Source organism: Grampus griseus (assembly GCF_964374135.1).
Source record: "Grampus griseus genome assembly, chromosome: 16".
Lineage (NCBI taxonomy): Eukaryota > Metazoa > Chordata > Mammalia > Artiodactyla > Delphinidae > Grampus > Grampus griseus.
Window position 1 is genome coordinate 63,851,413 of NC_139010.1, and position 1,153,433 is coordinate 65,004,845.

The 1,153,433-nt window shown below is 39.3% G+C and overlaps 1 protein-coding gene and 1 pseudogene across 5 annotated transcripts; one reads left to right on the forward strand and one right to left on the reverse strand.

Annotated features, from left to right (window-relative positions):
- Positions 1–331,488: 331,488 nt before the first annotated feature.
- Positions 331,489–332,205, forward strand: LOC309834746 (WASH complex subunit 3-like; annotated as a pseudogene). The gene has a single exon. The product of its transcript is annotated as a WASH complex subunit 3-like (transcript).
- Positions 332,206–338,935: 6,730 nt separating this feature from the next.
- SORCS1 (sortilin related VPS10 domain containing receptor 1) lies at positions 338,936–897,720 on the reverse strand (the record flags this gene model as incomplete). 4 transcript variants are annotated; one of them, XM_082674065.1, is made up of 27 exons in its annotated part: positions 338,936–339,104; positions 343,904–344,064; positions 344,187–344,292; positions 359,664–359,763; positions 368,817–368,948; positions 373,672–373,784; positions 380,038–380,161; positions 388,852–388,985; positions 396,927–397,113; positions 420,425–420,596; positions 439,737–439,850; positions 442,971–443,101; positions 444,610–444,727; positions 446,402–446,509; positions 447,788–447,879; positions 449,752–449,828; positions 450,094–450,196; positions 457,929–458,075; positions 468,304–468,483; positions 475,890–475,979; positions 478,518–478,636; positions 501,226–501,290; positions 534,716–534,789; positions 557,305–557,463; positions 602,539–602,638; positions 708,299–708,366; positions 897,169–897,720. In XM_082674065.1, the coding sequence occupies 27 exons, from the start codon at positions 897,718–897,720 to the stop codon at positions 339,037–339,039; spliced, it is 3,594 nt and encodes a 1,197-aa protein (XP_082530191.1). The 4 variants fall into 4 exon arrangements, with proteins under 4 accessions (XP_082530191.1, XP_082530190.1, XP_082530192.1 ...); XM_082674064.1 differs by lacking the exon at positions 338,936–339,104 and adding an exon at positions 342,046–342,156; XM_082674066.1 differs by lacking the exons at positions 338,936–339,104; positions 343,904–344,064 and adding an exon at positions 342,063–342,421.
- Positions 897,721–1,153,433: the final 255,713 nt, after the last annotated feature.

A 1,153,433-nucleotide genomic window follows, 5' to 3' on the forward strand; every position in this document is an offset into this window, starting at 1 on the left:
CCGGACGTGCAGGCTCAGCAGCCGTGGCTCACAGGCCCAGCTGCTCCGCAGCATGTGGGATATTCCCGGACCAGGGCACGAACCCGTGTCCCCTGCATTGGCAGGTGGACTCTCAACCACTGCACCACCAGGGAAGCCCCTGTTTCTCAATTTTTAAGGAGTAAAATTTTGTTCCCTTTTACTGTTATTAGGAATTTGTGTTTATTTCTTTGTTACATAGTCTTATTGGACTATGATCAAAGAATTTGGCCTATAAAGTATATAATATTTGAAAATTTATATTTTCTTTATTACAAATTAGCAAATTTTTCTACAAATGTTCCATTGATTTAAGAAAAATATGTGTATATATGTGATTTCTTAGGAAATACTTGATTATATTATTCATATTTTTGTTTGATTTTTGCATACTGGATTTATCAAATTCTCTGAAAGACATATAAATACCTCCCTTTACACATTTTGCTGCTATAAATTCGGTACAATCCAGTAATGACTAGTATATTACTATAGATTGTTTCTTTTAGGGTAGATAGATATTCTTTTTCTTTAACTTAATGTAGTTAGTATTGAATAAGACACTGATATTAATAAAGCCAATTTCTTTTTTGCGCTTACATTATATAGATATATTAAGTACAAAATACATATTATAAATGTGTATGTTTGTATGTGAGTGTCTATGTGTTCATTTTAGGTAGACTTTTTTCAATAACTTTACTGAGCTATAATTGATAAGCAAAGAAGTGCAGCATTTAACATATACAATTTGATGAGTTATGATATGGGCAGTCTGATAACATCCCCACAATCAAAATAATAGACATACATAACACCTTCCAGAGTTTCCTTCTCTCTTTCATTTTTTGCTTTTGTGTGTGTGTGTGTGTGTGTGTGTGTGTGTGTGTGTGTGTGTGGTAAGAACACAACATGAGATCTGCTCTCAGAAATTTTCAAGGGCACAATACCATATTGTTCATTACAGGCACTATGTGGTACAGCAGATCTCTAGAATTTACCTCATCTAAGCATAAATGAAGCTTTATACCGTTTGAATAAAAACGTCCCAATTCCCCCACTACCCAGTTCCTGCTAATGTCTATTGTATTCTCTTCTTCTACGAGTCTGACTATTTGAGATACCTCCTGTAAGTGGCAAAGGACTTGACAAACGTTTCTCCAAAGAATACATACAAATGGCCAACAAGCATACAAAAAAATGCTCAACATAAGTAAACTTTTCATCAAAATGTAATATTCATAAAGGTCAAAAATCCAAAGTCCACAGCTTGCTACATTATTTTGAAATGACTATACTTCTGTTGCACCAATAAAATTACAAACTACAGTATTTCCAGTACCCAAAAGGCCACCTTTGTTTCTGATTCCAGTAACTTCTCCTTAAATAAATACTGTTGTAATGAGTACCTGGGCAGAGAGAGGTGGTGCTTCTGCCACTTCTCCTCCCAAACTTCCACCCAGTGAACACTGCCTTCTTGTGTTCCCCTCTCTGGATAATCCCATCCTACTGAGTGTGAATGGAACCTGTGACTTGCTTCTAAACAAAAGAAATGGTGACGGTGATAAGATGTCTACTCTGCGCTTGTTATGTTGTTTACAACTTCGTCTTGTTAGTAAATTGGCTTTAGAGACTCATTACTACCTTGGCAAAGTAAGTGACTATGCTGGGAAAACCCACGTAGTCAGAAACTGAGGGCAGCTTCTAGGAGCTGCCTGAAGCCTCTAGGACAGGAAGGCAACTTTCAGTTGACAGCCAGACAGAAACTGGGTCTCTCGTTTTTACAACCACAAGGAAATACATTCTGCCAACAAACTGAATGAGTTTGAAAGCAGATTCTTCCCTAGCCAAGCCTCAAGACGACAACGTAACAGAGCAGATACCCTGATTGCTTCTTTGGGATACCTTAAGCAGAGGACCCAAAGAAATTGTGAAATGATAAAGGTGTGGTGTTTTAAGCCTCTAACTTTGTATTACTTTGTTATGCAGTGATACATGATGAACACACGCCACTCTGAATTCTATCACCATTGTTTTGCCTGTTTAGTATTTTATATCAATAGACACCTTTAGTGTGTGGTCATTTGTGGCTGGCCTTTAAAACTCAGTATCATGTTGCTTCTGCAGCTCTTTGATGCCTTAGTGTATAAAAATTTTTTAATTTATCTGCTTTTTCCCTTTGTTTTTATGGGAGTATCAGCCTGTATATCTGGTTCTCTCCTAGGCATCTACAGTCAATCCTAGTTACTTTACGAGTTAGAGTGCCAAGCAGGTGACAAAAAGTGCACATGAATGTAACTGGCCATCTTCCCTGACTCCCCTCCATTTTATTTTATTACTAAATTGTGCCAAATAAGAAATTATACCTTTTATTTGTTTATGTTTGAAATTATGCAGACAAATTTATCTTTGATTCAACTCACAATTTTAATATTTTCCCAAGTTATTTTGGATGAATGCTACTTAGAAATTCCCGGTTATCAAAGAGTTTAATTTTGCCACTAGCTTATATGGAGTGTTCTCATAGAGCTGTAAATGAGCTCAATATTCATTATGCAAATGAATAGACCCAGACAAAATTAAAAGGGTTTGGCTTTGTGGCATCATTTCAGGGATCTAATTTGGGGGTTTCAGGCCTTTTGGCTAAGAGAGCTAAGGGACTCACATTAAGTTGCTCTTGATAAATAATAAAACATTTCAAACAGATATTGCACTGAAAGGGGTGTGGCCTAAAGAAAGGAAGGGTTACAGGGAGATGACACTAGGAACTGATGGTAACTTCATCTTACACTGCTCCATGCCTGAAGGTGACTTTAACAGTCCATTTCATCTTATTTGGTTCTGTGATCAACTCAGCCCTCAGTTTTTAAGGACCAATCATCTGTTCTTACCGGCTTCTTTCTAATAAACTAGGAGATACATATTCTTATCTATTTAAATTTTTGAGAGATGAATCAAACAAGGGAATTTTCCTAATGTGTTTAGCACAAAACCAAATCTAGATACTATTGTTTTTCTGGTTCTGCCACCAAAAAAAATGCTGTATATCTTTGAATAGATAACTTCAGCTTTCATGGTCTTAATTTCTTCCTTGATTAAACAGTAGTAGTAATAATAATAATAATAATGAGAGGTGAGATGGATGGGCCAGATGATCTGATAGACAACTAAAACCTTAGACATTAAGATGGAAAGAATATTAAAGACCATCTAATTCTCAGTCCTTATCTGCTTCAGGGTGAGCTGATGCTAGGCAAAATAAAGTAACATCTCATGGGACCTAGTTAGTGACTAGGTTCCAGTTTTCTCGAATTCAATTTCCGATTTTTCTTTTACTATGACACTCTAATTTCTAAGTGTGTTTATTTAAGTTTCAAAAATATATACGTGATTCCACATTCTTTTCTAGACAACATAAAAACATCCAAAAGTATTTGCAAGATAATTGGCAGCTACATTAGAAAATACACCTGGAACTCTTTTTCTGAGCCAAATAAGTTAATCAAAGAATAAACATTTCTGTTTAATGGACAATATGTGAAGAATTCTATATTTTCTGTTTTTTTATTAGTGTTTAACTGTTAAGAGAGATATTAACTCCCTACAGGAAAGAAATATGTAAGGATACATTGTAACAATATGACCCTGAATATGGTTTAACAAAGGTGAAAGGTTTTACAGTGAGGAGTGACTCCTGGCCGATTTCTAATTTAAGAAATAAGTGAATGGATAAAAAAATAATAAATTCAACTTATTTTATGGTTATGAAAATGCTTTGTATATGTAATATTGTTTGATTTTCTACCAATCAACCCATGAGAAGTAGATATTGTTGTTGCTATTATTATTATTATTATTGCTGCCAGTCATAAAATTCATCTGCATTTCTTCAGTGGGAATTTTGTCTCTATTTTTGTAGTATCACCAAGAAAAATAGGGGACCTCCTATAATCGGCTCACAACACCTAAGTAAGCCCAACTCTTTAGAGAGAGCTGTAATTACTTTGATAGGGTTGTCTAAACATCCAGCCATCCTGTCTCTGTAGGATTAAGTGCAAAAGAAGCAGTTACTTCTCGAATGCTTTCCGCTAATCTCAAGGCAGTGTTTTCAACTGAGAAGGAAAAGGTCATCATTTTTCTTACAACCTGTTTTAAAAGTATTATTATAAAAATAATTGCAATTTCAAACTAATCAAAAATGGGTTTGGTAGAACTAGCAAATGCTCAAGGCTAGCATTACGCTGGGGTGCTCACAGAATTTTGCATGCATATTATACTTTCCATCATTAGCTTCACGTGCCTAGTTCCCCCATATCCAGCTGGAAAAAAAAATCTCCTTTTTTTCTATTGGGTGTTGAGACCTTGAGATAAAACCAAAGTCAACTGCTGGCATAAGCCATTGGCAGGTCCCTGAGGAAGTCTGCATCTGTCAGGCAAAGCCTGATAGCACTTCTGCAGATCTCACTCCTGGGATTATTCTAACAAATAGCCATTTTCACTACGCCATGCCTTATATGTCACCTGCAGCAACACGTGTCATATAAGGCATATAAGGTGTTTGAACCTATGTGTCACAGCCATAAGACAGCAGAATGGTTTTAATGAGATCTTTTCCCCCAGCCTTAATGACTATTTTCAACTACTTTTTACAAGGATCCTGCACAGTTGTTTTGAAAATTAAACCACAGAAAGTGAAGTTACCATAAATCAGGGTAGATTTTGGTGAGACGTTAGGAAGAATGTCTTACTTGCCTGGAATAAATAACAGAAATGAGTGACCGATGAAAGCTGAAAGTCTTCAAGAATGAAAGAGACAATATCCATTTCAGAGTAAGCCTGAAGGCAGGGCTTACATGAAATAGTCTCTTCAAATTTTAATCTGAGAAGTTATAGCTCACTTCAGGTATTAATTCTCAGCATGTAGGCAAGGAAACAGGCTCAAAGAAGAGCCTACTTAGAGGACTGTTTATTTTGTATACTAGAGAGTCACCTTCACTGCTTTTACAGAGTTTATGATCTTGGTCTTAAATGTATCCCCCAAATTTAGTCTATCCCATGCATTCAAAACACATTAGTTGAAGAAAGTTATAAAGGAATTAAGCATTGTGCTTTATTTTATGGTAGAGGTATCTCAGTTCTAAAAAGATGAATGATCTATCCAAGGTCATACAGCAAACCCTGAAGCTCTCTCCTGTGAAGGAGAAGGAGAAGGAGAAGAAGAAGGGGGGAGGGGGAGGAGGAAGAGGAAGAAGAAAATAATGATCATGTTAAAGCAGAACAGTGCATGGAGAAGGCCTACCAGGGGGTTTCTAAGTCAAACCCCCTATAATACAGGCCTGGGACTTGAAGATCAACTCTCCTCCCTCTACTCTTTACTCAGTTACTTTCTAACATAGCCGTGCAGCAAATCCTGATATTGGCAATAATTCCTTCCTGAATCTTCCTTTACCAAGACCAACATCTCGAGACCCATTAGCCTATCAAGTTAGTAGCTCACCTTCACTGATTAAAGTGTTTTCCCCTTTTCCCCTAAAGAAGTAACAGCCAGCTCCTTATTTACACTTCTTGTGAAAAAGCTTTTGCTTAGACACCAGCTTGCTGTATGTGAAGTGTATGTATTTTTGAACCTAAGAGCTATTAATCACCCAGTTATCCTCTTAGGCGTTACTTAAGAACTTTGTTTTTCTTGTTTTCTGTGCACCTGATGTATCATGAAGCACTGGTTTGTGTAAGGGAATCAAGTAGGCTGTTGGCAAATATTTATCAAGATAATGATATTATCCAAACGGACCTAAGTGAAAGATACAAAACAGGTAGGTCCTTAAGAGATTAAGAAAATAGATGAATCTTTGGACCTCTTGAGCCATCAAGTCCCAGGATGGAGAGAGACTCTAAGGGTCATCTTGTCCCTCTGTAATATCCCCAGTCTCTTGATTACTCTATGCTTGAAAACACCAATTTCCAGTCTCTACTGTCCATTGTAGGTCTCCCCCACTCTTGGTCAGCACTTCAACTGATCCTAATGGCTTAGCTGGGGGGATGATTCAGGCACTTATCACTGATATATCTGTGCCTTAAATTGTTTGACTCTTTTAAAGTCAAGGTTCTTCAGACGTTCATCCACTCTTGTTGCTGACATCAGAAGTACAAGGTGCCAAGGTGAACCCCCGAGATTTAAGACATTCCTTCTGTCACCTACTATGTAGAATCAACCCTAGCTCACCATGATAATCAGGGTCTGTTACTCTCATCAATATAGTAACTTTTTTTTATGCCTGTTCTTCTGGCATAAAAAGCCCAAAGCAACCAGAAAAAAGTTAAAACTTAAAATTCAACAAAACTCTTAGTGTCTCTAAGATCTATGATTACTGACTTGGCAAAGCCTGAGGTCAGGGTCACGGAAAACACTAATTCCACGAGCAACTCAATAAGAGTAAACTGAGAAGAGCCAATCCTACTTCCACTGCTTGGTTCCCACACTCATATGCACTAGCTGTTATGGACACTGTTGGCTCATCAAAAAGACTACATTCTGGGGGTCAGTGCCCCGATCCCCACAATATTGCTCCCAAACTGCCTCGTTAGCTGAAGCTTTACAAATACATTCTACTGCTCTGTCTGCATGATGGGTTTATGGTAAGATCAATGTATCTACAATCCCACAGTCATTGCCATAGCTCCTTTGCTGTAAAAGGGCCCCATGTTCTGAAACGATCTTGTGTGCGCTACCTTGACAATGCATCAGGCATTTTGTTAAGTTCTCAAGTGATGATGGTGGATGCACTGCTGATAGAGAAGGAAAATCCATCTATGTAGTAGGTGTCAATTCTTTCTCTTTCTTGGTGGAAGGAGTTCAACTTCATTGACCTGCTACCACGTGGATAGCTGGTTTCTGGAGGAATTATGCGATATGGTAGGATCATCCTTACAGTGAACCTAATGTTCACTGCAGTCTGGTTGTGGCTTCACAAGATGAAAATCTTCTTTAACAGCTGCCCCAGAGGCTCTCTGGCTTTAGTGTGCTTTGAGATAACCATCGGCTGCCCTGAACCCATTATCTCCTGATTTCAAGTTCTCCAATAAAGAATCAAACAATCCTTATAATAATTTCCCGCACATCATTCAAGCCTCAGCCACTGCATAGTCAATGCCTTACCTTCCACCTGCCCTTCCTTCTGATTATTCACAAGTGAAAGCCTCAATGATAATGACCACCCCACTAGGATCCTTATCGTCATCAGGTCAGAGAGTAATCCAGCTCCAAATTCCCATCTTCTTTCTAGAGTCACCCCCAATGCCACTGTCTTAGTTTGCCTTCCTGTACAAGGCAGGATATAACATACAGATGTTTAAGTTATCCTTTATCAGGAATGCTGTCTCAAGGACCAGATTGAGGGAAAGGAAATTGAGGTAGGAATCAAGGAAGAAACAATGTGAGGTTGTTTCTTGAAGTGTATCTCATTCAACTGTCCCCTACAAACCATATCAATTCTATATCTTGATAGACCACACAGAAGGGAATAGAGGAAAACATTTATACACTGGGTTTCATCCATCTCCCACTGATCACAGGTTTGCACCACAGTCCATGAATTCCCATATTTTTCTGGGTTTCACAAATGTGATCACAAAGTGCAGTCAGTGGCATCCAAATGGCCCCTTGTCACACAGAAGACCCAGGATGGGAGGCACAAACATGAGGCAGAGCACTGTCGGGTCAATCCAGGGTGAAGTTAGTTTACGTCCATTCTGACAGAGGATGAGTGCATCACTGTCAGCCTGTACTGGACTAAGTATCAAGTAAGACCAAGAAGCTCTGAAGGTGTGCACAATCAGTGCCTGATGCAGTGAATAAGATTGGGAACAGGTAAATGCATCTATGACATATTGTGGCCTCACTGGCTCCCCTGAAACCATTCATCTTAGATATTCACCCACCCTATTTTATAATACTGCCCTTAATCAAAGGACTGAATTTTTCCCCAACTTGTTGTGAATTAGAAAGGCCATGAAGTCTTCTGAAAGCCATTATACCCCCATATGGTAGGTGGGATTTCTTCTCTGATCTGATTTGTATATATAGCCATCCCTCCTGTTTATTGCCCAACCAGAAGTGCAAACACAGCAGAGAAACATAACGAACAATCTTATTTTGATTGTCCAAGCTGAGAGTAATGAAAAAAGCAAACAGACAGAAAGGAGGAAATATAAATCCAACTGACAAAATTCTGCCACAGTTAGTAAAACAAGGTGTAACATCGGTTGCAGAACGAAAAGACTGCTATTTTATTGTCATTTTTATTGCACATGATTTTGACATGGACAACATTCTTTTAAATGTGCTCCTTATGTGAACATTCTAGTCAATGTTTAAATTTAAGAAGCTGTAGAAACAAAGATCACAGCACTCCATGACCGGTAAACTGTCACTAAACTACATTATATATTGGGTTGGCCAAAAAGCTTGTTCAGGTTTTTCCATAAAATGTTATGGAACAGTACATATCAAATGATATTATAAAACAAAGAACTTCAGAGGCCAAAGGTTTACATCATACTGAAGACTGTACATCCAACCTTCACGCTTACCCATTGTAAACAGACAAAAATGCCCACTCACATGGCAATTACACTCTAGATGTGGAAATATATACTAGGCATGTAAGTAAAATAGAGTATATAGTATGCCAGTTAATGATAAATGCTTTGGATAAAATAAAGTAGGGACTGTCAATAGGAATGAAGGGGGGATAATTGCAATTTGTAAAAATGGAGGTCAAGGTGCTACTAAGAAAACAATGTTTAAAAAAAGTGAAAACAGGCAACAAGAGCAAAAACTGACAAGTGAGACTATATCAAACTTAAAAGTTCTGGCACAGCAAAAGAAACAATCAACAAAATAAAAAGACAACCCATGGAATGGAAAAAATTTGCAAATTATATAACTGACAGGGGATTAATAGAAAAAATATAAGGAACTCCTACAACTTAATAGCCAAAAAAAAGAACCTGATTTCAAAATGGGCAAAGGACTTAAATAGACATTTCTATAAAGGAGATACACAAATGGCCCAGCTGGTATATGGAAAGGTGTTTAACACCAATTATCAGGGAAATACAAAGTAAATCACAAGGAGATATCACCTCATACCTGTTAGGATGGCTTTATCAAAACAAACAAAAGCTAATCAATATTGGTAAGAATATGGAGAAATTAAAACCCTTGTACACTGTTGATAGGAATGTAAATTGGTGCAGTCACTATGGAAAACAATACAGAGGTTCCTCAAAAAACTAAAAGTGGAACTAACATATGAACGAGCAATACCACTCAGGGTATATATCCGAAAGAACTGAAGTCGGGATCTTCACTGCTGTGTTACTCACGATCCCATCTTCATTGCAGCATTGCTCACAATAGCTAAGATACAGAAACAATCTAAATGTCCATCAGTGGATAAGTGGATAAAGAAAATGTGGTATATGCATAAAATTGAATATTATCCAGCCTTAAAAAAGAAGGAAATCCTGCCATTTGTGACAACATGGATGAACCTGCAAGACATGCTAAGGGAGATAAGCCAATCACAGAAGGACAAATGTTGCATAATTCCACATATATTAAGTACCTAAAATAATCGAATTCATCGAAACAAAGAGTAGAATCATGGTTACCATGGGTTGGGCGGGGGGCAGGGGAAGAGGGAGTGGATTGCTTTTCATTGGGTATAAAGTTTTAGTTATGTAAGATGAATAGGTTCTAGAGATCTGCTATACAGCAATGTGACTATAGTTAACAATACTATACTGTATACATGGAATTTGCTAAGGGGGTTTACCGTAAGTATTCTCACCACTCAATGAATAAATAAATAAGAAAATTGTAACTATCTGATATCTTAATCAGCTTGATCAGGGCGATTCCCTCACAGTGTATATGTATATCAAAACATCAAGTGTACATCTTAAATATATACACTTTTTGTCAATTATATCTCAATAAAGCTGAAAAAAAATAAAAATAAATTTGTAAAAATTGATTTGGAGTGGGAAGTTAGAGACAGGGGGAGAGGAGAGCTATTCAGCTACTTAAGGGGAGACTGTTCCAAAGAGAAGAAAGAGCAAGAGCAGAGGCCCTCAGGTAACATTTGGATTGATGTGTTCCAGGTCCAGCAGAAAACCTGGTATGGTTAAAACAGAGTGAGTGAGAGAAAAGGTAGCTAGAAAAGAGGTCATGGAAGAAATAGGCACCCTGTCTGTTCTGCAAATCACAATGTGGCCTATCATAAGAACATTGATTTTCATTCTGAATAAAATAGTCTTTGGAAGACTTTAATAAGAGGTATAAAATTCTGACCTAGTGTCACTGAAAAACAGAACAGATCAAGTTCAGCATTCATTGAACATTTAAATGTCCACAGAATAATCTTAAGATTACACTTCTCCAGGACCTTATTAAAGCCTCAAGGTCACAAAAAACACATAGTCTGAGGACCAGCTCACCAAAGAGCTGATAGATTGATAGAAAGATTTCCTGGGCATTAAATAAAACAGAGATGACCCCAATTCTATCACGTACTTTTCTAGAAAAGTCTCTTTTCCCCACTTCCATCTATAATAGTGTAAGTCAGGCACAGTCAGGTTTTTATAACATAATTCTGCCTCTTGATCATAATTGTAGGATTCATATTTGAGTTCTTTACCTGTAGTGCAACAATTGACACTTGTTCAAAACCTCTCTTTCACTCCATTTTCCTATATGTATTTTAATACAAAAAAAAATTGTCTATTGTTAGAAGAATTCAGCAGAAGCTCAGAGTGCAATGAAAACAAAAGATGGAGAGAGAGGCATACTGCTTCCTCTCAACTATCTCTGCCCTGATTCCAAACTGTCCCTAAAGGCCAGAGGCTATGAGATAGCCACTTTACTGTCCATACATTATTTTGTTTTATCGCTTAAGCTAGCGTTAATGAGACCAATACAAGAGGAAAAACAGCCCTAAGCAACTACTCACTACTCACGGCTAAAGTTTGTCTCCCAGAAAACTCCAGACCTGGGCCCTCTAATGGATGTTGATGAGAGAGTAAAAGTGAAGTTAGGCGTTTGAAACTATTTTATGCACCTTTTTCAGAGGGAGCTTGTTTCCATTCTGCATAGTGTGGGACAGATTTTAAGTTGAACTCCATGAGCCCTGCCTTTGTGAAATCTCACCTTGAGTGGGAGTGGGACCTGGAACTTGTTTCTAATCAATGGAATGTGGCAAAGGTTAGGGGTGATTATATAAATATCTAGTACCTGTCTTGCTAGAGCATCTAGCTCTCCCTTGTTTGGCCTTGAAAAAGCAAGCTGCCATGTTGTAAGAGGGTCTAAGGTGAGGATAATATGACAAAGAACTGCACGTGACTTATAGCAGCTGAAAGCAGCCCCCTTCCAAAAGCCAGCAAGAAGCCTTGGACATACGTCCTTCAGCCACAAGGAGGTGAACTCTGCCAGCAACATGACTAGGCTTGGAGACAATTTCTTCTCCAGTCTAGCCTCCAGATGAGAACACATCCTGAGTACACCTTGATACAGCCTTGTGAGACCCTGAGCAGAGAACCTAACTAACCTATGCACAGACCCCTAACCCACAGAACTGTGAGTTAATTAACGTGTTGTAATAAGCTTCTAAGTGTGTGAGAATTTGTTACACAGCAGTGGAAAAGAAATACACATGAGGAATAGACTAAGCATTCAGACCACAGTATCAGAATATGACTGTGACCCGAGTCATGGCACAGAGATATGGTAAAATGTACTAAGGTCAGGAGCCTGACTTACTACGTTTCCTTGAGTCACTCCTTACGGCTATTTCTAGGTGTCATCTTTTCAAGTTGGAGATTCAGAGCCACAACAAATTTCCTAAAGAAGAAGATATTTGCTCCTCATAACCCTGAAGCCTTTCTTCCTGTTTACTCCCCTGAACAAGTATGATATTAAAGATAAAACAAAAGAAAAGCAAAAAAACTTGTTCTTTCTAGAGTGTGAATCAATAACTAATTTGAAAACTAAATCACCAAGCCTGGTTTGTAAATAACAGCAGTGAATAAGGACTGCCCAGGTAGTCTGCTCACTCAATTGATTCCAGTGGTGTCACTTTTGATTTGTCAGAAGTGGAAGTTTTCCAGGAGACACACCTTAAACCTTTATGACTTAAACTGAGCACAATGAAAATAGCAGCTGATTTTTGTTCTAGGGGACTTCATTGGATGAAATGATACAACTGCAGAGCCTTTGTGCTCTTTTTTTTTTTTTTTTTTTTTTTTTTTTTTTTTTTGCGTTATGTGGGCCTCTCACTGTCGTGGCCTCTCTCATTGCGGAGCACAGGCTCCGGACATGCTGGCTCAGCGGCCATGGCTTATGGGCCTAGCCGCTCTGCGGCATGTGGGATCTTCCTGGACCAGGGCACGAACCCGTGTCCCCTGCATCGGCAGGTGGACTCTCAACCACTGCGCCACCAGGGAAGCCCCGTGCACTTCTTATTAGAAGTGTTGTTGGAGTCAACAACAACTTGATGTAGGCTTCAATTCCAGCTTTGTCCTTTATTAATTCTGGGAAACTGGGTGAGCCATATAATTTCTTGAAACACTTAACACACCTATGTAGTGGCAGCAATTCTTAAATCATGATCTGTGACAAAGCTTGAAAGTGAGAATATACTGTATTGGTTTGGAGTAGGACTTTTGACATCAGACAATCCTGCATTTGATTTAAAGCTCTAAAGTTTGTGAGTTTGTGTCCATGAATGACTGCATTAACACGCTAAGCCTCAACTTGTTATGTGTAACATGGGCCTTTTAATTCCTACCTGATAAAATGGATATGAAGATCAAAGGACAATGTACAGAAGCATTTGGTCTAGGGTCTTATATATAATAAATGTTCAGTAAATGTTATCCAGCATACCTAGATAATATACTAGCTAGCATATCATGCTCTCAATACTTAGTTCCTCTTTCCATATACTGTTATCACCCTTTCCTCTGTCTCACTCCCACCCTAACATTCAGAGATAATTCTTCCAGTAGGTCCTGGGATACTATAAAGTTGTAGGAGATTAAACAGAAAAAGATGTTCAATCAAACATTCTCTGAAAATGTAGCCCTACTAAAATATAAAAGAAAGGTGTATTTGAATCTTCAAGCTGTTTGGAGAAATGGAGTATTTAAATTTCTCCTTCGACTTTGGACACTATAAATAGCTATATTCCAAGCCATAATACATGCCTGTGATGTGTATGTCACTCTCCTAAGTACCATGTGTAATTAAAAAAAAAATGGAAGTTGTTTCCTGCCATTATTTTATTTGTAATTTAGTTACAGAAAATATTTAATTATTACCACAGGGGAATTTATAAATGCTTAATAATATTATAGGCAGAGAGAATAAGTATTATATTTTGAGTTTTTAAGGCAAACTTTGTTTGCCTTAAAAATTTCAGAACTCTGAAAAACAAAGCCTTGACAAACATGTAGATCTGCTACTACTTTTTAGATATCTGGGCAAAATGGAGGATAGAGAACAGTAAATCAATGTGATATTAATGTAGAAATTGAAAAACTGCAATTGTATTTTAAAGATTGCTGATGAGGATAGTGGAAATGTGCTTTACTGTATCGACTGAGAATAGAATAAAATGCCAATATTCCAGATAGATAAGATGGTGAATTGTGAACACTTGATTAGGAAGTATATCACCACCAACCTCCTCCCGGCATTTGAGAAGAAAAATAATGTGAATCATGTAACAAAGGCAAGTTTTGAACACCTCATAGAACATCTGTGGCTAAACATTTTTCATCGAAATGTAAGATGAAAGTACCTTAAAAAAGAATTTTTCATTAGAAAATCTTAGAATGTTTTTCATATATTTGAAATTTATGGCATTTCAAAACAAAGTAGTAAATTAAATTGTCATTATTTCTTTGATAGTTGAGGAGGAAGAAAATAAAAGAAGAAGGCAAGCAAAGAATCTATCAGATCAGTAGGTATCTAGCTAGCTTTATTGACAATGATAACATCTTTTTTTTTTTTTTTTTTAACTTGTGCAACATGTTTTCCCTCTCTGTTCATCTGGTAACTTATATAATACTTTTGATCTCATAGGTTGTCAGGTGAGCCATTTCTGTAGAATCATAGTACCTAATTTTCCTGGTAACAGTGATTAAGATATGCGATAGTTATTCAAATCCAGGGGAATCTATCAGAGTTCATCCCCTGGGTTGATATATGAACCCTAAGGAAAAGAAACTCATTCTGTTGGAGTTGTTAAACTGGAGCTGACCATGGTCATCCATCCCATAATGTTAGGGAAGTATTTCTCTAAGTAAAAGAGAATGACACCAACACATAGAGAAATTGGGAAAAACAGAGATGAAATGTGGGTGGAGTCAGAGAGACAGAGAAAGATCCTTTCTGCAATGGTGTCACAGATTTAAACGCTAGTTCCTACAGAACCTTCTTCATCCTGCTGATCCTCCAGTATCTTTCCTAACTTCATGAGCCAATAAACTCTTTTTTCATTAAGCTAGTATGAATTGGGTTTCTGTTACTTGCAACAGAAAAAGTCTTGACTGCTACAAGGATATAGTTTAAAAACGCATTCCAATAAGCTTTCTGACAGAGAATAATTTCACTCTACTCCAGAATAGTGTAAACCTGACTTCACTGTGATTTTCAGTATAAAAGAAGTTAGAAATTTTGAAAATCATTCTGATAAATGTCTGAACTCTTGCACGTCACCTCTATCCCACTATACTATTCCTCAGCGTATGTTTTTTTCTCTCTGTCTAATCAAAAGAGTAGAAACCTCAATATAATTATATTTAGAAGTTTGGAATGATGGTTCAAAAGGCTAAGAATAAGACAGAATTATCTTTCTTAAAATAGTTACTGATTCAGAAAATGTACCTGTTCTATTCACAAGAAAACTCCCTCAACTGGTAATTTACACCCTAAGGCAAATGACAAGAATGACAGTAGTTCCACGGCTGCTATGGTTCTCAAATTAAACTATTTGAAGATGTAAAAATGGGAGCCAAGGAAGGGGAAGAAAATCTCCAGAAAGAGAGCCATGTTCTGTGTCTTGGTTTCTGTCCATGGAGCAATGAGAAAGCTATTCCTTGGGTAGTATACTATAGTGATTCAGAAATAGTTTGTATGGAGAGACTCTGGGTTCATATCTTGACTCTCCTGTTCATGAGATGCATGACCCATATGCGAATCACATGAATCAGTTCCCTCACCCATAAAAAAGTGCTAATACTAGCTATCGACAAGATGTGGTCATTGTGAGGATTAAATCAGTTCTCTTCAGGACCACTTTGTGCTACATAGTTTTCACTCACTTCACTCTTCTCCCCTGACCTTGGTGCCTGGGAGGCAGACCTTGTTATGCTGAAGCAGCCAGCTTCCTCCTCTGACTTGCAATTAGTTTTGTCGAATACAAGACTCATCTGCAGGACATGGGAGGGCACCAGGAAAGTGAGGACTGTATACTTTTTCCCATATCAGCTCCCTGCCAGGACGCAGATGGGCTGTGCTGCCATCTTCTACCAAAAGCCAAGTTGGTATTGAGAGGGATTCTTCCACAACTACAGTTTTGCCAAGTTCTGGTACCCTCTCCCACCTCTTGCTCTTTCTAGCTTAGGAGGAGTAGCAGCTTCTCTCTGTTGTTAACCCTGGAGTCCTTCACTATCCCCTGTTGTTTTCCCTTAATCCTGCTCATATTGTTGTAAATAGTCCCTTCATTAAACTCTCTAATAATTGCTTTGGAGTACAACTCTTTCCAGCTGGGTCCCTGAACAACATACACTTAAAGACTGTCAGCCATGCAGTAAATATTAAATAAATGTTATGTATTAGAGAAACTGTAGAGGTGAAAGTGGTTCCTTTTCTGATAAGTACACACACTCATAAGAACAAACAGGCATAAACTATTCTGGAACAAGATTATAATTCAAAGATTTAAGAGGACCAGTATAACTACTTTTTTCTAGAAGCAATGCCTAGGAAGATTACTGCTTGTAAAAAGCAAGACAAGCAACAAGGATTAAGATATGCATTAAATGAGAATATCTGAGTGAAAAAAAATTAGTACTCTGTTATACCTAGAATTTTTAAATACTACATTCTCTTATGCTAATAAAACAAAATACATGAGGAACAAAAAAATAGAATAAACTAAGAATTGTTTTGAAAAACAACATGCTAACTTATTTTAGAAAACAGGCACACTGGGGTAGGGTTAGTTCTTTTAACTTTCTTTTACTACACTAACAGACAAACCTGCTATATAACTTTGCAGTAATCTTAGGGGAAATAAGCAAATATAGAGTAGGCTTGAAATCTGGTCTGACCACATGGTGACAATATTATGCCAGCTTATTTTATAGAACATATCAAGAGAAAAGATTATGGAAACAAGTAGTTGCAGAGATTTGCATCTTTCTTATTTAAGGACCAGGGGGAAGGAAGCACAATGGATAACAACAACATTGTTATCTGTTGAGGACAAAACAAGTGATCATGAAAAATACAAATAATATGGATCAATGAATTCATCTTATATGCCATATATTTAAATGAGTAAACCATAACCCATGACTGTATAAATATTGAAATTTTAACTTATTAGGATTTTTATTTCCTTATAAGCAAATAAGATTCAAGACCTTTAAAAGTCTTGCCATCTATTTTAAAAAGTTGGATTGAATATTATCAGCAACTTACTTAAGAGAGAATTCCTATAAGTAGAAATAAGTGCCAGACAAAACATTGCTGCGAGTTTGTTCCTGCAAGTCTGCCAAAAGGATTACATATTTACAAAGAAAATATATTCTATTATTAGTTTTTTTAGTATTACTGCAAAACTGCAATGATTTTCCATTTAATAGGGAAAAAATTCCCATTCCTAGAGAATTGTTTCTTCAGGGAAAAAGAAGAAGAAAGAAGAAGAAGAAGAAGAAGAAAGAAGAAGGAAGAAGAAAGAAGGAGAAGGAAGAAGAAGAAGAAGAAGGAGAAGGAGGAGGAGGAGGAGGAGAGGGAGGGGAGGAGGGGGAGGGGGAAGGGAGGAGGGGGAGGGGGAAGGGAGGAGGGGGAGGGGGAAGGGAGGAGGGGGAGGGGGAAGGGAGGACGGGGAGGGGGAAGGGGAAGGGGAGAAGGAGATGAAGGAGGAGAAGGAGAGAAGATAAAGGAGGAGAAGAAGAAGAAGAAGGAAGAAGAAAGAAGAAAGAAGGAGAAGGAAGAAGAAGAAGGAGGAGGAGGAGGAGGGGGAGGGGGCAGGGGAGGGGGAGGGGAGGAGAAGGAGGAGGAGAAGGAGAGAAGAAAAAGGAGAAGAAGGAGGAGGAGGAGGAGAAGAAGGGGAAAAAAAGACTGTGCTGTTCTCAGCAGAAATCACTGCGAAGGTAATATATTTCATCTTCCAGTCTATTACATTTTTGAAGGTTTTATTTATTTTTTTCCTTCTTCACGCTTCTTTTTTCCAGCTGCCCATTGTCTCACCAGCCCTTTTGCATTGATCATATGTCATTCTTTTTATTTTCTCCTGTTAAAGGTGAGGGATATTTCTAGGATATTTGCTTTGCTATTTATGTTTTGGAAAAGAAAATACAAGTAGCTTCTCTTTAATCAAATCAAGCTTAACGTAAAATAGGGACCAGGTTCTACGTGCATAGGCAATTGGGGATACGCAGAATGGGATAGATAGAAGGCAGCATGTAAACTTACAGAGACTGGCTTTTATTAGAGCTGTTCAATGAACTGGTAAGCCATTTGTGTGCTAAGAATCCTATGAACTAAAGTAGCCTTTTCCTATTATGCACAAGTGGAGAGAGAATCTATATATTCAATGCTAACTATATAAAATAACCTAAGAGAATCTTCCTCTACAAAGTCCTAGAATAACATACTGGGTGCTGATGGAAAAAAAATCTAGAGCTATTACAAGTCATCCTGCTATTTTAATAAAACAGGAGGAAGGGCTTTTAGCAGGATATTGGTTTGAGAAACCATGTTTGCACATAGAGGCCTGGCTAATTCTACTCCATGACCAATCTCAATTCTATTAGATTCAGATCATTCTCTGTGTTTGATACTGAAACTGAGCTTAGGCTCAGGGTAATGAAGTAAAGGAAGAGATGAACTTCAAGTCTTCCTCCTTGAAACCTGGATAGTATATTCTATGTAAACACTTGCATTGAAGACTGACAAGTAACATCATGCTGGTATTAGAATCAGCAGGTTTTAGTTTGCACAACTTGCAGGAACTGAGGGAGATAAAGGTTTGATAACAGACTGAAGGCATCTCAAAATAGGGAAAGCAGTGATTAGAAATTCTAGTTGGCACATTACTTCCCTGTGTTGTCAGCATGTGAAGTAAAGTAGCTGTGAATTACACCGGTGGTAGTTTAGTGGTTTATACCATTCAAGACTGAATTTCAATGTCATTGGGCTGTGGAGACTTCCCTATATTTGAGGGAAGTCCCTCAATGAAGTCCCTTCATTCCCACAATATCTCCCTCTCACCCCTTCAGGGAAGAGGGGATTGCCTTTTGTTGAAACCTCAGTGCAATAAAAGACCTTCAAAACCAGCCAACATCTTATCTCTCATAAGGTCACTTTATAAAAAACACACCATTTTTCTTTTATAAACACCAATCCTTCCTCGTATAGCTTGAAAACAGGCAAAGGCCTGTAAGTCCTTCAGACTGAGTGGAATTAAAGCTATTGATGGAGATCTCAATTTGCAGGGCATTGGACTGGTCATGGAATCCCTCAATGTTTGCCCATTGAATTAAACTTCCAACATAGAAAATCTAATTCCAGAGGAAATACAACTGCCCCTGTAAGGAGAATTTCTTAATTTTGTAAGAGCTTTTAGTTCATTGGAGCAGATATTTAAAAGCATGCAGCATGAGGCAGGAAATGGGTGGAGAGTTGGTGAAAAGGAGATGGGAAACAGGAAACAGAAGAGAAACATTCACGCATTCATCATTTGATATACACACACACCACCTTCCATACACAGCTCATGCATCAGACACTCCACTGGACACAGAGATAGAGAATGAACAGTCAACAAGATAGGCCCCTGCCCTCATGCATTTTTCATTTTAGTGAGAAGAGATGAACAATAAACAAACAGTAAATAAATAAGACAATGGGCAGATAGTGATAAATGCTGAGAAAGGAATGAGAGTCACTACTGTAGAATGTCTTGGGGGTGGCGGACAAGGGCAGATACTCTAGATGGAATGATCAGACATATCCTCTCTGATGAGGGGACCTTTGAACTGAAACTTGTAGGAAAAGAGGGAACCAGTCTTGAAAACTACCAGAGAAAGAAAGTTCCAGATAGACAAACTTCAAGTACAGGGAACTTAATGACTATTTTTAATCCCTACAAATTGAGAATGTCAAAGTAATACAAGTCCACGTGGATGGAATTAAAGGTTATTGATGGTGATCTCAAATTGAGGGACATTGGACTAGTCATGATATCCCTCAAATCCCTCAATTAAACAACAGAAATGTTTTTCTCACAGTTTTGGATACTGAAAGTCCAAGATCAAGGTGCCAGCAGGTTTGATTTCTAGTGAGACCTCCCTTCCAGGCTTCTCAATGGCCCCCTTCTCAATTTGTCCTCACACGGCCTTTCTTTTATGCGAACAAACTCCGGGTATGGCTTCCGCTTCTTAAAAGGATACTAGTTTTTATCAGATTAGAGCTCTACCCTATGACCTCACTTAACTTTACCTCCTTAAAAGTCTTATCTTCAGATATAGTAACTTTGGGGATTACGGTTTCAACATATTAATTTGGGGTGGGGGAAATACAATTAAGTTCATAACAGAGGAGCTGAGTGATATAGTCTTATACTTACGAAATATCCCTCTGGCTGCCATGTAGAACTTGGATGGGGGAAGGGGTCATAGCAATACAGAGCTAAACACAATCTTCCTTTTCTTGTACTAATACTAATAACTAATTAGTTATAGTTAGTTATGTTAATAACTCCCAAAGACTCACCATTGTTAGAAGCAGGTAAACAAACAAAAAAACTTTTTAGCTGTTCATGTTTGACATGAAGGTCAGCGTTCAATCCAAAGAAAAGAATCTCGGATACACTCAAACAAAACCCACAAAATTCATGTGTCAGTTTAGCTTCCTCCTGTTTTAAGGGTTACAAGGCCATGTTTTTTCCTTCTATAAATTTCAAGAAAGGTACTGTTGGATCATCATCAGCCATATGAACAGTGTAAATGCCTCCAAGACGAGAAAGGTCCTACCTCCCGCACAAGGCAGTGTGCTGTTGTCCTCCTATCGGCCCAGAAGCAATGATTTGTTGCCTGTGCCCTGTTTACCATGGCCCTTTCAGAGCTGGCATGATGGTTTCTAGACATATTGAAACAGGGAATTCCTTTCCCCCACCACGCCCAACTGGAGCAGAATGCAAAAGGAATAGGATAGTAATAACAGCTATAATTGTTGAGCCTTTAATATATGCCAGCTACGTGCTTTAAAACATATCATTGAATCCTGAGACCAAACCTCTGAGGTAGCTATTATTAACCCAATTTTAGAAATGAAGAAAATGAGACTCAGAGGGATGAAACAACTTGTCCAAAGACACAAGATGAGTAAGTACAGAGCTACATTCTGACTCTGAAATATCTCAAAACCCTGGATTCTAAGCCAAGTGCAATGGTACATAACTGCACACCGTTGGGGCTTCACTTCTGAAGTTACCCAACACAGCAAACATCAGCAAAGTTCTCCTCGGCTTGAAATAACCAAGAAACACAGCCACATGTTAAACAAATTGTCTATTCTGATCAAAAATATATAATCTTTTATGTGTGTATATTGCTTTATAGCTTATGAGGTACTTTGACATATACAGACACGTTTGACTCTCAAAACAGTTCTGAGCATGCTGAATATATCTTGTTCTAGTTTACATCTAAGAGATTAGAGGCTCTAGAAGTCTAAGTGACTAGTACATGGTCATAAGGCTGGCAAATATCAGGGTGTGAACAGGACCAGGATCTTCTCTTACTTCTAAGGTCAGTATGTTTTCCACTAATCTCATTGTTCATCCTATAGCTCCTCCTCCCTCCCTTTGAGCCTGCTAAGTTTGGACCACATACAGCTTGTCAAAACTGAGCAGTACAGAAGAGTGAAGGCTATGGACTAAGACAGTATTATTTGAATCCCTCCTTCCCCAATGACCTCTTTTGTAACCTTGGGTCAAATTGACTTTATTATAAAAGTCTCATACATCAGAAAAGTTCTGCCTTCCATAGAAAATGGCTTGTCATTTTTGCTCTATTAGACCAGAAAAAGTCATTTGTTGGCTGTACCAATTTATCTGGCTTTTAGTGATATACTGGAACCAGGAAGTTCAGGCTGTGTAAATGAGAATAACAAAAGCACTTACCTTATAATTGGTTATGTATTGACATGTAAGTATGCACATGGTATATTGAGAATAGGAGGCACGACATGACCCTAATTCTGTTTTTTAAAAAAGGGTGTGTGTGTAATCTCATAGACTGATTACATCTAGGTGCAATAAGAAAATATTGCATTCTTCCCTTCCCCCTTCCCATATGAACCCTGTCTGTGAGGCTGGTTATACCTCTACTTCGTATTAAAATATTGAGCAGTCTCCATATGTTATTCAATCACACTCAGAGAAGATAATATTTTCCTACTGGTAGAAAAACCTCATTTAAGTAATTAAAATGTTCATGTTCATGTGGTAATTCCATGTGGTGATCAAAACTTTGAAATGTATTTAAGTTGATACCTCGCCCTTCTGCAAATGTAACTAGCCCCATGAGGAAGCCTGCACTGGGAAATGCTGGCATAGGCATTATCTTCTCACTTTACAGGAAGCTGCTTTTCTATTCTACCTTCACTTCTAGAAGAAGGAATGAAAGCAAGAGTGTAGGTAGGACAAGCAAAGCTCTTACTGCCCAGTATGAATGCCATTTGCCATTTGTTTTCTCTGAACCAGGTACATATCTAAAGCCAACTCTCCTCTCTGGAATTCTTTGTAGGTTCTACAGAAACACCTACCCCTGAAGATGTCTAGCTCTGTTGACTCATGGGAACATAACTCCACCAGTGGAGTTGTGGCATTTGGTGGCACACCCCCAATTCTTCCAGCTGAGGGTTCCTTGCTCCTCCAGGTGACTCTGTCAGACATTGCCCAGCCTGCTCTCTCTCACACATAGTTCATATCTGGCCAAGAGAAGACTTGTACATTTGTCCTGCCGTCTATAAGAATGGGCTTCTCAAATGGGCTTCTCATCAATAAGAGAGGGCTTCTCAAACATAGCCCTCTCCTCTGCTACTCCAGAAATCTTCGTAGGAGACACATTTGACTTTCTCCTTAGGAGAAGACTTGAAATGAGAGAGTATCAACCCCTCCAACCTTCAAGCCTTGAATGGAAAGAACTCACAGAGCCAACAATTCTCTCCAAAGAACTCCCTTCTCTAAATTCCAGAATCTTCTCTCTTGACTTCTACAAAGTCTTAGAGGATGGAGATGGGTGGTCAATTGCCAATAACAGCATATCACAGAACATAAACCTAGAGAAAGTGGGAGTGACCCACTGAAATAATCCCTTTGCTTTAAAACAATAAAGATTTATGTTGCTTGTCCATTAATAAGCCCTGTGAAGATAAAGACAGTGACTGTCTTGTTGACTATTTTACCCCCAGAACTTAGAAAATAATCTGACACTAATTAAAGATTCAATAAAAGTGCCTGAACGAATGAATGAATGGGTGGTTGATCTCAATATTTATAGTGGCTAAATGCTTGAGTTCTGGAATCTAACTGACCTATATATGAATCCTGACTTTCCAAATTTATTGGATGTGTGGCCTTGAGCAAACAGATTTAACACTTAGAGGTAATGGCTAACTCAGGGAATGATGGATTCTCTGAAGGATGGTCTCCCAGAGCAGGAGTTGATCCTCTACTGAGCAGTACCATTGGAGAATTAAAAACTATTTCATGGAAACTGGTCACTGCTAGGAGCTTTAGGCAATTTATTATGGTTACAGCTCTGAGGAAGTAAATCATACTAGAGCCACTCAGCCATATAATATTGAGAAAGGAATTGGGCCTCCTACCAAGAATCAGAGGCAGGAGAACCAACCACACAGCTGCAACCAATGCATGGACTCCTGCTCCTAGTTATGCCAGGGGAGGAGCCAGTGCTCTACCAACCCTGAACACTGAGGTGCAAGAACAGGGCTTAGAGGCCATTGATCTACCACATTATAACAAGTCAACCTCATCCTTATCATACAGTTGAAAAACTCCATAACCTGGAACCATGGTTCCTCTCTGTATCTGACATCTGATCCTACCTAGACTCCTATGTGCTGCCCAGAACACAATGGGCAGTAGGTGATCACACATCTCTGTCTGCCTCTGAATGTGTTTCCCAACAAACACTATTCCAAACCCAGAGGGTCAGGTCATATTCAAACCTGTCATGTCATTTACCCTCTTTCTGCTCTTTACTACTTACTGCTTATCAGTAAATTATGTATAGAAATAATATCAATTTTGAGAACCCAAATAAAAAAATAAGATATGAAAAAGGAGAAATCTCAACTGATACCACAGGAATCCAAAAAACATAAGTGAATACTATGAACAATTATATGCCAACAAATTTCACAACCTAGAATAAATAGACAACTTTCTAGAAACATACAGCCCACCAAAATTGAATCAAGCAGAAACAGATAATTTGAACAGACCAATTACTAGAAGTGAAATAGAAACTGTAATAATAATTTTAAAAAAAACTCTCTACAAACAAAAGTCCAGGCCAGATGGCTTCACAGGAGAATTCTACCAAACATACAAAGAAGAACTTATACCAATTTTTCTCAAACTCTTCCAAAAGATTGAAGAGGAGGAACATTCCCAAAGACATTCTATGAAGCCACCATCACCCTTATACCAAAACCAGACAAAGATGCCACCAAAAAAGAAAATTACAGGCCAATATCTTTCATGAATATAGATGCAAAAGTTCTCAACAAAATATTAGCAAACTGAATCCAACAACACATAAAAAAGATGATACACCATGACCAACTCACAAGGACGTTTCAACATACACAAATCAATGTAGTATACCATACTAACAAAAGAAAAGTCAAAAACCACAAGATCATCTCAATAGATGCAGAAAACGCATGTGAAAAAATTCAACATCCATTCATGATAAAAAAAAACTTACCAAAGTGGGTATAAAGGTACCATATCTCAACATAATAAAAGATATTTATGACAAAACCACAGCCAATATAATACTCAACAGTAAAAAGCTGAAAGCCTTCCTGATAAAATCTGGAACAAGACAAGGATGCCCACTCTCATCACTTTTCTTCCAAATAATATTAGAATTCCTAGCCACAGCAATCAGACAAGAAAAAGAAATAAAATGTATCCGATTTGGAAGGGAAGAGGTAAAACTGTCACTCTATGCAAATGACATGATACTATATACAGAAAACCCTAAGGACTCCACACAAAAACTACTAGATCTAATAAACGAATTCAACAAAGTAGCAGGATACGAGATTAACATTCAGAAATCAGTTGCATTTCTTTACACTAACAATGAAATATCAGAAAGGGAATGTAAAAAAATAATACCTTTTAAAATTGCACCAAAAAATAAATAAAATACCCAGGAATAAACCTGGCCAAGGAGGTGAATGAGTCATATGCTGAGAACTATAAAACATTAATAAAGGAAATTAAAGAGGACTCAAAGAAATGGAAAGATATCCCATGCTCTTGGATTGGAAGAATTAATATTGTTAAAATGGCAATACTACCCAAAGCAATCTACAGATTAATGTGATCCCTATCAAATTACCCATGACATTTTTCACAGAACTAGAATAAATTTATATAGAACCATAAAAGACCCAGAATTGCAAAAGCAAACCTGAGCAACAAAAACAAAGCAGGAGGCATAACCCTCCCAGATTTCAGACAATACTAAAAAGCTAGAGTAATCAAAACAGTATGGTATTGGTACAAATACAGACATACGAATCAATGGAACAGAATAGAGAGACCAGAAATAAATCTGCACACCTACAGTCAATTCATCTTCAACAAAGGAGGCAAGAATATAAAATGGGAAAAAGTCTCTTCAGCAAGTGGTGCTGGAAAAGTTGGACAGCTGAATGTAAATCAGTGAAGTTAGAACACACCCTCACACTATGCACAAAAATAAACTCAAAATGGCTTAAAGACTTAAACATAAGACATGACACCATAAAGCTCCAAGAAGAGATCATAGGCAAAACATCCTCTGACATAAATCATACCAACGTTTTCTTAGGTCAGACTACCATGGCAATAGAAATAAAAACAAAAGTAAACAAATTGGTCCTAATTAAACTTACAAGCTTTTGCACAACAAAGGAAACCTAAAAAAATGAAAAGACAACCTATGGAAGGGAAGAAAATATTTTTAAACCATGCGAATGACAAGGGCTTAATGTCCAAAATATACAAACAGCTCATACAACTCAACAACAAAAAAACAAACAACCCAACTGAAAAATGGGCAGAACACCTTAATAGACATTTCTCCAAAGAAGGCATACAGATGGCCAGTAGGCATATGAAAAGACGCTCAACATCACTAATTATTAGAGAAATGCAAATTGAAACTACAATGAGGTACCACCTCACACCAGTCAGAATGGACATCATTAAAAAGTCTACAAATAACAGATGCTGGAGAGGGTGTGGAGAAAAGGGAACCCTCCTACACTGTTGGTGGGAATATGAATTGATACAGCCACTATGGAGAACAGTACGGAAGTTCCTCAGAAAACTAAAAATAGAATTACCATATGATCCAGCAATCCCACTCCCGGGCATATACCCAGACAAAACTATAATTCAAAAAGATACATGCACACCAGTGTTCATAGCAGCACTATTCACAATAGGCAAAACATGGAAACAACCTAAATGTCCATCAACAGATGAATGGATAAAGAAGATGTGGTACATATATACAATGGAATACTATTCAGCCATAAAAAAGGGCAAAATAATGCCATTTGCAGCAACATGGATGCAACTAGAGATTATCATACTAAGTGAAGTCAGTCAGAAAGAGAAAGACAAATGCCGTATGATATCACTTATATGTCTAATCTAAAATATGGCACAAATGAACCTATCTACAAAACAGAAACAAACTCACAGACATAGAGATCAGACTTGTGGTGGCCAAGGGGGAGGGGTGGAGGGAGAGGGATGGACTGGGAGTTTGGGGTTGGTAGATGCAAACTATTACATTTAGAATGGATAAAAAACAAGGTCCTACTGTATAGCACAGGGAAGTATATCCAATCTCCTGGGATAAACCATAATAGAAAATACTATTTTAAAAAGAATACACTTCCCATTTATTTGCTGCTATAGGCTTTCAATGATATAAGCAGTTATATGCATGGGATAAAATAGTGTTGGGCCATTGTAAATTGAGGTGAAGTAACCAGATCATCTCTTCTCCATGGTCTAGACACTGCTTCCATGTCTAAATGTCCTATGTAAGTAGGCTTTAATAAGGTACTTAGAGTGAATTTCTACATGGACTTATTAACTCATTGATTTAAGAATTTCACTGTTTTTTAAATAGCACTAAGTCTCATAACTCTGCATCAATCATCTTATGTATCTATGTGTAAAACTGAGTCACTTTGCTGTACAGCAGAGATTTGTACACCATTGTAAATCAACTATACTTCAATAAAGAAAAAGAAATGAGTGTAACTTATTAGCAAAAATAATATAGTAATACCTGGAAAATTAGAAGTAAGTAGATTGGTTCAAATTTTTCCTGTAGTCAGTTTCACTGGGAAATTTTTTTAAATGTTTTTGTTTGCTGAATAAAGGCTTATAAAACAACAACAAAAAACACAATTTTATATGGTTGTTTGGATATTAAACCAGACAATGTAGGTGGAGAGTTTAGCATCCTATAATTGACCTTGTCTTTATTTAATATTTTGATACTTTTTCAAAATGGGATTTTTCTATTAATTTTGATTTTTAAAATACTGCTTTAAAATATTATCTATCTTGGTGGCTGAGTTTTTTGGTCTCTCCTTAAATTTCACTTCTGAAGTGAGTTACACACTTGCCTCACCCTAGTCTCAGTCCTGCCTTACCTGACATATTTAGGACACTAAATAAATATTATGCGTTATTTTTTTTTGGCTGTGGTTACATTATATTACTAGGTTCTCTCTCTCTATTTCTCTATGTTTTGATCCATCTCTCTCTGTTTCTCTTTCCCCTCCTTCATATACACACATGCATACACATACACCCAAAAAGCTACTACTACAGTTGCACAGTTGTTTCTTGAAATAGAGCTTAGTTTCTGGGAAAAAAAAAAAAAAGAACATTCATCATACATAGCCTTTTCATTTTTAATTACTCCCTATCACAACACCCAGCACATGTTGGCGTATAAAGGATCCAGTGCTGGAATTGCTGTGTAATGAGGCTTTACCTGTCACTAACATGTGCTGTTGCTATAAGCAACATTTCCATCTAATCTGGTCAGCTATTTCAACAATACTAGGATCGGGCCTCAGGAAACAGGGACAGATTTAGAGCTCTGCATTATCCCCTATAATGCCCAGCATGAGAAAGTAGCCAAGGAAAGCTTTCTCCAACTCTGTTGGCACTCTTGAAGGACACTGACAAGATTACGGGGGATATGCTTTAGGAAAGGAGCTATAAACAACATCCCTCTGCATCGAACAAATGTACTGACAGTTAAGCGAATGGCTGTCTACTTATTATCATGGATTTTCACTAATTTTTCCTACACGTTTTAAAAAATCTTAATAATTAATAGCAATACATTATTTCAGCAGCTATGAGGTTTAACCTTCATTCTCCATGACAATTGCATGCTAATGTTTTCGACATGTGCCATACCTAACTCTTGCCAAGTACAGTCATTACAAAGAAGACAGAGAGGTTGGGAAATGGGAGGAGAAAGCAAGAGGAGAGGGACGGGGAGGAAAAAGAGAGGCATGTGGAGGCAGAAGTAGGTGCTTATAAATAACAGAGCATGTGAAAATCAATTTTGGTCTTACAGAGAACAAATCTAAAATAAATCTGGAAGCATTATAGTCAAGACTGTAACAAAAATTAGATGTGAAAGCCACACCAATTCAGGTGATCATCCCTGGATTTTTCATACTTCCAGCCAACAAAAGGCTGTTCACTGATTAATCACACAATCTGAATCCTGCTTGAGATCTGATATTAAAAAAAAAAAAAAGTCTGGGAAGAATTAGGATTAAGGCAAACAAAAGACATGTGGAATCACTTTCAGTAAACGACCTTCTGTAGAGCAAGAATCAGGAACTGTGTATATGCTGGCAAAACACCCTAATCATCTTAATCTAGGTACTGTCTTGAGAGTGGAAGGAGTTTATGAAGTCCCACACTGGATGCTGTAAAGACATCTCTATTATCAGGTTCTATAGAATTGGAGAGTACCAGTGGGAAGAGGCGGGGAGTCTTTCATGAACAATTAAACATTCAAAGGAAATAAAATGAAAATGAGCTGCCAGCAAACCCAGGACAGTCATATTATGGGAACAATAAAATCAACTTGACATAAAATCCTTAGAACTAGTTGCCAGATAAGCAGGGGGAAGAATTAATGCAATTGTTTCAGTTACTGACTTTCTCTAGACTTTGCATATGGGCAGTCTCCCTTAGGACCATTCTCTCCACAGTCTATTCAGAATGGAACTCTCTTGTTCAGGGTACTCTGAGTCTCTCTAAAATGAATGAGATTTCAGATTTCACTGGTGAAGGGAATAGTTCCAGTTTCATCCTAAACACTAGGTTGATTTTAACTTACAGGAGGCGGGCCAAAGGGAAATTTGTTGTGGCTAGAGAGTTATGTTTTAATTTTATATTTGCCATCCATAATTTGTATTTATCTTCCCTGACCACAAAGTGACATACTGTCCTCTATTTACAAGCTAATAACAAACCCATTACAGGCATCCTGTGTTCTAGCAGACTGTTAGTATAAAATAATTGTCTATAGATAGAATAAAATCTTAGATATGCATTTTAACAGAAAATTAATTCTAACAATTTGAGTTTTGGATAGTCTTAACATACACAGCATTTTTAGATTGAATGTTCTAATAAAAGAAACAACTGGCCAAAGTTACGATAGGTTGAGTTTTTTAATATTGAGAGGTATTACATTTTACAGTAAATTAAGCTTTTATATAGTCTACATTCTTGGGATATTTTGTTACTAATGCTTATGAAATTTAGAACTTCTCCAAACTTACCAGTAAATAATCTTGAAGGAAATATTCAAGCATACCCCACCTCTTGGTTATTGGTTAACATTTAATAGAAAGAGAACCATTAATGGCTCATTTTTAGGCTTCCAATAAAAAGTATCTAATTAGATAGTCACTGAATCTAGTGCCCAGCTATCAGTAAGACAATTAGGAACCACCTCTGCATTTGTCATTTGAGAAAGAATGAACATTACTTTGTATGTTCATTTTTTTTTGTTTGGTTTTGAGTGAACTCAGAGTTCTATTTAGAAATTTAGTGGAAGATGTAAGTTGATTCTTTTTAATATTTACAAAAAAAGCAGTCAGTGCAGCAACAATACAAACTTCAGGATTAGACACAAAATACTGTGGGTCTGATATCAGGAAGTAATTCCCCAGCCATCTGGAGAGCGAATAATTCTGAGACCTGTTGTAAACTGTACTCCACTGCTTGCAGAGACAGACGCTGACTGTACAACAGTTCTTCTTGATCTGGGTTCACAAACATGTTCTTGGGGATCAAAGGCATCGTTTCCCTTTTAAAAGGTATTCAGAGTCCACTGGCATTTGGATAGCACTGTGATGGAATAATTCCAGAAAGACACAAAAATTAAGACCTGTTATTATTTGTTTTCCTGTATTCTCTGAGATCTTCCAATGAAAGGGAAACTGGATAGTTAAAACAATATCCCCATATTCATTCTTGGAACCATTGGCTCAGATCCCAGAGGGTTTTTTTTTAAATCAAAAGAGAGAGCCTGTGTTTTGCTGGAATGGGCTCGAGGGTAGGGAGGAAGGCAACATGCAAGGAGGTTAGAGTATTTTCTTACGTCTATCTAAGAGGCTGTGTCTGAGCTGCTCTGCTCCACAGACCCACCCTCATCAAGGTTATACACAGAGAGCAATGCAGTAACACAGGAAGCAATGTTTATCAGAGCTTACTTACATGTGGAACTGTGTGTCATGGCTTAACTAAAGGAACAAAGTAGCCTGAAACTCTGTAGGACATACTGGAACACTGGGTCTAACATATCTTAGAAGATGGGGGCTGGGGAGAGAACAAAAAATGAACCAATAGGATTAGACAACAAAGGCCAACCTAGAAAATGAGCCAGGAACCATTTTAAATTTTCTTCCCCCAAATTTCAGGGTCCTTGGTGCTGTCAACCAAGAACTTCAGTCAGACCCTCAGAATGGGAGAAAATATTTGCAAATGTAGCAACTGACAAAGGATTAATCTCCAAAATATACAAGCAGCTCATGCCGCTCAATATCAAATCAACAAACAACCCAATCCAAAAATGGGCAAAAGACCTAAATGGATATTTCTCCAAAGAAGATATACAGATTGTCAACAAACACATGAAAGGATGCTCAACATCACTAATCATTAGAGAAATGCAAATCGAAACTACAATGAGGTACCACCTCACACGAGTCAGAATGGACATCATTAAAAAGTCTACAAATAACAGATGCTGGAGAGGGTGTGGAGAAAAGGGAACCCTCTTGCCCTGTTAGTGGGAATGTAAATTGATACAGCCACTATGGAGAACAGTATGGAGGTTCCTTAAAAAACTACAAATAGAACTACCATACGACTCAGCAATCCCACTACTGGGCATATACCCTGAGAAAACCATAACTCAAAAACAGTCACGTACCACAATGTCCATTGCAGCACTATTTACAATAGCCAAGACATGGAAGCAACCTAAGTGTCCAGCAACAGATGAATGGATAAAGAAGATGTGGCACATACATACAATGGAATATTACTCAGCCATAAAAAGAAATGAAATTGAGTTATTTGTAGTGAGGTGGATGGACCTCAGGTCTGTCGTACAGGGTGAAGTAAGTCAGAAAGAGAAAAACAAATACCGTATGCTAAAACATATATATGCAATCTAAAAAAAAAAAAAAAGGTTCTGAAGGACCAAGGAGGGGCAGGACAGGAATAAAGACGCAGATGTAGAGAATGGACTTGGGGACACAGGGAGGGGGAAGGGTAAGCTGGAATGAAGTGAGAAAGTGGCATTGACATATATACACTACCAAACGTAAAATAGATAGCTAGTGGGAAGCAGCCGCATAGCACAGGGAGATCAGCTCGGTGCTCTGTGACCACCTAGAGGGGTGGGATAGGGAAGGTGGGAGGGAGACTCAAGAGGGAGGAGATATGGGGATATATGTATATGTATACCTGATTCACTTTGTTATACAGCAGAAACTAACACACAATTGTAAAGCAATTATACTCCAATAAAGATGTTAAAAAAATTTTTTAATTAAAAAAAAAGAACTTCAGGCAATTTGAAAGTGATGGGAAATTAATCTTTCCAAAACACAATTCAGAATACATCACTGCTTTGCTCAGAAACCTTTAATGCTGTACCCTCTGTCATTTGGCTATTAGTCTAAAATATTTACTTGGCCTGGTATTCAAAGCCTTGAACAAACTGTTTCAAACTACATTTCCACTCTTATTTTTCATCTCTTTACCTACATTATAAGTTTCAGTCTTACTATCCTTTTTGCAGTCTTCAGTTTTTCACTCTGTTTCTTTATCTATATTGCATTTTTTGCCTATAATATCCAATTCTGCTCTTCCTTGTCATATGTCCTAACCAGACCCAGCCTAAATGCCACCTCTTCCACATAACTCCACAAAAATTCCCCCCAGCAGGAAGTGCTTTCTCCTCCTTTGCTGCTTCTCTTTTCTTTATACATTCAAGGAGAGTCCACATGATGAGAAAGATCACACATAGGCTTTAAAGTGAACTGGGGTGGAGCAGACTTCACAGGGTGCTAAGTGTGTAATCTTTGACATTTTCATCTTGCTTCACTTCAGTTTCCTCATCTCTACAATGGAAACAAGGGGAAATTCCAAACTTACAAAGTTATTGTGAGGACTGAGGGCAGTAACATGGTAGCGTGACAGCCTAGTGCTTTCCCTGCATTCATTCACTTTTCCCTTCCCATGTAAACCCTCCTTCTGGAAGAGAGCCGACAAAGCCTTTCCCCTATGGATTCAGCTCCTCTCCGTGTTAAATCTCTGTCTCTAGCCCTTGTTCCAAGCCAGGATTCTCCAAAGCCTGGTCCTAAATCAGATCCATGACCCCTCCATTGCCTTCCTCCAAATCTATGTATCATCTTGCACGCCCTGTTTCCCAGGGTTGTGACAAAAATAGAATCACAGATTATTAGTCAACTGACAGATAAGGAAATTGAGGCCCAGAGAGGAAAAGTAACCTGTCGAAGAACATACAGTAGTACAATCGTAAACCACTGATATTCACTCCTTGAAATCAAAGACCTCGTTTTTCTTATCGAGGACTACATCTTTCAGAGCTGGCACACTGCCTAGTGCATTTCAGGAACTAAATACATGTTTCTAAATAAATGAATGGGGGGAGGAAGGAGTTCAGATGCCTTGGCTTATAATTTGGTATAGTTAATATCGCATTACGCCATTAGACTTCTCAATCGTTTTTCCTGATTGTATTATTTTCTCTGGGCTTCTCTGGAGAGACGAGGGCCGGGGTTGGCACCATTGTTAAGACAGCCTTTCAGTCATGAAGTCTGCTCTCTTGGAGCACCTCCGCACAATACCAGCATTCTGACATGCTTACATTTTTATTGGTCATACATCAGTGGGTTTAATTAACTTTTCAAAATGGCATTAAATTCTGCTTCCCCAGGACTGGGTGTAGAGGCTGGTGGTCCACCGCAAAATCAATGTCTGTGTCTGGGTATTTTACAAAATATACAGCCCTTAACTTTGTCTTTCAGTGAGTGATGCAAATGACTTCCTTTAGGTCTTTAATCATCTCAGGCTGATAGCACCTCTAAATCTAGCCATTTCTGAAGCTCTCCTAACTAAAGAAACTGATTAAGCAAAGAATGTTTCCCCACGGGGAAGAGGCAAAATCTTTACATTAAAAAGACAAAACACAGTAGCTGTATATGGATGGCATACCCACTATTTAGTGGAAATTACACACCAAATGTTTTGTTATCAATGTTTCAAATTTGTAATGCAAAAATTTATTATCTTGATAGCACCTTTTCTCCCAAGCAAGGTGGGACACCTCCCCAAAGTATTTCCTAGCCATATGTGGGGATCCAGAAGAGGATGCTTTCAATGTCCCTATAAATCTTTCTGTTGTCTCCAGTCACCACGAGGAATCTGCCCTTCTGTCCTTCCTCCCATCTTCAAAATTCGAATTGCTTATGTGGCTGTTTGGAGAGGTCTCACAGCTGCTTCTACTAATCATGAGAAAACCAATATCTGTGCCAATATAAGAAAGAATCACATGCCAGCATGTGGCGTGGAATCCAACAGGCAGCATTCTTCCAGAAAGCATGTGGCCTCGAACAACATGGTCCGCAGCAACAACCATGCCAGACTGGAGGGTAGACTTGCTGGATTTTCCTAGAGGCACGTGAACCTTCCACGAACGACTGGGAGAGAATTCCCTACCCATGTTCTCTTGCATGCTTGAGTTTGGGAACTAAGTCACATCTACCACATACGTTTCTCTAATAAAAGTAAATATTGATTTGCAGCTCTGTAAAAGAGAAAAACGTATCTACAAAGGGAACTGTTTGGACCTGGAAACAAGGAAAATAGAATCGTGCTGACAGATTTATCTCCAGCTGTTGCCCAGCAGTGTACCCTGAACCTGGCCACTTCAGGAAGCATCTCATTTTATCTCTGACCAGTTGTCAGACATCATTTCGTTTCCACAAAAAAAACATAAACTTTTATCTGCTACTGTAAAGTTTCCCTGAAGCCATTCTGCTTTAATCAGAACCATAGAATAGGGAGAGATGTCAGAGGATGATTTGAATCTATGTAGTTCAGCCTGCCCAATGCACAGAGGCATGATTTGAAGTAACAATCCCGTTTCAGAAGTGTGTAAACAGTTCTGAATCACTGACATGAAAAGTTTTTTTAAAATTCTGTTGGATTTTTGACATTTTCCTCTGAAAGTACAATACTCCAGAAACATACTATGTGCCGTTTACTCCCCAGTTTAAAAAAGTAAAAGTCACCTTATAAATCTCACACTATGAGGTGGTTTCTGAATTCATTTTCTCCATCAAAGGACTGTCTGGGGAATGCATATTAGATTGAAGAGACATCAAACAGTATTAGTTTTGATAACTATAAATTCCTGTGACTTTTGAAAGAAAAGGAATTTTGAAAGGAAACAAATACATTTAAGATAAATTACTAATCATTACTTCCAATTGTAAATGTTGAATATTTTTAATGAGGTTTAATAAACCTGTTGAAGACTACTTTGAAAACAACATAGCAACTAGCTCCACCAATCAGCCCAATTTTTCAATTTAATTTTAGACGTATTTAAAAAAAAAATTGTCCTAACTTCTCATGATTTAGTACCATGTCTCAGACTATAAATTTTAGGGGCAGCCTCGATGATAGATTCAAAAATAACTTAGAGAAAGAAAAATATTTACAGAAATAATAATTTATCTCAAATATTTTAGAGAAAAATAACAGTGGTATATTCCAGGTAAACGTGTTAGAAGACCCAAAAAGTAACTTCAATCGTAATGAAAACAGGAATGGCAAAGATGATTTAAAGAATTCAAATAATGCTGTTTTATGGCATGTGTGAAAAGGGTAATTATGTTATTTTAAACACACATTGGTAACTGAATTAATTAGTAAATAGACATCTCTTTTATGTACAACTAGAAGACTTTAAATATTAGAGCTTGCAAACAAAAGAAAGACTTTTTAAAGCATATGCTCCACTGTGGAAAACCTTTCACTTGATGTTATTTTACATGTACAGTTGTTGAATTTCTGATTCAAGGCGGTTTTCCTATCCTCGAATGCTTGTTTGAGCGTATTTAATTCTGTTTGGACTTTTATTGATATTTGCAGTTTTCTTCTGCTTCCTGTTTTTTCTGGAGAATTATCTGCAGTTGATGTGTTTGGAATTCGGTTTTCTGAATTTTTCAATAGATCCGTACGGTTTTGTTAATGTTGTGAATTTTTGTGGTGTTGTATTTTCTAAGATTCTTAAAGATACTTTATTCCATCTGTGTAGACACTGGAATAGATCTTCCTGTTGTTCTGGCGGTGGGGGTGGAGTTAAGTCCTTACATTTCTGTGGCTTGCAGACCCGCAATTTTATTTTGAAACCCTATATGTTGTCTTTTTGCTTATCTTCCCCTTCCCCCAGTTGTCAAAAGGTGTTTATTTTGGCCCTTTTCCTCCTTCAGAAGCTACGCCTATCAAACTGCCCTTTAAATCATGCGTATTTTTAGGTCTCTTCGTGTAGTCCATGCTCTGATCTACCAAGAAACGCTTTTAGGATTTTTATACTAATAGTGGTGGTTTCAGAGTAAGCTTAAGCTTTCTCTTCTCCACTGTTATTCTCCATATGTCTTTGCTTGTCACAAAGCTTCAAGCGGGGGCAGGAGTAGAGTGGGAGGATGAGCAATTACCGCTGGAATCTGGCTATTTTCTTCTTCTTACTTATTGTGAAAATCAGACATTCTTACCTTTAAATTACGTAGAGGGCATGATGTATATACCATGCTATATATAAATGATATATCATGAGATATGTGTACAGATATATATGTATATCTACATCTGTATCTGTTCTCAATGGTCTGTATTGCTTGATAGGAAATACTGAGACAGAAGGGCAGGTAGGTAACTGCCTTTGTCTTCAGCTGTCTAGACAGTTTTTTTTTTTTTAAGTATTTGTTATCTTTCTTTCCCTTTACCTTCTTTCTAATCTTTGTCTCTTTCTTCTTCCTAACTTCCTCCTACACTCTGTATTATGAAATTAAAATATAAGCCTTCATGTTTATGACAGAACTCTTTATCCTTGGATTCTTCTTTTCAAAACAGCTGAACAAAGCAATTTTGCCATGAAAAAGAACAGTAGTGTTTCATAGCCATGTGGCCTTCATTTTCTACCCTCAAGACAGAAGAGACATAGCCATGTGGCCTTGAAACAGAAGAGAATAGAAATCAGCCCAATGTATGATTTAACTTTTTTTTTAATGAAGAAGGAACATCATGGCCCCAATTCTTATTTAACTTCTTTAAATACGGAAGTATGTGTTTAATTGTGTACTTTGAATCAAAGAACACAAGGTAATCAGATATGTTGTATTTTTACATGTTTTTTCACTTGTTTAGATTATTTGCATTATATAGTCAAAACATCAAGCCATTTAATGGAATTATTTTTCTCACCTCACTTCAATATGCAGTTCATGTCTTTTAGAGTGTTTATAGTTCCCATAAGTTTTTCAAAAATTTCTAGTCAGAAATAAAAGAAAATATTTAGACATTTTACAAATTATAAACTTCACTTTTTCAGTCTATCTTTATTGTATAGTATCATTCTTGCAAATGGTGTCTGTTTTGTGGTTCATTGTCTCTTGACTTTTCCATGTTTATCTGACACATAATAAATCCAACTGTCATATCAGCGTATGATTGGGGACAATTCCTAAGCCACTGTAATCATCAGGGTGACACCGGTATTGAAGGACCCATGCACAAAAATTGTAAGGAGTGGCCTCAGCAAAGAAGTGTTCAGAGTTCCCAAGTGATGAGGCTAGAATTTAGGCAAACACAGCTAAGGAAGGATAGAAAGCAAGTCAGGAGATGGGGATGGACAGACAGGAGAGTTGCTTGGAGGCAAGAATGATCGAGATTCCTCAAGGAGATCATAAATTCACATGGCCGCCAGTCTAGCCCAAAGATTTTTTTGTTTCCAATAGAACCCTATTTTTAGACAAAGTTGGCAAATATGTTTCAAGTTTCATGCTAACTCTAATCAATGGAACTTTTATGAGTGGAGAGACAATACATCCCGTGTTGCCTAGGATGCTCTCATTTCATACTTTTACTCAACCATTTTTAATAGCTCTCATTGTGACTCTCAGAAGAGCCCTAGCTTCAACAAGCAAATATGCTGTCACCTCACCTGTGAGAAAGCCCCTAAGTCTTCCTGAAGCTCTGTAAGAATGTTTTTGATTGATTTGTGATGTCTCCCCAGGGTTAAGAGTAGTTTAAAAAGCCGGGAGGGTTGGCAGCATAGCATATGTACCTCGTGTTCGCCATGTCTAAGTTAATGGATGAGCCCGACGCAAATACCTTTGTTTAACCAAAAAAATAAGAAGAATAAAGGAAGTCAACAAATGGGAGTGTACAACTTGACAACATATTCTATATGGGCACATGTAAAAAATATAAAAGGGAATGGTGGTGTTAGTAAGAATAAGTGCTTATTAAAATTTTAATATCATTTTCTGATTTCATCAGTTGGTAGATAAACATTGTCCACATTGTATCATAGTTGAAATCAAGAACCATCTTACAATTGAAGAACTATTGTCATTTAATTACCAGCACATTTTTTCTTAGTGCTACATAAAATAGTCGCACATTGTACCTTCCCTGATTTACTTGCTCTTTCAAAGGCCACCACCCTCTTCTTAAGAGCTGTGCCCTCCAGTTGCAAGTACCTAGGAATTTACTTCTCCCTGGAGTGACCCATATGGAATAATTCTTAAGTGAATCTACACTCCTGAGTTTCTCTGCAGGCCTTTTTCTGAGATCACACCCTTACTAGGTTTTCTCCCTGTAGTGGGCAGAATAATAACCCCTCAAAATATTCATATCCTCATACCCAGAATAAACTGTGAATATGTCACATGAAAAAGGGAAATTAAGGTTGTAGATGGGCATAAGGTTGTTACATTGTTAATGAAATGATCTTAAATAGGGAGATTATAGTAGATGACCAGACTAGGCCTATTATAATCACAAGCATTATAATCACAGCTTATAATCACAAGCTGGAAAGTGAAGAAAATGCATTCTTTTCTACAGCCTCCAGACAGGAACACAGTCCTACCAACACTGATTTCATGTTAGTGAGACCTGCGTTGTGATTCTGAAAATGAAAACTGGCAGACTAAAAAAAATTGTGTTGTGTTAAGCCACTAAGTTGGCAGTAATTTATTACAACAGCAATAGAAAATGAACACACTCTTCTTTCCTGTACTGCTTAAAACCTTTCGGTGGTTTATTACACTTAGGCAAAATCTAACATTCTCAGTTTGGCTGAGAAGGTTCTGCACAATCTACCCTGTGCCCACATCTGTCAGCTTCCCCTGTCCCGCCTTTGCTCTGGCCTTCCTCAGATGCTCAGGAAAATCAATCTCCTTTCTATTCACAACTTTTGCATCTGCTTTATCCTCTCCCTGGGACACTTTCCTCCTTTTCTCTCGGCCACCTTCTACTCATCATTCAAGTCCTAGTTTAATATTCTTTTTTCCTTAGGGAAGACTAACATGTTTTCCAGACTTATAAGCATTTCACTAAACTTGGTAAAAATTTAAGTAAATAATCATTCTATGTGATTTATTCTTTCAAGTCTCTCTCCCCTGCTAAATGGTAAATTCCACGAGAGCACAAACATGTTCCTTGTTTGTTCCCAGGCCTATTACAAAAACTGGCACAAAAATATTTCCTGATTGAATGATAACTTCTGTGAGGCAGACACAGATGAGACAAACTTGAGGATCAAAGAAGATAATAACTTGCCCCCAAATCACACAGCTGGTAAGGGGCAGATCTAGGATTCAAAGTAAGGGTTTTTTTTGTTATTGTTGTCAAAGTATGAATGTTGACCAGAAAATACTCTATTATATTGCCTCTCATAGACTTAAGAAAAAACAACTTCTGAGTATAATAAATATAGGCTCAGAAGTATATAAAGTATTCGGTAGGGCCAGGTATCTAGAAGACATTTAATATGCAAGCAGTGAATGCACAAAAAGGTAGCTGGAAAGAACATGTGCTAATAAGAGAAAATATATGAGTAAAGTAGCCATGAGAAAATGGCACTCTGTCCTCATCCGAAAGGCCTTTTAATCAAGTAGAAGCAACTGCTAATTCAACTTCTGATGGTTTCTCTGATTTGAAGATATTTTCTCAATATAAACAGTCACATCAACCATAGGTTGACCTGATTTTGCAGGCCCCATGCCCTACTGTGGTTTTATTAAATGCTAGTGAAAAAGTTAATTTCCCTCAATAAGTCAAGTTCAACTCCAGTCCCTGAAAACAAAGTTATCCCTCCTAACCATTAATAAATTGGCTGAATGTTAAATCGCACCTTGATTTTGTTTCATTAATGTTCATTAAACAACGAAAAAAGGAAAGAAGTTGATTATGTCAGGCTCACAATTTTAAATTAAAATGGAAAGAAGCAGGAGTTTCTAATTTGCAAACACAGAGCTTCAGACAGCAAACAGGTAAAGTTGACCGTGCATGCCGTGGGAAGAAAAAAATTAGTGATTAAAACTTTAGTCATTTAAAATGTCTCTACTGCAAACACAAATTGCTACTTTGCATCTTCCCATAAATCTCCAAACTCTATGAAATGTTTCATACGAAGAATCTTAAATATTGATGATGCATCTTGTTTTTGTGCTTTGAATCATGTGCACTTGAACACTTTATAGAGGAAGGACAATAGTGGAAGAAGTACCAGCTGGGGATCAAAAACTGTGGTTCTACTTCTGGCTTGTCTTTTTCCTCATTCATGGTGTGATTGGGAATACTATGTCACTAAATATTCCTGTGCCTCAGTTTCTAGTAAAATGAAATAATACTTGATCTTGAAAAAGCTGTTGTGTGTTTTTTATTATTTGATTTACCTTTATTTTCTTATTTATACATATTGGCAATAGGGGCTTGGGGCTGTGTTAGAACAGGGTCCTCATTCAAGCCAATTCAACACCAAGAAAGAATATTCATAGACTAATTCACTTTGTTAGCCTGACCCTTAAAAATTTGATTCTGATTCAAGGTGGCAGTCGGTCAACCAAACGGCTATCTAAAAACCACAGACATCCTTTCATCCTTACTATCTGAACAGACAAAGGAAATATGCCAACTTTTCAATCCTCCAGCCAAGGAAAGATGGAAAAGTTATGATTCCCTGAAAAGTAACCACTTTTCAGAGCATGACAAGTGAAAACACTTTTTTCCATGTGTTCATGGGAAAAAAAATGGTATAAAATTTGAATCCTATTTTAAATGCATTTGGAGAACTTACTATTTAAGAAAGCCTTGCAGAGAACACATAAAAATACAAGAATTTTGTACATATATCACATAACTGATTTTACTTTTATCTTTTATCTGTACCTTATTTATGCCCTATTTCATTGTATTATTTTCCTTCATTTCTCATCACTACTGCTGTTGCCCTCCTTCTGAAAGGTGTTCACACTAGTGTTTTTAATCTATGTCTCTCCAATTTCCCTTCTGTGTACCTCTTTAGATACATGTGTATCCTTGAAAAATATATGGTATTAACATGTGTTTTTAATTTGCATAAATGGTGCTATAAATCTTACTCTTGCTCCCTTTTCTTATTAACATGTTTCCAAGATGTAGCCTAATTGCAATAAATCTAGTTCTTTGCTTCTGACTCTGCATCATATTTTATTTTGTGCATATACCATATTTATTTAATCATTCCCCTGGGAATGGGCATGTAGGTTGCTTCTTACTAGTGACAGCCACCATCAAAAAATAAAGGTTGTTATGAAAAATTTGTGCATGTCCTTTTACAAATTTATGCAGACTTTTTTGTTGGATATAAATCTTGGAATAAAATTTCTTGGTCTTAATGACATAAAAATATATCCTATATCCTAGGCATTGACACTCTGTTCATCACAATGAACAGTTTAATCACCCACCAGCAATGGATAAGGCTTTCTCAGCAGTATGTTAATATATGCCAACTTTGTAACTTTGTGATTCTTTAATTAAGTTAAGAAAGTTATCTTTTGTTCAAAGTTGACTATTTTTATTATAAAATCATGTAGAACACTGTCATATTTCTGCACGTTTTGAGCTATCTATGAGCATCTCTTCCCTATATTCCATTACTAACTACAATTATATTTTTCTAGTGTTAAAACATGATTACATTTCTGGAATAGACTCATTATTTCATGATGTATTTTTTAACATACTATTTGCTTCTGTTAGATTCATTTAATTCAGATTTTTTACATCTATATTTAATACTGAAATTGACCTATGATTTCTCTTCTTGTACTACCTTTAACTTGTTTGGGTATCAATAATAATTAATTTTATTAAAGTGACTGAATAACTTCCTTCATTATTCCATTTTGTTTTACTTTTTATAACCTCTTATATAAGATTTGGATTATCTGTTTCTTGAAAAATTAGCAGAACTCACTTTTAAACCAGACTTGAGCTTTTTGATGGAAATGGAGTTAGAATTTTCATTACTAATTTAAGTTTTGGTTGCTGTTATTGTGTTATTCTTTTTTGTTTCATTTTTAGCCAATTTTGGCATTTTATGTTTCTCAAAATGTATCAATTTTATCTAGATTTTCATGTTTATTGACATGTAAATTGCTAAAAGTATTCAAAAATCTATAAGGCATATAATTATTTAAGAACAGAAGAAAAATGCAAATAAATAGAAAAGAAGAAAATAATGAGTAAATGTATATTCCATCTTTGTTGATTATAAAGTTATAGCTAGTACACGATATTCAAATTTCCTATATATTTGTTTATTTGTGTTTGCTTGAATTCTTAATTTCAATAACGGATATTTTAAATTATTGACTATAATTATTCATTTATTTTTTCTGTTAACTTTTAATTATGGATTTTAAAATGATATTATTAAACACATATTCATTAATCATCATTTTTATCCTTCTGATGCAATTTCCCTTTCATCTACTCTTATATTAAGCTTGGTTTGACATTAAAAGTCCTAACCTGGATTTCTTTGGGCTTATACATTATTCTCAGACAAATCAAAAGTGATTGTTTTAAATAAAAATGTGTATAACAATACTAATGTATCTTGATTTTTTCTCACTCTGACAGGCTATCATTTGGTCAGTGAATTGAGCCTATTTATATATATTGTAATTACTGGTGTATCTAGATTTATTTCTGAATCTTATTTTGTGTTTTCTACTTGCTGTATTTTTTTTATATTTTTCTACTTTGCCCCATTTCTGCCTTTTCAAATAGATGTGGATTTCCTTCTGCCAATGTAAAAGTTACTGTTTAATTTTTATTCTTTGGGTGGGTCCCTTTTTACATACAGGTCCCAGTAAAAAGGTTCCCTATTAACCTCCTAAGCTCCAGAATATTTCTGCCTCCAAATTGTAATCAGACATGAACCTAACATACTCTTTTCTCTGATTTCTTCATCCCTAATATCCTCTCCCCACAACATCATGTAGGGAGCTTTAGAGAAATGTCTGTTATAGGTTGAATTGTGTCCCTTCAATTAGGCATGGCTCTACCAATTATTAGGCATGTGACTTTGGACAAGAAAATAAAATGCTCCAAGCTGAATAACCTCATTTGTAAAGAGTAACGTTTTACGGACACATCTACCTCACACGACTTTTTCGTGAATCATACAATGCCAAGGAAGGGTAGGGGATTCATGCTCCGTGATACACCACGTGCATGGAATGCTTGATGTCCAGAGTCATATATTAGGCCATAATGTGATTTGTAAAAGAAGAGAGCAGGCACTCAACCACACACAGCAAAGATAGGTTTGATCATTGTGCTTGTTGCTTTAACCCTAGGACACTGCCTAAGAAAGGAAGGGTTGGAGTGTCCTGTCATGGTTGAGGAAAGCAATGTGGCACTCTGCATTTGGGCAGCACTAAAAACCTCTACCTAGTTCATGTATTTCTATAATCAGCATACAGTTTCTCATTACACTTTAAACACATCATTAAAACAAAATCATGATAACTGAGAAACTCTGAGCCTTTGTAGACTTACAATACTTTATGATATCAGGTAGTTCCAGACTGCTTCTGATATTATTTGGGGGGTGGGGCAGGGCTTAGGAACAAGAGTATAAATAAATGGCTCTCACCCTCCTCCACTCCCTACCAGATCTGACTGGTATGTATATGGACACCTATCTTCAAGTCCAGGCTCCATCCCCACCCACTCTAGGATGAGCAGAGATATTTCTGGATCCCAGGTACCTGAAACATGGTCTAGAAGGGAACATACATGCATTTACCCTTGGTAAACATATCCTATTAGCTCCATGGACTTCTCATCCCAGAGAAGGTGATGGGGTACAGCTGCAGAAGGGCAAGAGGAGACCCTTATCATCAAGAGATTATCAAGAGATTATCATATTAAGTGAAGTAACTCACATAGAGAAAGACACATATCATATGATATCCCTTATATGTAGAATCTAAAAAAAAGTGATACAAATGAACTTATTTACAAAACAGAAATAGACTCACAGGCTTCGAAAACAAATTTATGGTTACCAAAAGGGATAATGGGGAGGGGGGAAAATAAATTAGGAGTTTGGGATTAATTTATATACACTACTATATATAAAATAGGTAAGCAACAGGAACCTACAAGGAACTATACTCAATAACTTGTGATAATGGGTAATGGAAAAGAATCTGAAAAAGAATATATATATATATATATATATGTATAACTGAATCACTTTGCTGTACACTTGAAACTAACACAACATTGTAAATTAACTATACTTCAATGAAAAAAGAGTAGTGTAACATAAAAAAGAAACGTAGTATACTTCATAGAACTTAGCACTTCATCAGAATATTAAAAGTTATAAATTATAAGGAGCTTTATAATGATATACAGGTTTAAAAAAAGCCTTTGAGTTAAGCTGTTAGTGAGATACACTAAAAAGACAAAAGAATATTGAACCAAAGTTTAGAAGAATCAAACTATCGAGATTCTAGTAAAAATAAACAACCACTAACTACTGGCTTTTCTGGGTAGCTCAACTGACTTTCCGGACCAAGTTCCCTCTGTGAAATGAGGGGTTTTAATTAGATAATAATTAAGTTTTCCTTTTATTCCTAAAATTTATAAAATGAACAAAAGTCTGCAATTCCGTATTAAATAAAGTTAAGTGCCCTTTCTTAAGCCATTCTTCCAATTACCAGGATCCCAGTGTAGGTTTTGGCAAAAAATAAAATGGCCTTCACCTTAAAATAGTCCACCTGATGGGACTGAATAGGAGGATTATTGCTTGGTGGCTCTCAACAAATGAATCTCAAAGGTGGGAAAAAGTCTAACCATATTTCATGTGTTCTGTCAACCAACTCAATTATATGTTTAAAGTCAATGGATACAGAGAATCACAGATGTAAGAATTTATCATGTTCTCCCACTCCAGAGCCTTCTATTTAGAATTCCATTCGAATTTTCAATTGAACTTTGGGTTTTACAAGGGAAGATGGCGTGGTGAAAGGTACACCTGTGAATCAGGAGGCTTCACATCCACCCTGTTTTTCGATGCTTGGTGTTCAAAGGAAGTTACCTCTCTGTCTAGACTTCTGCATCCTCATATGTTGAAGACAATAAAAGCCATCATATTAGAAAGAAAAGAGGTTCTCAGGCAAGACAGAATGAGAAATAAATGTGAAAGAGTTTTAAATTAGTTTTAAAAGCTGTAGACATTTATGCACTAATGATGCTGTTGTGAAACCTGGAGAGAGTGGCACTTTAACCCATCCAGTGCTCTCTGGGCTAGGTCAGGCTGGCATATGTGTCTGTAGCGAAAGGGAATTGGAAAAAGAAGACAGAGAAGCAATACAAGGGTGCTCATTATAGTCACCAGGCTGACAGCAGAGAGAAGGAGTCACTGTGATAAAAGAATAGAGGCATGAGATAGTGAATTGGCTGATTTTAAACTTTTCTAAGACACTGATTTTTTTTTTACCTTTCAATCATTAAACTTGATGCTTGCAGTCTTATTATTTCTATAAAGTTATACTCTAACAGAGTGCTAATGCATATGTAAAGCAAAAGGATTCATGTTGTTATGCATTTCCAAACAACATTAACCAGTCATATATATGACTGATATATTCATATTTATTTTTATTCATATGCCATAACACACAGCACATGAAAGCAGTTGAATATGCAAGTGAGATTCTGACAACCAAGAAGAAAATTAGAGGGGTAGAATAGGCATGTGTTTCAAATACAAATGTGATGTGAGGATAGAGGAAAAAAAAAACATTTATTACTATTGGGTAATCATTAAATCACTATGCCTGGCATATTTTATACATTATCTCATTTTATTCTGCCAACAAATATGTATTTATAGATGATGATTCTGAGATATGCTTAAGGTCACAGAACTATTCTAGTAAATGATACTAGAACTAAGATTTGAACCTAGGTTGATCCTGCTAAGCTGCAGTCCAAAAGGTACATCAGTTATCTTCAGTTGTTTATGTCCGTGTGGCTTCCCTTTGCCTTTTTCCCAACCATCTCTAAGAAGAAGGAAAGGGTAATGAGGAAGGGTTCTATCTACTCAAGTTAATTCCTTTTACACACATTTTGATCTTTATCCTTTAATTCACCATGATGCTTATCATCACAGACAATGTTTCTGCTTCTTGTCATCCTAAGTAGAAAATTTTTGTGAAAACTAGGACACATAACCTCTGAACTCTCATTTCCTATGAATCATACATTAATTAGTGCCAGACTGGATACGGATGGTCGTCATACCCAGATGAATCGCACAGATACCAAGGCTAATCAACACCTTATTTTGCTTTCAATCTGCTGAACAACGAGGTTAGCCATGTTCCATCAAAACTTACTAGACTGAAAAATGTACCAATCTAATGTAGCTATTGAACCTGTCATCATGTGCTCTAAAGAAAGGCATTCGTACTTGCTCATGATTTCCAAAACAACATTTATGCCTCAATCAAACTAGCAATAAGGGCATCCCCTCTTTCCCTTAAATATCAGACATAATTCATGAAGTTATCTTTCACCGCTCTGGATATTTTTTTGAAGGAATCCCTGTTCTGATGATTATGAGTATATAGACCAAGGGCTCTAGTTTTATTATATACCAGGGCCATTAGGTAATGAAGTATTTCTGGGATTATGAAAACAGTGAAAAAATATACTTCACCAACAGTTATAAAACAATCTTTTTTAACAAAAGTAGAAAATAGTATAACTCTCCAAACATGATATTCTTTATCTTGTTCTCAATAAACTAATGAATTCAAATAATTGATTTTTCATTTAAGTTATATACATTTTACCCCATATATCAAATTATTCTAAAGAAATAGATATGCAGCAAACAACCATAAACAATTATGAGATTCCCTCAAAATTAAGTCTCTAAGTTGGGGACACATATTAGATATGGATTGCAGGGATTTTAATTGGAAGCAATGGGATGGGATTGACTTAGATTAGAAAGAATATCTTATAATGCAGATTTAGAGAAAAACGTTCCACTACTTCGCCTGTCAAAACAGAATGGCAGTCTGGGATAGCCATTTCACACATTTTCACATTTGGGGTGACAGCTGATTTTATGTACAGATGGTAACACTTTCTTCATGTACAAAGTCATCAGCCACTCCAGCTAGAAAGCAGGCACCTGCCATCTTTTCCACTAGCATCTAACTTCTCCACATGCTGCAGAAAGTAATTCAGACTTTCTTCACGTGACCCAATGGCTCTCGTGCCAGATGAAGAGAGGGAAGTTAAGCCGCTGAAGCTGTCCCCACACAAAGGTGATAACATCATGAGAAGTACTGGCAGTGAGAAGCAGCGGAGCCAATGGAATCGTTGCAGGCATTAAGTGACAAGAGTTATCTTTTTTATCCTACTCACACATTCCCTACATTTATCAAAATGTACATTTATCCTAACATTTATCAAAATGTACTTTACAAATTACAGTTCCGGAAGATACTCAGTTAGAGAAGGGTTCAATTAATATGCAGGTTTGGGAAACACTCTACAGCTCTCTTGTACATTCATGTGGCCCTCTAGACTATTAATGGTATGAAGAATTCCAGTTTTGAAAAATCTAATGTTTGTCAGCATTTATTAAATGCATTTGAACAAAGAACTTTTAAAAATTTTCTATAAAATTATTTTCCTTCAAAGATATTTTAAGAAATATTGCCTTATACAATCCAAGAATTATGAATTTTTCCTACATACAAACCTCAGGTTATTCATGCAAAAGGATTTGATCCCTCCTTCCCTTTAATTAAATAAAGAAACATTGTTTCAGATAAGCTCCATGAGAACTGGGATTTTTGTTAATGTTTTCCCCTCACTGTTCACTGTATCTCCAATGCCTAACAGAGTTGTCAACACATAGAAGGAACATCACAAATATGTACTGAACGAAGTATAAGGTCTTCTACTGTCATTGGCTCCTTGTCTCTCCTCATCTCTTATCTTCCTCTCCAACATCTATAGCTCTCTTGGTCCATGTCAATTAGCCTGACTGTTAGCTCTCTCACTTTGCCCGAGTCTGATTTTTGGATCTTCTAACTGCATCCTGACCCACTGTTTCTCATGACTCTATTCTGAGTCTGCCTTACCTGACTCATGCTCTACTCTGACCTCTGAAACCTGGGTGATTTCTCTGCATTCTGCTTCTTATTTTCCAATTGTGACTTCTCTCCTGATACCAACAATCAGTTGTGAATACACAAAACAATGTAAGAATCAATACAGGAATAAAGCCCATCCAAAGAAGACAGGCCAGTTGGACTTGGAGAAACATCCAGAATTGCTGTGAATCAGAAGTTTTCTGAACAGTCTGAAGTCTGGAAGTACCAATAAGGGCGTATGAAGCAGTGGGTCAAGCACCAGAAGTAAACTAGTGCCAATGTGCAAGTTAAGGAAGCTGGACTTAGGATAAAATTAAAATAAGAAATCAGTATATCTGAGGAAAGGACTTGATTTCAACTCACACAGAAACTAGGTTTTATCTATCATGTGCAAAAGTGTCAGTAGGGCCTCCGTGAGGAGCAAAGGAGCACCGATATAAATTATGACTTAAGATTGAAAGTGTCTTAAATGCTTACTCCCCTCTAGAATAGAACAATCTGTTACCACACAGCAATTTGCTGGCCTTGATGTACAGTTACAGTACCTTAATTATATCAATTAGAGAAACCTGACAGTTATGCATTTTTGTCCTTTTAATTTCCTGATTTTCTTTCAGAATAAGAAAATCCATGTACCAGAAATCCAGAGTGGCAAGACTCTACTCTCATCACACCCACAGAGACTCCCAGTGTGAGCCATTGCCAATGAGACTGCAGACAATAGTCAGCGTACAAGAGAATGCTGGACACTGCTATGGGAAGGACATGCAGTCAGGGTGGGTCAGAGCACTGAAAGCTTTTCTGTCCTTCTCTAATTCTGGCAAACTAGATGGTGAAACGTAATTAAGGCTCAGCCTCATTTCTGTTCCCTCACAGAACCAAGCGATAATAAGAGACAAAGAAGCAAGAATAGAAAGGATGACTGGTACCCTGAGGTGGCAAGAATATAATGGATTAATTTCCCCACAGCATTCTTATGACTAAACGTGCTGTGCTGAATGTGGTGAGTCTGAGAACAAATGCCAGTCGTTCCATGGCTGTCCCAGCTCTTTCATTATGTTTAAAATAGAGTAACTCCCATGTGCACAAAGACATATGTAGAAGGATGTTAATTGCTTCATTGGTTTAAGTAGCAAAGGATCACAGACAACCTAAATTGCATGTCCTTAGGACATGGGATAAATAAACAATGCTACATAAATGGAATACTCTGCAGTATTAAAAATCATTGAGTATATCTGTGATATACAGTTAGTGGGAGAAAAAAGGCATAGAAAATTCTGCAAAATATTTTAGTGTAAATATTTTAGTATATGTGTACGTGTATAGTATATATTACATGTATGAAACACATGTTTATGTATGCATAGTGTATCTCCTGGCCAATACAAAAGAAACTGACAATAGTTGTAACCTCTGATAGAGAGAAGACTTTCACTGTATAACCTTTTGCACCATTAGTAGTTTTTACCACATGCATGTTTTAAGAAAAATAACCCATCCTATTTAGACACCAACACCTATATCCTCTCTCAAACAAAGAGAAAGAGGAGAAAGGAGATAGAGGCCACACGTCACGCTTCCACTTCAGAATGTCTAATGTATGCTATCATTATGATTAATCCATTCTATAATCGACCAAGTAGGAGTCCTCAGCCTGGAGTCCAAGCCCTGAGGGGATACATGAAAATTGAATGAAAAATTTTTAGTGTATCTGCTCATATCCATTATTTCGCAGGAGAAAATTCATAGCTTTCACCAAATTCTCAAAAGAATCTAAGAAATAAAAAATGTTTAGAAATACTGTTCAGCTTAGGCAGATTTTATAAAAGGCTTTTGTCAAATTTTGTCAGTTCTTTAGATCACGTATGATATTATTTGATAAAATGGTCATGTGACATGTTTGCTTGGCAGGGTGATAAATATTCATCTTTTTTAGTGAATACTATGGTTTGTAATCTGATCCCAAAGTTCTGTGACATAAGTTTATACCAATAATATATCACCCTGTGCTTTTTAAATGAGAAAACACAGACCCCCATGGTACTTGCCAGATGCCTAGAAATTCCCTGAACCACAGAACAAACAGAACGCACCTTTGGCAGCATCGATTCTACCCAGGAATTGCAAAATTTCATTTTATAGTAGAAGAGTTAGATTGATTATGCATTACTTAAACTTATTTTTGAGCTAACAGTTGAGATTAAAAACATTCTGTGCTCCAGGAAAGCTATAGCCTCAGCACTCCCAGAATTTCCATTCCTCTCTGCAATAGTTTGATGGAAGCATTTTAAAATGTCTGTCTTATATTTATTAATGCTTTACCATTTACAATGCACTTATATTCCTTTGTTCTTTCATTATTCAACCCTTGAGTAGATGCTAGGCACAAACATACAAAGTTCTTGCCCTCTTAGAGCTAATATTCTAATCCAGACACATCATTTACTTAGAACAACCATACGAGGTATATTAATGTAAATCTTTAGTTAAATCACTTACCTCACCTGAACAGTAGTTGACGATAATCAAAAGACAAAACCTGGGCAATTTTTACCGCTGTGCAGCCACATATGGCCTGAGACCTGCTATTCCTCACACTCACTGGAATCTATCATTTCTTAATTTGTGTTCTTTTGGTTGTCCATTCCTCTGCCCTCATAGAGTAAGCTATATGTCATACTCCAGTCCAGCCTCTAAGAGCTTGGAAGTTACCACTCCATCCTCCTAACAAGTAAATAGGTGAATAAACATAAGAATCAACAACTCTTCTTAGATCCACTAGAGAAGTGAGGTCACAGGGTGTACTACTGCCCCCCAAATTGGGGAGACAGATAGGTGGACACAGAACACTACAACTTAATCATGACAGAAATCCACATGTAGGAATCTTTGTGGGAATCAGTGCTGACGAAGGCAAATTTGAACTATAATTGGCGAATTAGAGACTCAGTGTGGACAGCTCTGAGGGTTAAAAACTCCATGTGAACCCAGTCATAGGGGGACTCCAACACTTTTGTCAGGTTTACTTCCAGGAGCTCTCCCAGGTCCTCACAGTGAATGTCAGACAAAAATGTCCTTATGCTTCTGACAAGGGGAGGGGAACAGGAACCATTTTGTAACATGCCAAGAGCACTGTGTTCATCTAACTAGGTTTGTCCTCAGGAAAAACTATTTCACCGGGTCTTAACCAGGGGAGGGGAATGGTCAGGAATATCCAACTCCCGCTCCCTCTAGGCTTCTACACTAGAGAAGGAAATATACAACTCCAGCCCCTCTGACAATCCTGTCCCATCTGAGGGGAGAAAAATCCTGAAAAACAATGGTGAAATTTACAGTCCAGGGGAGCAGGTGCATCAAAAGACCCAGACCTAATCATAGGACTATAAAAGGTTTCCCCTCCATCCATATCTCACCACCACTAAAGGCCTATTTACCTCAGTTCCTTTTCCCAGTACATTGTGTTCACTTTTCAACAAAAATTGCAAGGCATATTAAAAGGCAAAAGTCTCTTATATAAATGATAATTGATATGCTAAGAAAGGAGAGAAAATGGAATCACAAAAAATACTCAATTCACACTACAAAATCCAGAAGAAGTATAGGAGACAAAAATATGAACAAAAAGCAAGGGCAACAAACAGAAGACAGCAACAATGACCAATATTAATCTTTCGATGGTAATCTTAAACATCAATGAACTAAATATACAATTCAAAGATCATCAGAGTGAATCAAAAAATGAGGTACAACTATATTTTGTCTACAAGAAACTCACTTTAAATATATAAAAATATATAGATTAAAAATAAAAAGATGGAGAAAGACATACCATGCTAACACTAATCAAAAGAAAGCTGGAGTAGCTATAATGATTTCAGATAGAAGATTTCAGAACAAGGAAATTATCAGGGATAAAAAGGAGCATTACATAATGACAAAGTGGTCAATATTCCAAGGTACGCTATAACAAACCTTAATATGTACGCATCTAAAAAAAAGAGTGTCAAAACATATGAGGCAAAAACAGAACTGCAAGGAGAAATAGATGAATTCACTGTTATACTTGGAGACTAACATTGCTCTATCATGAATAGACAGATCTGGCATGCAGAAAATTATAAGGTGATAATTGAACTCAGAAGCACCATCAATCAACTAGGTATTATATATATACATATATATATTTGGTCTATCCTATCTGACAACAGTAGATCACATATTCTTCTCAATGCCACAAGGAACATTCACCAACACAGGCCAAATTCTACATGATAAAACACATCTTAACAAATTTAAAAGAATGGAAACCATACAATATCTGCTCTCAGAGCACAATGGTATTAAACTAGAACCCAGTAACAAAAAGATAACTGGAAAATTACAAAATACTTGGAGATTAAACAGCACACTTCTAAATAATTCATGAGTCAAAGAAGAAACCTCAGGAAAAAACTTTTTAAAACATTTGAACTAAATTAAAAAGAACATATAACATCAAAATTTGTGAAGTACGGTGAAAGCAGTGTTTAGAGGAAAACTTATAGCATTGAATGCCTATATTGGGGAAAATGATCTAAAATCTACCATTTAAGTGTTCATCTTAGGAAACTAAAAAAAACAAGAACAAATAAAACACAAAGCAAGAGAAAAGAAACAATAAGAATTGGAAGACAAATCAAAGAAATTGAAAACAGGAAATCAATAGAGAAAAAAAGGAAGCTAAAATCTGGTTCTTTAAAAAGATCAGAAAAATTGATAAGCCTCTAGCAAGGCTAACTAAGAAAAAAGAGAGGATACAAATTACTAATATCAGAAATTAAAGAGAGGTACTGCAGATTCCATAGACACTAAAAGGATAATAAATGAATACAATGAACAACTCTATGCCCACAAATTTGATAACGTAGATGAAGTGGACCAATTACTTGAAAGATACAATCTGTCAAAATTCACTCAAGAAGAATAGGCTCATATCCACTAAAGAAATTGAATCAATAATTAATAACCTTCAAAAAAGAAACCACCAAGGCTAAATGAGTTCACTGGTGAATTCTACTTAATTTCTTCTTTAGAAGAAATTACTTCTTCTTTAGAAGAAATTACAGGAACTCTCTACAATCTCTTCCAGGAGATAGAAACAGAGTGAATACATAATAACTCTTTCTATGGGGCCAGCATTACCCTAATATCAAAACTAGATAAATACATTAAAACAAAGTTACAGACCAATATCTCCCATAAACCTAGATGCAATAATCCTCAACAAAATATTAGCAAATTGAATCCAACACAGTATAAAAGTGATTACATGTGACAAACTAATGGGATTAATCCCAGGTATGCAAAACAGGTTCAACAAACAAAAACTGATTAATCGATCATATCACATTAACAGGCTAAAGAAGAAAATTTCTTCTTTAAATACACAGATTAAATTAAATACACAGATGCTAAAAAAAATTTGACAAAATCTAACACCTATCTTTGATAGAAAAAAAAAACTCTCTGCAAACTGAGAAAGAATGCCTCAACTTGATAAAGAACATCTACAAAAAACTTACAGCTAACATCATACTTAATCATAAGAAACACAAAGCTCTCCCACTAGGATCAGGAACAGGGCAAGGATGCCCCTCTCACCACTGCTTTTCAACATTGTACTGGAGGTTCTAGCTAATGCAATAAAGCAAGAAAAGAAAATAAAAGGTATACAGATTGGAAAGGAAAAAACAACTGTTTTTGTTCACAGATGACATGATTGTATATGTATAGAAAATCTGAAGGAATCAACAAAAATTTCCTGGAACTAATGAATAATTATACCTGGGATACAGAATATGAGGTTAGTATACAAAAATCAATCACTTTCCTACAAACCAGCAATGAACAAGTGGAATTTGAAATTAAAAACCCATTATCATTTACATTAGCAGCCAAAAAAATGAAATACTTAGACATAAATCTAATACTTATATGAAGGAAACAAAATCTATGTGAAGGAAACTATAAAACTCTGGTGAATGAAATCAAAGAAGAACTAAATGAATGGAGATGTACTTCATGTTCATGATTAGGAAGACTCAATATTGTCAAGATGTCAGTCCTTCCCAGCTTGATCTATAGATTCAATGCAACCCTAATCAAAATCTCAGCAAGTGATTTTGCACAAATCAACAAACTGAGACCAAAGTTCACATGGAGAAGCAAAAGATCTAGAATAGCTAACTCGATATTAAAGAAGGACAAAGTCCAGGGACTGACACTACTCAACTTCAAGACTTATTATAAAGCTACAATAATCAAGATAGTGTAGCATTAATGAAAGAATAGACAAAGACCAATGGAATAGAATAGAGACCCCAGAGCCCCACAGAAATAGAGTCCACTGATCTTTGACAAAGGAGCAAAGGTAACATAATAGGAACAACTGAACATATGTATGCAAGAAAAGTGAACTTTCACTCACATCTTATGCCCTTAACTAAAAATGGATCAAAGACCTAAATGTAAAACAGAAAACTATACAACTCCTAGAAGATAACATAGGAGTAAACCTAGATGACCTTGTGTATGACAATGACTTTTTATATATACAAGCAAAGGCATGATTCATAAAATAAAATTTGATAAGCTGCACTTCATGAAAATTTAAAACTTCTGCTCTGTGAAAGACAACGTTAAGAGAATAAGACAAGCCACAGACTAGGTGAAAATATTTGCAAAGATATATTTGATTAGGGATCATTACCCAAAATTTACAAAGAATTCTTATAAATCAAAAATAAGAAAATGAACTACCCAATTTATAAAATGAACAACAGACCTGAACAGATACCTCATCAAAAGAGATATATAGATAGCAAATAAGTATGTAGAAAGATGTTCAACATCATGTGTCATTAGGGAATTGCAAATTAAAATAACAAGATACCACTACATACCTGTTTGGAATGGCCAAAATCCAAAACACTAACAACCTCAAATACTGGCAGGGATGTGGAGCAATGGAAACTCTCATTCATTGCTGGTGGAAATACAAAATGGTACAGCCCTTTGAAAAACAGTCTGGCTCTTTCTTACAAAATTAAACATACTCAAAATATGATCCAGCAATTTATAGCAGTTCTATTCATAGTTGTTCAAACTTGGAAGCAACCAAACTTTCCTTCACTAGGTAAACTAAATGAGGGTACATCCAGGCAATGGAATATTATTCAGTGCAAAAAGCCTTGAAAATAATGAAGAAAACTTAAATGAATATTACTAAGTGGAAGAAGTCAATCTGAAAATATTATATACTGTAAGATTCCAATTATGTGACATATTGGAAAAGATAAAACTGTGGATACAGTAAAAAGATCGCCAGGAGTTAGGGGAGAGGGAGGGATGAATAGGCAGAGGAAAGAATATTTTAAGGCAGTGCAGCTTTTCTGTATGATACTACCATGGTGGATACATGTCATTATATATGTGTCCAAACCCACAGGATGTACACCATTAAGAGTGAACTCTAATTTAAACTATTTAGGGTGATAATAAACCATCAATGTAGGTTCATCAATTACAACAAGTGTATAACAAAACTTTGATGGGGGATGTTGATAGCGAGGGAAATTGCGTTTGTGTGGGAACGGGAGGTAACGGCAATTTTACATTTTTTAATCAATTTTGCTGTGAACCTAAAACTACTTTTTTAAAAAGTTTCTTCATTTGAAAAGGAGAAATATGAAATTTGCTCTCAAGAAAGATTCCAGTTTTTATATGGTTATGTCTGATTTTAATTCATAGAAAAATGAGCCCTTTTTCTCATTCAGAGAGTTCTCATGGAACAAAAGCATTTGCTTGACCATATAGAACTTGGTGAAAAGAACATCTACTGGTACAAAGCTTTTTTACTGCTTGCTATAAACAAAAAGAATCTAGTTAATTATATGCAAATAAGCCTCACTAACACCTAAATAACTCAGCCTTGTCTTCATTAAGCTAGAAGATATAGTACATTTCTCAGGGAATTAGACAAGGAATATTAATCAAAGATCCTTGTAAGTCCTGATGAATTTATTGATTGTTGACCTTGATGCTACCACCAGCGGCAGAAACCCAGATGACAAGAGTTGAGTAAGCAAATGCTGATCTTCAAAATTTAGAATAAAATTGCTTGTTCATTTTTTAAAGATATCCTGCCCAAACCATTTTTTTTCTCTGTATTTAATGTTGCTCCTATTGTCTGCTGTGCACCAAGATTCATGAGCAATTTCTATTTTGCAGCAATCAGGAGATTTGTAGCTGGGAGAGCTGGAAGTTACTCTGTGAGCTAAGGGCAGAGAGAAAGGGCGGGCAGCAAATAAAAGGCAAAAGATTGAGAAACAAAACTGAATGTCTTCATTACTAACAGTTGACCGGGAAGGTGATTTTTCCCCTTACTCTTTATTCTCGGATTTCAATAACTTCTTTTCACTTCCCCTTGGCTAAAGTGGCTGGAGAGCACGTCCTGTCACCAATTGGGCTGAACGTCAGCTAAGTGCTTTCAAGACCATCGGCAACTCATGAAACATGGTTGGCCTTTCTGTACAGCAGTTGCTTGGTTACTTTTCTGTAATAAAACACTCTCTAAGGGATGACGACTCGATCGAAAGTTTTAAAGTGTAATTTGGCCCTTGTTACTTTCCATTTTAAACCTCTCCAATTGGGCCTTTATCCCACTCCTTGATACCACTGATTTATTTCAATTAAGATTCTCCGTGTTCAAGCACCACAATTAGCCACTGTCACCATGGATTCCCATCTACTCCCACTATTGATTCCCATCCCCCCGGGATTTGTACATGGTTTCAAAGTTGACCACTGACAGTTAAGCACTAGGCCATTAGGGCTGAAGGAAAAGTGAAGGTAGCAAGAATCTTCTAGCAAAGAACTTCCTTACAATATTGATGATAATAGCAACTTCCTTACAATATTGATAATAACAGCAACTATGGACAAAGTGCTTATTATGCAGAAGACGTTATTCTATAAACTATATATACATATACGTACAGTTTTAACTCTCACGACATGCCAATAAGATGGTACTCTTTTTTTTTTTTGGTACGCGGGCCTCTCACTGTTGTGGCCTCTCCCGTCGCGGAGCACAGGCTCCAGACGCGCAGGCTCAGCGGCCATGGCTCACGGGCCCAGCGGCTACGCGACATGTGGGATTTTCCCGGACCGGGGCACGAATCCGCATCCCCTGCATCGGCAGGCGGACTCTCAACCACTGCGCCACCAGGGAAGCCCAAGATGGTACTCTTATTATCCTCATTTTCCTGGTGAGAAAACTGTGAAGCAAAAAGGTTAACTGCCCAATTCACGGACATAGTAAGTGATGGATCCAGAATGCAAACCGAAGTAATCTGGCTTCAGAATCTTCTTCCTTCATCAGCACAAGTGACATTCCTCTGCAGCTGATACTAAATGAGTGAAACTACTGCTATTAATAATGGCTGCCTGATCTGATAAAATAAGTTTCTTTCATCAGTACAATATCTCTTGTCTCTACCATTCTATGGTTCTCTGTTCCAAGCTTTGAAATTGAACTGACTATATCTAGCTAATGGGAGAATCAGAACCAGAATTCAGGTTCTCTGTGTGCTTTACTCAATGTTCTTTCCTCTATAACATTCTCACTGGGCATGTGGAGGAGAAATCCTTGTGATATTTGACCATTTTTATCTCCACAAGAGTAAATTTCTTATGGTTCAATCTCATGCGTGGGAATGACAGTAGCTCTTTTCTACCCATAAAGAGATAGTATTCTCTTTTAATAAAATAAAGATAACCAATTTGGGATAAATGTTCCTTTGTTTGAGTAGTTAACATTTTTGGCAAAGCAAACCTCCTCATCGCCAAACGTCTCACAAATCGTGTTGCCTACAGTGTGTGAATGCCAGGACCTTTGTATCTGAACCTGCTCGTGCAGTTCAAACCTGGAGCACACCTGTCCAAAGGCAAAGGTAGGTCACTGAAGTCTTATCTTTTTGAGTTCTTGATTTTTTAAATAATATCCTCTCTTGGGGACTAACTGATCGCCAGGTAGTTGCATGCATTTCATTCTGATAGTTGCCAACACATATAAAGAAGCTATGTCATGTGTATGTAGGCCACAGCTCAACCAATTCTTAAACATGGATATAGGATACAGCTTAATGTAGGCAACTCTAACCTTCTCCTCAACTAGTGACAGTTGTTCCTCTGATTTTTCTTAGTATCATCTTTTACCACGACCTCCCACCATGTAATGCTTTCCAAATTTTTTATTCTACCTACACAGTTTTCCTACCTTCCTTTTCCTGTGCGCTTAGAGCAGCCTTCTAACTGTCCTCTGTGCTCCTCCCTCTTGAATTCATCCATCATGTTGCCTGACACATGCTCGGTTTGTATTATTTTTATATTCAAAAACAATCAGTGATTCTCCATTGATTACCAATGAAAATGTGCTGCCTGACATTCAAGGTTGTCTATTCTCCAGTCATGACATACTTTCCACTTCTGTTTCTCCTACTCTCCTATATGGGTCATATTTCTCTCTGTAACTGAGTTATGCCTATGCTTTCCCACCTCTATGCTTTTGCTTAAGTTCTTGCCACCCAAGGGCTATCAACATTATACTTATTTTTGTACTAATATTGTACTTACTTTTTGCAGCCTCAGTCAAGCGCCATTTGCTAAAGCAAAAAGGAAGCTATTCCCTTGACCTCTTACTTGGGAATCATGACCCCCTCCTCTGAAATCCATGCGCTCTACCCCTTTCTTAAGGCGCTTCCCGCTTCTTTACATCCTCAACACATCTGCAAGTTTCTTAAAAAGAGCAGCTCTGTCATTACTCTTTAAGTCCCCAACATGTAGCTTACACACAGTTAGCAACAATACAATACATAATACAAGAGTGAGGGAGTGAAAATATATCACCTCAGTACATGTTCAAGTTCCTTTATGAGCACCTATGCTATGGTCCTTTCTTTCTGAATTTCCCAAAGTTCTCATATTAGATACTATAACAAGTGGGATTCAGCTGTGCTCACGATATTACAAAGAGAAACCCACGGTAATGGAATGTTCACATTAGAGACTGGGCCCCTAAACAAAATAACTGTTTTTAGTTTATACTATAATACCTTCGGCTTTCATTTATTTTACATAATACCTACTTGCATTCTCTGAAAAATCTGACTACATCTGTCTTTTTTGTCTGCTCATTAGCCCTGCTTCCCAGAATGTCTTTTCTCAACCTGACCCACTGAGCGAATTTCAAAACACAGCTGCAACTTCTTTTCTATGGTCTCTTCCCTGAAATCCACTCTGGGGCAAACTGACTTCTATGTTCCTTATTGTTTTCCCTTTGTTTGTCCCTTCATTGTTACTTATATTACATGACATTACAGTAGAATTGTTTTAATGTCTTTCTTTCCCATCAGACTATGATTGTTTTGAGAGTAAAGGACAGATTCATTTCTCTGTCTCTACTACCAACCCTGAAAAAGTTTTCCATAAATACACATACTGCTGAATCTTTTAGTACCAAAGTGAAATTCAAGGTGGAGGATAAGTAGGACACTGACCAGTCTTGTCCTCAGAGCAAGTTCCTGAGCCATGCAAAAAAGGAATGCGGGGGCAGGGTGATGTGGAAATTTTTTTTTTACCTGGATTAAATGCAACTGGGATTTGTCATAACAAAACATGACAGGAAACCCATGGTATCTGTCCAAAATATTGAAAGGAAGATTCAATAGAACATAGCTAAGCAAAATGCTGGGAATACTGTTGCTTCAAGTTTGCACTTAAGTTCAGATGTTTTTCATATATTGACTATACTAAGATCCTGTGATCAAACATGGCCAAACAGTTACAATCTCTGAGAAGTATTAACACGATTAGTTTATTAACTAACAAAATATAAGCCTATATCCCAACACACTTAAGAACAACTGTGAGCATCTTTCTCACAGCACAAACAGAATATTTTTGTGTTTTTCCCAATTCATACTTTAACTTGTGAATGAGGGCTGAAAGCATAACTGCTCCTTCAAAGTCTATGCAAATGAATAATAATTTACAAAACCACTTGGCAGCAGTGTTACTAGGTAGGTTTTTATAAAACCCTATTTTTAAACCTATACTCTTTTTTTGTGTGTGCTTTTTGTATCTGATAAAATGTCTGCAATAACTACCTTTAGTCTTCTGTTTGCAATATAAGTGCTTGCTATTGAGAAGGTAAAAAAAATATAGTGGCATTTGAAACTGTTTTGTACAAAAACCTTCTTTTAGAGGTTTGCGCATGTTTCGTGTTTATTCTTTTGTTTCTTTGTGCTCCTTCATCATGTCCAATAAAAATAAAAAGCTCTTTTAAATTTAGGTCAAAGCCTATTGGTAAGTACAGGCCTGAGAGAGAGCAGAGTCACCTATATGCTGGTTCTTCAAAAGAATGAATAACAAACTGCTATCATATTCCCTTTACCAGGTCATCATCCATCATACATGATACAGAGAGGTAAGGAATTGTAGGGGTAAATTTGCCAGTTATCATCTCTTAATCAGAAATCTCAAGCTATATTTATTATTCTTTAAACGTTTAGAAGTTCAAAAAGAAACTGAGAATTTTTACTACTTTGAACTTGGCTATAATTTTTCTGATTTTCATAAATTACACATAGGATAGATTCAAGAGTCAAACCGTGAGAACAAAAATCAGGACTATGTCTCCTGTTTTGGTGAATAGAATACAGTGTAGTGGTTAGAAGGACAGGCCCCAGGGTCAGATTAAACCTAGGTTCAAGTGTTACTCATCAGCCTTAATTAGCTGAGAGACTTTGAGCAGATCACCTAAATCTCCGAAGCCTCCATAAAACCACAATAATAACAGTATCTACCTCAAGGTGGCCATAAGCCAGTACAGAATGGCACGGCCCACCTCAGTCATAGGATTGCAGATCCCCTTCTAACTCCATCCAGTAAGAAGGCTGGAATCCTAACGTCAAAATATCCATGATTCCCACAGAGTACACAGCTCCAGAAACAAACAAAAAATTCAATCTAACACTCGTTCAACTCAAAGACATGCTATGTGATATTTGGCCTCTTGAAATCTAACACTGAACTAAACTAACATCTAATTATGATAGGATTTCACCATATGATGCATTTTATTTCTACCTTATCCAATGTGAAGTTAAATAACCATAGCCAAACTTGGATGCTCTCCATGGGATCATGATAGGGAAGTCAGTTGAAATTCCAAGCAAACTTGCCCTTTGAGTCTACCTAAAATTTCCAAAGATGGCCATGTCAGAGGCAGCTGGCTACCTACAGAACAGGGAGCAAAAGAAGCCATCTCTGGGAGCTGCAATACCAAAACCCTCCAATCCTTCTATAGCCAACAATGCTTGTTAGTGAGAAGGAGTGAGCTGGTGGTCATATGTCCACTTGGTGTTTGCAGTGTCCTTGTGAAGAGTTTTGAAAAGTAAAGGCTTAAATCGTTTTACATGAAACAGGGTGGGGGGTTTTCTGTGTGTGGCTACTTGTCCATTTTGGGTAACTCAAGAAACTGAGTCTGGCACACGGTTGAACAAACTGTCACTGTTAGGAAAAGGCAGCTATTTTATGAAGACATCCTACTGTTAGGTATGCTGCTATGTTGATGATTGAGGGGAAGTATACGAAAAACTGAAGAGGGAATTTCTGTACCAACGTTGAAATACAGTGCATTCTCAGGTAGCAAATTAGAAGACTGGCTGTCAGGCCGCCTGTAACCTGGGGTGATGCACACAGGAGTCCAGGGGCACACAGGCAAGGGAATGTCTTACAAGTAGAGACCACTGGTACTCCCCATGCTGGGCCTGCAGGGAGTTCTCACACACGGCTCCAGCGGTAAAATGGTGAAGGTTTCCTACTGCTATGGCTCTGTGACTGGCCTCTTTGCAGATGGGGTGGATAAAGTGGGTCTTTTCTTAGGAGAGAGATCACTGCTGTGTATACTCAGCCTGAAAGGCAGAGCCTAAGGGGCCTGGATGCTTTGAACCTGGTCTCCTTTCTGCTTGGGAACATTGACTGAGTCCTGATGGGGGGAAACTCCTCCACTGTGGCGTGAAACAAGATGCTGAGTCCCCTCATGGAGATATTTGACAACCTAAGAGAGAGAGAGTCCAGGATATGAGAGGCTTTGCATCAGCCATTAGGTAGCAAACACAGTATGGCAGGAGGCAAGGAGAACCGTCCTGAGCCTAGTCACAAAAGTCCTCCTAAGATGTAGACTTTTGCTCTTAGATAAGAGGTTATATATAAAGCCATTAAAATTTTATAGAGGGTTTCCCTGGTGGCGCAGTGGTTGCGAGTCCGCCTGCCGATGCAGAGGGACACGGGTTCGTGCCCCGGTCCGGGAAGATCCCACATGCCGTGGAGCGGCTGGGCCCGTGAGCCATGGCCGCTGAACCTGTGTGTCCGGAGCCTGTGCTCTGCAGCGGGAGAGGCCACAGCAGTGAGAGGCCCGCGTAACACACACACACACACAAAAAATATTTATAGAAAGTGTCAATTTGTTAAATGGAAAATTTAAAGTGTCAATATATTAAACAGAAAATTTAAAAATATCCCAATTTGCATAAACTTTTCTCATTTGACAATATAACTGGAGACTCAGAAATGGAATGGAAGTCTGCACCTTGGTTTCTCTTGACCCTGAGAGATGCAGATTATGAGATGAGTAGAATATCTTTTAGAAATTTGTTTCAGTTCTGTTTGTATGTTCTATCAAACCTTGTCTCCATTGTTAATTATCTTTCTTTTTTTTTTAATGTCAAGGCCTCAGTCCCTTTTCCAAAGAGAACTGGCTAAAGATTCCCATGCAGAATTAGACTAGGGAGGTGGGCCTGGTGCTGGTGAGAGGCAGAGCTGAAAACAGCAAGGGCAGGCAGAAGTGAGGCTGTGTGGCAGCCGATGCGATCACGTGCAGGGACACTCCTAACAGCGCTTCTGCCCACTCAGATTTAGGTTACATTGCATGTCAGTTTTCATGAGGAAGGCTGCTACTGTATAGCACACTTCATCCTCCGAGGGCCCCGCTTGGATGAGATTAAATCCAGCTGTTCCACTTGACAGAGATATGACTGTATCTAAGGCCTCTCTGCCTCTGAGTGACCACAGGAAGCTCAAACCTGGGTTACACCCTGCTCTGTGCTTCTGTGGCTGCCTTGCAATTAGCTAACATAAGAATCTCATCACTCAACTCGCAGGCAAGCAGGAGAAATAGTTAATTTCCTCTCTTCCTTCTTTTGGCCTGTCACAGAACCATGACACGAGAAAAGACCAAATCTGCATAATATTACACAAATAATTTGGTACTTTCAGAGAAAGTCTGGAGCTAGCAATAGATTCCATTGCTAGCTCTGTTGCAAAAGCATTTCTTTTAGAGAACCACTAAAAGGTACATGCTAATTGAAACCTTGAGGATGGGGGCTGGGCATCGGTAAAGAGATGCAGTCTGCCTTTGGGGAGGCATTTGTCACAGACAACACCACTGGAAACAAAGCTTAGGCACTGATCCTGCAACAAGCTGAGCACGGAGAAGCCCCTATCTTCCCACGTACACCACGGAATAGCTTTCAGCCTGAAGCACTGGGCCTCTGCTACCGCAGGATAAAGCAGATCCAATGCTAATGCTGCTTGTCTGTGTACAATGCCTCGGAACACGTCCTCATAGAAGGGAGGCAGCTTTCAGCTCAGAGAAATCTGGCTTTATCTGCTGGGCTAGAGTGTCATTTAATGAGTGCCTTTGTTGAGGGTACAAAGGAGGGAGGGTGAGGAGAGGGTACAGAAGGAGATGCAAACTGATGAATAAAAACTGAGCTTTCAGACTCTACACAGCACCTGCCTGTGGTCAGATGAGGCTTTTTTTTTTCTTCCTTGCGGCACGCGGGCCCCTCACTGTTGTGGCCTCTCCCGCCGCGGAGCACAGGCTCCGGACGCACAGGCTCAGCGGCCATGGCTCACGGGCCCAGCCGCTCCACGGCATGTGATATCTTCCCGGACCAGGGCACGAACCCGCGTCTCCTGCATCGGCAGGTGGACTCTCAACCACTGCGCCACGAGGGAAGCCCCAGATGAGGTTTTAAAAGTAGGTAAGATAAGCAGCTGCCCACTGGGATGAGTTCCTTAGCAGGGAAGACATAAGGTACCTTATTCACTTCTTCACCCGCAAGCCATCAGTGACAGCTAAAAGGGCCTCCAACATATATTTGAAAGGATCTGAACTAAACTCTTTTGTGTTTGCGGAGGGACTGCAGGGATTCCTCAATTCAGTTGCCTTTAAAATCATATGCATATATTGGAAATGCATGTCCCTAAAGGAACATCTCCACCAGGATCACCTGGACCCCGATTCAGCTATAATAGATCAGTATCTCTGGAGAGAAGCCCTTAAGTAACCTCCACACACACACTCAAACCTCCAGGCCCAGGTGAATATTATACATGTTAAGGTTTGAGCCATTGCCTGTGAACTTCCGGGGCAGGGGTGTTGATTCTTTTCCTTGGGAAACAATCTGTACTACCCTCAGCTGAATTTTCCCATTCATTCTCTGCAGATTTTTTTCCCCAGTTCTTTATCATCTGGTAGTGTTTTCATGATTCCTATATCTTGAAATTGTTTGTTTACATATGGGTGTGTTCTATTCCTCCTGACATGTTTTTCACCCTGTGATTCTGATTGTGTCTCTAACTATAGGATTAGCCCATGAGTTTCAGGTATATCCTCCCACTGCCCAGGCTACACTCCATAGGAGCTCCTAACAGGGGCATCTTCACAGCATGCCTCAACTTTGCGCTACTATTTCTTTAAGCCTTAGAAGAGGTTTCAGTGTTAAAGTGTACCTCCCCCTCCATTAGAAACACATTCTTATTAATGGTAAGCAATTGAACAAAGTTTATTAAACAAGATTTTTAACTCTATTTATCCAGTAAATAATCAGTGATATACACTAAGATAGATAGATAGATGAAAGATAAATAGGTATTCACTATGGCATTCAATCTATATTGGTAACAATTCGGAAGCAACTTAAATGTCAGTTAAATAAATTGTATACTTCAAATGAAGGAATGTTATTAATATTAGACTATCTTTTCCGTGTAATAGGAAAGACAATTTTTTGAACAGTGTTAAATCTGGTCATTCAATTTGGGCTCTACAGCTTTTATCACCAAAGCTACCTGTGCCATTAAAAAGACAGCTTAGAAAAACAGGAAAAGGAAAACAAAGGAATGAAGGAAGAGAGAAAAAGAAGGAAGGGAGGAAAAGAAAGGAGAATTTTAGAATGGGCTAGATGAGGGAGAAAAGAGAGCAAGAGGGTAAATAAAATTATTAAAAGGTAAAATGGGTAGGATATGATTCCGAAAGGTTCATTATGTGGGTTAGAACCCAGCCTCAGCCACCTGGCCCCATGATGTTCTCACCTAGGTGTAACTCATTAGCGACTCAGTGAAATCACTGGCTTAGCTGCTGAAAATGACAAGAGCTCTAAAACTGTATTACCAAAGGCAGTGAAATTTTGGAAAAGGAACGCCTCCAGATAAGGAAAAAGGTAAATGCAGTGTGTTGGTTCTTGCCATGTAACAGCAGCCTTTCCCCTGGCCAAACACTCTAGTGTGATCATCACTGTAGGGGACAAAGTAGAAAAATAACGGAGAAAATTCAAACTAGCAGAATGAATCTTAGACCACGAATTAAGAACTTCAAGAAACAGAATAGTCTTTAATTTTCTGTATTGCAACTAAATTTCTGTTTCAAGCCCCTTTTCTGCCAAGCTATAGGAATACTCAATCTATTTCATTTTATCTGCCCTTCACAGCTTTTCTCTCTACATTGACTCTGAATACCAAGTCATGAGGACTCATCAAGCTGTTAGTTTACCTTGTCATTGTTAAGTCATTCTTTGTGCCCATCCACAAAGCCCCTTTATATTAACCAGCTCTTTCCGTTAACTCTGTGCCATTTATGGGTACAAAGGGATCTCCTGATACTTCTGTGCCTTGCTGTGGCCCTGGAAACATCTGCAAGGCTGTCTCAGGCCCCATTTGTCTAGGCATATTACATCGTCATTTCCCTCTTATGAGGTCTTACCACCCTTCCACAAACTCTTCCCTTTTCTGTATCCATCAGTTTGCAGTGTGCCTTTGCCTCTCAATCCCTTGACTCTGGACTTGTAAATTGTTTTAACCAACATGCATGTAGCAAATGTGTATAAGCAGAGAATCTAGAAGTACTTGTGCCTCAGGCCTTGTGTCCACGGCAGTACTATTCTTACCAATATGCCAGCAATATTTTATTTAAAAATTTAAAACTTAAATTATATATGAAAATCCAAAGGATCTAGATAGCTAGGATTTACACTGCCTGATTTCACAACTCATTATTTCAGAGGACATCAGCACGATGGCAGAATAGGAGGTTTCAGCTCTCCTATCCCTGAAATAAACACTGATTTTAACAACCACCATGGGCAGGAATAACTTTATGGGAGCCCAGACTAAATCTGAGAGATCCCAGCAACTCAGTGGTGCAAAAAGTCTGAGAATAGATGCATTGAAGATGGTAAGAAGAACAGTTTCACTTTATCCCCATCACCCCTCTCCTAAGGTGGCACAGTTCAGGGCCGGCAGAGAACCACTTGGCCCACAATTTCTCTAAAGGCAAAGTGCTTGTCTGCCTTCCCCAGACTTGTGGGACATTACCCAAGAGGCCCCCTTCTCATTTGCCCTACCCAGAACACTGAGGGAATTGGCACAGCTGAGTAGTCTGGGAACAGCTAGGAACAGAGAAAAGAGACAGGGACCCACTGCTAACAGCACATGAAACTCAACAGTCAGTCTCAGGTCCTACTCAGTGTTCCACAGTCTCCACTGAGAGCCCTGCCCACAAACCCCAGAGGACTCCACCTACCAGGCACCCCCAGCTGTCCTACCTGTGCTCCCAGTACTCCACACACCAGCCATGGTGGTGACCTATCGTCCCCCTCAGACTGTGTGAAAGTGCATCTCTGCAGATGGTGTGTGCCAGGCCTCACAGATGGCATACACGAGCTCCTGCAGATAATATCCAAATAAATATCAACAGACATCTCAGTTCTGCCAAACTGGGAAAAGGTGCACAACCTTAAGCACTTCAGGGCACTACCTTAGGAAAAGCAAACAGGAAGCTCTATGCAGCAGCCAGTTCAGGCTGGCTTTTCAGGATCAAGGGAAGGCACTCAATCCTAAAACTTCACCCTCAAGACAGCATAAGAGGAGTGGAGCAGGTGCACCCATAGAAAAGGCCTGAGAGACCCATATCTCTAGGTGAGCTAGCTAGTGAAGGCCTGTCTCCCCCAAAGCCAGTTAGTAAGGACTAGAGTGAAATAGGCTTCAAAGAAGGCAAGAATGAAGGAATAAAACAATGCTCCAGTGTCTGACACCAAAGGGAAAACATATCTATGTTTACCAAACAGAGAATCCAAAGTCAGTATCTCAAAGAAGTTTAGTGAGCTATAAGAGAATACTAATACTAATAGTGAGCTATAAGAGAATACTATAAGAGCTATAAGAGAATACTAATACTAATAGTGAGCTATACGAGAATACTAATAGTGAGCTATAAGAGAATACTATAAATAGACAGCTAAACAAAATCAGTAACACAATACATGGGCAAAATGAGAATTTTAACAAAAAGAGAATGACCATAAAAAAGAACCATAGATAGGCTGCAGCTGTAGAATACAATGACTGAACTAACAAATTCAAAAGAGAGATTCAACAGCAAACTTGATCAAGCAGAAGAAAGAATCAGCAAACTCAAAGATTAGTTGAAATGAAATTACATTTAATTCTTTGTCATGGCAGCCTAAGGTATTGTTTTTTCATTGTTTTTGGATGTGGCTATGCAATTGTTCTACCATCTTTTATTGAAAAGACCATTCATTGAATTCCCTCAACACTCTTTGTCGAGTATCAGTTCACTATAAAAGTCACAGTTTACTTCCGGGTATGTTCTATTCAGTTCCGTTGATTTATTTGTCTGCACTCATACCCAAAACCACATTGTCTTGATATAAGTTTTTCATTTCTTAAACCACTTTATATATAAAAGTATAATTGGCATGTAAAAAGCTGTATATATTTAATGTATTCAATTTGATGAGTTTGGGGATAAGTACACCCCTGTGAAACCATGACCACCATCAAAACCATATCCATCACCTCCCAATATTTCCTTCCATATCCATCAACATCATCATTATTTGTGGTAAGAACATTTAACATAAGATCTATCCACTCAGCTAATTTTAAGTATACAATACAGTATTGTTAACTACAGGCACTATGCTGTATAGTGGATCACCAAACGTTTTTTATCTTGGATAACTGAAACTTTGTACTGTTTGACAATCACTTCCCCATTGACTTGTCTTCCCAGCCTTTGGCCACTACCATTCTACTTTCTGTTTCTATGAGTATGACTATCTTAGATTCCATGCAGTATTTGTCTTTCTGTGTGTAGCTTATTTCACTTAACATAATGTTCTACAGATCCATCAAAGTTAATGCAAATGGAAGAATTTCCTTCATTTTAAGGCTGAATAATATACCATTACATGTACAAACCATATTTTCCTTATTTATTTATAGGTTGGTGGACATTTAGGTCATTCATATATCTTGGATATTGTGAATAATGCTGCAATGACCATGGGAGTGCAGTTCCTTTTTTGAGATTCTGATTTTAATTTCTTCGGATAAATACCCAGAAGTGAAGTTTCTGGACCATACAGTAGTTCTATTTTTAATTTTTTGTAGAAACTCCATACTCTTTTCCATAACGGCTGTACCTATTTACATTCTCACCAACAGTATACTGGGGTTTCCTTTTCTTCACATCCTTGCCAATACTTTTCATTCCTTGTCTTTTTGATAGTAGCCATCCTAATAGGTGTGAGGTGATATTGCGTGGTTTTATTTGCATTTCTCTGGTGATTGGTGATGCTGAGCATGTTTTCATACACCTGTTGACCATTTGTATACCTTTGCAGAAATGTCTATTCAAGTCCCTTTTCTATTTTCTAGTTGGTTTATTTGTTGTTGTTTTCTATTGAGTAGCATGTATTTCTTATATATTTAAAATATTAATCCCTCAACAGATATTTGGTTTGCAAATATTTTCTCCCATTCATAGGTTGTCTTTTCACTTTGTTGATTGTTTCCTTACTGTGCAGAAGCTTTTCAGGTTGATGTAATCACTCTTCTTTTTTAATTTTGTTGCCTGTGCTTTTGGTGTCATATGCAAAACAAAAAAAATAAAAACAAAAAAAACCTATGCCAAAAGTATGTCATGGAGTTTTCTCTAGGTTTTCTTCTAGTACTTTTACAAGTTTCAGGCCTTTTATTTAAGTCTTTCATCATTTTGAGTTGGTTTTGGTGTATGGTATATTTCTGGGCTCCTTGTTTTGTTCTATTGGTCTATGTGTCTGTTTTTATGTTAGTACTATACTGTTTAGATTACTATCACTTTGTAATATAACTTGAACTCAGGAAGTGTGATGTCTTCAGCTTTGTTCTTCTGGTTCAAGATTGCTTTGGCTATTCAGAGTCTTTGGGGGTTCTATATAAATTTCAGAATTTTTTTTCTATTTCTCTAAAAGAACCATTGAAATTTTGATAGGGATTGCATTGAATCTGTAGATCACTTTGGGTAGCATGGATATTTTTACAATATTTGTTCTTCCAATCTGTGAACATGATGTACCTTTCTCTTTGTGTCCTCTTCAATTTTTATCAACATTTCAACAGTATGTTTGCAATGTACAGTTCTTTTATCTGCTTATTTAAAATTATGCCTAAGCATTTTTTATTTGATGCTATCAGAAATAGCAATGTTTTATTTTGCATATAATCTATTGTTAGAGGATAGGAATGTAATTGATTTTTGTACATTGACTTTATAACCTGCAACTTTATTGTATCTTTTTATGAGTTCTATGAGTTTTGGGTGTAGTCTTTAGGGTTTTTTATACATAAGATTACGTCATCTGCAAATAGAGTCAATTTTACCTCTTCCTTTCCGATCTGGATGCTTTAATTTATTTTTCTCACCTAACTGCTCTGGCTAGGAATTCTACTACTCTGTTGAGTAGAAGTTGCAAGAGTGGGCATATTTATCTTGCCCCTGATCTTAGAAAACAAGCTTCCAGCTTTTCACCATTTAGTATGATGTTAGTTGTGCGCTTGTCATTTATGAACTACATTATGTTGAAGTACATTTCTTGTATACCTAATTCTTTGAGAGTTTTTTTATCATAAACAGATCTTGATTTTTAATCAAATATTTTTCTGCATCTATTGATCATATGATTTTCATACTTCATTCTGTTAATGTGGTGAACTGCATTGACCAATTGGCATATGTTGAAACATCTTTGTATTCCAAGGATAAATCCCATTAGATCATGGTGCATGATCCCTTTAATGTTTTGTTAAATTTAGTTTGCTAAAATTTGGTTGAGGATTTTTCTTCCATGTTCATTAGGGATACTGACCTATAATTGTCTTTACTTGTAGCATACTGTCTTTTGCAGGCAGCAAATAGTTGAATCCTGTTTTTTTGTTTTTTGTTTTCCATTCAGCCCCTCTATGTCTTTTGATTGGATACTTTAATCCAAAACATAAAAGTTAAACAAGAAAACAGAGAACAAATTTTCATGACCTTGGGTTTAGAAGTAAGTTTTTATATACAACACCAAAAGCTTGTGTAAGGTCCGTTGGCCCGGGTGAAAGGAGGCCCGGGGGGGTAAGAGAAAACATCGACCAGTATGAGGTAGGAGAGGCATCGGGACATAACGACCTCACCTGTTCTGGGAATCAACAAGAGACTCTAACTTCCTGCCCAGAAAACAATGGGGCTGACGGGAAGGGAAAATGGGCTTACGCCCCACAACAGACCAACCAACACCTGGCCCTGCTGTATCCTCACCAAATAAGGAATTACCCTGTATAGCAAACCACCCCCTCCCCTTGCAAGCCGCCTTCTGCTTTTACCCCAATAAAAATCCCCCTCATCCAGTAATGGACGCGACTTCTCTGGCCCCTTTCACTCGGACCAGTGAACCTCGCCCGGGAGCGCTCCCTAATAAAGCTCACTTGAAGCTTTCCTCTGTTTCGCGGTGCCGTTTGTTAAGATCCGACCTTACAGCATGGCCCATAAAAGAAAAAAAGAGGAAAAGGTAAACTGGAGTTAATTAAGATTTTTAAAATATGCTCTTTAAAAACTATTTGAAATGAGAAGATAAGCCATAGACTAGGAGAACAGTTTTGCAGATCATATATTGATTATTAGCCTCATATCTAGATTATATCAAAAGCACATAACTCTATGATAAAACTAAAACCCAGTTTAAAAAATATTTACGTAAGATTTAATTTCACCACATAAGACATTTCACCAAAGATGAAATACAAATGGCTAATAAGCACATGAAGAAAAGCTCAACATCAATAGTCATTAGGAAAATACAAATTAAAATGATAATGAGATACTACTAGCCTGGTGGCTGAGTAATGGTAGCTCATTGTGGTTTTAATTTGCATTTCAAAGGGACTGACAGTACTGTCAGTGAGAGCATGTTAAAGCAAAACTCTTACATTGGGCTTCCCTGGTGGCACAGTGGTTGAGAGTCTGCCTGCCGATGCAGATCCCACATGCCACGGAGCGGCTGGGCCCGTGAGCCATGGCCGCTGAGCCTGCGCGTCCGGAGCCTCTGCTCCGCAGCGGGAGAGGCCACAACGGTGAGACGCCCGCGTACCGGGAAAAAAAAAAAAAAAACTCTTACATTGCTAGTGGAAATGTACAGCTATTTTGGAAAAACACTTTGGCAGTTCTTGAAAACAAATTAACATGGACTTCCAATACCATATGACCCAGCAATCCCACGCCTATGTCTCTTTCCAAAGAAATAAAGACATATGTCTACACAAATGTTCATGGCAGCATTATTCATAATAGCCAAAAACCTTAAAAAACGGAAATGGTTTTCAATTAATGGATAAATAACTAAAATTTAGTGTGGCAATTCAATGGAAAATACTTAACAATGAAGAACTATTTTTACAAGAAACAAGAATGTATCTTCAAAAATGGTATGTTACATGAAAGAAGCCAGACACAATAGACTACCTGGTGCAAGATTCTATTTATATGAAATTTCTTTTTTGAAAAAAGCAAAATTATAGAAGGATAAAGCACATTAGTTGTTTTTTAGGGCTAAGAGTGGGTGAGGAACTGACTTGTAATATACCAAAGGGAGCTCTTGTATGATAAAAATGTTCAAAAACTAGACTGAAATGATGGTTGTACAATGATATAATTTCACTGAAAATAAACTCTCTGTAAATAAACATACAATAAACATACAAATTATAAACATACAAATAATCTAGATGAAATGGACACATTCTTAGAAAGATCCAAACCACTAAAATGAGTGGCACTGAAGGAAATAGAAAATCTGGACAGACTTTTAACAAATTAAGTGCCTGAGTTAGTAAACAAAACTTTCCTACAGAGAAAAACCCAGACAGCGTCACTGGCAAATCTTACCAAATGTGTATGAAAGAATTAATGCCAATAATTCACAAACTCTTCCATAAAGCATAATATGAATCCTTCCTAACTCATTCTCTTAGGCCAAGTATTACTCTGATATAAAATCCAGGCAAAGATATCACAAGAAAATAAAGCAAACCAATATCCCTGTAATGATTAATCTCATGTGTCAACTTGGCCAAGCTATGTTACCTAGATATCTGGTCAAATATTATTCTCGGTGTTTTTGTGAAAGTATTTAGACAAGATTTAAATCAGCAGACTTTGAATAAAGCAAATTGCCCTCCATAATGTGTATGGGCCTATTTAATCAGTTGAAGTTGTACTCTGAAGAAGAAGAAATACTGCCAGCTGACTACCTTCCGACTTAAACTGGAATATCAACCCTTCCCTGTGTCTCCAGCCTCTGGCCTACCCTGCAGAGTTTGGACTTGCCAACCTCCACGGTCATGTGAGCCAAATCCTTAAGTCAATCTCTTTTTCTCTCTCTCATACATGCAATATCACAATAGGATATATATATTTTATATATATATATATATACACACACACACACACGCACAATAGGATATATATAAAGATATAGAATAGGAGATATATATACGTATATACACACACTATATGTGTGTGTGTGTATATATATATATATATATATATAAAAACAGGGTAGATACATATGTGTGTACTGTGTGTATTTATCCTATTGTTTCTCTTTTTCTGGAGAACTTTAATACAATTCCTTATGTATGTGGATGCAAAACTCCGCAGGTACTAGTGAAATAGATACAGCTGTACATAACATGATTATATAGCATGACCAAGTAGGATTTATCTTAGGAATGTAAGGCTGGTTCAATATATGGAAATAAAGCAATGTAATATACCATGTTAATATAATAAAGGAGAAAAACTGACAGTCCTCTCAATAATGTAGAAAAAATCATTTCACAAAAATCAACACTCTTTCATTATAACTATACTCAATAGATTAGGAATAGGAGAGAACTTCCTCAGCATGATAAAGAACAGCTATGAAAAAATCCATAGCTAACATCATATTTAGTGGTAAAAGACAAAGCTCTTCCTCTAAGATTGGGGACAAGACAAGAATGTCAGCCCTCACCATTTATATTCAACATTTTAGTGGAATGCTAGTGGCATCCAGATAGAAAAGAAAGAACTAAAACTATTCATAGAGGACATAATATTTCATATAAAAAATTCTCAAGAATCCACACACAAAAGAAACTATTATAGTTAATAAGATTAGCTAGGTTACAGGATAGAAGATAGATATAAAAATAAAATCAATACACTAGCAATTAAAAATCTGAACATAAAACTAAGAAATTTCATAATATCTTATTCTATTTACAATACAGGCATACCACATTATATTCTGCTTTGCTTTACTGCAACTCACAAATACTGTGTTTTTTTTACAAATTGAAGGTTTGTGGCAACCCTGCATCAAGCAAGTCTATTGTCATGTTTCTGACAGCATTTGCTCACTTTGTGTACCTTTGTCACATTTTGCTAATTCTCACATTTCAAACTTTTTTATTATTATATTTGTTATGATGATCTGTGATGAGTGATCTTTGATGTTACTATTGCAAGTGTTTTAAGGCACCACAGAAGGTGCCCATATAAGATGGTGAACTTAATCAATTAATGTTGTATATGTTCTAACTATTCCACTAACTGGCAGTTCCCTCATCTTTCTCCCTTTCCTTGGGACTCCTTATTGCCTGAAACACAAATATTGAAATTACGCCAACTAATAACCCAACAATGGCCTCAAAGTGTTCAAGTGAAGAGTCACAAGTCTCTCACCGAAAATGATAAGGTAGAAATAATTAAGCCTAGTGAAGAAGGCATGTTGAAAGCAGAGGTAGGCTGAAATCTAGGCCTCTTGTGCCACTTAGCCAAGTTATAAATGCAAGAAAAATTCTCGAAGGAAATTAAAAAGTGCTACTCCAGTGAACACACAAGTAAGAAAGTGAAACAGGCTTATTGCTAATATGAAGAAAGATTTAGTGGTCTGAAGAGATGATCAAACCAACCACAACATCCCCTTATGCCAAAGCCTAATCCAGAGCAAGGCCTTAGCTCTCTTTAATTCAGTGAAGGCTGAGAGAGGTGAGGAAGCACAGAAAAACAGTTTGAAGCTAGCAGAGGTTGGTTCCTGAAGTGTTTTTGTTTGTTTGTTTGTTTGTTCTTTGGCCACACCACCCACGGGATCCTAGTTCCCCAACCAGGGATCAAACCTGTACCCTCCGAAATGGAAGCACAGAGTCCCAACCACTGGACTGCCAGGGATATCCAGTTCATGAGGTTTAAGAAAAGAAGTCATCTCCATAACATAAAAGTACAAGGTGAAGCAGCAGGTGCTGATGTAGAAGCTGCAGCAAGCTACTTGGAAGATCTAGCTAAGAGAATTAATGAAAGTGGCTGCGTTAAACAACAGATTCTTAATGTAGATGAAACAGCCTTCTGTTGGAAGAAGATGCCATGTAGGACTTTCATAGCTAGAGAGAAGTCAATGTCTGCCTTCAGAGCTTCAAAGAACAGGCTGGCTCTAGAGAGATAGGGACTAATATATTTGGTGACTTTCATTTGAAGCCGATGCTCACTTACCATTCTGAAAATCCTAGGGCCCTTAAGAATTATGCTAAATTGACTTGTCCTGTGCTCTATAAATTGAATAACAAAGCCTGGATGACAGCATATCTGTTTACAACAGATATGAATTTATCTGTTTATTGAATATTTTAAACCCATTGTTGAGAAGTACTACTCAGAAAAAAAATACTTCTTTCAAAATAGTACTGCTCATTAACAATGCACCTGGTCACCTAAGAGCTAGGATGGAACTGTACAACAAGATCAGTGTTGTTTTACATGTCTGCTAACACAACATCCATTCTGCAGCCCATGAACCAAGGAGCAATTTCGGTTTTCAAGTCTCAGTTTTAAGAAATATTTTGTAGGGCTATAGCCACCATAGATAGTGATTCCTCAGATGAATTTGGGAAAAGTCAATTGAAAACCATTAGGAAATGACTCACCACTCTAGATGCCAGTAGGAACATTTGTGATTCATGGGAAGAGGTCAAAATATCAACATTAACAGAAGTTTGGAAGAAGTTGATTCCAGCCCTCATGGATGACTTGGAGGGGTTCAAAAACTTCAGTGGAGGAAGTAACTACACATTTGATGGAAATAGCAAGAGAACTAGAATTGGAGACTGAACATGGGACGGAATTGCTGCAATCTCATGATAAAATTTTAAAGAATGAGGAGCTGCTGCTTATGGATGAGCCAAAAAGAATAGTTTCTTGAGATGGAAACTACTCCTCCTGGTGAAGGTGTTATGAAATTGTTGAAATGACCACGAAAAATTTAGAACAGTACATAAACTTAGTTGATAAAGCATCAGGGTTTGAGAAGACTGACTCCAACTTAGAAGTTCTACTCTGGGTAAAATGCTACAGAATAGCACTGCAAGCTACAGCGAAATTGTTCACGAAAGGAAGAGTCAATTGACGCAGCCAGTGATGTTGTTATCTTATTTTAGGAAATTGCCACAGCCTTCCCAGCCTTCAGTAGTCACCATCCTAGTCAGTAGCCATCAACATCGAGGCAAGACCCTCCAACACCAAAAAATATTATGACTTGCTAAAGACTCAGATGATGGTTAGCAATTTTTAGCATTAATGCATTTTTAATTGCACACTTAATAGACTACAGTATAGTGCAAACATTTCATATGCCCTGAGAAATTTTTTTTTTAATTGTGTGACTCAGTTTTTTGTGATATTTACTTCATTGCAGTTGTCTGGACTTGAACCTGCAATATCTCTGAGATATGCCTGTAGCATTAGAAAGTAAAATCCTTAGGAATAAATTCAATAAAATAAGTATAGGACTTGTACACTGATAGCTACAAAATACTGTCAGAGGAAAATTGAAAGACCTAAATAAATTGAAGTATCTCATGTTTATAGATTGGAAGACAATATTGCTAAGGTGTAGTACTCCCCAAATTGACCCCCAACTGAAGGCAATCTCTATCAAAATCTCAATTACCCTTTTTTTTTTGTCGAAATGGACAAGATGATCCTGAAATTCACATAGAGATGCAGGAGACCCAAAATAGCAAAAATAATTCCGTAAAAGAACAAAGTTGGTGGACTCACACTTCCCAACTGCAGCTTATTACGAAGCTACAGTAAACAAGAGGGCATGATCCTGGCATAAGGACAGACACACCAATCAATGACATGGAAATTAGAGTCTACAACTTAACCCACATGTTGATGGTCAACTGATTTTTAACAAGGGTGCCAAGACCATTTAATACGGAAAGAAGATTCCTTTCAACAAATGGTCCTGGGGTAAGTGGATATCCATTTGCAAAGGAATAAACTTGGACATCTACTTCATACCAAATTAAAAAAATTAATTCTAAATGGATCAAAGACCTAAACTCATGAGCTAAAAATTACACAACTGTTAGAAGAAAAAATTTATGATCTTACATTAGACAATAGTTTCCTAGATATGACATATAAAGCACAAACAACAAAAGGAAAAACAGATAAATTAGACGTCACTAAAAGGGAAAAAAAAATGTGTGTTTTCTAAGAACACTATCAAGAACATGAAAAGATAATCTATAAATGGGAGAAAGTTTTTTCAAATAATACACCTGAAAAGTATCAGTATCCAGAATATATAATGTTACAACGCAACAGTAAAAAATAAAGGTAACAATTCAATTTTTAAAAATCCCAATATTTTTAAACTATCCCAATTAAAAAACGGTCAAAGCATTTAAGTAGACCTTCTCCAAAGAAGATAAACAAATGATCAATAAGCACATGTAAAAAATGCTTAACATAATTAGTCATTAGGGGAATGCAAATAAGAACCACAATAAGATACCACTAAGATAGCTATAAACAATAAGAAAAAAAATCTCTCAAAGTAGAAAATGTTGGCGAAGATATATTTAAAAAAAGATACACTTAAAAATCCATCTAGGTGTAGAAACAGAGCATTTTAAACCTCTAATCATGACTGAAGCAAACAAGGATATGAAAATTGGTTCTTTCCAAATAATTTACCAAAGAAAGATGGGTATGTTCTAATGATACCCTCTTCCTGAGACTGGTTGAAATAACAAATCACAGTGCCTATGACATTGCATGGATGAGTGATTTATCAAGGAGAGAGCTATGGAAACACCTTGCTTCTTACTACATGGTATACTATAGCCAAAAGAACATATAGAGTTCCAAAGATTATGTTTAAATGCAGAACCTATTGATTTTTAATAAAGCACACTATATTGGGCCTTAAGAAATGCATCTGGGGCCATCATAGTTACAAAACTGCCTTGGATTTTGTAGGAGAGTCTGAGTATTGATGATCCTGGTCAGCAGTTCCTTCATTGAAAAAGACTGAGCTTTACTTCGCCATTTTTTTAAGAGTCTATGCCCTTGCATTTGGGTAATGCAAAAGGAACAAACTGGGCATAAGCAGGGCTTTGGAGCAAAATATCTCTGATGTGCTTAATGCAGTCTACGAAATTTAACAGGACCTAGGTAATTGAGCTGTGAAGTCCTAACATCTCCCCACCTCTTCTACCTAACACATTCGTTTTCAAATGTCAGTATTAATACTTTTCCACCTGAACTTGCTAAAATGGTGCAGAAGGATTATAGCCCTATTCATAAAGTCAGAAAGAAAACAATGCACAGCAACATTTAATTTTCAAATCCCATGAATTTCTATTGATTTGGGAGTACATAGCCAGGAATACTGAGAAAGTAATCTGCAATTTGTATCAAGGATGCCTATTTCAAATGCCTTTGTGTTCCAAAGTGGTTACATTGCAAAAAAATAAGTAACCCTGCTGATGGGAACACTCATGAGAATCTTCCTAGATATTATCAGTTTTAATGTGAGAATCAGTTTTAAATGTGAGAATCAGAGGTAGTGATAACCTAGTAAAGCTGTGAATGTATATACTTTAAAAAAAATTTTTAAGTGAATCTGTGAAAAGGGAAAAAAGATCATATTCCAAAAGACCTTTCAAGAAAATGTACGTAAGGGAGGAAGGTTTTCTTGTCATTTTACCTTAGAATTTACCCTTTGGGCTTAACGATGTCCAATTATTAGAATCATAAAGACAAGAAAAAAATAAACTATTGCAAAAAGAATGTTGCCTACGGACATGGCACTGAATATTTCCATGTGTGTCTGATTTTTCAACTTGAGCTAGAATAAAAGTAGATGAGTATACTTAGAGAATCAAGCAAGTAATGATTATTGCAGGTAGTTGCTTCAAACATGGTGTTTGCTTAGTTTCCTCTGCAATATCTGATTTGGGCTCTTTTACTTCCAGATCAAGGGTAAAGTGGAATGAAGAGCAGAAGCAAATGAATAGTGATGCTTTCTTACTCAACAGATTCACACAAGTATAAGAATACACAGGCAGCCAAAACATGGTCTCTGCAGCAGAGAACTTACCCTGTACTTGCAGAGAAAAAAAAAAAAAAAAAAAAAAAAAAAATATATATATATATATATATATATATATATATATATATATATATATATATATATATATATAAAATGGTACATACAGAAATCTAAAAGTTGTTCATGAGAGTACTTGTAGATCAACACTGCCCAGGGTACATTGGAGGAGGCTACAGTGCAGAAGGGAGGTTGCCTTAAATGAGTGAAACACATGATCTAAAGAGGTAAGTTTTGAGGGTAAGAATTTGGACAAATCAGAACCAGACAATGAAAACCTCAAGTACACAGGAAGTATCACTGTTTTTGCTTGAACACCAGGTGTGTCTCAAATTACACATTGGTATGCCTGTATTTGACAAAATGGAAACATTTTCTCATTGATTTAGTAAGTCATTTTGAAAATGCATTTTTTTTTCCATTTCAGTTGCCAGATCATACTAAGAGAACTGAAATTTCTCTGTAGTCTTCCCTTTTTAAAAAAGTAATAATACCTATGAATTTTTTGTTATTAAAGTCGTTTTGCTTTTAGAGTTCTTTGACCTCTAAAATGCAAAAACACACATCCAAAATTAATTTTGCATACAATTCCAGGTAGTTATGGACTTCCTAACTCACTCTTGGACCTATACACGGGTTAAAAGTTCCTATATTGCTGCTTTGTAGTGCATGTTTTTCATAAAAATAAAAAAACAGATATGCACAATGAAATGCACAAAATTATCTCTCTGGGAATTAACACATTAGGTTTTATGAAGGAAGATACACAGTAATTATTATTTTTCTTCCAGTATTTTTCAATTTTTTTTAATGAAGAATGTGAAACAGATAAATAAATAGATATAGTATCTATGTACTCTCATATACCGATCAGCCAGCTTCAACAATTATGAACTCATGGTGAATCATGTTGAATCTATGCCCCATCTACTATCTCTTCCTTATTTTGGAGCAAATCTCATCTACCTTATAATTTCATTCATAAGTATTTCAGTACACATCTCTAAAAGATAAGGACCTTTAGATATAAGGAAAAGACCACTGTCACACCAAAAATAGTCTAACAATTATTTCTTAGTATAACCAAGTTTACAACTAGTGTTCAAATTTCCAGTTGTCTTACAGAAGTCTTGCTTATATTTACCATTTATTGGAATCAGGATTCAAATAATGCCCATACACTGGGATGGGTTGGTATGTGTCTTAAGTCTTCTTTACTCCATATGTTCTCTCTTTCCCTCTTTCCTCTAGCTCTCTCCTAAAGTTTATTATTCAAATAAATTGGATCCTTTTTCTTGTGGAGTATTAGAAAATTAAGATTTTTTTGACTGAACTCCCATGAAATAGTTTAACATCCTCCTCTGCCCTCTGTATTTCCTGTAAATTGGAAATTGGTTCTAGAAGCTTGATCAGATTCAGATCATATTTTAACTCTTTTTAAAGACTATTTCATAAGTGATGTGTTTTTCCATCAGGTGGTAGAAAATATCCGGTTGTTTCTGGGTTTTTTTGATGTAGGCAGTCTTTGATGTTAAATGCCTAGACTTGGTTCTTGATTAGAGATTGAAAATGGTGGCATTTTAACATTAACATTTCTTTTTATTCATTACTTCTCCTCATCTATTTGGTTACTTAATGATATAATTGGTATATATAAAGCAGGATAAATACTAGCTCCTTCTCTTTATTTAGCAGTTTCCAAATAATGAACTGGTTGCTACTATCCTTTTAATAATATTTTTTTCTTATTAAAATCTCAGGTGTAACCATATTTGATGTGCTATAACTGATTCCTGTTATTGTATTTATAGATGATTAAATGTGCACATCATTCGACAGTGGGAGCCTCTTTAAGGTGACACTCGGCGGATTGTGACTTGACTCTTGCTATTTAGTCTGAGAACTAAGTAGCAAGTATTTTTCACATAATAGAAACCTAATGAATAAACAAAGAAAGGAAAACTAGTCATCAGTCAATAGTCACTGACTGAGCACCTACTACTTGTAAGCTTGAATTTAAGGACATTAAGGACTTACTAACTTGTAAGCTTGAATTTAAGGAGAATACAAAGACATATTCCTTGCCGCTCTGAGCGGAAAATAATTGTGGAAACGAGACATGCATACATGGATTATATAAAAGATGATGTCTTATTGAACTGAAAGATCAGTATCCAATGAGAGGCACAGATAATAGGTACCATGAGTTCAGATGAAGAGGTTTCCAAAGCACTAGAGTGATAAGTTGCTGCTGTTTTCTTTCAAATTACATCCCCCAAAGTCAAGGAGCTCCACTGACAGGGTAGTAAGTCTGAGGTTCAGTTTTTGCTTGGAACTTCTGCTCTACCTGGTCAAACTCCAACTCACCCTGAGCACAATTCCTGTGATCAAAATATGTAAAACATTCAAGAGTTCCTTCCTATTCTGTCTCATTTGCTACAAGGTCTTGTTTACCTGTATATGCTCCCTGAATCTATATCTTTATATGATATCTAGTAATTAACAATGCTTCAATCTCTCCTCCAATAATAGATTCCATTTCTGATTAGGCACTGCTCATTCCAGAAAGACTCTTTAGTCATTATTTAATGTTGTAAACTCACATAAGAGCAGAAATATGACAGTACAGGGGAGAGAATTACTGATTTTATATTATTAAATAATGTACTTTTTAATGCAGCAGAAATTTAAAATAAGACTTTGTCTCATCTTTGGCTGATTCCCCGAAGGCCAAGACTAATGCAATAAGTGTTAATCATCCTCATGTCGAGAAATAAGGTGCCAGACCTGCTAGTCAGGACTTGCAAAGAGATTGGAAAACTGTCCAGACTGCCTTAACCTAACATCCACCTCAGGAGTATAAAAGACTTCAGGTGAGAAGGCGAGAAGGAAGAGGATAGTTTTGAAGAAAGCTGTTAATTTGCTGTGTGTTCTCTCTTTCTATAGCGGAAAGAATTGGTGGGCTTTTCAATCAGCCCATGTCGGACAAGACAGGCTTCAAAGGTACTCTTCAGAGAGTAAGCTACATTTCCGCTGGATTTTGAGGAGCGGTGGCTTGGTTTCTGATGCACTCCTGAGAAATCTGTAAAGAAAAGCCTGGCCAAGACTGACAGAACAAAGAGACAGAGGATTTATTTGGAGAGAGCAGTCCCTGTGCTACTTATATTCCCAATCATGGGCAAAGGTAGAGGCAGGCTTCCTCCTCAATTCAAATCAAGGGAGAAGAATTTCAGGGGACCATTCAGTGAGCCTGAAAGGTATCCTCTGGAATAGAAGGGCCACAGTGACTAGTGTTTAACTCAACCTTGAGTATCCAAGGTGAGAATCTATAGCTGCAGTTGCCCCTTTCTGAACCTTGGAGTATGAAGGGCTATGTGGAGAGTGAAGTTGCATTTTCCTTCACCTTTTACAGGAAAAAATTTTTTGCATTATTTTCTGGAAATTTGATGTGGATCCTCAGAAAGTGAAGTGGACTGAGGTCTTATTTCAAAGTCCTGCGGAAGAAGACCACAGAGAGGGATGAAGTGTCTCCAATATAAAAAGTGGAAAGTGAATCACAATTGGACAGCAAAGGAGAGGCTTTACCCAGGACGAGAGAACTGAAGCCTAGAAGATATCTGCAGGACCTGCAAAAGGTCCCTGAAGAAGAGTCATCTTTGGTCAAGTGATGCCTAGAGGGCACTGATGCCAGTGCATCTGTATTAGCCATGTGAAGCTTTGCCCTTTTCCTCCTAAACTTTTCTCCACAGGGTCCAACCCTGGAAGGGTAAGAATAAGCAGCTAGCTAATGGAAGAGGTGGAGCATAAAAAGAGGAAAGAAGCCAGCCAAGACCCCTTTTTCTACTGCAGTCTCCCAACCTTGAAGCACACTGGATCGTAGGAAGGGAAAAAATGTTAACTTTGAAAGATTTTAAGAGTTGTTACGTCACATAACGAATGCTTGAACAAGAACAAAGTTCCTTTTTACTGCCTAAAAATGACTGAGGAAGCCAAGGGGCCTGACTGAGATTAATCCAGAAAAGGGGATTCATAGGCAAGATTAGTGGGAAAAGGTGAGAAAAAACATTGCTTTCATAACTGCACTCTACTAAGTTCTGCTCTTTTCAAAACCTGGATATATTCAATTATTGGATCCAAAAGGTATGGAATAAAGGAAGAGCCCTGAGAAAGCATAGTGCCTGGTTGATGGCACTAACTATCCCCAGGGTATTTGACAGAAATTCCTAATTTACGCCACTCATGGCAATAACGCTGTAGCTTATTTTATTAGACTCATAATCATTCAAACTTTAATCACCTACTATACACCAGGCACTGTTTTGAGTTCTGGGGATATGACGATAAAGAAGACACAGAGGTGTCTGTTTTAATAAATCTCTCTGAGGTGGTGATATATGAGCTGAAATTTGGATATTAAGAAGGCCATACATTAAAAATCTGGAGGATGGGTACTCTAGGTAGAAAGAAGGTCAGATATAAAAGGCCCTGAGTCAGAGAAAAGGCAGGTATGTTCAAGGAGTTGAAAAGAAACCAATATGGCAGAGGAAGTTGGAGGGACAGTGAAATAAAATTGGGAGAGGCAAAAATACATAAGGTCTAGGAGACCACAGTAATGCTGTGCTAAGTATTTTTGGCTTGTCAGAGTTAGGGAGTCATTGTGCAGACCAGTTATGGAGATTAACAGACATGACTATTTAAGTTCACAAGATGGTACCATACATGTGGTACCATACATGTGGTACCATAAATAAAGCATGAAACATGCCCTTGTAAATTTGAGAATAAGTAAAATAACTGCTTGCTGCACTAGGCACCATGTGCCCCTTGAAATGTTCCCAGTTTTGTGCAATAATTACCAATGAACACAACTCAAAGCATATCAGCATGTATCTACATGTCATGGGCCTGTTGAGGCATGAACTCCAATTAGAAAGAACCACCTATCTCAGATGTACTTTCCCTTCATATCGTACAAGTTATTTCTTGACCTTAGTGGTAAGGAGATGAGTTCCCAAAGTAGCTCAGACTACTGGATATAGCTGTCGGGACAATGATAGCTGATGAACTCCTGAAGCATTCAAAATAGCCTCTTCATTTAAACATGATAGCTGATTTATTTAAAAGCTTTTCCTCCCTAGCAGAGCTCTTTGCTGGGGCTTTGTTGCTTTAGAATTACCGTTCATGGCAGGATACAATGTTAGTATATTTTCCATAACCCCAGATTCTATGCATCGTAGTTAGAAAGTAAACAATTAAAAAGAAAAAAATCAAAACTTTCTGTAACATTCTAAATCTGTCTCTCATATAAATATATACAAAAGAATAAATATATTATTTTTATGTACATTCTTCTATAAATTGTCTTCCTTACATTCTTTTAGACATTTTGATATAAATATACAAAATATGTTCACATATTTCTATTCTTTTTTTGCCCTTGCACAATTACAAAATTCTCTGACAAGCTCATTATGGGAGAGAATAAATATCTACCTTGCTATGTCTTGTCTTAGGCAGACATATATGATCTTCTCTATTCCCCAAATTCCTATGGAAGGATGAAATGCAAAAACACCACATGGGATTAGCTGTGATTGGCAATGCACCTTTTAAGAAAGAAAGATTAACGCTTAAACTAACACCAGGAAGAATGCAAGATTCTCCTAAAGCCCAGACTGGTGTCTTACAGGGTTAGTACTTAGAAAAGCCTCTGGACTTATTCTATTGTTATATTTCACATGGAATTAGCCTGCAGAGATCTAGAAATCTCTATTGTAACATCTGAGGCTCCTTGAAAAAGTTTTAACTTAATCCCCCGTTCCTCACCAAAGTCCCAGTAAATCTCCCAGGGCTGTCAGCCAGAAAAAAAATCTCCTAGAGTGTATACTTCTTTAATACCAGAGCCCCTCTTCCCAGAATTCTCAAATTCTACTTGTTGGTACATAATAACCCCAGGAATGTATAGAACCTAATGCCATGAATTCCTCTATGGGGGAAAGGTGACTGATCATTGCAAGTTTACTGTGTTTGAAGTCTGTGTGTGAATTTATCAGGGTTTTTTGTTTGTTTTTAACATCTTGATTCTTTGATTTCTTTCTGGCATTCACTAAAATCCCATCGGTGCTAGAGACTGTGGGGATATTTGCATAGCCAGCTGGTGGTCAGTGGGTGCTTTACAGTAGCCAGTGAAGCTGTTCCTACTATTGTTTTCCCAGCAAGTTAACTGAACCCAGTGTCCTCTAGGACCAGGGTCATGCCTGAGTGCATTCAGAATCATGTTGGTTCTGTCACTGATATTTTCTGTGACCTTATCCTTGGTTTTCTTCTGTGTGAAATAAGGAGGGCATAGAGTAGATGCTCAATAAAAGTTAGTCTCCACCCCCTTTCCTAACTGAGATCTTTCTACTTCTGGGAGTCTCTAATTAGAATGCTGAGAAGTACACTAGTGAACCAATATTGATGGCTACATTTACAACCAGAGCACAAAGAGTCACTTTGTACAGTGTCTGCTACATGGTACTTACTCAATCATTACCCATTAAGGAATTAAGGAATGAATTTTTGCTCCAGTGGCACTGTTTGCTTACTGTTCTATATTCCCATGTTTTGCACTCGTTGCTTTTCTTGTCTTCCTCCCTCACTAAACTCTGTGGTCACTAAAGACACAGCTGTCTTTCACTTTACTTCTAACCCCTAACATTGCACCAGCCAATAGGAGGCTCCCAATAAATTTCTTGATTGAATTTGATAACAAATGAATTGGAATTCAATGCTAATAATTAGAAGGGTTGATATTGGATTATACCAGACTGAAAGATAATTTTTCATGTTAGCATACTTTCATTCTTGCTTTTGGCTACAACATCCATTCAATAAATGACCTTAGCTTCTCTGAGACCTTAGTTTCCAGTCTGTAAAATGATAATAGGTATTACTGACTTTCTATATTACACAGAAATCAGATGAGACAACAAATGAAAGAATATATATATGAGGGTTAATTAGTTTTTCCATCCACTATGTTTCTAGAACTTTGTTTCCTTGTTTTATTCTCCATAGCAATTTTCACAAATGTAGTAATGACTTACAAATATTAAAATCAGAATCAAAAAACAACTCAATCAAAAAATGGGCAGAAAATCTGAACAGACATTTTCCCAAAGAAGACAGATGGCCAACAGGCACATTAAACGATGCTCAACATTATTAGTTATTAAAGAAGTGTGAATCAAAACAACGAGATATTACCTCACACCTGTCAGAATAGCTATCATCAAAAACTCTACCAGTAACAAATGTTGGAGAGGATATGATAAAAAGGGAACTCCTGTACACTGACTGTTGGTGGGAATGTAAATTAGTGCAGCCACTATGGAGAACAGTATGGAGGGTCATCAAAAAGCTAAAAAATAGAACTACCATAGGATCCAGCAATTCCACTCTTGGGTATATATCCAGAAACAACCAAAACACTAACTCAAAAAGATACATGCACCCCAATATTCACAACAGCACTATTTATAATAGCTAAGATATGGAAGCAATCTAAGTGAAATAATTCAGACACAGAAGGATAAATACTGTATGATACCACTTATACATGGAGTCTAAAAAATAATGCAAATGAATATATATGCAAAAGAGAAACAAACTCACAGACATAGAAAACAAACTAGTAGTAACCAAAGGGGAGAGGGAAGCGGGGAGAGGAAAATTAGTGGTATGGGATTAAGAGATACAAACTACTATGTATAAAATAGATAAGCAACAAGGATATATTGTACAGAACAGGGAATTAAAGTCCTTATTTTGTAAATTTTTTTTTTTTTTTCCCCTGTACACGGGCCTCCCACTGCCATGGCCTAACCCGTTGCGGAGCACAGGCTCTGGGTGCACAGGCTCAGTGGCCATGGCTCACGGGCCCAGCCGCTCCGCGGCATGTGGGATCTTCCCGGACCGGGGCACAAACGCGTGTCCCCTGCATCGGCAGGCGGACTCTCAACCACTGCGCCACCAGGGAAGCCCTTTGTAATAATTTTTAATGGAGCATAATCTGTAAAACATACTGAATCACTATGCTGTACATCAGAAACCAATGTAATATTGTAAATCAACTGTACTTCAATTTAAAATTTTCATTTAAAAAAATCAGAGAAGCCTGGAGAAAATTATTTTTTTCTTAATTTTGTCTTTCAGCCCCCTACCAATTTTGTACTTTGTTAACATGGTCAGAATACCTTCGATTTTCTTACAACTTCGGAAAATATTAATGCTAAAAACTCCAGCAGCTGAGCTTTCCTTCCATCAACATCTGTTCAACCAAAACTACAAACTAATAATCATTACTTCTTTGTCTCACCAGAATTTTGCATAGGGTTTTTCTTCACAAATAAAGTATTTGGTTTGCAAGGAAGACTAACCATGCTAATCCCTGCTGCATTGTCAGACTTTAAGAAACAAGGGTCCCTTATCAAGGCAACTAGTTATTTTTGCTTTTGGAGAAAAATATTTTGTTCATGTTTGTTTGGGGCTATAACGAGATCCATAAAACCCTGATGCAGCTTGAATTCGATGGACTTGATGAAAGTAGTTTTAATGTTAAAGCTATTCCAAATGGGACAGAAAAAAAAAAAGAAAAAAGAAGGTATATTCATGTGAAGAACAACAGCAATACAGAAATTAGAGTTACCTTTTAAAATAACCTCATTTGATTTTTTGGCATGACCTAAGATTATTTTAGCTAATAGTTTTTCCTATTATATTTGACAACCTTCAGTTACAGATCCTTTGCTTATCCTTGGTAATTAAATTATTTAGATGACCAGTCAGGAAATCACATTCTATGAGTCAACTAATGACGGCACAGAAACCATAGAATAAAACAAGAAAATATGCCTTCTATGGTATTAGTTTATTTCGGTTATTTCAAAAATAACTTTTCCTGTTTGCTTAGATTTTAACCACTCTTCACATTTAGGAACTAACCACCTTTTTATCTTGTTTGGCCAGCTGAAAATTATGCCTCAACAATCTTCTACCCCTATGTTTTTCCTCTTTCAAATGATCACCCTGCTGTGGTGATGGTAATTATCAAACACTCTCTGGAATCAGGGAAAAATTGGTCAAATACACATAGTAGAGCAAAATTATTATTTATCAGGAAAGAGACCAGGTTGGAGATCCTGTATAGCCTTAAAAAAGGATGACAAAGTTGTCCTGAGTGTATTGACCATTAGGTAAATAGCTCTGAAGATCTAAGGGCTTTTGTTCCACAGAACCTTTACTCACTAAAGACAAAAGGTTCTAGCTCAGACAAAGAATCTTTATAAACTTCAATGACAACATCAACCTTTGCTTGGTTGGATTTGCAGCACGGGAGATGAGGGTTAGGCTCACAAACTCAGAGAACCGAAATGTGTACAAGCTCCAAAATCCTTTCTGACATTTCACAGCAGAGATGGAGAGACGAAAAGAAAGAGACAGGAACGATTTCAAAGCCATCCATTCGAAAGCAGATTTAATCTCCACCACTCAGATATTTTATGCCAACCACTATAATTTCTTTGATATTATCTTACGAGCAGGGGTAGGGGTGGGTGGTAGATACTCTGGGCTTCAGGAACTGAGGCCCTTCCTCCCTGAAGAGCAATGTCTGAGCGCTTACACTGAACAAAGACTTGCACAATCTGGGCAGACTCATCCAAAATGAAAGACTCAGTCCCTAGCCTCATAACCCATATAAACATTTGGAGAATGCATGTATACGCATTTCAGACATTTTTAAACCTCTACTATGCTAAAGGCAAAAATCAATTCACAGACAAGCTGCTTTACACAGTCATCCCTCCAGCAACAGCAGGGGATTTGGTTCCAGGACCCCCAGAAGATACCAAAATTCACAGATGCTCAAGTTCCTCATACAAAATGCCATGGTCGTTGGCCTTCCACGTCCATGGATTCAACATCCTCGGATTCAACCAACTGGATCGAATTCAATCCTCATGCAGAACCCGCAGAAAAAGCAGCCTTACTGTATTTAAATTATGTTTATTAAATTGTGGTGAAGGCGGGGGAAATCTCTACTTTTTCAGCCAACTGAGTCACCAGCTATAATAGGTGCTAATGCCAAATTTGGGATGCAAACTGGCTTTGAGATATATTGACAAGATTGAGGTCCCTAGGGTCTTGATTCTAGTCTTGGCACCCTTTTAAAAAAGCTTTGTAACCTTGAACCAAGGCATTTCTCCTCCCCTGGACTAAGATTGTCACCTAGGGGAACATAGATTTCACTTTTACATTCTTTGAATTCTAAAAGTCTGTGATTCATGGTGCCAGACCACAATGAGTATCAGGCAATATGCAGACTACCACATTCCATTAAGGTCCTTTCATGTCATTGATGTGCTACAAACCCAAATTAGGACTGCTCGTGGGAAGTGGACTATTCCTTCACAATCCAGATGCAGTTTAGGATCCCCTGTATTCCATAATATTCTCAGGTGATTAAATTTTAATTTAAGCTAATAGATAAAATTCCAGAACTCAGAGTAACTGGACAACTATATCTGAACTTAGTCCTCATTAATTCTTCAGGGGAAGCATAGATAAGGAGTCCCAAAGAGAGAGCTGAACTTCATCTCTGCAGATACAGCATTTCAATATTTTGAATAGCCCCAAAATGCAAGCAGGAAGAGTGTTTTTATCTTCTATTACTATGTGTGAAAGCAGACACCTCTTTAAATAGAAAAACTGCTTTGGAATTCTGTTTGGGGTTGCGGTTGCTGATTAGCGCTCTGTGGAAGAATTTCTGTTTCAAGTATAATGTAAGGAAAACAAAATGCTTATAGTTACTAATGAGAACTCCCATATGGGAATGATAAAGATTCCTGTTATATTCAGTCCACAAGCTACCCAGAGCTTCGGCTGTGTCCTCTGAAGTCTGAGTTTGAGATTGCGGGCTGAAGCCTGTGATAATTTAGACAAAGTGTTGGAAATGATCTCAGCCACGCTAAGACAAATCAGTTTAATTGAAACATTTGGTTATAGGGCAAGAGCAAAATCAAATATTGTGAGATGTTTCAATTATAGCAATTGGTTCTCTTGAAAGAAAGGTTTCACACGCAATCATTTCATCCAATGTTTCATTTGCTTCTCTGAGCTCTTAGGAAAGCCAATTCAATGTCAGGTTTCCTTGCTATCATGAAAGGTAATTAAATCTTCCTATGGTATAGATGACATGCACCATTTTACGGAAGCAAATGATTACCTGAGTTATGCGTGGAGACAATGACTCCAATTTTATCTCTCTAGCAGTCTTCAACGTGGGTTGCACAAGATAATTCACTGGGATAAAGAAAGAAAATATTAGGATTAATTTATTTGTATTTATTTTTATCAAAAAATTAAAAAGTAAGCTTTACTCATCCTTACATTGCTTTTGTGGCTGCTGCTTTGGATATTGTTGTTGTAGATACTCATCATATGCAATGAGAAATGTCCTGATAGAAGAGGTGACTTTAAAAGTCATTGGGTTTAATAAAGGCAACGTAAAATTTTTACTTTCGGTATTTTGCAACGTAATGAATCTGTTTGTCCAGTTAAGAAAATAGAAAATTTAGCTAATTTTACTAACCCTCAGAAAATGTCTGTGGCTTAAAAAAATTGTAGAAAGACATCATAGATTCAAAAAAAATTCATAATATAAGCACAAGCAGACAAGAAAATGGCAAATATCTTATATTTAGTGTGAGTCCTTCCTTTTTGTCCTTGGATCTAAAGTCTGAAAAAATTCACCTTATTCTCTATATTCCAAATCGAAATTTTCTCTGATGCCTACTTCAAGTGCCATCTGGTCCGTGATGACTGAACTTCGATTACAGACTTCCATGGATTGACATCACCTTAGCTAAAATCATCATTCGCATTCCTTTGGCAGTTAAACATTCATGACCTTATGAAAGCTCTTCTACTATCATTTAACCTTAAGTATTTATGCCTTCTTCCTCCAACTATACCACGGAGGATATGAGTTTTATGTTCAATAGAGAACTTTCTGTCCAGTAGAACTTTCTGCAGTGAGGAAATATTTTAACTCTACACTTTCCTACATGGCGACCACCGGCTGCAGGTGGCTTATTGAGCACTTGAAAAACCACTAGTGCAATTGAGCTTTTATTATATTTATTATTAAATAACTTAAATGTAAATAGGTTCATGTGCCTAGTAGCTATCATATTAGACAGCCCAGCTCTAAAATATTTGACATAGTCTCCTAAATATAGTAAATGTTCATTTTTCCTCTTTTGCTCCAAAGACAAAATAGATTCTTCCAGTTACCCTCCATGTCTCAATAGCCCCTGATTGAAACTCTGCTATCACTTATCAGTGAATTCATTTCCTTCCTTGAAAGATGCTTTGTGACCAAATCACTGAGCAATTTAGGAATAAGGAGTCTTACTTTGTCATAAATATTCTACCACATTCAGCTCTAAATTTTTCACTTTATGATCTAGGGGGAGATGTTTAATTCTAAGCTCTTTTCACTCTTAATCCTAATCTCCCTTTTTTATATGTTGAACTTGCAAAAACATTTTAATATCTACTTCATTAGAAATGCTTAATTGGAAATAAAAATGGAGCAGCTACACACACACACATTTACATGCAGAATATATATTTTTATGAAGGCATGACAGTTCAGAATATCTGTGCCTTTTTCAGGACAAGAACAATTAGTTCATTAGTATTCCCACACCAGTTGACCGTTAACAAAACAAGTTCATGTACCAGTGAAATTAGAAGAGAGAAAGGGCCCTAAGCAAGGGAGGGTAAAAAGAAATTTAATATTTTATCATTTTAATTTTTCAAAAGTAAAAACACAGATGCATATAATGACATGGGAAAAATGTAGATGTATATAAATGAAAATGTTAACAGTAGTTTTATCTAGAGGGTGACATTTCTAGTGTTTTTTTAAAAATACATTCATGCATTTTAAGTGTACTCATTTATAAAAATTTAATATATTTTGCATATGTAATAAAACATAAAATAATGCGTATATTTTACAATTTGGTATTTTGATTACATACCAAATACTAGGAATTTAGATAATCTGATACTGTGCATTTCACTTAAGATCTGATTTCAAAGATAACAAGCTTAGTGCTCAGTAAAGCTAAGTGAAGCTCACATACATGGCCTTTGATTTGAGTATACTGCTGAAGTATAAACGTCTATCATTGGTTCTGCTGTATCACAGTTTCACCATTTTTTGAACTCTTCACCCAAGTTTCAAGTCTAGCAAGTCTCTGAATTTCAAATAGTTTCATTTGTCTTGAGCAGTTTTCCTACAGTTGTGCCTCACACTCAATCATTCCCCCCCAAAGTGTAAACTGTCTGACTTTCTATTGTCCTTCATCTTACTCTCATGACCACTTCCTAAATTTGCAAGGAGGATTGAAAGAGGATCACAACCCAAGTGAAATTTTGTCGACAGTGAACTGAAACAAGGAAAAATAGAAGGAATTAGAGAGTCTGAGTGCTGGTACCAGCTATGCCATTAACAAATTCATTCATCAGTTTATTCACTAGGTGAACATATATGAAGCACATATTACGTACCAGGCATATGCTAGGTACCTGTCGGATGGTGGTAAGAGGGAAAGACAGTCTCTGCCCTGTTGTTTGACACTGGATAAGCCATTTCATTTCTCTCAACTTTAACACTCTCTTCTGTTATCTAAAGGGGGTGGGAGGTTCCCAAATGTCCTCTTTAGCACTACATGCTGTGGATTCACAGCTTCTTTTCTCTCCATTAACTCAGAAACAGAAGACTATGCCTGTGCGCCTCCCACCCTAAAATAAACAAATAACATTTTGAAGAAAAGAGCAGGAGAAGAGGAATGTGGACAACTGAGAAGTTTTCAGCACTGCTGTGTGCCCTGCAAGAGTCCTCTCTCATCTCTAGGAATAAATGCAGCAATGGTAGTCACATTTCTCTTAATAACCTCATAAATGTTTTTACAACCTTTTCTTGAAATCCTAGACATTACTGGGTCAAGTTAAAAAAGCAGAAGGAGAGGAGGAGGAGGAAAATAAGACGAAGATGACAGGAAAGTACCATATGCTATTTGGTGCCTGGCTAGGAAAATGGCCAGTGCTATTTGGGTATGGGACCACTTACCATGGTATTACTTTTGTTTAACCTTCCTGTGTACAATGGCTTCAAGTCCACACAGAAATAACTAAAACTATGCATCTTTTTACCACACACACAGATACAAACTTCAATTTGTATTGCTCAGAATATAGATATGATCGAAAGTATAGGTTCCACACAGGTCATTAAATGAATTTCTTCTTTGCTGAGGACATAATTAACAGAGATGGCCTGTGTTGCAGTGTTAAGGTTCATGGTCATAGACACATATCTCAATGGATCAAGTTAATGGTCTGAGATGTCAGGACATTGAGCAAAGTGGAGATTTAGGGGATAGAATCCCCCCCAAATAAGGGAAATATTGTGTGGTCATGTCATCTGCTTCCATTAAAAAGAAACTATAGTAAGTACACAATCATGAAATTTAAAAAGAAATGCAATGACAAAGATCTTCCCATGCCTCATTCATAGTTAATGGTGCTATTTTCGTGCAATGTTGAAAGTATTAAGGGACCTGCCATCTCTAAAGAGTGTGATAAGTGGAGCCTGATATGAGATTAGGGACTTTAGTTAGCAGAGTTGTGCCTTACAAGGCAGCTGTTTCATGATGGACATAACTTTGGGGACGTCACTGAGTAGAAAGAATTTTCAGGACAGTTTGCTGTGTGCTGTGTTGTGTAGTTTCCCTTTGAAGTCCCCTTAAGGAAAACTTCAGTAAAGATGTACATGATTTTTTCAAAATCTTGGAATTATTATGTGGCCATTTGTTTGTATCGCTGTGCTGGAGACCAGGCCATTTCTACGGTGAGAGCAAAATGAGCCAGTTTTACTTAGATTACCCATTAACATTGGTGAGGTGGAACAATGAAGTAGAAATTGCAGTACTGACTTTTAAGTCTAATACACAAAACTTACAAAATATCTTTCCTATTGCCCTCAGAACAGTAATGATTTCTAATCTGAAATTATATGCAACCAGTTTGGAAGACTGATTTTATCATTACCATCTGTTCCTGGCGTGTATTGGAGATTGCTTCTGTGCCCCAAATCCAGTGATTTCAAATCATTCCTGCCCAACTTACGTCCTTCTCTTTACCCCAGTCCGTGGAGGGTTTTGGAGTGTTTATTATTTGGATACATGGAGTATTTCCTTCTTCTTCTTCTTGTTAGTATTACTTTTATTATTAATTTTAATAGCATGAAATTAAATAGTATGAAAGAATACAAATTAAGGACATTTAATTTCAAGGGAAAGCAAATCCAACTGCATTTCAATTTCGGCAAAATAGCTTAAGCACCTGATGTTATTCAACCTGTTCAGAGGATCCCAAAGATACTTCACCACTTTGCCATTTTGGACTTTCCTTCTCTGTTAAGGACACCATTACTTTTGGCAGTGATTTAGCTGGTTCACTAAAAATGGATTTTTGATTATTTTTGGAAGTGACTGGCTATATTGTCCTTTTCATCAAATGTCTTAAAACGGTCTGGAAAATTCTGACAGACTCTCCATCAAAACTTTTGTATTAGGAAGACATGATACAGTGGAGTGGAAAGTGGCTTTTGGAACTTTGTAGACTTGAGTTCAAGTTTTGAGTTTAATTTTAAAATATGTCTAACTACCTTTTTAACTATGAGAATCAAGGTATGTTGCTTAATTTCTCTGAGTCCTACTTTCCTTACCTAAAAACAATTTTTAGGAGTATTTAGTAGATATACATGTCAATAGAGATATATCTCAAGAATACATACATATATATAGTGTGTTTGCTTCTAAGATCAAATTTTTAAAATTCCAAGTACTTCTTTCTGTTTACAGAAAATAAAATGTTGATTTGGTCTTTATCTGATTTTTTGACAGTATGACTATAGTGAAATCATCTCCTTTAGAATTTGGATAACATTTTTCTCTCAGTTAAGACTTTGGGAGGATTATTTTCCCTTTTGCTTAAAAAAAAAAAAAAAATCATTCTTCTCCCAAAATGGAGATCACACAGATGTCTGATAATCCTGTGCTTTATGTTGGCCAAAATCCTCTATTCTGAATTACTGGCTGAGCTACGTTTTATTTTTACTTAGCTAGAGTTGAAGTTGCCTACAGTTTTGTGGGGCCACTTTCCATAGCAAAATAAAAATATATATTCACTAACTGTATGCACTTGAGGCTCTGAGCATATGCTTAATCTTCCCATGGGACATTTTATAATTGTGTTGCCTAACTGATTCACAGCCTACATGTACCAGGGTCAGTAAATGAGATGAGGATACAAATGTCTGTTTCCCCTTTTCATACAACGTAGGGGTTTCTAGTCTGTACTAATCTGGGTCTGAGTAACCAATCACCCAAGTTCGAATGGGGTAGAAGGAGCAAGCCAAGAGTTCAGCCATGAGGGTAAGAAAATGAAGGTAACCGATGATATGTTATAAGGTAAATAACAGTGAAAAGCAAGGGCTGGAAGAAATGGAGAATTGAATAAACTTCCTGAAGCAAACGGTCGCATATTTACAATGGCTTTTATTTCATAGATGTCTGTAATTTTGGAGTGAACCTTGTGGGAAAATTTAAAGAACCTTCACTGTTCATACATATATTGAAACCGTGCAGGACCCTGTGGGACTTCTGGGCACAAAAGTCTTTCTGTGTCCTCTGTTTTCCTGTTAGCTGTAAATAGGCTTTGTTCAGCTTCCATGACCTTCCCTGAATTCCAACAGGCAGGTTCAAACAGTTGCTAATTAGGGAAGGGCAGAGAACAGTCAAGAAACAATAGTGCAGCCTTGGGGCAGGGTTCTGGTTCCCCCCTCAAGGGATATATGTAACAATATCTTTGAGCTATTTTGCAGATACTGAAATCCCCACCAGGTGGGAGAAGTTAATGGTACGCTGCCCACAAGCACGCAGACCCCAGACCTGTTGGAACCGGAAGGTTGATGATGCTAACTCCCAATTACCTCACCACCGACCAATCAGAAGAATGTCCACAAGTTAATCACACCCTCTTTAACCATTACTATAAAACTCCTCATTACCCTCTTCAGGTCAGGACACACAGGGTTTTTTTTGTTTTTTTGCAGTACGCGGGCCTCTCACTGCAGTGTCCTCTCCCGTTGCGAGGCACAGGCTCCGGACGCGCAGGCTCAGCGGTCATGGCTCACGGGCCCAGCCGCTCCGCGGCACGTGGGATCTTCCCGGACCGGGACACGAACCCGTGTGTCCTGCATCGGCAGGCAGACTCTCAACCACTGCGCCACCAGGGAAGCCCCAGGACACACAGTTTTGAGGGCATTAGCCTGCTGTGCCCCCCTTTTCCTGGCAAAGCAATAAAGCTATTCTTTTCTTCTTCACCCAAAACTCTGTCTCTGAGATTTCATTTGGTTTTAGGGTACAGAAGCTGGGTTAGCTTCAATATTATGGAAAGTCTGCCAAAGGGCCCCTCCCAGCTCTTCATGATACTCACCCAAGCATTATTTCAGGGTCTACTTAATGCACATAGCTACAGATCTCTGCTCTTAGCAAAGCCACTTTTACAACCATCTTATCAACGTTTGAAGGGAAACCATTAACTGTTTTGAAGAAACCATACCACACTTCTACTGAGATTATAATAAAACCATCTCTCTTCAAAACACAGGGTGCAAAAATGTAGTTCAGCTACTGAATCTTCTTTCATATGACTCAGTTAAAATAGGTTTCCTACATCTTTTGGGTAAAGATGACAGATGATGTAGCTCAGTTGTAGGACACGTAATAGGGATGCCTCAGATCATTCCAGGGCATAATCTTAAAGTCAGCAAAAGATACGTCAATCAGATCTTCAATCCTGGTTTACCCAGAAACAACCTTATGAGTACCTTCTTGAAAAGTCTCAAACTGCTTCCTCTACTATCTTTTCATAATAATCTCTGCAATAAAAAAGTCTTATGTATTTTCTCAAACACTTTGTGTCTACATAGACTCAACTGTAGCAATTATTCCTCTTGCTTCTGGAGGGCTTAAGGCAGAGAGTTTTAGAAAGCAAATCATCAAACATAAAAGTATAGTTTTATGTCTGCAACAAGATAGTGGTGCTCATTTTACAAATTACAGAAAGTAAAACTTAACAAAATCTGTGTAGCTAGAGGGAGAGGCAGAGTTTCTGTTTTTCCCTAGTAGATGGTAGATGATCATATCATAATCTGGAGGAAAGGAGAGTTCTTCCTATGGTTGAGATAAACTGGATTAATCAAAGAATCCTGTTAGAAGGTAAAGAGCAAGAGAAGAAGGTTTGCTTGCAGTTTAGTAATGCCGTGGGAAACCTGCAAGGCTCAAAAAAGCACAAATATTTCTCTTGTGAAGATATAGTCTCTGGGCCCTACCATTGCATTAAAACCATACTCAGGGCATCACCTGTACCACTATTCTTGTGATGCTTTACATAATTGGTTGACAGTTCTTTGTCCCATAAATAAATCACCCCTATTAAGAAAAGAGCTGGAGGTAAATTTTTAGATGGCCAAAAAGTAATTTTTAGTCACCACAGATATTTAGCTTTAGCATTTAGAAGCTCCTTAAATTCACTGCACTGATATACTTGGGCTTCTTAGGATCAAAGATCTTGATGGACCATGCATGCGCTTTGGAGTCTCTTACACCTGGCTTTAAATTATACCTCTCCACTATTCCAATGATTACCAGATAACTAAAGACTTTAACCTGGAAACTGTGCTCAGACTTCTATTACCTTATCATTTTCCTATGAAATGAAGATAACACCTTCCTCAGAAAAATATAATCACACACATGATAACAACTGTAACGTCGTCCATCCAGAAAATCACCTGACACACTCTAGCAACTCAGTGATGTGCTCCCTAGTATTGCGTTTTAGACAGTTCTTGTAACCTAAAAATATTTTAATTGGTTTTAAGAATACCTATATAGACTAGAGACACTAACAATTGAAGATATAGGAAAAATCTTTACCTGGGAAAACCAATGATTGCGGTTTTTTATTATTTTCTGTTGACTTTTTTAAGCTCCCAGGAAAAAGAACAAAATAAAAGCTTTCTTGCGTTTTTATGACAATGACAATAAACTTGGAAAAGATTCTATTTGTGATAAGTTTTGGAGAAAGAGAATTCATTTGGGGAATGGCCAGGGGAGCTGCAATAGAAATTAGAAGAAGGAAGAATCAGAAAAATAGAAACTGAACAATTTCATTTTTAAAAAGGGGTAGAGGGAGAAGAACAACAGAATAACAATATATGGCATAGTTAAAAAATAGTTTTTATCAAATATTAAAGGATTACCTATGAGTTGAAACAATAACAAATATTCATCTAAATTTCTGGGAGTCTTTTCAAGCGTCTCTAAAATTCAGCATTTGTGGAATTATGCTCATTACAGTGTTTTAATAAGTCATTAGTAATGAAAATAATATTATTTTTAAATCTCAAAACGAATCATTTAGAATTAGTTCTCCAAAAATAGGTTCAACTGCCTCACATTAAACAAACTGACAGTTATTATTTTGAAAAGCTACGTATGCCCTTGTACTGACTATTGTTATAGAAAAAAGTATTTAAATTTATGGTATAAAGTTTATTTGGGGTTTTTGTTATTTTGGAACTAGGTGCTTTGAGTATAAAAAGAAAACCAGTGTCTAATGCTGCCTTGAGAATTACAGAAGAGAAACATGGGATGTTAGTTTAAAAGGAATCTTGGTCACCTATGTTTTCCAGATGAGGTCACGGAGGCCCAAAGAGAGAAACTGTCTTCCAGTATGGGTGCTCAGGAAAAAAGAGAGTAGCAAAATAATCGTTAATCAGGTTCAAGAAAACAAATTTGAATCAAAGACAAAGCTAAGAATAGAAGGAAACTTTGTCAGCATTATTAACACAAACAGCCTTTAGAAGAGAGAACCATATCTATGCAAATATGTGTCTAAGTAGGGGTGATGGGCATTATAGATTGAGTGGAAACATTAGCTTCTCTGCATGGCTCTGAGCAGAAATAAAAGACACATTTTTCTCCATAAATGTAGAAAATGTTTGACTAATCTGTGCTATTTTGCCCCCACGGTCTTGCCTATTATTAGGCTTCCTGGCAAATCAGATTCTTTCATTTGCAGTGGCTATAATCATATGAATTACAGGTTTCATTTAGACTCATCTCACCTCACCCAGTGGGAAGTATTCTGTCATTTTCACTAGAGAAAAATAACATTTGCCAATATGAATGAGGAATCAAAGATGCTCAATTACATAGCTGATCTCTGTCATCCATGGATATCTGAGAACCCTATCTGCCTTGTCCAGAATTTTGTCCTGATTTGGAAAAAATGCATTGTGAATGTTTAATTTCCACAATGTCCTTCTGGGTGATCTGCACGCTAATAGTTATCAAGACCTGTGATAACCTGCATTCTGTCTGTTATCAGAAGCTATACATTCACCTCCGCAGGCAATTAATCTTCATGAGACCTCAGAAATTCTGAACAGTATTCAGACTTGAAAACAGACTATTAGTTTTATAAGACATTTCATTTCCAGTTTATTTTGACATTTCCATTTCAATCCTGTATTCTAAATGTCTAAGCAGGAAGCTTAAGGAAAACACTTTTAGCATCTAGCCAGAACAGTTGGACAGACATGTACAGATATGGGCCATATATATAAAATTGCTGTGAGAGGGCTTCCCTGGTGGCGCAGTGGTTGAGAATCTGCCTGCTAATGCAGGGGACACGGGTTCGAGTCCTGGTCTGGGAGGGTCTCACATGCCACGGAGCAACTGGGCCCGTGAGCAACAACTACTGAGCCTGCGCGTCTGGAGCCTGTGCTCCGCAACGAGAGGCCGCGATAGTGAGAGGCCCCCGCTCGCCGCAACTAGAGAAAGCCCTCGCACAGAAACGAAGACCCAACACAGCAAAAATTAATTAATTAATTCATTAATAAACTCCTACCACCAACATCTTCTTTAAAAAAAATTGCTATGCTCTGTACAGTATATGTCCAGGTGGAACTCATTAACTCCATTTAAACAGATGAAGGCTTGTTCAGTCATTTAAGTGACTTGTTTGCAGCCCTGCAAATTATGACCCAGACTAGACATCATCTCCTCCAAAAAGCTTTCCCAAATACTTTATACCCACAGGCTTCAAACTAGGTTAGGTGCTTCTACTGTCACCTGCTTTTTTCTAACAACAATAATAGTAATAAAATTATTATAATGGAAAAGAAAAGAGTTCATCTTTCAGGACTTACTCTATGATGAGATCTATAATGAGCACATTTCATCCAGCATTTTATTTATTCCTCAGAGCACACTATAAAAGTTGTGTTTTTTAATCAATTTACAGATGAGGAAGCTGAGGTGCTGAGAAGTTAAATAATATACCCGAGACTACAAAACTAGTAACTGTCTGAATTTGGAATTCATACTCCAACAATTTTAGTCCAGAGCACATCCTCTTCTTTTGTCCTCTCCGACCACTGCATTACATGTTCTTTAAAAGCAGAGCCCTCCTGCCATTTATTCTGTATTATTCAGAGCCTGCAAAATGACTGGGCCATATCATATGCTTAATAAATGTTTGTTTTCCATATCACACACCTCCTAAAACATAGGTTTTAAAGTATACTTTCAAAAGGGTAAAGTTCTATTTAAGTATATGTAATTAGTTGAAGCTAGAACACATGGGTAAAGTGATGCTTCTGAGTCAGGCTATATCTGAATCTTTCCCTTTCTGTATCACATTAGGGAGTACGTTAAGAGATTGAATTTAAATAATAATTAAAAGGACAGAAATCCAAGAATGGCTGCTCCATATGCAGGAGTTTAGACAGAGAGAAAGATTTAGAGGAGGATTGTGATGGAAGGGAAAGTATCACGGAAAATAAATGACACTTTAGAAAATAGGAAGGAGGTGGCTGCTTTTCCTACTGCTTGTTACATTAAACGCGTGTTCTACAATATGAAGTAGCTCACAAAAGGTTTTAAGTAGCCCAAGGATTCAAACGTTTAATGATAGAGAATTGTTAACTTAAGCAATAATCTAAAACCAAAGAGAATGGTTCCTTTCACTTCTAAGGATTTGGAATCAGTGAGCGCTGAACCCTACAAGAAAGTAATGAAGTTCACCTTTTGTGCCTGCATTTTTACACATATCCTTAAGGTATAAGAATTTATCCTTTCACCAGAGACTATAATTAATATTTTACAGTAGAATTAGACGTTTTCACCAAAGATGGAACAGAAGATCCCAAGGAAAACATTGTTAAGAGAAGGGTATAAAAAAGACAAGATATTGCCTAAAAATGTACCTTAAAAGAAGTGTGGAAAGCTTCCACTAGGAAAAAAAAAATGCTACCAACGTTTTCCTAAGAAAGTGTAATAGAGATTCCTGTCTAGGTCCTTCTGCCTGAAATGAATATTTAAAATCTAGATACAGTGTATCCCTTTTGGAGATAGACTGTCAAATCACTTGGGAGTCTTTGAATATAAAACACAGAACCAAACAAACCCAAAGAATAATTTAAAAGGCATTCTTCCCCTGCAGCCGTTAGTCTTCCCAGATCTCCAACTCAACCTAATTCCCCAGTCCACCAAAAACAAATCAGAAATCTAAATACCGATTCATAAGGGGAAAATCAGTCCTCCTCCCCAACTCCACACTGTAGACATTTGGTTCCTGAATGGTGTTCTAATATTTAAGAACCATTTCAGAAATAGCTTCAGATAGAGAAAGATCCAGTTAGAACCACGGTATCTAAGGATAACTCCCTCATGTAAAATTGATTGTACTGAAACTAACGTAACTCTTATTTAAGCTCTTTTCATTGACATCAGTGTGTTTAAGCTATCTGAGCTCGTGCTACATTTGTAAATGACCTGGGCAAACTATGACCCATGGGCCATATCTGACATGAGGACTACTTCTGCATGACCCATGAACTAAGAATGGTTTTTATGCATTTTTTATATAGTTGAAAAACTTTCAAAAGAAGAGTAATATTTCACAACATGTAAACATGATGGGAAATTCAAATGTCAGTGTACCTAAATAAAGTATGTTGGAACACAGCCATGCTTATTCATTCACATATCATTCATGAGTGCTCTCACCCTGTGACAGCCAAGCTGAGCAGTTATAAGAAAGAATGTAAGGCCCAAGAAACCTGGAATATTTACTAGCTGACCCTTACAGAAAAGTTTGCAGCCCCTTGATAACAACTGATTTTCTGGGACAGAGTTCATTTCAAATATTATTTTCTATTGTGAATATGTATCCTAATTGCTTGGCAAAACATGTGTTAACTACAAATCTCCATCTGAATAGTATACAACGACTTACTTCTCAAAATAATGAAGTTCTTGGCATTCAATGGGCACTCGGAATAGGAATTCGTTATTCACTGAGTCCTGGTTTCTCATTCACAACCCAGTGACGAATCCAGTTTTGACCCCCACTTACTTTACAGTGAATAACCAGAAGATCATTTAGAGCAAAACACCTTTAAGGATGACATGTGAGTCAATTTACTCAATAATTTATTTATTGAATAAATTTATTTATTGAATTATTTATTTATTTATTGAATTATTTATTCAATAATTTTTTACCTGGTATGAGCCAGTAGCTATACTTGGGAAGTTACACAGGTTCTTCAAGTGCAGGGCTTTGGTAATCCAAAAAAGAATGAGATACAGTCTCTACCTCAAAACACTTTCAACATATAGAAGAACACCAGCTAAGGTGGGAAATCACCTTATGTGTTTGGGGAATAAATTTGTTCTATGGTTTCTATGCCAGTATGGGAGCTCTTTAGAGGCTGTTGGTAAAATGAGGGAAATAAGCACACGATTGTTAGTGTTTTATAAAGACAAACTGGTTCATTTTAAAATCAATTATTTATTCCAAATTTGTCATCTTTATGATTTTTTTTAGTTAAAAGTCTTTACGAAAAATGATGACAGAATTATAGTAGATGGCATTCTTAACTATTGTTACTTTTTAATCTTATCTGTTAAATCTTATCTGTTAAGGATATTTCCACAGTCCCAAATCAAAATAATAGTAATATAAAAATCCATGAAGTCCCAAAATCTGGAAACTACTGGTCTGGTTGACAAAACATAGAGTCCATGTGAGGTTGGTGTGTTCAAATTATTCAGAATCATGATGGCCAAGTGGAAAACTTCAAATTTAATTTATGAGTCAAAGGGGAGCCATTAAAAGTTTTTGAGCTAGAGAATGACATATTTAGAGCTGTGCTTCAGGAAGATTAATTTGGCAGCACGAAGGATTGGCTGAGGAAGAGACTGGAAGCAGGGAGACTGTTCAAGACAAGACTGCTATTGTCCAAATGAGATGTCCTGAAACTGATAGTGATCATGGGAATAGAAAGGAAAGAACAGATGGGTGACACATGTGGAGGCAGACTTGACAGGACCTTGTGACTAACTGGATATAAGGGATGAAAGAACAGAGTCAAAGACGATACCACGGCTTAGTGCTAGGCAACTGGATAGACTTGGGTGCCATCATGAGGAACAGCAAATGTTAAAGGAGAAACAGATTTGGGATGGTTGCAAGTGCGATATTAACTTTACAGTGAAGAGCAACAGCTAATCTAGATTTAAGGGGATGGTCACTGAAAATATGAATTTGACTAAGCAAATGTAATACTGGCATGACCTCTTCATTTTAATGCTTAGAGATATGCCTGCCTAGGACCTGTTGGAACAGAAGTCTACAGTACTATACTTTCAGGGCATGTTACAATTTTAAGTGAACCAATACAATGAGGGCTATCCTTCCTTAAGTGAAAAAGCACCTCAGGGGAAAAGTAGATCATAAAAGTCTAACACTTTTACAGATTCCTTAGATTACAGACAGGAAAATAGCTACTCAAACTCCAAGAAATCTGCATTTTCTATGTATTTGCTGGCTGGATCCATCAGCCACCTATTTGGCTCAGGGAAACAGCCAGTGCATTGTGATGTAAAATTATCACTCCAACTGCCTGAGTTCCCAGTACCTAGGACCATAGATCATAAATAATTCTACCAATTCTAAACTTCAAGAATGTAATAAATTATGAGCTCTTCATCAGAAGACATCAGGATCAATAGAAGCAGAGGGTTTCTAGATAAGCACATTCCATAATTACTGCTTAGGACTGAATAAATCAATTTAATACCACACTTCAGAAAAGTTTTCAAAACGTATTTTCCCCCAGATTTATTAGAGTAATGGTGTCTTGGTTCATGGTTCCATCCCCTCTCCTTCTTAATATAACCTTTTAAGGAAATTCAATTTCTACTTCAAAAGGAATTACATAAAACATCAATTCTCTGTAATTGGACTTGACACATTTATGTTTTATTTTTTTGGCCCTGGAGATGAATCAATCATTCAGTCACTTCTCAATTTATCTTTTTTCAGTGTGCAAGTAATTTAAATTTATCAGACTTCTTTAGCAATTAGATAATAAATAGGTATTTAAATGTTCTTTGCTTGCAATCTAATAGTCCAGGTAATGAGGCTGAAATAGACTGCATGATGCATGCCAAGCTGGTCACTTCTTTCAAATTTAATAAACCTTTTGCAGAATAATTGAAAAATGAACACTTGCTGATCACCTTAACAGTCTACAAAACTGTAAATAATTGAATACTTTAATGCTCAGTGACATTAACTGTAAAAAGAAATTCATTTGGGTTATTATTTCTGTTGTAAGAAGTATATTAAAGGTTAACTTGAGCCATAGTACAAATGTCTATATTTGTTTTGTGGCATGTGTGTCTGTATTGCAATATAGATATATAATTAAAAACCCACTGGTCTTCTAAAGAGAATTGTTTGCAGTACATAAAAGAGGATTGTTTTATAGCTGAACACTGCAAATACTGCAAAGATGAAATAAATGATGATTTTTATAAAGCAAAGAAAGAATCTTGATAAAAACTAACGTCATCTAAATCTCCAAGGCTTTCTTACTGTTCTTGTCAATTGAGTACTGCATTAATGAGTTTTAAGTATGTATGGGTTCTGTTAAATATTCCGTAAGAAAATAAAATGAGAGATCCCTGAGTATACAAAGGGGAAAAGATCAAGGTAAATATCAGGAAGCTCTTGCAGAAGAAGGAATATTAGATGTTAAAAAAAAAAAAAGTTACCAACAATGCCCACAGAAATTCTTTCGCTACTGAATTAGGAATTTGCAATCTATAAGCCTAAGAAGGCCAAGAACTAAGTGAAAGGGAAAATAATAGACTTTGGTGGTCATGAAAACTCTTTCTCACCCAAGGACTTGAAAAGGAAGGAGAGGCAAGGTAAGGAAACCTTTGCCTTCCTTTCTCAACTGAAAGGGCCCCAGAGTGGCACATCCTTCCTGACCTAGGATCCTGAGGCCACACCGTTATAACTCAAACCCAGGAGAAATCAGGATATTTGAAAATGAATGGTAGATTTTGGGGGGGGGGGCGGAATCAATAATAGTTATAGAAACATCATTTTTAGAATTCATTTTCAATCAGGCAAGGATATTTTTTAAATGAGATGTTGAAAGGAATGTTTTTAGAGATTGCTATAGCCCTTTATATCATGTAATTTTTTTGTCCCTGGCATTGTGTAAATCAGTTTCCCAGTCTTCAATTTCTTTAAAATTCTGACAAGCAATTTTTTGAAGACAATGATTTTATTTAATTACTGGGGCTTTAAAAAAATCTTTTCTTTTTAATCATATACTGAATAAAGTAGGACCCTGAAAATGGAATAGTGATTCTTCATCATTCGTGAAATATTTCTAATAAATAGAGAGCTTGATATCAAGAACAGGTCCTTGAGCAAACAAAGTTACAGAATGCAAATGTGGTATAACCTTGGGAGTATTAGCCAACATTGTAAATTCTTGTTTGATTTAAAAAGACAGGCTGGTCTCCCAGAGCACTGTAATTTGACTTTAGAAATTAAGAACGTACATTAAATTATTAGTAAGTGACAGACATTCTAACCACAAAGTAGCATATACATACATTCCAGTATTCATTCTCCTTAATATTGAATACTGGATGTGTTGATTGTATTAATTCCTGATAATGGCACTTAGCAAAGCAACTGAAGCCAACCAAATAGAGAAAGATGGCTCTGAGTTATCAATGTCTCAGTGATTAAGGTTGTAACTGGAGTTAACAACAAGTTCCTATCTTGAAACACTTACTAAAATTATTTGCTTGCCTTGAAAATGCCTCTAAGCATGAATTAAAACTGGAGGTGTCCTTTTCAGGTACTTGGTTGAAATACTGAATTTCCCATCCCTTGTCTGAGCCCTTCTACCAATAGTATAGTTATTTCAGAGTGACTTTTCTGCCAATGTTACAAGTGTAACTAATCCTACCAAAGGGAAGATCTGTGTTAAACTTTTACATTAAATCAAGCTTTTCTGCCTAGAACATCCTTCTCAGCTACAGTAAACAATAATCCCAGGGAGAGGGAGGGCAGAGATAGAAAGAGGAAGATCTTAGCGGATGGTTCCTGCACTCCTGCCACCCTGATCCCTTCTTCCATGGTTGCTTTGGCTGTGCGCTTTAAGCCCTCTGGAGGAGCCATGATGCAAGCGTCTAGCTCAGTACACAGCCAATCCAGCTCAGTAAATTAAACGCTTTGTAAATAGTAAACATGAAAACTTTCTAAGTAGCAAACATAGAAGGAGACAAGCAGGAAGATGATAAATTCTGAACTTCAGACACCATGAAGAATTTGCCTGTAGTAGATTAAGTGTAGAATCGTGCCCCTTTAGGGAACAGGATTTATAACAAGAATAACCATCGTTTGGTAGGTACATGTCCAGCAGCCCTAGTCATGAAGGATGGATGGATGGATGGAATGAAGGAAAGAAGAAAGGAAGGAAAAGAGGGAGGAAGGAAAGGAAAGAGGGAGGGGATTCTAAAGAAGGTACACTGGTCAAAAAAACTGCAACTGATTAACACACAGAATATCTTTCTTTTTTTTTTTTCCAGTGGGCTTTAGGACACTCTCAATGGAAAGTTCCAATCTGCCCATTATAACTCCCAAATATGTTTCATCTGGTGCTCAACATGTAATTGAAACTCAAGTTCTGCAAAGAAACAAAAGTTAAAATGAGTCCAGATATTTATAGGTCACTCCATCCAAAAACAACAGAATACACATTTTTCTCAAGTGCTCATGGAACATTCTCCAGGATAGATCATATCTTGGGTCACAAATCAAGCCTTGGTAAATTTAAGAAAATTGAAATTGTATCAAGTATCTTTTCTGATCACAACGCCATGAAACTAGATATCAATTACAGGAAAATATCTGTAAAAAATACAAACACATGGAGGCTAAACAATACACTAATTAATAATGAAGTGATCACTGAAGAAATCAAACAGGAAATCAAAAAATACCTAGAAACAAATGACAATGGAGACACAACGACCCAAAACCTATGGGATGCAGCAAAAGCAGTTCTAAGGGGGAAGTTTATAGCAATACAAGCCCACCTTAAGAAGCAGGAAACATCTCGAATAAACAACCTAACCTTGCACCTCAAGCAATTAGAGAAAGAAGAACAAAAAAACCCCAAAGCTAGCAGAAGGAAAGAAATCATAAAAATCAGATCAGAAATAAATGAAAAAGAAATGAAGGAAACAATAGCAAAGATCAATAAAACTAAAAGCTGGTTCTTTGAGAAGATAAACAAAATAAATAAACCATTAGCCAGACTCATCAAGAAAAAAAGGGAGAAGACTCAAATCAATAGAATTAGAAATGAAAAAGGAGAAGTAACAACTGACACTGCAGAAATAAAAAAGATCATGAGAGATTACTACAAGCAACTCTATGCCAATAAAACGGACAGTCTGGAAGAAATGGACAAATTCTTAGAAATGCACAACCTGCCAAGACTGAATCAGGAAGAAATAGAAAATATGAACAGACCAATCACAAGCACTGAAATTGAAACTGTGATTAAAAATCTTCCAACAGACAAAAGCCCAGGACCAGATGGCTTCACAGGCGAATTCTATCAAACATTTAGAGAAGAGCTAACACCTATCCTTCTCAAACTCTTCCAAAATATAGCAGAGGGAGGAACACTCCCAAATTCCTTCTACAAGGCCACCATCACCTTGATACCAAAACCAGACAAGGATGTCACAAAGAAAGAAAACTACAGGCCAATATCACTGATGAACATAGATGCAAAAATCCTCAACAAAATACTAGCAAACAGAATCCAACAGCACATTACAAGGATCATACACCATGATCAAGTGGGGTTTATTCCAGGAATGCAAGGATTCTTCAATATACACAAATCTATCAATGTGATAAACCATATTAACAAATTGAAGGAGAAAAACCATATGATCAACTCAATAGATGCAGAGAAAGCTTTTGACAAAATTCAACACCCAATTATGATAAAAACCCTGCAGAAAGTAGGCATAGAGGGAACTTTCCTCAACATAATAAAGGCCATATATGACAAGCCCACAGCCAACATCATCCTCAATGGTGAAAAACTGAAAGCATTTCCACTAAGATCAGGAACAAGACAAGGTTGCCCACTCTCACCACTCTTATTCAACATAGTTTTGAAAGTTTTATCCACAGCAATCAGAAAAGAAAAGGAAATAAAAGGAATCCATATCGGAAAAGAAGAAGTAAAGCTGTCACTGTTTGCAGATGACATGATATTATACATAGAGAATCCTAAAGATGCTACCAGAAAACTACTAGAGCTAATCAATGAATTTGGTAAAGTAGCAGGATACAAAATTAATGCACAGAAATCTCTGGCATTCCTATATACTAATGATGAAAAATCTGAAATTGAAATCAAGAAAACACTCCCATTTACCACTGTGACAAAAAGAATAAAATATCTAGGAATAAACCTACCTAAGGAGACAAAAGACCTGTATGCAGAAAATTATAAGACACTGATGAAAGAAATTAAAGATGATACAAATAGATGGAGAGATATACCATGTTCTTGGATTGGAAGAATCAACATTGTGAAAATGACTCTACTACCCAAAGCAATCTACAGATTCAATGCAATCCCTATCAAACTACCACTGGCATTTTTCACAGAAACAGAACAAAAAATTTCACAATTTGTATGGAAACACAAAAGACCCCGAAGAGCCAAAGCAATCTTGAGAACGAAAAAAGGAGCTGGAGGAATCAGGCTCCCTGACTTCAGACTATACTACAAAGCTACAATAATCAAGACAGTATGGTACTGGCACAAAAACAGAAAGATAGATCAATGGAACAGGATAGAAAGCCCAGAGATAAATCCACGCACATATGGACAATTTATCTTTGATAAAGGTGGCAGGAATGTACAGTGGAGAAAGGACAGCCTCTTCAATAAGTGGTTCTGGGAAAACTGGACAGATACATGCAAAAGTATGAGATTAGATCACTCCCTAACACCATACACAAAAATAAACTCAAAATGGATTAAAGACCTAAATGTAAGGCCAGAAACTATCAAACTCTTAGAGGAAAACCTAGGCAGAACACTCTGTGACATAAATCACAGCAAGATCCTTTCTGACCCACCTCCTAGAGTAATGGAAATAAAAACAAAAATAAACAAATGGGACGTAATAAAACTTCAAAGCTTTTGCACAGCAAAGGAAACCATAAACAAGACCAAAAGACAACCCTCAGAATGGGAGAAAATATTTGCAAATGAAACAACTGACAAAGGATTAATCTCCAAAATTTACAAGCAGCTCATTAGCTCAATAACAAAAAAACAAACAACCCAATCCAAAAATGGGCAGAAGACCTAAACAGACATTTCTCCAAAGAAGATATACAGACTGCCAACAAACACATGAAAGAATGCTCAACATCATTAATCATTAGAGAAATGCAAATCAAAACTACAATGAGATATCATCTCACACCAGTCAGAATGGCCATCATCAAAAAATCTAGAAACAATAAATGCTGCAGAGGGTGTGGAGAAAAGGGAACACTCTTGCACTGCTGGTGGGAATGTGAATTGGTTCAGCCACTATGGAGAACAGTATGGAGGTTCCTTAAAAAACTACAAATAGAACTACCATACGACCCAGCAATCCCACTACTGGGCATATACCCTGAGAAAACCAAAATTCAAAAAGAGTCATGTACCAAAATGTTCATTGCAGCTCTATTTACAATAGCCTGGAGATGGAAACAACCTAAGTGCCCATCATCGGATGAATGGATAAAGAAGATGTGGCACATATATACAATGGAATATTACTCAGCCATAAAAAGAAATGAAATTGAGCTATTTGTAATGAGGTGGATAGACCTAGAGTCTGTCATACAGAGTGAAGTAAGTCAGAAAGAAAAAGACAAATACCGTATGCTAACACATATATATGGAATTTAAGGGAAAAAAATGTCATGAAGAACCTAGGGGTAAGACAGGAATAAAGACACAGACCTACTGGAGAACGGACTTGAGGATATGGGGAGGGGGAAGGGTGAGCTGTGACAGGGCGAGAGAGAGTCATGGACACATACACACTAACAAACGTAAGGTAGATAGCTAGTGGGAAGCAGCCGCATGGCACAGGGATATCGGCTCGGTGCTTTGTGACCACCTGGAGGGGTGGGAGGGAGGGAGACGCAAGAGCGAAGAGATATGGGAACATATGTATATGTATAACTGATTCACTTTGTTATAAAGCAGAAACTAACACTCCATTGTAAAGCAAATATACCCCGATTAAAAAAAAATGAGTCCAAATTGTTCTAAGTATTTTATAGAAAAAAGTATCATTTCTATGATATTTTGTGTCATCTATAAGGTCAAATATATAGTAATATCCTTTGTTCCTTTTCTACATAGTCTTACCACTATTTTAATAAGGAAGGAAAGTGCAGTAATTAGAAGTATTGGCTTGAAAGTCAGAAGAGCATCAGTTAGATGCTCAAATTACCTATTTCTAGCTGTGTGATCTTAGGGAGCAAATCTGGCTTTTTTATATCTTAGTCTTCTCATCTGTAAAATGATAATATTTATCTAAAAGAGTTGTATTTAGTGAGATAACGTAGATAGTTCCTGAAATGGATGTGTCCAATATTACTCATAATTCTTATTATTATAGTGTTGATAGCAGGATCTTTATCACTGTTGTTGAAAATTGTTTGCATTACCCACAAGAAGCTGATTCTTCTCCCTTGAGTAAGAATATGGAACTATTTAAAGAAAATAGAGGGACTTCCCTGGTGGTGCAGTAGTTAAGAATCCGCCTGCCAATGCAGGGGACACGGGTTTGAGCGCTGGTCTGGGAAGATCCCATACGCCACGGAGCAACAAAGCCCGTGTGCCACAACTACTGAGCCTGCTCTCTAGAGCCCGTGAGCCACAACTACTGAGCCCACGTGCCACAACTACTGAAGCCCGCGTGCCTAGAGCCCATGCTCCGCAACAAGAGAAGCCACCGCAATGAGAAGCCCGCGCACCGCAACGAAGAGTAGCCCCCGCTAACTGCAACTAGAGAAACCCCGTGTGCAGCAACGGAGACCAAACACAGCCAAAAATAAAAATAAATAAATAAACAGATCTTTAAAAAAAAAAAAGAAAGAAAGAAAATAGAGACATTCTCAGCTTCAGGCTTACATGCTACAACTACCTTAATATGTTTCCCTTCCATCTTAGTGAGAAAAGAGAACATTCATATTGGGGGAGAGAATTTCTGTACTATGACTGCCTTTCCTTATCTGCATCAGAGCACTTTTAATTATCTCTTGCAGTGAAATGGAAGAATAAAATGAGGAATATACAAATCAAATTCATCAGAGACAGGATTAGTGAAAAACAGTCAGACCAAATGATATAGACTACAAACATGGGGGTGGCAACTTGACCTTCCTGAGATGAGGAACATTGAGGAAAAAAACCCAAAACGTTCTTTTAAAAAAAAAAGTGCTGTGAGGCCTCGTTAAGTAGTTTCTTTAGAAACTTGGTGCATTATTGCAAGTACTCCAAAGAATATTTTATTTTTAATGCAAAAATACCACAGAAATCAAAAGTCCTCAAGCTTGAGGTTTCTTGTACAACCTTGAAAGGACGTTCAGAATCAATCAATGCCTCTTGTTGCAATTTTATTTAAATTGCAAATTCAAATCTCTCTTCACTATTGTGTTTTTCTTCTATTTGTTAACGTTATCCTTGTTCTAGAAGGAGAATTCATGAATCAAAATGCCCCACCTGCCAGGAAGACAGACCTCCCCAGAGGTTACTTGCTACACAGCACAGAATAAATCTGGAAACGATCCATTCATGGAAAAGATCTGAAGAAACATCTAAAGATTTAGTGTCTGCATGATCAAATTCAGACCACTTCCATATCACAGCTTGCACCTCATGGGCAGTGTGGCCACATCTAAACATTTTCATTTCAGGAAAGGATAAGTCACCATGAGGAATCCACCAAAACTGCAGTTACTATTAATGCCACAGAACTGGAGGCCTGCATCAGGTTGTAGCAGTACATCCTGAGTGTTGTGGAAGAGACCCCTACATTACCACCCTTTAGTTCAGCCAGTCAAGTCCACACTGAGAGGCAAAAGAATCTGTAGCCCATCACAGACCCTGAGAGCCTTAATTTCTCACCAACTTCATTTAATAGATTAGGTAACAGCAGAGAGAGATGAACCACAAAGGACTTCTTAATAATATGCAGCAAGAGTAATTGAAATACAGTCATTCAGTCATTCCTCCAAACCATCTGATGTTTATTGAAGATACGACATGTATGGCACCCACAGTTTATAATCTACTAAAGGACAGGCTTGTATACGTCTAATCATAATATAATAAACACTTTTAAAGTATGGTGATTGATTGTTGCCTAGGGCTATGGTTACAGCTTTTAATAAGAAAAAAATCACATTCAAATTAAAACCAGAAACAGCAAAAAATAAGGTACCTAGAAATAAATCTAACCAGAAATGCATAAGCCTTTACAGAGAAAATAGCAAAATATCAAAGTTACCAATGATTTCCTAATTGAATTATTGAATTAAATCAATGTGAATTATATTAAAATCCAAATAGGGCATTTTGTGGAATTTAATTAACTTATCTATTTTGCTATCTATTTATCTATCTGGCTAGCTATCTAGTACCACAAGACCAAGAATAATAAGACTATTTTGAAGAATAAAATTGGAGGGAGAAAACTCACCCTATTTATATATCAAAATTTACAACATAATTGTAATTAAAATTGTTAGCACAGAGATAGACAAATTGACCAGTAACCAGACTTGCAATCACAGAAAAAAAGACTCACGAATATATTAAAACTTGATATTATTTAATAAATAATATTACATTATTTATTATTTAGAGGTGGCATTATTCAATAAATAATATTGAAATAATTACTCATATGGATCAGTACTTTAAATAGTTCACAAAAATAATTTCCAGACTATTTCCAGATATTAAACATCTAAATGTAAAAAGCAAACTTTAAAAAAAAATTCAAAAGAAAATAAGAACATATTTAATAACCAGAATATTGAGAATGTATTAGCAAGATAGACAAAGTATGAACTGTAAGAGCAGAGTGACGCATTACAGATGATTACGTAAAGCTGAAACTTTTATATAATAAAGACCTCAAACCATGTTAAAAGAGGTGATATTAACAATGCACTAAAATGACAATGTCTGGTGTTCAGAATACACAAATCTCTCTCTCCCTCATATCCCATGAATCAATAATAAATAAATACAATGAATAGACCAAGATCTGAATAGACAATCCACAGAAGAAAAAAGACAAATAGCCCATGAAAAATTAACATGGGATCCATTTCACTAGAAGTCTGAGAAATAAAAATATAAACAGTAATATATAATACATCATGACCATAAGTCTTTTAAGTTTAAATATGCCAAGTGTTGACAAAAATGCAGAGGAACTAGAATTCTCATACCCTATGGAGGGGAATGTAATTTGGTCTATTATTAAAAGTATTATGGCAATATTATGTACAGTAGAAGATGTATAACTTCCATTTATCAAGTAATTCCCCTCTTAAGTACATACTCCTGAAAAACTTTAAGGAATATTCAGGGAGACATAGCAAAGAATATTTTTTATATCATTGTGTGCTATAGTGAAAAATTAGAAACAGCCCAAATGTCCACCACAGAAGAATGAATAAATACATTGTGGTAAAGCCATATAACGGATTACCATAAGCATCAATGCCAATAACCTGGAGCTACATCTATATCTACACCTGTATCATTACCTATTGGCCTAGATAAATCTCAAAAAAGTTATGTTAAATAAATAAAGCTGCAGATTGAAAATATATTGTGATACTATTCATATGAAATGTAACAACATAGAGAACATATTACTCTACTATATATTTTGTACAATGCACATGTAAAATGAATACATATAGTTTGTAGTTGCATATATATTATTGATAAGTGATAAAAAATGTTTATAAGGATGGTAAACAAATCCAAAATAGTGATTACCTTTAAAGTAAAAAGGAAAATGATACCGGACGAACATACAAAGGCAGAACCAGCTGTAGCTGGGAACGGAGAGCAAGGATAAGAACCAAAGTGCAATTTAAACTTAAAATGGCAAAATAAAAGATTTGTTATAATTAGGTGGTAGACATGGGTGTCCATAATATTCTGCATACTTTGCCTTGTATTTTTGAAATAATTCACTGAAATTATTTAATTTGATGACTCAAATTATTAAGAATGTCTAAGCTAAACTGTTGGAGCTTCAACAACTTAATGGGAAGTCCTTGAAGGGTTTTAAATCATAGACAAATAAAGACCTCACTTTCCTCAGGTTAGCAGAAAAAAGGCTTCATTTGTTGTAAATAAATATGATGGGCGCCAACCTATTTTTCAAACTCACATATATGGCTGTCTTTACATCTCCACTTAAATGTTTTATTCTAAATGTACCAAATAGGATTCCCGAACTTCCGTCTAAAGTGTGCTGCTCCTGTTGCCTTTGCATTCTCAGATAATGGCAACTCCATCCTCCGAGTTGCTTTAAAAACTTTGGAATCGTGCATGATAGTTTTGTTCATTTGCCCTGTCTCCAAATCCTGCTCTCTCTACATCAAAATGCGTCCAGGTTCTTAATATTTCTTATCATTTCTATTACTAGTATATCATCCAATCCATCATCTCTCTTGCCTTGATTATTGAAATAACCTCTAAAGGGATCGCTCTATTTTTATTCTTTATACTGCCTAGAATGATGTTTATGAGACAAGTAAGATAATTTCAACACTGCTTGAAAATTCCCAATACCTCACTGAAGTGAATGTTATGGCGTGTCATTCAGAAGATCTATCTTCAGGAAAAGGACTCTTATTTCCCCAGCTGCTGGGAGTATGGGCTGCTAATAATGTACAGGTGAGTCTCTTTGCAGCAATTACCCTTGGCAAAAAGAAGTAGGCTCATCCAAAGTTGGACTCCCTTCCCAGAGACAGCTCTCATCCAACGACTGGCTAATGCAGAAGTGCAAGGGTCCGGGCTCCTTGCCTCAGTTGGAACAACTCTAAAGGATCAACTTAGCTCTCATATGATTTTCTGAATTTCTGTTGCAATTCCATCTTGGTTCAACTTTTCCCTTTGCTAAATTCCATTTCCTTCACTTCCTTACAGGTTTTGTTACTGAGATCCCTCCCAGATCAACCTCCTCCAAATCTCTGCCTGTAATTCCCTACAAAATTTGATTTCCTTCTGCCCAATTATACTTTTTACTCTCCCCTCACTCCCCCTGTTCCACATCACTGGGCTCCTGTCTGTTTACGGGAGAGACCAGGCACACTCCCACCTCAGAGCATTTCCTTCTACCCTGACCAGGAATATTTCAGAGATAGACTACTCCTTCCTCACATTTCTCAGCTCTCCATATTCAAAGCCTACCCTTTTCTAAATACCTAATTTAAAATAGTGACCCTCATTCCACTGCCCGACTCCCATATTCTGTGCCCTCAAGTTTGCTTGATTTCTTTTCCCATATTGTATCATCACCATCTTATACCAATGTATCTTATTTTATTAATGACTATATTCTCCAACTAGAACATGAACTTCAAGAGCACATGGGCCTTTTTAACATGTTTATTGGAGTATAATTGCTTTACAATGTTCTGTTAGTTTCTGCTGTACAACAAAGTGAGTCAGCCATATGTATACATATATCCCCATATCCCCTCCCTCTTGAGCCTCCCTCCCGCCCTCCCTATCCCACCCCTATAGGTGGTCACAAAGCACCACGCTGATCTCCCTGTGCAATGCAGCTGCTTCCCACTAGCTATCTATTTTAAACGTGGTAGTATATACATGTCAATGCTACTCTTTCACTTCGTCCCAGCTTCCCCTTCCCCTTCCCCGTGTCCTCAAGTCCATGGGCCTAGAACGTGACTTGAGACAATGAAAGTGCATTCAAGACAGAATTAGAGAGAACAATTTGCATTCAAAGAAACTTCTATGGGATTCTATTTCCTACCCCCAAATGTTTCCTTCTGTCCTCAAGTAAGTGGCTCTCTGCAGTAATATCCTTACCCCAAGTTGAACCACTAATACTCCTGAGAAGGTAAGAATTGGCACCCACCTGGGCAAATGGAAGTAAATTTTCAGTAATCATAGATCCCTAAATGGCATTTTCTGTTTAGTTAAGCTGAATGTTTATAATAAATAAGAATACTACACTTACTTCCCCAGATTTGGGGGGGGGGCGGGGGTAGGGGTAGGGTTGATTTTGAAAGAAGTTCCAGATTACAGCCTTGGGGACAGAAGTTTCGAGGTTATAAAAGTGTAAATAAAGCAAAAATCCAACCTTTGAACAGAATCTCCTTACTAATGTATTGTTTATAGATCACAAGGTCATCCAAACTTATATTGCTGGCTCAGCACTGATTTATATATTTCTTACAAGTAAGAAATACAAAAAAGTACCACCCAGAGTTTCTTTGATGACATATTAATATTCTGCATTTTGAATACATTTAATGCATATCTAAACTGATTTCATAGCCATCATCTCATGTGATAATGAGATACACAAAGCCACTAGTGAAATCAATACGACCAGCCTTACTCTCATATGGCATGAAAAGGACAAACACAAAAACTTTGTTAAATGCCTGCAATCACACTAAATTCATCAAGGACTTTGAATCTTTCTAAGAAACATACCGCTTTCTACTGTTTCCTGTAAGAAACTGCTGTGCTGTGAAAAGGGGACTAAGAAAATTCCATGGATAATTATGAATCTGAGATCAAAAGATGTTTTCAAGTTGGTGTCAGAAAAGATTTGTTAAGAAAATACAAACTGTAAAAACATTAGGGCTTCCCTGGTGACTCAGTGGTTGAGAGTCCGCCTGCCGATGCAGGGAACACGGGTTCGTGCCCCGGTCCCGGAGGATCCCACATGCCGCGGAGCAGCTGGGCCCGTGAGCCTGCGCGCGCGTCCGGAGCCTGTGCTCCGCAACGGGAGAGGCCACAACCACAAAAAAAAAAACAAAAACAAACAAACAAACAAACAAAAACATTAAAGTACCACCTAGGAAAAAACATGAGCTCCTGATAGGTAGAAAAAAAAAAAAAGCCTCTCTTGAAAGGAGATAATTTAGTATAATTGTAGTTCATTGTACGTTGAAAAATCATTTTCCCTTTGTTTCCCTTCTAAGATACAAGTAATATCAATCACTCAGGCGAAGGACAGAATATTTTAAATACTGTAAATTTAATAAAGTCCTTAATTGGCATAATTCAGAGTACCCTCTCCTTAGATTTCTTAAAATCTTGTTTTACAATAATTGAAATTTAACCAATATGCAGTTCTGATTGCATATCTCCATGAACAAGTTATTAAGAGGGTGCGTACACGATGCCATACCTGCCAGTTGATTAAGTGAAGAGGAAAAAAAATAAGACAGACTTAGAGTTAGTGCTCTAGAGAAGAAATAACAGTGGATTGACTAAACTTCATTTTTAATGATCGTGTAGGTAGTGTTCAAGTCATTTCTCAATTACATTCACTCATCTGCTTAAGAAAGGAAAGCTACAATTTCTTTGCCACAAAGGCACTTCACCAGGTGAGTTTAAGTTTGCAAAATACAATACTCTACAGCATGAGCCAGGCTGAAAAAGATACCAAGTACCTCACCCAATAGTCTGTGATTATTATGGTTATAATTAGGATTGTATGCATGTACAGCAAATGCTTAAGTTTTTGAATACGTGAATTAATTGGTTTAAAAAATTAAGGAACACTGCTTACAGTCTACCCTGGGTATACAGAGACATTCTGTGTAAAGATAGAACAAACACGGTAAAGAGAGAAGAGAAACCTATGTTGAACAAGGAAAGGCCAGATTTTAGCTGTGTTATTGTGGTTTTTAAACACAGACCACCACATTCTTGGCCAATTAGAAAATTAGTATGCCAACAGGTCCCTGATTTCTATCTCAAGTCTAGACCAGCATTCCTCAAACTACTTATAGTAAAGAAAAATTGTTCTTTGTTTTCCCTTTCAAATCCACTACAGATAGTTATTTTTATAAAATACAGTAAGGATGGATTTCCAAAAAATGAAAATAAAAAAAAACCCAAAAGCATATAAAACAAAAGCCCTTTTTATTATCACATTCAATTGGCATAAAATTACACTAGCAAATTGCTATAAAATTACTTAAATGCTTTTTCTCAATTTCGGTACTTATTTCATCATGGGCTAGTAATAGTTTGCAGACTGACAACCATCGGAGGAACACCTACCAAGCCCCGCTAATATTATAATGCTCACAGGTCATGAGGAGGATGTTAATAACAATGGTTAAGGGTTATGGAATGCTCACTATATGTGAGGTACTGTGCTAAATTATTTTTATGTATTATCTTGTTTAATCCCCACAACATTCCTCTGAAGTCTTTATAAATTTTAGCCCCACTGAACAGATGAAGAAACTAAGACCTAGTCTTTTTTGAATTTTATTTTTTTTTACATCAGGTTCCTATTAGTTATCCATTTTATACATATTAGTGTATATATGTCAATCCCTATCTCCCAATTCAGAGTATTAACAAGAATCCTGCTAAGTCAATTTAGTGAGAATCCCCCTACCTTTGATATCTGATACCCTTAGTATATGATCGAGTTCTTCATCCTCAACATTTGATGTTAAGCCCTTGGCCTGCCTGTAGCAAAATCCTATTGGGTCAGTTTAGCAAGAATCCCCCTGCCTTTGATGCCTCTTAGTAATTTTCCATCCACTGATCTCTCACCCTGTTCCTTGGCTATCAATCACTACCTGTCTTTGCTACAGTCAAAGTTGAGCCTGGTTTCTCTTCTGTATTGCAATACCACTATTTCAGTAGTCTTGAAGATGTCCTTACCATTTTGACAAGTGTTCAGTTACAGTGCTGTGATTCAGACAGGATCCGGTTCATCAGTGGACCCCTGGACCTCCCACCCAAAACTCCAGGTGTGCATCTTTGAAGCCTGTGTCTTTGCTCATGACTGATTAATAAGGGATCCACTGTTAAGTCCAACCCCTAGCCAGTGCTCTGGATGACAGCCTGTTGAAGCACAGTAAAGTCAAATTTTGATTCTTAAGATTCTGAGTATACTGTGGAGGCTGGGTTAGAGTGGGTCCCAGACTTCTCTATTCGCAAGGTACAGTTAGTTAAGAACATGGGAGCTTCTCGGTAGACTGAAACGATCCACTTCACAAACTTCTGACAACGCTATGCTCTGCCACTAAGGCACTAACTCTGTCCACTTCCTTTCTTGTTGGTATGATTTTACTAAGGGTAATTTGAAACTTGAATGTGTTCCCCAAACTGGCTTCTCTAAGACCTCTTCTTGTTCATTGCTTCTGCTTCTCCCTCCTCCTTTTATTACCTTTGACCATCCCTTCAGCTGCCATGAACGCTTTGATATGTCCCGCTTCAAACTTCTACCTCCTGCATGCTTCTGTCCACCCTGCCAGGCCTTTCCTTTCCCACTCTGGCCCTCAACTCCCTACCGTCACTTGAATTTTAGGTGCCTGTCCCTACCAGGAGCTCTCAGGGGACTCAGGGATACCTAAAGTGACTACATATCAGAGAAAAGAAAAATATGAACTCCCCTCCACAAATATTGGTAAAAACCTTTAGCCCTAACATCGAGCAGGCAACCTTAACTTGTTCCACCTCTCAGAAACACAATTTTGATGAAAACAGGACTTGGGGCAAAGATGAGAGCCAACAATTGTTTTTTACTTTATTTATATTTTATTATTTTACCAGTGAGTTTTATATTATTGTGCTTACCTGACTCATGGCTAAAATTTTACAATAAAAACTATTAGATCTTGGCCTTCCCTGGTGGTTCAGTGGTTAGGAATCCACCTGCCAATGCAGGGGACATGGGTTTGAGCCCTGGCCCGGGAAGATCCCACATGCCATGGAGCAACTAAGCCCATGCACCACAATTTCTGAGCCTGTGATCTAGAGCCTGCAAGCCACAACTACTGAGCCTACGTGCCACAACTACTGAAGCCTGCGCGCCTAGAGCCCGTGCTCTGCAACAACAGAAGCCGCAAAAATGAGAAGTCCACGCACCTCAACGAAGAGCAGCTCCCGCTCACTGCAACTAGAGAAAGCCTGCTTGCAGCAACGAACACCCAATGCAGCCAAAAATAAATTAAAAAAAAAAAATAAGCTATTAGATCTCTATTTGTATCTGTATGTATATTTGTGTATGTATGTTTATATGTTGTGTATATGTGACATGTGTCTACCTTTGGATGGTAATACTACATTAATTTATAAAATCCTGTAAATGAGTACTATTCTGATTGGCTTGGAGATAAATATGCACTTACATAAATTATATATTCTTAAGACCACAAGAAATATAGAAACTAACCCAAATGCTTTTCAAGTTTATGTAATTTGAATAAATCTTTGGCAAATAAGACTAGTTTAATATTGTTAGTTTAATAAAACTATGACAGGTTCTCAGGGTACAAGCTTCTGATGGAATTGCTTACTAACTTTGAGACCATATCATTGACTAAGAATTTTCAAAACTCTAGTAGGGAAGCTGATGGTTTCATGAAACTGCTAAACCAATATAAACCAGAAAAAAATTAATTATATGGGACTTAATAAACTTATAAAAATGGCTATGATTTCTTTATGGCTCTTGGTTGGAACATTACTGGTTCTTTACTGTTTTATTTTCTCTATATAAGTAATCCCTTTCTCATTTCTCTTAACTACCTATAGTTCACAAAAATGACATTATATTTTTTGTAGAAAGAAATTAAACTTTTTCCCCCCTGCTTGATCCTTCAGAATCCAGAAATTCTTATTGAGTGTTCTCATTTTCATGGCAATGTAATGATTTGCATAAGTTCAATAAGAGTATGTCCTCCTTGTAACAGAACATAATTGGAAAGATTGGTTATATAACCAAGGCTTTGACTGGAATGCCATATTTGAGAATGATGATTCACAATCAAATATGACCAGCCACTTCTAAGGAGTTAAGGCTGATTTTGTGGTCAGTGCTACAAACCCTCTTAGCAAAACTGCTTAGAGTCTGGCTTATAGGGTTCCCAGCTTTACAAGTGAGCAAAGAAAATCACTTTCTGATTAGACCCAGGAAACTTAGGATACTTTAGGGACCTCTAGAAGAGAGAAACTCACCAAAATCCATAGCTACTGCAGGGGAAATCTGCCTTTTTCTTCCTAGACTCCAGAGGCTTTTAAGTTTAATCTGAGATTCTTTATGAAAAGTTCCAACAAAGCAAACTTAGTCTATGTGGTCAAGGTCAATTATCTTTCTTAACTGCACTTATGTATTAATCCATATCTAATGAGGTCTGTATGATCAGACCACATCACATGAGACCAGACTTATCTTGTAAATAAAAATCATCTTTGTTTGATTACCTTTGGTCAAAAAGGGGGTGTCTGTAGAGATGTATTTCATGTTTCAATAGAAAACTACAGCACATTTTTGCAGGTTATTAGTTTTTACTCCTCATAATTGTCTTTGAGCTATTTTCACCTCTTGGTAAACTACATTGTCCTTTTTACTGGTTATCTACCTGTAAATTGGGCTGGTCCTAGCATCTTGCATACTTTGTCAGTCATTAATAAATTCTCAATTCTTCTAGTTTCCTTTAATATCTGGTTACAACTCTTCAAATTAACATTTTCAATTTTTCTCCCACTTTCCTGACTTGGCATCAATGAGAACTAAAACCTAACTTCCTATATCCTTACTGGGACTCTCACTTGTAGCTGATATTCCTCCCAAGATCTAAATAAGCCCTGCGAGCTAAAGCTGAACAACTAGCTGGAAACTTCAAAGAACTCATTACCACAACGATCAAGTATGGGCAAACTTCCTGCTTGCTACTGTACTGGATGGATCACTAAAGAAATCCACTGGAACACCTGCATCTTCCACGCTCTGCTCCAGGGAAGAAAACATGACTGTGACAATGATGTCTATGCCGTCACCAAAGACATTCAAACTGCAAACCAGGAAATCAATCTTATTGATGCTTTTGTCCTCATTCCACCATCTAAAGACACTTCCAACCCAACATCTAGAAATCTTCTCAACTGGCTGCCCTACAGACTCAGAAACTGGGTTTATAGTCTTTTCCAGTCATTAATCTTTGTTTTTATTTTGTTTTCATAGAAATCCTAATTAAATGCCTAATGGGTCACACCATCCAGCAAATATCCTCCAGTACCAAGTCTCAACAGATGTTTCAGCTGATCCGTAGTAAACAAAAGACGACTCAACATGATATGGACATTTCAGAGGAAAGAAAAATATCTCTTCTTTTATTAAACAAAAGGAGGGACTCACAAAGACTCTCTCTTTGACCAAAACTTTCCTTGGGCTCCTCTGAGCACTCTTCTCCACTCGGCCTTATCCTTGGCCTGCCTAGGTCAGTCATAGCAAGAATCCTACTAAGTCAGTTTAACAAGATCCCACTCCATCCTTAATAACAGATCAAGCTCCTCATTCCTTACCTTTGATGTCTAAGTTCTTGGCCTACTTTTAGTAAGAACCCTGTTAGTTTGGTTTAGCAAAAATCCCTTAACCTTGTCTCCTCTTAGTAGTTTTCCATCCATGGACCCTCTCACACTGCTCCTCAGCTATAAATCCCCAGATGCCTTTGCTGTGTTTGGAGTGAGTATGATCTCTTGACCCTATTGCAATAGTTTTGAAGAAAGTCTGCCTTCTTGTTTGAACAAGTATCAGAATAATTTTTTCTTTCATAAAGGCAAGCCCTCCTTAACCACAAAACTCACAAACAACCTTGCTAGAAAGAATAAGAAAGGTAGAATGTGTATTTTAGGTAAACCACAGAAGAGACCATTTAAATAGCCTACATAATTGTTTCTCACATAATTGTTTAAATATCCTACATAATAGTTCCCATAATTGCAATCAGGGACTATTTTCCTAATTTTGTCATAAGTAATATATGATAGTGGTTTATGAGCATAAGCAATGGAGACAAACCGTTTGAATCCTGGCCACTTACTAGCTCTAGGACTCTGAGCAATTATACAGCACCACTATTCTTCATTCATCCATAAAATGGAAGTGTAATACTCATCTCAGAAGATTGTTACATGTATTAGACGTTAACATGTGTGAAGAATGTACAAAATTGCCTGTCACAGAGTAAATGTTTAAGTGTTAGTTATTTTTATTCTTGTCTTACTCCTATTCCACTAAGGGTTTTAAATATTGGATAAGAAATTTTATACTCTTAAAAAGTATCTTTATTGCTGTGTACAATCTTGCTTAATCCCACATGGATTAGGTTAACAATTGAGTTGGTTAACCCAATTGGACTGGGATAAGATAGGATATGTTTTTTTGGGACTGGTATCCAGCACCCTATGCTTGGTATAGTGCAAGAAAGGAGCTTTTTAGAGTCTCATGATAACATGAAGTCCTCCAAGGCAGCTCAAAATATCTTCTATTTCTCATCACCCATGAACATTACTGATGAGTTCTCAGGTGCTCTGATGATCGTCAATGATGTTTTATCCTTCTGCTGGATCATTTTTTAGGGCTTGGCTAAGGAAAGTATTTTTAAACAATTCTTGATTTTTACTTTGTATAAACACAGACATTTTCCCATTTGCAGTGAATATTCCCATAAAGAAAACCAAGTTTCAGAAAAGAAAGCTTGGTTTGAATCATTCTATTAAGATGATGGTCTTTTAAACATTTCATAGTACATTTTAGCTTTTGGTAACATTGCTTAATTTGCTAACTAGAGGTGCAATATGCAAACTTCAACATCCCTGTCAGTTATGGGTGAGAGGAAAATATGTCCACATAATTACCACTGACCATGAAATAACTTAATTCACACAAAAATAGGTATCTTTTATGTATTTTTCTTCCTTCTCATTACAGAGTTACATGAATAATAAAGTTGTAAAGGTCAAGAAGAAAACTGTCTTTACCCACAAACTTCCCAGATATTATCTGAGATTCTACCTACCCTGTTAAGGGAAAAAGAGGAAGTCAGGCAGTCTGTCAAGCTTCTGTGCTGCTTAACCAAATGAATGCATGACACGTTCTATCATTTTGGTGGCCAGAGACATCTCATGATGTCCTATGTAATGAGAAGTATTTCAAGTACACTTGGTACCTTTTGTGAGAAGGAAGTGAAGCCCTATTTTCCATGGCAACTGTTCCTACTTAAGGTATTTCTGACAAAAGGAAGAAATTGGCTTCACATTTTAAAATTCTTTGTGAACTAGTACCACGAGTTCATATAGGTAGCCTTATGCTTTCTGATTCATATTCCAACAGACAGATGAATTTTTCTACCTCTAGTAAAGAACTGATCAGGGGAGACCTTATTTCAGAATTAGTTGTGTCTTTTCTGTTTTCCAACCTGATACTAATCTCCTGGGTGGCAGAAACCACCTTTCCTTTATCTTTGTATCACCCACATTATCAAAGCCTTTTGCTTTGTGCCCAGAGGCATTCAATATTTGTTTTTAATTTACTTGATTATTGTTTATCTCTAAGACCAGAAATAGTGTGTTTATTTAGGGGAAATAGGGCTTTAATGACTTAAAATCTTTAGATAAAATATAAGTTATTTTGCCATTCTAATCATCATGGATCTGAGACTAGAGCTACACAGAGATGACTTTAACATAATTAAACAAAAGAAATAATGTTTCCTCAACCCCAAATGCCAACATTTTGCAAATTGTGTCCCAAAACTCACCATAGAAACATGTTTTCTTTTTCCTAAGGCCAATTTAAAGGAGGAAGAATACTGTTCAGCTTCAATAATGAAAATGGATAGAATTTGTCCTAAAAAGTCAAGCTGAAATTGTTTGTAAGGTTTGTATGGCCGTAATTACCCTGTGGCTGAATGTTTTCGATGTAGTCTATAAAACATAAAAGGAAATAAAATAACGCCCCCCTTAAATGACTGTGCCTTCTGACTATGGGGGGGAGGCATCATTTTAAAAAATCATTTCCTCTTTAGATTACTAAACAGAACAGCTCATTGGAAGGACTTCTCCTAAAAAGAAATATGGCATATTCTGATGGCTTCCTAATTAAATTAAAAAACTGAAAATAGTTCAGTGGATTTTTTTAATCCACTGAAGGAGAAGGAGAATTGAAATATCTAGTTTCTAATGTGTTCTCTGTGATATTAAAGATTTAACCCACATCAAAATGACTTCCTTTGGTTAAGGCTTTATGCAGGTATATATGTACCATAAACCATCAACAATAAAGCTTGTCTTTGTGCTACAGACTATATGATAGAAACCACAGATTTTTCTGAGTTAGCCCAGTAGCCTACCAATTCCTAATCTCTGCCTTAAGAGACCATTTTCATGAGTCTGAGTAACCCTGGCACACTCAAAATTGGGCTGGTTTCTGGTTATACTTTCTGGTTACACTACTGTAACACACAAGTAGGCTACACCACAGATACCTATGGAAATAAAGAGGCCCTTGTCCCCTTCAATAAAGAAATAAGAAACCAGAGTCTACAATACCAGCAGTGGATTAGGATGTACTAGACCCACTTCACCCAAAGATCTTGGAAATATCATCACATGTTGGTAAGAGGGCAGAATTATTGGCACAGTAAGAAAAGGAAATGGAGTTTTTGTTTTTGTTTTATTATATCTATCTGTGTAGGCAGCTAATAAGGTAATATTTTCCTTTAGTACAAAACTTTGATTTCCTTGGCAATGAACTTGCCCCCTGAGCTGATCTTCATCAAGTCAGTAGTATACAAGGTATTACAAATGCCATGCCAGTAGTAAAGGTTCTAAAATCTATTGCCCAAGGCCACTTAGCCAAAATTTGTAGTCCTGCCCATACACTCCTGTAGAATAATGTATCAAAGTTCTCTCTACTATATTCAATCCTCATTTTATAAATATTTATTGAGCACCTACTCTATAGCAGACACTATGTGAAACACAGAGAATGAAATGCTCTTTACTTTTTAGTTGCTCAGAACCTCCTGGTAACACACCTAAGAAAAATTAATAACTGTGGTAATAGAAAACTGTCATAATAGAAGCACATATTAGGGAGTAGTCAATTCTTGGCTGGAAATCCATGGAAGACTTCAACAGCAGGAAGCTTCTCTGGGACTACAAATGGGAAAAAAAAATTGCAAGTATGTACAAGTTGAAGAAGAGATGAGAGGAGGGTCCAAGAAGCCTAATAATTTAACTCTGCAGCTTACAGCCATCCATGGCTCCCTATTGCGATTAAGATAAACTTTAAATTCTTTATTAATAAGGTCTTCATGGTGTGTATTATTTGACATCAAATGAACTATCCAGCACCATCACTGAATTTTATCCACTAGATTTTTAGAATATGCACTTAATAAGGATTTATTATGCTTCCACCATGAACCAAGCATTGTGTTAGGCCCTAGGAGCACAACTGTGAATCAGAGAGCCATACTCACTACCATCATGGCATTTAAAGTCTAGTGGGGGAGAAAGATAATAAGTGAACTAATAACCAAATAAAATTATGGCATTTAGTAGGCATTATGAAATAAAGAAAGACGGTGTGGTAACAAAATAATGAAGCAGGTGTTAGTATAGGGATGAAGATATAGCTCACTGAGAACATCCTTTTGCTTAATAAGACTTTTGATACACTGTGCAATCATTTCTTCTAAATTTCAATGAGAACATAGCAAATTATAATAGGATCTGATGCAATCCGAGAGAATGAACTCAAGTTTGAGGAAGGAACCTACCTGTCTCCTTTAGAATTACCAAAGTCTAATTCATTACTTTTTGCACTCAGTATTTTTAAATCAATTCTATTTTTGTCTTGCTTTACCCCATCCCTTTGGTAAAATATCTTTTTTAGTTTCATAGTATGAAACAAATGACCAATTTTGCATTAAGACATTGAAGGACACTACTGATGAAGATAAAATTATAGTGAACACTCAGTCCCTCTCTCCTTTGTGAAGATGACTGTTTTTTAATTAATGGGGTCACTGATATATAGAGTGTAATGTACAGGATGCATGTTACCATCTAATGGTATACTTCTAAGTCACGGCACTTGTTACCAATGGGAAAGCGGCTATTGCTGCTGGCATTGTCAAGGATATGCTTAACACACTCCACAAGGAATTTCTTGGCTACAAGAGGACTTGTCATAGGGCCAGTTTCCAGTAATAATCGGTGAGCAGAAGCATCATCCTCTCTCAATACAGATAACTCCAGTTGTTCAAAGGAAAAACGAGCCAGTTACCATGAGTAATGACTAATTAGGAAAATTTTGACAAGGGTATAATTTCTATTGGAGATTCTTCAGCACTGAGATAATTTCAGGCTTTGTGAAAATCATTTGGTGAAAAGTTAATTCAAATCTAAACTTTATTTTTGTAGGAAACAAGTAAAATTGATTTGACATTGGCTAATGGTTTTATAAGAAGCAATCAAGATGAGAGCCTTTAAGGCAAATTTTTTAATTCCCTCTTTTTTGCTAAGTGATGGTAGCATCAGAAACACTTTAGCAGCTATAGATATATATTAAAATATATATAACTAATCTCTGCTATGTGGTGGGTGTGTGAAAAAGAAACCTGCACATTTAACCATATACACTGTTTCATAAGCAAAACACCTGTAAACTTATGTATGTAACATGTATTTTAACATTTCAATTTGCCACATTTAAGACGGTCTTTGAAATTTTTAAATGTGAGATAGATGGACCTTGACAAAATTTTGCATCCAAAGTAACATCAAATTTTATACAAATTCACCACTTCTTGAGACCCTTAAATGGAATTGTATTTTTTAAAACTGATCTGGAGAATGTAATTCTTCTCTCTTTTGCAGTAACTATTTCTCAATAGAAAACACATCTTTTTAAATCCTTTAATGCAATAAGAATTTTGATGTATACTAAAAAAAAAAATTCACAATTCTACAATGTGATTCATTTCCTATGTTGTAAAATATCCAGTAAGGAGTAATCAACTAAGTAAACAAAGGTTATAAGATCAGTTCATGTACTGATGGAGCATGAGTCAGAAAATATTTTCTGTAAAGGGTTAGATAGTAAATACTTTTGTCTCTGTGGGCCATACGGTCTCCATCATAACTATTCAACACTGCTGTTACAGTTCAAAAGCAGCTATAGATAGTATGTAAAGTAAAGGGGTGTGTCTGTGTTCCAGTAAAAATTTATCTACAAAAACATGACATGAGATGACTTTGGCCCATGGGCTATGTTTTGCTTACTTCTGCTATACAGAAATAAGAAGTTCATATTAAATGCGTTTTAAATACAATTTTTATCATCATATTGAAACCATCAGCTTTTATTCAAGCTTTAGAAAGCCAGATATTAAATGATATTCCATAGCAAGATTTCATATAGTATACACACATACATGAAAATAGGTGTCAAGGGAATTAGTAACATAGTGTAGCCATTTACAGTAACCCTCAGCAAAAGTATTGCTTTCAAAGTATTCCAGATTTGAGAAATTTAATAATTTAGATTGTTTCTTATGCACAACAACACAAATGGACAGCCAAGTCCCATACATTCTACTTCCTCAGTCTTTCTATTCATTCCTCTCTATCCCCACACCTGGTCATGCCGCCAGCATCATCTCCTTTCTTGACCAGAGCAATAGCTTCCTCACTTGTATCTCTAAGTCAATCCTCCACCTCATCCCACAAGCCCCCATCCCAACCTCCATTCGGTTGCCAGAATCATCTGTGATAAATGAACATCTAATCATATTTTCTTTTCTCTCCTGTTTAAAGCTTCCAAAGCTTCCAGATATGCTTAGGATAAAATCAAAGTTAAGGCCTCCTGCAAAGTCTTAGCTTGATTTTGCCTGTCCACTTTGGTACCACTACTCTCCTCTCTTTTAAGTCATCACGTTCCTTTCGCTTAAGGACATTTGCACATACGGTTTACTTTGCTTGGGATTCTGTGCTTAATAATTGTCTCCCCATCAGGTTCAATGAAGGGAGGAGGAAAAGTGTATTTCAGCACTTAATCCGAAGTTGACATACAGTAGATGATTGATGTAATAAGTGATCAATAAGTATACATGACACATGAAAGACTTAATTAATTAATGAGCTCTTACAAGGTATATTTACACATGTGATCCAGTGATGGAAACGGGGCAAAACCATTCATATTGCTTTATTAAGACTTTATGTATATTATTGTTTCTTAGTCTATAACTTTTTCTATAAAACCTCTAAGAGCCCTTTTCCCTCTTCCTGCCCATGTAGTATTTCAATCAACTCTCATTGAATCCAATTGATTAGGTAACATTTTTTTCAGATCACTAATACTAACTACCAATTAGGACTTTTATTAGCCTTAAACACTCCTAATCTAAGACCCTAGCAGGGATTTCAGAATAATGGAGAGCTGAAAACATTCCCAGGTTTTAGATTCAACCTGCTGACAGTTCATGGTTATAAACTATTCAGAGCAGCAAAGCTGTTAGATCAGTTTGTCTTATAGAAGTTCTAAGACAGTGTCTTGCACACACTTTTTTTCTGGTATGTTCAGCAGTCTACAGATCTTTTGCTGAGCTGATGAAAGACATGACTTCCCAGATGTTAAAACAGCTGTCATGTTTAGCTCTAAGGGATTACAGCAATTGCTAAAGTTTTCATTTGTTGCCTTCTGGATGAAATTTGCAAAACGTTTGAAAACTTTGCGCTGTGAGAGCTGATCTTCAGCATTCAGTGTTGCTACAAAACCTCCTGTATGTTTGTAAGTTGTGTAAGTACAGGGAAACTGGAGAACTGGAGAAAAGTCATAAATGAATTCAGGATAGGATTTCTAGGGGAGAATGTTATTTCTTCCTTTTTTCCTTCTAACCTATTTGTATCTTTAAAGTGTGTTTCTTTTTTATGTATAATTTTAAAAGGTTATACTCCATTTACAGTTATTACAAAATACTGGCTATATTCCCTGTGTTATACAATACAACCTTATAGACAATTTACACCCAGTAGTATTTACACCCAATGGAATAGAAGCTTTCAAGAAATTTTATAAAAAAGACAAATAATTATACATATTTAAAGAACAATCACATATTTTTTCAGAAGGTAAGATTTTTGTGCTGAACCAGAGTAAACAAATTCCAAAATAAAAGCCCTGGGACTATTTGCTCCAAGTAATATTTTATCTTAAAGTGCAGTTTTAGCCATCCCTGCCTTCTGGTCTCCTGAAATTAAGACAGGTATTTAGAGTAAACCATCAAGGTAGTTCTGAAAGCCCATATCTCTTTGTTTACATACATAAAGCAAGCAAAAACCACCCCCCTTGGACTGTGAACGAAGAACATTATTTTCTTTTAAAGGCATACAGTGACATAAATGTAATTTAGCAAGTTTCATCTACATAAAGGAAGAAGTCTTTAACATAAGTGGAGGTGATTGATATAATCCCTGCTGTTAGCAATTGTGGTAATAATAACATTAGTACTATCGGCAATAGTAGCTTCAATTTTTCCATTTTGCCCTAAACAGAAAGAAGCTTCACTATACCTACTTGTTATATGGCTCCTGCACAATGAAGCAACTAAAGAGGTTCCTTGACTTAAAGGATGAAACGGTTTATACTTTTCCCACAATTATACAGTTACCTACTGATTCAAATCCTGATCCAAAAGAAGTCATCTATAGATAAGACATTAACTTATGAGATTTCCTGGGATAAGAACTCAGTCCACAAGGCATTCAACATCGCATACCGAACATTTAACTCAACCTCATCAGATGTTCTGTTTTAGGGTATATGACGGCAAGATTGCACATTGCACACAACATGCATCACATAGTACCTGGTACAAAGTGAGTACTAGTAAATAAAACTAGTATTAGGTGTTGCTGTAGAAGCAGTCCATGTGCACAACGACAAGCTGAGTCACGATAATGACATGTTGTTAGAATGGCTTTCAAGTTACAGGGGTATTCTGGGTAAATGTTGTTTCTCAATAAGAAATCACTAGTGAGTTACTGAGGTAGCTTCCAAGCATCCTGACTTCCTTTTGTTTCCTCAAAATTAACCACATCCCCTAAGTCAGTCTCTGTCCTCACCACCTGAAAGAGCCTAACTCTATAGAACTGGCTACAAATTAGGCACTTTGAGTATCTTATCATATGTAATAAAAGATATTTAATATTCTTGGCAGAGGGAATAGTCTTATACCATTACACTTTCTGTCCCTTAACCTGTTGTGAATATGTTATTCACTTTGATAGAACAGAAACAAATAGATTTCTCTTCATAAATTTATAATACACAGCCTCCCTTATTTAAGGAGACTAAATAACCTCATGCACCTGAGACTCTTCCCATGTGTCTGAATCACCAAGGAATATCTTGAGAGAAAACTAAAAACCTGAGATAGACTTACAAAAACTCAAAACTCAAGAATTGACGGGTCTTTTAAGGATGTACTTGGTAATGACTGCTGCATTGTTCCTCTTTTCTTTCACTATTTGTGGACAAAGCTGAAAGCAATTATTAGTTATATCAACACATCAACTATGCCAATAGTTTCTGTAGTTGAGAAAAGCTGTGGACAATGCCATTTGAAGGCAGTACCATATTGTAAAATATATCCAAACTGCAGAATGTCATCAAAGTATCAGATAAGAGCACCACATTATAATTCTTGCCTCTGATAACAGTGATGACGACAGCAGTATATCTGGTTTGTTCTTCCCTTGAAAAAGTGAGAGGTGAACTAGAAAAGATCCAGGAAAGTAAAGCAATCCATAAATTTAGATCAGCACTTAAAATGAAGAGGTTTCAAATAGAAATTCTGAGGAGAGAGATGAGCTAGTACAGACTTAATTAAGCGATTTAACCTTGTGAAGGGCATATACCAAAATGATCTCTGTGTATGCTTCCTCTCCCTCCCTAGGATTCTACAAAAACATGAACTAAAAATTACTTTCTCAAATTAAAGGCTAACACCCTGGGAAGTTGAAATGAAGAGTTTCTGTAAGAAGTATGCATTTTAGAGTTGATTTTGGTAGGTGACCTTGGGGATACGGTAGATATTCACTATTTCCTGATTTGTAATGCTTAATTTCAGAACCTGAAGCGGCTTTAGATAATTATCATTTATTGAGCACATAGGATGAGCCAGAGATTTTATTTAGGTTATCATTTTATCTTCACATCAACCCCCAAGTACAGACTATTATTATCTCTATTTTAAGTACAAGATAAATGAGGCTTAGCGAGGTCACATGGCTTACTCACGGGAAGACCTATCTAACTGGTGGAGTTGAACTCCACATTTAGGCTGGAAAGCCTGCATTTTAGCCTTTGCCTTTAGGTATCACTTATTCTAACCCCCATTCTTTCCACAAGGGAAAAAGAAAAAAAAAGGAAAAGTTACTTTTTTTTTCCCCCAAAAAACTAAGGGTTTGAAAGATTAAGTAACTTGACTAAAGTCATATGACACATTCATGAGAGCTGAACCTGCAAATTAGTCTCGATGCTATTAGTTCAGAGCACTGTCCTTCCTGCCAATCTGTATGATTTATTTTTAGTTTAAAGGATACTGGCCTGAAACTCATGTGGCATAAGTCTACCACCTGGCAGGTGGTAAGTCACTGCATCTTTCTGTGTTCCCTTTATATCATGTTTAATATGAGGATGTTACACTCTGAACCAAGACTTTTTCCATTTCTAAAATGTGACACTTCTATATTCTTGCGGCCTGTGATGCTGTTGTCAATCTATTTAGCAAACACCTAAGTTACAATCCTACCTTTTGATCAAGAGGGTCAATATAGTCTCATTTCCAGCACTGTCATCATGGTCTAAAGAGTTAGAAAACCTAGGTTCAAAACCCAGCATCATTTCCTAGTTATAAAAACTCCGGGAATGTACTTCATAGTTCTGAATCTCAGATGTCTCATTTGTAAAATGAAATTAAAAAGTGTCCCTACCCTAACTGGTAAAGATTAAATGAGACGCCTCACATAAATTCTGAAGACTTGGCAGGGTGAAGCACTCAACAAGTGGCATACGACGTCGATCATGATGGTGGTCACAATACTGGGATACGTCCTATGATTACAAGGCTTATAAGTCTGTTTCGGAGATGTTAAGTACAACATAAATGTATTCCCATTGTGGATATAATCTTTGATAATGATGCTTCACAAAGATTTAAATAGGAAAAACATATATACAGAGGGAGATGAAGATGAATGACTGAAGTTATAATTAGGGCTGATAAAGCCAGAAGTCATATGATTAATATGACTAGGCTTGCTCTCTTGCTTTCCCCTACTCTCATTTTTTCTCCTATATCCTTTCCACCCTTTACTTTTCCCTCCATGTCCCTTCTCTTTTCTACATCCCTCTCTTCTTTATTGCCTTAATAAATCTGATTTAAATGAATGATTTCTCTGACAAGACAATAATAATGGATTTAAGATATAAAATTCTGCATTGGGTATGATGTCAAATTGTTAGAAAATATATAATATATGTAAATTATATGCTTATACCTATATACATGAATATATAAATCTATACAAATGAGTATATATGCATGTGTTTGTATGAAAATCTCCCCAATGTTAACATATCTGGACTGTGGAATTATTGGTGATTTTAACTTTTCTCTTCATAAATTTCTGCCTTTTAGAAATAAATGTGCTCTATTTCTAGTTTAAGAGGGAGACTCTTAAGTCAATAAAAGTCATAGCAAAAAGACTGTAAGGAATCATAGTCCTTCAGAAACTTAACAATGGTTATTGCTAGGCGATGGGATTAAAGGTGGTGTTCATTTTACTCTTTATCAGCTAGTGTTCTCCATAGTTTCTAGTTGAGCATGCATTGTTTTAAAATTATTTTTAAAGTGTTTGAAACCACATATAAATACTCTTAGAAGAATATGGTAGAGAGCTTTCCACCCACTATTCAACCATTCGATTTATGGACTTAAACAGCTTCCCCTGAGAGACGGATACATCCTCACACTTCAGAAGGTCTCAAATTTCTTGACATTAAGCAAGTTACTTAACTTATACCTCACTTTCCCCTTCTAGATAATGTAAGATAAATATTTCTCTTGTAGGGTTATCACGAGGATTAAGTAGGAAAATGTACATGGCACTTAACCCAAATCACCATCAGTCCAAATCCAACATTCTCTCTTCTCCCTGCTAATGTCTGCAGAACGATGAAGGTGGCTTCCTAGGAAACAAATTCCTGCAGAACTCAACCTTCCCTCAAGTCTCCAGCACATATCTGCATCCCCATCCCACTATAATCTGTTAAGAGTTCTGCAAACTATCATAACCATTGGGATGACACCACATAAGGGAAGAATTACTGCCTTATTTAACAAAGCTGGAGTGACTGTCTTCCAAAGGAATAAACAGTGAGTCGAATTATGATCCTGAAGCAAAGAATTATTTACCAGAGTCCTTGTTTTCAGGTTTAAGTGCAGGACAATTTGGCTACACAGAGTGGTCTCAAGGCACAGTTGATCTCATCAAGACTGGCACCCTTCTCCAATGATGCGGCTGTGAATGGAATTGCTTTGGATAAATGTCACTTCTATTCACTGTGCATTTGAATCTCATGATGTTCAAAGTCTCTGCCACACAAATGGTACAACTCCTTGTTTACTGACAAATCAAAAGAGTGGGATAAAACTTGGAGGAGATGCTTGGACCTAACTCCTCAATGAGGAAATCCTGAGATTTGGTGATTGTTTACCATCTCATCATGTATGCAAAGGTATGTCTGTCTGATCTGAGAAGATGCAAGTTGGATCACAAACTGCTTGCTAGATAGTATTATTCAATCAGGAACTGCAGTAATTATTTTGCTTGGCCAAAGGCAAAGCAGGCATTTTTTTCCCCAAGGCTGGCTATCATGGGCTATGTCAGAGGTTCTGACGCATAGTAGACACTTAATAAATATTAATTTGAATAAATGTTAAACAAACATATAATTAATATTAACTTGTCCTTTGTATTTTAGTTTCTTAAATAGTGTTCCTAAGTATCACCAGCAGTCTGCTTTATTGAATGTCCAAGCTTGCTATTTTTAAACCCAACGGGTTTTTTTGTTTTTGTTTCTTAAGATGAAAGAGATAAACTTTTTTTTTGAACCGATAGTTTCTATTTGGGTGGCAGTGAGGCTAGGTGTGTGTGTGCTACAGAGAAGGGGTAAAAGGTTCTGTTTCATTGTGACAGAACCCAGTCACAATGAAAAAAATCAGAATTAAAGACATATTTTCAGGAATTATAGCATTAACAGCTACAAGTTATTGCTTATTACAGATTAGGCCTTCTGGTATTTTATATATTCTTATTTCATTTAGTCCTTCCAACACAGCTGGATCACATTTACTATGATGATTTCCATACTGCAGATGATGTTCCAGTTTTGTTATTGTTGTTGCTAAACAAACTACCCCCAAACTGAGTGACTTAAAACTGTAACCACTTTATGATTCATTTTATATTTTGTTATTTATGGGGATTTTCTTGGTTCCACCATGTCTGGGATCTCTTCTGGGAAGGTCTGATGGCTGGGATGACTCAAGGACTGGAGGATGGAATGACCTGGGATCTTCTTCCTTCACTTGTCAGGCCCCAAGATGACTTGAAAACCAAAAGTGCCAAGTGGTGTGGCTTCCTCACAGTATGTTGACCTCCGAGTTGGCAGACTTCTTACCTGGTGGCTCAGGGCTCAAGTGCAAGTGTTGCAGACCCCAGGTCAGAAGCTGCATCGTCTTTTATGACTGAGCTTCATGAGTTACACAGACCATCTCTTTGGGTTGAGGAGTCACAAGCCACCCAGAGTCAAAGGGAAGGCGCACAGTCCCCACTATTTGATGGGAGGAGGGTCAAAGAACTGGGGGGCTATGAGAGTTCAAGAGATCGAGAGCTTGACAAAGTTTCAGACCTGGAATTGGAAACTGGCTCTTTTGAATCCAAACCACCAGTCATTCTGTCTCTAATTCAAACGGCAAACTAAGGCTTTTATAGAGATTCTTTGCTATCTGTTTCAACAATGAACAGAAAAAGTGGGTGTGTTGGGGGAGAACATGGTGATCAACTGCTTAATTTATAATTCAAGAGGGTTCAGTTTGTAAGGCAAAATATTTCCCTGTAACTTTTCATTATGTACATCACCAACAAACCCTTAAAGGAAGAAAAAAGGCAATAATGGTATATTGCAGCCCAGTCTGCCTGAATTATAACAAATAAACTTAATGAAGTCTGAACTAATCAAGTCAATAATTGTGCAGCCCCAGGGAGAGAAAGAACAAGGGTTATTTAGACTGTGTTTTGCTTTGGAAGAAGAGACTATGGCTTTCAATTTGCTAAGTGACTGTGCACGGGCAAACCTCTCAATCCAGTGTTTTTTGTCAGGAATACAAATGTGTCATATTTCGCAAGACTTTCACTGATGAATTGCATGGTAGACAACAGCTCTAATTAATACGAGAATATACTCTTAGACTTCTGGGTTGTTTTAACTCACTTGAGAAATCCAGTCCAGAGTAGGTACATTTTTTCTCTAAGGGATGGATAGTAAATATTTTCAATCTCTGTTGCTACTACATTACCCTACTGTGGTAACACAAAAGCAGCTATAGACATACTGAAACAAACAGGCATGACTGTATGTAGTAACACTTTATCTACAAACACTTTCAACAAGCTAAATTCATTCCCTGGACTATAGTTTTCTGACCCCTGTCCAAACCTTTCATTTTACAAGTGAGAAAACTGAGACCCGGTAAATAGTACAGTATACTTTTCCTTGAGAACACCAAAACAATGGATGAAACTGTCTAGATTTTTTTTTTAATTGGGGTATAGTTTTTTACAATGTTGTGTTAGTTTCCACTGTACAACGAAGTGGAGCTCCCTGTGCTATACATCTGGTTCTTATTACTTATCTATTTTATACATATTAGTGTATATATGTCAATCCCAATCTCCCAATTCATCCCACCCTCTACCCGCTCTTTCCCACCTTGGTGTTCATACATTTGTTCTCTACATCTGCGTCTGTATTTCTGCCTTGCAAACCGGTTCATCTGTACCATTTTTTCTAGATTCCACATATATGCGTTAATATATGATATTTGTTTTTCTCTTTCTGACTTACTTCATTCTGTATGACAGTCTCTAGGTCCATCCACGTCTCTACAAATGACCCAGTTTCATTCTTTTTTATGGCTAATATTCCACTGTATATATGTACCACATTGTCTTTATCCATTTGTCTGTTGATGGGCATTTAGGTATTTCCATGACCTAGCTATTGTAAATAGTACTGCAATGAACATTGGGGTGCATGTGTCTTTTTAAATTATGTTTTCTTCTGGGTATACGCCCAGTAGTGGGATTGCTGGGTCATACGGTAATTCTATTTTTAATTTTTTAAGGAACCTCCATACTGTTCTCCATAGTGGCTGTATCAATTTACATTCCCACCAACAGTGCAAAAGGGTTCCCTTTTCTCCACACCCTCTCCAGAATTTGTTTGTAGATTTTCTGATGATGCCCATTCTAACCGGTGTGAAGTGATACCTCATTGTAGTTTTGCTTTGCATTTCTCTAATAATTAGTAATGTTGAGCAGCTTTTCATGTGCCTCTTGCCCATCTGTATATCTTCTTTGGAGAAATGTCTACTCAGACCTTCTGCCCATTTTTGGATTGGGTTGTTTGCTTTTTTAATATTGAGCTGCATGAGCTGTTTATATATTTTGGAGATTAATCCTTTGTCTGTTAATTCATTTGCAAATATTTTGTCCCATTCTAAGAGTTGTCTTTTCATCTTGTTTGTAGTGTCCTTTGCTTTGCAAAAGCTTTTAAGTTTCATTAGGTCCCATTTGTTTATTTTTGTTCTCATTTCCATTACTCTAGGAGGTGGGTCAAAAAAGATCTTGCTGTGATTTATGTCAAAGAGTGTTCTTCCTATGTTTTCCTCTAAGAGTTTTATACTATCTCGTCTTACATTTAGATCTTTAATCCATTTTGAGTTTATTTTTGTGGATGGTGTTAGGGAGTGTTCTAACTTCATTCTTTTACATGTAGCTATCCAGTTTTCCCAGCACCACTTATTGAAGAGACTGTCTTTTCTCCATTGTATAGCCTTTCCTCCTTTGTCATAGATTAGCTGACCAAAGGTGCATGGGTTTATCTCTGGGCTTTCTATCCTGTTCCATTGATCTTATTTCTGTTTTTGTGCTAGTACCATACTGTCCTGATTACTGTAGCTTAATAGTATAGTCTGAAGTCAGGGAGTCTGATTCCTCCAGCTCTGTTTTTTTCCTGTCAAGACTGCTTTGGCCATTTGGGGTCTTTTGTGTCTTCATAAAAATTTTAAGATTTTTGGTCTTCCCTGGTGGTGCAGTGGTTAAGAATCTGCCTGCCACGGGTTCAAGCCCTGGCCTGGAAGATCCCACATGCCGCGGAGCAACTAAGCCCATGTGCCACAACTACTGAGCCTGCGCTCTAGAGCCCGCAAGCCACAACTACTGAGCCCATGTGCCACAACTACTGAAGCCCGCATGCCTAGAGCCCATGCTCTGCAAGAAGAGGAGCCACAACAATGAGAAGTCTGCACACTGCAACGAAGAGTAGCTCCTGCTTGCCTCAACTAGAGAAAGCCTGCACAAAGAAAAGACCCAACACAGCCAAAAATAAAAATAAATTAATTTTTTTTAAAACTTTTAAAATTTTTTATTCTAGCCCTGTAAAAAATGTCATTGGTAATTTGGTAAGGATTTCACTTCCATTCTGTATGTATCCCTAGGTCTGAAGTGCGTCTCTTACAGACAGCATATATACAGGTATTGTTTTTGTATCCATTCAGCCAGTCTGTGTCTCTTGGTTGGAGCATTTAATCCATTCACATTTACGGTAATTATTGGTATGTATGCTCCTATTACCATTTTCTTAATTGTTTTGGGTTTGTTTTTGTAGGTCCTTTTCTTGTGTTTCCTGCTTAGAGAAGTTCCTTTAGCATTTGTTGTAGAGCTGGTTTGGTGGTGCTCAGTTCTCTTAGCTTTTGTTTGTCTGTAAAGCTTTTGATTTCTCTGTCAAATCTGAATGAGATCTTTGCTGGGCAAGGTATTCTTGATTGTAGGTTCTTCCCTTTCTTCACTTTAAGTATATCATACCACTCCCTTCTGGCTTGCAGTTTCTGCTGAGAAATCAGCTGTTAACCTTATGGTAATTCCCTTGTATGTTATTTGTCATTTTCCCCTTGTTGCTTTTAATAATTTTTCTTTGTCTTTAAGTTTTGTCAGTTTGATTGCTATGTATCTCAGCACGTTTCTCCTTGGGTTTATCCTGCCTGGGACTCTGCATTTCCTGGATTTGGTTGGCTATTTCCTTTTCCATGTTAGGGAAGTTTTCGACTATAATCTTGTACTGTTTTGTCTTTTTTCTTGCCAAAGCTATTCAAATCCTCTAGCTTTGTCAGCTTTCAGTACCCAAGTTTGAAAGTGTTTAATTTGCTTTTATTGAATTTTCTAAATATTCTTTACGCCTCTAGTTAATGGCAGTCAAGAATTTTCTACTCTTATCAAGCATCAAAAATCTCTGTCTGAGCATCTTTCAGGTAGAGATGTAGGCACTGACCGTGGAACAACCGTCTTTTTCTCTGACCTACATCTGATCTCCTGAGAATCAAGATCTGGAAACACAACAACTTCCAGGTTCACTGAGGTGCTCCTCTCAGATAAACCAGATAGTATTGGGGATGAAGTGTGGGTTTGCTCTTTAGTGATTCATTGTATCAAATAATAAGGAAATATTTATATTGCAGCTAATTTGTGAAGAATAATAGACATAAAATAATGTGGAACTTAGAATAGCCCATCTTTTCCATTATTGGGGTATATTCGCTCTCTCAAAGGCAGTTTGGGATGCATAGAGGAAGATTTTGTTTGTCTTTAAATAAGATGTAATTGAATAAGTAGCTGAATTGTATTATGCAGTCTCAGGAGCCAAAGAGAACTTACATGTCAGCAGATTAATTGCTGTTACTTCTTATAACCTATTTATGCCCCATCTGTTGAAGACAGGAAAGGACCAAAACTCTTTAGCATGTCACTGAAGGTACCAAACATGCTTACCTCAGTCTTCTTTTTTGGCCTTATTGTCCAGAATTTTCCTTTATCAAATCTACATTCATCATAAACTTTCCCCAAACAGTTTTTTATGACTCACCCTTCAATGCCTCATTTTTCTTGCCTTTCATTCTCTTCCTTCTTACCCAATACCCATAAACTTCTACCCCTTCCTTGAGGATCATCCAAGTACCTGTTTTATCATGAAGACTCTGTTGATTCATCCAGCTCATTTGACACATCCATCTAATTTCTCCCAATTATGTTACTGTGACCTTTGGTATGACATTTAATGTATACTATTTTGTATTATAATTCTTTATACATGACTTTCCTTTTTTTTGTTTGTTTTACTCACTTCCACATCTTAATCAAACACAAATGTCCATTGTGGACATTTACTAATTTTTTAAGGATGAGAGGATAGTTGGGTGAATATATTATAAATTTTGTTGCAGTGATTCAAATTTTGCATCATTAAACTTTGTAATGACATTGAGAACATTTTAATAGAGCCTATATAGTATACTACATGTTGGTATACTACATGTTGGAAAGAGATGTGAAATTTAATTAAGATATAGTTTTTTAAATGCTTGAACTGTGTCATTTGAGAACAAAATGAGACCACCTCTCTCAGAGAATGAGTTATGTCCTGAAGCACCTGCATAATGAAAGAATTTATACATATTCCAAAACCTTCTAACTTAATCCTAAGGTATATTTTCTAGTCTGTAAAAACATGCTCAGTCACACCTAATGAGTAAAAATTCATAGAAATTAAATTTTGATGAATTTTATCTCTCTTCTTTCATGCAACATACCATCTCATTTATCCCTTTTTTTTTTAATAAAATACACTGTCCTCGAGAAATTGGCTAATTTTTAATAATAAGTGATACTGCTTCTCTCGCTATTTAGGAACAACGTTCTAAAGAGAGAATACTTCAAACTTTGACCTAATAGATCAAATAATGGACTTTTATTAAAGCCAACCAAATACTGTCCACACTGGCTAGGTTCAGATTTCAATGGCTACATCACCACATAATATTTCCTCCTTACCTTGACTGAGGTTAAGCCCTTGTCCTTATCACCTTGGGACAGTCTCAAATGTCAGAAGGAAATTTAATTGTGATACCCACAACTTTTAAGTTATTCTGACTCCATTGACTTCCACTGAGGAAGTTCAGAATAAGAGCCTGTTGTTGTTTGTTCATGTATTATTAATCAAGAGAGAGTTAAGTAAGAATGTCAGAGAATAAAAATAATAGGTCTATTAGGTTGAGGACAACTGGAAAAGTTCAAAAGCAAGAGGAGAAGCCAAATGCAACGAACCTTGGATTCAGAATTCTTGCTAAAGAATATTCCATCCCGGCTATGTTTTATCTGGATGATACACAGGATATTAGCTGACTGTTGACTACTAAGTGGAGAACACCCTTTCTTTGTACTGGATAACTGATGGTAAATAGACCAATTCTCAGATTACCTGCCAGAGCCACAGCCCCCTTCTGTGTAAACTGTCTTACCCGTAGCCTGTTTGTTTTTCATAAAGCTCTGTGAAGACTCTGTGACCCTGTCTTATCCCCAGATGGAATTCTAGGACAATGATACCCCAAATGGTACACTTTCAGGTGTGTCAGCCATAGGTGAGATATTAAAGCCTAAAAGTGGGAGTTGGGTCAAATATAGTTTCAGGAATTCAAGCCAAACACACACACACACACACACACACACACACACACACACACACACTCACTCCATATCAAATTAGGTCACTGGCAGGAGGATGGTCAAAGGGTGCCTTGAAACAGAATTTGATCCACGACAGGTCCTGCATGTCAAAGCTATGAGTAAACTAAAATTATGGGAAAGAAGAAGCATAAAGTAAAAGATCAATAGTATAGAAAGGGAAACATATCAAAAAAAGAAGAAAACTAAAACATTTCAGAGGCAGTGGCATTACTAGTTTTCCTTCCCTTCTGTTGGTCTGGCTTGCCACTTACATCACATGTTTACTCAGAATTTAGATTCTACAGTGAATTTAGATTCAGAGAATCTAATTTAAATTCAAAGAATTTAGATTCCTCAGACATAAGACAAAAATTCAAGACAGTTATAATTTCCTTGAAAATCCTTTGAGAGAGTACCACTATAGAGACTGAAATATTTTTTTTTTCTTCTAGCTTTGGAGCAAATCATGGTTTCTTTCATTGAGTACTAGATGAAGCAGATGTCTTGTTTTTGGAAGAAATTTTGTGTGAAAAGTATGCTTCTTTAAACACTGGTATTACCCAAGGTTTCATGTGATCTTCTCACCACAAAAGAAAATGACCAGAGAAACAGAAAATGCCCATCTTCCAGTTTACGCTCACTCCTGGGTACATGTTTATTAAATGTAATTGTCACAGGAATGTCCCATTCCTCTCCTCTCTCAGAAAAGCCAGTAAAATGGAATTTGCATGAATTAACTTTGCCTATCTCAACATGTGCCCTGGAATATTGTACCCGTGTATTCTCCTAAATAATCACTGATGCTTTAAATATAGTAAGAAAGCCTCAGTCCCTTGCAACCAGAAGAACCTAACAGAATGAGGAAATCACGTGTTTTATCACTTTATCTTCATACAGAGAAATAGACAATCAAAAATTTAAAATTAGCCCAGTTCAAAAATTATCAAGAAGAGGGACTTCCCTGGTGTTGCAGTCGTTAAGAATCCTCCTGCCATGCAGGGGACACAGGTTTGAGCCCTGGTCTGAGAAGATCCCACATGCCACAGAGCAACTAAGCCCGTACGCCACAACTACTGAGCCTGCGCTTTAGAGCTCGCGAGCCACAACTACTGAGTCCATGTGCCACAACCAGTGAAGCCCACACACCTAGACCCCATGCTCTGCAACAAGAGAAGCCACCACAATGAGAAGTCCACGTACCACAATGAAGAGTAGCCCCCGCTCGCTGCAACTAGAGAAAGCCCACGTGCAGCAACGAGACCCAACGCAGCCAAAAAATAAATTAATTTTAAAAAATTATCAAGGAGAATTGTAGTGCATGTAGCCTACAAAATTTTTCTACTCCTGAGTTGAAAAATCAATAAGCTGCCTCATGATTTTATTAAAAATAACCCCTTCTTTCCAAGAAGGATTTGCCCATCATTGGATAATTATCTCCTGTTTCAGTTAGCATTCTCTACTGAACACACCCCAATCACCATCCTTTTGGCCCACCTTGTATTCCAACCATTGCTGCAGCAACCAGCTTCGCACAGGTGTAACTGCAAAGCATCTCACCCCAGGGGCACCACTGCTCTGGCTTTCTGCCCCTTCACCTCTGGCTTTGAAGTGGTGGTATTATGAGAGCTTCTGGAAACCAGCACTCACAGGCTTGCAAACCAGAAGTGAGAAAGAGTTAACGTGCCAGTTGGATGAGGTGGAGGAAAGTGCCCATAGATAAATTCTCCTCACTTCTTTTCCTCTTGTGAGTAATCCTGAGGCACGTTCAATATGCTCCTCAGACAACTTTTACAGCTGGTCACTGTAAAAGCAGACCCTAGAGCACATCCTTACATAAGCTTTCCCTCTTCAGACCCCCACTCCTGTTACCTGAGATCAATTCCCAAAATAAACTACCTGTATGCGAGCTTGTGGATGAAGTGCTGTTATCCAAGAACATGCAAATTAAGACAAACCCCAGAGTACAGGAAAGGATCATGAAGGCACCTAATATTTATCGAATATATACTACATACCTGGCGTTTAGTGTGTGTTACCTCACTTAATCTTTCTCTCAGTTTTATTGATTGGCTATTAAGACATCCCTGTTCCACATGAGATAGCTGAGATTCTTAATGAAATTTACAAAGGTCATATAGTTAATCAGAGATAAAATAAAGGCTTAAATCCTGATCTCTCTGATTCCAAACTCACCTTTTTTCACCATACAACAAAGTCTTCCTGTTATATAAATGAACCAAGGTCAGCCCCCATATATTCACTCCTAAGTTGTTTGTTTCTTCACTGCAAGCTGAGACTCAATAGTTCAAAAGCCAGCTGGCACCAAACTCAAATTTAAGCACATCCAGTTGTTTTAAACAAAGCATAACCCAAATAAGCGATTTTTTTAGTCATTTAGAGCCTGCCTGCTTTGCATACCCCATGAAAAGTTGCCCTACATATTCTAGCCATAGATAAGATATGCCCTGGGGCCATGCACATCCCAAATCTCTGCTGTCCTTCGGAGCTCTCTGACCCAGACTTCCCACCATGCTGCTGAGCGACATCACCTAGACGTTAATCCTCCTCTCTGCTCCATCTTCCCCTGGGAGTTCTTTGCCCTCCTTCCCTTCTGTATGGTACCCCAGTTCCTGTAACCTCTAGCCTCCTGTTGTGAGGCATTCAGAGGGTCTCCCAAATAAAACTTCTGTGTACTACTGCCACCTAGTGGGCATTTCCTTTCCCTTGATGGGTCTCCGAATCCCTCCAACCCTCTACACTCCTGCTCTAGCCTTACTACTCTTCTAGCTTGTCTGGCTAGTAGGACAAAAATTTCCCTTAAAAGTGAAGAGTAGGGCTTCCCTGGTGGCGCAGTGGTTGAGAGTCCGCCTGCTGATGCAGGGGACATGGGCTCGTGCCCCGGTCCGGGAAGATTCCACATGCTGCGGAGCGGCTGGGCCCGTGAGCCATGGCTGCTGAGCCTGCGCGTCCGGAGCCTGTGCTCCGCGACGGGAGAGGCCACAACAGTGAGAGGCCCGCGTACCGCAAAAAAAAAAAAAAAAAACGTGAAGAGTAAAATTGTGGACTAATGACAGCAAGACTTGTCTGAGAGAACAAGGAATAAATCTACACAGGCATACCTCGTTTTATTGGGCTTCACTTTATGGAGCTGTGCAGATTGTGGGGTTTTTTTGTTTGTTTGTTTTTTGTTTTTTACAAACTGAAGGTTTATGACAACTCCATGACAAGCAAGTCTATTGGTGCCATTTTTTCAAAAGCATTTGCTCACTTTATGTCTCTGTGTCACATTTTGGTAATTCTCGCCATTTTTAGAAACTTTTTTATTATTATTATATTTGCTATGGTGATCTGTAATCAGTAATCTTTGATGTTACTATTGTAATTGCCTTGGGGTGCCACAAACTGTGCCCATATCAGACGGTGAACTTAATCAGTAAATGTTGTGTGTGTTCTGACCACTCTACCTACCAGCCATCCCTACCCGCCCCCCCACCTCTCTCCCTCTTCTTGGACTTCCCTATTCCCTGAGACACAACAATATTGAAATTAGGCCAATAAACAACCCTAAGTGTTCAAGTGAAAGGAAGAGTTGCACATCTCTCACTTTAAATTAGAAGCTAGAAATGATGAAGCTTAGTGAGGAAGGCATGTCAAAAGCCAAGATGGGCCAAAAGCTAGGCTTCTTGTGCCAGTTAGCCAAGTTGTGAATGCAAAGGAAAAGTCTTTGAAGGATATCAAAAGAGCTACTCCAGTGAATACACACATGATGAGAAAGTGAAATAGCCTTACTGCTGGTACGGAAAATGTTTAGTGATCCGGATAGAAGATCAAACCAGCCACAACATTCCCTTAAGCTGAAGCCTATTCCAGAGCAAGACCCTAACTCTCTTCAATTCTTTGAAGGCTGAAAGAGGTGAGGAAGCTGCAGAAGAGAAGTCTGAAGCTAGAATGAGGCTTAAGGAAAGAAACTGTCTCTATAACATAAAAGTGTAAGGTGAAGCAGCAAGTGCTGATGTAGAAACCACAGCAAGTTATCCAGAAGATCCAGCTATGATAATCCGTGAAGGTGGCTACACTAAACAACAGACTCTTAATGTAGGGGAAACAACTTTATATTGGAAGAAGATGCCATCTAGGACTTTCATAGCTAGAGAGGAGAAGTCAGTGCCTGGCTTCAAAGCTTCAAAGGATAGGCTGACTCTCTTATTAGGGGCTAATGCAGCTGGTGACTTTCAGTTGAAGCCGATGTCCATTTACCATTCTGAAAACCCTAAGTCCCTTAAGAATTATACCGAATTTACTCAGCCTCTGCTCTATGGATGGAACAACAAAGCCTGGACAGCACATCTGTTTACAACATGGTTTACTGAATATTTTATGCCCTCTCGAGAACTACAGTTCAGAGAAAAAGATTCCTTTCAAAACATGACTGCTCGGGCCTCCCTGGTGGCGCAGTGGTTGAGAGTCCGCCTGCCAATGCAGGGGACACGGGTTCGTGCCCTGGTTGAGGAAGATTCCACAGGCTGCAGAGCGGCTGAGCCCGTGAGCCATGGCTGCTGAGCCTGCGCGTCCAGAGCCTGTGCTCCACAACGGGAGAGGCCACAACAGTGAGAGGCCTGCGTACGAAAAAAAAAAAAACCCAAAAAAATCGACCATGACTGCTCATTGACAATGCATCTGGTCACCCAAGCCCTCGGATGGAGATGTACAATGAGATTAACATTGTTTGCATGCCTGCCAACACAACATCCATTCTGCAGCCCATGGATCAAGGAATAATTTCAACTTTCAAGTCCTATTATTTAAGAAATACACTTTATACGGCTATAGCTGCCATAGATAGTGATTCCTCTGATGGATCTGAGCAAAGTCAATTGAAAACCTTCTGTAGAGGATTCACCATTCTAGATGCCATTGAGAACATTTTTGATTCATGGGAAGAGGTCAAAGTGTCTACATCAACAGGAGTTTGGAAGAAGTTGATTCCAACCCTCATGGATGACTTGGAGGGTGTTCAAGACTTCAGTGGAGGAAGTAATTGAAAATGTAGCAGAAATAGCAAGAGAACTAGAATTAGGGGAATGGAGCCTGAATTGAATTCTTGCAAACTTAGGATAAAACTTTTAATGAATAATGAGTTGTTTCTTATTGCTGAGCAAAGAAAGTGGTTTATTAAATTGGAATCTACTCCTGGTGAAAGGACTGTGAAGGTTATTGAAATGACAACACAGAATTTAGAATATTATATAAACTTAGATGATAAAGCAGTGGCAGGGTTTGAGAGGATTGACTCCAGTTTTGAAAGAAGTTCTACTGTGGGTGTAATGCTCAAACACCATTGCATGGTACAGATAAATCATCTGTGAAAGGAAGAGTCAATCCATGCAGCAAAATTCATTACTGTCTTATCTTAAGAACGGCCACGGCCACCCCAGCCTTCAGCGACCATCACTCTAATCAGGCGGCAGCCACCAACATCCAGGCGAGACCCTCCACCAGCAAAAAGATTAGGACTCACTAAAGGCTCAGATGACGGTTAGCAATTTTTAGCAATAAAGTATTTTAAATTAAGGTTTAAACATTGGTTTTTAGACATATGCAATCGCATTATTAACAGACTATAGTATAGTATAGTTATGTAAACATAACTTTTATATGTCCTGTTAAAAAAAATGTATGTGACTCACTTTATTGTGATATTCGCTTTGTGTGGTGGCCTGGAACTGAACCTGCAATATTTCCGAGGTACTCCTGGATATCTCTGAGGTATGTGTTACCACAAGAGGTGACCCAGGTTGAACATACCAATTCATGCCAGAAAATTCAGATAAATTCAAAGATGACAAGGCCACACTGGCTTATCAGGACTATGGTTGTCATATGCCCTTAATCTGTGAGATGAGGGTAAAGGAAGTTAAGAAGTTGAAAGGAGGGGCTGTTGTGTGTGTGTATGTGTGTGTGTGTGTGTGTGTTTCCAATTGTATAGATATCCTCCATTTCCACCTCACACAATTCTTAGTACAAGAGAAATACCTAATGGATGCTCATTAAAAGGAAAGCAATGATTTTTTCATAGTTTGTCTCTCAGTATTATACCAGAGAAACATTTTGAGGCTGTTAGGTACACAAGGCGGAATCGGGGTGGGGGTGATTTTAAGATTGGGGGGAGCAGTTTCAGCCTAAATCTAAAGTATTTGACTCTATTCTATATAATGTGTTTTTTAAATTATTAATTAATTTTATTTTGTTTTTGGCTGCATTGGGTCTTCATTGCTGTGCATGGGCTTTCACTAGTTGCGGCGAGCGGGGGCTACTCTTTGTTGCGGTGCGCGGGCTTCTCATTGCTGCGGCTTCTCTTGCTGCAGAGCACGGGCTCTAGGCATGCGGGCTTCAGTAGTTGTGGCACGTGGGCTCAGTAGTTGTGGCTCACGGGCTCTAGAGCACAGGCTCAGTAGTTGTGGCACATGGGCTTAGGTGCTCTGCAGCATGTGAGATCTTCCCAGACCAGGGCTTGAACCCGTGTCCCCTGCATTGGCAGATGGATTCTTAACCATTGCACCACCGGGGAAGACCTATAATGTATTTTAATTTTTACAAAGCTCATGTGCTATCCAAGATAAGATCCATTTGATTCAAGGCCATGAGTTTGGAAATTTAAGCTCTGTATTTTATTGATCTTCAACACTTCTCTTATCATTAATTAAAATTTCCAAAATATTCTGAAATATTCTAAAATTTTGCAGCTTGACTTGAATGACAATAACCCTCAAATTACAAAATTACAAGTTAGAACAATTAATGTATGGATTTAGAATAAAGGGGTATTAGGGAAATCTGGAAATTAAGAAAATGTCTTATTGTCTTGGGTTATCACAATGAATGGGAGTTAGGACTGGGATCTAGTAATCGGGCACCAGAGATGGTAAATTGCAATGCATGACAGTTTCATCCAATAAATAACTTTTCCACATCCTATATGACTTTGGGATACATCTTGTTTGCAAAGACTTTATGCTTCCTAATTTCTCCACCTCTAGATTTTACAATTTATCCTAGCATGTTTTCCCTATTCCACATAAGCATTATCTTTCTTCTTGTACTGTATTCAAATAAATCTAGCTGGCTAGTACTTAATTTCTGACATTTTTTTATTGTGGCATCTCCTCATCTAAAATATCTTTTAATTTCCTGAGTTTCTGGTATGGAAAGGCTTCTGATCTTTTACAACTAAATTCATTAATTATAAGTGGGTGCTACCATCAATATTTAGTATTATAATCTAGTATAATCCTGTATAAGTATTTACATATATACACATGATATTTTATTGTTTTACTGTTACTCCTCTTTCCTTTTAGTTTTCCTTTATACTACAGAGTTCTGTATAGTTTTATGATGTTTTTAAATAGGTCATATTATTTATAACTATCATTTTGCGATAGTAAATGAGATATAAAAATACTTATAACAGGAAAAGGGAGCTCTTAGGTCTGATAGGTCTGAAAACACTTTTTAGACTCCGTTAGAAAAGACCATCTTACCTCTTACTGGCTGTGTTGCTTCTGAATATTATGTTTGATCTCTTACCGTTAGATCTTTCCTGTGTAAAAACAGAAGCATAATACCTGCCTCTTAGGAACAGATTTAGGCTGAAATTAAATAATTCATGTCAGAATGCCTGGCCCATATAGATCATCCTTCCTACAACATAATTTGAAATTATACATTCGAAACAGATGTTCACTCCAAAATAAGAACACAAACAACCCAATGTCTTAAACGAGCAAGAGATCAAAACATGCACCTTCCCAAAGAAGATACACAGATAGGAAATACGCGTATGAGAAGATGGTCAACATCGCTTGTCATTAGGGAAATAAAAATTAAAACCATGAGACATCACTGTACACCTATTAGAATGGCTCAAGTCCAAAAACCTGACAACACCAACTGCTAATGAGGATGCAGAGTAACATGCTCCCTCATTAACTGCTGAGAATGCAAAATGGTACGTCAACTTTAGAGGACAGCTTACCAGTTTCTTACAAAGCTAAACATAGTCTTACCGTATCATCCAGAAATTGTACTTCTAGTTATTTACATAGTTAATCTGAAAACTTGTGTCTACACAAAAGCCTGAACATGAATATATACAGCAGCTTTATTTAAAATCACTCAAAACAGGAAGCAACCAATGTGTCAACAGGTGAATGGATAAACAAATGATGGTACAATCCATCCAACAGAATATTATTCAGTGATAAAAAGGATTAAGCTCTCAAGCCACCAAACACACGGATGAATTCCCAATGCATATTGCTTAGTAGAAGAAGCTGGCTTCAAAGGACTACATACTGTTTGATTCCATTTAGATGACATTTTGGAAAAGGTAAAACTATAGAGATGATAAACAGATAAGTGGTGGACAGAAGTTGGGAGAGAAAAGTTTGAAAAGGTGAGGCACAGGTTACTATTTGAGGCAGTGAAACTCTTCTGGATGACACCATAATGGTAGACACGTAACATTATGCTTTCAACAAGACCCATAGAACTCTACGTCACAAAGAATGAACCTTAATGTATGTATGCAAAATCTAAACAATTATGTAAGAGGTTAGGGTATCTGACTACGGAATGCAGAATATGAAAAAATAATCTTACTCTATTAAAAATGTATAAAACCAAGACAGAAACAGATTCATCGATACAGAGAACAAGCTGGTGGTTGCCAGACAGGAGGCAGGTTGGAGGGGTGGGAGAAATAGGTGAAAGGGATCAAGTGGCAAAAACTTGCAGTTTGATTGGAGTTACACTGCCACAGACTAATGAATATCTGAGGTTATTAAAAGCTGGAAGGGCAAGGAAGAATGTTCCCCTAGAGACTTTGGAGAGAGCATGATCTTATCAACACATGGATGTCAGACTTATAGCAACAACCACAACAAACATAAACTAGTATTGGATATAACCCAAAGTGTAAAATAAATATCCATAAGTAATACTGATATAAATAAGTAAATGGTTTAAATATAAATAAGTAAATCTCCTATGCAGGAGAATTCCAAAAACGTATCTAGATAATAATTATTCAAATATGGATAAATAATGTATCCAAGTAATGTATCAGTCCTTAAGGAGGTGGGGCATAACTCCCCACTCCGTAAGTGTGGGCTGTCATAGAGATATTAAAGAAAGCCTTAGGAAATCTGAAAAGAAGTACTGAATTAATAAACCAGTACTGAAACATTATTATTAATAGTGACAAATGCAACATACCAATGTAAGATGTTAAAAATAGGGAAATCTGGGTGTGGGGGAATATGGAAATCTATTATATATTATAAAATAAAAGGTATACTGAAAAAATAAACCAAATGTTTAAGCCTGTCTGCGTTTGAACCTTGTGCCATTCCTTCTTTATATGTGATTGGCAAGAGTTCAGTCTCTTAACTTTAAAGTGGGGATGATCCTTTGTCCAGAAGAACCACTGTGAGGATTAAATAAAATGACATATAAAGGGTCTACATGCTAGATTCTAACATAATGCTCTGGAGATTCTGGATCTTACTAAATGTTGGTTTTCTTCTGTCCTTGTGAATACATTTTCAGATCTATAGAAGCCAATTAATTAATAGGATAAGAGGATAATATAAAAACAGTGAGCAATTATTTGAATGCCGGGCTTCTCAAACTGTATTTCAGTTCGATGTGGATGTAACAAAATATAAATTTCTTATTGGTGAAAGTGAGAGATTGGTTGGAAGTTGAATTTTTCTTGGATAAAGCACAAAGTCAAGCTGCCTCATACACTGTCGCTACTGACTCCCCCTTCTCAAGATCTGCGGATTAACGTGATGATATCGTGAGGACTACAGATGAAATGAAAATGCCCGCTCGTGAGACATACATTCCAATTAGTTACGAGTAAAGATGGAATTGTACTTCATTTCAAAACTTACTGAAGTGCTGTTACCGAGTAAAATGGTATTAGTAATCAATATTTCTTACACAGAACCTCTTACACATCCTTCATAAATAACATCAGTGCAATAGAGTAGGCTTTATTGGTTAAACCAGCCAGCCCATTTTGATATTTGAGCAGACAAGTTTCAATTAATCTGTGAGAAATTTTGTCATTTACCTTCACCCTGCCTACCCACACAGGTAATCAGAATAGCATTAGTTCAATTTGAAAGACTTGTATAATATGAAAAAAAGCCAAAAAGCCATTTTAAGTCTGTGTACTTCTGTTGCTAATGCCAGCTGGCCGAGCTCTAACATTTTAAAACTTGGGAGTCTCCAAAACATACATGATCATCAACGTCTTTAAAGATATAACAATGATGTTGTAACCAGACAAAACTAGTAACGTACGAGTGCCACAAGCTATCTCTCTCCCTTTGCCCAGGAAGAAGAACTTGGGCGTGGCTCTCTCAATATCCTTCTCCCTCACCCAGTCTCTTACATTTCAAGGACTGGGGTAAAAAGGAAGACAGGAGACTCCCAGGAGGGGCTTTAGGAAATTACTGTTGCAACATACACATTTTCCCTTGCAGTATTCCAAAATCCAAGGAAAGAATGTGAGTCATGTTCATGTTATCCTTGGTTTCTAAAATGTTTGATTTTCAAAATGCATTGCCTCGCCGAGAAGGGGTGAAGTAGACCTTTAGGGGTTGGCAGAACCAATAATTTTCACTTCTCACTACATTAAAGATTCATGGTCAGCTCAGCTTGCAATGTACCTGCCTATGTTTGATTCCCACTACCTAGATTTAATCCCAATTCTCTGACCCTTGCTTAAATTGCTTAATCTCTCATTACCTCACATTCCTCATCTGTAAAATCGAGATAATACTCGTACATGCCTGATAGGGTTAGTTGCAAGGAATAAACTCTATAACCTGCGTAGAAACAACAGAATAGAGACTTGCACATAGTAAGTACCCAATAAGTGTTAGCCGAGGTTACATTTTTCTTTCTCCGTATCTGAATCTTGTTTTGTAGAAGCTTTCTACCACTAAGGGAATAAGAAATTTACATTAAATAGAGATGTATTTCTTTTGTGATTAGTTCCCATTTATTGGGGCAGCTAAGTCTTGAAAATATAGTTAAGACGTTTAACCCAGTAATTGTGTGATAATGTTGTTTTCTGCTCCTGACCGGCTATACAAGTGATGCACTTTGTATTCAGTGAATGTGAAATCTAAAATAACCAATTTTCTAAGTCCCATAATTTTAAGGGATAATTCTTAATTTAAATAAAGTGCTTTCCAATTCTCTTTGCTTTCATAAAAGTTGAACTTTTGTTTATAATGCTAAGTCCTTCCCCATGTGGGTTGGTCACTGACACAAAGAGAAAATCCGCCAAAATGGCGATAATCACAGATGGTTCACCCAGACAGCAAGGATACTTTATGAGCTGAAAAATCAGCCAGTAGGGAAAACACACAACAACAATAAAAAGGTCTCTCATAATTCACATTTTCTTTTTCAAACAGGAGCAGCTTAACCACATTTTGCACCCAGTTGCTGACATTTTTTTCCCTAATCATATTGAGAATACTTTCTCCCCATGATCTGCTTTTGCATCTTAATGCTTTTGGGAACCAGTGGACTAAGAACAATATTATTTATGTTAATTGTGCTGTGAACTGCATTAATAGAGTTTAAGAAACATTTGTGATATTATGCATTTAAATTCTGTCTATATCTTCACCCTTCGGTGACAGCAGCATTTGCACAAATAGTAAAGAATTGAAAATAAATTCATTTTTTCTGACGAGCTTGCAAATGTGAAGCTGAATATTAATGGCAAGATGTGAACAAATGGAACATACTGAATTTTCACAAAAGAAAATTTCCGCTGGTACTGCCCCCAAGAACAGAGTTTAAGAGTAAGCAGCTAAAATGAAGGGCCACAAATGAGTTACTAAAGACATTAACAACCAGTCTCTTCTTAAAGAGAGAAAATCAAGAACTGTAACTGAAGAATCTAAGTTGGATATATAATTAATGGTAGGTCACAGAGAATAGAGGAGAACTCTATATTAATACTTCCACTTAAATAGCTAACATTTTACAGCTGTCATTTCTTTCATGTACTATATGTGAAAGTATTATACAATAACAAACCTAATAATTATTTAATTTAAATGATCTCAGTATAATCTTACAATAATCCTTCACATAAGTAGGACACATATTCTCTTTCTAGAGATGAGAAAACTAAACCAGGGAAATTGTGATTTGCCCAAGTTAATAGGCAGCTACTCTTTTGCATTCATACAACTGATTTTTTTTTTTTTTAGAACTCTTTCAGAGAAATGCATAGATATTCCTAAATCAAGTTTCTCAGGTTGAATTCAGTCTTCCATACATCTACTGGCCAGTAACACTTTATCTGCTGAATGGCCATCCTTTCTGCCATATACAGTATGGTTTTGTCCTCATCGTCGTATTAGTTATCCACTGCTGCATAACAATATTACCACAAACTTAGCAGCTTAAAACAACACACATTCTCACAGTGTCTGTAGGTCAAGAATCTAAACGTGGCTAAACTGAATCTTCTCATTAGGGCTTTGCAAAGGTGCGATAAAGGCTAATTGAAATGGGGTTGCAGTCTTATCTGAGGCTCGACTGAGGAAGTTTTTGCTTTCCAAGCTCACTCATGCTGTTGGCAGAATTGAGTCTCTTGCAGTTGCAGAACTGAGGGCTTCTGTTTTTTGCTGACTATTGAGTGGAGGCCAGTGTCAGCTCCTAGAGGTCACCCACAGTTCCTTGCAATGTAGGATTCTCCAACATGGCCACTTGCTTCCTCAAAGTGAGCAAGGGAGGGAGAGACTCTAGCAAGAGGAGCACTACAATCTTATGTAACTGAATCATATAATCACACATAATCATACCCATCCTATCATTTTTGCCATACTTTTTTTGTTAGAAGGAAATCAGAGGTGTTATCCACACTCTGGCATCGGGGATCACATAATAGCATGAATACCAGGAAACAGGGATTTTTAGGGCTACCTTATGAGTCTATTTGCCACTATCAATGTATGCAACGATATGAATAATTCACTGTACTTTGTCCTTCCTATGAAAAGGTCAAAAAATAAAATGAATGTGCTGATGTTACTTATAATAACTTTAGGTTTATCAATTCAATACAAAGCTAGACATTGTTACATGAATATTTAGTCTCTGTCAAATGCTATTAAAATTAAAATTGAAATGAAGAAAAAAGGAAATGAAATAACAGGTACAAAATTACAAACATATTGGCATAGACAGTATCAAAAATAAAATTGGGAAATTTATAATTTATTCTATCTCAGAACTCTTCTTATAACCTGTAAGGGCACAGTTCAGATTTTGCACAAATTTCACACAACAACACATACATTCACTGCGTATGAAAGTAAGACTTGTCTATAGTTAATAAGTGGCCAAGAACTCAAAAGTAGATTCTGTAATACTTAGAGTTTTTACCTCAAAGTTTAAAGAGCAAAGCTTAGATCTAATTATGGTAACGTCTGCTGAAAATTGTCCAAAGGCTTTCTACTGCACATAAAGTCAAAATCCTTAACATGGCCTGCAAAGCAATGTAATCTGATTTCTGCTCATTCTTCTCATCAGTCTCCCCACACTCTCATCTCAGCCACTGCTAACTTTTCCTACAACCCATATACTCTTTTGTACATACTACTCTGGGAGCAACCAATGTTATTTCATCACTCTCTTCCTTATTTATTTATCACTTACTAATATCTCAAGTATACTTTTCTCTGGAAAGCCAAGTTCTTTTGTAAGTACCTTTTTGAAAAGTGGTGTTTCCTTCCTTTGTAGAATTTATCTCAGTTCATAATTATCTATGCATTTGAAAATAAATTATTGTTTAATGACTGTCTTTCTAATCCATCAGACCAGAAGTTGGTAAAGGCAAGGACTGAACAAGTCTAATAATGTGCACTAGTGTATCCTAAGGGCTTGGCATCTTGCTTGTGACAGGTGTTCAAAAAATATATTCCTAGATGAATCAATCAACCAATTGACCAATCAATCAATGATTACCAATATTTTCACACAGGAACCTCAACCTCCCACCACTTAATTCAATTTTTCTTTTTTGCCCTGTTTAATTTATTGACTGCTCTATATACTTGTGGCCTCTCCTGTTGAGGAGCACAGGCTCCATCATCCATTTTTAACAGAGTTAAATCGGATGTCTTTTTTCTATAATTTGGAGGACAAAGGACATAATTGAAACAGAGAAAGGTTTTTTTGCTGTATTTTTCATGAAGATAATGGCCTTAAGCTTCTAGAAGGAGTGAAGACTTTTAGTATTGATTTTATCATAGGCAAGTGGGGCCCAATCGTCCGTAAATTGAAACAAAGAGAATGGTTGGAATAAGGGGATGATTACTGTTAAAGTCTTTATATTCTTTTAAATGTTTTTTTTTTTTAATTTATTGATCTATTTATTGGCTGTGTTTGGTCTTCCCCGCTGCACGCGGGCTCTCTCCAGTTGCAGCGAGCGGGGGGCCACTCCTCGTTGCGTTTTGTAGGCTTCTCATTGTGGTGGCCTCTCCCACCACAGAGCACGGCCTCCAGACATGCAGGCCTCAGCAGCTGTGGCACGTGGGCTCAGCAGTTGCGGCTCACGGGCTCCAGAGCGCAGGCTCAGCAGTCGTGGCACACGGGCCCAGTCGCTCCGCGCATGTGGGATCTTCCCGGACCAGGGCCCGAACCCGCGTCCCCCGCATCGGCAGGCGGGCTCCCAACCACTGCGCCACCAGGGAAGCCCTCTTTTAAATGTTTTGATTTGCAATGAAGTAGTAAAATATTTTTTTAAAAATAAGAGAAATTTTCTGAAAACTAACTGTAGGAAGCAGTCCTCATGGAAGTTAGATAACCAAAGAGAATCCATTCTTACGTTAAAAGTGGAAAGCTAAAAGAAAACTAAAAATTTTGTACTGTGGTCTCAGATTTAATCAACAATTACATTCAAAGTCAGCAAGAAGAAATTCACAGTGATTCTGAGAAGGGTCTGCCTGATGTATTTATTGTTATTTGTTGCCAGTCTAGACATAGAGTTAATCTCCTGGAATTCTGTTCAAATTAATAAATGCCAGTTGTAAACAGATCTTGGGTGACCTCTCTTTCCCTCCTACATTCTACAACAATTTCAGCTAAGAGGTTTCCCATTTGCTGGCTCTATAAGTGAACTCCAAGGACTCTGCCATTGCAAGTTGTTTTATTGACCAGTCTTAAGCAAATGTCTATTAAAATCAAATGGGGATATCACAATAGGTCTTTTTGAATATCCCCTTTAATGTCTAAGGTCTCAGGACCTGCTGCAGAGAAAACTTGGTTAAAATATCTCCATTAGCCCCAGGGTGGATGTCACAATCATCACAAAGAGTAATCTGCTATATAAAAGGAGGCAGTGGCATCTAGAATTAGTCACACTTTCTCTACTTCTTCTGCACAGAAAACTAGAGCAAGACACACTTTCCTACAAAGCATTAATGGCACTCTTAATCCAAAGAAAGAAAGCTCTTAAAATTTCAAGTCACATTGATTAAAACATTATTTCCTCTACACATAGCATCTCTGGTAATTTTTCCCCATTGTGACAAGACATTTGAGTCCCCAAACCGTTTCTTGTATAGCTGTTCAAATATTAAATTATCAGTATTACTTGCAGCGAATGTCTTAACTTTAATGGGAAATATTACAATTATGGTTGAGGTTCATAATATCGTTGTAAGTAGGCTGAACTTCATAGCAATCTGGACACTTTTCATAAGGAGACATAGGCTTTACTTTCAGAGATATCAATATGGCAGAGATTTTATGCTGCCTCTATTTATAAAACAGAAAGCAGTGTGAGGCCATTTAACCAGAGCATTCATTCTGGGTCAACCAAGCCCCAAGCACCTGTTTTCTCTACGAGTGCACACATTGCCTGAATGACCCCAATTATTGTCTCAATTCTTCCTTTCACCTTGCCTGTGGGGACAGTCTGCCAACATTTAGGGCCTCAACCAAGAATGACAAGAACCCACAGGAGGCTCCCCATGGCTCTTGCTAGCCCAGCAGAGAACTGGAGCAGAAATACAAGCTACTCCTTAGACTCCCGGTTGATTTCAGCCTTTATCTGTCCTTCTAAAAATATCTGTAGGTATTTTTCATATGTGCATCATAGATCAAATCATATCATACACTTCAACTGCCCTCTAAGGGTGCTATTTTTAATTGCACCCAAATTTGCAAGTAAATGAGGATTTGCTGAATCAAAGTTCCCAAGTCTATCCATAAGGTGTTGTCAGTTTTATCCATAAGGTAAAATATCACCAAAGCCTTAACTTGACATGCATCATCTGATAGGTTTTGCTAGATCCCCCCCCCCAAAAAAAAGTGAGTTACCTTCCTGAGGAATATTGGGCTGAAAACTACACAGTTCAACAACATCACTTTCACGTATACATTCAAGTAGCTAAGGAGAGACTACTCTATACAAGGCATAGAGCAAGGCACTGTTGGATTTAAGGACAGGCTATAGAGACAAAATTTTTTTTATTTTTGCCCTTGCCTCTCCCTCCACCCTAGGAATATACAATTTAATTAGGAAAGAAAGGGCTCATATACAATTGCTAAGTAAAGGATTAAGTAAAAAGAAATCTTAAAATGAGGTCAAAGAGAGTGGTGTATATTTCAAAGGAAGAGGAGAAACTATTTCTGCCCGTGTCATGGGGCAAAGTAAGAAATCAGGAGGCTATTGGGGAAAGAGCATGCACTTGAAGAACAAATTAGAAAGGAAAGGAAATGGGACAAATCATGAGCAAGGTCTTCAAAAATTTTGCAGTGCCTTTGAACATGATGATCTTTGTTAAGTTAAAGTAAACCAAATAATTTTTTTTAAAAAAAGATTTTCTCAAGCAATACAGGGCATTTGGCATTCCTAAAGGATGCTATCCAATGTCAACAAAACAAGGGTCTATGCACAAGAAGAGAGTGACTAACAGACCATAAAAGATGGAGGTAGACTAAGTACAAGAAAGATAAGAAAAAACTAATGCCCAAACTCCCAAGAACTGGAGTACTAGTTTCCATATGCTGTATAAGAAGTTGTTACAAATCTAGTAGTTTCAACCAACACAATTATCTTCTCAGTGTCAGGATTCTGGGTTCAGTGTAAATGGGATCTCTACTCAGGGTCTTACAAGGCTGCAGTCAAGGTGTCAGATAATCTGTGATCTTTTTTGGAGCTGGAGGTCATCTTCCAAGCTTATGTAGTTAATGGCAAAATTTATTTCCTTGCAGTTGTAAGAATGAGACCCTCACAAGGGCTTACCCAGTTCCTTGCCGTGTGGCCCTCTCTTTAGGCAATTCACAGCACAGCAGCTTGCTTCCTCAAGATTGGCAGAAGAGTCTCTCTCTTCAGCCTCCCAAGACTGTCTTATGTAAGCATTCCATCATCTTAGCCATATAACAGAACCAGTGACATATAATCACCTTTGAAATATTCTATTGGTGAGAAGTAAATTACAGATCTCATCCATATTCGAGGAGAGGGAATTATACAAAAGTGTGGTCATTCGGGTCACCTTAGGGCATCCCTCCCACAAATGGAAACAATTAAATACAGCGATGGGACTGGTATGATATTGATCAACAAGTACAAACTGGGCACTTGTCTTTGTCCAAGTATGAATTATCACAATTCTTTCCCTTTTTCTTATGTTTACAAAGGATTAACATTTACATACAGTACAACCTTAGACTTAGGCAACTGAGTCACTGTCCTGGGCCTTATACTGTAGAGGTTCCTACTATGGTACTCTTCTAGCTGTGTCCCTCCATACAGGAAGAGGGGTCTGTGGGGCCAAAGGAATAATCCCAACCGGAGCCCACATACCTCCTCTTTCCTGCTGTACTCTGGATACTTAAGTCTTCAGAACTCCCTGCCCAAATAGTCCAAGCCTGTTTCCTTCCTTTCCTTCAGTCTGTCCTCCTAAAGGCAAACCATGCTACTCATGTAGTACAGAACTTTAAGTCCTAGGAGTTATTCAAGGGGTTGTTCTTTTCAAGAAGTCATTGTCTGGCAGAACTGGGACTTATGTTCTGAGATGTCCACAAACATTTTCTTGGTTCTCCACAGCACAGATTGGAACCAGGGAAGGGAATTGAAGAGGTGGACATTAGATGGAATACTCCCCATCTGTCCTTTTTCCCCAGGCCTTACAAATGTTAGAGGTAGGTCTGTTTACATATAGAAAATAGAAATCCCATTCTGAGCAGATAATTTCATTCATGCCCATGGGGTTAAGTGACAACCCACTGAAATATTTTTTTCTCTTTGCTGAGTGAAGAACATTCTCTAAGGAAGTTGGAATAGAAAATGCTACCTCATCAATAAAAAGCAAGCAAATAAAAACATCTTACAACCATTCAGGGGGAATAAAATGGTTCTCTGTAGGGTAATTGTAACCTAAGATACCTGAGACACTTAAATGTTTCAAACTATACATTTTTAAAGGGAATCAAAGGATTGTGATACTCAGTTTGGACACTCACATAAGGTATGAGAGATACAATAAAATGTTGAATGTAAAACTCAAAAAAGACACAGGAGAAAGAAAAGGAAAAAAATTCTCACAAAAGCACATTAATTGGAAATATTGTTCAGAGATTTTAAAAAAAGACATCTCTGACTTGAGGTGTTAGTGCTGAGCACAAGCACTTTTATGCATTCTCCATTACTAGAAAATCATAAGGGAATCAGGTATTCATTTTACCCACTGGAGGGTGTCCTGCCTGTTTACAGTATGGTATTAGCAAGGGTTTAAAACTCAACAGCTTTCTTCCAAGTTTTCATTTCCCAACCCCATGGCCATTCCAGAGAAACATCTGTGCTTCATATTGTGTGCTGGGCACATTGCTACTGATCTGACATCAAATGTCTTTTCCTCCATCTGTTGCTGATTCATTTTTTTAAAAAAGCATTTCAGTCAGGGAAGGGCGGTTCAAGATGTTAGCGTAGGAAGACTGTGAAAACACACATCCTCCCATGAGCACAATAAAACTACAGCTTCGTATGGAACAACTCACTCTGAAAAAGACCTAAAAACTAGCTGAACAGCTACTCTAGAGCAAAGGATAAAAGCACCACATGGAGTCGGGTAGGAGAGGCTGAGACAAGGTCTCACCGAATAACCCAAACCTGGCAGGGTGATCCACAATCGGGTGGAGTCAAATACCAACATGGAGCTTATCCCTGAGGAGCAACAGATTTGTGCCACACATCAGGCACCCCAACCCTTGGGACCAGCACCAGAGAGACAAGCTCCCAAAATATCTGGCTTTGAAAACGAATGGGGTTTATGCCTAGGCAAACTATAGGCCTACAGGTAACAGAGATTCCACCCTTAAAGAGCTCACATGGAGACTCACTCATCCCAGGACCCAGCACAAAAGCAGCAGGTTGACAAAAGCTTAGGTAATATGTGAAGAAGATACACTGGCTAATCTTAAAGCATCTGCAGTTGGGGCAGGAGTCTGCTGGGACTCTCTCTGGAAATGGAGGCTCTGGCAGGCACCATTGTTGCATTCTTACTCTACCTTGCTAGCACCAGCACTGGTGGGCATCATCTTTGCACTCTCCCTCTAACCTGCTAACACCAGTGAGCACACAGTGCCACCCTGTCTCTCCTGTGGCTTGGGGCACACACAGGCGATGCCCCTTAAGCACCTGGCTCTGGTGCGTGGCAGGCTTACATTTCTGAGGCGTATGGATCTGAAACATTCAGAATGTAATTGCAGTCCCACAGGATTATGTATATTTGCATATCTTAAAAGCTGCTGGCTGAGGTTCTAGCTTCCAATCAGCCTGAAACTAGGGGTTGACTGAGATCACTTCCTCTGGAACACTCACAGATCTTGGCCTACTCTCAACAGGAAGGACCTATCAAAAAACAAAAATGAGATTGCTTAAACAACCACAAAAGTTTGAGAGACAACCAAGAGCTAGGGCAAGATTAAATAATAAGTTTTATCTCCTATACAAAGCCATTCCTCCAAGACTGGGAAAGATAGCCGTTTCACCTCATACATAGAAAAAACACAGAGTCAAGCAAAATAAGGAAACAGAGGAATATGTTCCAAATAAAAAAACAAAACAAAGTCCCAAGGGTGAAAAATTAATGAAACAGAGATACATAATTTACCTGAGTTGCTTTAAAATAACTATGATGAGTTCAAATTAATGGTCATAAAGATGCTCACCAAAATCAAGAGAAGAATGGATGGACCCAGTGAGGACTTCATTAAAGAGAGAAATTATAAAAAAGGACCAAAGAGAAGTCACAAAGCTGAAGAATAATTGATCTGAAAAATACACTAGAGGGGTTCAACAGCAATGTAGATAAAGTAAAATAAATGATCACTGATCTGGAAGGCAGGGAAGTGGAACTCACACAGAGCAGCAAAAAGAAAAAAGAATTTTATAAAGTGAAGATAACTTAAGGAACCAATGGAAAAACAACAAAATAGTAACATTTGCATTATAGGGATCCCAGAAGGATAAGAGACAGAGAAAGGGGTAGAAAACTTAGTTGAAGAAATAATGGCTGAAAAGTTTCCTAGCCTAGAGAAGGAAACAGACATCCTGATCCAGGAAGCACAGAGAATTTCTAAAAAGATAAACCCAAAGAGTCTCACATCAAGACACAATGCACTTAAAACGTCAAAAGTTAAAGAGACAATCTTAAGAGCAGCAAGAGAAAAGTAACTTATGTTTAAGAAAACCCCAATAAAACTCTCAGCATATTTCTAAGAAGAAACATTGCAAGCTGTCAGAGAGTGGCATGATATACAAATTCTGAAAAGAATAAAAACTTCCAACAAAGAATACTCTACCCAGCAAGGTTATAATTCATAATCAAAAGAGAAATAGTTTTCCAGACAAGCAAAACTAAAGGAGTTCAAAACCACTAAACTGGCCTTATAAGAAATATTAAAGGGACTTTGTTAAGCTGAAAAGAAAGAGCACTAATTAGTGACAAGAAAACATGTAAAATCTCTCTGGTAAAGGCAAATATACAGTGAAATCAGTGAATCAACCACTTTAAAGCAGGTATAAAGGTTACTAGACAAAAGTAGTAAAATTAACTATAGCTAAAACAATTAGTTAAGGAATACACAAAATAAAAGATCTGAAATGTGACATCAAAAACATAAAACCTAGAGGGGAGAGAAAAAAATGGAGAGTGTTAGAATACATTCAAGCTTAACTTGCTATCAGTGTGTGTGTGTGTGTGTGTGTGTGTGTGTGTGTGTGTGTGTGTGTGTGTGTGTGTGTGTGTGTGTGTGTGTGTGTATCATAAACACTGTATATGATATATAATACAAATCATGATATATACATATTATGATATATACATACTATGTATTATATATCATATATAGTATATATGATCCATGGTAAACACAAAAAACCTAAGTAGATACACACAAGATAATACAAAAGAAATTTATGCATAACAATGTAGAAAGTCATTAAACCACAATCAAGAAAGCAAAAAAAGGAACAAAGAACTAAAAAAACCACCAAAAAACAATTAACAAAATGGCAATACATACATACCTATTTATAATTACTTTAAATGTAAATGGACTAAATTTTCCAATCAAAGACTTGGAGTGGCTGAATAAATTAAAAAAAGAAAAAAAAAGTCCCATCTATGTGCTGCCTACAAGAGACTCACTTCAGTTGTAAGTATGCAGCCATACTGAAAATGAAGGAATAGAAAAATCTGTTTCATGCAAATAAAGGCCAAAAGAAAGCTAGGGTAGCTATACTTATACTAGATAAAATACTTTTTAAAAAAAGACTAATAAAATAAAACTACAGGCATTACATAATGATAAAGGGGTCAATCCAGCAAGAAGATGTAATGTTTGTAAATATTTATGCACCCAAAATAGGAGCACCTAAATACATAAAGCAAATACTAAAAGACCTAAATGGAGAAATGGACTGTAATACAATAATAGTAGGGGACATTTATATTCCACTTACATCAATGGATAGATCATCCAGACAGAACATCGTTAAGAAAATCTTAGCTTCAAAGGACATGTTAGATCAGATGGAGTTAATAGGTATATATAGAACATTGTATACAAAAGCAGCTGAGTATACATTCTTCTAAGGGGAAATGAAACATTCTCCGGATATATCATGCATTAGGCTACAAAACAAATCTCAATAAATTTAAGAAGATTGATCATATCAAGAATTTTTTTCACCAAAATGGTATGAAACTAGAACTCTATTACAGAGAGGAAACTGGAAAAAAAAAATCACAAATGAGTAGAGAATAAACAACTTGCTACTGAACAACCAATGGGTCAACAAAGAAATCGAAGGAGAAATTAAGAAATACCTTGAAAAAAAATGAAAATAAAAACATACCACAGGGCTCCCCTGATGGCGCAGTGGTTAAGAATCCGCCTGCCAATGCAGGAGACATGGGTTCAAGCCCTGGTCTGGGAAGACCCCACATGCCGCAGAGCAACTAAGCCCATGCGCCACATCTACTGAGCCTGTGCTCTAGAGCTCACAAGCCACAGCTACTGAGCCCGTGTGCCACAACTATTGAAGCTCACATGCCTAGAGTCCATGCTCTGCAACGAGAAGCCACCACAATGAGAAGCCCATGTGCCACAACAAAGAGTAGCCTCCACTCACTGCAACTAGAGAAAGCCGACACATAGCAATGAAGACCCAATGCAGCCAAAAATAAAATAAACTTATTTTTAAAAATACCATAATCTATGAGATGCAGCAAAAGCAGTTCTAAGAGGGAAGTTTATAGTGATACAGGCCTACCTCACAAATAAGAAAAATCTCAAATAAACAAGTTAAATTTACTCCTAAAGAAACTAAAAAAGAAAAACAAAGGAAGTGCAAAGTTAGTAGAAGGAGGAAATAATAAAGCTTAGAGCAGAAATAAATGAAATAGAGACAAAAGAAACAATGTAAAAGATCAATTAAACTAAGAGTTGGTTCTTTGAAAATATAAACAAAACTGACAAACTTTAGCTAGACTCACTAATAAAAAAAGAAGGGGGGCTTCCCTGGTGGCACAGTGGTTGAGAGTCTGCCTGCTGATGCAGGGGACACGGGTTCATGCCCCAGTCCAGGAAGATCCCACATGCCACAGAGCGGCTGGGCCCGTGAGCCATGGCCACTGAGCCTGTGCATCCGGAGCCTGTGCTCCGCAATGGGAGAGGCCACAACAGTTAGAGGCCCGCGTACTGGAAAAAAAAAAAAAAAAAAAAGAGGGGGCTCAAATAATAAAATCAGAAATGAAAGAGGAGAAATTATAACCGATACCAAAGAAATACAAAGGATTCTAAAAAATTACTATGAAAAATTATACCTGAACAAATTGGGCAACCTAGAGAAAAATGAATAAATTGCTACATTCAATCTTCTGAGAGTGAATCGTGAGGAAATAGAAAATCTGAATAGACTGATTATTAGAAAGAAGATTGAATAATCAAAAACAAAAATCTAGAACCAGATGGCTTCCCTGGTCAATTCTACCGAATGTTCAAAGATTTAACACCTATCCTTCTCAAACTCTTCAAAAACTTGAAGACAATGGAATGCTTCCAAACTGATCTTTCAAGGCCAGGATAACCCTGATAACCAAACCAGACAAGGACATCACTAAAAATGGGAAATTACAAGCCAATATCTGTGATGAATATAGATAAAAGAAATTCAACAAAATATTAGCAAACCAAGTTTAACAATATATTAAAAGATTCATACATAATGATGAAGTAGAATTTATTCTTGGGATTCAAGGATGGTTTGACATAGGCAAATCAATCAACATGGTACACCACATTAATAAAATGAAGGAAAAATCATATGATTATCTCAATAAATGCAGAAAAAGCATTTGACAAAATTCAACACCATTAAAATCTCCCAACCAAGTAGGCAATAAAAGAATGCACCTCACCATAATAAGACCCATAAATGACAAGCCCATAGCTAACATTATATCTAATGGTGAAAAGTTGAAAGCTTTTCTTTCAAGATCAGGAAGAAGACAAGGATGCCCACTTTCGCCACTTTTATTTAACACAGTATTGGAAGTCCATAGTAATTAGGTAGGAAAAATAAATTGGAAGTCCAGAGTAATTAGGTAAGAAAAATAAATAAAAGCATCCAAACTGAAAAGGAATATGTAAAACTGTCACTATTTGTGGATATGATTTTATATGTAGAAAACCCTACAGACTCCACCAAAAAATATATATAATCTTAAATTATACACAAAAATTAATTCAAAATGGATTAAAGACTTGAATGTAATACATGAAACCATAAAAATCCTAGAAGAAAACATAGGTGATAAACTTGACATTAGTCCTAAAGATGATTTTTTTGGATCTGAATCCAAAGGCAAGTCAACAAAAGCATAAACAAATAGGACTACATTAAACTAAAAAGCTTCTGTACATTGAAGCAAATTATTAACACAATGAAAAGGTAACCTACTGAATGAGAGAAGATATTTGCAAATTATCTCTCTGATAAGGGGTTAATATCCAAAACATATCTAAAGAACTCATACAACTCAATAACAAAAATGTTTTAAATGGCCAGAGGATCAGAATAAACATTTTTCCAAAGATGACAGACACGTGGTCAACAGGCACATGAAAATATGCTCAATATCACTAATAATCAGGGAGATGCATATCAAAACCACAATGAGATATCACCTCACACCTGTCAGAGTTGCTGTTCTCAAAATGGCAACAAATAAGGAGTGTTGGCAAGGATGTGGAGAAGCAGAATCCTCAAGCACTTTTGATGGAATGTAAATTAGAGCAGTTTGGAGGTTCCTCAAAAAATCAAAAATAGAACTTCCATATGATCCAGCAATTCCACTTTCAGCTATTTAATTAACTGAAGAAAATGAAAACATTAATTTGAGAGATATATGCACCCTTATGTTTATTGTATTATTTACAATAGCCAACATACAGAAACAACCTAAATGTCTATCAATGGATGAACTGATAGAAGACATAGTATATATACACCTTGGAATACTCTTCAGCCATAGAAAAAAAAAGAATGAAATCTTGCCATTTATGACAACATGAATGGACCTAGAGGATATTATGCTAAGTGATATAAATCAGAGAAAGACAAATACCACATGATTTCATTTATATGTGAAATCAAAAAAAAAAGAAAACTTATAGATACAGAGAACAGACTGATGGAGGGATGGAAAAAATGGGTGAAGGGAACCCATCAGGAGCTACAAACTTTCAATTATAAAATAAATAAGTTATGGGGATATAATTTACGGAAAGCTGACTACAGTCTATAATATTGCATTGCATATTTGAATGTGCTAATAGAATAAATATTAAAAGCTCTTATCACAAGAAAAAAATTTTGTAACTTTGTACAGTGACAGACAGCAACTAGATTTATTGTGGTGATCCAACTGCAATGTGTACAAATATCAAATTATTATGTTGTACACCTGAAACTAATATATGTCGATTATACTTCAATAGAAATTTTTTTTAAAAGCTGTTCACTCAAGCCTTAACTTCCACCACATTTGAACGCTAACAGGAAAAAAAATCTGGGAAAGAACTCATTTAACATTAATAGGCTCAAAATTCATAGCAGCAGTATTTACAATAGCCAAGACATGGAAGCAACCTAAATGTCCATGGACAGAGGCATAGATAAAGAAGATGGAATATTGCTCAACCATAAAAAAAGAATGAAATGATGCCATTTGTAGCAACGTTGATGGACCTAGAAATTACCCTATTAAGTGAAGTAATTAAGACAGAGAAAGACAAATATCATATGATAGCACTTATATGTGTAATCTTAAAAAATGATACAAGTGAACTTTTTTACAAAACAGAAATAAACTCATGGACATAGAAATCAAACTTACGTTTACCAAAGGGGATAGCGAGGGTGGGGGAGAGAGATAAATTAGGAGTTTGTGATTAATACATACATACTACAATATATAAATCAGATGAACAACAAGGATAGGGAACTATATTCGGTATCTTATAATAACCTATAATGGAAAGGAATCTGAAAAAGGATAGAGATGTGTAAATGCATAACTGAATCACTTTGCTGCACACTTGAAATATTCTTCCTGGTTGAGTTATTCTTCAAATATTAGAAGTACATAATTGATCAAAACCACATGAATATTGTAACAAATTTGGATAAACAAGAAGCACATTAAAAGTGAAATTTTATTGAAAAAAGCGTTTCTAAAAGGGATAAAAAAACAAATAGCAAAATGCATTTGTAAAGGTTAGACTTTTTGTAAGTTATAATTTAAGTACCTTGGGAAGTATATGTGTCATAATTGGCCATGGGTTTTGCTTAGTATATGCATAATCATGCCTGAAACCTTAGATGCTCAAAGTATATTTGATATAAGGCCATGGTAGCATGGATGTGTGTGGAGGATGTTACAGTTATAAACTCTCCTTGGCCTCGACCCTTTATTTTTTTCCAGGAGCATCCTATAATACGCCTGGGTCACACCTAAAGTACAACAATGGTCAAGAAGATAAAGTCAGATGAGGCTGAACTTTCCACTTTAGTCCCGTCAACACTGACGTAACTGCCAATTCAGTTTGCTGAACAGTTTTTTTTTAAATAATAGGATAAAAATTGACAGTAATTTCCCTCATGAGCCTTATGTCTTGAAAGATAAGTCAACCGACTAAATGGCATCTACTAATTCTTAACATGACTATTGTTTATTATAAAGATATGTAATTGCTAATCAACATGATTCATTTGTGTGAAATCATCACTGGTTACTGGAGTAAGTTAATCTATATCAAGGCAGAGCAAAAGCAAAAGAATTGCTTTTTCAGTTATCTGCGTCTAAGGATTTGAAATATGTAAGTCTGTCAACCCTTGTCAATCTTGGGCCACATATTAGGAAGGGCTTACTGCTGTAAGAGTTGAAGTTATTAACAGATCACTGTGAAATAAGGAAAATTAAACAATGCACTGTTTTTCATTATATCAAGAATGTTCATTTTAGTGTGTTTTTTATTGTGAGATATGTTCTTTCCACTTCTGTTAACACCATTTTCCCCTTCTGAAATAATGTTGATAGCAAGTCTTTCTTCTTTCATCTTCTCCATCTTTTTTCTTCCTTCTTTTTCTCCCCCCCCCTTTTCCCACTTCCCCTCCTCCTCCTACTCCACTACTGCCTGACTCTGGTCTTTATTCTCAGGTCAAATTCTTAATAAGTAATTCAATTAACTGACCTATGAATGGATGTCAACCCCAAGTCAGCTGTCCATCCACATTCCAGTCAACAGTGACCACTGAGAATAGGATCACATGTTGCAAACATGTCTCCTGTATGCGATTACATTTTTTTAAAGCAAGTGACAAAAACAATACATGTTTAGAATGCAAATCAGTATGGATATAATGATCACTGCTTTGTAAATAAATAAAACTGTAGAAATCATTAGGACAGAAAGAAGCCTCACCCCCACCACTCCCACAAAGGAGGTAGCTTCATATCTCTTTAAGCCTGGTCCCAGAGGTTTTATGAGTTAGTAGAGAAAAGAAAAAGTGATTAGCATTTGAAAATCTCATGACATTTGCAGACACTGCTTTTGCCATGTGGCAGGATACAGTCACAGCCCTGCAGTATTCTGACACTACTCATTTCTCATGGTTCCAGCTCTGCAGAAGTGTGCGTGGTGAATGAATCAGCAGGGAAAATCAAGCATGAGAAGAGCCAAAAGGACAATATTTGTCCTCTAGGCATTGGAAGGCTAAATTTATAAGCTGATTTGTATAAAAAGAAAGAGTTTTATGTTAATCCATCATCAGAGAAATGACCAGTCATACATTCAAAAATAATCAAACACAAGATATTTTAAGTATAAATACGAAATATGTAATAAATTATCTGGCACAAAAATTACACCATGTTTTCAATGTGGGCAACATTGTGATCAAGAGGGTGAAAATTGCTTCTTGAGGGGTAAAGCAAATGTAGAACTTACAATGGATTGTGGCCCTGCAAACTGTCGGAATACATTATCAGATGCACAGTATATCTGTGGTATTAAAATTTCATGCTGGGATGCCAATTAGAAAAATACATCTAAAAATTTTCCTTAGAAGGGAACAATAGTGAAAAATAAGGTTGAGAAACACTGGATTATCTCCAACACAGAGCAATTGTGGTGGTGGTCATTGTGATGGTGATGATGGCTATAAGAATAGGTAAAGCAATCATTGGACAGCTAGATGAAGAGAAAGAGCACATCAAACATTCTCCAAGTAAATGGAATACGCTAAATGCTAGTGAGCTTGTGGATGTATTAAGACAAAGTGTTGAAGATACAACATGTTTGGTTATTTAATATAGGAGAAAAGTAAAAGGAATAGAGAAGATTTCCTCCAAGAAAGTAAAGATTAGATGCATAGGCCTTTTAGCAGGCCTCTACATGACCATTCCCTGTGTAATCAACTTAGAAGAAATTGGAGAATTTCTTCAAATAGTGTTGGAACAAGACCAAAGGAAGATATCAAGAGTGCATTCGCATGCAGTCTTTCTGGAAAGAAATCCAAAGTTGGTAAAATATATGGAAAAGGATCATACAACACCCACAAATACACTCTAATTTAGAAGGGAGAAGCAAAAGTGGAGGGTAGCCATGGCTGAGACAGCAGACACACACGTAGAAGCGCACTTAGTGTGACTGATTACTAAACATCCCTTATAAGAATCTTGTGGAATTATGGAGGGCTACCAAGGTTGCATAAACTAAAAAGCCAGCAGGGGTCTAGATGTATCCTGATCAAGCAGGAATCTAGTCTAGAATATATGGTAGAAGAGATGAGACAGAGTCACATAATATGCAAAGAATGGGCATCAGATATATTGAGTTCACTAACCCAGGGTTTAGTGTGGTCTCTTGATATAAGGGGCCATAACTGCAGCTTGCTCCTCCTCTCTAACCACCTGCACCTCTAAATGACTGAGTAAATAGTAAACCATCAATTCTCCATTTATCCCCACCAGCACAAATTTGGACAATAAGCTAAATCAATGAAAATATAAAAAACTTGACTTTGGGCAAATTAAAAGACCTCATAAACCTCTACTCAAACTGATGAATCATCAGCAGGAAACATGTGATACCAGTGTATGGAGCATTCTGCAACATAAAAACAAAAACGAGGCACTTAGAATCCAAGGGAAGAGGCACTTTGAAATAAAGATGTATCACAAGAATCAAAAAACAATTAAGAAAAAAAGTTATATTAGAGTCAATGAGAATGCTTTAAGGTGATTTTATATGATAATTATATGGTAATAGTTTTCATATCTGATTTCAGTAATTTGTTTAAAATGTATATACACACACACAGGAAAAATGTCATTTATCAATACTAAATCACCTATATAAAATAACTGGGAACAAATTTTAAAAATAAATGTACAGGGCCTTTGAAATAGTGTATTTATCAAAATCCATATGGAAAACTAAGTATTTAGGCTAAAGAAGGCTGTTTTGAAATAGAAGAGTTGTGAAAAGTTTATTATGCTTTCTAATACTAAAGAAAAAATAGATAGTGTTAAACAGATCAGTGAAAGATAATTGAAATTTCTCAGGGAGGAATAAAGCATATTAAAAAATGGTATTTTTAAATGTATGGAAAGGAAGGTTGTTTGTATTAAGTTTTCCTAGGACAGTTTGTTAATTTGAGAAAAATAAAATCAATTTCTCTACTTCACACCATACAGAAACAAAGATCAATTAAAAATAGTAAATGAAATCAATAAAACAGAAATGATTGGAGAACACATAGATGTACATTCATCTATCTCATTTTCCAATGGATACAGGTGCTCTAAAGACAAAACTGAAAAAGACAAAAATCTAGCTACATAAAAGTGTAGCACATTTTTCTACTTAACAACAACAACAACAAAAAGGTAATATCAAAAGACTAATTACTAGCTGGAGAATGTATTTGTAACAGAAGAAGCTAAAGGACGTTATTGTTTTTTTGAAGAACACTTACATGTGGTAACAGAGAAGGGAAAACAGCTTTCCAATGTTTTTTCTCTTTTTTGGTTACACAGGTAAACTACGTTTCCCAGAACGTTAGCATCTAGTTGAGGTACACTACTAGTTCTCATTAATGTCATCAAGGAGATTCTTCACTTCCACTCCTTTAGCTACTCAGTAAGGATAGATTTTCTGGTAACACATTTTCTTAGCTGTCCTTTGTGTGAGAATACCTTTATTTCTTTTTATTCCTGGTAGTTTCAATGGATATGGAATGCATGATTGATAATTCTTTCTTTTTTATACTACCTTATTGAAATATGACAGGCAGAAAGCTATACATATTTAATGTATGCAACTCAATGAGTTTAGGGTAAGTATATAACTGAAACCATCACCATCATCAAGGCCATAGACATATCCATCACTTCCCAAATTTTCTTCCCCACTTTGTTAAGTGTGTGTGTGTGTGTGTGTGTGTGTGTGTGTGTGTGTGTGTGTGTGAGAGAGAGAGAGAGAGAGAGAGAGAGCGAGAGAGAGCGAGAGAGAGCGAGAGAGAGCGAGAGAGAGCGAGAGAGAGCGAGAAAGAGAAGGAGGCAGGGAGGGAGAGAACACTTAGAAGATCTACCATCTTAAATTTTGAGTGTACAATACAGTATTGTTAGCCAGGCTCATTTTGCACTAGTGATATTCAGGTGTCCAATCTGTCTTTATAAAATTCCAGAATGATCTGTAAAGCAATGCCATTGAGGTCAACAGATTGCATGTTATAGATGATAGAAACAATCACTCCTTGCTCCTGGGGGGAAGACTGTTGTTTATAGTGTCCATCCATTTCTTCAGGAAGGACTAACCGGGCATTGCTGGCACCTAGAGTACCGCCAGTGTGTGAGGCAACACTCATGTGGTTGGCAGAATTTAGTGCCTTGCAGCTTTAGAAAGAGGGCTTCAGGTTCTTGCTAGCTGTTCAGCAAGAACAGACAGCTCTCAGTTCTAAGGACTGCTCACTGGTCCTTGCCACGTAAGGTTTCCCAAAAATGGCCACTTGCTTTCTCACAGTCAGGGTGAAAGAAATCCCAGCAAGATGGACACTAGTATTTTATGAGACATAATCACATACACAATCATCTGCATCCCATCACCTTTGCAATATTCTATAGTTAGAAGCAAGTTACAGTGTAAGCAGCCTCCTGGCCTTAGAATCTAGTTACACTTTAAACTCTAATCTCTACATTAACTAAATTCCAGGACCCTCAGTCTTCTGCATAGTTTCCAAAGCCTTTGTTCTTGTTCTTCTTAACATGTTGATTCTTTTCTTAGATTGAAGGAAGGGAAAATGGTGAACAGGTGATTAAAAGGATAACCAGAACTTTCCCCAGCATTTTGTTAATTAGATGCTGTGACCAAGATAGCATCAGAAGAGGAGAACAATGGAGCTGGCCAGTCTGCACACAGTGGAAAATGATGGAGATTCTAACCCCCTTCTCAAATGATTAACTGCAATTAGCATCCCTTTCCTCCCTTTAAAAACTTTCATGGTCGGGCAGAATCACTGGAATTGGTTCTTGGACACGAGTCCACTTTCTCCCCAGGTTGCCAGCCTCCTGAATAAAGCAATCTTTCCTTTTCTAGCTACACATGTCTCTTTAGTATTGGCTTTTGAGCAGTGAGCAGCCGAACTTGAGTTCAGTAACAACAGGTTCTGCCCACATTCAAGCCAAAGGGATCATATAATGTCATGAACACCAGCCAGTGAATATCACAGGGGCCATGTTAATATCTGTCTGCCACACAGGGGCAGAGTATATATTTGTTGAATAAGGAGCGTCAGTGGTTCCCTAAAGAACTCTGCCATTACCAAGTACTCCTCAAATGCAAAACCAAATGGAGTAAGAAGTATTCTAGCCATTACAAGCAAAGTTAGGGGAGGGGCAGAAGATAGAGGGATTAAAAAACATGTAATGAGACTTAGGTTTGATGGATTTTTCTAAAATTATATTTCCTCATGGATTTATCTACATTAGTTATATTGTCTCATCCGAAGTGGGAAAAAATGGGAAATGGAAAGCTGAATAACTGAGGTAGTTTTTAGGGATTTCTGAAGATCTGCTTCAGTTTCCATTATCTCTGAGCACATCTATCAAAGTTCCTGATTCCTTTCAGATGAGGTAGAAAGACCTCTGACATTTCAAATGCATCACCCTAATCAACTCCCCATTCTCCAGGATGATTTCAGAGAATTCATTAAAGGCCTAAGGAAAGTCTTGAAGGCCTAATATTCTAAGCACAATAGACCCACTTGCAAAAACAGGTAAGGAGGAGACCAGAAGGTGAAGAGTTTTAGATCAGGTAGCTTTACACATTCCTCATGATGAAGGCAGGGAATTGTCATACGCTATGGAGCAAATGTAAGCACACATCTAGCTAGGCATATAATACCAACTCTTCGAGTGACAAGTTTTAGTTATTGCTATTTGTAATGCCAAGCCCAAAATTATCTGGGGCAAAGGAGACCTTTCGTGCATGAAACTTTCATTGTCCAGAAGTTACGTGCCAAGGGTCCTCCTAGACTCCAAACTGTCATACCCCAGTGATTAGACTGCAGATACTTAGGCTGAGGACTTCTAGGCCATTAAATGGGACTTTGGGGGAAATGTCTTAACTCTTTTAGACCCCAGTTTCACTCAGTGAAATGAGGGTCCATGTCTGTCATTTCCACAGTCAGCCCACTGATCTGGGTCAGGCTCTTTAAAGACATTGTTTGGGGATCTTGTTTGAAAGTACAGATTTCCTGATTGTTCTCCTTGGAGATTCTGCTATAGAGGTTGCACTGGTCTGAGAACACATATTTAATTTTTTCCCTAGGGGATTACAATGCAGGTTTGAAAACTTCTGATCGTCAAGTATACTTTGTATTCAATGCTCTATGATTCTCCTATCAGCAGAGTGCCAGGTCTTGGAGGGAAACGCTAGTCATGAGAGCTTGAGCCTTAGATTAACTTGATTTGGAAAAGTAAATTGTTGGCTCTTCTGCAAGAGGCAGAATATGAGAGGATTTCCGGCTGAGGCAAATACTGCCTCAATTTTAAACTCTGTTAATTACTATGTGTTGGGATTGTTCTACTTTCTGTACCCATGCCACAGACTGAATGCATTTCCCAAAACTCATATGTTGAAAGCTAATCCCCAGTGTAATGTTATTTGGAGGTGTGGTCTTTGGGAAGTGCTTAGGTCAGAAGGTTAGAACCCTTATGAATGGATTCGATTAGTACATTTATAAAAGAGAGGCCAGCGAGCTCCCTCACTGCTTCCTCCATGCGAGGACACAGCATAAAAGATGGCTGTCTATGAACTAGGAAGTGGGTACTCACCAGACACCAATCTGCTGGTGCCATGATCTTGGACATCAAAGCCTTCAGAACTATGAGAAATTTCTGTTATGTAATAAGTCACCAGTCTATGGTTTTCTATTTTAGCAGCCTTAAAGAACTAAGACAAACCACTTCACTGCCCTAACCTCTAGTCAGTCATCATCATTTTTATGGTGGAATGTTTCATCTGATCTTCTTGCTTTATTCCATGGCTACACATTCCTTGTGACTTAAAGCTAACAGTTTTGCACCAGGCCTGCTTTATTTGCCTTCCACCTTGATTCACAGCACATCAATAAAGAGGATGTCAAAACTCCCATTACATAATTTGGCACTTGGATCCTAGTTGCATTGGAACTAGCAGCCTAGGTGCTGAATGGTAGCCTTAGGTACTGAAGGATCAAGTAGATGACACAGAAATATTAGAACAAATGGACAAATAGAAATAAACTTGAAGTCTACTAAACTGATGAAAACACACCTTCTTGTGTGTGATGAGGATCTGAGTTTCTTTATGAAACTTGATCCACTTCAATGGCTCCTCCTTCTCTACAGACTTAAGGCAATCCCTTTGAGCAATCATTCAAGGCTCTCTGCATTTAGCCAGTTTATCTGTGGTAGGTAGAATAATACCCCTCCTACAAAGATGCTCTCATCATAATTCTAGAACCTGTACATACATTACTTAATATGGCAAAAAGGACTTTGTAGATGTGACTAGGTTAAGGACCCTGGGATAGATTGTCCTCAGTTATTTGAGTATGTCCAATATAATCACATGGGTCCTTAAAAATGGAGTATTTTTGCTGGAAACACAGAACCAGAGAGATGGCAGAATAAAAAGGACATCACCTATTGTTGTTGGCTTTGAAAATGAAGCAAGGGGTCATAAGTCAAGGGATGCAACTGGCCGCTGGAAGCTGGAAAAGGCAATGAAACAGATCCTCCCCTAGAGCTGCAAGGAAGAACTCAGACCTACCAAAGGCTTGATTTTAACCTAGTGAGAACTTCTAAGCTACAGAATTGTTCAAAACATAAATTTGTATCATTTTAATCCTCTAAGTTTGTGGTAATTTGTTATAGCTGCTAAAGAAAACTAAAACACCACCCAATAAAATGTTTATTATTTCCCTTGAAAATTTTTCTCCAGCTGCTGGTAAACAGACTATGCACACCTCCAACCAAATATTTTTCTTTCCGGAGTTTTGTGCTTTTTCTCATGGTTTTAGCATTTGTGACTTTCCTGCTCTCTCTGCCTTTCCATTTGATCCTTCATTTAGGGTCCAAAGTCCTACCTTCTTTATTAACTTTGTTCATATCACACAAAGAATATATGTGTGTTATTCAGACCTTCATAACACTGTATTTACCATTCATTTAACCTTTACTTATAAACCCATATTGTTAATATTGTTTTTCAGTATATAACGCTTCAAAAAACACATTTTTAAAAGGCAAATACCATCTTATAACACTTTAAAATTCTAATTATGCCCTGAAGGGAGATAGAGTGGCTGTGCATTTAAATAACATGTACATGTGCTACAAAGCCTATTCACCAGAGGGCAGAAGTCTAATTTAAAAAGATATTTAAAGATAAAAAAATGAGAGGAAAATAACATTTTATGACAGTTATTTGTCCAGAAGGGGGAAACGATGATGAATTTCCACTGTACCTCATGCTCTAATCAGAGAGGAGAAGAATAGTGGTTAGAAGATTTGCTTGAGAAATGACAGAGGAAATACAAGATCTTGACTGGATATTTCATCTCCTAGACAGCAAAGGAATCTAGTAGGGCAGTGGTTCTCAATCAGGGTAACTTAACTACTAACAAGACAGTTGACAATATCTGGAGACATTATCATAATTGGGGAAGGTGCTACTAGCTTACAGTAGATAGAAACCAAGGATGCTGATCACCATCCTACAATGCACAGGACAGCACCTCACAGCAAAGAATTATCCTGCCCCAAATTTGATGATGTTGAAGTTGAGGAACTTTAATGTATGAAAACTGTGACTTCAGCCTAAGATAGATAGATAGATAGATAGATAGATAGATAGATAGATAGATAGATAGGGATGGATGAAATAAAAGTGACAGAATTTTTAATGGATTTTGAAATGACAGTTAATTGTGAATAAAATTAACAATTTTACTTATGATGCTCTAGTACATAAGGATATAAAGTCTGTTATCAAATGACCAGCATGAATTTTTAAGTAGGCAATTTTTAAAATATTTAGGTCATAGGAATGATTCCATGGCATTTCACTCTGGAAGGAAGATGGCTTGAGAAGATAGCAGGGCTCTAAGAAATATTATTCTGAGCATGCCATTGTAAAGTACCTCAGTGAGGTAGAAAAGAGAAACCAGGGTGGTTGTGTAACATGATCTTTGATGAGCTCAAATGAATGATATAAAGAAGGAAATCATGATAAACCATAATGATCATTGTTAAGCAAAACTAAAGCTAATTGTAAACAGTACTGAGAAAATGAGAGCTTCAGAAAAAAATCAATTATTTTAATGCTGGTTGTTGACAAGGTAAACTTGAACTATACAACTCTTACATTTTCTCTTTTCTCTGTTGAAGAAAACTATATGCAAGTAATTATGGTAAATGGTTACAGAAGTCTAATGTAGGTGAAGAGACTGAAAGAGACTGTAACAAGTCCAGGCTCAGCTTTAGAAGAACTGCATCCTGAGGTACTGAGGGAAATATGTGTTACCTGAGCTACATCCAGATTCTTGGAAGAAACAGACAGAATGGGAATGATGCAAAGAAACTGGAGATGGGCAATATCTTTTTTAAGACTCAAAATGAACTGGGCAGATTTTACAACCTTCCAACTGCCAAGCCCTATGTAATTTCCAGGAAGACTTCTAGAGTGATATTATAATAGAGTAGTTTGTGGCTATTAAGAAGCAGAAATGACTGGGTTTGTTAAAGGCATGACTAATTGAAAGTGAGCAATATCAAACTAATCACATTCCACTTTTTATAGAGTTAAAAGATGGCTAAGTCAGACATCAATGTATACATGGTATAGCTGGATTGCAGTAAAGCATTTGAAAGTCCTCTCTTTCTATCTGTATGTAAAGGATAAAAATGTTTGAAATTGGTAAAACTTAGTAGATTCACAATTGATTGAAGTAGCATACCCAAAGAGTAGCAACTAACCAATCAATTCCCTACAGGGCTTGGTTCCCAGCCTATCCCAAACGACATTTTTTTCAATGACTTTGCTAAGGTGTTAGAGGCCATTTTTATCAAATTTGCATTGACATAAACCTGAGAGTGTTGTGAATACAACACATAAAAGAATCAAGATCTGGGAATTCACTGGCAGTCCAGTGGTTAAGATTAGGTGCTTTCACTGCAGTGGTAAGGGTTCAATCCCTGGCTGGCGAACTAAGATCCCACAAGCTGTGTGGTGCAGCAAAAAAAAAAAAAAAAAAAATCAAGGTCTTAAATTAACTAGTTAGGATTACAGAAAAAAACATAACAAATATTCATAGATCTATAATGTATCAAAGTTTGAGAAAATTTTAGTCGAAATCTCCATTTTATAGGCAAGGACACTAGGGCACAGAAAGGTAACTTTATGGTTCAATAGTTCATATATGCATTTACAAGAAGATAGAAAACCTATGGGTTTGTAGGAAGATAAATATGAAGGGTTGATTCATCAAAAAAAAGAGAAAGAAACAGGGTTGATTGTCTCAAGCAGCTATTTAAACTTCAGTAAGTTGTAGCACTAGTAAATATAGCAGAAATAAAAATGATTATCAAATATCAAAAAACATCCTGCCATTCCATTCTGCATGAATAAAGCTGTAGTTAGTGATGACAAAAAATTAACCAGTTCCAGATTTCTTTGCCTTACTTGCAGTGCATTTTAAAGGTATAATACAGCTAATTATAGACACTGAAAAGAGAAATCAGTTTCTCTGTATGCTGAGGTTTTGTCTCTGAAAAATGATCCATATGGGACTGATTCAAGATATAAAGAATGCCTTTATAAGGTAAACAGATGTGCTAGGTTAAAAAAATAAAAGAAAAATAAATAAACTTTACTTTTAGCAATGTTTATTATAAAAATGAAAATACACTGTGAAATTCTAGGTTCCTGGGTAATGTCAATCAACCTATGCAGTGGCATAAGAACTTGCTGTTAGTACCAAATGAAGTCAGATCAGATGAGGGTGTAAATTTATTTAAGTCAACGAGTGTCAGTCTGCTCTTAAATGAAAACAAAAAAAGGCATATATTGTCATCACAAGAACAAGAGAAAGTATTGGTGATAGCCTGACTCAAAGGAAATGACTTACACTTTTATGGCTATTTCGGAGAATCTCAAACTAAAGGAAACTCAATCTGTGAACCCACAAGAATGGAAAAGGAAAGCTCCTATCACCAGCTCACAGGACTAGGACTGGAAGGAACTGAACATTAAGGACAACAGTGGTTATATCTGCTGATATAATTAAATATTTATTTCAATTTCACGGTTATAAGTCTTGATGAAATTAAATAACTCATTTAGATGTTTCCGTCCTCATTCAACACATTTCAGTGCATGTTTACCACATGAGAGGCACAGTGATATGTGCTAGAGATACAAAGATAAATGAAGTTCAGCTCTCACACCCAAGGATTTACTGTCTTTTAGGAGACATATAAATCTCCAAAAATATTTTGCAACGAAGTATAATATATCCTATCAGAATCGAATCTACGAGATAAATGGTGATCTAATGGAGGGAGATTATAAACAGATTAATGGAGTAAGGAAAGGGTTTCCTAAGGGAGAGCCAGAACAAAACCAGCCATTAATAATCTCAGAAACCTGTTCTGGAGTTTTATAGAAATGTTTGCTTAGAACAAAAGAGCTAAGTTGACATTTGTCATGATACTGGGGTATTACTTGTTAATCTTACCTGAGTTTTATTAGGTAGAACCATAACCATAAAATCTAGAAATACCCAAGTCCTGTCCCAACACGCATCTCCACTCTCAGCTTTCTAAAGACAGCTAAATACAAGAAGAAACAGCAGTATCTTGTATGTATATCTATATACAAGAAACAAGAAACAGTGGTATCACAAAGTAGAATAGCAATGTATTATAATAACCAAATTCCAAGTCTATCTCCAACCCTGTGTAAGAGGGCTCCTTCCCCCATTGAGCTAAAACATGCATCTCAGGTATTGCTATACTCCAGCCAAACACTTGGAGTGAGACAATGGAATGATGGTCAGATCCTCACCGGGGCTGGATCCTCTCAGCACTCAGCAATACAGAGCCTGAGAGAGCTAGCTACATCTACGCACAACAATCACAGCCATGCAAAAATCAGACCAATTCACAGCAAGCCCTCCTTGTATAGCCTATGCGAGAATGAGGATAAGCGTGAACCTATCCGAGGTATTTTTGGAATCCCTTCCCTCAAGGAGAACGTTGACCAACAGAAGGATGGCACTCTATCTAAGTTGTCAATTGACAATGCAACTTGGAAGCACATTCCCCAAACCCTTTGTCCTACAATGTATTGATACTTGCATGTTTTAGTCTAGAGTGGAAATATAAAGAATTCCCCATTCATTTTTATATTTCTGATAATCTAGGACAGCATCCTGTAAAACAGCACATTTTTGGTCTTTTGCTATTTATAGAACACACTTTTAAAATAATTTGAATGGTGCCCAAATGAAGTCATCTGCTTTTAAATAGTTTTCAGCTAGGGGCATTAATAAATAAACAAACAAACAAGCAGCAACAACATCCCCTACGAAGTACCAACATGATATGCCACAAAAATAATAATTTTAAAACCAAAAAAGTAGGAAAGGAAAATCTTAAAGAACAATGTTTCAAATGAATGATAATAGCATTAAGAAGGATTGACAACATCCTCATTTTGTTTACAGACCAGTGAAAGCAGCACCACAGACTTATGGCCTGAAGATGTGTATCTGGGGAAAACTGCTCTGTAAGCTTCATACTTTCTTACTCTTAAACATACTGTCTCGAACAAGTATCTTAAGAATTTTGGAAGTTGTCATATCCTAATGCTTAAACACAGGAAACTATAGCACCCCATTTTTACTTTGACAGAGGGAACTGTTCATTAAAACTCACTACTGTCACTCAAATTGTGTATATTGGAGACAATTCTTGAATCGATAGATTTACATCCCTTCATACAAATCTTCCAAATCTCTTCAAACCTTACCTTCTCAGGCCTCAACCTGGGTGACGTGGTTGGCAGGCAAGGACAATGACTTAGTGTCTGAGGAGACTTGTAAGAGTGTGCCTGCCTTCAAAACCCCTTAGAACCATTTCAACCATTAGAGATTATTTTGCTTTTGTCAACGTCAAAATATCTTCCATGGTAAGAGAATGGTGAGTGCCACATTAGCTACAAAATTAGGGGGCTTGCCCAGAATAATGAACCTCGAAACTGTTTTAAAGTCAGAAGAAGGAAGTATTATAAGTATATGGCAAAGAGCTGTTTTAAGAATAATTCCTGAAAAAACAAAGTTGTTTTAAGAAAGATTTATAGCAAATTTCATCATTCAGAACAAGGCTCTCAAGATCCACTGTTCCCAATGAAAGTATTAGCTTTTAAGGGTTCTAGTCAGAGCAACAGTGGGGAATTCACTTCATCAGGATGACTTTACGTGTAATTAAAACAAAAGAGCTTATGAGCAACCACTTAAAGAAAGGGACTGACAATCCTTTGCTACATTAAGGGCCTCTACCTGGAAGGAACTGCCTATGTTCATTAGATCTTGAAGCCATTGCAAAGCTGGTATTCAGGCAGAATTCTGCAGAGAAGATTTCCTAAATATTCCCCTCTTAAGAAACAGATGGGGGCTTCCCTGGTGGCGCAGTGGTTGAGAGTCCGCCTGCCGATGCAGGGGACACGGGTTTGTGCCCTGGTCCGGGAAGATCCCACATGCCACGAAGCGGCTGGGCCCGTGAGCCATGGCCGCTGAGCCTGCGCGTCCGGAGCCTGTGCTCCGCAACGGGAGAGGCCACAACAGTGTGAGGCCCGCGTACCGCATTAAAAAAAAAAAAAAAAAGATGGGCTTCCCTGGTGGTGCAGTGGTTAAGAATCTACCTGCCAGTGCAGGGGACATGGATTCAATCCCTGGTCCGGGAAGATCCCATATTCCACGGAGCAACTAAGCACATGCGCCACAACTACTGAGCCTACACGCCACAGCTACTGATGCCCGCATGCCCTAGAGCCTGTGCTCTGTAACAAGAGAAGCCACTACAATGAGAGGCCCATGCACGGCGACGAGGAGTAGCCCCTGCTCCCGCAACTAGAGAAAGCCCGCGTGCAGCAAGAAAGACCCAACACAGCCAAAATAATTAATTAATTAATTTTTAAAAAATAGAGGAGTCTCCCCGGAGAAGTTATTGTCATACATCATTCTCTTCAAGCTAAGTTCTAAATACACTTGCTATCTGCAAAAAGGGACCAATAGGATTTTAGCCACTGAGCTGGACATTACGGCCCTAGTTACACAACACCAACTTGGCTAAAAAAAAAAAAGTCAACTAAGGCTTAGCTTATTTGGATTTAAAACTTGAAATTACTGTCCATCACTTGAAATTCAATAAGGCTTTATTGAATTATACATTATTGTCCCATTTTTTATGCTCAGTATGTGTCTATTAATAAGCCATCTTTCTTTATAATATAACTTCTGTATCATTTGCCACTTTTTTAATATACAGGTGTATTCTACAATCTGTTAAGGTCTAAATAGCTACCTTGCATGACTATGAATTGTTATCCCAATTCTGCATTTAATTTATGTGGCACCTTTTATTTCCCTCAAAACTCTCATTATTACTTCATTGCCATCTGCTAGAGTCATTAACTAGTCATCATTAAACCCACATCTCGTACGCAAATCAATTAAAAACTTGTCCTCACCATAAAACAGAAAATTCCTTTGAACCTCTGACCCTGAAGTGAAGACCCCATACTTCTTTTCTGAAAGTAAGGTCTTTTCAAGCATATATAATGCCTCTATGATCAGTACTGCTCCTTTCACATGCGTCCTATATAGTCTGATAGAATGAGCTGTTTTTCCTGCATCATTCCAATCCATCCTATTTTAGAGACATCAGCATAGACTTCTTTGAATCCCTGATGCAGACTATACCATACTGGGCTTGAAGGAGTAAAGAACAATAACAATTCTGCCAAGATGTATCTATTTAATGGTGTTACACAAGTAACAGCTAACTGCTGGAAAATTGCAAAATGGGAACTCTGTTTTAGTCAAAATCCCAAACATGAACTGACTCTTCCCTTGAAATAGTCCAGAAGGAAATTCTCCCATTGGTAAATACTGGCATCATTGGTAGAGGCCACATGGCAGCAGTGCTCCAAGTTCAGTTCTATCAGAACAGGAATAGACACCTAGATGTAATAAATTCTACTTGCATGAAAGAAGAATGACACAAAAGAATATAAAGTATATGATTACATGGACATAAAGTTAAAAAATAAGTAAACTGATTTGTGGTACCAGAAATCAAGATGGTGGGTGCCTTTGGGGGGGAGCTAGAAAATTATGATTGACAGAGGACCCTAGAATACCAGTAACGTTCTGTCTCTTGATCTGCATGGTGGTTACAGGGGTGTGTCCATTTTATGATAATTCATTGAGATTATAATTTGTGAATTTATTTTTGTGCATGTTAGGTTTCATGTAAAAGCTTTAGAAAATATACACAAGTGCCTACACCCACTTCTAACCAATTAAATCACAATCTGTAGAGCTGTAGCCCAAGCATTGGTATTTTTTCCCAAAGATCAGAGTGTCGACTATGCATCTTTTGCTTCCCCACCCCCTGCCATTCTCTGATTTATACTCTGGGAGGCTGACAACTAAAAACTACATCCCCCCAGCTCCCTGACCCTGTGCCCTCCCACCGGGTTGAGCCAGTGGGGGTGGGGGAATTAGTAGAAGAAGGGAAAGGATACTGGAGGGTTTGCTCCTCCCGCCATGCTCTCTCCCTGCACAACTGTGGTTGTAAGTATGGCAGTGTTTCCCACGGTGGCCACGGCAATGACTTTCACTGACCTCAAATTGCATCATTCTCCTTTTTGCCTCTTTTGCTCTGGAGTACTAATGGTGCCTGAAGAGTCTGGGTCCTGGTTAAAAATCCACGTGCAATATTTCAGGCCTGACCATAGACAATTACAGAGGCTTTACCTGACAGGCCTCGCAGGGGGAAGCAACCCTCCCTCCACTAGACTCAGTGCACACACAATGCATTGCAGTCCCTGAAGGGAGTTGCAATCAAGGACTCAGGTCCCTCTGGGCAGTCTCACTCTTGTACATTTGCATTTCTAGCCCTGGCACCTTTATTCCTAGGTCTCTCTTTATCCGAGGCCTTGGGCAGATGTCTTCTTCAGTTGTATCTGTGAAGACCTCTTTACAAAGGAAGGACAGGAAAACCTTGAAGACACTTCCTCAGCTCTATCTCAATACCCAACACTTTTTCACCGCTAGCCCTTCCCCCTCACCATCCTTTCCCCCTAACATCCATTCTAGATCCATTCATCCTAGATCCATTCAACATCCATCCTAGATCCATCCATCCTAGATCCATTCAACTGCCAGAGCCTTAGGTCTGGACTCTCTCAGCAGTGGGACACCCTCCCCCGAACCTGTGCTGCTGCACTGACCCTTGACCAGCTCCCATACCATGGGGACAAACAGAACAGCAGGAGTCTGCACCTTCTCCAGCTTTACACTCTCTTACTTTCACCTTGCAGTAAGTGATTGAAGTCTTGACTCTCATTTTTGGCCTGTTGCTTTACTTGGCTACTCCAACACCTGGCAGCTCAGCACTCCCTCTCCCAGATCGTGAGAGTGTCCTGCTGCAGGTAGAGCTGATGCTTCACCACCCCTTGGTGGTTTCCTTCACCTTGCCCGTGCCTCTCTAAAGAGTAACTTTATCAAATTCTCTTTAGTTATTTTCAGTGAGTATGCCATGTGTCCTAAGAAGCTGAACGATGCACACCCTGCATGGTTCTAATATGCAGGCAGGGTTGAACAATCTGATATAAACATTGTGTGGTATTAGACCGAATAAGCCCTTGATCTTCGTATTAGTTTCGCAAGTCTGACATAACAAAGTGCCACAAAATGGGTGGCTTCAGCAACATACATCTTCTGTGTCACATTTCTGAAAGCTAGAAGTCCACAATCAAGATGCTGGCAGAGTCGTGCTCCCTCTGATGGTGCTAGAGAAGGATCTAACGCAGGCCTCTCTCCTACCTTCTGATAACTCCTTGCCGGGTGGCAGTATAACTCCAATTTTCACATCATGTCTCACTGTGCCTGTGTCTGTGTTCAAACTTTCCGTTTTATAAGGATACCAGTCATATGGGATGAGAGGCTCGTCCTACTCCCAATATGGCCTCAACTAAACTAATTATATCTGCAATGACACTGTTTCCAGGTAAGGTCACGTTCTGAGTTATGCAGGACAGCAGCAGAGAGTAGAGGGTGAGAACTTCAACAAATGAATTTGGGGGGAGGTGAAATTCAACACACAACCTTGTAGAGGAATGATTTCATAATAAACTTTTGTTCCTTTTTTGTTTTTGTTGTTATTTTACATTTCTTCCTTTGGGAAAATGAACTTAGCAGATGTGGTTCACATGGTACTGTTGTCCCTCATGGGCTCCAGGTGGAACCTATAGCCCAAATCTGGTTAGTCAGAATACTCCTGAGAGAGCAGAAGCAAGAAAAACTACAATCCTGCAGACTGTGGAACAAAAACCACATTCACAGAAAGATAGACAAGATGAAAAGGCAGAGGGCTATGTACCAGATGAAGGAACAAGATAAAACTCCAGAAAAAACAACTAAATTAAGTGGAGATAGGCAACCTTCCAGAAAAAGAATTCAGAATAATGATAGCGACGATGATCCAGGACCTCGGAATAAGAATGGAGGCAAAGATCAAGAAGATGCAAGAAATGTTTAACAAAGACCTAGAAGAATTAAAGAACAAACAAATAGATAAACAATACAATAACTGAAATGAAAACTACACTAGAAGGAATCAAGAGCAGAATAAATGAGGCAGAAGAACGGATAAGTGACCTGGAAGACACAATGGTGGAATTCACTGCTGTGGAACAGAATAAAGAAAAAAGGGTGAAAAGAAACAAAGACAGTCTAAGAGACCTCTGGGACAACATTAAATGTAACAGCATTCACATTATAGGGGTCCCAGAAGGAGAAGAGAGAGAGAAAGGACCAGAGAAAATACTTGACGAGATTATAGTCGAAAACTTCCCTAACATGGGAAAGGAAATAGCCACCCAAGTCCAGGAAGCACAGTGAGTCCCATACAGGATAAACCCAAGGAGAAACACACCGAGACATAGAGTAATCAAACTGGCAAAAATCAAAGACAAAGAAAAATTACTGAAAGCAGCAAGGGAAAAACGACAAATAACATACAAGGGAACTCCCATAAGGTTAACAGCTGATTTCTCAGCAGAAACTCTACAAGCCAGAAGGGAGTGATATACGGGTTCTCCCCTTTCATCACTTTAAGTATATCATGTCAGTATGATATACTTAAAGTGATGAAAGCGAAGAACCTACAACCAAGATTACTCTACCTGGCAAGGATCTCATTCAGATTCAATGGAGAAATCAAAAGCTTTACGGACAAGCAAAAGCTAAGAGAATTCAGCACCACCAAACCAGTTCTACAACAAATGCTAAACGAACTGCTCTAAGTGGGAAACACAAGAGAAGAAAAGGACCTACAAAAACAACCCCAAAACAAGAAAATGTTCATAGGAACATATATATCAATAATTACCTTAAACGTGAATGGATTAAATGCCCAAACCAAAAGACACAGGTCTGCTGAATGGATACAAAAACAAGACCCATCTATATGCTGTCTACAAGAGACCTACTTCAGACCCAGGGTCACATACAGACTGCAAGTGAGGGGATGGAAAAAGATATTCCATGCAAATGGAAATCAAAAGAAAGCTGGAATAGCAATTCTTATATCAGAAACAACAGACTTTAAAATAAAGACTATTAGAAGAGACAAAAAGGACACTACATAATGATCAAGGGATCAATCCAAGAAGAAGATATAACAATTGTAAATATTTATGCACGCAACATAGGAGCACCTCAATACATAAGGCAAATGCTAACAGCTATAAAAGAGGAAATCGACAGTACCACAATAATAGTGGGAGAGTTTAACACCTCACTTACACCAATGGACAGATCACTCAAAATGAAAATAAATACGGAAACAGAAGCTTTAAATGACACAATAGACCAGATACATTTAATTGATATTTACAGGACATTCCATCCAGAAACAGCAGATTACACTTTCTTCTCAAGTGCACAGGGAACATTCTCCAGGATAGATCACATCTTGGGTCACAAATCAAGCTACAGTAAAGTTAAGAAAATTGAAATCATTCCAAGTATCTTTTCTGACCACAACACTATGAGATTAGAAATGAATTACAGGGAAAAAAACCGTAAAATACACAAACACATGGAGGCTAAACAATATGTTACTAAATAACCAAGAGATCACTGAATAAATCAAAGTGGAAATCAAAAATACCTAGAGACAAATGACAATGAAAACACAACGATACAAAACCTATGGGATGCAGCAAAAGCAGTTCTAAGAGAGAGGTTTATAGCTATACAAGCCTACCTCAAGAAACAAGAAAAATCTCAAATAAACAATCTAACTTTACACCTAAAGGAACTAGAGAAAGAAGAACAAACAAAACCCAAAGTTAGCAGAAGAAATCATAAAGATCAGAGCAGAAATAAATGAAATAGAAAAAAGAAAACAATAGCAAGGATCAATAAAACTAAAGTCTGGTTCTTTGAGAAGATAAACAAAATTGATAAACCATTAGCCAGACTTATCAAGAAAGAGAGGGAGAGGACTCAAATCAATAAAATTAGAAATGAAAAAGGAGAAGTTACAACAGACACTGCAGAAATAGAAAGCATCCTAAGAGACTACTACAAGCAACTCTATGCCAATGCCAATAAAATGGACAACCTGGAAGAAATGGACAGATTCTTAGAAAGGTATAACCTTCCAAGACTGAACCAGGAAAAAATAGAAAATATGAACAGACCAATCACAAGTAATGATATTGAAACTGTGATTAAAAATCTTCCAACAAACAAAAGTCCAGGACCAGATGGCTTCACAGGTGAATTCTATCAAACATTTTGAGAAGAGCTAACACTCATCCTTCTCAAACTCTTCCAAAAAATTGTGGAGACAGGAACACTCTCAAACTCATTCTATGAAGCCACCATCACCCTGATAGCAAAACCACCCAAAGATACCACAAAAAAAGAAAATTACAGACCAATATCACTGATGAATATAGATGCAAAAATCCTCAACAAAATACTAGCAAACAGAATCCAACAACACATTAAAAGGATCATACACAATGATCAAGTGGGATTTATCCCAGAGATGCAAGGATTCTTCAATATATGTAAATCAATGTGATAAACCATATTAACAAATTGAATAAAAACCATATGATCATCTTCATAGTTACAGAAAAAGCTTTTGACAAAATGCAACAACTATTTATGATAAAAACTCTCCAGAAAGTGGGCATGGAGGGAAACTACCTCAAAATAATAAAGGCCATATATGACAAACCCACAGCAAACATCATTCTCAATCGTGAAAAACTGAAAGCATTTCCTCTAAGATCAGGAACAAGACAAGGATGTCCACTCTCACCACTATTATTCAACATAGTTTTGCAAGTCCTAGCCACAGCAATCAAAGAAAAAGAAATAAAAGGAATACAAATTGGAAAAGAAGTAAAACTGTTACTCTTTGCAGATGACATGATACTATACATAGAGAATCCTAAAGATGCCACCAGAAGACTTCTAGAGCTAATCAATGAATTTGGTAAAGTTGCAGGATACAAAATGAATGCACAGAAATCTCTTGCATTCCTATACACTAATGATGAAAAATCTGAAAGAGAAATTAAGGAAACACTCCCATTTACCATTGCAACAAAAAGAATAAAATACCAGGAATAAACCTACCTAGGGAGACAAAAGACCTGTATGCAGAAAACTGTAAGACACAGATGAAGGAAATTAAAGATGATACCAACAGATGGAGAAATATACCATGTTCTTGGATTGGAAGAAGCAATATTGTGAAAATGACTATACTACCCAAAGCAATCTACAGATTCAATGCAATCACTATCAAATTACCAATGGCATTTTTTACAGAACTATAACAAAAAAATCTTAAAATTTGTTTGGAGACACAAAAGACCCCATATAGCCAAAGCAGTCTTGAGGGGAAAAAATGGAGCTGGAGGAATCAGACTCCCTGACTTCAGACTATACTACAAAGCTACAGTAATCAAGACAATATGGTACTGGCATGAAAACAGAAACATAGATCAATGGAACAAGATAGAAAGCCCAGAGATAAACCCACGCACCTATGGTCAACTAATCTATGACAAAGGAGGCAAGGATATGCAATGGAGAAAAGATAGTCTCTTCAATAAGTGGTGCTGGGAAAAGTGGGCATCTACATGTAAAAGAATGAAATTAGAACACTCCCTAACACCATACACAAAAATAAACTCAAAATGGATTAGAGACCTAAATGTAAGACCAGATACTATAAAACTGTTAGAGGAAAACATAGGAAGAACACTCTTTGACATAAATCACAGCAAGATCTTTTCTGATCCACTTCCTAGAGTAATGGAAATAATAACAAAAATAAACAAATGGGACTTAATGAAACTTCAAAGCTTTTGCACAGCAAAGGAAACCATAAACAAGACAAAAAGAAAACCCTCAGAATGGGAGAAAATATTTGCAAACGAATCAACAAAGGATTAATCTCCAAAATATATAAACAGCTCATGCAGCTCAATATTAAAGAAACAAACTCAATCCAAAAATGGGCAGAAGACCTAAATAGAGATTTCTCCAAATAAGACGTACAGATGGCCAAGAAGCACATGACAAACTGCTCAACATCACTAATTATTAGAGAAATGCAAATCAAAACTACAATGAGGTATCACCTCACTCCAGTTAGAATGGGCATCATCTGAAAATCTAGAAACAATAAATGCTGGACAGGGTGTGGGGAAAAGGGAACCCTCTTGCACTGTTGGTGGGAATGTAAATTGATACAGCCACTATGGAGAACAGTATGGAGGTTCCCTCAAAAACTAAAAATTGAATTAGCATATGATCCAGCAATCCCGCTACTGGGCATATACCCAGAGAAAAACATAATTCAAAAAGACACATGCACCCCAGTGTTCATTGCACCACTATTTACAAAAGCCAGTTCATGGAAGCCACCTAAATGTCCAACTACAAACAAACGGATAAAGGAGATGTGGTACATATATACAGTGGAATATTACTCAGCTATTAAAAAGGAATGAAATTGGTTCATTTGTAGAGACGTGGATGGATCTAGAGACTTTCATACAGAGTGAAGTAAGTCAGAAAAAGAAAAACAAATACCATATGTTAGCGCATATATGTGGAACCTATAAAAATGGTACAGATGAACCGATTTGCAGGGCAGAGATTGAGACACAGATGTAGAGAAGAAACATATGGACACCAAGGGGGGAAAGCGGTGGGGGGGTGGGGGTGACGAACTGGGAGATTGGGATTGACATGTATACACTGATGCATATAAAACTGATGACTAATAAGGACCTGCTGTATAAAAAAATACATAAAATTTAAAAATATTTTTAAATTAAAAAAAAAATTTCCTTCCACACAAAAAAGAATACTCCACCTAACGGGCCACATTGATCATTAGTTCAGGGATGGGCAAGTGGCCCAGGAGAGGCCAATGACTGTAATCCCCAGGTACTTTAACTGAAGCTGTCAGAAATAAGGTCCATGGGAATTATGTAAGCCTAGAGCTGTCAGTGCCCCTCTTTACATGTAAAGAACCTGCCTATAAAGGAAACAACCTTGAGGAGAACAGACCCAAAATCTGGAAACTACACTATGTTGATAACATTTGAATTCTAGTTTAGTGAGCTGTACCTTTTGACTTTACAGGCATGGGAGCCAATACAAATCCTCTTGGTTTAAACTTGAGTTCCTGACACATGCAAACAACATAGTCCTGATATATACACCCAGTAAACACAAATAAGTCTAGATTTAGGGCACTGGTTTTCAAACCTTAGTTGCATCAGAATCACCCGGAAGCCTTGATAAAACACTAAGTCCTGGCCATCAGAATTTCTAATTCAATAGATTTAGGGTCAATCTTGAGAATTTCATTCCTATCAAGTTCACAGGTGACACGAAAGCATTCGATGCTGATGCTCTGAGAACTACACTTTGAGAAGTACTGTTTTAGAGAGATTATTTAGGTGGCAGCTTGGTGATGGAATAATACAGCAGAACTGAGAAGTAAAATACTTTCACTGTTCTTATCAGTTTTAAAATTACAATTGATTCAATGAAAATGTTAGTTGACATCTGGCATCTTATAAGCACTTCTCTTTTTAGATGACGTCCAAAACAAAACCAAGTCCCAAGCTCTAGGGCTTCATCTAATTTTCATGCAAATGACTAGATCTGTGGGTTGTTTTCTCAATATCAGAAATCATTTGCACACCTCTTTTAGAGTAGTACTTCATCGCTACTAGACTGATGAAATTTTCCATGACATAACTCAAGCCACAACAAATCCCTTGAGGCTAAAGGGATTTATTATTACCTAGCATCAACAAGGACCAAAAAAAATGTAGTCACATGCTGCCTGTTCATGTATGATGGATCAGTTTTGACGCCAGGCACTCACCTATGACCTCCCTAATGTGAAATAATTCCTACAGGGGTATTCATTTGGATGGCAACCTCCCTTGAACCTGAATAAGGTCCAAGTGTTTGGTCAATAACTGAATGCATTTCCAAATTCAAAGTGTTCAGGCTGTCAGGGAAGACAGGACAGAATGTAAATGGCAGAGACTCCAAATTCAAATAGCTCTAATACTCAGTGGCATGACCTCAAGAGACTAAGGTCTAGGGGCATAATACTAGCCTAGGTTTCAGTAATGGTTTTGGCAACACGGGGATGAATTACCTTGGAAAGTTATTTAGCTAATCTGAAAAGATAATAAATTTAACTACTTGAATTCTACATTTGATTTTATCTTTTTGTCTTCTGCTCATGTATAGTTTTTTAAATTAAAATTTTTTTATTGAAGTATAGTTGATTTACAACATTGTGTTAGTTTCAGGTGTATAACATAGTGATTCAATTTGTTTTTAATGCAGATTATATTCCATTATAGGCTATTACAAGATTTTGGGTATAATTCCCTGTGAAACAAAAATAGACTCACAGACATAGGAAACAAATGTATGGTTACCAAAAGGGAGACAAAGTGGGGGAAGGACAAATTAGGTATATGGGATTAACAGATATAAACTACTATACATAAAATAGATATGCTCATGTATTCCAACCGGGGAGGTGACATTCCAACTGGGGAGGTGACATTCTGACTTGGAATTCCATTACATAAAAGGCAAGCAGGGTAAGAGCTCAGGAAAAAATCCAAATCAACTTTGGATTCAGACACAATTGGCTATGAATCCTGGCTCTGCCACAAAGTAACTGTATAACCCCAGACAGATTTACTAAATGACTCTGAGTTGTAAATTCCTCATCAGTAAAATTGAAGTAAAAATCCTTACCTTGAGAGTTCTTATGAGATTAGAGATGATATATGCAAAGAACCATGCATCAGTTCTCAATCAAGGGTGGTAGAAATCACTTGGTATCTTAAAGAATTACTGGAAGTAGAAGCTTTTGAATGTGGAACAGATGAAAATAGCAAGTGAAAATATAATCCCGCAGCATCAGGGCCTGGCCCAGCAGAATTCTGTCTCAGGGCTCTTTCTTTCCTCCTGATAAAATATCTGATGCATGCTGGGTTTTGATCCACAACTGCTTTCTAGCTTTGCCCTGAATCATTTTTATTCTTCAGCTCTGGCTTGACCTTGGCTTTATTCCTGCTTGCCTGAAATGGCTATCACCCGGCTCTACTCTACTCTTTCCAGATTTGGACTCCTTCAAATGAGTATTTTGATGTCAGCTTCTGGTGTATGACATGGTCGCTCTATCCCCGAATTCTGTTTCTGCTTTAATGCGAGTAAGTTTATCCTGATAAGGGTTTATGTAATCAGTATTCCTAATAAAAATGAACTAAAATGAAACATTGTGTTTGCAGCTTACTGATTCCTTGGCACCACTATGAATGTAAAAGAGCAAAAGTGCTGTTACAACAGCAGCAACAGATAATGGAAATAATCAGAACAATCAAAGCAAGGCCGAAAGGGAGTTTTAAAGGCAAAGGCACTGGTACCATAATCGGACAGCAATGTGGGCAATTCTCCATTTCTAAATTTAATGGTGGGAGACAGAGACATATATCTCAGGGGAAAAAATTAACTCCTACAATAAATAACAAGAGGCTGGCATTCTCACACCCTGGTAACCAAACCAAGGACAGATTCTGCAAAATAACGCTAAAGCTGGTAGGACGCTGAACATCTGAATGTAGCAGTCACCCTGGAATCACCAAAACTAATGTTGCATTTCCGATAGCTATAAACAAATTAAATTTATTCAGAGGGGCATTCCGAATGTCTGAGCCACTCCTAAATTGGCCTAGAGGTAGGAGGATGATCTTAATGAGGTATGACAAGACTTGCATTACAAAATGATTTCAATTACTGGACACATTAAAAAGCCACTTTGCAGCTGTTAGAAAAATTTACAAATAGACTTTAAATACATCTAATGAAAAACAGCCGTTAATCTTCCTGTTTCAATTCTAGTTTTACTCTAACCTGTGGAAACAAGCTAGGGAACAGATCCAGGGATGCTCTGGGGGAAACTGGGATGAAATAAAGCAAGGAAAGCCTTCTTCCAACTAGAAGATACTTCCTTATCGGAGTGGCATCATGGACCCAAATGAAGATGCCTTATTACAAATTGCACTAAAATCCTGATTCGACTTTAAAACCTCACTATATGAGCAACTAGAACATTCCTTAAAGACCCAAGATCCCTCCAGAGAATTCTCACCAGGCTCCTCAGACTGGTATTGGAGACTCTCTCTGAGCTGGCTCCACTCTGCCTGTGCAACCTTCAAAAGCACATGCTCTGCAGTAAGACATGTCACTTATTACTCTGCCACCTATAAGTTGGGCAAGTTACACAGCTAAACAAATCATTAATTTTCTGCACCATAAACTGGAAATAAGGCCTAATGTAGGTTGGTTTTGATATTTGACAAAACTACATTCTTCAAATGACTAACTTGGTGCTTTCTGATATGAATAGCTCATATTATTAAGGGGCACCTTCTGCTCCAATCACATTGGCTTCATTTTTCTCCAAAGGCACCAAGGTTTTGCTGTTTGCCCCTCACCAAAAAGTCTCTTGAAACTTCTCCAACTATACCTAGCTTACCTAACCTTTAAGATCTTTCAAGTCTCCAATCCTCCACAAATTCTTCTCTGCACACCCCAAACCATATTCATCTATCTCTTTTTTGAACCATCAAATTCAGTGGTACCTCTCATTTTGACAACAAAGCTGTTACCCCCAGTCAACTGCTTCCCATAAGCAATCCTATCTTCCCAACCAGAAATGAAAGCCTCGGATGACAAGACCTGGTTTTTAAACTTCTTTGTTATGTTCTTCAAGATCTAATGTCATGATATCCACAAAGTAGTATAAAAAGATAATTCACAATAATGTATCCATACTCAATAAGTATTTTCTCTCTACTCAGTACTCTCAAAAGTATAGTGTGACACAGCCACATTACCATAAACACAACTACAAATACAATTGGAAATCAATACAAGTTCATATATATTGTGACATCAAAATGAGCAGGACAGGGGCTTCCCTGGTGGTGCACTAGTTGAGAGTCCGCCTGCAGATGCAGGGGACACAGGTTCGTGCCCTGGTCCGGGAGGATTCCACATGCCGCGGAGCGGCTGGGCCCATGAGCCATGGCCACTGAGCCTGCGCATCCAGAGCCTGTGCTCCGCAACGGGAGAGGCCACAACAGTGAGAGGCCCGCGTACCGCAAAAAAAAAAAAGAGCAGGACATTAAATGTTTTCCTTGAGTCCAAAGTACAAGGGAAGGCAGAGAAGATGACAACAAAAATATCAGGAAACAGGAAAATGAACCCTAAGTTGAATATTTCAAGAGAAGCACTTTCGATACCAGAATCAAAATGGAAACTTACTAGTCTCTGTAATGAACAGGGCCAGGAATGGGGCCAGCTGGATATCACGACATGATCTCTCTCTATCCACTGAGCCTGTTCAACTGCACACTCACTCTTTGGGGTGGCAGATCCAGCCCCCATTCTGTCATGACAAAGACGAGAAAAACAGAAAGAGTGCTTCTCTCTCAGCAATCCCAATAAAAGTCCCATTTCAATTTGACTCTGATTATCTGCATAGCATCGAACCTACTACTATAGTCATGAGTGTGTGATATTCTGACTGGCCACAAAAAGAAACCCACTAACTCTCTAGCTGGCAACTTAGCTGACTCCACAGAACACCTGTAACCTGAAAGTGGGATAACAGGGTGGTTGCCCGGGAGAGAGCTGAAATATTATCGGAAGAAAAGTGAATAGTTTCTGGGCAACATAAACAACATGTCTCTGCTACAGCTGGAAATAACTAGTTGGTTGATATTTAAATCTATAGATATGGAAATAATCTAATTCTCCCACATTATACACATATTTTTTAATTCTTGAAAGAAGCAGCCATGAGCACATTGTGTAAAAGAACGAACAGCTCTTTGGAGGACCATAGTTCACGGTCTGAGTTTCCCATGTGGCCTGCTGACTTCCCTAGATCATTTGGTGTTATGACTGGAACTCCCAAAGTCCACCTGTCTGGGCTACTATTAGGGCCAGACATGAGACAAAAGAACAAAATACCAGTCTGGTTTCAATCTTCCCACAAAGAACATAGCACAGAGCTTTGGAAGTTGGTGGAGTGTAAAACAATAATCTTCCAATATAAAAAAATGTTATTTTCAATAAGATGTAAAAACAGGACCCTGAGAACTACAATCATTATGGAGTCTCATCCCTACCCCATTTTCTCAAAAACACATTTATTCCACTTTGGTTAAGTACATGCTGTCTCTGAAAATATTCAGTTTAGCATTGTCTTCTGTTTGCTTTATTTTCAGTTGTACTTCTCTATTGTGTCTTAATTACTATAATTTAAATCAAATTGGATGTTGCTCTTTATTTCTTTAAAAAACAAACTAAACAAATCCATGGCCTACAAAAAGTCAGTAGCGTTGTGCAAAAATAGCAACAACAAATATTTATTGAGCATATACCATAAAACAAATGCTGTTTCAGTCTCAAAAGATAAGTGATGTGCAGGTGATGAAAATAGAGCAACATGTTAGAAAGGGACTGGATGGTCAAAGGAGGCTTTTTTCAGAAGGCAATAGTAATGTAGAAATCTAAATGACAAGAAAGGTATCTAAGCATGTATAAAGCGGAAGAGCATTCCAGAACACCTAGTGCAAAGACCCTGCTATGGCCTGAATGTTTGTGTCCTCCCAAAATTCACATGTTGAAGCCCTAGTCCCCAAAGTGATGATATTTAGAGGTGAGACCTTTGGAAGGTAATTAGGTCATGAGGGTGGGCTCTCATGAATGAGATGAGTGCCCTTGTAAGAAGAGGCCAAAGAGGATGTGAGGATGCGATAAGAAGTCAGCTATGCTCAAGCCAGGAAGTGGGCTCTCACCAGACACCATGCCTACTGTCACCTTGATCCTGGACTTTCCTGCCTCCAGAACTGTAAGAAATCATTATTGTTTAAGCTACCCAGTCTGTATTTTTTTTAATAGAAGGTGTAACTGACTAAGACCAGAAATGTGAGCAAGGTTGATGTGTTGAAAACAGAAAGAAAACATTGTGTGTGTGTGTGTGTGTTTTGTTTTTCTTGACTGCACAATAAACTTGGGGAAGACTGGTAGGAAATAATTTCAGAGATTTGGTCAGAGGCTTAGTCATGCAGAACTTTGTAAATCAGAGTAATGGGTTAGGTTAAACTTCAAATTTCCACTGGAGGGTTTTATTTTCAGAAGAGGGAGTCAAGTTATGTGTAAGTTTTTTAAAAAGACAACATGGAAAGTACATACACAAAAGATTTGTACTAAAAAAAAATTGAAAGACAAGTACTTATTAAAGATGTCCAGGCAAGACAGGATGGTGACGTGGATGAGAACTATAGCAATAGACAGGGAAGTGGGTGCATACTTGATTAACTGTTTCAAAAGTATAGTCAAAACAATTGGGGAGTGGCTATGGTAAGAAGAGTGAAATACAAGGCTAAACATTGCTCTTAGACTATTGGCATAAGCCACCAAGTGGGTGTTTTTAATATTTATTTGTGTGGGCTAGACTACAGGATGAGGAGAGGGAAGATGGGCAGCAATCAGGAATTCTAGTTCCTATCTCTTCTGTTTGAGATGTCTTTTAGAAATCTCAGTAGTACAGTAAGTAAGTAGTTACATACACCGGTGTAGGGCAGTGGGAAGAGCTCACTCTGTAAGTAATGAATTTGAAGGTGAAGGGCATATAGATGGTTCATAGGCAAAAAGTTCACCCAGAAAGAATGAGTAGTTAGGGAAGAGAAGGGGGTCCAGGACTGAGCCAGGGATCAATGCAACATTGAAAAGTTGAGCAGAGGAGGATCAGTTAGCTAAGGAGGGCAGGAACAAGGAACCATCAAAGTAAGAGAAAAGACAGGAGAGTTTTCTGTCACAGAAGCCAAAATAAGAATGTTCAAATAACCATGGAATAATCAGCCATATTTAGTGCTTTTGAGAGCTTAAGAACAGAGAAATAATCATTCAATTAGCAATATGGATGTCATTGATAACTTTGACAAAATGGTCTCGGTGGAGTGGGAGGGACAGAAACACAATTGTGGGTTGATAAAAAAAATGCAAGGTAGTAAGTGGGAACAGCAACTATACACCACACTTTTAAGAATCTCTTAACAAAGGAAATAGAAAAATATGTTATTGGCAAGAGGAAGTTCGGCAGAGTCCACAGAAAGCATTTTAAGATAGGAAAAATTTGCTACTCGATGCTCTGTGGTGACCTAAATGGGAAGGAAATCCAAAAAAGAGGGGATATATGTATATGTATAGCTGATTCACTTTGCTATACAGTAGAAACTAAGACAACATTGTAAGGCAACTATACTCCAATAAAAATTAATTTAAAAAATAAACAAACAGAAAAAGATAGGAAAAATTTGGACAGACTTTTACTGTGATAGGGGAATTATCCAACAGAGAGGGAGAAACTGATGATGATGGAGAGAGTGTGTATAAAGCAGAAGAGAGGCTTTTGAGCAGAAGGGAGAGATTCAGGAGTCCAAATGGAAGTGCAAAACTTATCCAAGATCAATACCACATCCAGCCATTTTAAGATAAGGCCATTCAGAATGAGTAGAAATGTGGATGGGTTGATAACTATGATATTGGAAAGATGAGGAAGTACCTACTGATTATTTCTATTAGCTCAATAACTTATGAGGTGAGTTATCAGCTGAAGGTAAGGGGCTGCTGGAATGGAGAAGGCTTGAGGAGAGTCAACTAGGCTGTATATAGTCTTTGGAGAATGGGAAAATATACATAATTAACATGTGTAGTAGGATTGCTGGAGAGAGCTATATCTCCTTTTGAGATAGGAAATAAACATAGTAAACAACCTCACTGTGTTTGTTTATTCTCCATCAATCCTTGGCATTTGCCTGTAAGCAGGGGGGGAAAAATATTCATGTGAAGTAAGTCCATTATTTGTGTAACAGAGAGATACTGTCCACGAACAACCAAAGAACGTTTGTTCAACAAAAGACACAAGCGATGTAAATATTGACCATGCAGAACCCGAAGATACAGATAAGGGAACACTGAACATTCAGAGCAGAGAGAAAGGTAGGAAGCTGGATTGTACACATAGAGCAAAGCCTTTCCGCATAAGTACACAGTGACATGCAGGACTAAATATTAATATATTGCAGGACAGCAAAGCCTCCTTGCAAATCTACTGATACTTTTACCAGCAGGGGCACTTTCTGCAGTGTCTGCCTGGCCTCCAAATTCCCTCCTGTGAACCTTTCCTCTGCTCAGCCTAAGCAATGGGCTATAGGCCATTTGCTCTATGGTCTTCTCCCCGTGGTCGTTGCTGATTCATGCAGAGATGGCTATCTCATCCAAGTGGTTTGATCCACTTTGCCTTGTTTATTTAAATCAGGATCGATTGCTGCCAATTTGTCTCTGCTGGTCATTTGAGCTAAATCAGTAAAATCAGGAGTTGAAGAATGAAGGAGAAATGCTGAAAAAAAGCTGTGATATAATTGTTTGTCTAGAAAGACAGACCTTTCTTTAAATCTGCTTTGATTCTTGAGAGCTTTACAGCCTCAGATATTAGATCTCCCCGAGACTTGATTCCACTCCCTAAACAGGCCTCTTGAAGAAAGCAAAGTCTGTTCTGTGGCCTAAGCATTTTGCGCAAATTTTTGTAGTTTGTAAATAAAGACATTCCCAAGGCTAACAGTGAACTTAAGTATATGATTAAGCAATGGCAAGAATCTTCTGAAAATCATAAGATAACATGAGGAAGTAAATGCTCAGTGTGGACTGCCATGTGCTTAGTCATAGGCCATGAGGAAGAAATGAAGCAGAAATTCAGGTTCTATCAAAACAGGGACTCTTTCCTCAGCTATTCCCAGCTAAGAAATTTCATCAGCTACTGAATTTGGAGGAATAAAAAAGTAGTATCCCTCTGTAAAACACGCAGAGTTGCCATATTTAATCACGCTAACATAAATTATGTAGCACAGTATATTTATTCAATAGTGTGGATTCATTTAATTCAATCTTTCTGTTATTTTCATGAAGTTCTAAACCTCAGATCCCTTCCAGATAGGGTTAAAGATAAATAACTCAATGACACTGGTACACCCTACCTGGCTATTTTTAGACATAGTTCTTGTGGTCAGAGGGGGTAAAACAAGGTAAGCAATATATATGTGTGTGTGTAACTGATATATATATAAGAAAAAAATGTTGCTTTAACAGCACCAATGTAGTAGGTGCATTACAATTACATTATAATTAAATATTATGATGAACCCTGGCACCTTGGAAGAGACACGGGGAAAAAAGGACTCAAGTTGTATTGCTGCCAAGATCTACTGTTAATTGAAACTTGCCCTGTGATGTCAGGGTGGATGCCTTGAGGAATGCATAAGGATACACAGTATCCTCATTACCAGGCTCCCCTCCCCCCCCAGCATGCTGCCTTTCCAGGAACAAGAGACAAGACAGACTCATGGAAAAACTTCAAAACATGTATGAATGAAACAATTTTTTATTTCAACATTGCCAACACTTCATCTTTTTGGCCTTAGTCCACTAAGAGTCTGTAAGGACTTTGGGAATTCTGTTAGCTTTTCGTAGCTGCAATTTATCTCTAATTGGATTTAGCTAATCTCTAGTATTCACTGCTTTTACAGTTTATGATATTAAACTCAATGTAGATTTTCAATTTCCATAACTCAAAATTGGCAATAAAAATAGTTCCTTGGTACTGACCTCAAAGTGTTGCTACGTATGTAAGCTACCAGGGTGACTCTTCCCAGCAAGGATTTGAATTAAACCAAAAGCTGTATTTCTTTTTTAAACTATTTTAACTCTTTGTATGCACCTGCAAAGATGGATTATTTAATCTTTTAATCAGTTTAAAAATCAATACAAGCAAATGAGTAATGAATGTGAAGGGCTCTATATTGATTCAATTCAATCTGACAAACATTTATTGAAGAATTATTATATGCTGATCCCTTCAATAGGTACAGACTGGGACATGGTCCCAGATCTTGAAGTATTTACAATCTTGAAAGGAGAGTTTTTATAAGAAAAACATACACAGAAAATATACTGAGTAATTCAAATAATAAATTAGTATCTGAATATGTGTGTGTTTACATGGGTATATGGTATATGCATGTAAAGCTTCAGGTGAAGATAAAGAACGGTAACAAGCAGATGGGTAACGAGCAGAAGAGGTGGCTATTCTGCCTATGTTAGTCAGATTAAGGATTCTCTGAGGAGCTAACATTTTAAAAAGTTGTCAATGAAGGGAGGGGGTGAGCCACATGAAGATGGAGTGGAATAGTGTTCAAGGCAGGAAAATAGCTCAGGTGAAGACAAGATTGGCTTGCTCAGGAAACCATGAGATGGCCAGTGTGTCTGAAGCAACATGAATGGGGGAGAGGAAGGGAGATGTGGTCGAGGAAGGAATCCATGACCGCTAAGAGTCTTGTCCAGTCATGGAAAGAATTCTATTCTAAATGTGATGGAAACCATTAAACAGTTTTGAGCAGGTAAGTGACATGATCTGATTTATTTTTTAAATGTTATCCTGATGGCTACATGGAGAACTGACATGTGGAAGGCCAAGGAAGAAACAGAGACCAGCTTAGAGACCAACATGGTCATCCAGGTCAGGGAGAATGTCAGCTTGGATTAGGCTGGTTAACAGTAGAAGTGGGCAGACTAGGAATATGTTTTAAAAATAAAGCTTGTGGAACTTGGTGATTGGAAATGTGAAGAATCAAGGACATACTGGTTTTTTATTTGAATGAATCATTGAAAAGTGGTGCTTGAAATTTTACAGAAAGAGGAAGTTTGTAAAAAAAAAAAATGGTGAGATATGTTTGTCAGGATTGTATCAGTTCTGTTTGAGACATGTTACGGTCACGATGGATATTAAACACTGAATACAAGACGTCAAGTATGCAACTTGGATTTTCACATATGGAGTTCAAGGGAGAGGTCAGAGCTAGAAATTCAACTGGGAAGTCATCAGCACATAGATGGTATTTAAAGCCATGAGACTGAATGAATCACCTTGGGAATGAGTGTAGAATGAAAATAAAAAATAATGAGTAATGCCGATTAAATGACATATGTATAAAGCAGAGCTAGTAAAAGCTCAAAGATGACTTTAGGAATGTTGGCATAGACAAAGTTATGACCTAAGAGTTTTAATAACATTATAAATGATGGAAGATACACGCACACACACATACAGATATACACACCAAAAATTCCCTGTAACCTCACCAGTACAAAATAGTTAATATTAACTATTTTTATATTGTCTTTTGTTCTTTGTACATTTGTCTTTATTTTTTGCAGAATTATAATGATACTTTATATGACCTTGTATTACTCAAGTATATATCATAAGCACATTATAGGCAACTGTAAATGTGACCTATATTGAATGAAGGATACAAGAAGGGGATCACTCAAGACTAAAATACTCAAGACTGAAATAGTGAATGAATAGATATCTTCCATGCCCAGTCTGTGAGTCAGAAATTACTGTATTTATGGATCACTAAGGCAAAAGAGGTCAGAATTGCCCCTACATTTATTCAAGCTCCTTAGGAGTATTATTGGGATGGTATTTCCTCTTTTTTTGGAGAGAATGTGCCACAGAGTCATACAAGGGCAGGAAGGCTGTGCATTTTCCTACTAGGTTCCCATGACCCACTTCATTTCAATAATAGCATAGCACTGTAATGGAACTTCACCAATATTTTAAGGCTTTACACTTAATATTCAAAAATTAGTTCCAGTGTCAACTAGCCATAAATGATGAGAATGGGTTTTGTTTCATTGTTATTTTCAAAAGCATCTTTCTATTAAAAAATAATAAACTGGAGGGACTGAAGGGGAAAGGATGGGGCTTACTCATTCATGTTAATGGTAGTTTACCCACCAGCTAATTCCGTTTTTCTTATCTCTGTGGAAAAATAGAGCTACACTTCACACTAGGGTTTTTCTTACTATAACTGGACAACCCAACAGAAACTCCCTTCAATACTAATAACATAATGGTAGATGCCATTTAACAAAGATCTACATGCTAGGTTTATAGCAGGCTTAATATAGTATCCCATGTAATCCTCATGGCAATTCTATAATATAGATTTATATGTAATATATAACATGTGTATGTGTAGGCATATGCATGCTTATATACACACACCCGAAGTCATAAAAGTTATAGGTAACAGAGCTGGTACTTGAACTACAGTCTGTCTGATGCCAAAGTTGCAATCTTAAGCACTATGCTACACAGAAGTTCCCAGAGGTTTCCCACAGTGGCCCCTGGGAGACACAGTGATATAGTGTAAGATGCATGAATTGCAGAATTAAATGCTCCTTAATTGAAATACCACATATTAAACCTCTCTCAGCCTCTCATTGCTCATGTGTAAAAACTGAGATAATAATTTGTTTTTTTCAAGACTGTTATGAGGATTAAGTGAGAAAATTTATGCTAAGTCACATAGTATTATATTTGGTATTACTGGACTCCAATTCCCTTGAAAATCTGTCTTTATTTTTATTCCAAACTTCTAGCCCCGTATCTGTGAAAAAAAACTAAATGCACAAATGTTGAATGAATTGCACATAGTAGGCAACCTATGAAATATCTAGCTGCCTCATTTGCCTCGGGCATCCTCAAAACAGTCCATGGATTGTCTCTTTACTTTGGATAAAAGAGGGAATTAAGAAAGGTAAGAGTTTACTACTTAAACTCTGAAAGAACAGCCTCCTATTTCAGATATTTTTCTTTGAACCTGTATCACTGGGTGCCCTCTACAGAGATCACAAGTGTCCCAGAGTAGTGGAGATCAGCCCATTTTAGGCTGAAACATTTTCCAGGTAACAGATTAACATACTCAGCACACAGCCTCACTGACATTGCTTCCGGTAAGTTGCTTTTACTAGAGAAAATTAAATAGGGCTCTCCTGGGGGCACTATTTTAGACAAGGATGTCCCCTGAGCCATGAGGACACAGAGAAATCCATAGTGCTGATGTCATTCCATTTTGATAACAGATCATTTTCTCAGGTAACCCAGAGTAGAAAGACTCGTGTGTGTGTGTGTGTGTGTGTGTGTGTGTGTGTGTGTAGAACAGCTGACACAAACCAAAAGAATGAGAATCAAACACAGCAATAACAAGACCCAACTACCTTCCCAGTTTGGTGGAACCTCAGGTCTGACAGCAAAATAAGGGAGTCCTAGGGACACCCAGTGAGCATAGCTAAATGCACAATGAATCAGGACAACAGGGAACATAATGAAAGAGACATGCCAAACATAACATATAGTGGGAGAGGTGCTATACACAGAGGAGAGGACACAAAAAGTCCCCAAAGAGCCAGCGGGTAGAGGCCAAATTTTCAGCAGAGACTTAGTAGTTTAGATCAGGGGCATCAGACAGACTTGGGTGTGAGCCCAGCTCTGTCATGTACTAGCTGAGTGACCTTGGGCAACCAATTTCTATTCTAAGCTTCTGTTTGCTCATCTAAAAGGGGAACAGTAACAGTACCTAGTTTATGGGCCTGTTAGAAGGTTTACAGTGAGAATGTAGCACAATTCCTGACATTTATTAAAAACCCAATAAATGTTGGTGGAAGTAGTGGTAGCATTCAGTGCTCCATAAACGCTCGTTACTACAGTCTAGGAACTTGGCTAACTGCACTTAATCCTCCTAATAACCCAATGAAGTGAGTGCAGTTATTTTCCTCCTGTAACAAATGAAAAGACTGAGGCATAGAAGACTAAGGAACTTGACTACGCCATACAGCTGATTCGCGAGATAGCGAAAACTGAAACCAAGGCAGGATGGCTCTAAAGTTGGGGCCCTTAACAGGGCAGTGGGGATGGAGGTGGGAGTAGCAAAATTGTAGAAATGCAGTAGTTTATTGAAAGGCACTAATGTCATCCATCTTTAATAAGGCACTGAATAATTCATTTATTTATTCATAAAAAAGAAATGAGTATTTGCTTCCTGTCAGATGTTCTGTGAGATTTAGAAAGCAGTGACTAGCTTCATGGGAGCCTGAAGAAATGCATGTAACACACACACTCTGGGATTTGAATTCAAGCCCTGCTGGTGCTGGGTGACGTGGGGACTGCTACTTAACGCGCCCAGCTTCAATTTCCTCTTTGGTGAAACTTCATGTGACTGCTATGAAGATGAAATTAAAGAGAATAATCATATAATGCACCTAGCATATCATAGAGCATTTGATAAACGTTAACTAAACCTGTCGTCTCTCTTTGCTTTAAACTATTTGGGTAGATTTTCATTTACATATGAAAAGTTAAACCCAAAAATGAAAGTTCAGCGACACCTAACACAACGTGTAATATCAAATTCCTTTCTTCCTTCTGTCTTTCCCTCTGTGCATCTTCCTTCCTTCCTATGTTCCTTCCGTCCATCATGCACCATGTACTGTATGTCTACTGCATGCCAGGCCATATGCATAGCACTAGGGATACAACAAAACCAGACAGTAAATATATGATCAAGTGCCATCCTCGGTGTTCCAGAGCGATCACTCTGTAATGAAGTGACCAGAGACAGTCTTGCACATAAGATAAAACTGAAGTTAGCCCTTAAGGGCAGAGAACCTGGACAGGGAGCAATCATCTAAGAGCAGGGAAGGGATAGAAGCAAAATGTAAGAAGTCCTAATGTGTGAGATCTTTGCTCATCAGTAACGGGTATCATTTGGCTAAATAAACTAATCATAGACAACAGCCATTATAATTAATTTCCCCAACTCCCCTTTGGAAACTTTTCCTTAATAATAACCTTGCAATGAAACCCAATGTATAAACCAGAAAACACTGAAGTATTCTGACTGAAGCTGGGAAAAGAAGTCCAGAGACCTTTCCAGGAACATGCCTTTTGCTCCAGGGCATCTACGGAGATCCCACAGAACTTCTGGAATGAAACGTAAAGCAAAAAAAAACCCCACAAAATCTCTCTTCAGAGAGTCGTGAAAGTTTAAACATTCATCTGGGAACAGCCTAAGGAGAATGTTGAGTACAAGTCTGAGTAAGCCTATACCTAAAGAAATTGAATGAAGAATTTGATCAGGAAAATGATATAAGGAAAGTATGCTGAGGAAAAATCATCTTAGATAAATAGTCTGATTTGGAGGACTAAAATAATACCTGCAAGGTGATTAAATGGGTATTACTACAGTTTAATTTTAATGCACTCCCAAGATTCTTGTAGAGAAATCAATATGGTCTGAGTTGTAATAAGGATCTAACCACACGTTTACATATAACTCTGAGTACCTCCTTTAAAAAAGAAGGAAGCGGAACCCCACTATTTTTAGAAGTGTAAACACTTTTGTGTATGAAATAAAATGCATAAATATACTTCTGACCTTCAGAACTGTAAGGTAATACATTTGTGTTGTTTTAAGTCGCCAAGAGTGTGGTAGTTTGTTACAGCAGCAACAGGAAACTAATACAAAACAGTCTCAATAACTTGAAAGATAGAGAACTATACAGAATATTTTGAAGGTCAAAGAGATTCATTGATCCATTCCTAGAGTTAATTCTCAGAACATCTCTTTCTGGCCACTTTGCTTTTCCTTAAAATTTCCTAGCGATTATCTAGGCCCTCAAGGTTTCAAATCATCTTGAAAACAATACAAGAGGATTATATCACTTCCACAGTGATTTCCTCCATGTAGATCCATGACAACGTGAATCTGCATCAGTAGCTTACATTTTTATCTATAATCCAGAATCCCAAGCAAGGGTAAAATTGCACTCAGTAAATTAGCATTTGATCTTTACTCAAAACACGTCTCATTGAACAAATTTAACATTATGTTACTTTGGATTAAGGGTGCTCGTGGACTTACTTCTTGAGGGATGTCAAACAAAGCATCTAAGATGTTTCCCTAACCTCTTTCTATTCTTTATATGGACCATGTAGTAAGTAGAACAATGATCCTCCCCAAAGATACCCATGTTTTAATCCCTGGAACCTGTGACTATGTGAACTTACAGAACAAAAGGGATTGTTTAGTTGTTGTTTAGCCAAAAATCTTGAGGTGGGAGATTATTCTGGATTATCTGAGTGGGCCCAGTGCAATCAGAACAGTCCTTCTAAGTTAAAGAGGGAAGAAGAGTCAGAGGAAGAGATGTTATGAAGGAAGCTAGAGTCAGAGCTACATTGAGATCAACTGGCTATTGCTGTTTTTGAAGATGGAAAGGAGGTCAAGAGCCAAAGAATGTGGGTGACCTCTAGAAGCTGGAAAAGACAAGGCAACAGATTCTCTTCTAGAGTCTCCAGAAGGAACACAGCCCTGTCAACACTTAAATTTTAGCCTAGTGAAACCCATTTGTTCTTCTGACCTTCAGAACTGCAAGGTAACACATTTGTGTTGTTTTAAGTCACCAAGAGTATGAGTTTGTTATAGCAGCAACAGGAAACTAATACAAAACAGTCTCAATAACTTGAAAGATAGAGAACTATACAGAGTATTCTGAAGGTCAAAGAGATTCATTGACCCATTCCTAGAGTTAATTCTTAGAACATCTTTTTTCTGGCCACTTTGCTTTTCCTTAAAATTTCCTAGCAATTATCTAGGCCCTCAAGGTTTCAAATCATCTTGAAAACATTACTCTAAGTCACTAATCAGTTGGGTATTCATGGAATGTTAATAATCCTCTTTATGTCTCAGTTTCAATCTATTTAAAACAAGATCAATGAAAGCACCTAATCATAAATTTGGGGGAAGGGAAGGGGGACTGAAAATTAAACAAGAATTGTATAGCTTAGTATGTTCACTCATTTAAGAAAATCTGTTTGCAGGAATCGTAACTACTCTGTACTAGGCATTTTATTAAACTCTACAAACATAGCTTCTACCTTCAAGGAGCTTACAGTCTTATATACTGCAGGCACTCTATAAGTATTGACTCTACCCTGTTGGCATATATAGTAAGTGCTCATAATGATGACATTTAGTTGTTATGATGTTGGCATACAGTAAATGTCAGTTTGTCAATATGTTTATCTATAAAGACATAGTGGGCCATTCAATACTTCTGAACAGTGCTAAGTATCTCATACACATGCAAGGATGATATGTAAATACACAAAAATTTTTCCATAACTATACACAATTCATCCAACTGATTATTGGAAATTTGCTACAAGATGGCCTGTGTCATGCGCTAGTTGATAGTAAATCCTACCATTATAGTTATTCTGTGCTTAAACCCCTGTGGAAGAACTCCTTTGTAGTTGTGGTATACTATGAATTGTCTTTTCTGGTCCATGATGTTATGGAGAGGTATGAATGTATAATCAATGCACTAATGCTCTAATGAGCTGTGACAGCGTGTCTTATATGTCAAACTGACACAGGACATTTAGCAAATGCAAGGAAGTTTCCAAGAAAAAAGACTCCTGAATTTTTCCAATGCCCCCATCTCCCACAACAGCAACGTGCATTCCTTAGGAGTTGCCAAATGAAAACAGAAATACAGATAGAGTGGTACACTGTCACTTAAGTAAATCACACCAGCCTTGAAGCCTGGGGAAGGTGGCAGGCCAACTTGGACTTTCTTGAAGACAAGATTAAAGTACACCTCAGGCAAAAGTCACTGAAATGAATACTTTCATATTCGAAGACAACACATATTTACAGAAAATGAAATCTTGGTTAAAATGTTTTTGAATCATGTGTAAGTGTTCACTATAAACTAGAAAGATTTTGCTGATTTACTTTGTTCAATTTCTAGGCTTTTTCCCTTTCTGTGCTAATGGCAAGGTATCAATCATCAAAGCTGTAATCAGATTTTGCAGAAGGCCACTGGCAGCCTGCCTCCCTTCTTTATGAATCAAAGAGAGTAATGTGAAAGGAATTTTTTTAATGCATTTTAGAAAACTTAGCAAATTATGATTGTTCTTTAATTCCTAGCTGACCATTTCACCAGGCATTATGCATAGTGGCTCCTAACAGCTTTATTGCTCAGAGGAAGACAAATGGTGAAGGCATCCTGTACTTAACACTGGAGTGGCTCTTTGGACAGATAATGTATATATTCAAAGTAGAAAGCTTTAGATAAAAGTGCTTTCATAGTTATACCTTTTATCCCCCAAGTTATTTTCCTGAATAAATATCTCCTAAAGTAGGCTATGGTCAACCAGCAATAAAAAAAATTATGTAAATTTTGTTTTCAAGCTGGTCAACTTTTGAAATTCTTCATAGTTCCTTCAGGTGCAAGATTTTTGCTTCAATTTAGACAAGGACATTTTTAGATTTTCAACCACGAAATTCTTTTGAAAACTTTTTCCAGTCCATTAAAATCAGATTTATTATGCTTCCTGTTTATATAAACACCACATACTCATTTTTAAATGACACATGGAAGAATAAAGTATAGCAGATAAAGTAAAAATGACCTAAAATCCCATCAGCCTGAGGTAGCAACCATTCATTTTAAGACAATTCTTACATACGTGTAGATTTAACACCTTCATTTTTCTTTCTCACCCTTCTCTTTCTCTCATTCTTTCTTTTGCTTTTATCTTCTCCCTTTTTGCCTCACACTACAACACCCTTAGTCTCTCTGTAATTCCTCCTCAAAAGCACAGCACTAAATGTAAAATGCAAAACTATAAAACTTACAGGAGATAACAATGGAGAAAACCTACATGACCTTGGGTATGGCAAAGATTTTTTAAATACAACACCAAAGGTACAATCCATGAAAGAAATAATTGAATAATTGGATTTCATTCCAATGAAAAAATTCTCTCTGTGAAAGACAATGTCAAAAGAACAACAACACAACCACTGAATGGGAGAAAATATTTGCAAGAGACACATCTGAGAAAGGACGGTTATCTAAAATAGACAATGAACCCTTAAAATTCAATAGTAAGGAAGCAAACAGCCAGAGTAAAAAATGGGTCAAAGATATTAACTGACACCTTGCCAAAGATATACAGATGACAAGTATATGTAAAGATGCTCCAAATCCTATGTCATCAGGGAAATGCAAATTCAAATAACAATGAGGTACCACTACACACCTGTTAGATTGGCCAAAATCTGCAACCCTGACAATACCAAACGCTGGCGAGGATTTGGAGCAACAGGAATTCTCACTCGTCATTGGTGGGAATATAAACACGGTACAGACACTTTGGAAGACAGTTTGGCAGTTTCTTACAAAACTAAACATACTCTTACTATATGAATCAGCAGTCATGCTCCTTGGTGTTTACCCAAAGGAACTGATAACTTATGTCTCCACAAAAACCTGCACACTGAAGTTTATAGCAGCTTTATCTATAGTTGTCAAAACTTGGAAGCAACCAAGATGTCCTTCAGTAGGTAAATGGATAAATTGTGGTACATCCAGACAATGGAATATTATTCAGTACTAAAAACAAATGAACCGTAAACCATTAAAAGACTTAAATGCATTTTACTAAGTGGAAGAAGGCAATCTGAAAAGGCTACATACTGTCTGATTCAGCTATATGACATTTTGGATCACTTAAAATTACGGAGAGTTGCACAGAGGGAGAAAATGTGAAGCCACTTAAAAAAAAAAAAAGCCAGTGGATTAGAGACTCTTATCAGTGCAAACGCCTTGTCAAATTGGTAGTGACATTGGTACTCTTATCTGCTCTCTCCTCTTTCCTCTTTTCCAAGCAAAAACTTCTCTGATGTTTTTCTAGCAAAAGTCTCTCTGGAGCTTTTTACCTGTTGTAATTGACATTGGTTTTAGGTTAATTTTCTTTCATTTTTATGTACTGATTGATTTGCACAGTAAAGAAAGAAAAACAAAACAACATAATAGCTAATTTGGTGAAACCTTGACAACTGGCTTTCAGTGTGAAACAGACTTTAACGTTTTATCCATCTGGTGCTACTAATCTAGAAGTTCACCATTCCTCACCATCAAGGATCAGATTTCTTTCCCTCCAATCCCACTTTTAGAAAGTGTGTGTGTGTGTGTGTGTGTGTGTGTGTGTGTGTGTGTAGAATTCGTTCATTTAGTCAAAAACAGTGTCTGTCATCTGCTTAGTAATAATGACGGTGGGTAAGAAGTAGCAAGCAGTGTCACTTTTTTTTTTTTTTTGAAGGATATTCATTTCAGAAATACAGAGAGGGCTTTATCTCCTAAAATGATAGCACAAAACATTTGCCCGGCTAAGTCCCATGGATTGTCTTAACTCTTACGCCTGCATCTATGCTACAACCCCCCTCTGCTCCTTCTCTAGATGTATCTTGTCCTTCCAAGTCCAGTTCATACCCCATCTACCTCAAGAAACTTTTATTGTTTTACATTTTCTCCCCTATGATCATCTCATCAGCACCATACATTCATTCAAACACCCAGTTTCATTTCACTCATTTTGCTTTGTCTTCCAATCATTTTTCCTGTTCCTTGAGGCTGGGAATCACGCAGCATGGTACGCACAGGAAAACCATGATGCTGAGCACATAGCAAGAGATTAAAGGATAGTAACTGGATTTTTATTCATTCAGAAAATAATCACTGAGCATCTATTATATCATAGATGTACCAAGTGTACAGCTGTCAACAAGACTCTCATAATATGGTAGAAAAAGAAAACATTAAATTAAAAATTATTTGCAAAATTGTATTTACAATTACCATGTGTATTAGGAAGAAGAAATGAGACTGTATGAATAGCTATACCTGGAGAAGCCATTCTAGTCCTCCCTGGTTAATACTTAAGCTTCCTAGGGGCAGAGATATTGGAGTGTAGTCTATGAAGCAAGTTAGGAGACTAGGAGATAAAGAGTAGTCTGCTCTTATGGAATTTGGCAAGTGGGACTATTCTAACTGGTTGTGGGACGAGACTGTCCCAGAGAATGGCAACTATCCAGGGACCACAGTTCGTTGAAGACCACAAACTAAACAGGGCTGGTACCTACCATGGATTCATACCCTAGCAGTTCCCTGGTATAAGTAGCCTATTGCAGGCATTCTGAAAAAGTCTTTTCAGCATTCTTAATTGAATGTCAAGTTTAGGTAGTTATCTCCTTTTGAGTGTTTGTAACAAATCATCATTTTTCACCTCTTGTGCAGTGTTATGGGCTCAAATGTGCCACTTACACAAAATTAATCTGTTGAGGCCCTAACCCCCAGTACCTCAGAATGTGACTGTATTTGGAAGTAGGGTCTTTAAAGACCTGATTATGTTAAATTAAAATGAGGCCATTATGCTGGGGCCTGATCCAATATGAATGTTCTCATAAGAAGAGGTAGAGACACCAGGGAGGCACCTGACAGAGGAAAGGTCATGTGAAGATACAGCAAGAAGGTGGCCATCTGCAAGCCGGGGATAGAGACCTCAGAAGAAACCAACCTGCCAACACCTTGATCTCGGATTTGTGATCTCCAGAACTGTAAGAAAATAAATGTCTCTTGTTTAAAACACCAAGTCAGTGGTATTCCGTATGGGGCATTCTGGAGACAGACTCCTCCCCATATCCTCTGCTTTAGCGAGTCTCTGAAAAACCTAGGTAACAGGATCAGCACATTTCCTGAGCTGTTTTACAGATGCTAAAACCCCAACCAAATGGAAGGCTTTGGTTAACTACTTGATGACCTTGAGCACATAGGCCTACTAGAGCCTGAGGACTGATAATGTTAACCCCCGTGACACTGCCCTGTTACCTCACCATCAACCAATCAGAACTATACACAAGCTGATCACAGACCATGCACTTCCCCCCCCTCACCTTGCCTTTAAAAATGCCTTCCTGGGCTTCCCTGGTGGCACAGTGGTTGAGAGTCCGCCTGCCGATGCAGGGGACACGGGTTCGTGCCCCGGTCCGGGAAGATCCCACATGCCGCAGAGCGGCTGGGCCCATAAGCCATGGCCGCTGAGCCTGTGCGTCCGGAGCCTGTGCTCCGCAATGGGAGAGGCCACAAGAGTGAGAGGCCCACATACTGCAAGAAAAAAATGCCTTCCTGAGACCCAGCAATCCCACTACTGGGCATTTACCCTGAGAAAACCATAATTCAAAAAGAGTCATGTACCAAAATGTTCACTGCAGCTCTATTTACAATAGCCAGGACATGGAAGCAACCTAAGTGTCCATCAACAGATGAATGGATAAAGAAGATGTGGCACATATATACAATGGAGTATTACTCAGCCATAAAAAGGAATGAAATTAAGTTATTTGTAGTGAGGTGGATGGACCTAGAGACTGTCATACAGAGTGAAGTAAGTCAGAAAGAGAAAAACAAATACCATATGCTAACACATAGATATGGTATCTAAAGAAAATGGTGAGAAGAACCTAGGGACAAGACAGGAATAAAGATGCAGACCTACTAAAGAATGGACTTGAGGATACGGGGAGGGGGAAGGGTAAGCTGGGACAAAGTGAGAGAGTGGCAAGGACATATATACACTACCAAAATAGAGAGCTAGTGGGAAGCAGCCGCATAGCACAGGGAGATCAGCTCAGTGCTTTGTGACCACCTAGAGGGGTGGGATAGGGAGGGTGGGAGGGAGGGAGATGCAAGAGGGAAGAGATATGGGAACATATGTATATGTATAACTGATTTACTTTGTTATAAAGCAGAAACTGACATACCGTTGTAAGGTAATTATACTCTAATAAAGATGTTAAAACAAAACAAACAAAAACTAAATAAAAATGTCTTCCTGAAACCCATGATAGTTAGGGCTTTTTGAACACTAGCTATCCCTGATTCCTTCTCTGGCACCTTATAATAAACCCTGCACTTTCTTTCATCACATCCTGGTGTCAGTATATTGGCTTTACTGTGCGCTGGCAAGTGGACCCACTTTGGTTCGGTAAAAATGGCAGCCCCAGCAAACTAATACATAAAGTTACTCGGCCTTTCTGTTTCTGTAAGTTCCCATCCTAACTAATCAAAGTTTCTGCCTCTGATGAGTAGAGTCCTTACCTCTTCCTCACAACCCACCAAAACATAATTCTCTTTTTTCCTTAACATTAAGATGGTATGTTATTCTGTCTGGCACCTGCCACAGAAGAAGTTCAAGTCTAACTAAATGCTATTCACATTGAACCTGATGAGTCCAGGTGTGGATGGTATTGCAGACACAGAAAATTCATTTGTTACTACCAATGACCTGCTCTCTCTCTTAATTTATTCTGCCATCCCTAAGTTGCCAGGATACAGAACTCCTTTCCTCAGTCAATACCTCCTCAAAAAAACTTTTTTATATAAAGTGGAAAATGCATAACCCTCACTCATATTTTAGCCAGCTAGATCCTAGTCTGTACCTGACTTCCTTGACTTATATCCTCCCTATATTTGCAGAGCTCGCCTTTGAAATACTACTTCTTGAGTATCATGACGTGAGTTGGCAAAATTTCTGCAGAGCAGCTAGATAAACTTTCTATACTTGAGGGTCTTGGATTTATTATTTTTCTAGTTTCAAGGGGCTTCTCACAGGCCATTTTAAATTGGGTATTAGAATTAAGGGTGCCTTTGGAAAAGTCACTTTTATACACAGATATATCTTCTGTCCTTGTTCTGAAGCAATATTGTGTAAGCATAAAATAATCCTCATCGAATTCTCTTAGCCCATATGACACTCTGGAAAACTGAAAAGACTCTTTCCCGGAATTAGATATGGAACACTGCAGAACATTCCTGGCTCTCTTTGGTTGCAGGGGTACCTTATGTGCTAGGGCCAACACTTTCAACGCTCAGGAAAGTCATGATCTGAATCATCTGGAGTTAGTTGTTTAAACATTTCAGAGGAGAAATAAATTGAGGGCAAAACATGGTACAGAAGTTAGTACTCAGGGGCTTATCTAAGACATTGATAGTCTCCAATGCTCATTGGTTTTAAAGATACATCTAATATTTTACAAATTGAAATCCAGTGCTTTTAACAGAGTAGATGCTGCCAATGTAATAACTAAGTGGAACAAACCACCTTCAATAAATTCATCAGTCAATGGTCATTATTCTTTCCTTTTATCATTATATTCCCAGAAATATAGTTGAATTTAATTCATGGAACTTCAGGAATCTGTTGTTAACAGAACAAGAGCAGCAAGAACCTGATTTTACAAGGTACGTTATTCACTGTTAAAAAAAACTGAATTATTCAATACTCAAACACTGAATTTCACCTCAAAACTAGGCACTTGATGAAACTATAAAGAAAAAAATTATATCTTTCTCTTTGTTCACATATTTACTTTTCTAATAAGAAAAAGAAAATATTGGCAATAATTTAAAAATGCTGTTTGGGGTGGATTTTTTAGTTGGAGAGTTTATTTTGAAGGCTAGAATCTAGTTGGATTCATGCAGAAATTTTACTTTCTCCTTAATCTGGAGAAGTCATCCAGAAAGGAGAGGATTTTAGGGGGACATCAGAGGTCACATGCGGTAGAAGCAGGGATTTTTCTACCACGTCCACTCTGACAAATTGCCACCTTCTCTACTATTACTAAGGATAAGCTAGTAACCCCCGACAGGTGGAGCTCCTTCCCTCAAAACTTCCTCCTCAAATGAAAGTTAATCCAAACAGCACTATTCTTTTGAAATACGAGTTAATCAGAGGGTCAACTCTTTCATAATTTCATCAGGCTTGTGATGAGCTACCATCCCAAATGGGCCCTCAGTGTCATTTATCCAACCCCACTGTTTTGCTCATAAAAAACTTGAAGCCCACGGGTATTTGAAAAGTCACACAGTTCGTGATCTAACTGGAATGGAACACTTGGTTCCCCTCTTGGACCAAGACTCTCTCCAACCCAGCACACGTCTTTCCAGCTTGAGCTAGACCAGATAAAAAAAATCCCATGCTAAGCCTCCTTTTACACATTGCCCATCCTCAAATTTGATCTGGTCTTGAGAAACTATGCTGTTTAGAGAGATATTCATGGGCAAAAAAGATAGAAACAGATTAACTAGCTCTGCCTTACTGTCATACATGGCATTTCTCCTAAAGATTGTTCTTTATATCACCATTAGATTCAAATACAGCTCAGAAATAATTTTCAGAAATTACTTGTTTGCAGATCATCTGGGTCCAGTCAATGAACTGGGATTCTGAAGACTCAGGAGGAATAATTCATTTCAGGTAGCCTCATCCCTCAGAGCATCATACTTTGGAAAAAAAAGGATAATTATGAATTTTCCAATATACTGAAGAATAGCTACTCACTCTGTGTTACTTGTCAACATATCTTGGGGGGTATTGGGATGGAATCAAATACGTCATACCATGACATTTAAATATTCACAAACCTAAGTGATATTCTTGGAAAAAATGTACTTTACCATTCTTATTCATTTTCACGCAATGTTTAATTATACCAGAGACAGAAGAAAGTATAATGTGAGAGGAAGGCATCATCCATGCAGTACTCTTGAGAGAATGAAACTTATGGAAGATTTTTATTATAATAACAATGAGATGGCATGAACATTCCTGCTCTGTAAAAGCAACAAAGTTCTCTTTGACCTCTCTGAAACTAAAGTAGAATGTATAATTTCTTCTTCCCTTTGTCATTAAGAGAAGACTACTGTCTAAATATTGAGTCCAAGGCCACAATTTGGAAATATGTAGATGTGGCTCTCACTTTAACAGGAAGAAATTTAATTCAAAAACAGAGGTATCCCAAACGGCTGCACTTTATTCTTCAACCTTAAAAGACAGACATATCCTCACCACTCTACTACAGATCTGTTGGCTCTGGCTGATTCATTCATTAAAGTCAACAAATATGTACTGAGTCTCCACCATGGCCCAGGCATTGTTCTTCCCATATTCTAGTGGGAAAAGACAAAAAAATATGGAACAAATAAATCATGTCAGATCATGGTACATGGGAAGCAAAGTGAAGAAGGGAAATGGACATGGAGAGTAAGGCATCACATGGTTGCTATTTTATATAAAGTCATGGGGAGAAAAGTCTCTAATAAGGTGATATTTGGGTCGAGACTGCAAGGAAATGAGGCATGAGTCATGGGTATGCCTGGAAGAAGAGCATTCTAGGAAAGGGAAAGGCAGGTGCAAAGGCCCTGAGGCGGGACTGTACTTAGCATGCTAGAGGAAAAACAAAGGAGGCCAGAGGAGGAGAGGAATGATTGAGAGGGCAAGCTATAGTGGATGAGGTAGGAAAGGTGGTGGGGGTTAGGTCATAACGGACTTTGGCTTTTACTCTTTATGAGATAGAAAAACATCTCACTGGTTTTGGAAGGTTTTGAGCACATAGTTAATAAACATTGCCTGATATATGGAGAAGAGACAATAAGGGGATAAAAGTGGAAACAGGGAAAACCAGTCAGGAGTCTACTGTAATGATCCCTATGAGAAATATGACAGCTCAGACCACGTAATAGCTGATGAACATGTGGTTTCTTCTTTCTCAGTTCCTGGGCATATTTAATGGGCCTTCCCTAACCTAGTAGACCCTACCTGCTCAGAAACCTTCCCTCTGCTGAATCTACCATCAGGAATGTCTGGAGCCTGCCATATTCTCTTCCTACCCTCTAGCCTAGGCTGTCACCACTACTGGGATGAGTGTGATGAGCATCAAAGCAGATCTACTGGCTCTCAAATCTGTATTCAAATATATGGAGGCCTAGGGAGGCTCATGAGTGCCAACTATTAAATCCAGTCTTCTCACTATGCAATACCCCTCCCCACCTTAGCTCTGCTTGGGTCTCACATTATTAGGTGGAGAAGCTATGCAGAATAGTTTCTCCCTGAGTGTTGAAGAAAGCACCTGTGTTTCCCTCCACTCATACCTAAAGAGGCAGACAGGATTCATGTGGGAGCATCTCTCTTCCTAATGCTTTCTTCTCCCCTCCTTCATTTTAATCCCTTCTGGGATAAAAAGGATTAACTTTTCTTTAATGCCCTTGTGGCATATTATCTAGTCTTTAGTAAGAAGATTTTGCCTAGCTATCCTAGGTAAAGGGATAAGTCTTTTCTAAGATAAGAGAAATGTGAAAACAGTCTGGGCTTTGTTCTTTACTGACAAAAGTAATTTGGAAATGTCTGTCTGGTTGTCTTACCAAGGACACCGATTGTTTTGCTAAAGAAGGCAAATACCTACTTTCTCCTTATTTGGGGTAAAAGACCTGATAGTTAGGCCTCTAAGATGGAAAGCTACAAGAGATCATGATTTATGATTAAAATATACTAGTTTGCCACTTGCTAAATATTACCCCTGGAAGAGTCATGATAAATGCCAAATATCAAATAAGTAAAATGATGAATTATTCAGTAGATAGTGTGTATTAGTTTCCTACTGCTTTTTAAACAAATAACCATAAATTTCATGGCTTAAAAGAACACAAATTTATTTTCTTACAGTTCTGGATGTTAGAAGCCCACAATCAGTCTCAGTAGGCTGAAATCAAGCTGTCTGCAGGGTAATGTGCCTCCTGAAGGCTCTAGGGATCCGTTTGTTATCCTTTTACAGTTTCTAGATTGTTCCTGCATTACTTAGCTCATGGCCCATACTTCCATCTTTTAAGTGTATTTCTCCAACCTGTGTTTCTGTCATCGTATTACCATCTCTGGTTGACCCTTTTGCCTCCCTTTTATCTGGTCTTTTGTGATTACCTTGGACCCATCTTTATAATCCCCATTTCAAGATCCTTAACAACAGCGTATGTGAAACATTCTTTTTGCCATGTAAGATACCATATTCACTAGTTCAGGAGATTAGTATATGAACATCATTGGGTGGCATTTATTCTGTTTACTAGAGAAATTGCCTAACCATTTAAAAATATAAAATTATATCTAAGCCTAACATTATCCACCTTAGTAAATTACACACAGATTAAAAATATAAATGTTAATCATGAGAGCAGTACTTAAAAAATCTTGGTTCAGAGAAGGGATCTTACTATGCATGACAGAAAAGTCAGGAACAATACAGACATCAATGAAAGCTAATTTTACTTGTCAACTTGCTTGGGCCATAGTGTCCAGATGAGTGCTCAGACATGCTGGATGTTTCTGGGATGGTGTTTTTTGGATGAGATTACCATTTAAATCAGTGGACTTTGAGTAAAGCAGATTGCCCTTCATCATGTTGGGTGAGTCTCATCCCAATAGTTGAAAGTTTGAACAGAACAAAAGACTGACATCCCTTGAGATACAGGGAATTCTGCCAGCAGATGGCCTTCAGACTTGAACTTCAACATCAGATATTCCTGGGTGTCCAGCTTGCCAGCCCACCCTACAGATTTTCCATAGTCACATAAGCCTCCATAGTCACATGAGCCAATTCCTTAAAATAAATATCTTACTATATATCTACACATATTCTATTGGTTCTATTTCTCTGGAGAACCCCAAACTAATACACAATTTTAATAGCCAAACAAACTACAACATATAAAGCAAAAAGGTTAAATATCCTAAATATATAAAAAGTTCTTGCAAATCGATAGAAAAAAAACAACCACTAACAAACACAAAAATAATGGGGAGAAACAAACATTAAAAAAAATAAAAAACAAGTTCATGTGCTCTAGTTTTTAAAGAGAAGCTCTTTAAATGAGAATAAAAAGACTGGCAAAGATCAAAGGTAATGCTAAGACCCAGTAACCTACTGCTTGAAATGCAAATTGTTAAGTTATATCCTAGAAATTTAGTTATATGTATCAAAAGTCTAATAAAAGGCACTTGGATCCATTAATTCCAGCTCTGTGAATTTGTCACTAAAAATAAATGATCAAATAAGAAAAAATATATTTAGCTCATTTATTGTCATGATGTTAATGGTAGGGTTTAATTTAAGCAGTCTAATATCAAAATATTTATTCTTTAAATTATAGTTGGCAGTCTAAATGAGTAAGAGAGAACCATTAAAAATGGAAACATACATCCCATATAGAATATACTTTAAATTTTAAGCAGTAATAATAAGGTACAGTATAATGTATTTTGACAAATATTTCTTTATACATATTAATATATTTAACATATCTGCATGTTATTTACATGAGGAAATCTGGAAATAAATAACAAAGTTTTAGAAGTGATTATTTCTTCATGGTAAAATCTAAGTTAGTTTAATTTTTTCCCTTTATATATCTATTTTTTTCTTTCTATCTATCCATTTATTATTTATGACTTGTATATTTTAAATTTCCAAAAATAGGTTAACCTGTAACAACAACTTTTTTAAAAAGCTCTTGCATAAGAAAGGTAATGTTGTTTGGTTGGTTAGCTAGGTTAAGTAAATTGTTAATAAATAAACAATGGAGAGGGATTATGGGAGTAAAGTGGAAGTTACCTGCTTCAGGAGTAGAGGCAGAAAAGAACACTAATGAGGCTCTCTGAAATAAGATGCCATTTGTAGTTAGCACTTTATCTCCCTCAGTGTGTAAATAAAAGGAGAGCAATTGAAGTTCCATTTGCAGTTCAGACCTCTTGGTTAGGTTGGTTTCTCTCTTTCTAAGATCATTTAACCAAATACTGAGATACAGACAGCCTAAGAGATGTTTTGACATTGTCACAAACTAAAAATAAAGAGTTCACAAATGTCATTCAAGAGTTTACGGGAAGGTAGTATACCCACACAAACTTCTCTCACTCTCTATCTCAAAATTATCATCTCTAGACTAAACTATCATTATTTAATACGTTTGTGGAAAAATCATAATCAGCTTGTGAAAGCTTAAATGAAAAGCTCCATTTAATGGTGCAAATGTCAGCAAAACTGGTAGAGTAAGGACCAAATTCAAACCAAATTATCTCCTCCATAAAAGCAAAAAGAACGTTGGCAAAAATAGTCAGAATCAAAACTCTTAGGACTGTGGAAATTAACCAAAGGTTTGCAGCAATCTGGGGAATGTTTATTCAGGAAAAACAGCTGATTATCAGTAAGGACTCCAAGATTTGTGACAATTTAACTTGCGCACTATTCCCAGGTTCCCCCCTCCTTGGATCTGCAGTATCCTTGAAAACTGATAGTCCACAGTCAGTTAAAACAAAAAAACAAAAAAACACCTAGAAGAGGCAGAACTGGGTTAGAGCTCCCTCAAAGCCCAACCTCCAGGGAATTCTCACTATTTGACCTGTCTGTTAGCTCCCTAAAAGTCCCCGTTAACAAGGCTGATGTGATTTGACTTGACTCAGCACACACAGTACAGAAAGTCTCTTCCCCAAGGCATTTATTGAAAACCAGAGATGACTGCCAAACACTGTAGCTGCCTGAAGTGTTGTATAACAGGTCAAATAATAGGCTAACCAAAAAGCTTAATAAGAAAACTGGGGAATGAGATATTCATAAGTGGATTTGAAAAGTTCAAAAACATTTCTGGGAAACTAGAAGTTCATGCATAGGGCAGTGCATATGCTCAGGAAAGACCTGCAAAGGCCCTAACCTCTTAACTTCTGGCTAACCTTGAGTCTCTGTGCAAGCAGAAATTGAAGGCTAACATGGAGTTGTAGACCGCCTGGCTGAGTGGTGAAAATACCAAACACCGCATGAAGCCTTCAACAAAGACTGGGAAACTTACAGAGTCCACGGATCAAAAGAAATGTCTGTCCAATTCTTAACTGACTGCTAAGCTAACTGAGCATAGAATTAGTGGCCACATGGGAAAGAGTCCAGAATTTACATAATTAATTCAGAAAACTCACTAAACAAACAATAACAACAAACAACAACAAACACTGGAAAATGGGAAGAATCTTATTTCTACAGTTGTCACATTATTTAAAATGTCCATTTTTCAAAAACTGTACATCATGTACAGAAATAAAAATGTATGATCCATAAAGAAAAAAATAAAGCAATCAATAGAAACTGAACTTGCAGAAGCCCAGACACTGGATTCACTAGACAAAAACTTTATATCAGGTATATCAAACATGTTGAAAGCCCTAAATGAAACCACGTCTAAAGAACTAAAGGGAAATATGAAAATAACATCTAACCAAATACAGAATGTGAAAATAGTCAGAAATTATTTTTAAAAGAACCAAATGTAAATTATGGAGTTAAAATATCAGATGAATAACATTAATCTACAAGCCAAAAAGTTCAACAAATTCCAAGTAGGGTAACTCAAAGATATCCACACCTAGACACATCATAATCAAACTGTCAAAGAGAAAGAAATAATCTTGAAGGCAGCAAAAGACAGGCATCTTCTCGTTTATAAGGGCTTGTCAGTAAGATTAACAACTGATTTAGTATTGGAAGTCATGGAGACCAGTGAGTTGACATAGTCAAACTGCTAAAAAATAAAAATTGAAAGGAAGATTGTTAACCAAGAATTCTGTATCAAGCATAACTATCCTTTAAATATGAAAGTCAAATTAAGATATTCTCGGGCTTCCCTGGTGGCGCAGTGGTTGAGAGTCCATGTGCCGTTGCAGGGGACACGGGTTCGTGCCCCGGTCCAGGAAGATCCCACATGCCGCGGGGCAGCTGGGCCCGTGAGCCACGGCCGCTGAGCCTGCGTGTCCGGAGCCTGTGCTCTGCAACAGGAGAGGCCACAACAGTGAGAGGCCCGTGTACCGCAAAAAAAAAAAAAAAAAGATATTCTCAAATAAACAAATCTAAGAAGACTTGTCCATAATAGATCTGCCACAACAAAATGTCTAAGGGACCTCTTAAGGCTGAAATACGAGACATTAAAATAAGCTCACATAAAGAATTAAAGAGCACCATTAAAAATAATTATATGGGTAAATATAAAAGACCAATAATAAATATATTTTTGATTGTAACAATTTCTTCTCCTATTAAAGACAGCTGCATAAAGTACTAATTATGAATCTGGACTGATGCACATGCAATGTATAAATATGTAATTTGTAAGGCAATAACAGCAGAAAGGAGGGAAGAGGGAATAAGGCTATAGAGGAATAAAGTTTTGACATATTATTGTAATTATGTTGGTATTAATCCAAAGTAGATTGTTAAAATTATGATGTTGATTATAAATCCTAGAACAACCACTAAAAATTAATTTTTAAAATATAGTAAAAGAAATGAAAAAGGAATTAAAATGGTACACTAGAACATATTTCTTTAATACAAAATAAGGCATTAATGGAGAAAAAGGCTAATAAAATATTTATGACAAGTAGAAAACAACCAATGGCATATGTAACTCTTACCTTATAGGTATTTATTACACTTAAATGAATTAAATATCATAATTAAAATTAAAAGATAAATAGAAACAATTTTGATGATTTAACTATATACTGATTCAAAGACACACACAAATAGCTTGAAAGTTAGAGCATGAAAACTACATATACCATGAAACAGTAACAAAAGAAAACCCAGAGTGGGCATTCTAATATTAGACAAATAGAGTTTAAGAAAATACTGTTTACCAGAGACAAAGAACAGCATTTTATAATGATAAATCTAGCAATCTGTTAAGAAGATATAACAAATATAAACATATAAGCCTCTAACAATAGAGTCCCAAAATACATGAAGCAAAAACAGGTAGAAATACAGAACTGAAGTGAGAATTGAGTGATTCAATAACAATAGTTGAAGACTTGAGTACTACAATTCAATAATATATTGAACAGTAAGGCAGAAGATTGGCAAGGAAAGAGAGGACTTTAAGAATATAAACCAACTAGACCTAACGGATATCTATAGAATAGGCCACTCAAAAGCAGAATACAAATTGTTCCCAAGTGTATATATAGCATTTTACAGGATAGAGTAGATATTTGTCCATAAAGCAAGTCTCAATATATTTAAAAGATCTGAAATTATACAAAGTATGTTCTCTGACAATGGAATGAAATAAAATGAATAACAAAAGGAAATGTGGGATAGTTGCAAAAATATGGAAATTAAACAATATACTCATAACTAATGGTTAAAAAAGAAATCACCATGAAATTAAAAAATACTTTGAGATGAATGAAAACAAAAACACAAAATACTCAAACTTATTGGATGCAACAAAAGCAGTCTTCAAGGAAAAATTATAAATACCACATCAGAAAAAAAGAAAAATCTTAAATCATACCTAGTTCTCCACCTAAGGGAACTAGCAAAAGAGCAGACTAACGCCAAAGCAAGCAGAGGTAGGAATTGATATTATAGAGGAAATAAATTCTAGAGAAAAATCAACAAATCAAAGACTTTTTAAAAAATATTAACAAAATTGAAAAACTTCTGGCTATATTATCCAGGCAAAGAGAAAGACTTAACTTACTAAAATCAGGCATAAAAAGGGGACAGTAAGAAATAAAAAAGGATTTTATGTAATTACTATGAACAATTACATATCAATAAATAACTTAGATAAAACAAAATTTCTAGAAATACACAAAACTATTAAAACTGATTTTTAAAAATCAAACTTCTAGTGAGACATATAATATAGTTTATAATTAAAAATATATATATATATAAAAATATATGTGTATAAGATACATTTATTCTCACAGGAAAAGTCTAGTACCAGGTAGCCAAATTGGTGAATTCTATCATGCATTTAAAAATGAATTAACACCAATCCCTCGCAAACACTGCCAAAAATTAGACAAGGAGAAAATACTTCCCAGCTCATGCTATGGTGCCAGTATTACCCTGATAACAACACTAGGCAAAACATTAAAAGGAAAACAAAACTGTAAAACTAAAGACCAATATTTCTCATGAATACTTCCACAAAATCCTCAACAAAATAAGATGCTAAATCCAGAAACGTATGAAAACTATCATACACCATGACCATGTGGAACTTACTTTAGGAATCCCAGGTTGATTCAACATATGAATATCAGTATAATACACTATATTAATAGACTAGGAAAAACTACACATTTAACAGAATAAAGAACAAAATCTAATCTCAGTAGATACAGAAAAATCACTTTACAAAGTCCAACATACTTTCATCAGAAAATCACTCAACAAACTAGGAATAGAAAAGAACTTCCTCAAAATGATAGTTATCTATGAAAATGCACAGGAACTTCATACTAAAGAATGACAGACTGAAATCTTTCCCTCTAAGATCAAGAACAAGCCATGGACATCCATGTTCATAACTTGTGCTCAGCACTGTACTGCAGGCCAGGAAATTAGGCAAGAAAAAAAAAAAGAAACGTATCCATTTTAAAAGTAAAATGGAGGGCTTCCCTGGTGGTGCAGTGGTTGAGAGTCTGCCTGCCGATGCAGGGGACACGGGTTCGTGCCCTGGTCAAGGAAGATTCCACATGCCGCGGAGCGGCTGGGCCCGTGAGCCATGACCGCTGAGCCTGTGTGTCTGGAGCCTGTGCTCCGGAACGGGAGAGGCCACAGCAGTGAGAGGCCCGCGTACTGCAAAAAAAAAACGTAAAATGGAAATTATCTCTATTTGCAAATGATGTGAACTTGGACATAGAAAATCCTAAGATATCCATTAAAAAAACGTATTAAATGAGTTTAGCAAGTTGAAGGATAAAAGATGCATACACAAAATTCAGTTGCATTTCTAAGCACCAGTGAACAATCTGCCAATAAAATTAACAAAACAACCTCAACTGAAATAGTATCAGCAATAATAAAATACTTAGGAATAAATTCTTGCAAGAGAAGTGTAAGACTTGCACACTGAAAACCACAAAACATTGTTGAAAGAAAATAATGAAGGCCTTGATAAACAGAGACATCCTGTCTGCATGAATCACAAGACAATGTTACAGCTTAGATAGCCTCATCCACCAGAGAGCAGACAGCAGAAGAAGAACTACAATCATGCAGCCTGTGGAACAAAAACCACATTCACAGAAAGATAGACAAGATAAAAAGGCAGAGGGCTATATACCAGTTGAAGGAAAAAGATAAAACTCCAGAAAAACTAAATGAAGTGGAGACAGGCAAAATCCAGAAAAAGAATTCAGAATAATGATAGTGAAGATGATCCAGGACCTGAGAAAAAGAATGGAGGCAAAGATGGAGAACATGCAAGAAATGTTTAACAAAGACCTAGAAGAATTAAAGAACAAACAAACAGAGATGAACAATGCAATAATTGAAATGAAAACTACACTAGAAGGAATCATTAGCAGAATAACTGAGGCAGAAGAACGGATAAGTGACCTGGAAGACAGGACAGTGGAATTCACTGCTGTGGAACAGAATAAAGAAAGAAAGAATGAAAAGAAATGAAGACAGCCTAAGAGACCTCTGGGACAACATTAAACGCAACAACATTCACAATATAGGGGATCCCAGAAGAAGAGAGAGAGAAAGGACCTGAGAAAATACTTGAAGAGATTATAGTCAAAAACTTCCTTAACATGGGAAAGGAAAGAGCCACCCAAGTCCAGGAAGGGCAGCAAGTCCCATACAGGATAAACCCAAGGAGAAACATGCTGAGACACACAGTAACCAATTTTCAAAAATGAAAGACAAAGAAAAATTATTGAAAGCAGAAAGGGAAAAATGACAAATAGCATACAAGGGAACTCCCATAAGGTTAACAGCTGATTTCTCAGCAGAAACTGTACAAGACAGAAGGGAGTGGCATGATATACTTAAAGTGATGAAAGGGAAGAACCTACAACCAAGATTACTCTACCGGGCAAGGATCTCATTCAGATTCGATGGAGAAATCAAAAGCTTTACAGACAAGCAAAAGCTAAGAGAATTCAGCACCACCAAACCAGCTCTACCACAAATGCTAAAGGAACTGCTCTAAGTGGGAAACACAAGAGAAGAAAAGGACCTACAAAAACAAACCCAAAACAATTAAGAAAATGGTCAGAGATACACACATATCTATAATTACCTAAAATGTGAATGGACTAAATACTCCAACCAAAAGACACAGGCTTCCTGAACGGATACAAACACAAGACCCATATATATACTGTCTACAAGAGACCCACTTCAGACTTAGGTACATATACACACTGAAATTGAGGGGATGGAAAAAGATATTCCATGCCAATGGAAATCAAGAGAAAGCTGGAGTAGCTATACTCATATCAGATAAAATAGACTTTAAAATAAAGAATGTTACAAGAGACAAGGAAGGACATTACATCATGATCAAGGGATCAATCCAAGAAGAAGATATAACAATTATATATGCACACACATAGGAACACCTCAATACATAAGGCCACTTCTAACAGCTATATAAGAGGAAATGAACAGTAACACAATAATAGTGGGGGACTTTAACACCTCACTTACACCAATGGACAGATCATCCAAAATGAAAATAAATAAGGAAACAGAAGCTTTAAATAACACAATAGATCAGATAGCTTTAATTGATATTTATAGGACATTCCATCCAGAAACAGCAGATTACACTTTCTTCTCCAGTGCACACAGAACATTCTCCAGAATAGATCACATCTTGGGTCACAAATCAAGCCACAGTAATGTTAAGAAAATTGAAATCATTTCAAGCATCTTTTCTGACCACAACACTATGTGATTAGAAATGCATTACAGGGAAAAAAACTGTAAAAAACACAAACACATGGAGGCTAAACAATACATTACTAAATAACCAAGAGATCACTGAAGAAATCAAAGAGGAAATCAAAAATACCTACAGACAAACGACAATGAAAACACGACGATCCAAAACCTATGGGATGCAGCAAAAGCAGTTCTAAGAGGGACATTTATAGCTATACAAGCCTACCTCAAGAAACAAGAAAAATCTCAAGTAAACAACCTAACCTTACACTTAAAGGAACTAGAGAAAGAAGAACAAACAATATCCAAAGTTAGCAGAAGGAAAGAAATCATAAAGATCAGAGCTGAAATAAATGAAATAGAAACAAAGAAGATGATAGCAAAGATCAATAAAACTAAAAGCTGGTTCTTTGAGAAGATAAACAAAATTGATAAACCATTAGCCAGACTCATCAAGAGGGAGAGGACTCAAATCAAAAAAATTAGAAATGAAAAAGGAAAAGTTACAACAGACACTGCAGAAATACAAAGGATCATGAGAGATTACTACAAGCAACTCTATGCCAATAAAATGGACAATCTGGAAGAAATGGACAAATTCTTAGAAAGTTATAACCTCCCAAGAATGAACCAGGAAGAAACAGAAAATATGAACAGCCGAATCACAAGTAATGAAATTGAAACCGTGATTAAAAATCTCCCAACAAACAAAAGTCCAGGACCAGATGGCTTCACAGGTGAATCCTATCAAACATTTAGAGAAGAGCTAACACCCATCTTTCTCAAACTCTTCCAAAAAATTGCAGATGGAACCCTCCAAAACTCATTCTATGAGGCCACCATCACCCTGATACCAAAACCAGACGAAGATACCACAAAAAAAGAAAATTACAGACCAATATCACTGATGAATATAGATGCAAAAATCCTCAACAAAATACTAGCAAACAGAATCCAACAACATTAAAGGATCACACACCACGATCAAGTGGGATTTATCCCACGATGCAAGGATTCTTCAATATATGCAAATCAATGTGATACACCATATTAACAAATTGAATAATAAAAACCATATGATACTCTCAATAGATGCATAAAAAGCTTCTGACAAAATTCAACACCAATTTATGATAAAAACCCTGCAGAAAGTGGGCACAGAGGGAACCTACCTCAACATAATAAAGGCCATATATGACAAACCCACAGCAAACATCATTCTCAATGGTGAAAAACTGAAAGCATTTCCGCTAAGATCAGGAACAAGACAAGGATGTCCACTCTCACCACTATTATTCAACATAGTTTTGCAAGTCCTAGCCACAGCAATCATAGAAGAAAAAGAAATAAAAGGAATACACATTGGAAAAGAAGAAGTAAAACTGTCACTGTTTGCAGATGACATGATACTATACATAGAGAATCCTAAAGATGCTACCAGAAAACTACTAGAGCTAATCAATGAATTTGGTAATGTTGCAGGATACAAAATTAATGCACAGAAATCTCTTGCATTCCTATACACTAATGATGAAAAATCTGAAACCGATATTATGGAAACACTCCCATTTACCACTGCAACAAAAAGAATAAAATACCTAGGAATAAACCTACCTAGTGAGACAAAAGACCTGTATGCAGAAAACTATACGACACTGATAAAAGAAATTAAAGATGATACCAACAGATGGAGAGCTATACCATGTTCTTGGATTGGAAGACTCAATACTGTGAACATGACTATAGTACCCAAAGCAATCTACAGATTCAATGCAATCCCTATCAAATTACCAATAGCATTTTTTACAGAACTAGAACAAATCATCTTAAAATTTGTATGGAGACACAAGACCCCGAATAGCCAAAGCAGTCTTGAGGGGAAAAAACGGAGCTGGAGGAATCAGACTCCCTGACTTCAGACTATATTACAAAGGTACAGTAATCAAGGCAGTATGGTACTGGCACAAAAACAGAAACATAGATCAATGGAACAAGATAGAAAGCCCAGAGATAAACCCACACACCTATGGTCAACTAATCTATGACAAAGGAAGCAAAGATATACAATGGAGAAAAGACAGTCTCTTCAATAAATGGTGCTGGGAAAACTGGACAGCTACATGTAAATGAATGAAATTAGAACACTCCCTAACACCATACACAAAAATAAACTCAAAATGGATTAGAGACCTAAATGTAAGACAAGATACTATAAAACTCTTAGAGGAAAACATAGGAAGAACACTCTGACATAAATCACAGCAAGATCTTTTCTGATCCACTTCCTAGAGTAATGGAAATAAATACAAAAATAAACAAATGGGACCTAATGAAACTTCACAGCTTTTGCACAGCAAAGGAAACCATAAACAAGACCAAAAGACAATCTTAAGAATGGGAGAAAATATTTGCAAACAAATCAACAGACAAAGGATTAATCTCCAAAATATATAAACAGCTCATGCAGCTCAATATTAAAGAAACAAACAACCCAATCCAAAAATGGTCAGAAGACCTTAATAGACATTTCTCCAAAGAAGACATACAGATGGCCAAGAAGCACATGAAAAACTGCTCAACATCACTAATTATTAGAGAAATGCAAATCAAAACTACAATGAGGTATCACCTCACACCGGTTAGAATGGGCATCATCAGAAAATCTACAAACAATAAATTCTGGAGAGGGTGTGGAGAAAAGGGAACCCTCTTGCACTGCTGGTGGGAATGTAAATTGATACAGCCACTATGAAGAACAGTATGGAGTTTCCTTAAAAAACTAAAAATAGAATTACCATATGACCTAGCAATCCCACTACTGGGTATATACCTAGAGAAAACCATAAATCAAAAAGACACATGCACCCCAATGTTCATTGCAGCACTATTTACAACAGCCCAGGTCATGGAAGCCACCTAAATGTCCATCTACAGACAAATGGATAAAGGAGATGTGGTACATATATACAATGGAATATTACTCAGCCATAAAAAGGAACGAAATTGAGTCATTTGTTGAGACGTGGATGGATCTAGAGACTGTCACACAGTGTGAAGTAAGTCAAAAAGAGAAAAACAAATATCGTATATTAACGCATGTGTGTGGAACCTAGAAAAATGGTACAGATGAACCATTTCATCTGTAGATGAAGCTGAGGGCAGAAGTTGAGACACAGAAGTAGAGAACAAATGTATGGACACCAAGAGAGGAAAACCGCGGTGGGGTGGGGATGGTGGTGTGCTGAATTGGGCGATTGGGCTTGACATGTATACACTGATGTGTATAAAATTGATGACGGATAAGAACCTGCAGTACAAAAAAAAAACAAAGCAACAAAAAAACAACTAGTACTAAACTTTCTTTGGGTTATTTGTATGGAAATATGTTAATATAAATGTTTCAGACACTACATGAAATTTCTAAAAATCTTATATGTTCTGGTATAATGTTGTAAGTCATAATTCTAGTTATTATTTTAAAATGTATGTCTCAGAAATAAAAAAAAAAAGAAGACAATGTTACAAAAAGGGCAGTACTCCCTAAATTGATTATTAAAATTCCAACTGCCTTTTTTGCAGAAACTGACTAGCTGGTTCTAAAATTCATTTGGAAGTACAAAGGAATAGCCAGAACTTTATAAAGAACAAAGCTAGAGGAATCTCTTCCCAATTTCAAAAGTTACTACTGATATAAAACTATAGTAATTTATAAAGCAGTAGTACCAGCATAAGGAGAGATGTATAGATCAACAGAATATAACTGAGAGTTTAGATAGATAGATGCATACATACACACACAGATACATAGTTTGATAGATATACACAGATCCATTATCTCATACATATATGTATATATCTGTGTCTATATATGCTAGTAATATGTAGCATGGTCAGTTTTTTACGATATTTTTACTTCTGAAAATAGATTTAGGCTATGACTGAAGAACAATGGTCACCTGATGGAAGAATAGCTAAATTTCAATATTAGTCATTTTATATAAAAGGGAAGCAGCCCTACAAAAGGATATAAGTGCTTCTATGCACTTGGTAAAAAGCAACCTAGATGTTGGTCCAACTAGAATTGTTTGTGAAACTACATTTTTTTTTAGTATAATCTGACAGTTTTAAATGTTTTATTAACTTTTCTGCAATAATATACCAGATGATTATAAAAAATAAAATTAGTACTATCCTGGTAAATATATAGAGAAAGAGTAAATTACATTTTTAAGAATGGCAAAACAGAAAAATACGATTGGGCAGAGAAAGTAATGATGTAATGTCTTTCTAACAACTGGGCAATTTACTTCTAAATGCAATAATGCAGACCTTCTTCTTTCCCAACCAACGTGCCTAACTGAATTATACATTATGTGGGCTGCAAACTTCCCTCTAGCCACTGATTGGAAATGTATTATATCATTGTCCTCTTTTAAAGATCAAGTCACCTGTCTTGAACTAGTATAACAATTGAACAGTGACTAACAAGGCAAATTATCAAGCCCCAGAAGCCAAGCTACTTTAAAAAAAAAAAAAAAAAAAAGTCCTTTGTTACTTTTCAAAAATGACCCTTGGGAAATGCCAAATGGGAAAAAATACTTTCATTGGGGAGAAATAAAGATTATTCTCTGTTCCCTATGATTAAAATTTATGAGAATAGCAAAAAGGAATCACATAATACCAATGTGTTACAGTGAGAACAGGTAAGAACATAACAGAAAAACTGTTTTTACTGAAAGCTTGGTGTCTGATAGAAATGAGTGAAAGTTCTCCACTTTAATGATGGTCACTTTCAATTCAGAAGATAATGATGTTGTGGATTAAAAATGTCATTTCTTCATTACATGGTTCAGGTAAGTAAATGCCAGCTAGGATATTTTATTAGCTTAAAAGCCCCGAGGGGACACTTTGTATATTACTCTTCAATTGCTGCCTAATCAATTACTACAGTTTTAGTAATTTGTAGTAATTTATTACTACACATTTATTCTTTTTCACAGTTTCTATAGGTCAGAAGTCTGGACATGGCTTAGCTCAGGCCTCTGCTTTGGGTCTCACAAGGCTACAATCAACAGGTCAGACGGGCTGCATTCAAGGCTTGCTTGGGGAAGAATCAACTTCAAACTCATTTAGTCTGTTGGAAAATTCATTTCATTATGGTTGTATGCCTGATGGGTCTAAGCTTTTTGCTGATTGTCAGCTGGAAGCCACCCTCAAGTTCCGGAGGCCACTCACAGTTCCTAAAGGCCCCCTGAAGTTCCTTGCCACCTGGGCTTTTCCAACACAGCCACTTACTTCATGAAACCTAGAGCTCAATATGCTGAAATGAAGTCTCACATGACAATGTGAAAGGCGAGTAACATCCCATCATTTTTGCCATAGTCTATTGGTTAGAAGAAAGCCAGAGTTCCTGCCTACACTCAGGGGGAGGGGATCACACAAGGGCGTGTACACCAGAAGGCGGGGATGGTTGGGTGTGACCCTAGGGTCTGTCCACCACACCACTCTTCGGCTATTTACAAGTTCAAAAATTCATTCTAAATGTCTGAAAGTTTAAAAACGTATATAAAAAGGAGATATCAAAATAAACCTCAAAATAAGGGAGACATTTTCTGGGACACGTTTTGTGCTGCAATAACTAATATGTATTTCTCCTTCAGGAATATCACTGCAATAACAACCAGTTAGCTGGTGCCAACATGCTGAAACTAATTTCCTTACCAGCATCCCGTTGGTCATATCCATGACCTTTGCACCAAAAGCCCCTGCAACAGGAATACAAATGTGACCCACAATTTGCTAGAGCAACCGCAAGCTGCACTGTAATCTCACATGGATGGATGCTGTATGCATCCTTATGCTTTTGTATTCTGGGCATAACTTTCTACTGCTTCTAAAACGAGGAGGCTCAGCCCTTGGAACCTTGAAGACCCAATTAATTGAAGGCCAACGTAGAACATTCTGTCTCCCTTTCTTTTTTTTCAACTGCAGTTATCTGAGGCTGAAAACACAAGTACCTGTGCTTTACTGGGGATGAGTGGAATCATACCTGTCAACCGTACATATCTGTAAGGAGGCAAAGGTCCAGAAATGCCCCTAGGTACCTGGATCACTTAAAAAATAATAGATATACTAGTATACTTTATTCTCTTTCATCTTGAAAGGTTAAATTATGCATAACTCTTATGTCTCAAATTGATGGCAAAATGATTCAAAAGCAAATAGTTGTTGCTGCTTTTGACCTAGCATTGAAACATTTCTAAAGCCAAATCTCAATTCTGGCAAAAGTGATAAATTCTTAGGAAAGAAAGCATGAAGATCTCAGGTGGAAAAAAAGGCATTTGTATAAATAGACTGAGGGGGCAAGACACCTTGGGTTGCCAATAAACAGGCAACATGACCCATAAGTATTTGTTTCCTGTTTTGATTCTCAAAACTACTTTCTACGCTGACCTACTTGAGACGTGAACAAAGAAATAGTTCTTACTACTATTTAAGCACAGTTAGTTATCTTAGTAATAAAAATCTTTTTAAAATGCTTTTTATTAAGCACCTTTGCTCATTATGAAGACAGAGAAGGTGCTGTAAAAACCTCACAATCCACTTCCCTCCCCCCCGCAGGCAGCCTTCAGAGGTAACTCATTCTACTAGGCATTTTCATCAAATGCAAATTCTTAAAAACTAACTGGGGGAAAAAATAACTCCATCTAAGAAGAATCTGATGGTTTGGGTGGGAGGTGGAGTGGGATAAGAGAAAGGAAGGAAAACGCATGGGAAATGAAATTAGAGGGCAGAGTGGTACATTTCAAGTGGTTTTGATGAATGGAATTTAAAAAGGATGTCCGTTCAGTGGTTTCCAATACTGGCTACACATTAGATCTCCCCAGGGAGCTTCTGAAGATGCTAATACCAGGGCCTAATCCAATTACACCCACATCTCTAGAGGTGACGCCCCAGCATGGGCTTAATTTGAAAACATCCCAGGTGATTGCCATGTGTAGCTATGGTAGAAATCCTCTGTCTAAAGCCAGAAAAGAGCCATTTTATATGAACACAAATGCCTTCCTCAGTTCTAACCCTCTTGGGCTATACTTGTGAATTCTGGGACACAACCATAAATCAGAATCAGACCCTCTGGGGTGGTGCTCTGAATATTTTAAACTCTCAAAATGATTCTGATGCAACCCTCTCGGCTGATCCATGATTCATTGGCTTTTAGAAACAACTGCTCTAGGCTGATGATTTTGCTTCTTTTTTTCTTGTTGCTAACAAACCAGTTGGGGTTTAAGATGCAACATTGTGTCTTGGGGGAAAAAATGTCTATTGTTTACTAGACTCACAAACATTTATATCAGATCTACTTTGGGCTTCTGTATACAAAGATACATTATACTCGGTTCTTGTCCACATATTGCCAGCAGTCTGAAAAGCCTCATATTTATTGGTGTGAGATACATGAGGGATTCAGAAAGAATTAGTCACGGGAAGTTTGTGAAGGCAGAAAAATCTTTCCTAAGGTGTACCCACATAAGGAGTAGCTCTAAGGGGTACCCCAAAGGGGTAGCTAGGATCAGAACTACTAATGAAAGAAGGGAGTATGGAGGGAGGTATTTATAGAACTGACATAAACAAAGGAATAAAAGGTTAAGACATATTTGAAAGATACTGAACAAACTTTATGCTGAGGAATGGTATTAACTGATACTGAAAATGTAGGCCGAGAGAACTGAATGCCAGCATTTAGTGTTTCATCCTAGAGGCAACAGATCGTGGTGTTAGATCACAAATTTATGAAGACATTTTCATGTTTATTAAGGTATACAACAGCAATAACTCTCAACACAAATAGGTGTATTTTATGACCAATTGCTGATGGGGCTATTAGCCAAAGGTGAAATGATATCTATAGATTCAGTGTGAGTAAACTTGACATTTATCCAGTGGCCAGGTTTTGTCTATTTGTTAGCATTTCCCGTCCTCCTCTACTGTCATATTTTTGCAAAGCAAATACACACACACATAAATGTGAACACGCATATACAGGAACACACATGCTCATTGTGAAGTGAAAAAACCGTCTTTCTATATGTTGCTTGTTCTCTACAGAGGATCATGCTAAGAGGGTACAACAAAGATATTCAAAGCTCAATAGAGACATTGAGATTTAGGGGAAAGATGACTGGGATTTTAGTTTCTTTTTGCTACTAATTAGCAATGTGACCTTGGTAAAATTGCTTCCAACCCAAGGAGCAAATTTCTACAGAGATAGAGATAGAGGTGATAGAGATAGAGATATTATACACATACATACATACATACAGAGAGAATTAATTAGGTCCTTAATATTTGCAGAATTATATAGCACAAGTCATGTTTTTATACATTAGATGTAGTTGGACATTTTTCAATGAATAAACCTTACCTTCTGCCAACAGTAAGAAGTATTTATTTTCAAGTGAGTTATTAGAATATATCTGACATCAATCGGCTAACATCAATGACAACTTGCAGTTTGCCAAAAATTCAGCCTTTCCTCTCACCATGGTCATATCCTCCCTAACACTCTGCAAAGCATCTCAGTTGCAAAAAAAAGAGACAAAAAGAAAAAAATACCAACTAGTCATAATTTGTCATAGCACATTCCCTACGGCAGTCACACCCTATTTCCAAATTAAGACAAAGCCACTGTCATAACATTAAGGGCTTTTATATATAAATATATCTTTTCTATAAATTTACCCTGGGTTTAAGCAGCTGTCACTACTCTCTTTCAAAAATTGCATAGAGCAATTTTTAAATAATTGTCTACCACAGGAAATTCTCAGAGAAAAGGGCTTTTATTCCATATACAGACATGTATATACACAAATATAGTTAAACACAGATGAATAAGGAAGAAAGTTAAAAGATCCACCCTTCCCCAACCAAACTGATGTCTGATTTTCAAAACATAACTTAAGGCTCATAAGACAAAATCTTTTATTACATCCATTTTCATGAACTTTTTCAATGGATTATGAGTCAGTTGGTAGACCAGTGCTATGGATGTTTGAGACAAAAATGCTTCTGATGAAATGGTTCAAAACTAATCAAATCAAACATTTACCAGAGACTAACCTTCCCTTTGCCCTCAGAAATCATCTTAAATGTGAGCAGTGTATTTCTTTCTACACATCTAAAACCATTTAGGACATAAACTTCCATAACATCAGAGTTAAGAATGAAGCTCAGAGTATATTTGCACAACACTCCCTGAAATCCATGGCAGTGACTTTTCAAGTTCCCCTAATTCTTCCATTTTCTTTCATATGTTTCTTAAGCTTAAAAAAAAAAACTTTTCTTCTAAAACGTGTAAAATATATACAGAATTAGAGACGATAGTGTAATAAACTCCCCAAATCCATCACCTACTTTTACAATTATTAACACGTGGTCAGTCCTGGTTTATGCAAACTTCCTATCTCCCCCTTCCTCCCTCCAAACTGGGTTATCATATCATTTCTTCTGTGACCATTTCTGCATAAAGTTCTTAAAAGTGGAATTTGATTTTTACTAATAAAATTCAAAATAACTCTGCAATATCAAATATCCAGTCACTATTTAAATTTCCCTTTTATTTTTATTTTTTTCATACAGTTGGTTTCTTTACATCACAGTCCAGAGAGGTACCACATATTTAGTATAAATATCTTTGACTGCCTTTAAAAATTTTTTAGGAAACTTTATTTTTGAACAGTTTTAGATGTATAGAAAATTTGAGGAAATAGTACAAATATTCCCATGTATGTCACACCCAGTTTCCACTATCATTAACATTCTGCATTGCTATGGTACATTTGCTATAATTAATAAACCAATATTGATATATTATTATTAGCTAGAGTGCATACTTTACTTAGATTTCGTTTGTTTGTTCCTAATGTCTCTTTCTGTCCCAGGATCCCATGTGAAATACCACATTACATTTAGTCATCAGGTCTTCTTTGACTCTTCTTGGCTATGACAGTCCTTCACTTCCCTTGTTATTGATGACCTTGACAGTTTTGAGGAGTACTAGTCAGGCATTTTGTAGAATGTCCCTCTACTGGGACTTGTCTGATAGTTTCTCATGATTAAATGTGGTTATGAGTTTGAGGGAGAAGATCACAGAGATAAGGTGCCATTCTCATCCCATCATACCAAAGGTTTATACTATCTCCATGGCTTATCACTGTTAATGTTGACTTTTATCACCTTGCTGAGGTAGTGTTTGTCAGGTTTCTCCACTATGAAGTTATTCTCCCCTTGCCCCCAGCTTTTTCCATACAGCACTATTTGGAAGGGAAGCACTTACGTGCAGCCCACACTTAAGGACTGGGCAATTATTCTCCATCTTCTTGAGGGCAGAATATCCACATAACTATTTGGAATTCTTTTGCATGGTACAGGTTTCATTTCTCCTCCATTTATGTATGCATTCAATTGTTTATTTATACAAGTATGAACTCATGAACGTTTTGTTCTGTGTTTATAATTCAATACAACTTCATTTTGTTGCTCAAAGTTTTTTAGGTATAGCCCTTGGCGTAGCTCTTTCAACAGCCTTCTGTGTTCCTGTGACATGCCCTCATTAGTGTAATTTATTTATAAGATTTTTAAGTACTTACTTTCAGGCAATGTAAGTTCTCTAGCCTTATCATGTATATTTCTTACTGCAGTCCTAAAATCAGCAATTCTTTAAGGATCTTGGTTCCTTTTATTGGAGAATGTTATTAGAAACCAAAATCTGGGTACTAGGTGTGCTCACTGTAACTGGGATATCATTTTTTTTTTCACATCTTTATTGGAGTATAATTGCTTTACAATGGTATGTTAGTTTCTGCTTTATAACAAAGTGAATCAGTTATAAATATACATGTTCCCATATCTCTTCTCTCTTGCGTCTCCCTCCCTCCCACCCTCCCTATACCACCCCTCTAGGTGGTCACAAAGCACCGAGCTGATCTCCCTGTGCTATGCGGCTGCTTCCCACTGGCTATCTATTTTACGTTTGGTAGTGTATATATGTCCATGCCACTCTCTCACTTTGTCACAGCTTACCCTTTCCCCTCCCCATATCCTCAAGTCCATTCTCTAGTAGGTCTGTGTCTTTATTCCCGTCTTACCCCTAGGTTCTTCATGACATTTTTTCCCTTAAATTCCATATATATGTGTTAGCATACAGTATTTGTCTTTCTCTTTCTGACTTACTTCACTCTGTATGACAGACTCTAGGTCCATCCACCTCATTACAAATAGCTCAATTTCGTTTCATTTTATGGCTGAGTAATATTCCATTGTATATATGTGCCACATCTTCTTTATCCATTCATCCGATGATGGACACTTAGGTTGCGTCCATCTCCTGGCTATTGTAAATAGAGCTGCAATGAACATTTTGGTACATGACTCTCTTTGAATTATGGTTTTCTCAGGGTATATGTCTAGTAGTGGGATTGCTGGGTCATATGGTAGCTCAATTTTTAGTTTTTTAAGGAACCTCCATACTGTTGTCCATAGTGGCTGTACCAATTCACATTCCCACCAGCAGTGCAAGAGGGTTCCCTTTTCTCCACACCCTCTGCAGCATTTATTGTTTCTAGATTTTTTGATGATGGCCATTCAGACTGGTGTGAGATGATATCTCATTGTAGTTTCGATTTGCATTTCTCTAGTGTTTAATGATGTTGAGCATTCTTTCATGTGTTTGTTGGCAGCCTGTATATCTTCTTTGGAGAAATGTCTATTTAGGTCTTCTGCCAATTTTTGGATTGGGTTGTTTACTTTTTTGATATTGAGCTGCATGAGCTGCTTGTAAATTTTTGAGATTAATCCTTTGTCAGTTGCTTCATTTGCAAATATTTTCTCCCATTCTGAGGGTTGCCTTTTGGCCTTGTTTTAAGCCTTCTCAGCTGACAGAGCAAAGAAAACATACTTGTGTATATTACTCGTGTACATTCACATATCTATTTATCTATCATATTTTCTCTGTAAACATTTTTATCTATACTAAGCTAAATATAAGTTCATATTGATGTCTCCAACTCTAATTCATTACCACATGAATCATTCTAGCCATCTCCCTTATCTGTAAACTCACTCCAGCAGCGAGAAACCTGGCTCACTTTATCTGCCAGCCATTTATTTAATTATTCATTTCCAGTGTACACGTATTGGAGTATAAGATTTGTTAACCTGTATCCCTATGGGAAACAACTTTATCAACTGGCATATAGTTCTACAGTATGGGCTTTTCTTGCTTTGTTTTTACAAACTCCATTAATTTCAAAAGTTACTTATGTTAGCATCTTTTTTTCCCTACCCTCTTCAGTGAGTTGTTCATACATTTGTAATAAAGTTAGATTGGTCTGTCACATCTTGCATTTCATCATGGAATTCTCCCACTCCTTAAATGATTTGCTTAATTTGTGTACATTAAAATTTATTCTTTGTGACACAAAGTTCAATGAGATTTGACAAATGCATACTGTCATAGGTCTGTATATGGTATCATACAGAACATTTAACCAACCTAAAAAGTCCTCAGCGTTTCACCTATTGTCTTCCTTCCTCCTCCCAAATTCCTGACAACCACTGATTGTTTTTAAACTGTATACACAGTTTTGTCTTTTCCAGGATGTCAGATAATTATAATCATATGGTATGTAATTTTACACTGCCTTCTTTCATTTAGAAATATGCATCTAATATTCATCCATGTCACTACAAAAATAAATGAGCTATTAAGTTATATCACTGAAAACTTCATTGTATCGATGTACCAAAGTTTGTTTATGCATTCAACTACTGAAAGGCATCTTAATTAACTTCAGTTTTTGGCAATCACAACTAAAGCTATTATTAACATTGCATGCAGTTTTATGTGTGCAGTTATTTTCAAATCAGTTGGGTAAATACCTGTTAGCACAATTATTGCATAATATAATAAGACTTTACTTAGCTTTGTAAGAAAATGACAAGCTGTCTTCCAAAATGGACATAACATTTTGAATTCCACCAACAATTAATGAAGAGTTCCTGTTGCTTCACATTCTAAACAGCAATTAGCATTTTCCCTCTAAGTTGTCTTTTAATCAACATGTTTCTCTTCCTGTTTTTTATTTCCTTGCAATTGATATATTAAAGAAGCTGGAATTTTGTTCGTTATTTTGTGGATTTTTCTTATTTGCATCCCCATGTTCCTTTGTTTCCTATATTGCTTGGAACTGAACGTTAAATCTAGAAGCATGATCAGATTCAAGTTTGATTTTTTTGGCAAGAACACTTCATAGGTGGTTAAGTATGTTACCTATTACATTTCAACCAGTGACACATAATTTCTGATTGACTCTTTTTTTGTGCCCTTAAGCCTGATAAATAGCCTTAAGTATACTGAGGCATCATTTATAATGAGGCATTATAATCAGTCTGAGGCATCATTTATAATGGTCCCTATCAGGTTATCTTCTAATGAATTTAGCATCCATTGCTTTGATCCATTATTAAGAACCATCTCCCATTTTTAATTTGTGCCCCAATGAAAATTACTGATTTCTGTATTTTCACACCTGTTCTTAGGATTTCTCCAGTTTCTCTTGCTATTACAAAACAAAAGCTTTGCTGACAAGTATTAATTTTAAAATACCAAATATTTGTTGTTTTTGGCCCTCATTAGAATCAGATATGAGTCCACAGTGGAATTTTTTTTATGTTTCACTATCCTGTTATAATTCAGTACCTTCCACCCATTTTACCTGCTCTATACACTTTAAATAATTGTGTCATTTTCTGTCCTTACTTTATCTCTTCTTGACCACATTTATGCCTGACAGAAGTCTCTATAAACTCTGTCTCACATCATAAATCAGTACCTGAAGCTCGTTAATCATTCTCCTCTTTTCTAAACTGTCTTTGATTTATTCATTTGGCGTCTTTCAATCAATGTGTTATCCAAGACCCAAAGCCATATTGCAAAGGGACAATTAGAACTGACAACTATCTCAAAAGATTGTTTTAAAGATTAAAGGAAATAATGTACGTAAAGCTCCTATCACATGCTACTTAAAAATTGCATGCTCTTAACTCCCCCAGTTTTATGTCCTATTCCAAGGAAACTTTATTGGTACACATAAAATTATGTTTTCTCAGAAGGTTGATTAATGCCATATTGCATTTTTATTGTGGAAAATTTGAAAAAGTCAGCACACACACAAAATAGAGATCATTAATAGTTCTAACACACAATAATGATAATTTTAAGTTACTTCCTGAACATTTTTCTGCATACTGTTTACATAGCTAAGTACATGCTATATACAAAACTTTCATTTCCATTTTTAGTTAATTTATCTTATAATTTTATAATGTCTTTTAAAATACATGGTAAATACTATTCTTAATGCTATACTATCTTTTATGCAATACTTTTGACACAATTCTTTCTCAATTCTAATTCTTCAGGTCTTTGATCCTATTTCATTTTTCTTCTATCCAAATCCTTAATTCACAACAGTATATTTCATATCTTTTCAAACTTAAAAAACTCATTCCTCTCTGTTGGATAAAATAGTCCCAAGGGAACCACTCTTAAGAATCAAACACCCTAAAATAAGGAAATACCTTTTAAAAATATCTCTTTTTTAAAAGGAAGGAAAACAAACATCAGCCTCTTAGACTGAATATAGTATTCAGAGCTGAATTGAAGCCCAAGTTCAAATCATGTGTCTTATTACCTTTAGATACTAGATCACTTTACTTTCAAATTCTATCACCTTCCTACTTTTCTTTAAATTAAAAAAAAAATAATAAAAGGAAAAATTGCCATTGTTTGCTGGTCTCATTGGTATGCATACATGTGTTACATGTCTCTTGGAGATCTCAAATGAGTTATTAAAATTCATCTTCACTTTAAACCCAAATGGATCAGAATATCCTACTCATTCCCAAACTAGAGACTTTGTTGTTGATTTTTTACTGTTTGAGACTTTAAGTAGTTTTCAACCCACAAGGCACTACTCATTTTCCAGAAAATATGGATTGATATAAATTTCACTAGAGACTATCACATATAATAAAATTAAAACATTACCATCACTTCCTTTCCATAGTCTATTAATTTGGTAATCCTATCAAAAAGCTGTTAAATCCCATCTGTCACAGTTTTTTCCCTTATAAACCAATTCTATTTATTGTTCATGATTTTGTTACCTTTGAGAGGTTTTTTACAGGTTCTTTTTTAATAGTTGTCCCATTATTGAAGGATTTAAGTTACATTCACTGAACCATAATTACCATGATAGTGATTCTTTCTGTCCTGGAAAATTGATGCAACGTTGGCATTCAATTCTGTCATTTCCCAGGTCTCAGTAAATTTTCATAAATAACCATCAGCAGTGGTTCAATAAGTTTTTCAACAAACTCCATTAACACCTTAGACAGTTGATCATTCAGACTTTGAACATTTATTTTACCCGTGTACCCGTACCTGTTTTTAATCAACAGCTATTTTTGAAAGTATTATGTTACATTGAAATCCTAGAGTGAAAATAATGATTTTGTGTAAAGTAATTTCTTTGCATGAAATATAATTCCCATATTCTCTCTGTACCATAAGAGTGGCAATATTCTGAGGAAATACACATAGGAGCTGATAACACACAGTGTGAGGTCTGTGTTTAGAGAGCATATCTTCCCTACTATGAATGCTCCATCTTGTACCTTTCCCCCTTGGTTGTATGGAAGACATCCTGTTCTCGTCCCAGGACTTCTCCTATAGCTTCTTAATGTGAAAATGAATCACCTAAATATTAATAACCTAGATGTAAATAACCAAATATATGATGCACATTGAATGAGTTGAACAGTGACCCCTCTGAAAGTTATGCCCACATCCTAACCTCCAAAATCTACAAATGCAATTTTGTTTGGAAAAAGTATCTTTGCAGATGTTATTATGTTAAGGATCTTGGGTTGAGATCATCCTCATTTACGTGTCTTTATAAAAGAAAGGCAGGGCTTCCTTGGTGGCACAGTGGTTAAGAATCGCCTGCCAATGCAGGGGACATGGGTTCGACCCCTTGTCCAGGAAGATCCCACATGCCGCGGTGCAACCAAACCCGTGAGCCACAACTACTGAGCCCACATGCCACAACTACTGAAGCCCGCATGCCACAACTACTGAAGCCCGCCTGACACAACTACTGAAGCCCGCCTGACACAACTACTGAAGCCCGCACGCCTAGAGCCTATGCTCTGCAACAAGCGACTGCAATGAGAAGCCCATGCACCCCAACAAAGAGTAGCCCCCCGCCGCAACTAGAGAAAGCCTGCGAGCAGCAACAAAGACCCAATGCAGCCAAAAATAAATAATTTTTTTTAAAGTAAAAAAATAATAAAAAAAGAAAGGCAGAGGGAAACTTGAGACAGGGATATACCAAGGGCAAGGTCATGTGAAGATAGAGGCAGAAGTTATGCTGTTACACCACAAGGAATACCAAGGATTGCTGGCCACCAGCATAGGATACAGGCATGGAATAGACAGTCCTTCAGAGACTCCAGAAAGAACCAATCCTTCTGATACATTGATTCTGGACTTCTGGCCTCAAAAACTTTGAGATAATAAATTTCTGTTGTTTTTAAGCTCTCCATTTTGTGGTAAATTCTTTCAGCAGCCATAGGAAACAAATACAGACACTTTGAGGAGAAATGGTAAAACTGTGGTCAATAATATTTAAATACACTAATTCTCTATTTTTTATCCATTTGTATTCAAGTAAAATAAAAGTGTGAGATTGTTTAACTAGGATCTTTACAAAGCTGGTATTCTGTGTGATGATAGGTTTTAATTTCTAATTTCTTTCTTTCACAGTCTTATATTTACAGTCCAACAGATTCACCTAGAGGGTGAGTTGGAAAGGTGGATCTTTCCCTGAAATAGGGTAACCTTATTGGTGTTCAGAGTCAATTATGTTAACCATTGGAAAGTTTCTGGGATTTATGAGTTTAGCTATTTGTTCCCCTGGCTAAATACTGGTACAATTCTGATCCCTAGCCCATAGACTTTAATAGGGTTTGAGTACAAATGAAAAAAATACTTGTAAAACTTAAAAAGTAAGTTGATGGGGAAAAAAATAAAGGCCTCAGTTGAATGTAATTGCCCTATGAAGAAGCTAAAATATTCGTAGGTCACAAGTTGCACGTGTTTTACTGCAAAGTAATAAAGTAACTCATGCAAAACTACTCTTCTAGGTCTTCACAACACGAGGGATACAATTCCTTCTAAGCTGTGTCCTTGATTTATCACAGTTCATTTGTAGCGCTGTGACAGGGAAAGTCATCTAACTGGCTTCAAAGTCAAGGCACTTCCTCTGAGCAAACTCTTCCTCTTCTCACTTATGAGTGAGGAATCTGGGAAACCATGTTAAACTAGTATAGACTATCAAATGAGCCAAAATTACAGTAGTCTATGACAAAGGCAAAGGCCCAAGTAGAGAATGGAGGAGATGAAAAGGGAGCTGCCAAAGCTCAATGAGAGAACAAAGAATATATTTTAAATGATTTGTGACGAAGAGCTAATTGTTATGGATGATAAGACATAATACCACCATTCATAAATAAGTGAAGGAAACAGAGGGAAGCGATAACAGGTACCTATAAAAATTGCAGACAAATTCATGAAGTTAACGGTAGTGATGCCTATCACCACATATCAAATATACTAAAATTAAGACATAGAAAAACAAATGAGTGTAAGTATATAATTGGAATTAGGTCAGGTAGATAAAAAAAACCTAAAACCATCGTACTTTAAGTAAAATAACAGTCTATTACGTTTAAAAACTTATAGTTTGTCAATCCAAGCCTGGTATGTGATTTTGTTTCAAAAAGTTTTCAGGGACCCACATTTCCTCTGGTTTTCTACTCCACTATCATAAAAGAGTGACTTTAATTCTCACAATCCAAGATGGGATTCCAGCAATCTTATGTATATTCCAAGCTGTAAAATGGAAAAACTGAGGAAAACAAATCAGCAATGACTGACATCTCTCTCTCTGTAGAAAGTTCCTAGAAGTTGGTAGATGACCTGCTTACATCCTATTGGCCAGAACTTCATCATATAGCTGCATGGAGGCTAAACATATTTTTCTTTTTTCTAAGAAGCCCTGGGCCTGTCAAAAAGTTCTATTATAAAAACAGGGGAAAATGGGGGACTTCCCTGGTGGCACAGTGGTTGAGAGTCTGCCTGCCGATGCAGGGGACACGGGTTCGTGCCCCGGTCCGGGAAGATCCCACATGCTGCAGAGCGGCTGGGCCCGTGAGCCATGGCCGCTGAGCCTGCGCGTCCGGAGCCTGTGCTCCGCAGCGGGAGAGGCCCGTGTAGGGCAAAAAAAAAAAAAAAAAAAAGGGGGGGGGGGGAATGGACAAATAGTAGCTTCTGCTAAATATATAAATACTGATAAGAAAATATTGTTTCAAATATCTGTGAAACATGTACTAAAATTGACCACACAGTTTTCAAAAAATAAAACATTAACAGATTTTCTAAAATAGAAATAGAAATGGCATTCTCAAAATAATATTCAATATAATTAAAACTGAATATTGAATGATAGAAAAACAAAATTTCTAATTTTAATAAATAAAAACTAATTGCAATAATGAAAACACAATGTCTCTGAACAGTTAAAGCAGAAATCAATGAAAGAAACATAGCCTTAAATATTTACATTATAAATAGTAAATGAGAAAAATAAACGGTAAACTTTAAAGGAGACAGCTAGAGTGGCTATATTAATATCAGACAAGGTAGGTTTTAGAACAAAGGAAATTAAATGGGACAAAGAGAAACACTGCATAATAATAAAAATGTTGGTTCTCCAAAAAGACAACGTCACCTAATAAGAGTTTCAAAAATTGAAAGAACTGAAGGGAAAAATAGACAAATCTATAATTATAGTTGGGAGACTTCAACACTTCTCTCCCAATAATCAATAGAACTAATAAATAGAAAGTCAGCACACATATGGGACTTCCCTGGTGGTGCAGTGGTTAAGAATCTGCCACCAGTGCAGGGGACACAGGTTCGATCCCTGGTCAGGAAGATCCCACATGCCGTGGAGCAACTAAGCACGCGAGCCACAACTGCTGAGCCTGCGTGCCACAACTACTGAAGCCCACGCACCTAGAGTCCACAACCACAAGAGAAGCCACTGCAATTAGAAACCCCCACTCACAGCAACTAGAGAAAGCCCGTGTGCAGCAACAAAGACCTAATGCAGCCAAAAATTAAAAAAACAAAAGTCAGCAAACATAGAACTGAGCAACATCAAACAACTGGATCGAATCGGTATTTATGGAACACTCCAACCAATGATGGTAGAATATACATTGTTTCCAAGTGCACATGAAACATTCACCAAAATAGACTATATTCTGGTCCATAAAATAAAACTTAACAAGTGTAAAACACTTGAAATTATACAAAATACATTTTCTGACTATAACAGAATTCATCTAGTCATCAGAAAATAAAAGGAAAATCTGAAAACATTTGCAAATTAAGCAACATACATCTCAAAAACCCATAGGTCAATGAGAAAATCAAGGCATATTAGAAAATAGTTTTAACTGAACAAATAGGAAAGCACAACACAAAATTTTGTGGGATGCTGCTAAAGCAGTGCACTGGAGAAATTTATAGCAATAAAGTTTATATTTAAATAGAGGTGGGGGAAATGGGGAGGTGTAGGCCAAAGCGTACAAAGTTTTGGTTACACAAGATGAAGGAGTTATAGGGTACTAATGTGCAGCATGGTGACTATAGTTAATAATGTATTGTATAATTGAAATTTGACAAGAGTGTAAATCTTAAGTGTTCTCAACACACACAAAAAAGGCAACTATTTGAGGTGATGGATATGTTAACTAGTTTAATTATGGTGACTATTTCACAATGTATACATATATCAAAACATCAGGTTGTGCAACTTGAATAAATACAATTTCTATTTGTTAATTATACCCCAGTAAAGCTAGGGGAACCAAAAACTGTTTTTGTTTTTGTGGTACGCGGGCCTCTCACTGTTGTGGCCTCTCCCGCTGCGGAGCACAGGCTCTGGACGCGCAGGCTCAGTGGCCATGGCTCACGGACCTAGCCGCTCCGCAGCATGTGGCCTCTTCCCGGACCGGGGCACAAACCCGTGTCCCCTGCATCGGCAGGCAGACTCTCAACCACTGGGCCACCAGGGAAGCCCCCAAAAACTGTTTTGAAAGAAAAGCCTCAGATTCCACTTTAAGAAATAAGAAAAACAAAAGAGCAAAATAAACCCAAAACAAGCAGAAGAAAATAAATGATAAAGAGTAGAAACTAATCAAATTGAAAATTGAAAAATAATAGAGATTCTTGAAAAAGCCAACAAAATTGGTAAACCTCAAGCAAGACTGACCAAGGGGAAAAAATATATAAAAATTACTCTGGATTGAAAGGGTGACTATTACTACAGACCCTGTAAGTATTAAAACCATAATGAGGGAATACTACAATAACTCTATGTACATATAGTTGACAATTTAGATCCAATGCCTTGAAAATCACAAACTGCCCTCTCAAACACAATAAAATAACCTGAATAGTCCTTTAATTATTAAATATACTGAATTCACAGTTAAAATCCTTCTGAAATAGAAATCTTCAGGCCCAGATTGTTTAACTGGTGAATTCTACCAATCACTAAATAAGAAATTACATCTATTCTACATAAACTCTTCCAGAAAATCTAAAAGGAACAATTCCCCACTCGTATAATGAGGCCATAATTAATGATACTAAAACCAGACAAAACAGGACAAGAAAATAAAAATACAGGAAAATATATTTAATGAAAATAGATGCCAAAGTCCTCAATCAAACATAAGTGAATCAAATTTAGCAACGTATAAAAATAATAATACATGACAACCAAGGAGGTTTTATCCAAAAATGCAAGACTTATTCAACATTTGAAAAATCAATGTAATCCATATTAATGAGTTAAAGGAGAAAAACCACATGACCATGTCAACTGATTCATAAAAAGCATTCAACAAAATTCAATATCTGCGATAAAAATTTTCAGCAAACTATAAATCAAATTCCTAAAAAAATGAAAAAGGGCATCTGTGCAAAAATGAAACTTATAGCTAACATCATACTTGACTCTTAATGCTTTTTCTTTAGGATCAATATCAAGGCAAGAATGTCTCCTCTCACTATTCCTAATCAACTTCATATTAGAAATTCTAGCTTAACAATAAGTCAAGAAAAATAAATAAAACTATATACAATATAGTATTGTTTAATGTAAATTAACAAAAAAATACAAATTGGAAAGGAAGAAATGTGTCTCTATTCACAGATGACATTATTCCCTACCTAGAAAATCCCAATAAATCTACCAAAAAGAAATTCCTCAAACTAATAAGTAAGATTAGCAAGGTCAGAAGTTGCAAGGTCAACATACAAAATCAATCACATCTCTACATACTATCACTGCATGATTATATACTTATATTTAATAAACGATATCAGTTAAAATAGCTTTAAAATATTGTTATATATCTAAGAAAACATATACAGAACTAGTATGCTAAAAACTATAAAATTTTGATAAAATAAAAAAATCAAAGATGATCAAAATAAAAGCATATACTGTGCTCATGGATTTGAAGATTCAACATAGTACAAAATCTCGCCAAATTCTTTAAATAATAGTCCTGTAAACAGTATCAGATGTATGATACTATTTCTCATACTCTTTCTGCCTTTAGTCCAAACTCAAGTCCTGGTCATCCAAAGAAGGCAAGAGAAAACAGAGTCAGCTGGAGTGAAATATTCTAAACTGCATGTGATTACTGACAAATGTGAAATGGTCGGCCTTGGCTGGAGAAGGTCAAGTTAAGAGCTCTGGAAGCAATTGTGAAACAAGAAAATCGATAGTTTTATGTATTTAATGGCTCCTCTGCAAGCAAAGTCACAGAAGAAAAACAACACCACTTTGTGTGTAGTGTTCTACAGGAGATAAATCCTTTCAAATGATCTGAGTTGGAGGTATATATTATCTGAAAATTGGCAATTTAGCGCAAGCTGATAAATCCTTTCACTTGACCTAAAAACACGTAGAGAAGATGTGATAAAATGGCATCCAATGCACACTTTCTTGACAGGCATATTTTACATGGATGACTGATGGCTTTTTTCATTCCTTCTCTGTAACATCAATTTAATGTACTGTTTCAGATATGGGAAGCAGTTTTTTTCTTATTCACAATTCAACCACATTGAAAATCTTAAATGTCAACAAGTTTTGTTGTTGTTTTGTTAACAATAGTGCATTTCCAGTGTGGTAGTTCCACACCCAAGTAAAATGTCCATGCACATCCATGCACATTCACTCCAAGACTTAATTTAACATGCAAGTAGAGATCTAAATTATTTATGTAAATAAATACAATTTACAAATCTTATTTAGTCTCCCTTCCCAATATAACTCACATTTACATTCCAACCCTCAGTATCTTAACTCAGGCCCTTCATGCTCCTTTCTTATCCTAATACTAGCCCCTTAAGGGGTATTCCTAGTCTATTTTTCCCAACTCCAGGGCAATTTATATACAAATACCAGATTCTTCTTTATTTAGTTTTTTTCCTCTTAAAACCCTGTTCTATTAACAGTCTTCCTTCTTCAAAATCAATTAATGATTCTCTCTTATTTTTTTTAATCCATCATGAACACCAACACCAGCATTTAAATCCTTCTGTAATCTGGTCCATGCCTATCCTATACATACGTATACTCTAAATCCAGCCACAGTATCACTTCCTGAACATACAGGGCACATTTTCATAAATTTCTACTTATCTATAAAATTCTTTCCCTTCTACTTTAACCCCTATCTACTTAGATCCTTCCCGTCATTAAGGCAAATTCCAAACGCAGCCTTTGCCTTGAAGCCTTTTCCCATCATTTTTGCAGCTAAAGGGGATCTTCTAAGTCTTAATACTTCCATAATTCTCACCATTTAAGTTTTGTGATAACCACTGGCCAAATACCAAACAGAATCTGAGTCTTGCCGATTTTCTCTATCCCTTAGTAATTACAAAGGGCACAGTCTTCTTTCTAGAATTATAGAGTGCTTAGTCCATACCTGGTACACAGAAAATATTTAATAAAAACATGCTGAATGATGGAATAGAAGGTCAGCCATGGTCTAACCCAGATTAATAGCACATATGATTTCTTTCCTATAACACCTAAAATACTTACATTTAATAATTATATCTTTGTTTTAACAAATTTTCTCACAGAAAACCCATTTCAAAGTAGATATCTCTGAGAGAATTAAGTTTCTGCTATTTTATACTCATAAGACTCCTCTCTTTTTGATAAAAATTGAGAGCTAGAGCGCTCTAGAGGTGTGTGACCAGAAGTGACACAAAGTGAAGGGCAGTCCCTGAATGCCTCCTGACTTCGATACTAATGAGAGGTGTGGTGAACAGTAACATTCCATCCCTCCCTTGTTGTCCCCACTCAGTTTATGTAATGTCTGTTGATTAATCTATGAAGGTAGTAGCGGAAGTAAGCCTTAAATTCTAAGGATGGCGGCTTCCCTGGTGACGCAGTGGTTGAGAGTCTGCCTGCCGATGCAGGGGACACAGGTTCGTGCCCCGGTCCGGGAAGATCCCACGTGTCACGGAGCGGCTGGGCCCGTGAGCCATGGCCACTGAGCCTGCGCATCCAGAGCCTGTGCTCCGCAATGGGAGAGGCCACAGCAGTGAGAGGCCCATGTACCGCAAAAAAAAAAAAAAAAAAAAAAAAAATTCTAAGGATGGTCCATAAAGGGAGCATCATGTTAAAAATACCATTGAGCCCTTGAAACAAATCATCTTCCCCAGTGATAGTAGGAAATGGAAATTTAAAGAGAGCTAACGTTTACCAAGTTTCACCATGAGTTATGCACTTACATTCAGTATTTTATTTGAGCCCCATGGAAGATAGATATCACCACCCTCCTTGGATAGAGACAATCAGTGAAGTTTATGTACTTCTAAAAACACATGTAGTTATAAAGGATGTAACAAGGAGTTGAAGCCAGATCTGTTTGATATTATTCCTGTACTCATTTTATTACATCATATTCTTCCAGCAGAGGTTATTTTCCCACAGTAGCTTACTTTAGGCATGACCAAAATTTCACACATTACATAGTTACCCCCTCCTAATCCTAGAGTAGTTGATCATAGTACTCTTTGAGACCAGATTCTGCATCAGCATCCTTCTCAACACAGTGATCTGAGAGGCCACTAGAAATCAGATTTTCTTCATATAAGTTAAACTTTTTAGACCTTACTAATACTGGCAACTTTTCTAGCAATAGTGAAGTGAGCAGTATGACCTCTGAGACTCTTTCTGGCTTAGAGATTCTGTCAACAGTAACAACAATGAGCTAACCAAACAAAAATTCAAACTCTTTAATTCCTAAATGTCAATTTTTAATAGAGACATCTAGAGATATATAGTATTGGAAGCAAAGGTTTTTTTTCCTTACATACACACTTCAAAACTATCAAAAATTCAGCACACTCTAAGTACTGAGCCCTGTCCAGAATTTTAAAACATATTGTCCCTAACAAAATTGAGAAAGTCTGATTACAATGTTTGCCACTCCCTAATTTCCAGATCACCAAAGTTCCTTTGACAGATCATTCTGACCTCAAAAGCATTTCCCTTCTCTCCAGTTTGTCTGTTTTCTTCCAAATCTGTACAATTGGTTGAAGAAGAGGACCTTCCCCAAAGGAGAATAGTTCTTTGGTCAAAGCTGCATGCTGTCCACTGGAAATTCCCATATAGGTTCTTTAAGTCCATTTGTAAGAACTCAAACTAGCAGCCCATGGCAGCCTGTACAGGTCCTGGAAGCAACTATGACCCCATCCCAGAATAGTTGTTTGGCAACTACAGAATATACGGCAACTAAAAATTGAGCCCATTACTTGCCTAATCACTCTCTCCTTTATCTTTCTTTTCTTTGACACATAAATCAGATTTATCAATTCACATTGCTTAAAATCTTTCAATGGATTCCTAGTTCTCTTAGAATATCTAAAATACAGAATGCTTTCCTGGTCTAGCCTCAGCCAACTTCTTCTATCTTATCTGCACCACTATCCCTATCGCTCACACCATCCTCATTTTATTATTAAATCTCTGCTGCCATCCCATTCACTATGTGTCTTCACTTATTCTCTCTGCCTAGAATACTGTTTCATCAGTGCTTCTCATTGCTGTCTTATTCTTCCCTTTTAGGTCTCAGATCAAATGACAGCAGCCCTGCCTGTCAACTACTCTCATCACCCTGCTTAGCACCTTCAGAGACTGTATCATAACATACCTTTTGTGGGTTTTTTTAAACTAGCTTATTGTATTTCTCACACTACCAACATATTGTGTTTCTCTCACAATAGAATTATCTTTCTTCCTTTCATTATGTCATTAAATATTTATTGAGCACCTATTATGTGTCAGGCACTGCTCTAAGCACTGGCTATATAATAGTGAACATTAAGTTCTTGTTCTCATAAGTTTATGTTTTATTGGAGAAATAAAAAAATAGAAAAACAAAATGCAATCAATTCTCATTATCACAGTAGTTATGTTTTATAAAGTCACCACTTTATAAACACTGAATTAGTGAATCCAGAACCACTGATCCTGAAGGAAATAGAGGTTAGGTACCTGCAAGCCTCTGGTCACAACATCTTCATCAAACAAGTAATACGCAGCGTTGCTTTATGTGTGTTTCTATTTAAAGGCACCTTATTTAACATATATTGCTAATTCATTAACACTGAACTCAGGGCCAACACTTTAACTTACACCTGAACAAAGTTTACCTAATACAGGTATTTCCTCTGTAAAGCATATCACAGCCTTCTCGCACTTAGGAACCCTAAGACCCACTTAAGCTGGTTTACACAGTAAAATCAGTAACAAAAAGAAAATGAGAAAATACATGGCCCTAACAGACTGCAAAAAGGACGTGTACATCACATGAGAGCTGAACAAAGAGGGCAGAACATCACCTTGTTCGACCTCAGGGAGGAATGTCTGCATCGGGCTTTCTCACCACTTTGCACAAGTCTGTGAATGGCCGTGAAAGTGCTCCAAGCATTGATTCTGGGGTCACAAATACATTTTAGCAAGTAGGAGAATTTACAAATACTGAATGCTGGAATAATGGAGGATCAACAGTGATTACAGATGATTAGAAGTATGAGAAATGCTAGAAAAAAAAAATTAAAAAAAAGATTTAAAAGCAGAGTACGGAGGGAGAATGTGTTGTTCTTGAGAGCTGGGTCAGGGAAGGCCACTCTGACAAAGTGAAATTTAAAGAGTTAAATAAAATGAAAGAAGGGTTATGCAAGTGTCTGTGGGGGAAGAACATACCAATCAAATGAAGACCAAATGCAAAATCTGGAGGAGAAAAGAATGGAAGGATGTGGACAGCAAACAAAATGTTATGATAGAGTTAGGGGGTGGGGATATGGGCAGGCCATGTAGGTCATTATTAGGGCTTTGATTTTTAACCTAGAATGAGACAGATAATCACTAAAGGGTTTTGAGCAGGACAGTATCAAGATCTAACATTTTTTAAATGTCCCATCTGGCTGCTCTATGGAAAATATAAAGATCAACATTGGAAGCTGAGACCGATTGGTAGTGATTACAATCTTCCGGAAAAGGAAACTTGCTGGCTTAGTATAGCCTAATAGTAGAGATGATACTTAGAAGCCATGGAACCAGGAATATATTTCAGGGTTATCATTATAGAATATGTTGTAGAGTGGATATAAGTAAATTCGAGAGAGCGAAAGAGAGAGAATAAATAAATTGTTACAGATGACTACAAGCTTTTTAGCAAGATCAACCAGAAGAATGAAGTTAGCATTTTGTGGCTGAAGAAAAGAGGAAGAATTGATTGACAGAGACATTGGTGGTAAGAGAAGAACAAAAGTTCCATTTTAGAGAGTTTGAGGTACCAAATAATCATTCCAGTAAAGCTGTCAATCAGGGAGTTAGATACATGAATCTAAAGTCCAAGGGACAGGTCCAGACTAAAGACATTTTGGGAGTCAATACTTTATACTTGATATTAAAGCCTTGAGACTGATGAGACTGACTAGGGAGTAACTAGAGGGGGAGATGTGAAGAGATTTGATGTTAGTGGATGTAAGTTTCAAGGGTGCAGGGATCATATCTCTCTTGTTGACCCTTATTAACCTATCACCATTTTCAGTGTCTACTCCAAAATATCCTCAGTAAATAATGTTGAATTATTTTTGAGAATATATTAATATTTTTATACTGATGAAAAGATGTACTTTATTTTGCTTTTTCAAACAATTTTTAATATGTCTTTAGTATGTGTCTATGGAGCCAGAAAGAATAATTTTGCAGTAGCTAAATACTCTGAATTAGTTTTGCTTTTTTATTTTAACAGAGTTCATATTTTTTGGACCTCGTTTATGATTTTTCAGAGAGATATTTTTGTGTAAATCTAGGCTGATAAGGGTAAGAATTGCCTCCAAAACGTCAATCAAAAAGAGGAAGTTCATTCTCCTGTTTGACTTTCCACACCCACACAGAGACTAACAGCTTTCTGAAATACCATGATAATTACTGTTTTTGTTACCAATATTGTGAGCTGGTACTGAGGCAATACTTAAATTCCTGTGTTGGCTCATCAGCATTCCATATTTCTTTTTCAAAGGTTATCATATCCTCCTAATTGAACAGCCTTCTCAGGAGAATGAGCCCATCTGATTCATCTTTACAATACAGTCTCAGAGACAATAAAAGGAAAACTAAAAGAGACAAAGGCGGCACATGGTTCTGTTTTCCCTACTGCATTGTCCATATCAGAGATCTAGATTTTCAAACATAAAAGTGTGTGTTGTCTTGAAGATTTTGAACCAAACTGAGATTATAAATCTTCCTGCCCGGGTCTCTGCCTTGGTTGGGCAGCTGGGGACTTTTCAACACAATGCAGACTTTCATCTAATAACTGCATTTTCCATTCAGATCTGACATCACTGAATTACTTCTCCAGACCCACTCGCTTTGAAGAAAGGTCCTCACTCAGTGCCTGAAACTTAGTCGAAAGGTCTACTCGTTTATATATGGCAGTAGCAATGCAGCTTTTTCAGTCGTGTGTAGTTATTGCTGTATTATGTGAAGGCTCACTTATAAGCTCTTACTGAACACTTCTATCTCTAAGTCTTACATCACAACCCTCCTAAAATGTTTGTGGAATGGATGTATTCTCAAACTGCCCATGTCATAGTATCACTTTGACACTTCTGATTTCTCAGAGAGAGAGTAGCCTGGTTACCACGCCAATACGTTCTATTTAATCTATCGTCTCTGAAGAGAGCACAAGAAGCTAACAATTTGAGATAACTTATTTCAATGAGTTCATGAAATAGCACCTTGACAAAGTCACTTTTCCTGATGGCAGATGGAAGATCTGGGTTAAGAGATCACATTCGGCTTTCTAGATATCAATGTCAGCATCCCAAGACACGAGTGTCTCTGAATCACTCACAATGACTGTATTTCTTCATTGATTCTTCAACAAAATCAATTATGCAGCATGTTCATGCTTGGGATGGTATCTGTGCAAGGGCTTTGTCATAGGCATTATTATTTCACACTGAAGGTCTCTCTAACCTGTGGCACTATGATTAGAAAGTGTGCAGCAGACGTCCCTCACTGTGTACAGGGGATAGAGTGTCAGCTGATCTCAGTTATTAATACATCTTTTATACTCAGCTAAGAATGAGGGCATCCCTTTGACTAGGAAACTAAAATGGAGCTGAAGGACTCCAAGTGCACAATAAAGTTGAAAGTAAATAAATGTTTATGCTCAAATGAGTTAGAGGTATAATGAACAACTGACAGACTTTTAGGTGCAGGAAATAAGCTGTGAGCTGTCTCCCAGGGAAATTTACTCGGAGAGAAAGAATTCCAAGAATGACCTCGTAAAACTGTTCTAAGTCTGAAGCCTAGATTGTATGTACTTATGGTAGCAGCAGGCCCTTTTGCTGCGTAAGCTTAACTAATTGTAAGAGTCTTTTTTTTTTTTTTATGCCTTTTCTGTTGTTGCTTGGTATTTAAAAGAATTCTTTTTGAAAATGCCAGCCTCTCTTGGGTGTGCTAGTAGAAGGATAGCAAAGGGTATAGTGATGGGGAATAAAAATTCAGGGGAGGAAAACCCTGTACCTGCCTGGGTGGCTTGTTACAAATTCATCTTCCTGGACCTCCCTCCACCTACTAAATCAGAATTCATGGAGGAGAGAACCCAGAAATCATTATTTTTAAAGTGTCCCAAGTGATTGTTCAGGTCAACAAAGCTTAATCCTTATGCCCAAGTGGAAGTTAAAACTCAAGAGTGGGCTTCTCTGGTGGCGCAAGGGGCTTCCCTCGTTGTGCAGTGGTTGAGAGTCCGCCTGCCGATGCAGGGGACGTGGGTTCGTGTCCCGGTCCGGGAAGATCCCACATGCCGCGGAGCGGCTGGGCCCATGAGCCATGGCCGCTGAGTCTGTGCGTCCGGAGCCTGTGCTCCGCAACGGGAGAGGCCACAACAGTGAGAGGCCCACGTACCGCAAAAAAAAAAAAAAAAAAAAAAAACACAACAAATGTTGGTTGAAAACAAACATTCATGCATGAATAAATGCATGAAAATATGATTCTGAGAGGCGCACTGAACTAAGCAAGCCTGAAGCTGCAATTTCAGCAACTAGTTTCACTTTCTAGTTGACACTTAAAGACATAGACTCATCTGGTAAACAGTTCAGGTTATCTGAGTTGTACAACCTTGAGAAAATAAAAAATCTAATAGTTATCTTGCCACAGCATCTATTTCCCAAAGCAACTAAAGGGAGAAATCAAACCCATTATTCTTTGCTCTGGTTCGAAGGTAACTAATGCCTTGAGTGTTTCACCAACAACTGATAGATGTTTTTACACTAAAATGGGTTTCCTATTTGCTATGCAATGTGCAGGTTGGAAAATACAATTAACCAACTAAAAACTAGAGCACAATAAAAGAAGAACCCAAGGAACCAGGGAAAGAGAATTATTATTCTTCCACAGGATTCCTGTGCTTTTAGAGTATGGTGTCTTGCCAAGATAGAGAGATTTTTCCCATCAAAGTGAAGATGTCGTAGCCACACCCATATCTACTGCAGCAGCACATTTAACTCTACACAGCATAGACATTTAAGAAAAAAAAGTATTTTCCCCAGTGTTAAGGGGTTTTGTTTGCTTTTACAGGTCATGGTGTTAGATGGTACTATGAGAGCAAGTTTTCTATGGAGGGCAATTTTCTCAACTCATTTCCAATAGATGGCCTCAGAATCACCAGCTCAACCACTGATGAGTTCTATCTAGTTGCTTTCCCAAAAATTACCAATTAAGGGTAGCCTTGTGTTGGTCTAGGTACAGCAGAAGAAAACAAAACAGGTTTCCTAGCACCAGTCTGCTGAAACTAAGTGGGATATAGATTGACTCACAGTCGCTCCTTGAATAAATCCATATATAAAGGGTGTCTGGGCTTCCCTGGTGGCGCAGTGGTTGAGAGTCCGCCTGCCGATGCAGGGGACACGGGTTCGTGCCCCAGTCTGGGAAGATCCCACATGCCGCGGAGCGGCTGGGCCCGTAAGCCATGGCCGCAGAGCCTGTGCTCCGCGACGGAAGAGGTCACAACAGTGAGAGGCCCGCGTACCGCAAAAAAAAAAAAGGGTCAAGATGAGAACAGCCAAAGGTAGCCACCTGGTGAAGGATTGCCCTTTTAAGACTCATTTTTCTGCTCTAATTTGACACTAGAAAAAAAAAACAGAACTTTATCCAGTGCATAAATTAAACACTTTCAAACTATCCATAATGATTCTGGTTTTGCTAGATGGTTTCTTAATGGCAACAAACCAAGTCTTTAGAGAATCTGCCTTCTTTTAACATTCTAGTTTAGAGGACAAAAAAAATCACTTGTAAACTTCTAGCTCCAACGCATGCGTTCCTCTTCTGGGATTTCCCCCTTAAATTGAAAACTTCTACCCAAACATGGATCGGGATCACAGCTCCACATAGGAGACTTCTGTCAACCATGGAGACAGGAAACCTCTTGTTAGTGGAGAATCTCAGGAGCACCTAGAGACCCAATTCTCTAATATCTTTCTAACCTGATAGCATGAAAATGGGTGCTCTTGCAGAACTGGATTCAACCCACCATGTATCAAAAATATTTTTTTTTAATTTTCCAGAAAATTCCCCAAAACAAAACTATTTACATAGCATTTACATTGTATTAGGTATTCTAAGTGATCTAGACGGTATTAAAGTATGTGCAAAGATGTGCAGAGGTTATGTGCCAATACTATGCCATTTTATGTATGGGACTTGAGCACACCTGGATTTTGGCATCCACGGGGGGTCCTGAGCCCAATCCTCTGTGGATACTGAAGGGCAACTGTGATAATAATCATGATGCTCTGGAGGGCCAGGTGCAACATTAACATATGCATATGTGTATATCTCATTTAATATTCTCTACCTACAGGACAGGAGCTATTCTCACCCTCATTTTTTTTCTTTTAATTTTGTTTTTAATTTTAAAATATATGAAAATGATAAAATTTCAAATGGAATAAAGAGGACTATGGTAAAATGTGACCCTTCCGGTTTATGGTGTCTCAGATGACTCCCATAGAGGAAACATTATAACCAATTTCTTCATCATTCTTGCAGAAATAATCTACATCGATAAAAATGTTCAATAAAATGCATTATTTTTTCATGCAATGAACAGATACTGTGAACTATCTTCTACAGTTTTTTATACTTACCCGTTGATATTGGACCTCCTGCCTTATTGGCACATGAAGCTCTACTAGATTCTTTTTAACAACATCATAGGTTAGATGTACCACAATTTATTTAATCGTCTCATCTTGATGGATGACAGCACAGTAATAATACAGTAATAAAAACAATGTGTTTTGCATATTAGATAATTTAACCTCCGTAAGAACTCAAGGAGATAGGTGCTATTATTAATTTCATTGTGTAGATGAGGAAGCAGAGTCTTAAGAGAGGTTAATAATTTGTCCAAAGTCATAGAGCTAGTGTATAGAAACTGGGTCCTGAATCCCAATGCCTGTCTAGTCTTTCGTTTTTCTATTTATTTTCTCTGTCTGTCCCCTTCTTACTTGCTCTTTTCATCACTTCTCCCCACTCCCCCCTCTACACACACATATCCTACTTATTTTCTCTTCCTTCTCCCTTTTACAATTGGTCAGGTGCACGGACAGAGCCCTGTTAAGTCCAGAGTGAGTGGGCTCACAAACCTCAAAGCAAGAGCCCCTCCGTGAGAAGTAACTGCACTGATAAAGGTTCCATCACACCTTTCTGAGAAATTCTGCTCAAATGCCTTATTCACAGTAGGAGAAAGAGTCACCACTTATACAGGGCTGGTCTCCGAACTCACTCCTCTTTCTTTCTCCTCCTCTTCTCCCCTTTTTCCTATTCTCTTTTTCTTCTTGTTGTAACTCTCTTTAGTTATGGTCACTCCTATATAATTAGTAGATACTTTTAATTCAGGAGAAATAAAAATATACACCCACCATGTAAGTAGACATTTTTCTTAACGTTATATGCTCAATTTCCCCTTCCTCCATAATCAAATCATTAAGTTGTTTTGGTTTTCGTATTTGAGTTTTACTTGTTGATTAGTTTGCATTTTCTGAAGATGCCATGCCTAGTGTGTTCATCTCTGAAGCCCCTGCTCTTCTCTGCTGGCCTGCCATGTCACTGTTCCAACCCTACATTGGACTGGTCAATAGTGGTTCCATTCTTCCAGAATTGCTCTGCCTATACTTTTAGTTATGAGGTATCTGCCATCACATATTGCACAGAACTTCTGGTTTTCCAGCCCTTGACTCATAGAACAAGGCCCACTCAAATAAACAATGTTGGACAAGGCAGAATCTGAGTCGAAAGCCAGGACTGTGACAAAACAGTGTTAACAACAATAAGAAAACCTAGTAATTGTAGAGAATTTACTATGTACCAGGGAGTTTATGTGTATGGGTCAGTTTGCTAGGGTTGTTGTAACAAAATGCCACAAACTAGATGGTTAAACAACATAAACATACTATCTCACAGTTCTGGAGAGTAAGATCAAGTCTAAGATCAAGTCTAAGGTCAAGGTGTCAGCAAGGTTTGTTCCCTCTGAGGGAGAATCTGTTTCTTTCCTCTCCCTTAGCTTCTAGTGGTTTGAGAGAAACCTTCAGTGTTCCTTGGCTTGAAGACACTTCACCCCAATCTCTGCCTACATTCATAGGTTGTTCTCCCTCGTGTGTCTGTCTCTGTGTCCAAATCTCCCCCTTTCTATAGGACACTAGTCATAGTAGATTAAGGGCCACCCTAATGAACTCATTTGGACTTGATTACCTCCGTAAAAACTCTATTTCCAAATAAGGTCATATTCTAAGGTGATACATTCTGAGAAGGTTAAGGCTTCAATATATCTTTTGGGGGGAGGGTGGGTGGCACAATTCAACTCATCATAGCATATTATGTCATTTAATTCTCAGTACTATTAGAGAAGCAGGTGTATTCTCATCCACACTTTTAAAACAAATCAAGGCTTAGAGACATCAAGTCATTTACAAAAGGTCACACAGAACATGGCAGGGCTCAGATTTAACCCTGGGCATCTGACTCCATATTCTAAAGTCCCTAACCATCATGCTCTACTGTCTTTATATAGAACAGGTTCCTTTAAGCTATAGACTGGGCTGTGCTGGTAGACATCATTAGTGCATACTATGATGTCTCTACACCAATTGCATGAAGCTTCAGCTAAGGTAAATACCACCCATTAATGTTACCCTTTTGTTTCCGAGTCGAGATTGTGAGTGATTACTGCAAAAAGCGGGTTAGCTCTTATCTACTGCAACAGGAGGAAAAATTACGTCTTGTTCCCTCAACAGCAAACTGAGTTGAAGGGCAAAATGCTCAACCACTTGATACCATTACATGGTAATTATGTGCCATCTCTGATATGAGTGTGTCTAACAAAAAGCCTCTTGTCAAACTTCTAAAGGCCAAGGTCCTAAACATAACACCCAAAGTTTTGCTTCTTTCTCTAGACTCATTTCCAGCATCACTTAATATTTATTATCTCCAAAAATATCACTTTGTCAGAAATGACTTTCCCCTATACTGTTTTCCCCCTGTTCTAGATAAAGGCTGTTCATCATTTCAGTATCACCTGTAACGTTATCTCCTTTATTTTTTTTTGTAATTGTAGTTGATTTACAGAATTGTGTTAGTTTTAGGTGTACAGCATAGTGATTCAGTATTTTTGCAGATTATCCTCCATTATAGGTTATTACAAGATAATGGGTATAATTCCCTGTGCAATGTATCCTCATCACATATCTATTTTATATAGAGTAGCTTGTATCTGTTCATCTTCATACCCCTAATTTGCCCCTCCCCTCAGTCCCTCTCCCCTTTGGTAACCACAAGTTTGTTTTCTCTGTGAGTCTGTTTCTGTTCTGCATATACGTTTGTTTGTTTTTTTTTTTTAGATTCCACATAATTTGTATCATACAGTATTTGTCTTTCTCTGTCTGACTTATTTCACTAAGCATAGTATTCTCTAGGCCCATCCATGTTGCTGCAAGTAGCAGTATTTCAGTGTTATGGCTGAGTAATATTCCACAGTATATATATACCACATCTTCTTAATCCAACCATATGTTGATAGGCACTTGGACTGCTTCCCTTTCTTGGCTATTATAAATAGTGCTTCCAAAAAATGCATGCACCCCAATGTTATCTCCTTTAGAATGTAATTCCTGACCCTCCCCACATCCCTAAAGTTAGGCTACATGTCCTTCCTCAAGGCCTCCTATAAGCACTTCTCACAGTTTACTGATCACTCTCAGGTATCTGTTGCATGTCTGTGTCTTTTACTTGACCGAGAGCATACTGAGGGCAGCTTCCGTGTCCTGGACCTTGGGACCAGACATTCTATAGCTGGCAGAAGGTCACTACTAAATAAATGTTATAATGACTAGACTGGCCTTAAGTTCCTATTGACCTCAGCAGCTCTAAATATTTAAGAATTTATTTTCAAAAGGGTAAATAATATTGCAAGTAGTGAGAGATCTGTATGTAGAAAACTGTAAGACATTGATTAAAGAAATTGAAGAACACAAGATAAATGGAAAGATAACACCTGTGCATGGACTGGAAAAAATAATGTCGTTAAAATGTCCATACTACCTAATGCAATCTACAGATTCAATGCACTCCCTATTGAAATTCCAATGATATTTTTCACAGAAATAGAAAAGACAATCCTAAAATTTGTATGGAACCACAAAAGACCCCTGGTAGCCAAAGCACTCTTGAGGCAGAAGAACAAAACTGGAGGCATCACATCTCTTAATTTCAAACTGTGCAAGAAAGTGACAGTAATCAAAACGGTACGGTATTTGAATAAAAACAGACACACAGACCAATGGAACAGAATAGAGGGCCCAGAAATAGACCCACACATACACAGTCAACTAATCTTTGACAAAGGTGCCAGAAATATACAATTAGGAAAGGAGAGTCTCTTCAATAAATGGTGCTGGGAAAACTGGAAATCCATATGCAAAAAAATAAAAGTGGACCCCTACCTTATACCACTTACAGAAATTAATTTGAAATAGATTAAATACTTAAATATAAGACTTGAAACTAAAACTCTTAAAAGAAAACACAGGGAAAAACTCATTGGCATTGATCTTAGAGATGATTTTTTTTGGATATGATACCACAAGAGAAAAAATCAAAATAAATAAGTGCGACTACATCAAACTAAAAAGCTTCTGTACAGCAAAGGAAACAATTAACAAAATGAAAGGCAACCTACGGAATAGGAGAAAGTATTTGCAAACAAAATATTTGATAAATATCCAAAATATATTAAAAACTCATACAACTCAAACAAAAACAAAATAGTACAATTTTTAAAATGGACCAAGGACTTGAATTAAACTTTTCCAAAGATGATATACAAATGATCAAGAGGTACATTAAAAGGTGTTCAATATGACTAACCATCAGGGAAATGCAAAACTATAGCAAGATATCACCTCAAACTTTTTAAGATGGCATTTATTAAAAAAAAAAGACAACTGGTAAAAAGTGTTGGTGAGGATGTGGAGAAAAGGGAACCCTTGTGCACTGTTTGATGGGAATGGAAATTGGTACAGCCATTAGGGAAAACAGTATGGAGATTCCTCAAAGAAATTAAAAATAAAACTAATATGTGATCCAGTCATTTCACTTCTGGGTATATATCTAAGGAATTTATTAAAATAAATTTCAAAATTTATTTGAAAACAAATAACCAATGAGATCAATAGTTCCCGCAACCCTGGTAATTAAAAATCAAGGGGGAGCGCTGGATACATGGGAGGAAGGGGGAACCCCCCCTTCTGCCTCTCCCAGGGCCACCCAGTATGTGGCACAGGTTTAGCAAGAGGTTGGGGCGGGCAGCGACCTCAGGCAGAGAATGTGGACAGGCCTGGAGAAAATCTAACCATGGTGAAAAAGGAAACAAGAAGGGGGAGGGAGGGGAAACTTGAAGAGATATCTGTACTCTCACGTCCACTGCAACATTATTCACAACAGCCAAGATGTGGAAACAATCTACATGTCCAATAGATGAATGCATAAAGAAGATGTGGTATACATATAATGGAGTATTTTTCAGTCAGTAGAAAGAAATCCTGCCCTTTGCAACAACATGGATGAATTTGTAAGACACTGCACTAAGTGAAATAAGCCAGACAGAGAATAATACTGTATGATCTCACTTATACGTGGAATCTAAAAAAGGGGGAAAAGAATCCAACTTGTAGAAACAATAGAATGGTGGTTACCAGGAGCTGAGGAGTGGAAGAAATGGAGAGACGCTGGTCAAAGGGTACAAGCCTTCAGTTTTAACATGAAGAATTTCTGGGGCGCAACTGTACAACATGGTGACTGTAGTCAATGTCGTACTGAATACTTTACATTTTCTAAAACAGTAGAACTTAAGCATTCTCACCACACACATACACACATAACTGTGTGAGGTGATGAATGATTTAATTAACCTGATTGTAGTAATCCTTTCACCATGTATATTAAGTCATCCCTCACTTTGTACGCCTTAAATATATAAAATTTTATTCGTCAATTTTATCTCAATAAAGTTTGAGGGATAAAAAAGACAGAAATGGGAGGTGACCTGGCTCCAGTTAGAGATTTTGTAAAGGCAAACTCAGTAACAAGAAAAAATGGGAGATATGCCAGGGGGGATACTTTATGCCAGTTTATCTCAAACCTCATTGTGCATAAAATTCAGATTCATTTAGTAGCTCTTACATGGGACAAAGAAACTTGCCATTTCAATCAGCATCAGGAGTGATTCTTACGAACACCAAAATCTGGGAATTTCTGTAGGTCTTACAATAGAATCAGCAACATTTTTCAGAAAAAAGCTATACAACTACAAGCCATTTTTTTTTACCCCTTTTCAAAGCATAATATTATAATTTAAAACAAGAGTAAATTTCTTAGTCATTCTATCTGCATGATTTGCTCCTTGTTACACATCTTCACTTTTCTTCGTGCAAAGCTTGGTTAAGTCATTTCTCCTACCTCTAATTCGATACAAAACCCTTCCTAAAAATCTAAGTTTCGTTACTTAATTACATGTCATGAGGGCTCTGATTGAGAAATTCAAAGACATTTATTAAGTCTTCTTGAGATAAAGAAGAGCTGCAGCTGAAGACATGAAGTTTGTGAAAAATCAGGTAATTGATGTCAGCTGATACCTCCCATGTCTAAATAGCTGTGTAAAAGTAGCTTTCTTGATGATGACTATAGTCAGAATTGTTTTTACGTAAATTTACTCTTGGCCTCAATAGAAAAGAACTGGAAGTAAAAATATAAGAGCATTTGTTCAAATAGTACCATCTCAAAAAAAGAAATCTGACCTTCTGTTGGCCAAACTACCCAAGTTTTCATACCTCAACTATCCTACAAATTCTCTATCTTGAAAATGTACTAAAATAATCAAATCTATTCCCTGGATGAAAGATACTGCCATAAAAAGAAAGTGCTGTGAAAACTCACAGGCCCCAAAGGGCTATCCCGTCTCCCGTGGTTTACTAGTTTTATCATGTTAACAAATCACTTAGTACTTATTCCAGATCAGTGATATTATCTGGAAGGAATTTCACATCCAGAGAATTGAAGAGAATTAAGGAGCTATAGCAACCTCTCTAGCTAGATGTCCAAAGTAAAATGAGTAATCTTTCAGGAACTGAAAATGTCTTTAGGAATAAATATAACCCTGATGAAAGATGAAAGTCTATCCAAGAACACGCTGGCTCCACACCCAAAGGCTTCACAACTACTTCAAGAACTTTTGCCAACTCTATGCAGCAAGCTGGCTCTTCTCACTCTCAAGAGGTATATTTATCTCTTGATAGAGAATGCTGGAGAACCCTCCAGGGTGGACTTGTGGACTCCTACCCACTTAAGACTGAAATGTCATCAAGATTGCTAAAACTTATATCTTGATGATTTAAGTAGTTCTAAAGTGAATGTTACCTATACAAAGAAATCAAAGAGAAAAATATGACTTAGCTGAATATAGCAAGCAAAGGGACTTCTTAGTAATAAACTAAATTGAAAGAGCTGTTTAATGATACTGAGTATTTATTATGTTCCAGGGACTATTCTTTGTATGTATTAACTCTTAGCCCTCATAACTACTCTAGGAAGTGGCATTATCAGAAGTCTCCTTTTGCTCCAAAATGGAGAGGGGTTCATACTACCAGTAGCAGCACTACTGGAATTCAACCCTGGGTAGCCTGGCTTTAAAGTCCAAATACCTAACTTCTGTGTTTACTGCCTCTACCTACCTCTGATGGGTGCCCCCTCTCTCCATCTCCTTCACAGTAAATAATAATAATAATGAAAAAATAGGCTTTATAATAAGAGTTTTGATAGAAGTTGCAGACTCTAAATTTAAAGGACGCTGAATGAATTGAGTTAGGAATAAAAAAATCACACACACACACACCCTCCTGTGCCAAAGTCAACGCGAGCTATTTTGAGCTTTCAAATCATTTTCATTCTTGAAGCTTTCCCTCGCCTCCTATCTTCAGAGCAGTATTTGTAGTTCTGAGTTTTGACAGAAACCCAATGAGCCAAAATCCTGTTGGAGCAGCTGGTCTTGAGGCATTTCTAAAGCGACTCAATCCATGAGACACTGAACACACCCTATTCATAAGTGGTGAAAATGGAGGCTGTTGGTTGTTTAAAATCAGTGAGTTTGTTAAAATATAGCAGCGTGATACATGTGGACGACATTTTTCTAGGCTTTTAAATTTGTTTCCCTGAATTAAAATTCACCCAGAGGCCATCCCAAATACAAAGAGTAGCTAGTGAATTTTTAATACAATAAATACAACACACAAAAAATAGTGACTATGTGTCATAATCATCCTGTGAGCCAAAAGAGTACTCACACTCTATTTTTTCAGATCTTCACCGATGGCTGCATTTATAAAACTATAACTGTCTCCTTTGAAAATCTAGTATGGGCGCTTTAACTATAGAGTTGAAAGGTTTTTCTGGCCATTCTGATAGTGGGTAAATGAAACCCCAAGCTTACTGATACTGCAACAGTTTTTCAAATTATCATCTTAAGATATCTTAAATTCACGTGACTATTTTATAATTATTTGAATGAACTTAACTTTTTTCCATTGTAGTCCTTTCGTGAATTCCTTGCTCACTAACATTAAAGTGCTATTAAATTCATGTTTAGCCTACTATTTGTAGCAAACATTTCTTCCTACCTACCAGATTTTCTCAGAATTAAAAACTTCAGCATTGCATCTTGGTTTAGGTGTTCTGAGGGAGATTCCAGATTTAAAGGCATATGAACCTTTCCCTACAATATATTTGGGTAGAGCAAATCAGAATTTTAAAGCTTAAAGAAACAGGAAAACATTCGGTTCAGAGGTTTCCAAACCTGTATCAGTGGGATTCTGGTTTTTGTGGAGTGGCCTCAAGTACAAAGCCAACTTCCCAAGGAATGCAGAATAAAATTATGGGAAGAACCTGAATCTTTAATGATGTCTTGGAACCTGCCCTAGGACCATCCTATCTCTCCATTTCTTGTCCATTTTGAATTGTGTCTTCTGTGATCCCATCAAAAGCATCTTAATTAATATTCTCTCTAAACCTACACTGTCCATTATGGTAGCCACAACACCTAGATGTGAATAAAATGTATTGGCCAAAGCTGAAGACCTACTTTACCCTAAACCAAGAGCTTCACTTTTCCCTGACGTGCAGCAGCACAACCAAACACATGCACGTGTAGGCGTGTCTACACACACACACACACACACACACATCACAAATTCGACCCCCTTACTCCTTGCCTTCAACAAAGAATTAGGTAAACTTATAAAGGGAAAGAGCCTATCATCTGAGTTCTAAACCTCAATATAAGGCCTGCCAAATTTAAAAAGAATAAGTAAGTTGAAGAAATGTAAATATTTCCCCAAACATGTGTTAGGCTGATAAAAGGATTGGTTATTAGTTCTCTTAACTTACACCTTGAGATCAATGCTATACTGTAATCTGGTTGTCCTTTCTTTTCCCTTCATCTGTAATATGTGGTTTCTTTTTGTGGTGTTTCAACATAAATCTGGTGGAAGCAAGTGCTTTACATATGCATTCTCTACTGACTTTATGTCCAAGAACACATTATCTCCTGACTCCTCAGTGAAGCCTTAGAAGTTTAGCGGAAGTATAGCTGCTTTGCAATTATATTTTAACCAGTATTTATATCAAATCATCTGGTTCAGCTTTGCATCAATAAATGGCACGTCTTTTTATGACAATTTCCAATTTACACTATTCGTTCAGGTGAAAGCGATCTTCAGAAAGATTAATTAGTTCTCTAAGTGTGTGCTAAACTACATTTTACTCCAATTAAGCATGTGAGAAGCTCATGCTAAGAGCTCTTGTTTCTGGTCAAAGTACAATTCAATGAATTGGTTGAAACTGCACAAACCTAAAAGTTTTATTATTCGCTGTTTTGAGTTACGCACACTCATTCTACCCTGGCCCCTTTGCTGAGAACTCCATACCCAGAGCCTTTCTCTTTGAAACTACGACAGTGATCAAGATCCTGCTTGATTCAATCCCTGACATGTGATTTGAATAATACCAATTATGGTCCTACTGTGCTTTAGTTATCAAAGAGTTTTTCTCTATACTTCCTCATTTTCAAATTGGACCTGAGAAGTATGTCATTAAGAAGTGACAGGACTTTTTTCCTCTGCTTTTAGTTCTCTACAAATGCAGAATGTTATTCTCTGGACCTGTGCTGAAATGGTCCCATGGCCTAGGCTTTCAGATTTTCTGCCTCTTCCATCCTACTGACTCTTTAAGCACATTCTATGGTCTTCTTGGAGAGACTGGGAAGGCAGATGATCAGTTCATACATTTTTGATAAGACAAAATCCAACTCAGAATGTCCTTAACAATTAAGCAAAATAAGTCCTAAGAAATTCCAAGGTAGAGCAACTCCAAAATGGTTCATTCATCAGCTCAAGAACCTCAAGGACACATGTACCATTCCTCTTTTCCCTTAGCCATTTTCCACTTGATGGTTTTGCCCTGAGGGCCACCAAATGGTTTCCACAATTCTAAAGCTAATTTTCAGATATAAAAATTTCCAACAGAAGAAGAGAGACAATTTCTTCCTTTTGTCTCTTATTACAAGTAGTACAAGCTTTCCCAGAAGTGTCTTTGGCCAGAATTGTATCACACACCTATTCCCAAACCACTCACAGGGAGAGAAGAATGAGATTCCTGGGACTGGCTTCCTGAGACATATGGCCATGCTTTAGAGAGTGGGTAACACAAACAGAAGCACGGTTTTGTTAGAATCTACTAGATAGGCAACTGGCCATGTCTGTATGTCTGCTGCAGTCTGGGGGAATAAAGTTGGGTACTGTGCTTTCACTCAACAGCACAGAATTCATGTTTGATTGCAAACCCCAGTGAAAAACAACACCAGAGATTCATATAGACAATTCTATGATAAAAATATATGTTCACATTAGGCACAAATAAGAATCTGGATATTTTCCCCACTACATTCAGTACCAAAGCTCTTCAATTTTTACTTTTGTTCAGAAGCATTTTGTTCAGGAACATGTTTGAGGGTGGGTGGGTGGTACTTCAGAGCTTTGTACAATTGGGAAGGGGACTTGAGTGCTTTCTCATTGGTCAGTAGTAATCAATTAAGAATCACTTTGTTTTTTTCTTCTCTTTACATCAGAAACATTTGACAAACATTAACCTGTGACATGTCAGAAACATGACACTCCATTTTGAAAATGTTCTTTTCTGGGAAGGATTACTAGTTCTCTCAGACAGCTAAGACAAGGCTTTTTAGGAAAACCTCTGTCCCCTAAAAATCCAAGGAAAAGCAATCTTTAATTTCTGTTTCCTCACCGTTGCCTGAATTACCTAGGTATTTTTGAAACCAAAAGACATTTCCTTATTAGCAACTCTCAGATGGAAATATTTAGTAGTTTTCTGCAAATGAAGGGCACAATTAAAAACACAGCTACGGGGCTTCCCTGGTGGCACAGTGGTTGAGAGTCCACCTGCCGATGCAGGGGACACGGGTTTGTGCCCCGGTCCGGGAGGATCCCGCATGCCGCGGAGCGGCTGCGCCCGTGAGCCATGGCCGCTGGGCCTGCGCATCCGGAGCACAAAACACAGCTGCGTATGTTTTTCAGAGTCTTGAGGTCATAATGCAGATGAGATTTTTCTCCATCTGTTAGAAGAAACTGGTTTCTGGTAAACTCCTAATGTCTGCCAGAGATATGAATTAACTAATCTTTCTTCAGGTTACATCACTGTCCATCACTTCCTTCCTGAAATTCTCTCACATTCACATTTGGTGGCAGCAGAATTTCCTTACATCTCCTCTATGATTGGGACCACTGACTCTCCAACTGTGAATGAGAGCGTCAAGTCGGTGACCTTTTGACATCACAGGGCCAATAACTCCACCCTCAGAACATGTAACTCCATCATTTTTTGAACATGCAACCCTTGAAGAAGCATGTAGCTTAGTTGCACCTGAGCAGAATGCCAATTATCTCAATTTTCTTAACTCCAATGACTTTTCCCCATGCCCCAGACCACCCTGCCTCTTCATCCCAATAATATCCCTAAACCCTATCTTTGTGGAGGCAGATTTGAGATTTGTTCTCCCATCCCCTCGATTGGCTGCTGTTGTGAATAAACTTTTTCTCTGCTGCCAACCTGAGTCTCAGCACACACTTGCCTACACTTCAACGGAGCATTCAGTTCACTTACGCAAAGGAACCTGGTTCACCAACAGCAACAGAAATTAAAGACACCACCCCATTTACACACCGCCTTCTTTTCCCAGCATTTTCCACTTTCTGAACTGGGATACCGTTTTGTTCCCGGTCTTAGTCTTTCCATAGTGATGCCACTGGTTAGCGATGCCTGGGGCCACTCACCTGGGCCCAAGGCAAGTGAGCCCCCGCAAACATTTCCCTTTTTGGAGCTCATGTTCTAGCTTGACCAGCCCTTGTGGTTCTTATTATAATGTCAAGACATACCTCAGCCACATAACCATCAAGAAACTGAAAAAAACAAAAACAAAAAATGTATTACTCACAGCCCTGGAGGGTACACGGCACGCCTGGGGCCACACGGCAAGGTCCGGGGAGACGAAGTTAGTGCGCAGGCCTGGGGTTCTGCCTTTATCGGGGTCCAGGGTAGGGTGTCTAGGGTTTCATAGGATCACTCTTTCTTCAGAATTTAAAACTTAAGAGCGAGAAAGGAAAAACTGGCGAACAGTCAGCTACTAAGTCAACCAGAGAGCACTAAAAAAAAAAAAAAAAAAAAGGAACTTCCGGGGTGGGGCGGCTTGGCTCCTTATATAGCCCTGTGTCTGGCAACGTGTTGATTTGAAACAGCTGTCTTTGAAGAGGATGGCGCAGCAATCAGAAGCTTAATGTCAGGCACTTGAGTTACCATGAAAAACAACTACAGGTGCTGAAACTACAGGTCCTTTCTCGATCCTTCCCTCGCCTCTCCATGATCTGCTCAAAGCCTACCTTTCCTTTAAGGATATTGCTGTCACTTTCAGAAAGTCTTTGTAAACCTGAGGCCTCTCACCTCCACTGTGACCCCTGTCCCCCAGAATACTGTATACTTCTTTCAAGACACTTATTCTAGTTACTGAAGAGTATACTTAAACACAAACCGTAATTTCCCCTCTAGGATAAAATTTATATGAGGGCAACCTTAATTTCTTTATCAGTCCGCATTCGCTGTGTGGCAAAAGACTCCGATATCTTAGTGGCTTATAACAAGAAGCATTTATTCTCCTGCTCTTATCTGCCGGTTAAAAACAAATTAGCGCATCTAGTCGGAGCTCTGCTAGGGAGTTGTGCTTCAGGTTAGTGGGATTCAGCTGTACTCAGAGGCACCCTAGTGTTGGGCTTGGATCTGGCTCCGTGCATGTTCCTTCTCTGGTCTGGGGAGAAGGGGAAATACTTAAGCGACCTGCTTTACATAGCAGATCAAAAGACACAGGAGAACTCCAGAGATCACATGTCAAGCTTCTGCTCCCATTGCATCTATTAACAACTCATTTGCCAAGTCACATGGCCAAGACCAAAGTGAAGGGAAGGTACATCCACCCACCGCATACCATTATACCAATATAGATGTATAAGTCTATTATAGGAGAGTGAAAAATTGGAAGCTTTCATTCAACTGTCCTAGGTATTCCTCCTGATGATATCCTTATCCTTCCCCCATCCAGTATAAGAAAAATGGTTAGCACATAGCCTTCTGTGTATTAGGTGGTCAGGAGAGAATTGACTTAATCTCTCTTCTTCACCATACTTCCTTCCCCGGGATAGTTGTCCACATCCTTATTATTCAAAACACCTATTCCCTTTATCATCCACATACACACACTTACCTATGCTTCAATTTAGCTTTCAGTTCATTTGTGATTTTTAAAAGTTATCTCCAGCATATACATTTTACTTCCCCCAGAGAAGTCATGAATTCCTAAAAGAACACTCTGCTTCATTTACTTGTTCCAAGACTCCCACGTAGTGTCTAGCTGAGGGCTGAATAAAGTGGATACCCAATAAGTACCCAATGACTGCTATTTCCCATTAAAAAGCATGGCTCTTCTTCTCTGGGAATTTTCTGAATGTGTTTCCTGTCTTACTATACAGAAAACATCAATAGTGCTCATCTCATTACAAGCCTGAGTGTCAGCTTTAGCTGTATTTTATTTAAAGGTGAATAACGATACATAAAACCTTCCACAGTGCCTTGAGAAGCTGATGGGTGACATTTCCTGTCAATCTGAGCTTGTTCTGTCAGAGTAACTGACACTGTTCTTGAAATTCCTGCTGATAGAAAGCATACCTGTGCTGTTGGGGAATTAAAGGAGTCCTTCCTTTCTTGTAACAAGCCATTGGTGATAATCTAATGCTACTATTTTTTTGGTTGTTGGACACTGGTATTGAGTTGTTGAGTGGATGCAAGGCAGCAAGGAAGCTTGGGGGTGGGAAGTGTGCTACCACTGCACTTGGTTACATTCTATAGGGTGAAATTGAGGGCAGAAAAAGCTCTCCAACACACTCAGCTGCAAGGTACTATCATCTCCTTGACTTCATTATTACTTATAGATATGCCTCTGACAGGTTAATAAACATTGCAAACAGCTTTGGCATTGTAGTTCATGCAATTAAGAAGCATGACACTAGAAATTACTCTGAACAGGTTTCTTAAAGATCTCCTGCTGGTTTCATCCCATAGCAGGTGACTGAGTCATGCTCTGGCTTCATCATCCGATCACGTGACCCCAAACGTATTGCCAAAATCATCACTTTGGCATGTATATGAAAATACGTGGCACGCCATAAGCCAGAGGAAAAGAATCAGATGGGTGCAATGCTCTCAGCAATAAATCAAGGTCTCCTGCCCAAAATGACTTAAGTAGACTATAATACAATAATGTTATATAATCCTATGATTACCATGGAATCAGAGAGAGAGAGAGATTTAATGAATGAGTTTCTGCTCACTAACTTCAAAGCTTCAACAGGACAAACTCTATAAGCATCTTTACGTTTAGGGGGATTCTAGAAATCATGGTAGAAACTATACAGGACTTTGTGCCACAAACTTTGTGTTTAAGTCATGGTGATACTGGGGCAAGACAATTAATCTCTCTGGGCCTCTATTATCTCATCCATTAAACGGAAAATAATCTCACCTGCTTCCTCCTAGTGTTGTTGTGAGGGTTACATGATGTCATATTTTGAAGTGATCCTGCAAACTAGAAATAATCACATAGAGACCAATGGTTAAAATGCTACATTTTATAGGAGAGGCAACTCAGGTTCAGAGAAACTGATTTTCCCAAAGCAAACAATTATTGTTATCTGTAGGTCCTTATGGAATAACTGTACTAAAAATATCTAACACTTAGTTGAAATTTACTATGTGACACATACATATTCTTTTTTTTTTTTTTTTTTTTTTGCAGTACACAGGCCTCTCACTGCTGTGACCTCTCGTGTTGAGGAGCACAGGCTCCGGACGCGCAGGCCCAGCGGCCATGGCTCACGGGCCCAGCCACTCCGCGGCATGTGGGATCCTCCCGGACTGGGGCACGAACCCATGTCCCCTGCATCGGCAGGCAGACTCTCAACCACTGCACCACCAGGGAAGCCCAACACATATTCTTAAGCATTCTATGACATATTAATATATCTAATTTCCTCAGAAACAAACTATGAGGTAGCTACTGCGGTCCCCATTTTCCAGGTATAAATCTCAGAGAATTTCAGTAATTTGAGGTAATACAATTAGCAAATGGTAGAGCCAGTATTTAAACCAAGAAGTCTAGTTTCAAAGTAATATTGCTTTTGCAGATATGCCATATCTGCTTTAATCAATTTGCAAGAGTTTACTGAGTCTCTATTATGAATGTTAAAGTAGTCCTTTCCACTTTCTAGAAGCCCTAATTGTTCTTTCTCTTTTAGATCTTCCCATAGAGATTTGGTGGAGGTACTAGTTTGTTTTGTTGTTTTGTTTTGTTTTCCTCACGACTCTATCCGTTTGATGAGTATTATATCTGAACAATGAATCCAGCTGATTCATGACCCAGCGGCCTTCTATCAGCTGAATCTGAGCTGATTCATACAGCCTGTGAACCATTCAAACTGAACCCTGACTTCTCCTGCCATAAGGCACCTTAGAAATGAAGGACACTTACCTTGCCACTTTCATTTGAGTCCTGACATGAAATTAACTAGCAGGTTCAGCTCAGTAACAGCTCTAGCAACTGCCCTACATTACAAATATGTATGTGATTTCTAAGTAAGTCTTAGTGACGATCTGCCCCTGGTAAAAAATCACTGTTAGTCTTTTTAAAATGAAGAACTTTCTCGTGTGTGCTCTTTCTAACTTCCTCTCCCTAACTCTCATACATACAGAGGAAATTTCTTGAAGTGTCTTGCTTTTGGACTAACAGAACTAGGCTTCATCCTACAGATGAACTCTAACTTCGTCTGAAATATATTTGCAATATAACCTGCCTTTTGGTGGGGGAAAAGCTCTCATCATTTAGCCCATGCCTGTACATTGCTAAAATAAATGAGTGAAAATATAAGGCCAGAGAGAAATAGTTCTGCGCTTTTGCTTATGAAGCTGAAGATTGTCAGGAAATCTTTCAGGACATTGTATCTCTATCTCTTTTATGCAGACACATGGATTACACATTGGTTACAAAAAGTCAAATGCATAGTTATAACCTCCCCTGCTACTACTGCAGCATAGGCTAGGCTTCTGAGAGATAAGCATACAGAGAACATTATATAATTGTTATAATTTTATTTGCTTGACAAAGAATGGAAATGTAGATATCAAAGTGGCACCAAGTGGCTACTTTTCAGATTAGCCGTGACATTTTGGCATAGAGTCACCCGTATGTGGATACCCCAAGCTGTTAATTCCTTCATACACCGTATTTGTGTTTTTGTCGAAAATCTAAATGTGCCAAGCTTCCCAGGTAAGGCCCATACCTGTAGTGAATTTCTGTTGTCTTTACCTAGCCAAAGTTTTCATCCTTTTTTGGAACAAGATCACAGCTTTTATATGAGGAATCACCTTTTCCTCCACTGTATATGGTATTGGTGGGACTTTCAATCAGAGAGCCCTGTGTGCCCTTTGGGGACCCAAGTCAGGCAAGACTAACTCCCTGTCCCTGGAATTTGTCTCTTGAGAGGAATACAAGGGCAAGACATGTACAGAGGTGATCAGTCCCAACTATGGATATCTAAACAACTCTCCTCCAAGATTAATTATCTCTACTGAGATTTTGTCCATTCTAAGAGCCATTTACTCAGTTAACTACTTTATGTCCTTGAGCTGCTTTGAGTCTTCTTTTGACTTTATTTACATTGTTTGTGCCAAGTTTAAAAAAAAATTCAGACTTACTAAGGAGGGGCTTTATTCAAAACGATTATTGCAACGGATAGAGAGGTACTATTACAATAAGGAGAGTGCTCAGGCCTTAAGATATGCAAGTGTTCTCAAAGCTTGGACAGAGTTCTTCTGTAGGGAGAGGAATAAACAAGTTTAGAAAAAAAACTGTTGTAGAAAAGTGGGGTGAAAGTGTGGTTTGATGGATTGTAGATCAGAGAATGTTTTACTCTGAGACCAGCCTGTTCCCTGAGAGCTGTTAAGGAGAAGTTGTTTGTAGGCTCCAGCTGAGGGTGAGTCAAAGTTCAGGGGCCTGGGGGAAGGAAAGAAATTTAACCAAATTTGATTAAAGAGCATGTTGTTCCAATTGATCACTGGGGACAAGCATTTGAGTGAATCATTCAGGAGACAAAAAGAGTGGGAATTTGGAGGGTCTGTATCTGGTCTTGTCATAAGTAAACTAGAAGGGCATCCATGAGTCTATTTAAGTCATATGGGGAAGGATAGTTCTTTGTAGTAAGCTGTTTCCCAGGACATAAAAGAGTTAGAGGGTTTCTTAAACTTCAGCCTTTTCCAGAATCCCAGGGCTCCAGTAAAGTTGAACATTGTTAGTTTCTATTGCCTGTAACAAAAGAATTCAAAATCATGTAGTACTTCAATTCCCAGACTATTTGATCTAGAGTGCCTTTAATTTCTTATGTCATCTGATGCCTGATGCAGGCAGGCAGGCAGGAAGGAAGGAAAGAAGGAAGGAAAAAAAGAGAAAGGGAGAGAGGAAGGAAGGACGATGGAAGGCAGAAAAGAAGGGAGGGAGGGAGGAAGACAAGAATGTTTACCCTAACCATGTGATGAAAGCTGGAGAGAATGATGATTCCACCCTGGGCTCATATGAGAAAAGGGTGTACTACTCACAACCTATAAATATTTAAACCTGCAAAGGCAAACAGAGACTCATATTACTATTTACATGTTTTATCCAGCCTGTGAAACCTTTGGGGACATTCTGACCACCTATCTCTTCAGTGCATCTCAGAGAGAGCTGCCAGAAGTCTGCCTTGCACATTCATTCTGCTGCAAGAACTGCACACACAGGATATAATGAATTTTCCCAAATGCCTCATCCTCCAAAATAAGAAAAGAAAGTACATGAAGTGTGAGCTACATTGATAATAAAAAGAGCTTCTCTCTTGACTTCATTTCCTAGTTTCTGCTGCTAAGCCTTGCACAGAGGCTACTGGAAACTTCTAGGTATCATTCCAAATATGATTGTGTGCTAAGATAACCCCTAAGAAAACCTGATGGACCCACTGAAAAAAGGTCCATAATCACTCTAGGAACAAAATTAAGACCATTGAACACATTTCCTTCCTTGAAATAAAGTATAACACAGTTCAATACCTTCGTTGAAAAAGACAAGAATATAAAAATCTCATCCCCTTCACTTTGACCATCACTTTGGATATCTTTATTACAGAAATTAATCAGCAAAGAAAATTTGGAAAGAATATTCAAAGAACCACATAAAGTTAATATGTTTTTAAAGGAAAGGAAAATAATCACACTTGGCTTGAAATACCTAAGAATTCCTCATTAAGATCTTGAAAGTACATTATAAATTCCCACTTTTCCCCTAGGACATGACTCGGTTGTTACAGGCTTATAACTGTTCATCACCTCTTTATGCCTATTTTAACATCTTTATGTCTGTTTTAGGGAGTCCCATCATGAACAACAATCTACTTCTCTTAATAGTACCTTCTTTACAGAGCACATCACTTCCATTCACCTGCTCTTGGACCATGTGTTAAATCCAACTAAATCAATTTTAACAAGCCCCATCTTCAATTGTGAAGAAGCAGTTAGCACTCAGTGATGTCACCCAAATTCCAGTAATTGTGAAGCAAATGTCTTCCATCTTTCCTCACAGGTTTTAAAATTCTGACAACTTGGCATTGTTACTGATCCATTCGCAAATGGAATTTAATTTGTCTTTTTAAAAAGTCACATTTTTCCTAAGTTGTTTGAGTTATATAAGAAAAAAAAATACCCTGACACTCAGAAAAATCTATGAAATATCTTGGCTCTTATGAAACTCCTGCCAGAGGCATTCTGTAATGAGGATGGGGGCCAATTCTAAGAGAATGTGATGTCTGATTGACAGGAATTCTCTCTCTTTTCTTTCACATTCTACCCTGATCTGTCTTGCCTAGGTAAAGGATCTTTTCACTACTCTCTTTTCAGTTTTCTGTTTCCTTAATTCTGATCTCTGTTACATTATGCAAATCCTCACCTTGCTGAATTTGTTGCCTATTGGACCACATGCTGAAATAATCAAAACCCCTCCATGTTTCAGTGTCAGAGTCTTTTTATCTTCTTCTTTACTGAATCCCTCCAATGTCACTTCAAGACACAGATCTTTCCTATGACTGGAAGTCTCCCCTCTCATTCCAGCCTCTCCGATATAAAATGTCGTCAGAATGACGGTGAGCTCTGAAAATTTGATGTCTTTCATTATTTAAGAGACCTGTTCAAAAAGTTCCTATTATTATGAAGAGGAGATAAATTTGGTTTCAATTTGGGGATGGATTTCAAGTTGTCTCAACTCCACATCTAGGGAAAATGGCCCAGGTTATAAAAGCAGATCCCTATGTTTGTATATACTTTCATTGGAGGATTCCATGTTGTATCATGGATAAATGCAACCATGACTTTCTATTTTTAGGAGGAGGAAAAGAAAAGCCGTGCTTTCTTTTGTTTGAAAGACAGTAGAAAAAACACTTTTTAATGTGTTGACCCTTAGAAGGGAAGTAGGGAAAATGCATTACACATTTGAAGATTATTGGGTGTTGAATACTTATTGTCAGGGAGAGACTAGAAAATGGAGGGAAGGGTAAAGAAACACAAAGGTGACTTAAAAGTCTCAACTTCAATGGCAGTAACATTCCAGTAGGAGAAAATAAAGAAAATTTTAGAAGTAAAATAGAGGTTCTCTTGAAAATTCTTAAAATTTTTAGAGACTCTTTGGGTGAAGTAAAGAAAGACAAGGACAAGGTCTCCTGAGAAATGTTTGTCTGTATATTTTCTAGGTCTCCAAGTCTTAAAATATCTTCCCTCCTCACTTATCCTGAAACCATCTGAAATTCCATTAATTAAATATACTTTGGATTAGTTTTTGAAAAACAGAAGTGCCTTTGTAGCAGCACTATTTACAATAGCCACAGCATGGAAACAACCTAAATGTCCATCAACAGATGAATGGATAATGAAGATGTGGCATATATACATATATATATATATATATATATATATACACACACAATGGAATACTATTCGGCCATTAAAAAGAATGAAATAATGCCATTTGCAGCAACATCGATAAACATAGAGATTATCATACTAAGTGAAGTCAGAAAGAGAAAAACAAATACCATATATCACTTATATGTGAAATCTAAAATATGCCACAGATGAACTTATCTACAAAACAGAAACAGGCTCAGAAATATAGAGATCAGACTTGTGGTTGCCAAGGGGGAGGGAGGGATTGGGGAGGGAAGAATTGGGAATTTGGGATTAGCAGATGCAAACGATCATATATAGGGTGGAAAAACAACAAGGTCCTACTGTACAGCACAAGGAACTATAGTCAATATTCTGTGATAAACCACAATGGAAAAGTATATATATTTGTATAACTGAGTCACTTTGCTGTACAGCAGAAATTAAACACAGCATTGTAAATTAACTATACTTCAATAAAAATTTTTTAAAAACCAGAAATGCCTTGGAAGAGTTCTCATTTTATCAATAGTGCTGAATTTAGCATCAGTTTATTTTTCTTTAATAAATAGGTTAGACCAGAAGTACCAAGGAGATAGAAGGTGGGAGGGGTATAAATTCCTGGAGCAGAAAGTATGTTAGGATGGAAGGGAGGCAAGGGTGGGAGTCACAGTGGAAGGTTTAGGGACATATCAAGCCTGGGGAGAACAGTAGAAGGTGAGAGACCCATAGAGACACCGGATGCTTCCGGGACAACACTTCTTGTTCAGTTTGCCTGGAGTCGGTTATCTGCTCTGGAAGTGGGGAGAAACCGTACTCTCTGCCTTTAGGTGTTTTCTCTTTATTTGCTTTGCATCTTCCTTCTCCTTCACTTTCACCTTGGCCTCTCCTCTTACTCTTTCTCTTCTTTTCACTGCCTCAATTCCTTGATTCAAATACTCAACCAACCAACCAGTACTCTATCAACTCAGTTGCATTGTAACTGAGTAACCCAGTTCTGGGTCCTGGCCTGAGGAAGAAACTTGATTCAAAGACTCAAAGACTCAACCACCCAACCAGTACTCTATCAACTCAGTTGCATTGTAACATTGTAACCCAGTTCTGGGTCCTGGCCTGAGGAAGAAACTATCATTCTGAAGAAAATGTATTAAGAATTAGCAATACCCAAGTTACAACCACATTTTGGAACAAAAACAGAGTGTAAATTGGGTCCTGAATCCTTCTGCACTCGAAGGCACCGGTTATGCATCTTCCGGCTACACTGATCCTGACAGAATGATTTTCCCAAACACAGCTGACTCCGGATGGTGCGGGCCTCCCTGGTGCCTCAGCTCCAGGACAAACATGATGGAAAATGATTGACACATAAGAGAGAAAATACACTTTGTTCCTTTCCCTAATTACCACAGCTTTGACTGTATTTCTGTTGATTATACCCATTCAGAAGTAATCATGTTAGTATCACTGTATCACAGATACATCCCTGTTTTCATTTTACTGAATCCACTTGGACTTCATCCAAAATACTTTCTATTCTTGATCACTTCATTAAAACCACAAAAGAGCATGTTCAGGACTTAAATCCTCTGCCCTTAAAGTTTGTGCATGAATATGATGGCCCCATAGACTGCCCAGAGCCCTTACCCTTACCCTTACAGAGAAGCAAATCAGTGGAATAGAGTTTTTCCTTTCTAAACATGGTTTTTCCTTTTCCACATGGTGTTCGTTACTCTGTGGGTGTGTGGCTGTTCTTGAGTTTACCATGTGATGGTGGTTAAATAATAACTGACGACTTATCAAGGTTCAAATACCTGTCATTTAAATCACACTATAGATACAAAGATATAAAACGCCCCAAACTCTAGAACTACAGTTATGTTCTACATACATATATATATATAAGTGGAATATTACTCAGCTACTAAAAAGAATGAAATAGTGCCATTTGCAGCAACATGGATGACCTAGAGATTATCATACTAGGTGAAGTAAGTTATAGAAAGACAAATATCATGTAATATCACTTATATGTGGAACCTAAAAAAAAAAAAAAAGGATACAAATGAACTTATTTGTAAAACAGACTCACAGACGTAGAAAACAAACTTATGGTTACCAAAGGAGAAAGCTTGCCAGGGAGGGATAAATTAGGAATTGGGGAGTAACATATACACACTACTACATATAAAATACATAAATAACAAGTACCTACTGTATAGCACAGGGAATTATACTCAATATTTTGTAATAAGCTATATAGGAAAAGAATCTGAAAAAGAATATATATATTTGCTGTACACCTGAAACTAACACAATGTTGTAAATCAACTATATTTCAATTAAAAAGAAAAGAACAGTTCCCAAATAATGACTGGTGGAAGTTGGTGTATAAATAGTCTAATTTCCCTACCTCTAGGTTGGGATAACTCTGAGGCCATGGTCTTCACTGTTTCCAGAGTTCCCCAGAAGGAGAAAACTCAATCTTGGGAAACAATTAATTATATGTCCTTTACTCACTTCCTTCCCTTTTCCTTCTCACTTCCCTCATTTACCTGCTAAACTAATTGCTCACTAATCTTTGTTTCAGGCTCTGCCTCTGTGAGACTACAGAATAAGATAGATCCTTTTAACCAGCTCCATTGGTGGAGTTTAAGGATACCAAATAAAATCTCCTCCATTTCTGCTTCTCCTCTCAATGGGTTTCTTATTTCTATGTGGAATTTCATATCTTGCAGCATCCTGTAAATAAAGATTAAATGAATTCCACCCTATAAAAAAAAAAAAAAAGGACTTCCCTCGTGGTACAGAGCTTAAGAATCCGCCTACCAAGGCAGGGGGCACAGGTTCAAGCCCTGGTCTGGGAAGATCCCCCATGCGGCAGAGCAACTAAGCCCGTGCGCCACAACTACCGAGCCTGCGCTCTAGAGCCTGCGAGCCACAACTACTGGGCCCATGTGCCACAACTACTGAAGCCTGCGTACCTACAGCCCATGCTCTGCAACGAGAGAGGCCACTGCAGTGAGAAGCCTGCGCACCACAACAAAGCGTAGCTCCCACTTGCTGCAACAATAGAAAGCCTGTGCGCAGCAACGAAGACCCAACGCTGCCAAAAATAAATAAATAAATAAATTTATTTAAAAAAAAGTTCTGAAAGCAATTGTTGTTATAAGAGAAACAATCATATAGAGGCCATAAATATTTTTATTGCTGATAAATCTGATCACCAACTGTGGGCAAGTGCCCCCTCTGGAATTTTTTAAAACCTGCTTTTTTCCTATTCACATAAAGAAAACATATCTGTGCTAGAAAAATAGGAGATGAAGAAATCTCACCTATATTCACCTTCAGACAGATTTGACTATAGGTATTTTAGCTTATATCACTACCTACCTATTTAGCTGAGGTCTTTTCAGCCATCTCAAACTTCACAATATATTTTTCCCTTTGACTTCTTGTGTTTCACACTTTTCAATGTGCCATATATTAACCAAGCATTCATATAACGGCTCTGAAGAGTACAGAAGAATATTAGGTAAGATATGGCATTTCAGTACAGTCAACTAGACATGATATAGAAACTCATAAACTGGCATTAAAATGGCATAAAGGATGTTATTAATTAACACATTTCATAGACAGGCATCTATAAAGACCAGGGTGCTTAAGAAAGACTTCATGGAGGAGATGAAATTGTTTCCCTTATTGACTGAATTAATAAAATTTTAGAAAATATCTTTAGAAAATAAAGAGTAAAATTAAAAACCACTGGAACAGTCTTCTCAGAGAAAGAAAACTTGGACTTGCTAAAAGATAAGAAAGGGCAATGGTTTGAATACATAAGAACCAACTATGAAAGCATTTGTAAATGTTTATTGAGCCTCTACTGTGGAGGCACTGGTGAAGTTTATGTAAGGTGGCTAAAAGCTAATTTTCTCTGCCTTCAAAAATCTTACGTCTCTATGGGAGAGAAAGACGCCTAAGGAAATAGTAATGCCAATGATAATTATGTGACAATGGGGCTTCCTTGGTGGTGCAATGGTTAAGAATCCGCCTGCCAACGCAGGGGACATGGGTTCGAGCCCTGGTCTGTGACGATCTCACATGCCGCGGAGCACCTAAGCCCTTGCACCACAACTACTGAGCCTGCACTCTAGAGCCCACGAGCCACAGCTACCAAGCCTGCCTGCCACAACTACTGAAGCCCGCATGCCTAGAACACGTGCTCTGCAACAAGAGAAGCCACTGCAGTGAGAAGCCCGCGTACTGCAACGAAGAGTAGCCCCCCGCTCGCCGCAACTAGAGAAAGCCCACGTGCAGCAATGAAGACCCAATGCAGCCAAAATTAAATAAATTTATATAAAAAAAATATGTGACAGTGTAAGAAAGGCTATGGTCAAAACACCTTTGAGTGCTATGAAAATGCCAGGAGGTGAGGGACTTGCTCTGCCCAAGGAATGAAAGGGGCTTTCTTCACAAAGGAGGTCAAGGAAAGCCACTAGTTAAAACATTTCAAAAGCTGGTAGCATTACTTCTTTGTGTGGGTTTGGCGTCCATTCATCCACAGACCAATACCCGCACCCTGATTTTCTAATAGAAAACCATCCTTCTTGTACTTTCATCCCAAGTTTGACAACGACCTGTGCCTGGTCAATTAGACACACTCCGTGTCATTCAGTTGGAGTAACTGATTCAGTTATGGGCCTGACATCTTTTGATGAAATGAAGGTGTGGGAATTACTGGCAATGCTCAGCTGATAAGATAAAATCCTGGGGCTGGCTGCATGCACCCTGGCAGAGTGGGAGCCTGCCTAAGAAAACAGGATAAGAGGAGGACAGAACTGATACGTGGAGAGAAATAGACTAACCTCAATGATTCCTTGAGGTCTTGAATGTAGCTGTGAATAAAGAAAACCCCAATCCTGGGCTTTTCAGTGACATGATTTTGAAAAGGAAAGGTGTGCAAGAAATTCCCTTTTGTTTAAGCCCCTTTGAGTTGGGTTGCATTCAATTAAGAGTAGGAAATGCTTTGTTATAAGGAATTGACGTTTGTGTTATTCTCGATGAGATAACATTAGCCCCAAGTGAACAAAGAAAGACGTTTTCTAAGAGAGAACCTATATTTTTAACAGACTGTGATCAGCAACACCTGGCACGTGGCAGTATATTCTGCTTTTATAGCACACCTACAAAGAACAAGACCCTTTTCATTTCTAATTCTGTGAGTCATCATCGCTAAGCTGATATTGTTTATGCTGATAAAAACACTCTTAGGGACCCTGTATGCTTCATTTGTTTCAGGCACAGGATTTGTTTTTGCGCCTGTAATTTCCCTTATTTTCATTAACACGCCAGCAGTGTTAGAGATGGATTGGTGTGATACCATTTATTGGTACCTTCTGAAATGAAAGCTGCCACCTAATAATTACTGGTGAGAAGGTGCCTGCTTGTGGAATTGCTAGTTGCAGCAAAATAGAGATGGGTTTTACTTAATCTCCCTCTTCAGGAGGCTGTTAGTTTCATCACAGAAGGTGGAAGCTACTTTTTTTTTTTTTTTAAGGGGACAGGATAAATATATAACTAAGAAAGGATCTGCATGTTTTACGTGATAGTAGAACTGAAAATTGTTACTGAACCAGAAACCTACCAAGTACTAATAATACTGGTTAAAAAAAAAAATGAGTGAAGATAATAGAAAGTATTTATTACTATCAAACAGAAAGGGTTGTTTTTGTTTTTGTTTTTTGCGGTACGCAGGCCTCTCCCGTTGCGGAGCACAGGCTCCGGACGCGCAGGCCCAGCGGCCATGGCTCACGGGCCCAGCTGCTCCGTGGCATGTGGGATCTTCCCGGACCAGGGCAGGAACCCGTGTCCCCTGCATCGGCAGGTGGACTCTCAACCACTGCGCCACCAGGGAAGCCCTAGAAAGGTTTTTTACCCTGATAATAAATCCTGCTTGGGAAGCGTAAAAGTGCCTTAAGCTACCAACACCATCTGGTTAGTTCAATTAAACAATTGGTTATTTTAAGAGTAACTAGATCAACAGCTGCTATTAAAGGCACACTGGTATAAACTGGTTGTAGTAGGTTGTGGGGAGAAAGATTCTGACATTATTCACTTGAAGGATGATTTTTCAAGAGGGCTAGAGAATGAAGCCCAACTGAGTATAACTGTATAAAAAACTGATTATACCAGCACCAGCTTCATTATCATAATCCGGGAATGTGCTCACTGTAAACAGGGCTACAAAATAAATTAGAGGTCAAAAACGCTAAGTAACAATACCCATTGGATTTATTCCCACTGATTACTAACTAGTTGTGTAAAACTGGTTGCATAGGAATTCATGAGTTCAACTGCTTCTTTTGTGTGTGTTTGCTTTGTTTTGGTCTCTTTTTTGGAAGGGAAGCGTTGTGGCATTGCAGCCACAGACAATGGAGAATTTAGTCACGCCAAAAATAAAGGTCATGATAAGGAGCACAATTTTACAATTAATATAACCATAATCTATTGTCAATAACCATTACAATTGCTAGGCTACTTGTGGCTGTACGACAAATCTTAACCAAAAAAAAATGCAGTTTTCCAAACAACAACAACAAAAACACATTTTTCAATGAAACAGGAAAGGAAAATGCAGAGGGTTGACCCTTACAGGTATTTTGAGAAGGGAGCAAAGCCTGTGCTTTGCTGCAATGAATTAGGCCTCATGCACAATCAAGTGTATCCTTTATCATCTGCCTTTTCCTGACCAAATCTTGAGCCAACAGTAAAGGAAGAGGTAGTAGTTATTCTCTGCTCATCATTGTCAGAGTTGTCCTATTTATGGAATTACAGAGTTCCTATTTGGTTTTGGTTTTGATTAATTCCCACATTTCCAACTGCCTGCAAGACAGCTCTGCTCTGAATACCTCCAACAGAGCATGGTCAGATTGAATCCACCACACATCAAGCACAATTTCACCACAAATCATCTCCTCCATGAGACCTCCCTAGTGTTCCTCATGACCCCCCTATTTAGGAAACATGAATCTAGACTTTCTTATTCCTTCCCATTCAATCAACCTCTGTTTCTTAACAGTGAAGTAGACTCACCAAAACTGCTGAATCTGTATTCTCCTTTACACTTCTGCTCCCACCACGATAATTAAGATTCTCAGAATTTCATAGCTAGAAAGCTTAAGTGAGCTGATTTCCTCTCTCTTTTTCCAATCCATTGAACGTTCCACTGCTGCACTTCTGGGCACATGTGTACTGCCCTTGCTCAAAGCCTCCTGTGGCTCCATTTGCAAAGGTATTAGGTCTAGAATAAATAATCTGGGGAAAGGCTGGTTAGTGCACCAGTATGACATTGACAGGCTTCTCACCACCTTTTTTGCCTTCTGTCCAAGTTTTGACATCGTTTTCTTAAAATCAGTAAAGAATGTTTAAGATGCATGTACATCTATAATTCCCTTCTAGAGCTATGTTAAACTAGACACATCGAAAATAAACAAACAAATAAATAAATAAATAAGAAAAAGGCTGGATAATCCTTCCATATTATTTATGGGACAATAATAATTCCTACCAATTACAGTACTTACTCTTTGCCAGATAACACTCCAAGAGCTTTACTTATATTAACTCATTTAATCATTACAGCTCTATGTAATGAGTGTAATAAAGGAACAATAACGCAGTTCCCTCCCTCCATTGTGAGATTAATCTCTCTAAATCAAAGCCCAAAGTATAGCTCTCACCTCTGAAAACCTTAACTATCTCTCTATTGATTTACATTAAGTTCCACTACCTAACCTGGGAATGATAGCCCTGCATGTTCTGAATCTAATCTAACTTTCCTACCTTAGAAACTTCTACTCCATTAGTACAATTCCAGCCATAGGCCTCCATCCCTAAACACACCCCACGCTTTCCCACTTCCACACCTTTTTTTTTTTTTTGCCCACACTCTTCCTTCTGCTCTCCCAGATCTGCAAAAAGAAATTACACCCAGCCTTCAGCTACCAGGATTTGCTACCAGTCGCTTTTCTGAAGAGTTTAATTAACCCAGCTACATGTGGTCTCTCCATCCCAGCTACATGTGGTCTCTCCATCCTCAGTACCTAACATGCTGCTGCAAATCTTTTAACAGGTACTACTCTACAACACTCCCTCTTGAAATGTAGCAACTTAGGAATATATTTTTTTCTCCATTGTGGTGAAAATTCACTGACGACACGTCTGTGCCATTTTCATCTTTCTTTTTCCGAGGGGAATAAGTTGATGAATATAAAATGATTAGAACAGTGCCTGCTACATGGTAAATACTCAATAAATGTGAGGTATTATTAGCTAGGAAAACTACTGAATTTTCATGAGAAATCCAGCAGCGCCATAGTGCCTTGAGTTAAGTATTGCTATTCCTATTTTCTAAGTGAAGAAGCTGCAGCTCAACAGGCTAAACGACATTCCCATATTTTTATAGAGCAAGTAGTGGTGGTGCGAGCAAGGTTGGGAACCCAGATTTTTTTACTCTAAAGCTAATGCTCGCTTTATTTCCCTGTCAGTCAACACACAGTTCTGGGTGCTCATTTATTAAATTAATTACTGGATTCTGAGGCTAAAATCAGGATTAATAGTTGCTAATCCAAATCTTTAAGGTCAGGCCAAATTTGGCTTGCTGCTTCTGGTTACTGTAAGGGTTATGGGACCCAATTACAACGTGCATGTATGTTGAGGGGAGGCACCTGATCCAAGCAATTTTCAGCAATGCCCACTGGGGGTCCTACAACTTAATCCTGACACTATCTGCCTGGAGGTAGCATCAGATTCTACAGGTTAAGAGCTCAGTCCCAGAAGACTGTCCCCCCCACCCCCATAAGACAGAGCCAAAATCCCAGGTTGTTACCTGTGCTTCTAACCACCGCTCCACAAGACAGAAGACAGTTGTTACCTGTGCTTCTAACCAACTGGCTACAGATGGGAGGTTCCAAGGATATCCTCCCTGGATTCGATTATTTTGCTACACCAGTTCACAGAACTCAGAGAAATGTTTTAGTTACTAGATTACCAGTTTATTATGAAAGGATATGACTCAGGAACAGTCAGATTGAAAGAGATGCATAGGCTGAGGTGTGGGAAAAGGGGACACAACTCCCACACACTCTCTAAGTGTGGCACTTTCCCCAAATCTCCATGTTTTACCAACCCAGAAACTCTCCCAGGCCCGTCCTTGTGATTTCTATGGAAGGTTCATTACTTAGGCATGATTGATTAAATCATCGGCCATTGGAGATTGATTCAACCTCCAGCCCTTCTCCCCTCCCCGGAAATCAGGGGGGTGGGACTGAAAGTTCCTACCCTCTAATCCCTTGGTTGGTTCTCCTGGAAACCAGCCTGATCCTTGGATGTGATCCAACTTCATTAACATAACAAAAGACACCTTTGCACTCTCCACACTTAAGCAATTCCAAGGGTTTTAGGAGCTCTTAGTCAGAAACAAAACCAAGACTAAATATATATCTCTTATTATAAATCACAATGTCATAGTTATAAATAGAATTTTACTGGGATAGAGCACTATTTGTTTACATATTGTCTATGGCTGCTTTCATAGCAGAGCTGCATACTTCTAACAGAGTCCAGCAGTTGTGACACAGCCTATGCCATTTCCCACCTGGCCCTCTACAGAAAAATATTGCTGACCTTTGGTCTCTGTCAGTGATTCCCAAATCTGGTGCATATCAGAACCACCTACCATGGGGTCCTTCATCTAGAGATTCTCATCATGTTGTTCTGGAATAGAAACTTGGGCCTTTGTGGGTTTTAAAAGCCTCGCAGGTGATTCTAATATGCAGTCAGGCTTAAGAATCACTGGCTGGGGAATGCTTTTACAAACTGTGATGACCGTCAAAACCACTGGATACAAAATTAGAAAACACGACCAAGTCGCAATTCAGAATTTTATAATATGCCTGGTTGGTAAAGATACTGGCATGATTTACTCAGTGATTGCATGAAGCTCACAGTGTATAAGCACTAGTTTTCTGGCTCTGATGACAAAACCATTGGAAAGAGGAGACAGAAGCCTCATGGTAAAGGCTAGGACGATTCTAACACTTACTTGACTTCCCTAAACAAAACTACATTTTATTCCAGAGGATCAGACAAAGATGGTTAATTAGAAGATCATTTGTGCCTTGATTAGAAGCCTCTTTGTGAGAAATACAGAATGCCACTTCCATTAAACACAACTGAAGCAAATGGAAAACAACTTTAGTGCACTTGTGTTGTCAATTATCTACCTAATCGGCTTACAATTGTAGCTGCTGTTGTCACATGTATCTCATAGCAAAGAATGATTCTTGCATAGCCCCCTTCCATGCACACACAACCTCTAGTCCACAGTTATGGAGAAAGGTGTATAAATCGTGCACTCACAATCATTTGGCTGTGTGTGTGTGTATAAAAAAGAGAGAGAGAGAGACTACCGAAACACTACTAAGATAAAATTCTGTAGCTTGTATTCTTCTAATTGTGTAGCAATGTGATGGTATATGTGAATTATGAAAAGAGATCCAAAGAGAGATTGATCTGTGAAGAGGACTCCTCTAGAGTTTTCATACTCACCCAGCTCATCAAACTTACTTTCACCCAATCCTTCCTACAGGGTTTCAGGAGTACCTGAGGAGACAGACTACTAGAAGGAATGTCCAGAGTATGGAACAACCAGGGTCTAGCGTTCATTGTCCGGTGTCATTAGAATGGGTTATGGTAGCCAGAGAGAAAACATGCTAAAAGCTAACAGAGAGTTGAATCCTGTGTCATTGAAAAGAGAGGGGAGACCACAAAGACAATGGAGAAAGTCATGTTAAAGAAATCATGTCCTTCCCCCAATTCCTGCCAACCTGTATATGAGGAAATTTTGTTGCTCAGAGGCAACGGGGAGAAAGAATCTACCCCTTCTTTCTTCTCTTAGTTGCTGCTCCCCACTGGGTGGAATAATTTATTTAATTGGCCAAACCACTCAAGTTCTACAGCCATTGGTCATTATTTCTCTTGTAGGCAAAACTGATATGTTAAAGGCTGAATGTACCACTTGAATCTTGGAATGTAGGCCTTGCACGTGTTAGGAAACCTAGTCTAAGTTACATGCCTGCTATGTTCTTAAATCAAGGCAGGCAGAAGTGAAGCTGGCTCCATTGATTTGGAATTTGGAGGGGAAATGAATGGGATTAACTAGCAGCTTCAAACCCCCAACAATACTGTTTTTGTCTTAATTACCATTCTTTCTATGATTCTCAGCATGGGCCCTTCATAGTAACCCTGTGAAGTCACTGAAATAAGTATTTATTTCAAGCCTCTGGCTATGCCTTCCTATTGTGCTCATATGTCTGTTAAAGAATCTACTGCAATTTATTTCTTCTGTTGTCCATCCTTCCACCATACCTCCACCAAATGTGTCTCTTTGACAATGCACAGAACTACCCCAAACTTTGGTGTTCTGTCTCCAACAAGTTCCACCAAGCAGTATGGTTATCACTCCTAAGAAGTTTCCAGTCCCTTAACTAAGCATGAGGAGGCACACACTGGTCGTATGAGCACACCTAGAGGGTAGAGAGTGGAAGAGGTGGGACTGCCAGTCTCATTCCAACATAAATGCATTTTGTTGTACATCCTACCGTGTGCTAGGCACCAGAGATACAAAAGCAAAACATCAATGGTCTCTACTTGCAGAGACATCACAGTCTAATGGCTAAAGTTCAGTGGTACATTAGTTTGACCAACCACTGGATCCTGTACAAGCCCCATTTGTGTGCTTTTTTCTCCCAACATCTGGTGCTACCGCAGAATGGCACATGGGGTACTACGGGAAGGACATGCTCATAACAGTACAGCTACAGAAAAGAAATGCAAGAGCAAAAGCCATGTGGGCAATGATCATCAGAGGATCTATTTCTCACTCCTATTCTTCTTGGCCTTATTTTAAACAAGAAGATGAAAAGGATTTTGTGAAATCTGATCCTCTTCTTTCCCAAACCACAGAACAGAAAACTACTCACATCCTATAGAACAAAGTAGCTCATTTGTCTTCATGGCAACTAATGATAAAAACAGAAAAATATATAACTTCAAGTAGGAATAGAGTAGTAGAAATAAACTTTTAAAAGTAAAAATTGTGTCTGCATTTAACTGTCTTATGGAAAAATTACAAAAAATAAAGAATAAAGGATATGACAAGAATGGATGCAGTAGATAGCCAGAATTGGTTCAAAATACTACTGAATATTCTTTTTTATGGATGGGCCTGAAGCACCAAAGTCTCTTTTAAATGCAGCAATCATATAAACACACTTTGCACAACATTCTGCATTATTATTATTTCAGTAATGAGAAGCACTCTTCAGAGATTGGTTCTATATTAACATACTGGAAGGCAGATGGTCATCCTAATTTTAAGAACATCACAAGTTAATATTGGCCTTGGCATTCTTCAGAAGTTACAAATCACACAACTTTAAAACCTGCCAGTTTGGGCTTCCCTGGTGGTGCAGTGGTTGAGAATCCGGCTGCCAACTCAGGGGACACGGGTTCAAGCCCTGGTCCGGGAAGATCCCACATGCCACAGAGCAACTAAGCCTGTGCGCCACTACTACTGAGCCTGCGCTCTACAGCCCACGTGAACCACAGTTACTGAAGCCCGCGTGCCTAGAGCCCGTGCTCCGCAACAGGAAAAGCCACTGCAGTGAGAGGCCTGCATACTGCTGCGAGGAGTAGCCCCCGCTTGCCGCAACTACAGAAAGCCTGCGCGCAGCAACAGAGACCCAACGCAGCCAAAAATAAATAAATTAAATAAATTAATTAAGAAAAAAACCTGCCAGTTTGAGTGAAAATTGTATACTTTTATGTTCTTTTTTCAATTAAAAAAAAAAGCCCCCCAATTTTCTTCTTAAAAGGATTCATCAATCTCTTATGGTTTGGAGAGATAGCAGGGAATCTGGAAGTCTGCTCAGTTTGTATTTTAGATAATTGCAATGAATATTGCAATCTTTACTAACTTAGTCATAATCACTGATCTGATTTTTGAAATGAACTGGAAGAAAACCATCATGCTATGTAGGTTTACATTATGTTGGCATTTTAACAATATGTTACTACAATTTTTATATTCTGTGTGTTTTTTTCCTGTCTATAACTTTTATTATGATACTCTTCCTATATTTTTTGACATTTTTATTGGAGTATAATTGCTTTACAGTGTTGTGTTAGTTTCTGCTGTATAACAAAGTGAATCAGCTATATGTATACTTATATCCCCATATCCCCTCCCTCTTATATCTCCCTCCCTCCCTTCCTATCCTATCCCTCTAGGTGGTCACAAAGCACCGAGCTGATCTCCCTGTGCTATGCGGCTGCTTCCCACTAGCTATCTATTTTACATCTGGTAGTGTATACATGTCAATGCTACTCTCTCACTTCATCCCAGTTTACCCTTCCCCCTTCCTGTGTCCTCAAGTCCATTCTCTATGTCTGTGTCTTTATTCCTGTCCTGCCCCTAGGTTCATCAAAACCTTTTTTTTTTTTAAGATTCCATATATATGTGTTAGCATACGGTATTGGTTTTTCTCTTTCTGACTTACTTCACTCTTTATGACAGACTCTAGGTTCATCCACTTCACTACAAATAACTCAATTTCATTTCTTTTTATGGCTGAGTAATATTCCATTGTATATATGTGCCACATCTTCTTTATCCATTCAACCAATGATGGGCACTTAGGTTGCTTCCATCACCTGGCTATTGTAAATAGTGATGCAATGAACACTGTGGTACATGACTCTTTTTGAATTATGGTTTTCTCTGGGTATACGCCCAGTAGTGGGATTGCTGGGTCATATGGTAGTTCTAGTTTTAGTTTTTTAAGTAACCTCCATACTGTTCTCCATAGTGGCTGTAACAATTTACATTCCCACCGACAGGGCAAGAGGTTTCCCTTTTCTCCACACCCTCTCCAACACTTACTGTTTGTAGATATTTTGGTGATGGCCATTCTAACCGGTGTGAGATGATACCTCGTTGTACTTTTGATTTGCATTTCTCTAATGATTAGTGATGTTGAGCATTCTTTCATATGTTTGTTGGCCATCTGTATATCTTCTTTGGAGAAATGTCTATTTAGGTCTCTGCCCATTTTTGGATTGGGTTGTTTGTTTTTTTGATATTGAGCTGCTTGTATATTTTGGAGATTAATCATTTGTCAGCTGCTTTGTTTGCAAATATGTTCTCCCATTCTGAGGGTTGTCTTTTCATCTTGCTTATGGTTTCTTTGCTGTGCAAAAGCTTTTAAGTTTCATTAGGTCCCTGTTTATTTGTGTTTTTATTTCCATTTCTCTAGGAGGTGGGTCAAAAGGATCTTGCTGTGATTTATGTCAAAGAGTTTCCTATAGTTTTTAAAAATCAAGGTCTGAAATCACTGATGCTCCTTCCCTTAAGAACAGGTTAAAAAGGAAAGAGAATCCAGTTGAAATCCTAACCTTGCTATTTCTCAGTTGAATGTCACTGGAAAAGTTACTTAACATCTCAGAAGATTTCTCATCTATAAAATACAGATGATACTGCTTACCTTAAAGGTTAACAGAAAGGAATACATTAATTTTACAATATTTGTTTTCATCTCTGCAAGCAACCCACATCAACAAAATCCTAGCAATGATTCACATATTCATCATTTTCCCAATTGCTCTTCTCTGATATGTGTATCAGTCCTTATGTTAAAAAAGTAGTTTTGCTGAAAGGTATTTGGACCCCGAGAAAAATGATAGAAGCAAAATTTGTCATGGTTCTCCCGCTGAGTTCAGGTTTTAGACTTGAGATGTGACTGGTGTGGGAAGAGTTAATAGCTGTCAAAAAGCGCTGCTGGCCCCTAAATAGACTCTCATTTGCCTCTGTGAATTATCTCCTCATGTTTGTTCAGAAAACAGTGCTTACCTTAAATGCTGCAGTATCATAAAATCATTCTTCAATAACAAATTCTGGGTGAAGGGAGGATATATCAGTCAGAAAAGATTCTCAGGCCCTGAGGTTTAAGTAATCAAGTCAAGTAATCAATGGATTTTATACAGCTTATAACGGATGAATTCATCTTTCACTTAAATAACCTGAGTAGCTAAAAGCTTCTGGTAATTTTCTCATTATAAAATTCAGTTGTTTAAAGACAAACTGTTTTCTACCATCGGCCAAGCATATTCTGTAAATCACAGTTCTGGCACCTTGTTCTTACAACCCCATATAAATACCTCCCTTTTTGAAGTAGATTTTGGATTCATAGAATATTCATTTATGTGCCTGGACACTCCATCAAACAAAAAAAAAATCTTGCATGATTAAACAGAATATATTATTCCGGCTCTGTATTTGCATAATAAATCAGGCCTACGCTGTGGGTCATTGAGTGCTAGCTACGGCATCTAACAAATTGTGCCTTTAACCTCACTCTCAATTTTCAAATTAAAATCATTTTAAAGGGATACAAAGTTTCACAATTTTGAAGTTGCAAATATTCAAGAATATGTGGACTATTTTAATATGAACATTGCAGCTATGTGATGCCAAAGCAAATAATTCTATCAATTAGGGAGTTTGGGGTTTGACCTACTATGGAATGGCTGATACACCTATTTTGAGATTCAACACTATATTAGGATATTAGAGATACAAAGTTCTCTCACAGTCTCTGAAAGGTCTCTGGTTATATCACTCTGTGTTCTCTCTATTCCCTGTTTAGGTAATAAGATATTGACTCTAGTTTCCTCAGTGGAAGTATATACCAAGATAATTAGACTCAAGTCATAAAAACACTCATCATTAAATATTTAAATTATTAAAATATTAAAATAGAAAATAACACTGATCCAAATTTGATCTTCATTCTGTTTCAAATTACTCATTAAATGCATACTATGTTAAAAAATGTTATTCAGGGCCTCTGTGACAAAATTGCAATGGAAATTTATTCTATATGCGGATACTTGTACACAGTGAAAAAACATTTTGAATGTAAAATACATGAACTAATAATAGTGCACCTCTAACAGTGGGTGTTTCCAAGTTGGAAGCTAAATTACATCTTTTCAAGGTTTCAGACATATCTGATCATGTCTGAAGATGGGTGAGGCAGGTCCTCCAGAAGCCTTTTGAGAAATAACTTATCTCAAGAGAAAAGAGAGCTGAGGAGAACTAGGTTGGTCCAAGAAAAATAGAATGATACTAAAGAGGAAGAGACATCTTGAGTAGAGAAAAATATTGATCACTTACAGTTTATAGCCCAGTCTTCATGAATTTATATCTGACAGCCGAGTAGATTGGTTAGAATTCTTAAAATCAGTAAAAAATCAAAGAGCTGTGTTACTGAACTTTGTGAAAGCACTGAGGAAATGAGGCAGTTCTACTTTGTAACCTGGGTAACGGAATAAACCACAAGTAGCGAGGTAAAATATCATCTCTCCTGGTCTTAAGTATTGGAGAACGTGGACTATGGAAGTTAGTGTGAGCAAAAACATGGACCAAAGAAAGGAGAGGACAGAGCCTATCAACAAGTGTTTGGTGGCCTCAGCTGAAACAGAGTAGAAACAAAAACAGAACAAACAAACAAAAACATATGCATGAATTCAGGAGCATGTAGGATGCCCCCTGAGACTCTGACAACTATTTAAATTGAATGACATTTTTATAATATTTTTCCTGATTTTATAAGTAATATATAAACTGTATAGGAAAAAAAATAGAAAAGGCACAAATTAAGGCAAATATAATTTACTCGTGACCTCATCAAAATCAGGAAGAGTTAGCGGAAAGTGGAGTTGTTGTAGGTGAACACAACAAACAACAATAACCACTGCAAAATTCTATCACATCTATTGTCATCCCTTGTTTACTCCTAACTGGGATAGTCTTGTTAATTTTATATGTCCACAACAGCATGCCATAGATACCCTACATCTTATGATTTATTCCTTAAATAGTCAGCTTTTCCTGTTACGTTTACATTTGCAAACCTAGGCAACGGCATCCCTAGAAGCACGGAGTCAAAAGGCCAACAAAATACCTCAGATGTATTTGTTCTTCTCTTGCTTGTGTGCTCATGACTCTAGGCTTACTTTCTTTTTCCTTGAATTTCTTTAATGTATACTATAGCAGTCTGCCTCCTCCAAAAGAAATCAACCTAGTGATTAATACTGACCTTTGGGATATAGTTTCATGTCATTAGCAGAGTGAAACCAACAGCAGTAGCAAAATGATGCATATTTTAAGCTTCTCTGCTCAGCCCTATTTCTGCAGTTTTTAATATGCAATTACAACAGAAGTTGTGTCATTTTTCTCAGAAAATTGAATGTCTAGGATGATACGGGCTCCATTTTTTATGGCTTTAGTAAACATTCATGTCTACAATGCCATCAGACAGAACCCCCAAAATTGTGCCATGACAGTATAACACAACTGAGTTTGGTGCCATGGTTAAAAGGCATAATCAATTGTAAGACATCATAAAAGGAAGTGTCCTTTGTTCAAATGTTTCATAGATAAAATTAATTAGAGATTTGAGTTGAACCTTTTTTGAGGCAGAGTGCTTCAGCTCCATATCCTTAGTCAGTTTCTGAACTTTTGAATCCCCAGAAATTGCATATCCTCTGACATATGACAGAGGTTCGAGAAATGTGAAATTTCAATTTCTTGAATAAATTTATTCAATTTCACAAATTTCACATTTATTCAAGAAATTGAATAAATGAATGAATGGATCCTCCAGTTTTGAGAATGCAGTAGAGTTGCAAATATCTACTTTCATCACACTCACTAGTCTTTGTAGGATGGACCATGGATAGCGGAATCAGATTACTGGAAGTTGTTGTGTCACTGCTCTGTTGCTGAACCAGTCTCATGGGATCTGTCCAGTCAGTTTTCCTGTTCATTCTGTGACTCTCTGTCCAACTCTCATGGTTGGTCGTTGTCTCCACCATCTCTCTCCGCTGCCCAAAGCTCTTCATTCCCTACTGCAATACCTGTGAATTTCAACTTCTTATCCTGACTTTCAACGATTCCCATGATCTGTGGCCCATGAGCCTCATTGTCCATCATTCTCTTTCGCATGACTTTATCCTTTTCTTGCTTTGGGGCTCATGCCTTACTGATCCATAACCATTCAACAATCATTCCTATCTCTATGATTTATGTCATCCAGTTCTCCATGCTACAGATACTCTTTGCTCCCTTCTGTCTTTCCAAATACCATTCAGCCTTCAATACTTAGACTCAGGACCTCTGTGAAGTCTTTTCAAACGATTGATCTCTCATTGATTTCTCGTTCATTCACTGTTAACTTACTCTGGGCTGAGATACAAAGTTACCAGCTGCCAGGGATGCAAATATTAGTAAAATGAAGGTCCAACTTCTAAAATTATTATATTCTAATGGAAAGATCAACAAGTAAACAAATAATTAACAATGCAGAGAACCCAAGTCTTTTGACTGAATGCTTAGGGCTTTTTTAGTACTGAGCAGACAGTAAGCTCTCTGCTGTTTTGTTTTACAATATAGCCACATACCTCTAACACAGTCATAGAATAAATGTGTGTGGAAGAAATGGGTGAATGAATAGAATAAATAGAAACACTATAATGCTTCTCCAGAATGTTAAGCATCATGTGCTTGTTTGTTTAAATACATTCTAGTTTTTCAACTTAAAACGTGTCCACAGAACTGAACACAGTGCTAAATTTCAGTTGATTGTAAAACAACGGGTTAAATCTTATGAGTTCAATGGCCTTTCAGCTTTATGCGTCCCCTACTGCACATGTATTCTCACTTTACCCAGTAAATGAATTCATGTTCCTAATCCGTAGATCTCCAAGGACCTTAATATTTATGAAAAATGCATCATTTTACTATAAGTATAAAAAGTCATTAAAAACTTATTTTTCAAAGAGATATAGCATTATAGGAGCTTGCACCCTAGAACAGGCTCATAGATTGATATAAGGAAAGAATACATATTTCTTCTATCTAATCTCATTCCATACTGATTTCCCCTTGGCTTTTGGTTTGACTTTCTCTGTGTGTAGAAGATGACCTAGAACTGTGGATAGACCTGGGGCTTCATTTGGTTCCAGCCTTACCTCTACCATAAACTTTGCAAGTGGTCTTAACAAGCCATGTGATCATTCACAATCTCTATTTCTTCCCTTTAGAAAGAGACTCATTATATCTATCTTGTTGAATTTGGTGAAAATCATATGTGATTTTTCTATGTGGTAACACATGCATAGTGCGTGGCACATAGTGAACATTTATTAAGCAAAAACTATTGTTTTTAATACTACATTGTACTTTTTACATCTGTAATTTTTTTTATTCTCTAGTAACTTAGTTTTTCTTGTTAATCATGTCTTCCTGAATCGTCTCTAAGAGACTGGAGAACAAGAAAAAGAACAAATTATTTCTTTATTATTTTTGCTCTGCAGATTTCTGAATGTACACGAATTAATACTAAATATATGTTAAGTTAATGACTATATATATACTATACATGCATACTTTTGTGTGTGTGTATATATATATATATATACACACACAGAGTTTGCTGTGAACTCTGCATAAAGAAATGATGAATAGGTAACACTGAGCCTCAAAAATCGTATGAGTTGGTGGCCCTAAAACAATAGATTTTGACTTACTATTACTATGACAACTTGTATAGAAAGCCCTAAGAAAATAATTCATTTTTTTCCATTAAAGCTAAAACAGGAATAAATAAGCAAAACAATATGAAGGATTTGCTCAACCTGCAAAGACTAAGGACTTCTTGAGGTGAGAGTCAAGGAGGTTAGTCAGTATAACCTCTCATGAAATATTGGATAGAAAACTATCAGATTTAGTCAAGGTATTTGAAATGAAGTCTGGTGTGGAAATGAGGAAGTAATCTAGATAAGTCTTCTCTCATTTTATGCTAGAAGAATAAAAAGTATTTTTATCAAAAGTATCCTTTGATGCTGATGCCAGTTCAATTGCTCTCCCAAAGCAGAAGTTCAGTGCAGAGCCCAGAAGTTTTTATTTCCCATTCAATTATCCCCAAGGAATATATATGAAGTATATATTTGCATTAGTCTGAAGCACCAGCCTAAGGGAAAGAAACTGAAGCCTATCTGCTTGTGAGCAATGGGCTTCATTTCATGCTTTGTTCTAGGGGGCAATGGACTCTATTCAATCACTGAAGAACAGTAGCTAATTCTCCATTCTAGTCCCCAGGGCACAATTGGTATTAAATGAAAACAGTAAACTGGTATTTCGAAAGCATTCAATAAATGGGGGATAACGTTTATCTAACCTTTGGATCAGTAATATTGAAGTAGACTTTATTATTCTCATTTTGCAGATAATGAAATGGAGTATCAGATACATTATATAAATTTGGCATCCAACAAATCTGGATTTGAATCATGGCTTTGCCACTTTCTAACCCTGTACCCTTGGGCAAACTCTGTCCTCTTTCCACTACACCCTAATATATCCATTTTCCTCTCCAAGAGCCAGCCAGCTGCAATGGAACTCCTATTTCGTGGACCTTCCACATCTATCACCTGATCTTTACTTTGAACTGTGCAGCACGGACACAGATCAGCACTGAGCTCTCTGCAGATTTACTGCTGTCACATCAGGAGGCACACTGTTGTTCCTACATGGTTAGTGCCAAGGGAATTTAGAGCTTATTCTGCTTATGCAAAGCTTAAACTCATGAGCTAGGGAAGTGTTCCAACTTTTCAAAAAGACTTGTCTTTTTGATAAAATTTCATCTGATAATTCATAAAAGATGAGGGAAAGCTATCACTCCAGGGCACCCTGGGTAGATCAGAGCCCAATATCACAGAAACTTGCCCCAGTCTTTTCAGATCATCAAGCTAAATATTGAATCTGAAGTTTCCTGATCTTTCCCATCATGAAGTTTAAATTAGATGCGGTCTCCCCTGGGTGCCATTCAAGAGTCTAATGACAGCATAAAAATATTGAAAGGAGGTAAACGAGATTCTTTTATTTAAATATGCATAACTATATATGTACTAACTTCACTTCATTGAAATGAAAAGGAAAGAGCTAACTTCAATGTTAATATCATTCTCTCATTGCTTGACTTTATATACAAATGCCAATAATTCTGAGGTTTTATAAGATGGATATTTATAATTACTACAGATTTCATTAGTTAAAAAGCCAGCATTAGAAGGTAAAAATTAGATATTAATGAACAATTCCTTGGAAGGATGTCATGAATAGGTATCTGGAGGAATAATCATGACTTAAAAATCAAGCAGATTTAAATGAGTCCAGGACAGGATTAGATAGAATAAGGATTAAAATAACTTTAAAGACAGGTCCCTCTTGAAACACTTTTCCCACCCCCCAGGGAAAATAACAAAGTAAAAAAAGAAATAAGAAAGAATAAGAAATGTGTGTTTTAAAAATGTAATTTGTGTTGTAATGCTTTATATTTGACGGGGAAAATTTGGGTTGACAATTTTTACAGTTGTGATTTAACACAGCAGATTAAAGGCTTTGGCAGCAAATCAATAGAGTCACAGTGATTGGTGCTGAAATTCAATGGCCTTCCACAGGGTACTGTCTAAATGCTGCCCTGTCAGACTTCATGAATCCAGAACCATCTTGGGAAAGGTTAATGACCAAGATAAATTTACAGTATGGGTTTTCCAATGCAGCCTGGAAGGAGGTCTGCTGCTGCTGCTGACAGAAATAATAACAAGTAACATTCTTACCATAGCCAAACGCACAGAGCCATTTTCTCTGCCGTGCACTGTGCTGAACACTCCGTATACATAAAACATGCTTACTTTAAGAGATGAGTTAGCAAGGAGATTTAAGAGCCAAAATGAAAGAGAAACTTGCCTCACAGTCTTGGTTTATTTCTGTTAAGTATTGTTTATTGGGTCATAATAGCTTCACGTCAGACTTGAAATTGCCTTTATATTTTAAAAATAATAATTTTTTAAACATAAGAAAAAGGAAAAGAACTACCTCTATCTACTTAGTGGTAATCATTAGGCATGAACACTTTATGTGAGAAGTTAACACTTACTGATAAGAAGTTTTGAAGTTACCATGGCCACCTAACAGCAGTGCTGTGCTCGCAATACATTGCACTGAGCTTGTGTCACTTTTGCAGTGGTGAGAGAATTATAATTCAGTCTCAGTAGTGGTCCAGGAATTCTCAGCTCACACTCATGCCATTTATAATCTCCTTCCCTTTTGCTAAAATATATCTTTCCTTCAATGGTCTCAATCTGAAATAGCCCCATCTCCTATGATATATATTTATAAATGAAGCAAGGAAAGGAGATTTTTTATGGCTCTTGTCTTTGATGTCTTTGTCATAATTCTGCTATGAGGCATTAGTGGTGAATCATTTTAAAAACTGACCCTGCTGAATTATTTGAGGTACTTTGGCCCTTCTGGAAACTTCATGTTAGTTTCTTGTTGTTATTGCTTTGTTTTGTTTTGTTTTGTGTGTGTGTGTGTTTGTGTGTGTGTGTGTGTGTGTGTGTGTGTGTGTGTGTGTGTGTGTGTGATTAGGGCATGAATTCGTAGTTACAACAGGGAGAAAACAATGTCAACACATCCGTCTGGCTTTCTGTCTCAGGCAAGTTCTCAATCAACCTTAAATGAGCAAACAGTCCCATTCTAAGAGAAACAAATATCCAAGTATATTCATGCTACTATTGTTCCTTGGAAAAGATCCAGAGCCTAAATAAGGAAATGCATAAAGTATTTTAATATCCTAATTATTTTGATTTAACTTCCTCTAATAGTTTAAATCGATACTGAATTTATTTAGAACCCATCAGAGTTTTTTTTCAACAGATCATAAACACAGACTGAACTTAATCCCAAGACAAAATTAATAATTCATGCTTCAAATTGCAGATACACTTTTCCAATAACCTGCCACCCTCTTCTACACTCAGGCTTTTTAGGAAAGTAATCACTAGCAATGTATATGTCATTCTGAAGGGCAGCGAGGCCTTCTTCTCACTGATCTGAACACAAAACAGACACTCAGAGCTACAAAGAGAGAAGTTGGTAGGTGTCATCATTTCAGTATCACCATCCCGACCTCCCATCCCCTTGAAGCTGAGCTATCAGGGGAAAAGGACGCAAAGTTACAAGAATCATCTCTCCTTCATTAATAACGGGACAATCATTAAATGACCTCATACACACTACAGAAAACTCAAGGTTGTGTATTTAATGAACACAGTGCATTTTTGTATAAGTTAACACTCACCTTTTAGCTATTTTGCTGAATTCAGCTGGCTGTGTTCAAGGGAAGTAGGCTTTTGACTCAATGGAAACATTAAATATTCAAACTTGTTAGTAACCAACTAGGGCAATACAAGACTTTTTGACTCTTATTTTCTTAAACATGAGAAGGGTTAGATAATAATATCAATTAATTAAAAACCTACCGATGCCACAAATGGTGTTAAGTATTTCACATGCATTAATCCATTTCAATTCTCAGAGAATCTTGTGAGATTAGGTTCTTTTAGTACCTCCATTTTACAAATTTTAAAAAAATTCTAAAAATTTGAAAAGTGAAGCCATTTGCCCTAAATTCTATAAATGGTAAATAACAGACTTAGGTCTGTGTGCCTTTCAACCCTAAATATGATTGACTATATCCCGCTACCCCTTTGCTTCAGTGGCACACATAACATTTAGTTATTCATTCAACTCCTAAAGCAGGACACATCCTTGCATAGGACCCTGGTGTGTGCTGGAGGCTGTGAAAAATATTAAGATGGTTAAGACATGGTCCCAATGCTCAAGAAACGCCTAACGTAAGAAGACAGAAATACTTAACAAATATACATTTTGATTGTAAAGAATGGAAGTGGTAATTTTGAAGAAAACTTCTTTTTCTTTAAGATAAGAGACACCCAATAATGTAAAGGGAAGAAAATTAATAGCAAGAGCCCACACCATCTAGTTTGATCAGACAGAATCCAGAAAACCCCTAGTCCAGCTTATTTTTGACACTAACATCCTCATCACCTTGGCAAAATCTTTGACTCTCTTGACCCAGATTCCTCATCTTTGTAGAGGGGGCTAGATTACTAGATCAAATTTTAAAATAAAACATCTCCAACACCACTTAGAAAAAGAGAGCACTATTCACTTGTAAGATGATATTTTCTCTATTTTCAGCTATGTGACTCACTTCATCTCTGTCTTCCACTGTACAGCGCAAGAATTACTCTTAAAAACCTGCAACACTGATTTGCTTTGTGTTGCTTTTTGATGAAGAGTATCTTTTTGGAGGAAAGATCTAATTTTTTTCCTTTTTTTCTTTTCACGCTGATTTTCCTTAGGTGGACAGGGTCTGATCAGTGATATTACCCAGAATCCAGGGCAGAGGAATAAAAAACAAATAACATAACGATTCAACAGGCTTGTCTCTCTTTTGTTCTAATTGAAATAGCAATAGAGAGTAACTCTGTAAGTCATCTGTCTTGATGTGGGACACAATCTATTTCCGTGCATCCAGTCCAGTTCATACTATTCGAAACCACCACCCTGTTGGGCCCTGCTGCAGTATACGATCAGCATGCCAATTATATGATCCCAATAGATGTGATCTGGGCATAAATCCCAAGCTTCCTCAACCATGGAGTTCTCTGCCCCTTCTTACTCCCTTCAGTGATTTGCCCTTCTCTCTCATCCTCATCGACTCAAATCTCAAACAATCTTTGTTTCACTGTTACGCCTTCCATGCAGCCTTCCTTTATCAGACTTTGGTTGTTCATTAAAATCCCTGGAGTTGACGCCTGGCTCCAATAATTCACAGTTGTGTGAGTTTGGGCTGGTTAGTAAAAACTTACCAAGGCTTAGTACCCTCATCCTTAAAAGGGGCAATATAGAGTCCACTGTAAGGATTTAAATAAGCACATGCACGTGCTTGACACACAATAAAGTGAACAAGAAATGTCAATTAGTGTTGCAACTTGTCATAACCAAAGTCCTAATAAACTCTTTCACGATGTGGAAATCATACAACATTTTTTACCTGGGCCTCTCATTTGGTTCTTAGCATTAACTTTTTCTATTTGTGACAGCTCCTCTTCTGGAATTTCTTAGGTGAGGCTTTCTAATTCAATTTATAGGATAAGAATATAGGGGCTACTTATTTTTACATTCTCCATAGCATCTAGTAGAGTGCATTCATAAAAAGGTGGTCAATAATATGTGTTGGAAAAATAAATGAATAAATAGGTGACTTACTTGGCTCCTGCGGTGTGGCCTCTGGCTAAGCTTCCTCTGAATATTTCACTTGTTAGAACTTCTGCCCCCACGAGAGTCTGATATTTGCATCATCTCCCAGCCTGTGGACAGCTCCTTCCCTTTTTATATTCTGCTGCATGCACTAGGCAGCCAGGATTCAGCTCTCACTCCACTGTGGCCCATTAAGACGGGACAATCTCACACTGGCAGTGCTGAAGGCAGTTAGGCTCAGGGCACAGAAGCAGAACAGGAGTCTGGAAATTTGGTTGATTGACAAGAAAACGTATTAAAATTTCAAGAGTAGCTCTGAAGCCAAATGCACTCACCAAACACTCAAGAAATTCTTTCTAGAGGGAACAGACCAGAGTCTTCTCTGGAATGCAGACCCCACCCCTGCTATAGGAGATAGGAGTGTCATGGAAAATAGCCCGGCCTGAGAGCGAAACCAGGAAGAACCAGAATTCCTAACAGTCACTGTGTATGTGAATTTGGGGAAACGACTTCTCTGTGAACCTCAGACAAAAGGGGGTAGACCGATGCCCCCTCAGATTCTTCCAAAATGTACACTTATGTGAACAGAAAATGAACAATACATATAATAGTGCAGAGCAAAATGAACCAGCTCTGCATGAAGAAGGGGATGGTTAAAAATAGAAGTATTTTGACACCCACTGTAGAAAAATAAAAGCCTCATTTTGATGGATCAAGTTTATACAATTCAGTCCAGATTTGACATCAAACAAACATTTGATTTGGCGTCAGAATGTGGGGGACAGAGGAAAAGAAGTGACACAAATCAGCCGATTTCAGAATAGTGCTCAACATAAACGAAAAGCAAAAGTTAACTTATTTCTTGATTTTTAAGTTTAAAGAGTTAAAAAAAAATTTTAACTGAGAGAAACACTGTGCCATGTTGTTCTTACATGTTCTTGGATACAGGAGGTTATGAAGACAGGCTGATTTTTTTAAAATAGTTTCTGTCCCAAGGAATGTGAATTCAAACATAGGGATCCGAGTTTAAGCAGCTCCTATTGTTTAAAATCTGGGACCCAAGAATGCTTCATGTGACATGCAAATTACAAACAATCTAACAATTTCCTACAGTCACCCCAGGTCCTTTTGGTATCTATCATCATCCCCGCCTCCTCCAACCCACACACAGATCAGGACCCATACCTCCCAGAGGAGATGGTAGAGGGGAGGGGGGAGGAGAGGAGGAGAGGGTGGCGAAGGAAGCTGTTTGCCACTTGGAACTATTTCCCAACAACCTGCAAATGGTCCAAGTTCCTGGGCAGCGTGCTACGCATCAAACTAAATCTGAAATGCTAATTTGGTACAATTTTTTTATTCAGAACATCAATTCTCAACATTAATTTTGACATGTTCTTTTTCTGTTAAGATTTCCAACTGGAACTGAAACATTACCTGGCAAGAGGAGTACTTGGTGCGAAATAAGATGAAACCCCCCGCTTCTGGCCATAGGTGAGCTGCGATCCCCGTCCCTCCTAGGGAGGTGAGAGCTATTTCCTTAATAGGCCTCGGAGCCCTCTCTTCCTCCAGCTCTGCCACTGACTCCAAAGAGCTGATAAATTGCACTTATTTCCTACTCATGACCTAGTTTGTAAGCTCATAAATCACCCCAAACACCCTGAAACCCATTTCCTGGGGCCTCCTCTTGATAGGCCGCAGAGTTTGGTACCTAGAAGAGGTCAGGGGATCAGCTGCGAGATCTGGGCTCCAGGAGTGGATCCCATTAGGTTCAGGTGTAAGTCGTTTCAGTCATTAAAACACTGGCTAGCTGGAAGATCTACCATTAGAAATGGATGTGTGTGCGTGTCTGTGGTCGTAGCCAATGCGCTGGGGGTTGTTTGTGTTTGTAAGGGGGAGGGGTGGATGGAGGTACAGAGGATGGCTAAGTAATATAACACTAAAAATCAGAGTGCTTAAGTCAGGGTAATCAATCATCCCAGTGTGTGTCTGAAAGTACTATCTCTCACCCACAAAATCCAAGCATTTCCATATCACCTTGATGACTTTTGCTATATCTGTATTCCCCATATATTAATTAAAACTTTTACTTACACCTCTATTTTCAACCGGTATCCATCTCAAGCCTTGTCTTTACAAATATCACCTGTGAAAATATAAGATTTATGTTCTGCTTATATATATTATAATGCCTACTAAAATAAATACAGAACTATGAAGGTTTTAAAAAGTGATCTATGTAACATCTGATACTGTGCATTCATCATTGGTAAATACGCTGTATACACCTTGGAAAATTGCTGTGGAAGATTCACCATCAGCGATATTAAAGGTCAGAGAACTAGTATGAAAAAGCTAAGTTCTTGATGAGAAAGTTTTTGCCTATTATGCTTCTAAGACCGAATGGAGCTCTGCTGGGGGATATGCTGCAGAATTCAGACTTGCAAGGGGCCTCCGGGAACTTAAAATCCAGCTGGGAAATACATTAATACATGAGACAACTGTAACGGAGCAGGACCCTTCCCAGAATAGGCTCCCACCCATGTCTTCCACCTGCCTTTTGTGTGTAGAAAAACGTTAGTCAAAGAATAAATTTAATCAGAGAAGTGAGAAAATGCAGAAAGAAAGGAAAAGAGTCAAGCAAGACGAAATAATAATAATTTAGCCATTAAACGAAGTCAAGGATCTTTCATTCTTCCTCAAGGACTATAGATAATATTCTAAGCCATGTCCTTTGAGCTGTTTTGCAGATACTGAAATCCCCACCAGGTGGAAGAAGGTAACTGTATGCTGCTCACCAGCGCGTAGACTCCAGACTGGTTGGAACCAGAAGGTTGATGATGCTGACTCCTGATTACCCTACCACCCAGTCAGAAGAATGTGCATGACCACACCCTGCTCCTTGAACACTATAAGACTCCTCACTACCCCCTCCAGGGCCAGACACACAGTCTTGAGGGCATTAGCCTGCTGTGGCCCTGTTTGCCTAGCAAAGCAATAAAGCTCTTTCTTTCTACTTCACCCCAAACTCTATCTCCCAGATTTAATCCGGCGCTGATGTACCGAGGCCAGATTTCGGCAACATAACTAGTGTACATTAGTTAATTGGAAAGAAAATACTTTACAATCGCAAAGGCAATATACCAACACAGAGCAATATTATCAATGAATGGTTTTAGAATATTAAGAGAATTTAGCTCAGTGGAAGTTCTTTTCCCTTTGGGAGAGAGAGACTGAAAGTTAACAACAGTGTTGCAAACAAGTCTTGGACCAAAATTGGGCTGTGATGGACTTTCTAAGCCACACGATATTGACTTCATTTCATTAACTGCATCACTTTCTTCGATTTTTCACGGTGGAAAAGGCTTGGCTTACTGGTACAGATCTTGTTCAGAGTTAAAGCTTCAGTGGAAAGGATCAAGGCCTGACCTTATACTTGGGTATCATGCTTTGGGTACTCTGGCTCTCTAGGTCTCTAGGAGCTCCTGAACTCTAGCCATTTACCCTGCTAATTGTACTGACCTTGGAGGGAGACCAAAGTCCTGGACAGGCAGGTGAGTAGCTTGATCAGGCTCCATCAGCCCATGTCATGACTAGCCCTATGCAAATGGGAACTCTATGCCATAAGCAGAGCAGAGATCAGGCTCCATCAGCCCATGTCATGACTAGCCCTATGCAAATGGGAACTCTATGCTGTAAGCAGAGCAGAGGGGGAATAGATGGTTCAGTTCAATTTAGCTTTACGCCTGGGAAAAGTCAGTACTCTTTCTCTAGGATCAGAGAGGAAACAGAAAAATCTTATTCTTTAAAGTACTAGAGACCACTAAGCCATATAACCCCAATTTTACTGCAAAGACTTGGATGAGCTTTGGCTGCATGGAAGCAGAATATCTTTGAACATAACTTTTTTTTTAATCTGGATTTTGTTTTGTTTTGATTTTTAAAATCAACTTTACTATTTAAAATTTAATGAAATATATCATATATATTATAATGTAATATACATAATGTAACATAAATTACATGCAATGAAATGCACCCATTTTGTACTTGCACCCATTTATACTTTCACAAGGTATATACTTGTGAAACTAACATCACAATCAGGATCAAAAATGTATCATTCACACCAGGTTCCTCTCGCTATGAAAACTTACCTGTGTATTTCTATTTTAAATGGTTTTCTTGTAGACAGTATACAGTTGGTATTGCCTTCCTTCCAGTCTGGAAAAATCTCTGACTTTTAACTGGGATATCTACATCATTGAAATTCATGATCTTCAAATATGAATAGGTTTAAAGCTCCAGTTTTGTTTTTTCCTACTTACCATATCTGTGTTTGCTTTTTTCCCCCTTTTAACGTGAATTTTATTGGGTTAATTTATTCTATTTGATCTCATCTATGGGTTTAGTGGTTGCTTAGTGTTTGCAATATGCCTCCTCGATGTAAAAATGTATAAGCCTGACAATAGTGTTCTTTCATTTTCCTCCTTTCATTTGTCCTTCATGCTATTTTTGTTGTATATTATTCTCTATGTATTAATAAACCCCATAATAAATTGATATTGTTTTAAACAGTTACGTTTCTTTTAAAGACACTTAAAGTTGTGGGAAAATTTATCATTCGTGATGATCTTCATTTATTTACGTAAATCTAGGTGTCCCTCTGTGTTAACTTGAAGAACTTTTTAAACATTCCCCATAGTATTAATCTGCTGGCATAAAATTCTTTCAGCATTTGTTGTCTGAAAATTTTTCATCTCACCTTAATTTTTGAAGAATTTTTTTGCTGGATATAGAATTCTAGGTTATCAGATTTTCCTCACAACTACTTTACAATTATGCTCCATTATCTTCTGACTTGCATAATTTATGATAAGATGTCTTCAATAATTCTTATTCTTGTTTTGCGTTTGATGTGTCCTTTTTCTTGTGGTAATTCTAATCTTTCTTCCTCAGTATTTCGTATCTTTTAATCTTCTGGTCCTTTTACATTATTTTTCCTTTGTCCCTGTTATTTTTAATCCATTTAATTATGATGTCCCTTGATGTGGTTTTCTATAATCCGTGGATTTATAGTTTTCATCACATTTGGAAAAATTTGGCCATTATTTCTTCAAATAGTTTTCTGCCCCTTGCCTTTTTCTTCTATGACACAAACTATATGTATCTTGTACATTGGTATTATTCCATAGGTCACTGAGGCAATGTTCTTTTTAGCTCTCTATTCTGTTCCATTGATCTATTTGCCAGTTCTTTTACCAATATCACACTGGCTTGATTATTATAGCTTTACAGTAAGTCTTGAAGTCAGGTAGTGTCAGTGCTCCAACTTTTTCCTTCTCCTTCAATATTATGTTGGCTATTTTGGGTCTTTTGCCTGTATATACAAACTTTAGAATAATTTTGTCAGTATCCACTAAATAACTTGATGAGATTTTTATTGGGATTGCTTTGAATCTATAGATCAAGTTGAGAAGAACTGACATCTTGATAATAATGAGTCTTCTTATCCATGAACATGGAATATCTCTCCATTTATTTACTTCTTTGTTGATGGATCTGTTTTTAGTGACTGATCTTTCTCCTAGTTATGGAATGCATTTATCTGTCTTTGGCATGTCTAGTTATAATTTGATTTTGTGAATGTTACATTGAAGAGTGTCTAGATTGGCTTGTCTTCCATTAAAGAGCTTTGTTCTGTCAGGCAGTTAGATTGTTTGTGGATTCATATGATCCCTTCATGGTGTGATTTAAACATTTTTTTAAGAGAGTACAGAGCTAGAATAGCCTTCTTTCTAGGATTGTTCAGCCTTGCTTCTACAGTATGAAATTTGGGGCATCAAAATGAAGTATCCATTCTGGCTGGTTGAAGCTTGAACGTCTCTTTACCCACTGTGAGATTTGAGTCTACTTCACCTGTGATTCTTATTTGTTCATCCTTGTAGTTTCACCCTCTATAAGGGTTGCTTATTACTCAGCGATAACTCCAGAGCGTACTTATGCAGATTTCTAGATTTTTATTTCTCTACATTGCTCTCTTTTCCGGAGTTCTACATGCACTTCCAGATGCCTCTGTCTCCTTGAATTTTGGTCTCTATCTCCTCCATTCAGCAAGATCACTAGGCCCTGTTTATTTGCCCTTCTCTGCACCCATAGTTCAAAAACTGTCCCTATGCATTTAGCCAAGGAAGTTGTAGCACTTATTTCATTTATTTCCCTTCTCTCATGTATCACATTCCAGGATTTCCTAGTGTTCAATGTATAAATACAGTCTGTTAATATTTTTGCCTAGCTGTATAGTTGTTTATGGTGGTTCTTTATACTGTGTTATGGCCAGGAATGGAATAAAGCCCCTTAGCTCCCCCCACCCTTTTTTTTTGGCCATGCCACGTGGCTTTGCAGGATCTTAGTTTCCTGACCAGGGGTTGAACCTGGGCCCTGGCGTGAAAGCACTGAGTTCTAACCACAGGACTGCCGGAGAATTCCCTGTATTTTAAATTTTGGTAAAGCATACTATGGTTGAATATGTTCACGAGACAGTTTGAATTTTCAACTTTCTAGATCTCATATAAAACACTGAATTTTGCATTTATGTCATGTCAGATAGCTAATAACCTATAGTCTTTATCTTTCCCAAAGCCACACAGAAATTTCATCCTTAGAAGAGAATAAAGGGGACATTTCAGTTAATCCTTGTATGGTGCCTGACGACCTTTTATGAAATTCTTTTGTTTTATTAACAGCTTATATTTGAACGTCTGTAGCAATGTGGAACTCTGTCCTCCCAAAGGAATCTTATCCCATGATAAGACAGTTCTGTTACAAAAAACCTTCTTATGTTGGCCTAAATTCTTTCTTCTTGTACTTTCCAATATCTGATTCGTATGCCAGCCACTGAGAGGAGGAATAATCCAGAATTTATTTATTTTTTTAAATCATTCATATCCCACCTGCTTCCAAATCAGATTTGAGGCAGTCTATTCAGAAGACATGCATGTCAAATGTTTGATGCATAAGAACATCTCTCAAGTCCCCTAGGCATACCCTATTCTAAATTAAGCATTCCTGGTCCCTCAATTATTTCTCATATGATTAGGGATTAGTTCCCTTATAAGAAAAGACACAAGAAAGTAGAATGGTGGTTTCCTGAGCCTGGGGGAAGGGGGAAAAGGGGAGTTGTTGTTCAATGTTTATAGAGTTTCACTTTTGCAAGATGAAAAAGTTTTTGAGAACAGTTATACTGCTATACTGTTCCCTTAAAAATAGTTAAGATGTAAACATTATATGTTTTTCACAAAAATGTTTTTAAATGACAATAGATGCATGTAATAAAGGCAGTTGAAATAGTAAGCAAAAATGGAGGTCTCTTCCTGATCTTATAACAATGTTTTCATTCTTTTGGCTTCATTGTTAGATCTTCTCATCAATGAATACATCAAATCCAACCTTGTTTCAGAGCTCTGTTGAGTGGGATACTGGGGGAAGAAAAGGAATTTGGACTATAGTAGGGGCTCCAAGAATGAAGTTATAGTTTAGTCATCAGTCTGAGAGAACAAGGTCTGCAGAACCAGAAATGCAAACCCCACTGTTGCTACTATAGTGGCCAGGGATTTAGAGGTTTTTACATTGGATTAAAAACACCTTGACTTGAACTTGGAAGTGTAAAATCTGAAGTGTGGGCCAGCTGGCTGGAGACCTAAGGAGAGCTGATGGTTCAATTCCAGTCTGAACAAAGGCAGCTTGGAGACCCAGGAAAGTTGGTGATGTAATTTCTCTCCAAAGGCAGTCTGCTGGAGAAGTCTCTCTTGCTTAATTGTATTTTTGCCTGTGTGTGTGTGTGTGTGTGTGTGTGTGTGTGTGTGTGTGTGTGTGTGTTTATACAATTATTAAAGGTTACTTTACATTTATAGTTATTACAAAATATTGGCTAAATTCCCTGTGTTGTATAATACACCCTTGAGCCTATCTTATACCCAATAGTTTGTACCTCCCATTCCCCCCACATATTGTCCCCCAACCCCAAACCGGTAACTACTAGTCTGTTCTCTATATCTGTGAGTCTGCTTCTTTTTTGTTTTACTCACTAGTTTGTTGTATTTTTTAGATTCCACATGTAAGTGATATCATATGGTATTTTTCTTTCTCTGTCTGACTTTTTTCACTTAGCATAGTGCCCTCCAAGTCCATCCATGTTGCAGCAAATGGCAAAATTTTATTCTTTTTTATGGATGAGTAGTTTTCCATTTTACATATATATATATATATATATATATATATATATATATATATATATATACACACCATTCTTTATCCATTCATCTGTTGATGGACACTTAGGTGGTTTCCACATCTTGGCAATTGTAAATAATGCTGCTATGAACAATGGAGTATGTGTATCTTTTTGAATTAGTGTTTTGGGGTTTTTTTTCAGATATTTACCCAGGAGTGGACTTGGTGGGTTATATGGTAGTTCTACTTTTAGTTTTCTGAGAAATCTCCATATTGTTTTCCACAGTGGCAGCATCAATTTACATTCCCACCAACAGTGTAGGAGGGTTACCTTTTCTCCACATCCTCACCAACATTTGCTATTTGTATTCTTTTCGATTATAGCCATTCTGACAGGTGGGACGTGATATCTCATTGTGGTTTTGATTTGCATTTCCCTGATGATTAGCGATGTTGAGCATCTTTTCATATGCCTATTGGCTATCTGCATGTCCTCTTTGGAAAAATATCTATTCAGTTCTTCTGCCCATTTTTAAATTGGGTTCTGTGTTTTTTGATGTTGAGTTGCATGAGCTCTTTATATATGTTGGATATTAATCCCTTATTGGTCATATCATTTGCAAATATTTTCTCCCATTCAGTAGGTTGTCTTTTCATCAATCTTTTTATTCTACTCAGGCCTTCAGCTTATTGGAAGTGGCCCACCCATATTATGGAGGGTAATCTGCTTATTCAGAATTCAGCAATTTCAATGTTAATCTCCTCCCAAAACACCCTCCAAATTAACACATAAAATTAATCATCACAGATGTTTACCAGAGACACAGCAAGGGCTAGCAGTAGTGAAGTGTCAAAACTTCAAAAGACTCCATTGAGATTTAAGTGAAAGGACAAGTCCTGTAGAAAACTAGGGGAAGAACATTCCAAGAAGAGAAAGCGGTGAGTACAGAGGGCTATGGTTAGGAGAGTATTTCTCTAAGGAACAGGGGAGACCAGCGTGGCTGGGGCAGCAAGGGCAGAGGAGAGAGGAGCAGGAGCTGAGGCCAGAGCAGCAACGCGAAGTCAGATGCAGACCATTGAAGGCACGTGGGGTCTTAAGCTGGATGACACAGCAGCCATTCCATGGTACGAGCAGAGGAATAACATGAGCTAATTTTAGAATATGCTTTTATTGATACTATTTCGATTCAATAGGCCTAAATGGTAGAAAGGCAGGCACTATTTCAGACATGTCTCAGATGTCATTTGAACTGGAGTTCAAAGCATTTAAGTGAATGAATGAAAGTCACAAAGCTGGCAAGTGACAGAGCCAGATCTGATTCTCTTTTCCCTCATGTGATATGCTGACCTCCAGGTCACTCTGCCCTTCCTATGGCCTACAGGGTCTCCAGGTCACTATTTGGTGATTTAGAGTCATGATTATTGAAGCCACAATTTAGCCTTCTCAGAAAGAAGAGTCACATTAATCCAAAGATGAAAAGATCCAATTCCTCTTGTCTTTCTTGTGAACTCAGGACTAGGATTTGTCCTGCAGTGACAGAAGCCATTCCCACCTTCTACTAATGCTTTTGCTTCAGAATGTCAGCTTATTCATTCTCCCAGATTTCAATCTACTCAGTGATATAAGGAAACATGTTTTTTTTCCCTTTCCTCCAGTCAGGAAGCTAAGAGATATTTCCCTGCATGATGCTTTTATAATATTCAACAGCAGCTCCCTGGAGAGAAAGGATCTTAAACAAGATATTCAATTTGAGATTAGTTAAGTGGTTATTTGGCTGAAAGGGATTTGACAAACAAGAAGTACTTCTGTATCGTCAGGTGAAGGAAATATTCAGTTGGATTTAATTAGCAGTGGGATTTTTCTGGCACCTCTCCATTACGAACCTTCAAGCATTGAAAGGGTAATTAAAATTTCTGCAGGTTAATAATCACAATAAAGTTTCATTTAAAAATGAGAATTCTAAGCTCAAATACAAAACACTGGTATAGGATTCCCAAGAGTATTTCCTCCAAGATCATAGTTAATATACAGACTGTAGTCATGCATCTTATTAACATTTGTGGTCTTGATCAATTTGCTTTAAAATCACACAGCTTTCAAATCTGGTAACTTTAGGCTCGGAAGAACATACATTGTGAATAAATGTTGGCACTGAGTTTCTTCAAAACTCTCCAGTAAGCACATTATCCTCTGGCACAGAAGAAATGCTTACAGATTAGAAGAGAGACCTTGTATTGTCTTTGTTGGTGTTTTTCGCTGGAGGGGTGGCAGCTCAGGATCAAGGGCACTGCTGACCCAAATCACAATGATAGTGAGAGATATGAGGGTTCTGGCAGAGGGAGGTAGTGGTTAGCTAGTATTTTACTCTGAAGTCTCATTTTACATATGCTAAGTGTGGGAGGACCTGATTCTCCTCCTTCCTTTGTCCCTTTATTCCTCACTGGGCTTATCCCTGGTGTGGAAGATGGCTTTAAGCAGGACATACCAAAATTCTACTACAAGAGGTGACAGATGTTAGAAAATAAGAAGTTTGCTTATATTTTTATGTACTTCATCCATGAAGATGTGAGTGTTAAAGGCAAAAGATTTGTAATGGAAAAATGTAGCTGCTGTGAGGTCCTAGAGGATGAGGAAGGAGGGAGAAGACTAAGGGAAAGTGCACTCCAGGTGGCCCTGTGCACTCCAGGTGCCCATGGAACACTCACGGAATGTGGCACAAAGGGTGAAGCCAAAGAAGATTTCCTCTGGCCTCTGGATACGATGAGGATTTCTGAAAGCTTTCTGAGAGGATGTCTTCCCTTCCTACGTTTGTGGAGCATAAGTGTAAGTTACCATGCCTGTTTCCAAAAATGTTCCAAAAAATGCCTTATATACCTATTCATCTTTCAGTCCCTCCAGTGATGTCCTGCAACCAGCGCATACAGACTCATGAGAACAAATTATTAAATTTTTAGGAATGTTGGGGGCAACTGTTAAATCACTGATAGTTTGTAAATGGCTATGATGAAAGTATTTACACCACGAAATGCAGCAGTGCTACAAATCAGTCCCCACCCCAGACAGCCAGGTTTTAAACCTTTTTCAGCACACCACTGAAGTTTTCTACTCACTACTCAACACCATACCATGTGATTTTTGCTTCACTTTCCATCCCACTTATTACCATTAGAGGTCACAGATGGCATCCTTTCCAAATACAGTTATCCCCACAATCCACATTCTTCCTGACCTCTCAGCATTTGACAGTGTCAGTGGAGTCCACCTTCCCTTTCCTCCCACAATACTGCTATCTCATGGGTCCCAGGAGATTTCAAACTCTCTTCTAGGTCAGTTTCAACAGTTCTGTTTCTTCCCTCCTTCCCTCAATGTCACTATTTCTCCTGAGTTGGAACTGAGCCTTCTTCACTCTTTCTCCCTCGGCCAACCCATTCACTGTCTGCTTTATCATACTGTGCAGTGCAGACGAGGGCCATGCCAACCCCTACTTCCCAGACTCATGGTTCAGTTCCAGGTTAGTATTTTACCAGCCTGCTAGTGTTAGCACGTGGTAGGCCCCATAGTATCATAAACTCATCCTTTCCAAAAGCAAACTCATTATCTCTCCATCTTTCCTCAGCTCTTGCTCTGACTTCCTTATGTTTGCCAGTGACATCATTAGAACAGTTCTCTCTACCCTGTCTGATGATCACAGGGAATTTATAAATAAGAAATTTTAAAAGAATCTTTGTTTTTCCTTCCTTATTGTTTACTTCTAGTTTACAGCACATCTTCCTAAAATACTTCTTCCTAATGTATCTCACATATGTTGCCCCTAAGAGTCATCTTTTCATCACACCGCTTTAGCTAAAATCTGCTTGTTTGATCCTCTTCACCATTGCACTAGACTTCTAATTTGTTGTCCCCAATACCTATTGATATGGGAGGTACCAGGTGAAAAGCAGAAAATCCCAAAAACGTTCAGATGCTAATCTAGGTTGGTTTTACTTAAATTCTTTGCCATCTCTCCCTTCAAGAAGTGGAGACTAATTACCCTCCCCTTGAGTGTAGGCTGGACTTAGCTGACCCAATTCTAATAAATAGAATAGAGCAGAAGTGACAGTGTGAGCCTTCAGAAGCTAAGTCATTAAAAGCACCAGGCTTCCTCCTCTCTCCCTTGCCTTTGGATCATTCACTCCAGGGGAAGCCAGCCGCGATGCCATGAGGATGTCAGGCAGCCCTGTAGAGACGAATATGTGCTGAGAATCTAAGGATTTCTGCGAGTGCCACGAGACCGAGCTATCTTCGTGGGTCCTCCAGCCCACTCCTGTGATTACAGTCCTGGTCAACGGCTTGACCGCCACCCGCTACGGAACCCTGAATCAGAATCATCTCGCTAACTTACTCCCGGATACTTGCCCCTTGGAAACTGTGTGATAAAAAATGTTCAGGGCTTCCCTGGTGGCGCAGTGGTTGAGAGTCCGCCTGCTGATGCAGGGGACACGGGTTCGTGCCCCGGTCCAGGAAGATCCCACATGCCGCGGAGCAGCTGGGCCCGTGAGCCATGGCCGCTGGGCCTGTGCGTCCGGAGCCTGTGCTCCGCGGTGGGAGAGGCCACAACAGTGAGAGGCCTGCATACCGCAAAATAAATAAATAAATAAATAAATAAAATTTAAAATGTTCATTGTTTTAAACTGGTAAGTTTTGGGGTCATGTCTTAGGCAGCAACAGATAACCAATATACCATCTTTCACCTTGCTCCAAGGTCAGCTTTAAAGGGAGAGTTCTGATGATGCCATGTCAGTGCTAAAAATTTCCAAAGGCTTTGGAAATAAACTCTCCACTAGATAAAGTCCTGTCTTTTTAGTCTGGTATTCAAGGCACTCTACAATATATCACCAGGCATCACTTCAGCTTTATACCCCAGAACACTATCTATTACAGTTTATGTGCAGTTTATGTTGAGCCAGTTGAGAATGTTATCCATTCTCTGTATAATATGCTGTGCTTTCTATCCCATTCCTATTCTTAGAAAGGAATGTTGTGGCTTTGTTATGGTGAGCACAGAGACTTTTAGCTTTGCCATCTTTTCAAACCCTCTTCCTTAAAGAAATCCAGACATTAATGCTTCTCTTAAGTATAGCAGAAGGAAGATGAGGATTAGAATATACTTCAGGTCACCTGGTTTTTCTGCAGTTAAAGACGGTTTTGTTTGGTCAGGGGTGTGACTCTGTCCTCTTTTCTCTGCTCTTAGCCTCTGTTGCCTTTGGCTTGGGCCCAGTCCCTGCAGGATTGCTGCTTTCTGGAGCTCCCTGTCTGAATTTTTACCCCTCTGCCTCCTGCTAGCTCATGACATTTATTCCAATCTCCTTAATATTAGAGAATTGCTCTATTCCCAGTTTGATCATAGATATGAGTATCTTTTGTCTTCAGTTAGCCATTTTCTAATTCTATGGTTCCTCCACTTAGCCTTATAATTAAATTCATTTCAGCATCTTGGTTTCTTAGAAAGCAAAATACCAAACACACACCCCCCTCCTTCTCAGAGGGTCTCCCAGCCATCTCCACCCTGTCTGGAGGTCCATGAAGCAGTAGTAGGTGGCCCCTCCAGCCCTCTGAATGTTTCTTACCATATGTGGAGCTATACCTTTGTGGAGTTGATGACAGGATGATTTCATGCATCATGTGCCCAGAAAAATTTCTCTCTACTCCTTTTCTTTCTCTTTTCTTCTCTTTTTCCTTGTTCTTCCTTTCAATTTTGTCATCTTTATTCTCTGTCTTTTCCTTTTCTCTACACTTAAGTGCTATTCTTCATGCTTTCACCCTGTGGATAATGTGCTTGTGTGAAAACGGTCAATCTTTTAAATTTTAGTGAAAAAAAACAAACAAACTCTAGTTCAGTCCTCATGTATCAGCAGCTGCTATAGGAAGGGCAGACTTTTGATTTCTCCTGCCTGATGCCTCTGAGTTCACAATGGGGGTATCTCAAGTCCTGATGCACACTGTCCATTTAAATTATCTTAATTTATTTATATGAATGAATTAAAGTCTATTTTTGCTCAACTGTCCCATGAGAACAGAGTTGTCAGGCATGAGTCAGCCATCTGATATGCCCTTAAAGTGGGCAGTGACTTGTAAATACTTCTAACCTCCTTAGGTGCTAAATTGCACTAGTTTTATATCTGGAAGAACGAAAAAAAAAGGTCACATTTGCTTCTTCAAGACTGTCATATATTTGTCATATATTTCTTAGACAGACAGTGACCATCTACCAACATTCTTACATGGAGATGTCCCACTGGCCATCTAGAAAGGGATATGAGAAATTGGAAGGACAATATCTTCTACAGGATAAATCTGAGTCTCAAAGAAATAAATGACTTGACCAGGACACTAAGAGAGAAAGAAGAATCAAAGGGACAGGTCAGTAACCTAACTGTCACCAGGACACTAAGAGAGAAAGAAGAATCAAAGGGACAGGACAGTAAGCTAACAGTCAGACTACCGCATATTCTGGGGAGTTACACTGATGCCAAGTAGTAATTAATGACTGTCCGTTTGGCTATAGTGCCCAGTTGTTTGGCCAAACACAGTCTCAAAGTCTCTGTGAAAATATTTTTTAGATGTGATGAATATTTAAATCGGTAGACTGTGAGTACAGCAGATTATAATGCCATAATGTGGGTGCTCTTCATCTGATAAATCGAAAGCATTTAGAAAAGAGATTGAGCTTCCCAGTGAAGGAAGGAATTGTGCCTCCAGATTGCCTTATGAATCAAGATTGTAACATCTACTCATGAGAATTTCCAGCCTGCTGGTCTGTTCTGTGGATTTCAGACTTGCCAGCTGCCATTACCACGAGTCATTTAAAATAAATCTATGAATCTATCCTATTTGTTCTGTTTCTCTGGAACCTTAACTAATATGTGATGATACTGCAATTAAGCCATGCTTATCAGCTGATACCTTAAATAACCAGATACAGGAACATTTGTACCATTGTACTGTACTAGTATTTCTAACTGCTGCTAGAATTCCTGGCTAGCATTTACTGAGTTCTTAGTACACATCAGACTCTGCACTAAGTATTTTCCATAGATCATGGTTTTAAGCTATACATTAACCATGTGATGTTGCTGTATATTTTATTTTATGCAGCTGGATTTAAGGAGAAAAAGGGTAAAGAAAATAGAGGAGTGGGAAAGCAAGGAAAGAAAGGTTAACACTTGTCCATGCCCACACAATCAGTAAGAGGAAAATCCAGGACATTGACCCAGATCTAGCTCCAAAACTCACATTCATACCAGTACACTGATCTTAAGTACAGGAAAATCCACTAGTAACTTGTGAATTGAGGCTCTGGTATTAGGGGCTCCAAGTTCACCAACAGAAACAGTTTAGTAATCCTATTCACCAGCATTACTAGGGCAGTTTCTAAGTAGCTGACCCTGCTGAGAAATGGGTTAAACCTGAACTTAAAAACTAAGGATGATCAGTCATTATCAAAAGACAATCTATAAATAAACCTCCAGATTTGCCGGTTTCTTTAGAATAATTGAAATATAGAAGGTTTACACTCCATTTAGTTTATTTATATGGCATCATTGGGCATTAGGAATACACATAAGTGAGGTTTTCTTATTTTCATTTTAAAGTAAGAGAACCATACCTCTTTAAATGCCAAATTCTTTTAAAATAATTATCAATGAATTTTTCTAAAATATACTACATTTGCCACCCCCTTCCCTCAAAAAAGAGACTGAACGTAACTCAAAGGCATCTTCTGACATAGGATGACCATTACTACCATACCTTTTTGTTCATAGAAACACCTTCCAGACCTAGTGATGGATGAAGCATTTTTTTTTTCCTGCACTAAAGAGAACTGGATGTCTGGGATTTTATATTCTTGTCTACTTCTTATAATGTTTCAATTTCCTTATACCATCTGCTGGGACCCCTCACCACTGCCTTCAGTGGGTCTTTATTGCCTCTTGTATGCAAGGTATCTAGATCTGAAATCATTATCTTTGCCAAGACCCTCTTTTTCAAATAGCATTCAGGCCCTAAACTTCATATTAATGTTTAACTTCTCTTTATCTCTTGTTTCTCATGTTTAACTTATTGCAGAATTAGATTGAATCTACTTCCTCCTATGAATTCTTAGGTGACTTACTAATACACATAATTCTCAGACAAGATTTATTCAAGTGTAAGTGTTCTCCTCCCTTTCTCTAAACTGTCTTTTAAATGAGATATTGTGGAATGCAGAATCAAGTGAAGGGACAGAGATGTGGTCAGAGATTGGATTTAAGCTTCAATCTAAGTTGATTTTCATAATAAAGACCCCTGGGTGTTGGGTACCTGCAGGAATGGAGAATAAAGAAAAAGTAAAAGAGTTGCTAGTGGCTGTAAGAAAAATTGGGACATGTAAGAAGGGTTGCTAGGGTTACAATTCACATGCCCAATAATATTCTTTGAAAAATGAAAATAAAGGCTAGAATTTCTTTTTTTTTTTTTAATTACTAGTTGATGACTAGACTGCTTCTTCAAAGTTACCCACCTCAGAGACTGTCCTGTGACGTGGTAGCTATTCAGATTGTGTTTGTTGAATAAATGACTGAGTAAATGACTAAACACATGCTTTTTCATGGATTGAGGTCCATTCTATACCCTCAAATCTTGGGTTTGTGGCAGTCATTTTTCTCATTTCTCCTACATTCTTTTTTATTCATTTCAAGGGTCTTGTCTGTGTTCTTCAAGGGTGCGGATGAGGGAAGTTATCACAGATAAAAGAACAGAGGCTAACAATGTGGTACAGAAAAGAGGATTTAATCTGGATGCAGACGTCTTTGCTCTGCTCTAACTTGCTAGGTGTCCATGAGAAAATACCTCAGTCAAAGGAGGTGATTGGCTAAGTCAACACTCTAGCATGAGGCCCAGTACCTAATCAGCGCTTAAGAAATACTCAGAATGATTTCTTATTCCCCCCCCACACACACCCTCAGCTTTAAAATTCTGAGTCTATAATTCTAGGAAAGCAGTTTTGGCAGATTTGATTCTTAATAGAGACATCCCCTGAGCACAGAAAATTTGGACTCAGGCCGAGATACTTTCTGCCTCTGCTTCCCTCGAGAGGATGGGTGGCAGTCCCATTTGTAATGCCTATAAAATCATGCAGAGTGGACCACTATAATATACCTAATAAACCATCTGGCATTGCTTTTGTTTTTCCCAGAAACTGCCTACCACACATTATACCAAAAAGAGTGCGTCTGCATATATACAGAGCACACAAACCTGCTTGTTCACTGAAAAGTTTTCCCTGCAAAAGAGGTCAAGGTGAGTTGGTTACATGTACACTGGCTTTATTTGTTGCCTCCTAAAACTATACAGAGCTGGGACCTGTATCAGTGCTGATGCCAAAGGAACAGAAATAGTGTGGAGAAAGTGGGGTGAAAGAAAGTGCAGACAAAATCTATTTGAGTCCGATAACTAATGGGCAGTTACTCTCAATTGGCTCTTTCTTCCTGTCACTTTCTAAGAGACTGTCCAAGAAGCTCTGAGATGATCAGATAATCCATTCCCAGAGGAATGGGAAGTGGAACCCACATTGTCCTAGAACCAGTGTTTCCAGGATTGAAGGCTATATTAGGAGTCACCAGCTCACTTCCTCAGTCTGGGAGAAGTTGGGATGCTTTTAATTGTGGGTCCAATGTGCTTGGGAGTATTGTACTAAGTCCCAGTTATTCTCTTCTCTCCATCATATGGCTCAGACCTAGGTGTTTGGCCTTTTCTTCAGTTTTTTGCATGGATTCCAGATCGCTACTCTGTTCTGCTAACAGTCCACTTAAACTGAAGCCAGATGCCCTGATTTGTTTCCACCATCCCCTGTCCTGCAGGGTCAGCCCTTGCTGACCTCCCAACCCCAGGAGCCTCAGGGGAGTCTTATTCATAAGAAACTGATACTGATGATTGAGGACATCCAGGGGCTGCCTGGAGTATGGACACAAGACTGACTTCTGGGGGAGTTGAGGAAGATGGCGGAAGAGTAAGATGCGGAGATCATCTTCCTCCCCACAGATACATCAGAAATACATCTAACACGTGGAACTGCTCCTACAGAGCACCCACTGAACATTGGCAGAAGACCTCAGACCTTCCAAAAGGCAAGAAACTCCCCACCTACCTGGGTAGGGCAAAAGAAAAAAGAAAAAACAGAGACAAAAGAATAGGGACAGGACCTGCACCTGTACACCAGGGAGCTGCACAGGAGGAAACGTTTCCACACACTAGGAAGCCCCTTCGCGGGCGGAGACTGCGGGTGGCGGAGGGGGGAAGCTTCGGGGCCGCGGAGGAGAGCACAGCAACAGGGGTGCGGAGGGCAAAGCGGAGAGATTCCCGCACAGAGGGTCGGTGCCGACCAGCACTCACCGGCCCGAGAGGCTTGTCTGCTCACCCGCCGGGGCGGGCGGGGCTGCGAGCTGAGGCTTGGGCGTCGGTCGGAGCTCCGGGAAAGGACTTAGGTTGGTGGCGTGAACATAGCCGGAAGGGGCTAGTGCGCCACGGCTGGCCAGGAGGGAGTCCGGGAAAAAGGCTGGAGCTGCCGAAGAGGCAAGAGACTTTTTCTTGACTCTTTGTTTCCTGGTGCACGAGGAAAGGAGATTAAGAGCGCTGCTTAAAGGAGCTCCAGAGACGGGTGCGAGCCGCGGCTAAAAGCGCGGACCCCAGAGACGGGCATAAAGCGCTAAGGCTGCTGCTGCAGCCACCAGGAAGCCTGTGTGCGAGCACAGGTCACTATCCACACCACCCTTCCGGGAAGCCTGTGCAGCCCGCCACGGCCAGGGTCCCGGGATCCAGGGACAACTTCCCCGGGAGAACGTACAGCGCGCCTCAGGCTGGTGCAACGTCACGCCGCCTCTGACGCAGGCCCGCCCCACATCCGTGCCCCTCCCTCCCGCCTGAGTGAGCCAGAGGCCCCGAAGCAGCAGCTCCTTTAACACCGTCCTGTCTGCTCGAAGAACAGACGCCCTCAGGCGACCTACATGCAGAGGCGGGTCAAAATCCAAAGCTGAACCCCCGGAGCTGTGCGAACAAAGAAGAAAAAAGGAAATTTCTCTCAGCAGCCTCAGGAGCAGCGGATTAAATCTCCACAATCAACTTGATGTACCCTGCGTCTGTGGAATACCTGAATAGACAACGAATCATCCCAAATTGAGGACGTGGACTTTGGGAGCAAGATAGATTATTTTTTCCCCTTTTCCTGTTTTTGTGAGTGTGTATGTGTATGCGTCTGTGTGAGATTTCGTCTGTATAGCTTTGCTTTCACCATTTGTCCTAGAGTTCTATCCGTCCGTATTTTTTTTTTAACTTAAAAAAAATTTTTTTTCTTAATTATTTTTTATATTTTATTTGAATAACTATTTTATCTTACTTTATTTTATTTTCTTTTATCCTCTTTCGTTCTTTCTTTCTATTTTTTCTCCCTTTTATTCTGAGCCGTGTGGATGAAAGGCTCTTGGTGCTCCAGCCAGGAGTCAGTGCTGTGCCTCTGAGGTGGGAGAGCCAACTTCAGGACACTGGTCCACAAGAGACCTCCCAGCTCCACGTAATATCAAACGGCGAAAATCTCCCGGAGATCTCCATCTCAACACCAAGATCCAGCTTCACTCAACGACCAGCAAGTTACAGTGCTGGACACCCTATGCCAAACAACTAGCAAGACAGGAACACAACACATCCATTAGCAGAGAGGCTGCCTAAAATCATAATTGGGACACAGACACCCCGAAACACACCACCAGACGTGGACCCGCCCACCAGAAAGACAAGATACAGCCTCATCCACCAGAACACAGGCACTAGTCCCATCGACCAGGAAGCCTACACAACCCACTGAACCAACCTTAGCCACTGCGGACAGACACCAAAAACAACGGGAACTACGAACCTGCAGCCTGCAAAAAGGAGACCCCAAACACAGTAAGATAAGCAAAATGAGAAGACAGAAAAACACAGCAGATGAAGGAGCAAGGTAAAAACCCACCAGACCTAACAAATGAAGAGGAAAGAGGCAGTCTACCTGAAAAAGAATTCAGAATAATGATAGTAAAGATGATCCAAAATCTTGAAAATAGAATAGACAAAATGCAAGAAACATTTAACAAAGACCTAGAAGAACTAAAGATGAAACAAACAACGATGAACAACACAATAAATTGAATTAAAAATACTCTACAAGGGATCAATACCAGAATAACTGAGGCAGAAGAATGGATAAGTGACATGGAAGATAAAATAGTGGAAATAACTACTGCAGAGCAGAATAAAGAAAAAAAAATGAAAAGAACTGAGGACAGTCTCAGAGACCTCTGTGAGAACATTAAATGCAACAACATTCGAATTATAGGGGTCCCAGAAGAAGAAGAGATAAAGAAAGGAACTGAGAAAATATTTGAAGAGATTATAGTTGAAAACTTCCCTAATATGGGAAAGGAAATAGTTAATCAAGTCCAGGAAGCACAGAGAGTCCCATACAGGGTAAATTCAAGGAGAAACACGGCAAGACACATATTAATCAAACTATCAAAAATTAAATACAAAGAAAACATACTAAAAGCAGCAAGGGAAAAACAACAAATAACACACAAGGGAATCCCGATAAGGTTAACAGCTGATCTTTCAACAGAAACTCTGCAAGCCAGAAGGGGGTGGCAGGACATATTTAAAGTGATGAAGGAGAAAAACCTACAACCAAGATTACTCTACCCAGCAAGGATCTCATTCAGATTTGATGGAGAAATTAAAACGTTTACAGACAACCAAAAGCTGAGAGAGTTCAGCACCACCAAACCAGCTTTACAACAACTGGTAAAGGAACTTCTCTAGGCAAGAAACACAAAAGAAGGAAAAGAACTACAATAACAAACCCAAAACAATTAAGAAAATGGGAATAGGAACATACATATTGATAATTACCTTAAATGTAAATGGATTAAATGCTCCCACCAAAAGACGCAGACTGGCTCAATGAATACAAAAAGAAGACCCATATACATGCTGTCTACAAGAGACCCACTTCAGACCTTGGGACACATACAGATTGAAAGTGAGGGGATGGAAAAAGATATTCCATGCAAATGGAAATCAAAAGAAAGCTGGAATAGCAAGAGACAAAAAGGACACTACATAATGATCAAGGGATCAATCCAAGAAGAAGATATAACAATAGTAAATATTTATGCACGCAACATAGGAGCACCGAAATACATAAGGCAAATACTAACAACCATAAAAGGGGAAATCGACAGTAGCACAATCATAGTAGGGGACTTTAACACCCCACTTTCACCAATGGACAGATCATCCAAAATGAAAATAAATAAGGAAACACAAGCTTTAAATGTTACATTAAGTAAGATGGACTTAATTGACATTTATAGGACATTCTATCCAAAAACAACAGAATACACATTTTTCTCAAGTGTTCATGGAACATTCTCCAGGATAGATCATATCTTGGGTCACAAATCAGGCCTTGGTAAATTTAAGAAAATTGAAATCGTATCAAGTATCTTTTCTGACCACAATGCCATGAGACTAGATATCAATTACAGGAAAAGATCTGTAAAAAATACAAACACATGGAGGCTAAACAATACACTACTTAATTACGAAGTGATCACTGAAGAAATCAAAGAGGAAATCAAAAAATACCGAGAAACGATGACAATGGAGACACGACAACCCAAAACCTATGGGATGCAGCAAAAACAGTTCTAAGAGGGAAAATTATAGCAATACAATCCTACCTTAAGAAACAGGAAACATCTCAAATAAACAACCTAACCTTGCACCTAAAGCAATTAGAGAAAGAAGAACAAAAAAAAACCCTAAGTTAGCAGAAGGAAATAAATCATAAAGATCAGATCAGAAATAAATGAAAAAGAAATGAAGGAAACAATAGCAAAGATCAATAAAACTAAAAGCTGGTTCTTTGAGAAGATAAAATTGATAAACCATTAGCCAGACTCATCAAGAAAAAAGGGAGAAGACTCAAATCAATAGAATTAGAAATGAAAAAGGAGAAGTAACAACTGACACTGCAGAAATACAAAGGATCATGAGAGATTACTACAAGCAACTCTATGCCAATAAAATGGACAACCTGGAAGAAATGGACAAATTCTTAGAAATGCACCACCTGCCGAGACTGAACCAGGAAGAAATAGAAAATATGAACAGACCAATCACAAGCACTGAAATTGAAACTGCGATTAAAAATCTTCCAACAAACAAAAGCCCAGGACCAGATGGTTTCACAGGTGAATTCTATCAAACATTTAGAGAAGAGCTAACACCTATCCTTCTCAAACTCTTCCAAAATATAGCAGAGGGAGGAACACTTCCAAACTCATTCTACGAGGTCACCATCACCCTGATACCAAAACCAGACAAAGACGTCACAAAGAAAGAAAACTACAGGCCAATATCACTGATGAACATAGATGCAAAAATCCTCAACAAAATACTAGCAAACAGAATCCAACAGCACATTACAAGGATCATACACCATGATCAAGTGGGGTTTATCCCAGGAATGCAAGGATTCTTCGATATACGCAAATCAATCAGTGTGATACACTATATTAACAAATTGAAGGAGAAAAACCATATGATCATCTCAATAGATGCAGAGAAAGCTTTCGACAAAATTCAACACCCACTTATGATAAAAACCCTGCAGAAAGTAGGCATAGAGGGAACTTTCCTCAACATAATAAAGGCCATATATGACAAACCCAAAGCCAACATCATACTCAATGGTGAAAAACTGAAACCATTTCCACTAAGATCAGGAACAAGACAAGGTTGCTCTCTCTCACCACTATTAAACATAGTTTTTGAAGTTTTAGCCACAGCAATCAGAGAAGAAAAAGAAATAAAAGGAATCGAAATCAGAAAAGAAGTAAAGCTGTCACTGTTTGCAGATGACATGATACTATACATAGAGAATCCTAAAGATGCTACCAGAAAACTACTAGAGCTAATCAATGAATTTGGTAAAGTAGCAGGATACAAAATTAATGCACAGCAATCTCTGGCATTCCTATACACTAATGATGAAAAATCTGAAAATGAAATTAAGCGAACACTCCCATTTACCACTGCAACAAAAAGAATAAAATATCTAGGAATAAACCTACCTAAGGAGACAAAAGACCTGTATGCAGAAAATTATAAGACACTGATGAAAGAAATTAAAGATGATACAAATAGATGGAGAGATATACCATGTTCTTGGATTGGAAGAATCAAGATTGTGAAAATGACTCTACTATCCAAAGCAATCTACAGATTCAATGCAATCCCTATCAAACTACTACTGGCATATTTCACAGAACTAGAACAAAAAATTTCACAATTTGTATGGAAACACAAAATATCCCGAACAGCAAAAGCAATCTTGAGAACGAAAAATGGAGCTGGAGGAATCAGGCTCCCTGACTTCAGACTATACTACAAAGCTACAGTAATCAAGACAGTATGGTACTGGCACAAAAACAGAAATATAGATCAATGGAACAGGATAGAAAGCCCAGAGATAATCTCATGCACATATGGTCACCTTATCTTTGATAAAGGAGGAAAGAATATACAATGGAGAAAAAACAGCCTCTTCAATAAGTGGAGGAAAACATAGGCAGAACCCTCTATGACATAAATCACAGCAAGATTTTTGACCCACCTGCCAGAGAAAGGGAAATAAAAACAAAAATAAACAAATAGGACCTAATGAAACGTAAAAGCTTTTGCACAGCAAAGGAAACCATAAACAAGACCAAAAGACAACCCTCAGAATGGGAGAAAATATTTGCAAATGAAGCAACTGACAAAGGATTAATCTCCAAGATTTACAAGCAGCTCATGCAGCTCAATAACAAAAAAACAAACAACCTAATCCAAAAATGGGCAGAAGACCTGAATAGACATTTCTCCAAAGAAGATATACAGATTGCCAACAAACACATGAAAGAATGCTCAACATCATTAATCATTAGAGAAATGCAAATCAAAACTACAATGAGGTATCATCTCACACCAGTCAGAATGGCCATCATCAAAAAATCTTGAAACAATAAATGCTGGAGAGGGTGTGGAGAAAAGGGAACCCTCTTGTACTGTTGGTGGGAATGTAAATTGATACAGCCACTATGGAGAACAGTATGGAGGTTCCTTAAAAAACTACAAATAGAACTACCATACAACCCAGCAATCCCACTACTGGGCATATACCCTGAGAAAACCATAATTCAAAAAGAGTCATGTACCAAAATGTTCATTGCAGCTCTATTTACAATAGCCAGGACATGGAAGCAACCTAAGTGTCCATCGAGAGATGAATGGATAAAGAAGATGTGGCACATATATAAAATGGAATATTACTCAGCCATAAAAAGAAACAAAACTGAGATATTTGTAGTGAGGTGGATGGACCTAGAGTCTGTCATACAGAGTGAAGTAAGTCAGAAAGAGAAAAACAAATACTGTATGCCAACACATATATATGGAATCTAAGAAGAAAAAAAAAGATCATGAAGAATCTATGGGTAAGATGGGAATAAAGACACAGACTTACTAGAGAATGGACTTGAGGATATGCGGAGGGGGAAGGGTAAGCTGGGACAAAGTGAGAGAGTGGCATGGACATATATACACTACCTAACGTAAAACAGATAGGTAGTGGGAAGCAGCCGCATAGCACAGGGAGATCAGCTGGGTGGTTTTTGACCACCTAGCGGGGTGGGATAGGGAGGGTGAGAGAGAGGGAGACACAAGAGGGAAGAGATTTGGGAACATACGTAAATGTATAACTGATTCACTTTGTTATAAAGCAGAAACTAACACACCATTGTAAAGTAATTATACTCCAATAAAGATGTTTAAAAAAAAAAAAAAAAAAGCACTAGGATGCTATTACCGGGTTGGGCGGGCCCGGTCGGGGAGAGGTTTTTGGGTGAGCCTTGGGTCCCCCGCCCGCTGAGGAGATGGATGAGGATGGGCTTCCTCTCACGGGGTCAGACATAGACCTGACTAAGTGGCCAATTATTCAACAGAAAAGAACGGTGGCATTTCTAAACCAATTATTGGTGTACACTGTACAGTTCCTCAACCCCTTTTCTACAGTTTGTGAGGAGAAACTGCAGACCTTTCTCTTCGTATCCAGCAAATTGAAACAACTCTCAATATTTTAGATGCAAAGTTGTCATCTATCCCTGGGCTAGATGATGTCATATTTGAAGTATCGCCTATAAGTGTCACTAGGATCACAAATGAAACACATTCTGAAACCACTTCAGAGCAATCACAGAACAGTTTACAAGACTCTGGACCACGGGAAAGTGAAGTAACACCAGAAAAATATCTTAACTGTAGCCAAGGACATAAGATACACCAGATATCTCAAAATGGTTCAAGTGGGTGTTCCAGTGATGGCAATAAGAAACAAAATGATATCGGAAGGACTAGACCCAGATCTTCCTGAGAGGCCAGATGCCCCAGTGCCTGATATAGAAGGTGAAAAAAATACAGAAGAAAGTTCAGACAGCGAATCTTCTTTTAGTGACTAAGCTTAATTTTTATAACAATTACATATACATGTGTTGGTACACATTTACATTCTATAAGAAAGAGAGCCTGAACTTTAACTCTTAGTCATAAAAGCATCAAATAGCTACATATCCACCACCAAGCTTCCTCTGTGAAAAAATAAATAAATAAAGCATTTATAATTAAAAACAATAAAAAGACTGACTTGTGATATAATCACTGATTGGAATCTTTAGCTTACACATTTCACCTATGGGATTGGACCAAACACAATCTAGATTTTTTATGCCTCTTTAGATACTACATTAAATTCAAGAAGCAGCCACTCACCTGTGTCAGTCCTGCCTCACCAGTCCTTTCCAGGCTTGCTTTCTTCTTCCTTCCCACTTAAGTCTCATGATGCATCATGACTGAGCGGGACATCCCAAACCAAGCAGTTTTTTTCCTATTTGCAATAATACTGTGGACTCTCATCAGTTAAAAACAAAAACAAAAACACGCTTGGTCAAGTGTGCTTGTATATAACAGAACCACAAGGCTTCATTCTGTGTTATTACTTTTCACACCATGGGCCAAAGTGAGGATGGAAGATCTTGCCCTGCAATGAGGGCACTGGGAAGAAACTTCATTCAGAGGCATGAGTATCAGTAAGGAAGCTAATCTCCAATGGACTGAGCCATGTCTGTATCTACAGTTTTCCTGCAGCCCTCTGGGTGCTGTATGAGCTGCTGGGTTTCAGATTACTCCGTGCTGGTATTTGGAAAACACTTCCTCTATATCCACTTGTTTAACAAAGTTAGTAGCAAATATCAGTTCTTTCCTCTGGGAGGGCTTAGGTGGCCTAACTTCCCCATGTACCACGTCAAGTACGGTGAAAATAGTAGGTTACACTATTTGTGTAACTCAGTAGTAAGGGCTGAGGCAGGATTTGTTGTGTGCTTTCAAAAGAATAACTCTTTTCCTTGTGTAAACTCTTTCCCACAACTATATTTGCAGTAGGGAACTGCAGGAACGTGCAATTTTTCTGTTTTAAACCATCTCCTATTTGTGGCTTACCCGGAGGAGGGCTGGAGGGGAGGGTGGTAGAGTGGAAAGAGGAGTGGTCATATCCATTAGGAGTCCTGGGTTGGAATTCTGACTTTACTACCCTACTGGCTATGTGACCTCGGACATGGGACTTAACCTTCCCAGACCAAGGTTTCTGCATGATTTAAATGAACATGCTACCTTGAAGTATTTACATGTTTTAAATCATTTATTCCTTATAACACAGCAAATGTACCATCCATCACCACCTGTGTCTCCTCTCCTTTTGTAGCTCACTGTCCCCTACTTGTATCAAATGCTTCCCATCTTCTTATCCTACAGCCCGAACTCCCTTGTAACATGTTGCATACAATTAAGAGGCTAAAAAGAAGAAACAATACTTACAATACATTTGAAAATACATCTAGCAATTGGGAATGCTATAGTAGGTAGACCAAATTACGTTCTGATTGTTTCTCTGCCATATTAAAAAAAAAAAAAAAAAAAAAAAGATTTCAGTAGTTACCTATGTGCACACATCTGAATAATGAACATATTTATATTATATTTATACTGTAAAATTTTATTAATCATGTTCATGTGTATGTGTATGTGTATATACTTGTACAATACATATAAACACAGTTAGCAAAGTTATACAGTTTAAAAATTTTAAACAGTTGAAATTTCGTGAATTAAATTGCAGGTACCATAATAGCAAAATGTTTTCATCTCAATATAAATATAAATTGATAAAAATGAGATGAAAATTGTCTTGCTCTAGAAAAGCTATCTTTAATTTACTAAAGATATTTAAGTATATACCATCAACAATTTTGAACTTTTCTATGAACTTTACATATTATATTAAACATAGAACTATTCATAATTATATAATTAGCATAATAAACAAATATATTTTAGATTTACTCCATATTTCTTGTAAGTTTTATTTAAAATAGCATTTTTTCTGACCATATATGTTCATTTTAGAAAAAATATAGAAAATATCCAAAGATATGAGAATTTTTAAAAACCTGACATTTTACAAGCTAGAAATAACCAGTGTTACTATATTTTAATCTCTCAGTCTGTCCCTATTTATTTTCTGTACGAGTTATTTTCATACCATGTGAAGTCTTAAATTCTGCTTTCTCTTGGCATCACATGAGACTTTTCTCAGGCCATTAAATATTCCTTAGAAAAATAGTTTTACTGGAAGCATTCTACTTTATCACATAGATAAATATAGATATATTATGATTTATTAATAAATTTATAAATACTGTTTACTGAATTCTTTTCAATGTTTACATTGGCAAGAAGCTTTTATCAAGATATCTATACATGCATCTATTGAAATATCTTAGTATTGTTCATAGAGTGGCTTCATTATCTAGATAACTTAAGCTTATTTTAAATATTTTAAAGCTTTCTTTACTGGTTCACTTTTCATGGAATACCTTATAAATACCTTTCATACCTTTTCATACTGTCATCTTCTTTAACAAAGAGTTTTGGCCACAGTTGAACATTCTTTGGGCCAAAGTCGTATTTCTAAATGTCATTGGTGTGGTTGATGGAAATTGAATGATGCTCTAAGGTTTGTAGAGTGAGGCGGCTACCAGTCTCTGCTGCAGAAGTCCTCAGGCTAATCATGATGGTGAGGAAGGGGAGGATTGGTACTATTTTCTTATCTTTTATCTCTGCTATCAAGTGAGACTTCTTTCTTCTACCAGTATATCCAAACTACTTGGGCTCACGGGCCCAGCCGCTCCGCGGCATGTGGGATCCTCCCGGACCGGGGCACGAACCCATGTCTCCTGCATCGGCAGGCGGACTCTCAACCACTGCGCCAGCAGGGAAGCCCTCAAAGTACTTTTAAACTAACATTTGAATTACTGTCAGTTCTGCTATAAAACTTTTTTTGAAGATGTAAATATTTTTTCTAATGTGATTGATATATTAGGAAAAGATTTCAGGATAATGCAAATTTTGTGTTTGCTTATGTGTGATTTTGCCAATGAGAAACATTAGGTGAACACAGAAAACTATACCCAAATGAATTTAGCTGTGTAAAAATACACAGAACACGCACGCACGCACACACACACACACACACACACACACACACACACACCACGTAAACATCCACCAGTGATCTCCATTTGCCTCTGTGTTAAGAGCCACACCATCCAGTTAGTAGCACAACCTTCTGCCAGATTTCAGATCACTCCTTCTACCCCTTTAAAATAACCACAAGCTGTAAGTAGTCAGGGCTCACTTTCACAAGAAAATGTCAGGTCCTCTTCAAGATAAGTATTTTATTTGTGTATTTCTTAACCAATGAACAGTGTATATGTCTCTGAATGGCTGGTTCCTTTTCAGCTTTTGCAACCCAGCAGGACCCTATGGGGCTTTCCCAGAATAGACCCCCTCTTCCCATGTCTTCTACTTGCCTTTGTGTGTAGAAAAACTTTAGTCAAAGAATAAGTTTAATTTCTCACGTCAGAGACGTGAGAAAATGCAGAAAGAAAGGGAAACTGTGAAGCAAGACAAAATAGTAACAGTTCAGCCATTAAACAAAGTCAAGGACTTTTAGTGCCTTCTCAAGGGCTATAGATATTCTGAGCCACGTCCTTTGAGCTGTTTCGCAGATAATGAAACCTCCACCAGGTGGAAGAATTTAACTGTATGCTGCCCACAAGCACGTAGACCCCAGACCCATCAACCAGAAAGTTGATGATGTTGACTCCCGATTACCTCACCACCAACCAATCAGAAGAATGTCCACGAGCTGATCACATACCCCACAACCACCCTCCCTCACCCTGTTTTTAAAAACATTTACCTGAAAGCCTTCAGGGAGTTCAGGCCTTTTAGGCACTAGCTGCCTGGACTCCTTGCTTAGAGCCCTGCAATAAACACTGCACCTTCCTTCACAAGCTGGTGTCAGTAGATTAGCTTTACTGCACGCGGGCAAGTGGACCCAAGTTTGGTTCGGTAACATTTTCAGATCTCAGAGAAGCCAGGGACCAACTCTCCCCTGTCCCATCCCCAGTTACTCTGCTCCCTATTATGTCTTTTTTTTTTTTTTTTAACCTGTAAATATCCTAAAATATTTATTTAAGTAGGATACCATTGTATATGTTATCTTAAATTTTATTATTTGCCCCTATTAGAATATATGCCCATGAAGGCAGATATCAGCCTTGTTCACCGTTGTATTATCATCACCTAAAATGTTTGTACCACATATGGATTAATACTTATTTGTATTTTATAAACCAAAGATCCCTTCTCATGTATTTAACATGGAAACTATAACAGTTATTTCTTTATATATGTCCATCTGGAATTAATTTGGGATTCCCCCATTCTGAAAGTGTGAGCCTAACATGCATTTTCAAAATACTCTTAACCTCTAAGAAATAGGAAAACAAATTACATCATGATTCAGAAACCAAACTTAGGCCTTTGTTTTTCATGCTACTTGCTAGCCAGTTTTATTTTTTTTCTAAACTGCAATTATTTCACTTAAATTAATATCTAAGAATAGCTCCCTGAATACAGCAGCTTGAGTGGCAACAGAGAGGAAGGGCAAGGACATGCTGATTCTTGACAAACGACCAACTGAACATGTAATTAGAGGTGCTAGCTAGGTAAGGGGAGTCGGACCAAGAGGCCACCTCAGAGGTCTTTGCTAAATGAAGTGGACTTGCTCACCACACTAAATTGAAAATCACACTAAACTGAAAAGGGCTGAGTTTCAGCAAACATTTATCTAGTGCCTCCTAATGGTGATGTCCAGTGCTGTCAGCTGGAGGCTGAAGGAGTGAAATGAAAAACAGAAGAGCATAGAATTCGGTGAGAAAGGTGTAAAAGGACATACGTAAACGTAATGCCACATTTTATTTATTTTTTAACATCTTTATTGGAGTATAATTGCTTTACAATGCTGTGTTAGTTTCTGCTTTATAACAAAGTGAATCAGCTATACATATACATATGTCCCCATATCTCTTCCCTCTTGCGTCTCCCTCCCTCCCACCCTCCCTATCCCACCCCTCTGGGTGGTCACAAAGCACCGAGCTGATCTCCCTGTGCTATGCGGCTGCTTCCCACTAGCTATCTATTTTACAGTTAATGCCCCATTTTAAATGTGCGTTGTTTAAAGGGGGATACGTGAAAGAATGGCACCAAGAAAGGAACGCCGACTATTTAATAAGTGCCTTTGGGTTGAAGGAGATTTGTTGGGCTTGACGTGGGCAGACCTTGAGAGAGGTGCTGTGCCAGTCACCCGTCTGTGTTCTCAAGTCCACTTCCCACTCCTCTCCCACTCCTCCTTGTTCTACTTAGTAATTCAGAAAACTACATTTCCCAGGCTCCACTGCCCACTGGCTTGGGCTGGGAAACATTGGCTGGAGATGGGAGGCCTGGAGCAAGCTCCCCTTCCCCCTCTTCTCTGCTTGGGCAGCACTGCTGGCAATGGCCATGTCTCCTCTGTGGCTCCAGCTTCTGCCAGAAACATCCTCCCTGTCTTCAGTTTCCATCTGGTGGTCCTGAGTCCTGGGCTCTAGGGATCCCTTTGTCCTTCCAGCCCAGGGAAGATAGAGCCTTCCTCTTGATGCTCATCTTGGAGTCACTTCACCTTCCCCTATTTGGCATCTTGGCTCTTCAGTTACTCAAGCAACAAATTGCCTGAATTAAATGCCCTCTGTCTGAAATCCCTAGGAATGACTTTTGTTTGACTGCCTGTACCGTCAGTGACACAGGAGATAAGCTGCTCTTGATGGAGAAAAGCAATATAGGCTCTGGCCTGGAAAATAATGATGCGTTGGAAGGAAGACTTAGTCTGTGGGAAAGGAAAGGTGAAAGGCCACCTAAAAAACAACAGAAATTCCAATTGCGTGCTGAGACCGCCCTAATGAGGCAATGCCATTCCAAGCCTGGCAGGTCTTTGAAAAGGTTAAGGAGGGTTTTGTGCCTGCACGAACGTTTCAGCCAAATACAAGGACAAAATGTTGACCAAGAAAAGATACCACAAGGCCAAAAGGATTTGGATCCAGTCCACCTCTTTATTTTCCACCAAGTTTAAATCAGCTATTTGGGACTCTTGGGAATGACTCACCCACTCAGAATACCAGAGCTGGAAGGTGTCCTTTTCCTTATAATTGTATGCATGAGGACACTAAAGCTTTGCTCAAGGTCACACAGCTGGTAGAGCTGGAAGGAGAACTCCGGTGTCCTGATTCCAGTATCAAAGACATTATCACTCTAGCACTTGAGCTCTTTCCACTCCCCAAGTTTCAGTTCATTACATGCAGGTTTGGTCCTTCAGTAACTACAAGCTTCTGAACAAATTTGAATGTGTTTGTTCCATATCAATAATTTCTCATTTTGAATGAACAATAGTGAGAATGTTACTCATTCCAATGTAAACAGCTTGGAGTGATTTTTTAAAATATTATAGAATAAAGTAACAGTAAAGCAACAGATATTAAACAGTCACCTGAAATGCAGGTTAGAATTTAGGTAGTAGAATATATATCCTACGTTGATAACAAAAAACCCAAAACTCCCCAAAAACCAAACCCCTCAAACCTGTAGCGTTTACTAAATTCTCATGCAATTAGTCTTTATGAAACCCTATAGATGCATCGCTTCTATATCTGGACTGAACACCGAAGTTTGGAATAAAATAAACACCTTGAGGCATAGACTTCAGAGACATTATCTGTTTAATAAATATGACTGTAAAAGCAATAAACAAGAGCAATTATACATTACACTACATAGTATTTAACAAAAAATACATCAAAAAAGTCATTTTAAAATTAGAAGTAGTTCAATACTATAAGAAAACTTTTTTTTTTTTTTTTTAAATTGGCTTCCTATAAAAATAAGTTGGCAAATGGGGGAATTTCAATGCTCAGTTGGAATCCTGGAAAACACAGCTGCCAAGCACCCCATTCCTCTCAAAGTTGCTGTTTGGAACTTCTGAAAAAAAGCAAAGCAAACCTCTGCATTTTGGACAGTGAATCCAATCAAAAATAAGGCAAAGGAGAAAACGTTGGTTGGGTCGTTCAGGGTAGAGCACGCAGTTTGCCTTCTGGGATTTTGGAAAACATTGCAATATCAGATTTGTAGCTTGCCCTGAATCTTACCTTCCCCATCCATCCCTCCCCACCCATTCCTCTGGCCTCAAGCCTACCAAACTCCTCATTGTGTCTGCACCTGCTGTTGTTGAGTAGGTAGGCACTTGGGTCCCTCCCACTGGCAGCTCCTCATTACTACCTTCTCTTCAGGATTGAGCTGGCATGGCCTAGCACAGTGGTTCTCAAACTTTAGTGTATTTCACAATCACCCAAAGAGCTTGTAAAAACAGATTGCTGGGCCCCAACCCTGGAGTTTCTAATTCAGTAGGTCTGGGGTCAGTGGGACCCAAAATCTGTGTTTCTAACAAGTCCGAGGTGATGCTGATACTGCTGGTCTGGGTACCACGCTTTGAGAAACGAGCTAGATCATAAGAATAATAAGGTCCCCTCTGAGCAGTACTTGGCCTCACTAGTCTCCTGCAGGTGGGAGGGAGCTCTGAGGAGAGGCACATGAGGACCCTGGAGATGCTGAAGGTAGAACCAGCCATCTCTGATCACCTTCCAAAACGCCAGGCATCTCATGTCCACCTCTATTTTAGGTTAGGACTTACAAGCCCTTCTTCGCTATGTCTTCTCATGTATTCATTCATTTCTTCTTTCAACAAACAACTTTCTTAATACCTACTCTAGGCAAGGCACTGTGTTAGATTGAGTGTTATTCCCTTTTTCATAGTTTAACAATGAAAATGATTGAACTGTAACTCTGAGGACTCCCTGTACTGTCGTGAATGAGCCTCTTTTGGTTTCCAAACACTCTGTTTTCCAGATAAAATTTGGGAGGCTCCAACTGAAGAGATTCAATGAGGATGTTTCCCATGGGATAGGAAGCCTGGCAGGTTGAGGATCATTTGAGTTCTACAAAGAGACGGCTGCCTTAGGCAGAATCCGTCTCCCAGATTCATACCGAGCATCTCCAGCCATAAAATCTTCTGCTTGATTAACTTCTGACTGAAGTGTTGCCACTCTTCCCCTACTTGAGCTACACAAGGGCAGTGGTTGTCAGGATCTTTAGGGCACCCCCATTGTCCCCAGGGCCCTGCGATACCCTGACGCTGGCCTGGGGACATGGCCAAGTAGGAGGCTACACTCTGAGAGGTCTTTTGAAACCACTTTCTCCTACATTTTAGAGTGGGCTTTATCCAATCCATAATACTCCAAGGGCTCCTGCTTCACATACTTTTGTTTCCCTCTTTCTCTGGACCTTCTTTCATGATGGCCCTGGGAGAACTGGGATTTCTTCATGCTTTGAGCCCACCTGCTTGAGTCTGATAACTCCTCCCCTTTATGCTTATTAAATTTTCCTTTGCTGATACTATGCTCAGAGATCAGAAAGCACACATGTAAGAAGTCTAGGGTCATCTTACAATAATCACAATCCCATCCTAATATAAGACAAGACCTCCGTATAATCTCAAGACTTTTTGACACTCAAACATCAAATCCATTAACCTGCTTCTTCTTCTGCTTAACATTGGTTTCATTTTACAAATATTTTCACTCTACTGTGAGAGGGGAAATACTGGGTAATAGCAACCATCACAGGAGGAAATTGCCCTGCCACATAGTAACACGTTCAAAACATTTCTCACAAGAATCTTCTGGAATCTGACTGCAGGAGATTTCTGTTAAGGTGTGACAAAACCACTATTCATCTGTATGTTTTCTTTTCTAAGGTACATGGGCCAGGTTTGAATTGCTTTGCATATCTCAACTCTTTCACACACATTATATGTTTCCAGGGGGGAAAGGCAAGGATATTTGGAAGAGGCAGGCCTACAGGAGGATACAAAAAAAAAAAATACATGAAGCTAAACCCTGCAGGGCAGGATGCTGCTTGGTCAGTGTGTATGTAGGCTGCATGCATGGGCGTGTGCAAAGTTGACAGAGAGATCATTAGCTTTGGGTGGTGGAGGCAGGGTTGCCAGAGGCGAGGCTAGTATTTAAAGAACATCAGGATGAATGCCCAGAATCTGGCAACATGTTTGGGAAGAAAAGGCAGGAGCAGTTGAAGGATAACTTGGGGACTGGAAGGAAGAGACACAAAGACATTGACAGATCACGACCGCACGTGGAGAGCAAACAAATGGGAAGGTAAGAATGCGGGTAACTGGGATTCTGTTTTCTACACAGGGCAGGAGTAGGAAAAGCTACAAGGGGAAGCTGTCGTGATGGGAAGGGGGGAACAGGAAACACAGGTCCACTTTTGACACTCCTGCCCGACTGCCTTCCTTCTTTCCCTATTCTGCCTGCATCCATGGAACTTGAACTTGCTTCTTTGTCCCTGTGGCCGTACAGAATGGAGAAGGCAACCTGTGGCCCCTGCCGGCCAACAGAGCTCCCGAAGATAACTTAGAAGGGGAAAATGGCAACAAGTAAAGTGGAACAGAGAAACAGCCCAGGGTTTCAAACTCCTGTGCATGTCTTTGTGTCTTGTGAAAAGGGCTGGGGTAGCTAATCTACCCATCAGCCTGTAGAGCTAAAATAGCTGTTAAGTCTAGAGCCAAGAATATTTCCAAAAATACATGCAGATTTCCTTGGCTTATATATGTTAGGAATTTTCTACAAACACAACCAATCAGAAAAAGGAGAGAGGAGAAGAAAGGGGGAGGGGAGTGTTTTTTCCATTAAAATAGAGCACCTGTACACTGCCCCTCCAAGAATGTTCTCAAGGTACTGTCCACATGCACAGGCTTAAAGCTAAAAACCCTTGTTGTCTGTGTCTGAAGAATTAAAAAGTCCCGATGCAGTGAGTGTTTGTTTGTTTGTTTGTTTAGATTTTGATTGTTTTTATTTTATTTGTTTGTTTTTGTTTTTACTGGCGTCCTCCAGTCAAACATTTACATAGGTAGGGATTTCTTTTGTGCTTTGATTCTCAGCAACTATGGAAATACTTCCTGGCAAAATAGGAAACAGAACAACAAAGAAAAAAAACACAAAGTTAGTGGTCATGGAGAAGGATGCACTTGACAAGAGCGAAATTCTTTCCTGATCAGCAGGTCGCCTGTAGCCTTTGGGGGTTTTCCTTAAATGGCAAATTGAGCCCCAGCAGATCCCCGCTTTGGCGTTGAAGGTGGAGTGGCGTGTCTTGCTCTTTGCAATCGGAGAGATGAGTCACCAGGTTGAGTAGAAGGGGAGGAAGGGGAGGGTAAAGCTACTCTCCTAAGAGAAAACGTGTAACACTTACTCATTTAATGACACTGGCAATGGAAAGGTGTCAGAGACGGTGTAACGTGCTGGGAGCTCTTCCTGGCGAAGGACGGATTGCTACTTTAATCAAGCAAACAGCAGCTGCACTTCATACCCCATGGAAATGGGACTGAAAACCGAATGACCCACAAAAATGCCCTTAGAAGCTTTAGAAGTAAATAGGGCAAACGCTTCTCTGGACTTGGAGACGGAAAAGCCTTTTTCTTTTTAACCCAAAGCAATTACGCATTTCTCACCGTCTCCCCAAATAAGAGGAAGCACACTGTGAAAACTGGACACCAGATGCGGGGCTATTGTTATTATTGCCTCTGATATGAGCCTGGCAGCACATTTAAATTTCGCCTTAATACAGCCACAGAACGTTCCCATGTTCATTTAAAGAGAGGGCTCTGTCTCCCTTTAAGAACTCATTTTTCCCCCAGGTACCAGATTAACAGTCATAGGACGTTCTAGGTGATTTGGTATTATCACATCAGAGTGAAGCATGAATGCTTATATAATAATTTATCCATCAGGGTCAGCAATGCAGGGTCTAGATGGGAACATTTACAGCTTCAAGTCCTAGGGTCATCAGACAGGAGGAGACAAGGAGAGAAATGGATCACAATGGTGGTCCCATGGGTTTATCTAAGTTCCTGGGAAATGCCCTCCACAATAAACAGCAGAACTTAGCAATGACCCTGAGACTCTCTATACCTAGCTGTTGGCTTCCCATGCTTCCTCCCCAGACAGAGAGTGAGCCCTACTGAATTACGCTGAAATCCAGTTTTAAGACTCCTGGTAGGGCACAGGTGAAAAGGAGGAAGAAATCTGCCCATCTGCTCTGTGACAGTCTAACCCTCCAGCACTCTCTCTCAGGAAACCCCACTCCTGAGATAAGTTCTGCCAACTTCATGGCTCTTGAATTCTCAGGTTCCGTGTTTCCCGGGGGGCAGTTTTTGATTACTGCTAGATTTAAAACAATCCCAGGGTGATCGGTCTGTCTTTCTTCCACGCATGTTCTGGAGCCGTGTGCCCTCCTTAGAGCTGTCTCCAGGTGGGGCTGCCACAGCTCGCTCTGGTCGTTAGACACCCTCAGACCATGCCCAGCCCTCCAGACCAGCAGGTCCAGCCTCTGAGGCCTGCCCTTCTTGTATATTGTTAGAACAAACACTTTGCTCTTTGACCATGAACACTTGAAGCCCAATGTTTCAGCAAGGGTTTTTGAAAAAAAGAGGAATAAACTCATAAGAGAAAAAAAAAAACATAGGAGCAAGAAAGGTTTTTTTTTTTCTCTTTCTAATGGAAAGAAGCAGGGAAAGAGGCATTTTAGCTGTTTCTTTCAGGGGTGTTAGAGCAGAAAAAGTGGTTACGTCAAGCCAGGAAGGGGTTAGAGAGAGAGCCAGCCATTGACTACTCAGGCCGAACAGCTGAGGGCTGCCAGGAATCATTTACCTATGAGCTGGGACTCCACCTTCTCATCTATCAGCTGGCCAGGCCGCCTGAGCTCGGTCTGAGGGATACAGGGCCTGCTTTCAGGGTGACTGACTTGACTGACCATCTCTTGTTCTTTCTCATTCTGCATCTGGGCATAAACATTAATCCCCGGGATCTTCCTAAAACATTAACAGAAACCATCACTGCTGTGCACGGGACACGGACATCGCTGCGACAAATGCTTCTGAACCTGTCATGGGAGAAGGGGGAAGGGGGGAGACACGGACGGAGGGACACGCACCTTTTGAACTTGTAGATGACGAACACCGCCAGCCCCACAAACACCACGGACAGCAGCATCAGCATGGCGGAGCCACTATGGGTTGGAGTGAGGTCCACCAGCGGGGCTAGGGGAGAAAGCAAGGCATGGTCATGGTCACGAGCAGGCAGGTGGGTGGGCGTGACTCTGCGACAGGCTTGCACTGTTCACACAGAGGTACGGTGAGTCCCGGAAAACCACGTGGGACGTACACACAAGACGCATGTCACACGGCTTGACATGCAGATGCATCTGAGCCTGTCCCAGCCCCCAGAAGGCTCCAGCAGGCCTGTTCAAGAAGCACAGTGGAAAATTTAAAGCACAGACTCTGGAGCCAGACTGCTTGGATTCAAGGCCTGCTCTATCATGTGCTGGCTGTGAGCTCCTGGGCAAATTACTTCACCTTCATGTGGCTGATAGGGTGACATGAGAATAAAAGTGCATATCTCATTAGGTGTTTGTGAGGATCAAATGAATTGATGTGTGTAAAGCACTGGCCACAGTGCTAGGCACATAGTAAGACCTTTATATAAATCTTAGCTTTTATTGCTACTGCTATTATTACTTTGAATCAATATTTATAATAATATAAGTATTAAATTTTCCTACACTCTGAATGAAAGCTTTTCCCACTAAGCAATGCAGAAAACCAGAAAAAAACATCAACAGGAATATTTTAATGAATGATCCAACCCCTCTAACGCCTATCCCGGCAACTGCCATATGAGAGAAAGGACTGGTCGCTTACAGTTTTTGCACTTGGAAACTGATGGCTAAGTGACTATTTTACAAGGGCAGCTGCTCTGATGCTGGAGGAGGAATGTGCAGTCCAGGGTCGTCTCCATAACTTGCCCAAGTCCTGACAGCTCGCGCCAGGAGGTGGCAGCCTCTCAGAGGCAGTGAGTTCTCCACTTGGGCCAAACAGATGCCTTGGCAGCCATAAAAGATTCTCCCTCCTTAACTCTGCTTGTAGCGTGCAGCTCTGGGGAACACGTCTCTCTGCCTCCAAACCCTGCTCCTCTATCTCAGGGTCAAGCCTGCTCTCCTTTAATGACTTTGTTTGCAATTAATTTTTACCCTCTAGAAAAGTGATATTTTGCAAACATAGCATAGCTCCAGCATAAAAGGCAAAGCCACACGTACCCCTTAGAAGCCTGGATGCGGACCTTTACCTTCCATCAATCTAAGCAAAGCCTGATACCCAGAAATTCAGGTGACCTTTAAGCACCATTTTCCGTGGCTTTTCTCTGTTGAAAGCCAAGAGCGCAACATTCTGGTCACCCAGGTAAAAAATTCAAGAATAAGTGACTGTAATGTTGATGATTTCAGACAAGACCCGAGACTGCTTCTGCTCTGTCTGGTTGTTGAAGACTTACTTCCCAGCCATGCAGTAACCACTACTGGGAAGCCTGTCCCATGTACCAGTTTGGGTGAAAAACACAAGTGAAGCCCTTTTTCTCAGAACACGGGCTTAGTTATTATAGTCGAATCAGCTTTTAGGAAGCACTAAAATGAAGCAAGCTCTGTGATTCTCTCTCCTCTGTGAGTCAAGCAGAGCTTAAGCTGTGAGGTATGAGTGTGTGACGAGACAGGAGTGGTTCACTGAATGGAACACCCAAGGCAAATGTGCTTCCAGCTCGAAATCGAAAAATTAAGGTCTCTTTCATTTACTTAGGCAAACACAGTGCAAAGGAGTCCAGAAATGCTTCAGAACTCATACCACTATTGGCAGGAAGTCAGGAGGGAAAGAACACCTTCCATTTATCAGACATTATTGCAACTGACTTTCACCAATGGAAGGTGGGGCGGTGATCGTCACTGAGCAGACACGAACAGTGAGGGCCTCACTGGTTAGTGTCATTCCAAAGGACTCAGAAATAGTGAATGGAAGAACTATGACTTAAACCAAGTCTCTCTCTCTCTCTCTCTCTCTCACACACACACACACACACACACACATACACACACACACACACACACACACACACACACACACACATACACACAATTTTCTATATACTTCAATCCTGGGCTAATTTCAGCAGGAGATACCTGAAATTTAAAAAGATATTTCTGAGAATGGGGATGAAGGGCAAAAGTAGAGCACAAGAAGCAACTTAACAAGTGACAAAGTCAAAATATTATTAAGTTTTCAAAGGACCAATTAGAATCCTAGGTCATTCACTTTTCAACATGGATGACATGAATACGCACATCTATATGCATATGTGTGTATTTATGGGTGGTAGTTGTGCATAGAGAAATGGAGCCTCATGCACCCACCACCCTTCAACAACCATCAACCCACAGATAATGTTATTTCTACCCGCGTCCAGTGCCCACAAACCCCAACACTGGATTATGTTGAAGCAAATCTCAGTGATCGTACAATTTCACCTGTAAGTCTAAAAGATAAGGTCTCTCTCACTCTCTTTCTCTGGACATTATCACAATACCGTCATCATACTTATGGAAATAATACTGGAAAGCTATTTTAAAGGTCATCTTCTAATGCAAACCCCTAATGTGACAGGGAACAAAGGGAGGCTCAGGGAGGAGCTCCAGACTGTAAGGACGGTTAGAGGCAGGTTAGCTTGATTAGCTGAGCTTCTGATTCCCAGCCAAACACTCTTGCAGAAGACACAGAAGAATATCGTGTTACGGAGCAACCAGGAAGAATACCGAGGCTGCTTGAAAGGGTTGGCATTTGAAATGAACGGAAAACTAAAGGGAGGAGATTGCCCTAGCCAGGCTCTCACTGACACAGAAAGCAAACACGCAAATGGACACTATTTCCCTTCTCTTCCCTTCCCCCTCCTGTCTCTACCCATCACAAGCTGAGCTCTTTCAATTCTGAACCACTCCCACTCAAATCATCATTCATAAACAGGTGGCGTTAACAGTGTTAAATAATTAGCATATTACTTTGGGAAAATGAGCTTCTGTATCCTGAGTTCTAACATGTGTGCTCTCCGCTCCCAGCCCCACCCCTATCTCTGCATCACTTAGTCACTGCTTAGCGGCAAGAAGCAGGCAAGCAGGCAGCAGCGGTGAGAAGTTGAGTAGCACTGGCCTCTGGGTCCCGGGGGTGGCTTCTGCTGGCTGATCTGTGCCTGAGTATAAACCGGACTGCCATTACTCCACACAGCCTCAGATGCATGGCTTAATTTGCCCAGCACTAGTAGGTGGGTTTGTGTGTGTTTTGCTGGGGAATGAAAACTTGTGATAAATGGGTTTTAGCTTGCTGTGTGCAATAAGCATAAATTAATCCCTCTCCAACTGCAGCCTAAACAAGGTAGAAGGGGCAAGTGCTGAGTGGTTTATTTGCCACTGTTCACAAACACAGTAAAGCACGGTCATGGGGTACAGCACGTGACTTAACGATTCTAAGTCTGGGGCTGGCACACGTCGTTTCTACAATCCTGCAGAAATGCACTGCGTTATTATATTCTATTCAAGAGGACCCAGACTGATTATAATAATAGTGCTGCTTACAGGAATAACAAGTCTTCTTGTGAAAAGTGATCGATACACAGTGAGTGCTAAATACAAGGGCACAGCTAACGTGTATGAGAGAAGAGTGAACTTAAAACGCCATGTTTGGGGTGAGGTAACTGATATGGTCCCTTTTTGAAATCAGATTCTTACCTGGCCGCTTGCTGACAAGCTAAATGACTTAAACTGAACCTCAGTTTTCTCGTCTGCAGAATGGAGATAAAATTAGTGCCTGTTTTAGCAAGTTGTGAGGATAAAATAAGATGAAATTTATAAAGCAGTGACAGGGTGTCTGGCACACGCCCAGTAGTTTTAAAACTGTCGTATCATTGTTATCATATTTCTGAAAGTGTATTCTATAGAGAACAAGCCCTGAAAAATGACTAGAGTCCATGGTCAGATAATTTTGGGAAATGGTATATGTGGCATTCCCCATCTTGAAGATTCAGTATATGAAAGCTGATAGCAGTCCTTCAGGAAAGAAACTCTATGGTAAGACTCCACTATAGAGTTTCACAAAGTCATTAGAGTACAGACCCTTTACAGACTTAGGTCCCACACAACACACTTAAGGAAATGCCTCACCTGGAGCATCACTAAGCCCTTTTGCTGCAGCCTTGCCCCTTTGGGTTATTTCTAAGTTTTAAAGTCAACAATATGGGAGCATCACCTGGTGAAGCCCCACAAATACCCTTACTGCTGTCTGTATTGACTCTCATTCTAGCAAAGGGACTTTCTTGGAGGACTTCTACCTGCTCTATGACCTTGGAACTTTGAACTCGTACTGCATTTCTATTCCAGAAGTTAGTGCTGTCAAGAAGTTACAAAAGCAAGTTCAACTTTTGTCATAACTTGCTTTTATTTTTCCTCTCCTGTCTCCAAAGCAGACCCAAGCCAGCCTTTACTTACATGCCTTGAATATCATAAAATCCATGTGGCTGAAATCTCTTCTTCAGAAATTAAGGTTATATGGGAATGGCACGGAGAACGTTTATCTAGATCATAGAAAGGGTTGACAGGCCTTTATGACAGAGCGCCCTCACTTGTCTAATAGCCCTTCCTTCCAGTTCAAGTCCAAACCCAATCATAACAGTCTTAAGGATTGCTATAGCCTCTTGATCATAAAGCCATGATCTTGCAGGTCAGACTGGATGGGAATTCCCAGGGAAGGCTCTAATGACTAGTGAAGCATGGCTACTAGTTTTAAACTGAAGATGAGTCTTCAGGAACACCTAGTCACCTCAGGTTGAGGTCACTTGGCCAAATAATGACAACCGTGGATACCTCAAAGACCAAACTTATCACTGTAATTGACAGGAAGAGAAGGATGCCTTTTGGTTTCCAAGGGTGCAAGTCAGTGAGGTATCCTGTTTACTACGTAAAGCGTTTCTCAAAGTATAATTTCCTGACCACGTGAATCAGAATCACCTGGAGAACTTGTGAAAATGCAGTTTCCTAGGCTTCACTTGAGAAAAAATATATCAGTCTCTGAGAGTGAGTCCCAGAAATCTACGTGTGGAACAAGCTACACAGGTCATTATTATGCATACCAGCTTGAGAGTACTGTGTGGTAAGCCCCTCCTACTGTCACTCATAAAACACCCAGTTCTTATCTTTAGAGTGTGCCTGACCTTTATACACCCTGGGTCACTAAAACAAACAAAACAAAACAAAACAAAACAAAACAACACATCCCTTGATTGCTAATAGTACTTCAATCCCATTACGACTTCAGGAGAATTTTCTAAACTACCTAAAAGGCATCTCAAATCTCCCCTAAGAGACCGCTCAGCCCCATCTAGATTAATTGCGTTACTGGATCAATTCTCTACTTCTTTCTGCGCCCATGCCTCGAGCACCTTGAATTTGAAGCTTCTCCTACCAAGAGGTGAAATCTGTTTCCTCACCCCCCTGAATCTGGGCTAGCACGGCGACTTGATTTGGCGATGGCATGCACACAAGGGACGGTGCTCCAGTTGTGAGCTTCAAGGCCTTGTGCACCTTTGCTCTCTCTCTTGGAATCCTATCATGGCCATGTGTGAGCAAGCCCAGGGAAGCCCACTGAAGGAGATGAGAGACCATGTGGAGCAGAGCTTAACTATACCAACGGAGGCTGTTCTAGAGCCAGCCTACAGCCAGCTGACCCCCAACACGGGGACAGCTCAGTCGAGATCAGCAGAGCTCCCTACCCAAGAATCCACGGCTGACTGCAGACACACAAGGAGCACAGATAAATCCAGAAGAACCACTGAGCTGATCCACAGACTCATACACAATAATAAAGGCTTACTGTGAAGCCACTGAATTTCGGGGTGGTTTGTTACATAGCAATAGCTTATTAACATCTTCTCTCTTCAAAACTCTTCTATTCCAACTGATTAAACACCAAACTAGTAATTCTTACTATTGGGCTCTATATTATCAAATTCTTGGTATGGACGTCTGTCCCCACTGGCAGGGTGCCAGGGCGTAAGTAACATGACCATAAATGTTCTTTTCCAAACCAGGACACTTTAAGAATGAAAGGAAATGCTATGAAAACTGATGTAGACACAACAGATATGGCCTGACCGTCTTGGTCACTGTAGGTGTAAGAAACTTGGTGTCTAAAAGATAGCTTGTCCTAGATTCTGGTATCTTCTCTGTATTATGTATGTGTTCTCCTGCCTTCATTTTCTCCTGCCAATTTCTCTGGACTATCTGCCTTGCCTTTCCCATGGGGAACGGTACCTCCTGCATCCTAACTACTGCTTCTTTCCAATCTGATGCATGCTTGTACCCCGTTTCTGAACTGTTCATCTGATCACTCTTTCCTGACCATTCTCTGCCCAAGAGATTCTAGGTGCATCCTCAGGCCAATTACCCTATAGTCATTTCATGCCTTTTTATGGGCCCAGGAAATCTTAGAAAAAAATGGTGAAGAAAGAATCTTTAGAATATAAAGAGCAACTTCATTGCTGATATATTTATGAAAGTATCACATTTGGTTTAGTCACATTGGATGTCACGTTTAACATCTCAGCACCTGTTATTAGTTATCATAATACCATAAAAGCTTAATAACTGTTAAAAACCACTGGGTACACGTGTCTGTGAAACAGCTTAATTATTTGTAGAGGAAAAAAATGATTTGGGGGGAAAAACAGAAGGAAGGAAAAATATTACTAGCATGACTTTACTCGCAAAAGACTTGTAAGTGATAACTGTGTAGGTAATAAGGCAACCAGAGACTAAAGAGACAGAAAAATGTATTTGGCTGTGGAAGAATTCCACTAGTACTAATTTCATCCCTAAATGGCAAATGTTATCGCAACAATTTATTTTACTTTACAGTTCCAAGCTCCACAACTCTACGGTTTGGCATCTGCATCTATAATGATGTGGCTTAGATTATAGTGAATTTTCTAAAGCTTCTGGACTCATGCTAATTCTGCCTTCAAGTGGAAGGGGTTTCTCAATGTAAACTGTCGGGCAGAATTCGTGACGTATCTTGACCTAGACTGAAATTCTGAGTACCTTATCCCCTCTCACGTTGACTCATAACATATCCAGAGGCAGCAACTGAAGCTGGGAAATATTAATTCTCTAATATGTCTGTGATAATATCTTTTTATTACACCTGAAAAAGAAATTGAACCAGCCAGCAGCAACCACGGAGGCCAAGATAATACAAGATAACGGTTTTATTAAAAACCCACACATACCCTTGACAAAGGACAGTTTTCCTAAACATAATAGCTTCAACAAGGCAACTGCTAGACACACACGAGGGGTTGAGAGCAGTTACTGGGTGTTAAAAATTTTTTAAATTCAACCTGAGATTTGAGGCTCTTCCTTTGAGAAGTATTAACCTTTCAAATTTTTTATCATCAGTATCCAAAACTCCAGAAGAGCAGTGACCCCACTGGAAAGCTAAGAGTAGAAGAGCACCCCGATTCTCTAATATGTGCAGAAATAACAGTGAGATGCGGATGTATCATTTTCTGCTCACTGTAGCACATTAATAACATCGAGATAATATCATTTGTTTAACTTCCATAGAACTCATGGCTATTCAATTACATCTGCCACTAACATTCTGGTTCACACTTTAATCATTTTTCAACTGCTTCACGGCCACAGCTCTTGGCTGGCCTTTGCCATTCATCTCGATTGTGGATACAGTATATCCCACATTCAGAGACAGGCTTCATTTTTTCCCTACTCCCACTGTCATCCACCCATTCTGCCAATTAAGTAAGCTCCAAATATCGGAGGAATTAGATTTTAATGTTTATTACTAATTTCCTCCTACACTAAGTATCAAGGGTTCTTCCCTTTTAGTGCATGTCTCTGTTTTAGCGGATGCCCTGAGTTGTAAATCAGATTTATTGCTGGAGATAGCTCAGCACCTTTCCTTGTTATGCAGATGGATTTCTGTCTGTGGAATGCTCTTTAAGAGCAGTGGCTGAGACTGGTGAAAGCCCTGGCTGCATAAGCATCCCTTGGGGAACTTGTTACAAACACAGATTCGTGGATATCTCTCCCTGGGATTCTGATTCCAGGGATGTGCAGTGAGGCCTGAAGAATCTCTACTTTTATGAAGTTTCCTCGGTAATTTGATGTACAGTCAAATTTAAGAACAACTGCTTTATAGCAGGGATTGCCTACCCTGGGTTATAAAGAGATTTTCCAACCACAGAACAGGCTGACATTTATCCCAAATATTTTGAGGGAACCAGTCAGCACCAGCTCTTCCAGTCTCTGTGTAGAAGTCTCAGCAGCCAAGTTTTGGTTGATTTACCCAATAAATAAGCCCTGAGAAATGCAAAAAATCTCGAAGTGCTGTTGTTTGTCATTTAGTATGAATCCACCTAGGTAGCGTCTGTGTCCTCAAATAAGATGTAGTGTTGTCCCTTGCTTGCTCAGTCTTTAATTTCTATTCTTATTGCCATCATCTATTCTACCAAAGAAGAATCAACACATTTTTGTGTGTGTGTGCAGTACGCAGGCCTCTCACTGCTGTGGCCTCTCCCGCTGCGGAGCACAGGCTCCGGACGCGCAGGCTCAGCGGCCATGGCTCACGGGCCCGGCCGCTCCGCGGCATGTGGGATCTTCCCGGACCGGGGAACGAACCCGTGTCCCCTGCATCGGCAGGTGGACCTGCAACCACTGCGCCACCAGGGGAGCCTGAACCAACACATTTTTTAAGCTGCTTCCTCCCCAGCCCCCTTCCCCCTGTCCCCACACCCCCACTCCAAAGTATAATCACTGAATTTACTCCTGATCATGCGTGCTCATAGGAACAAAGATACAGAGTTTGATGTAGCTTGAAAGATTTGTTTCAGCAATTAGGTCTTTAATTTATTACCTGTCAGCAGATTCCCTTCACCTGGCAATCTACTAAAAGATGATAAAATAAAGCTCGCAGTTTAAAGCAGTCTGGCGTCCTGGTCTCCTCGCCTGAGTGTCAATCCCCTATTCCCAGCTTCCTCTTAAGGTTTTTCACTTGTATGTTTTACGGCACCCAACCCGACATGGCCATGAAACTTAGCTTCTTTGGCAACTAAAAAAGAGATTCCACCTCCTGGGATTCCAACTCTATCAAATAAATTACCATCTCTTGTTACCTGGGTTGAAAAATTCTTATAAAATGAGTAAATACTTTGTGAAAAGAGAAAGGATTACTGACTGTTGTCCAAACCTATTGTCTTTGAAAATCCTTTCATCTGCCCCTTCTTTCCTTTTCCATGTGTATCCTACTTTGCAATATTAAACATGCATTAATGAGAGTTTTCTCACATCATGCATGGATGAGGAACAAAGTGCGTGATATAAATGACATATCAAGTAATGGCATATTTGATTTCCCTGAATTTCATCCTTCTCTCTTTCCTCTGCTCATAATTTTACTTTCAGTTAATATACCAATTAGGAATATTTTAGGGTATGTGTCTAGATGCCCAAACCAAGTATAAACCATACGATGTCACTTTGCTGTGCTTCTGCTCAGCACCGCCCCTCAACCTGGCAGCCTTATTTCCTCTCATTTGGGTGAATTCCTATTCAATATGAATAGTTCATTTATTGAACTTTCTGCATGGAATGTTTTTCATCCTCTTCATTTAGAATTGGGGCCACTAGGGGCCTCAGGTCTAGCCAGTGTGCACTGAATGAGGGTCCTAGTTCATTTCATATCCCTGGACAAACCATAGCTTTAAAGGAATCACTGCAAAATGAGGCACAGAGTCACGTGAGAAGTAAGATGATACATGTGAAATGGACTGTGCCCTTGAGTAAATTCCAGGTTACCGGGGCAATGAGAAAACTAGTGGCATTTTAGGGATATTTTCTTAAGGGCTCAGGTTTGTTCTGCTGTAAGTACCTACACAGATCAAATGCTCTGCAAAGAGATTCTGAACCTTCCTGTGAGCCTTGCAGGAAAAACTCTCCCTAAGTCATCCCTATATCACAGCTCTTAAAATACAGGAGAAAATAAATAAATAAATAAAGGCAGGCCAGGGTAAAAGCATGCATAAGACAGAACTCAAGGGAGACGTTACAAATGATGTGAAGAAGGTCTGGTTTGTTTGATCGGGTAAAGCATAGTGTAATCTAAGGCGTGAGACCCTGAGCTCTGTTATGAAGTGAGGCTGCTCTGGAAACGGTATCAGAGATCAGAGAAGTGAAATAAGGGCCAATAAGTTAAACTTGCTTCCCTCTCTTTCAGGAACATTCCTCTTGCCAGTCCGTCTCCCATTGTCCTTAGGACCTCTCGTTCTGGGACACAGAGTTCTAATTTTCCTTCCACCCACCCATTTCCCACAATGTGTATATCAACGACTATCCTACATCTTAAGAGGATACCTGACATAAAGAAAGCACAGAGATGGGTTTTCCTTGTATGCTTACTGGATAAATGAGTGCAAGGCTCCACTCACTCATGGTAAGAAGTAACATGACATGGAGACAGGTTCACAGTTGAACACACTGACTCCAAAGGTTAACCGGCGGGGGGGGGGGGAATGGAATTTTTAATGCATCTCTACAGGTTATAAATTAATTATATATCTAATTATTTATGAAAGCAGTATTTATTGAGCACATGCTATGGGCAAGTTCTCTTCTAGGTACAATGACGGAGACGCTATAAAGATATGGTGAACTGTATCCTCGGGAAATTAAATAGGAGAGGTGATGATGATGATCAGACAGATACAGCTTAAAAAAGTCCACGTGAGTTCTGACAAGGGATAGATGGTATCCAGGTAAAGATCTCCAGAAAGATGCTATATGCAAATGTTGGCACTGAGCTGAGCCTTAAATACAGAGACACAAGAGATGGAGAAAAGTAGAGAAGGGGGAGAAATATTCCAATTGGGAATACCACGAGCAAAGGTACACTTCAGTCAAAACACCAGCATTTCCAGTCCAGCCCCCAGCTTGATTGAGCGCTTCTCCCTTTGTCTGCTCAACATAGCGCCAGCTGCCACGAGGTCCTAAAAGCCAAAGAGAGCCACTCAGGGTATGGCCCTCCCTCAAATTTCTTGATAACAGCTCTTCGTCCTCTCCTTATTCCCATACAGTCTGAAATCTTTCCTTTCTACAAGAGAGTTTTAGAAACCTAGCTGTCAGGAGTGATTAGGCCCTCAAGACGAATTGCACAGAAACTGAGAAGCAAAGGAATAGCTAAAAACAAAACAAGGACTGCGTTCAATGTTTAGCTCCACTTAGGCACCAAGTTAATGAATTCCCTAATAGAACATGTGGGGGAAACAAATGAAATCCAGTCTCTAATGCCATCCAGGTACCTGGAAATGCTTACCTTGTGTTCCCATAAAAGCAAACAGGGAACTGAGTTTGAAAAACAAAAGAAGGCTAGTAAATTCCTGAAAGGAGACAGTTCTTTTTCCTTGGAGATGAACCAAATTATGCATTGCCTCTCCCACCAGCAACATACTCTGGCTCAAATATTTTTAAAAGAAGGCTGCTGAACATCTGCTAAGCAATTAATGGAATGCAGCAGTGTGCTGGAATGGTCCCTGGAAAGGTATTAGCAATCCTGCTTATGAGACATGAAATGTTGCAAGCAGTGGTCCTTTTTTCCTTTTTTAAATTGTAGTTTATTTTTATTTTCTGCCAGGGGGGTTGAGAGGAAGGGAAAGGAAGCTGAGGTGGAAGTTCTGCATCAAATTCTCTTCCTCACTGTGTCTTTTTTCCCCCAGGTATCTTTCTCCTTCTCTTCTAGCCATCCCAATATGAATGTGTTAATTTCAACTTAATCAAAGAAACTGCAGCAATTGTCTCAATCCAACTGATCCCCTACCCAATGTGCCAAGTTTTCTATGAGTGAAAGGAGAATTCCCTCATAGTCTACCACCCTGTCCTAATAGTTAAAAAAAAAAAAATTGGGCAGTTAGAGCTATAACCTAGGAACAATCGCCAATGGGAAACTGATCCCTCCTATATTTTACTCCTCATCACAGTCATTGAAGAGTGCCAGCCTTAACACAAGCCTTGCCTCTTGCATATGAAAGTCTGGCTGACAGTGACTTTGTACCCTTAGATTCTGCCAGTCCTAACACTATTATGACAAATATGGCTAAAATCAATACAGAGAAAGTTTCCAAGGCTCAGTTATTGTGTCAGCCCTTGGCATTCTCTTCCTTTACTCTTCCAACTGGAGTTGATTATCCACATATAAGTCTACATTTACTCCAGTCACCTAGCCAGGCATCCTAGGAAGCTCAATAATGCCAGGTGATCAGGTTTCGAATTACACTGCCAAAAGATGTAGGAGAGATACTATCAGATCTAACAGGGAAGAATCAGGGACAGCCCGAATGGTTGGGAGCCAAAGAATTTTCTCACTCTCTCCAAATTGGCCCAGTCTAAGTCTGGGCTTTTGCCTCAAACTGCAGTTTTGTTTTGTTCCCTTGGTAACTTTGCATAGTATCTATCTATGCTGCAGAGGTCTCTCCTTCAAATCTCAGTGTGTTCCCAGTAACACACTCCCTTTTGCCAGCCCTTCCTCCCAGGGATCTGCGTACTGCTCCCCAAATTCCCAGCTGTGAAATGAAGTATGAACATTAATTGGATAAATTTTCCAGATCTTCCCAACCTTGCATTTGTCCTTGCCACCTGGAACTTACACTGGTGGGGTTAATTTTTTGTGGTTATCAGGAATGGCCTTTCTTTCCCACATGGAACGACGGATTCATGGATGCCTTTGCTATATAAGTTTCCCTGACCAAGCCTCTGGCCAAATCAGTTTCAGCTAATTAGCCACTTTTTTTATCCTTATTTTTCAGCTGGATCCCAGCTCTAAACCAGATGTCATCACAGGAAGGCATCCTTAAGTACCACTTAAAATAAGATTCAAATTCAGGAAGCTAATCTGAACCACCTTTGGCGTGTGATGTGACAATCAGTTAAATAAAAAAACAGGCATATTAAATAACTGTTGGAAGAGAGAGAGGTATGGGGAAGAAAAGGTATGAAATGCAAGTTGCCTCCAGAATTTGCGAGTGGGGTTAGTTCTCTGGCTATCTTGGTCTATGATGCTCCCCTTTCTAACAAAGTCCCTGGGGAGTGTTTTCTAATAAATCAGGCTACACTACAGCAAAATATGCTGCCTGAAGATAGCATTCCTTTAGAAGCAGAGTATACTGTAAAGGGATGAACTAGTTGGCCACATCCCTTCAAACCCAGAGGTCAGTATGGAGTGTCAGGCATAGCTGTTCTTAACCTCTAAATTCAAAGGGAACAAGTCACTTTAGCTGTCGTAGGAGAAGATGATGAAGTTCAGGATGCCAACCAACAGGCTGGACCGTGTAGTTCGATGAAATCATCAGTAAACTTATTTCAACCAATTTCAAGTAGTTACTTTCTGCTCATTTGACAACATCTGTCAGTGGCTTGGCCATCAGCATGACTACAAGGGATGTTTCTGGACTTTGTTTTCCAGTTCAACCAGCTAATGTGTAACTGCCACGTGTCACCACCATTCACCGAAGACCAAAGGCCAACCTTCTTGGTAGGAAAGAGCCAGTCTTGATCATCAAATGCTCTGAGATAAGTTGGCAGCCTTCGTTCAGGTCTCAGGCTTAAGGGATGCTAGATGCTTCATAGTTTGCTTTTCTCTTACACTTTCTTATTTTCTTCAGGACCTTTTCATCATTCGGAAGGTGGCATTTGTTAACGCACTTCCTCCCTGGCTTTCCCCAATGATGGAAGCTTCATGAAGGCAGAGACTTTATCCCATGCTGAGAACACTTCTTGGCTCAGAGTAGCCAGGAACTCGGTAAATGTCTGTTCGACAGATGAATTAGGAGGACAAGCTGCAGAATAGCTAATCGGCCCTACTCAATCCTTTCTCTTAAGAGTCACCTTTCTCAAGTGACACTGAATCCATCACACCTCTGCTCCTAGGTCTCCACGGCTTCCCAGAGCCCACCAAAGGAAGTACAAACGGCTCAGCCTGGCATATTTCCACCCTCCCACCTCCGTATCCTATGCTCCGGACACTGACTTTCAAATATCTGTTTTTTTTTAAGCAGTGCTTATTTTTTTTTTTAAGAAAAAAACATTTTATGAAACCCTAATAAAGAAAAAAGATGGAATCCAAGCAGAAAAGAGGCCAATGGCCAACCTGTTTGGCCATCCTCTAGACCTAGGCACACCTCCAGGAAACCAGAGAATGGACTTGGAAACACCTGATCTTTGTTCCCACTTATTCAGCATCCCAAAGCCCTCAAGGCTTTCGTGTTCCTTCCTTGGTGCTTCAGTACTTGCAATAATCTCCTGAGTTCAGTCCTTTCCATCTTTCAAGGTCCTTCCCAAAGATTACCTCCTCCATGAAGCTTCCCTGGGTCATTTTGACTGGGTACAATTTATCCCTGCTTTAAATTTCTTATAAAACTCTGATTGTTAGGAATAAAAAGAAAAATAATACCTTACTATGCACCAGGCACTTCTCTAAGTGCATTACCTAAATTAACTCAATCCTCACGCAATCCCATTGTCATAGATGCGACAGAGAAGTTAGTTAAGTCTCCTCTCAAAGTCCATATAGTAAGCAAGTGATGGAGCAAGACTGAAACCAATAGTCTGGCTACACAACTACAAAGTCCAAGAGCTTAGAAACGTTCTATTGTCTCTCTATAAAGGCATTTATGCATTTTACTTGTTCAGAGATCCCAGCATTGCCCACTTCCCCCACCCCACAGTACTGCCACCACTGCTACCACCAAACTTTGAAACACTACAACCAGATGATATGTTTTTTGAGGGCAAAGACCATCTCCTACTGGCCTTTATGCAGCGTCAATACAGTACTCTGCAAAAATAAGGACTCAATAAATAGTGTTAATTTATTATTAATATAAAACAATAACATCTATTTCTATATACTTGGGATAACCTGAATTATTATTGACACTTCTATATAGCTTTAGGAAGAAGGTTTTCCCCATCATCTCTTACAGGTGAAGAGACAGAAGTTCAATGATATTAATTCATTTGTAAGATCCTGACCAACGTGGGGTTCAGCTTCTGGCTATGACCCTGGACAGCTCCTAAGTCCCAGCTATTTCTATTGTATGATTTTATCCCAAGACTGAAAGCAAGAAAATTCTTTGTAACATGAATGATTTAAAAATAAAGTTTTGCAGAAAGACCAGAAAAAAGTTATTTGTAAGGTTAACTTTATTTTCAAGATTTCTGTAAGATGAAGTATGCTATCATTTGAGGGGTCTTTTAGTGATTCACTGATGGTTTTTGCCAGGGACTAAGTGGGAAAATCCCCTTATTCTGTTGCCTTTTGGGTCCCCATTAAGGCAAAAATGCCCGGCAAGGGAACCTCCAAAGACTGATGCCCTATTTCTGATTAGCAGTGGCACCATTTAGACTTGTTTTGCTGAAACAACAAATTGGGATCCCCTCTGCTAGAGCCACTAGCCAGAACCCAGGGACAGGAACACTGACCTGCTGTTAAGTGAGCTGCGTGGACAAGGACTTGGACTCCAGGCTTCAGCTCAAAGTGCACGGAGTTCAGGTTGAGCTTGTGAATCAGCAGCTCTGATATCTGAAAGAAGAAGTGTCAGAGTGAGTGCTACCCAAACTGTCACACCAACTATATACAAGCGTGCTGAGCAATATTCACTGCACTGGCCAAGGCATCCCAATATGATATGTGAATGACATGAGTTTATATGATTTTGAGTTTTTAGTCCACAATTTGCTGACAGAATTATTTTCTAAGCATGACTTGACTTTACATCCGAATTGTTACAAAATAGGACAAACTATTCGTAAATCAGATATTTCTACTCTTATAAAATTATCCTGTTACCAGCTTGGAGAAATCACCCCTGGTTTTCTGAGAGGGCATTTGTTAGACACAAGGATTTAAAAGAAGTAAATATATACAATTTACAAATTCTGGTGAGATTCATATCCCTTTATTTCCTCCTTGATAGTGGCCTCTACCTTATTCCTTTCTTTGCTTCCCTTCTCTCCCACAAAACATACCATGTGGCTTTCCCAGAATGGCTATTTCATGGATATTTATAGATGATAAATATTGTTCTGCTAAAATAGTAAATTATACATTTGCAACAAAGTGTAAGTCACAACTTAATGCATTGGCTGACTCCTGTTTCGTGCTTATGAACCTAAAACCACTCCTTAGGCTGACACATGTGTACTGGGTAGACGGATGGAATTCTGGGCCATGAAATAACCCCAACAAGGGACAAAGGACCTTGTTTTGGGTAGTAACAGCATAAGGTGAGGTTTTCTAGACAAGGTAAAATGCTGTTCACGTGTTTAAAGTAGAAAACCAGCTCAATTTGCTCTGTTTCATTCACCCTTTCGAGTCATTTGTGGAAAGCTATCAGACAAAACCACACTCCTATTATCTGGTCTCCTTGCCTCATTTTTAACATTCTAATCACAGTGTAGTATTTTATTCATATGCAATTTAAGTCTGGTTAGATGCTTTCTGAACATCTAGTTAAATTCTTAAATTATTTTTCCTTTTATATTTATTAAGTTTCACTTAGTCTACTGAGTTGCCAAAATGACAGCTTTGGTCCTTTAATCAATTAAGCAGGGCCTGATGGCTTTGTTTTCAAGCACAGAGTCTCCTGCAGAGGCCCCTGTCCAGTAATGGAACCGAACTGCCCTGCAGATGAACTTCCTTGCTTAACAGGAACTTGGGATGTCTGTCAGTGACCCGTGGATGAGCACCCGGGATCCAGTTCAAGTTCAGCCTCTCAAATGTTTCCACTTGGCAAACCACGCAGAAGAACAAGGTTGTGATAAACTTATTTTGAAAACAACTTTATTCTCTCTCTATAAGCTACTCTTTCTCCTGGGTACTGAGAAACTTCCAAAATGTTCCAGGTTTACAGGAAGAGTGGATTTCTAACACGGACTGTGTAGAATGGTTTTCCTTTGTGTCCTGTAAAGTATTACAATGTACAAGTTCCTATTCTATCTTATTCTTATCATTCAATTGGCAAGGCCTTTCTAAGAATCTGACAGTGGATTTTTTTTTTTTTTTTTTGCGGTACGCGGGCCTCTCACTGTTGTGGCCTCTCCCGTTGTGGAGCACAGGCTCCGGACACGCAGGCCCAGCGGCCATGGCTCACGGGCCCAGCCGCTCCGCAGCATGTGGGATCTTCCCGGACCGGGACACGAACCCGCGTCCCCTGCATCGGCAGGCGGACTCTCAACCACTGCGCCACCAGGGAAGCCTGACAGTGGATTTTTTAGTAGAGGTTATCAGAAAGGTTTTGGCTATGAAATAAACATATACACACAGAAATGTGTGTATATATGTGTGAAATATATATAATTAAGTATGCATGAAATTCATATGTTTATATACATACGCATACATGTGTGCACATACATACATACTTATATTTGGAGAAAAAAATATTTTAACTCAAATAGGAAAAACTTAGCAGAAGTAATTAAGGAACTATCCTGGTTTGCAGAGTCCATCACGTAGACAGAAGGGGACTATGTATTTGCATGAGAAAGGCTTCTTTCTTTCAACCAGCTGAAGTGATATTTTTCTTCTCCCTGAGGATGTTTCTTCAATACTTTGTGGGAAAGAACTTATGCACAGAAACAAAACTAAATAAAATTTACACTGCTTACAAGAATAATCTCAGTTAGAACCATATATTTCTCTACTCAAATGAGTATGAAACTGTTGACAGATTTTGACATTACTTTAAATGTTTTCCACCCCATCTGCAGAAATGTTTATTCTGTATTGTTTTCATCAGTTCATGAGTTGTTATATACGTTTGTACATATATTATCTATGCATTGAACACTCTGTATGGGCAAAGTTGCATATTTCTTACTATTTTTTTCTAACACAACACATCTCAGGTGTTAGTGTTGCTATCTCCACTGAAAGGAACATGGAGCTTAGAGGACATTGCTAAGTTTACCCAGTTAATATTTGAAGAATTGAGATGAGAATTCAGTTTTGCTCGATTCCTAATCTTAGGACATTTCCATGAAAAACATTTTCCTTGAGCCAGCTGACAAAGACGCAAAAGATATTTGGAAGGAGGTCCAGCTGAGCAGATTTAGGAGATAAAAAATTGCAGCATTGCATTAATTATGCTTCTATCTCTCATCCAACTGTGAAGCGCACAACTTAAAACACCAGTCCCGTGTCAGTTGACCAATATGAGCTACAGGTAATTCCTAACCTCAGCCTCAGGAATGCCACACTCTGTTCACCAGTTAATACAATTTATAATGTTTAGGAGAGTCTTTGGCTATGAAAGGAGCAGAATAAACTGCGACTATAGAACAGTGTGGTGACAGCCTAAATGGAAAGCACGCAAGTTTGCATGATAAAGACTCAAGTGAAATAATGTGTAATTGCTGGGAGATCGGTCCTCCTAAAGCAAGTTGAATCTATTCATTTTTCTTTTTCTGTCCAAAGTGTGTAGTCTTAGCAAATTTCATTTATCCTTTGTACTAGCATCCCTCTTCTGCTGCTCTCCATTTTCTGTTCTCTAATCATGACCAAAGAAACAACATATTATTCTTAGTATCTGCCTATTTGGTGGAATATGCCTATGATTCAAATGCAACCCACTCTTCGTTTAAACTACCACTTAAAAAGACAGTGGGAACTCAATAAAAATACTTGGAAAGACACCATCAAAAGGGTGTAGTGGAAGGGACCTGGTAGAGGGAAAATACCAATTCTCTTCCTCATCTTCTTCACGAAGTATGATGTTTAAGGGTGGTAATCAGAATAGGTTAGGTCAGGCTGAGGTAACAATGCTAAAATTTTGGGGACTTGAAACAAAGGAAGTATATTTCTTGCTTACACTCCATATCCACTGCAGGTAGGCAATGATGCTGGGCTCATTATAGTCACACAGAGACAAAGGCTGGTAGATCAGCCCCCTCAACTGTACACAACACCGTAGGAGGGAAAAAGCATTCTTAAGGTTCTGTAACTGGCATTTGAATACTTCAGCTTGGAAGTGACACTTATCACTTCTGCTCCCACCTCATTGGCCAGAATTAGTCACATGGTTCTGTCTACAGAAGAGACTCACGGGTACAACCCTACTGGTACCCACAAGTGGTGAGCTAGAGATGTTTAGTCAACAGAAGGGATGGTTACCATGCAAAGAACACATTCAACATCTAAACAATGTTTAATGAGACCAGTAGAGGAAAACAGACTCTCAGATCATTAGAATGGAGTGTCAAACATTGAAACACAAAGAAAGAGAAGTTTAAGGACAACACAGCAGTTGGTAATTTATGAAACAGGAAACCCAAAGAAGTGGTACAAAGTGAAACTACAGATTCAAAATGGGCTTTGGCAGACTTATCCATGGCAAAGCTACATTGGGCCAAACAACGAATGCTTATCTCTGAAGTTGGGAGGAGGGATGCAAACCCTACTGAACATAAGTAGCATTCTGGTGCCATGTTTAGAGGGAGACTTGCTTGGGATGACCTTGCAACTGACCCAGTCAGCCAATCCTGATCATGTTAAGTTATGAAGGCCCCCTCAAAGAGTAGCTGAATGATATTACTTTTGGAATCAACAGAGAAAGATCTTTCTCAATTCATATAGCATGACTTCTGGAATAAAACTTGGAGTAAGCAATGGAGCCAAACATGAATTCTATTTAAAAATTCTCTGTTTTGTTAGCACGACAGAATCAGTTTGATTAAAGTGCCTAAGAAGTTCTTCCTGGATGACATAATGAAGAAATAATTCGTCCATATTCACTCCTTTCCCTTGGACTCTCCAACACCAGCTCTAAGCTTCTCTTTTTGTCCTTTTGCCATATTCCTTTGGCTCAACTCTTACCTACTCTTTCAATTACAGTTTCCTGTTTTAGTGACCTTGTGAACTCCAAAATATTTCTTCAATTCCTCGCTTTAAAAAATCTGAACAGGGCAGACTGAGTATAAAGAAAATAGTCTGAGATGATTTATTACATCTCATAATGAATCTTTAATTTCTAAAAATGTTGCCAATAGACTGCTCCATTCCCAGAGGCACCTTTCCTTTCCCTGTCTTTTGGATTCTGCATCTGTCAGATGTACATGGTAACACAAACAACCGAAGAGGAAATTCCTTGTTGGTGGTTGACATTTTGTCCTTAGTCTTTTTGTTCCTTTTAAATGCGCTCACGCCCTTTAAGGATTCAGCAAGACAACACCACGTAGGCTCCCTATCTCCTCAGCACAGCATCACACCCAGAGCATGATGGTCCTTCCTCCTTCCAGGAGAGGCAGATACAAATCTGAGGACTCAGAGAGATGCCTGGGAGTACAGTGGTGGAGGGGGTATGGTTTGCTCCACACCTGAGCAGCTGGCTTCAGGGTAGCCCTATCCCTGATGAGGCCAGCTAAGGGCAAGTGAGACTTTTCTCACTCTCTGGAGATGTAAAGTAAAGAGTGATGGAACCCTCCCAGACAGGTCACTTGATTAACCCAGCCCAATGTTATCCGGATAACAAGGTCAAGTACTTCTCACTGTGAGGAATTTTCAATTTATTTCACAGACAAGCTGGCTCCAACTAAGCCAGCATCTCTCCTCGCCTGGGAACATTATTAGAGGAAGCTGAGGGAGGAGAGCCCAGAGCCCTTTGCTGGGGCCCTGCCCTCACAGTCTTCAGGGTCCATCTGGTCAGGGTGCCACTCATTCCCCTGCTGGGAGTTCTGTGCAGTATCTTTACAAGAAAGGGGCCCGAGTATTAACAGGGGGGATAAAGTCAGCTCTTCCCAAGTTCCATCTGGGATTCAGAGTGCAGCCTTTAAAGGAGTGGGGTCCTTTCTGTTGTTTGGTTTTATTTTGCATTCAGTTGAAATTTCTATGTAATTTATGACAGAGGAAGTCCGTTGCTTTTGCCTGCCTCCCGTTCCTTCTCCTTCCCCCACATTTTTCTTTAAGGAACCATATCCTTATTTATTCTTTGCCCATTTGGTTTAGGAAGGGCTCCCTAAACTCCTGATCCAGGGAGGGTATAAAACATTGAGTTGTCACTAATGGAGCTCTAGTCTTCTGATTACCAGGCTAGTTAAGACATGCTCACTTCAGCCAAGTTGAGTCAGTGAGAATTATCACCCTGGGCTCTTGGGGTGCACTCAGGGGAGAGGCAATGTCTTTTGAATGGGACTGATAAGATGACTAAATAAAAGACTGGGGCTTCCTGTGGCCATTCTTGTCTTCCTATGTGTTGGCTTCATTCTCAGGCAGACTTCCCATGTGGTAGCAACGAAAAGAGATGGAGAAAGAGGGAGAGAGGAAGACAGGGGAGTAATCTGGTGACGCTTCCTCTCTGAGTTCATCCACGCCTGAACTGTATCCTTGGACTTCCCAACTAAAGAAGCTCATGACTTCGCCTCTTCCCCTTAAATTTGTTTGAATAGAATATATGTTCACTGCATCAGGAAAAAAACCCTGCAAAAACCCAAAGCAAAACATTTCTTGTTCATTTCCGGGTACAATAGGCTTGGTATCTTGGGGGGCCCGCAGAAGTCAAGTGGTACCCAAAGACACATCTGCAGCGTGGCAGAGCAAGGGGACTGCTAGGCTTGAGAGTTAGTTGCAGAAACAGAACCAGAAACTCATTTTCCTTGAAGAGTTGTGTCTCCTCAGGCAATTCACAGCTCCCTGTTGGGGCCTGAAGTTCTTCATTTTAGAGTGACTGAGTCAGAGAGAAAGATTAAAGGACCCCTCTTAGGACAAAACCTGTAGGATTCCTGTGGGCAGCCCCTATTTTGTTGGTTCTCGACACAAGGCTTAATTTGTATGTTGATTTCATAACTGCACTTATTAATCGGGGTAGTGATACTCTCCACAAGACACTGATTTCTTATGTACTTGGTTTGGCATTTGTTTGGTCACTGTATTTAGTTTGAGTTCTGGGTAAGGCTGCTACACTGGCAATTCCCTTAACCAGAGTTACAATCTCTCACTTGGTACTCTGTTTTCCCTTAATGCCATCCATCGGCATGATAACTTAGATGAGTCATCCTCCCTCGAGTTTACTCATTCATGCATGTTCTTTCTGTTTCCTGTTGTCCTTGTTCTCTTGTGCAATTTCATTCATTAATCTTTTTCTCCTTATTGTCACTATCCTCTTTCTTCCAATACATGTCCTGGACAATACTAGTTTTTAATACTCTTACTTTTCTTTCTTTTTTTTTTTTTTTTGCATTTCTCATATACTCTCCTCCTATCACAAAATGTCCATAAATCTATCACAAAATGTCCAACACAAAATGTCCAACACAAAATGTCCTATCACAAAATGTCCAACATCTATTTACCACTTACTGAGTATCTACTATAGGTCAAGGGCTTTGCTGTATCATTTCTTTAATGACCTCTCAAACACCTTCTGAGATGGGTATTATAGATTATGTGATTTGGGCTGAATTACTTAACTTTTCTGAATATTTGTCCTCTATAGGATATACACAATGAATACAAGAGCTGAAGCTAGAAACCTGGTTTATGTTTCTCCAAACCTGTGGTCTTTCTAATAAAATGTCTGCACTCCCTACATGTGTACCAAATGTTAAGTCCCACAGCTTTCACACAAGCCAAGCCAGCTGCCTTTAGATCTCCAATTAAATGGCTCATCAATACCTGATACCAGGCTGCCTCAGGGACAATTACTCAGGTCTCCGAGAGTGTTCCTGGAGGAGCCACTCAGACAAGACCGAATAAAGAGAAAGAAGAACTCTAGGGAAAATAGACAGTCAAAGCAAGATACACAAGTAAACCAAGTTTCAGAGAACACACCCCTCTTCTTCCCACATTTCCTCTCAAGGAAACATCTAGAAAATGTATTTTAGAGAAAAAATGAAAAGTATGAGAAATAGGGATGCACAGATGATGTGGTAACTGGGAAATTAGCTGCTTTAAAACTGGACTCTTCCATATCGAGAAGACTATATTCTGGATTTCATGCACAATCCGTAAGATTTCCAGGGGAGGAATAATTATAAGCATCCCTACGTACATGCCTTGGATAGCGATCTACCTCCCCTCTAGGTCTCATGAGCAGTGTGGTGATAAGAAATAATCCATTCTTCCTCCCACTGAATTGCAGGTGCAGAGAATAATTTGTCAAATACAGTGGGAAGTCTAGAGCTAGGGCTGAGCAAAGTCAGATGTAGGTCTGATGGGTTCCCTGCTGCCCGACCCCTAACTACTGTTCACTAGGAGATGGGGTTCAGTGGGGCTTTCCTTGACAGCCCAGTTATTCAATTACTTGCACATGGAAAACAATAAAGAGGTGAGTCTTTTGCCAAGTGAAAAAGCGGCAGTTAAAAGGCGGGTGTGCCCACAGGTAGGCCAGCCTATAATTTGGGGTTGTTAATAAGGCTATTATAGGAGGTTCTCAAACCATCTTGGAGACTAGAGATCGTGGGACTAGATTATAGATTTATTCTAAGTAAATTGAAAAGCTCCAAGTACTGGAAGGGAGAAAGCCAATATTTACTTAGTGTCTGAGAGGAATCCTATTTTTTTTTTTTTTTTTTCTTGTGGCGGTACGCAGGCCTCGCACTGTTGTGGCCTCTCCCGTTGCGGAGCACAGGCTCCGGACGCGCAGGCTCGGCGGCCATGGCTCACGGATCCAGCCGCTCCACGGCATGTGGGATTTTCCCGGACCGGGGCACGAACCCGTGTCCCCTGCATAGGCAGGTGGACTCTTAACCACTGTGCCACCAGGGAAGCCCCAGGAATCCTATTTTTAATCTATCTGCCAGAAAGAATTGAGAAACCAAAATCATGTAGTTTTTAACAGGAGAACCAGACCAAGACTGATCATTTTAACTGAATGGGTGAAGAATAAGAACAACAATAACATCATCGTAGTAATAATCTTCACTATAGACATTGGATAATCTTTTGAAGTTAAAAGGAAGGAAGGGAGGAAAAAAGACCTAAGGGAGCAGAAGAGAGAGAAACAGACACACACACACACACAAACGCACACACACACACAGACACCCTAATACTTCAGAGGTGGTGGAGATGAGGAGAGAGTAGACCCCACGTAGCCAGGAGAGGTGCTTGGAGCCAATATCACTCATTTATTATAAGCTCAAATCAGGTCATCTTAGTATGGTGGGGATTCATGATTTGTATGAAAGTTGAACCTTTTTAAAAAGATACGTCATTTGATTCTGATGGTACTCCTATGATGTAAGTGTGTGAGGTAAGATATAAATGGATTTGACTTCTATGTCTTGTGTAGCCTCTTGCTTTTTCCCCCCACCTAATATCTTGGCCAGTTTGTCACATCAGTACACAAAGATTTATCTCATTCATCGTAGACACTGTAGAGTATCCCACAGCGTGGGATAGACTCTGAGTGATTTAGCCACTGATGACAATACACACTCTTGCACATATTTTTTGGTGAAGCTGTAGTTAAATCACCAGATTATGTTCCTCAGCAGAGGACAGGAAAGTGGAAGACTCCACAAACAGCTGGCACCCTCGCTCCCACGTGGAGATTCCCCAGAACTGCTGTCGTGGTCAGACACTAGCAGGGTTGTGGCTCAGACTGCTGGGAGAAGCTGAAATGTCACCTGAGGACTCACCTGCTCCAGGTCCTCGGCTGACCTTTTGTTTTCTCCTGTGGGATCCTGATAGGGCAAGACAAAGAGCTCGGCAGCGGTGGGTAAGCCAGGGAGCACCGCCACCAAGATGTGCTGGCCCGGAACCGCGGTGGCCTGAGGGAGAGACACAGAGGCGCATGTGAGTCCTGCAGGAAAGCTGATGAGAAGGGACCAAGTGTTCAGCAGAGAGTTGGGGGGGGGAAGAAGACACAAAGGTGTGGAGGTAGGGTGGGAAAGTAGGGTCCCGGGTGCACCAGTTGGGGAGGGATGTGAGAGACACCACTGGGTACAAGTCAGACTCTGAGGTCTGGTCCTAGCTCCATCCCCGTGAGACCTGAAACACTTTGCATCTCCTCAAGTTAAAAAGTGGGAATAATAGCAGTACCTGTCTTGTATAAGTAAGTGGACCTTGCCAGTGAGAAGGCCGTCACTTACTGAGCTTTATCTTCTGCCCCTCATGCCTTAACACTTTCTAACCTAGCTTCCTTCTTCCGCAAAGCATTAGAGCTATTCTCCAGACTGACCAGGCATACCTCCAACACCTAACCTAACCCCAGACCACAGCCCCCAGGCGTCTGCTGAGTTCTCCACAGCGTCAGACCCTGATGACCATCCCGTTCCAGGAAGCACTCTCAGCCCTTCACTCTGCTGCACGGAATCTTCTATTAAAATCATAGATATCACTCACTCAAGAACTTCCTCTTTCCTGAGCCCACTCTCTAGATGGTTCTAGAATCCACGGCTAAAATCCCGGCTTCTCTCTCCAGGGGCCAAGTCAGAACGTCATTTGGTTGTTTTATGAGAACTTCTCATATTCACCCCGGAAATCTTCATTCTGCACGTGGATGACCGGAGCCACTCCTTTCCCAGATACCCTAGCTGGGAGCCTTATCTCGTGTCCAGCACCACACTCTCCTTTCCAAGTCCTATCTAATCAGTCTATGAGACCTTGACAAGTCACCCTCCACACGAACGATCCTACTGGTTCCTTCCTGTTTAAATGCCCCCCCGTTAATATAATTCAGCCTTTACACTTTCTCCCTTCAAGTTTTACAACAGCCTTCGCATCTCCAGGAGACAGGCTACTACTTCCAGATTTATCTTCCTACAGTCCAAAGCAGATTGTGTTTCCATGTCCAAATTCATGCACAAATTTCCACTGCCAACTGGGTTAAATATCTATTCAAAGCCTGCAATATGGTCCCACCTTTCCTTCCTACACTAATTACCCACAACTCATAATGTCATCTTACGCTTAGCCAAATAGACTCACGTACAATTTCTCAGTATTCCAGCCTTTTCTTGCAAATGTTTTTGCGCATGCCATCTCCCCCAGAATGTCTTTTCTATACATTTGCTGCTAGAACATTACTTCTCCTTCATGAGCCCTCGTAAAGTTCACTTATTTCAGAGTATTTTTCATGATTTCCCAATTAGATGATTGTTGGTTTCTGAAACCTACATTTATATTTTTTTCAAAGTAGCAGGAAATTCCATTTATTGGGTCCTTACCATGTGTCTGGCATTGTGCTAAGCAACTTCTTAATATAATGTAATGCGACACCCCACAGCGACTCTTTGGAGCAAGTGTTATTATGCCTCTCTGTACAGGTGAAGACAGATCACGGGTTGGGAGTCTTCAGGAAGCTGGCTCTGAGTTTAGTGCGTAGGGTGTTTATTAGGGGACATTCTTGGAATCAACATCTATGGGAGTGAAGGCCAGGAAGCAGGAATGGACAGAGGGAGAAGCTGAGCTGTGAAAAAGGCCAACAACAGCCTCAGAAGATCCTGTAAGGAGTGAGAATGGCCCTTCAGATTTGTCTGAGGTTGAGCTGAGTGGCCAGGCCGTTATACAACCGCGTCATTGGACATGAGCCACTCCAAAAGGGACATGACATGGGGAAGGCCGCTGAAGCCTCTGCCCACAGCACTCCCAGCAGCTAAGATAACAGTCTTTCCCTGAATGGGGATCTGGGAGGGGCATCCCTATTTCTGCTACAGGACAGACAGTAGATGGAGGAAAGTTCAACACTGGCTCAGGGTCATCTAGGTAGTGAGTGGTGACACTTAGTTTGAAACCTTGGTCGGACCATAATGCCTCTGTCCTGAACCAGTGCTCTCCTGCCTTCCTTCTCCTGACACTTATCACAAAGCAGCTCCTATCCCGGCTGATACCATACTGTTTTACGGCCGTCCTAGATTTTTTTTTTTTTTTTTGTGTGTGTGTGTGTTACGCGGGCCTCTCACTGTTGTGGCCTCTCCCGTTGTGGAGCACAGGCTCAGTGGCCATGGCTCACGGGTCCAGCCACTCCGCGGCATGTGGGGTCTTCCCGGACCGGGGCACGAACCCGTGTCTCCTGCATCGGCAAGCGGACTCTCAACCACTGCGCCACCAGGGAAGCCCCATCCTAGATTTTAAACTCAAAGCTTATGTCTAAACCATCCTCGTTATCAACAAAACTGTTTACTGAATGACATTCAATTAAAGATTCCATTGCAAAATGTCAAAAGAAAAATCCCAACCGATGAGGAAAATGCAGTCGATTTTATATCAAATTCTGTTACAGAATGAATAGGAAGAAAACTATAAATAAGTTGACTGCCGGCTGCACCTCTTATAGAGCTTATTAGGGGACACTTGGCAATAGGGTACTTCAGAACTTAAAGAAGTGGCCAAGTGTAATTACTGATCTCAAAGATAGGGTGGGGCGCTGGGAACCAGGGCTGGCTCAGCTGCCTCTTAGGAGTGGGTAACAAAGGAGCCTTTAAAGCTCCCTCCACCCCATCACCCCTTATCCTGAGGGATGTTGAGCCAACCTGTCTGTTCTCCATTTAGCTGATTATGCTATGCAGTGGCCTAGAAATATTAATGAGCAGTCATTTCTAGCCTACTGGACAGCTGGTGGAAAGGTGGAGGCCCAGGGCATCTGATCCCTAGACAATTACTGGGAAGAGAAATCAGCCTGGAAAACATCACTGCTGAGCTAATGCCTGGTTGATAAACCACCTGGGGGTGTTGGATAGCTGCCTCGGAGACCTACAGGGACACGGATCTCTAGAATGCCGTAGACTGAAGGAGGTGAGCTGTGGGTTCACTGAAGGGTGTAAGTCATCTCTCTCGGCCAGCAGAGGAGAGAAACCAGTTGTCACACCAGGGACAAACAGCTCCAAAGGAAAAAGGGCCTGTTCCAGTTGGGCCTGTGGTCTGGTAGCTGCAGCCCCTTGTGGCCATAATGTTTAGCCACCAATAACGTCATGGATGCTGAGTCATTAAGAAAGATAAAGGTGAGATGGCATTTACCCAGAGGCACAGAAGACAACTCTTCTCCACCCCACTATTCCACTTATTCCTGTCTCTCTAAGTAACAAGACAAAGGATAGCAGCAGAGTGGAGCGGTAATCAAGATTCAAACCTTGATGGTCTGACTCCAGAGCCTGATTTTAAACTATACAGCATCGGGCAAGTTATCTGCCTCTAAATTCAGTTTTCTCACTTGTAAAGTGGGAATAATTATTCTATCTACATCATAAGCTAGGGGTTTTGTGATTAAATGTGTTTAAAAATGCAAAACACTGAGGAGAGTTTCTGGAATACTGTAAGTGCTAAATAAATATCAACAAAGATAATGGTATGAATACGGAGAAGGCCAGCTCTTTGCCAAAAGGCTGGATGCGAGATCTGTTTTCTGAGCAGGGGTTACCTGAATGCCTTTGTCTCTCCTTATCCCTTTGGGTCAGGAGACACCATGTGTTGGGTGCAGGAAAGAATGTATAACTAATCCTAAATTGACTTTTCTTTCGTGCTAAGAATAGACTTTAGGGAAAAGTCATCTCTGATTTTCTGGGTTTGTGCAATAAATCGGAGCAGCTCCGCGAGCAGATATCCCATTCCTCTGACTGTTCGTGGAAGTGGAGTATGCAGGGGGCAATGTGCCTAGGAAGGGGTCTGGTCAAATTGTAGGTGACCTTTGCTCAGAGAGGGATGAACCACACCACCTTGTTACTCTCCCAGGAACCGGATGAGGCTACGCTTCACATGTGAAAACCCAGACACGGGATTCATATCCTTCACTTCAGTTTTGTAGCTCTGACACTTATTAGCTGTGAGGCTTTAGACAAGTTATTTAACTTCTCTGAACCTCAACTGCCTGATCTGCAAATGAAGACAATAATACTTTCTCTTTTTTTAAGCATCTTTTAGGTCCCCCCCACTTTTTTTTTTTTGGCCATGCTACGTGGCTTGCAGGATCTCAGTTCCCCAACCAGGAAACGAACCTGGGCCCTGTAAGTGAAAGAGCTGAATCCTAACCATTAGACCACCAGGGAACTCCCAATAATACCTTCCTCTTGGGGCTGTCGTGGGAGAGAAATGCCATTAAAAGAACTGGGACACAGTAAGATGGCTACCCTCCTGTGCTGAGGGTTCACTGTGCTGTTGTGCTGGACATTCGTGAAGCTGGAACCCAGGCTGCTCTTACCAGCTGTATCCGTGCTGTGCCAGTACGGTGCACGGGAGCTGTTTTTACATGTGCCAATGGCTAATCATGAACTCTGCCACGTGACTGTCACATATTTCCAGGGTCGTCGTCTCTAAGCAGAACAAGCGTTTCACAAGGGGTAAGGACCCCCTGATTACTCAATTTAATTTCCCCCCATAGCACCTGTGACGTGTCTGCACACATGGGGCTCAGCTTTGCAGGTATCAGACAGATGATACCCACTTCCCCTGGCCTCCGGCTCTTTCCTGCCATTTATTTGAGCAAGGGTCCCCTCTCCATGAAGCTCGGTAAAGACAGAGAGGGAAAGGGTCTGGGCCAGAGGTGTTGTTTGCACTCACCTCCACCAGGGACTTTTTGATGACTCGGCTGATGTCTCTCCTCCACTCAGGGATGTCCGGGTTGTAGTCGTCCAGGTTTGGAGAAAAGGACAGGCGAAGAGATCGGAATTCCTCTGGAAGTACAACAGTAGGGGGATTACTGTAAGTCAGATAGGTCTCTCAAGAAGTCTGTGGTACTTCATATTTTATGCAAAGCCCTAATGGAGGGTCCTTTTCCTTCATACTCAACAGAGAGACCTTACTACAAGGCAAGTTCAATATCCCATCCCTCTTACCTCTCAGCTCCTCTTCCAGACCAGAGCCCTGGTCTGTGGCCCATGCTTAGCTCCACAGCCTTGTGCATTTGTTCCCAGTTCTAGCCCCTGCACTCCTGGACACTAATTGTGCACACCTGAAGTGCCCTGACAGCATCGCAGGTTTATGTCTCTGGGCCTTTTTGCACACGCTGCCCCTTGCCTAGAATGCCCCATCCTTCTCACCTTCTATGCACACAACATTCAAGCTCTAGTTCAAGCATTTACTGACTGAATAATCTCCCCCACCATATTTTGATTTTCTTTCTTCTGGTACAACTGTGTTGGGCACATACCTTCATTATCATTACATCATAATAATTATTATATGATTATATAATTATAGTCATCATTGTAGTCATTCTACTGCTAAATTCTGTTTGTATGGAAGTTTCATTTAAAGGAATTTTCAGGTCTTTAATTCAAGGGTTTTGTTAGTTGGCACAGTAGCCCCTGAGTTAACCTTGGGCATCCAGGAAGTAGATGGAATTATAAAAGCAAGGATTTTGTGCAGAAATAAAAGAATTCTCTTGTCTGTAAGAGAATATGGGGACAAGTCAGAGGAGCTTGAAGCACCGCCAGACCGTGATGCATACATAACACTTAGTGCAAGAGCGGGAGGAAGGTTCAGCGAGGCTGATGGGAAGTCCACGAGCCAAGGTCAGCCAGAGGAGCCCCACGTCCCAGGAGTGGGTTTGCCCTAGTATTCCTGCCGCACTCAGTCACTGGCTGGCTGGCATGGCCTTGGCCCTAGCATGATGATGAGTTTCAGAGCACAGCCCTGGGGGGTCTTAGCACAGGGTATACTCAGATCACATCGCTCCCCTGAAATCTGCTGGAGGCTCCACATTGCATTTTGAATAAGATTCCGATTCATATCATGGCCTTCATAGTCTCACACAATCCACTGCCAACCTTCCCTCCTGTCTTATGTCCCTTAGGCTGCCCTGCACTCCACGACCCCGTCCTTCCCTGTGTTCCTCAATATGCCGTGTTCCTTCCCATGTTAGCACACCTCCAAGTCCCAGATGACAGCCTTCTCGACTCCTTTTCAGCCTTCAGTCTCTCCTGGGAGAAACCCCTCCCCCCAGCAATCTCAGGTATCCTCCCTTTCACCAGCTCTAACACCTTTCACCATATGACCCTATTTGTCTTCTTTATTCTTCTTGCCTTTAAAATTATTTTGTTTTGGGGGGTAAGTGGGGGAGGGACAAATTGGGAGATTGGGATTGACCTACACAAACTACTATATATACAACAGATAATTAATAAGGACCTACTGTCTGGCACAGGGAACTTTACTCAATATTCTGTAATGACCGATATGGGAAAAGAATCTAAAAAAGAGTGGAGATATATATATATATATATATATATAAAATTGATTCACTTTGCTGTACACCTGAAACTAACACAACACTGTAAATCAACTCTACTCCAATAAAAATATAAATAAATAAATAATTTGGTTTTTTTACTGTCTGTCTCCCACAAAAGAATATTAGTTCAATGAGGACGAGGGCACTGTGTTCCTGGCCCTTTGGGACAGTGCCCAGTTCATGTTAGATCTTCAATGACTAGGAGTCATTTAATTAATAAGTTTGTTGAATAAATAAATGCATAAATATCAGTGGAGGCTCTCTGTAATTTATGCATTTTATTATTCAACAAACATTTCTTTCTTGTTTTAGGCATGTTATGGTGTTTCACGAGGGGTTTAGCAACATCGGCAATGCCGATGACACGTTCAGGAAACACAAAAACCCACTCGTGCGTTTCCTAACACTGCTAAAGATTTATTAGGCGCAGGCACTGAAGACTCTTACATGATCAGGCCTGTACTTATGGCAGTCAGCTTACTCCAAACATGTATTTTTCAAAGTTTGACTATTTTATGAGTCACTGGCCACCTAGGTGAATATCCCCATTTCAGTTCTGATGGAGAAGAATGAAATGCATACTAATTAGTAGTACGGTAAATGGCAGCCCAAGGAATCACCCACTGAGTCCTAACTTTTCACTTTGAAGATGTATGTGTATGTCATTTTCACTTTCCCCAAGCCTCTTAACCAAACTGTGGAGACTTCACCTCAAAAGAAGATATTTATCTTAATAAAAAGACACAAATGAGAAAAATGGTGCAGTTCCCTTTGTAATCCCTTAGCATGCTAAACAGCAGTGCAGAGAAATGTTATGCCTAAGTTTATTCAACAAATAGGGGATGCGTATGGGAGGACTGAAAAGGGTAAACACCAGTAATATATGTATTTTTTGCAGCTGCTGAGAGATGAAGTCTGTACATTTACATTTTATTTTTTGTATTGAAAGGCAAACCTGAGCCCTGAAGCAAATTAAGGAAAACCATGCAAACTAAATTTTCTCGTCTCCAGTCTCTTGTGTGGCTTTGGGCAGACAATCTTTCCTCTGTCGACTTCCCAAATATGATACCTCCTTCAGTCTGACCATAATGGTCTTAACTTTCCCCTCAGCTTATTTAAACTTTAGACAGGTTTCTTCAGGAATTCAGGCCCTGACCTCCCTTTTCTTAGGGCATCTACTTTAGAAACTTGCAGTTGTAAATTCTTCCTCTGCACCTTTGAGATGTAAATCTTCTGCAATCCAGGAATGCCTTTCTCAAGGACCTGGAAGCCCTCTCTGAAATGACATACAGATTGCCAACAAACACAAGAAAAGATGCTCAACATCACTAATTAACAGAGAAATGCAAATCAAAACCACAATGAGGTATCACCTCACACTGGTCAGAATGACCACCATCAAAAAATCTACAAACAATAAATGCTGCAGAGGGTATGGAGAAAAGGGAGCCCTCCTGCACTGTTGGTGGGAATGTAAATTAATACAGCCACTATGGAGAACAGTAAGGAGGTTCCTTAAAAAACTAAAAATAGAACTACCATACAAGCCAGCAATCCCACTACTGGGTATATACCCTGAGAAAACTATAACTCTAAAAGATAGGGGCTTCCCTGGTGGCGCAGTGGTTGAGAGTCCGTCTGCCAATGCAGGGGACATGGGTTCCTGCCCGGTCCAGGAAGATCCCACATGCTGTGGAGCGGCTGGGCCTGTGAGCCATGGAGGCTGAGCGTGCGCGTCCGGAGCCTGTGCTCCGCAACGGGAGAGGCCACAACAGTGACAGGCCCGCGTACCGCAAAAAAAAAAAAAGATACATGTACCACAATGTTCATTGCAGCACTATTTACAATCGCCAGGACGTGGAAGAAACCTAAATGTCCATCGACAGATGAACCAACAAAGAAGATGTGGAATATTACTCAGCCATAAAAAGGAATGAAATTCAGTTATTTGTAATGAGGTGGATGGACCTAGAGTCTGTCATACCGAGTGAAGAGTCAGAAAGAGAAAAACAAATACCAGATGCTACCGCACATATGTGGAATCTATAAATACGGTACTAATGAACCTTTATTCCTACAGGGCAGGAATAAAGATGCAGATGTAGAGAATGGACTTGAGGACACAGGGTGGGAAGGGGAAGCTGGGACAAAGTGAGAGAGTAGCATTGACATCTATATACACTACCAAATACAAAATGGATGGCCAGTGGGAAGCTGCTGCGTAGCACAGGGAGATCAGCTCGATGCTTTGTGACCACCTAGAGGGGTGGGATAGGGAGGGTGGGAGGGACACATAAGAGGGAGGGGATATGGGGATCTATGTATACATATAGCTGATTCACTTTGTTGTACTACAGAAACTAACACAACATTGTAAAGTAATTATATTCCAATAAAGATATATATATATATATATATATATATATATATAAAGAAAGGAAAGATAGCACCCCTGCCTCTGGGAGGGTAGGAGCCTAAGTTCCCTAAGCACCAATTAGCAAACACCTGTGGCTTAACCACACTGATAATCCCCTCCCCGCAGAGTCCTTTAGCTTATCCCAGAGTTTAAAACTATTCCTGCCATTTGTTTCTGTTGAATTCAATCTTGCCTGTTTAACACCCTGTGATGCAATTTTCCTTTAATAGGTCATGCCTGTCCTTAGAATTTTCTAGTTATATATATGAAACTCTGGACAACCCACCTGACTGAAGATGAATTAAGGATGTTGGATGGCTCAGGAATTTGGTTAGAGGAGGGAGAGACCACTCTCCCTGCTCAAACTTTTAGTTAAGAAATGCTTTTTAATGAAGAGAACCCATATGATGGAGAATGACCCACTCTCGATGATGCCTTTAGAAGGATTTTAGGAAGAGGAAGAACTAAGCACAGCAAGGGATAGAAGGTTTCCATGAAACTAGATTCAGAGTTATACTTACCAGATTATTCAGATTATATTTATCCCCATATTTTGTCACTTGTATAACAGGGGTAATCATAGCATATTTCTCATAAGTCTGTTCAGAGGATTCAATAAAACAGATCATATATATCAAATGCTTAGAACAGATGCTGATAAAGGATCCATCAACATTAATTTCTACCACTACCATCATCATCATTATTATTATCATTAGATCTGTTACTGAATAGCAGAATGACTTTAAGCCAGTAGTTTCCCATTTTGGGGCCACAATTTCCTAACTGTGAAATAATGGATTGGACTAGGTAAGTCCAAAGACCTTCTAGATTTAAAGTTCTGTCTGTGGTTCGAATGAGGAGATAGCTGTTGGACTAATGGGTCAGTGTCCATTAGTGACACTGGTGAAATCCAGGAGGGAGAGACGAAAGAGAGCATCCGATGGAAAAGACATGAGAGCCAAACATGTAGGGTAATTTCGGAGCATGGGCCCTGGGTCTAGAAGGGGTGGGCTGGAAGCTCAGCTCCACCCCTTACTAGCTGGGGCAAGTTATTTACCTCTCTGAAAAAAATGAGAGTAATAATATTGGCTACCCTGCACTACGATTGTTATGAGAATTAAATGCATTTCCAGAGCGTAGAAAGGAGATGGAGAGGAAAGAGAAACAAAAGCTCTCCTCCATTAGGGCCACCTGGCTAAGAGGTCGCCTCACGGATGGGACCTTGTAGGAAAACCACAGCCCTGGTTTACTTTCACTTACTGTTGGGGCTTATCAAGTCTCTTCAGGAAGGGGAGAGGGAGGAAACATTACGTAATCTAACAGGTAGCCATGCAAGAGGAAGAGTGTCCTCAGACACATTCAAAGTTGCTTACAAATTACTTTCTGAATTTGAAGGTCAAGTTAGCAAGATGAGAAACGAAAAACAGAACCTGCATCAGAATCAATTAACTCTGGAACTGGAACAATTGATATTGTTTGGACCACGAGCTAGTGTGTGTCTCTGTCTCTGTCTCTCCATCCCTCTCAACCTCTGTCTCACCTTCCCTCCCTCCCTCCCCTGAGCCTCTCTCTTGCCCTCTCTCTGCACAGCATTTATTTCCCCATCTATCTCCTTTTAAATTCCTGCTTTTTAAATTTTAATTTTCCGGGATGCATTAGTACCGCTTTCATATTAACAACAAAAGTTCATATTTTTACCATCTACTAAAGCACCTAGTGCAGATCCATCTGACTATCTTTCTATGCAGAAAAAAATTAGCAAAATGAGATCAATTTGTATAAACTGTTTTCCACCAAGGTTTCCACCTTTTCCATTTCAGTAAATTTTCACTCCATGTAACACCTTGACCACATTCAATTTCCCCAATTGGTTACCACATTGTTCTGTACAGCTGTTTGTTCAAACTAATATCTAGTCTACAATGATGCACATGTGCTTGTTATGACCCTTTCTTCACTTTTAGACTAGCAGAGTGTTTTATAAACTCACTCTTCTCTACCTAAGGGAGGTGGGCGTACAGTCGTTCTATGGGCACCAAAGCCAGTTTGAAAAAAAAAGCAATAAACCCTCTTGCGGTTTTGTGACCACTATGTTGCTGGTGAACCGTATCTTCCCCAGAGGAGGAGATGAGCCTTGACTCAGCTCTTTCTCAACCACTACCCTCTGTTCCATGGGAAGATTCATAGCGAGGATGGCTTCCGGCACCAAGGTACCAAAGCACCTCATCTGAGGGATGGATGAGGGCAGTGATGGATCAGCAGACAGACCACTCACCGTACACTGCGATGGTCTTCGTGTCCTGCAGGATGGCATTCCCAGCTGAGACTTGCACTGTGATGGTGTTCATCCCTTCAGAAGTAAACTTGAATGATATGCTTCCCTCCAAGGTGATCAGGGGCTAAAACAAATGAGGCCACAGAGTGAAGGGACAGCTGTTCAATTACAGATGAGATAGGCACCAGCTCTGAGCCACTGACAAGCTCTTTAAATCAGCGGAAGCTCTTTCTGGGGCATTCCATGTGACTAACTCCACCTATGCCTCCCCATCACCTCAAGTTCAGGCCAGAAAGGGACTATTAGAGACATGATGCCAAGAAACTCTACTCATTCTTTGTGAATTTGACACCTCCTTTATGCTATCATCCTGATTCAGGGCTGGGGAGATCCATAGGTCTTACTTGCTGGTGGGACATATCTCTCTTTGTTGATAACCTACTTGTATCAAGCAAATCCCTTAATCTGAGGCAATATTAAAGAGGGGGTTCATATTAATCCAGATTTAAGCAGTAGTCACTGAAAGTCTACAAGGTGCCAGTGCTCCTCTAAAGGGTGTACTATGTATATAAAATTACAGTGGAACACAGCAACTACAGACACCAAACTACACTAGTTAGACAGATGTGGCCTTGTGCGGCTCGGCTTCCTCTGAGAAGCCGTATCAGCAGTTTCCTGGAAGGAGCTGCTATGGAAACATGTACTAATTGGACAGTGGTTTGCGGACTCAAAAAAGAAAAAGAAAGACTTGGAGCAGTGCCTGTAATGCAATTAGATACCGGGGTCCTAGAGGAAAAAGATTATTAGCCTACTGACCTCCCTCGACTAACTCCCCACAAACATTTCATTCCTGTCTTTCCTTAATTAATTTACAAATCAAAATTCATTTAACTCCCTGTGTAGCAGAGGGTAGACTAAAGCCCAGCATAAAAATTCTACTTGAGTCTGGGCTCTATATCCAATGCAACCCAACTACAGGCAGTTTCAGAACCCAGGCAAGGGGGAAAACACATGCTCAAAGTCTGAAAGTTCTTAACATACAAGCTATGCATGGAAGATTGGAGTGAACTTACCCACCACCTTCAGAGGCAGTGAAAAAGCAGTGACTCAAGGGGCCATGTATATGGCTGAAAGAAGTTGGAAACTTCTGTCTGAGGAAAGGAAAACCCTTAGAAATCTGAGCCATGTGGCTGACAGGGTCTTGGGGTTCTGGCCGGGTGTCAGGCCTGAGCCTCGGAGGTGGGAGAGCCGAGCTCAGGACACTGGACCACCAGAGACCTCCTGGCTCCACGTAACATCAGTTGGTGAGAGCTCTCCAAGAGATCTCTGTCTCACTGCTAAGACCCAGCTCCACTCAATGACCAGCAAGCTCCAGTGCTGGACATCCCATACTAAACAACTAGCTAGACAGGAACACAACCCCATCCATTAGCAGAGAGGCTGTCTAAAATCATACTAAGTTCACAGACACCGCAAAACACACCACCAGATGTAGTCCTGCCCACCAGAAAGACAAGATCCAGCCTCATCCACCAGAACACAGGCACCAGTCCCCTCCACCAGGAAGCCTACACAACCCACTGAACCAAGCTTAGCCACTGGGGGCAGACACCAAAAACAACGGGAAATATGAACCTGAAGCCTGAGAAAAGGAGACCCCAAACACAGTAAGTTACGCAAAATGAATAAACAGAAAAACGCAGCAGATAAAGGAGCAAAGTAAAAACCCACTAGAACAAACAAATGAAGAGGAAATAGGCAGTCTACCTGAAAAAGAAGTCAGAGTAATGATAGTAAACATGATCCAAAATCTTGGAAAAGAATGGAGAAAATAAAAGAAACGTTTAACAAGGACCAAGAAGAACTAAAGAGCAAACAAACAATGATGAATAACACAATAAATGAAATTAAAAATTGTCTAGAAGGAATCAATAGCAGAATAACTGAGGCAGAACAGATAAGTGACCTGGAGGATAAAATCGTGGAAATAACTACTGCGGAGCAGAATAAAGAAAAAGAATGAAAAGATTGAGGACAGTCTCAGAGACCTCTGGGACAACACTAAATGCACCAACATTCGAATTATAGGGGTTCCAGAAGAAGAAGAGGAAAAAAAGGGTATGAGAAAGTATTTGAAGAGATTATAGTCGAAAACGTCCCTAATATGGGAAAGAAAATAGTCGATCAACTCCAGAAGTACAGAGAGTCCTATATAGAATAAATCCAAGGAGAAACACGCCAAGACACATATTAATCAAACTATCAAAAATTAAATACAAAGAAAAAATACTGAAAGCAGCAAGGGAAGAGCAACATAAAACATACAAGGGAATCACCATAAGGTTAACAGCTGACCTTTCAGCAGAAACTCTGCAAGCCAGAAGGGAGTGGCAGGACATATTTAAAGTGATGAAAGGTAAAAACCTACAAACAACATTACTCTACCCAGTAAGGATGTCATTCAGATTCGAGAGAGAAATTAAAACCTTTACAGACAAGCAAAAGCTAAGAGAATTCAGCACCAACAAACCAGCTTTACAACAAATGCTAAAGGAACTTCTCTGGGAAGGAAACACAAGAGAAGGAAAAAACCTATAATAACAAACCCAAAACAATTAAGAAAATGATAATAGGAACATACATATCGATAATTACCTAACATGTAAATGGTTTAAATGCTCCAACCAAAAGACACAGACTGGCTGAATGGATACAAAAACAAAACCCATATATAGGCTGTCCACAACAGACCCACTTCAGACCTAGGGACACATACAGACTGAAAGTGAGGGGATGGAAAAAGATATTCCATGTAAATGGAAATCAAAAGAAAGCTGGAGTAGCAATTCTCATATCAGACAAAATAGACTTTAAAATAAAGACTATTACAAGAGACAAAGAAGGACACTACATAATGATCAAGGGATCAATCCAAGAAGAAGATATAACAATTGTAAATATTTATGCACGCAACATGAGCACCTCAGTATATAAGGCAAATGCTAAGAGCCATAAAAGGGGAAATTGAGTAACACAATAATAGTAGGGGACTTTAACACCCCACTTTCACCAATGGACAGATCATCCAAATGAAAATAAATAAGGAAACACAAGCTTTAAATCATACATTAAACAAGATGGACTTAATTGATATTTATAGGACATTCCATCCAAAAACAACAGAATACACTTTCTTCTCAAATGCTCATGGAAAATTCTCCAGGATATATCATATCTCGGGTCACAAATCAAGTCTTGATAAATTAAGAAAACTAAAATTGCATCAAGTATCTTTTCCGACCACAACATTATGAGACTAGATATCAATTACAGGAATATATCTGTAAAAAATACAAACACATGTAGGCTAAACAATAAACTACTAAATAACCAAGAGATCACTGAAGAAATCAAAGAGGAAATCAAAAAATACCTAGAAACAAATGACAATGAAAACACGACGACCCAAAACCTATGGCATGCAGCAAAAGCAGTTCTAAGAGGGAAGTTTGTAGCAGTACAATCCTACCTCAAGAAACAAGAAACATTTCTAATAAACAACCTAACCTTACACCTAAAGCAATTAGAGAAAGGAGAACAAAAATACCCCAAAGTTAGCAGAAGGAAAGAAGTCATAAATATCAGATCAGAAATAAATGAAAAAGAAATGAAGGAAATGATAGCAAGGATCAATTAAACTAAAAGCTGGTTCTTTGAGAAGATAAACAAAATCAATAAACCATTAGCCAGACTCATCAAGAAAAAAAGGGACAAGACTCAAGTCAATAGAATTAGAAATGAAAAAGGAGAAGTAACAACTGACACTGCAGAAATACGAAGGATCATGAGAGATTACTACAGGCAACTATATGCCAATAAAATGGACAACCTGGAAGAAATGGACAAATTCTTAGAAAAGTATAATCTTCTGAGACTGAACCAGGAAGAAATAGAAAATATAAACAGACCAATCACAGCACTGAAATTGAAACTGTGATTAAAAATCGCCCAAAAAACAAAAGCCAGGGACCAGATGGCTTAACAGGTGAATTCTATCTAACATTTAGAGAAGAGCTAACACCTATCCTTCTCAAAATCTTCCAAAATATAGTAGAGGGAGGAACACTCCCAAACTCATTGTACAAGGCCACCATCACCCTGATGCCAAAACCAAACAAAGATGTTACAAAGAAAGAAAAATAGAGGCCAATATCACTGATGAACGTAGATGTAAAAATCCTCAACAAAATACTAGCAAACAGAATCCAAGAGCACATTAAAAGGATCATACACCATGATCAAGTGGGGTTTATCTCAGGAATGCAAGGAATCTTTGATATATGGAAATCAATCAATATGATACCCTATATTAACAAATTGAAGGATAAAAACCATATGATAATCTCAACAGATGCAGAAAAAGCTTTTGACAAAATTCATCACCAATTTATGATAAAAACTCTCCAGAAAGTAAGCATAGAGGGAACTTATCTCAACATAATAGAGGCCATATATTACAAACCCACAGCCAACATCATTCTCAATGGTGAAAAGCTGAAACCATTTCCACTAAGACGAGGAACAAGACAAGGCTGCCCACTCTCACCACTATCATTCAACAGCAATCAGAGAAGAAAAATAAATAAAAGGAATCCAAATCAGAAAAGAAGACATAAAACTGTCACTGTTTGCAGATGACATGGTACTATACATAGAGAATCCTAAAGATGCTACCAGAAAACTACTAGAGCTAATCAATGAATTTGGTAAAGTAGCAGGATACAAAATGAATGCACAGAAATCTCTTGCATTCCTGTACACTAATGATGAGAAATCTGAAAGACAAATTAAGGAAACACTCCCATTTACCACTGCAACAAAAAGAATAAAATACCTAGGAATAAACCTACCTAAGGAGACGAAGACCTGTATGCAGAAAACTATAAGACACTGATGAAAGAAATTACAGATGACAGAACAGACGGAGAGATGTACCATGTTCTTGGATTGGAAGAATCAACATTGTGAAAATGACTATACTTCCCAAAGCAATCTATAGGTTCAATGCAATCCCTATCAAACTGCCAATGGCATTTTTCACAGAACTAGAGCAAAAAATTTCACAATTTGTATGGAAACACAAAAGAGCCCGAATAATCAAAGCAATCTTGAGAAAGAAAAATGAAGCTGGAGGGTCTTCCCTAGTGGTGCAGTGGTTGAGAATCTGCCTGCCAATGCAGGGGACACGGGTGCGAACCCTGGCCTGGGAAGATCCCACATGCCGCGGATCAACTAGGCCCGTGAGCCACAACTACTGAGCCTGTGCGTCTGGAGCCTATGCTCCACAACAAGAGAGGCCACGATAGTGAGAGGTCCGCACACCATGATGAAGAGTGGCCCCGCTTGCCGCAACTAGAGAAAGCCCTCGCACAGAAATGAAGACCCAACACAGACAAAAATAAAAATAAATAAATAAAAAATTTTAAAAAATGAAGCTGGAGGAATCAGACTCCCTGACTTCAGACTATACTACAGTATAGTAATCAAGACAGTATGGTATTGGCACAAAAACAGAAAGATAGATCAATGGAACAGGATAGAAAGCTCAAAGATAAACGCACACACATATGGTCACCTTATCTTTGATAAAGGAGGCAAGAATATACAATGAAGAAAAGACAGCCTCTTCAAATAAGTGGTGCTGGGAAAACCGGACAGCTACATGTTAAAGAATGAAATTAGAACATTCCCTAACACCATACACAAAAATAAACTCAAAATGGATTAAAGACCTAAATGTAAGGCCAGACACTATAAAACTCTCAGAGGAAAACATAGGCAGAACGCTCTATGACATAAATCACAGCAAGATACTTTTAGACCCACCTCCTAGAGAAATGGAAATAAAAACAAAAATAAACAAATGGGACCTAATGAAATTTGAAAGCTTTTGCACAGCAAAGGAAACCATAAACAAGATGAAAAGACAGCTCTCAGAATGGGAGAAAATATTTGCAAATGAAGCAACTGACAAAGGATTAATCTCCAAAATTTACAAGCAGCTCATGCAGCTCAAAAAAACAAACCCAGGGCTTCCCTGGTGGCGCAGTGGTTGAGAGTCCGCCTGCCAATGCAGGGGACACGGGTTCGTGCCCCGGTCCAGGAGGATCCCACATGCCACGGAGCAGCTGGGCCCATGAGCCATGGCCGCTGAGCCTGCGCGTCCGGAGCCTGTGCTCCGCAACGGGAGAGGCCACAACAGTGAGAGGCCCGTGTACCGCAAAAAAAAAAAACAATCTAAGAATGGGCAGAAGACCTAAATAGACATTTCTCCAAAGAAGATATACAGATTGCCAACAAACACATGAAAGGATGCTCAACATCACTAATCATTAGAGAAATGCAAATCAAAACTGCAATGAGATATCATCTCACACCGGTCAGAATGGCCATCATCAAAAAATCTAGAAACAATAAATGCTGAAGAGGGTGTGGAGAAAAGGGAACCCTCTTGCACTGTTGGGGGGAATGTAAATTGATACAGCCACTATGGAGAACAGTATGGAGGTTCCTTAAAAAACTACAAATAGAACTACCATATGACCCAGCAATCCCACTACTGGGCATATACCCTGAGAAAACCATAATTCGAAAAGAGTCATGTACCACAGTGTTCATTGCAGCTCTATTTACAATATCCAGGACATGGACGCAACCTAAGTGTCCATCAACAGATGAATGGATAAAGAAGAAGTGGCACATATATACAATGGAATATTACTCAGCCATAAAAAGAAACGAAATTGAGTTATCTGTAGTGAGGTGGATGGACCTAGAGACTGTCCTACAGTGTGAAGTAAGTCAGAAAGAGAAAAACAAATACCGTATGCTAACACATATACATGGAATCTAAACAAAAAAAACAAAGTGGTTCTGAAGAACCTAGAGGCAGGACAGGAATGAAGACGCAGACGTAGAGAATGGATTTGAGGACACAGGGAGGGGGAAGGGTAAGCGGAGACGAAGTGAGAGAGTGACATTGACATATATACATCATCAAATGTAAAATAGCTAGTGGGAAGCAGCTGCATAGCACAGGGAGATCAGCTCGGTGCTTTGTGACCACCTAGAGGGGTGGGATAGGGAGGGTGGGAGGGAGACGCGAGAGGGAGGGGATATGGGGATATATGTATATGTATAGCTGATTCACTTTGTAAATACAGCAGCAAGTATCACAACAATGAAAAGCAATTATACTCCAATAAAGATGTTTAAAAAATTGAAAAAAAGAAGCCTTCTGAACATAATCTGTTGAGAATTTGGTTTTCTTCTAAAAGCTTAAGAAAAAACAAAAAAAAAAGAAGTTGTTTAGTACTGTCAGCTTCTAGTACTAGCTTTCAGGCAAATAAATAGATTTCTCTTCTATTGGGCCCAATTTACATGCATGGTTTCATAAGAAATAAAAAAGGGTTTCTTTTCAGTTGATTTATGTCAGCAGTAGAGGTGAGAGATTCCTTTGACTGTCAGGCATGCAGCAGGTCGGGTGTCAGGAGAGGTTTCCTCCCTAGGCTTGTGCAAAAGTATGGCTCCAGTTAAAGCCAACACTCAGCTCTGAAGTAGAAGATTTGTATTCACATAAGATGCATTGCATTTGAAGAGCAAAGTCACAAGCGAAAGCAACTCTGCTGGAAGGAGATGACGCTTTCCAGTCCAGAGTAGTTGGTCCCAGGGCCCTCTGGGAAGGGAGGCTTCGGGGCCTGAGTTCTACTGCCTTTAACTAACATTTGCAAGCAAATTTTAATTTCTGAGAATGGAGTGAATTCCAAACTGAAACAGAGCATGAAGCCTGGTGTGAGGGGAAGAAAAACCCAGGCAGGCCCGAGAAGGTCTTGGATCTGCGTGAAGCAGCTGAATGAAACTGGAGGAAGCCACTTCACCTGTCCTCACTTTCTCATCTGTAAAATGAAGGACAGAGTAAATGAGGTCTAAGGTTTCTACTGGTGTTGAAACTGCTGCCCACTTTGGATCACAGGGAATATTTGGGGGAAACAGAAAGCTGAGCTAAAGAAGGGGCTGTGTCTGATCCAGGGTGAGGGGGTCACGGCGGGGAGCTGGGTTGCACAGACATCTGTGGCTCTTGCCTGTCTGGTGTCCACTGGCCTCTTTTCCTTTCGAGGGCCATTCCCTCCCTTCTCTTGGTCTAGATGGATCTAGGGAGGCTGACTTCAGCAGCTCTGTTTCTGTCCCCAGCACCGTGGTCAAGGCCTGGCCGACATTACTCCGTTCTGGGACTTCTGTTAGAACTTTGGGGAAAGACGGCTTGTTTTCTCTGAAAGCTCAGGCTCCTGCTAAGGGTCACCGCAGAGCAAAGCCCAGCTGGAGGAGAAGGCTAACTCAGAGGAAGGCAGAGATAACGCATGCACAGTACTATATATAAAACAGATAACTAGTAAGGACCTACTGTATAGCACAGGGAATTCTATTCGATACTCTGTAATGGCCTATATGGGAAAAGAATCTAAAAAAGAGTGGACGTACGTATAACTGACTCACTTTGCTGTACACCTGAAACTAATACAACATTGTAAATCCACTATACTCTGATAGAAATTAAAAAAAAAAAAAAAGAGGTAGGGGCACAGTGGTGAGAGAGACAGAGACTGACGAGATGACTGGGGCACTCGGAGCCCACCGTCCCCGGAGCTGCGACAACCTCTAGTCTCTTGAGTCACATAAGCCATGACTTTCTTTCCCTTTTGCACTTTGGCCAGTTTGCGTGGAGCCGCACAAAGCCCGCGTGGAAGGCCGACCCACCTCGGTGTTATTTCCGTACCACCACACGTAAGTGAGCGTGCCCACTTGGCTGGGCCACAACACCGCAGTCGCGTTGACCTCTTTGTTCTTCGTGGTGACGAAGGGAAGAGACAGGTGTACATGCTCCAGGGGACCTGAGGCACAAGAAGAGAGGGGAGGCTTGGAGAGGGAAGAGCTCTCTCTGCTTCACCTGCCTTCCCTGATATGAAGAGAATACGCATTCCTTCTGGAAGCCTCCCAACCATCAGTAGGGTTCCCTGGAGGACGTGCTCGGGTGCTGTCCCTACTCTGGGGAAAAGGATATGTTGTGAACAGTTGTGTCTCAACATTTTCCATTTACCAATCTTTCTTCCAGGCCTAAAACTTGAGTTATTTACGTGTAAAAGTTTAAAAACTTACAAGTAATTGAAGAAGTCCTTAAAGGAACAGGCGTAACATGAGATTTCACAGGGAGATGCAAAGTGTTTCCAGGAAGTTATATTCTTGGTGGTAAACCAGGATTGTGAAAACCTCCGAGAATCCACGTGGGGTGGGGGTTAGGGGTTGTTGGTGGTTCTTATACGAATCCCCAAACCATTCTACATGTAATTATTCTTTACTGGATTTGAAATGTGTGTGTGAGTGTCTGTAAATGTGCATGTTTGTATGTAACTGTGAGTGTGTGTGTGTGTGAGTGCGTGTAAAGCCACCCGGTTAGGTAAGCGTGGTGTTGAGTTGAGCTTGTCCAGGACAAAGGCAGGCAGGAGGGGGCAGAGAGAGTTCTGTGGTCCTCAGGTTCTCAGGATGCGCTCAGCTGAAAAAGAGGATGATTCTACCTATGGAGGCCCATTAGACCAGAAACCTTCATCAGATGTACAAACCCACAAAGATACAAATATCCCCTCCCTAGAGACCTATCCTATGACCCCTGACCTTCTCTTTGAGTTACTTTTACCAGACAAAATGCATTTTCTTTTGAGGTGAACATGACAAAAATCCATCATCCCCATCTTTATCCCATGAGGTGGAGAAGGATGTGGTACCTCAGGCCTTTGCACCTGGTTTAATTACTTCCTCCTCTTCTGCTTGACCATTTAATGTGTCGCCTAGGGTACTGTCTTCGGCCTTTCTCTCCCTCCATCTACTCTTCTGCTGAGTAATACCATCCACACCCTGACCTTAAACTGTGAACTATATGCTTAGGGCTCCAAAACCACCTTCTTGACGCCAGACTCAATTAGCAGCCAAAGGTTCCCTAGAAATCCACTGTTTCCCCCCAATCTGTATTCTCCAATCTTGATCAGTGACCAATGTTTATCCAGGGGAACCCAGAAGCAGACAGTCAATCCCAATTCCTTATTTCTCTGCCATCCATATCCATTGAGGAAACCATTGATTTGGTTTCATAAATTCTCTCTCAGGTAGAGCTCTTCTCACCCTGCCCTGGTTCATACACTAAACACCTGTCTCACGTGGACTGGTACAAACTCTCCTACAGGTTTTCCAGCCTCTAACCTTTCCCCACTCTAATCTGTCCTCCTGCTCTATGCATTCAACGCCTGCCTCCCTCCATAATACATAAGTTGGACCAAGTGCCAGGTGGCCCCATCGCTTAGATATGCTCCAGGGCGAGGGCAGAGCAAGTACAAAGACCTTGAGGAGGAGGTGGCTCTCCATGTTTAAAGAATAGCAAGAAATAGAGAAATAAATGGAGAAAAAGAGTGGAAGCAGATGCGATCTCAGGGGTATTCAGGACATAGAGCACGTTGGCCTTGTTGGCCCTGAAATATGTATATGTGTGTTTGCATAACTTCATTCTGTATAACGTGTATATATATATATATATATATATATATATACATTCATACAATGTATAGCGATGACTATGTACCTTCTTACCCTTCAAATTGTTGTGAGGGTGATTTTTCTAGAAAGCCATGCTACTCACTTGATCAAGATGAAAATTCCCATTACCTAATTATAATAATAATGAGAGCTAACATGTACAGATCTAAATTTGTGATACAGAGAACACAGGCTGCAAACTTTTGGAGGGCGAGAGTCCTTCATATTATCTTTACGTGTAAGGATGTGCACAGTTCTTGAGACGTAGCAGGTACTGGAACATTGGCTGTGTGAGTGAACAGAAACATATACTTTCCTATTTCTGCTTTTGTCCATGTTTTTCTTTCTTTATAGATTAGAGGCTTGGTGACCAGCAAACAGAGTAGAATTGATTTTCTGGTTTATAAGCCATATGATAAGAAGTAGTTGATCTTAAGTCAGAATGGTTCAATGAGATAATAAAAGGGCATCATTTATGGACCAATGACCGTGTGCCACATATTCTGTGAATGACTTCTTATTCTCATTTAATCTTCACAACAACCTTGTGAAGTAGGCACTACTGTTAGCTCCATGCAGAGATGAACAGAGGAAGGTGACCATCCTCAGTTCCAGGGTGTGAACCAAAGCAGTTCAAGTTCAGAGCCTGGGCCAGCTGACAAACGCTCGAGAAGACTCATGTTAACAAAACAGCTATTAAGAGTCACTACTTCCTGATGACTCAGACATGTTGCAGGCATTGGGCAACGCTCGCTACACAGGCTCTTGTTTACTGCGTGGCTCTTGCTGTCCCTCCCCCATCACATGATGTGCTCCAGCAGGTGCCCTGTCCCACCCGAGGACTCTGCTTACACACCTTTCTTATGGCACCTGTCATCTCCAAATCTCAGTTCCAGGGCCCCCTCCTCTGTGACACTCCTCCTGACTCCGCAGTTAGAGTTACATGGATCAGCTAGGATGCAAGAACTAGATAAGCTCTGGAAGACATGCCAGTTCCATCCTAAAAGGGTTCATCTTGGTCTCTCACATACGAGCATCCAACAATCTTTCTTTTAAAGTCGAGAGGTCAAAGGATGATGTCTGTGTGTCCTGTTAATGACAAAAGTTGAGTCTTGCTCCTGAAGTATGGCCGCTCCTTCACCCAGTGGGTTTTGAGTGCTATTACGTGTTGGGCATGATTCTCGGTGCTGGGACACCTGGCCCTTGGTGGAGCTTAGGTATCATTGAGAGGCAGCCCTGCAAGGAGAGGGGGTGGGTGAGAGCCTGCTCTTTTTGATAGGGTGGTCAAGCAAAGGCTCTTGGAAGCAAGGACATTTGAGCAGCGACCTGAATAACGTGCAGAAGTGCACCGTGTATCTACTGGGCAAGCTCCAGGGTGAGTGTGGGGCAAAGACCTTGAGGAGGAGGTGCCTTGTCAGGTGCCAGGATGGCAGGGAATAGCAGCAGTAAAGAGATGGAGGGAAGGAGCCGAAGCCAATATATATATATATACATATTGCCAATATATATAGCCTATATATATATATATATATACATATTGCCAATATATATAGCCAATATATATATATTGTTCAGGACAATATATATTGTTCAGGACACTCAGCAGATCACTTTAGGCCCTGAAGAATGTCCGTGTGTGTTTATATAAGTTCCTTCTTGCATGCATATATACCATCCACTCATACAAACGTGTGGAATTTCGCTTTCAGATTGCCAAGTCCTCTTGGGCTCATTTACTTTTTATGTGTTCAATAGACCTGGTTCCTGTTGCCCCAAAGCCTATCTTTCAAGCCTTGCTTTTCTGCACAGAGGGTGTGATCTGCCCTAATAGAGCCTTCGAAGTGAAACTCCAGACCCTGGAGGCCCCTAGCTGGCTGGCCGCACTCAGCTGAGAGTGGAACAAGCTTGCAGGTACTGCTTCTTCGGACAGGTGCCTTTAATGAGCAAAACGGACAGCAGGTGGCGCTGCATTACTCTTTATGAATCTTCACAAGGCGGCTGAGAGAAGGGGAGAAATTACTTGTGTGAATTGTTCCCCTTCTCTTGCTTGGTCTTCCTGGGCTGCAGGGAACAAGTGCTGTTTGTGTGACTGAACACTGTGTGTGTGTGTGTGTGTGTGTGTGTGTGTGTGTGTGTGTGTGTGTGTGTGTGTGTGTGTGTGTGTGTGTGTGTGTGTGTGTGTGTGTGTGTGTGTGTGTGTGTGTGTGTGTGTGTGTGTGTGTGTGTGTGTGTGTGTGTGTGTGTGTCTCTGTGCGTGCTGATCAGTGACCTGCCTCTGCCATTTGCTCTGAAGACCTCCTCTGACCATCTAATTAAATATTGTGCATGTACCATATTGCTGTTTGTCTGAAAGGTTAAAAAAAAATCTACCAGAAGAAATAAAAGAAATTCAAAGTGTGAAGATGAGATCCTACAACAGAGTCCCTCAAACTTCAGTGGGCATGAGAATCACACTCATCTGTTCAAGGTAGATTATGATGTCACACTGCCAGAAATTCTAATTCAATAGGTCTGGAAAGGGGCCCAGGACACTGTATTTTTACCATGTAATTCTGGGGCAGGTGGCTCATTAACCACATTTTACAAAACCCAGGTCTGACATTCACTGGCCAATATAATCGTCGTGTGAATAGTTACAAAGCTACACAGGTTTTCAAGACACTGATCACCTTACCCTAAGATGGGGACAGAAAGACATCTGCAAAGGGCTCCTACGTAATGGGGTAGTTGAGAAGAGAGGTTCAGGAAGTATCGGAAAATCCACCTCATCTTTTTTATCACCTCCTATTCTGCAAGTTTGCACAATCTTCAGTGATTTTTTTTTTTCTTCTTCCTGCAAGACTGGCTGAGATAGGGCAGATTTCTGAGCAGAAATCTACATGTCCTTTAAATTCTCTGCTCCATCCACTTGAAGGCAACCCTGGCTGCACCCCGTGTCTAATTAGTGCAAACTAGCAGAGCACAGTGAATATTCCTCAAGGAATTCTCAACTGTCAGGCTACAAGAGATTACTCAGCTGCCCCGAGAGAGCCTCCCCATCCTGGAAACATTACAGCAGGAACATCATCTCCATTTGCTTCTGATGACCTTTGCGAACCAGTATTTAAGAACTTCTGATTTAGAATCAAAGCACCTTTTTGAACTGGAAAGTGGAGGAAGTATGTGTTCAAGACAGGCCGTGGGGTTTTCTGGAAGAGCCCTGGGTAGGGGGAGGGGGGTTGGATGAGAGGGGCAGAGGGCAGGCTTTGGTAAGTTGAGCTTGAGCTGAGTTGCTACTCAGAACCCACTAAATACAAATGCACAGGCTGCATCGTGATGATGGAAAATCACGCTTGGCCAGTTGACAGGGCACAGCATGAGTTGCTTGATAGAACCTTTGAGAAACAAGACATGCATGCCTCACATGATGGAGGAGAAAAACTAGTTTCAGAAACATGCAGTAACTCACCTAGGAGTTCAGGCCAGCATCTGGACCTAACAACTCCCAACTCAGTCCAGTGCTCGTTTTTGTTTTTCCTACAAAGCCATATATCCCTTCACTATCCTGCCACCATGGCACTAAAAACTGCCATGTTACTCTCCGTATTTGAGAGCAGGGGGAACGGAAGTCAGTTATGATTTTACCATGACTTCCTCTTAGTGTAAAATAGTGTCAAATCATAGTACTTCTCTAATCCTTGCTTTCCCCATATGAAAGGAAGGCCAAATGTTGCCCATCATGGTAGAGGTGTGAGAATAAGCAAAGAAGTTCATATGCACGGTAAAGCACGATGGGCCCTGCAGGAGAGAAGCCCTAGCAAACATGTCAGAACCTGCTGGCACTGCCCATGCCAAGGCCTTTATATGTATGTGAATTAATGAAAACTTTAAAAATAATCCTGCTTTCATATAGTTAGTATAAAAAGCTAATTCTCGTCCCCAAGACCAGGCTTAGCAAGGGGTCCCATGATATGAGGCCTGCTTATCCAACCGCTTAACCCAAGAGGAGTCTGACAAAATTAAAATCAGAACACAAAACTTTCCATTACAAATCACCTGCTACTGAGGTCAAGGTCAAATCACTTAAGCCGTTCAATCAGGCTAATGAGATGAAAAAAATTGCAAGTGTACAAAGCAGCTCATTTCTTTCAGAAGTCATGGCTTCAGTGACCCTTAATCTGAAGCAGGGGCAAACTCTGTGCTGTTTTCCTTCCCAGGATTCAGTAAGCCCACGAGAGAACCAGGATACGCAAGTTTCCCTCATGGGATATGATTATATGTAAGGTGAAGAAGAGTCCACAGGGCAACCAGGAGGGGGAACTACGGATGACTCTATGGGAAACCCTGAGAAATGGAGACGAAAAGCTGCTGCTGAATTTTAAATCAGTATTGACACATGCTTAGAGTCCAGGGATGTTTAACACATATATGGGATGTGGAATATAATAACTGTAATTCTTCAGGAGAGTAGATCTTTAACAGAAATCCGCCTTATAGAATAAGCTGTGCAGAATGATAAGCCGCCAGCCATTCTCAGCAAATGTACTGCCATTTATGTTGGCATTTATTTCTGTTACTAATACCCAAGGTTTGTGATGTAGCTTTTAAATATTTTAGGATTAGTCTTAGGATATTATCACTTTTGTCCTTGTACATAGTGATATATAGAGAGGGATTATCTTTTAGTAAGAGGCAACTCCAGGAAGTCTATCTAGGACAGCCGAAAAGCGGCAGTCAGCCGGAAGAGAGCCTGGGAAATGCGTCTGGAACCCATGTAGCTGTACAGCCAGTACACTGCCTCTAACCTAAATGTTCACATTCCTTTGGGATGATGTGCAAAGATGTGGAGGTGAGTAAGGGCTGACTTGGATCCTCTAACCCCAAGCCAGCACAGGCACCGATAATAACCTAGTGGCCAAGTGCTGGGATTCTGGAGGCAGGGAGACCTGAGTCTGAAGCCTGGCTCTGCCAGGTCTGCAACTTCAAATGGGTGATTTAAGCTTTCTGAACCTCACTGTTCTTTGTAAGGTAGTGTTTCTAATAGTGCCTACTTCATAGGGTTGTTTTGAAAAGGAAGATCATATACATAAAGAACATGTTTAGCACAAAGCCTGGCACACAGTAAGAGCTTAACAAACGTTAGCTGAAAAGGGGGATGTGGGGTTGGCATATTGGGAATCTTGCAGAACTCTGTTTAAACTCAAAGAAGGATGGGTGTGTTTCTTTGAAGCACTTGGGTCCTGAGTGTACAGGAGATAAGGATCAAGAATGACTGACAGGGCAGGAAACCTCAGTAAGGAACAATCTCTTGGGGACCCCTAAATAGTCTTATCCACCCACTGGATCACAGCAGCTTAACAAAAGAGATTCTACTTGGTACTTTCTGTGCTCAGTTTGGTTCAATGCATAAAAGTCAGGTGAGAGGCATGGAATACTGCCTAGCCTTAATACTCCTGGCCTAGAACTTGGAATCTGAACGTGACCATTCCTATAAAGGGGCTAACTTTCATTGAAAAGTAAGCCATTTATCCAGCAATCTAAACAAGTCCTATGCCTGTCTGGGGACACCCATACACCAAGCATAAGAGGCATTCATGGCAAACATTTTTACCAAACACAGCTTAGGAAATAGCACTGTCTCATTAGGACACCTTTGAACTCCTCAATGGGGGAAAAGCTTTAATACTTTTTGAAACTATTTCTAAATGGAGCTTCCTTAACATTGTTTACCCTCTTTCCCTCTATGCCACCTTCTGGGACCAAATCATCACAAAGTCCAGGAAACATATTCTTTTTTTAAAAAAGGAACAAAAGTCTAAAAGAATTATTAATAATGAGATATAACATGGGAAGAGAAAAAAAATCAGATGGGGAGAAATTCCACTACTTGTGCTAATGGGGATTGTTCTCAAACATTTCCGACCAAAAAAAAAAAGAACCCCCCCCCCCACCACCACCAACAAATTCATATTCAATCAACCAGCCCAGCAAGCTGCTCAGGCCCAGCACAGACACAGGTATCCTCTCTCAGAAGCATTTGGAAGAGGCGGAGTCAGTGCAAGAGAACAATGTGAAGCAAACCAGAGTCCAGGTCACTCAAAACTAAACCCTGGTTTCTTCTTGCTTTCTCCTCACTTGGTTCTCTCACGCTCCTTTCCCCTCCTGCTAAAAGGTGACTAGCGAGCTTCTTCTAGATAAGGAATTTTGGATTATATCTTTAAAAGGACACAATATCTAAAATATGTCATAAACCAACAACAGTAATAACATACAAGTTACATGTAAGTACAGGACGGCGCTGTCAGACCCCAGACTGTTGTCCACCTGCACGGTCACTCGGAAAATGCCCACATTGTGATAGACGTGTTTGATCCCATCTTCCATGGAGCTGAGGTTGACATAAGACACTGCGATGCCATCCCCGAAGTCCACTTGGATGAATGTCCTCTGGACGTCACCCTGAAAGACAACATCAGAGGAAGAGGAGTCGGAGGTGCTTCGCTGCTGCTTCTCCAGGGGTTGGGGCTTGTCTGAGGCCCGGGCACAAAAGGCAGCCCTGGTTCCCTCCTATAGCTGGGAGCATCTGTCTGTGTGACAGGATCCCTGTGACATTCCTTGGCAGACAGGAGTTTACTAAGATGGATGCTCTCCAAATCTGAAGGGTACCAACTCCCCAAAGTTTCAAGATTTGGAAAATTAAGTGTTTGATTATCAGCTCCAATTTGATATTCAGTTTCTCTGAAGGCTTTGTTGACAGTCTGATCATACACATGAATAAAAGACTTACACACACAGTTTAAAACCTTCAGCCTCCCTGACATAATCAAGGACCACTTCCCATGTGTCCTGGACCCCCAAATCCCCTTCTTTATATCTGGTTCCCTAACTGTGCTGGAGAAAGGACAGGAGACACCTTGCCTTACACATGATATGACACTGGACTCAGCCCTATTATTGTTTAAGACAATGATGGTTATTTTGTTTACATTTCAGCATTTTGTACTATCAAAATGATCTCATTTTCTTCTTCACAGGATCTCGGTCTAGAGAAAAGTGGGCAACGTTTGTTCATTTTACAGATGAGGAAGCTGAAGTGAAGAAAGTTTTAACCATTTGCTCAGGGTTACCACAGCTAGTTAGCAGCAGTCTTGGGATTTGAACTCATCGCTCTGGACTTGGGTTTCATTCATTATAGGTGGGTAAAGCATTGACAGCTCCTCCCAGCTCTAATCCTGTTGTCCCATTAACCGGCTGGATGACTTCATGCAAGTCATTCAGTCTCCTTTGGTCTCAGTTACCTAATCTGTGAAATGGGCATATTAATATCTTACCATCTTAACTCAAAGGTTGTTATAGAAGACATGTGAGTAATCAGTAAAATTTGATACCAAAATGAATGACTGTAAAAACAATGCAGCTGTAAAGGACTTGCTATATCCCTTTTAAAGCTTGACTGGAATCATATGATTCTAAATTTCCCACTAGTGAGCAGGAGAAGATAAAGTCTGCTTTATAAAATCCCAAACCTGTAAAAAAAAAAAAAAAAATAGCCTGTGGAATTAGTTGAGATTCTTAAGGAATAAAGTTTCTTAGAAAAACTGACAAAACCCAGCATCCCGCACAGACAGCCCATCCTTTAACAAGTTTCTTTGCTTGTTTTGTTAGTTTTTCCCATTTTGGGGGTGGGAAAGAAAACAAAAAAAACTTTGAAATAGAAATGTATTTTCAATTAAGTAAGGTTCATATGGTATCATATTTTGTGAAAAGGGCAAGTTCAAAATGCTGACATTTAAAAGATTAATTCATAGGGAAAGGAAAAGCAATTCAAATCTTATGAATCTATGTGACCTACTCTTCTGATCTGTGCCCAGCCAAGCATTGTGTGAGGGGGTACACAGCAGCTAACCTTCAGTAAGGACTTGGGCAAAAATTCTCCCCTAGGGTGGGAAAAAGAAACTCCATTCAAAATTATGAAACAAACATCCACAAGCCCAGACATTGTGCAATTACTTGAATTCCCTTTACTAGTAAATATACATGTCAGCCATTCTTGCTGACTTGTCCTTCATCTGGACAACCAAACTGGACTGATCAATTTCTCCTTCTGTTTTTGGTCAGTTTCCTGCCATGTTTTCTGTATTTTCAACAGAGTTGCTGCCAGAGAATCCTGGGTTTGGGCATGGAGGAAGAACCCATCTTAAAATCTATTCACGTTATTTGGGACAAGTGTCTCAGGGAAATACCAGGAGTAGCTAGGCTCAACCAGGTTATCTATGGAATGAAACAAGCACCATAGTTTCTGAGAAACAGGTTGAGAGACAGAGAGAGAGGGAAAGAGAGGTATAGGGTTCTTTGTGGAGACAGAGTGGACATCAGGTAGGGTCACCATTTGCAAGAAGAAAGAAGGGAGATTAGCCTCTCAGCTGATTCTACTCCGGCCTCCACAGAGAGAGGGCAGCTACTACCCCCGTGACTGGGGTAAGTACAGCTTTGGCTGCCACTGCTTGAGTCTACCTTGCGTTGCTCTTTCTGTCTGGTATTCACCACTCTCCTTGTGTGGCCCTGGACTTAGACCTCTTGTCAGTTACTTGAAACTCCTCCCAAGTTCTGTCTGGATGTCCACTGTCTGTTGGCCTGATAGCATTCCTAATTCTCCACGGTGGACAATGTTCTCTGTGTACATCACAGGTGAAAGGAGGGAGCCTCACGGCATTTGGACTAGTGCATCAGTAGGGCTGCCAATAGAGTGGAGGAGTCAGGCTTTTACAATATTAGGTCAGGTACAGGGATGGAGATATAGATATACAGATATATGTATATCAGGTTTACCACACATCTGAGAGCCCCAGTGGGTAAAGACATGGAATCCCCCAACCAAATGTGAGATCCCCAAGGCCTCCTGATGTGGGCACAGGCCTCTGGGCTTGGTGTTCTGCACAGGAGAAGAGAGCACCAGGGGCCAAGTATCTGACAGCTGAAGGTGGCAGATTCACCCCTGCTTGTTGCAGCTTTGCCCACTCAAGTGGAATACACTGGATCTCGTGCGTTTGCCGTCAAGGGCTCTCAGGTGCTTGAAAAACCTAACACAGTTGTAGCTGCATCACTTTGGGGCTCACCTACATCAACCTCTGACTTCCTTGGGCTGCAATTACCATCTCAGGCAGGGATACCAACTGTTTTACGGAATAAGAAACAGGACAAAGGGAAGAATTCCTAAGTCCTAGGTCACCATTTGATTAGGTATGTCTGCCCCGCTTTAATGGGGTCATTCTTTCTTTCTTCTGGTCATTCATTAATTCGACCAATGACAGATATTTATTAGGTGTCTATCTTCTGTCAGGTACTAAATGGAGAAAATGCTGTTCAGTAAATTATAACCAACCAAACAAAACAGATGTGGTCTGTGCTTTCTTGAGCAAAAAAACTACTGATGAGACAGATGGACTTTAATAATCACAAAAATAAATAAAAATCTATTCTAGGGGATGATGTCAGAGGTCCATGGCATTGTAAGCTTGCACAGCAGGGAGAAGTAGAGTGCTGAAAATCTAACCCGATTGAGAACTTCAAGAAAGGCTTCAAGGGGCTTCCCTGGTGGTGCAGTGGTTAAGAATCCACCTGCCAATGCAGGGGACACGGATGGGTTCAAGCCCTAGTCCGGGAAGATCCCACATGCGACGGAGCAACTAAGCCCGTGCACCACAACTGCTGTGGCCATGAGCCACAACTACTGAGCCAGTGCACCTAGAGACCATGCTCTGCAACAAGAGAAGCCACCACAGTGAGAAGCCCGTGCACTGCAATGAAGAGTAGCTCGCCGCAACTAGAGAAAGCCTGCACACAGCAACGAAGACCCAACGCAGCCAAAAATAAATAAATAAAACAAATTTAAAAAAAAAAAAGAAAGAAAGGCTTCAGGAAGACGTGATATCTGAGCTGAGAAGGCCTGAAGGAAAGAATTTAACCAAACAAAGGACATGAGCAAAAGAGATGGAGGTGAGGAGTTCAGGCAATGAGGACAACAGGAACCAGGCGTGCAAGGGCCCTGTGGCAGAAGGGGGTGATACAGTTAAAGGAAGCTAACAATACAGGCACAGTAGGAACATGTGAAATTAGACTGGAGGGGAGACGATGACATTTTAGGATTTGGCGGCCAAGTTTCTGACTTCGATCTTTCTCCTAAGAGCTATGGGAAGACATCGGTGTTTGAAGCAGGGGTGTGGGGGAAGATGGCATGATAATATTTTTAATTCAAAAAGATCACTCTGGCTACAATATGGAGGATGCACTGGAAGGAGGCCCAAATATTCTGGGAAGCCAATTAGGCGATAGTTCAGGATAGATGATAGGTAGATTGATATATGAGTTGCAACAGGAAATTACATTCACCTTCCTGCTAAATTAATTCCCATAGTTTATTGGTTTTGAAATCAATGAATCTCAGCCTTTGATATCAAAATCTCTTATAGAAACTAAACGAAAAAAAAAAGCTGATGTCCAGTTATCATCCAAGACCCACCTCCTGGTTCGGGACCTCTGGGGAGGATGCTTGGTCCTGCTGTGGCCTGAAGAAGGTCCACAGCTGATGCTGGGCTGCACCAAAGGTTGAGGCCCACTGGTTCAGACTGTCGAACGTTAGGTTTTCTTGTGACCGAACTCATCTAAAGATGAATACAGTACAACACAAGCTGATGCCATTCCTATTCCACCTTGGCACAATGGTGAAAGTTTTCCCAGGATGCTTTAGGATTCTAAGTGCTAAGGATGTATGAATAGAGCCAGGAATGGAAGAACTAAGCTCACTGTTAGTGGCTGGTGCACAATCACAAAAGTTCCACGACACACTCGGTCAAGGTCAGTTCTCTAGGAAAACGAGTTGCTGGATAATATGAAGGTAGTTTGTATACAGGGCTGAGATGTACCCTTAAGGCCTGCATCTTCAGTACCTAACACAGTGCTTGCAGATGATTCTTTTCTGTTCAATACATTTTGAAAATTTAAGAAAGAAAAAATAAATTTTGAATATTGTGCATTTCTACCATGCTTGTTCATTAAAGTGCTTTCTTATATATTATCTCATCTGGCTGTTAGGACCTTTGGGAGACACCAAGGGAAGATGTTATTTCTATTTGCTATACCAGGAGAACTGGAGCACAAACAGGTTAAACAAGATGCCAAAAGTCCCATAGCGGGTGAGAGGCTTAAAAACAGTCTAAGATGATTTGTGGTTTCGCTTTATCCTTGCAGCTCAGTCCTTGTTGAGTTCCTTTCATTGGAATTCACTTGCAATGCCTTTTAGAGTGAGAGAAAGGTGATAACAAAGGCAAGCCTCACTTTCTTTTCTTGTTTAGACTCTATTCCTGGCTTTGACCGTTTCCCCGCCCCTGACAATATTTTTGCTTGTAAGTGGAAAGATGGGTTGTTGTGAACTCCATACACCACCCTAATGTCTTCCCTCTGGTGAAGCAGTGTCATGTTCAAGCCATACATAAGTTAGAGAATATGGGAAATGATAGGCACTCATACTCAGTAATCAGGAAAATCTTGTGTATCAAGAGGTACTTCAACCTAATGACAAGTCATTCCCGAAACACAACCTACGCTGGGAAATATCTAGACTGTCGCATACAATTCTTTAGACCTAATGCCATTTAGCCACATGCCCTCATATAGACACAGAACCGAGAGTACTAGCTCAGAAGAAGTGCCCAAGAAAGGCACAAAAGCCGCGTGAAATCTACACAGGGATTCTCCAAGGGCAGCACTGGCTTCTGTAATAGAGAAACAAATATATCAAATGGCCACAATGAAGCCAAGAAATGTAGCCTGAGAAATGAAAGGTGTGTGAACCTAACCTATCAGGTCCTGTAACAGGGCTTCAGAGAAAAATGGGGAAACAAATGCTACAGTAACTCAACACTGACAGCCTCAGTCCAGAAATGAGACTCCACGACCCACCTGAAGGCATTAGGGACCCAATGCAGATAGAAACTGGACTCGTTTGTCAGAGGCTGGTCCTTGCAAAGCTCGAGGGTGAGCCTGACTCAGGTTTTACTGAAGTTCAGTCCTGGAAGGTGCCTTACAGTTTATGCAGCGAAAACTACATTGAAGTGAAACACCTATAGTATACTAGTTTTAAATGCATAAAATAACGCAAGTACTGTAAGTCTGTATGTGTTTGCATGAGCATAAATGTGCTGGTTAAAACAACCCAGCCTGTTAACACTGATTACCCCAGGGGTGAAGTGAAGTGAGGGGCAGAGGAAGATCAGCAGGGTTAAAAGAGAGGAGTAAAGGAGGGGCAATAAAGATTTCACCAAATTTAAAAGAAGCGGTGGAGTAGGGGATAACATAAGAAACATCACAAAACACAACACTTTATCCCTACTGTTACTATAAACTGTTACTATTCCTACTGTTACTATTTAAATATTAAGTATATAGGAAATAACCAGGAGGTAACACAGACATTGGTTAGATTGATCATGAGATACAGCCGACTTTGGTCTTGGATTTCTACTATTATTTTAATGTTTTTTGACCACAGTATTTGAACAAAGGTATCACTAGGGGCATTAAATGCCAGAAACAAAAATCAGACATTTCAGTCTTTCTTCTTATGGCTAAAGGTACTTGGGCAGGATGGGGAGTGTGAAATCAAAATAATCCACATTTTGGGAAGGTAAATCGGTGCAGCCACTATGGAAAACAGTATAGAGGTTCAACAAACTAAAAATAGAGCTGCCATATGATGCAGCAATCCTACTCCTGGGCATACATGTGGACAAAGCTATAATTCAAGACACATGCACCCCTACGTTCAGAGCAGCACTATTCACAATAGCCAAGACATGGAAACAACAAATGTCCATCGACAGAGGAATGGATAAAGCAGATGTGGTACATATATGCAATGGAATACTACTCAGCCATAAAAAAGAATGAAATAATACCATTTGCAGCCACATGGATGGACCTAGAGATTATCATACTAAGTGAAGTAGGTCAGAAAGAGAAAGACAAATTCCATGTATCAGTTATATGTAGAATCTAAAATATAACACAGATGAACTTATCTATGAAACAGAAACAGATTCACAGACATAGAGAACAGACTTATGGTTGCCAAGGGGGTGGGGGCTGGGGGAGTTTGGGAATAGCAGATGCAAGCTATTATATTGAATGGATAAACAATAAGGTCCTACTGTATAGTATGGGGAACTATATTTAACATCCTGTGATAAACCATAATGAAAGAGAATATGAAAAAGAATGTATATACATGTATAACTGAATCATTTTGCTGTACATCAGAAATTAACATAACTGTAAATCAACTATACTTCAATAAAATAAATTAGAAAAACAAAAAATAATCCACCTTTGCCTTGCATGTCCTATTCCAGGGTATGCGACTCAGGTTAGCAACTTTAGACTTAGACTGGCAAGGTTTTTTATGGCTGAGTCTCAAGAAGAAACAGAAAAGGAGATAACTATGGTATAATGTTGCTCTGGCCTCCAAAGAAGAGATTTTGTCAGCAGGTGGAAAGGAGTTCATGGAAAGAAGCGCTATCCCCCTTGTGCTATTCAATAAGACTGACCTCTGGCATGTGACTTATTACGTGAACTGTGCTAGCTAAGATTGTTCTAGAACATCCCCTGATGGTCACTAAGGGAAAAGAAAGAGAACATTTCTCAAAAGTTTTCTGTCCCAGAAATCATAACAGCATTTCTCTCTATAGTTTCTCATTGAATCTTTTCTAAATTTTTTTTAATATTTTTGTTATATATAGCTTTTTATTTTTTAAACGTCTTTATTGGAGTATAATTGCTTTACAATGGTGTGTTAGTTTCTGCTTTATAACAAAGTGAATCAGCTATACATATACACATATCCCCATATATCCTCCCTCTTGCGTCTCCCTCCCACCCTCCCTATCCCGCCCCTCTAGGTGGTCACAAAGCACCAATCTGATTGCCCTGTGGTATGTGACTGCTTCGGACTAGATATTTTACATTTGGTAGTGTATATATGAACATGCCACTCTCTCACTTCATCTCAGCTTACCTTTACCCCTCCCCATGTCCTCAACTCCATTCTCTACATCTGTGTCTTTATTCCTTTCCTGCCCCTAGGTTCTTCAGAACCATTTTTTTTTAATTTTTTGCTTTTTAGATTCCATATATATGTGTAAGCATACGGTATTTGTTTTCCTCTTTCTGACTTACTTCACTCTGTATGACAGTCTCTAGGTCCATCCACCTCATTACAAATAGCTCAATTTCGTTTCATTTTATGGCTGAGTAATATTCCATTGTATATATGTGCCACATCTTCTTTATCCATTCATCTGTCGATGGACACTTAGGTTGCTTCCATGTCCTTGCTATTGTAAATAGAGCTGCAGTGAACACTGTGGTACATGTCTCTTTTTGAATTATGGTTTTCTCAGGGTATATGCCCAGCAGTGGGATCGCTGGGTCATATGGTAGTTCTATTTGTAGTTTTATAAGGAATCTCCATACTGTTCTCCCTAGTGGCTGTATTAATTTACATTCCCACCAACAGTGCAAGAGGGTTCCCTTTTCTCTACACCCTCTCCAGCATTTATTGTTTCTAGATTTTTTGATGATGGCCATTCTGACTAGTGTGAGGTGATACCTCATTGTAGTTTTTCATTTCTCTAATGATTAGTGATGTTGAGCATCCTTTCATGTGTTTGTTGGCTATATCTTCTTTGGAGAAACGACTATTTAGGTCTTCTACCCATTTTTGGATTGGGTTGTTTGTTTTTTTGATATTGAGCTGCATGAGTTGCTTACAAATTTTGGAGATTAATCCTTTGTCAGCTGCTTCATTTGCAAATATTTTCTCCCATTGTGAGGGCTGTCTTTTCGTCTTGTTTATGGTTTCCTTTGCTGTGCAAAAGCTTTTAAGTTACATTAGGTCTCATTTGTTTATTTTTTTTTAATTTCCATTTCTCTAGGAGGTGGGTCAAAAAGGATCTTGCTGTGATTTATGTCATAGACTGTCCTGCCTGTGTTTTCCCCTAAGAGTTTTATAGCACCTGGCCTTACATTTAGGTCTTTAATCCATTTTGAGTTTATTTTTGTGTATGGTGTTAGGGAATGTTCTAATTTCATTGTTTTACATGTAGCTGTCTAGTTTTCCCAGCACCACTTATTGAAGAGGCTGTCTTTCCTCCATTGTATATTCTTGCCTCATTTATCAAAGATAAGATGACCATATGTGTGTGGATTTATCTCTGAGCTTTGTATCCTGTTCCATTGATCTATATTTCTGTTTTTGTGCCAGTACCGTACTGTCTTGATTACTGTAGCTTTGTAGTACAGTCCAAAGTCAGGGAGCCTGATTCCTCCAGCTCTGTTTTTCTTTCTCAAGATTGCTTTGGCTATTCGGGGTCTTTTGTGTTTCCATACAAATTGTAAAAATTTTTTGTTCTAGTTCTGTGAAAAATGCCATTGATAGTTTGATAGGGACTGCACTGAATCTGTAGTTTGCTTTGGGTAGTAGAGTCATTTTCACAATGTTGATTCTTCTAATCCAAGAACATCGTATCTCTATCTGTTTGTATCATCTTTAATTTCTTTCATCAGTTTCTTATGGTTTTCTGCATACAGGTCTTTTGTTTCCTGGGTAGGCTTATTCCTAGGTATTTTATTCTTTTTGTTGCAATGGTAAATGGGGGTGTTTCCTTAATTTCTCTTTCAGATTTTTCATCATTAATGTATAGGGATGCAAGAGATTTCTGTGCATTCATTTTGTATCCTGCTACTTTATCAAATTCATTGATTAGCTCTTGTAGTTTTCTGGTAACATCTTTAGGATTCTCTATGTATAGTATCATATCATCTTCAAACAGTGACAGCTTTACTTCTTCTTTTCTGATTTGGATTCCTTTTATTTCTTTTTATTCTCTGACTGCTGTGGCTAAAACTTCCAAAACTTCCAATAATAGTGGTGACTGTGGACAACCTTGTCTTGTTCCTGATCTTAGAGGAAATGGCTTCAGTTTTTCACGATTGAGAACGATATTGGCTGTGGGTTTGTCATATATGGCCTTTATTATGTTCAGGTAAGTTCCCTGTATGCCTACTTTCTAGAGGGTTTTTATCATAAATGGGTGTTGAATTTTGTCAAAAGCTTTTTCTGCATCTATTGAGATGATCATATGTTTTTTCTCCTTCAGTTTGTTGATATGGTGTATCACATTGATTGATTTGCATATACTGAAGAATCCTTGCATTCCTGGCATAAATCCCACTTGGTCATGGTGTACGATCCTTTTAATGTACTGTTAGGTTCTGTTTGCTAGTGTTCTGTTGAGGATTTTTGCATCTATGTTCATCACTGATATTGGTCTGTAGTTTTCTTTCTTTGTGACATCTTTGTCTGGTTTTGGTATCAGGGTGATGGTGGCCTCGTAGAATGAGTTTGGGAGTGTTCCTCCCTCTGCTATATTTTGGAAGAGTTTGAGAAGGAGAGGTGTTAGCTATTCTCTAAAAGTTCGATAGAATTCACCTGTTAAGCCGTCTGGTCCTGGGCTTTTGTCTGTTGGAAGATTTTTAATCACCGTCTCAATTTCAGTGCTTGTGATTGGTCTGTTTATATTTTCTATTTTTTCCTAGTTCAGTCTCGGAAGGTTGTGCTTTACCTAGAATTTGTCCACTTCTTCCAGGTTGTCCGTTTTATTGGCATATAGTTGCTTGTAGTAATCTCTCATGATCCTTTGTATTTCTGCAGCGTCAGTTGTTACTTCTCCGTTTTCACTTCTAATTCTATTGATTTGAGTCTTCACCCTTTTTTTCTTGATGAGTCTGGCTAATGGTTTATCTACCTTGTTTATCTTCTCAAAGAACCCGCTTTTAGTTTTATTGATCTTTGCTATCGTTTCTTTCATTTCTTTTTCATTTATTTCTGATCTGATCTTTATGATTTCTTTCCTTCTGCTAACTTTGGGGTTTTTTTGTTCTTCTTTCTCTAATTGCTTTAGGTGTAAGGTTAGGTTGTTTTTTAGAGATGTTTCTTGTTTCTTGAGGTAGGATTGTACTGCTACAAACTTCCCTCTTAGAACTGCTTTTGCTGCATCCCATAGGTTTTGGGTCGTCGTGTTTTCATTGTCATTTGTTTCTCGGTATTTTTTATTTCCTCTTTGATTTCTTCAGTGATCTCTTGGTCATTTAGTAGTGTATTGTTTAGCCTCCATGTGTTTGTATTTTTTATAGATTTTTTCCTGTAAGTGATATCTAGTCTCATAATGTTGTGGTCGGAAAAGATACTTGATGCAATTTCAATTTTCTTAAATTTACCAAGGCTTGAGTTGTGACCCGAGATATGATCTATCCTGGAGAATGTTCCATGAGCACTTGTGAAGAAAGTGTATTCTGTTGTTTTTGGATGGAATTGTCCTATAAATATCAATTAAGTCCATCTTGTTTAATGTATGATTTAAAGCTTGTGTTTCCTTATTTATTTTCATTTCAGACGATCTGCCCATTGGTGAAAGTGTGTTGTTAAAGTCTGCTACTATGATTGTGTTACTGTCGATTTCCCCTTTTATGGCTTCTAGCAGTTGCCGTATGTATTGAGGTGCTCCTATGTTGGATGCATAAATATTTACAATTGTTAAATCTTCTTCTTGGATTGTTCCCTTGATCATTATGTAGTGTCCTTCTTTGTCTCTTGTAATAGTCTTTATTTTAAAGTCTATTCTGTCTCTTATGAGAATTGCTACTGCAGCTTTTTTTGATTTCCATTTGCATAGAATATCTTTTCCATCCCCTCACTTTCAGTCTGTATGTGTCCCTAGGCCTGAAGTGGGTCTGCTGTAGACAGCATATATATGGGTTTTGTTTTTGTATCCATTCAGCCAGTCTATGTCTTTTGGTTGCAGCATTTAATCCATTTACATTTAAGGTAGTTATTGATATGTATGTTCCTATTATCATTTTCTTAATTGTTTTGGGTGTCCTTTTTTTTTTTTTTTTTTTTTTGCGGTATGTGGGCCTCTCACTGTTGTGGCCTCTCCTGTTGCATAGCACAGACCCCAGATGCACAGGCTCAGCAGCCATGGCTCATGGGCCCAGCCGCTCCACGGCATGTGGGATCCTCCGGGACCAGGGCACGAACCCGTGTCCCCTGCATCGGCAGGCAGACTCTCAACCACCACACCACCAGGGAAGCCCTGTTTTGGGTTTCTTATTGTAGGTCTTCTCCTTCTCTTGTGTTTCCTGCCTAGGAAGTTCCTTCAGCATTTTTTGTAAAGCTGGTTTGGTGGTGCTGAATTCTCTTAGCTTTTGCTCTCTTAGCTTTTGCTTGTCTGAACGAGATCCTTGTTGGGTAGAGTAATCTTGTTTGTAGGTTTTTCCCTTTCATCACTTTCAATATATCCTGCCACTCCGTTCTGGCTTGCAGAGTGTGCTGAAAGATCAGCTGATAACTTTATGGGGATTCCCTTGTATGTTATTTGTTGTTTTTCCTTTGCTGCTTTTAATATTTTTTCTTTGTATTTAATTTTTGATAGTTTGCTCAATATGTGTCTTGGCGTGTTTCTCCTTGGATTTATCCTGTATGAGACTCTCTGTGCTTCCTGAACTTGAATGACTGTTCCCTGTCCCATATTAGGGAAGTTTTCAACTATAATGTCTTCAACTATTTTCTCATTCCCTTTTTTTTTCTCTTCTTTTTCTGGGACCCCTATAATTCGAATGTTGGTGCGTTTAATGTTGTCCCAGAGGTCTCTGAGACTGTCCTCAATTCTTTTCATTGTTTTCTCTTTATTCTGCTCTGTGGTAGTTATTTGCACGATTTTATCTTCCGGGTCACTTATCCATTCTTCTGTCTCAGTTATTCTGCTATTGATTCCTTCTAGACAATTTTTAATTTCATTTATTGTGTTGTTCATCACTGTTTGTTTGCTCTTTAGTTCTTCTAGGTCCTTTTTAAACGTTTCTTGTATTTTCTCCATTCCATTTCCAAGACTTTGGATCATCTTTACTATCATTACTCTGACTTCGTTTTCAGGTAGACTGCCTATTTCCTCTTCATTTGTTTGGTCTGGTGGGCTTTTACTTTGCTCCTTCATCTGCTGTGTGTTTCTCTGTCTTCTCATTTTGCTTAACTTACTGTTTTGGGGGTCTCCTTTTCACAGCCTGCATTTTTGTAGTTCCTGTTGTTTTTCATGTCTGTCCCCAGTGGCTCAGGTTGGTTCAGTGGGTTGTGTAGGCTTCCTGGTGGAGGAGACTGGTGCCTGTGTTCTGGTGGATGAGGCTGGATCTTGTCTTTCTGGTGGGCAGGACCACATCTGGTGGTGTTTTGGCGTGTCTGTGAACTTAGTATGATTTTGGACAGCCTCTCTGCTAATGGATGGGGTTGTGTTCCTGTCTTGCTAGTTGTTTGGCATAGGGTGTCCAGCACTGTAGCTTGCTGGTCATTGAGTGGAGCTGGGTCTTAGTGTTGAGATAGAGATCTTTGGGAGAACTTTCACTGTTTGATACTACGTGGAGCCGGGAGGTCTCTGGTGGACTAATGTCCTGAACTCGGCTCTCCCATCTCAGAGGCACAGACCTGACACCTGGCCTGAGCACCAAGACCCTGTCAGTCACATGGCCAGGTATATGGGGAGTTTCTTGACTTTTGGGAAGTCTGAGGTCTTCTGCCAGGATTCAGTAGGTGTTCTGTAGGAGTTGTTCCACATGTAGATGTATTTCTGATGTATTTGTGGGGAGGAAGGTGATCTCCACGTCTTACTCCTCCACCATCTTGAAGGTCTCTCCCTCATTGAATCTTCATCCCTAAAAGACTCAGACCTAAAAGACTGTTAAAATTTGCCTAGAGTCACAAGATTAGTTTGAACCAAGCTCTTCTTAACTCCACGTTCATCACTACTACCTCTTGTTCAGAGGACACTCAAAGTATTCCATGTGCTCATGCCCAGATGGATGCTGAAGAATGGATTGACTGATATGTAAAACCAGAGAGCGTTTGTAAGCCTCAGTAACTAAAACCCATTAGAGGAATGCCAGCACAGATCAAATTCTTCATTAAACAGTGATGTGAGAGGAGCCCGGTGTAATACTCCACACTCTAGAAAACACCATGGAAGCTACAAAGTGCATTTATGAAGACCTCTGATGATATGAGTGTTTGACAAAGAGTGAGATGGCTGTAAACAGGAATCCACTGCTGACACTATGTTGGAACTGCCATTTTATAGTGGTCAACCGAGTCCTTCCAGCACAGGACAACACCAGTCTATGATAAAAGGCAGTTGCACATGCCCCATCTTCTGCTCCTAGCTCTCCTAGCATCCTTTCCAAGAGGTACTACTATTGCTGAATGCTGAGGCTGCTGCACCAGATCAGCTGGGAGTGTTTCCTGGCTGTCTGGTTTGAAGCATTCCCTATGTGCTTCTATTCAGTTTCAAAACTGTGCTCTGGACATAATCCCAAGATATCTAGATATCGGCACAATTGCAAAAGATAGACTCAACCTCCTTCCCTTGCCTATTCAGAGATGCTTTTCAATAGCACAGGCATCTCTCCAGATATGCAGACCTCGGGCTTCTCTGGGAGCAAAGGCAACAGTAAACTTGGATGCTTTGACCTGAAGGGAGAACATTTACAACAGTAAGGAGGGTAATCAATGGGGTTTTATGATTTCACCAGAAAACTCAGGTCTGACAAGGCCAGTGATGCCAGGAAGACCAGGCTATGGACCCACCAAATAATTTGATTGGATACGTATTTCGCCTTCGCTCTGATGAAATACAGATGGCTTGACCCTTCTTTGAGGATTATGATCCTTGGAACTTGCCTAACTAAATATCCAAATACTTCTGGATCTAATGCTTAGACCAAGAATTTCCTATTAGAACATCACAAAATGGTTTAATCCTTCACTTACAAATAAGCTGTAGCACCATGTGTTTAAATGAACAGCAAATTTCCAAATTTCATTTTTATGTCTTCTGTACTTGTCTGGCTTAGCATGGAACAGAACACCACGAGTCAGGAGGAATACTTGGCTTGTGTAAGTAGACAAATGACCATAAGCAAAGGCCTCCTTACTCCATCTGGACGTTGTGGTACTGAGAGGTCAGAACCTTGATCCACTGTGCTTTCAAAACCCTTTTTAGGTGGTAAAGGGCGTTGCTATACTGTTACCGCTATATGGTGTCTTCAGGAATCACCCCAGCAGCCTTTGGCGGGAAAACTATGGGGCTGCCCAATGGCCTAAATTGTATAAATGTTTTTGAATGACTTAAAAAAAAATCACTCTCAAAGTAAACATTCAGGTATGTCATAAGAACAAGTTACATTTTGAAAGAAAGAGTAGTAGGAAGATTCCTTTAGGAATAAACCTACAATGAGTTTCTCCTATTACTAAAATATGTAATAGAAATATGTTGACCTTATTAGAAGAAAGAAAAACAAAGAGAGAAAAGCCATGATGAATTCTTCGAGAAAACTGTAGAACATGCATAAAATTTGGAGAAGAAAATTCAAATTGCTCATAATCGTACCAACCAGAGATCACATTGCTACACTGGTGAATACCATATTAACCAATGATAATGTGTGTGCGTGTGCACACGCGTGCACACACACACACACACACACACACACACACACACAATAACAACGGCAATACTGAAATTATTACACTGTTTTATGCTCTGCTGTCAACATTTTAAATAGCTTTCAGAATTTTTATACCCAGCATCACTTGGTGGACTTAATTGAGTCATGAGATCCTGTCTATGAAATGGATATTTGATTTCTTGCCCTGGATGTCACTTCATCACTTTTCCAAGTTATTAAGTTGTTATGAGATGTAAGTGACTTCACAGAGATCTATAGAAATCCACATCTCTATATGTGGGAGAGGTGCCCTAAAGAAGGCAGGTGGTGACCTGAGAGTTAGAAGACCTGGTTGAATGCCCCTTGAAATGCATTTTACAATTGGACCTCAATTTCTTTAGCAATAAAGATGGGCAGATGATGATGATCCTAGTTGTCATTTCTAGGCCAGGTAAACTGTCGTTTTCATAATTCTATTATTCCTGTAATTGGCATTATTGGACATCCACACATATTCCAACATTCCTCCAGGCTGCTGAAATAATCTCCGCTCTTTGGCGGAGATGCAGAACTTATCCAAGTGCTGTTGTCACGTGATGGAGACTTCCCATTGCACGTGAAAGGTGGGTTACACAGTGGAATGAGCTGGTAAGACAGAGAGCCATGGAATAATGAATGGCAAAGTGCAAAGCCAGAAACCTGAGGAAGTTACACACTTGGGCAAGAACTGTGTGGTTTGGTGAAGCCCTGATTCAAGGGGTGGTGGACACCAGTGTTGGAGGGCCTGAAGCAGACAGGTTGAAAGATTGAAAATCCAAACTGAAGACCATTTCATGACTCCTGCCCTTGGGATATTCACTGTACTGGATCTCTCAGTAACGAGCCAAGTATCTCTCTTTGCTTGTCAAGGCAGACTGAAGTTCTTTGCAAACATCTATTCTCTGAAACCCTAAAGAATAGAAATACACCAACGCATGTGGACCAGTGTTGAGGAGAGAGAACAGTAGAGCCTTAGAGAGAGCTGCTAACCTGAATACAACCTGAACTTCAGGCATCAGCCCTCTTAAAGACAACCTACATTGCCTGCCTCATTTCCTTCTTTCCTTTTTAATCCGGAGCAACAAGGGGGAAGAAATGAAGGGCTCAATTACCTTGCTAGAGTCAAAGAGAATAAAGCTGAACAGAGTAAGGAATTATATATGCATGAGAAAGGCTCTTAAATCTCCATGGCTCACTGAAATCAGCTCCCATTCCTTTGTGTGGAAGAAGAAAACAGCTGAACCTTCTGAGTTGGATCTGGGCTGGAAAGTGACACCTGCCTGGACTTAACACTTCCTGCTAACTCTTTATACCAACTCTTTCTGCAGATGAAAAAGTAGATCAGATTCCTTTATCAATTCAACAGATAAGTGTCTCTCGCAGACACAAAAAAATTATCAAAAGTCAACTTCTCTATCATCCGATGGCTGGCAGCATCCTGCAGTATTTATGAAGTGCTATTACATTGTGGTTACTTTTATGTGGCCATAAGTCTTTCAATGTATGTGAAATTACAGCTCATTGAAATCCATTTAATGAGGACACAGCCTTCACATTTCAGAGTTAAATCCCACAGAAGAAGTTATAATCATAAATTTTCCTTATTAAGTTCCAGTCTTTGTATGTAAATTGAAGTATTAAAACAATGACATACGGATCAAAGTTTTTAATTTTAGTCCCTTGCTTCAGATTTAATTTAAAAGTCTTAAATTATGCAGCGAATTGCATCTCTTTATTCTTACAGCTATTTAAAACAGATTTAATTATTTCCCATAATATGCAGACACTACTTCTGCCTAGCAGTCCTCTCAAATGAATGCCTTCCAAATCAGTTTTGTTGAGTTCTTAAGACTGATTAGGCCCTTTGCCATCCATCCTGTGCCTTCAGGTTCTCGCGTTGGATTTCTCTAGAAAGCCGAGTTATCACATTGAAAGTCAGACTCACTAGGTGCTCATTAGTGGTCCAGAGGACATCCATCTTAAGCAAATCTTCAGACAGAGATGCTACCTCTCATTTCTGGGGTCTCACTGCAAAACACCGTCGACTGGTTTCCTAAAATTCAGGTGTCGTAAATGTAAAATGTTCGGCTTCCTAAACACAACTTCATGGATTCCTCCTCTCCCTTCTCGGTTGGTTCCTGGATCAATGTTCTTTGTCCTTAAGAAAACAGGATGCATAAATGCATAGTGTGAGTGTGAGTGTGTGTGTGCATGTGTGTGTGTTCTTGGATCTGCCATAATGAGTGAGTCTGGGATGGAAGCAAGACTGGCTCCTTTGCCTTGTTGCTTCTCATGAAGATTCTTTTATTATGGTAAATTTGGAGAGAATCCTCAAAGCAGTAGGGATGGGGTTCCCGACACGGGAGCTTTTCATCAGCTTCAATAGAATTATGCGGTTCTCTGAGTAACCAAGCTGTAGGATTTTGAAGGACTTGTGTTATGATGTCATTGTGTCACCTAGATGTGGGGGTGGGCTCACATGCTATTTACAAAAAGGGATTCCATTTCCTGCATTTGTCAAATCTGCAAAATTTTGGCTCACGCACATCCTATCGTACATGGAGTTACAAGTTGGCATCAGTGTACTTAGCCTTTGATTATCTTCAGTCAATAAGAAGTTCTCTTCTTTGCTCTGGTTTTAGCAAGGTTTTCATTGATATTCTTATGTCAGAATTAGGACATGCACTAGAACAGACTAAAGGAAGGGATCTGGATTTCAGATGAAGACTTTAACATGTTTGGGATGTTATTCAAATTTTAAGAGCCTTTTTCCTTTTAAGTTTAGACTTTATCTCTACACTCCTTGGGGAAGCCTATCCAAATCCACACACATTTATTGAGTTCCTATCACTATTGTAGGCATGGTAAGCAGAGATGCTAGAGCTGCAACCAGGCAGGATATGATTCCTATCTTAATAATATTGATCATTTATTGAGATGCCAAAAAAGGATGACTGCTATTATAGATCAGTAATATAGATATCTATGATAATCTAATGTAGATCATTATTATAATTTAATTAAGTAAATTAATTTTCTTTTTTTTTTTTGAATGAATACAAAATATTTAGTATTTTCCATTTTGTGTGTTTAGATTTTTACTTAAAACTTGATACAGCAGAGGTCCTAGTTAACCCAAAAACATGTAGTTCCACAAGCTGAAATATGTCCACTCATAAATGAAAAGTACATGACATAAAATTGGAACTCAGTAAAATATTTGTTGAAGAACAAATAAACACACATATCTAACTAGTTGGTGGAACGGTTCAGTCCTCAGGTCTCTAATGCTTTAGTTGATACGCATAGGAGATGGAGCCTACCTGGAGGGGTTTTTATGTAAGTAACTGGGGACAAAGAAAGGCGGGGGGGTTGCATCAGTCCCCAGTCCAACCTAGCCTCGCAGACAGAAGATAAGTCTAGAGGAGAAACTTGAACGAGGAATAAACCATGAGACACAGGACGATAACATATTATACTGGCTTGGAGAGTCTTCTGCCCACATCTCATTAATCACACTACGGTGTCATATCAAAATGTAGCAGGGACTTCTTGGTCCCTTTGGCACCTGGAGGACTTGCTGCTTTAGGGGAATCAGAAGCATGGTATTAATATCCCTATAGTTATAAGGAACTGGCACTAGGTATGGGGGTAAATCAGATACTCTATTCAAAGTAAATTCAGGAGCAACAAATTCAAATGAGAAGTGAACTCATAGAAATTTTAAGGAGGATGTAGAGAACCCATGTATTACCAGTAGCACATGTCAGGAGTTTTTGTTTGTTTGGGTTTTAAATTGAATTTAGCAATATTATAACCTAATTCATAACCTAAGACTCAGGAGAAGTTTGGTATACATGGATGTTAAAGTCCTTGAGTACTGCGTTCATATCCTATGTTTTCCAACATTCTTTAGAGTGGATAAAACAGCACTAGATACACTGTAGCCATTCAATAAATTGCAAAGAGGAGGATTTGGCTTCTCTCTTTGCTGAAATGGTTTTCAACAAGCTGATCTCAAGCCATGAATATTCTCAGAAAATCCAGGAGGAAACTCGATTTACATGTTGACGAGTGTCTAAGAATACAGCAGCAGCCACAGCGCCGACTGGCTTGGGTGTAGGTAATTTTGCCTGTTCTTTCTACCCCTTGATCTTTGTTACTCCTGCCAAGCGTCTCTAGAGAGCCTTAGGAAATACATGAAGTTCTTTGCCAGAAAATGGTTGTTTCCGCCATAGAGAAGCAGTAGAAAGGCAGGAGAACATAGATCCTGGATTTGACTCCTGGCTCCATGACTTAGTAGCTGTGTGATCTTAGGTGAGCCATCTATAAAATGATAATGATAATATCAATACTTACTCGCATAGGGCTGCAGTGGGATCTAAATGAGACAATCCATGAACCACTCATAGACTGGACCATAGTTAGTGCTCAGTCAATGTTGGACATCTGAACCATTATCATGTCAAGTTTCAGTGCTCCTCAGCTTCTCTGAGACACTCTGTTGTCCTGTATTCTGCACTGTTTATCACACACCTCAGCCATGCCTACGTATATAATCCAGAGATTAATAGAGAAACTGAGGTTGTTTCTGTAAGGCGAGCTTGTGACTCATTAGCACAGGATCTCACAATCAGATGTGACGTCTCCAGGGCCTCTTGACATGGGGACAGTCCTTAGGGCTTGGTGCTTTATACTAGGAGGCAAGAGCATCAAGGGGCCAATTCTGACAGGTGCAGGCAGCAGACTCATCCCTGCTGCTGTAGCTTTGCCCATTCGCGTGGAATGAACTCACTCGTTATTTTTTCCCCCTTTTTGTGCCCAGAAGGCATGAATTTACACATCTTAGAACCAGATTCCCCAATCTGTTCCCACATCACCCAGCCAAGTTTGAGACGCCTGATCATCTTGGTTACATGGAAAGCAACACTGAACAGATGAGAGCCTGGCCTCTGTCCCTGGAGGCTGTACAGAGGTTGGAGTTGACCAGGCCTGATTGCTTGTTTCAGATCTTGCTCTACTGTATTCTTCAAAATGAAATAAAAATCTAAATTCTGAATCCTGCTCCAGCATTGACATCTGCTGCTTCAAAAGATGATGTTCTTCTGAGTATCATAATGAGGTTCCTCATGTCTCTGGGAAAGGTACCTTCACCTTCATCATAGGATACAGGATTGGCCTGGAAAATGAATCCCTCCCTAACAGTTTTCTTTTTCCTTCTTGTTTAATGACCTAAATACTAAGTGTTTTATTTGAATTTCTAAAGTGATTTTTAAGTAAGCTTTTTGTGGAACATAGTACACATAAAAATATGCATATTGTTAAATACACAACTTGAATTTTACAAAGTGAATGTATTTATTAATCACCAAGAAATTGAAAATTGCTAATACCCCCAAAATGCTCCCTTCCACTCCCCCTTCAAAGGTGATAATTATTCTCATTTCTATCACCATCAATCAGTTTTGCCTATTTTTTGCAGATTAATTAAGTAGGCTCACATAATATGCATGTTTTTCAGTCTGATTTCTTTAGCTCAATATCAGCTGTGAGATTCATTCACATTTCTGTGTGTAGCAGTAGCTTATCGTTGGACGGTATTCCATTTTCTATGTGTACTGGCACTTCTTCATGCTGATGTTGATCAACATCAGTAATGATATCTTTATTTTCTATAACTTCCAAATGCTTACTGCCTCCTATTGATGACTGCTGTGGGGTTAAATTTTATATCTTATCCCATATTCATAAACATATTAATCATATCCAGGCAACTGTTCTTTCCTCTGTTGCTTTTTTCCTGTTCTTGGTCCTGTTTCTTGATATATCTGTAATTATTTAAACACCCCAACTTTTATATGCAAAAAACAAGGAAGGCCTCTGATGTGTTATTTTCCTGAAGAGGATTTGTTATAGCTTCTGACAGACATTTAAAATGGGGGGAAATCACTCTAGCCCTTCAAATGTCAGTTGTGATTTCAGGGTGTAGAGTCTGGTCTACTTCTGTTTTGTCCTTACTCCTAGCATAGAGCTCTCCAGAAGTCTCCAGAACCTAGTCTGGGATCGTTCACCAGGGCTTTCCTCTTGATAGTCCCTAACCTCAAACTTTTTATCTCCCCCAAAATGTAATACTTCTAAAACCTATGTTTGACTTCACATCCTCTTAACTGCCTACTTTCTATTTTGTCTGTATCCCTCAGATATTGTCAAATAACTCAAGGGAACAAAAGACACAGAATATTCTATGACTTCTCTATGCTTTCCTTCTCTCTGTGTTTTGACATCATCAGTCCCAGCTGACTTGGTAACCCTGAAGTCCAACCTCTATCTTCCCAGGCTTGTAGGTCCACCAACAGATGTTCAGCCAACACTTTTCACCTCACCTTCTGAAAGAAAGGTGAGAATCTGAAATCTGAAATCTGGAATCTGAAAATCTGACCTCTTATGCAGTATGATGTATGAATTGGCAAGGTTCTTGAGGGGAGATACAGCATAAAATGTTAGACTCATGACAATGAATTTTCCATCTCTCAAGAAAAGAACTGTAGCTTCTCAAATCCTCTTTCTCCTTCTGTGTGTATGTCTGCCTCTCTCTTTCCCACTCTCTCTCTCACTCTTGCTCTAAATAATACATGTATATCTGGTTTGCAGCAAGCTAGTCTGTCATAGCCTCAGGCAGAAGTCCCCATAGATTTATTTCTGTGAAATGCAAGCAACTCCAATTGGTCTAAATTGGCCCATCTCTTTCTAGTTCCAACTGAAGAACTTTGGGGAACATTAGTATTTAGAAAACTGAGTATGGTTAAAAGGCACTTATTAAGGGGATAGTAGAAAAGAGTATTAGGTTAGAGTAGTGGTTTTCTAAGTGGTCCTTGAACTAAAAGCAACAGCATCATCAGAGCCAGGGTTGCAAACTCATTTAGCTCACAGTTTTTTCTACAGGAATTAAAATACTAAGTATTTTGAGTAAACCTGACAATGTAATCCTAACTGCTTCATCTTTTCCCCTTCAAGTCACACTCTAGAACCTCTCAGACTGGTCTATCCCTCTTGATGTTGCCCTTGTTTCCTTCTTTTTTTTTCTTTTCTTGAAGCATGATACATAACCTACCACCTTGTTAGAAATGCATACTCCTGGGTCCTGCCTCAACCTACTGCATCAGAATCTTTGGCGATGGAGCCCAGGAAACTGTTTTAACATGCCCACCAGGTAATTCCTATGCATATTAAAGGCTGAGAGCCACTGGGCTATCAGAAGAGGATGGGGTAAGTCACTGTTGTATATCTTCATCCTGGTGTCATTATGAACTTTTAAAATCTCATTGTATTCACAAGGCCTAGCACAGTGTTGGCCATATTTTAGGTATTCAGAAAACATGGTTGAAGGTAGCATATCTGATTTAATAATTGAGATAATTTTATGAAAGTGTTTATCCTTTAGAGATCATCTTCCTCATTTACAAGATGACAAACACACCTGTGTACATTCTAAAATATATAACATAAATGTCATCTTATCCTACCATCTAAATACTCACAAATTTCAGACAATCATAATTTGGCAAATAATAATTGACGCTTATAATATCCCTGAGGTGTTATTAAAAAATAAACCTATTAATTGTCAAAGAAATTATACTCAATTATGTTAGATTGGCCTTGATGCTATGTGTATGACCAGCATGTTGCCTTTAGAAAGAAAAGCCAAGACTTCAGGTTAAGAGAAGAAGACAGCATTAGCAGCTTCTAGGTTAGTTCAGTATGTATGTGTGTTAAGTTATTACAGGAATATCATTGATGTATTCTGAGAAAACATTTTGCTAAAAGTGCCAACAAGGCAAGGTTAAATCCAAAGAGAATCCCCAGCAAGTGAGAGATTCAGTAAGAGAGAGAACAACTTACAATGAAATTAAAATAATTGAAGAAATGTGTCAGAGAAAGTGAAATGATAACAACAACATAAACTAAGGAACTAAAAGTAGAATAAAAATTTTAAACAAGATTTAAAATTAAAAAAAATATATATATATATGTAAACCAAGACAAAAAGACATGTAAAGGGAGCCATGACTCCTTAGGAAAAATCACTGCCTCTAGAAGGTAGAGGGGAGACGGGCCTCAGTCCTACCTCTTCCAGCTGCACCACGAGAGTAACATTGTGCCCTTGTTCCGCTGTCAGCTTTCCATCAGCGGTGACGATCCGGAGCCCCCGCGGGGCCTTCCCTGGGCACTTCTGTGGTTTGGCCGTGTACTGTTCTCTCACCCCATCAGTGCAGTTATTGGAAACCACCTTTCTATACCTAAATGGAAAAAAAGAAGGTCAAATTGTAATCCCGCTCATGATAATTTGGATCACTCCCAACTTTTTAAATAAATTTTTATTTATTTATTTTTGGCTGTGTTGGGTCTTCGTTTCTGTGCGAGGACTTTCTCTAGTTGCGGCGAGCGGGGGCCACTCTTCATTGCGGTGCGCGGGCCTCTCACTGTCGTGGCCTCTCTTGTTGCGGAGCACAGGCTCCAGACGCGCAGGCTCGGCAGTTGTGGCTCACGGGCCCAGGTGCTCCGCGGCATGTGGGATCTTCCCAGACCAGGGTTCGAACCTGTGTCCTCTGCATTGGCAGGCAGATTCTCAACCACTGCACCACCAGGGAAGCCCCACTCCCAACTTTTGAAGCTGAACCTTCTGCTTAGCCTTGAGGGCTATCAATAACTACCTTTCCTGTTGCTCTGAAGATTACAGTTTATTCATAGAAAGTACCCAACAGAGAGCCAAATCGTCATACGAACACACTGTATCTATTATTAACATTTTAATTTTCTGCTTTTATTTATTTAGTTAATTGATGAATCAAATCAATTCACTTTGGAGCTGTGGGAAATGCATAGCAGCAGTAGAAGACATGGTCCTTCCTTGCCCTCAATAAATTTATAATCTAGCTGAAAAGATATACATGGATAATCTAGGAGATACTTCAAAGGCTATATAATTAAGGGTTAGAATGAGTAATAGATATTGCAAAGGAATGTGTAGTTCGGAGAAAGAATAGATTCTTACGCATTATATGCCTCAACAGTAGATACCATACAAGATGCTGTACTAATGGTACAGTGCAGAAAGTTGGCTAAATTTGATAGTTTTTAGTCAATATCTCATGAGGGGTTATACTGCCGAAACAGTTGAAACCTCACATTAAGGAGACTTCAGTCTACAGATAAGTAAATCCTTCCAACTGTTTTGCTTTTCTCTTCTTGTTTTAGCTTTAATAAGAAGAAAAAAGAAAAAGAATTATCCTACAAATTTATCCTATACAATTGATCAGATTCAGAGTAAATTAGAATCTGTGGGTTTTAAACAACTAACCTTTAAGACTTCTGAGGTTCAGTGTTATCTATTCATGATCTTTTTTGTGTGTGGAGTCCACAGCAACAGCTTTGTGTATTCATATATTTGATTTCTCAAGTCTACCTGCTTGAAGTTATTGGTAGAGCTCACAATGGAAGCAATCAAAGTCCAAGGTCTTTCCATTCTTCTAGACCAGGAGTTGACAAAACTTTTTACATAAAAGGGAGTAAATGTTTTAGCTTTGTAGGTTATATAGTTTTTATCACAAGTATTTAGCTCTTTGGTTGTAAAACAAAAGTGGACATAGTGCACGAAAGAATGATTGCATCTGGATTCTAATAAAACTTTATTTACAAAATCTGGTAGTGTGCAGGCCTGCAGACTATTATTTTCCAACCCCTTCAAATCTAGCCAAAGTCCTTTCTCTGTCCCTAAATCTCAAGAATGACCACCTAAAAGCAAGGTTGAGAAAATAAAATTAAATACTGTCTGGGAAAGTGCTTTGAACACTGTGGATCACTGCGAGGCCAGTTATTAATATTAAGCTCACCTCACAGGGCAGTTCTAAGGATGAAATGGATTCATGTACACAGAACACTTAAAACGCCCCTGACAATTAGCAAGTGCTTATGAAATGCTGTCAATTATTTTTATTTAACATTATTATTTATCCTACCTATTCACAACCTTCATGGATTCCACTTTCTTTAGGACACGTCAAAAATCCTCTGATCTTGCGAAAGAAGCCTTTGTTTTACTTTTCTGGACTCTTTCTTCCCAACTAGCTCATTCTGCCAAACTTCTCTTTTCCACCCTCTTGAAAGTACTTCCTTTCTTTTGTTCTTTCTGCTTCCATGTCCTCCTGTATGCCTTATCAGCTGCCTAAAACTTACCCACACTTTATTTTATTTTTTGAATTTTATTTTATTTTTTTATACAGCAGGTTCTTATTAGTTATCCATTTTACATATATTAGTGTATATATGTCAATCTCAATCTCCCAATTCATCACACCACTACTCACTCCCCCTGCTGCTTTCCCCCTTGGTGTCCATACGTTTGCTCTCTACATCTGTGTCTCAATTTCTGCCCTGAAAACCGGTTCATCTGTACCATTTTTCTAGGTTCCACATATATGCGTTAATGTACGATATTTGTTTTTCTCTTTCTGACTTACTTCACTCTGTATGACAGTCTCTAGATTCATCCATGTCTCTACAAATGACACAATTTCGTTCCTTTTTATGGCTGAGTAATATTCCATTGTATATATGTACCACATCTTCTTTATCCATTCGTCCTTCAATTGGCATTTAGGTTGCTTCCATGACCTGGCTATTGTAAATAGTGCTGCAAGGAACATTGGGGTGCATGTCTCTTTTTGAATTATGGTTTCCTCTGGGTATATGCCCAGTAGTGGGATTGCTGGGTCATATGGTAATTCAATTTTTAGTTTTTTTTTTTTTTTTTTTTTTGGGTACACGGGTCTCTCACTGTTGTGGCGTCTCCCGTTGCGGACCACAGGCTAGGGACGCGCAGGCTCAGCGGCCATGTCTCACAGGCCTAGCCGCTCCACGGCATGTGGGATCTTCCCAGACAGGGGCACGAACCCGCGTCCCCTGCATCGGCAGGCGGACTCTCAACCACTGCGCCACCAGGGAAGCCCCAATTTTTAGTTTTTTAAGGAACCTCCATACTGTTCTCCATAGCGGCTGTATCAATTTACATTCCCACCAACAGTGCAAGAGGGTTCCCTTTTCCCCACACCCTCTCCAGCATTTGTTGTTTGTAGATTTTCTGATGATGGCCATTCTAACTGGTGTAAGGTGATACCTCATTGTAGTTTTGATTTGCATTTCTCTAATAATTAGTGATGTTGAGCAGCTTTTCATGTGCTTCTTGGTCATCTGTATGTCTTCTTTGGAGAAATGTCTGTTTAGGTCTTCTGCCTATTTTTGGATTGGGTTGCTTGTTTTTTTTAATATTGAGCTGCATGAGCTGTTTATATACTTGGGAGATTAATCCTTTGTCTGCTGATTCATTTGCAAATATTTTCTCCCATTCTGAGGATTGTCTTTTCATATTGTTTGCAGTTTCCTTTGCTGTGTAAAAGCTTTTAAGTTTCATTAGGTCCTATTTGTTTATTTTTGTTCTCATTATCATTACTCTAGGAGGTGGGTCAAAAAAGATCTTGCTGTGATTTATGTCAAAGAGTGTTCTTCCTATGTTTTCCTCTAACAGTTTTATAGTGTCCGGTCTTACATTTAGGTCTCTAATCCATTCTGAGCTTATTTTTGTGTATGGTGTTAAGGAGTGTTCTAATTTCATTCTTTTACATGTAGCTATCCAGTTTTCCCAGCACCACTTATTGAAGAGACTGTCTCTTCTCCATTGTATACCCTTGCCTCCTTTGTCATAGACGAGTTGACCATAGGTGCATGGGTTTATCTCTGGGCTTTCTATCATGTTCCATTGAGCTATATTTGTTTTTATGCCAGTAACATACTGTCTTGATTACTGTAGCTTTGTAGTATAGTCTGAAGTCAGGGAGTCTGATTCTTCCAGCTCTATTTTTTTCCCTCAAGACTGCTTTGGCTATTTGGTGTCTTCTGTGTCTCCATACAAATTTTAAGATTTTTTGTTCTAGTTCTGTAAAAAATGCTATTGGTAATTTGATAGGGATTGCAATGAATCTGTAGATTGCTTTGGGTAGTAGAGTCATTTTCACAATATTGATTCTTCCAATCCAAGAACATGGTATATCTCTCCATCTATTTGTATCATCTTTAATTTCTTTCATCAGTGTCTTATAGTTTTCTGCATGCGGTTCTTTAGTCTCCCTAGGTAGGTTTATTCTTAGGTATTTTATTATTTTGGTTACAATGGTAAATGGGAGTGTTTCCTTAATTTTTCTTTCAGATTTATCATCATTAGTGTATAGAAATGCAAGAGACTTCTGTGCAATAATTTTGTATCCTGCAACTTTATTGAATTCATTGGTTAGCTCTAGTAGTTTTCTGGTGGCATCTTTAGGATTCTCTATGTATAGTATCATGTCATCTGCAAACAGTGACAGGTTTACTTCTTCTTTTACAATTTGTATTTTTAAATTTCTTTTTCTTCTCTGATTACCATGGCTAGGACTTCCAGAACTACGTTGAATAATAGTGGTGAGAGTGGACATCCTTGTCTTGTTCCTGATCTTAGAGGAAATGCTTTCAGTTTTTCACCATTGAGAATGATGTTTGCTGTGCGTTTGTCACATATGGCCTTTATTATGTTGAGGTAGGTTCCCTCTATGCCCATTTTCTGGAGAGTTTGTATCATAAGTGGGTGTTGAATTTTGTTGAAAGCTTTTTCTGCATCTATTGAGATGATCATATGGTTTTTATTCTTCAGTTTGTTAATATGGTGTATCACATTGATTGATTTGCGTATATTGAAGAATCCTTGCATCCCTGGGATAAATCTCACTTGATCATGCGGTATGATCCTTTTAATGTGTTGTTGGATTCTGTTTGCTAGCATTTCGTTGAGGATTTTTGCAACTATGTTCATCAGTGATATTGGTCTGTAGTTTTCTTTCTTTGTGACCTCTTTGTCTGGCTTTGGTATCAGGGTGATGGTGGCCTCATAGAATGAGTCTGGGAGTGTTCCTCCCTCTGCTATATTTTGGAAGAGTTTGAGAAGGAGAGGTGTTAATTCTTCTCTAAATGTTTGAGAGAATTCGCCTGTGAAGCCATCTGGTCCTGGGCTTTTGTCTGTTGGAAGATTTTTAATCATCTCAATTTCAGTGCTTGCGATTGGTCTGTTCATAGTTTCTATTTCTTCCTGGTTCAGTCTCGGAAGGTTGCGCTTTTCTAAGAATTTGTCCATTTCTTCCAGGTTGCCCATTTTATTGGCATAGAGTTGCTTGTAGTTATCTCTCATGATCCTTTGTATTTCTGCAGTGTCAGTTGTTACTTCTCCTTTTTCATTTCTAATTCTATTGATTTGAGTCTTCTCCCTTTTTTTCTTGATGAGTCTGGCTAATGGTTTATCTACCTTGTTTATCTTCTCAAAGAACTAGCTTTTAGTTTTATTGATCTTTGCTATTGTTTTCTTTGTTTCTTTTTCATTTATTTCTGCTCTGATCTTTATGATTTCTTTCCTTCTGCTAACTTTGGGTTTTGTTTGTTCTTCTTTCTCTAGTTTTTTAGATGTAAGGTTAGATCATTTATTTGAGATTTTTCTTGTTTCTTGAGGTAGGCTTGTATTGCTATAAACTGCCCTCTTAGAGCTGCTTTTGCTGCATCTCATAGGTTTTGGATCATGGTGTCTTCATTGTCATTTGTCTCTAGGGATTTTTTGATTTCCTCTCTGATTTCTTCAGTGATCTCTTGGCTATTTAGTAATGTATAGTTTAGCCTCCATGTGTCTGTGTTTTTTACGTTTTTTTTCCCTGTAACTGATTTCTAATCTCATAGTGTTGTAGTCAGAAGAGATGCCTGATATGATTTCAATTTTCTTAAATTTACTTAGGCTTGATTTGTGACCCAAGATGTGATCTATCCTGGAGAATGTTCCATGTGCACTTGAGAAGAAAGTGTAATCTGCTTTTTTTCGGATCGAATGTCCTATAAATATCAATTAAATCTATCTGGTCTATTGTGTTATTTAAAGCTTGTGTTTCCTTATTAATTTTCTGTTTGGATCATCTGTCCATTGGTGTAAGTGAGGTGTTAAAGTTCCCCACTATTATTGTGTTACTGTCGATTTCCTCTTTTATAGGTGTTAGCAGTTGCCTTATGTATTGAGGTGCTCCAACGTTGGGTGCATATATATTTAGAATTGTTATATCATCTTGGATTGATCCCTTGATCATTATGTAGTGTCCTTCCTTGTCTTTTGCAACATTCTTTATCTTAGAGTCTATTTTATCTGATATGAGTATCACTCCTCCAGCTTTCTTTTGATTCCCATTTGCATGGAATATCTTTCTCTATCCCCTCACTTTCAGTCTGTATGTGTCCATAGGTCTGAAGTGGGTCTGTTGTAGACAGCATACATATGGGTTTTTTTTTTGTATCCATTCAGCGAGCCTGTGTCTTTTGGTTGGAGCATTTAATCCATTCATGTTTAAGATAATTATTGATATGTATGTCCCTATTATCATTTTCTTAACTGTTTTGGATTTGTTTTTGTAGGTCCTGTTCTTCTCTTGTGTTTCCTACTTAGAGAAGTTCCTTTAGCATTTGTTGTAGAGCTGGTTTGGTGGTGCTGAATTCTCTTGCTTTTGCTTGTCTGTAACGGTTTTCTCTATTGAATCTGAATGAGATCCTTGCCAGGTAGAGTAATCGTTGTTGTAGGTTCTTCCCTTTTATCACTTTAAATATGTTATGCCACTCCCTTCTGGCTCGTAGAGTTTCTGCTGAGAAATCAGCTGTTAACCTTATGGGAGTTCCCTTGTATGTTATTTGTCGTTTTTCCCTTGCTGCTTTCAATAATTTTTCTTTGTCTTTAATTTTTTCCAATTTGATTACTAAGTGTCTTGGTGTGTTTTCCTTGGGTTTATCCTGTATGGGACTCTGTGCATTTCCTGGATTTGGGTGGCTATTTCCTTTCCCATGTTAGGGAAGTTTTCGACTATAATCTCTTCAAATATTTTTTCAGGTCCTTTCTCTCTCTCTTCTCCTTCTGGGACCCCCTATAATGTGAATGCTGTTGCCTTTAACGTTGTCCCAGAGGTCTACTAGGCTGTCTTCATTTCTTTTCATTCTTTTTTCTTTATTCTGTTCCGCAGCAGCGAATTCCACCATTCTGTCTTCCAGGTCACTTATCCGTTCTTCTGCCTCTGTTATTCTGCCATTGATTCCTTCTAGTGTATTTTTCATTTCAGTTATTGTATTGTTCATCTGTTTGTTTGTTCTTTAATTCTTCTAGGTGTTGTTAAACATTTCTTGCATCTTCTCTGTCTTTGCCTCCATTCTTTTTTCTGAGGTCCTGGATCATCGTCAGTATCATTATTCTGAATTCTTTTTCTGGAAGGTTGCCTATCTCCACTTCTTTTAGTTGTTCTTCTGGGGCTTTATCTTGTTCCTTTATCTGGTACATAGCCCTCTGCCTTTTCATCTTGTCTATCCCTCTGTGAATGTGGTTTTTGTTCCACAGGCTGCAGGATTGTAGTTTTTCTTGCTTCTGCTGTCTGTCCTCTGGTGGATGAGGCTATCTAAGATGCTTGAGCAAGTTTCCTGATGGGAGGGACTGGTATTGGGTAGAGCTGGCTGTTGCTCTGGTGGGCAGAGCTCAGTAAAACTTTAATCCACTTGTCTGCTGATGGTTGGGGCTGGGTTCACTCCCTGTTGGTTGTTTGGCCTGAGGCGACCCAACACTGGAGCCTACCTGGGCTCTTTGATGGGGCTAATGGCGGACTCTGGGAGGGCTCAAGCCAAGGCGTACTTCCCAGAACTTCTGCTGTCAGTGCCCTTGTCATCACGGTGAGACACAGCCACCCCCCACCTCTGCAGGAGACTCTCCAACACTAGCAGGTAGGTCTAGTTCACTCTCCTATAGGGTCACTGCTCCTTCCCCTGGGTCCCGATGTGAACAATACTTTGTGTGTGCCCTCCAAGAGTGGAGTCTTTGTTTCCCCCAGTCCTGTCGAAGTCCTGCAGTCAAATCCTGCTAGCCTTCAAAGTCTGATTCTCTAGGAATTCCTCCTCCCATTGCCGGATGTGCAGGTTGAGAAGCCTGACTTCGGGCTCAGAACCTTCACTCCAGTGGGTGGACTTCTGTGGTATAAGTGTTCTCCAGTTTGTGAGTCACCCACTCAGCAGTTATGGGATTTGATTTTATTGTGATTGTACCCCTCCTACCATCTCATTGTGGCTTCTCCTTTGTCTTTGGATGTGGGGTATCTTTTTTGGTGAGTTCCAGTCTCTTCCTTTCAACGATTGGTCAGCAGTTAGTTGTGATTCTGGTGCTCTCACCAGAGGGAGTGAGAGCATGTCCTTCTACTCTGCCATCTTGAACCAATCTCCCTTATCCACACTTTAAGTGGCAGCTTACCTCCTGTCTTGTCCTGACTATGATAGTAAAATCATAAGAAGTTCATATTTAGAGAGTGCTTAATATGTTCTAGTCATTGTACTAAGTTCTTAACATGATTTGCCTTCAGAATATCCTTAATAACGAAGGTATTATTATTCCCAATATACAGATGAAATTAAGATTCATAGAACTTAACTAGTTTTCTCAAGACCACACAGTTAGGACCCTAGATAATTTGTCTCTAGAATATATGTACTCTTTACCACTGCACTCTACTTCCTCTTTAACTGGAGTGAGATATGTCCTCTAAGCTCTTACAGGAATCCTTATGATTTACTTGATAGGAGTCATTTATGCCTTTTATGATTTTCTTCCTGTGTGACTGTGAACTTTAAGCTCCTAGAGAGCATCCTTGTGCCCCAGACATGCAAGGCTGATAATCAGGAGGTTCACACTGGGATGACTGTACGAGGTTAAATGTGGAAATATCTGCCTAACAGTTGGGTCTTACCACTGCCCGAAACCCTTCAAGCATCTCACCCACCAACCCAACTATGCTGACCCCTATCCTTGGAGTCCCTGCTTCTCCTGGCAATCCAGAAGCAAATGCGTTAATACCTAGAACACCAGGAAACCTCCCAAACCCTGCTCCCACACTAAGATCCCTACTCATTCTGATAGGTCATTGTCCTATCTGAGCATCTTGAACATCACCCCATCTGGTATTTTGAAAAGTCCATTGTAGATGCTTATGACTGTACGCTGATGTGAAAGAAAATAAGCGCAGATAGGAAAGAAGAAAAATACCGTACAGACACTGGAGAATGGTGACATTCTGTTACCAGCAATGGTAGCAGAAAATGACCAGCAATGTCACACGGTAATTATGGCATCCCAGTGAGTTAAACTCACTGCGTGTATCAGAAACATGCATCAGAAACTCCCTGCGTGTTTCAGAGGCAAGGCACTACGCAAATTAAAGGCAGCTTATAATTTTTAATCACTTAGCATCCAAGCACACCTGTGATTCTATCTTGGTGAGCAGCTATGAAGGCATGGGCCCACCATCACCAGTGGAATCATCAGATAGAGAACATTCCTTTTGTTTGTCGCTGTTCTGACCAATCATCGCCACAGGCTTTTCTGAATCCTGCAGCAGCAGGAGTCCTGCTTAAACCCAAAGCACGAATCCATCCCTCTGGGATTCTGCCACAGAGAAGACTGTTGGTAATTTAAAAAAAATGCTCATTAAAAACCATTCTGAAACCATTTTATTTCCTGGATGAAAATGGCATCACATTAGCCCTACCAGACCAGTCCCCGAAATTTAGAAGAAAATTGTGCAGAAATACAGAGTTCATTTACTCAAGTAAGCACACACCTGCATTACAGAATGGTTCAATTTTCATCCCAGCAGCAATCCCTGGGTCTGAGTTACATAAATGAATAATACATTTAGTATGTTATTAAATGGGGCTGCTTACCTCTGTAATAACAAGGCAACTTATGATTATGTTGGACCTAAGCTCTGAATATTACTGGGATGCATTTAGTTAGTAAAACATTCTTCAATCTGCCAAGAATAAAAATGTTTTGTAATGGCAAGGAAGTCTTTGTACAATTACTGAAAGGAAACATTCTGCAAATATACCTTTGATATTACCGACCATTCATCTGTAGATAGTGTCTTGTTACTTCAACAACCCCAGTTTCAGCTTCTCTCTTCCTTCCTTTCTTGATACTCCTCTGTCACCTTTTCCTTTTTACCCCTACTCTCTTTGATCTTCCTTCTGGCTGCCTGCCAGTCTTAAAAAAAAAGAGGGAGGCCATAGTTTTTCTTTGTCAGAGTAAAACTGGAAAAAACATTGGAAGTCTTCATATCCTGTGATTTTGCTATTCAGCAGTTCTTTTTTTAATTTATGATTTTGTACAGATGTTTATGGTACAGATGTTTGATATAGATGTTTATGACTATTCAGTGTATGCTAAGTTGACCGTATAGTCTAGTTTAGTCAATCACAACCCTGTATGTGATGTCAAGACCCTGACCCCAGAAATTATGGTTTACTTGAGAATTCTGGGCATCAGTGTGTTTTGTTTTTAAGTTCCCCTGGTGATTCTAGTGTGCAGCCAGGATTAAAGATCACTGCCCTGGTGGTTCAAACTAGTGTTGTGGAACCAAATAGTCTGAGTTTAAATGCAGGCTCTTACTCATTAGATACACTTGGGCAATTTACCCAGACTCTAATGTTTGGGTTCTCTGCATGTAAAATAGGGATAATTACAGAATCTTTCCCTAAAATTCTTGGGAGGATTAAATGAGATAATGCATTCAAAAGGACTTAGCATCGAATCTGGCACATTGCAAGATCTTAATAAATGTTAAAATATCAAAAGGTAGTAAAAAGTCAGTATTTAAGGTTTTAAATATTAGCTTGCTCTTATACAGCAAGTTCCCTGAAAATAGAAGCCATGCTCTTACTGCCAAGATTATCTTAAGATCAAATCAGACCACATCAATTCCTTCCTTAAAATCATTCAAAACTGCCTATGGCTTACCCATAAAGGGTAAAGTTCAGGTTTAAAGGAGAGCTCCATGATCTGTCCTCAATGCATTTTTTTTTCAGCTTTAGCTCTTTCCACTTCCTGACATGCTTCCTGAGCTCAGGCCAGGCTGAAGTCTACATGTCTTCTTCTGCCTGTGTTGTTCATTCTGCCTGGGATGGTCTTTACTCTGTCAAGCTTCTATTCATTCATTAAAAATCAGTGTAGAGGGCTTCCCTGGTGGCGCAGTGGTTGAGAGTCCGCCTGCCGATGCAGGGGACACGGGTTCGTGCCCCGGTCTGGGAAGATCCCACATGCCGCGGAGCGGCTGGGCCCGTGAGCCATGGCCACTGATCCTGCGCGTCCGGAGCCTGTGCTCTGCAACGGGAGAGGCCGCAACAGTGAGAGGCCCGCGTACCGCCAAAAACAACAACAACAACAAAAATCAGTGTAGAAATTATGTTTTCCTATGATGTCTCCTCTTTTTTCACAGTAGTTGTTACATGTAATGACCAAGAAAGAGCTAGAACTCTAGGTTTTCTTATAGTCAAGGTAGGTCTTGTTGTCACTGAGCTCTGTTAACCCTCATTTGTGCACACGAGAAAAAATTAAATAGTTTAATTTCTTGGCTTGTAGTATCTGTCTTTGTTTTCAAGGGAAAACCACCTTGTTACAATGACACTTAACTTGAAACGAGACATGGGGCAAGCCCTGGGGACAGAGAAGGGAGCTGGTTCTGGGGACGGTGTATGGCTAGCACTTAAAATCTTTCTAGATCCAATGTGCTCATGTTTCAACAATAATCTTACGTAGCAGCCATAACCCCAACATTCAGAAAGAATAGGGTTCCATGGCTGACTAAGCAGGTTCTCCAAGTTTCTCTCTTCAAGGCAATAGCTCTCAGGACGTTCCCCTTAAACTGAGTAAGCAGGCCTTGGGATTAGGGGACTCTACTCAGACAGAAGACTAGGTTGAGGGGAGAAAACTTCTCTTGCATTAAGCAGGATGGAAGCACAAGTCATTTAATTTGAACAGTAAATAGAATGTAACTTCATTCTGAATGCCAACTTGATGAAGTGAGACATATGGCCACGTTAAACTAAATGACAGCATCAAAAATCACGAGAATGGCTCATGGAATCCACTGCTAGAGTCAACTAGTTGTACAACAAATTTACAGAAGGAAAATTTCCCTACTTTTAAGCATCTGCAGTCCGAGGAATCCTAATACTGAATCATTTCAAATTGGTCATGAACGTGTCAGAACCTGAAGGGGTCTCAAAGACCATCCAACAGAATCCCTCTGTTTGCACATAAGAAAAAAAAGAGATGCAGTTTAGAGGGCTTTCCAAGCTCACACAGGGGGCAAGTAGTGGTTATGGGCCTTGGGACTGAGTTTGGAACTCTCCTGCCATAATGCCATACCACGCGGATGAGGACTGTTGTTGTCAATACCATTGATGTGGGCAAGGACAGCGATGTGAGGAACCAGATCTCCACATACACCTTCTTCATTACAACCCTAATGCCATCCCATAACAATAAGGGAAAATGCATCTAAGAAAGATAGTCTGAAAAATCAACTTTGTAGCCACAGTTATGGAGCGTTTGCTGTGAGACTGCACGGGTGAGTTCCAAGAAAACAGTTACTTGGGTCCTTGCAGTGCTGGGTCTATAAACAATGCAAGTGATTTCCTTCCTGTGGACTTGAAACACATGCACCACTTTTAGGACCAGTTATTCTCTGTGATGCACAGCGACAAATCTTGCTGAATAAATCAGACTGAACAGCAAGATTCCTATCAGGATCAGAAATGGGATCACTTGGGAAATGACCACAGCCCCCAAGAGACCCTGGAAATAGCAACCCCAGAGCACAGTGGCAGGATAACCAAGGTCTAAATGTTTTCATAGCTGATGTAGAAAGGAATATGTTTCTAGAAAGCATTTTTATTTATTTGTTTTTTTAACACCTTTATTAGAGTATAATTGCTTTACAATGGTGTGTTAGTTTCTGCTTTATATAGAAAGCATTTTTAAAACATTCTAAATGTGTGTTGACAGTATGGGGATTGCTATTTTGCTATACTTTATGTGTATATATTTTTTCCTGGACCTACTAAGTATTTTTATATAGATACTGAATTAATACTATTTTAAAATCTTTTTTTTAACTTCCTGAGTAAATATTCCCATTGAATATTGAGAAACTAACCCTGAGGATCAATAAGAACTGTCACTGCACATTTACATTCTTTCGGGAGGGATTAATGGCTCCTCTAAAGAAACTCCACAGACAAAAATTTCTATACCCACTTTTTTATAAACACATCTAGAAATCTCTCTGGCTTAACAGCAAAAAGAAATCTGTCCCTTGAGAAGGTTATCTTGGCTTCTTAGAATAAACCAGCCCAATGTCTACTTTATTTTATATTTACAGAATCTTTTACGGTTGGCATGAAACAAGCAACATCCTAGTTAATTTGGCAACTTAAATTTGTATCATGTTCCCTGGATCCAAAACAGCATCAACAAGATTTAACCATATATAAGTACAACTAAATAAGCTTGGGCTTCTGTATGTGCAAACTGAGATATTTATAGTCATCGATGGAGAAACAGAGGAATGAATTTGAGGTTATTTCAGCACTAAATGCCAGAGGATATACAAATGAATACTGATTTCAAGTTATTTGAAGAAAAGGGACTCGTTCACTAATCAGGTACACGTGTTATCTGCCTTGAGTGGTGCTGGGGGCCGACGTGTGTTTCGATGTACAGTGGATACTAATCATGTGACGTTATGAGCCTACACAAGCTGTTATTTCAGTTTTACCGATGACCAAACAAGGGCTTAGGTTAAATGTGTCCTAGATCTCAGTACTGTCATGACTATTAAGTATGAAGTAAATGTCTGGACTATAGATACACAATAAAAGGAAGGTTCCCCGTCCTTTTTACCTTCACTCCAGAGGACCCCTTCACCCCAAAAGTCCAGAGGCTGGTGATGGCATCTGCATTTTGTAAAGTGACTACTATCTGCTAGGCACTATGCTTCATATACAGTATCATATTTAATCAACCTCCAAAAGCAAACAGCAAAATGTTATAGGTTACGAAACTAAATCTCAAAGAAAGGAAGTCACTTGCTAAAGGTAAATGGCAGAGATTGGATTAAGACTCTTAATTTGTTTCATTCTAAAATAACTGTTTTTCACCAAACAACACATTCCCCCTTTGAGTTCACTCTGTACCCACAACAGGCTGAGGCCCCATTACCAGTCTCCTTGCTTTCCATGGAATGGCTTGTGGAAGGCATGAAGGAAAGGGTGAAAAGAGGCAGGGAGAACGTGGTTAGAAGCATGCTCACACGCTGTCCTGTGGTGTGGACATTGGACACTTGAGACCACTGGACCAAGCCCTAAGGACTGGTGGCTACAGCCACCTAGAGGGACATTCTGTACCTATTTCAATACTTATTCCAACTCTCTTTTCTAAGACTTTGCTAAGAACTGAAACAAAAACTGCACACCTGTTCACTTCTACACAGTGAAGCTGGTAACAATTTTGGCATCTCCTTGAAATAGCATTTCTATTGGGAATAATAATAACCAATGCTAGAATGTTTCCATCACAGTGAAGTGAGTGAACCTGAGAACACTTTATATATCCAGGGTAATAAACTAACTGTGAGAGCAACCATAACCATTTACAAAGTGAGGCCTTAAAAAAAAAAAAAAAAAAGGAAGGTTTACCTACATGCTTTCAAGTAAACTCGCAGAAAGGTGCTACTGGCAGATTTGCTTGTTAAGCTTGATTGACAAGGGACGATTGTTTAGTAGACCTGTTCAGCTCAAGCTCTGATTGCATGGCTGCAGTCTGTGCCCTGCCGTAAGAGACTGGGTGAGGCAAGTGAGGTGCCTGGAGAGTGAAATCTACGGAGGCAAGAACTCTCAAACCAACCCTGCCCTTGTGACTCCTCTGCACTTCATCCCAGCCTGAAGCTAATACAGATTCTGTGCTGACAACCCGAGATGGTCGTGGATGGCTTAAAACAGGCATTGGAGGGACTCAAAACGGGGCCCAATGGCTCCTTAATTCTATAGACTTCCAGGCACAAACGTCAGGGCTTGTCCTTGAGAAAACTACCGACATGGCCTTTTCACCTGGATCATCTCTTGTTCCTTTGCCTACAATAACCTGCTTCACACCTTCTTAACTTGGGAAGTCCTGCTTGCCCTTCCTCTCGGTGTTTCCTTACAGAATCCATTGGTGTCCGTGTTTTACAGGAGGGTGGCAGTTAATATAACTGAATCTCTCATGTGTGGGACTCACAGGCAGTGCGTGGGCAGGAAGCTGGTGTTTCAACCCTTAATGGGGGAGGTATTTGGCAATGCCTGGATACTCAACTCTAAGAAGTAATCAGCTGACTGGGTGGAATTTGCTTTAGGAGCTATCAGAAAGACCTTCAATTGCCAAAGAGACTCTAATTATTGTTGTAGGGTTTTAATAACAATTATTATGTTATGAGAACGCTAACTGCAGCATTGTTTATAGCGGCACAAAACAGGAAATGACCAAAATGTCCATGAAAGGGATGACTACATAATCCCATGTGCTTGAATCCTAGGGAGTTAAAAGAAATTAGATGGGGCTTCCCTGGTGGCAGTGGTTGGGAGTCCACCTGCCGATGCAGGGGACACGGGTTCGTGCCCCGGTCCGGGAAGATCCCACATGCCGCGGAGCGGCTGGGCCCGTGAGCCATGGCCGCTGAGCCTGCGCGTCCGGAGCCTGTGCTCCGCAGCGGGAGAGGCCACAGCAGTGAGAGGCCCGCGTACCGCAAAAAAAAAAAAAAAAAAAAGAAATTAGATGGAGAGTAGCCTTATATACTCTGACTTGGAAAGATGTTTAAGTTATGTTTTTGAATGAAAAAGGGAACTAGAAGAACAACATATCTAGTAGGAAACTGCACATAAAAACAACGTAATTAATTTTGTATATTTTTTTCTTGGCATAATTATTCACTGACAAATGCAAAGGAAAGTGTTTAGAAACATGCATATCAAACATGCACAAGTGTTAGATACACTTGTGTGGGAAAGGGGGCCAGGACTGGGGTGATAATCTAAACTGGCTTTTTAAACAGAGAAAACATGTATATTTTTTTGTAATTAAACATCTGTAAGTGAAAAGCTAAATATTTAATGGCAGCATCGTAGCAGCTACAACAGATGACTGAATCTGTGCTTATGAAATGCCACTGAATCAACATAGAGCCAAGGGACATCTGGGGTCAGGGACTGGAGTGGTATTCAGAAGGGCAGAAAGTCCTTTTTCAATTTCATCTACACTTTCTCTCTTGCCAACTCTTGAGCTGGCTACAGACACCGCAAATGGGAATTTGATGATACTGGGGCCTTCCGTGAGGGTGATTCCAGGCCCCTGTCCCAGCTAATGGTCTTCCTATTTCTGATGCAAATGTGTAGTTTAGACAGTATGTTGATCTGTGGGGTTACGATTGATACCCCTGTCCCCGACCTTAGCCCACACGGTGCTATGCAGGTGGTCACTCTTCCACCTGCGAGCCCCTTACTTTTGAGAGCAGGGCGTTCATCCTATCTGCTGATAACTGGTATTAATCATATGTTCCTTTTACACAAACTTGCTCACTGATGCTGATGCTTTTCTGCAGAAAGTTTAAATGGCATGGATGAAACCAGCAGATGTGGTAACTCAAGAAAAATCCCTTAGGGGCAGACGCTCTCAGGTAATGCCCACCGAGAGGAACAACCTTCTGAGAGCGGAGGTGGAGCCCTAGGAAGTAATATCTGTGATTGTGTGATGAATAAACATAACTGCATTGACAAACATTTATATACCTGGACACATATTGCCAAAACACTTTTTTAATGGAAATGTTAGTTTTATAGGGCTAGATGAAAAATCCCATTGAATAGAATATTATAAATTATTCATCTCTGATGTTTCATTTTATATAGGTTAGGATTTATTTGGGTTTCACATACTGAGTTCACCAAAGGAATGGTGAAACCTATTTAGGGGTAGCTGAAAAATGTGTGTGTGTGTGTGTGTGTGTGTGTAAATATATGTATATAATTATAAAATTAAAATACATATATATTCTCAATAAACTGAAAAGTGAGGGGTCATCAGCCTTCATTCTGCCTTATTACAGTGATGTGAGTCGCATCTGGAACAATTAGACCCCTCTGTACTTCAGCCCCCTCTCACTAATACCAAAGAGACAATAGTATAACTCCCCTGACTGACAGTGAATAAAAATCAATTCTGAAATTAGCTTCAGGGGCTCCTAATGCCCTTTACAATGTCTAAACATGCCAGTACATGCAAGTGATAAAAGTCCTGTCTTTGGCATTTCTTCACCATTAAGTTTAGTTATTTCACCAGCCCTTTTCAATTTCTCCCATGATGCTAGATGCTGAAGACCTCACCGACCCATTGCTGTAAAAATGTTATTTGTATTTTTCTCAGATTTTGTGTTTCTCTTCAAATAAATCACAGCTTATTTCTTTATTCAATCAGAGATAAGAATATCTGACGTATGTGTCTATGTTTTTTCCCTCCTTCTGCAAACAGTTTGAATGGAACGGATGAAACCAGCAGATGTGATAACTCAACAAAAATCCCTTAGGGTGAGATGCTCTGAGAGTAGTATATATTATTTTGGTAATTTCTTAAAATTAAAAAAACTTTTAAAATTTCAAATACAAAAGTACATAAATGGAAACATGAACATCCTCTCCTCTGTATTGCAGCTCGCATGAGAAATGAGAAGGGCAATTGTCAAGTAATGTTGGTCTATTGGTGAGGTACCTACTCTCTCCCTCCCTCCCTCCTTCCCTTCCTTCCTTCCTTTCCTCTCTTTTTAACTTTTCAATATCAGAATTCTTAAATATGCACAAATGAGAGAAAATAGTATCATAAATACCCATGCCCTCATTAATTTATCTTCAAAATTTACTAAACCCATCCCTTTTTCTAATATTTTAAAACAAATGCCATACATCATGTATCTCTAAAAGATAAGGTTTCTTTTTTGAGCCTAACCAAAATATCATTATGACACCTAAATATATAATATATTTAGTTAATATAATAGAAATATTTAGATTTAGATATAACCTGATATCACCTGTGGTGGTCAATTTTATGTGTCAACTTGCATGGGCCTCAGGATGGCCAGATATTTGGTCAAACATTATTCTGGGTGTTTCTCTGAGGGTGTTTTTGGATGAGATTAACATTTAAATCAGTAGACTGAGTAAAACAGATTGCCCTCCCTAATGTGGGTGGGCCTCTTCCAATCAGCTGAAGGCCTAAATGAAACAAAAATGCTAACCCTCTTCTGAATAAGAGAAAATTTGTCCTGCCTGACTGCCTTCAAACTGGACAGTGGCTTTCTTCCTGCCTTCATACTCAGATGGAAACATCAGCTCTTCCTGGGTTTTGACCCTGCTGACCTTCAGACAGGAACTACACCATCAGCTTTCCTGGCTCAGCATCACAGTTCAGACTGGGATGGAAACAAACCATCTGTTCTCCTGGGTCCCCAGCTTGCCAACTCTCACCCTGCGGATGTCAGGATTTGGACTTGCCCACCTCCATAGCTGGATGCTCCCATTCCTTATAACAAATCTCTTTAAATATAAATATATATATATATATATATATATATATATATATAATCTGCAATTGGAGATAGAAAAGCATATCTCTGGAAAACCCTGATTAATACATCACTAATCACCAGACCACAGTCCATTTTCCCATATGGCTCAAAAATGTCTTTTAATAGTTTTTTTGAATTAGAATCCAAACAAGTTCCACACACTATTTTCTAAGTCCATAAATATCAGTTACAGTTGTGGGAAAGTCACAGAATGGTTTCCCTTTTATGGTATTTCTTAAATAATATTGGATAAACCCCACAACACAGATCACTGAACACAAAATTTAGACTCTGTTTCCAGATTTATAAAGATCAGAATGCACGCCTTCAATGTGTCAAGACTGGACAGAGAGAAAATGAAACACATTCCTACTAACACTAGGATACTCTTGAAAAGTCAATGAGCTTCTTTTCTGCCTCAAGTTTCCACATCTATAAAACAGGAAATGCACATGGGAAATATTTGTTTGGCCTTCCACACAGGGATGTTGTGAAGGTAAAAGGTAGCCTCGTGTGATTAACTAGTTCTGAAATAAAGTATCAAAAAATGAAGATATGTATATATTATCATCATCGCCACCTTCATCCAAGGAACCTGTTTTGTTTCTTTGTTTGCAACTGGGGTCTTATTCTCAGACGAAATTTGCACTATTAATGCAAATTTGTGCTGCATTATTAAAATGAACAAAAGCAAGTAAATCAGTGCTGTAATGAAATAGGCCTGGCGTTTGATCAGAAGTAATTCGGTAAGTTTAACACAGGCTGAAAAGCAGCAGAAGTTGACCTCCAAAGGCCACTGCTTCAGACACTCACCCAGTACTATTGAGGTAACTCTGTCCCAAGCTGCAGTCCTTCGACAGAGAAGATGGATTGAACCAAAAGGCTGGCAGGCACTGACCATTGCTGTGTCGCTCATAACCATAGTCACTGTTGGGGAAAGAGCCAAGAGAAACCTTTCAGTAGATGGCAACATTACTGACAACAATTGCACGTCAGTCCACAGCCAGCTTCTACCCTCGTCAATTAGTCAAAAAACAGGCATTCACTGAATCAAAGCCTTTCCAAAAATGGAATCTTTTTTTTCCATGGAATATCTATCAATTACCCATGAAAACATTCTACAGAAGCCATTTTGAGAAATGTTAGCTTGGAGGCCACAGGGGTGCATGTGTAGAGAAGAAAGCTCAATGCCCAATAATTCCCATTAAACACCTTTAAGCTGGGAGAGTAGATGTTCTCATTAGGGGGAGACACAGTACTGATTGTGGTTGGGCCCAGAGAAAGCTATAATGGTGGACGTCGTCCTCAGTGTCAAGTTTCACTGAAGAGTTTAAGGCATTCACACGTGGCATAATCCTCATTACTAGTGATGTCTTTGGGGTGCTCTTCCAAGACATCTGGATCTACCAAGGAGAGCTGAGCCAGGTCTCTCTGTGCACAAGCCATATGCTTCAAAGTCATAGCAGGAAAGGAAATGTCCTTCAGGACTGCTGCAAGCATTCCCTCAAGGAAAAGCTCTGTCCTATGCCGTTAATGCTGCCAGTTGCTTTAAATCTGCTCTCTAGTTTGAAAATAGTCAAAGACTTTTCTCAGCCTCCTCGCATTCTTATCTCCAGGAGCCTCTGAGTGGCCTGATATTCTTGGCTTCTGAAAGATGAAACCGGGCGCAGAGTATGGCAACAAACTGCACCTTCACACGCACAGATAACTCGCAGGTGGCCATCAGTGAGCATTAGTATGAATTGGCCCATCTGTGTAATGGAAGAGAGATACTGGCACATGACGGTTGGGGAAGGAGAATTAGGTTTGCTCAGGGGCCTGTCACCAGGCAGCTGGCACCTAGAATTCTGCCCATCCCAGCTGGATTTGGTGCTGATGCAACACAGCACAGGTAGGAAGACTTCAGGAACGCTGCCTACAGGACACCCAGTGTTCATTTAAGGAAATTATTTTACAAACGCTGAAGAATAACAGGCAAGGTCACCTGGTAGAGGGCTGTCCAGGGGAGAGCCAAGCCAAGAGAGAACATTCAGTGACAACCACCTTTCATTATGCTATAGTCAAGAAGTATCACTGAAGCTCTAGCTACTAGTAGAAACCAATAAGAGCATGGCGATCCTTCCAAAATATTTTCAGAAATCATGCAGTTACAAAAATCCCATTTGACCAGGTAACTTTACGATGGCCTCGTTCATGATGCATTTCCCACTTCTCCAATTACATTTTAGTTAGTGGGATGAGCAGCAGATTCCAATCACGAATGCAGGAATTGGGCCAAGACTAAGGGGAGTGAGAGATGGGGAAAGGGGGAAACTTAACTGATTTTCTTACCCTGTGTTCTTTTCACCCTAGTCAAGCTTAAAATTGAGAAGAAAACAACACAGGACAATGCCAACAGCAAAAGACTAGCTTATGTTGGAACCTTGCAGAAAAGATTCCCAAAGGAACAAAGGTTTCCAGAAGAAATCAGGGAATTGGGACTTACTTTTTCTCTTTGGTTTTCTATGTGAAAATAAATTTGCTCTCTGCCAAAGAATGACTGTTTGGTAAGGCCAAAGTCAAACCACTAAGATAAAAAGTTAACTCCCCATACGGTTCCTCCTTGAATAGAGTGACTGAAGGAGAAGCAGTCAGGTTTCAGAAAGAGGGATGTGATGAATGACACACTCTCCATGGAACTTTCCCCTGTGAATGTATTTCAGGATGTCAATCCTGAAAGGTAGGACAGAGATAAAATATTTTTGTCATTGTAACAATGTTACACTGACTGAAACAGAAGTCAGGGCTGGGGAGGTCCTCCCAGAATTCCTTGTGAGCCCCCATGTAACTGAAGCTCTGCCTTCCCTCTGGCTGAGCCCGGAGAGATAAAGAACTGACTCTTGGCTTGCCTTCTTTACCAACAGGAGAGGAACAGCCTTGGGTTATCGGTCTGAGTTCCGGCAGCCAGTTTGCCGGGACTACCAGTACTACTGATTTAGAGAACACTCCTGTCATGGTAGCATGACAGATGACTTCCTTTTTCTAAGATACGTGATGTGTACGTACACAGTATTTCAGCCCAATCACTGATATTTTGATGATCAGATACGTGACTGATGATCGTTACGCGGCTAATATTGTTACATGAATGTCTTTGGTTCTTACGTTGGCCAACTTCCAATTATTTAACACTGATATACACATTTAGCAAATGCTTTCTCTAAACCAAAAGCATATAAATAAATTTTATAAAGAAGAAGGAAAAAAAGGAACAGAAAGTGAGATGGACATGATCAAGGGAGTTACCACCTACTCATCCTCACTCATATTTCAACCTCATCTGAATGTCAAAACCAGAACAAAGCAAGGGCATCACTGGACCCACAAGCTAGCTTTCTGCTTAACTAATGCTCCAGAAAGAACACTGTGGCACTCTGAGTATATTTGACTTCTCAATGTCTTAGTCCTTTTCCAGTTTAAACTAGCTTAATCCTGGTAAAGGAAGAAGTCTCTCTTACCGCTGGGTTCACAAAGCCACAGACGGCAATACTAGTGATTCTATTCTTGCGCTGAATTCAGAAAAGTCTTCCATGGGTGTCACAAGCAATAGTCAGCTAACCACTGATTGAAAACATCCAGGTATAGACAATTTACTGCCCTACACGATCACTGTTCCACTACCAGGAACCCTAGATTCTAGAAAGACTTTTATCTTGAGCACAAATATGTTTGCTCCCTGAAACATCCACTTATTGTTTTCAGTGTTGCTGTATGAAGAAACTCAGGGTCTATCTAGTCTCTCTTTTTGTCCTGAGATCTGTCAAATATATGAAGATAATTACCAGCCATCTTCTGAGTCCTCCTTAAGTCTAAAGAAACCCCTGGTTTTTCCATATACACACGCACATAGCTAGTAAGCCATGATGTCCCCAAGTGGTAATTTCACATGAATGTAGGCTTGTCACTTGGATCTACGCATGTTACTATTATTTGATATCTAAGCTTTCATTAAGGCCCACGTGGGTTTGAAATACTAGACGACTCTATGGGATAACAGTACAAGCTCACCAGTCAAAATCAGCCTCTGTGCAGACACAGGGTTCAGACTCCATAGCCCCTGCATATTTCCCTTGCATACATTTCCGCTCTGATTTTCTCTTCTTATATATCCTTTTCGCTCCCATGATGCATGCTTCCCCCTGTAAGGAGACAAGAATCTCATGCAGTCGGGCACATAGCTTGGACCTTCCCTACTCCACATCAGGACAGCTCCGGGAGATGGTCTCAAACCTTAGTGTAATGTAGACATATGCAGTCTGCTTTGTGCTAACAGCATTTCCTTTCCGATTCTAGAGCCCTATCACAGAACATGATGATAAAGGCAATCCTAAGAAGCACTGAGGGTGTGTCCGAAAGTCCGGAACTGTATGTATCCAGCAAACCTTTACTTGGCAAGGTATTAAGTACAGTGCTATGAGGGACACACAGACAACTAAGACAACCTGCAACAGTGTATGGCCAAAAGATTTTGTAGTAATTAAGTTCAACTCTTCTGTAATAAAAAATGTATTCATCTGGTCATTTATGAGCACATGAAAGAAGAATATCGCTAAGAAACACAGAGGTCCATTGTGCCTTGATTTATTATGCCTCTGCCCACACAACTTTATAGCACTGATTTTATATCCATCTACCAGATAAGCAAGAGCGCTAAATTCAGTGTTTCTCCACAAGATAAATAAAAGCTTTGAATATCCCAATGCGTGTGCACTCCAGAGGGGGAAACATCAGTCACGTAAAGGAGCGACCCTTTGATTGTTGAGCCTCCGAGGAGAGTGGGGGATTCCAGCTGATGTAGCTCCCACCGTCAAACCCAGCTCTGTGTGTGTGTCTGAAGGACCAGACGGAGTTCTGTCTAAGCTAATCTACACTGTCTTTCTTGAGCAAACTCACTTTAACCAGCTGCATTACACATCTACATGTAATTATATGATTTAGTCTAGGTTTGCGGTATATGATGTGTCACGCTCTGAATATGGAGATGGCTTTGCAAGCAAGGGCCTCTATCGTGTGCTTTGAGAGGCCGGCAGAATGAGTTCTGCCTTGGGAAGTCGAAGGAGAGATGCTTTCAGTCAAGCATTCTGATATGAGCAGGGTAGCAGAGGGGTCAGGATGAAGGAAGTTTTCCTGTTAATAATTCTGCATCCTTATATCACAAGTACCTTGGAAGGAGGCAAGAAGTGCTACCTAATCCCAGGGAAGCATAGCAGTGGGGAGGAAGAATTTTACTGGCACCACTCACGCAGCATAACTTTGTTATTTCATGTTACTGTTTGCATTGCCAGATAAAACTGAACAGCCTTTCCTCACCCTTGCCCCCATACCCTGCAGCCAGATGACACGCTCAGATAAATTATGCCTAGATCTCCGTGCTGAGTTGGTATTTCATTTTGAGTTGTAAGTCTTAGCCAAGCACATTTGAATTTTATCTCATTATATCCTAGTACAATAAAAACAGAAGTCACTTCACAACAAGCTATAAATGTTGAGTTTGTTCACTGCTGTGGCACACAAAACACATTAAGAAAGCACCAGATGGACAATTTTTGCCCAGAGAACCCCAATTCCTACACTTTAATGACTTGCTTCCCCCCAGTACTCTCCACGCCTCCCACCCAGGACTCAACCTCAGCTCCCTCCCTCCTACCTGGCTGTGCAGCTGCCAGGGTCTGTAGTCTTCCTCAGCACAGCGTCTATCGAAAATGGACTTGTAGTCCACTTTGACCAGCTGCCATTCAGAGCGGTGGCTGAAGTGTCCAAACACTCTGCAGAGTTCATGACGATAAAAATAATCACAATAACAGCAATGCTGACAGTTATACGTCATTTACTGAATGCTTGCTATGAGGTTAGCACAACGCTAAGCATATTACATTTTTTTTTTTTTTTTTTTGCGGTAAGCGGGCCTCTCACTGTTGTGGTCTCTCCCGTTGCGGAGCACAGGCTCCAGACGCGCAGGCCCAGCGGCCATGGCTCACGGGCCCAGCCGCTCTGCTGATATTGATATCAATACTGTAATATTGATATTGTAATATTGATATTACACATCACTTGATCCCCACACACATTTCTGAGGAGGGTTGCTATTATTGGCTCCACATCACTTGTCGGTAACCTGAGGCTCAACGAATTTTGTTAACATGCAAAAACCAAAGTCAAATCACTAAGAACTGGTAGAGTCAGAACCCAGGGTGTTTGACTTAAAAGCCCACTTTTATATATTGTACAACAAGAATGGTTGACCAAAAATAAAAAACAACCAAAAAAAATTGAGAAAACCATAGACACTGCCTTCTTTGCGGTCCAAGATTATACCTCTAGGTTCTCTTGCTAGAGTACATCATTCCCACGGATTCCATGCCATTTTACCTTCCCACCAGTCCCAAGGGAAAGTGGGCAGCAAGGCTGAGGAGTTATAACTACTTCCTACTCTGTGCATTCTATTCTCCTTACTCAGAGAGACTCAGCTATTTAATGAAGTGTTTTAATCACCTATTGCCGATATAAATAAAAGCCACAAAGTAGCCTTTTCAATCAACTTTTTTTCATCTGTGTCTTGCAAACATGAAAACTGAATGAAGACAAATTATGGAATAAATTGCTAATCCAGCTATGTTTACCGTGGGCAAAATGTAGCTATTAGGCATATTAAATTTTTGTTGCTCTTTTCTATTGTTAAAAAAAAAGGAGTAGGGAGAAAAAATTAGAAAATGTACCAGCTATTCACTTTGATTTAAAATTTTTCACTGCCGACAGGATCAACTGCTTTAAAATCTTCCCTCTCTGTTTTTCATGTCCAATTTTCCAGGAGAAGGAAAAATCACAGTTTCATATTTCAAATTCAAAGCTCATGTTTTGAAACCCAGAGGCAGGCAAGCCATTAATCAAGTCTTTCACAGATTAATGATCATCACTTTCCAGACAAGAATGAGTATAAATGCAATTTCCCCAAGAACAGACTGTTCTCGTGGTTTCCCTAATATGCCTCACCATTGGGTTAGGTAAAGAGCCAGGGAAAAATAACACGCTTTGTGGGGTTTTCACCAAGCTCTGCGTTCTGCCTTAAAGTGAAAATCACTCTGACATGCCTGTCATTTTCTGTATATCAAGCATGTTTATTATTAAAGTTTTTAATTGATAGCTTTATTTTCTCTTGAAATAATCACTTCTAATTTCCCTAAGCTCGCTCGGTAGAGGAAGAAATAGGCTGTACCATTTTGCTGCCAGCCCTCAGTGTGGGTCTCCTAATTGCTAGCAAAGAGCCGAGAGAATGGAAGCCCACATTATTCTTTTCTCTTTGCTGTGGAATCATGAAGTCAGATGTAGTGCCTTTGCTAGCAATTTCAAACCTGACAGTAGCAATGTGAACAGGCTTATCTAAAAAACAACATGTTTCCGGCTCTATACTTAGACTAGAAGACATCATAGTTTCCACTTACGTCATGATTAGAGTCTCTTCCCCAGGCTCACCCAGAACTCCATCCACAAAAAGTGGAATAGATGTGAAACTGTATTTGCTCCAAGATCTCCCTTCATCAAAACTTAACCTAATGACAGAAAAAATAAGTCATCGGATCTCAAAAGAAAAATCCTTTCCAAGAAAGGATACTACCAACCAGGGAGAATACGTTTTAGAAGTACCTGGGGCATTGTCAAAGTGAGGCTTTTATATGAATAAGTGTTCTTAATTACATCAGAAGGTAGATATACAGTTAGCCAAGTGATTTGGGACCCAGATGTATTATAACATCAATAAGGGGAGAGCTGCATGAAACGGGAATGATAATAAGTCTTTGATAGGATTTTTTTTAATTTGGATATTTTATTAGGCCTTAGACCTCAATGTGACCCTCTCCAAAACCTCGTTACAATTTAGCAGCAAGTCTTACAGGTGATTCTGAGAACAATGGCCATTATGAGACCCACTGAGACGGACTTGAACCAGCCCCCTCTATGTGATCAAACCCTTAGTGGTATCCTTCTTACATTGTTACAAATCCTGGTTGACTCACTGAGTAAACTGATGCAGAAGGACAGACTCTTGAAAGTAAGAGAGAACTCTGCAACTCAGATGGTCACACAGAATGTTTCCTTTGCTCTGCCTTTCTCTAGGATGTCTTCCCCCAAGCTAAGCCTCTATTTCTCTTATTTCTGCAACTTTCCCTTTCGTCAGCAAAGTAACCAACAGTGGAGGGAAAAATCAAGCCTTTGACTTTGAACAAGCCCGCCTGTGGAGAAAGCCATTTTCAAAAACACAGATGAAAGAGTTTATTGGAAACCCCTCTGGAAGTTAAGCCTTGAATGTCCATCCATCTGTGGAAGACCTACAGGGAGAGTTGCAGAATATCACTGCCCCCAAAAGGAAGCTAAGGAAGTAGGATCAGGAGAAATGAGATCAGAGCAGAAGTGTCATGAACTGCTGATCTCTGTGCAGAATGCACATAGTGAATGCAAATATTAAACTCCAGGAGACCTTATTTGGGAAAGCTGGTTGCAAGAAATTAAGCTATTCAGAGATTATCCTTGCTAACCATTCTACCCATGACTGTACTGAAAGAATAAGGTACTGGAGGTACTGGCGGGGGCAGGGGGCTGTCACATTTGAAAACCATAATACGGTTCCGCTCTAAAAGGCAGAATCAAGCTCCCTTTCTCTTCCCCTCTCCCTCTCTCTCCTTTCCTCCACCTTCTTATTGCAGTAAAGCAAAGGTATAAGTTACATTCTAGCAGACCTTGACAATTTACTACAAGCAAGATCACAGTCTGACAGCCTGACTTAGACTGGTCTTAGCTGTGCAGAACCATCAAGGTGCATGACTCATTACCAGAGATGTCGAATCGGGAGAGACGTATGCTTCATAGCAACCAGGACTCCACCTTGATCCAGATACAAAACACTGTGCTCTTCTTCAAAGATCTGGAAGAGGAAAAACACACAAACAGGGACACACACCCACAGCCACACACACCCAGGGTTCAGAGAATTAGTCTTCATTTGAGGAAAAAAATTCTCTCCATGACAGAACTGGGTTCCCCCAAAGCTGTGGGAAAATGCAAGTTACGAACAATGTTTCCCAAGGTGGGCTCCATGTACCACTGGTGTTACATAAAATGATTTTTTGTGCTCCACAAGAGAAACTTAAATAACTAAGAGTTATGTATTCATATTTATAATCCCATCTTTTTGTGGTAAGTTCTATTGAGTCCCATTTATGATGATGTTGAAATATTGGGTAATTGTCATATTGGATAACATCTTTAGACGGAAGAAACATAAGACATACTTTATTCCAACATTATCATTTTTACAGACGAGAAAAGTAAGGTTTAGAGAGAAGTGGTGACTTCCCTAAGACCCTGTAGATGGTAATTGACGGCGCTGGGACTTGCAGCGTAACAGTGCCCTTTCCAGATGTAATTATTTCAAAGTTTCCAGGTATTACAGGGGGCAGATGTTCTTGTTCAACTCAACAGTAGTCATAAAGTAGTTGTAGTCATAAAGTCTGATCAAAATGAAATCTATCTTTGGGTACATGTGTCATTGGGTCTCTCCCCATATGTGGAGAGATGAATCTGAGGTCAAATGGAGACCGGCTGAAAACAATTTCTAAGTCCTCTCCATACAAGACGCGTACTGTTTTCTCACAGTCACACTGTTAGTATAGCCTTGTCTTTAGTTACACTATAGACATCATTGTTTCCCCTTTGTTTACTTCTTATACCCAAGATGTTTCCCAGGCCTATAGGAGAGGCTTCTTTGCTTTGTTTGGGATGTTAGAAGGAAAAAAAAAAAAAAGACACCCTGGCTCTCTAACTATTGTCCATAGGAAGCTTAATAGTCCATTATATAGCTCCTATATACCTCCAAGATCAAAAGTCCCGGAGTTTCTTAAGCAAGTTTCTTTCCTGCCCCACTCTTCTCAAAGCACGTGAATTGCAGCGCAGATCTATGAAGCTAGGAAATGGTAACGAGACCATAACATGGATATCTCTATCTAAAATTTAAAGCAGAGTGTTCTTGTTGCTGTGTGATTACCTGTGCATTAGATTTCAATTTAAGGTGCTAGTTACCGTATGATAATTAAAGGTCAGTGGCTTATTAACACATATTTATTGAAGTGTAACAACCATGCATTAGGCACATATCTTTTTATGATCCTAAACCTCATTAAGTGCCTGTTTTATAACCTGGGAGTATCTAATTTTCATTCAGAAGAAAGCGGAAGCATTTAAACTAAACACATTGGTTGAAAGTAATTCCATTTCTACTTTCCCTAACATATGCACCCTGATGGTTATTATTCTGTCTTTTGCCCATGAGCTTTAAACATCTCAGAACACCACCTGGGTAATGGTTATTTCTATATCACTGCATTCCCCTCGTTTCTGACTTCAAGGCAAGGGGAATTTATGGAGGTAACCTGGTGTTAGGTATATAATCTCTCTTCCAGGCTTCACGTTCCCTACATAATAAACTCCCCAGAATTTTAGTTTTCCTTTCATGGGAAAAATTCAGTCATATCTAATTTGGTTTCATTGTCACTTATAAACTTTCTCACATATACGGTGGGATAAAGGGTCATTTTTATCAAACAAAGAAATCAAATTTCATAAATGTTTGCTTAAGCTCAAAACATTTTGAAAGACATTCATAAAACAAAAAGGAAAAGAAACACATTGATAAGCTTTAGGATTTATGTGTGGCTGAATAAGTTCCCAGAATTGAACCAAGCTGGAGAATTTTTATAACATTTAAACTTCAGTAACCAGACCCAGGATACTTTCTTACCTGCCTCCAAGTGTTCCCTGCATCTGAAGAGACAAACATGCTGATGTCGCTGTCTGACAGCTCAGAACCTATGTTACCTGGAGAGAGCACATCACCATCAGTGAAGGGAACTTTTTGCAAAAGCTAACAATGGACTATGCTGGCAGTGTGCTTTGCCCGAGATGGATTTAGACTGCAAACATTATATCTGAGCAGGGTTTTTCACCATACTTGCCTCAGGGTCAATGGCTTAGGTGCCTTTCAAAAAAATTTTAACTTGCTCATTAAGTTCCAAGCTCAGATATCTAACTTGTTAAAATAAATACAATTTACAGCCGTGAGCAAACCGGGCAAGCTTCTTACCTGAAGCCACTATGATGCTGGGAGCTGTGTCTCGGCTGGCAATGATCCCTGATGTGTAGGGATTCTCAGAGACCTTAAGGTGAAGGTGTAGTGAGCAATAGGGCTGAGAAGAGGAGAAATGAGAGTCATAAAAGCACATCATTTAAATGTTCGTTTAAAGCTCAGATTCAGAGCACCCGCCATTCATCCAACCATCCCATCTATCCATCTATCTATGAACCCATCCATCCACCCATCTTTCATTCCACAAATATCTGGTGCCACTAAGTATAAAAGAGCTGCCAAGCTGGTGAAGGAGAGAGCACCTTCATTTGAAGTCTAATCTACTGATAGAATTGTCATTTGGCCATTCAACAAACATTTTAGCACTTTATCTGTAACACACGCGGTGTAGCTTATGAAAGAGTTACATTGACTGAAGTTTGGTCTCTGCCACCTAAGGAGTATATAATTTAAGATCCTTCTATTGATTATCAAAAGAGAATATTTTAATAGCCATGAGATCAGCACAGACAAAATATGAAATTCTAGAGGATGACGAGCCTATGTCCAACTTTGGATGAAGGGAATTTCCAGGAAAAAATGGCGCCTGAGGCAAAGGTGGGTAGGATATGAACTGCACATGAGATGTTCAGGAGGATAAAGGACATTTCAGGCCTAAGGAAGATCAATAACAAGGAAAAGAAACAGAAGAATTGAGCTGTAATACAACAGATAGTCAGGTAAGACCAATGAGGAGAAATGATATATGACATTGGAAAGAAAGTTTGGCCAGGCTGGGAGGGCTTTGAAGAAGTCACTTGGCATCTCTTAGACATTTGAAACCTTGGTCTCACTTCTACAGAAGAAGCCGTATGACGTGTGAAACTGTCCTGACATCCACCAGACAACCGACATAGCGTCTGTGTCAGGGTATTAACCGACCCAGTGTTATTCGATATAAATGTCATTCTTATAGACAAAATGCACTAGTAATAACAACTTAAATAAAAATTTAAGGGACTTGTTTGTGTGTAAAAATCTCAATCAACTTCTCAGATTAAGACATGCAACAGTTTTTCAAAACGGGATAATAAATCTTATACAAATTTCATTTAAAATAGTTCTTGTACTGAGTTGTCAAAAACTACAAGTTTGTGTCTGAACCCACATCTCTCTTCAACTCTCAGGAAGATTATTTTCTAATCTTATAGACTTGAGTTTTTGGAATCACCAATGTATCTCTGTTATTACTTTCATTCGGCTCTGTAAGTCGCAGCCAGCAGGTATTCAGAGCGCTACAGAGATACAACGATTACACGTATATGGGACACAGTAAATGACAAACTAAAAATGAAACTCAGGAATAAAAGCAGTCAAAACACCGCTGAAATAAAACAGTGGCTCATAATAGGGTCTTTTCCTCACTGCCAACACAGAGAGTAAACTCTCAAGGAATGATGATCGGGGCTTCCCTGGTGGCGCAGTGGTTGAGAGTCCGCCTGCCGATGCAGGGGACACGGGTTCGTGTCCCAGTCCGGGAAGATCCCATATGCCATGGAGCGGCTGGGCCCGTGAGCCATGGCCGCTGAGCCTGCACGTCCGCAACGGGAGAGGCCACGAGAGTGAGAGGCCCACATACCGCAAAAAAAATAAATAAATAAAGGAATGATGATCGTAATAAATTATTGGTTTTGCATGAAAATTTCATGTAAAGCTTTCAAAAAAGGAATTTTTACTCTACAATGTTCCGTAAGAGTAAGAAGACCACCCCTATAAGAAGAAACAATCAGACCCAAAAACTTGGCTTCCTTTTGTCCGAGAGGAAGACTAGAGCGGGTACTGTATGTTGTAGAGGCCCCAGGGCAGTGCTGACCAACACTCAGGCAGATGCTGAGAAAGGATAAAGCAGAGGTGTCAAACCATTGTTCCATGAAAATTTTCCTGACAACTGCGGCCTGTCAGGATCTCGTTCTCGGATGTACCACAGTTGATTTTACCATACAATCCTGGATCATCTATCTGAGGTATGCAGTTTTATCCCCCTAAGAGAGATACTCTACAAATAAAGAGGAAACATCAAGTACTACTTTGCATCTTCTGTAAAACCTCACATAGAATCTAAAAAAGACAGTCAATGAACACTTGAAATATCAAGCAACACTTTCAAGTTAGGACACGAAAGACCTTACTTTACCGTTTTACTCAGAACAATGCCAGAAGTACATGGGCTCACGTATAAACCACATCACCAGAATAATGTGAGGATCTCCATGGCATTCAAAGCAGTGATCACTACTTGGGGATTATACCTAGACATACGGGCTTAGTGGAGGGCCTTCTGTACCCCCCAACAGAGCAGGACATCCCTGGCCCAGGGAGCACCCAGGCTGCAGTCTTGAGCCAGCCACTGGCCACGCACTTCATCACCCTGCAGTCTGGAAGACTGTGAACCTAAGTTGCCACCTGACCCAAGGACTATTTGATAAAGGCCACTTGCCATTACAAGAGAAAGAGGGCATTTTCAATTAGCCATTTCAATGCTGCTCTGTTGCTCTGGCTTTAAGAGGCCTGAGATGAATTAATTTGGGAAGAAAAGACACCAGTTCATGCAGTAGCAACAACATCAGAAATGATCTTTTTCGTGGACTTTTCTCTCCACTCTCACATTTGTAGTACTGGATTGCCCCCAACTGGTACAAGCAAAATATTCTGTGGCTTTTTTTTCTCCTTTCTTCCATTTTTTTCAAGGAAGTTATACAGTCCACATCAGTGTTTACAGAAAAACAATGTTAAGTGATTCACATTCCCTTTTTTTAACTTAAACTTTTATACTTGAACAGCTTGAGACATTTATCAAAATTAAGTCACCGAAGATTAATACAGGGGTTGTTATAATGACTATCAGGCCATAGCAAACTCCTGGAAAACACAAGACAAGGTTCTCCAATTCTTAGGCACATCTTCCCCAGGCAGGAGGCACTCTGTCCACCTCTGCCTTCCTGCCGCCTTCTCTCCCATTAGCGAACATATACTGAATATCCGAACATCTTTCCAGAGTTATCTCCAATTCAGTATGAGTTAAAACACAGCTTATCCCAAAGATCTTTCTCTATTTCCCTTGACTTTTTATATTAAAAACATACAGAACTGTACACTGAAACCACCATGACCTAATAGCTGACCTCCCAAGAATGGAGGGACCAGCGTACATGTTTGGAAGCTGCCTGCTGTCCTGACTCACGCATAGTCAAGGGGCATGGGATTATCGTCAGCTGGTCAATACTCGGAGCAACTAGATCCTTAGTCTTTAATCTTTTCGGGGTCAAGTAGAGAGTTTGAGAATCTGATGCAAATTGAGAACTCTCTCCCAAGAAAAAGCACACAAAGGAAGCACACACACAGAGCTTTGCATTCAAATTCAGGGAGTTCACAAACTCTCAAAGCCCATGGTGGACCTCTAGGCTCCAATGACCTTTCTTCTGCCTTATCCTTTTATTTCTTATTTTAACCAACAAAATCTTCTGGCCCTTGCAAGTGTTCAGTAAATGCCTGTTGAATTCAACTGATCCATGAACGAGCTGAGCTGCTGTCTTCCTAGCACTGTGAGTGGCCAGTGGAGAAGCACTAAATGATGCAAGACATTCCCCCGCCATGAAATCAATCAACCTAAAACACCGTTCCGTATCTGAGTCAACCAGCTTCTCATTTCACTTCCTCTTTACCCCTAGTCTCTGAATTAATAGGCTTTACATCTCATCTTCATGGTACCTTTAACCCGAAGGCTCCTCATCTGAATACTGTACTGAAAAGCCAGCTTAGAGCTTTCACAAATAAGGCAGCAGGTAGGCTCCCAAAAAGTATTCCTCAAATCCACATCCTACACACACATTTGTGCAGTTTCTGATCCTGAGTTGGAGCATGGAATCCATTTGATTTTTAGTAAGGAGTCAATGGCAAAGTAGAGGGAGGTCTCTGGGCCAGTTGGCTGGGTATGGGGCATTCAGCACTGCTCCAATTCAGCAGAACGTGGAGAGTCACAGCCAGTACAAAGGCGGGGGAAGCAGAATCGAGAGTCTCCTGGGGTAGCTGGCTGCTTAGCTCCAGTAGGAAACTACTAAATGAACCCACGAAGAAGTCACGGCCTCTCTCCATGAAACAATATGCTTCCCCTCAGGGTCTGAGGATTTGTCACAGGCTCAGCTCACATCTCGCCTCTTGGGAGCCCAAGCCTGAGGTTCTGGAGTCAGGTGGACCATGGCCTGTAACACCCCATCTAATTGTACAATGCAGTCTTCAGAGGAAAGAAATCCCTGCTGAACCCTCCAGGCAATCACTCTAAAAGTCCTAAAAATACAGCCTCAAATTACCCTGGATGTCTTATTTCTATAGAATACATTTTACCAGGAACATTCCATTTGGGGCTGCAATTCTGAACTTGTTCCACATTTGTAATAGCCCTGCTGGAAAAAAAATCTCTTTTCTAATCACTAGGCTGTGCTTTCGGTGACACTGTCACTTTCCAAGTATTCACAATCTAAAAATCACTTTTTGTCTCCTCTCTGCTACCAGCTCCCAAGCCTGAGGAAGGTTTTAAGAGTCTGGGTCTCCTGGAGCTCAAAGATTTTCTTTCCTATTGTGTGCCTTGGCAGAGTTTTATAAAATTATTGTGGTTTCCCCTTCCTTCTTTCATTTTTCCTCTCCTCACCCTACTGCTGTTTTCTAAAGCTCAGATTAAAACTACATTAAACAACAGGGTTAATGGGGGAGGAAGGTCAAAAGACTCTTGGGTACCATACATCCATGTCTCATTAATTCATCTTTCCTCAATCTTAACGAACCTACTAATCTGGTTAACTTTGGGGTCAACTGATGCCCATGAGCTTCAGAAGGTGGATATTATGACAAATCTTTCAGTGTGACTATGAATGGCAAGGAAAGGCTCCCACTAAAGTCCAAATATGAAACTCAAACGTCTATTATCCCTGGCGTGTCTGCTTCAAAGACAACACCCTCAACAATAGATGTGTTGAGCACCTACCATGTGTCAAGTATGATTCTTGAGCTAGTTCTTTGGAATGACCAAAAAGACAGCCACAGTCCCTATGCTCATGGAGCTCACAGTGCGTGGGGGAAGGTGGACAAGCAAGTCACCAAATGCATGTGCTGATTTAAGAGAGTGAGGAAGGTCACGAATAAAAAAGACTGGACCAAGTGCAACTTCAGAGAATGCTCGAGGAAGCTCTCCGAGATGAAGGTAATCAAGCAAAGGTCTGAATGCCAAGAAAAAAACACACTAGGAGAGGGGCATTTTAAGAGCTATAACAGCAAATGCAGAGCCTGGGACACAAACGAGGGCGGTGAGCTAATGGTATGGAAAGGTGCGCCCTTCTCCCCCACTGTGGCCTATACGGAAGGAAGGAAGGAAAGTCTGGAGACCAGGCAGGAGAAACGGACAGGGGCCAGACCTTGTGGAATCTTGCAGGCCATGTGAAGTATCTGAATTTCATTCCACCTGAATTAGAAAGTCATTAGAAGGTTAAGTGTAGGAGGGACATGCTCTGATTTCTAAAGCTCAGGTTGATACCATTTACATAAAATTTTAGAAAAGAGCAATCTAATCTCTCAGGAAAGAAAGCAGATCAGAGGCTGTCTAGGGGCCAAGGGTGTGGATAGTGCCTGTGGAGAGGCACAAAGCAATGTTTTAGATGATGAAAATGTTCTGTCTTGACTGTGGTAACGGGTCTATACATTTGTCAAGATTTATCACTGAACTCTTAAAAATGCGTACTTTTTAGGTATGCATGTTTCAACTCAGTAAAGTTGGATTAAAAAAAAGCTTGCATTGGCTGCTATGGAGAGACGAGATTGCCAGGTAGAGACAGGAGGAACAGCCTGTCACTGTTCCCATGAAGGAAAGGGGAAGGGAAGAATGATGGTGGCTTATATTAGGATGGTCCCAGCCGAGATGGGGATGTGAGCTGATACTGCACTTATAATTCAGAGGCACAGCAGCAAGACTTCCTAACGCTGGGCTGGGGGTGGAGCCAAGAACACCTCCCAAAGTGCTCTGTGTAAGAGGCATTTCTAATGGTCTATTTATGATGCCAGAGCACCCAGGAAAGCCTCTTCAGGTGATATGGTCAATTCTCGCTCATGGACGTTCAATCACCAAAACACGTGATGGGATGGAGGACCACGTTAAGACACTGGTGCATCTCGTGCATCTTTGGCTCAAATACCACATTGCTCCAGTGTGGAACTGCTGAAGGAGGAAGGTGGGCATGTCTTTAAAAGGCTACTGAAGCATGTCGTGTATAGAGTAGGCATTCAGTAAGTGACTGTTACATTTACTTACTCTGCAACTGGATTTGTGTACTTACTCTAACAAATGGCTTTCCCCCACACTCCACCTCCGTAAGTTGCCAGTAATAAGGATAGAAGCTGAGTGGGAGGCTGAATTTCAAACTGCTTCCCCTGATGCGTGGTGACAACTGCGATATCCTCTGCAACTAATAAGGTCAAGCTATGGCTGCTGGCATCTTCTCGACTGGGAGGGTGACCCGCCTACAGCTGTAGGAGATGCACCTGCAGAGTGACTGCTCAGATTTCATGGGACAGAAGGAAGCACGCTGAGTGTGCAAAACATTAAAGTTGAGATTGTATGACGGGTGGGAATATTGATATAAATCAAGCCCTTCTTACTAAAACTAAGAGGTGTCTCCTTTAGCTTTACAGACTGGTCTCTCCTTTTCAGGCATTTAAATACAACTTTGGAATTGTTTTCTAGAAATTAGCATTTAATGATGCTTTGTTTTACAAGTAATCTCTTCTTCCCCTCCTTCTTCATTCACTCGTAACTATTCATGTGTCAAGTACAGGGCAGGCCCCAGAACTACTAAGAGGAGTGAGATGTGACCTTATAATCTTTCACTCATTAATCTATTCCCCCTCAGGTAGACAGCAAACTCCTTGAAGGCAAGACCCATTTTTGATCCCTCTCTTGGATACCATCATATAATCAAATACACAAATACATTGATCTGATCTACCTATTGCCCAAATGTTAGACAATTTTTAAAAAGCCATACTTCAAAGCAGGGGTCAACAAACTTTTGTTTTTAAGGGCCAGATAATAAATATCTTATTGGTGGACCGTACAGTTTCTGTCATGACTACTCAAGTCTGCCATTGTAGAGCAAAAGCAGCCATAGACAATATATAAATGAATAAGCATGACTACATTCCAATAAAACTTTATTTAAAGAAACAAGCAGTGAGCCAGATTTGCCCCACGGGCCATTATTTACTAACACCAACTTGATACAATGACATAAATGAATGGAACATATTATAAAGAGCACTGATTAAGGATTTAAATCAGTGGTTCTTACCTTGGTTTGAGGCATAAATTCCTCTGAAAATATGAATAAACATCTCCACTGGAAAATACACCTACACAATTCTGCATTCAGTTCATCAATTCTACAGCTAAATTTATGTACCATTAGATCCAAAACAGGTTATTCCCAGGAAAGTAAGGGTACGTTTCCCCACCATAGATGGAAACTATCCTACTCTCCCTTAAACTACAATATGAGGTTCTCATCAGAAATTGGGCATCAACTGAACATCTTTAAAATGAGCAAGAAACTTACTCATGTTCTCTTATCACTTTGGTCCAATCACAAGAGGCAGAGCTATGCTTCTTTTCTACACACTGCCTTCACACCCTTCCCTGTCCCCTTCTGTTCATCAGCTGAGCAAGAAGCCCTGGAAATATGTTCCTCTGCTTGTTGAACCTCCATCTCCAGCCCTCACCGTGTGGGACATTTTGCCCCAATACGGAGACTCACCAGCAAGCAGTGCACAGGGTCCCCCCTTAGGTCCGTGTCCGGGGCCTGCAGCAAATGCCAGTCTCTGCCTTTGTTGTACGTGATGAAAGTCTTCACTTGGTTGTCAATCTTCTTGTTAGCCAAGAACATTCCCTTTATCCCTGCTACCTGGGAAAAATCGACATGGCTGAAAAATACATCAATTTAAGAAGAAATCTATTTGTTTTACTTAAAAAAAAAAAAGACTGTCAAATTCAGCTGTGAGCACTTGTCTTGGAGGAAAGAGGGTGAGGGTCATGCTTGTGTATAATGACCCCCTGGGACAGAAGACAACAGACCCGTGCCCCTTGTGGTATGAGGGTCTTAATGCAAATTTGATAGAGGCTTCTTATCTCCCCTAAGGTAGGTTGGTAGTAGCTTACTGTTGCCTACAGATAAACTCTAATGCTGTTGGTTCTGTTTGACAAATGATAAATAAATAGGGGTTACTTTTATTTTAGGCATAGCACTCATAGTCTTAAATACTCTATCTCACTTAATTCTTATAATGGTCCTTCTGGATAAGTCTCACTTACTCTGTTTCACAAATGAGGAAACTAAGGCTCACTCAGGTAAAGTGACTTGCCCAAGGTCACAATGCCTAATGTTATACAGATAGTAAGTGGTGCATCAGAGATTTTAACCCAGAGCTCTGTGGCTTCACAGCCCCTGCCCTTAATGACTAAATCACTGCACTATCTACAGCCTTGGGCAATTAAAAGAGGTCAGTTAAAACTCAGGATCCAATTACTGTTACTCTTCTTTTTCTGTAAAAGATCTCTCTATTAAGCTACCAAAATACATTGAGCAAAAGAGAACAGCTTTTAAACTTAAAGAAGCAGTGGTTTCCCTGAATTGTCAAATAATCCCTCCTCCACTTCTGTAACACTATTGTTCCTACTATAAACAGTCCTTATTAATTATTTGGCTCTGAAAATATGATTGCCTTCTCTCTTGTTTATACCTTAGGAAAGAGGTAACAATTGAGAAGTTGCCAAACTGTGCAGTAGCAAATCATTAATTGTGTCATGTTTTTCATGCGTTTTAGAACTTAAGAAACACATTTAAATATATTTGTCTCTGCTTGAAATTATGACAACCCAGGAAAACTTGAGGGCAGTGAAAAAAGGGTCTGAAATGTGTTGACAAGTGCATTTCAACACTATGCAAAGGTTATCCTATTTAATGCTCACAAAAGCCAGGAGATATACTTACCATCAGCCTCATTTGAGGATGAGGGAACGGAAACTTAGATTAAGTGTCTTTCTGGAGCACAGGCGGAGTAAGTGAATAAGCTAGCAAGCATATTTGAACCCATTTAACTTAACTCAGCCCCTTTATATTATAATATGAAAATTTTTAAGCAGAAGGATGAAACCATGGTATCAGTCCTTGTCACATATGAACCACTATACCTAGTATTTTATATGCAAAACCTCCAATATTCACTATAAACCTGCATAACAGCTATTATCCCGATTCTATAGATGAGGAAACCAAGGCATAAGGAAATTTTAATTGCTTAAGATAACAGAGAGTTGGAGTTCACACCCAAATCTGTTGAACTTCCAACATTCTTTCAACAAATACAGCTCTGACTGTCAATTCAAAGAGGCTGGGCTTCGATCAACAAAACATGCACATTTTGCCTTTGCTTTTGACACAAACCTCATTAGTTTGTACCTGCTGTTTTGGCATCTGGGATCATTTAGAGTTGAGCCAACTTTGTACTCCTTTGGAACAACAAATCTGTTAAGCAAATAAATGGTATAAACGAGTTTCTGGGCGGAATACTGTGAACTACTTAGGAAAACAAGCCTCATTTGGGGCCAGTAACAGTAGCCAGAACACTTTCTTATGCATTGCGGATCCCCCGTGAATGTGGAAGATGTAAATTTCCAGAAGTACTCTACCTCCCAATAACGATATGTTAATTACAAATAATATTTATTGATAGTTATTCACTATTTCAGCTCCATAAGGACTACGTACCAGGGAAGCTCATGCTGGTTTCGCATATGTTCGAGAGGCTGTTACATATTTAAATGACTAAACTGCCAATTCTTTAAAGATTCAATTTCATAAATCAGAATTTTCCTGCAGTCATACCTGTCTTCCCTCCACAGCAGTCCCAAACAAGAGAAATGACACTGTCATAACCATGCAACACTCTAGAAGTTTACAAGACGTAGAGAATGGATAAAAATATTACCCATCCCGGTAGTTCCCTTCCCCATTTCCCTCCCTGCCCTGTCTCTCTTTTGGCACGGGTGTCAGAGCAGGGCTGTGCGTGTTTAGGAGCTGGTGCATTTGGGACTTCCCTGGTGGCACAGTGGTTAAGAATCCACCTGCCAATGCAGGGAACACGGGTTCGATCCCTGGTCCGGGAAGATCCCACAAGCTGCGAAGCAACTAAGCCCATGTGCCACAACTACTGAGCCTGCGCTCTAGAGTCCACGAGCCACAACTACTGAGCCCTCATGCCACAACTAGTGAAGCCCACGTGCCACAACTACTGAAGCCGGCGTGCCTACAGTCTGTGCTCCACAACAAGAGAAGCCACCGCAGTGAGAAAACTGTGCACTGCAACGAAGAGTAGCCCCCGCTCGCCGCAACTAGAGAAAGCCCACACGCAGCAATGAAGACCCAACTCAACCAAAAATAAATAAATAAATTTATTTTTTTTTAAAAAAAGGAAGCTGGTGCATTTGATCTGCAGAAGCGGTGAATTTATTGGCCCCCGACTGCATGGCATTATCAAATGCAACTTGAGCAGACAGCCTGTGCTTTGTAATTCATCGCTGGCAGCCTGGGCTTCAGGTCTATCTTGAGGAATAGAAACTTGGCAAAGCTGAGGGAATGTGTCACAATAGGGTACAGACCTAGAGAGTGTCTTCTTATTTTCCTCTTGTTGTCAAGGCACTTAACCTGTGAAAATCCCACTTGAGGTGTCTGTCTACCTATCTATCTATCTATCTATCTATCTATCTATCTATCTATCTATCTATTACTTATTTGTTTTGGCTTCTTTGGCCTGGTCTGCAAAGATGGTCACCCCTGCTTGCTCTTAGGGCTTTGTGCCATTCAAGGTTCCTTCTCCCTGAGCCTGAGAAGTCTATCTATGTGTCTCGGTGCTTGCCTATTGTGAGGTCTCATCATATGTCTCTAGAACCTCTACCCTCTTACTGTAGAACTTTGCATACCAAGGGAGCAGTATTAGTGCCCAAAATGTGGAATGTGTGTGTACTTGTGTGTACATGTATGCATATGTATATTAATGTGTGTGTGTGTGTGTGTGTGTGTGTGTGTGTGTGTAAGGTCTGGGCTTCTGCTGAGGATGAGGGACATGTTTCTGTTGCCAGACAACCTCCTTCTGCATCCACAGCATGTAGACTCCGGTGGGACCATGGTGGGATGGGGTGGGGGGTGGGAGGAAAACTACTATTCCTACTGGAAGACATGCCTTCACATAGACACAGAGTTCTAAGGAACATATTCCTATGAGGATGATACATCTCACTGTTGGGAGTTTGTCTCCCTTCAGGGAAAGAGCTGTTATTAGCTTTTCTACCTTTCTGAATTCTGCACAAAGATGCCGAGTGTGTTAAGAAGCCACTTTTCTTTCTTTGCCTCTCATACAGGGGAATTTGATACCAGAAGTTTCAAAGGTATTAGTAATTATTTCTTATTCTCTAATATCATATAAGCCAAAATAACATTTTGATTAGATTTTAAAATATGAAGTGTTACAGCTCAAACCTCAAGCCAACATAAAGTACAACAGTACATTGACCATTCCCCAGGGTGACAGCCTCAAAATGCTACCTTCCCTTCTCTCCTCTTACTTTCTTTGATCATGTTTCCCACTCTCTTAGACAGCATCCCAACATGCCTCTCCCTATCTATCCTTCAAGGCCCAGCTCAGTAAGCCTTTCTCCAGAAACCAGGACCTCTTTTTCATCCTGACTGTCCCCAGCTCTTCTTCTCTGTCCTCCAATTTGTATAGATGGTACCTACATCTTTGCTCTCAACAACCAGGTAAGCTTCTCGAGGGCATCAGTCTTCCTGGAAATGTCTCTTGCACTCCTAACACTCCTTACCACATGTTAATTCTTCATAGATTCTCTTGTCATCTCTCACATCACTGTCTCCCACTTGAGTATAACTTTTGATTTATCATTCAACCCACCATATTCCCTCATTAAAATTAATAACTGAAAAGTCACTTTGTACAAGAAGTCCTTTTTCTTCGTTTTTAATGAAATAGGTAGAATTCTGCATTAGAAGACCGAACAACAATAGTGCCCCAAACTTACTGAGTATTTAAGAAATGTCAGACACTACATGAAAGGCTTTGCAAGCCTAAGCACATCAATCTAAGTGGTAGACTCGATACATCCTCATTTCACACATGCAAGAACCAAAGTCTGGATGGCGTCAGTCCCTTGCCTAAGGTCATTCCCTGGAGAACCTTAGCAATGGACTCCACACCAGTCTGTCTATCTCAGAGCCCAAGCACTTAACCCTTTGGCAGTACTAGTTCTTCAAACTTCTTTCTCATCCTAGAGCTTCCTGAGAGAAATATCATATATGGACATTATAGGAAGTTGCCTTTCATTCATTCTTTAGTACATGTACTCAATAGTTGTTCAATTAATATTTTTTGAATATCTATCACTTATCATGCGTTCTAAGCACTGGAAATACAGCACCTAGAATGTCTAAGTAACTTTACAGTCATGCAGCAGGGTTTTTTTTTAAGAGTCAGAATGTGCTAGGTGCTGAGACTTGGATTTCTTTGGTGATTTAAAGAATGAACCCCAGATATCTTCTTTGTTTTTTAATATTCACCTCTAGAGGGTACTCTCCAGTCCTGATCTTCCATATGTTCTGCACAGAGGTTAAGCTGGGAAGATCTTACACAGGGGTTTTTGCTTATTTCTGCCTCCGATGCTGATTGGGAGCTGATGCCTCCCACCCTCTCTGTCTCAGACTTTAATTACAAATCTGAAGTGTCAAAATTTGAAGAGAATAAAAATATGAATCAACAACAATGGCAAGAAAGAGAACATGTTCACCACGATGATTTCTTTGGGCTTTAGAGATAGGATATTTTTCTGTTCTAAAGAGAGGATCCCAGCCAGGAGAGATACATACTCATCAGGGGTCAGGAGTGCCTCTGACATCAGGGAACCCATTGCCAAAAAGGTCTAAGTGTTCTTTCCTTCCCTGTGGCCTTGGTCAGGCAGCCTCACCTACCCAGGGAAAGAGTAGCCTTGAATAATTAGATGGTATATTCTATGTCCTGTAATAACTATGTCCTGGGTGGGAGAGCATTTTTCCTCCCTATCTCTTAAGCTGGACTGTAAGAGGTAGTCTTTTCCCAGGAATCAAGGTGTAAGCTATGTCATCAGAACTATGGAGCCTTCTCTCTTAAAGAGAAGGTATTCATAATGCACAGAAGACATTATGTGTGTAACAGAACATGCATCAGTCATTGGTGGCGTCTTTCATGCAGCTCACTGTGCCTCACTCATACATTCTGTGCCTTCTGAATTTGTCAGCCAGGTGACTTCATTCCCAACACAACCCTTTCGCTTGGCTGGGGTGAACTGTCGTTGTCCATTAAGCCAAAGGGCTCTTCATCATCATTAATTGATACCTCCTTCCAAGAGGAGGGAGGATATTGTCCAAAGCTGTCAGATCCACTCTCATCACCACACCAGAGGAATACACTAGGAATCACACATCTCAGACACTCTCAGCACATCTCTTTTGCTCCGGCCACCATCAGGCACGCTGTCTTCTGTGACCCATCCCACGTGGTGCCACTGGAGAATTTATGCTATTCAGGAATGACAGAATTTGGGGACACTCATTTCTAGGATTCTCTTGCGCAAATATATCCACCAGACAAAATTGGGAGCCACAGGATAACACGGCCTGAATTCACCTATAACTGCAGGCTCAGGACTTGGTTCAGAAGATGGCGAAGAGGTCCACAGCGATCATCTGCTGATCCTGTTTATGCCGGCTTTTCCTCAGACCATTTTCTTCTTCCGGTCTGGTTTCCTCTATAGCTAGGTCAAGTCTAATACTATTTATCCCGCTCTTTAGTGTGCTTCTATCTTAGGGTTATTACTCGGCCACAATCAAATACAAGCCTAAATACTGATCTCTCTGGACACACGTAATGGTTTCTACCTAAGAGTTTGCATATTAGGGTTCAGATCCTAATTCTGCCACTTACTAGCTCTGTAATCTTATAAAAATGATCGCATTCTCTCTGACTCCATTTTCCTATAAATGGGTGTGATTATAGTCCCTGTGTCATAAAGTGAACATACAGACTGAATGAGATAATTATGAAAGGTTCTTTATAAAGTGCCTGGCACATAATGGTACCCCAAATATCATCTACTTAGTATGATCTTGCAGCAACAAAAATCACTCTCTAGCATTTTTTTCTCTGCAGCCTACTTTCCTGGCTCACGTGTCTCGACTCTTTTGAATGGGGTCCATGGCCAATGGTCAACTCACACTGAGGGGAAATTCTGGTAATTCGATAACTAAATCATGTAAGATGGGCCTCCAACACTTTGTCCCCAACATTTCCCTACCTCATCACATAGACACATACAGTTCTAACGTAGAGAGAACCACATTTGTCGTAAGGTTGCAAGGAGTGAGTGAATGAGATGATTGATTTTAATGAGAACTGTGTCTCCCTCTGCATTTCCCACAAAGACTCACCAACAATACACATGCTCGATACACAGACTCATTCAGTCACACATTACACGGTTCGCCTCTGCTAACACAGTACAAAGAGCACATAAGAACAGCAGGCAGTTGGCATGTAGAAGCAAAGGATAAATGCCATCCTTCTCAGTCACCCCCACATGTGAGCAGATGTGAACTCTGTGTATACTCTGTCACCCTCACCTTGCGTATTGCTCATCTCTCCTCCTTATTAATTCATCTATAGATTTTCTTACTTTTCATTTATCTCTAACCACTCATCATTCATTGCAATTCTACTGGGAAATTCAGGCTGGATGGCTTTCAGCTTCCTGCTAAGCAGAACAATCAGATTTAAGGAACATTTGTGCCAGGTTCTGTGTCAGCCAATATTCTTTCTACCTAGGTAATCAGCAGATATGGCACTGCCATTCTGATCACATCAATTTCAATTCAAGTTGCTGTGAACTGCCAGGCTAATAAAACAAAGACTCTTCTTCCCCGGCCCCAGGATGCAGGACACCTTTACATAATGTAGTTACACCGCTGTTCAAAGTGATGATAATAAGAGCCAGCAGTTTCCCAACAGATAGTCAACCTCAAGAGACACACAAAGGGAAAACATAAAGATTACCAAAAAATGGTTTGTCGTGTCCAGAGGTCATTCTATGTCCTCTTCTCACTCCCTACCTGTTAGCTATTTTTGATTTCAGAAAACCATTCATGAAAACAGTTGCAAATAACAGGAAATGACAAAGTCATTCTTGTTCAAATTTGTCATCTTTTCCATAATCAAGGGACTAATTTAAATGGTCTCTATTTTGGCAGAAAAAAAAATTATCCAGAGAAATTATTCCACACTGACTTGAAAAGAGGGGAGAAGATAATCAGGAAGGAAAAATGCAACCTGAAAATCAAATGTTTTCAGGAGAGCAGGGACAGAGCCGAGACCAGGGAAGCAAACTGGATGATTAATGTGGGACAGCTGATTAGACTTCATACTCTCAGAGCAAGATATTTCCACTGTAAATGCTGGAACAAGGCAAGAAAACATATGGTATTTCAAAAAAACACGCGTAAAGTTTAAATGTTTATAACACATTTACAAAAGAGGAAAGAAATGTTGCAATTTACATTTGTTTATAAGAAGACAGCTTTGGTGATAAAGGATGTCATATGGCCCTGCTAATTACAATATGGAAAGAAGCAGAGATCCAAAATGGTGGAAATACTTTGGACATTTAAACAATGTGGGTAGATTTTAAGACCAGAACATTGTTCTGGGGCTTAAACTCACTGGAACATAATATCAATTATACTATCTATAATTTGTTGAGTATTGTATTTCAGGCACTGCTCATGGTACTTTAAGAAGATTAGCTTATTTCATCTTCAGAGAAATCCTATCAAGGAGGTACCATGTTTATTCTCTTGTTTTAAACAAGAAAACTGAGGCTCAGAAGTTGTTGGATTTATCTCAAGAATATATACACGTGGCATGGCCAGGATTTAAACCCAGCCAGCCTGACTCTAAAATTTACACCCTAAATCAGAATTTTACCCTACATGAATTTGAAGGTAAATCACCAGAATATGTAAATGTTTTCCAGAATATATGTTCAGTTTGAGGCTGAGATATATGATACTATATTTATCTGGAACATGGGCAGGAAATGAAGTGGAAGAAACTTGTGAATGTATAAAAAATTTGCAGGGTATTTTTCTAAATATATACACAAAAAGTACGTCCTATGCTAGTCTACCATAATTTCCATCACAAATACTTGAGCTCCGAAATGGGCATATAGTTTGTTAACATGCCTTTATACACACAGAGAAGTTTAGATACTAGAAGAAAATTCCCAAGAACTCCTAAAGATGAAGGTATATAGATAGCATTAAAAGGAATTCTAATAATAGGTTTAAATTTCTTAAGTGAAATTGGTTTCTTTCTTTGACATACTGGATATGATTCCCTTACTTCTCATTACACAAACAACCTCTACTCTCTGAACTTATCCTTCACCAAATGATGACATCATTATGACTGAACGTATTTGAATAAGTTTTATAATTCTTTTTCAGATCGAATATGTGTATGATTGCACTTCCCAAATTCTGAATATGTTTCATAATGGCTCATTATATCCTATTATAAATCCTTCATAGCACAAGACTGACAAATGGCTAAAATCCATCCCCAGATAGCAGCTTTCTTTTCACCTGACTGTGCTTTAAATGGCCGTTAAAGTGTTGGTGTTTGTCATAAAAGCTAACTGATCCAACATATGATTTTATTTTGAAGCTGGTCATTCTGAGAAACAAAGGGTCAGAGTTCCCTTAGGGAAATCTAGTAAACTCTGCTTTTTGTTTCTCCTCTTCACCCCTCTTTAGGAAAAGAAAGACGTATTGATCTTAGCTCACACGTCAGAAAGGTCGTCAAGTACAAGGGAGTGTCTTTTTTTTTTTTTTTCAGTATTTGGCTGTAATCATTTTTTTAAATTTTATTTTATATTGGAGTATAGTTGATTAACAATGTTATGTTAATTTCAGCTGTACAGCAAAGTGATTCAGTTATACATATAAGAGGGATAGATTGGGAGTTTGGGATTGACATGTGCAAACGGCTATCTTTAAAATGGATAACCAACGAGGACCTACTGTATAGCACAGGGAACTCTCTCAGTATTCTGTAATGACCTAAATGGGAAAAGAATTTGACAAGGGAGTGTCTTCTGATGCAATGCAAAGACATCCTCTTAGTTCTTTCTTCAGAGAGATGTAAGGGAGTACTGCCATCGCCTCTTTGCTCCACCCCTGACACCCTATTAGCCCCTCAAGAGTATTTTCAAATTTCACACTAGGCTCACTCTTATTCAAACCCTTTAATTGTTTGACTGCTTCCCAAGATACTTTCCAAGCCCTCTGGGGCTTCATGGCCTGTGGACTTGGTCAACAAAGAATCCCTCCCATTCTCTAGTAGGTCTGTGTCTTTATTCCCATCTTACCCCTAGGTTCTTCATGACCTTTTTTTTTTTTCTTAGATTCCATATATATGTGTTAGCATGCGGTATTTGTTTTATGGGGATGGGGAAAGGTAAGCTGGGACAAAGTGAGAGAGTGGCATGGACGTATATACACTACCAAATGTAAAACTGATAGCTAGTGGGAAGCAGCCGCATAGCACAGGGAGATCAGCTCAGCTCAGTGCCTTGTGACCACCTAGAGGGGTGGGATAGGGAGGGTGGGAGGGAGGGAGACGCAAGAGGGAAGAGATATAGGAACATATGTATATGTATAACTGATTCACTTTGTTATACAGCAGAAACTAACACACCACTGTAAAGCAATTATACTCCAATAAAGATGTTAAAAAATAAAAAATTTAAAAAAATTTTTTAAAATTAAAAAAAAAAAGAATCCCTCCCAGAGCTGTTTTGTGGATTGCAAATTAACCAATAAAAATGTTCTGCAACCCCGCCTCCCTCTCCCCCATGGAATGAGGCCACATAAGGAACTAGTTATTAAAATGATCGAGGAAACGGCCAACTTGCGGACTTCAACTGCCAGTCCCAGCGCTGCAGTGGCTCAGGACCACACGTGCCTCGTGACATACCTCATAGAGGTCGATCATGACGTTGCCCTCAGGGCCTCTGCTGCTCTGGACATTCTCCAAGGCCAGAGTGAAGTAGACACCACGGGTGTCTGAGATGTAAAGGTTGTATGTGTCGTTTTGGTTCCATTCTTGGACCGCTGCGAACACTTGGTTCTCATCAGTGCTGATGACATGCATGTCCTGAGGAAAGACGCAGGGAAGGAAACAGGAAAAAGAGTTTTATAAGTGCACCTGGCACGCGTCCACAGAGTGGAGTCTGATGAAGAATACCAGAATAGGCTCATAGGTACTGTGAGGGAGGACAGAGATTTTCCTATAGCATATTTGTGACGTAATAGTTAAGTGTTGGTCACATATTTCCTTTGTCATTCATGAGGTTAGGCAGTAAGGTCATCAGAAAATAGGACAGGGAGATGCTTGGTAGCTCAGTTACAATTTAATTACCTCATTAGATAATTTGAAGGATAATTTCTCAAATATGTATGAGTTTGGAGAATCAGGCATCCTGATAAATTTGCCAAGCACAAACACAGTACATGTTCAGAAGGCATATTTGGGGCAAATACGAGGGGCAGAGAGAAAACAGACAAGCTTTGCATCTCTCACTGTGGTCCAGGGACCAGCAGCATGGACATCACCTGGAAGTTTGTTAGAACCTCAGGCCTCACCTATCAAATAGAAATCTGTATTTTAATAAGATCCATGGATGATTAATATGCACATTAATGTTTAAGAAGCACTTCCCTAAGGCTCAGCAACCCCTAGAGGTTCCGGAGGAAAAATGTTCACGTGAGACCCCCAGAGCACTAATCTTCAGGTTAATGAGTGTCCAAGGACTTAGCTTATCAAAACCTGTACCCTGAGAAGTTCCCCAGGAAACCTTAAATAAAACAGGGAAAAACAGTCTGCGTAAATGATGACGTTTTCAGACTCCGGTTGTCCTGGAAGATAGAAACAAGGCAGACATAATGTGGAGGCAGTGAGCAGATGTCCCTGGGGTGGGGATTCCAAATCCCTTCTCTCTCCATTCAGAACTCCAGAGGAGTGGGTGTTCAGGGAGAGGCTGACATAGACCAAGGCTTGATGTCTCAGACCAAGGCCTGCTGTCTCCTTCAGGAGATCCCACTCTTTGCTCTCGGCAGCCTTCCCCCCTTCGCCCAAGGTGGTACACATTGGTATCACATTCAAAAACCAAAAAGCAAAACAAAAACAGAATTATGTATACGGCTAAAGGTAAAAGAACAACCTGGAAAGATTCTTGGCCTTTGTGTAGCTCAGGGCTCAGATCCTCCCAGAGGGATCATCCACTCTCCTTGAAAAGGTTCAGGAGGTCTGTCAATCTTCCTTGGCAACAACTCCAGGGCCGGAAAATTCTACCTAACTTCAAAGTTTCCCATTGTAATATATGCCCACGTTCTCTCAATCAATCAGCAATTCAGCTTCAACTCTGCTTTAGACTTAGAGGAGCAAGTCTCTCATTCCTGTTGAAAACTGACCACAGTGAACTCATATGATTCCGGAAGGAAGAAGTCCTTATCCAAAGGGTTTTGTATTCCTGACACCTTCTCAGGCCTTACTGCCATACTCTAGAGTTTGATAACGTTTTTATAAAAAAAGTGGGGAGGCCAAAAATGAATCCTGCCCGTGAATTCAATTTGGTTGATAACGCAAACTAAGGTTTGGTATAAAAGTTGGTCACATCTTATATCAGCCCAACGCCTATGTACATTTCTTCTGGCAACTGTAGCTTGATGTTCTTTGAAAAAACATCCTCATGCTTCTCAGACAAATTTCCCCCCTGTGCTCAGTCTTTGCTACTTTCTCCCACCCTCGGCACCAGAAGTGATCTTGTAGGCCTAGCATTCAGAAAATTCCGTTTTCCTGATGACAGTGATTGGATCAGTGATGGCAATAAGACATGATGCGAGAATGACTGGAATTATTAGAGAGAAAAAAGTTATTTTCTACTGTTCGTTTGTAAGCAGTTGGAATAAAAATAAAGTCTAGATCTGATGGAGACATAGCTTGGAGGCAGAGGATAAGCCAATCTCGGAAAAATAGGCTCAAAAGGTGGAGAGAGATGGTCCAAATTCTATGATAGTCTTTGGGTCTCTGAATGTGGATATCTAAGGAGCCTGCCCACCCGTAAACTTGTTTAGTTAGAGAGGACAGTAGAGCAAAATGATGAAAAGAATGGTCTTTGAAAGAAAACTACTTGAGTTCAAATCCCAGCTCTGTCATTCAGCTGTGCGAACGGAACTTTGTGCCTCAGGATTTCCACCTGCAAACCAGAGATAACAGTATGCCCTTCGTGGAGTTGTGAGGATTAAATCAGTTAGTAAGTGTTAAGCATTTAACCACAGTGCCTGGTGTTAGCATCTGCTCCATACATGCTAGCTATTTTCTGTTAAGCAAACCCTAAATCCCCTTTGATTAAGCAAGGTTGATTTGGCCTTTCTGTTCATTGCAAATATTAGGGTGCTAACTAATACACTTAACAAAAAGTGGTTCATCCAAGTGTTTTGTTTCTTTCTAATCGAGGGAATTAACTGTGGAAACTAGTCCAAAGGCCATTCATCCACTGAGGGCCAAACCTTCTATGGCCCCCCATTTCCTATAGGGCAAAGATCAAAGTCCTTACCCTACCATTCAGAACCCTTAAACAACTACTCCCAATTCATGTTTCCTTCCTTGTTAGCAGGATGTAGCTTCATCCCTGAATTCAAGTTTAAATATTTCAGTAACCTGGTGCCTGCATAACTGTGCCTTTGGACCCATTAAATAATCCTAGGGGCCAGAGTAAACCATCCATACTACCGCGGCCCACTCACACTTCTCCTTGGTTGGTGTAGAATGCAAAACACAAATGCATCAAGTACTTACGTCACTTAGAGAACAAGTAACAGAGCAAAAACAGATTAAATGGCCATGGCTAGATAAGGGCCAAGGGCAGATCTCTCTCTATATATAATCTAATTACACTGAAGAGACTGTTTACAAACCTTGAGGATATGGGGAGGGGGAAGGGTAAGCTGTGACAAAGTAAGAGAGAGGCATGGACATATATACACTACCAAACGTAAGGTAGATCGCTAGTGGGAAGCAGCCGCATAGCACAGGGAGATCAGCTCCGTGCTTTGTGACCGCCTGGAGGGGTGGGATAGGGAGGGTGGGAGGGAGGGAGACGCAAGAGGGAAGAGACATGGAAACATATGTATAACTGATTCACTTTGTTATAAAGCAGAAACTAACACACCCTTGTAAAGCAATTATACTCCAATAAAGATGTAAAAATAAAAAAAAAATTTAAAAACTAGGTTGGTCTTAAATACTGTAACTGAAACGTCTGACATATTTAAATGCCATCTTTCCTTTCTCTTCGTGCCTACACGCGCCTGTATCAGAAAAATATGTTATTTCACCCAAAATGGCACTTTATGTAGAAAGCTTATACTGAGATACAAAATTTTAGACCAAGAAGTGAACTCTGAGATGTTCTACAGCACTTCTCAACATCTGTCCCATAGGACACCACTACTGTTCGAGTTTAATAGATTTTTTTTTTGCATGGATCCTTTTGTAAAACGTTTTGATTCATGCTAACTATACCGCTTTCTTGCTCACAGGACATCCTAGAGCCTTTAACGTATCAGCGAGCTTCTGTTAGTCTCTAGGCAAGGAGCATGGAATGGAGTTTCTTTCTTTTTTTAAACTCACAATCATAGAACCAAATTTTCGCGAAGCATCTCTAAGGGCATTTTATTGAGTAATGAGTTTGAGAAAATATTATGGTGAATCTAAGCTCTGTATTTTAAAAATTAAAAAAAAAAAAAAAGAGAGAGAAATTGACAAACCAGCCCAACGTTCAAAGCAGGGGAATGACAGATCTAGGTCTGGAATTAGGGTCTCTCGCTGTGAATCAAGCAGCCTTTTCATCACCCACCCCAGTTCACATCGATCTTCTCCAACACAGACAACTAGATCCATACTAATATTACCTTACTTTTATAGTGTATCTGTCCTCCAAAATGCTCAAAGCACTTTCATATGTGTTGCCTCATTTATCTCACTTGAGTAGCTCAGAATGAGCTCCAAGTACGGTAAGGGAGGAAAACTGTCACTAGGTCTCCCTGTCTGGAGGGCCTCACACTCTTAATGGTAACAGCAATACTAAAATCTCCCCACCTCCCTCTCTGGTCATCTTTACCATTATATTAATTTTTTTTAATACAGCTCAGGGTAACCTCAGTCTTTCAAGAGTTGAAACAATGGCAGGGGATGATTAAAGAAAATTTGAGCATGTAAGTGCAGGTTTGTCTCAGTTCCTTTGGTGAGCACGAAGCTTTGTTCCTTTCCAGCTGCAGCAGCCCTGCTTTGATAGAGGGTCCTGAAATAATGCATCTTTGCCATGGATCACTCCACCCAGGCTGGGGCTTCTCTTTGAAGGTGTAATGGGATTGTAATGAGGCATCTCATTGCCTTAAATAATAAACAACCACTTGGACCAAATAGTACATTCATTCGCTGTAGTGGTTCCGATTTTTCTGGGGACAAGCTAAATTAATCACCCCATTCTACCCTTGGACCTCAGATGAGGCTGACTAATGGAACCTGCTCATCTGGGAGAGTGTGGGAGGGGCCAGACAGCCAATTCAGGCTCAGACTAAAACTCTTCCTTCCAGATTGGCAAGATGCCACTGGGGCAGCTGTCAACAGTGATTGGCGTGATGGCTATGAACAAGCAACGCACAGTATGTGTTTCCCAACACTCCAGCCAAGGGGCCAAGTGGTTTCTTTGTTCTAAAATACCATTCTGAGGCTGCACAGATCAATGGGACTTTTTCTCTGGATGCTCCTCAGTATATAAAAATTTGCGTGCTGCTCCCTTTTAGTAATAGAATCTATTAATTTATTTAGAGAGTAGAAAAGTGTAATACAATGAAAAATTTGGGGTGGGTGCTGCTCCCTTTTAGTAATAGAATCTATTAATTTATTTAGAGAGTAGAAAAGTGTAATACAAGGAATGCCAGTTTGGGAGTCAGGAGACTCAAGTTCTAGCCTCAAATCTGCAGCAAGAAGCATCTGGTTTGGCTGAAACTTATTCCACTCAAAAAGTATATTCCCAAGAGTAAGTAAGCATGAGATGAGTGGCTCGAAACTGCTGTTTCCTGATGTGGTCCCAATTCCCACATGTCTCTTGAACAGGAGCGTCTCACTGCATTGAGTATGTTCTTGTTTTTAAAGGTGAAAATCTTGCAAGCCAACTCCTTCATTTATTGGTCAAAGACAGCAATTTATTTCAGTGCTCAAGTGAAAAAAAACAAAACAACAAAACAAAGCAAAACAACCACCAGCTCTGTTAGACTTACCAAGGTAACATGATCATCTCCCTCATGGACCTCCCTAAAAGATTATCAAGGGTAATTTTAACAACACTCCATTTTTCTTTTACATACTGACTTTACCCAATTCTCATCTAAGGCACAACTCCAATGCTGTGTTTGTCTTTTTGGAAAATGTTTTAGGCCAAATCAAGAGCAAGGAGCAGTTTAACATACACAGGCATAGGCATATAGTTCTGGGCAATTACCACTGTCATCAATCTCTCAGCAGCTGAAAAAAATAACTACTAATATGGAAATAGTTCTTTGCAGTTAATAGTGTAATTTAATGTGTGTTATTATCTCTAATGGGCTGACGTTTACAGCTCACTTTTCACTATGCTAGGGTTAGGGGCAGAGTGATGGCCAAGGACGAGAATTCTGCCTGGAGAAGCCACTGTCTCTCCTGGGAGAGGAGACCTGCAGCGCCCTTGTGCTATATCTATCACTGATTCCCTGGGCAGGTAGCTGATGTTGGTCCAAGATAGCAAACTACAAAGTCATGGATAAAAATACAAGACGAAGAGTCATGAAAACACAATTGAAAAAGCAGTTATTTATGTTCTTTGTTCAACCAAAGGTTTCAAAGCTGAGCTATGTTTAAACCTACACAGTCCCCTTCTTACAGCCACACACATCTCCCTTGTTCTGTTGATCAAGGCACACCTGTCAGAATGGCCATCATCAAAAAGTCTACAAATAACAAATGTTCGGGAGGATATAGAGAAAAGAGAAGCCTCCTACACTGTTGGTGGGAATGTAAATTGGTGCAGTCACTGTTGAAAACAGTATGGCATTTCCTCAAATAACTAAACATAGAACTACTATATGATCCAGCAATTCCACTGCTGGGTATATAGCCAAAGAAAACAAAAACACTAATTCAAAAAGATAAATGCATCTGAATGTTCATAGCAGTATTATTTACAATTGCCAAGATATGGAGGCAACCAAAGTGCCTTTAGCAGATGAATGGATAAAGAAGATGTGTGTGTGTATGTGTGTGTGTGTGTGTGATGGAATATTAGCCATAAAAATGAATGAAATCTTGCCTTTTGTGACAACATGGATGGACCTAGGGAGTATTATGCTTAGTGAAATAAGTCAGAAAGAGAAAGACAAATCCTCTATGTTATAGCTTATGTGTGGAATCTAAAAAGTAAAACAAATGAATGTATATTAAAAAAAAAAACAGACTCACAGATATAGAGAACAAACTAGTGGTTACCCGTGGGCAAAGGGAAGGGTGGAGCAGCTAGATAGAGGTATGGGATTAAGAGATATAAACTATTATGCATAAAATAAATAAGCAACAAGGATATATTGCACAGCACAGGAAAATATAACCACTATTTTGTAATCTATAAAAATATTGACTCACTATGTTGTATACCTGAAGCTAATATAATACTGTAAATCAACTATACTTCAATAAAAAATTTAAAAATAAAAACACTCACATGTCAGTGGTTGTTGCTAGAAAAAAAAAAAGGCACAATACATTAACAATTTCTGGCTACTTAAAATACATCACAGTGGCAGCAAGACCTCAAATCCACAGCTTTGAGCTCCCAAGTCAGTTTCACTTCCACTAGGTGGCGCTCCGTATTAACGCAGTTCTTCAGTGTTTGTGGAGAGAGAGTCTGGGGATGTTAGCGGTTGGGAGTCTTTAACTTTTTTCTGCCACTCTTTTTAAAGGACTATGTCTTTGGGAAAGTCTAAAAAATTAGCTGTGTCTCCGAACCCTAAAGAAAACCAGTCTCGTAAGTTCCACTGGGAAAGAAAGCAAATGTCGGACGCTACATCGCCGCATCACCTCTCCATGATTAATAACAACAAAATGGTATATAGATATGTATCATACCTGTTGCACTGATATACTGTGTATCCAAAGCATAGTTTCTGTCCTACTAGAAAACCAATACATCCCACTTGAAAAGCAAAAGCACGTCAGTTATCAATTTACTCAGATGCTCCTACAGCAAGAATTCCAAAGAATTAGAAAGAGAGAGAGAGAGGTGGGGGAGGGAGGGATGGACCACTGAGAGAGAAAGAAGGATAAGGAGGTTGGCAAAAAGGAAAGTAAAGAAGTGAACTTGAGAAACAGAGATGGGGGATGAAAAGAAATAAATAACTACGAGAGACTGAAAGAGTCCTTGGGAAAAAGAGTAGACACTGAAATAGAGAAATTGATTCAGGCCATACCTTGGGCAAAGCATATTTGGGCAGCTTCATTTGGGCAAACGCATTCCTTCGGTAGGAAACGTAGTAGTGTGGCCGTCCTCCTGATGTCAGCTGGAGCGTAAACATAAAGGGTGTAAGAAGAGCTACTACGACAGTTACAGGTCACAGAAGGACAGCCCCTGAATGCAAGGGGGTAGCTGCCAACACAACAGCGTAAGTGAGTATTGTGGGCCAGTGCAAAGAATTGGCATTCAGTTCAAAAACAACTTAGACAGTGTATGTGATTTCAGAGGCCCAAAGTGAACCCACTGCACAAAAATACAATTCTTCAATTTGCCCTGCGGTGCAGAAGTCAGGAGACATTTTTAGCAATTTTTTTTTTTTAATAATACAAGCCTTAGGGTATATTGGATCTGTGTCCCTCAGCAGCCCAGCCATCTAGCCCCAAGACTTTGACCACACAAACAGGTCCCTGTGCCAGATGAGAAGGGAATGGTCCAGGTCACAAGGTGGCAGAACAGGAGCGCCCATCTCGGCACTGAATTCCAGTTCTGTGCAGTCACACTGCTGGCTGTGAGCATGTCCCACACACAGCAGTGCTGCTGATGTGTTAGACGAAAATCCAAGCCAGGATCGTGGTTCAAAATCATTCTAGACCTCAACCTCCCAGAAGAGAACAAATGGTGAGCTACCTCCCCCAGGTCTGCCCAGAATGTACAGCCCAAAGAACCCTGTGAGTCTGAGGGAGGGTGAAAAGTGCTGTGGTCTCCAATTCAGCTGAGCACCACGAGGTGCAGGCTGTGAGCAGTGCACTGCCACTCTCTTTCTCCTTTGGAGCCACTCTTTTTTCCCCAGCTTTATTGAGATATTATTGACATATAGCACATGCAAGTTTAAAGTGTACAATATGATGATTTGATATGCATATATTGTGAAATGATTACCTCATATAAGGTTAGTTAACACCTCCATCCTTTTACTTAATTAAGATTTTGTGTCTGTGTGATAAAATTTCAGATCTATTCTCATAACAACTTTCAAGTATATAATACAGTATAGCCACTATGCTGTTTATTACTTATACATCATATAGCTGGACATGTACCTCCTTTGACTGGCATCTCCCCATATCCCTAGCCCCCAGTCCCTGAAAACCACCTTTTTACTCTCAGTTTCTATGAATTCCTGTTGCTACTCTTAACCCATGTAAACATCTGGACTTTGAAGTCATCTGGAATTTGCATACTCAGAATGTCAACAAATGCTCTGGGTGAATTTTCACCAGACACGTAAAAATGTGACTAGAAAGTTATATTCACCATGACGTGGCCAGACCACCTCTTGGTCCTAGTGTCGGGTTATATGTTCATAGTGGCCTGGGTAGAAAATATATAAAACTCTAAATGCACAATTGATTTTCATTTGTGAGTCATATATGTGGATTATAAACTGTTACTAGAAAACAGGAAAGGTCCCTGGAAGCAACACTGATAGAGAAACGATTTATACATAGAACCAATGTGGGTAACCATTTCCCATTTTAATGTCACTTGATAATTTGATGCTGAAGTTATCAGAGTGCTCATTATTCATTTCCCTAGAGGAAAAGTGTGTGTGTGTGTGTGTGTGTGTGTGTGTGTGTGTAACTGTGAACTACTTTAAAAGTACATAGGCTGATAGTAAGGAATTTGAACATTTACTTCCCAATACATGGGATTAAATATTCTGAATTATGATTTCTTGTCCAAGTAAACATACTAGTATCTAGAATGTCTCAATCACAGTGAAATTGTAGATTTATTTATATATATAAACTATTTAGCTATTGTACCTTTGTCAATTTTAACATGGAAAGCAGTGAAGGAATTTTTAAATGTTTTGTCCAAACAAGCCTAAATTTGTCCTTAAATGTGAAAAGAAACAAAGCATTCTTGTTCCTTCTCTCTTCTAACCACTCCTGAACCCTCAGCTTCTCAAGCTGTTTCTCACTCTTGCAGAGGTGAGAAACCTGTCTGAATGCATCTCATCTAAATTCTCTTGACCCTGATCTCAGTCGTGCCTGTAAACAACAGAGGCTGATCGTGCTCTATCGGCTCTGCCTCTCACCACCTCCAGGCACCCCACATTGACAAGTCCTCCAGACACCACCCCAAGGAAGGAATTACTATTCTGTTAGTATAGAAGCTTCAAATTGGTAATGTTCCTTTTGTTAAAAAAATAATGCCTTGGTGGGGGGGGGCAGGGTAAGCTGGGACGCAGTGAGAGAGTGGCATGGACATATATACACCACCAAATGTAAAATCGAGAGCTAGTGGGAAGCAGCCGCATAGCACAGGGAGATCAGCTCGGTGCTTTGTGACCACCTAGAGGGGTGGGATAGGGAGGGTGGGAGGGAGACGCAAGAGGGAGGAGATATGGGGATATATGTCCACATACAGCTGATTCACTTTGTTATACAGCAGAAACTAACACACCATTGTAAAGCAATTATACTCCAATAAAGATGTTAAAAAATAATAATAATAATGCTTTTTTTTTCCTTCTTTATTGCTTTTCAGGGAGTGTAAGGAGGCAAAGGGGCTGCATTAGGGACAGAAGCAGGGAAGGGAAATGTCTTTGACACAATCAATGGAAGTGGATCTTTCATACCTGAACAAACACATAATCATCCTGGACAATCAAAGAGTCTGGGTCAATGTAGCCTGGGAAAGGTTTGTTTCTGCTGGCCTCTGTGCAGTTCTGCATTCCGCAGGTTAGGTATTGTGAATCTGAAATAAACGAGGGTGGGGTGATATACACACAGCATGTTAGAGTCAGAGTGGACATCTTCTACCTTTCTTGCTGTCTTCAAGCCTTTCCACAAACCTCACATTCTCTATTCACTACATTACTGTTACTATTGTCGTTAAAAGTATTATCAGTATTATTTTACTCACTTGCTGTCAACACCACCATCACTATTTCCCAGTGCCTCCACCAACTCTTGTCATCCTAGAATATTAAATTCCTGTTAATTAAATTTTTTCCTTCCAAACCCAAATGAAAATATTTTCAAAAGCTGGCAATAATACTTGTGCCTTCTTAGTTATTTTTTTCTCATTTATAGGCTTCACCTCCACACTTCGACCTTTGGTAAACTGGGAAACACACACATATGTGCAATCATCAATCACCTCACGCTAGAAGTGCTGTTGTTATAAACAATAAGGTGCTATGTGAAGATGAAGGTTTTTCTTCTATTACTAATTGGAAATAAAACAGAATTGAGAGGAGATTCCCAACTCAAAAACTTTGCCCTCATTTTATAGGTGAGTAAACTAAGACCCTGCATCTCACCTGAGACTATAGCAGGTGATAAACATATCAGTAATAACAATAGATTTGATCCCTGTTGCTGGAAGTATATTGTATGAGGGAGGCTGTCACTGTTTTTCAACCACAACTATTCTGCCCTCTCTATGAATCAGATGTCACTTAAAAGTCCCTTTGCCTCCTTGCACTTAGAATAAATTCAAACCCTCTACCACCACTGCTTCAACTGCCCCTCATGCTAGTCTCTTCTCTCCCTGTGACTCTTCTACTCTAAACTGCAATATGTTCAGGAATTTGGCCAAACTTTCTACCACTACATTTGTATTCTCTCTGCCTAAACTGCTTCTCCCCAGGATGTTCCCCAAAGAAGGTCTAGATTTCAGCTTACTGTTACTTCTGAGCGTTTTCCATGATTACTTTCGATAACACTCCATCCTGTTAATTCCCTTCATGGAATTTATCACAATCTAAAGTCACCTTGCTCATGATTTATTTCTGCCCCTCTCCCTGTTAGAATATAAGCTCCATGAAGACAGAGACCTCTTTTGTCTTTGTTGTTCCCTCCTAGACCTCCAGATTCTAATACTGTTCCAGGCACATAGTACGTAATAAATAAATATTCCTTGGAACATACCACTTTACTGGAATATATCTTTTTGAATGAAAAAGGAAGTTATTTTACCTTTTTTTTGGTGCTTAATGAGTGGGTAGGTTTAATTTTAGGACATCAAAGATGTATGAAGAAATCCACTCTTCCAAATGAAGAAATCAGGACATGATTATTTACATGAAATGGGGGGTAGGCAATTGCATGTTGAGTTGGATATTAGGATTCACTAATTGACTTCCCTGAAGGAAATTTCTAGCACTACTTTTACTGAAGAACTTGGGTAAACCTGTATTCTACAAGGAGTGCCGCTAGGGGGCGGCATGCATATTTGCTCCAACTGACCAATGGCTGACGTAGCTGCTGATAAGCTCTAAGGAGAGGGAAGGAGAGCTTTATCTACAATCTTCCTTTATCCACAATCTTCCTTTATCCCGCTGCCATGTGTGGTGATGGGTATAGCGCTCAAGTATTTTAACCCATCTAGTCCTCCAAAGAGAAACTAAAGAAAAGCCTTTCAGGCTTCCCTGGTGGCGCAGTGGTTGGGAGTCCGCCTGCCAATGCAGGGGACACGGGTTCCTGCCCCGGTCTGGGAGGATCCCGCATGCCGCGGAGCGGCTGGGCCAGTAAGCCATGACCGCTGAGCCTGCGCTCCGCAACGGGAGAGGCCGCAACGGTGAGAGGCCAGCGTACCGGAAAAAAAAAAAAAAAAAAAGAAAAGAAAAAGAAAAGCCTTTTACACTCCCTTCCCTATCTCCTTTCTTAGACATTCTTATAGTTTCATTTTAGGGCATAACTCATGATCTTTCTCCCTGAAGAGAATTTCTGGGACTCATCCCCTCCCAGAACAGTTCTCCCCATGCCACACAAAATCTGCACCTCACAATGTCACACTCCATCAGACCCTTCTACAGCTTTAGTTGACTTCTGTTTTTCAAAAGGCAACTCAGGGTCATAGAAATGGAGACTGGCATCTGTGAGACCTGGGCTTGAGTTCTGGTGTGGTCATAGCTGCATAATTCAAAGGAAATTATCTTCCCGCGTCTTGCTACCTTCATCTATTAAATGAGGATGCCAATGTCAACTATCTTGTAGTTTGGCTCTAAGGATTTACTGAAATAATATATATGCTAAATGCTTTGAAACTCAAAGTTGTACAAATGTCAGTTGTTACTATCAACTATAATGTTCCTATTTTCTCTTTTGCTTCTTTTCACAGTGATTAGATCAGTTTGGGGCACACAGTTTGTCCTTAAGGAAACTGAATTTGAGTATTACAGTTATATTTCACTATCAGGTACTATCAGTGACCTATCCAATGCTCATTCCTCCCTGCCTCTTTGCCAGAAAAGCCAGTCCTGGACCTGGTGGCTCATCTTTCTTCCACATGAATCAGAAGCTCTGATGTGCAGGGAATAATCCTCTTGAGTCTATGCCCACTCTACTTGCCATCATTTGCTTTAGGGAAAGCCATTTAAACCAGTTCTAGTAAATAAGAAGTGAAAGAGATCTTTTAAGGGGCTACAGGGAGGCACAGCACAGAAGACCTTCTTCTGCTAGCATACAACACTGAGTCAACATGATGCGTGGGACTGCTCTAGCCTTCTTGTGCATGGAGGAGTCTTAGAGTTAAACTTACACAATGAGTATGATGAAGAGGTGGAAGAGACCTGTTCCCTGATGACATCATAGAGGTACTGATTATACTGAACCCAGGGTTGCCCTGTCTCTGTGCTTCTTGTTATGTGAGATAATGAATGAAAACAATTTGAATCAAGGGTTCAGAATTAGGAAGTCTCAGGCTTCAATTTACTAATACAACTTCCAGTTAGAATTTCTCAGACTGCCACCCCATGAGGACTTCTTGATGAATACACAGTGCTTGTTTTATCTATAATGGTGTCTAATAGTTTCTTTCTTAAGACCTCAACTTCCCCTTCAAAGGTCCCTGAGCAAGAATAAGATGGAAAATATAAACTTTTCACATTTATAACTCAACAATACAAGAATTATGAATCTGAGGGATCTGGGGAGAAATTAAAAGAACAGGGAAACTAATATTTGTTGAACATCTATGTGCCAAGTACTCTAAAGCATGTTCACACTTATTTGGTACATTTAATCTTCACAATACTATAGAGTATAATTTATCAACTGACTTTGCAGATAAAGAGAATGAAACTCCAAGAGATTATAGAAATGGCGGTTAGTACATATAGTACCCTATAACCGTATAGTACGTGGTTTCAAACGGGGTTGGTTGGCCTCCAAGTCTGGTTTATTTCCACTATGCTGCATAGTGGAAATAATGCAATCAATTGGTTGGGGCCAATTTTTGTTAAGCATGTGTTTTGGCTTCCAAGTATAAATGGATATACCTAGATTAAAAAAAAAAAAAGCCTGTCCGTTTGTATTTTTGTGCAGGGTCATCTGGCAATATGGATCAACATCTTTTCGGGTTCATTTCTGAGAATTCGACTTGAAGAAATAATTAATGATCTATGCCAAGATTTATCTACTTTGATATTCATCATAGTGTTGTTTATAATTTAAAAAAATAAGAGAAAACAAAAAGGCCAACAATTGAGGAACAACTAAATAGACTGTGGCACATGCATAGTTTGCTATTAAAATTCTGCCTTTAGACTATATGTGAGGAATTACAGAAATGCTTAATGCATTTTATATAAAAATAGCTTACCAATTAATAATGCTGTATCAATGTTAATATCTTAGCTTTGAGAAAGAGAACATGGTTGTATAAGACGTTAACATTAGGAGAAGCCGGGTAAAGCTGCACTATCTTGGTAACTTCTCTGTTTATCTAAATTTATTCCAAAATAAAAGTTTTTAAAAAGTAGGTTACCAAAATAGGTGCATATGGACACGATTTTGTGCAAGTGGTATATATATATAGATGTCTACATATGTATGTTTACATGGGGAAAATGAATAAAAGTTATATATGTGATGTCAACACTTGCGTAGAGGCAGTGATGTGAGAGGCAGACAACCTGTGTCAAATCTTTGGTCAGCACCTCTCAGCCGGGGAAAGGGGCCAGGGGTCATGGTGGGCTTGTGGGATCCTGCTTGCAAGAATTAGAGAACTGTCTCTAATTCCTTTGCTTGTTCTCTCTCTCTTCACTCCCCGTGCCACATACTGAGGCAGAGCTGTGCAATGAGCCGTTCTTGAGCTGAGAATTACAAAATGTACAACCGATGGACCCAAGAAAAGCCCCAGGAAGAGGTCTTGAAACCACGTCTTTCCTGGAGAGGTTCAAAGGGACATTTGCAAGCTGAAGGGGAACTGATCAATTCCCAGTGGCCTGCCTGTGGTAAACTGCTCCTGGGTTGTTCTCCTTCCCCTCCTAATGGAAACAGAAAGAAACTGGCGCCAGCACTTCACATTGAGGGACCAATCATTCTTATTCCCCTTGGGGCTTGCTGTAACAACATTAAGCATGATGAACTCTTTCCATATTCAATTCGGGTGAGTTTATGATGCAATTTCATAGGAAGTATCTTGTAATTTGGCATTAATTAACATCAATTAATGTAGGCAACTGCTAGACTTTAGAATTAATTTCATTACTTTTCCCACACAGATGTTTTCCTTGCCACAGGTAATTAGGACACTGTGCGGCTCTTTTTAAGCGTCTCGCTCTCTGCAACAGCTGCTGCTTGGAACAATGCAATTCCCATGCCCCCTACGCTGCTCTAAGGAAGGGAAGCTGCTTTTTAAAGGCCAGGCTTGGAGCAGGGGAACAAGGGTTTAAATGCAGGCTTAGCTTGGTAAACCTAAGCAAGTCACTTTACTTCTCAAATCTGTAAAATGGGAATAAACAGGAGCCATCCTGCCAGCGGTTACGAGGACTTAAAACCTCGGTCGGGAAATGTGTTCAGTCCTGTGTCTGGGCTGTGCTCACGTAGTGGGATCTGTGGCTGTGATCGAGGCGCCCCCTCTTTCATCACCAGCACTGCTCACTGTGTCTCAAGGGAACCAACTGGGAAGCACTACACACATTTCCACCTGAGACAACAGGCTTCCTTTATATTCATGCTTTGGTTTGGGTTCATTTTTTTAAGTAATTTTTTAAAACACCATGAAAAGTATTCTCCCGGTGTAATTAATAGCTAATAAATATTCTATGCAGGCAGTGTGAGGTAGTGGTTGGGGCAGAACCGGAAACTAACTCGGGCTGTGAGATGACACAGAAGTCACCTTGGTGCCCAGCACACAGGGCAGCCCGCCTGCAGCCAGATTGTTGTGCAGGGTCTCCCTCCCGTTGGAGTGAAGGGCTAGGTCCGAGCTCTTTCTCTCTTGTGTTATGTGACTCTGAGAAGGTCATTTACCAAACTAGGCTTCAGACTTTTTCTCTATAAAACGTGGGTTATTAGAATTTTAGGATCAAAGGAGGATGTTAAAATCAGACTACTGACTTTCAGATCTGAAGGTCTTTACCATCCTTTACCCACTGAAACCTCTTCCCTTCTCACTCTCGCCCAAGGGAACAAAGCTCTGTGATGTTGCTGGGAAGTCTGTGTCTCTGGGGCTTCCGCTCTTTTTAAACAGCACGTGCATTCCTGGCTGACACCCTGTGTTCATTCAGAGAGCTCCCCTGGTTTGAACTGCCTTTTCCTTTCCTGTGATCCTATCCAAATACTTCCTGGGCCCTTCTGTGGAGTTTTTCCTGAGGCTTGGGCAGACCTCTCCCTTCCCACAATGGCTCCATTGATAGCGACAGCAGCATTAACCTCCAAAACAACCAGAGCAACCTCTCCTCTGAGTCAGGAACTGTGCTGAATGGACCCCATGCTTTTTCTCTTCTAAACTTTGGAGAAAATCCAGAATAAGGTACTTTTTACAGGTAAAGAACTCCAGACTTAGGGATGATACTTGAACATTGAAAAAGCTGAATTTTAAATAAAACCATAAACTACGCTGGCAAGCATGAGCACTTTAAAGCTCTTTCCCATCCCCCGTTAATTTTCAACTTTGAAGCAGAACAGTTTCTAAAGCCCATAATCTGTATATAAATTTTTATCTTGTTCTTTCTACTGTCCTATTATTTGGTTTGGAACATTCCTATTACATATTTGCACCCAACACACACTCACACACACACACACACACACACACACACGTGTGTGTACACATGTATCAACAAGCTTGTGCTCATAGAAACTTCATTGCCGTCAGGGGTCTAGAGCACTCTGTGGCACGTACCAGTTAGAAACTGAGATCTTCAAAAGTGAGACTCCAGCCTTGACCCCTGAAAGACTATATTGAGGACAAGAAGTTTCTGTGAAAATTATAAACTTAGATCAAATGTTCTCCTTTGGCATGATAAGCTTGTGGCATTGCTTTCTTCTAGGCAATCTCTTGATTTTGGCCCAGTATAACTTTCTAAGTGTTGTCTTGTATTGATAGCCTTTGGACACTCAGGAGGCCATGATTACTACAGAGAAAGTTCTGGAATTACACATTTTTTGCCAAGCATGGGGCTAGGAACTGGGGACATGAGAGAGGACAGGAGGGCAAAATAATTTAGTAGAAATACAGAAAGTCCTTCACCAAGGACGATGCAGTGGGGTGAGTGTATCCTAGGAGGAGTGCAGGTTCTGTGGGTCCCCAGGTGAGGGGCATCTGACCTTCAAACCTCTCCACGGATGGTTTACTCTGTGTCAGGACTTATCCTGCGACTCTGCATTTATTTTACTTTGCATCAAAGGGAGGTGTAGACCCGTTGTGCCCTCGTGGCCTATAGAACACCTGAATATAGAGACTATTTTACTATTGACTCTCACTCACAGAGGGACAGTTACCTGTGCAGGGCTGAGGGTGGGGACACCCAGGGAAGGCTGCGTGGAAGAGCTGAGAAAAGCCTGGAAGCTGCTTGGAGCAGTGACAAGCGGGACACATCATTCCAGAAAGCAAGAGCACTGGGCCAGAGCACGGGGGCACGAGAGAGGATGGGAGACGGACTTGGGGAATGTCAGTCACCTCTTCTGTGAGAAAGTCACACTAGAACTCCAGTTTATGCCAAGAAAAGACACGAAGTTATCTGCAAGGTCACACCCAGCCATGAAAAACCGAGAAGCATGTTTGTTCCAGTAACTTTCCAAATTGAGTTTACAAAGAAAGGAGTGGGAGACGGAGAGACAGAGACAGGGAAACGGACAAATAGTAGGAAAGAAAGAAAATAGGAATCCAAGTGGAAAGGAGGGAGGGAGGGAAGGAAGGGAGGAAGAAATGAAAGCAGTTTTGTGCATGGGGGAGAAAATACACAGCATGTATTCTCCAGGGCTTTCTGTGGGAGAGGGACGTACGCTATTTACTTAGATGTGTTCATGTGTTATATGATGAACGCCAGGACAGAGGGTCAGTTCAAGGGACAGCCTCTGAGACACGTGGGTATATCCAAACCACTATTTCTTCACTTACTAACTTTCTATTTTCATCACACTCGATACTGAATATCATATTTGGAACATGATAAATAATAAAGATCAATAAGACATGATCCTTGCCTTCCATAGTGAAATAAACAGAAGGAGATGACACACTTGTCTGTCTTCTCTATATTCCAGCTACACCTCAGCCATGCCAAACATGCCCATACTCCGTATCCTTCACACGTGATGTTCCATCTGTCTGCAATGCTCTTCCACCCAGCAGACCCAGCTCTTTCCCTTACTTCCATAAGGACTTGGCTGAAACACCAAATGCCACCTTATCAGAGATTCTGTGACAGCAGCCCCTGCCCCGCCCCGTCACTTTTCATCTAGACTCTGCTTTGTTTTGCTTCCTAGAACATACCATCACCTGGCACTATGCATCTGTTTATAACCTGTCTCCCCTAACCAGAAGGTTAAGCTCTATGAGAGTCAGGCCTTTGCAACATCCCTTACTATCCTCCGTTCATGCCTAGAAGGGCAGCTGGCCTAGCACAGATGTCCAACAATGCTTTTCAAATGAATGGATAATAAATAGGTCTGCAGTGAACCAGACCTGGCTTCAAATTTTAGCCTGCGGCAATGGCAAAAATATTTAGCCACTGTAAGCCTCATTTTCCTCATAATTAACGTGAGGAAAATAATCACAGGTCCTACCTCCAAGAGTTGTTGCAAGCAGTGCAGCAGCGCCAGCCAAATAATAGGAATATAATGCACGGTCCTAGCATCTGTGTTGCTTGAGAACACATGGGGCAAAGGAGGGGGAGGTATGAGTAAGTGGCAAGATCTTTACGCTACCTTTTGTTCTTGTTTTAAAGCAGGAGTTAGAAACAGGAATTTTTCCAACCCTTAGAAATTGCCACACATGCATGTTACATGGACTGTTGCTGCTGAGTCCTGGGGGAGCCTGAAGACCCAGGAGAAACGCAGTCCTTTGTCCTAGAGTTAAGATCTGGACATCTAACAAGGTCATGGTGAAGGTGAAAAGAGATGAGACATGTCAAGAAAGGACTTTAGCAGGCAGCAACCTAAGTGCCCATTCACTAGCACAGGAACGAATGACATAGGCAGAGTCGTCACACAGTGTAAAACGATACAGCAGTGAAAAAGGCTGCACTGGAGCTCCACTCAGCACCATGGACAGAGTGCCACGCAAAGTACTGGGCGACAAGGCAGAAGGGAACCCAAAGTATGACACCATTTCTATGAAGTTCAAAGTATGCAAATCAATATTATACACTGTTTAGGGATACAGACACAAACAACAGAAGGTAATGGTATGAATAGGAATGATTGACACCCATTTCAGAAGAATGGTTAGTGGTGGTAATCGGAAGATGCAATTTGGGAAAAGGTACTGTGGGCTTCAACTGTGTTTGCAACAATGTAATTAAGAGGTTGACACAGACTCTGGTCCATCCAAACCCAGCCTGTCATCTGTTTTTGTGTGACCCATGAACTATGAATGACTTTCACATTTTTTAATGGTTGAAAAAAGTCCTAAGAAGCGTAACATTTCACAACCTGTGAAAATTACGTGAAATTCAAACTTCAGGGTCCATTAGTAAAGTTTTCTCAGAACACACACACATACACACACAGGAAAGATCTGGAGAAGACAAATTTCTCTCCTGCACCTCTGTGTTCTCCCCCTCGGGATCGGAGGTAAGGACACAGACCTCCTCACAGATGGGTGAGCACACAGGAGGCAGGGTAAGTAGTAGCACATAATGGATACAAAGGACCTAATTTGAAAGCTGCCCAGTTGAGCCTGTTACTGCACTGTCACTGTCAGGTTTTTCATTGCTGTGTGGGGAGGCTCGTGTTATCTTATTTTATGCTTTTCTGGTTGGTTTTCAGGGTCGTCTTTAGGCTGCTAACTCAGAGGCCAAATTGAAATCAATAGTCTTTGAAATTAAGAGACTTTTGCAATATGAAAAATGGGGTCAGAAGGACACTGCTAGGAAGACAAAGTGGTAGTGGTGCCAAAGCCTGGGAGCTCAAGGTAAAGTAGAGGTCGCGCCCAAACTGCTGGCTGGAGACTCCTGACTTACACTCTCTCTCCCACGCTTCTGTGATTTTCTTTCCCACCTTACTTGCACAGCAAGGCTTCTTTTTACCTGATACTTTAACACCCTCTGGCGGAAGGACTAAGTGTACCTTCTCTGCTGCCCAGCCCATTGTTTTCAGTGTCAAGTAAAATCCTCAGGTCCTGACCCCCGGGGCATTTTCCATTGTGACCAACTCCAATTCCTCCAGGAGTTCCCCTTTCCCTCCAGGCCTTGGCAGCCCAAGGACTACTTATTGGGCTGGCCACTTCCAAGCAGCCGGCATCCCAGGCTTTATCTGTTGCCTATAAAGCTCAAGGAGAAACCTGGCAACCGTTCTACGCTGGTCTGAATGTCCTCTCCAGGTATGAAAGGAGGACACTGTGCGCACGGTACCAAGAACAACTGGAGACGTCTGGTTAGAAATCGGTGGGGGCGTAAAGGACACTCAAAACCCCGTCAAGCAATAAGGTCGAAGGGAATTCAGGGGATGCTCTGAAGTCCCTTCAGGCGCCTCCTAAATGTATCTAGGACATTGGGTTACATTTCTAGGATCACTTTCTATTCTCAGTTGCAGGTTACTCAACATGGGAGGATCCCTTTCTAAACCAGAAGAAACACCTCTGGAGTATATCCTTAAGAACTGGAAACTTAAATTTTACGGTAAGAGTGCCTGGCCTTTATATAAATTGGGGGATGGAAAATGGCCTGAAAATGGGTATCTTGCAATTGGATCTTTATTGCCACAGGATGGGAAAATGGACTAAGGTTCCCTATGTTCAAGTTTTCATGGCCTTTTATCATCATCCTGCTCTATGTGGCTCCATCATCAAAAGGCTGAGGAAACAGAAGATCCCTCCTAACATTCGAAATGGTCCCCTCTGACTTCTCCCAACTCTCAGCGGGGAACCAAGTTTCCCCCACTCTTGCAAGCTCCCTCACTCCTCCAGAGATTCTTCTGATCAAACTGAGATCCCACCTCCCCAGAGAAACAATCCCTGCTTGGACAACATCTTATCAGCCAGTCTGCCCCTGTTATTAGGGCCAGTTTTAGCACTATTCGGTCATATTTTAGCTATGAAACTATGACTACAGAAAGGAAAGATGATTTTTTTTTTTTGACAATATGGCCACGATATTCTTTAGACTCTGGAGAAAACTGGTTAAAATAAAGCTTTTTTAGAAATTGTAAAACCGGTTCTTTTTGCATGTGCAATTAGAGAAATCTAGCTTGTTAAAATGCTTTTTGGTTTATTTTCAAAATTCTGACCCTGCGAGAATAAAAATATGCCTAGGAGAAAGCTTGAGGTTAACTCTTATCATGTCCTGGGGAAACAAACACAGCCCACTTTGCCTGAGACTTCCGCCTTGGGTTGCTTAGTGAAACTTCAAGTCAAAAAAAAAAAAAAAAAGGCAAAGAGACAATTTAAGCCTCAAGAGGGAAACTGTGAGATCTCTGTCTGGATATATGTATGTCTCAGTATGTGTCTTTGTCTTCGCATAATATTGCTGAAGTTAATTTGTAAATGAGCTCTATTTAACTGGCTTAGAAAAGAAAAGTAAGTGCTCACAAATCAAACCATTCTAAATACAAGACAGAAATTAAAGATGTTTGGGTTTATTTGACACACGCCTTGTACCACATTGAGAAAAAAAAATGTGCTTTGGAAAAATACATGTTTTTAGAGGTTATGGAATGTGATCTTGAGTTTGCTAATCAGAAAATGCCAGTATGACAAACAGTTACACCTGGTTTCTTCTTGGTTTTCACTAGAGGTCATGGGTTTTTAAGGGTTAAAAATTATTATATGTAATCAAAGCTACCGAAGTGACAAGAGAAGCATTTCAGTGCGTAAAGCAAGTAGGATATATGTTGTTGGCCAGAGAAGATATAAAGACTGGAGATATTTTTGTTGGGGAAAGTGATGATAATAAATTTGTCCTACAGTTAGTTGTTTATAGATGAAAAAAAATGGGCAAGTTATTGATGATATGGATCCAGGAAGTGATAAAAGTTTTGTGGAAAAGGAACTATGAAAAACAAATTGGTACGTTGTTAAGACTGATTAAGACTAAATTGAAATTAATTAGGTAAATAAATTTGCTATTAACAGTAAGCTGGTACCAGACTGAAATTTGGTTCTGTCTCTATATTAAGAGAAATGCTGCTTTTGATAACAGACTGTGTAAATTTCTTTGCCTTTAAGTGATTTATATTTGCTTTTGAAATCTTTTGTTACTTTGGTTAAGTATTATTTCACAATGATCTATGAAGATTATAGCACACGTAGAGAAAGTTCATTCTGCGTCTACGAGATTAACCCCCCCATTGTCAGACTTCTGCCACCCTGATGCCCTGTAGCATGGCAATGGTCTACTCCTAAATCAGGGAATTTAAAATGGATCAACAATAGCTGTAGATTAAACGGTCAGCACTATGGGAAGACATGTGCTGTTCCCAGACCAGGGCTCGAACCCGTGTCCCCTGCATTGGCAGGCAGATTCTTAACCACCACACCACCAGGGAAGCCCTTGGGTGTGTTTAATAAAAATGGGGGTAATTAGAAAAAATTATGTTTCACTAAATATTATCGTAGTTTCATTAGTTAAGTTCTGTGTTTACTAAGACTCACTTCCCAGATAGTTCCTTGCTGTTATGTTATAGTTACGAGTTTTAATTGAGTTATTAAAGGGACACTCTAAGTTTGTTTCTGAAGCCTAACTTTGTAATCAATCTTTGGATAAAGATCAGATGCTCCATGATCTACAACCAGGAGATTAACAGCAGGCTACAGTCATTCAAGTTTAAAGAAACAATTAGACTATGCTAAGGATAAGGAGCCTGGTAACACTAGGAAATTGGGCTAAATGCCTTATGGACAATGCCAATGTATACAACTTCCCTTAAAGATAAGGCCTGGTGAAAAACAGACTAGGCCAGACAAGCTGGGGATGTACTAGGCTGTACCTAATGAAAATTTCTTAACTTAAATTCTTACTTATGACCTTACTAATACTGCTAGCTGTATTATTTCTATTTTTGCCTGTTTTACAAAATTGGTGTTCCTTACATTACCAAATGTGTGACTGGGCCTCCGATAAAATGATGGTATATAGTCCCATATGAGATCAATGACTGGAAGAGTGAAACTGTAGATACAGGAAGACGCACCAAGAGGGAATATTTTCCTAGACCGTAAGAGACTAGTAAAGCAGGAGGTCCAAAGACGTTTGGCTACTCACAAGGCCTAGTCCAGTAATGGCACACTGAGCATTCCTAGCCCTGTGGGACAAAATAGTCATAAAATGCCCCCCAACCATGGTCAAGTTTATGACCATGAAGGGGCCCTGCCAACAGGAAACTGGCACGTGCTGTCTGCCTCTACAAAGATTAAATCTGAAGCTGCTGCAGCTGCTGGCCTTCAATACCCCCTGACAGGAGTTCAGGGTGGAGATCAGGAATGAGGCGTTGTGTGCTCTGGGAAAAAACTGACCAAACAGGCCTTCAGATAGTTAGATATTTTCAGGTAAGGATTTTTATGAGCCCAAATTCTCACCTTTCTCATATCTAGAAAAACACTAAAATCATTAACAGTGACAACTGCTTTGGTTTATGTGTTAATAGCACATCAAAGGTTAAAACCTACTTGGATAAAACTAGACAACTGGCTACCTGACTACAGGTCTCCTCAAAGTGCCAGGTCTAGACTAGGATTCAGGCTTATCTTCCTGAAAAAAAAAAAAAAAAAAAAGATCTATTTTGTCTATTAATGTTCAGGTTGTCACTCCTCCAACTACTTCTGAATCTGTTATATCTATATCAATAACACTAGGCTAATTAAAAAAAGACATCAAAAAAAATATACGACCACACCAAAAGGCTCCATTCCTTTGGACAGGGTAACCCAAGCGCTGACTCTATCTGGACCAGGATCAAAAATTGTTACCAAATATAACTTGGTTCTTACTCCTGCATTGGCCGCTGGTTACAATAATTCTTTTACTGATATTTACAATATTTGCAAACTTGGTAAGTTTGTCTCTTTCAGACTGCAACAGTTTCACATCAGGAAAACGGTGATGCAGAGATTTCAGCCACTCCTCAGAACAGATCCTGCCAGAACACCAGCGTAAGTCACCCTGGGGTCCCTTAATGAGACAGGGCGAGAGCTCCATGACCCCAACTAGATACCGCCTATGAGTCCCTTGCCAGCCTGAAGAAGCAACAGAAGCCAGCCCATCGTCCCTCATGCTCCCAGCAAAGATTTCTTGGGGTTCATGTCTCTCAGGGGGAAGGTGAGGTAGGAGATAGATGGGCCCCTGCGCTGGACAGCTGGTGTTTGTCAAGTGGAGTAAAACTGAAGCTTTGTTCTCACCCAGACACTCCAAGGACAAAGCTAGTGGCAGAAGCTGAGCTCTGCTGAAGTAAAGAGATAAGATGACCACTCCTAAGATCAAGGAAAACTTCCTTATCTGCACATGTGCAGGAAGGCTCCTTGGGGGTCAAAAAGGGAGGGGGCATCACCCCATAATATGTGTGGACATGTACCCACAGTCCTCTGTGGTGGAATCCATCTTAGCAAATAGTTGCACATGCATGTTGGGGAGCCTCCTAGGACCACTCAGGTGTGAAAAAAGAAACAAGATAATTGGCCAAAGATAAACAAAGACCCAGAAGGACTGTCCTAATAAGTGATTTAAATCACCTCTTCAGGGCTTCCCTGGTGGCGCAATGGTTGAGAGTCCGCCTGCCAATGCAGGGGACACGGGTTCGTGCCCCGGTCTGGGAAGATCCCACATGCCACGGTGTGGCTGGGCCCGTGAGCCCACACTCTTCTCTGGGTGTGTATCTCTGCCTAGTTTCTGACTAACTGCACTCCTCACTAAGGGAGGACGCCCAAACCCTTTCTCTCTGGGTGTGCATCTCTGCCTTACTTCTGTCTTAACAAACTGTTTCTCTGTGTGCTCTCCCATTTGTTGTGCTATGTCTCTAATAATAAACTTTGTACGTGTTTTTACAGTTTTTTGCCTCTGTGAGAAATGCATTTTTCACTGGGGGCAAGAGCCAGGGGGTGTGGTGGTTAGGATTCCTGGTTTTCATCCAAGCTACCCAGGTTCAATTCCTGGGCAGGGAATTAAGATACTGCTTCACACCACCACTCACTGCTGCCTCTCCAAGATCAGTAGGTGCCACTGGACTCTCTAAGTCTGGAAGCTTGATTTAGGCATAGGGGAGGAGAGGTGAGAAGGCATTTGGTAAACGTGTTGGGAAGTGAAAAGAACAAGCAGGACCCTGTGGGGCTCCTGGACGCAAAAGCCTTTCTGTGGCCCCATTTCTTGATTACAGGAAATAGGCTTCATTCAGCCTCCAAGACCTTCCCTGAGTTCCAACAGGCAGGTTCAAATGGTTGCTCATTAGGGAAGGGAGGGGATGCAGAGACAAGGGAGGACCAGTCAAGAAACAATAGAGCAGCCTTGGGGCAGGGTCCTGGTTCCCCCCTCAAGAGATATACATAACAGTATCTTTGAGCTGTTTTTCAGATACTGAAATCCCCACCAGGTGGGAGAAGTTAATGATATGCTGCCCACAAGCACTCAGACCCCAGACCTGCTGGAACCAGAAGGTTGATGATGCTAATTCCCACTTACCTTCCTACCAACCAGTCAGAAGAATGTCCATGAGCTGATCACACCCTCCTCTTTGAACCATTGCTATAAACTCCTCACTACCCACTACAGGTCGGGACACACAATTCTGAGGGCATTAGCCTGCTGTGGCCCCTTTTGCCTGGCAAAGCAATAAAACTATTCTTTTCTACTTCACCCAAAACTCTGTCTCCAAGATTTAATTCGGTGTTGGGGTACAGAGGCCAGATTTGGCTTCAGTGGCAGGGAGCTATCAGAATCTGAAACTGACCAGAAGTGGAAACTTCTAACCTCTTCCCGGGCCCCACCCTAGAAGTGATTAATATATTAACTGATTGAAAAAGAAGGTAAAAGAAGGCTATGAAACATGGGGTCTAATAATGCCAATTGGTGTACTAGAGCTGGAGTGGCAAGTTTGATATGTTTTAGATTTGCATAAAAATGCAAATAATGCATAACATTCTTCTCTAGAACATTAAAGAGATTTGATAGCTTTTGAAGGGTCATTGAAGAGGAAATACAAATAACCAAGAAAAATAAATACAAATTCTTAACCTCACTCCTAAGTAAATAAATACAAATTAAAACAATAAGGATATGCCACATTTTTGCTCATCAGACAGGCTATGTTTAAAAAAATTCTCATAACAACCTGGACTATTGAGGGTACGTAAACACAGGCATTCTCATATTTAGAGAGTATGCAATGATGTATCTATTTCAGAGGGAAATGTGACAATGCCTATAAAAATTTAAAAAGTACACATTCTTGGATTTCCCAGGGAAATCCCAGGGATTTCCCGTCAGTATTTTTCTTTGAGCAGTGCTTGCTCCCTAAACACGTTTGAATGCCTATTAACCAAACAGGTAATATGTGCGTACATGTATGTATCAACACTCTTTGAAATAGCCAAACATCTATATATCTATTAATGAGATGTGATTAACAAAATTATAGTTGGCTGTATAACGGGGTTCCTATGTAGTTATTAGCCATGAAGTGGCTCAATTTATATATACTGACATAGAAAGATTTTTAACTTGCTATTGCATTCACCCACACTGAATCTGGCATACCAGTTTTACAACATGAATATTTGTGAGTGTGTATGTATGTGTACACACATACATATTTATCAGTATAAGCCTAAACAATTTCTGGAATAATATAGAAGACATATTTTTTAAAAAATACCAACTTTGGGGACTTCCCTGGTGGTTTGGGGGTAAGACTCCGTGCTCCCAATGCAGGGGGCCTGGGTTCGATCCCTGGTCAGGGAACTAGATCCTGCATGCGTGCCACAACTAAGAGTCCGCACGCTGCAAGTAAAGATCCCACATGCCGCAACTAAGACCCGGTGCAGCCTAAATAAATAAATAAATATTTTTTAAAAAATAAATAAAATTACCAGCTTTGGGGAATGAGAATGAAGATCAGGAAGTGGATCTACTTTTCCCTTGATACACTGGAATACTACTTATCTTTTTATTGTCATCGTTGCTACTTCTGGTGGTATAAAAGTAATTAATGCTTATAGTGTAAACTCAACCATTTCATTGCTAATATACTGGGGACTGGTGAGAACTGAGGTCTCTGTCGCCTTCCCGCAGTATCTCAGCAGTGCTCGCCTTATCCAGATATTGATATGCATGCCATTCAATATGGAAATTCGATTGGAGGCGTGGAAAGTGAAAAGCAGAAATGAGATGTCCAGTTCTTACCCACAACAAGAATTAGTGAGATGGTGGCTATACAAAGTTGTGATTTTCCTTTGATTTTTACCTCAGCTTATAAAATGCTGGCTTGAGTTTCGTTTCAGAAAGAGTTTGGGGGGGAAGTCTTTTTCATAGCTGGTTAAAGGGCCAAGGTTGTTTTTCCCCAGTGAAAAGAGATTAGTCTTATGGCAAGTTGTTACAAGGTTAGTCACTCAAGCATATAGACATGGAGACCAGTAATTGTCCCCTGTCCCTGCTGGCACGGATCACTACAAGTACAGAAAAAATTCAGGTCACTGGCCAGGTCTTTCATTTCAGAAGTAAAAGGGAGAAGCAATAAAGCTCAAACTTGGTACTGCAGGTTCCCTTACAAGATGATGTATATAGATGAGCATAAATATAAAACTATAGACCCATGTGTAATTACCACGCAAAGAATTCTGATAAAATTTATATTCTTGGGGCTTCCCTGGTGGCGCAGTGGTTCAGAGTCCGCCTGCCGATGAAGGGGACACGGGTTCGTGCCCCGGTCCGGGAAGATCCCACATGCTGCGGAGCGGCTAGGCCCGTGAGCCATGGCCGCTGAGCCTGCGCGTCCGGAGCCTGTGCTCCGCAACGGGAGAGGCCACAACAGCGAGAGGCCCGCGTACCACACAAAAAAAGGTTATATTCTTTTCCTCCAAATTACATATACATACTGGCATACAATTTCAGGGAGTCATGAGTTTCTCATGCTCATCCATTAGCCCTAAGGGACTCTACACATCCTATGGTTAAAGGCCCTTCTGTAAGAAGACGTGCCCAATGGTGACACACACAGATATTTATTAAGTCAACACACATCAATGTGCCAGGCTCTGATCTATGTTTTGTGAATGGAACCAAGATTAAATAAGATACAGTTTTTCACAAAGATTTCAATCCAAGAGTTGGGTCAACGTTTTCTCTCTAACTACATAGATTACATACATACATACATACACACACACACACCCCTGTACCTATATTAGGTAAATCAATAGAATGTAGGTTTCCTTTTCATTATTATAATGTACTGGGTAGCAGTTTTAATGTATTAGGTGCACACAACGCGTGTGCACATGCACACATACACACACACACAGGGTATTTAAACAGTAAAATCTTTGTTTACTGGATGACGACCTGTCAATTTGTCCTCGGTTGAACACAGGGGCCAATAACAAATGCCACATCCAATAAACACGTTAAAAATATTCCAATAATACTTCCTGTGACTGACTGTAATTTAGGTTACTCTCTTCAGCTTGCTTCCCAAGGCAGAGAGGTAGTACAAGAAAGAATAACATCCTTTTCGTGGTTGTTAACTATGAAACATCCAGATTTCAGAGCACAGTTGGCAAGAAATGTTTGTGTAGGTCACAGACCTTCGTAGAGCAAAAGCTTTCCAGAGTTCACCTCCCCTCAAATATGGAGACTTCAATTGAAACAGAAATTAATTATAAAATGTAATCTAGGGAGATTTGAAACGACACTAAAACTAAACTTCGAGTAACGAGCCCACATAAGCATTTGCCACCCACCCCATGGCGATAAGCAAAATAAGCAAGGAGGGATTTTTTTCTGTGTCACGTGTCTCAGTGCATTGTCTACAAAATCCCTAAACCCATTAAAATCAGAAAAAAATTACTTGTTACAAAGTAAAAAAAAAATCATATTATTTTGGCATACACCCTACCAGATGTATGACCTAGAATATAAACAATGGGTTTCATATACTAAACAGTAATGAAAGGATGGAGAAAAAAGAGGGATCCCAATTCTGGAATGGGGAGAGAGATAACATAGAGATACTGGATTTCTTGGAGCAAATGACCAGCCTGGAGTCTGATTTTTTTTTTTTTTTTTTTTGCGGTATGCGGGCCTCTCACTGTTGTGGCCTCTCCCGCTGCGGAACACAGGCTCCGGATGCGCAGGCTCAGCAGCCATGGCTCACGGGCCCAGCCGCTCCGCAGCATGTGGGATCTTCCCGGACCGGGGCACGAACCCGTGTCACCTTCATCGGCAGGCGGACTCTCAACCACTGTGCCACCAGGGAAGCCCTGGAGTCTGATTTTGATAAATACACTCTCAGTTATATTTGCTAATAGCTTGCTACTCTGACCTCTCCATGTTCTTTCCTTCCTCCTCCTGTTTCTTTGACCTGAAGCCATGTTTACTGACTCTCTTGGAGAACGACAGACAGACAGACAGATACACAGAGGGAATACGATACTGAGAAAATCTCATTGATTTTTATATTTAGTCAGGTCAGGAGTTATGCTTAGATCCTTTATTTCAATTGGTAGGTTTTGTTTTGTTTTGTTTTGACAGGGATAACTTTTCAAATTAAATCCCTTTATTGAATTTTCACTCTTGGATAGTTTCTGAAGATGCTGTCTTTGCAGAAAAGTAAAATAAAATAAATAAAATTAGAACGGATATATTTCATGCCTTGTGAAAGCTGAGCCTGAGATGACAGTTTGGCATTATCAACCTCCGTGCCTGCAGGGAGCACAGGAATAATGTTGGGTGAGAGAAAACGTGCCGATCAGGGAAAGCGACAGCCGTGTTGTTTTCAGGATACGGGGTAATGTGCATTAAATGCCACAAGCCAGAAAGCACCATTATCCCCCAAAGCTTGAAAATAAAATCAACCTGGGATGCTACCAATTCCACCCAGAGCTTTCTAAACAAGGGGTGTAGTCATGGGAGACAGACCCTAAAGCTCTTTCATTAGTCTTTCGTTGTGGGACTTTGTTACTATAAGTGTGTCCCACAGACCAGAGGCATCGGCTTCACCTGCAGACTCTTGGGCCCTAACTGAATCAGAATCCACATTTTAACAAGATCCCTGGGTGGGTCGTACGCATGTTCAAGTTTGAGATGCAATGCTGTAAATTTATCAGACAACCTGGTAAGTGAGGTTAGGTAGCCAGCTGGTAATCCTGACAATTGGTCAACTCTGTGTTCATTCATTCAATACATATTTATTAAGCCCCACCTACATGTAGACACTGTAGAATGTGCTGGAGATGCAATACTGAGCAAAGGTATACTTGGCTCCTGCACACATAGAACTTAATAGGCTGGTGGAGAGGAAAACTTGTGATCAAATGGAATGTGTAATTTCAAACTAAGAAGAATACAATAAAGAAAAATAATAGAGTGGATGAAAGCAAACAAAATAAACTGGTTTAGATTAGGACTTCAAGAAAGACTTCCTTAAGAAATGGATGCTCTCCCTGGATTTGATATAGTTCTACGGTTATTCTGGATGTTATCATTGGGGGAAGCTGGGTGAAGGGTTCAGGGGAACTCCATACTATTATTTTGCAACTTCTTTGTGAACCTAAAATTATTTCAAAAAGTTAAAAAAATTAGAAATGATGCTTAATCTTAATCTGAACCATCTTCAGTAATACATTACACTGAATTGGTCAGGGAAGGGGGATAAAGAAAGGTATTCCAAGCAGAGGAAAGAGTAGGTATTAGAGTCTTGTTATGGAGACACAGAACTTTGTAGTTTCTAAGAATTGAAAGCAAACCCAAAGGCCTGCAGGTGATGACCGAGGAGGGCACAGAGTGAGATGAGGCTGAGGAAATGGGCAGGCGGGAGATTATGCTGCAGCTACAGGTAAAGGTGAGAACTGTGTTCTTTATTACTAGAGCAATGGGAACTAAAACAAAGCTCTAAACAGACGGCATGGCAACTTTTGACTTAAGACAGCTCTGGCTACTGGGTACTGAGAACTGAACCATGGAATCCAAGATAACATTATCAGCTCTGGTCACCACCAGAGAGAGCCCACTTTATAAAGAAGTGGGGGGCTTCCCTGGTGGCGCAGTGGTTGACGGTCCGCCTGCCGATGCAGGGGACGCGAGTTCGTGCCCCGGTCCGGCAGGATCCCACGTGTCGCGGAGCGGCTGGGCCTGTGAGCCATGGCCGCTGAGCCTGCGCGTCCGGAGCCTGTGCTCCGCAGCGGAAGAGGCCACAGCAGTGAGAGTCCCGCGTACCGCAAACAAACAAACAAACAAACAAAAAGAGGTGGGAAAGCAGCTCTAAACTGTTGAGATTATTCTGTGTCATGTACAATCTGGGCACATTACATATCAGAGCTCTGCCTGAGTTTATAAAGGAGAAAGGAGATGGTCAGCTTGGACCCTGATCTATCCCCACACTGATTCTGCCAAAGAATATATTCATTCCCCAAAGGGGGAAAGAAACCTCTGGAGATAAAAATATCTCCCTGTGAGCACATAGTAATGGAGTAGGTGTGGTTTCTGGAGAGTCTGGATGGCAGGGGTGACCAGCTTCTTTGAGCTGTGAGCTGGTAAACCATGGGTATCACTTGCCTTTGCATCAGAAAAGTGGAGGGCAAGCAGACAGGCTCAGTGTCAGTGATGATGAAGTGTGTGAATTGTGAGGGATATTTTTAAAACAGAGAAGGTCTCAAAAATTAGATGATCACCCTCTGGCTCAGTGCTGAACAACTTCGACCAGGCTCTTGGCACTGTGGTAACTGGAGAGTCCGTTCTCTTCCTTTTCTCTGCACTTGAGACCTCTTTCTTTTCACCTGGGTTTTCTCCCCTCATCTATTTTCCTTCTATGCATTTCCCCCTTTTCTCTTTTTCCTTTTTCCCTTTCACCTGTAGTTCCCTAGTAGTACCCCCTGCAATGCTTAGCCCTCCTGGAGAACCTCAGGAACAAAGAAGGGGCAGGAAATCCATGTTGTTGTCGTTAAACTCTCTAGGCCTTGGTTTCTTCATCTGTAAAATGGGAACCACCACCTATGAACTGTAGTGAAGATTAATTGTGATAAAGTATAGAAAGCCCTTAGCATGATTCTGGGTACAGGGCAAGTGCTTAGTAAATATTAGCCACTATAGGAATCATTATTATTAACTTCTTTAACTTACAGTGAAGAAATGGAGGCATAAAGAGTTTAAGGAACTTTTTCAAGGTCACACAGTGAGTGAGTGAACTTGTGAGTCAGGCAGACATGGCTTTGGATTGTGGACCTTCAGCTTTGCTCTCCATCGTGTGCTAAAGCCAAAACGTCCATAGGAAACACAGTCTTTCACTGTAGCCAACCTAACTAGGGATGTTCAGAACCACCAACTGACGTTTGCCTCCTGCTGCTTACGATGGGGGACAGACAGGATGATGCTCTTCTACAAGCCCTTTCCAAGTGTTCTGTCAATCTCCCACTAGACAGTGAGGCATTGCCTGGATGATATCTGATAAAATAAGGAAACTGGCAAAACAAATCAAAAGAGCAGCAATAATGCAATAATAACAAGTGTTTACTTAAAAAATAAGAAAGTTTGGAATTTTATCATCTCCTGCAAAGAAAAACCCCTTGATTGGATGAGAGTTGCAGAGAATTATTAAGACAACTCTAGGTAACTAAGGCCAAAAAAAAAGTCCTCAGGTCCAAACAACTCAGATTATTGATTATCACCACTGTGATTTCCTTTAACACAGATGCGATTCATGGCAGATCGATAAAATTAATTACTATTAACTTCGTGGAAAAGTTGCTTTACTTACGACCATCCACAGTTCTGGCCTCGAGATGCACAAGATCTGGTTCCTTGTTCGACCCCATCACAGACCTAAATGATGGAGAAACATCAACATTAATGAATTCCCATGTGCCTCAGGGAAACTCAGCTGAGCCCATAAACTACTAATGTTCACGGGATTCTAAAGCCACAATCCTTAGGATACATCTACTGTATTTATTGATATAGCCTGACAGTACAATTTTCACTTCAAATAAAACCTATAAAAAATCCTTTATTTGATGAAGGCCAGGCTTGACTGCGGCAAGGATACTGTGTGTTATTAACTCCGACTTGCAAATGAGTCCCATGCATGTCATATGTAACAGTCTCACTGACAGTATATTAAACTTTCAAGAGTTGTCAGGCAGATGACAGGCAAGCTGCTTTACCTGGGTGACTTGAGCAGTGATTTACACACAGCAAACTGATCTAGTTAATGTTTTCATTTGAAATTTGCAGAACTACCTACTACTATCCTATGAACAGACCACATGACCCAACCAACGTAGTGGCCAGAACAGCCTAGAGTGACCATTCTCTGTATTGTTGAACCTGTGTGAGTGGGAAACACAGATGCACCCATATTATGATATGTGCCAGAAATCACAAGTGTAAGTAAAATACAAGTCTATTTAAAATGCCTTGGAGGGCTTCCCTGGTGGCGCAGTGGTTGAGAGTCCGCCTGCCGATGCAGGGGACACAGGTTCGTGTCCCGGTCCAGGAATATCCCACGTGCCACGGAGCGGCTGGCCCATGAGCCATGGCCGCTGAGCCTGTGCGTCCAGAGCCTGTGCTCCTCAACGGGAGAGACCACAACAGTGAGAGGCCCGCGTATCGCAAAAATAAATAAATAAATAAATAAACAAACAAACAAATAAAATGCCTTGGAGAGGACCCTCAAGATGGCGGAGAAGTAAGACGTGGAGATCACCTTCCTCCCTACAAATACATCAGAAATACATCTACATGTGGAACAACTCCTACAGAACGCCTACTGAACGCTGGCAGAAGACCTCAGACTTCCCCAAAGGCAAGAAACTCCCCACGTGCCTGTATAGGGTAAAAGAAAAAAAGAAAAAACAGAGACAAAATAATAGGGATGGCACCTGCACCGGGGGAGGGAGCTGTGAAGGAGGAAAGGTTTCCACACACTGGGAAGCCCCTTCGCGGACGGAGACTGCGGGTGGCAGAGGGGGGAAGCTTCGGAGCCACAGAGGAGAGCGCAGCAACAGGGGTGCGGAGGGCAAAGCGGAGAGCTTCCCGCACAGAGGATCGGTGCCGACCAACACTCACGAGCCCTAGAGGCTTGTCTGCTCACCCTCTGGGGCAGGTGGGGGCTGCGAGCTGAGGCTCGGGCTTCGGTCAGAGCACCGGGAGAGGACTGGGGTTAGCGGCGTGAAAACAGCCTGCAGGGGGTTAGTGTGCCACGCTAGCCGGGAAGGAGTCTGGGGAAAAGTCTGGACCTGCCTAAGAGGCAAGAGACTTTTTCTTCCCTCTTTGTTTCCTGGTGCTCGAGGAGAGGGGATTAAGAGTGCTGCTTAGAGGAGCTCCAGAGACGGGCGCGAGCCGCGGCTAAAAGCGCGGACCCCAGAGACGGGCATGAGACGCTAAGGCTGCTGCTGCCGCCACCAAGAAGCCTGTGTGCGAGCACAGGTCACTACCCACAGCCCCCTTCCGGGGAGCCTGTGCAGCCCACCACTGCCAGGGTCCCGGGATCCAGGGACAACTCCCCCAGGAGAACGCACAGCGTGCCTCAGGCTGGTGCAACGTCACGCCGCCTCACACGCCACAGGCTCGCCCCGCACACCATGCCCCTCCCTCCCCCCGCCCCGGCCTGAGTGAGCCAGAGCCCCCGAATCAGCGGCTCCTTTAACCCCGTTCTGTCTGAGCGAAGAACAGACGCCCTCCGGCGACCTACACGCAGAGGCGGGGCCAAATCCAAAGCTGAGCCCCTGGGAGCTGTGAGAACAAAGAAGAGAAAGGGAAACCTCTCCCAGCAGCCTCAGGAGCAGCGGATTAAAGCTCCACAATCAACTCGACGTACCCTGCATCTGTGGAATACATGAATAGACAACGAATCATCCCAAATTGAGGAGGTGGACTTTGAGAGCAAGATTTATGATTTTTAACCCTTTTCCTGTTTTTTTGAGTGTGTATGTGTATGCTTCTGTGTGAGATTTTGTCTGTATAGCTTTGCTTCCACCATTTGTCCTAGGGTTCTATCCTTCCTTTTATTTTTTTTATTTTTTTCTTAATAATTATTTTTATTTTAATAACATTATTTTATTTTACTTTATCTTCTTTCTTTCTTTCTTTCTTTCTTTCCTTCTTTCTTTCTTTCTTTCTTTCCTTCTTTCTTTCTTTCTTTCCTTCCTTCCTTCCTTCCTTCCCTCCCTCCTTTAGACAACGAATCATCCCAAATTGAGGAGGTGGACTTTGAGAGCAAGATTTATGATTTTTTCCCCTTTTCCTCTTTTTGTGAGTGTGTATGTGTATGCTTCTGTGTGAGATTTTGTCTGTATAGCTTTGCTTCCACCATTTGTCCTAGGGTTCTATCCGTCTGTTTTGGTTTTTTTAAAATATTTTTTTCTTATTTTTTTTTATTTTAATAACTTTATTATATTTTATCTTACTTTATTTTATTTTAATTTATCTTCTTTCTTTCTTTCCTTCCTTCCCTCATTCCTTCCTCCCTTCCTCCCTCCCTCCCTCCTTTCTTTCTTTCTTTCTACTTGTACTAATTCTTTCTTTCTACTTTTTCTCCCTTTTATTCTGAGCCGTGTGGATGAAAGGCTCTTGGTGCTGCAGCCAGGAGTCAGGGCTGTGCCTCTGAGGTGGGAGAGCCAACTTCAGGACACTGGTCCACAAGAGACCTCCCAGCTCCACATAATATCAAATGCCGAAAATCTCCCAGAGACCTCCATCTCAACACAAACACCCAGCTTCACCCAACGACCAGCAAGCTACAGTGCTGGACATCCTGTGCCAAACAACTATAAAAACAGGAACACAACCCCACCCATTAGCAGAGAGGCTGCCTAAAATCATAAGTCCACAGACACCCCAAAACACACCACCAGACGTGGACCTGCCCACCAGAAAGACAAGATCCAGCCTCATCCACCAGAACAAAGGCACTAGTCCCCTCCACCAGGAAGCCTACACAACCCACTGAACCAACCTTAGCCACTGGGGACAGACACCAAACACAACGGGAACTACGAACCTGCAGCCTGCAAAAAGGAGACCCCAAACACAGTAAGATAAGCAAAATGAGAAGACAGAAAAACACACAGCAGATGAAGGAGCAAGATAAAAACCCACCAGACCTAACAAATGAAGAGGAAATAGGCAGTCTACCTGAAAAAGAATTCAGAGTAATGATAGTAAAGATAATCCAAAATCTTGGAAATAGAATGGACAAAATGCAAGAAACATTTAACAAGGACCTAGAAGAACTAAAGATGAAACAAACAACGATGAACAACACAATAAATGAAATTAAAAATACTCTAGATGGGATCCATAGCAGAATAACTGTGGCAGAAGAATGGATAAGTGACCTGGAAGATAAAATAGTGGAAATAACCACTGCAGAGCAGAATAAAGAAAAAAGAATGAAAAGAACTGAGGACAGTCTCAGAGACCTATGGGACAACATTAAATGACCCAACATTCGAATTATAGGAGTTCCAGAAAAAGAAGAGAAGAAGAAAGTGAGTGAGAAAATATTTGAAGAGATTTTAGTTGAAAACTTCCCTAATATGGGAAAGGAAATAGTTAATCAAGTCAAGGAAGCACAGAGAGTCCCATACAGGATAAATCCAAGGAGAAATACGCCAAGACACATATTAATCAAACTGTCAAAAAATTAAATACAAAGAAAACATATTAAAAGCAGCAAGGGAAAAACAACAAATAACACACAAGGGAATCCCCATAAGGTTAACAGCTGATCTTTCAGCAGAAACTCTGCAAGCCAGAAGGGACTGGCAGGACATATTTAAAGTGATGAAGGAGAAAAACCTGCAACAAAGATTACTCTACTCAGCCAGGATCTCATTCAGATTTGATGGAGAAATTAAAACCTTTACAGACAAGCAAAAGCTGAGAGAGTTCAGCACCACCAAAGCAGCTTTACAACAACTGGTAAAGGAACTTCTCTAGGCAAGAAACACAAGAGAAGGAAAAGACCTACAATAACGAACCCAAAACAATTAACAAAACGGGAATAGGAACATACATATTGATAATTAGCTTAAATGTAAATGGACTAAATGCTCCCACCAAAAGACACAGATTGGCTGAAGGGATACAAAAACAAGACCCATATATTTGCTGTCTACAAGAGACCCACTTCAGACCTAGAGACACATACAGACTGAAAGTAAGGGGATGGAAAAAGATATTTCATGCAAATGGAAACCAAAAGAAAGCTGGAGTAGCAATTCTCATATCAGACAAAATAGACTTTAAAATAAAGACTATTAGAAGAGACAAAGAAGGACACTACATAATGAACAAGGGATCGATCAAAGAAGAAGATATAAAAATTGTAAATATTTATGCACCCAACATAAGAGCACCTCAATACATAAGGCAAATACTAACAGCCGTAAAAGGGGAAATCGACAATAACACATTCATAGTAGAGAACTTTAACACTCCACTTTCACCAATGGACAGATCATCCAAAATGAAAATAAATAAGGAAACACAGGCTTTAAATGATACATTAAACAAGATAGACTTAATTGATATTTATAGGACATTCCATGATAAAACAACAGAATGCACATTTTTCTCAAGTGCTCATGGAACATTCTCCAGGATAGATCATATCTTGGGTCACAAGTCAAGCCTTGGTAAATTTAAGAAAATTAAAATTGTTTCAAGTATCTTTTCTGACCACAACGCTATGAGACTAGATATCAATTACAGTAAAAGATCTGTAAAAATACAAACACATGGAGGCTAAACCATACACTACTTAATAACGAAGTGATCACTGAAGAAATCAAAGAGGAAATCAAAAATACCTAGAAACAAATGACAATGAAAACATGATGGCCCAAAACCTATGGGATACAGCAGCAGCAGTTGTTCTCAGAGGGAAGTTTATAGCAATACAATCCTACCTCAAGAAACAAGAAACATCTCAAATAAACAACCTAACCTTACACCTAAAGCAATTAGAGAAAGAAGAACAAATAAACCCCAAAGTTAGCAGAAGGAAAGAAATCATAAAGATCAGATCAGAAATAAATGAAAAAGAAATGAAAGAAACAATAGCAAAGATCAATAAAACTAAAATTGTGTTCGAGAAGATAAACAAGATTGATAAACCATTAGCCACATTCAACAAGAAAAAAGGGAGAAGACGCAAATCAATAGAATTAGAAATGAAAAAGGAGAAGTAACAACTGACACTGCAGAAAAACAAAGGATCATAAGAGATTACTACAAGCAACTATATGCCAATAAAATGGACAGCCTGGAAGAAATGGTCAAATTCTTAGAAAAGCACAACCTTCTGAGACTGAACCAGGAAGAAACAGAAAATATAAACAGACGAGTCACAAGCACTGAAATTGAAACTGTGATTAAAAATCTTCCAAGAAACAAAAGCCCAGGACCAGATGGCTTCACAGGTGAATTCTATCAAACTTTTAGAGAGAAGTAACACCTATCCTTCTCAAACTCTTCCAAAATATAGCAGAGGGAGGAACACTCCCCAACTCATTCTACAAGGCCGCCATCACCCTGATGCCAAAACCAGACAAAGATGTCACAGAAAAAGAAAACTACAGGCCAATATCACTGATGAACATAGATGCAAAAATCCACAGCAAAATACTAGCAAACAGAATCCAACAACACATTAAAAGGATCATACACCATGATCAAGTGGGGTTTATCCCAGGAATGCAAGGATTCTTCAATATACGCAAATCAATCAATGTGATACACCATATTAACAAATTGAAGTACAAAAGCCATAAGAAAATCTCAATAGATGCAGAAAAAGCTTTCGACAAAATTAAATACCCATTTATGATAAAAACTCTCCAGAAAGTGGGCATAGAGGGAACTTACCTCAACATAATAAAGGCCATGTATGACAAACCCACAGCCAACATCGTTCTCAATGGTGAAAAACTGAAACCATTTCCACTAAGATCAGGAACAAGACAAGGTTGCCCACTCTCACCACTATTCAACATATTTTGGAAATTTTAGCCACAGAAATCAGAGAAGAAAGTCAAATAAAAAGGAATCCAACTTGGAAAAGAAGAAGTAAAGCTGTCACTGTTTTCAACTGACATGATACTACACTTAGAGAATCCAAAAGATTCTACCAAAAAACTACTAGAGCTAACCAATGAGTTTGGTAGAGTAGCAGGACACAAAATGAATGCACAGAAATCTCCTGCATTCCTGTACACTAATGATGAGAAATCCGAAATAGAAATTAAGGAAACACTCCCGTTTACCACTGCAACAAAAAGAATAAAATACCTAGGAATAAACCTACCTAAGGAGACAAAAGACCTGTATGCAAAAAACTATAAGACACTGATGAAAGAAATTAAAGATGATACAAACAGATGGAGAGATGTACCATGTTCTTGGATTGGAAGAATCCACATTGTGAAAATGACCATACTACCTAAAGCAATATACAGATTCAATGCAATCCCTATCAAACTACCAATGGCATTTTTCAAAGAACTAGAACAAAAAATTTCACAGTTTGTATGGAAACACAAAAGACCCCGAATAGCCAAAGCAATCTTGAGAAAGAAAAATGGAGCTGGAGGAACCAGGCTCCCTGACTTCAGACTATACTACAAGGCTACAGCAATCAAGACAGTATGGTAGTGGCACAAAAACAGAAATATAGATCAATGGAACAGGATAGAAAGCCCAGAGATTAAACCCACACACATATGGTCACCTTATCTTTGATAAAGGAGGCAAGAATATACAATGGAGAAAAGACAGCCTCTTCAATAAGTGGTGCTGGGAAAACTGGACAGCTACATGTAAAAGAATGAAATTAGAACACTCCCTAACACCATACACAAAAACAAACTCAAAATGGATTAAAGACCTAAATGTAAGGCCAGACACTATCAAACTCTGAGGAAAACATAGGCAGAACACTCTATGACATAAATCACAACAAGATCCTTTTTGACCTACCTCCTAGAGAAATGGAAATAAAAATAAAAAAATGGGACCTAATGAAACTTAAAAGCTTTTGCACAGCAAAGGAAACCATAAACAGATGAAAAGACAACCCTCAGAATGGGAGAAAATATTTGCTAAAAAGCAACACTCACAGGATTAATCTCCAAAATAAACAAGCATCTCATGCAGCTCCGTATCAAAAACACAAACAACCCAATCCAAAAATGGGCAAAAGACCTAAATAGACATTTCTCCAAAGAAGATATACAGATTGCCAACAAACACATGAAAGGATGCTCAACATCACTAATCATTAGAGAAATGCAAATCAAAACTACAATGAGATATCACCTCACACCAGGCAGAATGGTCATCATCAAAAAATCTACAAACAATAAATACTGGAGAGGGTATGGAGAAAAGGGAAACCTCTTGCACTATTGATGGGAATGTAAATTCATACAGCCACTATAGAGAACAGTATGGAGGTTCCTTAAAGAACTAAAAATAGAACTACCATACAACCCAGCTATCCCACTACTGGGCATATACCCTGAGAAAATCATAATTCAAAAAGAGTCATGTACTACAAGGTTCATTGCAGCACTATTTACAATAGCCAGGACATGGAAGCAACCTAAACGTCCATCAACAGATGAATGGATAAAGAAGATGTGACACATATATACAATGGAATATTACTCAGCCATAAAAATAAACAAAATTGAGTTATTTTTAGTGAGGTGGATGGACCTAGAATCTGTCAAACAGAGTGAAGTAAGTCAGAAAGAGAAAAATACCATATGCTAACACATATATATGGAATCTAAAAAAAAAAAAAAAAAGGTTCTCATGAACCTAGGGGCAGGACAGGAATAAAGAGGCAGACGTAGAGAATGGACTTGAGGACTTGGGGAGGGGGAAGGGTAAGCCAGGACGGAGTGAGAGAGTGGCATGGACATATATACACTACCGAATGTAAAATAGCTAGCTAGTGGGAAGCAGCCTAATAGCACATGGAGATCAGCTGGGTGCTTTGTGACCACCTAGAGGGGTGGGATAGGGAGGGTGGGAGGGAGACGCAAGAGGGAGGGGATATAGGGATATAAGTATATGTATAGCTGATTCACTTTCTTATACAGCAGAAAGTAACACAACAATGTAAAGCAATTATACTCCAATAAATGTTTTAAAAAATAATACAAAATAAAATGCCCGGAGGCACATATTATTTAGTCTTATCTTGCAGTGAGCCAAATTAAATCGAAAATAAGTATTCTGTTATATAAGCAATATGGGCCATCATACTTTAAGACTTTCATTCAGCAAGATTAACTAAACTTGGGACTATCTATAATTTTTTTCATCAGGATTTGCAGACATCCATTTAATCTGTTCCATTTCCATGTGTAGAATAGTAACATGCCTTAAAACTGGTCTTCCTCTGCCTCACCGGGGGCCATCAGCCCCACCATCAAATCCATACGAGAATATGAAGATGTTAAAAATGCTCATTACATTCAGGACTCAGTGTGGCCGCCAAGACCCATTTCACTTTTTCTGCCCCATGTCCTACCACACAGGACGATCTGCCACTCCTCAAAGTGCCTCATTCCTTTCCTCCGCCCTCTGGGAGCCTCTCCAGCTTGAAAGGCCCTTCTCCAGTTTCACCATGTCTTCTTTGACTCATTTTGAGACACATCTGAAAGGTCACTTCCTCCATTAACTATTTCCCAGTTATACCAGGAAAACTGCTCTCTTCCTAAGTATTTCTTTTTTAATACAAATTTTGAAAAGTTTGCTACAAATAATTATTTTATGTCTTTCCCTATATAAAAGCAGCATCCCACCAGCCTGCACACACGCACACCAAACTGAGAGCCCCTGGAGTAGCTTTGTTTTAAACACTTTATATTCACATGTATATATGAATAAAATAATGCCTGAGCTGTAACAGACAGTCAAATGTTGAAAGAAAGAAGGGAGGAAGGGAGGAAGTAAGGGAGGGAGGGAGGGAGGAAGGAGGGGAGAGGGAGAAAGGGAGGGAGAGTGTTTAATGGTCTATGAGCTCTTTGAAATAAGTAAATGAATTATAGTCCTAAGGGCATTCCCAGAACTCTTCTTATTTGAACTCATTTCCCAACTCAGAGTCTGAAGCCTAGCTAGCTTAGTCTTTCTTTATCTTAAGAAGTCTCCTTAAGGCCCTACTATCACTGCCAGTAACTTTTCTTTGATTGATACATGGCCTGAAATTCAGAGCCTATGTTTGAAACACTGAACTCTGCTTTCTTCTTCTCCCAGGAAGCAGAAATGTCCTAACAAGGGTTTTATAATTTTCCCCAAAGAGACAGGGAGTGTGCCCTTGGACACTTCCCCTGGTTAGAATCCGTACAGAGGTGGATGGTGATACTTTCACCATCATTTCAGTCACGTACTCGAGTGACTGCTTGTTCAGACAGAGATGGTAGCTCTGCACTTCCCATAGTGAAGCATTGATTGCATCCATAGGTGACCTCTACTGACAAGGCCAAATTCATGAACAATAAAAAAAAAAAAAACAAGCTCCCCTTCTGACAACCCTCAAACTAGAAAGCTCAGCAGGTAACTGTTTTTTGTCAATTATTATTGGGTAGTAACATGTTCTTCACCTCCCGCCTTACCTGATGCAAGTTTCTTCCTTGAAACGACCAGTACCTATGATGCTGGCATCCCAGAAACACAGGGTTGCAACTATCACGCAAACCTAACCTGCTTGGCTTGTGCTTCGGGTCAACGTGAGGCAAAATGATCCTCCTGCATCCAGTTGCATCTTTCCATGTGCATATGACGACAAATCAATAATAGCAGTAATCTCTTAAGATCTTTTATTATCTCTAAAGGCAGGAGCTGTTGTTTCAAGTGACATGTCCCTCTTACCAACTAATGTAAAGAGACAGGGACAAAACAGAATCCTTTGTCTTTCCAAAGTCTACTGTGGCAACTCCCTTACCCTGCCTAAATGTTTTTCCATGTCTAGTAAAACAACTGCAACAACAAAATAAAACTTTAAAGTCAGGCCATGGTGTTTCCAACAATTTTTATTTGCAGATGTGCTCGCCCTTTTTCCTGAAGGCCTAAGGGTGCCTCTAGATCTGCAGTCACGCATTATAAAGAATTACGGCTGCTTTTACTTTGTGGCACTGGTGAGTTCTCAAGAGGTGAAGCCAAACAATGTTAAATGTTCACAGATGTGCTGGTTTTAATGGTGCTGTCATTGATCAGACACCTTGTGGAAACACACCACTGCAGATAACCTGCAACGTATCATTTTCTAGCCCATTTATGCATTTTAGTTGGGACCGTAGAGTTTAACGGTTTTCTGCATGTTTTGAAGACCAATTGTTGTGATTAATGATGATGATGATGATGATGAGTAGGTGCCAGAGGCTTGTGGGGTGGGGATGGAGAAATGGGGAGAGAATGGTAAGAGTGCACAAACTTTCAGCTATAAGATGAATAAGGTCTGAGGATCTAATGTATAACATGGTGACTATAATTGAAAATGCTGTATCATATAATTGCAGTTTGCTGAGACAGTAGAAAGGTATTTGTGAGGTAATGAATGTGCTAACTCGATTATGGAAATCCTTTCACAATGTGTATGGACATCAAATCATCACGCTGTACACGAAATATATCACGCTCCTATTTGTCAGGTATGCTTCAACAAAGCCAAAAAGTAAGAAATCAAAGAAAACCAGCTTAAACATAAAATTTAATGCAAAATATTCTCTTGACGATCTCATTTTTGGAGGGAGATCTCAAGAATGGCTTCAAGAATCTCTATCCAATCACGTAAGTAACTCTGACTTCAGGTATTAAGCACAAAGGCTTGGACACCTTTGCTTTATGCTTCTAGACTGCCCTGTACACATCCCTGTCATGGTTCATAATGATGTGCCGGATCTCTTTGCATAAATGCTTCTCTTACTTCACTGAGCTCCCACAAGGCAGGTGCTCTGTTTTTTGTCACTGTGTTCTCTGTGTTTACCGGAGCATAGGGAAGAATGTTTCCTCAAGAGACATATAGACATGTTTACACTGGTCAATATTTACTATAATATCTGATATATTGGGCTGTTCAAGTCTGGGACTCAGAAAGAATCTCTCTGTAAAAATGAGATGAAAAAATTCGGTTCAGGATCCTTTAATTATATAAAAAGACAATAGGTGGCTGTATCTTGTATATCTTTATATTGCCTTTATGTCTAACTGGGAAAATGAATTCCCTTCTTGAGCTGAATTTCATGGAAGGGAAGGAACACCATGCTTTCACGTGCTGGTGCCTGTGCCTGGAATAACTTCTTACGCTTCTTCTGCCTTCTTAACTCCTGTGGTCTGTGGTTCAGCTGCAGATGAGTGAAGTTGAAAACAGTCTCCCCAGTGGGGGTGCCACTTAAGCTAAGTTGGTTATCCCTTCTCAGACTTCCAGAACTGTGCACAGACTTCTGCACAGCACAAATTAGGCCATGTTTCAGGTGGTGGCTCATTTGTCTGTCCTTATTGACAGACAAGCTCAAACCTTTCTGTTGTTCTGTGCCAGGTACCATGCATGCTATATAGAGATATTCAATCAATGTTTACTGAATGCTTTTGGACAAAGGAGAAGTACATAACCAGCCATATCAGCGTTCATCAGTTTTTCTGTGTGTGTGACATTTGGTCAGTTACTTAACAATCTCTGTGCTTTTATTTTTTAATGATAAAATGAGACTAAAATAAGTTCTCCTAGAATATACATCTTAAAGCACCAACCAGATTCCTGGCACACAGCAAGGGTGTGTAGACAGATGGGGAATATTAATCCTGATGTGAAAATTAATCCTCATATGAAAATTAAAATTTGTGTTGGTAATAAAAGCTTCTTGGGATATCAGGGGTAGCCCGTTAGCAAAAATGATGTATCATCGTAAATCAACAGACAAAATAAAAGAGTCAATAGCCCAGAGATCAACTATATGAATAAATAAAATCATTTATTTATTTAGTGAAACACTCTAATGCTCTATTATGTGGTAAGAACAAGGGCTACAGATTCCCTGGCTTTACAAGCTTTAGAGCTATGGGAGAGACAGTAATCCAATGAAACAAGAGTTCTGATATTCAAATTGGTATTTGAAGACATAGGAGAAATGTCCGGAGGAGAATGAATGTCCTGTAAGTCTTTACAGTAAATGGATTGAATCTTTAAGGATATGGAATGATATGATCAATGGATAGTGGGAGTGGAAGAACATTCTCCTTAGAGATAAGGATCAAGTAACAAGGTCCCAGGTCAGAGACAGGTTGATCCATAGAGGTGTCTACTAGTAAGTCAACATGGTGGATCAAATGTTTTCACAGTAGAGCAGTAGCAGATAAAATGAAAATTTAGGCCCTGTGTACCTCATGCTAAGGTGTTGTATGTGATCCTAAAAGCCACATGATGTCACTGAAGAAAGTTATGCACATAAGTTTACAAATGGCTGAAAAGAAGAACTTGTGCCCCTATGTATCTGTGTGTAGGTCTCCCTGCCCAAGGAAAGCGTAAGGTGAAGGTCCTCTAGGACATACTTGACTCAGCTCTGTTGATACAAACAAGACAAAGCCAGCCTCGTGCATCTCCGCTTCCAGCATCTTAAGTTGGTGCTCACATTTAGGAGCTGTTTGGGAATAAAATCTAAGGATTATCATAGTCAAGAATGCAAATAAACACTCACTCTGATATAGCGCACCGTGAAATGAGGAGTGCAACATCGGCCTTCTGAAATACAATCAGCCAAATGCAGCCTTTGTAGACGCTTTCCACAGAGAAACTCAAAAATGTCACTAGTTTATCATTCTCCTGGCATTTTGTCTGAGTTTATACCAACTTAATATACTGCTCAATAAATGCTGAGGAGCCACAAAATGTCCTGATACAGATAACCGCAGAGCAAGTATTAGAAAGTAAACACCGTGACGGGAGAGCACCTATTTATTCAGATTTAGATTTGCAGCTAATGACCAAGGGAGGAATGCGGAGAGATCTGCAGAGGAGCAGAGGCTGGGGAGTTGGAGACACCTGCACTCTTCCTTTTTTGTTTTAGATGGAGCATTCATGTTCCTGCAGGCTCTTCGTAAATAAAGCCCATAGAAGCAAGTGGTTCTGTCTGCTACAGAGAGAAGCAGCAAAGTGCCCGCCTGTATTAGCGGCTGGATACCCTGATTTCCTCTTCTGTAGTCGAGGGTTTCCTCTTCACCTAACGCTACAGTTAGGCTCCCAAGAAAAACATCGTCAGGAAGGTCCTGGCTGATGCTGCAACTTTTACTCCTGAACAAAGCAGCTTAGCCTGAGGTCTCATCTCCTGCCCATGTGGGGGAAATGAGCTAGAAAAATAAAAATAAAAAGCAGCCTAAAGGTGGCATTTTAACCTCCCCTGTAAGCCTAAGAAACATGCTTGCTTGCTTTCTTCTGGTCTCTACACGGTTACACTGGTTTCCCAGAAATAAAGGAGGCTACTACAAATAACAAATAGACGGACAAATAAAAATGATGCTTAGTTTTTTTTAATGCATAATGGCTACAGAGAATCAGCATGGCCAACATCCTTAAGCTCCTTAAATTCTGCATTTTGTCATTTTTACTCCCCAAACCAGAAGCCTGACTGTTAAGTTATGACATTTACAACAAAAGGCAGAGCAGAGACAGAGAGACAGACAGAAAGACAGACAAAGAGAAAGTGTGTGTAGGAGAGCAAAGCAAGGAATGGGGTGTCTGACCTAGAGTGAAGGAATACATAAAGCTCAGGATGGTTATGGGAGGTGAGGTTTGTTGCATGACGTGCTGCGTAGAAATAAAGCTGAAAGTTGAAAGAGAAATGAAAGTGCTTAGAAGTAAGCAGCATGTCTCTCCAGTTATCAACCATTCTTCTAAATCGCTCGAGGCAAACCATTCTTCCGCAGTGCTTCCCTATCCTTTCCCATTTTCCCTTGTTCTAATGTAATGATTTTGCTTCATATACCACTGGCTGCATTTCCTGTTTCCCTCTTATTTCCCCACTTTTATAGCCCCTCCCCATCTTTGTCTTTGTTGTTTCCTGAATACAGATGAGGAATTCTAGAGAGACACCAGGGAACTTGACCAGATCACGAGCCTGATCCCCAGACAGAAACAACGGTGCCAATGAGATATAGAGAAATATACTTTAAATGATCAAAGAGTGTGGAATTGAGGTAAAAGAGGAGCTCACAATGTTTTTTTAAGAAGGTTTCTTGTTATCTTTTAAAACTGTAGTGGTATCATACCTTATATATTTTTAGCAACTTGTTAATTTTACTCAATAATATATCTTGGAGACTGTTCCATGCCAGAACATAACATTAATGAGAGAGAGCTCTACTTTATTGCAATCTACTACATGAAAATACCCAATTTAGCTAACTATTGTCTATTGATTAACCCAAAGCAAAAATGTATATAAAAGGAAAAAAATGCTACTGGAAATGCACATTCAAAATTCATAATGGTAGTCACCTCTGGGAGGGTTTAGAACGGTGGGATAATAGTCAATGGGATCATTATACTTGTCAGTAATCTTTTAATACCAAGAGGATGTATTTATGCATTACTTTTAATATTAATAAACCTGTACTATTAATATAAACAGGAAAATTTCTACAGTCAGGAAAACAAAGACTAAGGTAGGTGTGATCGATGTGTGCAAATGACAAAGGGATAGAGAGGAGAGATGAGTGATGTTTGTATGAGCAGGAGATACGGAATTTCCTTAAACTTCAGAATACTGACAACTCGGGTACCACCTTAGTAGAGAGTGCTTGCAAGGCTTAGGCTGTGACAGGAAAAAAAAATGCCAGGGATACCAGGAGGTATGTGTTTGTGCTGATCTTAAATTCAGAGTGAGAGGAGGAAGGTCTGAAGGTCTTGCTTGGGACTGGAGGGGCCATATTAACAGAAGACAAGGAGAGGAGACAACTTCAATTCCCCTTTCTTTCCATATCTGTTAAGGACAAAGAACTTCAGACTAGCAGGTAGAACACATAGGAGCGTAAAGGAATGGAAACCTGAGTATTTTACTGCTAGAGACAACCTGACCCAGAGAAATTATATTCCATAAGAGAATTCCAGGGGCAGCAATCTCCAAAATTTTTGTTTGAACACAACAAGCAAGAGAAAAAAATGAGCACACACCCATATATGAGTTGTTAGTAATAGGCTCTGGAAATGCACTGGAGTATTTATATATTAACTTTAAAAAGTATACACACAATAGAAATCAAAATATAAGCACGCAAAAAGTCAGAAATTCTAATATTTTCTCCCCACGTCTCCATGAATCATCAAACCTCCCAGCACCCTGGGGTGCTGTTGCAGGTAACTCACCATGGAGACCGTTGCTCTAGACTGAGGATTCCTGGGACATCCTTAACACCCAGCAGGGCAGACAGCAGATCCTCAATTAATTTTTTTAATGAATGAATGAATGAGTTCAACAAATAGTTACTGAATACCAACAATGTGCCAGTGGTAGTTCTAGGTGCTGAGGGTTTAGCCGTGAATAACAGAGAGGAAAATCCCTGCCCCTCATGAAGTTTACATGTCAATAGAGAAGACAGGGAGTGTGTAACTATAAATGCATATCAGGTGTATATTATATACAATGTATCATTTCTTGAAAGCTATGTAGGAAAAAATATATATATAAGGGACTTAAACTATATCAAAAAAAACTATTGTCAGATGGTGTTGATCAATGGCTGGTGCCCATCTGTTAACTGTGGGATGGATGTCACATAGGGCCTCCAAGGCTGTGCCCTTGTTAGTGTCCTGCTCAACAAGAGTCAACAACTTGGATGAGAATACATATCGTGTGCCTAGAAAATTCACATATGACACAAATTCAGAAAAATAATGATGAGATAAGAGAAAGGGTACGTCAGCCCTGAAAGCAATTTGCTTGCCTAAAGTCACAGGGCTAATAAATGATACAATCAGATTGGAACCTAGGCTTTCTAATTTCTCTACAACTCCATGTACCACCTGTAGAAAGGTTGACAATAATACTACTTAATAATAATAGTGTTTTAAAGAGTAAAAGAAAGAGTACACACAGCTACCACTATTGCCAATAGTATGAATTAAGGGATCCTTTAGAGATGAAAAGACTGTTAGAGAGGAACTAGTCCAAACACCGCATGTCACAATTAAGGAAACCAAGGCTTCAAGAGAGTAAATACCTTGCCCAAGGTCACATCACTCAGAGAGTGTCAGGTTGGAACTACTAACCCAGGCTCTTGACTAACTCGTGATCCTTCTCTTGAAAAAAAAAAAAAAAAATCCCTTTTCTTTTCACCCCTTTGTGTCTCAGAAAAGTCAGGATTAACTCAGAAGGCAATGTGTGTGTCTTACACTAAAAAGATAAAGAGAAATAATGGGAAAACTTCAGACATTCTGAAATCCTGCAAGGATTAAGTGTTCCTATGGTCTGAATGTGTCTCTCCAAAATTCCCATGTTTAAACCTAAACTCCAAGGTGATGGTATTAGAAGGTGGGGCCTTTAGGGGTGATGAGGTCACGAGGGTGGAGCCCTCATGAATGGGATCAGTTCCTTTATAAAAGAGGACAGAGAAGCTCCCTTGCAGCTTCCACCATATGTGGACACAGTGAGAAGGTAGCTGCCTACAATCTGGAAGAGGGCTTTCATCAAAACCGTACCATGCCAGTACCCTAATCCCAGACTTCAAACCTGTGAGAGATAATTTCTGTTGTTCATAAACCATCCAGTATGTAGTATTTTGTTAGAGCAGTCCAAATGGACTAAGACAAACGTACTGGGGAGTACGGTTGCATGGGCCAAGGCATATTCGAGAGGGTTCCATGTTCTAGAGATTAGAAACAGAATGGATATTAAGTTTAGTTTAATGCACTCCATTGTTCATTGCAGCACTATTGACAATAGCCAGGACATGGGAGCAACCTAAATGCCCATCGACAGAGGAATGGATAAAGAAGATGTGGTCCATATCTACAATGGAATATTACTCAGCCATAAAAAGGAACAAAACTGGGTCATTTGCAGAGACATGGATGGACCTAGAGACTGTCATACAGAGTGAAGTAAGAAAGAGAAAAATATCGTATATTAACGCATATATGTGGAATCTAAAAAAACTGGTATAGACAATCTTATTTACAAAGCAGAAATAGAGACACAGACGTAGAGAATAAATGTATGGATACCAAGGGGGAAAAGGGGGCTGGGGTGAATTGGGAGATTGGGATTGACATAAATACACTATTGATTCTATTTATAAAATAGATAACTAATGAGAGCCTACTGTATAGCACAGGGAACTCTACTCAATGCTCTGTGGTGACCTGAATGAGAAGGAACTCCAAAAAAGAGGGGATATATGTATACGTATAGCTGATTCACTTTGCTGTACAGTATAAACTAAAAAAATATTGTAAAGTAACTAAACCCCAATAAAAAAAAAAACAGAAAAAAAAATTTAGTTTAGACACTCAAGTATCAGGGCTTCAGCTTGAAGGTGGCTTCTCTGTAGTTACTTGCAAAATGACTAAGAAATTTTGACCTTTCTGAGAAATACAGTATCAGTCTCCACACTGGGCTGCCACGTCCCTGGTCCACACATAACGTTGATTTAACCGTCCTTGAGTAGCTTCTCTATACTTTTTCAGCTTATGATTACACAAAAACATGCTCTTGCTTTGTTGCTGGGTATTGGTACTTCTGAAAAAGTACCCCGAGAGGCTACTGCTTACAAGGCCCTCAGTGGAAAAGGGAAAGTGATCTGGTCAGTAGAACTTGGGTGGGGAACAAGGGTAAAAGAGGGTTAGATACAGGAGGAAATTAGATTTATCTTCACCACAGAGACAAATTCCTGGGGTGTCAAATGGCAGCTATTCTCCTTAGTATTTTGTTTATTCACAAAGCATTTCTGGAGTTTTGAATACAAGGTATGAAGAGATTTGAAACTGGGCAAATACAGAGATGATATCCTGTGAAAATACTTTGAACGCTGTATCAGCTGGCCTTTGAACTCTTATTAATTGCTTGGCCAAGGAAACCAACATGATGGTGGAAAATGATATACACCTTTTAATTTGCCTTAAAAAAATGAGTACCCCACTATGGATGGAAACATTTCAGAGTGATAGAAAAAGAAGAGAGGAGAAAGGGAGAGGAGAGAAGGAGAGAAGGGGAAAGGAAATCAGAAAGGAGGGGAGGTGGGGGAGGAGGAAGGGAGAACAGGCAGAAAAGGGAGTGAAAGAGGAGGTGGGGGAGAGAAGATGGGGAGAAAAAGGAGAGTATATGAAAGAGGTGGACGCATGAGGAGGAGAGAAGAGATTGCATTCTCTGGGACTATCCTGCCGTGCTCACAGCGTCTCTCTGTTGGTTGTCTCCCACCGTCCCCAACCCTTGGGAAATATGCTTGACTGCTTTATTGTTATTATTATTGGTATAATTTATTTAAATAACACTGCTTTAAAAAATCTAATTGTAGAAGTAATATGTGTTCAGTTAAAGTATACTGAAAAGTACACCAAAATATATAAAGGAAAATTAAACACTTAGAAATAACCACCTTAACCTTTTGTTGTTGATCCTTTAGTGCTTTTTCTATGTTTGTGTAGGCATTCCTTTCTTTCAAATGACTTCTGCATCATAGCACTGACATAACGTAACAGAATATTGGAATGCACTGTTCTGCCAACTGTACAATAGTCTGTTTCCTTAACTAACATTCTGACCATGGGGTACTGTTAGGTCTGTACATGACACTGTACTGATTATCTCTGTAGGTAAATATCTGCATGTGAGATGCAATATTTTTATGTTAACTGCCATTTTCTTTCCTTTCATCAATTGTCTCTTCCTGTTCTTGGTCCTTACATCTATATACATGTTTTTTTTCATTGAGGTTTTTCATTTATAAGAGTGCTTAACTGTTCAGAATACCTACCCATTTCCTATACTGCATTTTTCATATATTTTTCAATTGGTCAATTTGGAACCTGCATTCTTTGTCTTGGGAATTAAAATCATGGTTGAGCAACAGAGGTCAGTATACTTTATAGAGGTTTGTTTTGTTTTGGAGAGAAGCCTGGAGCCTGCATTTTTCCATGCCTAGGAAAGAAGAGAGATGGGGAAAGGGGAAAAAGTGTGCATGTGTGTGTGTGCGTGCGTGCGTTCACACGTACCCCCAAGTCACCCTCCTTAGGGTGAAGATGTTGTGAGATGCCCAACTGAACAGAGGGGAGAGCCCAGAACTCCTAGGGGAATCCCCACCTCCACAGCCACTAAGGCAAAAGTGTCACTGGGAAAAGGTATCCCTTCTGAGCTCTTCATCCCAGGTCAGACTTTAAAATGTTCCTTTAAGAAGGACTTTATTAGGCGGAGAGGTCTTGCCCTGAATTAGCAGGTGGCACATTAATGGCACCTTAATGCCTAACGGGGATTATCTGACCATAGGCTCAGCACCAAAGAACAGAGATTCCTGAGGTGAAGAAGAAATAACAAAACGTAATCCAGAAATGGGCTTATTCACTGTCTTTTCTGGTCACCTCATTGGCTGAGCAATTAAATAATGCTATAAATAAATAAATTGTCAAATGCAGCAATTATTCCTTCAGAAGAATTCCAATGAATACATATATGAGATTATCAATATGGCAAATTTCCATTAGAATACCACGGTCATAACTGTTGCAGGCAGGACTGACTGAAGAGTCCTAAAATTAGCAAGCAAAACACACAGCCTCAAAATATCTCTCTCAACATATTTAATGATCATGGTGATTTTTTTTTTTTTTGCGGTATGCGGGCCTCTCACTGCTGTGGCCTCTCCAGTTGCGGAGCACAGGCTCCGGACGTGCAGGCTCAGCGGCCACGGCTCACGGGCCCAGCCGCTCTGCGGCACGTTGGATCCTCCCGGACCGGGGCACGAACCCGTGTCCCCTGCATCAGCAGGCGGACTCCCAACCACTGCGTCACCAGGGAAGCCCCAGATCATGGTGATTTTGACATATATTCACACAGTTTTTAATACTCCTTCTACCAAGAGTTGGAGCTTGATTCTCCTTCCCTGGCATGGGAACTGGACTCAGGGACTTGCTTCCAACAAATAGAGGTTGGAGCAGAGAAAACAGTACCTCTGCAATGGAGAAACCTGGCAGATACCACCTCAATCAAGTGATCAAGGTTACCATCATCAGTAGTAGGACATATTGATATCTTGCACTCTTTGATGTGATGTCATGAGAAGGTCACACCATTTCTGTGATTTTCTTTCCAACCATATATAACACTGTAATCATGAAAAAATATCAGACTAACCCAATCTGAGGAACATTCTACAAAACACCTGACTAGCACGCCTCAAAACTGTCCAGGTCATCAAAGACAAGGAAAGTGGGAGATTTGAGGAGACGAAAAAAGACAAGACAAATAAATGCAATGTAGGATTCTTATTTGGATCCTAGATGGGAAAAAAAAAAAAGGACATTAGTAGAAAACCTGGAGAGATCCAAATAAAGTCTCCAGTTTAACTGACACTATTAAATCAAGGTTAATTTCCCAGTTATGAATATCACACCATGGTCATATAAGATGTTAGCATGAGGTAAGTTTATGGGAACTCTCTTATTCTTTGAAATTCTTCTGCAATTCTAAAATTATTTCAAAATAAAAAATTAGGGAGGGCTTCCCTGGTGGCGCAGTGGTTGAGAGTCCGCCTGCCGATGCAGGGGACACGGGTTCGTGTCCCGGTCTGGGAAGATCCCACGTGCCGCGGAGCGGCTGGGCCCGTGAGCCATGGCCGCTGAGCCTGCGTGTCTGGAGCCTGTGCTCCACAACGGGAGAGGCCACAACAGTGAGAGGCCCGCGTACTGCAAAAAAAAAAAAAAAAAAAAAAAATTAGGGAGAGAAAACTACCCACATCTCACAAGGATAGACTCTATTATAGCAAAGCTACTATAAGCTGGAACACAATCTGTTGTAACTAAATCATTGTTATCACAAGGAGTGGATTGGTCCTGTTGTCATTTCATCCTGTAAAGCAGGTAAAATAACTGTTTCATTTCCACTGTCAAGAGTGTATGATTCATAGATTTCAACAATCACAAAAGATGAAGTTATTTGATTTTTTAAAGAAATGTTAAGATCAGAGAAATGGCTCTTATTACTGGGATGTTTTTACTCTCCATTTGTTTAGAAATAGAAAACAGTGTGGAGAGCGAGAGTCTATTTATTTTAGGGCTGCCCTGGTTTCCATGGGAAAAGCCTGATTTCAGCTGACAACATAAATATGTTGGGCCCAGGAGCTGTTGAAATTCGAGGTCAGATGTGAGATTTGGCTGTACACTGTGGCTGTTTCAGATTCCTCTCAAGCATCTCGTTTTCCTTGGCTATTGAATTACTCAGGAAGGCTAACTGCTCATAGGAGGCACATGGAAGAGCTAGTTTGTTCTCTGGGTTGGGGTTGGTGATGCACAAGCTATCCCAGGCACATAAATATTCTAACAAGTTTCATCTTGTCACAACAGAGTCATAAAGTTGCTCTGCTCAGCACATGATAATGGCTTTGAAATTCAATTACTGGTGGCATTTGTCTTCTGGGATTTATCTGCCTTAAACTTCAACACTTGTGTAAAAACCTTTACCATAAATCTCATAAATGCTGCAGCAAATTCCATTCCCCCCACCCCACCCCAGGGCACATCTTGCCATGCCTGTGAAAACCTTGACAGCTTTCTCTAAATTATAGAATTGCTCTGCTTAGAGGTGTTCATGTTTTAAGTGCCAGAGAGCCAACAATGAAAAAAACAGTGGGACTAGTGTATTTCCTCTAGTTATTGTCTTCAGAGGAAGACAGATCCTGACAGACAGACAAAATTCCATTCTTAATCCAAAGGGCTGTTTTCAGCCACTTACTTAGAATTTTGTAGAAGGGATTCCTGCAAGTCAGAAGCCAGATATGACGAGCCCTAAGTTTTTTAAGAATCCTGAGATTCTGATGCATAAACACATCAGGGCTAGTCATCTACAAGGATTCAGCATCTTACTGTTGCTTTTAAGATCTTCCTCAGCCGACTCTGCATTTCATTCCTACCCAGTCAAATGATCCAGATTCTGGGTCTCCACTACCCTCCTGTGTAGAATTCACCATTCCATATCTCATTAGTTATCTATTTAGACAACCCTATCTAACCTTTGGTTTGAAAAATAAATATCTATGGTTGTCTCATCTCCAGTATCCACTCCTCACCTTTCAATCATTCAACAAATATTTATTGCGCACCCATCTCATCAATTCCAAAACGCTATTTTTTTTTTTAATTTTAACATCTCTTAAATTAGTAGGTGTCTTTTTTTTTTTTTGCAGTACATGGGCCTCTCACTGCTGTGGCCTCTCCCGTTGCGGAGCACAGGCTCCGGACACACAGGCTCAGCGGCCATCGCTCAGGGGCCCAGCCACTCCGCAGCATGTAGGATCTTCCCAGACCGGGGCATGAACCCGTGTCCCCTGCATCGGCAGGCGGACTCTCAACCACTGCACCACCAGGGAAGCCCACACTCATTTTTATTTTTTTAATTTTAACATCTCTTAAATTAGTAGGTGTCTTAAAATCATTGAAATGATAAAGTTTAATAGGTAGAATTATTTTGACACGTACACAAAATAAGGGTGCATCCTCATTTAATGAAATTTTAGATTTGAAGCTACACGGTGTATACCAGGTACCGTTCTGGGCACTCTACTATCCTAGATTTTTTTTTTTTTTTTCTGCACGCGGGCCTCTCACTGTTGTGGCCTCTCCCGTTGCGGAGCACCGGCTCCGGATGCGCAGGCTCAGCAGCCATGGCTCAGGGGCCCAGCCGCTCCGCGGCATGTGGGATCTTCCCATACCGGGGCACGAACCCGTGTCCCCTGCATCGGCAGGCGGACTCTCAACCACTGTGCCACCAGGGAAGCCCTATCCTAGATTTTGGGTCAATTTCTTCTCTTCTTTGGCCTATTAACAGAAAAATTCCTTTCCTTAGGAGCCATTCCTTAGAGACCCATCCTCATCTAATTTAATATAAATATATTTGTGTGTGTGTGTGTGTGTGTGTGTGTAAATCTTTTCCTTTCTTTTTCCTCTTTCCCATTCCTCTGTTTTGACATAAAATGTGTTAAGGTGGCTGAGCTTACATGTTGGTATTTCACTTATGGAATACAGAAAGGGGAAGTATGACTCCCTAGAAGAAAAGTATCACCCAAGGATATTCCCGACACGGGCAATTGTTTTTTCATCTTTTTAGGAAGATATTTATCATGTTTTAAGTTGTATGGGGGGTTCTCTCATGCTAGGTAGATGCATAATTTTGGTTTTGTTTTCATTTGGAAGTCATACATGATTTAAAATGATGTGCACAGGTGCCAAGTTTGCAAGGGGTGGACTCTGGTGATTTTGCACTGGATCAACCTGGCGAAGATGCGACTCTGTTTTCCAGAGTCTCTGAATGGTTTCCAGTTATAATGGACTGAAAGGAAATATGTGTGACATCTGCAAGGCAGGAGGGAAGTAGTGGCTATTTCACTCTGAAGGTCCCTTTGGCTAGAGGTGGTGGGAGGCACTGCAGAAGGACTGGTAGTTTCTATCTAGTTTGTCCTTGCTCTTCCCTTCACAATTACAAGTCCAGCTTTTCTCCCAAACTTCCAGTCTTATGACCTTAGGCGTCAAGCCAAATGCTTGGCTGCAAACTCAGAGGGGCAGCTATGCAGGGGCAATATCCTTCCACAGACTTCTCTAGGGGCTCCCTTTGCAACCCCACCTCAGCAGCTGAAGGCCCCCTTGAGGGCAGGGGCTGTTTCCTCTATCTTTATGGCCAGGAGTTAGCTCTGAAAATGCCTCAACTGATGTAAATTAAATGAATTGTATGATAGGAGTTTTCACCTATCTGAGAAGCTACAAAATAAAACAGTAAGCTGATTTTCTATCCATTGTTCTTAATTCTGGGGCAACAAAAACAAAACTCATACACACATTAAAAATGCTCACTGGAAATATAAATTATTAAATCAGTATCAGAGTGAGATGGCCACATTGCAGAAACTCATTAATACCCACCTTGTCCTATCCCTCTTTTAAGTAATAGTTTATATTTATTCACCATGTATTATGTGTTTAGAGTGTAACCTGGAATCTCATTTTCATCCTGACAACAAATACATGAGGAAGACACTATTATGATGACTATGATACAAATGAAGACACGGTAACTAAATAGCTCATCGTCACACCCCTTGAAAACAGGATTCTGTTGATACCACAAGCGTTCTGACTCCAGATCCCTCACTCTGAAATACCAAACAGCATCTCTCATTGGCTAAATGGAACACACAAAGGTGGAGAATGATTAACTGAGCAAAAGGGAAACCACAGACACAGACACTGGACACACCCACAGGGTCTTGAACTCGAAGGCTAAATGAAGTCTGATCACTAGGGCATAAGTCAAATTTTTTTAATATTAGTATAAATTAGGAAGCCATAATTATGAGGATTTCCCCCTCTTTCACTCTTTCACTGCCATCTCTTGTACTCTGCCATCATAAGAGTTCTTAGTGGAAATCTAGAGAAATGACTGAATCTCAGCTGCTCAGAGATAGAGGAATTACAGTCCATGGAGCCAAGAAGTCATCAAGGAGGACAGGAATCAATAATGGCCATTAGTGAATGCAGGTCACGAGAAAAGTGATGGGCTCACAGTGTAGCAGGGGAAATTTAACTTAATTTGTAGGGAAAACTTGCTAATCACAGGAAGAGATTTAAGAAGTGGAGGAAGGTGCAAGTGGATAGGGAAATAGCACTCAAGTGGAGCTCATTAACAGGAAAAAAAAAAAAAAAGATAAAACACCAGTCCTCTCGAGGATAATGAAAATCCTCTTATCCAGCACGCCTAGTATAGGTGCCAGAAATGCCCCATTGGAGCTCTTGGTATGTGATCTCAGGAATGATTTCCTGCTACTTCTCTCTGCTCCTTACCCAAGCCACGCACATGGTTCAGCTCAGAGTCTCAGAACCAGAAGAGACTTCCAGAGAAGAGAGAATAAAGTCCATGCTCCAAAGGATGGAGGGTTCTGAGTTCCTCACCTGAATTCCATATTCTGAAGTGTGTAGAGGATCTGTCAATATTCTAGGGCACAGCTCCCTGTGAGAGCAGTCTAGGAGGCAGCCACTCTGTTTTTGTTTAAATTCCTCTGCTAACATGGATCTCATGACTCCTTAGGACAGCCTGTCGAGTTAATAAGCAACCTACTGCATAGAAAACTGTTCCTTTTACTGATCTAGAATCCTCCCCACTTTTCAATGTACACTTTGATGGCGTCAATGGCTTAGAAGTCTAACCTGTTCAGGCTGGAAGGAAAAACAGGTCATCTATTATGGTTCCCTGATCAAGTCCATTCAAGATGAGTTTCAACTGGAGGTTTATGTTTGTGCATATATATATATATACGTGTACTTGATGAATTTCTGTGTGTGTGTGTGCGCGTGCACTACAGTTTCTGCTATTCCTTTTATTGTTGTACACAAGATAGAAATACGTTAATGACAGTCTTGGTCCTTAAGGAACTTATCCTCCATCACGAGATGGAAATGAGGAAATAAAAAGATAGAGCACATACTAAGTGCTAAGTTACTTAATAATAATTATGATAATATGCCATTTTTGATTCTCAAAATAAGCCTTCGAATAAGGAAACTGAAGCTCGGGCAGGTGAAGGAGTTTCTCGAGATCACCCAGGTAGTAAGTAGAGAGTGAAGCTAAGATTGGAAGCTTCATATGCTGGCTCTAAGCCTGTATTCTTTCAACCAATCCCACACGCACACCTGTAATACAACGCATGCTATGACACATTATGTTTTATTTATGACATAATCACATTGAAATTCAAAGGAAGAGATTCTTCTTGCCTAGAAAAACAAGAAGCAAGAACCAAAGAAGGCTACATGGTAGACGCAGCCATCAACGTAAGGCCATAAAGGTCTGATACTGTGATCCTAATAATGACAAATACCCTCATACATTATCTTTGCATTCAAAGACCAAAACTGTCCTGATACATAGGAGATGCTAAAATTAATCACTGCAAAAACAAAAAAGGACAGTTTATCCCCAGGTAGGAGTTGTATAAAACCATAGAGATGAGAGATATAGACTGCTCCATAGACTAACCAGTGCTTAGACTTTTATCTGGCCTCCTGGAATTTAGCACAAAGAACTAGGAGCATGGCGGTTGGCTCAGAAAATATATATCTGAACCCAGGTTTGCAAGAACCTGGTTACATTCTTACTCTTTTTAATTTTATGTTGTAGGCAATGAGGAATGGGGCAAACACTCGATCAGGGAAATGCTTACACGATTCCTTTGGCAGTAGTTACGATATGAGGGGATGGATGGAGGGGCCTTTTCACTATTCCTAGTGGGGGGGGGATGCTGAACCAGTGTAATGCTAGGGAGGGTGGAAGAGGAGGTGGACAGATATAACTTCCCTGAAGTAGAACCAATGGGACTTGGAAACCCAAAGATTTAAGAGTGAGTAAGAGGGCTTCCCTGGTGGCACAGTGGTTAAGAATCCGCCTGCCAATTCAGGGGATGCATGTTCGAGCCCTGGTCCGGGAAGACCCCACATGCCACAGAGCAACTAAGCCTGTGCACCACAACTACCGAAGCCCACATGCCTAGAGCTCGTGCTCTGCAACAAGACAAGCCACTGCAATGAGAAGCCCGCACACCACAAGGAAGAGTAGCCCCCGCTCACCACAACTAGAGAAAGCCCGCAAGCAGCAACAAAGACCCAACACAGCCAAAAATAAATAAATAAATTTATTTAAAAAAAAAAAAAAGAGTGAGTAAGAGAACAGAGTTGAATATGACTCTAAGGCACTGAGGCTGGCATATAGGGAATACAGAAATACGGAAGCTCTAGAAAAAGTTGATTTTGAGTGGCGGGATGTTCCACTGCCAGCTCACATAAAATTGAAAGCGAGTGATGGTGTTTTTTTAAGTTCTCTGCAGAAAATGACTAGTTTCATAGATGTGGGTGAAGGATGAGGCAGAGTATCTTTAAAAAATAGCCTTACACCCTATCTAATCCAATACTATCAAATACAGTATCACATTTTCTAGTTATTTTGATAGCACAGAGTTTTACTTTATACATTACATTTTACATATATATGTATATATACATATATATATTTGTTTTTTTTTGTAACATCATTAGACTTCACCCCATTTCCAGTTTGCAAAACCTGAGAAAGGAAAAGTCGAGAGAATTCTCTTGTTACTGAATCCATTAAACCCATCTGGGGAAAGAGACAAGAGTCATCTCATGCCATATCCCCTCCAAGCCCCTTTGGTGTGAGTGGCTTAGAAGTCTTGAAGATGCTGTGTTGAATGCCAGCATATCTGAAGGAAGAAGAGGAAGGGTCATGGTGACCTGGTGAATATAAAACAAGCTATCAAACAACAAGGTAAATAAAATGCTGAAATTGGCTTGGCAGCAATATTCAACGAGGACTAGATGATGAGCAGTAGTGCCATGAATCAGCACAGAGAGAAACTATTTTAAGTCCCAGAGTGTTTTCTGACTATAGCCAGATATATTAACAGAAGTGTATGGATCTGCCTCTTATGCCTGAGGTTAGATGAGAGGACCTTGGGTAGGAAGTGATGACTTCATGTATAACTTTGCTGTACACCTGAAACCAACACAACACTGTAAATCAATTATACTTCAATAAAAAAACAAATGCCTTTGGAAACAAAAGAAAAGAAAGAAAAAAGAGCTGATGACTTCAATGAGCCTCTGGATCAAGTAGAGTCTAGAAAAAGTTAGACCTGATTTATCAGATCCATGAGCCAATACTGCTTTAAATTTTTTTTTTTCACAGGTCTTGACGGAGTTTTGATCAATAAATCATTTCACATCATTGATTTGAGGATTGTTTAAAACAACATATGCAAAGCACTCAGCACAGAGCTTGGCACACAGTAAGTGCTCAAGAAATGGGACTTGTTGCCAAAGATGTGCAATGGGAAGTCATTCATACTGACTGGCATTGAACAATGGGGATGAATGAGAATGTGGAAACTTGCTCAAACACACTGAGGATGGAGCCGGAAGTATCCCTACATCCCTCTGCTATATAATACAGCTGTCTTATGCCCCCTGAGGGATACCACTGAAACAAGATGGCATTCCAGAAAAACAACAGGTTCATTGTCGAGCCGACTCTTAATTTTCCATGTGTGAATTTGTCACAGAAAACATGTCATCGCCATTCAGCTGTCCCTGTTTCTAGCCAGCCCCCTATACGTCAGAACGACATAATCAATAAGGTACATCTGAATGTATTTTTAATTAAGTGAAACAGTTCTAAGATTGCTTTGTCTTTTGCATAGATAAAGATCACTGAGTGGTTTCTAACGAAAACTGCCTTCCAGTGCTTTGTCCTAAACTCGAATCAGATGCCAACAAACCACGTTCATCAACCTCTAACAGTAAACTTGGCTTCTGGCAAAAGCTTCACTTATTCAGGGCATTTGGCTAACACTGGTCCTCCATTTCTTGTTCTTCTTCAGTGTCAAATGCAGCACGTTGGCTCTTATCTATCCAACTGTTAAACTAACAGTTATTATGGGGGATACAGGTGGAAAATAAGTCTTGAGTTTTGAGCTGATCTTTACTATCGCAAGCAAGAGCCATGGACCCAGAGAGACCAAGTTTCAAAACCCGGCTGTATTACATTTTATGTTGGGTAAACTACATCACTTTTCTATTTCATCAAAACGAGAGTAAAAATCCCTACCTCACAGTCCTGTTATGAGGATCAAAGGGCACGATTTATCATGTGCCCAGACCACTGTATATAGTTAATTAACAAATACGAATCCCTTTTATGGAACAGTATCTTGCTGGCACTCAGTTCTCCCATCTGTATTTTTTCCGTAATGAAAATCTATCCATCTATTTTATGATAACAGAACCTTTTTCTCTTTTTTTTCCTTTTTAGAAATCCTCTCTCCTCCAACCTTGAACCATGCAGTTTAACTGGGACTCAACACCATCTCTTATTTCAGTTATGTGTCTGACCTACAAGAGTAATGCAGACTACTGGGATTCAATCCCTGGAAACATGAGGCAAGAGGCAGACTGGTTTGATGGAGCTTCCAAACTGTTAGGTTGTAAGACCAAAGCTGATGATGTCCATCATTGCTATGAATGGGGAAAGCGACCTGAGGATGAAGCCAGCATGGGGGAGAAACAAAACTAAGAGACGTAAAAAGTCAGCTACTGGGCTTCCCTGGTGGCGCAGTGGTTGAGAGTCCGCCTGCCGATGCAGGGGACACGGGTTCGTGCCCCGGTCCGGGAAGATCCCACATGCCGCGGAGCGGCTGGGCCCGTGAGCCATGGCCGCTGAGCCTGCGCGTCCGGAGCCTGTGCTCCGCAACGGGAGAGGCCACAACAGTGAGAGGCCCGCGTACCGCAAAAAAAAAAAAAAAAAAAAAAAAAAAAAGTCAGCTACTATTAATAATACTACTATTAGCCAGTGGGAACTTAATACAACTCTTAGATGCCAGGCATATAACCAATTCACAAGAAACATCTCATTTGATTAAGTAGGTATTAATTATCTTCACTTTACAGGGGAAAAAAACCGAGGCACACAGAACTTAACTTCCCCATGACCCCCTTACTTAGTAAATGGCAAAGCTAGAACTCACACCTCAGTATCTCTGAGCCCCTTAACCTCCAGGCTGTACTGCCTCCCAGTATAATTGATTTCTGACATAGTAAAGAACAAGACTGCTATAGCAGTTAGTTGAATAAAAAGACACCTATTCTATTAAGGGCAATATTGTGCTCAAATATGTTTTATAAGATGCCCTAAACATGTAAATCAGTTTTGGAAGCAATTTAAACTCCTTGGAAGAAAGTTCATATGTATGTCAGTATGATAGTACTACCAACAACCACCGTGAATATAAGGATAAACTGTTAAACTCCATAACTGTTTCACAATTGCCATTGATTACTTCCAGGGGCGGCATTACTACTGCCACCCAAAATAAAGATATTTCTTAAGTGTACTAGGTGATGAGGAAAAGATATGAATTCACCTTCATTTTTCTCCATGGGAAATGCTATATTATTACCCAGGGTCACTCGTCAATTCAATTTAGCACTAGAAAAGTTCCCCTTAGTCACCTCCACACTCCCACAGCCAGGCTTCAAGCAGAAATGATTAATGAGAGCTTCTTTCAATTAAGCTCGCTGAATAATCCTAGATAGCCCTATAGTTCTTATGTAATTTGAAGCAACCGATTTCCAGGAGTCTAATAAATACTGCTTTGAATGACACCTTTTCTGCCAGCCTTAGGAAGTTGCTCAGAGTCAGAAAATACAGACCATGTGGCCAGAGACCAAGAGATTTCATCAACAGCCAATGTGCACTGTGCAATTTACAAGGTCTCATGCTTTCTCTGGAAAAAACAACCTAGCTTAAAGAACGCAAGGAGGCCATTTGCCAAGCCCAGCTGGAGAGAGACACACACAGGCATGGAGGCCAAAAGAGCTTTGAATTTCCTCTGCTCATCTGCCTGAATGGGCTAGATTTCTAGGGCTCACAGCTGCAGCCCAGAAAAAACATTCCAAGAGGCCTAGGCAGTAGAGTCCACTAATTCAGTAGCTCATGGGCTTTGAAGCCATTCTGCCTGCATTTGAATCCTGGCTCTGCCACTTTTTGGCTGTGTGACCTTGGCTAAATTACTTGACCTCTCCATGCCAAAAGTTCCCGATCTGTTAGGGATGAGAATGCAACGCTTACTTCATGGAATCGTTCTGAGGATTAAATTGCTTAAGTTTGAATAACGCCTATCACAATATCAGGACTTGAATGGAAAGACTCCATTCCCAGAAGCAGAGAAGGGGTATCATTCATTTCACTCAACAGACAGATTAATTAGAATTTATATATGATCATGTGTATAGTTCTTATAAAGATAATGATATAACATTTGGTTACAAGGGCTTTGCTAATCAGGCTTACAGATAGAAGGACCCCATTCCAAGAACGGATAAGAATGGGTTCAATTACTACCAGCCAAAGCAATGATGGATTTGTTCACCTCCCAAAGCTGTGTGTAAATAAGCCCTTCAGTGAGCTAGAAGATACTGTGTACCATGTACCGCTTAACATGGGAAATTCTCTCATCCGGTTTTTTTTTTTTTTTGGTTTTTTTGGTCAATGTTTTTCTTTGTTTCTATTGGTTGGAACAAACTTCTCTCCAGTCATTTGAGAACTGCAACTTTCTGCCTTCAATTGCTGGGTCCACATGCAGATATATTCAGTCACTTGAAAGCAGGACTTAAGGAATGATTGGTCCCTCATACCTTCTCACTGGCAAAGCATCAACTTCATTTCCAGGTTAAACCAGGGGAACCACATTAATTTAGTTTGGTCTTTTATTTATTTATTCTCTGAGGCCTTTCTATGAACGTATAACACCCAGTAAAAGAGAAAAAAAATATGGACCTGCTTTCCAAAAAGTGACTTTATAATTTACAGGCAAAACACATGGAGATGCAAGGTATCTCATGAATAAGGGACAGAATGAGGAAGTGAGGAAGAGAAGAAATGCTGATCAGAGAAGGGAGACGCAGTGACAGCTACAACTGAATTCCTGGAGAAGGGCATCCAACTTAGATGCCAAAAACAAAGCTTCAGCCATTCCTGAGTGGGAGCAGCAGGGAAGAGGTGAATAAGTTCTGAGCAACAGAAACCCTATTTAGTTATCAATGTCTCTGTGATGCGGGAAGAGAAAGTATCTTTCCATATAGAAGTCTCTGTGTGTTAGCTTTGAGCCAGTTTGTTTGCAAATGACTTGTCTTTTACTTTTTCAGGCAGTTTCACTAGTGTTTTAAGAGATTTATCTGTTCTCTGGCTTTCAAATCCCACAGGGTCTTAGGGCAGTGTTTGAAAATAAGAAAGATAAAAATGCATTCCTCTTAGAAGTGAGAGAATTGGAGTGGTGGGGGAAGCTATTAGGTACGTGGAAGTCCCAAGGCATGGTGAGGGGCAGTGTGATTTCAGGAGGAGTAAAGGGGAGACAACTTTTACTGTCCTGGCTGCAGGAAGCTCATTGGCTCCTAAAAGGTCATTGCGCCAATGATTCTCAATGATGTGAACAAGGGATATTTAAACTCTTGTCTGAGCTAGTTCTGCAGGGCACTGTTTATACTAGCAGAAGTCTGGAAACAACCTAGATGCCTTTTCCATAGGCAGATTAGATAAATTAGGATAAGGCAGAATCACGTCTTTCATAGGGTTTAGGTTGTAAATTCAAAAGGGATTGATAAGTAATGTCAACATTACACTAGAATACTTTGTACTTTGTTCTTATTTTGCTGGGATCTAGGCCCTTGGAAACTCAGAAGCTAAAAGGAACTTGTATTATCCCTTCTTTTCAATTGTAGTAACCCAGGGAGGGAGGCCACCTCTAATTTAACCAGGGGGATGGGCTCAGAAGGTTAAAAAAAAAAAAAAAAAGAGAATATTACTTTCTTTCCCTCCTTCTTTTCTGTGTTGTTCAAGCCACCCAGTCTATGGTATTTTGTTATAGCAGTCAAAGCTGACTAAGAAAAAACAATTACTAATATTTATATTTACACGTATTTAGTAATTCAGAGAACATTTATGGAAGAAGAAGTAAAAACAATGGTTGCGTCCCATATGATGATGAGAATGTCTAGAAGACTTGAAAGCAGGAATGGGCAGAGGATCTGCTTTTAGACTAAATAAGATCTACTTATTTACACTGAAAACCTTTATATGAACATGCCGTATATGTGTATATCATGCTTTTAGTAATAAAAGTCACTATTAAAATGTTCTTAAGTGTCTGTCTCAAAGTCTCATCAAAATATAACAAAACAACAGTTACAAACCCCCTGTTGTCCATTAATCTCAGTTATCTATGTTGGGTTTGTGAAGTGATTTATGACACTGCTTTAACATTCCCTTAAGATGTTTACCACCCCAATGTCACCTTCTGCCCTAGGGGATGTGTGCGTAACCCAATAAGAACAGAATTCACGTGAGAGTTCTGGGTGAGGAAAAGATTCCAATGCTCATTTTCACAGGTGATATCCTAAATGTGCTAGAAAATAGAGTGAGACTTACCAGTAGAACCTGTTCGGTATGACCCCTTCCTGGATAAGCTGCCACCTTCTCCCAAATTCAGCAGAACTGTATAACTGTGGACGACAGAAAGTATTCAACACCACGACTTTACGGTACACTGAATGCACAAACATCAGTTCACTGGATTATTATTATTAACAATAATAATATCTACCATTTATTTAGCACCCATTCTATGCCAGATGAGTGCCCTGCATATCAGTTCTACTCCCCACGTACATTCTGCAAGGCAGACATTAATATGCCCATTTTACAGTTGAGCAAACTGAAGCTCACAAAGATTAAGTGATTTGTTGGAAATCACATGCCACTAAATATTAGAGTGAACTGGGATTCATACCCCGTTTTGCCTGGTGAGCTGTACCGCTGGCCCCAGCATAGGCAGACTGTTGTCTGGAATACAAAGAAGTCCGAAATCTAGACCTGGCTCTCAGAAAGCCAACAGTATAGCCAAAACCTGACTGAAATAATGAGCATGGCACCAGTGATAAAGGAATGCAAAGGAAGGAGACTCAGAAGTCAATGAGGGATGCTTCCGAGATATGTGGGGAGTCAACTGGGATCTGAATGAATGGCAGAATTCAAACTGACAAAAATGGGACGGGCATTACTCACAAAGGGAACAACGTGGGTCAAAGGTGAGAAATGCAGGGACGGTATATGAATAAGCCTGGCTTATCTAAATAAATTTAGATGAAAATGTTGAGGGCAACTTGAAAAAGGCTTTGAAGGCCAAGTTAGGGAGACCAGAATCGATCCTGCAGGGAAGAGGAGCCAGTGTTGGTTTTTTAAAAAGGAAGCAGGCTCTAACAGCAGCTCACATGGACTAAGGCCTTACTATGATCCAAGTGCTTCTCCTGCATTCCCTCATTTAATCCGCACACCATCACTCCCAGTATTATGGCCATGTTACTGATGGTTATTGAAGATTCCAAGTCCAGTAGCTACACTGCTTCAGTGCTTTCCAAGGGCAACTGCAAGGAAACACTTCTCAAGAGACAGGGTCTAACCCTCCAAATACTTCCCCTCCAAAGGTCTTTCTTCTCCTACATCTCGTTCTTCATTGCTGGCTTGCTCCATACCCCTGCTCTTCTCCAGTAATTTTTAGAGCACCATGGAACCTTTTCTGCCTCTAGAAGTGTCCTCTGATGGCAGCCCAGAGATTCCTATTACTCCAGGTATTCTGGTTCCCATGGACGTTTGGCTGCTGATTCGAAAAGTATCATTTGGAACATCTCCTTCCTATGTGCCTGGTCTTTAACCCACTCACATCGCAGTCGTCCACCACTGCATTTGCCAAATCCCACAGTGAATGGATGGTGAGTCACTCTGCACTGAGTACTATGACTTTCCTCCCTCTCCATCCCCAGCACTCAGTGAAGGGTCAAATGAGTCACCAAGTGACTCACCAAGGCTGCAGATGTACCAGCCATGTCCAAGAAATAAGTCAGCTCAAGTGGGTATTTACTGACCCTTGGAAGAGCTTGCCACTACGACATTGTATCCACTGGATCAGAACACATCCTGAAGTCAAAAACAGGCTGAAATATTTGGCTACCAAAGCGAGCAGCTCCCTTGGCCCCAACTACAGAGTATTTGGGCATCCGGCCAAGAAGAATCTGCGGCTTCTTCTTTCAAGTCTTATTATTTTTCTCTGCCCCATCATGCTTGAGGGAGAAAGGTTTCCTGGGTACATTTCATGCTTGATTCATTTTAAGAGCACCAAGGAGAAATGCGGAGACAGCTCCCCTCCTAGAGACGACAGAAGATAAGACAACATCCCCCCTCTTGATTCAGAACCCAAGCAGCCAGAGGGTGCACGTCCTGCTTCTTGTTTCCCAGCATGTCCTGAACACTTGCATTTTAATATTCAGACTTGGATTACAACAGCAAGCACTTGATCCGGAGTGTCTGATACTTCCTCTCCCCTTGCACCATCTTTTTTAATTGAAACCCAGAGCTGCACTGCTTTCTACAAGTTTAAAGGAAACAGAGATCACACCACTGTGTGTGCCTATATCTATTTATAAATGTATGTTAATACCTATATTTATATACAAAGATTTATGCAAATGTAAGAGAATCAGGGTGGTTTGAAATAATAATAATTCTCTGTGAAGGCTAGACTCGCCACATATATTCTGAAAATCATATATAAACTCTGAGCTCTCCTAAGGCTACACCAAGGGACTGCCATCTCTGCCTTTACACAGAATTCATCTCTGTGAGGAACTGTTGGGTTCCAGCATCTGTGTGTATATATTGTTTTTCTTCTATGTCTTTTTTAATTGATCCCCCTAGGCTTGGATTCAGAACCTGTGGACCAGTCAGGCATGTCCCATGATATTTGTTTTTATCCTCTTCAAGGGGATGCTTTGTTATTTGTGAGCGTCCAGAGGCCCCTCAAGCAGTGGGTACAAACAATCCAATAAACCAAGCCTCTCTTATTAGCTCAGTGACATCTTTTATAGTTTCCTATCGCAAAAGGTACCCTTTAGTGTCAGTGGACTCCCTTTCTCACCTTTCCATTCACACATGGGCACATGCCCCCTGCCATGCCTTCACTGGTGCTACCCACTCTGGCAGAGGTGGCTTCAAGACTTGCCTACCTCAATGCCAGTCTTCTTTTTCAGTCCAGATCAGAGGACATCTTTTCTATGAACCCTCTCCTACACACCGCGATTTCCCAGTGGCCTCATTTCCAGAGAATTACGGCACAAGGAATGCTATCAAACTGTAGCCCACATATTTATATTTAACTTTCTTAGTGGCCTTTCAAGAGAGTCTTTTATTAATGCAAGGCAGAAATTCCTTCCTATCTAAAATCACTCTAAAATAGCTGAGATCACTCACTGCCTCTTTGATGAGATCACAAAGTTTTTAGGCGTCTGGAATCCCATCCTTCTGTGTCTATAGAGCGCCTAGCACATAGCAGATGATGCAGGTAGAAAAAAAAACTATTGACTTTACATCATGCAAATTACCTAGCAATGGATCTACCTAGTAAAACACTCAGGTTTCCCAAAGGACAGACAAAGGTAATTTAGCAGAGGAATATGTTTTACTTCCATGGATCCATAGCTAGAGGTCTGTACCTAAAACCAACAAACAAAACTATAAATATCAGTACATTTGAAACTTGCAAAGACTTGCAGGCAGGGTCTTGAATATTCACCCCTAGACAGAGCTGCTCTATACACTTCACCTACTATTTCAAACCTTTTCTCCCTAAGAAGTTAATTGTCCAGCCTGATGTTATACCAAGAAGAGAAGAAAACAACTCACAGCCATCCAAGATAATGGGCTAATTAAACCTGCAGAGTCTGGCAGCAAAGTTTTGCTCCACTAAAAACTGCGATCAAAGCCTTTTTTACCCAATGACTGTCTCAGCCACCAGTGGAAGGCTTTCCGTGTAGAACGAGTCAATGTCCTTTAATAAAATTCATAGTGTTGGCAGCACCTAAGTAAGATTTATTTCCCTCCCTGTCTCTCTCCAGCGCCAAGGTTTCTCAGTTCTGTCAGAACACAGAACTAAGAAATATCATTACTATCTGTCACATCAGAGAAGACATCGGCCGCTTTCTCCAGCAGTGCCAAGCCTAGAGAACGAATGAGGTAGAAAGATCAGGGGGAGGAAGAGAATATTTCTACTAGTTTTAGGAGAGCGCTGCTCATCTACTAACCCTCTGTCATGAACCCCCAAAGGCCATTCTTGGAGGGGTTTAGTTTTGTTTTGTTTTCCTAACACTGGTACAAAATATTGGGAAAAAACGGAGTAGACATTTTAGAAAAGGAGGGAGGAAGGATTCTGGTTAACTAAGAATGCAGGGTAGACAATCCTTCCTGTTTAGAATCACTCTAAACTAGCTGAGACCACTTCCCCATCTCAGTAGATACAACTTAATGGGCACAAACCCATTGTTCATCTATGCTCAAGACCTATTAGCAGCCTCAGGGCCCAACCCTCTACTTCCTTATTATGCTGGTCTGGGGCTGTCAACACTTCTTGCCATGCTCCTCCTCTGAAGATTTAGCCCATCCTTCCTCCCTTCCTCCGTCCCTTTCTTTTTTCCTTCCTTCCTTTCTTCCTTCCTTCTCCTATTTTATTTTTGACATCACTTACATTGACTTGTTTTCTTGCCATCTGCCTTTGTCTGCTATAAGAAGAGTGCAGATAAAAATACAGTTAATTGCAAAGGATTCAATTTCAAGGGTTGGTTTTATTAGGAGCTTTTAACCAATTGTACAATCATCTCTGTTGTCATGCTCCAGAGGGCTGCAAGTTGGCTGAGGGGCACAGGTTCCAAGGGAGAATAAAGAGAGAGGCCACAGCAGGACAAATAGCTTGGAGGTGGGCAAAAGTGAGATTCATTGACTTTGCTCAGGATACCTAAACTATAGCAGATTAAGATGGGCTGAAAGAAGTGGGGTATGAGAGCAGCTGTTTCCAACTTTCATTTTCCATCTTCTTACCATTCACATTTTGGTTGAATCCCTAGCAGAGTGGCATCTTTCTTTGAATAGAAATTCCACTTCCTTGTGTTAATGCAAAAGCTTGCAAGCACCACTGTCTCCAAAAAGTCTTCTCAACAGTTCTAAATCAGATCAGTGCAGCCTCTCATTTTAGATTGTTAGATAGGTACACATTAGGAATTTTCTTTTGCAGCTAGGAAATTGGTGCAAGGACACCATTTGATAGAAGGTAAGAGTGACAGCATGTTTCAGTCTTTGGTTGATGGGATTGGATGCTTTCACCACAAAGGTCCCCATGGTGACTTTCCCATCAGGAGGCAGGTCCCTAGGTCTCCCCCACGTGGGCTCCTGCAGAAGTTTCCTTGTTGGAGGAACACTTCTTGCAGTTGGTTCTTTTCAAGGTTGCCTGCTCCCTCCCCTTTCCTTCTCTGCCCTTAACATTTTAGAGGCAGGAGGCTTGCAAACTGCCCTTCCTGAAAAGGCTGACAGAAAACCCTGCCAGTTCTATTTGATTTGCTTCATCCTAATATTGCCCTGCGGATGGCCTGGGTGCAAAGCACTCTTCCACCTCATGCCTCTCCAGTTCTCACTGCTGTTACTGCATTCTTTAGCAGGAAAGAGATGGGACCTTGAGGACTTCAAATACATTTCTAATGCCAGCCCCCAAGGCATTGCAAATATCAAGCCCTTCCTCCCCCAGCCTTAATAGGAAGAAAATCAGTCCAGAGAAATCCATGGTCTTCAGAGATGAGCTCTGCTGCTCTAGTTGCACAGCACAGGAAGCCAGCACCCACTCTTAGGGGAAATCACATTATAAAGGACCTAAAACTCCACCCAGCACTGACACAAGCCTTCTCCTTGGCCGGTGGGTACAGGGAGAGATAGAGAACCATGATGACCTATCCCAGACCAGCTCCCCCAAACCCCGAGAGATGTAAGTTCCCCAGAGAAAAAGCTAGCTTCTCAGGGGATATCACACACAAAGTATCGTAAGTGTTGTTATATTTTGTTCAGAGTGTTATGGTGGCTTATGTAAGACAGGAAGAAGCTGGGGATCTGCCAAAGCTTTCAAGGTGGGACTAGGAATACAGTAAAAAGTTCTTAATTTGAAGATGTGAGAAAAGAGTGTTCCAGGGCAAGTGGGTCAGTCTGAGCAAATAAACAGAGCAGCCAAGGTTAGGGCGGTATCTTTGTTCTTCTTTTGTCAACTGCAAGAGACCCAGTTTGGTGGAGGTGCGTAAAGGGAAGTGAAGTGGGAGTAGAGGCTATAAACATGGCCTGGGAGCAGACTGGATGAATGCAATCCTACCATAACTTGCGGGGAGCTAATGGAGACTGTTCCCAAAGGTCAAAATACAAGGGCACCAAGGCTGAGCGCTCAGGCTTTGCTGATGAAGAGAGAGCAGGAATGATGACATGTCACCGGCTCCATCAATCTCTCTGAAGCCTGGATTTATCAAATCTGTCACTGGCCATTCCCCAGCTGTCACCGAAGTCTGTCACATACCCCATAGTTGTGTTTGGCACTTTGAGGCAGGCTTGGGGGATTCGACATATGGAACTGGGGCTGGCTGGGCCACAAGGGTCAATATGTGGCTGTGGACCAGTTCAGTTCACGGACTCTTCCTGTGCTCCCACGTCTGGAGGTACTTAGGGAAATGTCAAATGGACTCTTGGCCTTAAAGCTCCTATAATATAGATATGGAAATAAATGGAAGATAAGTAAAATAATTAGAAGCTAGTAAGGATCTGTATCACAGATCCCCAATATCAAGACACTGATGGGAAAAAATGAATAGCCCTCAATAACCATGTAATCATCCCATTATTTAAATGAATATATGATGAAGCTCAGCAGGTTTTGAGAGACAAAAATAAGCAGGAGGAGAAAACTGTCACTTGGGACATAACTGGAAGTGTGCCTCTGTTAAGATGGATCCATTAGCCGTGTGAAGATGGAACAGAGGAGAGAGATCAGTTAGAAGGTGACTGTATCAGGGCAGGGAAGAGATGGGTGCCTGGGTGAGTCAGGGCCCCTGGGTGTGGGAAGAAGGAAAGGCAATAACAACAACAATAACAGGAATAATAATAAACAAAATTTTAAAAGGAAAAAAAATCTGACTAGAAGTAGAGCGTAAGAGAGGGTCACATTTTTTTTAAATTGAAATATAGTTGATTTACAATGCTGTGTTAGTTTCAGGTGTACAGCAAAGTGATTCATATATATATATATATATGTGAATGTGTATATATATATACTCTTTTTCAGATTCTTTTCTATTATAGGTTATTGCAAGATGTTGAATACAGTTCCCTGTGCTATATACACACAGGGAACTATAAATTTTGTCTTAAATTTGAATGATGGGCTTTAGATGCTTTTCTGGAATATCCAGATATCTAATCTAATCATTCCAAGGACTACTGATTTATTTTTTATTTATTTATTTTTGCTTTTTAATTAACTTATTATTGAAGTATAGTTGATTTACAATGTTGTGTTAGTTTTTGGTGTACAGCAAAGTTGTTCAGTTATATATATGCATATATATATTCTTTTTCATATACATATTCTTTTTACATATATGTATTCCTTTTCATATTCTTTTCCATTATAGGTTATTACAAGACATTGAATATAGTTCCCTGTGATGTATAGTAGGACCTTGTTGCTTATCAATTTTATATATATAGTAGTGTGTATCTGTTAATCCCAAACTCCTAATTTATCCTTCCCCCCACTCCCCTTTTCCCCTTTGGTAACCGTAAGTTTGTTTTCTATGCCTGTGAGTCTGTTTCTGTTTTGTAAATAACTTCATTTGTATCATTTTTTTAGATTCCACATATAAGTAATATCATATGATATTTGTCTTTCTCTGTCAGACTTACTTCTCTTAGTATGATAACCTCTAGGTCCATCCATGTTGCTGCAAATGACATTATTTCATTCTTTCTCATGGCTGAGTAATAAACAGTCCATTGTGTGTGCATGTGTGTATGTGTATACCACATCTTCTTCATCCATTCGTCAATGGACATTTAGGTTGCTTCCATGTCTTGGCTGTCGTAAATAGTGCTGCTATGAACACTGGGGCACATTTATCTTTTTGAATGAGAGTTTTCATCTTTTCTGGATAAATGCTCAGGAGTGGGATTGCTGGATCATATGGTAGCTCTATTTTTAGTTTTTTAATGAATCTCCAGACTGTTTTCCATAGTGACTGCACCAGCTTACAGAGAGGGTCACTTCTGAAAGCTCCAGTCATTTTACCTGGGCAGGGTGAGATTCTACATACAGACCCCTGGGGCCAGAGCTGGTGCAAGGTTGGAAGAGATGAGCAGGGGTCACAATGTTTCAGTCACAAGCTGGTCTGAGGGTTCACAAGGGACTGCTGTCTGCCTGGGAAGCAGCCAGGGGCAATGACCCTCTGACTTGCCGGTCCCTCCCTCTCCCTTCCTCTGCTGTGTGATCTTCAAACAACAGTTTTCTCTCTGCTGTGAAACGCAGCTCTTGAAATGTGTACTAGTGCATCTGTCAGAGGGAACAGGTCTCACGGTAGGTTGGAGAGTGGAAAGATGGTTACATAAAAATAGAAAAAAAAATTGGCAATTAAAGAAAAGGAAAAAAAGAAAAGGATCGCAATGGCTTTTGTAGGGAGGCAAGCGTTTTGGTGCAGCGAGGACTGAGTGAAGAGGGTCAAACCTGGATAAGACTCCTGGCTCTACCAACCACCTTGGGACTTTTCTTAACCTTTCAGAGCCTCAGATTCCCCCAATTCTAACTGGCATAATGATACATCTGATGTTTCATGTAAGAATAGAGTTGAGGTATCAGTGTGAAAAGTCTGACATAAAGCTTCCCACAGAGTAAAAGGTCAATACTAGCTCTCACGCTCTCCCCTTTCTGCTGATTATTGCCTCTAGCCCGAGCTGTCCACAGGCCCTGAGGAAAGGAGGAATGGCAAGGAGAAGAACTTGTTATTGCTTTTTTCCTCCTGACTTTCAGGAAGCCAAGGAAGGACCCTAAACAATGCATCCACGTACCCAGCCTCTGAGGTTGGATACTGCTTAGCATGGCCTTTCCTGGAGTAGCTGAGGCTGTTCGGCTTTGGATCACAAGTCTTCTTGTTCTGGGACATTTTCTCATCATGACTATACTTAGATCAGCCAGGCAGGCATTGGAGTTAAGCAAGTCAAGAGAGTGAGAGCCTTTCAGATCAGAATTTGTGACTCTATCTCATAGAATTTTTTCTTAACATCTTTATTGGAGTATAATTGCTTTACAGTGTTGCGTTAGTTTCTACTGTATAACAAAGTGAATCAGCTATATGCATACGTATATCCCCATATCCCTTCCCTCTTGCAGCTTCCTCCCACCCTCCTTATCCCACCCCTCTAGGTGGTCACAAAGCACCAAGCTAATCTCCCTGTGCCATGCAGCTGCTTCCCACTAGCTAGCTATTTTACATTTGCTAGTGTATATACGTCAATGCTACTCTCTCCCTTTGTCCCAGCTTACCCTTGCCCCTCCCCATGTCCTCAAGTCCATTCTCTACATCTGTGCCTTTATTCCTGTCCTGCCCCAAGGTTCATTTAGAACCAATTTTTCTTTTTAGATTCCATATATATTTGTTAGCATATGGTATTTGTTTTTCTCTTTCTGACTTACTTCGCTCTGTATGACAGATTCTAGGTCCATCCAACTCACTACAAATAACTCAATTTCATTTCTTTTTATGGCTGAGTAACATTCCATTGTATATATGTGCCACATCTTTATCCATTCATCTGTCAGTGGACATTTAGGTTGCTTCCATGTCCTGGCTATTGTAAATAGTGCTGCAATGAACATTGTGGTACATGATTCTTTTTGAATTACGATTTTCTCAGGGTTTATGCCCAGTAGTGGGATTGCTCGGTCGTATGGTAGTTCTATTTTTAGTTTTTTAAGGAACTTCCATACTGTTCTCTATAGTGGCTGCATCAATTTACATTTCCACCAACAGTGCAAAAGGGTTCCCTTTTCTCCACACCCTCTCCAGCATTTATTGTTTGTAGATTTTTTGATGATGGCCATTCTGACTGGTGTGAAGTGACACATCATAGTAGTTTTGATTTGCATCTTTCTAATGATTAGTGATGTTGAGCATCTTTTCATGTGTTTGTTGGCAATCTGTATATCTTCTTTGGAGAAACGACTATTTAGGTCTTCTGCCTATTTTTGGATTGGGTTGTTTTTTTTTTTTTTTTGGTATGGAGCTGCATGACAGGCTAGTATATTTTGGAGATTAATCATTTGTCAGTTGCTTCATTTGCAAATATTTTCTCCCATTCTGAGGGTTGTCTTTTCGTCTTGTTTATGGTTTCATTTGCTGTGCAAAAGCTTTGAAGTTTCATTAGGTCCCATTTGTTTATTTTTGTTTTTATTTCCATTTCTCTAGGAGATGGGTCAAAAAGGATCTTGCTGTGATTTATGCCATAGAGTGTTCTGGCTAGGTTTTCCTTTAAGAGTTTGATAGTGTCTGGCCTTACATTTAGGTCTTTAATCCATTTTGGGTTTATTTTTGTGTATGGTTTTAGGGAGTGGTCTAATTTCATTCTTTTACATGTAGCTATCCAGTTTTCCCAGCACCACTTATTGAAGAGGCTGTCTTTTCTCCATTGTATACTCTCGTCTCCTTTATCAAAGATAAGGTGACCATATTGTGCGTGGGTTTATCTCTGGTCTTTCTATCCTGTTCCATTGATCTATATTTCTGTTCTGCTGCCAGAACCACACTGTCTTGATTACTGCAGCTTTGTAGTATAGTCTGAAGTCCAGGAGCCTGATTCCTCCAGCTCTGTTTTTCTTTCTCGAGATTGTTTTGGCTATTCAGGGTCTTTTGTGTTTCCATACAAATTGTGCAACTTTTTGTTTTAGTTCTGGGAAAAATGCCATTGGTAGCTTGATAGGAATTGCATTGAATCTGTAGATCGCTCTGAGTAGTATAGTAATTTTCACAATGTTGATTCTTCCAATCCAAGAACATGGAACATCTCTCCATCTGTTTCTGTCATCTTTAATTTCTTTCATCAGTGTCTTATAGTTTTCTGCATACAGGTCTTTTGTCTCCTTAGGTAGCTTTATTCCTAGGTATTTTATTCGTTTTATTGCAGTGGTAAACAGGAGTGTTTCCTTAATTTCTCTTTCAGAATTTTCATCATTAGTGTATAGGAATGCAAGAGATTTCTGTGCATTAATTTTGTATCCTGCTACTTTACCAAATTCATTGATTACCTCTAGTAGTTTTCTTTAGGATTCTCTATGTATAGTATCATGTCATCTGCAAACAGTGACAGCTTTACTTCTTTTCTGATTTGGATTCCTTTTATTTCTTTTTCTTCTCTGACTGCCATGGCTAAAACTTCCAAAACTATGTTGAATAATAGTGGTGAGAGTGGGCAACCTTGTCTTGTTCCTGATCTTAGTGGAAATGGTTTCAGTTTTTCACCATTGAGAATGACGTTGGCTGTGGGTTTGTCATATATGGCCTTTATTATATTGAGGTGATTTCCCTCTATGCCCACCTTCTGGAGAGTTTTTATCATAAATGGTGTTGAATTTTGTCAAAAGCTTTTTCTGCATCTATTGAGATTATCATATGTTTTTTATCCTTCAATTTGTTAATATGGAGTATCACATTGATTGATTTGCATATACCGAAGAGTCCTTGCATCCTGGGATAAACTCCACTTGATCATGGTGTATGAACCTTTTAATGTGCTGTTGTATTCTGTTTGCTAGTATTTTGTTGAGAATTTTTGCATCTATGTTCATCAGTGATATGCGCCTGTAGTTTTTTTTGTGACATCTTTGTCTGGTTTTGGTATCAGGGTGATGGTGGCCTCATAGAATGAGTTTGGGAGTATTCCTCCCTCTGCTCTATTTTGGAAGAGTTTGAGAAGGATAGGTGTTAGTTCTTCTCTAAATGTTTGGTAGAATTCACCTGTGAAGCCGCCTGGTCCTGGGCCTTTGTTTGTTGGAAGATTTTTAATCACAGTTTCAATTTCAGTGCTTGTGACTCGTCTGTTTATATTTTGTATTTCTTCCTGGTTCAGTCACGGAAGGTTGTGCTTTTCTAAGAATTTGTCCATTTCTTCCAGGTTGTCCATTTTATTGGCATACAGCTGCTTGTAGTAATCAATCATGATCCTTTGTTTTTCTGCAGTGTCAGTTGTTACTTCTCCTATTTCATTTCTAATTCTGTTGATTTGAGTCTTCTCCCTTTTTTTTCTTGATAAGTCTGGCTAATGGTTTATCAATCTTGTTTATCTTCTCAAAGAACCAGCTTTTAGTTTTATTGATCTTTGCTATTATTTCTTTTGTTTCTTTTTCATTTATTTCTGATCTGATCTTTATGATTTCTTTCCTTCTGCTAACTTTCGGGGTTTTTTTTTGTTCTTCTTTCTCTAATTGCTTTATGTGTAAGGTTAGGTTGTTTATTTGAGATGTTTCTTGTTTCTTGAGGTAGGATTGTATTGCTATAAACTTGCCTCTTAGAACTGCTTTTGCTGCATCCCACAGGTTTTGGGTCATCGTGTTTTCATTGTCATTTGTTTCTAGGCATTTTTTGATTTCCTCTTTGATTTCTTCAGCGATCTCTTGGTTATTTAGTAGCATATTGTTTAGCCTCCATGTGTTTGTATTTTTTAGTTTTTTTCCTGTAACTGATATCTATTCTCATAGCGTTGTGGTCAGAAAAGATACTTGATATGATTTCAATTTCTTAAATATACCAAGGTTTGATTTGTGATCCAAGATATGATTTATCCTGGAGAATGTTCCATGAGCACTTGAGAATAAAGTGTATCCTGTTGTTTTTGGATGGAATGTCCTATAAATATCAATTATTTCCATCTTGTTTAATGTATCATTTAAAGCTTGTGTTTCCTTATTTATTTTCATTTTGGATGATCTGTCCACTGGTAAAAGTGGGGTATTAAAGTCCCCTGCTATGAATGTGTTACTGTTGATTTTCCCTTTTATGGCTGCTAGCATGTGCCTTATGTATTGAGGTGCACCTATGTTGGGGGCTTAAATATTTACAATTGTTGTATCTTCTTCTTGGTTGATCCCTTGATCATTCTGTAGTGTCCTTCTTTGTCTCTTGTAATAGTCTTTATTTTAAAGTCTATTTTGTCTGATATGAGAATTGCTACTCCAGCTTTCTTTTGATTTCCATTTGCATGGAATATCTTTTTCCATCCCCTCACTTTCTGTCTGTTTGTGTCCGTAGGTCTGAAGTGGGTCTGCTGTAGACAGCATATATATGGGTCTTGTTTTTGTATCCATTCAGCCAGTCTATGTCTCTTGGTTGGAGCATTTAATCCATTTACATTTAAGGTAATTATCGATATGTATGTTCCTATTACCATTTTCTTAATTGTTTTGGATTTTTTATTGTGAGTCTTTTCCTTCTCCTGTATTTCCTGCCTAGAGAAGTTCCTTTAGCACTTGTTGTAAAGCTGGTTTGGTGGTGCTGAATTCTCTTAACTTTTGCTTTTCTGTAAAGGTTTTAATTTCTCTGTCGAATCTGAATGAGATCCTTGCTGGGTAGAATAATCTTGGTGTAGGTTTTTCCCTTTCATCACTTTCAATACATCTTGCCACTCCATTCTGGCTTGCAGAGTGTCTGCTGAAAGATCAGCTGTTAACCTTACAGGGGTTTCCTTGTATGTTGTTTGTTGCTTTTCCCTTGACGCTTTAAATATTTTTTCTTTGTATTTAATTTTTGATAGTTTGATTAATATGTGTCTCGGCGTGTTTCTCTTTGGGTTTATCCTGTTGGGACTCTCTGCGCTTCCTGGACTTGACTGACTATTTCCTTTCCCATGTTAGGGAAGTTTTCGACTATAATCTCTTCAAATATTTTCTCAGACCCTTTCTTTTTTTCTTCTTCTTCTAGGATGCCTATAATTTGAATGTTGGTGCATTTAATGTTGTCCCAGAGGTCTCTGCGACTGTCCTCATCTCCTCTGGTTCTTTTTTCTTTATTCTGCTCCCTGGCAGTTATTTCCACCATTTTATCTTCCAGCTCACTTATCCCTTCTTCTACCTCAGTTTTTCTGTTATTGATTCCTTGTAGAGTATTTTTAATTTCAGTCATTGTGTTGTTCATCACTGTTTGTTTGCTCTTTAGTTCTTCTAGATCCTTGTTAAATGTTTCTTGTATTTTCCCCATTGTTTCTGAGAGTTTTGATCACCCCTACTATCATTATTCTGAATTCTTTTTCAGGTAGGTTGCCTATTTCATCTTCATTTATTTGGTCTTGTAGGTTTTTACCTTGCTCCTTCCTCTGCAACAAATTTTTTTGTCATTTCTTTTTTTTTTTTTTTCTGATGGTTGGTGCTGCTTTCCTGTCTTACCGGTTGTTTGGCCTGAGATGTCCAGCACTGGAGTTTGTAGGCAGTTGGATAGAGCTGGGTCTTGGTGATGAGATGAAGACCTCTGGGAGGCCTCACTCCGATTGATGTTCCCTGGTGTGTGAGGTTCTCTGTTAGTCCAGTGGTTTGGACTCAGAGCTCCCACTGCAGAAGCCTGGGCCCAACCTCTGCCCTGGGAACTAAGATCCCACAAGCTCTCAGGCTGAAACTTCTTTCCAGGGACTAAGTTGGAAAGGAAGGACTAATTTCTTTAATCAGGAGCACAGCAAGAGGGCAGGCATGCAGGCCCAAAAAACCATTCTTATCCACTCTGATTCTGATAGTATTATTCTGGTATATTAATCACCTGCTATTCATAGTCAGATTATACTTTGCAATCCAAAAATGTTAACACACTGACTGAACTCACCATTCTGGCAAGAATCCTTTATATCGATAAATACTGAATTGAGGCCTATGTTCTTCTTAACTATTTACCTGGAGTAGTGGGATATTAGTACTTGAACCATTCATTATGATTGAAATGTCCTTGTTGCTCATGAAGATTAGAGGACCCAACCCTTCACTCTGTTCAGTGGCCACCAACTGGATCCTTAGTTTCACTTAACTTCTTGGAAAATGCATGTTGTTGTTCACAAAGAGAACAGGAGGGTGGTGAGGAAATGTATCACTTCTTTGGTAATAAGTGTTGACATGCAGCAAAAATCGATTGAACGGAACCGAGGTGGTGGCAGTAGCGATGGCTGGAGGGGGGACCCGGGTGGGAGCAGCAGGGGCGAGGGAACCCACTCCACCGGCTCGGGAACTAGGCTTTTCTCACTTGAAGGGAAAAGGAGGTGTGGAAAGGAGCCAAAGACAAGCGAGGATGGGTGTGGGAAAGGGAGGTGAGGAGGGTAATTCTCCCATCTGGAAGTCCTGGGAAAGCCATCTCATAGTATTTTATATTAAGGGTCCAGCTCAGTAAAGGGACCTGGTCATTTTAGAAGGGTAGCTGACTTCTGCTTTCTCTTCCTCTTGGCAGCTATGAGATCCTGGCTGGGCCTCTGGATCTCTTGGAATACCTCATGTGCCATGTGTAATCTGAACTTACAATATCCTATTGTACTGAAGGGAGGAAGTTGGAAAAGATAACATTTAAAAAAAATTTTTAGTATGAAACCTACAGAGTCATAACTTCACAAAATATGTCTACTTACAAGGCCAAGACTCCCTCCTTCTCAAACCACTCCCCTCCTTGGCAACACTGCTGGCAGCAGCCATGCTTGACAAAGCAGGATACAAGAAAATGTTACCATTACTAGATTCTAAAGGGCCACACTCAGAGATAGGTTTTTTCTGGATATCCCTCGAGCTCAGTTAAGAAAAAGGTCCATGCCCTCTTAGGATGTCAAGTGTCCTTCAAACCTTCCCAGACTGGTGCCTGGATTAAGGAGGCATCTTAATCCATTTAGACAAGTGTTGGTGGGTAGAACAGATCAAAATAACTGGCTAAAAAATTGCACAAGCAAAAATGCAATTTACTTCAAAGTTTAAATAGCTACCAAAAAGCATAATTCTATCTGTCCAAACCTTAACCCCAATCACTCATTCAAAAATGTCCATTTCTCCTTATTCTTGTAGCTCATTTCGTTCAAATTTGGGAACAGGTAGATCAAACTGCTTCAGGTAGCAATTGAAAAATAATGATACAACCTGGTTAAACAAGTTAGCTAAAGTGAACACAGGCCTTCCTCGTTTGCATAAGATGGCATTTCAGCTGGAGAATTTGTTTTATAAACAAGCATTGGGGTTGACGTTCAGCAAGCTCCCTGGTTTCCACTCTAATTGCCAGTTTTGTACTTGAATACTTAAATTATTTACATATTCATGAGATTAGAAATCAGCTCTGACATTGGGAAATTTCAAGCACATGGAAATCTTGCCAAAGCATGGTATATAACGTTCCACATATTTCTTATGAATAACTGAGTGCCTTTTAATGTAGTGCCTTGGGAAACGTGATGGCATTAGGTAGATATCAGCTTCCTAAGTGTTTGTGCTTGTGCAGAAATCATTTGAATATCCCCAGGGGGTTGAATTTGAAGGATCCATTTATCTTTTATTTCAATCTTGCCCTTTTGACATTAAGGGGATGCTAGGTCTACTCAAAAACAAACAGAGTTGCTGTAAAGGCAAATACTTTAATATGTAATGGCTTATTGTTATTATAATCAATAATATTTCTGAGTACCATATATTGGTTCTTGCTTGCTCTGTTCATTCTGGTTCAGTGGTACCTTTTAGTGATTGTCTAAGAGGATATTCAACATTGGCTAAATACGTATAACGTCACGTATGGGGAAGACACCGGATTACGGCTAAGGAAGCCTTGCGTCTAAACCTAGTTATGCCACACCAGGTGGCTCTCTCCTAGGTCTTTGAATAATACATTGGCTGGCATTCACGTGGTGCTAGCCATGTGCCAGGTTCTGTGTTGAGTGTTTTACATACATTATCACAGCACCCTCAAACAGTCCTGTGAGCCAGGTACCGTTATTGCTTCCACTTCACAGCTGGCGAAACTCTAACAGTTAAATGACCCGCTGAAGGTCACATGGCCATTTGGAGGGCCTGACAGAGAGCTGATGTTCCTGCCTCACTTGCTGTGCTGTCTATCGCTGGTGAGAAACCAATATGACTGAGTTTGGGAAAATGCTGACCTCTCTTCCCTTATATCAAGCAGTCATTATTTCCCAGAGAATTCCTGGCATTCAGAGCTGTCGTGATAAACAATGGCCATCTTTTAGTGCTCAGTCAGGAAAAGTAGGAAAGATTAAAAAGAAAGTTGTGTTCTTTTTTTCTGTTTTGTTAAAGAAATGTATATGAAACTGTTTAAGTAAAATTGCAGGACTGGTAGAAAGAAAGAAGGGAGAAAGCTAAAAGCAGTTCTTCTTTTAAAAATTTACTTTGATGCAAGTTACTAAAATTCTATTGTATGCTCTCAAACACACTGGCAGTATAATTTTCCTTTTCTATCAATATATGATTTTAACTCAAACTCTGCCTTCATTTATACAGAGAATGCCGCTGTTAATATTTAGGGTTTCAATTTATTTGTGAATAGGGTTTCCTTATGAAAACGTGCTTTCCTCCTTTAAAGCCATGTTTTGGTTTTAAGTGTATCTTACACATATTTACCAAAATACTGAAGGTGAGGCCACCGTGCAAGCCTTAGGATTTCTTCTTTCTTTCATAAACTTTGATACTTTGGAATATAGAGGAGAACAGAGCTCCTACAAGCTCCCACATGGTATTACTTGGACTGCTGACTCACAGTGCTCCAGAACAAGTGAGACAACACAAACTCATGAATATTCTAGAACTGCCGCAAAATGAAGGGTGACCCACCAAACTGTCCTAAGGGTTTTGTCCTCCCTCCACAGAATTAATCACTCATTTGCATGCATTTTTCTTTTTACTTCACAAAACAATGGAACTTTTCCTGAAATAAAACTGACAGGAAGATCCATGAACAGGAGAAAAACAAAGATAATGGGAAAGAGAAATCAGCAAAAAGGTGATCTGGGGACTAAGACAAGGCAGCAGATGAGGTTGACTTGCCCTGCACGGCTTTCTGTTTTAAGTTTTTGAGTTAGTTATAAACACTTAAAAATAGGAAAATGTCATATCTCAAACAAAGCAGGATTACTTCTCTCGAAAAACTCTGAAAAGTCTGGTGACATTGAATGAGCCATCCTCGGTGGCAAGAACAGCAGGCTGGAGCTCACGAAGACCCCCCACCACACCCCACCCTCCTGAATGAACACCTCCTCTCCAGTTTCCCACAACCCAGACCCAGCCGCCGTGTTCAGTTAGTTGCTTGCTTATCTGTGTAGGAACTGAGTCCACGGTCTAGAAGGACTTGGGCACCCAGAGCGGGGAGAAAAAGCTCACTGTGGAGGACTGGAGAAACGTGGACCCTCCTGTTTATGGTCAGGGCCAGCAGGTACATCTGTAGGAGAGGCCTTGCTGCCTGGATAAGCTGAGCAAGGGGGTCTCTCCTCCCCAGCTGTGAGGCACTCTGAGTCCCAGGAGCGTTCACGTTGGCTTCACAACATTGCAGACTCGCCCCTATACAATTCGCTCCGCAGTGTAACCCCTAACAGAGAGACCCCGAGCCCAGAGCCCCAGGATGGTCAGCAGAGCTGAGGTAGATGCTTATTCTTACACATTTCTCCTGTGTTTTTCTTTCAGTCACATCTGTGTTTTGTTTTCACTCATTTCCACTGTCTCCCAACACATCATGTTTAGTGACGTGTTTGAGACAGACTGAGAGATGCCACTGGAGGCAATGTTTCATAGCACAGTTTGTACACTAGTTTATTGCCAAATTAAAATAAAGATGTAATCTGGCACATTTGGCCTGCTGCTAAGCCTTCCTTGGGTGGTTTCCTGTACTGAGGCAACAATGTGGGGGAAAAACAAGGAAGGAAGCGGAAGCTCTGTACCTCTGTTCTCCTGGCTGCTTGGTTTCCAAATGCCAAGAAACAAAGGGAAGGAGCAGAATGTTTGGTTTGCCAACTGCTTAATTACAGAAATAACAAAACTAAATAATGGAGAGTGAGATGTTGGGGGTCCTGGTATAAATGCTGTGGAATTCTTCACGGCATCCACAGTGATTCACTGCTGTTTTGTAAGAAGCTTAAAAGGTGTGACTGTACATAACAGGTATCCCTCTGCCCATTTGGCATGAAGTTTCCATAATGTCTATAATGCTTATTTTTCTGAAAATTCCAGGGCTTTCCAAAGGCACATCCTCACATCAGAGGCCAAAGAGTCTATCGCCTGTGTCTATACCATGGAAGTCCCCCAACAGGGCTTTTTAAGAAGTCAAGCTACTTCTTTTAGAGCTTCAAAGGGAAAAAGGTCCCAAATCTCTTCAGTCATTCTAGTGGTGGCTGGAGAGTCACATGCTCATTCAAAAAAATTTTCCCTCTTGGCAATCACCTACATCTTTAATATCACAGGTAGAATTCTCTAAGAAAAAATAAGAAAAAAGGCTAAAATATCAAAATAACCTAATCTTATGAATTTTGAGAGCATTTGGTCATACACATTTCTCCCTGATTAAAAGCATTTTTTTTTTTTTTTTTTTTTTTTAATCTGGCTTCCTATGGAACGATGGCCAGTAAAACTCTGTCTTGGGCCAGAAAGCACAATCTGTTCAACCAAACTCTTTTGAGTCCCTTAAAATGCTCACATCAAAAAGCCTCTACTGAGAGTCCAGACACTCGAAATGAAACGCAGCTGGAGCAGAACGCCATGGACCACATGGGCTCTTTCCTGCAAACCAGGGATCCAGACTTTGTCTTCAGGGCCCTCAGAGTCTCATTCACTAAAGGTGAGAGAAAGCAGTGGCAGGGAAATAAGGGAAAAGTAAAGGTGGCTATGTATTCAAAAGGGGAGTGTATGCCTCAAAAGACTGACAGCAAACAAGGGAAGAGAGGAGAGGAGGACAGTGCACAGGTGAGTGCTGACGGAGCTGTCACCTCAACGCAATAACTTCTAACAGACGGTGCTGTCTACCTGAGGATTCTGTTCACCACAGGCTGGTTGAAAACAGCATCTGGCAAAGGGAATCCTAGCACCAAAGCTACCTACCATCTTTGCTGAGAGTTCTGCAACAGTAGCAACTGTCACAGACATATTGATGAACAACACTTACATGAAAAAATAAGTGTTCCCACTTCCAAAAGTCACTGGCCTGCCAACACTAGCACAGGGCCCTCCTTAGGGCCCACTGCTGCATCTCACCAGGGTTCAAAGCTCCATGATTCGTGGGTGATTGCCAGCTATTATTTCCATATCACTGACCTGCTTGAGTGGCCACAGACCTTCTCCACTTGACTTCGGGCCAACACCACCAGCTAATGGCTCATTGGATGGCTGCAGCCCACTCCACTCCCCGCTAATGCCCCACTCCTCATGCTGTGATTCAAGCCCTGATACATGGAGCCCTTCCCCAACCCCTACTCATTAGCAGGTGATCTATAATTCTTTTTTCCCAGGATGATTTCTCCTTCATTCTCTTCTGGAGAAACAGAGAGCTTAGCAGAAAGGCTGGCTTCTGCCCCTTTGCTAATCTCCCGATATCCCCATCCATTTAGTAGTGAACCCTACTAAATATCATATTCAAATTCCAATTGCTGAACTTAGACATGTGACACCAATGAGTGGTTTTCCCCTTTGGGAAAATTCATTAACGTCTAAGATTTTTGGTTTGTTAGCTACATACAGAGCAAAGACTGTTAAGGCTTCTTCTACCTCTAAAATGACAGAATTCATTTGGTCTATGGTCACAAAAGATACCTTTTGGTCCTGACCAAGCCTACTGTGATACCATCCTAACTGGTCTTCTTGGTTTTGACCTCACAGCACCATAGTTCATTCCAATATTACTACCAGATTAATCTTTGTAATCTATAGCTCTGAACACATAATTCCACTGAACAAAATGTTCAAAAGGCTCCTAATTGGGAAAACAAAAATTATTTTGCCCAACAGTCAAAGTGGTCCAAAAAAAAATTAAGATTAGGTTCCAGGAGTACATGTATAATTAACTTGCCCAAATTTCAGTTTCAGCCAAATAGACACATTCACAATCCTGTTTACATGAGTTTTCTAACTTTACAAATTTATATTATTGTTTATGACATCCCTCTTGTGCAAAACGCGCCCCCTCCACCCCCCACAGAAATACGACAGTCATTAAAGTCCAGGTGAAATCATTTTATAAGATCTCCAACTCCTAAACTTGGGCTGCCAATTTCATATAATCCATCCAGCTACTCTGACTGGGTATCTACCATGTGTGAATGAAGAATCTATCTGCCTTTTTAGTCCCTCTTAGACTACTGAACTCACATGCATTTATATTCTTTCCCTAGATGGAATGAATACTCCTCGATATAGTTACTTTATACCAACAGTGCATCATGCTGAGCACATAAACAGACATGGAGTCTAATATTTGTGGGGTTTTTTGGTTCTTTTCAATCTCATTGGAAGTGCACCTGCAATTATAACTATCCACACAAACACATTTTAAGGCAAAGAAAGCCAACCCCAAGTACCAATTCCCATACGTGGCTGAGTCGGAGCCACATGTCCCAACTCCTCCAGAGTTATCCACTTTGCCACAGTGCTCATGGCATCACTGTCTGAAGTACTGGCACATGAAGGGTTAAATTTTGGGTCATCTCCTCTGACACAACTGCAAAGGTGCATAGTTTTCATTTAGCCAGGTAAATTTGGCCCTCAGTGTGCCTCTGGCATCAGGGGGAAAATTAACCAACTGTCAAATAAAATACAAAAACCCAGTGGATTAAATGACTAATATTCTTGTGTCCTGAGCTGCTCAGCTTTGCCTCTGGTAACTGCACCATCCTGGACGAGATGCACTGTGGCTTGACTCCAGGAATGAAATTGTACATTCTGCTGAAAGGGGAGCCAGGCTGCTCGAGAGGAAAAAAAATACTAATTGTAAGTCTTTCCTATTTTTAGGCTAATGTGCATTTTATTTGGCAGTAAGGGCAGGTGCGAATAAAACTCCAATCCTGAGAATTTTAATTTGCTTCCTCAAAAATGCTCATGTCAGTAGAGACCCTGAAAAGTTGTTTATACTATTCCCCTCCCTTCAGGAAGAACCCCATACGTCTATAGCAGCTCAGACGGTTTTAACCCTAGAATATTCTCCTCACTCAGGAAAGTCTAGCAGTTCTTCAAATGTATGTAATTTGTAACATATAATTCCTCTGAGGGTAATTCTCAGGATGACCGCACTGAACCATGCATTTCACAAAGAGCATGCTAACATTTTACCTATTTCCCTTTTGCCTTTTATGGCTACAGCCTCTCTCACATTTGCCTTTGTATACTTTTTGCCTCTAATTCTAATCCGATTGTATTTACTGTTGCTAGCCTTATACTCTACCTGAAATGTAAGTTCCTTAAAAGCTGGAGCTACATGTATTTTATAATGTATCTACAGTACAGAGTACATGATATATTTTATAGCATTTATCCCATAAAATACATATACATATTGCGTGTGCACGCACACACATATGTACACACAGATAAACATATGATAGCATAACTTCATTCAATGCCTTCCTAAAACGTAGACCTATCCTTCAGCCTAGCCACCAAGGGAAGAAAAGTCCTGAGATTGCCTGATTCTGAATGTTATCTATGTACATTTCTCTCACTATTTTAGCATATCACTAGCTAATGTTCTTCACTCTTTCAGGGTCATCCTTCCCTTGAAGCCTCTGAGAAAAGCTATGGGTTCTTAATTCCAAAAAAAAAAATGATCACATCTCACATACACAAAGCACTGTCTCAAATTCCATGGGGGTTTCCTGATGGTCTGAAGCTTCCAGGTAAGAACTGCTCCTCCACAATGTCTTCCTTAGGGTCTAGCTTTTCCTTTGTGTGCTGTTTCAGATGCTTACAAAGTTCAAACAAGCAACCTGAGATCCACATTGCTGCCCCTCGCCCCACCGGCACAGGGTTCAAGCTGCTGCACAGAACAACCTGACAGCTGAGAAGAAACGTAGCGATGACTAAGTAGTTGTCTTTCCCTAGGACAACCGTGCACCACAGTCTCGAACAAGGGGATCACGCTCACCTTTTGGTCTTGGCTGTAAGCCAGAATCCAGTCCTCTTGCTTGGGGTGGAAAAGTAAGCTCTGGATGTAGAAGTTCAGCCGGTACTTTTGATAGGTTGCCCCTTCGTCCGAGCTGATCAGTAAACTGCTCTCAATCTCCGGGTCTGTGAGCAACATAATCTGCGGCAGAGAATTGTTCAGGGAAGAAAACAACAGAAAGTTAAGTGTGCCAATTTACGAGGCTTAAAAATGAGCTAAATGTTTGACAAGGGAGGGAAAAGGAACAGGCAAAGAACGCTTGGCCAAACAAGGACCTTGACTGTCAGGTTTGCTCTCCTACCTTGGACCAAGGCCGTGAAACTGTTTTCACCAAGAAATGAAAGAGGCGGGACAGATTGAAAGGAAGGAGGAGGAAATGTAGGAGTGCATTTTCTTCCCTCCTGTAGGGCTCCTTGGTTTTTTTCCCCAAGGTTATTTCCTTAATCTGAAATATTTCCCATTGTTCCCCTAACCCCAGCCCTCCTTCCTGCTGAGCCTTGTCTAGTCTCCATTTTGGGGGGATGAAACTTGTCACAGTCTTTTGCGAGAAAGGTGGAATGAAGTAGAAAGAGGATGGAGTCCACGGTTTTTCTCTCCATCGCAAACCCTCCCGTTCACATCAACGATATCCCATGTCATCCTGCCTTTCGTCTGATTTTCTGAGTCTTGAGTCAAAGACTGTGCATTCGAAAGCCTGCTCTGGGTATTGTCCAAAGGCTCCTTTACCACCTGCTAACATATTAATAGTTTACTTATTTATTTTCTTTATTGTCTATATATTCTCTCTAGAACACAAACCCATGAGAATAGTGATATTTCTCTATTTTTATCCCCACAAGTGCCTTCCCAGCAGCTAGAATGGGGTCCAGCATATATTATATATTCAATAAATATTTGACATGAATGAACGAAAGTTAAAGGAATGAATGGAAAGTTTTTCAGAGTAGTCGCATAGATCTAGAAAGATGCCCAGAGTAATTTGAGCAGATATGAATGTAAGTTCCATGGAAAAAGTCATTGGATGCCCTTCTCCATCTTTGGCCTATTGACAAAAGAATATGCTATACTCATGTAAAAATTCACAGCTCCAGAGGCTTGGGACTTTCTCCTTTTGAGGGTTAACCTTGGCCATAGCAGTGTGAACAATCCACAACAGGAGCAAGACAGAGGAGCTGCTCTGAAAACAGCTTTTTACTCTCTTGTTTCACGCCTCTAGGAATATGTGATAAAGCACCTCATTCCCGACTCTGCAGGTTGCCTTTCACTCAGTCAAAGTGCACACCTTATGCCTCCAGTCAGGTGGCCTTAATGCTGCCCACTGACTTCTTCCCCAACAGCTTATTCATTGGCACTTTCTGAGTTTGGTTTGGAGAAGCATGAAAGATGTGCTTAATGTGTGGCCGTATGAAGAGAGATCACTGCAGCCCAGGGTTTAAAGATTACCAGCTAAGGATGTGGCGGTTCCAGGAAAAGGAGAGAGAGAGAGAAAGGAAGAAAAAAAAAACAAAAAACTAGAGCTCTGTCGTAAGAGAACAGAGTGCCAGGCAAACGCACAGGGCTTTCTCAGGCATTTGGAGGCAATTATATTAAAACCTCAGGACAGTTAGTGTCATATTCCAAAGTGGTGTCCGATCACGGCAAATGGCACACGACGATCTCACACCAGACACGCTCAGCCTGAACTCTGTTTATGTTACCCAGGATGAATTTCAGGTTCCTCGCTGTTCTTTCACCCTGCCCTTCTCGAAGAGGAGAAAGGGACGGATGAAGTGGAGTGAGTGGAACGCTGTGGCTGTCAGCTCTGTTCCGGACAAGACGAAGAGCACACACAATACTGGAGACTAATTGCCTCCCCTCCCATGTTCTGGTGAAGCCACTGTCCATCGACCATAAATTCTGACAAAGTAATAGGTCTCTCTGTCTTGTAGTCACCAAGCAGACAGTGTTCCCTTTCTGGATAGCTGATGCAGAACCATCAGGTAATCTGCTGAGTACAAACTTCCGTGTCATCAGTAAAGTCTATTGTATGTACTAAGGACGATCAGATGGCTCCTAAATTCACAAGAATATTTCCAGGGGATTTCATATTTACTGGCACACAAAAGCTGTCATTTTCCAAAAACAAATAAGTCATCAAATGATCATATTGCTTTATGTCTCCAACCACAATTAACAATAATATATAACAGCCTTTTGCACTACTGCCAGCAAGTAATTTCTATGATAATATGAACAGGCTCAATTTTATAAAGCATCTATTATCTCAGGCAAGGTGATTTTCCCCACTCCCCTGCTTTTCTATTTCCCTGTAAACCAGAATATGTTTACTCTCTTCCCACAAGTGCGGATCTCACCACCTCCTTCTCCTGGCAGACTACTTCATCAAAATAAAAACCCTGGGCCTACAGAATATCATCAAATCAAGTTGATTATTTATCATTTATTTAAAATACTTCTGATACTCATTTATACTCTGAGTCAACAAACTGTATGAGATATTCTGCATCTAAGTACTATTGGATGGGGGAGGTAGAATAATACAAATATTTTCAAACATATGGTTATTTAACATTAAGTAAATATAACTCCTGGCTTCCTCAGTCTTTTCTTCTGGGTACTAAAAATATGTAGACCAAAATCTCACCATTTCTTTACAGTCTTCACCTAAAACCTTCTATTTGGGAATTTGACATTTTGGAAATTATAGAAGATGTCAGGATATTCCCCCCTGTAAGATTTACAGATGTATCTGTATTAGACAAACCTTCCAGTGGTTCCTCTTTCAAATCTCTGCTCCAATCCACTCAAAACAAACAGGTCAGTCTGGATCCATTTTTGTTTAGCCATTTTTTATTGCAAAAACAACTTTGTAAGACTGCCAGTAGAATTCAAAATAAAAGAAAAATAGGGACTTCCCTGGTGGCACAGTGGTTAAGAATCCTCCTGCCAATGCAGGGGACATGCCATGACCCCTGGTCCGGGAAGATCCCACATGCTGCGGAGCAACTAAGCCTGTGCGCCACAACTTCTGAGCCTGCGCGCCACAACTACTGAGCCCACAAGCCACAACTACTGAAGCCCACGCACTTAGAGCTCGTGCTCCACAACAAGAGAAGCCACCGCAATGAGAAGCCCACGCACCACAATGAAGAGTCGCCCTGCTCACCGCAACTAGAGAAAGCCTGTGCGCAGCAATGAAGACCCAACGCAGCCATAAATAAACAAACTTACAAAGAAAAATAAATTGACCCTATCCCATCAACAAGTGAAACCATGTTTGTGCCCCCTTCTACTCCTTTATCCGCAGCTACATATCATATCATGGATTGAGTTTTTGCTTGTTTTTTTTTTTTCATTTAATATTATGGCCTATATTCATTTCCACCTGAACTGTAAACACACAAATGCATACACACACATTAATACACACACATTAATACACACCACTGTATACAATGTATTTCAATTGCTTAATCACAAGCTCCAACACAGTTAGGTTACAACTGGTTCAGTGGTTGAACCATAGTAAGTGCTTAATGAACTATTAACTGGATTAGTGGAATCTTATTATTTCAGTCTTCAAATTAGAATCCTTTAGTAATTATATTTCAAATGAGTTAAAGTTTGTTCTGTCATGTTGTAGTTTATGAAAAGTAAATATGTTAGTAAGCAAATAAAGAATTTAAGACCTAAATAGAAAATGTTTAACCCATTTGAGAAAAAAGATACAGTGTAAATAATAAGTGTGATCCAATCTTTAGACGAAAATGATGCCCTTTATAAATAAAGTTCTAAGCCATCAATATGGGCTTCCTTGGTGGCGCAGTGGTTGAGAATCTGCCTGCCAATGCAGGGGACCTGGGTTCGAGCCCTGGTCTGGGAGGATCACACATGTCGCGGAGAAACTGGGCCCGTGAGCCACAACTACTGAGCCTGCGTGTCTGGAGCCTGTGCTCCGCAACAAGAAAGGCCGCGACAGTGAGAGGCCCACGCACCGCGATGAAGAGTGGCCCCCGCTTGCTGCAACTGGAGAAAGCCCTCGCGCAGAAACAAAGACCCAACACAGCCAAAAATAAATAAATAAATTTATTTTAAAAAAATAATAAAGTTCTATCTTCTCAAGATGGTATTCTACTAGGAAATATTATCAAAATAGAAACTTCAAATTAGTGAATATTCCTCAAAAAATAATAGATTACATTCCTTAAATATATTCAGTGATCCCTGTTTTTGTTGATTTACATTGGCTATCTTCTTTTGGCTTTCTTTTTTCTCCTTTTTTAATTAATTTATTTATTTTTGGCTGTATTGGGTCTTCGTTGCTGCACATGGGCTTTCTCTAGCTGTGGCGAGCAGGGGTTACTCTTCGTTGTGGTGCATGGGCTTCTCATTGTGGTGGCTTCTCTTGTTGTGGAGCATGGGCTATAGGCATGTGGGCTTCAGTAGTTGTGGCATGCGGGCTCAGTAGTTGTGGCCCACAGGCTCTAGAGCACAGGCTCAGTAGTTGTGGCACATGGGCCTAGTTGCTAAATGGCATGTGGGATCTTCCCAGACCAGGGCTCGAACCCATGTCCCCTGCATAGGCAGATTCTTAACCACCGCTCCACCAGGGAAGCTCCCTTCTTTTGGCTTTTCATGTGACTCTGAATAAATGGTGTTTTGCTGTGTTTAATCCTCTGCATTCTGGAATACAATCTGAATGACAGAACTTTAAAAGACCTTTATAAAAGGCATGACTCCAAACTCTGCAGGATTCCTGAAGTGAGCTCTCTAAAAAGAGGGCTTGTGTGCCTAGCATAAAGCTTGTTCCACAGTAGGTCCATCCATCTTTGTAAATGAACAAATGAAGGAATAAAGCAATGAGTCCTCCTCGTCCCTGCTTCTGCTAAATGCAGTTCATGGATCCCTGGGACATTGAGAGTTCTGAGTCCTCTGAAACAAATCTCTGCTGTGCTACTTGGAAGTAAGTGGGGTGGGTAGAGACAATGGGAAGAGTCTGCCCTTAACGGGAAAGTAATTATTCTCTGTTCAGATCAGCCCATGAGTGATTAGAACCAGTTTACTCCTGTCCTGCAGGGTGTGCTGCACTCACTGCACCTACAGGTGAACTGTTTTCCATAGAAAGTCAATAATGGTGACACCGGCTCCCACCACCCAATTCTAAGCAATCGTTCATCATCCACTTCAGGGGAAGGGAAAAACTTTATTTGCTCTTCCTAGAGGTGATAAATGAACGTGAAATGCAATTTATAGATTTCAAATATGTCACTTCTACCTTTTTTTTGGATGTTAGTCCTTCTGAAAGCTCAGCGTCATCAAACATCAAATGCATCTCCACTCTCTTTGACTTGCTCCAGGTTCAAAATAGGGTTAAATGATGTAATTCTACAAAACGCTGCTTGACAGCTTCCTGATCCTTCCAGGTGTCTACTCAGAACATTCCTCCCAGAAGAGCGCTCCTACCATTTAGTCTTCCAGATTCTTTTCCTAGGTGTGTTGTTCTTGGTATTCCATTATCTACCTATTTAGGCAGGGTGGAGTCATTAATAAGAGGCAGCTTCACCACCCCAAGGCATACATTTTTTTCCCACCATTTCTTTGGTCCTAGAGCAAAGAGTATTTACTTTATGTGTTGTTTATTATTTGTTTGCTCATTTGTCTACTCCTTGTCATTCACGGACTGGAATCAAGAAGAGGTAATATACTAGGGATATTTCTCTTGCTTTGCTCAAGGCTTAACTCAGACCCAGATGCCCATATCACAGGTGCATAATAAGTAATTTCCATAGTGATAATGACAATGACAAAGAAAATAACAGTAGCAGCAATTGGGCACTCTAGTTATCTAGCCACTCCATTCAAACAAAAATCTATCTATAAATAGTATAAGAGGCTATCTGCAAAACTCTGGCTCCAATATAAAAAACAAATTAAGCAAAATATAATCAGAGCAAGTAAATAATTGGCTGACCCATGTGGATGGAAGAGCTGCCTATTCCGAATGTGAGGTGGGCATTTACCCTTCCCAGATGAGCTGAGGGTGAAAGCAACAAGTGCTTAGCAATGGGCAACTGTTTGGAGGACAGTATTAGGGAAAGTTACACAGGATCCCAGAATGACCCATGAAAAGGAAGTCACTGAAGTATGAACAACAGTGAGAAAAGGAGAGGAAAGTTATTAAAAAGAAAAAGGTTCAATCAAGTAAACACGGATAGAAAAGAGTCTGTAGAAAGACGTACCCAGTGAGCAATCACTTGTCCTAAGTCCCACTCTCACCCTCTCCCCCAAACTCAGTGAAGCTCACCTAATGTTAAGTAACCCACCCATGTTCATTAACACGAAGGAGGGTCATTCAATACTAAGAGATCATCTTCTTGTGACCTGAATATTGATTCAATGAAATTGGAGAGAAACAATAGACCATCTTCTTGTGACCTGAATATTGATTCAATGAAATTGGAGAGAAACTTTTGCACTGTATTCTGTAAGTTTACTTCTGAACTTTTTTTTTTTATGAGGACTCAAAGCTTTTGAATTTTCAGGGGGAAAAAAAGAGTTTTCAAGAAGTGTATCAAACAATTTCAGTCCTTCATACTTCTCTTAATAGCCTTAGAAGACCCAACCTATTACCTATTATGTAATAATAATGATAATTCAGTCAATACTCTTTTTGCCAAACCCTGTAAGGTACAGAATAGTAACACTCACCAGAAATGATAGCATATGGGTTACATATCGGTTACACTCCTTGGAAGACAGTTCAAGAAAGAAAGTTTATGGAAGATTGCTTCCGATTTGGGACTATGGAACACAACCCTCTCTTTCGAGTTAACTTAGAGAATCTCAAACTAAAAAACACCATTTCGCTGTGAGACTCTGTTCCCATTACTGTGGTCCTCTGCATGCATGTGGACAGGTTGATATGCTGGGCTGAGTGTGGGGATACTGAACCACATGCTTGTTTTCCACAAGAAGAGCCATGACCGAATCCTAAACCTGACCTTTGTCAATGTTGTGGGTGTGTGTACTTCCTCAGAAAAGAGGAAGAAAGTGAGTTTAGTGAATCCCACTCATGCCATGAGAAGAAGGAAAAACAAACCATAAATATATACTATAATCACAGTATCCCATGGGGCCTAACTCCAAAGATGGATTTGGGTTTCATTTCTGCCATGTCTCTGATGCCAATTTGAAGATCTCACAGCTCACTTAATCTTTTTTTGAGCCTCCGTTTCATCATTGAGGGTAGTGATACTATAAAAAAGCTCATATGTATTGAGCATCTGCTATGTACCAGGCACTCCACTAAACCTTTAAAATATATTACCTCATTAAACTGTTAAAATACTTCAGATCGATATTACGTCCATTTGACAGAAGAGGAAATGAGGCTTTGAGGAATGAGGTGATTTGCTTAAGGTCACACTGCTGATCAGGGGTAAAGATATCTATGGGATCAAATAAGATCATCTGTGTGAAAGCAACGTTAAGCTTTGTGCCAATGATACCATTATTACTTCACAAAGAATGTCACATTAGTACTGTACGTTCTGATAAAATGCGATAGTTGAGTTCTAAAAAAGAAAGAGATAAATCTTGTTTTACAAATATCTCATAAAAGTATTGCCTAGATGGGAAGAAGTGGGGAGGCAATCAGGGACTAGGAGTTAAATAATGGAGATTCAATAACAAGATGATTGGTAAGATATTCTTGAAGAAATATAGATAATTTGGGGAGGGGGCTTTAAATATAAATCTATGGAAGCAAAGTACCCAGTCCTGGTTCACACTCAGATTTTTCACAACGGTGTTGGCCTCCTCTTCCTTATTCTTTTACCTTCGCTCCTCCATAAAACTGGTTTTATTCTTTATCATAAGTAGGGGTGAGAAAAAAATGATAGAAATGGTCAAAAAAGCTCTGACCTAATGACAGTACAGGTAAGGAAACAAACATTTCCATACAAGCTTGTTCTCAAAAAATTTATGCTGTGGACCTTCCCTGGTGGTGCAGTGGTTGAGAGTCTGCCTGTTAATGCAGTGGACACGGGTTTGTGCCCCAGTCCGGGAAGATCCCACATGCCACGGATCAATAAAGCCCGCACGTCACAACTACTGAGCCTAAGCTCTAGAGTCCGCAAGCCACAACTACTGAGCCCACGTGCCACTACTACTGAAGCCCGCACACCTAGGGCCTGTGCTCCGCAACAAGAGAAGCCACCGCAATGAGAAGCCTGCGCACGGCAACAAAGAGGAGCCCCCGCTCGCCGCAACTGGGGGAAAGCCCGTGCGCAGCAATGAAGACCCAATGCAGCCAAAAATAAAATAAATAAATTAAAAAAAAGAAAAACACCATTCACTTAAAAAAAAAAAAAAAGAAATTCTAGTCTGTGGATTTTCAGGATACATAAACTGCCCAGATTAAATTATAGAAGAATATATCCATTAAATATTCATTAAAATGTGCATAATTAACTGTTCAGTAAGAGAGCCCATATCTAGGCATTTCAATCCCATCATTTAATTAAGGATCTCATGCTATAAAAAATGAGTTTCTTAAGAGCAAAACCAGTTCTTGTCCCTTTATGTTCACAACAGAACCACCAATATCAATTACGACACAATCTAGCAAAAAAACGGAATATTTACTGTTGTCTTGGGTCTTAAAATAAACTGACTGACTTTTTAGGTAGCCTTGGACCAAAACAACAAAAGGTCATTTGTGAATGGTTGAATGGTAAATGTGTCCCAGAAACATACAGCAAGTTTAACTTTCATTGTGCCCAGGCTGGTATAAAACCGTCTACAATTTTCATTTTATGTTTTTTAATTTTATATGCATCCTGCTGTGTAGCTCAATTCCTATGGCTACTAGGCCAACCCTACAAAACACTCATCTGCTCCAAGTTACTACCAACGGGGAATCCACACTTTAAGAAAATATCTACAAAACCAGCCCTCTTGACTTCAGTGGCATTTTTCAGCCCCACGATTCAAAAGGAATAAAAAGGATCCCCAAAAAGGGTTCAAAAAGAACAAAAATTTTGCCTTCATAGAACCTTTGCAAACACATGATCTTTATGTATCTGGGCTAATATCTTTTATGGATCTAGTCACCACAGTTGCTCAGAAGTTAGCATCCTTAATAATCAGAATGATACCTAATCAAGGTGCTATCATACAATCTAATTATAGAAGTTCCATTCTATTTTGTGACTATGTAAAAGCATTTTCCTATTGAGATTCATGTTTGTGATGGGTTGAATGTGCCCATAAAGATACCATCATTTACAAAGTTGACTGATCTTGATTTAAGAGCTGCTTTGACCATATGAGAGACTGTTCACAGGCAGTTTGGTTTTCTCCGACTGGATCAGAGATGAGGTGAATATATGTCATATTTTGTCCTGTAGAGTCCTGGTTTCCTCCTACTGTACCATCATAAATATTATTACTGACACTCAGAAATATATGGTTTGGACTATAAATTATATGGTCATCCTACAGAGTGGAAGATTTCTTTATCTGAAACCCTCAGAGAATTCTTCCCAAAAGTGAATTTTCCCAGTAACTGAGCAACTTTTAAAAAACAGTGACCATGTCTAATTAAAGAAGAAAGTGCTATGTAACGTTTAAATGAAAATGACATGTATGTTATATACATGAGGTCCTACAAACTCATGGATAGACCACACCTTCCTTGACAGAATATACCATATATCATTTACCATTCCCTGAAATCCAGGGTCGTGAAAATACAACTCAGTTAATTCATTTGACTATAATATAGCAATGCTTTCTGGAACTACTGAAGTGTGCTGAGCTCTCCGCTGAACATGAAATAGTTTTCTAGGTTCAAATAATTCCCCATACTCCACCCATTAATTCCATACTTTTCCACTGTCAGACAGGCTCCTACTAATATAATAGAAACCTCTTTTCCACCTTCAATCTAAATAATTCTTCTGATGACATATTTTATTAAATTAAGAACACATTCTCAAAGGAAACCCTGTTCTAAAATCAATTTATGTTTTTTCTAGAACCCTCACTCAAATATCTTGATCACCAAATGAAGCCTTGCCTGTATAACACTGATGGCCACTTGCCTGTTCTTAGACATTCTAGAATTTCAGTTGTGTGGACCAGCCTATAGACCTGGCAGGCTCTTCTTTGGAGCCCACATTAATCATCATGTTTTCCTCTGAAGGTCACATGTGAACTGTGTCAGGCTGCAGCTTAGTCTTGTCACTGGGGAGCCTCTCAAACCTGGCCCCTCCTCAGTTCACAAACAGCTGGTACTGAATCTAATTCCTTCAATTCAGAGTAAAAGGAAGAAGAAAAGAGCGCTCCTAATGATAGGGGTGTAGGCTTTAAGTTAGCTGGCAGGTGTCCAGTTTTTGATAAATATCAATGTACCAATGATACAATAACTTTGTTTCTTTTAAATTATTCATTTTATTTGCTTTAAAATTTAGTATTTTTTTCAAGTTTGAGTAAGAATTAACGTGTTCATTGCAGAAAAGTTTGAAAAATGCCACCTCAAAAGTACTCAGAAATAAGAAAAGAAAAATCACTCAAACATCACTATGCAGAAGACATAATTGTCACTAACATTTTGAAGTTTGCTTTTACAATCTTTGTTTCCATGCATATATAGATACACACACATACATAAATGGGAGGGAGACAGAGAAAGACAGACAGACACACACACACACACACACATACATACACACACACACACACACACACACACACACACACACACGGGGAGGAGGGGAAAGAGAGAAAGATTGGTTTACATAGCAAGAGAGAGTTCCAAGTTATACTTTCTGCTTTTTAACCTGCTTTTTCCACCTTAAAACTACATTGCAAACATTTTCCAGGCTATTAAATATTCTTTAGTATTATCATTTTTTATTGGCTACTATTATAGCCAATTCAAATTCTATTGAATTTGATTGATGGAAACACCACTATGCAATTAATCCCTTATTAGAAGGTTTTTAAATTTCACTGATCTACTCTTATGACCTAATGTACATTAACACTTCTGTACATCAACTATTATTTCTTCAAGTAATTTCCTTAAAGTAGAATTTATGTTTCAAAGAATAGAAAGTTTGTTACCTCTTTGGATACATATTACCAAATGTCTCTCAGAAAAAGAGAATACTAATTCATGGTTCCCTATCAGGGACATGGGAAGTACCTATCACCAACACTACCTTTTTTTTTTTTTTTTTTTCTCCTCTCTCTTTATAATGTTTTCTAAGCTGACCAGGGAAAAAGGTATATTTTGTGTCAAGACACATTACTAATGATAGTGAATTTTTCTTCCCTCCCCCGCTCCTTTTCTTCCTTTTGCCATGTGTGTTTAGTCATTTGAATATCCTCATTTGGTAGACTGCCAGTTCACTGTTTTTCTCCATTTTAAATCATGATTGTTACTCTTTTTCTTATTGATTTATATATATATTGCCATTCTTACTTCATAGTCTATTTGTAACAGTCTATCTATGCACATTTTCAATCTTCATCTAAGTTTCTAGAAAAAAGCAAGAAAGTATCATTCTGCACATATTATACAGGAGTAGACATAGAAGACCCCTGATAAGCATTTCAAGTTTGAAGGCAATTAAGAGATTAAAAACTCTAAATCACACAGGCACTTCAGTAATTGTGTTCCCTGAATAAAGGAGCCACAGAAAACATGATTTCTCCATCTTGACTCTATCATCAATTCATAGGCAAACCTTTCCTGTAACCCATTTATCATAAATTGTAAGATGTTAAAAAAATACTTCACTTCACAAAAAAACCCTGCAAATTAAGCTACTATTTAAGAAGATTTTATACATACATGACATTTTCATTTAAACTTTACACAGCCCTTTACGAATGCTAATTAAGATATTCCAACTGGAAATTGAAGCAAACCACAAGGGAGTGAAATTAGGCAGTGAGGGACATGATAACTTCTCCAAGACAATTTCAGAGCATTTTTGGCATTTGTATGGCTAACACCCAAGAACCTGGTTCCCAGGTACTGCCTTCTAAACATGAGACCACCAAATAAGCAGGTCTTCTAACCAGTGAGTATGAGCTCAGAGTGGTTATTAACCAACATGTGCAAATGTGTCTAAAACACATGAGAAACTGTCAACTAAACTGAATATTCCCTCTTTGATACAATTTACATTGAATTCATAATTGAGGCACTAAATGGAACCTTATAATCTGTCTTATCTACAGGATATTTTAACAAAAATACAGAAATACCCTCAACAAAATTCTTAGATTCGGCCTTCAGGTATTTCAAGAACGAATAGAAAACCATGACTTTTGAAATATAAAGGATTTTTTGAGAAAAATGTTTTCACTCCACTCTAGGCCAGATGTTCACCATTCAACCATTTCTTTCTTCTCTCTTTCTCTCTTTTTTTCTTCTCATTTATTTAAGTAAGTTTTAGGCACCAAGTGATAGCTATTGTACTTAAGACTGGGGATTAAATTATAAATGAGACACTGAAATGCCTCACTACACTGTGATTTCTTCTACAACTGGCTCTGCCACAGAAATAAGAGGTAAAATTCAGGGGGAAATGCAGCCGTACAGGTAGTAACACATACGAAGTATTGTGAGAACACAAAAAAGTAATTTTTTTCCTGTTGTTGGAATGAGGGAAGGAGCCACTGTGCACTGGATTCTACAATGGGTTTTGAAGGAATGTGTAGGTATTTGATAGAAGGGGCGGGAAGGATTTCACGGCAGAGGAGTCAACCTCTACAAAGACAGAGAAGTGTGAACACACACTGCATGCTCAGGTAATAGTGTAACAGGGAAGAGCCAGATCTGACTACATGTTGGATCTGCTTCTTTTACTTTAACCTTTGCTTTCCGCTGCTTTTGTTCACTAAAAGGATACTGCCTTTACATAATGGCCTGCCTCGGGGAACCCTGCCCCTCTGCCTGAATGTTAAACCAAAGTGCCTTTGTTCCAGGAAACATGCGGACCCTGTCCACCTGTGGATGACTGCAAGAAAGAAGAAATTAACACATCCCCTCCCCGAGGCTGGCCATTCCAGGGGACATTTGCAAATCTTACGGGCTTTCTACTTTACTTCCTCATCTCCTCCCCCTCTCTGTTCTATAAAAGAAACTGGCATCCAAACCCCGATAAGATGGTTATTTTGAGACTTTAGTCTGCCATCTTCTCAGTCTGCCGCCTTTCCAAATAAAGTCGTCTTCCTTGCCTCAACACCTCGTCTCCGATTTATTGGCCTGTCTGTCGTGCAGCGAGCAGTGCAGCTTGGACTGGGTAACAATAGCAAGTTCCGCAGTATGCCAGAAGTTAGGTAAAGCAGTCTACAGCCAAGTTAAAAGAGCTTTACTAGCCATGCAAAGGGGTCCTGACTTAAATAGCCAAAGGGAGTTTATTTATTCTGAGCCATACACACCAATTCAAGATTTTAAAGCGGGAAATAAAAAGACTACAGCTCACGTGGAAGGACCACTTTGGAGGTGATACAGAAGTTGGATTAAAGAGAAGAGAAGTTGGAGGCAGGAAGCTCACTTAAGAGGTTGTTGCAATAGTTCAGCTAAGAGAAGTGTCAGGGGTCTTCCCTGGTGGCGCAGTGGTTGAGAGTCCACCTGCCGATGCAGGGGACATGGGTTCGTGCCCCGGTCCGGGAAGATCCCACATGCCGCGGAGCGGCTGGGCCCGTGAGCCATGGCCACTGAGCCTGCGCGTCCGGAGCCTGTGCTCCGCAACGGGAGAGGCCACAGCAGTGAGAGGCCCGCGTACCGCAAAAAAAAAAAAAAAAAAAAAAAAAGAAGTGTCAGGAACACACGCAATCTTAGACCAAATACCAGTATCCCTGAAGCTGGGCAGTTAAGCCTTTACCATGAGGAATCCAATCCACCAGAATGCCAATCATACTTTATAGTTATTTCCAGCCAAATTTATAAGTACTGGAGATTCCAAAAAAGATTTTTCAGAAGCACACCCCTTGGGAAAAGACAGTTGAGTCTGACAACCAACGCTCTTCAAGGATCTAACAGGAGAGAAGAACAAAGAAAACATGTCTCCCCAATTTCACACTTGCCAATGTAAATGAGCACATGTGCCTATTTAATGTTCAACAAATTTTCCAAGCCACAGAATGTGGAACTGCCACAAAGAAAACCATAAGGCTACAAGGAATCATTTCCGTGAAAGACTTTTTTCCTTGGCAAGTAGCACAGTGAAATACAGAGTTTAAAACTCCATGGTGCACAGGCTGACTCTGACCCGTCTCCAAGTTCTGTTTGATGTAAATAATGTTGGCCCAAAGAGCACTGTTGATCAGCCAATTTTCCAACAAGGTCCAGATTGATCAGGACCATATTCCCATATGGTCATAACCAACAAGAGCTTTAGAGCTGCTATCTCCTATAGAAAGAGGTCAGGTCATATGATCTCTAGTTTATCACAATCCGCATTATCCTCTGCTGCCTTCTCAGTACTAAAAGCTGGATCTGTTCGCTCTTGTCATTAATAAGAGAAAAAAAATGCAGCATAACTTCAGACCTTAAATAAAAAATAAGTACTGCGTCCTTGTTGATATTCAAAACGGGACATCAAACAACAAACTGAGAGGGTGGAGATTACATTAGACACTGGGGATATTCCTCACTTCCCCCAATTCATAGGCTATCTCACTTTTTTTCTTTGAAATAAAACACCCGTGCCCAATGAATCCTTAGTCACATCTCCAGTTGCCTGTTCAAGCGATAGGTATTTGAATTGAGACTCCTCCAGGAGCTAAGCGCACAGACTTGAACTCGATTCTCAGTTCTTATTACTAGTTATGTGACCTTAAGAAATCACTTATTATCTGATTCTTTATTGTCATGGCTATGAAATGGAGCTAAAAATGTCCATTTCATAGAGTAGGTGTTTACTACGATTAAACGGAACCAAAGCACAGAATTTTCTAAGCAAAATTCACAGTTGCAATATCAAAATGATTCAACAGTCATGCAAATTTGAGGAATAGTAGAATAAAGAAAAAAATTTTAAGGTTTATTTGATTTACTAATGTCTCTGAAAAGCACATTTGGAGGCAAAAAGGGAGATACTTTTTAACATTTGCTGAATGTATTTGAAGACAAAATCTGTTTTTGTTCATGGAGCTTCTAGAGAACTAGGGCTCTGAGGAACAGACTTTAGGGACTACCAATCAACTGTCTACTTTGCTGGCTCACAGAAGACATGTAACAGTTGTTAGTTCACTCTTATAACTGGCTCTAGGCTTTCTGTGGCTTTAGATGAATCTCATTACTCTGAAATTTATCTGTGAGAACAAGATACAAAAGAATAAGGATGGGAGCACTGAGGAAGAGATAGGTGATGTTGCGCTGATTATAGGGCTGGAAAGAAGCTCTGGCTCTGAGAACCCTTCTTGCTGGGAAAGATGACCAAAACCACATCGATTCTGAACCTTTAGAATAATGGTCTTTTCTGTTATCTTTGGCGTTTATGGGGGAACAAGACGCTTGCTTCATGTACTCAAGTTATCCAACATGATTAAGTTAAAAAACGTGCCACAGTTACAGGACTGTGAGAGAAGTCCAGTGTTCCAAAGGGGAATGGTTTGTAAAGTGGGTGAACCACTTGACAGTCAAGGGGGAAGGAAGTGTGTAGTGAAACAGGAAGTATGGTTCACCTCTGCTGCTGGCTGGTTCTGGGACATCAGGAAAGTCGCTTAAACCTCTGTGAGCCCAAATGTCATCATCTTAAAATACTGGGTTGGAAGAGAAAGTTAGTTTCTAGTGTCTCTTTTGGTTCAAACATTTTACAACTATTCTGGGGTGAAAGATATATTCTAATGAGGTAGGCAAATCAAATTTTATTGGATCAAATCCTTTATACCTATAAATAATATTACCTTTTCCAAAGATTTCATCTTCAATTGATCTTTTCTTGGCATGTGAGTCTTAAGTTTTGTCCTTATTTAGCAGAATGTGCAAGGAATACCTGTTTAAAAGAAGTCTGTGCTGTTTCTTTGTGTCAAGGGAATAATTTCTTAATTTACATATTGGCAGTTCAGGTTTTCTGAAATCAGAAATTTACCGTAGGTAAACCTATGGTAAGGACAGCTGAAAGTAAGCTTGTGCTAAGTGGAAGCTTTAAATCACAGAAACTTCATCATGCTTCTCAATCTAAGACTGCCAATTTTTAAGAAGATGTAGATCTTCTTGACATACAGTGTTTCTCACCAGTCCCTTTATCAAATCTGCTTTTTCCCTGAAGGTAAATTCTTCTAGTGCTGCATTATAAGCCTAAGTCCCACCCCATCCAGGCTCAGTTGCCAATGAAACCTATGAGATGATATTTACTTTTTTGAGCTAGAATGTAAAGGTCACTTTATATATTAAAGTTCAGCCTTGAGCAAATATCTTTCATCACTTTTTCCTGGAGAAAAGGGTAGAGAGAAAGAGAAGTCTGGGAAATAGAAACTATTACAGATTAATTGATCTGAAGCGGAGTTCCCTGGATCCTCACCAAATTGAATTTGGCTCATCCATAGCTGAACCAGAGTTTTCACTTCCAAACAAGAATAAATCTCACATAAAAGAGATAGCACCTTTCTCTGATCAAATAACAACTGTTTTTCTCACTGATCTATCATCTTTAAGACATTCGGTAAGATTATCTACTGAGAAAAACAGTGCCACGTTTCTCTGGCTCTTTTTGTCTGCATCTAGTCCATCAAACACCTCTGAGCATTTTGGAATTCGTAGGCGATAGGATCCAACCCAAATTTCCATTTTTCAAATATATCACTGAGCTAAAGGGTGTTTTGCTTTAAGACTAATTGAAAAGCAAGCTACACGATGCTGCTAACTTTCAGAAATCTTGACCTGAAAAACACCCCATCTTTTCAGTTCATGGCACCTATACTTAGGCGAGTTTCCTGAAAACTGCACAGTTTTTCTTCTAAGCTCTGAACATAACCCTTTTCCAATTTCGTCTCTTGCTGAGGAGGGTTTTTGGCTGTGCCAGAATATTGGAAAAACGCAGGACAGGAACAACCAGCCAGGTGCAGCCATGAATTTTTAAACCAGGTCTACTGAAAAACATGCAAAACAAAGCCCCCCTAAGCACCCTTGGGGTAAAACATCAATCTATTATCCAGACTCATCTCTGTTAAGCTTCTGTACCAACCCCAGACAGATGGCCAATGTGCTTTTCCCACCTTCAAGGCCATGCAGCCAGCCACTCCTAGTTGATGGCTTTTGCAGGCTGGGGCTCTGAGAGAGCAGTCTGGACACGAAGGGAACGGCACATCCCCTGAGTGGCACAAGGATGTAGAAACTAAAATGAAGCACACAATACTCCAAAAACAAAAGACAAACTATGTATATAATTGAACAGTAGGCAAAGACTGGCCAAGAAATAAACCTATCTGACACAAAAAGTTTAACTTTCTTTGAAATATGAGGTACCATTTCTTAAAGGTCCTGAAAGGGGAACTGCCTTCTGTCACTTTATTCTTCCACGTCCTGCAAGGAAGCCTAGGAGCCTTAGATTCAGGCAAAGAGCTCTATGACTGAAGGCAGAACTATTACATGCACTTCCACAAACACAGCATTTGGCCTAAGGAATAAATCAGGCCCTATTACAAGGAATCAAAATTGTCTGCCTGCCTTATTTTGCTGCAACTTAGACAGACTGAGCTTCTGATTTTTTTTTTTTTTTTTTTGCGGTACGCGGGCCTCTCACTGTTGTGGCCTCTCCCGTTGCGGAGCACAGGCTCCGGACGCGCAGGCTCAGCGGCCATGGCTCACGGGCCCAGCCGCTCCGCGGCATGTGGGATCTTCCCGGACCGGGGCACGAACCCGTGTCCCCTGCATCGGCAGGCAGATTCTCAACCACTGTGCCACCAGGGAAGCCCTGAGCTTCTGATTTTGATGCACTATTGCAACTAGATATGCTGTCTCATCTGTAATCGACCTATAGTGAGTAGTATCTTCTAGCACTTCAGCTCTAAGCTATGGCGTCAATCTCTCAAGCAAGAAATGACAGCCTATTACTAAATAATTAAATGCACAAGTGGGACTTACATGCCATTGAAGTAACTGTTCACCTCCATGAATCATTTTGAAAATAAGTATTCCCTAAACAATACTTACATAAAGCCAGCATATGAATGCAAGACTTCCTAAAGGTTGGTATTGATATCTTGTCTTCTAGAACATTTCTAGGATTGTAAACAAAACCATAAATGAGGGGTTACTGTGTCTACATGTTGTAGTTCACCAATTAACCACCAACACCACAGACTGAGGGGCCAAAAAGTAAATAGGTTATGGGTCCATCCTGTGAAGAAACAGGAAGTCTCCCCCGCCCCAGCAGGCTGGGTAGGGTGACTTTCCTCTGTCCTTCCAAAGCACACTGGGTGAAATGCTATCTCCCCAAACCAATTACTCAGTGTTGTTGCTGCTGTTCTTATTGTTTATTTGTTTGTCTCCTCTACCAGATTGGAGTATCGATACCAGATATGGAATCTTTCATCTTCCTCTACTGTCTTCTACATAGTAAGTTGTTAATCAATATTTGGTAGTAAAATGGATAGAAACATAACTTTTTAAAATTTTAGGACAATTTACCCATCAATTAACTCATCAAGTATTTAGATGAACACTAAATATCCAAATATGATTATATTACATATGTGTCACAGTTCATAATTCTAAGGAGAGCAGTCAGGACAAAGAAAGAAAAGGAAAGAGAAAAATAAGGAAGGAAAGAGAGTAGGGAAGAAAGGAAAGAAGAAGGGAGGGAGAAAGTCTCTAAAGAGTACTGTTTGGGGCATTAAATTAAATTCCTGTATGTTCTTTATAATTAAACTATAATTTTGATTTTTTACTAATTCACATAACATCATATTTAAGAGTGCTTACCATATGCTAGGACCCATTCTAAGGACTTTACACATATTAACTCATGTAAGGCTATAATTCTATCCGTCAGCTACTATTAGTATTACCATTTTACAGATTATTATACTGAGACACAGAGAGATTAAGTGACCAGCCCAAGATCACACAGATAATAAGTGGCCAGTGTCAACACTTTCACCCCTTATGCTATACAGCCTTATGCTGAATTTATAAGCATTTATTGAGGACATTCAAATTCCAAGTCACTCAGGCACATGAGGGATATATATGTCTAAGCCACTGACTCGTAATGCCTTATATTGTCAGTTCCTTTACTAAGTACAGGTTGTAACTTCTAAAATAGAAAGTAAGCATCCTGAGAGTAAAGACAAATTCCAGACAGGATAGAAGTAGAAGTAGAAACTGAAGTTCAGGGTTAGAAAACATATTTTCAGATTGGGCAGTCATATAAAGTATGAGGAGATAAGGTAAGCTGGCTTCAGGGAGGATTTGTCTGCAGAGAAAAGCAGGCAATGAAATAGGTGCTCGGCAAAACTTGACTTTATACAATTTTAAAAAAAATGCAGGAAATGCTGGTGTAAAAGCAGATGGCACAGGAAGGAAAGAACTATCCTTCACTCAGGGATGATCTTGTCCCTTCTGATTAGGAAGACTGGGTCATCTCTCTTTTCACCTGATCACACGTGATGGCCTGTATACAGACCTCAGGCCCAGACCTCTGCTCACCAAAGCGAAATCACCTTGCTTGCAGATTTAAAAGGAGACAATTAACCAACATGCCAAGAGGTAAAACTCATGGGTCTAGAATAAGAGTCATATTCTTGATGAAACAGATTTATGAAGACACTATCATTCCTGTAAACACCATGCCTTTACAAAGAAGTATATTTTATATTATAAAAGGAGCACGTATTTATTTGGAAAATATTGAGTAGTGGGGAAATATGCAAAACTGGGGCACCTATCTACACTTCTTAATGTATTTATTACAACAGGCTATAAGCATTCACCTACGCATGCACATGCAGAAACACAGTCTTCCGCCAGACTTTCACTCTCACAATACTTTGTGTGTTTGAGCAATTAGATTCTGCCTTCTTTTTTTTTTTTTTTTTGCGGTACGCGGGCCTCTCACTGTTGTGGCCTCTCCCGTTGAGGAGCACAGGCTCCGGACGCGCAGGCTCAGAGGCCATGGCTCACGGGCCCAGCCGCTCCGCGGCATGTGGGATCTTCCCGGACCGGGGCACGAACCCGTGTCCCCTGCATCGGCAGGCGGACTCTCAACCACTGCGCCACCAGGGAAGCCCAGATTCTGCCTTCTTGATAGCAATGGCTGAAGGTTGTTAGAATCCAAGCTATTCTGGGTACTGGTAATGCTCAGTATCTCTTCCCCAACATCTATCAGCTCTTTAGGCCTCATTATCGCAATGACACATCTTGGCTTCTCTTCAGGTAGTATATTGTTTATTGATTGATGCGAATAAGGTAGGAAGAGTAGAACATTCTCTGAAAGTTATGAAGCACTGATAAAAGAGGTTCTGAATGCGGTATCTGTTGGAATTGTAACAGTTGAGGGATACAATGAGATAGATTACTGTGCATCTTCTCCCTGGCTACCAATCTAGGCTTGCAGCAGAGAATTACTGGAGAAAGTTTCCTATTACAGTTGATTTCTACAAGGACATTTTTCATATCAAAATCTCCAAACATCTACTGTACGAAAGATTCCTGTGAGTGAAACTGACATGCAACCATTTAACAATCCGCGTATCTTACAGGTTAAATTTGAGGAGGATATGGGGCCAATTTGTGGGGAATAGTGTCAAAAAATGAGGGCATTTAGGAACAAGGGGTTTCGTTAGAAAGAGAAGGTTGGGCAAGGCGCAGGTTATTCAAACAAATTGATGGGAGAGAGAGGGTGGAAAAGTACTTGTTATAATTGCCACATCAAAGAAAATCTCTTCTTATTCCAAAAAGGAGACAGTGTGCCCAGGGACTCATTCAGCAAGTTGCCACATTGGTCGCCGTTTGGGTACATAATTAACAGCTGTGTTTATGGAAATAATCTCATGCTCTGGGGGAAAATGTATAGTGAAATGTTGTTTTTTAGAACAGACAAGGGGATTATGGTTAGGAATTTGGACATCTGGAAACAATGCTTGAGAAGGAGAACCGTCCAGTTCAGTGATGTCATGGATCCAGCCTGCATGCTTCTTGGATGTCACCTGAGACAAGACATGAAGGAAAGTACACTAGCTACACAGACAGACCTAAAAACCCTATTCTAGGAAAGCAAAACATCTTCAGATATCCCTGAAATCCTTCTGAAATCTAAGGTCAGGTAACACTATTCCCAGATTCAGAGGACTTTTGTGTTTAAATCACCAAAATCAAATCCTTCCACAGAAGTCTCTGAGTAAATGTTAAGTAAGTATAAAGAGTTTTTAGCAGTGGGAAAGGGGTTTTCATCTCAGTATCTCTGAAGGGCAATGGATGAATGAGGGAATTCTTGAAATTCTTCTGGGTGAACACTCCACCTGCCTCTGAGCCTTTTACACCAGGACTTTGCGGATATAATGGTAATTTTATTCCTGGCTTCTCCAAATCTCAAATTTTCGTATCTCAGTATGCTTGGATTTCTATTCTTTAATCAACTCCCTGATTCCAGTCTATTACAGGTGCTTCTTCCTGTCTCGTCCACGGTCGATAATACAGACTCGGTGTTTCCATTTGCTATGTGGTTTCTCTCAAAGTCAGTTGCCTGGAGGATAGAAATGTATCATCTCTTTCAGAGGTTGGTCTCATGCTGCTAAATCCTTGCCCTGTCTGCACTCCTGCCCCTCTCTGACTCTCCAAAATGGATATCTGACAATACCCATCTTCTGTCTACAATTTCCAATGTAATCCCGTACCTTTCAGCACATTATTTAACTTCTTTACCATGGTACACAAAACCTTTCATGATCTGACTCCTGGCTCACATAACTCCATTTCCCCATCCACACTCTAAGTAACTCTCAGGAACTGTCTGCGAGCCCGTGAATACTCTCTGTCACCACTGTTTGTTCAGGCAGATGTATTTTCTTATCCCCTCCACTAAGAGTTAACTGATCCCTCTTTATTTTCCTAATCCTGCTTAGATATCACCTCCCTTGGAATGCCTTTCCTAACCCTCTGCCTACCTTACATCTGGGTCAAGTTCTCTTTCCGTGAGCTTTTATTTCAGGAACCCTGCCTTCAGTGTGACATAATTAGAAATTAAGTTTTTACTATATGATATAATATGCATTTTTTACTAGATTGCCAACTATGGAGAAGGTGTATCCTGCCCATCTTATTCCATACCTAGATTACTACCTCACATATAGTAGATGGTTGATAAGTGATGGCTGAATCAATTAAAGAGCATGGCCTTGTCTGTGACACAGCCAGAAGCTTGGCACGGACCATAAAACCTTGACAAACAAGTTGAGTGGCCTGTAAGCAATTTGAAAACTCGTGATAGGATGTGTCTCCCTTCTTCAGCTATATTTTACATTGCTCTTCCAAGTCCGGCATTAACAACCCCATCCCAGAGTGGGAACCATGTCAAGTCATCCAGCCCAGTGTCATTAATGGAGGCATATGGTGGGACTCTGGGCCGTGTTCCTTCTTAAACAAAAGGCTCTTACTCAACCTAGGAATGTCATACTGATAGAAACTGGGCCCATTTCTGTAGAGCTCTGTCATCCATTCTGGAGGTGAAAGGGAGGATGGAAGCAGGTGCAGAAGATGGTTCCTGGTTCTTTTTGTTTTTCACTCAGAAGGTTCCCATTTCTTCTCTGCTTCAGATACACTGGGTGACTGTACTCTGAAGAGCCTATACAGAACTTCAAATACAGCTATCACTCCAGCAAAGCTGCACCCTAGAAGTGTGAGAGAATCAAGCTGGAGTTTCACGGTTGACGCGTTAGTGATAAGCAAATGCCACCACCTGAAAGTATTACAGGATGGGAATTGGAAGCCAGGCAGGGAAAATTAATAGCAGTTAGAAAGAATGAGCCTCTTTCTCAGAGAGATGCTACAGGTTAGTATGAAATGCACTAGTTCAGAGAGTTCTTCACTTTAATAATGCCTAATCAAAATATAATTATTTCAATTTAAGTCTTTATAAAACTTTCATTTTTTTCCTGTTTCAGATTTGAAATTCCTTTTAAAGCAGCAAAATGAAAACCTTAAGAATATAGCTTTGAGAAAGTATTTATCCAAGGACAAATTCTTCTATGTGATAAGCAGAAGCAAGAAAAGCAGGTTACCGACAATACATTTTTTTAAATTAATTCAATCAATAAAGTAAAGAAGACAGATATCACTTATATACCACAACCACTGCAAAGAATAATAACATTTAAACTTCATATAATAAAGGAAATAACAAATATAGAATACTTTGTTTAAGGAAGGTGAAGATATCATTTTGAAATCTTTTGAAGTAAAATAAAAGGAGGGAAGACACTATTGTCTGCCAAAGATAAGCTTCGGTTATCTAGAAAATTCACTTAAATAGAGCACTAAAATCTCCTAGCATGGTGGACCTACAAAACAACACTGAAATATGTGGATCTCTTAATGAATACATTATATTGCAGCAACCCCACAACACAGAAGTATACTCAGAATTAAAGCAGATATTCTGGGAAAAAATACCACTATTTCTAAAGATAGATAACCCATTATATGGGATATAAGTGCTCTAAGAAAAGGGTATTCATTTATATCTACTTTTGCAAACTAGTTCCTTGTTATTTCGTATTTCCAGAATGACCTTTCACTGATGCCCTAAGATTACGTGCAAACTATAAATATGAGAAATCGAACTGCAGAACCATTTGTATCAACCTTAGGATCCAATTGTCATGACCTTTTAAGCCTTCCTACACACTATAGATTTATCACTCCCAGGACTTCCAAAGGACCCGAAAAGGCATTTTATCTCAACATACAGCTTTTAAGTTCATTCACTGTAATCACTTGCTAATGGACATCAGAGCTGCAAATTAGATGAAAATGGTGTTTAGAGATAACAAATCAATTGGTTAGATTAAAGTATGTTATCCAACAAGTCTCAGAAAGCCTGATAAGGATGCTAAGAAACTAACTGTGGAGATTTTAAAGGATTAATTTACTCCTTGAAGAGGTTATAGATCTTGCAATCTATTACCTTCAGGGCCTCCATGCAGAAAGCCAGCAGCTGCAAATTACTACTTAGTGTTACAAAGTAAAGGTCAGGTAAAGAGAGCAGATTGCAGTAGGCATCAAAGAAACTAGAGTATGTTAATTAGTAAAGACTCCATGGCATTTACATGAGATCTTAAGGTTACTATCCATTTAACTCATTAAAAGAAAAAAAAATCCTATGAGCTATTTTATTCCCACATGCCAGGAAGATTAGACAAGTTGCCCAAGGCCATCCAGCCTGCTGACTGGTTTGTCATTCAGAGTTCCCAACAGTGAATCGCGCCATCAGAGAACTGATTTATGTGCCCATGTGGCATTTGGGTATGGCATTTATTAGTTTTCATTTTATTTTATTAGTACAATATATATTTTGCATAGCACAATAATCTACAGGAAATAGAGAAAACAAGGTATTCAGAACAATAGTGAAACTACAAATTATACCGCAAGCAAAGTCCTGTGGGACAAGAACCCATATGATGGGAGAGGAAGCCTTTTAAATAAAGAAGGAAACTCTACCTTCCCTATTACCCATGACAAATGCATAATTGCTTGGCTGTTTTCAACATCCTGTCCCACTCACTTAGTATCATGCTATAAGTGGAACTGAGGCACTGTATTTTAATTTTCACAGTCCTGAACAGAATATCAATAAAGGCATGGGAGAAAAGCACATATGTTTACCATCCTTCTCTTGGAAATTGAACACAATGAGATTAACTCAGGGGAACCCAACAAGCTTTCCCTTTTTTTCTCATCTTTAGATTACTTCTGTAGCTGCTTAGCTTGTACTGTAATGTAGGTCAATGACACTATCAGAGGTTTTTTGCTAACATGACCATCTGCTTTGGAAAAAGAAGGAAGGAAAGAAAAAGGCAAGGGAGACAGGGATTCCATCAGTTAGGAGGACGCAGGGCTGGATATATATATATAAAAAAAAACTTTCTCCTCCTAACGTTTGCGTCTGGATAGAGACCAAACCACAACACTGAATAAGGAGCTGGCCCTTTTGAAAATGTAAACTTGTTTGAATGGCACGTAAGGCATGATGATATACTAAACTGTTTCACTGACTAAGCACTGAGACTCTGGTTGCCATCTCTACCTCAAAAGCCCTAAGGTCCTATTGCCTGCCCTTCCCCTCTGGGCTCAGATGTTGAGTTTGCATATCTCAACAAGAAGAGTGGTTTCTCTCGACTGCTGACTTCTGGCTGTGGTTTTCCAGGCTTTTCACTGAGACGTAAAAGGAGGTCCTGACCCTGCAAAGGCATAAAGCTTCCCTGGAAACCTTCTGCCAGGGTAGTGATATTAGCAGCAATTGCCCTGGCCAGATTCCATTCCAAGCAACTGAATTCCACCAGGCAGTCTGTGACAAAAGCCTTTTTCCCATGCCGTCTTCTTGGGTTCTTTTGCCGGGAAGATACAGGCTGCTGAGCTCCAACTACTTTGGGGTTAAAACAGAGTTTCTGGAGCTAAGTCATTTGCAGAACATGCACAAGCGAGCCCAGTCACCACAGCCCCCTTTGCCGTCGGCAATGATTCCCCCATTAGCTTACAATGTCAAAGCATTCTTGAAGCCTTCCCATTTTCCAACATCCAGCTCCAAACTTTTCTCTTTCAAAGAGTCCTTCAAAAGCCTGTCCTGTAGGAATTAATCACACACTCTCTCAAGTTTCCTCATCATGGTGTTAATGCAGCTTTAGAATATGTAATTCAGCTCCATAAATAGGCATCCCTTTGTGTTTGTGATTTCCTGGTCCTTGCCACCATACAAGGAGCTAACAGGACACGTGTCATTATCCCTACTCACAGATGAAGAAATACTGGTACCTAAAACTGTGTGGCTTTATGTGTACATCAGAGAAGAGCATATATTTAAGGCCAAGTGATGAATGATGCCTTTTGATAAAGAGGGTGGTAACTAAAATCAGGAGACTGCCATCTTCATCCTAGTTAGGGATCTTTGTTTTCTTTCTGAAATTCCCTCTGCACTGTAGGTGGCACTTCCCTTTTATAATTTTGCAAAAACCAAGCCCCCACCTCCCCCCCAAAATGACTGAAAGGTGTAATCCTTCAGAAATCTGCTTCCTACTTCTTTTTTTCCCCCATACACATTCGTTTGTCCATACCTCAACTAATGCCTCTTCCATATAAAGCACACCCTCCTTCCCCATGGTCACGTTTTTCCAAAAAGTTGTCTTGGAAATAACTATAAAAACATTGACCTTGTATACCTGAACCTGATTTTTCAAATCGAAATATCTTTTCATATATGATTACATTTTTCTCTTAATAATCCTAGGAGGCAGGAGAATGAATACTTTCTCCATTTTCCAGATGGAATAAAATGTTTGGGATTCTACTACTGGTTCTGAAATAAAACCACCTGCTATGCATCTCAGAACAAATGGCTCAAACCCCTCTGGGCTTCACTCTCTCCAAGACTGGTCCCGCTACTCATACTTGCCTAAAATAGGACCATCTGCCCCTTGCAGCAAAAGCTCCCTGCAACAGCAGGTATAGATGATCTCCCATAGGGGGAAAAAGAATCTCTTATTTTGCAATTGTTCTTTGAGTTTGCCCACAAAGGGCACATCAGAATCGAAATGTCCAATGGATTTTGAGTTCACAAAAGGCAAAAACCTGGTACCTCGAAAGAAAATTTGTGTCTAACACATAGTACTCAAGGCTATTCGCCATGTGCTTTGTGTGTGTTGTTTCCTTTTTATTGAAGTATAGTTGATTTATAATATTATATTAGTTTCAGGTGTACAGTGTTCATTTCGTGTTCACCACACCCCCATCCATGTTATCTTCCCCACTGCACAGAGGAAGACATCCTGAAGCACACACACCAGTGCCACTGAGGCTGGGATCTGGGTGAAGTTTGGCTGCTCCTGGAGCCTCACTCTTAACCAAGCACTCTTCAGCATTCACCTAAATGCAGGGAGGATAAAGCTACAACACTCCCTGATGTTTTCAGCCCCTTTCCTGCTGCCACATACAGTAGTCACACTGCTTCTTCTTGTTTCCTTACAAAACTTTAGAGCTAAGCCACAAGAGCAAAAGGAAATAAAAAGGATATTGAACTTGTTCAGAGAAAAGCTGAGAGGTTCTGAAGCAGTCGTCCATTTTACTGCCAGTTGTAACAAAAACAAGATGTGGGATTCGAGCCAAGTCATCAGACTCAGATTCCTTCTTTACATGCTTTTCTTCTAGCCGAGGCACACTTTCTTCCTTCCTTCCTTTCTTTCTTTCTTTTTTTTTTTTTTTTTGAGGGAGGGGCTATTTAGTCAAAAACAAACCCCCCCATAAAAACAAAAGAAAAAACGTCCCAGACTAAAAGGCAAGTTCCTGGACATCAGAAATGAAGCCTGACTTTGGCCTTGGCGCGGGGACAGAAGGTGCCAGGGATGGAAGAACTCACTCTTCTCTCGGCTGACAGGCTCTGCAGCCAGGGTGCCCTTTTGAGAGTACAGCGGGATTGGCTCTGCACTGGTCTCCCAGGAAGGCTCTCTTCTCTTGCCAGGATCCCCCGGCCAGCCCTGTTCAATTCCACTTGTCACTGCAGGAATTTGAAAGACATGACAGCCAAACCACAAAATGGAGATGAGTGACAGCCACACTTTGGCGATGCTGGGACAGAAGAAGGCTGAGTCGTTGAGTACAAAGGAAGGGGCTAGAAAAGGAGCAGCTGGTGGTATCCAATCCATTTATTCTGCCACTCATTTTACAGCGTTCATAAACTCTCCTTCACTGTACACAAAATCTCCAGGATCTGGTAGGTAGATCTGAGCACCTGGCCCTGGATGAAAGTGAAAGAACCCTCTCTGTGCATTCATGTCTGTCTCTTTCCAAACAGGAGTCATTTTCTCCTCTTGTTTTTTTAAAATTTCACTTATCTAGAGTTTGTGGGTGTGGAAGGGGAGGTCTCATAGACATGAAATAAAAAGTACCAATGTTCACTACCATCCTTCTTTCTTTTGGAAGGTGGCGAAGGTTCAAATTCAGTGATAGATGAAAGTTCACACATACATGCTTCCTTAAAATTACCCTTTCCTTGGTCCAGCCTCAAAGCAGTGATAACTCCTCTCTTCGCTCATCTTACAGACCCTGACACATTAGAACTTATTTCCAAATCTGTTTTTCAAAAAACACCTGCATTTTTTTTCATGTTCCTCTCTCATGGGATCTTTGAATAGCAATTTGTATCTAATAGGGCTGTGTGGGCTGCCTGCGTTTCATGCCAGACAGAGCTACTTGCTGTGCAAAGGAATGAAACTAGAACCCTGGAATAACGGAGTAGAACTCTCAAAAAATAAAATTGCAAGAAGCCCCCCTCCCTGAGTTGATCAAATATCTTTGAAAACACTGTAAAAGCAGCCTCCCACACCTCTGCAAAGTTACATGGCTAGGAAGCAGCTCTCGGAATTACTTGTTCTAGCCCCTCCTTCATTCCCAGGCGGAAGAGTAGAGGACACCATGCAGCCTGCACCTCATGCTTTCCTAATCCACTCCTAAAGACTGGGCTTCACCACTTCCTTAAATCTCAAAGATGCCCTGAATGTGTCTGCGTGTTCCGGAACTTTATCCCATCCAGTGGTCAAATGCATAACACCGCTGTCTTTCTGAGAGGGGAAAAATGAACACAGTTTTAATGTCAAAGGTACAAATGGAGAGAAACAGTCTAATTTCACATCAAATTTTCCATTGTCCAGTAGAGGGCAGCTGGCTCCAAACACGTAACACGTATTTTATACTCTGTCACCAACACCAAGAGTTTTACCTACTTATTTTTATAAAGAAAAATGAAACCAAGAGATTCCTGGAAAAATGATACCTTACTATTAGGACAGCTCATCTCTTGTTCAGTCAAGTGTGGCCCTAGGTCCATATGCAACAGAATTATGGGAGGATGGGGAGGTGGTACCTGCTTGTTAAAATGCAGATTCTCAGAGCTTCTGACCCAGATTTTCTGAGAAACGGGCCCTTAGAATCTACATTTTTACAAACTCTCTAGATGATTCTTACATATGCCAAGGTTTAGGAGCCTCAGTACTAGTTTGGTCACTTCATTCCACGAATCTCTGAAAGGCAGGTAGATATATCCTTAAGTATTTTCATATATAGAGAGAAATCCAAATATATCAGAACATTCAAGTTACAGCACTCTTCTATAAATGGCTAAAAAACAGAGTCACTCTTACTGCTTGCTTCATTGAGCAGAAGTGAGTATCTCACATGCACCATTAGAAGAAATAACTGTGGCCGTAGGGAGATTATACTCTTTAGTTAATAGGTAGGGAAGGTGAATGTTAACCAAGAAGCTTAGGAAAACTTCCATGTTGCCGAGTCCTCGTGCATGTACCAGCTATACTAACTGGACAACCCCCTCTCTGAGCCTTAGTTTTCTCAACATTAAGATGGCACTTATGGTACTTACCCTGATTTCAGAGTTTTGTTTTGTTTCCTTTCTGCATCAGCTATCATTATGCATGAAAATGTTCTTAGTACATTTCACATATGTATATCTTACAGCTTACAGTTTATTACAATCATTGACTTGAGAAGCATGAACCATTGTTGTTCTACTACTTCTTTGAAAAGTGTGAGTCTGGGTTACTTCAGACACCACTTAAGAGGCTTAAGGGAGGTTTCTCATTCTAATTTAGGTCTAATTTAAACAATGTCCTTTCTAATACATCCTTTTAAATCTCTCTCTCTCATAGTTTTAATTATTTCCTTTACACATTTGATGTAGAAAGAAAAAACTGGGGAGGAGTGCAAGAAGTTTATTCATGAGGGCCCATGTGTCCAGTCTTAGAAGAATAAATAATATTTTTCCACTGATGCTACAGAGGAAATTGCTTGGAAGAAAAGGATCTCTTTTCTAAGAAATTGAGAGGAAGCAGTGGCTCCTGCAGAAAAAGTGGGTGTCTAGAGATTCAATGACGGTACAGTACCTCAGAGATGAAAGGCAATGACGGAGTCACAAGGTCTAATCAGAGCTCATGAATAAAGCTGTGCAGGGGGAAGAACACACCCATGACAGCGTGTACATGCAGTGACAGGAGGACAATTTCTCAGTGGTGATTTCTCCAAGGAGCATCGCTCAGGACAACGGAATCTACCTCTAAGCAGGTCCTGTACCAAACACTGGACGATTATCTTGTTCTCCCTGTCACTGGTCACAGGTGTGATGGTGGGATAGGGTGTATTTCTTTTTTTTATATACATTTATTTATTTATTTTTAGCTGCGTTGGGTCTTCGTTGCTGCGTGTGGGCTCTCTCTAGTTGCAGTGAGTGCGGGCTACTCTTCCTTGTGGTGCGCAGGCTCAGTAGTTGTGGCGCACGGGCTTAGTTGCTCCGTGGCATGTGGGATCTTCCCGGACCAGGGCTTGAACCCGTGTCCCCTGCATTGGCAGGCGGATTCTTAACCACTGTGCCACCAGGGAAATCCCAGGGATAGGTGTATTTCTGACCTGCGTTCCCTTTAGTGGAAAATAACAACCCAGAGTATTCAAATACATACTGTGAGTAAATACAGATGGCCTACTGGGTCCCCAGGGAAGCTCAGAGCCCGGGTGAGGGATAGTGTCCGTTACAGGAATGTGATGACAAAGGTGGAAAGTACTATGAGGGTCACTGCCCATCCTCCTGCCACAGCAAATCTATCCTAATTATTGTTGGCAGCTCTAATCTTAGAAATATTGAGGAAGAAAAATATTCCTGAACTTCCTTTTACTTATTCATTTACCCATTAATTAATTTATTATTATTATTTTTTTTTTTTTTAGCAAGTATTGACTGAGTTCTTCCTGGGATCCAGTACTGGAACCTGGAGTTAAAATGAGGTTTCTGGGCTTCCCCGGTGGCGCAGTGTTTGGGGGTCCGCCTGCCGATGCAGGGGACGCGGGTTCGTGCCCTGGTCCAGGAAGATCCCACATGCCGCAGAGCAGCTGGGCCCGTGAGCCATGGCCGCTGAGCCAGTGTGTCCAGAGCCTGTGCTCCACAATGGGAGAGGCCACAACAGTGAGAGGCCCGCGTACCACAAAAATAAATAAATAAATAAATTAAATAAAATGAGGTTTCCTTGGGACTCTCTATATGGAATCTTTTTCAGATTTTTAAAGACACCAGGCTTATCCTGTAAAGTTGTCAAGGCTGTTATCAAGAAATGATAAGCAGGAGGCTGGATGATTCTATACAAGCTGACTTAAAATGTGACATGTGGTTTGCCTTTACATTTTCTCTGTGCTTTACCTTTTATCTGAGATTATATAATTCATATTTAAAACATGAAATTTATTTAAGGTCTATAGAGGAATCAGCACTTAGCCTCAAGAACACTAGTAAAAAGTAACCCTCCCAGACAAGAAAATTGGAGCAATGTCTGAAAAACGGTAAACTAAGAGATAAGAAACATAGACCCGATATGCAAAGACTGGCTTCTAGTTAAAGACCACTAGCCACTAACTAGGTCTCAGGTAGAAAATACCACAAACTCTCCTACCCACTTTACAGAGTTTTGTAAGGATGAGATGATTACACACACACACACACACACATTTATGTAAACATTTTGAAAACACGTTCTGTTTTAAATATATAAGGTGGTCTCGTTACTCCCTCTTTCATATAAATGAGCTTTGGGAGGGAAGGAAGGAAAGAAAGATGGAAGGAAAGAAGGGAAGAAAGGAAGGAGGGAGAGAAGAAGGGATGGGAAGAAGAAGAAACAAACTAAGCAGTTGTAGCCAGGTAATACCCAGTTTCCACACTGCTCTCTCCCACATATTTATTTCCGAGTTCTTTGTAATTTCCCTGAGTTGGGTTTGTATGGGAGGAACATAACGAACCACGGGCGAATCTTTGTATTTGTAATAAATGAAGCCAAATGGTTTGGGTTGGATAATCTTCTGGGCTTTATCATATGAGCTTAACCAGTTCCCATTGGTTGCTGGGAAATGGGATGCTGACATGGACCTCCAGGTAACCAGATGATTCCCACTCACCGCGCTACACTCTCAGGCTCTACAAAGACCTGTGGGGTGGGGAAGAATGAAGCGTTGTGGCTCCTGGGAAATTTTAAGCCCTCATACAAGTATAATCTTCATGCGTCTATAAAATTTCAACTAGTAAAGACGGGAAAATGGGGGAGGCTAATAAAACTGCAGGAACCGTTCTCTCTGAAGATCAAAGAACTAATTGCATTATCTCAGTCTGGTTGTTCTCACTAATGGTGCAGGGAGAAGGTGGGAGGAAGAGGCTATTTCTACAGGAAGAGGATGGTGCTTTCTGTCCAACTTCAACCTGCTTAGATCTGGAATTTTAAACTAAGCAGGGAAAGGCAAATTTCAAGCTCCATTCACTTTTAGCAAATGGGGACTTCTTGTCTCGATGTGAGTATAGAGAGACTTGTTCCTGGGTCACTGTGTTTACGGACGGCCATTTCTACCAAAATAACTGGGTTGGTAGAATTTGGCTTCAAACCTCATTAAAATGTCAGCAGCATCGTACCTCTGTCACAATAGAAGATGGGGGAAATAGAAGTCAAGAGTGAAAAGAATCTGAAAGAGTGGATACATGTATATGTATAACTGATTCACTTTGTTGTACACCTGAGACTAACACAACATTGTAAATCAACTGCACTCTAATAAAATTTATTTTAAAAAAGTCACGTTAGATACAAAGATTAAAAAAAAAAGAGTGGAAAGAATTACAAAAGAGATGTTACACCTCTGAACACATCATGAAGTTTATTTCCCCAAATAAGAATGTTTTAAGGCTACTGGTCGGCCAGAGTTACCAATCTTCTTATGATGAACATCTGTGATCTCAGACAAACTACTCCTGGCTCTGAATGCCCTGATCTCACACTCCATTGAAGAAAGGAATTTAATGTTACCTAAAATGCTACCATCCTAGCAGTGTGCTAGTAACACTTAATTTGACATGCAGAGGGCTCCGTGCCTGACTTCTGCTCTCTGGGGCTTCAGTCTCTCTGTCAGCCTGCCATGGAGCAGGCCAGCTATACCTAGGGCAGAACGGCCCTGCAGTTAGCAACAGAGCACCATCCTGAAGTGACTGGCAGCACTGCTGATACGTGGATCTGGGATAAACCTACAGGCAATGTCCGCATTTTTGCCTAATTATTTATTTAGGGTCTTCATTTGTGTTGACACAAAAGGTGACTGAACTGAAAACTTGTCAACTCTTGTGGTCTGCCTCTTTTTCTTCCAGAGAAAACATACAGTTTCCATTCGCAGGTCACTCTCTTATGGAAGAAAAACAATATCACAACTAAGGACTAAGAAGAATGCGTCCCACCAGTCATACCAGGCACTGAGCCAGAATTACAGCAAGCACAGGCAGCGGTAAGAAGCAATAGATTTTAATTGATGCCTAGGGGTAAAGGTCAGCTCTCTTGGAACAATGGGCGTCTATGGTGGTAACTGACTGAGTCCTCTGTGGGAGTTTGTAAATGTCAGTAATGCACTTCCAAACAGAAGCACAAAGGGCTCGGGCCCACAAAACAAAAACAGCTTTAGCCAGTGGAGAAAATATGTAAATCTGTTGGTTAAATAACACATTCATAAAGCATAAGAGGTGGGCACACACAAACACACCACATAACTTAAATTCAAAAGGAATCGGACTGCTTCCAATATCACACAAGTGCCTTCCTGAGAGCCAACGTCTTTTTCCCCAGCAGAAGTTCAGCTCTGGATCCCTCTGGAATTCAAACGCTATAATTATTGGAGTCAAACTGGATGCGTGGTTTGGCTCCTAAAGCTACTGTCCTCCTCGTGAAATTTTACTGAAGGGAAAAGCGTCAGCGTTTATTAAGTCGTAGCTGTCCTTTCAAGAGAATTTGGGCCCCTTTTAGAAAATAGTGGGGCAAAGGTGAACAACTAGTCATTGGAACACCAGAAGTGCCCACTGATCCCCCAAATCAGGAGGACCTGACAGAGACCCCCTGACTGCTTGGACTGCTTCTCTTATGGCCATGTTTCACTCCATTCTCACTTCCCCATCATCCTCAACATTCAGTAATACTGCCCTGATCTGGGTGCTCTCCTAAGTGTTCCATAAGTGGGTCCATATTTTCTAAATCAACTATTAGATTAAACAGTGTGTCAAAGGAGCGTTGTGAAGAGCACTTTTAAGATGCAAAAGAGTAGGACATATCATATATATTCTCAGATTACTGGGATTTCAGGAAATGAAAGGTACAGTATCTGTACCAATGTTAATCCCATGCTCATCTCTACTTGCATCCTCCCCCTTCAGTCTCCCTGTCTCTGCACACAGGGCCCCCTGGTATATGAATGCTTGTATCTCTCCTGCCTAGCACTCAATAAATGTTGGTTCAACTAAATTATATATTTTTTGTTGTGAATGTCATGACCCTGTGTTGTACTGGTCCGCTTCATTGATCAGTCTAAGCCTTCTAAGGCCGTTTTCCTGCCTATCCCAGACTACAGTCCTCTCCAAACTCTTAGAGTCTTTGTCATCTGTCCCATGAAATCCATCATCTTCTGTCTTGCACTATTCTTTAATTGCATCCTCACAGAGGGGATGTAAACTCCATAAGGGCAATGCAAGGTTCGCACTTTTTTTTTTTTTAATATTCACCAATATGCTTGCAAAGAACTGGGTACGAGCCAGGGTGTTCAATAAAATATGTGTCAATTGATTTCTTAAAATTGCACCTCCAAATCTCATCAATAGTTCTGTCGGACCAATAGTTACTTAAGATAAATGCTGAATGTATCTAATTTATAATAAGGTAAAATTTAGTTTTATTAATTCAATTTTAATAATGTCATCATTGCCTATTTATTCATTTTATAAAGACAGGGAAAATTTATAATAATTGAAAAAATGTATGTTACTGTGTTAGAATTATAATTCAGTGGGGTCATGGGGACTTTTATTTTGGTTTGATTAGTCAGTATAGTCAGGTATAAATGGAAATTAGCATGTTAACGTAGCCACAAATAGTCAAAATAGGCACGGCTTATTTATTTAATATTTGCAAATCAATCAATGCTGTGTATGCACTGTGATCTGTGAACACTGGTTTCTCACAACACATACACTGAAAGACACTCTTCATCTGCTTTTTCCCTTCTCCTTTGACAAATATCTGCTTCTCTGTGAAGGCTTCCTTGAGTCCCCCAAAATAGTGTTCTATGTACATAGCTATTATGATACATAACTTCTATACTTGTAGTTGACTGTTTATATATTCATCTCCTCTGCCAGATTGTATGATCCTTAAGAGCAGACAATGTCTTCTATTTCTATTCTGCTTCCTAGTCCTTAAAAAAGACCTGGCACAACATAGGCATTTAACAATTTCAGTTGAGTTGACCAATGATAGCATAAGGCATGGCCATATAATTTGAAACAGATAAAAATGGTAACAATGAGACTAACATTTATCGGATACTTGCTGTGTGTCACGCACCGTTCCTCTTTGCTTGTTGTAACTCTTTTCACAACTTCTTGATATGGACACAATCGTTATATTTTATTTTAGAGATGAGGAAACTGTATCGCGGAGAGGTTAATAACAAACCAACAAATAAAACCTTGTCTAAGCGTACACGCCTAGTATGTGGCTTAGCTGGAATTGAAAGCCAGGCAGACTGGCTCCAGGGTCCATCAGATTAACCATGACACGACTAATGACCCCACCAGGCAAAAATTCACAATGACCGCCTTCAAATGACAAAGTGTAGCTCTACCATGACTGCAAACAGAGGCTGAGCTGGTGCATCTGACAAGTGCAGAAACTACCGGATGTACACATAAATAGAAGAGGCCATTCCACAGAGGCACAGAGAGCAGCCAAGGGAGACAGCTTTAAAAGGACAGAAGTTCATTAAGCACAGGCAGCGGCAGTGATATTTGAACCTGCCACTGGGGAGCCTGGATCTAGGCCTGCCACTCCTCCACACCTGAGTCATAATTGTGTCTTCCTTCCTGGCAAAACCAGTTTCGGCCACAACCATCGACATCTTTTCCCTCTTTGAAAGCACTCAGGAAGAACAGAGAGATAAAGGTAAATGGTACTCCATCTGAAAGCCTTACTAAGTTCCTGGTGAGTTAGCCAGCCCTCCTCTCTCTGAGAGATCTCAAGAGATCCTTAATCTACTGCTGAAAATATTTATGATTTTATTGTTTCTTTTTCTTCAACTTTATGTCTTCACTGTGCTTTATACTAGCTTTCTCTCATCACCATTTTGTTACTTCAAATGCTTTGTACTAATCTCTGCCATCATCCCTCTTAGCTTAACATCTGTGTCTTTCCTCCTGTACCCTTTCTCCTCTTATCTGTGAGAGACTGTGTACTCAGGCTGTTTTACTTTTCCCCATTCTGTATTTTTTGGATTCATCCGCATAGTGCTTTTTTTCCACTACAGGTGTGCTCATTTCCTGGTTGGCAGATGCCGTCAATCGTGGAGACACTTAGTATTCTAGTCCCCAAACAAGCACACACAGCCCCAAGCAGGCAAAGAAGAAGAAACTGCTCTGTCCCAGGCATCAAATTGTACATCCCATACTACAGGCCTTTTTACCTATGAAGATCTAAGCCCATCTTGTACCTACAAGCTATGGTATTTTGTCCTGGGAAACTTATTTTAAGCAGTTGACTTGGAGGGTTATGGAATGAGAAACATGTTATCAGTTGGGAACCCAGTACAATGGGAGGTGGATGCCTAGAGGAACAGAGGGAAAAACCATCAAAAGAAGATTTGGTCAAGGGGAAGGTCAGGTCAGAAAAAGGAATGTTTAAATGGAAACAATTTAGCGCCTGAGGCTGAGCTATTCTCTTAATTTCTATTCAGCTATTCTCCTGAGGTATTCTCTTAATTTCTCCAGGGAAGAAAAAAGTGATTTTATTAAAGATTCATCGACATCAACTCTGTTTTTCCTGACAGCACCGGGAGAAAGCTTGGGGCAGATCTGATATATTGGAGTGAAACGTTCCCGCCCTGGTAAATGCGGCACATTTCCTGTAGCAGCGGGCATTCATCTCCATCCATCATGAGACAGGCACGGCTATTCACTAGAAACAAATGTTCTAGATACAGTGTGTCAAACACCGAATGATGGAAACCTCTGAGAAGCCACAGGGAGTATGCTGGAAGCAAACAGACCAGAATGCTGAAAAGACCTCTGACCACTTTCCACAGCAGAGCATAACTTGGAACCAACCTGAAATAATGCATCTGACCTTCATAAAAGGGTAATGGATGGGCATTTAACATTAGGTCAGCCAGAACTTCAGAGAACAAATTCTAATAAGGACAGATGATGAGACAAAAATAAATGAATAAGGAGGTAGATAACTAAATATAAAAGATCTCTCCAAAGAAGGTTAAGCAGATAGTCTATTATGCATATTTGAAGAATGATCAGCCTCTGATACAGGTTTCCTTTCATTTTTGAGAACTTCTGGCCACAGAGGCAACCTACCTTCTGAGACCCACTCAGTGGTGTAAGAAACATGCAGTTTCCAGATTAATCTTACTTCATAATATTTCTAGACTAATTCAGGCTACCTCTACCCTGATTAATTACATTTGTTAAAAAGGAGTAACACCAAAAGACAGAGTTCTATTTTCCCCCTTTGGGAAAGAAATATCACCTGAAGTCAACTAGAAGGCATTATCTAAACTTAGAAAAGGTTGATCTGTGGATATATTTATCATATCACCATTCTACCTGTTTAAAATCTAGCTAGCTACCTGTATGTTTTTTAACATAAATGTGGCTAATAAAACTCTGAATTATAACATCAACATCATATAAACTTGATCCTTATACAGATATAACTTAGTTTTTAGTTCAGCAATTCATGATTAATATTTAACGTATCAGTTGCTTATTATATGTGATAGATACACCATCTTAAAAATGAGGAATAGCAAATATGTGATGTTAATTATGCAAGAAGCTTCTTTCTAACAACAATAAAATGATACTTAGTGCTACTTAAAGCTGCATGAAATACAAGTGAATCACTAGTTAACCTGATAAGTTCTGAGAAACCAGGCACATTCTGAATCTGCCTTTCTTTTCTTTTTTTAACATTAGTGTTAGAGAGGCACAGATAAGAGTCAATAAAACTCAACTGTGTACCTACTCTGTAATATACTGTGTGAAAATTGAAAAGACCGTGGTTTGATTAGCTTTTTAAATCTATGAATGTTATCATAGGTGCTTTGATTTATATAAAATAGTACGAAGGACATGGCTGTTTCAAGTGTAGTTCCATGTACAGAGGGAGAATGGCTTAGATCAGTGTTTTCATTTTTGTTTTTTTACAACTGTGTTCTGTGGAGCCCAGGAGTACCAGAGGGCTCCCTGGGGCCAACTTGGGGTGATGAGGGAGTTCGTTCGTGGGGACTGCTCCTGGCACTCTGCCCCTGTTTCAAACAGAGAACTTTGCACTTATTATTCTGTAGCTTGTTTGAAACTCCGGGGCTTGGATCACTGTTGGAGCATCACCCAGAGGAAAAAAAAAATGTAGATGTGGCATGCCTTCTTGGATCTGATTTTTTTTTTTTTTTGCGGTACGCGGGCCTCTCACCGCTGTGGCCCCTCTCGTTGCGGAGCACAGGCTCCAGACGCACAGGCTCAGCGGCCATGGCTCACAGGCCTAGCTGCTCCGCGGCATGTGGGACCTTCCCGGACCGGGGCACGAACTCGCATCCCCTGCATCGGCAGGCGGACTCTCAACCACTGCGCCACCAGGGAAGCCCTTGATCTGATTTTTGAACACTCAAAAAAAGAACGGAACAATGCGTGATGGACTAAAGCAGTACAAACACTCAGCTGTACCCAGGAAGGATCAAAGGAGATTATCTCTCCCTTTAGCCATCATTGTTCAGGTTAAGTGCAGGCGAGCAAGCATTTGTTGCCAAAAAAAGTCACTTCTACTGAAGTTTGGAAAATGCCACTTCCACTCTGTCCCTAAGTTCATGCATTGCACGTGTTTATGAATGAAACATACATGATTTTTTAAAAGATTAGAGGCAAACGCATGATCTTGTATACAAAGGGACAGATAAAAGAGTCAAGGTAGAATGAGCAAGTGTTGCCTGTCTGCTAAGGGAAATGTCATGCACCCCCTTTGATGTATTATACAATACACTCGTTCCCCTCGGCCTCGCCGGATAATGTTGAGTGAGTGCTATGCAGAGTCCTGGCATTTTAAATATTAATCATGCTCTTCTTGGCTAGAAAACATAAAATTATACAATATGGCTTAGAAATTACTAAAACCTACAGGGATTTTTTTCTTTTCTTTTTTAACTGTTCTTGTTTATTCACTTGAAATAATTAATTTTATCATTAGAGAAAATAAATATGTCACAGCTGGTTTCACACTGTATTTTTCTTTTCAAGTTCCAGCCTAGGAGTCCAAAACCCAACCTAAGTTCAATACAAATCCTCAGCCATGTGTTGGACATGACTGAACCCCAAGACCCTGTGCTCCGCATGTTAGAGACAACAAAGTTAGTCAAGGCACTTAACCCATCCAGGACCCTGCGTTCTAAAGGGGCAAGTATACAGGGTCAAAAACAACTATAATCAGAAGAGAGAAGTGCAGGAAAACAGAAGCAGATGGCTGGGAGGTCAGGGGGAGTGAGAAAATCTCATCAGTGGAATTGATTTGATTTTATGGAATAGGTGGCAGGAACAGGTGGACCGGTGCCGGTCCGCGGCCTGTCAGGAACCAGGCCGCACAGCAGGAGGTGAGCGGCGGTCGAGCAAGCGAAGCTTCATCTGCCGCTCCCCATAGCGCCCCATCGCTCGCGTTACCGCCTGATCCATCCCCCCCCAACCCCCCACCGCTCCGTGGAAAAATTGTGTTGCAAGAAACCGGTCCCTGGTACCAAAAAGGTTGGGGACCGCTGCTTTAAAGGTCTAATGATCTTTGCTCTTTTATTCACCAGTTGCATGCTGCCTCAGGCAAGACACTAAACTCTTGGGACTCAGTTTCCATATCTGTTAAATGCAAAAGCAGAATCTTAAAATTTCCAAAATCTTTTAGGCTCTGATTCAACGATTCCATCATTTTTCCTAAGAGAAGTTGGAGGACACTATCAACCACACCTCTTTCCTGTCCCCAAAGGTCACGTATATGATATAGACCACCCAAGCAAATGACAAGAGGAATTAAGCATGCCCAGGATATAAAGAGAAGAGGCAAGAAGTCAATAATCATACACTTATTTAGAAAGTGCCACATACAGTACGGTAATTAAAACCTAAACATCTGGAGAAAATGTAAACAGTGTCTAATGTTGGCATGTACCAAGAGACCCGGCAAGAATGGTCAATGGGTCCTATTTATAGGATACAAGTCTTGGGAGGCTCTCTCAGCAGGAAAGATATTAATTAAGTGGTGATGACAGAGAAAGGAGAAAGAACTGGGATATGTGGGGGTGGGTGGGGCACAGGAAATATAAAGAACAAATAGGCTCTAGGTTTTTTCTTTGCTGGGAACACACTGTACAGACAGTACAAGGTTATAACAACTAAATGAATTGGCTGTTCTGAGTTTAAAAAAAAACCCACTTTTTTTCTTCTTTTCTCCCCCAATGAATTCCACTTGGGATTCTGTATTCTGTAATCCTTAAAGATGTTATACAATACCGCATGAAGGGAGCATAGGTAAGGTTGGTTGGGGGCGATAGGAAAGGTACTGTGGATAGGCGCACATTGAGTATAAAGAAGTTTTCTTTTTTAGGCAGAAAACAAATAAATTCAGTGAGAATTTAAGAGTAAGACTGAAATTTCAGCATTGATTTTTTTCTCTTTGATACATTTGTATTAGCTCTCCCCATCACCATCTACAACCCAGATGTTCATTTCTGCAGCAGGTTAAGTCATCTTTTCTCATAGAATATTATATGTAGGAAGCCAATAAACTACTGCTGAAACCAACAAGACTTGGGATTTATCATGAACTGGGGGTGGGGGAGTACTTTCCCTCGGAGGCATGGTGACGAATAGGTAGCCTGCCTCTCCTCTGGCACTAGGACCCACTCATCCTTGTACTTTTGAGCTTACCTCATCTATCAGAGGCCAGGTGCTGAGTTCCTTCAAAAGAGAGGATGCTTGAGCTAGGATAATACCTGGGAGCCAGATTTCTATGTCTCTTAGTCAAGATTTCCTAGACTGACCTATGATGAGATTACAGTTTTTAGTGTAACAGACACATCCAAGGAAAGCTGCAGTAATTTACAGCAGGCTTGCAAAGAAATAGCCAATGAATAATCATCAATTTAAACTGCAAATAAGGGCCTGTTTCATCCCGGCTGCTGATCCCAGTAATACCCCTAACAAGCTGCCTGCAAAGCCAGGGCCTGATGCCTGCTGTTGAAGATATATTGATTGAAGAACTGTGCTTGTCCGCATAAGCAGCTAAAAATAGCCAGAAGAACGCAAAGGCAAAACAGGTTTCTGGGAATGGAAGACAGTTACTCCGCTGTCAGTTTTATTCCAGTTGCTCTCACTGATGTGAAGAGGAGAGAGAAGTGTCTGGTACAAAAGATGTTAACTTGTTAGCACCCCGGAGACCTAAAAGAATTAATACAACCCTTTAAAGGAGCCTGCCTTTTCACTGGAGGACGCAGAAGTCCTAGGAGAATTAGAGCAAACCTCAATGCCTTTGTCCTGCATAATTAATACAGCCTGATATTTCTTTTCTTCTTCTTCTTCTTTTTTTATAACATAAACTCTCATTGATTGGGAGAAATATATTCACACTTTAAAATGTTGGGCAGGTACCATCTCTTTGGTTCAAGTATGTCCCTTTGTGGGGGAAAGTCCATATTTCATGGTGATAAATTCACCTCATAAGTAGAAAAACTGAACACAAATATACTGCTATGTCAACTTTATTGATTTTTGCACCATTGTAAAGACCTTCATCGTCCTCCAATATTTCTTAAATCTATCAGCATCTCAGAAAGTCACCCTGAAGGCCTCATTTATCTGTAGAGGAAAAGATCCCTCCTCCTAGGTTCACCCATAAACATTGTGATTTAAACAGCTCAGGCCTGCCTCTGCTTCTGGAAGTTGACCTGCAGAGAGAAAGCTGTTCTCAGAGTCACGGGCAATGGCTACTTCTTCTCTGGAAAAAGGATCAGCCAAGTCTTAATTTTAGCTAAATGCCCATGGCCAAATGTCTTTTTTTTTTTTTTTTTTTTTTTGCGGTACAAGGGCCTCTCATTGTTGTGGCCTCTCCCGTTGCGGAGCACAGGCTCCGGACGCGCAGGCGCAGCGGCCATGGCTCACGGGCCCAGCCGCTCCGCGGCATGTGGAATCTTCCCGGACCAGGGCACGAACCCGTGTCCCCTGCATCGGCAGGCGGACTCTCAACCACTGCGCCACCAGGGAAACCCCAAATATCTTTTTTGAAAGCCCTGCAGGTAACTACAGATTAAGTATGCAGCTTGATTGATATTGATGTATTAACATAAATAGATTCAGTGGCAGGGCTCCATTCTGTATCACATCTAAGCTTTCCTTCTAGTCTTAGGAGCTACATCTGGACTTGAGATCCCACTCTTCAGGTGCTGCTCCTGTTAACAGTGTTGTAGTCTTCAGGTCACTAGCACATACTCTGCTGCTACAGAAAGGCCTATGCCTACCTTCAATATTTGACATCCTATTTTTAAAAATCATATTCCTTTCTAACGGCATTAATAAAACAGAGACTGTCACTAGATGAGAACAATTCTAAGTCTCTTCCAGCTGTAAATTCCTTTGTTTTCGCCTGTATCACTTTACAAACAGGAAAATGTAACTGACTCACCCAAAGTAACCTGCTAGGTGGAAGCAGAGCCAGAGACTTCTCAACTACAGAAAGTCATAGTGCATTTACTACTAGAATACGGGATCTTTGAGGGTAGAAAGCTGGCTTATTTCTTTTTGTATCCTATACTGCCTACAGATTGTTGATTGCTAAATGAAATGTACTAAAAATGTGAACTAGAGGAAAAATCAATAGGGGTTACAAGAATCAATTCAAAGCCAACAAACATAACTCAATCTCATTATAAAAAATAAAGGATATAAATGTGGCTCCTTAATTTAGGACTGTATACAGCAGATCAAAATTGTTTAGATGTAATTGGTGATGATGGACCGGTCATCAACCAGGAAGGAGAAGATAGGAGTGTTCAAGGGAAATCTCTAAACTTGTGAGGTTGACATTATTGAACTGTGCTGTCCAATACTGTGGCCATCAGCCACATGTGGCTACTTGCATTCAAATTAATTAAAACGAAATGAAATGTAAAATCTGGTTCCTCAGTCACACTAGCCTGGCTATTCAAATAATAGCCCCAAGTGGTTAGTGTCTATAGTACTGGATAGCTTAGAGGAACATTTCTATCATTGTAGAAAGTTCTACTGAACACAGCTACTTATAGAGGATGATCACTACTTTCACTTCCAATAATTATATGAAGAAGGAGAAGGAAAATGAGAAAAGGAGAATAAAGTGAAGAGAAAACATGATTAAGCCTTAACTATTCTGTGCTAAACACCTGACATGACTTAGTTCATATAATTCTTACAACTTTCCCCATGAGGTAGGTACTATAATTATCCCCATTTTCAATTTGATGACACTGTGCTTGGAGAGATTAAGTAAATCACCATAGGTATATACTTGTTAATTGGCTTAGCTGGGTTTTTACTCAAGCCATCTGACTCCAGAGTCTATGCACGATGGGAAATTATGCTGCTCCAAAATAAAAACTTGAAATGTTTACAGCCAGAAGAAACATTACTCCCTACCTAGGTGGTTCTTAATCCCAGATATGTACCAGAAGCACCTGGGGAGCTTGCACGAGATACAGTTCCCTGAGGCCTAACCCAGAGCAACAGGAGTGGGGCTAAGGCTTGCGTATGTGGGGAAGCCTAGTGCTCTGAATGTACAGCCAGAGTTGAGGATGACTGTTTAGGGATGTACTAATCTACCTTCCACAGTCCAGATGACAAAATGCGGCACCTACCTACCCAAGGTCACTAACAGTACCCACTGACAGATCTGAAATGAGAACCTAGGTATCAGGGCTGCCATCATAACAGAATATGGCTTAGGACACATGAATGAAAAACCTTTTTCTGCTTCCTGATGGATACTGATCTCTATTCATATAACTCACATAATACTTAGAAATTACATGTCAGAATTCAGAATTGGATAGTGCAAATTTTTAAAACCAAACAATGAATGTAACACCACTCTCCTCTTGAGACAAATAGGTCTTTCTCTTTTAAAAGCAGACATTTTCTTCCTAAGAAAATAACATCTTTCTCTGAAGAGTAAATAAACCCTCTTCATAAGAGTAGTATTATACAGTGGAAACGGTATGACTGCCAAGCAAGAAACCTGAATCTTGTCCCAACTGTGCCCATAACTCTGTGATGGGGGCAGGTCATTTCCTTTCTTTGAACCTTAGTTTTCTCATCTGTAAAATTAGCATGTGGTGTATGATGATCACCAAGGTTTCCCAGCATTGCCTCCATTCTGACATTTGTGTGCAGGCTGAATAAACTTTTGAAATGAAACTTCCAACCTGCTGTAGTACAATGCATTTACTTCAACTCTAGCCAATCTATTTACTCCATGTCAAGGGAAAACAGGGGGACATCACATGAAAATCCCATCTCTTCTTCTGTTTTGTCAAGGCTCATTCTGATTCTCGTCATTGATTGGTCAGAGCTCTTAACAAGAGTCTGAACATCCACTCAACAAGACATTCCCTGTAGCTGTCTCTTGGAAATGGTAATGATATACCTACCCCATCTCCCTCCTACATTCACAGCTGCTGATCTGAAAATGATGATGTGTCAGACATTTTACCACCTTAACATCCATCAGCTCATCTTTATATCTCTTAAAGCTTAACTGTATTGGATTTTTAGGTGGTTTAGAGAGGTTAGCCAGCCAAGACAGAAGTCACATCATGAATAAATAGCATTCTGAATATACATCTCTTACCTTACGCTTGTTGGTAGGACACACGTAGAGATAGCTTAAAATTGTTTTCAACCCAACTTTATCATTCAGCTTCTCATAGGTTGTCCCGTAATCGGTTGACCTATAATTCAAAAGGAGCATTCATGAGGACAGAAGTATATATGTCATTTGTCTGCTTGTCAGTATAATGTATGTTTTACATAGTAGAATGGCTCTCCAGAGGTTTCTAAATGATTCATGTAGTACATAATGATGCTTAATTACGTACACAGTAGCATCATGTGAGTGGTTAACATTTGCATTTAAATTGAATTGGTAAAAATTAAAACTCCATCTCTCACTGCTCCTTAAGGTACGTGCATTGCATAAAGAAAGTGTTTAATTTTCAAAGATTGAGAATGAGGGTGTCCCTTGAATTAACCAAAGAAATAAAGACCTTTTACTTAGATTTGACATTTCCAAACTTCTGCTTAATCTTTGGCAAGTGGAAAAGCAGGTTCTCCTGATTTATCTACAAGCTGTGTTTTCTCTCATGAGCCATAGAATATATGGTGGGTCAGTCCCTCCAAAGGTCATTCAGTCTTTTCCTATTATTTAAGAATAAGAAAATGTCTTGATAATAAGTGTAATTTCACAATTCTAGTTGGTGGCCTTTTCCAGCGTTAAGCCATCTGGAGTTGGGAGAATATCACTTCTTGGTACTGACTCTATCTTTTTTGGAGATTCTCTCCTCTCTTCTTGATGCTGGTCAGTAACTTATTAATTCAGACTGAATAAATAGGCCTTAATCACCTCTTCTATGTAAGTCTATTACATATTTCAGAATTGTACATCTTATTAGATCAACACTGCAACCATGTACAGTAGGAAATATTATCTGTATTTGAAGAAAGTGGTTCAGAGAACTTAAGTGACCTATTCAAAGCCAGTTAGAATTTGACTCTAGGTATCATGGCCCTAAGCCCTGTGTTGTGTACATTATACCATAGCTCTGTTTGTTTTTTGTTTTTTAATTTAAAGGAAACATATAAAATCTCTTGTCAGCCTTCTTTATACATATAGGAGATTCCCAATGAAAATTCATTCATTCATTCCTTTACATTTGTAGAGCCTCTAAAATGGACCAGGACCTGTGCTATGTAGCAGGATACAACACATGCCCCTACTCTCAAGAATCTAACAGCTTTTTATTTTATTTTATTTATTTATTTATTTATTTTTGGCTGCATGGGTCTTTGTTGCTGCACGTGGGCTTTCTCTAGTTGCAGCGAGCAGGGGCTACTCTTCGTTGTGGTACGCGGGCTTCTCATTGCAGTGGCTTCTCTTGTTGCAGAGCGTGCGCTCTAGGCGCATGGGCTTCAGAAGTTGTGGCTCGCGGGCTCTAGAGCACAGGCTCAGCAGTTGTGGTGCATGGGCTTAGTTGCTCTGCGGCATGTGGGATCTTCCCAGACCAGGGCTCAAACTCGTGTCCCCTGCGTTGACAGGTGGATTCTTAACCATTGTGCCACCAGGGAAGTCCCAAGAATCTAACAGCTTTGAGAGGCAGAAAAAAAGTTGTAATGTGTTATGTGTAATGAAAGAGATAGAAATTAACAAGACTCAGAATATAAAGTTGGTTTAATTAGAAAACCACAAAAATGTAATTATTTTAATTTATTTCTGATATTGATAGAAGTTGCATATTCCCATAGACCATAAAGACTAAATAGAAGAATTTTCTGTTAACAACCTCAACACCATATATTAAGAGCCTACTCTGGACCAGGCACTGGAGACAGAAAGCTATAAAATATAAGTTCCTGGAATTAAGGAATTAAGAATTATTGTGGCTGGGGACCCAGGGATCTCTTTACCCTAAAAATTTATATATACATATATATATAATACATATTATAAATGACATTATATTATTATAATATATATTATATATATAAATTATAAGTAAATAAATATAAATAGTCAGTACGTTATAAAATTTAGATTATACTCCAAATCACTGAAGATTGGAGTGGTATGAAAAGTTTCTTGGAAGGACTATGGACCTTGAAAATGGAAAATCGGTAGGGCTTTAGAAAAGGGATGTAGAGTTGACCCTTGAACAACAGGGGAGTTAGGGGCACCAACTAAATATTCCTGTAGTCAAAAATCAGCCTATAACTTACAGTCAGCCCTATATATATATATATATATATATGTGGTTTCTCCACATCTGTGGTTCTGCGTTCAAGGATTCAAACAACCACAGATTGTGTAGTACTATAGTATTTACTACTGAAAGATATCCATGTATTAGTGGATGCACACAGTTCAAACCTGTGCTGTTCAAGGGCCAGCTGTAGTCAGGGCATCAAAAACTAGAAGTACCTTGTGTAATCCAAATACATAACTGGATTTCCTCAGGACCAGTCTGTGCTCTAGCCGAACTGAACAAACGCTGGCTTGATAGCCAAGAATATTTGAAGAATAATCCCAAACTCTTCACAGAAGATCTTATCCATGAACCACAACAAACTTCTTTAAATTCTCCTTCCATATTTACTTTTTTCTCCTCAAACTCATCTTGATGTGAAAATCCCTTCTACTTTCTAAGAAATATCTGAGACTTCTTCCCTTACTCAGTCTAATCTTGGTGTTTGACTATTTTTTCCCCACTCTTACCCTGGCCTTACTGGGTCTACTTTCTCTTCTTATTAAGACTTGCTTGTCTCCAAAATTTCACTAGTCTTTCTCTAACTCCTTTTATTGGATAACTTTTTCTATTTAGTATTCTGAACAATACTCACAAGTTCAAGGACAAAAAACCCAGATTCAAAATTTATGGGGGGCAGTGATGAGAGGAGGATGAAATGTACAAATACCTCTACATTAATAAATTTTGCCTAGTGATAGGTGGAAATCAATAGGACTATGTTGGAGATGAGAGAACGGTTCAATTTTTCTAGTGGGATAATGGAAAGGAGGCCAGAGAGGTAGGAATCAGTCTATAAAAGCATGATAATTAGTTTCTTATAATTTCTATCAACTTGATCTCTGAGCTACTCAATGAATATTTTTACATTCAAAAAACATACTACAGGGCTTCCCTGGTGGCGCAGTGGTTGAGAGTCCGCCTGCCGATGTGGGGGACACGGGTTCGTGCCCTGGTCCGGGAAGATCCCACGTGCCGCGGAGCGGCTGGGCCCGTGAGCCATGGCCGCTGAGCCTGGCTTCCGGAGCCTGTGCCACAACAGTGAGAAAGGCCACAACAGTGAGAGGCCCGCGTACCACAAACAAACAAACAAACAAACAAAAAACATACTACAAGGGCAAACCCTGTGTGTGTGTGTGTGTGTGTGTGTGTGTGTGTATTTAACTGAAATCCCAATGTGACAAGATGATAATGGAGTGACTATTTCAGATGTACATTAAGAACTTTTTCAGATAGCTTACAATATGTTATTGGGCATTTTTCTCTTGTTATAACGTCACCAATCCAGATACTTCAGGTATCTTCCATTACTTTCTGTGCCATTTTTTGCCCCTTGATTTTCCAAAGCTCAAAAAGTGAATCGAAATTTGTTAATTCTCAATTCCAGCAGAACTAAATGTTTAAGCATTATGGTATTATAATAATTGATAGATAGAAAGAAGAAAAAAAAATGATGTATTTCGACACACCCCAAATGGCATAGACTGGCAATTCTCCATGGTTGTCCCACAGAACTAGAATTAGAGTGTTGACAAGTATCATAGGTAAAACTAACAGACAGCTGGGATACACTGGTACAATGACACAGGAGTGAAAATACTCAATATTGGCAAACCAGTTGGCAAACAGTTATTGCACCAAGTTCACAGAATAGCTACTTCCACCAGCTTCACCTCCATGGTCTCTTCTGGGAGAACTCACAGTCCCAGCAACCGAAAGATTGAGGGCTGGCACAGCAGAGGTCCCCAAGAAACTTGCTCCAGCACCTGTTCTGAATGGCCACTGCCTACTCCAGTCAGCCTGAGCCCCAGTGGAGGAGACAGTGACCTTGGAGGAGGCACTGCACCCTGGGAGGCAATTCCCAGTGCCCGTCTGCAAACTCCCCTGCACAGCTAACACATGCTTCTAGTTATGCCTGCATGGTCAAATGCGGGAAATTCAGTCTCCTAGGTATGTGGGCTCCAAAAGAGCAGGAGAAAGACAGACAGTTGAGCAGCAGGCTGGCTGTTGAGCCAGTGCACTAGCTGTTAAATATTTTAAGTATCATTTCTAGATATGGGGGAGAGGAGTGTGACCTAAGATCAAAAAACGTTAGGAAACACTTGTTAAGGCAAAATGTAATGTTTCTTCACTTCAGAACTTAGAAATTTTATTATTCTTACATACATGCCTAAATTTTATTATTCTAATATACACTGTGAACCTCTTACATGCCTACTGCATGCAGCATTTTCAAAGCACATTAGATTATAGGACCCATTCTTGAGAGATATCTAATGAGATTAGTGTTCTGAGCAACATACTTTGGGAAACAATATGAAGAACAATAACAACAAAAAAGCCAAAAAAAGATTATGGATCTTGGTTTCATAAGAAAAGGAGAATAAAAATATTTAAAACAAATCAAATCGGCAAAGAGAAATGCCAGTTATGCTAACCACAGTGACTGCTGTTGTAAAGGCAATAAAGGGAAGTAATCTTAAAAAATATGTATCATACACAGACATATTTAAGACACAATATAAGCAGCCTTGATAAATAGCAAATGATTAAATCAAGGATTGCAGGTTCTTCCTTTTGATCCTTAATCCTTATTCTACCCTTTCTATGAAGGTATCTTAAATAGTGACTTTTAGAACATTTCAAAGATGTCTTTATTTAAGTATTTACTATATGCATAGAACTAAGATGAGCTTCTCTAAGGGGCAGAGAAACCATATTCAAGGCATGGCACCTGCCTTCCAAGAACTTACGATCTCTTTGAAAAGACAAAAAGTCCCCCAGTTGAAGGGATGAATACACGGCATGGCTAGTTTCCACAAGGAGTGGCAGAAATAAAATGTGTGATTGGATTTCCTCTACTATAATTTTATAACATCAAATGAGATAATAAATAAGCACAGAATCATTTGTAAACTAAATTAATCCATAAAAAGTGCCGAGCACAATAGCTGGTCTGTAATAAACAATCTACAAATGATAGCTTTTGTTGTACATTTTATCACTCATCTTTTTTTCTTGATTTTTCATATACTTTGCCCAACACTTAACTAAAACCCATCACATGAACCCTCAAGGAAAATCTGAATCACTGAAAATGAGTTAGAGTTAGTTTGCTTAGAAGATAAGACTATTTCATCAAGCTATTACCATTTTAAAATGTAACCACATTTAACCTATCATATTTTAAAGGATATGTGCTAGTACCTTTGTGTGGGTCTTGGATCAGAAAGATAAGGGTAAGAACTGGAATTTGATAGCTAAAGATTTTGCACTCTGCTTCTGTAATAATTGTGCCAGGATCCCATTGCTGAATAGACTGCTATGCTTAAGAAACCTAACAGAAAATAAAAATGAACATTTATTGGGTGCTTACAATGTGATCTAAGCTCTTCAGCGCATACAGAATCCCATGAGATGCACACTGATGGTCACATGCTACAGATAAGGAAGGCTCAGATGTATAAGTAAGCTGCTTAACTAAGGCCACAGAACTTGGAGGTACAGCCCTCATTCTGGGCTGTATCCTTAACCCCATGCTGCACTGGCTCTCTCCAAAGTTACAAGAGGAAAAGGAAATACACTTACAAAATCTAGCTTTGTATTTCTTAGTAAAAGGAATATGAACTGAAATCATTAGAAGTCCCTTGTGGTATAGGCCAAAACTTCGCTTCTCTTCATACTTAGTAAAAATACAGAGGCCCTGCCAGGGAGACTCGATATTAAGAAAAGCATAACCAGGGCTTCCCCAGTGGCGCAGTGGTTGAGAATCTGCCTGCCAATGCAGGGGACCAGGGTTCAAGCCCTGGTCTGGGAAGATCCCACATGCCACAGAGCAACTAAGCCCGTGCGCCACAACTACTGAGCCTGTGCTCTAGAGCCCATGAGCCACAACTACTGACCCACGTGCCACAACTACTGAAGCCCGTGCGCCTAGGGCCAGTGCTCTGCAGCAAGAGAAGCCACAGCAATGAGAAGCCCGTGCACCGCAACAAAGAGTAGCCCCCGCTCGCCGCAACTAGAGAAAGCCCGCGTGCAGCAACGAAGACCCAACACAGCCAAAAATAAATAAAATAAATAAATTAAAAAAAAAACCAGAAAAGCATAACCAGAAACTCTCACAATGATGTACGAGGAAAAGAAAGTATGTCTTTGATCTGGTCCACCTTGGCTCCTGGGAGCCAAGAAATATGCACAGAGTGAGTGGGTCAAACTGTTCATGATTAGATGATGGCTCATGAAGATTACCAGGACGCCACAGCCTAACAGCACAAGCAATGAAGTCGAACAGAACTGGGCTCAGGAGCTCACTACCTGAGTAACCAAGCAGTCAGTGTACTGGTCTCCATAACAAACTCCAGACTTGCTATAGAAAAGTCACATTTACTTTTATATCTAATAGGTTTGCAATATAATTCTGAGATGTGCATTCCTTAATCCCTCTCCTTTTCCCCTCTCCTCCTACCCCTGCCAACTCCAGCCTTGTTATTCTCTGTATCTAGAAAGCTCTTTCCCCAGATACCCTGACAGATGGCCCCTCAGTTCTGTCTGGACACCATTCGTGCTGTATGAAATAGTGACCCCCCCTCACTCTCCCAGCACACGGCACCTCCTTAGCCTCTTTTATTTTCATAGTATTTACCCCCCTCTGATAGATTTTTAGTTTTTTTTTTTTATTGTCTGTCATCTTCCACCAGAATGTAAGCTCCATGAGAGTAGGAAAGATGTCTGTTTTGTGCACAGCTGTCTTCCTAGCTCTCAGTGTCCCCCAGACACTTGTGAAACCCAATTGTTTTTGGCTGAGTGGCTGACTTCACAGATGTTTGCTCTTCTTGTGTGGCCCACTGGATTTCTACTAATGCAAAATTAAGAGGCTCACTTAGTCTGGCAAAAACCACTGCAGTCCCTGCCGTGTGCAGATACAATCAGCTGTGCAGGATGAAGCCGGACTAGGGCAGTGAGCGTGTTCTATGCTCCTCTACTTTTTAATGGAGAAACCTCTGCCTGGCGTCTCTTTCCTTACTACTCTAAGTACCATAAGGACGGCGCACATCTTTGCTCATCCCCAAGTCCCTAGTCTCCAGGATGAGGCTGGCACATAACAGGCGCCTTCTGCATACCGAGGCTGAATGAATACATGAAGCCTGATGGACACACTCTCTGAACCAAGGATGAGCCAGGCTACTTCTTCAAAAAGGCTTTAGAAAGTATCCAAATAACCTGACCCCCTCCTTCTCCACCTCCAGGCCCCAGAGAGGGGAGATACTCTCTCCCAGACACCGTGCCATATTGCCAAGGTCACAAAACCAAGACTCAGGCTGTAGAGGGAAGCGGGGAGACAGGAAGCATCAAGGCATCACTGAAATCAGCTCAAATGAGATGTCCTGAAAGCAGAACAGCGTTTACCTCTAAATCAAGCGGCTGCGGCTTCTGTGTTTTGTTTCTTTCCTAAAATCATTAAGAGCAGCCACCTCCATTGTTCCTGGTGCATTTGGAGGCATAAAAATTGCTTCCAAAGGCAAAGGTTCACTGGCTGCATCGCAGACTCCGCTCCTGCGTAACTCAGGATGCATGAGGTTAAAGCAGTGAGAATAATTTAGGGTTTGGAAAATGTTTGCGAGTGAGTCGACATTTAAATAACTTCATTATCATTCACTGACGGATTTTTTTAACTTGTCAGTGCAACTGATATTTCTATTACCATGTTATAACAAACCTCTGCAAATTAAAGCACAGTCACCAGATTCCATTAGTCTACCCACTGTCAAGAAAATATGTCCCAATCCATTTTTCATAATACCTCGAGAATAGGCAGTCTACATCAAATGATGACGTGGGGCTGAAGGAAACTGTCTCCTGCTTCCTAAGGATTCTGCCCTGAAATACGTTTGCCTGTCAGCCTAAACATATAATTTAAATGTGCCGCTGAGACATTATGGTGAATCCAGAGCTGAACAAGCTTCCCTCCATTGCTTGGATACACTGAGCTTTTCAGATCAACCTGCGGAATCAGAGCAAAGGGGGTTCAAGAGCAGGATCCGGGGGAGGCATGTCAACGTGCTATACAGATGCTTCCACTCTGCCATATGCCACAGTACTTGCAATGTAATTTAATTTGTAATAAAAAACTGTTTGGGCTTCCCTGGTGGTGCAGTGGTTGAGAGTCCGCCTGCTGATTCAGGGGACATGCGTTTGTGCCCCTGTCCGGGAAGATCCCACATGCCGCGGAGCGGCTGGGCCCGTGAGCCATGGCCGTTGAGCCTGCGCGTCCGGAGCCTGTGCTGCCCAACGGGAGAGGCCACAACAGTGAGAGGCCCGCGTACCGCAAAAAAAAAAAAACAAAACTGTTTATTTTCTAAATGTAAGGGACAGTACCTATGTGTTAATAAGCTGTGAAAGTCCTCTCTCATCTTTCTGGTCTTTCTTTGCTATCATTCTTCCTTTCCTTGTATCCTCATACTGTGCTTTTCTTTAATTGAAGTATAGTCGATTTACAATGTTGTGTTAATTTCTGCTATACAGCAAAGTGATTCAGTTATACATAGATATATATTTTTCATATTCTTTTCCATTATGGTTTATCACAGGATATTGAATGTAGTTCCCTGCATCACACTGTGTTCTTGATGCTTCTAGTCACGCAGGGCAGCTGAGATAAGAAACTTGAATATATTTGATTGTAAGTGTATGGATATTGCTCCGTGGGAAAGCGGTGATAGAGAATACAAGACGTTGCCACCCACAGACATTTCTGCAGTAAGTAAACTGATCTATATTACAGTTAACGTTAAAGAAAGGGGTTACCCTTACCTCTGAACTATCTTCCAATTCATTTTTTGAGTATAAAAATAACCAGAATTGGCACTGATACCCAGATCTCTGACTATGTTGCTTAAGAAAGGGAGGACAAATTAATTTAGGCAGCGGTCTCCTGTTCAGCTTTTTGGGGAACAGGTACAGAGAAGAGTAATTTTCCTAACGAAGTGATGCCCATGAGTTCCTTCTGACACACACACACACACGCATACACAGGACTGTCTGGCTCCAGTGTCTCTCTTTTTTAAAAAAATTTATTTTATTTATTTATTTTTGGCTGCGTTGGGTCTTCGTTGCTGCATGCGGGCTTTCTCTAGCTGCAGTGAGCGGGGGCTACTCTTCGTTGTGGTGCACGGGCTTCTCATTGCGGTGGCTTCTCTTGTTGCGGAGTACGGGATCTAGGAGGGCTCTAGAGCACAGGCTCAGTAGTTGTGGCACACGGGCTTAGTTGCTCCGTGGCATGAGGGATCTTCCCGGACCAGGGATCAAACCCGTGTACCCTGCACTGGCAGGTGGATTCTTAATCACTGCGCCACCAGGGAAGTCCGATATCAGGTTATCTTGTTAGGTTTTTTTTTTTTCTTTAAATGGTAGGAACCTCAAACTCACATGATGGTGTGTAACTGAGCTTTTGCTACCTTTAGTTTTCTAAAAGTTACGTGAAGTGGCAACTGGAGAGGACTGGACCATCTGATCTCTAGCCATGACTGTAACATGCAAGAATTCCTATAGCAGGAGTTTTGGGGAACTCTACATCCATAGTGAAGCCTAGAGTTAGGCTTGGAGATAAATATCATCCCAGAATTGCAGGAGACAACCCGGGGTTGGAGTGTCAAGATAGGGGTACATCCTCTTTGTCTGTTGTATGTTGTCAGTTTTCTATTTAGCTTCTTTACGGATGAAATGATTGTGTCTGGTTGGGAAACATGGTTTGTTCGCTATTGCGCAGCACTGCAATGTCTTAAATAATCACCATTTATTGTGGGGGGATCCCTACCTATTACTGTGAGAAAAGCTAAAAATTCTAAAATGTTAGCTCTTCAGTAGGGTCTGAGAGATAATCTCATTATCTCTGTTCAATGGTTTACATTCTTTTATTAAAGCAGTGGGGCGTTTAAGCCCTCCTCTAATTACGTAGTAGACGCATAAGGAGTTAGATGCATTGAAACCCCTGTCATCCACCCCAACAGACCCCCCAGACACCCTAGTTAACCTCTTTTAGTAACTCTTTAACACTTTCACATGACCTCTTGAAATCAATAAAGTACAGTTTCCACACAACAGAATAACTCTGACCTTATGATTCTGCAGATAAGCATTTAGTTGAGACCCAAGTCATGAAGAAAACCCAGGTTTTCTGATTCGTGTGCTAAGGCATTTCTCAGAATTACAGGATATCAAATATGCAAAAGTACCTTCATCTCGTCAGAGAACAAAATTATGAAGCTTAGCCAACTTAGAATTAATTCATGCTGTAAGAAAGAAACATGATTCCATATATGAAAGTTAATTCTCCTCCAAAACTAAAAACAAAGTAAGCAAATAAAAAAAATCAGAGGCATAGATGTATAAGAACCTATGTGTAATCACACTTTGGAAGCACATCAAACTGAAAATAGTGTTTACATTCAGGAAAGGGACCAGGATGAGGGATGATAGTCAATCAAAGAGGATAGTAAAAATCACAAATGATATATAATGCTTACAGAGAATGTATTCCAGCATCCCTCATGGAATGAGATTTAAAAGAAAAGCCCCAAAATACTTGTCATTGATCTTTATTCCAGCCAGTCTGCATGCAGTGATATCTAACCTACCCACAGGAAATATCCCTTTCACAAAATCTGATGGTCCAGCCACCTGGAGCTGGAGCTCTAACCGACACCATCACTCTAGGCCACACTGACACTTGTCCACAAGTCCCCAGGAGAAATGCCAGGTCCTACTACCCTCAGCTCTTCCAATTTTATTCAAAAAGCAAAGTAATCCAGGAAAAACTGGCAGTTCCATCCATAATCCTATCGTCGTCCCTTCCCTGCATTCTTTTTTTTTTTTTTTCGCGGTACGCGGGCCTCTCACTGTTGTGGCCTCTCCCGTTGCGGAGCCCAGGCTCCGGACGAGCAGGCTCAGCGGCCATGGCTCACAGGCGCAGCCGCTCCGCGGCGTGTGGGATCTTCCCGGACTGGGGCACGAACCTGTGTCCCCTGCATCGGCAGGCAGACTCTCAACCACTGCACCACCAGGGAAGCCCCCCCTGCATTCTTAAATGCATCGAGATGAAAACAATATAAACTAAAACACTCAGACCCTTCTTGGCCTGCATCTTTTTTTGGCACTGGTGGAACCAGAATACTTGGTAACAGGTGCTGTACAATGTCCACCAGAAGTCTAAGACTTTGATTCTTCGTGATCAGGCACAATGTGAGGTTAATCTAATTGTTAGAAATACAGTGTATTGATAGTGTAATGGTCCATTCATTCATTCATTCAACAATTATTTGTTCTGTCTCCTATGTTCCAGGCCTTGTTCCTGGCACTGGAAATAAAACAGAGAAAGAAGAAATAAATACAAAATTGCTGTTCCTTTGGAGCTTACATTCTAGTGGGAAGACATTATAAACACATAAACAAATGTATAGATAATTTTTCAGGTGACAGTAAATACTACAAAAGTAAAGGGAAACAGAGTAAGGAGGATGGAGACTAAGAATGGGGCATGTTACATTACACAGCATAATCAGACAGGGCCTCGCTGATAAGGCATTTGAGGATAAATCTGAGTGATGTAAGTGGGGAGGTGCACATGTTGACAAAGAGTGTTACAGGCAGAGGGAAAAGCAAGTGCAAGGACACTGAGTCAGGTCCAAGCTCAGGGTGTCTGACTTATGGCCAGGAGGTGAGCATGCCTGGAGCAAAGCCTGCTAACAAGGAGGATCAAACTTGGTCTCTCACCAAGATAAAAGCACCTCGACCACATTGAGCTCTGCAGGCCATGCTAAGCCTTTGGAAGTTTCTGAGAAGGGGGTGAGCTTTATCTCACTAAGGTTTTAATAGTGAAGGTTCTAGGATTTACACATGGGAGCTTAGTTTCCCTGTCTGTAAAATGGGAGAAAAAAATGGTATCGGTCTCATAGGATTGTTAGAAGGGTTAAATGAGATGCTCCCTAGAAAATTCTTGGCAAGTAGTAAGCATGTATCAGTGTAAGCAGTTATTACTGTGGTTGATGATTAGTTCAAGAGAAGTGGTTTACAATGAACAGAGTTAGGAGATATAAGCTGAGGGCTCAAAGGACCAAAATTATATACGATGAAACAGATCACCAATTTAGAACTACTTATCTTTTTTTTTTAAGTTTTAGTACGTAGCTCCATTTATTTAAGAACTACTTATCTTAAATCCTAAAGGAAGAAAAAAAACATGGATAAATAATGGAAAGGGAGATGCAGCATGATTTCTTAAAACTGAGATAATTTTCCTTGATTAGGTATTCCTACAGGATATTTAGTAGGATATGTTGATAACTGTGGCACCCGTGGAATTTGTATGTTGGGCTTGAAGGGCTGAAATACTATGTACTTGAAAACTAGATTTCATCCTCACAAAAACATCAGGAAACATTGCTTGATGGAGGTGAGCCGGTGGCATATTATTTTACAAAACTAAACTTATGTCTGAATGGAACTTATTTCCAATACCATGACCCAGACTCTTCTAAAAGGTTTTGGCCCTATAACTTATTATTTTTCATCTCCCAAAGCCACCCAAGTTGATTTTCTACATACTTCCCTGATTTTTACAGTCCTATTTTTCAAACTACATTTCTCTCATTCTCTCAAAAATAATACGTCCTCCGATTCACCTCCATTAAGCAGCATTTTCAATTTTCAATATCTGGCTCCCGTTTCTAATTGTATCAATAACTGCTTCAACTCAAGGCCTTCACACTTCTCTCACTTCAGAACATTTAGTGTTTATATGCCTACCTTACAAGAAAAGCGATTAGGGGTCACCCTTCTAAGAGGGGTCAACGCCAGGACTTGTCACAGTAATGGGCTCTGACGTTGCCAATGCAGGCTTTGCCAATGACCTGCTGAGTGACCTTGGGCAAGTTGCCCAACCTCTCTGGGCTGTTCTTTAATAATGCTGACTGACCTTACAAGGTTGCTGGGAGGAATCACTAATCAAACTGATTGGGAAACAGTCAATATAGAGAGCTTTATAAATATTTACTAATATAAAATGAGCTCACCACATTTGAGAGCCAAAAGATTTGCATCATCACAGAAAACCCTTTCTGGACCCCAGAATAACAGTCAACATGGTGCCTGAAATGGTTCTTTTCTCTTAAAATTTAAGGTTACCAGCATTCTGGGGTGGTTTAAGTTTTGTATCCTAAGACAGGGGAATGAATCAGATCAGTGAAGTTTTAGTCACCTACTAGGCAGGGAAAAAAAAGTATATATAACATTTTTATAATAAAGTGTCTGTACAACTGAGTTTGTCACTCAACAAACCAGGTGAATAGAGGACGATATATTGATATTACAGACACTGTTCTGGATACTGGACATAAAATATTCAACAAAACAAGCAAGGATCCTATTCTCAAGGACCCTGCATTTTAGCTTAAGAGACAATCAAGCCCACCAATAAAACTATTTGATATTTTCTTGTTTACATAAGTACTCAGAAGAAAACAAAAGAGGGTCTTGCTGTAAGAAGCCACAGCATGGTACTGTAGATTAGACAGCCTTGGAAGACCTCTCTGAGCAGATGACCTAAGTGTGCACTGGAAGCAGAAGAAGCTACAAAAGCAAAGGTTTTAAGGTGTTTTCAAGAAACCACAAGAACACTGCACGCTGATAGCTTAGAGGGTGATGAATACAGAGAAACAGACAAGGGCTAGATCACGTAAGGCCTGCCTTGGAGTATAGGGTAAGGAGTTTAGATTTTCTCCTGTGTGAGATCACTAAGGCATAGGGGAGGTTTGGTCAAACCTAAGTCAGAAATTGACAACATTTTTAAGGGATCATTTTGGCTACTGTGTGAAGAATGAACAAGAAAATGGAAGAAGTAGAGAAAGCAAAGAGTCTAGTTCAGTGAGAAGGATGGCCCAGATGAGGGACTCAGGCCAGGAGTCATTCCTGGGCTTGACTTTTCAGTGAGAAATACCTGTAGGCTATAGTCAAGTTATCATTTGCACCAAAACATAGTAATCTATAATTATTTCTATGAACATTTTGTAATAATTTCTATTCATTATGCATAATGTTTTCTGGGTATAACATCATAATTTCTTCAACTCACACTCTTCCTCAGCACAGTTCGGATTCAGTGCCTGATCCTTCCTTTTCACTTAGGCCCAGACAGTTCCTGAGACATTCTGGTTACAGATACACTGTAAGGAGTGTGGCTTCTTTGACATAAGGGTGTTTTTCTTTTATAATCAACATGAATAATTCAGTAGTGTATTTATTAGTTATGCTTTATGATTATTGTTCACTTCAACTTGAGCTATAGTTTGAGACTTATGGACTTTGTTTTTTAATCACCAGAAGCTCATCCAACACTTTGCATCCAAGGAATCTACCAGGTTATCAAGTTTCCTGTTTATAGTAACAATTGTGATTCAAAATAAGAATCAGTATTTTGGTCCCCTGACATCTAACCTTAGGTGAAGCACAGGATCTCTAGACGGATTTTTACAGGAAGTGAGATGAAAGCACACAGCTGGAGATTAATGCTAGCACAAGTGCTCAAGAGAACACGCTCTCTAGCTGCTTCCCAGAAGGAAAGTGGTCAGTAATGTAGATTGTGTGTCACAGCTACACTGAGGGGTGGCAGAGGAATGACAGGCAGCATGCCCTGGCATTTCCACATCAGGATGCATGAGCCTAATTTTCTCAAAATGAAGTATGATCACCCAAAATCCTGTTCAGAGATTGCCTTAGGAAAGGAGTCTCCAGGACGCCTTACTTAGGTCACTCAATCCTCAGCTATGTATCGAGCATCATTTATGTGGTTAGCTGGGAGCTAAACGTCCCTCCCACATCACCATGTAACGTCTTGTGTCTCTTGCAAATAACCACCACTGTGAACAGCAACCTAATCAGTCTTTCCATCCTGGTACCTGAAGATGTGGTATTTTCGTATTGTTAAGAGGCTTTTCTAGAAGAAGCTTTCCGTGGGTAGAGACAGTTTCCTTTGTACAGTGCCTAGCATAAGGCCTTAAGTAATTAGGCATGTACCAAATGTTTTTGACAGTTATGAGGCTAATGAGAATCAGTTACTATTTTCATATCTCCAAAGGTATTTCAACCCTTGTTTGCTTTAAAATGTGCTTGAAAATCCTGAGAGAGAACTTTTCTTTTTGCCACAGCTGGGTTTTTTTTTTTTAATTTATGTATTCTATTTATTTATTTTTGGCTGCATTGGGTCTTCATTGCTGCACACGGGCTTTCTCTAGTTGCAGATAGCAGGGGCTACTCTTCTCTTCATTGCGGTGTGCGAGCTTCTCATTGTGGTGGCTTCTCTTGTTCTCTTTTTGAGCACGGCCTTTAGGCGCGCGGGCTTCAGTAGTTGTGGTGCACAGGCTTACTTGCTCCGCGGCCATGTGGGATCTTCCCGGACCAGGGATCGAACCCGTGTCCCCTGCATTGGCCGGAGGATTCTTAACCGCTGCACCACCAGGGAAGTCCCCACAGCTGGGTTTTTATACAAATTATTAATAATAACCAATCTTCCTAAAATTCAGGGAACAAAAACTCAGCCTGCTTCATGGGCTTTAAGAGAAAATTCAAGTGTCAGTTTACTTTTGAAGAGGTAGAATTCTATTCAAAAAAATGGGCACAACCCTTGGCAAAAAAGTTTTGTGAACAGTGGAAAATAAAATAAATATTTGATCTACTCATTATGACAGACTTCTAGGACCTGCTGGATTAGAATTCTGGAGAAGGACCTGGGAATTGGCAGATTCTGGGACAGTCTAGTCTGGGAAACCAACGTTGCCATGCAGATTCAACAAGCATTGGCACCAAAGATGAATCAACTACCCTACACAGAACCTTGCTCTGACACAGTGGTGCAGAGAAGAGATGTGATGGGAGGGGCGTGACTGAAAAAGGCAGGGATTTCTTCTACAGTCCCTGGCAAGGTATTCTTACAGACAGACTTTGGTACTTTATAATAGAATGGTGAAAGCAAGGATCCAAGAACCTCGGGAACTTGGCCATGCTCATGCAACCTGTAACAGGCAAAACCTGGTTTCAAATGTCAGTCCTTCTGACTCCTATGCCCATACTCATAACTTCTATCTTAGACTATCTTCCCAACACACTGCCCAAGAATGAACTGAAGATTTTAGGTCTCCCCAATTCTCACTCCTTACCTATGCATGGCCCTATGGTAGACATGGCCAGATCATATGTGACCTAAGGAAGGAATTTGTTTTGGGGAGTTATTAAACCTTTATGAGCAGCCCAAGAACAATCACGGCTTCTTTAAAGGTCCAGATACAACTAATCAATATGTCTGAGCTGAAAAAATTCCCTTCTCACTATCCCAGTGCTTTTCACCCGGGGTGCTATCATCCCCTAGGAAACCCTCTGTAAATGTGTGGGATGTTTTAATACTGTCATAATGATTGAGGGCAGGGGGCCTGGAGATGCTAGATGTCATCACACATAATTTTCAAATGTCCCACTAGGTTTTCATATAGCTAGAAAAATATCTCTAGAACCAAACTCCATTTTACAAATGAATATAACTTTTCCCATTAATAACATATTAAATTTTACAAAATCTGACTCCACTGTAACTGGAGGGAAGAGTGCATTCTTTTTTTTTTTTAAACTGATAACTTTACCAAGAGATGTTCACCATTTCTGAAAATCACGTAACTAATGGCCATGCTGTTCGGGGAATTTGGGCTGCCAACCCTACTCACTTGTATACGCCTTCATAGCAGCTCTTCTTTCTGACAATTTTACTTCTAACGGTGTATGGTCTAAACACTAACATATTAAAATACATTTTAGAGTTACACAATTATTTTAAATAGAGATAATACAACTAAGAAGTAATCTATTTTTATTATAGAATAACTACAAATAACAAACCTCAAAATTTAAAAACCAACATTTGGTGTTTCTTCTGTCAACCTGTGTATTATGCTTTTTATACAAATTTTATATCAACCCGTTAAAATACTGTATTGAGTTTTGTTTTTTAATTTCATGTTTGTGAATTACTTGTTTAAAAATAATTATTTTTAAGAGTGATTCTGAAACCATTTTATTTTTATTCCATAGCTTTTCATAATTAATAAAAGATCTTGTACTTAAAAATATAAAATAAAATACATTTGAAAATGCATTCATTGCAAATCAAATCTACACTGAGGTATCACCTCATGACAGTCAGAATGGCCATCATTAAAAAGTCTATAAATAACACATGCTGAAGAGGGTGTGGATCAAAGGGAACTCTCCTACACTGTTGGTGAGAACGTAAATTGGTACACCCACTATGGAGAACAGTATGGAGGTTCCTCAAAAAATTAAAAATAGAGTTGCCACATGACCCAGCAATCCCACTCCTAGGCATATATCCAGACAAAACTATAATTCGAAAAGATACATGCACCCTTATGTTCATAGCAGCACTATTCACAATAGCCAAGACATGGAAACAACCTAAATGTCTACTGACAGATGAATGGTTAAGGAAGATGTGGTACATATATACAATAGAATACCACTCAGCCATAAAAAAGAATAAAATAATGCTGTTTGTGGCAACATGGATGGACCTAGAGATAACCACATTAAGTGAAGTAAGTCAGGAAGACAAAGACAAATACCGTATGATATCACTTACATGTGGAATCTAAAATATGACACAAATAAACTTATCTATGAAATAGACTCACAGACATAGAGAACAGACTTGTGGTTGCCAAAGAGGAGAGGGTTAGGGAAGGGATGGATTGGGAGTTTGGGATTAGCAGAGACAAACTATCATATACAGAATGGATAAACAACAAGGTCCTACTGTATACCACAGGGAACTGTATTCAATATCCTGTGATAAACCATAATGGAAAAGAATATGAGAAAGAATGTATATATATATGTATAACTGAATCACTTTGCTGTACAGCAGAAATGAACACAACATTGCAAATCAACTAAACTTGAATAAAATAAATTTTAAAAATGCATTCATTATACTTCCTGTATCTCTGTATTACAGTTAGGAAATTTATTTATTTGTAATGATGTGTGCAGGTGTAATGATGTCTGTAGTAGGCAGAATATTGCCTCCCCCTTCAAAGATGCCCTCTCCTAATGGATATATTAGATTACATGACAAAAGGGACTCTGCATTTATAATTGAGATTACTAACCAGTCAAATAGGGAGATTATCCCGAATTATCTGGGTAGACCCAACATCATATGTGCTCTTCTTTTTTTTTTTTTTTTGTGCTGTACGCGGGCCTCTCACTGCCGTGGCCTCTCCTGTTGCAGAGCACAGGCTCTGGACACGCAGGCCCAGCGGCCATGGCTCACGGGCCCAGCCGCTCCGCGGCATGTGGGATCTTCCCAGACCGGGGCACGAACCCATGTCCCCTGCATCGGCAGGCGGACTCTCAACCACTGCGCCACCAGGGAAGCCCCATATGTGCTCTTAAAGACAGAAAAAAATAAACAGAAGAGTAAGTCAGAGAGTAAGCGTGAGAAAGACTGACTCCAGGTGCCATCGCTGCGTTGAAGATGGAGAGGCCATGTGAGAACTGATGCGGGTCGTCTCCAGGAGCAGAGAACAGGCCCAGATGACAGTCAGCAAAGAAACAGTGACCTCAGGCCTACAGCCTCAGAAGCATGGAAGAGAATGCTTCTCCCAAGCCCCCAGATGGGAGCCCAGCCAGTGGATACCTGAATTTGATCCAGGTGAAACCCTGAGCAGCAAACCAGCAGAATTCATCTGAACTTCTGATCTACAGAACTGTGAGGTTTTATATACATATGCTTTTTTGGCAGCTAAATTTATAGTAAGTTGCTAGACAGCAATACAGATATAATACAGCTTCATGTGAGAGGTTAGTTCTGATAAGACTGATAATGACAGCACTAGGTATTTGGGAGCTAAGGTGGTTAGAATGCAAAGTGTAGTCACTGTCCTTATTTGGAACCTAGGACACATATTGATCAGGCTCTAATGATAGTCTAAAGTGAAGTCTTTGTGTACAAAAGCTTCATTTCACTTGTTATACAAGAGTGCTTTGTTCTTCCTGACAGTGAGCCATGAAAAGAGTTATTGCACCTCAGCTATATTGTTAAAAATATCATGAGCCAAAGACTAGCCTTGGAACTAAAGAGCTACAAAATAATCTTTTTGTGTTTAATAAAAAAGAAAAAATATATATCTAAAAACATAATTAGGAAAGTATTTCTAAATTGAGGCTTTCCTAAATCTTACATCTTTGAAGGCCATTAAAAAACCAACTCTCTAGGACAGTCTGCCTCACATTTATGATGGAGGGTGGAGGAAGGGAACCCGTAAAAATTCAGATTCCTGGGTCTCTTCCCCAGACCTTCTAATCCAACAGGTCCTAGAAGTGCTCAGGAATCTACAACTTAATAACCTTCCTAGAATTAGAACAACCTATTTTGAGAAAAGGTTTATAGTGCTTGAAACTATATGAGATGAACAAAGAGTAGGCTAACAAACAAAAACAAAAAAGTAGAAGAAAGTGGAAAACATATTAGAATTTCTCTTTGTAGCCAGAATCAGCTACCACCTTCAGAACTAGTCAGTAGCCCCACTTTCAAAAGCAGAGTAAATTCCTTCAAAAAGGACAAAAGTACTTTTGAATAGAAAGGCTACAATGGTCCAATAGAAAGAACCTGGGCTTGGAGAAGACAGCTAGACCTTCATTCATGTCCTGACTGGTTCACTCACAAGGTGACTACAGGTAATTTGTCCATCTTCTCTAAGTTTGAGTTTCTTTCTCTGCAAAAGAACATCAATAGTACCTAATGCTTAGGGTTGTGGTGAAGATTAAAAGAACTATTATGATTTTGGGATACTGTAGCTATTTAATAACTATCTATTCTTCTGTCTGTTCCCTATTAGAAACAAAAATTCCAAGGGTGATAAATAGATTCTAACTTGAATAATCCCCTCCCCTGGTCTTTAACCTTTTCAGAGAGAAGAGCTAGCTGGCATCCCATCATTTTTTCAAGGCCAGAAAAGGAAATTCATTAACATCTCTTAGTCATTTGTTCCAGTAATATGATTTATACCAAGAATGCATTCCTCAAATCCCACCTAAAAAAACTCAGGCCTATTATCTAACCCAACATGTACTTATGGAGAAGAACAAAACTTAAAGCAAGACAGCTGAGTTAGTTAAAGATCAACAGGCTTAACAGCAAGAGCTGAGAAGATGAAAATTTGTTGCCACTCTAACTCACCATTCTTAGAACAGATTTCTTACCTGGTATCCTATTAATCCCCCGTGGATTGGTAATGCTTATGGTACCAATTGCCCTTTGATATGCCTGTATTCATTCAACCAACATGTACTGAACATTTAATTGTATGCCATAGGTCCTAAACATTCCTTGAACACATAAATGAATACGAATTGGTCCACTTCATCTGGGATCACTAGGGCAAGTTCATTTCAAGTAAAATCTAAGTTACTATCTCTTTCAGATGCACTATGAAGGCAGTAAATTCTTAAATTCTCTGCCTCTGGATTTACTGTGGTTGCTCCTGGGTTGTCTGTGTATAATTCTCATCTTTAACAAGATACCTGGAGAATGGCTTGTAATTCACCTGGTTTTACCAACCTGGAGGAACGACTGGGAATATAGTCTAGATCAGAGTTTGACGACTTTTTTTCTGTAAGTGGCTAGACACTAAATATGAGGCACTAAATAAAGGGTCTCTCGTGCAATTATTCAACTCTGTAGTTGTAGCAGAAAAGCAGTCACAGACAGTACGTAGAACAGATGGGTGTGGCCGTGTTCCAATAGATCTTTATTCAAGAAAACAGGTGGTAAGCAGATTCTGGCCATAGCTTGCTGACACTGTTCTAGATTCTAGATTCTTTAGACCAGAATTCCTAGTTGCTGACCCTTTGCTTTTTATCCTGAGATTACACACACACACACACACACACACACACACACACAGAGCCTAAATTGGGGGGGGAGGGGGTGGATAGCAAAACAAACAAACAAAAAACAAATAAGCAGTAGTTTTCCTGACAGAGGGTTTTCCTAAAGAATTTTAGTAAGAATGCGATAAACATGAAATTATGTTGTCCGGAGATTGTAGCCCAGGGCTGGATTTGAAGCTCTGTACTAAATGACCCTTTGATGGCTGTTGAGGTTGAATAACTAAATTTAAAAACAAAAACACAGCAAAACCTTCATGGACTCAAGTCCCAATCTGACTATACTGGACAACTGTTACCACATATACATTAGAATTTATATCACTGCCTACAAAAGCCAGATGATCTGCAAAAATAATTGCTGAAAGGCTCAAAAGAGATTTGACATAAGGTGTCCCAAGCATACTTGGGAGCTATGCACCCAGCCTGCTTCCCTTGCCATTTGTAGAAAGTCACTGACATTTTAGAGTAAGCAGATGTCTTTCAATCTGACTCGATTTTAGAAGAGCCACTTGCCAGCAACCGAAGATATGTACCTGACCTCCATAAGCATGTTATAAGCCCTAAGAGTACCTCTGAATGATAGGTGAGATTCCCGAGTTTAGAATATATTATCAGCATTGTCAATAACACCTTCACATTTTTTTCTTTTCCCTTCAAGTTTTCATTTCTCTTTTGTCTTGCAGATTCTATGTCATGTTCAAAGATTAAATGGGGAACATAGAGGCGAATGTGCATAAAAAATAATTAGTAATCAATGGTGCTGGTCGCATCCTGGTTGCCAGCTCTATTCATGTCTTTGACTTAAGCGTCTTTGACTCACCAGGGTAAAGAAAATTATGATGTTTCAGAACTTGCACAGGTAAGTTGACCCTTTATACAGTGTCACGGCAGGAACAACCTGGTTTGTTCACTGTTTTTATACGTTGGCATCTTTAATCAAGGCAAAAAGCCTCACTCAACTTCATAATACACGTGTAGCTGGAGTTCTGAGCCAATACATTATTTTCCCCACTGAGAACATCAGTCATTTCTCAGACCACATCGCTATATTGTTTCTTCCTCTCCTTAATTCTGTAGCTACTTAGCATGTAGGGAAGCTACCAAAACGTAGCTTCTTCCTTCCTCATTCTTTTCTTTTTCCAGTGAAATTATTCTTTTTTTAAAATTTTTGTTGGAGTATAGTTGATTTAAAATGTTGTGTTAGTTTCAGGTGTACACCAAAGTGAATCAGCTATACATATACATATATCCATTCTTTTTTAGATACTTTTCCCATATAGGTCATTCCAGACTACTGAGAAGAGTTCCCTGTGCTATACAGTAGGTCCTTATTACTTATCTATTTTATAGATACTAGCCTTTATATGTCAATGCAATCTCCCAATTTATCCCTCAACTATTTCCCCCCTGGTACCCATAAGTTTGTTTTCTACATCTGTTGCTTGGGGGTTTTTTTTGGCCACACAGCGCAGCTTGCGGGATCTTAGCTTCCTCATGCTTTATCTCCCTCTTCTTTCTTTCTCTCATTCTATACACATTTATGGCTTTCCTACTGTGTGCTATGAGATATGGGGCTCTTGGATTCCAGTGATATGAAAACCTTAACATTCCATCTCCTTATACCAGATTCTGAAGAGTCTAGCCACAGCCTACTGTGGAATGAACAACTTTCATTGCCTCAAATAGAGTTCCATGATAATATAAGATGATCCACTTGGCGAATGAGGCAGCTTAACCTTCACATTCTTTTTCTACCCCTCTTTTAAATTTACGGCTACCATTTAGGGAGATTTCAATTCCCATTAATAATATGCGCAATTGACCTACATATAAGAGAATTTAATCATGGCCTGGTGACAAATTTAGCTTAAAGTGGAGCTTCACTTAGGACTTCTGAGTAAATTTCTGTTGAAAAGGTCAATTTCTGACATTTGTCAGTTAAAGCCCATACCAGACAAATTAAATTTTCCTCCTCCTGTCTGGAGCACAAACACTTTCAATGCTGAATATCACTACTGGCTATCAATTAGGAAAACAACCCAAAACAACAACAAGAGACTGAGAATATTTTTTTAAGAAGACCTGGATTTTTTTTAAGAGTTAGGATTTTTTTTCACACTAAAAAGCTATCTCAAGAGGAGAATGGTTCAAGATGGCAGAGTAGAAGGACGTGCTCTCACTCCCTCTTGCGAGACCACTGGAATCACACCTAAATGCTGAACAGTCATTGACAGGAAGACGCTGGAACTCACCAAAAAAGATACCCCACAACCAGAGACAGAGGAGAAGCCACACTGAGACGGTAGGAGGGGAGCAATCACAATAGAATCAAATCCCATAACTGCTGGGTGGGTGACTCACAAACTGGAGAACACTTAAACCACAGAAGTCCACCCACTAGAGTGAAGGTTCTGAGCCCCACGTCACGCTTCCCAACCTGGGGGTCTGGCAACGGGAGGAGGAATGCCTAGAGAATCAGACTTTGAAGGCTAGCAGGATTTGATTGCAGGACTTCGACAGGACTGGGGTAAGCAGAGACTACACTCTTGGAGGGCACACACAAAGTAGTGTGCGCATCAGGACCCAGGGGAAGGAGCACTGACCCTGTAGGAGACTGAACCAGACCTACCTGCTACTGTTGGAGGGTCTCCTACAGAGGCGGTGGGTGGCTGTGCCTCACCATGGGGACAAGTACACTGGCAGCAGAAATTCTGGGAAGTACTCCTTGGCGAGAGCCTTCCTACAGTACACCATTAGCCCCACCAAAGAGCCTGGGGAGGCGCAAGTGCTGGGTCGCCTCAGGCCAAACAACCAACAGGGAGGGAACCCAGCCCCACGCATCAGCAGACAAGCAGATGGAAGTTTTACTGAGCTCTGCCCACCAGATCAACAGCCAGCTCTACCCACAACTAGTCCCTCCCATCAAGAAACTTGCACAAGCCTCTTAGATAGCCTCATCCACCAGAGGGCAGACAGCAGAAGCAAGAAGAACTACAATCTTGCAGCCTGTGAAACAAAAACCACATTCACAGAAAGATAGACAAGATGAAAAGGCAGAGGGCTATTACCAGATTATAGGGGTCCCAGAAGGAGAAGAGAGACAGAAAGGACCTGAGAAAATATTTGGAGGAATTATAGTTGAAAATTTCCCTAAACACGGGAAAGGAAATAGCCACCCAAGTCCAGGCAGCGGAGAGTCCCAGGCAGGATAAACCCAAGGAGAAACACACCAAGACACATAGTAATCAAATTGACAAAAATTAAAGACAAAGAAAAATTATTGAAAGCAGCAAGGGAAGAAGACAAATAACATACAAGGTAACTTCCATAAGATTAACAGCTGATTTCTCAGCAGAAACTCTACAAGCCAGAAGAGAGGGGCACAACATCTTTAAAGTGATGAAAGGGAAGAACCCACAACCAAGATTACTCTACCCAGCAAGGATCTCATTCAGATTCAGTGGAGAAATCAAAAGCTTTACAGACAAGCAAAAGCTAAGAGAATTCAGCAACACCAAACCAGCTCTACAACAAATGCTAAAGGAACTTCTCCAAGTGGGAAACACAAGAGAAGAACCTACAAAAACAAACCCAAGACAATTAAGAAAATGATAATAGGAACATACATATTGATAATTACCTTAAACGTGAATGGATTAAATGCTCCAATCAAAAGACACAGGCGTGCTGAATGGATACAAAAACAAGACCCATATATATGCTGTCTACATGAGACACACTTCAGACCTAGGGACACATACAGACTGAAAGTGAGGGGATGGAAAAAGATATTCCATGCAAATGGAAATCAAAAGAAAGCTGGAGTAGCAATACTCATATCAGATAAAATAGACTTTAAAATAAAGAACGTTACAAGAGACAAGGAAAGACACTACAGAATGATCAAGGGATTAATCCAAGAAGAAGATATAACAATTCTAAATATATATACACCCAACATAAGAGCACATCAATACATAAGGCAACTGCTAACAGCTATAAAAGAGGAAATGAACAGTAACACAATAATAGTGGGAGACTTTAAAACCTCACTTACACCTATGGACAGATCACCAAGGAGAAAATTAATAAGGAAACACAAGCTTTAAATGATACAATAGACCAGATAGATTTAATTGATATTTATAGGACATTCCATCCAAAAACAGCAGATTACACTTTCTTCTCAAGTGCACACAGAACATTCTCCAGAATAGATCATATCCTGGGTCACAAATCAAGCCTCAGTAAATTTAAGAAAATTGAAATCATATCAAGCATCTCTTCTGACCACAATGCTATGAGATTAGAAATCAATTACAGGGAAACAAACGTAAAAAACACAAACACATGGAGCCTAAGCAATACGTTACTAAATAACCAAGAGATCACTGAAGGAATCAAAGAGGAAATCAAAAAATATCTAGAGATAAATGACAATGAAAACACGATGATCCAAAGCCTATGGGATGCAGCAAAAGCAGTTCTAAGAGGGAAGTGTATAGCCATACAAGCCTACCTCAAGAAAGAAGAAAAATCTCAAACAATCTAACCTTACACCTAAAGGAACTAGAGAAAGAAGAAAAAACAAAATCCAAAGTTAGTAGAAGGAAAGAAATCATAAAGATCAGAGCGGAAATAAATGAAATAGAAACAAAGAAAACAATAGCAAAGATCAATGAAACTAAAAGCTGGTTATTTGAGAAGATAAACAAAATTGATAAACCATTAGCCAGACTCATCAAGAAAGAGAGGGAGAGGATTCAAATCAATAAAATTAGAAATGAACAAGGAGAAATTATAACAGACACTGCAGAAATACAAAGCATCCTGAGAGACTACTACAAGCAACGCTATGCCAATAAAATGGACAACATGGAAGAAATGGACAAATTCTTAGAAAGGTATAACCTTACAAGACTGAACCAGGAAGAAATAGGAAATATGAACAGACCAATCACAAGTAATAAAATTGAAACTGTGATTAAAAATCTTCCTACAAACAAAATTCCAGGACCAGATGGCTTCACAGGTGAATTCTATCAAACACTTAGAGAAGAGCTAACACCCATCCTTCTCAAACTCTTCCAAAAAATTTCAGAGGAAGGAACACTTCCAAACTCATTCTATGAGGCCACCATCACCCTGAAACCAAAACCAGACAAAGATACTACAAATTAAAAAAAAAAATTACAGAACAATATCACTGATGAATATAGACACAAAAATCCTCAACATAATACTAGCAAACAGAATACAACAACACTTTAAAAGGATCATACACCATGATCAAGTGGGATATATCCCAGGGATGAAAGGATTCTTCAATATACACAAATCAATCAATGTGATACACCATATTAACAAATTGAAGAAGAAAAACCATATGATCATCTCAATAGATGCAGAAAAAGCTTCTGACAAAATCCAACACTCATTTATGATAAAAAACTCCCCAGAACGTGGGCATAGAGGGAACCTACCTCAACATAATAAAGGCCATATATGACAAACCCACAGCAAACATCATTCTCAATGGTGAAAAACTGAAAGCATTTCCTCTAAGATCAGGAACAAGACAAGGATGTCCACTCTCATCATTATTATTCAACATAGTTTTGGAATTCCTAGCCATGGCAATCAGAGAAGAAAAAGAAATAAAAGGAATACAAATTGGAAAAGAAGAAGTAAAACTCACTGTTTGCAGTTGACATGATCCTATACATACAGAATCCTAAAGATGCCACCAGAAAACTACAAGAGCTAATCAATGAATTTGGTAAAGTTTCAGGATACAAAATTAATGCACAGAATCTCTTGTATTCCTATACACTAATGATAAAAAATCTGAAAGAGGAATTAAGGAAACACTCCCATTGACCACTGCAACAAAAAGAATAAACTACCAAGGAGTAAACCTACCTACGGAGACAAAAGACCTGTATGCAGAAAACTATAAGACACTGATGAAAGAAATTAAAGATGATACAAACAGATGGAGAGATATACCATGTTCTTGGATTGGAAGAATCAACATTGTGAAAATGACTATACTACCCAAAGCAATCCACACATTCAATGCAATCCCTATCATATTAACAATGGCATTTTTTACTGAACTAGAACAAAAAATCTTAAAATTTCTATGGAGACACAAAAGACCCCCGAATAGCCAAAGCAGTCTTGACAGAAAAAAAAAAAAAAAAAAAAAAAAAAAACAGAGCTGGAAGAATCAAACTCCCTGACTTCAGACTATACTACTAAGCTACAGTCATCAGGGCAGTAATGGCAGTAGCACAAAAACAGAAATATAGATCAATGGAACAGGATAGAAAGCCCAGACATAAACCCACACACCTATGGTCAACTAATCTATGACAAAGGAGGCAAGGATATACAATGGAGAAAACACAGTCTCTTCAATAAGTGGTGCTGGAAAAACTGTACAGCTGCATGTAAAAGAATAAAATTAGAACACTCCCTAACACCATACACAAAAATAAATTCAGAATGGATTAGAGACCTAAATGTAAGACCAGACACTATCAAACTCTTAGAGGAAAACATAGGAAGAGCACTTTTTGACATAAATCACAGCAAGATCTTTTTTGATCCACCTCCTAGAGTAATGGAAATAAAAACAAAAATAAACAAATGGGACCTAATGAAACTTCAAAGCTTTTGCACAGCAAAGGAAACCATAAACAAGATGAAAAGACAACCCTCAGAATGGGAGAAAATATTTGCAAACAAATCAACAGACAAAGGATTAACCTCCAAAATATATAAACAGCACAAGCAGCTCAATATTAAAAAAAACAAACAACCTAATTAAAAAATGGGCAGAAGACCTAAATAGACATTTCTCCAAAGAAGACATACAGATGGCCAAGAAGCATGAAAAGCTGCTCAACATCACCAATTATTAGAGAAATGCAAGTCAAAACTACAATGAGGTATCACCTCACACCAGTTAGAATGGGCATCATCAGAAAATCTACAAACAACAAATGCTGGAGAGGGTGTGGAGAAAAGGGAACCCTCTTGCACTGTTGGTGGGAATGTAAATTGATACAGCCACTATGGAGAACAGTATAGAGGTTCCTTAAAAAACTAAAAATAGAATTACCATATGACCCAGCAATCCCACTACTGGGCATATACCCACAGAAAACCATAATTCAAAAAGACACATGCACCCCAATGTTCATTGCAGCACTATTTACAATAGCCAGGTCATGGAAGCAACCTAAATGCCCATCGACAGACATATGGATAAGAAGATGTGGTACATATATACAATGGAACATTACTCAGCCATAAAAAGGAACGAAATTGGGTCATTTGTAGAGATGTGGTTGGGTCCAGAGACTGTCATACTGAGTGAAGTAAGTCAGAAACAGAAAAACAAATATCGTATATTAACGCATACATGTGGAACCTAGAAAAATGGTACAGATGAACCGGTATGCAGGGAAGAAATTGAGACACAGATGTAGAGAACAAACGTATGGTCACCAAGGAGGGAAAGTGGTGGGGGTGGTGGTAGTGTGATGAATTGGGAGACTGGTATTGACATGTATACACTAATATGTATAAAATGGATAACTAATAAGAATCTGCTGTATAAAAAAATAATTTAAATTAAAAAAAAGCTATCTCAAGACAGTAATGGAAAACAAAATAAAACATTATCTTACTGGATAATTAAAATCAGTTCAATGCCACAAGCAGTTGAACATGTATTATTGAGGAAAGTAGTAGAGGGAGATTTTAAGCCCATACTGAAGCTTATAAATCTTTCTGGGGATACAAAACACCTTTGAACAATTGGAAATTAACAAGTAATCATCATCAAGGATAGCATTTGATAAAATCACGATCCCCATGTTATGCTGAAGACAATTTACATTTTGGGTAGGAGAAAATCTATGTTGTTTTGGATTTTTGGGGAAAGCTTTATGAAACAGAATGAATATCGTAAATAGTCAATTTAGACAGTGATCACATTATGGGTGTTTTTCCTTTTGCTTCTCTATGTCTACTGATTTTGTACATCATACATGAATTATTTTGTTTAAAAAGATAATAAAAATTTTTGAGAGCCAGCTAAGAGAAAAGAGAGAAAAAAGTATATTTTTAAATTTCCTCAGGTCAGTTTCAGATCCAACAGGACTGGATGTTCTGCTTTTTGGCCTTCAATTATTAAATGGTTCATAATTTACTCCAAAGAAAAAGACTCATGGCCAAACATCTAAAGATGTTTTTTGACCATGAGGTCAGCAGCAAAGGATTGAGATTTGGCAGGTCTTACAAAAAGATTGCATGGCATTCATTGTCTAGCACACCTGAGCAACTAATACAGCTATCTCTGAGCACTGCCAGGGGAAAGAAGGGAAGGGCAGCCTCAGAGGAGGAGAAGCAGAGATGCTCATTGCCTCATTTACACGCTTATCTTCTAATAAGGAAGATGAGGCAGTGGGAGCTGTGGGGGATTATTTTCTTAGAAATCATCAAAATCAAATACAACACACTCACCTTGGGCTGAGCGGCAACACTAACTAAGTTGTCCCAAGATTATAGAGGAGGCTGTCTTTTCCAAGCACCCTGTGATTACTATCGATCTGTTCAGCTCGTTGCAACTCAACCTTACCAGGCTGATCATGAAAGAAGGATGGATGTTATTAAAGAGGCTGAGGAGCTGCTCTGGAGGTATCATTCATTAGAAGTAAACTAAATGTACTGACTTCCAAGCATATAGAGAGATTATGTAGCAGATCCATTCCCTTGCCAGAACTCAGGACCTCTAATGTGCAGAAGTACAGACAGGTTTAAGTGGGAGCACCTGCTGTCAAAGTGGGATATGGAAGCTCAACTTCATTAGACGATACAAACTGAGCAAAGTCAGGACTGGGGTGGTTGGCTTCAGTACCCTGTAGTTATTTATTAAGCTATCATGTGTCCAGGGCTATGCTAGGCACAAAACAGAGAATGTTTAGAAAGAGATAACCAGGGACATAGGAAAGGCCTATGACCTTGAAAACATAGTGATCTGCATAGATCAAAAGGTCAAAGGCTTCTGAAATGAAATAGATCAGTTACAACAACTTACAGACAGATTACCAATGGATACACATATCAGTCACATAAGAGACCATTAATGTATTAATGTCTATAATATTAATATAAATTAATATTAAGAATTGATTATGATTGAAGTATTTCAATAAATTCAAGAAAATTAAATATATTGTTAAAACTATAGAACTGGTGATAAGATGAAAATTAAATCAGAATGTGTTGATTTACACTATTTTGCGGTAACATCATTATTTCATTTCAGCAATAATTCACACTATGCCTTTATAGTATTTTGGGCTAAAAAGAATAGAGATTAATACGGCAAAATCACACCAGACATTCAATAATCTTAGATGGATTAAAGGGTTACAGGAAAGTGAAAAATATCATTACTGTGGCACAGTCATGAGACTCTAGATTAAAATATAACCTCCCAATAAAGAAGCAGATACCAAGTTCTTAGCACAGAGTAGGCTTTCAATAAGTGGTAATTATTAGTAGTAGGACAAATAATTGGCTTACAAAATACTCTCCTATGTGAGTTACAGAATTGCTCTAAAAGAGACATAGGGTCTAGGGTTGAACGCTTCAGAGATTTACTTTCTTAAGCTACACTCTGTAATGTTTAAATGACTATAATTTTCATTACGAATGTATTGTTTCCTAAAGTGTTGGCAATTTATTGAACACCCGGTGTTTCTGTGTTATTTCTCTCACATACAGATACACCACACCTGAAGAAGGAGTGGCTAGTAGAAAAAGCCACAAACTGTGTGGCTCTGCACTAATGCTTCTTCTCAATGTACACTGTGCAAAGAACTACCTTCTGGGGTGAATCACCTGGGGTCTTTGTAAAAATACAGACTTCCGAGCTCTACCAAATGCCTACTGAAGTTATTGGTGTGGGGAGCCACAATGTGAATTTTTAAATAATCCCTCCAGGTGATTCTGATGCACACTCAATTCTGGGGACCACTGCACTATTCTTTGATGGAGGCTAGCTCTGAAGACCCTTGGCTCTCTTTCCCTTCCATCTCCCTCTCTGATTCAGAACTCTGACATTTAAGGTTGACTTTCTTTTTCCCTCTATTTATACAGATTGAACCTATTTTTCCTATCCCGAAATCACCTGGGGATTGCTTTAATAAAATGGCTACACTCTTGATTAAGGAAAAGTGAGAAAGCTGCTGTCAATTACCTTAACTGATCTGACAACCTGATTAGGCCCAGAGAGGGGAAGATTTCCTCAGTGGGGCTTTATTAAAAAAGAGAAAACAAAACAAAGGCCCATGTAATTAAAATGTGATCGCTGGTGATGAGTACGTAAAATGAACCCCGAGACACATTAGTGATGGGAAAACTTTTCTAAATGGCATTTTAGGAAGGATAGGAACACAAGATGGTCAAATAAATCAGTGAGCTACTAGGGGAGAATGCTGAACAGAAATGGAAGAGACTTTTCTCAATTGTACTCACCAGTAGCTTTTTAAATTTTTTTTTAACATCTTTATTGGGGTATAATTGCTTAACAATGTTGTGTTAGTTTCTGCTGTATAACGAAGTGAATCAGTTATACATATATCCCCATATCGCCCCTCCTCTGGCATCTCCCTCCCACCCTCCCTATCTCACCCCTCTAGGTGGTCACAAAACACCGAACTGACATACCTGTGCTATGTGACTGCTTCCCACTAGCTATCTATTTTACATTTGGTAGTGTATATATGTCCATGCCACTCTCTCACTTCATCCCAGCTTACCCTTCCCCCTGTCCATGACCTCAAGTCCATAATCTACGTCTGCATCTTTATTTCTGTCCTGCCCCTAGGTTCATCAGAACCTTATTATTATTTTTTATATTCCATATATATGTGTTAGTATAAGGTATTTGTTTTTCTCTTTCTGACTTACTTCACTCTGTATGACAGACTCTAGGTCCACCCGCTTCACCACAAATAACTCAATTTCGTTACTTTTTATGGCTGAGTAATATTCTATTGTATATTTGTGCCACATATTCTTTATCCATTCATCTGTTGATAGACACTTAGGTTGCTTTCATGTCCTGGCTATTGTAAATAGTGCTGCAATAAACATTGTGGTACATGTCTCTCTTTTTTTTTTTAAGATGTTGGGGGTAGGAGTTTATTAATTAATTAATTTATTTTTGCTGTGTGGTATCTTTGTTTCTGTATGAGGGCTTTCTCTAGTTGTGGCAAGCGGGGGCCACTCTTCATCGCAGTGCACGGGCCTCTCACTATCACGGCCTCTCTTGTTGCAGAGCACAGGCTCCAGATGCGCAGGCTCAGTAGTTGTGGCTCACGGGCCTAGTTGCTCCACGGCATGTGGGATCCTCCCAGACCAGGACTCAAATCCGTGTCCCCTGCATTAGCAGGCAGATTCTCAACCACTGCGCCACCAGGGAAGCCCCATGTCACTTTTTGAATTATGGTTTTCTCAGGGTATGTGCCCAGTAGTGGAATTGCTGGGTCATATGGTAATTCTATTTTTAGTTTTTTAAGGAACCTCCATACTACTCTCCATAGTGGCTGTATCAATTTACATTCCCACCAACAGTGCAAGAGGGTTCCCTTTTCTCCACACCCTCTGCAGCATTTATTGTTTGTAGATTTTTTGATGATGGCCATTCTACCTCATTGTAGTTGTGATTTGCATTTCTCTAATGACTGGTGATGCTGAACATCCTTTCATGTGTTTGTTGGCAATCGGTATATCTTCTTTTTGAAATATCTTTTTAGGTCTTCTGCCCATTTTTGGATTGGGTTGTTTGTTTATTTGATATTTAGCTACATGAGCTGCTTGTATATTTTGGAGATTAATCCTGTGTCAGTTGCTTCATTTGCAAATATCTTCTCCCATTCCTAGGGTTGTCTTTTTGTCTTGTTTATGGTTTCCTGTCTTGCAAAAAAGCTTTAAAGTTTCATTAGGTCCCATTTGTTTATTTTTGTTTTTATTTCCGTTTCTCTAGGAGATGGGTCAAAAAGGATCTTGCTGTGATTTATGTCATAGAGTGTTCTTCGTATGTTTTCCTCTAAGAGTTTTATAGTGTCTGGCCTTACATTTAGGTCTTTAATCCATTTTGAGTTTATTTTTGTGTATGGTGTTAGGGAATGTTATAATTTCTCTCATTTACATGTAGCTGTGCAGTTTTCCCAACACCGCTTATTGAAGGCGCTGCCTTTTCTCCATTATATACACTTGCCTCCTTTATCAAAGGTAAGGTGACCACACGTGCATGAGTTTATGTCTGGGCTTTTTATCCTGTTCCATTGATCTATATTTCTGTTTTTGTGCCAGTACCATACCGTCTTGATTACTGTAGCTTTGCAGTATAGTCTGAAGTCAGGAAGCCTGATTCCTCCAGCTCCGTTTTTCGTTCTCAAGATTGCTATTCAGGGTCTTTTGTGTTTCCATACAAATTGTGAAATTTTTTGTTCTAGTTCTGTGAAAAATGCCATTGGTAGTTTGATAGAAATTGCACTGAATCTGTAGATTGCTTTGGTAGTATAGTCATTTTCATAATATTGATTCTTCCAACACAAGAACATGGTATATCTCTCCATCTGTTTGTATCATCTTTAATTTCTTTCATCCGTCTCTTATAATTTTCTGCATACAGGTCTTTTGTCTCCTTAGGTAGGTTTATTCCTAGGTATTTTATTTCTTTTGTTGCAATGGTAAGTGGGAGTGTTTCCTCCATTTCTCTTTCAGATTCTTTCTCATTAGTGTATAGGAATGCAAGAGATTCCTGTGCATTAATTTTGTATCCTGCTACTTTACTAAATTCATTGATTAGCTCTAGCAGTTTTCTGGTACTACCTTTAGGATTCTCTATGTATAGTATCATATCATCTGCAAACAGTGATGCTTTAGTTCTTCTTTTTTGATCTAGATTCCTTTTATTTCTTTCTCTTCTCTGACTGCTGTGGCTAAAACTTCCAAAACTATGTTGAATAATAGTGGTGAGAGTGGGCAGCCTTGTCTCTTTCTTGATCTCAGAGGAAACTCTTGATCTCAGAGTTTGTCACTATTGAGAATGATGTTGGCTGTGGGTTTGTCATATGTGGCCTTTATTATATTGAGGTAAGTTCCCTCTATGCCTACTTTCTGGAGAGTTTTTTTTTTTTTTTTTAATCATAAATGGGTGTTGAATTTTGTCAAAAGCTTTTCCTGCATGTATTGAGATTATCATATGGTTTTTGTACTTCAATTTTTTAATATGGAGTATCACATTGATTGATTTGTGTATATTGAAGAATCCTTGCATCCCTGGGATAAACCCCACTTGATCATGGTGTATGATCCTTTTAATGTGCTGTTGGAATCTGTCTGCTAGTATTTTGTTGAGGATTTTTGCATCTATGTTCATCAGTGATATTGGCCTGTAGTTTTCTTTCTTTGTGACATCTTTGTCTGGTTTTAGTATCAGGGTGATGGTGGCCTTGCAGAATGAGTTTGGGAGTGTTCCTCCCTCTGCTATATTTTGGAAGAGTTTGAGAAGGATAGGTGTTAGCACTTCTCTAAATGTTTGATAGAATTCACCTGTGAAGCCATCTGGTCCTGGGCTTTTGTTTGTTGGACGATTTTTAATCACAGTTTCAATATCAGGGCTTGCAATTTGTCTGTTCATGTTTTCTATTTCTTCCTGGTTCAGTCTCAGAAGGTTGTGCTTTTCTAAGAATGAGTCCATTTCTTCCAGGTTATCCATTTTATCGGTACATAGTTGCTTGTAGTAATCTCTCATGATTCTTTGTATTTGTGAAGTGTCAGTTGTTACTACTCCTTTTTCATTTCTAATTCTGTTGAGTTCAGTCTTCTCCCTTTTTTTCCTTGATGAGTCTGGCTAGTGGTTTATCAATTTTGTTTTTCTTCTCAAAGAAGCAGCTTTTAGTTTTATTGATCTTTGCTATTGTTTCCTCCATTTCTTCTGCTAACCTTGGTTTTTTGTTGTTGTTGTTCTTCTTCTTTCTCTAATTGCTTTAGGTGTAAGGTTAGGTTAGGTGTAAAGTTATGTTTCTTGTTTCTTGAGGTAGGATTGTATTGCTATAAACTTCCCTCTTAGAACTGCTTTTGCTGCATCCCAGAGGTTTTGGGTCATTGTGATTTCATTGTCATTTGTTTCTAGGTATTTTTTAATTTCCTCTTTGATTTATTCAGTGATCTCTTGGTTATTTAGTAGCATATTGTTTAGCCTCCATGTGTTTGTATTTTTTACAGTTTTTTTTCCTGTAATTGATATCTATTCTCATAGCGTTGTGGTCAGAAAAGATCCTTGATACGATTTCAATTTTCTTAAATTTACCAAGGTTTGTTTTGTGATCCAAAATATGATCTATCCTGGAGAATGTTCCATGAGCAGTTGAGAAGAAAGTGTATCCTGCTGTTTTTGGATGGAATGTCCTATAAATATCAATTAAGTCTATGTTGATTAACCTGTCATTTAAAGCTTGTGTTTTCTTATTTATTTTCATTTTGGATTATCTTTCCACTGGTGAAAGTGGAGTATTAAAGTCCCCTACTATTACTGTGTTACTGTTGATTTTCCCTTTTATGGCTGTTAGAATTTTCCTTAGGTATTGATGTGCTCCTATGTTGGGTACATAAATATTTACAATTGTTGTATCTTCTTCTTGGTTGATCCCTTGATCATTATGTAGTGTCCTTTGTCTCTTGTAATAGTCTTTATTTTAAAGTCTATTGTGTCTCATATGAGATTTGCTACTCCAGCTTTCTTTTGATTTCCGTTTGCATGGAATATCTTTTTCCATCCTCTCACTTTCTGTTTGTATGTGTCCCTAGGTCTGAAGTGGTTCTCTTGTAGACAGCATATATACGGGTCTTGTTTTTGTATCCATGCAGCCAGTCTATGTCTTTTGGTTGGAGCATTTAATCCATTTCCATTTAAGGTAATTATTAATATGTATGTTCCTATTACCATTTTCTTAATTGTTTTGGGTTTGTTATTGTAGGTCTTTTCCTTCTCTTGTGTTTCCTGTCTAGAGAAGTTCCTTTAGCATTTGTTGTAAAGCTCGTTTGGTGGTGCTGAAATCTCTTAACTTTTGATTGTCTGTAAAGCTTTTAATTTCTCCATCGAATCTGAATGAGATCCTTTCCAGGTAGAGTAATCTTGGTTGTACGTTCTTCCCTTTCATCACTTTAAATATATTGTGCCACTCCCTTATGGCTTGCAGAGTTTCTGCTGAAAGATCAGCTGTTAACCTTATGGGGATTCCCTTGTATGTTATTTGTTGCTTTTCCGTTGATATTTTTAATATTTTTGCTTTCTATTTAATTTTTGATAGTTTGATTAATAATGTGTCTTGGCATATTTGTCCTTGGATTTATTCTGTATGCGACTCTCTGCGCTCCCTGGACTTGACTATTTCCTTTCCCATGTTAGGGAAGTTTTCAACTATAATCTCTTCAACTATTTTCTCAGTCCCCTTCTTTTTCTCTTCTTCTTCTGGGACCCCTATAATTGGAATGTTGGTGCCTTTAATGTTGTTGCAGAGGTCTCTGAGACTGTCCTCAGTTCTTTTCATTCTTTTTTCTTTATTCTGCTCTGTGGTAGTTATTTTTACTATTTTATCTTCCAGGTCACTTATCTGTTCTTCTGCCTCAGCTATTTTGCTATTGATTCCTTCTTGACAATTTTCAATTTCATTTATTGTGTTGTTCATCATTGTTTGTTCTTTAGTTCTTCTAGGTTCTTGTTAAACGTTTCTTTTATTTTCTCCATTCTGTTTCCAAGATTTTAGATCATCTTTACCCTCATTACTCTGAATTCTTTTTCAGGTAGACTGCCTATTTCCTCTTCATTTGTTTGGCCTGGTGCATTTTTACTTTGCTCCTTCATTTGCTGCATATATCTCTGTCTTCTCATTTTGTTTAACTTATTGTGTTTGGGTTCTCCTTTTCGCAGGCTGCAGGTTCATAGTTTCCAATGCTTTAGGTGTCTGCACCCAGTGGGGGAGGTTGGTTCAGTAGCTTGTTTAAGCTTCCTAGGGGAGGGGACTGATGCTTGTGTCCTGGTGAGTGGGGCTGGATCTTGTCTTTCTGGTGGGCAGGGCCACATCCAGTTTGTGTTCTGGGGTTTCTGTGAACTTAGTATGATTTTAGGCAGCCTCTCTGCTAATGGGTGGCGTTGTGTTCCTGTCCTGCTTATTGTTTGGTATGGGGCGTCCAGCACTGGAACTTGCTGGCCATTGGGTAGAGCTGGGTTTTAGTGTTGAGATGGTGATCTCTGGGAGAGCTCTCACCAATTGATATTATTTGGGGCCAGGAGGTCTGTGGTTGTCCAGTGTCCTGAACTCGGCTCTCCCACCTCAGAGACTCAGGCCTGACACAAGGCCGGAGCACCAAGCCCCTGTCAGCCCCACAGCTCAGAAGAAAAGGGAGAAAATAAGAAAGAAAGAAAAATAAACTAATTATTAAAATAAAAAATAATTTAAAAAAGAAAAGAGCAACTAAACCAGTAAAGAAATCCACCAATGATAACAAGCACTAAAAACTAAACTAAGATAAACATTAAAATCAGAAATAAATCAGTTGCAGACAGCAAACCCCAAGTCTACATTTGCTCCCAAAGTCGACCACCTCAATTTTGGGACAATTCATTGTCTATTCAGGTATTCCACAGATGCAGCGTACATCAGGTTGACTGTGGGGACTTCATCCACTGCTCTGGAGGCTGCATGAAGAAATTTCCCTTTCTCTTCTTTGCACAGCTCCTGGGGTTCAGCTTTGGTTTTGGACCCTCCTCTGCATGTAGGTTGCCCTCAGTTATCTGTTCCCCGCCCAGACAGGAGGGGGTTAAAGCAGCGGCTGATTAGGGCTCTCTTGCTCACTCAGGCTGGAGGGAGGGAGGGTTACAGTAGTCATAATTGGAATGTGGAGCAAGCCTGTGGCGGCAATGGCCGCCATAACATTGCAACAGCCTGAGGTGCGCCATGTGTTCTCCCAGGGAAATTGTCCCTGGATCACGGGACCCTGGCAGTGGCGGGATGCACAGGCTCCCAGGGGGGTGTGGATAGTGACCTGTGCTTGCACACGGGATTCTTGGTGGCTGCAGCAGCAGCAGCAGTGCTAGCGTTTCATGCCCATCTCTGGGGTCTGAGCTGATAGCCATGGCTCAGGCCCGTCTCTGCAGCTCGCTTAGGCAGTGCTCTGCCTTCTGTGGGCACATGGGGAAGGAAGCCCCTCTCCTTGCGCACCCTGAAACAATGGTCCCTTGCCTCTAAGGTCCCTTGCCTCCTTGCCTCCCTTGCCTCCTCTCCCTGGGATCTGACCTCTGAAGCCTGAGCCTCAGCTCTCAGCACTCCCTGCCCTGGCCGGTGAGCAGATGAGCCTCTCAGGCTGGTGAGTGCTGGTCGGCACCAATCCTCTGTGCGGGAATCTCTCCTTTTTGCCCTCCGCACCCCTGCTGCTGCACTCTCCTCCGTGGTTCCGAAGCTCCCCACCACCACCACCCCCTGTCTCTGCCAGGGAAGGGGCTTCCTAGTGTGAGGAAACTTTTCCTCCTTCACAGCTCCCTCCCAGAGGTGTAGGTCCTGTCCCTATTCTTTTGTCTCTGTTTTTTTCTTTTCTTTGCCCTACCCAGGTATGTGGGAATTTTCTTGCCTTTTGGGAAGTCTGAGGTCTTCTGCCAGCGTTCAGTAGGTATTTTGTAGGAGTTGTTCCACATGCAGATGTATTTTTGATGTATTTGTGGGGAGGAAGGTGATCTCCATGTCTTACTACTCCACCATCTTGAAGGTCCCCCTCCCTCACCAGTAGCTTTGACATTAACAAAATCCACTCTTGGTTTGAGGTGGGAACACAGTTCCTGGCCCCATATGTGGCACTATGAACCCAAATAGAATGCCAGTTACTGGCACCATCTGTGGTTATATGAGTGATTTTTTTTTTTCTTTTCTTTTCTGGATAACTATGCTTAAAATAGAATTTTGGGTCCAGATCTCAATGGGGACTGAATAAATTGTCCTATGGAACAGAATTCAGAGCATCAATGCCACATCCTAGCAACCACAACTGCTCTAGCATAAAAGGCCAGCACTTAGCATGTATTCCAGATTCAAGGATTATTCTTTTAGTATTATTTATGATCCACTTCCTTCTCTGACTCACTCTCAGTGGAACACGTCTTCTGAATTTATCCCACACTTGGGCAGTCCCCAGGCCGTCAAGAACAGAAATGCAATATGGTGACTGTGTTATTTTATACAACAAAAATATCTGGGTCCCAAGAGTGCTGAGAAATAGGATATTATTAGCTAATTAGGATGAACTATCACACTGGAGTGTTTGATTAAATTAATTAATCAAGCTGATGATTGGTCTGGAGGGGGTAGGTAGCTGTTTTTACAGTGCACCTGGTAAATTGTGCAGTTAACCAGTGGTCCCTTTGAAATTTAAGGAAAACATATTTTTGGATGAGAAATAAACAAGCTAGCATAAAGCTGATAGATGGATCAGAATGAACAATAATGCCTGTGTGCAGTAGGTGCCAAATATATGAATGAGTGAACAGATGTGAGTTTAGAGTTTCCTTTGCCTATATCATTACACTGAAATAATCAGAAGTTTCAATTTGGATCTTCTTTAAATTGTATATAACGATTTCCTCTTTGACAATTACACAGGATAACAGATTAAAACAGATGAAAAAAGAATCAACATCACAGGCTTTTGTCTTAATTTAGGGCTTCACCTAAACATACCCATCCATCCATCCATCCTTTTTCAAAGACATAAAGAAGAATTAAAAGACCTCTAGCTTTATTTGACAGTCTGCTTCCATGCTTAACTTTCTTAAGAGATATATTATTCTTTCACTTCCTTTCAGGCAGTAGATAAACTATTCCTTCCACTGCTGTGTTCCCAGTTTGGTAAGCATCAACGCTGCCTTAATTCTGACCAATTCACTCCAAATCTAGCATTCTATGCCAGAGGACATTTTCATGTGACCCTGAACATGCTTGACACAAAGGTTTCTCCGTATTAACTGGGAGAGCTCAGGGACCCTATCATTCCTATGTTCTATAGAACACCTAGCACATTCCACTATTCTGTGCCAGCATTTACCAAAGTGTTCTCATGGTTCAAAGCCTTTAAACTTGAATAAGAAAGGATGTAGGCACATATGCTGGAACTTTATCAAAGCCCATGATTCATCCATCCATTTACTCATTCATTTATACGTACATCCATTCCAATTATTCCACAGTCTTTCACAGAGACTCCTTCAGGCACGATGCAGATATAAACAAGGATACTTCATACCCTTCTAGAGTTCATAGTGTATAGTATTAACATTCTAAAGGTCTTTAGATAAATTAAACCCCATATATACAAACTCCATGTTTTAAATGAATATTTTGGGTGTCTTAAAAATAATAAAAAATTATTTCTAAAACTCTCTCAACAGAATCACAGGGGAAAAAAAACAACCACATTTTAAAACTTTATCAACGGCCATTCCCCTCCCCTCACCTAAGGAGGGAGCTTTTTATTCCTTTTCCCCAGAGTCTAGTTCAAAGGATAAAGCTTTTGTCATCAGATACCAAATTTGGTCATATGCAATAAATACTTTAAAAAATTATAACATATAAAGTCAACAGAATGAATGAAAAACATTCATTTTAAGCTACTTATCTATATTTTTTTCTCCTCTATTTGCCTAAAAGCTCCATGAGGGCAAAGAATATGTATACTTCTGATCATTAATTTATTGTCTGCACCTAGCACATACTACACTCAAAAATTATTTATAGAATGAATGAAATAAATTAATGAATGAAATAAATTAATACAATATAATCTTTCACATTCAAAGTTGCAAACATCCCCAAACAACCTTAAAATTAAAAGGTGCTGGTTATCACATGCTACATCTAGTCTGGTGAAAAATAAGTAGAAAATGACTGCAGATAATTTCAAAGGGCCAGGGCTTTTTTTGTCCCTAGAAGATTTACCGAGAAAAAACTGTGAGTGGAAAAGAATAAGAAAAGGAAGAGTGAAGGGAGAGTTTAACTCAAGTGACAGACTAAACATTTTTATTCAACACTTCACAGTCTTCAAAAATGCATAATGATCTCCCCAGCTCTTCAGGCCAGTAGCATGAGGCTGAATACATCATCAGTTCTGCTATAAAACATGAGTTTGCAAGTACACAGCAAGTTTATCTTATAAAATGGAGCTTTTATTTGCATAGAAATTCTTCATTAATAACAGAGATGGACTTTCAACTACATACTGCAGCTGTGGCTCCCTGCCATATGGCGCTTTTAAAAGGGAAAAAATACAAGTCAGAGGAATTTCTCAGCAAATTCAATTCCTTTTATTTTCCAGAAAGGCAGGTGTGAAGCAGCAGGTGGTAAATTCATTTTTATCTAACAAAATTTGATCATGTGACATATTTTATTTTCACAGTTAATATAACTTAATGAATAGAAAATTGGGAAAATCTGCCAGCATGTGGGGAGTTAGGGGAGCGTGTGTATGTGTACATGTGCAGTGTGTGTGTGTAGAGAGATTGAGAAGGCTTATGTGGTGAAGGTGGGGAAAGAAGAAGGTTGCTGTTCTATGTCCTGTGCAGGAGACCTTTCTTTTAAGTCACTAGTTCCAATCCGTGTTGAGAACTGTAAAGCCATCATATGGGAGAGAGAGACCACCTTCATTACATAAGATGTGGTTATCTTCAACCACGTCCTTAAAGGAATGGACTTCCAAAAATAACCCCACGGGGCTTCCCTGGTGGCGCAGTGGTTGAGAGTCCACCTGCCAATGCAGGGGACACAGGTTCGTGCCCCGGTCCGGGAAGATCCCACATGCCGTGGAGCATCTGGGCCCGTGAGCCATGGCCGCTGAGCCTGTGCGTCCGGAGCCTGTGCTCCGCTACGGGAGAGGCCACAACAGTGAGAGGCCCGCGTACGGAAAAAAAAAAAAATAATAACCCCACGACTGATAAACTACTGCATAGCACAGGGAACTATATTCAATATCCTGTGATAAACCACAATGGAAAAGGACATAAAAAAGAATATATATCTATATATCTGAATAGCTTTGCTGTACAACAGAAATTAACACAACATTGTAAATCAACGATACTTCAATAGAAAAAAAAAACAACCCATGACTCACAGCAGCACTGCTGATGAGATCTCCAAGGTGAGATTACAAAGATCGTGTGGACTAAACCTCTGCAGCCTATGAAGGAAGGATAGGAATTGAGGGAGCTGTCAATTCGACCTTTTCCACCAAGAAAAAGAGCTGTTCATCAGTTTCAAACATAGCTATACCGAGTTTTGATATGTGCAATACCAGCAAAACAAAGCTTTCTAAACAGATTGAACACATAGTGACTCATTACTGTATCACATTACTGACATTATAAAGAGTCCCAGACTCTGGAAGAAGAGCCAAGAGCTCTGGCTGGATTCAGAAACACTTAGTGTCATTTTGGGCAAGTTGTTTTCCCACAAACCTCAGCTCTCTCACCCCACAGAATGGGATAATCAGAGTATGTGTTTCATATGGCTACGAGCAGGACTATATGAGTCTTGTTTTGTAAGTACTCCAACATATTAGCTTTTCTCATAATAGATGCTCCCAGATGTCAAGGGGGAGCATTCCTGACAGGGATACCCAGGTAAACTTGGTCTAGTCAAGCTTTTAGACTGTACCCACCTTAATTCATTGTCAGTTCAGTTCAGTTAAGACCCCAAAGTTAGATGGTTTCTTGCTTACCTCCCTCAAGTCCCTCTTGGGCTTTCTCTGTCCCTTCCCTTCGCAGCAGGGGTTTTGAAACCTCTAGGAGCTCCCAAGAAATGACTGAAAACAGCATTTTAGGGATCCCACCTACTCCAGATATTAATTCTTCCAAACACTGTCTGTGACTGTTAGGCAGTAGTTTTTCTTTAAAAGATAAAAATGAAGCTGGCAAAGAAGTGAACAAATTGCAACTCTCGTGCACTGTTGGTGGGGTTATAAAATGGTACAACCACTATGGAAAACTGTTGGGAGCCAAGAAGTTTTCGCCATTAGAAGATGGCCGACACCCTGCTTCTCTTCCTGATTTATGAGATAGAAGTTCGCGCCTAAAATGAAAGCCCGCGCACGCAGCACCAATGATGATTAGCCAAGTACTTCCCTCATTCTGAATCCCGCCCCCCTTTCTCTGCAGTGTATAAATACAGCTACCGCAGCAATAAAAGTTTGAGGCTTGATCAGGATTCTGTCTTGCCTCCATTCTTTCGCGTCTCCTGCCCTTCCCCCTTTTTTCAACCCCCACAGGTTCCTCCTCAGACTCACAAGGATTTGTCCTGCTGGTCGGGACTCCCGGGGACGCCCGGGGCCGTACACAGAAAACAGTATGGTGGTTCCTCAAAATATTAAAAATAGAATCACCATGATGATTTAAAGAGAATTATATAAACTGTCATGATTGATGACTACAATGATCTTGCACTCCCACTTCTGGGTATATATCCAACATAACTGAAAGCAGAGTCTCAAAGAGATATTTGCACACCCATGTCTGTAACAGCACTATTCACAGCAGCTAAGAGGGGAAAGCAACCCAAATGTCCATCAATGGATAAATGCATAAACAAATGTGAGACACATATTCAGTGAAAACAGAAGGAAATTCTGTCATATGTGACAACATGGATCTGGAGGACATTTCCCTAAGTGAAATAAGCTAGTCAGAAAACTACAGCTACTATATGATTCCATTTATTTGAGGAATCTGAAGTAGTCAAATTCATAGAAACAGAAAGTGGGGTGGGTGGTTACCAGAGGTTGTGAGGAGAAAAGAGTTGTCGTCGTTTAATGGGTATAGAGTTTCAGATATGCAAGATGAAAAAGTTCTAGAAATCTGCTTTATAGCAATGTGAATATATCTAACACTAATAAACTACACACTTAGGAATGGTTAAGGTGGTAAATTTTATATTATGTATTTTTTTACCACAATGTTTAAAGAAAGATAAAAATGAACTTTGAAGACATATTATAGCTACATTATCTGGAAACTTTCCCAACCAAAGGACCCACCCGTAATAGATCCTAGAGCTGCACCTGTGTTCTTGAGTTCATGGAAAGAGGTGAAATGACTCAAGGTCACAAGCTTAGACCCTATCCACTCCATTTCCATCGTTCATGCCCAAATACTGTTTTCTTTTGTTTTATTTTTTTTTTTGGCTGCGTTGGGTCTTCTTTCTGCGCGTGGGCATCCCCTAGTTGCAGCGAGCGGGGGCTACCCTTCATTGTGGTGCGCGGGCTTCTCATTGTGGTGGCTTCTCTTGTTCTGGAGTATCGGCTCTAGGTGCGCGGATTTCAGTAGTTGTGGCTCACGGGCTCTAGAGCACAGGCTCAGTAGTTGTGGCACACAGGCTTAGTTGCTCCGCGGCATATGGGATCTTCCCGGACCAGGGCTTGAACCCGTGTCCCTTGCCTTGGCAGGCGGATTCTTAAAACACTGTGCCACCAGGGAAGCCCCCAAATACTGTTTTATTTATATGCCTGAGCCCAGAAATGTCAGAAGGTTCCGAGGATATTGGATTGCTCATAAATGATCTGCTGTTGCTTTTCTCGACCTTCTTTCACTTTACCCTTAAGCTATGTCCTGCAAAAAAAGGGATGCACCTTTTCTATTCATTTACCCCCTGGCCTGAAATCTTAATATTTGACAATCCCATCATACAAAAATAAATTTTGTGATTGGACTTTTCTACCATCTCCGTACCACTTCCACACAGGAAATTTGGTTCACGTGTGTGTGTGTGTGTGTGTGTGTGTGTGCATGTGCGTACGTGTGTGTGTGTGTGCGCGTGTGTGTGTGTATGTGAGTCAAAAGCCACTCCTCCTTCCCAACATGCTAATCCCCTTATAGGGAATTACCTCTCCACAACTGAGAAGAGTCCTGGGTTGGGTGCTTAAAACAGGTGTCTACTTCTCTTTGTAGAATTCAAAGGGCTCAGGATCCTTTTCCCTCCACTCTGTAGAGCCACAGAAGGAACCTAGTACCCAAAGCTCAGACAATGGGACACACTAGCCCAGAATTTTGAACTTTAAGTAAGAAACATAAGAATAGAAGAAACATTTGCAGTTTGTTCATTTGCTATCAGTATCCTGACCTTTTGGTCACTAGATTTCCTGCTTCCAGCTCTCTGGTACTGGCTTGGCCACCACCTTTTCCTAGGCTGGGACTTCAACCCTACTGATTCTATGATAGAATAATATTAACTCTCCTTCAATGAAATTAGCCCAAGTTAGTTCCTGTTGTTTGCAAATAGAAAACACTAGCTGACAATGTTTACTTGAACACTGTTGGGCTGCAGCCCACAGGCCTGCAAGGTCTGTACTTGCCCAGCTTCAACATCGAAGAAAGCCCAGTCAGCAACAGAGAATCAACGGTTTAATGCATGGGGGAATCTTACACGTCAAACGCAAGGTCCTAGAGCAACACCCCACTGTGTTCAGTGGACAGCAGGCAGGACATGGTGGCAGTCGTTGCTCCAGGGGTGTGGGGGGGCGGGATTGCCAGTTATGGGGGGAGTTGACGTCAGGATGGCTCATCGTTTACCAGGGAAACGAGCAGAGGGCATGCCCCCTCAACATCCCTTTGACAGAAATAATCACTAGCTGGGGCCTGGGAAAAGTATGTACGGAGGTCAGTCATGTGAGTAGGGTGTAGGTGCAACAGGCACTGGTAGAGCAGGGGATGTACAGAGAGCAAGAGAATAGCCATCTTGGGTAGCCTGACCACACACACAGGTGACTTTAAAAGAGCAATGCTGTGGCTGCCATCTCAAGTTCCTAGAGCACTGTGAAAGCCTCTCTTCCCCTAGGTTCTTTAATGGAAAGATTCTGAAAGTGTCTCCATGTTTCTGCTTCTAGCGTTGTCATTCTGCTCTTCAGATTTTTAATCCATGCTGAGCAGGTGCTATTCTGCCCAACGACGTCCCAAACGCTATTAAAATAAGCCCAGCTACAGCACTGAGCCTGCTAATCATCCTCCCACCTAATTAGACGTCTGACAGCCAATTCCTTCAGCAGGATTTCTGTCCTTCTGCTGGGCTTTCTATGCAGGCATTTCACAGGTAGATTAGAAACTAGTTAACTGCCCACATCCACGATCTTCTCGCTCTGTTTATTCAGGAGAGACCAACCATTCCAAAATCCCTTTGGCACAAAAAGCTGCTGTCCCACTGTCAAGCAAGTGGCCACTCTCACTGATCAGAAGATAAAATTCTCTGCATGTGTTTGGGGAGTGGGTTCTCAGGGTGCAGATCTAGGTTACACTGCTGCGATGTCGGTGGTGTGGTTGACAAGAGCCACAGGCAGACTTGTGGGGGAGTGAAAGACACAGGAGGCTGCTAGCCTGATTACATCATTCTTCTTCTTCTGTTTTCCCTTCCTCATTTTCTCCCTATGAAATGGCTTCTGATTTTATTTATCATGCTGATGGCTTTTTGCTCTATTCTAAGCCACCCATTTCTACCTTTATTTTTATTATTATTTTTCCCACAAATCTTAAAGCACAATTATTTCTACTCTGTCCCTAGTTCATAAGTAAGGGACCCACTGTATGGTCTTGACTCCTCTTGTCAGAACAATGCTGGCTTTTTACTTAATTTCTTTGCCTTAATTTATGAATTACTTGCCTTTATAACTGCACAGTCCTTAAGTGTTCACCAGACAGCTCTTTACTCCTTGTCATTCAATTCTCACAACAATCTTTCTGGGTGGTGAAGGGCCCAGTCCAAAGTCCTACTGGTAGGTAGTGGTACTGCTGGGATGAGAATCCAGGACCTAACCATGTTTGTTTGCTTGTCTGTTTTTCTGTCGTAGTTAAAAACCAACCCTATCCCAACCCGTTTGCTCTTCTTCTCAGTCGACACCCAAGAGGCAGCCATGAAGTTTCCTGTATGGATTTCACACTGAGCCCCTGGTATTTAACACTATGGGTTTGGTAAGAAAAGTGAAATATTCTCTATTGGGAGTGAGGATTCAACTAGGCACTAATGGGCAAAGAGGGAGGGAAGGAATGGTGGAGGCCAAAGAAAGACAAGTAACATCCTGCCCTATTACATCATCCAGTTCTCCCACCCCTAGACTGTCAATCTCTTTTTCCAAGATCCACATGATGAGTGGCATAGCCATGCAGTCAGTTGCCTAGGCTACAATTCTGAAAATCGTCCAGGGCTGCTCCATTCCACTCATCTCACTGCCAACTTTCAAGGCCTACCTCACACCCTTTTGATTCTACCTCTCTACTGTTATTTAAATCCATTCTGCCACCAGGGTTTACTACCTTTTTTTGCTAAACTTTCTACAGTTGCCCTGAATTGGTCTCCTTGTTTCCAAGGTCACATTTCTACATCGGAAGTACCTTCCAAAGAGCCCTCTGTGTAATAAAGCCTTTCCCAGGGCTTTCACAAGGTTCCCACAGCTTCCTTCACAAGGTCTTCCACGAGCTGGCACCAGCATGGCTCTCTAGACCCAACAATTACCTCTTGACCAAGTGAATCCTTCCTTCCAGGTATACAGGCCTACTTTAAATCCCAGGTTAAGCCATCTTAATTCACTATTCCATGTTCTGGCTCATTATATTATATAGATTTTTCTCCCTGGGTTGTCCATCCCTTCCCTCTTTGCAAGGCTATAACCTACTCATATCTCAAAAAGAAACTTAAAAATCACCTCTACTGGAAGGACTCCGCACTCCCCCAAACCACACAGTCAAGAGTCATGGCTTGCCCTCATGAGTTCTCACGGTTGACCTGCCTATGAGTTTTCACTGCACCTTGTTTTTCCATTTGAAACAGTGTGTATACATCATACTGTTTGTTGGCTTACTCCTTTGTTTCTAATGACAAGACTGTGAGTGACTTGAGCTCAGAAACATGTCTTAGTCATTATATTCTCAGTGGCTTTCACTGTGTCTGGCAACAATGTTGAATGCTAGAGCTGAAATCAGAAGTTACACTGCTTGTTTTTGAGGTAGGGCATGATGATCACAGCAACGTTCAGATTATAGACTTCCTAGAGCTCTTTAGTCTCTCTGGGACTGGAACAGTAGCAAAGCTACCAGTCCTCTCCCCATGTCTCCTTGGTCTCAGCACTATAATGTATTAATGGCCCTAGCTCCAGCTGCCTGTGGCTTTGCCCTGGTGGCAGGACCCTACCCCACCACCAGTGATTGCAGAGGCAGGCAGGAGGTGCCAGAGGATGAACCCTCCCTGCAGCAGCCTTCAATCAATGACTGATAAGACCTGGTACATAAATAATCTAATTCCCTCACACCTTATATAGAACAACTCGGGGTGTCAGTTCTACACTGACGCCTAGGCTTCCCCGATGAGATTAAGCTTCATTCACCCACAGTGCTGACTGGCTTTGTAACGTACCCTTTATTGGATGACTTTCTATACCTGACTCACTTCCCTACTCTGCAAATTTTGTTTCCAGGAATCATCTGCAAATAAATGACTTGTGCTAGAATTGTACTGTCAGTATCTGTTTCCGGGGGAACTCAACTAAGACAGTATCTTACACTATTTTTTTTTAAGTTTAAAAACAGTTTTATAACTCTATGAAGTGGAAGTTAATATTGCCCTTATTATACACATGAGGAAACAGGTACAGAGAGGTTAAGCTTCCATTACGCTCGGTGCATGCCATCGAAGGGATGGTCTACTTTGAGTAGCGCTGCCTGGGGTTTCTCCCCACCTGCTCAGTTATTTTGCTGGTCCCTTGAGCATCTTTAATTAAAAAGCTCACACATCAGTTGCTGAGGGTGCCCTCCATCCAAAAGGCTGACCCATGGAGAGGTTTATAGCCCAGCACCTAAAATGGCTGAGCTAGCAACTCAGTAAGTTGAAAGCTAAATTCTCCTTAAGAGAACAATAGGGCCAAACAGCGAGATCACCTGAGAGGCTCTCAGGAACAGTGTTGCCATAACAGTGATCACCCAGTACACAAGGGATTCATCCACAATAACTAGAGAGCGGCCCAATGCAACACACAAGGCAGAATACGTTTCTATAGATTGTTTAACGAAAATCAAAGTAGAAAGGTATGTAAGAGACAGAAATGTATCCACAACAAGGAGAAGACATTAAAATGTTCAACTTCCTCAGCAATCACAGATACACAAAGTTTTAAAAATGAGACTTTACTGTTCTATTACAAAATAAGCAAAGACTGAAAAAAGACAATGTGCAATGCTTGTGTAACTCTAGTTAAATAGGCACTTGGTATAATGTCAGTGGGAGAATAAATTGGTAGAACATATTTGAAAATTCATTTGTCATTTTATAATAGAAGCCTTAACATAGACCCTACAATTTGATGTGGTAATATTTAAAATAGTCCCTAACTGTTAATCCAGTATTTTTCTTCCCTTACAGATTTACCTTAAGCATATAACACCCACATATATGGACATACAACAAAAATATGTCCTGAAAATCACAATATTATTTATAATAGCCAATTAAAAAAAATCACCTAAATGCCAACCAAGAAAAGAAAAAGAAAAAAAATTGTTATTCAACCATATGTTTGAATACTTAAAATAAACATTAAAATTTGAGGTTTTGAAAACTACAAAAATGACATGCAAAAAATATATATAAAAGTTAAAAAGATGTAGGCTTTATAATTTTATATATGGTATGAACTTATTTTTTAATGTTAATAAACCTACAGAAAAGACAGGAAGAAAATATCAAGTGATTCATAATTTGTAATGGGATTATGAGTGACTTATTTTATTATTTACATTTATGAAATTTCCAAACTTTCTGCAATACATACACATAATTTTTATATTTATATGAAGTTATTTAAAAATATAGATTGGTTATGCCTGGGAAGTGAATCTACGGGTGGCTATTCCTGCCTAATGGAATACCAAGCATTGAATCAAGAATAAATACTAGTAGGTGAAATAAAAATACTAATTTATCCTCCAGATCTGGGTGATGCGTGCCCCTTTCCTCTTCCATGTTAATGTTTTCAGTCATAACGTCCACCATTGGAGAGTCTTGTGGTTACTGGGCATGTGCTAATTCTAAGGGCTCATTGTTTCTGCAATTTCAGTTAGGGTGGCAATTGACAAAAATAAGAAGCAGCAAAGCCAAGGCCATACGTCTGGTAATGAACTGCTTTACTGCATTGAGAAAAACTAGGTCCACTATGAGCCCCAGCTGCTCCTTGTCATCTCTAGGACTTGCAGCAGAATAACTGTTAGAAAATAAAAAATACTATCAAATACCGTATGCTAACACATATATATGGAATTTAAGGAAAAAAATGTTATGAAGAACTTAGGGGTAAGACAGGAATAAAGACACAGACCTACTAGAGAATGGACTTGAGGATATGGGGAGGGGGAAGGGTAAGCTGTGACAAAGTGAGAGAATGGCATGGACATATATACACTACCAAACGTAAAACAGATAGCTAGTGGGAAGCAGCCGCACAGCACAGGGAGATCAGCTCGGTGCTTTGTGACCACCTAGAGGGGTGGGATAAGGAGGGTGGGAGGGAGACGCAAGAGAGAGGACATATGGGGACATATGTATATGTATAGCTGATTCACTTTGTTATAAAGCAGAAACTAACACACCATTGTAAAGCAATTATACTCCAATAAAGATGTAAAAAAAAAAAAGAAAAGGCAAAGTGTTTCATAAAAAAAAAAAATACTATCTAAGACAATCCTGTCGTGACTTGCCTCTGTGTTGACTTCTCACACCATTGTCTCTTAACAATTTTGCCTAAAATTCTGTAAATTAATGAACACTGTTTATTTTGGAAGATCGAACTGACTCAGCAGAACTCTCCCGGAGACAAGAAAGAGTAAAGACTTTGAAGGGAAAATAACAAGTAAACCAAATGCATTTTTAATTACCTTTAAATTACATCAATAATAACATTCTCAGTGGGACAAAGAAATCAAATCCTACTTACTATGAGATTTCTCATTAGCTTGGGTAAAGGCTTCCTTTATTCGATTTTGTTTTAGGGACCGGACTGGAGATATTTGCAATTCTAATAATTTATGTCCATGGTTATACACATAGGGCTAGATAGTTTCATTTGCCTGTTTACTGTGGTCTGAGACAAGTGATGGGCTTTGCATCATTCCCATTATTTGCCTTGTAATAACTTAGAAAAATCACCCTTCTTCCCCCAGCCCTGACTCAGAGTCTAGAAATCAGGACACTTAGCTCTAGGAAAACATGGTTTCTTTTGGTTTAGAGAGAATTGACATTGCGTAACTTCACATATTTGCTACTGGAATCATGGATATCAACCAACTCCTTTAAAATTCTGCAATAGTTCCAATAGTTGACACCAGGGAAATCTTCCATAGAGTAGAGATATATCTCTGCCTATTCCCACCTGTATCATAGGCGGTCATGAAATTCTCCAAATCAAGCAGATTTGCATCAAGTTTAAAATTTAAACTTTGTCTCATCATTTACTCAAATATCTTGTAATAACCTATAATGGAAAATAATCTGAAAAAAAAATATGTAACTGAATCACTTTGCTGGATACCTGAAACTAACACAATATTGTAAATCAACTATACTTCAATTTAAGAAAAACTTTTATTCAGTGCTTTTTGTGTGCATGGCATATGTTCAGGTCGATATCAAGATATACAAGAACTCAGACAGCCTTCTAGAAGCTTACCTTCTAATGGAGGAGAGGGGATCCACATACTAAAATCTCAGTCCCAGGAAGAAGAAAAGTACAAAGTGCCAAGAGAAGAATGCATCGAAGGACCATGGGATTAATGGGGAGACAAACACCCCTGGGCTGGTGAGGAAAGGGGAGGGCATGTACCCTGGGTACTTACACTGAGGCTTGAAATATATATCATTAACTGTTCTTGATACAACTTTAGGGTTTTAATGGCATCCAAATCTTCCTCCCCTCCCTTGGACAAACCCACAAAATCAAAGAAAGATGAAAAGCCTCAGAGGTAGGAAAGATTACTGCTAAACAATGACAAGTTTCGAGAAATCCTTCCTAAACTTCCCATAGATGGGAGATGGGTCCACTTGATAGACCCCTGGAGGCCAACTTGTAATGATATACAGCCGTCTGTTCTAAATAGGGCAGAAAGCTGGGACCCATGACTTCTGTACTGAGCCACATTATTTGCTAACTTCAAGAAGTAAAATTAAGCAAATTTTTAAATTAGAGCAATGTTACACTAAGAAATCAAGAACACTCTCCAAAAAGAACTGAGTGAAAGAGGAAATAAAAATGACAATTAGAGACTAATATGAAAATGCAAATACTATCAAAACATGGGATATAACACAGCTCTACTGAGCAGATAAAATAAATGTTTACCTTAAAACTGCTTTAACAATTAGTTAAAATGAAAGTAAAAAAATAAGTATTAAATCTAAGAAAGCAGAAAAATAAACATAATCCTTACAAAAGCAGGAGGAAACAAAACAATAAAAACAAAAGAAGACTTAGAGAAGAGAAAAAAAGAAAAAGATTAAAATTGTTCAATATATCCGGGAGTTGCTTCTTAGGGAAACATATTAATATTAAGCATTAGTATATGAATCTGGTGAATTTATTAATAGAAAAATAAATAAAATTAGAGAAGGAAAAGATAAATACATAGTGTTTAAACAATATATATAAATCCTTCTATTCAATTTGACAGGGAAATATTTGAAAGTCCAGGACAAATATTTCTAAGAAAATAGATACTAGCAAAATATAATAAAGATAAATCTTAAAACCTTACCAGTATTATGGGGCAAGATTATTAAAAGTTAACAAACTATTAGTCCTTCTTCCTGATCTCCCTCTCTCCCCAAAAGTCATTACAATAGTTTAAGGCTAATTTGCAGGTGATTTAAAAATATGTATATTATTTTCACTCCAAGTAATTTTACAATTAAAATGGTCAGGTATCAAGGAAAACAGAACAAAGAGCAAATAAGCCTAGGGTTTCAGGGCTCTGAATTCATTCTAATTCATGCTGTAACTTTGGTCAAATTACTCCACTTCTATGATTCTCAGTTTCTCCCGCTGTAATATAAGCATCAGTGCATGTGTGCATGAATGTGTGTGTCAAAAGACTGAATTATATCAAATGTCAGCCAAGTCTACAACAACTCTGAAAACAGTGAGTTTTAGAGTTAAGAAGCTCTAGAATGCTTTAAGACAATCTCACAATTTATTATCAGTCCCCCCCATAATCTACTGCAAACTCTTTGCACTAACTGAGGTTATCCCTAAGTCAATTTCTATCCTCTTATAGCCCCAATCTCAACTATCTCGCATCAGCACCTTTCCCTCCTTTGGGGAAATATTTAGGTTCAATAACTTTAAGTTATAATAACAGGTGAGTCTGGTTTAAATACATACCTGAGAGGCCAGAGCACAGAAATTCAATGTTCTGCTTGGGTCCCAAAGGATCTCTAATTAACAGAGTGCACAATGTTCCACTGTAACCCCTGGGGAAGGGGCTGAATGTGACTAAGGGATATGCCACGTGACCCACTTGCCATACTAGAAAAGAATCAGCCTCCTGACACTACAAAGGTCATATAGACCCCCCATGCCTTATTTCCAAGCCAGCGGACTGACAAAGATTGGAGAAGAATGGTAATACCCATTTCTGCCAGGTGTGCGGGGAAACAGGCACCTGAATAACTTGCTGTAAGTGTATATTCAGTGCAACTATTCCAGAGAGCAACAGTTCACACCATTTTGAGGGAAACTTTACAAGATTTCCTCATTATTCCCTAGTGGTGTAACTGCCAGGTCAAAGGATTTTATCTCAGTATTACATACAATAGTAACACATCAGGAGGAACCTAACATCCAATATTGGTAAATATTGTTTGCTATACCCATTAAATAAATATCATCACATATTAAAATAATGACGTAGATTGATTTTTCTTGACATGGAAATGTGATTAGTATACACTGATCTGAGAAAAAAACAAAGGATATAGATCAAATATATTATGATTAAACTATGAGTGTCTACACATATAGAAATAAAGAAGAATATATATATAAATGTTAAAAGTTCTTATCTTAGGGTACTGGGATTACAGTGGATTTTATATGCTTTCATTTTTCTAATATTTAAAAAGTAAATGTTACTCTGATAATCTGCAGTGATAAAGGTATTCCTAGTTTGCTAAAAATAAAATAAGAGTATCTATGAATAAAGTCAAAAAAGATTATGCCACGTATATAGAAACGCTACCCATACTGTAAGGACTGTCCTGGTTCCAAATTTCCCAGAAAAGCTGAATTAGCCACAGACCACTGTCATTCCTCTGAAGTCTTGAATGTATCCATCATTTGACTCTCAGCCTATGCTGCCTTGAGTTCTTACTCAACCACTTTCTCTGCGTGTAGGTCTCCCTTTAGTGGTCAGAAATCCATGATTTATAAGCATATATTTATATGTCTCATATATTTGTACCTCTACCCTTCCTCCCCCACCCCCAGCATTTATATATATACTTTTATATATAGCTTATTTATATATATACTGCTTATATATATATATACTGCTTTTATATATATACACACATATATATGTGTATATATAATGTGTGTATATAAATATATATATATACATATATACATATATATATATATATAGTCACACCCAAATTTTTGCATTTTTCCCAGTATTGTCATCTAACAGTTCCCTGGGTTATGACTTGTGGGCATACACCAGGGCCCCTTGTCCTAACTTCCCAACAGTCTCGGAAATGTCTAATAGATAGGATAGGCGTTTTTAACCACTGAGTTGTACTAAGACATTTCATTTCATGAATTATGGAGAATTTAAGTGTCAAATCCAAAGCTGAACAGGGAGATCAGCTCGGTGCTGTGTGACCACCTAGGGGTAGGATAGGGAGGGTGGGAGGGAGATGCAAGAGGGAGGGGACATGGGGATATATGTATACATGTAGCTGATTCACTTTGTTCTGCAGCAGAAACTAACACGACGTTGTAAAGCAATTTTACTCAAAGATGTTAAAAAAAAAACCCTGAAGCTAATGGAACTTGCCCATCAATGCTGAGGGCTTCCAGGAGCCCTTAGCATTGATCCTCGTTTATTCCAATGACCAATCTTCCCCCTTCTCCAAGCTGGCGTGGATGACATGGGGAGTGCATCAGCTGCACTGTGTGGGGTGAGCTTGTCCCCTGCAAGGCAGAGCCAGATGCATCTTCAGTGGGATGCACTGTCCACTCTTTTCCAAGGGCCCTTACACACAGCACACCCTGAACACTGGAGGGACCTCACAACAGAACTGTTCCCTTTGAGGCCATCCTAGGTAGGCAGGCTGCAAGGCTCTGCTTCCCCATCAGCTCCCAGGTGGTTCACTGATGACTTCTTCATGGTACTTGTATCCTCCCTGTCTTCCTTGCTCCTCCAGATGCTTTGAGAGAAAAGTATGCCTGTCTTCCAGAATCAGCTTTTCCTTGAGATGTGCACCTGGGCTAACCACACAACAGCCACTAAGCATGCAGTAGCTTGCCCTCACCACCCACTTCCTTCCCTGGGTGTAGGATCCTAGCTCCCGTGGTGTTTGGGAGGGAGGCTCTGACACAGCCTTTTGAAAATTCACAGAACACATGGTCTTTGAGGACTGTATTCAATTTTATGCTGGCTCAGAGGGATAGCCTTCGAGGAAAAAGGAAACAACCTCTAGATGACCAATTCAAAATAATTTGTATTATATTAATGTTGTAACTTAAAACATATATATATATGCTGGCTGTCTGGCTGCCTTGCTTGCCCTCAACCCGTCGCTCTCATGCTGAGGACCCTTGCTGATTTCACTGGGGTGAAAAGAATGCAGTTGCTTTTGTCAGAAGTCACCATTTTTTCCTTGCAAAGTGGCTATAGGTATAGAGCAGGAGAATACAAAATGATAGCCAGAGAAGAGGAGAGACAATATACTCAGGAATAGAAAACGAGACAGAGAAATGCAGACTCTCACACACACATAGTCACAGAGAGGGATCCTTTACCCCCCGACCATGGCATCATAGCCACTCTGAGATCCACAGACACATTCCCCATTTCACCTCTGCCAAACAGCACAGAGATATGCCTTTTCTGGTTACTGCGCGGTACCGTACAAGAGGGGGGAGGGGTTGCTTATCTACCCCAGTTAACAGTTTCCCTTCTCTAGCCCACATCCTTCCTGAGACTTTTATGCATTCTCAGAATGTTTATTTTTTTTATTTTTAAAATAAATTTATTTATTTTTGGCTGCGTTGGTCTTCGTTGCTATGTGTGGGCTTTTTCTAGTTTCAGCGAGCGGGGACTACTCTTCGTTGTGGTGCGCGGGCTTCTCACGGCGGTGGCTTCTCTTGTTGTGGAGTGCGGGCTCTAGAGCGCAGGCTCAGTAGTTGTGGCGCACGGGCTTAGTTGCTCCGCGGCATGTGGGATCTTCCCGGACCAGGGTTCAAACCAGTGTTGCCTGCATTGGCAGGTGGATTCTTAACCACTGGCCACCAGGGAAGTCCCTCTCAGAATAATTAATTTTCAAAATTAATCCAGCTCTAAGCTGGTTTCCCCATCTGTCTTATTACATCCAGTGGCTATTTCTTTCCCTCTAATCCATGAAATTCAGTCTCCTTCCCTTGATATCTCCGCATACACACACACATCCACACACAGATACCCCAAAATACCTAGCCACACAGTGGATTTGCAGGTATTGCTGTGATGTAGTTGCTGATTTGTGGGGAGAGCTTGGCACCGTGCTCTTCAAGTGTCCAGAGCTTGGCACCGCGGGAAGGACTCCATGTTTATATCACAGAAGGGAAAATGACTTTAAAAGTTCTCTAGCAATTTCCACTCACTCCCACCTACTGAGTAGAATTTTTTTTTTTTTTAGCCACACCACTCCACTCTAGCAAAGCAAAACAACTTCTCTAAATTGATTATGCTGAACAATTCTGTTCTCCATAGCCCCTACCTCCAAACTGAAATCTGATTCTGCTCCTCTCTGCATTTGGAAAAGGTCTCTAATATGGCAGAAGTGGAGGAAAGTAGTTGAAACTGGGATCTTGATATGAGGAGCTTGACTTTCTACAAGTGTGACATTTGGGGTAAGCTACTTCACAAGCCCGTGCCTTAGACTCTTCATATATAAAATGCAGCTGATGACAATATTGAATCAACGGGTTGTATGAGGGGTAAATGAGAAGACCAGGAAAGGTGATCGTCAGTTACCTGGCACAGGGTAAACCCTCTTTGGTGTTCAGCTCAGAGAATCACACACGAGTTCTTATCCCATCTTTCTTTCCCATCAGTCACTACAAGAAGTGTGTAGTATGCGGATATATTATTACCAATGACGTCAGTCAATACAAATGTCTCCCATGGAAGGTAAACAAAGCTCTAGTAAGTTGTTTTTACACTGCACAGTTTTTCTCCATTTAACCTATCAAATGATTATTATCTATTGAACATATACGTACACACACAATGATGGCATGACTGGAGCCGTACTGCTACAACTGTGGTCATTTGTGTGCCACTACCAGGATTCTACCTGATCTCTGGACCACAACATATGCTGTTACTTACTTTGCTTTTTTTTTTCCTTCTTTAAATCAACGCAAGTATTTTTCTTAGGCCTGATCTAAGATAATAACAATAAATTATAGGTCTCATGTGCTGTTAATCATTGCATAGTATGCATAAAATAAGTGGTGAAAACTAACATTTTAATGTTTGTCCATGTTCCAACTATGATAATAGCTCCTGCATTTGGATGAGGAATAATAAGACTTGAATTATTGCCCCGCAATATCAGCCAACATATTACTGATGTCTGCCCTTGGAAAGCCATTTAAACTCTCTAAGCCCCATTTGTCTCGTTTGGTCCAGTTCACAGTCTCGTAAAGGTTAAGGAAGGAAATGTATGTGAAAGTGTTTCATAAGCTGTAAAGAACTGTGAAAGCGGACGGCACCAGTTTTCAATAGATGTCCAAGAACTATTTGTTGCAGTTGAAGATATCTGTAGATTTAGCTTCAACAACTGAACAGCTGACTTTTCAAAAGGAGGAGAGTTTCCTTCATCCACAAGGTCCCCGGCTGATGTGTCACTCAGGACTCCACAAGGGAGCACACCCCAGCCAGCACCATACTAGGATGTCCCACTGTAGTGGCACAGATTCTCCACAACACCCTGAGAGCCCAGTAATGAGAACAAGACCTGCAGATGTCTTTTTTCCTTCCCTTGACTTTCTTTTTCTTTCAGTCACACAGGCTCAGGCCTATTCAATCAACAGATGAGCTTCGTGCTGTCAGTATCAGAGTAGGATCCTGAACTCAGTATCAGGTAGTGCAATCCCTCCAGACTGAAGACCTGACCCATCTAGCACTGCCAGTGCTGCAGACAGCACAGCATTTTGCATTTCTGTGCCAGTTCGAGAAATTCTGTGGCTTCACACCTTTCTCTAGGCCAGTGGTCCTCAATCCTGGTTGCACATTAGAGTCGGATGGGGATAGTTTTTAAAATGTCAGTCTGAGCCCCATCCCAAACCAATTTAATTAGAATCATTGGTGGAGGCAGGCACTCAGACATCAGGTTACATTAAAAGCTCCTCAGATACGAAGCCTGCGTGGGAACTACCACTTAAGGCTAACCATGGCCAGACAGTAACCCCTACTTAATCTGGAAAGAAGTAGGGATAAATTCCACTTAATGTGCTTAATTTGACCAAATCCTATAAGGCACAATAATTAAATAAGAAACTAAAGAAAACCAAGCAAAACACAGTAACAACTACTGACAGTCGGCCTGTGTCCCTTTTTCTCATTAGATGATCTTTTTATTTCTTGTACAAGATCTTGTTAAATTGTAGATTCCCGTCCTCACCCTGACTTACAAGAATCAGAGTCTCTGATTTGAATCTGCATTTTAACAGGCTCCCCAGAGCATCGAAGTCCACAAAAGTTTAGGACCACTGTTCTTCACGTGATTACATTAATTAGAGAGCTGCATACTCCTTTTTTTTTGACAGTGTAATCCTTTTTGGGGTTCTCCACTCTGGTTGCTTAAGAACTGAACTATATGAGATTTAAAAATACACACCTGGATTCCACCCCGGCATCCAGGTGCAGGACCTGCATTGCTGAATTCTTTTAAAGGTTCATGTAGGATTTTGATAGTCAGATTGTGAGCCTCCACTATAAAGGCAATGCCACTGTGTGGTAAAAAAGAAAAAAAATATGCAGGAGCTGTATTTCTAAAGTAACTTTTCTTTGGTCAGGTGTCATTACCAAAACAAGCTCCTCTATGCCACTGTTCTTTAGAATGAGAACAAGAAAGTCTCCTTCCTGTCAATTTGCCTTTTGCACAGAAGGGAACACAGATTTAGAAAGTATTTAAAGCAGTGGGCACTCCAAATGTTCATTATTCAGTGCCTGAGCCAAAGGCGCCCCAGGCATTATTAAACAAATTGATGAACACTGTGGCTGGATTCAGAGGGAAGAAAAATGCGGCTGGAACTGAAATACAATGTTTCTTCATCTAAATGTCTTGTAAAGACTCAGGAACTGACTTCATGGATTTTCATGTAGCTGTTGACAGTATTTACATCTCAAAAGCCCACTTCTGCCTTGTCAGTGATGCTGGCCATTGGGGATTCGGAGAATGAGCACAGGGTGAAATAAATTTAATTCTGTCCGTTAAGGAGAGACGGGTTTCACAGCTCACCTGCTGGGTGCTATGCGTGGTGCAGCAGTTATTATGGCCTGAACAAATGGAAACCCAAGCCAATTACTGCTTCAACCGCCTGGTCTGCTTTTGGGCTTTGAGGCATGTGAGGTGGAGTGCCAGTTCCGGTGTGAGTTCATGACTTAACATAGAAGGATAATTTTTCCTGTAAATCCTGAAGGCAGAGTGAAGCCCCCAGAGCAAGCCGCGCTATTCCCATTCGGCAGGGTGGCTATGGAACTGGATATCTGAGGGACAGAAGCCTAAGAAATGTCCTTGTGGCAAACCCCACATTCTTTTAGGTGACAAAAGGGAAAAATAAGAGCCACCTGCCACTCAAAGAGAAAAGGAAATGCAGGTTGAGCCCTTGTGCTGCTTCTAAGTCCGGCCCAAACCAAACCAACCCTCACACACAGCCAGTCAGGGGGAAGACAGCAATGAATTCCTGTCTCTCCCAAATCTGCGATCGGCTTCAAAAGCACTGTCATCGATCATCCTAATAGGCACTTGAAAAGTATATCAAAGGCTATTAAAATACTTTTGACATTGAGCTTGCTTCCTCCAGCAAAGTATAAACCCAGAATTTACAACACTTGCTGGGGGGGAGAGAAGAGGAGGCTGGGTTTTAAAAACAAATTTATTAGCTTGTTTCTTGTACTGGATTTCCCCCCTTTTCTCCCCGTAGGACAGTGATAAAGTATAATTGTTGGATGTCCTAACGGACTGCTAAATTCATAGTTAAGGTTCATATCGTTATCCAAGCCATTGTGCATTTCAGTGGGTGATTATAAGCGTGTGCTGGCAAAAAGCCACAAAACACGTTCTCCGTTACTAAAGGGGCTCAGGGCTGTTTGTTAGATCAACATCTATACTCAACGTGCAAGGTAGTGAAATAATGCTGCAGGTCACTCCCTTCACAACCAAAATTCTGGGGGACAGAGCCAAGCTGAACAGTGAAGTAAACTGGGATAGACGGTAGCCACTAGTAAGTGGGGCAAACTTAGGTAAGTCATTTATCCCCTCCAGACCTCAGTTTCTTCCACAGTAACAGGCATGGATTGATCTAGATAACTTTGAAGATCCCTTTCCAAAATATAATCCTATCATCCAATTAGCTCACTGACAGCATAGCGTTAATCAGCTACTTCAGGGCTTATGTGAATGGCTAATGTGAGACCCCCTTGCCCACAATGCTCTTCCCTCCACATTAGGTGCCCTGGAAGTGTCTCCGCCCTCACACTGGCAAATCCGATTTCTCACCCTTCACTTTCTTTCTCCCCTCAAGACACGCTCAACATTGATCTTGGATTTAAACTCTCTTGCCTCCTTGCTTAGTTCAGATCAGCAGCGCTGTGAGCTGGCAGGGCTGGGCTGCACCCATTTTCAGCCCTGCAGATTAACAGAGATAGAACCGTGATGGAGGCAAGGCATTAGCCTCTGCAGAGGGAAGAGTGTCAGCATTTAATTCAGCAGGAGCATGGTGGCTGCTTATCAGCGGCCCAGACACTTCTCTGAGTTCCAGACCCGCATTTGAAAGCTCCCCTTGGACGTCTCAAACACACGTCAAAGTCAACTTTCCTGAAACTGAACTTGTGATCTTCTTCCCCAAAATGGGTCCCGTTGCAGAGTTCCCTCTCTCGGTGAATGGTATGATTATCTATCCCGTTGGCGCGCCAGGCATCTAGCTTTTATCCTTGATGCCACCATCCTCTTTTACTGGTTTAGCCCCAAGTTTATTTTTTTACCCCCCCCCCGAGCATTTCTTGAATATGAACAAACTAATGCATTCCCATCAATATGACCTTAACCTATGGACTATCCCTCTCCTGATTTTTTGCAGTGTTTTCCTACATGATTTGGCAGTATTTTCTCTTGGATCTTCCAAAATGCATACTTGCCCCCTTCTCTCTGTGCCTCCCCCCAACTCCACTCACCATCCTACCTTCCTCCTTCCTACTCTTTCCTACCAGTGCGTTTTCGTTTCACACCGTACTTCCCATGACCCCTCTCCATTCCAGTCACACTGGAGTTCCTTCCCTTCTTTCTTGCCGTGGTTCTATCCTCCACATGCCAATACCTCTGCAGAAGTCTTTGCATCCTTCCTTTTCACCCCGCTTCACGGCAATTTCTACATGCCTCTCGCTCAACACTTTCTCTGAAAAGTCTTTCCTGTCACTACCATCAAGCTAGAATCCTCTAATCATAGGTGCTCCCCCCCCCTTTTTTTTTTCTTTTGCGGTACGCGGGCCTCTCACTGTTGTGGCCTCTCCCGTTGCGGAGCACAGGCTCCGGACGTGCAGGCTCAGCAGCCATGGCTCACGGGCCCAGCCGCTCCACGGCATGTAGGATCTTCCCGGACCGGGGCACGACCCCGTGTCCCCTGCATCGACAGGCAGACTCTCAACCACTGCGCCACCAGGGAAGCCCTAATCATAGGCTTTTATAAGGACAAATATGCATTCTTCTCAGTACTTAACTCTATATGAATACTTACTTTTGTTTTTTATTTCAGTGGTGTCTCTCCCACTAAACTGTAACCTTCCTGAGAGCTGAAACCATTTCTGACTTTGCTCACCCATACGTTTCCAAGGTCTAGAACATCAAAGACACTCAAACATATTTATTGAGTGAATGAAATGGACAGTTGCTGATAGCAGTAAGCTTTATTTTTTTCCATAGCACCATCGGCCATTCTGAGTCCAAGTCTTTGCTTCTAAGTGTATGATTTTTCCCTGCCTAACACAAAGTTGCCCACACCAATCCCTTTACAAAGAAGAAGGGTCTACTTTTCCAAAAATTTCCTTTTCTTTGGTCACTCACATACAGTGTCACCATAGAAAGGGCCCATTTTAAAAGCGCTCTGGTGAAAATCAAAGTTTATGACTCTCTTGTCCTGTTTTAACCCAGCCAGTCCAGATTCTTCTATTTCCCTTTATAAACAAGGCATGCTTACTTCTCTCACCAAATTGTTGCCTGTGCACCCCCAGCTCAGCCAATCCCCTATGTCCTCCTCTAGATTTTCCCTGGTGACTCTTATCCCTATTTATTTCTCCCTTCTGTGAATTCGTACCAGGCTTATTGGCTTGACTATACCCCGTCTACGTATACAGGCACACTGCCCACCCCCTGCCCCCACACACAGATCACTCTAAATCAAAAGCTTTTTCCTGCCTCAGGTCCTGGGGCACGTGGCTGCCTCTGCTTGCCTTTCTCTTCCGTTGCTTTCACAGCTTAACTATCATGTTCTCAGAGAGGTTTCCCCTGACCACCAAACCTAAAGAAATGCTTCCTGTCATTCCTTCTCAGGGCAACACTGATTTTTCCCTTCCAAATATGATTTCTCCCACTACACAGTGAATTTCTTGTGTCTTCTTTTCAATATGTGTCCTCCTCAGTAAATTCTAAACCCCTTGAAAAAAGGTCCTACCGAAACTACAAATCATCCTAAAATCTTGCAGAGTCCCTGGCATACAGTAAGCGCTCAGTAAATATTTCTGGATGTGGAATTATTTCAACTAACGGATGGGTGTATTGGCCGTCCTCTGGATTAGGGCTCTAGATTACTCGAGGGCTGAGATCATGTGTCTTGCTTGCTTTGTATCCCCCATAGTGCTACACCCACAGTTAGGTTAGGTCAGGGTTTGTCAGCTCTGGCACTACTGACTTTTGGGTCCAATAACTGTTTGCTGTATGGGGCTGCCCTATGTACTGTAGGATGCTCAGCTGCATCCCTGGCCTCTGCCCACTAGGTACCAGTGGCAAACACCCACCCTCAGTCATAACAACCAAAAACATGCCCAGGCATTGCCAAATACCCTCTGAGAGCAAAATCCACCCCCAGCAATCTGCTGAGAACCACTGGGTTAAATGCTTAATTTAATCGATATTGATTAATGGATTGCAAACCGGCTTGGCAATCTCTGGGTTCCATGGAATACCTCCAACTCTTGCTGGAATTGCTCCAGTAGAGCCAAGGAATAGAATAAATATCTAAAAATACCTGACAGCTCCTATGAGTGGTGCACACTTCAAGTGCTGGAAACTGGAGCCAAACTGGCCAGGAGCCTAAATGACTTCTGCCTTAGTAATTGTTTTCTCAATAGCTGCAACTCATTGGAACATCCTTGGGACACTAAGTGAATTTATACCTTGTTTACTATTCCTTGAACTCACCAATTAAGTTTTCATCATTGTAACTTTTTTTTTTTTTTTAAATTTTTCCCTCTGCCACATCCTCCTGAGGGGTGAGAATCTGTACCTGTTTCATTGCAGTACCTTCTGCCATACACAAGAGGACCTGAGCATAGTTGCTTCTTAATAAGGAATATCTGGCTGAACTTTGCCATTTGCTGTGCACATACATTATTTCATCAAACAGTGAAAGCGGGGGCGGCGGGGGGAGAGAGAGAGAAATGGAAGATGGATTGAGTAGCGTATTCAGTGGTCTAAAATCTGTGACAAGGACTGAAAAACAAGTAGTTATCTCCTTACCAGAAGTTTCAACATCTGGGCTCAGAGGCAGAGAGAGGAAGAGGCAAGGCTGAAAAACTTCAATACTCATTTTTAGTGGTAAATGAGAACAGGAACTTTCAAAATGACTGCCTTGAAAGTTGTATAATATAGAATAGATTTATTTTCATGTCCTCTATAATACTGATCACTTAAACATCTCTTTATAAAGAGGGAATGGTTTGATAGCAATGCCCTTTTCATTGGGAAAATTAAATATTTGCTAAATCTCACCCATTAAATACTAGGGTGACTTACTTAAATTCCAGTCTCCTGATTTTAAATCTTATATACTTTCCCCCCTGACCCCACTGACTCTCATAAGGAACACACCTAATTTTACTGGCTCCCCATCTTTTCTCCTGCCAGTTGTGGTCATTTTCTTTCTTACTCTTGAGCATGGTCTCTCCCTGGGAAAAGAATATCTGCTGGGACCTCAGACCAGGAGCATGTAAGGATTCCTAGGAGATATGCATTGCTTCATAATCTGATACCTCGATTCAAGTGCCTTGTCTGGTTTTTGACAGGGCTGTGTGTGACCCACAATACCATCATGCATGAAGTGAATAAACAGTGAATTCCCTGAGCTACTCGGTTCAGGGGATGCTTAATGGTATTACATAGTAATTGGCACGGAGCCGCACAAAAGCAGGATATAATTTTGGCTCTCACCTCCAGCAAAAAACTAACAAACAAACAAACAAAAAGACAGAGGAAAAAACTATTTTTTTCTACAGATTAGGAGGAACAGATTATGGGTAGAATGACCATATATGTCCTGGTTTGCTCAAGACAATCCCAAATTACTCCTGTTGTTTCAACATGATTAGTCCTAGTGTCCCCTTCTCTAAAGGGTCTCAATTTGGAAGCTAAGTAATACAGTCACGCTAAATATAGTTTAGCAGAGTTTCACATTGTGCCTGACTGGTTTAGTGTATTTTCATGTTTAAGGTATAATCACATTAAAAATGGTTATGTTTCCTCCCAGAGGTTGTTCATGATACTAGACAGGTTTTAAGGGGTGGGCAACGAAATCCTCCCCCCTCGCTGGAGGTCACACTATGGTTTCTCAAAAAAGGAGCTTTATACTCCCACCACTGTGACACCCATCACCACAGAGTGCCAGGGAACAAAGGCCACTGCAGAGAGTAAAGCATACCCTGAGCATGAGGTGCAGGGGGCCACAGCCCACCTGCTGGGACCAGGGCCAACATCCAAGTTCACACTTACATCTATAAGCAGGTGCTAAACAAATATGACTGGTGACTTAAAACACAGTTTTGTTTCTGTCTTCTCTTAAATTTTATTCTTTGGGATCAAACTTCCCCTACTCATGGATAAAATCTCTGGCAGGTCCCTGGATTCTGTGTTTATTTTAATGTAATACGTAATATCCCCAAAGTCACTTTACGTCACATGCACGGTCTTAATTCCATAAATAAAATGTCCAGTTGAAGACAGTAATCAAAAAGCTGCATTTGACGGTGTTAAATCCTCTTCCTTTTCTCTCCCCCTTCTCACACCTCCCACCCTGAACTCCCTGACCCCTTTCAGGCTACCGCCTGCACTGTGGCACTCTGAGCAATCTAGTCAAGCTTCCCCAACTCTCTATCTGCTGCCTTGCTCCAGGAGAGTGGGACAGGGAGGAAGGGCAAGGAGTAAGGGCCATTCTTACCGCTGGGTGGTTTCTAGCACTCTGGGCATAGCAGATGGTGAAAATAACTTCTTCTTTGGTGAGGTCTTCAGAGCTCCCAGCTGGGTCCCTTCCCCTGAGTCCCCAATGCTAGTAACCCTAGTAATGACTGGAGACCCTCTCCCCAGCTGGTGGTCACCTGGAAGCCCAACTCCAATGCTTTCCACTGTGAGGTTTCCTGGTCCCTTCAGACAGTCCTGCTGAAAAAGACTTGAGAGGACCCCAGAGACCCTGTCTCCTTCAGGGTCCTCTCTAAACACTCCTGCTTCCCCAGACCCAATGCACCAAAGCACCCCACACTCTTTGACCCACCATCTAGCAGGTGGTCAGCTCTTGCCTCTCCCTCTGGATTTCCCAGGCAGGAGTCAGACCCCAATCCTCAAACCACTTAAATTGCATCAGTCACGAGTCAGGTGCCAGTTTTTGTATCACCAAATTTGGGGTGAGGAGGTACAGGTGAAGGTCTCTTGAAGTCCACTCCTTCACCACAACATGATGAGGACAGGAAATAGCCCAGTACTCTAACAACTCTTTCTCAAGAAATCCTCTTCATCCAACTTGTCACATGCAAGCCCTACTGGAAGTTTCTGCCTCCCTGACCTTTACCAGGCTCAACTGGATGATAGGCACCAACCTCCTGAAACAAGAAAGATGGGGTTCAGAGCATAACTTTCTCTGAATCTCTTTGTAAGGATACCCACCTTACAAAATTCTCTCACCCTCCTGACCTGTTTGTATATCCTCTATTTGACTAAAGGGTGTGAATGTCACAAGACAGGTTACAACAATAATTCGCCTAGTAAATCAGTACACAGGAGGCAGGGGTTGAGGAGGGAGAGGAGTGTCCATCTCACACTTAACCTTGGAATCTATCGTGTTGGCACCTCAGTAGAAACTATAGAGACTCAGTAGAAGCTATAAGTATCTATAACCCTCTGTGAGTATTAACATCAAGGGACTGGTGCCCAGGAAGGCAAAACCAGCTAAGCAAGCTAACAGCCCTCCTCTGCCCATTACAAATTCAACCTGAACAGTGCTTATTTCTTTCCATGTTGCCTGGGTTTCCAGAAAAGCTCTCCCTAGGGTCCTACTTTCTACAGTCCAAGCACCTTACTGCCACCAGGGAAATCTAAGAAATTGCTTTCTGTGTGCTGTATCTTATACCAAGTTGAGAAATCCCCTCTGATCTGCTGAACTTTTGAAGTCCCAGAAGTGGAAAACACTAAGAAATATATAAAAAGGTCCAGAATCTGAAAATGCCACTTGTGAATGGCCAGTTTTACTGAGTAGACAGGTGTCTTCAGTTGGTGAACATTAAGACTTGAGAAAGAATGAGAAGGGGACTTTCCTGGTGACACAGTGGTTAAGAATCCACCTGCCAAATCAGGGGACACAGGTTCGGGCTCTGGTCCAGGAAGATCTCACATGCCACGGAGCAACAAAGCCCATGCGCCACAACTACTGAGCCCGCGTGCTGCAACTACTGAAGCCCACATGCTTAGAGCTCATGCTCCGCAACAGAGAAGTCACCGCAGTGAGAAGCCCATGCACCGTAACCAAGAGTAGCCCCCCACTCGCCACAACTAGAAAAAGCCCGCGTGCAGCAACAAAGACCGAACACAGCCAAAAATAAATACATTTTTTAAAAAAAATTTTAAAAAAGAAAGAATGAGAGGGATAAGCTACTTAGGGCTCTTTCATTTTGCACCAAGAACGAAGTTTTGATTTCCTTGGGGCAGGTTTCATGGGTCATGTACTCAACATACAACCATCACTGAGCACTAATGTAGAACCTTAACAGAGGAATAAATTATGGGGCTGCCTCATGAGAGACACAGGGGGTGAGACTACTTAGCTTCAGCTCAACATGAAGACTCCAGCAGGTTCTGACACCTGCACAAATCCCCAGTTCCCCTTTGAAGGGCTCATAAGAGTAAATACACAACAAAAACAGAAAAAACTGTTGATCAGAAAGTCAAAGCATCGAGACCATCAAATACTAGAACTGTTCAAAGGCTTTTTAAGTTCTTTTTTTAACAGGCTTTCTTAGATGAGTTTTTTGTTTTAGATGAATCAAATGTTTAATATAAATTAGATCGGTTTTAATATAGGATCTTCTTGTGGGATTTTTTTTTATTCAAACAGAAAGTCACAAAAATTATAATCATCCTCATCAGTTCACTCAGTCCCATGTAATTAATTTTTTTTCATCTTGATCTTTTGTTAGCACTTTTATGAATTCATCAGTTTTCCATTAGAGTTCTGGAAATGCTTATGCATTCAGTTCAGCAGTATAGTCAGTTACCAGAAACCTGTACTTGTCAGAGTCTTTTGCATGAATTCCTTGAAGATGAAACCCTTTCATAGGAACATTTTTGCAAAAGCATCAGAGTACACCCAAAACTGTCTGTAAATGACAAAAGACTTAAAAATGACCACGGTTGGGCTTCCCTGGTGGCGCAGTGGTTGAGAGTCCGCCTGCCGATGCAGGGGACATGGGTTCGTGCCCCAGTCCGGGAAGATCCCACGTGCCGTGGAGCGGCTGGGCACGTGAGCCATGGCCGCTGAGCCTGCGCGTCCGGAGCCTGTGCTCCGCAATGGGAGAGGCCACAACAGTGAGAGGCCCAAAATGACCACGGTTAAAGGTTTGATGAAAGTTCATAATGATGCAATTGACAAGGAAATTTAGTTATTTCTGAGATATACACTTTAAAGTAATAACTAGAATTACGGCTTATAACATGATACCAGAACATATAAGATTTTTAGAAATTTCATGTAATATCTGAAACATTTATATTAACATATTTCCATACAAATAACCCAAAGAAAGTTTAGTATTAGTTGTTTGTGTTTGTTTGTTTATACTGAAGGTTCTTATTAGTCATCAATTTTATACACATCAGTGTATACATGTCAATCCCAATCGCCCAATTCAGCACACCACCATCCCCATCCCACCGCGGTTTCCGCCCCTTGGTGCCCATACATTTGTTCTCTACACCTGTCTCTCAACTTCTGCCCTGCAAACGGGTTCAATTAGATGAGTTTTAGATACATTGCAAAATTAAGTGGAAAGTACAGACAGTTCCCAAATGCCCTTGGCTTTCAAACACCCACAGTCTTCTTCATTATCAACATCTGCACCAGAGTGGTAAGCTGGTTGTCATGGAAGAACCTACACTAACACAGCATCATCACTCAAAGCCCATAGCTTACATTAGCATTCACCCTTGGTGTTTATTGTACAGGTTTTGACAAATGTATATAATGGCATGTATCCACCATTGTAGTATCTTACAGAATAGTTTCACTGACCTGAATATACCCCCTACCCTATATTCCACCTATTCACCTCTCTCTCCCTCCCAAGATCCTGGCAACCACTGATCCTTTTATAGTCTCTATAGTATCAATACCTTCCAGAATGTCATATAGTTGGAATCACATAGCCTTTTCAGATTGGCTGCTTTCACTTTGTAATGTGCACGTAAGGTTCCTCCGTATCTTTTCATGGTGTGACAGCTCATCTTTTTTCAGCAGTGATTCATAACTCATTGTCTGGATGCACCACAGTTTCTTCATCCATTCACCCACCAAGGACATCCTGGTTGCATCCAAGTTTTGGCAATTATATATGAAGCTGCTATAAATATTCATGTGCAGGGTTTTGTATGGACATAAATTGTCAAGTTATTTGGGTAAATACCAAGGAGCAAGATTACTGAGTCATATGATAAAATTATGTTTAGTTTTGTAAACAAAACTGCCAAACTGTCTTCCAAAGTGCTGTGCCATTTTGTATCCCCAACAGAAATGAATGAGAGCCCCTATTACCCCACATCTTCCCTAAGCATTTGGTTTTGTCAGCGTTTTGGATTTTAGCCATTGTAAAAAAACCATGTAGTGAAATATTGTTTTAATTTGCAATTCCCTTATAACATGATTACGGACATTTTTTCATAGGCTTATTTGCCCTCTGCACACCTACTTTAGTGAGGTGTCTGTTCATACTTTTTGCCCATTTTTTAAAGTGGGTTGGTTTCTTACTGTTGAGTTTTATATCTGCTTCGTATATTTTGGATAACACTTCTCTGTCAGATTTTTTTGCAACTATTTTCTCTCAGTCTGTGGCTTCTCATTCTTTTGACAAAGGCTTTTTAAATGATGATCTACTTTTTGATTAAAAACAATTTGTTCTAGTGAGAAATGCATGATGATGGTGTCTGATAAACTGCTCAATTATTTAAAGGAATCTTTTAGCCTATGGAATGTGATAAAACTCCCCAACCTGGGAAAAAATAAAACAAAGCCAAACAAAATAAAAAATTAACAAAATTATGACATTTGTTAATATTATGAAAATCCCACAAATCTCACTATTGTATATACATTATTTTATAAGGACCTTGTAAAAAGAGTTGCCCATCATCCTCTCTTTCTATTTCTGCAGGTGTTAATGCTGCTGCTGGATATCCCCTGAGAGACAGATAAATAGGAATTCCCTACTCATTTAAAAAATGTTTCACACTTAACTACATTTTGGTGTGTTTTGTTTTTGCATTTTAAAGTAACACGACTGTAGTGTGAATTCTCTTTTTTATTCTGCAAGGACAAGCAAAATGTATTCCTTGTGTAACTTTCATAAATATCTAGGGTTTTATTATCTTTGTTCTGCTTTCAACAAATTTCAGATGTTCTGATTTATGCAAAACGATAATTCTTTTTGCTCACTTGCAAAACATATTTATACTAAACAAACACACAAATACTTTCTAAAACATATCTACCTAAAATATTATTTTTAAAATTATCCTTTTACTCTTGGATCCTATAGTGTGCATCATACAGTACACACTAAAAATATCCTTTTTTTTTTTTTTTTTTTGCGGTACGCGGGCCTCTCACTGTTGTGGCCTCTCCCGTTGTGGAGCACAGGCTCCGGACGCGCAGGCTCAGAGGTCATGGCTCACGGGCCCGGCCGCTCCGCGGCATGTGGGATCTTCCCGAACCGGGGCACGAACCCATGTCCCCTGCATCGGCAGGCGGACTCTCAACCACTGTGCCACCAGGGAAGCCCTAAAAATATCCTTTTTTAATCAGTAAGTCCTTGCAAATTAATATAGCAAAACTCTGGCAGTATTGCTAATTTGCAGTAGGCAAAGCGTCAAGATCCTGGATAAATGATTGTCTTCTATATTGTTTTCTGTGGTGTAGCACAAAGGCCACTTCCCCTATTCTATCTTCTTCTGCAGCAAGCGCAGCCTCAGATTCAGCCCCAGGCTGATTGCTGGCCGGCCCTGGTTCTTGCTGTGCCCTCTGCATGATTAGTTTCCACAAGGCAAGGCATTCACTTTATGCCTTTGGACTCCAGGATGGGACCCACTACAACACTTAACTGGCTGTCCCTGCATCAGAAGCTTAACACCCAAATTACACCAGCTTCCTACTTAGCATGAAATTGGCTTGAAATACACATGCTCTTAAGCGGCCTCTCTTGATCGCCTAGAGCTTGCTCACTGGTATGTAACCCCTTGAAACGTCCAGGTCAAGAGCCAGAGTCTCTCCAACCCTGAATAGCAATTCCTCCCCTCGCTGTCCCCGCCACTGAACAACTGCTTGAGAGAAGAAATAAGAATGTTTCAGCCCAGACAATTAGTTTTTCCTTTTATGTGTAGATAACCTGAAATTTGTTCATGCATCATTTTGTGTATAATTGCTTCAAGTCTATATCTGTGTTTTTATCATGAAATTTTTCCTTCCCAGCAAAACAACACAATAGAAAACAATTGCCCATATCTTTGGGGGTAATACTAGAGCCCAAGGGACAGTACGTTTGGTGGCAAAGTGAAACCAATGATTTTGTTAAGATTTCCTTGATGGAAAGGAGCGGCTGTTGCCGTGACAGTTATGTCAGACTTTCTGAAACAGTGGTGCGCCTGGAAGTCTGTGCACAAAACCAGTGTTTTACATAAACACATTACCAGGGCTCTGCTATTATTAAAAAAGATTCTAAAATAAGACACCTTGAAAATAAAACATGACTCCTTAAAAAAAAAGATAATAACTTCATTACTGGTAAATCTTGAGGCTCATATTGGATATTATCCATCTTTGGAGAACACAGGAGTAGGCCTAGAGACAGAAAATTCATTTAATCCCAGCTAAAGCATATAGTTATATATGTACGAGGAGTTATGTTGTCAAAGCATTCTTTATAGTAATGGAAAATAGAAACAATGTAAATGTTAATCAAGAGACTTAATATCTTTAAGATAAAAATACTGAAGTAGATCCATACAAGAGCTACGATGCAGCCATTAAGAATATGCATGTTTAAAATAATGTGTGCCTTTAAAACAAGCCACTATTGGGCTTCCCTGGTGGCGCAGTGGCTGAGAGTCCGCCTGCCAATGCAGGGGACATGGGTTCGTGCCCCGGTCCGGGAAGATCCCACGTGCCGTGGAGCGGCTAGGCCCGTGAGCCATGGCCACTGAGCCTGCGTGTCCGGAGCCTGTGCTCCGCAACAGGAGAGGCCACAACAGTGAGATGCCCATGTACCACACACACAAAAAAAACCCCACTATCGTCAAAGAGAACTGAGTTTTAATACTGGCTTGCCTCCTTACCAGTCATTTAATACTGAATTAGTCATTGTGCCTTTCTGAGCCTCAATGGTCTCATCTGAAAAGTGGAGAATAAAAATGTACAGCTGGCCCCTGAGCAACACAGGTGTGAACTGTGCTCGTCCACTTATATGCAGATTTTTTTTTAATAGCAAAAATTACAGTATGATCCATGGTTGGCTGAATTCTCGGATACAGAATTGCAGACACAGAGAAACCACAGACACAGAGGAACTCTGTATACAAAGGGCTGAATATAAGTTATTGTGGATTTCTGAGTGTGTACAGGGTCACTCTTAATGCCCGTGTTAAGGGTCAACTGTGATTACCTGAGAGGACTGTTCAGAGAACTAAATGAGATGATCTGTGTGAAATGCTTAGCAAACGACAAAGTTACCTTTTATCAAGCACTCACTATAATCGTCAGATTCAACTGTCACCCATACATAGCCCAGGGATCTGGAAGATCTCTGTTTTCATCTATTTCTATTCTTGTCCCAAACACCTGATGTTTGTCAAAGATGTTTATCAGTTACACGTCAAAGGAAACGTGACAGTCAACTGCCCTGAACCAGTTCAGCCCAACTGCAAGAGCAGGGCTGCGCAGAGGAAACCTAGAAGTGTCCACAAGTTGCCTTTGCTTTGTTACTATGCTAAGGTCTCCGCCCAGAGGGGGCGACTTGTACTTTACTGGGCACAATTAGTACCATGTGCAAGGGAGCCTCAGGGACTGCACATGGCCTAGCTGCTCCTAGAAATCTCCACCCTTTTCCCCAATTTGAAGACCCAAATGCCTTTTACCCCTGAAAAGTCCCCCACTTTCCTCCTTTTAGGGAGAAGCTGTCTTTAGAGCATGAGCTCTCTCTTCTCCATTCCTTGATCAATGAATAAAGTTTCTGCACTGCTTTATGGAACCTGTACTCTTTTAATTGGCACGAATGCTGCCAGACAAGGGAAGGACCCAGCTGGCGTCTACCCGACATGAGAGGGTTGGTAACAGAGCCATCTTGTAGCTCAAAAAGGGGAAAGTGAGGAGGGGAGGGATAAATTAGGAGTATGGGATTAACAGATACAAACTACTATACATAAAATAGATAAGCAACATGGATTTACTTTGTAATACAGGGAACTAAATTCAACATATTGTAAACCTATAACGGAATAGAATCTGAAAGAGTATATGTATATATGTATAACTGAATCACTTTGCTGTACATTTGAAACTAACACAATATTGTCAATCAACTGTACTTCAATTTTAAAAAATGGTTAAAATTGGGAATCTCACATGGCTAAAACTAATATAATATTAGGAAGGAAGGTAGGATACAAAAATACACTATAAAATCTCATCCAGAAGAATAAATAGACACAACTCTAACAGTTAATTCTGATGTAAGAGAATTATTAAATAATTTAGTAGTATTATGATATTAGATCAAGGGTCTTAAACCATAACCATTCTTCGCAAAATATTTCTAAGGGAGATATATATACCCAAGAGACAATGACTAGTGCCTGGGTCTGTTGTAACAGAGTTTATCTATCCAGTTACTAGGAGTAGAACAAAAATGAAAAATAATGTACAGTACAAGGTTATAGCCATGGTTCTTCCAAGCTAAGTATGTAGTTGGAAGAGAGAGGAATGAGGAGAGGAGAGTACAGCATCCTGTCCTGGCCTGGTCTGGGCCCACCAAAGCAGGAGCCGCATCTGAGCAATTGATCTGGCATTTCGAGGGACGATGGGCAGGGCTATTCCATTCTCCTGGGAGGAGGCAAAGAGCAGTAAGGGCGAGGAAGGCTGCCCCACAAAGGGGGGGAAGGGGATGACAGCTTCCACCCACCTACCCCCTATGTCTACTTTTTCTCACTTTTGCCTTTTTTCTTAGCAAATAAACTTTCCATATTTTAAATGTTTTTCTAAATTGGGTATATGCGTGCAGGTGATTTTACAGGAAAAAATGTTTTCTTTACTTGCAGTTATATCGAATTAAAGTATACTGATAATCAGACACATTAAAACATCCACAGGAAAGACATGACTCTCACAAGTGAGAAATCAATGGCTTCTTCTGTGTCACTCTGTCTACCTGAATATGCTTCAAATGGTTAAGAGCTGCTTCATGTTCAAGGGTGGCTTAGCCTTAGAGGAGGGAACTAGAAGAGGATTATATTGAAGTTCAGAAGATAATGAATTTTTCCAGAACAAAAGATTTCTAAATTCTTCTAAAATTGTTCATCCATTTTCCATCTCCTTTCCACCATGCATTACATGTAGGCCTCTCTGTAGCAGTTAACAGAAAAACTCAAATCATATTTTAAAAAAAAGAAAAAAGATCTGAGATATGAGAATATAAAAAGATGTGAATTGGCCCATTAGAGATAACTGAGTTCCACCGAGATATGACTTGTGTTTACTTTCCCCCTGTATTGAAATGGGCTTTTATAAAAGAAAAGGCTTTTTCAGCAGAAGCAAGAAGAACTATAATCCTGCAGCCTGTGGAACGAAAACCACATTCACAGAAAGATAAACAAATTGAAAAGGCAGAGGACTATGTACCAGATGAAGGAACAAGATAAAACCCCAGAGAAACAACTAAATGAAGTGGAGATAGGTAACCTTCCAGAAAAAGAAATCAGAAACATGATAGTGAAGATGATCCAGGACCTCAGAAAAAGAATGGAGGCAAAGTTCGAGAAGATGCAAGAAATGTTCAACAAAGACCTAGAAGAATTAAAGAACAAACACCTAGAAGAATTAGAGAAGAAACACAGATGAACAATACAATAACTGAAATGAAAAATATACTAACATATACACTACCAAATGTAAAGTAGATAGCTAGTGGGAAGCAGCTGCATAGCACAGGGAGATCAGCTCAGTGCTTTGTGTCCACCTAGAGGGGTGGGATAGGGAGGGTGGGAGGGAGGGAGATGCAAGAGGGAAGAGATATGGGGATATATGTGTACGTATAGCTGATTCACTTTGTTATACAGCAGAAACTAACACAGCATTGTAAAGCAATTATACTCCAATAAAGATGTTAAAAAAAAATACAAGAAGGAATCAATACTAGAATAACTGAGGCAGAAGAACAGATAAGAGACCTGGAGGACAGAATGGTGGAATTCACTGCCATGGAACAGAATAAAGAAAAAAGAATTAAAAGAAATGAAGACAACCTAAGAGACCTCTGGGACAACATTAAATGCACCAACATTTGCATCATAGGGGTCGCAGAAGGAGAAGAGAAAAAGAAAGGAACCGAGAAAATATTTGAAGAGATTACAGTCAAAAACTTCCCTAACATGGAAAAGCAAATAGCCACCCAAGTGCAGGAAGTGCAGAGAGTCCCAGGCAGGATAAACCCAAGAAGAAACACACGGAGACACACAGTAATCAAACTGACAAAAAGTAAAGACAAAGAAAAATTATTAAAAGCAACAAGGGGGGCTTCCCTGGTGGCGCAGTGGTTGGGGGTCCGCCTGCCAATGTAGGGGACACGGGTTCGTGCCCCGGTCTGGGAGGATCCCATGTGCCACAGAGCAGCTGGGCCCATGAGCCATGGCCGTTGGGCCTGCGCATCCGGAGCCTGTGCTCCGCAAACGGGAGAGGCCACAACAGTGAGAGGCCCACATACTGCAAAAAAAAAAAAAAAAAAAAAAAAAGCAACAAGGGAAAAACGACAAATAACATACAAGAGAACTCCCATGAGGTTAACAGCTGATTTCTCAGCAAAAACTCTACAAGCCAGAAGGGAGTGGCACAATATATTTAAAGCGATGAAAAGGAAGAACCTACAACAAAGATTACTCTACCCGGCAAGGATCTCGTTCAGATTTGACAGAGAAATCAAAAGCTTTACAGACAAACAAAAGCTAAGAGAATTTAGCACCATTAAACCAGCTCTATAACAAATACTAAAAGAACTTCTCTAAATGGGGAATACAAGGGAAGAAAAGGACCTACAAAAACAAACACAAAACAATTAAGAAATGGTAATAGGAATATATATATCAATAATTACCTTAAATGTGAATGGATTAAATGCTCCAACCAAAAGATTCAGACTCACTAAATGCATACAAAAACAAGACACATATATATGCTGCCTACAAGAGACCCACTTCAGACCTAAGGAAACATACAGACTGAAAGTGAGGGGATGGAAAAAGATATTCCATGCAAGTGGAAATCAAAAGAAAGCTGGAATAGCAACACTTGTATCAGATAAAACAGACTTTAAAATAAAGGATGTTACAAGAGACAAGGAAAGACACTACATAATGAACACTGGATCAATCCAAGAAGATATAACAATTATAAATATATATGCACCCAACATAGAAGCACCCCAAGACATAAGGAAAATGCTAACAGCTATAAAAGAGGAAACTGACAGTAACACAATAATAGTGGGGGACCTTAACACCTCACTTACACCAATGGACAGACAGAAAATTCATAATGAAACACAAGCTTTAAATGGCACAATAGACCAGATAGATTTAATTGATATTTATAGGACATTCTACCAGAAAACTGCAGATTACACTTTCTTCTCAAGTGCACATAGAACATTCTCCAGGATAGATCACATCTTGGGTCACAAATCAAGCCTTGGTAAATTTAAGAAAATTAAAATCATATCAGGTGTCTTTTGCGACCACAACACTATGAGATTAGAAGTAATTTACAGGAAAAAAAAAAGTAAAAAACACAAACACATGGAGGCTAAACAATACGCTACTAAATAACCAAGAGATCACTGAAGAAATCAAAGAGGAAATCAAAAAATACCTAGAGACACATGACAACAAAAACACAATGATGCAAAACCTATAGGATGCAGCAAAAGCAGTCTAAAAGGAAAGTTTATAGTAATACAATCCTACCTCAAGAAAAAAGAAAAATCTCAAATAATCAATGTAACCTTACACCTAAAGGAACTACAGAAAGAACAAACAAAACCCAGTTAGTAGAAGGAAAGAAATCATAAAGATCAGAGCAGAAATAAATGAAATAGAAACAAAGAAAACAATAGCAAAGATCAATAAAACTATAAACTGGTTCTTTGAGAAGATAAACAAAAGTGATAAACCACTAGCCAGACTCATCAAGAAAAAGAGGGAAAGGCCGCAAATCAATAAAATGAGAAAGGAAAAAGGAGAAGTTACAATGGACACAGCAGAAATGCAAAGCATCATAAGAGAATACTACAAGCAACTCTATGCCAATAAAATGGACAACCTGGAAGAAATGGACAAATTCTTAGAAAGGTATAACCTTCCAACACTGAACCAGGAAGAAATAAAAAATATGAACATACCAATCACAACTAATGAAATTCAAACTGTGATTAAAAATCTTCCAACAAAAAGCCCAGGACCAGATGGCTTCACAGGTGAATTCTATCAAACATGTAGAGAAAAGCTAACAACCCATCCTTCTCAAGCTCTTCCAAAACATTTCAGAGGAAGGAACACTCCCAAACTCATTCTACAAGGCCACTATCACCCTGATCCCAAAATCAGACAAAGATACTACAAATAAAGAAAATAACAGACCAATATCACTGATGAATATAGATGCAAAAATCCCCAACAAAATACTAGCAAACAGAATTCAACAACACGTTAGAAGGATCATACACTATGATCAAGTGGGATTTATCCCAGGAATGTGAGGATTCTTCAATATATGCAAAGCAATCAATGTGATACACCATATTAACAAACTGGAGAGTAAAAATCATATGATCATCTCAATAGAGGCAGAAAAAGCTTTTGACAAAATCCAACACCCATTTATGATAAAAAAAAAAACTCTCCAGAAAGTGAGCATAGAGGGAACTCACCTCAACATAAAAACGGACATATACGACAAACCCACTGTCAACATCGTTCTCAATGTTGAAAAACTGAAGCCATTTCCTCTAAAATCAGGAACAAGACAAGTATGCCCACTCTCACCACTATTATTCAACATAGTTTTAGAAATCCTAGCCACGGTAACCAGAGAAGAAAAAGAAATAAAAGGAATCCAAATCGGAAAAGAAAAAGTAAAACTGACACTGTTTGCAGATGACATGATACTATACACAGATAATCCTAAAGATGCCACTAGAAAACTACTAGAGCTACTCAATGAATCTGGTAAAGTTGCAGGATACAAAATTAATGCACAGAAATCTCTTGCATTCCTATACACTCACAACAAACGATCAGAAAGAGAAATTAAGGAAACAATCCCATTTACCACTGCAACAAAAAGAATAAAATACCTAGGAATAAACCTACCTAAGGTGGTAAAAGACCTGTACTCAGAAAACTACAAGACATTAATGAAAGAAATCAAAGATTACACAAACAGACAGAGAGATATATCATGTTCTTGGATTGGAAGAATCAATATGGTGAAAATTACTATACTATCCAAAGCAATCTACAGATTCAATGCAACCCCTATCAAATTACCAAAGGCATTTTTTACAGAACTGGAACAAAAAATCTTAAAAATTTTATGGAGACACAAAAGACACCAAATAGTCAAAGCAATCTTGATGGAAAAAAACGGAGCTGGAGGAATGAGACTCCCTGACGTCAGACTATACTACAAGGCTACAGTCATCAAGATAATATGGTACTGGCACAAAAACAGAAATATAGATCAATGGAACAGGATAGAAAGCCCAGAGATAAACCCACACACCTATGGTCAACTAATCTATGACAAAGGAGGCAAGGCTATACAATGGAGAAAAGACAGTCTCTTCAATAAGTGGTGCTGGGAAAACGGGACAGCTACATGTAAAAGAATGAAATTAGAATATTCCCTAACACCATACAGAAAAATAAACTCAGAATGGATTAAAGACCTAAATGTAAGACTGCACACTATAAAACTCTTAGAGGAAAACCTAGGAAGAGCACTGTTTGACATAAATCACAGCATGATCTTTTTTGACCCACGTCGTAGAGTAATGGAAATAAAAACAAAAATAAACAAATGGGACCTAATGAAACTTCAAAGCTTTTGCACAGGAAAGAAAACATAAATAAGACTAAGACAACCCTCAGAATGGGAGAAAATATTTGCAAATGAATCAACAATCAAAGGATTAATTTCCAAAATATATAAACAGCTCATGCAGCTCAATATTAAAAAAACAAACAACCCAATCAAAAAATGGGCAGAAGATGTAAATAGACATTTCTCCAAAGAAGACATACAGATGGTCAGGAAGTACATGAAAAGCTGCTCAATATCACTAATGATTAGAGAAATACAAATCAAAACTACAATGAGGTATCACCTCACACCAGTCAAAATGGTGGCATCATCAGAAAATCTACAAACAACAAATGCTGGAGAGGGTGCGGAGAAAAGGGAACCCTCCTACACTGTTGGTGGGAATGTAAATCAATATAGCCACTATGGAGAACAGTATGGAGGTTCCTTAAAAAACTAAAAATAGAATTACCATATGACCCAGCAATCCCACTACTGGGCATATACTCACAGAAAACCATAATTCAAAAAGACACATGCACCCCAATATTCACTGCAGCACTATTTACAATAGCCAGGACATGGAAGCAACCTAAATGCCCACTGACAGACAAATGGATAAAGAAGATATGGTACATATATAGAATGGAATATTACTCAGCCACAAAAAGGAACAAAACTGGGTCATTTGTAGAGACGTGGATGGATCTAGAGACTGTCATACAGAGTGAAGTAAGTCAGAAAGAGAAAAACAAATATTGTATATTAACGCATATTATGTGGAATCTAGAAAAATGGTACAGGTGAACTGGTTTGCAAGGCAGAAATAGAGACACAGATGTAGAAAACAAATGTATGGACACCAAGGGGGGAAAGCTGGGGGTGGTGGTGGTGGTGGGATGAACTGGGAGATTGGGATTGACAAATATACACTAATATGTATAAAACGGATAACTAATAAGAACCTGCTGTATAAAAAATAAATTATATTAAATTTAAAAAATAAATAAATAAAAGAGAAGGCTTTTTCCTTCCTCTTTCCCTCTCTCTACTAATGAAGCCACACCGAGACAGATCAGAGTCCTAATCAGCTTCTGGAACAGAAGATCACTCAAGAAAGGCTGTTTTGCAGGCTTTCTGGTTCATTTTCCCTCCATTGTTTTAGTGTCCTGAATGTATAGAAAATCAAACTCTGTCACTTAAGTTGCTATTCTTGGCAGAATTTTAGAGTAGTCAGCAAAGTTCTATAACAAACAAATGACCACACACACACACACACACACACACACACACACACACACACACACAGTATATATCAGAACACTCATTTGCTGAGATCCCTGCCAGAAAGATGAATATAAATGGTGAGGGGTCATTAAAATTCCGAAACTAATTGAGTATGGTGTAAAATGAATGATTGCTAAGAGAGAAGGGACACGAGGGCCCCTTCTGCTTACGAAAAATAATCAATTAAAGGGTTAAGGCTGATTGGTTAGAAAATCACCAGGAAAGGTCACTCCTAACAGAGTCATTATACTTACAATAAACAGCCATCAGCTTACCCAGCAAAGTAAGTGGCCCGGCTGCTGTATATCTGAATACAAATTATTTGTAGAACACTCTGCTAGTCTTGCCTCGTGCTGCCGCTGCAAATATGCAGAAGCTATAGCATGTGTAGGTTTACGCACGCACGTGTGCATGTGTTCATCTCATTATAAACTATTGTCTTATTGAAGAAAACAGTCAGCTCACAGGCACGGCATCAATACAGGAGAGCTGTCCCTAGGCGCCAAGTGCTTGGATCAGGTGCATCTTGTTTTGTGTTTTTTTTATTTTTTCTTAATAGAATCTGGGAAAACATAGTGGTCCTCAGGAGTCAGGACCCTTCGTTTTGTTTGTTTTAATCTCACTGTGAGTCAGGTAAATTTCTATCAAAAGTCCAGGAACCCTAGTGGCCTAATGCTTCTATGACCTCCTCCACATGTCATATCTGATCAAAAGCCTTAGTAAACCAAGAACAGATGTGACGGAATCTGCCTTTCAAAGACAGGACAGTCTCAGTAGATTCCAGTGGAGCTTTGCAATAAGATTTCCTAGAGTCAAACTGCAGTATAACTGGCTGTGAGGTGCATTAATGCAGATGGATTGGCCTTGGGATTCCCCCAAACTGTGGTGTGTGATTCTGGAAAAGCCACATGTTGTGGAGTAGAATCCTGGGAAAGTAAATACTGACTGTCTGATTTCTTTCCTAATTTTGAGAAGATTTGGAAATCCTTGTCTTGCCCTTCCCCTCCTGGCAGACTCTGAGGGTTCAATAATACTTGGGAGGAGACTGCACTTAGATCCTACCTAGAGAATTCCAGAAATATTCTTTTGGATCTTTATTCATTCATTCATTCATTCATTTAATTAATTTTAATGAGCCTACTGAATGTGCCAGACACTCTAGTAGGCAAGGGACATACAAAGAAACGTTGTCCTATCATCAAAGGGTTTAGAATAGAAGCAAGACAGAAAAGTGATGAAATACATCCAATGGGATGGAGTGAAAAGCAGCTTCAAGAGAAGGGTCTCAAAATTCCGTGGGGAGAGAGTGGAAGGGGGTAGGGGAAATACTTGGTAATAAGGGCAGAAAACTCAGTTTCACCATGCTGGACTCCAGTGTAAGGTTCTTTCTCTGTAAGTTGGCAACCTCCCCAAGGGCACAAATACAGATGTTTACTTGTTTCTAACTCCTGAACTGGAGAGCCATCAGCTCAGAGGCATCATCATGGGACAGCCTCCTGCAGTTTTCATGGATCGTGCCTTATGAATAATGGAAACTTTCAAGAATGATTTTGGTTTAAGGTCAGGGATAAGTCCTTTTTATGGGGCCGTATATGTCAGTACTGATCCGCAGACAGCATAGTCTATCTCATAGTCTATGAGCCCACCATTGTTCATTTTTTTCCTGCCTGCCATGCTGTGTATTAACTACCATCCATTATTTTAAAAACATTTCTGTAATCAAAGGTAAGAGCAAAAAGAGAAACCGAAGGGTGACAGGAGATAAATGCACTGCAAATCCAGGTCATGCATGCCAATGAAATAGGAAAAATGTCTGGGGAAAAATATGCAGATTCTTTCAGAACAGCAGGAATAATCACAGACTTGCATGCTTCCAGAAGGCTCAAGACACACAGAACTTGGGGACACTGACAGTTATACTCTGGGGGTGTTCCTATGCATAAATGATGTGTTGAGCTGATCAGCTGTCCATCCCTCATTTTTGGAGCAGTGACATTATGTGAATTTCACCCACCTCAACACCTACTGCTAAAAGCATACTATGATATTAATATGCCCTACAAGTATATTATTATTTTTGAGAATTGTATGACATTTTTTTGAAATACCTGGAGATACCCTGAGGTTTTTAAAAAAACAGGGTAGAAATCACTGCCTTGAGTAAAAATAACTTCACATTTGGCTGCAGATAGCTCCCCTGATACCATCCATTTGGCATCTAATCATCCTTCTTCCCTGAAGCACCTCACAGCACTCCTGTCGCCCTGTGTTATTACTGGAATCTTGAGTTGTTACTTAATTTTGTCACTGGGCGACAAAGCAAAGGTATGTGTTGTTGCCCCAGAGTGATAGCGATCTTTCCTACTAGTCTTCATCATGTGTGTGTACACCTGTCTATGGCGTGACTTACTATTTGCTTCTTGGGCAAAATGACACTTTAGTGGAACTAAGAGTGAAAAAAGTGTGATCATGTTAACCATCCATGAAAAACAAAGTAACATAATTATGATAAAGCCAGACAAAGGTTTACTCTAAGGACATCTTCAACAAAAGTGCAGAATGAGCCTGTCTGCTCGGCCCTCTGTAGAATCCAAAATACCTTCAAGATAAGTACTCCCCCTAGTGGCAATGGCAATATTTAGCGGGTTTGTGCCAATACAGTTGCAAATTAACACTTAAATAAGTGTTAGCCTCTAAATCAAACCACCTCCCAGGCACTGCCTTATCTCATAATGTTATAGAGAGATTACCAATAGCTTTATTCTGAAACCAGTCTGAGACCCAGGCCTCTGCAATTCACAACATGTCAGTGATCTTAGTCAACATTAATTTTCTCCATCCTGATTGACATGTTTTCTTTCACACTACAAAAGGATCTAAAGTTTATGATTTGCATGGACAGCACAACTGTGTTTCAGAACTAGATGCAAAAGAGATCACAAGCTTAATGTGGATAATGAACTTGCATCCTTGTTAATGTAGAAAACTTTAGCCATGACAAATGGCAAGATGGGAGAACATGGTCCCTGAAATTCAGATGCCCAGAAGTAAGTAACTGGAAACATTAGCAAGCAGCCCAGTCAAGCAAACCCCAGGAAAACAATGGATCAAAGAGTTCATTGATCCTATGTGTCTCTCTCTCATTAAAATCACTTGGGTAGCTTTGAAACTACTTATGTTCCAGGCTCATTCCCAGAGATTCTTATTCAATTAGTCCTGGGTGGGACCACATATATAATATTTTTAAAAGCTCCCCAGGAGATTCTAATGTACCCAGGATTAAGAGCTGCTGAGTATGAAATGTACTCAGCACACTGCCAGGCATATGATCAATAGGATAGAAACTAAAATAAATCACTGATTTATTAATTCACAGACTCATTAACCAGATACTTATTGAGGACTCACTATGTGACAAGCATTGTTCTCTGCTTCAGTGCTACAAGGCAAAAAAATTGCAAACTAAATACTTACTTTCCAGGAGTCCAATATCTAGTGAATTACAATGGTACTTGGACAGTTGCGTCTAGGGTGCCCTCTGCCCTAGTGGAGGAAAGCACAGGTTCAAGTTTTCCCTGCTCCCACTCCTGACTAGGGATAACTAACATCCACAGAGCACTTTATAAATTGCAGAGCCTGTGGACCATCATGATATCTAGTTACCAGATATTTCTAGCAACCTTAGCTAAGGAAAGAATTTTTGAAATACCCATTTTACATTGAAGGAACTGAGGCTCACATAGGCTTTTCAGAAAATGATCACTAACTCTTTTTCCTCTTTTCCTTTACAATCAGAAGACCTAAGTTTCAGTGGTGTTTCTACCACTTATAACTTAAAACATGCCAGGCAAGTTCTTTAAAAAAGATATTTACTCTTTACAGTAACCTGACTGATGGAGTCATTATTATCCTCAATATATGATATGGAAATTAAGGTTCAAAGACATAAGGTAATTTAGTTAAGGTCATTAATTCTCTTTTCTATCATTTAACTTGGCGTATGGGTTCTCTAATTTAATAGCTATGAAATATGAGGCTTCCAACCTGCAAAACCTGGAGAGCTGACTGGTCTGTCTGCCTCTGATCAGCTAGTAATGAGTTGCGATGGACACATTTAAGGAAAAAACAAATCCTAGAAGAAACAGGGGTACTAACGTTTTCTCATTAGCAGCCTAAAATATATGAGGACATCGGCTTTGAACAAGGCAAATATTTGGGGCGACAATTCTTAGAGATATGAATGTTAAAGCTAGGTTAAAATCAGAGTCCATGTAGTACAAACTTTTCTTCTTATAAACGAGGAGCCCAAGACTCTATGAAATTAAAAAAAAATTGCCTAAGATCACACAATTAGTGGCAGTGCTAAGATCACACAGGGCGTGTTCACACCAAATTGCAAACATGCGCAGGATATATTATTTACTTTTCATAGGATGGACCAAAGTAGTTATCTCTCTAATGGATTTACAATTTTGATTATATTCGCAAAAGTCTGAGGAAAATTCAAGGAGATGAAGCGCATTCAATTTTCATTTAGAATTTCTAACATTAGAAACTTTGAAACCTCAGAATTAAACTTAAGAACCGGCAGCCCATATGCTCTGTTCTTTTGAATACACATCCCTATCACCATCTGATTGGAGCACATTTTTACTACCTTCTGAAAATCTGCAAAAGTGATCTTTGCAGGATGGTGCAAGAAGCCAACTATTCTTAAAAACTGATTCATTGTTGAAAAATCTCAATTCCTTTGTGTGTGTGTGTGTGTGTGTGTGTGTGTGTGTGTGTGAGAGAGAGAGAGAGAGAGAGAGAATGTAGGAGATCTGGGTTAGGGTGCTGGCTCTGTCACTTACTAGCTGTGTGACTTTGTATAAGTCATTAAGCTTTGGGCCTCGGTATCCCTGTTTATAGGGACTTTATTTTTTTAGATTAGAATACAGTTGATGTACAATATTATACAAGTTACAGGTGTACAACACAGTGATTTGCAACTTTTAAAGGTTATACTCCAGCTAGAGTTATTCTAAACTATTGGCTATATTCCCTGTGTTGTAGCTTATCTATTTTATACGTAACAGCCAACTCCCTTCTTTTCTAAATTTTGCCTGGGCCCCAAGCCATGAGTTGAGACACAGGCACTTCAGTGAGCTTTTTTCTTCTCCTTTTCACATGGGACCTGATCAGCATCTCGTGGGTACTAGTTACATGACTGTCTTAGGCAAAACAACAGGACGGCAAGTAACTCACTTCCCCAGATCCTATGCCCAGCAAACAGCACACATCTTAGAAGAAATGTAGTGAAGAGACACTCAAATCCAAGACAGAACCTTCCATTTGGTTAACGGATCTTACAGCCAGCTCTCTCTCAGACCCAGGACATCATTCCAGGGATCTATACTAATAACAGCAGGCATCAGGAAAAGAAGAATGTATGGAAAATGCTATTAATAGAGGGAGCTTACATGTAATGAGACCCTACTATGCATCTGGAGCTTCAAATACATTTTTCCTCACAGTAAACCTACACGAGATGTACTTGTGGGGGGGATTAGGTTTTCATGGACTCTGGGAAGCTGGAAGCAGAGGTACTGTTCAGGGATTTACTGAACTCTGATTTCCTCCATAGATCAGACGTGGCCTTGATGATGACAGGTTTGACATAAGCCCCAGAAGAAAATGTTATCTGCATTCCCTCAAAAGGAAGCATCAAACGCAAAGATTGTTCTTGAATATAATGCAAGGCTCAGCTTCAAAAGCATTGTGGAAAGAGTAGACTTCTCAGACATGGCAGGGCATGGTCCTACACAGACAAAGTCACTAGTAGTTCTTTGTGTCCACGCTGTTTTTGATAAATTTCTGCCCTTGGTTAAATGCAACGGAAACCTACTCTAATCTTAAAATAGCGCATGTATATTCTCTTGAATCTAAAATGCTGAACTATTAAAAGCCCAACTGATCAGATGAGGAAAAGAAAAACCAGAAAGGGTAGTATTAACTAAGGCTTGAATAGATTAAGTAACCATCTCAACTATTTTTTCCATAAAGATAAAGAATCCATATGAAAAGGAAGGGCAGCATTATTTCCAGTGGGCGTAGGGAACTATCAGGTAGTAGAAAGTGTCAAATCAATGACAAAAGCAGGCCTAGGAAGTAGAGGGAAGAGGGACCCAAATCCACAGTCTTGCTCTGATCTAGACTGCAAGTCCTGTTTCAGGGGCTTACACAGCACATACCCATCAGTTTGACGTTTACCATTATAAACTAGAATGCTACCTGCACCTTGACCTTTGCCCTACGACAGTGAGTCTTTGGAATAAGAGAAATGGCCCTAATTCTCATTTTGAATATATCTTTCAGAGTTATATCTGGAGAAGATGAGGAACACAGATGGATCAAAGGCCTGGAGTTCAGGTAGTAGCTGACTTCACTGTCCCCCCACCTCCCTGGTCCCACATGCTTCCCGGTGATTGGAGGAGTCATTGTATCATGAGCTTAGACTGCCCAATGAATAAGTAAGTAGGGTCTTTGTTGAGTAAGAGTCTTCCAGCTTTGCAGATACTGTCAAAGTGACCCAAACAAAAATAGCGGTGGGTATAGGCAGAGTCCACAGATTCATGTGTCATCTCAGCCTCAGAGCATCAGCCTCTGACCTCTGCAGAGATGCCAAGAAGGAGAACTCAGAGGCCAGACCTCTACCAAGAGTGCAGCAGTAACTCAAAGCACTTGGTGTTGGCAAAGCTCTATTTGCTAAGGCTACTGCAGACCAGAACCCCCTGCAGCCTGGTACAAGTACAGTCTCCATGGCAAAACATTTGTTTGTTCAGTTCTCAAGAGACAGGTCTTTGTAATTGTTTTCTGTAACCCCCAAAGAGGAACTATCCCATGCAATGTAGAAGGGAGAGGGGAGTTTAAATGCTTACACTTCTTTGAGGTCAGAAGCAATGGATTCCCAGCTAGGAAGAAGGCAACAACAAGTTGAGAAAGGGTGATTCAGGAAGCTGGGAAATGCAGTCAATATAAGTCAGAAAACTGATACTGCAATAAATACTAATCAAATTCTAAGAGTTTTCAGAGAAAAAAATTATTGCCCTATCAAAGAGAACTTACTCATCAACCAGTAGGTATGGCTAATCCAAATCCCCAGTTATTTCAAAGGGTATCTGTTTGTAATACTGCAATGGGTATACATTTCCCAATTAATTGGGTTTAGAGTTGGGGAAGGGGAAGAAGACAGACTTTTGTAAAGTCATCTTATTTCTTTCAAACTCAAAGAGTTCAAGCTAAGTTCACACTGGCCTGATTCAATGTCCTTATTTGAAAAAAACAATGAAGCAGGACATTCAATGATAAATTCTTTTCAAAAAGCTCTTTTAAGTCTTGGTCCCCAGAAAAGCAGGCAGAAATATACATTTTTTAAAAGAAAAAAAAAAATAGAAAAGTCCTGTGCCTTTCATGAATCGATTGCACCTCCTGCGTCTGCAAGCTAAGAAGTCATAATCCTCTGCAATCACAGATTGTTTGAAGCCAATAAACCAAAGGTGATGACCTTGCTAATACATCCCAGCAGGAGAAAGAAAGCAAGCCATGCTGAGGAATAAGTCTTACGCACACCATTTCCCTTTGGAAAGAGGAGAACAGAGCCAAAAATGCCCCAGCTTGACTTATGGATGAACGGTATTTCGGAAACTTCACCTGAAATAAGAAAAAGTGTTCTCTAAAACTCTCCAGGTAGTGCTGCTTTCATCCACTGTGTCCTATGACGCACAGAGCAAAGCCCCCATCCCTAGGCGCCAGCTTCATTGACACGCATGGCTCCCCTGGCCTTTGCTCAGAGATGAGCCTGGTCTATGATGGGGGCCCCTATCCTCCTACGTAAAGGTAATTTTCTGGTGACAGCACAGTGTGCATTGCTCAGGATTAGGAATTCAAAAGGGTCCAACATTACATTTGTTTTTAAACAGCCTTCCAATGCTAGCCAAAGGAAAAACTCGGGGATACTAATAGGAATAAATTCATCTCCCCTTTACCACCATACCAGCTTCCAACACTCACAGAAGCATCATTACAGATGTGCAGCACGGCAGTGTCAATCTGCATGCTGAAATCAAATTAAACATCTTTCACCTCCTTCATGTGCAACAACAACGAATGAGAGCAAGACCTGACATTTGAGTAAACTACCTCCTGTTACCCTGAGACCACCTGTGATATATAGTATGGGGCAAGCTTTGCATCAATTAAATCCACAGATGACACAGATAATTTGTTTTTTTAAATCTTCTCTCCCCAATCTATTGTCCTGACACTCCTTTTACTGAACACCTACTTTGGGCCAAGAACTGTACTTGGTGCTGGGATACAAAGGTAAATAAGATAATAGGCAACCTTCAAGATGGTCCCTGTAAGGGGGATAAATACGCAGGAAGTGCTAATGATTCAAAGTAGTACATCAAAAAGAAAAATATGTACAACAGAAAGAGCACGTGAGCAGTGATTTACTCTATGTGGAAGGTCGTGGTCAGGAAGGGGATCACACAAGAGATGATCTCTGTGGCGTTCAAAGCCTGGGCTCTGGATCAAGACCGTCTGCACTCAGATCTTTTCTCTACTGCCTAGTATCCTACGACTCTGGGCACAAGAACCCTCATCTATAAAAAGGGTATAATGGTAGGACCAAACTCAGAGGGTACTGAGAAGATTACTTTATGGTTGATACATATAAAGCTGTTAGAGAAGTGTCTAGCACATAGTAAAACATCAGTATAAATGGCTATCATTTATTAGACAAATAGCGTGGAACGGAAAAGGCATTTCAAGCAAAGAAGAAAAGAAGTACAAGCTCTAAGGGTTTTGTTTGTTTTGTATTATTTACTGTGTGTTTAGGAAGTGTTGCACATTTAAGATGTGTCACTATAATCCTATGACATAAATACTATTACAGCCCCATTTCTGATGAGGAAATGAAGCAGAGAGATTAGGAAACCTCCTTGCCATCTCAGAGCTAGTAAGTGGACAGTCTGGATTTATGCCCGGGCATCCAGTGCCCAAGCCCAAGTGCTGACCTGTTTATGGAACGGCCTTCCAAGGGCACATGCTGTTTGGCAGAACCTACAAGTAGTTCGCCATGGCTGGAACACACAATGATCTTCCTTTATTGAGAAATATACTAAGGGGAGTGATCAAAGTCAAGTACTATAAATACCCAAAAGGAGAAAGACAGGAGAAGCCAAAGGCAAGGTCTATTGAGAGTCCAGAAAATTAAATTCCAAAAACAGAATTTTAAATATGAAAGAAGCACATCTTTGGCATGGGCTCCAGAGCAATTGTGATAAGAAGAAAAGAGTGACCAGAAAGGAAATCAACATCACTTCAATGTGACATCTGGGCTGGCCGCTCTCTCTTGACAAAGCTATCAGTGACTACCAGAGGTGGTCCACAAGTCTTAGCCTTGGAGTTAGTAGCCACCTGGAGAAAATCTACCACAACCCCTTCAGAGAAGGCTGCTTAGTGTCCCCCCAAGATGTGGAGGTGAGTTCTCACTCGAATAGCTCAGAAACGTGGGGGCCTGACAAGCAGAGCCAGATGCCCCACACACGTGCAGAAAGGGAGCAGCTCCTTCTCCTACAGAGCTGAGTGGATTCCTTAGCAGCAGCTTTCAGAAGAGGCGTTTCTGGTTAGCCCCACCTGCTCTGACCGGTTCCTTTTCACAGAGTCCCCTGGGGGCTACATATGGTCTAAGTTTAATATTTTAAAAAGTCGCACTCCTCCGGATATTACTTCGTCAGTGTTCTTCAGGCTTTTACACATGCTTGGATTGGGCATCCTGCGGTTCACTCTCCGTCCTCCCCCAACCCCCAGCTTCACTTTCTTCTCTGTTTGGCACAGTTCCCTTCATCTACTACTCACCGCCCCCCCCCCAGCCCCCCTTGCTTTCTTATCCTTCTCCAACACCTCTCCGCAACTACACAACCAACTGCTTTCTTGAGGATGACCCACGGCTCACTGGAGTGAAAGCACAGCCATGCTGATTCCAGGCTGTAACCTGGGCTGGGGTCTCAGCACTGCCCAGCACTGCCTTCCCTGAGTAGTCCCACCTTGTGCTCCTCATTGCCCAGCACTGCCTTCCCTGAGTAGTACCACCTTGTGTCTCCTCAGCAGCTCCTCCAAACCATCTGACTTCCCTTCTTGGTGAAAGAGATGCAACACTCCTCCTTTTGGCCACCCCTCACCCACCTTGATTGACCATAGCTGGATCACCCCCCATATAAGCTCCAAGTCCATACACACTCTGCCACTCAATCCTTGACCAGTTTTATTCCCTCCTAAGTTCTACATTTTCATTCTCTTTCCATGGATTCAACACCCATAAAACAGGGTTGTCCTCACTTAAGGAAAGGAAAATATTCCTTTAGTCTATGACCTCTTTCTTTTTTAGTTTTTTTTTTTTTTTTTTTTTTTTGCGGTACGCGGGCCTCTCACTGTTGCGGCCTCTCCCATTGCGGAGCACAGGCTCCGGACGCACAGGCTCAGCGGCCATGGCTCACGGGCCCAGCCGCTCCACAGCATGTGGGATCCTCCTGGACCGGGGCACGAACCCGTGTCCCCTGCATCGGCAGGCGGACTCTCAACCACTGCGCCACCAGGGAAGCCCCAATGACCTCTTTTATGCAAAAGCATCTTTCTTCCTTTAGGTCTCTTCACAACTTCTTCCTTGAAAGAGTTGTCTCTATATCCTTTTTCTCATTCACTAGGGGTAAGTGCTTGGTAGATGTCGACAGAGCAGATGTATGCATTAAATAACCTTGCCACTCACTGGATTATCCAAGACAAAGGCAGGAACATCACTGAAGAAATGTCTCTTCCTCTCACCTTCTCCCTTATCCAAATGGTCCTATTCATTTTTACTTTATAAGGTTTATTGAAATCACCACCACCACCCATCCCATATCCCATACTCCACTCCTTCACGCCCTAAAATAAGTCAGCCCCTTCTCAGCTCTTATTTCACTGACTACTGTTCTCATGGTCACGAGTTCTGCTCTATTCCACGTGAATACTCAACACGACACCAAGATCCATTTATTTTCCTAAAATTCATATTTCATAAAGTACCCCCTTGCCCCAAGTGTATTACTTCACCTGGGATAAATATCAGAATACTTAGCCCAGAAGAATATGAACTGTCCTATTTCTATTTTTCCAAAATCATCTCCAAATACCCTGTCCATACACAGGGTGTACTGCCGTCTTTTACAGTTTCCTCAATATGCCACACTATCAGCACCTAAAAGTGCCTAGAATACAGTAGCTACTCAGTAAATAAACAATTAGCCTCCTTTACTTGTCTGATTCCTACTTGTTCTTCAAGATTCAAATCAGATATCCTTTCAACCAGGAAGCTTTCCCTTCTTCAACCCAGGGCATATTACAGTACCTCTATTATGACACTTGACGCACCAATATAATTTCTCATTTATCTATCTCTCTCCCGCTAGACTGTGAATTCCTTAAGGGCAATAATCAAATCTTATTCATATCTGGATTCACACCATGTATCATGATTCCAGGCATGTATTTATTTACACATGCAATTAATCTGATATATCTCACTTGAAGGTCTATGTGCCAGGCACTTTATTGGGCATTCAAAATACAGTGGAAAATAAGATAATATCTCTACCTTCAGGGAGCTTATATTCTAGTGGCGGCATCAGTCAATAAACAAGTAATAAATAGAATCATTATGGATCATGACATGTGCAATGAATGAAATAAACAAAGACCTATGGTAGAAAGAAACAAGAGATCTCTTCTTAATAAGGTGGACATAAATGTTTTTTTAAAAATAAGCTGATATTCAGGCTGAGACCTAAAAAAATGAGGAGGAGATAGTCATGTTGACTGAAAAATGAGACGCTATGTTGGTAGAAGGTAAGAATTAAATTGTGTCCTGGGTATCTTTTGACCTTCTTTGTGCCCGGTACAAAGCTCTATACTCAAAGAGCATTTACTCTCCATGGTTTAATTACTTATTAGTAATAAGCTCAAGTTTGGGCTTCAAAGGATGGACCAAAGCATCAGGTGAGGAGGAAATCCCTTTGAGGGGTTATAAGGATATGGAAGCATTGAGCTCCTACTGGAATTGGATGGTGGTGACCTAAATCTCAAGGGACCCCAGGGATGTAAGATTCCACCATGTAGTGTTCAATGGCAAAGCAGCAATACCAAAACTGACATCCTAAACTCTTACTGAATCTATAACCAGATTTGATGTTGGAATGCCAGTTGTTCTGCTTTTTCTCTAGTAAAATTTTCTTTATTGTTTCCTGAGGTCATACTGATAAATTTACTATACTGTCAGGGCAATGATAGATTTTGTGTATATCTCATCCATTATTTGCTAAAAGGAGAAGTGGAGAACTCAGTGTAGCCAATCACTGAGGCAAATGAGGAGTGTAAAGATGCAATCTGAGGCCAGAGCCTCACAGAAATCTCAGGAAGGCTTGCAGCATCTTTAGGCAGAGCTCAGCCAGATTCTAGTAGAAACAGCCTTCATGGTGGTGGTGGCGTGCAGGAAGATTTTGACAAAATCAAGGGGCCCAACATGCATGCCAAGTACCCTATGGACATAAATGGGTTCCTCGACTTGAATCTGGGCTTTTCACACCTGGTGCTGGCTGTGTTCCTACTCTTGAGTGCAATACAATGGTATTTCACAAGGTCATGTAGCACATTATCCAAAACAGTATTTCCTATATGGAAGGCATGAGGTTAAAACTTAGGATTAAAAAAGTACAAGAAACAGACCTGGCTTTCAGAAACCCTAAACCATTACTTAATATACTGTTTCTAAGAAAAAAAGAAAAAAAAAAGATACTTAATATATGTGCCAAGTTCTATTTCAGGTGCCAAGCAAACAAAAATAACTAAGAGAAAATCACAGTCTTTGAGTTCCCAAGCTGGTATGGAAATAGATGAACATGGACAAGAACTTGTGCATAACTTTTACACTGCATTTGCCACACTTGTATAGTCACCCACTGAGTGTCTGCCCTTCACTAGGTTTTGGGTTTTTGTAAGGAAGGAGCAATTACTTACTTATACCTATATTTCCAGTGTCTACCTAGCACAGTGCCTACCACAGAGATGGGGACAAGTCGTTATTTGTTAAACTGAACCAAATAAATATACACTTGACAACTATTATAAGACGAAGATACATAATACACTACAGGATTACTAAGGAAGGAACAACTACCTTTGCTTAGTGGGAAAGGGGAGGTGGAGAAAATGGTGAAACATTGCCACGGACCAATAAACATATAAAAAGATGCTCAGTATCACTGGTAGTCAGGGAAATATCCCCTAAAACACTGTGATCAAGACATCATTTTCACTCAACAGACTAGCAAAATTTTAAGCATTGAAAATACCAGAGACCTCCAAGATGGCGAAGGAGTAACACGTGGAGATCACCTTCCTTCCCACAAATACATCAGAAATACATCTAAATGTGGAACAACTCCTACAGAACACCTACTGAATGCTGGCAGAAGACCTCAGACCTCCCAAAAGGCAAGAAACTCCCCACGTACCCGGGTAGGGCAAAAGAAAAAAGAAAAAACAGAGACAAAAGAACAGGGACGGGACCTGCACCAGTGGGAGGGAGCTGTGAGGGAGGAAAGGTTTCCACACACTAGGAAGCCCCTTTGCGGGCGGAGACTGCGGGTGGCGGAGGGGTGCAGCTTCAGAGCCATGGAGGACAGCACAGCAACAGGAATGTGGAGGGCAAATCGGAGAGATTCCCACACAGAGGATCGGTGCTGATCTGCTCGCCCGCCGGGGCAGGTGGGGGCTGGGAGCTGAGGCTCGGGCTTCGGAGGTCAGACCCCAGAGAGAGGACTGGGGTTGGCTGCGTGAAAACAGCCTGAAGGGGGCTAGTGAGCCACAGCTAGCCGGGAGGGAGTCCAGGAAAAAGTCTGGAGCTGCCAAATAGGCAAGAGATCATTGTTTCGGGGTGTGCGAGGAAAGGGGATTCAGGGCACCGCCTAAACGAGCTCCAGAGACAGGCGCGACCCGCGGCTATCAGCACAGACCCCAGAGACGGGCAAGAAACGCTAAGGCTGCTACTGCAGCCACCAAAAAGCTTGTGTGCAAGCACAGGTCACTATCCACACCTCCCCTGACAGGAGCCTGTGCAGCCCGCCACGGCCAGTGTCCCATGATCCAGGGACAACTTCCCCGGGAGAACACAGCGCACCTCAGGCTGTTGCAACGTCATTGCTGCCTCTGCCGCCGCAGGCTCACCGCGTATTCCGTACCACTCCCTCCCCTCGAGCCTGAGTGAGCCAGAGCCCCCTAATCAGCTGCTACTTTAACCCCATCCTGTCTGAGCGAAGAACAGATGCCCTCAGAAGAACAGACACCCTCAGGAGACCTACATGCAGAGGCAGGGCCAAATCCAAAGCTGAACCCCGGGAGTTGTGCAAACAAAGAGAAAGGGAAATTTCTCCCAGCAGCATCAGGAGCAGCAGATTAAATCTCCACAATCAACTTGATGTACCCTGCATCTGTGGAATACCTGAATAGACAACGAATCATCCCAAAATTGAGGCAGTGGACTTTGGGAGCAATTGTAGAGTTGGAGTTTGCTTTCTGCATCTAATTTGTTTCTGGTTTTATGTTTGATTTTAGTTTAGTATTTAGAGTTTATTATCATTGGTAAATTTGTTTATTGATTTGGTCACTCTCTTCCTTTTTTTATATATAGATATATATTTTTTTCCTTTTTCTCTTTTTATGAGTGTGTATGTGTATGCTTCTTTGTGTGATTTTGTCTGTACAGCTTTGCTTTTACCATTTGTCCTAGGTTCCATCTGTCTTTTTTTTTTTTTTTTAGTATAGCTTTTAGTGCTTGTTATCATTGGTGGATTTTTTTTTTTTTTGGTTTGGTTGCTATCTTCTTCCTTTCCTTTTTATATTACTTTTTAATATTTTATTTTTAATAATTATCTTTATTTTAATAACGTTATTTTATTTTACTTTATTTTTTTCTTTCTCATGGATCATTCTCCAGGATAGAACATATCTTGGGTCACAAAGCAAGCTTTGGTAAAGTTAAGAAAATTGAAATCATATCAAGCATCATTTCTGACCACAATGCTATGAGACTAGATATCCATTACAGGAAAAAAAAATTGTTAAAAATACAAACACATGGAGGTTAAACAATACACTCTTAAATAACCAAGAGATCACTGAAGAAATCAAAGAGGAAATTAAAAAAATACCTAGAAACAAATGACAATGAAAACACGATGACCCAAAATCTTTGAGAAGCAGCTTCTAAGAGGGAAGTTTATAGCAATACAATCCTACCTCAAGAAACAAGAAAAAACTTACACAACCTAACCTTACACCTTAAGCAATTAGAGAAAGAAGAACAAAAAACCCCCCCAAAGTTAGCAGAAGGAAAGAAATCATAAAGATCAGATCAGAAATAAATGAAAAAGAAATGAAGGAAACAACAGCAAAGATGGACACAACTAAAGTCTGGTTCTTTGAGAAGATAAACAAAATTGATAAACCACTAGCCAGACTCATCAAGAAAAAAGGAGAAGACTCAAATCAACAGAATTAGAAATGGAAAAGGAGAAGTAACAACTAACACTGTAGAAATACAAAGGATCATGAGAGATTACTACAAGCAACTATATGCCAATAAAATGGACAACCTGGAAGAAATGGACAAATTCTTAGAAAAGCTCAACCTTCCGAGACTAAATCAGGAAGAAATAGAAAATATAAACAGACCAATCACAAACACTGAAATTGAAACTGTGATTAAAAATCTTCCAACAAACAAAAGCCCAGGACCAGATGGCTTCACAGGCGAATTCTATCAGACATTTAGAGAAGAGCTAACACCTATCCTTCTCAAACTCTTCCAAAATATAGCAGAGGGAGGAACACTCCCAAACTCATTCTGCAAGGCCACCATCACTCTGATACCAAAACCAGACAAAGATGGCACAAAGAAAGAAAACTACAGGCCAATATCACTGATGAACACAGATGCAAAAATCCTCAACAAAATACTAGCAAACAGAATCCAACAACACATTTAAAGGATCATACACTATGATCAAGTGGGGTTTATCCCAGGAATGCAAGGATTCTTCAATATATGCAAATCAATCAACGTGATACACCATATTAATAAACTGAAAGAGAAAAACCATATGATCATCTCAATAGATGCAGAGAAATTTTCGACAAAGCTCAACACACATTTATGATAAAAACCCTCCAGAAAATAGGCAAAGAGCGAACTTTTCTCAACATAATAAAGGCTATATATGACAAACCCACAGCCAACATCATCCTCAATGGTGAAAAACTGAAACCATTTCCACTAAGATCAGGAACAAGACAAGGTGCCCACTCTCACCACCATTATTCAACATAGTTTTGGAAGTTTTAGCCACAGCAATCAGAGAAGAAAAAGAAAAAGAATCCAAATCGGAAAAGAAGAAGTAAAGCTGTTACTCTTTGCAGATGACATGATACTATACATAGAGAATCCTAAAGATGCTACCAGAAAACTACTAGAGGTAATCAATGAATTTGGTAAAGTAGCAGGATACAAAATGAATGCACAGAAATCTCTTGCATTCCTATACACTAATGATGAAAAATCTGAAAGTGAACTTAAGAAAACACTCCCATTTACCATTGCAACAAAAAGAATAAAATATCTAGGAATAAACCTACCTAAGGAGACAAAAGACCTGTATGCAGAAAACTATAAGACACTGATGAAAGAAATTAAAGATGATACAAATAGATGGAGAGATATACCATGTTCTTAGATTGGAAGAATCAACATTGTGAAAATGACTCTACTACCCAAACATTGTGAAAATGACTCTATCTACAGATTCAATGCAATCCCTATCAAACTACCACTGGCATTTTTCACAGAACTAGAACAAAAAAACTTCACAATTTGTATGGAAACACAAAAGACCCCAAATAGCTAAAGCAATCTTGAGAAAGAAAAACGGAGCTGGAGGAAACAGGCTCCCTGGCTTCAGACTATACTACAAAGCTACAGTAATCAAGACAGTATGGTACTGGCACAGAAAGAGAAATATAGATCAATGGAACAGGATAGAAAGCCCAGAGATTAAACCCATGCACATATGGTCACCTTATCTTTAATAAAGGAGGCAAGAATATACAATGGAGAAAAGACAGCCTCTTCAATAAGTGGTGCTGGGAAAACTGGATAGCTACATGTAAAAGAATGAAATTAGACCACTCCCTAAAACCATACACAAAAATAAGCTCAAAATGGATTAAAGACCTAAATGTAAGGCCAGACACTATAAAACTCTTAGCGGAAAACGTATGCAGAGCACTCTATGACATAAATCACAGCAAGATCCTTTATGACCCACCTCCTAGAGAAATGGAAATAAAAACAAAAATAAACAAACGGGACCTAATGAAACTTCAAAGCTTTTGCACAGCAAAGGAAAGCATAAACAAGACGAAAAGCCAACCCTCGGAATAGGAGATAATATTTGCAAATGAAGCAACTGACAAAGGATTAATCTCCAAAATTTACAAGCATCTCATGCAGCTCCGTATCAAAAACACAAACAACCCAATCCAAAAATGGGCTGAAGACTTAAATAGACATTTCTCCAAGGAAGATATACAGATTGCCAACAAACACATGAAAGGATACTCAACATTACTAATCATTAGAGAAATGCAAATCAAAACTACAATGAGGTATCACCTTACACCAGTCAGAATGGCCATCATCAAAAAATCTACAAACAATAAATGCTGGAGAGGGCGTGGAGAAAAGGGAACCCTCTTGCACTGTTGGTGGGAATGCAAGTTGATACAGCCACTATGGAGAACAGTTTCGAGGTTTGTTAAAAAATTAAAAATAAAACTACCATACAACCCAGCAATCCCACTACTGGGTATATATCCTGAGAAAACCAAAAAGAGCCATGTACCACCATGTTCATTGAAGCTCTATTTACAATAGCCAGGACATGGAAGCAACCTAGGTGTCCATCGAAAGATGAATGGATAAAGAAGATGTGGCATATATATACATTGCCACATTACTCAGTCATAAAAAGAAATGAAATTGAGCTATTTTTAGTGAGGTGGATGGACCTAGAGACTGTCATATAGAGTGAAGTAAGTCAGAAAGAGAAAAACAAATACCATATGCTAACACATATATATGGAATCTAAAAAAAAAAAGGTTCTGAAGAACCTAGTGACAGGACAGGAATAAAGACATAGAGAATGGACTTGAGGACACGGCGAGGGGGAAGGGTAAGCTGAGATGAAGTGACAGAGTGGCATGGACATATATACACTACCAAATGTAAAATAGATAGCTAGTGGGAAGCAGCTGCATAGCACAGGGAGATCAGCTCAGTGCTTTGTGACCACCCAGAGGGGTGGGATAGGGAGGGTGGGAGGGAGATGCAAGAGGGAGGAGATATGGGGATATATGTATATGTATAGCTGATTCACCTTGTTATAAAGCAGAAACTAACACAACAATGTAAAGCAATTATACTCCAATAAAGATGTTAAAAAAAAAAAAAAAAAAGAAAATACCCAGTGCTAGTGGAATCACTGGGAAATGCACAGTCTGTCATTGCTTGTGGGCATATGAATCACCCTAACCATCTTGGAAAGTAATCTCAGGTATCTATTAACATTATAAATGCACTTGGTTTTGATACAGCAATATCCCCTTTAGGACTCTAGAGTACTTTACAAAGAGAAAATTACCCAAAATGTAACAACATGTTTACAAACATGTTTATTGAAGCACTATAGGTAATAGCAAATATTGTAGAAATCAGATAACAATCCAGTAAAAAGGTCATGGAGAAATAGTGTAGCTTGGAGTTAACAGAACACACTCAGGATCCATCTCTGACACTTACTGACTACATGAACATTGGGCACATTAATTTTTAAGCCTTAATTCTAAGCCTCACTTCTCTCATATGTAAACCTGGGATACTAGTAGTGCCTATTTTATAGGGTTGTTATGAGGATAAAAAGCACTGAAAATACTTCCTGGCTCAAAATAAGCACTACATAACTTAATTAAGGATGCAGTTGTTAAATTCAGTATACAACATCCATACTATTTAATGCTTTATTCATCTGGACAGACACCCATAACTCATTGTTAAGTGAAAATAACAGGTTGTCAGAGTCCTATGAACAGTTACTCCTACTTTCTCAAACAAACAAAAAAGTGGTACACATACGTATGTATGTGTTGGTATTTTTGAGTTGGGTCATAACGATACGGACAGAATCACACAAAACTCTTACCATCACTGACCTCAGGGAAGCTGGATCAGTGTGGACAGTAAAAGACTACTAACACTTTTTGTTTGCCTCTGCACTGTTTGGTTCATTATAATGAACATACTTTTCTTCTTGATTTTTTGAAAATGATAAGATTTAATCAAATGAATTTATAAGTCCAGGACCCCCAAGCAGCTCTGCATGACACAAATATGGGGATGGGAGTGGGAGTTACAAAGCTCAAAGGAATCCAGAATCCTAAGCACCCCCTGATCCTGCTGGGGAGCTTGGCTCTCTCCTGGGGGAGACTGGGAAGGCATTAAACATTTGCAAACACAGGGATGAATGAGTAGCATCACTGGATCTGTGTAACACAAAGAGCCCTTCTGCAGGGAAATTTCACACTCTAGCTTTATTCTTTTTCTCTTTTAGGATGACTACCCCCATTCTCTATTCTTGTATTTGTGGCTGACTGAAAGCTGGATTGTGTAGCACAACGTCCTTCAAAGCTGAGACTAATGATCTATCCAAGACGCTCTATGCTTTTCCCCTGGATGAGGAGTAGAAAGGGAGAGAAGCTTCCGGCTAATGGGAATCACCCACAGCGTTGGCAGAGATCACCGTCTTCAGGTCAGCTTCTGTCAGCCTGAATCCCTTGAGCTCTCCAGAAAGTACTGGCTGAAGCCAACCCCACAGAGATGCTGCTTCAAGGCACTCTACAGCCATTCTCTCCACAAAGACTCTACTGGGAAACATCTCTTGATAATCGCAGTGTGTAACATCCAAGGAGAAGCAAAGTGACTCCCGTGACAAGGAAACAGGGCTGGCTCCCAGTGCAGAATCAAATGGCCTAACCCATTCTCTCCGCCTTAACTATATGCTCCTTCATCCCACAAAAGCAGGTATTGCAGCTTGAGAAGTACATAACTGTGGAGATGTGTTCGGAAACCTGTGTTTCATGTGGATCAGAAAATAGGACACTAGGTTGTTCGAGAAGTCAGCCAGGCCAGGCAAGCTCTACAACAGACACACTGCAGGTTGTGTATCCCTTTAAGACAGTACACCTTTAGTCCTTCCAGAATTGCCTAGGGCTTCCTCACCCGCTAAGCCTCTCTCAGCAGAATGCTGATTACCCTGGCACAGAGGGAAAAAAGATGATAATTTCTTCTCAGAGATACTGTATCTAGATTTTGACATTTTATTTATCTCAACCTTTAAGCTTATCTTGCTTCAGTATGGTAAAATCGCCAGCTCTACCAAACCTCACAGCTTAATCCACTGGAAAGTAGAGAAGATACTGAGGTGTAGTTAATTGTCCTGTGTCGGATCATCCCCCTTTCCTCTCAGTTTGACTCCCTGAGTGAACGACAACACAAAACAAAAACAAAATCAACAACTTGCTCCAGGATTAAGGTGTAATCAATGGCAAGACCAACTGGGAACCAAAGCTCATTCATTTGGTACAGCGGCATCTCGCTCTGTCAGCCAGGGTTTGTGGACTCCGTGAGGTTGAAAGCCCTAGAACATCACTGCAAGGTCAGCTGCTTCTTGGCCTCTCTCCTATTCTAAGACCCCAGAGACGTTTGCCACTTGCCCCCTTTGGACTATTCAGCCGGTCAAAGTTGTAAAGAATGTGCGCTCAATCCAAAAGCGCGTGTATCTATTTGTTGGGCAAGAAGCCATTTCCCTGTGGCCCAGTATTTTTCTGGAATAGGGCAAATGCTGCTCGAAATGTCACAGCACTTTGAAAACCCTATTTTTAATATACATATATGTATATAACAATCATATTATATATATATGCATACATGTATACATATATATATGATTAAAATGTTGTTTACTTATGTACAGCAAGATCCCCCAGAAGACAGATGGGATTCTGGATGATCAATAAGCAGTGAAATGACTGAAGTTCATAACTAACATGCCTGTAAGTGTGTGGACTATTATTGACAAATCGTGTGACCTCGGCACACTGTAAAAATGTTTTGGGAGGATGCAATAACGCAAGTCAAGCACTGAGCATCGTGCCTGACACATCATGAGTGCTCCATCAAAGTTAATTTTTGTTGTTGTTGTCATTATTTTCATGAGCAACAGCATTGCTGCCGTTACCATGAAACCAGCAAGGTGTTGGGTTTAAGGACGTAAAGTCTACTTGAGAAGAGAAAATATACACATGAGCAAAGTAAAGAAGCAACACTCCTGGGATCTGGCAGCTCTGGGTGCTGCGTAAGTATCTCCTTCAATACAATTACATGAGGCGGGTTACAGGCAAGTACAGTTCTCTCTCACTTTAACTGTCCAAAGATCTTTGTCTCTCTAAACAATGAAGTCCTGGAAGGCAGAACCTACACGCTATGGATCTAGGTACTCACCCAACTTTCCTTCCCTAGATAAGAACAATATAAGACCTAGAGGAGTTAATCAATTCATGTTTGTTGAATAAATGAGTGAGAAAGAGAGTTATATGTTAGTGACTATGCAGTAGAGACAAAATTGTAGTATTCACTGGTCTATGCAAAACCAGATACTTACTGAGCACTATCTATGTGCTAAGTCCTGCATTCAGTGCTGTGAGTGCCCTGAGTATCTCTAAAACCTGGCCTGTGCCCCTAAGAAGCCCCCGACGGCTGGCATAGGCAGGTTTTCTGAGAAGATTGCACAAGCTGGTACAGGAGAAAATGAGTCAACACTTAGCAGTCTAGTCTCCTTCCAGATGACGTGGAATCATGAGGACCTCTCTTCCTGGTTCCATCCTTGACCCACCCAGGCCTGTCCCTCTCCACCTCTACGTTAACACCCCCAAAATGTCCCCTAAAGACCAAATATGGGCACCATGAGCCACTCAAAAAATGCAGCCCTGAAAAGCAATTGTGAAGTATTCTAAATATTCCCTTTTCTCCTTTCCTCTTTTCTAAATTGTCTTTTCAGGCATGTACTCTTCCATCAAAGTATTAAAACGAGCAGTTGCAATAACATAGAACACCTGCAGGAATCATTTGCCACATATGACATGTAGAACATCACACATATGGCAAGTGACTATTGTGGGTATGTTAGAAAAGCAAATAGAAATGGGTATATACACACACATATTACTTGTACATATGTGTATATTATGTGTATATATGCGCATGTGTGTATATGTATACGTATGTATATATCTTCCAGTGAAATTGATTCTAAGATGGAAAAGTCAGCAGGTCATTCTTGTCACGCTTTCCCAGGCTTAAGCCCACGGAGTTTGCTCCCTCAGAAGAGAGGTCTGGTACTATTGGAACGTGATGCTGTTTTTATTTCACTAAGCCCCTCCCTTAAGATAAGAAAAGAATATTCTTCCTGGACTGAGGCATCAGTAATAGTGCCCCATCAGAGAGAAAGAAGCACGCTGAGCGTGAGCTCCAGCGATCCAGGACAAGCTGTTCCTCACATCCCTCCAATATGCGCTTCCCAGGACTACTCAGGCTGGGAGTTACGGCTGCTCTGCCTCTGTCCCACTGAGACAGAACTGCACATCTTTTAATTTTCTAATATGCCAACGACACTTTACATGGCAGATGCACTACAGTAAAAGCTGGCTTTTACTTTCATTTATGCACATACATTAGAGAAACTTTCCAAGGAAGCATAAGCTTACTCAGAGATGCTGATGAATAGGTACTGAATTTAAACAATACAGCAGGAGTCAGGCCCTTAATGTATTAAAGAACTGTACTTTTTGAGGCTCCTACCAAACTTCCCACACTTGAAATCAGTTACATAAATTTCCTTGGGACAGAAACTCTGCATAATTGACCTCCTACTTGGGGAAAGAGCTCAATAATTGAAATGCCTGACAACAAACAAAAGAACAGAATCTAGCCTTTTCTTTGGTCTACTAGGGTTCTCCTAAGGCACAGGACAATTTATTTGGGGCTTCTTGTACACAATGTCAAGCCTAATAGAAAATAGACATCAGGTGAAAATGAAATTTAATGAACAATCTTCTTGTGAGGCCTGGTAGATTCCTCTGGGGTGTCTGGATAGACATGAGCCTCCTCTTGTATGACCACTGCAATCCCCAATAAGGAGCAGGCCCCGAAACCAAATTGCTTCCATGTAAATCAACCTTCCCTCCCAAGCCACTGTTGACTGCACCGGGGCGGGGGGGGGGGGGGACACCTGACACAAACAGGGTGACTGCAGTCTTTCTCCCTAGACCTCAGCAGTGACACTGAAAGCCAAGAGGCAGCCTCTCCCAGTCATGTGAACTGACAGGTAATGGAACCCCCCCCCCCCCACTGATCTTATGTGGTCGACACTCACTAGCTTTGGTCTGCCCACAGACCACTCCCACCTTTCTGTATAACGACTCTCACTTAGTCTGTGTGCGTGTGTGAATATCATCTCCAGAGTTTGTCTCCACCCTCTCCCAGGTCAGGGATCATCATGTGATCCAGGCCTGACCAATTAGAGGACGTGCTCTCCTGGACTTCAGGGATTGGTTCGGGCATGGGCCCATGACACAGGCTGGTGGAGAAGAGCCAATCAGGAGTGAGATAAATCAATATTTTTTTAAGAAACAAAACGAAACAACAGAATGTATCGTTTCCAAGGAAAAAGGAGGAGAGAATAACTGCCTGGGCATTTGAGGACCTTCTTTTGTGCTAAATCCAATAAGTTAGTCTGCCCTTGAAGAATTTGTTCATTCATTTGAAAAAGTACTAATTGCCCACTCTATATGTGTGACGCAGTAGTGTGAATCCCAGAAATAAAGGCAAGCGTGTAAGTGTGTGTGTGCCCCTTTGTGCTGCAGAACCACAGAAGGGAAGCTGTGAAAGAATGTTGCCCTGGTAGCCTGCCTGGGTTCTGCAGACCTAGAGGTTACACTGATCCCCTCTGCAAAGATATCCTCATTCTTTAGTTTCTTCCCCAGTAAGCTCACAGATCAGTGAGAACTATGGGAACCAAAACGCATAAAGACAACCTAATAAGCAGTTTAGCAAAAGGATGTGACCAAAAGAAGAGGTCTATAAAAAGGAAGGGTCCAGCCTTCCTGGAAATAAACCCCAACCCATGGCTAAGGGAAACGAAGAGCAAACAGAGGAAGAAAGAGTACAAGGAACCAGAAACCTTCCCACCAGGAAACGGGGGTGGGGGTGAGCAGCCAGCCGAGGACATCATGTTTAAATAACACAGTAATTATTAGCTCAGCTTCCCTACCTCCAAAGCGAGCTCTCCGTGATGCTCCCCAGGTTATAGTCATAGAGCTTTGTCAAAATGAGAATCACCTGAAGGCAAAAGAAGAAATCCTGGTTAGTTTCAAACAATGACAATCTCATAGAACTGAAATGGCCCAAGCGAGGGCTTAGAATTCCTTTAATGGGCACTTCACGTAATTGAATGAGTTGTTGCAGCATCCCCTTACACAGATTGGGGAAGGGTTTGCCTGTGCCTTCCCTTAAACGGCTCAAGCCTGATGCCCTCCCTAACCTTCTCCCTCTCAGCCAGCAGCAAGACTTACCTGCCCATCCAGGCATTTCTTATCCTGGTGGGCTTAACACTTTCAGGAAAGCTAGCAGAGCTGTCAGATATGTGTCCTGCAAGGCAGCCACTGAGCAGGTGGCTGGGAGAGAGGAAGGTCAATGACACAGGTCCCAGCCCTGCTTGCTGTACCAGACGGGGCAGGTAACAGCCTCTCTGAGCCTCAACATGCTTTCTCTCAAAAAGGGTGGCCGTGAGGTCTTAAATTAGGTCATAAATGCAAATTACGCTTCAATTAGCATGGGGTTCTTCAATGCTAGCTCTTTTTCTTCTTCTCTGTGGGTTTGGCTTTATTTCTTCTGATCTCCCAATTTCTGGGAAAGCCACTGGACTGAAGCAACAAGGACTAAAGCAACAGCATTTTAACAGGCACAGATCTCTGTCTTACGGGGTCCTGAAGCTTACAGGATTTAGGGAGCCCTTCATAAGAAACAAGATTTCAAAGTATGAGTTCCAATCTCCACACCCTGGGAAGGGGGCTACGCAATTAAGGGACTTGGAAACCTAAGCTTCATTCACTTCTCGGCAAATCTTCCCTAAGTCTAACCTGTTGCTCTTTTCAACCTCACTCAGAGGAAGCTAAACTATTTAGCTCATTCTTCTAGAATTCAACTCCTATGAACCATTTACTAGGAGCCCAGGATTTTGCCTGATGCCCAAAGGGAACATACCTACAGATGAGGCCTGGTGGTCTGGGATCCACTGAAACTCATGACCTGGCTCTGCCGCATTAACTGAAGCACAAGAGTGCCATGACGCTTGGGAAAATACAACAGAGCAGTGTGTTTCTAACCATGGATGGTCTCTGCCCTTATTTGCTCTCCTCACATAATGAAAAGAACCTAATAGCTCTGCTTTGTTTTCTGCTGAGGTTCCTATTTCTCTCCTCATACTCATAACCTAGAACATTTGGCCCAGTCCTGCTGTTTCCAACTCAGCAGAAAAATGGTGACATCAACTTCCTGGATTTTCTCTGAAGGCCAAGGGCTCAGTTCTAGCCACAGTGAGCACAGAACAGTCTAACCTCGAATTCCAAGGCAGCAAGATGCCAAGAAGTGCTGAATCCTTCCAAGTTCTACCCTGCTAGCACAGGGCTTGCTTTACTGAAGAGCAGATTCTGATCCCTTCTTTCACAGCAAGCAAACTGGAACTCCATGACCTTAGGTTTGCTCCAAGTTCAAGGGAACGAAGGACCACGGTCACCCCGAGACAGGCAGAAATCTGAGGACCTGTGCTCTAAGGCCACCCATCTCCTTAACCGCTGCACAGGCCTCCTTCAAGGATCTGTTCAAAACTTACTTCTTTAGCAAAACGTAAGCACGTGTGAGGCTCTGGGCACCGCATGGGCACGTCAGATGGCAGGCCTGCGGTGGGGGCATATGCTTAACAGATCCGTGTGCCCATTAAGTCGCTTGAAGTGCTAAATTTCAATCACCGCCATCCCAGGAATGCTGATCAGCGGCAGCGGGGTGGCTGTTTGAAGACAGAGTGATGTCACTGCTCCACCTCCATACGATTTTGCCAAGCAGGTCTATAAATCCCCCACCAAGAAAATGGGTGTGTGGGCATAAAGCATTTCTAGGTGGTTGCTCTCCTGCTGCAAGTAAACTAAATAATGAAGTTCAGCTGGTCACAAACTGCCCCTCCCATCCATCTGACGAGGGAATTCACTGGAGCCCCAGAGAAGGAAACTTTTTAACCCAGCATGTAATGGTGTGGAACCCCTCACACACACACAGAAGGTGTTTACGCAATTCACAGGCCGGCGGGCAGGGAGGTACAAATCCACTCCCTGACTCTTCCTGCTGGGCTAGTAAAACGAAAATGCCAGTGATACCCTCAGGCAGTTTGTCAATACTGCACCAGATGAGGTGTCATTTATGGCATTTCAAGGCATATCTGTTTGGATCAATCTAATCTTTGTTTTCAGAAAGAGAGCAAGAAAGAAGGGAGAACTGCTGACCTTTAGTTATGTTTTCAATCGATTATTTGAAGCTTTTCCCCTTTTTTTCCCTTTCCTGTCTATATGCGTTATTTACCACCTTACTTCGGGATGGTGACAGTCATTATATTAGGTCGGATTTGCTGTTGTTTGTTTTTCTGCTCTGGTTAATTAGCAATACTGTTCTACAGAATTAGCATCTGTTAAAGGGCCACAGCCAAAACGACCACCATTAGATGAGAAAAAGAGGTCAACGCAATTGTCTGCCTAGGCTGGTTCTGCTGTCTACCATTTTTGTGTATTTTTCAAACAAACAAACAAAAAATCACTGGAACTTATTGATCAAGTGAAACGCTATAAGTACTAAAAAATATATAAATCATCATTTATTTTTATTCATTTGGTAAACAATTTTCACGTATAGATTTAATTCCGAGTCCAAGTGTACAGCATTTAATTGTAAATCCAATCAATGAGAACAAGGCTGTTCTGATACTTTCACACAAAATGGAGTATCTGTGAACATCTTGTTTTTTTCCTATATCTTGTTCTCATGATATAGTACCAAAATATCCTTGATTCAAAACAATAAGTGGTGACCATATGGTAATACCTTTTTTAGGTTCCTCTTTAAATCTTAGGATACTTTCTTTAAATAGCTATAATCTAAATATCTATGACTAGACAGCCTCTACCTACATTGTGTCAGTACCTCAGTGCCCACTTATTTCTGGGACTTTCCACAGTGACATGTCTAAGGATCCCCCAACCAGTCTAGGAGCTGCTGTCACCGCAAGTCATCAGTCCTGTTCTTCTGCTGAGGCTCCTTCCTGCCATATCCACTGCTCATAAAGCTTCTGGGCGGGTGGGGGGGAGGGCGAGGAGGAACTTCATTTTCTCCATACTTATAAAGAGGATGTTGAAGCCTATCCACCAAGCTGCTGTTTTCAAATCGCTCATTCCTTGGAGGATGAGAAGGCACCAGAAACTGTGCCAGGCTCTGTGCAGGGATAAATGAGGGTCTTCAAGGGAATGAAGCTTCCTTTGTAGCTTCCTCCTCAGCAATGAGCTCAACAAACTATTACCTCTTTTTCCAGAGTCTCTGAAAGCTCCCACTGAATAATTCCACCAATTCCAGCCTCTCACCTGCCCCTCTGTATATAGGTATTAAGAAACCATCACATAAAGAAAATGTAGTATTCCTAATGCCATCTGCAGCAACATGGATGGCCTAGAGATTATCATACTAAGTGAAGTAAGTCAGAAAGACAAGTACCCTATGATATCACTTACAACCGGAATCTAGCATATGACACAAATGAACTTATCTATGAAACAGAAACAGTCTCACAGACATAGAGAACAAACTTGTGGCTGCCAAGGGGGAGGCAGGGGTGGGGAGAGATGGATTGGGAGTTTAGGAGTAGTATATGAAAACTATTGTATATAGAATGAATAAATAAGGTCCTACTGCATAGCACAGGGAACTACATTCAATATCCTGTGATAAACCATAAGGGAAAAGAGTATCAAAAAGAAATACAGTATGTGTGTGTGTGTGTGTGTGTGTGTGTGTGTGTGTGTGTGTATAACTGAATCACTTTGCTGTACAGTAGAAATTAAAACAACATTGTAAATCAACTATCCTTCAATAAAATAAATTTCTAAAAGAGGAAAATGTAGTATAGTGGTCCACACAATGGAATATTATTCAGCCATAAAAAACGAAATCCTGCCATTTGTGCCAACACAGATGAACCTGGAGGGCATTTTGTTGGCAAAATAAGCCAGATAAAGAAATATAAATACTGTATCATTTATATGCAGAATCTAAAACAAACAAAAATGATCTCATAGAAACAGAATAGAATGGTGGTGGTTAGGGGCTGCAAGGAGGGGGGAAGTGAGATGTAGGTCAGAGGGCACAAACCTTCAGTTATAAGTTCTGAGGATCTATTGTACGGCATGGTGACCATAGTTAATAGTACAATATTATATATTCAAAACTTTCTGAGAGTAGATCTTAAGCATTCTCACCAAAAAAGAGAGAGAGAGAGATCTTGATCTTAGCAGTCATTACACAACGTATATCTATATTAAAGCATCTTGTTGTGCACTCTAAATACATTCAGTTTGATTTGCCAAATATTCCTCAACAAAGTTGGGGGAAAAAAATCACAATGGACCCTGGGAAAGGAAGATGCCAATTCACTCCTCCCCTCTGCTAACCCCAACTTCTTTCTGCTCTCAGTTACAAAGCAAAAGCATAGAGACAGAGACACTAGTACAGCTGTCCTTGGTATCCACGGGGGATTGGTCAGGACCCCCTGTGGATACCAAAATCCATAGATGCTCAAGTCCCTTATACAAAATGGCATAGTATTTGTATATAAACTATGAACATCCTCTCATATACTTTAAATCATCTCTAAATTACTTACGATACCTAACACAATGTAAGTGCTATGTAAATAGTCATCACCGCGTGGCAAATCCAACATTTGTTTTTAGAAAATTCTAGATTTTTTTCCAAATATTTTTGATCAGTGGATGATTGAATTCAGGGATGCAGAACCTATGGATATGGAGGGGATACTGTACATGGATGACTACCAGTCATTTTAGTGTAAAATAGCAAAAACCAGTAAAAATGAGTATCAAAATGGCAGGGCAAGCCTTATATCCGGGTCTGGATTAGAATGAATGAATACAGCAGGCAGCAGGCTAAGTTCACGTATCAGAAGTCGCCATTATGCCAAGTATTGGGACAGGTTACACCTTAGAATGTGACAGCAGGTGGTTTTTTAACATAAAAATATAATTTAGAAATGAAACTCCAAACATATAAGGAACGCCTAAAACACCTTCCTAGAAACCTGATTCTACACAGTATACCTTGAAAAATGTCTCTAAATTGATTACTAGACTGCAACAAACCAAAGTTTACTCTATCCTTCCCAAGTAGTAGCACAGGAATCCTCCATTTATTTTCCTAAGGAAAGAACATAGTGTTTTCATCCTTTGCTAACTTAAAGCATGCGCCCCAGAGGAAGGAGGATGGAAGGTGGGGTGGGGGAGTCAATGCAGTTCCCCTTCCTTCATCCCCTAAGAAGGAATGTGCATATCCTCCCTGGAGTGGCCTCTCCTAATTACTTTGCTTGTGAGTAGCAACCTGGTTGGTAGCAGCAGACTAATGAGAATCTTTTCTGAAGGAGGAGTTTGCAGAGCAAGCTTCCTATTCTTCTTGAACTATGAATTTCGGGTAGCTCTGGGAGAACTAGTGGACATTCAGGGCAATCTGAGTTCCACTGGGACATCTGGCCTGGCCACTGGCCTTCAACTCATCTCTCCTTCATCTCAGGGAAATCTTAGAAAAGTAGGACATGTCTCCTCATTTTTCAATTATTAACGATTTTCATTCTTTTCTTTCTCACTGTGTCCAAATGTGGAGGTAGAATCTAATCTCAGGGGAAACAAAAGCGTGGCCCTGGGCTTCTTAACAGTGATCACTTTGGCTACAAGATCCTAAAGTCTTTTCATTCCTAAGGGTCTATAGCTCCAAATCCTGAATAATGAAGAGGGTGACACGGGTCCCAGTCTATGAAACGCCATTTTTTTTTGTAATGCTCTCAGTCATCAGTGATTCAGGGGGGGCGTGGGCAGGTGGTTCCATCCTCGTAAAGCTCGGGGTGGCTCCACAGAACTCAACCCTGCCAGTGCTCATAAGCCCTCTCTCCTGAAGTGGGCCATAGTCAAGCTTGCACGAGCATTAGCATAACCACATGGAAGATGTTAGGTTCAGGGCTGCAGCTGGCCACCCACATCCTCCCCCCACCAGCTTCCTGAAGGCCCTGGTGTCCCCTCATTGCCCAGTCTTGAGTGTCCCCTCTCTGCTCACTGCACCAGCTTGCCAGAGACATTAGGTTGGGTGTTTATAAAGATGTGGATGGAAGTGAATATGGAGACAGAATAATAAGGGCCCTGAAGAGATGTGGAACAATCTTTCATGGGGATCAAAGGGTTGGATAAGATAGAAGAGGGGTATTCAACAGCCAGAAAGTTGTTTTGTTTTTAGTTGTTTTCTTTGCACTCCAGTTTTAGGGAAATGAAGAAAACTCACAACAGTGGTTTCCCTATAATATGCATGTTCCAGATTGGGTCTTTGGTTCAGAAAGCCTTATTCAACTTTCCAACTTAAACAGAGGTTCTCATTCTTTTAAGGAGCCATGAATTCTTTAAGAATCTGATCTAATAAAAGTTGTGAGCATAAAACAATGAATATAATGTTAATGATTTCACTGATCTCCTGAATCCTACGGGGGTCATGAATCCAAGGATAAGAACCTTCTGTAATTCCCAGAAAACGGGAGCTTTGTTAAGAAGAAAGAACTTTCAGCTCTAAAATTCCACACATTTAATTCAATCAACATTTATTGTGTCTTCTTAAGAAGCAGGAATAAAAAAATATGTGCTATCAGGACACAAAGGGAAAACGAGACTCAGTACCAGTTCCTGGACACTCACAGTCTAGTGGAGAGGCAGAGCTGTACAAAGATGGTGACAAAATAAGGAAGAAAAAGGTATGTGGCAGGAGAAAAGTGTTTATAATCTTGTAGAGAGCAAGAAAGAAAAACATCCTCAGCAAGAGCTTCTTACAAAAGGAGGCGTTCAAGATAAATCCCGAAGGATGTGTGTGACTCTGATGGACTTGAGAGGCTATAGAGATGATACTCTAAGGGAAGGGAGAATGAGGACAGGCATCCAGAGATGTGAAAGCTCACAGAGCAACAAAGAGAGCAGGTCCCCAGATCGAGCTCAAGCTTAGATTATGGGCAGTGCTGTAGTAGGAACTAGTCGAGGCCCCCCCATTATGTTAGCCCTTATTCTTTCCACCCATTCAACCGGTCTCCTACAGATGTTTTTTCCTCCTCTTTCTGGCTTAATTGAACTCTGAAAATGATTGCCCCCTAGTTAAAGCTGTACTATACACCTGACGTTTACTTCTCCAAGACAAAACTCCCTAACATTCCTTTCCTTTGTGAGAATTCTTCATTCCAGAAAGAAGGTCACAGAACGATAACCTCGAGGACTACTGGAACCTGTTCCGGAACCACCTGACTCCAGCCCTAATGATCTCAATGTCTCCAGGAGAAAAGAGGAATGCAAGGCATCAGCCCTGAGCCTTATCTGGAGCCCTATTTTCCACCCTGAAACTATAAGACCCCTTCTTATTTCCCAGGAAGAGGGACACAGTCTTGAGGGCGTTAGCCTGCTGTGGCCCCCTTTGCCTGGCAAAGCAATAGACCTACTCTCTTCTGCTCCTCCAAAGCTGTCTCCGCGTTTCTGTTCGGCACCGGTGAACAGAGGCTGGGTTTTCGGCAACAGCAGAAACACACAAATATCAGAACAGAGAGATGCATTTGGCTCTACTGTGAAGGGCCTTAATATTAGGATGGCAGTGTGCTTTGCTGAAAAGAACAAAGGCTTTGCAATCAGCAGGAGACCAGATTTTGACTCTCGGTTTAGCCACCATATCTGTTCGTTTGTCTTTAGCATGAGAAATGGAGTATTAAAAATGACTCAAATAATAACAGATGTGTTATCATGTAACAAGAGGTCCAGAGTTGATGGGGTTCCACGACTAAGTTAGCCTAACAATGTCATCAAGGACCCAAGGGATACACATATATCCTCTCTGACAATGTCAGCACAGGGTGCTACCCGCCCTCGTGTTAGCAAGGAGGCTGTGACACTTCTTTGCAGCACGTGCAGACACAGCTACTTCCAGCAAAGAAAAAAAGAGCCTCTAGTGTATATGTATGCTTTTGTTTTGTTTTGTTTAAAATTAGAAAGGAAACCCTTTCCCAAAAGCCCTACCTACAAAATCTCTGCAATTTCAATGACCAGGATTCAGCCACATGCCCACATAGCATGTGCAATAAAAACTGAGAAAACAAGGTGGGCTCTGCTAGCACAGAAAAACTGGGGAGTGGCCACTACAGTTAGTATCTGCCACTACTTCACCTTGAATAAAGCCCTTAAATACGGAATTGACTTCTCTCATTTAAATAAATAAATAAATATCAGTAAAATGAGAAGATAACGTTATCTTTCTCTTTTATCTTGTAGAGTTTTGGGAAGCAAACACAGTAGGAAGTGGGAAAACTCTCTGTAAATGTTAAAATACTGTGCAAATGTAAGCAGTTGCTATTATTAATAACATCTAGCATTTCGTGGATATCTATTTTGTATGCCAGACAAATTTCATTATTAAGGGCATTTCAAGTACTTACATGATTTTTTTTTTTTTTCCTGATGAGAAAATCAAAGCTAAGTAACTTAAAGTACTCAGCTAGTAAGTGGGGGACAAGTTTAACTCACATTAGATACAGACTCTTATTCACTGTGCTTAACTCTCCCCATGGTATACTGCGTAATATGGGTACGATTGTTGCTAGAGGCAAGGCAGAACCACTGAAGGAGCCTCACTTTACGTTCAGTTCAATAGTATTGAAGTCCTGTTACCTATCAGACAAGGTACTGATCACAAACTCGTCCCTTTTTCTGCCTTCTTCCAGAAATTCCTGGAATATTTTTTCCTTATAATGGACAAACTTGAGTTTTCTCTTTATACTGACCTCAGATCAATGACATTTTTATTTGTCATTTAAAAAAATTTTTTTTTAAATTGTTGAACCCTGGTGAAATCCTTTTCTGAGGAGCTGATCCTTCTACTTAACTCACAACAGAATTTGGCTGTCCCGGGATTAGGAGTTCCTGACAATGAATGTGCACACATCTAACTGCAAATTTCAACAGACTGTTTTATTATATCAACATTTTCAGGAGATTTACGTGAATGTATAATTGTGCTCCATTTGAGTTATCAAAGGGCAGAGAAATCAATAATTGCTAAACTAGATTAAGAAGGCCCAGAGGGAAACTGAAAGGTTGATATGATGCAGCCACACGTGCGCTTGAAGTCATCAGACGGAAGTAATCCAGCACATACAAACACAAGTTGAAATGAAAAACCAGTAGAGGGCTTCCCTGGAGGCTCAGTGGTTCAGAGTCCGCCTGCCGATGCAGGGGACATGGGTTCGTGCCCCGGTCCGGGAAGATCTCACATGCCACGGAGCGGCTGGGCCCGTGAGCCATGGCCGCTGAGCCTGCGCTCCGCAACGGGAGAGGCCACAACACTGAGAGGCCCGCATACCGCAAAAAAAAAACAAAACAGTAGAAAGAGTGGGATGAATTTGGGGTACAGGGCCAGCTAGAAAGCAGTTAGTAGATTTTTGCCTCTGGAAAGTCCTTAATCCCCAAATGACCTTCATGTTTTGTAGAAGCCCGCACATAATTTAATGTAATGTTTATTCATATGATATCCTCTGCATGACACTGAAATGGTGTGAGTTAAACAGCCACTGGACGCCCCCCCCCCACCACCACCACCAGGGAACTTAAAAGACAAGACAGTCAACAGAGACGGAGACACAAACAGGGCATGCAGATGACCTAATCAACACTAGACACAGGGCAAACTGCAGCATACAGAAGAGCCTTTATGGAAGTGGAAGGTTTTTTAGTAAAATTTTCTATGCCCTTCCTCTGAGTCTGTTTCCCTGTAGAGGTCATTTGCAGCTAATATATAAGGCTGGCCCAGGAGCTGTGGGACACTGTCCCAGCAGTTTGCACATGAGGAAAACTGTAGCTCTCACTGGAAGCAACGCACATCTCTTGCCACCTGTCTGCTGAAAGTCAAGTTCTTTCCTGTTAGTAACAAGTAAAGAAATGCTTTAAATAAAAAGCTATTACGCTCTAATCCTAGAGCCAAGTCATTATATCTAGCAAACAAATCCAAGCTTGTCAAACCCACCAGACCTAACTTGCTTTTGGATGCAAATCCTGAATATAGAACCTTTCATCATCAGCTTGCTCTTCAGTTCCCCAAGGTGAGGGATGCTACCAACTCAGAAAAAAATAACAAGTACTCTCTCCAAAATCTAGTTATCTTACAATGTCAAGCCAGACAGACTGACTGACGACACTTCATTCCTGTATTTTTTCTTTCCTTCTCCTCCTCCTCTTCTTTTCTGAATAATAAAAAAGAGGATAATTTTCCAAACATAGATCCATATCTAGTGGATAATGTTGACCATTTCATACGCTTCTTCCTTTAAGTAAATTACTCTGCCCTAAATTATACTCCATTTCAATCTTCTGTGTTACAGCAAAGGAAGTAGGGAGACGCAAAATTAAACGATATATTTTTTTCTAGAAAAGAGCAAGATATCGGCACCAGTGTCATCCCAGAAGAGTATCAAGATAAAATGATTGCACAAAAGATGAGGAAAATGCATATTCAAGATGAAACCTCATTATATAGGGAAACAGAAAATATTAAAACAATAGTAAAATAGAAATATTAAAAAGAACTGGAGATCCAAAGTCAAAGCTTCAAGATATGAAAGCAACTGAGGCTAGAGCATGGGGGGGGAGAGGCTAGCAGCTCAGTGGGTGGACTGGAGTGCTACAGTGCAAGGAACCTATTGGAAGTGTCCTCTGCAAGTCCATCATTTCATAATTAAAGAAACAAACTCTACACCACGTTGTCCTCATTCCCCTCCTAGTGCTTCAAAGGGAATGGGCATGATAGCCCAACCATCCTCCTTTGAGGTAGTCCCTATTCAAATTAGGTCACCTGGTACTTACTGAAAGAAACACAAATAATGCAGAGAATTGTTAATTCAGAGCTGCAAAACAATAAAAAAAAATATTTCTTGCAGTATCTTCTCTCTGGAAATCTGGAAAACAAAACAGAGGAAACCTTCCATATGCTGAAGTAAAAGGGGTACAAAACTGAATTTGGCAGGAGGGAGACAGAGGGCATGTGAATAATGGAGAAATTCCCTTCCTTTCAACTTCTTTGAGGCGCTGATCTGAGAAATAGCTCTGCAAGCTGTCTAATCACTGTCTGAAGTATAGACGCTATCTAAGTATTAAGACTCTTCCTAGGCAGGAGCCCACACACAAGGTGAACGTACCGTTAAACAGCAAACAGCATGTTAATGATGAGGGGCCCTTCTGTTCATATGTCTCCTTATATTTTGCTTCAAAAGAAAGAAATGAAGCAAGACTTTCCCTTTCCACTTCTCCATATTGGGCTTTATGCAGTTATTCATGGGTCTGAAGAGGTTAAGTCAATTTTTTTTTTTTTTTGCGGTACGGGGGCCTCTCACTGTTGTGGTCTCTCCCGTTGCGGAGCACAGGCTCTGGACGCGCAGGCTCAGCGGCCATGGCTCACGGGCCCAGCCGCTCCGCAGCACGTGGGATCTTCCCGGACCGGGGCACGAACCCATGTCCCCTGCATCGGCAGGCGGACTCTCAACCACTGCGCCACCAGGGAAGCCCCAAGTCAATTTTTTTAAAATATTAGTTTTCAAGGTTAACACAACACACAGAAAGCTAAATAAAGATATGCATATAATGGTGATCCAAGCATCAGAACATGAACCTCAGTAAGACACCTGAATAAAATATGAAAAGAATGTAAGCGTTCTATTTTTTTTTCATTTTCTCTTCTCATTTACCAACCAGTGCAAGTAACGAAAGCAACAAGAATAACACACTGAAACACTAGACATAGTTCAAATAAGCTAAGTTCAAATATTTTCCTTTACTCTGGGAAAGTCTTAATGTGGACCAGAAAGAAGAGAAATAAATAAACGATAGCCACTGATATCTCTAGGAGCAGATCTTTTATTAATATTTGCCTTGTCTGAGTGCTAAAGTGCGGTGAGACACAATTTGCCTAAAAGGAAATTCAAAGCTTAAAACAAGCTGGCTTAAAAGTGAAATTCAAATAACATCTCGAAATCCCAAGTCAAATATAATAATAAATAATAAAGGTTTGTGTTGGAGGAAAAACCCTATAGAAGTTAAGTGATTTTTATATGTTCCTTGTCATTTAGTCATGGAACGAAAATGCTTCTACATGATTCTAATTCTAATCCTCTACAATTGCATCTAGATGGCTGGTGGGTGGTTATAAACAAAATCAGCATTTTGCCACTCTTTGAAAGGGAACTTAGGACAAAATTGGAAGGGACTGGAAAGATTATCTAACTTCAACCACTTCATTTGACAAATGCTGTAGGTTACACTTTCAGAAGAATCAATTTTTGAATAAGGAGTTTTGAGAATAAAGAACAATCTTAACAAACCACATGCTGATTTGGGGTATGAAGCAGGAGTTCCTAGGTACAGGAGGAAGGACTGGATTGGGCCAGTTCTGAGCCCGGAGAGATAAAGAGGCAACAGAAGGACCAGGCATAGGCCCAGGTCTTGTGAGAATGAAAGCCATACAATTTGCGGGCCTCACATTAAGAAAAATAATACAAAATTATTAATAAAATGAGATTTAACAGTCAAAATTTATTAGAATGACAAATTAGATCACAACGAATTACCAGTGCCTTAAAGATTTGCATATTTTTCTCCTGAGACACCTTTAGGCAGTTTGGCAGAAATGAGGAAACACAAATGTTTTCTGATTGCAACCTAGCTTCCCCGGTCCACCTGAAACAATCTACAACTCCCCAAAACTCTTAGCACTCACAGGAGCCCATGCCTACGAAGGCTCTGAATCTTAAGCCTCATTAACTTCACTGTAAATCCACCTTTCAGTAGGATTCCACATTAGATGCTGCTCATTAAATCTTTTCAATGGAGCTATCCATTTCAGCAGTCCTGGGCTATGAATCAGGAGATACGGACTTAAGTCTGAGCTCGGCTGCTGACACACTGTGACACTGAGGAAGCCAACGTACCTCTTTGGGCTTCAGTTTCCTCCATGGTTATGCTACACACTTGTAAGATCTCTTCCCATTATAATATCATTCAATGCCCAATACCCTGATCTTCAATGTCACCAGGCTTAGTAAGTGCTATTGCCATTGCTTGAGCTCTGAGTCTTCCTTGATGCCATTCCTCTCTTTTCTCCCCAAACCGAATCAGTCGCTAAGTCCTATAAACCTCTCCCATCTAACCTCACATCAACCTGGTCTGGCCTAGGGCAGTGCCTCTGACATCTCTGTCACCATCTCATCTTGCTTCCCTCAAGCCACGCTCTGTGCTGCTACCATTATAATCTTTTTAAAAATAGCAATCTGGGGCTTCCCTGGTGGCGCAGTGGTTAAGAATCTGCCTGCCAATGCAGGGGACACGGGTTTGAGCCTTGGTCTGGGAAGATCCCACACGCCGCAGAGCAACTACGCCTGTGAGTCACAACTACTGAGCCTGCGCGTCTGGAGCCTCTGCTCTTCAACAAGAGGCCGCGACAGTGAGAGGCCCGCGCACCGCGACGAAGAGTGGCCCCTGCTCACCGCAACTAGAGAAAGCCCTCGCACAGAAACGAAGACCCAACACAGCCAAAAATAAATAAATAAATTTATTTTAAAAAAGAAAAAAAAATAGCAATCTGGTCATCTTTTCCCACTCTTTAAAGCCTTTCTGTGGCCTCCCACTGAACTTAAAGTTTAAATTTCGTATGACCTACAGGCCAAGTATGATATGGCTCCTACATTCACGTTCAAATCAATGTCATACCAATGCTCCCTTGAACTCAGACAGTGTTCTCCTGCTAACCTAAAGGACTTCAATATCTGTTGATGGTGTGACTGACTGACTGTAGTTATACTGGTGATGGACTTTTCCAGGCATGAACAGCATGTTCCAGTTACATGAGCAATTATTGTAGCAAGCATCTGGAACACAGTGGGCTCAAAAAACCCGAGTAATTGCAACACAAGAGCACTGCCACTTAATGAAATTCCAATTTTAAGAATGACATTCCAAACACTTTGGATTTCCTCTTAGAAGTCCTGGCTGATTAAAGGATTAAACCTACAGACAATCCAATGCTGTGTATCTCTTTTGGGAGGGCTGAGTAGTTGTAAAACATGTCTGTGATCCAATCCAATGGTTTATTGATTTTTCTGTCCTTTCATCCAGAAGTGTTAGCTTTCATGCATAGACCTGTGAGACACCTGAAGGTTGGCCAGGACACTGCAGAGGCCCACTTCCCATTCTGTGAGTTTCTCCTATCTAGGAATGGACAGCCCTGGATAGGTGTAAGTCATTCAAAGTCTGAATGACTTTGACTCTGAATGCCAGCTCTTTCAATAAATTCCTATGGGCCCCTCAAAACTGCCTCCTCTGTACAGTGGGGACAAAGCCAAATAAAGTCTGTAAGGGTGGCAGGGTGGAGACCTAAAGTTAGAAGTTGAGAAGACTCGATTCTGGTTATAGAGCCAATTTTAATTCCTTATGTGATTTTAGCCAGTTAGTTTAACTTTTTTCCTTTTTCCTATTAAACAGGATCAATAAAATTACAATTCCCTTTTCTAACTGAATTATTATCACCAGTTTACTTTATTGAGTACTTAAAATTTTTTTTGTCAGTCTGCTAAGCATTTTGAATAATATAATCTATATACATCTTTATCTTATGAAACCAATGCTGCTGGCTGCTTCCTTTTTTTTTCTTTTTTCTTTTCTTTTGATGGTCTATTTTCAGATGGCAGATTAGAGAGTTTGAGGAATTTGCCTACCATCAGCTAGGAAAGCTGGGATTTAAACCCAAATAAACTGAAACCAGAGCTCAGGTGCTTTACCTGAGGGAAAAAAAGAACTCTTTAAAGAGAGGGAAAGAAAGAACTTGAAAGAGTTTCAAAGATTATACTTCTTGCTTTCAATCAACCTGAGGCTAAGCTCAGTCTGTCTGCCTTCCTGTCTTATCTATCCTATCTATCTTATCTTACCTCACCTCATCTTATCTATATATATCTATATCTATAGATATATATCATTTATCCAACTGTTTTTCTGGACACTGGCCACAATGTATATTTGTTCTAAGTGCTATCCAGGATGCAAAAAGAGGGAAAAGATACCCACCCACATTATACATTACAGCTGGGGAGAGACTCACAGAGCCTCCAGGTCAGAACTGAATGCTTTGGAAACTAAACGGAGCAATCTCTAATTAGAAGTAAATGGGACATTTCCAAGCTCTTACAGCAAGCCAGGTGCTTTACACACAGTATGTCATTTAACTCACTTTATAATCGTAGGGAGATGGTTTTAGTTATTCTCACACAGGACATGTGATGGGCCAGGACTCAATCTAGCCTCAATCTTCTTGGCTTCCGATCTGCAGCCAGGGCCTTGAGGGTGGGCTGAGTTAACTCTTCCACCATCCTGAGCATAGGGGTCATCTTTACGTCTCACTCACTGAGACCTCTGTGGATGCCACAGGCCAGAGGACCACAGCTCTGCTTACCCACCAGCAGGTATAAAACACGGAGTCCTCATGCTCAGAAAAGAGGAGCATGACTTCCCCCAAATCTACAAGACCATCCATCTGCTACTCTGCTGATGAAGGACTCCATAAACTGAGTCACTCAAATGTCCCTCACTCCGACACAGGAAATGAGGTTTCAGTCAAGAAGGATAAAAAAGGCTAGGAACAAATGATCTCTCTATTCCACGTGGGAAATCAGTTGCAAAAATGGTTAAGTAAGTCACTGTTACCTCCCTTACTTTTTAATCCTTTAATCCTAAATCAAGACACACAGTGAAATTTAGAAACCCAACACCCAGTGTGCCCTAGGAAATGCAAACCTCCCAGGAAAGACTGATTCCTTGCCGTGTGACTGGGCCATTGCGAACGGCTCTCTGCAGAGAAAAGGAGCAACGCTGTTCCCAGTAGGCAACAGAATGCGAGGGGGTCACTGGGACCAGTTCAGCAAGTGACTCAGAGCCCCTGAGGGAAGGAGACGCCTCAGCCAAAGCTCCCTGCCTGCTGCTGCACGAGGTGGTAGGAAGAAAAAGAAATCAATTTTCTTGAAAATGGAACCTCTTCTTTAGATTTCCCTTTTTTTTTTCCCTTTAAACTGTCCAAGATTAATGTGGTAAAAATAAAATGTCTGACAGGCTGCTTATTTTGACGTTTACTACAGCACATAAAAGTGAAGAATTAGCATGGAATGAATAATTTATTTAGCGCTTTACTGTTGTTTTAAACAAATCACTTCCATGAAAGCAATGTGTATTCAAGCAATAAATCACCGTTCAGCACTCTGTCGTGAGGAAAAGGTACCATGTGCCAGAATTATTGAATGGCAGTGCTTGGCGGCAGGCAGGCATGATACAGATAAAGGCGATATTCCTGCACAAAGGGACTTTGTCTGGATGTGGAGGAGGCTAGGTTTGAGTGAGTTTCAGGAAACATACCCTCTTCCGTATGCACAAGGTTTAAATGAGCACCTACTTGAGCTAATGCATCTGATGTTATGACTAATACAGTGTAACTTCGGATTGTATCATAACTATTACTATTTCATTATTGTATTATATGCATTGTATTTATTTGTATTGTATATATAAATACATACAATAAAATACCACACAAATACAAATAAATACAATATATATTATATTATTACTGTTTTATTATTGCAATGACTATGCGCCAAGCACAGCTAAGCATCCTGGACACACTATTGAAAGAAAACAGTGAGTTCTATGCCCTTGAATTGATCACTATCCTACGGGCTTCAGACCACGTTACACAATGTGATACGTATCATACAAAATGCTATGAGGACTTGCCTAGTAGGAGGATGGGAATCTGGAAAGATTTCACAGAGGTGGTGTCAGTGTATCCAGACCTCGGTTTAGCCAAGGGGCCTAGAGAAAGGGGAAGAACATTCACTACAGAAGTCTGCAAGGGACCAGAGGGCAGCAAGTGTGAAGCTCATGGGATATTTGGGGGGAAAGGCGTATGTTGACGTTGGGTAGAGAGTGAGGGTGGAGAAGGAAACGAGAGGAGGGAGGCAGGGGAACAGGCTTCAAGGGGGGTCAGCAGGGATGCAGGATGGCCTCTGTGGGCCCTAGACACTGTGCCTCCTAGTGAGTTGGCTCTAGGGATCAGAAACTGGAACCAGTTTCAGCCTGCAAGGCAAGGACGCTGGTGCTACCCTTTACCAGGCTTGCTGATCACCAGACCTAACACAGCAAGGGAAACTGGTTCAGGTCAATGACAGAATGACCCTGCTACTCTTCTCACAGTCAAATCAGAGGTGGAACTGCCCTATAGTCCCAGCTTTATGAAGTTCTCAGAGCGAAATCATATTCCTAGTTTTTCCCGGCAAACTAAACAAAACAGTTCCCACAGGGCTAAACTATCTCAGATTACAAATTCTGAAATGTCTTTTTGTCTTTCTTAAAAGTCAGTATCGGGCTTCCCTGGTGGTGCAGTGGTTGAGAGTCCGCCTGCCAATGCAGGGGACGCGGGTTCGTGCCCCGGTCCGGGAAGATCCCACATGCCGTGGAGCGGCTGGGCCCGTGAGCCATGGCCGCTGAGCCTGCGCGTCCGGAGCCTCTGCTCCGCAACGGGAGAGGCCACAGCAGTTAGAGGCCCGCGTACCGCAAAAAATAAAAATTAAATTAAAAAAAAAAAAAAGTCAGTATCATAAAACCTGAGGTCTGACATTCTAAGCTGCCATGCCTGCAGACCTCCATTACTCCTGGCAACTTGTGACAATTAGTACAGGATGATCATTTCTCTCACCTATAGCGCAGAAGGCTGAGGGCTTGGTGTTTATACAACTGTAGGAAGAGCAAAATCTTTCCATTCTATCAATGGCATCAAAAGCTTCTGAATTATCTCATTTCCCTCTGGCTTAAATAATAGTATTTAAAAGCACGTCATCCTCAAGGAGTTTAGAGAACCAGTATTTCCCATCCCTACTTTACGTGGTTTAAGAAAGAATGAACTTGCAACTTCTTTTGGATAGTTTCAACTTTGCCAAAAATTTGCTGAACACGGCAAACAACACTTCTGGCTACTGCAGTGAAGGTGACAGGCAGGGAAATGTCATGAATTTGATGCTTCTTATCACCTTAATGATATTTGCTGCTTAAAAAAAAAACAAAAACAAAAACAATAAAAGCAACTAGGTGTCAGCATTTTATCAAGCTCAGAGATAACTCAAAATGTTGGCTACCAGTCAGCCAGAAACACTTCACTCTCAGGAAGAAATTAATCAATGGACAACTCTCTATTAAATGTTCACTGTGTTCAAGGCAGAGTCGGTAGAATCCACAGGAGACAAAGAGACATGTTAAATGTAATTTCTGCCACCCAGGAATTTACAATCTAGGTAGAATCTGACTGTCACTCTCCTGCTCAGAAACACTCAGGGTTCCCTTGTCTCAAAAGGATTAACTCCTTATTCTTCAACAAGACATCCAAGGACTGTTCTACACAGCACACGTCTCTTTTCTAGTTTTATCTGTTGCCACTTCTCCTTGCAATCTGCTACAACCCTGACCTCCTTGCTATTCTTTGAACCACCATAAATATTCAGGTCTCTGGGGCTTCCTCAATTTCTAACGCCCAGCTCCAATGCCACTTCCCTCCATGAAGCCATCCCCACCTCTCTGGATAGAGCTTGTTGCTTCATCTGTGTTTCTTTAGTATTGTATGTTTCTACTATGGCTAAGCACATAATTTTTATTACTTGTATACCTCTTTCATTAGATTGTGATCTAGTTGTTAAAAACAATTTTTAATATAATTTCTTGTGCTAGGATAGGGCCTGACATAAACGAACCCCAAGTACATGGTCAATGAGTAACTACTTGATGTACAGACATGTATGTTTAAAAAAATAATGTCAATTCAGGGCAAATGAAATTATTTATTGTGCAAGCCTACTGCCATCTTGATACATAGTAGGTTCTCAATAATAATTAGCTTAATTATAATCATAAATGCCCACTGAAATCATAGTTCAAAGAATGATGGGCAAATTATACTGCACACTGGGTTGTAGCACATTCTCAAAAGTTCAGAATTAGGGTGAGTATGGTGTGTTTGTTGTTCATCATTTAAACCAGCCTAATCAGAGATCACTGTGATGTTTAAAAATATGGCTGGAAAGATAGACTAGGGTCATTTCTAAACCATCTCTAATGCCAGGCTGAGAAATCTTGAGAAGTTTGCTGTGTGTATGTGGTGAAATAGGACAGTGAGTAAAGATTTTGAACACAGAGGTGATACACACAATACTGAAGATACAGAGTTAGACTTGAATCTGACAGCTATGTAAGAAATGGATTAGCAGGTATCATCAAGCTTTTTCTTAAAGCACAAGATAGTAAATATTTCAGGCTTGTGGACGACAAAGTATTTGTTGCAACTACTCATTTCCACAGTTGGATCATGAAAGCAGCCATAGTCACTATGACTATAAGCCGGCAGATGGGGTTCCAAAACCCTTTACTTACAAAAGCAGTCCATGGGCCAAATCTGACCCTCAGGCTGTAGTTTGCCAACTTCTGGATTAGAGTAACAAGTGGCTGGAAGTTAAGACAACATTTAAGAGTCTATTTAAATGTACTGGTGTAAAATTTTGGAGGCTTGTACCAGGGTGGCAGAGTACAAATGGAAAGAAAAGAACAAAAAGAAGAGAGATAACAGGGGAAGAAAGAAAATGGAACTAACTGGATACTATAGGGAGAATGAGGAAGAATCTAAGATAACTTGTTAAGGTTTTGGAAAAATGAGGACGAGAAGAATAGAAGCATCATTAACGGGACAGGGTCTTCTTTGTTAGATGTAAAAAACTCTCCTAAAAAGGCTGGAAGGAAGCAATTTGAAAACATGCACATTTGGAAACCAGAAACTTGAGGTAATCAAAGAATTCTAGAGAATTTTGGTGCTGGGGAGGACTTAAGATTATTTAGTCCAAATCTGTCATTTTATAATATAGCAGGGTGGGTGATGCTTAAATCACAGATCAGCAGATGACTGTCAAACCACAGTAGCCCCAAATCATGTTTTTTTTGCCCTACACAATATTGGTCTTCAATATGTTTTAAAAACAAGCATTTCAAAATCAGGAGTTTAAATACCAAGCTGGAATTCTTGCTTCTCTTGAAAAAAAAAAAAGTTAGAAGACCCGTCAATACTAAGGTGACATTGCCACACAGCGAAATTAGCTGGAAGGATGGGGCATTAGCTTCTGCTTACAGGATATGGGCTCTCCAACCGCTGGAGCAAAAAACATGCCATCACTTACGGACTGCCCTTCTGTGGTCCTGGTGGGCTTCTGAGTTTGTGAGCCCTGATTTCAGTGTCTGGGCCTTGGAATCAGACCACCAGGATTGTGTCCTAGCTGTCACTTTCCTGAGTGGTAACTTAACTTCTGTAAGTTTCACCATCATGAGGTGTGGAATAATGTTAGCGCCTACCTCATAGGATTATTATGAGGATTAACTGAAATACTGCATGTAAAGCACTGGCACACAGTAGTCACTCAAATATTAGATACCACGATTATTATCATTATGAGAAACTGAAGCCCAGAGAAGTTACATGAACTGCCCAAGTCCAAACAGTCAGTTGGTGGCAAAACCAGTAACAGAATTCATTTCTCATGACGCCAGTGTGATTTCAAATACTCTGAGAGTGTTCTAACACAAATGCAATGGGGATGTTTGGAAAAATCTAACAAAAGTATGCACTGAACAAAGAAGAAAAGGAAAAAAGAACAAGTCAGATATAATGATGGGCCAATATGCTGGACCATTTCCAGGTGTTACACCCAAATGTAGCGTATTAGAACCAACATATAATAATGTGCCTGCAACTTACATCTCTGCCAAAGCCATGTAAACGAATTCTAAACATTTATTCTACCATTTGTGACATAGAGTAAAAACCAAGCCATATCTCAAATCAAAGCTTGGTGACTTGCCTCCTATCCTGGGGAACAAGTGTAGGTAGAAAGACTGGCAAAAATACCCTGGAGCGATTTTCTCCTGTTTATGAATTCTAAGTCCCTGTCTGTTTCAAAAGTGGAGGAGAAAAAGTGCTAAGTCAACCAACTTCAGCTAATTAGTTCTTTCTATTTGGTGACTGTAAATCAATGACAAGCAAACTTCTAATACTTTCACCCTGGCTGAGACGTTTGCTGCCACTCACCATCCATCACGTCTGCCTGTAAGTGGCCTCGCTGAGCTCTGTCTAAATAGCACCCAGTTCTCTGGTTATATGCATCCCCTCTTTTCTGCAGCCTATAAGAAAATATGCTGGTGGCAGCTGTTTGTAATAAGCTGAAGGCTTTGTGAGACCAATTGTAATGCAAAGGTCATTTGCATTACAATTTGCTAAGCTGTTTACACATTGCAATTTGTAAGGTTATAATGTCACATGCTGTCAATAACTCTAGGTAGAGAATTAATGACTGTTAATAGGTCATCAATTCTTCTTTCTTTTCCTTCAACACTCATTTCCCTAAGAGCTTTAATATATTTCATTGAAGCATGACTCCTTGAACTTTGAACTAAAGGTTTCATTTGTTTATGAGGAAGGAAAAAAAACAGGGTGGTACACCATAGCTAATTCCTTAACAAGTTTCAAGGCATTTGAACCAATCAAGACCACAGTTCAGATAGGAGCGATTCATAAAGATTATTTTCCAGGTACCCAATAATGCAGGAAATGTGTTTATGTTGTCTGTATCCATGAGGCTTAACACCCATTCCTGCACACACACACCCCAAAACAAGCAAACAAATAAATAAATAGAGGAGTCAAAAGATGCTGAAATGCACCACATACCGGAAGCTAAAGGAGTTCCAGCCTATTTGAAAGAATGCATTTGCTGTAACTGTGCACTGCCCGGAGTCTGTCCAAATGCTTTTTCTGGGAAAATAATTAAATTCTAGTGAGATTGTAAGTGCTGAACTTGTTGCACCTGGGTTTTGGGGAGGTTATAAACTTCTTCAAGTATCTGATGACAGCTATGGACACTACACATACCACTTCTCATGAACAATGGCTGTAAACAAAATTCTGGGGCAACCTTCAGAAGCTCATTTATTTAACTCTGGGTAAAGAACTTTGGTTATAGAGATGCAGCTGATCTTCCTCCTACAACCAATGTGCTTTCAGATCAGATGGAGGATAGAGGCAGACGATGTAATCACTTCTCCTAGGTACTTATAATCACAGAGGATTCAAAAGAATAACTGATTTTTCATCTTTGAGAATGTTTTTCCCCGTCTCCAACTTCAGGCTGAGGCACATAAAAAATGGCAGTGCTCAGGAAAACAACCAGTTATCCAAAGAGAAGACAGGTAGGACAGGGCTCCACATCACGGTACCAGGAGGCATTTAACAGACTATTTGCTTTGTTGTTTGTTTGTTCTTCCCATCACCTCCTTCCCTGAAAATGCCCCCCCAGCTATTTGATTCTTCTGTGTTCCCTAGGATGTGAAACTCTCAGGGATCTCCTGTGAGAAGCTCAGAAAAGCCTATAAGCACCAAACATTCACTGAGTGTTCCTGAGTTTCTGACCCCCAAACCCAATCAAACCTATAGGCTTCCATCATTGTTGTAGAGTTCCAGATCCCAGGTCACCAAGAATCAGACATCACTACATTAGCCAAACCATGGTAATTATTTATGTAAGGATTTTGGTACCTGGAAGTGGTCGGGTATAATTAAAAGAGTTAGAACACAGTCTTGGATTAGACTGTATGTAAGAGACTGAATTGGATTCTTTAACCGCAAGAAAGGCCATTACTGAAATCTGATCAAAGAAAATACAATCTTTAGACTCAACCACACTTAATGCCTATAATTCTCACTGTACTGACTAATAAGAATAATATGAATACAGATTAGTACATCTTACTATATATTAAACACAGGGGGAATATACATAACTAGAGCTAAATAAATATTGATAGGAAGGATTGTTAACAAAGTTGTGTTTCTGCCTTCCAAGGTAAGGATCATGCTTTTTCCATGTACCGGATATTCATTAACCAAGACAGCTAGGCTTTCACAGTATGTTAGCCCGTGGAATGTGGAAATATAAACAGAGAACTGTGCCCAGTTTCAAAGATAAGAAAACTAATTTAGATTTTAAGGTGGGGTAGAGGGTGGGCACCCTTCTATTAAGCTATTACCATTTCCAGAAATCTATCTGAACTCAACAGTTAAGAAAAATATCTTTTCAAGGCACTCAGCTTTTAAGATAAGATCTCTGTTGCCTTTTGTTTCTGTTTCTTTTGCTCTCAGTTCCATAAAGGAATCAATATCACAGGTAAAAGGTAAAACCAGGGCAGCTGAATATTCTAGAAAATACAAAGGTCTGGCTTGCTGGTTATAAGTTTACTGGAACCACATTTTAATGCATTTTAATATTATTGGAATATTACCATAGTTTGGTTAAAATTCACCCATTAATATGTTGTTTACCACAGTGTTTATTTTTTTAAGGACAGGAAAAAAACAAAGAATGTTTTGTTAGTCCTGAAAACAGCCTATGGAGAACTCTTAGATACCAGAGACCTTATTATATTCATCTTATATCACCAGTGCTTAGCTTCCTGGCACAGGGGTATTTATAACTGTTGGTCAAATGAATAAAATACCAAAGGTGCTAAAAAAAAAAAAAAGGACATTCAAACTAGTGTTAGCTTTTAAATGTTTACTTTGGCAATAATATACAGTGTATTGCCTCACTAATCAGAATAATTATATGTACAGTCGCATTCTGATGTTATTTTCTTATATAATCTATCACATAGGCAGGAGACAACCCAGTGTATAGAATTCCAAAAATCTATAGTACATAGAAATTTGTATATCTACTTACTATAGAAAATCTATAGTAAGTTAAAGTAAGTAATTAGTGCTTCTTTTTCTATAAGCCAATGGGGACCCCCCCACCAAAAACAGCATTGCTTTTTTTCTGTGACATAATAATTGAACGCAGTCAGCCATTCAAGTAAAAAGTGTGTCCTGCTTTCCAAGGACTTATTTGCATTTTTATCACTACTAGAGTTCCCCTACGCCCATGATCTTTGAACCAGACTGTGCCCATATTAGTAGCCATTCTTATAAATAACTGCTGATAAACATTTCTTTAAATCTATACAATGTGCACTGCCATCTCGGCCTTTACCACAAAATTCTGAATTGAAGAACTTAATGCAAAACAGCAAGAGCAAAATCACCAAACAGCAGCAACTGTGATGAATTTTCCAGTAGGGGAACCAATGGCATAATTCTTGTGACCTCCAACTTGTCTAGGGCCCTAATGGCAATTTGTAAAGGTCACCTCTCACTTAGTGTTTATACGTAGGGTAAAAGTTAATAAGAAAACTGACAAAGTTTTTTAAAGGCCAATTGTTAAGTAATTTTAATGCAAGATCTAATGACTTTTACCAATTTCTGGGTTAATGGAAATTACCAACGCACTTTATATAACAGAGGAACTGGAGTGTAATAAGGGACCACATATTTAAACAGGCCTATATATTTTAATCAATTATAAAAGAGAATCATAAAACTAAGAAGTCCCATTGAAGTATTATTTCAATAATCAAAAGGTGAGTTTTCAATAGGATAGACTACTAATTTATAAGTGAGTGATTAGTTTATCTTTTAAACCAACTTGGAAATATTTCCAGTGACACATGCCTATTTACTAACATGTAAATTGCCTAACCAATGTCTCAAGTATTTCTCAGATTTCCCTGCAAATCTGTAGGTACAGCTAAACCAACTTAATTTTTCAGAAATGAAATAGTGATCACTATTCTTAATAATAAAAATTACCATTCTGACTATTGTTCATGAAGTACTAAAAGATATGGAAGTGACTTTTGTCTTTATAAGCACATACTTATGAACATATTTCAGAGATGCTTTTAATCCTGAAACCTCACAGACACATAAATACAATGAAAACACTAGCAAACATGAACTACCTTCTCACTGAGTTGCTTAAAAATATGCAAATTTTCAGAGTTCTATGTTTTCCATGCATGTCTTCCAAAGCCTTACAAGTGGAAACATGAAATCTTTTAAAAATCAGGTTGAAATTACCAGACCTTTGACTTAGAATTAGAAAGTGGATTTTTCTTTTTCATAAATACACCCTTATGTCTTAGACCACATAGAAGAACCAGAATCATTTATATTGAAAGACACTCCAAATGCCTAGGAAGAAGAAAGAAAAGAAGTGAGCATTTACAGAGCGTGTCTTATGTGGCATTCCGTTAAGTCTGTGCATATACTATAATCTCAGTCAAGCTTCACAACAGCTCTATGAGGCGGAGCTGTTGCTTACCAGCAACCTTACCAGCAACCTTACAGACAATGAAGGGTGACACAGAATGCCCCGTTCTCCAAGGGTTCAGTCATTCAGCATCAGAGTCAGAATTCAAACCCTGGTCTCTTTGCTCATAGATCCAGCATATTCCTTCCACATCCTTATGCTCTACTGGTGATCATGAGGTAACAATTAAAACTTTCTTAAGAATCAACTCCATATTAGATAATAGCTTTGTCTAAAATGAATTTTCAAACATGAATAGTGTTGTTTTTTTTTTTTTTGCGGTAGGTGGGGCTCTCACTGTTGTGGCCTCTCCTGTTGTGGAGCACAGGCTCCGGACACAGGCTCAGCGGCCACGGCTCATGGGCCCAGCCGCTCCGCGGCATGTGGGTTCTTCCCGGACCGGGGCACGAACCCATGTCCCCTGCATCGGCAGGCGGACTCTCAACCACTGCGCCACTAGGGAAGCCCAAAATCACTTTTTTTTTAACTGATCTAGGGTGCTTTTCATTCTTTTCTGATTTTGTTCAAGGTGGATTCCTTCAGTACCAACTTTAACAAAAAGTGATAAAAACAGAAATATACTGACACTGTTAGAGGAAGGCCACTTCACCAGACTCGCCCTCCTTTCCTTTCACTGTACTACAGAAGAATACGGGGAGCCATCCATCTGCCCTTTCTTCCCATGCCTGGTGCACTTCCTGTAACGGGTCCAATTAAGTCATCAAAAGAAGCAATAGGAAAGACAGAAGTGAACTCTACCTCACACGTCAACTTTGAAAAGCACCTTTATTCTATAAAATGTGAGTTACACCATGCCCACATTCACACAGGGAAAAGGGATCTATTTACTAACTCCCAAGATCTAACACAGAGGTGGGTTTAAAACTACTGTTTTCTCAGAGAGGTACCAGCGGAAGGGCAGCATCCACATCTCAGCTGACACAGGTGGTGGATGAAAAATACATTCTCTCTGCTTGTCGCTGGCTAAGGTGAGGCTGCTTAGTAAAACCTGGAGCCAGAGGGCTGAGAATTATGCCAGTGCTGAGCTCGATTTCTCAGTATCCAAGAAAATCTGTCTACTTCTAGAGAGAAACTCACCATTTCTAGGGAGCCACTGGGTTGAAAAATGGGTAGATATTTATTTATTTTTTTATTTAGAATTCTCTGCAAGAGGGCAGCCTTTTAAAAGTAAAGTAGGGCATTTCCTAGGAAGCGTTTTACTGCTTTTCCAGAATTATGCACTAACTGATGCCTGGGTATGAGTAAAAAAAAAAAAAATTCATTAATATTTAGCACTCATATAGCAGTATAAATGCATGCAATGCTTTACAGTAAATAAAATCAGGTCTCAAAATGTGCCTTTTTAACACAATCGTAACAGAGAAATATCTTTAGACTTTGTAATAATCTCCCAGGGGAAACAGCCAAAAGTCCCATCATGTAAACCTAGAGTATACTAAGAGAAGTGGAGGAGACTATTCTATGAAACACAATCTTGTACTGACGAGACAAGGATCAAATGTCCCTAGGAGGGGCTTTTTTCCTCTAACTTAAATGATGTTAGAATATTGCAAGTGCCTTCCCTAAACTCTCACCCCCCACCCCTTCAGAATGGGGATACCCCTTCAGTATCCCCATTCTGTCAAGTTCACTAATAGTAAGCAGTAACCTTGATGTATGGGGGAGTTAACTCTCTCTCACTCCTTTGCTTTACCATCCATCTGCAAGCCTGGTCTATTCCTTGTCTGCATTCATCAGGACATTGCTGACACTTTATAAATCTGACCCATAATGCGATTTCCCCACCAGAGCCTCTTCTCATTATCCACCACCACCATCCTCCCTCCCTTATCACATAGGATTTCCAAGTTGAAGCAACTGGTCCCGGGTATGCCTTCATCGACATTGTCCATTCTAAAGCAGAATTTCTCTTTATGTGCTCATACTACGTTAATTCAGCTCCATCCATGTTGCTGTTAATATTAAAGGTCATTTACTGAACAGGTACAGAAACGGTCACATTGCAAAAAATAGTCTTGTAATGAAGATGCCTCTGAAATAGTACACAGCTTTCTTTTTAAGATCATCTGCTCAGAGGCAAGTAGGAAGAGGAGATAGTCTCTTTAGGTCCCTTCAAACCAACGTATCTTATCCAGTCCAGGTCTGAATGAACCAAACTTTCATCCTACTCTGAAAACTCAAGTTCTTCTCACAGTCTACACAGCTTTGGAAGTCTACTGCATGTTGTAAATTATTCTTTCATCTGAAAGAATGCTGCTACTGATGTCATGGTGTATGACTGCACAGATCACAAGGGCAAACGGAGACCAAATGGTTGCAATTAAGAATAACAGGATTTAAGAAGCTTGGAGAGCATCTAAGCCTTCATCTTCCACTTTCTATTTCTACCTATATCCTCTTCATTTTGCACGCACACATATAGCTAATGCAAAAGGTCTACTTTTACCGTTTTTTGGGGTTTTTGTTTTTTTTGCGGTACGCGGGCCTCTCACTGTTGTGGCCTCTCCCGCCGCAGAGCAACAGGCTCCGGACGCACAGGCTCAGCGTCCATGGCTCACGGGTCCAGCCGCTCCGCGGCATGTGGGATCCTCCCAGACCGGGGCACAAACCCGCGTCCCCTGCATCGGCAGGTGGACTCTCAACCACTGCGCCACCAGGGAAGCCCAAAAGGTCTACTTTTAAGACACTGAGCAAATTGATTCCTAAAATAAAATAGGCAAACAAACATGACCAATAGAAAATGCAAAAAAGATTGCAATTCCATTAAAAGAGTTTATAATTTAAAGAGATTTATAGATACTTCTTTTAATCGAGGCAGATTATCCTCTTGCGAAATGACTGATGATATTTTGTGCTTTTCATAGTTATAATCATTGACAAAATAGGTTTGCTTAGAGGAAGACTCATCCACAGCCATGGATTACTGGAACACAGTTATTCTACATCATGTCAGAATGAAAGCTGTTACTTTTTCACCTGTTCAGTATTCTATGAGCCTAACTAATCTGATTTATGCTTCTGTTCAGCCATTTGTCAAATACCAGGCACAGCACAGAATTCTATGTTCCGTTGCCTTTGACTTACACTTTATATTTGACATGTAAGGCCCTTGGGATACAAGAGAGCTTTCCACCCAAACCAATGCCTACTCAGCATGTGGTCCAGAAGTGAGAGTGTTATTGTAGCTTCCCGGTGTCCTGGTTGCAGAAGTCAAATAGCTCAATAATTTTCCCCACAGTGATGTGTTTGACAAGCTGGATGGGAGATAACGCCCTCATCCTGGCTTTTCCATTCCTCAACTATATGGAACAAAAACCTAAAAGAAGGAGAACACATGTTTAGCCAGATTTAACTGGTGAGCTGGGCTGAAATGTTTGAAAGTACACAAATCTTAATCGTAGTGGGCAGTTCTAACTTGGAATTTGATTTTTTTTCTGAACAGATCTTCTATGTTTGAGTCCTCAACTTATGCCTGCCAGCTGTACTGACAAAAGTAGTTATGCCTTTGGAACAAAGACAACCAGAGAAAGATGAGTACTTGATTTTCAGCCTTGAACATCACTAATAATTATCTGTTTTCGATTAAACGATTACCCCTGCAGCAGAGCTGGATTTTAACTTCAAGGTATGTTACAGAAAACACTAGAAGGGGGAAAAGGAAAACCTACATAGGGAGAAAGGGAACGGAAGGAGAAAAAGAAGAGAGATAAGAAGAGGAAGAAGAAGAAAAAAAAGCATGAAGTTGAGGCGGTACAAAATCATTTTTGCATTTTCCTCTTGTAGCTTCATCTTAAAACTATGCAAACATCTCATTAACTTCTACATTTAGAATCTGATTCTGATGGTAAAAGTAAATTATTCTTTTCAGTCTTTTTACCTCCACTTCTACCGGTGACAGATCTGAAAGAGATGAAATAGTTTACGCAATTAAATAGCCCATGTTATACTATGTGACTCAGTGTGAATACTGTCTCAATAACTTAGAATGAAGAGAGGTACAGGAAATAAAAAGGCGAGGCCTAAGCAATCAACACAGGATCACAATGGATAGGCTGTTGGATGCTTGTTTGTAATTTGCTTCTTAGTACATCTCTTGAGAGCTAGAGTCCGTATGGGCTTAAAAGCACTGGCATTGACAAAGGAGCCCCTGGCTTTATAGATGCTTCCCCAACATTTACGGTACTCAGACCTCCTCTCCTAGTCATGACAATGAGAAACTGGAGTGATCTTCTGTATAGGTTCAAGCCAGGAATATAGAGGCCGATTTTGGACTTAATAGCAATGGATTATAATAGAGTGAAACATATCATGCACTTCCTGTAGCTTTTTCCGCAATGGGAAAACTATAAAGTGCTTTCATGATGTATATTGCAGACCCCAATACTAGGATTTCTTGTCAATTCTAAGATCCAGCTAATTTCTTATAGGGCTTTCATGTCAGGTCTAGATACTATTTCCAGGGCCAAGGTCATAAGCGCCTCTTCAGTTCCCCAAGTGGAGCTGGAGACTTCCTGTGCATCTCTTTTCGGATGGTCTTCATGCCTGTGCTCTCTTGCTTCAGTTTGTGAAACCAACTTTATATGAAGCTGTACTGGTAGTTTTGATTATACTTGAATGCGAACTGCACTCAATATAACCCTCAAAGCATCCCTGTTACTATTTATCATTTCCGTTTCACAGATGAGAAAATTAAAGCTCAAAGAAATAAAAGATTTGACTATCAAGGACATAGGGGACATGATGGAGGCTGAACATTGAATCAGAATGTTTGATTCTAGAGGAGTGCCCAGGAGTTCCCTTTTCAAACAAATAATTTCTTAAAGCTAAAAAGATAATATTTTTGTTCATTCTGTAACAAGTATCACTGCCCATCTGACACGGTGTCATGCCCCAGTGCTCATGGTTGAAACCACTAGCACTTTATTTGAATATATATGAATATATATATATGAATATATATATTTGAATATATATTTGAATATATGATCTTTTGGAAGTTAATAATCAACCAAGTAAGTTTCAGTCATCCAAGGATGTGACATGAAGGAGGAGAAATAGATATATGAAAGGGAAAATCAGGAACAAACATATTCTTAATTGATGATCCTGATAAGAAAAATAAATCCACTTTGCTATTAGCATAGGCTCATTAAAACTCTAATGAGCTCAGGGAACCTGCGTGATGCTGAAATTCTCCTACCTACAGAACTGACTCTTTTGAGGTCAGCTCTTTATGTAAAATGACCACAGCATGACAAAATCCTTAGGAAATAAGCTGAATGTCTTAAAAATAGGAGCCAGAGAAAAAGAATATAATCAGGTATCTGTTTCTCTACTAGTATGTTACTCTTCAGCATATAATTCAGTTCTAAGTAATCAGGGAATTAAAAAATAGGATTATATTGCATAAATATCAGATAAAGATTGTAAAGATACAGTTATAGCAATTGACCCCTATGACCCACATTTAAGTCAACAGACACTTTCGGAAAGGATTGATTCTAAGCCATTATTCTTGAAAATGCTATCAATTTAAATGATGATTTCGTTAACAGCTGATTAAAACTATTTTGGACCGAAGTATATGCCACTGAGCTGTTTTTGGCCTGAAGTAAAAGTAATAGATAATTCTTAAATTTAAATCTTGCTGGCAAACATGCTATTTAGCATTAATTGAGTGTGAAAATACTGGTGAAGGTTTAACAACTCAGGATGTAACACTCTGAAATGGTGCTGAATATTTTTGAGGAGAAGGGTAAGATGAAGAGGCAATAATTCATTGATAGCAACCTGGCCAAGCATTGACGCATACCCTAGAGGCAGGCACCAAAGTATGTTCGGCCTCCTTTCTACCCTTTGTGCAAAGAAGGCAAAGTAAACCTTACCAGTCTATTCCATAAAAATCAAATGGAAACCTTGTCAATAGAAAGACTATTAGTAATAAATGAAAGGAGGGATAAAACACATGTGGATATTAGGGGTTAAAAGGTGAGATTAGAATAAGAGGGAAAAAAACGAACAGCTTTAGGAATGAATTAGAAATTTGAAACAAACATACTGAATCTTGGAGCTACACATCTGTCTGGGTGGGCAGAAAAACTAAGGGGATCCATTCATCAAGTTGTATATATTCGGCTGAATTCTGGTGAGGATTACTACAGATGAAGCTAACACCAGGTTACCCTATAAATTGGGAAGGGATGGGGGGAAAGTCTGTGTGGTCATGGGGAATTTTTAGCTTCACTTTGCCAGCTGAGGTAGGCCAATAAAAGTTACTAAAAGTTAAATAAAAGTTAATAAAGGTATTGCTTTTCTGGAGCATTATATTGGTCTTTTCTTCCAAAGTTAGGGCTACATGGGAAGTTGGGCACTAAAACATTGTCCCCAGAATATCAGTCATGGTACAAGCAGTAGTTGTAGCAACAGTAATAGTCACAACAGTAACAACAACGATAATAATATAGCGCTGAAAGGTAATTGTCAAAAACTGGTAAAATCAGGACTCTCATATAGATATAAAAAGAACCCGGGTTTTTTTAAAAAATAACAATGGCATTTATTTGGGCTTTTTTTTCACCACCCTTAGAAAAATATGTTTAACACATCTTAAGCTTGAATTTGAATATAAACACTAGAATTTTCACAACACAATTTACATATAAGGCCCAAGTGAGTCAACCAGTAAAACATATATATATATATATATGTGTGTGTGTGTGTGTGCATATATATATATTTTTTTCTTTACTCATAATGAGGGAACCTGTAAGATGTTACAACCAGTCAAAAAAGAAGTCCAAAATAGCACAAATTTATATAGATTAAAAGAGTGCTGAAATGAACATGCAAAAGGAGGCAAAACTACTTTCAGAGGCTTGGGAGAGTTGGTGGAGACTCTACAGGTCAGGACAGAATTTGTCCGTAAATAAAAATTATTTTGCATTGTTATCATTTATCTACATAAAATTTAGAGACTTATAAACTAGCTCTCACGAAATCAGAATCAGAGAGCTACCAGAAGCATGTGCTAAAGATAGTTTTCTACTGAGGCACAGATTTTTTTCCCCTACAATAGGAAAATATTTGAGCTAAAACTGGAAACCCAGGATCCTTAGAAATCAGGTTGAATTCCACATTAACGTCACAAGCATAACTTCTCTCAGGCACTTCTCCCCACCCCCACCCACCTCTCTTTCTACAAAGAAATCAGAAGCATGTTGTTTTCAGATCTGCAATTTTTCCATTTGTAAATGAGGCATCTCAATGATATAGTAGCAGACAGGCAACGTGGTGATCATTCTGGAGGATCTGACCAGAGTGTGTCACCTACATAATGTGATTAGTGTGGATATTCTTTGGGGAAATTACAAAGTCCAGTTTGTAAAGAACTTAAACTCATTGTCTCTACCACTCAGGGAACCTTGCCCAGGGCCCACAGGGTAGTTATAAAGGAATATCTATCATGTTTTCTAAAAATGAAAGGAAATATATTTAAAAATCACAAAATAAGCATATGGAACTCCATTTCCATTGCTTTTTTTTGGGGGGGTCTTCATTTAGGGAAAAGGAAAGAGGAAGAGGAATGCATAAAATTATTATTATTATTATTTTTTTTTTTTTGCGGTACGCGGGCCTCTCACTGTCGTGGCCTCTCCCGTTGCGGAGCACAGGCTCCGGACGCGCAGGCTCAGCGGCCATGGCTCACGGGCCCAGCCGCTCCGCGACACGTGGGATCTTCCCGTACTGGGGCACAAACCCGCGTCCCCTGCATCGGCAGGCGGACTCTCAACCACTGCGCCACCAGGGAAGCCCCATAAAATTATTTTTACATCCTTTTTTTTCCTTTATAAAGCTGTCTTTAAGTTGTCAGGTAGTGTTGCGACCACAAAGCTGGAACCACATAAAACAGTCCTCTGATATTCTCTTTCCCAGTAATTTTAACTACCATGAGGGCAAGAACTACACGTTACTTGTCTTTATCCTCAGCACAGTGCCTGGTACACAGCAGGTATGTTATCAGTGGCTGGTGATCTCAGCCTTCCCCTTGGTCTCAGTTTTCATCCTGAGCCGCTCACTGTGCGCCCACCGCCAGCCCTGCTTCCCAGCGCTGGTCCCGATGGCCACGGCTTCTGAACTGCTGACTCACTTTCCCATGCCTGCAGCTTCTCCAGGCTCCTAGGACCTCACTGCTGGCACAAAGTCTCTGAATGTGACCCACTGTTTTCCTCTTTGACCACGGCTAGACTATCCTATCGTGGACATACTGCCACAGAACAATATCCCCCAACTCAGCCCGCAGCAAAATAACTATCCCACTTCACGTCATTTCCAAGCACTTTATACTCACGCAAATCGGGAGCACGTTCCAAGTCATCTGAAGAAAAACTATAACCATGACAGAGAGATTTCCCTAATTCAGGAAACCTCCCAAAGGGCATCAAAAGTCAGAGAAATGTGTGCTGCTCTCTGAAAAGCTTTTCCTAAAAGTCTGCATATGTGATGTGGTTTAAAGTGTGAGAATATGATGTGACCATTTTTTCAGTAAAAATAACTGTCAGTAAATTCAAAACCATGCTTCTGTTTGGTGAACTACCTGTCTGCATCACACTAAACAGCACTCTTTCTCCACTGCCTCCCAAGACCCCCCTTCCCCGACGACGCCCACCTCCCCTGTCCACAGCTCCATGGGTGGGGAGAGGAGAGAGAAAGGACGGACTTTGTATTGGAGACCATTTATTCTGGTTATTTCTCAGGGATTCAGCAGATAACTTCACTGTCTGCTTTTAATTTACAAGACTTCAACTGAATGCAACAGATGAGCCACTTTGCAAACAGAAGAAAAAACAGAAGCCTAACCTGTAAGACCTCCTGGTATTGATGATGTCAGGCCCCAAAATTTGATAAGCACCTTCTAATAGACATGTTTATGGTCATATCCATTGCCTTTATGTGACTTATTAGTCTTCTATTAAAACGTGCCTGAGTCAAGGGGTATAGAACTTTATGTGCCAAACAACAGCTACAGGAAGAAGCGCAGCTGCTGAAAACCCATGCCTCTGTAGTGTCGGCATAACAGCACGAATAAAGCTGCTGGGGTTCCCGAGCTACTGGCGTCATTCGTGTTGCCTTTCTTCTCATCAGGATTCCCAACCTCTGGCTATTTTCATGTCTTTAATGTTCAATTACGAAACACATTTTGATAACCAAGAGGGACCAACTATATAGCACAGGAGACTATAATAACCTATAAGGGAAAAGAATCTGAAAAATAATATATATGTGTATGTGTGTGTGTGTGTGTGTGTGAGTGTGTGTGTATAACTGAATCAATGTGCTGTACACCTGAAACTTACATAGTATTGTAAATCAACTATACTTCAATAAAATTTTTTTTTTTTAATATAGAGCAGAAACAAAACTGAAAAATAACCAGACACATTTTGTTTTGTATAAGGAGACCTAGGTAGGGGTGTGGTAAAGGAGCAATGAGCACAATTTCATCTCAGACTCCTTTTCTTTTTAAGAGTGTACTTTCATCTGACAGCCAGTCTTAAACTACTTTTAAAGGCTGATGATTTGACCTGGAATAAAAATAAGCTGTATTAGATACTTTCTGATATACCTTTAAAGCGAAACGGCCATTATCTTTTTTACATTAAGAGAAGGGCAGAATGCCGTCCCCTTTCATTTCTCCAGTAAATCAAATTGAATTATTCATTAGCACTAAATGTTTCCAAACTCCCTCTCCCTCCACATACACATACCATTACCTCATTTTAAACAACGAATGGAAGGGCCTTATCTCTTCTAAAAATAACCCCTCTGGTACATTGAGCTCCTACAGTTTTGGACTTTGCAAAAATTAATTTCTGTGGTTAGTAAAGCTAACAGCCTCTAGAGTAGAATCAGACGGTGAAGACAATAAACGAGCAATTAAAAAGCAGCTCCCTGTACTATTTTTCAGTTCTCCCATTTGTCACTGACTATAGCACTTCGGTGCTGAGTAATTCTTGAGAACTGAGGTTGGCAAAGAATGACCCAAAGTAAAATCTTAAGAAATAACTAGCAACAAAAATTTTAAAGTATTATATTTGGCCAAATAAAGGCAGTTCCTCAAATACCTACCTAAAAGCCTGAGTCAAACCACACCTATGGATTCACACAAGTCAGGTTTAATGGAAACCCAAAAGTAATGCCCAGCACCTTCAGACCACTAAATATGCCTGTACACGCACATCCCATCAAACATACACACGTCCCAGCATACACACACACCTTGACAGACAAACACACACACATCATACACATATACACTGTCACATACACACACAACACCACATACACACAAACAGACAAAGATCATTTTTCTTTTCTAAGAACAGATCTCCAGACACTCGAGTCTGTTTTTTATATGAAATCCTATCTCCTGTCTTTGACTCTGATTGTTTTGCATCTGCTGTGTCCTGTTTCATTACCAGGAGCTTATCAGAGTCACATAAAACAGTGAAGATGCATCGTTTTTATTACCATTTATAGCACCGTTTGTTTCATTTAAGGAAACGGGCTTAGTCCCTGGCCTTAAATTACACAGCACAAACAGGATTCCAGAGTTCAGGGTTCATATTTATTCTCCCATCTCTTCACTTTGTCAGAAGAGGAATCACTTCGAGTTGACTTCGAAGACAAACTGTTGCCATTTGCACCAGCAGAAGCTCAGTTCTTTCAAACAATAACTTAGCTTCAGGGACTCCTGAGCCATTCTCATTTCCAGATCAGGCAGTAGCCTCAAGATTACACCTGCTTAATTCAGGCCTTACAAATTCAACCAAGGGCTGAGCTTGGAATTTTACTTATGCATGTTGAAGATGAATTTCTCAAGTGTAACAAGAGAGGGAAAATTGTATTATCTTAAAAATTGCCACCAGAATTCCTCTCAGGAGAAAAACTGTCTTTGGAAATTGATCTGGATCTTGGGTTTTTATTTTTGTGTGTTTTGTTTTGCTTGTTCCTATTTGTTTTGTTTTGTCCTATTTGTTTCCTTTTTTAAAAATGTCTCAGCAGATGCCTGCTGGGCCACAGGAGAGAAAGTTTGGAGTTTCTGGAACAAACTAGAAAGGAGCAGGTGAGAAAGAGAGAGGGGTGGTAGAGAGGAAAGAGAAAAATCCAACAAGAGTCATGGTAGAAACCTGTGCTCCTGTGTCACTCCTTTTCTCCCCACTCCCTGCCAAATCTTCAATTAAATCTACAAAAGTAACAAAGATCGGAAATGAGTGGCTTTTTCAAAAGTTGTTACTATAGCAACCAGAGAATGATTTGTATTTCACAGTGTGTGGTGCTCACCCAGGAACTGGATGCCAAGTGGTCCTGAGAACGTACTCCATCCCCTGCCCCCAAGAACTGACAGAAACCTTGGGTAGGTCACTAACTATAAAGTCAATTTTACCTTAAACTTGAATTTCAGTAAGCCTCCAGCTAACACCTGGCTTATCCTAAGTAAGTGTTTGAATTAGGTGGTACAGGCAACATTGAACAATACAAATTAATAAATAGTACTCATATTTTAACACATTATTCTCAGTACTTTGCTTGCTTCAAAGGACCTGTGAATGAATGGCACAGTCCCTGTCCTCAAGGAGTTTGCAGTCTAGTGGGGGAAATAAGATATAGACACAAATAATTATAATATGAGGCAGAATATGAAGTGTAGGAACATGGATTGGGGAGAAGGATCAATGCCAGTTTCAGAGACAGTAGCAAAGAAAGATGTCAGTGATTATTTTGAGAGAACATTAGAAGAAGATGCTACTGGTATGGACACAAATAATGGGAGGTGGGGAAAGATTATTTTATTAGAGCTTTTTGTATAATTATCTCAACATCTTCCATATTAAATTAAAGGATGGTAAGACTCTCTTATCTTCACAATGTCTTAAACATCGTAGTTCCTTAAAATTAATATTTAATTGAATCCCAGGCTGAGGATTAGCATGAACGTAAGCAGAGATGCAGGAAGGAGCAAGGTGTGGACAAGAAATGTCAAAAGTCTAGTTGTCTGGAATTTAAGATGTAAGGTAGAAAACTACATGAAAACTGTGGTTATGTTAGACACTGGAATTGCACTGTTTTCTTTATTCATTGAGAAGTGTGGTCGGAGGGTTCTTGGTCAGCGAAAGCCAGCACAAGGCACACTTCAGACCCATTACTCCACTGTCATATGAAGAACAGAATGGGGACAAATCTGTCAGTGGGAAGCCCAGCAGAGGACAGTTCAGAGGTCGAGTTAAAAGCAAAGCCGTGGAGGTTCAAGCTGTGGTTGGGGTGACAGGGATGAAAAGTAGTGGGACACTGTTAGTGATAGAATTAGGCTGTTTAGAAACAGGAGATTGCTTCAAGACAGTTGAACAACGATTCATTGAGTATCTCCTGTGTGCTCTGGCCAAGGCAGTTAAACTTGGCTCTGCAAGGATTCATGCCAAACTGTTATTAGTGGTTATACCTGAGATTTGAGTTGGAAGGGAAGGAATTTATTAACTCTTTTCCCTCATAGAATTAATCTTCCTTTGGTGATGTGTCACTTTCATGATTTTGAAAAAAAACTTCCAAGAATATATAAATTAAACAAGAAAAAGTGTTACATGGTAAATGAATGCGGGCGGCAGAGACCACTGGCTTTGTAAGCTGAATCAGGGAAAAGAATGGCCCTAAGTGAATTAAAAATCAGCTTAATCTCATCATTAAAGCAGGCCCACGAGCATCACCACAAAAGGTGTTAAGCTATTAGTTTGTGATTTTGAATATGGCCCCAAGTAATAAAGCCCGGCTTCAATTTAAAATGTTACATTTTTCATGCTTCTCATTAAGCCAAACTAATATCTCTCTCAATAATTCTGAATTTGTAAGGTCAGAATATATGGAAACTAAAAAATAATTATGGAGTGAGTGAATCTTCCTATTCTCCTTTAATTATTCTGTCAGAACCAGGCACTGGGAAAGCTCCTACCTGAGGACTAATTTAGGAAGCCTCGAGAAACAGTCACTTTTGGGGGCTGTTAGCTGCCCTGTCTCTCTCGCTGTGTGCAACTTCTTCCAGCCCACATAGCACATACTGAAGCAGAAACTGACTAATGAGTCCTCATTTCTACAGCTGCAAAAACCTGGGAGAATTTAAGAAAACAGTGCATAACTTTCCTGAATATGCTATCTCACATGAATTGTATGGATGTTGGACTTGCCTCCAAATGAACTAAGATAATCATGTCTAGCAAATCCAGGCTGCATTCAGCACAGAGAATCTCACGTATCTACCGAGAACTCAACCACGAGGTTCCACGATGAACAGCTATGTCTCTTCGTAACTTACCTCTGAATTTAAATCCTAGAAGAAATAGCATAGGTTATTTTTACACAAAAGTGTAAAGGTGCCCCATGCCTTTGTCCCACTATTTGCTGACATGCCTCAGTCAGTCCGGCAGCTGTTACCGAGGCTCCCTGAGGGGACTGACATTCTGACAAAAGTCAGCTTAGGGTTGTATCACTCAAGCTCACTCCTATTGATAAAAAGTTGTTCTACAAAAGGTGCCCAGCTGCATAAATAATTTGCACCTTGCATTCTTCCAATGGAGTAACAATATTAGAACTTATAAGTTTATATGTTTAGGTATAAAGTATATATCTTTTATTATATATCTACATCTATCTTGAAAACTCACTTCCTGCTTTAGCTGTCTCATAAAACAAGCATATTAATCGTTCAGATAAATGCCTAAGGGAGGAAAATAGGTCTGATATTTTCCTGGTATCTCTTCCACATCTAAAATTCTAGGCGTAAAAATGCGCCAGCACACTGCACCGCAATCCTCAGGGTGATGACATTATCTGCAGGATCTGTGTAATTCTGGAAGGAGTCTCTGGCCTGCTGTGAGGGCAGCTGTGTGGGATGGAGCCCATGTCCCAGGGAAGATCCTGTCTCCCACTCAGGACCACTGTGGTCTCATTATATAATTAATACAGCCTTAAATATTTGGGAGGAAGGAAGGGGGAAATGAGAGAGGGAGGGAGGAAAAGAAGGGAGATATTGACTATAGAACTTCACCATTAAAAAGCAATCCACGTGACTATAATAATTCAGTTTTGTATACTTGAAAGTTGCTCAGAGTAGATCTTAAGCATTCTTACCACACACACACACACACACACACACACACACAGAGTTAACTATGAGGTGATGGATATGTTAATTATCTTGACCTTGGCAATCATTCCATGATACATATGGGTATCAAGTCATCACATTTTACATTTTAAATATATACAATTATAATTGTCAAAAAAATACATGTGATTTAATTATGGCTTCTATTTTCTAATTTTAATGTATAATTTTCCAATAAGTGTCCATTATAAATACATACAGAGGTATTTCACCATAATAATCCCCATAGTGTGTTTTACTGTATGAATAAACTTTAATGTCTTTACATACTGAAAAAAAAAAAAAAATGCCACTGAATGACTTATCTGGTGATACCATCAAAAGTGCGTTTTATAGAGCACTGCACAAAAAGTAAAAGTTAAGAGTTTCTTAAACTTCCTCCAAAAAATAAATGAACAAATAAAAAGCAATCCATGGCATATCCATTTTTTAAAGCAGAGAATCCTATTGTCACTGTGTGTCCTAACTCCCCACACACAAATCTGGATTGTTGAACAGGTTTCTACAACAATTCTTCAGTTCCCTTCTTTGCTTAATTCCTAGTTATTCTTCCCGACTTAGTTCAAATCTCTGCTCCTCTGAGAAGTCCCTCTTGGACTTCTCTTCTACAGGCCCATACTTTGGGTTGTGAGCTGAATATCTGTAAAAATGTGGAGCATGTCACCTCCATAGTCGTGGAAATGTTTGTAAAAGAAAAAGATAAATCTCCATATGTATGCCAGCGCGCGCGCGCGCGCGTGTGTGTGTGAAAGTGAGTTTCTAAAGACAGCCAAAGCACTAACCTAACAAAACAAAAACAACAAGTCACCTGGTCCTGAAGAAACTTTCTCCAGTTGCCAACCAATCAAATAACTACCTACACAGATACTTTAATGCAAACTTCTAAAAAAGAATACACCTGCACAAAGAAAGAGTCCTGGAATGTTCATGGCCATTACCAAAAAACCCAGATACAGCAAACAATTCTAAACAAATAATTGAGACACTGTCAAAGATACGTGCATACAAAAGTTCATGACAGCATTATTTGTAATAGGAAAAGAAGCTGAACACCTTGTAAACTTTAAAAATAGAGGTTGATTAAATTACAGAAATTTTATATAATAGAATGATATAGATAGCAGAAATTATAACTTTTTGAAAAGTATTTCATAAAATAAAGGATAAACACAGAATTTAACTGGAACACATAGGAATTTTAAAAGCTGCATAAGCATTATGATCTTATGATCCCAAAATTGCATTTTCTGTTTTTTCCATATAAATATACATACGATACACATACATATATACATATATATATATGTGTGTGTGTGTGTGTGTGTGTATGTTAACATAGTTCTCTCTTGGTGGAATTATAGGCAATTTCATTTTCCTTTTTGTACTTTTTGGTACTTTACCTGGTTTCTACAATAAGAATATTTCACTGTTGTAATCACGGGGAAATTTTATTTCTTTTAAAGAGGTGGGATCATAAAAATAAAGATGAATAGCAAAAATAGGCATAAGACCTTGAGATATCTTCTGGCATCAAAATTAAATGAGACTATAGTTCTCCTTTTTACCCATCTGTTGATACCTAATGATAACCATCTGAACTAGAATTACTTAGAGTCAATCAATAATCCACTGGTACACTATTACGATTAAAAATTATCAATCGTCTGTTCTTCATTTTGTGGCAATTTGTTTTTGGCTGGGATGTGTAATTTTGAAGCCCCTTTTTATATGTCCATAACATCCTACATATCTATTACAATACATATCACAGCAAGTTTTAATAACTGATTTACTTTTGTCTCTCGTATTAGGGCTTCAGCTCATTGAAGACCAGGAACTTTCATTCCTTCACTCAACACATACCAACTGACAACGTATTATATAGGCCCTGCTCTAGGTCCTGATGATAGAATAGTGGGGGGAAAGAGATAGAAAACTCCAACCTATGTTCTTGTGTCTCTGTATCCCAGTTTTCCCTGTGATTAAGACATAGTAAGTATCAATAAACATTTGTTAAGTAAATGAATAAATGATGATATATTAAATCAGAACAATAAAAGAACATGTAGTACAGGAATACACCATATAATATAATGGAGAAATTAAAGAAACCCAGGAGGGGGACCCGTAGGAACCCCAAAGTATATCTTTGAGGAAAGAAAAGACATTGGGCTTTGAAAGAAGAGTGCATAAATATAGTAAATTTCAAATTATGTTCCACAGAACCCTAAATTCTTCTAATACTCTCATTCCTTTTAAAATTATATTTCATTATTTTTAATGGTTATAATTAAAAAAAAAAAACAAAATTATGTTCTCAAATGTGTTCTACAGCAAATATGAACACTCCAGAGACAGAGTGTTCATTTTTCTTCCAGTTTAAGTCATTTTCTGGTGTTACCCTCAGTCTATAACTTCAACAGCAATCCCTGTATAATTATTTGAAATTCCTCGTGAAGAGTCGTTGGCTATCAAGGTGGTAACTCTGTGATTAAAAATGGTCACAAATTCTTTGACACCACTCCCAAGAAGAAAGAGGGTCTTTGTCTCATTCCTGGGAATCAATGCTTCGACAACAGAAGATAGCAGAAGTGATACTGTGCCATCTTCCAGACCAGGCCTTAACAAATTTTCAGCTTCCACTTCCTGTCTCTTAAAACATTCTCTCTTGAAGCCCAGCCTCCATGCTGTGAGGAAGCCCAAGAAACCCTACAGAGAAGCCCAGGTGGAGAATAAGGAAGAGCCCTGGCTGACAGCCCTGGCTGAGCTCCCACGCAACAGCCAGCACCATCTTGCCAGACACATGAACGAACCACCTTGAAAATGGAACCTCCAGCTCCACGTAAGCCTCGCCGTTGACACTGCACGGCAATGCCACTCCAAACCCTGCCTAAATTTCAGTTCCTGACCAAAATAAATAAACGTTGGGGTTTTAGGTCGTAATGTTTTAGAGTGGTTGGTAACTCAGAAATAAATAAATGGAACATTCTGCATGAGTCTTTAAAAAAGATTTTAAAAATCAGACCCGTGCTTGTCCATTTCACGTGAGTATGCTAGCAGTGAATATACCATGTCAGCGCGCCTGAGCCACACCCAACTGAGTGCCACGCAAGGCTCAGGCCCTTGTCATGACTGCTTGATACATGTGTAGTAACAAATGAATACGTGACACGTTCTTATAGCATTTCAGCGCATGTTTAAGTTGTAGGTCTTGCCATAATAATGATTACACGATTTTTGTACGTCATCCAAATTTTGATATCATTTTTTTATTTATTGCAGGTTAAGTAATTATGAAATGTATCTTTACATTTATGGATTTTTAAAATTAGGATGACTGTGATGACATTGATCAGCTTCAAAATGAGATAGCAATTTATCCTATACTGACATTATATGATTCTCTAACGAGTGCCAATGGCAATTTCAATAATACCTAAAATAGCAGTGTCCCCAATATTTTCCATAGTCACTCATGAAAATATAGCACAATAAGCATTTATCATTGCTTTCACTTTTTAAGATGACATAAGTCCAAGTCAATGTAATTTATATAGTGCAGTTTTGCAAAATAGTGTTCCAGCCAAGTCACAAGGTCATTTTTATACAAAATACAAACATACATCCCAGTTTCTCTCAGGGAAAATCAAACATGTAAATGTTATTGAAGAAATGTATACAAAGAAAATTCAAACATGTTGATGAAAATTCAGTAGCAGCATTGCTCAATATAAATTATTTCATCATGTGTAAGGGAGATGTGCCCACAATAGACAAAAAGTTTATGAATGCCTCTGACATTGACATTGCAATAAGTAGTTTGATAAGTAGGTCATGGTACAATTAGAAACATTATTTGATAATGCAGTGCAGAGATGGAGCTAAGAAAGTGAATTCCATGTGCTGCATGAATTTGCTTTAAGTCTGGGTTATATGGGATCATGAGAATGCAACTGTACATTAAAAGGGTTACTGTGGCTCTCCTCATCTGATTGTTTTGGTAAGTTGTGATCATTCAAGGAGTTTTCAGGAGGATTTGTTATTTGGTTAAATTATTCTGTATTTATACAATAGAAACCCTTAAGGATCTGGATAAGTTTTTTTAACACGTGATCCAGTATGGCAAAAGTGTACTTACGTCTGTATTGATGTTGCAAAAACAACAGGAAAAACTGTAAAATGTCACGGCCCTTATAAAAGTTATTCCCCACATAGGTTCAAGCAGTCTTTGCATATTTTCTGGACTAGCAACACTTAAGATGCTGTCTTCTATCAAAACTGCATTGGATAATGCATTGTATACTGTTCACTAAATCAGACATTTAAAAATTATTTGGGCAGTGAGTTACAATTTTTATTTTTTCACTGAAGCCCTTCAGCAATTCTGATCTATGCAAGGTGCAAGTATGAGTATTTTAAATGACACAAGAAATCACTACATTTTGTTTGTTTCCCTCTAAAATAGAATATAATTGTAACAAGATTCTTATGAATCTTGAAGTTTTTAGTAAGCAGAACCCGCTCAATCTGGCAATCCAGGGCATAATGTTTACAACTATGGACAGCGTGACTGGAATGAAATGTAAATTTGAAGTTTGCACTTGGCATGCAAAGCAAAATAAAATTTCCTGTTTTGAAATGTTAATTGAGTCACTGAAAAACACACCAAAATACACACATTAAAAAAAAAAAAAAGATTGAAAAAAATCACAATCGCATAATATATACAAAAGTATTTTCTAACAACCAAAATATTTTTTAACTTGCTGAGGAATCGGTTTTTCAACTTCCTTTAAATTGGGATTTCACATATTGAAAAATGCAAACAATTATTAAATGATGGGAATGATTCAATTTGGAAAGAAGACTGGTAGGAAAACTTGAGATTGAGCTTTAAGTTGTTAAAAAATTGTTACGATGGGTTACTACTTAACTATGTGAGCCAGTATATTCTCATTCCTGAAAAACTAAACTAGCATCAACAACCATGGCACCAAACATACAGCTAAAATCAGAAACAGTCAGCCATCGCAACCTATTTTCAAATTTGTGGTCATCAAAATAACGTCAGTGTTTGAACTTAGAGATTTGATAAGCACATGGAAATCTGAACTTTAAATTAGTTCAAGGAAATGCTGTTTAAACCTTTTGGGGAGGGTGGAGCGAAGGAGATTTCATAAAAGGTTTCATTTATAATATGGGTTCTCAGACAAGTAAGTTTGAAAACCCACTGAGCCAGAAACATTTTCAAACAGTTGCTCTGCAGGACAGGGTATGAAAGGAAACTCCAGCCCCACTTGATCATGCTCCACTGATCTGAAGCCTAGTTACTTGCTAACAAGGCAGAGGATTTTCTTTTCCAGTTTTCTCTGAATGACTCCTGAAAAGAAACTGGCATTCAGTTAAACATCCTGCGTCGGGGAACATTCATCACTCAGCTCATCTCTCCTGCAGATGTGTTTATCCACAGCTCTGTGATGTCAAGGACTGTGGCATCAGCTTCTGTTAGGCGCTTCCCTCAGCCACCAATCCCAAAACTTGGGAAATCAGCCCAGCTCAAGAAAGTTGAGTAGGAATGGAGGGAATAACAAAGTTCACCTTAGGGCTGTGGTCCTTTGGGGTGGGCTCACATCTCTAAATACATTGGCAACGCTTTTCTAAGGCAGAGCTCAAAGCTCTAATGCCCATCGTGGGCAATGGCAGCATCTATTGGCAGAGCTGTCCTGCACTTTTTTTTCCCACTATATGGAACACATCCTGCAGATAATTTTAGCTTCTCTCACACTGGAGCTTTCAAATCAGATATCCCCAACAGAGGCAGGAACACAATGATTTTTCACATGCCCCACCAGAAAAATGCCCAAGTCATCTGGACCATCTGGAGCCAAGCCTTATTATTCTGGACACACTGTAAGATCTGCCTCCACTGACAGGGGCAATTTCCATGTGCTGGGCTGAGCAGAGGAACCTCAGGAAGAAAGGAAAACATACTTCTGCCCTAATCACCGGGTCATGCTGATGGGTGCCCCATGAATAGCAGCTCCTTTGATCAGCCTCTCCACCTTTTGGCCATGGACGAAATGAAGTCCCCTTTTGGGTCTGTTCCACTCTCACTTTCACAGAGCATCAGCCACAGCGGGAAAAATGTGCCAGTTCATATTTCTCAAACCACTTTCACTCCTTATTCAAATGCCACCTCCTGCAGGAAGAATGTGCTAACTGGAAACTCTGAGAGGAAATAAAGCGGTCGAACTAACCAAGAGCAGATTACAAGGAACAAGACCATCCCCCATAAAAGAGAAAAGCACGTCCTGGTCTCCTCAATAGAAATCCATGCAAATCTCAAACAATTGCTCTCTCTCTCTGACAAAGGCTGTGTCTTTGCTTCTGTCCTGCAAGCCGCCTGCTGATCACTCCTTTAGATGCTACCTGGACTCTCATTCATTCTTTCCCTGTTTTTTTTGTTTTTGCGGTACGCGGGCCTCTCACTGCTGTGGCCTCTCCCATTGCGGAGCACAGGCTCCGGACGTGCAGGTCCAGCGGCCATGGCTCACAGGCCCAGCCGCTCAGCGGCATGTGGGACCCTCTCGGACCAGGGTACGAACCCGTGTCCCCTGTAACAGCAGGCGGACTCTCAACCACTGCGCCACCAGGGAAGCCCTCATTCATTCTTTATAGCCAGAAGATTTACCCTGTAGCTATCCACGACCTATTGCAGAATTCCAGCTCTCTGGAGATCCTGATACGTGCCCACCTCCTGTAAACCTGATGCAAGGAGGTGTTAGAGATTTTTTAGACAATACAACAGAATACTACAGAGAACCCAACAGAATGTTCCCACTTCTCCCTACATAACTCCCACTTAGTTTTGACTTCCCTAAACACTAAAAGTCATTGCTTGTGTGAGAGGTTCTCTCTCTCCAGCCTCCTTCAGTGTGTGTATTCAGTATTTTTGGTTAGAAGACACTGGATTGAAAAGGTGAAACTGTTCAAACTTTGAGATTTCACTATTTTATCTTTACAATCACCAGTGTCAGATAACGAGATTCTCATTTCTAAATGGTAAAATAAATCATAAAAGATGTTTATGCTTTCGTCCTCTTTCGTGGAAATTTTTAACATCAGAAGCAAGTGTCCAAGGATGACATGACCGCCATGTGAATCTGTCCAGGAAACAGGCAGAGTGACCCATTACTGAAATGGGTTTGGATCTCAGGAGTTCCTATGCGACTTTGTCTAAAACTGAAATGGAGACATTTGCTTGGCTTCAGTTTCACACCTGCCTTCCATATCCAAGTTGTGGTTTGGCCTCAAAGAACAGCCTTGAATTTCAACCTAGCTTCGTCTCACACACTCCCTTCCTGATTTTTTGGCTAAACAGATGAGGCATGCCACAGAGATTTGCGGAACTGCAGTGCAGTATAATGATTAAAAGCCAAAGTCCTGCAGCTGGACAGGCTTGGGCAAAAAAAAGTCCAAGCAGAGGTACTTACAGCTCATTGGGTTGTCGGGAGATGACTGATAACAAGTATTTAATAATAATGAAACCAAGTGCCCCTAAAACCAAGTTCCTCTTCTGAGTTTATGATTAACCTCTTTATCCAAAACTTTATTCCCTTTCTTGTCCCATCCCTGTTCCCCTCAGGATTGAGGAGCATCAAATAAAGGGGGGATTAAAACTGAGCAGGATCTACAGGGCCCTCGTGGGTACAAAAGCCCCTCCCTGTCCCCCATTTCTTTTTTGTAGAAAAAGGCTTTAGCCTCCTAGGGACCTTCCCTGAGCTCCTAAGAGCAGACTCAATCAGTTACTAATTAGGGAAGTGAGCGAATGCAGAAACAAAGGAAAAGCAGGCAAGCAAGAAAAGTAATGATAGCTTAAATAATAGTTCAGTGGTAACACAGAGTTCTACTTCCTCCTCAAGGGATATGCATAACAATCTGACGCATACCTTTGAGTTGTTCCGTAGAAATGAAGACCCCTGCCCAGGTAGAGGATGGGGACTACATGCTGAGCACAAACAGGTAGACCCCAGACTGGTTGGAACCAGAAGGTTGATGGTTAAGATTCCCAAAACATCACCCTGTTATCTCACCACCAACCAATCAGAAGAAAGTCCACGAACTGCAACCTTCACCCCAGATGTTGCCTTTAGAAACCCTTCCCTGAAAGCCATCAAGGAGTTTGGGTGTTTTGAACACGAGCTGCCCATTCTCCTTGCTTGGTGCCCTGCAAATAAATGCTGTATTTTCCTTCACCACAACCCAGTGTCAGTAGGTTGGCTTTGCTGTGCAGCAGGTGAGCAGATCCACGTTTGGTTCAGTAACATTAATAAATAATAATAATAGCTACTAATAGTTATTTATCTCTTACTATACTAAGCACTTTCCATGTATTAACTTATTTTGCTTTCACAATAACTCTGTGAGAAAGACAGTATCAGTATCCCTACTTTACATGCAATGACTAAGACACAAAGAGGGTAAGCAACCTGCACAGAGAGGTTAAGTTACTTGCCCAGGGTCACAGAGCTAGCTGGTGGAAGAATCAGAATTTGAACCCAGGCAATACTCTATTACTATTTTGTACTATATTATACTATAATTATACACATAAAACTGAATGACTGTTAACAGAATGACTGTTAACTCACTGTGATCCTTTCTCCTCTGTCACTTTAATACTATAATTCCCCACAGATACCATATGACTCATCATGTTTATGTTTTTATTTATAACATTTTGCCTGTATTCTGCATGTCCCTCTCTCTCATTTCCCTAACTCCTACAAAATATTAAGGATGCATCTCAAGTCATGACCTCCACTAATAAGTTTGCACCTGCCGCTTCTGGGCTGAGTTGCTTGTTGCTCTTTTGTAATCCCTTAATACCTGTCCATGTCACTGCCATTACGTCAATGTATCCAATTTCCTCCTTTGACTGAGCTCCTGAAGAGCAGGAGAATAGCATCCACTTCCGTATCCCCAGGGCCTGACAGGAGCACCTGATACACAGCAGATAGCTAATTAATGATGAATTAATGAACAAAACAAAGTCTAGTTACTACCCTGTAGCACCTGGTAGGTTCCCTTCACAAAACTAAACTGCATCCGCCTTAAGTAGGTTTGGAGAAGCATGAGAATCAAAACTCTAGGAAAAGTTGGGTAACTTAGATGGCATTTAACCCAGAGCCCAGGCCTCATTGAAATTCAACAAGAAGCCTGGCAGAAGTTAAAGTAAATGGCATGAAAAGGTTTCAGATCTAGCCAGGAACTCCACAGAGCACTGAGATAGAACCTGACACCAAGAGGAAGGTAATTAGTTCTGAGGTAACCTCGAATCACAGATAGCCAGCAGGAGACTCACTCTTACTGTGGATGAGCTAGTAAGAGGCCATTACCCACCTATACTTTATTCCATGGCCATCCTCTCCCTTCCACACTAGCCCAATAATGGGCTGTCTGCGTATTTACACACTGTAATTAAGCCTAGGTGAAGAGCTCTTTAGGGATATTTATTAGAATGCAGAATCACCTCAGCTCGTAGGCTACCTCTGGCCAGTGGTTAGAAGACAGGATGAAATAAAACATTGACTCTGCAATGACACTATAAATTCCCTCCGGGCCTCCTCCTGCCAGTGTGCCTGACCTCCTTATGCTACAAGGATGTAGGTCCAGGTTGCTGAAGATTTCATTTCTAACAAGCTTATCAGGACTGAAAAGTCTGTAAAATGTGTAACCCCTGTAACTCTTGACTCCTGCTCATCCAGAATCTCTAGATCCCCACGAACAAGGTCTACTCAGTCATAACTGGGCATACTTGGAGGTGGCTCAAATGCGCTCATTAAAAAAAGAAAGGAAAGAAAGGAGGACTGGAGGGAAGGAGGAAGGGAGGAAAGAAAAAAAACGAGGGAGTGAGGCGAAAAGAAACAGCTTCCATCATGGGGCATCCACCATGTTTTTCTACCATTTCTTTGGTCTTTGCTTGGTGCTCCAGGGCACCAGCCTCTTACAGGCATCACTGTCCATTTTAGTGGATATTTCAGAGCTGTTAAGAGCTTCAAAGTGTCAAAGTTTGGAAAGTTTTCTATAGCAAAGTGGGAGACTGAGGCATACCAAAATGTTTCCTTTCCTCCTTAAGGTCACACACGCAAGGGGGTACTGAAGCCACCTCCCTTGCTTTCTGATATCTTAGAGCAATGGTTCTCAAAGTGTGGGGCCTGGATCCCCAGCATCTGCATGACCTAGGGACTTGGTAGAAATATGAACTATCTGACCCCATGCCAAAATGTTAAAAAAGTAAGAAATACTGGGGTTAGAGTCTAGCAGTCCATGTTTTAATAGCCCTCCAAATGATTCTGATGGACACTCAAGTTTGAGAACCTCTATTATACAGAATTTCTGTAGGAAAAAATAAGTCCTGTTTTATTTCTAACCTGCATCTTCCCTCACTCTAGGATGCAGACATGAATTCCTAAAGGAGGGAATAGCCAATGTTAGAGTGTGGGCAGAGTCACCCTTCCCCTGAAACACTCAAATCGCATATTATTGGATTGAAATGCCACACTTAGGATTAGAATGAGTTCTTTCCAGTAAGCCTCACAGACCCTCAGGCACACCGATTGACTTCCCCAGGCCACACCCTATCACCAGACTGCCCCATATAATCACAGGTAGAGACACACTAGGCTTAAGAAGGAAACCTTTCATTCATTCAATTCATTCTGCAAATATTTGTTGAGCATGTGCTACACGCAGGGTGCTATTTTTCCCTTGGGATGTATTAGCCAACAAAGCCAAGACAGCTTTGGAGAGACAGACAGACACTAAATGGAACCTTATCAGGAAGTGCATTAGATAGCGTGTTAGAAAGTGAGTTACTGTAATCACACACACAAAAATAGACCAGGGCAAGGGGATTAGAAGTTATAATTTTAACCAGAATTAGGTTTCATTGAGAAAGTGATGTTTAAGCATGGTCTGGAGAAAGGTGAGGGATTTGGGCATGCCAGTAACTGAAAGAAAGGCATTCTAGGCCTAGAGTGCAGACAGTGCAAAGGGTTGAAGGCAGAAGCACCCCTGGCTTGGACAAAGACAGCTCTCCTGGAATCAAAATGTTGAGAACTGATATGCTATATTTGAATATAATATATGGACTTTGAAATAATTTCAAAATAATAACTAAAATAATATAGTAACATTTAACACGGGGCTCCCTGGCTGTCTGAACTATAGTCTTAATAAAGATGTATGTTTAGCATGAAATCTTCCCTATTATCTCCCTGTGAGCATATGCATGAATTAGGAGTGAGAGTTTCATTTCTATCATTTCTGATTGAAGGTAACAAATTTGTAAAGATCTCAAGGGAGCAACTTTGAACTAAAAAATACCTAAGTCAGGGCTTCCCTGGTGGCGCAGTGTTTGAGAGTGTGCCTGCCGATGCAGGGGACACGGGTTCATGCCCCGGTCCGGGAAGATCCCACATGCCGTGGAGCGGCTGGGCCCGTGAGCCATGGCCGCTGAGCCTGCGCATCCGGAGCCTGTGCTCCACAACGGGAGAGGCCACAGCAATGAGAGGCCCGCATACCACAAAGAAAAAAAATAAAAAATAAATACCTAAGTCAAAAATATACTATTAGCAGTTGATTATAAACTAATATGGACGGAAACAAAATTGGCTAAGATCCAAGGGTATCATAAATAGGAAGGGAAATTTTGAGGTCTTACACTATCAGATATTAGGATTTCCCAGAAATCTACAATAATTAAGATAGTATGAAAGGATAAATTCATTGGAAAGAACAGATAATTCAGAAAAAGGTTCATAGAGATAGACATATGATTTACAACAAGGTTGTGCTGCAGAACAGTGGGGAAAAGCTGGTCTTTTCAATTAATGGTGCTGGGTCAACTGGATATATCCATAGGGGGAAAAAAAATCCTGACCCTTAACTTGTATCATACGCAGAAATCAATTCTAGGTGAATCATAGATCTAAATGTGAAAGGCAACACGATAAAATTTCTGGAAGATAATACAAAAGAATATCTTTGTGACCTTAGGGTAAACAAGGGAATTTATTAAACAGGACACACAAAGTACTAACCAGAAATGCAAGGACTGGTAAACAGACTATTTCAAAACGAGAAAGCTCTACTCATGGAAAGAAACAATTAATAGAGAGAAAAAAGAAGGCATCAAGTGTGAAAAGATATTTGCAATACATATAACTGATAAAGGACTCATGTCTAGAATATATAAAGAACCCCTCGATCAAAAGAAAAGATTATCTAACAGAAAAAAAAGAGAGGACATGAACACGGAGTTAACAAAAGAGGACAGGCAGGTGGCCAATAAACAACTGAATAAATGCTTAACTTAATTAGTCTTCGGGAAAATGCAAATGAAAGCCATAATGATATAGCTGGACATACCCACTAGAATAGTTAAAATCAGAAAGACATGAAAACACTGTGTTGATGAAATGTGGAGCCCCTGGAACTCTCCTATACTGCTGGTGGGAATACGATTATTGGTTTAATTACTTTGGAAAACTCTTCGGCAGTGTTTATTAAAAATAAATAGTGCTTACTCTAGAACCCAGAAATTCCACTTCTATATATATATCCAACAAAAATATATATGTTTGGGCGCTAAAAGTGCAAGAATATTCATTTCAGCATTATTTGTAGCAATCAAAAACTAGGAACGATGAGTATGTCCATAAACAGTGAAACTGATAAACGGTGGAATATTTATACAATGAAATATTACAAAGCAGTGAAATGAGCAAACTACTGCTGCATGAAAGAGCAAACATAAATAAATTGCAGAATTACAATTCTGGGCAAAAGAAACCAGATGGGAAATAATACAGAATGTATAATTCTATTTACACAAAGGACAAAAACAGGCAAAATCTAACACACTCAAGTTTATTGAGTTAGAATTCAGAAGAGTGTTTAGCCTTGAAGAGAAACGCAGGGATGTGACAGGGGTTCCGAGGAGGCTGGGAATGTGCTGCCTCTTCAAGGGGTGATGATTTTATAAGCACATTCCCTTTGTTCATTGAGCAGGGAATTCATGATTTGTGCATTTTTATGGGCATATGCTATACTTTATAAGAAAATATATTTTAAAAACTGAAAGAAAAAATAAATATAGGCTTCACTTATCTGAAGCTCAGGTTTTACATATGTGAAGGGGATTCCTGCCCACCTCATAAGGTATTGTAAATACTTAATGAGATAATTATAAACTGTTTTGTAAACTCTTAGGCAACGTAAAAATATATGATGCCGGGCTTCCCTGGTGGCTCAGTGTTGAGAGTCCGTCTGCCGATGCAGGGGACACGGGTTCGTGCCCCGGTCCAGGAAGATCCCACATGCCGCGGAGCGGCTGGGCCCGTGAGCCATGGCTGCTGAGCCTGCGCGTCCGGAGCCTGTGCTCCGCAACGGGAGAGGCCACAACAGTGAGAGGCCCGCATACCGCAAAAAAAAAAAAAATATATATATATATATATATGATGCTGACTAGTGGGTAAATTGTACATTTGGAATGTAGATTTAGATTGTAAACTTTCTTTCAATAAACAAACTTTTTAAAAATCAGGAGATCTGTCATGATGAACAATGATTTCAGATTATTTTTAAAAAATTGTATTATTATTATTTTTTTTAACATTTGAAGATCTTACAATCCTTGGCTTAAGTTCCTGACGGCAACAACTAAGTTTAGAAGTAACTGCTCCTCTGTCAATGGACCATATATTCTCAGGCTCACCACCGTCTCCCCCATCCATTTTTATTGCTAGACTGGTTACTACAGGAATATAAATTTGGGATCCACAAAAAAAAATGTTATTATTGAGACTTTTTCACAGTTGCCTAAATCAGAAAAGGCAATTACATTGAAAAGTTCTAGACTGAACCAAAGGGGTCAGGGTCTGCTGGAAAGGGAACCCATTCACTCTACTTTCCCTGTGCTACATACTTCAGTCTCTGCAAGCTCCTTCTAGAAGCCATCCCTTTTTAAAGTACTAACAATTCAAGGGGGGAGAGTACCATTCAATCAAAATATAACCCTGGAATTTCTCAAATGCCAAGGGCAAGTACAGATGGGCTATGCATTCCACTCCAGCAGCAGGTATCTGTCAGACTTGCACTGCGTGTGGTTCTCTGTGCTGAGCCCACTGGGGCATGACTCTGCCCTTTTGTAACTTATGATCTACTCGGGGAGGCAGCTCCAACACAGGAATCTGTTGGTCTGACAAGTAAAGTGAATGCAGAACAAGAGCTGCAAACAGTGAGTACTCTGGGGTTCCAAGAAGAAGCAATCACTGAAAACTACAGAAAATCCGAGAAGGCCTTTTAGAAGCAATGAAGTCATTGAGAATATGGACCTAAAATTCAATGAGCCAAGCCCATTCTGCTTCCTCTTCCTAGGGAGATGTCCCCTACAGTGATGACCACGGAGTTGAAGTCAATTTGGGATGAGTGCTTTTACCTCAAATTATCCAAGTCACTCTGCCCAGATAAGAATGACTAAAAGGAGATACGAATAGGACAAATGACATTACGTTTTACTCTAACTAATACACAGCCTCTAATCTCAGGATTTCACTAATGGGCTTAAAAAAAAAAAAAAAAAAAGCTCCTTTAGTTAGAATTACACGCAGTAACTGAACTGTAGTATGAAATGAAAACAATCCCAAAATGACTTGGCCTGGACGATTTTGTTAAAAACTGATGCCTGGATATCTTCCCTGGATTATCTATTCTCTACAGTGCCTGGGGGAGAGAAAAGGGATGAGAGAGGGAAAATATCTGATATCCATACGTTTGAGAAATTTAACTTTTGCTCTATAGATGTTAGCATATTAAAGACCCAAAATAATTCTTCAGCGAGGAAACCTGTTTAAACCTGGCATTCCTAAATGTTTTTGTGATTAATGTCATCTATTAACTCTGATGGAATCGATGTTCCTCAAAAGGCACTTTAAGGGAACTCTTACTAAAATAAGTTCCAGGACTTATGTTTGTAGCTAAACCATCAGACCGTGTGGAAACAAACGTTCTCAATTTGTGTGTCATGGTTCTCTTCCCCACACATTTAGAAAGAGCCCTTTCTAATGGATTTTGGAAGCTATGAAAAATCTCACACTTTTGATTAGGTGGTTGATTTAGCGAAGAGTTTATGAAATTTTGAATAACACAGGGCAGTAATGACTAAACTTCCTGTGCAAAAGATAATTTTTTTCTGGGGAATTAAATTTTCAACCAAATCCGCCTTACCTCTCTCCACTCAACTCCCTCTACACACATACTACGTACATACAAGATGCAGACATTTCACTTGGGTAACTAAGCGTTCTTCTTTCTCCATTTAAAAAGGAAAGTGAAACAATTTTTAAAAGAAAGTCCTGATATTTATTGACTACCTATTGTATACCTGATATTTTGTATACAAAATCTCATAAAACTCATAGTGATTGAAGCGTAGAGATAGAAAACAGACCCAGAGGGCATGCCTAAAGTCAAGAGAATTTCAGTCTAGATTAATACGAGGTGCGCCTGTAACAACCAGTCAGAACAACACAGCAGGGGTTCAGACTTAAGGGTGCCCAAACCCACCTGAATAACTTCATAAAATGCCCATTTCTAGGTCCTGCCCCTAATGTTTTGACTTAGGGGGTGGGGAGAGAAGAACAGAAACACTCCAGGTGGTCCCCTCTTGAGTTCAGCAGACCACACTTGAGATACTTTTCCATAGAGTGAGACCCTAGTAATGAAGGGCTTGGGTTCCAGAGTCAGAGGTCTGATTTTGAACCCTGATGTGGCAGAGAGGTTAAGCGGGCTGTCCGGTTCATAGGGAAATATGCATTTGGGAAAACAAAGGTAATAATAACTGCCTAGAGTGTTACGGAGAGTTGTATGCATATAATTCTAGCCACCATCTACTGAGCTTTACCATTAGCTGAAGCCTCACAGCTCATTATTGCAGTCAGGATGACCCCCAGGTCTCCTGATTGCCAGTACAAGGCTCTTTCACCCCCATGCCACAGTTTCCAGGAAACGCTGACGTTCTTACTTCAAACTGCAATGATCAAGGGCTCTCCCTCTCAGGCTAACAAGAACTTTTCTTTCATTTTTTGCCACTCTCTGTCCCCAAACTATCTTTCTAGAGTTTTTAATTGGTTGGATTCATTTTAGCATTTCAGAAGTTAGGCAATATGTACTTCTTTTTTTTTTTCTTCCCTTGAGTCAAATCAAACCCTACATAAAAATGTGCTGGGGGTACAAAAGACATAAGGCAGAGCTTGTGACATGAGAATTTTTGTAGTCTCAGAAAAATAATCACACACAAATTTAAACTAACAATTCAAGATAGTATTTGGTTATATATTAATATACTGTAGAGACCAGAAGGTCTAGTGAAGCTTAAAACAGGGAGAAATCAATTTGTCTTGAAATTAGGGGAAAATACCTGAAGGAAGCCATGGAACCTGAGTGAGGCAAAGAAGGACAGACGGAATTTGTTGTTGTTTTGGAAAGTACTGAATAGTTACTAGTGAAGAGAGAATATTATAATATCTTGCTTCTCAAAGCTTTCAGAAGTATGGTCAGAGGATCAGCCATATCACTGTCACCTGGAGGTTTCTTAGAAATACAGTTGTCCCTTGGTATCTAGGGGGGATGGGTAGGGGTTGGTTCCAGGACCCCCCTCCCCCTACAGATACCAAAATCTGCAGATTCTCACGTTCCTTATAAAATGGAGCAGTATTTGCACACAGCCTATGCAGTGCCTTCCATATATTTTAAATCATCTCTAGGTTACTTGTAACACCTAATAGAATGTAAGTGCTATGGAAGTAATGACCAGCACATGCCAAATTCAAGCTCTGCAATTTGGAAGTTCCTAGAATTTTTTTTCCGAATATTTTTGATCTTTAGTTAGTTGAATCCTGAGGATATAAAATCCACAGATATGGAGAAGGGCCAACTGTACAGGAGTCCATGCCCAGCCCCAGATTTCTCTAATCAGAATCTGCATTTTAAAAAGATCTTCAAGTGACTGATGTGCATGAAGGTTTGAGAGGTAGTAGTAGTATTATACTAGTGCTTATTAGCACATAGTACTATCACCCAGTCTCAGCAATTACCAACTGTGAAAAGATTTCACTCTAAAACTGATTTCCATAAATGCCTGCCTTACAGAAGACCAAGACTTATCTCCTGACCAATGAATATCCACCAGGAATCCCTTGCCATCCTCAAGCCAATGAGTTCACTGCTTGGACTCTAGCTGGACTCCCTACTCTTTGCACCACTGGCCTATGAGTGCAGCCTCCCCAAACCCTCCATGGACTCTCCTGTTGCTTGCTATAGCACGCGATTCCTGAATTGTAACTCCTCTGCTTTTCCTAAGTAAACTAAATTTCTGGTAAGTGGGCTTGCCTCCATTTACCTGTTTATTTAGGGTGACAAATGCGTGGTCCATCTTGTTTTATCTGTACCTCTGCCCACTTTCTCACCTGAATTTTGGATGATTTTGAAGGAAATCCACTACGTCATAGCATTTCATTGCTAATTGTTTCACAGGGTGTATCTTTAAAAGACATGGTCTCTTAGAAAGAATAATAACTGCAAGATACTTACCACATTTAAAATATAATAAATCCTGAGTATCATTAAATATTCTGGAAGGATTTGAATAGGAAGAAGAAGGATATTCTATTTTAGAAGAATCTGTGGAGATTTAACTAGCCTGCTTGGAGCTGAGGGTTAGTCTTCTCAGTATTGAAGAGTTTTGAAGCTGAACAATGCCCACAGAATTACCTGATGTAAAGCACAGTATGTTACTAATAATATTAATTATGTCAAATGACTTTTGTCAGATACTGTATAAGGGGTCACAAAACTGAAACCGAAAAAGTGAGAGGTGCATTGCTACAAATGGCTTGCCAAGGGAGAAAAAGAGACTGAAAACGTTAAAACTTTAAAAAAAAAAAAAAAACCCTCTGTGAATAGTTAGGCTATAAAGAAAACTAAATGTATAACACACTACTTGAAAATTCTAATTAAAACACAGAGATTTAAAAGTACCATCATGGCAAAGTCTGTCTAAAAAGAAGGGATCAAACCCCTAAAATGTCAGCATGGATATGAATAGTTCTTGAGGCTCAAGCAGACCCCAGACACGTGGCTAAGACCTGGGAGACTCGTAACCTTCGGAAGCTTTCAAGGATAACGCCCCTCTATTGATTACTGAAGTTACAGTGGACGCTTAAAGATGAAATAAACTATCAGAAGCTATTTGGGGGGTTAAGGTGAGAGAGAGAGGTGTGATGGTATTAAGTTTCATAATGCTTAGTATATTTGCATGTAGAGAAGGTAAAGAAAATCAGATACACTGGAAACTAGACCCCAAACAAAACCAATTATAGAGTATAACAAAATAGCTAATTTCTGTGTCTCAAGGGTACTCCAAGGGGAATCTGAAAACCATGACCCATTTCAGGAAGATAAATTCAGTCAGGGGCAGGTTAATTTCTGGAGGACCCTAGGTGTCAGAATGAGGAGATGGAACTTAATTCCAGGCAGCAGGAAGCCAGGAAAGTCTTTGATGGGATAAAAACAGCCCCTCAGGAAGGTGCATCTGACAACAGCAGCAGCAAGAGCAAGAGCCTGGAAGTGGGAGGACCAGTGAAGGGATTGTGGAAATAATCCTGGCATGAAGAGATAAGCCCTGGAATGGCTGATGTAGGTCAACTGAATGTCAACCTTGAGAGTGCTATCAGCCTCTCTCCATACAACATAAAAGCTCTCCTCTCTCCCATCCAGGACCCCATGGGAGCCAACCTAAAAATCCACCATCCACAGGAATGTGACCTCCCACCTTAGAAGGAAATCTTAAGCATCGTTTGTGGTAAGGGATACATGACTCCAAATCTCTACAGTGAGTTTATCTTCATTTACATACTGGAATGTTTCTGAAAAGTTTAATGAGATGGAGAAAAATGTTATTCATCTGAATTTCTTTACCAATATGAATTTCTTCAGGTGAACAGAGTGATGGATTTATTTGGAAGGGGGAAGGGGGAAGGGGGAAGGGGGAAGAGAAGGGAAAGGAAGGGAAGGGAAGGGAAGGGAAGGGAAGGGAAGGACCAGGAAAAAGGAAGAAAGACAAGCACAAGCATGACAGCTGGAGACAGTGCCCAGTGTGATGTGACACCTCCCCATGACCCTTCACATTGGCAGTTAAGTTACCAAGCACAAGATAATTGATGTGGGTGGACATGCATGTCTCAGGTATAAACCAATTAAAGTGTCAGCAGACCTGAAACCTAGCTTATATGAGCAATTAAATTTCTGTAAGTCAAATGTGAGAGCATCTTTTTTTTTTTTTAACATCTTTATTGGTGTATAATTGCTTTACAATGGTGTGTTAGTTCCTGCTTTATAACGAAGTGAATCAGCTATACATATACATATATCCCCATATCTCCTCCCTCCTGTGTCTCCCTCCCTCCAACCCTTCCTATCCCACCCCTCTAGGTGGTCGCAAAGCACGGAGCTGATCTCCCTGTGCTACGCGGAGGCTTCCCACTAGCTCTCGATTTTACATTTGGTAGAGGAACTCTCTAATGAGTCCTTTAACAGTATGAATAACTTATGCCCCAATTTATCTGGTTAGTAATTAAGATGCCTGACGATCAGGTTTTCTTATACAGGGGCGGTCCCATTACTCCTCCCTGGAGGCATGGCAAGCAAGAGAAAGCCTGGTTACATGATTTGTAAAATATTAACTGTTTAAAATAGGGCTGGGGGTGGGGTTGGGGCAGGAAGACTTGGAAGCCTTCCAGGACCTGACTGAGTGATGCGCCTCCTCTCACCTGGATAATGATGTTGTCAGGGGTTGCCTGCGGGATGAGAGGGGTGGTGGCGGCTCTCTATCCCTCACTAGTGTCCCCATCTGAGCATGCATTTTCTCATTGACGATCTCCTTGACACCGACTCTATTTACATGGCATCAGGATTAATCAGCCACGAGTTTTTTAGCCGCAGGGATCAGGCAATCTGTGTAACTCAGCGTGGCAGCGTGACATTATCACCAGCTACGCAATATTCGTTCTGTATGATCACCATCTCCAGGGCACTTGCTGTGTGACAGGACTTCAGGTGCTGAAGTCATAAACCATTACACTCATCCCTGAGCAGCTGTATGACCCCTCTCCTCAAGGACAGCCATGGAAAGCCACAAGGTGGACCCAGCCTGATTTATCAGCAGGATCAGCAAGGGCACCACAGAAGTTTCAATCACCCACTGCTGCAGGGAAAGGTACCCATCCTCAACTCCCCTGGCAGGTCCTCATATACAGAATTACCTGAGACCCAAACACAACCTGCTGGCTCGGTGGCAAAAGGATTTCTGTCAAGGTATCCAGCTCACTGCATCACAATTATTTGTTGGCCCGCCTGTCATGCCCCAGTGAGAATGTGAACGCTTTGATGGAAAGAACAGAGATCTATTCATTTGAAACCTCAGTTCTCCACCTGGTGTCTAATACAAAAGAAGTTCTCAAACTATGCTTGGTAAGTGAACAAAAGAATAAATAAATGAGTTTTGGTGACTGAAATAATGGTTACTTTTCCAAAGAAAACAAGACACTGGGGTTGAATTTGTTTCTCTTTAAAATTTTATCCCTCCCAAGTTGAACTAATTCACCAGTTATTGATGGGGAGGAGGGTGCTTTCTAAAGCAACTGACTCCTGCCAGGTAGAGCGAGGGTCACTGTATTTTCACCTGGTAAAACTACTCACCTAGTTCCAAAGAGCTTTCAGGGTTTAGGCTAACATTCAGCTACACCTCGGTACCTGCAGGGGACTGGTTCCAGGGCGTCCTGAGGGTAACAAAATCCTCGGATGCTCAAGTCCCTTACAGTCGGCCCTCTGTATCCATGGGCTCCACATCCACAGACACAGAGGGCCAACTTTACCTCGGAAGGCAGCACTAAACACTTCTCACCTGACTACCCTTAAACGTTGAACTCCCCATCCTTTCTTCACGCGAATTGGCAGACAGGGAACAGGAAAAGGTTCCTATTCAGACAGATCCGTGTTAGACTCCCATCTGCACCGCTTCCTATTTCGGTAATTTTGACAACGTGTTCATTTCCTTGGAGTCTCGGTTTCCTTATCTGTAAAACTGTTCGAGACCACATGCAACTGAAATACTGAGGGTAAAGGTTCTAACATATTGCCTGGGACTTGGCAGGTGCTCACTCAGTGGAAGGTAACACTGTTCATTCATTTTCTTGAGAGAGATTAGCAATACCCCATTTGTGTGAGTGGTTGGCTATGTTAACTAAATCCTCAGGAAACCCTTTACAACTCAACTAAGCACCATTATAGAAAACAACCAACCAACCAATCAACTATGGGAAACAGGACTGTGAACTCTAGTTATGTATACCCCCAAGGTTCTCATCGCCAAGGAACTCTCATTTTCTCTCTCTCCTTCTTTTCACTGCAAGGGCATAACAGATGACAAATATTTGCTTCAAATCAAAGAAGCAGCTGTGTGACCTGTGTCAAGTCACTTAACCTCTCATGGCTTCTCTTCGCTCATTATTTAAATGAATCAGTTGGACGACATAATCTCTAAAGTCCTTCTGGCTCAACGATCTGTGATTCTAGGAAATGAACACACGTAGTTCCTAGATAACAAATCAAGAGGTCTTGGCTCTTATGGGAAGACTAATATATATGAAGCCCACAGGTTGTACAGACACTCTGCTAGATGCTCTCCTACAGGATTTCAATCAATAGCTAAACCTCAACAAAAAGCCAGTTCCCTAAGGCAAAGCTGAGTTCATGTTAGTTTTCTTAAGGGGATGTTTAGGTCATTCACTGGCAAACTGGCATCTTTCTGTAACACTGGGTGAATATTATAAAGCATTTGTATTCTGGTTAATCTTCCCTTCCACTAGTCAAGAGCATGGGTTCACTTGTTTGGGAACACATGAGTCAGGAAAAGTCCCACTAAATCTACTTACTCACAGCCTGACCATAAGCTACTTATTCAAACATTCTACTGCAAAAATCAGTCTTCACGTCCCTCTTCCTGCAATTCCCGCAAACCACAGTATGTAGTCAATACGCAGTAAATGTTAGCTTGCTCATTCCCAACACAACCCCAGGGTTGAAAGGAGACCCCGTCCATTGTAAGCATATTGCCTTAATTCTCGACAGAGCATTCAGTTAACCCAATGAATATGCGGTGAACTCTTATTTTGTTCAGGCCAGAACTAGGTATTCCAGATATGGAAGGAAGTAAAGAAATTCTGTCCCTGATTTCACAGACACTACAATTAAGGGTGTGGAATAGATGTTAATCAAATATAAGCACACACAGTTGTATGTATACACATACATACAAATTCATTTTGTCTCCATCCCACTCTTATCCAAGCTCTAGGTTGGTAGGTAGGCTCGTTATTCTTGTATCAGAAACTGTGTAAAAACGTCAACTGTCTTCAAGGCAGAGAGGACATCTCTGAGGCAAAAAGGAACATCATAGGCAATAAAGAGCTGATAGATTTGCATTTGGAGTGAGGTTAGAGGAAAGTAGAGGTGCCAAAGATGAGCTTTGGAGGGCTATGCAGGTCCAGAGAAGATTGCCATGTCATATAAGAACTCACAGATTCTGAAATTATTTTAACCATTTTCCACCTGAGAAAATGAAAGACATCAAAAGTGGTTTACTCTATGCTACTTCTTTTAGTAATAAGAACACCTCTTTTGTTGGTCCAGTGCCAGTTCCCACATTCAATACTTAGTACCAGGTGATTTCAGACAACTCTAATACTAACATTAATAATAATGGCAATCATTTATTGAGACTGCTTAAAGACCTGGGCTAAGTACTCTACCAATATCACATCGTACTTCATCCTCCTATCTACACCATGAGGTAGGCATTATATTGATCCCTAAGTGACAGGTAAGAAAATGGGGTTAAATATCTTGCTTGAGGTCATACAGCTGTTACTAAGTAACTGAACCATATCTAAATCCAAAATCTGTACAATTCAAAAGTTACCTATGCCCTACTTTACATGTCTAAGTTTTCCACACCCACAGCTCTGCTATGCAAAGGAAAATCACAAATATAACAGGTGTAGACATATATTAATAAGACACATTTAAATCTAATTTCACAAAAGTGAAAGAGCAAATTTCACTGGTGGGTTTTTGTTGGTTTGTTTGGAGGGAGTGAAAGGCTGGAGTAAAAGCTTATTCGTGGGCTTCCCTGGTGGCGCAGTGGTTGAGAGTCTGCCTGCCGATGCAGGGGACGCGGGTTCGTGCCCCGGTCCGGGAAGATCCCACATGCCGCGGAGCGGCTGGGCCCGTGAGCCATGGCCGCTGAGCCTGCGCGTCCGGAGCCTGTGCTCTGCAACGGGAGAGGCCACAACAGTGAGAGGCCCGCATACCACAAAAAAAAAAAAAAAAAGCTTATTCGTGGCCAAACTCACTTGATTTTGAAAAGCAACAAGCCTTTGCTCAATGAATACAATATTTTTAAGAGCAAAACTCATTTTTGCATTATACTGAGTTTAAAACTGAAAAGATTTCAAAAATATGGGGAAAGGGAAATGGACGGGGGGAAAGGTGATACAAGAGAGTAGAAAGATCAGCTGGTAAAGAACGAAGGGAATAGGGCTTCCCTGGCGGCACAGTGGTTAAGAATCCACCTGCCAATGCAGGCGACACGGGTTCGAGCCCTGGTCTGGGAAGATCCAACGTGCCGTGAAGCAACTAAGCCCGTGCACCACAACGACTGAGCCTGCGCTCTAGAGCCCACAAGCCACAACTACTGAAGCCACCGTGCCTAGAACCCGTGCTCTGCAACGAGAAGCCACCGCAATGGAAAGCCGGTGCACCGCAACAAAGAGTAGTCCCCGCTCTACGCAACCAGAGAAAGCCCGCGTGCAGCAAGGAACACCCAACGCAGCCAAAAATAAATAAATTAAATAATAAAAATAAGAACTAAGGGAATAAGACACAAAACCACAAACACACAAAGGGAACAGGAGAGACATCAAGGAGTGAGAAGTGATACAGCATGGATACACAGGGGGTCCTGAGTCTTCTAAGAACATGTGTGCAATTCACCTGAATCTCAGAACCTTGGCACTCTCATCGCTGCCCTTAGAGAAACAACGGGAGGGAAAACTAGGGCTCACAGTTCTCAAACTGTTCTTTTCCCAGAAACTGGCAAGTGTCTGAATGGGCTAGCTTAGCCCACCTGGAAGGCATTATCATCTAGCCTGAAGCAGACGTCTAGAAAGATGAAATCATACCAAAAGTCAGACGTTTCCCACCTCTATGTGAAAATATTGATACAACAACCTCTTCTCTCCCTAACCCTTGAAATAACTGGAGATCATGAGAACTATTAGGCATGTCAATAGTTTCTTCTTTCATTTATGGCTAAGTTACCTCATTGGGTTCCATTAAAAAGTAACTTTGCAGTGATCCTTTCCAACCGCTGCCAGATTTGTTTTCCATTTCTAAAGGGTTTTTTGTTTTTTTGTTTTTTCCTAGCCAGCGCCCATAATACTCATCAAATTAGCGATCTGAAAGCAATTGATCATGTCCACAGTCCTTTAAGGAATCAATGTCTAGGGCTTGGAGACACAGAGTAACATCATTTGGCAAACTGCCCTGAAAGACTTGAGTTCCATTCTTTTGAAAAATGGCTGACTTTTTGGGAAGGTTTCCACGACATTGGTAGAAAAGAAGAACTTTGCATGAACAGCCTCAAAATGCGAATGATACCCAAGCTTCACTGAGTCCTGGCTTTCTGGCCATTAGTTTGAACTGCTCACAGGCCATCCTCTCTGGGCTTCCCTCTGACACTTGAAAGCCTATTTGTGCTCCACACTAAACTCGGTACCTCTCTGCTTCCCCTTGGTTCCCTTTCCCAACTTTTCTGCACGAGGACCCTGTGTTTCTGTTTTCCCATGTCAGAAATTTGGACCGACTCTGCTATGTTGCTGTTCCCCATATGTTATTCTATCATGTTCAGAATCTCAGACATATGCACAATCTGGTGGTGCCAACGGCAGAAAGGAGAGCACATCGGACGCGGCAGCAGCATCTGTGACCTTTTGACAGACCCAAGAGCACAGCCTCACTGCTCTCTGTGGATCTGTTCCCCAGGGCTCCACTGCAGATACATAAATATACACAAGACACACAGATATACGTCTGACAGTAAGGACTCTTCTGGTTGCAACAATTAACAGACACCAGCTGGAACTAGATTAAGCAAGAAAGAGTTACTACACGCACAAGGGGCCTGGCATGGACTGAGAGCCTCGGGCTGAAATCAGGTATGAAAACCATGAAGATGCCAAGGGTACTCCTGAGCCGTATCTTTTCTTGATTTCTCTTTGCTTATCTGCATTTCTTCTCCCCTCTCCTGCTTCTGAGTCCAAATGCTGGGTGGAACATGTCCTCCTCGAAACAAATAGGGTTTCCAGCAGCTACATGAACGATTACTTTCCCTCAGTCTGAATTCCATCCCTGGGATGGGAAATCTAATTTATTCCAATCAGCTGTAAGTTTGAAGTAAGTCACTATAAACAAGCCTACTGGGAACCTCCCCTCATTGCCCCAGATGTGCAGAGATGTATCCAGAAGAGAGGGGTCTTGTGAATTGGGTGCCTCTCCACAGTGTCTAATGTCAAAGAAAAATGACAACGGAGCTGATGTCACCTGAAGCTGTTCACTGACAGAGGCAATCAGACGAGGCTGGAACAACACACTTAAGCTCCCTCCCGTCCCCTCCTCACTCAGCACACTTCAGATGGCATCGCACCCTCAAACTCACTGCTGCAGCCAGCAATCTAGAAGCAAAACTTGACCACTGGAAGGATTTTTTGCCAGTCACTACCACACCTGTCCACCCCACAACCTGCCAGTAGAACAAACTCATCTTCATTTTGAAAGGGAGGCACAATTCCAAGAACCAATAGCATGCACTATACCCTTCCTGATTCTTATTTCCTATTGGGCCTCAGTCTCACAGCTACAAAATGGCAATGGTTTGATTCCCGACTGGAGCATAGCACAGGCTGTGCAAAGTGTGGTCTCTACAGCCAACAGGCAATAATGAAGACCTTGTATAAAGGCACTGACATCTAACAGTAAACACTAAGTTCTATGTGCCAAGAACTACGCTAAGCTCTTCAATTAATCAGTAAAGGATCACATAACAATTCAATAAGGTAGGAAATCCATTTTACATACAGAAAAAGAAATTACAGATGAGAAAGATTAAATACTCCCATTAACAGTACAAAGAAAGCTTCTAGAGTTTTAGCTGGTTGTTTGTTTTAACTTCCTTGAAGTTTATTAAGTTTTTGCTGCTTTTCTTAAATCCTCGCCCCCATTCCCTTATTTTCCAAGTTCTGTTGTTTACAGTACAAGTGGGTTTTCTGCTTCCAGGAAAACTTTTCCGTCATGTGGAGTGAAGGAGCCTGGAGCTGGTGGGCCTCCCGGATAATGAAATACAGTTAGGGAAGGCAGCTGCATGTGGTCCATTAATCACTCCTGATGCTTTGGGGGACGTGAGATACAATTATAAGCCCGTTAATCCCCTAGTTCATTGGTAGTTGGTTGGGGAAACTAATCAGCATCATGAACACATTTGGAAAGAGATTTGCACAGGACAGCTTGGGAAGGACAGAGACAGGCAGACCAATTCAACAGGAAAATCCCTTATTTGTCACATCTGGAAGCACCCTGGTTAAGTCTTAATTAGATTGTGTAGTAAAGAAGATCTCATAAACAGAAATGGTGAGGTGGGGTTGGGAGGGAGCTCAAGGATGTTGAGTCAATACGGCTGGCCACGCTCCCAGTATCAGAAAAGAGCCAAAAGGGAGGAGGCCAGGGGCTCCTTGAAGAAGTGTGGGTGAAAGTGGGAGCTTGCTAGTTGTCCTTCCTTCATACTTCAACTTCAAACAACACTAACAATTCCAACAGAGAAAACAGCCTCTCTCAGTTTTCATCTAGAACCTGAAGAATGGAAGAAATACCTGTCTCTCTGATGGGGATGGGTTACTAGGACATTGACTCCTATCCTTTTTTCTACCAGAAATCCTTTCACAATGTTTCCCGATAAACACCATGTTTTATTCGCTTTTCTTTTTAATAAATATATGGTGAGTTATCCTTTTACCTGTTTTTATTAATGAAATACACAAAAATGCTAACCTGACCCTTTGAGATAACCGATGTAATACTCATCACGTTAAAAGAGGAGTATCAGCTAAAAGCTAAATGATTTAGCTCTTCTGTATAATGAAGAACACAAATGTATGTACAGTTACAATTGGACATTTGTAATATTTTAGAAAAGAGCTTTGGATATTGATTACCAATCTCCACACGGGATGGAAGACACTGCTGCAGCTCATCTCCAGGCTCCCTACATCTTTGTAGATGTGGAGACGTAGATTTTGCTCCAGTGTTACTGTAAGGTATCTTAGGGCATCTTGCTTCAGTGACTTCTTCCAGAAAAAAATCTTCACACATAACGTTATGCAGGATTACTTTCTTGGGGGTGGGGGTGGGGGAGGAGCACAGTGTATCAGGTGCTTTGCTTCCCGCTAAGAATGTCTCTTCCCAATGAGTTAAAAAAAAAAAAAATCTTCAACTCTTCAACTTAATGCAGTGACCTAGAGTCCCACCCTTCAGCCAACCCCATACCGGCAGAACCATGCTTTGGTAGAAGAACGGAGTGAAAACCATACTTATCATTAGTTGCATATTAAAAGTTAATCATGAAGCTACATGTAGTATTTAATCATCTGGAGCTCCACTGCCAATGAGGGTTTCCAGAGATGAGGTTCAGGGTTCATTGATTGACTGCAACTGTCACCTATAATTTAGGCTTTTTCTCTAAATTGTTTTTGCCTGTCAATGGTAAATCTCATCTCAATTAAGTTATTTCACATCTGAAGATCATTAAAACTCCAATGTGTTTTAGAATTGACTAGTAGTTAAAGGGCTAACAGTTCTCAAATTCTGACACTCTTAAGTGCTATACCTGGATGGCTTCACTTAATCCTCACAAACTTCCTATGAAATTGACATTATCGTTACTATCCCATTTTATATCTCAGAGTCATATTTATTGTAAATGGCAGAATCAGGCTTAGAACCCAGACAGTGTGATTCCTAAGCCTCCATGTTTGTACTGTGCCATGATGTTATACCTGCTAGTGATAGAGTGACATTAATAGCCTGTCCTGGACGCCAATCTTTTTTGTTTAGTTTAGCCAGTATGAAGGAGAACGTGTTTGATATTTTAGTAAAAAAAAAAAAAAAAGCTAAATTTTAAGTCCTTTCATTCTAGATACCAATTACAGGGAGTATTTAAGAGGTAGAAATGAGGAACCATTGCCTCACTGAAGCATATTTCACATTGAAGTATACTTAACATTCATACATACAGGCACACACACACACGCACATAATATGTTGAGGAGGGAGTTACAGATAGTTACATAAGTGAACTTAAATTCTCTGGTCCCGCAAGGCTGTAGGTGACCTCATCAAGCTATTTAGGTAGCTTGGCCCAGACAGTCATTGTTTCTCTCTGAGCTGGTTCCACAGGAAATGTTCACAGTGGTGATTTCAACACAAGTGAGAACTACAGATGTAAGAATTGGTTAGAATTAGAGCTTTAGCTCTAAGACTTTAGGGACCTCCTTACGTAATGCTTCCTCCTTTTCTGCATCTCCTGAATATCCCCTGGTAAGATATCTAGACTCAGACCACCCAACTCTCATTATGGTGAAAAAAGATCTCAAGTTCTAAAATATTTAAGTAGTACTCTCATCATCCTCTCTGATTGCTCAGGGTTCCATTTCTAAAGAAGGTTCTATTTTTGCTAGTATTCTATTTGTTCATTTACGTTTTCAGTTAGAACTAAAGAAATGAACCTGGCCTTCCAATAGATTCAGTGATGGAAATGTGCTCCCATGGAGACACAAGTTACAGAACTAACTTCGGGGCATACACTGTATCCAAGCTCCTAGAGAGAGGGGAGAGGTCTACAGGCAGCCAGCCCTGGTGGCAGCTCTATAAGAATTAAACAGCCATCATCTGTTTGCATTTCTATCTGGCTTCTGGATCCAAAGAAGCTTGAATAACTATTGGCATATTTTATAAATGAGCTGTGGGAGTAGGGAAACCCAGTGTTTTTCTCAGATGAAATCATTTCCAGGCAAAAATCATGGGGAGACTTGGTGCAATCCTCAAAATACTGAATATTATGTTGTTATTCCTGCAAAACAACTCATCCAATTCTTTTGACATCACTTTGAGGTGAACACCGGAAAAGGATCATTAGTCCCAGCTGCTTCTGCTGGAGAGGCTAATAGGAGAAACCGAGTCCCAAACAAAATTTTAAAAGAAGGAACTTTCTATGTGCTTTGTTTGAAGGACACTTTATTTGTTCATTTCTCCACTTATTTATGGCCAGGGGTCGCCAAACACAGCTATAGAGGGAAAAAAGATTCGTTAAAGGTACTAAATTGAGACTTTGTAAGCTTTTCTCAATGGAAAAATAAAGCAGAAAAAAGCAAAAGAAACTTCTCCTAAAGTTGTAGGACATGTGTGTGGGGGGGAAAGAAAACGGCAGGGAGGGGAAAGCAAGCACTCAGCAAGGTAGTATAATGAAGCCTGAAATCAGACAGGTGGGAGGTGTAGCTCTGAATCAGCTGCTTGATAACTATGGTTCTAGGTGAGCAGATTAAATCCTATTTGCTTTTAACTGGTAAAATGGGGATGAGGGTGAATGTAGACCCTCCCGGTGGGGTGGCATGAATTAAATGAAATAACACACATTTAATATGGCCCAGTGCATGATACACATTCCAAGTGCAACAAAGGCTGTAAACGTTAATACTTCCGTCAGAAATGGGACAGAAACTTGCATGACATGGATACTAATATACTCTAAATATTCACCATCTACAGAAGGGGAGATGGCCTCCCACTGGCTGAATCAGTTAACATCTTTAATATTCAATATTATGCACTCTACCTTCTAATTCTGCCAACAGGTCAGCGGCGATTGGTTCATCTTTTGAACACAGCAGGAAAAAAATACCAAAGTCAAAAACATGATAGACTTTAGGTCCAGAATGTTAACATATGGTAAAGAAGCTGCCACAAGAGTTTATGGCAAAATAAAGAGGACTCGTTTACAAGAGCAAAACATAAATAAACTATCAAACTCGATTAAGCTAAGCAATATGGATGGATGTAATCCAAAAAAGTATGGAATAAAACGTATATCAAACCTCTTTATAAACTGACTGCAAATTCTGGCCCTATATAATGCTGCTTTCTCATTTGTTCTCTAGAAATTTCTAAAATTGAAATGTGCCGAGAATATTTAACGTTCTCTAGCATGAGCCAAAGTATCTTAAATTTATCTGGTCTGATTATTTCCTGGTTCTCAGAATAACTGAGCTCAGCCCATTCTTTCCAGAGTCATTGGAAGTGGCCTTTTTTCCTCTCCGGCTCTCCTCTGGGTTTAGCTGGGAGGCATGGGCGGCGGGGGTGGGGGGGGTGGGGGGGTGCCTTTTCCACTCAGCAGCTACCAATTAACCACCTTCTAAGAGCTCAGCAGCTGATCTATTTTTTTAAAGAGACCAGACAACCTTCCACCAGTGCAATCTGCGTTAAATAGAGCTAAACATCTGATCGCCACAACTGAAGGTTAAATAAACACATTTCCTCACAGGATTAAGTAAAGTAACGCTTCTTAATACCACCTGAGTCCAGGAAACCAGGCACAGTGATAACACATTTTGCAAGGATTCTAAGCCACTGTCATCACCACATGAACCACGTTACACAACAGCCAATGACTCCATGGAGAAACGTGCCCTACTCTATGCAATGTGTGTGTTGCTTTTATCTAATGGTCCGTTTTGGTTTTTTTGCTTTTTTTTTCCAGTTTTCTCCTTGCCATGTTAATTTTCTCTGGCTGGCTAATGCTCAGATCAGTAAGAAAGTCAGCAGCAATTTTGTTTTATTGACTTTGTTTCACTCCACATTTAATAATGCCAGATAATAACTGCAGAAATACTGTATGGAATCCAAATCACATACACTGGACACAGGGATGGAACGTCTGTGGATTTTCTCCTTAATGTATTTGGCCCAAGACTCAGGGATAAATTTCCTCCCTGAGCACATGGGATAGTCCAAGTAATATACCCTCTAACTTTAGAATATAAAGTTCATCTTTAGTTTATTAAAACAAGACAAACACCTTTCTAAATTTAGACTAGTGACTAGAATTCTCTAAGCCTTGACACACTCTTCTGTAAAACGATAACTAATGATGATATTAGCAGGTATCTCACAGGGTAACCCTATTAGGGCTGTAATAAGAGAAAACACTTAGCACAGTACCCGGCCAAGAGTGAGTATTCAGTAAGGAGTTGCTAGCAGCAGCAGCAGTAGCAGCAACAACCTGAAAAACTCATGAGGCTGGTGAAACTTTTTGCAAGTCAATTGGCACTCATCCACAAAGCTTATAGCTTTTAACCCAGCGGCTCTACCTCCTGGCATCTATGCTAGAGAAATAATCTCATATGCAGCCCAAGGGGTATGTAAAATGCTGTTAATATAATGCCAAATTTGCTGTAACAAAGATAACTCAAATTATTTAAATGCTCATTATTGGTAAAATTATTAAATAATCAATATTATATTTGTTCATTGTAATGTCATGCAACAGTTGAAAAGACTGATCTACATGTATCGATACCCACAAAAATATCTCTAAGATGTGCTGTTAGGTGGGAGGAAAAATGCAAGTTCAGAACAGATGTGTAGTATGATATAATTTGTATTTGGGGGGGAACCCATGAAAATACAATATGTTTGACTCATATATTCCTACGTGGTTATTTATCCAGGAAAGCACATGGCCCTACTGAAAGCAATGAGAGGCAGACCCAGGACTCTGGTTAATGCCATTGGGAAAGAGGCTCTCTCCTTCTGCCGTTAAGCATTTCACAACTGTTGGCTATCTCTGACACCTTCTGAAAGATTCTGGCCAAGGATGAAATGCATTTAGAGAAGTGTGGAGATGAAAGCTGGGAAGGGAGATCTCTGATGACCAAAGCCCTGGGATCTGAGGGGGCTTGAAGGTAGGGCTACCCCTTGACATTACAGTTCCAGGAGCCGTCATTTCCCTCTGTCGTGGAGTCAGTTTGCGTCCCATTTGTGTTTTTTATTTGCAAATGAAATACACTCAAACTTCCAGCTCATTTCTCCTTCCCCTCCACCAATGTTTTTTTAAAATATTTTTAGCCCTATATTCAGATAGAACTTTACGTAAAAGGCTGGCATGTAAATCCAACTATGCAGTGAAGAGTGAGATCACAGCCCTCAGAAGACTGAGCCAGCTTGGCTGGGGCACTCACTACGTTTCAAATAGGAATTTCAGAGGATATATCTGTGTTCCCCTAGATAAACCAATTAAACATTTACCACCTCGATTTCTTCACCACAAATGGGAATAATATGTTTCCTATCTACTTTAGGTTTTCAAAGAAGAAAAGAACAGCTCTTAGGGCACTTTGGGAAAATGTGAAACTTTATAAAATTTAAATCCTTGTTCCAGTATCAAATCTGAGTCCATAATAAAGATTCATTAACCTTAAAATGGAGCATCTCAAGCGAAGAGATGATAGTCTTCAAAACTTACCATGATATCAACCCCGAAGTACAGCAAACTCTTAAGCAAATATAGTCTCATCTAGAGTTATAAAGAGCCATAGAGATCATCTAGAACCAGGCTGGCGGATACGTTTTCTCTCTCATGCTAACTCAAATTTGTTTTAGTGAATGTTTTTCCGAGGCCATCCTAGCACAGTGTGAATGTGTTTCGAAAGAACAGCGATATCTGCCCTTGGCATGAGAACGTAGGGTTGGAGCTCTCATGCTGTGTATAGGAAGTCCCCAGTTTAGCTCCAACTTCCACTTTGCCAGTGGGGAAGTGATGACTGACCACGAACACTGGTGCTGCCCTGATGGGCATGAACTCCATGTTGGAGATTCTGAGGCTATTCCAACATAAAATTTATTTGTTCAAGTACTTGAGCTAGATATTCCAAATTATATTATTCCAAAAACCCCAGGCATCTAATGAATTCCTCTTCATCTTCTGTCACCCTTCAAACAGACAATTCAATTAAGCATAGCAATCTTTCCCAGGAGAAAAAAATAAAAATTCTACAAGTCAATTTGATAGCCACAAAATACTTCCAGGGAACTACTGAGACCTCCGGATCCTCGGTCATTAAAATCTAATCCAGGCAAAGAGCTAGAAAATATCTAAGGAGAAGGAATAAGCCTTTATTCATGTCCTCAGGGAGGAAGACTTAGTATTAGTAATGGGTAGTTTAATAGGTCTTTTCTGTCACAAGTTTTTATTCATCCTGAGGGTTTTATATTGAAAGACACTGCCTTTGAAAGGTTCACCTTCTCCCTTGCCTGTGTTTAGCCTTAAGAATTAATAAATATATAAACAAGCAAATATACATAAAAATATACACAAAAGGGAAATATAGTTAAGAAAAGTACTCTGCCTGTAAGAAACAAGCATTGTAATTCGTAAAATGAACAAACAAATGAGAAATTAGCCCTGCTTTTAAGAAATGAGCATTCTAACTTGTAGGGGAAAAGTCATGCCAAGTAAGGAGTGCCACTTGCCACCCAGTTCTACAAGAATTGAGTCATTAGTCACTGCAACTGCTGACCTACAGCGTACCCTGAAAAGAATTCAGGGTGAAGACTGAGAATAAGGAACTCCGTGCTCTGGGAAAACTGGCAGAAAAGGCCTTCAGACAGTCAGATATTTTAAGGAGAAATTTTTACGAACCCGGATTCTTGCATCTTCCCAGACTTAGAAAAGCACTAAAACCATTCAATTAGGTATCTGTTCCTCGTGACTAACAGCAACCTTCTACTGAGATGTATGCTTGATTTGCACGTACCCCTTTGCCAAAATTATATATATATATACCTGCTTCTCCCTCTACCTCTTTTGACACAGTTCCTCAGAGGAACCTCACAGTACCTGAGAGGCTGTCTCCTGGGCTGCAGTCCTCAGTAAGTCCCCAGATAAAACTGAAACTCACAGCTCTCGCATCGTGTGTTTTTTTTCAAGTTGACAGTCACAACTAAAGAAATGCAATAATGTGCCCCAGGTGGTATATCAGCTATGTGGGCATGGCACAAAGAAAGGAGGGGTCAATTTTAAAAATACTAAAGGATCCGCAGGAGCTTTGGAGAGGGGAGAGCATTTACTATGAGTCCTTAGGAATGAATACGAAACTGAGAACCTGTGAAAGAAGTGGATTTTAGGCCCAAAGAGAAGACTGTACATTTGAGTAACTTCTGGTACTTTAGCAGGGCCGGAGAAGGAGATACCGGGCTCTGAGAGGTGTTGGAACATACTATGAAGGACAGTCAATGCCAGGTTAAGGAGCCAGGCTTTATTCCGCAATGGAGAACGACTGGAGGAGAGAAACCTACAGAGATGTTTAGTGAACAGTGGCTACGAGCTTAAGCGTGCATGAGATGTATATGCCTCAAACAGTTGAGATTCTGATTCCATTAAATGGGGCCTAGAAAACTGAAATTCATTCAAAGGGACCTTGCTAACGGACTCCGGTGGCTCTCATGTAAGTACTGAGGCCCCTATTTTTCCTAAATTCACTGCAAATAAAAGATTGCAGCTGCCACTGCTGATGGGAAAGAAAAGGTCAGTAAAATGAATCTGACCTTTCCCCATGTTCCTCGTGTACAAGTGGGAGGTATTTTCAAAGTATCCAGTATCTGCCCTAAAGTCCGTATCTGCAGAGTCTTATGGGGACACCTTTGGGCCCCACCATGCATACTGGTTCTTTATTCAGCTTATCATCAGTTCTCCACAGTTAGGAAGAAGGACCAACGTCCCCTTTAGGCGTATCATGCAGAGCTCCTAAGGCTCACACCAGTGTTAGGGGACCAGAGCAATGTTTTAATTTATTTTAAAATCAAAAGAAAAAAATATAATTTTTAGCTCAAAGACAATGTTTAAATAAATAACATTAGATGTCAATATTTGTTTTTATACCAATGCAGTCATGAAATATAATCATAATATATTTTTATAGAGAAAGAGGCCCCAAAAGCAAAGTAACTAGAGCTCATAAAAGTCAACATGCAGCCAAGAAACAGAGGGTGAGAAAATGCAAAAGGATTCAAAACTCTTTACATTGGGCACTGACATGAGTCTCTTGCATATCAGAGTGTGTGAAAGAAGAAATTTATTTTTCTAGCAAAGAATCTGAAAAAGAGAAAGGACTTTGATTCCAGGGAAGAGATCATTTGGCTTTCTACATCCATGTATTAATTGCTGGGATTTAAAAATCCTTCCAGAGAATTCATTTTTTTTTTTTTTTTTTTTTTTGCGGTACACGGGCCTCTCACTGCTGTGGCCTCTCCCGTTGCGGAGCACAGGCTCTGGACACACAGGCTCAGCGGCCATGTCTCACGGGCCTAGCCACTCCGCGGCATGTGGGATCTTCCCGGACCAGGGCACGAACCCGTGTCCCCTGCATTGGCAGGCGGACTCTCAACCACTGCGCCACCAGGGAAGCCCTGAAAATTCAATCTTTAATTAGGATCAATATCCTTTGAGGCACAACACTCCGAACAACCGTTCAGCGTAAAGGGGGGCAAGCAAGAGCAGTGAGCAAAGAAAACTTGATGCCTCTCAAACGGCCCCTTAACCATGACGGTGGCTGTGTATTTGAATTTCATAAGGTTTCTGGAAGAGGCCCATCTGGCATTCAATTTTATTTTAGACAGAACCCAGATGTCAGCAGAACAAGTAGTTAAAAACAAAACTACTGTTGGTGACGTCAATAAACGTAGATGATTATTCTGCAACTCCTTCCACTCAGAAACTGTCTATACACCACTGATGGGTTATTATTTTGTTACCATAGCTCTGTTTAACTCACCTTTCTGCCTGAAATGTTATTATTAGGAATTGCCTAAGTTTTACATGATGAAAGTGAATTACTCTGATAATCAGGAAACATGTAAATACGTATTTTTTGAAGTGGCTCTTATATTCAAATTTCTCACTTTGGCATTTGAAGCCCTTCAAAATTTGGCGACAAGGGAACTTGACACTGCTCTCTCCCTGGGATCCGGCTCTCTCCCTGCACTCTAGCCAAAATGGACCATGTGTTACCTCAGGGTATTGCCAGTATTTTCCTAATGTCATGTCCTTGCTCAAGTTGTTCCTGTGAATGGAGTCCCGTCCTCACCTGGGCCCATCTCCCACACCCCTCTTCTGAGAAGCCTTTACACTTATGGCTACTCAGGGGGGCCCTTTCAGTTTTTCAAGCTCCTTGATACTATTATGTACCTCTCTTACTGGCTCGATTATTTTCAACACTATGTTTTAGCTATTTTTATGCATTTCCTATCTCCATCATTAGACTGAAAGTACATTACAGGGAATGGGCTTTCAGCACAAAGCGTTGCACGTAATTGGTGCTCAGTAATGCCCAGTGAGCTCCTTGGAAAGAACACAAAGAAGCTTAGAATAGCACCTCACTGTCTTTCTACTTACTCTGCCTTACTTTTCTTCATAGCACTTAACACCACTTGAAATAGCATACCCTACATTAATTTGTGAGTTTGTCTTCCAATTAGGATGTAAACTCCATGAAAGCAGGAACCTGCCCTTTTATTCACTGCTGTATCTCCAGTGCCTAGGACCTTGCCTTGGATATAGTATTTGCAAAGTAAATATATTTGAACTGATAACTACTTATAAATAAATACATTATGGGGCATGTGAAGATGGAAAACATCCCTTGACCTTTAGAGTTGAGCTAACTCAACTGATGTCTTACAGCTAAATATGTTTAGTTACGTGCAACTTTTCACACCCATTCAGATTGTAGGTGAGATAACTTTGGGGATGGAATAGAAAATAATCTGTATTAGGCCTAAAGGAAAGGCCACGGAAGGCACACAACTAGCAAACCAAAGGATGGCTTTTATGGAGGAGGTACTTTGACAAAGCCACACAGCAGGGCCATGTTTAAAGCCAGTAACAGAGATTTTGTGTTTGAAAAACCCTTGTAAAGGACTCTTAAAAAGAGAGAAAAAGCAGCAAAAATCATAAACAGGTTATTATCTTATTTAACGCAATGAAGATCACACACTTTAGGCATTTTATAAGTTTCTGGATATAAAGTCTGTGAGTCACAGAGCGACATTCATACAGAGAAAAACAGATGGAAAGATCAACTACACCAACTTCTAGCCTTTGGTAAGAAGAGAGCAATGATAACTTGGGAACCTAGTTGGCACAGCAAAAGGATTCCCATTTGTAAACTGAACAAACACCTACTGAGTGTCTGCTGGTGTCAGCAGCTCCGACAGGCACTGGGTACACAATAAAGAAAGAAACCGATAAAGTCCATGCAAAATTCACCACATAGGCGCTCAGTGAACTGTCTTCTCTTTGAGTCCTTCTTGGCACACAGACAACAGAATGCATTAGGTGTGAGACAAAGGCATTAAAGTCAAGAGGGGCTGCCTAGACAGGAGCAGGAGATAAACACCCCAGGGCAGGCAGTAAGTTCTGTTGGTTGAACCCCAAACCATGTCCATCTAAGAAGACACTCTGTCTCTTTCACTTCCAGCTAAGGACCTGGGGTAAGTGCTGAAACTTACTCATTTTTACATTTCTATTCATAGGAAACTCCATCTTCTATAACATAAGAAAACTTTCCCCTTTGTTTCTTCCTAAGCATTGACGTTTATCTTTAATGTATTATTCAGGTTGGGCAATGATTAATTAATCAGAACCTTTTTGTACTGGGAGAATAGAACCAGGCCCTTGGCTAAATAACACCAGATGTTCCATGTTAGAGTCTGTCAAGAGGATGACAGTGTCAAACATTACTGTTAATTATGCAGTAAAAATTACAAGAGTCTAGAAATGAATCTGGAATTTTAGGGGGAAAAATTTTTCCAGTACTTTTGGCATATACATGATGCTGTTAGAATGATAGCTCTGGCTAACGGCTTGTATGAAGAGAGAATTAACAGTAAACAAATGCAATGTGCCTCAGTTTCAAATTCTGGCTTCAAGCCCATTTAATAAAGGATAATAGTGTATGAAATTGGGTTTGTTGTTCCACAAGTTCACCATCTTCTCCCAAGAGTTCCAAGGAACCGAGCCCACTAGCACAGGCTCCTGTGGGAAGAGGTCTCATCAACCAAAATTCTTAACTTTTAAAAACTAGCCTAAGGGAGAGATTTAGCCAAAACAAATACATTTGTTAGTTAATCATTCTGAATCGTAGATGTTGCTAGATATGACTTAATAGGTGATGCTTACATATAAAGATCATATATTTTATTTTATTCTGCAACTTAGTATCCAGGGCTGACAGGCTTTCAGAGAAAACGGTCACTTTTAAACACCTGACAGGGAAAATCAGATGTGAGATATGAATCAATCAAATAAGAACAGGACGATAGGCTTCAGCCAAAAGGAAACAAATTCCTTTTCCACAATCAGAAGAGGTTCATTCCTGTGAGGAGGAGAATTTATGACATTGCTTTCTGATTTTGAAGGATGTATTTTGATTGTAGAGCAGAAGCCCCAGTGATAAAAATGCCACCCCATTTAGCCTTTATTCCTGGAAAATTCTAGTCCCACTGAATGAAAGTAGACGCAAAACACTTTTAGTGGACCTCTCCTCAAAACTGAATTCTGGATAGAATTCAATATGCCAGCGCTTCATCTTGTCAGCAGTTGAACCAAAGCTCCTGTGTATATCCAAGAAATAGATCAGTCCATCCTTACGACACAGGAAATATGACGGGGGAGTTTCGTTTCAGAACCAAAAGCACCACCCAGAACTACTTAAGGACCAGCTAATGTAAAAGGTTTTGCGGGTTGGAGAGTAAAAAAATCTCTATTGTGCCAAAGAAGAGCAGGGTGAATTTTTCCACTGCTCAGGCCTCATCCTTCCCTCCACATCCTTACAACAAGCTCAGGAAGACGTGCTTATTCATTCATACATCCTTTCAGTTCTTCATTCATTAAACTACTTAATATACACTATGTGACAGATTCTATGTGGCATAAAACTTCCTTCCTTCCTTCCTCCCTCCCTGCCACAAATAACCGCTGAGGACCTATCATGGATCCGTGAGCAAGAAAGTCAAGGACTCTCTTCTCAAGGAGCTGGCAGTTCACTGGATGGCAGCACACAAGTGAATAGAAATAATAAACAAGAAAACGTCATACTTTAGCTACTCTTGTCTTATGAGGATAACAAAAGAAGGCATAGTGATAGGGAGTGCCTGAAGTTGGGGTAATAGTTTAGACCTTTCCAAAGAGCTGAAATTTTAATAGCTGTGAAAATATCCGGGGGATGGCAAAGTAACAGCAACCGCCCAGGCCCTGAGCTGAGACAGCCGTTTTGGCATGCTGAAGGTACAGAAAGTTCAGTGTGTGGGCAGAGCAGTGGGAAACAAACAAACAAAAAACCTTAAAGGAAACTCACAGACCACTACAGAGATTCTTAATGTACTTCTCACTGTCAACACCACTGAATGCATGATGAGAGCTATAGACACTCTCCCCAGAAAAACCCACAGCCACGCACTCACAGTGATCACAGGCACACACCAAATGCTGGGTAAGCTGCCTCAAGGGGGTCATGGATCCCTTGACACCCATCAGCATATTTACTGGACACTGATGGACTCTTGATATAGTAGAAGAAAGAATGGGTGTTACGATGCTGCTCTTAAAATCTGATTTAACCGATTCTTACTGAGTTGCACGTGTGCGCCAAGCATTTTCAGAGACGTCACTAATTTAATATTTACAGAGGAACTGAGAATCCCAGAGACGCAGAACTGCTTTACAAAGTTAGCTTAAATGGACATTTGTGTTCTAGCCCCTGCCTGGACTTGGAGCCTTTTTTATTCATGCTTCGGCGGTTACTTCCAACACCTACACAATTTAGCGTCATCTGCAGGTTTCATTAGCAAGCTGCTTATCAAGCTCTTCCGGGTCGTTAATGGAGCTGTTAAATATCTCGGGTCCTCACCCACCTCTGAGGAGGCCTGCTGCTTACAGAGAGACTCATTTATCACTTCTCAGCCACTGGGAATCTAAGGACAACCTCAGACATGAGGATGACATTTCAGCCCAAATCAAAGATCATTTTCAAATTTCAAGATTTGTCCAAGATTGCACCTCAGTTAACCAAGCCCAAGAGGTTGGACACATTGCTTCTAAGGAAAGCGACCATATATATTATCAGTTTACCAAGATGTTTGTGAGATGGGCACTATGAATAATTACCCATGATAACAGATATACACTGAAATCCATCCAGGGCAAGGCAGGATGTATGGTCACCTTAGATTTCTGCATCTTCAGATTCAAGTAAGATTTACTGAGCACCAAGTATGTGGCAGATATAAATGTATATAAATAAATATGTACATATATACACACACATATATATATATATATATACACATAAATATATGTATATATATATCTTTATATACCACCTCCTTAAAAGATAATGCAAAGACATAAATTGAATTCCAGCCTCCAAAGTCACAGAAGCACTTTTCAGAACAACAGTATCACAGAAATCCCATATCCGTTCCGAGTCTCCCATGAATGTTTGTCTTCTTTTCACATGTCCCCATGAATTCTTTTTCTGCTACTTGTCAACTTTTATTCTACAATGGGAATTTTTTTCATCAAATTTTATGGATTATATCCTAGCAGAATAGGCCCTTTTTAGAACATTAGTGATAGGAAAAGGCTTGAAATCAATAGTTGCGGAAAATGCTTTTTTTCCCCATTGAACTCTACAGAAAACTCGTAGCAAAGGAACTCTCCTCTCTCTGTTTTTTTTTTTTTTTTTTGCGGTACACGGGCCTCTCACTGTTGTGGCCTCTCCCGTTGTGGAGCACAGGCTCCAGACACGCAGGCCCAGCGGCCATGGCTCACGGGCCCAGCCGCTCCGCGGCATGTGGGATCTTCCTGGACCGGGGCACGAACCCGTGTCCCCTGCATCGGCAGGCGGACTCTCAACCACTGCACCACCAGGGAAGCGCCTCTCCTCTCTCTGATCTCAGCATTTTTACTGAAAGCCAGGTGGCTCACTATTACTTCAAGGACAGGACAAAGCAGGAATCAACTACTTTCTAGGTGTGGCAAAATCATGAGGCAGTAACATATCTCACTTGGGAATACATTTTTTATGGGTAAATTAAAAGTCTACAGGCAAAACCCATTGCTTTTCCCTCACTTAAAAGCCACTCAATCATTCACTCAAATGCTTAAGAAACCCTGTCTGAAGCCAAATTCTATTTAAAATCTTTAATTGTGATTTCCACTAGTAGAGTTCTAATGCATTAGTCTCTCCAAACATGCACCCCTCCCTTAAGCTTTAAAATGCATACTTCCAGGGAAATCCAATTTATACATTTATGATTTATTATACTGAAATAAGAACAGCTTTTAGAAGACTTTCTGACATTACTCGAAGTACTTAAAATCTTTATTTCAAAAAAAAAAATTACAAGTCATATTTTGCCACCAGTAAATGAAATCAGACAGGCCAAGGTTAAGTAGATAGTTGAATATGAACTGCAGATATGAAAATTTGAAAAAATATGAAAATTTTTTCTTTAGCATTTGTGTATTTTTTTTCTTGAATCAGAAAAACTTATTTAGTCAACTGAAAAAGTGACTCCAACTGGAAAAGAAGGCTGGTTTGCAACTCTGAAGAATTATATATATATTATTTGAAACATACATATCAACAACAGTACAGTCCTCCTGCAAGTTCACTGAAAATGCTTGCAAAAATCTTCCTAGGGCAAAAGAAGAGGCAAATCAAATGATTCAAAAGTCAAAAAGGTTTCATTAAAAACACAAGTAAGCAAAAACCCTCGTCTCTCATAAAGATTTTGGTTTCTTCCCATCACTGCTGGGAATTTGCAAGAGTCCCTTCAATCACACAAGTTCACCTCCTGCTGCAGTTAACTTGTCTACATTTATGAAATGCACATACCTGTTTGGCATTCCAATGTAACTGACCAGGAGTGGGCACAGCTATCAAATTTTTTTTTTTACATCTTTATTGGAGTATAATTGCTTTACAATGGTGTGTTAGTTTCTGCTTTATAACAAAGTGAATCAGGTATACATATACATATGTTCCCATATCTCTTCCCTCTTGCGTCTCCCTCCTTCCCACCCTCCCTATCCCAACCCTCTCTAGGTGGTCACAAAGCACCGAGCTGATCTCCCTGTGCTATGCGGCTGCTTCCCACTACCTATCTATTTTATGTTTGGTAGTGTATATATGTCCATGCCTCTCTCTCGCTTTGTCACAGCTTACCCTTCCCCCTCCCCATATCCTCAAGTCCATTCTCTAGTAGGTCTGTGTCTTTATTCCTGTCTTACCCCTAGGTTCTTCACGACATTTTTTTTTCTTAAATTCCATATATGTGTGTTAGCATACGGTATTTGTCCTTCTCTTTCTGACTTACTTCACTCTGTATAACAGACTCTAGGTCCATCCACCTCATTACAAATAGCTCAATTTCGTTTCTTTTTATGGCTGAGTAATATTCCATTGTATATATGGGCCAAATCTTCTTTATCCATTCATATGATGATGGACACTTAGGTTGTTTCCGTCGCCTGGTTATTGTAAATAGAGCTGCAATGAACATTGTGGTACATGACTCTTTTTGAATTATGGTTTTCTCAGGGTATATGCCCAGTAGGGGGATGGCTGGGTCATATGGTAGTTCTATTTGTAATTTTTAAGGAATCTCCATACTGTTCTCCATAGTGGCTGTACCAATTCACATTCCCACCAGCAGTGCAAGAGTGTTCCCTTTTCTCCACATGCTCTCCAGCATTTATTGTTTCTAGATTTTTTGATGATGGCCATTCTGACTGGTGTGAGATGATATCTCATTGTAGTTTTGATTTGCATAAAAGAAGAAGTAAAGCTGTCACTGTTTGCAGATGACATGATACTATACATAGAGAATCCTAAAGATGCTACCAGAAAACTACTAGAGCTAATCAATGAATTTGGTAAAGTAGCAGCATACAAAATTAATGCACAGAAATCTCTGGCATTCCTATACACTAATGATGAAAAATCTGAAAGTGAAATCAAGAAAACACTCCCATTTAACAATGCAACAAAAAGAATAAAATATATAGGAATAAACCTACCTAAGGAGACAAAAGACCTGTATGCAGAAAATTATAAGACACTGAGGAAAGAAATTAAAGATGATACAAATAGATGGAGAGATATACCATGTTCTTAGATTGGAAGAATCAATATTGTGAAAATGACTCTACTACCCAAAGCAATCTACAGATTCAATGCAATCCCTATCAAACTACCACTGGCATTTTTCACAGAACTAGAACAAAAAAATTTCACAATTTGTATGGAAACACAAAAGACCCCAAATAGCCAAAGCAATCTTAAGAACGAAAAAAGGAGCTGGAGGAATCAGGCTCCCTGACTTCAGACTATACTACAAAGCTACAGTAATCAAGACAGTATGGTACTGGCACAAAAACAGAAAGATAGATCAATGGAACAGGATAGAAAGCCCAGAGATAAACCCACACACATATGGTCACCTTATCTTTGATAAAGGAGGCAGGAATGTACAGTGGAGAAAGGACAGCCACTTCAATAAGTGGTGCTGGGAAAACTGGACAGCTACATGTAAAAGTATGAGATTAGATCACTCCCTAACACCATACACAAAAATAAGTTCAAAATGGATTAAAGACCTAAATGTAATGCCAGAAACTATCAAACTCTTAGAGGAAAACATAGGCAGAACACTCTATGACATAAATCACAGCAAGATCCTTTTTGACCCACCTCCTAGAGAAATGGAAATAAAAACAAACAAAAAAAAAACAAATGGGACCTAATGAAACTTCAAAGCTTTTGCACAGCAAAGGAAACCATAAACAAGACCAAAAGACAACCCTCAGAATGGGAGAAAATATTTGCAAATGAAGCAACTGACAAAGATTAATCTCCAAAATTTACAAGCAGCTCATGCAGCTCAATAACAAAAAAACAAACAACCCAATCCAAAAATGGGCAGAAGACCTAAATAGACATTTCACCAAAGAAGATATACAGACTGCCAACAAACACATGAAAGAATGCTCAACAGCTATCAAATTTTTAAGAGATCCCTAGATGACTTTGATATTCATCAAGTGTTGAGGACCTCTGATTTGGGTGATACTTATTTTGAAATGCCTCCACAACAAATGGTTGGATAAAGATAAGGGCTGTGGTGCAGAAAGGGGAAACAGGAAGTAGAAACCTTCACAACAGGTAAGATGCAAGTAGAAAGATAACAGCATCTTAAATATTTTTAACTTCAATATTTTCACTGTGATAAATCTTGGGGACCCAGTGATGAACAAAACCAGCCTGAGACAACGCAGAATTCTTACTGTAATAACTTTTGTAAAAGAAAAGTTGTATGGTACTCTGAGAGCATGCAATTAGGGTTTTTTGTAGGCAAATCTCATGAGGAAGTTTCAGCTGAGATCGGAAGGTGGAGAAGAAATGAACCAGGTGAAGAGGGCAGGACTGCAGGCAGAGATCAGCGCATGTAAGTTACCCGTGCGACAGAAGACAGCTTGGTATGTTCCATGGCAGAAAGAAGGAAAGTCTGGCTGGAACTGAGCGCAGAAGGGGAGATTTTAACTGGGAGTCACGGGTAACCAGGGAAATGTCACATTTAGAGCCTTGCTGAAAGACTAACATGACAGCCTGGGGCAGGGAGTGAAATGGCCGGGCTAAGTGCAGAGAACTCTACTCCTTTGGACATTCATTAATCAGTAGCCAAGCAGCAACCACAGGGCAGGGGCTATGCACGGACCAGACTGGGTTCTGTGTTGTCCAACTCAGTCCTGACACTAATTTCTTCTCTGACTTGAGCAAATTATTTAGCATCTCTTTCTTTTATCTATAAAATGCAATGAATAGTGGAGTCTACTTCTAAGGCATACTAGGTAAAGATTAATTGAGATCACGATTCTTGAGCCGTCACTGGGACATGCCTAATAATTGTCACTTATTCTTATTAGGATTCTCAAGAGCCATGTACTGGAAGAACAAGTCACTTACCACCCCCTGCTCACCCTCTCGCCACATAGGGAGAGCAGGGGGCACGGCCACCGCCCCATCGTGCAGGGAAGAATGGGAGAGCTATGGGCCATCAGTCTGCGAGACACAATGTCCTTCCTCTACCACTGAGCTTTTCTTTGAATTTTAATTGTTCTCTGCCAATTACTGGGAAATAGAACAATGCGCCCTGTATTCTGGTGGCACAGAAGCTGTCGTTTGCAGAATGCGATTGCTCGTGAGGACGGGAGAAAACCATCTCTCATCATGTCATCAGCACACACCCACTTGTAGCTAATTCAAAGTTTTATAGGAAGCAAAATAGTGTTTGTTTGTTTCATTCAACTCATTTATTAGTGGCAAAGAGCAAAAAGGGAAATAAGTTGATCCAATTGGCTGATGCAATGATGAAATTTACTCTCTGTTCACCCTAACTTCTTCTAGGGCGAGAGAGAAAGCTGGGGTTCTGTCTCAGCTCTTACTATAGTTTTATAGTGAATATCTACAGCCCAGTCATATATGGGAGGCTCACGTCACTAAGGCCACAGTTAACTGATATGCTCACAAATGAAACATTTTTAGTTGAGTTAATTTTTATTTCCTGTTTGTCTTTTCTGTCTATCCCTCTTTCACCATGCCCTGGGTGGTTTTCTTGTCATCATATACCCAGAAACTTTCCTTATCAGCTCTAGCATCCAACCTCCCCTGTCCCAAATCCTCAGCTTTATCACTGAGCTCTCTCTGTTCTAAATGTCATCACTAAAACGCCAAAGAATGTGACTGGGTCACACAGAGAAGTGAAAAATACACCGTCAGAGCTCAAAAGACAAGGAAAGGATAAAATCAGCATTGTTTATTCTCAAATAATCAGTGCATAACCACTTTATGGAATAGAGGCTTCCCCCAGAAAAAAAAAATTGCCCATAAAATGAGTATCTTGAACACAAATACCAGTTTCCAGTGATCATTATTATAAAGCCAGTAAATGTATTCTTTCTTCTACACACACAAACACAACCCAATAAATAAGTTTGTTAGAAAAAGGAATCAATTAGGATAATGGCCTGTACTTTATGTAACAGGCATTTTAAAACATTATCAGTCTCTCTCTTAGGAGTCATAGCCCCAAGTCATGGGCTCACCTTTCCCAATTTGCATCCTCCGAGGACCCAAGTGCATTCAACTCCCAAACCTGAACAAAGTAATTCTTTCTCATGTTAAACTAGACTCAGGTATAGAGTTTCTACCCATTACCGGTGGCTGTCTCTCCTAGTCTTTCCTCCCTCTCTTCTTCCTTCCCTCTCTGAATCCAGGTTCTCAAAATGTCTAATAGAACTGAGCCTCACTATCTTATTTTACCCAAAGATTCCACCATTTAACAAAGGGCAATAATAGAAAAACTATTAAAGTTTAGACAAGACTTGTTTTCAACTTGGAAATTCCAAATTCTATATAGTCAGTTCACTTTAAAATTACATTCTTAAATGATACATGGAAATAGAAGCATATTGCAATCAACACATTGGTACTAATTCTTCTGCCCACTTCCTTGTTCATAGAGAGCCATCTTCTAGCCATGTCAGAAGGGGCAAGGAACGCTCTGGAGCCGCTTTCATTAATCCTATCCATGAGGGATCTACTACCCTCATGACCTAATCACCTCTCAAAAGCCTCACCTCCAAATACCATCACCTTGGGGGTTAGGTTTCAATGTATGATTTTTGGGGAAACACATTCAGTTTATAGCACCTCAAATGAAAGGAAACACATTTGACTGGCAGAATATTTTTGCTGTTGATAAGAGAAAGAGTACATAGAACTTTACAATGTAGCTTTTTTTTTTTTTTTTTTGCGGTACACGGGCCTCTCACTGTTGTGGCCTCTCCCATTGTGAAGCACAGGCTCTGGACGCTCAGGCTCAGCGGCCGTGGCTCACAGGCCCAGCCGCTCTGCAGCATGTGGGATCTTCCCAGACCAGGGCACGAACCCGTGTCCCCTGCATCGGCAGGTGGACTCTCAACCACTGCGCCACCAGGGAAGTCCTACAATGTAGCTCTTATAGAACAAGACTAACAACCTTCCTGTAACAGAAATGTGTCCATCAGTCCTATTTTGAAGATATTTGAGACACTTAAAATCAACTTCTATCCAATATGACAGATAAACAGGCATTTCTCGTTAATAAATATGATGGCTAACAGGTTTTTTTTTGAATTTTATTTATTTTTTATACAGCAGGTTCTTATTAGTTATCTATTTTATACATATTAGTGTATATATGTCATTCCCAATCCCCCAATTCATCCCACCACCACCACCCCACCACTTTCCCCCCTTGGTGTCCATACGTTTGTTCTCTACATCTGTGTCTCTATTTCTGCCTTGCAAACCTGTTCATCTGTACCATTTTTCTGGGTTCCACATATATGCATTAATATATGATATTCGTTTTTCTCTTTCTGACTTACTTCACTCTGTATGACAGTCTCTAGATCCATCCACGTCTCTACAAATGACCCAATTTGTTCCTTTTTATGGCTGAGTAATATTCCAGTGTATATATGTATTTAAATAGTCAACAAAGATTGTCATTCAAAAATATAGACTGTGTTACATTATTAACAATAAAATTACCTTGACTATAATTTTCTTCAGTGATTCACAAAGTGTTCCAGGGTATATGCTGTACTGTCTCAGGGAGCAGAGACTCCCAACTCAGAATGTCTGAGTTTGAATCCCAGCCCTCTTCCTCATCTGTTTGGTCTAATAAGTAAGCTGCTCACCATCTCCATGCTTCAGGATCCTTATGAGTTAAAATGGAAATGATAATACATGGGGGATGATAATACTACGACCACACAGGGTGATGAATCAGTATATGTAGAACCGTGTCTGGCACGTAGGAACTAGAAAATAAAAGTTAACATTCACAAATATTGCAACTATTAACTATCACTAAAGTACTGAGCGACAGAGAATTATGATTTATGATTCCAATTGTTTAAGATTTTATTTTCAAGTACTATGACTGAAAGCATTGCAAATCTGAATCTGTCCGATATGAATTTTTCAACTTTTCAGAGAAAACTAGGGAAATCACTAACTATAAAAGCACATTGCTAATAGTACTGCCCTGGGTTTTTTTCATGTGCTGAAACTCTTCCCTGTAATGCATCTTGTGACAGGAAACCAATAAGCCATCTTTATGTTTTCATTGATCTGAATATGTTTCCTATGACTACTGTCTGTATAAAAATTCCTTTGAATAATCTAAATCATCTCTAACACAGAACATAAAACCTGTCTTTGTTGTTTTCTTATTGGAGCCTAGGGTTACAGGAAGGCCAGCCAAGCAGCTCAGAACAAGGGACTTCACTCCATGGAGTTGGCTCCTACCATGAGGCCGAAAGCAAATCCCACGCACACATTATAAAGACACTCTTTCAGTAAAAGTGACAAATGCAAACAGTCTAGTTTTGCTGAAACTGTGACATGAAGTGGCTATAGTTTCCCACCCAATCTTATTTTTCAATGTTTTCTATGCCAAGATAAGGACCTTAAAACAAAAGTAATTACTTTGCTACGTTTCACACTGTTTAAAGGCATATTATCTCTGGTTGAGACAAAGGTGCTCTGGGAACTGCTCAGATGGCAGAAGAGATGTTCAAAATCCCAGTAAAACAAGAAGCCTGGATTTCATGTGAGGTCATAACTGACAACGAAAGAAAACGTCGCAGAAACACTGTGGATGTCAGATTCAAGGACCTGCAGTCCTGCTGCTGTAAAGAATCCAGGGGATGCTGTACAAAGGATGCGCCTGTTTAGTGCTTTGCCTATGAGCTTTATGATGAAAGGACATTTGGAGCAATAGGAGATGAGACAATAACGAATTCTGTAAAATGAAAGGGACCTCAGAAGTCGATCTGGCCCATCCTCCCGCCATCAAGCGGGCTTATGCTCTGCAAGCCCAGACAGAGGAGATCCTACTTTACTTCATGTTTTGGGGACGTCGAAAAAGAGTAAATTGAAAAAAACCTCAGTACTCTACTCATTCAATTACAAAGTACATCAGAATGCCAAAGTACATCAAATTTGATTATCATGAGGGTCAAAGAATGCTTCTGACAGACAAAGTGATCTTAATTTATCATTTGTCCTCATACACAGAATCCTTATCGGTGACAGCACACAGTTCTACCTTAGCTAACAAATCCCCTGCCAGATCATGTCGTACACACACAGACACAGACACCCAATCATATATGTACACCCAGTGTTAAAATGCAGAGAGGAAGATGGAAATGGCAATAGGGATTCAGAAAATCTGGATTCTACTGCTATCTTCAGGGTTTTTTATCTACCTGATTCTCAATAATTTATCATCTATCCAAGCTCTTTTTTTTTCATCTGCAAAACTGGGATAAAGGGATTGAGGAGAGTTCTTACGAGGTTAAAATTAATTAACAGACATGAAGATAACAAAGTATACACCCAAGTGACTTTCTTGGCTACAATTTTTATTGTCCTGTACTTAGTAAGTGTCCCAAACCTGCAAATGGACCCTGCCAGACCTACTCTGCCCTCTGCTCACACAGGATTGTTCTGTCATTATTTTCCCCAACATGCCCTCAGCCCTTGAGCACCTCCTTTTGATCAAGGGCACCCCCTGTGATCATGAAAGGGAGCCACCCTATTCAATATCCTTGCCAACAACCCTTTTCCTCTACTTTGTGGTGATTGTGACTACATGCCCCCAGGTCACAAAGTTCACTCTATATTAGGCAATATCTTTTTCTCTTAATACATGCAAATGATTGTTAGCCCTTAATGAAATGACCTTAAAAAACTGTTCTCTGATTCTGATGACACTGATAGAATCTTTTGATAAATTATCCTTTTGAAATTGTCTACAGAGCCAGTTTACAGTCTCAGGAGGAAAATCCATCCCCTTACTTTGCAGTCACACTTAAAAAAAAAAAATCTCACAAGTTCAACTACGGACCATAAAAAAAATTAGATGTATTTAAGTTTTCAGAGATAACTTAGGGGACATTTTGTACACCAGGGGAACAAATCTGTAAAATAAATTCTATAAACAATATTTTTAAAGAGCATTTAGTACATTTGAAAGAATTCCACATCTTGGGCTGTAGGAATCTTGCAAGAAACATGTCCAGGTCCTTTTCTTGGTTGTTTTTTCCTAGGCAATATCTTTTTACATGAGAAAAAAAAAAAAAAAAATTGAACCCAACTCATTTTTGCATTCTCTTTATTGCCTCTTATCATGTTTTGGTTACCTTCCTTTCCTCCAGATTTTTAAGGAGCTTTTAAATAATCATATTTCAGTTAATTTTATTTCATTACCAGCACGTAAACCAATGACCTAAAAATGCTCAAATAAATATTTTCTCCCATTCTGAGGGTTGTCTTTTCATCTTGTTTATGGTTTCCTTTGCTGTGCAAAAGCTTTGAAGTTTCATTAGGTCCCATTTATTTATTTTTGTTTTTTATTTCCATTTCTCTAGGAGGTGGGTCAAAAGGGATCTTGCTGTGATTTATGTCATAGAGTGTTCTGCCTATGTTTTCCTCTAGGAGTTTGATAGTGTCTGGCCTTATATTTAGGTCTTTAATCCATTCTGAGTTTATTTTTGTGTATGGTGTTAAGGAGTATTCTAATTTCATTCTTTTAGATGTAGCTGGCCAGTTTTCCCAGCAGCACTTATGGAAGAGTCTGTCTTTTCTCCATTGTATATTCTTGCCTCCTTTATCAAAGATAAGGGACCATATGTGCGTGGGTTTATCTCTGGGCTTTCTATCCTGTTCCATTGATCTATCTTTCTGTTTTTGTGCCAGTACCATACTGTCTTGATTACTGTAGCTTTGTAGTATAGTCTGAAATCAGGGAGCCTGATTCCTCCAGCTCCACTTTTCTTTCTCAAGATTGCTTTGGCTATTTGGGGTCTTTTGTGTTTCCATACAAATTGTGAAATTTTTTGTTCTAGTTCTATAAAAAATGCCAGTGGTAGTTTGATAGGGATTGCATTGATACTGTAGAAAAAGTTACAAGCAGCTCATGCAGCTCAATATCAAAAAAACAAACAACCCAATCAAAAAATTGGCAGAAGACCTAAATAGACATTTCTCCAAAGAAGATATACAGATTGCCAACAAACACATGAAAGGATGCTCAACATCACTAATCATTAGAGAAATGCAAATGAAAACTACGATGAGGTATCACCTCACACCAGTCAGAATGGCCATCATCAAAAAGTCTACAAACAATAAATGCTGGAGAGGGTGTGGAGAAGAGGGAACCCTCATACACTGTTGGTGTAAATGTAAATTGATACAGCCACTATGGAGAACAGTACGGAGGTTCCTTAAAAAACTAAAAATAGAATTACCATATAACCCAGAAATCCCACTACTGGGCATATACCCTGAGAAAACCATAATTCAGTAAGAGTCACGTACCACAATGTTCATTGCAGCTCTATTTACAATAGCCAGGACTTGGAAGCAACCTAAGTGTCCATCGACAGATGAATGGATAAAGAAGATGTGGGCACATATATACAATGGAATATTACTCAGCCATAAAAAGAAACGAAATTGAGTTATTTGTACTGAGGTGGATGGACCTACCTAGAGTCTGTCATACAGAGTGAAGTAAGTCAGAAAGAGAAAGACAAATACCGTATGCTAACACATATATATGGAATCTTAAAAAACAACAAACAAAAAAATGGTCATGAAGAACCTAGTGGCAAGACGGGAATAACAACATAGACCTACTAGAGAATGGACTTGAGGACACGCGGAGGGGGAAGGGTAAGCTGGGACAAAGTGAGAGAGTGGTAGTGAATATATGGACATATATACACTACCAAATGTAAAACAGATAGCTAGTGGGAAGCAGTTGCATGGCACAGGGAGATCAGCTCAGTGCTTTGTGACCAGCTAGAAGGGTGGGATAGGGAGGGTGGGAGGGAGGGAGACACAATAGGGAAGAGATATTGGGATATATGTATATGTATAACTGATTCACTTCGTTATAAAGCAGAAACTAACACACCATTGTAAAGCAATTATACTCCAGTAAAAATGTTAAAAAAAAAACCCCAAAGCAGCCAAAATAAATAGATAAATAAATTTATTTTAAAAAATGCTCAAGTACTCACATTTTCATATATATCTTCTCTTTCTCTTTTCAGATTGACTCAAGAAAATTTACCATCTGTCTCTATTCCACTCAGATACATCTATGAGTAAAAACTAACAATAATCTTGCCTGGCAAATATCAGAGCTACGCTAGTGATGCATTTCATCAACAAAAGACAACTTGAAGGAAAATTAGACATAAAAATGAACCAGTTCAGACTCTCTACCAAGTAATCTAATGGTACTCAACAAGAGTTCTTACGAATTCCAATTCTTAGCTATTATAATCTATGTTAGAGAAGAATGGATACAAATAATCAAAGGATAAAAGAAAAATAATAATGTTTTCACAAACATCCATAATGGACGCTTAGCACATGAAAAACAAAGGGAGTAAATAAATTCCCGAGCAAGTATCACTCTGACATCATAACAAAATTCTACATATCTAATTAAAATCCTTATTTCCAGCTTATAAAAATCAAAGAAAAGAACATGTCTTTAAGGCCATTCGTGATCTTTTTCTGTAGTAAAACTGCTAACAAAGACACCATCCATTAGGTTTTTCAACATCCCTTACATAAAGGCCAATGCAATACATTCCGTTTAGACAGCAGTACAAGAGAAAAAACTATGCTTAGAGAAGCAACATGTTTCCCTGTATAAGACAGTAAAAGCTCCATAATTTGCTCTTCTCCTTTTTGCCTTTTTGTGGGCAGTTCAGTACCAAATTCAGGGCTCCAATATAATAGCTGTCCAAATCTACGTTCTGATATAATTATTCTTTCATTCCTTTAATAACTTGGTTGTTTTATTTCACTCATATAACTTATGGTTTCATTTTATCTGTATCATATAATGTAAAATATCTTAGTTATTTTGGAAATAAGTAGGACATAATAAATGTATGAATGAATTAAAAATTGCATATATGCTGATTACATTACAATATAGAAACATTAACAGAATAAAGTTAAGTGAATAATAAATGTGAAACAAATACTAGAAGCTAATCTGAATGGGTAATAATATTAGTAGCTAACCTTTATTCCGTTTTTACTCTGTATCAGACATTGTTAAATGTACTTCACATTTTATTATATCAATGAATGGCCACAACAACTCTCTAAAATAAGTATCAGCAGTCTCCATTTCCTAATCTATCAATGAGGAACTGAGGCCCAGAGATGCTAAGTAATCTGTCCAAAACCACACAGTCTGCAGGCTCCATCTATATAAATTTAAATGCAGTTTTATTTACTTAAAAGAGCTCATATTCATAATAATATTCATAAAATGAATGAAAATTGAATTTAATTTCCAAAGTTGAAGGAAAATCATGTCATTCCTCTCACCTTCATCATTTTTTATTAATATTAACATGTTTAAATTTATTACTACCTCAATAGTATTGTTCTCTATTATTTCAGTCACAATATTACAGATGAGTGAGGCAGTTGAAATTAATTCAGGGTGGGGTACGTTTAGGTTATAATTACAATGAACAAAAGGCACTTTTTTTTATTGAAATACTCATGAAAACATAAGGAGATGGAAGATTAGAACACCTTAGGGAGCTAAAACTATTGCTAACCTACCTGTCCTAACTCAGAATAACTAATACAGCCTTGCCTGAGACATAAGGTCTGAATTTCAGGGTCAAGAAAATGGAAGTTAGATGTTCAAACACCCCAGAGAGACTGCCACCAAAGGAATTGCAACCACTCCATAGGTACATGGGAACTGATTTGCAAATCATCTGGATTTATGTCATGCTTTTATCACTTCCTTTCTCCTATGTTAATACCTCTTCTCCCTCCAGTCCCCATAAATTCAACAAGGTCAGAGATACTGCATCTTGAAATGTGAAGTCAGTGGTGAGTATGGGTGATGACATAAGAGTTTTACTGTGGCTCAGTGTAGTGTTTCAATTTTGATCTCTATTTTTTTTTTCCCAAATAATTCTCTCTGTGAAGGGAAAAATTCCACACTGCTTATTTCAAACTGTACATGAATAAATATGCTTCCATAAAACCAGAAAATCAGATAGTGGAAGCAGATGATGTTTCCTTGAACCAAAGAAATGACTGCTAGACACTAGAAACTTGGATAGAATGTGTGTGTTTATTCTCACATATGCTTATGTACATATGTATGTATGTAGATGCGTATGGTTATATAAAGAAATGCACCAACATATCTGGAGGTATTTCTTATTAGTGGAAAAATGGAAGCTTCTGTGTTCTTTATATGATTCTCTATTTCATGTTTTCTAAAATAAGGAGGTAGTAGTTTTATAATAAAACTGTATAAAAAACTTCGGGAGGAAGTCCGGATATTAAACATTTTTATATTAGCAATTCTATGAGAGGGGAACACTCCAACATTATGATCAGCCGACAAAGTTTTGCAAGAACAAACTATTTAAGACCATTTAAAAGCTGTGGCTTATTCAATTCTGGTTAATAAAAAGTAGCCATGTGTATCATATACAGAAAATCAATTCTCAGACACTAGGATGTGTGACCCTCAAAGATGTTTAACATGATGTAATATCCTTTTGGTGATTTGAAAGGCAATCCAAAATCTCATGGTCCCTCGTGGTCATAATAACAAATTCTCATTGACCATGTGTCTTAAGTAAGCCTGGTTATTTGAGTTTTCATGTTTGCATTCTTTTTTTTTTTTTTTTTTAGGTACGCGGGCCTCTCACTGTTGTGCCTCTCCCGTTGCGGAGCACAGGCTCCGGACGCGCAGGCTCAGCAGCCATGGCTCACGGGGCCCAGCCGCTCCGCGGCATGTGGGATCCTCCCGGATCCGGGCACAAGCCCGTGTCCCCTGCATCGGCAGGCGGACTCTCAACCACTGCGCCACCAGGGAAGCCCCATGTTTGCATTCTTAATGACAGGAACTTAGCTCTGTATGTTTATCAAGTCACATATTATAAACATATGAATATGGACGGTTAGATTCTGATAAATCCTTAGCTTTCTCACACCACAGTTAAGGACCTGAATAAATTTGCAGCTGCTCCCTCAGTTCCGACATTCCCAATTAAAAATGGAAACTCACTGGGGTCTCATACAAGTTCATAGCAGTAACTCTTTAGTCACAATGAAATCAGGGTGAATTTTAAAAGACTTTAAATAAATGAAGAATAGGCTTAAAATATTCAGTGGAAATTCAATACTTGCTAAACTTCACTGAATTGAAAAACAGTAAGAACTCTCTTCACTGCCCCCCCCACTCCATTGCCCCACTCCTTCCACTAATTAGGAGTTTTTGTTCACAATGTTTAAAATTCTTTTAGGCAGCTACCTGTGGCTTTCCCCAGGAGTTCAACTCATTTCTATTTTAACATTTATGCAATTACCTTGGCTAAGAATAGAAAAGATTAAATAAGGTACCAGCAGCTGGGCCCACCATCTTAGAATCCTAAACTCTGAACTGAAAGGGACGTGAGACATTATATAGACTTATCTGTCCTACCCCTGTCTCCCCAGCCCCCCGTCAATACATTTGGCTTGATTAATTCTAGGTCTTCAACAGCCTGTCACTCAAAGTTACCCATTTTCTACCGGAGGGAGAGAACGGGCAAGGAGCAGCAGATCCACTCGGGCTCAGTTACCAGCTGCTCCCAAGGAAACAGTACTTTGGACAAGAAGCCATAGCCAGTAAAGTGACTCCCCTCTGAAACTTTCCCTCCAGCCTGCCTCCCATTAAGCGCACTTTATGTAAACAGCTTGCTGCACACTGATCTGCACTTTATATGCTGGAATTTCATTCAGGCTTACTCCCTTTGAAGGTGTGTATTTATCAACAATCTCTCCAGAAGTGGACCTTCCTGATCTGATCCTACCCATCCCTCAGCAGACATGAATTCTTTCCTCTTGTTAGCAGCAATATGTTTGGTTGTCGATGCACTGTTATATTTTTGTGTAATTACATCATCTCTGGAAATTCGTTCCACAGACTCTATTATAAAGCCCCAGTGGTGTGGGTACAGATTAAAGGAAATAGCATTTCTATAGTGCTATTTTTGCAAATAGCTTCCATTCCAATGATCTCCATCCATCTTCAGAACAACCAGTAAGTGTCATTTACTATGATTCCCAACTAACAGAAGAAAGTGAGTCTCAGGTTTCTTGCATAAGGACACCATCTAAACAGTGTCAGAGCAGACTATAGAACCCAAAAAAAGGCAACATCACTTTCTTTTGAAATCCCAGAAATACCTCTAATTTGAATGAGCATTCTCTCCCCCTACCAATACACAAATCCTAACGGGCTCTACATACATTCAGCATCCCTCACTAGTATGTTTTGATTCAGCCATGAGAATGTGGCAAAAGACAGTAACAAAAAGATCAGTGTTAACATTTTGTGAGTGCTTCAGGCTTTTAATACCACACCGAATATTCTCATACCTAATCTTATTTAATTTTGACAGAAATTCTAAGTGTGGGTACTATTATTTCCCTCATTTTATAAATTTCCCTCATTTTTAAAGCTCCCAAGCCTGATAAGTTGCAGAGACAGGATCCAAATCTAACCTGTTTGATTCTAGGACAACTTAGCCACCACTTTCTCATTATAATAAAAATATATTTCTCAACCTTTAAAAAGGATGTTATCAGCCCCTACGGAAACTGCTTCTTTGAAGAGAAGTAGAAATGTTAACGGTTATTAATATTTTAATGATTTTTTCCCCAAGTCTTAAGACTGCATCAAATCAACCTAGATGATTCCTTTTCTCATTCTGTCTGAAACTGAGAGGGCATTTGTCCACCCCTGGGGTTCCAAGCATCATGAGCATTTGCTATTGCCATTTAGCCATGAAATAGCTCCTACATTTCACTCTGGAGTTCTCTCTGGACCCTGTGTTCCAAAGAGCCTCAAATTCCTTCAGGTAGAAAACTACTCTGTGAGTTCCTACCATGTTCATTATCCTTTAATCACTTTACCAAACAAAAACGTTTTTGATTGAAATGAGAATATGTTATGCAAACCATAAGGAAACCTGTAAATATTACTTAGTATCTTCAGTCTTCCTTTTCAAAGATAATAGCTACCTGAAAGTGAAAAGCCAGCCATCTGCTGCAAGGCTCCACAAGTGAATCTACTGCCCTAGATGCCTGGAGACCCAAGGCTAGGGAAAAATGAAGTTCAAGGATCAAAAGTCATTTAGTTAATGCTGATTAAGCCTTGACTCCTACCTCATATGATGCGAAATACCTACTTTGTTATCATAATTTAATCATTTTGATTATTATTTTCTCAATACTGCTGAAATGTTTCTAGGTAAGAAGCCCAAAACAAGACTGGGTCTTCTATTAAACATTAAGAGAGAGAAAAGGAGGGAGAATAGTGTGCTCCCAACCATATAAGTGGAGGGAATGGAGAAATGACAGATGTTGATTTGTCACCGTTGGGATATGAAAAACACTGTTACTTGCCATAGGTGGGCCCTCTATGACATAATCTTACTTAATTAGCCAACCTTAATACTGAAAATGTGGGGTTAATACAGAAAAGTTCTAACACTTACTGCATTATACACACCTCTTTGCTAGGCTGAGAATTTCAAACAATCCAAGAATTTTAAGATGGGTAATATAGGTGGTATTATGGTAAAACTAGAGATAATAGGGTAGCAAGGTTTCTTCGGGGCTGGACTCGTACTTAAAATCATTCTGGAGATGAGACCGTTGTAGGGATTTCAGCTGTGGAATTCTGAGGTCATTCTCCCTGGGTTCTGCCATTCATGGACTCATCTGTTCTCTAAATGTAGCCTGTCTTCTCTCCTACTACTAACTGGGTCCAAATCCAAGACCTAGGAAGAAAAGTGGCTACTTGGTTCAACTTTTTTCCCAGGCAACAAGTTGTTGGCTAGTCTCTGGATGCCCATTTGGATGACCATCTTCTGATCCTTGCCCAGTAGTCTGGGAGAAGGTCATATTGGCCTCCTAGACTTGTCCCTTCTGCAAGGCACTGGTCCCGAACATTTCCTTTGGAATGGGGTATCAATTAGTCTAGCACTCCAAAACATCTTAGTATAATTTTTGTATGCATATAGCTATATTAAGAAGATTTTTGAAATGTGGGTATTTCAGGCAGAGCAGGTGTGAAATTTGGTTCATAAATACAGTTTTTTAGGAACTATCCGTTTCCTTATTTTATACAAGATTTAATTTATCATTAAGAAAGGCATTGTAACATGATGCCTAAAAGGAACTGGAATCAGACCGCCTGGGTTCAAATGCCTCCATTATTCACTGTGTTACCCTGGACAACTCATTCCACTTCTGTGATCCTCACTCATTTTCCTCCTTCGTAAAATGGAGATAATAAAGAGTACCTACTTCATATAGGTGTGAGAATTAAATAAGCAACATGTGTAAAGTGCTTAGAAAATGCCCAGTGCATTAAGAGCACTATCTTAAGCATTGGCTATGATGACAAGGACGATGAGAAGGATCATGATGGTTGTAGTTCTAAGCCCCTATCCCACAAAGCCATCAAGAGAGGGAAGAAGGAAGAATAAAGGAGAAAAGCTAGCTCTCTGCTGCCTCCACGGCAAGCTTGGAACAGAATAACTTTGCTAGCCCTCTTAAGACCCCCCCTCTCTTTCCCTCTTCAAAGTCTTACTACTTTCACTACTTTGCTGGGAAACAAGGCAAGAGCTGCCTAGGTTTTGCTGTCATCCTCCCCTCCCTAGCTTGGAGGAATCTCTTTCTAATATGTTCTAGGGAAGCTTATTACCACAAATCCTGGGTCTACTCTGGGATTGGGCTTTTAGAAAGAAAGGCCTGGAAGATTTGTAAACCACATCTAACACTGTTCCTACCGATTTCCTCACTGAGACAACTGAGCAAAGAAGCACACCACCTGCTTGAAGGTAACAAGGCAGCAGAAGGTGAAGCAGTAGAAGGTAATGAAGAGGAACAACAGATTAACCTCTCAAGAGTTATACCTGTTCAATTTGATGACAAATCACCAAGATTTGGGTACAAAAGGGGTTAGTATTTTTCTAAAGGTTATGTAACAAGCATGTATTTGAACAAACATTACTTTAGGCATAAGTCAGTCTGATTCTAAAGCTTGGCTCTTTTTCTTCCCCTTAGAAAGCTCACTATGAGCTTTGGGGGGTGGTGTATCATCCAAGTATAACAACAATTAATTATAGATGAAACCTAGCTGGCGAGAAAACACAACGCTAGCAGATCCCAGTAGTCCCTAAGGCACATACCTGCTATTTTGTTATTGTCCATGTCATGCCTTTCTGACTAGAAACTAAGTTCTCAATCTAAAGAGAGTCTTGAATTTGGTTTGACGTTGTTAAGTACAGCTACTGAATGTATAAGCACCTCAGGATGAGCTCAGCATTCCCCAGCTGAGGGGATCCTCCAGTGTGAGCATGGAGGGATCTGACCTGGGGAAGGGGATGTGTTCACAAAACTGTAAGACCCCATGCTGACCCCACCTGCATCTCTAACATTTTCATTTTCCAGCATTCTATTGCAGATTCAATTTTTAAAATCACATGTCTATCCCTGAAAATCTCTTTTGAATTGGATAGTCTTTGTTTGAAAGAGGAATACAGAATTCAAACCATGTCTTAGGCAATGATTCTCTCCTTCAATGCAAAGGACTAATTTTTATCAACTGACTCTTCAAATTTTTAAAAAATGGGATATAATTCACACACTCGAAAATTCACCATTTTAAAGCATGTAATTCACATATAGTCACAGACTTGTGCAGCCATGATCCCTATCTGTTTTCTTCTCTGCAAAAGGAATCCCATACTACTTATCAGTCACTCTCCATTCTCCCCATCCTCAAGCCACTAACTTATTTTCTGTCTCTATTCGCTATGGAATTGCCTGTTCTGGAGATTTCATGTGAATTAATTTGCATAGTATGTAACCTTTTTTGTCTGGTTTCTTTCACTTAGCATAATGTTTTAAAATGTATCCATGCTGCAGCATGTATCAGTACTTCATTCTTTTTCATGGCTGAATAAAATTCCATAATACGGACAGACTACATTTTATTCATTCATTTACCAGTTGGTTGACACTTGCTGGTTGTTTCCATATTTTGGCTAATAGGGATAATGTTGTTATGAACATTCATGGAGAATTATTTGTGTGTGGATATATGTTTTCAATTCTTTTGAGTCTATGCCTAGGAATAGAATTGCTGGGTCATATGGCAACTCTATGCTTAACCTTTTGAGGAACTGCTGAACTTTTCCACAGCGGCGGCACCATTTTACATCCCCACATAACTGCCTCCTTCCTCACACTGAGAGAGTAAGAGTTAATGAAAAATAACAGAGCAGAATTGCAGAATTTAAAACCTCCGTTTCGAACTCTTATCCTCCCTTTAAAGCATCTTTTACTAGGCTTCCTACTGTGTTCAGATTCAGCAGCTGCAAAATCAAAGTTCCAGAAAGACAAATACTTTACTTTCCTCTCATCATTTTTTTATGTCTTTTTCTTTCAATCTACCAACTCTAATAGGGCATAAGTAATACAGAAAAATCATACATGATTTGTATGACTGTATGGATTGCCAGAAAATTCTCAAAACAAAAATGATCATTCTTATTTCATGATTATATTACTGAATATTAGAGAATCTAATTCATATATATGTTTATAGTTAAATATATATTTTATTAAAACATATATTTATACTGTGAATATATGTGCTATATAAGGAGAGTGATATACATCTCCCAATGATCATTTCAAGAGAAGGCAAGAGATCTCAAAAAAAAATAAATGTTCCATAAATGAGGCTTGCTACTGACCTGAGTCAAGTGACCAGGAAGTTTTCATCTGGCACTTACTAAGCATTAACACTAAAAACGCAAAGAAGCAAAATGTAAACATTTGCTTTGGCTCTATCCAGTCTGAGGTCGGGCGCACTGGAATGACCAGCAGGAGTAGATTCACAGCCCATCTGGCTCAGACCCACGCTGTCAAGAGAGGGAGCACGGACCTTGGCAGGGAAAACGCGTTGCTCTCCCTAACAGCAGCCTCAAGGGCAGGAAATATCCTGATAGATTTTCATGTAGTTATTTTTATTTATGCTCACTCCCAAAATAATTCTCGAGCTTTTTTTTTTAAAATCCGTCTATATTTTCTTCCCAAATAATCCCACTGCAACAGCGTTTCTTAAGTCTTTATGGGTCAAGGTTCCACGGGAGAAAAAAAAAAAAAACTACTGAAAAGCCTCTCCTTCAAAAAATTTCCACGCACTCAACTTTTGCACACAAGTGTGAGAGATTATGTGAACCACCTGGAAGCAGCCAATGAACTTGCTCAGGGACATCTGCCTTAGGGAGAGTCATTTCACCTCTATGAAACTTGCTACCTGGAAGAGAACGTCCTCTACAGTTGTTAAGGTTCACATGATAAATGTGATAATTTTTTAAAGTAGCATTAAGGGCACCATATCCCTGGGAAAATTGTCCCTCCAGATTAATCCACTTCCTTGGCTCTAAGAACTGTACTTAGCAAGCCATCACCCAATTAGCATTTTGCCAACTGGTAACTCACTTTGGCACTATTAACAGAGACGGATCCCAACACACGTATCACTCAGGCCAGTCACCAGACAGAAACCACATCACTTATGACAGACAGAGTTTAAAATGAAGAATTGTTAGCTAAGTAGAAACCTGTTAACTAGGTAACTGAGAGCGTATAAAAAGAACTTAAAGGTATCACGGAAGTAATAACTGCAGAAAGCTGAGGGGAAAAAATGAGAAGAGGTTGGAATTATCAAAGCTTAGAAGCAGACCTGTGTTGAGGCGGTGCCCTTGGCCTCTGTGGCGTCTCTGAAGTGCACGATGAGATTGGTTTCTTGAGTTGGAAAGACTGCAAACTGGATTCAACTGGCTGCTGCAGGAAAGCACTCCTGCTGCCCAGGTGAAGAAGCTTTGCTCGGGTAACGCTCACAGTAACAGGAAGACAGGGGGCCCAAAGCAAGCAAAGAAGGAGTCCTTACTTCCCCCTCCAACCTTGCTGGTTTTCTCTAGCGTCCTCTATGGGCAGAGCCTACCATGGAGGCCCCAAGTTAAGGGAGGCCCAGCTTCAGCTTCGCAAAGCCAAGTACAGAGGAGTGAGTTTGGAGCTCTAATAACCGGCAAGCCAAATACTCTCAATAAGAGACCCCAGATTAAAAAAAAAAAAAGCCAAGTCAGCAATTAAACAAGTTTCTGTCTACCTAACCCATACAGATGCCTTAGAACACCTAACGAACCAAGAACACGCGTGGAACACTTGCTGCGTGCTAGAGAGTGTGGTGATTTAGTTAATCTGCACTACTTCATTTAAGCTCCATAACACGATTTCCCTCCCTTTCTCTCCCTGCTGTCTCCCTCTGTGTGTGCGTGTGTGCGTGTGTGTGTGCGCGCGTGTAGAGAGAGACACACATATACATATGGATACATATATAGATAAATGTATAGAGAGAGAAAGAGAGAAAAAAGTGAGCACAATATTGCATAAAGAAAGAAATGAAAGTGCATGCATTATTTGGATCAACTCTAGAGATGAGTATAATACTTCTAAACAAAATAACACAAAACAAAATAACAATAAAAAAGGGAACTAGCAAGCCTGGGGAAGTTTAAATAATTGCTGCAGAAGCCACATGAAGATCTGACCCTCAACCCGGGTCTCTTAAGCATTCTATCTACACTACTATCCAAAGCCAGCAAGGGACACGCCAGGTCTCTGTCTAAAAGCCCACTTCCCCAGTAGGGTGCTCAGTGATGTTCAGTGACACTGACACAAAGGCTCATTGTCCCCCAGCGCTGCAGGGTTACTGGGGTTCAGCGGGCTGGGAAAGCACCAGGGCACCAGGACATTCTTTCTAGTTGATGCCTGCTGTGCTCCTGCTAAAACCCATTCACTGGAAGGTCTCAATTACTTTTAATTACAATGAGCTACTGCTTCAATTACATGTAGCACAGATATTCTTATATAATTCTTCCCTAAGGATACCACTTTAAACAGAGAGGAAGATTTGGAGAGATGAGATCAGCCAAGGTGGAAAGGCCATGAATAAAAGGGTAAAGAGGAGCAACTAATTTTCTAAGAAGCATTCACCTGACGTTTACAGTTCCTTAAAAATGCAATGAAAAATACAGCAAAATTGTGGGGAAAATCTCCATGGGCATTCATTCAATGCATATACCAAATGAACATACTTATCCAGAGACTATAATTTGCCAGGCAGAGATGAATCAGGTTTGGCTACTCTCCTTAAAGAGCTTACAATCCAATTGAGGGTAGGGCCTTGAATTCAATAACAACAACCATTTGTTGAGTATTAACACCTGCCAGTCGCTCTTCAGTGTGCCTAACATATACTAACTCACTAAATACTCACAACAGTTTATACGGCAGATATTCTCAGTACGCATCTCCAGCTTACAGATAAGGAAACTGAAGCACAGAACATTTAAGCTACGCTGCCCAAGTCACACAGCTAATAAATGGTGGAGGCAGCATTTAATTCCAGGCATTCTGACTCCAAATCCTCTGTGCTTACCTAGGCCTTGCTGACTCTTGTTATAACAATAAAGAAATGCTAAATATCACATCGCAATATGTACACTTAAGGACTAGAGAGATGTTCTAACTTGGGAGACCAGAGACGGTTACATGGAGAAGATAACACAACGTGGGCTTGGATATCTTTTAAATAAGATGCGTTCTATGACAGAATTGCTGTCACTATCTGTTACCATTGATAATGGTAGGTCACATTTATTAAATGTTTACTGTTTGTTAGGCAGTAGCTATTCAAGGCATAACTATCTAAAAATGGGGTGGTATATATCTACAGAAGTCAGCCTTATTAAGTACATTCCCTGGTAAGAAATCTTCAAAATAATTACTGGGGACTTTATAAACTGGGCAGTTAAATTTTATAACTAATCATACAGTACTGAATTTTATACATTAGAATAGAGGGTTTGAGGTTCTGATATCACCAGCCAGAAATGGTGACTCCTCAATTAATTTTAATTTAAGAAAGTCACTTTTTTATTAGAAAGGGGCATGGTGCAGTGGAGAGAGTTTGGAAGTAGGCAGGCTTTGCTTTGAATCCCCAGTCCTGTATGATGGGATGTAAGTGCCTTCATCTCTCTGGACCTCAGTTTCCTCATCTGCAAAGTGGACTCAATGCCTTCTTTAGAGTAAATGTTCTTGGCACTGAAGATGGCACAGAGAACTGGATAAACTCCCAGCCAGCAGAAGCTAGATTAATACCCTCACGGGATAAATCATGATGATGGTCAGAAATCCCCAAATTCACAAATACAGAACACTTCTTCAGAGTCTGGAATTTCTCTATTCATGTCTCTAAAGCTAAGCACTTCTCATGCATAGTTTCACACACAAATGGTCTCTCTCTCCACCCTTCAGTAAAGTTCTATTTGTTACACGTTGAACAACTTTTACACAAGCTGGAGCACTAGTAAAGTCTGTTCTGGAACCACTCTTGTTTTTATACAAATCACATGCTGGGCGTGTTTCCACTTAAAAAGCCACAGCTGAATTCAATTGCTCCTTTCTTAACATCTCTATAATTTCCATTTTCTGGTTAAAACTTTCTTAGAGGGCTTCACATTCACTTTATTATTGTCACCAGTCATATCAGCTGACCTTCTTCTGATGTCCTTTTTTCATAAAGAAACAAAGCTTTATAACTTTAAACAGGTGACACCACCAGGAAGGAAAACTGAGGGGGTGGGAAACAGCTGGGCTCACTAACGAACGAAGTGACTTTCTGTACAGGAGCTGGAATCCAAATGCTAAGCTAGACAAAACCACACATTATCTCAGATCGTCAGCTTCTGAGGGCCGCCTACCAGTTAATGACGTTGTGAATATCAAAGTCTCTTGCTAGGTTTTTTGACCTTGTTTAGCAAAACATCAGGACTGTGAGATACTCTGAAAAACTTGCCTGTCGTGAAATAAGCTTAGCAATACAGCATTCTTGACGATTCACAGGGCACACTGGCATATTAAACTCTCTGAAATCCCCCAGTCAAGAAATTTATTTAATATTGCATTAGCCAGAATATCTCAAACATATTTGACTATGGAAGGCTTTTTAAATATTCTTCTTAACACATATTAATATCCTGTAGCATAGGATATTATGTTTCTTGTAGCATCTCATCTAAACAATAAACATATCGCCTTCACCCCAACGATCACAAAACTGTCTGCCCAGCATAACATGCAACGTTTGAAAAAAGTTTAATTCCTTCTTCCAACCAATAGTTACTGACAATTAATAATATATAAAGAAATGCTGTTTATTCACGTGGTTCAGTCCAAGCATAATTCACTCTCCTGTTCTCAGAGTCAACACTTAATGAGTCCAGTGATGGAGCTTTTGAGAAAGCAACATACAACTTTCTGTGAGGAAACAGAGGTACATATTTTTTTCTGGCTCCCAGTTAGGTAAACATCATGGTGAGGTGGACCCTTCTAGGTGTTCCCTGGAGTCTATTTTTCTGACTGTTCTAGTGGTAGCTGTTATTCCATTCATATCCCCAAAGCCATTTCTCACAATACTGGAGGGGTCTGGGACTTCGGAATGAATGAAACATTTTCATCATGAGAATAGTTGTGTTTGTTCAATATATTTAACTCCTTTGTGAAAAATCTTCTGTTGCGCCACTCAAATCTGACATGCATCCTTTATCTGTTATGCTTTTTCAAGATGAAAGCGGCTTGTTCATTATGTGCATCTGTTACTTCTAATGACTACCTCAGAGGGATCTGCCCTATTTTTCATTCCCAATCATTCTTCTCTTCCTTCATATTTTGTCTCCACTGACATAGAGTTTCATGATTTTTTTTTTCATTTTTCCCTTCTGATGTTTTGTTAGTTTTTGTCCTGTGATGTGTCTCTGAGGTCTTGTATGTAGTATAGCCATGTTTCCTGTCTTGAACATACTTAAACATTTAATTAGGTAATCAAATTCCCAAAATTGAATACCGTTTTTTTTGCCTTTTTTTTAAACATCTTTATTGGACTATAATTGCTTTACAATGGTGTGTTAGTTTCTGCTTTATAACAAAATGAATCAGCTATACATATACATATATCCCCATATCTCCTCCCTCTTGCGTCTCCCTCCCACCCTCCCTATCCCACCCCTCTAGGTGGTCACAAAGCACTGAGCTGATCTCCCTGTGCTATGCGGCTGCTTCCCACTAGCTATCTATTTTACATTTGGTGGTGTATATATGTCCATGCCAGTCTCTCACTTTGTGCCATCTTACCCTTCCCCCTCCCCACGTCCTCAAGTCCATTCTCTACGTCTGCATCTTTAGTTGTGTCCTGCCCCTAGGATTTTCAGAACAATTTTTTTTTTTTTAGATTCCATATATATGTGTTAGCATACGGTATTTGTATTTCTCTTTCTGACTTTTTTCACTCTGTATGACAGATTCTAGGTCCATCCACCTCACTATAAATAACTCAATTTCATTTCTTTCTATGGCTGAGTAATATTCCATTGTATATATGTGCCACATCTTCTTTATCCATTCATCTGTTGATGGACACTTAAGTTGCTTCCATGTCCTGGCTACTGTAAATAGAGCTGCAATGAACATTGTGGTACATGACTCTTTTTGAATTATGGTTTTCTCAGGGTATATGCCCAGTAGTGGGATTGCTGGGTCATATGGTAATTCTATTTTTAGTTTTTTAAGGAACCTCTATACTGTTCTCCATAGTGGCTGTATCAATTTACATTCTCACCAACACTGCAAGAGGGTTCCCTTTTCTCCACATGCTCTCCAGCATTTATTGTTTGTAGATTTTTTGATGATGGCCATTCTGACTGGTGTAAGGTGATACCTCATCGTAGTTTTCATTTGCATTTCTCTAATGATTAGTGATGTTGAGCATCCTTCCATGTGTTTGTTGGCAATCTGTATATCTTCTTTGGAGAAATGTCTATTTAGGTCTTCTGCCCATTTTTGGATTGGGTTGTTTGTTTTTTTGATATTGAGCTGCATGAGCTGCTTGTATATTTTGGAGATTAATCCTTTGTCAGTTGCTCCATTTGCAAATATTTTCTCCCATTCTGAGGGTTGTCTTTTCGTCTTGTCTTGAATACCATTTTTAGTTGCAATTAGGTGACATAATGAATGTTACCTGCTGTATGAATTCTAAACTCAATCTCAAAATGTTTAAAAAATACATACTATAAAATTATACCATTCTTATAAACTTATTACTTAGCCCACCACTAGTTACTGTCAAACATAAATTAACAGGCATGATTCTACTGTGGTATTTTCTAGATGCTTACACGAAAAGAAGTGCAAGATGAAGTTAGGAAAACATAAAGCAAAGATCATCATACAATAAAGAACAGACTAGCTGTACCCAGCATAACGTACCATCATTAGTAACTGCTGATGCTCACTGTTATAAAACAAGCCTTGTATTAAGCATTTCACATACCATATCTCATTAAATCCTCACAGCAATGTATTATGCAGGCAACATCATTATATCTGTTTTATACTTAAGAGAAATGAAACACAGAAGAGCTGAATAACTGGAACAAGGCCACATAGATGTGAAACACAGCGCCAGGTCTCAAACTGATCTGACTCCAGAGCTTTCCCACTTCTTAAACACTATGCTTCCCTTTGCTGATTCTAGAAAATGACAATCTATTCTACACATACTACATGTATCAAGGGGAAAAGAAGAGACTTATATGAGAATATGGCAATTAGGGGAGAAGGGAATATTTAGGAAGAGAGTTAGGTGAGAATTTAGGAAGAGAATTGGGGTGAGAATTTGGGAAAACATATAAGCCCTTTTCACTAATTTTTGCAATTCCAAATCAGCATTTAATGCCTGGGAAACTCATGGTTCCCTTCTGTTAAATGGAACTGATATTTTTTGATCACTTACAATCAATATAAAGTGTTATGTGAGTTAAAAGGGATTCGAAAATTTTAGAGGAAGCCCAATATATTAGTCTTTCCTATGTGATGTACATTAAATACTACCATAAAATGCTTTTGGAAGGTGGTTCTATTTTCATTAATTCAGCAACAAAACCTTCCACTGTAGAATGTTACCTTTTCTGAGAAGAAGGTCACAGTGTTAAATAACTTAGAACCAGAAAAATGGGGGTTCCACCCTGGAATAGCAGAAGTGTTTGGGATAAAAATACTAATTCAATTCACCTGAGTTCTAGCTCAGCTTGCAGAGAATTCAAAACAAGATTAGAAAGGAGAGCTTCCCTGGTGGCGCAGTGGTTGAGTCCGCCTGCCGATGCAGGGGACACGGGTTCGTGCCCTGGTCCGGGACGATCCCACATGCCGCGGAGCGGCTGGGCCCGTGAGCCATGGCCGCTGAGCCTGCGCGTCCGGAGCCTGTGCTCCGCAGCGGGAGAGGCCCCAACAGTGAGAGGCCCGCGTACAGCAACAAAACAAAACAAAACAAAACCAAGATTAGAAAGGAGAAGGTAATTTATCACCCACGGGAGAGGAGCCTGTCTCTGACACTGAATTATGGAGTAGGGACTTTGCATGTCAATTCTTCCTGCATAACAGTCTCGCCCAGGTCCCAGCCTGAAGTGTTCTCTGGCGATGAAAACAATTCTGACAATAATGAATGCCCCTGGTCTGGACACACGTCTCCCATTCAACGCAGTTCCCTAGCACTCCCTCAGCACCCAATTTTCTCGCACAAGCTGCTCTTTGCAGTTTTCTCCACCATCTGTGTTTAAGAAACTTCACATTTTGAATTTCCGAAACCTTTGTACCTGATCATTCTAGGACCACCGCGGTCTAACCAGCATCCCTCTCTTCTGAACTTCCAAAGCAACGATATCCCATATCTCATAATCTAGCACTGAGCAATTGTAAAGTCATTTATTGTTTTTTTTATGTAAGGTCCTCTCTGAAACTAGTCTTAAATTCACTGAATCCAGTTGCCACATTTTACGATACTGTTATCTCTCAGGAAATACATAAACGGCACTGAAGAATTTAATTGATTAAAAATGGTGGTGAGATCATAAGGGAATGCTCTGAAGGTGATAACACCTCTGGCTAAATATAGAATTGTCACCATTCTTTGGAAGCGTTCCACAGGTGTGCCAGCACAGATCCTATTAGGAACTGGGTCACTGACGTTAAGCAACTAAGAACTATATCTCTTTTAAATAGTCGTATTCTATATTGTTGGCTAGAGTGGGGGCTTGGCTTTGTTTGATGCTTCACCTGATCTTAGACTTGCTCCTGCAGAGGATACCAAGAGTGTGAACAATCCCCACGTGCTCCAGTAACCACCATTACCAAAGATTTGTTGCTACATCTTTCAGTGTAAGGCAAGAACGAGGAAAGAGAAAGTGTGCTGGATGCTGGGATGTCAACTAATTAACCCTCGAAAAAAAACGTTTCCCCCAAATTCTGTAAAGTGGATAACAAAAATTTGAGGCAAGAGATTCTCCAGAAGCAAACCAGGAAGGTCTTGTGTGAGAAACTCATTGCCTCTGACTAGCATCCTTGGTAGAGTGACATCTCAGTGGGAGTCAGCACAGATGCCACTCAAACATCGCCAAAGGGAGAACTCTGAGCTGACACAAAACCTGGATTTACTGGCTAATAATGAGGGTCTTGGATGGACCCCAGCTCCTGCCTCTGGCTGGCGTACAGTTTTCCTCATGAGCTGCTCCCATCTAAAAGATTAATAAAATAATATGTATGATAAAAACAAAGAGAGATTTAGCTCTCAAATTGTAACATAATTATGCTCATGCAATCCAAATAATTCTCACCAGCCTGAAATTCCTCAGAGACCCCACTGAATATACTACAAACACTCTGGTCACCGTAAAGCCTGTGTTTCCCGGCAATAAAATTGCTGCAATAAACATTTGGATTCTTTTCCATTTTCAGAACGTTTTGAACAACCTGCCTCTAATGTATTTTATTAGCACCCTCCATGTCTTCCAACGAATGACAAAACCCCCAGTGCCTTTTCTGAGTGGCTGACACGAAACAATAATGTTGTTTTCAGTGCGTAGTCATCCCACTGCCAAACGAGAGCTTTCTGCTAAGTTCCTCGGCACTAAATCTCTCCCTGAGATACCTTCTGCAATCTGCAGGCAACCAGCGAAATGAGATGACCTCCGTTGAACCTGTGTCACTCATGCCTCCAATTTAAAGGCAACTTACTTCCTTAAATTAAAAAAAAAAAAAAATCATGTACTCTTTGACAATTGCAATCCCATCTCCAAGTCCCTGTGTGGTCTGGTAAAAACATACTTGTTGATAAGATCTACTCCTTGGTAGTCAAGCAGTGCATCATGTTATAAAGAGCTTTGCATGTGAAGGACCTTCTGAAATCAAAACATTTAAGAGTATTGTACTTCCAACAGAAGCGCTTTGCACGCAAGAGCTAAAAGTTGCCCCACTGCTACTGATAATTAGAAAAGAAAATTTTAACGAGTTTTGCCCTTTGTTCACCTTTAAAACTCAATTGTTAAAACAATAAAAGTAATACGCAATCTCCTAAATTAATTGTAACCTATTTGAATGGCTTCAAAAATCATATTTCAAATAAAATGTTATAGAAACTTCAAAAGGCACTATTGATCCCCAGGGTGCTATTCCACACTAGAATCTTCTCTTTATTCCCCCATCTGTCTTTCATGATTATAGCTAATACACTCCTTAAGAGATAGGGTGTCAAGTGCATTACACCTATCACCTCACTTAAGTATCACAACAATATTAAGAAGTATTATTGATATTCTCATTTTATAAGTGAATCCACAGAGATTCAGAGAGGTTGGTCAACTTGGTCACAAAGCTAGTCAGTACTGTAGACACAGTTCAAGCTCAAGTCTGCCTGATTCCAGAACCTGCAGCCCTAACCACCCCTAAACTACCTCTTATCTTTTCCTCTCTGTTCTACAGGAGATCAATCTTTTTTTATATATATATAATTGAAATGTAGCTGATTTACAATGTTGTGTTAATTTCTGCTGTACAACAAAGTGATTCAGTTATACATACATATATATATATATTCTTTTTTTATGTTTTTTCCCATTATGGTTTGTCACAGGATATTGAATATAGTTCCCTGTGCTATACAGTAGAACCTTGTTGTTTATCCATTCTATATACAGTATAATAGTTTGCCTCTGCTAATCCCAAACTCTCAGTCCATCCCACCCCCACCTCCCCTCCCCCTTGGCAACCACAAGTCTGTTCTCTATGTCTGTAAGTCTGTTTCCATTTCGTAGATAAGTTCATTTGTGTCATGTTTTAGATTCCACATATAAGTGATACCATATGATACTTGTCTTTCTCTGTGTGACTTACTTCACTCAGTATGATAATCTCTAGGTCCACCCATGTTGCTGCAAACAGCATCATTTCGTTCTTTTTTATGGCTGAGTACAATTCCATTGTACATATGTACCACATCTTCTTTATCCATTCATCTGTGGATGAGCATTTAGATTTAGCTTGTTTCCATGTCTTGGCTATTATGAATAGCGCTGCTATGAACACAGGGGTGCAGGTATCTTTTTGAATCATAGTTTTGTTCCAGGAGGCCAAACTCATCATAACTTGACCACTCAGTGGATCACGCTAAAGTAAGAAAACATCTCCTGAAACAAGTCTCAGGTCACCAAGTCACAGGCCAACACCAAATAAGACTGTCTAAGAGGAAATCATCATGCATTTCTTCACAGGGAATTTTCTATAATTCATTGAAATACAGAGATTTGAGTTGATTGCCTTTTATATACGACGTGAACAAAGTGTGAATTCCGGACATGCCGACCACTGTACTGAACCATTCTGTCACCGACCCACGAGATCTGCCGTTTTGAGAACTATTCTCAACTATCGCACCCCAAGTCGGCCTCCTGTGGGTGAAAGACTTGAGAACCTAGTTCCTTTCAGCACTGCTTTCTCCTCGGTGCGTTCTATAACAGCTGCATCCTGTCATATTCAGAAAAGCTAATTATATTTTATATATTGCCTGTTTATGGTTATCACAGTCTATTTCGTAATGTAGCAGATTTTTAGAGCTGGTAAATATACAAAGGCACAAAGAGAAAAAACTACAATGTATGATGGAGAGAAACAATAAAAAGGAGTAACATGAATAACAACAACAAACAAAAAAGCAAGAGCTACTCTGTGATCAATGGTCCCATCTGTGGCTACCATAGAGAAGAATTCACAAAACAAACCATTGCTGTGAGCTACCTGAGCCAATGGGGAAGTGCTAGAAAAATCCTCTTGTCATCTTTCAACTCACACAAATATAACATGCCTGGTTGTGTCTTTATGCTTGTGAAGGAAATAATCTGTTTAAAACTGATAAAAAGAGATTCCCCCAAAGACACAGCAGCACTTTCCCATTTGGCATGTTTGAAGCAACAGTGCCACTTCTAAATTGTACAATTTGTTGTGGAATTGCACAGTTTTCCCTCATTTTAATTTCAGGGTTTGTTTGTTTTTTTAATTACACCTGCACTTCCACAGACTCTCAGTGCAAAGATTTGCCTGTCATTAAAGTATCGTTTCCCAGCTGTCAGAACAGGGCCTTGTCTGCCCTCAAGGGCTCTGAGGTGGAAATGAAATAGCCTCAAATTTTTGGAACTTTATTTTCACACTTCTCTTTAAGAGGAGCTTATTTTAATTTTTAAATTTATTTTACTTTTTAAACATTTTTTAGGTATTCCTTTAATTTTTTTAAATTTTAGATACAGTTTTATTCAAAGGTGAATAATTTATTTTATTTTTTTTTACTACACAGAGTTTTTGTTTGTTACTTTTTATTAAATAAGATCTTCAAAATCCAAGAGCTGAGTTTCCTGATATGAGAAGGGATCCGTGAGAGTCAGATGCTTGCATATTTGAAAGGGTCTAGTATTATTACAGGAAAGGCTCATCCCCACCATCACTGAGGGGAACTTGGAATTTTGGTGAGCACATTTGAAGAGGAGAATATTTAAGTCTAAAGCAACATCCTATGATGTAAGATCCTGGAGGACAGGCAACCTTATAACTCATATACTTCAAAACGAACTCTGGTTTTGTTTTGTCATTCATCTTTTAAATGATTTTATTTCAATTGCCAGTTTGTATTTTTTCTCATACTATTCTTCCAACCCCACTTCATATGCTTCTTAGTTAATACCCTTCATGCCTAAGACACACCATTTAAAGCATAAGTGTCACAGGTCATCCTTTTTGTGTCCTTACCTTCAGAACGCTTAGCAGTGTTTATAACCATTTTGTGAATTCAAGTAATCCTCCAAATCAATTACCTCCCCAATTCTAGGAAGTGGGACATATCTTCAGAAGATTCCTAGCCTCCCCCTAGGCTTCAAAATGAGTCAGAATGATCCTCAGTAGAAGCTTGTCTTTTTCACAAGGAATCCACATCTTTAAAAGAAAGAGGTTGAACAGAGTTGCATATGGGCACTCAAACATGAATCGTTTGTGGGGGATGGGGCAACCCATGGCATTCTATTTAGATTCTGACTGTGAAGGATCATGTTGGGTTTGACACAATACTAGAGCTCCAGTTTGCGGTCTTTTGCCCTGCTCTTAAGTGCATAATACAAGGAAAGGTGTTAGACAGTCATCCAGGATTGGATGAATATGATATACCCTCTCACGCTGTAGCTAAGAGAACTTTTTAAAATGTACACATCTAACACTGTAAAGAATAATACTTAAAGCTAATGTGAATGTCTACAGTAGGGGAAAAAAAGGTTGCAAATGAACAAGAACTATACTATTTCTTATTGTTAGAAGTCAAATGTTTATTTAAGCCACAGTTTGCATAATGACTACAGACGTTAGTGTGCGTGTGTGTGTTAGTGAGAGAGAGCGGGGAGAGACAGAGAGAGAAGAGAGAAAAACAGGAGTGGGGAGAATGAAAATACTGAATGAAACTTTCTGGTATAAAAAATAGAACTCGGAAAATGGAAATGTAATTTCCTCTATTAATGGTCAAAAATAGTCCACAACAGAATTACAAATGCAAGCTGATCAAATACACTCTTTGGCCTCTTCATTTGAAAGATAAATAGTAGTGCAGTCATGTATTCTTTGATGTATTTCTCAACTAACTTCCTGCCCCATAATGAGACTAAAAGTAAATGCTACAAAACCGCAAATACAAACTATTCAAAAGATATTATGAATTTATCTAAAAAGAATACACCTTCCAAATTATTTGGGGCTATAATCTATTCCATTTCCTGAAAAAGATCGGGATCATGGTTCATGAGACCCTGATTACAAATTTATTAAAACATTAATGCTCCACCTGACATAAACTCAAGGGCACGCAAAATTTCTAAAACTCAGCTTCTAAAACTGTGTGCTCATACCTCAATAACAATATTGAGTCTTGATGAGAGGTTAGAGCAGCATGAAACCCCCAAAGCCTGTTTTATTGAAGAGAACTCAAGTTCCAGGTACATAAAATCTTAGGGACACAAAAGGCAAGTCCTTTAGCCATTCACATTTGAAGAGAGAGAGAGAGATAGGGAGACAGAGAGAGATAGAGACAGAGACAGAGATGTCATTCCACATGGCTTCTGACTAGGCTTTTCTAAATCATCATATCTCAAAAACTCTGAAAACTACATTGTGTGATTTTTAGGAAATACCGATTCGTCCTTGGGTAATCGCATTTAAACACAACAACAAACAAAAGCTGGCTGGAACATCAACATATAACTGAACTGACTCAACTTAATAATAAGTATTATGTAGAGGTTAATGGTTGGTCTTCTGCAAATAAATGTGAAATATACTTCCAAAACACAGAAACATGATCAAAGCTCACTTTATAGTTTGTCCTTTATGGACAACTCACACACTGTTTTATTAAACTCTTAAATAATGTATTTACTACCAAGTAGTATCCTAATTAGAGACCACAATAAGAGAAGCACACTGTAACCATGGGGAAATGTGGGAGAAAAAAATGCCAGGGGCTCTTTTGAAGAGAAATAGGGCAAGTAAATCAAGTTCCCAAGAGCATCTGCTCCATTTCCCGGCTCAGAAAATACAGAAGTTTGGTGACACCCAAACGTATGTCACATTTTGAAGATGGATCCTACTCAGCTGAACACTGGAGTAGAAGCAGAATCCTTTTCAACAGCTATACACTGTTTTTCTCAGAAGAAGTCGACAATGAGCATTTTGTATTATGCGGAGGCAATTGCATTACAGACACTAGCTCGACATTTTACAATCGCTCACAAAGCAATTGGAATCTGACAATAAAACAAACCGAGGCCTTTCCCCCATTACCAAACAAATTTCTAAGCTGTATTGTTCAAAAGGAGAATGTGACTGAATAAAGAGCTCCAAAGCCTGGAAGTGACTTGGAGTTTAAAGCACTTCCACAGATGCTGTCAAAATAGGGATTTTCAAACCTTGCTTTCACAGTGTAGAGAATTCAGGCACTGGAGAAGCATCTGAGGAATCTCAATACCTAGAGGGCTCATTGCTTTCTAGAGACATATAATCATTTAATAGTTTCACAATTCACATGGAAGTCCTAATCCACTGTATATTACAGTAAAACCCAGCCAAGACCACAAAAAGTCCAAGATGTGAATATACAGATGCAAAATTAATCCACTCTCAAACCTCCAATGTGAGTAAATGATGCATTTAATGACACTGATGGATTATTTTGGGGGGAGTGAGTGGGGATGTCTAAACTCATTAAGAGACCAGAGTTTTTAATAAATAAGAGAAGTTAATATATAACAGCTTAAAATGTTAAGATAGTCTGAAGTTTTTATCCTAGATTTTTTATCTCTTCAAATAATAAATTTATCCAACTATAAATAATATGTCAGAGTGAAAAGACCATGAATTAGGAGTCAGGTAGGTCTAGATTCAACATTTTGACTTTGTCACTTATAGCTGTGTGACTTTAGGTAAACTAACCAATCTCTTGGGTTTTTTCCTTTCTCACTGTTAAAAAAAAAAGCTACAGAAATAACGTGTATCAATATATTATTGTTCTTTGGTGGATTAAGTGACTTAACAGAATGGTTTGGGAACAGAAAGCTCTGTTAAGTCACATGATTTAATTCCACCTAGAAATATTACCAGTGATAGAAAGAGCACTAGACTGAGAGTTACAAAATCTGGATTTAATTTTTCTCCTCTGTGATTGCTGTCTTTTACTTTAGTCAGTCTTGGTATTGCTAAGGATAAATAATTGTCCTCTATAAAACTCAAGAAACCCACTGCATTTAACCTGCCACCATGTGACTGGCTGGCCCCTAAAATTTAAAGCATTATCAGCAGCTTAGGGTAATTCATTTTTTTTCTGGAAAACATGGCATTCCATAGTGGCACTAGCCAATCTGTTTTTATTAAGCAGCTTTATCCTTGGTCCATATGTTCAGTTTTCCTGGAGAAAAAGGTTTTCATTTCATAAATGAAAAGGCAACATAGTACAATGGAAAGATCCTGAAAGACTGATGTAGATAGCTTCTATGACTTCCTAGCTGTAATATTAGGCAAAATTTTAATGTAGCTGAATAGCCAAGAACTCCTCTCTCTACAGTAATAATCTCTTGAATTGTGTGAAAGACTGAATAAATTATATATATATATATATATATATATATACACACATACATACACACACATAAACATATATGTAGGTCTCACCAAGCCTAACTCCTAGCACCTGATATGTGCTCAGTACTATGTAGTAGTGATGATGAAGGTGATGACAAGTAACAAGGATTAACTGGAAGATTATAAGAGCCTTATATAGGCAGGGCCACCAAGGGTCAAACATTTGAGGAGTAAACATTGCATTCATCACAGAGACATAAAAAAGCTAGAATAAAGAGTAGAAGAGGCAAAAGATAAATATTTGCAAAGGACTCCTGTCTCCAGAAACCTTCCTTATAGCCTCTGCTTGTTTTTCTTTTGGTTCCTCGAGTCTCTTAGTTGCTGTGGGTTGAGAAATTATCTCACTGAAGCTTTTGTTTTAAAATTTTTTAAATGGTTTGAATTTTTTTGTTCCCACCCTTTTTCCCAAAGACTGTATACACATTGCACTGGTGATAGTTAAAGTTACCATTTTATCTGTAGATCTCAGAAACGTGAGACAAGTTAAACATTAGGGAGGCAAGCACATCACCTAGGAAACCCAATGGCTGACAAGCAGCTCTTACAGCAGCTTGTTGCACTACCTCTGGATATAGCCTCTGGCTGGGACTTGGTTTTCTTTCCCGGTTGGGTAGGGGATGACTGGCACTTTGCTGCCTGTGTGATAGCTGAACTGGTAAGCTAGCGTGTCTTTGACATATGAGAGAAGCAGTGTAAATAAGCAGGGCAGGCTCGAAGGTGTAATGAAGCAGATATATTGGTCAACTGTCTGACTCAACTTTTATCAGAAAGTCAGCTCACACAGTCACTACTTGGTGACCAGCAGCTTTTTGCCTCTATCTCTTTGGACACAGCTCATAGGCAGTTGAACCAAACCAGAACAATTAAGAGTTTCTCTTCTGGTCACTTGTAACTTAGACGCAGAGCTTCAGTTATACCCATATCAGGGCCTTAGAATAGAAGTTCATAAACAACTTGTACAATAACCCCTGGTTTCCTGGAACCTTCACGTTCAGCTTTTCCTTGGATTATAGGAGAGAGACCCGTATCCTTTCCAATCAGTGTCCCCTTTACCTAAGCTTTTTGAAAAATTACTATTAATGTGACTATAATTTATCACTATTACTAATTTTAATTGCTGCTATCCTCCGAACTCAACTGCAATAAGAATCTGACTCAGAATCTCATGATATATGAGTCAATCCTGAAAAACAGTATGTACTAACCAACGACCAACCTCTAAAACATAAGTAATCACCCCAAATCAAATTCCTATATTTTTCATGAAAGCATACAAAACTTTTTTGAGCATTTTAATTGTTAATTTTATTTTGTTGGCATCTTTGTTGAAATAAAATAAAAGCTAAAACCAATGTTTTCACAGAATAAACTAGTAAATAGTAAAGCTGATGTTACTTGACATGAACTAAGAATGCTTTTGGAGTAAACAAAAAATGGCATAGATTTTCTAGTCTTTACGTGATTTTCATCCAATTACTACTAGTACTGTCCATAGTCTACTCCTCTGAGCTTCAGGAAAGACCAGTCTAAATTAAACCAGGCAGATGAAAATCTAAAATCTGGAAAAAAAACCTGCAGATTTTTGAAAATCTTGAAAAATCTGGAGAAACGAAAACTTCCTCATGTGCTTTAGTATCATCTAACAGGTACTGCCTCTCTGTCTCTGAGGAGTAGGAAAATGTAGTCATTCTCACTGCTGTGTCCCCATCACTAAGCACAGAATCAAACCTCGAGCAGGCACTCAAACTGTTTTTTTTTTTTTGCGGTACGCGGGCCTCTTACCGTTGTGGCCTCTCCCCTTACGGAGCACAGGCTCTGGACGCGCAGGCCCAGTGGCCATGGCTCACAGGCCCAGCCGCTCCGCGGCATGCGGCACGAACCCGCGTCCTCTGCATCGGCAGGCGGACTCTCAACCACTGCACCACGAGGGAAGCCCCAAACTGGTTATTTATAAATGATTAATGAAAGAGCAAATGAATGAAGTAACAAGGTAAAATAATGCAACAAAAAGACAAGATTCAAGTTTAATGCTGTAGAGCAAAGGCAAATCAGTTCTCCCAAGTGTAAAATGGATACAGTGCTCTCTGTCACCTCTATACCTTCCCAAACCCCATCTCTATCCCCCAAAGCACTGAACTCAGAAAAATGGCATGAAGCTAGATTCAAGTCACTGTTAGTTCTTATAGTCTTAGAACAAACCCCCCAAAGTCTAGCAGTACTTATTCCATCCATCTTTACAATGTTTAAAAGGACTCTAAAATCGCTGAAGCTCTTTTCAGACATAAAATCCTGAACAGAACACTAGGAAAAAAGAATTATCCATTGACCCACCAAATCCCTTAAGTCTGTGTTTATTTCACTTCATAACTCAGGCAACAATGACAGACTGGCATTACAGAGTGAAAAGAGGAGGGGAGGCTGGGTGGCTTCCACACAGAGGGGCTCAGTCCTCTCTCTGGGATGAGTAAGGCTCCTTGATCTCCTTTCCTCTAGTTCACAATTCCTTGGAAGGAGATAAGTAGCACCAAGAGTACTCTTCCCACCAGTGACCTGTCACAATCTACCCATCCCTAGAGAGAACCCTATAGAAGCGTGAGCCTAATGGGTTCATAAGGTAGGGAGTAAAGTAGGGGAAGACAGTGGAATGGAAGGCAGCAACCTCCAGTTAACACGTCAGCTGGGGACAAATTAAGTGTTTCCTGGTGTGACTAGTCTCTTTTTTTAGCATCATCCCCAGAGGACAAGAGCACAGAGTGGTCTGAATTTGTAATTTGGGCTGGATCACTGCTTTGCTGACCTTCCCTTTTTCATATGTAAAATGATGTTTAGTAGTAATGATGATGATGACTGATAACAATTATAATAATTTATATCTTCCAGTATTTTTAGATATTAAATGAGAACATGAAATTACAAAATTCAAAACCGTAGGTAGCTATTATTCTTTTCCAACTGTGTTGGAGCAACACTAAACCTGGGTGCTTAGTTGGAGCTGGGAGATGCTGGGCCTGGGAGAGATGCTAAATTGATAAATAATAATAGCCTCATCGACTGCACACTTAATTTGGACCAAAGCCTTTATTTTTATGGAGCAGGGTTCCAGCAAGTTGTCCAGTAAGATGCAAAACTGGGATACAAAACCCAAGTCTGCCTGGCATACAAGCCAGGCTTTCCACTCTGTACTCTCTTGCCCTTCACCACACCAATATCTCACAGCTGAAATGATATGGAGAGACATTCTGGATCTAGGACTGATGGGCCAAAACATCACGGCCAGAAATCTATTCTAATGTACAGACACACACACACACACACACATGCGTGCGTGCACAATTTGTTGAGTAAAATGATGAAAGGAGAGATAGTCAGTGACCTAAAGGAGAGCCATCATATGGAAAATAACTACCCCTTCCATGGGGTTGCTGGAGGAAAAAGCAAGAGAGACTCAAGCCCTCTGTTATGGTGCAACTCGGGGAAAACATCAACGAAAGTAGTTAATACAGCAGTCCTTTACCACATTTTTCACAAACCTCGTCCCGCAGCTGCTGCTGACATAACTCCTCTACTAATCCCTTCTTGTCTGTGCAGTGGAGCTGGCCAGTGGCCCCTTTTGAGCCTTCTCTGATAAATCCCTTAATCCTCACCACTTGTTTATGGGTCCCCAACATCAATGATGACTGATGGCTTAAGATCTGAAGTCAACTCTGCTCCTCTCCCTTTAAATGGAATCAGTCTTCTGATGACAAGCCACCGTTTCATCACTTAATGGGTTCATATAGACAGGAGGCGGGCGTCAAGTTAGAACAGGACATTCATTTCCACTTCTGGGAGGACAATTCTTCTGACGTTTCTCACCTGTGCCTCCGGTCTTCGGGCAGTCCTCCAAACTCAGGAAGATGAATGGAGGGTCTCATTTAAAGTCATCTTTAACAGTTTAAGCATGGGTTTGAAATTCCACAGACTGAGTTCATCTGCTGCTACATTAAGGTACCAGGTGGAACTTAAGTCATTGAGACTCAATCACCTTCTACAGTAATGCTTACCTCTGAGCTCCTGGCCTGAAAGCTTTTGAATGCTGAGGATATCTAACCACTGGAGACCCCCACCTGCCTCTAACAGCTGCAACCTGCTCCCTCAAAGCCTAAATGGTCCACACGGCTTCAATACATTTTCTTCAACTCGCTCCATGGTGAAGATGGAGTGGTGAAATGGAAACATCTTAGTATCTCCCAACAGCCAAGTAGCTGCCACATGTGTTCATGACCCATCACTCACTTTCTGATGATCCCGTCTTTGTGCACAAATGAGTCCCCCAGGAACGCCATCGGAGTGCACAACACTGCACCTCAGAGCACATGTGACTACCTACAGGACCAGAAGATGCCAGAAACTCCAAGAGAATTCCAAGAAGAGCTGCAAACGTGATTTAACAGTATTGAAAGTTGATTTACAAAGCAAGACAAGAAGATGTCTCACTTAAGCCAACTATGGAAATGTGGTAAAGAGAGCACATGCGTACACCTGAGCTTCGGACACTCTCCTAGGTAGGAGGATTGGAAGCCATGCTAAGTGCAACTGAAAAATGTGAGCTCAGAAAAGAGAGAGCCTCCCTGACTGTTAGATGCATCCTCTGTTAGACTGTAAGATGCCGAGGACACTCCAGGAGTGAATTTTGCCCAAGATTGAGGTGAGCTACTTCTGCAATGAAAAACAAGGATGTGCGACAAGAATTCTTCTGGAGACTGCTACTTAGGTCTATGGAAACTGTGTCGTGTGGAGCCTCTCTTACCTAGATAGCAGGAATACTATCATCTGTATCGCAGCATGAGAGTTAATGGACGTAGCACAGGGCTTGGCACGTACTACGTGCTAGATGCACGGCAGCTATTAGTGTTGACTCTCAATGTTACCACTCTCCCTGCCTCAGGCATGATAAGGATGCAGTCCAATACACCTGCCAGTCAAACAGCTCTTAGGAGCCTTTCCTCTTCCTACTGAGTCCCCGCTCAGGAGCCACACGTGTAGTACCTATCGGCAAAGAGCTGATTTGGCAACTTAGTAACTTGATATGAGAGATCTATCACCATTTTATTTTTATACTCTCTTTTCTTGGTAGCCATAAAGTGCCAACTGTATCTTTGTGTGGCTTTCAACTTGAGAACCAAGTTCAGTACTCAAGAAACAGGTGGTTCTGTATTTTACGTCTAAGCACCTATGCCAGACAAATCCTGAAAGCAATGAAAGTTTTTTGTTTGTTTTTTTTGGAAAAAATTCCCAAATTCACAGGCCAAAAGCAAACCATGGGGAGAAAAGCAAAACATAACAAAAAAACCCTAAGTTCGGGGCTTCCCTGGTGGCGCAGTGGTTGAGAGTCCGCCTGCCGATGCAGGGGACACGGGTTCGTGCCCCGGTCCGGGAAGATCCCACATGCTGTGGAGCGGCTGGGCCCATGAGCCATGGCCGCTAAGCCTGCACGTCCGGAGCCTGTGCTCCGCAATGGGAGAGGCCACAACAGTGAGAGGCCCGCGTACCGCAAAAAAAACCAACCAAACGAACAAACCAAAAAAACCCAAAGTTCTTCATGATCCCAACTTTGCTTTTTTCAAGTTCAACAATAAAAGAAACCCTAACAGTAATAATGCCAGATAACGGTTTGAATTTTATGAGCTAGGCACTGTTTTTGTTGCTTTTCATGTATTTTCTCATTTAATCCTTATAAAAGCCCCATGTACTTTAGGCTTTAGTGGAATTCTCTAAGATTTCCTAGTAAGTTCTTGAACTAAACTTGTACCCAAGCAGCCTGACCACAGACAGCCCATGTGTTTTAACCACAATGCACGACTGGCTCCCAAAATGTCTGGGTGATTTCCACATATATATACAACATGTGCACACTTTCCATAACCAACAGTGCTACAGCCCTGATCTGACCCATTGGTCGGATCATTGCATCCCTTCCATTGGATCCCCATCTCCCTCAGAATCAAAGCCACATTCCCTATGATGGCCTGCAAGGTCTTACATGACCTGCCTGTCACTATCTCTTCCTCCATGAGCCCTGTGACTTCACCCCTGTCTATTCTCTCCCTCCCTCACTCTGCTTCAGCTACTGTGTCTCCTTGTTCTTTCTTGAACACAGCAAAGTCATTCCTGCCTCAAAAACTTTCCACTTGCTGTTCCCGCTGCCTGGACCACCATCCGTCCACATGGCTCACTCCCTCACCTCCTCGAGATTTTTCAACTTTCATCACACTGTTTAAAACTGCAAAAAGCCTTGCTTCTTCCAGACTTCCTACCATTCTTCCTCACTATATTTTCTTCACAACACTGATGACTATATAATGTCCTTTGTATTTTGCTTACCTGTATATTTTCTATTTCTTTTCTAGAATAGCAACTCTATGAGGGCAGATATTTTGTTTCTTTTATTCTCTGCTATGTCCCCAGCCCTCAAACAGGGGTGCGTGATAAATATTTGTTGCAGAATGCTTGATACATAATCTCAGCATTCGAAGGCAGGGGTCTCCAACCCCCCCGGCTGCACAGCAGGAGGTGACAGGCAGGCTAGTGAGCAAAGCTTCATCTGCCGCTGACCCATCCCGCCCCCGCCACCCCCGTGGAAAAATTGTCTTCCACAAAACCGGTTCCTGGTACCAAAACGGTTGGGGACCGCTGTTGGGACATCTCTCAATCATGTAGAGAATCTTAACTCACTGGGAAATCCTATCTGTTAAGTATTCTTCCAAAATGACATGAAAGCAGCTCTAATCTATTACTAAAGTTGGTTAATATTTATAAATATTACCCAAGTTCTACTCCTTCTTGGTAATTTTTTCCCTTAAGCAGTCCTTTTTCATCAAGAATACACCAGGACGGTGAGGCAATATGAGTTCAAAGGAGGGAACAGGAGATGTAGCCTAGAGAAATAAATTCATCATTCAACTGCAACTTCCAAAAGTAGTGGTTTTTTTCAAAGCCATAGCCCAAATAAGAGATTTAGAGCCCAAGACCTTTTGATTGGCAGCAATTAGATACAAGAAATAGAGAAGGGGCTTTTGTTTTGATTTTTCTGTCGTCGCTGTTTCCATGTATCAGTGGTTGGTAGAACTGGACAGTAGGATAAGCATTGACTCAGGGAAGGATACAGGAGCAGTTTGCCAGACCAAAGAGAGAGAGAGAGAGAGAGAGAGAGAGAGAGAGAAGCATCTGACCTGGAGGGAGGAACCCTGAGAATTCAGGGAACAACGCGGTTAGATCTCAGCATGGTCCCTGACACAGCCATCCCTACAGTGTTTAGAGAGAAAATCTTCAGTTGAGGGGACAACAGAAGTCTCATAGATAGGTTTGGGGATCTGTGGGAAGGAAAGGCTCACGTGCGTTCTTTCTGGAACATGGGAGAAGACTTTCAGAGTGTCTCACATCAACATAGGGCAGACCCAAGGTGTAAAGATGTGGAAATTCCACCTGGCCTAGTATAAGACACAGATCTTTCCTAAAGGCACCGGCTGGTCATTAGGCAAGAGGTGGTAACTACAGAGAAGGAGTTAGGGTAGATGGTCCAAGTTAGAGATTAAATGGCAGCCAAAGCTGGACTTGGGGGAAAAAAAAAATTGCACATGTAAGCATTAAGATGGGAGCCTAGTCACCAGGGGAGTGATCTCAATGCATAACACACAAAAGGAAACAGAAGGTAACCGATCTCATCTACAACTGCATCAGAGTCAACATGAAAGACCAAGGAGTGACATTCTTCAGTGGAGTCTGCAAGAACCAGAGTGACCTCCTGCCTCTCCTCCACTTCATCATGTTACATGTAACCCTGAACTCATAGTTCCACTGGGCCCAGGTGAAAGAGAAAGAGAAGGGGTGAGGAGAAAACTCTGAAAGAGTAAGTATCTTCTCTAGAGAGTTGGATTTCACCTAAAAGTGATAGACTTAAATGGGAAGTGAGTGAGATAAATTCAAGTGGCATATAAGTATTCCTTCCTTAAGCAGAAGGAATATTGCAGGTGAGCAAGCAATATTCAGTTATGGAGAAATAAAGCTATATTTCTACCTACCTGAGTCAGAGCATATAAATTTTAAATCCACTCTATGTGGAAGCTCAGTGATTTATCAGTGCTGAGTTTTACAATAAAATAAAATTTTAGAAAGTTACCAAATGGCTAAGTATAGGGCAGAAATCATGAGGAATAAAAAAAAAAAAAGTTACCTCTCTTCCAAGGAGCATGGTAAAAGTGATTCAGATAAAAATATTATAAAGCCAAATATGAAAATAGTATGTGCCCTGCTGGCAATAAACTATACAACCCCAACACAAGTATTTACAAATGGTGTGTCGGATTCAATTTGCATTAAAGCCCAAGATTAAAGATACACTTCACAACTTGCCCAAGAATTTTCCTTTTGTATTTATGAAACCCTCACTGCCTATTCCCCATTTTCATTCAACTAGAAACAATTATGTCTCCATTATAAAATATACTAAAATGACACAATCACTCATATTTGCTGATAGACAAATTATATCTTATCCAGTAGTTGCAGTAACCTAAAGGCAGATAATATATGGCTCAGTTATTGTTGTACTGCGGAAGAGACAGATGAAGTTATTTTTCACCCACATTAATGAGGAATAAGATCTTGAAGGCTTTGTGCTTTGCTTTAATAGGTATTAAAAGATTGAAAAGACTGGCTATGAGGTAAGCTGGATGACGAGGGTCAAATCCTCATTACATAGTGTTGGTATGACTTTCAACTTTAATGCCTCCATTTTCTCACCTGTAAGTAGTTAAATAGCTAACTATTGGGAACACAGATTATGTACATAAAGACGGAGCTTTAGCACACAGCTTACCATATTATGTAGACTTAGTAAAGGTTTGCTAACATTATCAATATTTTTAAAGGGCAAATTCCTAACATAACCAATCAGAAACTCACACACCCCCAATCCCAATTCCTAGTTAAATCTCCCATCTCACTTTCCCCATTCACTTTTCTATGCTATCCCAACACTAATTTTCCTCAAACCCTCATTCTGTATCAAAAAAATTAATGTACTTTAAAGAGAATAACCTCCCTCAGTATTGAGATCTTCACTGCAACACAGAGAAACTCACGTTCACTCTCACCATACCCACTTGTGATGAATGTAAAGTTCTGGAAAATGATGGTCAGTGTTAGGACACAGTCTTCAGTCAAGGAACTGTACTCAGGTGATGGAACCTAGGAACTTAGTCCAATTTGCACTTTATTTAAACAAGTGAATCAGAAATGGAGAACTTAAGAAACAAACACTCTGGAATCAGAAATCTGTGCTTGAGTCCTCTGCTGCATGCCATTAAGTAAATCATTTATTATTCTGGGTCACATTTTCCCTTTTCGTAAAATAAAGGCAAATAAATGGTTAGATACTGCCCATTTGCCCTTCCAGATCCTTTCTTGTCCTCCTTCCTCACGCTATGGGCCACAGGGTGCTGACATTTGGGGCTGTATTAACAGGGCCCCCTTGCCCTGTGGCTTCTGGTTGGGTCAATAGGAGGACCTGGCAAGAGTTCCGAGACTGGAGGGAGAGACCAGAGCTGTTCTCCATCACCCTTTACCATCTGCCTCTCTACTGATTAGCAGTGGCCACCTTCCTCTGTCTGTCCCTGCAACTCGCCTACTCCCTCCCTCCCACCATGCTGTTCTCTCTTTGTCTCTTCAGGACTAGAGGTGATGGCTACACACTGTTGCTAGTGTCTATGTGCTTCCTCATCACTCACTGGTTTCCTTTAACTCCAACAAGAGCCCTTGAAGAGGCCCTTCATTAAACTCTCCTTTATTTCCACTTGGGGGTGCCGTCTCTTTGCTGCCAGGACAGACTCATACAAAAGTCTCCATCACTGAGACAGTGTAAAAATGCTATGAGACAAAATACGTGAAAATGCCCCATTCTGTCCCTGTTACACAGTAAGATGATCAATGAATATCTGTTACGTCCTCCATATGAACAAGCATTTTCTGCAAAGCACCACTGTGATAGGATTCTTTCCTGTGCAGTCATCTCTTGGTTGAATGCAAACAATCCTTAAGTAAGCTGCAAAGTGGCCGAGTTTTGTAACGTGCCTTTCTTTTTCTGGCGTACCATCCAGGTTGTTCTTATGTTAGACAACTATTGGCAGGCAGCTATGATAGTTATCATTAGACCTTTCTTTGCCAACTCATCTATATTTAGTTCTTTCATCTTTCCTCCCAAGTCAATCCATCCCAGCCCCTTAACCCTGGGGCTCTTCTTTGAACACCTAGAGTGTTACTCAGCAGAAAACAAGGGACCCGGAAGCAATCACTCTTTTCCAGGAGCTGCTTGCCATACTAAAGAACTAGTCACAGCCGCATAGCACAGGGAGATCAGCTCCTTGCTCTGTGACCACCTAGAGGGGTGGGATGGGAAGAGTGGCAGGGAGACATAAGAGGGAAGGGATATATGTATACATATAGCTGATTCACTTTGTTATACAGAAGAAAGTAACACATCATTGTAAAGGAATTATACTCCAATAAAGATGTTAAAAAAAAAGAAAGAACTAGTCAGTTTTCCTAAGGCAGTCTGGTAAGCTGATGCTATGGTCTAGAGCAATAACTGTACGTTTCGGTTTGCTCCCCCATGGGGAGAAAGATTTAGGCTATCTTCACCGACTGTAAAATTAAAGGACCTGGCATATGAGTGTGTATCATATGGCAGGAAGTTATGTCAAATTAGAAAATTTAATGTTCTCTGCTTGGGCTCACCTAATACCTTGCTCTTGGAGATGACACCATTTTATAAGGAATGAGGGAATTTTTTTTTTTTTTTTTTTTGCGGTACATGGGCCTTTCACTGTTGTGGCCTCTCCCATTGAGGGGCACAGGCTCCAGATGCGCAGGCTCAGTGGCCATGGCTCATGGGCCTAGCCACTCGGCGGCATGTGGGATCTTCCCGGACCGGGGCACGAACCTGTGTCCCCTGCATCGGCAGGTGGACTCTCAACCACTGCGCCACCAGAGAAGCCCAGGAATGAGGGAATTTAACTAATGCCTTGTGTCATAACTCCTAACACTTTTGGTATCACTTCTTCCTGGAATTGAAATCAGTTCCTTGGAGATATCAATCTGAGGCCATACTGACAACAGTTGGATTTACTTTTAATGATCTTTACGAGGGTATGCTTTCTTCCAGGTGAGCCTTATGCGTTACCCTTGGGAAACATGTATTAGTATTCCTGTTTTAAAAATAAGAAAACTGAAACTTAGAGGTATTAAGTGTTAGACCCCAGGTCACTAAGTATTGATAAATGGCAGAGACTCAGAACTGGACAAGAACTCAAATTTCCTGACCCCAAATTTCATTCTTTTTCACTCAGTAACTATTCATGAAAGACCAACCATGTGTGACGTACTGAATCAGGCCTGGTATGCACTTCTATACAAAAATTTTTTAAAAAGATATAGTGCCCATTTCATTAAGGAAGTTTTAGTTGCCTTGAGAATGATCTATAGTAGAGCCATCTACAGGGTTAGAGGTCTTGACGAAGTTCCATGGAGCTCCAAAGGAAGCAGAGAAGGAAGACCTCATAGAGGAGCAACAGTTGGGTTCAGTCTTGATTGGCAGATATCAGTTCTTCAGAGGCAACTTGGCACAAGATGTTTTCTTCCTCTACTAACTGCATGCTACATAAGATGTCTCTCTGTATTTTAACTCAGACTCAAATCCTATCTACTCTTTTTTTTTTAATAGATCTTTATTGGAGTATAATTGCTTCACAAGACTGTGTCAGTTTCTGTTGTACAACGAAGTGAAATCAGCCATATGCACACATACATCCCCATATCCCCTCCCTCTTGAGCCTCCCTCCCACCCTCTCTATCCCACGTCTCTAGGTCATTGCAAAGCACCAGAGCTGATCTCCTTGTTCTATGCTGCTGCTTCCTACTAGCTAACTATTTTACATTCGGTAGTGAATATATGTCGATGCTACTCTCACTTCGCCCCAGCTTCCCCCTCCCCCCCACCCCGTGGAATCTAGAAAAATAAAATGGTACTGATGAATCTATATGGCAGGGCAGGAATAAAGACCTATCTACTCTTGATTAAGAAAGTTTTTTTTTTTTTCAGTTGGCCAAAAATGCATGAGTTTATTTCTAGAAACTCAATTCCATTCCATTGATCTATATGTCTATCTGATTAAGAAAGTTTTTGAAAAACACAAGATTTTTACGTGCCCATCTCCTAAAATGTGATCCTTTCTATAAGCATATCTAAACACTGAGCCCCTATTCAATAGAAAAAAATTATTCCCTAAAATCAATGAATGGTCTATGCACTATGCAATATGGCAGCCACTAGCCACGTGTCTAATTAAATTTAAATTAAATAAAACTAAAATTAAATTAAAAATTCAGTTTCTCAATGACGCCAGTCGCATTTAAACTGCTAATAGCCTCATGTGGCTGGTGGCTACCATATTGAACAGAGCAGGTATAAAAGATTTCCATCATTACAGAATGTTCTATTGAACAGTGTTCGTTTATATTTAATATACATTTTCCTTGAAATTGTTGAACCAAAGAAGCATGGGTTAATACAATAAAACCATAAAATAGAATTTCAAAATGCCATTACAGCTGAAAGTAACTCAGATTCATTCATTTATTTGTTCTGTATGGATCTAGTAAATATATGTTAACTGTATACTATGTGCCAGGCATTGTACTTGTAGTAGGAGATATAATGAGTAAAACAGACATGATTCCTGACCTCATTCATCTTAAAACCTAGATGAAATACAATAAAATATGTAATTGCAATAGAATGTGATTATTTACTCCTACCTCTAATTTTGTTGCAATCATAACAACCAATGACAGCTCTCTTACATTTGCACATGCAAAAAGAAGCAGACATTTTTGTCCCCTGATACATTTTACTCTTTCAGAGTCACATAACCATTTCTGCTAATTGAAGAAAAATGTCTTTGAGAAACTTCTGTAAGCTTTTGAGGTGTGAGTTTATTAATAAGCATTTCAGTGGTTTTGCCTCATATGATTCAAATGAGAGTTTTTCAAGCATGGGTGCTTTCTGTACACTGTAATAGTAAGTCAGTAGTCTCTTAGGGAGGCTTTACAGTAGAGTCAAAGCTATCCTGTTGTCTAGGAACACTAAAAACAGCATTTAGTGAGAATCTCATAAAAAGCTTGAAAATCAGCCTCTGATTGGGTTGGTTTAAGTCATCCTTGTTGGTGGGGTAACAGTTCTCTTTAGTTATTCAAGCTGAACATTACCTACAGGAGCCAGCACCAGTTCTAACCCACAGCTTTGGTAGTTAGTGGGCTGGATCTTGATTATTCTCTCCTGACATTGTTTTAAAATCTCACTCCTACAGAGGAGTCAGGAGAAAGAACAAGAAAATGCTCATTTAACAGTAAATGTTTATCTGCCAACTTTCTTAATGTTACTTCAAAATTCTCCCTCCTTAAGAAAATACTAATTCTTTCTGCTGAGAAAAAAATGGACATATGTTCTTGAATGAAAAGCAATAACCTCAAATTTGAGAATGTTAGATAACATGTTTCCAGAAACAAGTTTTCCAGGGACTAAATATGTGTGTATGTTTGGAGAAAGTTGACTCAATAATCTTTAAAATAAAAATAACTTGAATGCCTTTAAGCATGACATTCTTCAGTTATCTACAAGTTCCATTATGCCCTATCAATTCTCAGCTGACCCAGTTTGTACATATATGTAGTCTACCTTGTCCCTTTAGTCTTTTGAGTATGAAACTTGATTTACAGTGACTCTACTTGCTACCTTTTTTTCCTTGCTATAGAATATTCAATGTACATTTTCAGCATGGATTAGACAAAACAGAAAGGGAGCTTTCCTTTCTATATCTTAAGAGACTATATTTATCTTGTTCACCATTTTCTCCTAATGACTAGTATAATGCATCACATAATTTGTATTTGTTGCCTCAATAAGTAAAGCATGAATGAATGAATGGTTAATAATAATCACTGCATTTTAGGCACTTCTCATTATTTTATTTTACTATTCATTCAAGCACTGTGTATATGATGTTTAAAGTACAGAAAGAAAAACTTGTGGCTTTTCTCATGTAAAGCAAGCTGCATGTCTCACCTTCCTGAGCTAGATTTGAGGAGACCTCAGAATTCAGGGAAAACAGTCAAAAAGGTAAGGTGTTAGGGATCTAGGCCAGGACAGTAGGAACAAACAAGTCCTACTAAGTGAAGACTGGTTTCCAGCAGCAGGGTAGTATTGAATCGTTAAGTGGCTCATACTTTTAATGGTGTCACCTCTTTTGAGTTACACCTGAAAAGAGAATCCAACTGGGATTTGTTAAAGGTGTTTTATTTTGCTTCCTATATCGCAGTGGTTATTTCACCAAGGTTTTACTTCAGCACTAACAAAAAAAAAGAAAGAAAGAAAAAGCCTTGCAAAACCAGAGGAGTCAGAACATAACTATTAGATGCAAAGCTATGAATTATAATTCTTCAGCCTAACTCAGCCCTTTCTACTCTGACAACTGAATAGGCTAAAAATGCACACACAATTGGAGAGGCAAGATTTTAAAGAAATGTACACACACACACACACACACATATAATGTGAAATGTGAAATCTTTACATTTTGTGAGCAGAAAATGTCTTATGATCACTATTCACAATGTTTTATTAGCATTAAGCCTACCCTACGGAGAAGCCATAAAAATTGAAATAATAGTGCCGTCAAATGCTTGGTATCAATCTTCCCCCTTCAGTGGAAATGGTGCAGAAGCATTTGCTGCCTATTTTATTCTTTCTATCCCCATGCCTCTCTCTTTTCCACGCTCCTTCCTGGGCAGTTGCCCAAAGTCACAGTGAACTCAGGAGAATATGGGCAGAAAGTACTGTGTAATTGTTATAATTCTTTAATCACTATATCTAGACATAATTCCATAATTTAAACTTGGGCATTTTGATTTAACCTGATCACAATCAGAAAGAGGACTGGATCTTCTCTGCAATTAATCATTTCTGCATTACATTTTTCACAAAACAACATAAGAAACAAAGGAACAGGAGCCATCCTAACCCAGCCCTTGATGTGCAAATAATTGGCCTGGCTTGACTTTTGCCATTGTGGAGGGAAGTGGTGAAGGTTTATTAATATATGCTCTCTAGACAGACACAGAACACTAGAAGTCCTGCCCAACCTGAAGCCCTGAGAAATTAACAAAGATGCCTCACTTTTCCTGCTCATTCCTTTTCACCACAGCTTCCTCCGCATAAGCACTCTTTGTCCAAAAATACTAAATTTGATCTTCCTACCTTTAAGTATCATAGAGTGCCTAAGGCTTGAACATGTTTCTTTGCTCATGGTTCAATATGCTCAGTGGGAGAAATTTGTCATCCAAGTTGTTGCTGTTGGAGAAATACAGAGATCTTCTTTCCCCTCAGTCCCCGAAGCATCTGTTGCCTGGACCTCTGTTTGTATTAATGAAACATGCCATCTGCATTGTGTGGGCTTTTACATTCCAGGAGGAAGCAGAGGAGGGAATCCCAAAGAGGCATCCATTAGCCCTACAATGTCCCCTCTTTGTGCTCCTTCCTGCATGACTCAGGGACCAAATCCTCCGGACCACCTGTGGCCACCACCATGGGCACAGCAAACTCAAGTTCTAAACAGGCCATCATTTCATTGTGAGTTGAGTCACCATCCACTCCTCTATTTGGAAAAAGTATGGCAGACGTAGTTTTTCCTCTGCTTTAATGGATGGTGGGTTAGTCAGAACACTTTTAGGCACAGATAACAGAAACCTAACTCTATCAAGCTTAAATAACAGAAGACACACTGTCCATGCATCTGAGAAGTTCAAGGAGTAAACTCCGCAGGAATGACTGCCTCCAGGTGCTCGGATGTTGGCAGGAATCAGCCCCTCCTCACCTCCTGGCTCGGCTTTCCTTGCTGCTGGATTATACTTAAGCATCCGGTTGTCATCACCTTGTACTTGGTTTATGTCTCATCTGCTTAGCCACCCTAATTTGAAAAAAGTCCCTATTATCCATTAGTTCCAACAACAGTCTAGAAATTGAGTCTCCATGGCTTGGACAGACTGGCTTTAGTCACCTTCCTTCTCTTGAGCCAAGGTTTCTGGCCAAGGGGGATGCTATCTCTTCACTGACAGCCCAGAGTCATGTGTCTCTCAGGACCTGGAGCGCGGGATCCACTCTGCTGTAACCACGTGGACTGAGAGTGGGGAAGGGTTTTACATCAGCATATGTTCCCAGAAGAAAAGCGTTTTTAATAGACCGAAACCAAAGACGTCCACTCCAAAAAGGGAAACCTGGAAGACTTTCCAGGATTCAGCATTTTGGAAAAGTACTTAACCTTATCTGATCCTAGTATGAGAGAGTCCTTTCCTTTGCTCAGCCCTCCTTCACCAAATTCTCTAAGGGGTGCAGGAAAGTTCCATTTGTATACACAGATATGACTTACCTTTTAAAGAGTCACCTCTGGGTCTAGGTTGCAGGAGTTAGTGGCCAGGCCTAAGAAAGAGGGAGCTGGCAAGTGTGAAGCAGCCTCAGTTGTGAGAGAAATAGAATCAAGAAGAGCAGACCTATAAGAGCGGCAAACAACCGAATGCCAGTGGTGTATCCAGAGGAAGCAATAAGGAAAAGAAACGCTGGACAGAAAGCCCAATTTTATTTCTCAATTATCAACATATATTTTGGAAGTATAATCATAATACTAATAATAGCAGTTAACGTGTACTGAGTGAATATTATGGCTCAATCGCTGTGATTAGCATATCTCGCTTAAGTGAGGAATTGAGTTCTGGGGCTGAACACAGGAGGGGCTCGAATTAACTATTTGGAGAGTCAAGGAAGCTCTAGGACAGGAGGTGACACCTCAGTTAAGATTTGCAGGACATGGGAAAGGCAAAATGTAGAGGGAAGTTGGTCTAGAAAGCAAACACAGTGTAGACAAAGGCTTTGTGGTAGCTCAGGATGTAGAGATCAGGAAGGAAAGAGTACTTCTTGATGGCTGAAGCACCAACATGAGAAGGACAGAAAGAAAGGAGGGAAAAGTAAAAAAGGTCCAGGGGTTAGAAGGGCAGAAAAAAACAATATTAGCAAGCCGTGCTACATTTGGACATCCTTAGACCCCCAGGGCTAATAAAGCAAGAGATGGTTATGCCTCAGCTGTTGGGTGCAGATGATGGGAAATTAGGATTAGGATCTCCTCACTAAATCTTCTCTCCTATTACTGTGTACAATCAGTTGACATAAACGAGACTCACTCTTACGCGCAGGCTCAGCGGCCATGGCTCACAGGCCCAGCTGCTCCGCGGCATGTGGGATCTTCCCGGACCGGGGCACGAACCTGTGTCCCCTGCATCGGCAGGTGGACTCTCAACCACTGCGCCACCAGGGAAGCCCGAGACTCACTCTTAAGATAATTTTATACTGGACCATCACTCCCCATTTGACAGGAACAAGGTGCTCCCCTGCCCATAATAATCATGCAATAGGTCAGTTAATCCAGCTACACACTGAGCACCTAATCTTGGTATTCCCCAAATCTAGCACAATGCCCAGCATATCACAAGCTCAAAAAAATGTTAGTTGAAAGGATGTTATGGACAGATAAGTATTAAATGTATTTTATTGAACTGAAACCAGACCTGAGAAGGGTTCTAGGTTTTTTTTTGCCTGAAGTTTCTTTGCCATAAACATCTCTACCACAAGCATTTTCACCGCAAATATTTTCACCACATAATTAATTGCCCATAGGGCAATTTTGCCATAAAAGATACAATAACCAAAAACAAAAGAGGGACATTCAATGAAATTCACTTTTTGTAACAAAATTAAAAAGACTATTGCAAACACCAAATATTTGAATACATTTAAAATGTGTGTAGATTCATGGCAATACTGTGCAAATGACTGATTCTATTTTATGGGTGGTATCTAAGCATTTATCTTCGAAGTTTTTCATTCATAGTATTTTTTAATTGAAGTATTATATATATATATATATATATTTTTTTTTTTTTTTTTTTTTTTTTGCTTGTTGATTCATTTCCTTGTTAGGAATTTTTTTTTTTCTGCTAAAATTTCTTCCTTCATTAAGAGAGGTATTAGTTTCCAAACACTAGAATGCATATTTGTAATTGAGTTTTGTATCACATTGTGAAAGCCTTCTGCACTGTTGTTTCTTCTTGGCATATTGTCACATGCCTGTTGATAAACATTCCAAAGTTCTACAGGAAATGTGGGTTCAATTAGGAGCCTTCCAGGCCCTAGGCCTCTTTCAGATTTATGTAATATAAAAATGGGAATACTGCATCAATGGAGAAATTAAACCAAACTGTCAACCAGTTGAACCCAAACTGTCTAACCAAACTGCCAACCAGTTATTTCACCTTTCATGGCAAAATTGCCCTACGGCCAATTAGTTATGTGGCAGAAAATGCAGCAAAAATGCTTGTGGCAAAGATGTTTGCTGCAAAGACGCTCAGGGAGAAAATACCAGACATGCCTGAGAACTACCTATTTATTATGCATTTATTTAGCTCCCAAAGAAGTGCACTCTTCCACAAGCCATCCGTCTAAATATTGGCATGATAAGAAAAAGCTATTGTATCTCTTGAGGGTATGGCTTCTGCAGAGTTCTGAAGAAAAAAAATGCAGTCAGCTCTCAGTACCAGGAATAAAGATTCTTCTCCTTAACCACAATTTTTTTAATCAAAAACACTATTAATCTTATAAAGCACGTGTATATATTTTTTGATTAAGCTAAGAAAGTCGATAGTGAATTTAGGGACTAATCCATGAACTGAATAGGATCACAACATATGCATATGGCCATGATAGATTTATCCTGGCACTTTATTACGTTCCACCAGTGACTTACTTAACATCCAAGATCCTTTGATTTAAAAAGTATTCCTGGGCTTCCCAGGTGGCGCAGTGGTTGAGAGTCCACCTGCCGATGCAGGGGACACGGGTTCGTGCCCCGGTCCGGGAAGATCCCACATGCCGCGGAGCGGCTGGGCCCGTGAGCCATGGCCGCTGAGCCTGCGTGTCCGGAGTCTGTGCTCCGCAAGGGGAGAGGGCACAACAGTGAGAGGCCCGCTTACCACACAAAAAAAATAATAATTAAAAATAATAAAAAGTATTCCTCTCCTATTCCATAAGGTTGTTAGAAACTTTATACAAATTTATATGACACAAAAGGATAAACAGATCAATGGGTGACTACACAGATGAATTGATATCTAGGTAAATAATACCTATTCTGGTTTTATGCTCTTGTCTACTTCTACTTCCTTTTAGCTTTTGAGAATACTTGCAACATTAACCACATTTTTCTCTTGTGAAAATAACCATATACTGAGTACACCATCATCTTGATTGTTCTATCTATTTCTAGGCACCAATGGGACATGTGACTAGACATGGGCAATGGGCAGTTATAAGAAGTGACATGTATAACTTCCAGATCAGAACATTTAATTATAATGTGAGATCCTTCATGGCTCTCTCCTCCAGTGCCAACAATTAGCAAAGTTACAGAGAGTGGACTCTAATGCCTGGGTCCCTGAGTGAAACTATGCAGATCAGAGTCCCCATAAATGACTCCCACTGGCCATACAAGTAAGAAACAAACTTTTTCTGTTTTAATCCTCAGATAACTTAGGGTTGTTTGCTACTGCAGCATCAAGTAACCTATCCTGACTGCTATATACCCTAATAAAATGCAGCATAGAGCCAGTAGAATGAAGGTAGTACACAGACCTCTAAAGTAACCAAATCCACTAGTACAGGAAGCAAGAGAAGAAGGCAAAATATCAAAATTTCATTGTGGATTTTGAAGTATACTTTCCCAATTGTGCAAAAGAATTAGGAAGGGTTCAGAGATGAATGACAGAAGTTAGTAGGATGGACTCAGATACAGTAAAGAAATATTCGAGGTGCTGTTATCGCTTATCTACAGAATTTTGCTGCTTTGTATATTTCATGCACTTAGCTGAGGTATACATTTGATTTTAAAGAAGGGATATGGTTTATATAAGGTTTGCATTTCACAGGTCCCTAGCGTAATACAATTTAACCCTTCAAAGGAATTATAAAGCATGGGATTTGGAATCAGAAATACCTTACTATGTCTGAGGACTTGAACATTTTATATTGCCTTGCTTGGCCTTGATTTTTGTTTTATTAGTAAAATGGAGAGTATCATGACTGTCTTATGTTATTGTTGAGACAATCAAATTAAATAATCCCCTAATCCTTGGCCAAGGAAAAAAGCTCAATAATTGTTAGAATCCTCTTTAAACTTTTTCTTTTGCAAGAGAAACTTTAATCCCCAGAGAGGTTAACACATCCAGAGCTGGTCAGTAAAGCTAAGAAAAAAAGTCTTATGATTCCCATAGGTGCTGGGCATTTTTCACATTTCCTGAAGACCAAACAAGCAGATCTATAACAAATTAACTCAAAATAATCTTCAGATAGATATAATAATATGTGTATTGATCAAGACAATGCAATGGTAGAAAATGAAGGAGGCTGGAGAGTCTTCGTGCATGGAACTGTTCATTTAGAGCCAAACTGATCACAGCCCTCCAAAACCTGTCACCCACTTAGTAGAGGCTTTCATGGCCTTTTCCAATTCATTCTGATATCCACCTGTTCAGAGCACAAAGCACATGCCATCAAGGATGAATACTGGGCTTTTAATCATGGACTGCTTTGGAACACATCTCCAATGCTATTATCACTGTTATTAATTCTACTTCACATTGGCATTACCTTCGCAAGTGAGTACATTTAGTGTCAGGAAAAAATGAGAAGCCAAACTCTTGGAGGGTAGGTATTGGATGTTAGCTACCTTGCAACATCCTACATCATCGAATCCATCATACATCAAAAAATCCATTGACGGGTCATAAGGTATCTCTTACAGAGATACACAGATCAGGCATTTAATTTGTGTTTGCTGAATGAATAAATAAATTCGTGAATAAGGAAATAAACTAATAAAAAAATTACCTGCCTATAGCCAAGTGCCTGGGAGAGATGACTGTATAGTGCTATATTATTGTTTTCTCTGATGGTACAAGTTTGATTTAGACTGGCAGATTCAAAATAAGTAAGAGGACACTCAGACCAAGCACATCCCAACAGTAATCGGTATTAGCTTATAGAAAGAGACATAAGCCTTATCACATGGGTCACTTGAAATAGGAATAAAGCGAAGACCTGGCAAGGTCTAATTGCTTAGATCTAAGTGCTTAGATCGCTAAGCAATCTCATAAGGCACAGGATAACCTAATAGATCTTTCCCACCTGTTATTTCTCTAAGGGAGGATTCTTTCCATGAAACCAGAGATGACTAACTTGAGAGGCAAAGCACGCTTGCTTAAACCAGCCATGCATCAGTGGCACCAAATTGCTACAACTGAGAATGTGGTAAGCAGGCTAACCACATTCAAGAAAACCCATTTAATTTCCACTGAACATCCCTTCTTTTTACATACTCCTTGTAGGGGAGACCACAGTGAGAAAATCCCTAGGTTCTGTATTTCAAGTCTCGGGTGCAAACGGCAGCAGGTACTGATCTATGCAGAGGAGCAGAGAAAGATGGGGATGCGATAGCTTTGCTTAGGGTCTGCAGGGAGAAATGAAGAGGATAAACAGCAAAAGAGCCAGCACTTTGAAAATGAAGTTCAAGTTGGACAGTAACAAGGCATAGTGGAAATCACAAATGTCTTTGGAGCCAGAGTATTTAAATTTACAACGCACCACTGACTGAGTGTGTGTAATCTCAGGCAGGTTACTTCATTTCCCTGAGCTTCATTTTCCCTTATAAACTAAGGACAGTATCACCTGTTTCTCAATTGCCATAGGATGACATGAGGTCATTCACAAGTGTGCCTGGCATATCATAGGAGCTCAGAAAAATATAATTCCTTGCTGGCTCTCCTCAGAGACATTTTTGATTAGACAAAACTGTGTGGAATGTTGAGAAGAACCATAACATGAACAGATGTAAGTAGAGCAGGAGTTCAGAGCTGAGCTGACCATAGCACCTAAGCATTCTCCCTGCTCTCCATGAATTAGGCTTTCCCAGTGCAAAATTCATACAATGGTGGGTTTGGGAAGATCCCACCTAGCTTTTTAGTTGTTTCAAGAAAACCCAACAGAGAAGGCTTAGATGGTGCCTATTATCACCTTATTGTTAAACACATTAATAGTAAAGTGGCTAAGTGTGATTTAACCACATTAGAAAACACTATTCTATGGTAAAAATCACATGGTATTCTTTAAGTAATATCATGGCAAGTGCCCAAGAAATATCATTTAGAGAAAAGACAAAATTTGCATAATAGCATAGACAGTATGAAACTAGTTACTTTTAAAAACAAAAAAACAAGCATTTTTTTTTATTTCCTTGTATATGTATCTCCATGCATAACAAATATAAACTATCTGAAAAAGATGCACAGTAGTTCACTCTGGCCAGAGAAACGTGGCTTGGGCACAGGGAGAAGGGACCACTATTTTATCAATTGTTTTTATCTTCTACAGCAATCATCTTCTCATGCATTAATTGTATAACAAACAAAAAACAAAAAGGAGAAAAAGAAACAAAGGCAAGCATATCTCCATGCAGAAATTGGCTGGTGGATAGGGCAGGTCCTGGGGGAGAAGATTAGCAACTAGATGCCTCCATGTATGTAGATGGGCTGGTCTGCACTTAGTGCCAGGCTTGAGAAATGCTAGGGAACCTGGTTCTGGTCTCGATTCCAGGGGGCACAAAGAGGTCACCTCATAAGAAGAGATATTCTTTCAAATTACATCCTTATTTCCATCTCTCTTCTCACCCCTAAGCCAAATACAACCGAGTGCCTGCCTTTCCTGACCTTGTCAACCTTGCTATTTCTTCCATTTGTTTTCCTCAAGTAAAACCATCAGAAGTCTGTTTTTCGTTTCCTTCCTTTTTTTTCCATTCAGAAAGAGAACTGCTGAGCAGAAAGTAGCAGGAGTTCTGCTCTAATGTCAGGGTTCTGCCTCTCTGATCGCTTAAACCAGGAAAGGTGGGGAAGAAGCTACTCAAATTAATTACACATAAAAATAGAACTGTGTGTTTTGTGTGTGCACGTGTGTGAGAATCTGAAGAAGGAAAGAACACAAGACACCCAATTTAAATGATTCATAAATGAAGACGTGTGATAGTTAGTCATTTTTAATTGAATAAAAAAGCTTTCAAGTTCATTGTCTTTAGCTTTGATATTGGCGGCACAATAGCACGATGGCAGCTTCAGGGAAACCTCAGTGTCATTATAAAATGGCTATCATCGCTTTACGAGCTAAAAACAAAAATGGGAGAAATCTTGTTTCATGGTCCAAAGTGAGGCACCAATTTAGTACTTGTCTTAACAGCCTGAGTTTGCAGCTGGAGATCAGCTATGGATTGGGCACAAACAGGAATGGGAAAGAATGCTCAAGTTGGCATGATGATAAGAGAATCCTCAGTGTTGCTGGTGTCATTCTAGACATTGTTAGAGATGCAGAGACAATCTCAGTCACTTTGACAAGGCCCTTCTGTTCATTGTCACTGCTTTCCCAGTGATGATTTCACTCACATTCAAGATGCAAAAATATATTCCTTTACATCCACGATTTCCCCTCCCTCTTTTTCAGTTTTTTTCTAACTTCTAAATATTATGCAGCAGAGACAAACTGGCAAAAACAAAACAAAGAAAAAAACCCCAAAAACCCTGCAATAAGCAAACTGAAGGAAGTCGAAGTGTTTAAAGAGACACGGCAATTCCCAACTTGGAAGTGGGTACATGAGAAAAGATTCTAAATGAAGTTGCATCTCCCCACTAAAAAAATGAAATAATTGGTCCTTGCATTCACAGTTTTGCCCACACATGATGTTGAATGCTTAAAATGGATGAAATAATGTGCATACGGTAATGAAGCAATATGCCAGATAACTATACCATTCAATAAACAGGAAAACAGAAACTAAAATGGACTAGCTCTATGTGAATGTTAATTCTTGAAAGTAGTTCAACTACAGAACCTTGACGTGAATAGATGGAAAGTGAAAAGGCAGAACACTTTCGAAGCAGGGAATATGAAGTTAGTCTAAACTCATTTCTGTGCTCCAACAATTAGCCCAGAATCTAGCACATGAGATAGACTCAATAAATATAATGTACCACAAATTAATGTCAAGATTATAAAAAGACTCTGACTTTGATCCAGTGTTGAAGATGATATTTTCATTGGTTAATTTTTTAATGTTTAATTTAACTCAAAGTGTGAACATCTTTTACCTACAGGATATAGCTTAGTGTTTAAATATGGAGGTCCTGGAGACAGCAAGTAAGGGTTTAAATCTGTGCTCTACTATTTATTAGTGAGATGACTTGAACACATTACCTTTTCTAAGACTCAGTTTCCCGTCTGCAAAATGGAAACAAAACTAAAACCTACCTGTGGAGATTAGAAGGAGGATTAAATAATAAAATGCATGAAAACTCCTTTGCATCATGCTTTAGTGTTTGTGTGCTTATAGAACGCGTTGTTATTGTTCTCGAGCGCAGGAGCCTCAGAAAGAGAGATGCAGCATCTGGCCTCAACAGCATGGCATGATGCGGCACTAGAGTTCCCAATTTTGACCACAGCGGTGGAGACAAGCCTCCATTAAACGTATTTAAGTCTTACTCACTCCGCAGGTCTGATTCCAATGTTTGGACCAGGTATGTCATGGGAAACCTGTCAGAGAACTGATGTAAAACAGAATCAACACTGGTCAGTTTTGAAATTTAGGTCTCCCAAACCAGTGACTTGAAACTAGCTCCAAAGTGTTCATAACTGAGCACAGAAAGTTGAAAATGAAGGTAAATATATCGTGAATAGCGTCACCTCCTTCCTTTCTATTTTTTCCTGGGAATTGGTAGCCAGTTTGACCTGAGCAGTGGTGTAGTTACTAGTGGTGGGCAATATACCCCAAAAAAAAAAAAAAAAAGAAAGAACAAAACATCCAAACCTGGTAAATAACCAGCCAGGCTGTGTAGGAAATGTGTAATTTTCTCTTTACAAAACTCACAAAGCATACAGCATTTCTCCCACCTGATCAAGGGAACTGTCAGTCTTTTGGTCAGCAGAATGCAATTGTTGAGAGCTGAATTGTCCCTCAATGCTCACTCCTCCCAGCTTTCTCAAAACAAAAACGCCCATTTTCTTCTTTTCCAGAAAGGCCTGGAAGCTTTGCCCATTTGTTCAACCCAAAATTTACAAGGATGATAGTGATATTTGGCAAGTTCAACAGGAAAATTGCTTTGGCCGTGCCACTGGAAGTCAGGACCAACTTAAAGCATCCCACCTGTCTGCGGCTGTTCTCACTAGAAGGGCTTTCTTAGCAATGTCAGTCCAGAAGGGCCTCTCTGGATCCTTCTTATTAATAACACAGACAATGGATATTGAGCTTCATTCAAGCTTGCTAGATCAGCCGGATTTTATGTTACCAATGCAATATTAATCAGTTATAAACTAGCAGCTAACCAAAATAAAGCCATTCACACAACGCCCCTGAGAATCACAACGTGATTAAAATCAAGCTAGATTTCCTCCAGAATCAATAGTTAAGGGACCACCCCCCCCCCACACACACACAAGGACACAAGAGTCAATGTAAAAATTAACATTATGGGAAAATCCAGTGGAATCTAATATGCAGATTCTAGGGGTTTTGTGTATTTTTTGTTTGTTTATTGGTTTGTGTCGGCCTTTCCTGGTGTTTGTAGAACCATTTCACAAAATTATGCAGCATGGTTGCTAGAAGGATCCTTAGAAATCACGTAGAACCCTCTCCTTAATTTATGGAAGAAAACAACAACAGGTGTTCTCAAGAATTAAGCACTTTACCCACTAGTGAATATCAGCAAAGCTGGACCTAACGGCATCCTTTGGAGGTGATTTACTCCCTTCCCCAATAAACCTGCATTGTGTGGTTTCTTTTGCAAGAGGATTAAAGATACACATGATTTGTTTGTTTCTTAGAAATTGCTAGTGAGCTACACACAAAGTGTAGCTACTACACATAAGTCTGGTAATTCCATCCAGTTTCCTGGTCCCAAGAAGCAATATCTCAAACCCCAGCAACATCTCCTCATCTATACTCTAGACACAAAGCAAAGGAGGGGCTGTGAATACTTAGTCACTGCTCACCTGTCCTCCTGGTAGTGGCTATATCGTCCTTGTACACAGAATAAGTTGCTTAATGTGTTCGGATATGGGTTAAATCTCTGAAAATCTGGCAATTGGGGCAGCATTAGAAGGCTGGGAAGCCAATATTAATGATGAATATGGGGGGAAATAGGCTTTTAGCCAACTTGAAAATCAGTATTTCTTGGTCATAACAGGAAAACTCATTCAGTGCCACAGACATCTGGTTGCTTGTGTCTTAATTGAATCATTCAGGTTTTTGTTTTTTTTCCTCTGCTACTAATAACTGAAGTTTAATGGGATTTTAACATTACCAGCAAGGTGGCACACATCCCCAGCTCTCACAGAAAGGTAATTGACCAAGACTGTATTAAACCATCATTATGGGAATGCTTCGGGTCCCAGAAGAAATGCTACAAATGCTTCTAAATTGGAATGCTCTTCCTTTCTTCGTCCCTAAGGTGACTTGCCAATAAACTAACATGTCAGTAACTGTCTATAATACATGATTAAACATGATTTGATGTGATTAAATACCTATTTAAGGTCACATTTATCTCTGCTTGACTTTATTACCTCCTCTTCGACCTACTTGTCCCTTTTCTTTCCTTCCGGTATATGTCTTTGCTTTAGAAGAGTCCCTTGAGTCACAATATTCCTTTGCACTTTTAGCTTTGCTCTCAGCCCGACCTCTTCCAAGGAAGCCAACAATTACTTCATCCCTTCTAAAACAAACGAATGAACAACAAAAACCCCCTCTAATGTATGCTCCTCAGTTTCAAAACTGCAATTAAACACTTAGATTATCAGCCCAGACACAGCTAAATTCTGAGGACTTCTAGGACATATCGTCAGCATCTTTGAAGATTTACCTGTACCACTCAGAATACCATGGTTCACAAGAAAAATCTTAGACAGGTATCTACTTCCTTAAAATTCTTAGAATCTAGACTGGAATCAAATTTTAATGAGAAACAAACATAATGTGACTTCCTATTGACCTTGAAGAGAAGAAGCCCCAGTATCTTCTGCATTCCAGTAATATGACGTAAACCATCTTCAGCATCTGGGATGAACTCAGAAATCTTTCTTAGGACCCTCTCCCTGCGTGTCTGCAGAGAGACTGTCTCCACATCTCTAGGTTCATTATGAAACGCCAAGGAGAGGGGACACAATAGTTCTGCACTTCTGATGGATGTGGATCTTACCTCCTTTAATTGTGGGCATTTCCCTGTATCCCAGTTACGAAGGAGGATCTGTGACCTCAACATAATTGTATTAATGAATCAGTTCCAAGCACAAGGGACACAGTCTGTCCATGACAGAAAGAAGACTCTAAAAGATGAGTTAGGAACTAATGAGCAAATTGGGAGAATACTTGTAAGCAGTCTAGTTACCATAAATAGCAACAGCAAGGGAAGACTGTACAACTTAGCGCCATGGGCAAGTAGCCTTTCTTCCCCCCACCCCCCCAACCCGCTCGTTTGAGCCCAGCAGTGGTTAACATGATTTACAGATCTTTGGTGACTTCGGCAGCAAATGAGATGCCAACCTAAATCCTGTTAATGACAGGCTGATTATTCAGAGGAGACGAGTAATTGCAAAAAATGCCCATGGTACACTGGCTCTTCAAGGAAGCTTGTGCATAATGAGCCCGATCTTGCCAGGTAAGAGAAATTAACTAGTCCAGGATTTTAGGCTGTCATTTAGGACATTTCTTTTTATGTTGCTTGGACCAATGATGCATTTTCACTTACACACAGCTCTCTTTGCTTTTCGTGCTGTGCTTCTAATTCTAATTCTCCGGGATATATCTGCTTGATCCACAGAGCTTTGACTCCACCATTACTCTGATTTTCTTAGCAGACATGCTGTTTGTCGGGCTTCCTATGTAACTGGCATTTCTTTTAGTTCATTTTCTTAAGTGTTCCTATGTCCTTTTTGTGTATCTTTCCCACATGGCATAATCTTTCCTACTGTCTGATTAAGTTCCAAGATAGTAGGAAGATGGAATCATTTTCCAGAAAGGATCTTAAACAATAGAACAAGCTCTAATCACGTCTTCTGTACGCACCCCATGCCCTTCTGATTCTGTGTCACCTCACTCACGCTTCCTTCCTGCATGGAGCACACACCCCCTTCCCCTCATGCTCACCCTCATCTCTGAATCTGATGGCACCCTGTCTTTTTTTTTTTTATAAATTTATTTAATTTTGGCTGTATTGGTTCTTCGTTTCTGTGCGAGGGCTTTCTCTAGTTGCGGCGAGCGGGGGCCACTCTTCATCGTGGTGCGCGGGCCTCTCACTGTCGCGGCCTCTCTTGTTGCGGAGCACAGGCTCCAGACGCGCAGGCTCAGTAGTTGTGGCTCACGGGCCTAGTTGCTCCGTGGCATGTGGGATCTTCCCAGACCAGGGCTCGAACCCGTGTCCCCTGCATTGGCAGGCGGACTCTCAACCACTGCGCCACCAGGGAAGCCCGGCACCCTGTCTTATACAATAGGGAGTTGGGTGACTATGGCTTGGAGTCAGGCATACCTGGGTTTAAACCTTGCCTCATCTACCAGCTGTGTAATCTTGGGCCATAACGTATCATCTTGGAACTTTGTCTCATGTGAAATGGAGACACTAATAGTGTCTTCAGCTGTTTCAAGGATTGAATACAAGTAGTTCTCAAAAACAGTCAAAGTGACTGGAACTCGGGAGATTCTCAACACATGTTACTTTCCTTTCCTTCCAAAGTTTCTACTAGATTGTAAGCTCTTCAAGGTAAACGTAAGGCCTTACAAAGCTCTGTAGGCGTGAAACAAATTCCACAGCACTTAATTTTCTGCTCTGGAGTATTAAGCCCTTCTTCCAGATAAATATAAAATTAACCTAGATCATGCCCTGTATGAGAAAGAATTTACACAAAAGCAACCAGAGGACCAAAGTGTCCTTTGGGAGAAAAGGATACAGGGCTGACAGTATGTACCATTCTCCTTTCACAGTTAGGGAAGCCTGAAAAATGCAAGCGTGAACTTTTGCTGGCAGGGGCAAGGGGGAAAGGCAAAATGGGCTTTGTAATTAAGATTTTGGAATCATCAGGCCTGTGAGCGTTTGACACCATCTCTGCCATCTACCAGCCCTTTGGCTTTGGAGAAGCTGCCGAGCCTCATGGAACCTCAGTTTTCTCTTCTGTAAAATGGAAGTAAGAAGAGAACCTTGTGAGGAAGAAATCTATGTGATGTGCTTACAAAGACAAACAAGGAAACATACAGAAACCCTCACCATCACACGGGGGATTACTGAATCACTGCCAACATTATTTTTCCAGGACACCTGTTCTTACCTGGGACTTCCTGAATTCTAATACCCCTTTACCTGGGAGATGGAGTATTTCCCCTAGTCTTCTCCCTGCTTCATTATGCTGATCCATGATGTTGGTTAACATTAGTTCTCTGGCATTTCTCCTCCCTGCCCTTTAGTTATTATTATCCCAGTACCTGAGAAGGTTTCCTGGGTTTTACTCCTAGGTGATGTCACTAGGTCTAGTGACAAGGCTCTGGGGAGGAACACATTTCATTTCTGCAAACTTGTTTATAAGATGGTTAGCGAAACATACCAAGTATACATTTATAGTTCCTTTAAGCCAATCAATTATTTGCAGTAAGGAGGCTCTTTCCCAGCACCGGTTTCTGAACACGAACTAGTCCAAATATCAAAGCGATATGGAAAGTCGCGGTTCAGATTCAAGATGCCAAGCACAAGTCTGGCTGAAGCAGGCTCCTTCAGCTGGTTGCTACTGACAGCAGACTGGGGAGAATTGTTCTGAAGCACCACATGCATTATAATAGCCGTCTACATACAGCAAATAGATATAAGCAAATGAATGGTCTTGGAACTGTCTGCTGTCATTCATTTAAAAGAGAATCTCTCTCGGAGGCTGACTACCTTTGTTCAAATATAAACGTAACTAGAATTTAGTTGCCGTGGGACGAAAGAACATGGAATAAATCAGTCAGGCTCAGGCAAGAGCTGCCGTTCCTTCAACTTTTGGAGAAATACAATGATTGGGTTCAATTGCACGCTGGCATAAAAAGGAGGGAGGAAGAGGGATATACAAATAACTCTGTTGTTATCAATGGCTCCACAGGAGCCTGAACAATAACGCAATTGCCTTTGTTCATTAGGGAGAAACCAGGTAGAGATGGATTAACTCGTTAATTAGGAAAATGTTTCACGTGAGCACGATTTAAGTTTTTATATTTTATCCTCTTTTCCCAACTTGCCATTTAATTTGAATACGGGAGTGTGGACTTGTCATCTTACATTCAAGAGACTTCTCTGAACAAACCCCTTCAAAGGAAGATTTTTTAAGACCTTTTCCAACTGCTCTTTTAATTCTCCTTTCTCACTGTCCCCTAATAACCTCTTTGATGCCTTGGCTGAAATCTCTTTTCTTTATTGATTTTAGTTTCCCTGTCACTGGCACTATTGCTATTGTTGGGTTCTACACGAGAGACCATTGATCACGCTCTGAAGTTCACAAAAGCGCTACTCTGCTGAAGCGGGAGTTCCTGGGGGTCTCAGTGTCAGTGTATTTAGTGGAGATGCAATTATGTTGTTCTGCATTACAGAGGAGATTCCATCCCCTATAACTACAACAGACGTAATAATGTCTTCAGATATAGCCAAGTTTTCTATATATTTTAGAGAAAAAAGACCAAACTATCAGAGAAGAAGGGATGAGTTTCACATGCAATAAAGGACTGTCCGACAGGAAGGAATCACTGTTTTCCAGTCCTGCAGGGGAGACTTCACTGTGAGTTAAGAGAACCCAAACCCTCTCAACAGAACCATCAATGGGGAGAAAATCTGGAAAACCTAGCCACTCAAGGGCATTTAGGGGCAAAGTAAAATTTTCCAAAGAAGTGGGATTCTTTGTCTTCCGGCCGCTTTTATTTGTAGAAGGAAGAAGTTGACTCTGCTATAGAGTTACAGACTGCCTAGCAACAAATAAGCAGCATTCCTTATGATGAAGCTCAGTATCTCAAATATCTTTAAAATGGAAAATGGGAAATATTCTCCAAGCAGTGACAGAAGATAAACAGTTTTAAGAGGCAAATCGTATTTTAAATAATTAACCAAAAACCTTCCAAAATCTACCCAGAGGAGCAGAGGCTGGGAACAATTTACTTATAGTTGCAAGAATAATTCAACATCATAATGGTGGCCTCTCATGGCAGAGAGGAGCTTTTGTGCAGCACACAGGCAACAACAGGAGAACTAAAGTACAAAGATCTGAAGACTCAGGACCTGTCTGATATCAACTGCTGCTCCTACTTTTGGTTCTTAACACAAGTTAAAGTTGAGCAGTTTTCCTCGTGGACTTTGAACACCAGAGTTCCTCCCAAACAGGTAGCTATTTTGTTAATCTTGAAAGAAATATTTTTTTTATTATGGCAAAATATACATAACATAAAATTTACCATTTGAACCTTTTTTTTTTTTTTTTTTTTTAACGGTACGTGGTCCTCTCACTGTTGTGGCCTCTCCCGCCACAGAGCACAGGCTCTGGACGCGCAGGCTCAGCGGCCATGGCTCACGGGCCCAGCTGCTCCGCGGCATGTGGGATCTTCCCGGACCGGGGCACAAACCCGTGTCCCCTGCATCGGCAGGCGGACTCTCAACCACTGCGCCACCAGGGAAGCCCCTGAACCATTTTTAAGTGTGCAATTCGGTGGCATTACGTACATTCATAATGTTGTCTATCCGTCACCACTATTATGTCCAGAATGGTAATGTCATCCCGGACAGAAACTCTGGCCCCTAAAACAATAACCCCCGATGCCCCCTCTCCCAAACACTGGTAACCCCTGATTTTCTTTTGTCTCCATGCATCTGCCTATTCTAGGAACCTCATATAAGTGGAAAGGGCTAGAAGCTGAACTCACTTCCCAACGCTTCCTTGTTGCCGACACCACACATGGGTCGCCAGGTCCTCTGTGCCCTCCCCTGCCCCTTACACTACCCCTCCTAATTCTGAGATATCTTGCATTTGGGCGCTTTTTTTTAATGCCTGGCTACCAGCTGGCAAGGTCATTATTACTGGCATGTCCTCCTCCCCTGGGTCTCTTACCAAGATCTTTCAAATCACATTTCTGCTTTACGCTCTGACCAATTCCAGCCCCTCCAAGTCTCACCTCCCTCTCCTAAAATTAATCTACCAACTGCAGAGACTCCTTCAAACTGACGCACAAGGCTGTGCTTCAGCCCTTCTCGTGGCTGATGTGGTACCTTGGAAAAGGTACTTCACCCTTTCACCATTCAGACTATTTCTAGTCAGAGGCTATACTACACAAAGGACACTCCCAGGACAATTATTTGTGACCGAGTTATTTCCCATCCATTTTACTGACTGGGCAGCTGAGGCACAACCAAAGATGAGAACATCCCTCATCTTCCTTGTCTGCTCCCTCCCCGGCCTCCTTCCAGCATGAACGACAGCTGTTAACCAAAAAACAGGAAATCTGTCTTCCCTCAGTGTTTCTTTCTCTCCTATGAGAAGAAGTAGTAAAATAAAACCTCGACAATTAATCCTCTCAGACTCAGATGAGTTGGAATTGATGAGAATCCTCTTTTGCCTAGCATTTAAAGACTTCCACACTCCTCAGGCTCCATCGCCACCTCTTCACACACACCGCCCCGCCCCCTTTTCCTCTCCCTTTGTCCCTCTACCCACCTCCTCCCTTTCGCCATCCCCACCCTCCATCCACACCTCCTCACCACAAAGTCAAGTTTCTGTAAACTCCAGGAAATCCCATTTTTTTATCCCTATATCCAAGCCTTTCCCTTTTTATGGAAAACTTCACATGTTTCCTACCCAAACCTACCTAGCCTTAAACATCCAGTGAGAACCCCGCCTTGTTCTACAAAGCACTGTGCCAATCTCTCCCCTTTTTGTTTCCTAGACTATGTGTTTATTTCTACGAGGTAGCATTTCATTTTAAAATGAGCTACCCTAGTCTCCTTAGTTCAAGACTAAATCTCCTGAAAACCTAGAGAGATATATCATTTATCTTATGCATACACCACGGTGCCCAGCAATCGCTAGCACACAGACAGCAGACAACAAACACTTGTTGCTTGATGGATAATTCAGTCACAGCTGGGCTGAAGCTTATCTCCTTACTGTCAATGAAATAAAGGGCTTGCTAAGCAAATTAATACTGTAAACAGAGAGAGTTTGGCCTACTTTAATGTGAAAATCAACACACTATTTTAAGCAGCACTTCCGTGCCTGCTTCCATTCAAAGAATCAATGTGCTGATTGTGAGTATTGTCTGTCTGTTAAAGCATTAACAAGATTCACAAAGATTACCATCTTCCCCAGCCCTGCTGGCACTCCATGTGTATAACCATGTTTCCTATTATTTCCTCTGTCCCCTATATCTTAAGAATAGAATCTAGGAAAATGAGCCCGTGAACAGCTTACCTCAGCAGACACAAAGGCTTTTTCTTGGCTTTGAAAGAACAGCCACACTTGTGGAAGAGTCTTAGAGCAGTTTGTTTTCATTTTCCCTTGTTGGGAATAGAAGATGTCTTTGAAGGAGTTAGAAATCTAGGCGGCAGGAAGGACTTTGTGGGAAGAGCCCTTCAGCTCAGCTCTGATGCTTTTCTTACATCCTTCCCTTTGTGTCTCTTTCACAACTACTGGCACTTGAATACAACCACAACTTTTGAAAATCTTTAATAATCAGAACCCCAGGAATCTGCAAACCAAAATAGGGTCTAGCCACATCTCAAAAGGAATAGAAATCCTAAACGGATGCCCAGGTTTCAATTCCAGTTAAATCATGTTCTTCTCCTGTCTGTTTCCATCTCGCTAACAAACACAACCGGCTTACTCCAGTGCTTTTTCACACTAAATGAGAAAGGGCCGCTGAAAGAAGGAAATGTATTCAGAGCTATAGATTCCAATACCTTTGCCACCAACTGCTGAAATTTCTGTGTGAGTCACTGAGATTCTTCTCCCTACATACTGCTGCAACTACTACTACTACTAAAAATAATAAAGGGGTCAGAGGGTCTTACTGGCCCTGGGCAAAGTAACTGGCATACTTTCACTCTAAGGGAATGAGGGCTGGGGGGTGGGGGTGGGATATAGATGAAAGGAAGGAAGAAAGGAAATTACGGAGGTACAGTTCACTGCATACAGAAATAACTATCATTTAGCTAAAAATTCCTTATAACTTTTAAACTTTATACTATTAATTCCTACTAACCAGCCTTCCTTCCCTCCGCCTCTTTCTAGAATGGCTTATTTAGGCTTTACATCCCATCACTCCACAGCAGATTGATGTAGCTAGACCACAATGTGAAGGGTGGGGTGCAGTGGCCCACGGAAAGCTCAGCACAGGACTGATTGTTATGGTGCCCAGATATACAAAAAAGGAGGCCTGTAAGGTTTTAAGGGGAGTAACAAAATCCAACTTATATTTAAAAACCTAACTCTGGCTGATCAGCTGTATGTCTTGGGCCACTAGTTGAATGTCTATGGCTTTGCCTAACATAAGGAACACAAAACACCATGGAAATTTAGAAAGGAGAAGTTGCGTTGGAAGTCATGCTCATGCTAATTCACATGCACATATGTACAACATATCTTTGATGAAAGGCCCTATCCTATTTACCTGTAACCTCTGTGCGGAACAGAGAGCCTCACACATACAGGTGCTCCCTGAATATTTGTAAACTGAATTCAAATTGAGTAAAAGGGTGCTGTCAGAAAGAACTATTATACAATGACAGGTAAGTCTTCGTGACGGTAAAGTTATTCTGAAGAAAGTAAGGTCTTTGGCTTCCTTTAATCATTGCATATCTGTTCTAGGATTTATCACAATTGTACGATTCTTTGCATTATTTGTATTTGTGACTCTCTCTCCAATTGGAATACAAATTCCAGAATGCTGAAGACTGTATCTACTCACCCCCCTTGGCACTGAGCACAGTGCTTTGCACACAGTAGGTGCAAAATGGATGCACTGAACTGTAACATTGGTCAATATTCTCTTCCAATTAAGTATGCAAGAGGTAACAGCGTCATACACACAGACCCATACACGCAGAAGGATTCCCTTCAACAAAGAAAGATAACCAGACAATTATATGACCAAGCACAACTTTAACTGTATGATGAACAGAAGTCACTGGATGAATCATGAAAGGGCACTGATCAAACTACCCTTCCCACCTACAACCTGCCGTCCTATAATGCTGTTCCTTCTAAAGCTCAGACCCAGAACATGCACTGGGAGTTTCCTAATGGCTCCAGCTATAAATGTATCAGATTAACACTGTATTTCCACCCCTCTAGGCGGTCACAAAGCACCGAGCTGATCTCCCTGTGCTATGTGGCTGCTTCCCACTAGCTATCGGTTTTACATTTGGTAGTGTATATATGTCCATGCCACTCTCTCACTTTGGGACAGGGAGGATGGGAGGGAGGGAGATGCAAAAGGGAAGAGATATGGGGATGTATGTATATGTATAGATGATTCACTTTGTTATAAAGCAGAAACTAACACACCATTGCAAAGCAATTATACTCCAGGAAAGATGTTAAAAACAAACAAAAAAAACCCCACTGTATTTCCAGAAAACAATATATTCTCCACAGTGTTCTAGAAGAAAGAGAAAATTACAATGAAATGACATGTATTAAACATTCAATAAAGTGCCTGGCAGGTAGGAGACCCACAATACTTGATAATCATTGTTGCATTTGTGCTTCTTTTTCAAGCATTGTTAAAAACTCACATGTCCTTTTGTAAAATGATACCAGGTGATTTTTAGAATCAGAAATCAGAAGATAGATTAGATAGCTACTAAAAGCAAAGAGGGAAGAAAATACAGATATTACATATGGTTGTTATAGCAACTGAAGGTGTCTCCTGAGCTCTCTCTCATTTTTTCCCACCCTTCACCATGATCCTGTTTTCATACAAATAACCTCTGGTTTTTCTTTTAAGTTGTTCATCAAGATGATAGTAAACTGTAGTCACTGTTTAATAGTGAAGACCCTGAAGTCCTAGGGGGAAATTTTAAAAGAACCCAAAAAAGGGCTGAAAGGAAAAGATAACTTGAAATCAAGAAGGTGGAAGCTGGAAATATGTTTATGCGAAACTTATGGGGACATCAGCTAAGACTTTTCAAGGAGTGGCTTGTGAACCCATATGCAAGGGGGAGGGCAAAGAATTGTGGCTTCTCTTCATGCAAGGGACCTACTGAAATCTTAACAACCAAAGGGAATGAGAGAATAGAACACAAACAATAAATCTTCATTTCCTGATCCAAACTAGGGTTCCACACAGCCTGCAAAGAAAACAGAATGCATCAAGTTCAGATTGCATTCCATCACATCTTGACAGTAGGGGGTTTTGCCAGACAAACTTGGGGCTGTAGTTGTCAACATCGGGGGCGTACAAAACATCCTGCAGCACCAGGCCATGTGATTATACCACCTTAGCTTTGGAGAATCATAAATGGGACACGTACACAAATGTAAAATGTCAGGAGGAGCCCTGGAGACCTCAGATTGTGGGTGAAGGCGAAGAAATCGAGGTTCAAAGAGGGACTGTGTCTTATCTGAAGTCACAGCTGGAAAGTGATGGGGCCCAATTAATAGTAATATCTAACAATTACAAGGATGCCAAAATGCAACAGGCGCTGTTCTAAATGCCTCGTATGTAATCATTTAATCCTTAGAACCACCTTTATTATTATGTCCATGTTAAACATGAAGTAATAGAGATATGGGTAGGTTGAACAGCATACTTGAGATAACCCAGCTAGTAAACAGGGGTGTCAGGGTTCAAGTCCAGGCCATCTGATCTCAGGGTTCATTTTCTTGGCCTCTTTGAAATACTGCCTCTCCCCAGGAACAGAAATCTGCCTTGTAAGCCATTCAGCCATTTGTCCTCATCCCATGCCCAAGTAGAAGAAGATGCCAGGTGAAGTTTCTAATAAAATACTGTTATTCTCTTGGCCTTTGCACACTTCCCTTGGCCCAGTGCACACCAACTGCTTCCCTACACACCACCGAGGCTCCCCTACTTCCCTTTTCCATTTGCCAAACAAATTTGGGAGAATAAATCAGTTCTATCCGACTCTATTTGGGAACAAATTCCCTTCGGATCACTCCACCAGACAGGTCTAAGACCATAGTCTAGCCACCTTTCCTAATTAAAAACAAAACCAAACATGCCCAGGGGTCCATTTTGGAAAATAATTATTTCACCAACAGAAGAATCTGTGGCTTTCCGGTCACAGGGCTCTCCGGAGTCCCCCTCCTCTGTGGTCTCCCACAGGGAATCCCTGCATTCTGTAGTTACCATCCTGGAGCCTCAGGCATCCATCCTCCAGCTGGGAGCCAGGCACAGGAGGAGGAGGCTGGAAGGCGGGAATGGCAGAGAGGATGGAGTTGTATGGACAACAGGTGCTGGGGACACTCTGAATGAGGCCCACCGCATTGATGCCACGTATTTCTAGACGTTCTTGCTCTAGAAGAGTTATTTGATTGAATCTCCTTCCTATCCTGGATGTCAGCAAACACCATTCCTTCTGGCTGGACTCCATTGCCCCTAATTCAAATTTCACTTCCTCAAAAAGTTTCTTCTGCCTTGCCCAGTTAGGTTAAACCCCTCTGATAGTACTTTCACAGAATGTATCACAACTGCTGTTATTTACAAATGTAAATACTGTTATTTACAAGAATGTTCAAAGCAGTAGTATTTGGCCAAAAACTGGAAAGTACTCAGGTACACATCTTCGGGAGAATGGATAGATAAACTGTGGTACACTCATAGGATGGGATATCATACAGCAACAAGAATGAACAAACTACGACCACTATTCAGAGTGATTGATATAAATGTCACAAAAGAAGTCAGTGACAAGACAGTATACACAGTATGGTTCCATTTATATAAAGTTCAAAAATAGGCAACATTAATTTTTTTGCCTTTCTAATCTCATTATTACCAAAATAATCAAAGATATAATAATCTCTCTCAGGTCTCAATTTCTAAAATTTTTCAGAGCAAAATTCATATTCGATTTGTTACTGATGAATCTCCTGTTCCTGGTATGGTGCCTAGCATGTAGTAGGTACTCAATTTATAATTTAAAAAAAAATAAATGAATGAATGAACACTTTACTTTTTTTTGTTTCACTTTACTTTTTAAATGATCTCTCCACCCCTCCAATCCTTTCTGAACTTCATGCCAGACCATTCTTATTTTAGTGTGATTTTCTTTAAGTCACTTTTTACTTTCAGTATTTACTGGCTTCCTAATGCCAATAAGAGAAAGACAACACTTGGATTCCAGGAGCCAAACTGTCTTTGCAAATTTATTATTATTCTCTATAAGGATCCATCTTTCCAAAGAGAATGTGTTTCCTCCCTCCTCTCCTTCCCTGCCTTCTCAACACTCAGCAATCATATCTGCCTGTAAAGTCCTTCCAAAGGTGATGGTCTACACCACTCATCAAGTCTTACCAGTCCCTCCTTTTAAGATGAGCGGATAGACAGAGACATCAATTCATATTTACATTTTACTTCTCATGTAGACTATTCTCGCTTTGAGATCGACATCTCCCCTTGAAATCGTAGAAATTCTTGGTCAGAATAAAGATCCCCAAGGCAATTTGATTGATTTTTTCATGGGTGTACTTCAACATGTGCAGAGCACATCTTAAAATTTAAGACTTTCCATTTAAGCCAAAGAACATATTTTGAGCAACAAATGTGTCAGGCTCCTGGGAAATGGACACCTCAATGCCTCTATTTGCTCCACGCTCTCTGCTGTCCTTCACCTCAGACTGACCCCCATGAAGTGGCCGGACAAGAGCCCATTGCTACAAGATTCAGTCCCAGGGACAAAAGCATTCCTTTCCTAGACTTTCCACTATTTTCCCCTTCTCGAGGCACGCAAGATGTTCTCTTTGTGGGAGAAACTCCTCTGGTGCCAAACAAATGAGGGTAAACAATATCCATCTCCTCTGGCAAAGTTTCTCCAACCTAATTTGTGTAATTACCTATCTCCCTAATGATGTGCTTGTTTACAGATTAAAGCTATGAATCTAAGCGCAGAAATAAGATTATATCTGATGAATTAAATCCTCATTTGCTTAAATCATCTGGATATTTTCTTTCTTTCTTTAGAAAGAAATTCCAGGTATAAAAGAGGGCATTGAAATCACTGGCTTTGAAAAGATATATATGAAAATTTTTTTTTTAATTGAGAAACTAAGCTGGTAACAGGCAGAGGTGTACACTTAGCCTTACTGATGGAAGACTAGCTAATTTGGAAAGTCTGGGAGGAAAAAAGCCAGAGCAAAACACAATTTCCATTATTTGTTTATCCTTCTAAGATCTTTCCAAATGAAATAAAGACACTGCCACCTAGACCCTTTGGTCTGGCCCTGCAATCAATTGGTGACGTAGCAGTGAACTCCTAGCAAATCCTAGGGGACCCAAAGGAGGGGGACAAGAAACAGAGAGAGGGAAAGAGAAATGGAAAGACAGAGGAAAAAGGGGAAAGTGGATCCTTTCTTTTTAATTTATTTATTTTTAAATTTAATTTATTTATTTTTGGCTGCATTGGGTCTTCGTTGCTGCACGCAGGCTTTCTCTAGTTGCGGCGAGCGGGGGCTACTCTTTGTTGCGGTGCGCGGGCTTCTCATTGTGGTGGCCTCTCTTGTCTCAGAGCTTGGGCTCTAGGTGTGCAGGCTTCAGTAGTTGTGGCATGAGGGCTCAGTAGTTGTGGCTCGTGGGCTCTAGAGCGCAGGCTCAGTAGTTACGGCGCACAGGCTTAGCTGCTCTGAGGCATGTGGGATCTTCCTGGACCATGGCTTGAACCCGTGTCCCCCGCATTGGCAGGCGGATTCTTAACCACTGCGCCACCAGGGAAGTCCTGAGAAAGTGGATCCTTAACGGTACAGTCAGGTCCTTACACATACACCAAGATGTAGAGCTTAGTGAAGCATGTACCCTCTAGGCAGCTCCATCACTAACTGACTGCTTTGACATAATCCATATTCCTGAAGACAAAAGACGACCAGCCCATGTAAATTAGTCTTTGTCAGGCTCTTCCTTGAACTATTTCTAGTGATCACACAGCTCTTTCTGAGAAACCTGGAGTCACCAAGACATAATAATAACAGCCCAGACATAAAGCTGCTAACCAGCAGGTATTCAGAACCTCCATGCACCTAACCAAACACAAGTGCTTCATAAAACTTCTCTCATTTGTCTCTCACAACACTCCTGTGGAGCTGCCACTATCAATACCATCTTGAGTTGGAAGAAATGGAGAATGAAGAAACATTTGGAGCATTTAAGGGATTCGTGCAAAGACACCTGGCTGGCGAAAAGTGGAGACAAGATGCACACCCAGGTTTGCGGGCCTCTAGTGATCCTCTTAACCATTCCATTCCCCTCCGCCATTTGAACAAAGGTAATGCTGAAGCAGCATTCAAATTAAATCCCGTAAGAAAACCATCCCAATCTTGATCCCACAGTCATTCATAAGTTGCATTTGCCTACCACTGAAAAAGAAAATAAGTGCAAAACTGTGTTTATCTGAACACACACTAAGTATCTCAAGCTTTGGCAACCGAAATTTCCTTGCAAAATCTGTGAAGTTAAGTCTACCACTACCACCACAATTCCTTCAGGCATATAGATTCCAGCAACACAGGGTTTCAAAGAAGCCTTGAAAAAGTGTGCTTTGTTAGAAACTGTTAAAATTCAAGCTTCTAATTTCATGACACATGCAGTTTTACTCTCAGCAATAATTTCACGCTATCATTTTTATGGTTTGTTTCTTTGTGGTTCACTTTTTTTTTTTTTTAAATTCACTTTTGGTTGCATTGGGTCTTTGTTGCTGTGCGCAGGCCTTCTCTAGTTGCGGCGAGTGGGGGCTACACTTCGCTGCGGTGCGTGGGCTTCTTCTCACTGCAGTGGCCTCTCCCGTTGTGGAGCATTGGCTCTAAGTGCGTGGGCCTCAGTAGCTGTGGCACGCGGGCCCAGCAGCTGTGGCTTGCAGACTGTAGAGCGCAGGCTCAGCAGCTGTGGTGAACGGGCTTAGTTGCCCCGTGGCATGTGGGATCTTTCCAGACCAGGACTCGAACCCTTGTCCCCTGCACTGGCAGGCGGGTTCCCATCCACTGTGCCACCAGGGAAGCCCTGTGGTTGACTTTTAAGTGTTGAGTTTTCAAATAAATGAACACATATTTCTTCTTACTGGACCATGTTGTCACAGACTGAGTGAAAACTCTGAATGTTCTCAGTGAGTGCCTATAACGTTGCTTTTTAAGTGAAATGAATTCTGTGGTCTGCTTTTAGCAGAAAATTCTTGTATTATGAAGGCTTGCTGACTAATCAACCTTTGTGATAAGGAAAAAAATATATATGTATATACATATTTCACTGTTTTCAAGTTATATATAATTACATCTTCTCCGAAGGGCTTTCATTATCTCAACATCTATCATGCATAGTACTTAATTTGCACTGGGCATTGTGCAAAATGCTTGACATATATGATCTCTAGTAATACTCAGTCTAACCCTGTTAGGTGGATGCAACATTAGTTTCATTTTATATGTGAATGAACCATCTTGGAGAAATTAAAATGACCTGTCCAATATTGCCCAACTAGTAAATGAAAGAACCGAGAATCCAAACCCAGTCTTTCACCACCACAACACACCACCAGTGTTTTAAACCCTTTATAAAAGTCAAGGGCATCTATACTCTGAAGTCTTTTACAGCATATTTAGTTCAGTCTCCATAATCCTCAGATTCCTCCTCTGTAAAATGAGAGCACTGGAGGGATTGACCTCAGAGATCTTTCTGCTTTGTAAGGGACCCAACAGTTAGCGACACTCAATTACCAAGATCAGACTGGTGGGAAAAGAAGCAATGAAAGTGCCCAGCAAAATCCCCATGTGAACTCAAATTGAGTCCATAAGAATCTGCACTGAGCAGCCCATGGGCAAGAGGGATGCCTTTTTATCTTGGTCACTTTTGCAGAGATGGACATCATGCAGGGGAGGGGCACACATATTATTTAACATTAGAACAAATGAAAATTATGACTCTCTCTTCTAGGTAAAAACACAAACTTCACCATTTCCTCCCCAGGCCAATTGTTAGCACTGTTACAATTCTCCAAGCCAGAAGAAGCTGAGAAAGTATGCAGTGTGCCCAACGGGGATTATTAGACTAGTTTTCAAGAAGGTGGTAGTTATGTAATGACAACTTGCTTTGGGGTAGTGCTCAGATCATTGACTCAAAATTGTTCCTGGCCCTTCATCATGTAATACAATAAAAGTTATTATCACTGTGTCTTGCCTGTGTGCATGCACAGGTCCCATGGCAGAGTGGGAATGGAAGCCGGCACGGGGCAGAGGAATCCCTTGGGTTCCGAGTTAAGGGCCTAATTGGGTCTATTTTAAAGGCTGGCTGTAGCAAAGAGGATTTGTCGCCTTTGATCATGACTCCCTAGACACCAGGCTTCCTGCTGAACACAGACACTTCCCCCAGCACAGTCCCAGTGGTGTGTCCTGCACTCAGGAAACTCTGCTGAGGCAGCAGTGTCTTTTTCCGTCTTCATCACCAGCCCTTGCCTTCCCTGAATACCACACAATCAAAAATCACCAGTGTTCACACCTTCCTATAAAATAGCCCCATTCTTTCCCCCTGACTTGGAACACCATGGGGAAAACAGTTCTTGAAGACTTGGAACATTTAAAGCTCCTTCATTGTAAAGAGTGGGAAAGAATGGTGGTCCAGGAATTGGGCACCATGTAGTATGCTTCCAACCCATTCAGTTGTTTTAGTCTTCCAAAGCTTTCCCTCTCAATTCAACCAGGGTGAGCCCTCTCATTGGCTGCCTCCCAGGAGCCATTCTCCATTTTCTTGTGTCCAAATGCAGCAGAGGTTTGGGAAGAGGAAAGATATTAAAATGTGAGCCCGGGAGACAAGAATTCTAGGAGAGTTCCTATTGTGGACTGGCTTTATGAATCCCGCTGGAGACTGTGATGAGAACTTAGATTTTGTGGCAAAGAGAGCTGCACTGCAAGAAGCAGCTGAAACCACAAGTGCTGGTCTTGCATAAATGTTCAGCTATGCTCAGAAGAAGACATTTTAAAGCACCTTCGTTACCTGACATTTCTCAAGTGCTAGTGTGAGAAGGGCACTGCGTTAAGCATGGAGACCAGGGAAAAATATATGTCATCTGTTCCTTAAAGCTGCTTAAAATTTGAATATTTATTAAACACTGATTGTATACTCAGTAGATTTACCCATAGCCTATATTTATATGCTATTTGTATAGTGATCTATAGGAAAATGTCTTTGTGTGGTTCAAATCCATACTCTATCCCTACAAAGTCCTCTCAATCATTAGTACTTGAGTCTAAATTCCAGTTGCACCTGTGGTTCTTCTCCAAGCTCTTCTTAAATGCCAGCTCAAATCCTTCTCATCACCAGATCATAGGTAGGATCACATTTATAGTTTTATAACATGGATGAGACCTATGCTATTGTCCAGTCTGGCATTTTCATTCTCTGGATCATGGAGGAAATAACCCCAGAGAACTAAAATGACTCTCGTTAGGCACACAGGAAACTTGTGGTGGGACAGGGCCCACACCCAGGCATCCTGACTTCCAGCACAGGCCTCCCTCTAGCTAGCTTCTGGCATTCCAAAGGCAAAGGATGAAATGTATAACAGACGAAAGACATCACTATTGATGACACACATCTTGTGACACACTGTGTGTGTTGGTCCCACATTCTGTAGTGTTATCTTGAAAAAGTATATGTGAAAATCACAAAGCACCACCAGCGTCCACGGTGAGGCACTCAGCTGCTCACACAATGCCTCACAAATGGGACCAGTGGAGGAATGAACGCTCCAAATGGCTTTCTAACCAGTCTCTCTTTCTCTAATATTTTGTCCATCCAATTCATCCAATTCTTCCAAACTGAAATGCTGATGTCACTCCCTCGTCCTTTCAGTCTGGTTTGCAAAGCCTTTCATGATGTTATGCTATCTGGCCTCATCTCCCTCCCCAGACTTCCATCCTATGCCTTTCATGGGCTGTTCCTTCTCATGCTTGTAAGTTGTCACATGTATCAATCCTTCCATAGGGAGCATGTTTTCTACATCTTTTCACCTGAAAATTCTTATTTATCCTTTTTATTTACCAAGGACATAATATGTTACCTCTTCTCGGAAGTCTTTACTAATATCATCCATCACCTCACCCCACTCCCATCTGGCTAAATTCTTCTCCTCTGTAAACACCTGACCAAGTTGTACTTTAACTATGTATTCTCCCCTTAGACTGAAAGCCACTTGAGAGGAGGCCTAGTTCTGTATTCTCAACCCTACCAGAAAGTTAAGCACATGGTAAGATTTACATGCGACAACAAAAGGCACAGAGTTAGTAACTAGAAAACAAATATGGGGCCCTGCAATCCATACCTTTAACTACTACCCTCTCCTTCTTCCAAATAAGACTTCACTGACTTTAGATGAGTACCAGAATGGTCACCCACAGAGCTAGGCAAACGTCCCCATCTCATCGCATAAGAGGACATACTCAGGCAGTGGAACACTGCCTCAGTTTAAAGACAGAGCGAACTCCTGCAGCTAGTTTGTCTCTGCCAAACAAGCAAGAGCCCATGGCCTTGGCCCAGTTTGCTCTCAGCAGTGAGTGGCTGAAGCCCAAAGCAGCAGCCAGGTTCAGCACCGACTCACAGGGAACAGCTCCACCTGCCGAATTCCTCGACATCCCTCTCCCCCTTTAGCACAGTTTTCTTCTGACCTGTGTAGCAGTGGTCACAATTTTTGAGAAATAATAGTATCACAGAGGAGACAGAGAGGAATTTTGCGTTCGGTTACTTGCCTGCATTTTGTGCAGGATTATAAGAATGTATTGTGACAAATATCCACACCACCTCTTGAAAAGGAAAGAAAGGAATGGCTCTGTCAACATGCCAAGGCTTTCTGCAGTGCTTTTTTTTAAAGAATTAAGCCATCGGGGTACATGGTGCTATTATTTAATCTATCTCCCTCTTCTGCAAAGTGGCGATAATCTCTGTCTCCCTGTGGATGAAGGGGGAGGTGTGAAAAGCATTCCAAATTCTCTGCTCATATCCATCAGCAAACAATGTGATAAATACTGATGTGGGTGGTAGGTGGTGTTAAAACATGGGCAAGCAATGAATAAAGCAGATTGTTTGGTAGGAAAATCTTGGGCAAACACATCAGGCATTTCCTGATGGTACAAGTTATTTGAATTACCAGAAAGTGACTGAACTGAATAATCACCTAAAGAAGAAAATCAGTAGACGGGAGGAAGGCCGGAGACCAAGAACTTCTGGGAAGGAAACATTTTGTCAGTCATCCCTGATTGCAGAAATGGTCTTGTCAAAAGGATGCAAAAACCCATTTACTATTCTGGATTTCTGTCTCTATTGAAGTACCGATATTGCATTTTAAGAAACTCTGTCCAACACTAGATTACTGTGCAGGAAAATTAACCAGTATGCAGCAAATGTTTTAACAAAGAAAGATAATAGGTCTTAAATAGAAGCCCATGCTTTTGCAAGCAATTTAGCATAAATAAAATGCAAGCGGACCTAAAACTAAGAAAGTCCATTAAAAACATGAACAACTTGGCTATAGTTAATAATAAAATAATAAATCAAGGTCAGACCATTCAAATTTATTCTGATTGAATTAAGGCAACTTAGCTATTAGGCTGAAACAGCAGGTTGCACACAACACAATCTAGCTTAAACAATCGTTGATTTGAAGAAATAAACCAAGGGCTCCTTCTTAAATAGAAAGGGGTATTTTCCAAGTGAGAGAAGAAACTATAGCAAGAAGAAAGGACCCCAAATTATTTGCTAAATAACTTCACTCGAGCTCTATTTTTTTAATCTACCCATAAAATGTTTGCTTAATCATATGACTAGGGCAAACTTTTGGTTTTCATAGAAAAGCAGTCCCGTAGTTTTATTATATACTTATTGAATAGAACCTGTCTCAAAATTTGAAAACACAGCAGAGGCATTGAAAGAGATTATCCAGCTATAGGTGTAAGTATCATAAGCCTGATGATATAGATATAGAGGCAGAAGCAGAGATGTGTGTGCATATTTAAACACCCTTCACACACACACACACACACACACACACACACACACACGCACAAATACTAATTTGCCAATGTCCATGATAAAGAGAGGCCTATGTGTTTATATGTCTTTAGATATAGATTTATGTGAATACATTTTTGCATTACTTTAACCATGACAACCAGCAGGCTACCTGTTGCCTAACAATGTTCATCTTATTTAGAAAAATGTTTCCTTCACATTTTTTCAATTAACCCCTAAGGAATGAGTAAGCTTTGGGAGTTCTGAAAAGTCTACTTCTCAAAAGGACTCCTGGATCATAACCTTTCAAACCCTACAGAGAGTCAGTGGATGGACCACCAAGCTCTAAGCTCATGGACTATTACTGGGTTTGATCATCAATAAACTCCTAGGGCCTGGCATGCTTGACAGGTATTAGGCATTCAATAACTAATGGTTGTATACATGAAAAACTGGAAGCTACTTGAAGATGAAATGCCACAGTGTTCTAAATGCAGTAGAATATAATGTCCAAGAGCTGAGATTTTTTTTAGATCACAACTGTCTGGATTTAAATCCCAATTCTATATCCTGCTATCCCTGTGATGTTGGGTGAGTTACTTAACCTCTCATTTTTCAGTTCCTTTATTTCTAAAATGGGGATAATGGCAATACCTACTTCCTACTGTTGCTAATACATGTATTACCAGGAACAGTGCCTGGCACATTGCAAACACCCGTAAGTGTTGGTTATAATCATATTGACTATCGCCTGAGCCTTCGATAAACAGCAGTCCTTACCCACCTTTAATGTAAATCCTACTACGTCCAAACTCACTTGGAAAAGAAAGCAACTCTCAAGCTGCCCTTTCAGGTAAATGTGCCTAAAAGAACATGCAGATTAAACCCATAATTATTTTCTCATTGTCACTGTGCTCTCGTTCAGTCCATTACCGCAAATGCAATTTTATTTCTCACAATGCAATAGTCCCTCATCTTTTCTTAAATGTTCTGGCCCTGCTGAGACTTTTGTATAGTGGGGGCTGGTTCTCAATGCAGCTTCTTAAATGAGGAGCATGAAGGTGTTTTCTCCCTCAGGCCTGAGGCAATGCAAGCCCCTACCAGCCACCAGCTCATTTTTTAAAACATCTTTATTGGAGTATAATTGCTTTACAATGGTGTGTTAGTTTCTGCTTTACAACCAAGTGAATCAGTTATACATATACATATGTTCCCATATCTCTTCCCTCTTGCGTCTCCCTCCCTCCCACGCTCCCTATCCCACCCCTCTAGGCGGTCACAAAGCACCGAGCTGATCTCCCTGTGCTATGCGGCTGCTTCCCACTGGCTATCTATTTTACGTTTGGTAGTGTATATATGTCCATGCCTCTCTCTCGCTTTGTCACAGCTTACCCTTCCCCCTCCCCATATCCTCAAGTCCATTCTCTAGTAGGTCTGTGTCTTTATTCCCATCTTACCCCTAGGTTCTTCATGACCTTTTTTTTTTTTTTCTTAAATTCCATATATATGTGTTAGCATACGGTATTTGTTTTTCTCTTTCTGACTTACTTCACTCTGTATGACAGACTCTAGGTCCATCCACCTCACTACAAATATCTCAGTTTCGTTTCTTTTTATGGCTGAGTAATATCCCATTGTATATATGTGCCACATCTTCTTTATCCATTCATCCGATGATGGACACTTAGGTTGTTTCCATGTCCTGGCTATTGTCACCAGCTCATTTTTAAAGCTGGATCATCAGACTTCATTACGAAGTATCCCTACCCCTCCTGCTACGAGAAAGCTGCGACTCTGCACCTCTCTCTCTCTCTCTCTCTCTCTGTATCTCTATCTATCTCTATCTCAATCTCAGTCTCTCTCTCTACTTTGGGGCCTTTTTACTAGAACTATTTGAATGAAGTAATCCATATAGTTTATACTTCATGAATCAGGACAGTGAGAAATATCCAGGTAGACCATCATCATGGCGTCTATATGCTGACCATGTATCTTCCAGACCAAGAAAAGGCCAATAAAACAATCCTAAATTGCTTTAGTGCTCTGATCTTTTAAAGTATTCTTATTAAGTACCTCCTATGTGTCAAATATTGGTATATAAAAATGAATGAAATGGAGTCTTGCCCTCAAGGAGCTCACCATTAGTTGGAATACAAACCAGATGATGCTTACTGCTTGAACAGGGCATAAAGACAGTGTCCTGGCACATAAGATCTCTGTTCATAAGAATCAGGTATCTCTTCTTTTTGGAAGTAATGGATAAATTCTCAGAAAGGAGGTAATGTCTAAGCGAGGACTTAAAACATGAAATAGATTTAACTGGGCAAGAAGTAGTATGAGCAACGGGACAGGAAGAGAGAATGAAAGGTCCGCGTCACGATGGGAATTTGCAATGGATATGAATATGTATACCTTTGAAGTAAGAAAACCAAGGTCAAAAGACCACCCTCAAGTTAGCATGCAGATGACAACTGCCGTATCTTCATTGTGCCTCGCTGCTTGCATTCTCTCCAACCCCCCAAATCAGGAGTCCGCAAACTTTTCCCCTAAAGGATCAGAGGATAGATATTTGCGATTTTATGAGCTACACAGTCTCTGTCACAACTACTCAATTTTATCAGTTTTGAGTAAAAGTCGCCGTAGACAAAAAATGACCGTGTTCCAAAAAAAAATTACATCAAAAAATTTGAGGGTATCACAACATATCTTTCTTCTTTTTATTTTTCTAAGTCATTAAAGACCTGTATGCAGAGAACTATAAGACACTGATGAAAGAAATTAAAGATGATAAAAACAGATGGAGAGATATACCATGTTCTTGGATTGGAAGAATCAACACTGTGAAAATGACTATACTACCCAAAGCGATCTACAGATTCAGTGAAATTCCTATCAAACTACCAATGGCAGTTTTCACAGAACTAGAACAAAAAATTTCACAATTTGTATGAAAGCACAAAAGATCCCAAATAGCCAAAGAAATTTTGAGAAAGAAACACAGAGCTGAAGGAATCAGGCTCCCTGACTTCAGACTATACTACAAAGCTACAGTAATCAAGACAGTATGGTACTGGCACAAAAACAGAAAGATAGATCAATGGAACAGGATAGAAAGCCCAGAGATAAACCCACGCACATATGCTCACCTTATCTTTGATAAAGGAGGCAAGAATATACAATGGAGAAAAGACAGCCTCTTCAATAAGTGCTGCTGGGAAAACTGGACAGCTACATGTAAAAGAGTGAAATTAGAACACTCCCTAACACCACACACAAAAATAAACTCAAAATGGATTAAAGACTTAAATGTAAGGCCAGACACTATCGAACTCATAGAGGAAAACACAGGCAGAACACTCTATGACATAAATCACAGCAAGACCCTTTTTGACCCACCTCCTAGAGAAATGGAAATAAAGACAAAAATAAACAAATGGGACCTAATGAAACTTAAAAGCTTTTTCACAGCAAAGGAAACCATTAACAAGACAAAAAGACAACAGTGAGAGTAAAGACAGAATGAGAGAAAATATGTGCAAATGAAGCAACGACACAGGATTGATCTCCAAAATATACAAGCAGTTAATGCAGCTCAATATCAAAAAACAAACAACCCAATCCAAAAATGGGCAGAAGACCTAAATAGACATTTCTCCAAAGAAGATACACAGGTTGCCAACAAACACATGAATAGATGCTCAACATCACTAATCATTAGAGAAATGCAAATCAAAACTACAATGAGGAATCACCTCACACCAGTTAGAATGGGCGTCATCAGAAAATATACAAACAACAAATGCTGGAGAGGGTGTGGAAGAAAGGGAACCCTCTTGCACTGTTGGTGGGAATGTAAATTGATACAGCCACTATGGAGAAGAGTACGGAGGTTCCTTAAAAAACTAAAAATAGAACTACCATATGACCCAGCAATCCCACTACTGGGCATATACCCTGAGAAAACCATAATTCTAAAAGACACATGTACCCCAATGTTCATTGCAGCACTATTTACAATAGCCAGGACATGGAAGCAACCTAAGTGTCCATCATCGGATGAATGGATAAAGAAGATGTGGCACATATATACAATGGAATATTAGCCATAAAAAGAAATGAAATTGAGTTATTTTTAGTGAGGTGGATGGACCTAGAATCTGTCATACAGAGTGAAGTAAGTCAGAAACAGAGAAGCAAATTCCATATGCTAACACATATATATGGAATCTAAAAAAAAAAAATGGTCATGAAGAACTGAGGGGCAGGACAAGAATAAAGACACAGACGTAGAGAATGGATTTGAGGACATGGGGAGGGGGAAGGGTAAGCTGGGATGAAGTGAGAGAGTGGCACTGACATATATACACTACGAAATGTAAAACAGATACCTAGTGGGAAGCAGCCACATAGCACAGGGAGATCAGCTCAGTGCTTTGTGATCACCTAGAGGAGTGGGATAGGGAGGGTGGGAGAGAGATGCAAGAGGGAGGGGATATGGGGATATAAGTATACGTATAGCTGATTCATTTTGTTATATAGCAGAAACTAACACAACAATGTAAAACAATTACACTCCAATAAAGATGTTAATATATATATACATATATATATGTGTGTATATATATATATATATACACATATATATATACATATATATGTGTGTGTGTATATATATATATATATATATATAAAAAACATTCGTAGCTTGTGGGTCATACAAAAACAGTGGTAGGACAGATTTGGCCCATGGGCTGTAGTTTGCCAGCCCTTGCCTTAAACTACCTCAAATCCCACCTGCAAAAGAAAGATAAGTTAATTTCTATGCCTCTAATGGGAAATGTCATTGTTACTTCTTCACAAATATTTTCAAGACCTACATTTAGGTTGATATGAGGTACTCAGGTACTTCTAAAGTTGGTGAGCTTTAAGGCAAATATAATTTTTTCCTTCTCCTTTCTCTAAGACTTTAAGTTAAATGAATATCAAGGAGAGTCTTGTATAGGAAATTAAACCAAATTAGGTGACTGAAAGAGAGCTTGTCTTAGTCAGTTTGGGCTGCTATAAGAAGATACCATAGACTAGGTGGTTTATAAACAACAGACATTTATTTCTCACAGTTCTTTAGCCTAGGAAGCCTAAGGTCAAAATGTCATAAGATCCAGTATCTGGTGAGGGCCCACTTCCTGGTTCATAGATGGTGTCTTCTTGCCGCGTTCTTACATGGTAAAATGGACAAGGGAGTTCCATAGGTCACTTTTACAAGGGCACTAATCTCATTCATAAGGGCTCCATCCTCATGACCTAATTACCTCCTGAAAGCCTTACCTCCTAATACCATCAGGTTGGGGGTTAGATTTCAACATACGGCTTGTGGGAAGGACACAAACATTCAGGTCATAGTAGACCTCATCCTACTCTTTGGGGATAGTCATTTATATATCTAAGGACATATTTGTTAACAGCTGAAAAAGTCATTCCCAAGTCATTTCTGTCTCAAAATGATAAAATTCCTGAGTCATTTAATCTACTACAGTAGCACAAAATGCTAGGCAAAAATTCCTAAATCAGGATACCTCAAAGGTAGATCTGGACATTGTAACATCATCTCAAGCCACAGTCTGTTTGAAAGTTATAAGGATGGAAAGGGAAGAACTCAAAGGCCAGGGAAGTATCTTTTCACCCACTCATGAGCTGGTGAGTGGGTTCTAAGAGCACATGCTCCCCCTAACTCTGGCCATGCCTTTCCTCACCAGCTACCCCCTTCTGTTCTTTTTTCTTTATCTTTTTTCTTCTTTGTAGACAAGAAGGAGGTAAAGGGGACAACCAGTTAAAAGCCAAATTTATTCTTTGGTAATTTCCTATGTATTTACTTTATGTATGCTTTGTCTTCTACTTGTAAGGCATAACCACTTAAGTCTGGGTAACACTGATGTGGACTCTAGTGCATTCTCTTACTGCCTTGAATAATCATACTCCAATCCTAAGTGGTGACAATCCAACTCATCCTAATGCACCCAGTTTCCCATATTGACTAGGGAAGCATGATCAAGAAAATGATATAAACACCCACTTTTAACTCTTTAAAACATACAGAATGGCCAACAAAAATCCCATGATTGCTTAATCAAATTCTACTGTGGATAGAGAAGATAGAAATACTTTAAAATTGTTTGTGCATCTGGGTGCATGCATGTGCAAGCACACACGGGTGTGTAAAGATTCAAGGGAACAACTTTTCCCTTTGGAAAAATCAGATTTTTTGGCCAGTTTGAGGCCAAGTACTTAACAGGACATTTTAAACTGGGGAGTCTAATCTGATATTTAAACACACTATGAGCCTTGATTCCAAATATCTTGGACACTGAGATGATGAAGAAAGAAAGTACCATTTCAGTCACCACTTGTTGACCCAAGATCTGGGGAGTTTAAAATGGGCAGGAGTGGCCTTTCCTCCTGCCCAACCCTATCCTGTCTGCAAAACTCCTAACCTTGTATAAAGACCTGTCTTAAATGTCACTTCCCTTTAAAGCCTTGCCTCCTACTCTCAGGAAAAAAAAAAAAAAAAAAAAAAAAATTAGTTGTCCCCCACTCATCTTTGCTCCCATAGCACTTTGCACAAAACTCTGTTACAGCTATTATGTGTTTATCACACTAAATTGCTATTTATCTGTTTATGTGTCTGTCTATTTCCACCAGAATATGCACCGTCAAGGGTAAAGATCAGGTGTTATTTATCTTTGTATTCCCAGCACTCAGCACTGTGCTGACTCAACAGCCACTTAAAACATCTTAGGATTTTTATTATTAAAGAAATGCATTCCCATTAAAAATTCAAAATAGCATGGACTAGTATAAAAGGAAATGTTAAAAGTTGCCCTTCCACCTTCCAGACCATCAATCCTACTTCCCGAAGGGATTTAAGGGATTCTTTAAAATGCATAAATACTGCATGCACACCTTCCACCCTACACCCAGCTCACCAACATATATGGCTCTCAGAGCTGTCCCACATGCAAGACTGGCTGATGCCAGCAACAAGACTGGCTGGATGTGAAACCCCCCAGGGCCAAAGGCCAGAGATGTGCTGTTGCTACAGTGGAAAGAATACGGTCAGACTAAGTAGAAATTTGCTCTACTCTGCACATTTTATGAATTGATAACAAGTTCTCTCTACTCACTGACACTTTTCCTTTCTTGTTTTCCTCTCAAACTCTCTTTCTGTGACTTACTCTGTCTCCACGTGTTTGTCACAAGGCTGCCTTTGTCTCTCCATCTGCCCTTCCCAGTCCACAGTATCACTGGCTCATTGCCCCTCGCCTTCTCTTTATCCTCCTCTTTCTTAGTCCACTTCTCCTGTCTCTGAATTGCTCTCTGTCTCTCTCTGCCTCTGTCATGATCCTATACTCTCTCTCTTCTTCTCCCCTTATTCATTCTCTTTTTCCATCTCTTGGCTTCCATTGTCTCTCAGTCTCTTCCTCTTGGTTTCTTTATCTCTCTCCTCATTCTGGAGATCATCTTCCATTCAGCTCTCACAGTCAGTAAACATCCTCACTGTGGACATATAACAAAATTTAGTATTTCACTTTTAAGAGCAGATACTTAAAGACATCAGTGCGTTAAGTTGCTCTGAATGTACAGAGATGCCTGGGATGCCCACAGCTATGATGTATTCACTTAAATACACATATATGATGGAGAGATGGAGTCCAAGATCAAGAAAGAGACTGAGATTTAAATTAAAATGCATGCTTCTTTATCGGGGACTGGAAGCTACTAGAGTTTTCAGCAGGTGTAGTCAGGTGGGTGAATTTACCTCCAGATCTCTCTCTCTGTAATCAACAAAGAGGACAATAAACAAAAGGCCTGGAAGCCCCTGCTGCTGCACACCACAAAAAGAAGGAAGAGAGATGCAGAGTGATCTTGCCGCTTCACAAAAACCCTGGGCACCGGCTCCTTCCCAATAATAGGGACTGAAAGCAAGTCAGGAAACTTAAACTTGGGCTCTTTGTCAAGTTCAGTTGTCTGGAATGTAATTCTAATGTGTCCAAGTTCACAAACTTGCTTACTCTCTCCCGTTTTGTTTGTTTCTTCCCCCCCCCCCCCACTTTTCAAATAACTTTAAAAAATAAATCAAGCAATGCACACTTATGGAAAAACAACACCACCAAAACTATGGACAAACTGAGAGAATTTCAAAGGTGGAAGTAAACTTAAGAAGCCATTTAGACTCCCTCTTGGGAGAGCACTGGAATCACAACTAACTGCTGAACAATCGTCAACAGGAAGACACTGGAACTCACCAAAAAAGACAGCCCACATCCAAAGACAAAGGAGAAGCCACAGTGAGACATTGGGAGGGGCGCAATCACAATAAAATCAAATCCCATAACTGCTGGGTGGGTGACTCACAAACTGGAGAACACTTATACCACAGAAGTCCACCCACTGGAGTGAAGGTTCTGAGCCCCACATCAGGCTTCCCAGCCTGGGGGTCTGGCAATGGGAGGAGGAATTCCTAGAGAATCAGACTTTGAAGCTAGAGGGATTTGACTGCAAGATTTTGACAGGACTAGGGGAAACAGAGACTCTACGCTTGGAGGGCACACACAAAGTAGTGTGCGCATCGGGACCCGGGGAAGGAGCAGTGATGCCATAGGAGACTGAACCAGGCCTACCTGCTAGTGTTGGAGGGTCTCCTGCAGAGGTGGGGGGTGGCTGTGGCTCACCGGGGGGACAAGGTCACTGGCAGCAAAAGTTCTGGGAAGTACTCCGTGGTGTGAGCCCTCCCAGAGTCTGCCATTAGCCCCACCAAAGAGCCGGGTAGGCTCCAGTGTTGGGTCACCTCAGGCCAAACAACCAACAGGGAGGGAACCCAACCCCACCCATCAGCAGTCAAGCAGATTAAAGTTTTACTGAGCTCTGCCCAGCAGAGCAACACCCAGCTCTACCCACCACCAGTCCCTCCCATCAAGAAGCTTGCGCAAGCCTCTTATATAGCTTCATCCACTAGAGGGCAGACAGCAGAAGCAAGAAGGACTACAATTCTGCAGCCTGTGGAAAACCACATTCACAGAAAGACAGACAAAATGAAAAGGCAGAGGACATTCTATCAGATGAAGGAAAAAGATTAAACCCCAGAAAAACAACTACATGAAGTAGAGAGTAGAAAAACAACTACATGAGTAGAGATCTGAAAAATAATTCAAAATAATGATAGTGAAGATGATCCAGCACCTAGGAAAAAGAATGGAGGCAAATATCAAGAAGATGCAAGAAATGTTTAACAAAGACCTAGAAGAACAAACAAACAGAGTTGAACAATACAATAACTGAAATGAAAAATACACTAGAAGGAATCAATAGCAGAATTACTGAGGCAGAAGAACAGATAAGTGACCTGGAAGACAGAATGGTGGAATTCACTGCCACAGAAGAGAATAAAGAAAAAAGAATGAAAAGAAATGAAGACAGCCTAAGAGACTTCCGGGACAATATTAAATTCGACAACATTCGCATTATAGGGGTCCCAAAAGGAGAAGAAAGAGAGAAAGGACCTGAGAAAATATTTGAAGAGATTGTAGTCAAAAACTTCCCTAATATGGGAAAGGAAATAGCCACCCAAGTCCAGGAAGCAAAGGCAGGATAAACCCAAGCACAGGGAGGATAAACCCAAAGAGAAACACGCCGAGGCATGTAGTAATCAAACTGACAAAAATTAAAGACAAAGAAAAATTATTAAAAGCAACAAGGGAAAAACGACAAATAACGTACAAGGGAACTCCCATAAGGTTAACAGCTGATTTCTCAGCAGAAACTCTACAAGCCAGAGGAAGTGGCACGATATATTTAAAGTGATGAAAGGGAAGAACCTACAACCAAGGTTATTCTATCCGGCAAGGATCTCATTCAAATTTGACAGAGAAATCAAAAGCTTTACAGACAAGCAAAAGCTAAGAGAATTCAGCACCACCAAACCAGCTCTACAACAAATGCTACAGAAACTTCTCTAAGTGGGAAACACAAGAGAAGAAAAGGACCTACAAAAACAAACCCATAATAATTAAGAAAGTGGTAATAGGAACAAACATACCAATAATTACCTTAAGTGTGAATGGATTAAATGCTCCAACCAAAAGACACAGGTTCACTGAATGGATATGAAAACAAGACCCATATATATGCTGTCTACAAGAAACACACTTCAGACCTAGGGACACATACAGACTGAAAGTGAGGGGATGGAAAAAGATATTCCATACAAATGGAAATCAAAAGAAAGCTGGAGTAGCAATACTCATATCAGATAAAATAGACTTTAAGATAAAGAATGTTACAAGAGACAAGGAAGGACACTACATAATGATCAAGGGATCAATCCAAGAAGAAGATATAACAATTCTAAATAGATATGCATCTATCTGAGGAGCACCTCAATACATAAGGCAACTGCTAATAACTATAAGAGAAGAAATCGACAGTAAAACAATAATAATGGGGGACTTTAACACCTCACTTACACCAATGGACAGATCATCCAGACAGAAAATTAATACAGAAACAGAAGCTTTAAATGACACAATAGACCAGATAGATTTAATTGATATTTATAGGACATTCCATCCAAAAACAGCAGATTACACTTTCTTCTCAAGTGCGCACAGAACATTCTCCAGGATAGATCACATCTTGGGTCACAAATCAAGCCTTGGTAAATTTAAGAAAATTGAAATCATATCAAGCATCTTTTCCAACCACGACGCTATGAGATTAGAAATCAATTACAGGGAAAAAAAAGCAAAAACACAAACACATGGAGGCTAAACAATATGCTACTAAATAACCAAGAGATCACTGAAGAAATCAAAGGGGAAATCAAAAAATACTAGAGAAAAATGACAATGAAAACACAACGATCCAAAATCTATGGGGTGCAGCAAAAGCAGTTCTAAGAGGGAATTTTATAGCAATACAATCCTACCTCAAGAAACAAGAAAAATCTCAAATAAACAATCTAACCATACACCTAAAGGAATTTAGAAAGAATAACAAACAAAACCCATAGTTAGTAGAAGGAAAGAAATCATAAAGATCAGAGCAGAAATAAATGAAATAGAAACAAAGAAAACAATAGTAAAGGTCTATAAAACTAAAAGCTGGTTCTTTGAGAAGATAAACAAAATTGATAAAACTTTAGCCAGACTCATCAAGAAAAAGAGGGAGAAGACTCAAATCAATAAAATTAGAAATGAAAAAGGAGAACTTACAACGGACACAACAGAAATATAAAGCATCATAAGAGAATACTACAAGCAACTCTATGCCAATAAAATGGACAGCCTGGAATAAATGGACAAATTCTTAGAAAGGTACAAACTTCCAAGACTGAACCAAGAAGAAATAGAAAATATGAACATGCCAATCACAGCTAATGAAATTGAAACTGTGATTAAAAATCTTCCTACAAACAAAAGTCCAGGACCAGATGGCTTCACAGGTGAATTCTATCAAACATTTAGAGAAGAGCTAACACCCATCTTCCTCAAACTCTTCCAAAAAATTGCAGTGGAAAGAACACTCCCAAACTCATTCTATGAGGCCACCATCACCCTGATACCAAAACCAGACAAAGATACTACAAAAAAAGAAAACTACAGACCAATAACACTGATGAATATAGATGCAAAAATCCTCAACAAAATACTAGCAAACAGAATCCAACAACACAGTATAAGGATCATACACCATGATCAAGTGGGATTTATCTCAGGGATGCAAGGATTCTTCAATATATGCAAATCAATCAATGTGATACACCATATTAACAAATTGAAGAATAAAATCTATGTGATCATCTCAATAGATGCAGCAAAAGCTTTCAACAAAATTCAACACCGAAAGTGGACATAGAGGGAACCTACCTCAACATAATAAAGTCCATATACAACAAACCCACAGCAAACATCATTCTCAATGTTGAAAAACTGAAAGCATTTCCTCTAAGATCAGGAATAAGACAAGGATATCCACTCTCAACACTATTATTCCACAGAGTTTTGGAAGTCCTAGCCAGGGCAATCAAAGAAGAATAAGAAATAAAAGGAATCCAAATCAGAAAAGAAGAAGTAAAGTTGTCACTGCAGATGACATGATACTATACATAGAGAATCCTAAAGATGCTACCAGAAAACTACTAGAGCTACTCAATGAATCTGGTAAAGTTGCAGGATACAAAATTAATGCACAGAAATCTCTTGCATTCCTATACACTAACAATGAAAGATCAGAAAGAGAAATTAAGGAAACAATCCCATTCACCATTGCAACAAAAAGAATAAAATACCAGGAATAAACCTACCTAAGGAGGTAAAAGACCTGTACTCAGAAAACTATAAGACGCTGATGAAAGAAATTAAAGATGACACAAACAGATGGAGAGGTATATACTGTGTTCTTGGATTGGAAGAATCAATATTGTGAAAATGACTATACTACCCAAAGCAATCTACATATTCAATGCAATCCCTATCAAATTACCAGTTACATTTTTTACAGAACTAGAACAAAAAATCTTACAATTCGTATGGAGACACAAAAGACCCCTAATAGCCAAAGCAGTCTTGAGGGACTGCTAGAGTAATGGAAATAAAAACAGAAATAAACAAATGGGACCTAATGAAACTTAAAAGCTTTTGCAAAGCAAAGGAAACTACAAACAAGATGAAAAGACAACCCTCAGAATGGGAGAAGATATTTGCAAACGAATCAACAGGCAAAGGATTAATCTCCAAAATATATAAACAGTCCATGCAGCTCAATATTAAAAAAGCAAACAACCCAATCCAAAAATGGGCAGAAGACCTAAATAGACATTTCTCCAAAGAAGACATACGGGGCCAAGAAGCACATGAAAAGCTACTCAACATCACTAATTATTAGAGAAATGCAAATCAAAACTACAATGAGGTATCACCTCACACCAGTTAGAATGGGCGTCATCAGAAAATCTACAAACAACAAATGCTGGAGAGGGTGTGGAAGAAAGGGAACCCTCTTGCACTGTTGGTGGGAATGTAAATTGATACAGCCACTATGGAGAAGAGTACGGAGGTTCCTTAAAAAACTAAAAGTAGAATTACCAAATGACCCAGCAATCCCACTACTGGGCATATACCCAGAGAAAACCATAATTCTAAAAGACACATGTACCCCAATGTTCATTGCAGCACTATTTACAATAGCCAGGTCATGGAAGCAACCTAAATGCCCATCTACAGACGAATGGATAAAGATGTGGTAAATATATACAATGGAATATTACTCAGCCATAAAAAGGAACAAAATTGGGTCACTTGTAGAGATGCGGATGGATCTAGACACTGTCATACAGAGTGAAGTAAGTCAGAAAGAGAAAAACAAATATCGTATATTAACGCATATGTGGAACCTAGAAAAATGGTAGAGATGAACCAGTTTGCAGGGCAGAAATTGAGACACAGATGTAGAGAACAAACGTATGGACACCAAGGGGGTAAAGTTTGGGGGGGTGCGGGGGGGCACTGAACTGGGAGATTGGGATTGACATGTAGACACTAATATGTATAAAATGGATAACTAATAAGAACCTGCTGTATAAAAAAATAAAATTCAAAAATTCCCAAAATATATATATATATATTGAGCCACTTCTAAGTCTAGGGACTTGGGATATACAAGGCAACAACCCAGTTAAAAAAAAAAAAAAGAAACCCTTACTTTGTGGGGCTTACATCTGTACTATTTTATATTTTATTATTTATGTATTATTTTATTTCCTCTTTCTGGTATTTTGTGGAAGCTTTCCCAAAATAAATATATATAGATATATTTATAAATGTAAATAATTTATAAATATAAATATAATTTATATATATATATATAAACATATAAGCAATCTTTTAATGGCTGAATATTCTACAACACTCATATGGAAGGTCATGGGTCATTTATTTTACATGAAAGCCAGTTTTCCCCAAGGATACAGCAAATAAAACAGCAAAATATTTAGTAAGCTAGTTGTGATATTGTGATTTATAATAAGAAATATACGTTTTGTCTTAGTGCCCATTTCTGGCACAGAGCCCCTCAAACCCCTGGGTTTTCCTGTGATGAGAGTTTAATTACCTGACTTCGGACCACAGTTAAGGATGTGGGCCAGTTGCCAAAAAACCAACCATGTGATCAGAGGGTTGAAACTTTGAGTCCAGCCCCCTTGACCTCTGGGGAGGCGATAGGTGCTGGAGTTTGAATCAACGGCCAACGGCCAATGATTTATTCAACTGTGCTGATGTAATGAAACCTCCATAAAAACCCAAAAAGACAGGGTTCCAAGAGCTTCCAGGTTGGTGAACAGGTGGAGATTCAGGAAGAATGGTGCACTCAGAGAGCAAAGGGAGGCTCCACGCTCTTTCTCCATACCTTGCCCTAGGCATCTCTTCCATCTGCTGTCTCTGAGTTACATCCTTAAAAATAAACTGGTAATCTAGTAGGTGAAACGTTTCTCTGAGTTCTGTGAGCCAGCAACTCTAGCCAATTAATCAAACCCAAGAAGGGAGTCGTTGAACCTTCCAATCTATAGCCTGTCGCTCAGAAGCACAGGTGATAACCTGGACTTGGGGCTGGCCTTGGAAATGGGAGGTGGGGGGGACAGTCTTGTGGGACTGAGTCCTTAACCTGTGAAATCTGATGTGACCTCTGTGTAGACAGTGTCAGAATTGAGTTAAATTGTTGGACACCCAGCTGGTGTCAGAGAATTGATTGTCACTGTGGAACCTATCAGCCCCCAACCCACACACTGGAAATTGGGTCCAGAACCCTATTACAACCATCATGTGCAAATAGCTGGAGATGCTGAAAGGCATGCCCAAAAGAAGAGCAGAAGAGAGTCCTGGCCTCCTTATAAGAAAATGGAACTGGAATGAAAAAACATAAATACAGAAACAGAAGCAATGAGCAACATACTACAAACATCTTTTAGTACATCATACTCGAGCATTATTAGTACTAGTACTAACACTAGTACTATTAGTACTAGTACTAACACAGTAATAATAATAGCTAATGTTTACTGATTGCTTACTCTATGGCAGATGCCACTTTCAGCGTTTTTATATCTATTGTCTCTTTCAACCATCAAGAAACCATATAGAAAGTATACCACTATTATTTCCATTAAACAGATGAGGCAACTAAGGTACAGAATTACAAAGCTTATTGCTCAAGTTAGCATACCTAGGAGTGGGAATTCAAACCAATCACTAAACATTATGTTATATTTAAAATAATGTACTCTTTTAGCCACTTGTTCTGCCCATGGTCATATGGACATCCAGGAAAGATAACTGCATAGAATATATTCAGTGTAGAAACAGCACCATCTTGCAGAAAGGTACCATCTTCCTCTGCCTGGGGCACCAGTGCTGTGCCATGTAATCATCTCTCCTTCTCTTAGAGAACCTTCTACCGGGTCGTCACCATTGGGGTCATAATTTTCATTGAGAAGCTGATAAAAGCTTTGGGCTTCAGCTCTCCTTGGGGAAAAGTAAAGCATATTGACATAAGATTGTACAGACAATGGAAGGGGTTCAGGGACCCCAAAACTCACACATAGATTTTAGGAAAATTATTTTCAACCTTTAGTGTTCCTAAGGGAGTTTGAAAAACATAAAGATTCCCACTCCCCATCAGCAGATTCAAAAGCAGGTTCCATGATGACAAACTCTGGGAAGCGCTGCCCTAAGTGCCCAAGGAGAGAGCCCACGCCTGCTCAGGTAAGAATTCCTCCACCAACTCAGAAAAATGCAAGGCAGGGTAAAGAGTGCTGCAGACAGGTTTCTAAGCAGGGTCACAACCATGCCTAAAAGAGCTTTTTTTCCCCTTTAATGATTCTAATCAAGAGTGCACTTTGGGAAGTATTGAGATAGGGAAAGACCTTTTACTTTTAACCTCCCTCCATAGGCCCTGGATCCACGGCCCACAGTTTTGTGTCTCAATAGCCCCTGCAACTCTGATTAGAGGAAGACCACTAGAGGCATCAATCCTTTGGCTTCGGGGCACAACATGATAAGTTGCCTGATAACATGATTCTTATTAGTACCTCCTTTACAGAGTGAACAAGTTGTCCACACTGTCATTCTAGGGTCATTAGCCAGCAGGGAGAAACCAATCGGCACACCCTACACATCCTCCCAGGATAACAAGATGACACACACTCATAACCCTAGATGATCCACTCTTGGGGAGAGGACGGGGGAGGTGAGGGCTTTGATCAAGCTCCATCACATAGCAGCTTATTACCTCGTAAAGTGTATCAGGTCAGGAACCTGAGATGGGGGTGTTGTGAAAGGGAGCGCCCCGAGATGGGGTGCTCTTGCCAAGAGTTCTCCCACCACCCCTGCGCACTGACTTGTCAAGTTCTCTCTAAAGAAATTCAGAGATAAACGCCGACGAAGGGAGAGAATGATCAAATAGAAAAAGCTCTGGACCCAGAAAGGGGAAAAATCAAATTCTATGTCTGCCCCCACCACCTTCGAGCTCGGTGACCTCAGGCAAGATCTTTGTTTTTTTTTTTTTTTTTTTTACATCTTTATTGGAGTATAATTGCTTTACAATGGTGTGTTAGTTTCTGCTTTAAAACAAAGTGAATCAGTTATACATATAAATATGTTCCCATGTCTCTTCCCTCTTGTGTCTCCCTCCCTCCCACCTTCCCTATCCCACCCCTCTAGGTGGCCACAAAGCACTGAGCTGAGCTGATCTCCCCGTGCGATGCGGCTGCTTCCCACTAGCTATCTATTTTACGTTTGGTAGTGTATATATGTCCATGCCACTCTCTCACTTTGTCACAGCTTACCCTTCCCCCTCCCCATAACCTCAAGTCCATTCTCTAGTAGGTCTGTGTCTTTATTCCTTCACCCCTAGGTTCTTCATGACTTTTTTTTTTCTTCAATTCCATATATATGTGTTAGCATACGGTATTTGTCTTTCTCTTTCTGACTTACTTCACTCTGTATGACAGACTCTAGGTCCATCCACCTCATTACAAATAGCTCAATTTTGTTTCTTTTTATGGCTGAGTAATATTCCATTGTATATATGTGCCACATCTTCTTTATCCATTCATCCGATGATGGACACTTAGGTTGTTTCCATCTCCAGGCTATTGTAAATAGAGCTGCAATGAACATTTTGGTACATGACTCTTTTTGAATTATGGTTTTCTCAGGGTATATGCCCAGTAGTGGAATTGCTGGGTCATATAGTAGTTCTATTTGTAGTTTTTTAAGGAACCTCTATGCTGTTCTCCATAGTGGCTGTACCAATTCACATTCCCACCAGCAGTGCAAGAGTGTTCCCTTTTCTCCACACCCTCTCCAGCATTTATTGTTTCTAGATTTTTTGATGATGGCCATTCTGACCGGTGTGAGATGATATCTCATTGCAGTTTTGATTTGCATTTCTCTAATGATTAGTGATGTTGAGCATCCGTCCATGTGTTTGTTGGCAATCTGTATATCTTCTTTGGAGAAATGTCTATTTAGGTCTTCTGCCCATTTTTGGATTAGGTTGTTTGTTTTTTTTGTTATTGAGCTGCATGAGCTGCTTATAAATTTTGGAGATTAATCCTTTGTCAGTTGCTTCATTTGCAAGTATTTTCTCCCATTCTGAGGGTTGTCTTTTGGTCTTGTTTATGGTTTCCTTTGCAAGATCTTTAAGCCTTGACTTCCTCGGCTTTCGAATGAGGATAATGACGTCTAGTTTGTAAGGGTGGTGTGAGGATGCAGTGAATAATGTGGTGATGCCCTAGAATGTACTTCCAGGGAATCTGGTCACTAAATTGATGGCTATTTATATTATTATCATTAAGAGCGATTTCTCTTATAATCAATGTAGCTCATCTGGCTGCAGAGAGCTATCCCTAGTGTGCAAACTCTCCTTTGCTCCCTTCCCCCACCTATCCCACCCCGCACCCAAAAGTTAGAGGAAGTAGAGAAGGCAACAGCTGGGATCTCTATTATAATCCTTGAGCAAATAAAATCCATTAGCGTCAACAAGGCACTCCTTCAGTTTGACTAATGCTGCTCCCCAAAGTTGAAGCTCTAGTTTCCTTTGACGAAGACCATACTTAATATTATTTTCAACTAGATTTCATAGGCATAAGACAATTGAAGAGGGGAGGACGTGACTCTCCCCCTCTTCTCCCCAACCCCCTGCTGCAATAAGCCCAGTGATAAGCAATCTCATCTCCAAAGACCATTAGCAGTGGAACATACATGACAGATGGGTTATTTACTGCCGGAGACCCCTCACCTGTGAAAAGTCCCATCTCCTCTCTTCAGGGTCCCTTTTTAAGGATTTAAACAATGCCAAGTACATGACTTTTGTCCTTGCTCTGAAGCCCAGGATAAATAACTTGAATAGCTGAGCCTGGAACTCAGGAGCTCCATGGCCAACCTCCATACTTCATCCCTCAATGGCAACCATTATGGACACACAGGTGCATAGGCTTGAGGCAAACTGTGAGGCTAGGATGCAGCTGCGTCCCATCTCCTGGCTGTGGAAAGCCAGCGGTGTTCCAAACCGAGAATCAGTTGTACAGTATGACAAAACGTGTTTGACCCTGTCCTTCCACTAACGGACTTGCTTAATACCAACGCCCTGCTTTCCCTCTTTGAGAAACGCGGATGATATCTGTCTTTCCTATCTCCTAGGACTGTGGTGAAAATAAAACTGAAGTCATGGAAGTGATGTTCCCATCTTTGAAAACTGAAGCATTTTGCAAAAGAAAAGGGCTATAACCGATCTAAAGTGGTATAAGGACATTCAGGAGTGCTCTAGAAATAGACACAATATCTTTTATACACGTGTAAAATTTCCTGTAGGATTTCCTGCAGAGCATTCACGTCCTTTTTATCCCCCTACCTACATTTTAGAATAGGCTCTCGTCTTCCTTATAAACTGTGCACAGTAAGAGTCCAGCTTTGTTTCTTGCCAACCATCTGATTGTTCCATCCATCCCAAGGGAGAAGGAGGTGCACTCCTCAGGAGTAACCACTGCCCTTTCCTGGAGCCTGGTTCCACATCACGTTGACCACGCCTCTTCTCTGCCACCCTGTTGGCCACTGTAGGGACACTGGCTAGTTTCCCCTCTAGGACACACAGATGTATTCTCCACCCTTTCCGGCCAGAGATAAAGGACAGTAACTGAGACATACATAAAGACAGGACAAACATATTACATACGTTTAGTTAACAGAAGTTGTCAAGGAGCCAAATTAATCTACCCTCTGGGCAGCCCAGCTACAGATATTTCTAATCAAGAAGTTAAACAAAAGAAAGTCCGTCTGTGAAAACTGCGTGTGAAAAATGTCAAGGTAAAAATGAAACAATGATGACTCCAGCTGAAATTTAATGTGCAAATAAGGGCAGTTATGCCTTCAAGTGACCATAGAGGTTTTTAGTTTCTTTGGGGGCCTGGAATACAGCCAAGCTCACTAGGAGATGGGTGTGTATATGTTTTTGCTTAAATCATATTTTAAAAACTATTTCTAAGGTTAAGACCTTAGTTAAACATAGTTTACATTTAATGTAGTTAACTTCCTTGATATAGATAGGAAGCTTTACATCTCTACGCTCGACCTTTACTCACACCATCCACTCAGCTCAAAATATCCTTGTAATAATCTCCATCTTTTAATTAAAAATTTCTCTACATTTCAAGGTTCAGTTGAAACACCTGCTTTGCAATGAAGTTTGGAGACCACCCCAGCCAGAAGATGCCTGCCCATCCCTCCTCTGAACTCCTATAGCATGTGACACCCTCAGAGGACACTTACCTTCTGCTACCTCTTCAGAGCATTGTTTGGGCAGCAGACTGAAAGCTCTCTGAGGGCACGTATCATTTCTTTTCATCTTTGCACATCACTCCACATATGTCCCTACTATCAATGCCTGACAAATATTAGGACTCAATACCCATTCATAGAATTAAAAGTAAATATGATAATCTGTGTAAGCTTCTTAGCATAATGCTGCCATATGACAATCTCACCTTAAATGTGAGCAATTATTATTCTCTTAAATAAATTAGACAATTGCACCAGCTTCTCTACCCTAGTTTATGAGTTTCTGGGGTCCTTCTTTAAAAGGATGTGGACAGGGGCTTCCCTGGTGGCACAGTGGTTGAGAGTCCGCCTGCTGATGCAGGGGACGCGGGTTCGTGCACCGGTCTGGGAAGATCCCACATGCCGCAGAGTGGCTGGGCCCGTGAGCCATGGCCGCTGAGTCTGAGCGTCCGGAGCCTGCGCTCCGCAACGGGGGAGGCCACAACACTGAGAGGCCCGCGTACCGCAAAAAAAAAAAAAAAAAAAAGGATGTGGACATAGTTCCCAGAGTCAACGCTGATGAGTCTAGAAAATCCCATTAAAATATCTTAAGAGATCTTTACTTTCCAATTTCACATTAAGCACTTTTTTTGTTCAAAGATACCAAGTGCCTTAACCTGAAGATATGATACAATAAACCTAATAAACTATATTTTGCTGCAACTCTACATTGAAATGAATGCCTGCTTGGGTCTCAAATGCCTTAATTTCCTATTAACAGATGTGCATATAAACCATGGAAAGAAGAAGAATCTTGTGAAATGAAAGGCTTGCTCACTTACAGGTCAAGGGTATAGGTCATTGTGTCATTTCTGCATCCTGAACACTCCCAGTGGACTTTATTTAGATGTAGTAGGTGCACAATACCTACAGGTTGACAAAAATTTTTAATGAATTTCAACCTGTAAGGGATTTCAGTGATGCTCTGGCCTATTTGTGTCATTTTACAGAGGATAAAATTGAGGCCACAAAATTTTTACAGGCTGTCACTACATATCTAATTTTTGTGTACAGCCAGGACTATAACCCAGGAGTCTTAAAAACCCAGTAGAGAAGTATTTCTTCTACAAAAATAAGAAGTAGCATTTATTGAGCACTTATTATGTACCAGCCAGTTAGTATATGTGATGTCAAATCTTCTGGGGGAAAAAAAAAAAACAAACAAACAGAAAAAGACGTGCCCTCCCCATATTTTAGTTGAGAAAACAGAAACTCAAAGAATTTAAGTGTCTTGCTCAAAGCAAAATGCTGGGAAGCAGGAGAGCTAACATTCAAACTCAAATCTGCTTCCAAACCCACTGCCTTCCATGTCATACCATGTTAACACCCATTAACAGCATAAAACACTGATCAGAGAAGGTTATTATGTGGCTTGCTAGAGAAATCTAAAATCCTTCATCAGTTTACTTTGGAAAAAAAGGTAAAAAAACTTATGTCAAAATGTATAGCCAAATCAAGTGTTCATAAGCAACTCTTTATAAAATCATATTTGTAATTAACTTAGAAGAGGAGTCTATTCCTGAAGAACGCCAGATCTGAAAGCTGAATGATGGCACATTACCTCGTGCTCAATGAATCATCAGGTACAGATTCCATGTCTCAGTAAAGATGAAGATGTGGGTGGATAAGAGAACAGCCAAATCACTACTTTAAGGTAAAGGGTGCAATGTGACAGGCACATGTTATATAGTCCTTGCTTTTCTACAAAGAGATAGAGCTTCCAGCTAAGACTATGTCTTCCTTCACCACCATCTGAAATCTACCCGAAACAGGATTATTTAAAATACAGATCCCCAAAGGTCTGAGTTTTTCTGTCCTACCTTAAAGTCTCTAAGACAAGCCCTTCTGTGGGGTTTTGAAGTCAGATCACCCTGGGTGCCAGCCTCTGCTTTGCCACTGAACCGTTATATCTTCTTGGCAAGTCATTTAGCCTTCTGGAGCCTCAGTTTCCTCATTAATATAATGGGGATAATAATAACTACTCATAACATTTTTGTGAAAATTAAGTGAAACGATGAATGTAAGACATCTACTCAAAAACCTGACTCACTGGGACTCAGTTTACTCACTAAGGGTGGATGGTAAATGTCAAGTCCCAGAATAACAAAAGGCAAAGAATTACATGAAAACCAACCAGATCGTCATTCACTACAATAAATGCAGTATTAAAGATGTCATAACAGCAAAATATGTCAAGTAAAAGCCTCTGTTAACAATTTGTAACACTATTTCTAGTGAGAAAGGGACAAGACAGTGAACTGAAATATTCAAATTGACTCCAGCATAAAAATATGAAAAAGAGATATTAACACTTGACACCTGTCTATTACCTAACAGGGATATTGTAAGGATTAACGAGTGTAGCACTTTGAAATTCCTTGGAAATAAGGAATAAACGCATCCCCATCGTACATAGGTATAGACAAATATATATTTTAACAAACTAAGAATTACTCTATAAATTTAGATCAGGGCACAGCATGCCGTGGATGAGTAGGGTAGGAACAATATGTTCTTGCTTACGATACCAAGCTCATGACAAATGATTCATACCCAGCGCTTTTCATGCCAAAAGATCCCCCCAGGTGTTCCACCAACTCCATCAACACTTTCCATCAAGCTAGACTGCAGTACAGAGGAATCACATCACACCCACGGACAAGGCAAAACAGTCATATCCTTACACAACTGCACAAGTCCAACAGCGGAGGGGGCAGGAAGGAGAAGGGAAGGAGGTGAGAGAAGGATCCAGAGTTCTTCACAAGTTTGATAGGCAGCCTATAATTACCATACATTTACACCTTTAATGCAGGTGTTATTGTCATCAGAAGCCCTACTTAGCAAAGGCTTTTAGCTAAAGGTGAGATAGGTCCAGAGGAGGTGTACTGCCAGTGGCCCTGAATGGGCTGGGGGTGGATTTATGGGGGACAGCAGCTAAATGAGAAGAAAATGAGAGCTCCCACCCACTGCTGTCCTCAGTGTTAGGTTAGTGGATTTCTTGCTCTGGGGGGAATGTGAAGTGCAATGAGATGAGAGTTACAAAGAGGTATACAGTACTTTCCAGTCACAACACTCTCTTAACTATATCCTGGCCTGTAATTCTCAGTGATGAATCTGACAGGCATCCTCCCCTCCTGTTTTAGAGATGAGGAAATTCACACTCAGGCAATCAGCTTGCCAAGATCAAACCACAAATAGGCAGAACCAGAACTCAGGTCTCCGCTCTGCTTTTCACATCACAAAGTTGTCTAGAAAAGTTTCTTTCTGCCTCCCTTACCTTCAAAATATATTTCAAACTTTATCTCTCCTACGAATCTGGGACTACTTTGTGGAGGATACTGATACAAGACTATTTCTCTTCCTCTACTACTTATACATATACACTGAAGAAAAACAACAACAATTTGTATGTAAGTGGGTGCGGATGGAGGGTATGTCCTTATAGAATGAGAGACTTAATAGGATAGAAATCTCATTCGTTTACACGATTTGAGTGCTCCAACTTTTAACACCTTGATTATTTCCTACATTATCGCAGACTTCCTTACATGTCACCCCTTCAAGCCCTGACCCTAAGAAGCCTGACTGGGTTTATAAGCACTATTTAAAAAAAAAAAAAAAAAAAAAAAAAAAAGGCTGGCAGTGCTTGGCACCATTTCTTAAATGGAGTTTAAAACTTGCCAAAGAGGTACTCTCCCTTTCTTGCTCTTTCCAAGATCTTTCAATAGGTGAACTAGAGGTCTAATGGGTGAGTGATATTTTACGGCTTGAATTACATTAAAAGCCAGAAATATTTTGAGTCCAAAGTCCTTTACTTCTTGATACAAGATTTAATATGTTTGATGTGTTTAAAATTGCCCCTTAAAGCTAGAAGCTTTGAGTTAATCATCTAAAGCAGTGCGAAAGTTATCTGATCAGTTTAAGAAGATTCAGGTTCAAATTGGGGGATTAATTTCAGTGGTTATGATATGAAAGATAGGACAGTTAAGGTAAGGAATGAGGGCAAGGGTCTCCGGAACTTGAATGAAAAGAATTTCAGCTTCAATTATTTGATTAAACCAGTCCGGAGAACCATATAAAACCATAGCCTTGGTCATGAAGGCTGAATTTTAGGGAAAACCGTGCTGAGGCTCTCAGGACAGAGACACGATACAAAATACTACTTATCACAATTTGCCTTAATGCACTTTATATCTATGTACCCAAGGAATCCATAATGACAGCCTCTTATTTTAAAATGTTCACAACTTTCATTAAAAAAGCTGACAGTGAGCACAATTCACTAAAGTGGCACTTCCCTGGGAAGGTTTCTGGCAATAACATCACAACTGAAAACATTTTGAAATGTACCAGGATGCACAGACTGTGCATAGTACAAATACTACAATCTCAGTAACCTGATAGAAGCTGAAACTTTGATTTTTTTTTTTCAGTTTACCCATCCTTGGTTTTCATTTTCTTGTCTGCTTCAATGCAGCCTGGTGAAGTTTCCATACTTCTAAATCACCTGCAGTTATCACCACCAAAGCTCTTTCTTTACTATTTCAGCTCTTTGAAGTTTCCAGGTGCAGTTTAAACTGGAATAGCTCCCTCAAATTCCAGACATGCAGGCTTTTCCAAACATCTAAAACCTTCCCCGATCTTGGACACAGCTCATGGACTTGCACCCACGCTCCCCAGTGACAGCCTCCTGGAAATCCAGCAATCCCTCTCCCCCCTTAATAAAGGTAGAGCTACGTCTTTATCTGTACTCTTCACTAGAGGAGGTCAGGAATGGGGGAGAACACGGAGTTGTTGTCACAGGGACATATCTGATCTTCCTGGGACAGATCAAGCCAGAGAACAACCACTCATTCACAGGCTGGAAAGCCCCAGCTCTCAAAACACACTGGCTGGTGCTGTTAGAAGATGCTGGAGAGTTCCCGTCCTGAAACTTGCATCCACTTGGTCCCCAGAAACAGAATACATTAAGGGCTCCTTACCATCCACTGAATTTCTCTTCCGTGCCGGGAAGAGGGGGTTAGGAGCTTCGTATAAAAATAAAAGGCTACGAATAAAGACTTTTTGATCTTACGTGCTCTCATCCATAAGTCTAGCAAGTTAAAGAGAAAGTCACTTGAGGGAACACCAGACTGCCTGGAATTTTAACCCTTTCACCTCTGCATTCAGAATACTTTAACCCGCTGTGTTTGCCTGGTCTTCGGATCCATCCTACACAAAGGAGACCAAAGAAACGGGAAAGAGGGATCTGCCTGCCCTGTATAAAGCTTTTTAGAGGTTTGGAGAGGACTCCGGTGTTGGTGGGAAAGGGGTGGTCTCCTAGTTGGTGACATTAAATCCTTGGGGAGGCGGGCAGGGAAGACTTTAGTTTGCACAATGTTTCAAGTCCAGAAACCCCATTTCCCCAAATTCTCAATCAAATCACACAGCCGACTTTAACCCTTTCCATTTTCCACCCCTTTGCCCTCAGTCCCATTATACTCACGCTGCTGTTGTGGCCAGACCAGTGGACCATGGCTTGGTTGTGTGCTGAGTCTCCTGTCAGCGCGAACGTAGTGCTGGTCAGTTTCAGCTCCTCCAGCCGGAAGCGAGTGGCTTTGTCCGGGTCCCGCTCCAGAGTCCCAGGCTCCTGCTGCCCTCTGTCCCTTAGCACTCCCCGGGGGCGTCTTCTCGTGCCCTCTCCCCGTTCTGCCTTCTCTTGATCCTCTCCACTCCGTCTCCTCCGGTCAGAGCGTGGAGCAATCGCCACCGACGCCCCAGTGCCCGGGGCCCGCTCCAGGGACAGCGCTCGGTCTCCGGCGGCCACTGCAAACAGGGGGCGTCCGAGCAGGGGCGTGGCAGGAGCCCTGCCTCGCGGCCGCAGGTGAGTAAGCCCCCCTCGGGTCGGAGCCCAGCGTGGGGCCGAGCTGGGGTGCAGCGGGGGACCGCAGGAGCCGCCGCCGCAGGCGCCCGGGGCGCAGAGGACTAAGAGCCCCGCGCCGGCGAGGAGCGCGCTCAGCCCAGCTGGGGAGCCGCCGCCGGCGCCAACTTTTCCCATTGCGGGAGCGGAGAGGAGCTGAGAGGGGGTCCCGGACCGGAGGTGGCGGCGCGGGGCTCTCCGCTGGCCGGCTACGAGGAGCAGGAGCTCAGGACCCCAACTCCATCCAAGTTGGGCCGCGGTGGGGGCGGGCAGAGGCGGTTCGGGGCAGGTGGCGGCCGCTTGCCCGGGCTGGGCTGGTGCCGAGCGCGGGTTCGGACGGAGCGAGCCGCCGCCACGCGGGGGTGGAGCCGAAGTGAAGTCACGGGCGGAGCGGGCGCTGGCGCGCGGGCAGGCAACACGGAAGAGAGGGCGGGCGCTGCCGGGGCTTCGAGCGCTGCGTCCCGCTCCCGAGCTGCGCTGCGCGCGGTTGGCTGCGGGGACTGGAGGCGCCGCCGACCCTCCCCCTGGGCTCGCCTGCGCCGCCGCCGCCCGCTCCTCGCCGCCGCGCTGTGCGCCCCCGCGGCCGCCGGCCTCCGCGCAGAGCCCGAGTGCCCCTCCCGTGGGGGCGGCCAGCCCGGACCTGGCGGAGTGGTTACTGTGCTGGGGACTTCCTATTCCTGTTTGTTTCTATCGGTCTCTGTAGCTGTTTCTTTTTTCTTTTCTTTTTCTTCCTCCCTGGTCATTTTCAGTTTAGAAAATAGGGATGAATGGGCTTCTGCTCTTTCCATTCTTAGTGAGTTGGCACCTTGACCTTACCTTGGGAAGAGTCTGTGTGTCCCAACATCAGCAGAGAATGATGTAATTAAAAGATCGCAGGGGTGTGTGTGTGTGTGTGTGTGTGTGTGTGTGTGTGTGTGTGTGTTCTGGGGGATTTTCCCATCAATTATGACGCTTAGATTTCTTCCTTGACCTCCTAAATAAAGCACTCACTGTGTTTGAACCCAATCTTACTGCATTTTGTGGGCGTGTCTTGGCTTCCCTAAGGGACTGCACACTCATTGAGGACGGGAAGGCTACGTTGTGAGCAACTTGGAAGAAGTAACCAGTTCATTCTGTTTGCCATTTTATCCTTAGTACTTGGACACAGTGCCCTACATGGTAGGAAATCTGTCAGTCATTAATTCATAAATATTTATTGTAAGCCTATTATTATATTTCTGTGTGCAAATACATACAGGAAAGGAGGCATGGTGCTCCATCTATCCTGTGGCATTCGTGCCTAGCCCAGAGCTACTAACACATGCCTTAAGACTCAATAGGAAACTTCATGTGGGTGCTGGACGCTCTGCCATTAGTTTGCTGTGGAATCTATGACAAGTAGCAATCTATCAGCTTCCTAGGTTTAAAACTAAGTTGTTGCATTAGATGACCTTTAAAATCCCTTTCACTCCTAAAATTCTATAATTGTATGATTATAATGTCTGCCCAGCCTAGCTCCCCTGCTACTATTCAAAAGTTCAGATTAAGATTTATAGTAGGTGAATGGGCTTTGAAAAGTACAAAGCATTTCTCAAAATCCAAGCCTTTTTCAAATAGAAAGTTGCTTCTAAGGGCTGAAATACCTTCACATGTCTTTGTAGTCTTCATGAGCCAGATAACACTTTCTTATCACATGGTAGCTGTTAAATTATTCTGTGAATTTTTATTGATCGAATAAATGAATCCCACCACAGAATAGTACAATTCCCAGTTTCTAATTACACGTTTGTTCATTCTCACACTTGCAAAGGTAACCTCACTGAAAAATCTGAATCCTGAGTTTGTGATGGGACCAACTTGCAAGTAACAGCGTGATCATTATTCTTTAATGAATAATACTCTTTTTACTGCTGTACAAGAGGAGTTTCTCTTATTCCAAGCCAGAGGTGTGTTACAAAAAAATTTAAAATGATTGTTCTCATGATCGATCCAAGAAATGTGCCAATGCAAAGAGCACAGGCTTCTCAGCCATAAAACTTGGATACTTAAAGGGACAAAAGTGTGTCCTGTTCGTCATTAAAGGAGACACAGACTGTTCTTCCAAAAGTACCATTACTACCCAAGCCTGAATCCTCCTAAAAAAGGACCACTGGCAGGTTGTGGCTTCTAGATGGAGGAGAGGTGAGCCAGAGGTTATCACCTCCTTCCTCCCAAATTGCAAGTGCTCTTTGTCAAAGCCCAGGAGAGCTGTTTTCCTCTCCTCAGAAAAGTTTTCAAAGCTTTGCAGGATCCTTTGCTTAATGCCTTCTTTCTATGCCCTGCTAACCTCCTTTCCACTCTGTAAGATTTCCTCCAAGAGAGGAAAACCAGATTAGATTAAAGACTCAGAACCCAAATGAACTCCCATCCAAATATAGGACTGGGAAAAGCAAAATGGAAAAGAAATTAGTAAATTCACATTTTCTGGTCTTAGTCTATCATTACCCTACCAAAATTTAGATTGCTTTGGTTTCAAAAGGAAGTTCTTCCTGAAGATTTGGGAAAGTAGAGCTGACATTTCCTCCTCAAGGAGTTTAGGGAAAGCATTTTCAGTCCATTTGCTGAGAATTCGTAGAGGCAGGCACTTTTTTAATGCCTGATTTTAATTATCCATTTGTGAAAAAGTTTACACAGATGTAGAAGAAATTGACTCCAACTATTTTTTTAAAATAAATTCATTTTATTTCTTATGGCTCTGGTCCCCATGAACTTTTGTCAACAAGCAGAAAGTACCAGTAATTCCCTAAACCATCATCTTTTTCCAGAGGACTTCAAGAAATAGGCTAATCATGGGGGAAAGTGGGCTAGTCTATTTCATGGTGTTTGCAACCCAACGATCCAATAAGCAACCCAATGGGTTTTATTAATATGATCCATTAGGAACGGGTCATTTGTTAGCAAAATAGTTGACATAAAAGGCCACTAGAGAGCGTAGATCTATAATTCCAATTAGGAGTCTTTTTCATTATGCACATGAAAAATATGCCACCACCTAATGTAAGTCACCATCATTTCTTACCTGGACTAGCTCAACAGTCTCCATACTACTCTCCCTACTCCAAGATTGCTTTGCTCCATCCTTTCTCTACAATAGTCATCTCCAAAGTGGGGTACAAGTGCCAAAATGGTATCACAAGGTGATACATTTGTGTGCAGGAAATAGACTAGCTAATATTCAATTACTGATGAACATATATATGCTATTTATATATCTATATCTATCTATACATATCTATGTATCTATCGAGGGAGAGAGAGAGAGAATATGAACATATAAACATTTTGGAGTCACATGCTGATGGGTGTACATGATCAAAACGGTTTAGATGCCTTGCCCTACAAAGCAGCAAAAGTGGTCTTTCAAAAGTATAAAAAATACCATTCCTTGCCACTGGTTGAAACTTAAGTAACTTACCTTTGCAAACAGAATACCTAGGGCTTCCCTGGTGGCGCAGTGGTTGAGAGTCCGCCTGCCGATGCAGGAGACACGGGTTCGTGCCCCAGTCCAGGAAGATCCCACATGCCGCGGAGCGGCTGGGCCCGTGAGCCATGGCCGCTGAGCCTGCGCGACCGGAGTCTGTGCTCCGCAACGGGAGAGGCCACAACAGTGAGAGGCCCGCGTACCGCAAAAACAAAAACAAAAACAAAACAGAATACCTACACTCCTTACCACGACCCACCAGGCCTGTGTGCGCTGGGTCCTGTCCATTCCTCAGTCACATTTGGCAGCACTCACCCTCCTCACCCATATGCTTCAGTCACTCTGGACGATCCCTTCCTCCCATGTGCCAAGTTTTGTCCAACTCGTGACCTTTGCATATGCTGTTCCACCTACGTGGAACGCCCACCATCATCCCCATTCACATGGTGGACTCCTTTCCTTTGAAACCTTCACTTTAAATGTACTTCCTTAGACAGACTTTCCCTGACTCCCTAACTAAGAAGAAATATCTTCCACATTTTTTGCATCAGTCCTTTCTTAGTTCCTTCTTAGCATGTTACAGGCTTCAATTATTTTATTTGAACTTTTTTAATACCCGCCCCCAAGCAACATGTGGATAAGGACCATGTCTCCCCTGTTCATCTTTCCTTTCCCCAGCATCTCCTTCAGTGCCTGGCTCATGGAAGTGCTCAGTAAGTAACTGGCTAGCAGAGCAACACTAGTGTACCAGCCCTAGCTGCACAGCTGCTAGAAGTTAACATTCTGTAGGTCAAATGTGTCCGTGTGCTGGAAACCACGCTAAGGATTATACATGTGCCCGATCATTTGGTTTTTTACAAAATTTATCTCAGCTGAGTACTATCATTGTCCCCATTTTAAAGATTACGTTAAACAGCTATGCAGAGTCACATGGCAATTTTGTGCAAGAGGCAAGGCTTGAACCCAGGCATCTTATTCCTAATATGTTCTTGACTTTTTGCAATACTGTTGCTACTCCAAATCCAAATAATTGCAGGTAACTTTATTGACAATTTGCTATGTGCCAGGCACTCTAATTAGCTCTTTGAATCATTTTTTAGTAATGTGGAACAATTACTTTTGGAAACAAGTGAGCGTGTTTATTTAGGCTGAAGGGAAGATGTGTATTCTCCAATTTATATTGGCTTTTATTCATTTAAGCATTGGGGGTAATGTTATATGTGGTTATAGCCACATACACCTTATATGAATATAGTGGTGTGTTCACTACTAACAGAACCTTACTGCACCGACTGCATTAACTGTCACATTGGTTTTTCTTCTTCCCCTTTTCCTAGGTCTCTGTGTCTGATGGATATCTTGGCTTCAGCTGCGCTAAATCACATTTTATGTCTCATCATTAGAACAATGTCTTTTAATAGCTCTCAAAATACTTGGCTCCCCTTGGATACCATTGACACAAGGTGTCTTGCATTTCAGATCAATTTCACGAAGAACCACAGAAAGAAAACTGGGGAGAATAATATGCAGACTCTCCTCATTGCTTGCCAAGGGGATGATGGGATGTTTTAAACTGCCCTTTAAAATATATTCAGGTATCAACAAATACTGGCCTAGCTCTGAATTCAGTAATGGTATCTCTTCACATACACCCAGTCTAAGTGGCCTGAACAGGAGAACTTAAGCCCTCTTATCTGTAAAAATGGGTCTGAGATTATCTACTTGACTCATAAGGTGTTGTAAAATTTAATTCAACTTCATACACCTCTTAGAGATAACAATACTGCCTTGTATTTATATAACTCTTATCTCATCAGACCTCTAAACAGTTTTTGGGTTTTTTTCTCCTAGTTTAATAAATCTTGCAGCAGCTCCAAAAGTTAGGTAGGGGGCAGGTTTTGCCTGCATCTCACAGAATATAAAGAAATTTATCCAAGGTCACAGAGTTAGAGAAAAAATTTAGAACTAAATTTTGTTATCCTTTTTCTCTCCCTTTAGTCCAAATCCTCCCCCAGTTTGTATATACATGAATTAAAATTCTATACTGTTTTTGTTTAGCGGTTATGTGCATTTCTTACACAATCATTTCAGGTTTCAAAAGATAGCTTGTATAGTTAAACAGGAAGAGAGAAGCATGAAATAATATCACTGTCATTGTGTAAACTCATATGCATATATATTTTTCCCATTTAAATAGTCAAACTTAATGTGAAATAGAGAAAATGTGCACTATGACTAAGTAAGTTTATTTAGAGAGGTATTATTAGACTTTTAAAAGTATACCTTTGGGGCTTCCCTGGTAGTGCAGTGGTTAAGAATCCACCTGCCAATGCAGGGGACACGGGTTTGAGCCCTGGTCCAGGAAGATCCCACATGCCGCGGAGCAACTAAGCCCATGTGCCACAACTACTGAGCCCGCACACCACAGCTACTGAAGCCCACACGCCTAGAGTCTGTGCTCTGCAACAGGAGAAGCCATCACAATGAGAAGCCCGTGCACCACAACAAAGAGTAGCCCCCGCTCGCTGCAACTAGAGAAAGCCCATGCGCAGCAACGAAGACCCAACACAGCCAAAAATGAAATAAATTAATTAAAAAAATAATAAGATAAAAATATACCTTTACCAAAAAGTCTTAGAATGTATTTTAAAAATTCATTATAGTCTTAAAATGATCTAGAAATTGTAACTTCTATCATTTCTCTCTCTCTTCTGTCCTCTAGCCTGTTAGTGCAACATAAAAAGGCTTTGACATAGTAAATCACAAAACCAACTTCATAATACTTTTTCTATTCCAGTCGCCTTGAAAGTAGAAATATGTAATAAGAGCCTGCTTTATAAAAAACAAATTAAATTAAATTTTAAAAAAAAGAAAGTACAGATATGAACTCAGTTGGAGCTACATTTCACTTCTGTTTCTTTGGGAGTACTAACTAGAGAAGAGAAGACGAGAGAAATGGAAAGCTGTCCCTCAAATTCTTTAAGCGCCACTGAGATGATAACCAAAAGCTTCCTATATCACAAGAAGAAGTCTTCAGTTATTTTTGTCTCTTTTCCAAAGAACTGATCCAAAGATGAATGAGGTTATCACTGAAGCCAAATTCAGTAGATTTCTAGGGCAAAATATTCCAGCAGAATACAACTCTATAAAATGTACAGTAGCCGTTGAAAAATAAGATCTTTGGGACTTTTCTCTCAGAGAACAAGCATAGCTTGCAAAGAAAAGGAGGGAACAAATCAAAGAATAAGCACAATTGGGCAGACACTAACTACTTTGTGCTGCTTCCCATTTCTTTGTTTGATCTGGACAAAGCATAGACATACTCCAGCCCTCAGGAGTCCAGACATCCTGACAGTATGCTACTCTCTGGTAGCAGCACGGAAGTACACTGAAGAGGAAGGCAAGAGAAGTGATCAAAGCAGAAGTTATTGTGTCTATCTGCCTCTGGTGCTTGGAGACAGGACAGTGTGAGGCTTAAAATCCTATACTTTGAAGTCAAGATCCTAGTCGTAAATCCCATGTATGCCACGCCGTAGCTGTGTACTATCATTTGAATTTCTGAATCTCTGTTGCCTAATCTGTAAAATGGAAGTTATATCACTTCCCTCATGCGAGGCTGTTCTATATGGCACAGAGCAGATGCTCAATACCTGTTAGCTGTTTTTAAAGTTATTTCACATTTCAAATACCAACTTCCACTTGACACTGCTCCCTAGGTGGAAGAAAGTTAAAATCCAGTCTACTGAAAAAAATAAATCTATTTCCTGCTGAATATAAAACAAAAATTAAAGACCACCATACCCTATAAGATATAATAAGAGGGGTAGACAACAGAGATTGAAACTCAGAAGTGTTGCTCTGGAGGCAAATTGAATGGATGGAATAAACTACTGCCTTGTTGGTTCTTGCCAAACCTATCTTCCATGTGAATCGTGGTATAAGGAATCTGCACCTGAGTTTCACAAGCTTCTAGGAGGTCAGCAGTAAATTGGGTGGTAGACTGAACTTTTGGCCGTGTACTTGAATTATTCTTTGCAACGTGAAAATTTAACTTTAGAGTGGGAAGCAGCCGCATGGCACAGGGAGATCAGCTCGGTGGTTTGTGACCAGCTAGAGGGGTGGGATAGGGAGGGTGGGAGGGAGGGAGACTCAAGAGGGAAGAGATATGGGGACATATGTATATGTATGACTGATTCACTTTGTTATAAAGAAGAAACTAACACAACATTGTAAAGCAATTATACTCCAATAAAGATGTTAAAAAAAAAAAGAAAAGGTCAAAGGAATCCCTTATTGAGTACGTCATGGAGTAAATGTATGCCATTTATCATGAAGAGATACTACAAAGTCTGAACTCATGAACAAGCTTAGATAAATGCCCAAATGAAGATTCATGAGTGTTTGCCATGAAAAACTGTTATTAGGAAGCTCAGCTACCTTTACCTGCTCAGTATCACCAGGTATGATTATGTGAGTCACATTGTGGGATGAGGTCTGTCCATTTTCTAAAGCCAGCTGTGGTCCCAGCAGTGGCAGTCTAATGAGCCCCTATCTAAGAAGGCATTGGGTACATTGTTAAGCTGCTTTATGCCTGCTCTCCAAATGCTGGATTTCTGCAGAGGCCCTACGCCAAAATCGGTTATTCCATTCCTCCATCTCCTAGTCCAGCTCCTTGCTGTTTCTAGATTTTGGTTCCCTGAATTGATGACCTCATGGTGCCTACCAGCCATCCTTTGTAGCCTAATTCTTGATCCCTGCATGCATATCCTATGTCATCGCATCCTAGATCTTGTCATTTCATTAGAGAACATTTGAAATGTATCCATAGCCTTTTAAGCGTTCTTATTATGGAAATTATCCTATAATAAAATTTTCAGCGCTGTTGTTTTAGTGCTAAGTAGGTAACCACTACCTCTTTTCTATATTCTCTTGGCCACTGGGATCTATTCTGACATTGTACTTTCATTATTATGATCATCTGTCTTACCCTTTTATCTCCCCCATTAGACTGCAAACTCCTGTAGGTTACAGGTCCTGTGTGTCTTATATATTTATCTCTTTGCCTTAGTATCTAAACCAATGCAGGCACAGAATAGACAGTCGGTAAATGTTTGTTGAATGAATGAATGACAAAGCTGGTGTTCTCATTTGTTTGATAGCATTTCTTAATATCATCAGATAATCATCACTAGCATGAATCATAGACACCCACCAGCAGTGTCACATAAAGCCACACTGACACCAACAACAAAAGCTGAATCAATGAATAAAGCAATTTAAAACAAAACATGAACTGAAAAAGTTCATGTTTTTCAACCTATTGCTATTAGTTGCAGCTTGTTTGAAGAGAACACTGCTCAATAACAATGCTTTTTAGCATTTAAAATACTTTTTAAAAATTATTTTGAAATTTAACCTATATCCATGAGAGTGTCCAAGTCGTAACTAAATTGCTTAGTGATTTTATTTTTATACACACACACACAACCACACTGATGAAGAGAGAAATCTTCTCCAGCCTCCCAAAGGCTCCCTGTACCCTGTCAGTCAGTAGCACCAAGGCAGGTACACTCTGACAAAGAATGCCTATTCTGACATCTATAACCATAGATTAATTTTGCTCTTTTTGAATATATTTAGCAAAATCAATCAGTATGTACCCTGTCTAGCTGTTATCATTCAGTATTATATTTGTGAGATTCATTAACCATGTAGAGGGTACTAGCAATCGGTCCATTTTATTCCCATGTAGTATTCCACAACGTGAACATACAACCATTTACTTCTTCATTATACTGTTGATAGACATATAGGTAGTGTCTATTTTTGGTTATTAGGAATACAGCTGCATCATTGTGAATGTCATTTGGTAGACGTAAGCTAGACTTGCTCTAGGATATATTCTGGGGCCTGGAATCAATGAGTTCTAAGGAAGGGACATGTTTACTTTTGCTATACGATGCTAGTTTTTCAGTGTTTGTTCCAAACAGCAATGTATGAGACTTTCAGTTATTTCACATCTTCACCAACCCTTTTTTTTAAAAAATTTTATCCATTCTGGTGAGAGTATAGAGGTATCTCATAGTCATTTAATTTGTATTTTCCTGAAGAATAAGGATGCTGAGTACTTTTTAAAATATTTACTGGCCTTTGAATATTCTATTTTCTGAAGCACTTGTCCCAGGCTTTTGGTCAGTTTTAAAAATATTGGGTGGTCAGTTTTTTTCCTATTGATTTGTAGGAGTTTTTATGTAGACTAAATACAAATCCTTTTCCACATATATTTTTATAGACAATAGTAATAACTTTACATTAACGTTCCAAATTTTGGGGTTTTAATATGATAATTTTTGATAAATAGAAGTGCTTAATATTTATGTAATACAATTTATCAATTATTTCAAAACTTTTCTTTATGGCTAATGCTTTTTATTTTCTGTTTAATAAATCTTTTCTTACCCCATGTTCATGAATGTATTCTCCTATTTTTTCTATAAGCGGTATTGTTTTCTTTATCACATTTATTTCTATAATCCATGTGTGATTAATTTTGTGTGTATGGTATGAGGTAAGGCTGAAAGTTCATATTGTTTTATATGGATACCAATTAACCCACTGACATTAATTTAAAAGACCATCCTTTTCCCACTTCACTGTTGTGACATTTATTGTACATCAGGTGACTGTATTTGTGTTTCTGAATTTTCTATTCTGCTTAATTGATCAGTTCATCAAACTCTGTGCTAATAAAAACATTTCTTAATCACTATAACTTTTTATAATAAATCTTGATATTGGGTGTGAAGTCCCCTACTTAGTTCTTCCATATTGTATTAGAATGGCCTTGTCAATTAAAAAAAATGCTGGACTTTTTAATGGGACTGCATTGTGTCTATAGATCAATTCGGGAAAAATTAACATCTTAAAAATATTAAGTCTTCCAATCCATGAATACATTATTTCTCTTCATTTATTTGGATATTCTTTGAGTCCTCTCAGCAATATTTATTAGTTTTCAGTGTAGAATCCTGAACATCTTTCAATAAATTTATTCCCAGGTATTGGAGGTATTTGGTGGCATTGTGAATATTATTTCTTTGTCTTAATTTTCAACTAATTATTTCTAGTATATTGAAACAGAATTAATTCTTACATTAATTTTCTATCTAGTGGCCTTGTTAATTTTTCTTATTAATTCTAATAATTTTTTGATTCTTTTAGAATTTCTGTGTGCCTAATGATATCATGTGTAAATTAAACTTCATTTCTTTCCTTCAAATATTTCTACCATATGCTTATCAATTTATGTATTGCTTATTGCTTTGGTAGAAAGAGAATTATGATGATGAATAGAAATGGTGGCAGTGAGTCAGAAAATAAGTGGGCTCAGAAATCACTATGAAGTACATTATTTACTGGGGATTGTTTTGCAGATGACATTATCACATTAAATAAATGTTTTTTATTCTCAATTGGCTGAGTTTTTAAAAATCATGAATGGGTTTTGAATTTTATTACATGCTTTTTATGCATCTTTTCTTTAACATGGTGAATAATGCGTATATTTACATTTTCCAGTTATAATGCACTTGGTATATTATTGCTTAGTCGATTCAAAATTTTTCATGTATTTTTTAGAAAGTAAAGAATTATGGAGTGCAATCAATGAAATACCTTTTAACTACACTTAACATTTGCAAAGGATGTAAATTATAAAAATACAAAGGCTATAAGTTATACAATCACACTGGTCTGTAAAGTTAATTAATATAGTCTATGCAATTATAAATAAAAATATAGCTCTAGTATTCTGAAAATAAGCAAGCGTTTTAGCTGCTCCTCCAGGTAGTCATTTGTTTGTTTATTAGCAGCAGAGGCAATAACACAATGCTAAAAATAAATATGCATCGATTTTACAATACATACTTACAAAAGCCTTCTATCACAATTGGCAAATGCAAATAGACCTTCCATCTATCCTGAGTGCATTATTCTTTTTTTAAATTTATTTATTTATTTATTTATTTTGCGGTTCGCGGGCCTCTTACTGCCGTGGCCTCTCTGCTGCGGAGCACAGGCTCCGGACGCGCAGGCTCAGCGGCCATGGCTCACGGGCCCAGCTGCTCCGCGGCATGTGGGATCTTCCCGGACCGGGGCACGAACTCGTGTCCCCTGCAACGGCAGGCGGACTCTCAACCACTGTGCCACCGGGGAAACCCCTTAGTGCATTATTCTTTTCACAAGTAAAACAGGAAAGTAAAATAGTGAATTTAATGCTATTCAGTACCTTGAATAAAGTCAAGAGACTTAACATCTACGTATATCAAAACATATGTATCTGTATGAAATGGTTACATATTTTCCTCCTTTGTTCTGATGATGTAAGTTGATTATAGAATGTTTAACTAATCTGGCATGCCTGGAACAAACTCCACTTTAACATAATCTATTATTGTATTTTATTGGTGATTCTCATCAGTTTATATTTTGTTTAGGATTTTTACAATTATATTCATGAGATTTCTTGTTCTTTAATTTTCATTTTGTGTAATGTCTGTGCCAGATTTTGGAATCAAAAATATGTTGGTTTCAGAAAATAAATTGGTAAGTGTTCCCACTTTCTCTATATTCTGGGGGAATTTGAACGAGATTGGTTTTATTTTTTCCTTATGTATTTAGGTGAAATAACCATTGAAGTAATCCGGGCCTGGAGTTTACTTCATGGGAAAATTTTATTTACACACACAATTTCTTATATGTATGTATGTATATATATACACACACACACACATATACACATATATGTGTATATATATAATTTATTTTTGCATTCATTTTGGTACATTGTGTTTTTCAAATAATTTATACAGTGAATCTGAATTTTCAGTCTATCTGCATAAATTTGTTTCTATTACCAACTACACTACTCTTATTGTTTTATATATTAGAGTTATATTAATATCCTCCTTTTGATTCCTGATATTGGTGATTTTTGTATTCTTTCATTTTTATTGATCCATCTTACTAGAAGTTTATCAATTTTATGAATTGTTAAAAACAGCTTTTTGCTACACCAATTTTGTATATTTTACTTTATTGCTACTTTTATCTAATTATTTTCCTCCTCTTCCCACCTTGGGCTTAATTTCCTATTATTTTTCTCTTCTTTTGATGGAGAAGTTTATATTATTTTTCCAAACTTTTTCATACACGTGTGTTCATGTGCACATACACACACACACACACACTTAAAAATATTTCCTCTCTAATCACTGCTTTAGCTGCATCCCACAAGTTTTTTTTTTTTCTTATTAGTCATCCATTTTATACACATCAGTGAATACACGTCAATCCCAATCTCCCAATTCATCACATCACCACCACCACTCCCTGCCACTTTCCCCCCTTGGTGCCCATACGTTTTTTCTCTACTTCTGTGTCTCAATTTCTGCTCGGCAAACTGGTTCCCACAAGTTTTAATATGACCCATTCATTATTATTCAGTTTAATATGTTCTGATTTTCATTTTCGATTAATGAGCTTTTAACAAGTGTTATTTTTAATTTTAAAGTATTCGTGTTTTTCTAATTACTATTTTGTTTTTATTCTTAGTTTGCTTCCATTGTGATCAGAAAAAATATTGTATGTAATTTCAATTATTTAAAATTTGTCACAAATTGCTTACTGGCCTATCCTATGATCAACCATGATAAATGTTCCAAGCACACTTGAAGGGATGTGTTCTACAATATTTACATTTGGTGTTTTATATATGTTCATTACGTCAAATTTATTAACCATGTTTTTCAAATATTCCATGATCTTTGATTTTTTTTTCTACTTAATTTTTACTTACTAGGAGAGGTAGTCCTGGGATCTCAAACAAAGCTGTGGAAAGGACCACTCCACCTTGATGGCCCTTGAACTTTAACTTTTGTTTCCCCAGAACTCTATGATGGCTGAAATCACTGTGCAGCTCAGCTTTTTAATCTCTAAGCTGCTGCATCCTTCTGCTGATTTTCCTGAAGTTTTACCCTGCAATGTGCAAATCATGAATTGCTCAAGAGGAGATTACATGCATATTTTTTACTCACTTTATGTGTATCCTTTATGTGTAGTATCTTCCTTTAATGTCCCAGTTTCTTTGTCCACCCTAAACTCAAGCATCTGTCTCCTTGGTTCAATGTGACTTATTTTCGGAAAGTATTCCCCAAGCATGAATTGGCAAATGGACTCCAGAATAAAATCTTGGGAATATGGAGCTCAACTCATTGTGTGAGTTACAGCCTCTTGGTCTTCTAGCCATAGTTTATTTCTAAGGCTTTTTAAAATAGTAATTTTATGTTATTGCCTAAGTTTCACAGTTGTTTTCAACGGGGGGATTATTCTGATTCAAGCTCTTATACCTTGGCTACAGTCAGAAGTCTAAGATACCATAGTGATCTGTGTGTTTCTGTGTGTCCACTGGACCCTTTTAAATACACCACTGGATTTGAGTCATTGCCAACATGAGTATGACATTTTTATGTGGGGGATTTATTTTTATTGACCAGATAAGAGAAATTCTTGCCCATCACTGTCAGCTATAGCCCTTAACTTGATTTTCAAAGAGCTAATTGGAAGAAAGAGAATAATGAGAAAAAAGCAAACACTGCAAGTATAATGACCTGGGAACTATATTTGTAGCTTTTCATCATTAAAGATGGTATGTTCTGTGCTGCTAAAATAAGCTTTTTTCTTTAGTTGGCAAATGATTTACATGGAGACTTTCACTTTTTAAAAGGGATATTGTTTTTCCTTATTTTTAAAAACTGGAAAAGAGCAAACAGAAATGCCTAACATTTCAAGACAATTTAGAAATGTCTACTGACATTTGTTCAGCAACAACTGGGAATTTGTTGGAGATGTAAATTTTCATGCCTCACCTTTGACCTACTAGATTAGAAACTCTGGGGGTGGTGCTTAGCCATCTGTGTTTAACAAGCTCTCCAGGTGATTCTGATTCATGCAAAAGAACCATTGCTCATGCTGGTGGCCCAAAGGCCACACTTTGATAAACACTTCCAGAGACATAATACCTGGCACATATAGATGATCCATAGATACTTACTGCATAGTTGAATAAATAGCAGATTGATAAACAAAATCAATCATGCTGCTGTATAGATTCACTTGCAATTTGGAAACAAAGTTCCCAACTTCAAATATAACACTAGGATCAGAAAGGATGGTAGGAAGGGTTACGCTTATTAAATCTTATACAGAAATTTCACGCTTGTGAATTTTCTATATCTCTCAAATGTTAACTCCAAAACAGTACCAGAGCAGAGATACCTTGGCATCCTGTTGTCCTACAGCAGAGAGTGGTTCTCAATGTGTGGTCCCCAGAAACAGCAGCATCAGCATCACCCGGGAACTTTTATAAGTGTAAATTATTTGTTCCCACCTGAGACTCACTGAAACAGAAACAGAAAGTTTACAAAATTTACAGAGGATTCCAATGCACACAAAACTTTGAGAACCACTGCTCTAGGATATGGATTTTAATAAGTTGGCAATGAATCACATGGAAGAGCTAATTAAAGGTGATATTTCAACTAAGCACCAAGGTAAACAGATGGAAAATTCCAAAGTACCTTTCCAAATTGATATATGCAAATGTTTAAAAGAAAGTCTTTAAACTAGTTCTGCAACTCTTGAAACTTTCAACTAGATAATATGTACATATGTGTGTATATGTATTCTTGAGACTATAGGAAGCCTAATACATGACTTCTGTGATCAAAGATTATAGTATAACTCTCATCAGTGAAATCTAGATGGTCCTGGAAGAACTGTTTTGTGGTTTTCTTTCAGTTAACCTGCACCCCAAGAATAGGTCAGTACAAAGGTCTTTCTTTTGGGCCAGAGGTGGGTCATGTGGGAGAATATTATCCAGCCTGGAGTCATCTTGGGTCCAGTTTAGTAGTGCCACCAAGACAGTTCAGAAATAAGAGTTTGAAATCCCAGTAGCAAAAATCTAAGGGGTAACCCTGGATATCTAGGGGTTACTGAAATTAGGGCAAGCCCCCACCCACAATATGATGCCCAGGGGAAGAGATCTATAGACAGAGGGACCCAGTAAAGAATCTCTAACAAGTCTCTAACAGCATCCAAAGAGAAAGGATCAGCTCTAAACAGCTGTCAAGCCCAGAGAGCAGAAAACCAGCTTATGAAACTACCATTTAAACAAAAGATTTCACTTTTCTTTTTCACTCCACCCTCACTCTGCTCCAACTGTGTAGGAGTCAGAAACTATCTAGCAAGGTGGGGTGAGGGCAGCGAAAGCACAGGGTAAGGAAATGCAAGAGAAATCAACCTTGCCCTTCTTTTCCACTGCAGGCTTCCAGGAGATGCCAGCTTCTGCAGGCTGGGAAGGTGAGAGCATTTTAATGATAAGTCAGATCCAAAGTTTGCATTAATATCTTGAACTGGACATTCTGATTTCTGAAATAGGGTCAGTTTGTTTCTTAAAGTGGCTCCAGGATATTTTAACTGAAAGAAACAAGCAAAAATATCATGGACTTGAAGTTTTCACCCAAAGGCAGAAAAACATTATCACAACTGAACACATTTTAGAAGGATGGTGAGAGACAAAAATAAAGTTGTGTTTTGATTATGTCAGGAGTCGTGCTTGCTCAACATACTGGTTACACACAGATTGAGCCTTAAGCAATTTGGTTCAAGTCCAAAAATTCTAAAAAACCAGGACTGAGCCAGTTCTGTGCATGTGAAGCAAGTCCACATGTGGACGCATGCCGAGATGCCCAAATGAATGTTGACTGTGAATTTTATGTTTAAAATAGTTTATAAAGATATGAAGCAATTTTGTAGGGGCAAAGTGGTGTAATAAATATAGAACTTTTGCTTTTGTTTCTGGTACTTTCCTGAAGTACTTGGTCTATCACTCCTAACCATGTGATATAGAATAAGGCACTAATTCTTTAGGCTTCCATTTCCTCATCTGTGTTATAGAGGACTGGGCTTGGTAATTTTAAATGTTGACAGTTATGATATATGACATCATTATAAAAATAATTCGTGATTATCAAGGTAGTACTTCTCCCTTTAAAACCTTCCCTGTTATATTCTATGATGCTGAATCTGGGGCTGTGCAAATTACATTTCTCTTTTGCCTGCTGGCTGTTAGGCTCGACCAACATGGGGAGCTAATGGAGTCTGTGAGAGGAGAATGACAGATGAACTTGCTACTTGCTATTTGTGTCACCACAGAAATTGTTCATCCTCACTGTGGTAGCTGGTTTTGATATCAGTGGTTAGTTACTTCCAGTTTGCTGCTTCTTTCCCCACACTACAAAATTATGCCCCAAGAGCCCCTTCAAAAATATCACAGGACACCTCCCTTGGAGGTTTGAGTTTCATCTTGAAGGGAGTGCTTCGGTGAGATTCTGACACCAATTCTGGTCTGGTCTACCCCCTCCTCAGAGGGCTGAGTCTCAGCTCTGTGGGGTCCCTTTTCCGCCATCTTCTTAGTTTTGCTTTCCCAGGTCCTAGGGGCGGTATCTGCTTACTGAAGCTACTACTTCAGTGATACTTCAGAGATCTCCTTTTGCCTTTTCAGTTATCTGAGTTGTTCTATATCCTGACTGGAACCTGAATGATACAGAAATTGGTCATGAGTGGCCTCAGGAAACAAATCCTGGAAGATGGTAATTTGGGATTGGTTTGTCTATCTCTTTGGGCTTGAATGTACCATTGTACTCCTTAAGATGGGAATGGGATGTCAGTAATCCGTGGCACTTAGTGACATGGTAATTCACTGAATCATCACCGATGGTTGTTTGTGATAAAATGACCTCTGAAGTAAGGGCTTTGAGAGATGAAATGCTGTTTCACTTGATTGTGATGGTGATGATAACATGGGTTTTGGTGTGGTATAACTGCTTCTGAGTTTTGTAGAGCATTTAAAAAAAGAAAGGACAAGTTGAGAACACAATTGAAGAACCAAAGGACATCTCTGGTTGTCCCTTATTCTTTTTAAAACATTTTTTAAAATTGGGATAACATTGGTTTATAACATTATATAAGTTTCATGTGTACAACCTTATATTCCAACTTCTGTACACACTAGAGTGTGCTCACCACTAAAAATGTAGTTTCCATCCATCACTATGCAGTCGATCCCCTTTTACCCATTTTGCCCTTCCCTTACTCCTTCCCCTCTGGTAATCACTGCTCTGTTCTCTGTATCTGCATGTTTATTTTTGTTTGGTTTGGTTTGGTTGTTTACTTTTTTTATTTATATGTTTTTTTATATTCCACATGTGAGTGAAATTATACAGTACTTGTCTTTCTCCATCTGACTTATTTCACTTAGCATAATACCCTGGAGGTCCATCCATGTTGTCACAAATGGCAAGATTTCATCTTTTTTGATGAAAAAAGTGGCTGAGTAGTATTCCATTATATATGTCTCACATCCTCTTTATCCATTGATCCATTGATGGAAGAATGTCTTATTCTTGTAGTCACAGGATTAAGCTCCATAAATCCAGACACAAACATTAATTGTGCAAGTTGCAGAATTACAACTTAGGTTGGATTCACAACTTAAGTTGGATTCATTTGGTTGCCAAACGAGATATACGAAAGTTAGGATATTTATTGATAAGTATAGATCTTCCTCCACTTATGATGGAACTTATGCCTTGATAAACCCATTGTAATTTGAAAATATTGTAAGTCAAAAATGCATTTAATACACCTAACCTAACAAAATCATAGCTTAACCTAGCCTACTTTAAACATACTCATAATACTTACATTAGCCTCCAGTTGGGCAAAATCATCTAACACAAAGCCTATTTTATAATGTTGAATAGTTCATGGAATTTATTGAATACTATACTGAAAGTGAAAAACAGAAGGTTTGTATGGGTACAGAGTGATTGTAAGTGTCGTGGTTGTTACCTTCGTGATCGAGAGGCTGACAAGGAGCTATGGCTCACTGCTGCTGCCATCCAGAATCATGAGAAAGTTTTGTACTGCATGTGGCTAGCCTGGGAAAAGATCAACATTTAAAGTTCAAAGTGTGGTTTTTATTGAATGTGTGTTGCTATCACACCATGGTAAAGTTGAAGCCTCCTAAGTCAGAGACTATCTGCTTTGAAGCCCTAACATCTGGAATGGGAATATTTGAGTGAACTCAGGTGAGGTTAAGTAACTTGATTCTCAAGTTATTTTGAGTCTCTTTTTCCAACGGAAACAGCCTACCCTCTTGTGTCTGAGGAGTCAAGCTGCCTCTTACGTGAAGACCCTATAATTTCATCTGGAGAGTTGCCATATTGGGGGATGCCTATTATCTTGAAGTTCTACCATATACTTACCTATTATTGACACTGTAGTCACGAATTAGAATCCTAGGGTCATATCTTAGAATCTTCTAGAACAAGCTCAACATCAGACCCAGCAGAAAATAGTTAATGCTTTAAATTTTTAAAAAGATTTTTCTACAAGTAGAAACCCAGGGAATATATATGAGAATGGATTCTAATAGCTTCTATGGTAGTCTCTTTTTTTTTTGAGGTACGTGGGCCTCTCACTGTTGTGGCCTCTCCCGTTGCGGAGCACAGGCTCCAGACGCGCAGGCTCAGCGGCCATGGCTCACGGGCCCAGCCACTCCGTGGCATGTGGGATCCTCCCGAACCGGGGCACGAACCCACGTCCCCTGCATCGGCAGGCGGACTCTCAACCACTGCGCCACCAGGGAAGCCCTATGGTAGTCTCTTAAAGATAAAGCAGCATATATCTATCTCTATATCTGTATCTATATCTATATCTATCTATATATATATATCCTGATTAGGCTAAATATGTTGATATGCATGCATTTACCAGAAATTCCGGATTAAACGTATACCAATCTAAAAGAGTTTATAACAGTTCTAATGGTTGACTAAAACTTGAACTTAACGTTCTCCCTCAGTTAATGTGATTGAGATGCCAGAACTTCCATGGAATAATGTAAAGGAAGGAATACAAAGGTTCAGGGAGATAGAACTGTGAAATGGAGTTAACATTCAAGGCTTGCATTTCATCATTTCCCCACTACATCGTCAAGAGTGCTCAGAAGACAAGAGTTTCACTAAGGCACTGAGAAATACATTAATGATGAGAGTGTCAGTATCCTCGGTAGGCTCTGTAGTAGCTTCATTATCTAGGTTGTATATAAGGATGGGAAATAACTCCCTGATTTCAAAGGAGATGACAAGATCCAAGAAGAACAAAGGATAATGGACAGCATATTATCACCATGGACAACATGAGGATATTTACCATAACAAACAGCAAGGATGCAGTAGAAATTGGACTATTTGGACCTGTAGTGATCTTTTGAGGTTTCTAACAAATTATTATGCTTCTAGTAGTAAAATAGGTGGTTGGCCTAATTATTAATTGAGCCACATTTTTTAAAAAGTTTAAACTCCAGTTCTGGTGATTTTTCAATGCACCATCATGGAGAATCACAGCCATTCACCTAGTTTTCAGATCACAGCCAGTTCACAAACCTTCACTGATGAATGGGGAAATCTCTTCTCCTCAAGAATGGGTCCTGCCATACTGCCACAAGTATATGTGTAAATATGACTGCACACCTTCTCCAGATGGACAGGAGACACTTTAATAAAGGGAAATGGAAATACTTAGCACTTACCAAAATCAGTAGACATTGTATTTGATCTGACAATAATTTCTGGGAATCCTGAATGTGACAGTGGTCTATCAGTTAATTAGGGGCCAGTGGAATTTAGGCAATAAATGGAGTCTTGGCCCATGTTTGAATCAAAGCAGGCTCAATTGTTTTATCAATAAATTCAATGAATATTTCCTCACTTCTTTTAAAAATGCAGACTTTAAAAAAAATTAATTAATTTATTTTTGGCTGTGTTGGGTCTTGTTGCTGCGCGTGGGCTTTCTCTAGTTGTGGCAAGTGGGGACTACTCCTCGTTGTCGTGTGCGGGCTTCTCATTGCGGTGGCTTCTCTTGTTGCGGAGCACTGGCTCTAGGTGCTCGAGCTTCAGTGGTTGTGGTACGTGGGCTCAGTAGTTGTGGCTTGCAGGCTCTAGAGCGCAGGCTCAGTACTTATGGTGCATGGGCTTAGTTGCTCCGCAGCATGTGGGATCTTCCTGGACCATGGCTTGAACCTGTGTCCCCTGCATTGGCAGGCAGATTCCCAACCACTGCACCTCCAGGGAAGTCCCTTTCCTCACTTTTTGAATGTATAATTGTAATAGACAGATATAGCAAATGTCAGAATCCACATACTATCCCTCTGACCTATTGACTGAAGGCTATTGTGAAAGTAAGAACTAAATGGAAGTACCAGGAATTTCTTTTCCTTTACTAGATTAATAAAAGAAAAACCATACCACATCCCCAGGAAAACTGCATAGTTCAATAGCACCATCCCGAACTCGAAATGTTCATGAGTGCTGATACCTATCATATCCCATTGTTTTTCTAATTAGCCTATGTATGCTAAGGGAGAAGGATCTCCAAGAACAACTGTGATTATCATAAACTTAATTAGGTGAGAACTCCAAATGGTGCTGTTATTTCAGATGTGAAAAGATAAATTTAGGAGCAAATCAACACATCTTCTGGTACCTAGAATGCAGCCATGTATCTAGCAAATGCTTTTTCCCCCCTCTATACCAGTTTGCAAAATTCTTCCATCAAAGGCAGCTTGATTTTACCCCACAATTTATTTCATAAACTTGCCTCATTGCAACGTCAGTTCTCTTACTGTCACTCATATTCTGCAGGTCTCCTGAATGTCTTAACAATGTCCACTACACTGATGACATTGTGTCAATCAGACCAGAGGAACAGGAAATAGCAATTACTTCATTTGCTTTGATAGGACACATGTAAGCCAGATGTTGGGAGATTAACTTTATGAATGTTCAGGGACATCTTTGTGGAATATCTTAATTTCCGATGGTCTGAAGCATGTTGAGATATCCAAGGTAAGAGGCATGTTTCTTCATCATGAATTGATATTAAATAGGAGGCACAGTGAGAGCCTTTGTGTCTTGCAGGCAACGTACACATATTTTAGTGTGCCACTCTGAGTCTTTCACTGAGAAGCCTACTGCTACCAAGTCTAAGCTCATACTGCTCACTGCAGGACAGGCCAATAAATCAAGAGAGGAGGTGCTGGGGCAAGTAATAGTGACTTTATTTGGAAAGCCAGCAGACTGAGAAGATGGCAGACTAGTGTCCCAGAGAACCATCTTACCTGAGTTAGAATTCAGGCTCCTTTTATACTAAAAGACTGGGGGGAGGGCACTTCCCTGGTGGCACAGTGGTTGAGAGTCCGCCTGCCCATGCAGGGGACACGGGTTCGTGTCCCGGTCCTGGAGGATCCCACATGCCGTGGAGCAGCTGGGCCCGTGAGCCATGGCCGCTGAGCCTGCATGTCCAGAGCCTGTGCTCCGCAACGGGAGAGGCCACAACAGTGAGAGGCCCGCATACCACAAAAAAAAAAAAAAAAAAAAGATTAGGGGATGTGGCTGGTTGTTGCAGACCTCTTGGTACTGGCCAGACCTGGGAGGGGATGTGACAGTCCTTTGTTCTTGCAGCTGTCTGGTCTAGTCACAATGTTCCTGTAAACCTTCAATAAGACAAATGCTATTTTCTCTTCTGCAACTTTTTATCTCTGCATGAATGAAAAGTTGTTATACCTTTAAAGGTCAAGCCTGGGAGGCAGTGTCTTGAGAAAGGGCTATTGTATATATTTCAGGCTATAGGCAACATTTCTTTACAAAGGTGCAGAGCCAGCATGACTAAGCACAGGCAACTGAAAACAAAGGTTAGCGCTAAAGGAATAGATCCAATATGGAGTCAGGTTTGTTCTCTGTAATACAGTGAGGCAGAGAGACATCAGCTGTCCAGCGCCTACTCCTTGGTGGTTTGAGTTTCAGCTCCAGGGGAGTTGACCTCCAAGTTCTTTTGCTATGACTAGTCTAGAAGCAACTGTAAGCAGATAAGGTAGAGAGTCTCCAGAGAAAGAAAACCAGGCATGGCTTTCTTGACATAAGAGAAGCCATTTTGGCCTAAAGCCATTTTGTGATCTAAGCCTGGCCATAATTCTTGCCCTTGAACAAGTCTCAGTAATTAATGATCTTAAGGGGACAAAATAATGCAGAAACAAACAACTGTTATCAGGCAAAAGAAGTTAACAATAGCAAAGATATCAGTTGTAAACACTCCTGGTTCTATTTCAATGGTAAAGATTAGCCTAAAGGGCTCAACCACCAGATCAACTGGAACCTAATGGATGATGATGACCTTTTCTGACTCTTGTGGTTTCAATCAAATACAGCCTGGACTCTGTCGACTGCCCAAGTCCCTTCATGAGTATGCACGTACCCTTAGCTTAAAACTTGTCCCATTTTGCTGTTCTGGGAGATACTGCTTTGGGAAAGATGCCCAGTGTTCCCATTACTTGCTCCAAGTAATAAATACTTCCCTCTCTTGACTAGACACACACCAAGACGTGACCAGTTTTCTGGGTAACACAATCACTCATCAATGGTTTCAGTTCCACCTCTACAGGGACCTGATTTGAGCTTTAAGGTACAAGTAGTAGCCAAACAGTAGGTCCTCTTCAAAGACCTGAGATCCAGCTTCCGGCAGCCACTTCTCCAAACCCGCACATTTAATAATCCCAGCTTCTTCCGTTTGTTCACCCAATACTAGGGGTGGTAGTTGTTTCCTCAGTCACAGCCTTTCATACCTCAGATTTCTCTTTGCTTTATTCAGTTCTCTAAAATTATATTAAATTAAATTTGTTCTGGTAAAATAGGTCATGTTCCTGCCTTCTTACTCCTTCTTACTAGAACTTGACTGATTTTTAAATAGATATGTTTGTCAACTTAACTTTGCTAAATGGTTTCTTGACCTTTTCCTACTCAGAAACCAAAGTAGGAAAATGTTTGCAAAGAGCAAAGTGGGAGAAGTGTTAAAAAACCCAGACCAACTAATAATGATATTGTATGTATAAAATGTTCTCACCTAACATCTTCAATGATGTATATGTGAAATTTCATAACCCCACAATGGCTCAGCTAATTCAATTACATTTTTCTTGAGCCTATCTTTCGCTATAAAGTCCCTTTAAACCATCCCTAAGTTTAAAAATCTAAATACTTCTTCTCCAGAATTTTGACACAACTGGGTCCTTTCTCCCTTGTATCTGTGATTTAAATTCTTTGAGCCAATAAACAATAATACTTTCATCATTTTAATTGTCCCCTTGTAGCTTCCAGGCTACAAAAATAAAGTATAATAGTGAATGCATTTTCTTTTATGGATTAGACCATCTCTCAGAAGGTCTTAGGCTTGATCTAATCTCAAGATGTTTCAGATTTTGGGAGTTAATGATGGTGATTTTTCATTGGTAAAAACAACAAAAACGTAATTCATTCCAGATTGGATTTGGCATATCTGTGTAGTATAATATTTTAGAATTATTGTTTGTTTAGTGCTCGCAATACTACGATCAAAAAAATATGAGGATACACCTAATTTCCTAGCTTTCAACTTTCTTTTTTTTCCACCAAGATTCTCTTGCCTTGTTCTCATGGAAAGATGATACTGCCTATTGAAAGGTATGAAATCAGCAGAGATGTAGCATTTCCCAAATTTTTCTTGCAGACCCGGGCCTCTATGATGAGGACACAATTCTGTTCATTTCTCTTTCCCTTCACTAAAATAAAATTGCTGGCAGTAATTCCTAGAAGTGCACCCAGAAAATCCAGGAACTATAATTATGACACTGGGGATCACCTGCTTCATGGAATTAACATTTTAAAGGGAAAAGTGTGAAATGAGACACGTAGTTTCCTTAAAAATAAGTCTCAAATACTCAGAAATACCCCCCAGATTATTTGCACTTAAAAGAATAAGGAAAATGATTTTGTAAAGTGTGGAAATGTTACTTTCCAAAAAAAAATAAAAAAAGGAAAGAGTTACAGAGGAATCCAGATGGAGACAGGGAGACAGATAACTAAATGGTCTAGTAGAATCATTTTATGTACTTTTCACGCACACTTATTTTTTCATTCAATTTGTTGGAAGTGTCTGTGACTGAGATGCTTTGGCTGATTTAGCACAATAAAGAAAAGCAAAGGGAGTTAAGTTTGAAGTTAAATTGGAGTTACTTAAACTATGGAAATATGCACCTTCTCTAATACAGGAGATAATACACAAGAGTGGGCAATGATGGGGAATGTTCTCCACAGCTTATTATTGAGGAAAATGGAATTCAGTGGTTAAATATTTAAGCTTTAGATTCAGACAGACAAAGGCCAGAATTTCAGTACAAATGCTCCAAGCATGGTGCCTATTCAATACTTTCATCAATGTTATATTTTGTTATGATGACTGTTAAGATGCTGATAAGAAGATGTTAGAGGAAACCCTGTCCTGCCCCAAGATTAGGGGATTCCCCTTACATACAAACTTATTTTTATTGAACACGTCAACTCTGATGATATGAGAATGGTTAAGTCAACTTTCTGCTCCTGAGATCCAAAAAGAAACAAATCCTATTGTTATAACTCTGGTTTACTTATCTGGAAAGTGGAGATTGTACTAGTGCTGATGTTACAAGATTTATGTGAGAATTATGGTGATCATTTTTTAATTCATGATGTACTAATAGTGTCATGCCTGGCACATAGTAAGAGGTCAATAAACATCAACTATCACTATTATTATTTGTAGAGAAAGAGATTTGCCTAACCCTTGTCTGACATGGGCCACAGAGAGCACTGATGCTTGGGGTCCCCAGACTAATAGTGGGCACAAAATCTTAACCACTGGATTAATCATATTTTTAATTTTTCTATATCTTATGATTACTATATCTTTTGACCTTTAGTGGGGGGTTCCCTTGCTGGCTGGGGAGAGATTGCCCCTCTAGCTAATTCTTAGAGATGGTAAACAGCTTACAGATCAGCCTATTTTTCATATACAAACCAAGCATTCCTGAGTCCACACCCCCAACCACCTCTTTTATCTCACATTCACACTCAAAGCCAATATTTTTCCCTGCCCTAAATCAACACAGGGACAGATACAAGGAATTAGGGACTGGCCCTACACCCCAAAGCCCACCTGAATTATTCAAACTAGCCAGTCCTAAAGCGTTTACCCTGCCTGCCTTGCCTTACTCACAGAAACCTCAATAAGGTTGTGGCCTATACCTTTTTCTTGAAACTTTGTGCCCCCTGACTGACTGGTTTTTCCTTCTGTACCCTTTGTAGTGTGCCTTGCCTCTGATTTCTAGCGGAACTGTGAGTCACATTACATTTGTCTTTCAATGGCACTGGCCTCTCCAACTCATCATTCAGTCACCTCTATCAATTAAAATCTCACAGGTCCACTTTGAGACACCCACATGTTTCATTAATAGGTGCACTCAAGTCCTTTTAGATAAGTACTCAGGCTTGGCCTTGTTGGCTCTTTCCCCGTTGTTAGGCTGCCCTGAGATGCTAAATGGAAGCTGATCTATCCTAGAACAATGAGACACTTGGTAGAGAAGAACTGAGGCATCCCAGCCAAGAGGCAACACTGTGACAGATGAGTGAGTGAGGGAGGTCAGTTTAGACTATCCAGCCTTTCAGGCCATGTCTGACTTCAACTGCCGCAGTGAGCTCAGTGATCTACAAGTGAGGTCAACAGAATAGGGAATAAAAAGAAATCATTGTTGTTTTAATTAACTAAGTTATGGGGTGGTTTGTTATACAGCCATAGAGAAGTGAAACACAAAAGAAACGTGATGGAAATTATATGTGTTATTAAATGCCTTGAACACACATCCACACAAATGCACACACGCATTTCTACATACTGACCAGTTAATATGTAATAAGAGGCAAATTATGAAAAGTTCCAAAAATTTTTAAAAATATAGAAAGATAAAATGGTCTCTTTACTAATCAGTATAACTTTGGTTAGCAAAATTCAGGGAAGGGACTAATCCAACTGGGTACCGTAGAACATTGTGTAAGATCTTATGACATTATAACATCACTTTCCCTCATAGGATTGTTCTGATGCTTAAATGAGGTAAAGTACAGAAAGCACATAGTTCAGTATCCAGCCTGTGTTAAATACTCAAGTACAGCAGCCATTACTGATCCCATATCACTTACCTGAGATATAAATATGATGACATTTCTATAAATCAATAATAAGAAGGCAAACAACCCAAACAAAACACAACGAAGAAACAAACTGAACAGATATTTTACACAAAAAGTTATCTGTCAAACAAAACAAAAGCAAACACAAACAAACAAACAAAAACAAACAAAAAACCCCACAGATTAGATGGCTGAAACAACAGAAATGTTTCTCACACTGCTGAAGAGCCAGGAAGTTTGAGACCAAGGTGCCAGCAGGGTTGGTGTCTGATGAGGGCTCTCCCCTTGGGTTGCAGTTAGACATCATCTCGCTGTGTGCTCACATGATCTTTCCTCAGTACCTGCCTATGCAGTGAGTGAGGGAGAGAGAGAGTGAGAGAGATCACAGGACAGCTCTTTGGTGTCTTTTCTTATAAGGACACTAATCTTACCTTATCAGGGCTTCACTTTTATGACCTCATTTAACCTTAATTACTTCCTTAGAGGCCCCTCTCCAAATACAGTCATATGAGGGTTATGAATATGAATTTTGGGGTGACACATTCAGTCCATGACAGTATCCCAGTGAACAGTAAACTCATGAAACAATACTGAATATCACATTTGTAGGTAAATGCAAACAGAACCCTCCAAGATATAGCATGTCATACTGACTGGGATGGCAAAAACAAACAAAAAGTGTCTGACAACACTAGGTATTAGCTTTGAGGTGGTGCAACTGGCATCCTTGCTCATTGGTTGTAGTAGTGAAAATGGAGACATATTTGAAAGTTTTTTTATAAAGGTAAAAGTACTTGGCCAAGATAAATGAAAATTAATATACACAAAAAGGTTGTGCAAGGATATTTATAGTGGTCTTATTCAACTAGGGACTTGGGAACAACCCAGGTGCACATCAACAAAAGAATATATAAACAAATTCTGGTGCATTCAAATAATGGAATGATACTCAGCAATAAAAAAGTATTCATACTGTCTGCACAACAACATGATAAATCTTAAAACATCATATTAAGCAAAAGAATCCAGACACAAGAAAGTACATGCAATATTATTTTATTTACATGGCATCCTAAAACAGGCAAAAAATATATAAAGAAATATTTTGTGTGGGTGGGGGCATGATTGGGTGATAAGGGGCACAAGCGAATTTTCTGGCATGATAAAAATGTAAGCATTTTAAAAACTTATTGAATTTCACACTTAATATGTGTGAATTTCATTGTATAACTATGTTTTACCAAAAAGGGGGAAAAAAGAATCACAAGTAGAGAACTCTAGTAGGTTTATTTTTATCGATGATGTGTTTGCTATTATGAGACTCCTTCATGTATTCTAGGATTTCACAAGTAAATATATAGAATGTAATGGGGAGCCATGGTTCTCACTGTTGGAGAAGGGAGTTACAAACATGGAAGAAAATACGTCAATGTACTATATTATTTTGGATTGGAATTTGAAACATCAATATGAATATATATATATATACACATATTAATATAATAGATATGTTTGTATAAATATATGTATATACACATAGATATACACATGTGTGTGTCTGTGCATGCACACACACACACACACAGATATCTAGTAGAATCTGCCCCAGCATGAGCCAGAATGTAATCCCTCTGAAACACTGCAGCCTAAGCTTTGTGACAACTATTCTACAGACTTCTAGAAATGGAAGCCAAACCATCCATGGTGCCATCTTCAAGCTGCCTACCTGTGACCTACGTGACCCCACAGATCTGCAAGCGCCCATTCAGCCTGAATGCTTTGATGACCTCCTATCTCTGACAGCTCTCTGGTCTATTTACCCCGCAAATCTAAACCATCTCAGCCTAGCCAAACCAGGAACCTTCTCTGCTATCCATTGGGTTGAAACACATCTTCAATGAAATCTGAACTCCTTCTAAGTTTATACTTTCATAAGTACTCTCCCTCAGCTCTAGAGTACCAGACAGATTTTCCTTACATCTTATAGTTACTCCTTTACCACAGTTAATAATTCTTTGTGTTAAACCTCTCCTGTAATCTCCTGGCATTTTGTGTCTCCTGATAAAACTCACACTTCTACTGATCAAAACTAACACATATCACATCATATGAAAAGCTCTTTATATCAACTACTACAGAAAAAGATTTTCTTATGTAGGTAATGAAACAAACCAACCAACCACCAACCAACAACCAACCAATCAACCAACAAAAGCGAGCCTTGCTCTTCTCATAGTGTGTTTCTATAAGAAGAACAAAAAACTAACCTCTTAAAAAGTAGAAATGAAAAAAAAAATCCCTTATACACAGTGATTTACATTCCTTGTTATTTTGGGCTAATTTCACACATTTTAACACTTGGGATTGGAATCATTTCAGCTAAAAAGCTTCTTTCAGTTGAGAAGCCTAGATTCATGTTTATTATTAGCTTGGCAGCAATGAGACCTGGCCCAGCTTTAACATGAGAAGCATATTTTCACGCAGAGTCAAGGCAATGTGGGAGGACATTGCCTCAAGTTAGGGATGTCAGGGACTCTCCTGAAATCTGTTAAACTCAATATACTGAGCATCTACAATGTGCTGCACTAAGTAATTTGGGGGGAAAATCTCTGCTTTTAACTAACTTAACAATGAAAATGTATGAATGGTTTTATAGAAGGTAATATAGAAGGTAACATGTGACATAATTCAAATGAGACAGAGAAAGATTTGAGAATTCAGAGGAGACAGCCATCAGAGCCACCTTAAGACCAATATTCAACAAACACTCAATGGATATGGTATTGTTACTGGCATGACCTTGAAGTTTGGGTCGAATTTCAACTGAAAAAAAGGACAGGACTCCCCAGGTGGCACAGTGGTTAAGAATCAACCTGCCAATGCAGGGGACATGGGTTCAAGCCCTGGTCTGGGAAGATCCCACATGCCTCGGAGCAACTAAGCCCGTGCACCACCACTACTGAGCCTGCAAGCCGCAACTACTGAGCCCACATGCCACAACTGCTGAGCCCGTACACCTAGAGCCCGTGCTCTGCAACAAGAGAAGCAACCGCGGTGAGAGGCCCACACACTGCAACAAAGAGTAGCCCCTGCTCGCCACAACTAGAGAAAGCCCTCGCGCAGCAACCAAGACCCAAAATGGCCAAAAATAAATAAATTAATTAAGAAAAAAACGGACAAAGAAAAGATAATGAGTTGTGTTTGGATTCACGAATATGGTAGAGCTGGCAAATAATGAGACTCCATCCTCAGGAGACAGTCTGTTCAGTTTAATTAGAAAGACAGAGATTAAGAGTAATAGACTCAAATACTTAATTAGAATGCCTTTGGTACACAGAGAGTACTCATAACTAATTATAATCCAAACATACACCTCATAAAGCATGAAAAAGTGATTAAAATCATGAGGAGGTAAGCTTTTTACTTATTAAGTTGTATAACATAATAGATAGTTCTGTGGTATGAACTAGAAGCTCAGAATTCCATTGGGTGTCATTGGCAGTAATGTCCTAGATGGTAAGCAAATGAACAATTCATTCTTTATAAAAATAATTCCATTGACCTATGCTCAATAAGTCATATGGTCTGAGAGTCTTCAGGACTTGTGGCACTTTGCCAGCTGGTCCTCTTATAACAAAGACCCACATTCACATCATGGTCATCATAGGAGGGAGTCTGGAACTTAACAGAAACTGGTTAACCCGTGAGGCCATGGGATTGCCCACCAGCTGGCCTCTGACCTCTAGTATCCAGCTCATGCTGAATGGAATAATTAATGGCTGCTGACATAAGCCTCATACTTTTAAATATCTGGTCAAATAATGATGGCCTTTCCTCCATTATTTTTTTCTTTGTTATTTTCACTGAAAAGATAATGCCTCTGAAGGCCAAAAGGCCAGTACAAGGTTAGGCTGCCAAGGATAACTTGGACTTGATCTGAACTGGATTTTTCTTTTAGGATCAGATATGACAATTTAATGAAATGGCTGGCACACAGTAAAAGAGAAATAAATGAGACTGTATGAATATTATTATCCTCCTTTACTTAATATTTCCCTCTTACGACCATGAAGTTCCTTCTATCTTCTTGTATACCATGGTCTTCAAAAATTTCCACATTGATTTTGAAATCTGAACTGATCATATATCCCTCTCCTTAGTATCCTTTAGTGGCTTCCCATAGCTCTTAAAATAAAGATCCTGTAACATGGAGTTAGGGCCTCTATAATCTGATGTCACCCTTCCTCTATATATGGTCGTCATATTGAACCAGTTCCACAGCCGTTCTCTCAGCCACTGGCAGCTTTCCACACAGGCCTGAGAGTGTGGCCTTCTCTACCCTTGGACCACTTAGCTCCTCTCTTCCCCAACTGGCTACCCCCATTTAGCCTTCAGGTCTCAGCTAAAGTACATTTTCTCAGGGAAGCTCTGCCTGACCTTCCTTACCAGCTATCATAAACCCTCATATCATCACCTGCCTCTCCTTAGAACTCATCAAAATTGTAAGTCTCTACTTCTGTGATAATTTGACTGATACCTGTCTTCCCTACTAGGTTATAAGCTCCATGAGGGCAAGGGCACTGCCATTTTTCTCAATATTATACCCCAGAACCTGGTACAGTACTTGGTATGTGGTAGGTTTCATAAATAACGTTCTATCCATTACATAAATATTTATTGAGCACCATGTAACTAAATTTGTGACAACTGCTTAAATGAAAAAGAGAAAAGAAATAATAATAATCAGTATAATAGGAAAAGGTAAGTGTATGCAAGATAAAAGTTAATAAAAGTTTCAGTCTTCTACAAAGGAAAGTTTCCCTGTATGACTCACTTTTTGGCCTATTGTTATAAAATTCTAGTTTCCCAGGGACTACAAACCCAGTTATGTAGCCAGAACTACTATTGAGACACCAAAACAGTAGTGGGGAGTTGTTTAGCATTCTAGGAAAATCAGCTTAGGGAAAATAATTATATCTGTATCTCTCTATATAGAACTGTAGAGCAATAGATATACATATTTGAAAGGTGTCTACTTAAATTATGTGCCATGTTATAGCCATACCATAGCTGGTAAAGAACAGCTATATCATCTTATCTATAGAGAAATAATAGAGCCAAAAGACTGAATGTTAGCTAAAAAAGAACCTTACAAGCTAGGCTTATTTATCAATATGTCATTTTGGAAGTGTCTAGAAAACAGTATGATTTAGAACAAAAAATTTTAAAATTCCAAGTAAAACCTTTTAAGGAAAGGTTTGTTTTCACTTACATGCTTGAAAGCATCAATTTGAGTGTTTGTATTCATAATTTGCTGAACTGTGGAACAACTATACTACAGGACGTCTGCCTTAGGCATGGGATTGTAAATATTTCGTGGTTTTATAAATGTATGATGATTAAGTGTGTTTTAGTGGTCAACTGAAAATGTTTTACAGAATCAAAATAAAAAAGTTTATTGTTTTGTCTTTATCTGGAGCTTTGAAAATATATTACACAAAATTTATTTTATTTTTTATGTATTAGGACCAAACCTAAAGTTCTCCTGATGATACCAGAAAGGGAAATAGTCCTGGAGTCATGATCCACAGTTCTCCCCTATTTTAGGAGGCAATGCTGTAAAAATTCTGATTACAAATTCTCAACGAGGTCACACATTTGTTTTGATACCTATGGTAGACAGAATAAGGTCCCCCAGAGAGGTCCACATCCCAATCCCTGGACCTGTGGTTATATTACCTGACATGCCAAAAAGTCTTCGCAGATGTGATTAAATTAAGAATCTCGAGATGCAGTGGGTATAGAGATGCAGTTTGGGAAGACGAAAATGTTCTGGCATTGGAAGGTGGGGATGGCTGAATAATAATGTGAATGTACTTAATGCCACTGAACTGGACACTTAAAATTGGTTAAGAGGGTGAATTTTATGTTCTGTATATTTTAGCACTAAATAATTATTCTTCAAAAAAAAAAAGGAATCTCGAGATGGCATTTGATGATGGAAACAGGGGTCATAATCAGAGAGAGAAGTTGGAAGATGATATGATGCTGGCCTGAAAATAGAGGGAGAAGACACAAGATAACAAATGCAGGCAGCCTCCAGAAACCAGAGAAGTCATGAAAGGGATTCTCCTTGAGAGCCTGTAGAAGGAATCCAGTCCTGCCAGCACCTTGATTTTAGTCCATGGAGAATTATTTGAGACACTTGACCACCAGAATCATAGGATATTAAGTTTGTTTTGTGTTAAGCTACTGTTTGTAGTAATTAGTGACAACAGTAATAGGACACTGATACAGTAATAAATGGTATATATTTGGTAATCAGTGTTTTTATTAGTCCATTAATAATGAGTGAAATAATTTTAATGTTAAAGTAGCTTCAAAATCAATCATTCAAACAAAAAAAACTCAATAAATATTTTTGAACAGATTATCTTACAGTCTTCTTAGTAGTCAAACATACATGTTTAATCAGTAGTCACTTGGCCTTCTGGGACTGTGTAAATATAGGTAAATTTGCCTTGTACACCTAATTCCATGTGCTATAGAAGTCCAATACCCTCTGGGATGAACAAATATAGTATTTAATAGGGGTGATAAGGCAGGTTCAGAAAAGATTATAATGCAGGAAAGAAGTAATATGGATACAAATATGTAGGTGATTCAGAGAGAGAGAGAAAGACAGAGAGAGAGCACTAGTGCCCAATTAGGAAAACCAGGAACTGATTCTTGGAAAGATAGCAGTTGTAAACTTGAAGACAACTAGAGACAAAGGAAATAGTTTGAGTAAAAATGTGACATTAGGAAATCATGGAGCAAAAACAGAGAAAAATTGTAGTTTTGAGCACAAGACTGGGAAAAAAAAATTGAAGACCCTGAAAAGACAAGTTCAGGATTTTATTTTTTATTCTGTGGGCAATGGAGAAATTCCCCAAAGTCATGTCACATACAAATCTTTTCCTTGTCCTCTTACACTAATGCTCAAATAAGCACTTCTGTTTCCTTGAGGAAGCTGTAAAGGAGAGAAAACAAACCTGTTTCCAAGTGATCTTCCCAACATCTCACAATTTGGAAGAACCTATGGCAGCAGAGAATTGTCAGCTCTGTAACTGAGAAGTTACATGCATGCTTGGGGTTGTGAGAAATGAATTGACTTCCTTGTAAAAATGAAGACCTAAAGAGATAAAGATAATTCTTCAGTGCTTCATGTCTTACTCCACCCTTGACAGAAAGTAGAAGACCATGGTGAAGAAGAGTGTGGGCTGGTGTGAGTGTGACACACAGTTTGCCATTAGATGTAGCCAAGAGACTGAGTTTTAGTCATGGAATGTAAACAAAGTGATCAAACTATTTCCAGAAAGAGCCCAAAGAAGAAATTCACATGCCTATTCCTACATCAGCTTTATTTTCCCTCTGGCTGGATGAGACCCACAAAACCACAACAACCTGGAAAGCTACATGCTGAATATGGCAGAGCTTCCCAAGAAGGAGATGTGGACTTGTATTTGGTAATCACCTGGGCGTCTATGATACAGAGAATAAGGTAATGGTTGTCATTTCAAACTAGAACTTCCTTGTATCTTCTGCTGAACAAACCCTAAGACAATTAATTTCACTTTTATCAACTAGTATGTCTTCATCTATAATATAGGACTGACATTATGCCAACAGAACAAAATTGTGGAATTGAAGCATCTAGCATGATGTCTCATACATAGTATTGAGTTAGCCAAAAAGTGCCTTCAGTTTTTAAGTAAAAATAAATGACACATTTTTCATTTTCACCAAGAACTTTATTGAACAACATATTCACCATTTTGTTCCACTACCTTCTGCTGTTTTTCAGGCAACTTCACAATTCCATCTTCCCAAAACTTTTCATCTCTTTGAGCAAAGAACTATTCCAGGTGCCTTTTACAGTCTTCCAGGGAATTGAAATTTTTTCCATTAAGAGAATTTTGTAAAGACCTAAATAAATGGAAATCCGAAGATTCAATGTCTGGTGAATATGGCAGATGAATCAGATCTTCCCAGCCAAGCTGTAACAGTTTTTGCCTGGTCATCCAAGAAACATGTGGTCTTGTGTTATCCTGATGGAGGATTATGTGTTTTCTGTTGACTAATTCTGGATGCTTTTCGTCGAGTGCTGCTTTCAGTTGGTCTAACTGGGAACACTACTTATTGGAATTTAATTTCACGGAAGTGAAACCATGCACCTCAGATTGGGACTTGAACTCATGTGCCAGGACTCAAGCCTGGCCAAAACCCTGACTGGACTGAACCCACGTGGCTGGGACTCAAACCCAGCCAAAACCCACAGTCTTCCAACTGAGGTCACACACCTGGTTTCAGGACTTAATGAAGCTCAGGTTCTTGATGTCTCATTGCAGAAAGAATTCAGTGAAAGACAAAGTGATAGGTAAGAAGTGGATTTATTTAGAGAGAAACACACTCCACAGACAGAGTGTGGGCCGTCTCAGAAGGTGAGAAAGGGCCTTGGGATAAACACACTCCACAGACAGAGTGTGGGTCATCTCAGAAAGTGAGAAAGGCACCAGGGTATGGGGTTGTCAGTTTTTATACGGGTGGGTAATTTTATAGGCTAATGAGTGGGAGGAGTATTCCAGCTATTTCAGGAAGGGGCGGGGATTTCTAGGAATTGGGCCACCGCCCACTTTTTGATCCTTATGGTCAGTCTTGGAACTGTCATGGCGGCTGCAGGTGTGTCATTTAGCTTGCTGATGTGTTACAGGGAGCGTATACTGAGGCTCAAAGTGTAGTGGAAGTTGACTTGTCCACCATCTTGGACCCATTTGGTTCTAATCCGGTTATGTCATGTCCTCGGGCTATGTCATTCTTTCAAAGGTTGTGCCCTGCCTGTTTCAGAAGGAGCTCAAAATAGAGGACTCCCTTCCAATCCCACCATATGCACAACATCACCTGGCCTTTGGTGTGGTTGGTGGTGGCTCATTTTGCTTGCCCCACGATCTCTTCTGTTCCACATTATTGTGCAGTATCCACTTTTCATCGCCCGTCACAATGCAACCAATTACTCTTTTTTAAGACTAACTCAGACTACATTATATTTGAAATCTGCTACCTGGATACTTCTAAGCTTGCCCTCTTTTTTTAAAGGAAGCAATCAAGCCACTTGTTAGTGAAGAAGCTCTCACCATTCTGATCTACCCGCCCAATCCTTCCCATCATGCTCCAGTCCCACCTGCTCCAAGAAGCCTTAGGTGATCGTCTTCTTACAGATCTCCCTGCTTCCTGACTGCCCAAAGCATTTATTGCTTGAATTATATATTTTACTTAGTAACATTTACTTTTTATATATACTATTTCTAGCTTCAACTCATTTTGAAGAAGGTAAAGTTTAAGTAGTTAATATAATGTATTTTGAAATGTCTTAGATGATTATATAAATATACATAATATACATTCCTTCCTCCCATAATTTAATCTTTGCTTAGAAGTCTTTGATAGTACCCTGTGGCTGATTTGTTGTTGACCCCTAATTATCCATTTTCCACTGATTTTTTTTTTGTTGACCCCTAATTATCCATCCTCCCCCTCTTGGATAAAAATAGTTTTAGTCCAACACAGGGCCATTTCACTAAAGACTTTGTTTCCCTGTCTCCCTTGTACTTGGGTATTGCCAGGAGACTAAGTGAACTATTTCTCAGTTTTATTTGAATGTTCAATTAAAACAAGTTTGGGAGAGTAGAAAAGGCACATGATGAGAAGTTATGAAGTATAGAACCAGATCCATCAACTTTCAACCAGTTGGGTCTTTTTCCTGGGCTAGCTTCAGTTTACTCAACTGTAAACTTAGGATAATGATATCTACTTTTAATTCTTCTCAAGGTTGTGAGTGGTCAAGTGGTGTGGTTAGGTATTTCACAAGTATTAAGAATTACAGATATAAGAACATTTTTAATGGCTTTTATAAACTGTTTATTCAGAGCTGTCATTTCACATATTAGGGGAAAAAAAACACACAACTGAATGGAACACAACCAAACCAAAAAATCTCTGAGGCCTGAGGAGCTGAATGATTGATTTGTTCAAGGTCACATGACTCTTAGATAAGGTCTGAGTCCAAAACCCTCCAGATCTTCCGACTTTGGGCCTGGGCACTTTCAACTACACTGCCCTCAGTTTATGTCCTGAGGCTCAATGAAATCTTTGTCCTTTCTCCTCTTACTGGAAAACAAACAACAGTGAAAACTGTCCCTCTGAGTCATTCATTGAGTCAGTTGAAGTCAACTTTATCTCCAAAGTCTGGCTACTCTGTGACCTTTCCTGAATTCCATTCTCCAGGCATGGGAGGGAAGTCTATCATTCTGCAGTCCCACTGGTTAGTGTCATTGGGAATGCTCTCATTTGTATTCCTGTCAATGTCACTTTTAATGCACCAAGGTCTGCATTCAGGGTAGTAACCAGCCTGAAGTTTATGAAACAAAAGATTGATATCAGCTTCATAAAACTCAGGCAAAGGCAATATCTTTTCTATATCTTGTTACCTTCAATTCTAGGAAATTTTACTTGGTGACTACTGAAAAATGTTATATTCAATAATTAGTAATTATGAGGGCAAAAATAAAAATAACAATTGAAAATATCTCCCAAGAGCAACCATTTTTGTTATGGTCTTAATTTCTTTATTGATTATGTGACAAGGAAGGATACACTTACTACTTTCTCTAGGTTACAAGTATATTTTCTCTTTTTTAAAGAGAGTGAAAGCTTCTGACTATGTGGCTTAAATGTCAAGGTGTTGTTTTAAAATCACCTAGCTTGTTTATGCACTGGAGACTTGGAAAGCTAAAATGCATAGCCACAGATAACCCATTCCTCAAAATCAGGAGGGATTTTGTCAGAAAGACATAATTTTTGTGAAATATGGGCTTTTGGAAAGTAAGTCAGTTACACAACTATATAGGACTCTATCTCACTTCATCTGTTGGGCCATTATTTTTGCTCACAGAGACAAATAGCAAATGTAGGGATCTGATATTTTAAGGTAACCCCCCTGCACCCCTATGATTTGGTACCACTCAAACTTGACTTTTTCTCTAACTTCTCTAATTCACAAACATGATGAATTAAATTATCATTCCTACACACTTTCACTTTTCTTTTTAAATTGTTCTAAAACTTAAAAAAATACTTATTTAATTTTTTCCAACTTTAATGACATGTAATTGACATATACCACTGTGTAAGTTTAAGGTGTACAATGTATGACTTTATACACTTATATAATGCAAAACGATTACCGCCATGGTGTTAAAACAAAAATGTCGTGAGCAGGATTCACTTTTCTTAACTAGAGAAATATTGTGAGCCTACTGTGTGACAAGCCCTATTTTAGGCTTTTGAGTTGGGAAATGACTCCATTGATGTATCTTTATTAAATTATAGTCCAAAATAACAAAATGTAGTGTTAGCCTATTTTGATCCAGGCCATGTGACAGGCACTGGGAACAAGACAATAAAGGAATATATAACTCATGGCCTTTTCCTTTGTAAAGCTCACAGCCTAGGTGAGGGTTTGATACGGTAAAATAATGGGGGCAAGCAGTGATGGGTTAGGAAGGCCAACTAATAAGAGATGACTTCCTAGAAGACGTTACGTTCAGATGACTCTTAAAAGATTAATGATAGAGTTGAAATAACCAGGAGGAGACGGAGCACCACTCAGATTTCAGTGCTGCTGGGTAGAATGAAAAGCTTTGCTTACAGAATTCCTCCTGTCTCAAACAGTCTTGAAACTTCAATCCTGAGTTCCTCTTGTACATATTCTCCATTTTCCACTCTTTATTAAAATACTTAATTAAAATGCTATCCATTCTAAGAAGCATTTTCTGATGCCCACAGGAAAAATTTATTAATGTCCCTATTGTGCATCTAATTGTCTCTAAATAAATCTCGAAGGACTTTGCCAGTATTAAACTATTTTATATGTGTTTCAGCTGTTATTTCATAACTTGCGCATAACCAACAAATCTTCCATTACCAATTCAATTTTCTTTCTCCGAACTCACATATGATTTCATCAGGTTTGGTTTGGCCTCAAAAACATTTCTCTAAATTTATTAGTTGCCACAACTTCTATTTGTTACATACCTTGTTATTAACCATTTTCAGGTTAACTAAAGGTATAACTTCCTTTCATTCATACCCTAATACCCATTATCAAGTACCTAGAACTTTAGACCTGAAAAAGAGCTTAAAATTCATCTCTAGAATCAATTCACAACTCTGGATGCAGGTTAAAATAAAAAAGACACTACTGAAATGCAGTGGTAAAACAACGGTCTTTTATATGTGCTGGTCCAATTAGATATCTACGTCAAAAGAAAGCAACTTTGACTCAACCCATACCATATACAAAAATCAGACATATCATGAGGCCTAAATATGCAAAATCAATTTAAAAGCTTCAAGAAGAAAACATAGCAGAAAACCTGCATAATATTGAAATAGGCAAAAATTTCTTAAATATAACCCAAAAGGTACTAACTATAAAATAAAAGAGTTATGATTTGGACATTGAAGTGGACATAGGGATGTGACATCCAGATTCCCCTTCATGGAAGGACTTGTTGCACCAGTTACTGGGAGGGTTGTCAATGGACACTGTTCAGCTGCAATTCACTTTAGGGACAGCCTCAAGTATAGAGAGCCACCTTGACCAAGGTCATGCTCTTCCAGGGTGCACTAACAATCAATGACTGATCCAAACAGAGGTATAAAACTTCTGCCATTTTGGCCCAACACCGGACAACTCTAAGAGGTAATATATGCTCCAGAGCTCCCCGTGGTTGGTGGAGACCATAGGGTATGCATTATCAATCGACATCTCTCATTCTCCCCTCCTTCCCATGGTGTTGGTCTAAAGATAGTATATAAACAACTAGACTTTCTCAGAGCCTGCTGTCTGGAGAGCCCAAACAGTGTTAGCAGTCATTCAAATTAAGAACTTCCATTTATCAAAAGATGCCGTTAAGAAGGTAAAATGGCAAGCCACTGCCTGGTGAAGATATTTGCAACACATATCTGAAAACTGTCTTTCATCCAGAATAGATGAAGAACTACAAATCCATAAGAAGATGACAATTATATTAAAAATGGAGAAAGAACTCGACAAAGTCCTTTACAAATAGGATATACATATAGTGTAATAAGCTTAAAGGTGCTCAATTCTCCAGTCACTAGTGAGATTACAAACAAACCAAAAACCCCAAATAACAAAACAATGTAATACAACGACACACTCACCTGAAGGCCTAAGATGACAAAGACAGACAATACCAAATATTTATAAAGAGATGGGAAAACTGGTTAAGTCATACATTGCTGATGGGAGTGCACTGGCTCAGCTACTTGGAAAAATGTTTTGGCGGCACCTACTAAAGGTAGATATAGAGCTACCTGTGCTCCAACAGTTCCCCTACTAGGTACATACCCATTATCTTCCAAATGACTTGCACAAGAAGGTTCACAGCAGTACTATTTATAATATGTAAGATTTTGGAAACAACTCAAATATCTATCAACCATAACATGGATTAAAACCTTGTGGGATATTTATATAGTGGAATGCTGTGGAGCAATAATAAACGAACAAATTACACAGAACATTATGGATACACTGTACATGCTTAATACTGAGTGAAAGAAACCAGACGGAAAAAAAAGACATACTGTTTAACTCCAGTTATATTAAGTTTAAAAACTAGTAAAACTGATCTGTGGAGTTGGAAATCAGCATGGTGGTTACCTTGGTGGGGAGTATTGACTAGGAGAGAACTTGAGTCTTTCAGAGTGGTGGAATTGTTCTACTCTATTTTTGATCCAGGAGGTAATTACGCAGGCGTATACATGGTAAAACTTCATTGAACTGTACACTTAAGATTTGTTCACTTTATTGCATGTAAGTAATACCTCAACAACAGGAACAAAAATCACTTGGGGATATAAATATCTCCAGACCCCACCCTCCAGAGAATGATTTAATTGGGCTGCCTTGCATTGGGCCTAGTGCTGTTTTACTTTGTCAAGCTTCCCTGGTGATTTGACTCTGCAGCCAGTGTTAAGGACCACACATCTGATGAAACCTTCTCACACTATCAATTACAAGTAAAGAAAGTCAGTCCTTGAGAGTCAAGCAACCTACTCAAGGGGACATACAACAAATCTGATTAGTGCCAGAGTTGGCTCTGGAAGCAGGCACATCTCAGGGTTTATATTGCCCTTCTGAACATGACCAACTTGTACTGCCTTTTTCCTCTTTTTACCAAGTAACAAGTTAATGCTTTCTGAACCCCCTCCCAAATCCCCACTTCACATGACAGCAAGTACACCCTCCTAAACCTCTCATCCTGGTTACATTAATTCCATCCTGATGTGCTTAGGTTTGAGGGACAGAATTTGTTTTCCAGCAGAATTAAACTACATTTCATAACAGAGATGTTTTAACTTGTCCAGATTCAATAATCAGCTGGCTGTAATCCCAGAGATACCCACATTGGAAAATCTTTACAAGGACAAACCTTTACTCAATTGTCTTCCTCTCTGGGTTTTGTGAAGATTGAAAAGGACAATGTACATAAAGCTTTTAGTACAGTGTATGTTCAATAAATAGTAATGATCACAATAAGAATAACTATTCTGCTACTAATGATTATTATAATTTTTAACATAACTGTAATACAATAATCAGCATCAGTAAATTTAACATTAGTACCATATTTTCATCAAATACTGTTTGTATTCCAAGTTCATCAGTTGACCCAATATGTGCTTTAGAGCATTATTTCCCCTGCAAACTAGAATCCAGTCTATAGTCAAGTATCGCATCAAGCTGTTATATATTTTTTTAGCCTCTTTTAATCTGGAACATTTCCACAGCCTGTTTTCTTAAATAACATTAACATTTTGGAAAAAATGCAGTCATCATCTCCCTTTATTAAATAAACTATTGCTCCTTTTGTCTTTGCCTGAGGTTTGCTCATGATTTGATTAGGATACTGGAAAACTATATAGGTGAGGTGTTTTTCTCAGGGTATCACCTCCTGAGGCACATCATGTCCATATCTCCCTCGCTGATAATATAAGTTTTGATTACTCAGTCATAGTATTGTCTGATATTTGCACTATGTGTGTCTATTTCTTTTCCTCATTGCAAGTAATAAACATTCGGTGGGGAGCCTCTGTAAGTTGATGCAAATATCTTGGTTCTCATCAAAATTTTCGCATAGGTTTAGCATTCATTGATGATTCTTGCCTGATCCAATCTTTACTATGATGGTTGCAAAACAATGACTTTCCAACTCTATAGCTCCTCTAGCTTAGCAAATGAGGGGAACGTATTGGAAGGTCTCAAGGATATCTTTTTGAACCCAAAAGTTGATGTTGTACCTGGGCTTAGGGAAGGTCTTCAATCAGATCTGGAAGCCTTAGGAACCAAAGCTGCTACTCTGTCGCTCTCCTTTTTCCTCTTGCTTTTCCTGTCTTATTTTCCTATGCATACTGTCCTTATGCTATATACAGACAGGTTTTCTGAGCTATTCCATGCACATATCCCAGTCAGGACCCTCTCATTTCTTATGTCTCTCCAGTTCAAGTGCTTAAAGGAAACTCATAGGAATTACAGTTTTGAGGAGAGAAATGCTTATTGGACCCTGTTGACTCAGGTGTCCACTCCTGATGTAACCCAATGAGCATGCCCTTGCATGTGATTTTGGAGCATCCCAGAAGTTGGATATGGTACAGAAAAAAATGTGAGGAAATGTCAGAAAAAAATTTAAATGTGATGAAAATCATAAAGGCACAAATTTAAGAAACTCAACAAATTCTAAGTAAGATGAACACAAAGAAACCCACTGCAGGCTAAATTATAATCACACTTCTGAAAGGCAGTGATAAACAGAACATTTCAAGGAAAAAATTTTTTTAAAAGGTATATTAGGTGTAGAAGAAAATAGATAAGAATTACTGCCAACTACTTGTCAGATACACAGCAAGCCAGAAACCCTGAAAGAAAAAAATTCTATATAATACAGAATTTTATGCAGCAAAAGTATTCCTCAGTAATGAAGGCAAAGTAGTAATTATTTTGAATTTGAAAATAAATGATATAATTTGTCACCAGTAGACTTAAATTAAAATAAATAATTAAAAGAATTTTTCTAGAGGAAGGAAAATGATACCAGATGGAAAAGTGGATTTACACAAATGAATGGGAGGGCAATAAAAATGATTAATATGTGGGTAAGTGTAAAAAAAACACTGTATTCCCTTTTAAAAAATTTTAAAAATATTGACTACTGAGAGCAAAAACGATTACTATTTATGATTTACAAAATATGTAAAAGTAAAATTTATATCAATAACCCCAAAATGAAGTCATGGAATTGAACATTTGACGGTTCTCAAAATATACATGAAATAGTATAATATCGTGTGAAGATTGTTAATTGTGCGTATTAGAAAACACAGTGCAACAGCTATTAAAATTAAAAAGACAAAAGCTGTACAGCTGATAAACCAATATTGAAGTTAAAGTGAAATACTGAACAATATAATCAATCCAAAAGAAACTAGGGAAAGAAAAAAATCTAGATGTAGTTAAACAAATAGCAAGAGAGTAGATTGAAATCCAGCTATATTGATAATTACATTAAATATAAATGTTCTAAACACATTAATTACAAGATAGATAGTATTATCCTGATAACAAAAACAAGAACTAACTATGCACAGTACTCTTTTTATATATGAAGACACTGATAGGAGGCTTAAATAAAAAAAGGCTCTAAAATGATATAATTTGAAAACACAGTACCTTTCTTATGTACTGTAGTTATATTATTATCAGATAAGTATACTTCGGGACAAGAGATATTATTGGGAATAAATATGGTATAATAATAAATGAGTCAATTCAACAAAAAGATATAACAAGTCTAAATGTGTATATATGCAATAACAGAGCTTCATAAAACACAAAACCAGTGCTAACAAACTAAAAATTGCAATAGACAAATACAAAATTATTGCTGGAGATTTAAATACTTTTATCTCAGTTAATGGTAGAACAAGTAGAAAGAAAATCAGCAAGTTTATAGATATCTTCAATAGGAAAGTCAACCTGCGTGATTAAGAGAACATTCAAGCCACAAACAACAAAAGACATACTACTTTCATGTGCTCACAGAACATTCACCAAGATAGGCTATATTCTGGGCCATAAAATAAGCCTCAATGAACTTAACGAGACTGAGAGCACTCAAAGTATGTTCCCTGACCACAATGCATTGTTTGAATCAACAATATCAGACAGTGGATAGTACCACCTCAAATCAAGGAAAGAACAGAAGTAGGCAAGAACAAATAGACGTAGGCACCAACCATGAAATCCATGGTCCTATAATATACTCTTGGCTTAACAGAGGTTTGGAATGAACTTTTAAAGTAGCAGCTAAAGCAACAACTTGTAGATGATGTCTTATAAGGTAGGGTTGTGTCTTTTAGGATGAACTATATATTTTAAACAGTGTCTCCTCAATAATTAGAATACATGGGAATGGGAACCAAGGGTGAAAGTAGAAATGGACCTATTCACCATCACTTCTAGTGCACTATTCAATGCATTTGTGCTTCCCATATCTGAGTAGTACTTTCCAACAGAAATATAATGCAACATTTATAAAGAATTTAAAATTATCCAGTAACCATATTTTAAAAATAAAAAGAAATCTGTGAAATTAAGCTTAGTAGTAAATTTTACTTAAACAAACATATTCAAAATATTACTTAAACATTTTATAATTATATATTGAGTTCCTAACAACATATTTTACACTCCTTTTTTCCACACTAAACCTTCAAAATCTGGTATGTATTTTATTTCTAAAGCACATCTCAATTTGGATACTAAATTTTCATCAGAGATATCTGATCTGGATTTAAATTTTATAAAATTTAAAGTTGAAGAAGTACAGTTGACCCTTGAACCACATGGATTTAAACTGCATGGGTCCACTTATACATGGATTTTTTTTCCCCCAATAAATATACAGTGGCCCTTGTTATCTGCAAGTTCTGCATCTGCAGAATCAACCAACTGCCATTGTAGTTCTGCCCCCCACTGTATTCTCATATACCTACATTTTAAATGCAAAATTTCCTTCATATTTATTTTTAAACATAACAGATAATTTAACTATATTGCAATAAAATAATAGGTACTTGAATTTAATTACCAGTTATAATTCACATAGGTATCTCTTAATTCATGCCTTCTGCATGACATATTCAAATAAGCACATCAAAATGTTCCATCAATGTGTAGGAAAAAATACTTCTAATTAAATTAATCTGTTGATACCACCTAGATTGTTAATGCGTTTATGTATAATGCTGGAAATTACACACAAAGCTTAAATGAGCACTATAACAAAGCAATAATATCTTACGTGTTTCACTCCTAAAGTGAAATGCTACCACCCCATTTGTGTTTCACACCCAAAAAAATTTACACTGTTTTTAAATTTAATTTTAAACTTAATGAAATTAAGTAAAGTTTAAATTGTATTTCTCAGTTGCACTAACCTGATCAGTTTGGTCTCCTCATGACCACAGACCAGAGAAGGCACAGAAGGGAGGTACCATCCTAATGGGAGTAATGGACCCTCATTCTCATGAGGAGATAAAGTTGCTGCTACAAGAAGGTGGTAGGAGGAATAAGTTATTCAGATGATCCATCTAGGGTCTCCTGATGATTTCTTAACCAGGTTTCTTCCTGAATGGGTAATTACAGTGGACATAGTCTAAAAGCAAACAGTAACCTGGGGTTTAGATGCCTCAGTAGTTAAGGTCTGTATGGTGCCATGTGATCAGTTACCTAGACCAACAGAAGTACAAGCAAAGGGTAAATGGAATGTGGAATAGGTCAGCTAACTTGGGGGGCCAGAGAGTATGAATTCCAGTTACATCCTGGAGATTAACTGCAGCGTCGGGGGCTGAATTTCATCTTGCTAAACTTCCTTTTGAAATTTTCCTTCAAAAATGGTGACCAACCACAATCTTGAAGATGTATCACAGGACAGAGTTAATGTAATGTAAGAAAGGGGTGGATTTTAATGGTGTTAGGTGGTAGACTAAACTGGGTGCTGGTGGTGTCTTGTTTCTGTTCTCTTATATTTATTTTACTGTTTTGTGTGCCCTCCCCCAGCTTCTATGTGCTTTGCTTCTAATGGCTTACCCTGTGATTTTCTACAGACTTTGGGCTACCGGAGTCTCTTCATCTGTAGGTGCAGAAAACCAGAAACGCTTGGAAGCTGTTAGCTCACTGGTAGCCCTTGTTGACTGACAGGACTAGGAATCATAACTTCCTTGCCTGGAAATGGGGCAAACTGAGTTGTAAATCTGTGTTCCAGAGGGCCCTATGCAATCAGGCTGATGCCACGTCATGGCCGATAATCATGATTTTTCTGGCTTTCTCTCCTACTCTGTCTTGCTATTACCCTCCACTCTCTGCCTAATTTCTCCAGGGATCATGTCCTTAATAAATCACTTGCACACAACTCTTCCTCTCAGGAACTGTTTCTGGGGAATCCAATCTAAGAAACACACACACACAATCTATTTTCATTTTTCACACCTCTTTAATTAATGTTGTCAGTGAGATGTGTACAGTGTGTCTATTATGTGTTTTAAAAATCCAATTTAGTTAAAAAAAGACTTAAAGACAGTTCCTCTTTTTCTGTCTCTTTCTAGTATTCTTTTTGAATAGATCACAACTAGAAAGTTAATACAGATAGAACGTTCAGAATTAATTTAATTTTCTCTAAAGAGAACACAGACCAAAAGTGTGGATGTGTGTCTACATACATACAGAGATAGAGAGAGACATAGAAGGAGAGGAAGACTGGAGAGAGACAGTCAGAGAGGGGCAAACATAGTACATCTATTATTTCAATGATTTTCAACATATATTCATTGACCCTTTACCTTGTACGTGACACAAAGATAAATGAATCAGGCTACCTTCTGAGAGTTCATGATGTAGTGGAGAAAAGATACATAATCTGAGGTAATTCTAACTCCCAGCACTCTGTGAAAAGTGTTCTGAAGAACGTGAAAAGTTTCATGGTGACTGTAACGATGGAGAAATGGTAGTCAGTGTGGGCTGCCTAGGGGATTCTTAAGAATATGGAATTTAATATGGACCTGGAATCCCAAAGTATTTTTTTTCCCAAGAGCAGGGCTGGTAAGGGCCTTCAGAGCTCTGGTTGTCACACATCACAGGTCAAGTAAAAACGTTTTCTCATTTACACCTGATATTTTGTAGTAGCTGGTGTGAAGTTTTATCAAAGTTTCTGAGTCATTTCCTGAATTTGCAGTCTGACTGTAAAATAATGACATTGATTTATTTTAAAACATCAACCATGATTGTGTAAAAATGGATATTTCCTGTTCATAAAAATTGTTAATCTCTTGGATCATCTCTGCTTTCTCTGTAAAACAGGGAATATAAGACCTGACTTGCAAATACTGGAGCTTGTGCTTTACTGAAGTCTCTAGATCAATCCCTTGTATAAATGATCCTCAGCAAATTTTTGCTGTGATTTCATTATTATGTTCACCATTTCCAGAGTTAATGAACAGTTAATTATATTTGAAGGAGTTATTATCAACAAATAAAACAAGCCAATCATGCACATCAGTGCAGTGCCGAGCCATATGATAACTGAGAACTGAGACAAAAGACAAACCAGTGATACTCGTCCTGTCTTTTGATAAAAATTTGATATCTCGGGCTTCCCTGGTGGCGCAGTGGTTGAGAGTCTGCCTGCCGATGCAGGGGACACGGGTTCGTGCCCAGTCCGGGAAGATCCCACATGCCGCGGAGCGGCTGGGCCCATGAGCCGTGGCCGGTGAGCCTGTGCGTCCGGAGCCTGTGCTCCGCAACGGGAGAGCCCACAACAGTGAGAGGCCCGCGTATCACCAAAAAAACTAAAAAAACAAAACAAAAAAACAAACAAACAAAAATTTGATATCTTGTTCATCAATGTTTTTTCATTAATTTGGATTAAAACATTATTGGATTAGAAAATTATTTCTTTTGGTTATTCACTTTTTTGGTGCCCCCTTAAGTTTCGCTCATGAGTCCTCACTGGCCTCACCCTGGTCCCGGTGCTGAACACATTCTCATTAGCATATAGTTGTTTCTGTTCTGATGTTGGATGTTGTGCTGTGTGTATATTCTCCTCATAAGGGCTGGAGCAACCATTTTCTCAGAGGCTGAGAGCTACTAGCAGCTTATCGCTGGGACCTCTCCAGAGACTATCCTTCACTAATGGTAGATCACATTGGCCTTACCAGGGGCATCCACATATAATGACTGGTAGATGTGTGATATAAAGGCCCAGTCCCCTTCCCCCAATTTGGGAAAACTCTAAATGACCATCAGAGTTTCCTGGAGGATTTTCTCAGGCCTTTTTCTGTGACTGCCTCACAGCCCAAATTCTCCCTCTCTCCAGTCTTACTTCCTTCACGTCCCCCACAGAAGATGGTTCCAAAAGTACTCCCCTATACATTTCCTGCACCTCAATCTCCATCTCAGAATCTGACTCCCAGGAACAAAACCTGTGGCAGTTGTGTCTAGGAGTGGTCTGAGAGAGCAGGTCCTCCAACGAGAGTTTTTGGAGCTGAAGTGCCCATTAGCAGGGTGACAATGAGGACCACATCCCTGGTGTGATATGGAGCATCGACAGGCCCTGGAGCAAGGTAGCAGCACAACTTTAAAACTTTACTTGTGATGAACTGAGATGCTACTGTAAAAATAAATGCGCTAGCAGGTACAATATATAAATCATTTGAGAAATACTGGGAAATGGGAGCTAGAAGGACACTGTTCCTCAATGCAATAGATGCTTTGAAGAAAGATAATGAAAGGCTAAGGGCCAAGTGACCAGCAATTAAAAGCTAAGAATGAAAGCCAGAGGACCTTCTAGATAGCATTTAAACAGATTCATATCTCCTGCTGCTGGAGGGCTGAAAAAGATGAGGACAATTCCCAGGACTTACTCATAAGACCAGTAGCTTCATAAAGGGTGGGGTCTCAGACCTGACAGTTTGGCTAAGCCAAGGTCAGGATCTTATTTGGAAAGGAATAGGATCCTGAGAAATGGGATTGGATTAATGAACTAAAAAAAAAAAAAATTGTTGATTCCTTAGATTCATTCAAATTATCTGTGCCTACAAGAAGTGTATCACTTCTCACTGTTATCCCCGCCCCAACTCTTACTTGAAGATTATGTAGAAGACTTTGCTGTGCTAAACAGAAGCTCCACACTTGGCTACTAGATCAATAACTAGGGTTAGTGCATGACATAAACCAGCCAGGGAATGCTGAGATTATTAAGGGAGGAAAGAAACTTTTAAAAAGAGCTGCATGATCTACTAAACATATATAGGCAGAAATTGGGACAGTACATAATGGAACAAAATTCTGAGGTGCTGGATCACGGGTGGCAGAATACGGGGTTGGATTTTGGAGAGTTTATTGATATGGGAGTACTCTCTGAGAAGGTGGAGTTAGCAATGATCCCTGTCTGTGTGTAGAATGCCAGAATTTTTGTGGGAGAAGGTAGATGAAGGACTCAAAAGACTCAGAGAAGTAGATTTGTTAGAGTTCTATGCCATATAAGTCCTGAAAATCCACCAGATGAATATTATTGCTTGGAAAGACTTGAAAGACAATTCATTTACCAAAGCAATAAAGAATGTACTGTTGAGCTGGGACCTAGCCCCACTGAGAAGCTCAAAGGTCATTACTCTCTCCTACCCCATGTTATTACATAGTCTGAGGAGACCCAGGCCATCTGGACACCCCACAGAGCATCACAAGGATGAGTTTATTCATGACATCAGGCTAATCAGACCAGATAAGGAAGAAGTGACAAGTTCACTTGGGGACTTGGTAAAAGACATACACTTCAAAGAGCAAGAGATAAAGGCCATGAATATTCTGGAACTTGCCATATCAGTGAATTATTTTGGGATCCAGTGAGGCATGCCAGGACATCGCCTCCAAAGTAAAGGAGAAGCTATCGCATCTCACAGTGCTAATCACGAAGAAGGAAGCGCAATGTCTGATAGACTTCTTTGGGTTTTGGAGGCAGCATCTTCTGCCTCTGGGAATACTGCACTGACCCACAGTCACATCAGATCACATCAAAGGCATCAGGAAAGGGCCCTGTAGCAGGACCAGGCTTTGGTGCAGGCAGCCCTGCTGCCTGGTCTATAGGACATGCCAGACCCTATGTCTTAGAAGTGATTGTGGTAAGGGAAGATGCTCAGGATATTCTGGTAAGCATAAATAGAAGATTCACAATGTATCACCCTTGGGTTCTGGAGCTAGACTTTATAATTTGCAGTAATGTATTAATCTTTAAAAACAATAGCCCTTGGCTGATACCCAGTCACTCTGGGCCCCTTGAGAGGCCAGCAAGCAAGGGAAAGAGTCACCGCCATGACAGTGGTAATGACCCTGTTCACTGGGAGGAAGTAGAGGTAGTTTTCTATCTTGGAGGCAGGCAGAGATATGATGTATTCACCCTACTGATCCACATAGTTGTCTTTTGATACCAATGTTGGTAATTAATAGACAAGCACCATAGCCACAGCCTGAGAGAAGTGTCTCAAGCTCTAAGGAATAAGGATCTGGGTTACCCTACTAAGTAAGTCACCTGGACAAGCAAAGGGAAATCTAGAATGGATAACAGAAGAGGGAGGTGACAAGTGTATTTGTGACCTGAAGAAAAGCTGCAGTGGTAGGGGTCATTGGTCCTACTATCCTTCTTGTGAGCTTACCTTGGGGAAAGCAGCCACCAGAGTCTTGAAGGAGTAGCTTCCAGTACTTAAATGAAGAAAGTGAATCTGGGTGACTCATGGGGAAAGCTGCCACAGATGCTGCATTGCACCTTCTAATTCCCCCACTTCAGGACCGAAGCCCTCATTGCTCCAGCTGCCAGCAGTTTTGGAGACTAAGATTTTACAGCTGAGTATCCACAAGATCACACCATAGGCTGGATAGAAACACCATTCCTAATGTCACATCCTTTACCCTGAGAGTAGAGATGGGGGTATAAAAGCCCAGCACGTTCTTATCCCAAACTGGAAGAACTCTGCAGGGTCATCTCAGTCCAGGGTTTCCCATAAGATCAGCTGAGTCCTCTATTATGGTTGCATCGCAACCCCATATTTCCTTGAAAATTCTGCTTCCTTCACTTATTCCACAGCTGTTGACTAATAGTGTTCCTTTATACATTTCCTGTAGAGTCTGCTTCCTGGACGCCCTGTCCTTTGACAGATTCTCTCCACATACAATCCCCACCTTAAAACTCACTCTTCTAATTATGCTCTAATTTACTTACATGCAGGCTAAATTGTCTGAAATTCCTATTTTTATTATTGCCTTCCCACAGTGTGGAGTCTTTGTTTTCCATATGTGGTACTGGTCATGCTTTTTCAGTTGAGTAAACTTGCCCTGCGCGATTAATTCCAAGGTTGCAGTCCCTGTCTCCATGCAAAAGTCAGAACACGGTATGTGTTATTTGCCTATTTCAGTAATGTCAAACCTCTTGCACCTGATGTATTTGATGGATTCTAAATTGAGAAGCATCTGAATGGAGAAGACCTGAGCCTTGTAAATGAACTTGTCACTGCCAAGGCATCATCCTCAAAGATGGTATGAGCTGAGCATGCACAGAGGGCATGCTGCCCAGGCAAGATGAACACAAAAAGGCATTTTGGAATTTTGTTTTGTGCATTTATAAATAAATAAGTCCAATTTAGCCTACGAGGTAAAATGAAATCAGGGGGAAAGAAGCAAAATATAGCCTGAAGTCCTCACCCAGAGGAGTCACTCCAGGTTTTTCCATGGAAAGTCTTGAAAAGATTTTTAAAAAGTAACCATCAATTTTCTCCTGCACAGTCCATCACTATCACCCAGGGCAGGCCCACCAGTCACTGTGGCTGACATCCCTTCTCTTACAGTATTTAGTGAAATTAAACTGTCAGTCTTCATTTCTCCTGATGGCTTTAGTACTGTACCCATTTCTGACTAAGAGGCTATATTTTTTTTAAACATTAACTTTAAAGAGAGTCTTGGTGGATTCAAAGCCCTTATTTTCAGTTTGGCATCTTCAGATGAGATCCAGAATACTGAAGACAATGACATCAGGACAAATGAAGGTTGGTAGCATAAAAGCAGAAGAAAGCATTTTTCCCCTTTACTGACTTGACATTCTCTCATTAAGAAATTTGAGAGAGTCCCAGGCCCAAAAATGGCCTCGTTGTTGCTGAGATGGGATGTGGAATAGGGGTGACTGGGCCCCAAGATAATATCGAATAGACTAGAGATGACAGATCATCATACCAGAGTGGCAGAGGGGCTGGCAAAATAAGACCAATCACCCACGTGGTCACCTCCCTGAAGTGTTCTACCAGGGGCAACCCTGGAGGTGACATTGTGTCACCCTTCTTATTGTTTCAGCTTCCTGAGTTACATCACACAGTGTGCTTCATTGATTCAGGACCTGACGTAGCCTTCTAATCAACTGGACCTTCCACAAACAGCAACACAGACTAGAAGTATTTGAAACTGCCACTGCACTCACTCAACTTCTCACCAAATATCCCATTCAGCTTGATTTTGATTAAATCACTCAATAAGCAAGTTTGCTCTTGAGGGCCACCTGGTTCCATTTCTTGGTTTTTCTCTTACCTCTCATCTTTTTAGTTATCCAGACACTCAGGGCACTCATGCCACTTTCTATAAGGCCACCCCGACCCATATTCAGTTTTCCCTCTTGTAGGAGAGCAAAATTCCACTATCTCAAAATTGACATGAAGATTAATTTAGGCTGATTATTTTTAAGAAACAGAAGCCTCAGGAGGTGTTTCTTGCCACCTCCCCCTTAATTGCCTCAAATAATTTAGATAAAAGGCCTCTTCCTGGAGAAGAGTTATCACCAGAGATATCTGCAAAGAATATGGCTTAGGTGTGGTGAGGGAAACACAGAGATATCAGAATTGACTTTGTCCCATTGTCTCTGCAAAGCCCAGCAAACATCTGACCAAACATCTCCTTTTCCATCTCCATGTGAATTGCCTTTCTCCCCTTTGAAGTCCCAAACCACTACCCCCAACATCCTCTTTTATCTTTAGCTGAAGGTGGTATTTAAGGTGAGGGTTCAGGTCATTTTGGTGAGTTACTTAGTTTTCCTGAGTTTCTCCCATATATACATGTTATCAAACTTTAAAAAAAAATTTTCTCCTGTTAATCTGTCTCATCAATTTAATTCTTAGACCAGCCAGAAGAACCTGGAAGGGTAGAGTAAAATTTCTTCCTACCTAGCACTCTAATATTGTGATGCCTTATAATTCAAAAATATAACCCTTTACTCTCCTAATAGCCAAATTTACATTCTGTAAGAAAGGATGTTCAAAAAGTGCTACAGCTATACATCAGGAACAACTCCACTGAAACCAGTTTATTTAGCTAAGGGTTAGAAGAGAGCAAACTAATAAAACAGACTCAGCTGGAGGTAAGAATGAAGTTTTATTATTTATGGAGTATTTACTGTTTAAAGGGGAACACATGTTAACCAAAACTGAGCTCCCTAAAAACATACCTGTGTCATATTAATGGTTCTGTATCGTTTGGTATTTACCATAGTGCCTTGAGTAAGTGGGGAGTTCAAATAAATGTTGGATTCACTGCGATCAAATGAACTTAAAGTTACTGAATGAAACTCTATGGAACACACTTCATTTGGCTGCTTAGCTTTGTAGTTAAAATCATAAGCTTTGGGGTCAAAAAGGCTTAGACTCTGGTTTTTGGCTATCATGTACTTGGGGAAGTGTGTTTTGTGGGCAAATTATGTGGCATTGCTGAGTTTCAATTTCCTCATCTATAAAATGGGCCTGATAGCATTACCTGTCTCATAAGGTTGATGGGGGGACTACAGGAGATGTTTTAAAGGTGTTCTGCATAGTGACATTCACATAGCTAATGCATGCTAATAATAATAACAGTAATAGTAAGAGTAAAACAAATAATCCGTTTCTATTTCTTATGACTGTGGACTTCTGGTTAATTTAGTGGGCTAACTTTCACCTATTTCTTTGGTAGGTTTGAACTGCAAGGAAAAAAAATATAATATTTAAACTCCCAGAAATGAATATTTTATTTCTGTAAATAATGTAAGGGAGTAAGATCATTATGCCTGAAGCTCCTTAGAATAGAGGAGTTGGCAAATTTTTCCTGTAAAGGGCTAATGGTAAATATTTTAGGCTTTGCAGGCAAACTATGGCCTCTGTCATAACTATTCATTCAACTCTGCCATTGGGCCATAAAATGAATGGGTGTGACTGTGTTCCAATAAAACTTTATTTCCAAAAACAGGCAGTGACCTGAAGGAAGCAAAACCGGAGGAAAACATTGAGTTAGTGAAGTTTACCATTGAGTGATAATTTGAGTGCCTTTTAAAGGCTTGTCTTCTATCCAGCATTCATGAGACACCACTGTATCTTTGTAATAAATGCTATATGTGCACTTAAAAAAATAAACAATACACACACACACACACACACACACACACACACACACACACACACACACAAAATAGAAGAGCCACTTGGCTGGATTTGGTCCCAGGCTATAGTTTGCGAAGAGTATCTGATGTCACAGTAGTATAAGTGAATCAGAGTGGATTCATCATTATTTCCACTAAGAACCAGATGGGGGGGGCGGGGGCGGGGGTGGGGGCGGGGGGAGGGAGGCTCTAGAGACCATCCTATCTCCTCACAGAATCACCTAGTTATATCTGGACTACATGCTTGGCACAGAGGCTAACGAGAAGTACATTCCTAGGACATGTAGTCAAACTAAATGGATTTGATAACAAACTTTCAGCAGCTTATCAACCTAGTGCTTTCACGTTGTGTTTCTTTGTTGAGAAGACGGTTGGTTAGAAAATCAGTTACTGCAGTGGGCTTACAATTTTAGTCTATCAGAGAGAGTAGAAAGGTTTTGCTGTTTTCTCTGCACAGAAAAATAATGAAAGAGAAGCCAGGGAGGATAATGCTAAAATCTTTGCTGATATGAGTTGTCACATATCCAAAATGTCTTCTTTCATTGTTATTTACAGAATGTGTCCACAGCAGATTTAACTACAACATACAATCAACCAGTGGGAGAGGCTCAGCCCATTTACAAGGGAGAAAAGGGAAACCTGAACTCTAAAATTAGTGGCACTGAGGAGCGATATGGGTCGAGATCTCTAGCTGTGCCACCAAACACCCTCATCTTTTCCTCCAGCCTTTTAATCTCAGTTAAAAAATGCAGCTTCAAAACAAGTCCGGTAGCACCCACTCACTTCCTAGCAGATACCACCTACCTTTTTAAAAAATAGAAAATCAATGACAAAAACTGTAACCAACCAAGAATAACGGCCAGGGCAGCCAGAATGCGACCATCAACACTGGACAAGACTCTACCATCTCTGATCAGCCTCAGAGAAGTAATAAAAGAAGTAATAAAATAACCAAATTTTGAGCAAATTGATTCTCAAAGGTTATTTATACATCTTCTTACACTAGTTCAATTTGAGCCTGATGATGATAATAGATTGAGCATGAATATATATTACCCAACCTTAATTACCCTAGCCCTAGCTTAGTTTGTATATTCCTATGACCAGATGACAGAATGTGGGTTAGTTTTCCTCATAAAAATTTGAGGCTGTGGTTGGGAACACAAATTCCCAAACAAAATCAAATTGCAGAAGCAGTTTACCATAGCTTCCAGAAAATCATAAAGGACATTAAACTTGAATGAACATTACAAGAGCTGAAACCCAGCTTGAATTGATGCATTTTCATTTCAATTGCATTTGATTATTCTTGTTATGTTATTACTATGTTCATAACTGTTGCGATTTGTCAGTACAGAGCAATTTCTTCCCAGATGTAATATGACTTGAAATAAAAAATGCTGATGATTTGCTGTGTGCACTCATTTTAGAGGCCATTGGTCAAACAGTATTTCATTCAGAAAGCTCAAGGCAGTGTTGGTCAGAGTTTAAACACTTATAACTGGGGGGAAAGATCCTGTAGAAATAGCACTGAATTTGAACCTAAGCTTTGTCTTTAAATATTTGCATGACCTTGGGCTGATGCTGCCAACTATATAATGCCACCAGGCCTTTGCATAGGTGTTATCTCTATTCAGAATGCCTCCCTTCCTTTTCCCCAAGGTCTTCTTGATGAATTCTTTCTCTTTCTTCACGTTTCATATCTAATATGCATTACATCTGATTTCCCCATGTGGAGTTGATTATCAAAAATTCTTGGGGCTTCCCTGGTGGCGCAGCAGTTGAGAGTCTGCCTGCCGATGCAGAGGACACGGGTTCGTGCCCCGGCCTGGGAAGATCCCACATGCCGCGGAGCGGTTGGGCCCGTGAGCCATGGCCACTGAGCCTGCGCGTCTGGAGCCTGTGCTCCTCAATGGGAGAGGCCATAACAGTGAGAGGCCTGCATACCGCAAAAAAAACAAAAACAAAAACAAAACAAAACAAACAAACAAAAAAATTCTTGAATAATAATAACAATATAACATTTATTATTTTCATGCATGTAAAATGCTATGGTGTTTTAGCGTTCCTATGCCATTTTGTATTTTAATTTAGTTTATCTATCTTCCGCAACAGAATATTAATTTCTTAAGGGGGGAAATGTGCTTTGCTCGACTTTATATTTGCAGCATTCAGAACAGTGATGCCATAGAGTAGACATTTAATAAATATTAATTGAAAAGCTTCTATCTCTGTAAAATGAGGATAATGGTGTCTCTGCTTTCCATCTTAGAGAGTTGTTGCAAGAATCAAATGAAATGATCTGTATAAAAATTCAGTGTCAGTTAAAATATACTCTACACATATCAGAAGTTACGATGATCTCCCAACTAGGCCAATATAATCCATATGAGAAATTGCAAAGATGCTCATTAATACAACTGGGATCTAGGTATGATGGGAAGCCATGCTCATTACTTCAACTGCTCAACAAGTATATAAAAATCTAACGTATCCTGAGTTAAAAGGTGGAAAATGTGTCCATATACGGTTTTTATAAGGAAGATGCAGAGTGTGGAGAGATGTGGGATGTGGCAAGATGATGAGATATTCTGAATAAAATTTTTCATTACATATTTATTTACATATGTTTTTTCTGCAACTTGCACTTTGCCGAACAGGTTTGACTCTGAAATTCAGGGTCTTTTCCTGACTCTGAAGGACTCAATAGAAGAGAGAATGACTACAAGGACTTGCTCCTTCACCATGATGTCTGAGAATGTGCATCAGCCTCAATGTCTACCCGAAATGAATGAGAAAGTAAATTACGATCTCTATATGCAATGACATGCTACACAACAAAATAAACTAACATGATAACTTGAGTGACTCACACGGATGTGATATTAAGCAAAGTAGCCACTGCCTTAAAAGAAAATACACTTTATGATTCTACCTAAATGAAGTTAAAGAATAGGCAAAGTACTATAAAACAGGTCCTTATTAGTTACTTATTTTATATATAGTTGTGTGTATTTGCCAATCCCAGTCTCCCAGTTTATCCTTCCCCACCCCTACCCCCACTTTTCCCCCTGGTAACCATAAGTTTTTTTCTACTTCTGTGACTCTATTTCTGTTTTATAAATAAGTTCATTTGTACTTTTATAGATTCCTCATATAACCGATATCATATGACATTGTCTGTCTCTGTCTGACTTACTTCACTCGGTAAGACAATCTCTAGGTCCATCCATATAGCACAGGGAACTCTTCTCAATACTCTGTAATAACCTATATGGGAAAAGAATCCAAAAAAGAGTGGATATATGTATATGTATAACTGATACACTTTGCTGTACCACAGAAACTAATGCAACATTGTAAATCAACTATAATAAAATTTTTAAAAAAGAATAGGCAAAAGTAATATGTGGTGTTGGAAGTCAAAATAGTGGTTAATTCATGGTGTGTTTTGAGTTGGGAAAGGGCATGGGAAAGCCTTAAGGATACTGGAAATGTTCTACACAGATATGAAAAATTATTCAGCTGCCCATTTAAGATTTGGGCACCTTCTGCCATGTATGTAATTCCTCAATGAAAAGTGTAACAAAGCCAAGGAAAGTAAAACTCCTGTTGGGGGATGGGGCTCATAAAGGATGTGTGTGTGAAGTAGACAGATTCATTCTACTTTCCTGCTCTGGTAGACTGTGTGCCCACAGAGAGAAGAGATGATGGCTGGCTCACTTCGCTCTGTGTCGCTATTAACATGCACGTTCTTTTCATGGGAGCCATTTTTGCCTGTTTTCAATTTGTGCTATTATTATTATTATTATTTTTGCGGTACGCGGGCCTCTCACTGTCGTGGCCTCTCCCGTAACGGAGCACAGGCTCCGGACACACAGGCTCAGCGGCCATGGCTCACGGGCCCAGTCGCTCCGCGGCACGTGGGATCTTCCCGGACCGGGGCACGAACCCGCGTCCCCTGCATCGGCAGGCGGACTCTCAACCACTGCGCCACCACGGAAGCCCTGTGCTATTATTAATAGAGCTGTTATAAACATTATTCACATGTCTTTTAAAAAATGTGGTCATATGTACCAATCTTTCGTGGTTATTTATTTAGGGGTGGAGTGGCATGTGGCATACAATAGTTTATAACTGTTATATAAAAATGAATAAGTGAGGAAATGAATGGATAAATTATCTTTCAAACAATTCATGTAGAGAGAAGGGAACTTAGCTCTGTTTAGCAGGAAGGTATTGCAGGAGAGTGGAGACGGTATGGAAGGAATGAGATATTGCTCCTACAGAGGACAGGGTACCAATAGCCTAGGGACTGATTTCTCCTCTGAAAGAACATCCACTGAATCTGCCTTTATCCAGAGATCCAGACTGGAGCAAGAGGGATCAAGTGGAGTCAGCCAGCCTGGATCTGCCCAGCAGACATTTGTGCTGCCTCTCTATTCCTGCGTGGGTCAGGGAAAGGGTCCTGGAGGAGGAGAAAGGGGGACCTAGCTCCAGCTCTGACCACAGACACTGTGTGGTCTGGATAACTCACTTTAGTTTTCTTAATCCCCTTTTTCATAATCTCAAAATTGGTAAAAAGGCAGCTTAACTCTGCTTTCCTGCCATTTCCTGATGGCAGAAGGAAGTGAAGCATGGGGCACAACCCAAGCAACTTAACAACAATCAGTAAAATTTCTTGCAATTTTGACATATTTTTCAAACTCATGCAAATTGCTCATTTGAATTTATAGCACTTCTTTATGTTTTAATATAAAATGTTTATTTACAAAGGCTTCTATGGGCATAGAAAGCACCCTGGAAGCTGAGCTATGTTTAACCTTGTCACGTCCCCTGCATTGTCACCACATAAACTGGATGTTGGTGAGCTCAGAGTCCGAACATCTCCAAGGTCTCAAGCTGGAGTAGATGACTCTTTCCATTGTCCCCACCCCCCTTCCCCCCCACACAAAACACAGACCAGCGATTAGTTCTCTTCTGTCCCATGACTTTTTGGCCTGGAAATTGTTCTTTGATTAGTAACTTATGGACCAGCAAACTTAACATATGTTTCTTCAGTAGATACTTAATAAGTTTCTTTACTGATTAATGATATCATACCTTTCTGGTCATCCTGCATCTCAAAATCTGTGATTAAATTAGGTAGACATCATTCAGTAAGACGCTTCTCCAGTTAAAAAAAAAAAAATGATGCTATGATCATTCCTTTGTGTTCATGACAATTAGGTCGCTTGCTTGCTGACAATGAGCTGTTAAAAATCTCATTTAAAACTTTTATTTATTATTTCAATGGAATGACCTCTTAGAATCAACATTTTTTGCTTGAGCTGACTGAAAGTAAGTAAAATCATGAGATGGGTACCAATTATTCCTGGACTTCTATATATCTAGAGCACTATGTCTAAAATTGAACTGAAGGAGGGTGATGACAACTTCTTAATTATTTCGTGTTTTTTTAATCTTAGTAATTAGATTCATAATTGCAAGACTTGCTCCAACACTGGCAAACGACTGTGTTTTCCACTTAAGAAGAATGCCTGAGATTAATAAATGATAACGAGTGCCAGGATTGTGTAGCAAAATAATGCCTTCTACTTCTAAAGTTGCTGGGAACACTTTGCCAACTTCCCTCCTTCTGTCCTCTCACACTCAGCAAAAACCTACTAGCGACCAAAAAGAAATTCTCCCTAGGTTGCACTTCTTGGAAGAACACTTCCAAAACGAGGACAAAGATACTACAGAAGCCTTAAATCAGAATGCTGTCTTAAATGCTATCTTAAATCAGAAAGCTAAATCTACCACTTGGGACAAGAAGGGAGGAGTGCTACTCCCAGGCACCTGTGTGAATTTGCTTAAAAATTGTTAAAAGCAAGAACACAATTCTCAGTTTGAAGGACCATCTCAAGGACACATCTCTTAGTTATCACAGGTGACAAATGTATGCCACAGAAAATAATTTTTCAGCTCCAGAAAAACAAATCATCAGTATGTTGTCTGCTGCGAGAAACATTTCCACATGAGAAATGGGAATTAATCTCAAGGGGAAAACGTAGTGCTATCCTTTGCATTCACATTTACATGCCATAATTACCCATATGGAAACAATCCCCCAAAGCCTACTTATTTCTCAAGTAATAGTATCTTACTGCAATAATAACCACGGCTGTATCAAAATACCATAGATTGGGTGGCTTATAAACAACAGAAATTTATTTCTCATAGTTCTGGAGGCCGGGAAATTTAGTCCAGGTGCTGGCAGATTTGGTGTCTGGTGAAGATCTGCTTCCTGGTTCACAGATAGCTATCTTTGTGCTGTGTCCTCACATGGTAGGAAGGGCAAGAGAGTTTTTTGTGATCTCTTTTGTAAGAGCACTACTCCCACCATGATGTCTCTCTCGTCATGACCAAATCACCTCCCAAGGCCCCCATCTTCAAGGTTTAGTTTTCAACATATGAATTTTGGGAGGGACACAAACATTCAGTCTATAGCAAGCAGTAATCCATATTTATGAATCATTACTGAGCCAGTATTTCCAGCTACATGAATAGACTCTCCTTTGCTGAATGGAATGACTTCTTAGAATCAACATTTTTTGCTTGAGCTGACTGAAAGTAAGTAAAATCATGAGATGGGCACCAATTATTCCTGGACTTCTATAAATCTAGAGCACTATGTCTAAAATTGAACTGAAGGAGGGTGATGACAACTTCTTGGTTATATTTAAAACTAGAAATTTAAACTTTATTTATGAATTTGAATCAGAAATTAATTCTTTTATGATAAACATGTGAAGAGTATAACCAAAATTGGAGTTATTTGCTTCCAATTACAAGCTGGGATCATATTAAAAATAACTATAGCTATATATATACACACATATATATAATACATGTAAATGTATGTATATATACATACATACATACTTAAATATATTGTCAGGGAGGAAGAAATTTTTCCTACGCTTTTAGGTTCTTCTGGCTGGTCTAAGAAATAAGTTGGTATGAGACAGATTAACAGGATAAAATCAAACAAAAGTTTAATAGCATGTATACAGGGGAAAGACCCAGGAAAATTGAGTAGCTCTCCAAAATGACTGAAACCCCCACCTTAAATACCATCTTTAGCTAAAGACAAAATAGGATGTTGGGGATAGTGCTTTGGGACTTCAAAGGGGAGAAAGGCAATTCACATTCCATAATTCCATAATTCCAGGATTATGCTAGATACAAAATCTAGGGAGGATGAGAATGCACAGTGAATCAGAGAAAACAAGCAATCCCGGCGGCATCCCTGACTTTCCTCACCGCATACCGAGAAGAGCATCGAGGATGTAATAGGAGTTGGCAGCAAGGCAGCAGGAGCCTGCAGAATGGAGAAGGTGGGTGAACCCAAAGGCAAGTATCATTAGCATCAGATGTTGGATGGACAGCTTATTGATTTTTCTTTTCACTTCAGTCATGATGCACATCAGTAAATAGCAAATCATGTCCTGAGAGCCAAGCTGGAACCTGGCAACACTGAGGAAAACTAAAGCCCTGAAGAGGAGGCTGTTAGTGTGGCAAACATCTTACATCCATAGTTCCCTCATGGCAGCTCTTTAGGTCAGAGAAGGTAACGTATTCTGGCATTCTTTCAAGTACTGCTAGGTACCACAGCTTCCTGCCTGTAGTTCTATAGTTCTAATAGTCACAGTTAGATGAGAGGAGTAAGGAAGCTTGTTCATCCTCTTCCTGTGAGGAGCCTGGAGCAGGTACTTTCATTACTATGTGGCAGATGGAGGATGATTCTGGAGAGTATGAAACCTCAGGTACCCCTTTGTCATGATCTCAGCCCCAGAAGCCCAGTGCCTGCCAAGAACAACCAATCCTGGAATCTGTAAGTTCAGAGGTCCTGACTTCCAGACAGAAACAGTACTACTGAATTGCACTCAGCAACAGTCACCCATTCTTTCTGAGCTTCTCAGACTATCAGGCAAGGAAAGGAGTCACTGTCATGACATGTGTCCTGGCTCTGACCTTCAGGAGGAGCTCAGACTACTGTTATAAAATGGGGCAGGGAAACATGTTTGACATTTAAATGATCCACATGGGAATTTGTTGGCTGGCTTTGATGGCAAATGAACAAACATAGCAACCTGATCCAGAGACGAAAGCCTTGGTGACTCAGCCGGGAATGAGGGGCTGTCACCCCACCAGGCAATTCACCTATACCCGGAGAGACCCTAGGATGAGGGGAATCTGGAATCAATGGTAGATAACGAAGATGATAAATTTTGGCCTAGAAAGCAGCTGAATAGTTAAACTCTAATTAATACCATAAATACTCTCCTTATACAATTCATCTAGGAAAAAAAAAAAATGCCTACCAGAATCCTTCAGAAGCTGGTCCCAGAACTTATAAAATGCAAGTACAGGCATACCTCATTTTATGGTGCATTGCTTTACTGCACTTCAAAGATACTGTGTTTTTACAAATTGAAGGTTTGTGGCAACCCTGCATAGAGCTAGTCTATTGGTGCCATTTTTCCAATAGCATTTGCTCACTTTGTATCTCTGTGTCACATTTTGGTAATTCTAGCAATATTTTGAGCTTTTTCATTATTATTATAATTGTTCTGGTGATTTGTGATCAGTGACCTTTGATGTTACTATTCTAAGAAGATTATGACTCCCTGAAGGTTCAGATGAAGATTAGCACTTTTTAGCAATAGAGTATTTTTTAATTAAGATATTTACATTGGTTTTTTAGACATAATGCTATTTCACACTTAACAGACTACAGTACAGTGTAAACATAACCTTCTATGCACTGGGAAACCAAAGAGTTCATGTGAGTTGCTTTATTGCAGTATTCGCTTTATTGAGGTGGTCTGGTACTGAACCCACATACCTCCGGGGTATGCCTATAGATCCAAGTGCCCAAGAGGCGGACTGTAATAGACGTGGTGTTGCACTGACTAGATCTAACCTCTTTAGGACTGAAACACTCATCCACTCAAACTGCTGGTAGTATTAATAGCCAACAGCACAAAACTCAGTTTCTCTTCATACTGTTACCGAAAGTGGGGTCCGGCTGCTCACCACTCAAAAGCCAATAATCAGCAAGGTCGGTGGAAAGGAAAGTTTGCTTTATTTCGAAGACCGGCAACCAGGAAGGACGGCAGACTCATGTCCAAAGGCAGACTCCCTCTTGGCTGACAACTAGTGGGTAAGAGCTTTTAAAGGGTAGTTTCAGGGGTGTATAGGCGGAGGGAAGGGGCTACATGCAGAAACAGCACAGTCAGCTCTAACAGTCATCTTGAAATTGGTCATGAGGTGGTCTGATCAGCGTCACCTTGACTGTCCTAAGTACAGTTAATCTTCAGTTCCAGGGTCAGTTTGTTCCCATTTCCTTGAGGCCAATTCTCAGAATTTTGGCAGCTTATGTCATGGCTGTAGCCTGGTCATCGTGTAGTGAACTTCTTCCACCTGGTGGGCTTTTTAGTATCTACAATACAGCTCAAAGGATACGGCTCAGAATATTATCTATACCCCTTGAGGAAGAACCTAAGGTCCTTGACTTTGCTTAATGAATAAACTATTATTATTTTGTCCTGTTTAACTGCTTTCCTTTGCTTCTGCATTTTCTCACTTCTCTGATTAACTTATTGTTTGGCTGAAGTTTTTCTACAGACAAAAGGCAGGCAGAGAACATGGCAGGGAAGGACCATAGGGTCCTGCTCCATTTCAACACCATTTGCCCTTGGTTGAACAGGGCCATCTTGTCCAAGATCACCCCCACTTCCTGGGGCAGACTTCATCCCATGAATGGAAGCTAAGAGAGTAGAAGGGACTGGAGGATTAGCTGAGAACTTTGTTGTTACTTACGTATGGCAGCCAAATCCCTCTACCCAGTCTTGCTTCTTTTACTCCCCAGAAGTGTTGGGGAGAGCACAAAACAGCAAACTTTCTAAAAGAACTAACCTGTAACATCCTCATTTTTACCTTTCCTATGCGCTTCATTTTCTCTTTTTTTCTGTAGTTCCATATTTATAATATCTGTGATAAATATTTTTCAGCTTTTGGTATATTTTACAGGCAAGTATATGGGCAACAAGAGTCTTCCAGATTCGTTAATCTGAAAGTGTCTCTATATTGCTGCTATTATGGGACATGTTCTCCCTGGGATAGAATTCTAAGGTGGCACATTCTATTTTTCTTTCCTTTCAATACTAGATACATCATTTAATTAGCTCCTGTTTTTAATCAGTCATGATCAAAGCAGCCATCAGTTTATTATTGTTTTCTTGAAGGTAATCCATCTTTTTCCCTCCCGTCTGAATGCTTTTAACTTGCTCCTTGCCTTTGGTTTTTAATTGTTTGTGTATCATTTTTTTAGATGGAGCTTTTTTTGTATTTTTTTCTCCTTAGAATTCTTGGAGTTTCCTGAATTTTTTCAGGTAAAAAAATGGCTAGTATTTCTCCACATTTTTCTTCACCTGATGCTCTGATTCCATGTTTTATATATCTTTTTAACATATATCCTGTGTTTTTTCACAGTCTTCTTTTTGTATTTTCTATTATGTTTGGTCTCTGCCTTTAATTTGGATATTTTCTACATGTTTTCTGATGTTTCTAATCTGATATTATACTCAATACTTAATTTTAGTGATTGAATTTTTCATTTCTATAATTTTTAGTTTGATAAATTTTCATGCTTTAAGTCTTTGCTCACAACTCTCTCCTTTCTTCATTTTTAATGTATTAATTAAAATTATTTTAAAGTTCTTTTCTGAAAATTCTGATTTCTTTTGTTTTTTTATCTTTTTTTTTCCTATTGATTTGATGTCACTTCATCTTTATTTTTGCCATGTATCATAATTTATTGATTGGATCCTGGACTTATGAGTGAAAAAAATAGGGAATCTGTTTTTTTTTTTTTTTTGCGGTACGCGGCGGGCCTCTCACTGTTGTGGGCTCTCCCGTTGCAGAGCACAGGCTTCGGACACACAGGCTCAGCAGCCATGGCTCACAAGCCCAGTCACTCTGCGGCATGTGGTATCTTCCCAGACTGGGGCACGAACCCGTGTCCCCTGCATTGGCAGGCGGACTCTCAACCACTGCGTCACCAGGGAAGCCCAGGGAAGCTTGATGATACTTTCTTTCTGTGAAGATGCTTACATTTTCTTGTCAGGCAGGTAGTATTACAGTAAATAAGCTTTATCCTTTCAAGGATGGTTTTAGGCTTTATTGATTTATTTTAGTTTTATGTTCAATCCTAGGGAATGGTCCTTATTTCTAAGGCCAAGTCCTTCTGGGGTCGCAGCAGAAATCCCTGGGAGCTTGCCAAGGCCTCAGTGTTTGAACTCCACCCCTCACCTCCCGGCTCTGAGTGACAGCATAAATCTGTGCTCTGGTCTTTCACTTACTGAAGTTTTGTGCTGGGTTTCATGAAGTTTTCCTGTTGCGTGAAGAATCTGGGGGTTATTCAATGACTTGAGGATATTTGTATGCAGATTTTGAGACTTGTTTCTCTGTGATTCCCTCTGCTCCAAATCCTTGACCCTCACATTTATGCTGTTGTTGGCCTGAGGTTTGGTCTCTGACTCTTCAGACTGTTTAGTTCACTAAAACTGACACTTACTGCTTGGAGCTCTATTCCCTGCACTGCCAACCAGAAAATGTACTCGGAAAAAACTCAAGGTTAAAGTGTCCTTCACCTTGTGTATTACTCTTATCTCAAGTACCATGGCCCCTCAGGTACTACTTAAGTTGGTTGCTCTTCAATACAAATGTCTAACCATACATATTATATCTGTATATATTTGTGTGTGTGTTTATGTGTATCTATGGGAAGGTTAATCCAATCACACTTTGTTTAGCTGTATCTCTGCCTCTCTTGATAACTTCATTTTTTAATTTCTACTTTAATGCAGCCTATACATCAGTATACTTAAATATTTACTAGTCTCTGAACATTGCTCTTTCTTATTTCCCTGTTTTTACATATGGTATTCCCTTTTTCCTTGATGCCTTTCTCTACTTAATTGACTTTGTCAATGTTCACTTGTCTTTCCAGTTACTACTCACACATCTTTAACTGTCTCTTTTTTCCCCACCATGGTGAATTGGTTAATTCTTGCATATGATACCTTGAAATGTTGTCCTTAACTGTCCCCATACCATTTTCATCATACATTATAATCAGACATTTATTTGTCTGTTTTCCTTCCTAGATTATGAGTTTTTGGTTCAGAGGGAATTTTGTACATTTCAATATCCTCAGGCTCTGCTAGTATAGTGCCTGACATATAGCATATGCTATACTATGTCTCAGTGGTTTTATGAATAAATATTTTTGCCTCCATCACTATAGACTTCATATTCAGAGAGACTGTTTGAAAGAGGTGAGTTTTTGAGCCATATTATTCATGAAGGGATAAGCTGGTGAGAGGGGAAATCTCTGTCACTATCAATCTAGAGAATCTCCCAGCTGACACTAATCCCAAGCCTTTATGTTGGTTGAATTACTTGGACACACTAATTTTGGTTAGATTACTTTTCCCAATATCAGTGTACCTCTTTAACACCTACTTTTTACCCACCTCACCAGTACATCTCTAAAAAATGCAACCTACTCATTCTACCTTGAATAACACTGTTTAGCCTCATATATTGTTCCTTTCCTCCACTCTTAGGCAAATTCAACATATCCTTCAAGGGCCAGACTATACTTCCTCCATTCCATGAAACCTCTCTGGCCACTCCATGCTGCCTTTTTCCTCCTGTCTCTGATTTACCACCTGGTCTTCTCAGATTCACACTCAATTTGTTTTGGCCAAATTTTCTATAGGTTTTATCTTGCCTTCACAATAGACTATCTGTTTCATGAGGACAGGTAGTAGGTACTTTATCTTTCCCCTGTGTTGTCAAACACTAAAGGAACCAGCACATTGGTGAGCTTATAAGAGAATCACAAGAAATACTGCTCAATTATAGCAGTATTGAGTCATCAGTCTCTTTTAGTTGGAAATGCTGTAATTATATTGATTAATAAAGGATTTTCCTTTTTTAAAATAATAATCTCATAAGAGCTTAATAATTTTTGCTTTATCCAATTTGTTATAACTTTATCCTACACTTTATTTACTTAGTGGTACTTCCTGATACTGGCTTTAAATTCTTTCTTTCTCTCTCTCTCTATCCCCAAACTTAGCCTCATTGAAAATATGAAATTATGAGTTAAACACACTATTTAAGCTTGACTTTTTCCTGGTATTCATGAAAAAATTATTTAAAAAAATCTTTCTCTGTATTACCTGAATTCTCCTGCAAGTCACCAACCTACACTGTCCATACGGAGCATAAGCCAGTGTTAGTTAATTTTTTATTTTATTTTATTTATCGATTTTAATCTGTCTTCTTAAGTGCTAGAGACATGGTTTCACTATAATAGATACCATCCTGGTGCCAGTCAGCTTGGGGAATTAATCCAGGCTTTACCCCTAAACTTCTGCCCCAACCTTGGCTTTTACCTCTGTAGGCTAATTTTTATATCATTAGCTTTGAATCCAGATTCTTTCTGTCTAAACCATTTAGACTGCTTTCAGTTTAGCAGTCTGCCTGGCCTTTTCACTGGGCTCCTTCTCATTTTGACCATGGATCTCCATCCATTTTCCCTGAGCCCAGTCCCCACTCATCATAAAGTGGTTATGAGATGGGAGGAATCGGACATATATGGCTCAAAGAAGTCATCAACTGTGAAAGCCAGTTTTGACTTCTCACCCTGCCCAGCAGCAGTAGAAAGTACTTGCTTATGAATTAGACCCAGGTCTGTGTGCATATAATCTCAGAAATATACTTAACTTCTTTAAGCTCAGTTTTTTTCATCTGAAAAAGTTGTGAATATTCATACATGTCTGCTGGGGTTGATGTGATGATTAAGTGAGAATGTGAATTAATATTCTTATTATTCCTAGCAAGGCAAGGCTTTTCTCAGGGAACCATGAGAGCATGGAACCACAGAGAGAAATTGAGAGAAGTAATTATTATTATTTTTTCTGAGATGAATCTTTGTTAAAAATCAAAAGGCTGGGCCAATAATACAGAAATTGCTGAATGGAAAAAAGAGACATACAGTAGGTTAAAGACACAAAGCTATGTGGGCAGGTGACCATGGCAGAACCCTCCTGTTGGGGAGTCCTGAAGAGTGAATGTAGAGCAGGTCAACCTTGAAGGATGACTGAGTGGAGGTCTGATTAACTTCTTTATTGAGGCACACTCTTCCTAAGCAGTATTCACGGTATTCAGAGTATTAATTCCATGTCCACCAGTTTGCTACTTTTACACTTGTCATCCTCTAGGCCAGGGCTATGCGGTTTTTGATGGTTATCTATACTTGGCAGAAGGAACCAATCAGCTGAGGAGACAGCATGCTCTTGCTTATGACAGTGGGATGGCAGACATTGCTTGGACTTTCTGTTAACTCTAATCAGCGGTAAGTTGTTCCTACCCACACATGTTGCTTTCTCAGAGCACATGGGAAAGCCTTCAAGTGCTGTGATATGGTGGTAGTGGAGCTTGATTTGATCAAGGAGACAGGGACAGAGAGTCCTGCAAAGTGATCATGATGATGATCAAGTACAGACTTAATTTCTTCATCCCAGTGGCATAAAACTCAAAAGAATTTGCAAGAGAGTTTTCCTGTGCATTAAAATTGATTGCAAGTAGACAAGCAGTAATGACTTCTGGGGTACTGGTTAAAACCTTGTATTTATGTGTGTGGTTATTTGGCCAGGCATAGATAGAGGATTAGGGTACGAGGCAGTGAGTATTAGCAATAAATCTCATCTGAATATTTCTGGAGCCTGAGGTCCCAAAGAAACTTGGGAAGAGCATGGATTTGATTCATATGTCTATATTTGAGTTCTAGCTCTGCCTCTTACCAGATGTGCAAGATTAAGCAAATTATTTTCCCCAAATGGACAACCTAAAGCTTATAAATAGGAAATAATTTTTCAGGTAGAGATAATAATAATAATAATAATACTATCTACATCATGAAGCTGTTTTGTTATCCAAGTGAAAGGATGCCTGTGAAAGAGCCTGTATTAGTTTACCATTGCTGCTGTAAAAAAAAAATTACTGTATACTTGGTGAGTTAAAACAGCAATTATTTATTATCTTACAATTCTGTAGAGCAGATGTCCAACACAGGTCTCAATGGACTAAAATCAAGGTGTTAGCAAGGCTGCATTACTTTCTAAATGTTCTAGGGAAAAATGCATTTCCTTGCCCTTTTCAGCTCCTAGAGGCCCTCGGCATTCCTTAGTTCATGGCCCCTTCTTCCACCTTCAGAGCCAGGAATGGTGGGTCAAAGCCTTTGTTGCATAGTTTTGACTTCCTCTTCTGTCTCTCTCTTCCATGTTTAAGAACTCTTGTGATTACATTGGGCCCACCTGGATAATCCAGAATAATCTTCCTATCCCAGTGTCCTTAGTTTAATCACACCTGCAGAGTCCTTTTTGCCATGTAGTATAATAACATAGCCACAGGATTCAGGATTAAGATGTGGACATCTCTGGAGGAAACATTATTCTGTCTTCCACAGAGCTCCATAAACTATGAGAGCTATGCATACGGTACCATTCGCTTATCAGAACATGGTGATTTTTTATTGAAATTTTTGGGAGGGATGAGGGCTATATTTACCTGGCTTTCATTGTTGTCACAGAAAACCACTTCACCTTTCCTTGGACCTAGAGCGCTAGGCAATAGGGACATTGATTTACCTCCACACATTGATGCGTGTAGTTAACATAATTGGGGTCAAAAAGTTTTCTGTACCATCATGTTATACTGGTGTGGAACTGCCAGGTGAGGAGACAGTAAGTCAAACCGGAAATCAACAATCAAGCCTTTCTTCCCTTCTAAGACAGTAGAGGTAAGAGGCAAAAGTAAAAGGTACCATCTCCACAGGGCTCCATTTACCCCACAGAACAGGCTTCGGTTTGGGTCAGATGATATGTAGCACAGAGGAGGGAGTCATCTTACTGCTGAGGAGCTCTGCAGAAGAGGTTCCTGCCTTTTTATGAGCCCTGGGATCAGAGGAAGGGAAGAGCTAGGAGTGAAGAAAAACTGAGTCAGAGTGAGGAAAAGTACTTAAGCTAATGCCCCCGATGAGGAGGTGTCAGCAAAAGCCCCTGGGAGGTGCCTCAGCAGAGACTTCCAACAAGGAGTCCTCTGAATGCAGGTGCCTGAGCCCGAGTCCTTGACCGCAGCCTGCTCCAGTCCTTGATGGCAATGCCCTGACAGAGCACTGAGTGTGGGGTGGGGAGGACAGCTGTCCCCCGCAGGACCTGCCAAGCAAAGCCCTGGAATTGCCAACGGCCAGGCTGAAAGATCACATAAGATTTTGGTCTGGAGCCAGACTCCTCAGCTGGGATATATTAAAAAACAAAGAAAGAACTATATAAATAGACTCAGAATAATTGCTGTAATACCTGGCGATCAGAAAATAGGTGCTTTCTTGTGGGATGAAAGCATTACTCATTTGTGGATAAAAATGACACTTAGAAATTGCAGGAAGTGATGTGTAATATAAGTAGGCACATTTGTAGAAGCGTTACCTACTGAGCTTTTCCCATATAATTTCGATAGAATTGCTATAGAATTGGGAACAGGCATGGAATTACAACTTGGATCTGAAAATTTTTACCTGAGCGTCTGTGCTGCTTCCTTTTTTTTTTTCTTTCTTTTTTAAACATCTTTATTGGAGTATAATTGCTTTAGAATGGTGTGTTAGTTTCTGCTGTATAACAAAGTGAATCAGCTATACATATACATATATCCCCATATCTCCTCCCTCTTGCATCTCCCTCCCACCCTCCTTATCCCACCCCCCTAGGTGATCACAAAGCACAGAGCTGATCTCCCTGTGCTATGCGGCTGCTTCCCACTAGCTATCTATTTTACGTTTGGTAGTGTATATATGTCCATGCCACTCTCTCACTTCTTCCCAGCTTACCCTTCCCCCTCCCGATGTCCTCAAGTTCATTCTCTATGTCTGCATGCTCCTTCTTGATCATTGAAGGAGGAATCTTTTGTTTTTCTTTTCCCATACTGTAAGGAATGTGGTAGCAGAGAAACAAGGAATTTTCTGTCTGCAGATATAGCCGATTTTAGCAGGAGCTCCAGAATTCAGCCTAGAGAAAAACTGAACTGAGGATAGAAGCTAAATCTTTTATGTTCATTTTCTTCATTCTCATTTGGCTGAAGCTCTGACATTCCTGGCAGCACATTTTCCATGACTTTGTCCAGTTGAGTGTTAAGTAACGCAGATGACTGCCCTCTTACTCTACCTCCTGGGATCTTATTCTACGATATAATGGAGCGGACTGTTAAGGAGTTCATGATATGATATTCTTGTGTTTAATTCTGGAGAAATTTCCCTTTACTCAATTTTACCACCATAAAGAAATCAATAAGACTAAAGATAAAAAAGCAAGAGAAAAAGCAGTAGTGGCTTCTAGTGAGGTGAGGAAGTGTCTTTGCTTGCTTTGTGTTTTGATGGGAGGGGGCAGAGAGGAGGCAGGTAGTACCAGGACACATTGTAAGAAAGGAGTTGAGAGGAGACAAAAATAAAACATGTCCCTCATAATGGATCTGAGGAGGCAGCAGCAGCCACGAATCAATAGCAAATCTTCTAATTCCTCTCACTCTCTGTGTGAAATGAACCTCAAGTTACTGATTTAGATCATTTCTATGGACTGGGTCAAGTCTCAGGTTGTTAACTTAAAATTGATATTTAACCACGTAAAAATCCATTCCTATCCAGGTTAACCCACACAACAAAAGTTTGAACATCTGTGCTGGAGGGTTTAGGAAATCCCGGTGAGGAGCTAGCTTAACTCTCCTCAAATTCTAAAACTGGAACATATCTGCTGTTTTGTCCACCGACAACTCCCTTCCCATTCCCCACTCCCAAAACATCTTCCTGTCCATCAATTTTGGAACTCTGCATTCCCAAAGTACTGAATTTCTGCAACTAACAACAAGAGGCTGGCAGGTAGCACTCAGAAAGTCTCCACTGTCCCCAGAGACAAAAAGCATCAGATTTCCCCCCACCCATCTGTCAGGGTAGTCTAGAGTTGTTTCCAGATGGGTACCATAAAGATAAATGCATCTGATGATATTCTTGGGGTTTGTTTTTTTTTTTTTTGGTAAAAAGATGCCCAGAAATAGGAGTGATGCTCAAAGAAGTATTTCTTTATATCACCCCAAAGCAGAAATGCTCTAAATGGAATCAAGACCTGCTTCATGTTATATACATTTAATGCCATATTTTCTAGGTCCTCAGGAGACCTCTAATCATAACAGTCTCCTGTTCACCTCCCTTCCAATCCCCATCCCAATGACTATCCTACTTCTTGGCATAAAATTCAAATTCCTGAACACCATCCCCCAGATGCTGCCTGATCTGGCTTTTCCTTGTCTCTCCAGCTTCATCTCTGGCCATCTTCCCTGCAACCTGTCCACAACGATCAACTTTCTAAAATGCGTCACCCCTCAATGCCTTGGAGGTTTCCGCATGCTACAGTTACCTTGGCTTTTATTACACCTTCCAATACTTTCCTCTTTCTCTAATTAAACTCTGTTCACTTTTTGTATTATTGTTTAATTATCACATCTTCAGAGAAAAGTTTTCTGACCACTCCTACTTCCATACTACATCAAATTTCCCTGTTATGAGCTCTCATAATACCCTGCACATTCCTTTCATAGCAGATATAATCACACAAGTGAATAGGTAAATATGCAGATATATCTTTTTTCCCCACTGACAGCAAGCTCCTCAAGGACAGGGACCTAGCCTATTTCATTCTCTATTTTACCACTGGTTTTTTGTGCAGTACCTGGTACATAGTATACAGATTTTTGTTGGATAAATGACTTTGTACATTACAACCCTGAGGATGAACAGAGAGTAACCATCCAAATTCAGAGACCTGTGGATGGCTGTTCAAAATAGTTGAACTGAATAAAAAAAGTATTTTCAACATGGAAATTTAATTGCTGCCTTTTTAACTCATCAAAGCAATATTCTAAGAATGTGCAAATACCTTGTAATAGATTTCTGTTTTTTTTATAAACACTACTTTCCATATACTAAAATATCCATACTAATAATTACCTTTCCACTGTGGACTCTGAAAAAATTCCCCTTATGCTTTGCAACTTATTACATTATATATGAGTATATGCACGTTTGCGTATGCACGCTCTTTTTTCCTCATGCAAACTGTAAACCCACTGAAAAGTAATGACATCTTTATTCTGTTACAGCAAGAAGCATGTTGTTAAATAACACTTTTCCACTGGTGTTGTTGAAGCCAGCTCATATTGGCTCGAAAGAGCTGATTGTGAGCTTCTCTTCCCAATTCTGTGTTCAGTCATGTAAAATATGTAGCTTTAAGTCAGACATGGTAGGAGTATTTACACCATGGAAATCAGTAAGTAGTAGAAATCACCACTGTTTTCCCTGGAGAGTTGATTGTTAAATATTTACCAGCAAAAAACTGGTTATAATACTATTTACTAGTTAAAGATAACAACAATTGACTATATTTTGAAAAAATTAAGAGGCTCTCAGAGCAGTTTCCAGTTAGTGGATCACTAACTGTGATATGGCTAACTGTGATATTCAAATTCATGTAGATATAACGACTGGCTTAGAAGAATGAAGAGATTTCCTATTATAGGTAGGAACAATTCCTCACTCATTCAGAAGCTGAATCACTCAATGATATGAATAACGGGTAGGTTTAAAATCCAGCATTTGCAGGTGTCAGTGTAAAAAAGGAGTGATGCTATAATCTGGGAGAAAGAAATCTATTTCAGAGTTATTGCTGGGGTAAAAAAAACATGGAAATTTGTAAAAATAGGAATAAATAATAATGTTTGATGGTCTTTGTTAGGAAGACACAGGAGCTTGAAAATTATGTCAGTAGAAGCATAAAAACAATCAATGCGCTAAGCCTGAGTTGGTAAAGAGTATTCCACATAGACTAATGCTGACAGTTGAAAATATAATGAGGCAATCTCAGAAATAGGGTCTTAGAGTCACAATTTTTAGAAAACTTCTGAATTGGAATTAAGAGTTTAGCAAGGATGATACCAGAACAACCTTGGTGAACTTCCAAGGTCAGGACACAAAGACCCAATAAAAGATGACCAGAAAGGGAGTGCAGAGCTCAGCCCAGATTTGTAGGGCCTGGGAAGCCCTCCTTCAACTCCTCGGTCCTAGTGGTCTCTTTGGGCTGAAACTCTGATGCACTCCCTGCTTATTTTTCTCACAAACCATTGAGGTTTTGATGCTTCTGGTAATAAGTATCTTCAAATGCAGCATCTCCAGCCATTCTCTTTGCTACCTCTGTGCATGACACAAAACATGGTGCCTACAGATGTCTCAGGTTTGAAAACAGCCATTCTCTGTGTCTAAGTCACAAGCATCATTCCCACCTACAGTGCTAGCAATCACCAGGCACATCCTCCAACTCACTACATGTTTTGGTCTTAAATCTGAACTCTGTACATTTTCAGGCCTGGCTACTTCATGCATACACCCTCTCATGTGATATTAAAGCAAACACAACATATCTCTCTTGGAGCTAACCAAAGCACTGAAGTTTTTCTCTTCTATTCTATCTGCTTTGAACAAATGCCAGGTCTCAGCAATGCAAGGGGTCTACCATTGTACACTGCTGTGTGCTTTAATTAAGCTTGTTTCTGGATCATACTGTTGGTGTCCTGCTGAGTATTCCTGGGTCCTAAGCTTTGCAGGGGTTCTGGGAGGGCCCTTCTACTCTCTTATTGGATCCTGTGGTGGACCCTTCAAAGATTACTGGATTTTAGAGATATTTGGGCTCTGTGAACTTGTTTAGTTCATACTGATTTCTAAAATCTGCCCACAGTCATTTGTATTTCTGTCTCCTGATTATGAAACTTTAGATTTAATATATAAGCACATCATCTGGAGATAAGAGAAGCTGGAAAAATAGACCATTTTCCATTCTGTTATTATCTTTGTTGTGGTTTTCACTAAGAAATTATCAGGAAACTAACCAGAGAAACTTGTCAGTTCTTCATTTTCAGACGCTAGTTTGGATGGCAACATGAAACGTGGGGTAGAATAGAGTGTAACCTCGGCCCTGCTGCTACTAGCTGAATGACCTTGAGCAAGCCGCCTCATCTTCCCAGTTGTCTGTTTCTTCATCTGGAAAACGAATAACTCTAAGGTTTTTTCTGGTTCTAATATTCTATGAAGACATAGCACAGAAACCAGAAAGTCCTGGAGAGGCACAGAACTGTTTTAGTCCAGTGAATACCTGGATAAGACAAGATCAATAGATACTAAAATGTCAGGAGGTAATGCCTTCATTTTCCCCTAAAAAAGGTGTATCATCCATAGTGTATCCATCCGTATATAATGTGAGTGCAATAAGGCAAGATAAGGTAAGAGAAAATAGCAGGGAGATAAAAACAAATCTGACTGTTTGCCAGACACTATACTGACCCCTTTGTACATACTGTCTTCTTATAATACAATGGCTCTATGAAGTAGGCACTATTATCTCTACCTTACAGATGAGCCTTAGAGAAGTTAGGCAATTTGTTTAATGTCGGATCACTAACAAATTATGTATATTGTATTACGATCCAAATCTTCTTGAAGTAAATAACACTGCCAACCCAAAAGGGAAGAATCCTGGTACCAAACCATATTCTTTACCAAGTTGCTGGGTTTAATACGCGGATATACACTGGGGAACTACACAGGCCAACCATCTCAGGAAAGACTGTAGGAGGTTTTGTTCTTCAGTGAGTGAAGAAATCCGGAATTCACATGTTCCTGTCAACAGTGCAGCTTCAACTAAATAAGAAAAGAAATCTGATTCATGTCAAGTATATGCAAGATGGAGAACTGCTCTGCTCGTCCCTTCCCGAGACAGCATCTCTGCCAACACTACCCCCAAGGACACGATTCTTCAACGTGCCATCCAGTTTTCTGAGGAAGTGGAGAGCAGGTTAAAGTGATAGGATAAATAGGCCTATGTCCAGAAAAAAAGTAATTTTACCCCCAAGCAGCTTGTACACATAGTTCAGTCTTCGCAGATAACATGTATAAAATAAACTCATTTTGCTTCCTGTTCATTCTTTGGCTTATCATTCCTTTTTATTTTCTCACATTAAAAAAAAAAAAGACAATAAATCTGGAGTTAATGTGCTTATTCTGGACCCTAAAAGAAGGTAATGATGCCTAGCTAATCATTATGCTCTGCCAGAAGGGTACACACACTTTGACTTGTTTGTGTGGCATGGACGTATGCTGAGTTCTCCTCTCACTTTTGGGTGGTCTTCACTGATACTGGCAACTCTTGCTAGTGTGACAAAAGCATGGATTCTTCAGGACAGCCATGTCGCTCAAAAGAACCTCCTCTAGAGCTTCTAAGCAAGAAGTGACCCGAGGGACCAGCCATCTAGTCTAATTTCATACTGGTCAGGGCTAGGATGTTGAACCCAGTGGGGACCTAATACAGAACTTTGCCCTCATTAGCATCCTTCTGTATTCTTTGGTAATGCTTAATTTCAAAATACAGGAAAATATCTTGGTATAGTAAAAGTTCTGGGACCAATTTTCAACACAGAAGGAGAGTTTTCCCATACCACCAAGCAAGTCTCTGACATCAGCTGCGTGTCCTGTAATTCAGCTGAATTTTGACACTGCTACCTGCATCAGATCTCACAAGTTAAGGGCTCAGTCCTACAAGACTCCCCCCAACCCCCACTTCAGAGGCCAGTTGCAAACCCAGGTCATCACCAGTGCTTCTGACCGACTAGCTACAGACTGGAGGTTTCAATGACCCCCTCCTTGGGTTTGTTTAATTTGTTAGAGTGGCTCAAGAACTCAGAGAAACATTTTACTTACTAGATCACCAGTTTATGATAAAAGGAAATAGCTCAGGAACAGCCCTACGGAAGAGATGCACAGGGCAAGGTGCGTGGGAAAGGCTTCAGAGCTTCCATGCCCTCTCCTTGCATGCTGCTCTCTCTGAACCTCCATGCTGTTCACCCATTTGAAGCTTGCAAAACCCTGGCCTTTTGGGGTTTTATGGAGGCTTCATTACAAGGCATGCTTGATAAATCATTGGCCATTGGCGACTGAACTCAATTTCCAGCCCTTCTTCCCTCCTTGGAGGTTGGGGGTGGGACTGAAAGTTCCGACTCTTAATCAAATGGTTAACTTCTCTGGCAATCAGCCCTCTATCAGCCCTCTGTGGTTGCCTAGGACTTTCCAAAAGTCACCTCATTAACAGAATAAGATACCTTTCTTGCTCTCCTCACTTAGGAAATTCCAAATGTTTTAGGAACTCTGCCAGAAATGGGGATGAAGACCAAATGCACATATGTAGTTTAAGAATAAAATTGAAATATATTTTAAGGTTAAGGAAAGGGTCTTAAAGAAGCAGAAGAAAACTTCTGAGTCTCAGGAAGGAACTAAAAGCAGGAAAGGGAAAGGTGTCAGGAATCACGGGAGTCCTCTGTGCCGTTCACATTTTGCTTTATGCAGCGGTCATTCTGCTTCCTTCTGCTCTTTCTCCTTAGACTAGCTTTCCTCTACCCCCAAATTCAATTACATGGTAGAAAGGACTGTCCTTTGGTTCTTTAGATCAAAAGTAACTGTTCAATGTCAATAAAAGGTATCTGATTGGCCTAGCATGTGTTGGATTCTATGGTAGATTAGACTGTTGTTCCTAATTTGTTATTTGTCTAGAGAAGAATAATAACGTTCACACCCTTGTGATGGCTTCATGGTGAGCAGAGGCTATTCCTTGGGCTTTGGCATGTAATATGCTTTGGCCGATGGGATTTAAATTGATATGATAGAAGCAGAAGCTTTGTTCTCAGAAGCTTGTCCTTCTATGCTTCAGTGATCTATTAGAAGAGCGTGCTCTGAATAGCTTCAGTTCGGTTCTGTTAGGTTCCTTCAGTTTGGACCTCAGAATAAACATATATGGAGCAGACATAAACCGAACCTACAGCGTGGAGCTAAGCCAGTCTAGATAAGTCAAACTCTAGGCAATGCACAGACTCATAAAGTAAGAACAAGTACTGGTTGTTGTAAGCTATGGATACTTGGGAAGATTTATTATGCAATATTATTGTGCATTAGCTGACTGATACAGAAATTGGTATTGAAAGTGGTACATTACCATAACAGAAGTTTAAAATATTGTCTTTGGGACTGGTAACGAGCAGTGAGAAACCAGAGGATGCTGGAAAAGTGGCAACCCATGTTATGTAGTGGCAACATATTTGGCATAGCTATCACCTGTGGTAACTTGGAAGACAGGATGTTATTAATAAACTTGAACCTTCAGCTAAATGGTTTTGAGTCATAATACTGAAACTGTGAGCTGGTGGCTACTAGGTGAATTTGATGAGTTCAGAAAAAAGATTTGCAAATATAATTGAGAGGGAATATATACAGCCCACACATTCCAAGATTTGCAGGAAAACAGTAAACTTTTTCAATCATTTCAAATGTTGTCCATTCAAATAAAACTTTAGGACAAAGCCCAAATTCTGGACACTGCCATTAAGACACACCTAAGTGCAAAGAAATGTAGAATGTGGTTGTCACCTTCTTTGTTAAGAAACTCTGAAAGGATTAAGGTGATACAACTCTATTTTTTCAGCAGGGCAAATGGATTCTCAGAAGTCTTAAGGGCATGACCTCATGGAAGCCTGATAAACTCAAAGTTTCCTTAAGTCTAGATTCTAAAGACAGAGTGAGACATGTCAGAAGTGAATTGTGAATGTGGCTTTTTGGCATTTCATGTACCCTGGAACTCAACAGTACACATTTAGAGTAATTGTAGACTTTAAATTCTTTATATACAGATAAAAAAAACTGGCATCTCAAAATTGCAATTGGCCAAAGCATTTCATGTGAGATCTATTGAGTATTTGCCCACCAATTTTTCCCAGCCCTGCTTCCATCTCCAAGTTTGACTTGAGTTTTTCTGACCCGGGAAACTGACAGGCACAGCTGAAGTTCTTGTCCTGGGCCACAATATCCAGTCAGAATCCACATCTTTCCTGAAGTGTCTTTCTCTTACGCCTAAATATATTAGAAGACTGAGAAAGAGAACAGCTGGGGCGAGCTACCCACAAGCTTCTAAGAAGGAGATGGCTCTAAGACAGAGGAGACAAAATCTCAGCATTTTATTGTGTTCATAAAAATCATCAGAATATCTAGAGAGATGTTTAAATGATAATGAGTTCTGGCCAACAAAATGCAAAACAAAGCATTATTGAGAAAGGTCTCATCAATGAGTAATGCTTCCAAGTCAATTCCCCACTTGATAAAAGCCTGCCTTGGAGAACACAAAAATTTGAGTACAAATAACAGGCAAACAGGATGCTTCTGTGTCTTCATACCAAGGCTCCACTGATGTGACATGCAAACTTTGAAGTACAATGATCTGGGAAGTAAAAACTTAAACAGAAACTTCAATTACGTAGAGTCGGAAAACCAGGAGGGGGAGCTCTCACACCCAGTGATTAGCAGAGCCACCAGGAAAAGAAGTATTCCTCTTCTTTCCTGGCAGCTCAGCCAATGCAAAGACACATATTCTTTGTTTAGTATAGCCATCCCAACTTCCTTTTCCTCTCTATAAAAGAGTTCTCCTTTCCTTGCTGTGCAGGGACTTGCAAGTGGTTCGCTGTGGTTGCAGACCCCAAATTGCAATTATCTGCTGATCCTGAATAAACTTTTTTTTTTTTTTTGCTGTAGAAATAACTGGCCGTCTATTTATTTTAGGTCAATAGGAGCTTTTGCTGGCTCTCTCTATGACACCTAGCAGATGTTAATGCTCAGATCTTAGTGCAGGTTATGGATACAGCTTTTATCTCCAAGAGGAAAGAAAAAGGATTATCTAAGTCAGTCAAAGTAGAGTGGTTTGGTCCTCATGTAGAAAGCTAGACTTGGAGTCAAAGAACTTGTACTCTTGGATAAACATAATCTAACCCATAAGAAGCACACAGTATCTTAGGTTTTCATTTTGCTTCTTCAGCTGTAAAGTGGGGAATAATGAGAGGTGAAACAAAAATGCCTTTGCATTTAGCAAACATAAAAAAAAAAGATTTTTTCCCTTTGACTGCTTCATTTCCACCAGGACCCTCACATTTACTCTGGTTGTAAAGCATCAGATGTAGCTATGTTTGGTCTGTGTCTATTGATGTTAACTTTCTGGATGCCAAACAAGGTACTGCCTCTAGTTCTTCTCTAGTATATGGGTGAACAAAAAAGCCTATACTGAAGACCTCGTGGGGGTTATAAGGATGGGCTGAGAGCAGTGAGGGTATTTCATATTGTACATTTCCAGCAAGCCAAGCTAAAACCCACCTATTAGAAATATTCTCCTGAAGATATTTTTGACCACTGCACCACCAGGGGAACACTAGAATATTCTAGTGTGCCCCTTCATTTCTTGTTTTTCTGTTCATTCTCATCTACCATCTCTGTCAGGAGCCACACATGTTCTTCCTTGATAAAAAGTCAAGCAACTATATGTATGTACTTGAGCCAGACGTCACACCCGTAAGAAAATTTTTGGTGAATAACATTTCTCTCAATCCACTACATTACATTCCCCATCCCCATACACTGTATGTCTGTAAAACACCCAGAACTGAAGACCTTGCCAAACCGGCAATAAGACAAAGCTCTCTATGTTCTCATTCTAAGAAACAATTACTTTTGTATCTAATTGTTATCGGTAATTTTGGATATCTTTTCTTAAAAGAGTTTATGAAAGTTTGTTGGCTCAGGCTCCCTAAAACCTGAATTCAACCCTTCCCTCCTTCTATTTATATATATTCCGTCCTATAATGACTGACAGGAATCTGAAAATGCAGCGAGGATGTACCCCTGCTTTCCTTTCTCTACTGCCAGGCTGCCCAAACTTTCCCCAAGGTAAGGTGGGCAGTTTCACGGAAAAAGAAAGCTAGATGACTATCGTCTGCATCCCAGAGTCTCACAGGTTGGACTATAGCTTTGCTTGTTGGATATGAGAGATGGTTAGAGGCACAGAAGATAGAATTGTAAGCCAAGGGGATTATTTGGGAACTAGCAGGAAACAAAATAGGGCCATTAGACCCTAAACATGTGGTTGGAATTAGTAATAAATTACTTGATGGAGAAATGCTAAAATCCATAGAAGAGAAAACTGATAATTTACTATCTAGGAACACTATCTAGGGACACTAGGGACATTTTAAAGTGGACAGTAGAGCAGAACACACTATCCAAATGACTCCAATTGTCCCTCCTAGCAGTTGTCATGAAATAAAATAGAAAACATTTTTTTAAGATTTAAAAGAAAAATATATTTTATAGAGGATAGCTAACGAAATGTTTAAAACCATTAAGTATTCCAAGATAGAAATCTGAAGGCAAAAACTATCCATTTTAACTGAAGGGTTGAAGCAAGAGAGGAATGGCTTTCTGATGGCCAGTGAGATGTTATGATTATTAATGGCCGGAGCAGAATCTTTTCAAAACGTTCCAGTAGGCCAAAAATCATGGCTGTTTAATAACATAAATACATTCAAAGCAAACACCTGTTGCTTTTTGGATCTCACTGTCTGTAGCCTAACCACAACCACACCGTTTCCCCTTACCAGCCATAATCCAGGGTTGCTTGCTTCCCAAAGAATAAGTTAAACTACTGCAAAATACTGAAGAAAGAGCATTCTACATCCCCTAACCTTCCCACCACATGCACTTTGTCTTCCTGTGTATTCGTATGTTCTTTCTAAATGTTCTAGAATGTTTTCAGTACTTGTTTTTGGTGCCTTCCCATAAAGTTGAAAGGTCTGTAAAAAGAAAAAAAGGGAAATAGGAATTCTATTTCTTATATTGCCTTCAAAAATGGAATTCAGGTAAATGAATATTTGTTATCAGTTCTGAATTAAGGACTGCATTTTTATTGTATCTTCATAATATTGTTCAAGTTTTTCAAGTATTTTTGCTTTGTCCTCCCAACAAAATGTTTATTTTAACAAAAAACAGATTAAGTTTCAGGCACTTTGGGGGGTGCAGAGTTGATTGGGACTCAGTCAAATATCCTCACAGCACAGAGAAAACTATTTTATAACATATGTCTAGTTAGTTATTTCATTTAAGCTGCTTATAATGCCCAAATTTGAGCATACAAATCTGTCTGCTCACTAAGAGCAAGTTTAGCATCTCCATCATCTCTAGTCTCCAACATCAAGGACAGTCCTTGGCACACAGTAGATGTCCAGATATCTGTGTTTTTTGGGACTATCATATCGATACAATTCTGCATCCAGACAGAACACAGTTAGGCATGTAAAACCCTCACCACAGTGCCACTCCCTGATCACAACAAAAGACAAAGATAGTTGCCCCTCCCCTTTTTTCTGTAGACATTTTGGTACCTGATTGGGAGAATATTCTGCTCTCACCAGAAAGCCTCATTATGCAAGTAATAAACACTTCCATACACTCTTGGTGAATGCGTAGCATCCAAATCAAAGTTTGACATTCAAACCAAATGTTGCATTGGGTGCCTGTTTCATCTCTGCAAGACGACTATAAACAAAGGCATTATGCTGAACAAAAATAGCCAATTGCACGAGTGACATGGTATATGACTCCATTTATATAACACTCCAGACATGACAAAATTATAGTGATAGATATAAGATCAGTAATTGGGACTATAAAAGGGTAACATGAGGTAGTTTCTTTGTGGTGATGGAATTGTTCTATATCCTAACTGTGGTGCTAGTTATATAAATCTATACATGTGATGTGATTTCATAGTACTATACAGACAGACAGACATGCACACACACTGCATGTAAAAACTGATGAAATCCAGTCAGTAGTTTAGTTAGTGGTACTATATCAATGTTGATTTCTTGATTTTAATAATGTACTTGTAAAGCTGTTTTCATTATGGAAAGCTGCTTTAAAGGTATACAGGAAATCGATAGTATTTTTGCAAATTAAAAGTAAAACAAAACAAATATATATATATATATATATATATAAATTCTTCTCCACTGTTTTCTCATCTGTTTAGCAGAAAAACTGGAACTAGATTTTGAAGTTTCTACATGATCTGTCCCTGTCTTCCTCCTTGATCTCATCTTCTGCTATTTCTCCATCTTCTGTTAGCTGGGGACATGCCAACCTTGTTCATACCTTAGGGCCTTCAGAATAGCTTTCCTTTCTGTCTTGAATATCATCCCCTTAGATTTTCATTTAGTACTGAGAAAACAATACTAAAAAATGCATACAAACTTCCAGACTTTTTATTTACAGTGCAGGGGAAAAGATGTCCATTGATGGAACGATACCAATAAGAAACAAATGATAAATGCTATAGGGGAGTGGTGCACGGTGATTTGAGCACCAATAGTAGGGAGGCATGACCCAGTCTGGGGAGGCAAGGAAGTCTTCCATGAAGGAGTGACATTTGAGCTGAGACGTAAAGGCTACGCTGGATTTTACTATGTGAAGAGCAGCAGAAGAGAGTTCCAGATGAAAGAAGAACATGTAAAAAGACCCTGTGCCGATGGAATGATGGTTAGAGAGGAGAAAGAAACATCATAGTAGTAGAATATAGGTCAGAGACCTGGGAAGAGGCAAGATCAATTAGGATCTTAGAGACCACACCAAGGGTGATTTCCCTGGATTCCAGATGACTACAGACTCCTCAAAAGGCTAGATTGAAACTAAATTCCACTTTTAGCAATTAATGCTTTTAGACTTAGGGTTTAAACACAGATGAAGGGATAATCCACTGACATCTCAGTGTAAATGATGTCACTGAGTGCAGACTGCATTGGGAGAGAGATAGATGGATTCACCTATGTGAGCCTTGAGAAAAAGAAACAAAACTACATGGGGAGGGTGGGTTATTTCATAAGTTGAGCTACAGAGGCCCTTATACCAATGCCTTGGTAAAAAGCAGTAGAGCAAAATCGCTCTCATTTGCTCCTACTGGCCAAAGCCTTCCTTCTCTCCAGAGGGCAAGGAGCTCACTGATAGGACCTGTGGGTCAGGAAGCAGCGACCCAAAAGCTCCCTCTGTGTGGTCCAAAGAACCAGATGGAGCTCAGGCCAGTGTGATATGGAATGTCTGCTGAGCTGCCCTGATGTCTGGGATTTTTTTCATTTCTACAAATGACAGAGAGAGGAACGGCTATCTCTTAACGATACTGCACATTTGAAAATAAGAATGACATTAGAGGTTCTTCCCTGGTGGTCCAGTGGTAAAGAATCCGCCTTCCAATGCAGCAGACATGGGTTCGATCCCTGGTCGGGAAACTAAGATCCCACATGCTACGGGGCAACTAAGCCCACGTGCCACAACAACTGAGCTTGTGCATCTCAACGAGAGATCGCGCGTGCAGCAAACTACAGAGTTCACGTGCCCTGGAGCCCGCGCACCACAACTACAGAGAGAAAACCCATGCGGCCACAGCTAGAGAGGAGCCCGTGTGCCACAACTAAGACCCAACGCAGCCAAAAAATAAATAAATATTAAAAAAAAAAAAGAATGACATTAGATTTGAGCCAAGTTTGCCAGACTGCTGAGCAATTTAGACACATTATGACTCTTGATTTCAACTTCCTCTGTCTCTTTGGGTTCCCTGATTTGAAGTGTTCAATTTCTTTTTTCTTTCATTCCTCCTGTCCTTCCTCTTGCTTTCCTGTTTCCTCCAACCTTCCTCCTGCCCTTTCCCCTTATTCTGAAAAGGAAAGGCTCAGGTGTTTGATAACACAATGCTCATTGTACATCGTTGTACATCTCTTAGTTTGACCATCAGCCTCAGGTTTCCAAGTCTTACAGATGATCCCTGTCATAAAGGTCATTTATGCTTCCAGGAAGAGCTAGAAGCTTCTTTCTTTCAGTAACCACACGTAATATAAACCTCTTCTCCCCTCATATATCATCCCACACAACTGTTTTCCAAGTCTCAGTTTTCGTTACACGCTTTGGGGCCTCTGATGCAATGACAAAACTCCTAACTGGGCTTCCCTGGTGGCGCAGTGGTTGAGAGTCCACCTGCCGATGCAGGGGACACGGGTTCATGCCCAGGTTCGGGAAGATCCCACATGCCGCTGAGCGGCTGGGCCCGTGAGCCATGGACGCTGAGCCTGCGCGTCCGGAGCCTGTGCTCCACAACGGGAGAGGCCACAACAGTGAGAGGCCCACATACCGCAAAAACAAAACAAAACAAACAAAAAAAACCTCCTAACTGTGCCCTGAAAACCACTGGCAGAGAAAGACTGTCCCTCACACCCTTGTCCCAGACCCTGTAGTTCAGTGGGATGAGCTGGCAGGAGGCCAATGGCTCACTGGAATGAGCAGGATGTATTTCCCTGTGATTGATCACTTCCCCTATAAATTAAGGAAAAGCACCTCTGCTGAGGCCAATGACTCATTAAGAAATCTTCTGAGCAGTAAATCCCCTCTCCCTCCATTCTCTAGGCAGTAATGGCATTGCTTAAGTCACAGAGAAATACAGGGCTACCCTCTGCCAAGGTGATGACTTCCTAAAAAGCAAAAGTTTATTTGCTAAAGTCACAGCAGGGAGGACTTTGGACAGGGCCAGCAAACTCCATCAGCTTTATCTCCGTTAGTTCTCATTTAGCAGGGACTCTTGAGTGACCTGGAATGGGATCCAGAGTTGTGCTGTTTGAAAAAAAACGAACTGTGGAGAAATGACTCCTGAGGGTACCCAACTGCATAAACGGAAATGCATAGATTTTGTTTCATTAAGTTTTGATTTGGGCAGGAAGATACTTGATTGTTAGCTGATACAGGAGGGATGGAGAAAAAGAGGAGGATGCATACCCTGTCCAGTCAGTCAGTTTTGGTCCCTGAGGAGAGACTGGTTAAGAGAGACGGTGAGGAAGCTATTTTAATGGGAGCCCCAGCAGTCTGTGGTCCAAGTAGTGTCAATGTGGAGTTTAGAAGACAAAAGTCTGTGTAGAGTCAGGAAAGGACGGTTTTCCTTGGTGCTGTAGAGAAGCGTGTTGTTCCCTTCAGGCAGGGAATTAAAGGTCAGGTGATTGAATTTTCCCAGGCAGATAAGTCACTCTCTTGTAGAAAAATAGAGTGAAGTGTGGAGTCATGGAGGGAGTGAAAGACATTTTCACTACCTTTTTTCTCATCACTGGAAATGAAAGAGCAGGATAACTAACTCTCTTCATGAAATCCACCAGCTCTTTTCCATTGACCTCCATCGAAGAGAAGACGGCAATGAGTGTACACAGAACCAAAGGCAGAAAGAGCAGATGTGGAGGAATGTGTGATGTCCTGTACGTGGATACCAACTGCAGAGGCCTGGACTGTATGTGGGTCCTCTCTGGCTGTCCAAAACACAACATGAAGGTAAGATTTGGCTGTGACATGTCTGAACGTGATAGCACATGGAGCAGCTTTGAAAGGAGAATTTGGGAAATGCTGATAACCTTATCTCCTTCCTAATTTCACTGGCATCTGACTCTAGGATAAAAAGTAGACCGAAAGGATCACATGATATTAAGAATAACAACTTCAGCTGCTATGATTTTTGTATTTTTCTAAGCAGCAACCCACATTTAGTTACTTCTGTACATGGATACTAAACACATCTGTCATAACAATCAAACAAGTAGCTAATCTGATTATTAATAATCCTCAAGGTATTCATCATAATATTGTTACTATATTGGCTACTTTTGGTGGCAGGGTACCCAGGAGATAGCACATCACCCCCTAGTATTCCATTTGTGATACTTAACTGCAACTGAGTACAAAACATGAATATTTCAAGGTTGTTTATAATAGTGACAATGGAAATAAGTTAAAGTCAGTATTGCAGACATTAAACATTACTCAAATAGGAAAAGAAAACTACCATGAATGTAGGAAGGTCAATTTACCTCATTGAAACATATTGAGCTGTCCTTTTCAGAGAAGATTTTGTAATCTCAAGTGGTGAATCATTTCACTAAATATTTTTGACTATCAGGTGTTGCTCAGACATTTTGTTTTAGGAATTTATATGCACTGATCATTTTGAGATTATACATGCAATTAAGGCCAATTGGCACTTTATTTTCCAGATTAACACTGTCACATATTTCCTGAAAAATATTAGTATTCCTATCTTTTTTAAAAAAATTATTTTATTTATTTATTTTTGGCTGTGTTGGGTCTTCATTGATGCTCATGGGCTTTCTCTAGTTGCAGTGAGCGGGGGCTACTCTTCATTGCAGTGCGCAGGCTTCTCATTGCGGTGGCTTCTCTTGTTGCAGAGCACACGCTCTAGGCGTCCGGGCTTCAGGAGTTGTGGCTCGTGGGCTCTGGAGCGCAGGCTCAGTAGTTGTGGCTCACGGGCTTAGTTGCTCCGCGGCATGTGGGATCTTCCCAGACCAGGGCTCGAACCCATGTCCCCTGCCTTGGCAGGAGGATTCTTAGCCACTGTGCCACCAGGGAAGCCCCAGTATTCCTATCTTGATGAAGCTTTTGGCAGGAATAATAATTTTGGAGGACAATGTATGGACGAATTAATGTGGCCACTCCATGAAATTATAATAGTGTCTTCTGGTGTTTACAAGCTAACAAATATTGAGGCATTAGCTTTTCTTTCTCTTTTCCTTGACTTATGTGGGCAACATGAATTAATTTCACACTTGGCATCCCAGTTAATGGGAATGTGTGCTCTGTATGCTCAATTTCATAGAGAAGGTGGGATGGGACATTTTTCGTTTTTTCATTACATGACTACTGGAAGTTCATGTAATATAAAGGCACTGGTTGAAACCATTTTATTTTTATCAGTTCCATTAGTAAAATTTGACTATTTTTTTTCTAATTTTCTTCTTTTTTTCATCTGTAAACCCCGACACAGACTAATTAGAAGACTGGCAAACAAACAACAACAAAATGTTAGGTTTTTAGGAAACTTGGAGACCAGCTGTTTCTTCACGTTGCAAAACTCTCAGAGTAATTCCAGGTCACATTATAAGTTAGAGGCAGAATAGAAATTAGGACTCAGTTCTCTGGACTCCAAGGCATTTCTATTATACAGTCTTTTTAGAATATTTACCAGAAGGCAAAGTAGGTGAACATGCATTTATTCATATCACTAACCCCTACTATGTACCAAGAACGGTGCTAGAATTTGTGCTCAGAGCTGGAGCCCAGCCTACAGACACAGTACCACACTTCAGGGAACCATCCCACCTAGTGTTTCTGAAAGATTAGTACAGGGCAGGGAGGAATGAGAACAGGGATTGCGAGGTTATTCAGCTGCAGACTGCAACCTCACCAGTTTCCTATTAGATGGGGGCTCTGGGAATTTGTGGGGGAGAGAAGTCAGTGGCGCTCTGTTTTAGCAGACAGTTTTATTCTAAACATCTGCAGGAAGCAAAGCCATTCTTCCCTCCCAGATTCTGTAGACCCCATTTATCTAGTTTTATTATCACTTTTTCCACCAAAAAAAAAAAAAAAAAATGGAGACTGTTGTCAGGATATGGGGTTTGCTTTCTTGATGCTTTTTTATTTTCCTGTAAACATTCTTGTCTCCCTAATTTTGTACCTGAAGGTCAAAGAAATGATTTGGGAGCACAGAAAACAGTTTCAACTTATCTGTTCTGATGGGAAGTCATGAACAAACTGGGACAAGAAGAGCTACGGCATCTAACTATATACGAGTTTCGGGTATCTTTGGGGAATTTGGCAAGGATCTTGTCTAACCACCTGCACGTTGACTCGCGTCGGTTCCATGTGTAGTGCCTCCGCCCCCGGCCAGGAAACTCTGCGGCCGTTGCTGCCAGTCCTTCCCAGTCTAAGCTCCTCTGCCTGGAAGTCTGCATTCTCTTTTTGGGGGGTTTGTTTATTCTCCCCAATCCACCATTCTTTTGGAAAGAATCCACCATTCAGAAAACTCTCTCTTCTCTAAGCAGCCTGATCTCTTCGTTGCCAGATCTCTTTGTCAAAGTTATTTAATTTCCTCCTTATTTTGGAAACTGAATATAGTTGTAGCAAATAATACATGCATATTTGCTACGGAAAACTACACAAATATTAGTGAGCCTATGTGGTCGGGACCGGCTGGTTGTCTTCATGGGCCATTGCTGTGCATCTTATTCACTTCACATAAGATCTCTTCCAGGCAGTGGCAGTGAGGAGCGGTTTGCTTTCTCTGTCACCTCTTTGCTCCCCCATCTGCCAGCTGGATGATGACGGCATAATTTCCAAACCATGTGGTGAACATGGGAGAACCATAACCTGGCTAGCTGTGGTCTCTGACTGCTCAGGAGAGTTACACAGTCAGGAACACCTGTGTTGGATGTTTCATGTAGGATGTTAAAAAAAAAACAAAAAAAACTATTGGTCATAGGACTCCGAGATTGGGGATCGACTGATACAGAGATAGCCTATTCTGCAAAATGCAGTCTGTTTCAATGTTGAGAGAGTGAACTGATACTGTCTCTCAGATTCTTACCCTTAATTAACTGAGAAAAAATGAACTCCACTCCCTAAAAAGTAATTATTAATAGCAGTCAAACAAAGAGAGAAGCAGAGAATGATGTAGTAGTTCTAAAACTTGTCTGCTTATTAGAATTTCTTAAGTAAAAAAATGAGGATGCTCACATCTCACCCCAGATCCAATTTCTGAGAGCTCAGACCTAGGTATTTGCATTAAAAAAATAAAGTCCCAAATGAGTCTCATGAATCTAGGTTTTAGAACTGAAATTGACAGTCTTCATACACTACCAAACGTAAGGTAGATAGCTAGTGGGAAGCAGCTGCATAGCACAGGGAGATCAGCTCGGTGCTTTGTGACGGCCTTGAGGGGTGGGATAGGGAGGGTGGGAGGGAGGGAGACGCAAGAGGGAAGAGATATGGGAACATATGTGTATGTATAACTGATTCACTTTGTTATAAAGCAGAAACTAACACACGATTGTAAAGCAATTATACTCCAATAAAGATGTGGAAAAAAAAAAAAAAAAGCAGAGCGCTACAGCAAGACTTTGATTCTTACTTGGATCCCCACCATCACAAACATTCTTAGTGTGTCAACAAAATTCTGAGAATTCTTACTAGTACACCCAATTGGGAAAGAAGCACAATTAAATATTTATAAGTTTCACCTTTTTTTGACTTAAGAGAATTGCTAACTGGTGAAAAAGGGAACAAATAGGCTGTCTCTGACAAATGGTGAGACTTCAGGGTGATACAGTGAAATGCGGAACTGATATAATTTCCAAGGATTCCCTATATCAAGCAACCTAACTGAAAGAAAAAGAAAGAAGAAAAGGACATGCAGATCTAAACAGAAAAATGTATTTCAAGGAACAAAGGAAAATTATTAATATATTTTTCATTTTATGTTACTACATAAAAATGATTTTAACTCATTAAAACAAGAACTGATCACTGATAAACTGATAATTGATAAACACATTCCAGTGCAAGAATAACTGGAGTATTTGAGTAAATATAAAACAGAAAATTCATTTAACTATTTAATAAAACATATCACTGCTGAATGAAAACTGTATCCAAATATTGCATATGGTGTATCCAAATATTGAAAGACTGTGAAACAGTCCATGAAAATTTGATACAAAACATTCAAGCTACCAGTAAGCTATTGAGCATCAAGAATAAAGAAAGACACTTCAGGCATCAAAAGAAGAAAAAAAACAACAACATTCACAGGTTAAAAAAAAATATATTCAGATGGGCTTCAGATTTCTCTACAGCAACAATGTTCTGAAGATAAGAAAGTGTAATCCAAGGACATTCAAATACAAAGTCAATAGGCAGGTATTCTCAAACATGAAATATCTCAGGGAATAAAACACCCATAAATCCTTCCTGAATTAAAAAATTTCTAATGATCAAATCTTATGATTTAAGATGTTTTAAAAATCTCTCAGGAATGGATAAACTGTGCAAAAAGACTGATGGTGGGTAGTTAATAAATTTATATGTAAAACTATATCAAATTATACTTACAGAACAGACAAAATTGACAGTGTAAAGTAATAGTGCAACTTAAAACATCGGAAGGTAAAAAGGGAAGATGAGTAGTCTATTATCCTCATCTCTCACAGTAGGAGTGAATGGATATTACATTAAACAAACACAAAGTTAAAGAAACACATTATGTTTTTATCCTCATTTTTTTCTTAATCTTTTATTCCTTAGACTTTAAGCTACAATTTAGGAAATGATATCTCTGTGGTAATGCATCACATGCTATAAATTCAAGACCTGTTTTAGTTTACTCTCCCCTGTTAATTTAAATTAAATTGATATTAGCACTTTTTATTAAAAAGAGCATCAATTTACATTATGGGGACATACTTAGAAAATAATTCTGTATATATATCTAGGTGTCTCTATACTCTTAAGAAAACTTTTTGGAATGATGTCCACCTAATATAAAATATACTTATTTTCTGAGTTGTGTGCTATGGGATGCTATTTTCACTTATTTGTGGTGTTCCACACTGTTTGAGATCTTTATAATAAACATGCATTATTTTTACGAACGATAAAGTGGAAGTAAAAAGCAACAGTTAACTGTGGGTGATTATCAGTGATAGTAATATGAATGCTTGCTATTTCCTTTTTTTCTATATTTTCTACATTTTGAATTCTCCCTCTTAAAAAAAAGATAATAGCCTAAGCCCCCTCATGACATTAAAACCTTTGTCCCGTCCCAGACATACTCATTGTTACCAGTTTGGTGTGTTTCCTTCCAGACTCTTTTTGAATACATGTCCTAACGTACTTACACATATGGTTTCAGGTTTATTTGTGTATATGTAATATTTTGGTGCTGCATATTTTGTTCTGCTTTTTTAAATTGCTGAGTTTTGAAGATTTTAAAAAGAAGGTAAATATCTATTTTATTCTTTGAATTCTGTATAATATTTCATAATAGAAACACCACAATTTATTTAACTATTCCAAATCTTCACAATTTGAATAAATGCTAAAAGGAACATCACCGTGCATGCCTTTTGAGTCGCAGTTGCGTTTCTCTAAGGTAGATGTTGAGAAGTGAAATTGATGGGTCATTTCCTTACTCTGCTTTCCCAAGTGTTGTTACAAATTTAAATTCTCATCAGCAGAACCTTTCTAAATGAGTTTTTTCATTCTTCAATGCTTACTCCACATAACCTCCCTACTTCAACTCACAGTTTGCAAATTTTATACTTAAACTGATGATACAGTAAATGTTTATTTCTCACTCTATCTCTGTCTCTCTTTGTCTTTCTGTCTCTGTCTCTTTCTCTGTGTCACGGTCTCCTAAGGAATAGAAACACTTATAAATAAATGAACAATCATGCGATGAATGCTCTATTGATGTGCAGAGAGGAAAGATAGAAAAGGAAATAATTGATTCAAATTTTAGAGTACGTCAAAGCATGGTTGAATTGTCTTTAAAGATAAGAATGTGTTCTTTGAATGCAGCTGGAGGATGGGCCTTTATGGCAAAAAAAAAAAAGAAAAAAGAAAAAAGACTTTGAAAAACATGGGTTGTGATCTTAAAAACACCTAGGGGCAAGGCAGGTAATATAAATAGGTAAAGTTAGGCAAGGATAAGAAAAATAACAGCAGAGAAAAGATAATGTCCTGGCCACATTGGTGGGAGATAATAGGGAGAGGTGGGGATAGTGACAAACTGGAGAGCTTAAGCCTCACCTATGAAAACAACAGCTGCTATTCAAATACTCGTTGATACGAGGCTTTGAAGACCCAGTGTTGCCAGGTATGGTTTTACAAGAGAAATTCAAATTCTAAATAACTATGTAGAATTTCTCAGTTTTTATATGTGGGATATTGATTCAAGATATATTTTTTAAAATACTGTGTAGTTCAAAGAAAAACAAATAGAGTGACCAACTCATCCTGATTTGCCTGGGACAGTCCCAGTTTTAAAACTGAAAGTCCTGCATCCAGGGAAAACTGGAACTCTTGGTCACCCTAATTAAAAAACCCATATATGGCCTATATCCAGCCTGAGGGCAGCCACTTTGTAACCTCAGAAGACTAACACCTCTCTTTTTTAGGAAGTATAGCGGTTCCATTTACATTGTGAAAAATTAGGGGAAAGCATTTCAGGTTGGAGTCAGAGATACTGATAGAGGAAAATTCATGTGTGCCTATCATGTGCCACTTAAAGTATTATGCCTATGAAAAATTGACTAGTCTGAAATTTAATTGCAGCTTTCAAACGACCTTTTATCTTCCAGTAGTCCAAACTCACCATCTAGTTAATTGGTCCATTGCTAAAATTAAGTAAAGAGGTAGATTCCCCCAGAGTTACAGAAAATCACTGATCCTTTGTACAACCTTATTTTCCAATTATTAAGGGTACTACTAACCTGTACTCTTTCTTCTCTGCCTCTCCTCTTACTGCAGGGGGTTTCAGCATATGTTCAGATGCTCAAGTACCAGCAGCCGCCAGTTCATAGGTTTCTCCACTCCCTACAAGATACAACAGGAACAATAAGTATTATTTTTGATGAGAACAAAATTCAGCACTTCTATCTGAGGATTTGAGTTGCACTGATCACCATAGTAACCAGACAAAAATACAATTTGTATAATGTATTTGAAAATGATGTGGTGCAGAGGCCATGCCTGAGAGAAACAGAGGAAAGAGTGTGGAAACAACAACAAAAAACCGTAAGATTTCAGTAGAATGATGAAAAGAACTGAATTATAGAATACCAGTTTTGCATCAAGAGTTCATTTCATAGTGGAAGGAAATGATATCCAGAGATGTTATATGAATTTTTCAAGATCACTCTGTAACTAAAGCTGGGGCTTTATTCCCTATATTCCCTATCTTCTAAATTCAGTGCTTTGCGCCTTTTTTTTTTTTTAATCAACAGTTGCCCCAAAAGGCAAGATAAACATGTTTAATGACATATACTCTTTTCTTGTGTTTAAAAATGTCAGGCAATATTGTATGTAGAACTCTGTTTAGTGTCCTTCCAGAAGCCAACTTTGACGTAGGGATTTTATTTGAGAGGTGATCCTAAGACACAGTGGTAGGTAAGTGGGGATAAGCTATAGGTAAGTGGAGGCAGTTAATAGAAGAGGCCATGTCAAGCAAGGTACCATTGGGTGTACAAGTCTTAATACTTCTGGACAACTCCTGAAGCCAGTGTAATACATGTGTCTCAGAGTTATCACACCCAACGAATGAGAGAGCATTTGTATCTTACTATCCATTCCTCATTTGTTGAAGGTTGCTCCCAGCTGGTACTGACTCTCTGGAATGTTCAGCATACTTGACATGTAGGCAGAGCTGGCAGAAGTGACCAGAGAATACTTTCAAGCACAGAGTTGTGTATGAGGGTAGCTGGAGGAGAGCATGGTTCAAGCAGCATAGATGCTGGGCAGCACAGTGTCTGCTCTTCTGCACCATGCATCCGCTCAGCAGCATATTCAATTTGGCTCATCTTGTCATTGATACTTTAATGATGTATGGCCTATTACATTTGAGAGAGAGAGACAGAGATGGAAACAGAGACAGAGAATATAGTTTCTGCTGCTGCACTTGTTGCTAGGGAACCCACTGCTATTCAACACTCCCTCCTCTACCAAACATTCTAAAATCCCCTTCAAACTTGTCCTGCACTTTGGCTGCTCTAGATTTAGTATCCTGTGGCATAAACCAGATGTGTATCCCTGCAAGGTCTGATCTATTTATCATGCCCTTGTTAAGCTCTGGTTGTAATTGCCCATTCTGGGCTATTACTGGGGATAGAAGTACCAAAATATATCCCAGTAACTACCCTAAATTACAGACATCTCTTCCTATCCATTATCTAGCAGCAACCAGATCTCATAATTGAGAAGATTACCACTACCAGAATAGCAACTTCTTTCTTCTCCTGCTTATATAACACAGTAAGAGACCAAATGACCAAGAGCATCTATATTCTCAGGTTTAATAGAACTTTTGTTTTGTTTCTTAGCAGAAGCATCCTCATCTTGGAAAGCCGAACTAATACAATGGAGAACAGGGTCCCCAGATGTATCTTTGAGAGTGATGGTAGGTGGATCCATTACTAAATCCACCTTCTGATTTTCTCACTCACATTTTTTACCTATTTGGGGAACTACCCCACAAAATGACTGTTGTTTCAAAGTATAAAACAAATTTTAAAGAACAACACCTCAACCCCTCAGAGGGTCATCCTCATCTGGTGCCTTAGATAAACTTTAATAAGGTTATTTCAATACTCCATTAGCAGGGGATGTCTGAGAGGTAGTATATGGTAGAATGAGTGGATCCCGTTGTCATTTGCGTTTTGTTCACCTCCTTCACAGTAAAATGGACATTATGATACTCAGCACATTATGGAGAGCTCCTATCATGCATTCTTGACAGGTTCTGGTCAAATGCTTAGTATATACAAGATGAGGTAGCATAGCACATGCTTCATTCACTCATTCATTTATTTATACATTCCTACTTCCTTCTTTCATTCATTTAAGTGAAGATGCACAGTAAAGTATCTTATGTACATAGTTCATATTTACTCAGTTACTCATGAGTAAATTTCCTCCATACTGTTCTCCATAGTGGCTGTATCAATTTACATTCCCACCAACAGTGCAAGAGGGCTTGCTTTTCTCCACATCCTCTCTAGCATTTACTGTTTCTGGATTTTTTGATGATGGCCATTCTAACCAGTGTGAGGTGATTCCTCACTGTAGTTTTGATTTGTATTTCTCTAATGATTAGTGATGTTGAGCATCCTTTTATGTGTTTGTTGGCCATTTGTGTATCTTCTTTGGAGAAATGTCTATTTAGGTCTTCTGCCCATTTTTGGATTGGGTTGCTTGTTTTTTTGATATTGAGCTGCATGAGCTGCTTTTATATTTTAGAGATTAATCCTTTGTCAGTTGCTTCATTTGCAAATATTTTCTCCCATTCTGAGGGTTGCCTTTAAATCTTGATTACGGTTTCCTTTGCTGTGCAAAAGCTTTTAAGTTTCATTAGGTCCCATTTGTTATTTTTGTTTTTATTTCCATTTCTCTAGGAGGTGGGTCAAAAAGGATCTTGCTGTGATTTATGTCATAGAGTGTTCTGCCTATGTTTTCCTCTAAGAGTTTTATAGTGTCTGGCCTTACATTTAGGTCTTTAATCCATTTTGAGTTTATTTTTGTGTACGGTGTTAGGAAGTGTTCCAATTTCACCCTTCTACATGTAGCTGTCCAGTTTTCCCAGCACCACTTATTGAAGAGGCTGTCTTTTCTCCATTGTACATGTGATGCACCATACTAACAAACTGAAGGATAGAAACCATATGATAATCTCAGTAGATGCAGAAAAAGCTTTCAACAAAATTCAACATTCATTTATAAAAGCTCTCCAGAAAGTAGGCATAGAGGGAGCCTACCTCAACATAATAAAGGCTGTATATGACAAACCCATGGCCAACATCGCTCTCAATGGTGAAAAATTGAAACCATTTTCTCTAAGATCAGGAACAAGATAAGGTTGCCCACTCTCACCATTATTATTCAACATAGTTTTTGAAGTTTTAGCTATGGCAATTAGAGAAGAAAAATCTATAAAAGGAATCCATATCGGTAAAGAAGAAGTAAAACTGTCACTGTTTGCAGATGACATGAAACTGTATATACAAAATCCTAAAGATGCTACTACAAAAATACTAGAGCTAATCAATGAATTTGGTAAAGTAGCAGGATACAAAATTAATGCACAGAAATCTGTTGCATTCCTATACACTAACGAGGAATATCTGAAAGAGAAATTAAGGAAACACTCCCATTTACCACTCAACAAAAAGAATAAAATAGGAATTTTCCTATTTTATTCCTAGGAATAAACCTACCTAAGGAGACAAAAGACCTGTATGCAGAAAACTATAAGACACTGATGAAAGAAATTAAAGATGATACAAACAGATGGAGAGATATACCATGTTCTTGGATTGCAAGAATCAACATTGTGAAAATGACTATACTACCTAAAGCAATTTACAGATTCAGTGCCATCCCTATCAAACTACCAATGGCATTTTTCACAGAACTAGAAGAAAAAATTCCACAATTTGTATGGAAACACAAAATACCCCGAATAGCCAAAGCAATCTTGAGAAAGAAAAATGGAGCTGGAGGAATCAGGTTCCCTGACTTCAGACTATACTACAAAGCTACAGTAATCAAGACTGTATGGTACTGGCACAAAAACAGAAGTATAGATCAATGGAACAGGATAAAAAGCCCAGAGATAAACCCACACACATATGGTCACCTTATCTTTGATAAAGGGGGCAACAATATACAATGGGTTTACATTTTTAAACAAGTAAAGTACTATTCAGATTTCCCATTTCTTCTTATCACTTTTTGTGTTTTTCAAAATAAATCTGTACATTTAATCTGCGTTTTAAAAGTTATTTGCACATAGTTTTTCATTTTATTTGCAATTTCTGCAGAATCTTCTGTGTTATCTGCTATTTATTGTTAATTTTCTCTGTCTCTGTTTCTCTGTCTCTGTCTGTTACTCTCTCCATTTCTCTCTCTTTCTCAGAGTTTCTAGGGCTTTATTATTGCTTTAATATCTATTAAGAACCAACTTTTGGCTTTGTTGATTTATCTACTGAGTTTTTTTTTAAATACCCTATTTCATTATATCTGTTGTATTTACTTTATTTATTTCCATTTCAATTTTTATACTTTCTTTGATTTCAATTTGCTAATTTTTAGCTCTCTTCCACAACTGGAAGCTGAGATCTTTGATATTCAAATTTTTTTCTTTTATAAAATTTGAATTTTGACTATAAACATCTCTTCCAGTCACTCTAATAACATTTACAACACTTTAATTATTTGGAAACACACAGTGATGATCAAACATTTTTGCAGTGAATATCACCTCACTCACGTTCAGATTTTACTATTCACATTTTTCTATATTTGTCTAATAACATTATTTCCATCCTTTCTTCCTCCTTCCCTTTGTTTCTTCAATCTTTCTTTTTTTCTTTTCCATTATGGTTTATTACCGAATATTGAATATAGTTCCCTGTGCTATACAGTAGGACCTTGTTATCTATTTTTTATATAGTAGTGTGTATCTGAAAGGTCTTCTCTAAATGGAAAAGAAGCAAGAATCTATAGGAAAAAGAAAATCACAATTGGACTGTTCTTTCATTCTTAATCTCCCCCACTGGGCATACACTATCAGTGCTGGGAGTCAGGCAAAATAAGGAAGATGTATGTGCTACCAAAGGGAGTAATTAGTTACTAGACAACAGTAGTTCAAGATTTTCTCTTGGGAACTGAATAAAGTCAAACTAGCTGGGCTATTCAAGAGCAACATTATGAAGTGTTGAAATGTGACTTTAGGTTTTTCTATTTCCTTTCCTGATTTTAGTTTTGACTACAACTATAAGAGGCATAAGACTGATTACTAAGGCTCCTACTATTACTAAAATTTTATGACTAGCACCTAGCTGCCATTACATGTTACGATTACAAATATTATTAAATACTTGAGATTTATTCTACATTGTGTTTGGTCATAACACCTAGCATTATATGTGGATGTATCCAAAGTCTTCCGGTTTTTTGCTCATGTAGCAGAAGCTGCTGTTTACAATGGTCAGAGTATATGCTACTCATGCTTATGCTGTTATAGTCCCCTCAAGATTTTGCCATTTTTGTTGTTTTAGATATTCAATCAAATTTTATATTTATCATTATATTGCCAATGTTCATTCTTTACTAACTTTTCATCTTTCCAGCCCCCCCCCAAAGGGAACATCACTTCTAATCCTACAGGCATTAAAAAGAAAATAAAAACCTTTATATTATGAAAAATTTATGCAATATATTAATAAATTGATACAAAAAATACTCAAAAAATGAAATTGACCAAACCTTATAGTAAAATGAATAGAACTGAAGATTCTTAAATCTACTGAATTTGAGAGTGTTATTTAAAAAATACACCTCCACTGAAAAAGACACTATAAATTCATATGAATTCATTGGTAATTAAAAAAAATACTTAAGAAAAGGATATCATCAATCTTGAACAGACATTTCCAAAAAGAAAAAAAAATGCAGGGAAAATTCTTAACTGTCCTTTTCTGAGGCCAGGATAACTTTGATTCCAAAATCTGACAAGGACATTACAAGACAGGAAATTGCAGACTATAATGAAAGTCCTAACCAATGTCACAGGACAAACAAATGAAAGGAGAGCACATGGTTTAAAAATGGAGAAAATAAAACTGTCATTATTCTCAAATGACTTGATTTTTGTACCAAGAAAATCCAAATCTAAAAAAAGATTAAGTTTAATAAGTGAATTAATGAGGTCAATGGATTCAAGATCATTATAGAAAATATGTATTTTATTCAACAGTCTAAAAACAAAGAATAATGAGAAAAATAAAAAATCCTCAATTTCCCTTAAGAAAACTTTTAATTTAGAATAGTTTTGGATAGACCAAAAACAAACAAAAAAACGAACAACTATGAAGATAGCACAGAGAGTTCTCCTAAATCCCACACCCAGTTTCCCTTATTATTTTTAACATCTTACATTAGTATAGTACATTTGTTACAATTAATGAGCCAATTCTTAAGTGATATGGCTATCTAAAGTCTACACCTTATTCAGGTTTCCTTTTTTTTTTTTTTTTTCCTTTTTAACCTAATGTGCTTTTTCTGTTTTAGAATCCCATCCAGGACACGACATTGCATTACATTTAATTATCATTTCTTCTTAGGTTTCTCTGAACTGTGAGACTTCTTGCACTTTCCTTGTTTTTATGACCTGAGCAATTTTGAGGAGTTCTGGTCAGGTAGAATGTCTCTCAAATGGAAATTGCATGATATTTTTCTCATGATTAGACTGGGATTATGGGTTGGGGGCAGAAAGAAGAACACGGAAATAACGGGTCATTTTCATCAAATTACATCAATGATTAACGTGACTATCATGGTTGATGTTGACCTTGATCACCTAGCTGAGGTCTTTTCAGTTTCTCCACTGTAAAGTTGTTCTCCCCTCCTCCTCCCTCCTTTCCATACTGGACATTTTGGAAGAAGGTCACTATGTGCAGCCCACACTTAAAGAGTAGAAAGGTATCTCACCTCTTGAGAGGACAGAGTATGTATATAAATTATTTGGAATTCTTCTGCTTGGGAGATTTGCTTCTCTTCTATTTATTTATTTATTCAATCATTTATGTCAGGATGGACTCATGATATTTATTTTATACTTGGGGTTATAATCTTATAATCCAGAACTACTTTATCTGTTGCCCAATTGTTTCAGCTTTGGCCATTGAACAGTTTTTTCAGTTGGCTTCTATGTCCTTTTGACATACTACTATCATTGTGTGTTTTTGATAGGTTTTACACTTTGTGATACTATAAAGATGCTCCAGGCGATCTTTATATTTCCTACCCAGTCCCAGAATAAGCCTTTTCTCTTAAGAGTTCTGGTTATTTTTACTGGAGAATGGCAGCAGAAATCAAGTACGGGGTGCTTTGTGGGCTTGTTGTTGTTTCTAAGCCCAGCTGACAGAGCAAGGAAATATATGTATATCCTAACCCATTCATATACCCCACATCTATAGATATTTCTGTATGCAACCATTTGTATTGATGTTAATCTAAACATGACTTTATACTGAGCTCTCCAACACAAATCCATTACCACATGGATCATTCTAGCTTCTCCACCTTGCTTATCTTTCAACTTCCACTCCAACAGTTAGAAATTTGGTTCTCACTGTTGGTGAGAAATGCACGACCCATTTCATTAATTTTTTAATTCCAGTAAACATATATAGTGGTATCAAATTGTGAATCATACTCCCATGGGAAACAGCTTTTTCAACCAGAGTATGTTGCTTATATACTATTTCTTTTGCTTTTAGTGTTACAGATATCACTAATTTCAAAAGTTACTTAGATCAGCATCTTTCCCCCCAAACTCTTCAGTGAAGGTGTTCACACATGTGTAGTAAAGTTACATTGTTTTATCACACCTAGAGACAAATGAAAATGAAAACATGATGATCCAAAACCTATGGGATGCAGCAAAAGCAATTTTAAGAGGGAAGTTTATATCACATTCTTTATTATGTCATGGGATCCCCAACTTCTGAAATGACTATTTAATATTGGCATACATTAAGGTTTAATCTTTGTGCTATAATATTCTATGGGTATTGACAAATATATATCTGCTGGTGTCATATATCTGCTATTACAGAATTATAAAGAATAGTTTCACCACCCTAAAAATGCCCCTGTGACTCATCTATTTAACCTTTCCTCCTGCTCCCCGTTGCACAGGCCCCTAAAGCTCACTGATCTTTTTGCATAGCTGTAATTTTGCCTTTCTCAGGATGTCATATAATTGTTATCATACAGTATGTAGACTTTTCTGTTTAGGTTTTATGTATGAATGTACCAAAGCTTATCTATTCTCCTATTGACAGTCATTTTGTTTGATTCCAGTTTCAACTTTATTTTAGTATTAAAAATCAGTCACTTAGGAACAACTCTCCTAATACTTGTGCAAGATATTTACCCTGAAAACTATGAAACATAAATGAGACAAATTAAAGAAGACCAAAATAAAACGAGAAATAGTTCCTGTTCATAGATAGGCAGACTACGTATTGGAAAGATGTCAGTTCTTCCAAAATTAACCTATAAATACAATATAATTACAATAAAAATTCTAGTACTTTTCCCAGAAATTAATAAGCTCTTTAAAAAATTTATATGGAAGTGTAAAAGTCCAAGTATTGTCAAGATAGTCCTGAAGAAGAACAAAGCTGATGGACTTACACTGCAGATATCAAGACTTTTAAAAATCTATAGTAATACATCATGGTCTTGGTACAGGATAGATAAAATAAACAGTGGAATGAAGTAAAGTTTCTGGAAACTCACCCACAGTTACTTGTAATCTAACTTATAACAAAAGCGAGAAAGGATAGTATTTTGCATACTGATGCTAACTCTGCATGAATCTATGAATATTAGATATTCATATTGGACTAAAATGAATCTGGATTCCTACCTCATATCATATAAAAAAGTAATTGCTAGGTTAGTTGCAAACTTACATTAAGAAGGAAAAATAGAAGCTTTAAAGGAAAGCACCAGAGAGAAACTTTACTATTTTGTGGTTGACTAGATTTTCTTAAACAGGATAAACAAAGAATAATAAGGAAATAATAAATTCTTCTATCCTAAAATTCAGAATGTTGGTTAACTAAAAGACTCAGATTAAAAGAGAGAAAATGCACCCTGCATGGAGTAAGAAGATTTGGGAGGTATTTTGGACAGAGTAATCATGTTTATTATTAACTCCTAAAATTCAATAAGAAAAATACAGAGATAGTTCAGTAGAAAAAATAGAAGAGATGATTAGACACATCAGAAAGTAAGATATCCAAATGGCCAGTGAAACTATGAAAAGTGCTCAGCTTTATTTATCACCAGAGAAATGCAAATTAAAACAATAATAAAATAGCACTAAAGAATCATTAGAAATGTCAAAATGTTAAAGATGGAAAATACCAAGTTATTATTAGAATATTTGATCAAAATTCTCATATACTTATACTTGGAGGGTATCAGTATAACTACTTTGAAAACTGGCAATATCTACTCAAGCTGAGCATATTTCTCACAGTTGTGCACTCCCTGTTTACAGCTACTCTCAGCTCCTGCTACATTAAGTCTATTGACTGCTCCCCTCCCACCGCCAGCCACTATTCCGCACTACTGTCTGTCCTCTGAGGGGCTTGTGCCTTCTTTTCCATAGTACTGGTCTTCTGAGTTTTCTTTCCTGTGTCTCAGGTGCCTTATCTTTCTTAGCTTTGCAATTCTGGAAAGAAAATGTATTCTCTCTGGTTCCTGTTATTTTTTTCTTACCCACATATCACACCACTCTCCTGTTCTCTGCACTGTTCCCCTCTATGTGGGGAAATACGGTTTGCACATAACAGATATCCAGACATGACTTTAAATGAAGCCATTATGTTTATAAGGGACCCCCCAGCCATAAGAATCATGCTGGAGACAGAGAATGAATTTATCCACCACAGGAACTTCATGACCATGACTCTGCAGAGAGCAGGAGGGAAGTGGAAGTTGGCTTTACCACCCCCTCCCACACAGTCTGGTACAGTCATCCTTCCCTCTTCAGTCAAAAAACGTTCGAATTTTTTTTTTTTTTTTAGTTTTTTAAGGAACCTCCATACTGTTCTCCATAGTGGCTGTATCAATTTACATTCCCACCAACAGTGCAAGAGGGTTCCCTTTTCTCCACACCCTCTCCAGCATTTATTGTTTGTAGATTTTTTGATGATGGCCATTCTGACTGGTGTGAGGTGATACCGATACCTCATTGTAGCTTTGATTTGCATTTCTCTAATGATTAGTGATGTTGAGCATCCTTTCATGTGTTTGTTGGCAATCTGTATATCTTCTTTGCAGAAATGTCTATTTAGGTCTTCAGAGTGAAGTAAGTCAGAAAGAGAAAAACAAATACCGTATGCTAATACATATATATGGAATCTAAAAAAAAAAAAAAATGGTGATGAAGAACCTAGGGGCAGGACAGGAATAAAGACACAGACCTACTAGAGAATGGACTTGAGGACACGGGGAGGGGGAAGGGTAAGCTGGGACAAAGTGAGAGAGTGGCATGGACATATATACACTACCAAATGTAAAATAGATAGGTAGTGGGAAGCAGCCGCATAGCACAGAGAGATCAGCTCAGCTCAGTGCTTTGTGGCCACCTAGAGGGGTGGGATAGGGAGGGTGGGAGGGAGGGAGACTGGGAGGGAGGGAGACTGGGAGGGAGGGAGACGAAAGAGGAAAGAGATATGGGGATATATGTATATGTATAGATGATTCACTTTGTTATAAAGCAGAAGCTAACACACCATCGTAAAGCAATTATAGTCCAATAAAGATGTTAAAAAAAATGCTTGAATTTGAGGGCAGGGTGGCCCCTGATCCTTATCTTCCCAGATCTTCTGACACCTTCCCAATACCTCTTTCCTAATACCTCTTTCCCATAATCTACTTGGGTTCATGCAGTGACAAATGAAGGATGTTTCACACCCTCCCCTAGGAAGCCATTTCTTCACACTATGAAATATACATCTAACTTGCATTGTCACTACTAACACAATTCATCCTCCCCAAACTATTTATTAATAGTACAATGTGCAATCCCCAAATGCCTTGGATGACGCTGCTCAGACTGAATGCTATTTAAAATCATGTTTTAGGAAAAAAATGCCATAAATTATGCCTCCTTGGTTATTTTAATTTTCTTTTATTGCATCTTGGCAATACACAATAAGCATACATCGAAGTAATGAGACATTATACAGCATGGATTAATTACCACAATATTAAAAGATCCTGTGGCTGCGGCTGTGCCTTTAGAGATAACAGTGACCAATGGGGGCAAAATTTGAAAAAAAAAATTAAAAATTACCTGCCTTTTTCCTCCTCCAAAACAGATACAGATATTATAAATATTTTCCAAATTTTCTTTTTCTTTTTTTTTTCCATGCATTTCTTTCAGTTCTTCTAAAGAGAGCAACTCTCATCCTGGACAAGAGAAAAGTCAGGAACCGATGACCTTCTAGGACACAGAAGTTGTTCAAAGGGCTATTACACCAAATGTCACTTACACATGTGATTTATTTCTTGGCTGATATATATATATATTTTTTTTGGCAGAACAAGAGAAGCACTGAATGGCTTTTTCAGGTCACCCTTGACTTTTCTTTTTGATCTGCATAGTCCTTCTCCAAATATCCCCTCTATTTATCATGCTTTCTCTCCTGAAGTTTGTGAGCTTCCATCTAACCAGATGTAGTAACAGATTGAGATGCACTATCATAGTCGTTAGTCACTTGCACTCTGGAATCAAACTTCATTATTTTAAACACTGACACTGCTGTTTACTAGGTGTGTGACCTCAGGGAAGTAACTTTGTCCTTCTGAACTTTAATTTCCTGATATGTAAGATTGGCAGATCCATAGTAGTTATTTCAAATGATTATTGTGAATATATATATACACACACACACATATATACATACATATATGTGTGTTTATATATATATATATATATACACATATGACTCAAAAATTATTAGCTATTATTATACCATTGCCAATTATGGTATTGCATAGTTGGCTGTCTTCAATTTAGAGAGCTCCCTTTTATCCTACATATTTTAACATACACATCCCTAAGGGCCTCATACTTGCTGGATGATGGGATGATACTATTCTTTAGCCCCTTTTTAAGTTAGTGTGTCAAAGTACTTATATAGGATGTTCTTAATTTCTTATTTATTGTTGTAATTCAGATGGTCAATGAGGGCCTCACTGTCACTAAGTATCCAAGGCAATGATAATTTAGAAGTAATTTAAGTTAATTTAAACCCCAACCAATTGGATATATGTGTTCTTTTCTAAGATTTCAACCAAGCACCATGTGACTTCGTTTCTGAGTTACTGCTGGTTGTGCATTGTGAATCGTTACATTTCTGCTTCTCTGTGTGAACTCCCTCTCCCTAAGAACTATAAACTTGACAGGAAACTCAGTGCCTTCTTGTGACTTTTGCAAGATTTTTTGATTTCCAGAGAGGACTTGAAAGGGACACAGTTGACATTTTGTCTTGTACAACTTTCCACCACTTTTTTGGTTCTTCTCTCTTCTGCCAATTTTATCTTTCTTTCCACTTTGTTCTGGATAATTCCCCAAATTCAGAATTCTCTGTCTCTAGTGCAATTTCTTCTCTATCTGATACCTTAACACTTTGTCACCCACTATTCCCTTCTATCCAACACAATTATCAAGATACTCTTTTCCAAATAAAAGGCAATTTTTGCTTCAAGAGAATCTCAAGTATCAGCTGTTATGATAACACTATCCTGTTGAAAATCTCTGTTTGGAAAACTATGCATATGCCCCTTATAGACAAAATGGTAAATTAAAAAAGTGTAAAGGCACTGATTTTGTTTTGTTCTGCACTCAAAACCATCAAAAGTTTAGTTTTCCCTGATCAACTTATAAATTCTGTGTGATCCCAAAGGGAATATCAACAAAGATTTTATGGAGCTAGAAAGTTGACTTTAAATGATGCAAAGAAAAATAAACATACAAGAATAGTTAAGAAAATACTGGAAAAGAACCAGGAAAGAGAATTACTCTAAGAGCTATTAAAGCATGGTACAAAGCCTCTCTGTGTAAACACTATGATACTGGCAAATGAACTGGCAGGGAAATGTATAAAATGGAATAGAGTAGAAATTTGAGAAGTAGACCCAATTGCCTTTGGAAGTCTAGTATGTGATAAAGATTGTATCTAAAATTAATGAATCAAGGATAGACTTATAAATAAAAAATGGCATAACTATTTTAAAATGCACAAAATTAGTTACAGTTCTTTCATTATAGAGAAATAAAAATATCAATCTATACGATACTATAAGAAAATCAAATTCTTTATAATTTAAATGTAAGGAAGAGCTCTCTACAACTCTAAATCTATACTAAATAAAAGTAAACATGGATAAATTTGACTATAGAAAATAAAAATAACTTTTTCGTGAGAAAATCTTTATAACCAAAGATAAAAGAGAAATTAAAAATTAGAATAAAATATTTGCAACATATGTCAAAAATAAATGTTAATATCCCTAACATAAAAAGAAGTTTTATAAATTGAGGAAAAATACCAAAAATCTTGTAGAAAAAGGACAGTAGACTCAAAAAGTTGGCAACAGATGTGAACAGCTAATTTACCAGAAATATATAAAGTGGAGTTTAAATTTATGAGATGTACAAATGCAAATTAAAGCTAAATTGAGATACCATTTCTCAACTATCTATCATCCTGGCAAAACATCTGAATGTTAGTGCAGCTTGGGGAAGAAAATTCAGCAATATCTAACAAAGCTATATATGCATTTACATTTTCTCTCAGAAATGACTCTTCTAGGAATTCACTCTGAAGAAAGATCCTTACCAATAAAAAAAATCATGTGGGAAGATTTCAGCATTATTTGTCACTGCCAAATATTGCAGGCCTAAATATTTAGACGGAGAAGTCCAGTTGAATAAACTACGGTATATTCACCAAATGAAGTACTATGCAGTTGTAATTGAGAATAAAGAAAATTATGAACTAAAAAGGTGTGATTTTTGGTATGAAGAAAGCAAAATACAGAAGATTATACATAGTATGTAAGAAATTAATGGAAATAATTATATACATATAATTATATATAATGTAATATATATATAATTTTATAATTATATATTTATAATTTTTTATTTACAAAAAAAGAGGGAGGATAAAGCAGAAAATGTTGAAGCTAATACTTGTAAGGAGTTCAGGGGATGTGTGGGAGAAATAAAGAAATGAGTGACATTATACAATCCAAAAGGGATACACTTATATAAAGAGATGCCATGGTATCTTTTTTAATTTATGGAAACATGTTGATGTTCTAGAACAAAACAAAATAAACAAATCCCACTAAATCCATTAAGGGGAAAGAACTAAAACAAATCATATCAAAACAAGTGTACCCAATTCAATCTCAAACAGACATTATAGCCACATTCAAGGAAAAATGAACAAAATAAAACAAAATAACTAATTCAAGCGAATTTTTATGTACAGAATTTGAGTAATTTAACGATACATGCTCATTTGGGATGGGAGAAAGTTAACTGAACTCTTTGTCTTGAGTTTGTTTCTTTAAGTGGTATGGATGAAGGAATTCTGAAATTATTTTAGTGTACTGTAAGATTGTACAAATGAGCAAAAGTGCTGATACTGGTGAGACCCCGAGTTCGCACTATGGATAAAAATGGATACAAATATGGAATGGAGGAGAGCAAGGAAGAATTGTGTGGGGATGAATCGAACTAGAAGTTTTAACACTTCCAGCTCGGAAAAGGGTCTCAAGGTAACAAATGGCCCTAGAGGGAAGATAAAATATTGATTATTGCATGTAAAACTCAAGTCTTAGGGTAGAGGTATATCAGGTGCGTGGTTGTAACAACCCTTGTTAAGACTTCAGAAAGGTTTATACTGCTGCTTGTGTGCACACTCTCAGGTAGACAATTAGAGGGCTACCAGTAATACAAGGCGCACATTGACAACCCAAATTAGAGAGGGGCCAGTCTCCAGGATATTACTGAATGTAACTTTTATATAAGAGATTAAAATTTGATGCTTATAAAACCCACAATATTTTACTGAAACTCTTAAAGGTACAGAGACAGTTTAAAAAGAAAAGGGTCTTCTGAATTCCCAATCTTCTGCAAGGAGGAACAGGCTATCCAGCTGCAACACTGGCCATCCCTCATGGAAAAGGAAAGATGACTTAGAGGCGGAAGAAAAGTCCAGAGCCCAGAGAAAAAAGCTGTAGAGAACTGCTTTGTGTATGTGTGTGAGAGTGTGTGTGTGTGTGTGTGTGTGTGTGTGTGTGTGCGCGCGCGCGCACGGGCGCGTATGCATGCTTTTGAGCAGGTGTGGAAAAATGACTTTCCAGTTCCTTTCAAACATTTTGTTTCTGTTTGATTTGCCTTCTTCCTGCCACAGTCATGTTCTTTCCTAACATCAAGAAAATGGTAGAATCTGCCACTCTGCTGTGTCATATAAACTGCTATAATACTTGGCCCTTCAGTCTTAAATATTTGCCAGTAATTATCCCTGAACAGACCTAACAGATACCATACAATTACATTGTATTCTCACATATTTATAAAAGTAAACCATTAAATTGTCCTTTTAAAATTTAGTCTGGAAATATGTTGTTTAATTATGTAACAATTTGTATTAGAATCTTGGGAGTCATTTTTCTCTTAAATTGAAAAACGTAAATAAAAGCGAATTAAAAACCTAACTAGTATGGGATGCTCTCTTTCTTTTTCTCCTCCTTATAAAGATTTTTTCCCATACATTTAATCATACAGCCCCGACACTGTGTAAATATTTCACATGTCATTTTATACATATCATACTTAGTTCACAAAACTTTAGTATTAACTCAGATTTATAGATGGTGACTATATGTCTCTGAGAAATCAGTTTATTTGTACAGAATTACTGGTGTAGGCACCAAACTGAGATTTGGTTGTCTGTATGGTTGATTTGAAAGTCTGTTTTCACAGGTGAATCAGGGGAATTCTGTGGAATGAGTGCCAGTTCCTGTCCCTAATATTCAAATCATTAGGGCCCTTTGCTCTGTATTTGTGTGTATAAGCTATGAAATCAAACACCCCTTCTGATGGTATCTCACACAGTGGTAAAGTGAGAAAAAACAGAAGCGATATGTCCAGGTTTATCACGCCGCGCTGGCTGGCCTATAATGATCAGAAGAGCCCATGAGGTCACCTCCTCTGGGACGTGTAGAAATAGGAGCCTGCTCCTCATTGCACTGTATACATGTGCCTTTCTCTCCTGTTTTCTTTCCTTTGTGTAACTTTACAAAAACTGTTTTAGGAAAGAAAATAAAATATGCATTGATTCAAAAGAGTGTGTAATTCTCCCTTCCATTAAGGTTAATTTTAAATTTAATCAACAAATGTTGAGTTGAAATAGAACCTAATGCTTCTCACCAGATTTTATAAGCCCCCAATTTGACCTACCCAATCCCTATACCATTGTTCTGAAAAATGCAGCTGTTTAGTGATTTCTGGCCCTCATTGCACTTTATCCCACTCTCTGACTCTCTATTAGAATTTACTTCTCACTTTAGAGTCTTAAAATGAGCACTTGTATCTATCCCTTGCCATCCTAGTTTTCCATCAAAATGAGGTCTAAAAACTTATCTTGTATGAAGAGAAACAGATGCTGAATTACACTGTCTTTTCAACTCTATTCTCATATGTAGAAAGATGGGCAGGTGACTTGAACCTAAATTATAATGGCAGCATTATCAATTTGGGCAAAGGCGGAAACAGTGATGATGTTTCCTGATTAATGACCAAAGAAGCTATAAGAAGCCAGACATAAATTTCTAAGAATGCCACCACACTTAGAAAACTAAATTTCCTCACTGTCAGCAACAAACAGAATAATGAAGCTTCAGAATGGCTTCTGGGAGTTTTGCTAAGTTTGATAACATAGTCATATTTTATAATCATTGTTACTTTAAATATCTTACAGAAATCACTCTTAAGTAGTATTCTGAACTACTAGAAATGTCTCCAAACTTTCTAGATGTCTTTCAGTGTATGAACTATCATTGTAGATTGCTACAAGAGGTTTCAAGGATAGGAAAGGCTCAGATGTCTTTTCTGAGAGTAATTTGAGTTTCAACATCTAGTTTATTTTTTCCTATGTGACTCATAGCATTTTCAAATTAAAGATTCTTGCATCTATGATCAATTGGACTTCCTTCCCAGGGACATTCAATATCACATATCACTGCTTCAGAAAAGTTGAACACATTACTATCCCATAAAATAATATGTTCTCCACAGATACAGTGCCTAAAAAATCTAGGGGACTTTAGACTGCAACAACAATACAAACACACTAACAAAAATAACAATGGCATTTATAGTTAAGTTTGAAATTTTAAAGTTAGACACTTATAGGCATGATATGGTATCACAACAATATCATAAAGAACCTAGGTTCTGTCTACTTTTCCATCCTCAGTATGTTGATGTCACTTCTTCCATTTGTAACATGATTCCCCCCTCCAAATATTAGCCTAAATGTAGACAAATTGATAAATAAAACAAAGTAGAAACAAAGTAGAGCTTAGGAATTGATTCACACTCACAGATTCAACTGATTTTCGATACATGGACAAAAGCAATTCAGAAGGGAAAGAATAGTCACTTTAATAAATGGTCCTAGAACAACTGCATATGTATGTGCAAAAAACAAAAACAGAAACTATACCTATAACTAATATTATATAAAAATTATCTCTAAATGGATGAAAGACCTAAGTGTAAAACCTAAAACTATAACAATTCTAGAGGAAAACATATGAACAAATATTTGTTTCAGGCAAAGTTTTCCTGGATATGGTACCAATAAGCAAGATCCATTAAAAGGAAATATTGATTAATTGTACCTCAAAAGATACTATTAGGGAAATGAAAATATAAGCCACAAACTGGGATAAAATATTTGCAAATCTGGTAAATGGCTTGTATCCGGAATATAAAAAGAACTCTAAAAATACAATAATAATAAAACAATTCAGTTAACAATAGTTACAAATGTTTTAAGACTATAGAAGATATATGGGTGGTGAATAAGTATATGAAAATATGTTAGCATAATTATTCATTATAAATCAAAATAATAATGGAATAACACAACATAAGAATGCATTAAATTAAGAAGACTCACCATACCAAGTGTTGATGAGAATGTGGAACAACTGAAACTCTCATACATTGAAAATGAAATGTCAAATAGTACAACCATGTTGGAAACATTTGACAATTTCTTTAAAAAATTATACATACACAGACACACAATTAAATATTATTCAGCCTTAAAAAGAAGGAAATTCTGCCACTTGTGACAACAGGGGTGAAACTATGGGGCATTATGCTAATAAAATAAGTCAGACAAAGAAAGACAATTATTGCATGATATTGCATATATGTGGAATCTAAAAAAAAAAGTCAAATTTATAGAAACAAAGAGTAGAATGGTAGTTGCCAGGGGCTGGGGGGGGGGGTTGGGTAAGTGAGAGAGGATGGTAAAAGGGTAAAAACTCTCAGTTTTAAGATGAATAAGGTCTGAGGATCTAATGTATAACAAGGTGATATAATTCATAATACTGTATTATATAACCGAAGTTTGCTAAGAGAGTAAAACTTAAATATTCTCACCAAAAACACTGAGTAAATATGTGAGGTGAGGTGATGAATATGTCAATTAACTTGACCGTGGGAATCCTTTCACAACGTATACCTGTATCAAATCATCACGCTTTAAATATATTACAATTTTATTTGTCAATCACACTTTAGTAAAGTTGAAAAAAGAGTTACATATTCTACCAAATGACCCAGACATTCTACCGAGTTATTGTCTTAAGCAGGATAAAAATATATGTCCATGAAAGGTCTCATGCATAAATGTTCATAATATCTTTATTCATAATAGGCAAATTTGAAAGCAACATAAATATCCATCTGTATGTGAATAAACGAATTGTTATATATCCACACAGGGCTTACCATCCATCAATAAAAAAGAAGAAATGACTGATACTTTCAGAAAAATCACTGATAAAATTTAAAAATACTAAGTGAAAGAAGCCAGAAACAAAATACAAATAGAAGATTCTGTTAATCCACAATTCTAGAAAAGGCAAAACTATAATGAATGAATTCATACTGGTGGTAGTCAGAGACTGGAGGGAGGAAGGCAATTACTGAAAGATGCACAGGAAATATTTTGGGGTGACGGAAGTTACATGTAATAATTAAGGTGGTGGTTACAAAACTGTATATATTTATTAAAAACCACTGAATTACACACTTTAGATTTTTGAATATTATTGTACATAAGTTATACTTCAAGTGAAGTGGGAAAAAAGAAGGGACAATCTTCAGTCACTAGATTATTAGCTAACTGAATAAAGAACTCATGGACACAAAATCAGCCAATTCCAACTAAAGTTCCCATAAAGAGTAATATAGTGAATAATAAAATATATGAAATGAAAGTCGATCAGATTTGGGCTATAACAAAAATTTATAAGTGGAGTCACAGATGGAGAAGAGAGAATAGGACATGATATTTGAAGACAGAATGTTAGAGAAATTATTAAAACTGCTAAAAGCTATAAACTACAAACAAAAGGAGCTCATCAAACACTAAGCATTAAGCAGGACACACACACACACACACACACAGTGCGCACTTTGGCATATCATGCAAACAATGCTGATAACCAAAGAGAAAGAAATAATATTAAAAGCAATGCAAGATCAATAACAGACAGTATCTTTAAAGGAACAAAAATACAACTGAGTTAATTTCCAAATACATATAGTCAGGATAAGAAAATAGTAAAAAAATAGTAGTGAAAGAAAATAATTTCTAACTTAGAAACAGAGTGAAAAACAATTTAAAAAGGAGGAGGAGGTACATACTGTTTTAAAATTTTAAAGTTTAATGGGAAGAACAAATGGTAAAAGTAATGATTTTCATTAGGTTGTAATCAGTCTAGGATGCTAGGATGTATTCTGTCATTTCTAATATAGCCAATAAAATTTATAAAAGTTTAATTAACACATTAATAAAGCAGATTAATTCAAATAGATTAACTCAAATGAAGAAAAGAAAGTAACAAAAAGAGGACCAGAAAACATAAGACAAATGGAAAATAAAGATGAGAGCTACAAACCTACTATATCATTAATAACATTAATTGTAATTGGGTGAATTATTCCAGGTGAAAGTTTTTAGATTTTCACACTACTTAAAAGCAAAAATCAACTATATACTGCTTACCATAGACAAACGTTGTATGTTTAATGTTATAGCAATAACCTATGGAAGAAAAACTCCACGTTCCCCCATGCAGACCAACAATCATTCATCTCTTAAAGGAAAAGCAAAACAAAACAAAGCAAACAAACAATATAAACTAAAAATGCTTTTGTTTATCTGAAGCAAAAGCTTACCTAATAAGCTCCAACTAAGTTTTCTTTCAAAGTTCATCCACTCACTTCTTTGGGGTATTTATTTATTTAGACATTTATTTACTTGCTTCTTTTAGACATTTAAAATTCTCTCAACAGGGAAATCCATATGACGTGCTATGAAGGCATAAAGTCCCCATCTCTTATTTCCCCAGTGTTTTAATGTTTCCTTCATGAATATGGTTTTCTATTTTTGTTCTATTAGCAAAAACAATTTCATATGCAACTCAGAGGATAATTTGAGTTCCATCTGGAATTTAGAATGGTAGATCAAATTCCACAGGAAACTCAAACCTTAGTTTATAAAACCAAGTGACCAATTATAGATCAGCTTTCAAGAATGGAACTTGGTACCTTTTTCACTCTCACTATACACAGATCACACGAAGTCTTTCTAATAAAGGGCTTAACAAGGGGGAATTACAGCTTATTATATTTGTAGGAGAATGCTCTCTTCTCAAGCTTATCCATGCAATTGGCTACAAATGAAAAACAAATCTCTGATGTCCCAATTTCAGCAATACGGAAAGAGATGCATTGAAAAAATATTTTCCCACGAATACTCTAACATGATTTAAAGTTACACTGATGAAAACAAACAAAAAACAACTGCAGCAGCTTTTAAACTAATGATACAAGCCCATGGATAATTTTCTCTAAATATCTCAGAGATATAAATGAATGAATCATATATTATTGCAGGAAGCAATTTCACTCAATTAGTTCTACCTGCTGGAATCTCAATTAATTACAGACTGAGTAAAAGCTTTTATTTGAAATAGGACTCTCAAACTGGCCCTAGAGCAAAACCTAACCCTCAGGGGAGACAGCTGTGAAATATTTAGAACTTTTCACTCTCTGGGAGGGCTTGTGTTCCAAATATCTCTCTTTTATGCACAGTAACTTGGGGCAGTATTTCAGTGAGGTTAAGTGATTTCCAACAATTCTGCAGAGGTTTTAATCTCCTTACGTGGTGTGGCTTTTTGCTGAGGAGTTGCCATCGTCCAAACAACATAACAATATCCCCCTGTCATTTTATCTCTGTGTTCTCTTCGATATGGCACAGGTATATGAATGTTTGTCAGTTAAACAAGGAACCCAAACAAACCAAATGCCTGTAAGTCCGCGGAAATTTGCAAAGAGAAGTTAAATACAGCCCAACTCCAGAGAGCTTTTTGTATCTTTGACTGCTTTTGAAATTTTTTTTTTTTTTTTTTTTTTTTGCAGAACGTGGGCCTCTCACTGTTGTGGCCTCTCCCGTTGCGGGAGACCCTTGCTCTTACACCAGCATTAAAAAGTAATAATGTAAACCTCTCCCCTCAAGTTAAAACAGAAATTAGACAGGTAGTACTGTTCACTGTTCATTGCCTCACTGCTCCTTTACTTGATTTGGTGCTAGGTCTGAGGAAGAAACAAGACAGCTTAAGATTCAGGGAGGTCAAATGATTTTATACAAAGTTAAAACCTAGACCTCCCAGATTCAAGATTCTAAAGTAAATCTTTCAATGTTGTCTCTTTACATTTATCAGCCATATGCTGAGTCTTATCATGCCTGGTATTCTTGTCTTTCCACATAGATCATGTGTTAGTTTCCTACGGCTGCCAAAACAAAAAGCCACAATGTGAGAGGTTTAGAACAATAGGATTTATCATCTCAAATTTCTGGTGGCTACGAGTCTGAAATCAAGGTGACAGCAGGGCCATGCTCCCTCAGTCCTGTAGAGGGAGCATACTTCCTTGTTTCTTCCTGCCTTCTAGTGGAGGACACCTGTCTTGTTGCTCCTTGACTTACAGCTGCGACTCTTCAATCTCTCTGCCTGTGTCATCACATGGAATTCTCCCTGTGTCTGTGTCTCTTCATAGCTGTCTTCTTATAGGGACACCAGTCATATTGGATGAAGACCCTCCCTGATGACCTTATCTTAACTTGATTAAATCTACAAAGACCCTATTTCCAAATAAGGTCACATTCACAGGTAATGGGGGTTAGATCTTAACATATCATTTTTAGGGACACAATTTAACACATAACAGATCATAATCCCATTATAGACAAAGAAGTTGCTCTCATCCTCTTCTGTGTCACCTGTGTCTTCTTATATTGTTGATTGCACTAATATTTGATATTTTATGCACTACAGAATATTGATTCTGTTGAAAATTTGACTTATGGTGGCAAAAATGACACACATAAGAAAGCTGCTTTGGACAGGTGAACAACAAGTTTGGGGGATGCTCAACAATATAATAAGGTGCATCTGTTAATGGGAGAACCAGAGACTTGGGCAAGGAGTCAGACAATTTGGCTTTGCCCTACCTGTGGCATTTAACTAATTTAATGACCTTGTAACTGTTTCTTCATCAATCAGAAGAGATAATCTCTCTTCTGCCTATCCTACTTAGATATTGTAAATGTAGAAGACAATGGATGTAAAATATATTTAATGCCAGGCAAATTCCCAGGCATTAGTATTAACATGATACTATGGTACTATAGTGCTCTCTGGGCGCCAGAAAAACTACAGAAGTATAGCAGATGCTGTTGGTTCTCTTCCCAGGTTCACTTCGATCCCCTTTACTGCTCCTCTGCAACCATATTCCAGCTTCTATTAGCTTTCCTGTTAAGGGCTTCCACCAACAACTTTCTCTAGAGTATGCCTCTAGGCTACCAGGGGCACTTAGCTTTTCTGAAGTTCTAGAGATTTCTGTGAGTCATACCACTCACCCTGTTCCACAGCAGCTCACAGCCAGTAAATACTTGGTAAATAATACAAAAGCTCAACCTTCTTTTACCAGTGTAGGACAAATTCTGAGTTGTTTAGATTCTAATGCTTCTCATGAAATCAGATGGAGGATGGGGCTTCAACTGAAACTGAGTTCTAGCCTGGCTTCTCTTTCATTAATGTACTTTCCCCACTCACTAGTTTCGACTGGGAATGTTTACTTAATAAACCACTTCAATATGTACTCTAAATTTGGAAGCTCCTTTTAGAAAGTCTGACCTAAGACAGCTGGTACTTCTAAGAAAAGGATTCTGGATTTGGAGCACTTATTGGCTAGCTGGAAACAAGGAACCCCTTACTAGTGGAAAGTGGAATGTTCGTAACCATTGGCATGCAGTAGCATTAAAATTTATCTCTGCCGAACTAGGGCAGGATACTGATGGGAGGAGTTGTGCAGTACCTCCAGGATTTGACAGGTATGGGGAAAATAGTAACTATAAGGGTCTTAGAATTGGGTGATTACTGCTGAGCACCACTGAAACACTGGAAAGAGAAAATGACAAATGTGACCAATTACAATTTAAGGTAATATATGGAATGCTAGAATGTACATAGCAGCGTTACTTGTAATAGCCCCAAAATGGAAACTCCCCAATTGCTAATCCATGGTTGAATGTGTAAGTAGAGACATACACACAACAATATTGATGAACTGCACGAACAAACAGTTGAACAAAAGAAATCGCACAAAAGAGCACATACTGCATAACTGTACTCATGTAAATTTCAAAAGCAGTCAAAATTAATCCATGTTGTCAGCAATGAGGTTAGTATTTATCCAATAGGGACCACTGTGGAAAATAACACAAGGGAAAGGATGCTGGTGCTGGTGAAGGTCTGTTTCTTAACCTGGGTGCTGATTGCATGGGTGTGTTCAGTTTGGGAAAAATCCATGAGCTCTGCACTTACATGTGCATGCAGGTGTCTGGATCTTCATTACATGTCTGATGTATTGATATATGTCATAAGAGTATATACACATATATAAAATTTAACTTTCTAAGCTCTAGGAGAAAGAGTTAATCTTTTGTAAGGTAAATCCAATACATGCTGGACTGTATTACCTGGTTTTCCCTAAGTGTAAAATGCACAGTCATAAAGCAGCTGCAATCTGTTATCGTGAAGCTAATGTAGTTAGTGTAGTTCTTCCTCTTACAGTATGAGCTTTCATTATGACACAAACCTGCCCCAAAATAAATGCTCAAGTGCTTGAGGAGGAACACTCTTTCTCCTCTAGTCAAAAATCAGAATGACTAAATGCAGCACAGATGACATTTAGAGATGAGAAAAAAGGGCTATTATTTCCCTAGAAAGGGGGTAAGCAAGATCTATATGGAAATATTTCTTAACAGAAATTTGTAGCTGATGAATCCTGCATGCAGTAAGGAGCTTACCCCCAGTAAGGAAAGCCACAGTCCTTATTTTCTGGCTCAACAGACATGTCCTTCACATTATTTCACTGAGCTTATCCCAGGCTTGTTTAGGGAATCCTTTATCTTTGGCTGACAACCATTAATGACGGCCCTCAGATAAACTGATCTCATAGACTCTTTAATAGATGTGTATCTTGACAAACATATATTGGAAAACACTTGCCTAAGCCAACCCTATTAATATGTAAAATGGGAAATTTAAGCATAGAGAAATGGAGTGATTTATCCAAGGTCATTCAGTTGATTAGTGAATGACGCCAGAGAGCAGGGAAAGAAGGAGAGCACTTATTGAACAACATTTACCCAAATATATCTGAAAAGCATGCAGCCATTTTTTTAAGTCTGTGTAATGGTAATGATAAAATATACTCATGCATTAAAACCAAATAGAGAGTAATGTGCAATACATATGACTTTTTTTCATATTTTTAAAGATGTCCATCTTCACTAAACAGCAGACAGGAAAATCAAAAGAGATTATGGCAACAATAACACTAGTTTTTTGTTAAATACCTGTTAGACATCTGGGATACATAGGAACAGCTTAGCACTGCTAACATGATTATCCTCTCCCATATACATTATTTAACAATATGTGTGTTGCTGATAAATTATGCTTCCCATGTTCATAGGCTGTGAAAGGAGAATGGGACCTTAGGGATCTCTTACGCTAAACTTTTTCTGATCATTTAATTATTTGTGTGTTTTTGCTATTGAGTAGTATGAGTTCTTTATATATTTTGGATATTAACACTTTATCAAATACATGGTTTGCACATATTTTTCCCATTTTGTAGGTTGCCTTTTCATTTTATTGTTTCCCTTACCGTAATTTCTTTTAGTTTGATGAAGTCCTAATGGTTTATTTTTGCCTTTGTTGCCTGTGCTTTGTTTGATTTCTTTTGCATTTATGTTCATCAGAGATATTTGCCTGCAGTTTTCTTGTAGTGCCCTTGTCCAGCTTTAGTATCTGGGTAATGGTTGCCTCATAAACTCAGTTTGGAAATGTTTCTCTTGCTGTTTTCAAAAATCTTTTTTTTTGGTCTTTCATTTTCGACAGTTTGATTTTAATACGTCTAGGTGAAGTCTTTTTTGGGTTGAACCTCTTTGTAGACTTTTGATCTTCATGGACCAGGTTGTACATGTATCTCACCAGATTTGGGAAATTATCCTTTGTTTTTTTTTTTTTTTTTGCTGTACCGCATGGCTTGTGGGATCTTAGTTCCCCAACCAGAGATTGAACCCAGGCCCTCAGCAGTGAAAGGTCGGAGTCCTAACCACTGGACTGCCAGGGAATTCCCAGCAGTTATTTCTCTTTTTTTTTTTTTAACATCTTTATTGGAGTATAATTGCTTTATAATGGTGTGTTAGTTTCTGCTGTATAACAAAGTGAATCAGCTATATGTATACATATATCCCCATACCTCCTCCCTCTTGTGTCTCCCTCCCACTCTCCCTATCCCACCCCTCTAGGTGGTCACAAAGCACTGAGCTGATCTCCCTGTGCTATGCGGCTGCTTCCCACTAGCTATCTATTTTACATTTGGTGGTGTATATATGTCCATGCCACTCTCTCACTTTGTCCCAGCTTAGCTACTAGAGAATGGACTTGAGGGCACAGGGAGCGGGAAGGGTAAGCCATTATTTCTTTAAACAGGCTTTCTGCCTCTTTCTCTCACTCGTCTTCTGGCGACTACCATAAAAAGAATGTTAGCTCTGTTGAAGGGGTCTCATAAATCCCCTAGGATCTCTTCATTCCTTTTTTTTTCTCCTACATGTGTATAATTTCAAATGACTCACCTTTGAGTTCACAGATTCTTTCTCTTGATCCAATCTACTGTTAATGTTCTCTCTATTGCATTTTTAATTTTATTCATTGTATTCTAAGCTCCAGAATTTCTGATTTTTTTATGATTTCTATCTTTTTATTGAACTTCTCATTTTGTTCATGTATTGCTTCTTTGATTTTGTTGAGTTTCTATCTGTGTTCTCTTGTAGCTCTCTGAGCTTCCTTAAAACAATTATTTTGAATTCTTTGTTAGGCAAATTGCAGATCTCCATTTTTTCAGATTGGTTACAGGAACATTTTGTTCCTTTTGTGTCATGGTTCTTTGACTTTTCATGTTCCTTGAAGTCTTGAATTGCTGCCTTTGCAGTTGAAGAAGCAGTCATCTCCTTCAGTCTCTACGAATTAGTTTTGGGAAAGAAACACCTTCACCAGCAGACTGGATAGGGATCTGAGGCTCTCATAAATCTTTCTATCAATGTGCTCATTCCACATCTCGCGAGGGATTTTTTTCTTAAGATTGTATACCTTCTCTCTATCCTGCAAAGCAAGAAGGATATGTGCTTAGAATATCTTATTTCTTTTTCTAGGGTGGTGCTGTGATATGCTTAAGTTTGTGTACCTTTTCCCAGTCCCACAGAGGCAAGCTGTCTAAGACACCTGTTCTCACTCTCTGCAGGGGTGTGCTTGGGATCCAGCCTTGGGAAGAGAGGTGAGGCAAACAAGGCATTTGACATGCCCATGCATCATTTGGGAGGGGTCCACAATCGAGATATCCCAAGCAGCTCATGGGCAGGCTTCCCACTGGAGTCCATAGTGTGATTGGGAGGCTGTGCATCTTCTCTTCCATGGTCTCAGACTCTCCCAATGACTCAGCTGTGCTGATCTCCTCAGTAATCTGGGTGAGGTAAGAAACAAGTGGCATCTTGAACAGTGTCTGGAACGGCTGGGGCAGCCAGGTACTCACTCACCCTATGCTCTCTCTTTCCCTTGTGGGAGAAGTTACAGGCTGAGAAGGCCTCTCTAGGCACTTCTTTGTGCCACCTTGGAGAAGGAGTGACAGGTAAAGTAAAACTGTTCTTCTTACCCTCTTTGATGCATGTATTCTCAATTTTTTTTTTTTTTTTTTTTGCTCCAATGGTGTGCTGGAACTTCCCTGCTGGACTACCAGACTCCCACAAAAGTACTCTTCTTGTTCACGGGTTGTTGTCAAAATTGAGGCTTCTGTGGGGAGATGATGGTAGCTCACATTCCTCCATCTTGCTGACATCACCTCTTGGTTCATATTTCAATGTAATACTGAATGATTGGTCACTAGGTAGATTAAAAAGCTGGTAAAGGGGGTTTCAAATGAGGCTTTCTGGTTCTGAATTTAGTTTTCGATGGCCACCATGTGACCTGAGGCAATCTCTCTAGACCTCAGTTTCCTTAAGAATCATCACTAATTTATGAGGATGTCATAAAATAAAAATGTAAAAACATGTGAAATATAACTCAAAATTAAATAGCTTCTCATGAAGTAAAAATGAAAACAGAGTGAATAGCTGGGTTTGAAGCTATCACAAATATGGAAGGCTTAATGAGATAACTTCAGATGTGTTCAGTGGCATCATTTTTCAGAGAATTACTAGAACGCTGAAATATCATAACATTGAATTCTCCTTTGAATTTCAAACTACATTATTTGCAGACAGAGGAAAAAATAAGCCCTCCCATTACCTTCACATGAATGGAAGTCATTTTGGAGACTGTTACCTCTAAAATTATCCAATGCATATCCTACATAAACAATGAAACAATAACTACAACGAATCACAGGGCTTAGGAAGACTCATGGAGGACAATGACACAACAATTTTTAAAGGCGGCCAGAGACATTATAATGCAGCCCTCACTTCTGAGAGTTGATGCTAAGGGATATCAGTACTGATAGGTCCTCCCTGGTGTTCTAGCCATTCCCTTAAGTGGGAAGTAAATCCTGTCTATACAATCATTCAGAAATGGTTGTCAAGGACTCAGAACCCTCCTATAGTAAATCACTTGGTACTCCTCTAGCAAGGAAGATGTTTTCTGGTATACTCCATATGCTCTTAAAGAAAAAGTTCTCAAGGTAGAAAGACAGCTACGAGTATTACCTAACACAAGATATCATAATGACTGATTAATACAGCTCCTAACACTGATACGCCTCTAAAAGAGTTGTGATACTTACACAAAGGACACACTATAATAGAAATCACTCTTGGTGTAGGATTTTATGCTCTTGTAAGAAACATTTGAAATAACAGTCTCAAATAGCAGCACTTGTCAAGTTAATAGATTCCTCTGCATCCTGGAAAGGAAAGTGAAGGACTCAGTGAGGGTTTTATTCTTCCTATGTTCTAGCTTCTCACTCATGCTTTCTTTTATCTTTATCCGGGTACTTGAGAGACAGCCTATATTATGTGCTACTGTTTAAAGCTACATCTTCACTTTATATACAGGTTCCCCTACATAAATCTTACATTATTATCTTAATTTTCCTGTGGGTCTTGTATTCCCAACTAGAGAAAGACCTTTGAGAGCAAGGGCCATACCTGTACTTCTCTTGTTTCTCTTAGCATTTCAGAGGCTGATTTTAGACTTTAAGCCCTGTTTAAAAAAAGTGTTTTTTATACACACACACACACACACACACACACACACACACACACACACACACACACAATGAGTGGATGAAAAAATGAGTTTATGAGAAATCATAATTTTATTTTTTCAGATTAAGCTTTTAATATTTCCCAATATGGCAAAGGTATAAATATTTGTAAAGAATAGTATGTTACTAAATACATCTAGACACCTAGATAGTGAAAATCTACATACAACTCCGTTTGTACTCAGAAGTAACTATTATATTGAACTTGATGTTCTCATTACTATTCATATTTTTATATGTTTATTTCTCATTTATGGATGTCTAATAACATACATCATTGTTTTTTCATGCTTTAAAATGTTATACAGTTATTGTGTTTTTCTGTATTCTTATGCAACTTGCTTTTTGCTTCAACATTATGTTAGGAGATAAAATCGTGTTGATGCATGTCTATTCTGGATGCTCTGGTATGCTTCTTAGATTTTCTTTCAGAAGTCTCAGAATTGAGCCATTCATTCCTTCAGTTGCTCTCAGTTGAGAGACCTTCTCCAGGGATTGCCTTCTCCAGGAATTGACCTTAGCCAAACATATCTGCCTTGCCCCGGGTTACAGTTCCCCAGGAGCAACTACCCAATAATTAATCAATTAAGGTACAAAGAGGTCTGGCCCCCTTACCTGGATTTTGGATGACTTTGAAAATTGTCCCCATGTCAGAGCTCCACATGTCATTAACTGAAGTCTTTGTTATGACTGTAACACAGCAGAAACATTTTCTGCTCAGTTCTGCTTCATTTATTCTCTAACGGATGTTGTTCCCGAGAGCAATCCCCACTAAACTTCCGGTGTGAAATGTGTGACTTGGAGTCTATTTTCTAGGGAATTCAACCTTAGACAGTGCTCTACTTCTTTACTTGTTTTTGCTTCTGAATAGTGTTCCAGTGTCCGACCATAATACAATTGATTTATCCATTCTACCATTGATTAGAATCTAGATTGCTGCATTTTTTAAAAAAAATATTGAACGTTCTTATAGATGTCTTTGTGTGCAAATGTGAGGAAGTTTCTCTAGGGACACCCCCAAAATGTAACTGCCAGTTCACAAGTTTTTTTTTTTTTTAATTTATTTTTGGCTGCGTTGGGTCTTTGTTGCTGCACACAGGCTTTCTCTAGTTGCAGTGAGTGGGGGCTACTTTTTGTTGCAGTGCGTGGGCTTCTCATTGTGGTGGCTTCTTTTGTTGCAGAGCACGGTCTCTAGGCATGCGGGCTTCAGTAGATGCAGCACGCAGGCTCAGTAGTTGTGGCATGCGGGTCCTAGAGCGCAGGCGTCAGTAGTTGCGACGCATGGGCATAGTTGCTCTGCGGCATGTGGGACCAGGGCTCCAACCCGTGTCCCCTACATTGGCAGGCAGATTCTTAACCACTGCGCCACCATGGAAGTCCCATCACAGGTTTTCTTATCCTCGACTTTTCAAAGGACTGTGAGGTAACACTTGAAAAGTGTTGCACAATTTGCTATCTATCAATCCTCGTATTACAAATTTTAGTTTTCTAACACCACGTCTTGTAACTTTGGGCACTGACTTCTATGAGTGGATATATTTTGCTGCTAATCTTGCCCAAGTGCTGTGCCTCAATGCCCTTAATAAAACTTTGGTGTCTGTTCAAGAATAGAGGCTTTGTCCTAACTTAATCCAAAACGATTCCTATTCTTCCACTAGAGCTGCATGATCTGAGATTACCATGGTTACTGAGTGTCTGGGGTGTAAGAATTTGTTTCTCTTAATCTTCAACTATTCAAAGAGTTTTTGTTTTATACACAGCTTATAATATAATTGATTTTTGCCTTTAAGATAAAAATAGTTGCATTTATCTAAATATTATCTGTCTTAACAGAACTTTGTGGGATCCAGTTCATATTCTCCTGGTTTTCCTGATGTCTGACACCCTTAATATCTGGTTTTATTATGTTGTGGGATCATAGCATCCCAAGCAATAACACTTCTGTTAAAATTCTGTGGTCATTGTAATTAACTGGGTTTCAACTTAGTGCCTCTTATCTTTATTAGTATTCTGGTGTTCAGAATAAAGTTTATTAAAACAATTTGAACTCTGTAGTAATCAGGCTATATTTCAAAGGGAAACATATGTTAACTGATCATTTAAGAATTTACTGCCTGAAGTAGCCCATTCCGTTTCAGAGCTGATGGTATTAATGTTATTTCTTTCTTTACTATTAATTTTGTTCCCAGAATTCCTATACCAACTGGTAATCCCTACAAACAAAATGAGAATTCATAGAGGGTTTGAATAATTTTTGTTTTACATTTATTTTCCTATGTAATTATACTTATCCTTTTTCCAATAAGGTTTTAAGTTTGCTAGTAATTTGTCTGAAATTTAAGTAGATGTAAATGTGAATAAAATAAACTATTCCTTCTACATGTGACTCCACTGAGACCCAAAGGGAAGAAACCTTCCTCACTGGGTCCCTCCATGAGATAGTAGAAGATTTAGGGCTAGATCGCTGGCCTCTTGATGCCCTGTGTGTTTCCAATTTGTTGTGTCCCATATCACTCTTATGACCTTCTCTTCCACTGAAATGTAACAAGAAATGCTCTAATCCTTGAAATGACGCCATTTTGCTTCTATACTATGGAGGTCAAGACCATCCCATTTCCACTCATGTTGTATTACTTCCTTGCCTGGCACCTCTCTTAGAAAGAAACTATCCTTCTGAAAAGGACTGATAGAGCTTTTTGTACTTTATGGATAAGGAGTAAAATATGGAAAAATAAAACCTGATTGTAATTTTTATTAATTCATATTATAAGAATACTATATAGTGTTTTGTTACGTATGCCTTTTCTGAGGACAAAGAATCAGACATGTCAATTATGGAAAAACAAAAACAAAAGCAAACCTTCGATTTATTATTGGGAGCATATAGCATACATTCAGTTTTTCTGGCTCCAAGTGAAGCCCTCACTGTGACACCAACCTCTGAATATTTTGTTGATTGAGATTTCAGTGTACAGTGGTGCAGTAGATAGTGTTAGCATTTCAGAGACAGATAAACTAGAATCCTAATCCCAATTTTACAATGTGTGAACTGTATGATCTTAGACAAGTAACCTCAGCTCTCTAATTCTCAAATTCTTTTACTGGAGAACATAACATTTACTTAAAAGTACACGGTTAGGATTAATGATAATACATAAGAATAATTTATTCCAGTGCCCGGCTCATAAAAATGCATTGGTAAATGAGAAATATGTCTAAAACTAATCATGTGAATACAGTTATTTGTATTGCTTCTATGAATATCCTAATTCTATTCTTGAAACTCAAATAGGATCTAATATTCTCCATTCTTAGCACCTGTCTCATATAAGACAGTATAAGCGTCAAGGGCCATTTCTCATCTCCAGCAGAGAGACTCAGCTGACAGAAAAAGTAATCTATTCCATGTAAACAAGGAATGATGAGTGTGCAGTGCCTCTGCGAACACTGAAGAAAAGAACCCTCATGGAACTGTCAACAAAACCAATGCTTGACTAGAGAGCATACAAAGACGGTGCCCAACATCCTCTTTGAGTAGTTCCTACCTTCATAGAATCAAAATGGCAGCCTGACCTGATGGGGCTGCCAACACTTTCTTGTAATCATATTGATGTGGGGCCTGCAGAGTCCCACAGAAATGTCTGCCTGCCAGAGATGGCTCCCTGCTGTGTGACCCTATAAACTCCTGGATCAGGTTACTGAACAGTTACAGAGTTTGTGTATGGACTCCTTTCCTTTTGTCCTTCTTTTTCAGTTTGTTTCCCTTGTCTCACCCTTCCCTGGCTTCACAATTGCACTCTGGGTTCACATGTCCATTAGAGGCCCAGCAGGAAATCAAGAAACCTCAAAGTGGACACAAATTCAGCCGAGAAAGTCAATAGGAACTGACTGGAGTGACAAGGCAGCATTGGCTCACATTCAGGCAGGAAATATCCATTTCCCACCATGCCTTCCCCTGCTGTGATTTCTCTGGGACACAATTCACAGCCCAGAGAAGGGTGATGCTGTGAAAGTTTAGAAAGACTCACAGACTGCTCTCTGCTTTGGGTACCTCTCAGTGCTCCGTTGATTCAGAGTAGATGGGAGCCTGGAGTATTTCTGAGTGTTTGCTGTGTGGAGTCTTCATCTACTGAGAGTTTTACCCCAACCCCTCACAATTTTCTCCCACCTTCCATGAAAGAGAGGGCCACCTCAAGACCAATAACTTTCTTTTCTGAAAATGATGCCTCTTCACACACGACTGCCTAATTTATTTTTCCTTAAAGGACACTGGCCTTGGATGTGGGGATCTGGCATGGATCTTAGTTCTATCATTCACTACTTTATGACCCTGGGAAAGTCATGACTCAGCCCCTCTGAGCCTCAGTTCTCGTATCTTCAAAACACAGTTAAGCTCTCACCCACAGGGGGTACAAACTGTGTACATGAAAATGTCTGCTATATAGGATGTAATTCATAAGAATTACCCAGAGTTAATGTCGTGTCACTCTTCTGCTCAAGGGCCTATAGTGGCTCCATATTACTTCTAGGTATGGACCCAAATTCCTTTGCCTTCTATTTTCTGACACAGGCATCTACAATCACAGCTTCCCTCTTGGTGGGAGACTGATTTACTGGATCATTTTTGTTAGGGGTTAAGTGTAGATAGTGAAACTCTGAGTGCCTGATGCCAAGTGAGGGTAACATTTAACTCATAAAGGAAGAGGACTTGAAACTCCCAGGACAGCCCTAGAGGGAGGAGACAAGGAAAGCAATAGTAGCATAGAACTTCCAGAGACGGTAGACTGAGTGTGCACTCAGACCTCTTCCTCTAATTTCCTTAAAATATCCAGTAAAGTATATTTTACTTATAAATGTGGGGGGTGAATATTGTTCCCTTGTGATGCTTATGCTGCTGGAGACCATACTGTGAGAAGCACTACCCTCTGAAGGATCACAGATCTGTTTCTAAAAGAGTGAGTCATGATAAGTTGTGGGAAGACTATCGAGATAGGTGGCAAGGTGGCCCCAGCAATTTTGTGAAATTACCTAAGTTTATTCTGGGTTATCTATTCCCACAATCATTATCCACTCAGGAATGTCCACTTCCTTGTATTTATTCAATGTAGTTCTCAGAAGTACCATGGGTCCCAAATTTATGATTTTGACATAAAACCTCAAAACTTTCATGGTTCCTGTGATTTAGTCCCCACCAATGGCAAGTACAGAAGATCTTGTAATACGATCCCATTGAGCATTTAAGAGCTTTCCCAAAATTCCTGGGACACCACTCTAAGGAGTACTGTTGACCCTTGAACAACGCAGGGGTTAGGGGAACCAACCCCGCACAATTAAAAATCTGCCTATACCTTCCTAGTAGGCTCTCCTTATCCGCTGTTCTGTGTCCGTGGATTCAACCAACTGCAGACTGTAAACATGGTAATACGTGTTTAAAAAAATCTGCATATAAGTGGACCATGTTAAAGTACAGTTCAAACCCATGTTGTTCAAGACTCAGCTGTATTTCTATTTAACACAAAGACATTTCTGGTACTGAGATAGAGACTGAAGAGGGATATTAGGTGGCATGGGGTCAGGGTGGGAAAATACTCATGCCACAAAGACAATCACTTATTACAACTCCTGGTCACTGAGACGTACATGCGTACTCAACATTAGGCTACCTGTTGGTGAAACACAATTTTCTTTTATGACAAGCCACACTCTATATGCTCACATATACAACACACACACGCACACAAATTAAAACATACAGACATGTTCACACACATTCACACTACACAGGAAACGAGGCACATAATCCATCCTGCCTCATATCTTGATGACAGATCAATTCTGTCTGACTTGAGCCAGAGGAGATCACATCGAAAAATAAACCCAGAGCTTCTCAGCCTAACTAAAATTTCTCCCCCAACCTTAATAATTTGAAAGGAAATTAGTACACTTATTAAATAAAGTATATTATTTGTCAGATCTTAGATTTTTGAGCATTTTAAAACCATTGTATTTAATGAAATAGTTGTGGATTAGGAAAATACTATCTCTAGTAAATAAATATTTTTCCTAAAATATTTAAAAGATGGCTTTTTAATAGAGAGATAAAATAAGTTATTAGGAATTTTACAGGATCAACTTGATATTTCAAATTTTACTAGAGAAGAATAAAGAAAACCTAAGTATATTTTGTTTCATATGACAAAAGTTTATTTTAAATAGCAGCAAATAATGAATTTGGGGAAAAATCTGATCTGGCTGGACTCTGACCACCATCCCTTGTACAGCTTTAACTTGGGTTTCAGTGAATGCAAAGCTGATGTCTGTCTTCCTTTGCCCCCTGCTTCTTCAGTATCCCTCTCAGCTTCAACCCAGAATGGTTATTTTTATTTCTATCTTAATTGCTGCCCTCCCAGGCAAAGCCACCATCCCCTCTTAACTAGGCTAGTCCAGAAGCCTCCTAGCTGGTGTCCTGTAACCACTCATGCACTCTCCAATCCATTCTCCTCATTGGCACTAGAGTTACCTTTTCCAAACACAAATATCATTATAAGAGGAAGAGTTCTCTATAAAATTCCTCCATGACTTCCCACAGTTCTTAGGATAAAAGTCCCTTTTCTTATTTCATTCTTTTACATGTAGCTGTCCAGTTTTCCCAGCACCACTTATTGAAGAGGCTGTCTTTTCTCCATTGTATATTCTTGCCTCCTTTATCAAAGATAAGGTGACCATATGTGTGTGGGTTTATCTCTGGACTTTCTATCCTGTTTCATTGATCTATATTTCTGTCTTTGTGCCAGTACCATACTGTCTTGATTAACGTAGCTTTGTAGTATAGTCTAAAGTCAGGGAGTATGATTCCTCCAACTCCGTTCTTTTCCCTCAAGACTGCTTTGGCTATTCGGGGTCTTTTGTGTGCCCATAAAAATTTTAAGATTTTTTTGTTCTAGTTCTGTAAAAATGTCATTGGTAATTTGATAGGGATTACATTGAATCTGTAGATTGCTTTGGGAAGTACAGTCATTTTCACAATATTGATTTTTCCAATCCAAGAACATGGTATACCTCTCCATCTGTTTGTGTCATCTTTGATTTCTTTCATCAGTATCTTATAGTTTTCTGCATACAGGTCTTTTGCCTCCTTAGGAAGGTTTATTTCTAGGTATTTTACTCTTTTGTTGCAATGGTAAATGGGATTGTTTCCTTGATTTCTCTTTCTGGTCTTTCATTGTTAGGGTATAGGAATGCAAGAGATTTCTGTGTATTAATTTTGTATCCTGCAACTTTGCTAAATTCATTGATTGGCTCTAGTGGTTTTCTGGTGGCATCTTTAGGATTCTCTATGTATAGTACAATGGCATCTGCAAACAGTGACAGTTTTACTTCTTTTCAAATCTGTATTCCTTTTATTTTTCTTCTCTGGTTGATGTCACTAGGACTTCCAAAACTACGTTGAATAACACTGGCAAGAGTGGGCACCCTTGTCTTGTTCCTGATCTTAGAGGAAATGCTGTCAGTTTTTCACCATGGAGAATAATGTTTGCTGTGAGTTTGTCATATATGGCCTTTATTATGTTGTGGTAGGTTTCCTCTATGCCCAGTTTCTGGAGAGTTTTTTTTTTTTATCATAAATGGGTGTTGAATTTTGTCAAAAGCTTTTTCTGCCTCTATTGAGATGATCATATGGTTTTTACTCTCCAGTTTGTTAATATTGTGTATCACATTGATTGATTTGTGTATATTGAAGAATCCTTGCATCCCTGGGATAAATCCCAGTTGATCATGGTTTACAGCCCTTTATTTTAAATAAATTTATTTATTTTTGGCTGCATTGGGTCTTTGTTGCTGCACGCGGGCTTTCTCTAGTTGCGGTAAGTGGAGGCTACTCTTCATTGCGGTGCACAGGCACCTCATTGTGGTGGATTCTCTTGTTGCAGAGCACGGGTTCTAGGTGCACAGGCTTCAGTAGTTGTGGCTTGCAGGCTCTAGAGTGCAGGCTCAGTAGCTGTGGCACACAGACTTAGTTGCTCTGTGGCATGTGGGATCCTCTTGGACAAGGGATCAAACCCGTGTCTGCTGCACCGGCAGGCAGGTCCCTAATGACTGTGCCACCATGGAAGTTCCATGGTGTATGATCCTTTTAATGTGTTGTTGGATTCTGTTTGCTAGTATTTTGTTGAGGATTTTTGCATCTATGTTCATCAGTGATATTGGGCTATAGTTTTCTTTCTTTCTTTCTTTTTTTTTTTTGGTAGTATCTTTCACTGGTTTTGGTATCAGGGGTGGCCATGTAGAATGAGTATGAGAGTGATCCTACCTCTGCAATTTTTTGGAAGAGTTTGAGAAGGATAAGTGTTAGATCTTCTCTAAATATTTCATAGAATTTGCCTGTGAAGCCATCTGGTCCTCGACTTTTGTTTGTTGGGAGATTTTAAAGAACAGTGTCAATATCATTACTTGCAATTGGTCTGTTCATATCTTCTACTTCTTCCTGGTTCAGTCTTGGAAGGTTGTACCTTTCTAAGAAATTGTCCATTTCTTCCAGGTTGTCTATTGGCATATAGTTGCTTGTGGTAGTCTTTTATGATTCTTCATATTTCTGCAGTGTCAGTTGTAACTTCTCCTTTTACATTTCTAATTTTACTGATTTGAGTCCTCTCCCTTTTTTCCTCAATGAGTCTGGCTAAAGGTTTAGAGATATACCATGTTCTTGGATTGGAAGAATCAACATTGAGAAAATGACTATACTACTCAAAGCAGTCTACAGATTCAGTGCAATCCCTATCAAATTCCCAATGACATTCTTCACAGAACTAGAAGAAAAAAAATCACAATTTGTATGGAAACAAAAAAGACCCTGAACAGCCAAAGCAATCTTGAGAAAGAAAAACAGAGCTGGAGGAATCAGGCTCCCTGACTTCAGACTATACTACAAAGCTACAGTAATCAAGACAGTATGGTACTGGCACAAAAACAGAAATACAGATCAACGGAACAGGATAGAAAGCCCAGAGATAAACCCACACACATATGGTCACCTTATCTTTGATAAAGGAGGCAAGAATATACAATGGAGAAAAGACAGCCTCTTCAATAAGTGGTGCTGGGAAAACTGGGCAGGTACATGTAAAAGAATGAAATTAGAACACTCCCTAACACCATGCACAAAAATAAACTCAAAATGGAGTAAGGACCTAAATGTAAGGCTAGACACTATAAAACTCTTAGAGGAAAACACAGGCAGAACACTCTATGACATAAATCACAGCAAGACACTTTTTGACCCACCTCCTAGAGAAATGGAAATAAAAACAAAAATAAGCAAATGGGACCTAATGAAACTTAAAAGCTTTTGCACAGCAAAGGAAAACATAAACAAGACAAAAAGAACCCTCCGAATGGGAAAAAAAATATTTGCAAATGAAGCAACTGACAAAGCATTAATCTCCAAAATATACAAACAGCTAAAGCAGCTCAATATTAAAAAAAACAAACAACACAATCAAAAAATGGGGAGAGGACCTAAACAGACACTTCTTCAAAGAACCCATACAGATGGCCAACAAACACATGAAACGATACTCAACAACACTAATTATTAGAGAAATGCAAATCAAAACTACAATGAGGTATCACCTCACACTGGTCAGAATGGCCATCATCAAAAAACCTACAAACAATAAATACTGGAGAGGGTGTGGAGAAAAAGGAATCCTCATGCATTGTTGGTGGGGATGCAAATTGATAGAGGCACTATCAAGAACAGTGTGGAGACTCCTTAACGAACTAAAAATAGAACTAGCATATAACCTAAAAATCCCACTACTGGGCATATACCCCGAGAAAACCATAATTCAAAAAGACACATGCAACCATCAGGAAACTTGCACAAGCCTCTTAGATAGCCACATCCACCAGAGGGCAGACAGCAGAAGCAAGAAGAACTACAATCCTGCAGCCTGTGGAACAAAAACCACATTCACAGAAAGATAGACAAGAAGAAAAGGCAGAGCTTTATGTACCAGATGAGGGAACAAGATAAAACGCCAGAAAAACAACTGAATGAAGTAGAGATAGGCAACCTTCCAGAAAAAGAATTCAGAATAATGATAGTGAAGATGATCCTGGACCTCAGAAAAAGAATGGAGGCAAAGATCGAGAAGATGCAAGAAATGTTTAACAAAGACCTAGAAGAATTAAAGAACGAACAAGCAGAGATGAACAATACAATAACTGAAATGAAAACTACACTAGAAGGAATCAATAGCAGAATAACTGAGGCAGAAGAACGTATAAGTGACCTGGAACACAGAATGGTGGAATTCACTGCTGTGGAACAGAACAAAGAAAAAAGAAATGAAATGAAGACAGCCTAAGAGACCTCTGGGACAACATTAAAGGCAACAACATTCACATTATATGGGTCCCAGAAGAAGAAGAGAGAGAGAAAGGACCAGACAAAATATTTGAAGAGATTATAGTCAAAAACTTCCCTAACATGGGAAAGGAAATAGCCACCCAAGTCCAGGAAGCACAGAGAGTCCCATACAGGGTAAAGCCAAGGAGAAACATGACGAGACACACAGTAATCAAATTGGCAAAAATTAAAGACAAAGAAAAATTATTGAAAGCAGCAAGGGAAAAATGACAAATAACATACAAGGGAACTCCCATGAGGTTAACAGTGGATTTCTCAGCAGAAACTCTACAAGCCAGAAAGGAGTGGCATGATATACTTACAGTGATGAAAGGTAAGAACCTACAACCAAGATTACTCTACCCAGCAAGAATCTCATTCATATTCGATGGAGAAATCAAAAGCTTTACAGACAAGCAAAAGCTAAGAGAATTCAGCACCACCAAACCAGCTCTACAACAAATGCTAAAGGAACTTCTCTAACTGGGAAATACAAGAGAAGAAAAGGACCTACAAAAACAAACCCAAAATAATTAAGAAAATGGTCATAGGAACATGCATATCGATTATTACCTTAAACATGAATGGATTAAATGCTCCAACCAAAAGACACAGGTCTGCTGAATGGATACAAAAACAAGACCCATCTATATGCTGTCTACAGGAGACCCACTTCAGACCTAGGGACACATACAGTCTGAAAGTGAGGGGATGGAAAAAGATATTCCATGCAAATGGAAATCAAAAGAAAGCTGGAGTAGCAATACTCTTATCAGATAAAATAGACTTTAAAATAAAGAAGGTTACAAGAGGCAAGGAAGAACACTACATAATGATCAATGGATCAATCCAAGAAGATATAATAATTTATAAATATATATGCACCCAACATAGGAGCACCTCAATACATAGGGTAACTGCTAACAGCTATAAAAGAGGAAATCGACAATAACACAATAATGGAGGGGAACTTTAACACCTCACTTACACCAATGGACAGATCATCTAAAATGAAAATAAATAAGGAAAGAGAAGCTTTAAATGACACAATAGACCAGATAAATTTAATTGATATTTATAGGACATTCCATCCAAAAACAGCAGATTACAATTTCTTCTCAAGTGCACACGAAACATTCTCCAGGATAGATCACTTCTTGGGTCACAAATCAAGCCTCAGTAACTTTAAGAAAATTGAAATCATATCAAGCATCTTTTCTGACCACAGCGCTATGAGATTAGAAATGAATTACAGAGAAAAAAACGTAAAAAACACAAACACATGGAGGCTAAACTATACGTTACTAAATAGCCAAGAGATCACTGAAGAAATCAAAGAGGAAATCAAAAAATACCTACAGACAAATGACAATGAAAACACAATGATCCAAAACCTATGGGATGCAGCAAAAGCAGTTCTAAGAGGGAAGTTTATAGCAATACAAGCCTACCTCAAGAAACAAGAAACATCTCAAATAAACAATCTAACCTTACACCTAAATGAACTAGAGAAAGAAGAACAAAGAAAACCCAAAGTTCGTAGAAGGAAAGAAATCAAAAAGATCAGAGCAGAAATAAATGAAATAGGAGCAAAGAAAACAATAGCAAACATCAATAAAACTAAAAGCTGGTTCTTTGAGAAGATAAATAAAATTGATAAACCATTAGCCAGACTCATCAAGAAAAAGAGGGAGAGGACTCAAATCAATAAAATTAGAAATTAAAAAGGAGAAGTTACAAGAGACACTGCAGAAATAAAAGCATCCTAAGAGACTACTACAAGCAACTCTATGCCAATAAAATGGACAGACTGGAAGAAATGGAAAAATTCTTAGAAAGGTATAACCTTCCAAGACTGAACCAGGAAGAAACAGAAAATATGAACAGACCAATCACAAGTAATGAAATTGAAACTGTGATTAAAAATCTTCCAACAAACAAAAGTCCGGGACCAGACGGCTTCACAGGTGAATCCTATCAAACATTTAGAGAAGAGCTAACACCCATCCTTCTCAAACTCTTCCAAAAAATTGCAGAGGAAGGAACACTCCCAAACTCATTCTATGAGGCTACCATCACCCTAATACCAAAACCAGACAAAGATACCACAAAAAAAGAAAATTACAGACCAATAACGTTGATGAATATAGATGTGAAAATCCTCAACAAAATACTAGCAAACAGAATCCAATAACACATTAAAAGGATCATACACCATGATCAACTGGGTTTATGTCAAGGATGCAAGGATTCTTCAATATACACAAATCAATCAATGTGATACACCATATTAAGAAATTGAAGAATAAAAACCATATGATCATTTCAATAGATGCAGAAAAAGCTTTTGACAAAATTCAACACCCATTTATGAAAAATCTCTCCAGAAAGTGGGCATAGAGGGAACCTACCTCAACATAATAAAGGCCATATATGACAAACCCACAGCAAACATCATTCTCAATTGGGAAAAACTGAAAGCATTTCCTCTAAGATCAGGAACAAGACAAGGATGTCCACTCTCACCACTATTATTCAACATTGTTTTGGAAGTCCTAGCAACGGCAATCAGAGAAGCAAAAGAAAAACAAGGAATACAAATTGGAAAAGAAGAAGTAAAACTGTCACTGTTTGCAGATCACATGATACAATACATAGAGAATCCTAAAGATGACACCAGAAAACTACTAGAGCTAATCATGAATTTGGTAAAGTTGCAGAATACAAAATTAATGCACAGAAATCTCTTGCATTCCTATACACTAATGACGAAAAATCTGAAAGAGAAATTAAGGAAACACCCCCATTTACCATTGCAACAAAAAGAATAAAATACCTAGGATTAAACTTACCTAGCGAGACAAAAGACCTGCATGCAGAAAAGTAGAAGACATTGATGAAAGAAATTAAAGATGATACCAAGAGATGGAGAGATATACCATGTTCTTGGATTGGAAGAATCAACATTGAGAAAATGACTATACTATCCAAAGCAATCTACAGATTCAATGCAATCCCTATCAAATTACCAATGGCATTTTTTACAGAACTAGAACAAAAAACCTTAAAATTTGTATGGAGACACAAAAGACCCTGAATATCCAAAGCAGTCTTGAGGGAAAAATACGGAGCTGGAGGAATCAGACTCCCTGTCTTCAGACTATACTACAAAGCTACAGTAATCAAGACAATATGGTACTGGCACAAAAACAGAAACACAGATCAATGGAACAAGATAGAAAGCCCAGAGGTAAACCCACACACCTATGATCAACTAATCTATGACAAAGGAGGCAAGGATATATAATGGAGAAAAGACAGTCTCTTCAATAAGTGGTGCTGGGAAAACTGGGACAGCTACATGTAAAAGAATGAAATTAGAACACTCCCTAACACCATACACAAAAATAAACTAAAAATGGATTAGAGACCTAAATGTAAGACCAGATACCATAAAACTCTTAGAGGAAAACCTAGGCAGAACACTCTATGACATAAATCACAGCAAGATCTTTTTTGATCCACCTCCTAGAGTAATGGAAATAAAAACAAAAATAAGCAAATTGGACCTAATGAAACTTCAAAGCTTTTGCACAGCAAAGGAAACCATAAACAAGACGAAAAGACAACCCTCAGAATGGGAGAAAATATTTGCAAATGAATCAAAAGACAAAGGATTAATCTCCAAAATATATAAACAGTCCATGCAGCTCAATATTAAAAAAAAAACTACCCAATCCAAAAATGGGCAGAAGACCTAAATAGACATTTCTCCAAAGAAGACATACAGATGGCCAAGAAGCATGTGAAAAGCTGCTCAACACCACTAATTATTAGAGAAATGCAAATCAAAACTACAATGAGGAACCATCTCAAACCAGTTAGAATGAGTGTCATCAGAAAATCTACAAACAACAAATGCTAGAGAGGGTGTGGAGTAAAGGGAACCCTCTTGCACTGTTGGTGGGAATGTAAATTGGTACAGCCACTATGGAGAACAGTATGGAAGTTCCTTAAAAAACTAAAAATAAAATTACCTTATGACCCAGCAATCCCACTACCAGGCATATACCTAGAGAAAACCATAATTCAAAAAGACACATGCACCCCAATGTTCATTGCAGCACTATTTACAATAGCCAGGTCATGGAAGCAACTTAAATGCCCATCAACCTACGAATGGATAAAGAAGGTGTGGTACATACATACAATGGAATATTACTCAGCCATAAAAAGGAACGAAATTGGGTCGTTCATTGAGACGTGGATGGATCTAGAGACTGTCATACAGAGTGAAGTAAGTCAGAAAGAGAAAAATAAATATCGTATATTAACGCATATATGTGGAACCTAGAAAAATGGTACAGGTGAACTGGTTTGCAGGGCAGAAATTGAGAGCCAGATGCAGAGAGCAAATGTATGGACACCAAGGGCAGAAAGCGGCGGGGTGGTGGTGGAGGTGCTGTGATGAACTTGGCAATTGGGATTGACATGTATACACTGATGTGTATAAAATTGATGACTAATAAGAACCTGCTGTATAACAAAAGAAAGAAAAGAAAAAGACACCTGCAAACCAGTGTTCATTGCAGCACTATTTACAATAGTCAGGACATGGAAGCAACCTTAATGTCCATCAACAGAGGAATGGATAAAGAAGATGTGGTAAATATATGCAATGGAATATTAGTCAGGCATAAAAAGGAACAAAACTGGGTCATTTGTAGAGACATGGATAGACCTAGAGACAGAACGAAGTAAGTCAAAAAGAGAAAAACAAATATCATGTATTAACGGATATATGTGGAATCTGAAAAAATTGGTACAGACGATCTTATTTACAAAGCAGAAATATAGACACAGAGGTAGAGAACAAACGTATGGATACAAAGGGGGTGGGGGGATGGGATGAATTGGGAGGTTGGGGTTGACATATATATGCTATTGATACTATGTATAAAATAGATAACTAATGCGAACCTACTGTATAGCACAGGGAACTCTACTCAGTGCTCTGTGGTGACCTAAATGAGAAGGAAATCCAAAAAAGAGGGGATATATATACACATATAGCTGATTCACTTTGCTGTACAGTATAAATTAACACAATATTGTAAAGCAACTATACTCCAATAAAAATGAAAAAAATGTCCTTATCCTTAATAAACTCTCCAAAACTCAATATTGTTTTATCCCTGTGTCCATTTGCATCCTGAAATTGCACAAAATCCTCTGCATCCAATAACTGCTCTTTTTCAGTGTCTCAGAGGGACATTGCTCCAGCCTCCACATGACCTTTGCAAGTGTTTTTCCTGTCATGAGGAATACTCTTCATTTACCATCTCCATTTTCCCTTTTTATAGTCATTTTCTTTTATCCTTCAGATCTTTGTTCATTCTTTTCCCAGGTAAAGCTTTTGCGGAATCCTCTGCCTAGGTCATATCCCGATTACACACTCTCTTTATACTTATACTCACGCGGGTACATTTTTAAAAATTAACATGCTTCTCCTCTTAAAGACTATAATCTCCATCAATGCAGGCACATGTCTTTTTGTCCTCACCACTGAATCCCATTTACCTAACACAATGACAGGCACAGAGAAGGCATTCAATAAAGAATTATGGAAAGAACGAAACTCAGGCTAGTCCCCTCACTGGCTTCTTATGAGGATTGGCTCATTGTCATCCTCCTCTTGGTCTTTAAAAGAGACCTGAGGGAAATCCACTTTTAACAGTTAAGTATAACCTCTTTGAGTAATTATTCCCAGTTCTGTTATTCATTAATTCAATATGCTTTCTAAAGACATGTATAACAAGCATCTGCACTCCCTTTCTATCTATGAGGAATTTCCAACTTCATAATTATTGATAGAAGACAAGTTTCACTTCTCACTATCAGAATGAAAATGCTAGATGCTCTCTCCCAACTTCTCTTACGGCTAGGATGCAGGGTTGTGCCATCGGTTCTGCAAATCAATTGTACCTACACACTCAACTTTGACTCTAATGTTAGTGAGGCAAAATATCAAGAACACAAGAACATTTTAGAGTCAATTTTGGTGAGGACAGCAGCAGGAAGCGCTACATTCAGGGTTCAGAAGCAGGAGTGGCAGCAGTGATGACAGTTCAGCTCACTGTGAAGTTCCTGAGCACCGTGGTATCACCACGGGACATGTGGCATGACTTTGGCCATTTTTTCTCTGGAAGAGGGGTAAATATTTCACATCCACCCCCTCCTCCACCTATGAATTGCAGAAGCTAAATTCCTGGCATGTGGCCAAGGGTGTGTCCCTTTCTCCTCCCACAAACAGAGCAGAGGCTCTACACTAGGCATAGAGGTTGAGAATAATAGGGCCCCAATTGCCCTCCTGCAGCTCACCCATAGGACAGGGGTTCCATACTGAGAGAGGCAAGTAGAGAAGACCAGAATCTACTGCTCCCACACAGCTTCCTTCTCATAAAGCGTGTGTGTCTACAAGAAAAGCAGACCACTGTTCCTGAGCCTCCAGCTCCAGATCAGTGACTTTAAGAATTTCTGCAGGGGTGCAGGTAGTCCATAAGAGCAGAGAGCCCTGAAGCTGTCCTCAAATAAAGCAGTTCAAACCTAAGGGAACTCTACTTCCCTCCTCAAAATGGATATTTTGATGGCAAATAAGAGGAGGCATGTAGCTTCATGAGAACAAGAAGCTAAACCACAGGCCAGCTAGTTTACCAGAGAGAACCAAGGAAGGAGACAACTAAGAAAAGCTCGCCCCCAGGTCAGAACAAACCTCAGAGATTGGCATCAAAAACTATCTCAGTACAAGACGGCAAATTTAATTAGCTCAGGCTGTGTGGCAATGTCAGTTGAGCAATTTCAATTGTGGCACTGTCAATATCAATTGAGCAAGCATCCAGCAAAGAGTAGAGACTAACAGGTAGGTGTCATACTAAAAGAGAGAGAATTTAACAAAGAAAATAGGGAGAGAGACAGAGAGAGATCTGCTACAACCACTGTCATCCCAGGGTGACCTTGCACATGCCCAAGGCAGTGCCCTCTGAAGATCAACTTCAGAGGCTTAGTGGCTTTTGTTTCAAGCAACTAAATTTAAGATGGTTTGTTTTGCAGCCACATATAAAGGATAGTGTGTTTGTGAGATTAAATGAATTTATAAAGCAGTTAGCACAGTGCCTAGCACAGAGTAGGTGGTCAGTAATGCCCGCTGCTCCCGAGTCACTGAAATAAAAGTTTATAGATTTAATGCTAGATACTGAATTTTTTTATCTATAAATATATGCCAAGCATTATGCTGGATCCCAGAGAAGGAGAGAAGAAAGAAGTTTGGTTCCTATCCCCTAGGAGCTCACATTCAATCCAGGGTGAGAGTAAACCGAGTTTAATACAAAACGACAGTCACGAAGACAGTATAGAACACAATGGAAACCAGGGAAGAGAAGAAAAAATATTGACCTGGGAATGCGTGAATTGTAGCAAGGGCTTAGTGAAGATGCTTTGATTTAGAATTTGAGTTGTGCAGATGTTGCTGTCAGACAAATATGGAACACACTTTTTTTTTTTTCATTTTTGATCCTACCTCCAGAGGATCCAGATGATTATTGAGATAGATTAGAGCAGGCAGAAATCAGTAAGAGGAAGGATTTCATAAGAAAATTGGAGGCTGCATCCTCATGCCCATAGTGCATTTTGACTGCTACTCATTTACATACCTACCCATTTCAGAAGAGCGGAGCGTTTCATGTGGGCCTCACCAGAACAGAAAAATCCACCCTCTACACACTTCTTTCCAGGAATCAGCCTCAGTTGGTCAAACAGTCTTTAAATCTGCACAGAATTAACTCCTACTTCTACTCCTCTTATTTTTCATCACTGCTTATCTTCCGATGATCAGAAGAGAAAATGCAGAGGGACAAATGACACTGTCAAACACAACCCTTATATTTGTTAACAGACATGGAGAAAATGGCCCTTGTGCTGCTGTCGGTCTTGCTCAGGTCTGAGATTCTCAACCTCTGATTGTGTAGTGCTCTATACAGAGCTATCATTCTCCCTCTAGGGGAAGAGATGGGGGGGGTGTTAAAGGATTATGAATCATTCTTCACACTATATGATGAGTATAGCAATCAAAACAGAACACCAGAAATAAAGATAATTGCCAGGAACTGTGCTAGGTCCATTAAATATACTCCTCCTAATTCAAACTTTAAATAAATATTATATTTTCATGATTAAGAAGGATTAGGTATTTGTATTAGTCTGGTTTCCCTAGGAGCAAACCCTGAAACAAGGACTCTAGGCAAGGAGTTAATTTGGGAGGTGATCCCAGGGAAGTGGGGCGTGAGACAGAGAATGGAAGGCAGCTATATAAGGAAATTTGCCAAGGAAGTTTACCATATCTCTGTTTACTGTATCTTATTGTATACAAGGATTCAATCATGTATAACGATCCATCACATATAATCAACTATATTTATATCTATATTTTTCTACATACTATGCTTATAGATATATATCTATATATCTGTATGTATATATCACATATAATATCCAAAACTCTATTTTTAGGATGTGTATTATTATTATTCTTATTCTCATCTAATGTCTTAGAAAAATTGCAAGGAAAGGTGAAGGGGCATATACAAAGTCATTTATAATTAATAACAATTAAAATTATCTGAACCAGGAAAATTTTGTGGTTTTTGATTCATGAATTTTTTTTTTTTTTTTTTTTTTTTGCGGTACGCTGGCCTCTTACCGCTGTGGCCTCTCCCACTGTGGAGCACAGGCTCTGGACGCACAGGCCCAGCGGCCATGGCTCACGGGCCCAGCCGCTCTGCGGCATGTGGGATCTTCCCGGACCGGGGCACGAACCCGTGTCCCCTGCATCGGCAGGCGGACTCCCAACCACTGCGCCACCAGGGAAGCCCTGATTCATGAATGTTATAGTTGTAAAAGTTTGAACTAAACCTCACACCCATTAGGACGGCTACTTTAATAAAAAACAAAACAAGTGTTGGTGAGGATGTGGAGGATCTGGAACCATGTGCTCTGTTAGTGGAAATGTAAAATGGTGCAGCCACTATGGAAAACAGTGTAGCAGTTCCTCAAAAAAAATTAAAATAGAATTACCAAATGATCCAGAAATCCCACTTGAGTATATATGCAAAATAACTGAAAGCAGGATTTCAAAGAGATATTTGCATGCCCATGTTCACAGCAGCATATTGACAATAGCCAAGAGTTAGAAGCAACCCAAATGCCCATCAATGAATGAATGGATAGACACAATGTTGTATATATAAACAATGGAATACTACTCAGTCTCAACAAGGAAATCCTGTCACATGCTACAACATGGAAGAACCTTGAAGACACTACACTAAGTAAAATTAACCAATTACAGAAAGACAAATATGCAGGATTCCACTTACATGAGGCATTTAAAGTTGTCAAATTTATAGAAACAAAAAACAGAATGGTGATTACAGGACCTGGGCAGAAGAAGGGGGTGGAGAGTTGTTACTTATTGGATATAGAGTTTCAGTTTTGCAGGATGAAAATGTTCTGTAGATCTGTTGCACAACAGTGTGAATTGACAACACTACTGAACTGTATGCTTAAAAATATTTAAGATGGCAAAATAAACTTATCAAATTATATATTTAAGCAGGTACAGTTTATATTATATGTAAATTATACTTCAATAAATTTATTATTAAAAGCTTAAACTAATTTTCCAGTCAGTTTCTTAGAACTGGATGAAGCCTTGCTCTGCATCTAGTCAAACTACCCACTAAATGCAGTAATCTTTTCTCTAATTCATTGCCTTCAAAGACAAACTAGTCCATTCTGGACAACTCCAATTATCTAAAAAAATAATCACCTTATATTGAGCTGAAATTTGCAAGAAGCTGATAACTACCACTCATATGAAGAATGAGAAACAGTACCATAATCCCTGCCCCATATCAAGGTTGGTCCTGTCCTAATCTCACATCAGAACACATCTTCTGTTCCATGACAAAGATCCTGTAATAACCCAAATGTATGTGGAAATCAAAATCATAGGTGAGATAGTTGACCAGAATGTTTAAGGTTGTTCAGAAAAGAGATACACACCCCCGCCCGTACTTACCACATTCCTCCCTTTTCCACAATAATATATTATAAATGAATCCAGAAAGGAGGGTGGGAAAGAGTATTCAGGATATGTTTCTTACATAGCAAGTTAGTGAGAAATTAATAATCTGAAGGACTGCTGGGATGTGCAGGGTGCCTTTTTGCTGAAATGTTAGACCACAGAGTTTGCTGGTTGTTGTTTCCTAGTCTTTCATTTAACAGATCTGTTTCCACCAGGAAACATTATTACCAGCAGGCCATGACTTCAACCCTAAGACTTCAAATTTGCTTTCTATGTCCTATGCCTCAATAAAATTGACATAATATCTATGTCCTTAGTACAGTGAGTATTAATTAAAATATGTAAAGTACTTCAAGACCTTTTTTCTTAAAGATGTGAGCCAATTACATTATAATTACTGTAAATACAGTTGAAAAATAAAATCACATCCTCCCTTTAGTCATTTCTACTGAAGATGGTTGCTTTCAATTCTGCAGTGCTCATGCTAAGGTGATAACATATGCATTCTAGGAACAAATTTTATTATTATCTTTACTCTGGAATAAAGATTTAACCTCTTTAGGAACAACCTAAGTTAAAATGAATATAACATTTTTTTTCATGTGTCAACTCCATGTAGTTTGAATCAGGATAGTAGATTTTAAAAAAAATTGTTCAATTCCCCACAGACAGAGATAAATCAAGACAGAGACTAGGTCTCTTTTGTGTCATATATATTTTATTATCTAATCTTAAAGGCTGGAAGATGATTTATATCAATGCCCAAAAAGTTATTCCAACTGCAAAAGGCTCTGTGCATGCTGAGATGAATTGGAAATGCAATGTCATAAGAGGAAACAATAAAAAAATTGAAACCCAGAAAGTGATCAAAACTAAATACCTCTAAAGGTACTGAGACCTAGTTTTCACAATTTGGTTGAAAATTAGGTCATATTATCAGTGTGATTTGGGGCAAGTTGCATAATCTCTGTAAGCCTCATTTTTCTCAAACTACCTTTATTCATGTGGAAATGAATTGAGGAGATGCTTACAATGGTCCAAGGGCAAAAGCTCAATACTTGTTAGCTATTACTGGGAAGCAGTTTATGATGGTGGTTCCAATGATAGGTTCTGAAGTTAGCTTGCCCAGGTTCAAATGCAGGCTATGGCATTTATAAATGGTGTGATCCTAGGGAGGTTACTTAACATTCTTGCCTCCGTGTTCTTTTCTATGAAGTTGAATAGTGATTTGCTTGGCTCATATGATGACGAAATTAAATGAGGCATTATTGATTCATGAACCTCCTTAGGAAATTACGGGGTATAATCTGAAACAGACTCTCTCCGTTAGGCACAGGGCAGGGAGAGACCAAAGAAAGGGGCAGACCACTTCAGGTCGATAGGTGGCCGGCTTAATAAGCAAGGGGACTGACCTACAAGGCTTATCTTGGGTGGCCTCAAGGTGAGTAGATTTCTGCACCTCCCTTACCCCAGAATTTTAAAAGTTTATATAAAGGCCTTAACTGGCTTCAGAGTAGTCCAGAGAGTCTCATTACCACATTATTATCTCAAGGCTATATCCTTGGGGCAGCTTCTGGGAGTGGGGAAGGCAAATGGAAGACATATTCTAAGGACAGGAAAGAGGGTGAGGAGCCCCCAGTTCTCCAGATCCAACTGGCAGGTCAAACCATTGGTCATGTCTTCTCGATGACCTTCCCCAACAGGTAGTATGTGGACAGAGCTAAAACAATGTCTGACACACAATATGCATTTGCACAATGCCATGTGTCATTATCATTGCCATCATAGCATTACAAATGCATTTTTTCAGGCTAAACAACTTATGGTATTCTATACAATGGAATAGGATTCATCAATAAAAAATATTGATACACACAATACGAATGAATCTCAAATGCATTATTCTAAGTGAAAGAATCCAGACTCAAAATGTTGCTTACTGTATAATTTTATTCATACAACAGTGGAAAGCAAAACTATAGGGACAAAAAACAGCTCAGTGGTTGCCAGGGACTGAGGGAGGGTGGAGCAGATTGAATATAAAAGGGCAAAAAAAAGGAATCTGGAAGGGGTGACAGAATTGCTCTGTATTTTGATTGTGGTGGTGGATACAGGAATGAATATGTTGGTAAAAATTCATGTTAGTCTATACCCAAAACAGTGAATTTTACTTCATGTAAATAAATTCTAAAAATAATCTAAAAAAAAAAAAGCAAAAATCACCCATTTCCAGTGTACTTTAGCTCAAACAGAAGTCTTTAAAGACAAGGCTTTAAATATAAGTTTAAAAAATGAGCTTATAATAACCTATGTCTGTTATTAGAAAAACTCTCTCTTGTGAAAATAGTAGCATTACTTTCCTAAATTCTTTGCAATTGAGTTGTTGACTCTCTGGGTTCCCAATACCCAACAGTAGATACTTAATGCAGCCCTCTAGGTCTCCCCAATGTCCTACATTGGGACTGAACTATTCAAACAAAACTTTCAAGATTGGAAGACTCTCAGGTTACGGCACCTCGTGCATTTAGTAATCAGCCATTTTTAATATAGGAGTTCCTAAATCAATAACGTTTCCAAAAGTGATATTTGATGGCAAAAGTAATATCTTTGTGAATTATTAAGTGATTTTTATGAAAAAGTAGAATAAGCTGACAGAGAGTAATAATTACACTGTCAAAGAATACAAGATTCCATTTGCTCAAAGTCATCTGTATTGCCCAGTTTCGGTTTCACAGGCTGTCATCAAGATGGTAAGATATATTTCTCCCCTATTGCATCATGGCAGCCAGTTTTATGCAAAAGATATACATGGTTCCCACTTTTTCAGAAGGATGCAAAATACATGGTGTCTCTTAAGCAGATGATTATGCACACAATTAAGACAATGGCTTGTGTGCCAACGGATCTAGAGAATAAAACTGTTACAGAGCCCTGGGGTGCTGTTCAGTTGTTTTAAAATATAAAACAACCGGTGATTTATTTATTAGCTGGAAGAGGAAAGGTATTCTCCTTCTACAATACTTTGTTCCAGACTCTAAGCTCAAAGGACCTGCCTACCAGCGAAGTTTGACCTCTTTTGTGCAATTCCTGCAGTTTACTTTCTCATGCATTAAGTATAGAATATGCATTATTAACCCATTACAGTTGTATTAAAGGTCTGTGTGTAGCCTCGTCTTATAACCTTGGAAATTCCACACATAAATCATTAGAGAAGTATAATGATTTAATGCTTAGAACTAGGGATCATAGTCAATAGTAGTTGCATTGCCCTTTCAATCTGCCACTTGCTTCATTGGAGGACACTTTGGCTTCTCTGTCTTTACTCTGACACCTTAAATGCTCATTTCTTTTCAATCTAATTTGTTGAATGGAATTTACGGGACACCTATGGGTAACTTGCTTGGGGCTAAAAACTTGGGGCAACACATGGAGGCATATGGTATGTCTCATTCGGAAGAATGCTTTCAGAATAGCACTGGAGAATTAGTATGTGTTTATGAAAAAGTGAAGGACAAGATAAAACTCTAAACTGTCCAGTGCTAAATTGAAATTAATTAGATGTGTCAGTGGGTGGCACAGTAGAGCTTAAAAGTGCAGTTTTCAGAATCAGCTTTCTTAGGTCTGATTATGAGTTTTACCTCTAACTAGTTGTGTGGCTGTAAGGCAGTTAAGCTAACGTTTCTCCATCTGTAAAATTAGGATTATATTACCTGCCTCATAAACTGTTGTATAAATTAAATGCAATTTTCCCTGTAAAGAAATCAGCACGGTGCCTGGCATTGCTCTAATTAAGACTATGGATGGCTTCCTAACTGTATGTCCTATCACTTACAGGAGCATCATCATTTGACCCCCTCATTCACACCTGGTAGTGTGGAATTGTCCCTACTTCCTGAACCACATTTTAATGCACTCTCCTACATCATTCTCACCTATTACCCCTCCCACCACTCTGACCATGACTTCCAAATATGTTTCTTTCTTAAGCTCCTCTTTTTTCATCTTAAACACTGGTGTTCTCCAGAGTCCATTCTAGATTATTTTTCCTTCTTGTCTACTTAGTCTCAAGTAAACTCATAAGTTTACAAATGAGTAAACTCATTTATAATGATTATATAAAGGAAGGACTAGAGATATGGCCTTTCAAATCAATATGTACACACATCCATATCTTCAGCCCAGAGCTTTCTTCCTAGAAACCACGTTACTCAATTACCTACTGGGCATCTTCACCTAGGAGTTTCACAGTTAAATCTAACTCAACATGTTGCAAAAGCCCATCCCATACCCATAACAGACTGCACTGTCTTCGATCTTACCTTCCTTAGTATGTGCTATTTCCACCCATCCAGTGATGCAAGCCATCAAATTGAGATTCATATTCCATTTCTTTGCTCTTCTTTCTCCACAACAAATCAAGTCATAGATGACAGCTGATGCTGCCTCCTGGTTGATCTTAATCCAGCTTCTTCCTCTTAAATCTCTCAGAGTTGCCACCACGTCACTTCCTCCTAATCTCAGCTACCCCTCCAGCCCCTCCTTTGCAGTCTCTATACAACTAATTTAGTGGAAGCACTCATCATTTCTACTCAGACTATTGCAACAAAATTCTAACTGAGCTTCTGTTTCCTAATATTGAATCTCTCTGTTTCCTTCTGCAGAACTACAGCTGATGCAAAGATCTAAGATTCCTATTTAAAATACTTCAAAAGCTTCTTATAATTTTTATGACAAAGAGAAAGAAAAGCCCTTCATATTGTAGTTCCTGCAATCCTATAAGCTCCATGGGTGAGCAAATATGTCTTCCTTATCTTTGTAGTTACAATGCATGACACAGTCTGAGTCCAAAATACACATTTTGTTGGCTTTATTAAAGAATGAATGTCAACCCTGCCTCCCCAAATTCCACAATGAGCATCCTTCACTCCAACTATACAAAACTACTTGCAAGTTTCTTACATGCCTTGCTGGGTTTTTTTCCTCTTCATAGCTTTGCATACACTACATCTTCATTTATTCAATAAAGTTTTATTGAGTATCACACCATATTTTGGGGATGAATGAGTGAACAAGATAAACACAGCTGCTGTCCTCAGAAAGATTACAGTTTACTGGGAGAAAATTAAGCAGGTACTTAAAATATAAGTGGAAATAATAAGTTTCCTACAGATTTGGTTATAAAAGAAAGAAAAATGTTAATATCCTAAATATTCATAATGAAATAATTAATTTAGTGTACATCTATTCCAGAAACTACTATGAATCCAATAAAAATGATGTAGTTCAGTAACTGTCATAGCAAGATGTTGTGAAATATTATTTGAGAAAAAGATTAGGTTATTAAAAAGTACTTCCCTACCCCTGATCCAACTTATTTACCACTACTCATTTAAAGGAAAGAACTTTAACAACCACCTTCTCTTGAAACATTCCCTGACTATCCCAGTCAATCTTTGTACCCTTGCTCCACTAACAGGAAGCTTAACAGACACTTTAAAATAAACATTTTATTTTTGAATAATTTTAGATTTACAGAAGAGTTGTCAAAATAATACAAAGAGAAACCTGTATACTCCTTTGCCAGTTATCATCTTAACTTATCACGGTACATCTGTCCGAATAATACCAGACATTGAGTGATGAACATTGTTGTTGTAAAAAAATAGTTCTCTGAATTACTTGTGTAGCACAGACACCCTCTCCCCCACCTACACTGGTGCAAAGCCTGTCTAAGGTTGGTGGACTTTTGCAAATGCAAATGCTCCCTCGCCATTGGAATCAAGTTACTTTAGAGCACTTGTTTTTCTTGACCTCAGTTAAATATATTTCTATAACAAGTTGTTGTTGTGAGTATGGCAGTTGCTAGTTTCCAGGTCTCTGCCTCTTTTACCACATCCTACAAAGGGGAATACCAAGGTCTGCTCATAAGCGAACCTTATCTCAACAGATAATCACTGAGATCACCTCAATCATTCTTGCCCCAGTCAAGAGCCTGGACATTTACTTCTTTTGTCCAACTCTCTAAGTACTGTATTGATCACTAGCCCTTTTCAGACTTTCCTTAAAAGGAACAAAAGCAAGTAAATTAAAATCATTCATGACCTTGTGATTTCAAGCAAAGCTTTCATGCAGCTTATACAGCATCTATTTTTGGTTTGTCCTTGTTTTATCTGTATATAAATGTTTGAATCAAGTTATTCATTCTTATTTTTTACTTTAATATGGATGTTATCCTTGCCTTCTACCTAACTGGGTATCTGAACCAAGGTTTTCCTACGGCCTTCATAAATCAGTTACATAAACATTTAACAATATTGACCAAGCACCTGCTCTGTGAGCAGCCAGCCAAGCACCAGGTACTGAGAGAAGTCATCTTAAACATAAAAGTTCCCTGTCCTTGAGCAAAGAGCTAAATGCTAACAATCACTAGACTTTTGTGAGGTCTGCCATCTCAATCTGTTCATTGGGAATTTAAAAATCCACTCTACTTATTTCACAGTGTGTTGTTTTAAGAATTAAATGAACTAACATGTAATATTGATAATAGCATTAATACAAATAGCAGCTAAGATTTATACAGGACTTACTATGTAGCAGGATTTATTTCAAGTGTGTTGCGTGTATATTAATTGACTTAATAAGAAAAATATCTGTGAACTACCAAATATTATAGCAAAATTCAAAGCATGATTATTACCTCTGAGTATGAAAATACATGAAGCAGAAGTTAACTCTTCAAGATGAATGTGTTTCTGAAATGAATTTTGTGATGCAGATGTTACCTGCTTGAGGAGGTTAGGGAGAGTGGAGGCCAAAGAAGCCTGGAGAGACTGGCCAGGTTTCAGTGCTATATTTGGAATATAGAACTAGAAGGTCCCAAGTCTGCATCCTGACCAAAGTCAATGATAACATCATCATTATTCTCTTGTCATTGTTGCCATCGGCACCATCATTATCATTGCTTCCACCATCAAGGTCCTTTCCATTTCATAAGCACCTCCGCATGCATTATTTCACTTAATCTTCACAAAAATTCTGGGAAGTAGGTATCATCATCTTCATTTTATGGATGATGCAGAGAATATGCTCTTACACAAAATTATAAAATTACTAAGTGTAGAATAAGAATTTCTATCTGTCCTCGGATGACTTTGAATCAAGGTTCTTTCCATTATCTTACATGGCCTTTTGTGCATGGGAAAGATAATTCTCACTGCCGAACTGCAGCTTCAATAACAACGTTATTGTCCATTCTAACTTTTCTCAAGAAGGCGAACTCATGCCAAAAATAGCAAGGCCTAATTAGAACATAAGGTAGTCTGTTTTTCTAAAAGAGAATGTGATCTGTCTTAATAAGGGGAAATTAACTCTCCAAGAAAGATTTCACAGCATCTGAATTTATACCACCATCATTATAGTCTCCCAACTATAAAACACCTCCTCTTCATTTCTCTCATTTGCTTTTCTCAAACAATCAAAGATGTAGAGTAGGGTCTAGCCCTTCTTTTTTTTTTTTTTTTTTTTGCCAATTACTTCATATTTTCTGTCACATTCACATGAGCTCCTTGAGGGCAAGGATGATGCCTTCTTTTATATCCTTCTTACAGTACCTGGCGCAGGGCTGGATGGGTATCATATACTCCTATCAATCTATTTAATTCTAAAAACATTGGGTATAGTATGAGGTTAATCTTGCCTTTGCCATTTATTGTGTGTTCTTATATAAGAAGCTAATTTAGTAATCTCATTTGAAAAAATGGCATTATGCTTCACAGACAATGACTGCAAGAGTAAAATAATAGGTACAATGGTTCTAACACAGCGCCTTACAGATAGCAGGTGCTCAGATATATATGATTCAGCCATGCCTTCTAGTACAAGGAATGCAAAAATGTGTCTGTTACTCTCTTGTATGGAGCAGACATTAATAATCAATCATGTTAAACGAAAAGACAACCCACAGAATGTGAGAGATATTTTCAAATGATGTAAACAACAAGGGATTAGTCTCCAAAATTTACAAACAGCTCATGCAGCTTAATATCATAAAAACAAACCAATCAAAAATTGAGCAGAAGACCTAAATAGACATTTCTCCAAAGAAGACATACAGATGGCCAAGAGGCACATGAAAAAGATGTTCAACATTGCTAATTATTAGAGAAATGCAAATCAAAACTACATTGAGATATCACCTCACACCAGTCAGGATGGCTATCATCAAAAAAATCCACAAACAATAAATACTGGAGAGGATGTGGAAAGAAGGGAACCCTCCTACACTGTTGGTGGGAATGCAAATTGGTACAGCCACTATGGAAAACAGTATGGAGGTTCCTTAAAAAACTAACAATAGAGCTACCATATGATCCTGCAATCCCACTCCTGGGCATATATCCTCTGGAGAAAAACATGGTCTGAAAGGATACATGCACCCCAACTTTCACTGCAGCACTGTTTACAATAGCCAAGACATGGAAGCAACCTAAATGTCCATCAACAGAGGAGTGGATAAAGAAGATGTGGTACATATATACAATGGAGTATTACTCAGCCATTAAAAAAAAATGAAATAATGCCATTTGCAGCAACATGGATGGACCTAGAGATTGTCATAATCTCTAGGTGAGTGAAGTAAATCAGACAGAGAAAGTGAAATATCGTATGATATTGCTTATATGCAGAATCTAAAAAAATGATACAAATGAACTTATTTTCAAAACAGAAACAGACTCACAGACCTAGAGAATGAACTAACGGTTACCAGGGGGAAGTGTGGGGAGAAGGGATAGTTAGGGAGTTTGGGATTGACATTTACACACTGCTGTATTTAAGATGGATAACCAACAAGGACCTACTGTATAGCACAGGGAACTCTGCTCAATATTATATAACAACCTAAATGGGAAAAGAATTTGAAAAATAATAAATACATGTATGTGTATAACTGAATCACTTTGCTGTACACCTGAAACTAACACAACATTGTTAATCAACAATACTCCAAAATAAAACAAAAAGTTAAAAAAAATCAATCATGTTATTCTTTTCTTTAGTGGGTCCAGTCAATCTTCAGAAATTTTTTCAGCACAGAGCTTCATGCAATATCCACCAACTAATTGGATTTGATATGCAGGTTATAATCTTTATATTGTTCCTTGTCTTACTGGAGAAACCAGCAAGCAAATAGGTAAATTCAACACAATAAAAGGAAGGAAGGATGGAAGAGAATACTTAATACATAGTAGAAGGAAGGAAGAGGTTGAAAATGGCTTTCCAAGCAGCTGCAATATGAAATTCAAGATCAAGGCAAGTTCAGTGAAATGGAAATGATCCTACATGAACACAGGAGTAAAGGGTGCAAAGGGAAATATACAGAAAGCTGTAAAGTTAATCACAGGCTAGATGACAAAATATTTATAAAACAAGTCAATGCATATTTTGTAAGCTGGAAAGCGGCTTGTAATTGAGCTTTGGTAAAATTTCTGTGGCCATGATGTGGAGAATGGATTGGCAGGATTTGAGCCTGCAAGACTTGTTCACAGTTTGTAGCAGGAATATAGGTAAGAGAGGAATTAAGGCCTCAACTGAGATGATAGCAGTTGTGGGAAGGGGGATAGGTCAGAGAGACTTGATAAATACTGAAAGAGAGGAAAAGAGTGAGTCTGGTGACTGATTAGCTGTGAGAGATAAAAGAGAGGGAAAAGTCAAGGTAAGTGCTCAGGTTTAATGGCTTCAACTCCAAGAGAGATGGTAGAAATCAGTGGACAAAGGGTAAGTTTGTTGTAAAAAGGCAAGGGCTGTTGTGATGATTACAAGGTGGAGATGCCTAATTGACAGCCATTTGGAGATGCCCAACACTCAGGCAGAGTGATCTGTCTGAAATCAAGGAAAGAGGATGGAACTCAATCTCTAACTTTAGGATCTCTCAGAACATAGACTTTAATTGAAGTGAAAAATGTAATAAAATTGCTCAGCATATGGGTATTGAGAAAGAAGGAAATGAACTGAAGACTGAACCTCAAAAATAAAATATTTAAGGAGATACAATGGAAAAGTCTCACTTCTAGGATTATTGGAAGATAAAATATGGAATCATGGAAGCCAATTATAGAAAGAGCCTACCAAGAGAGGAGAAGAAAAACAAAAAAAGTTAGAGAAATCAATGAAGGTAATTTAAAAAGCTATATATTATACGGAGAGATAAAAATGCAAAATAGCCAACACAATATTGAAGGACAACACGTTGGAGGACTGAAACTACCTGACATCAAGAATTACTATAAAGCTACGGTATTCAAGACTATGTGGTATTGGTGAAAGAATACACAGATCAATGGAACAGAGGTCAGAAACAAACCCACAAAAATATAGTCAACTGACCTTTGACAAACAAGCCAAAGCAAAGCACAGCAAATATAGTCTTTACAACAAATGGTGCTGGAAAAACTGGATATCCCCATGCAAAAACAAACAAACAAAAAAACCAAAAAAACACTTAGACACAGATCTTATAGGCTTCACAAAAATGAACTCTAAATGAATCACAGACATGAATGTAAAACATAAAACTATAAACCTTTTAGAAGATACATTGAAGAAAACCTAGATGATCTTGGGTTTAGGGATGACTTTTCAATACAATGCCAAAGGCAAAATTTATGAAAGATATAACTGATAAGCTGGACGTCTGCCCTGTGGAAGACAATATCAAGAGATGACAAGTCACACACTAAGAGAAAATATTTGCAAAAGACACATGTGATGAAGACTGTTATCCAAATTATACAAAAAACCCTAAAAAGTCAACAAGAAGAAAACAATCGAATAAAATATGGACTAAAAATCTCAACAGACACTTTATCCAAGAAGATATGAAAATGGCAAATAAGCATATTTAAAGATGCTCCATATCATATGTCATCAGGGAAATGCAAGTTAAAACAATAATGGGATACCACTACGTATCTATTAGAATGACCCAAATCCAGAACCCTGACAACACCAAATGCTGACAAGGACATGAAGCAACAGGAATATATTCTTACCATATTATCCAGCAATTACACTCTTTGGTATTTACTTAAAGGAGCTGAAAACTTATATCCACTTAAAAACCAACAAATAGATGTTTATAGCAGCTTTATTCATAATTGCGCAAACTTGGAAGCAACCAACATGTCCTTCAGTAGATGAATGGCTAAATAAACTGTGAAACATCCTAACAATGAAATATTACTCAGTGCTAAAAAGAAACAAACTATCAAGCCATGAAAGACATGGAGAAAACTTAAATGCATATTAATAATTAAAAGAGGCCAATCTAAAAAGGCTATTTACTGTACTATTCCAACTAAATGGAACTCTGGAAAAGGCAAGAAAGGTAAGTACAGGTTGGAGGGGGGGGAAATATTAATAGGGAGAGCCCAGAGGACTTTTAAGGCTGTGAAAACACTCTGTATGATACTACAATGATGGACACATATCATTCACATTAGTATAAACCCCCAAAATATACAACACCAAGAGTGAGCCATAATGTAAATTCCGAACTTCAGGTGATTATGATGTGTTACTGTTAGTTCATCAATTTCTGGTAAATCTCTATACCTCCTTTTCAATGTTGCTGTGAACCTAAAACTGCTTTAAAAAATAAAGTCTTTTTAAAAAAGGTTATCTACCTAGGTGAGCAGTGAAAATTCAGTATTGTCCTGAAAGGCGGAAATGGAATAAGATAGGGAGAGAATCTAGGTAACTGAAACAGGTTGAGCAGAATGAAGAGGAAAGAGAAAAGCATTCCTCACAGTTTCTAAGCCAACTAGCAGGTAGTCCTATTAGATGAGTGATTTGTTGACAAATTAATTGACTCTAAACTAAAACAGGAATCTTCCAATTGTAAATACTATGCTCACAACCCACCATCATATGCAGGAATATCTCTTACTCCAAATTTGTTTCAATTCCCTACCATTAAGAAGTTCTAAAATCACACACTACTGAAAAGTGGTAACCCACCATCAGCATCTTCCAAAACTTACCAGAAGTCCCCTAGTGAACAGCAGTTTCTCTGCACAAGTAATTGCTATACTATTCATGGGTCTGGAACTTGCTATTACTATTCTGAGGTTTATATTTTAGAAGGAAATGCCAATTATAGTCAAGTGATTTTAAAAAGGTGATTTAGAGGAGTTTCTTTCCAATCTAGCTTCTATTCCTCAGAATCTTTCAACAGCAACTTTTCCCTAAATTGGTTCAGTTATAAAGATAAGGATAACTTACTTCTTAATAGGTCTTTCTGAAACCATGGCCATGTGATCAATGATTTCCCCTAATTACTGGGCTTTTCTTCTTGGCTACGGGGTATTTGTTCTTCTGCTGCAATGTGATTATCTGAAAGTATGATATGTGCATGACAGTTTGGTTTATAGAAACAGGATCGGATGCTGTTACAAAGCTAATCTGACAAGTACTGGGCAAGATCTGACCACAGATGGCTATTGTTTGATCTACATAATGTTAGCCAGCACAATATTTTAAATTGTTTTCCAGTAACTTATATGCATTGTAAATTGGGATAGAAAACTCTGGACTTCTGGCTTCTCATGAAAAATGTGGGGATACAGGGACATTGAGCTCACATCTCCCTGGTAACAATCAGCAGGAACTGAGTCAGTCATTACCTTTAGCGTGTACTCTCCAGTTTGTCACTCTCTCTGTCTCTCCCTATTTCCCCTCAGTACTGAGTTCCAGGGATCGTTGTCTTTTTTGTTGCAGCTGTGCTTAATTTTTCCACTAATGTTAACAGAAAAGTGATATATTCATTGGACACGTGCTTAGCAGATGTGGGTAAATTGAGCTAGTGTGAGAGAGTTACATGCTTCAATTAAAAACGGAAAGCAAGAGTGGGCAATAAAAAGAGGAAGGTCAAGTAAATCTATGGAAATAAAGACCACTGCATGCTTACTATGCAAATCAAGTGTAAATATGTGAGATTAACAATTATACCAAGCCTACTTCACTAATTTATATTTCTGTATTAATCAGGAGCCAGTGAGGAACTGGAAATTATACAACTATAGGAAGCAGTTGCCACCCCTGGGGCTGGGAGAAAAACAGGGAAGAGATTGTATTGTTAAATTCGAAGGTCTGTGGGAGGGCCCCTGCAGAGATGACATCAACCTCTGCGAAGGAGCCCTCTGAGGCTGCAACCTGGACTTCTGCAGAAAAGGGCACTGGCTTGTGTGGGTGTCTTGAGGAGGTATGATGAGACAATCTGCAAAGGTTTGACAATCTGAAAACGGGAATTAACTGCTACTTCTGGAATGTGCTGAGGTTACTGAGGTGGAGAAATGTTATGCTGACAGTGATAAAAACAGAAATGCAGAGGTAGGAACAGAAGGAAAACAGGAATTTAAATAAAAGAGGAAAAGGAAGCAAACTGAAGAGAGTAAAGTCTTTCACCCTCCTCTAGCCTCCTCTAGTGCTTCTGTAGGCAGAATTTACAGTGGTTTGCTAAGCCAAAATGTGGTTTTCAGACCCTACCGTTACAAAACAGTATAAAGAAAGGTGGGCTGGAAGTTGAGAATCAATAGCTTAATAGCTGGTACAACTGGTCCTTCAAAGACTAGACCTTGTGACCTTTGCCTTAAAGATGAAATTGAAATGGTATTTTCAAAACCTTTATATTTTATGTAGTATATTATGGTCTATAATGTCCTTCCACAGTTTTTTTTTTGTCAATGTAGTGCATTTCAACTCCACAATTATGAAAGACAGGAATGGTAGCTATGATCATCTCAATTTTCCACATGAGAAAATTGGGGTAAATAGAAGGTCATTGATATGCCAAAATCATATGCATCACAAAGACAGAATTAGAACCAAGATACTAGCTCATCTACTAGCTCATTGTCCAATCCCTGCACCAGGTGACTTCTATAAATCTACAGGTAAATGGACTCCTAAAATTAACGAAGTCTATGAATCCCACTGCCTTGGGACAAAGAACTCTGATGTTTGGCATGGCTCATTGTCCCAGATCAGAGATGAAACCCATTTGTTTGCTAACTGGCTTTATGAAGATTCTAAAGGAGAGAAAGAAAAAAAAATGTGTCTCCAGTTGAAGGTATTGGTGTATGTGAAGGCAACTGAATTTCATGTTTCCGGGAACACCAATTTTATGTCTTTAAAAAACCCTCAAGGAATACAACTCAGCTTAACCTTAAAAGAACCATGTCTTGGCTTGCAGAATTTCTTCCAGTGCCAGTGAAGAGCATGGTTCTGAGATGAGTGGTAACATTTTCATAGCATCTGTAAAGGGTGAATTTAGGTGAATTAGGGAAAAAAAGGCATCCCTTCCTTAAGAAACCTTATTGTCATCTGCCAGAAAATTGGAATAATAGCTACACAAATCTAGAAGAACAGAAAGGCGAAAGTCATCCTCTGACCTTGTGCAGTGTACAACTTGAACAACAGTAAGTGGTAGCTTGTGTTTTCTCAGACACTATTTCCATAGCCTACTAAAAACTTTTATATGGGGAAATGGGTGACAGATAGCTATGTTTAACTAGTGTGCTTTGTTTCAGTTGTTATACTTGCCATCCTCCTTTAATAAACTAATGGGTTTTATAGATTTCCAAACAGGAGGATAACTGCATTCCCCAGATTTCTAGGTCCAAAGGATGAGGTGGCAGGGGGAGGATACAATATTTTCTTCAGGGACCAATTCCAGGGAAAATGTTCTATGAAATGGATCTGGAACAGCATTTATCTAAAGGAGTAACAGCCTCCTCTCCCCCTATATTTACTATCCTTTACTTCAATTTTGCTGCGAGAGGAGTCTCACTCCTTCGCAAATGATGATGTGTGAGTTCCTGTTAAGGTAGGGGTGGGGCACTTCTCATGCTTCATGATTCCCTGAGGAGGTTTTTGTTTCAGCTTCCCCAATCTACACTCATGTGCACACATGTACACACTCAAAAACACAATACACTCCAAATTTTGCATTTCTGAGAGAATACTTTTATTTCATTTGCCAATTCTCTCACTTTCTGATCCTCCTGAAAAAAAGAATTTCCTAATTTAAGAAGAGATATTAGGGAGAATCTAAAATCAACAGGGTTATTTCAAACAGGAAGGAATGTGTACTGAACTGGAATCTTGGGAGTAGGGGTCCACCTACTTGACTCTTTTCTTTCTCTGTCTTGAGTGTTGAGCACCTGCCCCAAATTACAAAGCATTATGACCAGATCCTTTTGAACTTTTGTCCTCCTCCCCACAATGTAGTAAATCTCCCATCCCCAGTCTCTTCATTCACTTATGATCTGACAGGTAAATCTAAATTAAGTTCTGAAGTGGGAAGCCATAGATGGTTTTCCAGTAATAAAATAAGTGCATCTCAATCTCCATTAGATGCTTGTTTTTGATTGTTTGCTACCAATCAGTCACTGAGATGGGTGATTGTAAGATTAGCACACCTAAAACTCAAGAGGATCTGTTGGGTTTCAACCTCATTATGATTATAAGATATATTTTCTACACTAGAAATGTTATGGGATTTCTAGCAAAGTTGTTAGCTCCCTTATTACTGAAGAGATTACAAAAATAACCAGGTAAGTGCTTGTCAAGTACACTGGAGAAAAGTTTCAAACTTTGGATGTTGAACTAGAGGACATTTAAAGTTGTGCACAATCCCAAGAACCTATTTTTGCAGTTAAATTCCACTAAATTTTTAACTCGAAAAGTTCCAAATAAATATAATCATGAGATCCCAGGATAGCACAGTACTGAAGATAATAAGCTTTGAATCAGATAGTCTTGTGTTTGGGTCCCAGTTCCACCACATATTTTCTTCAATACCTTAAGAAAGTTACTTAATTTCTCTGAGTCTCAGTATCCTAGCCTATGAAATGGGAATGAAAACAATATTACTACATAGAAAGGTTTTGAGTATTAAATGTAATAATTAAAGGTACGTAGCCCAGTGTCTACCACACTGAAAGCACTCAATAGATATCAGCTGTTATTATCATTGCCATTTTTATTGAATGTAATTAAAAGCAGAAGGAACTCTAAACAATTTCTCCAGCAAAAAGAAAACAAAACAAAACAAAAAAAAAACCCAAGCAGACAAAACAGAAGCAACGTGCTTTAAGAAAACAAAGGAATACAGATCTTTTCTTGGCTTGGAACATAGAACAGAAGGAATACAGATCTTTTCTTGGTTTGGAATGTAGAGATTTGGGAGAAGATTGTCACCTTAGCTTAATCTGTTTGTAATATTCACCCTTATTTGTAACCTGCACACTACCCTAGGTTTTTTCTTCTGCAAATATACAAAGCCCTGTCCGAAGGCCATTCTCTAAGCATCAAATAAATGACAGTTATGAAATTTGAACCTAAATACATATCAACCATTAATCATCTATTCCTTCAACAAGATATTTATTACTATCTATGTTAGAGTCAGTGGACTAGGCACTAAAGACCAACTGGAAAACACAGTAGGCTTGGTCCCTGTCATGGTATAATGTTACAATAGAAGTGTTGGTAAACAAGGAGACAATATACAGACGCATCTATCTTCCTTTCTCTCTCTATTTAGCACAAGTGGAAACATCCCTTTGTAATGTACCTTTGCAGTTCCTCTCAATAAGAAGTGGCGTCTCTTACTCCACTGTTAATCTAGGCTTGCCTATGTTACTTGATTTGGCCAGTGAAATATCAGAAAAATGTGTCTCACACAGAGGCATGCAGACTACTTCCCAATGGGCCTTGCCATCTCTTGCTGCTACTGGGAGCCCTGCAGTATATGTTTACAGAAGTCAGAATAGTATTTACTTCTTTGAGTAGAAGTGTATTGACTTGGAAGTGGCATGAGAGAGACTTCTGAAAGTATTCTATATCTTTGTTTGGATGGTCATTACACAACTGTGTGCATATGCAAAAATTCACTGAGTGGAAATCCTAAGTATTTACTCATATGCATGTTTTTCTCACTCCTTATACACGTCTGTGTGCATGTGTGCACTAAGAGGGAATGGTCCATGAGTTATAAAAAAATTGGGTAAGTACAGTAGCACAGAATCTAGAGGTAATAACGGTCTACTATGTGTGTTGAATGTGGTAAAAAGATTGAGTAACATGCAAACTGTAGTTTATATTGGATCTAGCAATATGGAGGTCATTGATATACTTCATGAGAGCCTGAAGTTTTTTTGGAAATAGTAGCAAGAATTCCCATTTTCTAATACATGTAATGGTGAATAAGAGGTGAGAAATTTGAGATGCTATCATGTTTAAAAGACTCTTTGGAAAACTTTGTCTATTAAGAATAACAGAGAAGGGCTTCCCTGGTGGTGCAGTGGTTGAGAGTCCGCCTGCCGATGCAGGGGACACGGGTTCGTGCCCCGGTCTGGGAAGATCCCACATGCCGCGGAGCGGCTGGGCCCGTGAGCCATGGCCGCTGAGCCTGCGCGTCCGGAGCCTGTGCTCTGCAACGGGAGAGGCCACAGCAGTGAGAGGCCCGCACACCGCAAAAAAAAAAAAAAAAAAAAAAAAGAATAACAGAGAAATGAATTAGTAATGAAACTTAATCCAAGAGAGAGTATTTAAAGATTGGGGATACTAACATATGCTTGTATACTGATAAGGTTTAGGAGACAAGAATTTGAGATAGCAAAAGAGAGGGAAGATAAATGGAGAGGTGTTTTTCTTAATTTTAGAATTTTAAGAGAAACTTGCCTTTATATTATATTAGTATTGGCTATCTGTTCTATTAACAGGGCTTTAATACATGTAATATTGATACATGTTATCATTTTTATTAGTCCCGATGTATACCTTAGTGGCTGGGGGACTTAGACCCAGTCAACCCCTCAATAACTCCTAACTATTAAGGAAGAGGCTTGGCATCAAGATCTCTTAAATCTATGACAGAGCTACCAACTTTAGTTTCTTTCCTCATCTTGGTTACTATGAGTAACACACAGCCAGTTTTCTCATAAAGATCATAAAAGATTACAGACAGAAAACAGGCTAAAGAGCTCTCCTGGAAATCTAAGATTTATCAGTGGAGTTTTCTTAGGGTAGAATTGTCTTTAAAATTCCCCAAAAGGCCCTTGTGGCTCTTGAAGTTTTAATCTCTTACTTGCATTCTCACAAAACAAGTACATTTCCTCTTTCCCCTGTAAAATTGTCTTGTCACTTGTGACATTAATGTAGAGAGGAGATCTGTTAAAGGCAGTCTTTGCTTCTCTTGATCTTGCAGCATGCCTCTGCTCAGGCATCCCTCAAGTGCAAACAGAGATAAAGGGGGAGAGTATGGGCTTTGTTTTCTGGATTTCAAAGAGAGTGGGGGAGGGAGTGAGGAAGGGTATTGGCCAAGATACTGCTATCTTTTCATCTCATACTGCTTTCTCTGAGCTCGATCGAAGAATATTAGAGGGGAAAGGACTTTGGGGATCATCTAATCCACCCTCCATTCTTTTACCGATGAAGAAACAGAGTGGTGAGGTGATTTGCCTAGAACCTCAGCTAGTTGTTGACAGAGAAGGTCCCAACCCCTTCCCCAATACCTTGCTGTTTATTCATTGGAAATGTTGCTTCAGGTGACTGGGCTGTGATGAAATTCAAGTGGCATAAATTAATGGTTCCCAAACCTGGGTGATCATCAGACTTCGTTATAAACCTTTAAAAAACAAAGGGAAGTTGAAAATATGGCAGAAGAGTTGATGTGACTCTGCCTTCCTCATGTGCCTGGAATGCTTCTGGGAATACGAAATTACTCAAAACCATAAAATGTGGCACTTTCATAAATTTCAGGGTTATAAAACACAACTGGGCTCTCAACATCACTCCCCTCCTGTTTAAAGTTTTCTTTTCTCAACACACTCCTCTCTCCGTGGTGGTGATTTTAAACTTTATCTGTTTGCCTTGAATGTTCATCTCATCCTGCCCAGAGAAAAGAATTGTTCCTCATACTCTGGCTACCATTCTCTTTCCCTCTAGTGTTGGAACTGGAGACCCTCCTGCCCAAGGCTAATCTTGCCTGTGCTCTGGATCCCATCTTCTCCTGCTTTTTCATGGGTCCCCACTATCACTTATGTCACTATCTCATGTGTTCACAAACTCTACGTCTATACCGGCTATTTCCCCTCAGCATGTAAACACACTCAAAAAAAACCAAACCTGCAGATTGCCAAATCCCATTCCATACATTGTGATACCTCAATCTATGCTAGCGTCCATGTCCTGAAATCTGTGATTAGGCAGTAAAGAGTTAATACAGCAAGCCTAATCTTTAGAAGGATCTGCTTGCACGACTGGCCTTTGACAGTTGTCTGGTTACTTGGATTTTGTAATGTTCTCTACGTGATAAGACTATTTTGCCTACCAGGTGCCCCAGTCACCATCACCCAATTTTCTTCTAGGAGTCTGGAGTCTGACAGTTACGGCTGGCTATTGTGCCTACGTGACCAGTCCTTAGTAAAAATCCTGGGCTCTGAGTTTCAAATGGGCTTCCCTGGGCAGAAGAGCTGGTGCATACTTGTTACTGCATTTCAGGGCTGGAGGGAGAGGTGCTTACGTGACCTCTTTAGGGAGAGCAAAAGAAGTCTACACATGGATTTAGACACTAGACACTGATATGTCTTTTTTCCCTTATTGATCTGGTTGTGTATTCTGTCATGCAATAAATCTTGGCCATGAGTAAACTATATGCTGAGTCCTTTGAGTCCTTATAGAGAAGCACAGTATTTTTGGTTATGAGGCTGCTGAAAGTGTCAGAAGTGGTTCCACAAGGAGTGACACAATTGTTGACAAAGAAATATAAAAATGCCTTCTGTGTCTTATGAGCAGTCAGGTTTGGAAACCTCTAGAAAAGACTATGGGGTTTGAAAGTCACAAGGAGGTATCATTTGCCCCAAACTTGTTTTTACATGAAAATACTTAATAGTAGAGAAATCAAGGGGATATTCTCAAGTTGGTATTTTATAGGCATCTCAAACTTAATAGTTTTCAAAAGGAAAAATTTTATTTTTTTATCCCAAATCATCTCTGCTGATATTCTTTCATACACTGAATGGCAATTTCAGTTTTCCATTTTTAATTTTCTCAGGCTCAAAACTTTAAAGTCACTCTTAGTGCTCCCCCTTTTCTCACATCGTGTGTAAATCATGATTATCACAGAAACCAGTCTCAAAATATATATCACAAATTGCAATTATTTCATAACATCTCCTACTCTTGATTAAATTATCCTCTCTCACCTTACAGTATTGCACTACTGTCACACTGATTTCCTTCTGCCTACCCACTCCATGGTCAGCCTATTTGCCACACAGTATCCCATTCAACCATTGGTCACATTATAGCACATCTCTCCTCATAAACTATCAATGGCATCCCTTCTCAGAATAAAATCCAAAATCCTTATCACGACCTACAGGTCTCTTTATAATCTGGCCCGACGACTAATTTCACACATCTCTTCACCACACCCTCCCCACCAGCTCCATTCTCCTCCCTGTAGTCTCAAGACCACCATACAGGCTGTTGTCCCTCTGCCCAGAACACTTTTCTCTCAAACACTGGCCTGTCTCATGCCTCACTTTCTGCAGGTCTCAGCTCTAATGTCACCTTATTAAAAAAATGTTTCCTGAGCAACCTCAGTAAAGGAGCACCCCTCCTCTCCTGTCCTTATCTGTTGCCTTTTTGTGCTTGCTTCTTTTCTGCGGCACTTCTGAATCCTGGAAATAGTACCTATGCATTTGCATATTTGACTATTGACTTCCTTCTCCTAGAATACAATGTAAGCTCCATGAGATGACACTTGGTTCTGTTCCCTGCTCTATCCACCGTGTCTAGGATAGTAACTGACTCAGAAGTAGCAAAAGCTAGGATGAGTGAATGAATGGGCTGAGATATGGAGGGTGAGGAGATGTCTCCCAGGAAATAAGGATGGTAACAGGCGGCCTTTCTGAAACCAACTTTCAGTGAGAATCAGGACCAAGAGAAGGACACAGGAAATTGACTGTTTCAGAGACCAGGGGACAAAGCAGCCAAGGCAGTGACATGTACTAGAGTGACTGCACAGAAGTCCAGCTCTCTTTGCTCCTTCCTTTTCCCTCACTCTGTTAGAGTCAAAAAGATTTCCTCAGTTCTCGATTCCAAGGCTGTGAGCTGTCACACTGGGCTGACACAGAGGACATGGACATGGGACAGCTCTTCCTAGAGTCTGGCTGTGGGGGCCCTGAGTAAGTGTGTAGACCTCTCCTTTCCAGGGCTGCATCCACTGAGGAGCTGGATTACGAGACTGCTCCGCTGGGGTCCTGCAGACCTATGCTAATTAATGGGAGGAATGGCTTTTGACCTTTCAGAGAAAAACATTTTTTAAAAAAAGTGTATTTCTTTATTTTCCTTTATTTTTAAAAATAGGACTCTGAATTCCAAATAAGCCAAGACTACAGAGAAACTTGCAAGTGATTACAAAAAAATCTTGGGCACAGAACCCAAAAACTTTTTAGAGATTGAAACATTTATTTGAAGAGAGAGAAGTACCATGCATTTTAAAAGCAGAATCATACTGAACAGATCTCTCTCTCTCTCTCTCTCTTTCTCTCTCTCATGTGCACGTTCTCTTTTTCTCTCCTGCTGCTTAAGGGGATAATAGGACAAGTGACATTTCTATAACTGTACAGATAGCAATATATGTTTTAGCCATGTTCTGGAGACATGTGCCAGTTGGCCTATTATGGCTAGAAGGGAACTATGATAGAAAATGAAATTCCACTCAGGATATTTGGGTACTGCACGTTTTGCAAGGAACACATATGGATAATTATGGAAAGGGGATTTGGGGCGAAATGGTGGGAGCAGATGTAAAAGTAGATGTGTCTGATTCACTTTTCCTTTCACTGTAGGTATGACAGAAGCACACTGGATTAGAAATCCTCTATTCAGATACAATTATTTTCCAGAGATCTGAGGTAAGAATAGCTTTCCTCCATGGCATCTTGCCAGTCAACACTATGACCGGCAACAAAATTCATTTACAAGTACCTACTGCATGCAGAAGAATCCCAGGGTCAACCAAGGACTAAGCAGAAATATACAGAAGTAGTTAAAAATGTGGGCTGTGAAGTCAGACTGCCTGGGAAACGCTCAAGTCCGCCATCTTCCTAGATGAGTACTTCAGGCACCTTAACTTCTCTCTTCCTCTGTTTTGTCATAGGTTGAGTTATTGCAATTATAAGACCAGATAATCCTCGCAGAACATGTAGAACAGTGATTGCCACATAATGAAGGCCCAATAAATGGGCACTATCATTATTAAGCACATGAAACACTAATTCTGTGCTAAGTCAACCACAGTGCCAAGAAAGGTTATTCTCCTTTTTAATTTAAAGATATTATTCAACATATATTTATCAAAATCTTAATATGTGCTAGGTGGCAGTCTATACAATGTGGGTGACAAAAAATAACAATGACCTTCATTTTAAGGAGGAGGCAATATGGTTAGGACAGTAAGGCATGAATATGTTAATGAATCACAAGCAACTCTATTTATGATCAACCGCCAAACAAACTGCATAAAAATTTGGGCTTAACATTCAAAGGAGAGATTGGTGTGAGCTAGGGAGGGATCACATATGGGGAAAATGTAAATTACTCCTTACAGGATGACTACATTTGGCCTGGATGAAAGGGAGGGAAAGGACATTCCACACCCAGGAATGAATTAAGCAGGATATGGCATTTGGAAATGCAGGTTTGTTTAACTGTCAGCGAGTAAATGCTATTGGGTAGAGATTGCTCTTGCTTAGATGAAGAGAAGAGAGAATAAGTCAGTCTTATGGTAAATGCTGGAATTTGGGCCTGGAGGCATGTTTGAGCACAGGCAAAGAAGAATTTCATCAAAGGAAAGAGCTGCTTAAGATTATGGGGGGATCAACAACACCAAAGTCATAACAGGGAAGTCCTGAGTTGCATGGAAGATGGATGGATGACTTCCAACACTTTTCTCAGGCTCAGATTCTGCGGCTTTGCTGTGTAAGTCTCACCAAAATGGGTATATAGGTCTAAAAGAAATTAATTTCTGAGCTCTCCCTCTCATTCGTTGCATGGGTATGTCCCCCTCCGTGTCTAGTGGGGCATACACAGAGCATACAACATGGGCAGTGTAGGGGAAGTTTTCCCCCTCTAGTATCTCTCGCACTTCGATGGCTGTGAAGATTAACTTCTAGAAATTAATTTCTATGACATTGCCTTCCAAATTGTCATGGAGAGTGTCAGTGTAAGATTGAGAGAAGGAGAATAAATTTGATATTTTAAACTCACAGTAAGTTCTGGGAACAAGGCAGTAGACAAAGCCAGACTTCAACCTCCCATATACTGATACTTCCTTTCCATTCCAGCTCACACACATCATCACCTCCATTTGTATGTGAGCCCTCACTTCATTCTCCTTCTCTTTAGTGGCAAAATGCTATGTAAGTAAAGGACATGTATATTTACCTCCTCCGCCCCCCAAATTCTCGATGAAGTAGGCATTATTTTTACCTCATTTCCCAGATGAAGAAAGTGGTACTGAGGTAAGGCATGTAAACAGCCCAAGGTTTCAGTCCTTGATGAGATGGCCTTGAAACTAGTCCAGCTCTGTTGAATGCCAGTCTGGCTACACAGTTTTGCTACACGACTGCTATGGCTGCACCAAGAGACCTTGCAGCCAGCGGCCTGCTGCCCACATGCTGCTCCTTGAGACCTGGCTTCAGGGTGCCCAGGGCTCTCTACCGTGGCTATCTTCCTTCCACCTACTTTATCTTTGTGCCACCCAAATATTCTTTTCTCTCTCTTCTCAGTCAACTGCATGTTCCTTTGAAAACTTAACCATGTCCTCTTTCCATTGACAGGAAAGACACCGTTATAAAATGGAACGTTCTGTAATAAATGGCCATGTAGTGTGGCACGGGAAGGAGCAATGATGGGACTCTCTTGAGAGCAGCTTTCAGTTTTGAGTCAGGCACTCACTTGCTAAGTTCCCTCAGACAGATATCTTAAACTCTTTGGGCCTCGGTTTCTTCATCTATAAAAGAAGAGAACATTGCCTGCCTTCCTTATTCATCAGGGCTACTGTGAAGATGAGGTCAGATCATTTATATGGAGAGAAATTTTAAATTGTACAGCACTAAGCAAATGGAAAGTGCTGTTATTTGACAGGCAGCTTTGCTGCAGAGAAGCAATCAGATTAACAGGAACTGAATTCGCATCCTAAGTGATGCCACTTACTGTCAGAGTGAGTTTGCACATGTCATTTCAAGTCCCTGAGCTTCAGTTTTCTGATCTGAAAAATGGGGGCAAAGGGCTTCCCGCAGGATTTCTGTGAAGGTTAATTAGGGTGTTGGCTTAGAATTTATTTATAAATCATTCTAATATTTACCATAATTGCTTATTGGTAGGAAATAAAGTATAAAATGCAAGTAAGTATACACAAAGGTTAGAGATGAGTGAGATTTGTTGAATGGACTTCAGGCTATTGGGGGCCTTTTGGAAGCTGCCAAACAAGCCTGTATAAACATGGAGTAACCCGGCCTAAATGGTTATGCTCCACAGTCTGAGCAGGCTACAAAAAAAGGTCAATTGCCTGAGATGAAAACTTCCATTGAATGATGGGGGTTTAAGAAGACTTGGTGCATAGAAGACCACTGGCTACTACTAATAATGTTGTCTTGATAGGAGCATGAGTTGGGCAGGTCCCTGCTGTTCCTACTGTCAAGAGGAGGGAGCACAGTGGGTCTGCCTTCATCAGCCTCAGCCCCTTCACCCTTGGGAGAGCAGAGGAAGCAGTGTCTTGCTGTGTAGGGTGAGCTGGGCAGACCAAGAATGTGGAACTTCTCCAACACCTGCAGTGCCTAGTTCCTTGATTTTTGGCTGCACCCCAGGCTTATTCATTGGTTGTGGTCTGTAAACCTGCTGGTCTGCAAAGGGATAGGCTTATTCCTAAAATCCAGATTCTAGAAATAATGATGGTAAGAGCTATGCCTTTCTAAAAGAAAGAGCAGCATAAAAGGTAAACAGGTTACACTTGTGTTTAACATGGGGTCTAGAATTGGATATATGGGGCATAAAACCCAGTTCTTATTCATTGTCTTTATATTTCTAGACAAATGACTTATTGTCTCTGAGTCCCAATTTTATCATCTGTTTAAAGGGGATAATAATGCTAGCCTTCCTGGTCTGCTGTGATTAAATGTTATTAAATGAGAAAATGTAGGTAACGAGAGGAGTATTGTGATGGACACATACTTAATGTTCAAGTATGAAAGCTATTTCTTTGACATTTTCCTCCTTGGGGAACACAGATACAAACACAAAATATGTGTTGTGCTTCTGCTTGCTTGGGTCAAAATGAAGGCCTTTATTTAGTGCTAATCTTGGACAAGGCAGTTTGCTGGAAGCTGTGGGGAATACAAAGATGTTTACTTAGTAGCCCTTGTCCTTAAATATCTTCCAAGCCAGCGAAACAAAAGTAGGAAAAAATGAGTCGCAAAAGGTTTTATACACATGGGGCCTAATAAACGGTCAAGATAGCAAGTGCTATAGGAACTTATATACGAGGGATGAGGGAAAGGAATGATCTTGGAAAACATTTCACAAAAAATCATGTTTTGTTTTATTTAGTCTATCAATCTGCCAGTTAGTCTGCCAATCCCTAATATTAGTGAATGGCAATATTGTCCTAAAAACTGTGCTAGAGGTCATGTTTGAGTTGGGCTTTGAAGGAGAAATAGGAAATACAGAGAAGGAAGAGAAATTGGGATTCATTTCTCCATGTTTTTAAGTAAGTAAAGAGAAAAAAAATAATTTCATTTATTTTTTCCTTAGCTGTGGCTTTAACTACTTACTGATAATTCTTGTACGTTTGCCTTCACCCCCAAATCCTCTCACTGGCTCTAGGAAAGTAGTTCTTTCTGGATATCCTAACGGTATCTCAAATTCAACACATTCTCATATATACTGAGATTATTATCTTTTCTTAAAAATGGGCACTATGTATAGTTCTTATCTTGACTAAGTTCATCACTACCTGTTTGGAGAGGCTGCCTGTCATGTCCCTGATGTCCTTGCCCATTCTTGCTGGGTATGACAAACCTCAAGGCCTAATTGTCCTCTGACCCTGAGCCATTTCTCCTGCTAGTCGTGCAGGCAATTAAGTTGGCCAAGACTGAGGCAGCATGACTACAGTTCTACCACTTACTCCCTGGAGACTGGGGACTGTCCTATTTACAGCTTGCCCTTGGCCCTGGGTTCTCCAGCTGCAGTGCAACCCACTGAGCATGTAACTGTCATCTGGGTCCATCACATCACTCTGTGGGCCTTAAGGGTAGGGGACTGGTGCTACCATGCTCATAGTCCGGCTATTTACTGTGCTGTGCAGTGAGTAAAGACCTGTCATATTCTGATCCATTGAGTCCCATTGTCTACTTTTTTGTACCCATGGAGCTATTGCAGGCCAGCCTGTTTGCTGGCTTATCCATGTTCTTACTCCTTCTTGCTTTATGAGGTTGGGGTTCTTCTCTGATACAATCCATTCAACAGTCCAAGTTCTAAACTTAAAATGATCCCCAATTCTTTCCTCCTCCTGGATCTTGCCATATGATTAGAAAATCAAAACTTGCCACTCCGAAGTTATACCCTATATCTTGCTTCTTCACATTCTTCCTAAGGTTATTCTCCTCAGCTGAGGCCTATTCATTTCAGGAGGTCTTCTAATTTAGTGATTCCATGTAGGCTTTGAAGAAAAAGAGTATGGATTTGAATCTCAGCAACACTTGCCATCTTTGTGACCTTGAACAGTGTCTTGATATTTTAATATCTTGTTTTCCTCTGATATAAAATGGAGTAAGAATAACTAACTTACAGGATTGTATGATGATTATATGACTTAAAACATGTGAAGCACCTGTAAAAGTACCCAGACAATAGTAGAAGCCCAGTAAATGTTCAAGATCATTATTATTATTTTCATCATGCACTACAGCCTTATGGTATCCCAGCCACCATACAATCTTCAGAACCACATCATTCACATACTTAAAAGCCTTCCTGCTGACTTGACTACAAACATGAAGGCAAAATTCCAAAGTTTTGGCCTTTCAATGTCTGGACTCATTCTTCTTTTTGTTAAATCCTCTCTACCTTCATGCAACATTTAATTCTTCTTCAAATGTGACACATCCTTTTGTTTCCTTTACATGAACCCCTTCTTGGTTTTCTCAGTTTTTCCCCCTTTCTCTTTAAATGCCTATTACTGGTCTATGTCTCAGCACAGTGAATGAAACATTAAGATTTAATAAATATATCCTTAATCAATAGATGAATTAAAAAACAAAAGACAGAAAGACAGAAAGAAAAAAGAAAGAAAGAGTTTTAGAATAGCCTGTTAAGAATTTGTGAATTGAGCAAGAATTATTTCCTAGAAGAAGATCACGGCGACTGCAGAGCTTCTTATGGTCGCTGTCCTCATAAAAATTCACCATTTTATATATACATATATATTCACAAATTTTTTTTGTCATAGGAGGATAAATACTCATGTATTTACACTGGATAATACATATGTTTTTATTTTCGTACTCATACTTCACTTTATTGTTGTCTATATTCTAAAGAGACAAAATCAGAATTGGGTATTATCACTGGGATTTGAATAAATAGGTTTCTGCCTAAGTTTATATCAAAAACCTTTACTTACATGTAGGGAAAATATATGCCCAACTTTGCCCAGCAAAGTCCCAGTTTATGCATGTTACTCGGTGTGATTATTAATAACTTTCTTTCACTCTCAAAAGGATTTCAGTTCTGATGATAAATCATATTGTCATACTAGTCAAGGAAGGTTTATCATTAAGATTGTATAAGAAATCAAATAACTACAGTCAGATATTATTTACATGGTGTGAGATATGTACCTGATTCATCAAAAACATCTATTGAGTGTTCTCTATGTAATAAGCTCAGTATTATATGTCCCTTTGAACGACAGGAAGATGTCCTGCTCTACACACTTTCTCTTCCCATTTTTAACTTTATCTGGGACTACTTTGCCCAACCTGGATAGGAAGTCAGGTAAAAGGGTTCAAATCAATTATTTTTATTCTGATTCTCAGACAGTCCATTTAGACTTTCTTGAAGGAAAAGTGGATTTACTGCCTACATAAATAAAAAGTTCAAAGCCACCTCACTTCAGGAATAGTTGGCTTTGTGTGTTCAAACAACGTTATTAGGAAGCATCTCTATATCTCAGTTTTTCTTTCTACTATGTTAGCTTCATTCTCAAGAGGCTTTTCCCTCATGGAGACCCCCTGAAGATCCAGACTGACATTCTTGTAACTACATAGTCATCGGAAAGGGAGACTTCTTTCCTGTTGACTCTTGCAAGTCTCAAGAATCATTTTGACTGGACCTTTTGTTTTTTTTATGAATCCGTGTATAACTAGGAGGCTGAGAGATTGAATACGCTGCCTATTCAGGACTGAGTCATATACCACCTCTGAATATGGAGGATGTGGGGTGGAGGGTCAATCAATCCAAACCACATGGACTGAGATTAGGAATTGCTTGAAACCAATCAACAAACAAAACAACAAAACAAAAACAAACAAAAAACAATGGGGAATGGCAAAAACTGGAAGATCACAATCAACCCATGTTCATCCTGTTCAGCCTTATTACCAACTTTTCTATGATCCTGTATTTGTCATGGTAGACTAATTTCTGTCCATTTTTAATTTCTTCATGAAATGAATGCTGATTTCTTATGCAATCTACAGGCTTACCAAGGTTTTCTTGGTGCTTGTGACTGGACATGTGTCTGTTTGTGCTTAACCTTCTTCTTTTTTTTCTGAATGACTCTCCTTCAGGAGTAACTCAAGGTTCCAGGCTTCTTCTATCTTGAGACTCACCATTTCAGTTTTCTCCAACCAGCCACAGCTAGAGCAAGGTAGGAAGGATGTGAGTGTGCATGGGACAGTATCAGGGGGCAAGCCTGGAGGGTCATATATGACTTCCCCCCACAGTTTACTGGTCACAACTTAGGAACATAGCTAAATCTAACTGCAAGGGGAACTGATAAACATAGTTCTTCCTGAGCACAGAAGGAACTTGGATTTCATTCACTGAATCTAACAAGTTATTTCTTCTGGGTTCCCAGAAAAAAAAAACAACTGTGATCCAGTCTGAAAAAAGAGCTTCTTGCCTTGTTCTCTGTTTCTGAGTCACAGTCTTTATTATAGTTCCAGTACTTTGAGACAGAAAACTCTGTAGTTTTAGAAAGATTCCCTCAGCTCCTACTTGTCCAGGGACTAGCTCTTAGACCCCCATACTGCAAACTGTCAGCCTAGATTCCCAACCAACCCTTGTCTTATCCTGGAGGTCATGTCTTCGGGCTACATGAGTCTGTTCTGACAGGCCTACCCTTATCACAACTCTATCCCCAAACTGACTATGACTATGGTAATTCTTATTGCCTTGGGTGATGTTTATGAAATTATTTTTATTGCAGGAGCCACCAAGTATTTACTCTCTCATATTCAGCAATTCTTATGACAATATTTCCAGCCTTGCTTTAGTTAGCAGGCTGTCAACCCCTTGATAACAATCCCAATTTATCACTCAGTTGTCAATATTGTCTCCAGACAAATATTGGCCTACATGGTTTGAGCCCTGAAGCAATTTTATTTTTACTCATTCTAAATAAAACCTGAATTACTTAGAGTTTGTGGATGGGTGAACAGAAGACGAGGGTGAGAAAGAAGTGGGGATGGGGGAAGGGAAGTTGCACAGCCTTGGAAATCTTTCAAAGAAGGAATAGGAGAAAAAGTATGTGACCTCCTGTCAAAGGATAAGGGAAGTGAGAGAATAAAACAGGTAAAAAAATAAAATAGAGAGCCAAGAAACAATAAAGGACAAGTCATAACAGAAAATGTGCAGAGAAAAGATTATTGAAGGAAATAAGAGATGGATCAAATAAGAAGCCTGTGTAAGTACATGTCTCTGTTTTCCCATTTTCTCTTTCTCACCAGCCATCATTGAGTTGATCAGCAAGCATTGTACGAGCACCTACTCTTTGCTGGGCATATATGTCTCCACAAATTGAGGTACATATGCCATTTGTGCAATGGTGGGTAAGTGGCAAGTGGGTAAAGACAGATTATCAGAAGAGGGAGGGGTCTATGTCAACTGGAGATCTGAGGAAAGGATTCATGGTGGAAATGGGGATCAGCTGATCCATGAAGTCTGAGTATCACCAGAGAAACAGAGACAAGGGCAGAGGGCACTCTCAGCAAGGAGAGAAGCATAGAGACACCTAAAGGCTGGGCTCAATCAGGAACCGTGTAGTCCACGAGCTTCAACTGACAAAGGTATTTGATGGAGCAGATCAAGAAAACAGAGAGAACAGAGGAAAGTAAAGAAAAATAGAAGAGGAGAATAAGAAAATAATACAGAGAGATTGAGGGGAAAAAGAATAAAAGAAAAAGACATGGATGAAGAAAATGACAAATCAGCTTTTAGATGCTTCAGATGTTAATTTTTATATTCACACAAAAAAAGGGAAATCATAACAGAGAGCAAAATGAATTTTTGTAAAGTAAACCTAAGAATCCAGTACCAAAATCAAATTTATAAAATTTTCATAATAACAAAAGTCTTATGTTCTTTGTCTATATATCCACTGCCTGCCCCATCCCTACAGCCAAGAAGAGTAATTATTACATTAACTTCTAGCATTATAGATTACTGTTGTCTGTAATCACATAGTATGTACTTTGGGTTCTTTTGCTCAGTATTGACTGTGAGATTCACCCATATTGCTGTGTGCAGTTATAGTTCACTCATTCTCATTGATGTTTAGCATCTCAAGGTAAAAATATACCACTATTTATTTAACTATTATTGGAAATTCTTGAGCAGACCTTTTGAAGATTCTGAATTTCTAATGGGTAGATACCTAGGAATAGGATCATTGCATTATAAAATATTCATATATCCAGCTTTGCTTGATGCAGACAAAGTGTTTTAAATGGTGTTTTAACTGATTTATACTCACACCAGCAGTGAATTTCAAGATTCATCATCACCTAGGCTTACTATCATCTGTCCTTATCATTTTAGTAATTTTGTTTAGTACGTGTACAGATATTTCATGACAGTTTTAATTTACATGTCACAATGACTTATGAATCTGAACACCCTTTTATGTGGTAATTTGCCTTATCTCATTCTGTGAAGAGGTGCTTCAATTATTTTATTCATTTTCTATTGGGTATTAGCCTCTCAATCATTATTTTGAAGGAGTTATTTGTGTATTCTGGTAGTGAGTCTCTTAATAAATATACTGAAAATTTTTTTCTCTCTGTGGTTTTCATTTACATTCTCTTAATAATGTTGTTGAATGAATAAAAATTCTTAATTACAATGCCTATATTATTAGTATTTTATTTTGTGGTTTGTCCTTCTTGTTTTATATTTAGGGAATCTTTGCCTTCCCCAAGATCATATTTCTCTATATTTTAGAAGATATGTTTTCTAAATATTTAATTTATGATCCATTTCAAATAAATTTTTTAATGTATGGTAAAACGAGTGGCCAAGGTTATGTCTATATCTATCCATATCTATACATCTGTCAATATAGTTATGTAGATATAGATATGGAAAATTGACCCAGTGACACTGATTAAAGACTCTCACTCACTCGTTAAATGTCTTTAAGTTAAAATATTATTAATTTTAATGTAGTTCAGTTTAGCAATAGTTTCTTTATTTTTGAAAAAGTATTTGCCAACCTCAAGGTCACAAAGATATTCTCCTATGATATAAACAAATTATTTTTTATTTGAAACTTAAATTTGCAATCTATCTGGAAATGATTTTTTTAATTCTGGAAGGTAGAGTACTATATATATGTATTTTTTTCAATATGAATATTCCATTCATTAGTATCATTTATTGAAATATTTATCCTTTTACATTTACACTACAGCATTATCTTTTACATAATAAAAAGCCCATTTAATTGTGGGTCTGTTAAGTTTTCTACTGTGTTCCGATGGATGATTTGTCAGTCTTTGTGCCAGAACCAGACTGTCTCTATTATTGTAGCTTATTGACAAGTATTTTGATCTGGTAGTGTAAGTTATTCAGGTTTCTTCTTCAAGTTTGTCTTGGCTGTTATTTTTTCCTTTCATTTTGAATTTCCAAATATATTATAGAATCAGGTTATAATTTCAAAATACCCTGATGGGACTAATCATGTGATTGTATTGAATTTACAGAAAATTTTGAGAAAAACTGGTTTCTTCACATTATTAATTTTTCCAATTCATGTAAAAGATAAATATGTACATTTATATAACTTTAAACATATTATATCAATAATATTTGTGGTTTTCTGTGTAGAGCTTTGGACATTTTAAAAAGACTTATTCCCAAGTATCTTGATGTTATTTGTTGCTAGTTAAAATGGGATTTATTTTGAAAACTTCTTCTTATATTTCTCTATTGCTGACATATGGGAATAAAATTGACTTCTACATCTAGACCTGTCTTGCTAAATTTATTTATTAATTGAATCTTTTTCTGTAGATTTCTTTTAGCTATTCCAAAGGCATATTCACCATTTGATAAAATTGACAGGGTACTTTTCAAAAAAACTTTTCCAAACTTATGCCTCTTATTTATTTTTGCTTACCTATTGAAATAGTTAAAATCTTCACTATGTACGATGTTAAATCAAAATGATTCCTGAGGGCATATTTTTATTTTTTCATTTCTCTGTGGGAAATTATTTAATATTTCACCACTGATAATGATTTTTGCTCATATTATCTACTCTTATTTTTAATATCTGGATAAATATAAATGATCTGCTATTTTTTATTCTTGATATTAATAGCTTTTTTCTATTTTTTTTGTCTAGATGTTGATGTGGATTGTTATATTATTCTTGTTATCAAAGAATCTACTTCTTATTATTTATTTTATCAACTGATTGTTAATGTTTTATAACATGATAGGTCCATGATTTCCTTCTTATATTCTTTGAGTGTGATTTCCTATTCTTTTACTCTACCTCCTTAAAATGAAAGCATTAATCATGTTCCAGAAAGTTTTCCATTTGCCAAATGCCTGACTCCTTTCACTTCTGAGTAGCGCCAATCCTTGATTCCATTCTGCTGACAAAACTTCCCAAATAGACATCTTGCCTGGACCATAGTCTTCAAGTTCTCTAGCTTTTTTGAGACCTTAAGGCTGATCTCTCAATCCCTTCATCTGGGTGTGTCCTCAGAATCCAAAATATAGGTCTATGTTCAGAGCACCCTAGCCCTTCCTGCTATAAACTCAACTTCTAGTCATGCCCTCTGTACACATTCAATCATTATTGTCATCACTGTAGGAAGGCAGACTATTAGTGCTCTTTCCTCTTAAATCTAAGCATGACACCTACCTTTTCCACCCCATCTCCAAACAATGAGCTCTTCTATGAGTGGACAGACAGACAGACACACACACACAGTTGATTGTGAGCAGGGCTGTGCTGAGTACTTGGAACATGCAGTGAGTAAGGTAATGTCTGGCACAGATGAGGTGCCTCAAATAACAAGAATAAAGGAGTGAATAAAGGAATGACTGGAAGGATGTGAAGGTGCCTTTGTGCAAACATTCATTTATTCAACAAACACACAATGAGTGGATGATGTGAGTTCTTCAGCTTCAGACACAGAAAGTGGAAAAAGGTAAAGTACATATAAATGTTCATGAGATGTAAGTTCTTTCTTCAATTGATTCATTCAATAAAAAGGAAAAGACTTACAAATAATACACGGTAACATGAGAATATTGCACTATGAATGGTATAAAACATGCATGATGGCAATAAGTTTATTCATTTATATATAAAATCGTGCATTTAATCAATTTGTATTGAATTCCTAATCTATGTGACTGTCACGGTTTCAACAAAGGAAGCAAAGTACAGAAATACCAATGATATAATCCCTGGTCTAAAATGACTTAGCATCCAAAAAGGAAGAAAATGTGTGCCCCCAATAAACACAGACATAAAAAATGTGCTGTATCTATATATCTATGTGTAGATATATGATGTATCTTATGCGTTATATATCAGACTCTGACCATTGACTCATTAATGCAACTAGCAACAATTAGGTCCCACCTTACATTGGATATATATGATATGCACTAAGACATACTACTCATCTGAAAAAAAAAAGACTCTTGCTTACATATTGAAGGCAAGGTAATCAATTTTCTAGGAGGCAATATTTGATAGGATACGATCTACATAAGCAATATGGAAAGAGAAGGCATTCAAAGTAGAATAAATGGCATAAGTAAAAGTGCAGACACAGGGAAAAATAAATGCCCTAACACACATATTGTTTAATTTGAATGTGGGAAAATTATAAAACAAAAAGTAAGAAAGGGAGACTGGGAGTAAGGAGAAAGAATATTAAGGTTCCAGTCTTCTCATCATTATAGAATAATTCACTTTACAGTTAATCTACTGGCATTCATGGCATTGAGCATTTTCAGATCAGTTCAATTCAACACAATCCAATACAAACAATTTAGTACAATTTGATCAAATGAAATAATTTTCTATTAATGCTGTCATGATGCATAATTTATATCACCTATTCAGCATTTCACAGTTAGCATTCTCAGGTCAGTTAGTATAAGCTGAGCTATGACTCCCACTTAGGTCTTTATTCATAGTGACAAAAGTGAAGCAGAGCTATCCACAGGGCCCTGAGGCCACACTGCCTCCATTCTGGCAAGGAAATTTTCTCTGGGAGATAAGATGCTTAGAGAGTCATATTTCTTCCATGTAACCAGGTCTTATTTGATAGAAGAACAGACTTAAAGGAGAATAATTTTTGAAGTCAGAATGTCACAGAAGGAATCCTTAAGTGTTTGCACTGTATCAGGAAAGAGGTGTGAGTGGGTGCAGAATGACTCATGATGAAAATGAACGTGGCATCTCTATTGCAGCTTCCATTCAAGAGAATGCATTGTTTTCTCTCTAATTTTGGACAGCCCATGGGTGGGTACCATGACTCCAGCAGGAGGCATGAAAAACCAATTCACGAATTATTCAGATGATCACATTTTAATTCTAAAATTAGCTTGACTAATTGGCTCTCAGCTGGAAAAAAAAGAACTGCAAGATCCTAGGTTTCATGTTTATTAGCCAATTGCAAGCAATAATTCCAGCAAAACCTAACTAAAGAAAAATAATTTAAGTGATCAAAATCTTCATCGATATGTACTTTGCATAAAAATTATGTATGCATTAAATGAAAATTTTAAAATACTGAAGCATAAAGAAGAAAACAAAAATTATTCTTAAACCTACCATCTAAAATTAATCCCTGTAAATTTTGGTATGTAAGCCTCTACATATTTTTCTCTCTAATTTTTCTTTTAAAAATGGACTTCTAATATCTTGTAACTTTTAAAAGCAAATAAATATGAACATATTTCTACCTCAATAACATATTTCTACCTCAATTGCATCATTTTAATAGCTTGATCATAGTCCATTGTATTGATGTCATAATTTAACCAATTACTTATAATTAGACTGTACATTGCTGCAGATTTTCCAATACAAACAACAACGCTGTGATGAACATTCATATACATATATATTCATATTCATATATTTCTTTACACACTTCTCCAATTATACTCTTAGGATAAATTCCTAGGTAGAATTATTGGATCAGAAAGTACAAAACATACATTTTAATTAAAATTTCAGCTAATTAATACTTTTTTATTTCCTTTTTTTACCATATGCTAATTTTAGAGCTTTAACTTATGGCATGAGTTCATACATAGATACGTAAAAACATGAAGTAACTGAAAACCATAAATATAAGACTAAGCTTTTAATTTCTGTTTTCAAATTATGAATAGTCTTGGTTATTACTTCTGACATTCCTCTCTCTTTGCTAAATTGATGAGATAATTCCTGCCCTACTAGCTGCTGAAACAACTGGTACTTGGGATAGTATTTAGACATAAGGAGATTTAAAATAAAAAAAAAAAAATTAAAAAAAAAAAACTTTGAGAAATCACTACCTAGGCCTGAACCACAGATGTCTTGTGACTCACATTTTAAAGAGCTGCATGAGTTTGAAATTTCTGTTTGAGGTATTAAGACAAAACTCATCTAGGACCAATGAAAACCTAGCTTCCCAGCAAAAGAAATTTTCAAACTCAATAGAAATTCACAAGTGCATGGACTAGCCACAGGAAAATAAAACAAAACACACCACCACAGGGTTATTTTTTCCCAAATTTTCTATTGTGGTAAAATGCACAAACATAAAATTTATCACATTAACCATCTTTAAGTGTATAGTTCAGTGATATTAAATACATACAAAATGTGCTAACATTACCATGGTCCATCTCCACAACTCACTTCACCTTGTGAAACTTCAACTTTATACTAATTAAAGAATAATACCCCAGTCTTCCCTTTCTCTCAGCCCCTGACAACCACGATTCTGCTTCCTGTCTCTATGATTTTGACTACTCTAAGTACCTCAGGTAAGTGGAATCATACAATACTTAACTTTTTGTGACTGGCTTATTTCACTTAGCATAATATCTTCAAGGTTCATCCATGTTGGATCATATGTCAGAATTTAGTTCCTTTTTTTTTAACATCTTTATTGGAGTATAATTGCTTTACAATGCTGTGTTAGTTTCTGCAGTATAGTGTTAGTTTCTGCTGTGTAACGAAGTGAATCAGCTATATGCATACATATATCTCCATATACCTTCACTCTTGCGGCTTCTTCCAACCCTCCTTATCCCACCCATCTAGGTGGTCGAAAAGCACCGAGATAATCACACTGTGCCATGCAGCTGCTTCCCACTAGCTGTCTATTTTACATCACATATTGTATATACGTCAATGCTACTCTCTTACTTCGGCCCAGTTTGCCCTTCCCCCTCGCCATGTCCTCAAGTCCATTCTCTACATCTGGGTCTTTATTCCTGTCCTGCCCTTAGGTTCATCAGAACCATTTTTTTTTTTTTTTAGATTCCATATATATGTGTTAGCACACGGTATTTGTTTTTCTCTTTCTGACTTACTTCACTCTGTATGACAGACTCTAGGTCCATCCACTTCACTACAATAACTCAATTTCATTTCTTTTTACAGCTGAGTAATATTCCATTGCATATATGTACCACATCTTCTTTATCCATTCATCAGTCGATGGACACTGAGGTTGCTTCCATGTCCTGGTTATTGTAAATAGTGCTGCAATGGACATTGTGGTACATGACTCTTTTGGAATTATGGTTTTCTCAGGGTATATGCCCAGTAGTGGGATTGCTGGGTCATATGGTAGTTCTATTTTTAGTTTTTTAAGGAAACTCCATACTTTTCTCCATAGTGGCTGTATCAACTTACATTCCCACCAACACTGCAAGAGGGTTCCCTTTTCTCCACACCCTCTAGAGCATTTAGTGTTTGTAGATGTTTTGATGATGGCCATTCTGATCCGTGTGAGATTAAACCCCATTGTAGTTTCGATTTGCATTTCTCTAATGATTAGTGATGTTGAGCATCCTTTCATGTGTTTGTTGGCAATCTGTATATCTTCTTTGGAGAAATGTCTATTTAGGTCTTCTGCCCATTTTTGGATTGGGTTGTTTGTTTTATGATATTGAGCTGCATAAGCTGCTTGTAAAATTTGGAGATTAATCCTCTGTCAGTTGCTTCATTTGCAAATATTTTCTCCCATTCTGAGGGTTGTCTTTTCATCTTGTTTATGGTTTCCTTTGCTCTGCAAAAGCTTTTATGTTTCATTACGTCCCATTTGTTTATTTTTGGTTTTATTTCCATTTCTCCAGGAGGTGTGTAAAAAAGGATCTTGCTGTGATTTATGTCATAGAGTGTTCTGCCTATGTTTTCCTCTAAGAGTTTTATAGTGTCTGGCCTTACATTTATGTCTTTAATCCATGTTGAGTTTATTTTTGTGTATGGTGTTAGGAAGTGTTCTAATTTCATTCTTTTACATGTAGCTGTCCAGTTTTTCCAGAACCACTTATAGAAGAGGCTGTCTTTTCTCCATTGTATACTTTTGCATCTGTTATCAAAGATAAGGTGACCATACCTGTGTGGGCTTATCTCTGGGCTTCCTATTCTGTTGCATTGATCTATGTTTCTGTTTTTGTGCCAGTACCATACTGTCCTGATTACTGTAGCTTTGTAGTATAGTCTGAAGTCAGGGAGCTTGATTCCACCAGCTCCGTTTTTCTTTCTCAAGATTGTTTTGGCTATTTGGGGTCTTTTGTGTTTCCATACAAATTGTGTTTTTTTTTCTTCTAGTTCTGTGAATAATGTCATTGGTAGTTTGATAGGGATTGCACTGAACCTGTAGATTGCTTGGGTAGTATACTCATTTTCACAATGTTGATTCTTCTAATCCAAGAACATGGTATATCTCTCCATCTATTTGTATTATCTTTAATTTCTTTCATCAGTGTCTTATAGTTTTCTGTATACAGGTCTTTTGTCTCCTTAGGTAGGTTTATTCCTAGGTATTTTATTCTTTTTGTTGCAATGGTACATGGGATTGTTTCCTTAATTTCTCTTTCAGATTTTCCATCATTAGTGTATAGGAATGCAAGAGATTTCTGTGCATTAATTTTTTACCCTGCTACTCTACCAAATTCATTGATCTGCTCTAGTAGTTTTCTGGTAGCATCTTTAGGATTCTCTATATATAGTATCATGTCATCTTCAAACAGTGATAGTTTTACTTCTTCTTTTCTGATTTTGATTCCTTTTGTTTCTTTTTCTTCTCTGATTGCCATGGCTAAAACTTCCAAAACTATGTTGAATAATAGTGGTGAGAGTGGGCAATCTTTTCTTGTTCCTGATCTTAGAGGAAACAGTTCCAGTTTTTCACCATTGAGAATGATGTTGGCTGTGGGTTTGTCATACATGGCCTTTACTATGTTGAGGTAGGTTCCCTCTATGCCTATTTTCTGGAGAGTTTTTATTATAAATGGGTGTTGAATTTTGTCAAAAGCTTTTTCTGCATCTATTGAGATTATCATATGTTTTTATCTTTTAGTTGGTTAATATGGTGTATCACATTGATTGATATGTGTATACTGAAGAATCCTTGCATTCCTGGGATAAACCCCACTTGATCATGGTGTATGATCATTTTCATGTGTTGTTGGATTCTGTTTGCTAGTATTTTGTTGAGTATTTTTGCATCTATGTTCATAAGAGATATTGGCCTACAGTTTTCTTTTTTTGTGTGACATCTTTGTCTGGTTTTGGTATCAGGGTGATGGTGGCCTCAGAGAATGAGTTTGGGAGTGTTCCTCCCTCTGCTATATTTTGGAAGAGTTTGAGAAGGATAGGTGTTAGCACTTCTCTAAATGTTTGATAGAATTCACCTGTGAAGCCATCTGTTCCTGGGCTTTTGTTTGTTGGAAGATTTTTAATCACAGTTTCAATTTCAGTGCTTGTGACTCGTCTGTTTATATTTTCTATTTCTTCCTGGTTCAGTCTCAGAAGGTTGTGCTTTTCTAAGAATTTGTCCATTTCTTCCAGGTTGTCCATTTTATTGGCATATGGTTGATCTCATGACCCTTTGTATTTCTGCAGTGTCAGTTGTTACTCCTCCTTTTCTATTTCTAATTCTGCTGTTTGAGTCTTCTCCCTTTTTTTCTTGATGAGTCTGGCTAATGGTTTATAAATTTTGTTTATCTTCTCAAAGAACCACATTTTAATTTTATTGATCTTTGCTATCATTCCTTCATTTCTTTTTTATTTATTTCTGATCTGATCTTTATGATTTCTTTCCTTCTGCTAACTTTGGGGGTTTTTTTGTTCCTCTTTCTCTAATTGCTTTAGGTGTAAGGTTAAGTTGTTATTTGAGATGTTTCTTGTCTATTGAGGTAGGATTGTATTGCTATAAACTTCCCTCTTAGAATGGCTTTTGCTGCATCCCATAGGTTTTTGGTCGTCATGTTTTCATTGTCATTCATTTCTAGGTATTTTTTGATTTCCTCTTTGATTTCTTCAGTTATCTCTTGGTTATTTAATAGCGTAATGTTTTGCCTCCATGTGTTTGTATTTTTTACAGTTTTTTTCCTGTAACTGATATCTAGTCTCATAGCGTTTTGGTCGGAAAAGATACGATATAAATTTTCTTAAATTTACAAACGCTTGATTTGTGACCCAAGGTATGATCTATCCTGGAGAATGTTCCATGAGCACTTGAGAAGAATGTGTATTCTGTTGTTTTTGGATGGAGTGTCCTATCAATACCAATTAAGTCCATCTTGTTTAATGTGTCATTTAAAGCTTGTGTTTCCTTATTTATTTTCATTTTGGATGATCTGTCCATTGGTGAAAGTGGGATGTTAAAGTCCCCTAGTATGATTGTGTTACTGTTGATTTCCCCTTTTATGGCTATTAGCACCGGTGTTATGTATTGAGGTGTTCCTTTGTTGGGTGCATAAATATTGACAATTGTTATATCTTCTTCTTAGATTGATCCCTTGATCATTATGTAGTGTCCTTCTTTGTCTCTTGTAATAGTCTTTATTTTAAAGTCTATTTTGTCTGATATGAGAATTGCTACTCCAGCTTTCTTTTGATTTCCATTTGCATTGAATAGTTTTTCCATCCCCTCACTTTCAGTGTGTATGTGTCCCTAGGTCTGAAGTGGGTCTCTTGTAGACAGCATATATATGGGTCTTGTTTTTTATCCATTTGGCCAGTCTATGTCTTTTGGTTGGAGCATTTAACCCAGTTACATTTAAGGTAATTATTGATATGCATGTTCCTATTACCATTTTCTTAACTGTTTTGGGCTTGTTATTGTAGGCCTTTTCCTTCTCTTGTGTTTCCTGCCTTTACAGGAAGTTCCTTTAGCATTTGTTGGAAAGCTGGTTTGGTGGTGCTGAATTTTCTTAACTTTTGCCTATCTGTAAAGGTTTTAATTTCTCCATTGAATCTGAATGAGATCCTTGCTGGGTAGTGTAATCTTGGTTGTAGGTTTTTCCCTTTCATCACTTTAAATATGTCATGCCACTCCCTTCTGGCTTTCAGAGTTTCTGCTGAAAAATCAGCTGTTAACCTTATGGGGATTCCCTTGTATGTTATTTGTTGCTTTTCCCTTGATGCTTTTAATATATTTTCTTTGTATTTAATTTTTGATTGTTTGATTAATATGTGTCTTGACGTGTTTCTCTTTGGGTTTATCCTGTATGGTAGTCTCTGTGCTTCCTGGACTTGATTGACTATATCCTTTCCCACATTAGGGAAGTTTTTGACTATAATCTCCTCAAATATTTTCTCAGACCCTTTCTTTTTTTCTTCTTCTTCTGGAACCCCTATAATTCGAATGTTGGTGCTTTTAATGTTGTCCCAGAGGTTTCTGAGACTGTCCTCAATTCTTTTCATTCTTTTTTCTTTATTCTGCTCCCTGGCAGTTATTTCCACCAGTTTATCTTCCAGCTCACTTACCTGTTCTTCTGCTTCAGTTATTCTGTTATTGATTCCTTCTAGAGTATTTTTAATTTCCATAATTGTGTTGTTCATCACTGTTTGTTTGCTCTTTAGTTCTTCTAGATCTTTGTTAAATGTTCCTTGTATTTTCTCCATTCTGCTTCCGAGATTTTGGATCATCCTTACTATCATTACTCTGAATTCTTTTTCAGGTAGGTTGCCTATTTCGTCTTCATTTATTTGTTCTTGTAAGTTTTTACTTTGCTCCTTCGTCTGTAACAAACTTTTTTGTCGTTTCTTTTTTTTTTTTTTTTTTTGATGGGTGATGCTGTTTTCCTGTCTTACTGGTTGTTTGGCCTGAGATGTCCAGCACTGGAGCTTACAGACAGTTGGATAGAGCTGGGTGTTGGTGCTGAGATGAGGACCTCCGGGGGGCCTCACTCCGATTGATATTCCCTGGGGTCAGAGGTTCTCTGTTAGTCCAGCGGTTTGGACTCAGAGCTCGCACCACAGGAGCTCAGACCCGACATCTGGCCTGGGAACCAAATCCCGCAAGCTTTGTGGCGCGGTAAAGGAAAAAAAAAAAGAAAGAAAGAAAGAAAAAAAGGAGAAGTAAAATATCAAAGAATAAAAACAAAATAAAATTAGAAAGATAAAAAATATATTAGGAAAAATAAAACTATAATTGAAACAACCAGTCGCTGGGGGTTCCTCCCGTCCCCTTAGGTGTCCGTGGTCCTCCGCCAGTGCCTTGTAGTTGCCCTAGTTGTGAGGAGATGCGAATTCCGCATCCTCCTAGTACGCCATCTTGAGTCCACACACCCAGAATTTCCTTCTTTTTAAACACTGCATAATATTCCATTGTGTGTATATACCAAATTTTGTTTATCCATTCATTCATCGATGGACACTTGGGTTGCTTCCACAACCCTATTGTTTTTTTTTTTAAATAAAGATATGATAAAAAATGAAATAAGATTAAAATATAAGTATTAAATAGAATTTATAGGATTAATCAATCATCCTTTTTAATAAATCAAAAGTAAATAAAACAACATTAAAGAGACAACAAAATAACTATTAAAGTTGTCAGATGAATAAGAAAAAAATGGCAAATATCTATAGAAAAAATAATGTATTTGAAAGAATTGTAAAGAAATCTTTAACAGTATAATTCAGGAAGAAAAGAAGAAAGTAAAGACAACAATGTAGGAAGAAGGGAAGGAGAGGAAAAGTGAGATAAATGTTATCATTTAATAATAATAAAATAGATATATAAATGCAATGGTAAATTAATAAATTTAAATTGAGTACATTTTCAAGTTTAAAAAATGTGTTCCAGATTTTAAAATAATTATTTCATATACTAATCATAAGAGATATACCTAACAAAAATAGGAGAAAAAATAAGACAAATGACTATTAAGAATAATCCAGTATATTAATATTGACATCAGAGAAAACTGATTTGAATATAAAGTTTTCCAATATATGAAATGCATTATGACGTTGGGTTTTATGCTCAAACACACTCTTTGGTCCCAGAGAGCCTGATATTAACATAAGTGTAGACATATGAACACACTTGTATTTATGGATAGTCACTTAATAGTATTTTACTAGTAATTGCCATATCTATAGGAAAGTACATTGTACACTCCACGGACACTGCATATTGGAAAACCAAAATGGAAAAAAAAAATAAAGAGATTCATTGCACCAAGAATGAGGGACAGATCCTGTTGATGACATCTGAGTATTCCACCCAGCCTAAGAGTTCTTACATAAGAAAACATCTCATGCCAGGGATGTTAGAGAGAGCTGGAGCTGACTCTGAGCCTCACATAGCTTTATATATCCACAGCACTTAAAATAGTGCCATGAACATAGATCTTTGATCATTCATTCATTCACCTATTTAAGCTTTTATTTATGCATCCAGGTCCTTGGCTGTGAAGGACTCTTTTTGTTTTCTCTAGTGGTGATAGTAGGGATTTAAGACACAGCCTTTCTGCAGAAATTTCTAGCAATAGGAATGATAGTTCACTCTGAATAAGATCAGATAATTTACTAGTTCAATCTCCTTATTTTACATATCAGGCAAAACTCATATGTAAACTCTTCACTTAGCCTCTCCCTTACTGAATCACATAGTTGATTTGTAGCCGTGTGTGGAAGGATCCTTATTACAAGTTTAATGATGGACGTGATGGTTAAGAGTTTGAACAATGAACCCAAATTTAAAATCTATCTCCATGACCTGAAGCTTGCTTCGTGACTTCAGTCCTTATGTTTATTTGTCTTTCAGATTTATAACTGGACTTTCAAGAAGTTAAGACATTTGCACAATTCATAAGGGAATGATGAAACAAGTTGAGCTTGCAAAGCCTGTGGTGCAGTGTACGACACCTTAGTTTATAGCACTTGATAAATGAGGGCTATTGTAAATATTATGATTATTATTTTATTAACATTACTACCAGGATATCAGCTGCCCTTCCTTAGCTGGTTTAACATCTCCCAATCATCAGAATTCAGCATTTCCTTTTTGTTCCTTCTCACATACACACTGGAGAATGCTTTGTCAGTTTGATTTCCATTTCTGAGTCACATTCACTGCCTTTTAAAGTCAAACCCATTGGTGTCCCCAGCATCAGCTCCTGAGCTACTGCGCTTCTCTAGGGCTTATGAGTTTTGCTCATTAGATGCTAAATTACTGCCACCAGAAAGTGACAAGTCTTAGTTAGCAACATCTTTGCCACAATAAAACTCACTCAATAAAAACAAAAGGAGTCACAGAGATGCAGAGTTTGGGGGATCATAAAGAATATCTATCAGTTTCAAGCAGTTTGTGTTTATACAAGTGGCAGCACTGAGTGAGTTAATGCTAAGAAAATACACAACTTCAGTTAACGAGATAGATTATTTAGGAAAACAGAACTGTCACTATTGCTTGCCATACAAAGCTATAAATTTGTTACTTTTGAATGCTGGGTGCATTAGCAAACACATCATTTATTCAAATTGAGATGTTCCCCAGAGCTGCACTTTGGTTAATGAAGATAAAACCCTTACGTTGGTTGTTAAATGTTATCTTCCCATCCTGGGAACCCTTCCAACAGCAACCTAGGCATTTATTCTCTGAGATGATTTGCTTAGTGTGGGATCTTCATGTGTATTTCAGAACCTGGATGGGTTCTCTTAAATGATCTCTGGGGTTACCACCTATGAAAACCGAAGATCCGCATCTGGCTGGTTTGATAAAGTATGGAACTAAAGGGAGAGAAAAATTTAGAATCTCAGACCCAGAGAAAACTTGTATGGTTTCATTGAAAAAGTTATCCAGCTTTTAATCTCCCTTTTTTCTCTTTTCAGCCAAAAACGTCCCCATTCTCTTCCACTCCCTCACCTCTCCCTCACTCCCCAGCTTTCACTGAGGTCAAGAATGGGATCTGTGTCACTAAATCAAATGAATAGTTTTGGTTTTCTTTTACTTGATTTATGAGAAGTATTTGACACTGTCAATACATTCCTGCTTCTTTCAAAACTACAGCCAATTAGTTTCCATGGCACCATGCTATTCTAGCTTTCCTCTTATATCTCTTGCCAAGTTAATTCCCCTCCACCCAGTCATTACATGATGCTGCCTCTCAAGGCTCAGTACAAGCTCAGCTCTTTTCCTCCTTCTATTCACTCTTCCTAGAGGATCTCATCTCCGCCGACACCTTTCAGTGCTATCTATTTGTAGGCAACTCACAAACTGGCCTGCATCTCTGACGCATATATCTCCCTGTGCTCTGGATTCATTTGACCAGGTGAATGTTTGACATCTCCCAAAAGCTGTCTCAATATCTTTGCAAATTCTCAAAATGCCTAGTCCAAATGCCTGAATTTCCTCCCCAAATATAGGTTTCCTTCAAAACCACTATATGTTTTGTTTTTCACAAGCCAGAAACTTGAGTGTCATCCTAAAAATAGCCTCCTTACACTTCATATTCAATCTATGAAGATGTACTGTATATTACAGCTCTTAAATATTGTTCATAGCTATCTACGTCTTTCTATACTTCCAGGCCTTTTACACCAGTAAAAGCCTGGCCTTGGGCAAGAGCTTCTGAATTGGTCACCTCAATTCAAATCTGCCCCACTATGAATGTAAAGTGGTGCAGCCACTGTGGAAAACAATATGGAGTTTCCTCAAAAAACTAAAAACAGAGTTGCCATGTGATCCAGCAGTTCCACTCGTGGACATATATCGGACAAAACTGTAATTCAAAAAGATACATGTACCCCTATGCTCATAGCAGCACTACTGACAATAGCCAAGACATGGAAACAACCTAAATGTCCATTGAAATACGAATGGATAAAGAAGGTGTGGTACATATATACAATGGAATACTACTCAGCCATAAAGAAGAATGAAGTAATGCCATTTGCAGTAACATGGATGGACCTAGAGATTATCATACTAAGTGAAGTAGGTCAGAAAGAGAAAGACAAATTCCGTATGATATCACTTATATGTAGAATCTAAAATATGACACAAATGAACTTATCTACGAAACAAAAATAGGCTCACAGTCATGGAGAACAGACCTGTGGTTGCCAAGGGGGAGGAGGGATGGGAAAGGGATGGATTGGGAGTTTGGGATTAGCAGATACAAACTATTTTATATAGAATGGATAAACAACAAGGTCCTACTGTAGAGCACAGGGAATTATATTCAATATTCTATGATAAACCATGATTGAAAAGAATATGAAAAAGAATATAAACACATGTATAACTGAATCACTTTGCTGTACAGCAGAAATTAAAACAACACTGTAAATCAACTATACTCATCTGTTTAATAGGGTTAGCCATAATATCTAAAGTCTTTTCATGTCTAGATGTACATAGAATAGTAATAAATGTGACAGAAAGATAATAATTGCATGGCAAAAATTTTCCTATATCCAAATTCAAGACTCAACTGAAAAGTCACAATATTTGCAATATATATCATAAATGAAGAATTAATATTCTGAAATGCAAAGAACTCTGAATATGAGTGAAAAATTGCCGGAAGTATGACAGAAAAGGGGCAAAAGACAGTCACAGATAATTCACAGGAAATGGATAAAGATATGAAAATATATTTAATCTCTCATAAAGGCAAAACAGAAAATAAAACTATACTGGGTTACTTTTTCTCATATATCAGATTGGCAAGAATAAAAAATATGGTGCCATACCTTGTTGGTGGAGATGTAGAGAAACAGTCACTCTACTACTCATGGGATGCTATTTGAAATAAACTTTGATTATAAACTTATGGAGGAGAATTTTTCATTTTCAACAAAAATACATGTATGTTCACATTGTAGCCTAACAATCCAATTTCCAGGAACTTACCCTGAAGATATATCTCCCAAAATAGGAAGATTGATATGTAAGGGGATATTCATTGCAACGTTGATTAAAAATGCAAAATATTGGCAACAACCTGTATGCTAATACAGAGAAAATAAGTTCAGTAAATGGTGGTATATTCACATAATGGAGTAAAATATAGCCAGAGTAAAAGAATGGGGATGAGAAAGATCTCTATGATATGGAGTAATTTTCAGGATGTATAATTAAGTGAAAAAGCTAAAATACAGACAGTTGTATAAAGTATGCTGTTCTTTGTGTAAAAAAGATGGGGAAGTGAGAAAATGTGCCTGTATCTTTTAATTATGCATATCAAAAACACAGGACATATAAACAATAGATTAATGAAATCGGTCACTTATATGGCAGGGGTGAGAAAGATGGAAAGTACAGAAGTATAGGATGGGGAATGATGCTTCTCTGAGCATACCATTTTGAACACTGAATTTTACAGCAATGTTAATGTTTCAAATTCTCAAAAACAACAAAAAAATAAAAGTGTATGAGGGGATTACTAAAACACAGTACAACTAGAAGCACATTTTATAAGCTATACTGGAGAAATAATGCAACCACACTGGACAGTGAAAAAAAAAACTAAATCAGGTAACTTTTCAGTATTTAGATTATATGCCTCAGGCTAAAGACAAAATTAATCTTAAAATATGTTGGACTCTGGTTAAATTTCTTCTTCACAAAATGATGGATTAAGAATTCTGAAAACAACTGTGTATTCTGAGTCTAAGCAAATAAGCAACAATATTGTAGCACATGGGAGCCAGGTTTCTCATTGTCATAAAAGGAAGTTATAAACATTGAAAGGTAGGAGGACATTATGAACTCTTCAGTATTTGATTGGAATTGGTGTTATCAGTATGAACTTACAATTTTAATATAAATAGATAAAAACAGTTATAGATGTTTTGATTGTGTATGCATATTCGTATACATGTATATGTGTGTAGGCTTGTATGTATATGTGGTGTTATTTCAATTAGGAGGAGGGGTAAGGATGATGGGAATGGGAGAGCTAAAGTGAGAAAAGAAAAACAGTTGAAGGATATTGTTTTTTGATTGATGGAAAGACCATCACTGATGGTCAGGAAGAAGAAATCTGAAAAATGTGCCTCAAGATCTCAAACAAATCATCTGCTGGTTTTAAAATATATCAGGGTGTCCATAGTAGAAATCTCCATTCACATCTTAAGATCCACTTTAGCAATAACGATCCTGGACTAAGGCACATCTTTGTAGCATATTCTCGCCTCAGGCAAAAGGTAGATACTTTGTTCAAGTAGCAAAACCTTAAAGCAATGTGTAACGGGTTTCTGCTTCTGCTTCATTTAGGGTCATATTTGGGCAAGGCTATGGGTTGTTTACATGCATTCAGGCCAGTGCAATACTACTTTCATGAAAGGGACTGGTCCCTAGTTAAGTAATTTATTTAATAGTAGCACAAGTCTTGCAAGGGAACCAACACATTTACCGATTAATCCTTTAAGTGGTAGTCTTAGTCTCTAGAAGCTTTGGAAAATGCAAATTGGCAGCCCTTACTACTTCAATCTAATTTCCCAAATTCCCTCAATTGGCAGCTACAAGTGCCCCAGGGTGCATATTTCACATAACTGAGCTTTATAGCTGGTGCCTGTTCTGAGAGGGTCAGCTGCCTGCATCCTATTGAGAATTCAGAAAGAAGAGAAAGTGCTTGGCCAATTCACACTGTGGGATGCTCAGAGCCTACCCTGGTTGCTCCATGATTTGAAACAGCTGGAAGGGAGACTTTAGTTCCGCATAGGAAAATAATCAGAAGATAGGACACCACACTCATGAGCAAGGAAGCAAACCTCTGGTTAGGACCCACACAATATTAAACACTACTATCTCCCTCTTCTGAACCTTTAATAGTACTTACCATGTGAACCAGGGGATCACATAAATTATTGTTGTCAAAGACTGCCCTATATTAACAGTGATTTCATGTATCTTATCACATTTTATCTTCAGGACAAGGCTGTAATTGGTTCCCTGTTTCTGCCCATTTTTCAGATTAGGAAAATGAGATTTAGAGAAGCCAGTGGCTTATTCTGTATCATCCCTGACTAAGACGATTATAAGGTCAGGTTTCTGATTCTAAACCCAGTGAGTTTTATTACTACATTTTAAAACAACTTTGTTTTTCCTAACTCCCTAATATATCCTCTCTCTCTCCACAGACTATATACCCTCCTAAGGTACAGGAATAGTATCCAATGATTCCATAACAGGTCAGATTCTAGGACAAGGCTGGTGGTCTTAGCCTAGTGTAAATGACAGGTTTAAAACTGGGACAAGTGCCTAATATCAGAGAAGAGACATGGACAGACAGAACCTCTACCTAGCTCCGACTCTAGGGCAGAGACGGTCTACTTAGAGCTGGTCGGGTAGATCTGGGTCCACAGACTTAACTGTAGCTGGGATGAAGACAGTTTCCTGAACACCAAGGGTTCTATATCCTCAGCACATGGCAGCCCCAAATAAAGGTGGTATTAAAGAAATCGGAGAGATTTCCAACAAAGCACCAAAGCCAAGATTTGCTATTTTAAACCCAATATTAAGTGAAGTCAAACTTTCCTTGGAAACACAAAATAAAAGATCTATTCACTGTAATAGGGATAAAAATGATTGATTGTCAGTTGTACAGGTTTAACCCTCCATAAGCAGAGTGGACTGGATTGTAATAACACCTCCCTTATCCCCAACCTCTTGTCTCACTCTGGCTCCCCCAGGAGGATCACACAGTGTCTTTCCTGAGGGTAATAGCTTGATTTTAAGGTTGCACAATTTTTGATAAGGGAGGGCCACCATCCTTTAGGGTACAGCAACCAAATATACATATATTTTTAAAAAGCAGTAAAATCCTCAGACAGTAAAATCTTGCTGATGGTGGGGCCTTCCTAGAGTGGGGAATCATCCTTGATTATTTTCGTTGGGTTCCCTAATTTCACCTATGTCACGCGCAATTAAAGTTGGATCCACAGCTAAAAAGCTGACTCTCAGGGAGGTAATTGTAAGAAACATTTCTGGGGCTGTACATTTGATTCACACCAGTAAGTCCTGTAGGGGAAAAATCAGGCTGACAGATTTATGAGGCTCCTCCGCTTAGAAAAGAGACTTTACTTGGCCACAGGCGGCAATATCCTCTCAATTCTCACACCTCAGGGCCTTACTTTATACCACAGTAATAGGCTTTAAAAACTGAATCGCATTTTATCCAACATGGTAATTCACTAGCACAATTCAATATTTGAGGGAAAACTGCAGTGAATATTCTGAACATTTAAAGCCTTGTTTTGTTTATTTTTAAACAGTTTACTGAGATATTTTTCATATACCATACTTCCCCTTTTAAAGTATATAATCCAATGGCTTTCAGTATATTCACACAAATGAGCATCCATCACCACAATTAATTTTAGAACATTTTCATTGTCCCCAAAAGAAATGCTACACTGCTCAGCCTTCAATCAAATCTCCTCAGCCCTTCTTACTCATTATTTCTGTGCCTATAGATCTGTCTGTTCTGGACATTTTAAATAAATGCGATTGTAAAATATGTGCTTTTCTGTGTCTGGCCTCTTTCACTTAGCATGTTTTCAAGGTTCATCCTTGTTGTAGCATGTATTAGTACTTCATACATTTTTTATTACCAAATAATATTCCATCAGTGGTTATACCACATTTTATTTATCCATTCATCAACTGATGGACATTTGAACTGTATAAAAGATTTTGGCTATTATAAATTATGCTATGAACATTTATGTACAAGTTTTTGGGTGGACATATGATCTTAATTCTCTTGGGTATATACCTTGTAGAGAAATTGCTGATTTATATGATAACTCTATGTTTAACTATTTGAGGAAGTTATGGACTATTTTCCAAAGCAGCTACACCACTTTACATTCCCACCAGCAGTGTATGAGGTTTCCAATTTCTCCACATTCTTGCTAACACTTGCTACCTGTCTTTTTAATATTTTTGTATTCTGATGAGGAATGACATCAAAAATATGTGGATTTGCTTCTGCAAGTTTAGATTTTCACATTGAAGTCAGAGTGCCTCCTGAACTTTCTATCAGGTCAGCCGTGCTCATGTACAGGGTGGGGTGGAATAAGTAATAGTTTCAATTTGCGGTCACGTTTGCTTGAAGAAATGCCCTCCTTTAGGTTGGCATCTGTGGAAGGCTTCCACTCCCCTTCAGGACACAGGAAGTCACAACTGAAAATTGACCCCACTTTAAAAACAAGAACAAGATCCATGCATTTTAGGGACCCTGCCTATTTTCATTCATCTTTGTGGATTCATCTGTTGAACAGAACTGGGACTGTTAAGGAAGATTTGGAAAAAGAGCAAAACAATCAAAAAGAGGCAGTGGAATCTGGGAACCCAAGAGAAACACAGTCATGTCAGAGCAAAGCAAATTTCTATGTCCTCAGTAAAGAGGCTTGACCAACACTACAAGCTGGGCCCATCAGAGCCGGCCTCAGGCGAGAAGGCCTTATGTGGCTATAGGAACCTGGTCTACTCTCTGAACCTCCGGCTGCCTGGTGCCTTAGAATAGTGCAGGTTTTGCAGGAGGGTTGTGATATTTAGGGCCCAGTCCAGTTCAAACACATAGTAGAAGGCTGGGCCAAGAGAGAATGGGCTGGTAGATTGATTTGGGCCTGAAAATCTTTTACTGAAAAATATCTTCTATCCAGTCAACAAGATGTGCTCAAATGGATCTACAACAGAGCATGTGGAAGCTGTACAAGGACAATCCATAGTCCTACTCTCATGGGCTCCTGGTCACTAACATGTGGTCAATGTAACAAGTTGTATCAGAATCCCTTTTTAATTAAAAATCATTTTTTTAAAAAGAAATGTTGAAGGTATTGGAGATAGAGGTGGCAGAGCAGTATCCTTTTATGACTATTTGGATATAAATTCATCTGAATATATTTGTTTTTATTTAAGGAGTAAGTTGCCCACTAATATAAGAAGAAATCATCACATGAGCTTACAAAAAATAGGAAAAAAAATACACAAGAAATACAGAGCAAAGGGGTCCTGCTCTGGGCCATGATAATAATGAGTGTGTAGAATGGAATTTAGCCTTGGACCTACTTCTTTCAAAGGTCTGAATGATTATCTCTTTCTGAATGACAGGTGATTCAGATACCAGGAAAAAGTTCCCTTTAGGTTAGTGGTATTTGTGTTCTACATGGGTCAAACCACATAAATAAAGGACTATGTCATGCGTACACATCTATATGCATCACAGAACACAAAAGCCGATTTTTCATATAATTGAATGTCTAATATCACTGAAATCTTTTTAGAGTTTATTTTCTCATTATTTTTTTTCTGAATTCCTATAGAAAACTCCATAGATGATTTAAACATTCAAAGACGTTTTAGCAGTCAGCAAAATATTTAAAAAATCAGTGGATTGAAACAACAAGCATATACTATTGCTGATGAGTCTACAGGTCAGTGGGAAGTTCCACAGGGCTCAGTTGTGCTGCAGTTGGTGTGTCAGCTGCTGGCTAGTTGCTCTGGAATGGGCTTGGCTGGATCAATTGAGACTTTAATTCATGTCACTTTTCATGCTCCAACAGATTCACTGTGACTTCTTATCATGAGAGAGAGTGGTCATGTTCCAAGAGACAGAGAGTGGAAGTATGCAAGACCTCTTGAAACTTTGGCTCAGAACTTCTAATGTCTTCTATTATCCAAAGTAAGTCAAAGGTTAGCCCAGACTTAAGGATTGGGGAAATATACTCCTACTGTTTGTGATGATGGGAGGAGATATAAAGGGACTCACACCTATCAAAGATGTGAATGCTGAGAGGAGTGGGACAGTCGGAGCCATATTTTAAAAGCCTGTGTATGTTATCACCATTATTAGGTAAGTGCATATTATCATCATTATTAGGTATACATGTAAGCAGATATATTACTAAATATTCCAGTACTGCAACTTAGCTTCTAGAATGTAATCAGTCAATATGTGTGGCAATAAACCTAAACACCCACCTGATGATTAAATGCCTTCTCTACATCTCCACTAAGGCAATCTCTCCAAAGGTAAGAATCTCAATATATCCTGAATCCTTTTTCAACTGAATCCTAGACCCATATATTCGTATAAATATCTCTACATAGATGACCTAGTAATTCCAATTGACCTGGATAAAATGTAAACATTATTTCCTCCTAAAGCTGTCCCTTTTCTTCCTATGCTCCATATTTCAGTGAATGACACAGTTAACCAGTTGCCTAATCCTAATACCATGAAAGCATCTAAGATTCGTACTCTCATTTACCTTCTGTACACAATTGTTCCACAAGTCCTATAGCTCTACCTTAAAATGACTTTAATTCTTGTTTAACCTCTACTTTCCATTGTCCCTGCTTTATTTAAGGTTCTATGTATTTTTAACCTAAATTATATGTCAACTTTTGGACTTGTCTCCCTGGCCCTGGTCTCACCTGTCTCTAATTCAATTATTCACAATTCTCCTGGAATACATTTACTAAAATGCGAATCTGACCATGGCATCCCTCTAGCTAGATACCAATGGACTTCAATTGCTTTCCACTTGAAAACTCAGGCTCCTTACTATGGCATCAATGTCTTTTCTGATTTTATGCTTTCCTGTCCCTCCAGTATATTGTCATTTTCCCTCTTTTCTGTGTTCTTGCCCAGCTCCCTATTATCATGGGTGCTTCTATCTGCCCGCAGTGCTCTTCCCTCTATTGTAATATGGAAGGCAGAGCTTATGGTACTTAAGAGCAAGTATTTCGAGTTAGATACCCTGATTCTGGACGTTGAGTTCCCATTTAATCTCATTGAACTACCCTTTTCTTATTTATGAAGTGAAAACAGTAATGGCATATACTTCATAGGGTTGTTTAGGGTATTAAATGTAATAATTCATGCGAATAGGTTAACATAGTTACAGGCACAAGCATTCCACAATGTTAAGTGTTGATACTAATATTTCTATCTCCTCATTTTTCTATCTCTGAAGGCTTTATTCATGTTTTCAGACTCAATCCATACATCTTTGTGGACCCATTTTGGACTGGAATTACACTATCATAACCCATTCTCATTCCTCCAGTGGGTTTCCATCAAACCCTGGGCATACCTTTATTACAATATTTATTACACAGCATAGAACTTTCTAACCCCTCAGAAAACTGTAAACATCCTGAGGGAAGGGACGGTGCCTCATTTAGCTTTGAGTCCCTCATACCAATGACTGGTTCACTGCAATGAATATGAACTTTCCTTGTGAAGTTAAAGAACATCAGGGTCCAGCTTTAGTGGCAATAAGTATGTGTAGTCATAGATGAAGAGATTGTTAAGGGACAGAATTTTTTTTAGTTCAGTAGAGTTATTTACTCAGTCAGCTTCTAGGTCATATTCTGGCAGCTGAATACTGACCAGCGTAACAGCTCGTAACTCAGGCATGCCTCAAGAACTTTGTATCACAACAACTGTGAACCAGCAAAACCTTGGCTCAAGACAAAGACAGCTGACTTTGATTCTAAACCATTCAGTTGATTCCAAACCCAGGGTCAGTCAAGGAATCCTGTATAGGTTGATTTATTATGAAAAATATCAAAATTGAGAAATTGAAATTTGGGGAAGTAATCATCATCAACATCTGATGGAAATGTGATGTACACATTTTGTTGAATCTGCCAGTTTTTCTAAATTTCCAAGAGAAATAAGCATGAGAATGAGGTCCATTTCCCATTTTAATCATGCAGGCTTTCAAAGCAGCCCTTTATTAGTTTGATTACTTTGCTCTTTCTAGAAATATCCCTATTTTTGGTGTTAACAATATGCTCTTTAACCTTGAGACAGTATCTACAATTTGTAGAGGAGATTGTTTCCCCTATCTTTTATTTCTTATTCAAATCCCCTGAACTTGCTCATCGATCAGGAAATGCACCAGAGGGGCATAATTTTAACAATACGTTCAACCTCCAAATTTCCTAGCAGGATTTTTCAGCCTGAGAAGTCTCATTTTCATAAATAAATCCTTGCTTTTGAGTCCAAATTATTTCTGTGACTCTTCCTCCTGTTTGCTCTGGGTTATCTGGCAATTAATGGTATAATTATTTGTAGACAAAGGAACTTGAGAGAAGTCCAGAATTTCTGTCTGCCAATTTGTAGTTTGATTTTCTAAATCTAGCCCTTTGCTTTCCTTCTTATTTATCTCTCTTAAAAACTTTCCAGTCCAACCCATTTCCTCTATTTGTCTTTATTCCAAAGAACATGGTTTATATTTAATACTTAACTACTGTGAAAACACTTGTAGAGGGAGTAATATTTCACCATCTTAAGTATATTTCTGAGGGCTATACAGGAAGAATAATGCGAACTAGAGTGAGAAATTTTGAATGGTTCTACTCTTTCATGACTGAACAGACAAATTGTATTGCATTTGTGTTCCCATATACTGTTTCTTCATGAAAGACAAACCATTTAGAAAAAGAAGATGTCTTATAAGGTAATTTAAAAAAGCTCTTTTTACCTAATAGTTTTATGTTTTATGCTTATTTGATCTTCTTATGTAATTATTTATTGTATTGCTTTGTTATACATAATAAAATAATTTTATTACAAAATGAATAAGAACTGACTTTATTTGGAGTAAATATCTGTACAAATTAAACTTGCTGTTTAAGCTCAAATACTATGAAATGGATGAAAACACGGAAACACATATACATGTATATACCTGGACTCTTCCCCTCACACATATGTATCGAGTTTTTCTTAACTAAGATCACAGAATACTGAAACCACACTGACACATATTTTACCTCCATACTGTATATAAACATAATATATGAGTATATTTATTCTCTCTCCTCTCCCACAAACTACACCCCATTGACTCTTTCCTTTTCTTTGAATTTATATATTTCCCCCAAATTTTATACAAAATATGGTCAAATGTGACATTAAGTCTTTTTTTAAAGCCCATGTATATTGGAAATTATCATGCTATTATTGTTAATTTTTTTTTAAATACTTTTATTTACTCTGTGTTATGTTAGAAATAAATTAAGAAAAACATATTTCACCACTGTTAGATGGCTTCCTTTTAGGTGCCACCAATAGAAGTGAGACTCCAAAGGGAGAGGAAAGAAAGTACATGGTTACTCTTTTATTTGCTATGCCTATCAGTATCCCTCTGACAAAGGAATTGAATCCAGTAGCAGCAAATGACTCTAGCTTCCAACTTCTTTAAGCAGTCTTAGAACTAGTTCACCTCCCCTCACAGGCACTAGCACTAGCTACGCTCAGCAGTCCTCTCTCCTGGGAATCTGAGCCCTGATCCACAGGACCCCTCTTATGATTGCTTGTGTTTGAGCAGTAGCTGAGCAATACTCACTCCACAGAAATCTCATCCCCCTTTTCAAGGGGTCTCTTCTCTAAGCTCTTGTAATACCAGGAGCAACCAAGGGTCAACCCTCCTCATTGGTATGATTTCATCCCTGCAAACCCCTTCCTCTGAAATTCTAGATTTTCATAACTTTATCTTCTTCCATTTGTTCCCTTCAAGTCTTATGGGTAAGAGTTACTTTTTGAAGTTATTACTTCTATGTTACCATAATCCCATTTCTGCTTTTTCATCATTCCATACCTGTTTGACAATACTCTAAGTTAAATGCTCACTGTTGAGTTATCTAGTGTGACTCTCACTTTTCTTATTAGTTATATATATATATATATATATATATATATATATATATATATAAAATCAGTAGTGGTCCTAGAGAACAGATACTCAAAGTTAGGGATCCTGGATGATTTTGGTCATAACCTTGCCCTTGAACAAAGAATTGAATTCCTTACAAATGTTAAACTGGATACTAGTAATTCTTCGCAGGCATTTTTGTTACAATTTATTAATAGTGTATCCCAGGAATTTGATGTGGGTTTGATACTCCAAAATTAATTGAGATCCTTAGGGAGAGAAAGAGCAGAATCCTTATTCTTACAACAAAATATAACCCAGAAAAAATGAAATTTTATGGTTTTCTTGAATTGTTTTTTCTCCTTGAACTCCACAGGGTGCTTATATAAAAGACTGGAAAAAAGTTGGAGAAAGTGTTCTTTATGATACAGAACTGTGTGTGGAGAATAGGATTCCAAGCAGTGGAGAGACTCCTTTTGTAATAGGGAAGAACAAATCTGACTCCATGTTGGATCCGTTTCTTTTACTTTAATTTTTGCATTCTATTGATTTTGCTATAAGTTAATCACTAAAAGGGTGTTGCTTATAGCTTAAAGTATACATAATGGCCCATCTCCAGGAACCCTGCCTCGCATGCCTGAGTGTTAAGCTAAAATACCTTTGTTTAATCTCACAGGAAACACCCTGACCAGGCCCACCTGTAAATGGCAGCAGGAAAGAAGAAATTAACACATCTCCTCGGGTCTGGCCAGAACCAGGAAAAATCTGCAACAACTTCTTGCCTTTTTTTACTTTACCTCCTTACCTCCCACACTTTGCTCTCTAAAAGAAACTAGCATCCAAACCTGGGCAAGATGGTTCTTTGGAACACTTGTCCACCATCTTGTTCTGCTGGCTTTCCAAATAAAGTCATTGTTCCTTGCCCCAACACCTCCTCTTGATTTATTGGCCTGTTGTGCAGTGAGCAGTATGAGCTTGGACTCAGTAACACTTTCCTCTTTATCCTCTAGGGAACAAAAGTCTTAATATCTGTGGGAAAGGGAAAAAAACACTGTTGTGCTTAGGGCATTTGTGAAAACCCATTGCAACTGAGGAAAGAGAACAGAAAAAAAGAGTTCCTCTCCTAGAGGGGAGGGAGGGAGAAATGTGTGCCAGGCTCAGAACTACAGCCAGGATACAAGCAGGACCATAGTGCAGGATATGCCCCAAAGACACAGTGCCAGTGCAGCTAAAGGTGGAACAGAACTGAAGGCAAAAGGCAAAACAAAACAAAACCTCTGGAAATCAGCTACCTCTTTAAATAAGAGGTATAGCTATTGAGATCTGAAGAATGTAATGCACTGACAGTAACCATAGCAACAAAAAACCCCCTCAATATCAGTGGAATTTCTAACTACATTAAATCAAAACTCATCACTAAAGACCACATAGAAAAAAAGAAAGGTGTGCCCATTTCCAGTTATAAAAGCTGTTTATCTCAGTCTTTACTATCCTACACAAAATGTCTAGCTTTTAAGAACTAAACATATTAAGGAATGTAAAATGCAAGAAGAAACGAAACACTATCAAGAAACAAACTAATCGTCAGGACCAGGCTCATGAATAGCACAAAAGTTATGATTATTTGACAGAATTTATAAGAACTATGCTTAATATTATAAAGATTCTGATGAAAATGTTGTAAACACATAAGATCAGATAGGAGGTTTCAACAGAGAGATGGGGACTAATAAGAAGTGATCAAAAGGCAGTGCTAGAAACAGAAATGAGCAGTACCTTTCGCTGTCTCATCAGTAGACTGGACACAGAGGAGGAAAGATTCAAGAAACTTGAAGATTTGTCAATAGAAATGATCAAACTGAAATAAAAAAGCAGAGAGAAAGGGGGAACAAAACAAAACATCATGACATGTATTGAACAATATCAAATGGTCTAACATATGTGTAATTAGAATCACAGAAAGAAAAGTGAAAAAAAATAGGAGTGAAGGAATATTTGAAGAAATGATAGCTGAAAACATTCCCAAACTAATGACAGACCTCAAACTATAGATCTGAGAACCTCAGAGAACTCCAAGCAGAATAAATACCAAGAACAGTACATCTAGGCATATGATGTTCAAACTGCTAGAAACAAAAGTCAAATAGGAAAGCTTGAAAGCAGCCAAGGGAAAAAAAGACACATAGCATACAGAGTAACAAATGTAAGAATGACAGAAGACTTCTTGTATGAAACAATGCAAAGTAGAAGGAAAGAAAACGTCATCTTTAAAGTGATGAATTGAAAAACAACACAAACAACAGTATATCAATCCAGAAGTCTATGCCTAAAGAAAGTATGTTTCAAAAATGAAACATACACATAAAACCACTGAGAAAATTCATTTTTGGCAGTCCTCTACAAGTGAAGTGGTATAAGAGTACTTGAAAATCTTATAAATTAAATGTGTTCAATGCATTAAACTGTACAGCAACCTCTAAATACATTTTTAAGAACCTTCATTATTTAAAAAATACCATTTAAAATAGTTTAAAAAAGGATTCATTATTATCTTGTAAAATATCTGCAATCTGAATACTGAAAAACAAAACACTAATAAAATAAATGAGGAAGGCTTAAATAAATAGAGGGCTACACAATTTTTGTTGGCAGAATTCATCATCACATTACCTGCTCTTACTTTCAAACAAACCTTGATATGTCGAGACCTTTTCTCTTGCTTCCAGCCTGTTTGACTTCACCTCTGCTGCACCTCTTCTGCCTCCAGACAGTTATCTGATTTTTAAGGCCTAGTGTGATTAGATTAGGCCTATCTAGGTAATCTAGAATACTTCTATCTTGAGGCCCTAACTTCAATCACATCTTCAAGTGTCCCTTTCACCATGAAATATAACATTTTCACCAGTTCTGACAGCTTGATTGTTTACATACTTGGGGGGGGGGCTATTATTCCGCCTACCACAAAAGGAATCATAAGAAGACTGAAATAAAAATGCTAGAAATCATACACACATACACATACACACAAAAACACCCCATATATATAAAATATGGTATATATTATAATATGATATATATACACACTAAATTTAGGTGTGAGGGGGGTTTTAACCCAAGCACAAGATTAGTTTCAAATGCTAGTTAATAAACCTATTTTCTTTATTTTCTTTTTTAGCACAGAAGCTGGTTATCTAGGACCTACATGTGAACAACTTCATATGCATATTTTTTGTACTTGCTTTACTTTGGTCAGTATGATACATTATATTTAAGGTACTTGAACACTGTGGATTCCACTAATATGTGTATGAATGATTGAAGCTTTGTAAATTAAGGGGTGCTTGTATGAATATAGTTATTATATACACATATAGTGTTTTCAAAAATCTTTTCAATGACATGATCATAACACAGGAAGAATCAGCAAATTTGAAAATAGGTCAATATAAATTATTAAAATAAAACAAAAGGAGAAAAAATGTGAAGAAAGTAGCAAACAGTCATGGGACAATATTTCACATCAAATATATATGTAATTGGAGTCCCAAATGGAGGGGAAGGAAAAACGTTTGCTCAAGAACTATTTGATGTGCTAATGGTCAATAGTTTTCCAAAATTAATAAATGAAAACAAACCATAGATCCATGAAGCTCAGAAATCCTTATTCAGAATTTGAAAAAGAAATAAACAAACCAGACCAAACTAAAAGAAACAGACACACACACATAGGCGTATCATAGTCAAACTTCTGAAATATAAAGATAAAGGAATAACGTTGAATGTAGCCAGAGAAAAGAAACATAAAATACAGAAGAAAAAAATATATGCATTGCCATAGATCTCTTTTCAGAGCCTGGGCAAACTAGTAAAAAAACAAACATCTTTAAAGTTTTAAAATACTGAAAGGGGGGATAAAGCAAAGAACAAAAAACTACCCGGTCAGAGTTCTATAATTATAAAAAATATCTTTCAAAAATAAGTCAAGTGAAGACTTTTTCAAACAAACAGACATAAGAGAATTAAATGCCAGAATAGCTTAACAATAAGACATACTGCAGGAAATTATTCAACCATATGATCATTTCAATATTTGCACAAGTACATTTGAAAGGCTCAACTTTTACCCATTATAAAAAACTATTAGAGAATAGAAGGGAATTTCCTCAACATAATAAAAAGCATCTATGAAAAACCCACAGGTAACATCATATACTGAATTATGAAATACTGAATACTTTGTCTTTAAGATTGAGAACCAAGCATATATGATCCTGCTCTCTTCTTCTTTTCAGCATTATACTAGAAGTCCTAATCATTGGCACAAAGAAATAAAAATAAAAATCATTGACACAAAGAAAATCATCGAAATAAAGGAAATAAAATGAATAAAAATAATTTTCATGAACAGTTTTATGAAACCTGCAAAACAACTCCTAGAACAAGACAATTCATTTAGCAAGACCACAAGGTAATACTAATATGTAAAAATCAATAGTATTTTATAGCATGCATGTAAACAATGAAACAAGCAAAATATTTACACAGGTTTGAGTAAAAATTCAGTACATCTCCACTTAACACTGTGGTTAGTAAATATTTAAGGTGAAGTGTAATAATGTATGCAATTAACAGGGAATTAACAATAAGATGGATAAAGTTATGGATTTTTGGCATGATAAATGGTAAAGTATATACAGTAAAATAATTGTGGCAGAATGTAGTTGGGTCTACTGAGGTTCAGGGTAAGCTTGAATGCAATGATGTGCTTACCAAGTAGGTGCTTTGAAGGACCTAGTCAGCAAAATACTTCACTGCTATGGTTGTAATAGTAGCTATAAGGACTGTAGGAGCAGTGTGGCTATTTGTGACTGTACTGGAGAGATCACAAATAGAAAATAACAAGTTCTGACTTTTAAACCTCTAGCTTAAATTATTATCAAGGGATTAGGGTGCATCTTTGTTGCTCCTGAAAGATTTTCTAATTCCTTATATACACAAGGATGACCCTACTGATAATTACACTGAAAATACATTTATTTGAGTTGCAGAATTACAATGTGAGTTGAATTCACAGATTTGATGAGTCCGTTATGTGATAATCAAGGCATTGATCCAGATGAAATGGGGTTCTGAAAATTGGTGGGAATAGTGGATGGATTTGGGTGAGGCTAAGAATTTTGAAACTTTGAGTCTTTCTTAGTCTCTGAGTCTCTTCATAAACATCCTGCCTTCCAATATCAAAGGAGGCTAACCTGCTCTTTCTCTGTCTGAACATACTGTAATAAATTCACACTGTTGAAATAGGTAGTGGAGTTTTAATTTCCTGATAGCATGCTGACTAATACACAATTCTGATAGATCCCTTTTTTATTCTTCATAAAACAGTATCAAGATGTGAGAAAAAGTGATAATAATAATTATTCATTTCCTTCCTAATGTCTGGATATTATTTATTCCTTATTTCCAGACCACATTACAGATCACACTTTACTAAAGAGTCTAGTATGTTAAACAATATAAAAATGTCATATTTCTTAAATATAAAGACAATCTTTTGATATAATACTGACAGCTAATGATATTCTTTTATGCTCTCCTTTCTATATTTTTTCTTGCAGCAATGGCAGTTACTTGCAAAGCCAACTAATCAAATTAAACTCAATAGACTTGTAGACCTGAAGGCCACGTGGTCTCTGTTACAACTACTCAAACTGCCATTGTAGCACAAAAGCAGCTATGGACAATGTCTAAACAAAGGGGCATGGTTATGTTCCAATAAAATTTAATTTACAAAAACAGGCAGCTGGCCCCTGGGAAGTAGTTTTCCTACCCCTGATATAGGCACTATATCTGATAATCATTTTTAACGTCTATGACCAATCGAATTCCAAATTCAAATCAGTCCAACAAACATTTATTGAATACATGCTATTTACCTGCCATGGTAAAAGGCACAAATCTTATCTCTGAAGCAAGTTTCATAGGTACCTACCACTATATACTGTTAAATTAATTAAACAAGGAGACCATCAGACTGAGGTTGTTTGATGCCTTAGGCAGCCTACATAAGCAAACCAAAACCTGTCTGTAATGCCTCAAGGTGAAGAAATGAAAATCTAAGGACAACCAATCACAAACAGCCAACTAGGCTTTCCCAAATAAGGCAATTGCTTAAGCTACAGCCAATCAAATAATTTCCTTGATTTGCTTCTGCCTCTTCTCTAGGACGTATAGGGTCTTTCCCCTAGCTCCTGCCAATGGGGCACCTCTAACCACTTCTGGTTTGGGACTGCCCAATCCAGACTGATTTTTGCTCAAATAAACTCTTAAAAATTTTAATATGCCTCAGTTTGTTTTTCAACAATACTGTTACTGTCTCATTATAAAAATCCTCCTACTTGGTCTTCTGTCTAATCTTTTTCTACACCATCCAGATTGTATTCATTGACAAGATTTGAAGATAGTTTCTCTTAATATCTCACAGATATTCTGTGCTACAAAGATTATGCCAACATAGTCCAATTCATGGCTAAAGAGAACTGTCACCATGTCTCAGAGGCCATCTGACTTCCTTTGTTGTTGCAGTCTTATTTCTGAAGAACATAGAACCTAAGTAAGAAGAATTATACAGTACAATTGCCACACTGTTGTTTCCAGAAAGGTCATTATCTCTAGTGTAAACAGTATTATTTAAAACATTGAAATATATAGTTATAATGCTATTATATGAACATATATATATATATATATATATATATATATAAAATAATTGGCTCTTGCCTTGGCCACTTATGATTCCAGGAATATAACGCATGCCTCACTGGGCCCTGCTGATGCCATCTGCCAGCATCTCCATTTGATAAAACAAGAGCTCAAAGCAACAACACTGGATGTTGATTTTTGCTAATGAAGAAAGATCCCCAAGACCTGATTGACCTCTACTTATCCAGAATCATTTTAATTTAGCAAAATTTGTTCGCTTTGGATTGAAAAAATTGACTTTATTTCTATTGTCCTATCATGGAGGGAAAAATAAACAATAGAGGTACACAGAGCCATCTGATCAACATAAGGTGCCCTTGTTGCCTTTCTGCAGCTAAGGAGCATCAGAAATGGAAATTTGTAATACCATGGGCATTTCCCCTCCTCTGAAACTGGTCACCCTGACTGTCTTTGTGTTATTGAGTGTGCTTTACCTGTTCACCACATTCCTGCTCAATCAGCTCCTTTTGAGAAAATTCTGTGTGCCTCTCAGTGCAGATATGGGCAGGCAGCCAAGGCATTAGTCAGATAAATATCATTGCATTTCGAAAATCCTTTTTTTCCCCCTAGATTCTCCTTTTGCACCTTCCTTCTTCATGATTCTTGTCCCTTGAATTACTTTCATTCATAGAATGAAATGTATAGAAGGCTCTTAGTGCTCCAGGGTGGGTCGGGGGACTGGCAATCACAATTACTCTGTATGATGTAGAAGACTTTACAGGAGTCATGGCTCACAAAAGGTAAATATTTTTAAAGCTATTTAGAGAATTCTAAACCTAAAGGAGGTCTTTTGGTGAACTTAGTCCATTGGTTCCCATGGCAGGTGGTTACAACAGATTAACTGAGCATTGCCTGCCCTAAACACAAGTTCTCGGGCTCCCCCTAGACCTGTTAAATCAGATTCCCTTATGTTTGCATGTTTCAAAATCATGATGATTTTGATGAGCAGTCAGGTTTGAGTAGTCAGTACTACATTCACCCCACCTTTTTTTTTTTTTTTGTGGTACGCCGGCCTCTCACTGTTGTGGCCTCTCCCGTTGCAGAGCACAGGCTCCGGACGCACAGGCTCAGCGGCCATGGCTCACGAGCCCAGCCGCTCCGCGGCATGTGTGATCTTCCCGGACCAGGGCACGAACCCGTGTCCCCTGCATCGGCAGGCGGACTCTCAACCACTGCGCCACCAGGGAAGCCCTCACTCCACCTTTCAATGCTCAAATTCCTCTTTCAGAAGCCCCACTATTTGCTTCTCTAGCTTTGCTTTAGATGTTTTCAGTGACAAGAAACTCACTATTTCTTGGCGTAGACTTGTCTACTTGTGATTGTTTTGAGAAGTGCTATCCTTTACCAAAACAAAAGGTGCTTTTGAATTGATACTAACTCTAACCCTTAGATCTATGAAGGGAAAATTTAACCCTTTCCCTCCCATTTAAATACTCTATAGTTATTTGAAAATATTTAACTTCCTGAGTCTTCTCTCCCAGATGGCTATGCATCCTGACAAAACCCGTTTCCCAGAATCCTAGCTTCTTTTTTACCAAATTTTGCCAAATATATTCCCACTGCTAGAGTTTCAGGGGCCTTATTCTTAAAAGTTCTCTTATAATTTACCCCTTTGAAGGTTTTATTTTTTAATATCTTATTTCCAGTTACTTCTTCTAACAGATGGAGAGTATGTTAACCTTTTGCAAAAGAAATTTCAGATCAGCTTTTATCTATGTGATTTCCATACCTCAATCATAATATAAGTTGCTCAAGATCAAGAATATGATTTATCAAACAGAATCTGAAGATTTAGAATGGGTTATAGTTGAAGGCATTAAGAAAATATATGGTGCAAATTCCCACACTCAGATCCATTGCAGGGATAAGACAGCAGAGATCCTGGTAGGCTAAGAGATTTCCTCCTGTCTTCTAGTAAAAAAGCTACTTCTATGAATAAGACTGCATTTGTATAATGCATAGAACTCAGGCTAGCATTCTAGAGGAATTTTTAAAAAACTTATCATAGTCTTTTTAGCTAATTTTTTGAAGTCAAATGTTTCACATACTTCTCTAGAAAAAAACGTTGAGCCGTCTTGCAATTTTAGATCAGCATTTCCACACAGTCATAGTGTGTTGGAGGTAAGTGCTTCTTACCCATTTGAATTGGAATTATATCCTCCACTTTACCTGTCAGGACATTGTAGACTTTTTTTTTTAATATCTTTATTGGAGTATAATTGCTTTACAATGGTGAGTTAGTTTCTGCTTTATAACAAAGTGAATCAGCTATACATATACATATATCCCCATATCTCCTCCCTCTTGCATCTTCCTCCCACCCTCCCTATCCCATCCCTCTAGAAGATCACAAAGCACCAAACTGATCTCCCTGACATTCAATTTTATCATGCCTCTCTTGCATGCACTTATTTTGACTTGAACAGTAGGTTAATCCTATGCAATACCTAGACCTGGCACATAGGTACATATATATAATAGACATATATAGATTAAGTTATCTGAGGTACCTAACATGTGAAGTAGTGATACAGTATTTTAGTAGTTTGGAGTAGTTTCCAAATCAGCCTGCCTGCTTCAAATCTCCACTTTACCACTTACAAGCTCTGCACTATTAGGCAAATCATTTAATCTTCTGTAACATGGCTTCTTCAGCTGCAAAATGGACCATGTAATTTTGTTGAGAAACTCAAATGAGAAAATGAATGAAAACTTTTAGCAAAGGGTCTAATACGGTTAGCTATCATTATTTTATACAGACTGGGAACTAGGACCCACGTCTCCTGGAATGAGCATGGGGCTATTGCTATTGTACCATTCTGCTACTTTTCTGCTGTGCCTTCCTGGTCCACACCCTCTGGAGCTTCACAAGTGAAAACCTCACTGGAGCTGTTAGTGGGCACTAGATGAGCCACTGAAACATCTCAACTTCCTACTTGACCCCCAACACTTCTTATAAGGTAAATATAAAGAAACCTCTACCTGTGAGATGACACTCCCCTCATCATATAAAACAAATTGATTGTGAATAGGGTTGGGTTCTCTTATGACTATTTAGTAACAACTCATAGGGAATCAAAAATGAGAGAATCAAATTACATGATTACTTAGGCAAATGATAGCCTGGTATTCCAGCTGATAATCTTTGTAAATTCTGATAGTGTTGTGCAACTGATTGGCCATCCAAGTATATGGCTCTTGTTTATGGAATCATCCATCACGAAAATTCACACATGAGAGGAACCTGGGCCACTCAGCATCTCCAGGCCCAGATAAGTTTCACATTTACAACAGCGATTTTCTACTTTCAGGCTTAGATTTTTTTTTAAGCCTTAGAATTCTGGCGGCTGTGTGGCTGTGCAGAGAGCAGGATATTCCCTTTTTCTTTTCTTTTCTTTTTTTAAAGACAACATTTACTAATGACTCAGGGATGCTCTGGAAAGAATCAGTTAAAAGTTTCACATACACATTTTTTCAGAGTTCAGTGTTGCCTCATGTGCCTCAGAATAATTTGAGTTAATTTTATGAAAAGGAAAGCACAGTTCCTGAATCTATCCAAGATCTTCTGAACTGAAACCTCGGGAATAAATCTCAGGAATGTGTCTTTATCTTTTTTTTTCAATTCCCCTGGATAATACTGATATACACCAAATTTGAGAATTAAGAAACTGGTAGTTAGAGAAATGTGATAATGTATGAGGAAATAATTGGGTTTGCTACAGCAACAAATGTTATTATAATAAGGAATACAAAGTTGGGGGTCAAGCTATTCAGGTGTGTGGAGGTGGCCTTGGCTCTAAAATTGTAAAAAACAAAACAAAAAAGCATAAGAAATACATAAGAAAAAATTTCATGGTTAAGTATTAAAATGAATTATACTGATGACAAGTCCTATAGGGTATCAGTCATCGTCATCATAGATGCTCATGGTTTGGGAAGGAGGGGATTTAATGTGAGGCAGGTCTTAAAATGTGATCAGAATTTTGATTGGATGGATGACAGAGAAAATAGATACTGTAGCAAGGGAAGGAATGGTAAGGATAAATGTGAAGTTGTAATCAATATAAGGTTTAGATTAATGGAAAGTTGAGAGGATGTATTGACAATAAAGATTATACACATTTGTGTGAGTGCTTCCAAAAGTCATAATGACAAGGTCTGAGATCCAGCAATTTCAAACGGCATTGCTGTATTTTCGAGAAAAGGTGGTCTCTTGATCCAGCATAGAGAATGTATACACCTTTCTGTAATAGTGAAATCTGACCACACATTTGACCAGTAGAGTCCCTTGTCCCCACCCAAGACTCTGGTCTGGAAATAGGTGGACCAGCTTCATTTTGGGCAAAAGGAGTTGGTAAACATATCCAAGGCAGAAGGAAGCATTTGTGACAGCAACGTGACCCTATTCAAAGAGCAAGGGGATGTGAAAAAGGGAAAAATAAGTTGAAAGCCAGAGATTTACCTGCCTCTTCTTGTCTCTTTAGCTGTGTCTCAAAGGACCACTCCTTGCTCTGCAAACCCAAGCAGTACCGCTCTAGTAATCCATGTGTACAGCTGGATCAATCTACAAAGAATAGATTTATAAAATATTGTTGCTGAAATGGGAACTGGCAGCCTCATTCATTTTAAATAAGACTAAAACATAGATTCACATTCTTTTTCAAGGTTTCAGATTGCATTTAATATTTCTTATGCTAAATCCCAGATCGCTTGAAAAACCCACAGAAGATTAAACACATGTTCTTTTCTTATACTCTTGTAACATTAGAAAAATAAAGTTTTTGCCTTTCCTTTTTTTTTTTCCCCATCCTTTACCCAGGTCAGTGTCGTTCATCCACACTGCTCTGCGACTGTGCTAGGTGGCCAGACAGCATATAAGGCACGACGTGGACAAAATTCAGCAGCTAAGAAATTTGGTTGAGATTCAAATACTTCAGTGGCAAGGAAGATGCTGTGTTAGAGAAGACTCCAGTGGGCATAAAAGACCCACGTGTTATAGAAAGGCCAAAAGTCTCCATAATCTTAGAAAGGTACTATCAGCCTTATTTCATGCCTTGGCCTAGGAATGACAGGGTGATTCCTATTCTACACTGCAGTTTAAAATAGAATATTCACGCACTTGCTGTGTTCTGTAGTGGATGTCTGTTATTATTTTAGCCATGCAACTTAAAATACCCCTTCTTTTGTAAAAATGCCCTCACTCCCCTCTGAGGAACTGTAGCTCCTATTATCTCAAGTGCTGTGCTTGGGAGAAGTTGACCCCACTTCCAGCTCCAGAGAGAGGCATGTGAGTTAGGATTAAACCTCTCCCTTAGCCACAAAATTTGATGCACAGGTAGTTAGGGAACCAACTTAGAACCGATAAAACTAATCTTAGGATGTATTTGGGATGAGCAAGAGAGGGACATATTTGTTTGTTTCTCCTAGAATTTCTCTAGCCATCTCCCATCACAAAGTAAGAGTCTGTCTGAGAATGGGGTCAATGCAAAGAAGAAAGTGGGGCCCACATATAGGGAGAAAATAAATTGCTAATATATGCCTCGATGTATACAACACATGAAGATAAATGTTATCTTTGATTTTGTGTGTGTGTGCATGTGTATGTTTATGAAAAAAACAGATTTTATTTCAAGCCATTAAGATAGGACTCAAAGGTATATTGCTAAGTGTCAGTGGTATGCTGGCAAATGTTTATAGCTGGCTCTGCAGGGAGGGAGAGGAAGTGGAGTTGGGGTGGAAATAAATCTCCAGTTTATAATGTTTGCCAATCTCTGTAGTGTAAATGTTCTACCGTGCCAATTTCAAGCTACCAGCCTGATGTGACTGAACATAGACCTGGAAAGAGATATGTATAATTGGCTCTTGCAAGCTCATAAGAACCAGCTCTCAAATATTACACTCTTTTTTCAATCTGTAAAATGTTGCTATGACAAGATGATTCCTGGAACACTTCCCCCTTCGTTTGTCAGTAGAGGATGAAAAATAATATACCCACTAAAACTGTAGTAGGAGTAGATTTAGAATACTTGAAATATTTCATAAAACTTGTATTAATGGAAGGTAGTACATGTTAGATGCACAAGCATGGGGGTCAGAGAGACTTAAGCTCTTAAGCATTTAGGCTTCTCTGTCACTGTAGGAACTTGGGAAAGCCGCTTAACTTCTCTGAGTCTCATTTTACACATCTATAAAATTGGGATGTACTAATACCTAATAATGGAGTTGATAAGAGAACTAAATGTGATGTTCTATATGAAAGGGCTTAGCATAATGCCTAGAACATGGTAAGTGCTTAATAAATGATAATTATCATAACTCTTAATAAGCAATCCACTACTTTTTCTCTCCTCTTCTTCTAGCGGTCCTATTATATATAAGTCACTGGTAATTGTCTCATAGGTTACTGAGGCTTCGTTCATCTATTTTTTACTCTTTTCAGATTGAGTAATTTCTATTGATCTGTTTTCATTATCCCTGACCCTATTTTCTTTTGCTGCTGCAATTGGCTATTAAGACCATCAGTGCATTTGCAAATTCATATATTTCACTTTGAGATCCTAGAATTTCCATTTTCTTCTTTTTCAAGTAATTAATTTCTGTGTTGATTTTCACCTTGATATCTCTTCTTTTCTGCTAACTTAACATCTGTGTCATAGTGACACCTTTTTCTATTGACTGGTTTTTCTCTCAGTCCTAGCTAAAATTGTTCTGTTTCTTCACATTTCTAGAAAGTTTTGACTGTATATTGGACATTTTAAATGGTACATTGTAGACTCTTGCTTCTGCTGTCTTCCTCTAAAGTGTTCATTTTTACTCTTGTAAACAATTAAACTATTAGTTAATCACATTGAAATTGTACATTGCTTATACTTTGTAAGTTTTTTTTTTTTTTTTTTTTTTTAGATTTGCCCTTAATCTTTTGGTGAATTCTTAGTCCTGGGACCAAGTCTTTATTTCTAAGGCTTAGCCCCTCTGGTGTTTCCATGGAAATCCTGACGGTTTTTACCACACCTATTTAATTTTGTAGGATTCAAACTCCAAACTCTTTATTCATTTTCCCCTGTTGTGGTGAGTAGCTAAAATTTCTACTCAGCACTTTCAGTTTTGCAGTGATTGTTTTCTGTTGGGTTTCTGGAGGTTCTCCTGTAATGTGAAATTCAGGGGGCAGCTATGGATTTGAGGGTAGTTCATATGTAAATGCTGGGGCTGCTCTTTCTTTTTCTGAGTTTTTGTCTCAATTTCCAGCCCCTATGGCAGCTGCAGTCTCTGTCTTCTATCACATCACACCTACAAGCTTGCGGTTTTCTAAAACAGTTGTATACCATAATAATGTCGAGTGCCCTCCAAGGATAAAATCTGTAAAACAAATACGTCAGTCTTTTCCTTCATTCAAAGCTCAATTAGCCTCGTGGCTTTGCCTGCTTTTTTGCCATTTTATAGTACTTGCAAACAGTATTTTTACGATATTTTTCCAAAGTTTTAAATTTTTATTTAAGGGGGGTTAATATAATACAAGACACTCTGGAGTTACTGAAACTGGAATCAACCCATTCCCTTTCAATTTCTAACATTATTAGGAAGTTTCTCATCTACTGAGCTTTCTCTTTATTGTACTCAAGAAATATTATGCTTTTAAAAATATTATCTTTTGGGCTTCCCTGGTGGTGCAGTGGTTGAGAGTTCGCCTGCTGATGCAGGGGACACAGGTTTGTGCCCCGGTCCGGGAAGATCCCACATGCCGCGGAGCGGCTGGGCCCGTGAGCCATGGCCACTGAGCCTGTGTGTCCGGCGCCTGTGCTCCACAACGGGAGAGGCCACAACAGTGAGAGGCCCGCGTACCAGAAAAAAAACCCAAAAATTATCTTTTGCATTTCTGGTGATTTAGAGTACGTGAGACCATAGCTTATGCTTAGTATTTTGGATGCATAAAACTTTCCAAATATAGTTATTAAATGGCTCTTTGGTAAGCATTGCCTCTAATTGCACTAAAATATTTTTGTGATAATGAGTTTAGTTTATATAAGTATCAGTTTTTCCTACCTACCACTAGAAAAAGAAATTCATATATTTTATTATGATCTAGGGTCCTTTTAACCATTTCCTGAAGAATGACTTCAAGGATTTTGAGGGGAGTAATGACTTCACTTGTAGTATATCCTGGGTGCAGAAGTAGCTGACATTATCCTGTATTCATGACTTATTCCTCGGAATCAGTGACAGCTGAATCTGCATGTAGATGATAATCTGAAAAGCACGACAGAAACCAGCTTGGGTGCCCAGAAAACAGGTGGCATCTTTGGTAGTGTCAACCTGGCCTCCTTTTATGCAGATTAGAGTTCATCTTGTGCTTCTTCAGTCACCCTCAGTAAACCTGGGCTCTGCCCCAGCTGCCTCCAAACCTGCCAAATGTAAGTCGGTTCAGGCTGAAGAAAGAAAGGAAAGAAAGAAAGAAAGAAAGAGAGAGAGAGAAAGAAAGAAAGAAAGAAAGAGAGAGAGAGAGGGAGAGAAAGAAAGAAAGAAAACAGAGAGAGAGAGGAAGAGAGGAAGAGAGGAAGAGAGAAAGAGAGAAAGAAAGAGAGAGAGAGAGAAAGAGAAAGAAAGAGAGAGAGAGAAAGAAAGAGAGAGACAGAGAAAGAAAGAAAGAAAGAAAAGGAAGAAAGAAAGAAAGAAAAGGAAGAAAAGAAAGAAATAGCAGCCACTATGAAAATGAGCAGAAGAAACTCTTCAAAACTCTCCATCCCACTGACTTATAAGCAGCTTCTAGGATGAAGAACTATAATTTCTTCCACCTCCCTTATTACATAAAAGAATGCATCAAGCCTGCACTGAGTAAAAGTTCAATTATTCAGACTAGAAAGAAAGTTCTTATCTCAGCTGTAATCTTAATTAAGGTTGACTTGAAATCTAGCTAAGAGTTTTCCTTGACAAGAGATATCACAGAGTAAGGTCCAGAGGTACAAGGACTTGGTGGGGTCCAGAATCCCTTTCCAAATTTCATCAGCAGGGGGAAATAATCATAGCTTTATTTCCTTATTTTTGCTTAGAATCCATATACACTTTGGTTCCAAAATATGGACTAAACCGTGTCACCTGATTCCTTTCAAATTTGGAAGTCCAAATTAATATCGTTCAGAATCCCACGTGTCAGATATGACTTGAGTTTTCATCCTATGATTCCAGAGAACCCTCAGAGTCACTGTAGATGCTTTGAGTTTTCTAAGTAAAGGAAACTGAGATATTCTGGAGACAATAGGAAATGAGTGTATAATCACAGATACCTACACAGTCTATGGCATCATTAGGCTTCCTGGTTATTTATTTAATTTAACTTTTTGTTGTTTGTTTTGGGCCATAGCTGAGTTAGTTGTATGTGAACTGAAGTATGTGAATGTGGGCATATGACTTTTAAATCTATCAGTTACCTGTGTATACACTGTACATCACACTTCCCATTCATTAATTCATTCATATTTAATAAACAATAAGTGCAAGCACAAGAGTAACTTGGGTATACCTAAATTTGATTAGAAGAGATAGCTGGTTATGAGGTAAGAAATGTAAGTAGTGCCAGACAGTTTCCCAAATCAAACATTTTTCTCCTAATAGTCTCTTACTGGGGTCAGATTTTGTCATTGAAATTTACTTTTTGATTAAGTCATGGCTTCTTTGAAAGAACATATTTTAGACCGTGGTGGTAGTGCGGGATTTGAAATAAGGAGATGATCAATTTTATTTTTGATGTTTATTCTGAATTATCTGTAGGCCCCTAGATGAAGATGTCAGGTGGATATATTGGCCTGGATTAGGGGGATAGAATGGGGTTAGACATTTATGTTTGGAAGGGTCTGTATATACAAGATAGAAGAAGATATAGCTATTAATATAATTGGCAAGGGGAGGTTTAAAAGGGAGAGTAGTTGCTTGCAGTAAGCCTATGAGGCAGATAATATTATTGCATTTTCAATAGAAGAAAACTAGGCCCATGGAGTTTACTTAATTTTTACATGATAGGTAAGTTGTGAAGCCAATAATCAAACCAAGTTCTTCCTCTATTTTTTAAAATAAATTTATTTATTTTATTTATTTATTTTTGGCTGTGTTGGGTCTTCGTTGCTGCACGCGGGCTTCCTCTAGTTGCGGCAAGCAGGGGCTACTCTTCGTTGCAGTGTGCAGGCTTCTCATTGCAGTGGCTTCTCTTGCTGTGGAGCACGGGCTCTAGGCACGTGGGTTTCAGGAGTTGTAGTACGTGGGCTCAGTAGTGTGGCACATGGGCTTAGTTGCTCCGCGGCATGTGGGATCTTCCTGGATCAGGGATTGAACCCATGTTTCCTGCGTTGGCAGGCGGATTCTCAACCACTGCACCACCAGGGAAGCCCATTCTTCCTCTATTAATCCAAAAGTATTTTTATTAAGCTTTGATTGCTTTCTTGCCCATGAATATGTGTTGTGGGCCTATGTGCTCAGCATGTTTAGGGCACTAGAGTGACAATAAAACAAGAATAAGGCAGGAACATTTGATCTGCCACCAGTTAAAATAGGAGTTTTTAGAAAATAAATTTAGAATAAGTCTCTTTATCTCCATTTCCACCACCTCCCTCTTTTAGGGCTTTCATGGTGCTACTTAGAGCTTTCCAATAATTATCTTGCCCAGACTCGATCACCTCTTTCCAAGTGATGGTCTGTACCCTTCTGCCAAAATTATCTTCTGAAGATGCCAAATATTTTACTTTTGTTAAAGAGAAAAAGTTGAACTTTTCAGTCCAACATTCAAGGTTCCCTTAGTCTGGTTTAACCATGCTTTCCAGTTTTATTTTACTCTTATCCCCAGCGTGATATGTTTTTCTCCAGCCATACTGCTCCTGTCACTATTTTCCTGTTTCAGTTATTTATTGTTATGTAATAATCAACCCCAAACTTAGTGATAAGAGCGACAAGACTTTACTATTGTTGTCTCTCATGGCTCTTGGGGTTGTCTGAACTAAGCTAGGCATTCTTTGCTTGGGTTTCTCATGCAGTTGAAGACAGACAGCAGCTGGGGTTGAAGCTGTCTCGAAGGCTTCTTTCTCCACAAGTCTGGTACGTGAACTGGGAAGACTCAAAGACCCGGGGGATGAATCAGCTGGATCTCCTCAGGCATCTCCATCTTTCTCTAGTAGTTTATCCATGCAGGCTCCCCAGCATGGCAGCTTCAGCGCAACCAGATTTCTTACATGGCAATTTGGGGTTACAAAAGAGAAAGCCAGGCTGAGGCTTTAACACCTTTTATGATCTAGCCTTGGAGGAAGTCATGAGGCATTGTTTTGCCACATTCTATTTATTATAAGCAAGTCACCAAGGCCAGGATATACTCCAGGGGTATAGAATTAGACACCAACTCCTAATTGTAGACATGTAAAAGTGTTATACCACCAAACAAATATTTTGTGCTTTCAAAATATTTAATAGAATATTAGGACATTAATATTCTATTAATGTTTTATTCTGTATTAATAGAGATATTATTTCCCAGGACTACCTAATTTTTTCCCACCCATCTAAGTTCTATTTATTTTAATATTGGTTAACTGCCACTTCTTCTGGGAAATCTTCACTTATCACAGTAGCCACTGGTGATATCAGAGCTATTTTCTTCAATTCTTTATATAGCATGCAGTACAAGGTATCATCTTGCATGTGCATGTCTTTCCTCTTTAACTAGAAAGATATAGTGAGGCCTTAACAGAGAAGACCATCTTTGAATGGATAATTCAGTGATTCAGAATATCTAAGGGTCACTTATGATACCAATAATAGAAACAGAAGTCTCTCCATAATGATAAAAACACAGAAATTTCTTAATTCCCTTGCTGAGTCAGGCTGTAGTAGAGGAACAGATTTGAGGATCCAGAAGCCTCAGCTTTAATTTAGAAACTTTTTTTTTTTTGCGGTACGCGGGCCTCTCACTGTGTGGCCTCTCCCGTTGCGGAGCACAGGCTCCGGACGTGCAGGCTCAGCGGCCATGGCTCACGGGCCCAGCCGCTCCGCGGCATGTGGGATCTTCCCGGACCGGGGCACGAACCCGTGTCCCCTGCATCGGCAGGCGGACTCTCAACCACTGCGCCACCAGAGAAGCCCCTAATTTAGAAATTTTTGACAGAGCAAATCCCATCCACTCCAAGTCACAACTCTACACAATCATAACATTCAAATAAGATCCCCTGGGTGGCAACTTGGAGAAAGGCAAATTAAATATCCCAAACTGCAGTGTAATTTTTGGTATAATATCCTTTTGAATCCAGCAAATCTTGGACTCTGTTACAGAGTTTAGACTCTTCAGCATTTTTTTTTTTCATGATAACTGGGTGGCAGTAGCTTAGAAAAGCCTCTAATCATGGCAAATACTCATTAAAATAGAAGGTCTTCCAGGGCCCCTGGAAGAAAACTTCATCAGGAAGCCAATTAGTTTAGGTCCAACCGTTGACTCTCGTTGTTCAGAACTTTAAAACTGCTACCTTATTTCCTATTTTCTTTTCTTTATCTGTAATGAATTACTGCCCATTATGAATTCCCAGACTACAGGAAGCATATATGTGCAACATTAGGTCACTTGGAAGAAAGTTAAATCTGTGAAGAGAGGATGCTGAGTGATTAAAGAATCTCAGGACAAAACATCCTAACTCCAGAAACAGCTCTCTGATTTGGGGCATACCTAAGACGTCCTGTCATCCATCCATAGAGAACAGTTCCATCATGACTGTGTGATCCAGTGCAAAGCAGCAGGTGGTCCTGGACCAAGGACTGGATTGTAGGTGGTGGGGAGGTTGTCAGGTCTTGGTCTTGATTCTGAAATGAGTACAGTCTTCTCTCACTAACAAAGAACCAAATAAAGACAGATACAGTCATAGTTAGGATTATGACAGAACAGATTAATCTTTGTTAAACAGTGAATTTTATTCAAATTTGATTTCTGAATCTTGGAGTCTTAGAATCTTAAACATTTTAAGGTCTTTATTCCTTATCCCCTAACTTACACACAGACAGGCTATCAGCATTCATTATTTCAATACCCACCATGAGGTACGTATTGTTATCCCATATTTAAGAGGAGAATTGTGAGGTTTAGAGAAGTAAAAGTCATAGATTATCAGTGGTAGAGATCTGATTTGAACTTAGGATCTACTGTTTCCAAAACATATGTTCTTTCCACTGAGCTCTATGTTTATAAATATTTACTTGTTAATATATAAAATACATGTGTTATATAAAACACTTGTTCTACAGAACAAAAGACAGACTGGAGCCTGAGGGAAAGTTCTTTCCCAGACATCAAGGAATTCTGCTCACATCTGCTCGAGAAAACTAGTATTCAGAGAAATGAGCTAGGAAAAGTTTATACCAGTCACTTTTTCCCCAGTTTGGTCCTCCCTTTCCCCAATCTATTCAGTAGATGTTTAGCTGTGCTCCACTGCTTTAGGTCTCTAAGAGTTTTGTAAGATGACAAAGTGGATATAATACCCATAAGCAGCTGTCCCAGAAGAGAAGCATGAGGAGAGCTGAGGTTGAAACCACACTGTCTTACTGGTGTAAATCCTACTGATACCTGGATTCTTATGGCACTTTATCCTATATACATTTGTTGAATGAGTGAATGAGTAAATGAATAATATTATTTTCTCTCCTTCTCTCCCTCCCTTTTCAAGCACGTTAACTTAGTACCTATGCTGTGCTGTGACTATAACAAATAAGACCTTATCCTTGGCTTCAATGATTGTACAATCTAGTGAGAAAAGACAATGTGAAGGACTGTCTCAGGACACAACATATAAAGAAAAGAATGATTCAGAAGGAGGTTAAGAGCAGGGAGTGATCAAGATGGTATCATCACAAAATTCTGAATAAACTTTCAGCTCAATCATCCAGGAATAGTATCCCCATTTTCTAGATGAGGTTATAGAGTCACAGAGCAACTAAGAACGTTTTCCCAATCAAAAGCTGGTAAAGAAGGAGTAAAAATCCATCATCTGCCTTCCAGTTTATTGCTACATATTCTTTCTCAAAAAATAGAAAATATAGAAACAAGAAATTCTACCGTAAACAGAAAAATTCTAATGTTCAAATATCTTATAATGTAACAATAAGTATATAATGGTAGCTCATATCTGGTTAAAATATTCAAAGTTGATCAAGTGTGACTTATGACTCAGGCAAATCTATTAATGCTGGGATAAAACTTTAGCATTAAAGATTTATTTCACTGAAAGCAAAACTCCTTCCCTCCTTCCAGGTTTTACATTACCCCGCATTACAATCAGAAGGGACAATTAATTCTTTTATGAGAATATCAATATTTGCTCACACTATGGATGATATTACTCAATCCTCGGCACCCCTTCGCATGTTGGCACTAAACCCCAGGAGTTTAGGTCTGAGAGTTTCCCTAGCTCCACGGTGCAAAGAGACAGAGTGTTCAGCTTTGAACAAATCAGAGTATTGGGGTCCGTACGATGCTCTTGACTCATTTTCATAGAAAATATGAGGAATCCACTAAATACATAGCTTCACCCTACCTCCTGGGAAACTCTACCTCTCCTGCAATGAAAATGACTTGGCCCCTTTTCCACAAGGCATAAAATAGAATAAGTCAATTAAAATTTATTCATGTTCTAAATATTTCATCTTGTGGCTCTAAACACACACACAGAAAGCAGAAAGAAGAAGAAAGAAGAAACAAATCCTGCTCTCAGAAAACTCTCCATCGGTAAACAATCATGTGAGCTCTTTGAGGACAAGGAATGAATCTTTTATTTCCATATCCTCAGTTTCCAATAATCTAGGATCAATAATTGCTTACTGAATAAATGATCAAAACATTCAAAGCACATTCATTTAATATTCATTTATTCATTCATTCAACAAATATTTATTGAACTTTGGTAAAAATAAAGGCAAAATCATAACTGTTGAAGACAAGGATTATGCTGCAGTCTGGGCTTATATGGGAAGAATTTGCTGGGGTTTTCCAGAAGAGGTAGAAAGGAACAGATTAAAAGGAGAACAGGGGCTTCCCTGGTGGCGCAGAGGTTGAGAGTCTGCCTGCTGATGCAGGGCACACGGATTCGTGCACCGGTCTGGGAAGATCCCACATGCCGCGGAGCGGCTGGGTCTGTGAGCCATGGCCGCTGAGCCTGCGCGTCCAGAGCCTGTGCTCCGCAGCAGGAGAGGCCACAGCAGTGAGAGGCCCACGTACCACAAAAAAAAAAAAAAAAAGGAGAACAGATATGGCATAGAAGGAGGAAATATTTTACATAACGCATGAAAATCCAGTTTAAGCACAGATTATATGAAGGAAAATATGCCTCTCTGTCTCTACTGGGAATTTCAAACCACTCTGCTGGTAGTAAATACTATTCTCATTTGTTTCCCCATTGATATTTGGTTCTGCCTATTTCTTTGAACTGCCTTATCATCCAGGTAATTCAGTGTTCCTTCCTCAGAAACATGTAGTTTTGATTATTTGCACTAATTATTGGGAGTTTTTCCATCATTCACTTTTGTAGTTAAGGGGAGATGAGGTAAAAAGAAAAACATATACATGCCACTCTCTACACTGTTAAGTGTAAAACCGATAGCTAGTGGGAAGCAGCCGCATAGCACAGGGAGATCAGCTCGGTGCTTTGTGACCACCTAGAGGGGTGGGATAGGGAGGGTGGGATGGAGGGAGACTCAAGAGGGAAGAGATATGGGGATGTATGTATATGTATAGCTGATTCACTTTGATATAAAGCAGAAACTAACACACCATTGTAAAGCAATTATACTCCAATAAAGATGTTAAAAAAAAAAGAAGAAAAACATGAAAGAGCCAACAACAAAAATGTTTCACCACATACCTGCCCCATCAAACCACACCTCCAGCCTTTCTTAATTTCTTCCCATTGCCAGGACCTCTATCTTCTTCCATATTAACACAGCAGTGTACTTGTGGTTCTTTTCCAAGGCTCACGTTACCTATATTCTTTTCCTGGCTAACCCTGACCAAACACTCCTCTCAGGGAAGACATCTCTGGCTTTCTGAACTCAGTCTGGAAAAGAAGTCTCTCACCCTTTAGCACCTTGTGCTTATATCAGAAGCCTCATTCTTCATACATAACTGGATCTAAGGTCTCAAATCATGCCAACAAAATCTTTTTTTTCCCCCATTTTCCAGAATGTCTCCAGACACATTCTGGAGAAACGTTCTTTGTACATTTGATCTTGGCCCACAATCTCTGAAGGAAAAGATGGCCTCCTTTGAACTTGCTATAACAAAAAGATCAATGAAAGCATTAACTGGCCAGGGCCTGAGTTATGTGCTTACCCCTAGAACCAGGATGTATTATTTACCCAACCTGAATGAACAGAGAATGAGAAAGAGATGATTTCTCAAATGTATGTCGGAGGGGAGTGCAGGGTACCATTACCCAGAGGAAAGGGCAAGTTAAACAATTAGAGGGAGCTAAATGGATTGAAGGCAGAATGACCTTGAAATTATCGGACAATCCTACTCAAAACACACAACATAACACACACACACACAAACACACACACACACACGAAAAGGAGGAGAAATACCAGCCGTGATATCATTAGAATTCAACGAAAGAGAAGCCATCTTTCTCCTGTAGAGGTGTTCATTTGGCAATTAACCAAAGGTCTTTGCTGAGATGATGGATTTGGGATTCAAATTAAATCTCAGTTTCTGTTGGGAGGCACTGGACAGTACTAGTCAGGGAACCAGCTTTTGCTGAACAACTACATTGATGAAGACATTTAGCCAGAGAGCTGTGGACACTACCTCATTTAATCAGCACGACAATCTGGGCTATCATTATCTCTGCTTCACAAATGAAGAAATAGTCTTCACAATGCTAAGTAACCTGATTGAGGGTCTCACAGAGGGTAAATGATCGAAAGAGGATTGATCCTGGCTCTGTATGTGTAATAGCCCTTGCTTATTCCACTGTGTCATGGGGGACGTGTTCCCTGTCTTCTGTGTGGTTGGTGAGCACAGTTCCAGCTTTCCATTTGGCACACTGACAGATCCCCTTTTCTTTCATTTCTTATTTCTTCCTGACTCTAAAACAATGGTACAGAAAATGAATGCCTTTTCACCAACTGAGGCTCTTTCTCTGATGTTCACTATGTGGAGAAGCAGCCATGCTAATAATAGGTTGAAATCACATAGTATTAGAAAGCCTAGCTGTTGCCTTTCCCAAGGGGATTGATATGCAGGTGTGCACATGCAATCAGCTCTTATGCAGAATTTTGGCTTTATTACCAAGATGTGCTGGTAATAATCTGAAGACCATTTACGTGGTCTGTTGCCTAGTTTTGTGAACTATTGACCATCTCTGTGTGTTACCTAGGCGATGGACTGGGAAAGAGGAGAATAAGGTTTATCGGCACTGGTCATAAGCAGAAAAGAGACTTTTCCAAGCAAAGGTTTGATAAAAATAAATCAACCTGAAACACATTCTCTAGACACAAATTATTTAGAGGAAGGATAAGTGGCTGATGGAAGGTTTTGCTAATACTGTAATTTTCATGAAATTGTTGTCTTTTAAAATAAAGCATAAATAATTGACAGATGAGAAATGAGATCTACAATGAATTATGAACACAAATGAGTTCACAAAATATTTACCTTCAGTGAAGTGGATCTGATACCATTTGACAATAAATATACACAAACACAGCTCTCCACTGCAACTAGAATTCTTTTTTTAACTTGTCCCTTTAATTTTTTTTCACTGAAATATATCATTGTTGAGACTTAATAGGGCCGTGCAAATGTGTTTGCGTTTATGGTTCTACTGAACACTTCTCCAAATCCCAATGTCTTAACTAGTGAGCAAAATATACTTGGAGCTCTCCTTCTTATTTAGGGTTATAATGGTCACTGTCTTGAGTGTTTGCAAACCGTTCTAAAGGTGCATATTTAAGAGTAATTACAGCTATCCCCTAGGGATATTGTGGAAGTCAAAGAGACAAGGAGGGATCTGAATCAAGTGAGCCATGAGGCTGGGGGGTGTGAAGGAGCACATTAGGGAGCTCTCACAATCTCTACCTGACTGTCCCACACTCAGTCAGTGTTAATTCTCTACACTCTGGAGCCCATATAAGCACAGGGCTTAAGAGAACTGGGCTCAGACTGTGTGGCGTAGACTCTCAATTCCACCACTCCCTCAGATTCCTGGTCTGTAAGGATAATAGGACCTACTTGAAATGGTAGTTAGTAAAGAGAGAGAGAGAGAGAGAAAGAGAGAGAGAGAGAGAGAGAGAGAGAGAGAGAGAGAGAGAGAGATTGTGTTGAGCATAGTTACATATGTTAAGTGTCAATTATATTCTAAATGATTTAATGTCAGTACGGCAACAACAGCACTTTCCCAGACTCCAGGCTCCTCTTGATAAACGCGGCAGTGTGTATTGAATGGCACACCTGTAGGTAGTCTCTTCTACTCTAAGAGAGTCAACAGCATCAATCCCTGCTTTCCCTCCAAATTATATCTAGACAAAACCACAGAATCCTTTACAACATATATTCTAGAAAGCATTATCAATCCATCCCAGTACCTGAGATATAACCAATTTTCCAATCTTATGCCGAAATCATTCTGAATTGCAGCTCAGATAGAGAGTTGAGCTGGAGGAAGGAGTGGGGACTGGCTAAGGTGGTCAGAAAGAGGACAAAGATTGATATCCCCTGTAGCTTCTGCGCAACTCCTTCCCTTGTCATTCTTCAATAACCCACTATGGTGATTTACAAGACCTTAAAATTAGCTAGTTTGGGAAATTTATCCATGCAAAAACTAACATAATAAAAGTTTCAGATTCATACAGAGACTTCCATAAAAATGACAGTAGAATTTATCTGTGCAAGTTGGGGTGTGGAGGAGGGAAAATGCAGATAATGTCATCTGGCAGTTATCCTTAATGAGTGGGGAAATACCATGAAATTTATTCTTTCACTTACTGGAAGGTTGATTAACCGTCAAGGCAGATAATTACTGGATAAATGCTGGGTTTACTTTTTTTATTCTTTTTTTTTTTTAACATCTTTATTGGCGTATAACTGCTTTACAATGTTGTGTTAGTTTCTGCTGTATAACAAAGTGAATCAGCTATATGCATATGTATATCCCCATGTCCCCTCCCTCTTATGTCTCCCTCCCACCCTCCATATCCCACCCCTCTAAGGCGGTCACAAAGCACCGAGCTGATCTCCCTGTGCTATGTGGCTGCTTCCCACTAGCTACCTATTTTACATCTGGTAGTGTATATATGTCAATGCCACTCTCTCACTTCTTCCCAGCTTACCCTTCCCCCTCCCCATGTCCTCAAGTCCATTCTCTACATCTGCCTCTTTATTCCTGTCCTGCCCCTAGGTTCATCAGAACCATTTTTTATTTTAGATTCCATGTGTGTGTGTGTGTGTGTGTGTGTGTGTGTGTGTGTGTGTGTGTGTGTGTGTGTGTGTGTGTGTGTGTGTGTGTGTGTGTGTGTGTGTTAGCATACGGTATTTGTTTTTCTCTTTCTGACTCACTTCACTCTGTATGATAGACTCTAGGTCCATCCACCTCACTTTAAGTGAATGGGATTTGCTGCATTTTCTCTAGCTAGGTTCCGTTATTTGAACAGGATGTGATGAGAAACTTCCCTCACTCTGACTCCCCAAGAAAATCCTTAGCCTGAAGTAAGCAATAAATGTTTTCTAATGGGAAACTGAAATATGGAAAGAGTAGTGGAGAAGTCTGGCTTGTTCTATTCTTCTGACTGGCAGAGGAAAACAACACCAAATTTCTCCCTTCTGACTTGGTCCAGTTGAGCGTTTCCTCTCTTCCTGATGTCTGCCTCCCATCATTTCACTTGAACAAAGCCAGTGAGTGAGAAAAGCAACCCCTCACTAAGTGCTCTTTGTAAAGTGGGAAACTGTGGCCCTATCCCTTTAGGCAACTCTTACTTATTTACATTTTGCACCAACTCATACTGTTTTCCTTGACCACAGAATGACCTTGACCCTCTGGAGCAGTTGACTGAACAACCCCATTGATCTTTGATACAAGTTGAGTAAATATTACCTTCTCTCTAATAGGTGTTTTAAATGCAGACTTGGAGATGATTTGGACAGAGCAAATTGTTGCTCATGTGTGGAATTACAATATGCACATTTTAGAATTGAGGGAAGGTATGTTCTATCAGCATATGGCTTCTACAGAGCAGAGAAAAGGGCTCTGTAAAGAGGAGAGAGAGAAGGAGAGAGAAAGAAACAGAGAGAAGTGGTTATGAGGAATATAGAGAAGGTTAGTAGCCATGTCCTGGGTTCCTAGAAGTTAATTTTCTGGGATTTGTAAACTCCTGGAAATCTGGCTACATGTTTAGTCAGGAAGACAGGTCAGAATGAATCTGACAGAGGCAAACACTGCTTCTTAAGGTGATTATTTGATAGCTTTATTTATTATGTTTGCTTTGCCTTTTTTTTTTTTACAGGACAATCATGTCAGTAGTTGTCAGCTTTGGATGCTCACCAGTTGACCCTGCTTTTTTTCACCATTTCCAACCATTAGACACTAATTCCATTGCCAGTGAGAGATGTTCCTCAAGCTTCAAATAACATGGCAAAGCAATTTCTGCATCTTCTATTCAGGAATTGATAATCTTTACCTGAACTACTCATTATCACTCCAATCCTTGTAGCCTAATTCAAGAGGTAGCCTAAGAAGGACACATACACTTTCCATATCCTCTTCCCCTAAATTATCCCTTTTTATGATTGAGTTGTTATTTCCCGAGCATTATGAATAATCCTCACGAAAGCCACAAGGTAGATCATTTCCATTTGCAGATGTGCAAACTGAAGCTCAGAAAACTAAAATGGCCTGTCTAATGAAAAGCGCTGGCACATCAAAGAGCTATGTCCTAAGCCAAAGCTTTTTCTAGGACCCTCTAGGACCCTAGGAGCCTCTTGCTCTTCCTCAGTATCAAGAATTTAATCTTGGACTGTCTACCTCATTCCTATGGGATTTTGTAGTGTTCAACACCAAGAACCATGCTAAGCACTTCTGTATTTCATTCTTCATTACAATCACAAGATGACTGCATTTATTCGTATTTTAAAGATGAAGAAACTGAGTCTCAGAAAGATTAAAAAACTTGGTAAAGCTGTAGCATTTATAGAGTATAATATAAGACATCCCATCCAGGTCTGTCTGCCTGCTCTCCAAATTTATATCATTTACTTCAGATCTTTCCTCCTTTCTTTATTTTCAGCCATAATTAGCATGTGTCAAACTGGGACATTTGCACCAGCCTCATGCTTGTCTCAAGATCAGATGATTTAATGCAGTAATTTAGAGAAACAGAAAGGAGAATGGAGGAAGAGGGAGGAAGAGAAAGGTGCTACTATCAACAGATTACAAAAGGAATCAAGGACTCATGCAGTTAACAAGAAACTCCTAGGTCTAAGTCATGCCCTGATACCAAGAAAGAACTAGGGTGGCTGACTTTGCAGTAACATCCCTCTCCTGGCTGTCATACACTCCAGCTCCCAAGCTGAAACCTTCCACTTGTAGCACAGTTTCCTATTCTTATTCCTTGGATACCGTTGATATTCATTTCAACCTGATTACACCTGTCCTGCAAGTTGCTGAATGACTGATGCATGTAGTGCAAGCTTGCTTCCTGCCTTCCCTATTCTTTGCTTCTTGTCATGTCTCCTCCATGTTCATTCATTTTCACTCATTTTCTCCACCACCCCCCTCATTCTCTTCTCTGCTCTCTCTTTCTCCTCTGTGCTACGAATTAGAGACAGGAAGAGGAGGAACTAATCTATTTCTTCTTATGCCTTCTTCTCAAACACATGCCTAAACATTTATTTCTGTAACAAGAAGTAATCTTGTGAGAACATTGTGGGGCTTTTTACTACAAGTGAGAATATGTCCTGTCCAGACCTGGAGAGATGTAGCTTGAATCACTACCTTTTGGCCTCCATTCTAAGCTCTCTCCATCTCCCTGGTCAGAAGATTTTAATACTGCCTAGCCTAACTGCTTCTAAGTGCAAGGCCAGCTCATCCCCTCTTGCTTAGAGATCAGTATTTTTTATTTAGGGACTGAACATTTTATCCTACATAAGAGCCATTCACATTGAATCTGAAGCTTTTCTCAGAGATCTATTTTGCCCTTTTTAATAGCTGTGATAGCCCCCATAAGCTACATTTCTGAGGACACTTGAGACAGAGCTGGCCATCAACTGGAACCTCAACATACTTGACACAATCTCTTCCCCACCTGGATGATTTATGAGACAGCTCCTTGTCAAGAAAGCCTACATAGTTATTCTAAGCTTAATCCAAACCTAACTTCAATCTGTTACTAGAAAACTTATTTATGTTTTTATGAATCCTGAGATGCTTACTTAATTACTGCCTACCCAGAGCACAAGATCTGTTGGGAACAATAAAGGTATATCCTCATTATAAACTCAAATTTACATCTTTCCTACCCATTACATCAACTTTCATTAGTATAAGTTATGACCATAAGAAACCAGAGATAATGAATAAAGCTTACTTCCATTTAAGATGTGAAGGCAGGCAAGTCACCACTTTTTGTTTTGGTGTGGGACAAGGAATAGAAAATGTCCTTCAGTGGATAAATAAAAATAATTCAATCCCATTAAGAAGATAATTTTCTAGGTTTCTTATCACTTACCCTGTTTGGAGTTAGAAGATCCTCTTTCTGAGATACAAAGTGATGAGGAAGTGAAGTAATAAAGAACAACAGTCATATATACAGACTGATGGACGGTTGAAGGAACAGAAGTATGGGAGGAGTGGAGAAAGGGGAGGTAGCGCTCTCTCGAAGCAGCAGTATGTGAAGTTACTCCCATAAAAGAAATGAGAAGCCAGCACACAAGTTAAATAAATGATGTTTGGTGATTGAAAAATGCATCTCTTTCCAGTTTCTAACATACTTGAATATTTCTAAATAAGACAAAGTGGAACAACACTCATTGTGGATGTTTTGCAATAAACATTAGCATTCTCCTGACTTACCTTTCGTTTACAGATCCCGAAGTCTTTTTGCTCCTTGTGGGTAAAGCTATCAGATTCTCCTTCATGGTTAAAAAAAAAAAACACAAAAAACAAAAAAAGGAATTGAAATTATACCTGTGGGGAGGACTGTGTTTGGTGGTTCCATTACATCATCAGAATTCTGTCTCTGGCTCTTGGCGCTGAGGCCGCTGCTTGGGTTCTCACGTAGGCAGATTCTGTCCCATGGTGGCAGCACCCTGATGTCCAGCAGCTGCACTCCTAAGTGGCCCTTAATGCTCATGAGCACAGAGATGGTCCATTCACTTCACTCTTCAAAAGGGATGTGATTGGCTGAGCTGGGGCAAACATTTCCTAGGGAAAAAATATGGAGCACCCCTTGATTAGCAGCCAGAGAAGAATCACAGGGAGGGGAGGGGAAAGGTCACAAAAGACTAGCAGTCCATGACACATTGTTTTCTGGAGAATTCTTCCAGATTAACCATCCTTCCCTTAAGTCTAGTCCCTCCTTCCTAATATTAGTATGTGATAGATAATGTAAAACATTGAACTCACAATGCCGTTATTAATTTCTCCACCTGAATGTCTTTGCTTTTGCTGTTGCTTCTGCTGGAAAAGCTCTTCCCTTACCCTATTTCCACTAGACCTCCCCTAAAAGAACTCCCTTTGTTTAGAAACTCTTTTATAGCTGTGAATACCCAACTTTGTGCTTAAAACAGGATATTTTGTGTTATTTACCGACATTTCATGTCACAGTTAGTTTCCCAAAGAGCTCAAAAATTTTGTCTTTATCATCCACTGCACCTAACACGCTGCATACATAGATGTTTAAAGGCTGTACATTTTGAATCAATCATTTAGTTACCCACCAGATGGAGATAATAATACTAACCTGATAGAGCTGGTGTGATGATGTCTCTAAACACTTACTATTTAGTATGTATACAACTAATAAATCATACACATATGCATCCATAATTGTTTGACAAATTACTCGAGAACAGCTTTTAAGAGGTGGCATCCATCGGGCACTCAGTATATGTATATGACTGCTTGATTCTGACACATAGGTTCTGCTGCTTTTACCATATCCCTCACGGTGATAACATACAGAATGATTGCCACTATAATGATAGCTTTTCTGAATTTCATTCCTCAAAACAAGCAGAAGTATCCAAATTTTATTTGATTGTTGAATATATAAGTCAAGGTCATAGGAAAACATTTTGATGTACATTAAATAAACATAGGCAAGCAATATATGCAAATTCTTTCCAGCAGTTCTCCCTCTGGTTCCAGTCTTTGGAGAGTAATTTAAGATTACTATGCAGTTGTCTGTGGAACTATTTGCTTTCCTCATCTTTTAGTGGTGCCTCTAAGGAAATGACCAGCTCCAATTTTTTGTAAAGAAATGCAACTAAGAAGTAAGTATGACTAATGTCCACTTTCAATGGTTCAGTGCAAGGGAAAAAATGTTTGTGGGTCTTATTCCACTGTCTGTTTGGAGGTTGAGAATATCAGTACACTGGTCACTCTGAATTTTGGCTTTTAATTTATGGATTACTGTGACTAAATGTATTCATATTTAGAAAATCCAGAATCGGAATAAATATATGGTATATTCAGAATTCAGAATACATATATATGGAAATTTCTAGCACAGAAATTAAGGTCACAGCCAATAGCTTCTTAGTGAAAAAGATTTAAAACTGAAAAACATGTAAAGGTAATATTTTAAAACTATAAATATTGAAAACTTAATATTATCAGGTCCCTGAGACTATTTTCATTGGATGGGGTAAGATATAGAAGATTGGTTTTAAAGAAAACACAGTGGGTGTATATTGGTTGGGGTAGGAGTGATCAAGAATGGGAAAACCTATCCTTCTAATATTTCTGGACCTTGTAAAGAATCCTGAAAAGGTCCAATCATTGCTTGCTGTTACTTGGCACGTGAGGAGGAACAGAGAGCTGACTGGAAGAGAACATGATCTTTGAATCACACAGACCCAAACCTAACAAAGATTTTGTAATTTCCTAGTTATGGGAACTTGGGCAAGCTTCCTTCAAGTTTCAGAGCTTTTTCTTTATTTTGTTTTGTTTTAATGTCAGTTGTAAAATGAGAATAATAGTATATCTCTTACTGGATTATCTGAAGAGAGGAGTAAATAAGGCAATGTATGCCTGACACATCAAAAGCATTCAGTTAAAGACAGCAATAATGACAATGATAATTCCAGATATTGCACTTACAATATCACACACCACAAAGATTTTTTTAAAGAACTTAAAAAATTCTCTGAAACTTTCCATCAAAAAAGTTTCATGACAAATTGCATATAGGTACTAAATCCCAAGGGGGTAAAACAATGCTAAAACTGGAAAAAGCCAAATCCAACGTCTTTACAGGTTTTCAAATTGATTATCAATAACTTAGTTAACAGCATGCATGACCCTAGACAATCAGTCCTGTGAATTGCATCACATTACAAATCTCCACAAGTTTCCACCTTCAGCCCAAACCCTCTAAGAGATCTATTCAATAGTGTTGAACCTGTGACAACACAGGTGGAGACAGTACAGACAGAAACCGCAGGGAGAAAGTCTCTCTGCACTGTGCAAACCGAGTTGAATACTCAGCTGCACATGCTGGCTCTGAGCATAAGGAATACATTCATTCTTGGAAATTTAAGCTAAGTTAATAAGTATGTGACTGCTGAAATATATTTCATGGATTACTAAGTGTTTTCTACACTAGCAGTTATGAGAAAATTTCAGAATGTGCCTTTAAAAGAATCCATCTTCCTGATTATAGAGAAGTAAGTCTTGGTTTTCAGACAAGATTGAAAATAATATATGTATTTTTGCTGGTAATGATAAGAGTCCTGCAAGGAGAATCACTTGATTGATTAATTCAGTGCCCAAATGCCCCAATTTTCCAACCTATAGCATTTTGCAAAGTGACTTGCATATTTCCACACCTTTAAAGGTGGAATTTATAGCCACAGTTTTAGGCCTTATTATAAAATCCCTTTGTAATTTGGTCAAAGAATGCAGTATGTGACAGTGTGTCAGGTCTGAGCCTAAGCCCCAAGTGGGCGTTTTTGATTCTATTCTGACTGTCTGACCTCTGAATCTGGCATGGGAACAAGCCTGAGCTACTTTGCTGGAGGATGAGGCACTACTTAGGGCAGAGCAAAGCTGTCTCATCCAAGACTATCCTAGCCAGCTGTCCCACACCAAGAGGACCTTAATATTACCTTCAGCTAGCCTAAACGTTAGACAGGCTTCTTCCTGACTCAAGGCCCCTGACCTCCCTTTTCTTAGAGTATATTCTTTAGAAAATTTGTAATTGCAAATTCCTAGTCTGTCTGTTTGAGACACAAAGGTTTTTTAAAAGCCTCTTGCTAGTTTTATATGTCTTTCTCAAGGATCTGGGAGCCATTTCTTTGAAATGTAATCACTAAGGAAGAGAGAGTCCTCCATCTCACAGTCTCTGGGGGTAGGAGCCTAACGGCCATGAGGGCCTTCCTCCAAGTTGTGAAACTACCTCCTGTCATAAATGCCATGGTCTATATCAGCGTACGCCATGAGGCACAGGGTCTCATGCCACTAAAAGGAAAATACTTTGAGGTCAGGGATTTCATTATTTTTTTCAGTATTGCACATATAGTTAGTTTTACATAGAGTAAGAGTGTACTTCTATTAAATTAGAGATCAAAAATAATTGCTTAAGAAGGGAGGAAGAAAGGAAGGGAAAAAAACAAACAGGAAGGAAGGACAAATTTATTGAAAATCATTTATATGAAGCACAGTGACAAAAGCTAGGTCTGGTAGCAAAAAAAATAATAATAATGAATCAAAAAGAGGCCCCATTTCTTGAGAGGCACAAAGGATGGAGGGGCTAACATCTGCTGAAGGATTAGGAAAGGTTTCTCAGAAAGGTAACATCTTGGTTGGATATAGGATATCACCAGTCAGAGAAAGTTATTTCATACTGAACTAAAAACATTTGTAACATCAGTGTGGCATCAATGAACATGGTATATTTAGGAAATGGCCAAAGTGTGATTGTAGCTATGGTTGGAATGTCAGGTTGGGACAAAATGCTGAAAATTTTAACATGACGTGCCAAGAATTTGGAATGTAATTTATATGGAATGCAAAGCCAAGATTAAATGTTGAATCATGGTGGAGATACCGTGTGTGATATTTAAATGTCATGTCAGGGAGCACATAATCTTGTTTAGGAAGAGTAAGTGTTCCCAGATATACAGAAATTCTTTGGAACTCTGAAAAATAGTGGCATAATGCTTCTGATAGAGCCACTTAATGAAGATCCTAAATCGAACTAGAGAGAAAACTAAGATATACTATTTTAAGACTTTTAGGAATCCATTTTCTTTCTGTAGCTTTAAGAAGGGGTGGGGGTTCTGGCAAAGGCTCTAGACCACCTCATCCACCAGCCCAAGCCATGCTCTAATTGCTATAGGTATTCTTTATCTTGAAGATGACATTCCTGAACTCATCATGAATAAGTCATACACATTGATTCCCCTTTTCAGTAGGGTTAAGCTTCATGCCCTGATCTAAACATACTCTCTCCTTTCATTCATATTGTGACAAAATAATGCCACTTTATGAAATGACTAGTAAGATTTAGTTGCAACTGAAGGACCGGCATTAAAGTTAACTAGGACATCCGGGAACTGAATCCTTCACTATAGACTGCACTGGACACCAACCATGGATAACTTAATAGTAGCAATAGGCAATAATTTTTAGTCCCTTTGACATGAGTAGGTGGAGAAGTACCTGATCCAATCAAGGATAGATCTGTTTTCCCCACCATACAGCTGACAAGTATCAGGGAGAGGAGAGACAGCACGTTTCCTTGAGATTCAAGATAGAACTGTTGCATGAGTTCTTGAAAAACTGACCCATTTTCAAGTGCTAACCTTGTGCAGTAAACATAAAAAAATAAGAGGCTCTGCTAGACATTTTTTAGCAATATGTCTCTCTCTTATCCCCTCGGTATTTTCTCCATCAGCCCACCTCATATGTCCTGTTAGTTCCATGATGGATTGAGCAGTCAAAATATCTCAGATTCTTTCTCTGTTTATTATGGAGACTCCCTGGTACTTGACAAAATGCATCAGTGAAGTTCTGATGACTGCGGTAGGCCTCCCTTGCTGCTTGAATGCTCTCACACTCACAAAAGCAAACAGTGTTAAAGGATATTGATGAGTGAGTGACTTCCCCTGAGTGATGGTCCTGTAAAGAAATGCAGAATCTCACAGAGGGCACTGGAGATGTGTCAGCAGACCTTAGAGGAGCTGCTCAGCACACCCAAGCACAGAGGCCAATATAAAAACTAATGGAGGGTTTATAAAGGGATGCATGTTTACCAGGAAGAGCAGTGGAAGAGAAGTGGGGGTCCTAGCAGGGGGGCTGCGTGTTTTGTCTAGGGATAGAGGTTACGGTTGGGGGGAAAACACAAGCTCCCAAGTTTCCCGTGTGAAAAGGAGCTGGGGAGTCAGAACGAGAGGGTTGCAGTGTGTAGTGGACCCTTGTGGACTTTGCCTGCCCAACATCCACTTCCCCTTTAGTGGTCATTGCTGCCTCATTGTCTCTGGCAAACCTCCCCTTTCCTATCCTCAAACCATGTTGTTGAGCTAGAGATGTGGTGTCTTCACTCCCTGAAGCCCCAAGGATTGAAATATAACTCAAGAGCAGTCAATCAGAGCATCACATCATTTCAGGTTATGATAAATCCCAAGCCTATCAAAGGCAATGATATGAGATTCAATTTCAAGGCTTTTGTTGGAACTGATGGGAAAGAAAACATCTCTTTCTGCCGACCTTGAATCTATTTTGCTCTATGTCTGTAGCTACATAGGGCCACTATGCATGGGAATCTGGTTCAAAATGAAGCTACCAGAGAAAACAAGCAGAGCAGAAAAATGCAAAAGGGTCAACTACTAATTAAATGATCTGAGCCCCTGGATCCAGACTTGCTAGAGTTAACAAATCATTTGGCTAATGAGTCACGTTGTGTGTTTAAACCAGTTTGGGTTAGAGTTCTGTCACTTGCAAGCAAGAATTCTGCCTTACACAAAATATTAAGGTATTTGTTTTAGGCTAATAATCCCTGAACCTCATCCCTAAACCCTACAGATCAGTCTGAAACAAGGCTGTGTGCAGCTAGTTTATTCTGCTAATTATACCCAAGGAACAGAGGTGAAACAGCGAAGGAGGAGAGGCAAATCCAACAGAGTGTGGTCAAGCGTGTCACCACTAGGAACAAATGGGGCTGGATCCCACAGGGGATTTTGTGAGACTCCATGTAGATTGAGCCTCAGTATTTTATGTGAAAGGATAAGAAAGGAGAATATTTACCCTTGGCTTCTATCCTCCTGGATCGCAGATTGCCTCGTGGGGTTTTAACTTCTTTCTATTTCCAGACTTGCACAAGTATTAGAAATGGCTAAGTCGGTCCTGCAGGTGTTTCATGAAGCAGGGCACAGAAAGTTCCTGATATAGTCCATCCCTTGGGTTGCTCAGATCAGCTAGCATTTACATTAAGTCCAATTCATAAAAAGGCTCTTAAGCTATGACAAATCATTAATCTCTTCAAAAGACCTAATACACCAGGGTTAGTGGAACAAACTAATAGTTGCCCCTTGAAGGCACAGCTGAGGCACCAGATTGCACTGACATTCTGCATTAGGCAATATCTTTTATACTTAAACCAACAGTCATTATATGGTGTTACCCATATAAGTAGAATATACAGGTCTGGGATTTATGGGGTAAAGATAAGAGTGGCCTGCTTCCAACCCTCCTAGTGAACCACTTGGGGCATTTTTGCATAATGTCCCCATGGATATAGAGGCTCTTATTTCCTAATCAGGGAATACCTTGACCTAGGGTAGGGTGACCAACTTGTTCTTGCTTGCCTGGGACTATCCAGGTTTCAAGCTGAAAGTCCCACCTCCCAAAATCCTCATCAGAGTGGGGTGGTAGGTCACCCTAACCAAGTAACATAATATGAGTTCCACTAACGTTAAAAGCTGAAGCTGCACTTGGTCACTTCTGCCTCCTCAGCAGGAAAAGAGAAAAAATTTTCTTATAGGCATTATTAATTTACCCTGATCATCAAAAGATAGAGTGCTACTTCATTAGCGGACAGGAAGACTGTGTTTGACACTCTCATTAATATCCTGGGACATCTACTGTTACTTCCATGCCCAGGTTTAACTGTAAATAGGCAATTTCAGCAACCATGGCTTGATAAGTACATGTCAACATGGGCCCAGACCACTCAGGAATAAATGTCTGGGTTGCTTGTAAGTGACTGAAATATAACTCAAATTGGCTTAAGACCACAAGATAACACATGGGCCAAAATAACTGTTAAATCTAAACAAGTCTGGACCCATGGTCAAGTAGTTGTATCAGTAATTGGTTTATTTCCATATTTCTGCTCTGCTTTTATGCTGTGATGGCTTCATTTTGGAGCAGGTTCTCCTGCATGGTGGTCCTTTCCAGCTACAGGGGTAGAGCAAATAGTGCCAAGTTTAGCAGTAAGTGATGTTCTCTGTCCCCACAGTTTCCAACAGAAGATCTAGAAAGGAGTTCTGACTTATGCCTTGAGGCATTGGTCATAGACTAGATTCCCCTCGAAAAGCATAGCCTAAAAGGAGAGCTTTCGTGTGGGTAGTTTACTTTGGGCAGTCATCCCATGGAGTAGGTGTGGGGGACTGGGACTTATTCTACTAACAAACCAATGGCAGGGTCGTGACAAGGGCTACTTCCCAGTTATGTGCGCAGGTTCTAGGGCATGTTGTTAAATCCGCTAAACCTATCATAACATTTGTGATCTGACTTCTGCAAGTCCACACTCTATCTTGGATTCTACTGTGGTTTTACCAGAGCACTAATTTCAGTATTAATTTAGACCTTTTACCAACAGCCATTGGTAATGATGGGCATGACTCTTTCTTTAGAGTACAGGTTTCCTGTAGATGACTACAAGTCCCTATGAGAAAATAACAGACTATTATATATCATATGTACAAGCAATGGCATTGCAGTCCTTCCTAAAGGGGCCACGGCATTCCTTTCAGTCAGTGGGAACCGTCTTTCTTTCGAAAGCTCAGTGACAGTGTAAGTTTTCATTGCGGTGCCTGCAGTTAGCCTTCTTTTCACCAGGTCTTCTGCCCAGCATTTTCTTCAGCCTCACTGGTCCAACATCCTCAAGGTTCATCCTAACACACGGTCCTCTTGTTTTCTTCCAGTAAACAATGGCCAGATATTGCATTATTGGGGGGGGATACAAACTATTGTTTTCCTACCATATGCACTGTATTTCTCTATTTGGACTGTGTTGAAATGTAATCACAGTTATTAGTGTGAATGCAGTAGGGGAAGGTGAGGCCTATAGTAAGAAAAGCAGACATCAATTTTTTTTTTATGCAGTTGACTCAGGGGAACTACTGGCCATATCTCAAGTCCACTTCTTAACTAGAGAATATTGCTGCTTCTTCTGTCCATACATATTTAGGGGAATATAGGCATTCACGTTACTTATGCTGATCTATTAAATGTCCTTTTCACAGATCTCAGTTTCCTCCCATAATCTTGTTTGTATCATATCAAACTTACTGAGGCTTTGCACTCACTCTACTTTGTAGCTCTTCTAGTTTTACAGTTAAATCCTGAGCTTAATATCCAGCACCCTCATCCAGCTACTGCTAGAGTTAGGGATCTATTTAAACTACCACAGAGTCACTCTAACTCTCATAGTATGTCTTGAGTTGATAGCTGGTTAACTCTGAGCGTGTTGTATTCATTTTTCAAGGTTTCTAAAGCTGCCAATGGACTCTAAAACATTTATAATTTAATGGTTCACACATCGTTTAAATATCACCTTTCAATATGATAATACTTTACCTTCTTATGTCATCTAATTCTAATCCACCACTAATGACATGATGTTTTCAAATGCCAAGGTGTTGTCACCAATCCACTTATCGTCAGCACTGGGAACTTTTTGTCACTGAACTGTAAGTGGTCCAGTTTCAGAATCCTGTCTCGAAGGTCTGCTTTCCAGGCCACTTCTCATTCAAACCATCTTAAATTATGTCCCACTTAAAGCCTGAGATAAAGACTTGCATGCTGTCTAGTTGTCTTTGGAAGTGACCCTAAGGAATGGTAGATTGGGTCTTCCAAGAGTTAACAATGGAAGGAAAGAATACTAATTCGAGGACAACTTACTGATTTTATCATAACTCTGACTGAACCTCACTGTGCATCTCCTGAGGTACCATGTAGAATAAAGATAAGGATTTTCCATCAAAGGGACAGAGAGGAACTATGTATTACCTACTAGTTTCCTTCCCCATTGATGGCAGGATTTTCACTGGGGTGTTAAATATCTTCCATGTCTGGGTTCGTACATGCATCAAAATGGCTGAGTGGGTTTCTACAGGTATCCAACTCAGAGTCAGTGGAAATGTTTGGGATAGCAACAAGCAGCTCAGCTTACACCTGTCTGCACCTGTGGATGCAGCAATAACTAGAATAAAATATGGACTGAGAAGTGGTGAGTTTGGATAAAAGTAATATCCGATGCAGGGATCCCCAACCCCTAGGCTGCACAGCAAGAGGTGAGCGGCAGACGACTGAGTGAAGCTTCATCTGCCGCTCCCCACCGCTCACGTTACCGCGTGAACCATCCCCCCAACTCCGTCTGTGGAAAAACTGTCTTCCACGAAACCGGTCTCTGGTGCCAAAGGACCACTGCCATAAAGCATTCCCACCCATGCACGTATCATGTGTAGAGCATTGGGACAAAGGGTTTTCCCTTTCAGTTCTTTTTAAATGAAACTTTCAGGGCCTGTTTCAGAAACTTACAATTGCCTACAGGATGCGAGATCAAGGAACAACTCTCTTTTCCATTGCCTGAAATTCTTCATTTCACTTTGTCGAGATATTCTTCAAGATTATTGGCTGTTCTCCAGCCAATATCAATTTATCCATTAGTAATTTCTTTCAACAATTACATATGGTAAACCTTTAATGTGTAATGATGTTGAGGAGGACATAGTAATTATCCAGAGATACACTTCACCTTCACATTGCTTTGAAATAATTGGGAAAAAATAGGTATCAGAACCTCCATAATGTTTTCTCATTCTTAGTTCTGGAAGCAAGTTTTACATCCTTTAGTTCAAAGGATACTATTTCAGGGTTTCAGAGATGAAATAAGAAAAAAAATTGGAGTCAAGAAATCAAGACATGGTTTAGCATCTCAGCGGTCTAATTTGGTAAAACAGGGATGGAAAACTTTGGGATATTAAGTTAGTAAGTTGGCGAAAAATTATAAGTCTCGAAGATAAAAAGAGTCTTGAACTAAAATATTCAGTTTCTTTGGGAGAATGTTAAGTGCAGAGGTCGACCTTATTCTAGGTCAGGGAACAAATGGTCTTGGGCAATGGTTTTAAATGGTAGAAACATGTTATTTTCAGAGTTGACATTTGAAGTTTTGACTATGATCAATGGCTCTGGAATTCCAACAGTGATTGATACTTTGTGAGACAGAAAATTGAATCCTAAGTTCCACTAAGTGACATGTAAGAAAGGGAACTGAGCTAAAGAGTAGCCTAGATTGCTGCCCAGCAACCACGAGAGAGAGAGATGGAGGACTTAGTTTCTCATGAACTTACAGAAGACAGCTGATTGCAGAAAGAGAGGCAGAGGCAACGTTGACCCTGGATCGCCTCTGGGAACATAGGCGGAAGGGGATATAAAGGAAGGGGACATAAGGTAAGGAAGGTTACTATGTGCCATGTTAAAACAAGTGGTAAATCTGGACTTTAGGCTGAAAGGGTTTGTAAGGCCCTTCCTTGGCTGAGTGCAGAAGAATTCCATGATTCACTAGTGGTGCAAAGGGAAGAGACAGAGAACAGCACGTGTGACCTATAATTAACGTCTTTGAAGAAAAGTCAGAGAAATGTTGCCTTAGTATGGGTTCCCCTTAAAGCTGAGCATGAGATAAAAGCTTCTGAGAAGGTAGTTTATTTTTTCATGTAAACTCAAAGAGCAGGTATGAGGTACAGGGGGAATGAAGTGAAGCCAGTACAAGGACAAGTTATTGACTTGGCCACAGTTAAGGGTGATTGATCCCAGGATGCCTTCTGAGAAGATCTGAAGTGGCTCTCTAAATTTCTTGCCCAGGGAATAGAAGGTGAAAGCATGTATGTCTAACCCCTCGCCCAGTGGTTAAGCCACCTCCATCGTCCTTAATTGACTGAATTTTCCCACTGTGCATGCATGAATGTCAAATAACTTCCTATCAGTTTCCCAAGCCACAACCTCATTAAGCAAAGTGTAGGTGGCCCAGGATCTGAAGCTGAATTTGAGCAAAGCAGGTCAAAGTCTGTAGTAAACTGGGAACCAAAACTCTTCCTGAAATCTGATGAAGGACTGGGAGGAAAAAGTGTTGCACAGGAGATGCCTGATACATATATCTGACATCACTTTTTATATCCCTATTTTCTACAAGCCTATGCTGACTCTACAAACAAAACTTGACCAAATCTCACCAATGTGAAGGGGTATGCAGGCAAACTGTGACATTCTCAAGAATGAAACTGCTTGGATTTTGTCCAAGTTCAGATTTATTCTTTGAGTAGTAAGTAGATCATGCCATTCAAGCTTAGGAACCAGTTGTTACAAAGGCAACAGTGTCAATGAAATAAAATTAACAGTGCATCATGCTAATAAAATGGGAGGGGGAAGAATCCCTGTATTCCCTATTAAAAAAAGATATTACCTTGACCCATATGTATTTATTTTTTCTGCAAACGTTAGTTTTCCCAGAAGCTTTTGAGAAGCACACCAACAGTAATGAAGCAGAAAAATGATGGATGTTAAGAAATTAAGGTACTCCAGAATGGGTTATAAACTTGTACCTCTTTGTTGCCCATGCACTTTTGATGAGATTGCAAAGTTTTAGACCTCCTTAATTTAAGTTGGAACAGTTTTATTTCTTTCAGCTAGAGTGGAAATAAGTTCCTTATCTATCATTATAATGGTTTAATACTTTCATTAATCTACACAACATAAAGTAGAAAGTGATTTTTATACCTACTCCAGTCAGTCATCATGCCTGCTTCAGAATGGAAAAACGGTTGTTTTCTGCTGATTCCAAAGATAGACTGAAGGCCAGTATCTTCATGAGCCATCACAATTAGAGGGGCAAGACCGAGATATAGAAATGCTGTTGTCACCACCTCTTTCTTGGCATATAATGTGGATTATTGCTGTGAGCAGCAGGATGTTTGCACACATATAAGAGACCCTGGAGTTTTGAGGCAGTACATAGATATGAGGCATCAGGAGGCATCGGGTCTGCTTCTGGAGCACAAGGAATGTGCTTTCTCATCACATCTACGAGAAGCCTGTGGGGTTGTGCATCTCATCCTCCTGTTCCATCTCTCAATGGCCAAGAAGATAAACACGTCTTAGCATAGGAATTTACAGCCACCGTTCACAGGTAGGCCCCACCTATGTTCTTATTTCACAGTCCACTGAACAAAGTCAGGATCCTCTCCCTCTCCCTACACAGAGCTCTCGGTTTCCATTTAAAACGTGCAAGAAAGAGAGAAGAGGCATGTACAATGTTAGTAAAATTTTCAGTCTCCTGGGATACGGATCCCAATGGAATGTCATCACTTTAGGTGATCATTTACAGTGGTGTAGTTTAAAGAGAATGTACTATGGAGAAAAGACACTGAACAGCAGCCAGAGGGGTCAGAATTCACAAGAGCAAGGCTATGACTCCTGAGATACAGATTGTTCTAATGAAATCCTGAGTGTGTGATTCTCAGCCGCACCAGGCAATTGTGAGCAATGTGCCCTATGTGTTCTGAGAAACAGTATGGGTCCTAACACCAAGAAACAAGAATGGAGAACTTAGTAAAAAGAAGTGAGAGGAAAGAATAAAATCTAAGACAGAGGTGGCAAATGCACAGCACTCCCCTCTCCCACACGTGGCAAAAAGTACGTACTCTTGTCTCCGAGCCCCAGAGACACAAATCCTAATTCCTGGATTTAGCAAGGAACATCCAGAAAAGGGTCATTACATAAATTACTTAGAATATTTCATTCTTTCCATTTTTAGAATACTCCTGGTTTATAACACAATTTATTAATTTTAAGGTGTGTTAACTTGTGTGTTTTCATTTTCATGCCCTAATAATATCTTACATACATATAACATTTTAAAGGTATTTCACACAAATTACCTCTTTGATTTTTACAACCACTCTGTGAACTAACACAGGTACTATTATTTCCATTCAAAGATTAAAAATAAGTGAGGCACAGAAAAGTTAAGTGATTTTTCACATTTAAAAAATTTCACATATTTAGAAACTGGAGATGCTAAGCTGAAAGTTTGTACCTCTAATCAGAGCACTTGGCTTCTATGTCCTATTTGTGTTGAATTAATTGTCCAAGATTGATTTAGAGAGAAAAAAATGTCAGCAGCTAAAATAAGGTTGGCAGTCACGAAAATAAGTAATTTCAAAGTTCTTTTCCAGACAGCGACTAGAGAGACTAAAGAGACACTTCCCAGGTTTCCTGAAGTCTTAGGTGTGACCTATTTGGATTTGAAAGCAGCCTTGTGTAATGTTGCAATCTTGTCCCCAGACTGAACAATATCTCAGAAAATTACATAATAATGCACCATGGGAGAAGAAAATACTTTCTGATCCTCCAAAGCAATAGTTTTGTTCACTGAAACTTTATTACTCTCTTAGCTGACTTAAATGGAATGGCTACACATGATATTCGGCACCAAGGTAATACCTGGCCTTGTTAAAATCATGGAACAAGTTCCACTTAATCATGGCCTTCACATATGCACGTTATATCGTTCAAATGCACCATGCCATTGGTGGGCACCATGTTGGGGTCTAGGCTCAGGAAGTAACTGAGGTCAAAATCCATGAGTTATTCTCTGTCCTCAGATTTACAGATGACTCCTGAAATTGTGTGCCCCAATTTTTGTTTTGTTTTGTTTTTTTTAGAATGAAATGACACTACGTATTTTTCTTACAGGAGAAAACAATTTCAGAAGAAAACAAATCAATAAATCTAATAGGGCTACATTGTTCATTGAAGTCTCCCGCTGATGAAGAACTTAAGCCCCCTTAGTCACAATGGGAACAGAACTATACTGAGACGCACCTTTGCCTGGCCTCATCCTCTGAGACTTAATCATTAGCATCTATCATGGAACATCCGTTGCATGTGTACTCTGCTAGGTTCTCTGTGTATTTTATCTCCTGAGATCATCAACAACTTGTGATATGATGACTTGAGGTCGCTCAGGTCATTCCTTCCACAAGAAGTGTTTTGAGACGGTACAATATTTGGCTTGCTTATTCACTTAATGAGGGAAAGACTCTTTTGTCTTCATATTACAAAATAAAGTTAGAATCTGTGGAGTATTATAAAAAGAGTCCTGGGTTTAGAATAGGGAGACTAGGATTTTTGAGGTAGAATTAGGAAGGAAGAACTAAGGTGTAACTAAAATTAAGAATGAAGCTGAAAGAAAATGGAAACCAATTAACTTGTGGCATAAACGTTTTAAATAGGCTGTAAAGCCATTTCCTGGCTAAAACTATCTCTTAAGTTAAGACTAACTAAAACCAGTGAGATCGTTCACCTGGCATTAAGAACTAATTCCAGATCCAGAGGAGGTCCAGCTCTGCGTGCGCACGCGTACACACGTACACACACACACACGCTCACACACTCACTCAGAGCTCCCCTCTCCCTTTCAATGGGCTGAAGAATTTAATCCCAATGTTGTAACCAGACATGCAAGATCATTCACCATCAGCCTCGTCCTCTGTCACTTCTGTTTTTCCCCCTATGCTTCAGCACAAAGGGACCTACCTGCTGGGAAACCAGTTGCCCAGAACACTAATCTATCAACAGCACTAAGATAGGGCTCAAATTGTTACAATAAGGAAAACATTTCACTGACTACATTTCATTTGGGGATAACTTTACAATGGTTATAAGTAATATTTTGCTGGGTTATTTTGGGCTCATAGTGAGACATCCGAAATGCAAGCCTGAATTTCATCATCTGGTCACTACAATTTCATCTAAGACAAGTATAATTTAGTGAAGGAAAGTTTGGCTAGAGGTGAAGTTAGGGTAGAGGTGAGCTTCTCACTATACTAGAAACCAGACAGTTTCTCAATAGTCCTTTTCCTTAGTCTTTATCCCAGCTGACAGTAAGCCACACTTTTTTTTAAAAATTAATTTTTATCGGAGTATTGCTTCGCAATGTTGTGTTAGTTTTGACTGTACAGCAAAATGAATCAGCCATACATATACGTATATCCCCTCCCTTATGGACTTCCTTCCCATTCAGGTCATCACAGTGCAGTAAGTAGAGTTCCCTGTGCTATACAGTAGGTTCTCATTAGTTATCTATTTTATACATAGTATCAATAGTGTATATGTGTCAATCCCAATCTCCCAATTCCTCCTACCACCCCCCTTTCCCCCGTGGTATCGTACATTTGTTCTCTCCATCTGTGTCTCTATTTCTGCTTTGCAAATAGGATCATCTATACCATTTTTCTAGTTTCCACATATATGTGTTAATATATGATATATTTTTTTCTCTTTCTGATTTACTTCACTCTGTATGACAGTTTCTAGGTTTATCCACGTCTTTCCAAATGACCCAATTACGTTCCTTTTTATGGCTGAGTAATATTCCATTGAATATATGTACCACATCTTCTTTATCCATTCCTCTGTTGATGGACATTTAGGTTGTTTCCATGTCCTGGCTATTATAAATAGTGCCGCTATGAACATTGGGGATGCATGTATCTTTTTGAATTATGGTTTTCTCAGGGTATATGCCCAGTTGTGGGATTGCTGGGTCATGTGGTAGTTCTATTTTTAGTTTTTTAAGGAACCTCCATACTGTTTTCCATAGTGACTGTATTTTCCATAGTGGCTGTATTTATGGGAGTAATTTATATTCCCACCAACAGTGCATGGAGATTCCCTTTTCTCTACACCCTCTCCAGCATTTATTGTTTGTAGATTTTTTGATGATGGCCATTCTGACTTGTGTGAGGTGATACCTTATTGTAGTTTTGATTTGCATTTCTCTAATAATTAGTGATGTTGAGCATCTTTTCATGTGTTTGTTGGCCATCTGTATGTCTTCTTTGGTGAAATGTCTATTTAGGTCTTTGTCATATGACAAAGGAGGCAAGCCACACTTTTAAAAATAAATGAATATTTGCTAGTGTATGTGTGTGTGTATGTGTGTATTTATACTGATACCTATTTATTTATCATGGTCTAAAGGGACAGCTAGATATTGGCTTGCTCGTATCCCTACCTGCATTTTTTGGACCCCTTTCCAGTTACACTGAGTGCCCTCCTGCCCCGTCAACAGGCCAGCACTTCGACTTGCCTATTCTCTTCCCTGAGACTGGAACACATTTAAATGCCCCTCTGCTCCCCTCTGGCTCATAGCCAATACTATTATTTTCCTCCTCAATGACTTAGCTTGAAACACACCAGCTTTTCCTTTTGGCTCAAAATTATTTTCTTCTTCCTCTGTAATCTCATTGTACTTGGTTCAGACCTCAGTTTTTACCATGCTGACTGCAAGGTCTCTTTTCTGGAGCAAGCTTTCAGTCCTCATGAACAAGGAAAATGACTTATGAGTTTTGTCTTATTAACCCAAAACTTGGTGCTGGAGAGGTTCTCAATAAATAATAAGTTTGTTAAATTAACTCTTAAATTCTTCTGTGTGGGTTCTAGTCCTGAATGAGTTACTAACTAGCTGTTAAACCTTGGAAAAGCAGCTATATTTCCAAGGCTAAATGCTTCAGAAAAATAAGAAAAATGCCAGTGTCACACTTACTTTGAAGCATCCATTCCAAATTCAAAAGGAACATGCTTCTAAAAAAGTAGAAAAGAACTCTGCAACCTGTTCACTGACACGGAGTAAAATGGAATAGAGCAGATCAGTGGCAGATCAAGGTTCAGGCTGTACAGAACACATTACTGTAAATGTTCAAGGTTTAATTACAGCCCCTGTCTCCTGACAAAAGACAATATAAAACTCATAAACACCACAATTTGGAAACTTAATTCTTCTGAGTACATCTCCAAAGGGTGGCATTCATTGTTAGTAGTAAGCCTGTGATGCTCAAAATGTCTAACAGTAGTTCTGTACCCTAGCATTCTTTGTGACACTCTGGAAAGTGGAACAAAATCTTGAGTACTGGATTTTTAATTAAGGCTCAATATGGCAAAATCTGCTAAGAGGAATGAATATAAAGAGAAATGGTATCAAGGAAAGTATTTGCATAACCTCTTTTGAAATAGTACATAAAGTGAAATTCTGCTCAAAGTACATATTGGTTTGAACAAATATTTCTAGGTTTATTACTTATATTCTCTATCTCCAACCAACCCCCCCCCCCATTAGTTAAAAAGCAAATAAGAAACCACACCTGTTTCACTCAAATTATTGTATTCTTTGTCCACTGGTGGTACATATATATATTTTTATATGTCCCAAATTGCAAATCACAAATTTCTTTTCTGGTTCAAATTGTGGTGCAGCAAATTAACACCCCCTCAACTCATTTGCTTAAAATACCCATTTTATTATTCTTGTGGATTCTGCAAGTTGGGAATTTGGTTATTGTTCAGTGGGCTACCTTATCTCTTTTTCTTGATATCTGGGGCCTCAGGTGGGTAGTCTCAGAGACTGGAGGTTACCCTATAGCTGGAGGCTAGAATCATCAAAGGGATAATTCACATGCATCCACATGGCTGAAATGACTCAAAGGCTAGTACTGCCAACCTTAAAGTTTACATGTGATAATTTTATTTGGCTTGGCTCCTTCAAAGCATGGATGCTTCAGGGTAGGTAAACTTTTTACATGGTAGCTCAAGGTACCAAAACAGGTGTTCCAGTGAATCAGGTAGAAGCTATACTTGACCTAAGAGTCATGCAGTGTCCCTTCTGCTGTACTTTATTGATTACACACAAGTCATCTGTTCACTTAGATTCAAAGGAGAGTGGGCATCTCAGTGAAACGGTGTGAGCACACTGTCTTGGGGGAATCAATCAGTTTGCCTTTAGTAGGATATGTCCAGAAATCTGACATTTCATTTTTATCACTCGTATACCAAAATTAACCCCCTTCCTCATCCCTGGCAGACTCCTTTGAAATGAAAGCATTGAAAGTGAACATTTTCCATGAATTTGAAAATAAGGAAGTTGGCATTTTATCTTAGCAGATCATATATCCTCCAAAGCACTGTATGTAAATTAGAATTTCTTTTATTCCCAATCTCACAACCCCACTTCCTTGTATCTGATTAAATTTGCCTTTGATTGCCTTACCGCCTAGATCTTTATCTGGTGGCTTCCTGAAAGTCTCTGTTTTTGCAAAGTCTCTGTTATTTCATGGATTCTTCTGATAATGTGCTTGGAAATGGAAGCTGAAAATTTTGCAATCACATCATGTGTTCCACTACTAAAATGCTCTAAATAATTACAGTGCAACTGAATACATTTAAAAATAATACAAGTAGAATATTTAAGACCTAGACTAAGAATAATTTGGATGAATTTTTAAAATATGTCATTACATATAAATTAATGCACTTTGGTTATTTTGTGAGATGAGTTTTCTTAAGCTAGATTAAGAATACATTTAAATTAAAATGCACCTACAAGGTAGAACAGAGAAACCTAAAAAGTCTCATCCAAGTGAAAATATCTAATGGAAGTAGCTTTACTTCTGCCTACTTAGATATGGTTTGTAGCATCTATATTGTGCTAGAGGGACAAAAACAAAGTGTGCAGCTCAGTGAGAACACTGAAATTGATTTATGCTCCTTTTCATTGGATCCTGCTTTTACTTCAGACACCATGAGAAAGTAAAGGCTTAATTTTCTAAATTTTATTTATTTTTTTTTTTTGCGGTACACGGGCCTCTCACTGCTGTGGCCTCTCCTGTCGTGGAGCACAGGCTCCGGACGTGCAGGCTCAGCGGCCATGGCTCACAGGCCCAGCCTCTCCGTGGCATGTGGGATCCTCCCGGACCGGGGCACGAACCCGTGTCCCCTGCATCAGCAGGCGGACTCTCAACCACTGCGGCACCTGGGAAGCACCCTAAATTTAATTTTTTTAAAGCATTCAAAAAACTTTTGCCTTCTCCTCCAAGAAATCTCCTAGTAATTTGCAATGGTGTAACATTTTTCCTTGGGAAAATTGAAAAGAACTTGTATAGTTTATTTGGGAGATGAAATGGGAGATGAAGTGGTAGAAGAAGCTATCAAGAGAAAGTGATTGAAACAATATTAGATTCTTTATAAAACTAAAGTTCTAACCTATTATGATTATTATCAACATTATCATCATTAGTTACTATGCAATTTATATACCTGAAGTTTTCCGACAACAAAGTAAAGAGAGAAATTAAAAGAGAGAAATTAAAAGAGAGAGAGAGGGCTTCCCTGGTGGCGCAGTGGTTGAGAGTCCGCCTGCCGATACAGGGGACATGGGTTCGTGCCCCAGTCCGGGAAGATCCCACATGCCGCGGAGCGGCTGGGCCCGTGAGCCATGGCCGCTGAGCCTGCGCGTCCGGAGCCTGTGCTCCGCAACGGGAGAGGCCACAACAGTGAGAGGCCCGCGTACCGCAAAAAAAAAAAAAAAAAAAAAAAAAAATCCTCAACTTGTAAAGAACTTTCACAGACCTTTTAGCGATAACTCTTACTAATGTTCATATAAAATGTGGGAGTGCAGATGGTTCTTGAACAACATGGGTTAGAACTACATGGGTCCATTTATATGTGGATTTTTTTCAATAGTAAATAATGCAGACTACATGATCCATGACTGGTTGAATCAGATGCAGATCTGAGGATGGGGAGGAATGGGTACATATACAGATTGCCTGTTTAACGTGGATTTTAGACTCTGCAGAGTGCTGGCACCCCTAACCATCCGCCGCATGCCTGGTGCTCAAGGGTCAACTCTATTTACACATTCTCATCGCTACCAGACACTACATTGGTGACACTATTTCCATTTTCATCCACTTTTTCCCTTATCTCTTCCTATTGTAGAGTCTGTAAAATGTTAGATTCCTTGGCTCTCCTGTAGTTAGAGATAGGCCATAAAACACAATGCTAGTCAAAAAGACACAAAGAAGGTTATTGTTTCCACACCTTCGCCATCATCTCCCTTTCTGCCAGAATGCTGATCTGAGGTCTGGAGCACAGAAGCCTTTGACAGATCATGAGGCGAGAGTCACAAAGAAAAATTCACCAAGGAGAGCAGGAGAAAAGAAAGAAGAAATCTATACCTCAAATGTCATCACTTAGAAGTTACACCAGTTCTGGATTCCCTGTACCTCAACTCTTAAATGTGTGGAAATACAGGATGTGTGCTAATATGAGATTTGCACTAATGTAGCTGTGTACTAACAAGAATGTACACTGATATGGGACATGTGCTAACATTGGGCATGCACTAATATGGGAAGTGTGCTAACGTAGGATGTGTGTTTATGTGGGGTGTGTGCTAACTTGATATGTAAGCTAACATGGGGCATGCACTGACATGGATATGCAGTAACATGGTACATGTGCAAATCTGAGGTATGCATTAACATGGGCTATCATGGGACATGCACTAAAATGGAACATGACTTACCCTGAGGTGGCCTGATATATGAGAACATGGACTCTTATCAGATGTGTGCTGACATGGGGCATACACTAACACAGACATGCACTATATGGGGTGTGCACTAAACCTGCCTTATGTGCTCCTGAGGGAAAAAGCCAGGAAAAAATATCAAGGTTCTATTACAGAAAAATAGTCTATGATACCAAAATGACCTTCAGAGAATAATTTGAAAAATAAACACTCAAGGGCAAGGGGTGTAATAATTTCCCTAATACAATAATTCGGGTGAAAGGCTTCTAAGGGGGTCTAAGAAGAGTGCCAATTCTGTCACCGTGAACAAGCCCCAGTTTCCTGGAGCAGAAGCCAAAGAGTTTTGTTTTTGCTTGACTTGGAAAATAACTGTACTTTTCAAATTACTCTTGTTCAGTAGGTCAGCAGCCCCTAGCTCCAATTCCTAACACACATGGTGCCTTGCATATAATCAGTGCTCCATCAAACATCTGTTGTTAACATTGATGCAAATGGAATGGATTAGATTCATTAGCTTATTATGAATCATCCAAAAAAAAAAAGCAAAACCCTGCAGATTTGAGAATAGTACAAAATCAAGCAAAAGTTAAGTAAATTTTTGTCATGTATTTCATACCAAACTTTATTCTTAACAGCGAGAAATAAATCTTTTATTTGGACTACAATAAGCCCAATGCATATATAATACATTTAAACCAAAGTAATTTCATTCTTTGACTAGGCTGCTGGCTAGAGAAGTTAGACTTGGATGTCCATTTCCATTTTCTGCCTCAAACTTTGATGGTGTTGCAAAAAGGCACCAGATTAATAATTTAACAAAGATGAGCTGAATATTTTCTTCTGTTATTCTGCCAGATAGGCAATCATGTTGTCTTACTTTAAAATCAATCTTAACTGTACTTTCTGTTATGTGCTTCCTGTTGTTCTAAACAAGACTAATTATTTTAGGCAAGTCACTGATCAGTCATCACTAAAATAAGATTGATTCTGAATCTGTCTCAAGCTACCTCTCCTTGTTTTTATATTTTGAAAATCAGTGTTAAAAAAAACACAGGGGTCTTCCCTGGTGGCGCAGTGGTTGAGAGTCCGCCTGCCGATACAGGGGACACGGGTTCGTGCCCCGATCCGGGAGGATCCCACATGCCGCGGAGCGGCTGGGCCCGTGAGCCATGGCCGCTGAGCCTGCGCGTCCGGAGCCTGTGCTCCGCAACGGGAGAGGCCACAACAGTGAGAGGCCCGTGTACCGGAAAAAAAAAACAAAAAAACCCCCACAGTCTTGCAAATTTAATTTAATATTACTTTTCACCAGGAGAGCGTTAGACTCCTAAAAAAATACCTTAATGTTTGGAATATAGAAGTAAAAGAAAGGAATTTTTTCTAAAATAATTTTATAAAATTAAAAATCATTTTGGAAAAAAAAGGGAAGCATTTCTCTGTACTCATGTATATCCTCCTTGAGGTACAGGCAATGCTCACTATTTTTTAAGAATTTCATGTTGATTATTTGTTCAAAGTCTTAATCTAAAACGATACAAGCCACTGGGAATATTTTTATCTTATTTACAATAATTATTATTTTCGTATATGATCCAAATTCAGGATGTTTTTCTTTCTGATTTAACCTGAAAGAAACATCTTTTCAGATATTATTTAATAAAATTTCAAGATATTGACATTTTGCCAATGCTCAGTGAAATTTTGCATCATAATAATTATTTACATACTACAAAAGCAATAGTTTATTACATTGCTATTGCCGTTTATTTAGCTGTCAAATATTTAGTTAGCACCTACTATGTGCTAGGTGCTGTTTATTTTTACTGTCATGTTTACTTTCACAATTGTCCTTTTCAATTTACTCCTCTCCCAAACTGGCTTTATAGAATCTTTTAATAATATTTTAAAAATGAAAATATGATTGTATTGTTCTAGATGTTTGAGTTTTAAAAATTCTTAAGTTAAGCACGATGTATTTCCTGCTAACCATATTCATTCTAAAAATTCATTGGGATATAAGTATATAAGTGCATACTATAAAGTTTGTATCTAAAATAATTTTCTACATTTACAAAGCAAGTATTTCAACACAAATATTAATAGGATTATGCTCTGGTCCTGTCTGTACTGGATTTCTTCAGTTAGTTTCTAGTGCATCTCGATCTGGGCACAGGAAGTCCTTCAAAACTTTGTTTTCATGCTTTCAAGTTGGAGCCTACAGTCATGTCCTACAATTGTTCTTTGTGACAGTCACCAAATCCTTTCACAGTACTGTAGGAGAAGGTTAATGGATCCATTGGCTTTGACTATTATTAATTTACCCAATTAGCAAATTCTTTCTCCATTCCTTCACTGCAGTTAGCATCAGCCCTACATATATGCACGTGTGTGTGTGCGTGTGGGTGCCCACACATGCGGAGAGGCGTGTGCATTGAGTATCACAGATGTTAAGCACTGAACCTATTTCTCCTCTGTAAATTGCAGGTGTTTTTATTCTTGAGTAGGAAACTATCTGTAATCTCAGTTTTGTAACTGATTGGCTGGGTGTGTGTGAGGTAGGAGGGATGATTCCCCAAAACACAGTAAAGTTCTAATAAACATTTGTTGAGTTGAAGTCTTAGTCGATATTCTATGTAAAGATTTCTCAGCAGTCCCAATATCAGAAGTAACTCCACTGATTACCCAATTACTGATGAAAGTATAAAATATGTTCCCATCCAACACTGACACTTCACTTTTCATAATTCTTCCTGGGAGAAGACACTCCAACTATTTGAATAATTGCCAAATGATTTCAGCATCTAGACCTCATTTTCTTTAGTTCACTAATGAGAGTATAAGATTATGTCAGTTTAAAAAGTTAGTATTTATAACAGTGAGTTCAGCAAAATTGCAAAAATCATTTGGCCATCTCATTTAAAAAAAATTTGCAGGGACACATACTTTTATTCCATGCCTTTATTAACTTGTTCTTAACATTTTAAGAAAAAAATATTGTCAAGCCCTGAGTTGGTTTAAGATTGAAGCAAATTACTCTGTCATAATTAATTAAAAGAGAAGACACTGTGAAACATGTTGTTTGTTTTTCCACCTCAGCCTGACATGCTGATGAAAGCAATTAAGCAATGAGGCCAGACACCAAGAACAGCAGCCCAGCCCTGGGGACAAAGGGCACTTGCGGAGACCAATTCACTAACTATACTCCCCTAATTTCCATTTAACCAGCCTGTGTCTTCAGAAATAAAATGCACTTTTAAATTTTATTTCAATAATGAAACTGTCTCTACTTTTAAAAGTATCAAACTAATAATCTAAAGCAGTATATTCAACATGGTCAGCCACAGCCAATAGATAGATCACAGTAAGATTCCCAGAGGTCAGTAAGTGTGAGGCAAAAGCCAGCTTTAAAAATAATTAAACAAGTTAAAAATGTTCTCTAGTAAACAAAGCATCAACAAGTGATAGCAGATGTGCCATCTTTAAATTCCCCAGATTCTCAAGTATTACTGGAGCTGCGCATGAATTCACCCTGAGGAAGACATCTGTTTATTACAGGATACTGGGGAAAGCAACTATCATTTTTAGTGAATCTCAATACTATTTGCAAGGGATGACTTGGAGGTAAACAGGTAACTAAACCAAGACGAAAGCCACAATTTAGATATGTGGTTATTATTGCTTTAATGATGTTCCCTAGACCTTTGAATGCGGCTGACAAGAGTCAGGAGACAATGAATAGTGCTTCCTGATTCAGCCATGTTTATATTATCCTCAGCCCACCCAGAGAACCAACTTTATAGGTGTTATAGCCTGCCTTTCTCAAATGTCAAGAGTTGAATGAGCCTTGGGTTGGTTCTAGACTATTATTGTGTAACAGAGTATGCTTATAACCTGGAGAGCACGCAGTTTCCTGTCCAACCCTTTCTAGTGCTCACATTTTCATTGATATCTACCTTAATCAAAATTACATGTTTTATACAATTTCAGAATAAATAATTCTTACACACTTCAAAATTTAGTCATTCCATGTACTTTTCACAGTTCAACTTCATTTATTACATCTAAAATTTCCTCTATCCCTTAGAAATTAAGGAGAATGTATCGCCTTCCTTCTGGCATGGCAGGGAATTAAAGCATGGTACAAAAGGCAGTGGGGTGAAGAAACCCACAAAGTATATAACGGACTTGACTCAAAGATTTCGGCTGTAATTAACGGAACAATCCAATTAAAATCGGCTTAGAATATGTATATTTATTTTGTCACTAAGAAGATATAGAGGGTCCTCCTAGGGTTTATTTATTAAGCGTCACACTGGCATCATCAATAACCCAAGTGCTTCCATCTTTCTCCTTAGCCATCTTCAGCTTGTTGGTTTCAGCCCTCAGGTCTGTGCCCTCTAGAACCTAAGCTGGTTGTCTCTGCTACAGGCATGCTCCCACATGTCCATGATTGGTGGGAGCAAGGGAAATACATTCTCATGCACCTCTTCCATAAATTCATCGCCTACCTCTCCCATCTTACCTTTGCCACACTTGATCTCTCTTGGTGTATACTCCCTTACCTCTTCTATGTCCCACTGACCTACTTCAGGTACCAGTTAATCTCAAAGTAAGCTAGGAAATCAAGTATATTATCTGAATTTTCAGCCTTTATAAGCAATAAAGGGAACACAGAGGGAATCAAAAGCCATGACTCAGTTCAGTTCAAATGGTACCATCTCTGAGCTTTAACCACTCAAATTCCTGCAGTCTCTCTAGAAGATGGTATACATATACTGAAGTGGATGGAACATGGGTTGGGGGAGAGATAGAAATGCAGTATGGGGAAGACATGGAGGGATTTTTGTAAAAAGGCTTTTCCCATAACCCAAGTTTATCAATGAACATCCATGAATTAGCCAGGGGCAAAATGCCAAAATGTGTCATTTGGTGCATCATCTGGAAAACTGTGCATTAAAGGATCCTCGGAAACCACATCCTTTCCTGTGGGAAGCAA